The sequence below is a fragment of the Culex quinquefasciatus genome, chromosome 2 (assembly GCF_015732765.1).
Source record: "Culex quinquefasciatus strain JHB chromosome 2, VPISU_Cqui_1.0_pri_paternal, whole genome shotgun sequence".
NCBI classification, from domain to species: Eukaryota; Metazoa; Arthropoda; class Insecta; order Diptera; family Culicidae; genus Culex; species Culex quinquefasciatus.
This window is the reverse complement of record NC_051862.1, coordinates 219,859,163-220,819,099: the sequence shown is the minus strand read 5'-3', so window position 1 is coordinate 220,819,099 and position 959,937 is coordinate 219,859,163. Positions and strand designations below refer to the sequence as shown.

The window sequence follows — 959,937 nt, the reverse complement described above, 5'->3', positions numbered from 1 at the left end:
TTAGTCCGTTCGACCTTCTGTGTTTCGACCATTTGTTTTACATTTATTTTCATATTGTATGAATAGTTGTCAAAAAGATTTACGGCATAAAATCGAATGGACAAATGGTCAAAGCATTATTTTATTTGTACAATTTTGTATATCTTCTCATTTTGTTTGTTTTATTTGGAAATTCATATTCACAAAATCAAGACACCTTTGAGCTCTTCGCTGAACATTAATCACTCAGACTACTATTTGGCATCATCTTTTCTAGCGTGTAGAACCAGGGACGGTTACAAAACAAATCTATCACAGAGAAAGAGATCAAACAATCAGCAACCAATTCACACATAAAAATTGCAAACCAGTTACGATCAATTATATTGAAGGAACAGATAAGAAAAGTGTGTACTCTAATATATTTTTTTTTCTAATAGACTATCTTAGGCAAACTCTAACTGTAATAGACTGTGTTTACTATATAACAAAAAGAAAGAAAAAACGAATTAAAATTCATATTGAATTACTATTTTCTCCTACTTGAAAGTGCGAAAAAGTTCAGAAAAAAAAACAAAATTTGGCATGTAGAACAACAAAATACAGTGAAATCCAACAAATTGCCTTCAACTGCGAACGGTACGACCAAAACGAAAACCATGAAAAGAGGTTCAACTCTATTTGCTCTAATACAAAAAGAAGAAAAACGGTGTTTCACACTACTCACAAGTATAACAAGTACTAAATACTGAAACTTACACACACACTCATGTGCACAAATGTGAACAAAACAAAAAAGATGGAATCAAGCGATGAACTAGGATAATCAGAAAAGTCAATTTTTTTACCAAAACTAATCTTTAATGTAGCGTATCGAAGAAAAAAAAACAAAAGCTGGGCGGGGAAAAAGTTCATTTTGGGAAGGAATCTTAGGAATCACGTAAGGAAAACTGACTTTTAAACAAACTGAACAACAATTATAGCAATCAAAAGTTTCACAAAAAACGTAGACCAAACAAACCAACCAACAAAAAAAAGTCGTGTTTTTCTTCTACTTTTAACTGTGACTCTCTATATTTAGTAGGGATCTTTCTATAGGGAAAACAAATCAATAAAGAATTGCAAAGAATCGCCAACTTTTAAATGTGCTTAAAAACTCGAAATGAACGAATGAAAACCAACAACTTTTTAGGGTAAACAGTAGCGAGAGTTGTACGACTTTAGATCGGAATCACGTATTAGAAAAAATAAATTGAAAAATCAAACGAGATGGAATCGACTAGTGCTAACAATTATGGAACAAATTTGTGTAACAAAATGAAACACGCGTTACAGAACTTGACGAAAGAATGGGTAGCTTTAAATAGGTTCTAGACAAAAAAGGGATTCGATCAACGGGATGGGAAAATCAACAAAGTTGTTTAATAAAAGTGGTGGAACATTTTAGCAGTTAACAATATCAGCAGCAGCAGCCGACAAAGGAAAACATAGTTTGTTAGTAGAGGCGGTAATTTGGACGCTTTCAAGCTGGACTTGATCATGTAGTAACAGTTGTTTCTTCTGAAAACTCGATCACAATTCGCAAAATTTTGATTTAAAATTGTCTCAAACGCTTAAAGCTTTCAATAATCAAAACAAAACAAAAGAAAAAAACCATAGGTTCGTTAGGAAACGATTGAAATAGTTGAATTATAATAATGCAAAGCAGAGTAAGTCATTACATGACAAATTTGTGTACCACAACCGTCACTTTGCAAACAAAAAACCAGAATAAGGAAAAACGTCCCTCCTCCGTCGTGTCCACACCACAAATCCCGCTCAGTTCTACACTGAAATCTAAATTCAAATAACACGTTGACCTATAGAGAAGAAAAACCATAAAACAATACAATTGAGCTTACGATCCGTCAAAAAAAAAGTCACCCTATTGTAACCAGTAAACAGTAAAAAGTTTAAGAAATAGAAATTCACCGGAAGAAAAAAAAAACAAACAAATATAGCATTTAAACGTTGCAAACATAACCAACTGCTGAAAACTGAAGCAAATAACTCTGTCAAAACAATAGAGAAAAAAAACAAATCCCCTACCCCAAATTTTTAGCGTGTACCAGTGTTTCCAAAAGTCACACAACCCCAAAATGTTGCGAGTCGTTTGTAGTGAAAAGTGAGAGAAACCAACAACTCAAACCAGAAAAAAACAAACCAAGTTATCTAATTAAATGTGGCTATTAAAGCGAAAAAAAAAGAAGAACAAACCAAACAACCAAGGTGTTAATAGTAGCTATTATATAATTGTAGCGAATAAGGGGACAACACACACACATTGAATGAATACAAAAACAAAAACGCATATGAAAACAAACAAAAAATGTTACATAGAAAAGTATGCTGCTCAAAAGCATCGTCAGCGAATAATAAAGAATGGCATCAATAGAGAGGATAACTATATAGAGCGCAAAAAATAAAACCGTTGAAAAATTAAAATCGCAAAGAAGAAAGTAATCGAAAAAAAAGTTGTTTAATTATTTGATAGAGTTGTACAAATTGTATAAAACAAACCAGCAGAAGATGATGAAGATGATGAAAAAAAACAAGTAAGAAAGTAAGTAGCGTATAATAAAATAAAACAATTATAGAGAAGTTAAAATAATTAAGAACAAAAAATGTGTTAAATTGATATGTGAAGAATAAAGAGGAATCAGAGGAAAACAAGTAACTACCAATTGAACCGGGCACTGAGTTGGTTTCTTTTTAATGAAAGAAAGCCTGTTGTATGTTTTTTTAAATATTATGAAATTTTAAATTATTTTTGTGTTTAGATTTCAATTAAAGTCCACTTTTCCAAAGGCCTCGGAAAAAAATCACTTCGAATAATTAAATTTTCGGATAATCAAACAACAGTTTTAAATTCATGTCATTATCCCCTTCATAATCGGCAGGAAAAATCGGAAATTAGTAAAAATATTTAATCAAAAAACTTTAAAAATTCAATGAAATCACAAGTTTTTCAATCAAAAACAATTTGAAATACATTTTACATGTTTTGGCTCTTTAAAAGTATTAATCATTTTTGTAAAATTTCGATAAACAGAACCGCAAAATAAAATTGCGAAATTTTCGTCAAAAAGTCAAAACTAAATAAAAAGTTATCTTAATTTCAAACCTGATTTTCGAAATTTATCGCAAAATGCATTACAGTTATGCAACCATCAAAAAATTTTAAAAAAAACCTTGAAAATATATTTTTTCGAAACCTTTCAAAATTCTGAATTAGTTGAAATGTTAAAAAGTTTTTTTTATTGAAAATGCATAAATAAGCGTCATACAATCTATTCTAAATATATTACAGTCGATATTACGAGTTTTTCATGCCCCCTGATTTTTTAAAGGAAATTTTAAAGAAGGGAGGGGAAAATAAATTTCCAATGGCCTAATTACTGCAAAATAACTGGAAAAAATGCAACGGAGCAATTCTCTGAGATTTAGGTCATTCGATTTATTTTGAACTGAAACATTGTTGGTGTCTTCGGCACACACAAAGAAGCCATTTTGCATCCATTATCCATTTTCAAAAATATTTTTTTTCCAAAAGTAGGCAAACATGGGCACTAATTTCAAAAAAATGAACAACTGCGACTATTTTTAAAAAAGTTACCTAAAAATTGCTTTAACATGAAAACGGTGCACTTTTTCAAAATTTCACTAGAATACTTTTTGATTGCAAATTCAATTTTACATCGTAAAATAAAGTTGTTTTTTTTGCGACAGTTGTTTTGATTTTTTTAAATCAGTATTGAATCTAAAAATTATAACTCGGTCAAAGATTTTTTGCCCGTTCTGGAAATTTCTGAAAAGTTGGCATTTGATGTCCCCTAAAACATATCAGAAAAAGTTAAAAAATTAAATAGTGTTCTATTTTGCAAATCAAGTTTTAGTGACTAAAAGTTAAATTAAAAATCACAATTTTTTTATCTTGTATCATTTATTTTTCAGTGAAGTCCTTATCCATACCTACAACTTTGTCGAAGACACCAAATCGATTAAAATATTCCTTCAAAAGATACCGATTTTTGAATTTTCATATATCATTTTTGTATGAACAGCTGCCAAATTTGTATGGAATACCGAAAGCACTTGAAAAAGTTTCAGCCGGATTGAAAAATACAAAAATTAAAATTAATAAAAATAAACCGTTTTCATAGAGAACTGCTCAACGGCTATTGCGATTATTTTTTTTTATTTAAAAAAAATATATATTTATTTTTTTTCTTTTTTTTTTATTTGCAACTGTTTACAAAAAGGATCTGGCAAAAAAAGTAATTTTTCATAGAACAATCACTTTAAATTTTGAGTACACACTTAGATTTTTACCGAATTTTTAACTGATGAACAGTTAGGTAAAGAGCAGTTCTCTACGGAATCGGTCTTTTTTCTTTAATTTTATTTTTTGTATTTTTTAATCCAGCTGAAACTTTTTTGATGCCTTCGGAATGCCCAAAGAAGCCATTTTGCATCATTAGTTTGTCTATATAATTTTCCATACAAATTTGGCAGCTGTCCATACAAAAATGATGTATGAAAATTCAAAAATCTGTATCTTTTGAAGGAATTTTTTGATCGATTTAGTGTCTTCCGCAAAGTTGTAGGTATGGATACGGACTACGCTGGAAAAAAATAATACACAATAAAAAAAATTTGTGATTTTTTTATTTCACTTTTTATCACTAAAACTTGATTTGCAAAATAGAACACTATTTAATTTTTTTACTTTTTCTGATATGTTTTAGGGGACATCAAATGCCAACTTTTCAGAAATTTCCAGAACGGGCAAAAAATCTTTGACCGAGTTATGAATTTTTTAATCAATACTATTTTTTTTTCAAAAAATCGAAATTTTGGTCGCAAAAATTTTTCAACTTCATTTTTCGATGTAAAAATAAATTTGCAATCAAAAAGTACTGAAGTGAAATTTTGATGAAGTGCACCGTTTTCAAGTTATAGCCATTTTTATGTAACTTTTTTCAAAAAAGCCTCAGTTTTTCATTTTTTTAAATTAGTGCACATATTTGCCCACTTTTGAAAAAAATATTTTTGAAAAGTTGAGAAAATTCTCTATATTTTGCTTCTTCGGACTTTGTTGATACGACCTTTAGTTGCTGAGATATTGCAATGCAAAGGTTTAAAAACAGGAAAATTGAAGTTTTCTAAGTCTCACCCAAACAGCCCACCATTTTTCAATGTCGATATCTCAGCAATTAATGGTCCGATTTTCAATGTTAAAATATGAAACATTTGTGAAATTTTCCGATTTTTTCGAAAACAATATTTTCAAAATTTTCAAATCAAGACTTACATTTTAAAAGGGCGTAATATTGAATGTTATTGAATACAAATTTTTTTACCGTGTATTATTTTTTTCCAGTGTAGTCCGTATCCATACCTACAACTTTACTGAAGACACCAAATCGATCAAAAAATTCCTTCAAAAGATACAGATTTTTGAATTTTCATGCATCATTTTTGTATGGACAGCTGCCAAATTTGTATGGAAAATTATATGGACAAACTAGTGATGCAAAATGGCTTCTTTGGGCATACCGAAGGCACCAAAAAAGTTTCAGCCGGATTAAAAAATACAAAAAAATCTCAGAGAATTGCTCAAAGCGAAAATTACCGAATTCATTATTGTCCACCGTACAACCGAAATTCGGTAAAATTTTGTTCATTTTGACAGATTTACCGACTTTTTTAACTACCGAATTCGGTTTAAAAAAAAATCTGAGTGTGTAGAAACAAAATGCAAAAAAATATAAAAACTGAAATAACAAGCCACAGTCTTAACGTTTGAATGCAAAAAGTGTTATTAAATGCATTTTACACAAGTTGTTTTGCAATCATTACTTTAAAAAAAAAGATTTGACGAAAACAAAAAAAAATAGCAAAAGAAAACTTATTGCGATACCAAACATCCAAAATTTTCAAAAATTTTAAAGATTTTTAAATCAACCTAAATTTGCTAAAAAATGATTCAAAACACAGGGAAATGCATAAATTCTGATTTGTCGGGAGAATTTTGTAGAAAGGGGTGGGAGGGGGGGGAAGGGGTGGTTGACACTTTTCATAAAATTTGAATCAGCCTTAGAGTATTTGTAGATTTTTTTTTAAATTGAAATTATTTAAAATTTAAAACCATTTTCAAAAGGTAATTGCTATCCGTTTTCTGCTATCCAGGAATAATTTTAATGTTTCTCTAATTTTCAGTTTGAAAACATTTAAGGGCATTTAGATGAAAAATCCAAACATTAATGGCAAGGTTTTGGCTTCGAACTTGTTAAACCTCGTTGGATAAATGTACGACTCGTGCTAAAAAAATCCTCTTTTTGTATAAACTAGGGGAACAGCATCTAATTCCAGCGTGCCTCTAATGTTGGCAGGTCACGACTTTGACATTCAATTAAAGCTAATTAAAAGCGTTTTCAACTGTAATCGAGTGATAAATAGGTCAATAAGAAGTGAGCAAGCCAGTTTCTATAAAAAGTTTTGCAAACTTATTTTTTTAAATAGTGAAAAACAGCAAATTGGATGGAGTTAGGAGCGAGAGATTAACCTGCCAAACATACGAGAATTTACCCTACTATTATATGGCTTAAACTTATGGAAAATTCACTCTTTTGATTGTTTGGTCACTTGAATTGTTTATCACAAGCTTGATTGTTTTGCGTGTAATTGTTTACAAGTAAAACTTTTGAAATTTTAGTGCAGTAGTTTAAAGAAATGTAAATTACGCAGTATTTAAATGAGAGTGATCAGAAAACTGATTTCAAAAAATAATTTGAAAAATTAACCAAAAAAAGAAATAAGAAAAACGTTGACGATTACAGCGGTAAATAAATTATAGCAAACTAAATTGCATAAAAACTTGCACGCAAGTTTAAGGTAGGTACACCATTAATATGAACTACCTATTTGTGGATAAAATTGCAAGCCATTTTGGAGTCGACACAAACAAAGTTTGTAAACAACAAACAAGTCTAACTAACCGGCTTTGTACTCATCTACACACCAGAGTTCAGTTCATATCCACAGTTCAACCAGACCTACCCAACACACAATGGCCACCACGCTAAACGTGGTCCCCGTTCCGGAACCGCGCATCCGCGAGCAGAACCGCAACGAGGTCCGCTGGGAGCGCCAACTCCACCGCAAGGCCGAACTCGACGTGAATCGGGCCAACCTGGGCGAAATGCTCCAGGAGGTGGCGGCCATCGAAAGTGTGACCCCGCAGGAAATCAAGGGCCTCGCCTCGCGGATCAAACGACGCAAGCACGCCGACCTGCGAGATCTGGTCAAGCTGAGCTACGGATTTCAGCAGAGCGGCGAGAACATCTCCGAGTTTGTTCGGATTACGGGGGCGATCAACGTGGTGGTGAAGGAACTGACCGGACATGACTCGGACCGGCAGCTGCTGGCCGCGGAGTGTTTGTGCAATTTGAGCCTGGGGGATGAGGTTTGCTGCGAGAAAGTGGCCACGTTCGCGGGGACGTACTTGGTCGCGCTGGTGGAGAACTTGAGCAATCGGAGGGTTGCGGTGAGTATTGTGACTGGTTTGTCTCAGATATTTTTAGTGATAATCTACTCTCGTTATAGACGACCTGCATGTGGACCTTGCAGAACATGATTTCATCTGGGACAAAAGCCATGAAGATCTTGAACTCGCAAGGAATCATTCCCAGTTTGACTCATCTTTTGGAAGTCCTTGAAAAGGATGATCTTCTAGCTGAGATACTGTTGGCGATTGAACTTATTCTAGACCATGATCCAGCATTCATTAGGTGAGTTGGTAAATCTTCATGAAAATATCGTCAACTTAATAATTGAACCATTTTTAGCATTGAAACAATTCACGCCACCATCCTGCCTCTGACTTCTTCAAAGGAGCCCCAACTGAACAGTCTCAAGGTGGTCTACAAAGCCTTGTGCCTCTCCGGATTTGAAACGCTGGATGTCGAAACAGCACCTCAAATAGTCAAGCACGTCGTTCAACAGTTGGTTCTTATTGGAATCGAAAATGGGGCGGAAGCAATTCTCTCGATCCGAATACTGGCCAATCTGGTCGCGATCAACGAAGGTTGCGTGGATTTTTTGGTAGCTCAGTGTCAGCAGCATAATTTTAAGCTAAGTCAGTTGTTTAATTTGTTTTCTGAGGATGGTCAAGTAGCAGTTTGTAGGGAAATTTTGTGGTTAGTGGGTAACATGAGCAAGACGGGCACGGGTAACGAATTCAAGAGGTTCGTGCAGTTTGATAATTTTGTTGAATGTGTTATTATTCCAAAAGCATTGTTGGTTTGAATATTTAATAAGGAAGTTAGCTGGAATTGTTGTACTTACATGAACTTATGGTTTATTCAATTTGGATTAGAATAATAAATTGAATTGATTATCATACAAACCGATAAAATAATTATTTAAACATCTCCAATTCCTGACAAAAGCCCAACAAATTTAAAAAAAAAAGTGAATTTGGATGATTTTTGTGTCTCCGATTCTATGAAAATATAGCAAAAGTTGTTATTTTCATAAGTTTCAACCATAAATTTATAACCCGGGCAGACGGTAATAACAAAATTCATGCCATTTCAATAGCAAATACTGTTAAAATAACAGAATGTGTTATGGAATCTTCTTGAAAAATCCATTTTTGCATAAGGGTTAAATAACAGTTTATGTTATCATAACAAAGTTTGTTATTGGTCTAATATTGGTTGCAAGCCAAAACAACTTTGGAATAACATTTTTTGTTATAGAAGAATACCTCTAGCTGTTATTGGGATTTTCGAATCAGTTGTTAAAATAAAAAAAATAATAACAAAGATTTGTTCCAAGAACAACTGAAAATGTTATTTGTCAGTAAGGCCGTTGCAAATATTTTTTGAAGTTTATGTCCCTCGACTCTGACCAAAGTCGAGGTGGGGCAAAAAAATGAATTTAAGAGCCACGGTTTTAACATTTGAATGAAAAAAGTTTTTAAAATGCATTATACACCTGTCCAGTTGTTTTGCAATCATTAGTTTCCAAAATACCAAAGTATTGACGAAATTTTTTTTTTTGCCGAAAATAAAGTTTTGCGGTGTATTGGAATATCATAAAAATTCAAAATATTTTAAATCCAGCCCACACATGCTAAATATGATTATCAATGCAGAAAAATGCGTTTTAGATTGTTTTCAGTTGATTTGACTTTTTTGAAGTTTTTTGAAAAAATATTTTTTTTGTCCCCTGATTTTTTGGACCAATTTTGAAGGGGGGGGGAGGAGGGGGGGCGACGTAAACTTTGAAAAATATTTGCAACGGCCTAATTGAAATAACAAAAAAAAATCATAACGATGCATAACAAATCTTGTTATAAATAACATAGAATGTCATGGATCGATCCATGATCTAGTATTTTCAATTATCAAAAAAAGTTATTCTCAAGTTATTTCCGTCTGCTCAGGATTTGCTTAATTTGAAATATTTTTTTCCCGGCTTTTCTCTAATTTAAAATGAAACTTTGTCAAAAAATCCCAATGTCAATTTAATTCATTTTGCATAATTAGTGTTTCCAAACATAGCTCCATCCCGAGCAGACGGAAATAACTTGGGAATAACATTTTTTGATATTTGAAAATACTAGGCCAATAATATTTTATGTTATTTATAACAAGATATGTTATTCGTCGTTATGATTTTTTTGTTATTGGATTGTTATTGTAATAACAGACTTATAACACTTTTAGTTATTCTTCGAATAAATCTTTGTTATTATTTTTTGTTATTTTAACAACTGATCCGATCATCCCGATAACAGTTGGAGTTATACTTCCATAACAAAAAATGTTATTCCAAAGTTGTTTTGGCTTTTAACCAATATCAGACCAATAACAAATTTTGTTATGATAGCATAAACTGTTATTAAAACCTTATGCAAAAATTGATTTTTCAAGAAGATTCCATAACATTTTCTGTAATTTTAACAGTATTTGTTATTGAAATGGCATGAATTTCGTTATTACCGTCTGCCCGGGATACGATTTTACCGGTTGGTTTTGGTACCAAAATGGGCATGTGAATGTTCGAAAATCGGTATCTTTAAAAGTGATTTTCTGATCGATTTGGTGTCTTGAGCAAAATTATAGGTTATGTCTTTTTTATCCAAAAAATTACTGCAAATAAAAAACAGTCTATAAAATGCCAATATCAACCATATAAATACAGATAAAAATAAAAAAATCTGACAATCACACTAAAAATTTAAACTCACAATAATTTATTTAGAAAAAAAACAAGCTTCTAACGAGAACTCATAATTTTGATTTCAGAGACAAACTAAACAATAAATTTAGGTATTTAAAAGAATGCAATAATTACAAAAACATCCATCCATTTTCATCCAACATCTTTGTTTGCAAGATAATGGGATGTCAAATATTAGAATAATTAATTTGTAAATTTTATTCCTAAATTTACCTTTTTTATCAAAAGAGCTTAAAACACGATAACTGTTATTAACCTTAAAAAAAGTTATGGTGTGGAAATTCGTGTTCATGTTTCCATTTGTTTTTATTTTTTTATTTTATGCAAAAGTCTCTCATTTTATGAGAATTTTTTTGACGAGGCAATAAACGTATTTGTCGAAAATGTCTTGAACTAATTTTGTAATTTTTACAGCTTAATTTTATTTATGTTTTCAACATGAAAAAAAGATTTCAATTGATAGGTACTTAATGTAAATCATGCTTTATCCCGAGTAGACGATAATAACATAATTCATACTGTTTCCATAGCTCGCATACTGTTAAAATGCCAGAAAGTGTTATTGCATCTTCTTACAAAATCATTGAAAGACCTAAGAGTTTAATAACAGTTTATGTTACCATAACAAAATTTGTTATTGTTCGCTTGTGTGCTATCTTGTGACACATCCCAGCTTTTTACAGCAGACGAGTCACAAGCGACACAAGCGACGATCGTCCAATAACGTTTTATGTTATTTATAACAAGTTTTATTATTTGTTGGTTATGATTTGTATCGGATTGTTTTTGTAATATAACATTTTGAGTTATTTTTCGAACATGTCCTTGATGTTGATTTTTGTTAACGTCCAACAATTTCCGTTGATTTTTATTGTCACGTGGGTTCCCCGCACTAAGCGAATAAAACGACGAATCACTTCCCAACTTCCTTAGATGTTTTTCATTGCATCAGGCTGCCATCAAATTCTCATAGAATACTCAATTGATCATTATGGCAACGCCTACAACGTGATACAGACCCGTAATGCTATCCCGGGCAGATGGTAATAACAAAATTAATAATATTTCAATAACAAATCCTGTTAAAATAACAAAAAGTGTTATTATTTTATCCTGAAGTTCAACTTCAAGAAGAAAAAATAATAACAGTTTCTGATAAAATAACAAAATTTGGTATTGAAGTGATATTATATTGAAAATGTTTAATAACACGCTAATAAGTGGAAATGTTATACATTTCAAATACTCTCCTAATAACAAAATTTGTTATTCGTTCGGTATACTGACTTAGAAATAAAATTGCCATAAATCGTACAAATGGAAAAGTTTCTAAGTGTCCATAACACAATCTTTTATTATTTTTTCTTTTGTTAAATATGTTTAGATCTTTGGGATAATTTTGACCAATTTCGTCAGGGTCATTGTTTTAGCCATGAAATGGGGTCCTTAAGCTAAAATTATTCTTAAAAGTTGAAATTTTGAAAGTTGATTTTTTTAACTATTTGATATACCCCCTAAGGGACTTTGCTAAAATTGGCTAGAACTATGGGATAATTTTGACCAATTTCGTCGGGATCATTATTTTGGCCATAAAATGGGGTTCTTAAGCTGAAATTATTCTGAAAAGTTGAAATTTTGAAAGTTGATTTTTTTTAATTATTTGATATACCCCCTAAGGGACTTTGCTAAAATTGGCTAGAACTATGGAATAATTTTGACCAATGTCGTCGGGGTCATTATTTTGACCATAAAATGGGGTTCTTAAGCTGAAATTATTCTGAAAAAATGAAATTTTGAAAGTTGTTTTTTTTTTAATTATTTGATATACCCCTTAAGGGATTTTACTAAAATTGGCTAGAACTATGAAATAATTTTGACCAATTTCATCGGGGTCATTTATTTCACCATGAAATGGGGTTTCAAGCTAAAATTAATCCGATAAAATAAACTTTTGAGAGTTCATTTTTTTATTTTTTTTTTATATTGCCTAACGGAATTGATTTATTTATTGAGAATTTTTGAAGTGTGAATAACAAAAACTGTTATTATTTTCACAGAGCGAGGAAATCGGTGCTGACGTTGAAGTTCGAGCTGGAGTGAGACCTCGGAGACTGCATCGGATTCAGCAAATTTTCAGCAACTTTTACTTGGAGTCGGAATCTGTGAAGTCGGGTATTTTTGGAGAGCTGAAGTCGTCGTTGACGTCATATTCTGCATCCAGAGTCGGAGTTGTCTTCAAAGTATGGATTCAAAATCGTTTGGAGGTACCCGACTCTGCAGCCCTGACTAGTACAGAGGAGTTATGGCAACTGCAGGTTTATTTGCAAATTACAAATAAACCAAAACAAAAACTTTTTTTGTTATGGAGACATACCAGTTCAATAACAATTTTTATTGTTATGCTGCTCCACCTCTCTGCACAATATAACAAATCTTGTTATTCCTTCATGATTCCTTCTGTGTTATTGGTTTGTTATTGCAATAACAACATAATAACAGTTTAAGTTATTCTTCGAACAAATCTTTGTTATTGATTTTTGTAATTTTAACAACTAATCCGATCATCCCAATAACATGTTTCGATCTTCTCACAATATCAAAAACTGACCTTCTAATGTTATTTCCGTCTGCTCGGGCCCGAACAGACGGTAATAACTAAATTCATGCCATTTCAATAACAAATATTGTTAAAATAACAGAAAGTGTTATGGAATAATCTTGAAAAGTCCATTTTTGCATAAGAGTTCAATAACAGTTTATGTTATCATAACAAAAATTGTTATTGGTCTGATATTGATTGACAGCAAAAACAACTTGAGAATAACATTTTTTGTTATGGAAGAATAACTCCAAACGTTATTGGGATGATCGGATTAGTTGTTAAAATAACAAAAAATAATAACAAAGATTTGTTCGAAAAATAACGTAAAATGTTATTAGTCTGTTATTACAATAACAATCCAATAACAAAACAATCATAACGATGAATAACAAATCTTGTTATAAATAACATAAAATGTTATTGGCCTAGTATTTCCAAATAACAAAGAATGTTATTCCCAAGTTATTTCCGTCTGCTCGGGTACATAAATTTCATTTTTAAGGAAATTTAACATATTAACTACAACAAAGTTTAAAGTTGGCTACTAACTTTTTAGCAAAATAAAACTTATTAGAAGAATTAAAAAAAAAACATATTTTCAAAAATACAATCATCACAGTTCAGTTCGATTTATAACCAAAAATTCCAAATTCCTAATTCTAGTTCCAATAAATGCATAATGAAATTGTTAAAAAAACAAACATGTTGAACATTTTAAAATGTTGCGCTAGTTTTGCATGATTCAAAGTACACTTTGTCGAGAGCGACAGTCATTTTCACAAAAGTTTCATTTTTAACTTTGGAAATCAATCCAAAAATTTGCGAGGTGTTGAAAAATTTGGGCTTTTTAGATGACACTGAGAAATCTAACTTTTCACAAAATTCAAACTTTAGAAGGCTATATTTCAGCAACTATCAGTCCTAAATCAACACAAAGTCAATAAAAGAAAATTGTGAGAAATTTTAGTTTTAAAGGGGTTCGTTTTCTTGAGTCTGAGAGTTAAGGTCCAACTTTTAACAATTTTTAATTACTTTTATGATGAAAACGTTCCTTCAAATCGGTTGTTGAACCAATTTCCGTCAAGTGATTCTTCCTCAAGAGATCCATAAAATGATTCGGCAGCAAGTTTGTACTCAGTTGACGTTTGCTGAGTGTGCTAAAAAGTTTGTTTGTTTATTTAACTGCTTGGTCAAGTCGGCTCGATTTTTCTTACTGTGAAGATTCAGTTACAAACATGACCTGTATGACAAAGAATTTTGTAAGAAGTTGTTAAGGATATTGTGGTATAATTTAATTTTTTGAGTATCTCATATTTAAAATTAATGTATTTTTTACCTGATAAAAATTACTGTACAAAAAGTCATAGAATTGTTTTTGCTCTATTCTCCATTTGAAAGCTTTTCACGTGGGTTTTCGATTCATCTAACCAATAATTAATTCAACAATGTTATTTTAGTTTTACAGAAAAACGACTCAGATTTTTTGTTAAACTTTCTTGAAGATGTAAAAAACGTGTAAACTAGTGAATTTTGGGACCTATCAGTTAAACTGAGGAATTTTCCAGAGCAGACGGAAATAACTTGGGAATAACATTTTTTGTTATTTGAAAATACTAGGCCAATAACAATTTATGTTATTTATAACATGATTTGTTATTCGTCGTTATGATTTTTTTGTTATTGGATTGTTATTGAGCAATTCCATGTCAATTAGGGAATCGGTTGTACCCGACCCTCTCCGATTTCAATGAAACTTTGTAGACATGTTATCCTAGGCATATATAAGCCATGTTTGTGTATATGGAGCCAGTAACACTCGATAATGACATTTTAGGAGGGCGTAAGGTATTTAAATATTTTTGTATTTTGCAATTTAAAAATTACTGTATCTCGAAGCCGTTGCATCTTATAAAAAAGTGGTCAAAGACAAACTTGTAGGAAATTTGACGGACTTTCCGAAAAAAATACACTGAAAGAAAAAAACACTCCACTTTTGTGAGATTTTTTGATTTTTAAGTTTCAAAGTCAAATTTGAAGGTGAGCCCACGATTTTTTTTTTCGCTCAGAATTTTTGTGAAAATAGCCTAAGATGTTACAAAAAGACTCACGAAAAATGCAGGATGGAGCATCTCACCTAAAAAAATACAAAAATCATTTACTGAAACTGTTTTTTTGAAAAGTGCTCTAAACGTCAAAACTTTCAAAAGCCGAATACGGGAATCGATTCTCCAGACAATTTTACATAAAAGTCTCCATATTGACCATTCTCCTAAGTCCAATCCTTGTGAAGTTACAGCGGAGTTAAAAATAAAAATGTTGAAAAAATAGGTTTTTTGATGGTTTTTGCCAATTTCTATATGACGGACTTGATTTTTCAGTTTCGAAAATATTTTTACCGAAAAGCTCGTCCAATTTCCCATAAATTGGTCTTTGACCACATTTCAATTGGATGTATGGGCTTACAGATATAAGTTAAGATTCCATAACACTTTCTGTTATTTTAACAAAATTTGTTATTGAAACGGCATGAATTTTGTTATTACCGTCTGCCCGGGTTGTTTCTGAGGGGGTACGATCAAGGAGATGAAGTAAGAAGAAGATTCACAATTCCGCATACCTTATTGCAAGATGCTTTGGGTAAACACCGAAAATTTGGCTGAAATTTTAAATAAACAAAAAGTGCTACAAATCTTTTTAATTTATCTGTTCTCGATAAGAAGCCGATTAATTGAATCATTTTATAGGCGATAGACTATTTTTCTTAGCTCCAAAATATATTTTTTGTTGAAAAAATATTTTTGTTGCAGAATTCTCTTGCCTAATTTGTGTTCACCAATATCAGTGTCTTGTGTTTGTTTATCTTTTGCTCTTTGGTCTGACAGGGGGATTGGCAGCCAAACCCGCTTTGGTCTGACAGTTTTGGTCTGTCAGCTTTATGCTGGATTTTGGTCTGACAACGCGGGGGATTGGCAGCCACACCCCCTTGGGTACGATAACATCACACTATTATGGAACAGACATGTTAAAGGCAATGCCTCAAAATTTGGTTGACCTTCACATGTAAAACAGCAAAAGAAGTCCCTAAAATAGTAAGGAAAATAGAAAATTACTTTATTTATTTATTTATTGACAAATTAACAAAGGAATGTTTTCAAATTGTCGATGTTCGAAATTTGTGGGATGACAGCAATATATTTTTTTCCAAAAAAAGAAGAAAAACATATTTTCGGATAAAACACACAAAAATCTAGTTTATGTAGCTTCCACTTATCTTGAATGGTTTATTTTGAATGAGAAAAAAAAACCTTTCGCGTCACAATTGATTCTTACCCAAACTCGCTTCTACTTTTCTTTCTTTCGAGCTCGCGAGCACACATTTTGGTTCGTTTTCGTCTAGGTTAGGAATGAGTCACAGATTTAAATCGTACCCTTACAATACAATTGATTGAAAAAAACAAAAATTCGCTAAATTGCTCACTTTCACCGGGCGGCAAAAAGTGTCCTGTTCTGTCGATTGGTGGATCGTGGTCCGGTCCTAAACGATCGCCTCGGTGCTGCCGAAGATCGTGAACACGAACCAGCCGAACGTGTTGATGGCGGCGGCCGTACTGAACACCGCCGACCAGCTCTGCGTCAGCTCGAGGATGTGGCCGGCCAGGTAGACGCCGAGAAAGCCCGGGATCGCCCCGACCGTGTTCATCAGGCCGAACACACTGCCCGAGTGGTTCGGAGCGAGGTCCTGCGGGTTGACGGTCACCGCGTTGTTGTGGAATCCCGACAGGCCTACGGATTGGAGTTTAGATTAGTTGTTGGTTTGATATAGTTTGATTCTGGTTTGACTCACCAATGATAATTGACATGCAGGTGAGGGCCGTGTTGAACTCCTGCGTGTGACACATGATGAAGAGGGCCACGTTTTGGCCGAGGAAGCAGATGCTCTGCACCAGCTTCCGGATCCGGGTGAGGGACCACTGCTTGGCAATCAGTCGCTCGGTGAGCGATTTGCCAAAGAAGGTCACCGGAGGCAGGGCCAGCCAGGGGATCATGTTGACGACCCAGCCCTGGAACAGTACCGGGTAAAAGTCAGTTCAATGATGTTTCGACAATACAGTTAAGTTTAGACTCGATTATCCGAAGGACTATGTTTCGCCACCGCCATCTTGGACTACATGTTCTTAGAAGCCTTGTGAGCGGTGATTCGGTGATCCTCAATGGCAGTATCGGCCTACTTGATTTACATGACAGGTGGTACCAGCCTTGACGAAGGTTGATAATCGATGGTTTAAAGTAATTGAAAGAAGCACATTTTTCGGCGAGGACTTTGGATAATCGAGTCTGGACGGTAACGAAGAACCTACCTTCGCCAGCGGGAAATTCTCGTGAAAGTACGTCGGCAGCCACGACAGCAGCACAAAGAAGCAATTCATCTCACAAGCATGGGCCAACACACAGGCCCAGAACGAAGCTCGGCCAAACAGCCGCAGCCACGGAACGGCCTCCGACGGTCCCAGCTTGGAACAGATTCGACTCGGCTGGGAAATGTTTATGATCCGACTCCGGTCGGAAGACATCGTGTAATACCGGAGCAGCAGCGTCCACGACAGACCGAGAAAACCAATCACCCGGAACACCGTTGGCCAGCCAAAGTAGTCCAAGATAAACGACCCAAGAATGCCCGTCAACAGCGTTCCCATGGCCGAGCCGGACGTCAGGATGCTGAAGAAACTGGTCCGCTCCGTTGCGCACAAATTCTGACTAGTGATGCTTATCATGCTGGGGAAATGAACTCCCTGGCAGGCCCCATTGAAGATCCGAATAGCCACTATAAACGGGATCGAATAGCTGGACAGGTACGACGACGAAGTGATGATATTCGGCATCCAGAACGTCAACATGGACCAGCCGATCGCGGCCAACAGAATCACCTTCTGGCCGCCAAACTTATCGCTCAAATACCCTCCGAGAACCTGCGTCAACGTGTAGCCCCAGAAGAACGAGCTCAGCACCGTTCCGGAATCAGTCTTGCTCCACTTTCGCTCGGAAGCCACGGCCGGCACCAGCAGTGGCATCGTGGTCCGCGTCGAGTACAACATACACGTCCCGGCCAGCAGCGTCAGGAACCAGGTCCGCTTCTCGCTCCGGGTCCATATACTCTGGCTGTCGGTGAGGTCCCGCAGAAGCGAGTACTTCAGCTTTTCCTCCATCGGGGTAGGTTTGACCATTTTGTTGTTCGGCTTTGTCGATATCACGGCGTTGACTTACACTACGAACGCGGACTTCATCGTGGGAATTCGCCGGAAATTTTGGTTTGGCAAAGCTTCTTTATATTTATTTGCTAAATATACGAAGAACGCCAACCAGACACCACAAAAAAAAACCACGACGACTACAGAAAATGTTTTTAGTTGCTTTCTCTTGTCCTTTTTTTACTACAGATGACGGGCTGACAGCAACATCTGTCAAGATGTATATTTTGGTGGCACGGAAAATTTGTTAAAATGAGCTCACAGATAATAACGACAATTTCAAGTGAAATTTAAATGTAAACTCTAATATATCAATATGGTCCTTTAGCTTTAGCTCCCGAAATTTTCATGCATAACGGTAAAAAACACGATTAAAAACCATTTCAGATTACGACGGCAACATTTCAAAAGGCATCATGTACATTTTGACACTTTCTGGGTTATTGCATATTCTGAAAGTACTCCTGATAAGCTACCTCTCCAGCAAAAATGAGCAAAAGTTTTTTTTTTTTTCTTTTATTTGTCCGCCTTGTGGGCAGATATTGGGATTAGTTCACCTCGACCGTCCTAGCGACTATCTTTTGTGATTCCCTGTTATACTCTTAAGGCTGCAATTTTTGCTCGAATCTTATTGAGAAGAATCAAGCTATCTGTTTACAGTCTTTTTTTCCAATGCACATATACACTGGTAGAGTGCGCCTGAACGCAGTGCGTTGAAGCGTGGTTGTGCGAAAGGAAGAAATCTCCTCTCGTGTTTTTTGAGTCCGAACACTCATCGTATCTGTTAGCGCATCTTCGGCTAGTTGGCCAGTCAACTATCTTCCGAAGTGCACAGATCAGCCGAAGCTAAGTAGTTGTAGTTGACCTAGCGAAGGAGAAATGAGCAACTTTTGAAGAATTGTTGTGGCTCGCAGGCTGTTGATGTCCAACTTCAAATGATGAGGACGGACGGGGACTGGAGCGGTCCCTGTTGGCTATTTTTAGATCTCTCCCTTTGTCATCAGTTTTTCGGCTCTCTCGTATTGACCCGACTGTCGTCAGTTGGCATTGGAGCTCTTCGCCGAGTAGTCCATTTTGACTAACTCGAGGTTTCTCCAAAGCGCAGACAGCAGGGAAAGAAAAACCTGTACTGATTTTGCGGGATGACCAAAGCTCCAAAGCTGCCACCCGAGGATTGAACCTCTGACCTTCCGCTTGTTAGGCGGATCCCGTAACCACTCGACCACGGGAGGTTGGCGAGCAAAAGTTACTTCAGTAAAGTCTGTTTAATCATGATTTTAAATAAAGAAAATAAAAAAAATCTCTGCCATCAGCAGTATCTGTTTATATAGCCCTATCAAATCAAATTATTCGCTCTACAGCACATTGCCTTGGCGTTCTCGATTGCAAGATTCCTACTCAAAACTAGGTGTCCGAAGGCTTGATTGTTGAGGCAATTGCAAACCTCTTTTTACACCTTAGCTTCCATCCACACCGGGATTCGAACTGACGACCTTTAGATTGTTAGTCCAACTGCCTACCAGCGACTCCACCGAGACAGGACCCAGGGAGACGACTCCTACACCTGGACTGAGCTATCGACCTAACCCTTTTGGTTTGACCGGGGCAGGGAAGGGAAATAAGAACCCGCACTTCAAGTAAGATAAAGGCTAGTATGCAGATCGGAAGGAAAGGGGTCAAGAAACAGCTTTACGAACAGCAGAACAAAGGAGAGGGAGCGATTTCTTGGGGCTGTTGCCCATTTGATTTTTTCTTGACCGGTTCCTTCCGAGGTGCGTATACCGCTTAACTTGGATAAGAACCGCATTAAATTTGCATCTCTTTTACCTTATAATTGCTGTAACTTTTGACCCTTAAGTTCAAATTGACTTGTCAGAAAATAAAAATGTTCGTTTTTCAGAGCTCCCAACAACACTTTTCTCTAAAACTTAACCCTGAATTGCTTCGTTCAAAAAACTGATTTTTGAACGTTTGCACAGATGCTTTCTTTAAATTTTGTCGTAGAAGGCGTAGATTGCGAGATAAAATGTTGGTGTCTTGGACAAAGTTGCTTGGATTGGCGAGCCCAACAACTTTTTAAAAGAGGAACAAAATCCCAAAAATATTCCTGAAAATTTAAATTTTCAAAAGTTGCCCTTTTCCATTTGCAACAACTTTTCTAAAGACACCAAAGCTCCAAAACGTCACCTTTTTTTTTGGAAAATCCACTTAATTTTGCGTTCTGGACCACTGTGCATTGGCAAAATTTTATTTCCCATGCATTTTTTTTCTGAATAGTCCTCATCAATACCTACAACTTTGCCGAAGACTTTAAACCGATCAGAATATTTCTTCAAAAAATACAAAAGATTAAAAGAGCGCAGCTATGGATAGCTTTAACTTTTTCGTGCAATAATAATTGTTTAAATGAAATCATAAAGTTCATGCGATAATTATGTCACTGAATGTGATATTTTGTTCGCACTTCTGACAACTAGAGTATACAAATCCAGGAAACCACTCGTTCCACTCTCAGTCGTATTTTCCATCAAACCGTATGAGTTATGTTTGTTGAATGCCCTTATTATTTATCTTTTTATGATAGACAAATGCTTTACAAATCAAATTGTATCATTATATGGTAGAAAATGAGAAAACATAAGAAAGCAAGTGACTGTAAAAACATGAAAAAACTAAAAAGACAATAGGTGTTGATAGGAAGTAGTGGAATAAGCCATAAACTAAACATAATAAATGCAAATTAAAATACTAAACATGGAATAAGAACAACATAAAACAAGAGAAGTAAAGTTTTTCGTAGAACAAAAGTTGCTCAAAAAGACCTTATAAACATCATAATAACCAAAAAGTCTGTAATGAAAAACAGCTTTTCTCTGTAAATATGGTCACTGTCGACTGTCACTTTGAAGTTTCGATTTGCTGTCACCGAGCTATGTTTACAGCTGTTGCACTTCTTATCACAACAGAAACAGCAGCGAAGCGATTTGGTTGGTTCTAATCACCTCTATCGACACCGACTCCCGGCTTGACCTGCCCCAGAACGTGCCCCCACGCAAGCCGGAAGATGGTCACCCACGGAAAGAAAAGCGCCCGGTATGTAATAAACCTCTACTCCGTTCTTGTGATGGGCAACCAACTCCAAGAACTCCGATAGAAGTCAGTCACAAAAGTTCAAAAGTATGACGCAGTAATTTTTTTTAATGGCAGGGATGACTTTCGCCCGGGAAACAGCAATCATATGCGGACTTTTTATCTTCTGGTAAATTTATGAATGTAATGTTGTGTACTTTAGTGTTTGCTTTACATAAAGGCTTGTGGGCACTTTCATGTTTTGTTTTGTGTGTGTGAATATTACGTCTCGCATTCATATGTAAATAATTTTGATAAATTTTGTGTTAATTAGTATAGAATTTGCACAGTTTTTTTAAAATGATTTTACGTTTGGTTATGCCATGGTGTTCCTTGAAAAAATGATCAAAGTAAATAATGTTATTTTTAAGTTTTAATCAAGTTTGTTCCCCCTTCGTTTCAGGCCCAGCCACGGCGGTGATGATCCGCAAGAAAATCAGCCAGAGTTCGAGATAAACACGGTAAGACAAAAAAGAAAATTTCAAAAAGACACGTGGCTCACAAAAAAAGAACCGCGGTTCTAATTTAAACTTCGGTATTTTGAAAGAACCGTTTCAAGATGGCATGATTTATGCTATCAATATAATTTATTAAATTTCCAAAAATGTAGTATGAAATTGGTTTTTGACAGTTGAAAATGCAATTTTAAATATTTCAATGCCTATAAAAAAATATCCCAAAAGTAAATGATTTTCTAAACAAAATGAAAGAAAACTTTTCATTGTACAACTGATTGTACATTAAGGTATTACCGGAATACAAATTTGAGCATTTCAAATTGCATAATTTGTAAAATATTACCAAAAATCTACTGAAAAGTTTAGAGATTTTTGAAAAAAATAAAACCATTTGTCCGATCAAGCTCTAGCGTTTATAGACTTTATCGATTAAATCAGAATGTAGAAATAAGTTCACAGAATACAGTTCAATTCTTGCAGAAATAAACGCAATTTTAGAATTAAAAAAACATTTCCCAGCATCCTAGATTTAAGTTTGGATGCCATTCAATTACTCGAATGTATAGGTCCGAGTAGAAATCTTGGCAAAGAGACCACTAAGACCTATGGTTTTCCAAAAAAAAAAGTCCAATGTGAAATAACTTATAAAATCAAACGATTCTTTAAAAAACCTTTTCAAAAAAACCGTTAAAAAGAGCGGCTCTTTTTGATGAGCGAACGAAAATGAGCGGCTCCTAAAAACGAACGGTTTTGCCCACCTCTAGTACGGATGTAAACAAACTTTGGATCTCTCCAGGAGTACATATTTGTAACAAAATAATAACTTCACACACTGAAACCAATGAAACTCAAGCTTAGTGATGTTTCATCCATGGTCTGAAAACTTTTTTTGTGAAAATATCAGTTAAATTCAGGCGTTCCACAATTGAGGGAGGCACAATAACATCCCACAATTATGAAACAGGCAATTTGGAGACAGTGTTTTGCTGCTCAGGATAAAATAGTCTTGAAATGAAGTTTTTTGTTCAAAAAGTACTACTTTTACTAGTGAAATAGCTTGAGAATGTCGAAATGAAGGTCCCAAAAAAAGTATGGTCGACAGAAAAGCTGCATTTGGAATGCTACACTCAAACCCCGATGGTTTGACACTAACTGTTGTCAAACGAACGGGGTCACGTTTTAGTTTGACACCCCTTTTACACGGACTTCACACACACTACCAAACGTTTGTTTTGATAGTGTTCGTGAGCGCCGTGTAAAAAGTGACAGTTCGTCACTTTTTAGTTTGACTTTGACCAACCAACGGGGTACAAACTAAAAAAGTGTCAAACGAAAAAGTGACCAACCACCGGGGGTTGAGTGTATTGACAAATTATACCAAAAGTGTTCCGATTTTGTGGGATTTTTATTTTTTTTCTGATATGTTTAATGATATTTTTATGATTCATCTTTCCGAAAACAAGATTTTAAAATTTTTAAACCAAGACTAACATTTCAAAATGGCGTAATATTGAATGTTTGGCTCTTTTGAAATGTTAGTCTCGATTTAAAAAAAAAATAAAAATATTGTTTTCGAAAAGAACGGATTCACGAATGTTTCATATTTTAAAATTGTAAATCGGACCATTAGTTGTAATTAAAAAAAAAAAATTAAAATTGTAAATCGGACATTAGAAAATGGCTGATTGTTTTGGGTGAGACTTAGAAAACATCATTTTTTTTAGAAAACATTTTGAATTTTCCTGTTTTTAAACCTTTGCATGGTATTATCTCAGCAACTAAGGGTTGTATCAACAAAGTTCAAAAAAGCAAATTATAGAGAATTTTCTCACCTTTTCAAAAATATATTTTTCAAAAGTAGGCAAACATGGGCACTATGTTCAAAAAATGAATAATTGCGACTGTTTTCAAAAAAGTTACCGTAAACCGGGGTGACTTTGATAGAATTTCAATTTATTTTTGGAATATTTCCCAACTGGAAAGGTTTTTCGCAAGATTATTATTTTTAAAACATGTACTGGGGTAGGCCACACAAAGTTCATGCACTATTTCTGGAAAAAGTTATTTTTCTATAATGTTCAGAAAAATAGTTAAAAATTTTCATTTTAAATTCCGGGGTGACTTTGATAGTCATAGTTTTTCTTGTTAAAATCAGATTATAGGTGTTCAAACTTCATTTTTACGTTAAATGAACCATCACTAAAAGTCGGAATTTTGCCTGAAATTCGTTAAATCTAATATTGTTCATAAAATTATCGATTTATATTACATTTTAAACTGAATTCGAAGCACCAATCACAAGTTTTCACATTTCATATGAAATTCGTTCAACTTAAATTGCCTATAAATTTGGAGATTTTTTTGAATTATGTTTCAAAAACACATATTATTTAATAATTACAAAATGAGTTTACCTTCTCCTAGTGGAAAATTGTCCAAAGAATCCGAAAATACATTCCGTTTTCCGATTCAAAATCATGTTCATTGAGAAAATCATGACACTTTGAGAAGTTTGAAATCATGCCTTTCATCAATATTTTCTTAATAATAGTTAACTAACTTTTTAAACCTTTCAAAATGTTATGAAAAGTTCTTCTTGAGGTACTTTGAGTACTTCTCTACCATGATCAGTATGGTTCCAAACCATTCCGTACGTATTTAATTTGTACTCTTCATTTTGCGGAAAAATCTCAAACCTATCAAAGTCACCCCGGCTATCAAAGTCACCCCGTTTTACGGTACCTAAAAATGACTATAACTTGAAAACGGTGCACTTTATTAAAATTTCACTTAAGTACTTTTTGTTTGAAAATTCGATATTACATCGAAAAATGATGATTTTGCGACCAATATTTCGATTTTTGAAAAAATCAGTGCAGATTCAAAAAAATATAACTCTGTCAAACATGTCTTGCCCGTTCTGGAAACTTCTGAAAAGTTGGCATTTGATGTCTCCTAGAACATATCAGAAAAATAAGTGTTTTTTTTTTGCAAATTAAGTTTCAGAGACAAAAAGTGAAATTAAAAATCACAAAAAAAAATTTACCGTGTATAATGTTTTTTCAGTGTAGTCCTCATCCATACTTACAACTTTGCCGAAGACACCAAATCAATTAAAATTTAAAAAAAAAATCTTAATTCGTAATTTTTTTTGTGATTTTCCCCAGATTCTGGTGTTTGATGAAAAATAATTTAATAATATATTTTTTTTCAAGTTAATATAGATATCTGATAGATATAATACCCAGTCTTTTAAAAAATGTATAAAATAGAATAGAAAATATTTAAAGCGCCAGGCATTTTGCACATCTGCAAATTAAAATTTTAACTATTTTCCCTAATAAGCCAAATCAAAACTTTTCTAGGAAAAAGGTCCTATAGATATATGAAACACAATAGCTTAAAGAACTTTTTCAAAAAAAAAACTCTAGAAATTAATGTTGATATATGCCGAATACACATTCAAATGCTTTAAAATAATTTGAATTTCTAGACTAACATTTGTTTTTTTTCGAATTTCGGAATTTCCCGGGACAAATTATAAAAATTCCCGAGATTTTTTGGAAAAAAATCCGGGAATTTTCTCCCAGGAATTCCCGGGATGGACGCACTAGGTGTGTGTCATTAAATGAGCAATTCAAACGGAATTTAGGACACAATTCCCGACTTTTATTCCGACTTGAGTGGCTGCACTTGCATTTAATTTTTTTTTTGTTTAGGATAAATCCCGAATGACTCGAGGTTCATGAGAGATAGGGTAGATGTCCCTGTTTTGGACCTACTATGCTAAGCTCCACCTTATGCTGGCTTGTTCTCAAGAACAGTTAAACCAAAACATGCCATTTATTGCGGCTGATTTTGTAGCTTATTTCATGCACATGACTGCAGAATACCCATTGTTTGTGTAAACCTTTATAGTTTGTTATCACAGGCGAAAAAAGTGGAAAAGTATTTGGCTGTGTTTAGGTCCTAAGTAGAAAAAGTTGGACCTTTTGTGGAGCATCGATTTCATTTTTAACACCGTGTGTTCTTTTTATTCGGAGCTAATTAAGTTTTAAATAATATTTCCAATGGTTTATTGTTAGTAATTTTTTGACAAAAAAAAATGTGTGCCAACTAAAACATAACTTGACTTTATTTTCAGGAAATCTTAATAGTAAACCCACCAAGCAACGCAACCGGACTGCGCTTACTCGAAGCATATGTCGCCGCTTTGCGGGACGTACTCGAGGAAGGAGACGAAGAGTTGCGGCTAGTTATGTGGCCGACACTGCAGTTCCTGGTGGCCAAAAGAAACCGCCTGCGGGATCTCCTGGACCAGGAAAACCGGAACTAAGCGACTGACGATCATGATCCCGTTCCAAGCTAGCCATGTTCGGTGCCATCGCGAGAGAGAGAGAAAGAGTGATAAGTAATGAGTAGCTTAGGTTTACGACTACCGTCAGTGGGGGTGAGATTGGGTCAAAGTGATTTTTTACGGATTTTACCATTTTCCAAGTTATTCTCAATGAAACTGAATTCTGTTAAAGGGGTTGTGTAGTCTTAAGATGACTTTGCTGAAAAAATCACGTTCCTCATGCTATTTTGGTAGTTGTCTAAAGTTGGGGTACGTTTTTGGCTAAAAATGACCTCTCGAAAAATCATTTTTCTAATATTTTTGTTGGAATTGCTCGAAAACTACCCAAATGTTTGAAAATCTCCACTTCAAACCATATCGTTGTATTAGAGTATCATTTTAGTTTCATTTGACCCAATGTCACCCCCTCTAAGGGGTGAGATTGGGTCAATTTTCAAACTATTGGCATTTAAGGTAGTGTTCATCAAAATCCACCATATTTTGGGAAAATGTTAGTAAACTATTTAAGAACAATTATACGATAAAAGATTTTCGATGTTATTTAAATTGTTTTTGTTATTAAGAAATTTCGAGAGGTCTATCGTTTTTTGACCCATAGTCACCCCCACTGACGGTACCTGTAAGTAGATGGTCTCTTTGAGCATGAGCATGAGAGACCACCCATGGTTGTCCTTCTCCGTTGCTGAACAGGACCGTAATAACCTATCAATACAACCGGTCATACGCTTCAACGATCTAATGGTGTTTCCCTTATCAACAGCATTGTATGAATGCGCTGAAAAGATAAAATATCAATATCATCAAAACTAGATCTGGAGCAAATAGGTAACAGTCGTTGGCCACCAACGGCGCCCGCCATGTCAGTTTGTAGATCTCGAGGTGATTGGGACGGGAATGTTAGTTAGCACAGGTTGCTACCAAAGGTGGGTTCTATACGATATCCACACCCCCACGTGTGCCGGAAAAACTACTTCTACTTGGGATTTTGTTAGTGGGTAAAGGTAATGGCCAGGATTCATCATAGAGGATGATGATGCGACCCAATAATCAATAAATTTTGTTTAATAATGTGATGGATTATGAATTCTCAAGGCAAACAGTCGGATGATGCGGATGAGACTATTCCCGGTTATTTGGTGTTGATTTAGAATAAATGATTCAATCTTAGACAGCCGGCTGTGGAAAGATAAAACCAAATAATATTCGAAAAAGCAAAAACGCGAAACCGCCCGTTTAGAAAAACAAACACAATCGGGGGGACAACAAAGACGGAAACGGCAACGAAAATCTTGCGTGATGACCGCGACCCGCACCGTTAACTTCACGAACGCAACTCCCTGTAAGTAGATGGTCTCTTTGATACCGAAGTCATTAGTTTTACATGAATTACTTTTAAAAATATCCCACAACACATTTTGTGGAGGTGATCTACTTTACCACGTGTTTTTTTTTTAAAGAAACATGGAAACGTTTTAGAAACGGTAAGCTTAGGGACCATCCATAAACCACGTGGACACTTTTTGGAAATCTCACCCCCTTCGTGGACAATTGTCCATACAAAAAAATCTTTTGTATGAACCGTGGACAAACGCCATACCCCCTAAGTTGTCCACGTGGTTTATGGATAGTCCCTTAAGAACATTTTATACAGACAGAACGTAATAACCGAACTCATTGTCAACAATCGAAGGCTTTCTTTTTCGATCTATTGAGAAAAGACCCAATTGTGAGCTAGCAAAATTCACAGTTTAATAAAGATAAACACTTGTTTCAACATACCTTCCTACAACTCCTTCGACATGTACGGCCCATCCAGCTCGTACCCCATCTTCCGATAGTAATTCCTCGTTCCAACGCCGGAAATGACCGCCAGCTTCCTGCTCCCGTGCTCCTCCCTCGCAATCCGCTCCGCCTCCTCCATCAGCAGCATCCCAAAGCCCTGATGCTGGAACTTGGTCGGATCGCGCGCGTTCACCGGCACAACCGACCCGTACACGTGCAACTCTCGCACGATCGAACAGTTGTCCACCAGCTCGGGCCGGAACGTGGCTGGCGAGCACTTGCGCAGTCGCAGCAACCCGACCAAAATGTCCTGCTTGGGATCTTCGTACGAGAGGAACGTCTCCCAGCCGCCGTTCGCCACGTAATCCCGCCGAATTAGCTCGATTTCGTACGGACGGACCTTGTTGTGGATCTCTTGGATGCCGACCTCGCGGGTTCGCACGTCTCGACAATCCGCGCCAAGGTCCTTCATACGGGCGAGGGCCAGCTCGCGCAGGTTGCCGTGTTCCACGCCGGAACTGACCAACGGCATCGGGATGTCACGCTGGACGCGATAGACGCGTGTCCACGGCGGAACCAACGCCAAGATCTTCGCCACCAAATCCACCAACGTCGACGGCGGGTAGCTCTTGTACCGTCCGGTTTTCCACAGCTCGTACAGCCCAGTTCCACGAATGACCAACGTCGGATAGATCTTCAACCCGTCGGCGCGAAAGTCCGGATTCTCGAAGAACTCGATAAACTGCTCAACATCTCGCTCAATGTCCACATTCGGCAAGTCCGGCATCATGTGCGACACCACCTTAAATCCGGCGTCCTTACTCATCTGGAAGCTCTCACACGTCGCCTTCACCGTGTGGCCACGGTTCGTGTCCCGCGCCACGTCCTCGTAAACCGACTGAACGCCAATCTCCAGCCGCGTACATCCGTAAGCCAACAAATCCGACAAGTGGCGATTCAAACAATAATCCGGCCGCGTCTCAATCGTTATCCCGATGCACTTGGTGTGCGACTTTTCCGAATACCGAACCGCCTCCTCCACGCTCGAGCTCGTGTGTCCCGACAACGCGTCGTGCAAATTCCGAATAAAATAGTCCCGATAATCCTCCGGCAGGCACATAAACGTCCCGCCCATCACGATAAACTCAACCTTATCGACCGAATGCCCCAGCTGCTTCAGCTGTTCCACCCGGTGGCGCGTCTGCAGAAACGGATCGTACCGGGCCCGGATCGCGCGCATCGACGTCGGTTCGTAACCGGTGTAACTCTGCGTCGAGTACTCGAAATCGGAATCCGGCCCGCCCGGACAGTACACGCAAATGTTGCCCGTCATGTTGATGTGCGGACAACGGTGCGGCTTGCACATGACCGCCACGACGGCGATTCCACTCGCGGTCCGGATCGGCTTGGCCTTCAACTTAGGCAGCAGAATCGGTTTCGCTTCGTGCGGCACGGCGGCAATTATGTCCACCAGACGGGGAGCGCTCGGGAGGCCATAGTTGGAGGCTAGCCGTGTTTTCAGCCGGTTCAAGTTAACGTCCTTGCCTTCGTGGTGGGCTTTCAGGAGTTCCTGGATGATTTCGCTGACGACGATCAACATTCGCTCGTCCCGACTAAGGCCGGCTCCTGCAAAGGAAATTATTAGCGGTTAATCCTAACAAAATAATGCAGAATACAAACCCAGCGGTTTCTTCTTCGTCATGGTCGATAACTGTTTAAGATTTTTGCACAAATTCACGGAAAACTAATGAAATAACTTAAGAATTTCACAAAATTTTTGAATCACGCGTGTTTTTGTTTAGGATTTCATCACTTTTGACAGCCTCGAATAATCGATCAATAATTGTCGATCAAACAGGGGAATCGGATTTGAGGTCGAAAAATGATCACAAATATAAGAAAAATATAAAACCTTTTTTGTTATTTTATTTTAAAACAAAGAACAATTCTAGAGTTTTTTTTATTAGGTCCTATAAACATATGATAGACAATAGTTTATTGGTCCTTTAAAAAAAACTCTAGAATTTTTTTTTTTTAGTTTGAATTTTATTTAAAAAAAATCGGAAGATTTTAAAACTAGTTACAAAGATTTAAAAAATGCAATTCAAAATGCTTTTAATTTTGTTAATATTCATTTTTAACCGTGGCCAACTCGCACCTCCCAAAAAAAGAAATTTAGAGTTTTTTTTAAAAGGACCAATAAACCACAGAGTAAGACTAAACTATTGTCTTTCATATGTTTATAAGACCTAATAAAAAAACTCTAGATATATGCTATTGTGTTTCATATGTTTATAGGACCTATTCAAAAAAACTCTAGAAATCAAGAAAAGGCTTTACGAACAGCAGAACGAAGGAGACCGAACTATTTCTTGGACTTTTATCCACCCTGTCTGGCTTACTTTCGCTGCCGCTACTGCCCATTTGAAATTTTTCTTGACCGATTCCTTCCGAAGTGCATACGAAGTGCGTTTAATACGGAGCTCGGAAGGAACGCAAAATTTTAAATAAGAAATTCAGGGTGTACACTGAAACCCCGATGGTTTGACACTAACTGTTGTCAAATGAACGGGGTCACTTTTTAGTTTGACACCCTCTTTACACAAAGCTCACAATTACTACCAAACGTTTGTTTTGATAGTGTGCGTGAGCGCCGTGTAAAAAGTGACAGTTCGTCGCTTTTTAGTTTGACTTTGACAAACCAAAGGGGTAAAAACTAAAAAATTGTCAAACGAAAAAGTCACCAATCACCGGGGGTTGAGTGTAGACACCGGGTCCGGTGGTTTAGTGGTTAGCGTGGTTGCCTCTAAACCCCAGTATGGCCTGGGTTCAATCCCCGACGGACCCGGTGGCATTTTTCGAGACGAGATTTGCCTGATCACGCCTTCTATCGGATGGGGAAGTAAAACGTCGGTCCATTAGCGTAAAAGAGGTTTTGAGTGACTCACCACACATAACCTTCGGACGCCTAGAAATGAGTAGAAACTTGCAACAGAGCCCACAAAAGACCCGGGGGTCGTTAAAGTGGATTGCTTAACTTTTTACATTTTTCAATTTAAACTTGATAGATAAAAAAAACATAAATTTAAAAATACAAATTTACAAAAAAAAATCAATAACAAAATTTAAATAATAGAAAGTTTAAAAAATCTGATATCCCAAGGTTTAAAAAAATTATATTTAAAATATTCAAAATATGCATTAAAAAATTTAAAAATTCAAAAATTTCAAATTTAAATATTATTAAATTCAGTTCAAAGTTCAGAAGTCCCAAAATTCAAATAAAAATTAATGTTTCAACTGAAAAATACTAAGAAATTATAAAAAAAATGATTCAAAAGTTTAAAAAATTCAAAAATTTCAAATACAAAAATCATGAAATTCTTACCGATCCTAAAATATGACTTCAAAAATTTCTGATTTACTGGCGGCATATATGAATTTACCATTTAAAAAAATCATAATTAGATAATGTCAATATTCCAGATTTTAAAAAAATACGGACGTAATAATTTGAGAATTTGGTCTTAGAATTGCTTAAATTCTTGATATCATTGTTAACAACGATAATGCTATTTTTTCTAAGTGCAATGACTTTTTGAGCAACCACAACGGTTTTATAGATGTTTTGCCTTCCTCACCTCACTGAGGCAAGGCTATAAAATCACTCGAAAAATGAACTTCTTAATACCTTCACCTATACCTATCGACTCAGAATCAAATTCTGAAAAAATGTCTGTGGGGATGTGTGTAGACATGATTTTTTTCCACACGATTTTCTCAGAACTGGCTGAACCGATTTTGGCCGGATCCGCCTTATTCTGTTCGTTTTGGGGTCCCCTAAGACCCTATTAAATTTTATTCTATTTAGTAAAGTATTTAAAAAGAAGAAGATTTTTTTATCTGCGAAAAAGGGTGATTTTTTGCATAACCTCAAAGGCCGGGTCTTTTTGTTTACGTGTGAGAGTCGCGCCAGATGCGAAACGCCCGGTTGCCACATTGCTTCAAATGAGAGTCTGCATCAAGGGGTTGGAAACTCTTAGGGCTATAATTATTATGTTAACTAGTATATCAAAATATATGTAAGTATACTTATTATGTTCTTTACATATCGCCAGTATACTTACCAATCTACTGAGAGTATCATAATATACTAACAGTTTAATGCTTTTCGGTTAGTATACTAACAAGTATACTGGAATATCGTTAGTATACTAGTGTCTTGCGAACCTTCGTGGTGAACGGACACTAGAGCTGCGGTATTTTTTACTACCTAAGCTCAGAGTTATTTCAAAACAAAATTCACAGTCTTTTTAAAGACTACCTGAGTTATTTTCCAAAATTCTAAACAGTCTTTTCAAGACTAACACCACCTGAAATTTTGTTGTATCTTACAAACGAAGCCATCTTTTTAAGAGAACTTTGCTTGCAAAATGCGTCAAAACAAAGGTAAACGCAAATCTTCTGAAGATTTGGTCGTTACGTCGGTGAAGCGTTTGAACGCTAAACCGGCTAACGGAAACAGAAAAAGAAAACAGCCTCTTCTGAGGTCTGATTCTGATTCTGAATGTGAGGTCAATCCTCCAATTCCATTGGCAAACAGTTTCGGTGTTTTATCCGAAACTGATGACAAGGAACCTTCTCCTCGTACTGAGCCTTCTGCCGTCGAGAAACGAGTAAAGGCTCCGCCAATTGTAGTGACTTCCGTCTCCGATTTGGCCAGCTTTCGAACGCAACTGAAGAATTGCAAGGAAACTTGCAATTTGAAAGTTTCGTTCCAGCTTGGTCGAAGAGGAGAATGTCGCTTGTTGACGGAATCTTTACAAGATCACCAAACTTTTGTTGGTTATTTGAAAAACCACAAACACAATTTCTACACGTATGAGACCAAGAATGCTCGGCCATTCAAGGCGGTCTTGAAAGGTCTCTCCAACGACTTGTCGGTGGATGAGATCAAAAACGAACTTAAGGTGTTGCTTGGCTTTGCCCCATCCCAAGTAATACCAATGAAGAAAAAATCAAACGGGAATATTTCTCGCTTTGGTTTGACTTCACAATTTTATCTGATTCATTTCAACAGAAATGAAATCAACAATTTGAAACTTTTGGACAAAGTTCAGTTTTTGTTCCATGTACGGGTAAAGTGGGAGCATTTTAAGAAACATGGCGGTAATGGCCAGAATCTGACCCAGTGCCGGCGTTGCCAGGCATTCGGTCACGGTACTGATCATTGCGCCATGGTTCCAAAATGCATGGTTTGCGGGGATTCTTCTCACGACAAGGACAATTGTCCCGTGAAAGAAGTCACCCAATTTAAATGTGCAAATTGTGGTGGAAATCACAAATCAAATTTCTGGGATTGCCCCATCAGAAAAAGGTTTTGGATTCTCGTGCTAAGCATCAGCCGAAATCCAAACCGAAATTTTCTCAAAGTCAGGTTGTACCTGCATCTTTAAATCAAACGTTCGTGCTGTCTCACTCGAACAATTCTAGAAATACCCCTACCGTGGAAAAGTTAGGTAACAACAATGGCATTTCTTATGCTAACGTCGTTTCGGGTTCGGGTTCATCCACGAATTTTAAATCCTCTACCAATCTTTCTGAAATTGGGCAGGTACCTCAAATCTCATTTGAAAATTTTTCTGCTGGCAACGCTTTGGGATCTTCTGATCTCGGCGATGTTACGTTTGAAAAATGACTTTTTGCAAAACTCACTGTTTGGTTTGATTCAAACAATGAGTAATGCTACATCCATGATGGAAGCAATCCAGATTGGATTAAAATTTGCGAATGATGTTGTTCTTACCCTGAAGTTTAATCATGGATCTAAGTAATTCCATCAATATTATGAATTTTAATGCTCGCTCTTTAAAAGCGAAAGAAAATGAATTTTTCAACTTTTACGAGTTCATAACGTGCATGTTGCTGTTATAACCGAAACATTTTTAAAAACTGGCACTTATTTGAAAAGTGATCCAGATTATAAAGTTATAACTAATAACCGAATGAATCGAAATGGCGGTGGAGTTGCAATAGTTATCCACCGTAGTATGACTTATAGCACGTTACGTGACTTTAAGTTAAAAGTTATTGAAAGTTTGGGCATTGAACTTGAAACTTCTTTTGGGAAAATTATGATTGCAGCTGCATATTTGCCATTCCAATGCACTGGGGAAAATAAAAATTATTTCAAAGGGGATTTGAATAAACTTACTCGGCATAGATCTCGATTTTTGATCATCGGTGATTTTAATGCCAAACACCAATCTTGGAATAATTCAAAAGTAAATTCCAATGGTAAAATTTTGTTCAGAGATTGCACTTCTGGTCTTTATTCGGTTTTATACCCGAATGGGCCAACTTGCTTTTCTTCTGTTAGAAATCCATCAACAATTGATTTGGTGTTGACAAATCAAAGTCAGTATTGTGGTCCTTTAGTGACTCATGCTGATTTTGATTCTGATCATCTTCCAGTAACTTTTTCACTTTCTCATGAAGCAGTTACCAGACCCAATAGTTCTGTGTTTAATTACCACAAAGCTAATTGGGACAGGTATCAGCATCATATTGAGAATAATTTAAATCATGATTTTGTTTTAGAAACCAAAGCTGATATTGATTCAGCCTTGGAATCTTTAACTAATGCAATTTTGGATGCTAGGAATATTGCTATTCCTAAAGTCCAAGTCAAATTTGATTCTCCCATTATTGATGACGATCTTCAGCTTCTGATTCGTCTGAAAAATGTTCGCCGAAGACAGTATCAACGTTCTCGTGATCCTGCACTGAAGCGAATTCAAAAGATTTGCAAAAGGTTATTGACCACAGATTCACTCTCCTGCGAAATGAAAAGTTCGCAAGAGATGTCGAACAAATTAAACCTTATTCCAAACCTTTTGGAAACTTTCAAAGGTTCTTAAGAAACCTCAAAAACCCATCCCTTCTTTAAAAGATGGTGATAATATTCTATTAACTAATGGGGAAAAAGCTCAAAAACTTGCTCAGCAGTTTGAGAGTGCTCATAATTTCAACTTGAATGTTTTGAGTCCTATTGAAAATCAAATTTCAATAGAATTTCAGAATATTGTTGAACAAGAATTTTCATCAGATGAAGTTTTTAATACGGATCTGAATGAAATAAAATCTATTATCAAAAAATTTAAAAATATGAAAGCCCCTGGTGAGGATGGCATTTTTACATTTTAATTAAAAATTACCAGAAGCAACTTTAAGTTGCTTGGTCAAAATTTTCAACAAATGTTTTGATTTGGCATATTTTCCCAGTAGTTGGAAAAATGCCAAAGTAATTCCGATTTTGAAACCGGATAAAAATCCTGCTGAAGCCTCAAGCTATCGGCCCATTAGTTTGCTTTCATCTATTAGTAAATTATTCGAAAGAATAATTCTTAATAGAATGATGACGCACATTAATGAAAATTCCATTTTCGCTGATGAGCAGTTTGGATTTCGCCTTGGGCATTCAACTACTCATCAGTTGTTGAGAGTTTCAAATTTAATTCGAAGCAACAAATCTGAGGGCTATTCTACTGGCGCTGCTCTTCTAGACATAGAAAAAGCATTTGACAGTGTTTGGCATAAAGGTTTGATTGCGAAATTGAAAAGGTTTAATTTTCCGATTTATATCGTGAAAATTATTCAAAATTATTTGACGGATCGTACTCTGCAGGTATGTTATCAGAATAGCAAATCTGATCAACTACCTGTACGTGCTGGCGTCCCTCAAGGAAGCATTTTGGGTCCAATTTTATACAATATTTTTACTTCTGACTTGCCTGATTTGCCCCAGGATGTCAGAAATCACTTTTGCTGATGACACAAGCATCTCCGCCAAAGGCAGAAGCCTTCGTGTCATCACAAGAAGATTACAAAAGCTTGGATATTTTCAATTCTTATTTGAAAGAATGGAAAATTACTCCAAATGCTGCAAAACTCAACTTATTATTTTCCCTCACAAACCAAGGGCTGATTTTCTTAAACCAAAAGTCATCACATTATAAAGATGAATGAGGTAAATTTAAAGTGGGAGGATCAAGTGAAATATCTTGGACTTGGTTTTGACAAAAACCTTACTTACAAGGATCACATTGAAAGTATCCAGGTTAAATGTAACAAATATATTAAATGTTTGTATCCACTTATAAACAGGAATTCTAGACTTTGTCTCAAGAATAAACTGTTAATTTATAAACAAATTTTCAGACCTGCCATGCTTTATGCTGTGCCGATCTGGACAAGCTGTTGCTTAACCAGGAAGAAAAAACTTCAGAGGATTCAGAACAAAATTCTGAAAATGATTCTGAAACTTCCTCCTGGTTCAGCACCAGTGAACTTCATCAATTAGCCGAAGTTGACACTTTGGATGTTATGTCCAATAAGATAATTGATGCATTTCGACAAAAATCATTGCAGTCTTCAGCTGCATTGATCCGCTCTTTATATAGTTTATAAGTTAGTTTTAAGGTATCCCTTTTCCCTTTTGTACATGTAGGACCTCCTACATTTGAAATCACTGAATAGCGAAAGCTACAATATTTCATGAATAAATGAAAGTTGCTAGTATTTAAAATTGAGGTGAAAAGTCATCGTTTGTGATTGGACACTCAATAATATTTTAACTGAATGAATGTACATGGAAAAGGAAATTGAATAAATATAAATTTAAAAAAAAAAAAAAAAAAAAAAAATCGTTAGTATACTAAGTATTCCTAAGTAATATTAGAGTTTTCAGCCCCTTGGTCTGCATGTTTTCTGAAAATGTCTGTATCAGGTATATATTTTTTTCATAAACTTATTTTCATTATTACTTTGTAAATGTGAGGAAGGCACCACCCACCTAATGGTGGATTAAGATACGTTTTTTAACCCAATATTGAAAAAAATAACTTTTCGACCTTCCAAGCCGATTCCCCTCTCCCCCTGTCAGCCGACCTGATGGGCTCACTCGACGAAACGCTGTCAAAGTGATAAAGGACTCCGTTTGTTTACATACAAAAGAAAAAAAAAGTTTTTCTTGAGTGTTGTTGCGGCGGCATTTTTCATCCGAAAAAAATCTGAAAATTTCCCCAAATTATCGCGCAAATGGCTGCCGGCTGCAGCAAGTCGTTCACCTCCAAGTACGAGGAGGAGCTGTTTTACGACGTCGAGTTTGAGGACTTTTGCAAGAGCTTTGAATTTTCGGTGAGATTTTTTTTTGTGTGTTGGCCTTGAACCGCTTGTTTTCGTAACAATTTGTTATTTTTTTTTTTATGAAGAATTCCTCTTCTTGCTGGATTTGCAACGGATATTACGGACCGAGCTACGGGGAGCCGCTTTGCGGCACGTGTCACGCGTTCATCTTCCCTAACCATCCGAACGAGGAGGCGCAGGGGCTGGTGACGGAGTTTTCCGACGACGAGGATTCCGGGAATGATGAACCGCCGGAGAACGGGTCCGAGGCGAAGGACCGGGACGATGAGGATGGCGGCGGGGGTGGGTCGGCGGATTCGGACGTGGAGCGGCCGCGGCCGTCGGCGCCGCGCAATTTGAACCAGTATTTGGACATGCTTTCGCAGCCGCGGGATTCGGACGAGTGCCAGCAGAAGATTTGCTCACTTCCGGTCGAGGTGCTGCTGTCGATCTTTTCGTATTTGGACGATTTGTCGTTGTGGAACGTGAGCGAGGTGTGCAAGCAGTGGAAGCGGATATTGGAGGTCCACACGCCGCAGCAGATGTGGAAGAAGTATACGAAGGAGAGGTGGCCACTTTTCCAGCAGATTTCCACCATTCCGAACTGGTTGCATGTGAGGAACAATGGGGAGGGGCTTCCGGTTGGGATTGCGGGACTAATTTCTGCTATTTTTTGTAGATGTACGGCGCCCTGATGAATTCCTGCTTCTGCCGGACCTGCCTCATCCAGATGGCGATGAAGACGCCGATGGCGATGGGCCGCGTCAACCACATCCGGGCGAACCGACTGCGGAGTGACATCCGCTCGCTCGATCTGGACGCGACCGAGGGAATCGACGCCGTCGCGCTCGACAACCAGCTGTTCCACTGGCAGGCGTCGATTCTGGGGCCCGCCGGAAGTCCGTACGAGGGCGGCAAGTTCTTCCTCTACATTGTCATTCCCTGCTCGTACCCGATGCTGCCGCCGCAGGTTCGCTTCCTGACCAAGATCGTCCACCCGAACGTGTCGCGCCACGGCGACGTCGGAATCGACATCATCCAGCACAACTGGTCGCTCGCGTTGACCATTTCGAAGCTGCTGCTGTCGGTCCAGAGTCTGCTGACCGATCCGTTTACACAGGTTCGTCATAAAATCCCTCTTCAAACAACAACCACTAATTCAATGTTTGTTCTTTTCAAAGATCTGCATGGAGCCGGAACTCGGCCGGATGTACGAGGCGGACCGGCCCAAATTCGAGGCGCTGGCCCGGCGGTGGACCTGGAAGTACGCCATGTACGAGGTGCTGCCCCCGCTCGAGGGACTCTTCTAAAGCACGTAGTCAACCAAACAGTCGTAATATTTGTAAACAACTCCAGGTGAGTTTCGAATTCCTACCTTAGCTGCGCTGAAACTGGCACAAAATTACTTGCTGGCTTATAATAGAGAGAGAGACACACACCCACACTTGAAACACTTTGCATCTAACGGACAATATTGTTTCCTAAAAAAATAGTGATTAAAGGAATATTCGTCTAAAAGTATACTGAAAAAAAAAGAAAACTCAACTACCGAGCAAAATGCAAAAACAAATATTTATTGAGTTTCAGTCAAAATAGTTGTAGCGAAAAGAAAAATTGTACTTTATTTAAGTTGTACAACGCAACGTTTCGACGAGTGTCAAAATTTTAGATATTTATTTTATATGTTTGGGATGAAGCAAAACAAAAAAAGGCAACGAAAATAAAAACCGAAATTTTCAGTCAAAAGACCGGAATTGTGAAATGTTTGCGAAATAAACTTGATTCAGATCCCTTTTCCCCCCTAACTCCCCTCACAATAAGTAAGAAAACCCTATCGATGTGACTGAATAAACTTATGGATGATGTGACAAACTTGTTGGAAGAGTTTCTTTTGATGATGATGACAATCTTTATCATAAGAATTCCAGGGTTGTTACGGACGGCGCGGATCTGGCGCGGATTTGCTTGCTAATTTTGCTCAGGCGCGGATTTCGCAATTTTGATAAACAAAACAATCGAGAACGATAGAATTTCATTCAAATTACAAAGGAAAATATTACTAGGGATTAAATAAATTCAATCTTTTTCGTTGAGTGCAAAAACATCAATTTCTAAGAAGTTGTTAATAAAGAAAATTTCCTTCTAAAAATTATTGATTGATTTTTTTGAAACTTCGAAATAATCTTCAAGGAGCGATTTATTTTTAAATCTATTGAGATTTGTTGTATAAATTCAACATAACATTACAACTCATTATTTTTAAAACATCTGCTTAACAATTCATATTAATAACAATTTTATTAAAATCAAAATAGCAAAAGCTATGAAACTATTTAGATTTTCTATGTTTATTCAATATAAAAATTTAAATTTATAAACTTTTGGTTTATTAAAAAAATAAAAAATTCTATCACTCTGATTCAGGTAGAATTGATTCTACTCCCAATTATCACAACATGACGAAATCCACTTCGCAATGTGCTAAAATCTCCGTCTAAAAGCGAAATGTAATGTTAAAATTATAAAAAATTACAAATCTGGAATTCAACATTTTGAAATTTCAGAATTAACATATTCAAATAATAAAATAAATAGAATTCTTAATTTGAAATTGCCAAAACTTACTGACTCAAAAAACGTAAAAAAGTACTAGTTATTAAATTGAAAAATTACAAAAATATTACAATTGATTTTATTTTTCAATTTTTAATTTTTAAAAAAGTTCTTAAGTTATTAAATTATTAAATTTTCAAATTATTGAATTATTGAATTAATAAATTATTCAATTTTATTTTATTTTTGCCATTTTCTTAGTTCGGATCATTTTCGGAGTCATATTTTAGTTTAGAGAAATTTAGAGAAGAATATAATAGAAATTTCATGTTTCGATTTTCCAGAGTATAATTTTGGCGAGAATTAATCAAGTACAAAATACCTAGATTTTATAATTTGGTAATTAATTTAATTAATTAATTTTTAATTTTTTAAATTTAATTTTTTTCTTGAATTTCTTTTTAAAGCAACGATATTTAAAGTGTTACAAAAAATGCTAATATTGTTTCTGAAATGGCAAAAAAGGTTCCATTTGGTGCAGGTGGGATATGAATCCACAACTGATCAACTGGTCCAAATGCTTTCTGTATTATTCTTTTTTCGTTTAAAATTTCATTAATTATGTTACTCTCTTCTATGTTTGTCGCAATTTTTTAATATGGCGCGGATTTCCCGCGGATTGTGTTTTTGGGGTCGGCGCGGATCTGGCGCGGATTTTTTTTCGACTTTTCCATAACAACCCTGGAATTTTGATATGTTTTAAAATTCGCAACTTTATTATTTTATCGTTGCTAGTCAAATCAAAATATTGTAACCCCCTCAAAACTCATGTGATACTTTGTCGGAGATGCAGTCGATTGGGCGGTCTCTATCACTCAAGTTTCGGACTAACATTCCCTTCCACTTCCTCGTGACCCTACCACTGGTCGTGGCCGGCGCCGGTATTGATCAGCATGATAGGGGCCTTTGAGAAGTTGCGAAGCGAGGAAAGATAGCTCCCACTTATCTTCCACGGCTCGTGGATGTAACTTCTGGAGGTCCTGGTCAATAACGGAGTAGCAACTGCGGGTGGGCACCTATGCTTATGCTTATGCTTATGCTTATGCTAGTCAAATCAAAATATTGTTTAACAAAGCTCAATTAAGTTTTAAGACAAATTTGGAATTTTAATTGCCAGCACAATTCAACAAAAATAATTGACAAGGGCAAGTTTAAATTAGCCAAACACCTATCAAACACCTCTTTTTTTCACCTCCACATTGGCTTGGCTTCGTCGTGGCCTGTGAAAACGGCTCGTAATTCTATGACCAGCGAAAATCAGAGTCGAAACGGCTGACAGGAAGGGGCGCGCCAATGTGGGGAAGGAAAGTAATTTGCGATTGTAGAAGGTATTGTTTCGATTCGTAGTTGAGCAGTTTTCTAATTTTATGCAAATTATTTCGCGATTTTTTAAATTTTATTTTTTGAAATTTGTTCATACATTTCCTATGTCAAAACAAATACAAATTTTCCTACAAATCTATATCATGATATGGAATTTTCTGATCGATTCGGTGTCTTGGGCAAAGTTGTAAATTGTGGTTATGATTAGGCCGATGCAAAACAATAAATAAAATTTGTATCAGCCTTAGAACTTGTCGAAAAAAAAAAAGATTTAAATGAAAATAATTCCTGAAATACAATTTTTTAAAATTATGGATTTTTTTTAATGTTTTTTGGAACTCAGAAAGACATCTGATGGTAAGAAATCTGGTTGCAGAGACATGATTTTTTGAAAAAAAAAATGTATGGCCGTTGCAAATATTATTCAAAGTTTATGTCGCCCCCCCTCCTCCCCCTAAAAGTCGGCTAGAAAAAAAAATCGAGGAACTTCAAAATTTTAATGAAAATTAAAGTTTATCAAACTGAGACCCAGATAAAATGCATTTTCCAGCGTTTATCATATTTAGCATGTTTGAACTCCTTTGAAAACATATTAAATTTTCATGAAATAGGTACCAAGATTCTTTTTTTTTTAAATTTTTACCTTTTTTACCTTAAAACAGCTGTAACTATTGACCCTTAAGTCCAAATTGACTTGTCAAAAAATAAAAATGTGTGTTTTTTAGAACTCTACAATTGCCTCGAATTACACTTTTCTCCAAATCTTAACCCTGAATTGCCACGTTCACGCGTAGATTACGAGATAAAATTTTGGAGTCTTCGACAAAGTTGCTTGGATTGGCAAAACAACAACTTTCTAGAAGACCAAACAAATCCCAAAAATATTCCTGAGAAGTAAGATTTTCAAAATCACCCTAATAGTGAACCACCCTAATTTTGAACCAAACCAAAAGTTGCCCCTTTCCATTTGCAACAGATCTTCTGAAGACACCAAAGCTCCAAAACTTCACCATTTTTCGGAATATCCATTTTCCACTTAATTTTGCGATCTGGACCACTGTGCATTGAGGAAAGGCTATAAAATCATTCGAAAATTGAACTTCCTAAATACACCTCTTAGATATACCTTCACGTATATATCGACTCAGAATCATTTTCTGAGCGAATGTTTGTGGGGATGTGTGATAGACATGATTATTTCCACGCGCATATCTAAAAACCGGATGAATCGATTTTGGCCGGGTTTGCATATGTTTGACCGCTTTGGGGTTCAATAAGACCCTATTCAAAATTATTAAGTTTAATGAAGTATGTATTTTAAAAGTTATGCAATGAAAAAGATTTTTGTAGATACAAAATAGGGCGATTTTTTGCATAACCTCAAAAGGCCGGGTCTTTTTGTTTACGTATTTTACAGTTTTTTCGTTCGTGGGTTTGGCAAACTGTCGAACTCGACTAAGTTTGTCTGTTTGTTTGTTTGTCATAGTCTAATATCTTCTTTAGTTTACATCAACTTCAATTTGACATTTTAAAAATGTTTTTTTCTGATTTTTCTTTTTGTATTCGATATTTTCTAAAAAAACACTACTTAAAATTCATAACTTGGCAAAAACAACATCCATTCAGGGAATTGGTTTTTGAAAAACTTCAAAATTTAAATGGGGATGTTTGGAAATGGAGTTAGGTTTTAGATTGCGCCCTTTACCCTATTTATTAGGTTAGTTTCGGGATGAATTGTGAGAGAGAGAATGAGTGATTAGAGAGTGTGTGAGAGAGTGAGAGAGACCGTACGGGAGTGCCCGACGGGTCTGATGTGTTTACCTTTTGCTAATAAAGTTAAGTCTTCAGCCAACACCCAACTGGCTCGGTTCGTGGAAACCCCCGCGTGATTTGTACTCCGCCCGATCGTCGCGAATAAAGTTGTTCTGTGCGCGCTACAAACCGTGTTCTTCTTCGATCCGTGTTTTGAAGAAAGGTTGTTGACCCGCGTGTGCTCTGGACGAGCTAACCCCCCACAAATACAGTCCACTAGTGTTTTAAGTGCTCGATCCGGAACAGGGGATTTGTTATCGTAACATGAAAAAGGACACGATTGTAACTACGACAGATTTATTCGGGTCAGATAAAAATTTACAACTTTATATTTTCGTTTTCAACGCATTAAAATATTCTCTTTTTTTTTGCACAATGTCTGCCTTCTTCTTATTTCCGATTGTGTTTTTTTTTTCTGTTTTCACTTGACTCGCGAGTGTTTGTTTTTATTTATTTCGTGTCCGTTTGTTTTGTGTTATTTTTTCGCATCACATTCGAATTGGTTTAACCTTTTTTTAAAAACTCCTACTCTCGAAACGATCGATCCTACTTAACGCTTAGGCTTAGCCTTACAGTTTAGTAACTGGCGAAATTTAATTGCTTTGAATGTAATTGAACTAACTAGAGATATTACGAGGAGGAAGTGAGGGGATTAAGGGTGGTTTCGCAAAGATGTCTTTTATAAGGTTGGTTCCATTTTGTTTTTTTTCTTGTGTGAGAATTTTCTTAAATAAGCGTTTCCTTGTTTGTATGTTTGTCACACTGGTTTCATCGTCGATCCTCCTGCTGATCATCCCCTCCAGCCGTGGATGGACTATTGGCTTGGCCGTTCCGTTCCGCGTTGCCACCCACATACTGCTGCTGCTGGTAGTTGTAGTACGGACGTCCCGGCGGAGGTGCCTGCAAGATCAACGGCGCCCCGGATGTCGAGTCGACCAGCGCCATCTCATGGTTGGGAAAGTCCTCGTCCGGAAAGTCGTGATCGCAGTGGTGCTCGCCGCAAATCTTGCACTCGTACAGGTTCGGCTTGAGAGTGTTCATGATTTTCTGGTGGGGGGGAAATTTTAGTTGAGATATGCTACGATCACTTGAAGGAGGTGATCTTACCTGGCCGAGGGTGTCGCCTTCGGCTCGTGCGATCTGGTAGATCGCAAAGGCCGGAATGCACACCAGTGAGGTGGCCGTAATGGCCCAACCGAGTCCGTGGGCCCATCCCGGGTAGACGTACTGACCGTTGTGGTACGTCGGGGCATCATAGTTGATCAAGCTGAAGATCCAGAGGGACTGAAAAGAGACGGGGTTTGATTAGAGGAGGTTTATGAAATGACTTGATGGCAACTCACGATCAGCAGACAGGGTGCGGCGATCAGCAGACAGAAGCGAAGATAGAGCGACGGATACCTTCCGGTCATCTGCTTGACGTTCTTGGACAGCCGGTTAATTCCGTAGAACCAGGCGATCGCGATCGTTTCGAAAAAGGCAATAAACATAATCGAGATGGACGCGGCGTAGTGGTCGATCAGTTGGAAGAAGTAGATCCCGCCCTGTATCAGGTTGGGAAGTCCAGCGAAGAAGGACACGACGCACACGATCAGTACCAGCAGTTCGTGGTAGACCAGCTTGCGTTTGATCCACCGCGGGAACCCGTCCTGGATCGAGGTGACCACGACCTCAACGATCGCGAACTGAAAAGACATGATCGCGGGTTATTCAAGGTACCTTTCCGCGATCACTTGATCTTACCTGACTGTTCAAGCCCAGACAGAGCAACATGAAGAAGAACAGAACGGCCCACATCTGGGCCGCGGGCATCTTGGCCAACGCTTGCGGGTACACCACGAAGATCAACCCGGGTCCTCCGCTAATCACGTCCTCCACCGTGGTGTTCTGCTCCAGCGCAATGTTCCCGATCGTGGCAAACGCAAATATCCCCACCAGCAGCGACGTGATCCCGTTGACGAACGACACGGCCAGCGTGTCGTGCAGGATGTTATTATTGTATTTGTTGTAGCTGGCAAACGAGATCATCGACCCGAACCCGATCCCGATCGAGTTGAAGTTCTGCGCGGCGGCGTTAATCCAAACCTGCAAAAAAAAAAGATCGCCACGATCATCACCCAAATTCCAACGATCACCAACCAAACTCACGTTAGCCCGCCCCAACTCACTCCAGTTGGGTCGGAAGAAGTAGTTCAGTCCCTTATCGGCGCCCTCCAGCGTCAACGATCGCCCCAGAAACACGATGATCAGCACAAAGGGCAGTGTAGCCGTCAAGTAACGCACCTTGGCCGAAGACTTGATCGACTTCCAGATGGCAAAGTAAACCAGAATCCACGCGCAGATCAGACACGCCACCAGCTCCCAGCGCATCCCACCCGGATACTCGATTCCGTGACTTATCTGGAGGACCTTGTTCCTGCAACGAGAGAAAAAGACCTTAAAAATTCCGCGATCACCCCCAAAACCATCTACGGTCATACTCGAAAAACTCCTCGGTCGGGGTGCGGGACATTTCCGGCCGGCTGATGTTGTGCTTGAGACGTTCCGGGACCCAGCAGTCCGGCGTGTTCCACCGGTGGGAGCAATCCGTCCACGGGAGGTCCGGCCGGAAGGACGTGAAGAAGTAGTAGATGGCGTACGCGATGATGACGCTGTAGTACGTTGACATGAGGAACGAGACGACGACGCTGGCGAGACCGGTTCCTGGTGGGAAAAAATGGCGAGTTTTTTTAATTAATAACCAAGCTTCTCCATGGAAAAACTCAAACTAAACTGCGTCTCAATTGTATAGGGCTATCAAAGAACCATGCGCCTCGATTGAAATTATCATTCTTAGAATGAATCAATGGGGTAGCATGGTTGCTTATGACGATTTCATACATTGTTATTTACACCATATTAAAATATTGATTCATTTTTTATTTTTTTCAAAAAACAAAACCATGGAATAACCAAAGAGCATAAAGACTCTTAACTGAATTTAAAAATTTGTTACATAAACAGTCTAGACCCGATTATCCGAAGATTTGTGTGGAGCAACTCTCTACGAAATCGGCCGATTTCGACCATTCTTATTTTTTGTATTTTTTTATTTGGCTCAAACTTTGTGGGGGCCTTCCCTATGACCAAATAAGCTATTTTGTGTCATTGATTTACCCATACAAGTCTCCATACAATTTTGGCTGCTGTCCATACAAAAATGTTATGTAAATATTCAAAAAGCTGTAACTTTTGAGTGAATTTTCTGATCAATTTGGTGTCTTTAGCAAAGTTGTAGGTATTGTTGAGGAAAATTGAGATAAAAAAGGTACACGGAAAAAAATTGCATATTTTTTAATCAACTTTTTTTTCACAAAAACTCAATTTCCCAAAATACGTATTTTTTTATTTTTGAGATTTTTTGATTTGTTTTAGGGGACAAAAATCCGCAACATTTGAGCTATAGAGAAACATGTTCAAAAATCCTGCCGCCGAGATATGAATTTTTGAAAAAATAGTGATTTTTGGAAAAAATCGAAATTTTATACAAAAACAAATCTGAAATTATTTTTTACATGCAAAATTGAATTTGCAATCGAAAACTACTTTACAATTTTTTTGATAAAGGGCTCTGTTTTCAAGATATAGCCACCGAAAGTTTGATTTTAGCAACATATTTGCAGTTTTTCGAATTTTAAAAATAGTGACCATGAGCGACTATTTCTAAAAATATTTTTTTTGAAAAGATCAGAAAATTTGCTATAAAATTGTCTAAGACATTGAAGATTGGACCTTTGGTTGCTGAGATACAGCCGCTTTAAGAAAAAGAAATACGATAATTGAAGTTTTCTAAGTCTCACCAAAACAACCCACTATATTTTCTAATGGCGATATCTCAGCAACTAATGGTCCGATTTTCAATGTTAAAACATGAAACATTCGTGAAATTTTCCGATCTTTCCGAAAAAAAATATTTTGAAATTCAATCGCGTTTTTTTGTCTTGCATTTTTTCACATGGTACAATTATGCATAGAACGGCAATTTACCTTGAAAAACCCAGAATAATCCCGAAAATGATCATCAATCCATTTTTGGCAGAACGTAAAAATTTGCGATTTTCGTACCTCGGAAAAAAATAATAGAACAACACTCGACCCTTAACTTTATCAAAATTGAACGACGTCACTACCCATATTTACACTTTAGATATTTTTTTTGCGTTCATCGTGGAATACGAACCAGCAAACTTTGGATTGTTAGGCACAAGTGGACATTAGAAATAAAATGAACTTTAAATCTAATTGTCACAGCCACCTTCTTGATAAATTTGCACAAAGCTTTCAAGATTTCTAAAATGTTATCACTTCGTAAAACAAAAACTGAGAGTATTTTAGGTGCTCCCGGAAAATTTTAGTGTCCAAAAGAAAACATTCAATCCCGTGGCTGACACCGTTGGGTTCGTCGCCTGCTGTTTCACCGAAAGCCCACAGGAAGGTGCTGTGTCCTATCCCTCGCCTAGACCAGACCAAAATCCATGATAAAGCTGTCAGACCAAATCTGTCAGACCAAGACTGTCAGACCAAAGAGCAAAAAGTAAACAATCTTGGTCTTCGACGTAGGTGCACACAAATCAAGAAAAGAAAATTTGAAAAAGATTTTTAATTTTCCAATTCAATTACTGGTTTTGGGCTGCAAAATTTACGGTACGCCAGAAAATGTTAAAACAGTACGGAGTCCTGTACACCAACAATTAAATAAGCAGTTAGACGCTTTATTTTTTCACTTTAATTTTTGATCGCGTTTTCGGTTTACACCTGAACAATCTTGAAATTATTTATGCGGATTTGTGATTCCTCTCGTTCAATCATTCCCTTGAAAGCCCACGTGGGGAGTGCACAATCGTTTGTCGATAATTTTACGACTCTGGCGCAGAATCCACAAACAAAAGGCGGCCCAAAACAAAACAAAAAAAATCGTTTGCCGTTGACCGGGCGCCCCTCTCAATTAAACGCCTCTAAATTAGCTGATTTGCATTCGCCGAAAAACGTGCCGCCCTCATCACTTTACGTACCGTCTGATTCCATCTGTTATGAAATGGAAAACACTTCGTCGCCATCGTGCTAACTTGTCGTACGTGCATTTTGGGCCAAATTGAGTTAAGAACGCCATTTTGTGCAGCTCACAATGCCTCACCTTTTGACCTTCACAGATCCCCAAAATTCGATTTCAATCCTGAGATATTCAACAAAAACCGAAAAACTCCGTGCATTTTTGTCACTTTATATATGAAAGTAGTTTCAATCTTGTCGTGCTATCTTGTCACTCCATGAAAATTGATGTAAGTGCGACAAAAGGCCAAAGGATTTCAGGCCAGAAAAGTCAGGATGCGTTTGTCGCACGTACAAGCTAGACTACCGTAAACATTTGTAATTATAACTCGGGACTCCAGCAACCAACTTCAACCAAACTTTGGGACAATGCACAGAATGGTCAGCCAAACAAAACGTGTTTGTTATTGTTTACATTGCGTGCTCTCGTTTTTGTATATTCAAGGTCAAACATTGAAACGCGTTTTTCTCGGAACGTCGAAATGGCGGGTGCGACAAGATAGCACGACGACGTCGACTTGTTCTGGAAGCTCATTAAATGCTCGGCACGACCAAACTGGCTGCCGATGCTTGGTGGATTATGGAAATGAACAGTCGCAGCACCCGTCAGCTGGGGAAAAGTGTCTCATTTTTATGAATGAAACTTGCGATAGGCACGTGTTTGGTGGCAGTTTATGAATGAATCAAGTCTGAGCTGTCCGATTGTCTGTCCGAAGGTCAACGTGATCGTAAATCATCTAATCTGGACCCGGTTTCTGCATTGTTTTGCGACAGTTTTTGCAGTGTAATGTTTGCGTAATTCTTAACTGTTTTATAGCGGAGAAAATCCACTTTAACAGCTTTCCAGGCCAGATTCTTGTCTTGTAATCCGATGCAAATCCGTTTAAATTGTCACCAATATAGCACCACATTATTCAGCACTCTATTTGCAAAATGCAAATTTTAAATTGACTGTTGATGGTTTTCAATAACTTCCCTCATTGTCAATTAGCATTCTGCTCACGACAAGCTCATTAATCATCATTTGAGGCAGTGAATAAATTTTGCATATGAGCAAACCAAACTGCTTCTTCCAGGCCCAGACTGACTGGAGTCGCCGTTGGTTGTGGTCTGAAAATAGATCTTGTCAACGCGCGAGCATTAATAATTCATGGACCCTGTGGGATTGGGCACCGCAAGCCTGGCGTGTGGTCAGGCCACGCGAATCGATCTTTGTATTGATATTGCTCAAATTGGCAGCCAGCTGTCAATATAAATCATCGGGAAATTTGAATTTTGTTTTTAATTGAAAAATCCTCCATTAACACTTGCGGGAAGGTTTATATAACAAGGTGTGCTAAGATGAATACTTAATTAATGTGACTCATTAGCGTTAACTGTTTTGCAAAATGTTTTACGGTCGATCTGAAAATTTGGTGGACGATTCTACATGCAAAAATAGGCCGACATTTGAGCTAAATTCATGCAGGGGAACTCATCGCCCAAGAAGTTTTCAGTTCTTGGTAGGAAAATCGAAGTCGACTCTCTGGCTGTCGATCTTCTCGATACCAATAATTCTCCATCTATCGATGAATTCTTCAGTCCCTTCAATCTGCATACTTCAATTATCTTCATTCCTCGATATTTTCCCTTGCTTGAAGGATCTCTTCCTCGACGGTCCCTTGGATTCTGTTTGCTTTAAGAATCTCTTCCGGTTGTCAATAATTTCACTTTCTCATGGCTTGCATAGACATTTTTCTTGGCGAAACGAAGCTTTGAAGGGTGTTTGACATTAGTTTGTTTTTGTTTGATGGACGTTGCCATGATTCTTTCCCATAGCTGGGTATCAAGAAAAAATACTTTCAATCGAGTCTTCATTTTGCATCGTTCTGTGTTTGATATTGACAACCAGAGAGTCGACTGTACTTTTCTTTGGGTATTACATTTTCAATTAAAGTAGGCGTTATTGGGGGTCTAAATATAACCCTGGTGAACGAAAACGGTACAGATTTGGCTATTTTGTAGAGCAAATCACCAGGGCTCTGTTTGTCCCCCAAAAATGCTTACTTTGATTGGAAATAGACCACCCGAATTAAAAAAAAATTGAAAATGAATTACCCGAGTGACTCAATCACTAACCCTCTAATGCCCAATTTTTGTTTCGAATATTTTTATTTTTCCCGTGTTCTAATTCTATTCCTTCTAATTTTGACAAACTTTTATTCTACGAGAAACTTAACTTCTCTTGTTTTATATTTTTCCTGTTTAATTTTTAGTAGTTGAATTTGTTTAGTTTATGTTTGTTTCTGAAAGTATTTAGCTTACTCTACAACATCCTATCATTACGTTTTATCTTTTTAGTGTTTTTTTGTTTTTACAGTCACTTTTTCAATTGCAATTTTTTCACATGTTTTCCACATTTTCTACTATAGAATGATAGCATTATCATTTAAATTGTAAAAATGGGGAGAGGCATAGTCTGGGACAGTACAAAAATTACTGCATACTTTTTTTTTATAAAATATAGAAAATGTTAGTGAAACATACAGCCAAAGTTGACCACAGAAAAAAACATTTTTTTTAACTTTCAACACCAACAGTTTCTAAAATTTAAAGAGTTCTTCTTGTCAATGCTTTTTAAAAATCAAAAATTGGTTGAACAATGTGTTTTTGACGAATTTTTCAGATCGAAGCCCGTCTAGAGGTGGGGTTGGGTTGTAGAGGGTTTAAATTAAGAAATTTCAAAAAAATATCAGAAATTCAAAACATAATTCTAAAATTCCAAAATACAATGATTCGAAAATAAAAAAGCAAAAAGAAATCTAATTTTTAATAATTTGAAAAATCAGAACAGCGAAAATTCAAATCTTTAGTAGTAATGATACGTAATCAACGAAATCATATTTTTGTAATCAAATTAAAAAAATCTAGGATTTTGAAAAAAAAATAAAAACAATTCGTACTCTCTCTTCGTCAAAATTTCTAATCCTATTTAAAAAAACTAAATTTTCGCCAAATCACTCCACAATTTTTTGTTTTTTTTTTGTAAGTTGAAAAATAAATAAAATTTAAAATTGAATTTGAGAAATTAAAAATTTGAGTATTAAAGAATTACAGAATTGAAGAATTTATAAATTTTAGGTTTTTCGAATTTAGGAATTTACGGAATTTTGCATTTAAAAATTAAAGAATTTAGGAATAAATGAATTTTATAATTAAAGCACTTGTAAATTTGATAACTTGATAGCTTTTAAAATTCCAGAATTTCAGAGTTTAAGAATTTAAAATTTTATAAATTATGTTTTTCGTATTTTTTTATTTTTGTAATTTTAGTTAGTCGATTTTTTTTTATTAATTCAGAAATTTTCAAACTCTTCTTATTCTATGTTGTGCTTTATTTTTTTAGATTTAGAAATTTTAGAATAACAGCCGAAAAGGTTGAATCGGATCACTTTTGATTTGAATCTAGCTTGTTCGAATCCCTAAATGATTAAATCATTTCTGAAAGTACGTCCCTAAAACTCCGGGAACAAAAACAATATTAATTCGAAAAAGTTCAAAATTTTGATGGAAATAGAAACCTATTCAACAGAAAAAAAAATTAAATGTCTATTACGTTTATGTTTCAATATACTGAAACACTTTTTTCATTAAAAGTTCGAAATAATAGGTTGAAATTTATATTTTTTCATCACACTCGACTTTGGTCATAAATATTTGCAACGCTTTTAACTTGAAAATGAGGCTTAACATCAAAAAAAGATCAACATCATTTAAAAAATAAAATGATTTTAAACGATGGCTTTCTTTTAAAACTATCTAGGGTCGTTTTTATCTACAGTAAAACTATTTGAAAAAATCTTGTATCTTGAAATTATTTACTTTGAAAAATATCTAAATTAGTTTTATTTAATGTTTAAGGAAAGTTAATTTTCTCTGATTTTTTGGAGCTTTTTCGAGTAACCTACATGACTTTTTGCATTTCTAGAAATGTGGCTTTTCTGAAGCTTACAGGTCTACAAATTTTATATTTTTCTATAAAAAAAAGTTATAAAACTCAAAAAGAGATCAGTAAAGTAAAAATGAGTTTAATTAGAATCGTCCAATAAATACAAAAAAAAAAAAAACAACAGAAGATAAAAAATACAAACAATACATGAAAGTTGAAACAAGATCTGAATAAAGACTAGCCAAAAAATGTCCACTAATAACTAAATTTTTGCACTCAAACGGAAAACTTATTCATCAACCGAAAAGAAAAACAAACATTCGCCACTATCATCGCTCAAACAAGTGACAACGACGTCGTCTGGGGCTTAAATATTTACCCGTCTAATCGACACACACACGGCGCTCGCATTTCGTGGGTGAGGAAGGGTCTAATTTTTGTGACTTTGACGGCGGCGATGATCGTCACCGCAGAATCGTGCTAGTTCACTTACCTTTGAACAGCGGACAAAGCTGGCCGAGTGCGCCGATCGGTCCCCGGCCCGTGTATTGGCCGACGGCAAGCTCCATGAACAGCATCGGGATGCCGCAGATTAGCAGAATTATGAAATACGGCACGAGAAAGACACCTGAAATTTGGGCAGATTTAAGACATTTTTGCATAAATGACGTATGTGCTAATGAAGTCACCTCCGCCACTTTTGTAGGCCAGGTACGGAAACCGCCAAACGTTTCCGAGGCCAACCGAGTACCCGATGCAGGCCAGCACGAACTGCATCTTGTTGGCCCAGTGCTGCTTCCGGGGCTTGAGGTTGTCAATGTCCGAGTCGTCCGAGATGCCCGTGTAGCTGTCATTCTCGTACGGTTCGTCCGGGGGTCTGAGAAGAAGAAGGTGAAATTGGAGAAGGTTAGATCACTCTATTGCTATTTGAGGAATCAATCAGGAATCAAACTTGATTAGAACCGCAACATTTCAATTCAAATTGGTAAGCCAAACAGTTTCCAGCTTCGAAAGCCGCAAGAAGCTATTTCTGTTGCTAAACCAGTCCTCGTCTCTGCCCACAATAACTAGATCGTATTGCAGGTTCAAGTGCTATGAGGTAGGAAAAGAGTGAGTGATTCAGGGTGAAATTCAGTCTCGAACGATATGTGGTTGAAAGCTGATTCTGGAAGAAAATTCAACTGGAAGATTCTCTTATTAGATCTCTTAGAGATCAACTCCATAATCCCAAATACTTAACAAACAAAATAAACAAAATTGATTAATAAATTATATACAATAATATTTATCAATATGGAGACTTTTATGTAAAATTTGTCTTCTAAACTGAATAAAAAGCTGTTAGAAGTGGCGTGTATATTTATTTCAGTATATTTTTTTCAAAAAGCCCATCAAATTTGTCGGCTCCCCTCCCATTAACATTTACACACAAGATCCTCTGTAATTACTCTTAGCTTAAAAAAATGTCATTACAAAAGCCGACTCGGTCATAACCAGGTCCCAGTACCGAAAAGGACCCAATAAAAATAATTTTATGAATAAAGCCCATCAAATTTCCCAAAAAATGGATTTGAACTAGGGAACAGCATTTAATTCCATCGAGCACCTAATGTTGGCATATCGACACTTTGGTGTTCAATTATCGTCAACTGGGGTGATTCGGGACTACAACCTGAATAGGGACAGCAGTTTTTAATGCATTCAAGAGCTTGAAATTAGAAAATTGATGCACCAATTTAGTTGATCTGTATCTGCTTTAACCGAAATAAATCAAAAATATCAAAGTATAGCGCAAGAACCTGGATAAAACAGCCGTGCTTATTCGCCCCATGTGTCCCGTTTCACCCCAGACTACGGTTCAACCAGTTAAAAGCATTCTTTACTGAAATTAAGCGAAATTTCTTTTAAATTAACGGTCAAAATCAAACGAAATTTTATTTGTTTAAAGGTAAGTGAATCTATTTCATTTTTATTTAAGTGTAAGTATTGTGTTGTATTGTTTGAATGGTCAAATAGAACTTTGTAATATTGATCTATTAAATGTAAAATTTGGAAAAAATTACTTAAAACTTGTAATTATCTCAAATATATTATCTGGGTGACCACTCAAATTCCATTTTCAAATTTTCGACTTTTTCCAGACTTTTCCAGAATGTTCAAATAATAGGCATTTCTTATCTAAAGAATGATTTCAAACTTTCTATAAGAACAGTCAATATTAACCACCGAAAAAAAAATCTCAATTAATTTAAAAAAAAACCAAGTATAGGAATTTTTTGTAAATACTGGAACAAAACAACAAATAAAAAAATATTTCATTATTATGATTTCATTATTATGATTCAGATTAGAAACACAAACAATTAGTCTTTGAAAAAAATAATCGAAAGTGCAACAATACTTATAACTTCCATGTTGTTTTTTTTTTTTAAATTGGCAAACGTATAGTTTTTGATACTTCGTTTCAACTTGAAATGACAAAAACTTAAAGATAACTGAACTTAAAACAGCGTTCCTATTTTTCTAAACTTCATCATCGTTTTAAGTCAAAGAATGATTAAAACATAATTGCTGTTATTATTCATTCAAAGGATTTAGAAAAATGTCGAGGAATTTATAAAAAAAGGTTTTTGCCAAGTTCCCTTTTTAATTTTGTAATTTTTGATATTGAATTTTCTAATCAATGTTAATTTATCTAGTGGTCAGTATTTAACTGTTTTTTTTCTTTTTCAATGAAAATTCAGTTTGATATGATTTCATGTTTTCCCACTTATTTTAAGCAAAATGTTTGCAGAGACATTTTTTTAAAACAATTTTGCAATAACTCAAAATTTCTTGGATATTTTTTTGCAATTTCAATATTTTCATTATGTTTTCAAAACATAAAAAAGTTTTTCAATTTTGGATTTTATTCGATGTTAGGTAATTTACCTATACTCACAAAAAAAAAGTTCAGGGGCAACATTTGGAAAAAAAAAACATATTTTGAATTACTAAATGAATTTAGTTAAACAATTAAAAATATTCACCAAAAATAAAACTATTGCCAAACTCAAGTTGGAATCTGTTTTCAAATATTCAATTATGTGGCAAAATGAAATAGAATCATAATTCTAAGCTGGCCATTAGGCTCTATTTTCATATTAGTTTTTCATTAACTTTACCTCTTGTTTGATGAACAAAAATTAAAAGCGATCATTTGATTCATAAAAAATATTATAAAAATCTGTGTCAAAGACTCCAATACTCATTAAGGTTTTGAACGCCTTTAACAGCTTATCTATACTCAAATATATTGAAATAGTGAAAAGAACCTTAAATTTAAAGTAAGTTACTACAGCAGAATTGAGAATTGAAAATTGTACAAAATATTACAAAATTATTCCAGAGTTAAAAAATAATTTTCAAACAAGTATGCTCAGAATTCCCGACTTTTGGCGGATTTTGGCGAATTCCCGACTTTTTACCGACTTTCCCGATTTCCAGACTTGTGTGGCCACCCTGTTATAATATAATATGAGCAATTCTCTACGAAATCGGTCTCTTTTCTTAAATTTTAATTTTTGTATTTTTTAATCCGGCTGAAACTTTTTTGGTGCCTTCGGTATTCCCAAAGAAGCCATTTTGCATCATTAGTTTGTCCATATAATTTTCCATACAAATTTGGCAACTGGCCATACAAAAATGATGTATGAAAATTCAAAAATCTGTATCTTTTGAAGGAATTTTTTGATCGATTTGTGTGTCAAAGGCAAAGTAGGTATGGATATGGACTACACTGAAAAAAAATGATACACGGTAAAAAAAATTTGGTGATTTTTTATTTAACTTTATATCACTAAAACTTGATTTGCAAAAAAACACTATTTTTATTTTTTTGAATACTGATTTTTTCGAAAAATCGCAAAATTGGTCGCAAAAACTTTTCAACTTAATTTTTCGATGTTAAATCAAATTAGCAATCAAAAAGTACTTCAGTGAAATTTTGATAAAGTGCACCGTTTTCAAGTTAAATCCATTTTCAGATGACTTTTTTTGAAAATAGTCGAAGTTTTTCATTTTTTAAAATTAGTGCACATGTTTGCCCACCTTTGAAAAAAATATTTTTGAAAAGCTGAGAAAATTCTCTATATTTTGCATTTTTGAACTTTGTTGATACGACCCTTAGTTGCTGAGATATTGCCACCATTTTCTAATGTCGATATCTCAGCAACTAATGGTCCGATTTTCAATGTTAAAATATGAAACATTCGTGAAATTTTCCGATCTTTTGGAAAAAAATATTTTGAAATTTTTTAAACCAAGACTAACATTTCAAAAGGGCCAAATATTCAATATTCGCTGAATTCAAATTACCTTTGTATTTGACCTTCGAAAAGTATCACCAGGATTTACCTCAAATCGCTTGTATATCGGGAACCTGCTCTAAAAATTTCGATAATATTTTTGTGTAAAAGCGGATTTTTTATGTAGTTTTCAATTGGGGGTTGTTTTTTTTTTCAAATAAACATTAATGTATGGTAAATTGACTTATTTGAACAAAGTTGTACTTATAAAACTCAAGTTTTAACAGAAATGAAATTTTTCAGTGACTTGAATCAATACTGTCAGAAATAAAAGTTGTCCAATGCGTTTGATTTTTTTTTTTTTTTCATTCAAAAATGTTAGTGCGTACCTTTGACCCGCAAATATCTTTTTGGGGAAAATAAGAAGAAGAATTTCAAAAAATCTTTAATGGATAGCAAGGCTATTGACCAGGCTAAACACTACCTAAATGGTTTCAATGGTTTCGTGAACCTGACTTCTTATAAATCTTTTTTCATAAACTTCAAATATTACATCATTGTGGCTAAAAAGTGAATTTTGTCCATAACTGTATATTTTTGTAAACACATTAAAATTACCCTAAAACAAGTCGAAACTTCAAATATGAGATTTTTAGATAAAAATTAAATATATAAAGGGCTGGTGAAATTTGTATGATGATTTTTTTTTCTTTAACTTTGTACAAATAACTGCCTTGGAAAAATAACTGTCACAAATATTTGCAACGAATCCGTCTGATTCACAAAATACAATCACATCATTGAAAAATAGCCTTCATGTTCCGGCTTTGAATTGTACATTTTGACCGGATGGTTTTTATTCGATTCATACAATTAATTGAAAGAACTTTTATTTTCATAAAAAAATTAAAAAAGAAATCTAAATATTTGGTCATGATTAGTTCGAGGTTACCCCTTAATTCACGGCATTTCACTAAAGTATAGCAGCAGACAGTGTGTATTTTTTTTTACGTTGTGATATCCTGATCAACCGCTCGTTGTCCCTGAATTATCATCACTCTTTTAATCTGCTCTAATTTAATCAATCTGTCTGACGAACTTCACGAGACGCTAATCCGCGCGTTCGATAATCCCATTTGCCACGCTCTCGAAACCTGTATTTTCCTGATTCTGGAACTTTTTTCATTATCACAAATTTACGACGAAAAAGAAAACTCACGCTCCAGCAAATTTCCGCGCCAGCACCGGACTGTTTGGATAACTGCCCACCAGTTCCTTGTACTCTTCCATGTGCCCATAGTGGAGCTGCTTTCGGAGCTCTTCTCGCTCTCGCTCCAACTCCTGCTCCTCTTGGCTTTTGGGATCCCGGTCCCGGATCTGCACGTGGCCCCGGGACATGCTCTTTGTGTTGTTTTTTTTGTCTTTTAGAAATGGTTAATCATTGTCACCGAAAGATTAGTTTGCGAATTTCACTTGCTTTTTGAAAAATAAACGTTAAGGTTGCGACACAACACGTGAGCTTTTCCGTCGGAGCAAACACGACGACGACGGCGACACCGGACCACTCTCAAGCGATCCTCAACCGTTCATGCTAGCCAACGTACTGAACGTGTCGTACCTGTTACGCAGATTTCGGATCCGAGATAAATCCCATGATTTGTGGCCACGACAGAAGAACATCAGATATCGCGCCCGAGTACATAGCAGAATAAAAAGGTAAATACCTAGCCTGGTCTCTTGGATCACACGGTGATAATCCCTTAGGAAAATAAATTACTATAATTGCGCGAAGATATTCGCCATCATCATCATCATCAGCTTGTGGACGACAAATCTTAAATATAAACACACTAAAACGAAGGAACTTGTAGCTTTCTTATCTCCAACTCTTTGATATGGTGATATACGTGGGATCGTACATAGGAGCGGATCTTCAAGGTACCGATTCTGGAAACGGTTCGGCGCCACCACTTTGGGGGGTGATAATTTTGGCTTTCCAAAGCACGACCACCTATCTATATTTGGCATTGGCATCGAAAGATCTGCGTTGGCAACGCGAGAGGCTACTGGTTTGAGCGAGATGGACTGTTGTTATATCGGAAGTCCACGCGTGCAAATACGAGGAACTTGAAGTTGATTAACACTCTTCTTTTTTTTCTCAAAAGTGCTTTACATGAGCAATGCCAAGTTTAGGAGCAAATATTGTGATCGTCGTTACTTGTTCCATATCGAATTGCTAAAAGCTTTTTTCTGTTTTGTTTGAACTGAATAGTTGTTTCAGATCAATGATTTGAGCAAATGTTTATCGATATTAGAGTGGTTTCAAATTTGCAGAGTAGAATTCTACAAGTGTACTCTCAAATATCGGTGCCCGTGTGCTTAGATTCCTGTCTAGATGGTACAAGAGAGCACAAGTTTTAATTTGGGTGCTATAAAGTTGAACTTTTCACTTGTATCGTAGTAATATTTTTTATAGATTGCTCTGATTTTTTATACGGCAAACGGGTAATCGCAAACAAGTATGTTTTGCAAAAGTGCAAAAACTTGTAGGAAACTCGATGCAAAACGCAACATTTTCAGGACTCTTCTTACTTATAAATCTCTCATGTCTCTCATGACTCTTGCTAAACTAATTTTCCAAAGTTTAAAAATGTTCCGAAAGAGCTGGAAACAAAAAATATTTTCAATTCTATATTTTAGCACACTTGAAAATATTTTGAAGATTTTAGTCAAATTATAATGATGCAACTGCTTGTTATTTATTTACGTTCATTTCTCACTAAACTGAACGAGTGAGATTTTTTCAAAGCCATGCTAAACATGCTAAATATTGATCCTTGAGCTATTTAAGGACTGTGGGACAAATATGAGCAAAATCGGTCAACATTTACTCATTCAAGTTTGTATGGGGAAAATCTAAAAAAAAATGTATGGAGAAACTAATTTTTGCACGATGTTATCAACAGGGTACGCTACTTCCATCCCAAATCCCAACAACTTTGCATAACGTACCAAAGCTTTAAAACTCGATTCTGAAAAGTTATTTGCGATTTTAAAAGTCATTTTTGTATGAAAAACACCTAAACCAATTTCGCTCAAAATTGGCACAGATGATTAAAATACCGTAAACCGGGGTGACTATGGTAGGATTTCAATTTGTTTGTGGAATATTTTCCAACCTGTTTTTCTTAAGATTATTATTTTTAAAACATGTACTGGGGTAAGCCACACAAAGTCCATGCACTATTTTAGAAAAAAAATTTCTCAATAGTATTTAGAAAAATAGTTACGCTAAAAATTCTTAGTTTAAATTCCGGGGTGACTTTGATAGCCATAGTTTTTCTTATTAAAATCATATTTAAGATGTTAAAACTTTATTTGTAAGCAAAATGTACCATCACTTTAGTAGCTGACATAGTTTTTAAGAAAAAAAATCAATGTTTATATTTAGTTAACAAATTTTATAAGCTTTTTAACAAAATACATATAAATTTTAGGTAAAATTGTTAAAAAGTCGGAATTTTGCCTGAAATTTGTTAAAACTATTTTTGTTTATAAAATTATCGATTTATATTGCATTTTATACTGAATTCGAATCACGAATCACAATGAGTCACATTTAACATGAAATTTGTTCAACTGAAATTGCCTATAAATTTGGAGATTTTGTTCAAATGTGTTTTAAAAACACATATTATTTATTATTTACAAACTTCTTTAACCTACTTCTAGTGGAAATTTGTCCAAATAATCCGAAAATGCATTCCATTTTCCGATTCAAAATCATGTTCATTGAGAAAATCATGACACTTTGAGAAGTTTAAAACAATGACTTTCATGAACATTTCCTTAACTATAGTTAACTAACTTTTTAAACTTTTCAAAAAAAAATATGAAATGTTCTTCTTGAAGTACTTTGAACTCTTCTCTACCACGGTCAGTATGATTCTAAATAATTCCGTACGTATTTTAATTGTACTCTTCATCTTGCGGAAAAATTGCAAACCTATCAAAGACACCTCGGCTATCAAAGTCACCCCGTTTTACGGTAACTCAAAAACTTGTTTTTCGATTGTGGAGCACGGGGTCATTTTTTTCTGAATTTCCTAGAAGTTAGCATTAAACTACAAGCAATTTCAGCTTGCTTTGATCAATAATAATAATTTGGGCTTAAAGGTTAGTGTCAAAAACACTTATTTTCGACATTTCACAAAAGTTTTTTCTAACATGAAAAATTAAATTTTTTTGGCTTTTATTTCATGCACTTTTAATTGCAATTTAATGGCAAAAAATATATATTTTTCGAAAAATTTAACCATAAATTCCTTTATTTGGAAAACGGAGCAGTTCAACAAACAAAATGTTAATTTTGACTGCAAATTGCATCTAAAAATATTTTTTTGTTTTTTAACAGCTTTTTGGAACTTTTTTTAAAAAGATTGTTTTATGTTTATCTCCAGTTTATCCAACAAGATTTTGCACCATTTTAAACTGTAGCGCATTAAAATGCGTTTTGAAGTTTCCTTAAAAATATTGTTTTTAAAGGAAAACTAAATACTATCATATTTTTTCCGAGCACTTATTTTTTTAAATGTAATTTCGTAACCTTAAACTTTGAGGAGCGGCCGTGGCTGACTGGTTACGGTGTTCGCTTTGTAAGCGAATGGTCCTGGGTTCGATTCCCATCTGCTCCCAACGAGAAAGTATAGGAAATATAAATCTTGAAACTCTGAACGGGTACGAAAAAATCAAAGTCGCTCGAGTCGGGGTTCGATCCCCCGTCCTTTGGATTGGTAAGCAAAAATGCTAATCACTAGGCCATCGCGACTTGGTAGGCTATGGCTGGAATTAGGAATACTGTTACTGTTACTATATACGCGCTGGGTCCTTGTCCATTTGACAAGGGTTCGGAAGTTCTAAATAACGTTTGAATCCGATTGGTGCAAACGTTCTTCAGGGCGGGGCTTGTCGACAAAGCTGAAGTACCTCGCGCTCGGCTAGCCAGCGTAGAAATGGGTCACCGAAGCTCGGCAGAGCTAACACCTTCCAAATGCCTATGCGAGTTATTTGCATGTATAGAATGTAGATCTAAAAATACATGGAAACAACTCAATTTGTAAGAAGCGACCGCGTGGTCCCGTTTGGTTGGTTCACACACACACACACAATTTCGTAACCTTAAACTTTGCCTTAGTTTGCCTAAGGAAAAAATAATGGCAAAATGGCTTCTTTAAAATAAAACTGAAAAGAAAAAAATATCACCATAACGAGAATCACAATATCAATCAACAAAACAAAATTCATTTTTAATATTTGTAACAACTTTTATGGAGATACCCAAACTGTTTTGAATTATATTGGCATATTGGTTTCTCAATAAAATGTTAAGAAAGCACCCGAAAATTTGTAGATAACGGCAAAAAATATATAAATTTAGAATGGTAAAATTGGAAGGTATAATATGACGTAATATTACCTCATCGAAAAAGTGGTAAATTTACACATTTTTAGAGGTTAAATTACAAATTTTTCTCACATTAAAAATGTACTCATTCCTCATTGTAATAATACCATGATTTTTTTTACTGTGTTGGTTAGCAAAAAAGTGATGTAGACAAACTTGAATTTACACATTTTTAATTGTTTGATACACAGAAAAAAATGATGGTAATATTCATCAGGAAATGGTGACAGATTTTGTGTCGAAAAAAATGTGTAATATTACTTTTTTTTACTATCCAGCTTTTTAAGTGAAAATGGCGTTCGAATGGTGAACGCCCGAAATGTCAAAATCACGCAGTGGTACCTACATTACGAAAAAAAGTGTGCCATGGAATGACAGCCGCATTTTTTTTCTAATGTTGGTGCTACTGCGCGATTTTGGCATTTCGGACGTTCATCATTCGAACGCCATCTTCGCTTAAAAACCTGGATATTTTTTTCGTTTTCAAGTGCAAGTCGCAATTCAAAAAAATATCCATACAAAAATGAAAATTTAGTTAGGAATCAATGGACAAGTATAATTAGCTTCAGAAAATTCAACTCCACTATTTTTTTCACTCAAAGATGCCATTAACAGCTGCTTCGCAGGCAACTAACAAATTGAGCAATAGGGTGCCCAGAATATGGGACTTTTTCTCAAAACCTCGCTCCACAAGCTGAATATTATTTCTTGAGCTATTTTAGGACTCTGGGCCAAATATGAGCAAAATCGGTCAACATTAACCCATTGATACTCGAAGGTGAAGTTTGTATGGGAAAAATCGAAAAAATGTATGGAAAACCCAACTTTCTTACGGTTTGGTCTGCACGGTGCGCTTTTTCCATCCAAATATTCCCAAAAGTAAGATTCTCATTGAAAATTTAATGCTCTACAACTTTGTAGAACATACCAAAGCTGCAAAACTTGATCCTGAAAAGTTATTAGCGATTTAAAAAAAGTCATTTTTGTATGAAAAACATTTTTTTCACTAACTTTAGGCTCGGGTATCAATGGGTTAATCTCATCCAATTTCGCTCAAAATTTACACAGATGCTTAAAATAACCCAATAAACCGTTTGCCGCTTGTGGAGCAGGGGGTATTTTTTTCTGGGCACCCTATTGAGCAACCATCACTCAAAAGAACAAATTACTAGGTGTCCTTATCCAATTTCGCCTCGTGACCCACTTATTCTAAGTGGCCTCTTTGTGAGAAAAAGAGCATTATCCAATCATCCTGACCATGACTGCCCCGCAAATCTTCCAAAGGCATTCTAGTTGAATTACCTTATAAGCAATGATGCCAGATTGTTTTAAGGGAGATCTGTATTTTCCTTAAAATAAATCTGTATTTAATCTGTATCATGTCGAATTCGAAGCCAGAGAAGAAAATTTTAAATATTCAACAGTGGATTTAAGCTTTTTAATCATATTAAGCATAATTCAATATCTAAATTGTTGAAAATTTTCAACATAATCATTCATTCTAAAAATCTTTAAAATACAGATTTATTTGTATATCTGGCATGGCTGTTTATAAGAGTTGGGGGCCATTTGACAGTTTCCTCTAAAGAGAGTTGATTTCTGGTTGCATACTTTGCGGCGCTTAGGCACCTAGATTGATTTAAAATTGCCAATTTGATCGTATGACATGATAATCGGGTGATCCCCGCACAATAAACTTGTAAATCTACAAATCCAGTAGCCTTACTCACTGGATAATCACGTGTGCAAGTCACGACCTTCCCCCCTTGTGGATCCAAATTTCAAACGTTTCTCTATACTATAGGCTGAATGGAGTGCACGCTCTTGTTGCGGATTTCAGCACTTAGCATTCAAATGAAGGTCTCCCGCCCGGCCAGGTCCGCCCGACGCGAGCTCAGTGCCATCTCTCTCAATTGAGGAAATTGTCATCAGTCGCTCAGTGGCTCAGCCGTTTTGCCGACTGACTGACTAGGCCAAGTGACATCGCATTGGGTACTTTATGATTATTATATGGATTATCATCGTCGTCGTCGTCGTTTTGAATGCCTTGCTGGAGGTGGAATTATAACTCACATTCACAATTGTGGCACTGCAAAAGCTGAAGCTGAATGCAAATTATGTTCAAATCTCGACCCATTTCGTCTAATGCGGCTCGTAACACCCTGCCGTTTATTATGCAATACACGGGTTGTAAAAATGTTAAAAAGGAAAATTAGATCACCCACATCTAGCTTAGAGAGCGCGAATAAAACTGAAATTAATCACCGTTCCCCGTCGATGGTGGCTGTTTCTCTGCGGCAGGTCGTCGTCATTTAATTAAAATTGACATCTCTTCACACGACATCTGACCAGAACTGTCTGGTTTAGCCAGCCGGTAATGTATGCACAAAATATGGTGCGACCTACCGCGGCGGTTCCCAATGTGGCGAAAAAGACAGTTCAGTTGGGTGACGAATTGAGTTGGAAGGCAAATTGAGTTGGACAGCAATATTTCAGATATGCTGGTGCGGTGAAGAGGGTTTTGATGTTTCTTTGGTTTGCCGTAATTTGGGCTTGACAAATTACTTTTTGAAGGTTTTTGAGAGAAGATAAATACATAAAGCTAATTATCACCGATGATTTAGAAGGTAATGGATTCACAGAAAACTGTGATAGTTTCTGGTGGAAAATGTAATAAAATCCCTGACATTTTGATTTTTTTAATTCTTCGAGTGAAGCTTGATTAATGGAAATGAGTTCGTAGAAACTCAGTAGTTTCGTTTAAGCACGATTAGTGTTAAATGATAGAAGGTGGCCCAGGCAGCATACACAGTCAAAAATAAAGATGTTAATTTGAATGGTGTATTTAAATTAACTTCTTTTTATCTATTTTTTCTCATTTTATATCTGAGGCAGTTAAAAGGCAGTTATTTAACTATTTTTTCACATTTTCCAAAGTCAAGCTTGATTTGAATAAGCATAGTTATTACGAAGAGCACAGAATTTAATAACAGTTTTTTTTTTGTTGAAAAAAGTGTTGAAACCCCCATTTTTCTCAAAATTAATTCTGTAAGTGGCACAGTATCTTAGCAACCAACGCACAGTTGTCAAAAAATCGCAAACTGTCAAGCAAAAGAGGCACGACAAAATATGTTTTTAACGTAGTAAAATTGCAATCTGTGCACTTTATCAAAACAAAGTTGTATGTTTTTTTATTGCATATTTGATGTGACATTGAAAATATGTAGTAGTTTTTGCAACTACGCTATGAAACGTTCAACTTTTCCTGTCCTTGGGAAGTGACGAAACAGCCTACTTTTCAATGCCAAGAAACAATGCTGAAATTTGTATTCCACTACAGAATGATAGAAAAAATCTACGTCCATCCACACACACACAGACATTTGCTCTGTATTTGATTCTGAGTCGATAGGTATACATTAGGGTGCCCAGAATATGGAACTTTTTCTCAAACCCTCGCTCCACAAGCTGAATATTGTTCCTTGAGCTATTTTAGGGCTCGAGGCCAAATATGAGCAGAATCTGTCAACATTTACCCATTGATACCCGAAGGTGAAGAAGTATGGAAAAAAATCAAAAAAAATGTATGGAAAACCCAATTTTCTTACGGTTTGGTCTGCAGGGTGCGCAACTTCCATCCAAATATTCTCAAAAGTGAGATTATCATTGAAAATTTAATGCTCTACAACATTGTAGAACATACCAAAGCTGTGAAACTCGATCCTGAAAAGTTATAAGCGATTTAAAAAAGTCATTTTTGTATGAAAACCCTTTTTTCACCAACTTTAGGTTCGGGTAGTGCGTCCATCCCGGGAATTCCAGGGACAAAATTCTCGGGATTTTTCCAAAACCGGGAATTCCCGAATCCCAGGATTTTTCATATTTTATCCCGGGAATTTCCGGAATTGAGAAAAAAACTTATTTTGGTTTGGAAATTCTGATCAGGATGTATAAATAGATGAACATTTGAATAATTAATAATCGATAATTATTATAAACATTCAAAATTTGTACTCGACATATATCAGCATTAATTTGGCATGTTATGGAAAATTGTTAAAATTTTAGTTTAGAAATTCAAAAAATTCCTAGCGCTATAAATATTTTCTATTTTATTTTATATTCTATTCAAAGACTGGGTATTAATTATTTTAAATTTAAAAAAATATCTTATTTAACTATTTTTCATCAAACACCGCCGCCTAGGGAAAATCAGGATAAAGGTAACAAAGTAATACAGCTGCTTGAGCCATTTTTTTTTTTGATTTTTTTTCGATTTTTCTCCTATACCAGACTTTTGTTTTGATTTTCCCCAGTTGACAGTAGTGATTAAAAGATAATTTGTAAAATATGTTTTAAACGAAACATGAAATTCTTAATTTATCTAAAATTTTACATTAACTAAGTAAATCTTTCCCTGTTCCTGAGGGGAACACCCTTGAAGAGTATCGGGGCCGGCATTTACAAAGCGGATTCAGTGGCAGTTTCATTCTCAACTTAATGTTAACATGTTAAGGTTAATGTTAACATTCCATAGGTCGCCTCCCTAAGGTGTCGTGATAAGGTCCAGTTTGTGACGATACACTACCTTCCCTTTACTAAGCAATCGATTCCAGAAGGGAAAAGATCACCCAGTTGTGTTGGTCCGAGCCGGGATTTGAACCCCGATCTACCGCTTACGAGGCGGAAGCGTTACCACTGGGCTACGTGGCTCACATTAACTGGTGTTACTTTATTTGGTGTCGCTGCAGTTTTTTTAAGTTTTAAAGTTTTTTCAAGTGATGTCAAATATGTAAAAGAGACTTATTTAATTTAATTCACATTGATTCATTTAAAATCCAAAGCAAAACAAAGAACAAAAATATAATCAATTTTATATTTCTTTAAAACTGTTCTAAAAACTGCTGTCCTTGTTAGGATTGATGGTAGATTATCACCAACTGATAGTATTGAGCTAAGTCTTCGATATTAAGCATAAAAACAACAACATATAAAACAAAAACATTGATTTTGGGACATTTTCAAACATTTCCCGGAATCCTGGGACTCAAAAAATATTTTTCCAGTTTCCCGGGAAATTCAAAACCCTGGAAAATTGGACGCCCTAGGTTCGGGTATCAATGGGTTAACCTCAACTAATTTCGCTAAAAAATTTCACAGATGCTTAAAAAAACTTAATACTCCATTTTCCGCTTGTGGAGAAGGGGTCATTTTTTCTTGGGCACCCTAGTATACATGAAGGTGGGTCTAAGCGGTCTGATTGAGAAGTTCATTTTTCGGTATTTAGGGGAACTATACCCTTTTTCAGCCAATTTCTATTATCGACCTATCAGCACTTTGATCGTGAATTACAGCTTTTATAAAGTATTTTTGACGGTTCCAAAGTAACAAATAGCCCAAATAAAAGTTAGCAAGCAACTCTCTATTGTTGATACATCTGAAAACGTTGATTTAATACCGGAAAACGGCAAAAGTAATGAAAATTGGACGAAGGGTTTAGAGTGATTAAAATGAGTATATTTCCCCTAATAGCCTTACCTCTATGGGTGAGGATGGCAAAAAATCCACAATGTAATTACAAAATTGAATTTTGATTTTTAGTTTCATCCATACACAGTAAAAAATTGTGTAAATTTGGAAGATTTAATTTTGGAAGGTTGAATATTACCTCTTTTATGATTTAATTTTACCTCTTTTATGATTGTAATTTTACCTCAATTAAGACTAAAAAAGCGACATTACACCAGAAAAGAAGTAAAATTACACATTATTTCTGACATTAAAGATGTACCCCTTCCCAGATGTAAAAAAACAGTCGAGGAATACGTATTTTCGCGATTACAAACTCCTAGTCAACTCAAAATGAAATATTTTGTCAGAAAATTTCCCAGATAAAAGAAATTATCTACTTAGTTCAGTTTGTTTTAAGTCAACTGAAATGTTAACTCATTTAAACCCTAGATACCCATCACATAAGTGGCCTAATCCAATAAAGTGATTTACATTCGTCGTCGGAATCTGATGCACGCCAGCTCTATTTTAATTGCACTCGCGTGCCACCACTAATCACCGTTACATTTTTCGATAATTCCCCAGAGTGCGCGACGGCAATTGAATAATTCCCCCTGTTTCGCCACACGGATAGAATCTAATCAAGCATAAAGCTAGTACTACTCACGTCGGTGGGTTGATGATGGTCAGCAGCTCGGTCGGCGAGTTGGGCACCCGGCGGATCACCATCCGGCGGCCATCGGTGGAACCGACGCCGATCGAGGCCAGCGACCGTATCGAGGTGGCGTCCGAGAAGAGTCGCGGCGTCCCGCCGGAATCGCTAAAGATGTACGACCCCGTCCGGACGATGGCCGGGTTCAGGTGGGCGTCCGCAATGCCGGAACGATCGTTGGCTGTAACAGGAGGGGACTTTAGAGTAGATCCTTGGTATAACGTTTTAGTAGAAACTACAGACGAAACAGACGTAACACACTGCTTGTTACGTCCAGTTGTCCGCGGTTCGCAGAGAGAAAGAAAGAGTTCGATCTACCCAATCAGTTCACCTACCGGAACGTACCGATCTCAGACTGTGGAACTGCTTTGGCTTGGAGGCGGCCGTGGCCAGCGGGTAACCGGAACTGGTCGACGCCGAACTCTCCCCGATCTCGAACTTGGCCACCGGAATGCCTGACGGCGGTGACCCGCTCGAGCTGCTCGTCGCTTGCTGCTGGTTCGGGGAGGTCGATCCGCCCGAGGTTGGCGATGTGCTACCTCCGCCGCCAATGGCACTTCCGGGTTGCGCCGGAACGATGATAAACTTCCGGTGGTTCGACGGCAGCAGTAGCACCTTCGAGTCTTCACCCTGAACCACCTGGGCTTGGCCGTTGTTGTTGTTATTGTTCAGCTTGTTGGCGTTCTTGTAGTTGGTGTTGAGGGCGTTAAAGTGCAGATCGTTGATGGCTCGCCGGTTCGGGACCGGGTTGAGCGATTGCGTCTCCAGCTGGTGCTGCTGGTCCTGGGGGTGGTCCATATTGGAAGGTGGGTGGAAGATGAGCGCAGTTTGGGGAAGTTTATCACAGATTTCGACTATTGGTGGTGGTGCTGGGGTCTGCTATTACGACACCAGCAGAGTCATCTCTGTCCGGGCAGGGCAAAGACAGCGGTGTCCAGGGTTAACATCTGAAAGAATTAGAGAAAGAAAAACAAGAATTATGAACGTACGTATTATGTGTTTAAGCATAGAGTTATTCAATAACTCATCAATGGAAAACGGTTGAAAGGAACAAACGTGTTACGAAATTAGAGTGTACTTAAAAAGAGATGAGGCCAGAGCTAATTTTATTTCATTTTTTTTTTATTTTCGCGAAATATTCGCAGCTCTGGTTCTGGTTTGAGGAAAAAATACAGGAAAATTGATGTTTTCTAAGTCTCACCCAAATAACCAACTATTTTCTAAGGCGTCATCCATAAAGTATGTCAAGCCTTCGAAAAGTACGTCACATTCTGTTGACTCCCCCTCCTCCATATAGATTTTTTGAATAATTATTACATGATTTATAAATAGGATTATTTATAAATTCGGAGTTCAATCGAGAAAGTTTTTAATTTGTACAGGTTGTATTTAGATTTTTATTTTGTTGAATGTTGTAGTGATAGAAATCACCATCAACAGTTTTGCCTTCCTCACTGAGGTAAGGCTATAATCCTGCTCTAAAAATGAACTTTTTATTAAAAGCTCGAAGACCCACCTTCATATATACATATCGACTCAGAATCGAAAACTGAACAAATGTCTGTGTGTGTGTATGTGTGTGTGTGTGTATGTATGTATGTGTTCAAAAATCTTGCCAAGTTTTCTCAGCACTGGATGAACCGATTTTGATCGAACCAGTTGCATTCGACTTGGTTTAGGGTCCCATACATCGCTATTGAATTGTTTGAAGTTTCGATAACTAGTTCAAAAGTTATGAATAAAAATGTGTTTTCACATATATCCGGATCTCAATTATATGCATGTAAACGATGTCCGGATCCATCATCCGAACCATCGTTGGTTAGGTAATCGAGAGACCTTTCCAACGAGTCCACAACATTGAAGATCTGGCAACCCTGTCACGAGTTATGACCACTTAAGTGATATTTATGTACTTTTTTGAAGCCGGATCTCACTTAAATGTATGTAAACGATGTCCGGAACCATCATCCGACCCATCGTTGGTTAGGTAATCGAGAGACCTTTCCAACGAGTCCACATAATTGAAGATCTGGCAACCCTGTCACGAGTTATGACCACTTAAGTGATATTTATGTACTTTTTTGAAGCCGGATCTCACTTAAATGTATGTAAACGATGTCCGGAACCATCATCCGACCCATCGTTGGTTAGGTAATCGAGAGACCTTTCCAACGAGTCCACATAATTGAAGATCTGGCAACCCTGTCTCATGTTATGACCACTTAAGTGATATTTATGTACTTTTTTGAAGCCGGATCTCACTTAAATGCATGTAAACGATGTCTGGATCCATCATCCGACCCATCATTGGTTAGGTAATCGAGAGACCTTTCCAACGAGTCCACATAATTGAAGATCTGGCAACCCTGTCTCGAGTTATGACCACTTAAGTGATATTTATGTACTTTTTTGAAGCCGGATCTCACTTAAATGTATGTAAACGATGTCCGGAACCATCATCCGACCCATCGTTGGTTAGGTAATCGAGAGACCTTTCCAACGAATCCACAACATTGAAGATCTGGCAACCCTCTCTCGAGTTATGACCACTTAAGTGATATTTATGTACTTTTTTGAAGCTGGATCTCACTTAAATGCATGTAAACGATGTCCGGATCCATCATCCGACCCATCGTTGGTTAGATAATCGAGAGACCTTTCCAACGAATCCACAACATTGAAGATCTGGCAACCCTGTCACGAGTTATGACCACTTAAGTGATATTTATGTACTTTTTTGAAGCCGGATCTCACTTAAATGTATGTCAACGATGTCCGGAACCATCATCCGACCCATCGTTGGTTAGGTTATCAAGAGACCTTTCCAACGAGTCCACATAATTGAAAATCTGGCAACCCTGTCTCGAGTTATGACCAATTAAGGGATATTTATGTACTTTTTGAAGCCGGATCTTACTTAAATGTATGTAAACGATGTCCGGAACCATCATCCGACCCATCATTGATTAGGTAATCGAGAGACCTTTCCAACGAGTCCACATAATTGAAAATCTGGCAACCCTGTCTCGAGTTATGACCACTTAAGTGATATTTATGTACTTTTTTGAAGCCGGATCTCACTTAAATGTATGTAAACGATGTCCGGATCCATCATCCGACCCATCATTGGTTAGGTAATCGAGAGACCTTTCCAACGAGTCCACATAATTGAAGATCTGGCAACCCTGTCTCGAGTTATGACCACTTAAGTGATATTTATGTACTTTTTTGAAGCCGGATCTCACTTAAATGTATGTAAACGATGTCCGGAACCATCATCCGACCCATCGTTGGTTAGGTTATCAAGAGACCTTTCCAACGAGTCCACATAATTGAAAATCTGGCAACCCTGTCTCGAGTTATGACAACTTAAGTTATATCTGTGTACTTATTTTTCTGGACCTAAAAAAAATAGCTGAAATATGTGTCCAAACCACTCATATTACCCATTGTTGGTAAAAAGTGAGGAAGGCATCAACCACATAGGTGGATTAAGTTAGTTTTTTTTGAAAATCTAATGATTTAAGTATATTAAATCTATCTGTTTCTTAAAGCTTTGTGTCGTTTTTGATTTACGAGGAAATTTTATCAAAAAAAATTTTTTTTAGATATATTCTTTGACTGAATTTTCAGTATTCAGGAAATAGTCTAGCTTGACGTCACGGTCTCCCCCCCATCTTACCCTTGTCACAATTTGTCACGATTGCGACAACCCCCCCTCCGCCCCTAGAGCGTGACGTACTTTATGGATGACGCCTAATGTCAATATCTCAGCAACTAATGGTCTGATTTTCGATCTTTTCGGAAACAATATTTTGATTTTTTTTTCTAAATGCTGTTTGCCCCTTTTGAAGTGTTAGTCTCAAAAAATTGCTCAGAAAATTCACTCAAATGTAACAGCTACATCAAATAAAAATGGTCGAAATCGGCCGACTCCGTAGAGAATTGCTCAGAATACAGAATACAGAATTCTTCTTTCTTGATATTTAAATTTCATTAAGATATTAGTATGTATAACTGTAATAATGGATGAAGCAGTTTGTGAAACTTATTGTTTCGAAAATTTCATCCCTGGACCTCGTCCATTTTTTAAAGGTTAGCTATTTGACTATATTCCCAATCAGATTGTTGCAGAATTGGGTCCGTAAAATTGTAAAATAATAAAAAAGGACAACAACTTCATTAGGTACTGTCAAATGATTTTGATTTTTTAAGTTCAATTTGAGGTAAATATGTCATTTAATTTAATCATTTAATCACTAGAGTTTTTAATTTTATGAAAATCACCAAAAGAATATTTCCAATATTCAATCAGTATATATTTTTAGTAAAAACCGTTATTTGAAATTAATGCAAAAGATATTATAGTTTGTGAACTGCCAAACGAAACCAAAAAATAATAATAATATCCTAATAGATCCTAATAGTGCGCATGTATTGTGTGTACGTACACGAAAAAAAGTGAGGTTAAATTTTGTCCGGCCAGCAAAATCAAATGGTGCGCTAGTGTGTGCAAGGGGTTTCCAGCATCAAGGATTACTGACCAGTCTAAATGGAATTACCAGGATTACTGGCAATATGTCATGAATTACTTTGATTTCCCATAATTACTTGGGATTTCCAGAAACCACGCAGAATTGCCCAAATTTATAAAAAATAACTTGGAATTGGGTCCTAAAATGAAGCTTAGATTGCTGATATTATTGTTTACAGCGATAAAGCTTATTTTTCTGAGTACAATGACCCTTTGTACGACCACAAAGATTTTAAAATGGATTTTTAAATCAATTTTGAAAAATTAACCTCGCGGTCCTTCTTGACAGAAAAGGTCCTACTTGACAGCTCGTTCAAAGGGGACCATAGTTGATCCATCGAAAAAATGTTGTCTTGTTAAAAAAAAAATCCATTAAAATGAAAAAAAGTGATCAGAAATGGTTTTTAATCGTGTTACATAAAAATTGACATAGGGCTTTAGTACCCAATTACTGCCTAGCTTCCAGCATATTGATAAAAGTCTTTGGAATTGGATCGAATGACAGCTGTCAAACGCACAAAACCACGTGCTTGGCAATAGTGCGTCCATCCCGGGAATTCCGGCACAGAATTCCCGGGATTTTTACATGTTGTACGGGGAATTCCCGGGATTAAACAAAAATCTTATTTTGGCCTAGAATTAACATAAGTATTACAACTTATAACTTTAAACATTTCTAAAGTTTTATTTAAATTGGTATCGTTTTATTTGTTGTAATTTTTGTTTTTTAGACACCTGAAACCAATTTTGAAGCTGTTTTAGTCATGTCATATAGAAATAAATAAAAATAAATATTTATAAGATCCTTATTGCAATTGAATAAGAAATGTGGTGCATATAAAAATCAAAGCACAATAGAGAACAGCAAAAATTTGTTTATGCTATCTAAAAACTGCTATCCTTGTTTTGCCCTACTTGGAATAATGGGGTAAATCTCAACATCAGTTTGACCACTGATTTTGACGTTTGAGTTGTTTTTCATCCGCATACATTTGAATTAGAGAGCATCCAAATTTGCGGACATTCCGAATCCGCTTTGTACTTCTTACAACCATAAAAGGCATCAAGGAAAAGCAAAATGCATTTTGCCGATTTACCTTTAAAGAATTACTAGTAGTTACTTGAATTGATGGGAAATACATGAATTACTGAGTAACTATGAAATTACTCGAATTACTACGGAATTACTAGGTAATTCCAGAATTAAAGGAATAACTGCAGAGTTGCGGAGTAATTCTGGAATTACTGAATTACTTACTCAAAATCCGAATGATTCCGTACTAGCTATAACTTTGGTTTCTTACATGAAAATTAATAGGCAATAAATAGAATCATAAAAGGTTTATCGAAATTATCTTTTTAACAGTTATTAATTATTATTTTATTATTTTCTGAAGTATGTTTTCACAAACAAAAATCATGGAATTACCAGGATTACAGGAATTATTAGGAATTACCAGGATTACTCTGGAATTACTCAGTAAATCCGGAATTATAGAATTACTTGCTCAAATTCCAAGTAATTCCAGATTATTGACCAGTCTGACAAGATGCTGGAAACCCCTTGAGTGTGTGTACGCGAAACGTCATAAAGCTCTATACAAGATCGTTCAACGCCGTATTGTCAAATGTCAGTTTCTTTCGATGTTGACATTTTGTAACCAACTGTTCTGTTTTAGGTTCGATTTTTAAAAATCTTTCTAATAGAACATAATTTCCTTGGAAAAAATTGTAATAAAAATACAGTTTTGACCATCAAATTATGTTTTCAAACAAACTGATTTCTACCTTTTTTATTTTTAAAATTATTGAAAATAAACTCAATATTGTAGGGAAGTTGAATAAGACAAATAATTTAGATTTTAGAATATTGTAGCCAAAAAAAAACAAATTTATTTGAGCTAAACATTTTTTTTAAAGGAACTTTTTGTTATTTTTAATAATTAGAGTAAACAGATTCTGCTTTTAAATACAACTAGACTAAATAAAGCTATCCTTTCACGAAACAAATAAAAAAATCTATTTCAATGTTTCTGTGCTCTTTTGTACTAACTATAGAGGAATCCAAGCAAGCTTAGTGGAAGACTATTCAACTATCAATGAGCAGAAATTCGCAACAGAGCCCTTAAAAGACCCGGGGGTCGTTAAAGTGGATTGCTTTGCTTTTTTCAACTATTCTCGTTTTAAGCTCCATCTACAATGGAAAAATACGGCTAATGGTGACAGAAATGGACACCTTCACTGCCCTTGTTCGCATAAATGTGTGTGTGTGTTTGTGTGTGTGATTTTTTAATCAGTTCTAAAAACAGAGACTTTCCTACGATGATCTACAATGGGTTGCGTTGGTTGCTGCGATTGTATTGGAAATGTCAACACTGCGAAAATGTTCAAATATCGATTTGAGCGCTTTTTGCGATCCTCGAGTATACCGTTTAAGATAAGGCTTTACCTTTGTTCACGACCCAAAAACTATCGAACACTTGTCAAAAGCGTTGCCCAGGTGCAAAAAGCATATTCTCATGTTGATTGAATCATCTAGAGTACGTCATTTCTGTGCCAAACTTACCACTTAATCTAAATCAGCTTACAGTTAATCCTTTTAACATTTTATCGCGTAACAATTGTTGAAGCTTGTGTGTGAAAAGACATTTAAAATTTATCATGACTTATTCGGACTTGGTGACCATCTTTTTTCTTTACAGCAAATTTTATTCACATTTTCTGAGCTTTGTGATTATTATCTAGATTTTGTATTGAAATTTACAACACATTTCTACCAAGATTGTAAACAAAAAGAACTTTTCTCTTCTCTTCTCAATGTGACGACAACCAGCCTTGTCTAACCGTGTGTGAAAGACGATGTTTTCTGTTGCATGTCTTAGCTCGTTGTATGTAGTACATACTACAAACAACATCTTATAGAATGTATGTTTTATTGGCCACCTTCTTGTTACTCATCTCATCGTTTGTGTAGTGGCTGACACCTACGCAAGTTTTACTACCAGAGGAAGTGGAGAGCCAAAACCAATTAACCGATGAGTCTGGTGTGAATGGAGTCAATGCATTTTTTTCTGCAAAAATTACAACAACTGTTTTAAGCTATTTTATAAGATTTTTATAGCACTAAAATAGAATCAATTACTTTCCAAGATAGCACAATTTTCTTAAAAAGAATTTACCGGCAACTAAACCTCACTGCAATTCTCAAACTGACATAAATTTAACACCCCGCGAGGAGCACTCCTTCGCTGATGCTGGTGAACTCTCGTCAACGCTTGGGTTAAGAGATTTATCAGCCAGTGACAAATTGGCCTCACTTGCTCACACTTACTCCCCCGCGCCTCTCACTTGTAGTACGACTGTGGTCAAGTGTTTGAATAAAATAAAATATTAAATACAACAGCAGAATTTGTACGTTTTTCTTTTCGTAAAGATGTTATAAGAGTGAGAAAAAAATGCTCACAGACAGATGGACGAATCAATAAAAATAAACACACGTAATGTTAACCCTCAAATGCAAAACATGTGAAAATGTCGAAAAGTTATGAACTCCCTCTTTCCCCAAGCAAATGATAGTTAATTAGTAGAAAGCGATAAATTGCCTACAACATAAAACACACCACGCAGTTGAGGGTTAATAGTAATTACCCACACTTCCTTCATCACACTCCACTCGCCCTCCTTCCCATTGAATTTTTTTATTCGCTTCAAATTTCACTTTTCATCACGTTGTACAAACAAAGGAGAGACAAAAAGAAAGAAACAACCATGCGTCTCCACTCCTTCAACAAAAGTCGTACGACTGTTATTTATTTTTTTAGAGAAGAGTATTTTGTTTGAGCGATATTATTATAAAGCATAAGCCGGCTGGCGGTTTGGTTCTGGCGGTCAGGGTTCCGTGATCCATCAGCAGCCGGCCGGTTCCGTCCGTCGCGGCTAATTTTAGCCTAAACAAAAATATCAACAACAACAACAAAAATGAGGGTGGGCTAGACGCGAAAAAAGAATTTTGGTGAATGATACCGAGCGTGATGAACGATAGATGAAGACATGAAGACATTTTTAATGGTTTGTGTTTGATAGTAAAATGATGCTGTGATGTGGGAGGGCAGGCAGCGATTTGTGAGGAATTTTGGCCCCAGTAATTTTACGAGGTATTTACTGTGACGTCACAGTTATGTTGCCGGAACTGGTGTCTATGGGTTAACAACAATCAAATTTATGCTTAATTCAGTTGTATATTTTGAATAGGGCGTCCAACTTTATTTTTGAAATCCCGGGAATTCCCGGGATCCCGGGAAATTTTTAAAACAGTATTAAAATCTATGATTTCATTATATTTAAATGTTTTTCAAGTTTAAAATCATAGAATTAGCTCAATACTTTTCATTGGTGGTAATCTACACTTCAACCTAAAAAAAGATAGCAGTTTTTAGATAGCTTGAAAGATTTTTTTGTTCTTTGTTGAGCTTTGGTTTCTTATTTTGTATCCAATGTAATTCAAATTAAATAAGTCTCTTATAAATACATTTTTTTTTTACATATCATGACCAGAAAAGCCTCTTTTTAAATGTCTAAAATAACAAATAAAAAGACAACAAATAAAATTATAATATTATTTAAATTTTGGATAAGTTTAGACATGCATGTTGTATATAAAAAATATTAATCAAGTTGTCTTAAGGTCATTACCGCCAACTAGGGGAAAATCGGGACTACAGTCCAATTAGGTACAGGAGATTTTAGAGTAGTTCTTGTGGAGATCGGTGTACTAATTGTTTTGCTCTGTTCCTGTTTTAACCGAAATCAATCAAAATAATTAAAACATTATGCAAAAACAATGACTAAAACAGCTGTCTTAATTCGATACATTTGTCTTGATTTGCCAAAAATGTTTCATGAAAAATAATTTAAAATGAAATAATTTATTAAATTTAAAATCATAAATATAACTAGTCTTTCCAAAAATATATAAAATTTGATAAAAAAATATTTAGATCACTAGGCAATTTACGGATCGGAATTTTGTTTTACAAGTTTGTTTCATAAGTCAAATCAATGCTGATACCTTGTTTGGATAGGTCCTATAAACATATAAAAATATAAAAGCTTGTAGGACCTTTTAAAAAAACCCCTGGATATATGCTTAATATATATTTTTTTATCGTTGTTCATCTATTTCAACAACAAAACCTAAATTTCAAGAGAATTTTTTTTATATTTTTCCAATTTCGGGAATTCCCGGGACAAAATACAAAAAATCCCGGGATTCGGGAATTCCCGGTTCTGGAAAAATCCCGGGAATTTTGTCCCAGGAATTCCCGGGATGGACGCACTAATTTTGAATAATTTGTTTACGAAACCAAGCACCTCCATTGAATCTCTAATTCTACGAATAAATGAATGGAGACGCTTGGTACTTCAATGAGTCCATAGTATTTGTACCAAAATTTCACATGTTTATTTTATATGTAGAACTGCTTAAACCAAAGTGTTCTCAGACTCGTATTGTAGTTCCAGATATCTCCTTCAAGCTCTAAGTCAAATACAGTTGATATCTGGATGGAACATGTTTTTAATTTAAATTTGAAGAAAAATGCTGATAAATTTCTTCATATCTAACCAATGGCGATGTACTACACTTCATTTTGTTATTATTTTTTAGTATTTTCAGGTGCTTTTTGAATATTGGAATGTTGATAAAAGAGTAAAGACTCACTTTTAAACTCAGCAAATCCATAAATCAAAACAACCGATTCAGGTTGAACTAAACCGGTATAAGCCGGCATTATCAAATTTATTGCCAAACTGAACGCGTCTCCAATCAGCTGTTCTCGATGGCGGCATACTTTCTTCATTTAACGACCGTGTCTAATCAATCACGTGCCCTCGCGGTGATAAGACTGACTCTACCGCCAAAAGGCAATAGTTTCTTACAACAAACCACGCAAGCTTGTTAGCTGCGTCAAGTATTAAGTTGCCCGCCGGAGTGTAAAATTATGTCAACTAATTAGCAATAAAACAACAAAATCCCTCCCTTGGAAAGCTTCGAAGGAAGAAGCAAACATCTCACCCGTTTATGACCATCGTCCGAGGGGCATGTCAGCTGTTATCAGCAACCTAGGGATAATTGATAATTCAAATGGTTTCGACTGAAAAAAAAGATTGCTCTACTTTTCGCATCGTGCGACCGTGAGTCTTCCTTCCTCCTTGGTAGCTCATCGCTAATTATACCACACACAGAGGTGCCTGATGAGCAGAGAACGTGAGCTTAAGTCCTACAAGTGATAAGCCACCAAAAACACCACCTGATCGATTCGTCCAAATACCGGCGAAATTGATAGACTTGCGAGACGTTTTATTGCCACTTTTCAAAGTGGCGTTGTTTACACAAACACATCAGACACAGATCGGACTTCTTCTTTGTTTTCTCTCCTCAATACAAACAACAGCAAACAATTCTCATCATGGACTTGGAGGGTATTCGTTTGAGAATGCCTCGTCAACGCCGCGCGTATAAACATCGTGACTAAGATGAATATGCTGCTCAGTATTTGACCCGGAGTGACCGAGAAAAAAAAAACACTTGTACCATAATACCAGTGACGCTGTGTCTGGTGAACGGCGAAATAAAATCGAAGTAATCGAATAACTGTCTCATGTGTAGGAAAATTGTTCATTTTGTCGTCACAACGTTTTGAATGTCCATGCAGCAAACTTCTTTCCATAGGACAATCATGCGATTGTGAACCTCAAAAATGTGCAAGACACTAAAATTGAGGAAACCACCTGCCACCGCGTGACCAGAATGCGCGGCCGGCTTTGCCAGGGATTCTGCGAAAATGGTTGTTTGGATTTGCGTGAGCATCCAAAACCACTTGTTTGACAAAATGTTTGAAAGTTTGGTCGGATTACCATTGATGTTTTGTTTGAATCCTCCACTGCTCAGTTTTTTAATTACTCCCTCTAGAGGTTTTAGAATAGGCGATTCCATGCCAAACCAGAAGGATCAAAATCTAAATACCCCGATTTGGCTCTAATTTGGCTTGGGAGTTCCTTGGCCAAAATAATAAGACCTTTCTTTTGTTTGGCAATGATAGTACAATTTTTAGCCAACATTAGAAAAAAAAATACCTCGGCCTGGACCAGTTTTAGCTAGTTGCTTTGCATAACAAGTGTAATAAGTAGGGCTTGTGGTCAGGGATGGAAAAATCGCAAAAAAAATCTTTTAACAGCAGAAGATTGTTTTATGATGTTCATGGTTAGCACAATTACGTTTTGTTTACAAACACTGTTCATCTACGAACAAACACCGGTCATTTTGGACGTGTGACATTACTCCTGAGCAATTCTCTGCGAAATTAAAAAAAAAAAATTAATTAATACTCTGAAATAATTAACTACACCCAAACGGCGGTCGCATGATTTTGATGCATGGCGGCATGAAAGTATATCAGAATCTGCATGAAAACTGTCCTCATGCATTTTTTGCGATATAGGGGTATGACATTTTTGCCCGTTACCGACAATTATCGACATTACCGACGGCTTTTTGGTTGTATTTCACAAAAAAAAAAAAACCTTGACAGAACGAGGATTGAACCACCAACTTCTTGGTTATTAATCCGACACGCTACCACCGCGCCATGGACGATTGATGAAAAGAGAGTGAAAGAGAACCAACATATTTTTCTCTTTGGATTGTTGCTCGGGGACCGGCCAGCTGTATATGTTAGAGCAACACAGCTTTATATGTGTTGGTGAGAACTGCAGATCGCTGAAATATTTACACGCGGGCAACAATGATCTAGGGGCTTGCTGCAAAAAATGTTATAAAATGTGACATTTTCTGCAGCAAATCCACTGTTGCAGATTTTGAGATATATTTTTCCTTTGGGTGTAAAGAAACATTAAAATTTCGTCTCTGCATTTTATTTCAAGTTTGAAAATCAACGAGAAAATATAAAATTAATTGAAACGAAATTTGGATACAAATCTTTTTAAAAGACGTCTGTTCAGGTTGAAGGCTTTATTGAGAATGATCCTAAAGTTACAATGTTGGGACCTCAATAGCTTAGTCATAGCTTGCTAAGTCATAGGCTACTTAAATCTTAGCTAAGCTAGTATATTACAACAATCTTGAATATGGAAAAAAAAAACAATTTTTGCGATGTTGTGGAACTCTATTCAAATATTTTACAAAACATTTAAAAACTAATTTAAAGACACCAAATTTAAAAAAAGGAGGAAAATATAATTCTGATAGTTTTTAGTTCGTCATTTTTAATTTTTCAGAATTATTGAAGCCTATGAAAAAAAAATTATCTATCTGATTTCATAACTGCTTTTGAACAATTTTTAATATTTCCAAAATATTCGCAGAGCTCATTATTTGCAATTCCATTAATTTGTTTTTTTAGCTTTGCCAGCAAAACTTAATCATTAAAAAGTTGTTCTGAAAAAAATGCGAATTACGCATTTATGAAAAATCGATTTTAATCAAAATTCTCCAAAATGAAACAATTCAATTAGAAGTAAATTTTGAAAAATTTAAATTTAATATCTTTTTGCAATCTTTTTGCACATTATTCAAGTTTAATAATTGATTCTGAAAATATCAATATAGAAATGATAAGAATTAAATTGAAACATAAATAATTTTCAAATGTGAAATAAAATTCTTTTTAGAAAAATACAAAGGCAAAATCCAAACAAACGTTGAATAAGCAACATTTCATATCAAAAACAAAAATAAAACAAAAAAATAAAATGTTATGATATCTGAAAATTTGATCTCAAGATTTTTTTATTTTATTTTGATGCTCAATTTATTTATTAAGTATTTCATGAACAGCTGTAGGGCCGGTCATAGAACTTTTTTGAAAAGCCGTCACGGGCCGGACAAAATGGCTTCACGGGCCGTACGTCGGGCAGGCCTGTTCTAGAGGACATAAAATGCCAACTTTTCAGAAATTTCCAGGTTGTGCAAAAAATCTTTGACCGAGTTATGAATTTTTGAATCAATACTGATTTAAAAAAACGAAATATTGGTCGCAAAAATTATTCAACTTAATTTTCGATGTAAAATCAAATTTGCATTCAAAAAGTACTTTAATGAAATTTTGATATAGTGTACCGTTTTCAAGTTAAGGCCATTTTTAAGGTAACTTTTTTGAAAATAGTCGCACTTTTTCATTTTTTAAATTAGTGCACATGTTTGCCCACATTCAAAAAAAATATTTTTGAAAATCTGAGAAAATTCTCTATATTTTGCTTTTTTGAACTTAGTTGCTGAAATATTGCCATGCAAGTGTTTAAAAACATGAAAATTAATGTTTTCCAAGTCTCACCCAAGATTAACATTTCAAAAGGGCCAAATATTCAATATTACGCCCTTTCAAAATGTTAGTTTTGGAAATCTGAGAGAACTGATCACCTGTAGTAGCGAAATCGATGTTCCACTGAGCAATCCCAGTGATGATTTTTTCAGTTTCCTTTTACCGATTTTTTGTGTGCGAGATAAAATATATCGGATCGGAACAAAAAGTACCTACCATGCTTCTCCACGAAAATTAGTTCCCAGAACATTTAGCTGGAGGCGCATGGTGCTTTAGGATCAATTAATTAACAAAATTTCGACAATATTTATCGAAAAATATTTCAAATTTCAAAATAGGGAGCAGCATGTTTTTCCATCGTGCACTTAATGTTGGCATATCAACTCTTCGGAAGACGTTTACAGCTTGTAAAAAGCATTTTGAGCCTATATCAAACAAAAGATAGGTTAAATATAGTTAAATAGGTTAAGGTTGTAGATGGTGCCTTTCACTTTTAGGGCAATGACTGTCAATGATGGTTCTGAATTCAAGGACCAGAAATAGTAAATTGAAATAAAAAAATAATCACGATATGTATAATGCTTCTACAAACAACACAAAGAAAACCATTTTTTGATTGAAACATTCTGAATCAAGATTTGAATGTCTTTATAAATCAAACATGGCCGCCACATGGCCGATCGGGAATGAAGCCTTTCAGAGCCTTAATGGTAAGTGAGCAAGCGAGTTTTTATCAAAACGTCCGCAAAATATTTTTTAATAGCAAGAATTGGCACATTGCACACTAAATTGTCTTAATATTTTAAATTGGGTTAGTCGTTCTGGAGATATGTTTTTGTGTGGATCCTGCTGGTTTGACGTGGAATCGCTGAATATTCGAAAAACTCATTTTGGAAAGGAATTTTCTGATCGATTTGGTGCCATCGGCAAAGTTGTAGGTATTGTAGAGGAAAAAAATGGTGCACAGATTTTTTCCCCGATTTTTAAATTAGGTTTTTTTTTACAAAAGATCAATTTCCCAAACCCCTGTTTTTGCCTTCCTCACCTCACTGCGGAAAGGCTGTAAAATCACTCGAAAAATGAACTTCTTAAATAGGCCTCGTAGACCCACCTTTACGTATACCTATCGACTCAGAATCAAATTCTGAGCAAATGTCTGTGTGTGTGGATGGAAGTAGATTTTTTTTCTCACTCACTTTTCTCGAAACTGGCTTGACCGTTTTTGTTCGGATCTGTGTTTCTATATCCGTCTACAGGTCGCTGCACTGTCTGAGGCAAATCGGGACTGCAATCAAAAGCATTAGAATGGAAAACGATGTACAGATAACGCTGCTTGATTTTTCATAACTAAAAATTTAGTTTCCATAAAAAAATAAAGTAAAATGGAATTTTTCATGTCGAATGGTTTTTTTAAAATGAACTGATGTTTTTTAACTATTTTTTTCTAATACAAACAAAATAATTTTAAATAAATGAAAAGTTACAAGTTAGCTTTTTTGAATTCATTAGAAAATTACCTTGAAAAATAAATACAAATGTACTGAAAAATTTGTTACACTGTAAATGCCTTGAAATTTGAAGATATTTTTTGAAACGCAAAAAATATCAAAATCAGGACTGTTTTCCGTTTACTTTTTTCAAATGGTAACACTCTTTGTTTAATTCATTTATTTCTATTTAAAAACAATTCATTTTTGAAAATGATTTTTCAAAGTTAGTTAGCGCAGAATGATTTAGTTTAAATTTGTTAAAAAAGTAAAATGAGTACCGTCATCTGGGGCAAATCGAGACACTGTTCCTATTCAGACTGTAGTCCCGATTCACCCCAGTTGATAGAACGATGCTTTCAGGAAAAGCTTCGATTTTTTTTTTAATAATTTGTATCAAAACTGTTCAAACTTATAATGCATTTGTAAAATAACTGGACTATTATATCTTCACAAGACATCCGCAACGTGAGTTGTTTCGATGTCACTTCCTTTCCCAAGTCCGAAATCGTTTCCACTGCAACAAAATAACCCACATACGCTATCGATTCCATTTAAACAAAATTCCAAAACTCAGACACACTTTTAAACTTCGTTCGACCTCACCTTCTCAGTGATAAGAAGAAATCAATCTTATCAGCTTGGACGCCGAGCGTCGTCACCTTAGTCACAGCCGTCGATACCTCACAAAAAATGATAACGACCGATTCGCGTGTGTTTATCTTCACTAAGAACTGCAGAAATCACCTGCAAATTGAACTCTTCAATACATTTAGGCGCTGCTGGACAGCAGAAAAGGTTGACGTAATGATCTCACTAATTAATCCGGGAATCACTGCCGTAGCTTTTATTCACTCTTTTTATTCAGATAAAAAGTGACGACACTTTTACAAAAGCTACACAATTTATGATCCCCAAGGGAGCTCTTAATTAGTGCTAATAACTGTGTAATATATGATTTTTTCGGCTTAACTTTGAACTTCACACAACAAACTTTTTGTTTCGTTTCATTTCATGCCGTAATTGGGAGCTGGTTCAAACTCACTTTTATTCTTGTTAAAAGAGCCACAATTCTCTCTCTCTCTTCCTCTAAACTCGCTTTGCTTCACGCTCAATGGGCGTCTTTTTCCTCAATTTTCGTTTTTCCGCCTGTGTTTCGCGTTATTCTCGCGCGTGTTTTTTTTTTCGCACTTTTCCTCACCATAAATTTGACACTTGTTGACTATTTTTACCCTGCTTTTTCACACTCACAAAGAACAACGACGTTCGAACTTCAGTCGAACCGCCCGCGGAGACGACGACGATATCGAAGACCATGTGCATTAGAAGAAGGGAAGATCCATGCTTCACTTTATGGCTTAGCTTCCTTTTTGGTCACAAAGTAACACTTAGTTTAGTTTAAACAAATTGTATCGAAAAGTCTACTTAAAACTATTTCAAGCTCAGAAAACTGAAAGAAAGCAACACTTAAGCCCCCCCGACTTAAGCCACTTCCAACGAGATGTGTGTGACAACAACGGTACGCGCGCGTTGATCTTCGGGGACAGTCTGATAGTAGCTTCGTTTAGTATATCAGTCTAAAGTTGCTTTCTAGCCAACCCCAAAGTTAACGAGAGCGTAGAATAGGTTTCTCAATCTCTCTCGCGATTTACAGGCGGCTCGCGTGATACGGTGATGGCGTGAGAGAGTCGAGAGAAACAGAGCCGGTGTGGTCATAGCGCACCACGCCAACTTGGATGGCCACGCTTAAACGCGACTTGGTGCGAGCGACTAACTACCTGTTCCGCGAGGGACGCGGAATTATGGCGAGATGACACTAGGGAATGCTTGCTGGTGTGGGTGATTTTAGAGTGTGCAGAATTACAGGGTTGGCAAATTATGACAAATAAAAATTTAGGTTTCTTTTTTACTTCATTTGTTAATCGAAAGAACGAATTATATCTTTTATTAAAATCCGGTACAGTTCCCAAAAAATCAAGAGACAAAAGAAGTATGTTATATAAATATTGCCTTATCCTTTATACATCTTTTGTATACTAATGTTACAGTATTTATGTCAAAAATATTTTTTTTAATTCAGTAAATTTAAAAAAAATAACATTTTTAAGCAAGTTTTAGAAATTGTTTTTGTTTTGCTTCTTATGGGTTTGGATTTACTGGACTGGAAATTCAGAAGTCAGAAATCTATTATTTTATGCAAAATGTTGAAAACTTGACAATATTTTTTTCAGCATTTATTATTAGTTAATTTATCAAAGTCGCGAAAGTCACGAAATCTGTGAAATTAGCTCCAGGCCGTTAAATTTAGCCAATACAGTCATGCCCCGGTTTTGCACGCCTCGGTTTTGCACTGCCCCGGTTTTAATTCGTTTAGCTGCCTCGGTTAAGTCCAGTGCTTAACTGAAGCACTGAGCTTATGGGATTTTAGCTATCCATTGCAGATATAGTTACAAGAGAATTTTCACATAAATACGTATTTATCCTGTTCCTGTTTATTTTTAAAATGCCATGTTTCTCGAAAAAATATTCAAAACTATTTTTATTACAATATGGGTACCAAATGGTCAGATTTTTTCATACATTACATAACTTTCGAATGTAAAGACAACATTTTTTGAAAATACTCAAAACTTTCACAAAACTACGTATGTTCAAAAAAAATTACTCAATATTTAAGTTTTTTACAATATGGATAGAAAGCGATCGGGATTTTTTATACATTTCGAAAGCAATAACTTTTTTTGAAAATTCTCTAAATTTCCACAAAACTACGTATTTTTGAAAAAATTCTCAAAATTTCTTTCATACAATATTGCTATCAAACGATCAAGATTTTTCATACATTTCGAATGTAATAACACCATTTTTTGAATTTACTCAAAATTTTCACAAAACTATGAATTTTTGATAAAAAATATTTAAAATTTAAGGTTTTTACAACATGGGTTTCAAACGATCTGGATTTTTTCATACATTTTAAATGTAATGTATTTTTTTGAAAATACTCAACATTTTCACAAAACTACGTATTATTGAAAAATACTCAAATTTTCGGTTATTGCTTCCCATATTGTGGAAAAGAGAAATATTTTAGTACTTTTTAGAAATTACGTAGCTTTGAGAAAATTTAAAAAAATCTCGATCATTTCATACCCATATTGTAAACAACTGAAATTCTGAGTTTTTTTCGAAAATACGTTGCTTTGTGAAAATTTTGAGTATTTTCAAAAAATGTTGTTATTACATTCGAAATATATGAAAAATTGCGCTCATTTGATACCCATATTGTTAAAAACTGAAATATTTAGTATTTTTTTCGAAAATGTCATTTTCAAAATACAGGAAAAATACGTCTTTTCGTGTAAATTTTCATGTAATTATAATTGCAACGGATAGCTGCCAACATCCCGATTTCAAAACACTGTATTTTTTTATATTTGCATGATTTTTTATACGATTATAGCCAATGTCTCCGATATAGCCAAAATCCCATAAGAGCAACTCTCTACGAAATCGGCCGATTTCGACCATTTTTATTTTTTGTATTTTTTTATTTGACTCAAACTTTGTGGGGGCCTTCCCTATGACCAAATATGCTATTTTGTGTCATTGGTTCACCCATACAAGTCTCCATACAATTTTGGCAGCTGTCCATACAAAAATGGTATGTAAATATTCAAACAGCTGTAACTTTTGAGTGAATTTTCTGATCAATTTGGTGTCTTCGGCAAAGTTGTAGGTATTGTTGAGGGCTATTGAGAAAAAAATAGGTACACGGAAAAAAAATTTGAGGATTTTTTATCAACTTTTTTTTCACTAAAACTCAATTTCCCAAAATACGTATTTTTTGATTTTCGAGATTTTTTGATATGTTTTAGGGGACAAAAATCCGCAACTTTTGAGCCATAGAGAAACATGGTCAAAAAATCTGCCGCCGAGTTATAAATTTTTGAAAAAATAGTGATTTTTGGAAAAAATCGAAGTTTCATGCAAAAACAAGTTTGACATTAATATTCAATGTTTGGCGCTTTTAAAATGTAAGTCTTGATTTTAAAATTTTCAAAATATTTTTTTCGAAGAGATCGGAAAGTTTCACGATTGTTTCATGTATTAACATTGAAAATCGGACCATTAATTGCTGAGATATCGTCATTAGAAAATGGTGGGCTGTTTGGGTGAGACTTAGAAAACTTCAATTTTCGTGTTTCTTTTTCTTTAAGCCGCTGTATCTCAGCAACCAGAGGTCCAATCTTCAATGTCTCTTAGACAATTTTATAGCAAATTTTCTGAACTTTTCAAAAAAAATATTTTTAGAAATGGTCACTTATGGTCACTATTTTTAAAAATTGAAAAACTGTAAATATTTCGCTAAAATCAAACTTTCGGTGGCTATATCTAGAAAACGGAGCCCTTTATCAAAAAATATGTAAAGTACTTTTCGATTGCAAATTCAATTTTGCATTAAAAAATAATGTCAAACTTGTTTTTGCATGAAACTTCGATTTTTTCCAAAAATCACTATTTTTTCAAAAATTCATAACTCGGCGGCAGATTTTTGACCATGTTTCTCTATGGCTCAAAAGTTGCGGATTTTGTCCCCTAAAACATATCAAAAATCTCGAAAATCAAAAATACGTATTTTGGGAAATTGAGTTTTAGTGAAAAAAAAGTTGATAAAAAAATCCTCAAATTTTTTTTCCGTGTACCTATTTTTTTCTCAAAAGTCCTCAACAATACCTACAACTTTGCCGAAGACACCAAATCAAAAAATTCACTCAAAAGTTACAGCTGTTTGAATATTTACATACCATTTTTGTATGGACAGCTGCCAAAATTGTATGGAGACTTGTATGGGTGAACCAATGACACAAAATAGCATATTTGGGTATAGGGAAGGCCCCCACAAAGTTTGAGCCAAATAAAAAAATACAAATAAAATCCATTTCCGGTTTTGGTAGAGAATTGCTCATAAGCTCTGTGCTTCAGTTATGCACGACTCGGTTTTGCATCCCCCATATGCGGTGCTAAACCGAGGCATGACTGTACCGTAAAATCAGGCAAAATTTAAAAAAAAATCATGAATTTTGATTTTTAACGATACATTTCGGTAGTCTACATGAAAATTGTGCATAACAAATTGTTATAAATTTGTTCAGAACGGTGTGAAGTTTCAAGTATTTTTAATTACTCTGTAGACAAATTTCAGCGATCAGTAAACGCAAAACATCTGGAAATCTTGATTTATTTTTCGAATCTCTGTATATTTTTTACAAATAAGAATAAATAAGTTGTATAACGTATTTGAAAAATTTATTTTTGAAAAAATGTTTATCAGTATACATAAAAAAAAGTTAGACAAATCAATTGAGATGGAAATTTACTTGAACTTCTCAAACCACACTAATTTTCTTCTGCTAGAGACCATCAAAATCGATAATCTCATAATCTTTGAAAAATATTCGCAACGGCTTAACCGTTTTTTTAAAACACAATTGAGTTCTTGAATCGAACATCTCTTGAGCTTGTTTTGATAAATGCATCTTTTTAAAGTTATTGTTACTTTTTGGTAAAATTTCTATATCTTTATTTGTAATTTAAGCAGTGTGTTGTTGAGGAAAAGATTTTCGAAGAGATGCGACATTTTTCAACTGAAATTTTGTGATCCCTTTGAAAACAACAATCTTACATCTTATCAATATTTTTTTCAGAAGCGCTAATTTTTACCAACTTGAAATAAGACATTTAATTTATGAATAAAATAAAGTTTTTTAATAGATCAAAAAAAAATAATGATTTTCGAAAATCCCCATTTTTTGTGATAGATCAGAATCAGCTGAACTAATTTTAGCTCACCATGTTGTAAAAAAATGCTGTCTTCCATACAAAAACTAAAAACTCTGATAGTGAGTTTTTGTCAACCCTGTCCATCAAGTGCCAAGATTAAGTCACATCCGCACTGTTTTTAAGCGCGTACACACCCCTCTCATTTAACACACTACCACCGTATCCTGCACACACGTGAATCATTCACAATTTCGTTGCTTCAGTTTCAGCTGCCGATTGTAAGTTTGCTCACGCGCCATAAAGCCATAAAATTGAACCAAAAGTTACGCGTCTTGTCTTATCGTGAAATGCGCTCTCTCTCTCTGGCGCACAAATTGGCAACGCTTCTTTTCTCTCTCTCTATAGTTGAGCGCTGTGTCGCACTTAAGTACCACTTAAGTATGCTTCATTAACTATAGGGCCGCTGATGTGACTAACGGCGAATGATAGAATTGCTGGACCGTACCGTAGCGTTTCTTCGTTGCTAATTTATCGTCGGAAAAGAAGGCAGGGTCGGTTGATGACGATCGGATGAGCTCGGAAGCACTAACTCAGGGTGGTTCAAGTTCCGCTTTGATGCTGGGTGATATATTAGACGAGAGTTTGCGAACGGACGAACGACTGACTGGACCCGTCCGATCGAAACGTGTTCCGCCACAAACGAATGTCAACTGAGCTCGAGAGAGTACGAATGCGAATTTATGGTGGCGTTCCGTTTTTATTTTATTTTACACTCATTTTAGTTTTTTTTGTTTCTGCTAGTGTTTCATGCGGAAATACTCTTCTCATCTGTATCGGTTTACGATTTTTTTGTCGATCTGAATTGTTTGGCTGTGTGAGAGCAAGTATTGGGCTTCAGATATGGAGCGCATAAAGTACCATGCGTCTCCTTGAATGCGAAATAATCTGAATATTTCAGGTTTTTGTGCACCAAAACATAAATAATTAAATACATTACAAACGCAGGTACATTCAATTGCAAAAAAGCGCTAATAAATGCTCAAACTTTGCAGTTGATTAATATTTTCTTATACAGCGATTAAGGCTTCTAAGGGAAATTACTAATAGGTTTTAGAAATATACCAGAGTGTGCATATAAATTATAAAATGCATATAAAATCAAAAAGTTTTTTATCTGATTTGGGACTAAAAGCCTTTAGTAGAAAATATTTTAAAATGAAATTTCATCACGTTTTACGTAACATTTACAAAACTGGTAAATATCCGTTAACAGAATTTGGTTATGATTTTTTTTGAAAATAATTAATTGGATTGGGTATTTTTTTAAATCGAACTTAAAGAAGCATGTGTCTCCATAAAAATGCAATGGGAACTCATTTATTTATTTATTACTCAAATTCATATTTAGAAGCAAAATTTTATCTAGTCCCATTCACGAAAAATGCCATCAGAGCCGGTTCCAGCTACTTTCAGTTCAACTTTTTCAAATGTATTTTTAACATTTTTATTTTTTCCTTTTTCCTAATACATTAATTTCAGATGATCGGGCTGAATAAATTAGAGGGCATAAAAATATATTATAAAAAAACAGCAAACTGAAAACAATGCGAAATCAATGTGAAATGCATTTTTTTCTGCGTTGTTTATTTATGCATGATTGAACCAGTTTAAAAATGTTAACAATGCACGGTATCGCAACATTTTTTGATTTTAGCGAAAACAAATATTTGAAAATGGATGATTTAAGAACAATTTTACTGGTGTGAAATGAATTTCCAATTTAAAACAAATATTCTTTAAATTGAAAGCTGAAATTTCAAGTTTTTTTTGAATTGCCAAACATAAACATCCATCTAAATCATTGTTAGAAAAGAAAAGAGTTTAGAAAAAAAACCTTGAACAAATTAGGCCCGAAAAGTTAGAAGGCAAAAAAAATATTTTTTGGCCCAGCAAAAAAAAAGGTCAATTTTTAAATTTCAATATTTTTTCATACTTTTAATAATAAAAAAAGTTTTTCCATTTAAAATAGTTTGCGTCAGGCTCTCGACGCAATAAGACGTGTGCATCGGAGCTCTTCTGCGCGCTTTGGGTTATCGCGTGTGTCGGCCATCTGCACCACTTGCTGGTGCAGATTTCGCGTGTTTAAGCGTCAGTTTTCAACTGACGACCGGTTTTAATTTGCGATCCGGATTACATCCGAACTCGCAACAATGGCTCAAGTGAGATCGCGTGAAAACACCTTCAAGGTGGACATTTCGAACTTTCCGAAACGACCGTCCATTGAGGAACTGCAGAAGTTTGTGCTAGTGAAACTAGGACTGGCCGTTGGCCAAGTGAAAAGGTTCCAGGTGAACCATGCGCAGAATTGCGTACATGTGAAGTGTAGTGAGCTGAAGGTGGCACAAGACACCGTTGCTATGCACAATGGCAAACACGTGATGGAGATCAACAAGACCAAGGTCACGGTGCGCTTGGTGATGGAGGACGGGGGAGTGGAGGTAAAGATCCATGACCTCTCTGAAAACGTCACGAACGACGACATTGTTGCGTTCCTGCGCCATTTTGGCGACGTGCTCAGCATTCGCGAGGTGTCATGGGGAGAGGGTTTCCCTCTCCGTGGCATGTCATCAGGCATCCGGGTGGCGAAGATGATCCTTCGCCGCCATATTAAATCGTTCGCAACGATTCTAGGAGAGAGCACACTAATCTCCTACAGAGGGCAGCCGATGACCTGTAGGCACTGCACGCTTACCCAACACATTGGTATGTCGTGCGTGGAGAACAAAAAACTTCTCGGTCAAAAAGCCGATCTCAGCGCCCGCCTGAAAAGTGCGAGCGGATCAACCTCAACTAGCTACGCTAGTGTGCTGAACGGTGTTGCCCCTGACACCAACACATTGCTGCCAGAGTTCAGTGGCACCATCCTCGGTCCGGTCATCCCACAACGACCGATAAGACCCGAGAGCACGGGCACGGCACCCAACGCCCCTCAGAGCGGAGCGGCAACGAGCGCTACCGGACACTCAGCTGATGGATCGCTTAACATCAGCGGAGACGGTACATCGTCTGTTCAGACAAGCGGCTCGACGGACGTTGCCGAACACTCAGCTGGCTCTGAAGCCAGCGGAGGCGGCACGTCGTCCGAGGTTTCGAACACCCTCGCAAGCGAGACAGAGGTCTCAGCTGGATCAGTTGCGACCGCCATCGAAGGTGGTGCGTTGATCGATCGCCCTAACGAGTCTGAGCTCGCCAGCACAAGCGACATGTTACTCATTCCACTCCCCCCTGCTGCACCTGCTGCTGAAGGAGACAACAAAGAAACCGAAGAAATGGAGACCGAAAGCCCGTCTGCTGCCGACGATGGTGCAGAACTCAACACTCCGCACCCGAAGCTGCCGTGTGAGGAAGAGGACGCAGAAATGCCGGCCGTGTCGGACCTCGCTAGCTGTGAGTCGGTGAGTCCTTTCGAATTCCCTGTACCTACCCCTGTCCCTATCCCTCATCCTGACCTCAAGAAGACGCACTCGTTGAGTTCCATCTCTGGAACTGAGAGCGATGGAAGTACGCGCTCTAGTGAGTTCACTGCGGTGAAGAAGAAGCGACGACCGGGTCGTCCAAAAAAGTCAAAAGTTTAGTCACCTAGCACCCTGCGGCTCCCACTGCAATGAATCTGTCTTGCTCTTATAACATCGCCACCATAAATATTAATGCCATTTCGAACGACAACAAGATCCAATCCCTGAAAACCTTTATTCGCTCAACTGACCTTGACATTATACTGCTTCAAGAAGTTGAAAACCCAAACCTAGCTCTCCCAGGGTTCAACGTTTTAACGAACGTGGACGACAGTAGGAGAGGAACAGCAATAGCTTTGAAATCGCACATCCATTTCTCGAACGTTCGACGCAGCCTCGACACGCGTATCATTGCCGTTACCCTGCGAAGCATGGTGACCATTTGCAACGTATACGCCCCCTCCGGAACCGTGAACGCCGCATCCCGTGAACGCCTGTTCAACAATACGCTTCCCCTTTTCCTCCAAAACTGCTCAGACCACTGCATTCTTGGCGGTGACTTCAACTGCGTGATTGCTTCGAAGGACGCAACTGGTACCAGCAACCACAGCTTGGCGCTTAAAACCTAACCAGCAACCTGGGACTTAAAGACGCGTGGGAAGTTCTGAAAGCTAATCAGATCGCGTACAGTTTCATCAGGCCGAACTGCTCCTCCCGGCTTGACCGATTGTACGTTTCCGGTGCATTTGTACCGGGCTTGCGCACGGCGGAGTACCTCGTGACGTCGTTCACAGACCACAAGGCGTTCAAAGTGCGGTGCTGTCTTCCCGATCAAGGACGACCGACCGGAAATGGTTTCTGGTCGATGCGTGCGCATGTGTTGACTGAAGAGAACCTCGAGGAATTCGAGCTCAAATGGAATCGCTGGCTACGAGAGAAGCAGAACTTCAACAGCTGGATCGAGTGGTGGATTCGCTGCGCCAAACCCAGAATAAAAAGCTTCTTCCGCTGGAAGACACACGAAGTTTTCCGCCGGTTCAACGTTGCGAATGAACTACTGTATGGACAACTCCGAGCAGCCTACGACAACTTGACCAACAATCCAGCGATGGTTCCCGAAATCAACCGTATAAAAGGAAAGATGCTTCTGCTACAAAATAATTTCTCGAAAGCCTTCGAGCGCCTGAACGACAAGTTTCTGGGCGACGAAAAGCTGTCGACATTCCAGCTAGGTGACCGGACCGGTCGCAAGAAGAACAGCACAATCTCTTCTATCAAACACCAAGGAAGACTTCTGGAAGACTCAGCGGAAGTCGAAGATCACATCTTTGACTATTTCCGCCAGCTGTACAGTGCTGAAGATGTTCAGCTCAACCGGGACTTTCCGAGTAATCGACTAGTGGACCCGAACTCGGAGGCAAACAACCGTGCGATGGAAGAAATTACAACGGAAGAAATCTTCACTGCTATCCAGACGAGTGCTTCCCGGAAGTCCCCAGGATGTGATGGCATCCCGAAGGAGTTTTATGTCAAGGCGTTCAACACTATTCATCGACAGCTCAACCTGATCCTGAACGAGGCGCTGCGGGGAGGTTTCCCCGAACAGTTCCTGGACGGTGTAGTGGTCTTGAGCAAGAAGAAAACGAACCTGGAAACCATCAAAGCGTACAGGCCCATTACCCTGCTGAACTACGACTACAAACTGCTGGCGCGTATTCTGAAGGTGCGACTGGAACGAATAATAAACGAGAATCGAATCCTCAACTCGTGTCAGAAGTGCTCCAACGCAAGACGCGATATCTTCGAGGCTGTTCATGCGATAAAGGACAGGGTTGTGGAGTTGAACTGTAAGCGAAAAACTGGGAAGCTAATCTCGTTCGATCTGGACCATGCGTTCGACCGGGTTGACCATACGTACCTGCTAAGCGTGTTGCGCAGCATGCGCATCAACGAAAATCTGGTGGCTTTGATTGGTAGGCTGATGTGCTCCGCCCGATCACGGATAATCATCAATGGGAATCTCTCCGCTCAATTTCCCATTCAGAGGTCCGTGCGCCAAGGTGATCCTCTTAGCATGCTGCTCTTTGTCGTTTTCCTTCATCCTCTCCTCGAGAAACTTCTTGCTATTTGTAACCATCCCAAAGAGCTAGTGGTGGCCTACGCGGATGACATTTCCATCATTTTGGTGGACGAAACGAAGCTGGCTGAAGTCAGGCGGGCTTTCGACGACTTCGGACTGTGCTCGGGGGCCAGGCTGAACATAGCGAAAACAACTGCAGTGAACATTGGACCGCAGCGGGAGAACTCAACAGGAGCGGGATGGACGACGGTTTGCGACTCTGTGAAGATCTTGGGAGTTATCTACTTCAACTCACTGAAACGAACGATCGAGGAGAACTGGAGAGAAACCATCCGGAAGACGTCCTACCTCATGTGGCTTTTCAAGCCACGTGATCTCTCCATCCATCAAAAGGTCACTCTTTTGAATTTGTTTGTGACGTCTAAGTTGTGGTATATGGCATCAGTGCTTAGCATGCCAAACGCTTGCATAGCCAAAGTCACGTCCCAGATTGGCCAGTTTATCTGGGGAAGATATCCGACTCGGGTATCCATTGACCAGCTAGCTCTCCCGGTAGCAGAGGGAGGACTAAACCTGCACGTGCCAAAGATGAAAAGCAAAGCTTTGATTCTAAACCGCTTTATCAGAGGATCTAGCGAAACGCCATTCGCAGCTTCCTTCGTGAGTCAGCTGGACAACCCACCAAACCTTAGTGGGATTCCGGCGCTGTACCCGTGTCTGAAAGCCATAGCTCGAGAACTGCCATACTTACCGCAACGGCTGATTGGACAACCAACGGCAACAGAACTCCACGGGTACTTCAGGAGAACACTAACCACACCAAAAATCATGAACGAGCACCCGGCTGTAGCGTGGAGGTCAGTCTGGCGCAACATCAGGAGTAGAGTACTCACATCTGCGGAGAAGACTTCTTTCTATTTGCTGGTCAACCGGAAAATACCACACGCTGAATTGCTGTTCCGACAGAACAGACTGGACAGTGGAACGTGTCAACATTGTCTCGGTGCCGTGGAAGATCTGGAGCACAAATTCGCGAAGTGTACTCGAGTGAGACATCTCTGGAACTTCATTCAATCAAAATTAGGAGCAATTTTGAATCGAAGAGTTAGTTTCAATTTGTTTTTGATACCAGAGCTCAACAATATTGAGGCTAACAGTAAAAGCAGGGCGCTAAAGCTTTTTATTTTCTATATAAATTTTGTGTTAGATCCAGATTGTTCTTTTACTCTAGCATCACTAGACTTCGCAGTTAGTTTAGTTTGTTAAAGAGTTCGTTAAAAACTACAAAAACATGTACATTTAAACAAAATGATCTAAATAAACGTTTTTACAAAAAAAAAAATATTTAAAATGGAAACGTTTATTTAAATAAATTTATACTCATTGAAAAGCTAACGAGAAATATATTTTAAATAGCTTTATAAATTGAGTATAAAAAGTTCATACAAGTTTAAAAAGCTATTGTCAAACTTAGTGCGTCCATCCCGGGAATCCCAGGGATTTTTTATTTTTGTCCCGGTTTTCCCGAAATTTTCGGTCTGGAAATTCAGAATTGGTTGAGAAAGTAGATGAACATTTCAATGCTTATTAACCGACAAGAATGTTATAACATTAAAATTTGTATTTTGGCATATATCAGCATTAATTTAGCCTGTTAGGGAAATTTGTTAAAAATATAGTTTACAGATCCACAAAATGCCTAGCGCTATAAATATTTTTCTTGTTTTATATATTATTATTGGGTATTAGATTTACGGGTTCTATTTTATTTAAATTTCAAAATTAAACTTTTTATTTTACCTCAAGCTGCGCACAATGTTTGCATACTACATTGATTTATTTATTAATTTTTGTTCAAACTGGAACAGAACAAAACAATGAGAACACCGATTTCCAAATTTATTGCTCTCATATCTGCTTTCCCTATCCAGATTGTATTCCCGATTTTTTTTTAGACATTTTGCATATTTTTAATTTGGGACGACTCCAGGATTTTTTAAATTGCATTGAATTGCAAAAAGTGGGGGAGAGTGGGGAGACTTGATTCCCTTTTTTGTAACGCACACAACTCTGTCAATTTCTCTCAAAACTATGAACGTTTTGCATGAAATGAAAGCTTAAACATTCAGCTATGTTGTGCTGAAAAGGGTATTTAATCAGAAAAAAATATTTTAAGCCGTCATTTCCAAAATGTTAGGGGTAACTTGATCCTCCTTTCAACATTTTAAAGAAATCTTAAGCGAAATGTTTCTTAATCTTCCTAAATTTTGATTTTCTATGAGTTACAGCAATTTCACATAAAACCTTAACGTTTGTGTTCAAAATAAAACAAGTTTAGAATGTAAAATATTTAAAAACTTAAAATATTCTTTTTTAGACCAAAATTGAGCATGTTTACAAAAGCTGGTAATTTTTGTTTACAAAACATTAAAAAAATTGTTCAAACTCAAGAAATTCATCCACAAATATACTAAAGGAATCCATGTACGAAAAACTAAACCAATTAATTAAGCTTGAGGCAGATTCCAGTGATTGTAAAAATGCAGAATTCAAGTTACCATACGCACTTTTTTAAACAATTGATTGTAAAAATAGTATGACGATAATTTAACGTCAAATGCTTAAGGGTTTCGGAGTTGATAAGTTTACCAAACAATCCTAATATAAAAAAAAATTGAAAGAATTTTAAATGTTTTCTATACATATCTGGAGCTTTTTTTTAAAAAAAAGGTCCAATAAACTAAATTTTCAATTTTTTGCTTTTTAAGTGTTTTTTAATACCCCTGACTCGAGGCGGTTTCAAAAACACCCAAAAAGCAAAAACTGGAAATTTGGTTTATTGGACCTTTTAAAAAAAACTCCAGATATCAAAAGAAAGAAAAGAGATCTTGTTTTTTGTAGCACTTTTTTGAAAAAATATGTGTAACTCATTCCATTTTTTTTTAATTTTTCCTTTGTTTTCTACAGTAAGTTGGGTAAATTTTGCACAATTTTCAAGTAAAAAGCTATTTTTTTATTCACATGCTAAAGAGATACAGCCTTGGGATCAAGTGTGCCCGAGGATCAAGTCTCCATACTCTCCCCTATACCTTCATTTTCCCAACCTTTTGACATATACGTAATCACAAATTCACGACTCTTTCCTGTTTTCTTTGCGAATGTTTTTTTTTGAACTTCTGATTTTTCTGATTTCCCGACTAGAGTTGATAAGTCATTTTGAATAAAATTGATAAAAACAACAATTATTTGGAGATAACATAATAATATATGTATCTACATCATTACAATGAATCATTTGAGCATAACGTTTAGTGGTTCGAACCACCACGCGTCTCCACTTCATCCATCCTCTCGTTCGTTCGTAGAGGAAGCTCTCAAAGCAATCACAATTTGTTCGCCTCATTTGCATTAAAACCACCAGCAAATAGATCTCTCAGTCTTGATAAAAGTTTCCTTTTAGCGCCGCAAATCAAAAAATTGACAACTTCCCACATCCAACTGAGAGCGACGGCAACCTCTCGGGTTAGCCTAGAACCTAGAACCACGACAAACGAGCAAAAAAAAAAAAAAAGAGAGGCTGAGATTTGAATTTTAGATTGCCACAAAATTGACCACATCCCGAAAAATGAATGGACCACACAATGCCACTAAGTGTGACGTAAACACGGGTCATTTATTCCAATCAGCTGTGGACTTCGTCTTTTTACAGTCGCAAAGGTAACACAAACCCCCCTCGAGAGTTGGCAGGACCGGGAGGATGTGAGCAATTAGCGCGAGTTTGAGCCGCGCGCAACGAGCGAGGGAAGTCATCCGTTCGGGAGCGATTATGAACGCAAATTGAAGGTGGAGGCTTTTTTCGCGAGAGCACATTTAAATTTATTGAAACACACAAGAATAACTTAACAACGTAACGGACTATCAACTACTTGTGCGTCTTTTTGCCCTTGGCTTGAGTCTTCTTAAACAGCTCGGCTGCTTTCTGCTTCCGGTTGGCCATCTCCTCCTGGTCTTTGACTCGCTGCGGAATGGCCGGATTAAAGTCCGGGATCTTGTTTTGAACTGCCTTCTTGCGGGCTTCCTTGGCCGCGGCCTGGTCACCGAGTTTGTCCGCCGATTGGTCGTTTATCTTCGAGATGATACCGGAAATGTTGGCCAACGACGACGACGGCTTGTCTGGCAACTCAGGAACATCCGGTGTCGTCTTATCAGCCTTGGCTTTGGCCCTCGTTGCTCTCGGCTTTCTCGCCGCTGGTGCTTTTGCTGCTGCCTTCTTCGGCACCACCACAAAGTCTTCATCACTATCCGGTTCCGACAGGCAAATGACCTCCCCCTCCTTCGGCTCCTCCGCCTTGGGCTTCCTCTTCCTCACCACCTTCTTTTTAGGACTCTTCACCTGCTCAACAACCTCCTTCCCGGCCATCACATCCACCGCCTGTTGAACCCGCTTGCTAACTTTGACCTGATTGTGCGCCACAGCGCTCTGCACCTTGAAGTAGTTCTTGATCGACGACTGCGACTTCCGCTCATCCAACCGCTTCAGCACCGGCAGCAAAATGTCGTCCGTCTTCGCCTGCGGCCAGCCAAACTTTTGCTTCGCAAAGTCCCGCAAACTCTCCGTATCCGGATAGCCCCACGAAAAGGCGTCCTTGTTCCCGTCCACCGTCGGGTACAGGTACGCCTCGACGATCGCCGAACTCGGGAAGCCCTCGGTGAACTCGATGTTCTTCAGCTTGGACTTGAGCGTGATTCGCGTTCCGACGGAGTTGTTCCGGCCGTGGTTCCACCAGTCGCGGAATTTGCGCAGGCCGGACAGGAGGGACATCATTTCCGTGGTTTCGCCGTCCTTTTCCGGGGTTGGGGGGAATGAGGCGAGAACTTCGAGGGCGGTGACGGCGCCGATGCCGGAAATGCCTGGAAAAACAATATTATTAGTTATTTATTAACTCGATAATCCGGAATTTCGATTAACACAAGTTCAATTTTTCGAAGGTTATGAGACGGACATTTTTGTTTTATTTCCATGCTTTTAACATCAAATTTTAGTTCTGCGACCCCAATTTAGTCAAATTTTTAAAGTTGACCTCTTATTAAATTACCAAGTGCATTATCTCAATATTTAATCAACGCCATTTTGGCCGTCATTTTGTATACAAAAATTGTAAATCTTTTTAGGGTAGTTTTAAACTAAAATGGGGATCAAACTAAGCTCGACAATAAAAAATATATCAACGAAAAAAACAATCGTAATTCGTTTATTCGAAGTGCCTTCGGATAATCGGATCTGGAATTTAGTAAATTTATCTGAAATAGCAACATCCGCCTTTTTAATGTTGTGTCTTTTTTGTTGGTAACATGATAGATTGGGACATTATTTTTAACAAAATATCCGAGCTCCCCCTTCAAAAAAAAAGTGTATAATTAGCAGTACTCAGAACTTTGGATATGGATTTTACTGCCGTTCTACGCATAATTGTCCCATGTTCAAAAAAGTGCAACTGAGAAAAATGCGATTGAAATTTTTTGACCGTTTTTTTTTTGGTGATTCTACGCATAATTGTCTCGTGGGTCCCTATTCACCCCATAAGTCCCTTATCATTAGGTTTTGTGAATTTTCACGATTTCGCGGACAGCGTGAAATTCGTGAAATTTGAAGATTACCGTGAAATCCCGTGAAATTTATCAATTTTTCTCAGACCAATTCTTTAAAATAATAATATAATCAAAATTTCATTCATAAAAGACTTAAATTTTATTAGTTTTCAATTGAAATATGTGATATGAACCATTTAAAAAAATGTTAGCAAAACCAACATTAACATGAAATTGATACAACATTTACTAAGAAGTGAATGCTGCGAAAACTTAAACGATGTTAACAAAAATCAGTCAAAGAAAAAAAATATCCACGTATTTTTTTACAATCTCTGTCTTTTTCAACCGAAACATGTTAAATTCGATTAAACAAGTGAATTGTAATATTTTTTTAAAGATTGCACAGTTTTTTTTTTAAATTTTATTGATTTTTTTTAGAAATCAATTAAAAGCAAACAAATTTTTTTTTAAAGTAACATTCAGTGAAAGAAGTCGTCTTTCCCTTTTCCTCCGGTCAATGAGTAAACGGAGGAGCAAAAAAAAAAAACAGATAGAAAAATTCTAATTCATTAAAGCAAAGAAACATATTGAGAAAATAGATTGCTCTTTATTTGATACTCTAAAAAATATTCATAAATTTTATTTAGGAAACTTAATTAATTTAGCAATATTTTCATTAATTTTGAAAGATGTTTAAAGATTCATGCTTGGTTATTCAACATTAAATTAATATTTATTAGTTGGTTTTTTTTCTATTCGGTTTTTTATCTTTAAACTCACCTTTATTTAATTATTTAATCATTTTAGTATTTAATTATTTAATTATTTAATTATTTAATTATTTAATTATTTAATTATTTAATTATTTAATTATTTAATTATTTAATTATTTAATTATTTAATTATTTAATTATTTAATTATTTAATTATTTAATTATTTAATTATTTAATTATTTAATTATTTAATTATTTAATTATTTAATTATTTAATTATTTAATTATTTAATTATTTAATTATTTAATTATTTAATTATTTAATTATTTAATTATTTAATTATTTAATTATTTAATTATTTAATTATTTAATTATTTAATTATATAATTATATAATTATTATATTAATAAAATATATATATAATTATTATATTAATAAAATATATATATATTTTTTAATATTTTCATTAATTTTGAAAGATGTTTAAAGATTCATGCTTGGTTATTCAACATTAAATTAATATTTATTAGTTGGTTTTTTTTTTCTATTCGGTTTTTTTATCTTTAAACTCACCTTTATTTAATTATTTAATCATTTTATTATTTAATTATTTAATTATTTAATTATTTAATTATTTAATTATTTAATTATTTAATTATTTAATTATTTAATTATTTAATTATTTACTTATTTAATTATATAATTATATAATTATATAATTATATAATTATTTAATTATTTAATTATTTAATTATTTCATTATTTAATTATTTAATTATTTAATTATTTAATTATTTAATTATTTAATTATTTAATTATTTAATTATTTAATTATTTAATTATTTAATTATTTAATTATTTAATTATTTAATTATTTAATTATTTAATTATTTAATTATTTAATTATTTAATTATTTAATTATTTAATTATTTAATTATTTAATTATTTAATTATTTAATTATTTAATTATTTAATTATTTAATTATTTAATTATTTAATTATTTAATTATTTAATTATGTAATTATTTAATTATTTAATTATTTAATTATTTAATTATTTAATTATTTAATTATTTAATTATTTAATTATTTAATTATTTAATTATTTAATTATTTAATTATTTAATTATTTAATTATTTAATTATTTAATTATTTAATTATTTAATTATTTAATTATTTAATTATTTAATTATTTAATGCTTTAATCATTTAATTATTTCATTATATAATTATATAATTATTTATTTATTTAATTATTTAATTATTTAATTATTCAATTATTTAATTATTTAAGTATTTCATTATTTAATTATTTAATTATTTCATTATTCAATTATTTAATTATTTAATTTTTTAATTATTTAATTATTTAATTATTTAATTATTTAATTATTTAATTATTTAATTATTTAATTATTTAATTATTTAATTATTTAATTATTTAATTATTTAATTATTTAATTATTTAATCATTTAATTATTTTATTATTAAATAAATTATTACATTATTTAATTATTAAATTGTTAAATTATAAATTTATTCAATGATAAATTTATTGAATTTCATTTTTTTGCCATTTTCTTAGTTCGGATTATTTTCAGAATCATATTTTAGTTTGGAGAAATTTAGAGAAGAAAATAAAAGTAATTTTGTGTTTCGTTTTTCCAGATTAAAATTTTTGGCGAGAATTATCAAGTACAAAATTGCTAGATTTTATAATTTGATGATTTATTTTATCGTTTTAAATTTTTGAATTTTTTTTTGCTTGAATTTGTTTTCAAGGCAACGACATTTTAAATGCTACAAAAAATGCTAATATTGTTTCAGAAATGCCAAAAAAGGTTCAACTTGGTGCAGGTGGGATATGAATCCACATCTGATCAACGGTACTGATCCAAATGCTTTCTGTATTATTATTTTTTCGTTTGAAATTTCATTCATTCTATTACTCTCTTCTATGTTTGTCACGATTTTTTTTTATATGGCGCGGATTTCGCGCGGATTGGGTTTTGGGGTCGGCGCGGATCTGGCGCGGATTTTTTTTCGACTTTTCCGTAACAACCCTGCAAAATATACGAGCTCCCCCTTCAAAAAAAAAGTGTACAATTAGCAGTACTCAGAACTTTGGATATGGATTTTACTGCCGTTCTACGCATAATTGTCCCATGTTCAAAAAAGTGCAACTGAGAAAAATGCGATTGAAATTTTTTGACCGCATAATTGTCCCGTGGGTCCCTATTCACCCCATAAGTCCCTTATCATCCCAGTTAGCTTTATCACTCTTATTTGTTTTCTTCTTGCTATACAGTAGGTAAACAAGACACAATAATTCGTAAAACTGATAATTTCGTGAAAGAAAATTCTTGGTGGAACAATTACGCGTAGAAGTACAGCAATGAGACAAACAGACTTGATGTTGTTTTCAATGAGTTTCAGAACAAAATTCTAGATTTTATGTCAAACTTAACCTAAAAATGACAAAAAGTCGGAATCGATCAAAAATGACATGGGACAATTATGCGTAGAATGGCAGTTCAGATCTTTCATATTTTGGGAACCATTGAAAAGGTCGTTCAAGTACCTTTCTAAAAATATATCAATCGTTTTTACAATCTCCCAGACACTAACAAAATCTACAAGACATAACGAATGAGATCAAAATTCGTTCAGCCAGAATTTTATTCTGAGTCGATTGTATACGTGACGGTGGATCCAGAAAGCCTAATAAATAATTATTTCTCAGCGAAGAAGACAATAAGTTCATTGAAAAAAAAAGAAAAAAACACACACGCAAAAATAACATAAATTATGAGATCTAAATCAAAAACTTTCCCTATAAAAATATGATTGTCAAAAATTTTTATATTAATTGAAAATATGAAAAAAATATACTTGAATCAGATTATTTACAAAAAATATCAATAGAACTTTGTAGACATCCTACACTTGCACTCGAGAATGACATTTGAGAAGGGCGTAAGTTATTTAAATAATGTTGTTTGTCGTATTTAAAATATTTCTGTCTCTCTTAGCCGTTGCATCGTATCAAAGTATCAAATAGTGGTTTAAGAGAAACTTGCGGAAATTGGATGAGCTTTCCATAAATAATAAATACACTGAAATAAAAATATACACCTCTTCTATGAGATTTGCTGATTTTTACGTTTAAAAGTCAAATTTAAAGGTGCGCCACTATTTGTTTGTGCCTGCTTCGCAAAAAAATATGCGGTCAAAGGGAAACTTTTGGGAAATTGGACGAGGTTTTCGTTGAAAATATTTTTAGACTGAAAAATCAAGTCACACAAATAGAAATGACAAAAAACACCAAAAACTGACCAAAATCGCTGTTTTTCAATATTTTAATTTTTGAAATCACTGCCAACCTGGAATTTTTTTTTTGTAAAATTGTATGAAAAATCGATTCCGCGATTGGTTTTTGAAAATTTCGAAGCTAAGCCCCTTTAAAAAAAAAAACACAGTTCATCATCATCATTTATGCATTTTTTGTGGAGCTTTTTGCAACATCTTATCTGCCCATGTTCGCATAAATGCCCCATATGCAAAAACAGCAAGCAGAGAAAAATGCATTTGAAGTTTGTCCCACACATAAGGCAACGTGTAAAGTTTTTCCGAAAAAACTGGATTTCCTCCTGATTTCTAGAACAAAGTACTGGATGTTGTAGGCTTGTTTGAAAGAGCACACGATTTCGAACCAATCTGCATCAATAACTCAAATCCGATGAAAATGCATATGGGACATTTATGCGATCAGGGCCAGTTATGCAGTAAGTAAGTAAATTTGTCTAAAAAACTACGCAAGGCATATAGTTAGATTGGATAAGGTAAGGTGTGTGTTGGGACGCATTTGGCAACCCTGCAGCGATTGACAGCTAGAAGGAGAAAAATTGGTTCAGTGCATTTCCGCTTTCACACTCACACTAACACACAGCACGAACAACCAGGACAGTTTAGAGACGGCAAGAGAATAAACCAGTCGCAAATTACAGTCCACGCGTTTTTAATTCGTCTCTACATTTTTGGTCCTACTTCGCCGGATATTCGTAGTAGTTTCGGTCGAAAGGAACGGACAAGGGACCCGGTCGATTGGATGGGCGTAGATGCTCTCAACTCCGGTGAAAGATCCGGACAGTTCGTTATTGGAAGTTTTTAGTACGCCGATCGGAGAGCTGCAACAATCGAGAAGAAAGATGGCGGAAGAGTTCGACATTTTGGTGAAACAACGTGGTGCAGTGAAAGGAAAAATCACCCGGATTAAGAACGTGCTGGGCCAGCACACGCAAAACCAAACGATTCCGGATGAGTTCCTCCTGCACACCCAGCTGAAGACGATTGACGCAGCCTACGAGGAATTCAACCACTTCCAGAATAAGATCTACGCGGCCAAGCCAGCGGAAGCGGATGACCAGGAGAAGAAGTATGTCGAATTTGAAGCGGATTACAATTTCGTTCGGGCCAAGGTCTGCCAGTTACTGCGTGGGGTCAAACAAGAACCGGACCCCCAGCCTCCGGCAGCAGCCCAACCCGTGCGAGTGCAAGCGACATCTTCTCTCCACACGCCGCTGCCATCTTTCGACGGGAAGCCAGAAAACTGGTACAAATTCAAGGCCATTTTCACGGATGTCATGAGCAAGCACCCCGGCGAGTCAGACGCAACCAAGCTCTATCATTTGGACAAGTGCCTGGTCGGAGAAGCCGTTGGGTCAATCGACCAGCAAACGATCAACGACAGCGACTTTGCTGCTGCTTGGGCGGAACTGACCGAGCAATACGAGAATAAGAGGAGGATCGTTGACATTCACGTCGGCGGTTTACTTAACCTCAAACCGATGACATCTGAAAGTGGTAAACAACTCCGTGAGCTGGTGGACGGGTGCAAACGGCACGTAAGTGCTTTGAACTTCCACGAGTTCCCGATGGCTGGCCTTGCGGACATTCTGGTGGTCAACATTTTGGCGTCGAAGCTTGACATCGAAACGAGGAAAGTGTGGGAGACAAGCATCGAGCACGGCGAGATTCCGAACTACGCCGACACGGTGAAGTTTCTCACAACCCGGAGTCAAGTTTTGGAACGCATCGAGCTTGCTGACAACAAGCAGAAGAAGCCTGTCGCAGCAAAGACAACGAAGATTCCCGCACTGAAGGCATCGTCCCTGGCGGCGTCGGTCGAGTACCGGTGCGCATTTTGCGGACAGGAGCACCAGAACCATGAGTGCGGCGAATATCTCAAGCTGGATCCGAAGGAGCGCTACGAGAAGGCGAAGCAAACTGGAGTTTGTTTCAATTGCTTGAAGAAGGGGCATATTACGCGTCGCTGCTCCTCGACGAAGACGTGCAAGGCCTGCAAGAAGCGGCACCATTCTACACTACATCTGAACGAAACGGGTGTCGCTGTCGAGCAGCCACTTGCACGATCCACGCAGAACTCCACGACGGCTACGCCGAGCGCAGGACCAGCCGGAACGACGGCGGTCACAGCCTCCTGTGTGATCTACCAGCAACGGGCGCTTCTCTGCACGGCGATTGTGAACATCCTCGACGACGGTGGCAAGGCCCTGCCCTGCCGCGTACTGCTAGATTGCGGTTCACAAGTGAATCTGTGTACGGAGAAGGTCGCGTCGCTACTGCGACTGAAGCGACGAAGTGTGAACGTCGACGTCAAAGGTGTGGATGGTTCAACGACCAGGGTTACGGCCTTGGTGCACATCAACGTGCAGTCCCGAGACAACGTCTACACAAGCAACTTGGAGTGTCTGGTGATCAACCGTATCACTGGAACCATACCTGCGAAGAACATCGACATCTCTACCTGGCCGGTACCCGCCGGCCTGCAGCTAGCGGATCCGGAGTTCTACCGCCCTCAACGGGTGGACATGCTGATTGGCGTCGGCCAATTCTTCGGTCTCCTGAAAACTGGTAAGGTCAAGCTGGCAGAGAGCCTGCCGTTTTTGCAGGAGACAGTGTTCGGATGGGTAGTCGGTGGCCTGGCCGACTCCACGAGCTGGAAGTACGAAGTGACCCGCTGCAACGTGGCGGTCCAAGACGCTGAGCTGAACGACCTCGTCGAACGGTTCTGGGAATCCGAGGCGGTGCCGACCGCTTCAAGGATGTCGTCGGAGGAGACGGCATGCGAGCAGTGCTACGAGCAGACCCACAGCCGTGACCCGAGCGGTCGCTACGTCGTGATGCTACCCTTCCGTGGCAACGTGAGTCAACTCGGCGACTCGAAGCAGCACGCACTACAACGCTTCTCGTACCTCGAGAAGAAACTAGCCAAGAACGCGGACCTGAAGGCGGCTTACTGCGCTTTCATGGAAGAGTACGTGCGCCTCGGCCACTGCCGCGAAATCGACCCGTCCAAGGAGGAAGATGGTGGGTACTACCTGCCCCACCATGCCATACTGAAGCCAAGTTCGTCCACCACCAAGTTGCGCACAGTTTTTGACGCCTCGGCACAAACGAGTTCCGGGCTCTCGCTCAACGACACCCTGATGGTCGGTCCAACCATTCAAGATCCGTTATTCGATATCGCCCTTCGATTCCGGACGTACCCGTACGTGTTTACGGCGGACATCTCGAAGATGTACAGAATGGTTCGGGTGCACCCCGACCACACGAAGTTTCAACGTGTGTTTTGGAGAACGGACCCTTCCGAGTCACTCAAAACGCTCGAACTGTTGACCGTCACTTACGGGACGGCATCAGCGCCATACTTGGCGACCCGCACGTTGAAACAGCTCGCCCAAGACGAAGGACAAGCCTACCCTCGCGCTGCCAAGATTTTGGAGAACGATTTCTATATCGATGACGCACTTGCGGGTGCTGATACACTGAAGGAGTTGCTGCTGGCGCGCGACGAACTGGAGGAGCTGCTGGAGAAGGGAGGCTTCGAGCTCCACAAGTGGAGCTCCAATTCCGCCGAGTTTCTTGACACCATTCCAGACGAACGACGAGAGAAGCAAGTGTCATTTGAATTGAGTGGTGTGAACGAAATGATCAAGACTCTCGGCATTCTGTGGAACCCCACCAGTGACAAACTGCTGTTCCGCGTCGCTCTCACTGACTTGACTCAACCGGTTTCCAAACGCCGCATCCTGTCGGAAGTTGCCAGATCTTTTGACCCGCTAGGTCTGCAAGCACCGGTTTGTGTCACCGCTAAATTGATCCTGCGTCAGTGTTGGCGAAAGAAAGTGTCTTGGGACGAGCAACTGTGCAAGGTGCTTACGGAGCTATGGAACAAATTTCGTGGAGGACTGCGAGCGCTGATGGAGGTACAGATCGAGCGCCGAGTCATCGTGCCACACAGGGTGGCCCTGGAGCTGTACGCATTTTCGGACGCATCCCTGGAAGCTTACGGCACGTGCGTCTACGTGCGTAACATTCTGGCGGACAACACAGCAGTAGCCTACTTGCTGTGCAGCAAGTCGCACTTGGCGCCCAAAGAGACGATCCCGAAACTCGAACTGTGCGGCTTCCGGCTGATGTCAAGGTTGGTGTCCAGGGTAATGAAAGCACTCAAGGTGAAATTCACTCGGAAGGTGCTGTACAGCGACTCGATGATTGTACTGGGATGGTTGGCCAAGTCCCCAAGCGAGCTCGAAACGTACGTGGCAAACCGAGTTGCCGAAATCCACGAGCTTACCCCGAGGGCCGACTACGAGTACAAGTACGTGCGAAGCAGCGCCAACCCCGCAGACCTCGTCTCACGAGGACTCTTTCCGGAAGCGCTGATTGGGAATCGCTTCTGGTTCCATGGCGGGTTCCTCGAAGAAAACGACTACCAAGAAGACGAGATGGCCATCGTAGTCGAACTACCCGAAGTACGAGTTGCAGCCGTTGTGATAACCGACGAACAAGAAGAAGACTACAACAGGATCTTCACACGGTTCAGCTCGTTCCGCAAACTACAACGAGTGCTAGCCTACGTGATTCGCTTTTGCAACAAGACCCGGAAGCGATCCACGTACGGAGACAACGAGGAGTACCCAACCATACCCGAACTACGATCGTCGCTGCGCTCGATTGTGTACATGGTCCAGCAGCAACGAATGCAGACAGACATCCAAGAAGTGCTGAAGAAGCAAGGCAAGCCGAACGAGAGGTACACTGGCCGACTACGAAGCTTGAACCCGTGGGTCGACACCTACGGCATTCTACGAGTCAACGGACGGATCAAGTACGCCAACGTGTCGTACGAGCAGCGGTGCCCGGCCATACTGCCTGCCGAGCATCCAGTAACGGCGATCCTGGTTCAAGCTGTCCACGAGGAGAATCTGCACGTCGGACCGAGCGGAACTCTATCGGTTCTGCGGCAACGGTACTGGATCCTGAACGGACGAAACGCGATCCGCGCAAGGTTGCGGAAGTGCGTACGGTGCTTCAAGGTGAACCCATCGGAGACCAAACTGTTCATGGGAGACTTGCCCAGCTACAGAGTGACCCAGGCCTACCCATTTGAACGAGTGGGCGTTGACTTCGCTGGACCAATCTACGTACGCAAGGGGCACCCGCGCAAACCAGTGTACTGCAAGGCGTACGTGGCATTGTTTGTGTGCATGGTGACGAAGTGCATCCACATCGAGCTGGTGTCAAACTTAACGACGGATGCTTTCATTGCCGCCTTGCACCGATTTGTCGCTCGTCGCGGCCTTCCCTCCGACGTTTACAGCGACAACGCCACAAACTTTGCTGGAGCCAGCTCGGAGCTCCACGAGCTGTACGCGCTGCTGACGCAGCAGCTGACGAAGGATGCGCTTCAAGAGTTTTGTCTGCCCAAGGAAATTCGCTGGCATTTTATCCCACCACGGTCGCCGCACGTAGGAGGTTTGTGGGAAGCCGGCGTGAAGTCGGCGAAGCACCTGATCAAGCGGAACGCAGGTGAAACGAAGCTGACAGAAGAGGAATGGTCCACACTACTAACGCAGATTGAAGGCATACTTAACTCGCGGCCGTTGGTGCCGCAGACGGCGGACCCGGGTGACCTCAACGTGATCACGCCCGGTCATTTGCTGATTGGCCGCCCATTCAACGCGATCCCGGAGCCGGCGTACGATCAACTCAAGCCTGGAACGCTGACACGGTGGCAGCACCTGCAGAAGATGCGAGCTGACTTCTGGAAACGCTGGTCGGCGGGCTACCTGTCTGAGCTGCAGCAGCGGCAGAAGTGGAACAAGCAGCACACTGTCGTCAAGGAAGGAGATTTGGTGCTGCTCAAGGAGGAGAACGTTCCGGCGCTGCAGTGGAGGCTCGGCCGAGTTGTGAAGGTCCACCCCGGGCAAGACGGAGTCACCCGCGTGGTGACGGTAAAGACAGCAGGAGGAGTTTACAAGCGGTCGACGGCAAAGGTTGCGGTGCTCCCACTCGACGACGAAGCAGAGGAGAAGACAGCCGGTTGAAGTTCCCGGATGTCCACTGGCGGGGGAGGATGTTGGGACGCATTTGGCAACCCTGCAGCGATTGACAGCTAGAAGGAGAAAAATTGGTTCAGTGCATTTCCGCTTTCACACTCACACTAACACACAGCACGAACAACCAGGACAGTTTAGAGACGGCAAGAGAATAAACCAGTCGCAAATTACAGTCCACGCGTTTTTAATTCGTCTCTACAGTGTGTTTTCCAGCAATAGTTAGCACGAAAACCGGATTTGATATAGAATTTCAGAAAAGTGAAAATTTGAAAATAAAAACAGTTCAGCTTGGCACGTTAAGCAAACCTACGGATAAAAACGCGGTAAAATTTTGCCGGCAAATGTTCAAATTTTCACTTTTCTGAAAATCTTTTTATAAAATCCGGTTTTCGTGCGAACTATTTTTTGACAACTGGAAAGCCCTTATCTAATCTACATACCTTGAAAACCACGTGCTTGAAACCAATGGAGTTCAAATGTCAACATCAGTGCTTTTTAATTCGAAAACATTCAAATTAGCGAGCATTCGAATTAACGAATCCGTTCTATATAAAGCTTCATGTAATACTTCTTGCTTAAAAATTTCCGAAATTAGGCTTGAAATTTGTAATTTAAAGAACTCAAAAATGAGAGCCTGGAGGATGTAGCGCGCTGGATCAGCAATTTTACAAAAAAAAAAATATAATAAATAAATAAATAGGTTATAACACTCACCCGTCGTATAATCACTCCCCACCAGCAACGCCAGCTGAATCAGTTTCTTCCGGTCCATCTGGAACGCCCGCTCAATCCCCTCAATGGTAAACTCCATCACCAGCTTCTGCTGGTTGAAAAAGTTCTTGTACACCGTCTTCCCGCCAAACAGCCAGATATCGCTATCGTCCGTAATGGTCCCGTCGGTCAGCTCGATCTGGTTCAGGAACGCACACTGCGCTTCCGCCTCCATCGGTGCCACTATGAACGGGACGCCAAACAGCTTCAGCAGGTCCATGCAGTCCTGCTGCATCTGCTCGGTGATGGACATTCCGAGGCGCGCCTGGCGGTTCTTTTCCTTCTCGAGTTCGCGCTCTTGCTGGGCCAGGTTGAGGGACATCTTTTTCAGCTCGAGTGGGGTGGCTTGCTGTTTGAGGTCGCCGGCCATTTCCGAGATTAGTTGGTCGGCGGAGGGAGGGGGTGCGCTGCTGGTTGAGGGGAGCGGTTCCGGATCTTGGACGGGGAAGAGCTCTTTCGAAACTTTGATTGCTTTGGTGGGAGTTGGTTGATCTTCGGCGGACTTCTTCTTTGAAGAAGAGGTTGGAGTTTTGTTGACGAAAAAGGGTTGAGGAACTTTTGGGATGTCCTCTTCGGGTTCAGATTTCTTGGAATCGCTACCGGGTGTCCGGGAAACGACCAGGTGTTCGAGGGTGCCCTTTTTCGGGGTTCCTAGAAGAGGGACGACTTCCTGGGGTTTTGCCTCGTCAGATTGGATAATTTTGAAGGTCGTTTCTCCGGTGGCTTCCAGCGCCTTTTGGACCGCTTTGATCGGCGAGTAGCCAACCGTGGCGTCGCTGTCTTCGGCGTCGGAAATGGCCACCGGTTCGTCGACGAGGGAACTGTCCAGCTTGATGTCGTCCAGGTTGATTTGAGGTGTTTGACTTTTGAGCTGTTCCAGCTGTTGTTTGACCTGGTCGTGAACTGCTTCCGGTGGGGCCGGCTTGGAATCGACCTTCGGAATAAGTGGTTGGCTAAGGATGTTGTCCAGATCGATTACCGGAGGTGCTGCCTTCAACCTTTCCAACTCTTCCTTCAATTTGGCGTTTATGTCGTCGACCTTTTTAATTTGGATTGTGGGAAGTTTCGTTTCTACGGGCTTTTCATCGACCTTCACGGCCTTTTCCTCCTCTTTCACCTCAAAAACATCCGCAAAGATGTCGTCTTCATCTTTCAAGCCAATCTTGCTCGGCTCGATGAAGATTTCAACCAGTTTGCTCTCACTTCCGGCCTTCTCCGGCAGATCGTTCAGCGTGAAATCCACGACCGTGCCAAAGTGCGGCTTCTGATGGTTGCTCGGATTCAACGGAAGCAACACTCCCGGCGGACTGTCGCCCAAGTCGTCCTCCGGAACGTCCACAAAGTCCGAATCCGTGTCCGAAGAAACTTCCTGGACCTCCTCTACGGGATCGAGCGTCCCCTTCAAAATCGAAGCATTGTTGTGCTCGAACATCTGCGTGAAAGACTGCTCGACCTCCCCCGGGTCCACGTCCTGCGTCTGATGGAGCAGTTCCCGGACGTCGTCGTTGGACATCCCGCCGTACTCCAGCATGTAGCCGCGGGCCAAACTCATCGCTGCTCCGCCCAAAGCTTCCTTCTGCTGCCGGGACATGCGAACCTCCTCCGATTCCAACTCAATCACCACGTTTGGATCCACGTCCTGCATCAACGACATCTGGATGGCCATCTGCAGCTCCGCGTCCATCTCCTTATCGTCCTCGACTTCCCGATCGTCAGACTTTTTTATCTCAACTTTCGGCAGCTTCGGAGGCTTCGGCGCATTCTTTTCTTCTTCCTCCCGCTGCTTCGCCTTCTCGATCGCCTTCTGGACGTCCCTCACCAACAGGAACCTGGTATTTTCATCCGAAGCGATCTTCTGGGCCGCTTTATCCGAGGAAGTGTCAACACCCTCCTCCGAAAGCAACGCTTCCAACTCCGCCAAAGACAAGCACTTCCCTCCCATCTCCTTCTCCGCCTCCTCCAGTTCAACCTGGACCGTCCGGCGCTTCAGCAGCCTCTTCATCTGGAACGTCGAAAAGTTATTGCTCTCAACGGGAAGTTCGTGCAGTCTCCCCCAAGATGATTGCTTCCTCGTCTCTTTGATATCCGACAGAATGTCGTGCCTCACATCCGCTGGAAGGTTCTTAAAGTGCACGCTGGTAACGTCAATCGCGTTCAAATTCAAGTGATAAAAGTTCTTCGACCCCTTCTCGTCCCACGAGCTGTTACTTTCGTCCAAATCTGTCGCCGAACTGTCCGCATTCTTAAACGGAGAATCCTCCTTCAGCGGTGGCAGTTTAAACATCTCATCCGGCTCACCCTGCTCCTTGCTGCTATTCCCCGGCTTCTTCGACGGAGACACCAGCAAACTGGTCGCCGATCCAAGAGCCTGCTGAACTACCTTTTCCTTGGCCAATGTCTCCAGCAGAAGCTGCTGCAGCCGATCTGCCTCATTATGGAATTTGCTCTTGCTCTGGTTACGCTTGGCAATGGTTTGCCGCTTCAAGGCCGGAACGCCACCGTCAAACACGAAAACCGGCCTAATCCTATAGTACATCAGCTTGCAGAGGCGGTGGAACAGACCGAGGACGTGTGCGTTCGGCAGGGCGCTACCCTTCGAGTCCTGGAAGCCCTTCGTCACCTGGTGGAGCCATATCGAGATATCTAAAACCAGAAAACCCCATTCAGAACCAACTCCAGCACAAAGATTCAAAATCGCTCACTCACCAACGGCAAGCACCTTGTTCTCAAGCGTCTCTAGCGGGACCGGTTTGCCGGATTGTTCCACCAGCTTCCACAGGCCGGTCACTCCCATCGTGGAACGCGCACTGAGACAGGCTGAAATGCACGCACTTTCACTGCTTTTTCACGAATTTCACAAAATTAAACCGCGCTCCGCGAAATTTCCTGTTTGACAGGTTGCGTTGCGGCGGTGAATAAACAACAACAAATCAAGCTAGTGAGTCGTGAGAAACAGCGTCGCGACGCTGGAAAATTTGCTCACCAAAGGAAGTGAGCGATGAGCATGATAGGCTGGTTCAAATACAAAAAAAAAAGTTTATTAGGTTGATGTTTATTAATAAATTTTATTAGAATTTTCCTTCATTATAAATTCAAACTTTTTTTATTAAATAATCTGGAAACTTTCTTATGATTATATTCTGAAGTTTTTCTAAAGGTTCAATAAACCGAAGCATTTTTGTATAGCTTTTGGAAGATTTTGAAAACCCCGAACTTAAGTTGATCATTTTCGAAGAAAATTGATCATCACTCTAAATTCTCTGTATTGAATTCAATTTATCGAATCTTGCACCAAAACGAATCAGCATGTGCCGGTTATTGCCTGCTTGAAACCACTGAAAGAATTTTTGGTCTAAATCAATGTGTTTCAAAATTTATATAATTTGGTGGTAAAATCATTGACGTCCTAGTTGGCAATCATTGATGAATGACGATTTCCATAACTTTGCAAGAAATTGGATAATCAGCATGTGTAGGGCACTATTATAAACAACTTGTAGAAGGAATTTTGTCAAAATATTGATAGCGACGCAAAATTTATATCTTTGAACGAAAAATCATGGCAATGATGGAAGTCTTCGCGTTAACGTTAACACGTTACTTCAAAGCCTTTTCCCAGCAACAAAATGTCGATTGGGTAATGTTTAAAAAATCAATTCACAGTTAACGTGAAGACTTCCATCATTGTCATGATTTTTCGTTCAAAGATATAATTTTTGCGTCGCTTTCATTTATTTGACAAAATTTCTTCAACAAGTTGTTTAGAATAGTGCCCTACACATGCTGATTCCTTTTGGTAACGATTATCCTATTCCTTGTAAAGTTCTGGAAATCTTCATTAATCAATGATTGCCAACTAGGACGTCAATGACTGTGCCACAAAATAATATAAATTTTTAAGCACATTTGATTTAGATCAAAAATTCTTTCAGTGGCTTCAAGAAGGCAACAACCGGCACATGCTGATTCCATTTGGTGCTGAAATTCGTTAAATTGAATTTAATACAGAATATTTTATAGTGATGATTAATTTTCTTCGAAAATGATCAACGGCTTCACCTTAAACAAAAGGATTTTCATTTTTTTTTCTTTTACGCGTATAAGCACTCAATTATGTACAATTCAAAATATTTATCTAAAACACGTATTGAAAAGTACGGTACCTATATTTATTCGTACGCCTTCCAAAACAAATGTTTTTCTTCGATTTCAGATAAATTACAGTTTTTGTTGAAAAAACTATCAGCAAACGGTTATATCTATTACATACTTAAATTTAAATAAATCAGGTTTAATTTTTTTTTGCTTGTCTGATTTTATAATTCTGAGTTTTTTTTTACTGAGTAGTCTTGATTATAACTCACCTATTTGTTCGAGAAACCTAATTGATCAGAATGTCTACTCAAGAAACTTTTTTTAAATATTTTTTAACACTGGAACGCCCAACGCATGTCCGACTTACACGGACGCCCAAGCCTCCCAAAAAAGTTGGAACGGTAAATCCAACTCGCTGGTTCTCGGGCCTAACTCAACCAATCAAGATGATTCTTCTTTCCAGTGATTTGTTAGGATGTCTAGATCATTCTAGAACTTTGCAGAACTTAATTTGATCAACTCTGTGATTTTTACGATCAAAAACATCGTTCCACCTTTTTTAAAAAGACTGCCTCCGAGGAATTTTCAGCGAATTTTTTTTTTACACGCGAAAAAAAAAGTTGGAACGATGTTTTTGATCGAAAAAATTACAGATTTGATCAAATTAAGTTCTGCAAAGTTCTAGAATGATCTAGACATCCTAACAAATCACGGGAAAGAAGAATCATCTTGACTGGTTGAGTTAGGCCCGAGAACCAGCGAGTTGAAGTTACCGTTCCAACTTTTTGGAGCCTTGGGCGTTGGAATGTTAAATGTTTCATTTTATGAGCAGCTCCAAAATTTATATGAAGATATTTTGAAACAAACTATCGACTAACTATGGACAATTATGCAAATGCAAAATGGAATAAATTGGAATTAGAAATCAAATGTTTCATCGAGTAAAAATAAAATAAATCTAAATTTAATGACAGCAAAGATGCAAGTACCTGAAGAACTGCTCTGACAAAAGTTATTAAAATTTTATTAAAATGATATCAAATTAGAACAGAACATTGATTGAATTTACGCTGTGCACTTAGGTTTAATAATGTTGTATTTTTTTTTTACAATTCAGAAACTTGTTCCAGTGGGCGTACTGAACTCATGCAACAAATATTTTCGAAATTCTGAGATTGGACTGCTGGTTGCTGAGATACAGCTTGTTGAAGCTTACATTTCATGAAAAACTTTTAGGCTAGCTCTAATTTTTTTACTCGTTATATTTGGGAAGCTCTTGAATCGATTTTTTTACGTTAAAATTAAAAATAATTTCGAAACTTAAAAATCAGAAAACACATATATTTAAAAATGTCCATAATAGTTTTAAGTCCTTTTGAAAGATTCTAGAATTTGAAATAAATTTGATTTTTATGTAAATTATGAAATATCGATTTTTTTGTCGAAATTTCGAGTTTCTTTTAAAAAAAATACGGTATTTTGTGAATTTAAAAAACTCTGAACCAGTAAAATGCATATAAAATGTCGCTCCGTTTGATACCATGTTAAAAAAAATGTGAGAATTCTAGCATTTCATTTTAAAAAATCTGAAACAACAGTAAACTGGAGTTTTTTTTTAAAAGGTCCAATACACCAAATTTTTAGTTTTTTGCTTTCTAGGTGTTTTTTAATACCCTTACACAAGGCGATTTTAAAAACACCCAAAAAGCAAAAACTGAAAATTTGTTTTTTTGGACTTTTTCAAAAAAAAAAATTAAAACTCCAGTAATACAGATCTCTGGAGTTTTTTTTGAAAAGGTCCAATAAACCAAATTTTGAATATTTGCTTTTTGGGTGTTTTTAAACACCCCTGACTCAAGGCGGTTTCAAAAACACCCAAAAAGCAAAAACTGAAAATTTGGTTTATTGGACCTTTTCAAAAAAAAACTCTAGATCTGGAGTTTTTTTTTAAAGGTCCAATAAACCGAATTTTCAGTTTTTGCTTTTTGGGTGTTTTTTAATACCCCTGACTCAAGGCGGTTTCAAAAACCCCAAAAAGCAAAAACTGGAAATTTGGTTTATTGGACCTTTTCAAAAAAAAAAAAAAAAACTCCAGAGATGAAGTTTCAAATCGTTTGATATCCATTTGAAAATAATGAAAATTTGAGTATTATAAACATATTATTTGGTAAAAAAAGTATTTCATTTAAAGTAACTTTAAATCATTGAAAAAGCGTGTAAAATTTTAAATCGTTTGATACTCATATTGCAAATAATGATACCTAAATCTGTAAAACAGCGAAAATGCATTAATATTTTTAAATTATTTGATATCTTTATTGCAAATTATGTAAATATTAGTATTTAAAAATACGGTATTTCCATACATTGCAAATTATAAAAATTTTAATATTTTCATAAAAATACCTCATTTTGGGAAAGTTTTAGTATTTTCCCCAAAAAAACCAATAAAGTAAAAGTGATTTTATAACCACATTGCGAATAAAGAAAATTTTATTATTTTCGATAAACGCGGTATTTTGTTATATTTTTTTGTGTATTTATACTTTGAAGCTAACCCCATTATAAATATATTAAAAATGAGTCATCGTCCGTTATCTTAGATAAGATTATCGCCGATAGAATGATCGAATATAGAATTATCGTTTTCGTTATTGAACTTCGATAAATTTATCGTCAACAACCTTGGTCGAAATCAGCCAAGTCTCACCCCCGGGACCAAGGTCTCCTTTTCCAGTGGTGTTTTTAAAATAATCATTTTCAGCAAAATTTTCGTATTTTGGTTGACAGCATAAAATATGTTGTCAAAATTTGATGAAAAAAAAATCGTTTCAGGGTTCCAATCGAACTGTCAAATCGGGGTTCCAATCGAGCAATAAGACCATGCAAGAACAAGGTCAGAATCAATATAAAATAATTTTGGGCAGAAAAATGAGATTAATAACATTTACAAACATTTTAAAACTGTTGTTTTTATTAAAATGATAGTTTTTGTTAAGTTTGTGCTAGTTCGGTACAAGAAACGTGCCAGCATCAAAAAAATACTACAAGTTTTTTCATCTTAAAATACAGTTCGTAGTTTACTCGTTCTAGTGATTTTGAATATTTCAATGGATTTATTTTTTTTTAGTTTTAGGTTAGGACTAATCCTATTGTTAAAGTGTTTTTTTTTCTTTTTTACCCAAATGTATTCAATTCAATGCAATAATGTAAAACAATTTGAAGCAAATAAATAAATATGATCAGTTAATAATAAAACGAAAAATACAACAAAGATGAAGAGCATTAGGCCATACCACTTATCATGTAAAAGAAATGTAATTATTATAAGAATGTTCAATAAAGACTACAAGTTTTTCAACCTTAAATTTGAATGACTTTGGATGTTTAGAATTTCTCTTAGAACATTTCATTTCCCTATGTAGGTCCCTAGTTTCGACGTGCTTTGATCTACTTTAGGCTGGTACAAATTTTATTTAAAGTTTTTGTCTCCAAAGTCAAAGTTGGCCCGAAAAATCAGAGAAAAAAGAAATCTTTTTTCAAAAAACTTCAAAATTTCAATGGAAATTGAAATCAATTTAAAATTCATTCCCCTGCGTTTAGAATCATTTTTAGCATGTTTGGGTTGATTGAAAAATCTATTGAATTTTTGAAAATTGTCGATGTTTAGTATCGCAAAATGTTTTTTTTTCGCTTTTTTGTTTTCGTCAAATCTTACATTTATTGAAAACTAATGATTGCAAAACAACTGAACTAGTTTAAAATGCATTTCAAAACACTTTTCCATGCAAATGTTGAAACCATGGCTTGTTATTTCAATATTTCTATCTTTTTTACTATTTTCTTGAAAAAAAAATCTGTCAGTAAAATCTTATTATGAACATAAAATAAAACCCAAAAACATCTATTCCCACACAAAATAAATAAAAAAACTATCACTACTCTTCCAGATCCATCTGGCCGCCCAGTTGATTCCATCTTTCCGCCGCACTGATTTTCCCACCCTCGAAGAAGGTGGTTTTTCTTGCGACAGTGCGGTGATATCTTCAGGGTGTCCCCCAAAAAATACCAGTCAACCAACCTGGGTAGAGGGATTCCAGATTTTCTCAGCCTGATAAATTCTCCACACCTGAAGGAGCAGAACAATCAAAGCTACTTCACTTCCCCCTCTCTTTTTTTCAAACCAAGAAGTCCCAAGAAATTGATTCCCTCGGACAGGTTTCCTCTCCGGCAGCAGAGGTTGGAGGTCGTCATCCGAAAATGTGTGGCGTAATTTTGTGCGCGGCGGTGGTGCATCATTACCTCATGAGGCAAAGATAACAATCGGTCCAAGAAGGGAGTTCCTCGCGGGAGAATTCCTCGGCTGGTTGAACCTCTGTGCCGGACACAAAGCAAAGAAGTTTAAAGGGCCTCTTTCTCTCTGGCGAGGCATTTAAAGGTGAAGAAAAGGGTCACGAAATGTGATGGTGGGTGCTCTTTAATGAAAAAGGGAAGAACTAATTTATTTTCATATGTATTTATGTTTTCTTTCACGCTTCACGAATTCTGGCTTGGCTTGGCTTTTGGCTCCTTTTTTCCCCTTCCTCAAGACGCGGGTGTTCTAACTGGAAAGTTTGCGTGTGAAGAAACGCCGAAGCCGTGAAGTTGGAGAGTTGCTAAAGGTAGGGTAGGGATGTTCAAAAATTCAAATTCACCCATTTTTAAACTTATACATTTAAATTTTTCCTCTTAGCTTCAATCTAAAAATTAAAGAAAAATCAATTTGTCAACCTTGGTATTTTGAATCTTCCAAATTCATTGCAAAAAAAAAATTCGCAAAAAAAATGTGATTTTTATTTGTGTGACTTTTAAAAATAATTCCTTTGTTTTGAAAATAGTCTTTTCCAGTTTTTTTAGGTTGGACTACAGAAAAATTACAGACCTCATGAACATGAAAAAAAACATAAAAATCAAAAACAAATTTTCGGTTTGCTTATTAGAAAAAGTTTTGAATTCTTTCGAATTGTTTTCATGGTTTGTGATTTTTTTTTTAAACAATACAATTGTGACAACATAGTCCACCCCACCACCCACAACCTGCCGCGGTCCGGAATCATGTGGTGGGGTTTCTCCTTGACCATCGCCGTCGTCCCCCCTTCCCGGCAACTGACGTGACTAACTGACTCCGGAATTTGAGGCTCGCCGTTCTCCCATCGCCGGCTGCTGATGGGTTTCGTTTTATGTGTTATTTGGCTCAGGTTTTCGCGCGAGACATCTTTTTTGTAGTTTTTTGTTTTTGTTTTCGGAGGTGGAGGAAGAATGGAATTGAGATTTGCTGGCATTATTTTGAGGTTGTGGGAAAGTTTTTTTTTAAGTTGGTTGCTTCCTTTTGTACACAAACACACACACACGTCTTGTGGGTTAAGTTGTTTCTTTATTTCCTGGACTCTTTGTCAAAAAGAACGCAGAAAAAAATTGTATGGATATGAAGGCTAGATGTACACAATTACTAATTATTGTTTAAAATGAGACTGAAATAACGTCTTTTTGGTGGTTCTCATAAGGTTACTCGGTTGGCAAATTTAGCCGTAGGAAGTCAACAGAACAATCGATGGAAGCAATTTGGACAGAAGTTGGTATTAAAGTAATTTTAGACTTAATTGAAGCAGTTCAAATGACCACTTAGCAGTTTGATTTTTTGGTAATTAAGTAGAACGACAAATATTTAAGAAAGCGTATTTTCCACATTATTCTAGTTTGTCTTAAAATAAATTGAAATATTTTAATTTAACACTAGAAGGTCGCATTTTTTTTCGATATTAATTTTAAAACCAATTCGAATCTTTTTGTAAGTAAAAAAGTTTTCATTGTGCCCAGAAAAATAAGCCTATTTAATGTGTGTAATAAAGAGATAAGCAATCTCTATTTTAGGACCCAATTATTTACAACATATACTTTGAAAAATATTTGCTACAACCAAATAAAAATAAAACTAAAATTACTTCTGATTTATCTTAAAAAGATTTTTTTACACAAATATCAAATTTCATTACAGAAAGTTCTTTTTTGCAATTCCGTCGTGAAACTATTTACTTTTCCTGTCATTCTTGAACGACGAAAAAGCCTACTTTTCTGTACCAAAAATAACAGAATCGAATAGCAACACTTTTCGAAATAAATGTTGAAAAAATCTACTTTTCAGCTTTCAAATGGGTGCTGAAAAGTTGAACTTTTCAGCACTTGTTTCAAAAAGTAACACTTTTCAACATTTTTTTTTTATTTAAACGATTTATTGACAAAATACATGAAAATTTGACATAAAATTTCACTCAGTGTGTGTTTTTCGGAATTGCAAAAAATGTTGTATGGAACTCGTTGAAAAACTTGATTTTTTCAGCACTCTTCGTATTTATCCAACTCGGTGAACCTCGTTGGATAAATGTACGACTCGTGCTGAAAAAATCCTCTTTTTGCAACTTGTTGCATAAACTACTGTTTTAGAACAAGAGGAAGGTAATAAAACTTTTATTACAAGCACAAAACCACGTGCTTGGAAAACGACGATCAAAGGGGTTGGAATGTAAACCTTAGTTTGACAACAAATTATTTACATTAACGGTGCACATCAACCAGAGTTTGATTAATTTTTCAAAACCGTTGTTGCAGGATTGGGTCCGTAATTTTGACAATTTTAGAATAATAAGACAACATTTTCCTTCGTTGCTGTGCACCCTTAACTAAAAACTTTAGGTAATTCTTTAGAATGAAACCATAGACTGAACCACAGTCTGTGATGAGCAGTTCTCTACTGAATCGGTCCTTTTTCTTTAATTTTAATTTTTGTATTTTTTAATCCAGTTGAAACTTTTTTGGTGCCTTCGGTATGCCCAAAGAAGCCATTTTGCATCATTAGTTTGTCCATATAATTTTCCATGCAAATTTGGCAGCTGTCCATACAAAAATGATGTATGAAAATTCAAAAACCTGTATCTTTTGAAGGAATTTTTTGATCGATTTGGTGTCTTCGGCAAAGTTGTAGGTATGGATACGAACTACACTGGAAAAAAATGATACACGGTAAAGATTTTTTTGGTGATTTTTAATTTAACTTTTTGTCACTAAAACTTGATTTGCAAAAAAAAACACTATTTTTATTTTTTTTTTATTTTTTGATATGTTTTAGAGGACATAAAATGCCAACTTTTCAGAAATTTCCAGAATGGGCAAAAAAATCTTTGGCCGAGTTATGATTTTTTGAATCAATACAGATTTTTTCAAAAAATCGAAATATTGGTCGCAAAAATTTTTCAACTTCATTTTTCGATGTAAAATCGAATTTGCAATCAAAAAGTACTTTAGTGAATTTTTGATAAAGTGCACCGTTTTCAAGTTATAACTATTTTTAGGTAACTTTTTTGAAAATAGTCTCAGTTTTTCATTTTTTTAAATAAGTGCCCATGTTTGCCCACCTTTGAAAAAAATATTTTTGAAAAGCTGAGAAAATTCTCTGTATTTTGCTTTTTCGGACTTAAAAAAATAAAAACGGACGAAAAAAATATTTTCAAAAATTTTAAATCAAGACTAACATTTCATATGGGCGTAATATTGAATGTTTGGCCCGTTTGAAATGTTAGTCTTGATTTAAAATTTTTGAAAATATTTTTTTCAAAAAGATCGGAAAATTTCACGAATGTTTCATGTTTAAACTTTGTAAATCGAACCTATAGTTGCAGAGATATCGACATTACAAAATGGTGGGTTGTTTGGGTGAGACTTAGAAAACATCAATTTTCCTGTTTTTTAAACTTTGCATGGCAATATATCAGCAACTAAGGGTCGTATCAACAAAGTCCGAAAAAGCAATATATAGAGAATTTTCTCAGCCTTTCAAAAATATTTTTTTCAATAGTGGGCAAACATGGGCACTATTTAAAAAAATTAAAACTGCGACTATTTTCAAAAAAGTTACCTAAAAATAGTTCTAACTTGAAAATGGTGCACTTTATCAAAAATTCACTAAAGTACTTTTTAATTGCAAATGCGATTTTACATCGAAAAATTATTTGAATTTTTTGAAAAAATCTGTATTGATTCAAAAAATCATAACTCGGTTAAAGATTTTTTGCCTATTCTGGAAATTTCTGAAAAGTTGGCATTTTATGTCCTCTAAAACATATCAAATTTTTTTTAAAAAAATAGTGTTTTTTCGCAAATCAAGTTTTAGTGACAAAAAGTTAAATTAAAAATCACCAAATTTTTTTTACCGTGTAGCATTTTTTTTCAGTGTAGTCCATATCCATACCTACAACTTTGCCGAAACTATTGGCACTACGCCCCCCGGGGCATGGCCTTCCTCTAACGTGGGATTTCTGCTCCAGCGCCTCTGACGAAGACACCAAATCGATCAAAAAATTCCTTCAAAAGATACAGATTTTTGAATTTTCATACGGAAGTGTGAAGGTATGGGCACGGGGAGAGGGCACCGAATACCTATATTTACACTTAGAATTTTTTGCGTCCGCCCCGGGATTCGAACCTGCAACCTCTGGATTGTGAGTCCAGTGCGCGGTCCGATTGATCCACACAGGCAGACCATGAATTTTCATACATCATTTTTGTATGGACAGCTGCCAAATTTGTATGGAAAATTATATGGACGAACTAATGATGCAAAATGGCATCTTTGGGCATACCGAAGGCACCAAAAAAGTTTCAGCCAGATTAAAAAATACAAAAAAAAATCGAATGACCGAAATCTCAGAGAATTGTTCTGATGAAAATTTGTCCATGCAATCCCTATGTCAAAGGAAGCCATTATTAGATTTTCCAAACAATATTGTTTAAGGCTCCATTAAGTTTTGCTGGACAATGGTCATACAAAATGGGAACAGAAGAGATTTTCTGATTGATTTAGTGTCTTCGGCTTAGTTTTAGGATTTAAAATGACCATTCGAGAAAAATATGAACACGGATTGTTTCATTCCACCTTTTATCATTATAAATTTAATTTCCAAAATCAGTTTCCAATATATATTTTTTCGTTAAAAAAATGATTTCACTTTTATATAAATTGCACTGTTTTGATGTTTTATAGACATAATAATTTTTTTTTTCAAAAAAATGTGTAATTTTAAAATGTTTCATGAATGATAAGCACCCTTGCAAAAATATTTTTGATAAGCTGAGAAAATTACCAATTTTGAACTGATTTCTTAAATGCCATTAATTTCAATTTAGGAAGTTTTTTTTTCATAATTTAGAAATAAAAAAAAAAACAAGCCAGACATTTGTAAATGTTCAACATAACTTTGTTTGGCCTTCAAAATTTTCGAAATTAAGTTTAATGAAAAGATCAGATTATTTCAGCCTGTCAGGGTCAGAGTTTTCGGACGATAACAGAACTTAAACTTTTCCAGATTCCACCAGCTCGGGATGGCTGTTTGCTAAAATTGACATAGGGCTTTAGGATCCAATTATGAGGAAGGCACTTACCACATAAAGATGGATTTAGCAAGGTTTTTTTTATTATAGACATTTTACAATTTTTTATTGAACCAAGTTATTTTTCCAAAATTTGATAATGAGGAAATCCATCAAAAGTAATTTTTAAAGATTGATTGTCCTTTTCTCTAACTATCTCTCATATTTTAGGTATTTCGTAGGTTATTTTATATTTATTCGATCCATTGAATACAAGTAAACTCTTTACCTCACTTTAAATTAATAATCAGTTATCAAAGAAACTGCAATCGTGTAATGCTACTACAATCAAAAATAATGAAGTGATATATAATATATCTTGTTTGATTTTATTACTGGATCAACACTTTTTGCTCAAAAGGGCTTGAACTATTTCTATCTATTATTTAAAAAAAAATTGAGTAGGGTTTTTACTGATCTGAACCGATTTAAAATGGTATTAATTATTCGCAATTTAAAGTTAACAATTCAACCTTATCTGATCCAATTGCAATCGATTACTTCAACACTCCCCAACAATCACAAATGAGGAACAAAAAAAGGCCTCGTAAATTCCGCACCAGGTCACACACTCCTGGTGAAAAGTCATAAAACCGCGCTTAAACTCGCTCCCAAACTGTCCACTTTCTCACCACCCCCTCCATGCATACCACGCCTGGTGCTGTGTGATGGCCAATAAATATTGCAGGTAAGTACCCTGGCCCGCGATGGGTGCCTAAATGCATGCTAATGTAATTGATTTTGCATATCTCTCCCTCTCTCCCCTTACTCATTTATTGTTATCGAAGTTTTACGACGACGACCATGATGATGATGGACTGTCTCAATCTGAGTGGGGTGTTGTTGGTGATGGTGATGGGAAAAAGGCCCATCAAAAAGTAACACACAAAGGCAATTTCCAGCAAAAAAAAAGAGAGTAAAACTGGAGCAACTGGATAGTGAATAATAAAAATCGGGTAAGTAATGCTTTGCGAGACTTGAGTAACTTTGTAGAATGGAGTAATTGCTTAAACAAACAAATAAATACATGAATTTCAAACGAGTCGAATCGCTTTGCACTCTTCGACAAATTTGACATTTGACGAGTCAATTTGGAATCCCCTTCACACCATATCGGATAACAAAGGAAATTGAGCTCTTTTTCACTGTAACTCTCGAAGCCGGCGGACTCATCCATATTATACAGAGCAAGAGAGAGCGAGAGTCACAAGTGCAAAAGATTGATATTTTCCCACGCCTTTTTCCATGTTGGTGCACAGAGAACAGACACCAGCACCACCATCGTCATCGCGAAGGCACATTCTGAATTTACGCGTGACCCTTCGAGTAACTATGAGTTGGTCCTTCTTGGTTGATGCACTCAAATAAGATGATTTTTAGAGTAATAATATTAATTTAAAAGATTTTTTGAAACAAAAAATAATATGAAAATTAAAAAATATTTAAAAAAAACTAACTAAAGATGATAAAAATGTACGTAATTTTGTTTTGTTAAAACACCATATTTAATTGAAACTTTTGAAATAAGCTCAGAAACCATGCGTCTCCATTGAATGACTTTTAAATTACTTTATTTAATGGAGACGCAACAACAATTCAATTATTTAAATCCGTAAATAACGAAGTATTTTTCTGATATTTTTGGCAAATCATTAATAAATTTCCTCCCCTGAAAATGTTGCGTCATTTGTGGATGACGCATTCATGAAAATGTTGATATTTTGAGAAGATTTTTGCACTTTTGAAGCTTCTACTTTTCAATCTTGCATTCAAATTCTGAGTGCCTCTCACGATATCTCTTCCGTGCACTTTGGCCAACGAAGGGCCACATTATTGCTCTGGGCTGCCCTTTTGATCGTGTTGTGTGGACTCTCCGTTGAAGGGGACTGCTCGTGATAAAGATGTTTATTACACAGTCGGGATCTGGCATATGTATAATACTATCATGGACCAGCAGACATTATCTTACATCTGTTTGTCTGTGGTACTGAAATACAACATTGAATTGAAGGAAAAAGAAGCATCACGTTGATAAATAAGTTCAATCTATACTGAATTTCAACTTGTTTTTATCATCAGAGAGCAATTAACCATGATCGTACAAAGAATCTATTTTTTGCAAACTAGAATGCTAGACTTGACTTTGACTATGTTTGAAGTGATGCCCTTTAAACTTTAAAAGGCTTAAAAATCCCTCAACCAGGATGTTCTTCCAAATGTCCACCTTTAATGCGCAATAAATATACATAGTTCGACCTGAAAAGGCACCCGAGCTACCCCTTCTACCCCTTCCACCCAAAATCCCCACCTTCCTCACTGAAAGGCATTTTAATTTTTAAAAACCCTCCATTTTTCACATTATTTATTCATAAATACATAAAACTTGCCTCCGTCTCGACCGGGAGGTAGCGAAACGTGAAAAAAGGCTGGGCTACCGAGAAAAAAAGAAACTACACAACATTTGCGTCCCGATTTACCCCATTCAGGGCCTTTGTCCAAAATGTGTGATACGCAGGACCTCAAAAAAAGTTTTACCCCCAAAACACCTCCTCCACGTGGTTGTTTCTTTTCCGACGCACCACACAATACACACGCGGATGTCTTACCTCGCGGCCTTCACGTTGACTTGGAATGTCCGTAGTCGTACTGGGAAGTTGAGGGTGGGGTGGTTCTATTATTATTGTTATTTTCACTTTTTTTTTCATTTGTTACTCGCTTTTAAAATATTTCAAATAAATTTTCAAAACTTATATCAGATTTTCAATTTTTTTTCGGAAATCGTAAGATATTTAAAAAAAAAGTTTACATGTTTTGTTATGTAACAACATTTAAAAAAAATTCTGCCGATTATCAATTCTAGGGGAACTACAAACTACCTTATAGTTCTAGTCTTCAAAATTACATGCGATTGATTTTTTTCCTAAATATCAATACAAGGACGAACAACCCTAATTCTCCATATAAGCTTTGTTGTAAAACCAAGGTTTGTATGGAGAATTAGGGTGGTTCATCGCTGCTGCTTAAAATAATATAATTTCATGGTATAAGAACGAGTTGTGAACTGCATTAATTCGTCACAAAAACTTTGTGGAAAACATCGAAAAAATGACTTTAAATTAGTAATTAAGTAAAATAAAAAAGTAAAAATAAATAAATTACAGGCCACGGTTTAAACGAACGAAACGAAACTATTGGCACTACGCCCCCCGGGGCATGGCCTTCCTCTAACGTGGGATTTCTGCTCCAGCGCCTCTGACGAGACAGGAGAAACCGGGACCGACGTTTTACTTCACCATCCGATAGAAGCTCAGTGGATAAGGCGGGAATCGAACCCGCGTCTCATAGCATCATCGGGATCGGCAGACGAAGCCGCTACCCCTGCGCCACGGTTTAAACATTTGAATGAAAAAGGTGTTTTAAAATGCATTATAAACATGTCCAGCTGTTTTGCAATCTAAGTTTCCAAAATTTCTAAGTATTGACGAATATTTTATTTTTGCAAGAAAAAAAAGTTTTTGCGGTGCTGAACATTGTAAATTCATAAAAGTTCAAAATATTTTTAAACGAGCCCAAACAAACTAAATATGATTATCAATGCAGAAAATGATATTTAAGATTGTTTTGAGTTGGTTAGACTTCTATTTCCATTTACATTTTCAAAAACAAAAAAAATTGGGTTACATAAACTTTGAAAAATACTTGCAACGGCCAAACTCATTTTCTCAAAATTGTTTTTCTTTATTTTCGAGATTTTTTATATGTTTTAGGGGACCAGAACCCGCAACTTTTGAACTATAGAGAATTATGGCCAAAAATTTGCCATGACAGTGCTTTTGGGAAAAAAAAACCAAAAAATTATGCACAACATGTAAATTTGAATTTTCAATCGAAAAGTACTTCATAGATTTATTGATAGAGTGCCTCGTTTTCAAAATATAGCCTCCGAAATTTTGATGTCAGTGAATTTATTCTAGTTGAAAAGTTCAGAAAATTCGCTATAAAATTGTCTAAGAGACGTTGAAGATTGACTAACTTTACAAGAACTACGATTTTTACGAAGGTTTTACATATTTTTTCAAATTATTTCAACGATTTTCACTTGACTTTTATCAAATAATGCCCTGATAAAAAGTCTGACTAACAGGATATCGTTGCCGAATAAAATTACAATTACAATTACAATAAGATTATATGTTTTTTTTTATTTTTACTATTTTTAAGCAAAAATTCAATTATTTTAAACAACTAAGAAAAAAAGATTTTCTCATTTATCTAATTCATTCAAATTTATTGAATAATTCTGAAAAGATTCTTAAAATTTGATAAGAACTGTTTTTGAAATAAATCAATGAAATTTCAAATCAAACATTTCAAAATTATCCTAATTTGACATTTTCAATTTTGCTCTAAAACATACTTTTTAAACGTATTGACTCAACCACCCTTCCTCACCCGTACACATTTACACATCGCGGCAGCACAGGCAAAAGGCGACCCAAACCCCAGCAGAAAGTGAAGAGAGAGATCCGGATGGTAGAGGAACGGCGCGGCGCGGGAAGGACGGACCAGTTGGCCAAAGTTCCCACGGTTCCCACAATGTAAATTTATACGGCCAAGAATATTTCCACACGAAGCCAACTGTGAAACGATTTTGGAGCTTCGCTCTCTTTCTCTCTTGCTCTGCTATGCTTTGGGGGGGCTGCGTCGCGACGCCTGGGCCAGGAATGTTATGTGATGGATGGGAAGAAACGGGACGGGGGTTATGTCCCCCACCCCATCCCGATCGTTTGCGAGATACCCATCAATTTAGTGCGCGGTATCTCTATATCGATGCGATGCGATGCGATGAATGTTCGGATGGATGGATGGGTTGGCAACATAAGCATCGCGAGGTACATCCCGGAATTGAGCCCGGAACGTCAACCTGTGGGATTTCGGGGATGGGACAAAGGGTTTAGCTGGAAGAGTTGGTGCGAGGGACGCACCGCTGGATCAACAGGATATTGATGTTCTCCGATGGTACAGGTACGAAGGGAAAAGCTGACATTAAACATTTTTACTGTTGCGGCCTTGGGAACCAGGACAGTTTGCTCTAATAGGAATTTGATGCATTTTAAATTGTTGCAGGAATTAGATGGTAGGATACAAAAGAGATACAGCCTCGGAAAAATGTATTTTCGGATAATCAAAACATCGGATAATCGAATCGCGTTTTTTGAAGTTGTCTTATTTTTTATTGTTGAGCTCAAGCATGACCCATAAACTACTCAAGCGATCTGGAATTTCTAATTTCTAAAATTCAATTAATTTGACAAAATGGGCTCACATAATAAAAAATAGAATTTGATGTAAAAGGTAAACAAAAATAATTAAAGGCATCGGATAATCGTGTTTGGACTGTAGCACTTTTAAGTGATTAAAATTTATATAAAAATATAGCTCTGTTTTGAATGTTAAGGTCGCCAATTGATTCCAAAGAGCATGGAGCAAAAAAAAATAATGTTTTTTATCTTATCCTACAAAAATCTTATATTATTTTTTATAAAAAAGTAATTAACTTAGATTTTTGTAAAAATATTGAAGCATTTTGAAAAAATACCTATTGATTTTCTGAATTAATTTCGAGAAGGGGACGACAACGACGACATAAACTTATAAGTGAATTTTTATTGTACAGCACCTCAAAAAGTTTAGTTTTTTGATAAAAAAAATCGATAGAACTTGTTTTTTTTTTTGACAAAATTGCTTTACTTTTATTTTTTTAATATAATCTCTTTCAGGCCCAAAAATCCAAATTTTCTAAATCAGCCTATAATTTTCGTATGGTCCTAAACATCATTTTCCCATGATTACCTTCACATATTTCTTTTCAAAAGGGCTGAAAGTGTTTAATAACTTTTTGTTTAAGGAAATAATATCCTACAAAATTTCATATTACCTACAACTGACGAGAAAAAATATAATGTTTCACCCTAGCATGATATTTTTCCGTTGACAAAATTGTAAAAATTGGCTTTAAATCTAGTTTTTAATCACTTTTTGTTTTAGTTACTTCAATGTTTTTTCAATTTCATAGCAGATTGCTTTATTAGGATTTCTATAACTGAAAAAAATCATATTCTTCGAAAAATTAGTTATGACTAAATTTTCAAATCATTATTTAAAAATTTCAAATTTGAACTCCTACAAAAATCTTGTTGAACGTTTTAATATTAAGCTTAACTTTCTACTGACCAAACGAAACATAAAACAAGTTAAAAATAACAAAACTCGCAATTATCTAAAAAAAATATATGGGTCATTCCAGGGTACACATTTGGACTCGACCTTCACCGATTTTGACCAAACTTGGAGGGAACGTTCATCTATCGATAGTTATCAGAAATCCCAAGTTTGAAGCTGATTGGACCATTCTTCTATTTTTGGCACCGCCTTTTTATTTCTTTTAATCATAACTTTGCAACAATTTGAACAAAAGACTGCAACCTGTTTTAATAGAAAATTGTCCAAAAAATCGATAAAAATAAAATTTTAACCCTTAAATGCCCCCAAATATGATATTTTAACGTATTATGTTTTGATATTCAGTTTAGACCAATTCCTTATATTTACTTTTTTTTTATCACCATTGTGTTTTCCGGACAATTTTAAATAATCACAAACTAAAATGAACTATTGGCGAGAAACTTGGTTTTCACCTGAACAATCTTGAAATTATTTATGTGGATTTGTAAATCCTCTCCATTATTCCCTTGCAAATTTTAGCAAAAACTCGAAAAAAAATCTTTCTCGATAAATATTTCAGCGATCTATACAGTGACCCCTAAACCTTAACCGATTTTGCTCACATCGGCAAAGGTACTAAAAGTAAACGAAAAAAGTATTCTAACTTTTTTTTAATATCAATGTTTTCTTGTTGTTCTAAAGTGCACCTATTGATTAGAAGTCTGCGGATCTGCGTCAGATTTTTGTTAAAAATTCTCAAATGCTTGAAATTTGAATATTTTATAAATCGATTAACCTATCCTTTGAATACGTAAACCTTTGCTTATTTGTGTTTCAATTCAACCGCCAAATAAAGTTTTTGTACTAACACAAAATGATTTGAAACTTTTATCGAAGAAATAACGGTTTATAAAAACGTTTTTACTATTCTCTTAATTAGTTCTTTGTTATGTCTTCAAGTAGCATAGCAAACTTTTTTTTTAAATTAATTATTCTTTAATCATTCAAAAACTTTTACATTACAACAATCACTTCTCTAATGAACACAGTGTGTTCCTATGTTCCTATGCCCTGTGTATGTACTTTTATGTTTAAAATCATAAATAAAAACCATCATTTTCTACTCGGGTCTTCACCACTGTCAAACACTGAACTCGCGGGGACCTCTTCATCCATTTCAGCCAGCATGAATCGTCAATAACGGCAACAGCGCACGAAGCATGGGAACCGTCACAGGTGTTCATTCTCAATTTATGTTTCATTCTTCGTTCGCCGAGGAGCCCGGCACACCAACACTAGTGCAGCGCACTTGGTGTACGCAATTTTACTATCACTCACGCATGGTGGGGTTGTTTACGAGAGTTGCACGGTGGGTTGACGGTGGGGTGGTTTTTGGTCAAAATTTGTTGTTATGTTTCTATTGTTGTTTTATATGCTTATTTTGTAAGAATATTGTTTCCAATTTAACTATCTGTAAATGTTTTATTATCTAATTTTAATGAATTTAAAGATATCTTGGTAAAAGTAAACCTTTTCACTTGATTTCCACTTTGTTTTACCTATTTTGACCACGTATCATAAAGCATAATCCAGACTGTTGATCACCGCCTGCTACGTGTATTTGTTGTGATGTTGAGAGAGCATGGTGAGAGCAGCTGAGAGCCAACATTCTCTCCCTTCTCATTAACCCCCGGTTTGGGTGTGTTTGTGTTCGGTTTGTTGGCTCAGCCAAAGGAATCATAAACCGCTCCGTTCAAACGTTATCGTGAATGCATTGAGTGTGGTCGCGCGTACGGATTTTTGCGGGTGTCTCTCTCACAAAACCTACCAACTACCGACGAGGAGTACAACACAAAAAAAAAACTGTTTTCTTCTCAATGAAGTGAAAAATACAAGCGAAAGCAATTTTGAGACAAAAATAAATTACGGTTTGGTGAGAGGATATTTAAATTATGTGGATTAAACCATAAGTGAAAAGTGGTCACCTTAATTCCGAAAAAGAAACATTAGTGTCGACGTTGATCCCCCGGCGGTGGTTTAAGGGAAGGATACAAACCATCTTCCCAAGAGTGAGGTTATGTTGCAGTGTTTTTTTGCTGTTTATTTTTTTTCCTGTTACTTTTGACACTTGAACGCTGCTGCTGCGCGTTGTGTGACAGTTCACCGTGGTACGTAGATGTTTATTTGCTGGCTACCGCCGTGCGATAGCGAATATTTTCCTGTGAATGTGTGTTCCTGTTTGTGTGTGTGTGTGTTTGTGTTAGGGTGGAATGCGTTTGTGTGAGGGTAACCGACCGACTTGTCTATGCCGCCGGAGGGGGAGTGGTGCCAGATGTTTCCTGAAGTGCGTCCCTAACAATTTTTCGTTGATGTTTGTTTTGATGTTTGAACAAGAGGCACCTTTCAATTTCCGTAATATCGTTTTAACAACTGACATTTTGAGATTAAAGCTAAGCTGATGTTAGTTGTAAAGTTTCCTATCAAATATAAACATAAATCGATTTGATTAAATTATTCAAATTGGCCTCATATTGCACAAAAATGTGTAGACTTGTTCTAACCTTATTACATTAGATTTTTTTTCTAATTTTGAATAAACAGCTAAATTACTGCAGTGTATATTTTATTTTAAAACATTCTGAACAAAATTATTAAGCATTTTTTTCGGATTTTCTTCAAAATATTCTTAAAATCATCAACCTTTCAGAAAATTATGTCAACAGAGTGCAGTTGCTTGTAAACTGCTTAGTTTAGAATAATTTTTCATTCTAGTGATCTTAGTTGAGGTTAGGATAAGGGAAAGTTTCATTTGTATTTAATGTGTTAGTATAAGAAAAACCTATCTTGTATCATTGGAGTTTAGAAACCTGTTGATGTGTTAAGATGAGGTGTTTTTTTTTACCTTTTTGAGAATGTTTCTTGCTACAGCTCATCATTGCCCATCATAATAAAGAATGAAATGAAAATCTTTTGTCAACATGCTGGGCAGTTTTTGACTGTAAATATGTGTTATAAATGAATTTTAATTTGTATGTATCAATTTATAACACAAATCGATGCCCGTGTGCTCACTTGTGCAATCTAGATAGGAATCCCAGCAAGCTAGGTACAAAAGATCACACTGGCATCGATATACCGAAATTAACTCTTAGGATTTTTTTGCATAGAAAACTCTGTTGCATCTATGACACTTAATCAAATATTTTTCTTGCTTTAGAACATATTTCTATGGAACGGTTTTTTTTAATTTAAAAAAATGTACATTGGAAATGCTATATTATTATCAAGAAAAAAAAAACTGTTATAGCGATCAAGTACCTCCACAAATTTTGATAAAAAACTTTTGCTTAAAATAAGTTATAAAACATCATTCAACGATTTATCATGATCATGGACAGTAAAATTCCAAGAGATTGAACCCAAGTATATTTTTTAAATTCTTCGGTATTTTTTTTGTAAAGAGCTAATAAAATAAGACAGTAAAATAGATGTTAAAAAAACTGACTTTTAAGGTAAATTTGTGATTCAATACTCAAAATCGAATGAAAGTCTTATTTGTGGTCCATTTGAATGCCAATATTTGAAAAAGGTCTTTATTTATCTTTTTTAAAATCGAGCTTTTCTTGGTTGGGTGTGTCCTTCCGAAATTTGATTTACACTAAATAAATGTTAAGTGTTAACTACAGATGCATAAACTTAAACAGCTAATATGCCATTCAAAAATTAGTGGTTTTAACGAAAAATGTATGATAGTTAACATCATTTATGGGGATGAGGACTGCTTGACATCATAAATGTGTGTTTTCAGCAAATGCCAATTAAATTTATTGCTTTTTCAACTTTTCTTCCAAAATGGCGGTCAATCACAATCAATAAAACCACGCGTTTATCGCCAATGCTATTTGGCCGCATTAAAAACTTTTTTAGGAGCTTATGGTTTTAAATGTGCTTTTTGCATGCCTAAAGGCAATTGACAGCTACAACACCCTTGGTTTTAAAGAAGCATGAGATAAAACCATTAAGCATGACATTGCTATCGGGTTTTCAAGACTCTCTTAAAACTTTCATAGAACCTTATTGAAAGCCATTTGGCTTTTATTGTCAACACGTTTTCTGTCCGAGGCATAAAACCTTTTTAGAACCTATAAATCAACTCATGCTTTTTAGTTGCTGTGAAAGCCAACATAAAACTTACAAGCAATCAAGATGCTACCATAAAACCTTAATAAAACTAGGTGGTGGCTAGTTGGTTTAAAAATGTTACTTGGAAAAACACAGTAACTTACTAAGTTATATTTGTTGTAGACGATAAATAGGACGATAGCAAGCAATTTGTCGAGTTCAGAAATTGATTTAAGTTGAAAAAAGATGTACAAAAACTGGAGTCCCGTTTCTTAACTTAACTTAAAATTTATCAGCACTTATTTAAAAAGCATCAGCTGTGTTGCATTCTAAAATCGTAAAACTGTTGCTAAAATACGTATTTACTTGCAATACATTTTTTTGTTTCGAAATTCAATTATTTGCCTGTGTTTCTAACATTTTTTAACTGAGTACCACTCCTAGAAGTACTTTTACATAAATGTAAATGAATTATTTCTCAACCATTGATTGTTTCAAACAGTATTGAACAAAAATTATAATTTTCTAGTTATTAAAAGTTAGTTGTTTCCATATTTTTCATTTATATATATGTGTAAAATTTCAAAAGCTTAAAAATTTTGGAAACAATCGATAGCATTTTTTTTTGTTTTATAAATTATTTACACAAAACAAGAATTAAAAAAAATTGTTTTGTTTTCGCAGATACCAAAATTTCAAGGATTAGAAAAACAATAATTAAGAGTATATTCTACAAAACGAAGAAGCTTAATCATTCTTTAGGTATTCGAGCGTTAGAATGATATTGTCTCCAAATTAAGACGAGAACGACTCTTTGTAGAGTGGAGTAACAAAGTACCATGCGTCTCCATGTTTCCATTTTACATTTCAATGGAGACGCATTGTACTCTAAACAGAGAGGCGAATCCAACAATCGAAGAGTTTATTTTCGTCCTGAATAATAATTTTGAGCAGTTTAAAGAGTGTATTTCAACAAAATTCAAATTTAGCTTTAGTTGATCTAGTCAAATTCTAAGGTAACTTGACCAAATCTTAAATCTTGACGAAAATTAATCATCCGGTTGCTTGATTTTTGGTTTTGGCCAGTCTTTTTGAAAAACTTTAAAAGTTTCATAAGAAGTTTACCCTAGTATCAATATAAAAAAAAATAAAATAAGTTGTCTATTTAGTGAATTTGGACACAATTTTTCTGAACAACCTGTCGCAATCTTTCGAAAACCTGGCACCCCTGTTCTCCGTCGTCGTCTTTCTACCGTCGGTCGTCCCACACACATAGCCGTCGTCAATCGGCCCGAGAATGAATTTCCTTCATTCAGCAGTAAAAAGGCCCCCCCAATCGGTGTTCCATGTATATATTTTTCGACTCCCCTCTCACGTTTCTCTTCTTTCCAGACCTTTGCCACCGAGCTTTTTTGACAAACAACTTCGGCCGAAGGGACCAGAGCATCGATTTTCATTGTCGTCGTTCTCTGCGCAACAGAACTGGCTGCCTCGGCTGCTGGTGCCGCCGCTGGACCATTCCATCTCCGTCCAGGACAGATATTTGTTCCTTATTTTTCGGGGTTTTTTTTTGCGTTTTTATTTGCGGAAAGAAAATTGTGCTCAAGATTGGTGAATTGGGTTTTGTGAATGAAGTTGGGAAGCTGAGCCGGACTTGTTCTGTAGTGTTGAGTGAGGATGGTGTCGCAGCAGTGGTCCGAAAATTCGGCTGCTGCAGGCCAGAGGCCATGATCCGAGCCTAGTGGGTGAGTGACGGTGAGGGACGGTTCCCCCGGGGGAAAGTATCACAGTGAAGTGCGCGAGGAAAAATGAACCGAATGTCTCAAACGGTGATGAAGATGATGGCTCGAGAAATGGTGTGATGCTGGAGAAATTCCAATGAAATAGTTTCACACCGCGCCAGGCAGGCAGGCAGTGCGAGCTTTCAGTCCCCACACACAGAGATTCCCACGGATTTGCCACAGGCCAGAGTGAGACAGTGCAGTGAGTGAGTGAGTGAAAGAAGAGTGTAAAGGCAGACCTCGGTCGCAAAGTCACAAGGAGTGTGCTCCGAGAGGAGGTAGTGGCCTTGATTTGCCCCACCTGGCCCCTCTCTCCCCCACCCCACTCGCAACAAAATTCAGGATCACCACCAACAAGAAGAAAAAAACTAGTTCAGACACAAACCAGCATGCCACATCAGTACGGAATACCGGGCTACGGCCAGACGCCGCCGAGTCCGCCCACGCATCCCCACGGTGGGGCCCTCATTCCGCGACTCTCGGCCGCGGTCTCCGCCAGCCAGCAGCAACAGCAGCAGCAGCAGTCACCGTCCGCGATGCTGGGCCCCAACTCCGTAACGCCGATCTACCGGGGGCCGATCGAGGAGCGACGGTTGACGCGCGAGGCCATGGAGAAGTACCTGCGGGATCGCAACAACATGATCATCGTGATACTGCACGCGAAGGTAATTATTTATTCATCTTTCAATCATCATCAGCGAGCGAGCAGGTAGAGGGGTGAAATGTGTCTTCCTGTGTTGAACTCTAGAGCTAGACACAATAGAGAGACGCGTGGAGGAAGGGCTATCATTTGCGCATTTACCTGTGGGTTGTGGTAATGTGGACCAAGAAAAAGTTGGAAGATTTATTTTTAATGATTTTTGGAGGGACTTTCGCGTGGCATCTTGCGTGATGGTCTCAAAAGTTTGTAGACAGTAATGAATTTTGAATTAAGGAAATGGAGAAATTATTATAACACTACTTAGAAGTTCCAGCTAGCCAAAACAATTATTAAAGAATTTGAATCGTATTTGATATGTAAAATTTATTTAGCCGAGCTTCCGTGGCCGTGAGGTTACGGGTTTCGCCTTGTAAGCGGAAGGTGATGGGTTCGATTCCTGTCTGGCTCGGCAAAGTCAGATCCCTTAAAAGAGTAAATATGCTCACTGGGAATACTGACCGGTAGGGGATGGGTTTCGACTAGCGGCGTGCTGGGTTTCCAATCCAGAGGTCGTGAGTTCGATTCTCGTACCGGGATGATGAAGTTTTTATATAAAAAAAAATATTTGGTTCAATTTCTTACTCTACAAATTTTAAAATTTCAATAGAAATAGACGTGCAATCAGCTAAATACAATTTAAAAGCTTTTTCCTGCATAATCATTTTTAACAGGATTGAACTAATTTTAAAACATTTTGAACATTTTTAAAACTTTGGTAACAGCTCCGCAATTATATTTTTACAAAAAAAATCAAAATTTAGATTTTTTAGGTTATGGCAATGTTATGCCATTTTTTGTGTTCTTGCAATGCAATATTTTTTCTTGAAACACAAAGTTCATTTACAGGTGCAACGATATCTCGTGATAAGGTGAACCAAATTGGCTAATATTTGAAGTGAAGACTCTCAAGATACATTTCGTGTGCATAGTGCATCCAAATTTTGTAAAAAAAGTATTGTTTTTTCTAATAAAGCTAATAATTAAGTTTTTTTATAAGAACAAATCATAAAGTTTCTTCGAGGATTTTTTCAAACTTTTCTAAAATCAGCCTTCTTTTTGTATACGGAACCCACTTGACGTAACTTCACTCTAAATTTGAGCCAATTTGGTAAACGCAGTGATGAGATATCGCAATACCCATTCCTGACATTTTCAAATAGTCGTATCTAAGTGTTATTTTACCAATTGCCAAATTTTGAATAGTAGGCAGTTCAAAATATACAAAAAAAAAGCTTAAAAAATATTTGGTAGACCGATTCACATATACGTAAACCCTTAATAAAAGTTGAAAACACTTAAAATTTATTGGTTTAGACTCATCCTGGCAACACAATTGGTTCTTCTATAATTTTGAATTCTTTAACGGTGCACATCAACCAGAGCTTTTGTTACAGACATTTTAGAATCTTCAAAACTACGGGAACTATCTATATATTTTTTTATTCATCCCCTAAGCTACTTTTTTCATAAAGATTTACAACACAATTTGTCAACTTTTATAATCAAATTATTTCATTCACTTTGATCTTAGCCTTTAGGCCGAGAAGCGATCAAATTATTTCATTATTGGGTCCGTAAGTTCAACAATTTTAGAATAAGAAGACAACAACTTTGTCCTTTTCATAATTCATTTAATTATTTATTATCAGGAAAAATTTACAATTACAAAAAATAATATTTTTGAACAAACCATTGTCACACATTGTTTTGAGGTTGTTTTTTATTATGTCCGAACTTTTTTATTTTTGCATTTTTTCTCAAGGTGGCTACTTCTGTTAAAAAATGTTTGGAATTTGATTCCAACGGGAGAAAATCGGAGAAACCCAGAAAATAGATTATAAAACCTGAAAAATATTGTCAAGTCAATTTAAATAAATAAAAATACATATAGAAATCTTCAATTTTGTAAAAAAAAATTACTTCTAATTATTCTATTAAATCATACAGGAAAACTCTTTTTTGCAATTCCGCCGTGAAACTACTTACTTTTCCTGTCATTCTTGAACGACGAAATAGCCTACTTTTCTGTACCAAAAATAACAGAATCGAATAGCAACACTTTTCAAAATAAATGCTGAAAAGTTCTACTTTTCAGCACTCAAATGGGTGCTGAAAAGTTGAAATTTTCAGCACTTGTTTTGAAAAGTAACACTTTTCAACATTTTTTTGATTTAAACGATTTATTGACAAAATACATGAAAATTTGACTTAAAATTTCACTCAAAGGGTGTTTTTCGGAATTGCAAAAAATGTTGTATGGAACTCGTTGCAAAACTTGATTTTTTCAGCACTCTTCGTATTTATCCAACTCGGTGAACCTCGTTGGGTAAATGTACGACTCGTGCTGAAAAAATCCTCTTTTTGCAACTTGTTGCATAAACTACTATTTTGGCATTGCGTATGTTACGATATTATTATCTCTAGTGAACCTTTTTTTTCAATTTCAAAATAAATTTTCAATAGGATCTTAGTTTTCCCATAAAATTTGCCTAACAATACTTGGAAACAAAATTCGAAAATAGCACAGCCAATTATTATTTTTTCAGTTTTATACCTTTTTGAATTCTATTTACTCAATTTAAAACCGAATGAATGCTTTTTTTTATTTTGAAATATATTTCAACAATAACATAACTAAACATATAAAGTATTTTGATTTCAATGTCAAAAAGTGAAACACTAGAGAGATTCTCTTCTTTCTCTTTCGAGTAATTTTTTATAATTTTAATTTCAAATCTATACATTTTCTGATATCTTCATAACAACTTTTATTGGCAAACATCTTATTGACAAATACAAAACATGAACACAAAAATAGGGTTCTGGGTGGTTCTAAATTTGATTCTCCATCTGAGTAAATTTTACGATTTTTTTAGAAAAATCGAAGCAATGACAATAAATTTTTACCATCATGTGTCATGACTCAAAAAAAGAATATAGTTATTATGTGCAATTTCGTTTTACGCGAAAAAAAAAACTTTAAAATGGGTAATATTTCCATTTTATCTAGAATGCTTCTCACCAATACCTAAAATTTAGCCGAAGATTCAGATCTATCAGAAAAATCATTTTCATCGTATTGACTATTTATTTTTATTGCATTTTTGTATGGACAGCTGCCAAAATGCACTTAGCTTTGTCAGGACGAATTGGTGATGTAATTTTTTGTTTTGTCAAAAACAAAGTACTCAAAATATTTCGCCAACAAAAAAATATAAAAAAATCTTATTCTTGAATAAATTGCTGTTCTTAAATCTAAACGTGCTTTTTTTCTTCAAAAAGGTTATACAAACATTAAAAATTTGTTGGAAACTATGCAGGTATTTTTTATCGTTTTACCCTAATTATAAAAAAAAAGATTTTCAAAACGTCCTTATAGGCTATAAGTTATAGCCACTTACTGCTGTCGTTTAATAATTTACATAATTGTCTAAACGTAACGAAATTTTATTGATTTTGAGTTTGGAAAATTGACGGGCGTGGAAAAATTATCTTGACTATCCTGATGAATGGAAATGTGAACACCTAAACTCTCAAGCGCTAGAAAAAGGGGGATTTTCCATGTAAAAAAACGAATATAAATATAAATTCCCCCTTTTTCCAGAGCTTGGGAGCTTAGGTGCTAAACGTAATATATGTACCAAAGGTATGCATTTTAAAAGTATTTAATACTCAGGTCACATAAAACAACATTATGATTAGATTGAAAAACCTCTTATTGCAAGCGTTAATTAGACTAAATTTGATAAATCATATTTATTATTTGCTATGTTATCTTCAAAAGACTCTGAAATATGTTCTTAAAAAGTAAATAAATAGTTAAAAAAAACTAATTATCTTTTCATAAATTTACACAAAGTTAAAAAAAAATATTTGAATTTGCCTTGGTACAATTAAGCTGCTAAGCTTATTTTTTGTAATATTTATGAATTTTTATGATTTTGAAAATATTTATTGTTATCGAATATTCTTGGAATTTTTATCCCGGTTTGCACGCAATCGTACAGAACAATTTAAAACGCAATTAATTAACAAAAGTACTGTCCAACAGTTCTCACCACACCGTCCACTCAACCAGCATAACTTCAGTCAGTACCATCCTTGAACATGACATTGAAATATTTTTGCTCTTTGGAAGCACTCTTTCAACCTGCCAGCCAAGTTGTGACAGTCCACAAGTGCAGCCCTCATATCGAGTCAAGAAGCTGCGACGGCGCATCAGCTCGTTCAACTCCCAAAATTGCAAAGGGCCGAAAACATGATGCTTTCGCAGGGATGCTATGGGGAAACCGAGAGTTGGCAAGTCCCATAAAATGCAACACTTTGGTGGTTCTGGTTCTGCTGCTGAACCCAAACCAGCATCCAGCATCCAGAATTCTCAGTTTGGGATGAACGCGTGAGAGAATCGAAGGGGAAAAAAGGCAGCATCCCACCAGACCAGCAACAGACAAGAGAGATGAGGTTTTTGATGTGCGCAAGGGAAATGATTGAATTTGGTTTAATCACACTCACAAACGCACACACACACATACACACACACGGGTACATGAGATCGGTTCCCAGCGCAAACTCATCTCTCTCTCTCTCCTCTTGTGTCCATCCGTTCGTCGGTCGGTCGGTTTGACTGTCTCTTTCGCTCTTGATTAGTTTGGAGGAATTTTCTCACGGTACTTCTTGCTCGGTGTGGCGGCGGCGAAACCGCTCTCGGAACATAAAGTGTTGGGTGGACCGTGGACTGCAGTTTTTTTTCTAATTCATGATTTTTTTTAAATCTTTTTTATCATATTTTTTATCGATTGAGCTTTTTAACAAGAGTGACTATTTAAAATAACTAACTAATAATATAATCTATATTTTAAAGGTTCTCTTGAAGAATTCAAAAGATTTAAAGATTATTAAGAAGATGTAAGGCTCCGAAAGACAACATTCCAGGTCGGCCATTTGGCGGCCATGTTTGTTTTTGAAAAACATTCAAATCATGATTCACAAAGCATCAATCAAAAAATTGTTTTCTACTCGTTGTTTTAAAAAGCATTTTTCATGTCGTGATTCAAATTTAGTTTCAATTTACAATTTCTAGGCCCTAAATCCACATCCATCTTTAACAGTCATTGCTTCAAAAAAGAATGACACGACTTTTATAAGTTTTTCTACAGTTTTGAACCTTATTAAAAAAAATCGCATATTGAAAACCATACTCAAATCCACCCCACTTTACGATACCGAGGAGGGAAGTCTGTGGATGGATGTTTGATCGTTTTATAGTTTGGTTGATGTTGTTGGTCGTGTTGGTGTTGATGCTGCTGTTATTTGTCGCCGGCCTTTGTTGGCCGCCCTTTTGACCGGCTGATCCAAGTCGAGAGGCTGGCTGGATATAAGGATGGTGATGTTGATGATGGTGTAAATCCGGGCCGATGATAGAGCAATAAACTACTTGAATTCGATTTATGTCTGCAAAGCGGAACTTCCTAGCGGACAGAATTATGTTACGGGGAAAATATTTGGATATTGTCAACTTGGTATTTATGTGGCGTATTGGAAGACTCGGATTTTGTCAGTTGATGGAATTAGTTCTATTTAACAGAGAAAAGTGTATTTTCTGTCATTTCAAAAACTTACACATTTTTTATATCATTTGGATAATTCAAATAGTTTTTTTTCTTGTACTTATAAACTTAAAGCTAAACACAGGTGACGATTCTCGAGATTTTCAATTTCCTGGGAATCGAGAGTTGAACTTAACAGTTTCCCGGGAATTCCCGGGACCCGGGAGTTTTTTTACTACGCCAACGTGTCAAAAATTTAAAATGAAAAGTAATAAATTTGTTTCTTTTAAATGAATGTTACTGTTAATTCATACTAATTCTATGAAACGTTAATTTAAGCAGCCTCATTGTTTTGAGGAACTACATAAAAGCTTGGATTTTTTTCTCAATCTGCAAAAACAAAATCGTTTCTTGAGTTTTATAAGACTCAAATATTCGTTATTAGATTTTTGTTTTAAAAAAATAACTAATATAGCTTATATATAATTTTCTCATTATCGGGAATTTTGCAATATGATAAATAACGACTCAAAACAACAAATTAAATTGTTTTTTTTTTTTGTAATTTTTAAGTTCAACATAAAATATTCATTGAAGAAATATTTACAGTTATCAGGAAAACTCAAATGTTCACAAAAAAAACTAGATTGGATTGCTATGCTCAAGAGAAGATGTGGAAATTGAACTTAACTTGAAAAAGCTTTTCCCTTTTACAAATAATTAGAAAAAATAATATTTGAAAAACAAAAAACATTTGATTTCATATGTGGGGTGCAACTGCTAAATAATTTTAAAGGTAAATTTTGGGGTCCACCTTTTTTGGCTTCTTTAAATTATAGTTATTGGAATTTTTGACAAGTTAAAATTAACACTTTCTGAATAAGAAGCTTAGAGAAACATTGGATTATTCGAACTTGAACATCGAACATTGGACATTCAATGTTCAATAAAATTTTGAATTTTTCAAATGTTTTTCTGATTAGTTTATATAATTTTGCTTCGATACTTATAAGTTTAAATTTCCCGGGAGTTTGACCGAATTTCCGGGGAATCAAGAGGTCCAAAAATGGTCAATTTCCCGGGAATTCCCGCTCGTCACCCTCTACACACAAGCATTAGTTCATATTTATGCAGTTTGAAGGGAACGAAGAAAAAATGATAGACAGAATAATAAAAAAGCGAAGATTGACAACCAGAGAGTTGAGTGAAATGTAAATAATTTCCCTAAATCGCATTAGGGTAAAAGGAAAAAAGTGTAACATTAAAAAATAGTTTTAGCGGATTTTTTCTCGTTTCATAAAAAAATTACTAAGTTAGATTACATCAATGCATTTTAAATTATCGTAGGATACTGCAATTAAATTAAGCAAGGTATGAGTAATTCTCCACAGTATCGGCCATCGAATTTTTTTGTCTTCTTGGGCTAAGTGAAACCCTTGAAAGTTTCAACCAAATAAAAAAAAATTAACTTCTTAAAAAAAGGCTAAGAATTGCTCATACCTAAAACTAAATAAGCCTTGGAAAGTTAAAGTATTATTCTTTGTCTAAAGAAATAGAGTTTTGAATTCACAAATACCACAACTAGAAAGCATTTCTGCTATACAGGTTAAAAACGATGTTGAAAATCACGTACAAATGCAATTTCGCCAATCACTTCCCTGAACCTTCCCATCAGGGTCAAGCCTGCTCCACTAGACACGACGTCAGTGTCGACCTTTGGCCCCCAGAATCACTGAGAAAAAGAGCAACCAAACGCAGCGAGAGAGCACAACTTCATTCATAACAATCTCAGCAAGCTTGCTGCAGTCGGCTGGACGCTGTCTGTCGTGGATCGTATTTTTTTATTGTAATAATAATTTAATTCAATCAATCCAATCTAGTACCGTTTCCTCTGTTCTGGTTTTATTTTTGGGTGCTCTTTTTCGGTGACTTTGGAATGCAACGGAATCTTTCGCAAGAGCTCTCTCAGAAGAAGTTTTCAATGAAATTAGCAACGGTCAAGCTGGCACAGTTTGGTGGGATAATTTTCAATTTACCCCCCTTCTATTGCCTGGGTGGTCCAAATCGGCCACACGTGATTTTTTTGTTGTTCCCGCAATTATCGCGGAAAGGTTCGACCATAAAGGCCAAATTTTCCGCTAAATTTCCTGCGCGACCATCATCAATCTCTTCCCATGGCACCATTGGTCACCCAAAAGCCGCCAAATTGGCAAGACATCAACACAGCGCGTCGGTGCAGGGGTTATTTCTAGGCAATTTTTCAATTATTTGATCATTTTCCTTAATTTTTGATTGCTCGATTCGCGCGAGCGGTGGCTCTCTTCTACTAGACCCGTGGGAAAATCAATCTACCACCGCCGACCGCCGACGTGGTGTGGCTTCAACAGCCGACCGTGGTGTACCAAATACGGCCACATCAACAAACTCATTCACATGTGAGTGAGTGAGCGAGAAGGGTGTAGAGAGAAAACGAGGAGTGTTTATGACTAGGCTAATAAAATATCTCGTTGATGATCGATGATGATCTCTGTTTTGGGCTTCATTTGATGGAATTGCAATCTCAGCGACGGGAAGAAGTGCTGATGAGAGCAAAGTCGGATCCGGATCAGCGAACTGGTCGTTTTTTGCAGAGACTAACGGAATTAGAGAGGGGACTTTGCGATAATTTTAAAATAATTTTAACGATTTTGACGAAATTGCACAAATTTCTCACAACCTGTACTTCAAAATATTGACAAAAAAATAAAATAAATTCTCAGATGATAAAAAATCGTTGTAGTTATTTAACTCGTTTCCGCCCAGAGCTAATTTCAGATTTTTTACGTTTTTCTTTGCCATTCACAAGCACTGTATTGATCAAATTGGGTTAAACTTAAAATGGTATGGACAGTTTTCAAGAAATTTCAATCTGAAATGAAAATGTGCTCAAGTGAATATAAATAAGAAAAAAATACATATTCTTTAGAGCAATAAAAAATATGTTAAAAAACAAATTTTTTTTTCAAATTTTATTCAAACAGTAAAACTTGTCTCAAAAATCATATTTGAAAATAAATACTGGGGTCGGTGAACGTATTTTCAAATGCAATGCAATTTATCTTTCAGAACAACAATTATTGTCTTTTTTTAGATTATAGGTTAAATTTGCTCGTAGAAAGCGTAGATTACGTGATAAAATGGTAGTGTCTACGATATTTGAGTTAAACAACTTTCTGGAAACGGGTCACTCATGTCAGGAAATCGGTAAAATGTTCAGAATTCTCGAGAACTAGGGAATTTTTAATTTTTTTGTCCGATAGTTGGAAATCCCAAGCGAACTTTTTTGAATATTATTTGCTAACTCTTGAATTATTTTGCAATATTTTATACAATTCAAAATTGATTTCAATCAATTCGTCTTTTTTCACTATTTTAGTTTATTTGAAAATGTAAAGGATGTTTGAGAAATTAATAATCCTAATAAATATTGGATGATTATGATGGCTTGAATTTCACAGAGATTTATATTATTTAAATTTATTTTTTGACAAAGTTTATAAAATAAAAGTTAACATCTAACTTTAAACAATAACAAAGCTAATGAAAACCTAATATGAAAATAGAACTTTATTACAACGTTTATGACTAGTGTGAAGGGGTGTCACATTTTCCACATATTTAAAAAAAAACAGATTTGAACATGTGTTTGTCAGTTTTTGATTTCGGGTAAGAATTTGTAATGTCAAAAACAATTCAATCAGTCTTTTCAAATAATTATTCCTAATGTTGAATTTCTCTAAAAAGTGAATATAGGTAAATGACTATAGATAAAACTGGATTTTCATTTTAACATATTCAAATAGCAAAAAAGAATCAGGATTTTTTTGTTTAAATTATTACAAAAATGTTTAGAAAATTTGTCTCATAAAACATTTTGCTTGAAATGATTTGTAAAACGTGGAGTCTTATCAAATAAATCAATATTGAATAAAAAAAAAGAAAAATCAGAATTTACAAAGAATATGAGGGAATTTGGTAAACAAATTCCTAGATATTTTAATATTTCTTTTTAAAGAATAATTTTTTTAATTTTTTACTGTTTGCTATCCTTTTTCATTTTCCAGTTAACAACTATTTATAAATACTTTATGTTTGGCAAGTTTCAAAATTAACACTAAAATTATATGTTTTGTTAAGCTTTCAGTAATTATGTGAAAACAGATTGTATATGTTTCCACTCTGCATCAAAATATTCAGTGCTTCCGTTTTAGATTTTTTTTTTAGAAATGTATTATTAAGTTCCTTTTTTGCATTGATTGTCAATATTTCGATTTTTAAAATTTTAATAAAAAAAGAAATGCCTATCATTTGAGGTTCTGGAAAAGTAGGGAATTTGAAAATGGGATTTATGTGGTCAGCCTGTAAAAATCGTCCTTAGAATAACTTGAAGTTTAAATTTCCCGGACCTGGACGCTCAGATATCCGGACACCTCTTCTTGTTTAATCGATTACTTGGACATAATTTCACATAAAACTGTGAATTTTATGAATCTTTTCATAACCTTTCATCTCATCAATATCAAAATAAATAAAATAAATTCATTGAAAACAGCTTACAGCTTCAGCAGAAATTGATGCCTCTAATATTTTAATCTAAGCAAATTATTATAAAAATGTTGATTTTTTTTGCTGTTAACAGCTTGTGGCAGTGCGTGGCCGAATGGTTACGCTGTCCGCTTTGTAAGCGGATGATTCTGGGTTCGATTCCCATCTGCTGCAACCTTCCATCGGATGAGGAAGTAAAATGTCGGTCCCGGCCTTGGTTGTTAGGCCGTTAAGTGTAGGAGTCGTCTCCATGCCATAAGTACAAACAACACACCAAACCAAGCCTACTCCGGTGGAATCGCTGGCGGCGGTTGGACTCGCAATCCAAAGGTCGTCAGTTCAAACACTGGGGTGGAAGGTTCCTCGGAGTAAAAAGAGGTTTGAGTGCTCTCCTCATTCAAGCCTTCGGACTCCTAGGTTCGAGCAGAAACTTGCAATAGAGACCACAAAAGACCCGGGGGTCGTTAATGTGGATGGTTTGATTTTGATTTGAGCTTGTTTCAGACCTCAAATTTTTGTTCAAAGCAAACGTGTATGGAACCGTCTTGTTAAACTTACAATTTTGACGATTTTTTTGAAACTTTTCATCGGTAAGTTTTCTCAGGATAGGTTAGGTTTAACAATACGACTCGGATTTAAGTCAATTTTGAAATGGAGCTCCAATATTGCTCATTTTTTTTTGGGAAAACCACTTAACCACTTAACATTGCGATCTAACTTAATCCTCACATTATTGGAATATGGCGCCATGCAAATGCATCTAGTTAAAAGTATAAGAGGCTACCCTTAAAATGAAAAGCTTCTAGGTCAACTTAAAATCCTTGAACTACCATGTGCCTCCATCAAAATGACATTAGCGATATTATTTTGGAGGAGACGCATGGTAATTGAATCAAGCGTGTTTTAGTAATTACTATAGACTGAAACTTTTTTTTCTTTTCCTTCCCGCCCCTCAGGTCGCCCAAAAGTCGTACGGCAACGAGAAGCGCTTCTTCTGCCCACCACCCTGCATCTACCTGTTCGGCGAGGGCTGGCGGATGCGCAAGGAGCAGATGCTGCGCCGCGGCGAAAGCGAACAGTCCACCCAACTATGTGCCTTCATCGGGATCGGCAGCTCCGACCAGGACATGCAACCGCTGGATCTGAACAACTCGAAGCAGTACTGCGCGGCCAAGACGCTGTTCATCAGCGATTCGGACAAGCGGAAACACTTTATGCTGTCGGTGAAGATGTTCTACGGGAGCGGGCACGACATCGGGGTGTTTCAGTCGAAGCGGATCAAGGTGATCTCGAAACCGTCGAAGAAGAAGCAATCGCTGAAGAATGCGGACCTGTGCATTGCGAGCGGGACGAAGGTGGCGCTGTTCAATCGGTTACGATCGCAGACGGTTTCGACGAGGTATCTGCACGTGGAGGACGGTCACTTTCACGCGAGTTCGACGCAGTGGGGCGCGTTCACGATACACCTGCTGGACGACAACGAGAGCGAGTCGGAGGAGTTTCAGGTAAGGGCTTGGCGTTTCTTTTGGGACGAAGTGAGTTGGATCTAATTGGGGTTTTGTTTTGGCAGGTTCGCGACGGGTATGTGCACTACGGAGCCACGGTGAAGCTGGTCTGCTCCGTGACGGGGATGGCCTTGCCCCGGTTGGTGATCCGAAAGGTGGACAAAGCGATGGCGTTGCTCGAAGCGGACGATCCGGTGTCACAGCTGCACAAGTGTGCCTTCTACATGAAGGACACCGAGCGGATGTATCTCTGTCTGTCGCAGGAGAAGATCATTCAGTTCCAGGCGACGCCCTGTCCAAAAGAACCCAACAAAGAGATGATCAACGACGGCGCCTGCTGGACGATCATCTCCACCGACAAGGCCGAGTACCAGTTCTACGAGGGGATGGGACCGGTCCGGACGCCGGTCACGCCAGTGCCAATAGTCAATTCGTTGCACCTGAACGGGGGCGCCGATGTGGCCATGCTGGAGATTACGGGTGACAACTTTACGCCGTCGTTGCAGGCGTGGTTCGGCGACGTGGAGGCCGAAACCATGTACCGGTGCGCGGAATCGCTGCTCTGCGTCGTGCCGGACATTTCGCAGTTCCGCGGCGAGTGGTCATGGGTAAGTTCTTTCACAAAACAATCACACACACTTGTTCATAATAGCTTTAATACCGTAAACGAGACTACAAAGAGGTAACTTTCGAAAAGGGTCCTGATTTTCCCCACGTCCTCCTTCACTTCCCCGGACTTTTACTCCTGGACGATTTCTTAGTCTTCTTCTTCCCTCCAACCCCCGCCGCTCCCCCTCCTCCCCCACCACCCCCACTCTGATTGCCATCGTCCTCCTCCGCCGACTTGGACCGCGTCTTGGACTTTCTCCGGATCGACCTCCTCCCACCACCCCCAATCCCACTCTTCTTCGACGTACTCCCCCCGCTCCCGCTGTCGATGCTCTTCTGGTTCAGCTCCGCCAGTATCTTCGTGGTGCTGATCTGCTGCTGCGAGTTCGTCTTCACGATCGGCGCCTTCGGTGCGATCCGCGTGTACAGGTCGTAGTTAAAGTCCAGACACACCTTGCCGTTGCAAAACTCCTCGGCGCACTCGTTGCACGTGAAGATCCGCGACTCGATGATGCCGGATTTGTTCTTCACCTTGCGCACCGACGACGAGAGCTGGTTCTCACGCTTATCGCGTTGCTCGGTTTTTATCTGCAGCTTGCCGAGCTCCACCAGTCTGGGCAGGAGGTGATGTGAGATATATGAAACGAGAGGGGAGGGGAAATGTGGTAATTTGAATATCGTGCATTTCGGTGGTTGTTGGAATGTTGTTATTGGGAGGGATTTCAAAGGCAGGTCAATGTGAAGTAATTATCTGCTAAAACCACTGTAATTACAGCAACTTAAGATATTTTGCAACAAATTCACAAAAAAATCCGATACTCTTGGCATTTTTGTTAATGTTCAAGAGCTAGTTCACGAGCAGAACACATCACAAGTTTGAATGAAATGTCCAAAGATTGTTTGAAGGTACATATTTTCGAGTTAGTTTGCATCAAGGCATATGATCATTTTTGAGTGGTTTTCGATAAATAAACTTAAATTAAAATTCATAAATAACTTCATGTTGCTGTTCTTTTTTGAGCAGTTAAAAGTTCAATATAAGTTCTTGTACAACACCGTAAATTTCAGCATACGCTCTCAAAGTTTTTAGAATGATTATGACAGAATCTTGCTTCTGAACAGCTATATTAAATCTATATTTTACAGATTTTTCGGTTTAAAAAATCAAGAACATCTGTATAACAAACTTTTTAAATTCTTTTATTAAAAAAAAAAACAAAAGGCACATGAATGGTCCAAACCTGAACTACAAAAGTCATTCAATCCTTTTATGGTCTCAAAATTTACAAATTACAATACACAAAACTGTTATGTAAATATTAGGGATTTCTCATCGATTTGGTGTCTTCAGCAAATCTGTAGGACATAGGGACATGCCTGAAAAAAGAAACTTTTTTTTTTAACCAGCTGTTTTCATAAAATGTGTAATCCTTAAAAACATAAACCTTAAAAAGACAACATTTCTGCTAATGAAGTTTATTAGGTAAGAAATCACAGAAATACATTTGTTTGTGAAAAACATGATATTTTTAAATTATTAAAAATGTTACTTAGACAAAAAAACATCCAAAAATATTTTTTTACACATTAAATTTGCAATTCAAAGGCGCTTCACATAATTTTCGATAAAATGCGTCAATTGCATTTTAAACTCATTCGAGTGTTAAATTTGTTTAAAAATATGTAAAATTTAATATGTAAATTTTAACAAATTGTGTTATTTTCTACACGACACTTGAAAATATGATTAGCTGCAAAGCTTACAAAAGTAATTACACCTTTTTTATTTTGATTTCCCGATAAATTTTAAAATAAATAACTGTCTCTGCAACACTAACATTATGTCGTAGACTAGATGTCTAGATTCGCCGATTAGAACTTTTGGAAAGGATTTTTCTTTAAAAAAAAATGCTTAAAATTTCCACGAAAGTGTAGGTGGCGTGTAGGCAAACACGCCTGCATAAATCACAAAAATGGCTTCAAAGTGCCCTAACCGGATAAAAATAATCATCAAAAATAGATAAATTTATTGCTTGAAAAAATATGGCCGTAAACCTTCGTACGAATGATTCACCTAACATTTTGTAGTATAATGGTCATACTCGAAGATAATTGTATTGGTTTTTACCCAAAATTGCCCGAGGCTTGGAATTATGAACTCATAAACTAGCTATTTATCACAACATTTTGCTATAACTCATCACATATAGCTCCTATCACTTTGGTGTCTTTGACAAAGTTGTTTGTTTTGATATTACTGACAACTCTTCTGAAGATTGTAATCGTCCAAAAACAAAATTTTACATAGTTTCAGACAAAAACTTATTTTTGGTATGGGTTTGTACAAAAGGTTCAAAAAGGGGGCAAATATAGAGCTTCGCCGTCTTCGACAGAATTTATGGACATTGTCTGCCTTATAATTTAGCCAGAATGGCCAAAGTTCTATCTCTTTACTGTCAAAAGTTAGAAATTCCATGGCATGCTGTGATGAGTTTCTTTTTTTTTAAACACAAATTTCACCAAAAGTAGGCCATGACAATGCTGAACAAAGTTGTAGAACATGTCAAAGCACGAAAATGCTACTTTTAGCTCTAATCAATTAAATTCGTAAAAACAGCATTTTAAACCACAGTGCGTTTTGTTTTGATTTAAAATACAGTTGACTCTCTGGCTGTCGATCTTCTCGATATCAATATTACTCCATCTATCGATGAATTCTTTAGTCCCTTCAATCTGCATACTCCAATTATCTTCATTCCTCGATATTTTCTCTTGCTTGAAGGATCTCTTCCTCGACGTTCCCTTGGATTCTGTTTGCTTTAAAAATCTCTTCCGGTTGTCAATAATTTCACTTTCTCATGGCTTGCATAGACATTTTTCTTCGCGAAACGAAGTTTTGAAGGATGTTTGACATAAGTTTGTTTTTGTTTGCTGGACGTTGCCATGATTCTCTCCCATAGCTGGGAATCAAGAAAAAAAATCAATCAAGTCTTCCTTTTGCATCGTTCTGTAAACTGATCATTCTCTTCCTCGACGGTCCCTTGGATATTGACAACCAGAGAGTCGACTGTAAATCAAATATTTGAATAAATTATCTACAAAATTTCATCTAGCACGATTTTTTTTAATTTATCGAAATATTTAGGTACCAGTGAATCAATTAAAAATTGTTCAATTTAAATTTTAATTTTATTTATATTTCCTCCAGGTTTTTATTCCGAATGCTTTTTGCCTCAATTGGTAATAGTGATTTAAATAATGATAAAACATAATTTGAAAAATAGTTGTTGTACAAAACAACAAATCGTTAACTTGCCGGGATATTTTTGTTTCTGTTTCTTTTAATTTTTGGATTATTTTTCTGACATTATCAAAGACATTGAGTTGAAGATGTATTTGTATATTTATAAAATATTAAAAATGAAAGAAATGTATTTATACGAAACTTATTCAACTTGAATCACATTGGATTTAAATATTAAATATTTAATACAATCTATAAACTACTGCCCCTTTTAAGATTTTAATTTGTTTTTTTTTTTACATTGATTGGCAATTTCAATTGAACAATTTGATTTTTTTGAATAGATAGTTGTGATTGTTGGTTCAACCCTTTCAGCCAGGACATTAAAAAAGTAATAATTTAATGATGACAAATTATTTTAAGGGCCATTTTAAATTTATTATGACTCATTGGGGTCTGAACAGACTGTATGAAAGAAATAAAATTGTTAAAATTTTGTTAACATTTTTAGCAGTTCCAATGAAATTTGTTTAGGACAATTTTTAAAATTATCAACTCAAAAAGGAACTAAAAAATGGCAGTGCTGGAAAAGACTAATTTTTTGTTACACTCTGTATTATATATTACCCATCAGGTCTGAAAGGGTTGAACGGCAATAAAAATCGTTGTTTGAGCATGAGCATGAGCATGAGAGACCACCCATGGTTGTCCTTCTCCGTTGCTGAACAGGACCGTAAAATCCTATCAACACATCCGGTCATACGCTTCAACGATCAAATGATGTTTCCCTTATCAACAGCATGCATGAATGCGCTGAAAAGATAAAACATCACGATCATCAAAACTAGAGCCGGTGCGAATAGGAAACAGTCGTTGGCCACCAACGGCGCCCGCCATGTCAGTTTGTAGATCTCGAGGGGATGGGACGGGAATGTTAGTTAGCACAGGCTGCTACCAAGGGTGGGTTCTATACGATATCCACACCCCCGCGTGTGTGTGTTGTTTCCAACAAAAACCTTTTTCAATTTCTTTTTTTACCTTCTGCTCTCGACGGACTCTTAAAAATCGACACAGAGAGAGTCCACTGTATTTGGAAATCTAACCTTAAATAATATGTTTTTAAGCAAAACTTAATAAACACAGATGACGATATTACCACGAAATGTAGAATAATCTTTTTTTCACAAAAATAAATTGCTAAACGATATTGTCTGGCAAGTTTCAAGATCAACTCTTGACAAAAATGTTAAACATAAAGCGAAATCATACCAAATATTGTTTTATGATTGATGTGAAAATCATGTTTTGTTTTTGGTTGAAAAAACTTTTACTTTTTTTTTTTCAAGATAATAGATAAAATTGATGTGCAACAAACATTTCAGCTTTAAAAATGTATTAAACTCGAACATTCCACAGCACCACATTTCCATCATGGGAAATCCAACACATGCTTTTTCCACGAGGCTTTTCCACCCTCACAATATATCCGCATGTATGAATTCCCGGGCAATGCACTCAAACTGTTGCACAAAACAACACAATCCACTGCACCTGCAGGTTGATGCACTCAACACCCCCACTTTCGACCAGACCCAAAAATCTAGTTCACCCTCTCGGCAATGTGTGTCACTGTACCTTTCCCTCTTCCTTCCCCCCAAAAAAAGACATCTTCCAACTCACTTGCTAAAGTACTCCTCCTCAATTTTGGTCTTTGGCCGCTGCGGCGTCAGCATCTTCCAGTCGATCGACACGCTGCACAGCTCCATAATCACCAAATTCCGCATCTCCGTCGGAATCGGATCCATGTACGTGTACAGCTTGTCCCGATCGCCCCCGTTCTTGAGCAGCATCTTCAGCTCCTTCTTGGGCATCTTGTAGCTGGTGTCCTTATCCTTGAACCGAATCTCCTCCGGTCGCACCTTGATCGGGCGCGTCTTATAGTCCGGGACCTTTTCGTACATCTTCTTGAACTCTTCCCGGGTGGTCGCCGTTGACCGGGACAGGTCCAGAATGGGGACCACCTCCTTCTTCTTGCCGAACAGGTCGTCCATTCTGACTGAGCGATGATGATGTCTTCTTGAGGGTGGGAAAATCTCGTCAGAAACAACCCCTTTGACTGTGTGTTTTTTTTTCTCACCAAGACTTACCTTCTTCTTTTTCTACAACCAGAGGGGAGGAGGAAAAACGTAACAATCGACGTTTGCGGAAATTAAATATTCATAAGGAGAAGAAAAAAATAAGCTTAGATCTAACAATAGCTTCTGGGTATTACTGCTGCTGCAGTAGTTGTTGCAGTGACTGTGACTGCTCCTTAGGACGACCTCCTCGGAGGAAGCTCTTCTCCATACTTTGGGGGGCAGCTCTTCTTTCTATTGTGTTGTTGATGCGGAAAACTGCTACGATATTATCGATTTAATAATGGGAAAACCTGTTGCTATAGTACACACCACACGTTCGCCTCGTGGAACGTGGAAAAGCCGCCGAGTTTATTATCACTGGCTGGCTGAGGTTTAAGGGAAAAGGTGTGTGCGAGTGCTTTCACCTGTGGTGCTTTTTAACCTGATGGGAGCTTTCTAGAGGGTTGTGTAGGGCGCAGACTGATAATTAGATCATACGTTGTGGGCTGTGAGTGGGAGGTGGTTCTTTCGTGGTTAGGAGGTCGTTAGTGGGTGGAGGTGTGAGACAGAGTTTTGGAGTAACTTGTTACGTGCTAGGGAGTCATTTAGAAAGAAAATATGTTAGTTTCACAAATTAGTTGAGAATTGATTTAACTTTCTAAATAAGGTTTAAATTTGAAACTAAAGAAGACTATTGAGCCAATCTGCCGTTTTTGTAATTTTACTTTTTATATTTTTTTAAGCTGACTAAAAAATTGTCGAGGGCTTCGCTATGACCAAAGAAGCTTCTTTGCATCATTATTTCGTCCATACAAGTCGTAAACAAAATTTGGAAAGAAAGTTGATGTGTGATTATTGAAAAATCTGTAAATTTCCAAAACCTTTTTTTTAATTTTCAATCATGTTTTTTATGAATTACGCGGTCAAAAGAAGTGTGAGCATACATTTTTCTGCCAAAATTTGATTTTTTGAAGACATAGTGACCCAAAAACTTTTTCACATAAGTTTAAATGTGAAATATTGAATTGAAAAACACTTAATTTTTTTTTGAATAGTGCACCGCTTTCTATTTTATTTTCGATTACAGCAAAAAATCATATTTTTTCAATTTTAAAAAAAAGCACCCATGTTTTTCAATTTATTTCAAAAAGCTGAGAAAATTTTTCAACACATTCTAAGAAACAATTATTGGTCTTTTCGTTCCTATAATTTCAACGCCAAAAAAATAGAACATTAGACCAATTCTCTGAGATTTCAGGCATTCGATTTTTTTTTTGATTTTTTATTGCGCAATTCTCACTAACTTGGACTTCGCACTAAATTATTGCTATCGATCGCACTATTGCGACTTGTCAAACTGGCTTGGGAAATTTAAATTTTCTCAAAAAATGATCAAAGCGAGCCGATGTTGCTGACCTATCAATCGCAATTTTAAAGTGCGAATGTCCAGTTTGGTGGAAACTGCGACTGGAAATGTAAATAAACAACTGCTGGTTGCCTAGTTTTGGGAAATATTGTTGACAAAAGTGCGAGAGAAAAGTGCGGGCCAAATCCAAGTTACAGTGCAAGGATCAATAATCCGGCTGAAACTTTTTTGGGGCCTTTGGTATTCCCAAAGAAGCCATTTTGCATCATTTGTTTGTCCATATAATTTTCCATACAAATTTGGCAGCTGGCCATACAAAAATGATACGTGAAAATTCAAAAATCTGTATGATTTGAAGGAATTTTTTGATCGGTTTGGTGTCTTCGGCAAAGTTGTAGGTATGGATATGGACTACACTGAAAAAAAAATATACACAGTAAAAAAAATTGGTGATTTTCAATTTCACTTTTTGTCACTAAAAATTGATTTGCGAAAAAACACTGTTTTTTTTTGGTATGTTTCAGAGGATATCAAATGCCAACTTTTCAGAAATTTCCAGAATAGGCAAAAAATCTTTGACCAAGTTATTTTTTTTTTTTTTTTTTTATTATAGACATTTTACCACTTTTGTGGCATTCATGTCTTTGAAAAATGGTTCAAATTTTGTTGTATAAACTGGTTTCTTTCAGGAAATTTATCATCGATTTCTCCTTTCTTTTCTCGTTTGCAAGAATGGTTGGAAGTGTTCCACTAATGCTGTTGTTTTTTCGGCTTTCCTCGAAACCTCTGCAGTCTTGCAGAATATGTTGGACTGTAAAGGAGACGCCACAATAGCGACAAACTGGTGGCGCAATTTTCTCGAGGAGATACGAGTGAGTCAAGCGGGTGTGACCTATCCGTAGTCTCGTCAGAAGACGCTGGTCCGATGCACAGCTTCTGTCCACGTTTCTACAAACGGTTCGTTTTATCTGTCTAAGTTGTTGTTGTGTTTGGTTCCACTGATTTTGCCATGCTTTCCAAATCTCGTTTTTCACAGTCCGTACAGCATCTTGAGCAGGAATTTTGAACGAGTGAGGTGGTGGCTTTGATCTAGCTTGGTTGGCAATATTGTCTGCTCCTTCGTTTCCGGGTATGCCTGCATGCCCTGGAATCCAGCAGAACGTGATGTTACACCCGGCTGCTACTTTTTCAGCTGCTTGGATCCATGGGTGTGATGAGTGTCCACTTCTGATTGCATTGATGCAACTGGCGGAGTCCGTGAGGATGATTGTGTTCGCTTTGCAGCAGGCGATAAACGCTGCTTTCCATAGCCCGTAAGCCTCTGCAGAGAACACGCTACAAGTTCCAGGAAGAGTGTAAAGGTATTGGCTGTTCTCGGTGACGACGCCCACTCCAGTTTCGTCACCGTTTTGGAACCGTCTGAGTAGATTGCGTGGTGTTCGTTATAGTGACTAGACATGTGGGACAGAAAGTTAGGTACAACTACACTGCTTGGAGCGCCAGACCGTAGTTGAACCTCGAACGTATCGTCAATTTGGATTTTGTTATCGTACCACTTTCTTCCGCTTAGTCGCAGTACGTTCTCAATCTCTGGAAATGGGAATCCTGATAGTTCTTGAAACAACGTAATAGCACGCTTTATTTGTGGTGCTTCTGCCAGGGAGGGGATTTTCCCACATAGCCGGATTGCGAGCTGGGATAACCGTTGAGTCATCAAGAACCTGAACGGCAAACATCCTGCCTCAGCAACGATGGAGAGAATTGGGCTCGTCCTAAATGCGCCCGAGGCTTGGCGGATGACTTCGTTGTACGTGGGGGCTAGTAGTCTTTCCATTGCTTCACTGTTGATGCTGGTGATTCCTATTCCGTAAAATAATTTTGATGTAATGAGAGCTGATCCGGCTTTCAAAAGAGTTGTTCGGTTGCTGCGTTTCAGTCGGCCCCCAAGAATGCGTAAGATGTTCACACGATTGCTGCAACTCTTCCTAATACTTGCAAAGTGCTGAAGGAAGTTAAGTTTTGCGTCTAGCAGCACTCCAAGGATCTTCATTTTTCTCGCCCGTGGAATGGGAACATTATGAACTCTTATTGCACGTCCGCGCTTTCGATGACGAAGTTTGCAGATATGCATTAATTTGGATTTTGCAGGTGCAACTACAAAACCAACACTGTCTGTCCAATCGATAAAAGCATTGACCGCTTCCCTCATTCTGCGACGTACCAAAATCGAGTTCGGGCCCTTGGAGATCAGAAGGACATCATCAGCATATAAAAGTATATGGACGTCAGATGAGATCCTCGCGAAGATTGGCTGCATGGCAATTAAGAAGAGCGTAACTGACAGAATTGAGCCTTGGGGAACACCGTTTTCTGCTATCCTAGCGCTCGAGAGTACCCCATTTGCCGCAACCCGAAAAGTTCTGCTTTTAAGAAAGCTTGCAAGTATAGTTCGAAGACGTCCAGTAATTTTCCAGTCGGTCAAATTCTGCATGATTGCGTTGCGCCAAGTTGTGTCGTACGCCTTGGATATGTCGAGCGAAACTAGTTCAACGTGTTGATCCGCTCCTGCTTGTAGTAATGTTTCTAGCTGCGCGAAGTGAGTGTCGACTCCTCTTCCGGCGCGGAATGCATGCTGACGATTGTCGAGCTTCCCTGTTTCCTCTAGTTCCGTAATCAGTCGTCGATTAATGATTCTTTCGAATAGTTTTCCTAAGCAGCTCAGCAAGGTTATTGGTCGATATCCCTCTGGTTGGCTTCGGTCCGCTTCCGGTTTTGGGATGGGAATTACTACACCCTCCTTCCATTGATCTGGGAACTCTCCAGATGACCATACGTTATTATATAATTCTAGTAAAGCTGCTTTGCATGGGAGTGGTAAGTGTTGGAGAAGTTGGTAACTGATGTTATCGTTGCCCGTGGATGCGCCACCGCGCTTTGACAGTGCCCACGTGAGCTCGTCCATCGTAATATCCGCATTGTAACGCTTGAACAAATCAGGTCGTCTAGAAAGGCTCCAATCTCGTTTGTTCCCAAGAGACCAAGTTATGATTATTTAAATCAATACAGAATTTTGTAAAAAAACGAAATATTGGTCGCAAAAAAAATACACTTCATTTTTCGATGTAAAATCGAGTTTGCAATCAAAAAGTACTGTAGTGATTTTTTGATAAAGTGCACCGTTTTCAAGTTATTGCCATTTTTATGTAACTTTTTTGAAAATAGTCGCAGTTTTTCATTTTTTTAATAAATGCCCATATTTGCCCAGCTTTGTATTTTTTTTTTTGAAAGGCTGAGAAAATTCTATATATTTTGCTTTATTGAACTTTGTTGATACGACCCTTAGTTGCTGAGATATTGCCATGCAAAGGTTAAAAAACAGGAAAATTGATGTTTTCTAAGTCTCACCCAAACCCACAATTTTCTAATGTCGATATCTCAGCATTTTACATCGAAAACTCAAGTTGAAAAATTATTGCGAGCAATGTTTCGATTTTTTGAAAAAATCTGTATTAATTCTAAAAATTATAACTAGGTCTAAGATTTTTCGCCCATTCTGGAAATTTCTGAAAAGTTGGCATTTGATGTCCTCTAAAACATATAAAAAAAGTGATTTTTTGCAAATCAAGTTTTAGTGACAAAAAGTGAAATTAGAAATCACCAATTTTTTTTACTGTGAATCATTTTTTTTTCAGTGTAGTCCATATCGATACCTACAACTTTGCCGAAGACACCAAATCGATCAAAAAAATCATTCAAAAGATACAGATTTTTGAATTTTCACATATCATTTTTGTATGGCTGCCAAATTTGTATGGAAAATTATATGAACGAACGAATGATGCAAAATGGCTTCTTTGGGCATAATGAAGGCACCAAAAAAGTTTCAGCTGGATTAAAAAATACAAAAATTAAAATTAAAGAAAAAAGACCGATTCCGTACAGAACTGCTCATTAGTGAGATTTTCTGTTCTCCTCGAAAATAATTAATTAGAAAATTTTAAAATCAAGACTAACATTTTAAAAGTGCCAAACATTCAGTATAACAACACATTTGAAGTCTTGAGTTTACAATTTCGAATCAGTTTTTTTGTTCCAGAAAGCCACGAATTTTGTTTTATATTTGGGGAACAAATTTTTCTTGGACGAGTTTTTCGGGAATTGTCTCAGCTTTTGAACAAAAAATGTTTTTTTTTTCTCAAAATCTAACTTAATGTGGCTACCTATATTGTGAAAACTATGCACATTAAGAAAAATGACAACTTTTCAAAAAAAAAAAAAAAAACAACAACACAAAAGTCTTCATACAATTTTGGGGGCTGATCATACAAAATTGGTATGAGACCATCCATAAATTACGTTGACACTTTTTTGGAAGTCTCAACCCCCCGTGGACAATCGCCATACCCCCCCCCCCCCACTTAAAGTGTCCACGTGGTTTATGAATGGCCTCTATTTAGATATATGAAATTCTGTATCAGAATCAGTGATCAGAAGACATTTTCTGATCGATTCGGTGTCTTCGGCAAAATTATTGGTTATGATTAGGACTTTTTAGAATTAATAGGTTCAATAGATGTTTTTATTATTGTATTATTTTTTTATTTCAATTTTTATGACTTAAAGGGAAATCCTCACAATACTTTTTTTTAATTCCATTTTTTTATGTTTTAAGGTACTCAAAAAAAACATCTTTTGAGCCTTAGTGAGTTATGGTGCAAAATCTGGTTTATGAGATACAGTCAAACCTCGCATAGTGCGCAGGCGTTACGCTTTGTTTTTCTTCGATTACTCCGAAACGATATGATATTTTTGCAATATTTTTGAAGCAATTCATTCGTCTTGTTCCAATCTAAATTTAGCTTCAAGAAGATTGCAAAAATATTATGTCGTTTCGGAGTAATCGAAGAAATACAAAGCGTAACGCCTGCACACTATGCGAGGTTTAACAGTATTTTTTTTAAATCGTGTAATTTTTTGTAAAATATCGAAAACCTGAGGTAAAAATTACTAAAAAGCATTTTTAAAGCAAAATCAAATTTGCTATCGAAAAGTACTTTCCAATTATTTTTTTAAATAAAATGTACCATTTACAAGTTAACGATGCTTTTAGGTATACATTTTCTAATTCTTTTCTTTTATTTTTTTTGCATTTTTAAAATGAAAGAACCATTGAAAAAAACGTTTTCGAAAAGCTGAGAAAATGCCATACAATTTTCTCTTTGGAGCTTTGAAAATCGGGCAATTAGTTTCTGTTTTACAACCTCACATAGAATTCGAATCGATGAAAATAATTTTTGAAACCATCAACTGACGATATCTTGGAAACTGTTTTTTCCGATTTTAAATTGTAAAAGATGATTGATGATGATGATTTTTTTTTTATCAACATCACAATTTTAAAGTCAAACTTTAGTTTTGAAAAGGACTCAAATATTATTGAGACTTTTCTAATTTCATAGTTTAGATCAAATTATAATAATATAAAAAAAAACTATTGAAAAGGTCAGAAAAAAATCACAAAAATTTATTTTTTTTATATTGAAAAACGGATCAACAGTTTCCGAGATATCGTCAGATGAAAATTTCAGATTTATTAGATAACAATTAAAATAGTAGTTTATGCGACAAGTTGCAAAAAAAAGGATTTTATCAGCACAAGTCGTACATTTATCCATCGAAGGTCACCGAGTGGGATAAATACGACAAGTAATGAAAAATCAAGTTTTGCAACGAGTCCCTTACAACATTTTTTGCAATTCCGAAAAACACCCTTTGAAAAGAATTATTAGTCAAGTGTTCATGATTTAGTTAATGAATCATTCAAATAAAAAAAGATGGAAAGGTATTACTTTTCCAAACAAGTGTTGAATAGTTTAACTTTTCAGCATCCATTTCAGTGTTTTGAATAGGGTTACTATTCGATTCTGTTATTTTTGGTAGAGAAAAGTAGGCTATTTCGTCGTTCGAGAATGACAGGAAAAGTAACTATTTTCACGACGGGATTGCAAAAATAATAATTTCGATTCAATTCGAATTCATTGTGTAGCCTCTCCTCATTGAAGAAGGCCAGATACATAGTTAAATTACCACACCGTATATAAGTCTAGCAAATAAAAAAACTAAAGATGTCAAATTTAATGTATTTTACCAAAATTCAAATCATCAAAAAAATCCTAACGACCAAAATTACGTAGACTTCAAAGGACAATTTCATGAAGTTTCAAATGCATCATAGCAAAGGTATTTTCATTACATTCTATAAAAAAGAAGAAAATCACACGAGATTTATCAATTTATTGTAATAAACTAATTTGTGATAGAAAATATAATTTCTCGATTTTTAGGTTGGCATTTCCCAATTGTTTTAATAATTTAGTCACCACCCTGAAATTCCAATATCCAACTTCTATTAATATTTAAGATCTTTTCTTTCAATTTTATTGAGTGTTTAATTTGTGTTTACCATTTCTGCTACCGATTTGGAAAACCTTTTAGCTATGAGACTTTTCAGAAGACTTTGTCAGGAAGGTATAATTTAATATTGAATTTTACTAACCGAGTGATGTGGTTTTAGGGAAAAGAAATACTGTTAAAAAAATCTCAAGTTTTCTGGGTTTTAGAGTATTATAGTGTGTTTGAATCCTCAATCAATGATTGATATTGTGCGTTGTGTTAATATTTTGTTCAATTAAACTAAAACAACCAGGCTTCTCCATTGCTTCCAATCGTTCGCTCAATTCAATGGAGACGCATGGTACTTTTAAACAAATCAACCAAAAGTAACAAAACATCTTTCCTTTCCTCATTCCTCAACCAGGTCCGCCAGCCAACGCAAGTGCCTATCTCGCTGGTGCGCAACGACGGCATCATCTACGCGACGGGGCTGACCTTCACGTACACTCCGGAACCGGGTCCGCGGCAGCCGTGCAACGCCGCCGAGGACGTGCTGCGGCGGGCGAACAGCAATAGCAACACCAACAACAACAACGGTGGCAACGGAAACGGCAACAACAACGGCACGGGAGGTTCCACCGGGGGTGGTTCGTTGCCGGCGATCTCGGACGTGGCCTGGAGCTCACACGGCGGGGCCGGAATTCCGTAAGATAAGTGCGTTGGGCGGGGGGTGTTTCTGTGTTTTTGTTCTACTTTTTATTTTTTAGTTTTTTTTCTCGAGGATGTGGATATTTATTGTTTTTTGCTTTGTTTCGTGTCGGCTCTCGATGCGGAACGGAGTTGAGAAGGAAAAGAAAACATTACCTACCTATACATATTTGCTAATTTATACATATACAGTATTTTTACAAACAAAAAACAAGAAAAAACGAGAACAAAAACGATACACGTGAGGGCAAGTAATCTCAAGAAATTCCTAGAAATGAGTAAAGATTTAAACAAGTAAAAAAACACACTCACGCTAAGCCAATGAATTGTGCGTGTTTGTGAAACAAGAATGTCCGGGAAATAAAACGCAAACAAACATTCGAGTATATTTTTCCTAAGATTTATTTTCTCGCTCTCCTATTTGCAGCAGAGAAGAAAGTTGTAGACTATCATTTCCTAAAACTCTATTTTTAAGGAAAGTCGTATTTTGACAGATTTTTGTAAGAGAATTACTATTTTTAAGGCAGAGAAGAGAGATTAACGTGATCATCAATCACACAAACACACAGACATACAGACAGACATTGAGATGAACATAAGAAAAAAAATGGTGATATATGCAGGTTTTAAAGAATTAAAAAAAAAACAAAGTATTTAAAATTTAAAAACTGTGGAATCAAAGTGACTCTATTATTTTCACGCGAAGGCAAAATCTGACAACGAAATCATTCTTAAGAGGAGATCTAGCAGCTAAAGCTAAGAAAAAAGCAAGAAAAAGACACTTTTACCGAACCGTATTCTTTTTAAGAGAGAAACTGAAAGACAGAGAATGAATGAGCTAAGAACACGCGTATCTGAGCATTTTAAACTGGGAATAAAATTGCCAAAGAAGTAGAAAAAAATTAAGTCATCTTTTCAAACGTCCCGAAAGAACAATCAGACAGAATTCAAACAGAGATCCGCATCAAAAAACAACGCTTCCTCTACTGTTTCAACGCTCGTAATCGAGAGGCTTAATCTCGGCTCCAGTTGTAATGAGGTGTCACGAGGTCAGAGAGCTCACTCTGACATGCTGCTTCTTTTTTACGTTTTTTCGCCTCCTCCCTCGTCATATCAATATCCAATCATCCCCTTTACACGATGCATTCTCAGTCGTGTCATGTCACGTCGTTTCGTTGTTGATCTCAATTTGAGATTTTCCCACTCGTTCATTGTTAACGGTGCAGTGTTGATGGGGATGATGTCTGAAACTGAGGCATGATAATTGGGAGTTGTCTTATTAGCTGTGATTTGAGTTGATATTACTGTCTTTTTCGTTGGTTGATATTGTTATCTGGAAATTAAGGTTGATTTTAAATCTACCGACAACTCTAATTCTATTCATAAATTTTCAACAATTTTTCCAATAAAAAGAACATTTATTTGATTAGCGACAATTCTCAGTTCGGTTTTGAACTTAAAAAACAAACTTTATCCAAATTTATGGCCAATTTGACAAAGGACTCTGCAAATAGCTCTTGAAATAAGATCATTTTTGTATTTCAAGATTTAATCGAGATTAAATTATTCAATCAATTTATCTCATATCCCATACCAAAAACAATGACGTGGGCTGCTCCTTGCCTCCACGCCATCTGCTTTCCGACCAACTACTTCCAGGTCCAGGTTGGTGTTTATTCCTCGACGTCCAACGAAAGAATGTCTTTCCTGAATTGACCGAGCCGGGTTTTATATGCCTAGAATGGTAACTAGCGTGGTTCACGTATATATAAAGAAGACAGAAGTGTTTAATTCCGAGCGTCTCAACCGGAATGTTCAAGCAATATAACCCCAAAAGCTAGCTTGAAATTTTGAGCTCATTTGGTTAAGGTTTTGTGCTTCTACCATAGACCTGAATTTAGTATGGAAGTTCTACAAATTTACTATGGGAAATTTTCACTTTTTACCTCGTCTTAGAGAATGTTTCCCGAAACACCTATCAATTTTTCATATTCTTAAGTTTCTATGTCTGGTAGGTGGTCTCTTTTTAATTGATTCGAAACTGTAAACAAACTATAATTAATGAAACTAGTTAATGCAAGGCAAAACAAATATTCGAAAATGAATATCTCTTAAAGCCTGGGCAATTTTCTACGAAAACCGTAAATGGATTTAATGTATATTGGCTTTAGTTATTGGAGGGCTTACCTATGACCATAACCGCCATTTTGTATCGTTGATTCAGCCAAAAAATATAATAATTTTCATATTTCAAGCGTCATTTTCAGAATTTTTAATTCAAAAGTATTCACCGAAAAGGTATCTTTTTGCTTAAAAATACAAAAATAAACCTTATACAATGTATTATTATGTATTTTTTTTTTGTTTACAAAAGATTGTAAAACTTTTTCAAAGAAAATTTGTATTTTTATCTATATTTTTTTGCCTTTCGATTCTTGGGGCCATATTGAAGGGGGAGGACAATATCACGAAAAGGGGATTCATCGCCAAATCTGCAGGAAGATTTTCCTGGTTTAATTTTGTTGATATTTGCCACAAATTTCTCTAACCTAGCGAAGGCTGAGCAAAATCAAAACGAGTAACATAGTTCTGCTGGTTTGTTTTCGCTAATTACTGTCAAAATTGTCTGAAAAACTAGTTAAATTTTTCGCTGTTTTCAGCGTAATTGTCTACTACTCTGGCAGAAATGACAGTTGTTATTTTCATCTCAGAGTTGATTGACGGAACACAAAAAGCTTTTAAACTAAGTGAAATAAAGAAGCAAAATTTGAGTTGTGAAGTTGTGTAATTGAAAAATATATCAAATTGTTTCATTTGGTTAACAATCTTCAAAAGAAAAAAAAATAAGAAAAACTTCCTTCGATTTCGAAGCTTTAAATAATATCAACGGCCTAATTCGATTTAAAATCAGGCGAAAAGCAAATACTTAATACTTTTTTTTTTAATTTTAAATTTTTAAATGGAAAATTTTAAATTTGAATTTTTCATGGATCATCAAGCAGTATACTTTGTTGCTTTTCTTTCCTCAATGTCCTCTTTACCTCAAAGGTTCCTGAGATTGCATTTTCATCAAAAAAAAAAATCATTTGTTTATATTTTTTCTTTCAAATAGCTTGCAGAAACATTTTTCTTTGCAAAACGCAGCTTAGAGAATGTTTAACGTTAGTTTGTTGTTATTTCGTCACTTGTGTGCTATCTTGTGACACGTCCTATCTTTTTACAGAAGACGTGTCACAAGATAGCACACAAGCGACGATTTGCTGAACGTTGCCATGATTCTCTCCCATAGCTGGGTATCAAGAAAACTATATTTTCAATCTAGTCTTAATATTGGATTGTACTGTGAATTTATGCTTCTCTTCCTTGAAGGCCTCTTGGATGTTAGAAATGGCCCTACTATCCCAGCAATAGCAACAGGTTTTTTGCGAGTCTTTTCCTGTTTTTCGTTTCGATAATATTTTTTTTTTTTTTTTGATTGATGGTTTTAGATGAAATTGCCAAAAAGAGGCTTGTTTATGCAAGTGCCCAGAATATGAAACCTTGAAAAACAAAAAAAAACTCGTTTCACAAGCAGAATATTGTTCATTAAACTATTTTAGAACCCTGGGCCAAATTTGACCAAAATCAGTCAATATTTACCCATTGATACTCGAAGGTGAAGTTTTCTGACGGTTTGGCTGCACGGTACGCTACTTTAATCCAACTATTCTCAAAAGTGAGATTTTGTTTATCAGCTTCAGGCTCGGGTATCAACGGGTTATTCTCAACCAATTTCACTCAAAATTGGCACAGAGGCATGAAATAACCCAAAAACCCGCTATCTGCTTATGGAGCAGGGGATCATTTTTTCTGGGCACCGTACTCTACATCGGCTACTGCCACAATTGAGAAATTTAAAAAATACGGGTCTGATCATTTTACGGAAGAGCCCTCAAAACCAAATCTACCTGTTTGAAAAAGAACTTTTTTATTTAAGTTTTAATGATTAGACTTGAAATTGCTACGACTAAAATTCAATGTTATTTTGCCATGCCAAATTGACTTAAATTGTTCATATTTAAAACAAGTGATGTTTGATTAGTAAAAATAAAATTTTGACCTGTTTTTATATTGATTGGATTATAACTCAGCTATTATATTTTGATTCAAAATTTAAAATACTTGATATGAAATACATTCAAAATCCATTCTAATTTCCCAAGATTCCTTCCTTAACTCCTAGGTGGTCGACCCGCTTTGTTTTTATGTTGTTTTATTAAAAAAAGCTTGATTTTTTTTAACTAGCTAACATGTTTCAGCAAATACAAGTAGAAAACCCAACTTTTAATTACAGTTGATTTATCTAATTCGCTTAAAACTCCCACACTCCACGCTCATTGGGATCGTGAGAACGATTAGGTGGCTTCACAAAACCAACGGTAAATAATGGAAATATTATTGAATTATCGTGTCTTTAGAAAAGCAGAGCAATGCTCTCTTTTTCTCATTTTTTGTGTTTTTAACCCGTGTGAACCAAATTATGATGAGCACCGAAGAAAAAAAGAAAAGCTTGTGCTGTGCGATCTAATTAGTATTGCAGATTAGTTATCACAACAAGTGCGATGCTCAGTCACCGTAAACCTTTCGAGTTGGCTTGCAAGACAACAAAAGCATGGACGAATTAAAAAAAAGTCATGCTGGAAACTGGAGGGGGAGGCGCGTTAATGAGAAGGGGTGGGGCAAAATCCAATGAATTATATGTAAATATACACCTTCTATTATCTGTGAGACTGCTCTGCACTCTGCGAGTGAACCTCGGGTATAATTTATATTTTTGTTGAAAACAATCAAGAAACAATCATTTCTGGGAGAATTGACGAGTCAGAAGAACAAGAATCTTAAGCAGCGGAACAGATTTTCCCAGCCATTGAAAAAAAGTGCTGCAAATCAAGTTTAAACCTCCTGTTCCGGGGCAAATTCCTGAGCAACAGGTTGAAAAGCAACAACAACAAAAAACTGGGGAAGTTACCCCGCGGTCGGTCATTATACGCGAAGACAAGAATCACGACATCCAGTGACGCCGGACCCGGGAGGGAAACACAATGTGGTCATTTCCCGGAGTCCCGGCGAGTTTTGTTGACCTTCCCAGGCTTGGGAATTTTGCTTCGTGGAGGTTAACGGTGCGGAAAGCTGGGAAGCTCGTGGGCGCTGATAAGGAAGCAGTGGCCGGTGGTTGGGGGGTGCACCGATTAAAGTTGATTTAAAGATCTCTATAATTGACAAATAAACATTTTTGTTCTCCTTTTAAAATTACTTTGCAACATTATTTTGGGTTGGAAAATGTTAATCAAATACCTTGAAAAATGATGCCCACATTTTTGTTTTGTTGTTGTAAAACTAGAGTTTTGCCTAAGGCTTTAACAAATATTTAAATTATCTTATTTCCTGATTTCGCTCGTTTTTTCATAATTTTTTTCGGGAAATTATCAGCGTGAAGTTTTAGACAATATTAAATGTAATTTTTTATAGTGGTTATATAATGAGTATTATTTTTAATTAAAAAAAAGTCACAAAAAACAGACACGAGATTTAATAGAAAAAAAAAACATGAAATCAGTAATGATTCCTTCAATCATTGCTAATACATTTACATTTTTTGAATTCAGGTTTGAAATTTAAAATTTCAAGCATTTGTGTGGCGTTATGTTTGTGGTTATTTTTTAACTTTCCCTTATTTGAGTGATAAGAAAAAATATAGTTAAAAGTTGTAATCATTCGAAATTCCAATCTTTTTAAATATTGAACGATTGAGCAATATTTGATATTTTCAAAAGTATAACAACCTAGTTGAATTCAAGATGAATTCATTTAATCAAATTTTTTTTTTTTTAATATTGAAATAATATGTACCGTAAACCGGGGTGACATTATTAGGATTTTAATTTACTTTTGGAATATTTTCCAACTGGCTTCCCAAGACTATCATTTTTTAAACATGTACTGGGGTAGGCAACAAAAGGTCCATGCACTATTTTTGAACAAAAGTTTTTTCAATAGTGTTCAAAAAAATAGTTGCGTTAAAAATTCTTATTTTAAATATCGGGGTGACTTTGATAGTCATAGTTTTTGTTGTAAAATCAAGTTAAAGGTGTTCAAATCTAATTTTTACGTCGAACGTATCATCGCTAAGTTTGCTGATATAGTTTTTGACAAAAAATAACAATGTTTATATTTAGTTAACTAAGTTTACAAGCTTTTTAACAAAATACATAAAAAAAAAATTAGGTAAAATTGCTAATAGGTCAGAATTTTGCCTGAAATTTGTTAAAAATAGTTTTGGTTATAACATTTTCAATTTATATTGCATTTTAAACTGAATTCGAAGCACGAATCAAAAGTTTTTACATTTTGTATAAAATTAGTTCTGCTGAAAATGCCTTCAAATTTGTTTTTTTAAACTATGTTTCAAAAACACACAATTTTTATTATTTACTAACTTCGTTTACCTTCTCCTAGTGGAAAATTGTCCGAAGAATCCGAAAATGCATTCGGTTTTCCGATTTGAAATCATGTTCATTGCGAAAATTATGACACTTTGAAAATATGAAAATAATGCCATTGATCAACGTTTTCTTAATTATAGTAAACTTACTTTTTAAATTTCTCAAAATTTAAGGAAAACTTCTTCTAGAAGTATCTTGAACCTTTCTCTACCCCGGTCAGTATGATTCCATACAATTCCGTACGTATTTTATTTGTACTCTTCATTTTGCAAAAAAATCTCAAACCTATCAAAGGCACCCCGTTTTACGGTATCGCATAATTATTATTTTTGTCTTAACTTTTATGATTCTACCGATCTGTAATCCCAAAATTCAAAATTTCAAAAAAAAGATTAAAAAGTCTACATTTATTCAAAAGTGCAAAAACAAATTGACCTACAATGTATTCTGAATAATTTACAATCGATTTTTCAATGAAAAATTTAATCAAAGATTTTTATTTTCGAAGAAAAATTTGAAGGGGGGGGGGGACAAAAACTTGAAATGATACTTGCAAAAATAAAAATACACAATTTTTGGTCGTAATCTTAGATCAGTCAAAAAACAAACAAAAAACAAATTGACTTTATAAATGTCCTTTTTGTAACAAACAAACTTAAAAAAAAAATTTTTTGAACATTTAAAAAAATCAACTGCATTTATTAATAATTTCATTTTAACCCTTTGAACGATGTATTATTTTTTTTAGAATTACAAAATTTCGAATGATCCTAATTGAATCTACGGTGGTAACATTTGAGTTTGTATTTGTTTCCTATTTTAAATTGTGTAAACTCTGAAAAATATTAGAAATTTTGTTGTTCTAAAAATAGTTAAAATTAAAAAAAACTAAAAGTGTGTTTTTACAGTAAATACACGGATAGAAATCATGTACGGTAACTCTTTGTTGTCGATTTTTTAAACATTGAAATGTTTCTAAAACCGTCAACAAAAATAAACGATTTTCAAAACAATGTTGTCGACGTTTACAAATTCAACAACAAGGATTGAGTAACATGATTTCTATCCGTCTGAGTACAGTGCGAGACACGAAAGCACTTTATAATGTAGAGTTTTGTTATTTAACCTGAAAGCTTATAACTTTGGAGCCTCTTTATCAAAAAGATGTTCATAAGCCTGCAGCCAAAAATAAACTAAAACTCCACCAACACTCAACTTCAATCGCCTTACCCCTCGTGGCTGCCGGATCTCATCAGTATGGATTAAGATCACGCATCGTGACCCCGGTGGGAACCAAAATCAACCCCAGCCAGCGGAGTCCGACAGTCTGAAGAAGACACGCTCGTTGATAGCCGCCGCAATTCTTCATGTCTCATTCACGCTGCTCTGATTTTCGAGGGAATTTTCCAACTTCACTCCCTCTCACCACTTCCAGCATAATCGCAGGTATAGGTGATAATCATAATGAATTGGAAAATAAAAGCCACCTTCTTGGAGAGGGGGGGGGGGGGTCTTGGAGCGACGCGGCGAACCGGATCGACCAAGAAAACGCACCCGGGATTAAATTATTTTTTTATTACTCGTGGGAACTGATCTCGTTTTGCACTGTTTCATTCAACAATTTTACACTTTTCTTCTTTTAAAAAGGCCACCCCACAAGTCTCCTTCTTGACAGCTTTTCCCAGGCGGGAGCTTGTTCTTTTCTCACTTCTTGTTGCTTTTATTGCTGTTTTTTTTCGAAAAAAATATTTGCGTTATGTAAATCACAGTTTCATGATAATTTCTTCGTTTTACATTGTTCAACGATTTTTCTGCTTTTCCCCCCTCATTTTTTTTTTGTTGCTTCTGTTTCTGCTCGTGCTTTCTTTCTCGCTTCCTTCTTTCTCCACTCCTTTCGCGCATACTGATATGATCGCCGAAGAAGTTACTTCCGACCGCAGCGCGACCACAGATGACAGTAGATCGGCGGATCCGGTCGAGGTAAGTTCTAGGGTCTTCTTCCGGGGGCTCCTAAGATTTGGGGAAGTGCTTTGCCAAGTGATAATTGGTGATAACATGGAGTTCAGTGATGTTTAGTGATACTTAGTGGTTAAAAGGAGCAAGTGAAGATCAGTGAGTGGGATTAGTGAGCAAATCGGATTCGTTTTACGGCCAGAGCTAATTGGAGACTTCTTGAATCGTGTTGTGAACAGTCATGAAATCTTTGATTAGGTCTGGTTGTGGCGATATTGGAATCAACGCAACGTATTGGAAAAATGCTGTGTACAAGTGATAAGTGGTTAAAAGTGTGGTAAATACTTCTTTGGAAACTAAATAAAGATATTCTGATAATAACAAACGGTGTTTTATTTCTGAAAATACTGCCCAACGAGGATGTACTCTCACAGCTTCTGATCTTCTTACTTCAACGCAGTGGTTATTCAACAAATAGTAATACTTTGGATCCTTTTAATTAATTCAACAAATTTACTACGGATTATTTCTTATGTTTATATGTTCACACTACTAAAATATTAATGCAGTCAAGTAGCAGATCACATGCATTTCTAATGATTTTTATTTAAGTAGTTCTTTATATCCTAAAATTTACAACATTACAAAATAAAATTTTCGTCAATACTTAGATATTTTGGAAACTAATGATGGCAAAACAACTGGACTGGTGTATAATGCATTTTAAAACACTTTTTTCATTAAAATGTTGAAACCATGGCTCGTAATTTAAATTATTATGGTTTTTTTATTTCCCCCCCCCCCTCGACTTCGGTCAGAGGCGAGGGACATAAACTTCAAAAAATATTTGAAACGGCCTTATATTTTTTTAAAAATCTACTAAACTTTTTATTTTGAAAGTCATTTTTCTGTCTATTTCCTGGCGCAATATGTAAAAAATTTGCTCCCGGAGCGCCCTAATCAATAGAATTACATTTTTTAATGATTGGCTAGCAATGAATAAATCAAATTTCGGATATAAATGCTAAAAATCATTTTAAAAATCCAAGTGCCTTCAATCCAAATCACTTTCTTGGAATCAATTAATGGAAATAAAATAAAAAAAATGGAAAACCTGGCTGAACCAATTTTGGAGCGCCATAATTCAAAAGAAAGGTTATTAGTTGGGCTTTTTAGGAAAAATATGTTGAGTTCCAAAAAAACTAGCTGAATATTTGAAAAGGTCCTATAAAAATTTCATTTGCCTATTTCAAGATCTCGGGACCATAGAGCCCAGGTCTGTAAATATTTTTCCCTGATTCTTTGTGATATTTTTTTTGGATCTCAACATATTTTTCCTAAAAAGCCCAACTAATAACCTTTCTTTTGAATTATGGCGCTCCAAAATTGGTTCAGCCGTTCCGGAGATATGATTTTTTGAAAAAAAAAATGGTTTTTGCGAAAATCAACGAAAAACTCAATTTTATGGACCACCCTATTTCTGATAGGACCACCGTAATCGCCAAACAAAAAAACACGGGTCTAATTATTTGGGCCAAAGAACCCCCACTCCAAATTTGAGCCAAATCGGAGCATTTTTGATTTCGAGACTTCCTGTTTGACGTGGAATGGCTGTAGTATATCAAAGAAAATAAATTTATGTTTCAATATGTGGCATCCCAAGGTGAGTGTGTAAAATTTTACAACATTTTTATGTTTCTGATTTTTAAGCAACAAAAAGTTCATCGTCACCTTGAAACTTAAAAAAGTTTTCATGTTCGCAAAAAAAAAAAACAACTTTTCAAAAATCTTGCAAAAATGTTTAAAACTGGAAAATATATTTCCAAAGACAGTTTGCCATGTGCAAGTCAAGTTTAAATTAATTAATGTCGTCTAAGAATATGGAACATAAATATTGCTATTCATGTTTTTAGACACAACTTTTTATTTTGAAAGTAATTTTCCTGTCTATTTCCTAACGCAATATGTAAAACTGTTGCTCCCGGAGCGCCCTTATCAATAAAATTACATTTTATTTAATGTTTGGCTAGCAATAAATAAATCAAAATTAGGCTATAAATGCTATGGAATCTTTTAAAGAAACCAAGTGCCTTCATTCCATATCACTTTCTTGAAATAAATCAATGGAACAATATAATTTTGTCTAAACCGAAAATGAAATAAAAATAATTTTATCGTTTGTTGCAGAACAACAGTTTATTTGCTTGCTTTACAGATTTTACGCTTGCTTTAATTTTTTTTAGTTTGGAAATTTATAAATAATATTTTTTCCATCTAATTAATTTTGAAAAAAATCGAAGGACATAAGTGTGAAAAATAATGGCAATTAGCTTAATTTGAAAAAAAAAAATCAATGATCAATTAATGATTTTTATTCAAAATTTTCTGAAGTTTCCAAATTTCAGGTTTTCAGGATGTTCTAGGTCGTCAAAAAGGCCATTAACAACCAGTTAAACATTTTTTCCTGGGTAGAGAAACTCATAAATTACAACTTTGCTCAATAATGTTGTATGTTTTGAGCACTGTGTGATTTTATACAACCGAATTTCGGTTTGGGTCATATATGACCCATCAGGCCTGAAAGGGTTAATATAAAAAAGCTAAAACATATGATTAAGTAATTGAAAAGTATGTGCCGTCAAAAGTGGTCTATAGAGACTACAGACTTTGTATCTATTCAGACCGAATGCAATCAAAACTATCAATTTGTTTTGAGTAAGACTTACGAATCTCATTTTTCAATAACCAGTTATAATTTTAAAAAAATCCCTGATTTTATGGAAGAAAAATAATTGCTTAGGGGTAAAATGTGTTTGGATTATTTTTTCAAGCCAAGCACTAAACTATTAAAGCCAGAGTTTATCTTTTTTTCAAATCACGGATATATGTTTCAACATTCAACTTTGTAATTACAACAACAATTTCGAATTTAGAAATTTGAAGCTCGAATTAAAGCTTGACAAATTATTAATATCCTCAAAATGATAAATCGACCAAAAAAGCTACGACGCATTCTAACTTTTTAGGCGATACGAAAAAGTAACATTTGTATGATATTATTTACAGCAATTCAAGCAAACTCCGCTCAGTGATATTAAATATAGTTTTATGCTGGTAAACTATAAGATAATAGTTTGATTTCGTAGTTTCATGGTATTAAAATCAACTCCAAAAAAAAACATTGATTAAAATTATGACTTTAGACAATGCTTTGATTCACGTGTCTTTTGCACATATATGTATTCCTTGCTGCAATTAATTAATTAAAACAAGATTTTCTGTGGAACAAAAAATCCACAAATGAAATTATCCCTTGCAAGAAAATTTATAGGATTTTTTGAAAGAGCTTACGAATGTTCTTTCCTTTTTTATTAGTAAACAATTTGCTAGATTTAGCCCATCGTTGAAGTCCCCTTGTTACACATTTCAAGACTCTGTTCCCCACCCAACCAACAAACCAACAACAACGTCTTTCAAAAAAAATAACTCTCTGCCATAATCTCGTGGTGGCTACGCATGAGCTATAAGAAAACTCCTCCCCCTTTCTGTTCACGCTTCGAAGGATTTTCCCACCTGTTCGCATACATTTTACACTTCTCTCTCCCCCTCGAGCTCCCCATTTCCAACCTCAAAGATACGTCTTAATAATCGTTCGACGAGCAGCAGAAGCCAAATGAGAAAGCCCCATTGTTCAGGTGAGTGTAGAACAATCGGCCAAGATTTTCCCACATTGATTAGTGCTGCGAAGATTACCTGGTGCTCTTTCAGGTGCTGCCGCAGAAGTTAGTAGTAGCAATTGAATAACCTCTAAATCAGCGGCAATAACGACTCGCCACTACTCAATGCCTCTCGGATGATGGACGGGGGACTGTCTGGCGTGAGTGAGTGAGTGAGCGAGAAAGAAGATGGGTGGGAAAATCGGGGCTTTTCCGCGGTGTACTTAACAATTCTAATTTTAAAATCAGACCGGCAAATGGTGGCTGTAAAATTTACTGAGCCGAAGCACGCAACACGATACAAAGATGCAATGTGTGTCTGGCGAGAGAGTTGGTTGCAGACAATTTCCTACAAAATATTTGTTCTGATTGCGATTTAAAAATAATTCAGGACTTTTTTTATTTGTTCCTGTAAACAAATGTTAACATTGAGTGTATCCCGCTTAGTCCGATGGGCAATAAAAAGCTAGGTTGCTTTTTATTCATTTTAAAAATTATGCTTTTAACAGGTGAGTGTAAGCATGATTTTAAGCTATGCTTTTAGGCATAACAAGAATGTAAAGAACCTTAGTCTGGCCTTTTACACAGAATTTGGAAGCCATTAACAGTCTGTGTCAGCTTGTTTTTTTTTTTAATAAATTGAATAAACAACTTACAAAGCAACAAGAGAATACATTGATTTTAAATGTTTTTATTATTTTAAATTTTAGAAAATATAATTAAAATTCTTCAGTATATCTGCCGTCTCGGAAAGAAACAATTACATAACAGTAAAACAGGAAAAATATCGATTGCATAAGGTTCAGTGAAAAAAATCCAGTTTTTTTGTATTTTTCTAAATTGTCCAGCAATCGAAAATTTAAGAGGCAGTATTTGTAGATTCTGCTCGGTTTGTTCTAGAGGTCGTATCGAGGTGCTCCGATTTGGATGAAACTTTCAGCGTTTGTTTGTCTATACATGAGATGAACTCATGCCAAATATGAGCCCTCTACGACAAAGGGAAGTGGGGTAAAACGAGCATTGAAGTTTGAGGCCCAAAAACATGAAAAATCCTAAATATGCTCGCATTTCCGTAAAACTTCATCAATTCCAACTCTCTTAGATGCATTCGAATGGTCTTTTGAAGCCCTTCAAAATGTGCTATAGACACCCAGGATTGGTTTGACTTTTTCTGATAGCTTTTGCAAATTACTGTTAAAAATGGATTATTTTAAAACCTTAATATCTTTTTCCAACAGCCTCCAACACCCATACTCCCACAGGTCAAAAGTTAAGGAATTTCATGGGCTATAAGCCTACGGTAATAACTTTTTGGCCAATCGCAGTTTTTCTCATAGTTTTACGATTTTTCTATAACAAACATTTTACAACGTTGGTTTTTGCCCTGTAGACCTCCATAGCGGCACTTTTTGGTCTCAATTTTGACATATTCGGAATCCTCAGAAAATTTTACATAAGATTGAGATGTTGGAGTAATGAATTTGATAAAGAAAATAATGAAATAAAACATTTATGAAAAAAAGTCTGATTTATCATACCCTGTGTTCAATACGTCAAATGCTGTATCAAGTAGGCGAATACCTGTTTTACCCCTAATCCAAGAAATTGTTAAAAAATATTTTAATTCATTCTAAATAGCATTTTTTCCAATCAAATTCAAAATTCCAACACCTCAACCTAATGTAAAATTTTCTGAGGATTCCGAATATGTCAAAATTGAAACCAAAAAGTGCCGCTATGGAGGCCTACAGGGCAAAAACCAACGTTGTAAAATGTTTGTTATAGAAAAATCGTAAAACTATGAGAAAAAATGCGATTGGCCAAAAAGTTATGACCGTAGGCTTATAGTCCATGAAATTCCCTAACTTTTGACCTATGGGAGTATGGGTGTTGGAGGCTGTTGGAAAAAGATATTAAGGTTTTAAAATAATCCATTTTTAACAGTAATTTGCAAAAGCTATGAGAAAAAGTCAAACCAATCCTGGATGTCTATAGCACATTTTGAAGGGCTTCAAAAGACCATTCGAATGCATCTAAGAGAGTTGGAATTGATGAAGTTTTACGGAAATGCGAGCATATTTAGGATTTTTCATGTTTTTTGGACCTCAAACTTCAATGCCCGTTTTACCCCACTTCCCTTTGTAGTAGAGGGCTCATATTTGGCATGAGTTTATCTCATGTATAGACAAACAAACCCTGAAAGTTTCATCCAAATCGGAGCACCTTGATACGACCTGTTTCACATCGGTGAAAAACTCGCTCTTAAGTGATCTAGATCAACACGGTTGCAATACATGATTTGTTTTTCAGTAATAGACAATTTTGATAAAATTAAATGAAAATAATTTAATTTTCTATTTTTGTTATAAAATCATTAGTTAAAGAACCAGACGAATTCAGATTTACCAAAATTATCAAATAGATCATAAAATCGGGTGGCAAGTAAACTATACGAAACATCATTGACAATTTTCAATAAAATTTTTCAGCGTTAGGTTGCTATTTGAAATCAATTGAATTCGGTAAAAATATAAATTATTTGACAAAGAAAAAATATAGTACTGGAAAACTCAAGACGGAGAATTATTCTTGCCCACTGTTCTAGTTTCTTTGACTGAAACTTTAAGGGTTGTTTGTCATTTGCCATGAAGTCAGTTTATTAGTTTCAACGTTCTATGGATTTATGAAAGCTAGAGAAACTCTCTACAAAATCGGCCGATTTCATGCATATTAATATTTAGTACCGTCAGTGGAGGTGACATTGGGTCTGGGGGGTGAGATTGGGTCAAAGTGATTTTTTACGGATTTTACCATTTCTCAGGTTCTTCTCAATGAAAATGAATTCTGTTAAAAGGGTTGTGTAGGGGACATCTTAAGATGACTTCGCTGAAAAAATCTCGTTTCTAGAACAAATCCTGTTATTTTGGCAGCTGTCTAAAGTTGGGGTACGTTTTTGGCCAAAAATGACCTCTCGAAAAATCATTTTTCTTATATTTTTGTTAGAATTGCTCGAAAACTACCCAAATGTTTGAAAATCTCCACTTCAAACATTGTAGCGAGTCAATACGATTCCCTCGAACAAGAAACACTGTTGGGTGACTTGTTTTTACCATATCGTTGTATTTGAGCATCATTTTAGTTTCATTTGACCCAATGTCACCCCCTCTAAGGGGTGAGATTGGGTCAATTTTCAAACAATTGGCATATAAGGTAGTGTTCATCAAAATCCACCATATTTTGGGAAAATGTTAGTAAACTATCTAAGAACAAATCTACGTTGAAAGATTTTCGATGTTATTTAAATTGTTTTTGTTATTAAGAAAAAACGAGAGGTTTATCGTTTTTTGACCCATAGTCACCCCCACTGACGGTATTTTTTTAATTTGGCTCAAACTTTGTAGGGACGTTCCCTTTGACCAAAGAAGCTATTTTATTTCATTGGTTCACCCATGATAAGGACTATTCAGAAAGAAAAGGTATAAGAAAAAATTGTTTAAATCAACTTTTTGCAAAGAAAATCAATTCCCCCAAAAAGCAGCAACTTTTTTTTCCAAAGAGTCATACGGCGAAAGAAATTACCGCTTAGTCATGATTTTTTGAAAAATTGTTTGTTTATTGTCAAAAATAAAAATTTCACCCAAAAAAAAAATAAAAAAATATGAAAAGCATCATTTTCGATATATGGTTACTTGAAATTAGATTTTACTAAAAATTAAGAGTTTTTGGTTTTTTAAAAAGCCGATAAGTGACTATTTAAAAAAAATTATTTCCGAAAAGAAATTTCCTAAAATTTCGTCAAAGAAACATTGAAAATTGGACCTTTGGTAGCTGAGGCACAACGGTTAAAAGAAAAACAAATGAATGATAAAATATATACTTTAAAAGTCTCACCAAACCATCCCCTCATGTTCTAATGAGAATGATGTTCTAAAAATATATCAGCAATTAATAGTCCAATTTTTGATAACCTTTGTGAAATTTTCTGATCTGACTCTAAAGTTGCGTTTTTTTGTTTTCTAAAACATATTTTTTTCAAAAGTCAGAAAATGGGGCTAATGAAAAAATATTTTTATTTAAATTGATTTACATTCGGCAAAAACATTTTTTCTTACTTATTTTTTCCATGTGTTGTAAATGAGTGATAGAAAAAACTATCATTTGATGATAACCATCTTCTACTATCACTCCTTCTCTTTACCTCGTTCACGCTCACTCGCCGAAGTTTTTTATTTTTCTCAGAAAATAGCAATAGATGAACGTTTGTTAAGAGGGGATGACTGTGAATGTGCGAATGAGAGAGAAAAAGAATATGTTAAAAGGTTTAACACGTGATCACATATGATCGAGATCAGCAATTCTTGGTGCTAAGAATCTCGCGATGGAAAGATGGACAGTGAAAGTTGAGAGATGAAATTTTGGGCATGATGATTGTAGTCACTGAGATTTGAATGTTAAATATTTTACAACACTGCCTACAACTTTGCGGAAGACATCAAATCAATCAGAAGATTCCTTCAAAAGATACAGGTTTTCGAATACTTACGTACCATTTTTGTATGAACAGTTGCAATAATTGTAAGCAGACTATTATGGGTGAGCCAATGACACAAAATGGCTTCTTTAATCATAGGGGCCTCCAACAAGTGAACGTTTCGGAGTCAAATAAAATCACACCATATTTATTTCACTATGTAGCATTTATTGTATAATCGTTCATTTATAGTAAATAGTAATAAAGGTATGCATAACAAGGTCATATTAAAATTACAAAAATATTGAATCTTATTACATACAAAAATAAATCCACCTAGAGCATTCCCTATACCAAGCCTTGCATTCAGCCGCAATCATTCAACATATAACTGAAAACCCCGCAATCACACTCCATGGCCCATTCATACAATTCCTCAGCCACTCCACCGATCGCACACCAAAATTTGAGCACGTTTCTGCGTATCGCGTTGCCACGCTTTTTTGCTTGATATAGGCTTGAAAGCTTGAAATTTTGACGACTAAGTTTATTTACTATTTTGCCGTTTATCCGCACCGATTTTTATCTTCCTCATCCGGATTATTCTTGAAGTTACTTAGGCTGGCAAAATGGTTTAACTTAAATTCTAACAGTATAGTGTTTGGAGAGTTTTGAGTGGTAGCTCAGCTGGAATGTGTGTGAATAAATAAAAGCGTTTGTTTTTGGGAGGGTGAAGTAAAACGAACAGCATTATGTGTAAGCTAAAATGGCTAATAAAAGGTCACCGATAGTAATTTAAAACATGCCGAAAGTGTACAATTAAGAATATTTTACAATTTTGATAGCATTAACTTCTATACAACGATTTGAAGAGGGCTTAACATTAAGGTGATATGTTTGATCTCGCTAATATCAAGGTAGAATCGAAGTGCGATCCCTGGCCTAAGCTTCCTTTTTTTGGGATTACACAATTTGTTCTAATGCTCCTATTACGATAATAATGCTGCTTGTGCAAGCTAAAACAAAAAAAGTAAGCAAAGCTCAAACAAAATAAATACTCGAAGCCAGCCAACGAAAAACAAAAAGTTCGTCCAAGTTACTTTAAAAACAAACGAAGAAAAAAAAACGCTTCTAAACTGGCTCACTTAATCCTAATCGTTCGCTGTTTGTTCATGTTGGTCAGCATCAGTGAAATGTAGGACGTGAGCAGGTCGTCCATCTTGTAGCCGAGGGACGTCTCGCAGAGCAGCTTCGAACCGCGCACCAGGTTGCCGATCGTCATGTGGAAGTACGTGTTCCCCGAGGACCAGTTGGAAATGCGCGTGAACGGGTGGGTGACCAGAATGTCCTACGGAAATCAATTGAGTTAGAAGTGTTCAATGAACAAATTTGTGTTATTTTCATACCTTTGAGCTTGGATGGATCAGACTAACGCCATGCTTGTTGATGGCAATCAGGAGCATCTCCGGATAGTTGGGTTCCGTGGTTTGCTTGACCTCGAAGAACGCCGATCCGAAAGTTGGCCATCTGAAAAGGAAACATTTAAGTCAATCTAAATTCAAACAGTTTTTTAGACAAAGGTAAGTTACCTGTAGACAATCTTGAGGAAGGTGATTTTGGCGTCCTCTGGGGACATGCCTGCGTCCTGGTTGTACGCAGCCACGATCGACCGCTTCCAGTCGTTGGTCGTTTGCAGCTTGATCAGATCCGAGGGGACCAACTCCCGCAGCATTTGACTAAAATAAAAAATGTATTTTTGAAATAAATTTTCATTGCTGATTTAGTTCTTGTTGGTACAAAGGTACATTCAATGGAGGCGCTTCGTTTCTTGGCATTCTTCCATAGTATTTGCAAACCCGCAATTTAAGCTTATATTTGAACGGCGAATTACTAAAATTCGCATCATTGAAAAAGATGAAAAAAAATCATATTTCAATTTCAAAATCTTAGAAGAGGACTTCCACGGTAACTGGTCTGTTTTTAAAAGAGTGCTTGATAACCGGTTTTGGAAAACGCCTCGAGTCAGAGGTATTCAAAAACATCCAAAAAGCAAAAAAAAATACAGATGCTTTAAAAAAAACTCTAGGCTTAAAAAAGGCTTTAATGTTAAATTGTCCCACTATCGGTAGTAATTAGTAAAAGATTTTATTTTTATTTTATTAGGAGAGACATACCATCCTGCAATTTTCGTGAGTCTTTCTGTAACTTCTTAAGCTAATTCCTCAAAAAAAGGAAGAAAACAAAATCACGACGTTAAAAATTTTACACTTAAACTAAAAAATAAAATAAAAATCTTATAGAAATTGCGTATATTTTTGCTTCAGTGTATTTTTCTCAGAAAGCCCGTCTAATTTCCCACAAGCTTGTCTTTGACCACTTTTTGATACGATGCAATAGCTTCGAGATACAGTATTTTTAAATTACAAAATTCAAAAATATTGAAATAACTTATACCCTTCTCAAGTTTTCTTTTTCGATTGCAACTGGCTCCATATACACAAAAATGGCTTATATAAGCCTAGGATAACATGTCTACAAAGTTTTATTGAAATCGGAGAGGGTAAGGTATAAAAGTACCGGGAAAAATCCTGATTTGAGCTAAAATTGCTCTATTTTGACAGTCGTTTTTTTTTTGAAAAAAAAAAATTCTCATTATTGCATCAATCATATCGATAATAATTATTATGTAAATGGAAAAAAACTCAAAATTTCACAAAACTACGTATTTTTGAAATCTGAACTATTTTTTTTTGTTTTGAACAATATGAATATCAAATGATGAGGAAGTTGTAACTTTAATAAATAGTAATTTTTTTTACAACACTAAGTAATTTTGAAACAATACTAAAATTAAAAGTTTTTACAAAATAGGTTTCAAAAGGTTTGACATTTTTTATGCATTCATTCAAGGTTTTTTTGAGTGCTTAAATTTTCCACTAAACAACGTATTTTTGAAAAAGTATTGCCAAATCAGTTTTTTTCAGAAATTCGAGTCCAGAATCGATTATCCAAAGGTATTGAAAAAAACCATTTGGGACAGTCAAATCTTTATATAATCGAATCACTAAAAATGTTAAGTTGTCGTTTTTTTATTATTGTAATTATGTATAGCCCATAAACTACTCTAAAAATTACGAAAAAAAAGTTTTCTTTCTGATTCAACTATCCGAAGTCCCATACAAACCTTCAGATGATCGAACCATCCAATTATCGAGGCTTCGGAAAACGAAGTCTGAACTGTAGTTTTGTGAAATTTAGGGTATTTTCAAAAACAAAATTATGTTCCAAAGGTGTGAATAGAGCGTCCAATATCCCGGGGTTACTAATTTCCCGGGAAACGGGAAATTTTCAGCCAATTTCCCGGGAAATCCCGGAAATTCCAGGGAAATTTAAAATTTATTGAAAATTGTTATGATCTTGGTTTTAATTAATATTATGCAACAAAATTGCCTAGGACATCAACATAATTGGTTTAAATAAGTGTGAAGATCAATTAACAGCTTGACTGCATGTAAAAAATCATTCAACTACAAGAAAATTCATTTTGATATTTTTTGGTGAGAAATTTTAAATCTGCCTTGTGTTATGAATTTCATGACAAATACTGGTTTCAGCTCTTGAACAAATGGTAAAGCTTTTTAGTGTTGGTTTTACTCTAAACAACCCAATGTTTTCAAATATTTGAAGCAAGCTTTGCATATATTTTTGCATTTTTTGATAACAAACAATAAGAAAGAATTTTTCAATGATTTTTTTGTATTATTATGCAACATGATTGAAATTTTACGATAAATTAACATCATTCCACAAAAAATCATCTATTTTTTCACATTTAACCCTCTAACACCTGTAGTTGCACCAGTGCTCCAAAATTCTTTTACCTCAAATTGTAATTTCTTTAGTACTAGGTATTCAACCAATTGAATTAATTCTTTTTGAACAAATTCGATTTTCATCTCATTTGATCATGGTAAACAAAAACGTAAAAAATCTCATTTTTAATTTGGAGGTATAAAGTCAATATCGCGTGTTTTCACCTTTCTTACAAGTGCCCTTATGAACTGTGTATAAAGTACACGTAGGGGAGATGGGGGTAAGACGGCCACCCTAAGGGAGAAGTCTAATAAAATTTACACAACAGATTATTTTGATCTCAAATTACGTACATATTGTTCTACTACTAGTCCATTATAGAAATGACATAAATTAGTTAGTCTAAAAACCAATTTTCAATACTTTTCAGGAATTTTAAAAATATAATTGAAATCGTATATACAGTATGTAAAAAAAGTATTTACACCCCTTGGGCACTATGCACATATTGTGATGAAACATCTAAACAATTTAATGTTGACAGAAACCTAGTACTACGTTTTGTTCAGAAACTCATGCCAGACATTTTGCTACAAACAGCTCATGAAAAGATGATTTCTATAAAAAGTTATATAACAAATACTATTACGAAACTAAAAAAGGTGCAAAAAAAGTTTGTACACCTGTCGAAAAATTAACATAAATAATGTTATTTGTTGACAAATCACCATAAATCCAGTCTCCCAACTTCAAATAGGCATCCTTGACTGATTAAAAAAATAATTTGGATTGAATATAAAGTTTACTAACTACTTAGTATAAAAGTTTATATAACTCTGGAAATTCTATATAAAACTTATCTAAACTTAATTTTGCAAACTTTTAATTCAACTAAATGTCAATATATTACCATAGAATTGCTAAATAAACATTTTGGAGTGGGTATAACACCGTTTTGGGGGCATTTGTATCGATAGAATAGATTTTTCGTTGGAATTTTGTACCAACCCGGAACTACGTCGTCGGAAAATCCGCCGGCATCCGAACCGGTCCACAATTCACAAGTCAACCTATGTGGCATCGGAAAGGGCATAAAATTTCCGATCTTTTGATACCCATACATCTAGGTTTTCTATAAAACCCACGATTTTAAATACCTAGGTAAAAACGTTGTTATGGTTTTGTTTGAGCAATCTGCCAAAAATGTATGGAATTTCGTAATTTTTGTTCTCGTGGATCAAACTTACTTTTTGCCCAGGTATTTAAAATCGTGGGTTTTATAGAAAATCTAGATGTATGGGTATCAAAAGATCGGAAATTTTATGCCCTTTCCGATGCCACATAGGTTGACTTAAGAATTGTGGACCGGTTCGGATGCCGGCGGATTTTCCGACGACGTAATTCCGGGTTGGTACAAAATTCCAATGAAAAATCTATTCTATCGATACAAATACCCCCAAAACGGTGTTATACCCACTCCAAAATGTTTATTTAGCAATTCTATGGTAATATATTGACATTTAGTTGAATTAAAAGTTTGCAAAATTAAGTTTAGATAAGTTTTATATAGAATTTCCAGAGTTATATAAACTTTTATACTAAGTAGTTAGTAAACTTTATATTCAATCCAAATTATTTTTTTAATCAGTCAAGGATGCCTATTTGAAGTTGGGAGACTGGATTTATGGTGATTTGTCGACAAATAACATTATTTATGTTAATTTTTCGAAAGGTGTACAAACTTTTTTTGCACCTTTTTTATTTTCGTAATAGTATTTGTTATATAACTTTTTATAGAAATCATCTTTTCATGAGCTGTTTGTAGCAAAATGTCTGGCATGAGTTTTTGAACAAAACGTAGTACTAGGTTCCTGTCAAACTTTAAATTTTTTACATGTTTCATCACAAAATGTGCATAGTGCTCAAGGGGTGTAAATACTTTTTTTACATACTGTATATGAAATACGCGGGGTAAGACGGCCACCCATGTGGGGTAAGACGGCCAGTGCTATAAATTAACTTAATAACTTTGCTAAATCCACCCAAATTCCTACAAGGTTGGTTGAACAGACTTCTCTGAACATCATAACTATTTTGGTTGAAAAAATCAGGTTTCAAATGTGAAGAAAAATGCTGTTTAAAAATTTTCATATTTTGGCTTAGTGAATTTCATATTATTGCGACCACATTTTATGAAAAACTGTGAATTTTTACTACAAAACAAACACAATTTGATGCAAAATAATTAGTTTGTGTATTTTGATTAGAATAAGTAAATCAAAATTATGTAAACAATATTAAATTAGCGATTTTTATGAAAAGTTTGATAGGATTTCATACTATTCAATGAGTTTTGCTATATCACAGTAAAGAATGTTGTCGAAACGGTAGTTAACAGCATTTTGATTAAAAATGGATAGTTTTATTGAAAATGCGTTTCCTTATCTACAAATATGTCATAATAGTCAAAAACCGTCAAAAATATAACCTATATCAATTAAAATCTACAAATTACGGGTGGCCGTCTTACCCCGGAGGAGGTGGCCGTCTTGCCCCCAAATAAATTATTTTTTAAACAATTTTTGTAAATAGCTCATCGCATTTTCTAAACTTTTTCGAGGGACATAATCTAGGGAAAACTTCAATTTAACATGAAAAATATTTGAAGACAGGAAAACATATTGTTATCTAACAAAATGCCTAAGTTGTAATTCATGAAAATTACATCCAGTTTCAAGTTCAAAAATTATTTGTTTATTTTGATCTATTTTTATACAATTTCAAACAATATTTTTGGCAAAGGTGACTCCATATGCATTATTTAGCATGAGGAACAGTATTGCTAAACATTTTAGTAATATTCATTAGTATACTTAGTAAAACAGTGGGGTGGCCGTCTTACCCCGCCTGGCCGTCTTACCCCCAGCTCCCCTATGCGACCTCCGGTGGGTTAAGCAAGAATTATTCACAGTTGCTTCAAAAATTAAAATTATCAGAAATAATCCTGATATCATAATTTGTGATAATCTGATTAATTACATATAAACCAAACAATACATTTAATTGAACAAAATCATGTTGAGTTTGTTCATTTATTACTTTTTCAGAGCAATTTAAAAAAAAAGTTCCAAAAATTTAAGAAAATGTATACTTCCGCTCGAATTTCGGGAATTCCCGGAAAAACTACAAATTTCCCGGGAAACGGGAAATATTATTTTTTTGGGAAATCCCGGGAATTCCCGGGACGGGAAATTGGACGCTCTAGGTGTGAAAAAATCACGGGTTGGATAAGATGTAGTTGTGTGAAAATCTTGGAGTATTTTAGAAATTTCTCTAGTTGTTACATTATCTAACATTTTGAGTATTTTTTTCGAAAAAAGAAGTTATGAGAAATGTTGGGTATTAAAAAAAAGGTTTTTAAAGGTTTAAAAAAAATCTTTTGTGTAATACTCACATTGTTGAAAAAAAACTAAAATTTTCAGAACTTAAAAAAATACGTTGCTTTTGAAAACTCCTGATTTTGTTTTGGAATCGTTCAAATTTTAATTGCGAAAACAGAATTGTAAAAAAAATATAGAGCTCAAGAAATTTTGTATTTTTGCGGCGTATTTTTGTGACCTCGTCCCACGATAAAAACTAAATTATCAAGAAGGGGTAGAAAACATATAAAACTATAATATTACCCATTTTCTGAAGGGAAATCATATCTTGAATTTGTAAATTTTTTGTGGACAATTATTCGTATAGCCAAAAAAAGATACAAAAAAACGATGCCGAAACAACAACAAAAAAAACTACTCACGGAATCGCCTGCAACTCCTGCTTGCTCTCGCCGAACCGCACCCGGTAGACCAGCGCCGCCAGCTTGACCGCTTCCTCCTTGGAGCACTTGTGGTACCCGCGCAGCAGCTTCGGCAGCTCCTGGTGGTAGTGGAAGATCAGATCGGCGTTCTTGTCCTTGCCCGGTACCGTGTTCGTCCACAGTTTCTTCATGAAGAACACCTGGTACGTAAACTGCGGATTCGTGCCGTCCCGCGTCGGCCGGGCCTTCTTGATCCAGTCGGTCAGATGGCGTACAAAGTCGAAGAAGAAGTCTCCTTCTGGCACTGATATCACCTTGTCGGCTATTTTTACAAACAAGCTAAAACCTTCACTGGACCGCAAGTTGAGCCGCTGTGAAATGTTCTGGCAGAAATCTTTCGCCCGCGTTGACGAGTCCACCTCGAACGCCTCGTCCGTGTCGTCCGGGAAGTACACCTTGTGGAAGATCTGGGTCGTTTTGTGTTGAATCGCTTCGACCTCGACCTGGTGGGGCGGGTACTTGCGCTGGCCGTTGCGGATGGTCTTCTGTAGACGGTGCAGCGAGTCTTGCGAAATGGGGTGGCGACGACTTCGCAGGAACAGCGTCAGCTCCTTGAGCAACTGCTGACTGCAGGCGAACAGACCCGTCGATAGCCACATCAACTCCCAGCCACGTTCTTCCGACACACGATTTCGGTTCTCCGTCAGCTGCTTCATCAACTGGCAGTAGATCTCGTCACGCAGGATTTCGTGCTTCAGTGGACCATCGTAGATGTGGTCCGTCACTTCGTTCCCGATCCGAGGTCGCTTCGATGGCAGATCTCCCATGTACTTCATGATGGCGATGAACGCCAAGCAAGCTTCCTCGGCGAGCTCTTCCTTTGCCAGCAGCTTCTTCAGCAGCGGTTGCTTCAACGGATCCCTCGAGTAACGCCACAGCTCGTCTCCACCGCGCTTCGAACTCAATGTGGACAGTGCCTTGGACATGGTGCGCTTTGGAGGTGGCCGGAAGTGATCTAGCGAGTAGTCGGCTAAGGTGTGTGGCCGCTCGCGGGTTTCCGTGCCCCCGTTGGAATGGATCGAGTTGAGTCGCTTGCCGTGGTGAGCGTCTTCTACGCTGAACAATGCTAAGATGTCCGGCGGGGGTTTGGTCAGTGTCGGAAGCACGTAAACGATCTCCGCAGGGAAGTCACCACGTTCCTGAGTTCGCTCGCAGCATCCTACAATGAAGGTGATTCGTTACTAACATGTCAACGTAATGTTGTTTTAAACTCACCTATACACCAACCGGAGTTCAGGACGGTCTCCCCGGTACTTTCCTCCTCCAAGATGATCAAATCACCTTTCAGGAACGACAGGAAGCTTGTACCTTCTCCCGGTGCCTTGTAGTCTTGCAGTGCTATCACATATTTTGAGCTGCAATGAAAATTCCCCATTCAGTCACGTCCAAAACACAGATCATCAACCAACTCACCGTTTCTTCAACCCCTCCAAGAAGTACACCACCAAATCCCTGATATCCTCGGCGTTCGGACTCTGGAAGGTAAACTCCTCGTTCCGCACCGTAGACAGCGAAAAGGTTTGCGTAAAGACCTTGTTCGTCTTTTGACTCGACACGGCCGTAATCTCCGGGAAGGACAACTCCAACAGCACCTGTTCCTGATCGTCGACCACGTACACACCCGTCCAGTTGACGGCGATGATCACGTCGTTCTTCGGCAGGTTCGGACCGGAATTTCTGAAAAAAAAATAAGAAGCTTAGCAAAGATCTTCAATCTAATCACACCCGACCTACCTATAAGCTTCATAGAACCGGGAAAACAGCAACGGCCACTTGTACTTGGCATAGCTGACGACGTCCTCCTTGACCTTCAACGCTTGTGCTTTGTCCTTGAGGTAGTAGCTCTTCTTGTACGCCTGCAAGACCAACGCCGCCCAACGATCGATAGCTTTCTCTATACCCGTAAGACAGTAGTCCGGGATAAAGTTCGGCAGCAGCGTGTACAACCGATCCATCGACATGTCAGTGTTGTACTCGATGTAGTACTGCTGGGCGGCGATCATCGCCAGATCTTCCTCCTTGTCGCACCGATACTCACCAAACTTGACCCCACGAACCACCTGTTGGTAGATCAAGTTCGTAGCCACCTGATCCTCGATCGGATTGTGCCACGGAGCGAAGATCTCCTTCCGGAAGAACAACCTCCAAGGGGCGTTCCGTTCCTGAGCACCCTGCTCCTTGGCGTACTGTTCACACTGTGAGATTGCGTCCATCACGTGATCACCACCGCTACCAAGTGACGAAACCTTGTCAAACAGTGCAATGTACAGCGAGAATCCAAACTGATCCTTCAGGGCGATCTTGTCCGACAGTTGGTTGCACAACTCCCGCGCCGTAGTGGCGGAGTCCGCGAGCAGCGTTTTCGTGTTGCCGTCCATGAAGGTGATCGGCAGCATGATCGGTTTCTTCGACTTGGTTGCCTGAAGTTCCAACCACGACGGGGGTTGATTTCGAGTTCCGTTGTTGAAGGTTCGCTTGAGGCGATCCTCGCAGTACGGAGCGTACCCGGGAGGTCCTTCGCGGATGAACGATCGGAGGTAGTTGACGAACTTTTCGGACGGTGCGAAGCAACCGACGCACAGGGACAGCAGGATCCAACCTCGAGCGTGGGATGACTTGGACGGATTGTTGGTAAGCTGCTTGCAGATTTGGCAGTAGATTTCATCGCGGAGTTCGGCTCGCAGAATGCCATGGCCGATGATAAAGTGCAGCTTTTCCAGGTTGGACGTAGGGCGAGATTCTAACCAGGACTGGTAGCTATCGGCGGTGTACTCTTCGTCTTGCAGACGACGTCGCACGTCTTCGCCGAGTTTGTTCTTGCGCTTCAGCGTCAATGACACTAGCTTGTGTCGGATTGATCGTGGCTTTTGCTTCATAAATGCTTCCGGATCGAGTCCCATCATTTGTGCTTCCTGAAATTCTTTGCTCCGGATAAAGTTACGACCCAGGGTGGCTGTAACCTTGGACATGACGGACGTATTGTCACGGTCCATCGTGTGGTAGCGTGGCTCTGGTAGGTCTCCAGTGAACCGTAAGATCGTGATCCACAGCGCTTGTGCAGCCAGTTGATCGCCTTGCGTGTGCAACGGCAGCAAGGGATGCTTCAGCGGTTTTCGAGAATAGTAATGAGTAATGTTGCCCTGGAAGTATGTGGCGGCAAACTTTTGGAACTTGAATTCAGACAAGTCTTCTTCGTCTTCGGAGATTGTGTGAATGGGTCCGATAATATCTTCGTGGTTGTCTTGGTTCACTGGCAGATCGTTGAACACCGACGTTTCGCGACCACCGTGTGGCGTTGGAGCTTCACTGCTCGAGTCTGGCAGAAAGTCAAACATGGCCTCCACCAGTTTGCTATCGTCTACTGGTTCGTCTGCCTTCCTGGCTGCGTCGTTGATGATGTTCTTCTTCACCTCCACCCGGCGACGATCTTCCATTTCTTGCTCCATGTCCTTCCGCTCGATCTCGTTCAACCGATCTCGGTAGTGCTGCTCGGCAATCTCCCGGGCTCGCTTGTTACCTTGATGCTTCAGTTCTTCCTCCTCCATCCTGCGCATTCGTAACGCCTCGTGGTGTCGTCGATACTCCAGCTTAAGCTTCTGATATCGCTTCATGGCGATCATCCTCCGTACGTGCGATTGGATCTTGATAACCGCCCACATCTTGTGCCCGTACTCGCGCCGCACCAAATACCCTCGAATCCGAGCCTGCAATCGCACGATGTGGCCTCGCAGATGACGGAACCGGTGACTGAGCACTCGCGATCGAATCAACGCCTGCAGTCGCATGTAACCAATCTTCATCTTCTTGTAGCGTTGTCGCTGCGCGTATCCCTTCCAGAATTTCTGAATTGTGATGGCTGCTTGACGCATGCGCAAGAACCGCCGACGGTAGACCCACCCGCGAATCGATCGCTGAAGGATCAGGATCTTCCTCGTCAACACGCGATCACGCTCCTGCTCCAGAAACAGATCGTGGGCGTCCTTCAGGAAGACCTTGGTGTGACCTAGCTGGTAGTCGGATCGTCCCAGCACAGTTGCGCAGATTTTCGAGGTCGCCATCCGGCAGTCAGTTCGGTGAGCTGGTGGTACTCCGTTGATCAGGAACCGATATCGCTCGACAAAGTCCCGGAAGTTGTGTCGTATTGGGTAGCCAGCTCGACGAATACGGATCGTTTCCATCATACCGGAGTAACGAAGCTGTCGACAGCAGAGAGCTCGATCGAACATCATCGGCTTCTTTAGCTCGTTCGGTTTGATACACCGTATGAAGAAAGGCTGACACTGGCTGAGGGTCTTCATCAGCGAGTCCAAGCTCTTCTTGAACTGAGTGGACAGGGTTGGGGTGCGCTTGCGGGTCTCCGCACCCATTCCGATATCCTCAGCGAATACCATCTGGAGGAAGCGATTGGTCGAGCTGGAGATAAGTTGGAGCAGGTCAGCGCTGAAGGTGTCACGGTTCTTCTCCAGGAAACCTCGGGTATCGTAGAACACAACCCCGGCAAAGTGGTTCAACCCGAAGCTGGTGTTGATGTCGGACTTGGGCTTGAGATAGTTTCTGTGGGTTCCGTGAGTTTTGTGCAGCTTGGCCAGCATGGTTTGGTCGGTACCCTTGGGAAACTTGGACTCCTCGTCAATCAGCGCCATGATGTTGAGCTGCTTGATGGCGATCAAATCCAGTGCGTCCTGGTTGTCTACGAACTCGATGTGTTGCCAATTAATGCTCTCGTGATTGTACTCTTCCTGCTCCAGCTTGAAGATGTGCTGCACGAAGAATTGCTGCAGGTTTTCGTTGGCAAAGTTGATGCAGAACTGCTCGAAGCTGTTCTGGTTGAAGTTCTCGAAGCCGAAGATGTCCAGAACGCCGATCGCACTTCTGGTTGTGGATTTCGGCTTGTAGATCGCCGAGTTGATCTTCTTCACGATCAGGACGAACAGCCGTCCGTAGATTCCTTTGACGAAGGCATCCCGAACGTCCATAGACTGATCGCGTGACAAGGTGGACACTACCGTTTCTCCGTGAGCGAAGAGTGTCTTTCGAGTGAGGGCATCGATGAATGGTTGGAGTGGGACTTCGAGCAGACTCGCAACTCGTTCTACGTTGATGTGTTCCGGGATTTCGGTTGCATCCAGGTTGTCTATAACTGTGGCTCTGTACTTGATATTTCCGGTGTGAAGCAGTGCTGCTAGAAGCTTGAGAATCTCCCAGATTTCATGATCCGAGAAGCAGAGCACCTTCATAGCCGATCGAATATCGGCAAATTCCGCCGCATCGTTACGACCGTCGCACTTGATGCAACCTCCACCGGTTAGATACCGATAGTCGGACGCTTGACCTAGGTCCAGTTTGCGCTTCTCCTCGTGGGACAACCCGGCGAGAAGACAGTAGAAGATGTGGTAGTTTCGCTCCTCTGCGTTCTGCGAAACAATTCGAGACTTTTCCAGCAGGTACTGCTCGATCTTGGCACCCTCGATCACGCCACTGTTATTAAAGTGGATGTCGATGTACTTGCCGAACCGGGACGAGTTGTCGTTACGGACCGTTTTGGCGTTACCGAACGCTTCCAGAATCGGGTTCGCCTCGAGAATCTGCTGCTCGATCCACGAGTGCTTCCCACTGATCGCCGCCAGGTACTGCAAGATCAGCTTTGTACTCTCGGTCTTGCCCGCGCCGGACTCACCGGAGATGACGATGCACTGGTCCTGGCCATAGCGACGCATGTGCGCGTACGAGTTGTCCCCGATGGCGAAAATGTGCGGCGGAAGCTCTCCAATCTTGCGTTCCTTGTACAGCTTGATCTGGTCTGCGGTGTAGATGGGCAGGATCTGGTACGGGTTGACCGCGACCAGAATCGATCCGGTGTAGGTCTGAAAATGGGGAAGAAGACGTTATAACTTGGTTCAAAGCACGACCAACATGGGATACTCACGTAGATCAGGTTGTCATTGTACCGGATCAGCAAGTTCCGCAGGATGCCGGCCTCGTGCAGGTCGCCAAGGCTGATCATGTCCTCGACGCCCTGCACCGAGGACGCGTGCATCGCCTTGATGCGGCGTTCCGGTGTGAGCCACAGTTCGTTCCCATCGTCGTCGCGGACCTGGATGCGGCGACCCTCGGCCGAGATGACCCGGGCTCCGATGGCCACATCGAATTCGCGTCCGGACACGGGCTCGATCCATATGTAGTCACCCTATAATGTGTGATGGGAGATGGGAAAGAGTGAGTTTATGGTAAATGAAAAGGCTCGTAAAGTGGCCAACTCTGTACAGTAGGTACGTGTTGAGAGGCTCATGAAGAGATTTAATTATCATCAACTTTTTACCAGCAGCTGCTCTACCGGGTGCACATGTTGCATGTTGCAAAGTGGTTCTTTTATTTTCTCTTCGTATAATACTTTAAAGTTTATGGTCTATGATAGCGAAAATGGGCTTATTACACAAGTCAGAAACAATTAAGTTTGAGTGTTTTAAACGTATATCAGTTCTCAACAAACTCATTTTCAACATATTAACATGGTGTCTACCATTCTGCAGAAAACAAAGTACCAATTTCGTACAAGAAACCCACTTTTCTTCAGATTACATAAAGATCGTTCCCAAAATTAATCGTTTAATTGACGCACAATCAAAACTGATCGCCCGCGGCTTATGTTCCGTAATCGTGCGTAATTGGCGGCCATGCCACACCAGTGACAACGATTTTTCCACAATTTCCACGATCAGATGTTGAAAGCCGCTGCCGCACCGCCGCGCCGCCATCAAGTGCGCGATTATCCATTATCGGAGTTTTGGATCTTCGTCTTCGTCTTCTTTCCGCTCCGAAACATTTAAGAGGCACTCTTTTTATTGGTGTGCCTTCTCAACGAGCTCCCCTTAATGAACCGGTAAATTTTTGGCATTTTCCTTGGCTTGTTACAGTTGCAGCCTCTCCTCCCCTTAAATCGGTTACAGAGCAAACCCGCAACAGTTTAGCGCAGTCCCTCTTCGTTTGGGGTATTTTTGCCCAATTGATGAAATTGAAGGAAAGAGGGTATTGTTTTCTGATGGTGTAAGTCGTTGAGGGTATGCAGCCAAAAAGGTTTAGATTTGTTGGTGTAATTAAATCCTTTCACTTTAATTTAAGGGATTGCAGATTTTAGCTAGTTTTCTTATTGCATTTTGAATTTAATTTTCAAGTCAGGTAATTTAGACAGGATTTCTGATTTAATTTTCAGGGAAGATTTAGTTCCACTTTCCCGTATTTATTTTGAAACTTTCAAAACAAATGATGTCGTTTTGATTTTTGTTCCAATAAAAAAATATCTGTTGTTGTTGTAAATTCCATAAAATAACAATCCAAATAAGGCGTATCGCAAAAAAATTAGAATTATTTTTGCTCAATACTTAAATGTTTAGATTGGCTACAACATGAATTTATCTATTTCATAATTTGAAGCTTTTAAGTGATCTTACAACTTCTGTTCAACTCAAACCGTAAGATGACAAACTTTGTTCTAGGTTTTGATTTCATGATCGCTTTGATTTAATTTTGTATGTTAAATGGTCGCAAAATTTACAATTTCGATAGTCATAAACGGCCTACTTTCCTCTACCAAAAATAACAGAAACAAAAAGTATTGTTTTAATTTGAACGGTTAATTGCCTAAAACCATGGACATTTGACATAAAATTTCATACAAAAGGAGTTTTTTTTTCGAAATTTAAAAAAAAAATGTATCAAAACATGATTTTTTTAGCACTTTTCGTATTTTTTATTGGTTTACCAAATGTACGACTTGTGCTGATAAAATCTTTTTCAGCAATAAGTTTCATAAACTACTTTTATTTTTGCGCAAAAAGTATCTGCATTTCTTTTATTTCCGTCATCAGGGGTGACATTGGGTCTGGGAGATTAGATTGGGTCATACAAAAATGCTGAAGTTAGTATAACCCAATCTCACCCCCCAGATCCAATGGCACCCCTGATGACGGTATGTGCATTTTGGGATTTTACAAATTTCATTTCAATATTTTTTCCCTCGGCCTTGGTCAAGTCGAAGGGGAAAGGCTTAAAACAATTTCATGCTACATTTTCAACGTTTTGAAACACAAATTATTACAAAATGCTCTCACATTATGCTACTGTCAAACATTTTCATAATATCAATAAATTCATAAAAGAAAATGTTTCTTTAATTTTTGTATCTGTTTTTTACCAGTGGTCTCAAAATTCATCATTTAAAATAACCAGGAAGCGCATAATTTTATAAAAAAAATGTGAGCAAATCTGTTAAACAAAGTTATCAAAAAATCCATACAGTATACAATCATTAATACATGATTTTTTTTAATGAAAATTGATTGTTGAAGCTATAATTTTTTATGGTATTTTTTTCATTTTTTTTTTTTTTTTGAGATTAAGAAGTGATGGAAAAACCAAGTATCTGACACGCATGCTGTTTTCTGAAGTCACCGCCAGAGGCACTGTCAATATTGTTTACGTGTGGATTTTTGAAAAGGTCGTATGAAATACATATATAAACATTTTTCCAAATTATTTGTTGTGAGTTTTCACTATCTTTTGCATATAAATTTGAGATGATTACAAGTATTAAGTAAATTGCTACACATTTAACAATTATAATATCAAAATATTAAAAGGTTTTACTTGACCATCCAAGCAATATATCAGAATACACTAAACTAAAAATGAAATAGATTCAATTTCCTTGAAACAACATAAATTACGTTTGATTCTTCCTGACCGTTGGTTTAAAATAAATTGCTCTTTTAAAATACTCACTGAATTTCCGTCGAAAATGTTTAAAATCATTTTTAATTGAACACCAAAAAGGTGATATGCCAACATTAAGTGCTCGATGGAATTAAATGCTGATCCCCAAGTTCAAGTCCGAGATTAAATGTAATTCTTTTTTAAGGACAAAAGATGAAACAATTTTTTTTTGTAAATTATGACCGATGCGCATACGACCTTTTCAAATGCTACGCGCCAAAAACTTGGTTCGATCTTGGTTCGATTTTGACTTCACTCGCCTTGTATGTGGATGACAGTCGTGACGTAGCCGTGGGAAAAACCTCAAATAAAATTTGCATTGCATTGCAAAAATTGAGACGCTGTTTTTTTTTTTTTTTTTTTTTCAAAATAATATTAGGGAACTCATTAATTATTTTTTAATGCTTTTTTCGTTGCCCCTTTCACAGGGTTTATTGATTTATTTTCTTTTTTGAGAAATTGATGAAAAATGCATTGAAAGAATCAGATACGAAATAATTAAATCGTTGCTTGTGTGTCCTATCTTTTTTACGGCAGACGTGGGACAAGATAGCACACAAGCGACAAAATGTTAAGAATGAGCCAGTTTTACGCCCGAACAGTTACTTTCAAAAATAAAATGGCACCACTTCAAAACAGCTCATGATTTTTAAAATTAATTTTCAATAAATAAAATCTAGCAATATACAGCAATTTCATTTAAAAAAAAGCATAAACTTCTCCGATCCGACTCAAAATTATTCTGGAGGTTCCTTGGCCAAAATAATTGGACAGATATGTTTTATGTTTGGAAATTAGCGTGACCTACAACGTGCTAAGGTGGTCCCAAAAATGGCCATTATCGTAATTTTAGTTGTTTTTATAAAAGTAACCTCCTGAATATGGACAACATTGAAAGTTATGCGAATCAAGTTGTCTTTTCAAGTTATTCAAGAATTGAAAAACATAATTTAATTCTGTTTTACCTGTCCATAAAAAAAAGTCACGTACAATTTTGTTTACCCTCAAAAACTATTTCTTTTGGGTGCAAACCCTCCATGTCTAGGAAACCAAACAATAAATAATCGTTTAAATTCGCAAAAAAAAGCCAGTCAAACGCTTCGCTAATCTAAACCAAGTCACTCGAGCAGCTGCGAGCCGCGCAGCGAAATGCATTTATATGTGTGCCAACATAATTCATGACCATTCGGCACGTGATTCGGCCTCCTCAACCGGGGTGTGATATGCTGGCTCCAAGCACAAACAGTGTGTTTGCTAACCACTTTTTTTTTTGTTCATTTCGTTCCCGGTAATCAACCGACGACTTCGAGCCTCAAGCTTAAGCCGATTACGTGCGAAGGCCCTCGAAGCTTGAGAGGCGTGATTACATGGAAGTACCTGCCCGACTCTCTTCGTCTGACTATGCCACAAACTCACATATGTTGCAGCAGCAAAAAAATCGTAGATGAGGAAGTTAAGGGTAAACATCGCGTAGGTACAACTGCAAGGCAGGTTGGCGCCTAAAACGCAGCCCGGCCGCGTGAGGGTGTTATGAAATTTGCCTCGCGAGAAGAAGAAAAGTGCATTTTGAGAAGTTTTTTGCTGAACAGCACGTTAACAATGGGGTAGGCTCGCAGAAGAATGCCAAACATGCGCAACACACCACCTCGGTGAGCTGCGGTATGCAAACAACAATACTATGGTTAGAAGCTAGCAAAAAAAGGTTAGACTTACCCGTGTAACAATAACCATCTTGTCGCCACATTGACTTCCGATTTAATCTGAAAAAAAAGAAATAAAAAGAAAGGGAAATTTAGCATAAATCAGTAATAAAATTAAGCCTGATAGATCACATCAGTTAAACAAACTAAGCCAACCCCAAAATCTGATGAATTAAAAACCATGTAATTAAACGCTCGTTACAAGAATACGAAAAATTCACACGGAAAAGAAAGGCCCCTCCCAAAAAGAAAAAAAGTAAACACAACTCAAGCCTAAAAAATATACCAAGGAACAGTATCATAATTTAAATCTTGTGCGTCTGCAACTAAAGTGATACATTTACAACGTGTCGAAATGATAGCAAAGCAACTTTTTCTCGAGACAGACAAGCAGCTGTAGGAGGTCCAGCATAGTCGAGCAGGTATTGTGTTGCGTTTTTCCGTGCTGCGTTTTCCTGAGGGGTGGCTAGACAACCGCGGTGGTGGGGAGTGGGGTGAAACATAAGATATCTTCCTCTTGAGGAAAAATAAAAACAATTGAAGAAGGAAAAAGACGCTTCACCTGATTCAGCGCTGCAAGAAATGTAGATCCGGCAAAGATATTTGACGCTCGGGTGTGGGGAGCAGAATGGGGAGAGGGGGAAATCGTGTGAAATTTTGTTCACCATGATTGATGTAAACAAATCATAATAACAGAACGAAACAATAAATATATCGAGTTGGGTCGACTTGTGCTGCGTACAGTGCTGCAATGGAACACGACGAGAAGGAAAAAGAGAAATATTTTGAATTATGTTGTGAAAATTTACACCTATGGTTAGGAACTAAATTGAAATGAGGCCATCACACTCAGAGCAGACATTCACGACGATTAAAGAATAGATATCCCAAAACATCACAATAAATGTTGTAAACTTAAACTAAAAACTTAAATCAAAATCGCCGAAACACCTTAAAAACATCGAAAAATATTTTTAAAAAAATGCATTGTCTAAAACAGTCAGCTTTGCAACGTAACAAAATACGCGTAATCTTAAAATGTTTTTGAGTTTGTTCTAAATGAAAGACAACACTTTTCTAGGTTATTGTAGATTTTGAAAATGCACTGAATGATATAACATGCTTCTTTTTTATATTTTAAGTAATAAATTTAAAAGGCCGAAAATGTATTTCAAAACTTTGTTTGCTGATAAAGATGCTTTTTTGTAGCAAAAAATAAAAAAAAAAATAAGCCTCGTTTTTAAATTTTCTAAGCAAGGATTATAAAAAATGTATCCATTACAGTTATTCTACTATCAAAATTTTACAAAATATCAATGTTTTTATTTGCAATAATTGAAAATTCAGCAAGTATTCCGAGAAAAACGCGTTTTAGTGTTTGTCACAAAATCTCTGTCAAGGCAATTTCCCATAAGAGTGTTGGCCGTTTGGTTTTTCGCATCGGCAGCCAAGTCTAAATACTATTTCAGTAAAAATTCCAGAAGATGCCTTGGAACGTACTCTACCACCTGGTGCTAATATCTCGTTTTTGCCAAAAGTGGATATTAGCCGTTTTTTCAATGGTGGGCAGTGAAGTTGTTTGTATTTTTTTTATATTTGATTAAAACGCACAAATAAACGTTAAGGAATGATTTTTTTGCTTTCCCGATTTTTTTTAATATATAAAAATATATATTTAAAAAAACGGGGGAACAAAACCAAGAAATTATAGTTAAATGGGGTCTACGTTGGACATATAAGGCTGGTAAAATTTGTATTTTAAGTTTTTATCCCTCGGCTCTAGTCATGGTCAAAGAGGGAAAGAAGGGCAAAAAAATAAATTTCAAGTGAAATCTGTTTTTTTTTTTTCTGTAGTCACAGAATAGAAATTTGAAAAAAGTCTAAAAGTACTATTTGATAAAAATAAAAACACTCAAATAATCGTTATAAAATGTATTTTTAATAGTTTACAATTAATTGGATACGTTTTTTAATTTTTTTTTTCAATTTTCATTAATTTTTTTTCGGCCCCTGATTTTTGGAGAATTTTTGCAGAGAAGCCTCAAATAACAAAAAAGAAAAAATGCTTTACTTATTTTTTTAATAAATTCAATTTTCAAAAGGTTCTATCTGCATAGGAAACCAATGACTCATAGGTTGTTTTGAAAATTTACTTTATTTTTATAATGCTACTGGACTGAACCAAAACGGGATAACAGTCTGAAAAGGGACAGTAGTTTTATAATGGAAATGGATGTACAAAAATTTTTGCACTTGATCTACTCAAAATCACTACCAAAATCATTGCCCCAATTCACAGTTGACTATTTAATAAATTTTCCAGTAAACTAACATAAAAAAAATTGAATATTTTGAAAAGATTCACTTGCAAACTATTTTGTTAAAGTACTGTATTAAAAAACATTTTTGATTACAAAAAAGTTTGGCAACAATATTATTGTTTTGAGCCCATATAATAATGAGTAAAAAGATTTGTTAAATTAATTAATTAGAAAAAAACATAAAAGCTTATGAACTACCAATTGATGCCATTACAAATTTTATTCATGGTTTTTTTAGAATTCATGTCCATTTCCAATCTCATAAATCAAAATTAAGTCACGAAAAAAATGTTTTAAAAGTGAACGCATAAAAAGTTTGTTTATTATTTCAAAAATATATTTGTTTAGGTAAAATACTTTTAAAAAAATTAGTTCAGTCATTTTTGTGACCATCTTCATGATTATTAAAATGTATTTTTTGGGCTTTTGGCTACTTTTTAAATAGCAGATTATAAATTGTCCAAAAATCGTACCTATCGTATCGCATAGAAAACACATATCATAGGTCGCTTCAAAAATTTCCTCGAGACTCAATGCAAAAAGGTTCAGCTTACCAAATGGTTTTATAGTTATATTAAAAAAAGAAAGAACAACATTTAAAGTTGAAATTTAAAATAAACAACAAGAAAATTTAGGTTTTAAAGGAACAGAGAATCATTCAAAAAATGAATTAATAGCCTCTGAAATATCACATTTTAAAGCAACATTTTCTTAATAGTTGTTTTGGTAAATAATTTTTATTAATTTCAATGTACACTTTTAATTAAAATAAGTTCAATCATTCTACCTTTTAACCTTTCCTGTTTATGGTTTACAAACAAAAATGATTTAAGAAATCAGTACATAACTTTAAATAAAAAAACACATGAGCAATTCTCTACCAAAACCGGAAATGGATTTTATTTGTATTTTTTGATTTGGCTCAAACTTTGTGGGGGCCTTCCCTATGACCAAAGAAGCCATTTTGCATCATTAGTTTGTCCATATAAATTTCCATACAAATTTGGCAGCTGTTCATACAAAATGGTACGTAAATATTCGAAAATCTGTAACTTTTGAAGGAATTTTTGATCAATTTGGTGTCTTCGGCAAAGTTGTAGGTATTGTTAAGGACTATTTAGAAAAAATAGGTACACGGAAAAAAATTTCCCGATTTTTTATTTTTTTCACAAAACTCAAATTCCCAAAATATGTATTTTTATTTTCGAGATTTTTTATATGTTTTAGGGGATAAAATCCGCAACTTTTGAGCTATAGAGAAACATGGTCAAAAAATCTGCCGCCGAGTTATGATTTTTTGAAAAACTGGTGATTTTTGGAAAAAATCGAAATTTTATACATAAAATTTTTTTGACCTCATTTTTTTATGCAAAATTGAATTTGCAATCGAAAATTACTTTACAGATTTTTTGATAGAGAGCCCCGTTTTCAAGATAGAGCCACCGAAAGTTTGATTTCAGCGAAATATTTGCAGTTTTTCGATTTTTAAAAATAGTGACCATGAGTGACCATCTCTAAAAATATTTTTTTTGAAAAGTTCAGAAAATTTGCTATAAAATTGTCTAAGAGACATCGAAGATTGGACCTCTGGTTGTTGAGATACAGCGGCTTAAAGAAACACGAAAATTGAAGTTTTCTAAGTCTCATCCAAACAGCCCACGATTTTCTAATGACGATATCTCAGCAATTAATGGTTCAATTTTCAATGTTAATACATGAAACATTCGTGAAATTTTCCGATCTCTTCGAAAAAAATATTTTGAAAATTTTTAAATCAAGACTAACATTTGAAATGGGCATAATATTCAATGTTTGGCCCTTTTAAAATGTTAGTCTTGATTTAATTTTTTTCAAAATATTTTTTTCGAAAAGATCGGAAAATTTCACGAATGTTTCATGTGTTAACATTGAAAATTGAACCATTAGTTGCTGAGATATCGTCATTAGAAAATCGTGGGCTGTTTGGGTGAGACTTAGAAAACTTCAATTTTCGTGTTTCTTTTTCTTTAGCCGCTGTATCTCAACAACCAGAGGTCCAATCTTCGATGTCTCTTAGACAATTTTATAGCAAATTTTCTGAACTTTTCAAAAAATATTTTTAGAAATGGTCACTCATGGTCACTATTTTTAAAAATCGAAAACTGCAAATATTTCGCTGAAATCAAACTCGGTGGCTATATCTTGAAAACGGGGCCCTTTATCAAAAATCTGTAAAGTAATTTTCGATTGCAAATTCAATTTTGCATAAAAAATTAGGTCAAAAATTTTATGTATGAAATTTCGATTTTTCCAAAATCACCAGTTTTTCAAAATCATAACTCGGCGGCAGATTTTGACCATGTTCTCTATAGCTCAAAAGTTGCGGATTTTGTCCCCTAAAACATATCAAAAATCTCGAAAATCAAAAATACGTATTTTGGGAATTTGAGTTTTGTGAAAAAGTTAATAAAAAATCGGGAAATTTTTTTCCGTGTACCTATTTTTTCTAAATAGTCCTTAACAATACCTACAACTTTGCCGAAGATACCAAATTGATCAAAAAATTCCTTCAAAAGTTACAGATTTTCGAATATTTACGTACCATTTTTGTATGAACAGCTGCCAAATTTGTATGGAAATTTATATGGACAAACTAATCATGCAAAATGGCTTCTTTGGTCATAGGGAAGGCCCCCACAAAGTTTGAGCCAAATCAAAAAATACAAAAAATAAAAATGGTCGAAATCGGCCGGTTTTGTAGAGAATTGCTCACATTGAAAACACACACACGCATTTTAAAACTGTAGGTTTCAAGAATAGTGAAACCTTATTGAATAGTAAATTTGTCATGTTTCATGTCATTGCTGAAATTATTATATTTAAATTGGAATTATTCAAAAGTTTTATTTATTGAAGAGTATTGTTTCTTAAACGATAACGAGTTTTTTTTTTAAAAAAAGTGCATTAAACCAGGTTCAGTCCAGCTTCAACAAAGAGATAAATCAAAATAAGTTATGATTTTATAAACGCAACTAATGGCATAGCGAAGAACACGCTCCAGTAGCGGCCATAAACACGCAACTTCTCAGCCCTCAGCAGAAAAAGGATGAGCAGCAAACTCATCGTCCACGTCGAGTTTAGCCTCAAGAAAACCAAAGTAAAAACATAAAATGTAAAACGATATACTAAGTACCGCTAGCCATTTAATGGGCCTCTCTTTCTACTCTCCTGAATGTGCGTGTATGGTTTCCTTATGCATTTCTGTTTACTCTCGTGAGCTGGAGCTTTTTAAGATTCTCTCTTCAACTTTACAGATGAGAGAGCTTTTCCAGAAGTGTGGTGGTGGTCTTGTACCGATCTTCATATGATCGAAAGTCATACAAGAATATTGCAATGAGCTGAAAATAAAATAAATCAAACTTAGTTTTAACAAATTAACATTTTTTTTAATTGTTAATTCTGTGATTTAAGACATTCGCATGGTTGAACAAATCAAAAATAACACAGAAAAGGTTCTTCCCCCCTAATTAATCACTCCAGCAAGGTGGTCGTGTGTCCATCACACACTTTTCCACTCATGCTCACCCGGAAAAATCTGCTGCTGTGTGGGTAAGGTGGCAAAGCAAAAGGAAAAGAAAGCTAATAAATACAACAAATAACTATACGAGAGGGACTCTCCGGCGATGACCGCCGGCGCAGCCAACCCATAACTTCTTCTTCCTCCTTCCTCCTCCTTCGACCGGTTCGAGAGGTGACGTTGACCGTGGCCGTCGAAATGGAACACGAGCCAAAACGGATCGCCGGACAGACAGCCGGACAGCCGGTGAAGGAAAAACAAAACTGGTTTCAGGTGTAAGGTAAGGTAAGGTAAGGTAGGGTAGATGCCGTAAGTGAATGGCTTATCAAAATAACAGGGAAGAGATTGGGAAAAAATGGGTTGGGCAGGTGAACCGCCCTACCATTTTTGTTGGTGATGGATCGTCAGATGACTTATTGGGTTGGAAGCTGTGAGCAGATTTGTTTTTTTTTTGGCTGACATACTTGAGTTATTTTTTTTTTATTTTCGGACTTGCACTTCCATAAACTTCCATGCTATAGAAAGTGGATTCCAAACATGAATAGCTATTTTTGATTAAGTGTTTCTGGCAAATCAACCAAACTGGTTTGCAATAAAACATGTTTTTAGCTAACCAATACAGTTTTGAAAAATAACAACGAGCCACAAAATATAACAATAGTGAGCTCTTCAAGACAGTCGATTTGCCAAATTTATTATAGACTATGATAATTGTAATATTTTATGCTTGTCACAAATGTCCAAGGCTTCAAGATGAATGTGGAAATGTTCAACTTTTTAGAACTGTTTCAAAACAGTCCTAAAATGTTGAAACTCAAGAGGGTGCTACGGTGGAAATTCCAGCACTCTTATTTTTGCTGATAAAAGTAGACTATTTCGTCACACCAGAAGGACAGGAAATGTTTCAAAGCAAATGAAAGAAGTTTATGAAACTAGTTGCAAAATGATGATATTTCAGAACGATTTTTTTTGTTTGATCATTAGGGTGGTCAATTTTCACAAAAACCACTTTTTTCTTAAAATCATAATTTCACTCCATTTAAATTGATTTTAGCTGTCTTTAGAGTATCAAAAATCTAGAAAAAGTCTTATGAACACTTCAAATGCCGTTTTGACGGTGTCTGGACCAAAAAGCCTATATCTGACAATATTTTTAACGGATTCCTCGGACAATTTCACATAGCATATCAAAAAATGAGCGAGGTTCATTAACACGTTTCTATGATATGATTTTATTTTGCAAAATAGCTAAAATAAAATATTAACATATTTTATTAAGTTTCAAAAATTATCCCAATTCTATCAAAAATAGAAAAAAAAGCACTGTAAATTACTTTCTTATTCACGTTTTTGCCAGTTTATGATAAACTAAACAGCATTCTTGAATGTGTTTTTGAACATCTCTGTTTTTTTATGTAAAATATTACCGTCATCTGGGGTGAAATGGGACAAATGAGGCGAATTTGTTTAAGTACTGCACAATATTTGGATTTTTTAAAAAAATTGATCGTTTTCCAATTTTTTAAGCTTTAAGTGTTCTAAAAACTTAAAGTGTTCTAAAAACTATTCAGATTCAGTTCCGATTCGCCCCACTTGACGGTATTTAAAGTTTTGTCCCCTGGCTCTGGTCAAGGTAAGGGGCTAAAAATTGAAAATAAACCATATTTCAAAATTAAAAGCAAAAACTATCAAAACATGCTACATACATTATTGCAGTTTTGCTACTAACTAAAAATTAGCAAAATATCAATGATTATTTAATTTTTTTTTCTAATTGCTTTTGACTTTTTTCGATTTGTTGTCCAAAAATTCGAAATTTGCAATGAGTTCTGATTAATATACAAACATAAACATTGTCGCCAAAAATGTCCAAGGTTGGTATGCGCACATATTTATTTTTTTTTTTAATCTTTATGCAGGGCATTCAAATATACCTTTTCATATATTAACAAAATAAATATGAAGACATTTGGATGTACCGTTGCCGAGATAAAGCTATTTTAAGTTATCAGTTTCAAAAAACAGGTGCCACGATATCTTGACACTACTTTGACCAAATTGGCTCGAAATTTTGGTGAAAACTCGTTAAACTTATTTCGTGTGCATGAGTAGGCCGATTTTCAAAAAACTTTATTTTAAAAATATATAAAAATATTTTTTAGTTTTGAATATAAAAAATCTCCAGTTTTTTATTTTAGTATTTTTTCAAAAAGCAAAATTTCAAAATCGGGCTTCGTCATGCACACGGGATATATCTTGAATGTCCCTCACCTCAAATTTGAGCCAATTTGGCCCATCCCATCTCGAGAAAACGTGGCACCCGTAAATCAACTCGACGTTTCGAGAAAAATGCTCGCAAAGTTTGACAGTTAGCTTTGCGCACGGCAAAATGTTGAGCATGAATCGTCTCTTACTCAGTTGAATCATAAATTATCTTCATGAAACTTTCAAGAAGGATTGAAAATCATATTTGTGGTGGATTTACAAAATTTTCTGAAAAATGAAATTTTGTGATTTTCTACTTGTATGTAACCCCTTAAACTAGATTTTTTGGATGAAAATTATAATTTTCAGCAAAAAAAAAACTAATTAAAGTTGTTATGTGACATAAAATTTAATATTCTCAGCTGGGTGATAAATAGAGCGAATGCGTAACGTGATTTTCGAATGATCCCACTTTGTTTACAACTACAAGCTGTTCAAGCACAATCATGACTTTTTTCTTTCTGATAACTTTTTTTAGCTTTTTTATAATCAGTTGTTTGTGTTTCATTTTGGCTAGTTTTTGATTTCTTGCTAAAAAATTTTGTGGGTCTTGTAGGTTTCTAAACGGAATCAAATCAAGATTAGGACAGCTTCTGGATGGATACAACTGCGTCGACTCCCTAAACAACTTCATTTCAAAATTATAAAAATTACGATTTCGCCTTCAACTATTTAAAGATTTCTTGACTACAATTTCAGGTCCTCAAAAGCCAAAAAAATCATTCTTAAAAAAAACATTTTTTTAATGATCGATAACAACACTCTCTACTTTTAACAAACAATAAATTGGTTCCACTTTGACAGTTCAAAATTGAGGCCGTTTTGCGAACCACTATTCAGCACCCAGATTCTTAGCAGGTTACATTTTTTTAAACTGTAAGTATAGGTTATTAAAAAATTGCATTATTTCAAAGTTTTCCTATGTTCAGTACATCAATTTGAGCCAGTTCTGTCTCTTGTTTTTCTTATATTATTTTCAGTATTTCGGAAAAATCATTTACTAATATTTGTCTTTTTGTTATGTATAATCTCAAAACGTTATATTTGTACTTTTTAGTTTTTTTTTCACCTAATGGTTTGGGCTCTTTTATTTTTTACTATAAAATTAACAAATAACATAAATAAATAAAACTACAGAGCCCACAGCATTTTGGAAAATAGAGTTTCTTATATTTAAACAACTATTAGATATGGAACTGGAGCAGCGAAATATTTTTTTTTCAAATGATCTGTTGTAACAAAGACTTAATGTATTGAAAAGTTTCAATATCAGATTTTTTATGCTTACCTCAAGGTGAAGCCATTGATCATTTTTGAAGAAAATTGATCTTCACTCTAAAAACTTCTGTATTGAATTCAATTTAACGAATTTCTGTAACAAAATGAATCATCATGTGCCGGTTGTTGCCTTCTTGAAGGAATTTCTGATCTAAATCAATTGTGTTTCAAAATTTGTATAATTTTGTGGTACAATCATCGACGTCCTAGTTGGCAATCATTGATTTAATGACGATTTCCACAACTTAACAAGGAATGGGATAATCGTTACCAAATGTATCAGCATTTGTAGGGCACTATTCTAAACAACTTGTAGAAGGAATTTTGTCAAAATATTGATAACGACGCAAAATTTATAACTTTGAACATCCGCCCATCTTACAAAACCGATTTTAATCTCAAAACCCCATCCGCGACAAACGTCAAATCACGAAGTTTGTCGCTGAACGCCGCGTTCAAGTCTCTTTTTCCACGTGAGCATTTTCCCGTATGATTGAGCGGTTACCGTTTTTTGATGTGCGATCATTAAGCTTCGATCGATAACACCCCGATCGTCGTCACGGCATCGGGTCGTTTAGTGAAAGATAAATAGCTGAAACCACACACGTGGTGGACGATCGAAACTGTCCACTTTAGGAGAAGGGGGAAGGCAACCATTTTCCAGCTGATGGACAATCACTCAGCTGATGGGAAAAACAACCATGTAACCTTTCCCTTTCGAAAAAAAGTAATAAAAATTGTAAGATTGATTCACCTAAAAGGGTTTTTCAAATTTCAGGAGCAATTTTGAAAAAGAATTTCAAACTTAAAACCTTTCTTCAGAAGTTTCTAAAATTGGCAAAAATGAGGTAAAAGAAATGTTCAAAAAAGCGGGAGTCAAATTGATCTGTGCTACTGTACAGCGAACGAGGCACTCAAACCAGCAACAAACTAACTAACTAGCCACCCATATAAATTGACGAAATAATGATGCTTTTTTCATCAAGCCACAAACAACAACAGCCGCGTCAGCGAAATTGCATCATTTTTCAGAGGAAACGGGTGTTTTAATTTCAATTAAATGGGGTTTTTCATCTTTTCTCCCATGGCGGGCGGGCGCGGATGATGACTTCAAATGGCGCTGTCCCAAGCCCACAATATTAGGCAAGACGAAAACAGCTCGTTTTTAGTTCAAGACTCTGCCAGTTTTTTTTCTGCCTGCTGCTTCTTCTGTTACGTGGATTGACTTTGGCGCGAGAGGGCGCATTGTTTTCGCGTGACATAAATCGAAATTTGTCACGGCCCAGAAGGAGCAGACTGGTACGAGGTGGGTGGCACGTGGGTGGTGGTTCAGCCGTTGGCAAGCTTATTTTTTATCCCGTGGGGTGTTTGAAAAAGCGCTGTGACGGCACGCCGAACGCAGTCGTGACCTTATTTGTAGGTTGAACGAATAATTGTACAAGTTGAGCCAATAATTTGTGATTGGTCATGCCGTTCAGGGTAAGCTTCTGGGGATAGTGTAATGTTTCAATAGTGAATTGATTTCTTAGACATTTTTTCAATATTTTGAAGAAAAAAAACTTTTTTTGGACTCTGTTCGAACCGAAATCGAATAGAATATTTTTTTGGAAAATAAATCCAAACCACGAGCATTTGTCAAACGAGACTCGTTCATACTTTAGCAAAATTAGTTGTTAAAATCCTTAAGTTTGATGAACACTACAATGTTATCTAATCTTAACTCAAAGTAATCGTCAAACATTTATTTGAAATAAGTTTTACTTTTTGTGAACTACTCGGTACACCAAAGCTGATGAAGACATAAAGCTAATTCAGCATTCAATGCTAGACTCAGTGGCCGTGTAACAACCGTTTGGCAACAATCGCTCATAAAAAGTGTTTGCATCTGCTATTCGGCGTGTCGTTCCGGTAGTCATTCCGTCCGTCCATTCCAACCCCCAGATAATGCGCAAATATGTTGAACATGCCAACACGATTTCGGCGCAGAGAAAGTCCCTCAGTCGTCTCATGTCTTGGTGTGTCCCATGCGGATATCCACCAACCACACTCGGTGGACACAATTAAGATGGGCGATAAGTTCCGTCGTCGCCGCCACGAAGGCTTCAAATTGGCAATATTCAAATTTCACACACCGGTTCGGTTGGACAACATCAAAAAAAGGAGGGTGCAGCATAAAATCGAAAACTGCTGATCGCCCACCATTCGAAAGTGATTGTGGCCCATTGAATCTTAATCGGAAATCGATTTCGCACCCAGACTGGCAAATTTTCGGGGGGGAAATTGTCTCTCTTTGTACAAACATCAGCATTGAGCCATAAATGTTGACTTAGTCGTTGCAGCAAATTATCTCACAGCTGTTACAGTTTTATGGTGTTGCATAAGGTGCTGCCAGATGGAATTGTCCAGTTTGGTGTTGTTTTTCGCGTTTTCTTTCGCTGTTGAGTAACACCCTTCTCCCAAGATTTGGTCTCCCAGATTGACACAATGGAAAAGTTCCCAAATAAAGCTTGTTTTTATTATAATTTGCGTGACGCACAGCCAGGGAAAATTGTGCAGCGACAAATGCCAACAACGAAAGTGAAAATTAAGCCGAGATTTTTAAAACGGAAATGAATTTAGATGGGGAGAAGACAATACAAAAACTGAAGTTTAATTCTGGGGTTGGACTCAAACATTGAGCCATCTTATCTATAACATTCCTTTAAAAGTGATATGACAGATAAGTTGGATTTTGGTGCTATAACAAAAGAAGCGAACCAGTTGATAACGAATAATAAATTGGATTCGGCGAATTGATAAGCCATTGAACTCGACGTGGAATGTCAATTTTAGAATTTCTTTTTTGGGTTTCGATTTCGGATAAGAAGATATCTTCTAATCATACTTGATCATTGGAAAAGTAGCCCATCAGAAGTTAACCTACAGTGCCACAGTGGTCCAGATCGCAAAATTAAGTGGAAAATGGATTTTCCGAAAAATGGTTGAGTTTTGGAGCTTTGGTGTCTTCAGAAGAGTTGTTGCATATGGAAAGGGGCAACTTTTGGTTTGGTTGAAAATTAGGGTGGTTCACGATTAGGGCGATTTTGGAAATCTAACTTTACAGGAATATTTTTGGGAATTTTTTCGTCTTCTAGAAAGTTGACAAGCTTGCCAATCCAAGCAACTTTGTCGAAGACACCAACATTTTATCTCGTAATCTACGCCTTCTACGACCAAATTTATAGAAAGCATCTGAGCAAACCTTCAAAAATCAGTTTTTTTAACGTGGCAATTCAGGGTTAAGTTTTAGAGAAAAGTGGTATTGGAGACACTTTTAGAGCTCTAAAAAACAAACATTTTTATTATCTGACAAGTCAATTTGGACTTAAGGGTCAAAAGTTACAGCGATTTTAAGGTAAAAAAGATGCAAATTTAAAACTTAAATATCTCTAGGGCGTCCAATTTTCCCGGGTTTTGATTTTCCCGGGAAACGGGAAAAATATTTTCTAAATCCCGGGAATTCCCGGGATCCCGGGATTTTTTTTAAACCGTCATAAAATCTATATTTTTATTAAATTTGTTCATAGAATTAGTTTAATACTGTTAATTGGTGATAATCTATACTCCAATTTGAACAAGAACAGCAGTTTTTAGTTAGTTTAAAAAATATTTAAAAAAAAGTTTTTTTGTTTTTTGTTATGCTTGGATTTTAAATTAATCATAGATGGATTAAAAATCTAATGTGATTCAAATTATTTCATATTAAAAATCATAAAATTCTTATTTATATATTTCTTTAATTTTTTTTAATATGAAATGACTACAAAAGCTAAAAAAATCATTGAAACTGTAAAAAAAAGAAACGAAAACAAATAAAATGAAACCATCAAATGCTAAATTATAGAATTTCATGTTTTATATAAAACATATTTTACAAACTATCTTAAAGTCACTACCGCCAACTGGGGGAAATCGGGACTGCAGTTTGAATAGGTACAGGATATTTTAGAGCAATAAATTTGAAAATTGGTGTTCTAATTGTTTTGTTAATTAAAAAATATCAGAACAGAACTGTCAGTCGATGTTTGATGAAAAATAAACAAATATGATTTTTTCAAGTTTAAAATTTACGTTTAATGTAAATATTTAAAAAAATAAATAAAATTTAATGAAAAATATTTAAAGCGCTAAGCATTTTGCGAATCCGTAAACGATTTTTTTTATAATTTTCCCTTATAAGCCAAATAAATGTTGATATTTGCTGAGTACAAATTTGCTAATGCTTTAAAATTGTTATCGATTACTAAGTATTCAACTGTTAATCTATTTCCACAACCAAATCTGAGTTCCCAAACCAAAAAATGTTTTTTTTTTCAATTTCGGGAATTCCCGGGACAAAATATCAAAAATCCCGGGATTCGGGAATTCCCGGTTTAGAGAAAATCCCGGGATTTTTGTCCCGGGAATTCCCGGGATGGACGCACTAAATATCTCGAAAAAGCGCAAGCCAAATTTTAAGCACTAGGTTGCATTTGAAAGAAGAGATCCAGCACTACAAACGCTGAAAAAATCTCAGGGGTGTTTTTCTTTAACCTCGAGATATCTTCATTTCAAAAAGTCTAATTTTCAAGGGAAAACCTTATGGGACCACCCTAACGAATTTTGAAAATTGTCCAAATGTATGTTTTTCCATGTAATTTTGCCCGCTGAATCTGAATCTGCCCTCAGAATTGACCCAAAGTGTCGAAAAATCGATTTTTGCTCATATTTTGGGTTTAAATGATAATTTTACATGAAAACCCAAAATATGAGCAAAAATCGATTTTTCGACACTTTGGGTCAATTCTGAGGGCAGATTCAGATTCAGCGGGCAAAATTACATGGAAAAACATATATTTGGACAATTTTCAAAATTCGTTAGGGTGGTCCCATAAGTAGAGCGTCCAATTTCCCGGGATTACTGATTTCCCGGGAAACGGGAAATTTTCAATCAATTTCCCGGGAAATCCCGGGAATTCCCGGGAAATTTTAAATGTATTGAAAATTGTTTCTGAACTTGTTTTTGATTAATATTATGCAAAAAATTGTAAAAGACAGCGACTTTGAGGGTTAAAATATGTGTCTAATAACTGCTTGACTGCATGTAAAAAATCAAACAGCTACAAGATTTTTTTTTTTAAATTGCAATAAATCAAGTAAAAGAAATCCAAAAAGTATCTCAGGTATTTTTTAATGGGAAGTAGTTTTTTATCAAGTGAGTGAAATGAACCCATACTCAAAAATCACAATTCTTTTAAACTTGTTTCAAAGAGTGTGGTTTTAACAATACCCATATTGGAAATGAAAAAAAAACATGCAGATATTATGTTTTTCATGACAAATATCTTATCTATAATAAGTCATACTAGTTTCAGCTCTTGAACAAAATGGTACAGCTTTTTATTATTTCCTTAAGGCCATACTTCTCGTGTTTGTTTTACTTCAAGTTTTGAATAAATAACTTTTTTCATTTTTGACACCTCTCAAACCATACAAAGTAGTCTTTTAATTATTTGTTTTAAGACTGATTTTCAGGTTTATAATTGACTTCGTTTGAAAGTTTTTTCATGGCACAAAAACGTAATTCAAATTGTACGAACATCTCATTTGATCATAGTTAATAAAAATGAAAAAAAAAAATCTCTATCTTACTTTGGCAGTAAGGGGTTTATATATTTTTTTCACGAAATAACACCAGTAATTCTGTAAAAAATCATATCTATATTGTAGTAAATCATTTTCATTATGCAAGATCCCTTTTCAGTTGCTTCAGAAATATCATCAGAAATAAATGTCGATATCAAAATTTTTGATAATCTGATACATATATGAACTTAACAATGAATATAATTGAACAAAATAATGATAAGTTTTTTCATCAAATTTTTCAGAGCATTTTCAAAAAATTGGTTCCAAAAAGCTAATAAATTGTATGCTTCTGCTTGAATTTCGGGAATTCCCGGGAAATTTACAAATTTCCCGGGAAACGGGAAATATTTTTTTCCGGGAAATCCCGGGAATTCCCGGGAAACTTTTTCCCGGGACGGGAAATTGGACGCTCTACCCATAAGGTTTTCCCTTAAAAATTAGACTTTTTGAAATGAAGATATCTCGAGTTTAAAGAAAAACACCCCTGAGATTTTTTCAGCGTTTGTAGTGCTGGATCTCATCTTTCAAATGCAACCTAGTGCTTAAAATTTGGCTTGCGCTTTTTCGAGATATTTAAGTTTTAAATTTGCATCTTTTTTACTTTAAAATCGCTGTAACTTTTGACCCTTAAGTCCAAATTGACTTGTCAGATAATAAAAATGTTTGTTTTTTAGAGCTCTAAAAGTGCCCCCACTACCACTTTTCTCTAAAACTTAACCCTGAATTGCCACGTTAAAAAAACTGATTTTTGAAGGTTTGCTCAGATGCTTTCTATAAATTTGGTCGTAGAAGGCGTAGATTACGAGATAAAATGTTGGTGTCTTGGACAAAGTTGCTTGGATTGGCAAGCCCGTCAACTTTCTAGAAGACGAAAAAATTCCCAAAAATATTCCTGTAAAGTTAGATTTTCAAAATCGCCCTAATCGTGAACCACCCTAATTTTCAACCAAACCAAAAGTTGCCCCTTTCCATATGCAACAACTCTTCTGAAGACACCAAAACTCAACCATTTTTCGGAAAATCCATTTTCCACTTAATTTTGCGATCTGGACCACTGTGCAGTGGACTCTCTAATATTCAATAATCCATATCTCGATGAACAAAATGTTAATTCTTCGTTGGTCGTTCGCACAACGGTTTCAACTCATAGTCTCTTCAATACCGACACATAGTGAGTCGTCTGTACGTGCAATAACATAAAATTTTCAATCGATTACAAAACCAAATTGGGTGACAAGTTAAGTATAATAAAAAATTGTCAAATTATTTTAAAGTATTACAATTATTTTAATAAAAATCGTTACTGTTTTCACAAATAAATAGCTTAACAAATCCACTAAACGCCGGTGTGACTTTCAAAACATATTTATTGATTATTTTGTATCTAACCATCTACCGCCCAATTATTTTGTTTTTTTTTATTTTTCCCATGTTGAAGAGGTCATTTTGAGCAACTTTTTTTGTACGAAGAACTTTACTTCTCTTTTTTTATATTTTACCTGTTTCATTTTTAGTATTTTAATTTGCTTTTATCTTGTTTTGTTTATATTTATTTTTGGTAGTATTTGGCCTATCACGTTTTGCCTATCTATTTTTTTCATTTATTTATAGTCACTTTTTCAATTTTTTGCTTGTTTTTCACATTCTCTGCTATAAAATGGCACCATTATCAATTAAATTGTAAAAAAATGCGTATAGCTCAGTCTGGGACACTTGAAAAATTACTGCGTACTTCTTTTTAATTAATAGATAGGAAATGTTAGTTAAAAACACAGCCAAAGTTAACCCCTACAAAATTACTTTTTTTATAACATTGGCAAAGTCACATAAAACAAGTAAAACTTCTAACCCATAAATTTTCTTAAATGTTAAGAGTTCTTGTTCCATTTCTTTTTAAAGATCGAAAATTGGTTGAAAAATTTATTTTTGGCGATTAAATCAAAGCCCGTCTAAAGGCAGGGTTGGATTGTAGAGGGATAAAGTGTACAATGTTATAAATTAACATCATATAATTATCATAGTTTAATCTGAAAGAATCCTATAATCAAAGGGAAAACCATAACTAATACGACCTTTAAAAAACTCTAGATGCAGTCCTTTCCTTAAGAAATGCTGTTCATACTTATTTTGAAACAAATATCTTGTAATTTTTAGATCTACTTAGTCTCTCAATTTTTATTTTAAGACACCAAAATTGATACTGTGTTGAATAAATGTAACAATAATTAGCTCTACAACGAAAATTTCAAATCTCTACAATGAAAATTCCATGTTAAATAAAAAACGATTTTTTTAAATTCAGTGTAGGAAAACTTCAGATTATAAACAAATTATTGATTTTCTGTAGGAGACACTTATTTCTCAAAAAAAGTAAAGATTGGTGATTTTCAAAAGCTTGAGTTCATTTTTCAATATCTTCAAGAAATGTTAGATAGGTACACGCTCAGAATCAAGTCTACCAGTTCCCCCCTGCTTTTCCCTATAATGATGTTAACTGTGTTACCAAGAACATTCTTGGGGAACTATTATCACCCAATACGTCACTCTACATTTTTTTTTCTCGGAATCTGATATCAATCTACTACTTGACCTTGCACAAGGTAGACGATTGTAATAACTGGTGGCGTTATCAATCCATACCGAGCGTTATCAACCACACGCCTGAGGGGATTCCTAAGCTTATGACAAATATTTTTGTACTGATAGTAAGTTTCCAGTACTCTATTTTCAAGTTCAGACACTTTTTTCTCGGTGGACTACATCCGAATCGTGATCTGCCAAGAAGCAATGACTCAAATTAGCTCTACATCGTAAGCAGAATCATGCACACTACACATGTTGGATCCCAAAAACCGCTACTTCCTTCCAGCAGTTCACGCACTCAGCTCAAGACCCAGACAGCAGCAGCAGCGACTTAGGCGCACACGCCCGCTAGTTAATCGTACCTTCTTATACCTTCTTCGTCGTCTTCATCTTCTTCCTGGCCCATGGCTCAGCGTTATGTGTTCCGCACGTGATTAATCACTTATACTGCTCCCATCTCGTTCACCCTTGCCTCTCGTGCTGCGGATCTCTTCGCCGCCAAGAAAGGCCGCTAAGCTGATACGGAAATGCACGGAGCTGTTGCTGTTGGGTTTGAGCCGACTTGGCTGGAGATCCACCGCGGTACTAATCTACTCATAATTTGTGCACACGTGAACCAGTCGGTAAATGAACTAAACTCAATCTGATAAGGCACAGTACTTTGTTGAGACAGCAATCAACTCAACTGGCATCAGTGTCTTGCGAACCTTCGTGGTGAACGGACACTAGAGCTGCGGTATTTTTTTACTACCTAAGCTCAGAGTTATTTCAAAACAAAATTCACAGTCTTTTTAAAGACTACCTGAGTTATTTTCCAAAATTCTAAACAGTTTTTCAAGACTAACCCCACCGGAAATTTTGTTGTATTTTACAAACGAAGCCATCTTTTTAAGAGAACTTTGCTTGCAAAATGCGTCAAAACAAAGGTAAACGCAAATCTTCTGAAGATTTGGTCGTTACGTCGGTGAAGCGTTTGAACGCTAAACCGGCTAACGGAAACAGAAAAAGAAAACAGCCTCTTCTGAGGTCTGATTCTGATTCTGAATGTGAGGTCAATCCTCCAATTCCATTGACAAACAGTTTCGGTGTTTTATCCGAAACTGATGACAAGGAACCTTCTCCTCGTACTGAGCCTTCTGCCGTCGAGAAACGAGTAAAGGCTCCGCCAATTGTAGTGACTTCCGTCTCCGATTTGGCCAGCTTTCGAACGCAACTGAAGAATTGCAAGGAAACTTGCAATTTGAAAGTTTCGTTCCAGCTTGGTCGAAGAGGAGAATGTCACTTGTTGACGGAATCTTTACAAGATCACCAAACTTTTGTTGGTTATTTGAAAAACCACAAACACAATTTCTACACGTATGAGACCAAGAATGCTCGTCCATTCAAGGCGGTCTTGAAAGGTCTCTCCAACGACTTGTCGGTGGATGAGATCAAAAACGAACTTAAGGTGTTGCTTGGCTTTGCCCCATCCCAAGTAATACCGATGAAGAAAAAATCAAACGGGAATATTTCTCGCTTTGGTTTGACTTCACAATTTTATCTGATTCATTTCAACAGAAATGAAATCAACAATTTGAAACTTTTGGACAAAGTTCAGTTTTTGTTCCATGTACGGGTAAAGTGGGAGCATTTTAAGAAACATGGCGGTAATGGCCAGAATCTGACCCAGTGCCGGCGTTGCCAGGCATTCGGTCACGGTACTGATCATTGCGCCATGGTTCCAAAATGCATGGTTTGCGGGGATTCTTCTCACGACAAGGACAATTGTCCCGTGAAAGAAGTCACCCAATTTAAATGTGCAAATTGTGGTGGAAATCACAAATCAAATTTTGGGATTGCCCCATCAGAAAAAGGTTTTGGATTCTCGTGCTAAGCATCAGCCGAAATCCAAACCGAAATTTTCTCAAAGTCAGGTTGTACCTGCATCTTTAAATCAAACGTTCGTGCTGTCTCACTCGAACAATTCTAGAAATACCCCTACCGTGGAAAAGTTAGGTAACAACAATGGCATTTCTTATGCTAACGTCGTTTCGGGTTCATCCACGAATTTTAAATCCTCTACCAATCTTTCTGAAATTGGGCAGGTACCTCAAATCTCATTTGAAAATTTTTCTGCTGGCAACGCTTTGGGATCTTCTGATCTCGGCGATGTTACGTTTGAAAAAATGACTTTTTTGCAAAACTCACTATTTGGTTTGATTCAAACAATGAGTAATGCTACATCCATGATGGAAGCTATCCAGATTGGATTAAAATTTGCGAATGATGTTGTACTTACCCTGAAGTTTAATCATGGATCTAAGTAATTCCATCAATATTATGAATTTTAATGCTCGCTCTTTAAAAGCGAAAGAAAATGAATTTTTCAACTTTTTAAGAGTTCATAACGTGCATGTTGCTGTTATAACCGAAACATTTTTAAAAACTGGCACTTATTTGAAAAGTGATCCAGATTATAAAGTTATAACTAATAACCGAATGAATCGAAATGGCGGTGGAGTTGCAATAGTTATCCACCGTAGTATGACTTATAGCACGTTACGTGACTTTAAGTTAAAAGTTATTGAAAGTTTGGGCATTGAACTTGAAACTTCTTTTGGGAAAATTATGATTGCAGCTGCATATTTGCCATTCCAATGCACTGGGGAAAATAAAAATTATTTCAAAGGGGATTTGAATAAACTTACTCGGCATAGATCTCGATTTTTGGTTATCGGTGATTTTAATGCCAAACACCAATCTTGGAATAATTCTAAAGTAAATTCCAATGGTAAAATTCTATTCAGAGATTGCACTTCTGGTCTTTATTCGGTTTTATACCCGAATGAGCCAACTTGCTTTTCTTCTGTTAGAAATCCATCAACAATTGATTTGGTTTTGACAAATCAAAGTCAGTATTGTGGTCCTTTAGTGACTCATGCTGATTTTGATTCTGATCACCTCCAGTAACTTTTCACTTTCTCATGAAGCAGTTACCAGACCCAATAGTTCTGTGTTTAATTACCACAAAGCTAATTGGGACAGGTATCAGCATCATATTGAGAATAATTTAAATCATGATTTTGTTTTAGAAACCAAAGCTGATATTGATTCAGCCTTGGAATCTTTAACTAATGCAATTTTGGATGCTATTAATATTGCTATTCCTAATGTCCAAGTCAAATTTGATTCTCCCATTATTGATGACGATCTTCAGCTTCTGATTCGTCTGAAAAATGTTCGCCGAAGACAGTATCAACGTTCTCGTGATCCTGCACTGAAGCGAATTCAAAAAGATTTGCAAAAGGTTATTGACCACAGATTCACTCTCCTGCGAAATGAAAAGTTCGCAAGAGATGTCGAACAAATTAAACCTTATTCCAAACCTTTTGGAAACTTTCAAAGGTTCTTAAGAAACCTCAAAACCCATCCCTTCTTTAAAAGATGGTGATAATATTCTATTAACTAATGGGGAAAAAGCTCAAAAACTTGCTCAGCAGTTTGAGAGTGCTCATAATTTCAACTTGAATGTTTTGAGTCCTATTGAAAATCAAATTTCAATAGAATTTCAGAATATTGTTGAACAAGAATTTTCATCAGATGAAGTTTTTAATACGGATCTGAATGAAATAAAATCTATTATCAAAAAATTTAAAAATATGAAAGCCCCTGGTGAGGATGGCATTTTTTTACATTTTAATTAAAAAAATTACCAGAAGTAACTTTAAGTTGCTTGGTCAAAATTTTCAACAAATGTTTTGATTTGGCATATTTTCCCAGTAGTTGGAAAAATGCCAAAGTAATTCCGATTTTGAAACCGGATAAAAATCCTGCTGAAGCCTCAAGCTATCGGCCCATTAGTTTGCTTTCATCTATTAATAAATTATTCGAAAGAATAATTCTTAATAGAATGATGACGCACATTAATGAAAATTCAATTTTCGCTGATGAGCAGTTTGGATTTCGCCTTGGGCATTCAACTACTCATCAGTTGTTGAGAGTTTCAAATTTAATTCGAAGCAACAAATCTGAGGGCTATTCTACTGGCGCTGCTCTTCTAGACATAGAAAAAGCATTTGACAGTGTTTGGCATAAAGGTTTGATTGCGAAATTGAAAAGGTTTAATTTTCCGATTTATATCGTGAAAATTATTCAAAATTATTTGACGGATCGTACTCTGCAGGTATGTTATCAGAATAGCAAATCTGATCAACTACCTGTACGTGCTGGCGTCCCTCAAGGAAGCATTTTGGGTCCAATTTTATACAATATTTTTACTTCTGACTTGCCTGATTTGCCCCCAGGATGTCAGAAATCACTTTTTGCTGATGACACAAGCATCTCCGCCAAAGGCAGAAGCCTTCGTGTCATCACAAGAAGATTACAAAAGCTTGGATATTTTCAATTCTTATTTGAAAGAATGGAAAATTACTCCAAATGCTGCAAAACTCAACTTATTATTTTCCCTCACAAACCAAGGGCTGATTTTCTTAAACCAAAAGTCATCACATTATAAAGATGAATGAGGTAAATTTAAAGTGGGAGGATCAAGTGAAATATCTTGGACTTGGTTTTGACAAAAACCTTACTTACAAGGATCACATTGAAAGTATCCAGGTTAAATGTAACAAATATATTAAATGTTTGTATCCACTTATAAACAGGAATTCTAGACTTTGTCTCAAGAATAAACTGTTAATTTATAAACAAATTTTCAGACCTGCCATACTTTATGCTGTGCCGATCTGGACAAGCTGTTGCTTAACCAGGAAGAAAAAACTTCAGAGGATTCAGAACAAAATTCTGAAAATGATTCTGAAACTTCCTCCCTGGTTCAGCACCAGTGAACTTCATCAATTAGCCGAAGTTGACACTTTGGATGTTATGTCCAATAAGATAATTGATGCATTTCGACAAAAATCATTGCAGTCTTCAGCTGCATTGATCCGCTCTTTATATAGTTTATAAGTTAGTTTTAAGGTATCCCTTTTCCCTTTTGTACATGTAGGACCTCCTACATTTGAAATCACTGAATAGCGAAAGCTACAATATTTCATGAATAAATGAAAGTTGCTAGAATTTAAAATTGAGGTGAAAAGTCATCGTTTGTGATTGGACACTCAATAATATTTTAACTGAATGAATGTACATGGAAAAGAAATTTGAATAAATATAAATTAAAAAAAAAAAAACTCAACTGGCATTTTTTGGTTATGAAGAACATTTTGAAGAACTTCCCTCAAACAGACTCACTGATCTCGTGACGGCGGCAATCTGCAACTCCTCATCAACGGTCGTCTTATCTCGCTGTTTTATCTCGTAACAGACGTTCAGCAACACATGTGGCTGTCAAACCGGCGGAATATGGCTCCATATGATGTGATGAGTTGTCACGTGAAACAATGAACATAAATTTACGTAATAAGCTGCTGCTAGCAGAAATATACGCAACTGGGCATTGTTATTGAACCCTCGGCGGTGCTTCATCATCATTAAGGGCGATCAGCACACCCGCCCTTTCATCATTGACACTAATCTATGGCGTTTGATTAGGGGATGAGCTGCTGTCGATTGTGAGGGTTGATTATCTGGTTTTGTTATTTGTCAACAGAGATAGATGAAAATTCAACAAAATGAACTTCCCATCTTTGTTGCTTACATGTAGGGGCACTGCAAATTGTATAATTATAGCTCAAACAAATTTTTGGACAACAAATCGGTACAAAACGTAAAAGTTTAGGAAATTAAATATTTTCATAATTTGAAAATTTCTGAGCAGAACTGTAATGATGTTTAAAGCATTGTGTGATACTTTTTGTTTCGAAATTCTAAAAATCAGTATTGACATTTGGAATTAGGTTTTTAAGGAGTTCTGATTGAAATTCAAATTCGGTCACAGCTTATTTAAAGAAGTTGGTGACTTGTTTCCTTTTTCTGTTAACTCTTAGTATGAATAATCCCACAATTGACAATTGACATTTTAAATTTTATTTTGATTATCCGAAATTTCGATTATTCGATGTTCGATTATCCGAAAGTTTGTATGTGACTTCGAATAATCGAATCATGACCATCAATATTTTTCTGTATTTTTTTTTATTTTCTTACTTTTGATGTTATGTTGATGTAGAGTTCTGTGACCCTATTTTAGTTAAAATTAAAGGTTTGATAGTCTTTAAATTGAGTTTTTATTTAAAAAAAATCATCGATGACCTATATATATTATGGTACCAAAAGTTGCGTCTTTCAATTCAATGAAAATTTTGATAACCAAACATCTATAGGTCATCGCTGAAATTTTAAAATTATCGCAGTTTTAGTAAAAAAAGTTGATTTTTTGCCGATTTCGTCATTATCCCGTTTTTGCGCGTGGCGCGTCTAAAAACTCAGTTTTTATTTTCAAAAAATCATATCTCCAAAACGTATGGTTCGACATCGCCAATTTTTGATATGTTATGTGAAATTTTCCGTGGAATCCGATAACAATATTTTCAGACATAGGCTCTTTGGTCGAGACACGGTCATAACGCCATTTTTAGTTTTCATGCGACTTTTTCAAATGTTAAGCTAGATTTTTGAAACTTCTCACTATTTTTCCTAAATAGCCAAATTCATCAACTTTCTTTTGGGTCTCAAACAGCTAAAATCGGATGAAATGGCGCGGAGATATGATTTTTTGAAAAAAAGAGGTTTCTGCGAAAAATGACGAAAATTGCCATTTTTTTAACCACCCTAGCACGATGTAGGTCACCCTAATGGTCAAACAAAAAAATACGGGAGCAATTCTCTACCAAAACCGGAAATGGATTTTATTTGTATTTTTTGATTTGGCTCAAACTTTGTGGGGGCCTTCCCTATGACCAAATAAGCTATTTTGCGTCATTGGTTCACCCATACAAGTCTCCATACAATTTTGGCTGCTGTCCATACAAAAATGGTATGTAAATATTCAAACAACTGTAACTTTTGAGTGAATTTTCGGATCAATTTGGTGTCTTCGGCAAAGTTGTAGGTATTGTTGAGGACTTTTGAGAAAAAAATAGGAAAAAAATGCTAGAAATACTAAAACTCAAATTCCCAAAATACGTATTTTTTTGATTTTCGAGATTTTTTGATATGTTTTAGAAGACAAAAATCCGCAACTTTTGAGCCATAGAGAAACATGGTCAAAAAATCTGCCGCCGAGTTATAAATTTTTGAAAAAATAGTGATTTTTGGAAAAAATCGAAGTTTCATGAAAAAACAAGTTTGACATTATTTTTTAATGCAAAATTGAATTTCCAATCGAAAAGTACTGTAAAGATTTTTTGATAAAGGGCTCCTTTTTCAAGATATAGCCACCGAAAGTTTGATTTTAGCGAAATATTTGCAGTTTTTCAATTTTAAAAATAGTGACCCTGAGTGACCGTCTCTAAAAATATTTTTTTTGAAAAGTTTAGAAAATTTGCTATAAAATTGTCTAAAAGACATTGAAGCCGCTTTAAGAAAAAGAAACACGAAAATTGAAGTTTTCTTAATCTCACCAAAACAACCCACCATATTCTAATGAGCATATCTCAGCAAATAATGGTCCGATTTTCAATTTTAATACATGAAAAATTCGTGAAATTTTCCGATCTTTTCGAAAAAAATATTTTGAAATTTTTTAAATCAAGACTAGCATTTTAAATGGGCGTAATATTCAATGTTTGGCCCTTTTAAAATGTTAGTCTTGATAAAAAAAATTTTTCAAAACAAAGTGTCATAGTACTCAGAAAAATAAATTTTATCGTTGTGAACAAGAATATCGAAAATTGAAGTTTCATTTTAGGACGCATTTAAAAATGCTTGAATTGATAGGAACAGAGCACCAACAGATTCTTCTCTCTGAAGTATTGCTCGGGATGCGCCAGCATTATATGTGTTGGTGAGAACTTTACACACGGGCAAAAATGATCTACGGGCTTGCTGCAAAACATGTTATAAAAGGTATGACAGATTTTGATATACCGTAAACCGAGGTGACTTTGATAGGATTTCAAATTGTTTTTGGAATATTTTCGAACAGGTAAGGTTTTTCTCAAGATTACTATTTTTAAAACATGTACTGGGGTAGGCCACACAAAGTCCATGCACTATTTCGGAAAAAAAGTTTTTTCAATAATGTTTAGAAAAATAGTTACGTTAAAAAAATTTAGTTTTAATTCCGGGGTGACTTTGATAGTCATAGTTTTTCTTGTTAAAATCATATTTAAGATGTTCAAACTTTATTTGTACGATAAATGTACCATCACTAAAGTAGCTGATATGGTTTTAAGAAAAAAATCAATGTTTATATTTAGCTAACTAAGTGTATAAGCTTTTTAGCAAAATACATAAAAATTTTAGGTAAAATTGTTAAAAAGTCGGAATTTTGCCTGAAATTTGTTAAAAATAGTTTTGTTTATAAAATTATCGATTTATATTGCATTTTTAACTGAATTTGAAGCACGAATCACAAGTTTTCACATTTTACATGAAATTTGTTCAACTGAATTTGCCTATAAATTTGGAGTTTTTTTTTAATTGTGTTTCAAAACACATATTATTTATTATTTACAAACTTATTTAACCTTGTCCTAGTGGAAAATTGTCCCAAGAATCCGAAAATGCATTCCGTTTTCCGATTAAAAATCATGTTCATTGAGAAAATCATGACACTTTGAGAAGTTTAAAATAATGACTTTCATCCACATTTTCTCAACTATAGTTAACTAACTTTATAAACTTTTCAAAAATTTATGAAAAGTTCTTCATGAGGTACTTTGAACACTTCTCTACCACGGTCAATATGTTTCTGAACCATTCCTTACGTATTTTAATTGTACTCTTCATTTTGCGGAAAAATCGAAAACCTATCAAAGTCACCCCGGCTATCAAAGTCATCCCGTTTTACGGTATATTTTTCCTGTGCGTGTAGATTTGAGAAATTATTAAAGAAAATTGAAGATCTCGATACCGACTAAAATTTGGCTGAAGAATCCAAATCAACCTTGAGCTTCTTTGCTAATTTTCCTCAGCATGACCACCTCATCATCATCACCTTCTATAAATTTCCTGCTGATGTCACCGAGAATACGTGGCTCGGTTGTGCAACTCCAAATCACACCTCGCACAGCATCAAGTGACTTGCAGAGTAGCGGCGGCAATCTACGTCAGCAAAAAGTAACATCTTCTTCCAACTCATCACTCCCTGGCCCAACTTTGAGGCCACTCCAGAGCTCACGAACCCCACGGTATGTGGTCTTACTGCTGCGCGGCTGTGAGCTCTTGCTGTTTTTATTTTGATTCCAGTTTGAGCACCACCACGTCGGAATCCGGAAAACCGTTATCATACACCAAAGTGCCAGCAAACGACACTCGGCTTTCGTTTCACACAGAGAGCACAACTCTCAGAATGATCAGATTTCTCGAAGCAAAGTCTCAATATTCAGGTTTCGCGAGGGTGACAACTTCCCCCCTTTTTTTTTGCTGGCCGCTCGGAATTGGACCGAATGCTTATGTTTGGTCGTGTTTTTATTCTGTCCTTAGGGAAGCAAGAGGGAAGACCGGTTTCGTCCACCGATGAGCTGGGCACTCCAAACTAGTTCCCGAAGTACTGCTATAAAACCTTGAAACTATTCAGCCTCGCTCCTCACGTATGACACGATTTTCTCCTCTGGACTGACCTCGTTTCGCGGGCAGGGCGCGATCGATCGCTCTCGGCAGGTTCTGTTTTTAATAGACAGTTGCTCAAATTACATGTTGAGCATGAGGGGGAAATTTGAATAATTCAGCCGTCATAAGTAACGTAGCTGAAGGTCGATCAGCATGGTGTTCGAAACGAGTGCTCACCACTGGCACTTTTACCCCATATTGCTCCGAACGTTCACGTACGTTTTTTCGCTGTTGCTCTTTGACTCGTCACGGTAGAGAAATTTTCATGAATATATACACATCAAGCATCACATCAGAACAGACACAAAAATACAGAGCTGGAAAATGCAGAACAAGTAAAAAAAGAGAATGAAAAGCCCTGTGTGGACGATTTCAACTCTTGTGCCGTTTTCAGCAGAGACGGCGAACCCACGTTTCATCTGATTCATTTTTGTTATTCAGTTTATTTTGCTGTACAGCACAGCAATTTGCACGTCTGTCTGCTACAATAGCTACAAATTTGTGTTTTGGAAACTATCTGAAATCACCCAATTTAAAAATCCCTTATTTTCCCACAGTCCCTCAAATAACCCCGGAATCAACCCCTCGGATTAGCCTCTAACCTATTCGCTTGTGGCCTACCCGGGCTAACCTCTCCCATGGTCACCTGACCATGTCACCGTTACAACATATGGGCCAGAATGCCAACCCCAACAACCGGCTTAGCGGCCTACAACAGCAGACGCCACTTGAAGCGTTTTGGCTTTCTCCACGCTGGCTAGTTTGCACCACACACAGTCCCAAAAAAAATACCAAATACCGCAGCCACGTCAATTTTTGTGCTTTATGGGCACCTAATGAGGCTCTAGCTCTAGAGCCATTGGACGTGGGGACGGGCGGTGACGACCAACAGGGAAATATTTTAGTTGTGTGTGGTGAGTCGTAGAGACTAGAAATTTCTGGAAATATGAAAATTCAATAAGGATTTCCAATTTTAATATTTTTTGAAGCGACAGGTGAAGTGATAGCCCTTTGGGACCGTGCAAACCTCGTCGCTCATGGGCTGGGCATGTTTTTAATTTGGCAACTATTACTAGGTAGTATCAATATCGTGTTAAAGTACGGCCTGGTTAAACAAAAATAGTTGTTGTGAACACACATACAATTATCATTATGATCAGGGCATCTCAAAATACATTTTATTTTACTCAAAACTTCAACTTGATCGAATTTGTGTGCCAAACTGATTTGATCAATTTATACCGGCTCCGTGGCTTAATGGTTGCAGCTTCTGCCTCGAATGCAGAAGGTTCAGGGATCAAATCCCGGTCGGTTCCCTTGAAATTTGGAATCAGGAATTGAACTTTAAATATGAACAAAAAACCTTTAGGTGAGTGGGATTCGAACTCACACCCTTTGAATTGATGGTCTGGGACGCTAACCAGTCGGCCATCATGGAGTTAATGCTCTAGAACTGAATTGATCCGTAGTGGCGAAATAATGTCACAAGGTATAACATATCAATCCATTATATAACTACTAACACCGTCTCAAAACAGCCCAGGGCCATCTCATATACCCATGAACTGGACGAGGGAGTCGTGGATTGCCTGGCCCGAGTCATCTGCATTACCGATCTTTGTCCGTACAATTTCAGAAGAATCGTTAGTCAGAGAGAGGTATACGCTTCAAAGGTTCTTGAGATATATGGTGGTTACTAACCGAACCGTCTCAGTTGAAATATACTGTGGTCGTGGCCAAGTCCTGCCAAGGCGGGGGTTCAAATACATACATACATATAAACTGATTTGATCAATTTGTTTTGTTTTGTCTGCCTTTGTGGATCAATTAGACCGCGCACTGGACTCATAATTCAGAGGTCACCGGTTCGAATCCCGAGGCGGACACAATAAATTCTAAGTATAAATATAAGTGTTTGGTGTCCTCTCTCCGTACCATACCTTAACACTTAGGAGACCCAATTAAGCCCTATAATGTAAAGGAAAAGTATATTTTTGCAATTCCGTCATGAAACTACTTACTTTTCCTGTCATTATTGAACGACGAAACAGCCTACTTTTCTGTACCAAAAGTTCTACTTTTCAGCAATGAAATGGATGCTGAAAAGTTGAACTTTTCAGCACTTTTTTGAAAAAATTACACTTTTCAACATTTTTTATTTTTTTTATTTTAGCGATTCATTGACTCAATGCATGGACATTAAATGTCCCATAATTGTGTTCAAAGGGTGTTTTTCTGAATTGCAAAAAATGTTGTATGGAACTCGTTGCAAAACTTGATTTTTACCTCACTCGTCGTATTTATCCAACTCGGTGAACCTCGTTGGATAAATGTACGACTCGTGCTGAAAAAATCCTCTTTTTGCAACTTGTTGCATAAACTATTTTAACTATTTTAACTATTTTAATGACTCTGATCCTAATGTGCAATTGACTTTGATCAAAAAGTTAAGTATTGATTAGTATAAACATTTTCGTCATCTGGGTGAATCGAGACGTATGGGGTGTATTGAGACTGCTTTTTTGCCATTCCTTTGCACATTGTTTGTTATAAGCAAATTTTAATATTCTGATATGGATATGGACCTACGTAATTTTGCTGAGCAGTCATCTTTGATTGGTCAGTAGATATTCACAGAAAATTTTATCTTGCAAATTAAAGATTGATCATATTGTAGCAGATTAACTAGTAGCTATGAAAGGTGTGCATCAATCATGTCAGCCTGATGTCATGCCAGTTGTCTAGTGAGAAATTATACAACAGAAGGGACTCATCAACGATAAAGTCAGATACAATATTTTCAGCTTCTCCGAGCTCTCAACAATATTGAAATAAATTAAACATTCCTTTGCGTTAGCAGCTTCTGCTAATAACTTCTTCACGAATCATTACACAAATCAATAGAGAGGGATCACTCAAAGGTTGCTCACCGACACGATATGAACCACTGACTGCTTCTGCTGCACCACTGCAAACTTCCAATTCCAATGGAAAATTTAATGTGATAATTGCGTCGGCATACATCCATACGAACTCACTCACTCACTCAGTTCTGTTTTGCTTGGTCTGCAGGTTTTGTTCCGGTTACGAACATTCCTTCGTTTTATGATAAAATATACACAAAGTTAAATTAATTTATAGCCAAATCTAAGCAAAATCGAAACCCAAAAATGGAAATATCCCAAACATGGTCCTCCCCTTAACATCGGAAAGGAAGCCCCAAAATGACGAAAAAAACAGTTTTATTCCCCCTTCGAAATCGACATTCCCAAGGTGTGATCTATTCCACTAGCAGTAGCAGCAGTAGCACACACATATAAGTCCGGTGTGTCTAGCAAACGACGATCCCGAAAAGAGAAGGAAAATGCCAATAATGAGCCCGTTTCCTACCCCTTCTTGCTTTCGTCTGCAGCCACTTCCAACCGGGCTGAGCTAGAAGAGTAACACTTTGCACAAAAGAGCTTTGGATTTAACGCAAAAGAGAGGAAGTCTCTGGCAAAAAAGTAAATTTCAAAAACATACTTTTAAAATAATTTCAGATGAGATATGGAATTTCGCACAAAATCATTCCCATACATAATGATATTTGTATTACATCCAATCAATCTTTATTATTGTAAAAGTAATAGAAAAGCTGTTTGAAATGATCTTTACATTTTTATATTACGTATGATTCTAATAAATAAAAATCCGAATCCTCTCTGCCGCTAATGCAACGCAGTAGGCCTGATCGCTTCAATGAGTGTAATAAATTTTTGAATATTTTCTTGTATCAAATTCTCAGACCTATAAAATTTACTTTTAATACGGTCAAAATAGTTCACAATTCACAAAACTCAGTATAATTGTTTGTTTTTTAATTTAAAAAAAAAATGATTGAACAACCTTGTGCAATAAAATTAAATACATTTACAAACAGGGCCTTACAATTTTCTCGGAATTTACAAAATGCTTTTTTAACAATAAACTCATGAAAATAACCTCTAGGATTGCATATTTATGGCAAAACAATAACTTCAATGAATTGTGTGATAACTTTGTTTGTGAAATAATCACTTAAATTTCAATTCAATAAATTAAATTGAATTTAAATTCAGGTGTTCCTCAATTGTGGGCCGTACAAGACCACAGTTTTGAAAAAGGAAATTTAGAGGTAGTGTTTGGCTGCTTAATAAAATAGTCTTGCAATGCAGTGTTATGTTATAAAAGATCAACTTTTACCAATTAATAGCCAGAAAAAAGCACAAAAAAGATACTTGAAAATAGTTTTAAAACGTTAAATTTAATCTTTGTTTGAAAAAAATATTGAAGAATAATTTACACAAGTAAATGAATAGTTATGAACTGTGATGAATTCTAAACTAGACTTAACTTGAACTAACAAAATTATACCAAAATTGCTATTTCATCTTTTTGATTTGAAAACTTGTGAAAGTTTTTTCGTTCTGCTGTTTGAAATAAATATAATACAGCAGATAAAAGTATCCAGCAAGGCCAGTTGTTTAAGTAAAATATAGTTAATTTACTGGTATCTTTACTTGGAGTCAAACTTAGTCAAATTGAATATATTTTTTCCTGTGTTAGTAGATGTAACATTATTTTTTTCAAGTGACTTATCTAATCTAATCCAATCTAACATAAATGCAGCCAGTCCGATGAAAGCATGCTGGAAAGTCTTGTGATTAGATTACGCCCAAGCACTTTTCTTGTCAATATTAATAATTGCAGTACATCCGAGAACACCCGAAAATGTAATGCAAAAATTAAATCGGCCAGCCCTACTGCGTTGTGTTTACAGCAGAGAGGATTCTGAGAACGGATCACATTTCACATAATCTACAGGAGAGGAAGGACGCGTGGACATACCGTACCAAACGCTCCGATTTTTGATTGCATTGGTGTTTTGTAGGGTGTGTGAAGTGTGATGCTATGTAATAATATATAATCAATAATTTAACATTATTTTTTCAAGTGACTGTGCCATTAGGTTTAATTTTCTAACAAATCTCGAACTGTTCTTTTTTTTTGTTTGTTATCTATATTTAATGATAAAAATTTCAAGAAATTCGCATTGCGAAACCCCCAGAGAACTGCTCCAAGAGCGAAAATATAACAGAGAAAAGTCATTGTTATCCGAGCATTCGTTGGTGAAGGTTGTCTGAATCAACATGACTCGTCGCGTCCCGGCGCAAAACGCCGGCAATATTGCCCTACCTGCGGCTCAAGCAGGCAAAAAAGTGGGAATTTCCAAAAGGAAGGTTGAGGCCTCGACTGATGGCCAAAAACCGGGGATTTCCCAAGAGGAAGGTGCTTTTGGAAGTGACATCGAACAGCAAAAAGACGAAAAAGAGCGACGGTACTGTACCGATGGATGAGGAGGAGGAGAACTCTTCGTCGCACGAGGAGCAGCTATTGAAGAACAACAAGTTTGCTGGACTGCCTGACGAGGACCAGGTAGCGGAAGCAAAGGAGAATGAAGTGAAACAGCGAAAGGAGAAACTGCCTCCTTTTTATGTGCGGCAATCAGCAGCAACGATCGACTTTCGAGCGGGGCTGGTTGAACTCATCAAGTCTGGGAAAGTCCTAGGCAACATTCGTTTGTGTCAGGACGGATTTAAGGTGCTGGTGCAATCCAGGCAGCACTATCAACTGGTCAAGGATTACTTGACCGAAAACGAGGCGGAGTATTTTACCCATGATGTCGTCATGGATAAGCCGTACAAAATCGTCGTCAGAGGTCTGTACGACATGCCAGTGGAGGAATTAGCTGCCGAGCTAAAAGTTTTGAAACTGGATGTGTTGGCCGTGCACAAAATGAGCCGACGCAACAAAGACATCAAGTACCGTGACCAGCTCTACCTGCTGCATTTGGCTAAGGGATCGACGACGCTTCCTGAGCTGAAGGCAATTCGAGCGGTTTTCAACATTATCGTGTCGTGGGAGCGATACCGACCAGTGCATCGTGACGTCACACAATGCTTCAACTGCCTGGGCTTCGGGCACGGAGGTAAGAACTGCCACCTGAAGCGTCGTTGCGCCAAATGTGGTACTGATGCGCACATCACGTCCCAGTGCATCCAAGATTCGCTGGTGAAGTGCCTCAACTGCAACGGTGAGCATTCGTCAACCGACCGAAAGTGCCCCAAGAGAGCTGAGTTCGTGAAAATTCGGCAGCAAGCATCGACGAAGAATCAGCCTCAGCGTCGTAGAACTCCTCCAGCCCTGGTGGAGCAAAATTTTCCACCTCTTCAACCGCGACGCCAGGTCCCGAACTTGGCACCGTTACCGTTGGATCCCAGGAAGAGAGCTGAGATGAATCATCCACGGCCGGGTTCCAGCCAGGAGCCGAGACCGCCACCACCGGGCTTCAGCCAGGAGCCAAGACCAACCCAAGAACCAGCAGTTGAGGAAAATGGTAATGATCTTTAGGCTGGATTTTCATGGATTATGCAACGACATCGAGAGCACGAGCATCGAACCAACTCGATGCTCATGGCTTGCGTTACTTCATTTAGCTTGGACACAAACCCAAAATCGACTTTCCGGAATAAGGAACACTTGCATGCAAGTTAACGAAGGATGGAAAATGACATATTCAAACGTAAACAAAGCAGCATTTGCATGGCGCGACCGCGGTCGGAATTCCAGCACAACTTTTGAAATAAGCTGATGTTGCTCAATAAATCTTTTTCAAATGGTCGTATGAGTAGACTAGCGTCCGACGGGTGAAACTAGAATCACCAAAATGACAATAATTCAGTGAAAACTCAAACAAATTTGCATACTTCTTTGTTAGTTGGACTCGTTAGAATGTCTATTTTCCAAAAATGACCCACAAAACCGGAAATGTTCCGGTGGCCGGAGATATTCCGGTGGGTCACTGGGTCAAACAGAGACAAAATTGCCATTTTGGGTCTCGCACAATTTTGTCAACAGAAATCATGGAAAAAACACAATTTTTCATGTTACGATCTTTGTTTTACCCACAGACAGTGCTGACCATGGATTTTGAACCAACGGGGATGTTCCGGATTTAGTGGACAGGTTACCTACCCCGGGGGAACAGGTTAAGGGACGGTCAGAAATAAAACTATTTCTATCATGGCAATATTGGTGTCAAAGTTCATCATTTGCAAAATCAAGCTCATCCATAATCCCCAAAACCACTTTTGGGCCGATCTGGCCACTTTGGGACCAGTTCCCAGTACTCCGATGAAACCCGGAATATGACAAGTTACGGGATTTGTAAAATATAGTTTATCCAAGAAATTCAAGAAATTTAAGAAATTTAAGAAAATTAAGAAATTTAAGAAAATTAAAGAAAATTAAGAAATTTAAGAAATTTAAGAAATTTAAGAAATTTAAGAAATTTAAGAAATTTAAAAAATTTAAGAAATTTAAGAAATTTAAGAAATTTAAGAAATTTAAGAAATTTAAGAAATTTAAGAAATTTAAGAAATTCAAGAAATTTAAGAAATTTAAGAAATTTAAGAAATTTAAGAAATTTAAAAATTTTATTTTTCAAATTTAGGACATTCATGAAAATAAAAAAAATCAAGTCATTCTAGAAATTTCGGAAGCTCTAAAAATTCAAGAAATTCAAGAAATCTGAGAATTTTATTTTTCAAATTCAGGAAATTAATGAAACTAAAAAATCAAGTCATTTTAGAAATTTAAGAAGCTCTAAAATTCATAACATTCAAGAAATTCAAAAACACCAAACAATTCAAGAAATTCTAGAAGTTAAAGAAATTCAAGAAATTCGAGAAATTTAAGAAATTTTTGAAATTTAAGAAATTCAATAAGTTCAAGAAGTTTAAGAAACTCAAGAAATTGAAGAAATTTTAGAAAAACTAGAAACTCAAGAAATTCGAGAAATTCAAGAAATTTATGAAATTAAGAAATTTAAGAAACTCAAAAAAAATTAAAATTCAAAAATTTTAAGAATTTTTTAGAAAAAAAAATCAATTAGGTTTAAGAAATTTAAGGAATTATATAATTTCAAATAAGAAAATTGAAAAACATCTAGAAATTCCGAAATACAAGGGGACACTTCATAAACTACTTCGACACCTTGAGGGGGGGCCCTCCTCTCCCCCACTCCCTTTGAGCGATAATCCACGTTCCATACTAAAATTATTCGTTTTGTGTGGAAATTGTCCACGAGGAGAGAGGGGATTTTAGCAATAAGTTATGTCAATAGTTTTGATCCATTTAAACAAAATAATATCTTGAAAATCATAAAATTTAGTTTGTCTAGCAAATTCAAATCGTCTTTGCAACTTTCCAATACATTTGAAATCAAAATTATTACATTATGTGGAGGCGAGACATTTTAAAACTGATCAACACTTTTATTTTCGAAAGGCTAACCGTTTTGGTTTTTCTCATAAATTTTTAATCTTTCCACCGTGACTCTTCCGCTTCTGCAGCGCCATTTAACCGATGGACTCCGCTTTTAACTCCCAGGAACCCACCAACTTCTTCGGCGTGGCCGTCGCCGCTGCCATTTTCCTTTGGAACACCAATAACCTGTTTTTGTGAGGCGTTGTGCCGGAACTCATCTACTGGATCTCCCGTCTTGCCACTCGTGGACATTTCATTGAGCACCTGCAGCACGTTGTGCGCCAGAAACGGGTCCAGCCGGACGTGGTCTCATCGCAAAGCCGCCGCAGTGAGGGTTTCCAACTCCAACGATACACAAGTGTCGGTACACTTGTCTTGCCCGCTCTGAAACTGGCCTTCACGGTCAGCGGATCGCCGCTTCTTCTCGAAGTCGTTCTTCTGGCCAATTGTAGATCGAAACCTTCTTCGATCCACCTTGTATCTGGCCAATACCGGCCAATTCCTTCCTCGTCATCCAGCTTTAAACATTTTTCCAACATTGTTTTGATTTTTGGTTGAAATTGCGATGGCAACAAAATCAGCTGTTTTGACAGATCAGTCAGATTTTTCGTTTCGTTCAGTTTCATTTCCAACATGTTCCCGCTAGTTACCAAGCGTTATTCTGGTTTGTGTCCGGGGTGCAGCGATGGCAACAAAGCGGCGCGGACAAGCATCGTGTTTCGATGCACTGACATTTTAGCAAAGCATGGTCGTGAGTATGCTTTCGATGTCGGTCGGTTTAAAATGCTCGTGCATCGAAAATAAAAAGTCGTAAAATCGTATTTTCGCGACTTTCCGGAAATGAGTGGTATGTTTTATTACTTGTACAGTCATTTTACATTAATATAAAATATCTTTGTACATTATCTTTTTGAAAAAATGAAGTTTGCAACAAAATTCGACCACGAGCATCGAAAGCCGCTTTCGATGTCGGTCATCGAAAAATCCATGAAAATCCACCCTTACACCTCAACCGAACTCCTCAATATTTTCAAACAGATGTCCGCTGCACTGCGTGGATGCAAAACCAAGACCCAGCAGATTGAAGTGCTGACCTCGTTCGTCATCCAGTATGGATCGTAGGTCCCTCAAGCTGCTGAATTGGAACGCTTGCTCCATTAGGAGGAAGAATTTAGAGCTGGTGGATTTTCTTCGCGAGAAGGAGATCGACGTAGCTGCCATCACGGAAACTCATCTGAAGCCCGGTGAAAAAGTTTATCTGCAAAACTACAAGATCGCGACGCAGCTCGATAGGACCACCTCTGGAGGAGGAGGTGTGCTTGTCGCTGTTCATCGTGATCTCAAGCCACGCCGGCTGCCACACTTTAAGCTGGACATCATCGAGGCCGTTGGAGTGGAAATTCCCACTTCGGTTGGCCCAGTACTCTTCATTGCTGCATACTGCCCACGTCAGGTGAATTCCAGAGATGGTTCAGCAGCAAAACTGAAGAGCGATATCCAGAAGCTGACACGGCGGAGCGCAAAGTACATCATCGCTGGTGACCTCAACGCGAAGCATGAAGTTTGGGGCAACAGCAGGAGGAATCGAAACGGAGTGATTCTGCACAACGATCTGCAAAACGGATACTACAACGTTGTAAGTCCAGATCGTCCAACGAGAGTGGCCCGGTCTGGGAATCACTCAATCATCGACTTCTTCATTACCAATATGGCTGAGAACGTGGCTCATCCTGAGGTGTTTGAAGAGTTGAGTTCTGATCACTATCCGGTGGTTGTGGAGGTTGGAGCTTCCGTTACTCCGCAGCGGCAACCAACCCGGAAAGATTACCACAACGTTGACTGGCAGCAGTTTCAGCAAGTGGTCGACAGCAACATCGACTATGATCAACACCCGGAAACTTCTGCTGATATTGATCGTTCGCTGGAGGTGATCCAGCAGGCTATCAACCAAGCAGAGGCTGCCAACGTTCGGGAGGTTCCTGTTAATTTTAAGGTAACTGATATTGACGTAGATACTAAACACTTGATTAGACTTAGGAATGTTTATAGGAGACAATATCAACGGACTGGGGACTATGACAAAAGATTTCAGTGAACAATTTGAACAAAATAATACAAGACCGACTTGACAATATCAGAAATCAAGAATTTTCAAAACATGTAAGCCAGCTTGGGAATTATTCAAAACCATTTTGGAAACTTTCAAAAGTTCTTAAAAACAAACCAAAGCCTATTCCTCCTCTTATTGTTGAGGATTCTCCTTTGATTACATCCGAGGAAAAGGCAAATGCACTTGGGCTTCATTTTGTTAGTTCACATAATCTTGGCGCTTCCATGACCAGCCGTAAAGAAACATCAGTTGCCAATAGTATTTCAACAATCAATGACTCTACCTTTGAATTTCCTGCAGATTCCCATGTTTCTGGTGAGGAAGTCAAAGTTGCAGTTAAACAAATGAAAATATGAAAGCTCCAGGCTTTGATAACATTTTTAATCTAGTGTTGAAAAAACAGAGTGATCAGTTCTTTCAACATCTAGCCAATATTTTCAATAAATGTTTGCAACTTGGTTACTTCCCTACCAATTGGAAACTGGGCAAAGTCATACCGATTTTGAAGCCTCAAAAAGATCCAACATCGCCAACAAGTTATCGTCCCATTAGTCTTTTGAGTAGTCTGTCCAAACTCTTTGAGAAGGTCATCTATTCAAGGCTTTTGGATTTTACCAACGATAATAATATAATTTTGAACGAGCAGTTTGGCTTCCGAAAAGGTCATAATACTGCTCATCAGCTTACGAGAGTTACTAAAATCATCAAGCAGAACAAGCTTGAGTCTAAATCAACTGCTATGGCTTTGTTGGATGTTGAGAAGGCTTTTGACAATGTTTGGCATGATGGTTTGATACATAAACTGTATTTATACGGTTTTCCAATGTATCTTATCAAAATTATCCAGCACTATCTTTCGGAGAGATCGTTCAAGGTTTTTCTGAATGGGATTGCTTCTGGATTATTCAACATTGATGCTGGGGTTCCCCAAGGAAGTATTCTTGGCCCACTTCTGTACAATATTTTTACATCTGATTTGCCTACTCTTCCTGGTAATGGTGTGTTGTCACTTTTTGCTGATGACACTGCCGTTATTTATAAGGGTAAAATAACCAGATATTTAGTTGGTCGTCTTCAGAAGGGTCTTGACGTTCTTTCCGAATACTTTGGCGACTGGAAAATTCGCATAAATGCAGCCAAAACTCAAACCATCATTTTTCCACTTTCCAAATCGGCCCGATTTGTCCCAAAGGATGATGTTTTGATTAAAATGAATGATGTTTCGATACCCTGGTCAAAAGAAGTTGTCTATTTAGGTCTCATACTTGACTCGAAACTTTTGTTTCGACAGCATGTTGACAAAATATTGAACAAGTGCAGCATTCTCATCAGGTGTTTGTATCCTTTGATTAACAGAAAATCAAAGCTATCTTTGAAAAATAAGTTAGCAGTTTACAAACAAATAATTTACCCCGTTATTGAGTATGCAGTACCTGTTTGGGAGTGTTGCGCTAGAACTCATAAATTGAAGCTCCAGCGTGTCCAAAACAAGGTACTCAAAATGGTTTTGAATGTTCCTGGCTGGACAAGATCAAGTGAGGTTCATGAATTAGCAGAAGTAAAAATGTTGGATCAGAAGATTCAAGAAAAATGTTTGAAATTCAGGGAAAAATGTGCTATATCTGAATACCCCTTGATTCAAGGATTGGTTTAGTTTATTGTAAGTTTAAGTTAGTTTTAGGTTAGGTTATGTTTTCTTAACATTTTTTTTTTCCTCATTGTACCTAGTGTTACAAAAATGATAAATCATATACTTTTAAAGTTAAGAAAATGAACAGTGTTTAAATCACGAAAAGCAAACTAAAGCTGAAGAGCCACAGCTGACCACTTATTATGTAAACCAAATGTAATTATTATAAGAAAGATTCAATAAAGTATATTTAATTCAAAAAAAAAAAACAGAGAAAAGTTCCACGTATGTGTCTGGTCTAGTCTGGTCCGAACTCCCGGGGAAGAAGCGCGCGGAACTCCGGTTCGGTTGGGTGGACTCACCACATATGTGTACAGCAAGCAAAGCAAGGGAAAAAATATGACGGAATTCATAAATTTTTGCACCACCATTTTTGCTAAAAACTTACCAATTGGGATGATGAGTCGGTGGCCCTTAAGAGAGCTTTTTTTTTGCTGCCTCTCTCTCGCGTAATCCAATTAACTCCCAGAGCAAAGTCACTGCACACGATCCACGCAGATCACACTTGAACTCGTTCCAGAAACACGGCGCAGCTTCCAAAAAACTTTTCTTATTTTCCTCTCAACTTCAGCTCACCTCACATGCGCGTGTATGTGTGAGTATGTATGTGCGTATCTTTTGACTTTCTATACTTAAACTCTTCTTAACTTTTCTTTCTCCACTGCTCGTCGGCGGCGCACCTCTTCTCCAGATGAGCCCCGTGTGTGTGTGTATTCTTCTTTCACTTCACTTCTTCTTCCTTCCTTATTTTGTTATTTCTGAAGAGATAAAATGCCGTTAATTACACTCACACTCCGATCCGAAAATGGGTGGAGAAATATTTTTTTTCTCCTAATTTGAATATTTTTTCACCCTTTTTCCTCGATCTTCGATATCACACTAAGCAGCAGCAGACGACATTCCAAACTTTGACGATCACACAATCAAAAACCTGCCCATTTGTCTCCCCCAAAAACACCCCTCCCAAAGTGCGGTGACTTTTCCTCACTCAACCAGAAAAAGAAAATGGATGAAAATCAAACAATAAAGCTTCCCCCCGTTGCAAAGTTTTCGCAGCACTGCTCTATGTGGAGCACAGCAAAAAGCTCCCTGGAGTTGTGTTCTACTTCTTCACCACACAACCACTCTAGACTCAGCTTAACTTACGTGTGCGTACGCAGCCCAGCACGGTTCAACTCGAACTAACCTGGTTGCATTGGTGCGACGGCGCACTGAACTCGACTTGCATGAGTCTAGTTGGAAAATTGTTGGCGAGAGATGAGAGAGTTGGAGTTGGAGAGAGTTAAAGTTGCTACTAATACACGTTAAGGGTAGAGCTTTCGTAATGATGGGGAGCTTTTTTCATTTGTTTTGAAATTCTTCATCTCAAATTTCAAACCATTGCTTGACACAAATTTGTTTAATTTTATTAAAAATAAAAAAAAGATAAGACTGCTTTGTTTTAATTTTTCTGCAAGCTCTTTTATCTAGATCATGTCTGATCGATTATAGATGGTCAACAAATCAAAACTAATAAAACTAGCCTATTCAACGAGCAAATCACAGTGAAAAATATTCTGTAAATAAAATATGGGCAAATTAATTTATAAAATATTGCAGTAAGGAAGATATCAGAAGATTTTTTGTAAAGTTCCAATATATATACAGTCGACTATCTGGTTGTCAATATCCAAGGGACCGTCGAGGAAGAGAATCATCAGTTTACAGAACGATGCAAAATGAAGACTCGATTGAAAATATGTTTTTCTTGGTACCCAGCTATGGGAGAGAATCATGGCAACGTGCGGTGACTTTTCCTCACTCAACCAGAAAAAGAAAATGGATGAAAATCAAACAATAAAGCTTCCCCCCGTTGCAAAGTTTTCGCAGCACTGCTCTATGTGGAGCACAGCAAAAAGCTCCCTGGAGTTGTGTTCTACTTCTTCACCACACAACCACTCTAGACTCAGCTTAACTTACGTGTGCGTACGCAGCCCAGCACGGTTCAACTCGAACTAACCTGGTTGCATTGGTGCGACGGCGCACTGAACTCGACTTGCATGAGTCTAGTTGGAAAATTGTTGGCGAGAGATGAGAGAGTTGGAGTTGGAGAGAGTTAAAGTTGCTACTAATACACGTTAAGGGTAGAGCTTTCGTAATGATGGGGAGCTTTTTTCATTTGTTTTGAAATTCTTCATCTCAAATTTCAAACCATTGCTTGACACAAATTTGTTTAATTTTATTAAAAATAAAAAAAAGATAAGACTGCTTTGTTTTAATTTTTCTGCAAGCTCTTTTATCTAGATCATGTCTGATCGATTATAGATGGTCAACAAATCAAAACTAATAAAACTAGCCTATTCAACGAGCAAATCACAGTGAAAAAATATTCTGTAAATAAAATATGGGCAAATTAATTTATAAAATATTGCAGTAAGGAAGATATCAGAAGATTTTTTGTAAAGTTCCAATATATATACAGTCGACTATCTGGTTGTCAATATCCAAGGGACCGTCGAGGAAGAGAATCATCAGTTTACAGAACGATGCAAAATGAAGACTCGATTGAAAATATGTTTTTCTTGGTACCCAGCTATGGGAGAGAATCATGGCAACGTCCAGCAAACAAAAACAAACTAATGTCAAATACCCTTTAAAGCTTCGTTTCGCAAAGAAAAATGTCTATGCAAGCCATGAGATAGTGACAATATTGACAACCGGAAGAGATTTTTAAAGCAAATGGAATCCAAGGGACCGTCGAGGAAGAGATCCTTCAAGCAAGAGAAAATATCGAGGAATAAAGCCAATCGAAGTATGCAGTTACAAGGGACAGAAAAATAATTCATCGATAGATGGAGCAATATTGATATCAAGAAGATCGACAGCCAGAGAGTCGACTGTATATATATTTTTTGATTGTATACCCCTGACTCATGGCGGTTTCAAAAACAACGAGAAAGAAAAAAAAGTTAATTTTAGACTTTTAAAAATTTCATTAAATGTTTTGTTTAAGTATTTTTGATAAATTTAAGTACTGCATTCTTTTTTTGTTTTCGTCAAATGTTACATTTTGAAAACTAATGATTGCTAAACAACTGATCTAGTGTAAAATTCATTTTTTTTTTCATTCAAATGTTGAGACTATAGCTTGTTATTTTTTTTTATTTTTATTTTTTTTGTAAAGTCGCTTTTCGGAGCCTGGACCGTATTTCATTTATTGAACTTTTTTTACTTTTTTTAATAAAAATTTTAAGCAGAGTTAAGAATACAGGCGTGTGTTTCAAATCCACAGTAAAAAATAGTGTAAATTTGGAAGGTGTAATTTTGGAAAGTTGAATATCGCCTTTTTAAAGCTGCAATTTTACCTAAATTTAGACTGAAAAAGTGGCATTACACCAGAAAAATAATAAAATTAAACAACTTTTCTGACACAAAAGATGTACCCCTTCCCAGATGTAATGTTACCATGATTTTTTTACTGTGTTCTGTAACTATCGCAAATTCAAAGTTTTAATGAAAAAATATGACAAAACACTTTATACATTATTATTTCAGTAATGCTACTTCCAAAAATTTGCAAAACAGCCATGAAATTATCAGCTGAGCACTAGGGTGCCCAGAAAAAATGACTCCCTGCTCCACAAGCAAAAAACGGTTTTTTGGGTTATTTTAAGCATTTGTGCAAATTTTGAGCGAAGAGTTGAGATTGACCCATTGATACCTGAGCCTAAAGTTACTTTTTTAAATCGCTCATAACTTTTCAGGCCCGAATTTTACAGCTTTGGTATGTTCTACAGAAATGTAGAGCGTAAAATTTCCAATGAGAATCTCACTTTTGGAATTATTTTGATGAAAGAAGCCCACCGTGCAGGCTAAACCGTAAGAAAATTGAGTTTTACATACATTTTTTCGATTTTTCTCATGCAAACTTCACCTTCGAGTATCAATAGGTAAATGTTGACCGATTTTGCTCATAATTGGCCCAGAGTCCTTAAATAGCTCAAGAAGCAACATTCAGCTTTTGGAGCGAGGGTTTGAGAAAAATTCCCATGCTGAAATATTCCTCTTTTCAGAACTTGTTTCGAAAATCTATGCTTTCCTGCACCAAACTTTAATCAGGAAAAACGTTAAACGAAAAAAAAATTAACGCTTGTTGTATAGATAAAGCCTTCTTGGATAAATGTATGGCTGTGCTGAAAAAAGTCAATTAAATCATTAATTCCAGAGTTTTTTTTTTTTTTTTGAAAAGGTCCTATAAGCTATTGTGTTTTATATGTTTATAGGACATATTTAAAAAACTCTAGAATTACAGTTTGATAATTAAAGGAAATTCTCGAATCTTTGGCAGGTCAAGGAACACAAATTTGCCAATAACAAAAGTTAATGGGAATGAAAATCTGTGAATAGCTTTGCAAAATATTTTATTTACCTCAGATGAAAATGCTCTTGACAATATGTAATCAAAACTACTGAACTGTTGAGTAGGTATTAGGTGCTCAATGGAAATACAAGCCGGTGAATATGAGCATAAACATAATTAATTTTTATTTTTAATGTTTTTTTTTTGTTGATAACACATCAAAAAGTGTTTTCTTTTTTCAAAATATTACGTAAAATTTCTTTCGAAAACAAACCTTAAAATTCAACCAACACTTCCAAACCGGATTAGCTCATTTGAGAGCAAAAATGCCCAAAACGAGCTTTCCTCTCACCTGCTCAATTTTCAGAGTGTAATTCCGTTGCACATCTTCCAACTCATCTTTCACTCGCTCACTCACCACCACACACATTATGCGTAATAAACGTAAGCCGGGTACAAGTTACACCACTCTAAACCATTGAAAGAGATAGCCCAACCAACTAACGAAAGAAACCGTCCTCACAGGTGTTTTCCTCGCACTCTCACAGTCCTCCACTGTCAGGTCTTTTTATCAACCTATCGAGCAATTAAAAGTGCATCATGGAGTTAAACTTTCTGTCAAGCTTCTGTGAAGTTTACCATGATAGTTGCGAAAGTTTAACTCCATGTTACCGGCTCACATCTCTCTTTTTAATTTCTCGATAGATATTGTGCTCCTCTCCCATATAAAATACACTCTCTTTTGTACCAGCGAGGGAACCAGCAAAACGTCAGCTAATACGGCGAGGAGGGTTCCCCTATTTTTTTTTCCTTCACGGTTGAGCGATGGCTGTCACTTCGCATTTCCGGCCGTGAACTGGCCCAGGTTCAACAACAACGAGGGTAAGGTAAAAAATGTGCTCTCCAATGTCCGAAGGGCGGGAGGGGAATCTATTCCAATTGTGTGACCACGCACTTTATGGGCGTTGCGTGACAATTCACCTTAATTATGCTCGAACCAAGTTAGGCCCATTAGAGACCCGATTGCACCGTACGGATCACCCACACTTTACAGTCACCACTTTCCACGACGGCAGCTTTGGCTGAACTGAATTGAGCTGGAATGGTGGCTGCTTCAGGTGTCTCTCTCAGGTGTCTGTGTTAAGCCGCTTTGGCTGTCTGCAGTGAGAATGGTGAGAACGAGCTTTTTTCTTCGCTTTCGTTCATTTAACTAACACTGATTCATGCTTTAGCGTACCTGTTGCGCACCTGAGGCTTGGGGTGAACTCTGGTGGTGAGCACTGGAAGTTGGGAGGTGTTTAGGTTCTTGTTGGAATAGTTAATAACAAACTCAGTTCGAATGATTACTATCAACTAGTTAGCTATTAGCTATCAGCACAGACAAACAGACGTAAATCTCTTTTTAATTCCATCAATCAGGAATATAACGGCTGATTTGAATTTAAACTTAGTTCTCGGATTATCCACCAGAATAGGATGGCGCTGCAATCAAGGCACACTTTCAAATGACGTTTAAGCTAGCGCGCCAAAAGTTTTGTTTTTTTTTCTGCTGCTACTTGAGTGTGAGGATGGACCAGTTTGGAGAAGATTGGTCGGTGGAATTTTTGGATCCGGACCCGCCTCCGGGTGTGGATTCCGCTGAATGGTCTGTTGAGCATTTAGATAATCCTCAATCCTTCCCGGCCGAACCGTTAGAAGAAGAGACGCCGGATTGGTTTGAAAGTTTTATCACAAAACACGAGCTACAGGATGAAGATATGCCGGATGCGAACTGCGGAAGTCTACTGCTAGACCGACACGAGCCACTGGACGAAGAAATGCCGGAAGCTACGAGTAACGATTCCGGTGGAACATCGGAAGATTCTTAGGCAATTCCAACAACGAGACGCCGTCCCATTCAGCTGATTTTGTTATTTCATCCGATTTTTCGCGTTCAACGCCGAATCGCCGATGTTGGTCTCCAGGAAAGCTGGATGGCAGAATCTGGCCACTGGTAAGGTTGAAGATGTAGGTATAGACCGTCGACAACAAGGTCAACCTGGTCTCATAGGATTATTTGGTTGCTTGCAAGTGGACTAAATTGCTTGCCGAGATGGTAGCTTAACCTCACGCCAAGAAATTTATAATTTAAACTCATGGCCAATTTGTGGGCATTGTTCACAAACAGCGCAGTAATACCCAAACCACCCTCAAACTGGTGCATCTTTCCATCAACCTCTGCAGCCTACACGAATGTTTCCTCGGCAAGATTTACCTAGTGCATGGCCGCAATCGGACGCGGACGTGGACCGTCTGCGTGAGTTAAGAATTTGAACTTCTTGCATTCTTCTCACATGTTGGTAAACAAATGTAAATGTTAGTAAACAAATCTCCCTCCTCTCACTACAACAAGAGTGACCGCGTTCACTCACACACTAACCAATTCTCATATACAGTGATGCTTAATGCTAGTATTGGCCACCAGATCGAGCTACTAGCAGACCTTTTTCCATTTTTTTTGTGATTGATGGATTTTCGTTAAATTTGTTCAATGATTTACGTCTGTTTGTCTGTGGTAAAAAGTAAAAAGTAAAAAGTAAAAAGTAAAAAGTAAAAAGTAAAAAGTAAAAAGTAAAAAGTAAAAAGTAAAAAGTAAAAAGTAAAAAGTAAAAAGTAAAAAGTAAAAAGTAAAAAGTAAAAAGTAAAAAGTAAAAAGTAAAAAGTAAAAAGTAAAAAGTAAAAAGTAAAAAGTAAAAAGTAAAAGTAAAAGTAAAAGTAAAAAGTAAAAAGTAAAAAGTAAAAAGTAAAAAGTAAAAAGTAAAAAGTAAAAAGTAAAAAGTAAAAAGTAAAAAGTAAAAAGTAAAAAGTAAAAAGTAAAAAGTAAAAAGTAAAAAGTAAAAAGTAAAAAGTAAAAAGTAAAAAGTAAAAAGTAAAAAGTAAAAAGTAAAAAGTAAAAAGTAAAAAGTAAAAAGTAAAAAGTAAAAAGTAAAAAGTAAAAAGTAAAAAGTAAAAAGTAAAAAGTAAAAAGTAAAAAGTAAAAAGTAAAAAGTAAAAAGTAAAAAGTAAAAAGTAAAAATAAAAAGTAAAAAGTAAAAAGTAAAAATAAAAAGTATTTTTTACTTTCATTCATATCAATTGGTAGGTATCTGACCAAAACATCGTAAAATGTTTGTTTTCGAAACGAGTTATGAAGAAACGAATTATAGGTTAGTCTATACAAGTTAGGGGGACCAAGTCAGCCTTTTGAAAAGGTTCTATGTAAACAGGTTTTTAACTCAAGAATGCTCTTTGGACACAAAGAAGGTTGAAAAACGATTTAAACAAAGTTTTAAAAAACTGTTTGTACAGTGAAATCCGCTAAAATGGTTGATTGACTCCTAACAGGCTCATTTAGGTGGGATTATGGACTGAAAACGTTCTCAGCTGCTATTGATGCATAAAATGTCCCAATATTTCCTTCTAATCCCTCAAATCCGACATGCCTGGCTTCGAACCAGTTCCGGGACAAGGATGACATCTCAATCGGTCGAACCAGGATGTTCTTACCGAAGCCAACTCCCCACTTCTCAACTCTTTCATCACCCAATTCTCTTCCCTCCCATGGTTTGCATATCATGACATTTCTTGAACTCTGCTTTTCAAACCAAACGCGCGACTCCCCAACCCGCCTGACTAATTCTAGCAGCTCACAAATCAAATTAATCCACATAAAACACGTGTACGAATTGATCCATCTTTGGACACGATCACGAGCTTCTCGGTTACGTCGTGAACGCGAACAAGCCGAGTACGAGCTTCTTCTCCGCGAGCAAATTTATGTTTATAGCCATTTATTGCAGGCCTCATCTTTCTCTCTCGTCCCCCTCCCCACGATAGAATCTCTGCAAAAGCTCATTTGCATACGCGCTTTATTATGCACGTTGTATTTTGACGCTTCGATGTCTGGCAGAATCCGCTTGGATATTGCCGGGACGTGCCTCCTCTTCTGAACGCGAGACTACTAGAGGGAGAACTCGGAGCTTCCGTGACGACACACGCTCGCAGTTCATGGACCTCACAGGTTAGGATTTTTAGAGCTTCACGAAGGGATGTTACCATCGGCTAAGACTGGTAGGATCCAGCTCGTACTGGCAGATGAACCTCCTGAACGTTAGCCAGGACAGGTGTGAAGATGAGTCGTCGGCGAGGTATGAGTCATGTGATGGCTTTTGGAAGCATCAAATCAACAGAATCATCAATAATACAACTGGTGGCAACGATTTCTCAAATCAAATCGGTGTATCAAGTTACGCAAGCGTATCAGAAACCGCACAGTGGGATCATCAACTTTTTTTTCAATTTGCCAGAAAACCAACCCATGAGATCATGTCGCCAAACATCAATGGAACGATTTGGCAGCAACCGCGACTTCATTGATGAATATCGTGTTGCTTGCGCTGAAAGATTTGCAATTTATATTCTAGCTCCTGGCCCAGCTGTGGCGCGCGCGAATCACCAGAAGCCGTTCGGAACGTCAGTTGAACATGGAAAAACGATACCCGTAGCGGTGGATTTACGACCCGAACGAGCATTTCTCCGTCCCGGAGACATCCTGAACGTGGGCACTCTCGCAACATCTGCCCGGTATGATCTATTCGATCGTGTAATATAATCGATCGGCTGAATTGAATTAAAATTGAATAAAATGGATTTAATATTTTTTCTCAATGGAGAAGATGAAAATAACCGTTTCTAACTTGATGGATTTAACCTTTTATTTTTGTTGAATGAGTCATGCATAATGTTGGAGACGCTTTTGCAATGGAAACACATGGTTGATACTGAGAAAAAAATATCTTAAGCTTGGCTCTCTACACCATAACCCCGGTGATCTTCAATTTAATAGATTTAAAGAAAGCATCTTGTGAGACACAAATGAGACCCACCTAGAATTACAAAATAAAATCACAAGAAAATTTTAATCACCGAAAAGCAATAAAACACCAAAGTACACAGAAAAAATAAATAAATATGGGGGGTTGAAATAGGGTTTGGTTGAATATCACCCCTTTTCTGAGTAATTTTACTCAAAAATATGAACCTGATAAAAATTTATCCGAAACTGATGGATATCCACCAATTTCTGATGTAATAACACTTTTTTGACACAAAATCTGTCACCATTTCCTCATGATTTGTTGTCTCAATTAAATTTAAAAAAAAATATTTATCAACAAGTCCGAGAACTCTTTTAGTTATTTTAGTGATTTAGATTTTTTATTCATTGAAGATTCTATTAGAGCATTTTGTTTAAAAAAACACAATGCTATTTTAAAAAATAATGGCTTCCGATTGACCTCCACTGAGAAATTGCTTTCAAAAGAATGTAAAAACATTACACTGTTTTCGAGAAATCAACCAAATAAAAGGCGTTATGCCTGTTCGTGAACCGGGTTTTAGTGTAGTCTCTATAGAAATGCTTTCAAAAATGAGAGGATATTCATCAAAAATACAAAATTTACTTCTAACTTACGTGAAATTTTCCAAGGATTCTGAATATGACAAAATCGAGACCAAAAAGTGCCGCTATGACGGCCTACAGGGCAAAAACTAACGTTGTAAAATGTTTGTTATAGAAAAATCGAAAAACTTTGAGAAAAACTGCGATTGGCCAAAAAGTTATTTCCGTAGGCTTATAGTCCATAAAATTACCTATCTTTTGACCTATGGGAGTATGGGTGTTGGATGCTGTTGGAAAAAGATATTAAGGTTTTAAAAAAATCCATTTTTAACTGTTATTTGCAAAAGCTATGAGAAAAAATTAAACCAATCCTGGATGTCTATGGCACATTTTGAAGTGCTTCAAAAGACCTTTCGAATGCATCTAAGAGAGTTGGAATTGAAGAAGTTTTACGGAAATGCGAGCAATTTTAAGATTTTTAATGTTTTTTCGACCTCAAACGTCAAAGCCCGTTTTACCCCACTTCCCTTTGTCGTAGAGGGCTCATATTTGGCATGAGTTCATCTCATGCATAGACAAAAGAACGCTGAAAGTTTCATCCAAATCGGAGCACCTCGATACGACCTCTAGAACAAACCGAGCAATATTTACAAATATTGCCTCTTAAAAGCTATTTATTACAAAAAAGGTTCCGAACATTATTTTTTTCAATCTTCTACCATATTACACCATGGCATTTTAAAACATTTTCTAATCAATCACTTTGTAGAGAATAGTTTTCTGAACAATTTTCAGAAAAAATATCTTTTTTGGTTCAATATAAACTGAGATATACCCAATTTTGCAAAATAAAAAGTGACTTTCTCCAAAATTTCAGAATTCAATTCTCATTAAAACAATGAACACCGCCTACTGAGTTTTTTTTATAATTTTAATAAAATAATTTCCATAAATTACATCAAATTATTATATAAGTTTTATGTTTCAGCCAAATGTTTTTATCCTTAAAAAAAATCTTAGTTGGCAGTGTTCATCATTTGAGTGAGAATAAAATTCAGCTTTTAAATGAAATACTCTCAGTTTAGCTATGTTTTATGCTCGAATGTGTATCCGCGCAATCTCTTGTTGTATTTTCAAGACGAATTATACAAAGAAAAGATTTTTATCCGGTCGTTTTGAGGCTTGCATTTTGGGGTCATTTCAAAGAATGCTAGAAATCTGGTAAATTTGAGTAGGAAACTTTTTATTTGAGGTCAAATATGTAGTTTAGAGTCTCTTGAGGCACATTCATAAGAAATTTGATGAATATGAACATTAACCCACAAACAGCTTGTTTCTCCGCGTCCATCAATTTCACATAGTTTACTTCAGTCAAAACAACAGCAGATTTTTTTTGCGCGCTAGCTGAAACGTCAACATGAAATGTGTTCGAATGTGACGCCATCACATTGGTGGTCGACATTCCAAAAACTATAATTATATTCAAATCAGCCGTTATATTGCTGATTGATGGATATAAAAAGAGATTTACGTCTGTTTATCTGTGATGAACTCATCGTTTAACATCGATTTTTCTGAAGAAAAATCCTATAACATCAAAAAAAAATCTTCAAATAAAAAGTTGCTCTGGACCCCCCGACGAAATATTTCGCCAGACCTCGCAAAATGTCGAGGAAGAGCCTTTCTTTCATGGTGCCAAATATCAGACCTGCCGAATTTTTTATCTTAATGTTCTCGAGAAATACACTGTGATGGTCATTTGAAAACGGAGGGTTTTTGAAAAAATACTGAAACTCAAACTTGAAATGCCATGCGTCTCCACCACCCAAGAAAACTGAGCGCCACCCAAATGAACCCAACATCCTCGCCACAGCAGCATCATCAACGTTTCCAGCATCCTCGCGCGCTCTTCGTCTGTTCTCTCATCCAAATCACTTTTGCTCAGCTCACGCACGCGTCGTCCAGGCCTGCTGGGATATAAATGGAAAGCTTTTTTGCACTCACCGCTTCATTCCGCGAGAATCGTTCGACGAAATCAGTGGGTTTTTTTTTCGGTCGGTTTCGGTGCTCGTTTCGATTCAGGACTAATGTTGATCGCTGTTCGCAGGATCTCTACTATAAGGAGTTGAACGAAGATTGTGCAATAAAACTGTTATATATGAAGTGAGGTGTGTAAAAGTTTTGATCTCGATCTAAAAAGTGCTAATTGTTAGTAGATCAACTACCGTAATGTGTGGAAAATGTGGTTTAATCTCCAAGCCGGTACCCGCCACGTGCTGAAATTATAGCAAATTATCACCCCGAAAGTGAAAGAGCCCGCAAGAAACAGTCAATCATTTCAACGCGGATGTGGCAATTAATAACAGTTTTTTAATGCAGTTTTGTTTTGCTCTGGTGGGATGAGCGCGCACTCGCGAGGAGAATAGAATAATTAAGATGTTTTGCCTCACGATTTGAGAGAATATTCGAACGGGGGAGGAAGGGAGCAGTGATTTGTTTTGCTTCCGATTGTAGTAACTTTTATGGCTGAAGGTGGTGGTGCATGCAACGGCGATAAACATTGCGAGATCTGGATATCTGACACGTTGGGTGTCGGTCAAAAGGTTGGCGCTAGGAGAGGAGAATTTATGTGCATCGTTGACCTTTGATCGGATGAGAGTTGAGGGAGATTGTATTGCATGGACATTTTTGTAAAGAGGGAAGTAATGCTTTTTATCAGAAAAAAAAACAACTCTAATTAAAGTTCTGTTTGGAACTTTTCCTGTGAGTTGTAATATAGTTTTGGAAGATTAAAACCAAATTTGTGAAGACAAATATATGATAATTTTCAAGGGAAATTTAACTCCTAATTGTCACAAAGTAGATATTTGTAATTTAGAACATGTTATCTAACCAATCGTTAACATTTCGATGCCTCTGTGCTCTCTTATGCTAACTAGATAATCACATCACATAATCACGAAAAGGCCATTTGAAAAATGGGCATTATTTCAGGTTTTGGTGAAGCTGAATAATCAGAGACACATTTGAAGTTTAAACTTTTTATCTTTTGTTTAAGTAGGCTGTAAGTTTTGAAAAAAAAACATACACTTATAAATTTGAAACATGTGGCACTCTCACATTTGTACAAATCGACAAGCATCTTTTTAAATTCTGAAATGTAAAATTTTCAACCTTAGAAAATTGGACGACTAGCGGTTGAGATGTTCATTTCACTTAAAAATTTACAGGTTATGTCTCAGCACAGCAGAACATTAAAAAAAAACTTTCATAAACTTCAAGAAATATTTTTAATGTGTTTGCATATCAGCATAACATTGTTTAAATTGAAATCCATTTAAAGAGGAGTCCGTCTTAATTTCAAATTTTATCAACCTCTAAAAACAATTAGATTATTTTGAATATACTTCATATATTTGCAATTCTATTCGAAAGTGAAAAAAACAAGCGTTTTCCAAATACTTCCTAGATTTAAAAGTTGGGCTACTAAAATATTATTTAAAAAAACTATTTTAAAATTTTAATCACTTTGTATTCTTCTTAGCACATTAAGATATAATATTCGGCAAGTCTGATATTTCTCACCATGAAAGAAGGGCTCGTTTCCGACATTTTGCGGAGTATTCGAAATTTTTCGTCCGAGGCATATTTTAAAGTTTTTTTTTTTTCGAATTTACATAATACACCAATATTTGACCTCCAAAACTTGCTTCTGATACCAAATTTACCAGATTTCCAGTTTTCTCTAAAAAAAACCCCAAAAATCCAAGCTGGAAGCGTCAATCCGACCGATTACTAATCTTTTCTTTGTACAATTTGCCTAAAATATCAACAATTGATTGAGACAAATACGAGCATAAAACAGTGATAAAATTAGAGTATTTCATTTAAAACCTATTTGTTACACAAGTTATATGGTGAGGATAGCTGTCAAAATTGAGACATTATTGAAGATCTTAATAAATAAATAGTTGTTTTGAGCCAGAAATGTTTTACCTTGTTGAACAATTCTAAAAAAAACATAAATCTGCTGAGTTCTGGGCCAAAGTAAAACCTTAATTTGGTGATTCCTTAAATCTTTTTGCTATTAGCATTCAAGATAAGCATTTACCTACCATTTGTTAATAACTTGATCTTGGTTTCAAATTTGCTTTAAATATGTTCCTAATCTTACGATTAAAATAACGTTTGATTAACCGAGAGATTTTTACCAATATTTTTTTTTTCAAATTAATATTTAGTTGTTTTTCCCAGTTTCACTTGATTTGAACAATATAAAGTCAATGAAAATAAATGTTTCGGCACGTTCAAATAGTTCGATTGAAAGATCTTATCTTTTCGTCTTCAAAATTCAAGGCAATTCTCCCAATGTGTATTTGCCCCAGTTCACAAACAAGATATGTTCAAAATAAAGCTATTCGAAAATGTTTTATCTAAGAATTAAATTTAAAATAAACAAAATGGTTTCGAGCTCTTTTTAAACAATTTTTCTCGCTAGTCAGATTTTGGGAACGCAAATTAAACAAATATTTTTAGCTGTAAATGTGGCCTTTATCCCTTGAATTCCTCAACTCACTAATTGCACCAGCAGGAATCTCCGCAGATTGTGCGTCATAGGTCCAAACAATCTCCCCCTCAGCCTCATAGTTGAGAGTGGGCTTTGCATGACCGAGACCGAAACTCCAGCCGAGCAGACAATTTTAAGTGAGCATGGTTGGAGCAAATGTTTGTTCAGTGGGATTGTTATATTCAATTTTTGAACAAAGTTTTTTTTCCATACTTTAATTTTAAATATTAAATTATTTCAAGAAAATTCGGGTAAAAATCGCAGCACATACCCTAAATCCACCCGGCGGCAGCCTTTCTATTATATCAACCCCGAGCAAAACCGATCGCCTTTCCAGCACCAATATCCGGCTCCACCGTTATTATGCGAGTAAACATGACTAGACAATCAATGCCGGGCCGCCGCCGCCGCTTCTTCACCGATGACGGTTGACCTTGCCGATCATCAAACCGCAAACAACAAACAGCCCCAAATCATCTGCCAAGTCCGCCTTCTGACGTCCTGTGCGCCGAAGAGTTCACAGCTGAGATGCTGATCTTTCAGAACAAAACGTGTCAGGACAGAAAACGTGACCGTTAGTTGCCGGTTTTTACCGGTTCGTTCCAGCAAAGGTCACATCCGCCACCGCCGAAGTTCTTACCTTGCTTCAGAACGTACAAACGTCCTTGGCATATTGAAAGCTTAAGCTCAAGTCTCAGTTCCGCTAAAAATAGTTAGAACAACAAGTCGTTCGCAATTGCCACATAAGTACACGTGAATTTTAAACTTTTAAATCAATCAGGTGTGAAAAAACAACAACCGCGCGATAACACAAACAAATGCTCTTACTACAGGAAGGTGATGAAAAACAAAATAATCATTAAAAAGTGGAGTGCGGCGAAAAAAAACATGCTAAACTGCAATTAGTTCGTGAACTGGAACAACTCTCGTTGGTGTGCGCCTCTTGCCCTGGAGAGGGCCGGAGTATTTAATCTGAGAATTTCGATCGCCCCGAGGAACTCACAGACTTGACACGCAGCAGCAGTTGTGCTAATTATAGAATCCGCTGGCGGGAATTTATAGCAAATAAAACGTGATTAGTGGAAGAGCAAAAATGAGGAGGCAGAGTGAATCGACACCAGTGGAAACCGTTGAAATTTGCTCGCCAAGACAGATATCGGAAGTTCAGCGACAGCTGGATAGGAGGAGTCACCGTCGTCGTCATCGGCGCCAGCATCAACTGCAACATCAGACGCTAAAGTTCAGGAACCACTTGTTCATACTGGTCACGGCGGCTGCAGCGACGGCTGCGATGGGAGTTCTAGCTGCAGGTGAGCAGAATGAGAGATGCATGAGAATTGCTTTTGTTATCATTCATCAAGATCAAGATCAAGTTTTAAGAATTTAGCAAAAAGTTGCATTACAAATTGTGCACAGGTTTGATAAAAGTTTATTTTCCAGATTTTGAAGACGATTTAAAATGTTCACTAAGCGATCGCTTTAAATTTTCAAGTTATCGACATTTCTAGTCCGTCCATCCCGGAAATTCCCGGGACAAAAATCCCGACATTTTTCCAAAACCAGGAATTCCCGAATCCCGGGATTTTTTATATTTTGTCCCGGGAATTCCCGAAATTGAAAAAAAACATGTAATTTTAGTTCGGTAATATTTTTTTTTTGTAGAAATACATTAATAATTAAATACATAGTAATCGAATAGAATTTAAAAGCATTAAAATTTCGCTGGAATGTTGCACAAAAACTAAAAATAGTCACTCATGGGCACTACTTTAAAAAATCGAAAAACTGTTTTTTTTTTTTTGATAAATCATACTTTCTGTAAGTAGGTACTTTTCTATTGCAAATTCTATATTACATAAAAACCAATAAGGCCGTCGCAAATATTTTTTAAAGCTTATGTCCATCGTCTCTGACCAAATTCGAGGGGGGTGGGGGGGGGGGGTTAAAATTGAATTTATGAGCCATGGTTTCAACATTTGCTTGAATAAAGGGTTTTAAAAAGCATTATAACCCTGTCCGGTTATTTAGCAATCATAAGTTTAAAAAATATCTAGGAATTGACGAAAATTTTATGTTTTGCGAAAAAAAGGTTTTTGCGGTGCTGTGCATTGGAATTTCATTAAAAAAAACGAGCCCAAGCATGCTAAACATGATAATCAATGCAGAAAAATGCATTCTAGATTGTTTTCAGTTAGGGCGTCCAATTTTTCCGAGTTTTTGAATTTTCCGGGAAACGGGATATTTTTTTAAATCCCGGGAAATTTTTTAAACAGAAAGACTGTCTATGTTTTCATTGAATTTGTTATGTTTTTCAAGCTTACAGTCATAGAATTAGCTCAATACACTCAATTAGTGATAAAGTCTTCTGTATAGGAGTGCTCGACACCTTTGTTAATCATCACCTTGAACCGAGAGGGTTGAGCTTACAAAAGTGGTGAGGAAACGGGAATCAGCGTGTAGCAGGGGAAGAGGACGGAAGATAGTTCGCGGAAGGAGAGAATTGGCGTGATTCTGGAGCAGTTCCGAAAAGGAACCTTCTACATCTGGCGACGAGGACAACAGGATGGAGTGAAAGTGAAAAAGTCTAGCGGAATTAGTGGACGGATTTGCAGTGAATGGAACCGACGGATTCTAGTTTTGCTGTTTTGTGAATTTCGGTGCCCCATCGGGGCGTAGCGCTGCCATGTTTTTCCATTGTGTTCTACGATTAGCAGGCGTAGAAAACTGTTATACATGCTTGGAATTTGACGTTGGATTACATTACATTTTTTTTAAAGGTTGATTATGTTCAATTAAGGAATTTCAGAGGACTACAGAATTTTTACAACTTTGAGAATTTGGCGCATTTACTGAGGAATTTGCTTGATACTCTGAGGAGAGGTTGTATGTTCAAAACAAATTAAGGTTTGTTGTTACGGAACTCTGAGGAGTTTTCGCATTTTCTATGCACTATGATAAATACTGTGAGGAGTGATTTTTCGTTTTTTTCAAGACAAATTGAGATTTGTTGTTGGAACTCTGAGGAGTTTTACGCATTTTCTAAGGATTTTGATTTATACTCTGAGGAGTATTTGTACGTTCAAGACTAATCGAGATTTGGTATGAAACTCTGAGGAGATAATTTTCTGAGGAAATTGTTGAATACTCTGAGAAGAAGTTTAACGTTCAAAACAAGTTGAGGTTTTCTTCTACGAAAGTCTGAGAAGTTAGCACATATTCCGAGGAGTTTACTAATCGATATTTTTGGTTGAAGATACTTAAGTGTTTAGTTCAGGTTGACTATTCTCATTTCTCCACGCTGTTCTGGAGCGAGCAGCATTTGTGAGGAAAGCTAAAAAATGGGAAAGCTGTAAGTCGGATATATACATTTGATTCGTGACACCCAATGAGACTATCAATGAAGGAAAGCAATATTCTTGCATTTCGGTAGCAAACAGCTGCAGAGGGTTTCACAATTTCCCTGTTCACTTTGCAACACAGATTCTGCATTTGAGCGAGTTCGACTGAAATGAAATAGTGATAAATAAATATACTACTTTTGTCTTGGTGATCAAATAGCAGAAAATAGCGGCAGTTTTTGAAAAGTTTAAGTCAGGTGTGCGAGTCAGATAAGCAAGTTTTTGTCGTGAAAGAGGTCGGAGAGCACAGTGAAATATGAATGGGCAGATAAAAAAAAAACTTGGGAGGAGGTCCGACATAACCTAAAAGGAGTAATGTGATTTCGTTATGAGAATACGATAAATAACACAAGCTGCACGTTAGGATTGCTGGTTGCTGGTAGACGCCAGAATGGATGCTGACGTGATTGATATTCCACTTGCAACGTAAAAAGCCAGTAGCGTGTAACATGTACATGATCGATAAGATAGATAACTGATTTGTTGCTCATTGCATAGTTAAGAAGTTCCCCGTTAAATAAGATCCAGTAAACTAAAATTCTATTTGTGGAACTCCAACTAATTAAAATGAGGACCTCATTGACGGAGAATATGTTCGACGCGAATTGGGCGTAAAAATCGTAACCTTCGCAGTTTCGATATTACGTGTCGTATCAACTAAATAAACTTTGGGGGGGATGTAGAGGAGTGCTCGACACCTTTGTTAATCATCACCTTGAACCGAGAGGGTTGAGCTTACAAAAGTGGTGAGGAAACGGGAATCAGCGTGTAGCAGGGGAAGAGGACGGAAGGTAGTTCGCGGAAGGAGAGAATTGGCGTGATTCTGGAGCAGTTCCGAAAAGGAACCTTCTACATCTTCACTTCAATTTTGAACAAGAATAGCAGTTTTAGTTAATTTAAAAAATATTAAAAATGTTTGTTTTTTGTTCTTTGTTATGCTTTGGATTTTTAATGAATCATAATTTTTAATCCAATGTGATTCAAATTATTTCATATTAATAATCACAAAATTCTTATTAATATATTTCTTTAATTTTTTTATATGAAATGACTAAAAACGCTAAAAAATTTAATTGAAGCTGTAAAAAAAAGAAACGATAACAAATAAAATGAATCCATCCAATGTAAAATTTTAGAAAAGTTTAGAATTTTATGTTTTATATAAAACATATTTTACAAACTATCTTAAAGTCACTACCGCCAACTTTTTTAAGAGCAATAAATTTTAAAATTTGTTTTGGAGGTCGTCTAAATTCTTAGGCATCTCTATACACGGAGAAAAAAGAGTTCCCAAAATCGTGAACAAGCGTTCATGAAAATGGGAACCTCGAACAAAGTGTTCAAATTTCATGGTACGTTTTTCAAAATCGTACCATGGAATTTGAACACTTTGTTCGAGGTTCCCATTTTCATGAACGCTTGTTCACGATTTTGGGAACTCTTTTTTCTCCGTGTAGGGTATCCAATCATCAAATCCCTCCCCACCTCCCCCGTTGATCGTGAGGAGTCGACCAAAAGGACAAATGAGTGGTGATGTGTCATTCGGCACATTCCTGACGCATTTATTTTCCTTATCGGCGCCAACCTAGCTATTGCGAGCTTTATGCTCGGCTAGAGTACGGTCAACCAAGCTAAGCTAAGCTAAGCTAATAAATTTTAAAATTTGTTTACTAATTGTTTTGTTGATTATAAAATATCAGAACATTATGCTGTCTTAACTCGTTACTATTGTCCTAAATTGCTCCAGATTAGTGCGTCCATCCCGGGAATCCCCCCTAAACCGGGAATTCCCGAATCCCGGGATTTTTGATATTTTGTCCCGGGAATTCCCGAAATTGAAAAAAAAAACATTTTTGGTCTGAAAACTCAGATTAGGTTGTGGAAATAGATGAACAGTTGAATACTTAGTAATCGATATCAATTTTAAAGCATTAGCAAATTTGTATTCGGCATATATCAACATTTATTTGGCTTATAATGGATTTTTTTTAAATTTTAGTTTACGGATCCCCAAAATGCCTAGCGCTTAAAATATTTTTCATTAAACTTTATTTATTTTTTAAATATTTACGTTTAATGATGGCTTTAAGCGTGAAAAATCATATTTAATTATTTTTCATCTGGTATCTGGAACAAATTAGGACAATAGTAACTAATTAAGACAGCATGATGTTCTGATATATTTTTAATTATCAAAACAAGTACATCAATATTCAAATTTATTGCTCTAAAATATTCTGTACCTATTCAGACTGCTGTCCCGATTTCTCCCAGTTGGCGGTAGTGGCTTAAAGATAGTTTGTAAAATATGTTTTATATAACACATGAAGTTCTAAACTTTATAAAATTTAACATGGATGGTTTCATTTTATTTGTTTTCTTTTCTTGTTTTTTATTACAGTTACTGTGATTTTTTTTAAGCTTTTGCAGTGATTTCACATAAAAAAATGAAGAGATATAATTAATATTTTATGACTATTAATATGAAATAATTTGAATCACATTGGATTTAATATTATGATTCATTAAAAAAATCCAAAGCATAACACAGAACAAAAAAACAAAACATTTTTTTTAACTAACTGAAAACTGCTGTTCTTGTTCAGATTGAAGTAAAGATTATCACCAATTAACAGTATTGAGCTAATTCTACGATTGTAAGCTTGAAAAACAAAACAAATTTGATGAAAACATAGATTTAATGACATTTTAGAAAATTTCCCGGGATCCCGGGAATTCCCGGGACTTGAAAAATATTTTTCCCGTTTCCCGGGAAATTCAAAACCCGGGAAAATTGGACGCCCTACCCCAGATGCCGATGTTTGATGTTTGAAAAATAATAAAATATGATTTTTTTCAAGTTTAAAATCATCATTAAACGTAAATATTTAAAAAATAAATAAAATTTTATGAAAAATATTTAAAGCGCTAGGCATTTTGCGGATCAGTAAACTAAAATTTTAATAATTTTCCCTTATAAGCCAAATAAATGTTGATATATGCCGAATACAAATTTGCTAATGCTTTAAAAATGTTATCGATTACTAAGTATTCAACTGTTCATCTATTTCCACAACCAAATCTGAGTTTCCTGACCAAAAAATGATTATTATTTTTCAATTTCGGGAATTCCCGGGACAAAATAACAAAATCCCGGGATACAGGAATTCCCGGTTTAGGAAAAATCCCGGGATTTTTGTCCCGGAAATTCCCGGGATGGACGCACTATTTTCAGTTGATTCAACTTCTATTTTCATTAAAATTTTGAAGTTTTTTGCCCTCTGGACAAATTTTGAAGGGGGGCTGACATAAATTTGAAAAATTTAATGTTACACCTAAAACGGATTTTTTTTGGGTACAACGTGTCTCGTAGCGCAGGGGTTGCGGCTTCGGCTGCCGATCCCGATGATGCTATGAGACGCGGGTTCGATTCCCGCCTTATCCGCTGAGCTTCTATCGGATGGTGAAGTAAAACGTCGGTCCCGGTTTCTCCTGTCTCGTCAGAGGCGCTGGAGCAGAAATCCCACGTTAGAGGAAGGCCATGCCCCGGGGGGCGTAGTGCCAATAGTTTCGTTTTCGTGTTTAAAAAAATATAACTCTGGCCGTTTTTATCTTGTACCTTATTTTGGCAATCATTACTGCTTAATCTGAAATAGAAAAAAAGCGTTCTAAGAGAATTGTGTAAAACCTCAAAAGTGATAAGAAAATGTCGAAACCATTGCTCAAAAGCAAACAAGAACTTCAAAGTCCTCCCCCTAATCTGATAATTATAACTGTGATTTACGACCTTATTGATAGAGATCGATCGAACGCGGGGCCCCGCACAGTTTTAGCGCATATTAAAAGTTAATGACTCTGCCAAGTCCGGGATAAGAATATAAATAATATTCACGCGCCACGCAGAAAAAAAGGAATAAAAGCTAAGATCGCCATCAGCTGCACGCGACTAGAAGTGAGGTAGATGCACCCGCAGGGGAGGGGTTTGATATTGAGTCATCTAGAGTAGATTGTCTTTTGTTGAATCAATAATGATGAAATTCTACAATGATTTTCAGAACGCAAACTTCAAGCAAATGGACGGGTAATTTTCAAATTCTTACGTAGAGAAGCTAAACAGTACGGTGAGTGATTAGAAGATCTGACTCACGTTCTGCACAATTAGTAACTGCACAATAGCACTCAAAATTTACACAATTTGATCCCAATATAATACAAATCTAAATAAGAAGATGGTTTTAAGATGTATGATTTCAACTTCGTTACAGAACCTGCCCTTCCAGCTGAGATCCGGTGCTCACACCATGATGACCTGCTGTACGCGATCCCAAACTCCGGTTGTTCATCCTATTACCGGTGTTATCAACGGACCGTGTTCCGGCACCGATGCAACGAGAAGTCCGTCTTCGACTTTTATCAGCAAAAGTGCGTCCGAAGTGAAGGTTGGTTGAATTGTCTGATTTTGTAGTGGTTTTGAGACTAATTTGAAGATTCTATTCCAGCGACCTGCTACGAACCGGTCTGCACGGGTCGCACCAACGGGCTGTACCCCGACACTACGCAGGGATGTCGAAGGTCCTACGAGTGCCAGGGAGGTGCGTTGATAGCTGTGGAAAATTGTCCCCACGGATTTCGGTTCAGCGGAGGCAGCTGCGTGCCACCTCATGAGGCGGGAAGCTGCGACAGCCCGGCCACCTCAGCGATAGCGATTCCGTTCGACGGAGATAACCGGTGTTACGGGCTGCAGAACGGGAACCACATCATCGATGACGATCACTGTAAGAAGTTTATGATTTGTCAGGATAACAGCGTGATTGAAGTGTTGGAGTGTCCGTACGGGTACGTGTACGACGAGCTTACCATGCGGTGCGTATTCACCGGTGGAATCGAATCATCCGGATGTATGACCAACTATATGGACGAAGTGGATGATGCCTGTGCGAGACTTCCGGGAGGATTTCATCTAGATCCAACGTCAAAGAGTTGCACGAGTTACATCAAGTGTTCCAACGGAAGGCTGGAGTCCCAACATGACTGTCCAAAAGCCAGCGTGTTCAACGGAGTTCAGTGCGTGCCCCAGTTTCTGTACCATTGTCCGAGGTTGGCCCTTCCTGGAGATATCTGCGAGAGGAAGCTCGATGGACTACACACTGATCCCCGCAAGGGATGTGCGTTCTACGTTCGATGCAACGGCCACAGAACCATTGACAGCTTTTCGTGTCCGTCAAGCTTCCACTACAACCCAGAGGACAACATGTGCGTAGATCGTAGCCGATCCAGCGAGATCTGCCACGAAGTCGGCTACTCCAGCGATTGCACACAACGGTCAGCCGGATTCTACCAGGACTTTTCCGACGCGTCCAAGTGCTCACACTACTTCTACTGCTTCAACGGTAACAAAACCACGCTCCGTTGCCCACCCGGCCAAGTCTTCGACGGTGAAAACTGCGTCCCATCCTCCTCGTACCCCTGTCCCAGCACAGCATCGGACTCTTGCGTCAACAAACCCAGCGGATACTACCGCGACCCTAGCGGCGGCTGTCGATCCTACTTCTACTGTTCCACCGATGGCACCAAGACGTCCTACCTCTGCAACGCAGGTCAAATCTTCAGCGCCGGTCACTGCGTAGAGCGCCTCGCCGACGACATCTGCAGTGAAGACCTCGTTTGCGCGGGTAGATCCGACGGCTACTACCAAGATCTGACCTCAAACTGTCGCAGCTACTTCTACTGCCAGCAGGGGGAAAAGCTGCAAACCCTAACCTGCCGAGGTAGTCGTCTCTTCAACGGCCACAGCTGCGTCTCCCAGGACGCGTACACGTGTCCCCACGAAGCGGCCATCGCAGCCGACCCGCTGCTGAACTGCATACCGCGTCCCTGCGAGCAGGACTGCAGTAAAAATGGCTTCCAAAACGATTACGACAGCCGGTGCCAGGATTACTTCTTCTGTATCGACGGCAAGAAGACAACGCTGTCCTGTTCCAATGGCCAGGTTTTCAATGGGGAAATCTGCGTGCCCGCCGACAAGTTTCCATGTCCAAAGTACTGCGAAGCGACGGTAGCGTGTAATTAGTGCTTACCTGGAACCATAAACCTTTTCGGATTAAGACTTATTTATTGAGAGAAGAGGCAGGCTAAGGAAGCTGAAAAAGTGAAAGCAAAATGAGCCGAGACGGGGGCTCATTTTAATTGGTAATGGCGATTTTTATGCCAATTTTAACGAACGGGGCTAGGGTAGGTGACACGCTGCTGGGGAAGTCATCCTTGAAGGTGCGCCTTATGATGTTCAAACTTGATGCATTTACAATACTCACTACCTGTAGGACAGTACTCTAATATTTAGAATAATTTTGAGAGACAGTTTTCATACAATAATCGTTCGGTAAATAACAAATAACAATAAAAATTAATCCAGATCTGTAAACGGTATGCAAAATCAATGTTTTGTATGCAGTAGGCTTGCAATAATTTATGTTCTTTATTTATTATTTGACAAACAAATATATTAAACGTTTTATTTAACATTGTTTTGATTTTTAATTCTGGCACTGGACTCATAATTCCAGAGGTCGCTGGTTCGAATCCCGAGGCGGACGCAAAAAAAAAAAAATTCTAAGTGTAAAATATAGGTATTCGGTGCCCTCTCCCCGTGCCATACCTTCACACTTAGGAGACCAGGGAGGCGGAGTCTTGTCGCAAAAAGAACGATACACACCTGTGGATCCGTTGACGAAACCGCAAGGTTTAAGAGGGCCACATTATAAGGTGTTACGTCGATTCCGTTTTTGATTTTTAATTCAATCACAAATCCTTTTTGGATACGATTTCAAGAAAACAATATTTTTAAGATATAATCGTCAAATTATCCGATTTTATTTTTGTACTGAATTAGAAATTGAGGAATCCTCAATGAGGATTCTAAACACCCAGTCCTTGACAATTATAGGACCTTTTCAAAAAAAAACTCTAGAGGTTGCAATAAACTTTTTTTTTTGTTAATGGTGTTTTTGAAAGCGCCTAAAGTCAGGGATATTCAAAAACAGCCTAAAGGCATAAATAAAAAAAATGTTTATGGGACCTCTCAACACAAGATGTTATGTCACAATTTTAAATCCTTTCTAGTTAAATTTAAGTATTTGCAGCGCCGTACCTAGGGGTTGGCGCAGTTGGCGACCGCCAAGGGCGCCAGCCCTTGGGGGGCGCCGAAAACGATGATTGTACAAATTTGTCATGTTATTATAAAATCCTAGAAAGGTATTCAGAACAAAAGGGGCGCCAAATTTTAAAGTAGGACTACAAAATAACTCGATAATCTTGGTCGGAATATTACAAATATTACTTATAACACTTGGGGCGCCAAAATCAACTATTTCAATAATTATACCAGAATTAAATTTAAAATTAAATTCTCTCAATTCATTTATCAAAGGGGGCGCTCAAGTGGCAAAAATTTCAGGGTTTTATAACAATTCTTTGAAATAGCTAGAGATTTTATATTTCAACTGCAGTATATAAATTCAATTTAAATTTCACAATTTTTCCAGCATCAGGAACCATCAAGCTTTTCTATGTTTTGAAGTATTTTTTTCATATAATCAGCTATTTAATTGAAATTTACACATTTCCATTGAAAATCTGAAATAAAAAGAATAAGATATTTCAAGTTTAAAGAAAATGGCATTTGAGATATTTTTATCGTTTTAAATGCAAACGTTGCGTTGAGATTGGCCTACGTTTTCGAAATACTGAAGTGTTTAAATTGAATATTTCTAACCCAAAAAATGCTTTGACTTTTGTTAAATTTCTAGCAAAATATTATTTTTTTTTTCAACATAAAAATGTTGTTTTTTTAAGAGCACAAAAATTGCTCTAAATATATTGTATTCTGCTGCTTGTATTCAATTGCTTGTAGCAAGAGTGAAAATGTAAAATTTGGGTGTCTAAGTCGTAAAAGTAAAATATTATACAATTTCTTGTATTATTTTGATTTGCCGAAACACCATTATCGCGGACCCATTAGAATTTAAACCAAAGCAAAATTCCAACTCCAAAAACAGCAATATTTTTTGGGAAAACACAAAGTTCCACTTAATTTTGCTTCTAGGGTCAATAATTTGAAGAATGTTAGTAACATTTTCCTTGTTTTTGTTTTGTTATGTTTTAATGGAATGGATAAAGTTGCTTATCTTTCACATACATTTTTTTTTTATTTCATGGATTCCATGTGTTGGGCTATCCAGTGTAATTTCGCCTAAATTTTCACATTTACACAAACGGTTCTAAATGCTTTGTGTGTAGAGGGTGACTATTCTCGAGATTTTCAATTTCCCGGGAATCGAGAGTTGAATTTGGAAATTTCCCGGGAATTCCCGGGACCTGGTAGTGTTTATAACTATGCCAATAGTGCCAGTAATGTATAAAGAAAAGTTATAAATGTGTTTCTTTTCAATGAATTCAGTTACGATTTATTCATGCTTATTTAATGAAACGTTAATTAGTAGCCTCATTATTTTTGGGAACTATGATTTACTTCTTGATTTTTTTCTGAATCTGCAATACAACTTGTTATTAGATTTTTGTGAAATAACAAAATAGCTAATATATAATTTCCCAGTATCGGAATTTTTACAATATAATAAATAGCGACTCAAAACAACAATTTTAATATTTTTTTTTCTTTTTTAAAACTGAAAATATGCATTGAAGAAATAGTGATCCGGAAAACCCGAATGTATACATTTCGCGGACTTTACAAAGATTTCCAGAGTTTTTTTTCTAAGATATAATTTAATATTGAGGTTTAAGCGAAACACAAAATTACTTCATGACATTAAAATAATAAGAATAAAAAAAATGGATTATAAGAATTGCTATGCTTGAAAGAGAATATGAAAATTATACTCTTAGAAATAATAAACAAAAATATAAAAAATAGACTTTCTTTTTGTGGCTAACTGCTAAGTATGCTTTAAGGTTAATTTTGGGGTCCACATTATTTTAAGTTTTCCCAATTATAGTTATTGGAATTTTTAATAAGTTAAAATTTACACTTTCTGAATTAGAAGATAAGAGAAGCATTGGTTCATTCGAACTTGAACATCTTACATTGAACACCCAATGTTCTGAACAATTTCGAATTTTCAATTTTTTTATTTGTTTATATAATTTTGCTTCGACCAAATTTCCCGGGAATCGAGAGGTCCAAAAATGGTCGATTTCCCGGGAATTCCCGCTCGTCACCCTCTATTTGAGTGTAATGGTTTTTATACAAAATTTTAAGAAACTTTAGATGTCGAAAAATAAACACAAAAAATTTCAATGTGCTAAAAAGGTAAAACTAATTGCCTTTGTTTGAAGCTATAAATTTTCAAAAAACAAATTTTAGGAATTTTATATCAATCAAAAAACACAGTCACAGAGAAGAGAAATATTGTTTTCAAAAATAAATTGAAAAAAAAATAGATTCAAAAGGAATCCATCCAAAAACAAGTTTGAAATCAGATCAAATTCTGTTTAAAACGATAAAACAACACTCTGCTATTTTCAGTCAACATTAATCCTAAAGCACCTTTTCGTTACAACCTATCTGTATTGGAAAGATATAAATCGATTGAATTGGTTTAAAAATAATAAAACATTAATTTGAATATTCTTCAAAGAATTAAATTGTGGTTGGATTTTTTAGCTGTTATATTTATTCAATCAATTACCATTATATTATAAAAACTCTTTGAAGCAATCGCTGAAAATTTAAGTAAACATATCAAAATGATGAAAAATTTGGAGGGGCGCCAAATTGATGCTTCGCCAAGGGCGCCGTGGACCCTAGGTACGGCTCTGAGTATTTGTAACCAATTTTTCTAAGCATTTCAAAAATATTATGGGTGCTTAATCTTAATGAAAAATTTTCAAACCAAACACAAAAAGCAATAATTTCAACCTTAAATTTGAAAACAGACTATTTTATCACAAAACAAAATTCCAGTACAGTTGTACACTGAAAAAAAAGTTGAATTTTGGAATGTTGAAAATGTGGTAGGTTGAATATTACCTCTTGTTTTGAGTAATATTACAAAAAAAATGTGAACCTGATGAATATTCATCAAAAACTGATGGAAATTCATAAGTTTCTGGGGTAAAATTTATCAATTTTTTTGCCACAAAATCTGTAACCATGTCCTGATGAATATTACAATCATTTTTTTTGTGTATTATAATCACTAGTTGTCATGAAATCTGAGTTTAAGCGGAACAATATATTTTAGAGAAACATCGATACATTGAAATTTCTCAAATCAATTTTTAATATTAAAAATATTTCTGCTCAACATGGTTGGTAACGCAAGCAAATGGATTTCTTTGAATTTTTGCTTTATTTGTCCCCTGATTTTTGGACTAGTATCGGAGAGGAAGGAACTTTAATTTTGGTAAATATTTGCAACTTTTTAATTTTTAATGAAATTTGATGTGATTATGATGATGATTGCTAAAAATCGGGAATTATTTTTGCGAATAACTATTTTTTCAAAAGTTCAAAATGGCTTCTATTCAAATTGAAATAAGGAATACATGAGAAAAAAAAACCTTCCAAATTTAAGAAAATATAAACAAAAGTCGACCAGAAAATTATCCTTTTCTTTTTTATTTTCTATTTTCCAATTTTTGTTTTTAATTTATTAGCAGTTTGACACTGAATTATAGTTTTCAAAAGGTGTTTTGTATGTCTCAAATAAGATTGGTACAAATTTTATCTGAAGTTTTGATCCCTCGGCTCAAGCCCAATGTTAAAAATTTTGAATCAAAAGTATCACAGAATGCTTTATATATTAGTACAGTTCTGTTATTACCAAAAAATTGCAAAATATCAATGAATTTATGAAAATATTTTTCCCAAGGTTTTGTATCTTTTTCAGACTGTGGTCCCGAATTCAAAATTTGCAAAAAGTCTAAAAGTGCTCCATTTGAATAAAAAATTCAAAAACAAACGTTAAGCAATTAGAAATACTTAAATTGATTTGAAATAGTGTATAATCAATTGTACAAGATTTTTTAATGACAATCTAAATTTTTTTTATTGGTAGGGTTAGTGAATTTTCACGATTTCGCGGACAGCGTGAAAATCGTGAAATTTGAAGATTTCCGTGAAATCCCGTGAAATTTATAAATTCCTTAAAATAATAACAAAATCAATTTATCATTCATAAAAGACTTTTTAAGTAAATTTTATTAGTTTTCAATTGAAAATGTGATATGGACCATTTGAAAAATTATCAGCAAAACCTACATTAACATGAAATTGATAAAACATTTACTAAGAAATGAATGCTGCGCAAGCTCAAATGATGTTAACAAAAATCAGTCAAAGAAAAAAAAATATTCTCGCATTTTTTATAAACTCTGTCTTTTTTAATCGAAATTTGTTAAATTTGCTTGAACAAGTATATTGTGATATACACAGTTTTTTTTTTTAATTTATTGTTTATTTAGAAATCAATTAAAAGCAAACATTCAGTGAAAAAAGTCGTCTTTCCCTTTTCCTGCAGTCAATAATTAAACGGAGGAGCAAAAAAAAGATCGTAAAATTTTAATTCTTCAGAGTTAAGAAAAAAAAAATGAGAAAATAGATTGCTATTTACTTGATACTTTTGAAAATATTTTATCAATTTTATTTAGGAAACTAGCTTAATTTGACAATATTTTCATTAGCCGTAATAACAATGTAATCATCATTTAATTTGAGATTTGAAACATATAATTTTAAAAGAGATAAAGAGATTCATGCTTGGTTTATTCAACATTAAATTAATATTTATTAGTTAGTTTTTTTCGATTTATTTTTTTATCTTTAAAGTCACCTTTTAAGAAAAGAACAGCTGTTTAATTTTCACAATATTTAATTATTTGGGTTAATGGCTCCGGTGGAAATTTAAAAAAAAAATGTTTTCTGTTCGGATTTTGAATAAAATTTTGAAGATTTTGCTACAGATTAAATTATTTTTGCCTATTGATTTTAAATTTAGTTTTTGAAAAGTGAGATGAAAACTCTAAAAATATTTTCTACTGGGCAAAATGTCGCAAAGCAAGTTATTTTAATTGTTAGAATGTTTTGTTGAATTTGACTTTAATGTAAAATTCAATAAAATGTTAAAAATAAAAATGGAACCGTAAACTGGGGTCAATCGGGACACATGGAGCGAATTGGGACAGCAGTTTTAACCATGTTGGAGCACAATATTTTGATTTTTCTGGTTGGTTTCGGTTAGAACAGCCTCAGACCAACAAAATGTGTACATCCATTTCCAAATTTAAAAGCTTAAAGTGCTTTAAAAACTGCTGTCCCTATTCAGACTGTAGTCCCGATTCGCCCCAGATTACGGTAGCAAATCAGCGAAAACTGTTTAGCCATATTAGTCGAACATTAAAAAAGGAACTCAATAAATGACAATACGCATGCCCTATATTTTAGTTTTAAAATAGACTGGTTAGTGTGGATATACCAAGTGGATTTTTAAAAATTACTTAAAGTTTTTTTTAGTGTCACGTTGAACGTTAAACGTTGAAAGTTAAGATTTTTTAAGTTCATTGAAAGCAAAAAAAGTGGTTTCTGTAAGTTTAACATAAGATTTTGATAGTTATTTTAATATTTTTCATGTTTCGTGAAATTACCGTGAAATTTGGTGTTTTGAAATTAAGGTCCCCGTGAAATTTGCAATTTTTGAGCGTGAATAATCACTCAGCCTAAATATTAGCAATGGCGCAAGTAAAAAGTTTGAATGAAAGTTAGCGAGCTACTAACCTTTGCTTATTACTTCGAAAAATGTATTTTGATAGTAGATGGGTATCCCTAATTATTGACAATTAATCACTTTTACTCTATTACACGGCGTATCCGAAGTTTATGCCCGATTAGAACAAAATATTGGATTGCAATGGACAATGACAAAAGCATCCAGTTTTTTTTCACTCGGCACTAATCGAAGTCAAGGGTGGGTGCAAAAAAAAACAAATTTAAAGTGGTTTTCAAGCAATTTTATCAAAAATAATAAAACATCAAGTATCATGCTGTATGCATGATGACAGTTATCATAATGTTAAAAGTTTGCTAAAAAAATTATCAGTTTTGTATCATTGATTTAAAAAAGCAATAAATTCCAATCTTTTCGATTGCAAAAATCATCAAGCCAACAAAAAAAAAATAAAAAAAAAATAAACAACCTGAATTTTTTTTCGACAATATTTCATGGTTTGTAATGTTAAAACAAACCAATATTTGAATTTCCAAGTTCGTTTTTACCAGCTTTGGGGTAACATTCCGTTTTGATTTCATGAAATTTGCATCCATCCAAACATGCATGTTGTTTAAAATTATTAAAAATATAGATAGTTTTACATGCAGCAATGAATGTTTACGCTGCTTTTGAGAAGCAATTTAATTCAGAATGTGTACAAATTTGCTCTAGCTCACAGTGTTTTCTTATTCAAATCCGTATTTCCTCATCATTTTACCTGTTTTTCATTGGGAATTCCGCTTCCCGGAGGATAGCCAACTCTAAATCCCTACCTAAACCAACATCCACTGCTGCCTGGTTCCCTCAAAAAGCTGTCTTTATCAGCCTGGGAATACACATAAGGTCAGTTCAGAAGAGGCATCGTTTAGAGAAGGGTCTCTCAATTTGGTAGCAAGAATGTACAAAATGTGGAACTTCGGTGTGGCTCTGGTGTGTTCACTGGTCATTAGCGCTGCCAGCTTAGAGTCAAATGATTGTGAGTATTGAAGTTTAACTAAACTTTGTGGAGTGATTTTTAACTGAATTCTTATTCATATTGCAGTGCGCAAACACCACAACCAGGACAGTCACGAGAACCACGACAGTTACGAGCAAGATCACGATCATGGCGCCACCCGGAAGCAAAAGCGTCACGCCGGCTACTACCAGCAGCCCCTGCCGGAAGTCCACTACGACTACATCCAGCCGGCGTATTACGACCACTACCAACCTCCGGCGTACTATCCACCACCAACCTACCACCAGAAGCCACCATGCAAGAAGCACCACCCAACGACCACGACGACCACAACTACGACCCCGAAGCCCCACCACCACCTCCAGCACCACAAGCCTCTTCACCACCCGGCGCTCATCCCGGACAAGGCCCTGTGGGACAAGAAGGTCGAACTCATTCAGGACAAACTGGAGGCGATCCACGCCCTCAAGGACAAATCCGTGCACAAGGTGAAGGACGTCCTGGACCAGGTGTTCTTCCCGGAGTCCCGGTCGGATCCCACGGAGGTGCGTTCGGAGCCGGTGGAGGCAGATTCGCGAACCTTCCTCGACTCGAAGTGCGCATGCGAGGAGCAGATTGGCCTGCTCGAGGTGTCCGTGCTGCAGCTGGGCGATGAACTGCGCAAGGTCAAGTCGTTCCTGGCGGCCAAGGAAGCGACGCTACTCGACGGGACCACCAAGATAGTGAAGGTCGTAAAGGTGGCCGAGGAGGAGGAGAATTTGTAAAGTGTAATGAAATTTAGGAGATTTAATAAATTAAAAGACGGAAAAGTGATTTGTTTCATTTTTATTAGTTATTAATAACAATATATTCTTCGTTATCATACATGCTCTTCTTTTTCGGAGTTTTTTTTAGCTTGCATTATTATACACCTTAATAAATCAATTTTGTTTGCTGCAAGATCGTTACTTGTTTTGGTAGTAATTTTTACTAAGTATGAATTTCACGACGTCAGTTTTTGTTTTCTCTACAATGAACATTAAAAGCACCGATCATAGGTTATTTCTTAATTTGCTTAAATTTTTGTGTTTGGAAAATTTATACAGTAAATTATCGAAGCTCTTAACTGCGGTGTATAAATGCAAAAAATCAATCGCAACCAATGTCATAAACAGGTAATAAAATCAAGCAAATGAAATATTCAACAAGATAGACGTATATTTTCATCATTCACGGGAAAAAACAACATTTGATAGACGAAAAATAATAAACTTAACTTCGATTGCATGTGTTCGTAAATTAAGCATACATACGTATCTCCTGCTACGAATCAAGCCCTTATCTATAGTACTAATTGTAGGTTGCTTACTCTTCTCTGTTTACAGCTGGATTAGGCTAAACAACAAACTTGCTTGCGAAATTTTGGTATAATTACTGTACCCACCCTTAGACCTCTCACGTTCTCTCCCTTAATACGAGTTTTTTTTTTGTTTTACTTTTATAGGTTTGATTAGCTACATATTGTTTTTTTGTAATTCATTTATAATGCAATCATGCCTATAACATATTGTTCCAATCGATTTCACTTAGTACTTCAATTAGTTCAATCAGTTATTGTAAAAAAAGTCAATTATTTGCCGAGCACTTCCTACGCGAGTTACGTTTACAGAATTACGAATTCAAAGAAATCCCAAACGAATGCATGAGTGTGTGTGTGTGTGTGTGTGTTGTATTTTTTTTTTAGTGTGTGTGTGTAAATAGTACAGTGAGACAGCGATTTTAGGTCGGTACCGTCGAAACCACCAAAGTTGTTTTCTTTTTCTTTTTCTCTACCGAAAAGACAAAAAATTAATCGCGTAAAACTCCCGATTCGATTTTGGAAGCGTTTTCCCCTCCCAATCACATACACAATCTCCTTCTCCTTCTCTACCCAAATTCACCAAATTAGGCCGTCCAGATCGATGACAGGTCCCAGATTTTGATGATGCGGTCCTGGCCGACGGTCAGCAGCCGTTTCCGCGGCTCGTCCAGATCCATCGCCACGATGCTGTGCTTGGCGTCGTGGAAGGTCGCCAGCGAGGGTCGTCTGGGAATTGCAAAAATAGACAAATGTTTAGATGTTGTTTAGCTTATGACTTTTATTAGTTTTCTTAGAATAATTTTAAGAATAATAATAAAGATATGAAATTTAAAAAAAGCCAAATAAAAAAAAATTAAATCCAACTCTTTTATGTCAATGTTTTTATTAGTTGACATAAGAGAGTGGGATTCTAATCACGTCAAAAAAAAAAGATTCTTTTCTGAAGAAGAATCGGGAAATAATAACAATGATTTGTTCGGAAAATAACTCGGTTTGTTATCAAAAAATATTACAAGAAAATCCAATCACAGAAAAATAGTAACAAAAATAACCTCATGATTAGGCTTAGTGATTTTTCACGCTCAAAAATTGTGAAATTCACGGAGACCTAATTTCTCGTTGAAATCATCTTTGAAATCGTTAAAATTACAAATAGAACTTTTTATACTTTATCAGCAATTCCCCACGAAAACAGCATGATTCGAAAAAAAAGTTCTCCGATCGGGCTCAAAATTTGTCTGGGAGTTCCTTGGCCGAAATAATTAGACTCGTATTTTTTTTATTTGGCCATTAGGGTGACATACGCCGTGTTAGGGTGGTCCGAAAAAAGGCAATTTTCGCCATTTTTCGCAAAAACCACATTTTTCAAAACACAAAAATTTTCGTAATTTAAAAACTTTTGGTACCCTAACATGTATATGTATAGGTCATCGCTGAAATTTTCAAGTTATCGCAGTTTTAGTGGAAAAAGTCGATTTTTTCCCGTTTTCGTCATTTTCCCATTTTTGCGCGTGGCGCGTCGAAAAACCCAGTTTTTATTTTCAAAAAATCGTATCTCAGAGTATTGAAAACATAGCTTCACCATTTTTTGATATGATATGTGAAATTTTCCGAGGAATCCCATAAAAATATTTTCAGACATAGGCCTTTTGGTCCCGAGACCTTCAAAACAGCATTTTAAGTTTTTATAAGACCTTTTCAAATGTAAAGCTAGATTTTTGAAACTTTTTACCTTTCTTTTGCGTCTAGGACAGCTAAAATCGGATAAAATGGCGGGGAGATATGATTATTTGAAAAAAAGCGGTTTTTGCGAAAAATGACGAAAATTGAAATTTTTCGGACCACCCTAACACGGCGTAGGTCACCCGAATGGCCTAACAAAAAAATACGGGTCTAATTATTTTGACCAAGGAACTCCCAGAAAAAAATTTGAGCCTGATCGGAGAACTTTTTTTTCGAATCATGCTGTTTTCGTGGGGAATTGCTGACGAGTTATCATTTTTGGTAAAAAAAGTTTTTATTAGAAAAAAAAATAAAAAAAAAACCCAAAATATTTTTTTGACTACAACTTTCATTTCAAAATCGTGTTTGCAATCGAAAGGAACAAAGGGAAATTAAAGTTTTCAAAGTTCAATTTTGCTGGATGTTTTTCTTTTATCCGCTGTAATCGGCAATCAGAGGCCCAATCTTCAAAGTTATCAAAATGTTTGCCCCTGATTCTGTATGGCCGGGCAGGTGGAAATACAAAACGGAGTTGATTTCAATATCAAGTCCTATTGAATTATCTAATTTTATTATTAGAAAGTCACGATCATCGGTAATGAGAAGTAAACACAGTCTAAAAATTGTGATTGAACAGTTCATATAAGAGAGTAAGACAATAACAACTCAAAGTATATAATTTGAAAAATCATTCAATCATGGGTCGCGTCATTCATTTGATTTTCCAACATTTAAAAAACAATTATCAGTTATAACATAATTTATTACTATTGTTAATTGTTGAATGTTACCTTAAATATGGGACAATTTTGAACAATTTTCCATAACCCAATTTGTTTTATTTTTTTTATTTTGCTAATTATGGTCAGAACCAAGGCAAACATTTTACCAATTTTGTCAAGGGTATCATTTTGATCATGAAATGTGGTCTTTATATCAAAACGCTTAAATTTTTTTTTTTTAAAGTTAATATTTTTAATTATTTATATACAGTCATGCCTCGGTTTAGCACCGCATATGGGGGATGCAAAACCGAGGCACAGAGCTTAATCGTACGAAAAATCATGCAAACGTAAAAAAATTATAGTGTTTTGGAATCGGGATGATGTCAGCTATTCATTAAAATTATTATTTCATGAAAGTTTTCACAAAAATACGTATTTTTCCTGTATTTCGAAAATGCATTTTTTTTCTCTAAGGAAACAAAAAAATATATTATTATTGAAATATGGGTATCAAATGATCAGGTTTTTTCATACATTTTGGATGTAATAACAACATTTTTTTTAAATACTCCAAATTTTCACAAAACTACGTCTTTTCGAAAAAAAAAACTCAAATTTTCCGTTTTTACAATATAGGTACCAAACGATCGCGATTTATTCAAACATTTCGAAAGTAATAACAACATTTTTAGAAAATAGTCAAAATTTTCACAAAACTACGTATTTTCGAATAAAATACACAAAATTTCCGTTTTTACAATGTGGGTATCGAACGATCGGGATTTTTTCATACATTTCGAATGTAATAACAATATTTTTTGAAAATATTCCAAATTTTCACAAAACTACGTATTTTTGAAAAAAAAACTCAAAATTTCCCTTTTTTACAATGTTGGTATTAAACGATAGGGATTTTTTCATACATTTCAGATGTAATAAAAACATTTTTTGAAAATACTTAAAATTTTCACAAAACTACGTATTTTTGAAAAAAATACTCAAAATTTCCGTGTTTACAATCTGGGTATCAAACGATCAGGATTTTCCATACATTTCGAATGTAATAACAATATTTTTTTCACCTGCTCGGGTGGGTTGCGGGTTTTTGACCCCTAAAAAATATCAACAAAAAAATAAAAAATAGAAATACGGTTTAAAAAAAACAATTAAAAAAACGGAAAAACATCCGTGTGCATATTTTCTGAAAAGTCCTAATCAATCGGTATTATTACATCTTTACACGGAAAAAGCAGGAGAAGACATTCCCTTTGTTTGTTTTTGTTTTCTGCGCATAAGAAAGAATCATGCTTTTCCATAATTTCGCTGCCAGCCCTCTGGCATTGGATTGAAAAACACGCATACACACACAATATTTCAACTAAAACATAATTTTAAATACTCTCAAAAAGTACTCACTCTTCACTCTTCAACCGCTGGAAGCATCCCTCGCACACGCGCACGTCAAACTCAAAGCCCATGATCGGGATGTTGATCCGGTTCGTGGAGCACTTGTCGCAAACGGCCTTGCCGCAGTAACGGCAGTGGTGCTGCCGGATGCCAATCTGCTTCTGGTCAATCATCGCACGCAAATTCCAGAAGAACGCCCTCGTACACAGCTGACACGTGTCCGACTCGACCCACTCGGGAGCGACCTTGCGCATGGCGTTCATCTCCCAGAACACGATCACCGAATCTTCCCCTGCGGACACCAACTGTTGGGTGTTGCTCGCGTACACCAGCGCGGACACTTTGTTGCTGAAAGTTGTTGGTTAGTTGATGATCTTGCAGATGATATTGTTATTAATAACTTACTTGTGTCCATGGAGTTCGTAGGTCGTGCCACGCTTTCCGCCTACGTCCCAAACGATCACCGTTTGATCGTACGATCCGCTGAACAGCAGCTGAGGACCTTCGGCCCAGTACAGAGCCCGTACCGATCCGGCATGACCCTTCATGGTCGTCACCACCGTAGCTCCGGTGGCACTCAGCTTCAGCATCGTAATTTGGCCACTGTAATCACCCACGAAAGCGTACTTCGAAAGGGCATCATATCTGAGGAAGAGACCGTCAAGAATCAGTAGAAAATCAAAAATCAAACAACCACCAAGCAACAACTCACTGCATCGAGGTGCACATGGCCTCGAACGTGAAGCAGCCCAGCCGTTCGCCGGTTTCGGTGCTGTGGTACGCGAAGAACTTGTCCCGGCCCGCCGACAGTATCCATCCCGTGTGCTTGGCAAAGTGAACGTTCGTGATGCGCGCCTGATGCGCCAGGTACTCCCGAATCGGCGTCAACCGGTTGCAGTCGTCCGACAGGGTAAACTGCGAGATGGTTCCGTTTTCCTGCCCGATGAACAGGGTTCGCGTTTCCGGCGTGTAGCACAGCGACGTACACCCGGACGGCATGTACTGACAGATGGACGGCCAGTACTGGCCCGAGTCGCGGCGCAACCAGACGCGAATGGTTCTGCAGGGAAGAGGGAAGAGAAAACTTGTAAGTAGAATTGACGGCATGAAAAGTCCATGTTATCTGATTAGACGCGATGACGCGAGTTCTTAGATAATCGATTTAAATGGGAAATTCCATTTATAAAGTGCGGAATAACTTCAGAAGACATTGTTTCTATTGAAATTAATACACATCATTTAAAATAAACGTTGACATATTATAAACCATAATTTGGTTAAAATGTATTTGTAACATTTTAAATGTACAGTAAAAAAAATCAAATCTAATTTGCGGAACCCTGGACATGTCTCGGCAACTGATTTTAATAATTTAAAAAAATATTTGAATGCATAAAACAATAGACAAAAATGATTGAGAAATCAGCATTTGGGAGCATTACACAGTAAAAATTTCTTTGTAAAATCGCATGCAAAAGCATGCTCATCACCTTTGTGAGCAAAAACGGAAAAAATAGTTTTGACACACCCTAAAAATAACATCTATTTATGTGAGAGTCATATCCAGATTACCAAATCCGTGCGCTAACCCGCTAGGCTATCTCACAGCTGCAGCTGCATTCGTAAAAATATTTTAGCCATGAATAAAATTCATAAACTAATGCATTTTAATGCACGATTTCATGAAATCATGAAAGGTATCACGAAATCATGTACAAAATTATTCATGAATTCATGAATCGAAATTCATGATTTCTCGCCCACTTTTTTCCGTGTGTGAAATAGTTCATCAACATCGATGTAGCTGAGCAGTTCTCTAGGATTTCGGTCATTCGATTTTTTTTTTTGTATTTTTTAATCCGACTGAAACTTTTTTGGTGCCTTCGGTATGCCCAAAGAAGCCATTTTGCATCATTAGTTTGTCCATATAATTTTCCATACAAATTTCGCAGCTGTCCATACAAAAATGATGTATGAAAATTCAAAAATCTGTATCTTTTGAAGGAATTTTTTGATCGATTTGGTGTCTTCGGCAAAGTTGTAGGTAAGGATACGGACTACACTGGAAAAAAATGATACACGGTAAAAAAAATTTGGTGATTTTTTATTTAACTTTTTATCACTAAAACTTGATTTGCAAAAAAACACTATTTTTAATTTTTTTTATTTTTTGATATGTTTTAGAGGAAATAAAATGCCAACTTTTCAGAAATTTCCAGGTTGTGCAAAAAATCATTGACCGAGTTATAAATTTTTTAATCAATACTTAGTTTTTCTAAAAATCGAAATATTGGTCGCAAAATTTTTTCAACTTCATTTTTCGATGTAAAATCAAATTTGCAATCAAAAAGTACTCTAGTGAAATTTTGATAAAATGTACCGTTTTCAAGTTAAATCCATATTTAGGTAACTTTTTTCAAAATAGTCGCAGTTTTTCATTTTTTTTAATTAGTGCACATGTTTGCACACGTTTGGAAAAAATATTTTTGAAAAGCTGAGAAAATTCTCTATATTTTGCTTCTTCGCAATTTGTTGATACGACCTTTAGTTGCTGAGATATTGCAATGCAATGGTTTAAAAACAGGAAAATTGATGTTTTCTAAGTCTCACCCAAACAGCCCACAATTTTTTAATGTCGATATCTCAGCAACTAATGGTCCGATTTTCAATGTCAAAATATGAAACATTAGGGTGTAATATCAAAATCGATTTTCCAGCACAGCACTTTTTCAGTTCCTTTTGGGGTCCTAAACAACTCCCCAAAGTTTGGGAACGATTGATTTAGTCCTCACATTGCGCAAAGCGATTCAATTTTCCATATAAATTTGTATGGGAAAACCCATTTTTTTGAGTTTCGATATTTATAAAATCCGCGTTTCACGCTGTACTTAAACCGGATTCATATTCGGATGCTCTGGAAGGTGCTCTACAACTTTCCCGAAGAGAGTATGGCGCTAGCTTGTCCCTGAAAGAAGATACAGCGTCCTCAAAACTCGTCTAAAACGTGATTTTCGAGCAAAAAACACGTTTTAGACGAGTTTTTAACACGCTGTATCTTTTTATAGGAGCAAGTTAGCACCATACTCTCTTCGGGAAAGTTGTAGAGCACATTCCAGAGCATCCGAATATGAATCCGGTTTTAGTACAGCGTGAAACGTGGATTTTATAAATATCAAAATCCAAAAAAAAGTTTTTTCCCATACAAATTTATATGGAAAATTGAATCGCTTTGCGCAAAGTGAGGACTAAACCAATCGTTCCCAAATTTTGGGGAGTTGTTTAGGACCCCAAAAGGAACTGAAAAATGGTTGTGCTCGCTAAATTTGGACAACTTTATTTTTTTCCATACAACCATATTACACCCTAATGAAACTTTTGTGAAATTTTCTGATCTTTTCGAAAACAATATTTTCAAAATTTTCAAATCAAGACTAACATTTCAAAAGGGCCAAACATTCAATATTACACCGTATTAAAATGTTAGTCTTGATTTGAAAATTTTGAAAATAATGTTTTCGAAAAGATCGGAAAATTTCACAAATGTTTCATATGTTAACATTGAAAATCGGATCATTAGTTGCTGAGATATCGACATTAAAAAATTGTGGGCTGTTTGGGTGAGACTTAGAAAACATCAATTTTCCTGTTTTTAAACCTTTGCATTGCAATATCTCAGCAACTAAAGGTCGTATCAACAAAGTCCGAAGAAGCAAAATATAGAGGATTTTCTCAGCTATTCAAAAATATTTTTTCCAAAAGTGTGCAAACATGTGCACTAATTTAAAAAAAAAAATAAAAAACTGCGACTATTTTCACAAAAGTCACCTAAATATGGATTTAAATTGAAAACGGTGCACTTTATCAAAATTTTGCTAGAGTACTTTTTGATTGCAAATTTGATTATACATCAAAAAAAGAAGTTGAAAAAATTTTGCGACCAATATTTCGATTTTTTTGAAAAAAATAGTATTGATTGAAAAATTCATAACTCGGTCAATGATTTTTTGCACAACCTGAAAATTTCTGAAAAGTTGGCATTTTCTGTCCTCTAAAACATATCAAAAAATAAAAAATAAATTAAAAAAAGTGTTTTTTTGCAAATCAAATTTTAGTGATAAAAAGTTAAATAAAAAAATCACCAATTTTTTTTTACCGTGTATCATTTTTTTCCAGTGTAGTCCGTAACCATACCTACAACTTTGCCGAAGACACCAAATCGATCAAAAAATTCCTTCAAAAGATACAGATTTTTGAATTTTCATACATCATTTTTGTATGGACAGCTGCGAAATTTGTATGGAAAATCGTATGGACAAACTAATGATGCAAAATGGCTTCTTTGGGCATACCGAAGGCACCAAAAAAGTTTCAGTCGGATTAAAAAATACAAAAATTAAAATTGAAGAAAAAAGACCGATTTCGTAGAGAATTGCTCAGCTGTAAGTTCCCATGCTTTTTGTTTACACGTTTTCAAATACAATATTACATGCTTTTGCATGCGATTTTACCATCGATTTTTTTTTTTTTCTGTGTTATCATGGAAAATATTTAATAAAGTTATAAAAAAGGCATTACTTTACGTAAAAAAATAAAATACAAAGTATCATTATGCTATAAAAATTAATATGAATATAATTAGATATTTTAAGTACGATAACTTTGGATAATGCAGGCTTCGGATAATCGAGTCTGTACTTATTGATGATTTACTCGATTAGATTTTTTTTTTGCTAATTTTCATCGTAGTTATATCGAGCAACATCTTTTTTCATATTTGAAAATTCAAGTTCTCACTTACTATATCAAAAAGTCGTATGAACGCTATTTGTTTGTTTTGAAAAACTAATCAAAACATCAAAAACATTAAAAGTAACCTAAAAACATTAAAAACAAATGTGCTACATTGACTAAAAAATTAATTAGTCATAAATTCTAGGTTTGGTCACATGAAAGCCCAAAAAAATTTGTGACAAAATATTTAGAAAGTGAGAAAAGATACTTTTGCTGACATGACAAGTAAGCTTCTACCACCCAAAAAGAATCATATTTAATACGGGCACACACACCCTCACACAACACAAGGTTGTGTGTGCTTGTTTTTGCATTTATTTCGCCCCGATATCTGGCACATCTCAATTCACTTTTTTTTTTAAATCGCATACCAAGTTCGCGTAGGTCAACGCAAAGAATGATTTCTTTATCATCGACGCAATGAGTAACCTCCTCAAAACGATGACCCAAAGTAGGCGAAGACTATGACGATAAACAAGAGGCAAAATTCAATTAACATACTTGTCATCACAAACGCTGATAACACCTTCCTCCCCGGGTATCAAAAGTGCCGCGTTCACGTCGTCATTGCATCCCTCCAACTTGTTCAGCAACTCCGGTTTCTTCGTCGTACTAAACCGATCGTTGGCACTGCGCGGCGCTGGCTTTATCTCCGCGGCCATTCTGTGCTGGTGCTGGTGCTTCCGGTTTTCACTTTTGCTCGCGGGCCTACTAGATTGCTTTCGTTGACACCTAGTCACTCCACTACCCTCTCTGCAACTACGCGACACTGACCAACTAAAACCAAACGCAAAAACAAAAAACTCCTCCTGGTTCCAGCCTCTGGAAAAAAAATCGAATCAAGATATCACAAACACGCACTCCACCCGCGAAAGAGAGTTTGATCCTACGTTTGCACCTTTGTGATATATTGCTACGATATCACACTGCTACTACTAATTATCGTAGAAGGCGACGGGCGAAAAAGTGCACAGATAGATTAACAATCATCCAATCATTTGGAGAAAAAAGAGCAGCTCTTTCCTGCACAATCAGCCTTTCTGTCAAATGTTTTGACAGTGCAACGCAGTGCAAAACAGTAGGCTACGCGAGAGGTGACCAGGAAAAGCCACCCCGTTTGTGGTGGTCTACGCAAACGCCTCGTAACATCTAGTAGGCGCTGGAAGAGTACACCCAAACGAGAAGAGCGAAATCCGCAAGCATCGAATGTCAGACTCAAAACGCAGCCCTTTGATTGCGAACCTACTCTCAGTGAATGCTTTAATTGGGAAGTCACATTGATTGACGGAGAAAGTGCGTTTGGGTGTAGAACTGAAACTAGCGACATGCTGTACGGCTGTGGAGAAGTTAGCAATGGACGTTACCTCTCTGCACCATAGCGTTGACGTCGGGGTTTGAAGTGTTGCCTGATGAGAATAATTGTATGGCATTTTTTATGGCATTAGTACAAGTCGTTTGAAGAGAACGTTTTGCTTGCTTTGATTGCTTTACAGTTCGTCCGTTTTCAAATGGCATCATGAAATTAGTTTATTAGTTTTACTCATGCTTTTAAAGATGGAAAACCATGTAACATTATTACACTATTCACTCGTGCACATTTTACTAGAATAATTTTATTTTAATTCAGTTCATTTCCAGAGTTTTTTTTTTTCGAGAAGTTCCTATAAGTTATTGTCTTTCATATGTTTATAGGACCTAATCAAAGTCGAGATTTTATTTAAAAAAAACTTAAAAAAATCATATTTCTTATAACCTTATAAAGCTTCGGAATTTCTTTCAACAAATTTTGGATTTATGCTATAATTTATTTTGATGCAAATAATTGACTTAACATGCCATTTTGACACAATGTATTTTAAGTTTTCGTTTGATGTAAGAATACCGATGTCAAAATTAAAATATGAAATTGTTTTCCTAATTCCCCTACGATCTATCAAAAAGTTTTTAAGTATTGCTAACGGAACGTGTTTAAGACAGACTACCTATCGTATTTGATTTAATGCAATTTACTAAGGTGATCTGGTCCACGTGCTACCATAAGCACATTTTTTTGGTAAGTTTTCCTTTGATGCCGTATTCTTAGGAAAGCTTTTACCTTTAAATATTTTATAAATCAAATGTAAACTCGTATTGAGTCATTCTCCTCCAAGTCACACAGTACCTAGTTTCTCCGAATCCTCTTTGATATGTGTGAAACTTGTCTTAAGGGGTTATTTTGGCCCCCTATCACGAATCCGAGATTCATTTTTTCGATATTTCGTGATGGTATTTGACTCCTTTAATTTTTGAACATTCGTAAAAAATCATTTTTTCAATCATTTGTAGCATGATATGGTTATGATATGAAAATTTGTTGTCAAATGAATTTTGGATGGAAATATTGGACGCCCGATTTGATGGCGTACTTAAAAAACTCTTTAAAAACGCAAAAACTATAAAAAATTTAGGGACTTGTCATTAGAAGAGAAATTCAATGTACTTTTCGAATCTTCAATTAAACCAGAAAGGTATTTTTTCATCTGGCGCAACATTTTTTTAGGAAGAAAATTGTAGATTTTATGTGGTTTTCCGCTAATATATAGAAAATATTCAAATAGATCTGTCAAACTTTGCTGAAATTCCAGCAACTTCAATATCTTTTTTTTATCATAGTTACACTATAGGTACTCAAATCCACTAAATCGAATCTATAACTCCTAACTCAAAGTGTGAACGACCTTTCGAAGAGCGTCAACTGTCAATTGCCCGTGAGTGTGACACCAGCTTAGCCCTGGCGTGAAACGCTGAAAAAATGCAATCAATAGACTATTTTCAGTCAAACCTGGCGATCACGATCTCTTTATGGAATCTCGCATTTCCTTAATCATCCTGAACTCTAAACAGCTCTAAACTTGTTTATTGGTCACGCGTGACACGCGTCAATTGCGCCAAATCTAAATGCACGCATTTTTCAGCGTACTCGCAATTTACGCGTCGAAAGGATCTCGGATTAGGAAACCTGTTTGACTCATCTGCAGTTCAGGAAAACAAGTTCATTTAAAAAAATAAACAGAACAATATCGGAAATATTCAATTTAGCCATTTATCATATAGATTAAACATCACGATGATTCACGTCTCAAAACCGTGTCACTGCAAACAAAAACACTAACTTTGCTAAAACCAACAAATCAACCAGTTCAAAACGGAAACATTTATTTCCCCGAGCAAAATCCGCAAACAATCGCGACCTGTCACTGTAGGTGCATTCCAAAGTGATGTGCATTTTCCCGGTATAATTAAGAATTTATCTACTTTTATCCAATCTCGCGCTCGGTTTTCTGCCGGGTTTGCTTTGGTCAGTGCCATTAATTCCCATGCAGCCCTTCACGGACTCTTTACAACTTTCGATTTATATGATGGATTGAGAGCAGTTCCTTTTTTTTTGCGCGATATCAACCGGCTGGTTCAAGCCGTTGAGAGAGCTCTACAAAGGTTTACCACGATTTGACCAACTACTATTATGGTGCAGCACCACAATCACACAATGATTGCTATTATCACAGCTGTATCGAAAACTAATCGGCGTCCGTATGTCCACTGTGGAACGATAGTGTTGGTAGAAGAGGCAGGGCAGTAGCGTGGGCATGACGGCGCCCTTAAAATAATGTGTGAGTAACTGATATTAACATTTATATTAATTTGGTTTACTCCACCGCAATCGTATAAAGAAAGTTAAATCAAGCTTTAAAAAAAAAATCGGGAATGAAACAGGATTTTTCAAATTTATTCGAGTTACGCCATATTTTCTTTCAACAAAATTCAATATGCAAATAATATGTGGCAGAAAAAAACAGTGTTATTTTTTAAAACAGATGCTCAAAAAATTTAAAATATCTAAACAAATTTAATAAAAAAATAATGCCTCAAATAAATATCCCTTTAGTAGCGAAAAACAAAGTTGTATTTTTAGTTAATATTATAGCTCAAAGTTACTCAAAATTGTCAAACAAATAGTAAAAACTAACTTAATCCACCTATGTGGTTGAAGCCTTCCTCACTCATTACCATCAATGGCTGTACACAAATTTCATCTATTTTTTAGATCTGGATTAAAAAAGAACATAAATATCACTTAAATGGCCATATCTCGAGACAGGGTTGCCAGATCTTCAATGTTTTAGACTCGTTGGAAAGGTCTTTTGATAACCTAACCAACAATGGGTCGGATGGTGGATCCGGACATAGTTTACATACATTTAAGTGAGATCCGGCTTCAAAAAAGTACATAAATATCACTTAAGTGGCCATATCTCGAGACAGGGTTGCCAGATCTTCAATGTTTTGCACTCGTTGAAAAGGTCTTTTGATAACCTAACCAACGATGGGTCGGATATTGGATCCGGACATAGTTTAAATACATTTTAGTGAGATCCGGATATATATGAAAACACATTTTTATACATAACTTTTGAACTACTTATTGAAACTTCAATCTGTATAAAACTCGATCCATGGGACCCTAAACCAAGTCGAATGCAACAAGTTCGGGTCAAATCGGTTCAGCCAGTGCCGAGAAACATGAGCTAGTTTGTTGGTCACATACATACGTTTTTATACAAAGTTCATTTTTAGAGCAGGATTATAGCCTTACCTCAGTGAGGAAGGCAAAACATCGTAGACCCACCTTCATGTATACAAGTTACGGCCTGGCACCCCTAGCCGTATTGCACCAACACTTGCAGACTTGTCATACTAAGCATTCTTTCTGAAATAATAAATCAGTCAGTCAAGTTTCATCCTTCAACCAGTGCAGTGCTGAAGTTAATCGTCCGAACCTCCCCACGGGCCAGGAAGCAGCCAACATGGCCCGCTTCCCGGGAACCCCGTACATAACTGGCGCAGTCGGTCGTCTCGGTGAATTACCGAGACTTAAGGTAAGTAATTATTAAGTTTTAGTACAATAAATGTAGGGCAAAAGTCTGGTTCACCAGCAATTTCCTGTGTCGATATTGCGAAATCGTAGTCGACACAGGCTATAAGTGTTTAGCATAGGGCAAAATTAGATTTTGCAATAAATTTAGGACAAAAGTCTGGTTAACCAGCAATTTCCTGTGTCGATATTGCGAAATCGTAGTCGACACAGGCTATAAGGTCTTAGTATAGGGCAAAATTAGATTTTGCCGTAAATTTAAGTGAAGAAAAAACCCCCGCGTATGAACGAAGACGATATGTGGATGATACGATGGTCAGCAGAAAATGCTTTGAAACGGTCGTCACCGCGTAGGAAAGAAGACGATATTTGAACGATACGATGGTCAGCAGAAAATGCTTTGACATGGTCGTCGCGCTGACGCGATTGCAACGAAATATCCAAAACCAAAAGAGTTCTATAAAAATTAAAAATTAAAAATTAAAAATTAAAAATTAAAAATTAAAAATTAAAAATTAAAAATTAAAAATTAAAAATTAAAAATTAAAAATTAAAAATTAAAAATTAAAATTAAAAATTAAAAATTAAAAATTAAAAATTAAAAATTAAAAATTAAAAATTAAAAATTAAAAATTAAAAATTAAAAATTAAAAATTAAAAATTAAAAATTAAAATTAAAATTAAAAATTAAAAATTAAAAATTAAAAATTAAAAATTAAAAATTAAAAATTAAAAATTAAAAATTAAAAATTAAAAATTAAAAATTAAAATTAAAAATTAAAAATTAAAATTAAAAATTAAAAATTAAAAATTAAAAATTAAAAATTAAAAATTAAAATTAAAAATTAAAAATTAAAAATTAAAAATTAAAAATTAAAAATTAAAAATTAAAAATTAAAAATTAAAAATTAAAAATTAAAAATTAAAAATTAAAAATTAAAAATTAAAAATTAAAATTAAAAATTAAAAATTAAAAATTAAAAATTAAAAATTAAAAATTAAAAATTAAAAATTAAAAATTAAAAATTAAAAATTAAAAATTAAAAATTAAAAATTAAAAATTAAAAATTAAAATTAAAAATTAAAATTAAAAATTAAAAATTAAAAATTAAAAATTAAAAATTAAAAATTAAAAATTAAAAATTAAAAATTAAAAATTAAAATTAAAAATTAAAAATTAAAAATTAAAAATTAAAAATTAAAAATTAAAAATTAAAAATTAAAATTAAAAATTAAAAATTAAAAATTAAAAATTAAAAATTAAAAATTAAAAATTAAAAATTAAAAATTAAAAATTAAAAATTAAAAATTAAAAATTAAAAATTAAAAATTAAAAATTAAAAATTAAAAATTAAAAATTAAAAATTAAAAATTAAAATTAAAAATTAAAAATTAAAAATTAAAAATTAAAATTAAAAATTAAAAATTAAAAATTAAAAATTAAACATTAAAATTAAAATTAAAAATTTTTAAAACTTTAAAAATTGAGACGTTGTGTAATTTTATTGTAATCCATTATTACATGGAAATACAAAGGGTACAAGTGAATTGTAATCGAGGATTACGTAATCTTAGATTACATTCAATATAAATATATTTTTTTTCATGTTTGTAATTCAGTATTACAAACTTGGAAATTTGTAATTTGAAATTACGAACTAGCTTGACAATTTTTCACCATTGTGTTTTCACATTACTTTTAAAATTCCCTAACCAAAAAAAAAAAAAATGGACGGGCAATTGTTACAAAGCATGATGTATTTTTTTTTCCTGAAATTAATTCTGTTTTCATCAAATTATCCGAGGTCGATTCGCACAATATTATCATATGGTCGTGTTGCTCAATTGGAGCCCCAATTTGAAGATTTTCATTGGCATTTTTGTTAAACATTTTATTTACTAAATGTAAGCTATTTACTTTACTTTCATCCGCCTTTTACTTTTACAATAAGTATCAAATACACAAAAACAGCATCATGACTACCATAATGCTGAAAGAGAAAATGCACCTTTGTTTGACGATGGAGGAGTCGTTGTATTGGCATTTTCTGTGTAACATTTTGTGTACTTGTTGTAAGTTGTCTATCTCTACTGTTATCTGTCTTTTACTTTCACTATAAACATCGAATATTAACCAATACTTTTTGATCCATAGAGAATCAGGATGATAATCACGAGCCGAAACCGAGGACTGGCAGGCAAACAGCATCGAAAAAAAATCAATAGCATCTTCATTCCTTCTTTTATTTGATATTTCTAACGCTTTTTACTTTTAGACTTCCACCATATTCACTCAACACCCGCTTGGTAACCACGTCTAGGGAAAGCAGCAGACGTGCAAAACAACCAGGCTAATTTCTCCCCAATGAACCTAACCAGCGTTTTGAGAGGTAGTAATGGATATGAAGAATGAGTTGTAATTGTAAAATTCGTAATCATTGTGGCGTTAACGAAAAGAACAAAAAAAAAGGGTTTTATGCCGTGATTGAGGAGAGAGCAGACATAGCTCAACCTCAACCCAAGTGCTTTTGTCCCTTCCAAAAGCCTTAGCCTGCAAAAATTCTGATGGATGCTACTAAGAAACTGTACACCGAATATCGCTGTTAGAATTAAGTTTGGTAGGACAAGTTAGCAAGAAATCGTTTAAATCAAACCAGAAAATTCTCATAATTCTTATGAGCCTGAGCCGCATCAACCAAATGCTAGGAATGTGATATCCTTGATACGTCAGGAATCCTTCCTGTTGCCATCCCGGGGCTCCAGACAACTAGATTTGTGAGGCCCTCGACACGTCAGGACTCCGTCTAGCCTGGAACAGTCATTGGGAATGTGATGTCCTCGATACGTCAGGCATCCGCCCTTGGACGAACTCCGCAGCAACTCGAGCACATCAGTGGAACTCAGAGAAAAAACTAAAACAGTTTTTTAAAGTCGAATCGAGACGATTCGAGTCTAACGATGGGGTAGTTACGGCCTGGCACCCCTAGCCGTATTGCACCAACACTTGCAGACTTGTCATACTAAGCATTCTTTCTGAAATAATAAATCAGTCAGTCAAGTTTCATCCTTCAACCAGTGCAGTGCTGAAGTTAATCGTCCGAACCTCCCCACGGGCCAGGAAGCAGCCAACATGGCCCGCTTCCCGGGAACCCCGTACATAACTTACATATCGACTCAGAATCGAAAACTGAACAAATGTCTGTGTGTATGTGTGTGTGTATGTATGTATGTGACCAACAAACTAGCTCATGTTTCTCAGCACTGGCTGAACCGATTTGACCCGAACCTGTTGCATTCGACTTGGTTTAGGGTCCCATAGATCGAGTTTTATACAGATTGAAGTTTCGATAAGTAGTTCAAAAGTTATGTATAAAAATGTGTTTTCACATATATCCGGATCTCACTTAAATGTATGTAAACTATGTCCGGATCCACCATCCGACCCATTGTTGGATAGGTTATCAAAAGACCTTTCCAACGAGTCCAAAACATTGAAGATCTGGCAACCCTGTCTCGAGATATGGCCATTTAAGTGATATTTATGTACTTTTTGGAAGCCGGATCTCACTTAAATGCATGTAAACTATGTCTGGATCCACTATCCGACCCATCTTTGGATAGGTTATCAAAAGACCTTTCCAACAAGTCCAAAACATTGAAGATCTGGCAACCCTGTCTCGAGATATGGCCATTTAAGTGATATTTATGTACTTTTTGGAAGCCGGATCTCACTTAAATGCATGTAAACTATGTCCGGATCCACTATCCGACCCATCTTTGGATAGGTTATCAAAAGACCTTTCCAACAAGTCCAAAACATTGATGATCTGGCAACCCTGTCTCGAGATATGGCCATTTAAGTGATATTTATGTACTTTTTGGAAGCCGGATCTCACTTAAATGCATGTAAACTATGTCCGGATCCACTATCCGACCCATCTTTGGATAGGTTATCAAAAGACCTTTCCAACAAGTCCAAATCATTGAAGATCTGGCAACCCTGTCTCGAGATATGGCCATTTAAGTGATATTTATGTACTTTTGGAAGCCGGATCTCACTTAAATGTATGTAAACTATGTCCGGATCCATCATCCGACCCATTGTTGGATAGGTTATCAAAAGACCTTTCCAACGAGTCCAAAACATTGAAGATCTGGCAACCCTGTCTCGAGATATGGCCTTTTAAGTGATATTTATGTACTTTTTGGAAGCCGGATCTCACTTAAATGTATGTAAACTATGTCCGGATCCACCATCCGACCCATCGTTGGTTAGGTAGTTGAAAGACCTTTCCAACGAGTCCAAAACATTGAAGATCTGGCAACCCTGTCTTGAGATATGGCCTTTTAAGTGATATTTATGTACTTTTTGGAAGCCGGATCTCACTTAAATGCATGTAACCTATGTCCGGATCCACTATCCGACCCATCTTTGGATAGGTTATCAAAAGACCTTTCCAACAAGTCCAAAACATTGAAGATCTGGCAACCCTGTCTCGAGATATGGCCATTTAAGTGATATTTATGTACTTTTTGGAAGCCGGATCTCACTTAAATGTATGTAAACTATGTCCGGATCCATCATCCGACCCATTGTTGGATAGGTTATCAAAAGACCTTTCCAACGAGTCCAAAACATTGAAGATCTGGCAACCCTGTCTCGAGATATGGCCTTTTAAGTGATATTTATGTACTTTTTGGAAGCCGGATCTCACTTAAATGTATGTAAACTATGTCCGGATCCACCATCCGACCCATCGTTGGTTAGGTAGTTGAAAGACCTTTCCAACGAGTCCAAAACATTGAAGATCTGGCAACCCTGTCTTGAGATATGGCCTTTTAAGTGATATTTATGTACTTTTTGGAAGCCGGATCTCACTTAAATGCATGTAAACTATGTCCGGATCCACTATCCGACCCATCTTTGGATAGGTTATCAAAAGACCTTTCCAACAAGTCCAAAACATTGATGATCTGGCAACCCTGTCTCGAGATATGGCCATTTAAGTGATATTTATGTACTTTTTGGAAGCCGGATCTCACTTAAATGCATGTAAACTATGTCCGGATCCACTATCCGACCCATCTTTGGATAGGTTATCAAAAGACCTTTCCAACAAGTCCAAAACATTGAAGATCTGGCAACCCTGTCTCGAGATATGGCCATTTAAGTGATATTTATGTACTTTTGGAAGCCGGATCTCACTTAAATGCATGTAAACTATGTCCGGATCCACTATCCGACCCATCTTTGGATAGGTTATCAAAAGACCTTTCCAACAAGTCCAAAACATTGATGATCTGGCAACCCTGTCTCGAGATATGGCCATTTAAGTGATATTTATGTACTTTTTGGAAGCCGGATCTCACTTAAATGCATGTAAACTATGTCCGGATCCACTATCCGACCCATCTTTGGATAGGTTATCAAAAGACCTTTCCAACAAGTCCAAATCATTGAAGATCTGGCAACCCTGTCTCGAGATATGGCCATTTAAGTGATATTTATGTACTTTTTGGAAGCCGGATCTCACTTAAATGTATGTAAACTATGTCCGGATCCATCATCCGACCCATTGTTGGATAGGTTATCAAAAGACCTTTCCAACGAGTCCAAAACATTGAAGATCTGGCAACCCTGTCTCGAGATATGGCCTTTTAAGTGATATTTATGTACTTTTTGGAAGCCGGATCTCACTTAAATGTATGTAAACTATGTCCGGATCCACCATCCGACCCATCGTTGGTTAGGTAGTTGAAAGACCTTTCCAACGAGTCCAAAACATTGAAGATCTGGCAACCCTGTCTTGAGATATGGCCTTTTAAGTGATATTTATGTACTTTTTGGAAGCCGGATCTCACTTAAATGCATGTAAACTATGTCCGGATCCACTATCCGACCCATCTTTGGATAGGTTATCAAAAGACCTTTCCAACAAGTCCAAAACATTGAAGATCTGGCAACCCTGTCTCGAGATATGGCCATTTAAGTGATATTTATGTACTTTTTGGAAGCCGGATCTCACTTAAATGCATGTAAACTATGTCCGGATCCACTATCCGACCCATCTTTGGATAGGTTATCAAAAGACCTTTCCAACAAGTCCAAAACATTGAAGATCTGGCAACCCTGTCTCGAGATATGGCCATTTAAGTGATATTTATGTACTTTTGGAAGCCGGATCTCACTTAAATGTATGTAAACTATGTCCGGATCCACTATCCGACCCATCTTTGGATAGGTTATCAAAAGACCTTTCCAACAAGTCCAAAACATTGAAGATCTGGCAACCCTGTCTCGAGATATGGCCATTTAAGTGATATTTATGTACTTTTTGGAAGCCGGATCTCACTTAAATGCATGTAAACTATGTCCGGATCCACTATCCGACCCATCTTTGGATAGGTTATCAAAAGACCTTTCCAACAAGTCCAAATCATTGAAGATCTGGCAACCCTGTCTCGAGATATGGCCATTTAAGTGATATTTATGTACTTTTTGGAAGCCGGATCTCACTTAAATGCATGTAAACTATGTCCGGATCCACTATCCGACCCATCTTTGGATAGGTTAGTATTTTTTTTTTTTTTTAATAGCAGCATAATAAATATTTCAACATTAAAGACTATTAAAGTAAATTTTATTAGTTTTCAATTGAAAAGCTTGATTCGAACCATTTGAAGAATTGTTCAGGTTTTTCAGTATTTTAGAAACTAACTTAATTTATTAAAATACTACTCTTTTATTTGAAAGGTATAATTTCAAAAGAAATTTAAATAATTCAGCTTTGTTTTATTCAAAATGAAATAAAAAGTATTTTTTATCTTTGAACCTTTAAAAAAAAATCTGAGTCCTGTTTAAATAATTGTAAAGATATTTGATTATTTATAAGGGTGGATGATTCTCTTGAAAGTTAAAAATAGCACCTTTTTTGTTTTCTGTTCTTATTTTGAATAAAAATTTCTATTTCGTTACCAATTATATAATTTTTGCCTATTAATTTTAAATTATGGCTTTTGAAAAAGGATATGAAACCCTTAAAATATATTTTGAATTGACTAATTGTCGCGGAAAATTGAAACTATTTTACTCATTTTGGTTGGACAAGATTGTTGAATCTGATATGATTGATATGAAACTCAATAAAATGTAAACTGATAAAACAGAAACAAATCAGTTAATACTTTTTAGCTTTATAAGTCGAATATTAAGTCGAATACGCATGCTTACTTTTTGTTTCAAAATATTAATAGAGCCCATCCATTAACCAGATGAAAACTTTTTTGAAAATAAGGACATTTTTTTTGTGCCAAGTTAAAATTTAGTGGGGATTTTTTTTAATTTATTGAAGACTAATATTTAATGAAGCTAAAAAGTACTTTTTGTGATTTAAACATAAGCTTTTCAGAGTTACTTTAACATTTTTCACTTTCCGTGAAATTTGCGTGAAATTTGGTGTTTTGAAATTGTGAAATTTTCTATTTTCGAGCGTGAAAAATCACTAAGCCTAACTATTGAAAAAAAAAAAAACGAAACTATTGGCACTACGCCCCCCGGGGCATGGCCTTCCTCTAACGTGGGATTTCTGCTCCAGCGCCTCTGACGAGACAGGAGAAACCGGGACCGACGTTTTACTTCACCATCCGATACAAGCTCAGTGGATAAGGCGGGAATCGAACCCGCGTCTCATAGCATCATCGGGATCGGCAGCCGAAGCCGCTACCCCTGCGCCACGAGACCCACCAAGCCTAACTATTATCAATGCCAAATTTCAAATCACTTTAGAGCATTTTTGAGATCGAATTTAGTTTCGTGGTTCGATTATCCGATGTGATTTTTTCAAGGATAATCGATTCTTGACTGTAGATAACATACTAAAAAAATCACAAAATAATTATTTATGTGACTACATATATCTCAGCAACCATGTTTTCCGATTAATAAAATTAAAAAATAAAAGAAGATCGCTCCGTTTTCCGGAAATATTGATGTACTTTTATTTCTTCATGAAATATTTCTAGATTACAAAAAACTTTTTTTTCTTAATATTCTAAATAAAAATGCATGGAAAAAAAAGGTAATTTTCACTCACCTTCCTAAATCTCTAAGCCTTACAAGCCCCCACAAAACGCCTCTGTCCCGAAACACTCCAAAAGGCACTGTTTTAGTAGTGCCTTCCCAAGTAGTCGTCGCCGTCGTCGTCGTCGTCACCCATTGCGAACGAGCGCGCGCGCGCTCCAACCCAACCGTTGACCACGCTGAGCCGTCCGAGCGAGCTCATTCTAACTGTTGCTTCCGTTCAGGACTGACCTGAACTTGGCGAAGCTCCCCAAGAACTTCGGTAGAGAGTACGAGCGCGCGCGCGCAAAACTCACTGTTTCTAAGGTTCAGGTGCAATTCTCGATCGCGCTGCCGATAAGATCGTCACAATCGCGAGTTTCCCACAATGTGGATTGTGTTACGATTTTAGGCCCGGAATTTAGTGAGTGAACTTTGTTGTTTGTGTCGTAGACGACCGGGAGTTTGCGCAGGCGCGCGCGTCAACCGTTGAGCTGAGTCAGAGTCGCGGGTGATTTTAAGTGTGTGGTTTGGAGAAGAAAGTTGGAGCTAATCCGAATGCTCCAGATGGTGGTGGCTTAGCCTGACCGCACGGGCCTGACGCGGGTGGTGATTTGCACAAAAAAAAAAACAAACCGAAATTACTTGGGAAAGTGTGGCTACGAATACTAAAGTAAGCTGATTGTAAATTTGGAAAGTGTCTTTGAACCCGCCCGTCACCATGGAGGATGACAATCCGAAAGCACACGAAAAGGCCATGGAGATGAACGGCGTTGGCAAGGATGCTGTGGCGGCGACGGCCAACGAGAAGCTCAAAAATGTCGACCAGGAAGAAGGAGTGCGAGCACGTTAGTATACTGAACGATCTTTTCTCTCTCGGTTGAGCAAAGCTGAGTTGTGAATTCCACACGAAACTCACGAAGCTATGTGTAGAATGCTACAGTCTTGATAGGCACTACTCGATCTTGTTAGGACGAGCTCGGTCACGACTCTCCTGGGAATTTGGAAGGTCGACTTAGGTCAACGTAGGTTCGAGTTTTGTTGAAATAACGTTTAACAAAACTATACAAAATCCAACAAACATTGAGACTAATGATTCAATGCTTATAACTTATGTTATTATTAAAAAATATATGTTGGATAAAAACTTGATATCTCATGGAGTGGGAAATTATTCGGTGAAGTATACTGTAAAATGTACGACCTGAACTAATAATTACACAGTTTTTAACAACTTAAAAGATATTAAAACTTCTGAGCAGTTTTCTGAGATTTGTTTTTTTTTGTATTTTTATGATTTGAACGCAAAAAAGATTTTTTTTTAATTATTATTTTTGGATAGTATCAAAAAGTCAACCGAAAAGCCCCCAAAAATTACTTTTAGCTGTAAAATTGAAATTGGAATTCAAAAGTACTTTAGTGAATTTTTGATAGGGTCTAATAAATTGTTGTCCCAACAAACTGGCCGAGGTCGTCAACTGATTTTCAAACCAGTTTTGAAAGGAGGGGGAGGAAAAATGTCAGTTATGCGATTGTCTACGATCCATACAAAAAAGTTTGTTTGTATGGACAATTGTCCACGAGGGAGGGGGGGGGGGGTAACAAATAACCAAAAAAGTGTCCACGTGGTTTATGGATGGTCCCCAAAAGAGAAAATTGCAATAAATTTTCTTAGCTTTTTAAATATATTTTTTCAGAAATAAACAATGTACATTATTTAAAGAATTAAAGAGAGGCATATTTTTCTAAAAATTGTGACCTATTAAAACTTAACAAATGTAAATGATTTTTAGATTTTATTTCGAGGGAATTTGCAATACTTTTCAAAATCTGATTACAAAAAAATAACTTGGCGAAAACAAACGTCCCTATGAGTCAAAAGATCTCATTTTTTATCCATTAGAACACATAATTTTTTTATCGAAGCGGTTTAAACTTGTCAACATCTTTTTTTTGTGTTAAATAGTTAATTAAAAATTGTTATTTTTTCGTGTACCTATTGTTTTCGAATAGTCAATCATAACCTAGAACTTTGCCGAAGACACAAAAATTCGAACTGAAAATTCATTACAGTTTTTCGAATATTTGCATTTTCACAGCAATTTTCAGTCAAATTGGATCATTTTCTGGCAGCGATCACTGCCCATAATTAAACATTATGCTGTTATGCCAAATCGCGCTTTAGTGTTTGTCACCAAATCCCCGTCAAGGCAATTTCCCATAAGAGTGGCATATTAGCCGTTTAGTTTTTCACATATTTTAGTAAAATTCAAGTTTCAGAAGATGCGTTGGAACATCCTCTACCACCTGGTGCCAATAAATCGTTTTTGCCAAAAGTGGATATTAGCCGTTTTTTCAATGGTGGGCAGATCAGAACATTGGACTTTTTTTAATTTGAATACAATCAATACAGACTCAATTTTAAATCAAGCTAAATTGTCCGGAGGCCTTCGGATAATTATCCGGGCTTCGTTCTGAAAAATCGTCAAGAATCCATTTTTGAACCAATTTTTGATCTCTAAAAAGCATTGGAAAGAAAAACTCTTAAAATTTTAGGGTTGTGTTTTTAAAAAAGGTAAAAATGTAGGGGTCAACTTGGGCTTTGTTTTTACTAACATTTTCAGTAAAAAGAAGTATGCAGTAATTTTTGTAGTGTCCCAGACTATGTCCCAGAAAAATGACTGTAAAACATAAAAAATAGATAGGCAAAATGGAATGATATTTGGTGGTAGAATAGGCCAAATACTACCAATAACAAACATAAATTAAAGAAGATAAGAGCAAATGAAAATACTGAAAATAAAACAAGAAAAACATAAAACAAGAGAAGTAAAGTTTTACGTAGAACAAAAGTTACTCAAAATATTCTCCTGAACATGGGAAAAATGAAAAAAAAATCGAAAAAAAATTTGGCCAGTCAAGGGTTAGGTATGACCCCTTAACTACGCTAAAGTGATTTCGAATTTTTTAATCCAAGATGGCAGCCAATACACGACGAAATATTGAAAAATGCATAGGCAAACAACTATTTCAACTTGACTAGAATGGGGTCGCAGAACCAGAATTTGATGTGAAAAAAAAGAAAAAGAAAAAAACGAATTTTGTGATTCAATTATCTAAAGTCTCATACAAACCTACGGAAAATCAAACTTCAGATAATCGAAACTCCGGATAATCGAGGCTTCGGACAATCGAGTCTGGACTGTTTTATCATTACAGAGAAATATTTCTCAAGCCAACCCTTGATTACTTAGCAGAGTTCGATTGATTGCATATCTGTTCATATGGTAAGAGATTTTTTTTCACGAAGGTTCATATAAAGTAAATCCATATTTTTTCAATTGGTTTTTAAAGAAAATAGACCAGTCAAAAAAGCTTTTCATTTTCTAAGTTAAAAGGTGTTGGGATGCTTTGATAGGTATTTTGTGGTATTTTTCTATCTATTTTTTTATTTTAATTTAAATTAAATAAAACAATTTTGAACAAACATGTTTTCTGCACAAATCATGAATCATCCCCCAATTAAAATTTCCAAAATGAGAAGCCAATCAATCGTCTGTGAAACTTTCTCACCTTTTGTTTTAGCACATTTCAAATGCGAATGATATTTGCCTAGTTTGTTGCCAACCATTTCTTCCATTCTTTCTGATAATTTTCATATTCATGCTTCTGCATGGGCGTATCAGCAACGCTCAAAAGGTATAATTGACATTAATTGCAGTGCACAAAATGTTCATCATTCGCGTGTTTATATTGTCTATGTTACAAGTCATGGTTTAGTTTTTTTTTTTTTTTGCTTTTTTAATATTTAAAAGATTCGTAGAAAAATATGACGCCACTGATTTCTAAATTACAAACAAGTTTGACTTTTTTGCAACGATAGAGCAAACCTAGCTCGCGTCTCTTCAGTTTAGCTTTTTTTCGGCCCAATGATTTATTGCCTCCGATACTTATCGAATCAAATCCGTTGACACGTCGTTGAAAGTCAGTTTTTCATCTTCCCCAGAGGGGGGCATTTGATTTATGTCCCCCCTCGCTGGCGCACCTGGCGGGCAGCTCGCGGTTTATCATTTAAGGCTGTTAATTATTTGTTTGCTCGCCGGTTTTGTGTCCATTTATCAGGTTCATCTTCGAAACTGTATTTGTTTACAGATTTTACCTCTCGATTTGAATGTCAAAAGTGCGATTGGTAGTTTAACAAATGTCACGGCACAGCAGCAGAACACACGTGGCGTGCGATGATGATCTGTCGGAAAGTGATAGCATAATGGTATGACACGGGGCGTATCATCAACCCCCGGTTCGGTGTTACACGGTTAAAAGAAATTGAAAAAAACAAGGTTTTTTACAATAAACTTCTTCGGACGGAATCGACGTAACACCTTATAATGTGACCCTCTTAAACCTTGCGGTTTCGTCAACGGATCCACAGGCGTGTATCGTTCTTTTTGCGACAAGACTCCGCCTCCCGGGTCTCCTAAGTGTGAAGGTATGGGCACGGGGAGAGGGCACCGAATACCTATATTTACACTTAGAATTTTTTTTTGCGTCCGCCCCGGGATTCGAACCGGCGACCTCTGGGTTGTGAGTCCAGTGCGCGGTCCGATTGATCCACACAGGCAGACAATCTTCAATTATTTAAAAACATACAATTATTTCAAGCTTATTTGAAAAGTGATTACAATTTAAATTTTTTAACTGTGACATCATCCGAAAGGGGGATGATGTGATATCAAACGCCGGAACGGAACTGGACGTGCCCATTTCTGATGTGTAGCAGCTAATGACTTGATCATCGCAATGCCCTAATGTCGGTATTAATGTGTCAAGTCGAGGGGGAAGCTTTATGGACGCAGCTTGTCGTCAAACGAGATGCCAGAATTAACATCTGTTTGAAGGTTGAATGGATTCACGTGATGAGCTGGAGCCCATTTGTTGGATTTAACTTCGAACAAGAAATTAAATCATATGGAAAGACGCGATACAATCGCGACGGAATTAGTGCTAAAGACAATTCTTGTAGCAGGAACCTGTTTCTGGAAGTAGAATGTGGTATTGGCTCGAAACTGGATCAATCTGATTTTACTTGGTGATTTGTTCCAGAGACTGGGTGAGACAACTTAAAAAAAGCATTGCATCAACTTGTGGTACACATTCCAATGAATCATTTCTCATTGACAGCAATACCTAAGCCATTCACGTTTTTTAAATGATAATACTCATTCAAAAGCGTTACGTTCCACACCCTTCAAACTAACGGCGAATGTTATCAACCAAATTTACATACATACGAGCAGCGCTCACCAGCAAAAAACCAGTCCATGAAGGCTCTAATTACCGCTTGTGGCTTTTAATCAATCAAATTGCTTCCAATCCACAAAACAAACTATGACTGATGTGTTGCCTTCTTTTTGTGTCGCAAGGGGAGCCCTCCACTATTGTTGAAATGGCATTTAATTCCGAATTCCAACTGTCGAACGGCGGCGTGCGCCACCGATCTGACCTTGTCCGCGCGGGATTGTGCAAAAAAAAAGCATAACGACTACGACGACGACAATGTGTCGGAACAGCTTTTTTGAAACCTGTTATCCTTAGATATAAACATTTTTAAAGACTATGGTGGTCGCGCTCTCGAATTACACGAGCGGAACAACGCCGGTGCTGGCTCAGGTGATAAGTCAGAATTTTAGGAATATTTCATCAACTTTAGATAAATTATAAGCTTGTTTGAGTTTGTGGCACAAGCTAAAATTTAAATTATAAAACAACAAAAGTCAGGAATGCTGAATAAATTGCATGTAAAAAACAAATATTTACACAATTGTTGTAAACCAGACATAGTTTTGCACATTTCGAATATTTTATCCGTTTATAAGTCTATTTGTTTTTTCAAGAGTGTCTTTGGACAGTCTCTGTATAACTTGCAAATTGGTCAAATACCTCAAAATTTGGAATTAAACAAAATTCAAAACTTTTGAACATTTTGATCAGAAATCGGCTATTCAATCCACAAAACAAATATTCTTGAATTAAACAAATTCAAAATTTTTGAACATTTAATCTAAAATATCCATGCAAAACAACTAATTATCCTTCCCAAATGATAATGCTCAACCAAACTCGATTAGCTTATTCAAACCATGTTCACGCGGATCTTATCAAGCACGGTTCAATGTTATCTATAGCCGATACCGATACTCGATATAATCGGCCGACACACTCAAACCACGTGCTAATCGCAGTATGCCACGCGTGCTGCTGCCGAGCTTCCTAAAAAACCCGCGCGCGCGTACGCACAAAATAGGGGAACTATACCCTTTTTCAGCCTATTTCTATTATCGGCCTATCAGCACTTTGATCACGAATTACAGCTTTCATAATGTGTTTTTGACTGTTCCAAAGTAATAAATAGCTCAATTAAAAGTGAGCAAGCAACTCTCCATTGTTGATTCATCTGAAAATGTTGATTTAATAGCGGAAAACGGCAAAAGTGATGACAATTGATCGAACGGCTTAGAGTGATTAAAATGGGCATATTTCCCCTATGAATTAAACGAGCGGCAGCGACGAACCTTGGCACACGTTGAACTTGCCTGCGCGATCACAAACACCGCCGACTACTGCGATCGTGCGTTTCCTCCTTCTTGCCCAGTTTGACGTCCGGTTTCGGCGCGCGATTTGGCACGTTCCCTCAGGTGACTAAAAGGGCCTTCCCCCAACTAACGGCCAAAACGTGTTCGAACTGGTTAATTGTGGATCGACGGAACAATACCCCGGTGGCCGGCCAAGGGTACTTGAAAGTCGCTGAGTTGACTTATCTTGGTTGGGCAAACAAACTCATCAACACCCGATTCGACGACTACGGGGACAAACCCGCGGACATAGAGGAGAGAACCGTTACGGCGCTCTGTATACGGGTGGTGTTTTGAGGTTATGTCAACAAACTCACAATGAATGCAATCAATGGCGAGCTTCGGGAAGATCCGCGTGACTTTGCCGGTTCTGCCGTTATTGAATTTCTCCACTATCAGTGGCCAGTGCGCAATCTCGAAATGAGAGGTTGGAAACAAAAACAAACATTGTTCTTATCACAACTAAAGTGCCGGCTTTGGCAGCCACCGCACTGTGAAATCTGATTTCCAATCGGCGTCATTATAGTTTCAGCAGATAGAGAGAGAGAGAGTGCAAGTCACGTCACATGAATTGAACGATTTGTTCTTTGAGTATATTGCGTTGTGGTTCAAGCCTCTCAAAATGCCCTTCACGCAGCGGTAAAAGTGGCGCAAGAACGTGTGGCAGGGATTAACTTTATCGATTTAGTGTCATTATCAAACGGTAGCAGTAAATTGATACAGCTGTGAAAAAGGTGGCTGGACGCGAATTGTGAAAGGAATGCACAACCTACTTTATACTTTTAACAAGGGAGAAGGCTAACCTATAATCGGAAGCAAAGATTTACAGTTTATTGATAAGATATTTGGAGAGTGGTTACTTCGAAACAAATCTGTGCGATTTGACAATTATTTTAACTGCACTCAAGACGAAAACCAGAATGGGAAAACCAGGTTTACACAAATTTGACAAATAAATAACAAGAGCATTGAACTTTTAATGTTTAAAAAAAACTTTTTAAATTCGAAGATCTGGCTACCCTATCTCAAGTTATGACCACTTTAGTGCTTTCTTTGGATTATTTTTGAACCCGGATCTCACTTATATGCATGGAAACGATGTCCGGATCTATTATCTGACCTACCGTACCGTTGGACGGTTATCGAAAGACCTTTGGGTAATTCTCCGTCAACTCATACGAAATCGGAAAAGTTTCCCCAACCCCTCTTCGATTTTTGTGAAACTTTGCTCAAAGGGGTAATTTTGAATCCGTGGTCCATTTTTCGACATCTCGTGAAGTTTTTTGAAAAAGCTTGGATTTTTTCGTCAACAATCATCACATTTTTTTTGCAAAATTCTGATAACTCGTGAATACACACGAATCTCTGATGTTTATAATCAACATCTTAGTTTTTGTCAGCTCTACATTTTTTTAGAACAGTTATACACTCAAAAAAATAACCGTGCAACGTTACATAAACACGTTGCCCTTGCCCTTGCCGTTGCCCAAATTGCCCTTCTGGGTAATTTCAAATTTGAAAAGTCACTTTTGACTGTTAAGTAACGGGAAATGGAAGCGATTTTAAAACATTTTTTTATTTATTTATGAAAAATACGCTTTTTCGGAATTTTGAGTACGCCATCAAATCGGGCGTCCAATTTTACGCAATAGTTCCTTTGTCACCAAATTTTAAATCACTGGAAAACGTGCTTCAGTGCTCCGTTATTACAAGATATCAAAAATGGACCCCGGATTCGTGATCAGGGACCAAAATTACCCCATAGAGTAAAGTTTCACAAAAATCGAAGATAAAAAACAATCTAAATGTTGAAGATTTAGCAACCCTGGCTTAACTGACCACATAAGTGATAATAATATTTGTTTTAGGACCAGATCTCAGTTCGACGCTGTCGTGCTATCTTGTCGTTTGTCGCTTTTTGACGTTTCGAGAAAAACGCGACGTAAACAATAACAAACACGTTTTGTTTCGTTGACCATTCTGTGCATTGTCCTGAAGTTTGGTTAAATTTAGGTAGTTGCTGAAGTCCCGAGCTATCAATGAAATTGTTTACGGTTGTCGAGCTCATATCTGTGTTAAACGCGTTCTGATCTAAAATCCCTTTGGCCAATTGTCACACTTACATAAATTTTGAGGCTGTGTGAGATAGCACGTCAAGATTGAAACTTGTTTCATATTTAGGTTACGTTTTTCAAAACAACCAATGCGTCATTGTTGTCCTATGTACATAGGACCTTTTGAAAAAGTGAGCGAGATATGAACAGTGAGAAAAATGCACGGAGTTTTTTCGGGTTTTATTGAATATCTCGGGATTGAAATCGAATTTTGGGGATCTATGAAGGTCAATAGATGAGGCAAAGTGAGCTGCACAAAATGGCATTCTTAACTCAATTTCACCAAAAATGCACGTACGACAAGTTAGATACTTCTGACTCAAGGCGGTTTTAAAAACACCCAAAAAGCAAAAACTGAAAATTTGGTTTATTGGACCTTTTCATAAAAACTCCAGATATTTGCTATTAAAAATAAACAACAAACATTCCTAACAAAGGCCACCAAATCGTTAGAATATTAAAGTTTGCTACAGCACCTTGCAGTTTGCTTTGTAAACTGATAAGATACCAACTAAACATCATAATGATAAAAAGTTATTGGAAAATCTATGACTGGTCAATTCAATTTTTATATTAGTTTTGATAAAAATAACAAAATACTGCGGGCGCGAACCAACAGTCGTCAATACAAACATCAGTAAAATATAACAATATAACAACATTGCAAGCACTCCAAACCAAACACGACCCTCTTGAGTCTTGACCAACGTCACGCTTCCAGGAGTTACGTGTTTGATAAAAGATTGTTACAAACTGCTTTTTTGACATATTTTCCTCAAGCCTTCACAACAATACACGTGAAAGACTCGACCCAAAGTCTCAAAACTCGTAGAAGATGTCCTCCTCGCATCATGCTCATGCAGCATAAATTAAAGTTTCAAGATAAAACAGGTTCAGTCCACTCAAAACCACTCTTCGCCCGAATGTCAACGATCCGTGTGATGATAAGCTCAGTGAAAATAGTTTGCCAGTTGTAGGCGATAGTTTAGTTTAAACATTTGCTTAAGATAGCTGATAGATAGGTTGGTCAACATCCAGCGGGAATCGACATTGAGTGAGGAGAACTAATTGCGTCCACCCAACAGTCGGTGAGAGCACTCAAACGTGGTGAATTAGTCGACAGGTTGAACCTTAGGTCAGTCTGAAATCGGGAACGAGTTCTACCGGAGGTGCAAAAAAGCAAAAATGGTGAAAAATCGACGGGATGAAGAAGAAGAAGGTTAGTTCGCCCAAAAATTCAATTTCCCACCAATTTCACTGAAAAGTATTAGCAAAGTGTTTTCCCCAAAGCTTAGTAAACAAACAAACCGCCTCGTTTATCGCCGTGAGAAATTGGTTATCGTACGTACGCTGTTGAGAGACTCGTTTGAAAATGACGAATTGTTAACCACCTCCCGACGCGAGCAGGAACAAAGTGTTTAAGTCGATAATCGTTTTAAAAGCTTACCTCTAGAAGCTGTTAGAGTGCATTGCGGAAATGAACGATTTTTATGGGCAAGGAGATCGGATGTCTATTTGTTTTTTTTTACGGTACTGTGTTGGAAACAGATTAATAGATGCATTTAATGTTTAATGAAATTTTTAGGTTTTTGAATACACATTTGATAAATAATCGAAAACTCAATTCAACAAGATTAAGTTTCAAAAACAGATCCATTTTAATCACATATATTATTCCAGCATATTAAAAAACTGTATAGGAAACGCATATCTCATATCACTAAGGCGATCATAGAAAAATTCTCAAGATCAAAAATAAAGATGGTTCATATAAATTATCAAAATAACTAAAAAATATACGAAAAAAAGTTTGGTATTTTGTCATCAAACGAATATGATCTCTGTCAAATCCAATTTAATAATCAAAATAATGGTAAGGGGTCGTTCACAAACGACGTGCACACATGAATGGGATAAAGTCACTGTATTTGAGCAATTCTCCCAAGAATTTGCACTTTTTAAGGTACTTTCGCGTTTCGCGTTCTACAACAAAATCTGTATCTTGAGAACGATTTCGTGTCTCGAGCAACGTTGTAGGTACAGTCCAGACTCGATTATCTGAAGATCGGTGTGTATGGGACTTCGGATAATCGAATCATTACCAAAGAAACTATTTTCATATATTTTTTTTTTCTTGTTATAAACATGAAATTTGTGTTTTGCGACTCCAGTTTGGTCAAATTTGAATATTTGTTTGCCTTTTAAATTGGCCGCCATCTTGGATTCAAAAATTCTGAATTATTTTAAAGTATTTTTTAAGTTATATATAAGCTCGACCATAAAAAACAACCCACCCCCCCCCTCGTTTCTGGCCAGAGCCGAGGGACAAAATTTTGGAAAAATATTAGCATCGGCCTTATCCGAAGTGAAATTTTCCCGAGGCCTTCGGATAATCGAGTCTGACTGTATTGCTTGGAACTTTTCAGAAAAAAAAACAACAAACTCTAATACTCATTTTTTTATTTTGACCTATGACACAAAAAATAATCATTTTAGGAAATTCTCAATTTTGGATAGGGGAAATCTACCCATTTTAATCCTAATAAGCGGTCGTGTTTGAATGATGCTGGATAATCTAGAGTCTCCCTTGAATTTTACTAAAACCAAGTACACCAACGAGTAGAGCAAGTTTTTGTGAACATTTCTGTTTATTTTCACTTTCACTAAAAGTTATTCTATTTCTTTACCAAGCATTTAACAAAAAAAATTCCCAAGGGTATTCTAATCGAGGCGAATGCATTGGGCCACGCCCATTTTTCTAATATCGGCTTAGTTCTTTTTTCTTCCAACACTCTGTCGAGTGTTGCCATTTGCGCTGACAGTTCAAACGAACACTCACGAAAAGTGGCATTTATAGGGAAAGTTTCCTGGCATCGCTGGCTGTGCTGCTGGTGGTGTTGACGGCCAGCCTTTGTTCTTTTTTGCCTTCGTCTCTCGCTCGGTTTTCTTCAGCCTTCGATTGGAATGCAAAGTGAAAATTGAAACGTCAAACGACTTGGCGCGTTTGTTTTTTTGATGGCGCTTGCTAATTTATTACATTTTTCGGGATTATTCTTCAAGTGAGAACATGTTGCCGGTAGTTGGAAGCAATTTCATATCTTAAGCGCCGTGAAAAAGTAAGCGAAAGTGAAAAGTTAATTTTGGCGATATTCATTAAGCGTTTGAGGGATTCCTGTGTGTGTCACTGTGTGTGCCAACAAAATGATGAGAAGTGGTCTCGCAAAATACAAATTATGATCAAAAGTGCATTAAATGTGATCTTTTTGGCCAGTAAGTGGCAAACATTTGCGTGCTTACTCGAGGCGGTGCTGTTGCTGGTAAGTTTATAGCCCAAATAGTATTTTTGGAGCTTTAATCGAGCATCAAACTCTCCATATGACGAAGATAGGTGTTTGATTGGAAAGGGTAGATTTCCCCTATGATCTTTTGAGCCATGGCACAAGTTGATTCAAATTCGTTTCGCAGTGCCGCCTACTTTTCAAAAAATATCATGATTTTGGAGAGACCAATGATTGCCGAAGATACAGCCTGTTCAAGAAAGACTAATTTTCAAAAATGTATGTATGCAAAAAAGTATCACAAAATGAATTTAAGGATTTGTGTCTTAAATTTTGCATCGTTAATACTAATTTAATTTTTTAAGCTATTTTTTTGTTTGCCCCCTGATGTTCTGTAGAAACTTTAAACAAAATTGGAAAAAGAATTGCTATGTTCTAATTTATTGTGAATAAAACAAAATTTCAACAATATTTTCGACGTTTTCGAAAACTAATATTACTCGGAAGTTTGGCAGCACTGCAAAATTAATGTTGACTTTCTTGTGTTATAACTCAAACGATGATTTTTTTGGTCATTGAACACATTTGGTACGTTAAACATAAAATTGTATTATCCGCAGATCTTCGCAATAATTTGTGTATTAAGGTCGTAGATGACGTCATTCACTCTTCGGGCAATGACTGCCAATGATAGTTTTGAATTCAGGGTTCAGAAAAATTAATCACGATTTGTAAAATGCTACTACAAAAAAAAAAACATTTTGAAAAACATTTTTTGATTGATGTTCTCTGAATAAAGATTTCATTGTTTTTCTAAAACAAACATGGCCGCCAAATGGCCGACCGAGAATGATTCCATTCAGAGCCTTTATTGGTGAAAGTGTTTATAAGTTTTGTGCTCAATTTATTAGGCTGGGACAAATTTAGCCGCTTTTTCAAAAAAAAAACTTTAAAATTTCAATAAAAATTTAAGAGCAATTAGGTAAAATCAATAGAAAATCTTACAGTTTTTGAAAACTAATGATTGTAAAACAACTGAATCAGTATGGAATGCATTTTAAAACACTTTTTTATTCAAATGTTGAGACAAAAATATTTGCATCAGTCTTTAAATTATTTGAAAGATTTTATTTGATTTTTATTCAATATTCAAAAGTACAAAACTTTTAAACAGAGAAGCAAGTTCGGCAATGATTTCATCAAATCCATGTTTATTTAAAATTTAAGCTAAGAAAATGTTAATCCAAAGGCCGAATCCAGTTGTCTATGCCGCGAAATTCTCGATACCACAAACACTCGCAAACTAGCGCAGCATATAAAATAGGGGGTAAAATCATAAGCTCACATAAGCAGCAAGCAAAACGTCAATATGATGTCGAAACAAGAGAACCCGAGAGGAAGTTTTACGCTCTCTCACCTCATTCATTCAGGAAAGAGAGAAGCCGTACTATACGATTGGCACAATACATAGAAAGCAACAGGTGTTTTGAAGCTGGCATTATGCTCGTCAAGTGATGAGTAGTATTGATGTTAATTTAATTTTGATATTTTTTTAATAAATAAAATAGGTTTCAATTTGTGATTTTAGATGGTGATCTTCAAGTTGATGTAATCTTATTAATTGAGAAATCTTGCAACAAAAAGACTACGAAACGAAGTTGACTTTATAGCTGTCGGCCACCATTGCTAGTACCAACCACTAGTGTCTTCCTTTTAACTACAAGGACTTCGCCGCCCTGGGCTCCTAAGTGTATGAAAGTATGGCACGGAGCGACGGCGCCGAATAACCCATATTTACACAAAGAATTTTAGAGCGCCCGCCGCGGGATTCGAACCGGCGACCTCTGGATTGTGAGTCCAGTGCGCGGTCCGATTGATCCACACGGGCGGGACTAAAGACAAAAAGACTACATGTAATTTAATTCTGAAAACATTACAGTAACAGAGTCACGCACAATCCTCACATTTCTCTCTCCACAAATCTCCCCTCGAAATACAACCACGATATCAGACGCTGTTTCGCGTGTGTATTCCTGCCCAAGCTGGTCCAGCTGGCAGAGGCAATACACCCTTGAGCAGCACACTGTTCTGAGGCCACAGAGACCGAGTTTCGTCGCGTATTTCGTAAACAACGCCACTTTCTTCGGGAGAAGAGTCTCATCCAGGTGGTGGATGATCCTGTTTAATTCGGTCGGCAAACAGTTTGTTCTCGAGGCGGGGACTAGGTCAAACACTGGCCTACAAGTGCAACACGGTCGTCGTCGTCTCCGTCGTTTGTTCTACGATAAAAAGAGAAGGTTTCCAGAGTCAGACGTGTTTCAAAAAAGAGAAAAAGTTGCCGTGGCAAATTACCATTATCGAGCAAATGAAACTCTTCTACGGTTACCATATTGTGGGTTGCATTAGTTACCAGAACAGTCAGTGTGATAGTCAATTGAGTTTTTGGTTCTGACTCATTTGAAACAAGCCAGCATGAACTCGCAGCGCGCAGTTCTTTGTGTGAGGAGATAAGCCAAAAGTGCAATTAAAATGCATCATTAGCTCTGTGTGCCACTCTGCCATATGGTTGGTTTGTTCTGGCACTGATAGTGTGCTGTAAAGTGCAAAAATCTAGCTAAGGTTGTTCCAATATGGTGCGACGATTCGTGTGCACTTTGACCGGCTTCCAGTGATTATCGAGAAGAAGAAAAAAAGAAGCAGACACCCAGCAAAATGTTCAACTGTTGTGGCAGACGGTATAACTACCGTCCCATCGATCTTCAACTTCAACGTAATTATCATAATTTGAGAGTGGGTTTTATTTGCATATGGATGGTAGCAGGGGGTGGTTTGTTGTCTTAAAATAGGAACACAAGGACTAAATTTGGCTTCCTTTCCACCTCCACGCGCTGTGGGACTAGAAGGATGTCCGTTTAGGAGGGCTCTAAATTGGACGATTTGGAATCATTATGGCATGTTTCGTGCTTGAAAGGCTAAGCGAAACGATTAAGCGAACATGTGACTCCATCGAATCGATTAGTAGGAGTTGCATAGTGACATTCATAAACAAAATTGGAATTTCTTTAAATCCTTCAATTCTTTTTTTAACACCAAGTGATTAGCCTAACAAAACAAAAAATAATAGTAAAAGTATAACTGGAAAATTTGAGCAGTTTTGGGAATACAGCAGAACTACACTTTTTAAATCATAGTGGACTCTCTCTTTTTCAACATCGAAATATCGAACGGACCGTCGACGGAGGGAGAAGTCATAGAACAAAATTATCAAAGTATGCTATTTAAGGGACTGAAGAGTTTGGCTGAATTTTGTGGAGACCACATTTAACAAAAGCAGAAATTTTCCATCATTTGTTCTTCAATACAGACAGTTTTGAAAACAATTCAACAAATTTGTTTGTTGAATTTTCATCATTTTTTAACACTTTTATCTAATCTAATCTAATCGAACACAAGCGCCGCCAGTCCGAAGAAAGCATCCTGGAAGAACTTGGGGTTAGATTACGCCCCAAGTTCTTTCTTGTCATTATTAATTATTGAAGTACACTTGAGTAACCCCGAAGATGTATTGCATAAATTAAAGCGGCCAGGCCTACTGCGTTGCATTAACCGCAGAGACAGATTCTGTGAACGGAGCACATTTCACAGAATCTACAGGGGAGGAAGGATGCGTGGACATACCGTACCAAACGCTCCTGTTTACAGTTTCATATGTGTTGTTAAGTGTAAAATATAGTGTGGTTATATAATCAATTAAATATAATAATGCAATATAATGATCATTTAATAAAATCCCTTCAAGCACACAAACAGCGACACAAAAGAAATGAAAATGAGCATGCAAAAACAAGACAGCGCGTCCTCGTGGTCAGTGCACTAATCTTAATTTTTAGATGAAATTAGTGGTGGAATCAACTAAAAACAACATCGAATTTTTGAGAACTATTATTGCAAAACAACTTTATTGTTGCAAAATGCATTTTTCGATCATTGCCTTAAAATGTTGCAATGGTGGCCTGTGATTATCATGTTTGTACATTTTTTTGTATTTATTTTCCCTCCCTCCTCCTTCCTCGAGCTTGGCCAAAGTCAAGGGACATAAAATTTGCAAAATAATTGCAACAGAAAAAAATATTTCAATGAATTCTTAAATATGTTTAGTAGAAACAAATTTCTAGAAAACGTTTCAATTATACTTAAAAAATTTACTTCTTTTTGACAAACCACCCTAATCAGTCCAATCAACGCTCCCGAAAGCAATTCTTCCAAAATCAAGAATCGCCACAGAGAAAAAAAATACCTTCAAAATCACCATACACTCCCCCGCTGGGACACAAACAGCTCCACGTGGTGTTTACTTTATTAAGTCCGGTCCCAAATGTGGCCAGTGTCGGGTCATGTCACTTCAGCAGCAGCAGTCCCAAGCGGTTCTTCCTCTCCAACTCGACCGGGGAGTATATCACAATCCCAAGTGTCGGTGGTGTAATAAATTAAAAATTTGGCATCCCTTCCTTATTTTTTTTTGGATCTGCCCGTTCGAGTTGGACCCAAAATTTCTCATCATTTTTTAACACTTAAAAAAATATACTCAAAACATAGGTAATATTCGGATGCGTGACATTTCGTGTAATGGACATTTCGCCGAAGGTCATTTCGCCGAATGGACATTTCGCCGAAGGTTGTTTCGCCGAATGGGTCGATAAAAAAAGTAAAAAAAAAAGTATTAAAAAAGTGTTTGAGAATACTTCTGTGAGTTATTGCATTCTTTCAAACATGAATCGTTCTTTGTTTTAGCTTTTGGTAATTTCGGTGATTTTATATTTTTGTTTACCTTTAATATTTTTTTTTTAATTCGGAGAAATGTCCATTCGGCAAAATGTCTATTCGGCGAAACGACTCATTCGGCGAAACGACTCATTCGGCGAAACGACTCATTCGGCGAAACGACATTCGACGAAACGACATTCGGCGAAATGTACCAGATTCGTAATATTCAACCAACTAATTTTCAACATTCCAAAATTCAACTTTTTTGTCTGTGTAATTTTGGAAGGTTTTGACCTCTCGCATGATGTAATTTTACCTTAATTTAGACAGAAAAAGAGACCTTACACCAGAAAACTGGTAAAATTACACAGCAAAAAAAGTTGAGTTTTGCAAGATTAAAAATTTGGTTTGTTGAATACTATTTCTTTTTTGAGTAATTTTACCCTAAAAATGTTTAAAAATGTGAACCTGGCAGAAATTCAACAAAACTGATGAAAATTCACAACTTCCTGGTATAATATTACACATTTCTTTACATGAGATCTGTTACCATTTCCTGATGAAAATTACCATAATTTTTTTTTTCTATTTCCAGGTTTTTAAGCGAAGATGGCGTTCGAATGGTGAACGCCCGAAATGTCAAAATCGCACAATAGCACCAACATTAGAGAAAAAAAATGTGGTTGTCATGCCATGGCACACTTTTTCCGTAATGTTGGTACCACTGCGTGATTTTGACGATTCGGGCGTTCACCATTCGAACGCCATCTTCGCTTAAAAACCTCGATACACATTTTCAGAGGGGACCATCCATAAACCACGTGGGCACTTTTTTAGTAAAATTTCAAATGGGTAACAGCTGCAGCGAAAGCAAGCCAAAGAGGGTGAAGAAAAACCCCAAGAAATCGTTCCCTCTCGTTTGTTTTGCCATTTTTTGACCCCTTTTCTTGGGAGGTGCGTATTGGCCAATTATGTGATTTCGGAATACACAGGGCCGTTTTTTTATTATTATTATTATTTTAGTTTGTTATTTTTTATTAAAGCCGTTTAAAATGTTATGAAAAAAGTATTCTGAAAATTAAAGAATTTGTGATTTTTAATAAACAATGTTTTTTATCTCGATGTGCTGTATACATCCATTAATACAATTCAACCCCTTCCCGCCCAGAGCAAAATCGAATCGTATTGATGACATTTTAATGGTCATTAGTTAACATTCTATCCCAAGTAACATTTTTTCCCAGGAGTTCTACAAGAGCTCTTCAAGATAGCTACAGCATAGCAGTTTGGACCGCGGTAGGATAAAAGTCTCTTCAAGTACTCTTCCAAACTCCTGAAGAAGTTTTGAAGAGAATTTTATCCAACCGCGGTCCAAACTGCTATGCTGTAGCTATCTTGAAGAGCTCTTGTAGAACTCCTGGACAAAAATGTTACTTGGGATATGAACTAATGCAGGTTGAACCAGTTTAAAAAAAAATGAAGGGATGCGGAGAAATTGAATTTTGAAGCCAAAAATTAGTGTTGCTCAGGAGTAACCATGGCCGTTAGAGGGGTATAACCAAAAAGTAAAAAAAAACCTCAAGATTTCTTCATCTTTTTTTAAGGACATTTTAAAAAATGATTGGGATTAGTTTTTTAAATAATTTTGATGTTTTATATTCCAAACAGAACAAAAAGACAACCTCGGTTAAATATCTCTGAGATTTTATTTAAGTTATTAAATCCAGAAAGTTTGGAGAAAGTCTGCTTACATTGAACCAAAATTTATACTTTTTCTGGAACTTGTTCAATCTATGTTTTGCATTATGTAATGCTCAAATTTGTATCCGGGCCATGTGCTGCTGTATTTTCATGACAAACTGTACACAAAAGAGATTTTTTTTTGGGTCGTATTGGGGGTTCTACCTTGGATTTTGGGGACCAAAGACAGCTAGAAATTTGGTCAATTTAGTTCGAAAACTTTTTTTCAGGTATAATTTTTATGTGATGAACTTATTCTTATTTTTCTCTTTTTATCTCCATTTCAGCGAGTGGCTTCGGCGTGCGCCATGTCCAGACGGTTCTGCTTTTCTTCGGCCTGACGGTGGCCTACGCCTTGCGCGTAAATCTGTCCGTTGCGATCGTCGTCATGGTTGACAAGAAGGCCGCCAATCCGGACTTTGAGGAGTTCGATTGGAACGAAAGAACAAAGTCGCTCATCCTGAGCAGCTTCTTCTGGGGCTACGTCGTGACGCAGATTCCGGCCGGGCAGATGGCCCAACGCTTCGGAGCGAAGGTGCTGCTGTTGGGTTCGCTCGGGGTTTGCTCGACGTTGGCCGTTTTGACGCCCTGGTTCGCGCATATTGGCGGAAGTCAGCTGGTGATTGCGTTGCGAGTGGTTCAAGGGTTGAGCCAGGGATTCATCTTCCCGTCGACGCATACGATGCTCTCCAAGTGGGCACCGGTGAGTGAACGGGGGACGCTCGGGACGTATTGCTACGCTGGAGCGCAGTTCGGAACAGTGGTCATGTTGGCAGTTAGTGGAGTTCTGGCCGCATCGTCCATGGGTTGGCCCAGCATCTTTTACATCTCTGGTGCGGCCGGATGCATCTGGTCGGTGCTGTGGTTCTTCTTTGGCAGTAACTCCCCGGTGGAACACCGCAGCATCTCCCCAGAGGAGAGAAACTTTATCGAGAGTTCGCTCGGCAATCAGGATCACAGCAAGAAGATTGTAACGCCCTGGATGGCGATATTCACATCGGCTCCGATGATTGCACTGATCGTCGCTCACTGCAGTCACAACTGGGGCTTCTGGACTTTGCTCACGCAGATGCCAACCTACATGAAAAGCGTTCTCGGACTAGACATTAAAAAAAATGCACTGCTGTCTAGTTTGCCCTATTTGGCCATGTGGATCCTCAGCTTCGTGTTCAGTCCAATCTCGGATTTCCTGATCAACCGACAGTACCTCTCGCGGGTCGTCTGTCGGAAGCTGTTCAACTCGATCGGTTTGTGGATTCCGATGTGTGCCCTGCTGGGACTGGCGTTCGTGCCCAAGGGAGGAACCGATTTGGCCATCGCTTTGCTAACCGTTGCCGTCGGCATCAATTCGGCTACGTACTTGGGCTTCCAGGTCAACCACATCGATTTGGCGCCGAATCACGCCGGAACCATGATGGGTATCACGAATTGTGCGGCGAATATTATGAGCATCATTGCACCGCTCATCGTGGGTGAGGTGTTGACCGATGAGGTAAGAAAGTTGTTATTAGTTGATGAAGAGTTAGTATCTCAACGGATTTTCCAACCTATTTGTAGAAGGATCCCATTCAGTGGCGAACCGTGTTCTACATTGCGGCGGCCGTTTACTGTGTCGGTAATTTGGTGTTCGTCACGCTGGGCAAGGCGGAAATTCAGTCCTGGAACGAACCCCGGAATGGTGAGTTGAAACAATTTTCTTGCATTTTTTGACAAAATCAAATCGAGGATTTTTTATCGGGAACAGTTTCTTTCTTAATTCAATTCCAGAGATCCTTTCATTTTTACAAAATTTTAAGTTCTCGAAGAAATGCATGAAACATAATCACAGTTATGATACTGCCAAGTGTAACTAGGGGAAATATACCCTTTCTAATCAACAACATATCTTCGTCATATGGAGAGATGCTCGATTAAAGCTCCAAAAATACTATTTAGACTATAAACATACCAACAACAGCACTGCCTCGAGTAATCACGCAAATTTATGCCACTTACTGGCCAAAACGATCAAACTTAATGCACTTTTGATCATAATTTCTTTTTTTTTTCGAGACGATTTCTCATCGTTTGGTTGGCACACACATCCACACGCAAGATGAGAGCTTAACTGCTTAACGAAAGTCGTTATCAATGTCTTTTCACTTGCGCTAACGTTTTCAAAGCGCTTAAGAAAATTGAAATTGCTTCCAACCACGGACGTGTTCCAACTACCGGCAACATTTTCTTTTAAACATTAGGGGAAATTCTCGTATGTTTGGCAGGTTAAGCACTTGCTCCTAACTCCATCCAATTTGCACTATTAAAACAACTAATCATGCAAAACTTTTGATAGAAACTTGCTTGCTCACTTCTTGTTGAGCTATTTATCACTCGATTTCGGTTGAAAACGCTTTTAGTTAGCTTTAATTGAATGTCAAAGTTCTGACCTGCCAACCACTAGCGTGCCCAGGTCCTCAAGGAAGGTGGGGCAAAAATATTAGAGTTTTGAAAATTTCGTCGTTTATGGACACCCCCTGCCCAATTTTAGAACAAATTTCCGAGGATGGTGGGGCAACTGCCCCATGTTGCCCCACCCTGGGCACGCTAGTGCTGCCAACATTAGAGGCACGCTGGAATTAGATGCTGTTCCCCTAGTTAGTCACTCGGTAGAAAAAATAACATGTAAAAAATTCGCAAGCGCCATAAAAAAACAAACGCACCAAGTCTTTAGACGTTTGACTTTTGACGACCCATTCCAATCGAAGGCTGAAGAAAACCGAGCGAGAAGCGAAGGCAAATAAAGAACAAAGGGTGGCCACCAACACCACCAGCAGCGCCTGTTGGAGTGAGCCAGTGATGCCAGGAAACTTTCTCTATAAATGCTACTTTTCGAGAGTTTTCGCTTAAAATTGCATCACAACTGGCAGCACTAAGCAGACCCAAAAGAGCGCTGGAAGAAGAAAAAAACTAAGCTGAATACAAAAAAATGGGCGTGGCCCAATGCATTCTCGTCTGATTAGAATACATTTGGAAAATATTTTTTTAAATGCTTGTGAAAGGAATAGAATAACTTTTAGTAAAAGTGAAAATTAACAGAAATCTTCACAAAAAGTTGCTCTACTCGTTGGTGTACTAGGTTTTAGTAAATTTCAAGGAACACTCCAGATTATCCAGCATCATTCAAACACGACCGCTTATTAGGCTTAAAACTTAGACCACCTAGTTAGAAATTGAAAATTTGAAGTTAAAAAATATGGAAATACAGCAATTCCGTTTGAAAAAAAGCATAAAACGAAAAATATCTCCGATCGGGCTCAGGGGTGGTTCCAAAATGGCAATTTTGTCAATTTTCTCAAAAACATTTTAAAAATATATAACTCTGGCCTTTCGTCTTTGAATTACGAAAAAAATTGTACCCAAAAACCATTATGGCATCACTGAAATTTTAATGTTATCGGTGTTTTAGTGAAAAACGTTACTTAATCCACCTTTAGGTGGTTGGTGCCTTCCTCTCATTTATAGAGTAATTCCAACCCCCCCAAAAGTGTCCACATTGTTTATGGATCTCCGCTAACGTGATCGCAGCACCTAAGAGGTCCTAATAGAAATAAGTGATAAGTAAAAAAACAGACTAAAATTTAAAAAAAAATTAAATTCGTAAATTCAAAACTTAAAAAAAATATTATTTAGAAATTGAAAATTCAAATTTAGCATTTCTAAAATACAACTAATAAAAAAAAAGAAAATAAAAAATCCACAAGAATAGAATAAAAACTTTAATATTTAAAGAATTTAAAATTTAAAAAAATTAGGAATTCGTAAATTTTGAATACAATTAGTACTTACTTATCCGTGGTCATCGCTAAAATTTCACCCCGGTTAGTCGAATCACAAAATTTGTATTTTCCCGAAAAATGCTCCATTTTTTTCTGAATTTGTCTAAGATGGCGGAATTTTTTTTTAATAGCGGCATTTCATAATTCAAACAGATTTTAGGAATTAAAGAATTAAAGAAAAACGGAGATAAATAATTTAAAATTTAATAAATGTATATATTTTTGAAAAATAAACCGATGAATTTATAATTTTGAAACTATTCGAATTGCAGATTTTTTCCCTTTTTTTTTGTTGACTTTGATTTCTATTTTTTTAATTTTAAAAATTTTGGAATTGTAGCTTAAAAATTTTTAAAGTTAAAAAAAATGTTTTTTCGATTTTTTTTCAATTTTTTGAATATTCCAATCTTTTAGAATCATTAAGGTAAAGCTTTCTACTGTGCTATTTATTAGCAGATTTTTGCAGAATACACCTTTTTATACAACTTCAAAAATGCGTTTTCTACAACATCACATTACAGTACTGATGTGCCAACATAAGTTGCGCCAATTACTTATTATTTAAAAAAAAAATATTTTCAAAACATTTCAATCACATTTGATAGAAACCTAGAAATTATTTAATTTGATTTTTGAATGTCTTAATATTATTTTTAAAGTGCTAATTTAATGTATATTTCGTACGTCAAAAGTCAGGATGCCATGTGAGTTTGTTTAAATCGTGACCAAAGCTTGATTTTTTTTAAATAATAGGTAAAGTTTCTTTTTACTTTATGATGTAATTTTTTTGAGTGATTTTTCAATGTTTTTCACACTTATGTTATTTGATTTTGTTTCCAGGTTATTTTAATTTAAGTTTTCTCGAAAAAAAAAAATAGTCAAAATTTTGGCACCATATAGGGGATTGACCTCTAACTCCATCGTGCATCTAATGTTGGCATACCAGAACTTTGACGTTCAATTTCAGCTTCTAAAAATGGTTTTCAATAGAAATCAAGTGATAAATAGCTCAGTAGGAAGTGAGGAAGCAAGGTTCTATCAATAGATTTGCAAAAAAAAAGTTGTTGAAATAGGGCAAATTATCAAATTGGTCGGAATTAGGGCCGAGTCTTTAACCTGCCAAAGATAAGAGAATTTTGGTTTGAAACATCCAGCATACTTTCAAAAAGTTATTTGTAATGGTTTTAGGATAATAATTTAGACAACACTATTTTCTACCAGAAAAGGGACATTTCTTTCAATCTTTTCAACTGTTCTCTTTCTCCTTCCAGCGTCCGACTCCGAGACCGGGGTGCCAAACAACCACAACAATGCCAACGCCGTGGACCACGTGGATTAGGGTGGGGAGGGACACAAAAAAAAAAACACGCCTAAAAGTACTTAGTCTAGTCCGGAACTGATATGTAAATTATGAAACAGAAAACAATTACGAGTCGCACACGAGCAGAACTGAGTGCACACTCCCAGGAGAACCTGAGCGTCATATCGTCGTAAAATCGAGTGCTCTTAACAGGAAAAAAAAAAGATTAAAAATGCAGGAAATTTAGTAGCTTCCCGCGAAGCGCACTCGCCAATTGGCAAATGTGACTATTAGTTGTTATATTAAAATAGGGTACAAAAAGAGAAGAGAAAACGAGTCGAGAGGGATTCCGCTTCCAGCCAAAAGATATCGAGAATCCCTCTCGACAATTCAACGCGCTAAACGAAGTAACGAATAACTGCATATTTTTGTAATTGTTATCCAACTATGAGATATATAAAATATATATATTTTTAAAGCCAAGTCCCATTTCGTGACGAATGTTAGCCCGCATTCGTTGTGTTTTATTTGCTGAGATCAAAAGAGGTTACAAAAGTTTCTTGTTGACGCGCTTACCTGACTTAACGATAATGTAGATCAAATAGATGCTGCCGATCCAGCTGACCAGGATGGTGGCCGGCAGCACGAACCGGTACGAGGCGCTGTTACCCACCGGGATGAGCACGCTGATGACCGTGGGGACGTTCTGCGGAAAAAAAAAGTATCCTTGAATGACTCCCTCTTAAGTTGTGAAAAATCACCCTCTCAACTCACGCTAAACTCCACCTCCTGCCAGTCGCAGTGCTCGGCCCGGTCCAGCTTGTCGTAGTCGTAGATCTGGGCACTGCTGGCACACGGAAACCGGTGCGTTTCCGTCCCCTTCAGTGGTTGGGCCTTCCCGTTGACGCCGCGGTTGCACTGCAGATGCAGAGAGGGGCTCTCGATTTGGATGCGCTCGAATCTACAAACAACCCCTACTTAGTTAAATTCGATTGAAAATCTGTTAATCAAACCTACTTCCTCTCGGACGGATCGTGATAGCGGAAGTGGATCGGCAGCGTGATGTTCACCTCCCGGCGGACGGTCTCGAAGAGGTACACGGAAAAGGGGCTCGATTTGCTGGCCGGTTTCTCCACATCCACGTAGAGCGGAACGTAGCTGTTGATCTGGGGAAGGGGAAATTGAGGAACAGGATTTTATGCATTTAAGTTTCCCAAAAGGGTTTTGGTTTATGCAAAAATAATAATGCCAATGGAAGTATTGAATGAATGGTCTCTGCGATAAAATTCACATGGTGGGCCTGGCCCAAGGCGTACCAATATAAAAGGTATGGCGGATATTTTTTCCCGCAATTACCGCAAATTGCTTTTCTATTTTAAATTTTAAAATATTTATATTATTAATTTAGAAAATAACTAATAAAAATATTTATAATAGTTGAAATAGAGTGAAAACAGTTGAGCACCACTGCAATTTTAGGGAACTCTACAAATGTTTAAATTATTGAACATTGATTGACCGATTTATTATTTTAAAAAAGGACAAAAAGTCCTATTTTAAAAAATGTAAAAAGTCATAAAATTAAAGATTTTAGAGCATGCTGCATGTTTTGTTCAACTTTTTACAGAAAATATAGCAAATTGTTTACCTTTTTGAACTTTTTCATGTTGGTCAGCTGGTCGGTGTCCACGTATATCGCGGCCGGAAATTGCTGAATCAAAAGCAGCTCGCAGGACATCCTGCCCACTCCTCCAAACTTTAAATTGTAGTGAATGTCCCTTAAAAATCAAGTAATACAAATTAATTTTTAAAATCAATATTTGTAAGAAAATTTCACCCTCTCACCTGTGAAACCCCGAATGGTGAACACTCATGTAAAGAAACGCACTGAGGCCTACCGCTTGTCTACAAAATGTTGCGACGAGTGCGACTACCAGCAGATGCCTCATCTTGATTGTTTTACATGCAAACTATTCGCTAAAATACGTAATTTTACAGAAAACATCAACCTATCTAAAGTTTATCGCGACGCGAACAGAGTTGTAAACAATCCGGCCGCTGCACTTTGTTATAACAGTTTGTGGGCTGCTGCTGCATGGGTGTTTGCGCCCCCTCTTAATCAGTTCTGCAGCGCACGCCACTGCCTTGTTTGATTAAAAGCTTTTCTAATCGCGACAGTCATCTTTCTTGTTTTTTTTTCCATCAAATTCGAGGTTTTCTCCGGTGAATCCGCGTTCCGTCGTCGTCGGGAGTGTGGCCACCGATGTGTGTGTAAATGTTACCGAAAGCCAAGATGCCAGCGCTCGCACGGGACAGTCACGTGGTGAAGATTGCGGTGGAGTTCGAGTCCGGAATCCCGCAGCTGATTGAGTTTGACCAGCGGACCCCTTTGTCGTCGATAATCGAAGGTTTGTGTTCGTTCTGGGTGATTAATGATTCGGAATCGTACGCGTTGCGGTTTGCGGACGCTAATAATTACGTTACGGAGAAGAACCGACACGACGTGAAGAATGGTTCCGTGCTGAAGATGGTCTTTTCGCCGTCGAAAACGGCGGGGGAGATTCTGGCCAAGTTGCAGGGAGGGAAGCTGGACGAGATGACCAGGGTGTTGGCCGATTTGCCAGGGCTTAGTGCGGACATTACGTTTGCGTTGGAGTTTATCAAGGAGCACGGGCTGAACTTGATTATTACGATTATTGAGGACACCGGATATCCGGTTAACATTTTGAAAATGGCCTTGTCTTCGTTTGTCAAGCTGATGGACCATGGCACGATTTCGTGGGACATTCTGCAGCCGTCGTTTATATCGCGAAACATTTCCTTCCTGAATGGGAGCTTTAACGCGGAGATTGTCCAGTCGGCACTTTCGATTTTGGAGAATATTGTCCAGAACAGCAGCAACTTTGCGCTAGTTGAGAAGGACGTGACGCTGGAGGTGCTGCTGAAGCTGCTGCAGGACGCTCCGTCGCACAACACGATCGCGCTGATCAACGCTCTCTTCATCAAGGCGGACAATGCCAAACGGCAGAACATTGCGGCCACTTTCAGCTGCAAACAGTATCGCTCCATCATCAACAGTGTCATCACGACCAACACCGGAGCGGAAATCTCCCACCAGCTGTACGTGCTGCAGACGCTGACTCTGGGTCTGCTGGAGCAACGTATGAAGACTCCGATCGATGCCCAAGATCCGGATGGCCAGGAAAAGATCAAGGAACTTCGTCGAATCGCGTTCGAAGCGGAAGGCATCGACCCGATTCCGGACGTGACGGCGCGTCGTGCCCACGGCAGCTCGTACTCGACCTATTACAAGAAGTTGGGCTTCAAATGTGACATCAATCCGGCGCAGGACTTCCTGGAGACTCCGCCTGGTGTTCTCGCGCTAGACTGTATGGTTTACTTTGCCCGTAATTACACCCAAAGCTACACCAAAGTGGTTCACGAAAACAGCTGCCGCGCCGACGAGCACGAGTGTCCCTTTGGCCGGACCAGCATCGAACTGGTCAAAGTCCTGTGCGACATCCTGCGCATCGGTGAATCCCCCTCCGAGCACGGCCAGGAGTTTCACCCGATGTTCTTCACCCACGATCACCCGTTCGAAGAGTTCTTTTGCATCTGCATCGTCGTGCTGAACAAAAGCTGGAAGGACATGCGTGCCACGACCGAAGACTTTGTCAAGGTGTTCAGCGTGGTCCGCGAGCAAATCACGCGCAGCATCACCGGACGACCCGCTTCCCTCGAGGACTTCCGCAACAAGATCAACACCTTCACCTACAACACCATCACCCAACTGCGCCAACAGGAACGAACCTCCCGTGAAGAGTGCGAATCAACCGCGTCGGCCATCGTCTCGCTCAAGGAAAAAATCACCCCGGAAATCATGTCCCTCATCAAGGAGCAACGCCTCGGCTATCTCGTCGTCGGAACGCGCTTCTCCAAGTACAACGGAGGAAAGCGCGAACGGGACAAGTACTGGTACGCCCGACTCTCCCCCAACCTCAAAGTCATCCACTACGGCGATTGCGACGAAAAGAACGTCCCCACCCTCGAGGAACTCAACAGCAAACTCCCCGTCATCGACATCCGCCAAATGCTCGTCGGAAAGGAGTGCCCTCACATGAAGGAAATGCGTGCCAAAAAGTCAACCTTCCCGCTTGGATTCTCCCTCGTCACCGAGTCCAGCGACCAGCAAACGCTCGACTTTGTCGCCCCCGACGAAACCACGTTCAACTACTGGACCGACGGAATCAACGCCCTGCTGGGAGCGGCCATGGTCAGCAAGCAAAAGGACGACGACTTCGAGACGCTGCTGTCGATGGAGATCAAGCTGCGCCTGCTGGACACGGAAGGGGTGGACATCTCGAAGGATCCGCCGCCGATTCCGCCAGAGCCGGACAATTACGACTTCTGCTTCGACAGCTAAGGTAATCGCGTGCAATTTTTACATATCTTTTTTTCTGTTTATTTTGAGTATTGTGGACCCCGCCACAGATGAAGCCAAAGTTTAAAAAGTTTTGTGAAGAAAATATGCTTTTATCATACATTTAGATATCAAAATTTTATTTCCACTTAAGATTAAAAAAATATCATTCCACTTGGTCTGAAATTATGTTCTCAAATAGACAGCAGTTGATACAGAATCTACCGCACAAAAAAAGAATCAAGTAAAATAAAATATTGAAGGCCCAAGAAAACGCGTGGCAACTTTTCTCAGTGCAAAATTGTGTTCGTGTTGTTAGCTCAACTTGCGTGCAAGTTTTGCTGCAGCTTTCCCAATCGGCACTGTCAGGTATCGCATTGTTCTCCCCTTCTCCCAGCTTGCTGATACCCAGTCTAGACGTTCCTTCAAAGATCTGGCAGAAGTCTGACAAAAATCTCAACTCTATTTTGGCTGGATTTTGCGAAAAGGTGTTTGTAGTGCTGTTGTTGTCAGTTCTAACCGCTTTAAGTTGCGCATTCTTTTTGTGACCTAACCCCCAAGCAGGGTTGCAAGGTTTCCTGATAAATCTTTTTTTTTATAATGCCAGGTAAATCTTGGGATGCCAGATATTTCACGTGTCGGTCAGAATAAAGATTCATAATTGTTTGACAGATTTTACATTTTCTGACAATTTCGACCATATTTTCAATTCAAATGTTAGAGTTTAGTTAAAAATTCATGAAAAACAGTCAATATTCATTTTAATTAAAATGTAAATTCAACCGTTTTAAGGCCAAAAACTTACATCAGCCATCAGAATTTTACAAGCTTTTGAATTCGTATTCATTTGTAAAATTTTCGTCTGCCAGAATTTTCCAGATTTTCTTCCGGTGTATGGCCAGATTTCTAGAGTAAATATTCAAAACAACCTATGAGTCATGTGTTTCCTAGGCAGATAGGACCTTATGAAAATTTAATCTAGATTTTTGCAATTTTGACCCTACCCCCGAAAAAAGTTGACACGTATAACGGTGCGTGCGCTTGAGATTGTTGGAGAAAAATAAAAAAAGGTTTAAATATTAGAAAAAAATATCAAACATTCGTAATCAAAAACTTTTTAATTTCAGAAATTCAGACAAAATGTGCAAATGCAAACGCAAATTTCAGTCGCTCAGAATAAGCAAATTCAAATTATATGTTTTTTTCATCAGTAAACGTCAACTCTGTACGAATTGCTGCCGAAAACTTCATCTTTTTTTTACGCGATTACTAAAGATTTTGAAGAATTACTATATTTTACTTTTTTATAAATTTGAGTTAATTTATTTACTTCTAGGGAAAATAATGTTTTGATTTTTTTTATAATTTAAATAAAACTTCGTCTCAAACTAACTCTCTGTTCGTTCTTCTAAAATTCCGACATTAAACAAATATTAAATTTATTCAAATTTACAACGAGTCATTCCTTTTTTTAAGGTTAAATTAAAAAAAAAGAACGAGCAAAAGAGCAATTAGGAGATCTGAAGAACCTTTCAACAGATATAATTTCAGTTGCCATTTTACAAATAGGTACACGATGTTTTTAAATTTTTATGTTTTGTGATATTTAAAGTCAAACTCCATTTGATTTATGCAATTTGTTAAGAAATTTTATTTCTCAAGCATTCAAGCCGACGGAATCTGCTAAACATTATGTAAAAATCGTGATTCTCTCCAAAAATACGGCCTCATTATTTCATAGGGTTGAACAAATACATCTGCTGCTGTCTATTTTGGGTTGTGTATGGGAATGGTTTGTCTGCTAGGCTAGAATGAGATTTACACAATAACAAAAAAACACGTTCTATTGTGCAATTTATCGAAGCTACGTACGCTACACACATACATATTTAGCACACACACACACGTGTGTGTGTGTGAGCGCATTTCGTATTTTACTATAATGATAAATTGTTCAGTATTTAATATTTGTTCTATGGTAGTGACATGCTAGAGAGGGTAACGTAACAGTTGGTCTTTTGATGGATTAGCTACTTATTATTTTCAGTTTTCAACAAATATATAATCATTGTTTAACATCTATTTTAAAGAGTTTCTTTTATCTGATAGCGCGCTAAGTTTATGTGTAAGAATCATAACAAATCCTCTCGATCCGAATATCGACTATACTTAAACGTAAAACATTCGATGCATGCATTATTAAACTAAACTCATTAAATATGTATTGACAACAAAGCAACAAATACTGGAATGGTAGCGTAAAATAGACAACGGAACACAACTTTATCGTGTAGGTATCGAAACATTTGAAAAGTATAATAAACGTATTTTATACCCAATGAAAAAATTGTTCATTGCTTAAAGTCGAAATTTGAAAGAACTTCATTTTTGCGCTCTTTTTTCGTTTCGTAAGCGTTTCTCTTGCCCTTTTCCGGCATCCGGTGTGTATTTCTGTGTGGGTGTGAGAGCAGGCAAAGTTCAAAGTGCGACTGGACAAAAATGGCGCTGCTTATTAGCTGCTGGTAAGCCGTTTCCGCTTCACGCTGCCGTTGTGGGATCAAAGGTTCTCGTCCTGCATAAAGTCCTGCAGCTCGTCCTGGCGGTCCGGCAGGCACACGAAGAACTCGAACAGGTTCAGGATGGGACCGCGGGAGAAGGGGTTCTGGTAGCGGCCGCGTTTGTCCCGCAGGTACGGGTAGCGCTTGTAGTTGAACATCTCGTTCGTGGTCAGGTTCATGCAGGCGTGGAGGATCTGCGAGAAAATTGTGTTAGTAGAGTACATGAAATTATTTGATATGTAATACATACTGAAGTACAAGTTAAGATCCATCCTAAACCGCAGAAAACGAATGCTTCGACTAAACCGAGTACGTAAAGTAGGCTGAATCCCTCGATCATGACGCAATAGCAGGCAAAGTAGATGGTAAATGAACAGTTGATCGCCACGCTCAGAACAAACAGAAGGAACCACATCCGGTTTCGTAGTCCGACGCAGTTATATATGAACGGACAGTGGTGATCGAAGTAGGAGACACAGCGGTTACAGATTCGGCAGTGCTTGGCCCGCAACGGCCGCAGGCATCGACAGCTGTGGCAAAGTCTCGACAGAATCACGTTACGCTTCTTCCACTTGTCAAAGTACGGAATCTGCTTGATGGCGCGGTAATACGTATCGGAGTTTAGTGGGATGTAACCAGGATCACGACGATTTGCAATAACCCAGCTGATCCACATGACTGCATTCCAGTAGATGAAGCAGTAGTGCGAACGACGCAATACGTTCCAAGTTATTGGGATGCACTGGAAGAGAGAGATTTTTAGATTTTTAGAAAACATACCTATAAAGCAATGAGATGTATTCATTACCCGAATCATGTACATCGGATAGCCCCACAACAGTACAGAGAACAAAAACAAGATCAACGGTCCCTTTGAAGCTCCAGCTCCACCAAAAAGCAGACTCCAGAGCTCCGAGATCGGTGGCATCCAGCGAGACTTCTTCTTGATCTCGTTATGCAGCAACTTGACCACGTCGTTGTTTCGGTGACTCTGGGCCAACATCAACGGAGTCTTGCCGTTTTTATCCCTCGGTTCCAGCTCCAAGTTTCGCTTTTCACACAAAATTTTAACGCACTGCAAGTTACCCGAAAGACAAGCTAGATGCAGCGGTGTTGATCCAAAGTTATCCGTTTTTTGTAAATCTACTCCAGAGTACAACAGCAGACGGATCAGGTCGGCGTGACCCTTGTAAGCTGCCCAATGCAATGCAGTATCCCCGTTGATATCTGTCAGATGGTTCTGGGCTCCCATTCCCAACAGATAAGCCGCTGTAGCAGTTCGTCCATACATGCAAGCGGTCATCAACGGAGTCAATCCTTTAAAGTCCGCAGCATTTACAGCAACTCCAGCCTGAAGCAGAACCTGCACCACCGCAGCATGACCCTTACGACAGGCCCAATGAATCGGCCGCGGACCTTGCGTACCCAAGCATGGCAAATCCACAGGCGCGTTACGTTCAACCAGATATCGCATCATCTCCACATTACCATCCAATGCAGCCCAATGCGCCGGAGTGTACCCATGCTTGTCACGAGCACTCAACGCCTCCGGACCGACCTTCTCCACCAAGTTCTCCACCTCCGAAAGCTCCCCCGCCTTAATCACATCAAATATATCATCCATACTGCTCTGGATCAGTATCTCCGTACTGTCCAACAAATTACTATCCTGCGTCGGAGTCACATCTTCGGCCGGATGCGCCGGATGCGGGTGTCCGTCGTCGTCGTTTTCCATAAAATTGCCGTGAAAGTTGCCGTTTTCCATGTTGCATGACGCCGTTAGGGGAAGGGCCCACACCAGCGTGCGGGCACTCTCCCCCGGACTCGGATGCACTCGGGACTGCGTTTTGATGGATTGTTCGCTCAGCGCCACGGTAAATCACGGAACCACGTACACGCGCGGATTTGGGGGAGGGGACTCAACTTCCGGACTGGGGGTTTTCAGGGAGTTGAGTTCAATTTCTTCCACAAATTGTGGGATAATCAGACTTGTTTCTGCACAAAACCTTAGCCCGTTAGAAGTTTTAAAACAATAGATATTTTATTCGATCTAATTTGCCATTTAAACTTCTTAAATTCACAAAACTCTTCTCACCACAACTAGAGCCAACTTGTCTGCTGTTGGAGAATTTTCACGAGTATCGATTTTCATTTGGGGGCTAGGATATGACAAAGGACCGACCTGCGCAGTAGAAGGCGATGATCTCACGTGTTTAGAAAGTGCAGATAAAAACGAAAACCGTTTTATGGTCCTTGTTTTTGGCTGCGTTGTGGTAGGTCCGGTTCCATTCATGACCGGTTTACGGTTTACGTTCATTGATAAATTTGGAAGATGTGTAGTACAGTAAGGATTACGTTTTAGTGTTGTCAAGAAATGTTTCTTATCATTTGAAAATAGAAATAGTTTTGAGCAGATTAGAATGGTATTTTTTTAAGTTTTTACCAGTCTAATCTGCTCAAAACTATTTCGCTGGGTTTCATTTATTCAACATGTTTTAACTGATTCTGAAATATTTACAACCTTCTGAAAAGCTATTTAGGGCCAGTTCGCTCCTCACAAGAAAAGGGATCAAGAAATAGCTTTACGAATCGCAGAACAAAAGAGAGGGAACGATTTCTTAGGGCTTTTCTTCATTTTTATGGACAATTGTCTATCGAGAAATTAAAAGTGAGAGTGTGTGCGTGCAACATGGAGTAAAAATTTTCGAAGTGCCCTAGAAACCTTCACAGCAACTGCACAGAAAGTTTAATTCCATGTTGCACACACTCTCACTTTTAATTTCTCGATATGGGAAAGGACTAGAATTTTCAAAAATGTGTCCGCGCAGAAGGTTCAGGTATCAAATCCCGGTCGGTACCTTTAAAATTTGGAATCAGGAATTTGAATATGAATAAAAACTAAAATGAATCAGGTGGGAATCGAACTCACACCTTTGGATTGGTGGTCTGGGACGCTAAGCTGTCGGCCATCAGAAGGTTCACACTCTTGCAGTGAATTGATCCGTAGTGTTGAAACTAGTTATCTTCTCATATTAAATACGCGCTGATCCCTGATTTGCCTTAGGGGATTTGAAGTCTAAATATAGATCAAGTTTCCTTCAGATGCTTGCTTCTATGTTTAGGCGGAGCCGAACAATGCCCAGCGACCTTGGAATTGGACCGCAAGGAGCTCTGTCATTCTGAAATGGGTCGTTGGAAGCAGCGCGAGGGCTGTCACCACCTAATACCCGGGACTGAGATAAGCTGTATCAGCATTCGGCATATACACAGTCTGATACAAATTATACTTTCCCATAATCTCGCTACCGGTTAGCGGGTATTGGATTGGACCACACACACACACACACACACACACACACACACACACACACACACACACACACACACACACACACACACAAACTTTGAAATTACAGAATTTTAAAATTTCTAAGGATTTGGGACATTTTAGATTTTAGAACTGAAGAATTATAAAGTTTTAAATTTTTAAACATCAGAATTTTAAAATGATAGACCTACAAGAAAAATGTAATCTTCGAATTCTTGACTTAAATAATTTTAGAACTTCTTTTTTTTAATTTAAAAATTTTAGAATTTTAAAACTGTAGAGCAAGGGTCCTGATTGCTCAAAACCAACCACTCCATTCGCGAGCACAAGTAGCAGGCGACGCGATACTGCCCTGATGAATTCCTACCGTTTGTCACTCTATCACCATTCGCTCCCGAACACTCTCTTTTCTACTCTTCTCTCTCTCTGATCGGCTCAGTCTCCGAACGGTTCAGACAGGCCGATCGTCTCCGATCACTCTGAACTGAAAACATTTTTTCTCTGATGCGCTGCGTTATACTCATTGATTTGGGTTGCCTAAAATCAATGTTATTAATTAAATTGTGCATTTATTTTGATTTCATAACATTATAGACACCATTCAAAGAAACTTCCACCAAGAAAAAATCAAATTGATGGCAAACTGAGGGCGTGAAGACAAAAAGACTGCCGCGCTGGCATTTTGTGAGAGTGGCTCTTCGCTGAGCATGGTAGTGTGTGAGTGTCGTCGAGCGACGGAGTAGGCAAATATTTACACGATGTATTTGTTCGCTGAGTGAACAGTTCGGGCCACTCGCTGGCTGCTTGCGAGACTCATTCGCTCATGAATGCTAGCGGGTTGGAATAGGCGACGAATGGATAGGCGATGAGTGAGTGGTTTCTGTTCATTGAACCGAAAATCAGGACCCTTGCTGTAGAGTTCTATAATTTAAGAAATTTGAAAATTTTAGAATTTTAAAATAATAGAGTTTTAGAATATTAGTATTAAATTTTATAAATTTTAAAATTTTGTAATTTCAGAAATTTAGAATCCAATTTTTTAAAATGATTTAGAATAATACAAATACAAACCAAATACAAACTGTAGCATTTAAAATGTAAGAATTTTAGAACTTCAATTTTTTTTATTTTTAAAGTTTTGACATTTTTGTATCTAAGAATCTAAAATATTAGTTTTTTTTCTATTTTAAAATTGTGTAATTCTGAATTTTTTATCATAGAATGTAATAATCAAAAACCATGATAATTAGAAATTTTTAAATCTTTAAAAAACTAAAATTTTGAATTTTTTAACATCATTTTTTTTTTTGGCATTTTAGAATTATAGAAACAACTTTTCTCTCCTTAAAATTACTAAAATATAACATAAACTATGCCCCTCGACTCGAAATATTTACACAAAAAAATATTTGACTTCGTCAAAATGTGATAAATCTCGCGTCTGCGCACATTGGCTTATTTTCCTAGACATTCTGTCGGGTTGCGAAAAATCTTCAAAACACATTTTGCCGCAAACCAACACACCTCGGTTTTTAGTGGAAATTTGTGCCGGAACTTTGCAGTAAATCAATCGTTGCGATTCGTTTTAGTTCAGTTAGTAGGAAATTTGTGGAAAAGTTGAAAGATCGGTTAAAAAGCTTGTAAAAAGCGCACAAATATGGGCAAGAATAGCAAGGCCAATAAGGTGAGGAAAAGTGTTGTTTTTAGCCAAATAATTATCAGTTTTGAAAGATGTACATATGAGTACTTTTTATTGTGTATTATTTATTTGTACGAAAAACCAAGTTTAAACATATTTTAAAAGAAAATCATAGATTTTAAGACATTTTAAGTCCCCTGAAATGATGCAACTTGCAGTGCAAGTTTCAAATGGGCCACAGATATGGAACTCGCCCCCTCACCACCCATGCAGCAAAAGTTGACACCGGGCAAAAAAGGGGTAAAGGTTTCGACATCTAACCTCCTTCTCCAGAACTGTCAAACAGCAAGACGTTTCTCTCTTTTGTAGTGTTTTTCGCAAAAATGACCGACAACGTGCCCGTCGCCGAGCTAGAAAAGTTGGATTTGAAGCAGCAAAAGGCATGAAATTGTTAAGTTTTTAATCGAAACTCGCACCAAGAACTGTCTGCCCCGAGAATGCGCCTGCTGGCGGTTCTGGTCGGGTGCAACCGAGTGGCCAACGCGAGGTTTAGTTTTGGTGGTAGATTGATTGCTCTGAATCAGCAGCAGCTGCAGCATCAAAGGCAACAACAACAGATCCATCGTCGTCAGCAAGTGGGAGAATTCCGGTGCCGCGAATTTGCCACACTGGTTCGTGGCCAGAACGGGGCCGAGTTGTTCCCCCGGCTGTTTCTGTTTAGTTTGATCATGCTTTTAGCTTTTTAGAGTAGAGTGACTTTTTTGTGTTATTGAGGAAGAGACTAGATCGAAGTTTGATGCACGTCAGCAAAAGTTCGGTTCCCCTTTCACTAACCGAATCCGTTACGTCACGTTTTCTGTTTTTACTGAATGGATCTATTATCTAAAAACGATGCCCAACTGTGCTATCGTAAAACGTGTTTGAACGGCGTTCAAATGACGAAACTTTTTTGTTATCTTTTATCATTCAAAAAAATGTTTATAGGTTCTGTGCAACCACTATAACGCAATTATTCTCCGTCCACCTTCCAGGCTAGCAAGATGAAGAAGGAGAAGCAGAAGAACCAACAGGAAAAGGGTAAATCACCAACACATGATGCAATTTAAACTGCAATTTCAAACCTTCTTCCATGACTCACAGCCGCCGCAGCGGGAGAAAACTCCAAACCAGTCGCGGCCACCGCAGCAGCCACGGCAGCTCCCGCTGCCGCTGGCCAGCCGGACTACATCGACCATCGCATCAAGATGTACGACGAGCTGAAGGCCCAATATCTGGACGAGCTGTCGAAGAAGCCCAAGACGCCCATCACCGTAACGCTGCCGGACGGCAAGGAGGTGCAGGCCACCAGCTGGGAAAGCACCCCGTACGATGTGGCCAAGGGCATCAGCCAGGGCCTGGCGGATAATACGGTGATTGCGCGCGTCAACAACGAGCTGTGGGATTTGGACCGGCCGCTGGAGGGTAACTGCAAGCTGCAGCTGCTCAAGTTTGACGATCCGGAGGCGCAGGCCGTGTTTTGGCACAGCTCGGCGCACATTCTGGGCGAGGCGATGGAGAAGGTGAGTATTTTTTTCGGATAAGCATTCTGGTGCTTGAAGTTCACGTCTGTGTTTGGGAAGAAAGTTAATTTCGAAATGGTGGTGAAGAAGTTGAAGTTGCGAAACTCTCTGACCTTGAAAGACATCTGGCCGGCGTCAAAGTTTAGTCTCGGGAGATCCATGACCTACGACAGATTAAAGCACTGTACGGCTTCTTTGTGGCGTGGCGCGATTCTACACGAATAATCAGACCGACGCAGCTCAATGCCACCGCTGTCAAAAATTCGGATACAGAAATTGCAATCTCGCGGTCAATTACAAGCTCTAAGTGAGTTGGTGTTAAAGTACATCTACAACGGATAAGTTGTCTTGTGAAACGAATTTGTTTTGTAGTTTTTCCTTTTCTTGCCAAAATACGGCGTTTGACGTTTATTCGGGCGGTCTTTGTATGCAATATGCTTTGATGAAATGAATCAAATTACAATAACAATAATTTTGAAAATTCTGAGTTGCTCAGAATGAGCTTGACAATTATTATTTAATTGTCGGGCAGAAACATTCATAAAAATTAAATCAAAAACATAAAAAAATTGAGTCAGACACTAAGACATTTTTGAATATCAATTTATAACCAAGAAATTAAATAAAATTAACAACAGAAATTTAAAAATACATATTGTATAAATTAAAAATAACAAAATTCAAAACATCAGAAATTCTACAATCCTAAAAATACAAACTTTCAATTTCGAAAATTAAAAATTTAGACGTTCGACGGGTTGAAAATCAAAATATCAAAATTTAAAAAATCTGAATTTTAAAAATTTTGAAGGTCAAAACATCAATTATTCAATTGAAAAAAATACGAAATCATAATTTAAATAAAACAATATCAAGGAATTATTTTAACCCCTGAAATGAGAATCTAAAAATGTCAAATTTTCTGCGGAAGAATTTTTAAATAAGATTTTTTTTAAATTTTAATTAAAAATTTTAGTTTTTTTAACTTTAATTTTTGGAATTTTTAATAAATTTAGAAATTTTTAAATTTTAATCTTTTTTATCAGAAATTAAAAATAAAATAAAATTTTTGATGTTAATTTTTTTACTTCTTTAGTTTTTAAATGTTTTTCAATTTTTTTATTTTAAAATTTTTGATTTTAAATTTTAAAATTTTAAATTTTTATAATTTTATGTTGTCATTTTTTTTATTTTGTTTATTTTTAATATCATAAATTTTGAAATTTTATTTTTTTTATTTTAAAATTTTGTAATTTTTAATGTTTTTTTTTATTTCATTAATTTTGCTTATTATTTTTCATTTTTTTGTAATTTTTTAATTTTAAATTTTTTGATTAAATCAAATTGAAATTTTTAAATTTAATTTTTTTTAATTTTTGAGTTTGTTTTAAAAGGTCCTTTTGTGTTTCATATGTTTATAGGACCTTATTAAAAAAAGTCTTGATTTTTTCAAATTTCGGTTTTTTGAATTTTTGATTTTAAGAATTTTTGACATCATGAATTTTCCCTGGGCCTTGTCAAGTCAAGGGGCATGATTTGATCCTAGTGCATTAGTTAAAATTTGGGTATAAATTCTTTTTTATAAGCACTATGGACACCACTTCATGCTACGAGAACTCGCTTTGCCGCAGCCCCAGGGCTTAAGCGTTGACCGATAAGCTGTCTTCGTGAACTAGGTAGTTCTCCGATAGTGAAAATATCACAATTGCACAAGACACCGCTGCTTCTGTGACTTTTTCACTATCACAATGTGGGATTTAGGTCGGGACTTCAGGATAGTACAATTGATTTGTTGCTTAGCATTAGCATTTAAAATAGATCTGTATTCTTTCCAAATCTTTTTGATGTTAAATTTAGTTGCAATTATTAAGTTAGAGTAATGCTGTCAATAAACTTTGATTGATGTAGAATACTAGGCATTCTTTTATGTCAAATTGTCCATAGAGTCTCGATCAATCAATAATGTAATGTTATCGGACAAAATTCGTTGATCTGTTGAACTAACGGTTTTCGGATTATGGTTGTATCGACCATTGTTGCGAATCGAGGAACTACGGATCTTTTGACGTAAATGGTCTTTTCTTTTTCAAATCGCGATTCTCTCCTATTTGTATATCAGTTCATAAATTTTTATTGTTTTTGATAAAAGTAGTACTACAACAGTTAAAGGAATGTTTAGTTTTGAACATTAAGTTTAGAGGATTTTAGATTAAAGTTTAGATTTTCAATCCAAAGTAGTTAGCAAATGAATATTTGGACTTAAATAAATAATTGAATAAATTGGACTTATGAATAACACACAACTGTGCATTTATTCTAGAGTCAGATCCATACAGCGTCAGTGTTTATTTGGTCGAAGTGTACTAATTCATTGGCAGATCTGATTCTAGTTGTAATGTACGACAAGACTACTGACGGACGTGACAGGACGAGGGCCCAGTTTAGAGGTTTCAACATCAACGATGTGCGGCTGGACCACCCTCCCAAAAAAAAAAAAAAAAAATTTTTGACATCATGAATTTTATTTTTTTTTGAATTTTTGAATTGAGATATTTGAAAATTTAAAAATTGTTAAGAATCGAACTGCCGTTCTACGCATAATTGTCCCATGTTCAAAAAAGTGCAACTGAGTAAAACGCGATTGAAATTTGTCGACCGATTTATGCCCTTCTACGCATAATTGTCCCGTGGGTTCCTATTCGCCCTATGTGTCCCTAATCGCTCCAGTTAGCAGTTTATCACACTTATTTGTGATTCTCTTGCTATAAACAGGTAAACAAGACATAATGCTTCGTAAAAATAATGATTCCGTGTAAGAAAATACTTGGTGGGACAATTATGCGTAGAAGTTTAACGATGGGACAAACAGACTTTTTGTTGTTTTCAATGATTTTCTTAATAAAGTACTAGATTTTATGTGATTTTATGAAAGTATACGTAAAACTAAACTTAAAAATGATAAAAAGTCAGAATCGTCTAAAACTGACATGGGACAATTATGCGTAGAACGGCAGCGAAGTTTTTATTGAATTAAGAATTTGAAAAATTGATGAATTCAGGAAATTTGTGAATTTGAGAATTAAAAGATTTGTAAATAAAAAAAAACGAACCGAAAATGCGCAACATTCCTTGACCTCGATTCATCCAATCTCCGTACTTAGCTTTACCAGTTGTATAGCAAAAGGACAACAACTAAGAGTGATAAACTGCTAACAGGGGCGTTTAGGGACATATAGCGTGAACAGGAAACCCCGGGACAATTATGCCAAGAAACACCGAAATCGGTCGAAAATTTTCAATCACGTTTTTCTTGGTTGTGCTTCTTTGGAAATGGGACAATTATGCGTGGAACGGCAACTTAATTCAGTCCAGACTCAATTATCCGAAGGCCTTGGTAAAATTTCACATCGGTTAATCGAAACTTCGGATAAACGAATCACGAATTTTTCAAGTCATTTAGAATTTTCAGAACCAAGATGGAGGTCAAAATGACACTGATGAAATATTGAAAAAAAAATGCATTTTGCAATTTAATTGGCAAACAACCATTCAATTTTGACTAAAATGGGGTCGCAGAACTCGAATAAGATATAAAAGTAAAAAAGTAAATCTTTCCCAGTTCCTGAAGGGAACACCCATGAAGAGTATCGGGACCGGCATTTACAAAGCGGATTCAGTGGCAATTTCATTATCAACTTAATGTCAGCATGTTAAGGTTAATGTTAACATTCCATAGATCGCCTTCCTAAGGTGTCGTGATAAGGCCCAGTTTGTAACGATACACTACCTTCCCTTTACTAAGCAATCGAATCCAGAAGGGAAAAGATCACCAGTTGTGTTGGTCCGAGCCGTGATTTGAACCCCGAACTACCGCTTACTAGGCGGGAGCGTTACCACTAGGCTACGTGGCTCGGTCAATAAGATATAAAAATACAAAAAAAAGTTTTTTTTTCTTTGTGATTCGATTATACGAAGTCCCATACAAACCTTCAGATAATCGAAACTTCGGATAATCGAGTCTGAACTGTACTTGAAATACTTGAAATATTTCCGACACATTCCCTTTCTTCAAAAATGACTGAAAAATGAACTTTATTTTTCTTCTAGATTGTTGAACAAACCCATCTAAAACTTTTCAATTATCCGTAGATTCGATTATTCGAATTGCATTTTTTTCGAGGACTCCGGATTATCTTGTCTACACAATTTTCAATTATTTGCTTTCTATTATCATTCAACAATTGATTTTTATTAAACATACTTATCAACTATAAGTTTTTCAAAATATCATGAGCTATGTCCAACGCTTTCTACAAATACCCAAACCGCACCAAATCTTTGATCAACCCCTTCATCCGCTCGCAGTACATCGCGTTCGCCAGTTCGGTCTTGCTGAATATAACCGACGACTTGCCCTCCTCCCCGGCTTGCAGCTCCTTTTGGGCCTTCTCCATCTTCTCCCCTACGTCTGGCATTTCATCGTTCGGCGTACAGATCATCGGCAGGACCAGGAAACTAATCAGCAGACCAAACCGTCCGAACCGCTTCAGTTGGTCGTCCAAAGCTGCGCGAGGGAATTGCTTGTCCGGATCTCCACCGAGTCGACGGAGGTGGTCTCCAAGCGAATGGTAGTAAATGTCCAGGAGTTGGTCGTAGTACTTGGCACGCATCGCTTCGTCCGTGCTGACACAGATGAAGTACATTAGGTCGTAGACGGGGGAGGTGTAGCGGCAGAGTTGCCAGTCGAGCAGGCGGATCTCCCGCGGGATTAGTGAGTCGTTGGTATAGCTGTACATTACGTTGTTGATCCAGCAATCTCCGTGGCCTATGACGGCGTACTTGCTGGCCCCCTCGCTCTTGGCGTCTGCGATGTAGAGATCGGTTACAACCCCGCGGATTGGTTGCATTTTGGACCTGGACTCGGTGTCGTCATCGTCCAGAGTTCCGATGGCGCGTTCGCAGTTGGCGTTGAACATCTTCTTCATGTGCTGACCCGGTTCGTGCTCGATCAGCTTCGCGAACGGGTCCTTCAAGTGGGTGAACCGCTCGAACACTTCCGGCTGTTGTTCCTTCAAGGCGAACGAGATCGCGTGCAGCTTTCCCAGCCGGATCATCATCAGTCGGGTGTGGTCAAAGTCAACCGCTTCCAGCTTGTTCCACATCCGGAAACCCTTTTCGCGTAGATCTTCCATGATGACCACGCCTTCCAGCTTGCCAACGTCACAGTACGCGTAGTAACACTTGGGCGCGTTCCAGAACCCTTCCGGATCACTCTCGCCGACTCCCTTCTCCTTTTGGAACTTGTACAGCATGGGAAGCACCTCCGTGTAAGCCTGAACCTCCCGGTGGAACAGTCCGATCGAGTACCGCTTCCGAATCTCGTGCTCCGGAAGTGTCTTGCACAACACCAGCAGATCATCGCGACCCGCCTCTCGAATAAACACCTTGAACAGGTCACCAATGAAGCCATCTCCTTTCTGGGAACCATCCTCAAACTCAAACCGGCAACCTCTATCGGAGAAACCCTGCTCACCCGCAACCTTCTTCAGCCCATGCTGAATGTACTCGGGCAGCTTTGCAAACACTTCATTGGCCATCGCGTTCAAACTCTTGGACTGGACTATTTCGAAACTCGCCGACGCGGTGCACTTTTATTCGCACCCGAATTTTCAATCAGCTCAATCACCGACCCGATAAGATTATTCGGTAGAAACAGGTGTGTTGTCTCCCCCCGATTCGCATTGTGCTGTGTGTTGATAAGGGGGTGGTTGGTTGGTGGGATGATATCGGATGCACTCGGCGGCGGCGGTCGCCGCACGCGAGTTCGCGACGTGCGGACTGTTTTGATTGATAACGGACGGGTACGATGACCACGCCGAATAAGATGTGGGGTTTTGCATAAATCTACGTTTGTTCCAGATTTGAATTTCTTTTTTTTTTTAGATAATAATAACTTTCTTTGTTTTCTTTGTTCTTTGCAGCGCTACGGTGGACATCTCTGTTACGGACCGCCGATCGAGAACGGATTCTACTACGATATGTGGCTGGAGGGAGCTGGTGTAAGTACAACCATTTTTATAATATGAAGACTCAAACGTTAAAAAAAATCAATGGTTCAAAAAATTTATAAAATTATAAATTACCAAAATGTTTGAACATTATAAAATTAAATCCTTAGCTTAAAAAAATAAAGAAATCTCAATATCTTAAAACAATATCTGGAAGAAAACAATCATTAAAAAAAACTTCAAAAAATAAGCTTATTTGACCAATATTCAAAATGTTAAATACTTAAAATTTTAAAAATAAAAAGAACGTTTGCAGTTTTCAAAAAATCTCAAACACAAAAATGCATTGTACATACGTACATTTGATTTGCAATCATCAGTTTAAAAAAAAATTAATGATGTGAAGAAAAAAAAATATGAAAAAATACTTTCTGTGGAAAATTTAAATTATTTTTGAATAAACATTAAAATCGAAGGAATCCATTGATTTCAGCTGACTGCACTTAGCTGAATATAAAGTGTTTTGGCCCTTGATTTTTCGAACCGATTTTGAAAGGGCTTCATCCATAAAGTACGTCACGCTAGAATCAGCCAAAATTTACCCCCCCCCCCTCCCTGCCTTTGTCACGCTTTTCCTATACTTATAACACGTAATGTCACACTTGTTCAGACGCCCCCCCCCCCCCTCTCCCCACAGAGCGTGACATACTTTATGGATAAAGCCAAGGGGGTGGCAAAAAAATTGAAAAATAAAAAAAAAATCCTAAATTTAAAAATTCAAAGTAGGGGAACGGCATCTAATTCCAGCGTGCCTCTAATGTTGGCAGGTCAGAACTTTGACATTCAATTAAAGCTAATTAAAAGCGTTTTCAACTGAACTCGAGTGATAGATAGCTCAATAAGAAGTGAGCATGCAAGTTTCTATCAAAAGTTTTGCAAAATTAGTTGTTTAAATAGTGAAAATCAGCAAATTGGATGGAATTAGGAGAGAGTGCTTAACCTGCCAAACATACGAGAATTTCCCCTACCTCCAAAACATAAAAATTAAAGTATAAAATATATTAAAAATATTAAAAAATAATACTAATTATTAAATATACTTGAAATACTCAATTTTCAAATCCTATTAAAAAAAGTTATATATTTATTCTAAATACTTCAAATACTAAAAATGCTCATAGTGTTCAAAAGACTCAAAATATTTAATTAGGCCGATGCAAATATTTAAAAAAGTTTTTGTCCCTCGGCCCTGGCCGAGGTCAAGGGGGGAGGGCAAAAAAATAAAAAAATATAGAAATTTAAATAACAAGCCATAGTCTTCACATTTAAATGAAAAAAGTGTTTTAAAATGCATTTTACACTAGTTCAGTTGTTTTGCAATCATTAGTTTTCAAAAAATCTAAGATCTGACAAAAACAAAAATTGTATCGAAAAAAAAGATTTTGCATCGAAAATTTTCAAAAAATCTTAAGATTTTTTAATAAACCCAAACATGCTAAAAATGATTTTAAACGCAGGAGAATGTATTTTAATTTGATTTCAGCTGGTTGCACTTGAATTTTCATTGAAATTTTGAAGTTTATTGTAAAATATTTTTTTGCCCCTGATTTTTCGGGCAAATTTTGAAGGGGGTGACAAAAACTTTCAAAAATATTTGTACCAGCCTTAGTAAAAGATTGAAAAAAAAAATAATAATATCAAGATTATTCGATCGTAATTCCTCGTTTTTACACTGACAAATTAAGATGATGAGCGAGCGAAATTTAAAATAATCTATAAAGGTTTTAAAAGTCCAAGACAATTGAGTCCTAAAATTAAGCCTAAAGGAGCTATTACACTACCGCAAACAAACAAACAAACTCGTACTTTTTCGTGTTTGACAGTTTGCCAAACTCTCAAACAAGGCAAAATGTATGCAGGCTGACGTTTGTACAAACAAATCCAGGCAAACTGGCAAACTGTGAAAAATTGCAAGTTTGTTTGTTTGTTTGCCGTAGTGTAATAGCTCCTTAAATTTGTTGTTCACAACAATAAAGCTTTTCTTTCTGAGTAGAATGACCTTAGTCCGACCGCAAAGGATTTAAAATGGATTTTTAAATCAATTTAAAAAAATAACGTCGCGACCCTTCTTGACAGAAAAAGTCCTACTTGACAGCTCGTCCCAAGAGGACTATACTGCCCACCATTGAAAAAAAACGGCTAATATCCACTTTTGGCAAACTCTTATGGGAAATTGCCTTGAGGGAGATTTTGTGTTGATCCATCGAAAAATGTTGTCTAGTTTTTTTTTTGCATATAAATAAAATAAGTGATCAGAAATGGTTTTTAATCGTGTTTTTTAACCGCTATTAATAAAAATTTACGAAGGGCTTTAGGCCCCTATTGATATTTTTAATATTTTAAAAGACAAAAATATAAAAGAATCAAAGCATAAGAAATTGATGTTTGAATTTGTTGAATTGTTAAATATTTGAAATAGATTCTGTGGATTCTGAACTATATTGTTGTTCAAACATTCATGCTCTAATTAAATCAAATTCAACGAATAATTTTTGCGGTTAACTTTACGCAGTTGGCCCGACCGTTTAGCAAAGAAGGATGCTTTAGGAAGGATTGCTGCGCCAAGGTTATTAGGATTTTTTAATATTTAAAATATATAATATTTAAAATAAATAACTTTCGAAACTTTTATAGATTTTTATGAATTCCAATATTCAACAACAAAAAATATTGCCTAGAAAAAATAAAAATTATTTGACGGTCACAAAAAAATGTCTTTGTTCAAAATGTTAAAAAGCTTAAAAAAATGCAAAACAGTTTAAACAAAAATAATCTAATCTAATCTAGCAAAAATTAAAGCGGCCAGCCCTACTACGTTCTGTTTACCGCAGAGAGGATTCTGAGATCGGAACACATCTCTCAGAATCTACATGGATGGAAGGATGCGTGGCATACCGTACAAAACGCTCCGGTTTAGCAAAAACTATCAAAATGAAAAAAAAATAATAAAAAAACCCCTCCCCCCCCACCCCCCTTAACCTGCCTACGTGGTTTATGGATGGTCCCTAAACCAACAGTAAGAAAATTACAGCACAATTGGGTCAGCACTGACATTATTGCTCACAACGATAAGCTTGTTTTCTAATCACAAAAGACAAAAAATGGGTCATAATGATTTTTTAAATCACTTTTGGGCAAAAAAAAAAATATCTTCGGTCGCTTGACAGAAAGTATTTTACTTCACAGCTCGTTTTACGTGGGCAATAGCTGATCCATCGTAAAATGTTGTCCTGACTTTTTTTTTTGCATTTCGCATTCGAATTTTCGAATGGCTTTTATGCGTTTTTACCGTTGTCCAAAAAAACATGGGAACCCTATTAGAAAAAGTGAATACTTGTGTACTGTGTGACTCATATATTTTTCAACTCCCCCTTCCAGATTTCCAACTCGGACTACGGCGCCCTCGAGACCGACGTCAAGAAGATCGTCAAGGAGAAGCAGCCGTTCGAGCGTCTCGAGATGAAAAAGTCCGACCTGCTCAAGATGTTCGAGTACAACGAGTTCAAGTGTCGCATCCTGAACGAGAAGGTGACCACGGAAACGACCACGGTGTACCGCTGCGGACCGTTGATCGATTTGTGCCGCGGACCGCACGTCCGCCACACCGGCAAGGTCAAGGCACTGAAGGTGGTCAAGAACTCGTCCACGTACTGGGAGGGCAAGGCCGACGCCGAGACGTTGCAGCGCGTGTACGGAATCTCGTTCCCCGACCCGAAACAGCTCAAGGAGTGGGAGAAGATCCAGGAGGAGGCGGCTAAGCGTGATCATAGAAAGTTGGGCAAGGAGCAGGAACTGTTCTTCTTCCACGAGTTGTCGCCGGGGTCGTGCTTCTTCCAGCCGAAGGGAGCTCACATCTACAACACGTTGATGAACTTTATCCGCGCGGAGTACCGCAAGCGTGGCTTCCAGGAGGTCATTTCGCCGAACATCTACAACGCCAAGCTGTGGCAAACTTCCGGCCATTGGCAGCATTACGCGGAGAACATGTTCTCGTTCGAGAGTGAGAAGGAAACGTTTGCGCTGAAGCCGATGAACTGTCCGGGTCATTGTTTGATCTTTGACCATCGGAATCGCTCGTGGCGCGAGTTGCCGTTGCGTATGGCCGACTTTGGTGTGCTGCACCGTAACGAGCTGTCCGGAGCGCTGACCGGGTTGACCCGTGTCCGCCGGTTCCAGCAGGACGATGCCCACATCTTCTGCATGCCCGACCAGATCCGTGAGGAAATTACCGGCTGTTTGGACTTTTTGAAGCACGTCTACGGAGTGTTTGGATTCACGTTTAATCTGGTGTTGTCGACCCGTCCGGAGAAGTACCTGGGAGAGATTGAAGTTTGGAACGATGCCGAGAAGGCGCTTGCGGAATCGCTGGACAAGTTTGGTGAACCGTGGAAGGAGAACCCCGGCGATGGCGCCTTCTACGGCCCCAAGATCGACATCACCATCATGGATGCCCTGAAGCGTGCCCATCAGTGCGCCACTATCCAGTTGGACTTCCAGCTGCCGATCCGGTTCAATCTGAACTACATCGACGACAACGGTGAGAAGAAGCGGCCGGTTATCGTGCATCGTGCCATTCTCGGTTCGGTGGAGCGCATGATCGCCATCCTGACGGAGAACTACGCCGGCAAGTGGCCCTTCTGGCTGTCTCCGCGCCAGATCATGGTCGTGCCGGTTGGGCCAGCGTACGACGAGTACGCCGACAAGGTGCGGCTGCGGCTGCACGACGCCGGCTTCATGGCCGAGGCCGACCTGGACGCGGGCGATACGATGAACAAGAAGATCCGCAATGCCCAGCTGGCGCAGTTTAACTTTATTCTTGGTAAGCTCGAAAAAATCTCAAAATTATTCAGATTCTAACAACAAGTTGCTTGCTCTTTCAGTGGTCGGTGAGAAGGAACGCAGCTCGGAGACGGTCAACGTGCGCACCCGGGACAACAAGGTTCACGGTGAGGTATCGGTGGAGGAGCTGCTCGTGAAGTTGCGCCGCCAGGCGGATGAGTTTATCAAGAATGAGGATCAGTTCTAAACTCAGAAAAGACATGTAGGTGGGATCGCTGTGGCGAGCATTTAAGTTATGATGGCAGAAAGTATGTAATACCCGTGCTACGATTGTTTGAGATGTGGGAAGTTTAGAATGCTGGAAATTGTATCTGTAACCCCGAACATTTTCATTTTACATTAAAATTATCAAAATACTTTCTTCTTGAATTGAAATAAAGTTTCCAAGAGCTAATATTAAGTCTTATGATGACTTGTTTGTTTCTATAATATCACAATCTTTCTTTCCGTTCTATGTGTCAAATAATGCAACAACACATCGATAAAAAGTTGCTGTGTTAATTCTAAAAGGATAACCATCATGTCTTCGGCAAAGTTGTAGTTATTGATGAGCACTTTTCAGAAAAAATGGCACAAGAAAATCGATTTCCCAAAATAAATTAGGGGACAAAAAACGCAACTTTTGAGCAATAAAAAAGTATGGGAAAAATATTTGCCGTTGACTTATGATGTTTAAAAAAAAAGTTTTTTTTTTTTGAGAAATAGAAATTTTACTCGAACTGTTTTTGACTTGAGTTTTTAATGTAAAATCAAATTTGCAATCGAAAATTACTTCACACATTGTTTGATAAAGTGCACCGTTTCCAAGATAAATCTACTTAAAGTTTAATTTAAACTGAAAAATCCTGTTTTTTCTATTTTTAAAAATACACTGGACATTATCATGATTTTCCATTCCTGGAATTTCTTTTTTCGAAAAATTGAGAAAACTGCTCAAGAGATAGGGGAACAGCATCTAATTCCAGCGTGCCTCTAATGTTGGCAGGTCAGAACTTTCACATTCAATTAAAGCTAATTAAAAGCGTTATCAACTGAAATCGAGTGATAAATAGCTCAATAAGAAGTGAGCAAGCAAGTTTCTATAAAAACTTTTGCAAAATTAGTTGTTTAAGTAGTGAAAAACAGCAAATTGGATGGAGTTAGGAGCGAGAGCTTAACCTGCCAAACATACGAGAATTTACCCTAGGTATCAAAGATTGGAACTAGAAGAAAAGAAATAAGAAAATTGAAGTTTTTCAAGTCTTTTATTTTCTAGTAATAATATCTCAGAAACTAAAAAAAGTTAAAAGAATTCTTTTGTTCGATTTGGTGTCTTCTGCAAAGTTGTAGGTATGGATATGGACTACACTGAAAAAAATGATACACGTTAAATTTGATAAGGTGATTTTTAATTTCACTTTTTGTCACTAAAACTTGATTTACAAAAATCTTTATTTTTTTTATTTTCTGATATGTTTTAGAGGACATCAAATGCCAACTTTTCGGAAATTTCCAAAAGGAACCAAAAATCTTAATTTTTGAATCAATACTATTTTTTTCAAAAAATCGAAATGTTTGCTGCAAAAATTTTTCAATTTCATATTTTGCTTTTTTGAACTTTGTTGATACGACTCTTAGTTGCTGTGATATTGCCATTAAGAGATTTAAAAACAGGAAAATGTATGTTTTCTTAAGGAGCCATTACACTAACGCAAACAAACTAACAAACTCGCACTTTTCCGTGTTTGATAGATTGAGAAACTCGCAAATTCAAGCAAAACAATGTAAATGGGCCCAAGCCGAAGAGTAAACAAAGAGTCTGTCCTGCTTTGGTCAGTGGATGTTCACATTAGGAACGAGCATCTTTGTTTACTCTTCGGCTTTGGCCCATTTACATTGTTTTGCTTGAACTTGTTTGCGGCAAACTCGCAAACAAGGCAAAATGTATGCAGGCTGACGTTTGTACAAACAAATTCAGGCAAACAAACAAAGCAGGCAAACTGAGAAACTGTCAAAAAGTGCCCACCATTTTCTAATGTCGATGTCTCAGCAACCAATGGTCCGATTTTCAATGTTAAAATATGAAACATTCGTGAAATTTTCCGATCTTTTCGAAAATAATAGTTTTTTTTATTAAACAAGACTAACATTTTAAAAAGACCAAACATTCCATATTACGATAAAAAGCGATTTTCTGATCATGCTCAAATTTGGTGAAGCTGTTCCCAAATTTCGGCAAAATTGGACCATCCCTTCACTTTTGGCACCACCCCAAAGGTTTTGCGATTTTCGTGTTGTTTGTTGAAAAATCTTTCAGACTCTTGAAATTATTTGTAATGTTTTGTACAATTTTCAAATCAATTGCACTCAATTCGTTATTAGTTCATAAAAAAAGGTTTTTAGCTTAAAACAAAGAAACTGCACAGAGACGTGCTAAACCGTTTCCCTATCACGGACGCATACTTTTTAATTTTAATTCTGTTCCACCTTGTCAATTGACACTTGTCACGCATGTCACGTTGGAAGCTCGGCGATGTCATCAAAACAAAAAAAAATCTGGTAATTTTATTCGAAACGACTCTACACACTCAGCAGACAGAAAAGTGGCAACAAGGCTGAAAGTGGGAAAAGTATATGTGGTTCTACAAATTTCAATCGGATTATAGGGTTTTCTAATCGAATCCGGTTTCTTTCGCGTCGGTAAGAAGTCGGATGTGGATTCACTACTTTGAGGCGAAGATGGCGAATTTCGGGGAATCTCGAGTGCTGAGCCGGCAAAGGCCAAAAAACGAAAAAAAAGGTTAACGGCGAAATTGTCGAACGTCTGTTTGAGACTGATGTAAATAGAGAATTGAAAATTAGTTACGTTTGAACTTGAGTTTTAGTAAACATTTAAGTTCAATTTAACCTCAGATTGACACCTGAGACACCTTACCTGAAGCGTTGGAATCATGGCATTTGCAAGGAAAGGATGAGAGAAACAGTAGCAATGCAAGCTTGGACTCTCAACCAAACAGTAAGTAGGAGTAATCTGTAGACTCAACGTTGATGTATACGAGCCTGAAAGGCCTTTTCGGGCTCACTCTCACTACTTTTGGTGAGAGCTGAGTGTGAGAAAAAATGAATAAACATGCTGTGCGCACTTTGCGCCGGTCTCTTTACCACATCAGAACTCATCGTGTTAAGACTCATTTCACTACCGACCGCCTCTTGGACCCTGCAATATAATACAAACGTAAATCTCGCATTCTTAAATTTTCTCGGTAACCCGTCACATCAATTAGTAGGCTGAAACAAATCATGCTGCAATAGGAACAACTAGACCCAGCTTTTAATGACAAAAATCAACGTCAATACAGCGTTTAAGCATTCATAATACCTTCCAAAGAGGTGCTAAACTCGCACGTCCGTGATCGGGAAACGCTTCGCGGGCTGTTAAATCTCGAAGATCCAAATAAAACAAATTGAGATATTCTGAATAAGTCTCATCCTTACTGATATCGTTCTTTATTTGCTAAACAAAAAACATAATTTATTCTTCCGATTATTTTCTATATCATCCCATTAATTTGTATCATTGATATCACGTATTTACACCGTAAATCTGTCTAAACTATACAATGCAATTATACAAAAAAAAAGAAGACAAACTGTGACAGAACCGTTACGCCGTAATTGTTCTCATGCTACACAGTAAGCTTTTTTAAAAACACATTTTCCTTCATAGTAACTAAATTCGCCGCATACAAAATTAGTATTCTTTTGTTTTAGTTTTCATTTTGCACTGATTTTACGTGTTTATTTTTCCCTTTCTAGCCGTTTTACTGATTGTTCAAAACAATACTCTTTGCTTGCGTTTATTTCAAGTTATTTTTGGATTGCGACTATTTCTAAGCACGATTAGTGTGTGTGTTTGTGTGTTTGTTAATAGACAGATTTTTGTTACCGTATTATTTTTTGCTTTACTCAACAGTAAATAGTCACTAACATGGCCCCGACAGTGTTCCTTTCAATATGTTTTCTTGCCGCCTCGTTTTTTTTTGTTGATATTCTACGGAAACAAACGACCGAGCGTGGAACGTGGTTTGAAAAGATTTAGATTTTTTAAACTTGTTTCTTTTTTTGTTGGGTGGGAAAGATGTTTGGAAAGTTTGATGAAATCTATTGTTTTTTAGCAGACACAATCTTTGCTGGATAATAGGTAAAATGGGCTCGTTTCCTGTAGTATAAAGCTGCTAGTTTTTGTTGTTTAAATATGCGTTTTTTCTTGTTTTCGCTAGTACGCTTCTAATTATTACCATTTAGACAGCAATTTTCTTTTATTGTGGGATTAGAGCTTTATTGAATTACTTTTTTTTTTGTTTTATTTTTAAACTTCTAGCCCTAATGCTGCGCGTTTTTGATATTTACAATTAGTATTTTACATGCTTGTTTTTAGTTTGCTTCAATAACACTTTTTCACTAACTCTACATTGATGTATCACGATTTTTTGGAACAAGGAAAAGCCAACCTGGCGGTTGACTCTCAACGTTTTGTTTTGTTTTGCTTGGGCTATTTACAATTGAATTACTAGTTTTGCTTCAATTTGAGTGAGTGCTGATGCTGAATTACTTTCCACTGTTTATACTGGCTTGATATAAAATTTAACACGAAACAATTGTTGTGTGTGACACGGAGGGAAACCAAACAACAAAACGAAAACAACATTTCACCTATAAAACTGTTTGAAAAAGGACCCCACAAAAAATAATCAATTCAAACATATCACCTCCAAAATTTCGCCCCTCCTTACTCCTGCCCGAACCCTTCAGTCTCCTCGATTGCGTAGTTCAGCTTCTCCACCAGCTGGTCGTAGCTCTTGTACGGCGGCAGATCCAACCGGTTGAAGCACGTGTGCGACCGCGGCAACCACGTGTCCTTACCGACCTTCTCGATGCAGAACCGCTGCGGCCCATTGGAGCCCATCAACTCGGCGAATCCGCCCACCGGAACGCGGCACGTCCCCGTCACAAACTGCAGCAGCCGGGCGCGCTTTTCGTTGTCGGTTTCGCGGACAAACTGAAAGACAATTTGACGGGATGTTAAAACTTACACTAATTAATTCCAGGTAGATTGTTACGAACCTGCCAGAACCACACGACCTGCTTGCTGGTGCGGTTATAGTGCCGATAGATCGAGTTTCGCTGCCAGTCGTCGACGTCGATCTCCTGCATGCCGCAACTATTAGGAAGGAAGAATGATTAGAATCATTAAGAAAAAAAAAAGAATAAAAACACTCACAGCATCAGCTCCAGCTCGCGCTCGTCAAAGTACTTGAGCCACTCCAAAGGCACCACTTCGTTGAAACCCTCCAGGAAGGTTTTGGTTTGCTCCTCGATACCTCTGCAATTAAATAAAACGGTAAAAATAGAAAAAGTGAGAATGAGTCGCGCTTCAAGTGCTCAAGCTGTGAAGGAAACAAAGGGGCAAACTACCGCGGCTATGTCCATATCAAGTCAATTTTTTGTAATTGTTTTTTGTTATTTTTTATCATATTATTTTGCCTACACAACAGTGATTCATGAATCCAATACAATTTTCAATATAATTTTGACAGCTGTTCAAATAAAACTCAATTTGCTCAAAAACACAATTTTTGAACATTTTAGTGGTACAAAAAGCTATGGCCCAGCTGGTGCAAAATGTATCTGCAGTGTTGCCGATTTTTGACAAAAATGGTCTGCAAAAATATTCAGCACTTTTATCGAAATGAAATTTTTTTGATACTGTTTTCGATTTTGACACTTAAAATAAAATCCAACCGAGAAAAACCATCCATGCAAAAAAAAGTTTATTAAACTATGAAAAAAAAATCTCTATCTAAAATTTCTAAGTGCCACCATTTTAGCCGCCATTAGCAAATCAGCCGGGTCCGGTGGCGCAGTGGTTAGCGTGGTAGCCTCTCACCCCAGTATGGCCTGGGTTCAATCACAGACGGACCCGGTGGCATTTTTCGAGTCGAGATTTGCCTGATCACGCCTTCCATCGGATGGGGAAGTAAAACGTCGGTCCATTAGCGTAAAAAGCGGTTTTGAGTGACTCACCATACATAACCTTCGGATGCCTAGAAATGAGCAGAAACTTGGAAAAAGACCACAAAAGACCCGGGGTCGTTAAAGTGGATTGCTTTTTTTTAGAAAATCAGTTAACTTTGGAGCATTTTAAAAACTTTTTTTTTTGCAAAGGCTTACATTTTGACAAAAATAAAAATATCGTATTGCGAATATCTGAAGTCAATTTTATAGCGAGGACTTCAAATAATCGAGTTCGCACTGTGTTCAAATATTCAAATTCCTTACACCCTTACCAAAAATCATGATTTTCTGAGTTCAATATCCCACTTTTCATACGATTGTTTTAGCTCGGGTACTACTAGGTACTAAAAATGGTTAAATGGGTTGAACTGCAAAATTCGTAGGAAAGTAGTTGTTTTATTGAACTCAGAAAACATGATTTTTGGTTTGGGTGTAGATTTCAAAATTATTCAATTTCATGTTTTTTAGAATTTTTGGATTTGAAAAGAAGTACATTTTTCAAAGTTTTTGTCCCTTGCATCTGGTCGACTGCCGTTCTACGCATAATTGTCCCATGTCATTTTTGGTCGATTCTGACTTTTTGTCAATTTTAGGTTAATTTTGACGTTTATTTTCCGAAAAACAAATAAAATCTATTACTTTGTTCGGAAACTCATTGAAAACAACACCAAGTCTGTTTGTCCCATCGTTGTACCTCTACGCATAATTGTCCCACCAAGTATTTTCTTTCACGATTTATCAGTTTTACGACGTAATTTGTCTTGTTTACCTATTGTGTAGCAAGAGGATTATAAATAAGAGTGATAAACTGCTAACTGGGATGATTAGGGACTTATGGGGTGAATAGGGACTCACTGGACAATTATGCGTAGAAACACAAAACACGGACGAAAAATTTCAATCGCGTTTTTCTCAGTTGCACTTTTTTGAACATGGGACAATTATGCGTAGAACGGCAGTCGAGGCCAAAGAGGCGGCAAAAGATTTTAAAAATATTTAAAATAATAAAACCAGCCAAAATTTTACCATTTTACATAAAAAAGAAGGCATAGGAAATGCATTATATGCATTATAACTCATTGAAACCCAAAATATTTTTAAACTTGCTCAAACATGCTAAAAATTTAAAAAAGCAGAAGAATTCATTTGAAATTAATTTCAGCAGAATGGATAAAAATTTCATCGAATTTTTGGGGTTTTCGAAAAAAAATGTTTTGTCCTTGATTTAAAAGTTACACGATTTTTAAAATTTAGAAAATTAGAAAAAAAAACAAGAAATATTCAAAAAATCAAGAATTAAAAATTCAATTATTTGGAAATTAAAAACATGGATAATAAAAAAAAAATAATTATAAAAAAAAAATAAAATTTAATAATTTCTGAAATTTAAATTTTATCATCCATGTTTTGAATTTCCAAATCATTGAATTTTTAATTCTTGATTTTTTGAATATTCATAGTATTTTTTTCTAAATTTCTAAATTTCAAAATCTTGATAACGTTAATTATTATTTTTAAATATTTGTCTTTCTGAGTTTCTAAATTTCTCAAATAAAGTTGAAACGGGATGCTAGTTGTTAGACAACTTCTGTTCTACTTAAATCAATTTCTTAACTCGACAGGTGCTTGCTATCGACCTATTTAACTGCCGTTCTACGCATAATTGTCCCATGTTCAAAAAAGTGCAACTGAGAAAAACGCGATTGAAATTTTTCGACCGATTTCTGTGTTTCTACGCATAATTTTCCCGTGGGTGCCTATTCACCCTATGTGTCCCTAATCGCCCCAGTTAGCAGTTTATCACCCTTATTTGTGATCCTCTTGATATACAACAGGTAAACAAGGCATAATGCTTAATAAAACTAATGATTCCGTGTAAGAAAATACTTGGTGGGACAATTATGCGTAGAAGTTCAACGATGGGACAAACAGACTTGGTGTTGTTTTTGATGAGTTTCCGAACAAAGTACCAGATTTCATGTGTTTTTCTTAAAGTACACATCAGACTAAACTTATAAATGGCATAGTCAAAATCGTCAAAAACTGACATGGGACAATTATGCGTAGAACGGCAGTTAACGTCTGCAAAAAAAACTAAACTTCAAAGAAGACTTTAGTTTAAAACAGGTCAAACATTCAATATTGCGCCCATTTGAAATGTTAGTCTTGATTCCAAAATAAAAAAAAAATTGGAAGGGATCATAAAATTTCACAATTCTTTCATTTTTCAACATTGAAAATTGGACCATTCGCTGCTGAGATATCGGCGAGAATTTGATTCTGAGTCGATAGGTATACATGTAGGTGGGTCTAGGAGGTCTAATTGAGAAGTTCTTTTTGCGAGTGATTTTATAGCCTTTACTCAGTTAGGTGAGGAAGGCAAAATTGAAGTCAATAAATTTTTTAGACTTAAATTTCTATTTACAAAAAATGCAATCTTAAAAAAAAATAACTTGACGGATTTTTTTTGTCTACGGCAATTTTTTGACCCTTAAAACATATAAAAAAATAGGCATGCATCTTTTTAAATTTAAAAATCGACAAATTTTTATTTTCCGTGTACCTATTTTTTTAATAGTCCTCATAAATACCTATAACTTTGCCGACGACACCAAATCGACCAGAAAATTCCTTCAAAGTTACAGATTTTCGATCATTTATGTACGTACCATTTTTGGACAGCTGCCAAAATGGTATGGAGACTTGTATGAGTGAACCAATGACGTAAATTGGCTTCTTCGGTAAAAGTTTAAGCCATACCAAACATACAAAAAAAAGGGTCGAAATCGGCCGATTTCGTAGAGAATAATTCGTCGCCGTCGTGCTAACTTGTCGTACGTGCATTTTGGGCCAAATTAAGTTAAGAACGCCATTTTGTGCATCTAACAATGCCACATCTTTTGACCTTCACAGATTTCCAAAATTCGATTTCAATCCTAAGATTTACAAAGAAACCCAAAAAAGGTCCGAAAATTTTTGTCACTTTACATATTAAAGTAGTTTTAATCTTGTCGTGCTATCTTGTCACTCCCTGAAAATTGATGTAAGTGCGACAAAAGGCCAAAGGGATTTCAGGCTCTCGTTTTTGTTTATTCAAGGTCAAACATTAAAACGCGTTTTTCTCGGAACGTCAAAATGGCGGGTGCAACAAGATAGCACGACGACGTCGAATTGCTCTCTTTCCAACTCTTTTCCTTTATAGCTGCCTAGCCTTGAATAATTTTTGTTCGAAGCCTTTTCCTTGACCGTTTCTTGAGTATTTTTTTATATGTGGAGATTTTTTAAAGGTACAATAAACAATTTTTTTTGTTTTTTTTGGGTGTTTTTGAAAATCTCTGAATCAAAGCGGTTTCTGAAAAACCTAAAACGCAAAAAAAGTTTGTTTTACCTTTAAAAAAACTTCAAATAAGAAGTTTTGCGTTCCTTCCGAACTCCGTACTAGCCTTTTTGCACAAGTTGGTCAATATTAATTTAGCAGTGTTGCCAATTTTCTAAATAAAATCGTAAAATTGAAAAAAAAATTGAAAAATTGGCTTAAATTTAATGTTGCTATTTTATCGAAAAGATCAGAAAATTCCCTCAAAATTTGCTTTACAGACTTCAAAGATTGGGCCATTGTGTCATTGGGTTGCTGAGACAACAGTGGATTTTCTAAAAAATGATATTATTGTGAAATGTGGACGAACATTTGAAAAGGCATTTTTTTAAAGCATTTTGACAGCTAGAACTATTTTTCAAATTCCGAGCCAGGTAACAGGTAACTATTAAACAAACCCCGCAGTGTGAAAAGGTAGCTGTTTAGGCCAGCTATTAATTTTGAGTTTTGTGAAAAAGTTACCTTTTGGCTCAGAATTTGCCAAATTGTTCCTTATCCGCAATATTCTCGTGTTGCTCCACAAATTTTCCAATTTCTCGAATGAAGATATGGTCGAAAATAATTGTTTAAATATTAGAAGCCACTCAACGGGGGGCAAACTCACCTCGTCATCCGCCACTCCGTCATCAGCGAAATGTACTCCTCCTTGTTCTCCTCGCTGACCTTCTCCTTATCGCCCTCCTCCTTAAGCTCGTGGTGTATAATCTGCCCCAGCACCTCAAAGTCCACGCTGAACCACAGCTCCAGCCCGCACTCGTCAATGTTGTTGTCGCGCACCCAAATCAACGAGTTGTAAAACTCCGGATCGATCGTCTCGATGTCTTTGGTGGTTAGTTTTTTGTTCAGCATTCGCTTGTAGAACGGCATCGTGAAGCCTGAGTAGATGAACCGTCCGTGGTAGAGGGCCATCGCGATGAAACGTCCGATGAACTTGAAGTACTGGAGATGGTCCGGGTTGACGTAGCTGGCGGGGTTGATCTGGAGGCTGTAGTTGTTTTTGTTGGCGTACTCGAACAGGCAGTACATGGGGTTGAGGACTTCGTGGGAGAGCAGGAAGAACCACTCGCGCGAGACGCCACCGTAGTCGAGGCCTTCCTCGCCGCGGAAGATGATGTAGAGCCGGCGGCGGAGTTCGTAGGCGGGGAGGCGCATGATTTGGTGGTACGAGTCTTCGAAGAGGGTTTGCCGGGTGAGGGTTATTTTGATGTGGGACGCGAGAGCATTGCTTTGACAGAGGTACCGGAACTGGGAGAGCTTCCAGCGGAAGCTGCGCTCGTAGGCGCGGGGGACGCCGTAGACGCCTTTGCTGCCTTTGGGGGCGCCTGGGCGGGGGTCTTCGAAGGTGGTTTTGCGGGCGTTGTGATCGACGAAGAAGCGTTCGCCGGTGGCGGTGTAACGGATTTCCCAGCCGGGCGGGAGGGGGCCTTCGGCCAGCATGTTGACCTCTTGGCCTTGCGTTCGCGGGTCTTCCCATTGGGTGGTTCGGTTCTTGTGGTTGACAAAGTAGACGCGGTTGTCGGGTTGGACGCGTTTTTCCCAGCCGTCTGGGAGTGGGCCGAGGCCGTCGTCTTCTTCGTGGGGGACTGACGTTGTGTTGGACTGTTGGGCGTGCTGCGGGTAGAGGAACCGTTGATTGCCCTGGGAGATGATGTGCTGCCGTTGGCCTTGCCAGTGCTGGAAGTGCATTAGGCGTTCGCTGTTGGGTCGCTGCCAGGTTGTTGTTCGGGTGTTGTGATCTACGTAGTAGACTCGTCCCCGGGCGTCTCGTCGCATCTCCCAGCCTGCTGGTAGGGGTTGTGGCTTCTCCCAGTACGTTGAGCGCGTGTTGTGATCCACGTAGTACCGTCGGCCGTATTTGTCAACGCGCATTTCCCACCCGGCCGGGAGTGGTTCTTCGTCGACCTGGTTCTGCTGGGCGGCGGCTTGCAGCATCATCTGTTGATCCGTCAGACTACCTCCCATTGGGACGAGGGCACCGGCCGTAGCACCACCACCAGCGGAAACCTGCGGTGCCGCTACTCCTCCGTTCATAGGAACCATCGGTTGCGGCTGGACTTGGTTCGCCCCTCCACCATTCGGCACCCCGTTGATCAACGAATCCTGCGACGAGTTGGAGTAGACCGGTCCCAACCGCGGATGCATCATTTGCTGTTGCTGCTGCTGTTGCTGATCCCAGTTCATACCACTGCTCCGACGCACCGCTCCAGTCGACGCGCCACCCATCGGCATGGCCACCCCGTTGCCCATCGCCGATCCGGAATGTAAACTCAACTCGTTAAAGTTCGCTGCGGTACTGCTGATGCTGATGCAATCCGCCGGCACTCCTGCCGCCGCCGCCGAAGATCCGTTGTTGAACGACGGCGAGTGCTGCGCCGAGTTCGACGGCCCCGGCTGAAGTTGACCCGACCCGGTAGCAGCACCACGTAATCGCATCCGCGCCCGGATCCCTCCGTTCAGGATACTGCTGCGGCTGTTACTGCTGCTGCTACTGCTACAACCGGCCATCGACGCCGCCTCCAGCTGTGTCGTAAATAAAAAATAATCTCCGTTGAATCATTGATCAATCGACAAACAGAAAAGCAAAGTGAGCAAAGTAGGCTATTGATTTTCCCACGCGCCAAGGTCACTTACCCCGTTACCGTTGACGTGTGACATGCCGGCACCACTGACGTCACCACCCCCATTCACCACCGTCCGCATGTCAATCTTTAACCCGTTCAGCACCGTCACCAGCTCCCCCGTCTTCACCGGTTGCCGCGGCTCGTGGTTGTGGTGGTGGTGGTGCGAACTCTTCGACGACGAACCCCCCGACGACCCGTCCGTCAGCAGGTCCATGCTCAGCTCCAGATTCTCCAGCACCCCATTGTAATGCTCCAGGATGTTCGCCAAGTACACCGTCTGCTGACCCAAGAGCGAGTCCTTCCGGAAGCTCGAGTGGTCCAGGACGCGAAAGTGCAGCACCGAGTTGGCCGACACGATCACCGTGAAGCGTTCGTTCCATTTGGGGGCGTTCGTGTTCTTCAGAAAGTCCGTCTTGCGGGTGCTCTTGCTGTCGATCGATATCTCCACGTACGGGTTCGGCTTGAGGAAGCCGGCGTTCCGCAGAGACGCATGCTCGACTGAAAAAGAAGGTAGATTTAGTTGAATAATTTAAGCATTTTTTTCAACTGACAACAGCTGATATTAGGGTGGGGGAATAAGTTTTTCAAACACCCACTTGTATTGTTTCAAGCTAAAACATTTTTCGAACCGAATCGCTTTTGCTGGTAATAACCCATTTCTGAGAATTACTTCAAACTATTAACGTACAATATTTGAACCGTTTAAAAAAATTAAATGAAACAAAACAAAGACAAGGGTCTTACAAAGGACGTCAAATAACATTGAAAAAAAAAACGGAATCGACGTAACACCTTATTATGTGGCCCTCTTAAACCTTGCGGTTTCGTCAACGGATCCACAGGCGTGTATCGTTCTTTTTGCGACAAGACTCCGCCTCCCGGGTCTCCTAAGTGTGAAGGTATGGCACGGGGAGAGGGCACCGAATACCTATATTAACACTTAGATTTTTTTTCAAATAACATTACCACACCGAAAACGACGTTTGAATTCATTATATTTTTCGAATTATGAGCAAAAATGTAAATTTATTGACAATACCACACAAATGTTGTTTATTTCGAGGTTTTTAAATAAGCTTTCTGAAAAGTTGGATTGTTTGAAAAAGTTTGTTCAATGCTTATAATGGTACGAGATGTTACTACCAAGGTAAACAAACAACAACGGAACCTTCAAATCATTTAGAGGTTTAGTGGTGGAAGTGTTAAATTAGAATCCACTTGGGGGCAGAATGGACCACCCTTTTCCTGCCTTATCAATCAAAAGTTACGAATTTCGAGCTAATATAGGGAAATGAAATGTTGTGGGAGAAATTTTAAACACATAAAGTCATTCAAATTTAAGGTTGAAAAACTTGTAGTTTTTCTTTGGTGCTGGCACTTTTCTTGTACCGAACAAGCACAAAAATAACAAAAACTACCAGATTATTATCAATAACAGTTTTACAATACTTGTGATTGTAAGAAGTCTCGTTTTTTTGCCAAAATTATTTTAAAATGTTTCCGACCTTGTTCTTGCATGATCTTGTTGCTCGATTGGAACCCCGATTTGACAGTTCGATTGGAACCCTGAGAGTGACATTTCGCCTCTCCTTATAGGCTCTCTATTCACTCCTGGTAGCTTCACAAATCACGTTTAATGCAACATTAGCTGATTTTTCACTTGTTTTGATGCTTATTTGTAAAAATAGTGTCTTATTTTCGTAATATTGAATGTTTGGCCTTTGTGAAATGTTAGTCTTGATTTGAAAATTCCAAAAATATTTTTTTCGAAAAGATCGGAAAATTTCACAATTGTTTCATATATTAACATTGAAAATCGGACCATTAGTTGCTGAGATATTGACGATAGAAAATGGTGGGTTGTTTGGGTGAAACTTAGAAAACATCAATTTTCCTGTTTTTAAACCTTTGCATTGCAATATCTCAGCAACTAAAGGTCGTATCAACAAAGTCCAAATAAGCAAAATATAGAGAATTTTCTCAGCTTTTCAAAAATATTTTTTTCAAAACTGGGCAAACATGTGCACTAATTTAAAAAAATGAAAAACTGCGACTATTTTCAAAAAAGTCACTTAAATATGGCTATAACTTGAAAACGGTGCACTTTATCAAAATTTCATTAAAGTACTTTTTGATTGCAAATTTGATTTTACATCGAAAAATGAAGTTGAAAAATTTTTACGACCAAAATTTCGATTTTTTGAAAAAATCAGTATTGATTAAAAAATTCATAACTCGGTCAGTGATTTTTTGCACAACCTGGAAATTTCTGAAAAGTTGGCATTTTATGCCTTCTAAAACATATCAAAAAATAAAAAAAATTAAAAATAGTGTTTTTTTGTAAATCAAGTTTTAGTGATAAAAGTTAAATAAAAAATCACCAAATTTTTTTACCGTGTATTATTTTTCCAGTGTAGTCCGTATCCATACCTACAACTTTGCCGAAGACACCAAATCGATCAAAAAATTCCTTCAAAAGATACAGATTTTTGAATTTTCATACATCATTTTTGTATGGACAGCTGCCGAATTTGTATGGAAAATTATATGGACAAACTAATGATGCAAAATGGCTTCTTTGGACATACCGAAGGCACCAAAAAAGTTTCAGCCGGATTAAAAAATACAAAAATTAAAATTGAAGAAAAAAGACCGATTTCGTAGAGAATTGCTCAGCTTTGAAATTGGGTTTTTATTTAATTTTTTTAAATCATTATTTTTGATTAGGCTGGTACAAATATTTTTAAAAGTTTTTGTCACCCCCCCTTCAAAATTGGTCCGAAAAATCAGGGGGCAAAAAAAATATTTTTACAATAAACTTCAAAATTTCAATGAAAATTCAAATGCAACCAGCTGAAATCAAATTAAAATACATTCTTCTGCGTTTAAAATCATTTTTAGCATGTTTGGGTTTATTAAAAAATCTTAATATTTTTTGAAAATTTTCGATGCAAAATCTTTTTTTTCGATACAATTTTTGTTTTTGTCAGATCTTAGATTTTTTGAAACCTAATGATTGCAAAACAACTGAACTAGTGTAAAATGCATTTTAAAACACTTTTTTCATTTAAATGTGAAGACTATGGCTTGTTATTTAAATTTTTATATTTTTTTATTTTTTTGCCCCCCCCCTTGACCTCGGCCAGGGCCGAGGGACAAAAACTTTTTTAAATATTTGCATCGGCCTTAATGTTTTTCAAAAAAAATTATAGCTTGTTTTTTTATTTTGGAAAATTTGTTTTATTTTTAATTTTGATTTGTTTGTTGAATGTTTTGAAGTTATTTTTTTGTAATTTTGTGCATTTTTTCAAAGTCACCCCCATTTGAAAATTGATTCTAAAAATCAGAGGGTTAAAAATATTTGTCTAAAGAAACATCCAAATTTTAATCAAACTGGCAAACCAAACAATTGAAAACAATCTAAAATGCATTTTTCTCGTTTCGTTTTCGTTTTCGTTTTACGGAGCAAGGTGGGGGACGCGGCCTCAAGTCAATCCAAGTCCGGTTTCTTGTGGAAAAAAGGGTAGTGGCCGAACTAGTATTGCATACCAAATGAACACCACCGGAAGATATAGGGGATCGGGAGGGGGAAGGTGAAAGAAAATTAGTGTAAGTGTGAGTAGTAAGAACTTGGATGACATGAGCAGTTACTGGTAAATGAATGATGAAAACTAACTTGTCAATGGCATTTTTTCTGGGCTTCGTCCTGTCGCGTCCGTCAGTAGTCTTGTCGTACATTGCACCTAACTTTAATTTAACTGATCATTTATGTCCAATTATTCATTTCAGAAAACTAACTAACTTGAATCAACAACCTCAACTAAACTGTCTGAAAGTAACTTGAATCTCAAATCCCCGAAATTTTAATTACAAAGCCAAACATTCCTTTACTTATTTGTTAAACCTGTCTTGCTGCTTCCAAAAACAATAAACATTAATGAAACGTTCATAATTTACAAGTTGAACACTCGTTGTTAATACGACTATTTCGTGCCTTCCATTTCATTAGGGCACACAAGCTTTGCAAACAAGAGTGTATCCCTATCATACCTTATGTAAACTATCATTTGAGTGAAAGAGACACAATCCTGTTCACACCTGTGTGTCCTTTTTAAATGTTAGGCTCTGTTTGATCGTAAAAACTCCAGTAGATCCTCGATTCGCAACAATGGTCGATACAACCATAATCCGAAAACCGTTAGTTCAACAGATTAACGAATTTTGTCCGATATCATTTCATTATTGATTGATCGAGACTCTATGGATTTTTTGACAATTCAGAATGGTAACGGGAGTCTGGAAGTATTAAACAACCTAGAAGAGTTACAAAAAAAACTAACTATTCCTCCCTAATATCAAACGGTTTTACCTGTTCCTAACAGATTTCACGAACAAGAATATTGAGACTCAAATAAAAAATTTCAATATCTTGCAATTTTACATATTATAAAAGCTGTGATTTCTATCAACACAAGTATATAAATATAAAATAAATGTGTGATATATATCAACATCGGAAACCATCTTTGCAAATAGCCCTGAAACGACGGCAACGTGTGGCTCCATCTCCAGGGAACAATCTAAAATGCATTTTTCTGCATCGATAATCATGCATTCTTAGGCTCGTTAAAAAAAATAAAATTGTTACAAAATTCCGATGTAACTTTTTTTTTCACAAAAAAAAATCGTCAATGCTTTGATATTTTGGAAACTACTCACTATTTCGTTAAATCGAAAATTACCGAATTCGGTAAAAACTTACTTTTGTGTTGAAATAAAAAAAAACGTTTTGAGTTTGGTTTGGAGACAGACGAATTAATTGCTATAATGTTTCATGTTTTTTCCTTCAAAAAATTACACATTATCAAATAAGGCCGTTGCAAATACAGTCCAGACTCGATTATCCGAAGGCCTTGGAAAAATTTCATTTTTCGCGAAAAATTTGGAATTTTATAAAAATTCAAAATATTTTTAAACGAGCCCATACATCCTAAATATGAATATCAATGCAGACAAATTTTAGATTGTTTTAAGTTAATTAGACTTCTATTTTCATAAAAAAAATTAAGTTTTTTTGAAAAAAAAAAATATTTTTTTGCCACACCCTATTCTGGAAAATAAAAAGTTTCCAGAAATTTTTAAAATCTAGTTAGGTGTGTATTCAATTTCTTTATTTTCAAACACGTTTGACTTTTGTTATGTGCTGAGATCTAATAATTTTGCACTTAGGAAATGTTTGACATAATTTTCAAATCCAGTAAAAAAATATAAGGGAAATTTCGCGAAACATTTATTTTTTTAATATTGAAAATCTAATTACATTAAAAATGTATTAATAGTTGAGTTGAAAATTGAGCAAATTTCATTTTACATCTAGAAAATATTATTGGTGAAATAATATTGTGACACTTTTCAAATATTTTCAAAAGCTGGCAAATTTGAGGCATGGCTTATTTGGACTCAAGGAATTGATGGACCAAGTATTACACACATCAAATCATGAATAATTTGTTTGTTTTTAGTTTTAACTTCAAAAGCTAGTTCTGTAAACCAACAATGACAATGAAAAAAACCGCGAAAAAAAAAATTTTTTTCGAGATTTGAATATCAGAATTGTTAAGGATGCACATGATTTTGAACCAGACGGCATAATCAATTCAAATCGGATCATGGCAATGTTTCACGATAAATTATGAAACTATAAAATAGAATAAATTTGAATATAGTAAAAACTTGTAATGTTAGCCTCGCCTACTAGAATTTCAGCAAGTAATGCAACCACATCTGTAATAATTCACATATATTCTGTTGAGAAAGGACACGTCCTTCATATCTGCATATTACCCAGACACGTGCTTGCATACCCATTAATCACCACATACTTGTACTCGTAGTTGTGTTGTTGAATTGTTGAAAACCACCCACACCACCCTTTTTATTGCATTAGTGTCTGTCTCTCACCCCCCAACATACACACTAAACAAATTATACTCACTCGTGACACTCAGCTGGTGGATTCCTTCTTCCATTTGTGTTGTGTGTGTGTCTATTATTCCGTATGTTGCTTACTGTTTGTCAGTAAAATTGCACCACAGCAGATTACACGTATCACCCTTGAAGATGATGCTTATTACACGGTGACGAATACGCGGGGTTTCCCCAAAAAAAAAGTCCCCCCTTCTTTTTGCTGCCGCTTCGATGAGGCACGAAGTCACGTTTTCACGCACGCAGCAACTCGTCGTCGTCGTATCGATTGCCCTAGGGAATGGCGCGGTAGAAATTCCTGTAAAGTGATCGAGAAAAGAGAAAAAGAGGAAGCCTTTAGTAAAGTAAAAAAGAAACATTCTTAATCCGACAGCTCATGTCAATTTTCCCATTGGCCTTTCTCGTCAAAATGTTGAGTGGCGTGCGGTTGTGTGTGTGACCACAGAATTTCCTGACGAGGACTGTCGTTTGCTTTGCGGGTCAGTAAGGATTCCTCAAGTTATTTGCATTCCTACTGAATGGTTTTTATTGTGAATTAGCAATATAGCTGTTTTAAAAATAAAATACATTATGAAATATTCATTTGAGAATTTACATTAAATCTATTAAAAGTGATAACTGAAGTAATAAACTGAACATTTAAAAAACGAGCATGAATTTGTAGTGGTATTTGGACCGTTGCATATATTTTTCAAGTTTATGTCAAGATTTGACTTGTCAGTGTATTTAGCCCATTCAAAATGTTACTCTTGATGAAATATTTAATTTATTTTAGTATTAGAAAGCCGAAGATTTCACAAAAAATATTGTTTTTTCATTGAAAATCAAAACAACAGTTTTCGAGATAAAATGATTTTTCAAAAAATTTAATCATCAAAAGGCCCTAAACAACTAGCAATCCGAGCAGTCCGTAAAAAAGAATTGCTGACTTTTAGAAAATATTTGTGCTTGGGTGATTTTTCTTTCAGAAATATGTTTAAATTGTAAAGAACTGAACCGTTTAATAAAAAAAAACTATAACTTTAACACGGTACATTTTATATATATAAAAAAATGTAACACATGTAAAGTCATTTCCGATTACAAATTTGATTTAACAAAAAAAATTTTTTGAAGTTTTGTTGAAAAAATATTTTTGATTTTTTCCAAAAATAAAAAAAATATATCTCTGGTGAGCAACTCTCTACAAAATCGGCCGATTTCGACCATTTTTATTTTTTGTGTTTTTATCAAACTTGTGGGGGTCTTCCCTATGACCAAAGAAGCTATTTTGTGTCATTGGTATACATACAAGTATCCATATAATTTTGGCAGCTGTCCATACAAAAATGGTACGTAAATATTCAAACAGCTGTAACTTTTGAGTGAATTTTCTGATCAATTTGGTGTCTTCGGCAAAGTTGTAGGTATTGTTGAGAACTATTGAGAAAAAATAGGTACACGGAAAAAAAATTGCAGATTTTTTAATCAAGGTTTTTTAACAAAAACTCAATTTCCTTTTTTTTATTTTCGAGATTTTTTTATATGTTTTAGGGGATAGGATATTACGGTCCTGTTCAGCAACGGAGAAGGACAACGATGGGTGATCTCTCATGCTCATGCTCAGAATTGCTCTGTTACAAGATTTTGCACCATCTCTATAGCTCTTAAACTAAAAAATACGTAATTTGAAAATTCAAGTACAATAAAAATATTCAGAAATTTCCGCGTATGATTTTTTTCAGAAAAAGTCCTGGTTATAAACTACAATTTTGCCGATGACACAAAATCGTGGGGAAATTTCAGCAAAAAAAAAAAAAAAATCAAGGAATACAAGGATTCGGAACGATTTGTGAAAACGTAGAGAATTATAAAATTTGAAGAAATGTATAATGTTACCTCTTGTATGATGTAATTTTACCTCAATTCATGTTGAGAAAAAGGAAAAGAACTACATATTACCAGATATTATATAACCTTAGAAAGTATGCATTTTAACCTATTTTGATGTTAATCTTACTTTTTCATCTATAGTTTATTTTCTATTAACCCTTCCACAAAATCAAAAAAAAAAAATCTCCGCGGAATCCAAATCCACATCCAGTTTTGGTCGCAATTTTGAACAACGCCCTTTTGCCGAATTGATATTTGACATTCAAGTTGCACACAGTAAAAAAAGTTTAATTTTGAAAAATTAAAAAATGTTTTGTAATTTTACCTAAAGAATGTGTAAAAAGGTGAAATTCAACAGAAACTGATGAAAGTTTAACCAGTTCCTGATGTAAAATTACGCTTTTAACCACAAGAATTTATCTTTCATGGGAGATTTGATGACCAATATGAGAGAAAATTTTACATCAGGAATTGGTAAAATTTTCATAATTTTCAACTTAATTTCACTTTTTTACACATTATTTTAGGTACAATCACACAAAAATAGGGAATATTATGTCATCAAATTTGTGCTATCAAACATTACTCAAATACCAAATATTAATTTTTCAGAAAGGCAGCAAATCGAAAATTATTTTTGGAATTTTTTGTGTATGTAATGTCAAAATGTCTCTTTAAAAATGCATTTTAAACAACATTGCTAGCCATTGACTTTTCAAAGACAGCTGGCATTTTCAAAAAAAAAAAAAAAAATTGCCGACGGTTACTTGTTTGACAATGTCTTAAAAACTAACAATCAAAAACACTTACCTAATTTTGAGATTAAAACAAGACATCTACCACATAAATTTCAGCTAAATCCGTCCTTTACAGAAAAAATGCCAGCGGTTTGAATTTTTGGAGCGAAAAAAGAGCAATTTGCAACAATTAGGGAACCAAATGGATTTTGTGTGGTTGGAAGTCATTTGATTGAATTTGGTCCCCATGATGCAGAAATGAAGTTTGGTCTTTTGGTAATTTTTGAGGGATTTTGACAAGTGACAAGTGTTTTTTTAAGATGAGAAAATTTCCTGAAATAAACTGCCTTTATATTATTTTCTTTGTCTGTTGTCAGTATTTGAGTCGAAACGAAAAAAAATAAAATAAGATCACAAAACAAATATTTCACAAATAAAGCAACACTTTCCTTTTCATTCCGTTCAACCACATCACGGCAGTAAACCGGTGGACAACCACCCGCACGAGTTTTCCTCTTGCAAGGCGGGGTACCGGTTTTTATTATTTGTCCTCAAAGGTGTTTGCATTTCTCTCAACCTTGTCTAGTTTTGTCTAGTGTCCAGTAGTCGAGGCGCGTAAAGCAAAAAAAAAACTACTAGCCAACTTAAGTCGACGGCAGACTCAACAAATGGAGGTGTTTCGTTACATGTCGGTTAGTAGTAGTTTTCCAAAGACGACTTTTCCCATGTTTGCATATTTTGTCTGTGCGACAAGCCACTATCTGTTCGGCGCATTTAGTTCCCAGTGACGAACCAATGACGAATCGCACCACGTGTTATCTGCAACACACATTGCGCGATTTGATGATTGTTTTTCTTTTTTTTTTTTTTTGTTGCGGTTTTAGAGCCGTTACATGTACTGCTGCACTGAGCTGTATACCGTATACTAAAAGCTAACAGCAAAATATTCTGCGGTTGTAGTCGAGTGTGTTTCATGATTGTTAGCACCACCCACAAATACCTGAGTGGGTTAGGTTCAACGTCGTTGTACTTCAGTTTTTGTTGATGTTTTCGAAGGTTCGTAACGCTGTTGTGCCTTTTAAGGTGGTAAATTTAAAATCATAATAAATTGGCAGACGTCTTAAATTAGAATCTCAGCTTTTCGAAACAAACACTGTTTTTTCTCAAAAATCAAAATTTTTGAAATGGTTTCATAAATGAAAACTCTTGTGAAATAGAAATTAATTAAAATATTTCAGATGTTTATTTTTTTTTAATTTCATAATGTTTGTTGTAAAACTGCTCGATTTGAAGATTCCAGGTAAAAAGTCGATTGTTACGATATCTCATTGGTTCATAATATCTGGAGTTTTTTTTTTTTAAATGTATCACGGATGACAAATAATTTTACGGTTTTTATCCGAGAAATTTAACTCTTACACAACCAATTTAGAAGGTTAAAAGCATTGATCACACATATTCGCTTTCTCATATGACCCTTTCGCTGGATTAGTTTCCCTTTCATTTCGATTTTCTTCTAAGACGCTAGTCGCCTATCCATCTATCACGTACAACTCTCTATTAAATTAAGGGGTTACATACATGTAGAAAATCACAAAATTTCATATTGCAGAAAATTTATAAAATCCACTTAAAAGATGATTTTCAACCACTCCTGAAAGTTTCATGAAGATATTACATGATTTAACTGAGTTAGAGACGATTTTAGCTTGGAATTTTGCCATGCGCATAGCCAACTGTCTAACTTTCTAAGCGTTTTTCTCTGAACACCAAGTTGATTTACGGGTGCTACGATATCTCGAGATGGAATAGACCAAATTGCCTGAAATTTTGGATGAAGACTCCCAAGGCATGTCCCGTGTGCCTGACGAAGCCCGATTTTGAAATTTTGAATTTTCAAAAAATACAAAAATCAAAAACTAACGATTTTTTATATCAAAAACAGAAAAATATTTTTATCTTTTTTTAAATAAACTTTTTGAAAATTGGCCTTCGTCATGCACATGGGACTGGTTGAACGAGTTTTCATCAAAATTTTGAGCCAATTTGGTCAAAGCAATGTTGAGATTTGTTTTGTTAATAGATAAAAATGTATATTTTAATGCCCTGAAAACAGATTTTGAAAAAAAGTTTAATTGTGTGCTCAAACCGACCTCTGACATTTTTGCCGATTTACACGTATGTAATGTAAGAATTTAATTTTACCGATAAGAATCAATAAACCCGTAAAATTCAATTTGATCCGTGGTGTTAAACAATATTTCAATGTAAAAGATAAAACTTTTGTGTAATTTTTAGCTCTTTTCTGCAAAAATAATTATAAAATTGAAAATCTGCCCTTACATTCGAGAATTTCCAACAAAATTGATCTTGATTCTAAAATTTCGAAATTATTTTGAAAGAAATGTTTAGAAAATTTAGCAAAAGTTTCATTTTGACAACATTAAAAATCTCGGCGTATTTATCAAACTCGGTAAACCTCGTTGGATAAATGTACGACTCGTGCTGAAAAAAATTTCTTTTTGCAACTTGTTGCATAAAGTACTATTTTGGTGCAGGAAAATGCATTTAAAATTGTTTTCAGTTTATTAAACTTTTATTTCCACTGAAATTTGGAAGTTTTTTGAAAAAAATATTTTGTTTGCCTGATTTTTTGGGCCGATTTTGAAGGGGGACGACTGTTGATTATTGATTTGGTCAACACTAGTGCCTTGTGCTAATCGAAATGAAGTTTACCATGAAAAACAATTACAAAACAATGATGACGATGCCTAACAAGCAACAAGGCAATGGAAAGGACTAGTTCATTCACGACATCACAGTCATTCGACGACGTGCCTTACAAGTTTCGATACTATTGGAGGGACTTATAAAAGGTCAGTTTTTTATAATACATTTTCTAAATAAGTGTAAACAAACACACATCAGTGCACTGCATCAATACTTAACTGTCGGCTCAAACGAAGATTCTCACACACAAGCACACCGATTTCGATACATTAGAAATTTATACAAGTACGGTACCCCACCAGCAACCCTCACATTTGAACTTGACGCGCGCGGTGCGGCACACGTGATTTGGGCAGGGGAAGAACAACAACAACAACAACAACAAAAACTGTTGATGATGGCGTGTTTGTTTTGGGGCTAAACCTCAGCATCATCATATGTAGCTATAGTTAGAACTGTGTGTGCTGTGGAGCTTTTTGTTATTATAATTTCATAATCGATTTATTCACATGTCCGTCGTGCCGTTGATGCCAAGTCAGCTTGATGAGCTTATTGCCAACCGGAGAGTGAGTGAGAGATAATGAAAATGGATCCCGCTCCCATTTTGTGATTAGCGCGCGTAAATGACTCATTACGGAGGGTGGTGGTGGGGGCCACGACGATAATGAATCGCCCTGTTGGGAAATTGTTCGGCTTTGTCCGGTTTAATTTGAATCTGATCAGATTTTTCGGGGAAGACACCAATATCAATTTATAAATGGGTGATTATCGTCGGGTTTTATTTATGGGTCGTTCCAGAAGGGTCACGCGGACAGTTTTAGGATTTTACCTAATCCTACTGGACAGCCACCGTTAATTGACTTATCACAAAGCGTACAATCTAAACCTTTAATGCGATTTCGCAACAAATCGGATCGACGCTAATTGTGCAAAATTTCGCTCCTTCGCACTTTCGTTGTGTCGTCGTTTCACTTTTTATCATCCAACAGACAAATGCATCGTCATTCCGGGTTTCATACGGAAATTTTCACTGCTGGGCTAGCTGATTATTGTATCTCTTATCAGACGAACAACAGCTTGTTCTCGAGAGCTTCTTTGTGTGACTTGATAAAAGTCGTCATATTTATTTTCATATTGTTACTTTTTGTGGCTTTTAGACGTTTGTAACATTTTTTGTCCTCCTCACATTTATATACACTAAATTAATCCAAAATAGTTTTATAAATTTCGATCCAGTATTCCAAATGAACTAAAAAAAATGTCCAAATCACGGCTTATCGAGAAAAGTGGTTGAAGACAAATTTGTAGGGTTAGTGAAATTTAACGATTTCGCGGACAGCGTGAAATCCGCGAAATTTGGCTTTTTCCGCGAAATCCCGTGAAATTTTATGTTTGTGTGAAAATGTAACGATTTTTCATGAAATAACTTATCAAACTTAAAAAGGAATAAAAATAATGTTATGAACAACTGTAGAATTAAGCGAGTGAATACCCTGGCTTTATTACTAATATAGGTTAATGATTTTTTAAGGTTTCGTAGACGGCGTGAAATTTATCAATTTTCTTGAATCATTGAATGCAAATATGGGCAAAAAAATAAAAAATAAAAAATATTGAAATAACAAGCCATAGTTTCAACATTTGCATGGAAAAAGTGTTTAAAAAGGCATTTTTTGCAATTCCGTCGTGAAACTACTTACTTTTCCTGTCATTCTTGAACGACGAAATAGCCTACTTTTTTTACCAAAAATAACAGAATCGAATAGCAACACTTTTCAAAATAAATGCTGAAAAGTTCTACTGTTCAGCACTGAAATGGGTGCTGAAAAGTTGAACTTTTCAGCACTTGTTTCGAAAAGTAACACTTTTCAACATTGTTTTGATTTAAACGATTTATTGACAAATACATGAAAATTTGACTTAAAATTTCACTCAATGGGTGTTTTTCGGAATTGCAAAAAATGTTGTATGGAACTCGTTGCAAAACATGATATTTTCAACACTCGTCGTATTTATCCAACTCGGTGATCCTCGTTGGATAAATGTACGACTCGTGCTGAAAAAATCATCTTTTTGCAACTTGTTGCATAAACTACTATTACACTAGTTCAGTAGTTTTGCAATCATTAGTTTTCAAAAAATGTAAGATTTGACGAAAACAAAAATTTCAGCATTTTTTTTTTTTGATTATATTATGTGTGTCAAGTTGATATGAACCATTTGAAGAAATGTTGAGATTTTTGAGTTTTTTAGAAACTAACAAAATTGAGTAATATTTTTCGCTGTATTCAAAATTTTAGTGCTATTTTATTTGAAAGGTATAGTTTTGAAAGAAATTAAAAGAATCAAGCTTTGCTTTATTCAAAATAAAATTAAGAGTATTTTTTATCTTTGGAATCATTTTTTAAAAATATAACAAATTTGTTTTGGGCCTGTTCAATTTTAAAGATCTCATTTAGAATAAAAATTTCGATTTTGTTAAAAATTATATTATTTTTGCAAAATGTTTCTAAATTTTGTTTTTGACAATTGAGCTAAAACTCCTAAAATAGTAGTTTATGCAACAAGTTGCAAAAAGAAGATTTTTTCAGCATGAGTCGTACATTTATCCAACGAGGTTTACCAAGTTGGATAAATACGATGTGTGCTGAAAAAATCAAGTTTTGCAACGAGTTGCTTACAACATTTTTTTGCAATTCCGAAAAACGCTTCTTGAATGGAATTTTATGTCAAACATTCATGTGTTTAGTAGATTCGCCGTTTAAAACAAAAAAATATTGAAAAATGTTACTTTTCGATAATAGTTTTGAAAAGTTCAACTTTTCAGCACCCATTTCAGTGCTGAAAAGTAGAATTTTTCAGCACTGGTTTTGAAAGGTATTAATTTTCCTTTCTGTTATTTTTGGTAGGGAAAAGTAGGCCGTATCGTTTCTCCAGAAGGACAGGAAAAGTTGACAGTTTTACAGTGGAATTCCAAAAAATATGTTTGATGGGCTAAATGACGCAGAAAATTCAATTAATTTTACTCATTTTGACTGGACAAATCTAGCTTTGATATGAAATTCAATAAAATGCAAAATAATATAACAGAAGCAAATTAGCGAAAACATTTTACCTTTTTAGTCGAATATTAAAAGAGCAGTTCAGTAAATGAGAATACGCGTGCCCTACATTTTGTTTCAAAATATATATAGAGCCCATCCAATAACCAGGAGGATTTTTTTTAATTGGAAGAATTTTTTGTCGCATTCAAATTTAGTAAAGATTTTTTTTACATAATAATACACAATTAAGCATAAGAAGTAGTTTCTGTGATTTAAACATAGGATTTTCAGAGTTATTTTAACATTTTTCAAGTTCCACGAAATTTGCGTGAAATTTGGTGTTTTGAAATTGAGGTCCCCGTGAAATTTGCAATTTTCAAGTGTGAAAAATCACTAAGCCTACAAATTTGTAAGAAATTGGACGGGCTCTCTAAATAAAAATACACTGAAAGAAAAATACACGCCACTTCTATGATATTTTTCAATTTTTAAGTTAAATTTAAGGTTACGATATTTTTTCGTTCAAAATGTTTGAGAAATTAGCCTTAGATGTTACAAAAATGGCATGTCTCTCCGACAAAAATAAAAAAAATTATTTACTAAAACTGTTTTTTTGAAAAGTGGTCTAAACGTCAAAATTTTCAAGAACCGGTTCTCCAGACAATTTTACATAAATATGCTTCATAATGACCATTGCCCTATGTCCAATCCTCGTAAAGATACAGAGGTTTTAAAAATAAAAATGTTGAAAAGAAATGTTTTTTTTTTTGTGATTTTTGGCAATTTCTGTATGACAGACTTGATTTTTCAGTCTCGAAACTATTTTTACCGGAAGGCTCGTCCAATTTTCCAGAAGTTTGCCTTGACTAACAATCCCTCTACCTAAACATAAACATTAGTTTACCTATCTTCATATCATTTACCTTAAAACATACAGCTTTAAAATTTATCTCACGCCGAATCAGTCCGTTTCGAACCGTTAAAATGATTCTCTCAGAGAACGTTTGCAAAATCTGCGAAACTCAAGTGACCGGATCTACCACCCAAGTAATTTGCGGCGGAACTTGCTGCCAAAGTTTTCACCCATTTTGCGTTGACTTGAACAGATCGAGTCTGAACGTACTGACGTCCAACGAGGGATTGCGCTGGTTTTGCGAGGATTGTCGTCAACATTGTGAAACGTTCAAGGAAGTAGGTGTAAAGCATACGATTCGGGATGTAATGGCGCGCTTGGATGAGCATGGCGAGATTTTGAAGAGGATTGGTGCGTTGCTGAGTTTGGGCAAAGTTAACAAAGAAGATCACAAATTGAGTGCTGAAAATTGTGAAAAAACTTCAATGGCGAAATTTGAGGATTGTAAGGAAAACATCACTGCTAAAAATGAAGTATCTAAAGAGCCAAACATACGATTTGAAAAGGTTGAATGCACAGAATCTGCCCTTCTTAAAAGTCATGGGCAATCAAAGTCGAATCTAAAACTAACTGAACAAATCATGCTAAACATTTTTGACCACATTAGCTCAGAGCAACTGCTGCAGGCACGGCTTGTCTGTCGACACTGGAAGTCACTCATCGAAGGCAGTCCTTTGCTAAGCCAGCGATTGTTTCTTAAATTCTACAACGGCAATCTAGAGAATCAAGAATCGGGTTCAAAAGTTGCACTTTCACTAACAAGAATCGCCGACGATCCGTGGTGGCCACCGGCGGAAACAAACATCACCGAGCTTACCATCGACCAGTGCGAAATATCGTACTCGGGACTGGTGAAAGTGCTGAAACGATCTCCAAATCTAGAAACAATCAGCATCGATGGATTGATCGTGCCAACGAATGTGGATTCCATGCTGGACTTTCAAATGAACAGGTTGAACAATCTGTCAGTTGATGGAAAATATGCCGATGTGCTGACCATTTTTGGAAAGATTTGTACAAAATTGAACACTTTTCGAATTTCGAAAGGATTTTCGGGACCAACGATTAATAAATTCCTGTTCGCGGTTAAGGAAACGTTACGAGAGCTAGAGCTTCCAGTTGATAAATCCGTTTTGGAGGGAATTTCACATGTGAACAAATTGCAAAGTATTAAAATTTTAGACTTTTCTTATGATAATGTACTCGAAACAATTGGTCGCACACTCAGCGATCTACAAAACATCGTGCTGCCATCAAAAATTTTGTATTATAATCTCAAATTTATGGAACCAATGTTGAAACTTGAATCAGTTTACTTTTTAGACATGTCAACGAAAAGAACGAAAGGATATTTCAGCGAATGTGTTAGTCCTAACTTGAAGCAGTTACGCGTTGAAAGAGTAGATATCAATAGTGACAGTTTGAAAACGTATTTGAAAAAATCATGTAATGTTAAGCGAATTGCGTTGATCGAATGCAAGTTTGACTCGGAGAAATTTCTATGGGAAGCCCTCAGCTTGCAATCCAGCACATTGCAACATTTGGAGCTGAGGGAAGTTGGAATACAGTACAAGTTTTTTAATAATCATTTTTCTTTAGCTAATTTTTCCAACTTGACTAGTATCAACCTTTCTGAAAGTTGCAACTTAAAAGCGTTAACTTTTTCTGAAGCAATGTTGATACGATTGTTTAAAATGTGCCCTAAACTAACAAATGTTATTTTGCAAGCAATTAAAAACATTACCGATGAAGCAATACTAGTTTTGTGTCAAAATGCATCCCAATTACATACATTGTCAATTTACGGATGCAGCTTAGTTACTGTTGTTTCCATCGACAATATAAACAAGTATTGTCGAAACTTGAAATTTGTATCAATCAAAAACTGTGGTTTACTTAGTAACGGCTAATAAAAAAGAGTGTTATCATTCTTGAAATAATGTGATGTTAGAAATAAGTTAAATTATTAATATACTCATAAATAAACTAATGTAAATTTTAATAAAAAATAATTATTGTTTAAATAAAATAAAAACACTCAAAAATTAACTTCTTAATTATGCCTCTGTATATTACGATGCATCTGTACTAACTAGAAAGGAATCCCAGCTAGCTAGAGATCACAGAGGCAACGAGTGGTGTAATTTGACTCCGAAATTAAGATTTAACATGCGGGATGTTTGCCGTGAAAATAAAATCATACCTCATAGGTATATTATTTTTGAATTTTATTTTTGCAATTTAAAAATTGTTTTCATGTTTTCAATACGTAAAAAAGTTTTTCCTTTTTGCCTTCCTCACCTCACTGAGGCAGGGCTATAAAATCACTGGAAAATTGAACTTCTTAAATACGACTCCTAGATATACCTTCACGTATACCTATCGACTCAGAATCAAATTCTGAACAAATGTCTGTGGGGATGTGTGTAGACATGATTTTTTTCCACACGATTATCTCAGATCCGCATTATTCTGTTCGTTTTGGGGTCCCCTAAGACACTATTAAATTTTATTCTGTTTAGTAAAGTACTTTTAAAGTTATGCCAAGAAAAAGTTTTTATGTAGCTACAAAAAAGGGTGATTTTTGCATAACATCAAAGGCCGAGTCTTTTTGCTTACGCGCGAGAGTCGCTGCCAGCATGCGTATCGCCCGGTTGCCACATTGCTTAAGCAGTGTCTGCGTCACGTCTGGAAAAAGTCTGTATTAATTATGTTGCTGAATACATCATTTTGTCTCGACAAAGATTTACACGAACTTTTTACTGAAATATACAACTTATGAGACATTGTTTACTAAGACTAGTGGGACAGCATGCAATTCCATCGTGCACCTAATGTTGGCATATCAACACTTTTAAATTCAATTACAGCCCCCCTTTTCTCCTTTATTCTGGAGAGTTGGTAAAAAAAGAATTGAAAATTGCTGTTCTGGTAAAATCAATATTTAAAAAAAATAAATGAAAAAAATAATAAAAAAAAAACATGAATGTGAGGAAGGCACCAACCACCTTAAGGTGGATTAAGTAACGTTTTTTTATTCAGAACGAACAACGATTAGATTTTATTCAATATTTAAGTTTACCGAGAACTGAAAATCATGCTTTATCTATAGTAATTTACCTATATTTACAAAAAAGTTCAAAGGAAACGTATGGAAAAAAAAATATTTGAAATAAATTAATGAATTTAGTTAAACAATAAAAAATGTTTACCTAAAAAAACCCATTGCCAAACTCAAGTTGGAGTTTTTCTTCAAATATTCAATCAATGTAACAAAATGAAGCAGAATCATTACGCTGGCCATTATTGTTAAAATTAGGCTCTATTTTAACTTTGCTGTTGTTTTAAGTTAAATATTACCTCTTTTTTGATAAACAAATATTAGTAAAAAAAACGTAAAACCAAAATTCATGAAAAATATTATGTGATCTGTGTTAAATGCATTTAATATTTATTAGGATTTTTAGTGTCTTAAATAGCCTTTTCATTTTCAAATAGATTGAAATAGTGAAAGAAATCTTAAATTTGAAGTAAGTTACTGAAGAAGAATTTAGTAAATTTAAATTGAAAATTGAAAATAATAATTTTCAAATAGCATTTTTACATAGGATTCCCGACTTTTGCATTGACAAAAAATCATAAATTCTCGTCTTTTTCACGATTTTTGGCGGATTTTGGCGAATTCCCGACTTTCCCGATTTCCCGAATTGTGTGGCCACCCTGAGCATGGTATCATGAAAAAATATTTCCAGTTGAGTCTTCAATTTGCATCGTTCTGTAAAGTGATACCTCTCCTAATCGTCAGGCCCTTCGACATTTAACTGAATTCGAAAAAAAATACAAAAAAATATGTTGCTTTTTTCTGGAAGATAGCAAAAAGGTGGTTTGAGGAATGATCATACATTATTATTTATACATTTTCAAAAGGGTATTTGAAAGATCTTTCAGATGAGCTTTGGTAGATCTGATACCCCTATCAAAGGTTTAAATGCACTTGAATGATATTTATGGCGTCTAAATCCAGATCTCAGATATTTGGATGAATATTATGTCCGGTTACGCATTCTTTGGATAGAAAATCTTTCTTTGGATGATTTTTGTTCGTTCATTTCAGGCAATTTTAACCTTTAACAACCCTATCAAAAGTTATGAGCACTTAACTGCGTTCCATTCATAATTGCCCCAATAATTGTATTTTTTTTTTAATTAAAAACTAAACTCCATATTGTCCCTATCAAAAAAGTTTAGTGCTGAATTTTGGTTATTTGAGATAATCTTAATTTATAAATCAGCTTAAGGTGGATTCAGTGACGTTCTTATAAAAGAATGATATTTTTGGTTATTTCGATCTGTTTTTCGAGGTTCAAATGAAATTCCTTTGTAATCGTTTTTTTTCGAAAAGTTCAACAATTTTAAGTATACACACATTTAGATTTTTAATCTGCTGAATAGTTCGGTAAACTGAAAATTACCGAATTCGGTAAAAACTTACCGAAATTCGGTAAAATTTGGTTCATTTTGACAGATGGTTTACCGATCTAAACTTTGCCGATTTTTCAACTACCGAATTCGGTAAAAAAAAAAGTCTAAATGTGCAATGATAAAGATTATATGTTTATACAAGTATTGAGAAATACATTTGAAAAAGAATCAAAATTAATCAAACCATATATGGCACATTCTACCGTGACGTTACAACGAGTTGAAAAAAAATGAGGCCTTATCCACCTTGAGGTGGTTGTTGCCTTCCTCACATTGATATAGTTATGTTTTTCGAAAAGAACAATTTGTCCGACCTAGAGTTATCTACGTGCGCATGTATTGCGTGCACGTACACGAAAAAGATTGAGGTTAAATTGTGTACCCTCCAGCAAAACAAATGGCGTGCTAGTGTGCGTGAGATCGGTCTTAGAAAACTCTGTGGTTGTCTGATCTTTAATATTTAATCGAGTGCAATAGTTTTGATCAACATATACTTTATACATACATATTTGCTCAGAATTTGATCCTGAGTCGATGGTGGGTCTAGGAGGTCAAATTAAGAAGTAAGGGAGGCAAAAAAGAATAGGTGTATTTATTTATACTTCACTTGCGTCAAATTTGGAGTTTAAAAACCTTTAAAAATTTGAACAAGTTGGTTCTAGATTCCTAAAATTCAAACCACAATATCCATTTTGCCATGCACTTGTACATATTCAGTACAAAAATATTATGACCTGGAAAAAATGCTTTCACATTTTCACTTTGCTAATTCCAAGATTATTTCTTTATAGAATAGTGACCAATAATTATTAAATTTCCAGGAGAATAATATTACTCTTTTCTCTCTAGAACTCACAGTCGTTTCTTCGTACAACACTCCTACACCCCGTGACAAGATTTTCCTCCCAGTTTCAACTACTTAAACAGAAGTCAGGAAAATCACAACACAAGACACATGCCAAGAAAGTATCGTAATTTACAGCTATTGCGAGGTTGTGCTGCGCTCTCCTCCTTAGCTGTATTTATGGTTTGTTGTTTGCTTCACTGTCTTTCTTTCTCTTTCTCTCTCCCTGATCATGACCATTTCCCTACCGCGAACAAATATCAATCTTTCTTTTACTTTTGGGGGGCTCCGTTTGGCCGAAACTAGCTGAATGAGCGCCGGAATTTTCGAGGGGAGCTTAACTGGAATTCCACTCATTCTTTTCCCTCCTCTAATTACGGGCTCGTTCACTGACCACTGCTGCTGCTGCTGCTGCTGCTTCTGCTGCTGGTCAGCCACGAAGCCAGAGAGAAATGCATTGCAAGGTGTTATAATAAATAATTCATTTTTGTTCCAAAACAGCCTTTCCAAATTATATAAATTTTGTATTGTTCCTCTTCACCGTCAAACCAGTAGCAGCAGAAACAGCAGTAAGGATTCCCACTTGCCGAGTGTTCCTCCCTTGCTGGAACCTCTTCTCCGACGGGGTGACCACAGGAATTTCCGCAAATATCTTATATAATTTCATCACAACTTTCAATCGCCCACTTGTAAGAGGAGGAGAAACGACGAGAAAGGCCACAATTTGCACACAATCAAGAGAGACCGATCACTGCTGGAAACTCACCACTTGAGGATGATGCTGCTGCTGGTGACGACGAAGAGCAGGAGGAGGAAAGAGGCCCCTCCTTCGTGGGGCGCCTCCCGCAAACACGGGACCTTCCCCTGGTTCCGGATTGTTTTTATCAAAACACTCACTTCCAGAATGATTCACCCTTTTTTTTCTTCCTTCACTCTTGCTCTTCCTACTGCTGATAATTTTCACGTTGTCAAATCCGAAAGAAAGAGATTACATTTTTCCAGCAGGTTCCACGGTGAGATCCGGACTTTGCGCGACGACCAAAGTAGGCCTCCAGCACGGCAGCACTGTCATACTGTGTTGTGTTGACTTTTTCACAAACCTGATCCCGTTCGAGGCGATTTTGCACCACGCACGACACCTGTTTGTTCCCCGCAGGTCAGGTGAGGGAATTTTTCACTGCTTGCAGCACCCACGAAAGATAATTGCCATTCGGGGGAAATTATCGGACGAAAAAAAAAGTTATTTTTCACTTCACGACGACGACGGAACAAATCACTCGAGCGAACGAGCGACGACGACGTTCAGCAAAAAACTGACGTTGACGCGATTTGACAGCGAACGGGGAGTACTCAATTTGAAGTTGGCGTTGCTCAATTTTGAGTATGGGTTTTACTCGTTTTGAAGTTGGTTATGTCTGTATGTTTGATTTCAGTATGTCTGCAGAAATGTCTGCACGTCGAAATCTACGTGTTTCGTAGGGTGGTGCATGGTGGTGGTATTGTGCAAAACATGGTTACAAACAACATACAAAATTTAATGGTCAATACACTCAAACCCCGATGGTTTGATACCAACTGTTGTCAAACGAACGAGGTCACTTTTTAGTTTGACACCCCTTTTACACGGAGTTCACACACACTACCAAACGATTGTTGTGAATGTGTGCGTGAGCGCTGTGTAAAAAGTGACAGTTCGTCACTTTTTAGTTTGACTTTGACCAAACAACGGGGTACAAACTAAAATAGTGTCAAACGAAAAAGTGACCAACCACCGGGGGTTGAGTGTAGTCTAGTTAATAGAGTTATCTAAGCCCGAGCTCACGCACACTTGCACCCCATTTGTTTTGCTGGCGGGTACAAAATTTAACCTCAATCTTTTTCGTGTACGTACACGCAATACATGCGCACGTAGATAACTCTATAGTCAATATTGAGACTTTTAAATAAAATTTTCCAGAGAATTGATTCCTGTGGTCGGTTTTTGGAAATGGATTTTTGAATGATTTTTTTATTCTGAATTTTCTTGAAGGCGTTACAAAAAAAAACTAATGAAAAGTGGTCAACACTTTGGTGCTCACCACTAGAATGATAGAATAGGATCACGCAGAAAAATATTTTGTAGAATCAGCCTGTACAAGGTTTGATTCAACAAAAATTTAGTTGAATAGGTATAATCAACACCGATTTTGCGTTGGAGCAAACCTTGATTTTCTCAATTCCACAAAAATATTTTGTTGCTTTGAAAAAGTTGAAGCTTTGACGTTTAGCGTTGAATCAACAAAAATCTTGATTTTCAAATCAACAAAACGTTTTGTTTATTCAAATATGCCTTATTATCCTGCGTGATGGCAGGAATACCTGAAAAGGGGCATGATTTGGTGCAAAGTGTGCAATACTAATGCCATTAAAATTGTATCGTATGGGGTTTCAAGTCATAGTTTAATGTACTTTGAACAAATGATATTTTTTAGAATAGGTAATATAAACATATGAAACACAATAGCTTATAGGTACTTTTTTTTAACTGTAGATCTGTACATTGATAATCATGTTTTGCATGTTTGAGAAGTAGAGAACCAAAACTTCCAAAGCAGAATATTGACATGCCTGAAATCCCATATTTCGTTTTTTTTGCTCAAAATTGGTTTTCAGTCGTGTGAAAAATTGAGCAAGTGTGACAAGTTCGATTATCCTAAGGCGAGTCCTAAGGTATTATTACTTCGGATAATCGAACCACGGAGAAACATTTTTTGCGTATTTTTTTAATATTCTTACTGTAAACATAAAATTCGAGTTCTACCCCATTTTATTTGAATTTGAATGTATGATTGCCTGTTAAACAAAAATGCGTATTTTTAATATTTTAGCACCGCCATATTAGTCGCCATCTTGGATTTTATAATTGCAAATAACTTTAAAGTAGCTTAGGGGACATACTTAAGCTCGGCAATCATAAAAAAAGACAACGACAATATTTTTTTCTATGGTTCGATTTTCCGAAGTGACGATGGACTGTATCTACAATTTTTAGATTATTCAATTGAAAAATATTTGAAAAAAAACAAGCCTTACCAGACAAATTTTGTCTCGTCTTTTTTCGTTTCTTGACGTTTTTAGCTTGTTTGCTAATTCAGCCTCCTGTGACCAAAATTTGAGTTTACGTGAATTTTCGCATACAATCTGCAAATGCTCCGGAATCGGTCCCAGAGTGGCCAAAGTGTCAATTTTTTAGCATATAAACCTTCCTTGGGCTTACTCGAACCTAGCGCAACAAAAAGCGCCTCGATCCGACGTTCCGTGTTCAACTGATTCGCGTTCGAACAAAATCATCGAAATTTTATATAATGTTTCGAAAATCATCACTGTAATGTTAAATGTTATTTATTCTTGCCATAAAAAGTTTTTTCTTATATTAAAAGTATTTTTTTTTTACCTATACAACGATTTTGTTCCAGAAATGCATGGTAGTATCAACAACTTTTTAACTTTTAAATTAAAAAGTTTGAACTTTCTACAAATATTCGCCAACGCGAACTTTTAATCCAACGAACGATCTTTTTAAATTTAGAGTATTTTTTCATTGAGTGTATATATAGATTAAATCTAAAATTTCAAAAAATGTTAAACATTCAGATCAAAATATTAATAAAACATTAAATTTCAAATAATAAGGAATTTAGAAATTAAAAAACTTCAAAAAATGCACAAAACTAAAAAACCTAAAATAAAAAATATAATCACAAATTTTAAAATAAAAAAAATATATCTACTGAAAATTTAAAATCACAAACTTCTAAATTCAAAAACTTTATTTCGGATAATCGAATTATGTGATTTTTTTTTTGTTTTTTTTTACAAAATCTGGGTTTATGACCTTACGCCATGTTGGTCGCCATCTTGGATTAAAAATTGTAAATAACTTTGAAGTAGCTTTGGGGACATACTTAACAACACGACAATCATATAAAGACAACGATTTTTTTTCTGTGATTCGATTACACCGACCAACAAAATTTCTGCGCAGGGTAAGCATGAATTTTAGGGTCCCCTGCAACAGCGACGAACCGCCCTAATTCTCCATACAAACTTTGGAGAAAAAAATAATCGGCACAGTTTAAATATTTTTGAAAAATTCAAATTGTATGTGATTCTGGGGACCCTAAACTTCATGCTTCCCAACAAGTTGAGCTTGCGCAGTCATTTTTTAATTTTTTGTAGGTCAGTGTTATCCGAAGTGAAGTATCCAGGTTTTTAAGCGAAAATGGCGTTCGATAGGTTAACGCCCGAAACGTCAAAATCACGCAGTGGTATCAACATTACGAAAAAAGTGTGCCACGGCATGACAGCCACATTTTTTTTCTAATGTTGGTGCTTCTGCGCGATTTTGACATTTCAGACGTTCACCATTCGAACGCCATCTTCGTTTAAAAACCTGGATTGCCAAGGCCTTCGGAGGTTTGACTGTATCTATTTTTTTAGATTAATAAATTTAAGAATATTCAAAAAATAAAATCTAAGATTCAAAAAATGTAAAAAAATAAGGATAAAAACATTCAAAAAATCAAATCTAAAAGAATTTCGAAACTAAAAAATTACAAAAAATGCACTAAACAAAAAATCTAAAATAAAAAAAAAACAATTGGTTACTAAAGCTCTGTAATTTTTTATGTACAACGGTAAAAAACACGATTAAAAATCATTTATGATCACTTTTTTTTCATTTTAATGCAAAAAAAAAATATTGGCAAGACAACATTTTTTCGATGGATCAACTATGGTCCCCTTGGAACGAGCTATCAAGTAGGAACTTTTCTGTCAAGAAGGACCGCGAGGTTAATTTTTCCAAATTGATTTAAAAATCCATTTTAAACTCTTTGTGGTCGCACAAAGGGTCATTGTACTCAGAAAAATAAGCTTTATCGCTGTAAATAATAATATCAGCAATCTAAGCTTCATTTTAGGACCCAATTCACTTCGGATATAAATCGAATTACGTAGTTTTTTTATTTTAATAAGATCTGGGTTTCTGAATTAAAAGATGAATAAAAAATGCTCTGATTTTGAGATACTGTAAAATTTGATTTTGCAATGTTTTTGGCTGTCTACAGGCCGAATTCAACAAATTTGAAGTTACATCAAAAATAAAAATGAAAATATTTTTTTTTTCAATCGATTCTTCAGGTAATAAGAATTCATTCAATAATTTAGTACGGACTGCATTTAAAAACAATTAAATTTTCACTCAAAAATTATGCAGTTAGAATTTTATTTTTTTTTAATTTGAGAAACTTTTTAACTTTTACATTTCATTTTTTTTGTATATTTTTTTAAACTGTCTATTTGGGTGGGTTTTTGAATCTCGGCAACCTATTTGTCCAATTTCTACTACAAAAATATATGTTTTTGTGAAGTTTTTGATCGTTTGAAAGTAAAATTTTACAATTCAACGCTTTGAGCTTTTAGGCTATTTCAGCTTTTAGAATTTCAGGTTCTTTTTGAGGGAATTTCGGATATTTCTAGTATAATGTAAACAGATTTTTATTAAAAATATAAACATTTATTTCCGATTTATTTTTCTTCTTTCTTTATTTTCAGTAATATATTGCATGTTTTCATTTATTTATTAACATTTCAAATTTGTATTTCCATTGCGGAGCACTTCGAGCAAAATTTGCACAAAAAATAAAGGAATAGTAATATATAGTACAAGTTGAAAAAGGTTCTGTTTTGAAAATAGTACACAGGTTAACGAGACGAATCAGTTTACAGAAATTTACAAATCATTAAGGACGAGACGGCACAAATTTGTGTGTGTTAAATATTTTATTTTTTATCGGTTAGTCAAAAAAATATTAAGTTAGTTTGTTACGCACAACAAAACGCTTGGCCGAAGAAAGGCCGGGGGCGGCAGTATTTGCGGTTGCGGGTTTGAGCACGACAACTTAAGTTAGTGCGATTTGGGGATAATTTTGGGTATTGAAATTATGTTAGATATTTTTCATTTGCAATAAGAGGAACGTTCACTTTTGTTTATGTTTTGCGATTAATGCTATTATCGTTCAATTTTTTTTTGTCAATATTGGTAATGATAGAAATGGTAGTTTTATTTTCATTAAAGAAGGCACTCATTTGTTTCTCCTTCTTTCACACTAATTTAATATTAGTACGAACACTACGAAGAAGGTTCGCTAAGTAAGTTTTTTTGTATTTCTCTCTTACACTTACTGGCTAAGTAAACAATCATAAGTAATAATAGTAGTGAAAACATATCTCTTAGGAATATAAAATAAGCTTTTCTTCTTTTTCTATGGTACAAATATTTTTGAAATATTCCACCTTAAATCGAACGCTCGCAAAGTAAAGGAAATTTGTGTGTGTTCTTGGTATAAATAGTTGCAAATAAAAAAGGAGCTCTCCTTAAACGCTAGCTGCTAATAATGCACAACTTCTTCTCTTGTTCTGTATATCTCCAGGATATAAAAATTATCCCTTTTTTTAAAATCAATAGTTTAGTTGAACCAACATTGTTTCGTTTTCCCCTCGCATGTGATCGAGTTTGCAAAGGAAAAACATTTCCATCAAAAAACAAAACAAAACAATAAAAAGTACTCTCTTGGTAAAAACACACAGGTCACCTCTTAAACCGGCGGCGGTCCCTTAATGTAGCGCAGCTGCGGCGTGAAGCTCATCGAGTACGTGTTGAGGGCGTCGCAGCAGTGCGGCTCGAAGAAACAGGCGGCGCACATGACCAGCACCAGCGCCAGCTGCACCGGAACGGCAATCTTGGTGATGCGCCACACCCACCGGTTCTGCGACAGCTTCAGCTTGGTCGTCTGGATGAGACCGAGCTGGGCGGTGGCCGCTTGATGGTGCTGTTGCGAGTGGTGGTTCTGGTGCTGGTGCTGGGCGTGATGGTGCGGATCGGCCAGCGTTTCCACCTGCGGCGGGAATGGGAAGTCCTCGGAGTCGGTGTGGGCGTCCAACGATTGCGTCGAGCGGGACTTGGAGCGGTCCGATTTGGCGGGGCTCGAGGGGCGGTTCTTTTTGCTGCGGGAAAGAAATAATTTGATTAATATAACTGATAGCAGTTTCTTGTTAAAAATTGCAAAGTGATTTGATGGATTCAAAATTAACAAAAACAATGTTTAACATCAAAAATGGGACCAATAGTTTCCGAGATATCGTCAGTTGAAAATTACATGCTAATTAGGTTAGAGCAATTCATTTTCATCGATTTGAATTCTTAGTGAGGCTGTATCTCAGAAACTAATTGCCCGATTTTCAAAGTTCCAGAGAGAAAATTAAAGAAAAATTTCTCAGCTTTAAAAAAAGGTGTTTTTTTCAAGAATTATGTTTCAAATTAAAAAAAATCGAAAATTAATACCTAAAGTAGTATAACTTTAATCAAAATAAATGTAACGTACTTTTCGATTGCAAATTCGAGTTTGCTTTAAATAAAAATTAACAATGTTATGCCAGATTAAAAAAAGAAATCGAAAATTCAAAAATACATATTTTGGGAATACAACTTGTAGTATTAAATAAAAAAAAACATTTTTTCCGTGCCACTTTTTTCCGAAAAGTTCTAATCATAACATACATCTTTTTTTAAGACATCAAATCGATCAGAAAATCTATTCCCTGACTTTTTTGACAAAGGGAATAAAAAGGGTGTACCCCATTTGGCATAATGGACATTTGGCATAACGGGTTTTCAAGAAGGACGTTTGGCATAATGGACGTTTGGCATAATTGGTCCAAGACATCAGGGATGTTTGGCATAATGGACGTTTGGCATAACTCGTTCCAAAACAATCAAGGACGTTTGGCATAATGGACATTTCCCGGGCAGACGGTAATAACAAAATTCATGCCATTTCAATAACAAATACTGTTAAAATAACAAAAAATGTTATGGAATATTCTTGTAAAATCCATTTTTGCATAAGAGCTTAATAACAGTTTAGTGTTATCATAACAAAATTTGTTATTGGTCTGATATTGGTTGAAAGTCAAAACAACTTGGGAATAACATTTTTTGTTATGGAAAAATAACTCCAATTGTTATTGGGATGATCGGATTAGTTGTTAAAATAACAAAAAATAATAACAAAGATTTGTTCGAAGAATAACGCAAAATGTTATTAGTCTGTTATTACAATAACAATCCAATAACAAAAAAATCATAACGGCGAATAACAAATATTGTTATAAATAACATGAAATGTTATAGGCCTAGTATTTTCAAATAACAAAAAATGTTATTCCCACGTTATTTCCGTCTGCTCGGGTTGGCATAATAAACGTTTGGCGTAATGGACGTTGGGCATAATTATTACTAGATTATTTTTGTTTTATTTTTCCCCAATAGTAAATAGTTTCCTTTTAGAATAATTCACAATAAATCTATTTAAGGAAATTTTGATATTTTTATTGAAAATTTAGTTTTAAGAAGGAAATATCTCTTGTTAGCTTTAGATTTTTCCCCAATTAATTAGCAATGATTTTTTTTTAAATAAAATTTTCTCATCTTTTATATGAAATTCAACTCAAAGATGAAAAAACCTCTTCAAATCTTTGACAATTAAGCTGTTATAATGACAGGATCATAATTTAACTTGAAGAAGGAAAAATCTCTAAATAAATTCTCATGTTTCCCTTATTTTTTTCGAATTCAATCTAAATAACCCAGAACTGGACAGCACTCGTCCGACAAGAGAGTAGCGGTAAGATTTACAGACACAGAAAACACAGTTGTAGATGACCGAGAAAATTATGCCATCGATTCCATTTCAAGGAAAAGTCAAAACAAAATGTGTAGTCTACGGAAATTGAACTAGGGACCTTTAATAGAATAACTCAATGACTAAACTGCCTTGGCCACCACAGCTTGGTGACACAAGGGTAGTCAGATGTCGATGTATGACTCTTGTTGCAGATTTACTGTTTTTATTAATTAATGAAATTGATTGTTTTGCAGGTGTGAATTGGTAACATTATTCTATCGAGTTTAGCATTGAGCTCTCTATAAATGTTGATGGAACTATAATCTCAACCCTATATATTGGGTGAAGGGATGTCGCATTAGCCTTTCTTTAAATATTTTGCAATAATGTTTTTTTATGCAATTTTCCCATCTTTTTTATATTCAACTTGAAGGAGGAAGATTCTCTTATAGATGTTCTCTTTAAACATTTCTATCATTTTTGCACATTTTTTGTCTGTTGCTTTATTTTTTGCAATAAAGTTGTTTATACAATTTTCCCTTCTTGTATTTAGTCAAAACTTATCTTAAAGAAGTGACAATTGTTAAAAAAATAATTGCTAATTAAATAGATTTTTTGAATAGAGGTAGGTAAAAAACATTAAAATAATGCGATTTTCAAACATTTAAAGAGTGGCAAAATGTGAATCTTTAAAGATACTTTTCCTACTATAAAATGATTTTATATACAAGAAGGGAACAAACTCAATTGCCAAATATTCCAAAAGTATTTTTTTTAGAAATTTTCCCTTCTAAAAGTTGAATTTAAAATATAAGAAGGTAAAGTTTCATAGCTTTCATAACTCATTTGAAACATATTTAAAGAAAAAAATGCACATCCCTAATTTAGGTTAAATATTAAAGAAGGGAAAATTGCATAAAAAACAATAATTGCAATCGTTTTAAAATAAAAGGAGAGAAAATTGCTTTAAAAATCTTAATTGCATTTCTTTAAAGAAGAGCAAAATGTGCATACATTCTTTAGGTTGAATTCAAAAAAGGAGGGAAAATAGTATAAATCTTTATTGCAAAATATTTAAAAACTGGCAAAACATACACCTCTTTGTTAGTTGAATTTAAAATAAAAGAAGGAAAAAATTAATACAAAAAATCAGCTGCAAAGTATTTCGAATGGAGAAAAATCATAATATTATGTGGACTCTTTATAAAAAAAAAAATATGAAAAAATGCATTTAAAGCTTTATTGAGAAATATTCCAAAAAGGGGAAAAATCACATCTATTAAAAGAAAATAGATAATTGATTTTTCGAAAAAAAAAATCTTTTGAAGTAAAATTATCTGTTTAGAAAATAGGAAAAAAGCTATAAGTTATTATTCTTTACAAAAAATAAATACTAATTTAACAAAACAAAAAATGCTACAATAATTATGCCAAACGTCCTTGATGGTTTTTGAACGAGTTATGCCAAACGTCCATTATGCCAACTGTCCATTATGCCAAATGTCCATTATGCCAAACGTCCCTGATGTCTTGGACCAATTATGCCAAACGTCCATTATGCCAAACGTCCTTCTTGAAAACCCGTTATGCCAAATGTCCATTATGCCAAATGGGGTACACCCGTTAATTACATTATAAAATTGTATTTTTCAAATTTCAATATGGCGCATTGAAACTTTTTTTCAATTTTATAGTATTTTAGCAAAGATCGTAAAAAGACGACAAAACCTAAGATTGTGTTCATGAATTTTAATTGAAACTTTGTTATTTTTTGACAGTAGCACATCTGTTAAAATGCAAAAAGGATTTTTTTTCAAATTTAGATTTAAAATCCGAAATTCAGTTATTTTTGTTTTCAGCTGATCAGTTCTCTACGAAATGAGCTTTTTCTTAAATTTAAATTTGTGTGTTTTTTTTTTAATTTGGCTGAAATTTTTTGGGTGCTTTCCGTATACCCAAAGAAGCCCCTGAAAAGATTTTTTTTAAATCAAAGGGCAATCAAAAAGTACTTGAGTAAAATTTTGATAAAGTGATCCGTTTTCAAGTTATACAGTCCAAAGTTTATCCGAAAGGAATCAGGATTTTTTTTTCGTTGTCTTATTTTTGATGGTCAAGATTAAGTATAACCCATGAAATACTCTAAAATGATTTAGATTTTTTAAATCCAATATGGCGGCCAAATGGCGGTGATAACACAATGAAAAAAAAATGCATTTTTTAAATTAGAAGACAATCAAATATTCAAATTTGACCAACTCGACTGAACTGGAATTTGATGTTAAAATTGGGAAAATAAAAAAAAAAATGTTTGAAAGCTCAAATAGCTCTCGTTTAGATGATCACTGAATGATCTGATTTTCAACTTTGAAAAATGCAAATTTTTGGATCTCCTCGTTTTTTTTCAATTTTGGAATCAAGATTTGTACAGTAGTAGAACAATTGACAAAAATTGAAAACCCCTTTGAAGTTTAATCGTTGAAAAAAAAAAAACATTTTTGGGATATTCAGAGGCGCCGTCTTAAGTGTTATAAAAGCGCAATTTATTTTAAATCAATAGTCAGAAGAATCAAACGTAACATATTTTGTTTCAAGGAAAGTGAATCTATTTCATTTATAGTTAAATGTATTGTGTTGTACTGCTTGAATGGTCAAGTAGATTTTTGTAATATTTATCTAATAAATGTTAAATGTGGCGGAATTTACGTGATACTTGAAATTATCGCAAATATATATGCAAAAGATAGTGAAAACTCGTCAAACAATAATTTGGAAGAGTATTTAATTATATATCTATTTCATACGACCTTTTCAAAAACAACACCTAAAAAATATTGACAGCGCCTCTGGCGGTAACATCAGGAAACTGCATGCGTGTTAATTATTACACTTAGTGTCAGAATAGGTTTCTAAAACCTTATATAAATGTTATGTACAACGGTAAAAAACACAATTAAAACCCGAGCTGTCAAGTAAGAACTTTTCTGCGAAGTTATTTTTTTAAAATTGATTTAAAAATCTATTTTAAAGCTTTTGCAGTTGTACATTGTACTCAGAAAAATAAGCTTTATCGTTGTGAACAATTATATCACAAAATAAGGGTTAATTTCAAGACCCAATTGTCCCATTTTATTATATGGAATATTTTTTTAAAGCAGCATACAGTACTTGTTCGGCAACTGGGCATAGCCCGTATCTCAACAGCCGAATTCTGCTCGTTAACTGGGCTGATCGAACAATGGCTAGGGGAACAAGGATGCTTTATATTTTCACAACAAAAAAATACATTTTTAAGTAACTCAAAAATATTTCCAGACCATACCCTTAAAACTTTCTTGGAGTATGACATGAAATTAAATGAAAACTAAAATTTTAATTTTTAATTACTGATCATATTTATTTTTTACATCCACTCACCACTGAACCATTTCTGATCACATTTTGACGCAAAAAAATTAACAGGACAACATTTTTTCGATTGATCAACTATGGTCTCCTTAGAACAAGGGCCGCGAAGTAAGCTTTTTACATTGATTTAAACATCATTTTTAAATCCTTTGCGGTCGTTAAAAGGGCATTATACTCAGAAAAATAAGCATTATCGTTGAGAACAATAATATCACAAATTTAAGCTTAATTTTAGGACCCAATTGCTTTTAAGTTGAGTGAGCTACAGCCAATATCACTATTTGTACAACATATTTATCTGCAAATTTATTTGTGTTCTTTTCGTGTGATATTTTTGAGATCCAAGAAGTTTATTAAAATTTTAAAGCATATCACACCACTGATTATCAAAAATGTATTAAAAAACAAAAGATACTAACCTTCCTTTCCTATTTTTGTTCTTCACACTGACATCGTTGTTATTTCCAGTGCTCTCCCCTCGATCACTCTCTGCTCCTCCTCCGACTCCCTCTCCCTGCCGTCCATCAACCCCATCCCCTCCCAGCCCCTTCTCGTTCATGATAATCTTCCGGCAGGTGTTCTGCAGCGACCGCAAATCATGCTCGGCCATCTCCAGCCGCTTCGTGATGGTCTGCATCGCCTCCGAGCCCGGCGCCAGCGACACCTCGAGCTGCTTCACGAGCCGCTTCAACGCGCTCAGTCGCTTCTCGCGCTCCGATAGGCTGCCATCAGACATGCCACCACCATCGGAAATGCCAGAATCAGACAGAGAACCACTGGACGACAGCTTAAGATTGACCGGAATGGAAATGTTATGCTCCTGTGTTTGCCGAGGGTGTGAGAAAAAATTCCAAAATTGTAGAGAATTTTCCTTCGAAACACCAAAAGAGCAATTACCTGAAAAAGAGGCTCAACCTTTTCGGACAGAGCCTTGACCACCTCCCGGACGCTGTTGGCCACTTCGGCGGGGGTGCTTCGGCCACTGCCGGTTTGCTGCTGCTGCTGTTGCTGGAGCAGGACACCTTCGAGGCCTTGGAGCTTCCCACGGTCGCGATCAAGAATGTCGCGAAAGTCACTCAAACCGTCCTCGAGCTGCTTCCAGGTCATCATCGAACTGGTCAGATTCTCGATTCGGTTTTTGATTCTGAAAATGAAAAAAACTCTCATTAAAAACTCTTTAAACTTCCAAAATGATTAAAAACCTCACCTAATTTCCGCCTCATCCCACGTGCCGTACAGTTGGCCAATTCCGTCCTTCAACTCGCGGTTGATCGTGCAGTCCTCCCGCAGCTCGGCCAAGCAGTCGTAACAGCAGCCGCACTTTTGGTCCGGACACTTGGAGTAGTTCTTCTCCCGGTCCAGCTGCTCGAGCTGGGAGTCGATGGCGCACCGGTCGAGCAGTTCCTTCCGCGCGAGCTCTTGCTGCGAAACCCAGCTGTGGACGGTCGCGTTCAGCGTGAGCATCTTCGGACGCTGGTTCTGGAGCACCTTGCGTTCGTTCTAGCGGGGGAAGAGAATTATTTGGTATATTTTAAGTTATTCAATTATTGTAAGAACTGTACTATAGATTAAATAAAAAAAAACCTATATTTCAAATTTAAACTCATTTTTGAAAACAGATTAACAAAAAAAACTAAATTTTAAATTTTATGCCTGATTTTTGAAATTTTGAAACGATGTTTCAAAAAATGCTTATTAATTATTACAGTTATGCCACAATCCAAAATTAATGAATTTATGAAAATATGTTGTTTAACTTTAACGTTTTGTACTAATTTGAGGTAACAAAATTAGGTTTTACGCCGACTCGATTTGGAGGTTAGAAATTTGACAGCTTGGCTGCACTGTTTACATTGTTTGCACGTGTGTCTCTGTAAAAATGTGTGTGCGTGTTCGCTCGTGACGTCACGCTGTAAAACCTAATTCAAAATTTGTAAAACGATTCAAATGTCTTTTTATGGTTCAAAATGAATAAATAAGCGTTAAACATTATATTCTCAATTATAACAAATGATTTTACAAGCTTTTCGACGAAAAATTTAATTTCAGTAAATTGAAAAAAATATCCGCCTCTTTTTTAGAGACAAAAGCATGAAAAATTTTTTGCAATGGCCTAAAAGGTAAAAACCTTGAAGAATAGACTTTTTTTTTCTTCGAAAGCATACTTAATGTAGACTTCTCGCCCCTTCATACTATTAGTAATTATTAGTAATGTGATTAAAACAAGGGCGTCTGGGCAAAGTTTCTGGAGAGATCATAGAACACACTCACATAGAAAAGATTATCTCCTCTCTAAAGATGATGGCCAATTCAATAAATTTGTATTTGCTCCATAGCAATCTACATTTAATTTTTGTACGACAAACATTATACTTTAGAAAAAAAAAAATGGGAAGAAAATTTAGAAATCTTTTAAGAAACCACAGATTTTTAGAAAAGTGAAAAAAAACACTCGAAAAAGTATTAGAGATGGTTCATATACACTTCTTTGTGTTGTATTTAACATATTTTCTGGAAAAATGTGTTTAAGCCGTATAAAAAAGTATAAATTTTGAAAAAAAAGAAAAAAAAACAGAAAATTTTATTGGATAACTCCCTGAAAAAAAAACACAAAAAAATAAGTCTCTTTCTACTGTAAAAAACTTCTAAAAAACATATTTTTTACGTAAATTCCCTGTGAGAAAAAAAGTTTTTTTTTTATTTTTTACAATCAAATCTCCAATTTCAGATCAAATCAGTATCTTTGACAAAGTGCGACAAAAAGGGTACAAAAAAAAAAATGTTTTTTTTAAATTAACTCTTCAAATATTCAAACTTGAATTCCCCATTCGTCGATTTTTTATTTTCGATTTTATATTCTATATTTAATGTAAAGTATTTAATTGACGTAAAACTTATGATGATTCGGAATTATGCTATTTTGAAAAAATAGTGTTTCTGGAAAATTAAAATGAGGTGTCAAGAATGTTTGTTTGTCCTCAAAAAATATGAAAAATCAAAAATTAAAATAACTCAACCCTGCCTTTAGGCGGGTTTCGATCTGAAAAATCGTCAAAAATCTGTTTTTCAACTAATTTTTGATCTTTAAAAAGCAATGGAAAGAAGAATTCATGAAAATTTTATGGTTGAAAGTTTGACTTGTTTTATGTGATTTTGTAAATGATTTAAAAATGTTTTTTTTGGATAACAACTTTGGCTGTGTTTTTTTTTATTAAAATATCCTATATTTTAAGTAAAAAGAAGTATCGTTCTATACTGAATAATGTGAAACAAAGGCAAAAAATTGAAAAAGTGACTGAAAAACATGAAAAAATTAGAAAGGAAAAATGTAATGATAAGAGGTGGTAGAATAGTCCGGCAACGAGCAAGCAATCTGTCAAGTTTAGAAATTAATGTAAAAAGTAGTTTCATGAAAAGTCGTCCAAAAATCAAGCACACGAGTTTTTAAGCAAGAAAAAAAATAATAAAAAAAATGCCGTAACATATGGAGTTCTATTTTCTGAATAGGTCAACAGCAAGCAATCTGTCGAGTTGAAAAATTGATTTAAATTGAACAGAAGTTGACCAAGAATACGCGTCCCGTTTCACCTTAACAGTGAAAGAAAAATATCGGGATTATTTCGTGCGTCAAAAAGTTAGTTCGATCTTTGTCAGTATCATACTTGATCCGAAAATAGCTTTTATTAAGATGCTCAAAAGTTAGCAAGAAAAGGTGCTTTTAAATTTATATCTAAATATCCTAAGACTCGAGTATCCCAAGTTTAAGAAGAAAAAAAATACTTCGGTTAAAGAAATATATGTACAATCGAATAACGCAAAAAATCGTTGTTTTTTGGGTCATTAATGAACCCGAAATTGCTCCAAAGTGATTTGAACATGTGTAATCCAAGATGGCGGCCAATATGGCGTGAATATTGCAATTATTCATTTGGTAATGACTAGTTTGGGGTTGCTAAATTTGACGTTAAAATATATTTTTTTCATAAATAAAAAAAAAAATAATTGAAAACTATTAAGTAAGGAAAAATATTAACGCTTGAATAAGAATTTTAGTTTTGATCAACAATCACAAAAAAGTTTTTGTTTAAAATAAAAAAAAACACTAAAGGTGAGATCACTCATACTTTTAAGTAATTCACAAAACCCCGCGACCAGGTCGCGCAACGCAACTCGTTTTTTATCAGTACGCACGCATAACGCAATAGTGTGTATTGCCCCAACATCCGCCCCAAAAACTGTACGTGAAACACCAACCAGCTGGTCATAAACCACGGGAAAAAAAAAACAAACATCATTCCACCCCATTAGTAGTAAATGTAATGTAACGCTAAAACACCTCTTGAAAACAAGCAAGCCATCATATTCTTTGCACAACCGCAAACAGTTTCACTTTCATCACAGTAGGCCACAAGGCGGTAGATGCTCTTGAAAATCGAAAGAAAAACACATCATCATGATATCTGCTACTAATATCAGCAACCGGACTCTAGGATAGCGAAATCGCCGAAAATAAAAACCGTTTTTTCCATTACGTCAACAACAAGTCGGGGCAGCATGGCCTACTAGACTCTCTAGAGTGGAGGCACCCTTTCAAACACTACCGCGCTGCGCGCGCGATCCGATCGGAATTCAGCAAGTTATTTCCTAATTGCCCAGCGGCTACTAGATCAAACGCCGACGGTTACTGACACCGGTTTGCTGTGATTTTTGTTTGTTTGTTAAAACTGCATCGCAATTCACGATTTCGTTGCGCCTTTGACCTTAAACTTCCTACTTTATGAGTCATTTTTTCGCGTTCTTATCACCGCCAAGCACTTACCTTCAGCTGATCGATGGCCAGTTGGATGTGGGCCTCCGACGAGAAGTCGAACGCCTTGCTGCCCAGCTCGTCCAGCCCATCCTTGAGGTCTTGGATGTCTTTCTGGAAGCGGGTCGTGATCTGGCGCCGTTCGCTCCAGCTCAGCAGCTTCTCCCAGCAGTGGATCGTATCTAAAAATGTAAAAAAGATGAAGGTTTTTGATTGTTTGTTGATTGGATCGGTTTTCGATCTAGATTTTGAAGGTCGTCGCCGTCGTCGATTCTGTACCATTCAATCTGTCCGTCTGAACGCCGGCGTGGCACTTTTGAACTGTCCTTCGCGTAGTCGTACTAACGCTGATTGTCTGCTGAATCGATTGGAACGATTCAATCTTCCTGATTCGGTTCTGATTAAGGTTTGCCATCCCGTAGTAAACACTCGATCATTGTTGACACACTACAAAATTACTAGCCGTTGATCTGCTTGCTTTGACTGTAAATAACAAACTACACTTGAAACCACCAATTTGACGCGATCGCGCGCTCCATACTGCACTGTACTGAGTATACTAAAACGCTAGTAGTCGACGTTAGTAGGCCGCTGCCAAACCAATCAACACAAATACTAACAAACGCGCACCCCTATACGAGTTCCGCCGAATCAAAGGTGACTTGGATCATGCCTGTTTTTTATTTTTTCCATTTTGTACGATCGTTTGTTTAATATTCTCACGATCGTCGTCCGGCTGATCGTGGGGTGGCGCTAGTCGCGGACCTTTTCTAATCTAAGTAACCGCTGCGTTGATTGTTACTCGAGAGTGAGAGAGGAGAGAGTAACCATAGCAACGCGCGTGGACGCGTATGTCGAACGCACGTGCTTGAGAAGCTTAATGTTTAACTCTCTCTCGCGCCAGATGTTTTTTTTTACTAGTTGTGGCACGCGTATTAGATTAGAAGCAAAAGTGGCCCAAGTCACTAGCAAGCAGCACTTGATTTGCAGTAAAATAAGCTCTTGATGGTCCAGCGAACTGATTGGGACTGACGAGGTTGATTTTCGGGGGATGCTGGTCTGTGGTTAGTGGTCTGGCAGATTGGACGTGTAGTATCAGTTTCAGATGGACAGGGATGAATTTGGTTCTAGTTTTTGATATTAATACAAATATTTCTATTAATATTTTACAAAATTGTTCTATCGGTTGGTTTCAGTATCAATTAATCATTAACTTTTAATTTAATACAATTTAAAAAAAATCTTATTTATGAGAGAAGTAATAACTTTCAAAAAATCATTCATTAATAATTTTGTTTATTCCAAATCGTTTGCTGAAGCCTAAATTAAGCTAAATCAATATTTAAATACACAACAAAATAATAGTATGCTTTTATTAATAGATTTGTTCTTGATTCCTAATTTCATGAACGTTGGTTCACGTTTTTGGATACTAATTTTGTCCGTGTATTTAAATAAACAATATATAAAAGGCAAATACAAATTTTATTTAAAGTTTTTGTCTTTCTCATTAAATATTACCAAAAAATTTAGGACGCAAAACAAGATTCTTTCCAATATAAAAGAAAAAAGAAATCAACTGATTTTTTAAGTAAACTTTTTATAAATTTGTACGTTTATTCAGCAATTGGGCCACTTCAAGGCACGCAATAAAAAAAAAATGTGTTCATTTGGAAGGTGTTATTTTCAAAGGTTTAATATTACCTCTTTAATGATGTAATTTTATATCAATTTAGACTGAAAAAATGACATTACACCAGAAAAGTGGTAAAATTACACCTTTTTCTGACATAAAAAAATAGAAGATCTCTCCAGAATTTTGGTCGAACCAAAGAAATACAAACCAAATTTAAAAAAGGCTTATTTTTCTCAAAATTGTGTTTTTAGAGGAAAACTAAAAATGAATGTTTTTATTCATTTTCATGAATATTTTTTCTTAAATTTTACTTGTATGATTTTTCAGCAAATTGTCTGAACATGAAAAAAACCTGAGAACCTTTTATTGACATTTTCAAGAGTTTGATTTAAATTCGTTGTACTATAATCTACTAATAAGAAAAAAAAGTATTTCAAAGAGTTAGGGGGAGAGGGGGTAATATGCACCCCCTAAGGGAAACCAGTGATTTCTCAACCATTACAGCATTACTGTGTAAGAATTTGGTTTGATGTTCTAAAACAACTATTATTCTTTGCCATCCATGTGAAAAAGTCTTAAAAACCCACAAAATTGCTCGAAAATATCAAATTTCTAAAAACATTTTTGTTTCATTTCAAGCAACCATGCGGGGCAATATGCACCGCAACATTGGGACAAAATGCACTACAACAACGGAGCAAAATGCACCACAACATGGGGCAAAATGCACCGGGTAAAAGGAGTTTTCACTAGTCACCACTAGATGACACCGCTGTTTTTACAAAGGAGCTTCATAGCGGTGCATTTTGTCCCGACCACGGTTTTTGCAGAAAATTTAATTAAAAATGCATTTTTGATGATTTTAAACTTATCTATATACAGAATAATGAAGATTATGGCAAAAACTATATACCTCAACACTTACAATATCAATAAATGCTTTTTATATTGTCAAAAAATCATAATGAAAGTTCAATGAAAATTAGGTGAAAACACAACATTATAAAGTTTTGCAAATAACTTAAGCCCTTTTTATAATGCGATGCTCAAATTTTTCCAGCATGGTTTAGCAATGTTTAGCTTCCAATTTCTATGATTTTTTCCCCGGAAAATTCTTCCAAATACCGAGAAAAGTAGGGGGTGCATTTTGCCCCGGGGGTGCATATTACCCCCTATCCCCCTATTTGTTTGTCAATTTTATTTCAATTTTAGTCAATATTAGCACAATTTAACTTTTTACTTGATTTTTCAAACTTTGCGCCAGCGATGGAAGAATCATCATCAAAAGAAAATCTTTTGACGCTCATCAAGAGAAAAAATCGGAAAGGAACATGGCTCTCCTCTCTCGCGCACTAAATATCGGTAGAAGGAATCTTAAAAATTATCATCTTGATTATTCGATGGAACATCTATTTCTTGACTACACTTGAAGGAGTAACGTCACATTTCGAAAAATTACCTGTCACTTTTGTTAGATGTGTTCTATAAGAATGCATTCTATAAGAATTAAAAGCATCTTATTTTTTTACATTTTTAAATCAACCAAATAAAATTGGCCTTTTTTTGTTTGGCACCGAAAAGGACCTAATACAAATAAGCTTATGAAAAAATAGTCAAATAAACTTCATAAAAAAATTACATAAGACAAAATCAACCCTGCCCGCTAACCTCTGAAAGCAACATTTCAACCCATCAAGCACTTGGAAATAAATTTAAAAAAAAATCTCAACCAGACAGACAAACGGCTACCAAGAAGCCGGCTTATTGATACACAGAAACCAGAAACCCCCTTGCGAATGGGAAGCATACTTTTTTTCTGCAAAAAGATTTTTCCCCAATTCGCTCACCATCTCAAAATAAACAAGACGAAACCAACATCAAAAGTTGAATCCAAACATCATCCAAGTTGGCCACACGATATCACAACTCCCCCCTCTCTCTCTTTCTTGCGAATCACGGTTGGTCACGAACGCGTGACAAAATTGCGCGGTTTATGTTTACATCAGATCTGTTTTGGCACGGCCTACTGCCCCCTTCCGTGGTTCAACGCACTTTCCGCTTTTTTAAAGTTCACTTTTCGTGGATGGGTGAAGATTTGTTGCAATCGGATGCACTTTTGATTTGAGACTAACAAATTTGTGCAAGTTGAATTTAAACTCGTCACAGCCAAATGCGCGCTCACTTTGAGGTGGGGGTGGTGGTTGTTTTACGCGACTAAATTATTCATTCTGCTCTGTGTTTTCGCTTCGGTGTAATAGCACTAAAGTGGTCGTAAACACGTCACTTTTTACTATTTTATGATTTGCTGACAATTCACTTTCGCAGCTGTAACTTTTCTCACAACAAATTGAATTACAGTCGGTGCAGTTTTGCAAAAATCGTATGACATCATTGTTTGATGCCCAGCCTTCTTACTGTAGGTAATTTCTTACAATAACACAAAACCGGATCATGCGCACTTGTTACCAACATCTCCTCGTGCGTTTCACCGATCACCCTAGCCGTGGTGAATCATCCGTGCCCTTTTGGTCGCGATGTGTGGCGCGAAAAAAGTCCTTGACCTAGCAGGCGGTGCGGCGCGGCTTCAGTCACCGTGGTGACCTGAGATCGACCTTTCTGGTGAACTTGGGTGGCCTACTTTCTTGGATTGAGGGCCTACGCAATCGTCGGGTTAGGTCAAGGTTAGATTTTGGGCGGTGGAAAATCATGTTGGAGTCAAGGACGAAATGAAAATAAGATGTTATTAAAATTGCATTATTCTACTGAATAAACCTGAACAAATAATTAAATCATAAATTCGTATCTTTTTGAACATAAAATGTTATATTATGTAAGTTAATTTCATTTGGGCTATCAAAGACAAAAAAAAATTTCCATGAATTAATAAATTTTTGTGTGAATTTGGAAAATCCAAGCAAGCCCTCGTTACAGCTCGTGCTAAAAGAGAGAAATTTGCTGCAAAATGGAATGATTCCGTGCAAACTGTTAATATAAAAAATGTACGTAAATATTTCAAACTCTGTATCTTTTGAAGGAATTTTCGGATTGGTTCGGTATCTTCAGCAAAGTTGTAGATATTGGCGAGGACTATTCAAAAATTGGTGACGATTTTGAAATTACATTTTTTTTTCCATCACATCATCAACATGATTTTCCACATGATACGGTTTTTAATTTAAACATTTTTGTAATTTATTAAAATTTCTTGATTTTTAAGGGGACAAACATCCGCAAATTAAATGATGTTTTCCTAAGTGTTTGAAGACAACCATTCGTCAGATTTCCAACGTAAAAAAACGAAACAATTGTCCCTCAGATCATCAAAACCTTGTCAAAAAAAAAAAAAAAAAAATGGGAATATGGGAAATTTTTTTCTTCAAAAAACTGAGTTTAAAAATCGGCATTTTTGTTTTGAATTGTTAAAAAATATATTGTTTGGTAGATTAACTTGCTTTATTTGACTTGACGATATTTAGAAACATAATTTGGGGTCAACATTCGCCGTGTTTTAGCACTATGTTTTAACACAAATTGTTGCTTCTTAAAGACTTTTATGCCAATTTTATAATGCAATATGTCAAAGTAGACAAAATTCTTAACCTGATACAAACAGGCTTTCGTAACCAATAAGAAAACAAATGACAAATTACAACAAAAAAAAAACACAAGATGTGGAAATAAATAAATGAAGCAAGATAAATACATTGCAAATAATCATCAATGTAAAATGAAGTTTGAGTCATAATTGGTTTGAACTTAAGTGTTTTTTAAACACAAAAAAACCTTTTTCAAGTTTTTCAAACAACATTTTTAAAATTTGTGCTGATTAAATTTAACTGTCAATGTCAATCAGTCACATATTTGATTCGAAAGATGTCTTAGAACGAATTTTCATCTTTGTAAAGCCTGAGTTTTTTTGCTGATTTTTAATGTCAAGCGTAAAAATTGTTGTTGTAAAAATGTTTTCAATCGATCATAATTAAATGAATCAGTTCAACATAAACAGAACACATCATTTTTTTAGAAGCCAATTCAATTCAAATCTTGAAAGATTTTTCTGATCATTTCTCGTCACCAGTGATGTAAATGAGTGAAAGAAAAATACTATCATTTGATGATTTCTGCACCAAATTGTCAGAGGGTATAGCGACCTTCGGCTTGTAAGTTTTCTTCTTTTATCTCGTGAGTGCCAGCAAGAGCATTCTCTTTCTATCACTCCTGCTCTTTTCTCGTTCTCGCAGACTCCTGCTCTTTTTCTCGTTCTCGCAGACTCACCAAAGATTCTTTTATTTTCTCAAAAAACTGCAATGAAAGAACGTGATAGGGTGATTGGGAGCTGACCACGGATTATGTCCCGATAAACTGCGTTGGAAAATTTTGTTTCATGGCGGCTTTTCTAGCTATGCATTGTTGTTGGGGGATGATTGAGAATGCGGGAATGGGAGAGAAAAGGAGAGTAGATGCTGGGTTGTGTAAATACGAGATAGAGACTGACAATTCTATTTGCTGAGAATTTCGCCACGGAAAAAGGGCAGTGAGAATTGGGAGATGAGATCTTGGGCATGATAATGGCAGTCGCTAAGCATTGTAAGTTTGATATTTTTGCAACCCTGCATCAAAAGAAAATATACTGGCAAAATTTTACGTTAAATTTTTTTTGAATATTATTATTTGGATCCTTCCAGATCAACCGCAACAAGAAATGTAAAAAAAATGTTGAATCTGACTGCTTTTCCTCTTTTTTGGTATGGAAAATTCACAGTTTCATTTAAAAATCTGACTTTCTTGATTTGTTCCAATAATAATTTAAACCAAAATTTTAAAAAGCTTTCGAGCTTGCACTATTGTTCTTCTGAATTTGAGTTATTTAAGCCCCATTTAGAACAATTGCATCTCCAAATGTCAACGTACGTAGGCTCACCCAAGATCATATCACCTTACACAGCAAGTGCAGCACCCTTTCGGACATCCGTCCGATGCACGTGCTCTGGACCATTACTTACCTTGACTGACTCTAACCTGCGTGTCGGTCTCCTACGCTAAAATGCCACCCCATTCAACAACTGATGAGATCAAGTATCAAGCACCGAGATTTTTTTTCCTCCAGCATGCAAAAGTTTCGAGAACACAACACAGACAATTCAGTCGGACACGGGACGGACATGCGGACGCTAGTGGCCAGATGGAATCGATATGAAGAGGCTTTGAAAAAAGTGCAGTGTGAATTTTAAGTAATGAAAAGAGGCAGGAAGAAACACCAAGTACCAGGAAAAACACAAAACAAAAGAAGGAATAAAGTTCACTCGTTGAGGGGCAAGCATTGGTCTTTGGTTAAAGGTGGATTTACAATGCTAAGAGAAGCGACACAAAGATGCAATGCTTTCGCGACAGTCACACACAATTTTTTGTTATGTGAATATTCTACAAATGAAAAGCCAAAATGGGTGATTTTTTGCGTTTGTAATAATTTTGAATAAACAAATGAACTTTATTTAATACTTTTTTCGCTAGCTTAATGATAACGCAACTTAAGCCTGGTGCATAATGTATAAAAGCGTGTGCGATCTTGCGTAGAGAAGGAAATGTGTGTGTTTATAAAAGCGTACAAGGTGCAGTAAGGCAGATCTAGTATACTACTGGCACTATGGTAACGAAGAAACAAAGAATTTACAATACTTTTCTGTTCGACTTTCAGATGATGTCTAGTTAAACAATACACAAAAGCAAGAAGAAAAAGCCTCCTCAAACGACTCCAACGGCCAACTTGCGGAGCGTGTCATCGTCGTCGGACCGGTTCTGCGCCCCACCGGATGTTGCCCACCGCCCCAGGAACCCCACCAACCGGTAGAACCCGTTCAGCACGCCCACGAAAAATCGATACAGTGTAAAGTTACGCAAAAGGTTGCCCACGTCCAGCAAAAAGTCAATCACGACCGCGACGAACCGGGTTATCCGGGCGCACCGGCACTCCGACCGGACCACAACCACTTTTCGCCGACCCTTCCCTGCCCCCACCCGCACGCCACTGTCGTCATCCGAGGAGGCTTGCCCTTCTACCCTTTCCTCCTCCTCACCCTCATCGTCATTGTCGTCGTTGTCACTGTCACCTCTATCGTCAGTCGTCGTCGTCGTCGGCCTACTACGATCGTCCTGTTCTTCCTCATTGTCAAAGTGGTACACCTTGCGGCTGCGTCGATTGAGCAGCGCACGTCGCCGGATCGAGACCGGTTTGCTGCGGTTGTGGTGCGGTGACCGATTCTTACCTCGCAAGTCCTGGCACTTGGCCGCAGTGAGCACCGTTCCCGGCTGGGACAGCAGCACCGTCTCGAGGCAGCGCACGTTCTCGCGGCACGTTTTGATGATTTCGTCCTAAATTTGAAAGAATATTAATAAATATTTGATTTTTGAACACGTTTTCAAAGAGGTTGATTATTTGATGAAATTAGTGTTTGCTTTGTTTTATTTTTTGGAAAAAAGAGACTTCAGAAATCGCCAATGATCATGTTTGTGTGGTAAGTAAGGTGGTATGTTATGGTAATATCATGAGATTGAAAGAGATTTCGGGGTTTGAAACAGCTTGCTTGGATTGTCTTGATATCCAATTGGCAGGTCAGATTGATAGTGGTTTCCTTCAAATGTTAATTTTTTTATTCTGCAGAAGTATTCAAAATAGTGTTAGTATGCGTGCAAATACTAAGCTTTTATTCAGTTAGCCTACCTACCTTGATTGATATCATCCTATTACAAAATTCATTAATGTCGTAATATAATTATCTATGAAACTTTAGTATTTTCTATTCCTTCAACCTTCTGGATGCATTTGAAATTTATCTTTTCAATGCTAAAGCGATAATAAATTTAATAACAAGGCATAATCTCATTATAAACTACACCTGCCAAATGTCTGCAAATCAATTTCTGGAGTTCAGGAGGTCATTCAAAAAATGCAAACAAAACTTGAATAAAATTTAAACAAAATTTAAGCAAAATTTGAACAAAATTTGAACAAAATTTGAACAAAATTCAAACAAAATTTAAACAAAATTTAAACAAAATTTAAACAAAATTTAAACAAAATTTAAACAAAATTTAAACAAAATTTAAACAAAATTTAAACAAAATTTAAACAAAATTTAAACAAAATTTAAACAAAATTTAAACAAAGTTTAAACAAAACTTAAACAAAATTTAAACAAAATTTAAACAAAATTTAAACAAAATTTAAACAAAATTTAAACAAAATCTAAACAAAATTTAAACAAAATTTAAACAAAATTCAAGCAAAATTTGAACAAAGATTGAACAAAATTTAAACAAAATTTAAACAAAATTTGAACAAAGATTGAACAAAATTTAAACAAAATTCAAACAAAATTTAAACAAAATTTAAACAAAATTTAACAAAATTTAAACAAAATTTAAACAAAATTTAAACAAAATTTAAACAAAATTTAAACAAAATTTAAACAAAATTTAAACAAAATTTAAACAAAATCTAAACAAAATTTAAACAAAATTTAAACAATATTTAAACAAAATTTAAACAAAATTTAAACAAAATTTAAACAAAATTTAAACAAAATTTAAACAAAATTTAAACAAAATTCAAACAAAATTTAAACAAAATTTTAAAAAAAATTAAACAAAATTTAAACAAAATTTAAACAAAATTTAGACAAAATTTAAATCAAATTTGAACAAAATTTAAAAAAATAAATAAAATTTAAAAAATAAATAAAATAAAATAAAGAAAAATTAAAAAAAGAAAATTTGATAGAAATTTTAAAGCAAATTAAAAAAAAAGAAAATTGAAACAGAATTTAGATAAAATTTAAAAAAAAATACGCAAAACTTACAATAAATTCAAACAAAATTTATTGAAATTACATTCGAAGACTTCGGAGAATCTATAAAATCTGTATTTAAATTGTTCAAATCCTTAGATTTTTTAATGTAGGATTTATAATTTACGAATTTTAGATTTTTTTAATTTTTTGAATATTTAATTTTTGATTTTTGCTATTTTAAAATTTTAAAATTAGTGAATTTTTGTGTGAGTACACTCAACCCGCGGTGGTTGGTCACTTTTTCGTTTGACAGTTTTTTAGTTTGTACTCCAGGCCCGTAGCCAGGGGGGGGGCTTCCGGGCTGCAGCCCCCCCCCGAAATTTTTTCCAATTTTTTTTTAAATTGAACTACCTTAAAAAAATCTTAAATCAATGATTGTGTGTTCTCTTCCCAGAAATAATTTGTAAGATAGAGAATCAAGAATTGATTGATCAAACTAAGTAATTTGCCTGTCCATTGCCGGGCTCAGTTTTTGTAGATTATGGATTCAAAATTTGGATATTTAAAAAATGAAATGCAGATTTGAACATTGTTCCATTCAGTAACATCTCATTTATCTTGTAGTTTTAGCATTACATTGGTTAGGATGGTCCAAATCTGGGCTTACTTGGGGCTATCCCCTGAAATCAAAGATTTACGCATCATTAGCCTAAGTTCCAAAATTTGAGCTTTTTCTGACCACTGACCACCAAGCTTGGGCAAAATCGTCAAATTGTATGGAGAAAAGCAACTGTTTCAGTTTTTGACCAATGGAAGGCGCAATAACTATCCAGTTCTTATCAATTTTCAGAACTAATATCTTCTTTAAATTTGGAAAAACTTTCCCGAAGACACCTTATTTTTTTGGGTTTTTTGCTAAAAAGTTATTAACCTTCGAAAATAGCAATTTCCGAGCGGACTGCTCTAAGGGGCTACATAGAAATAATTACCATCATCTGGGGCGAATCGGGACTACAGTCTGAATAGGGACAGCAAAAATCCTTAGATCTTGTTGTCTTATTTTTGATTGTAGAACTTAAGTATGACCCCTGAAGAACCATAAAATAATTTAGAATTTTTGGATTCAATGTGGCGGTCAAAATGGAGGTCAAGAAATATTTCTGGTGTTTTTTTTAAAGGTCTAATAAACCAAATTTCCAGTTTTTGCTTTTTGGGTGCTTTTGAAACCGTCAGGGGTATTAAAAAACACCCAAAAAGCAAAAACTTGGTGTATTGGACCATTAAAAAAACAGATGCCGAATTTGATGTTAAAAACAAGCAAATAAAACATGCCGATTTCATTTGTTCCTGATTCGGTTATCCGAAGTTCTCAAACTTCGGATAATCGAAACTTCGGATAATCGAGGCTTCGGCTAGTCGAATTTGGATTGTAAAATTAATAGCCCTCCTTTATTTGCATTAAAACCTTTAAACTGTTAATACATGTTTTTTCTCTACATTTTTCAAAATTTATCATAATTTCTCAAAAATATTTAGATTTTGTTTTCAAAAACGAAAGCATTTAATATGAGAAACATTTGAGTGAATTTTGACTATTATCAGAAATACAATTCTAATTTTATCGTTTTGGTTTTAAGAATATGGTTAGTTACATATCTAAGACCTTAGAGAAAAATGCTTGAGAAATATCTGTGTGTATTTTTTTATTACTTTTTCGTAAACCTTTTTTCCGAAACCACTCGTCCTAAATGCTTTCTTTTGGTCACATTTTTTAGTTTCCACCGTGGCCAATCTCCAATTTTTATTTAATATATCAAAAATCGGAAGATCAACTAAGTGAATACTTATTATCAACTAATTTTCACTTTGTGCATGAGCTTGCGATTTTTAAAGGAAGAAATAAAATGATAAAAATATTCAAAACGTTAAAAAAATTTAAGCTTGGATTCAAAAACTCTGAAATTAAATTAATTAAACATCACTTTCAAATTATATAATTTCTGATCAATAATTCATTTTTAAACTATTTAATTTCTATTTTTTGGATTTTACAGATTAGAATTTGCATTTTGAAAATTTTAAAATTTCTTTATTATTTTTTTATAATTTCTTATTTCTGAATATCAATTGTAAATATTTTCCAAAGTTTATGTTGCCACCTTTTCAAAATGGACCAAAAAACAGAGAGCAAATACAATATTAAAAAAATAGCTTCACAATTTTAATGGAAATAACTTATTTCGATTAAGTCTTTTAGGACCAGCGACCAGGTCGGTCCGGAAAACAAATTTGAAATGTTTTTCCTGCTTTGATAATCATATACGACATGTTTTGGCTCGTTTAAAAATATTTAGAATTTTTGTAACATGTCGCGGAACCGCGGAAAGTTTTTTCTCACGAAAAAAGGATTTCGCCATCAGCTAGATATTTTGAAAACTAATGATGCAAAACAACTGTACTGATTTAAAGTGTGTTTTGAACACTTTTAAAATAATAAAACCATAGCTTGTAGTTTTGATTTGTAACCCTCTCAACTTTGGTCAGAGTTTAGTGACATAAACTTCAGAATAATATTCGCAACGGCTAATTGAAGATTTAAAAATTTTACACTTTCAAATTTCTAAATTTTCATAATTTTTGATTTAATTTTTTTGGTATTAGACAAAGAAATGCCAGAAATCAAAAATAAAAATAATAAAAACATAAAAATTTAAGATAACAATTCAACAGAATAATATCAAAAATCTGAAATTCCAAAAATTAAAAATCTAAAACTGAAAAATTAATAAAATAATTGATACTTAAGAAATCCTAAACTAAAAAAATATCATTTTAAAATTAAGTTATTCAAAATCCAATAAATTATGTTTTTTCAATCTTAATTTTGGATGCTTTAAATATTTTTATGTTTGAATTCTAGTATTCCTAAATTAATTTATATTTACCAGAAAATTAAGTGATTTTTGTAATGGCTTTTCCTTATTTCAGCATATTAAGATTCAGCGTTTTGATAGTCAGCTTCATGAGGCAATTCTTCAATATTATTTAAGCGAATACATTATTTTCAAACGTTATTTTCAGTCGCATCCAAATAAACAAATCAAAATCTCATCAACACATATTGCTCCCGAAGAAATATCAAACGACGCTTTTTGTTTCTGTTCCTTTTCAGCTGCGTACCGCTTAAGAGAAGTCTTTTCGTAAACCTTTTCTTGACCGTTCCTTGAGATTTTTTTGTATGGAGTTTTAAGAGTCTCCGTACTACAGGACATTTTTTAAAATTTTCGTTTGAAAGTAGAATATAGTTCTTGTAGCAAAATTGAGACTAAGATTTGAATTACAGGAAAAATGTAATTGATTTAAGAATTCTTACATAAAGTATTCTTTACTTTTAAAACAAAAATTTAAGATAATAATTACACATGATAATTTCAAAAAAATCAGAAATTCCAAAAATGAAAAAAATCAAATACATAAAAAAATATAAAATAATTACAACTAAAAATATCCTTAAATTATATAAAAACATTTTTATCATTTTTAAATAAAGATATTCAAAAATAATTTTCAATCATTTCAATAAATTATGTTTTAATAATCTTATTTTTTTGATGCTTCGAATATTGGTATGTTTGAATTCAAGTGCAGACTAAGATTAGATTTACAGGATAAAACTAATCAATTTATGAATTCTTACATAAAGTTTTCTTTATTTTTAATTTAGCAACGTTTCGTAAATATAAAATTTCTAAACCATAAAATGTGCCGGATTTTGTTCCTTGAGTCAAGATATTGCTTGAACAAACATCGATTTTAATAAATGGTTACAATCCTAAATTATTAAACATATATATAGATTAAAATTTTATTAAAAAATTATCTTTAGAATTGAGATCTGATTAAATTTTTTTGTCATGTTTTAAAATTTTATTTTTGCTCAAATTCTGGACCAATTTTCAGAATACAATGAGTAATGAATTTGAAAATGGCGTTTAGTCGGAATATTAAAGTTAAACATGATTCGTTTTAATGTTTGATGCAATCGAGGAAAATTTTAACGGTTACATATGCATTTAAAAATGGTTACATAGCATTATTAACAACTCTTCCAGTGAATATTTTGGCGTTAAAAATTAATTTAATACATTTTATCTAAATTTTTTAACACATTAACTGATTTTTTTTCTTCAAATATATATTTATTATAGGCCTACACAGAAAAAAAATGTGAATTTACTCGACACGGAAAAAATGAATCACATGTAAACTCAGTTGATGTAAACTTGAGATTCGACGTAATTTTTTTTGTCATGGAGACACTTCAGAAGCTGAAATTTCAACGATTATATTTTTTTGTATTGCATTAAAATTATTTATTTTTGAGAGCACCAGGAGCTTCGCAAAATATGAAATGGCTTCAATAGCTTAGAACAGCCATTCTCAACCTTCTTCTACGCTGGTACCCCCTGCTATGTAAATCAAGTAGGCCCGGTACCCCCGTTGAGAATCGCTGGCTTAGAACAATTAAAATAAAACATTGTTTAAGTTTGTTTATAAAATTTTAAGAAAAACAAATATTCCAGTTATGAGTTTTATGTTGTGCTAGAAAAAATGAAAAATGTTAGATAAACCATCACAATTATCACACAGCTGAAAATGTAAATCCAGACGGTTTAAAATTTCTCTCAGTATAAAATACAGAAAACATAATACTTATGGTTAGATAAATCGATATTTCTTTAAAAAAAATTTATGCTTTCAAAAATTTGATTCAAGTTAAGTAAATTTTAAATTTAGCGACGTTTATCACGAAATTGGATTACAATTAAACAATTCAATAAAATGTTAAAAAAAACACTTTCTCTACTCCTTTAATACAAACTAGCTGTTAAAATAAAGAAAAAAAAATGACGAACGAGTTTCTTCAATAAATACATTGATAACTTAATATGAAAATCTTCGAAAACTTTTTTGCATACATTACATTAAAATTTTACAATTCATCTCAATAATTATACCACAAACCAAGTGATGGTATAAATGATTTGCTGATTTTTATACTCCTTGAATTTTTGCACCCAAGCCCCCCCCCCGAACAAAAATCCTGGCTACGGCCCTGTTGTACTCCGTTGGTTGGTCAAAGTCAAACTAAAAAGTGACGAACTGTAACTTTTTACACGGAGCTTACGCACACTATCGAAACAAACGTTTGTTAGTATGTGTGAACTTCGTGTAAGTGACCCCGTTCGTTTGACTACAGTTGGTGTCAAACCATCGGGGTTTGAGTGTATTTAAATGGGAAGAAAGGACCTAAAAGCATTTTTTTTCGCCTATTTCAATTGTTATTTACCTAATATTGGCATTTTCGATTTTTTTTTATTTTTATATTTTTGAATATTTGTCGACACTGATAAATTCTTAATTGTTAATTTTTCGCTTTTTTTAAATTTGGCATTCTGTATGTTAGAGTTTTAATTATTTAATTGAGAATTTTGGACTTTCTGATTTTATTTTATTTTTAGTTTTTGGTTATTTGAAGTTAACAACTTCAGAATTTGTGAATTTCGTTTTTTTGATCTTGGATTGTTTGCTCACAAAATTTTAAAATTTATAGAATTTCAGTATTTTTTATTATTGAGTATAAAACTTAAACTGTAAAATTTTTCAATTTTGTATTTTTGATTTTTTTTTATTGATTTTCAAATTTTTTAAATGTTTGAGTTTTCGTATATTTATACTTTATAATTTCCGAATCTGTAATTTTCGTTTTTTTAAATCTTGAATAGTTGACTCACAACATTTTAAAATTTATGATTTTTTATTTTTCGAGCCTTTGATTTTAAATTCAATTTTTTTGTGAATTTCGTATTTTTGATTTGCTGAATTTATGATATTTGAAGTTTTCAATTTCCGAATTTTAATGTGTTTCGATATTTGTATATTTTATTTTTTTAGTTTTAAATTTTCTAAATTTCTGAACTTTATTTGTTTTATTTTTGAGTATTTTATGTGATGTTTTTGGTTCCTTCCGAGCTGCGTACTAGCCTGTAGGAGTTGTTCCCCTGGAAAAGCTATAAAACTGCTTCGGTAAAGTCGCTTATCGTCAGTTGGACTCACAATCCAAAGGTCGTCAGTTCAGTGTCTTGCGAACCTTCGTGGTGAACGGACACTAGAGCTGCGGTATTTTTTACTACCTAAGCTCAGAGTTATTTCAAAACAAAATTCACAGTCTTTTTAAAGACTACCTGAGTTATTTTCCAAAATTCTAAACAGTCTTTTCAAGACTAACCCCACCTGAAATTTTGTTGTATTTTACAAACAAAGCCATCTTTTTAAGAGAACTTTGCTTGCAAAATGCGTCAAAACAAAGGTAAACGCAAATCTTCTGAAGATTTGGTCGTTACGTCGGTGAAGCGTTTGAACGCTAAACCGGCTAACGGAAACAGAAAAAGAAAACAGCCTCTTCTGAGGTCTGATTCTGATTCTGAATGTGAGGTCAATCCTCCAATTCCATTGACAAACAGTTTCGGTGTTTTATCCGAAACTGATGACAAGGAACCTTCTCCTCGTACTGAGCCTTCTGCCGTCGAGAAACGAGTAAAGGCTCCGCCAATTGTAGTGACTTCCGTCTCCGATTTGGCCAGCTTTCGAACGCAACTGAAGAATTGCAAGGAAACTTGCAATTTGAAAGTTTCGTTCCAGCTCGGTCGAAGAGGAGAATGTCGCTTGTTGACGGAATCTTTACAAGATCACCAAACTTTTGTTGGTTATTTGAAAAACCACAAACACAATTTCTACACGTATGAGACCAAGAATGCTCGGCCATTCAAGGCGGTCTTGAAAGGTCTCTCCAACGACTTGTCGGTGGATGAGATCAAAAACGAACTTAAGGTGTTGCTTGGCTTTGCCCCATCCCAAGTAATACCGATGAAGAAAAAATCAAACGGGAATATTTCTCGCTTTGGTTTGACTTCACAATTTTATCTGATTCATTTCAACAGAAATGAAATCAACAATTTGAAACTTTTGGACAAAGTACAGTTTTTGTTCCATGTACGGGTAAAGTGGGAGCATTTTAAGAAACATGGCGGTAATGGCCAGAATCTGACCCAGTGCCGGCGTTGCCAGGCATTCGGTCACGGTACTGATCATTGCGCCATGGTTCCAAAATGCATGGTTTGCGGGGATTCTTCTCACGACAAGGACAATTGTCCCGTGAAAGAAGTCACCCAATTTAAATGTGCAAATTGTGGTGGAAATCACAAATCAAATTTCTGGGATTGCCCCATCAGAAAAAGGTTTTGGATTCTCGTGCTAAGCATCAGCCGAAATCCAAACCGAAATTTTCTCAAAGTCAGGTTGTACCTGCATCTTTAAATCAAACGTTCGTGCTGTCTCACTCGAACAATTCTAGAAATACCCCTACCGTGGAAAAGTTAGGTAATAACAATGGCATTTCTTATGCTAACGTCGTTTCGGGTTCATCCACGAATTTTAAATCCTCTACCAATCTTTCTGAAATTGGGCAGGTACCTCAAATCTCATTTGAAAATTTTTCTGCTGGCAACGCTTTGGGATCTTCTGATCTCGGCGATGTTACGTTTGAAAAAATGACTTTTTTGCAAAACTCACTGTTTGGTTTGATTCAAACAATGAGTAATGCTTCATCCATGATGGAAGCTATCCAGATTGGATTAAAATTTGCGAATGATGTTGTTCTTACCCTGAAGTTTAATCATGGATCTAAGTAATTCCATCAATATTATGAATTTTAATGCTCGCTCTTTAAAAGCGAAAGAAAATGAATTTTTCAACTTTTTACGAGTTCATAACGTGCATGTTGCTGTTATAACCGAAACATTTTTAAAAACTGGCACTTATTTGAAAAGTGATCCAGATTATAAAGTTATAACTAATAACCGAATGAATCGAAATGGCGGTGGAGTTGCAATAGTTATCCACCGTAGTATGACTTATAGCACGTTACGTGACTTTAAGTTAAAAGTTATTGAAAGTTTGGGCATTGAACTTGAAACTTCTTTTGGGAAAATTATGATTGCAGCTGCATATTTGCCATTCCAATGCACTGGGGAAAATAAAAATTATTTCAAAGGGGATTTGAATAAACTTACTCGGCATAGATCTCGATTTTTGATCATCGGTGATTTTAATGCCAAACACCAATCTTGGAATAATTCAAAAGTAAATTCCAATGGTAAAATTCTGTTCAGAGATTGCACTTCTGGTCTTTATTCGGTTTTATACCCGAATGGGCCAACTTGCTTTTCTTCTGTTAGAAATCCATCAACAATTGATTTGGTGTTGACAAATCAAAGTCAGTATTGTGGTCCTTTAGTGACTCATGCTGATTTTGATTCTGATCACCTTCCAGTAACTTTTTCACTTTCTCATGAAGCAGTTACCAGACCCAATAGTTCTGTGTTTAATTACCACAAAGCTAATTGGGACAGGTATCAGCATCATATTGAGAATAATTTAAATCATGATTTTGTTTTAGAAACCAAAGCTGATATTGATTCAGCCTTGGAATCTTTAACTAATGCAATTTTGGATGCTAGGAATATTGCTATTCCTAAAGTCCAAGTCAAATTTGATTCTCCCATTATTGATGACGATCTTCAGCTTCTGATTCGTCTGAAAAATGTTCGCCGAAGACAGTATCAACGTTCTCGTGATCCTGCACTGAAGCGAATTCAAAAGATTTGCAAAAGGTTATTGACCACAGATTCACTCTCCTGCGAAATGAAAAGTTCGCAAGAGATGTCGAACAAATTAAACCTTATTCCAAACCTTTTGGAAACTTTCAAAGGTTCTTAAGAAACCTCAAAACCCATCCCTTCTTTAAAAGATGGTGATAATATTCTATTAACTAATGGGGAAAAAGCTCAAAACTTGCTCAGCAGTTTGAGAGTGCTCATAATTTCAACTTGAATGTTTTGAGTCCTATTGAAAATCAAATTTCAATAGAATTTCAGAATATTGTTGAACAAGAATTTTCATCAGATGAAGTTTTTAATACGGATCTGAATGAAATAAAATCTATTATCAAAAAATTTAAAAATATGAAAGCCCCTGGTGAGGATGGCATTTTTTACATTTTAATTAAAAAATTACCAGAAGCAACATTAAGTTGCTTGGTCAAAATTTTCAACAAATGTTTTGATTTGGCATATTTTCCCAGTAGTTGGAAAAATGCCAAAGTAATTCCGATTTTGAAACCGGATAAAAATTCTGCTGAAGCTTCAAGCTATCGGCCCATTAGTTTGCTTTCATCTATTAGTAAATTATTCGAAAGAATAATTCTTAATAGAATGATGACGCACATTAATGAAAATTCAATTTTCGCTGATGAGCAGTTTGGATTTCGCCTTGGGCATTCAACTACTCATCAGTTGTTGAGAGTTTCAAATTTGATTCGAAGCAACAAATCTGAGGGCTATTCTACTGGCGCTGCTCTTCTAGATATAGAAAAAGCATTTGACAGTGTTTGGCATAAAGGTTTGATTGCGAAATTGAAAAGGTTTAATTTTCCGATTTATATCGTGAAAATTATTCAAAATTATTTGACGGATCGTACTCTGCAGGTATGTTATCAGAATAGCAAATCTGATCAACTACCTGTACGTGCTGGCGTCCCTCAAGGAAGCATTTTGGGTCCAATTTTATACAATATTTTTACTTCTGACTTGCCTGATTTGCCCCCAGGATGTCAGAAATCACTTTTTGCTGATGACACAAGCATCTCCGCCAAGGGTAGAAGCCTTCATGTCATCACAAGAAGATTACAAAAAAGCTTGGATATTTTCAATTCTTATTTGAAAGAATGGAAAATTACTCCAAATGCTGCAAAAACTCAACTTATTATTTTCCCTCACAAACCAAGGGCTGATTTTCTTAAACCAAAAAGTCATCACATTATAAAGATGAATGAGGTAAATTTAAAGTGGGAGGATCAAGTGAAATATCTTGGACTTGGTTTTGACAAAACCTTACTTACAAGGATCACATTGAAAGTATCCAGGTTAAATGTAACAAATATATTAAATGTTTGTATCCACTTATAAACAGGAATTCTAGACTTTGTCTCAAGAATAAACTGTTAATTTATAAACAAATTTTCAGACCTGCCATGCTTTATGCTGTGCCGATCTGGACAAGCTGTTGCTTAACCAGGAAGAAAAACTTCAGAGGATTCAGAACAAAATTCTGAAAATGATTCTGAAACTTCCTCCCTGGTTCAGCACCAGTGAACTTCATCAATTAGCCGAAGTTGACACTTTGGATGTTATGTCCAATAAAATAATTGATGCATTTCGACAAAAATCATTGCAGTCTTCAGCTGCATTGATCCGCTCTTTATATAGTTTATAAGTTAGTTTTAAGGTATCCCTTTTCCCTTTTGTGCATGTAGGACCTCCTACATTTGAAATCACTGAATAGCGAAAGCTACAATATTTCATGAATAAATGAAAGTTGCTAGTATTTAAAATTGAGGTGAAAAGTCATCGTTTGTGATTGGACACTCAATAATATTTTAACTGAATGAATGTACATGGAAAAGAAATATGAATAAATATAAATTAAAAAAAAAAAAAAAAAAAAAAGGTCGTCAGTTCGAAGCCCAAGGCGGATGGGAGCCTAGGGTGTCAAAAGGAGTTTGGAATACCTCACCGTTTCAAACCATCGGACACTTAGTTTCGAGTAAGAATTTTTTAATAGAGAATGCCAAGGCTATGCAGTAGGGTGGGTACGTTTTTCAAAAAGTTCTCGGATCAAGTTTTAGTATGGTTCCCCTTGTAGGGCATGCCCATAGGGACTTTCATGCCAAATATCAGCTCATTTGGTTGTAAAGTGGCTGCGCGCATCAGGGATAAAGTTTACATGGGAATTACTATGGGAAATTGGAACTTTTTGTTTAAACGCTCCTACAGGTCTGGGAAAATCACGCCCCAACTTCTGGTATGGTCAGGCCTATGAGGAATGGTCTGGAGAACACTTTTCCCGTAGAGAGCATATGGATTCGTTGTCCCTAGACCTGGCGCATCGGCAAACAATCCGATGTCTCCGGAATCAACGGTTTTCCCTCAAAAAGCATCAAATTTTCCTTAGCATGCTATGAAAGCTTGATGAACACCGCGACGCCATACGTCAGGTAGCTACCACGTGGGTGAGAAACGGCTGGAATATTCAATTGCAAACCTTCTTTTATCTAGAAAATGATCATTTCGAGTAATCCTGATATTATTTAGACGAATTCAGAATCTTTGCTTAGCAAATTTGTATTTTTTTTTGCAAATATTTCAACCACGTGGTAGCTTCCTGACGTATGGCGTCGCGGTGTTAATCAAGCTTTCATAGCATGCTAAGGAAAATTTGATGCTTTTTGAGGGAAAACTTGAACAAATTTCCCATTGTAATTCCCATGTAAACTTTAACCCTGATGCGCGCAGCCAGTTTACAACCAAATGAGCTGATATTTGGCATGAAAGTCCCTATGGGCATGCCCTACAAGGGGAACCATACTAAAACTTGATCCGAGAACTTTTTGAAAAACGTACCCACCCTACTATGCAGTTTGGCGAACAATTTGGTTTTTGATTGAAATATTGAAATTGATAGAAAAATTATTGCCATAAGAAAATTAAAGGTTAGTTTTGGAAATTTTAAATGAAGACTCCGTAGGCCTAACAGAGTTTAAAAGGAATGGTTTTAGAAAAAATAACAATTTCTTTATTACAAATTTAAATGTAATTTCTTCATTTAGCTTAAGACTGTAAATTGCGGATATTTGAAATTAGACAAGATAAAATTTACCATAAAATTTAGTTTTACGGGAAAATTAACATTTTAGTGTCATTACAATTGCATTAATTTGAACTCATTAGTTCTAATTTGTGACTGCGGCTAATTTTTCTTGCTCAAAAAAAACCGACTTCCCAAACAATTATTTCGTTGGCTCAATATTTGCTCAATGCGCAAGTTTAAAGGTGTTAATTTCCAGCTCAAACGCTTTGCGCACCCACGTTTCAGCGTAGTTGATTGATGAGTTAGGAAAGGCTTAATTAGTAAATAAAACGATGCAACTACTCACAAGGGAAAAAAACAAACACACGATTTGGGAGCTTGCTCTCTGGAACACGAAAAAGTCAATTTGGAAGTTTCTTCCTCAACACGAAGTTAGAGTTGGACCAAAGAAAAGTGGTGTTTCTTGGAAAACTTAACAAACTCTTTTATATTTACAACCTTCGTGACCCCTCCCTTCCCTTCTTAAATATTACCATAACACAGTTCCAAATAGATCAAAACCAACACAAACAGGATCGTATTGAGGCAGCAGCAGTAGGTGCATGCATAGCGCAAACAAATATCACAGTAGTACAAAAGAAGCAATCTTACGTAGTCCTCCGGCTTGAGCAGGTGCGACTTGCCCTTCAGCGCCTCCGTATTTGCGAATCGGGCCTTGCTCTGGATCAGCAGCTTCTTCACCTCGGCTTCCATGTCCTCGTCGAACTCGTTGTTCGAGCTCGAGCTCGTCTCGTGGGAGAGGGACCGCAGGAACGAGTTGTGCTTGTCGACGGACCGGAGCGACCGCCGACGACCGGCCATCAACTGCTGGCCACCGCCGGGGGGCGTCGTAACGCCCGGGTGGTGAAGGTGGTCGGGACTCTCGTACAGGATGCCGTGGCTGTGCTTGCCCGAGCGGCCCAGACTGCCGGTGAGGGTCTTGTCCAGGAGGTGGTGGTGGCCGTAGCTGCCTCCCGGCGGGCTGCCCGATTTGCTCGACCACGAGTGCATGTTGTGACCTGTGAATTGTGATAATTAATTTAGTATCCGCCTAATCTCATGATTACCGTTACTCACTGTATCGATCGTCCATCCGGTACTCGTCCAGCCGCTTCCGGCGGTTCAGCGAGTTGACGTTCGACTCGGACGAGCCCTGCTTGCTGAGCAGCGACTCGCCACCCGCTCCCGTGCCCGTCCGTCGGAACCTCGGCGGCGACAACGAGTCCATGTTGGCCGCCGACAGCGACGACGACGCACAGTCCGACTGCGAGTCGATAAAGTTCCGGTAGTCATCGCCAAAGTCCAGCAGCCGGCGGGCCGCGTCCGTGTCCCGGTCCTCCGAGTACGGTTCGCTCATGTACTTTTCCTGGTAGTTGTCCCACGCCTGCTCCGAGAAGCTGCCCGTTTCCTCCGTGCCCGTTCCGGTGCCGTTAAGGTCCGCCTCCAGAACCGGTGGGACTGCTGGCACTCCTGCTACCACTCCCGGGACTCCTCCGGCCGTTCCTCCGTTATCTAGATTATAATTAGCCAACGCGGCTAATGATCCTAGATTGAGGCTTCCGCAGCGGGCCCGCGCCACGGAACCGATCTTGAAGTTGGGCTTCGCCATCGGTGCCGTCTGCTCTCCGCCGCTGCTGCTGCTGTTCCGGCGGTGCTGCTCTTCTTCGCTATCCGGTCCGGACTTGGTCATGGCGGCGGCGGCGGACGAGTTGACGGTCGTTGGGGCCGCTGTTCTCGTCGTCTGCCATGCAGAGGACGATTTACGACCCGATCCAGACGACCCGGCGGACAGCGACGACAGCGTGACCAGGTCATCCGCCAGCCGAATCCGGCCCGAGAACGACTCGGACTTGTTGAGCAGCAGACCGGCGCTTCCGCTGCTCCGCAGATGGCTACTGTACTGATGGTAGGCAGCGGGGTGGGGATGTGAGTGACGATGACCGCCACTTCCGCCGCTGCTACTTCCTCCGCCTCCGGCCGAGAGTTGAATCTCCCGCAGGGGTTGCTGTTGTTGCTGCTGCTGCTGCTGCTGAAGAAGCTGCTGTTGGTGCTGCAGAATGATCGAGTGCTGGAGAAGGTGCAGCGCCGAAGACTGATGCGACGTCGGTGGCATCGACTCGTCCGAACCGGACTCGACGATGTTAGTCTAAAAGGGGACAAAGAAAGAGATGTTAATTTTATTCGCAAGCCCGACGAGTAGGTATAAATTATAGGAGCTTATTTGAGGAGATGTCACGATCGTGATGAAGGTGTACCGTAAAGTTGAGTGAATTTAAAATTCTACAAATTAACAAAATTTCAACTTGGTTGCTTTTTTTGCTTCATAATTTTCTATGAAAAAAAAATTGATCTTAGAAAAGTGCAAAATTGAACTCAAATTTGGCGAGGCTAACCGGGGCGTTTGGTACGGTATGTCCACGCATCCTTCATCCCCAGTAGATTTTGAGAAATATGATTCGTTCTCAGAATCATCTTTGCGGTGGAAACAACGCAGTAGGGCTGACCGATTTGATTTTTGTCAGGGCTCGTGAATAAACCACGTGCAGATTCGTAATGCAGTAAAAAATCAAACATGCATTACAGCGTGCTTAAGTTTTGCTTTGTATCAAAAGAATTTGCTACCAGCTTATGATTACGTGCAAGCATATTTTATTTAAAATTTGCATATTTTTAGGTTATTATTAAACTCTAAACTTCGAAATTTAATATCTAACGAACCGAAAAGAATATTGTAACCAAAATTGGAAAAGTTATTTGAAACGTGACGACGAGGTTAAATCTTTATCATAAATATAAACTAAACTGAAAAATTAGGCATCGAGTTTTAATTTGCGCAACACAAACAGGTAACAATTTAACACATAATTTCTTTAAAATAATTTTAAATACCAAAAACATTTTTTTGACTTCAAATCGTTCTAAAAACGTTTTTGTAATTACATTTTAAAAATACTTAAGAAGATATTAGACTATGACAAACAAACAAACAAACTAGCACTTTTTCGTGTTTGACAGTTTGCCAAACCCGCAAACAAAGCACAAACAAAGACTGTCAAACTGTCAAAAAGTGCGAGTTTCTTTTGTATGGTTGTCATAATCTAAAACCTGCTTAACTTTCCCCACAATTCTATACTGACTAAATGGCCTACATTTCATCACTAAAACTACCATTTGAGTGCTGAAAATATCAACTTCTGCACTAGTATCGCAAAGCAGTACTATTCTACACTGCTTTGGTATTTGAGTTGACCAAACACGCCGATGCCAATCTATCGTTATCGTTAACGTCGATAATCTTATCGACGATAACGAACGATAACTTAATTTAATATATTTCTAAAATTTACGTTATACAACCAAATCATGTTAAATTTTTGAAGTTTTCACTAAGAATATTTTTGATTGATAATATAACAAGTTCATACTTTGAATGAATACTATTTTTTTTTAAATCAAATAATTGTGTTTTTCAAAAACACGTGCTCTAATTGCCATGATTTGCAATATGGATACTAAACGAAGCGAAATTGTGTATGCATTTTTACTTTATTGGAGTTTTTTGTTGGAAAATTTAACAAAATACTGTATTTTTTCGAGAATACTCAAATATTCATAATTCGCAAAGCGAAATTTTGTATGCTTTTTCACTTTATTGGTGTTTTGTTTGTAAAATACTAAAATTCTTACAAAAAACGCATTTTTGACGAAAATACAAAAATACTCATAATTCGCAACATGTGTTTAAAACAAGCGAAATAGTGTATGATTTTTAAATTTTATTATTATTTTGCAAAATTCCTAACATTTCACAAAAAACAGTATTTTTCGGAAATACTCAAATTTGAATAATTTGCGATATGGGTATCAAACGAAGCAAAATGTTGTATTTATTTTCACTTTATTAGAGTATATTTGTAAAATACTAAATTTTTTTTTTCGAAATACTCAAATTATTATAACTTGGAATATGGGTATCAAACAAAGCAAAATTTGATTTGTATTTTCACTTTATTAGAGGTTTTTTTTGTAAAATACTTTTATTTTCATAAAATATCACATTTTACAAAAATATTAAAAATACAGTATTTTAAAAACATGGTATTTTTGAAAAAAAATAGCATTTCACAACAAAAATCTATAAAAAAGTATTTTTACAAAAATACGATAATTTAGGAAAATTTGATTATTTTCCGAAAAAAACATTAATAAAGCGAAAATAAATACAAAATTTCGCTCCGTTTTATACCCAGATTGCAAATAATTAAAAATTAGAGTATGTTCCTAAAATATAATATTTTGGGAAGTTTTATTAATTTACACAAAAAATCTCTAGTAAAAGTGCATATGAAATTACGCTTCGTTTAAAAACCCATATTGCAAGTTATGCAAATGTGAGTATTTCAAAATATACGCTATTTTGAGATTTTTTTTTTTTGATTATTTATACTTTGAAACCTTGGCCGTGTTTTGCCCCCCAGAATTTTTGAGCCGATTTCGAAAAAAGGAAGGCGACATTCACATAAATAACTGTAAAGGCCTTATGGTCAAATATAACTTGTCTGATTAAACATGTTTACCAAAAAAACATGATTATTTTCGCAGATCATCGGAATTTCCAGTTGTGTGTTTTGTAAATTATCCACAATCAATCAAATTCATTCATGTCAACGGTAACCAGACACTCTGTTCTGAAGCCGTCTGAGCAGATGAAGTCATCCTCACAAATTAAGAGAGAGTGTATGGCGAAAACAAACAGTTAATTGCATAAAAATCGTTAAAAAAACAATTGTTCATCATCACAACACACAAAAGCTTCCCGCTTTTATCAAAAAGGCTCATTATCTCCCTTCTCGTCCACTTCAGATAACAAAACACAAACAAAGAACACTCACCTTTCGCCTGGCCCGCATCTTCCGCTTCTTCAGCGAACCCTTGCTGTCGGAACTCTTCACCATCAACGGCTGCTGACTTCCACCGCCACTGCTGCTCGTGGCCACTCCTCCTCCCCCCGCTCCACCTCCTCCACCGGCACTTCCACCTACGCCACCACCACTCTTCATCAACCCCCGAACCGCGGACATTGTGTTCAGCGCAGATTCCGAGATGGAAAAGCCCGTCGTGGCCGTCAGGAAGCGGTTCTGGTTCGCGTTCGCATCGTGGTGACGACCTCCCGGCCCATACTGGTTGATCTCAACCGCCGACGTGTTCAGCTGGGAAATGCACGACACGGACCAGGGTCGTTCGGCCGCGGGTTTGTCCCGGACGCGCCGTTTGACCTGTCCGTCGTCGTTTGAGACGTTCGAGGGGTCCGACCGGTACACGTGCTCGGTCGAGTTCAGGATCTCCTGCGAGGTCTGGTCGCCCTGGAGGCACGTCGCAACCGAGTTGGCGAGGCCCTCGGAGCTGTCCGTGTCGCGGGTGATCGAGTCGGAGTCGGTGTACTCGCCGGAGGCTTCGCAGTCGGTGGTGGGGCCGGAACCGGGCAGGAGGGGAGCGGTGGCGGCGACATCGAGGGGTTGCTTTTCGAGCCATTCCTGAAAAAAGGGGTTGGAAAAATACATGTTAAAGTATTGAAGGAATCGTTTGTTTTGAAAAGAAAACCATTTCTATAAGGCAGATCGATTATTTTTTACAAGTTTAAAATTAAGTTTGAAAAATGTTCAAACGAACTATTTTTAAGTTACATTTAAAACGAGTAAAATTTAAAGAAGTCTGACATTTTATTGAAATTTTGATCAACGCAGCACCACACGAACAAGAAAGAGCGAGGTTGAGAGAGAAAAACAGAGATAGAATGTGCTTTATGTTAGGCGGCTACTTGAGTGCTGAGCTCGGCTTTGTTCGTTTCAACTTCGTGTTCGTTCACTGACGATCGCTTCAAAATTACGCTCATGACAGGCGTTGTGTGTTAGCATTCAAATATCGTTTTCGATTGTTTAGTCAGAAAACGATTTTCTAAACAATTTTGGATCATTGATGTAATTAAGATTCAATTGTTTCATGATCAACAGTTAAACTTTTCTCATATGTCATAAATTTTAGTTTGAGGCTGAACATCTTTTGTCCAAAAACATTTTTATTTTATATCATTTGCTTTTTTTTATTTATATGCAGTTTTTTTTTTAATTTATTTGTTTGCACTTTTTGTATTTTACTTTTATGATCCTTTTATTTGTTAATAAAATAAAGAATTTCTGTTGTTATTCTTCCTTTATTTGTTGCAAATGGTATAATTGTTGTTTTTGTGTATCTCAAGCGAGGGTTTACAAAATACGCCTTTAATTTTTCGCTTGGTTTTTATTATTTAGAAAAGAATTAAATAACAATTAACACAAAAAATATACACAAATACAACTCGATAACAATTTATTATAATTTACTTTTAAGTTTGTTTTTCGGAAAAAATGTACTATTTCACAAAAAAAATTATCAAAAGCGTATTTTAATTTTGTTTTTTTATATTTTGAGAGTTACAAATACTCGCAATTTGTAAAATTTATGACTTGGTGAAAAAATTGAGTTTTTTTAATTCAAAGTCATCTAAACCAAAAAATACTTCGACTAAATCAAAACATAAATTTTTCCGTTTGTTTTATTTTATTCGCTGTATTTCAGCAACCAGTTTTCAAGACGAAATTAAAGGAAATTTTCGGAACCTACCTTTCAAAACAATTTTTTTTTTCAAGGATCGTCACTCACAACATCAAACAATTAAAAAACTGAATTTTTTAGTCAACTTGAACTTCAGGTGGTTTTATCTCAAAAATGGTACACTTTCAGATTTCTGTTAAATACTGTAACTTACATAAAAGCTGTAGCAAAGAAAAAGTGTAATTTTTTTCTAATTATCTAACTATTAAAAAAAAAAAAAAAATACTCGGCAACATCATTTTCTTCTCAATGGCTAAAAAGTTGCGGGATTTTGTCTTCTAAAACCATAAAAAAGTTAAAAATTACAGTTTTTCGGGAACTTATTTAAAAAATAAAAATAAAAATAACTTGAAACTTAATTTTAACCGCGTACCCATTTTTCTGAATAGTCCAAATTCCATATTTTTCTAAGGTAAATAATACGGATTATGGGAAATTTCCAAAAAAATGAATAAAAATAAATTAAATCGTTAAATATACTATACGTGTATCTATTTTGTTCAGTTCATGAAGAACTATTCCATAGACATCAAAAATACGAAAAATGTGGATTACAGTCATGATTTTTTTGAAATAAAAAAAAACAGTTGAAAGTTGTACAATGTACAATAAAGCTTTCAAAAGCAATTATGGCAATTTTCGTCGATTTCGCTAAAACCACTTTTTTCAAAAAATCATATCTCTGCGCCATTTCAACCGATTTTAGCTGTCCTAGATGCAAAAGAAAGGTGATTAGATATTTGGAAAAAATAGCAAGAAGTTTTAAAAATCTAGCTTAACATTTGAAAAGGTCGTATGAAAACATAAAATGCTGTTTTGAAGGTCTCGGGACCAGAGAGCCTATGTCTGAAAATATTTTTATCGGATTCCTCGGAAAATTTCACATAACATATCAAAAAATAGTGAAGTTATGTTTTCGATACTCTGAGATACGATTTTTTGAAAATAAAAACTGGATTTTTCGACGCGCCACGCGCAAGAATGGAAAAATTACGAAAACGGGAAATGCTTATATATGCATTTATGCTTTCCATTCTTCATCGGTTTGATGGCCGAGCGGGCTAAGGCGCCAGTCCTTTCTGTTGGTGCTGGGATTGATTCCCGTCGGTTGCAACTTATTTTCTTGTGTGTAATTTTAAAATGTTTTTTTCGACGAAGGTGATGTGCATGCATTTACACGTGATTTCATCATTGCTGTGCAGCAAGTAAACTGATACATTACACTCATCGATTTTTTTTACCGAATTCGGTAAAGTTTACTAAATTTTCTATTGCTAGTTCAGTAAACTGAAAATTACCGAATTCGGTAAAAACTTACCGAAATTTGATAATAAAGTTTAGTATTCACTTCGTTTTTTTGATTATTTTTAGTTTTTTGTTTATGTTTAAGGCAACTAGAAAAAATATGTTATTGTTGAATAATTATCAAACATACTTCGAAAATAAAAGAACAAAAATGGCAATAGCTTAATTATCTTGATTAAATAATTTTTATTTTGCAGAGATTTAAAAAATTCGTCAGTTGTGTTTGACAATCAAGTAGGAATTTATTCTTGGGTATGGTGCATTTGCACACTAAACGTAAATAAACTTCATAGCTGTTCTCAATTTTATGAAAGCAATTAATTTTTTCGTATCTGTGAAAAGAAGTGTAATGGTCTTATTTTGTGTTTGCCTTTTTGAATTTTGAAACAAAGACACAAAAAAGAGACTTTATTTTATACTTATATGTTATTATTAAATTATTTCAATAAAATTTCCAGCAATTGTTGCGTTTCTTAAACTTAACATGCTACCTTGCCAAACCAGACGATTCTCAGCCGGTTTACTAACATAAACCATCTCTTAATCGAATCAATTACGGGTAGTTAGCAAAGTAGCATCAGCATCCAACATTTTGCTTCCTCTTCTACCAACTTCGATGCAGCAGTGCCACCAGCTGCGTTAATGGCTTTCTAATGCCGTCCATTTAGGCCCACTTAGGAAGAAGCCTCCCGTTCGACACCACTAAACTCTATTACTAACTAGAGTAAAACTAGAGTCGTCGCCTGAGGGCTACTGCCAACTGGCAACTAGCAATAAAACTAAGTCACATTTTTATGGAATTAAGAGGAAGAAGTATAAAAAGAAGAAGCTACAATAAAATAAATAACTCACCTCGATCCGGTTGATCTTGTGGTTGCTCATCACTTTCTCCTGCTTGCTTCTATTGCTACCGGTGGCGTTGTTGCTGCTCGAGTTGTTGTGGTTGTTGTTGTTGGCACTGTTGTTGCTGATGATGCTGCCCCGATGATGCTGATGATGATGGGACGACGGCGATGAATGATGATGGTGGTGATGATGGTTGTGGTGCAGATAGTGTTGTTGCTGGCTTTTCACCACCGTTTTCGGCGACGAAGTCGCGCTTTTGGCAAAGATCTCGTCCCGGACGAGCGTTTCGGCGTGGAGCACTAACCTGTGGATCGAACTCGTTGCATATTGCTGCAATTTCACCGATTGAGGTTCGATTTTTTTTTTCGGGAGGGGACGAAGAAATAACGAAGAAAAGAAAGAAAAACGAGATAAAAAATCGAAACAACACAACACATGCAAGAAACGCAGTTATCACACTTTGAGGTAATGAAGTCGATAAGATAGTCTCTTTGAGTTTCTTTCTTCATTTGAAAAAATAAAACAAAATAACACTCACACTTTGACCAAAATGTATAAAAATAAAATAGAAACCAAACCAAATGACGTTGGCACACCTGTATTATAGCTAATAACCGACAATTATATTATCGCGAAATGCAATACAAAAAGCAGCAGCAAAAAGAAGAAGAAAAAAAATCAAGCTTATCTGCACTCGAGCTGAAGGCAGCACAGAGCGTGTCAAATTTGAGTCGCGACTGACTCAACCCGCGCGCAACTCAAAGTGGAGGAGCTGCCGCGCACGAGTTGACTGTCGTCGTCGTCGTCGTCGTTTTTTGCTGCTCTGTTTTACCTGTCTTACTTTGCGTGTTGCGATCTGGAAGAGGTAAAAAGCAAGCAAGCAGGCGACGACGCCGGCCGAAGACAACGACGCCGATGTTGCCCCGGAACGTGATCGCGAATCGCGAAACTTGGTGGACAGTGGGATAAAGTGGTGGGAAATTGTGTTGAAAAATGACCTTGAAATTTCGAAATAAGTTTTTCCAATATTATTGAAATGAAAATAATTTTGAATTATTTTTTTGATACAATCATAAACCTTTTTAAAATTAGTCCTTAATTTTGAAAATGCATTAAATTTTGAAAAATAATTTTGAATTATTTTTTTGATACATTGAAAAACTTTTTTTTATTATTCCTTAATTTTGAAAATGCATAAAAGTTTAAAAAAATTGCTTGAATTATTTATAAAAACGTTACTTAATCCACCTTCAAGTTTTAACTTTTGAAGTACTTTTCTAAACTACATAACATTAACTAGGGTCTTGTGGGACCTCAAAATGGATCGAATGAGACCAAAACGGTCCAAATCGGTTCAGCTAGTCCGGAGATAATCGTGTGCATATTTTTCATTGCAAGGACTTACAGACTTACACAAGCACAGACATTTGTTCAGAATTTGATTCTGAGTCGATAGCTGTACGTGAAGGTGGGTCTACGAGGTCAAATAAAGAAGTTCATTTTTCGAGTGATTTTAAAGCCTTTCCTCATTAAGGTGAGGAAGGCAAAAAACGACGTTCGAAATTTTGTTCTAATATTACATTTTTTGACCAAAAAGTGAGGGGAAATACTTTTTTAAAACAAACCTTTGAATTGTAAGGAAAAAAACAGAATTGCAATTAGCTGATTATCAATGGGTTTTTGATTTCAAAAATATTATTTTACCTGATTTTTTTTTTTAATATTTTTTAAGTTAGATTTTATGATCATACGAAAATTATAGGTTTGTTTTGGAATTAGGATTTTTGGATCAGAAATGAAAGAGTTAATGATTTTTGCAATAATCAAGCACAAATCAGACATTTATTTTCTCGAGAAATAAACTTATTTTAAATTACCACACTGAAAAAAACAATTCTCGAAATCGTGAATTAAATTCATGAATGCGAGAACCACGAAGGAATATATTCACGTAAAAAAACTAAACTATTGGCACTACGCCCCCCGGGGCATGGCCTTCCTCTAACGTGGGATTTCTGCTCCAGCGCCTCTGACGAGACAGGAGAAACCGGGACCGACGTTTTACTTCACCATCCGATAGAAGCTCAGTGGATAAGGCGGGAATCGAACCCGCGTCTCATAGCATCATCGGGATCGGCAGCCGAAGCCGCTACCCCTGCGCCACGAGACCCACGTTTATTCACGTTTATAGTGCAAATCTGGAGTTTTTTTTGAAAAGGTCCAAAAAACCAAATTTCCAGTTTTTGCATTTTGGGTGTTTTTGAAACCGCCTTGAGTCAGGGGTATTAAAAAACACCCAAAAAGCAAAAACTTAAAATTTGGTTTATTGGTCCTTTTAAAAAAAACTCCAGAAATGAACCATACCATAAATTCCTTCGTGGTTCTTACATTCTTGAACATAATTCACGATTACGAGAATTGTTTTTTTTTCTGTGCATAGCAAATTTTTGAAGTTTATGTCCCTAAAAATTAAAAATGTAAGTCATGACATCGACATTTCAATGAAAAGAATGTTGTAAACCATTACAGTTGTTTTGTTATCATTAGTTTTCAAAGAAGTTCTAAAAAATATTTTTATTTGGCTAAAAAGTGATTATTAATGCAGGAAAATGAACTTAAACAGTTTTCAGTCAATTGCACGTCTGTTTCCAATTAAATTTTGATAATTTTGCGCCCTAATATTTCGGGCCAATTTCGAAGGATAGGGGGGGGGGGGGGGTCAAACTTAAAAAAAATAATAGCAATTTTCAAACAAAATTATGCAAAAGCTATAGCAAAATACTTAATTATGATCATATTTTTTTAGTCTTTTTCCGATTTATTTGGTTTTTCTTATATTTTAGAAAAAGTCAACAAATTATTTAATTTGATTGAAAACGGAACCTGATTTTGAAGTTTTCCAATACTGTTTTGAAATTTATCTTGACGGCAAAATAACAATCATGCGAGGACAAAAACGTTTCATCAGACCAAAACCAATTCAGTTTTGAAGAAAGCGAAATACTTTAGTCATTTTTTATTAATTTATTTTAATGTTTGATAATTTGGTTGATTTTTTCCCAAAAAAGCTTTTTGATTCGAAATAATTAAACAAAAAAACATTTATTAAAACAAACTTGCACAATCGATGGTTATCTATTTTGTGTATATTTAACACATGATAACAATTGTGCTACTACGGTTATTTAAAAAAAATCACGCACCTAGATTTTTTTTTACCAAATTTATCAGTTGAAAAATCGTAAAGTTTAAAACATCTTAAAAATCCAACAAAATTTTACCGATTTTCGGTTTTACGATGAACAATAATGAACTACATTACCGAATTTCAGTAAGTTTTTACCAAATCCGGTAATTTTCAGTTTACCAATCTGTTCAGCAATTGAAAATTCCGAAAAATTGACCGATTTTCGGGTTTACGATGAACAATAATGAACTACATTACCGAATTTCAGTAAGTTTTTACCAAATCCGGTAAATTTCAGTTTACCAATCTGTTCAGCAATTGAAAATTCCGAAAAATTGACCGAATTCAGTAAAACAAATTAAAAAAAATGTGTAAATTTGGTAGGTGTAAAATATGAATGAAAATATAACCTATTTTATGATGTAATAGTATTTTCATTTAGTCTAGAAAAATGACTAAATTTTGTCGCGGTAAAATAACACATTTTTTTCTGACATAAAAGATGTGCCGATTCCCAGACTGTTACTGTGTACTTTTTGATTTTGCAAAAAAAAATTATTTTAAATTTTACTTGTTTGCCTGCTCGTTTCAGTCTCGGTGGTTTTGAGGCAAAAAAAAAACAAATGTTAAAAAGTTCAACGACCTGGTTGGAATTTTCACAAATACGTTTTTTTTATAATAAATTGCAAATTAAAATTTAAAATAAATGCAAATTAGGCAAATTGGCAGAAAAATGAAAAAAGTTAAAACATTTTTTTACTAAGTTAGACAAATCATATTTTCTGTGAAAACATTTAACATTTTTAATCCGACTGAAACTTTTTTGGTGCCTTCGGTATGCCCAAAGAAGCCATTTTGCATCATTAGTTTGTCCATATAATTTTCCATACAAATTTGGCAGCTGTCCACACAAAAATGATGTATGAAAATTCAAAAATCTGTAGCTTTTGAAGGAATTCTTTGATCGATTTGGTGTCTTCAGCAAAGTTGTAGGTATGGATACGGACTACACTGGAAAAATATAATATACGGTAAAAAAATTTGGTAATTTTTTAATTTAACTTTTTATCACTAAAACTTGATTTGCAAAAAAACACTATTTTTAAATGTCAATGTCGATATCTCAGCAACTAATGGTCCGATTTTCAATGTTAAAATATGAAATAGTTGTGAAATTTTCCGATCTTTTCGAAAACAATATTTTCAAAATTTTCAAATGAAGACTAACATTTCAGAAGGGCCAAACATTCAACATTACGCCGAACAAGCAAAATATAGAGAATTTTCTCAGCTTTTCAAAAATATTTTTGTCAAAAGTGGGCAAACATGTGCACTTATTTAAAAAAAATGAAAAACTTCGACTATTTTCAAAAAAGTCACCTAAATATGGGTTAAACTTGAAAACGGTGCACTTTATCAAAAATTGACTTCAGTACTTTTTGATTGCAAATTTGATTTTACATCGAAAAATGAAGTTGAAAAATTTTTGCGACCAAAATTTCGATTTTTAAAAAAAATCAGTATTGATTAAACAATTCATAATTCGTTCAATGATTTTTTGCACAACCTGGAAATTTCTGAAAAGTTGTAATTTTATGTCCTTTAAAACATATAAAAAAATAAAAAAAAAATAAAAATAGTGTTTTTTTGCAAATCAAGTTTTAGTGAAAAAAAGTTAAATAAAAAATTCACCATTTTTTTTACCATGTATTATTTTTTTCCAGTGTAGTCCGTATCCATACCTACAACTTTGCCGAAGACTCCTTTCCTTCAAAAGATACAGATTTTTGAATTTTCATACATCATTTTTGTATGGACAGCTGCCAAATTTGTATGGAAAAATATATGGACCAACTAATGATGCAAAATGGCTTCTTTGGGCATACCAAAGGCACCAAAAAAGTTTCAGTCGGATTAAAAAATACAAATGCTCATGTACAATAAAATTTAGTTTCATTAACTATTTTATCTGTGTGTGGAATAACAAATGTTCCAATTTAAGTTTTTTAGCAAATGCATAATTTTTTTTATTGTTGTTGAGGTCAAGTTTCATTAAACAATTTGTCCAAGTTTTTTGAAGAAAATTATTCAAGGACGTGTATTCTAATTCAGTTTAAAAAATTTCTTCATCGTCAGTTGATATTAAAATTTATTAAAAAAAAATAGTTGAATGAAAACACTGCCAGCATAAAAAAACGTTACCAAATGAAGAACTAAGTTTTTCTAACTAATTTTTATTACCACCTATATGTTTCGTTCGTAAATAAGATCTATCGAAAAGGTACGCTGGAAATATCATAAAAAAATAGTAAAAGTTGATATTTTCAAACAGAATTCCGTTCGACTGTTATTACTTATTACTCATTCAAAATCAATATTTCCTCTTATCTTTTGTTATCTCACCCACAGTACTCAAACCGAACCGACCATATGTCGTTCGTCACACTGCCACCACCACCATCACAAATCCAATTGAGACAAAGTGGTGCACACGCCAGGGCGACGGCGGCGTCGAGACGATACATTTCCTCTATCCGCGGACGCCGACGTCGGTCGGTTTGGGGTTTTGTGGTTGAGAGGCTTGAAGCAGTTGAGTTGCAGCAGCAGGGGCTCAAACGAGAGCTTTTTGTTTTGCACAGAAATGAAGCAGTAGATAAGATAACATACACGTCGGTGCAGCCGCAGTCAAAACATTTGCTCTACTAAGTATAATTTATGTGAAAGCAGACCAATGGCACGTCGACGACCACAATATGTCCGACAGGTCGTTCGATTTGTCGGGTTTGCACTCAAATTTCGTGTCTTATAATGCAATCATTACCCGCGGTGATTGATTTATTCGTTATCGACTATTTTTAGCTTGAAGTTGTATTCGACTTCTACGACATTACTGTGGATAACTTATTTCATACTGAGCTTTAGTCACACTGACTTAAGTCACCTCACGCGATGATCTCAGATCGCCTTCTACTGGTGAGAAAAGGAACGTCAACTGTATAGAGTCAGAGGTCATAAAATCTTACAAGCGAATGAACGAGTGGCTTTTAGCGTATAGGCATGAGAAGAATCGATCCGCTTTGTAGAATTTTTGAAACTTTTTTAGTTGAAAACAATACTTTAGGCTAATTCGAAATTTAGTTGAATAAGCTAATATTTAAGATTAAAAAAAGTTAAAAAATTGGAAGAAACCTCATGAAAAGTAATCTTTAAAAATCCGCCATGTCACCCATTCGTCACTTTGACAAGAAAGGAGTGTCCCCCAAAAGAGCAAAAACCCCGTCGACGGCAAGCGTCGTCTGGCGTTGATGATGATGGCCGGGAGATCATCAAAAAGATAATCATTTTAGCAACGGACACTAATTTGAGGAGATCTAGCCTTAAAAGTATTTCTCGCTAGGTCAAGTTCTTAGAAGAAGATACGGAACTAAAATTAAACCATCGTAAAGGTGTGACTAGAAAAAGTTCGTTGGACCTCTTAATCCGCCGTAAAGGTGATGAAAATCGGTGACCGAGTTTGGGCGAGGCGTGAAATTCTGAGTTTTTTTTTTCTTGGAGTGAGGTTTTCGGATGACCGCAAGGTGTCGATTTTTGTTTGGGGCTGGCGTCACGCTTGAGTAATTTCAGGTTGGTCAAGGGTAATCAAGCTTGATGCATCGATTTCGTGGTTCTAGTTTTTGAGATGCCGAAATGAGGTAAGTGGGTCCAAAAGCCCTATGATAATGTTTTGTACTACGAAAAAAAAACACGCCCAAAAATTCTGATCTCTATTTTATATTTTTATGTAAAAATGTAAGTCAGCAAGACAAAATTTAACGATGAATCAACTATGGTTCACTCGGAACAAACTGTTAAAGAAATACTTTTTGTCAAGAAAGGTTCAAAGCTATTTTTTCTAAATTAATTAAAAAATCAATTTCAGATCTACTTTGGTCAAATAAAACATCCTTGCGCCAAGAAAATTTAAAAAAAAAAATATGGATGTGTGTAACAAAATCAGCAATCTAAACAAAAGTTTAGAACTCAATTTATTATCAAAAAGATTAAAAAAAAACTTGGTATTTGTTTAAATTAGGAATTAAAAAATATTAACGGTGCACATCAACCAGAGCTTTTGCACCCAGATTTTTGTTACAGATATTTTAGTATCTTCAAAACTACGGGTACTACCGAAGTATTTTTTTATTTTTCCCCTAAGGTAATGTCCACAAAGTAATTTACAACAAAGTTTGACTAATTTTAAAATTCCATTGTTATAGGATTGGGTCCGTAAGTTTGACAATTTTGGAATAAGAAGACAACAACTTCCTACGTTGCTGTGCACCCTAAGAAGAAAATTTAAGTTTTAATATATAATTGTAAAATTTTATGGCATGGTTGTCAGTTTATCAACAAATCATATAAAAAAACTATAAAAGGTTATGAACTCTGGAAAAAAAGTTTCTGATAATATTTTCTTTTGGGAAACTGACAGAATAAGGGTTTTTTTTCAATTTTCAAAGGAAGACTAAAATTTACATAAGTAATTATCAGAAGCAAGAAAGGCTTCATCCATAAAGTACGTCACGCTGAATTCGGCAAAAATTTACCTGCCTAAATTTTTCACTGAAAAAAAAAACTTTTAATTAATTTGGAATATGCATAAAAAATCACGCCATTTTTGCATGGATTTTCTAATCATTCGATATATTGTAATGCACAAGTTTTAAATTTCAGAGCAATTTTTATTGGTAAAAGTCTTTTTAAAATTTAATTTTATGAAAATTGTTGCATAAATTTGAAGAATTGAAAGCATCCAACGTAAATGCTTTTAATTCCAAATTATTCAACTCGACATTTTTAAGTTGATGTCAGTAAACGCTTTAAATTTGTAAAGGTATGATAGATTTGGGCTCCCTGAACCCGGTTTTATCGACTGATTTAATGTTTAATGATTTCTCTGCAAATATATAAAATTTGGGTATAAATGCTATGGAATCATGTTAAGCAACCATGCCCACCCGCTTACTATTGCTAGCCCCATAGATAAACGTGGGTGCGCATGGTTGCTGAAGATTATTCCACGCCATTTATACCAACAATATACTAATTTATTTATTAGCAGTGAATCCACTAAATTTCAATTCTGTCGATAAGACCGTGTTCAGGGAGCCCAATTCTATCATACCTTGACAAAACTGAAACGTTTACTGACATCAACTTCAAACATTTCGAGTTGTATCATTATACAAGTATTTTCAAATTAAATGATGTAGTAAATGTTTTGAATTATGTATTATTAATTTGAGTAAATCATTTTGTAAAAAAAATAAAGAAAGGGGAACGGAATGTTGTTCTATCGGGCGCGTAATATTGAGATTTCCGCACTTTGACGTTTAATTAAATTTTCTATAAAACCTTTGCAAATGAAATTATGCAATAAATAGTTTAAAGGGAAGTAAATAAGCAAGCTTTTGTTGCAAAAACACTATCAAAAATACAAGAACAAACAGAAACATAAACTTAATTTCTTGAGACTATCTTATCGTGAGCGAAACTCTACAAGCTGCCCTCAACGGAGGGCAAACAAACAATAAAGTTTAACAATTTGAAAACCAACTCATTAACAACGAATAAATACAAAAATGTAAAACTCACCTTCGACCCAATCATCGCTCCACCCTTCTGTCCACCACTATCCACCGAATCGCTGCTCTTCCCAAAGCTCCCAATCGAGGTCATCATCAGCGCCGCCCGGCTGCTGCCCAAGTTCATCCCCGCGGCGGCCAGCGCTTCCTGCGAAAAGTCCAAACACTTTTTCGACTTGACCTCCTTGGCCAACGCTGCCGTCGCCACGGCCGCCTTGTCTTTATCCTCTTCCGGTTTATTCTCCTTCTCATCTTCATCGGTTCCACCCAGCGGGATGACCGGATCGGACGATCCACCCCCGCTGTCCTCTTCCTGCCCGTCGTTGTAGACCCACTCGTCCCCCTCGGAGGACGAGGACGACGACGTCGATTCCTCGGATTTGGCCTGCTCGCTCGAGTCCTTGTTCAGCTCCGAGTCCGTGTCCAAGTGCTTAAAGTAAAACGTGGCACAATTTTTCGACTTGCGCGTCGAGCGGTTAAACTTGGACAGGTCGTTCAGCTTGGTGCGCTTTTGCTTGCCGGAACCGGACGACTTCTTCGCGGGGGAAGACTTGCCCAGTTGGCCGGGGGTTTCATCGTTGCTTTGTTTGGCAGCTGCCGCGGCGGCGGCTGCGGCCTCGCGGATTATTCCGTCGATTATGTCCGCCCCGGAGAACAATTTGGCCTCGCCGGGAGTTGCCGTCGCCGTAGTCCCCGTCGTCGAGATCGTCGAGTGGTTAAGAATGTCCGCTTCCGCCATCGGAGAAGCGTTTTGCTGGTTCGTTGTTGGAGTCACCGAAGCTGCTGCGGTGGCCGCTTCCGGCAGCGGCAAAATGCCAGTCGGTGGGGGCGTCGACGGTGTGTTGGTGGTCGTGTTGGTCGCGGTCGTCGTCGTTGGACTGAGTGGATGGCGATGCTCGTGGTGGTAGCTGATAATGTTGGGCACAATCTCACAGTCGCTGCCCTCGGAATCGGCATCGAAACCAGCGCTCGAACACTTTTTAGCTTTAACCCATTCTTCCTGCAAAGGGGAAAAAGAATCCAGATTTAGTCAATGATTCAAAAGTTTAAAAGTTGTGGAAAACTTACGCCACTCAAACATTCATCGTGGGGCGGCGAGCCGGGTGATTTGGGCGAGGACGATTTGACGGAACCGCTGAGCCGAGCTAACTTGTTGACCGGTTCCTCGTCTGTGTCCGAGAGGCTGGCGTTGTTGTCGGAGCTCTGCAATGAGAGAGGGGAAATAGGTATCATTACAAAAATTATACAATAGAAGTTGACTTATAATATTAGGAAATTAAGATTTCCCTCTTTTAATTATTTTTTCCAGAAACCAAAATGAGAATATTAAATTTAAAAAAAAAACATTCAAATAATTATCGAATTCGTTTCACTTAATTTATCTGTTAAACAATTTTCCCAGAAATTCACTGTAACTGCAAATGATGGTTCAGAATTCATGGTCCAGAAATAGTAAATTGAAATGAAAAAAAAAAAATAATCATTATATGTAAAATGCTTCTGAGCAATTCTCTACGAAATCGGTCTTTTTTCTTAAATTTCAATTTTTTTATTTTTTAATCCGACTGAAACTTTTTTGGTGCCTTTGGTATGCCCAATGAAGCCATTTTGCATTATTAGTTTGTCCATATAATTTTCCATACAAATTTGGCAGCTAGCCATACAAAAATGATGTATGAAAATTAAAAAATCTGTATCTTTTGTAGGATTTTTTTGATCGATTTGGTGTCTTCGGCAAAGTTGTAGGTATGGATATGGACTACACTGAAAAAATGATACACGGTAAAAAAAATTTGGTGATTTTTCTATTTAACTTTTTGTTACTAAAACTTGATTTGCAAAAAAAAAATATTTTTATTTTTTTTTATTTTTGGATATGTTTAAGAGGACATCAAATGCTAAGTTTTCAGAAATTTCCAGGTTATGCAAAAAATCTTTGAGCGAGTTATGAATTTTTGAATCAATACTGATTTTTTCAAAAAATCGAAATATTGGTCGCAAAAATTTTTCAACTTAATTTTTCGATGTAAAATCAAATTTGCAATCAAAAAGTACTTCAGTGAAATTTTAATAAAGTGCACCGTTTTCAAGTTAAATCCATTTCAGGTGACTTTTTTGAAAATAATCGCAGTTTTTCATTTTTTTAAATTAGTGCACATGTTTGCCCACCTTTGAAAAAAATATTTTTGAAAAGCTTAGAAAATTCTCTATATTTTGCACTTTTGAACTTTGTTGATACGACCCTTAGTTGCTGAGATATTGCCATGCAAATGTTTAAAAACAGGAAAATTGATGTTTTCTAAGTCCCACCCAAACAACACACCATTTTCTGATGTCGATATCTCAGCAACTAATGGTCCGATTTTCAATGTTAAAATATGAAACATTCGAGAAATTTTCCGATCTTTTCGAAAAAAATATTTTCAAAATTTGTAAACCAAGACTAACATTTCAAAAGGGCCAACCATACAATATTATTATTTAAAAGGGCGTATCAACTAAGTTCAAATGTGCAAAATACAAAAATATTTTTTTCAAAGGTGGGCAAACATGTGCATTAATTTAAAAAAATTAAAAACTTCGACTATTTTCAAAAAAGGCACCTAATTGGATTTAACTTGAAAACGGTGCACTTTATCAAAATTTCAGTAAAGTAGTTTCGATTTTTTGAAAAAATCAGTATTGATTAAAAAAATCATAACTCGGTCAATGATTTTTTGCACAACCTGGAAATTTCTGAAAAGTTGGAATTTTATGTCCTCTAAAACATATAAAAAAAATAAAAAAAAATTAAAAATAGTGTTTTTTGCAAATCAAGTTTTAGTGATAAAAAGCTAAATAAAATGTCACCAATTTTTTTTTACTGTGTATCATTTTTTCCAGTGTAGTCCGTATCCATACCTACAACTTTGCCGAAGACAGCAAATCGATCAAAAAATTCCTTCAAAAGATACAGATTTTTGAATTTTCATGCATAATTTTTGTATGGACAGCTGCCAAATTTGTATGGAAAATTATATGGACAAACTAATGATGCACACGCAAAACGGACATTAGGTATAAATTCCTAATTTTTAGTATTTTTTGAACTCATGTTCTAGCTTGTCAAATTATACCTAAAAATTAGTATTTTTTTCTTCCTAAAATTTAGGATTTTTTTAGAACACTGAAGTACTTCTTAAAAATTCCTAAATTTTAGTATTTTTTTTAGTTCTAAAATTGCGATTCACGTTTTGACAAGTCAAAACAACATAATTTCGTGGCTGTGAGTTGGTGTTCCGCAGTGCTGCTGAAAACTTAGGAACTTTGGCAAGGTAAGTTTTGTGCAGGAAGAAAAGTGGCTCTCCGGTTCTGCACGGAGAACGGAACCCGGAGCATCCTTGTTAGAGGAAGTGTGGCTCGCGTACTTGTGGAAGAGGAGGAGGAGGAGGAGGACGGAACCTTCAACTCCCGGCGGAATTAAAAAAGCCGCCACTTCCCTCTCGTGCTCTGGAGGACGGATCTCGGGACGGATATTTGCGGAAGAGCTGGAGAGGGGAAGTATAAACGGACCCCAACCGTGGAGATTGTGCGACCGTGGCGATTGTGTGAATGAAAAGTTGTATCGAGTTTGAGTTTGACGAACCAATTTTTATCTTTTTGTGATTTGGTTGGACGTTGCAGGTGTGTGTATGTATGCGTTTGTGGAAGTGTTCGTGTGTGTGTGTGTGTGTGTGTGTGTGTGTGTGTGTGTGTGTGTGTGTGTGTGTGCTCGTGTGTGCTCGTGTGTGTATGAGAGACTGAAAGTGAATGGGTGGGGGTAGACGAAGGGAAAGAGAGAAAGAAAGAGAAAGTGGGAGAGAGAAGAGGAGAGGGAGAGAAAAAGTGTGAGAGAAGAGGGAATGAAAGAGAGCGAAAATGGGAAAGGGAGAGAGAAAGTAGAAAAGGGAGAGAAAGGGGGAGTTTGTGAGAGAAGGCTGGGGGGGAATAGCGAAAGAAAATGTGGGAAAGAGATAGGGTGAGGGTAGAGGAAGAGAGAGATAGAAAGTAAGAGAGAGAGAAAGTGGGAGTGAGAGGGGCAAAGATGAAGAAAGAGAGAGATAAGAGATATAGTTGGAGAGAGAGTAGGAGATGGAGAGATAGTAGGAGAGGGAGAGATAGTAGGAGAGGGAGAGAGATAGTAGGAGAAGGAGAGAGAGTAGGAGAGGTAGAGAGAAGGTGGGAAAGAGAGAGGTGAGAAAATATGGGAGAGAAAGAAAGGGAGAGATGGTAGGAGAGAACGAGAAAAAGTTGAATTGAGAGGAAGGGAAGAGAGAGATAGCAGGGAACAGGAAGAGCGAGAAAATAGAAAGAGAGGGGAGAGAGAGAAAATTTTAAAAATCTCTAATTCCAAACATTATAAAACTCCAAAAAATCTTATATTCTACAATTCCAAATATTTAAAGATTAAAATGTTGAAGTTGTAAAAATATTAAAATATTAAAATAATAAAAGATATTTAAAATAAATAAATATTGAAATATTAAAGATATATTATATAATATTATACAAAATTATAATGTTAAAATATTCAAATCATTAAATATTTATTTTAGGTACGTACATTTATGCAAAAGTTGTGTTTTATGTAAATAAAAATATTAATATCATTTAAAATTTTGTTTTTCTTCTGCCTGCATAACTCTTGGAAAATACCTAATTTAAAAATTAAAATATTGAAATATAAAAATATTAAAATATTAAAATATTAAAATATTAAAATATTAAAATATTAAAATATTAAAATATTAAAATATTAAAATATTAAAATATTAAAATATTAAAATATTAAAATATTAAAATATTAAAATATTAAAATATTAAAATATTAAAATATTAAAATATTAAAATATTAAAATATTAAAATATTAAAATATTAAAATATTAAAATATTAAAATATTAAAATATTAAAATATTAAAATATTAAAATATTAAAATATTAAAATATTAAAATATTAAAATATTAAAATATTAAAATATTAAAAATTAAAATATTAAAATATTAAAATATTAAAATATTAAAATATTAAAATATTAAAATATTAAAATATTAAAATATTAAAATATTAAAATATTAAAATATTAAAATATTAAAATATTAAAATATTAAAATATTAAAATATTAAAATATTAAAATATTAAAATATTAAAATATTAAAATATTAAAATATTAAAATATTAAAATATTAAAATATTAAAAATTAAAATATTAAAATATTAAAATATTAAAATATTAAAATATTAAAATATTAAAATATTAAAATATTAAAATATTAAAATATTAAAATATTAAAATATTAAAATATTAAAATATTAAAATATTAAAATATTAAAATATTAAAATACTAAAATATTAAAATATTAAAATATTAAAATATTAAAATATTAAAATATTAAAATATTAAAATATTAAAATATTAAAATATTAAAATATTAAAATATTAAAATATTAAAATATTAAAATATTAAAATATTAGAAAATATTAAAATATTAAAATATTAAAATACTAAAATATTAAAATATTAAAATATTAAAATATTAAAATATTAAAATATTAAAATATTAAAATATTAAAATATTAAAATATTAAAATATTAAAATATTAAAATATTAAAATATTAAAATATTAAAATATTAAAATATTAAAATATTAAAATATTAAAATATTAAAATATTAAAATATTAAAATATTAAAATATTAAAATATTAAAATATTAAAATATTAAAATATTAAAATATTAAAATATTAAAATATTAAAATATTAAAATATTAAAATATTAAAATATTAAAATATTAAAATATTAAAATATTAAAATATTAAAATATTAAAATATTAAAATATTAAAATATTAAAATATTAAAATATTAAAATATTAAAATATTAAAATATTAAAATATTAAAATATTAAAATATTAAAATATTAAAATATTAAAATATTAAAATATTAAAATATTAAAATATTAAAATATTAAAATATTAAAATATTAAAATATTAAAATATTAAAATATTAAAATATTAAAATATTAAAATATTAAAATATTAAAATATTAAAATATTAAAATATTAAAATATTAAAATATTAAAATATTAAAATATTAAAATATTAAAATATTAAAATATTAAAATATTAAAATATTAAAATATTAAAATATTAAAATATTAAAAAATTAAAATATTAAAATATTAAAATATTAAAATATTAAAATATTAAAATATTAAAATATTAAAATATTAAAATATTAAAATATTAAAATATTAAAATATTAAAATATTAAAATATTAAAATATTTAACCATTGAAATATTAAAATACTGAAATATTTATTTATTAAAAATTAAAACATAAAAAAACAAAATATTTATTTATTAAAAATTAAAACATAAAAAAACAAAATATTTATAAAAAAGATAAATTTAATATTAAAAATATAGATGCATTGAAAAAATAAAATATAATTTAAATTGTAATATTCATTTTTAGATGAGAACATTTATGAAATAGTTGTGTTTGATATAAATAAAAATATTAATATCATATAAACCATTGTTTTCTTCTGCCTGCATATCTCTTGGATAATACCTAATTTGATCTTTGATTATTCTTAAGTGTAAGTTATTTTCGATCCCTCACGTTTATAGAAAATACCTCAAATTTAGGTATTTATGCCTAGAAATAAGGAATAAATGGTCCGCCATCTTTGATTATACCTGATTATCAGTAATTTAGGATCCGTCACTTTTCCAGAAAATACCTCAAATTTAGATTTTTATACCTAAAAATTTGGAATAATCATGGTCCGCCATCTTTGATTATACCTGAATATCAGTAATTTTGGATCCCTCACTTTTCCAGAAAATACCTCAAATGTAGGTATTTATACCTAGCAATAAGGACTAACCATGGTCCGCCATCTTGGATTATACCTAAATATTAGTAATTTTGGATCCCTCACTTTTCCAGAAAATACCTCAAATTTAGGTATTTATACCTAGAAATTAGGAATAATAATGGTCCACCATCTTGGATTATACCTGAATATCAGTAATTTTGGATCCCTCACTTTTCCAGAAAATACCTCAAATTTAGGTATTTATTCCTAAAAATTAGGAATAATAATGGTCCGCCATCTTGGATTATACCTAAATATTAGTAATTTTGGATCCCTCACTTTTTCTGAAAATACCTCAAATTTGGGTATTTATTCCTAAAAATTAGGAATAATAATGGTCCGCCATCTTGGATTATACCTAAATATTAGTAATTTTGGATCCCTCACTTTTCCAGAAAATACCTCAAATTTAGGTATTTATACCTAGAAATAAGTAATAACCATTGTCCGCCATCTTGGATTTTACCTAAATATAAGTAATTTTGGTCCCCTCACTTTTTCAGAAAATACCTAAAATTAAGGTATTTTGGTTCTACAATTATACCTAAAATATAGGAATTCTCGTACTAAAACGCTATTAGTAATTTTATTACTAATAGCCGATTAGTAATAAAATGACTTATTGCAGTCAGGTTCGATTATACCTAAAAATTAGGAATTTATACCTAATGTCCGTTTTGCGTGCAAAATGGCTTCTTTGGGCATACCGAAGGCACCAAAAAAGTTTCAGTCGGATTAAAAAATACAAAAAAAATCGAATGACCGAAATCCTAGAGAACTGCTCAAAATTATACGTTTACTGCCATTATACTTAAACAAAATCTTATTCATCATTGAATATTTCAAGTAAAAAGTAAAATGAAGACCAGGCGACCCTGCCTAAAGTTTTGAGCATATAATTTTTTTATAGATGGAATGCCCATTATGGGAAACTTTGTTTGTAAACTTAGCATTTGCCATTTCTTCATTAAAAAATAATTTGTTCCAATAATGGAAAACCGCATTGACTGTGAAATAAAAAGGTTAGAAATTTTTACAAAAGTTTACTATTTTTTAAATTGAAAATATTGATATAAGTTGGCTGCATTTTAAAATTCGCAAATTTTGTGTTGACGGGGGAACCGAAAATCAGAAAATTGGACGCAGTTAGGTGCGAGTGCTTAACCTGCCGAACATACGAGAATTTCCCCTGCTCTTCAAATAAAAATGAGAAAATAGTGCTATTTGTTCTTAAAAATATATTTTTTTTAACAATTTTACAGGTTTGCATCCTTCTTCCCAATTGATTTATTTTTCAGGTTGACCACTCAAATTCCATTTTCGAACTCCTTACTTCTTCACGACTTTTCCAGAACATCAAATAAAATGCATTTCTTGTAAAAGTTAGCAAGGAACCGACACCGACCGTTTTGGTAAAAATATAAACTTGACAACAAATTTAAGAAAAAAACTCAAAAATAGACTCATAATTTTGATTCAAAAAATTGTATAGTCATATTTTCGAAAAATTAAACAATTTCAATTGTCAATATCCGTGAAAATGGTGAAATTTTGCCAACTTCGTGAAATTTGGTATGTTTACAGAATTTCTCCTCAGTAATTTCACGATTTAATTTATATTTTCAAAGCAATTCTTGAATTGTTACACCTTTTTGAATTAGTTATTTTTCTGACATATTTTTCAGCTAATTTGTTATTTTAGACTGCTGAAAATTGTTCAAAATCTTTTTATTCATGGGATAGCAGCAAAACATGTTATGTTTATTTTATAAGCTGCAGCGAAAAACTTAAACAGATTATCACTTTTTTGTGGAAAAATGTTGTTAAATTGTAAATTTTGTTTTCTATTTTTTAGGCACTAAATACTAAAATTTCTTTCGATAACATTGGATGTTTGTTTGTTTGATATGACACTTAATTTCAATTTTTCTGTCGTGGAAAGTCACTTATAATAATACAATTTTTATTAGGTTTTTTAATGCCATAAAAAGCATTTTCATTCTCAGTACATTAAAATAATGAAAGGAGTCTTAAAACCTGACTAAGTGCTCAAAACGAATTGAGTGTAGTTGATTTGAAACAGTGTACATTATTCAAGAGTTAGAACATATTTTTATCCAACGAGTGTGCTTCCGATTCCCGACTTTTATTTTAAAAAATCACAAGGTTTTCCGTTTTTTTGCAAATAAACACAAAAACTCTGTTCATAATGTTTACAAATTGTAATTTGATTATTCACAAATAAAACCGAATTGAATAAATGATAAAAGGTAATTAAAAATCATGAAACAAGGCATAAACAAGGTTTCAATAAATAAATAAAAAATCAAGATCTGGAAAAGTTTGTCTAGAAAATTACTTTTCGCAGATTTTCAAAATACAAGAGAACTGTTAGCTATAATTTTTTCAACATTTTTCCATTATTTGATACTGATTTGGACGATTTTTGAATTAAATAATTTAAACATAAAATGGTAGTTCTCACCGAAGTCCTATTTTCCAGCAGCCCCTCCAGCAAGCACTGAATCTCAATCGCCTTCAAATACAGCAGATGATACCGCCGCTCAAGTCCCTTCACAACCGTATTATCCTTTGACTTGCCAAGCTTCACCGCCACATCGGCCGCAACCGATCTTCCACTTCCGTCTCCGCTTCCGTTCTTCCGATAGTACGACGCTGACGACGCCTCAATCACTTCCGGCGTAAGCGACCCCGATCCGGACGGTTCTCCGGTGGTGTTGGTGGACGAGGACGTCAAACTGCCGAAGCCGGAGATCGTTCCCGACGAGGATCGGCTTGCCTTGGCGGATTTCTTCTCGTAGGCACGGACGCACGCGGCCACGGCACGCGAGTTGGACACAATTTCACGGTAGATTTCCTGGAAAAAGAAGAAGGAAAGAGGAAGAAGAGTTAGTTTCGTTCTGGTTAGTCGCTGACTAACTGTTTGGACACAGAAATGCAACGAAGCAGGGCATTATTCGTTGGTGGTTTTGTTATCTAGTAGGCGCTGTTTGCCTTGCTTAGTCGGGAAGTGATTTGGAGTGTGTGCGGAAGAGCACGTTGTTCCGTTGTCGTAACAGAACGATGGGGACGACCTTCTGCAATAGGGAAGGTTGCCGATAATTCGAGTCGTTGAAGAATGTACTTGAGTTGTGGGTGGTAAATTGTGGGTAAACATAATGGTGATAAGCAGGGTAGACCATATGGAGCTTGTTTACGATGGATTGGATCGATATTTTTGGTTGAGAACTTGGTTTAGATATCAGTTAGCAGCCGGCTACGAAATTATGAAAAAGTATAATCTGCTTTCCACTGGTTGTGAGATATGTTAAATTATTTTTAATCTAAGATAGACACATTTAGACGTGGTGAAAGATGGACAAAACTTAAAGTGTGTTTCCATTCCATTCCTACTACAAGATCTATGACCGCTAACTGCCATCATCACTCATCATACCTCCTTTCTCAAAGGTAAATCACCTTTCCCAAGTTCCCCAACTAACTAAAACCAGGTCACTGCCTCTCTCATCACTCATCAGATTCCGAGACCAAGACCATTCAATCATCATCTCGTCGTTCCCTGGTGGCGTCATGTTTAACATATTAGAGTAAAACACCCGAAAAAAATCAACCTTGACTTGCTTTATAGTTCAAATATTTCAGCCAAACGATCTCTCACCAAAAACGAAAGAAACCCGTTACCAAATGTGCTATTTATCATCCTTCAAAAGGGAAACGCCAACAGATCACCACCAGAGGAGAAATACACATTGTTCCACACTAATAGCCCCAATACCATAAATTTCCAACTTGTCAATCCGCGCTATCGCGCGGGGAATTCTTTGATAAATGCTTATGAATGTTTTCAACTCTTCCCCCGACCTTAACCGGGCGAGGCTCACCTTAAAAATGGGACACACAACATCTGAAAAGTTGATGATGATGAGAGCTTTCAAAATTTGGGAGAAGAAAAGACCTTCAAATTGAATACAAATTTGTGAGCGCGCGCGGGCTAATCGGATTCTATCAACGAATCAATACAATTAAGCTAAAGAGCGGAGAGGTTATTCCTCCGAAAAAGGTTCGACTTTTGATAAGTTTGACTATGGAGCACAATCACAATCGTGGAGTTTGTTCAACCGTGACCGAACAGGTTTGTTTACATTTGCGGGGTGAATTATGTGTATTTGTTGTTCTTTTTCGTTCTTGTTATTACAGCACAATCGATGTTTATGTTTACAAAGTCGTCATAATCGAAAATTCGTGAGGTGTGCCCGACGATGCACTTGACCTCGTTTGGGAAGATTTGTTGAGCTCTAAGGAATCACTGAGTATGATATAACATTGGAAAGTTTGGGCAATAATACATTCAATTTGAAAAATTAAAAACAAAACAAACAAAAAAAAAAATACAAAGACAAAAGATTTTTTTAAATTTCAGACGATTGGACAAATTGCACAAAAAAAAAGATTTTCAGTTTTAGGTGGAATGTTCATTACAAAGCAATTCTAGAAAATTTCAAATATTTTTTTTGTATTTTTTATTTGAATTTTACTTTGTAAGACTTTCCTATGACCAAAGAAGCCATTTTCCGTTTTTGGTGTGTCGGATCATTGTCAATTGTGAGATTCTTAAGTAAAATTTTATGACAAACAGCTTTGTAGAAGACTGCAAAACGATTCTTGTTAACACTGAGTCATTAGCAATTTGAAGAAGACGTTTATGTATGAAAAGATTTCGTTCAAAATTTTCACAGTTAGGGTAGGGTAGTCATCAATGAGACACTTTTGGTTTTCAACATTCAACGATTTTTCTATTTTTTTTTTTTATCAGCGTGTTAATGCGCTTTTTGTTGCATTTTCTTTCTTTTAATGTGTTATAATATTAACCAAAATATGTGATCGATCCGACATCTACAGCCAGAGTTATTCAACTGTCTCATTGTAGACGCACTTGGCAGGAACAATGAGACAGCTGGGGAACAATGAGACACTCTACGAAAATCAACATTTTTCAAGTAAAACATCATGTTTTTGTATTGTTCCATTGCAGGTGACTTGCTTTGAACATTTCAGGGCAATTTTTTCAACATGAAACTTTTATTAACAAAAGTTACACTAAAAAGTATTTGAATTTTGTAAAATTCATATATTAATACCAAATAACTTTGTATTTTTTGTTAAATGAAGTTTAAACTCTATAAATATGCCAAAAATCACTTTTAATTCATGTTTTGAAAGATTTCCAACGATTTTGAAAAGTTTATCGAAGAAAAATCAATGTGTCTCATTGTTACCCATGGGCTAAAATGAGTGGGGAACAATGAAACAGCCCTGGATTCTGGGTATATTCAAAATTTTGGCCAAATCTAATGAAAGGACATTGTAGCCCAATTCAATCCCTATGGAACGTCAAAAGAAATTTGAAGAAATATTAGTTTTGGTGTAAATGGCAGCCTACGAGCGAAAAAGTATTTTTTGTCCATAATTTACTTTTACACCCCAGAATCAAACATTTATGAATAACTTTTTAAAGGGGCGTCCATAACCAAAGCCACTAATATGGCAGACGTGTATCCAGTAGACACACCTTTCCCCCAAATATGATTGGTTGAAACTACGACTTCCCGAGCAGACGGAAATAACTTGGGAAGGTCAGTTTTTGATATTGTGAGAAGATCGGAATATGTTATTGGGATGATCGGATTAGTTGTTAAAATAACAAAAATCAATAACAAAGATTTGTACGAAGAATAACTTAAATTGTTATTATGTTGTTATTGCAATAACAAACCAATAACACAGGAGGAATCATGAAGGAATAACAAGATTTGTTAATTTGTGCGGAGAGGTGGAGCAGCATAATAACAAAAATTGTTATTGAACTGGTATGTCTCCATAACAAAAAAAGTTATTGTTTTGGTTTATTTGTAATTTGCAAATAAACCTGCAGTTGCCATAACTCCTCTGTACTAGTCAGGGCTGCAGAGTCGGGTACCTCCAAGCGACTTTGAATCCATACTTTGAAGACAACTCCGACTCTGGGTGCAGGATATGACGTCAACGACTACTTCAGCTCTCCAAAAATACCCGACTTCACAGATTCCGACTCCAAGTAAAAGTTGCTGAAAATTTGCTGAATCCGATGCAGTCTCCGAGGTCTCACTCCAGCTCGAGCTTCAACGTCAGCTCCGACTTCCTGGCTCTGTGAAAATAATAACATTTTTTGTTATTCACACTTCAAAAATTCTCAATAAATAAATCAATTCCGTTAGGGAATATAACATAATTTAAAAAAATGAACTCTCAAAAGTTAATTTTATCGGATTAATTTTAGCTTGAAACCCCATTTCATGGTGAAATAAATGACCCCGATGAAATTGGTCAAAATTATTTCATAGTTTTAGCCAATTTTAGTAAAATCCCTTAGGGCAGCGATTCTCAACCTTCTTCTACGCTGGTATCCCCTGCCATGTAAATCAAGTAGGCCCGGTATCCCCGTTGGGAATCGCTGCCTTAGGGGGTATATCAAATAATTAAAAAAATCAACTTTCAAAATTTCAACTTTTTAGAATAATTTTAGCTAAAGGACCCCATTTCATGGCCAAAATAATGACCCCGACGAAATTAGACAAAATTATCCCAAAGATCTAAACATATTTAACAAAAGAAAAAATAATAACAGATTGTGTTATGGACACTTAGAAACTTTTCCATTTGTGCGATTTATGGTAATTTTATTTCTAAGTCAGTATACCGAACGAATAACAAATTTTGTTATTAGGAGACCTTTGAAATGTATAACATTTCCTCTTATTAGCGTGTTATTAAACATTTTCAATATAATATCACTTCAATACCAAATTTTGTTATTTTATCAGAAACTGTTATTATTTTTTCTTCATGAAATTGAACTTCAGGATAAAATAATAACACTTTTTGTTATTTCAACAGGATTTGTTATTGAAATATTATTGATTTTGTTATTACCGTCTGCCCGGGTTGTAAGAGCCATTTTATCATTGTTCCCCGTGTCTCATTGATGACTACTCTACCCTACTTAATTTTGCCTAAGGAATCGAATCAGGGGGTATCCCTGATGTCGATTTTGCTATATTGTCACCCTACTGTCCATACAAAAATGGTCTCTAAATATTGTAGAATCCGTATCTTGAGGACAGAATATATAATAAACTTGGTGTCTTCGGCAAAATTTTAGGTATAAAGGAAAATTCGGGAAAAAGGTATACTCTAAACAAATTCACAGCAAATCGATATGCGAAAAAACATTATTTTTGAGAATTTTATTTTTTATATGTTTTAGAAGATCAAAAATTAAACTGTTCAGCGAAAAATATTAATCAGTGTTGCCAACTTGATGAAAAAATCATATTTTTTGGAAAATTTTGAAATCACAACCCGAGCAGACGGAAATAACTTGGGAATAAAATTTTTTGATATTTGAAAATACTAGGCCAATAACATTTTCTGTTATTAATAACAAGATTTGTTATTCGTCGTTACGTTTTTTTTTGTTATTTGATTGTTATTGTTATAACAGACTAATCACATTTTTAGTTATTCTTGGAACAAATCTTTGTTATTATTTTTTTGTTATTTTAACAACTAATCCGATCATCCCAATAACAGTTGGAGGTATTTTTCCATAACAAAAAAATTTATTCCAAACTTTTGTTTTGTCTTTCAACCAATATCAGACCGATAACAAATTTCGTTATGATAACAAAAACTGTAATTAAACTCTTATGTAAAAATTGATTTTTCAAGAAAATTTTCTGTTATTTTAACAGTATTTGTTATTGAAATGGCATGAATTTTGTTATTATCGTCTGACCGGGAATCGAAAATAAAATTTGCCAAAGTAATGTTGGAGATTCGACCTCTAATTACTGAAATACGCATTCATGACAAATGGTCGAAAGACATAAGGTTGACCGGACAAAAGGTCGAATGCCAAAAGTTCGAATGGACAAAAGTACAAAAATGGACGAAAGGTCGAAGTTGTTTTAAACATTTATTTTACATGAAATGTTTTTTTTTCCAAAGTTAACAAATTTCGTTATAATAACAACAACTGTTATTAAACTCTTATGTAAAAATTGATTTTTCAAGAAAATTCCATAACATTTTCTGTTATTTTAACAGTATTTGTTATTGAAATGGCATGAATTTTGTTATTACCGTCTGACCGGGAATCGAAAATAAAATTTGCCAAAGTAATTTTGGAGATTGGACCTCTAATTACTGAAATACGAATTCATGACAAAAGGTCGAAAGACATAAGGTTGACCGGACAAAAGGTCGAATGCCAAAACTTCGAATGGGCAAACCTGCCAAACATACGAGAATTCCCCCTATGAAATGACGGTTTGAACAGTTTGCATTGATTTCACTTCTATATGTATTAAAATTAAAAAGCTTCTTTTTACTTTTTTTGAACACTTCTTTAAAAGAGAGGGTAGGAAGGTTTTACTTTAATAAAATAGTTTTTTTACAGTTACAGTTAGGATAGATTGACAAAAGGATAGAAAACTTTGCAAAAATATTTAGGAAGCAAGATTTTTGTTCTTTTGTGGAACTGGTTACCCGAACAGACGGTAATAACTAAATTCATGCCATTTCAATAACAAATACTCTTAAAATAACAAAAAGTGTTATGGAATATTCTTGCAAAATCCATTTTTGCATAAGAATTTAATAACAGTTTATGTTTTTAATACAAAATTTGTTATTGTTCTGATACTTGGTCTGATATTGGTTGAAAGCTAAAACAACTTTGGAATAACATTTTTTGTTATGGTAAAATACCTACAACTGTTATTGGGATGATCGGGTTAGTTGCTAAAATAACAAAAAATAATAACAAAGATTTGTTCGAAGAATAACTAAAAATGTGATGAGTCTTTTATTACAATAACAATCCAATGACAAAAAATTCAAAGCGTCGAATAACAAATCTTGTTATAAATAACATAAATTGTAATTGGCCTAGTATTTTTGAATATCCAAAAATGTTATTCCCAAGTTTTTTCCGTCTGCTCGGATATGTTTGAAAAAATGGAAAGAGTCACCAACATATTCCCATCAGTTGTTTGGTGTAATCAAATAAAAAGTATGTAAAATTTTAAAAGAAAAAAGGATGGTATCCTCACAAAAATTAAACTTGGCATTTTGAAAGAATGGAAAAATTAAAAAAAAATGTTTTTGAAATAAAAAAAAATGTTTGAAAAGTCGCCTTTTTCAAAAACTACACATGATTGAACAAATGAAAAAAAACTAAAAAATATCCCATACCATCAAAAATGATTTATTTTTAAAAATGTAAAATCTGTAAAAATATTTTTTTTAATTTATTGTTTTTTCAAGAACATCCTTCAAAACGTGGGATAACTCATAATATCTATTATTACAAAAAAAAATATTGAGATAGAAAATCTCTTCAAGAATTGTTTGAAAATTACTCTTTTTATTTGAAAGTACTGCTCATTATTAGAAAAAAAAGCTAGAAAAATAATTTATAAACTTATAGGAGAAATTCTCGTTTGTTTGGCAGGATAAGCTCTCGATCCTAACTCCATCCAATTTGCTGACATTCACTATTTAAACAACTAATTTTGCAAAACTTTTGATGGAAACTTGCTTGCTCACTTCTTATTGAGCTATTTGTCACTCGTTTCCAGTTGAAAATGCTTTTAATTAGCTTTAATTGAATGTCAAAGTTCTGACCTGCCAACATTGGAGGCACGCTGGAATTAGATGCTGTTCCCCTACTTAAAAATATTTGCTTCATTTTTTCCACATTCGATTCTTTGTTTATTCAACCTTATGTCTTGCAATCTTTTGGCACAAAAGGTTCAATCGACCATGTTCTTCGACCTTGTGTCGCACATTTCTAAAAGGGCACCAAATATAAAAAAAAAATTGATAACTACATTTTTAATAATAAAACATTTCGAGCAAAAATCTGTTCAGTTGATTATTTTTTTTTCAGTATTTTTTTTTGGTTGATGTTTATGTAAGAAATTTATGAGCATTAGGATAACAAGAAATTTTGGAAAACCCAAAGTTTTTTCTCCCGAAAGGTCGTGTTAATTGTGAGAAAATTGTCAAGAGTGAGATTCTAATGTGAATTATATGCTCGACAATTTGGTCGAAGATTGCAAAACGACCCGAGTTGATACTGAAAAGTTATTAGCGATTTAAAAAAGACACCAATTTTGACATTCTTCTGCGACCCTTCAAACCTGAACCGATTTGACTCAAAAATTGGCCTAAAGTGCTTTTGGGGTATCTCCAAAAATCCATTTTTTGTCACCCTAATGGACACTCAATCCAACCATAAAAGAAAAGAATAGAAATAAATAGCTTATTTTTCAAGTCAAAATTGAACCCATCAAATATCAAACTGCATCTATCTTTTTTTCTAGTCCGAGGTCTCCGAAAAGTGCTATTATTAGTCCAATTCGTTACGGTGCCGATCATTTTTTTTTGCAACCTCTTCTCCATTCATCGTCAGCATCCTGCTGGCATTGAACCGGTGCTCTCAACATTTGCAATTTCTATGCCATTTGAGCGCAAATATGAAAATTGCCATTTTCGTTTCGCCGTTTGCGTTCCCACCTTGAACTCCTCGCTTTCAAAGCTGAAAATTGAGGCAAATTGACCCAAAAATACGCTGCACCCTATTCATCATGTTGTGTAACTTTCCGTCGACTGCGTCGACTTTCGCTGCCCAAAACATATCGCAACACTTACAATATATCGATAAAACCATCAATTAGCGACCTACGCCTGAAAAGATCGCGACTATTTGCATAATCACCTCACTCTCATACGTCTCTCTGGCGAGAGAGACTAAACTGACACTAATGATAGCCCTTTTTCCGGCGGCTGACCAGTGCTGCCAGGCCGAGGCAGGTTGGACATCTGACCATCTCGATACAAAAGGTGATCGCGCGCGCCCGCACTGCATAATTACATTTTCGTTCACTCATTGAGATAGGAATCGTCGCAAAAGGCACCAACTTGAGCAGGGCAGGAAGCGTAATAGGTCTTTGATTTATCGGCGAACGGACGAGCGAGCTATATTGTTTCCGGTTTCACTTTCATCCCGCGAGAGGGCCACGAATCACGCGATGAATTTTATTTCTGGGATGCCGATTGAAAAAAGGGACGGGACTGGAGTTACTTCATCCCTATTTTAATGAGAAATGGCGGCATCTTAATCGAAGTTAGTGCGCGCAAAAAAAATCACAAACGTAAAATGGGCGAACCTCAACGAGAAGTTGAGATGGGCCCCCTTAATTGGATTTTCGCACAGAGAGCAGCAGGTTATAAAACACATTTTACGAGGCAGGCTGAGCTTGGTTGATCACAGACAAATTGACAGAACTAAATAGAGATGTCAAATTTGCTTAAATACTGCGACAGAACTGAAGCGCCTCTAGCAGGATTTAATCGAACCACACGACTGTCATTTTCTTTCACACACGTTCATTGCAGGGGCGGATAGCCAAAAGAAGAGAAAACAAAAACAAATTTTCTTAACGAATTGTTTAAGTTTGACACCAACAGATGGCTCTGCTTTTCTGTTGAAAAAGTGTGTTGAGAGGTTAGCCATCTTGATTATTTGGCATCTTTGAAGCGAAAGTTCAAATTGTAAATTGCCAAATGATCAACACATTTTTATGGCAAGAATTTATTTTATTTCATTTTGAAGCCAACAGATGGCTCTGCTTTGATGCTACTTGAATTTTTGAGAAGTTAGCAATCTTGAGTATTTGATATCTTTGAATAGACGGATTTTGAGTAAATCAGCATTAATTTTCTGTCAAACTTAGAAATTTATAAATTGTTTGATCCGTTTGTCTGTGATCTCGACGTCCAGCAAAATTTTGCCACGGTCTCGATCTCTTTCAGTCGATATTACTAACGACGCGGACCAGCGTGGACTCTTCCGCGTGTCGTCTCTGCGATGACCTCGACGCGATATTGGGGATCGCGGATTGGATCGGTGTTTTGAATGAGGAAGAAATACGACGACGACGGATTTTCGCTCGCCACGCTCTCTCCAGTGCCGACTGATTTACAGCTGACAAAGTGCTATTTCTAACGATTGAGTTTAAAATAGAATTTGTGGAACAAAACGTATTCAAAATCTAAATATTTGCTGAATTTAATAAAATAGAGGTGAAATAAAGTATGTTTGACTTGATTTACGTTTCCCAAACACGAACTTCAAAGATGATCTACTCCTTTGGTTTGCAAATATTTTTCAAATGTGATTTATATCAAATCATATTATTTAATTATTTAATAAATAGCAATTCTTTAATAATATTTCAAAACCAAGGTAAGTAGTGTATTTACTGATGTGGTTCCCTAACACAGACTTCAGAGGTGAAGTACCCGGTTGGTCCAGATGAATAACACCAAGTTTAAAGCAGGTAAGTTTTTGGTGAAAAATTGCATGAGTGAGTGAAACTGTACAATGGTAAGTACTAAAATAGCTGTAAGCTCTGTCAATCTGTCATATTGCCATATCTAATACAACTTGACAATTTTGAAGTTGATGTCAGAAAACGCTTAAGTTTGATGACAGATGTTGGCGCTTCAATCGGCAGGATTGAATTTTAGTAGAATTCTTGCTAAAGAATAAAGTTGTAGATGATTTATCTTGAGAAAGAGTAATTCAATGGAGGCGCTTGGTTTCTTAGAATGATTCCATAGCATTTATACCTAAAATTACAACTTTATTCTTTCGCAGGAAATTGGCTAAAATTCAATTCTGTCGATTGGAACGTGATCAGGGAGTTCAAATCTATCATACCTTGACGAAACTGAAGCGTTTACTAACTTGAAAAATATCAAGCGAGGAAGAAGATAGAATGTTTGAAAATCCAATGATCTTCGAACAAAATAATAAAAATGTTTACGTTTATAAACGGTCGCGTCCTCACTAATTCCCCCCCATCAACCACTCTAGATTTTAAAATTGATGATTCTTGCGTCAATACCTCCATCTCTGTGTAGCATCTCAAGCTGTCCATCTCGTCATCCACCTCCTTCAAAGGTAAACATCTTCTCCTCGGATCACGCGATTCCGCACTAAATTTTCCACGCATCTTTTCCTTTCCTTCACAATTTCAGAAATAAAAACAGGAACCACTCCAACCAAACGCTCACGCACTCACGAAATCACCTCATCATCACCATTTCAGCGCGGTGAATTATGAGATTCGCAAAACTCAACTAGATCTTCACTCCTTCCCTAGACAAGCTTAAAACAAACAAGACATAAATAAGCACGCGCGAAAAACCAGAATTTGTCAGATTCGGCGGTTGGCAAACCAACTCGCGTGAGATCGTGCAATCTTAAAAGCCAGACTTCCTGTGAAAATCGACACTCTTGAAACGCGGGCACCACCCCTCTTCTTATTTTTAACGATCTCACAAGATCGTGAAAATATAAGTTTTAATCACTAAATTTTCCCGTCCACTTTGCGGACGCTGCGTTAAACTATTTTCAGCTAGTTGCGAAACGCTAAATTTTCACGGACAACTCAAACTTCTTGGCACGACTTCTTGCTCTTAAAAGCCGGAATGTGAAGGTCTTTCGGCGTTCGAAATCTTACTAATTTTTCCGTCTCAGTTCGGTGTGTCACTGTGAGACTTTGCAACATGGGAAGCATTTTTCACACCTCTTTGAGCAGAAGAACCCTTCAAAAAGGAAACAAGCCAGATAAGATTATCTCATCTCGACTCAACCTCAAAGAAGCGGGGATAGTTTTCCACACACATTTGCATAATTGGCCGTGACGTGGTCCGAATTTCAAAAAAAAAGACAAGACGGTGCTTGCCTGGTTGGCTGTCAAAAAGTGAGTATGAGATAATCGGACGAGGATTGAAAAAACATGATTCAAACGAGCGCGAGCGCGCGTCCGAAGAAATGTAAACAAAGAAGAAAGGGAGTGTAAATGTTTTCGTTTGTTTTAAGTCGGCTCCGGATGAGCCATCCGACTTACTGTGAAGGGTTTGGGGCTTTCGGGGTTAGAAATTACTTTTTTAGAGGATTTTTTAACGAAAAGTTGTAATAAACGCCTTAAAGAATGCAATCTTTAAAAATGACTAAAGCAAACGTCTCAATTTATGCAACACATCAATACACGACTGAAAATCATGCAAACAGTAATTAAACTCCTAAATGTATGCTTCTAGCTTTGTCTAAGAAATTTTTAACTGTTGCATCTCTAATACGGACGTCAACATCGAGGAAGGCTGGAGTGAAACGTTGAGATTTGTATATGCAGGTAAGTGAGTGCAGTTATGTGAACGTCCCAGCTGATTTTGGTAAGTACCTTTAGATGTAAGAATCTGTCAAATTGTCAATCAGTCAATTGTTTCAATAGTCGTGTTTCCATCTGTCATTTTATGGAGCACTTCTAGTTTGAAACCTCACACTGCCAACAACTCCACGTCGATTTTTTTTATGAAATTTGGATTTTTCAACGAAAGTTGTAATAGACGCCTCAAAGTATGGAATCTTTGAAAAATAAGAAGCAAACACCAAAATTTATGCAATACATCAATACGCGACTAACGGAAACTTTGCAAATAGTAAATAATCTCCTGGATGTAGGTATCTTGCTTTGCCTAAGAAATTTTTAAAAATTGCATCTCAAATACGGACTTCAACATCAAGGAAGGCTTGAGACAACGGTGTGATTTTGAAATGCAGGTAAGTGAGTGCAGTGTAGTGAGTGTTTCCAGCTGATTCGGGTAAATACCATTAGTTGTAATAAACGCCTAAAAGTATGCAATCTTTGAAAAATAAGAAGCAAACACCTAAATTTATGCAATACATCAATATGCGACTAACGGAAACTATGCAAATAGTAATTGAATTCCTGGATGTAGACTTCTTGCTTTGCCTTAGAAATTTTTAAAAATTGCATCTCTAATACGGACGTCAACATTAAGGAAGGTTTGAGTAAAATAGTATGATTTTTACATGCAGGTAAGTTTGTGCAGTGTCGTGAGTGATTGGGGTAAGTACCATTAGATGTAAGAATCTGTCAAATTGTCAATCTGTCAATTGTTTCAACAGTCGTGTTTCCATCTGTTATTTCATGGAGCACTTCTTGGTTGAAACCTCCCTTTTCCAACAACTCCACGTCGATTTTCTTTTTAAATTTTGAGTGTATAGTTTTAAGAATGCAATTCAAGGAGAGTTTTTAAAACAACTCCACGACGTTTTTCCCCAAGTTCCCTTACACGTTACCAAATAGGCTTACGCATTAGGCTGAGTTAAACCATTTAACTCAAGGGAAAAGACCGCGGAAAACAACAAAATCCGATCAGTTTATCCAACAATCTAATCAAACACGCCAGCCACACAAACAATAGTGCGCAAGGGTCATAAAGGCAACACTTTCCTCTAGTTTGGGCAGCGTTTAAGCCCGCTGGGAGGTTATTGTTTTGCCTTGCCATAACTCATGCCAACTATCACTTTTCAGAGCACATTACGACGACGTAGATTATGAGTGTGTACTCTCGAGATGGATCCGTTTCTCAGGCGTGCACGCACTTTGAAGAAGTAGGAAAACAATAGCGCTAAAGTGTCGTGAATGGGTCATTCAGACGAAATGTGTGAGATACTTTTCCGAAGAAAGAGTGCCAAAAGTTCGTTTATTTTAACGGCAATTTTAAGATAGTTTTGAGGACGTGCGGTTATGACGCACCTCTTTCTTTTATTTTCGAAACTGTTAAGTCAAACCGGCTTAAGCCTCACCAAACCAATTAATCTTTCAATTGCCGCGCCGATGTCATCATCTTTCGCGCCTCCAACCAAGTGTCACATTAATCTTGTAGCTCACGTTTTTTTCGGAATTTATTAGTCTTGGTGTCGTTTGCAGATTCCACAATAAGTCGACAAGCTTTTGCGCGCGCAGCTCGTGAACAAAGTGCAGCATACCGATCACGTGTAAGCTTCAAGTCCGACTAAGTCGGAGACTAATTTCGCCTACTTCGATGATGACACAACGCACGCAATGGTTTCGTTTCTTCCAGCGCAATATGAAGCAATTTTCCGAAACACTTAGTCATCGAAGACACTTTTGTACTCTCCAACCGAGAGAGGGGACCATCTGTTCGCCGGGGTTTGTTTTCGCACGATCTGTCCTTGTGTCTCGTTTGGAACCATGCTGCGCGCGGGGACACATCTCAAGATGCTGACTTGCGTCAGCTGCGCGCGGGGGACGAGCGAAATTCCAAACGAGATCGACTAATTGACGGGAGAGCAAATTGTTTTCCTGATTTTCTGTTTTTGAAATGTTTTGCTAAGCCGAACGGGGTAGCGCGTTGTCAGCTGGGTTTAGGTTAAGTGATTTGTTTAGTCATGTGACATCATAGCGTTGGGTAACCAGATTTCGTTTTCAGCAGTATACTTCTTCTCAATTACGGACTTCAACGGTGATATACCAGTTACAAAAGAAAAGTGCTTAAATGAAAGGTTCCCTAACACGGACTTCAGAAGTGATATACCCCTTTGGTATAGCACTTTTTTCGATGTGTTTTAATCAGGTAAGTGTTTAGTGAGAGTACTTTATATGGTAAGTACAAAATAGGTTAAGCTCTGTCAATCTGTCAACCACCCTGATCTGTCACGTTGCCATCTGTCATTAATGGGAAAGAATCAGTGCAGTAGATTAGGAAGCTAGGGTCAACTCGCATTCAAAGCGAGCGATTTTACTACCGTTTAATGATCAACAAGCCACCTGTTTAGCATAAATTCGTCTGCCTCACAGAAATTTGATAGCAATTTTAGTGACAATAACAAATTTAAGGTGACAGTTTGATGTTTCTTTTACGATCCCCCCTATCATCAGCAACAAATAGCTGCGTTTACTGTCTGGTGATCCGCAATTTACTGTGTCTTTATCGAAGCCGTTTGATTGCTGGTGATACCGCAGTCTGAAGAAAACAAACTCATTGCAGATACTGATAAGCAAACTTGACTGCATCGACGCGCAGGCAGACACATTTCCTTAGTCACACTTTGCCCGTGCACGATCAATCAAAGAGCCTACGCCACAAGCCCGGATTAGTGGCCAGATTAAGCCGCAACGCTCGTAGATAATCATCAGACTGGGCACACGTCACAGCTGAGCATTACTCCCCGGCGGCTCTCGATGATTGACACATGGTGAGGTTATGCAATCTTTGCTGTGGGTTCTGTGCAGACACAAATGTGACTTGGGGTCTCATAAATCTAATATAATTGATACATTTCCCGTGAGGCTTCCAACCTTCGGCAAACGTGCCACTATGGCGGAAGCCCTTTTTCTGTAGACACAAATCTTTTCGAGAGAGGAAAGAGCCTTTTTTCGAGAGCACGTCGAGTCAGCGTGATTTATTGCGATCCGAGAGGGGTTTCGTTACGTAATGGCGCAGGATCCGTATTTTTTCTCTGCTGAAGATAGCTTAATGAACACGCTGACAGCTTTATTTAGGGCGGGAAATGTGATCTTCGCGAGGAGCCTACTGTGCTCTGGAAGTCAAACACAATAAATCATTCTCGATTTTGTAAGCTTTTTGAAACGACTCGGTATTGCTCAACTCTGTTGAGCTTGCCAAAAGGGCAAGGTTCTAAACGGTTTCGCGATCATCGCTAGGCGATCATGTCGATCGTGAACTCGCTCCATGAAGTCATGGCAGTGTAACTTTACAGTTGGTGGCAAAAGTTGGGATCGTTCCCAATCACGGACTTCAAAATTGATATACCTCATGTTAAGCTAACAAAAATTGTCTTGATCAAGGTAAGTGAAATTTAATGACTTTCCTAACACGGACTTCAAGATTGATATACCAGTTGCACTCATCTGGTAAAAATGAGTTAAGGTAAGTGGTTTAAAGGTAAGTGTTCCGGTCAATCAAAATGGTAAGTACAAGCCTGTTAATCTGACAACCAGTCAATTGTTTCAATAGTAACGTTTTCAACTGTCATTTCTTGAAAACGTCTCTATTGCTAGTTTTAGCACCCAACTTTTGTCCCCAACTGTTCCTCAACCCCAAATAAAACAATAGCACTCCCACCTCGCTACCGCGCTTGGTTTTCCCTTTTTATTATTTTCCATATCACTTTAGCCATTTCCAGTGTTGCCTCAGGTCGCCAATCGCTCGATCTCCCGCCGCCCCAGGGGAAGTCTCGATTATTACGAGCCAGGTCGTGGTTTTGTGGTGCTAATTTGAAGGTTACAAATTTGCCAACCCCCGGTGGTGAATGCAACTAAGTGCACACAGACAATAGTAACAAATCGATTGCACCCTATGTGGCCTTGCGGCATTATTCTACAGTTCTATTCTCTAGAAGTCTTTGTTCTGCAAAGAACGTCGCTCATAAACACGCCATTATGCTGTCGTGGGGGGCACACTTTTATGATTGAGGTTTGGCTTTGTGTTGAGAACGGAATAAAGGGGTAGTGAGGAATGTTGGTTCTAACTTAAAGGTTAGTGTGGGATAGTTCTTATCTACGGAATCGTGTGAGGTTTGACTTCCATGGGAATTGTAGCATATGGAATTGATTTTGGGGTTTGCTGAGTGATTTAAAGGTTTAGCAAGAGCATTTTGTTCGATTTTGACATTTTATTTAAATAACATACCTTCAGGCGTTTTTTAATTGAAAGAATTACGCCTAAAAGTATGCAATATTTGAAAACGACAAAAGACGACTTAAATGCATGCAACACGTCAATACACGACTAGAAACATGCAAACAGTAATTAAACTACTGAATGTATACTTTTTGATATATCTGAGAAGTTTTGTAACCGTTGCATCTCTAATACGGACTTCAACATCAAGAAAGGTTTGAGTGAAACGGTGTAATTTTGATGTGCAGGTAAGTGAGTGCAGTGTAGTAAGTTTCCAGTTTCCAACTTATTCGGGTAAGTACCATTAGATGTAAAAATCTGTCAATTGTTTCTCTAGTCATGTTTCCATCTGTCATTCCATGGAGAACTGCTAGTTTGAAACCTCACTTTGCCAACAAATCCACGTTGATTTTTTTTTATTTTGAGTGGTTTACCAACAAAAAGTTGTAAAAAACGCCTCAAAGTATGCAATCTTTAAAACGAAAAAGAAGACTTTTCACTATGTTAACAACTCCACGTCGATTTTTTTTAAAATTTTGTGATCTGCTAGATCATCAACAAAACTGAAGCTAATTAAAGTGCTGAAATAGTATATTTCCAGGCTCTTTTCTTAAATTGATGGACTTCTCGATTACGGACTTCAGAATTGATACCCACAATTCAATTATTAGTAATTATTATTCGTGTTCACCGGACTTGGGTTAGTATACTTGGTTGGGCTTATTTGGACGTTTAAAAAATAACTTCTCGATTACGGACTTCAGCATTGAGATACCTAGTTCAAACATTTGACATTTCGAATCGTGTTCACTGGACTCAGGTAAGTACCACAAAAGTTGAAGCAGATTCTACAAGCCGCTGTCTATAAAATTTTGGTAAGTACATCTGTCACTGTCACCTGTCACCCAAGAAGCTACCGCAGGTTCTGATGATCTGCGTTGCGGAACTTCCAAACGCAGATCATCAACAAACTGGTAGCTTCTGCCACTTTCACAAAAGAAAAATCCGGCAGCGTTCAGCAGACCGCAAGCCTTTATCGACCCCTGGACCAACAATCACCCATTGATTTGTTTGTTTTCTCCCGGTTCGACGAGATTCCAATCAGTTCTTTCACAATAACCCCCATTATTAGCGCACCCTTTCCGCCTACCATAACCTTTATCGCGAAACATATACATATTTTATTGCACACTTCATCTTCGAAGAAGACGACGACGACGACGACGTCAGCGATTGCTGCAAGTATTATGAAAGAAAAGGGTTTGTATTGGAAGAGGCCCCCTTAGGGATCATTCTTTGCTGGCGATGACGAAATTCCCTTTCGATTCGCGTCGCTTGTGTGTTGCAAAACCGGAAGACGAAGAAGCGTGATCGTTGCCATCAGATTGTGAGCGAGCGCGCGCGCAGATGATTTTGATGAACTTTCGTAAACAATTAATTGAATAAAACCAGCAACTGCTGGTGCAGTACAATGCACCACAAAACTGGAGGTAGCTCAAGTTAAGCCAGGGTGCAACAGTATAGAAGGGCAACGATAAGTGCCACCAACATTGTGTTGAGCCACCAGAGCGAGAGTGAAGTTTTTAATCTGAATGAAAAATTGTTGGGGGAGGGCCAACCAACAGAAAAAAAACTGCATACACTTAAGACTTAAGGTCTTCGTGACGATAAGGGCTACGCCGTCGCCGCAGTCAAGGAAATGGAGAGAGAAGCAAATTGAGCGAAAGTGACATTTCGTCAGTGCGGTCTGTGTCTGGAATGGGAAATTTCACCCACCAAGGGTACAATGATTGTACTGTTTTTTGCTTGTAGTGTATTTTTTCTGACCCTCTCCTTATAGTACTCGCGATTTGATTCGGACCAACAGTGTTGCTGCCGTGGTCAACGAACTCCACCCGGGCTGGCCGCACTGTAATTGTGAGCTCGAGCTTGAATCAAACTCAATTGAGATTGACAGGCTTTGTGCAGCCGTAATTGGTGAGTTTTTTGCTTCTATTGATACACTTTTTGTATGGTGGTGGAAAAAATCGTTGATTGAAATTAACGAAAAGATACCAAGCGAAAACGCCTAAAAGTATACTATGAATTCAACATGTTTGAACGCATCACAATTACGGACGTCAATTTTGAAAGTTTTACAGTTAACCGATATGTTCAATGACATTAATAATCTTCGACGAAAACTATTTTTATAAAGCATCTTTATTATGGACGTCAACATCAAGTACCTTGGTGCAATATACTGTAAATCAAATTTAAAGTTGTTTTTTATATTTCGGGTATTTTTAAAAAGTATTCTTAACGATTCTTGAAGCGCCGAAGGTTAGGCCATGAATATTTTGTTCCAAAAGCGTCTCAATCACAGACGTCAAAGTCGTATACCATAATGATACTGTTGAAACAAAATGAAATTCTTCTCTATTACGGACGTCAACATCAAGCACCATATGGACTGCATTGGATAAAGTTGAATATTGGAGCTGTTTTTTCCGGGGTAAGTACACAGTGTAAGTGGTTCGAGTGAAATCCAAGGTAAGTGTTTAAAATCTTTCAACTGTCAATTCTGTCAAACTAATTTTAAGTATACTTAGGATCAACATTTCTCGAGTAGGCCACACCCAACATCCATAGCTGACTCACCTGAAAAGATAAGAAAATAAGGTACACAATTAGCTTTCAAGTTTTTCTTCAAGCTTCTCTGATAATGCAAACTAAAGAATACAAAAGGCAGGCAATCACTTTCAACTTTCTCCTTCATTTCTCGCCCCCACCTCCTTTTCGACACTTTTCAATCATTAGTTTCAATATTGCTGTTTAAGCCCCCGATTCGTTTTGTACCGATTTTCGCTCCACGTACGTGAAATTGCCTTATCAATAGAAAAAGGCAAAAATCGAAGTTAATTTCCCATTTGATGCGCGCGCCCGCACGCTTTAAGATTAAGTTTTTTTTCAAACCGGGCCATTCAAGAGCAGGACAATTAGAGTAATTGATAGAAATTATGGATGTTTGTTTTTTTTTCTTTGCGTAACCGTGCTTGTGGTCAAAACAATTTGGTGCCCTCGTTAGCACCCCCGCCAGGAGGCGTTTAAGCTTTGTTTGGACACGTGTTGGGTCCGGAGGTTTTGGAGAAAGACTTTCTACCAATAAGGGCCGTTTAACACCTACCAAGAGAATAGAAAAAGGTGTTTGCACTGAAAGGGCCCACGGTCTTTCGTACATGGCAATTGCTTGAGGGCTTTTTTGTAGTAAGAAAAAAAAAAATCAAAGTACAACACTTCTCAATTATAGGGCTGCGGGTACCACCATAAACAAATTAGTACTTAGTTATGCTTATTATGCTATGTTCGTTGCTTTCTGTCTTAACAATTTATGCTGGTGAAATTTGTGAAATGCGGAAGTCTCTAATAAATAACAAATTTTTACTTTAAAAAATCTTCTAGAAATCAACAAAATCAAAATGTAGGTCAAATAATTCTTGCCTTAAACCCCAGATAAAATGTCACCACAAGCCAACGAAGGACGTGACATTCGAGACCTTTGGACGTTTTACAGGGTACTTAAATCAATCGAGGTCGTCGTCTTCCACAAATCGAAATAAAAGGAGTTTCACCTCCCATTTTATGACGATCGTTGTCAGGTGGGCACAAGTTGAAAGGGTACCCGGGTAAAAAAATGCCATTTGATTACCATATTGGATTATAGAACTACACTTTGCGGAATAGTAATTATTTTTTCGAAATAGTATTTCAATTTCCCAAATTAGAAATTTGACTATTTCAAACTATTCAAACAAACTAAATGGTCCACAAATTTATTTTATGGTAACAATTTGACAAATATTACTTGGACCATTTATCAACCATATGACGAACCGTTTTTCGATGAATTTTTTACTGATTATTGAATGGTTAATGTTAAACCTTTTGAGAGGTATGAAATGGTAGAAATACCATAAGCTGAACAGTACTTATATGGTTGTTTTCTATGCGGGTAGGCAGAGGAAAAGTGCATCAAAAGATTCAATTAGAAATACACAGGGCAAGGAGACAGTCAAAGGACAATACAATGGGACGCGAATTGAGATATAACATTCATGGTGTGACTTGCCAAAGTGAGTTCGTCATTGATGGAGCGAGAGAAGGAGAAAAGAAACGAAAGGGTTGCGAATTCATTGTGTGAATGAAACGGAATGACGTCTGCAAATATGCGAGAAATGATACTGAGAGGATAAAGATAAATTTGTTATGGTTGGAAAAGCTGACATCTGAATTGTCTTTTTCAGTCGAACATAAATGTTTTTGGGTGTTTTAAAATTTTAGGGTCGGTTTCGAAATTTTGAAAATATTTTTATTAGCGATATCGGAAAATTTTACAGTGCTTTCATTTTTAAATTGAATTAAAAAATCATTTATTAAAAATTCAGCAACCATTGAACCGAATCTTTAATATTTTTGAAAAATTTTATGGTAAATGACCAGGTAAAAAAACCACGTTACCACAAAAAAAAATGGTGAAAATAACTAGAAAACGGTGCACGACATCGAATTTTGTATGAAGTTTTTTTTTATTGGAAATTTGATTTTACATCTTAACCCTCTACAACCTAACCCCGCCTTTAGACGGGCTTCGATCTTAAAAATCACCAAAAATCAATTTTCCAACCGATTCTTGATCTTTAAAAAGCATTGGAAAGAAGAACTCTTAAAATTTTCGAAAATTTCAGGTTTGGAAGTTTAACTTGTTTTATGTGACTTTGCCAATGTTTTTAAAAATGACATTTTTTTATGGGTCAACTTTGGGCGTGTTTTTTACTAACATTTCCTATAATTTTAGTATAAAGAAGTATGCAGCATTTTTGTAGTGTCCCAGACTATGCCTCTGCGCATTTTTTTGCAATTTAAATGATGATGGTGCCATTCTATAGCAGAAAATGTGAAAAACATGCAAATAATTGACAAAGTGACTGTAAAAACGTGAAAAAATTTGATAGGCAAAATATAATTATATTAGGTGGTAGAATAGGCCAAATACCACCAAAAACAAACATAAACTAAACAAGATAAATGCAAATTAAAATACTAAAAATAAAACAAGAAAAACATAAAGCAAGAGAAGTAAAGTTTTTCGTAGAACAAAAGTTGCTCAAAATGATCGCCTCAACGCGGGAAAAATAAATATTTTTGAAAAAAAATTGGGCAGTAGAGGATTAAAATAAAATCGAAATATTTTATCGATTTTTCCACGTTTTTGAAAAATCATTGAAGATTCGAAAAATTGGCAACCTTGCTAAATTAATGTTGACTAGCTTGAACTATTGCTTAGGGAGCATTCTTTTATTACGTAACGCAAAAAATAGGTTTTTGGACACCCCCTCGTAACAAATGTCAGGGTTGAATTTAAAGTATGTTTTACTAGAGAGACGGAATATTTTAAAATACTCTCATTAAATTCATAAATTTAAATTCAACGCTATTTTTGGTGATGTAGAAAAAACTCGGCTTTATTGCTTAATTTTCTTTCGGCAACCGTCTTGTCCAATCGTCAATATTTTAGAAAAAAAATAGTAAAAGAAGATTTTTCCAGTACTGAACAGGTAAAAAAATCACGTTATCACAAAAATAAAAACATTTTTTAGGAAAAATAACTAGAAAAAGTTGCACGACATCGAATTTTGTGTTTTGCCTTCCTCACCTCAATGAGGAAAGGCTATAAAATCACTCGAAAAATGAACTTCTTTATTTGACCTCGTAGACCCACCTATCGACTCAGAATCAAATTCTGAACAAATGTCTGTGTGTGTGTCTGGATGTGAGTCCGTGCACCGAAAAAAATGCACACGATTATCTCCGGACTGGCTGGACCGATTTGGACCGTTTTGGTCTCATTCGATTCGTCTTGGGGTCCCACAAGATCCTAGTTAATATTATGAAGTTTAGAAAAGTACTTCAAAAGTTATGCTAAAAAAACGATTTGGCTAGAGTTTGAAGTATTATAAAAAGGGTGGTTTTTGTAAGAAAACCCGTCATGCTATATATTGTTAGAAAGATATTTGAAAGACCTTTCCAACGCGTTCAAAAGATTGAAGATCTGCCAATCCCATCAAAAGTTATAAATACTTAAGTGTTATTTATACACTTTTTTGAGGCCGGATCTCAAATATTTTGATGAAAAGGTTGTCCGGATCTATCATGCGACCCATCGTTGAATAGGTAATCAAACGACCTTTCCAACAAGCCCAAAAGATTGAAGATCTGTCAACCATATCAAAAGTTATAAGTACTTTAGTGTTTTTTAATAAACTTTTTTTGAGGCCGGATCTCAGATATTTTGATAAAAATATGCGAGGAAGGCACCAACCACCTAAAGGTGGATTAAGTAACGTTTTTTAAAATGAAATTGTGATTTTACACCTTAAAAATAAAGACGAAATATTTTATCAACTTTCCACCAGGTAAAAATATGAAAAATCTGGCTAAGTATCGATTAAAAATCTGGAAAAATCTGGCAGACGAAAATCTAACAATTTTGAATGATGAAGGGGAGAGAGGATATACATTAATTTAAAAGTTTGTAGAATTCAGATGGTTTAACTGATTTTATGGCCTCAAAAATATTGAATTTGCATTTTCTTTAAGAAAAACGCATCCATTTTTTTTTATTTCAATTAAATTCGTCAATTTTAATCAAAATGTTTTTCAAAATGGGCATAAAGTAAAAAATCTGGCACAGAGAAAGGTGAATCTTTATTCTTGCAGACATTTTAAAAATCTGGCATTCCCAGATTTATGTGGCAACCGGCAACCATGTTTCCACGTTAAAAAAATCATGGTATATTCGAATAATTGGCAACACTGCCAAATGAGTTAGGACCAGCTTGTGCTGTTGCCCAATAGTTTTTTTTTATCTACTTAAACATATTCAAAAACGTGATTCCTCAAAAAATGTTATTTTTAGCAATACAATTTTTGTGTGAAAAGTTGAATTTAAAAATGAGTATTTTTTTTAGAGCGCTGCTATTTTTTCTGAGAAGTCCAGAGAAGTCACCAAATCGATAAAAAAATCCGTTTTCAAGATACAGATTTTTTATTTCTTTAATATTCTTTCTGTATGGGCACTTTGTGGCCTACTTTGGGAAACTGAGGTAAAGGGCCGTATACGAAGTTATGATAAAATATATATAATATAGTTTGTTGACGAAGAATTCAAATGAAAAAGAAGTCTCAACTCTTCGTCAACAAACTACAAAAGTGACGAAATATCAACCCTGACTTATTCTACAAGTTATCACTTCTTGGGCATCTTAAACTTCAAGCTACGAGGTCATCCTGCCACCATAAATCGTGTCATTCAGCATCCCTAAAACGGACATAATGACTGTTTTAGCTCACCCTGATGCAGTTTATTCCAAGGCAGACAAAAGTCCCACTTCACAATCGGGATGGTCCCGATCACCAAAGTGCCACTTTCTGCAGTCAAAAGAGCAAAAACACAAAACAATAATAACAGTTTCTCAGAGGCGCAACACAGAAAGAGATCCACCATCGTTGATACACCGTTTTTAAAAGGTAGCGGGAAATGGTCATGATCCATTTTTACGATACAAATCTCCTCCTTCGCGGCGACGACAGTAGTTTAGAAGAGCGCGACAAAACAAACTCAAAATAAAAATAATAACACGCCGAGGGTCGTAGATTACAATGTTTTGGGTCCGTCCCTCGCAGAGTTCTACGGGATGGGACGTGCCAAGAGTGTAAATAAAGGTGGAAATTTACGCTAAGCATAAATATGGAGCACGGCCGGGTAGACAAAATCTCGCTTTTGTTTTGTTTTACGAGGAAGAAAAGTAGTTTATTTAGTGTGAACTTCACAAAAATGGTACGAGGGCGAGATAATAACATGGAAGTGGAAATTGAATATAAATGAATCTGAAGGGAGAAATTGTTTCACCTAAAATTACACACCGCCTTATCGCGATCAAATCCGGGAGACCCTACCATCTCTATGAAACTTAACCAAATAGAAAAACAATTTACAGGTGGGTTGAAAGAAGCAGGTGCCTCTCAGCGCTGCGCTAAATGGAAAATTTGTAAAACGCTGCCTGTTTACAAAGCGGGCTCTTAATGAGAGTTTGCTTAGTCGCTACCTTAGTTGGCGCGGGGCGATTAAGCCAAGGGTGAGTAAAAAATGGGGACCCCTGCTTAAAGCAGGCTCGGGAGGAGATTGTTTTTGCATAATACAATTTTGTTTTTACTCATGTGGGATATGTGGGCAGGGAAAAAAAACACTTTTTATGTAATTACTTGGAAGAAGCGGTCTGCTCCACCCCATAAAAGGGTGCGGGAAGGTCTGGAGTAAAAAGTGTAAGATTTTTAAGGTGAAAGTTGCGGCGCAAAGTGACGGGGTAGCGACAGGTGGATTCGACGAAAGAAAGTGAGATTTTAATCTCGAGCAGGGACATCAAATTTAGAGAGATGACCCAGATGATTCAAGGTTATTTGGATTAAGGGTGTCATAAAAGGGCTAATGGGTGGTAGTTAACTGCTGTGAAGGTCTTTTGTTGACTAAACAAAAACAAACAAAAATTAAAATAAAATGGCTGCAAATGTTTGTGTAAATTTTTGTGTAATTTTGGTCTAATTTTTGTGCAACTTTTGTTTGATTTTGGTGTGATTTTGGTGTAATTGTAATCTTATGTAATTCATTTGCAATTTTCGTGTATTTGTTGTGTAGTTTTTGTGTGATTTTTGTGTAATTTTGGTACTTTTGGTAACTTGAGTAGTTTTGGTAGTTTTGATTTTTTTTTTTGTAATTTTGGTAACTTTGATAATTTTGGTAATTCTACTTAATCTGCTAATTGGTAATTTAGGTAAATCTGGTACCTTGATTTTTTTTTGTATTTAGGTAATTTTGATAATTTTGGTAATTTTGGTAATTTTGGTGATTTTGGTAATTTTGGTATTTTTTGTAATTTTGGTAATTTTGATAATTTTGATAATTTTGATAATTTTGATAATTTTGATAATTTTGATAATTTTGATAATTTTGATAATTTTGATAATTTTGATAATTTTGATAATTTTGATAATTTTGATAATTTTGATAATTTTGATAATTTTGATAATTTTGATAATTTTGATAATTTTGATAATTTTGATAATTTTGATAATTTTGATAATTTTGATAATTTAGATAATTTTGATAATTTTGATAATTTTGATAATTTTGATAATTTTGATAATTTTGATAATTTTGATAATTTTGATAATTTTGATAATTTTGATAATTTTGATAATTTTGATAATTTTGATAATTTTGATAATTTTGATAATTTTGATAATTTTGATAATTTTGATAATTTTGATAATTTTGATAATTTTGATAATTTTGATAATTTTGATAATTTTGATAATTTTGATAATTTTGATAATTTTGATAATTTTGATAATTTTGATAATTTTGATAATTTTGATAATTTTGATAATTTTGATAATTTTGATAATTTTGATAATTTTGATAATTTTGATAATTTTGATAATTTTGATAATTTTGATAATTTTGATAATTTTGATAATTTTGATAATTTTGATAATTTTGATAATTTTGATGATTTCGATAATCTTGATATTTTTGTAAATTGAAAAGAAAACAAGCTGTAAAAGTAATATAATATTTACTCTAAACCAACTTATGTAAATCAAATCTCAAATTTGATTCCCAAATCATTTCATTTCCATTCCTCCAATCTACAACTGCTAGTAGTTTGTCTGATATACAACCTCGCAAACATGGAACTATTCCTTCGCTGTCAGCTTCCTCTCATGATAACCATCTGCTGAGCAAGCTGCCACCTTCAGCTGAAACACAAGTCGACATGACTGCAGTACAATGTTTATTTCCATACGGTTCCAAGTTAGTAATAGCAAGTTGCTACTCGTTTTTCACCCGAGTCTCGCCACTTATGCCGAAGAAAAATTTCATAATTTGCAAATATTATGCACGCAGACATACACAGAGTCACACACATGCAAATTACCATAACTTTCCATCAGCCCGATATCAACACTCTTAAAACTGCCTTCCTTCCTTCCTGAAGAGTTTTAAACTGCGTTGAATGCAATGCATTTTTCCCTGACGTGTAACACTAGCAGCTCAAACCGAGTCGGTGTTGTAAATTGGAGAAAATTTTATCTCTTTTCATTCATTTCCGTGCGCGCGCGCGCTTTCCGATTGTTTACGACCACAAAGTCTGCATTAGGGAATGTTAGTGGAGTGTTAGTATGGGAAGTGGGAGGGTGAAATTATTAAATTTACACCTCCTTTTTCTTTTTTAAAAAGCTCGCTCGGAAAACAGAGGCAATTATTGTGCAATATTTTTCCTCTTCATTTTTCCCATCACAACACTTCTCCTATAAGAGGAAGCTCTGAAAGGCCAATAGAGATGGGGGTTTGTTTACAATCCCCCCAGCGCAATAGGGTTGACCATCACCTTTTTTGATTGCGACTGGTTAAATTTGTATTCGTGAATTGTGTGAAGAAGGATGGGATGGGACGGCGATGATGATAATGGGCATCGCCTCTGGCGAGCAGATACTTATTACAGCTCGTTTTCGTTTATTTTTATTTGCCCGTTTCCCCTTTTATGTGAATTACTGATCAATGGGTGCTTAAGAGCCCCATTATGATGGTGGTGCGTTGATTTGAAGCGTTAGCGTTTGTGTTTGGCTTTGGGTTTGAATGGCGTGCCAAATTGCTCTTTGACTTGTTTGGACGGGGAAGTGTTTGTGATTGTTTTTGGGTGGGAATTCCTTCCGGAAGATGAGGTAACCTTAAAAAGGCTGAAATTCACAAATTATTTTCAATTAGTTTAATTGTTTAATCTCACGTTACATCAATTCGCAAACGGTTCAAGCTCACGTTCTTACAATCCACGTGACATTGACCAGCGGCGTACAATTGCTCAGTCCCCTTCACAAACTCCGTCACGACTCCGCCAGACATCCGCTCGATCTCCACTCACAAATCTTGATGTTTATTTTGCTCAGGACGCACCTTTTGCCTGCACCAAGTGTCACATTAGTCAATTTTTTATTACCCGTTCGTGCGAACGACTATAAATCTTCATTAGGACCAATCTGCCCGTTGAAATCAAAAGTGGCGTAAGCGCCAACTTGAAAATTAACTAAATTTGTCGCATACGTCATTCTGCAGAAACGCGACCTAAAGGTTGCGAAAATTGTCGTGTGCGAACTCTTTTTTCTCAACTACAAAGCGCGCGTTTAAGAAATCGGAGCGCGATTAAAATCACACGCGCGCGCACCGTTTTGTGGTGCAATTCTTTTCGCATAAAATTAACTGCAGCCCGTTTCTTAAGACCTCACCTGAGCCTCGAGTAGATAACATTGCGGCCGTTTAAGGTTGTTGCAAAATGTGCAAGCGCGCGCGCGCGCAAGATCATCTGTTTGAGGTTAGGTTCGGAAAAAATGTGCACTCTGACATCCAAGTGTGCCTTGCGGGAAGGGTTCTTGGAGCGGGTTAAATGCGCCAACTGCGTTGGGAAAATTGCAGCTAATTTTCGGTTGAACTTCGTTTGTCAATTAGGTCAAGAATAGGTTAAAAAACATCATGTTTAAGTTTGACTTTTGGACTTCTTAATTTTGATCCTTTATTTTAGGTGCTGAATACGTCCTAATACGTACTAAACTGATTACACTTTCAAAACAAAATAAAGTTAGAAAATTTACGGTTTAGTTTAAGCTGAAAACTCCAAGTGACTGTATCAAGTCACCTGAGTCCCGAGAGTTGTTGCAAAATGTGCAAGTGCACGTGCTCAAGATTATCTGTGCAAGGTTAAATTTGCAGCTAATTTACGATTCACGACATAATTCTGATGAAATTTGACGGTTTTCAAGAAGGGCCACAATTGTCTTCAATAAATTAGGGGGGTCAGATGGTCAATGCTTTCATTTCAAATGCACCTTCAAAGTGTCTGACAGTTCCTTTGATGTGACTTAAAATAATCTGTCTCCAGGAATCGATTACTAAACTGAGGGTTGTCAATGTTTAGGGGAAACAGTTCATCAATATGCTGCTTGTTGAAGAACGTTTCAAATTTTGATTACAGTATTTTTGTAGGAAGGTCTCCCCTATTCTTGAAAGTTGAAGCAGCTTAAGTGTTGAAATCTTCTATTTTCACTATCCAGTTTGGAGTTGAAAGTCCACCAAGATGTCCAGCCCAGCCTTCGTTCGTCACCTTCCGGAGGAGCTTCAGGTGATGCCTTTCAGTCTGAGAATCATGAGCCTTATCGGAGTGTGGGGTTCGCGGGATCGCTTTTACCGATTTTGTATAATTTTCTCGTATGGAATTATTATTGTACTGTTTCCAAAAGCGGTTCTAGGAATAGGAAGCAGCGATTACGGAGCGATTGCAAAGGGAATAGGCGAATTTTTGTTTGAATTTGTAATATTTGCTTTTATGGTGATTTTTGTCACCAAACGAAGGCATTTTGAAGCGATGATCTATGAATTGACCGATATGTTTAAAAAAGGTAAAATAAACTAACTATTTTCAAGGTAATGTAAACTTACAAAAACATATTTCCAGTTACTTTCAGAGAGCAGACCAGGAACTGCACAGAGATAATCATCAAGCAAAACATCCAACTTAAAAAGTTCTACAACATTTCTGTTATGTATTGCGGATATGCAGCAATTGCGTACTGTCTTCCTTCGTTTTGCATCAGTCATTGGAGATATTGGACCTCTAAGTATTATAACTGTTCGAACCCATTGATTTTCGATCTACCTATGGAACAAGAGTAATCATCTTAACAATATATATATTGGAAAAACTAATCGAAATTCTTTTTTAAAGATTTTACGGACTGCAAATCCGTACCAACTTTCTACACTACCACATTTTTCTGCTGCTTTCATTACTGTCCTACTGTACGTCCTCGTCGTTCACATTTGTCAAAACTACCACGCCGCTCTTCATGATGAAGTACAACACTTTGGCTTATCGACTTGTCGCAGCGAAAATTCGAGAATTACCAAATCATTTAGCGGAATCAAAGCAATCGGAAATTTCAAAATCCGACCTAATCGAAGTCGTTCAACTGCATCGACAAGCTTACAAGTGAGTAAAGCCCCACGCAGTAAGCTTTGATCAATACGTTTCTTTTCGCAGGGTTACCAACTTGATAGAAAACATCTGTCAAATCCCGATGGCGCTTCAGTTTCTAACATGCATCTTGTTCTGGTGCCTGACCATGTTCTACGCTTCAACGGTAAAAAATCAGTCCATTTCAACTTCAATATAGTAATCATCGCAAATTTCCCGCAGAACGTCAACTTCAACCTGTTCAACGTGGCGCTGGCATTCTTCCTGTCACTGCTGGAAACGGCCGGCTATGCCTACTTGGGTTCGGAGCTGATCGAGGCGGCGGACTCGGTTGGCGCGGCCATCTACGATCTGCCGTGGTACGAGGATTCGGTTGAGATGCAGCGGTTTTACCGGTTGATGATTCAAAGGACACAGCAAAGGACGTGCGTTACGGGGGTGCGGTTTTTCGTCGTGGAGTTGACGAGCTTCAGCAAGGTGGGTTTGATTGGTTGGGAAGTTGGTTACAACTAGCAGGAGTTGTTTTTTTTAGGTGATGAATATGTCCTACTCGTACTATTTGATTTTGAAGGATGTTCTGAACAAATTGTAAACATTTTGATAACAATTTTAAGAAATCAATACAAACATTTCGAAACTATTGTCTTTGATGTTCTGACCTCATATTGATCATATTTTTTTTAAATCAGTCAAAAATAAGAGTAACCATTCAAAACTTCGAGAAGGATCACTCAAACCAACCAATCAATCATTTCTGAGCAAAAGCAGACTTTGCAACTTGAACTTTTTAACGGTCATCTCTTAAGCTTAATCGTTCCCAGCACCAATTGCTCGCAGCATCAATTAAGCCCAACTTTACGAGATCCTTTCACAACATCCCACAAGCAATTATTCTTCGCCACGTGGACCACATTTTGTCCCAACCTGAAGAGAGCACTTTAACCCTGCTCGAAAAAGCTCTCCACGGTGTGTGACAGGTGCCTCCTTAATAGCGTGTTGATTTATAAATATCGATTACGTCCCGACGTTTTTTATTGACCCTTCTCTCGAAAAAAGGGGGAAAAAGTAAACAGTAATGGTCCGACGACTTGCCGACGACGCCGGCCACGAGCCATAAAACGATACTGGACACACTCATAAGCCGGTAAAGTATGAGGGCATTTCACCCGCTTTGCCAGTCCTCTAAAAGCTTAATTATCTAATCTGAATGGCAGGTTAAACTTGATTGCTTTCGTAGGAGGTTATTTTTTAATGGGACTTTTCACTTTCGATTAACTCAACTTACGAGGCGTCTTTTGAATGGTTGATGCCGATTTTTTTGTTGAAAGGTCATTGACTTACCTAGAAAGAGAAAGAAAAGAGAAAGAAAAATCGTCAGCAAGATATTCAAAGTGGCATATTCCGTTCTTGAAACGAGCATTTCAACACCAAGTCCGTCCAAGTCCAACATATATACGTGCACCTAATTGGCACACAAAGGCCTTTCATTACAAAAGGGGGTTGTTGCGCGGTGATTGCTACTTGTTCCCCGCCAAGCAATCCCCGAAGGGATTGTTGTTTGTAACCCATTTATATCTCACACCTCCTTGTTGGAACGCGAGCAAAGTCGCAACCCGTTAGAATTAATCAATTGCACACAAGTCTGCAGAGCTTGAAGTGTGCTGCATAAAATGTGTTTTGCATCTGTGTGTCCCGAAGCCATTCAACTCGAACTCGTGCGAAGCGAAGGTTATGGCATTGTTCAAACATGCAATCTTGGCGGCGTTGTGGGAGATTTCACAAAGTTTGTATTTTTGTCTTATTTAAGTATTTTTCTTTTAATTTTGTGAATTTTGTATTTTTTGGCGTTTTGATTATTCAATTATTTAAGCTATTTAGGTCATTTAGATAATTTTGTAATTTTTGTAATTTGTGTCATTTTTGTCATTTTTGTCATTTTTGTCATTTTTGTCATTTTTGTCATTTTTGTCATTTTTGTCATTTTTGTCATTTTTGCCATTTTTGTCATTTTTGTCATTTTTGTCATTTTTGTCATTTTTGTCATTTTTGTCATTTTTGTCATTTTTGTCATTTTTGTCATTTTTGTCATTTTTGTCATTTTTGTCATTTTTGTAATTTTTGTCATTTTTGTCATTGTTGTCACTTTTGTCATTTTTGTCATTTTAGTCATTTTTGTCATTTTTGTCATTTTAGTCATTGGAGTCATTTCAGTCATTTTAGTCATTTTAGTCATTTTTGTCATTTTTGTCATTTTTGTCATTTTAGTCATTTTAGTCATTTTAGTCATTTTAGTCATTTTAGTCATTTTAGTCATTTTAATCATTTTAGTCATTTTATTCATTTTATTCATTTTATTCATTTTATTCATTTTATTCATTTTATTCATTTTATTCATTTTATTCATTTTATTCATTTTATTCATTTTATTCATTTTATTCATTTTATTCATTTTATTCAATTTATTCATTTTATTCATTTTATTCATTTTATTCATTTTATTCATTTTATTCATTTTATTCATTTTATTCATTTTATTCATTTTATTCATTTTATTCATTTTATTCATTTTATTCATTTTATTCATTTTATTCATTTTATTCATTTTATTCATTTTATTCATTTTATTCATTTTATTCATTTTATTCATTTTATTCATTTTATTCATTTTAATCATTTTATTCATTTTATTCATTTTATTCATTTTATTCATTTTATTCATTTTATTCATTTTATTCATTTTATTCATTTTATTCATTTTATTCATTTTATTCATTTTATTCATTTTATTCATTTTATTCATTTTATTCATTTTATTCATTTTATTCATTTTATTCATTTTATTCATTTTATTCATTTTATTCATTTTATTCATTTTATTCATTTTATTCATTTTATTCATTTTATTCATTTTATTCATTTTATTCATTTTATTCATTTTATTCATTTTATTCATTTTATTCATTTTATTCATTTTATTCATTTTATTCATTTTATTCATTTTATTCATTTTATTCATTTTATTCATTTTATTCATTTTAATCATTTTAATCATTTTATTCATTTTATTCATTTTATTCATTTTATTCATTTTATTCATTTTGGTATTTTTGGTTTTTTTTGTCATTTTCGTTATTTTTCATTACTGTCATTTTTTTCAATTTTGTCAATTTTGATAATTTTGTCAATTTTGTCAATTTTGTCATTTTGTCAATTTTGTCAATTTTATCAATTTTGAAAAATTTGTTAATTATGTCAATTTTGTCATTTTTATAATTTTGTTAATTTTGTTAATATTGATATTTTTGGTTATTTTGTCAATTTTGTCAATTTTGTCAATTTTGTCATTTTTATAATTTTGTTAATTTTGTTAATATTGATAATTTTGGTTATTTTGCCAATTTTGCCAATTTTGTCAATTTTGTCAATTTTGTCAATTTTGTCAATTTTGTCAATTTTGTCAATTTTGTCAATTTTGTCAATTTTGTCAATTTTGTCAATTTTGTCAATTTTGTCAATTTTGTCAATTTTGTCAATTTTGTCAATTTTGTCAATTTTTTCAATTTTGTCATTCAGGTCATTCAGGTTATTTAGGTCATTTAGGTTATTTAAGTTATTAAGGCCATTTAGGTCATTTAGATCATTTCGGTCATTTAGGTCATTTTAGCAATTTTTATAATTTTGTTAATATTGATAATTTTGGTAATTTTGTCAATTTTGCCAATTTTGTCAATTTTGTCAATTTTTTCAATTTTGTCAATTTTGTCAATTTTGTCAATTTTGTCAATTTTGTCAATTTTGTCAATTTTGTCAATTTTGTCAATTTTTTCAATTTTGTCAATTTTGTCAATTTTGTCAATTTTGTCAATTTTGTCAATTTTGTCAATTTTGTCAATTTTGTCAATTTTGTCAATTTTGTCAATTTTGTCAATTTTGTCAATTATGTCAATTTTGTCAATTTTGTCAATTTTGTCAATTTTGTCAATTTTGTCAATTTTGTCAATTTTGTCAATTTTGTCAATTTTGTAAATTTTGTCAATTTTGTCAATTTTGTCAATTTAGTAAATTTTGTCAATTTTGTCAATCTTGTCAATTTTTTCAATTTTTTAAATTTTGTCAATTTTGTATTTTTTTCAATTTTGTCATTCAGGTCATTCAGATTATTTAGGTCATTTAGGTTATTTAAGTTATTAAGGCCATTTAGGTCATTTAGATCATTTCGGTCATTTAGGTCATTTTGGCAATTTTTATAATTTTGTTAATATTGATAATTTTGGTAATTTTGTCAATTTTGTCAATTTTGTCAATTTTGTCAATTTTGTCAATTTTGTCAATTTTGCCAATTTTGCCAATTTTGTCAATTTTGTCAATTTTATCAATTTTGTCAATTTTGTCAATTTTGTCAATTTTGTCAATTTTGTCAATTTTGTCAATTTTGTCAATTTTGTCAATTTTGTCAATTTTGTCAATTTTGTCAATTTTATCAATTTTGTCAATTTTTTTTGTCAATTTTGTTAATTTTGTCAATTTTGTCATTCAGGTCATTTAGGTTATTTAAGTTATTTAGGCCATTTAGGTCATTTGTAATTTTGGTAATTTTGTAATTTTATTTATTTTGGTAATTTTGGTAATTTTAGTTATTTTGGTAATTTTGGTTATTTTGTTAATTTTGATAATTTTGGTAATTTTGGTCATTTTGGTCATTTTGGTCATTTTGTCAATTTTGTCAATTTTGTCAATTTTGTCAATTTTGTCAATTTTGTAAATTTTGTCAATTTTGTCAATTAAGTAAATTTTGTCAATTTTGTCAATCTTGTCAATTTTTTCAATTTTTTAAATTTTGTCAATTTTGTCAATTTTGTCAATTTTGTCAATTTTGTCAATTTTGTCAATTTTGTCAATTTTGTCAATTTTGTCAATTTTGTCAATTTTGTCAATTTTGTCAATTTTGTCAATTTTGTCAATTTTGTCAATTTTATCAATTTTGTCATTTTTGTCATTCAGGTCATTCAGGTTATTTAGGTCATTTAGGTTATTTAAGTTATTAAGGCCATTTAGGTCATTTAGATCATTTCGGTCATTTTGGTCATTTTAGCAATTTTGATAATTTTGATAATTTCGATTATTTTGATAATTTTGATAATTTTGATAATTTTGATAATTTTGATAATTTTGATAATTTTGATAATTTTGATAATTTTGATAATTTTGATAATTTTGATAATTTTGATAATTTTGATAATTTTGATAATTTTGATAATTTTGATAATTTTGATAATTTTGATAATTTTGATAATTTTGATAATTTTGATAATTTTGATAATTTTGATAATTTTGATAATTTTGATAATTTTGATAATTTTGATAATTTTGATAATTTTGATAATTTTGATAATTTTGATAATTTTGATAATTTAGATAATTTTGATAATTTTGATAATTTTGATAATTTTGATAATTTTGATAATTTTGATAATTTTGATAATTTTGATAATTTTGATAATTTTGATAATTTTGATAATTTTGATAATTTTGATAATTTAGATAATTTAGATAATTTAGATAATTTTGATAATTTTGATAATTTTGATAATTTTGATAATTTTGATAATTTTGATAATTTTGATAATTTTGATAATTTTGATAATTTTGATAATTTTGATAATTTTGATAATTTTGATAATTTTGATAATTTTGATAATTTTGATAATTTTGATAATTTTGATAATTTTGATAATTTTGATAATTTTGATAATTTTGATAATTTTGATAATTTTGATAATTTTGATAATTTTGATAATTTTGATAATTTTGATAATTTTGATAATTTTGATAATTTTGATAATTTTGATAATTTTGATAATTTTGATAATTTTGATAATTTTGATAATTTTGATAATTTTGATAATTTTGATAATTTTGATAATTTTGATAATTTTGATAATTTTGATAATTTTGATAATTTTGATAATTTTGATAATTTTGATAATTTTGATAATTTTGATAATTTTGATAATTTTGATAATTTTGATAATTTTGATAATTTTGATAATTTTGATAATTTTGATAATTTTGATAATTTTGATGATTTTGATAATTTTGATAATTTTGATAATGTTGATAATTTTGATAATTTTGTAATTTGTGTAATTTGTGTAATTGTGTTGTTTTGATAATTTCGATCACTGGTCATTTTTGTCATTCGGTCATTTCGGTCATTTTGGTCATTCAGGCCATTTAAGTCATTTAGGCCATTTAGGTCATTTAAGTCATTTAGGCCATTTAGGTCAGTCTGGCATTTTGGTCATTTTTGTTATTTTGGGCATTTTGGTAATTTTGGTAATGTTGGTAATTTTGGTAATTTTAGTAATTTAGGTAATGTTGGTTATTTTAGTTATTTTGATATTTTTGGTAATTTTGATTTAGCTTGAATATTTTAATCTATTTTGGTAAGAATCGTTGCATAAGAGCATCTCAGATCAGATAATCGAACAAACAGTTTCAAGATACAGCTCGGATATTACCTTCCAGAGATTGTCAAGAGATACCTCTCAAGTGAGTGTAATGCACCAATATTGTAATAATAGACCTTTCAGATCATGCTGAGAAGATCTCAGCAAAAGCAACAATACCGAGTATATCGTTTCAAAAACCTCAACCCAAATTCCACCTTAGTCATGATCTCCAGCGCTTCATAAATATTTATCCACGTGGAAGAACTCGCGCTCGCTCCCCAACTCAGACATAATATGTTATTGTTATGTTTTCAATGTTTTCACTTTCCGACATGACCAGACAGCCGTCGTTCGAGGGCGGTTTCGAACCGAGAAATTGCACCCAATTTTGCATGGCGCAACCTCGGCGCGTCGAATTGGCAAAAATTGCCAATTTGTTCGGAATCACAATCAAATCAAACTTTTGGCGCGCGATGCAAATTGTTGCTCATTATTTGTCTGTGAGGTTGTGTTCTGATTAGGCTCGTTGCATCAGACTGCGATCAGGGAAGTCGGTCGTAGTTGATCTCAAAAGTCCCAGAGGGCACCCCCACACCTGATGCAGGAATTACACACACGAACCGGGTGTTTCTGGTTGACGACGTGAGCCCGCGAGTAGATAGTGACATGTTTTTTAATCAAAGCAAATGAGTGTCTGTGCGCGCTTCAGGGAGAAGCTTTTAACTCCTGGGTTCTGACATCATCATTAACGTCATCGGGCACGTGAGTTGCAGTTTGCTCCCAACTCCACCGCGCACCAGCGACTAGAAAAAGGAATTGGACGGGAAGTTGTTGATACTCCACTTTTTTAAGGGGATAAGGGAAAATCTCCATGGCATTGCTTCTCAAATTCTCACCTCTTACTTTTACGTTTTAACTAAATCAAATGACCATGTAAATCACCGTAATGTCCAAAATAAGTCACGATTCTCTCAACGTCTCCGATCTCCCATAAAGACAACCATCTCAAAAGTTCATTAAGCCAGAAACCTTGGACCCCTCACGCGTTGTCACCATCTTTTCCCCGATCGAGTCGCGTCAAAATTCACACCATACCGTTCAGCCCTTCAGAAACTCCCACGTGAAGGGTCACTCCATCTGGTCAATCACTCACACGTCCGTTCGACGACTCCGACTCCGACTCCATAAAAATCATGCTTCATTGTCCGAGCGCGAGCCTGCGAGAATCTACAAATCATCGCCGCAGCCTCCGCTCGGAGAGAGATTATATCATAAAAAATTACACCACAATTACTAATAGGCAACTTAAAGATACAGCATATTACCTGGCGGCCCCCAACATATTTATTGCATCATCATCGGACCTCAAGACCGTCCGCGCGGGATTCAACCAGGGGGGAAAAGATTAAGATCTTTCCTGCCTGCCCGTCCACGGCTGCCTTGGTTACGGTGCGGGCCGTTTTCCGCCAGCACCACCCACATCGGTTCCAAACTCACTCAGATTGTCGTTAAAACATCGATTCAATGATTTCATTTGCTGCCACAGCATTAAAGTTCCGCGCCACCGTCGTCGTCGCAACGAAATGACATGAATTTAGTTTCAAGAAGAAAAAAAAAAGAGCAGGGAAAAAGCGCTGCTGTCGTAGGTGGTCCAAGTTGGCCGCGCGGCGGGAAAAGCGCTGCTCCAAATGCATGTTGACATTAGCATTTTAATATCGATATCAATTTGTTCGGCGTGTGTTTATAATTCAGTGGATAAGAGAGTTGAGAGCTGGGTGGTATGGACGGTTTAGTGTTTATTTTTTTTTCTTTGGAAAAACTGTTCAAAGTAGCAGTTTGAAGCTTTGCAGTGGCGGGGAAATGGGAGGGGCAACTTAGCGGTATTTGATGATAAATAATCTTTGTAACATGGAACTTATCTTTTGTTTGAAGTCTTCCTCAAACTGATACAGTATTTTAGTTATAAAAAACATCACATAACAGCGTTGCCAGATATTCAAATTTTATAACGCAACGTAGTATCTAAAAAAATTACAGTCATGAAATACCGTAGAAGTATTGCCAGATAATCAAACATAGTAGTTTATCGGTTTTTTTTAAATTCTTTTCTGCAATGTAAATATAGGTGATTTAAAAGCAATTAAATCAAAATTAAAAGCAATTAATTTTAATTCATTTACCTTTAATTAAATTTCACAAAGTTTTCTGATATACGGACAACATTTTTTGTTAAAATTGGATGAAATTTTGTGTGCACCTTTTTTTTAACCAAAAAAGTCATTTTGCATAATTTGTTCGTCCACACAAATCTCTGTACTATTATCATAACCGTTCATACGAGAAGGAAATTAAAATATTCTAAAACTTGTATCTTGAGAACGGGGTTTCGGATCGATTTGGTGTCTTCGGCTAATTTGTAGTTATGTCTTAAAAGTGTCGCCATTTTTTTAATTCTTGAAAAAACGTAGAAAAAAATCGATGTCCACTTAAAAAGGGTAAATGTTGTTTAGAGTGTAACTACTTTTAACTAAAAAGATCTAAGTAATACACTTAACCGACAAATAAAAGTGTACAGAAACTTTTTTTTAATTTTTTAAGAGCCTTTTTGTATGAAAAGTACACACAAAGTTTCATCAAAATCCAAAAATACAAAAAAAGGTTTCCAAAAAAAATTGCTCATTCTAGAGATAATTGCTCATAAGTACTCATAAATTCGAGCAGGGTTGCCATATCTTCAAAGTGTACTTCACATCGCTCTTAGCAACAACTGTTTTTCAAGACAGATGCCAGTTATTAAAGTTTTCTGACTTATTGGAAAAGTTCTTCTTTAAAAAAAGTAAATTTTGTAATCGCATAAAAGTGTTGCCAAATTGTCAGGAAAAATCTTTCTGAACCTGACCAACAACTAATAAAATCAAGTTCCAGAAGTCCATTTCATCAACATAATTTTTGGATTTTTTTTTTTTAATATTCACATGAATACTCAAAACTTGAACAGGGTTGCTAGATCTACAAAAGTAACGTCTTATCGTACATCACTATACAATTCTTTGGAAATGATGTCAATTAAGATAGTTCTCAAAAAAAAGATCAACGACATCCGAAAAATATGTAATTTCTTCAGTAGTTACAACTTGAGACAGGGTTGCCCAATTTTCAAAGCGATATACAATAAAATAATTCTGATTTTTGTTCAACAATCACAACATCCGACCATCAAACGTTTGTTGAATTTCAGTTTTAAGTACTCACAACAAAAAAAAAATCGTCGTATTGTTTAAGTTTTGAAATCGCACAAAAGTGTTGCCAAATTTTCAAACTTTGGGATTTATCAGGAAAAATCTTGACCAACAAATAATTAATTCAAGTTCCAGAAGTCCATTTCATCGACATAATTTTTAAAATATTTTTTTTTAGTTTCCACATAAGTACTCAAAACACAGGGTTGCCAAATCTACAAAAGTAACGTCTTATGGTACATTACTATAAAATTTCATGACAATGATGTCAATTACGATAGTTCTCAACAAAATCAACGACATCCGAAAGATATGTATAAAAATATTTTTTTCTTCAGTAGTTACAACTTTATACAGGGTTGCCAGATTTTCAAAGTGTAGAATTCTGGTTTTTGTTCAACAATCACAACATCCGACCATCAAATGTTTGTTGAATTTCAGTTAATATAGAGTTACCAGATTGGTAAAGTAAAGTCTCATCATTGAGAAGGTATTTGAAAGATCATTTTAAAATGAGTTTTATTGCTAAATGTTATTCATTTTGTAAATATTATTTTTTGAGAAAATCGTTCATTTAAAGCGAGCCATGTGTTTTTTTTTTGTGGAAAAGTGGAAGTGGAAAAGCATATGTTGCTGTGGTGTAAATTATGTCTCAATAATCGGGAAGACAATATTTTGTGTGAGCTTTCAAGCGTTGTACATTAAAACCAAGAAGATTGACTCTGCTTATCACAGAAGGTGTTCTACTTTTTCTCACAGGTTCGTTCTGCATTTTTTCACGTTTGTGATTTATATAAAATGACGGGCTTGTTTAAACAATCATTTCATTACAGATTTTTATACTTTTCGGAAAGTGCTACAACAATGTTCCAGCTAGTTTTGGTGTTATCAGTATTATCAGCAGTACTCTCTGAGTTTGATTATGGTGCAAGCCTATGTAAGTATTACATTTTTTACCGTTCAAAACAATTTTGAATGAAAAATTACAAACATTTCAGGTAATTCCTCCAACCCATTCCCTGTAAAAATAAACAACTACTTGTTTACATTTCCACTTCCCTGCACCACCATTCCATGCAAATTTCCGAAAGCTGGCAAAGTTGGACTAAAACTGGACTTTACACTTGAGCCAAACTCGCCACCACTACTTCTTCCGATTGCCGTCCTAGGTACGACAATTCACAACTACAAGGATGAGTATGAAGCTGGCATTCGATCGTTAACCCGGACGGCACTCTATCAGCAAAAATCGCTGGACGATGATACATTTGAGGTTGATGCAACGCTAAGTTATCGCATGAGGGATTATGGCACGGCGGATATTTCTTTCACTGTTGTGAATGCAGAGAAAAGTGTGCTGACGTGTGTTCACATTCCGGTTGAATTGATTAAAACTTGAAAAAAATGTATTTTTTTGTACAATATCACATTTATTGAACCAAGAATTTACAGAAAATTGCTTACAACTTTTACCAGCAGTACAAACTTGCATGCATGTTTGATGTGATGTACGCATTCAAAACTAGATGGCAGCAGTTTTCATAAACTACCTTTGTCCACCAGTGAAGTCTGCTTGTCTATGATTAAACGCATGGAAAGGAAAAATTGTTTACAGTTATAATTCGACATTTTGTCACGTCTTTTCTTATTTATTTTTTTACTATAAAAGCGATGCGTTATATTGGGTTGAATCAATTAAAAGAAGCTTGTCACACAAAGTCGTTGAAAAAATGTTGAGATTAGTTATATTGTTTACGCTTGTCTCTTTTTCGCAACAGCTGATAGACTTCAACCTTTGTAAGTATTTTTTGTTAAACTTTAAATTTTAACTATTGAAGATAATCTCCAAAACAGGTGCCCCCCTTCCACTCGGCACCAAAATCGAGGACGTTTCCATATCGGTGGCCAAGTGTGATCCGACCTGTTTGGTTCCCCGAATGGGCTCCTTGGAACTTCATTTCAACGCCGGATTCACCCCGCTGAATATATCGAGCTCCGGTCTGAGCGTGACATCGTCGGTTGGGGCAAGTGTCCAGATATTTACGAAGCCGGGCGTCATTAGTGTGGGCACCTTTGGAGACAAGTTCAGTGTGACACCCCTGGGGAACGACAAGTACAGGGTGGTAATCAGGACGGAGCTGGCGGTGCCGAAAATGTTTGACAGGAGGGGCAAAATTGTGTGGATTCTGAAGAAGGGGAATGATTTTTCTTTTTGCATTGAGACGCCGGTGTTGTTTGATTAATTCTTGGCTAAGATTAACTGATGAAAATTAATCGAAACTATTGTAAACTCACCACAGACATTTTAAATTCACCACGCTGTTGCACGCGCTGACAACTAGATGGCAGTGATTGGTGATTAACAAATTCCTAATAAAATCAGATCTATTTGTCTTTGCGTTTGGCTCGGAATGAACTTTGTTTAACACTACGAGATTTTAATGTAAACAAAAACATGCGTAGGAGAAGACCAAGTTACATTATTACACGTATCATTTTGCTATAAAAACTATGTTATGAGTTAAGCTAAGCCATTAATTGTACAACAAGTCTCGCAACAGCTGCTCTTAAAATGTTTACAGTACTACTTTTTTTTACTCTTGTATCGACTTCGCTGCAATCCATCGAATTCACACTTTGTAAGTATTCGTCAATATGAGTCAATATGAGTAAGACCAAGTTACATTATTACACGTATCATTTTGCTATAAAAACTATGTTATGAGTTAAGCTAAGCCATTAATTGTACAACAAGTCTCGCAACAGCTGCTCTTAAAATGTTTACAGTACTACTTTTTTTTACTCTTGTATCGACTTCGCTGCAATCCATCGAATTCACACTTTGTAAGTATTCGTCAATATGAGTAAGAACTATTAAGAATATCATTTTTTTTCAGGCGGCCCAATCATCCCAATCGGTGCCAAAATCGAGGATGTTACCCTATCGGTGACCACGTGCAACCCAACTTGCATAGTTTCCAGAAATGGACGTTTAGGACTTCAGCTATCGTTACTATCATCGAAGGTATCGGTTCCACTGTTGGATCTAAAGAAAGCATCAGCCGATACAAATGTGCGACCCCAAATGCTTCCAAATTCATCATTTCTGGCGGATAAACTCAATGTTACGGCTGTCGGACCTGACAAGTTTAGAGTTGGGATCGAGGTCGATATTGCCGTGCCAAAGATGTCCAACAACACTGGAAGAATTCAGTGGAATTTGATCAAGGGGAACGAGATATCGATTTGTATTGAGACTCCGGTGATTTTTAAAGATTAAATTAAATTTAGCAATTGCAGTGTTGCTAGTTTCATGGTATAAGTGAAGCAGTGTTGCCGATTTGATGGTTTTTATTTTTTCTTGGCATTTTTTTTATAAGAAAAGGAAATATCAATTTCAATAAACAGAAGCGTTGTTAGAGCTAAGAACACGTTCTTCTGCTATCGAGTCAGCTAGTGTAGATGGATGCATCTGGCACATTTCCGCACGTTTCGTGGGGTATATATAAGAAACTCTTTGACTAGGTTCGAGCCACAAAATGTTGAAACTGGTCTTGTTGGTTGCAGTTTTGTCGACGATTGTGGTGTCCAACTCAATAGTGCAATTATGTGAGTAATTTTGTCAAATTTTAGAATTTAAATCCTCAAATAAGAATTTCACAGGCAATCCTTCGTTCAACTATCCCGCCGACACCAGCCAAATGGAGTCAAATTTCAACAATTGCACCAACTCAACTTGCGCGATCCCCAGAGTCGGGACGATCCGGTTGGATCTGTCCAAGCTTAAGATTCCCGACTTCGAGTGGGACCTAATGTTCAACACCACGCTGAGACACATGGGCCGCAATTTTCACCCCTTCCGGATCGCGCTTGAGTGGCACTACAAAAATGACGAATATTTCGTCTCGATGGCGGCCAGATTTTACGTTCCGCGAACGACCTTCACCGAGGGCATCGTCCAGTGGAACTTGAAAGACGATCAGCAGAACTTTTTCCTCTGCTTGGAAGCTCCGGTGAGGTTTAGTTGAAATCGCTCTAACGGTCAATTTGAATTAACTGTAGTTTCAATATAAGCCGCAATTGGCGCCACTATCGTAAAAAATATTTCGAATTTCTGTTTTTGTTAAATAAAATTTTGGCAGGAAAAAAAATTAGGGATAACATTTTCAAAATAAAAATTATCTAATTATCTGTGGTAACCCCACCTAGCCCCTACACCACTGTTCACCCAACCCTAAGTGGATTATCCAGGCCCATTTCTCTTACTTCCTACACATTACCGCCGATCGCGAAATTGTGTCTATGTCAAAGTGGACAAGACGTCGATATGTGTTTTCAATTATAAATAAATTATCAACGTTTTTTTTTGCTCCTTCGCGCGAATTTTCTCTTCAATCACCAACACACCAGGCAGCAGCGCCCCCACAACTAGTAGGAAAGGCAATTGATATAGATTTTGAACTCCCTCGCGCGATTACTGGGTCTGGGCAGAGATTTAACCGAAAAGATAAGTCTTTGCGGGGTTGGCTTAAGTCGGTGCACAGTGGAGCATTTTTTTGCATTTATATTCAATTTTCGCTTCGTTTTTTTCTCTAAAATTATTTTTTTACATTTTACTATTTTATTTGATTGTCCTGAAAAAAGTCCTTTCTTGACAATATTTATTATTGCAGTACATTCGAGTAGACCCTAGCCTACTGCGTTGCATTATCCGCAGAAAACGATTTTGTGAACGGACCACATTTCACAAAATCAATAGAGGAGGAAGGATGCGTGGACATACCGTATCAAGTTATAGTGTTACCTGCACGTTAATTTTTTTGATTTTTTGAATTTTTGATCACTTTAAGCAATTTTTCACCCGCTATCCATCGATTTTACAAATCGCACAAAATAAACAGATATTAACAGAAATTATTTACCGCCGAGCAATTTGTCTTATTTTTTATCCGCGATCGCTCCCCATCGCGATTCAACCAAAGTCTAATTTATGGCCCGCAACTGGTGTTTCCACCCCAAGCAGGAGAGACGGCTGACGGTCCAGACGTGGCAAATACCTCTCGCGATCCAGCGCTATAATTCTGACTTTCACTTCTGAGCAGCGGCTGGGTGGCCCGCGAACCCACCATCTACAAGGATTCCCTAAAATATCATAATTTTCCCGAATAGTTGCGCGAGGCGGGGGTTCCTCGCTTGGCGTGAAGTCTCTATGATTTATGAGCGATCGTGCCCGGAGATCGTTTGGAACGGAACCTGCTCACCACCTGCAGCGTTCAACTCTCCGCTATCAAATTACATGATTCTTACATTATCGTAACAATTATCGTCCAAGTGTTGAGCGTGGCTTGGGCTAAGCCACGTCGAGCAGATGGCGATCGAGCGATAAGCTGGACAAGAATGTAGCGTGTCAACGATTTTGCATGCACAAAGTGCCTCCGGTTGGTGGCCCCCACATAATCTTGGGTGGCTCACGAAAGGAGGAAGTTTGCGTGCAATAAAATAATGTTCGTGGCTAATCTTTGCAGCAGCTTGAGAAATGTTGCAAACAAGTGTCAGAAATATGATATGATGTAAGCGTTTATGGAACTAATTTATGCAATTTATCTTGGGATAGAGACTACAAGTGTTGAAAGATTGAATGAAAAGATAAACGAATTGTCCTGAGTGCATTAGTATAATACTTAAAACTATTGACTGAGTTGACAGTTGACAGATTCTTACTAACTAAGATGTACTTACCAGAATATGTTTCACCTTCATTCACTACACTTTCAACCAAAATCACATCAAAATTCAAGGACTTCTTCGAAAAAGTACCTTGAAGTTGACGTCCGTGATTGCGAAGCACTTCTTAGTAATTTAAACACTTCAAAATTGTGAAGATATGACAAGCAGGTACCTTGATGTTAACGTCTGTGTTAGGGAAACGCTGTAACTTTGATCAGAGTTTCCCTATCACGGACGTCCATATCGTGGTACCTCCCAGTGAACCTTCCAAAAATTGAAGTGATTAGTGATTTTAGAGTTGTAGTGATTTGCAGGTAAGTACAAAAGCAGCGTTTCCCGAACACCGACGTCGACTTCAAGGTATTTGTTCGAAAAAGTTTAAATAGTTGTGCGATTGTTTGTCAGGTAAGTACGAACAAATTTGTAACTATCTGTCAACTGTCAATTCTGTCAATAGTGTATAAGACGTAACGATGAGGAAGCTAAAATGGTCTTCCAGAATCCGTTATTTGTCAACCACTAACCATGTCAACTTCTCAACTCAAACCGCCCAAACTTTAAGCCGCTTCTCGCTCATTAGTGACACAAATTACCAATATCGACTGTAAACTGTCACCGCTCTAACCCAGATTCCCTTCACCTAAATTTCTTCCCACAAAGCTTAGCGGCCGCGGCTGCTCACAGGAAGTCCAGAACGGTAAACCTGCCGCAAGGGCGGCTTCCCGAAATGCAACAAAGAGCCCTGCGAGTTAATCCATATCTCCGGTGTTATGCTTTTTCAGCGGCAAGGTTTCCACGTTTGGGGCCAATCGACCTCGCGGTTGCACCAGTTTTGTTTTTCTTTCTTACATATATTTTCCATTTGTGCCACGGGATTTGTCTATAGAGAAGGGGGGCCTTCCCTGAAAAACGCACCACTCACAAATCGATCAAGCTAACGAGGAAAACTACCGCGAAGAAAGAACCAAACTAAATCGACTTTGCGGTCTTTGAAACGAATTGGGGGAGGTGGAAAAGTGTGTCAATAGTTTAGTGCACGGAGAAAAATTATTTCGCCAAAATCGTGAGCAAAGTGTTCAAATTGTGTGGTACATTTTTTAAAATAACAACAATATTTTTAACACTTAGTTCGTGGTTTCCAATTTCGTGAACGCTTGTTCACGATTTTGGGAACTGATTTTTCTCCGTGTACACAGGGGTAAGCGGGTTGAATCATCATGGCGCGGATTGCGTTGCATCAAAACCACGTTGAAATGTTTAGATTCTTGTTTCGCGTTGATCCACTTTGCTTCCTGTTTCATTTCTCTCTGTCTCGGATTACTCTGGTTTAGTGGATCAATGGGTTTTGTGCTTTGCTATTTTCTTCTCAAAAGTAGGTCTCAATAATCATACCACTTCTGAATGAGTTTATCACTTCTTAACTAGCAACAAATTAAATAGAGTGCATAATTGGCAAAGGGAGCGCGTGGTCGTAAAAAAATATTCGGAGTGAAAAGTGATTTTTTTTGTGTGTGCCTTTTGTTTCGCATTTTTGTCGTGAATTGTGCGTTGCGAGGAGAAGATTACCCTCTGAAAATGCAGCGTCATCAGTGCATAATTGGCAAAGGGAGCGCGTGGTCGTAAAAAATATTCGGAGTGAAAAGTGATTTTTTTGTGTGTGCCTTTTGTTTCGCATTTTTGTCGTGAATTGTGCGTTGCGAGGAGAAGATTACCCTCTGAAAATGCAGCGTCATCAGTGCATAATTGGCAAAAGGAGCGCGTGGTCGTAAAAAAATATTCGGAGTGAAAAGTGATTTTTTTTTTGTGTGTGCCTTTTGTTTCGCATTTTTGTCGTGAATTGTGCGTTGCGAGGAGAAGATTACCCTCTGAAAATGCAGCGTCATCAGTGCATAATTGGCAAAGGGAGCGCGTGGTCGTAAAAAAATATTCGGAGTGAAAAGTGATTTTTTTTTGTGTGTGCCTTTTGTTTCGCATTTTTGTCGTGAATTGTGCGTTGCGAGAAGAAGATTACCCTCTGAAAATGCAGCGTCATCAGTGCATAATTGGCAAAAGGAGCGCGTGGTCGTAAAAAAATATTCGGAGTGAAAAGTGATTTTTTTGTGTGTGCCTTTTGTTTCGCATTTTTGTCGTGAATTGTGCGTTGCGAGGAGAAGATTACCCTCTGAAAATGCAGCGTCATCAGTGCATAATTGGCAAAGGGAGCGCGTGGTCGTAAAAAAATATTCGGAGTGAAAAGTGATTTTTTTGTGTGTGCCTTTTGTTTCGCATTTTTGTCGTGAATTGTGCGTTGCGAGGAGAAGATTACCCTCTGAAAATGCAGCGTCATCAGTGCATAATTGGCAAAGGGAGCGCGTGGTCGTAAAAAAATATTCGGAGTGAAAAGTGATTTTTTTTTGTGTGTGCCTTTTGTTTCGCATTTTTGTCGTGAATTGTGCGTTGCGAGAAGAAGATTACCCTCTGAAAATGCAGCGTCATCAGTGCATAATTGGCAAAAGGAGCGCGTGGTCGTAAAAAATATTCGGAGTGAAAAGTGATTTTTTTGTGTGTGCCTTTTGTTTCGCATTTTTGTCGTGAATTGTGATATAGTTTTCGATAAAAACGATCCGAGTTCGTTAGGTTTATCGCGTAACAAAATTATTTTGATTCATCAAGAACGTCGTGTGGTGCGCTAGTCTTTTTTGTGTTGAAAAGACCTTCCCATAGCTCCGTAGCTCGGAGGGCTCGACGTCGGTTGTTTGTGTGTTAAGCCCTCTCCATAGCATCGTAGCTCGAGAGGCAACGAAAATCAATACCTTATCTAGCTAATAGAAAGAAGATAGGAAGGCACTTGATGATTGAGTTCGTCGCGTCTATTCCGTAACAAATTCATGAACTAAATGATAATATAATTAAAAATCAGACTACGCTATCATTGCAGCATTGCGTTTAACACCTCATACTATAAACAAATATTATTTGGTTTTATCTTTCTACAGCCGGCTGTCTAAGATTAAACCATTTTATTAAAAATTTAACAACAGTTAAACGGGAAATGTCTCATCCGCAGCATCCGATTGCTTGCCTTGAGAATAAAACATAATACCTTTCAACAAACACTATGATTTTGGGTCGCATCATCATCTTCTATGATGAATCCTGACCAAACACCCTATCCTACTAACCAATTTTCAGGTTTCTGGCGCTTGTGGGGTGTAAGCACAGAGTAAATCAGCTGCCCTAGTAGCAACCTGCGCTAACTAACATTCCCGTCCCTTAAAATCGAGATCTACAAACTGACATGGCGGGCGCCGTTGGTGGCCAATGACTGTTACCTATTCGCAACTGATCTTGCTTTAGCAATCATGGTGTTTTATCTTTTCAGCGCATTCATACATGCTGTTGATAAGGGAAACACCACTAAATCGTCGAAGCCTATGATCAGTAGTGCTGAAAGGATATTACGGTTCTGTTCAGCAACGGAGGGGCAACCATGGGTGATCTATCATGCTCATGCTCATGCTCATGCTCATGCTCTTAACTAGCAACAAATTAAATATGCATTTCTATCAATCAAACCACTTTTAAACGTCTTGATGGATTCATCAACCAGTGTCCTCATGTCAACCACTCAATCTAGTTGAAATTCCCTCGAATTCTGAAATCCATCGAGCGATGTTCGCGCTAGAAAACTTCAAAACAATGTCATGTTCAGCTCAAAAGTGATATCCATCGGCTGACAACAGACACGAAGACCGTTTACACATTTCCCGCGCGCGCCGTCTCTTCATTCACTGCCAAGATTGGAAAGTAACACCAGCGAGAGACTCTCCGATTCCCCAGTGTTCAGTCCAAAGAAGTCATGTGAATTCAATTTGTTCAGCTGCAACCGATCACTTCGTTTCGCTCCCCAACACAACGCTCCCAGAAAGTTCAGGGAGTGTTAATTCCAGTAGGACAGGCTAGAGGAAATTGATTTATGAAACGACTCAATTCTCTGCTGGCAGCGAGACTCACACTGCACTGCTGTTGTGCCCTTGCTGAGATTTAATCTCCCCCACCCCCCGAGCTTATGTTGTGGAGGGAAGCGAAGATCGCGCCAAATCAGCTGGGCATGTGACTTTCCCGCAGGGAGGGTGTTTGGGGTCAAATAGAGATTGTTGCACTTTATTGACTTATTTTATTGACAGAATTGACAGTTGACAGAGCTAACCTAAAGGTACTTACCAGTTGACAGCATTTCACCAGCAAAACACGTCAAAATTTTAAGCTATTTGAAAAGGGTACCTTGATGTCGACGTCCGTGTTCGGGAAACCCTGCTTACATTCCTGTATAACACTATCACACTCCAAACCAGTCACTAAATACTTCAAAATTTTGAGAAATGTACCGACAAGGTACCGCGATGTCTACGTCGGTTTTAGGGAATGCCATCAAATTTTATTTTTCATGAGCTTCCCTATCACAGACGTCGACATCGAGGTACCTAGGCGTTCCAATTCCAAAACTTCAATGTGCTAATATGTTTGTGATTATAGTGTAATAGTGCTTGGCAGGTAAGTTCATCGAAAGCGTTTCCCGAACACGGACGTCAACGTCAACATCAAGGTACCCCTCATGAAAAATGATAAATTTTGAAGTGATAGCGATCGTTGCAATGAAGTCAACTGGTAAGTACCCCTAGGTTTAGTAAACATCTGTCAACTCTGTCAATAGTTTTAAGATCAACAATTAGGTAGCGCAGTTAGCATTTTACCCCAAAGCCCTAAGAGTAAAAGTACCTCAGAATGAATGAAGCTTGTCATAAGTTTCGCGCGCGCAGCGCTTTTTTTTTGCATGTGAAAGAGAAACTGTTTTCGTTTTCGGCGATGCTTGTCTTGTCTACCGGTGAGACAACAAACAAGCGTTGTTGACTCGACACAGCACTCTCAGCAAGCAGGACAGGACCGGTAGTAGTTCGTGCCTGAGCAATAACAGTAACAATGATAGTTTTATAATCGTATGCGCGCAACACTGCAAAAGCATGAACTTCGCTCGTGTCGTGAAGAGTCGTCGGCACAGCTGTTGAGCTGAGTCGTCTTGCCGGACGAAAACTCAATTAATTCAGGGACTGTGTGAGAGACTGTAACTTTACCAGGGTGGTTACGACAGGTCAACCGTGCACGCTCAGATGAACCGCAACAAAGAGGTCGTAAATCAAGAAGTCGATGTTCGGGGGAGCGAGTAGTAAAGCTCCCTTCTACGATGAGTTTAAGCTAGTGAGAGAGATCAGTTGAGTTTAAATGGACATAAAAGTAAAGGTCACAGTCGATAGGTAAATGAACGATCCGCGCAAATTCAAGGCAATCAACATTCGATTTGACCAGTCTTCGAGGCCGCCACCCCACATTGACCAACCTTTTTCTAGGAAAAATAAGTCTGTCATGTGTCGCGCGATCTCCTTTCACCCCAGATGTGCAACTTTCAACGAGAAGTGCACTTCTTCTGGAAAGTAGATAGTTATTGGAAGCAACTCCCCTTTCGTCAGCTGCGCTGACCAGTCACTTCTGGATTCGCTGTAGAGATCTAGATTATTCCCAGCTGGAGGGGACTAGCTCACTGCGGGAGGGCGTGGCGTTGCTTCCTTGCTGAGGCCACGGCAATTAAGGTGTCATAATAATATTTAAAGAACCGGCGCATGATAACCTAAAGGCTCAGAGGGATGGAGAGCAGCAGCGAAGAGGATTATGCAACTGCTCTTCGAGCTTCTTCTGCTGTCTTAAGTCATGCCCTCAAGTTGTGGTCGAAGCTGAACGGTTTTAATTGGTTGTTAACCCTTGAAATCTTAGTGAAATAATTTTTGTTTTTTTTTTATTTAGAAATGATGAAACATTAAAAGTTTTAAAATCAAATATTGATCATAAAAGGGCAGTGTTGCCGATTTGCTATGTTTTCATAAAATTTAAATAAATTATTATTTATGTTATTGTCAGTGTTGCCAGATCATAGAATTTTTATCGGAAAGATTTTTTTAAAGTATCTATCTAATAACGTACAAATCTAGGTGTTTTTAGAAGTTATATTTAATCGTAATTCCTAACGTCTGACCTTGGAAAGTGCGAAAATTTTCTTTCAGAGGCTGTAACTAAGGAACCTTTGATATCTTTGAAGTAAATTTGTTGGATTTTTTTTTAATCTTTCGAAAAAAATAACCATTTTCACCGATGGTCAAGCTTGGTCATGACATCTACTGGTAAAAAGTCAAGTTTTCAAAAAACAAAAAAAAAATGGTGGCTTAAACTTAAAAGTGGTGCATGACATCAAAATTTATGTTTTTTTTTTTTCAACTGCAAATTTTATTTTACATAAAAAATATGTTTAAAACATTATTTTACCTACAAAATTTTCTAAGCACCTGCAAATTTGGCGAAGACACAAAATTGATCCGTTCTCTATAAACTGATTTTTGAATATTTTGATAGACTTTTTGTGGGGACGATTGCCAGAATTATATGGAGACTAGTATGGACAATCTAATGCCAAATCGTTCTATATGTATCTAATAATCGCAAAAATGTCCCATTGCAAGTTTGTAATTGTTGGACAAGAATCAATTTTTTTGTTGAATTCACAGTGAAAAATTACTTTTTGTCACTAAAAAACTTGTTTTCATTAAAAATTAATTTTCGAAAAAAAACCTTTTTTTCATGTTTTAGGGAACAAAAAATGCGTTCTGTTCAGAAAAATCCAGAATAAGCAAAAAATCTCTTAACAAGTTAGGGCAAAAAAATAAAAAATAAAGTATAAAAACTGAAATTACGAGTCATGGTTTCAATATTTTAATAAAAAAAAGTGTTTTAAATGCATTTTACACCTGTCCAGTTGTTTTGCCATTATTAGTTTCCAAAAAATCGAAGTTCAAAACATTTTTTTGTAATTCCACTGTGAAACTGTCAACTTTTCCTGCTCTTCTGGAGAAACGAAACGGCCTACTTTTCCCTACCAAAAATAACAGAATGGAAAATTAATACCTTTCAATAACAGTGCTGAAAAGTTTTATTTTTCAGCACTGAAATGGGTGCTGAAAAGTTGAACTTTTCAGCACTAGTATCGAAAAGTAACATTTTTCAATATTGTTTTGTTTTGAACGATGAATTTACTAAACACATGAATGTTTGACATAAAATACCATTAAATATGCGTTTTTAGGAATTGCAAAAAATGTTGTAAGCAACTCGTTGCAAAACTTGATTTTTTCAGCACTCGTCGTATTTATCCAACTCGGTAAACCTCGTTGGATAAATGTACAACTCGTGCTGAAAAAATCTTCTTTTTGCAACTTGTTGCATAAACTACTATTAAACAAGCCCAAACATGCTAAATATGATTATCAATGCAGAAAAATGCATTTGAGATTGTTTCCAGTTGATTAGATTTTCAAATCATGGAAATTTTGAAGATTTCGGAAAAATATCTTTTTAGCCCCCTGATTTTTCAGACCTTAAAACTTAAATATTTGCAAGGGCCTTATGATTAAAAAAAAAAGGATTTTTCAAAAAACCTGAAGAAAAGTTTTTTTTGCTTGATTTTTAAATGTTTAAATTGAATTTGCTATAAAAAACACAATTGAATTATGATAAAGCGAATTCAAGTTATATCCATTTTTAGATATTTTTTTATTAAGAAGTCGCATTTTTTCTGTTTCTTTCAATGGTGCCCACCATTGAAAAAAATTAAAAGCTGAGAAAATTTCCTACATTTTGCTATTTGGTTTGTTTCAGATTTAAGACTAACATTTCACAAGGGCGTTTAATTGAATGATTGGCTTTTCGAAATTTAAATCATGAACACAGAAAAAAGGATCAGAAGCCTTGGTAAAAATACTTTTGTGTCAAGCTTTGTAAAAAAAGTTTTTTTTAGCTTTAAAAATAATTTTCTTGTTTACTTTTTTAAACCCTTTTAAAAATTATTTATTTTTTTCTTTGTTTTAATATTTTTTAATCAAATTTAGCATGGTTCTGAACCGAATTGCATAATTCTTTGGAAAACTGCAAATGATTTATTTGTTTAGACATGATTAGATAATTAGTGCTAATCTTTCTTTATTTTTATTTGTATCGTTGGTAAATAACAATGTTTTCGTTTTCTTTTTTTAGCACATTAGTTTTCATGTCATTGTATGATCATTTTGCGATCATGTTTTTAAGGTTCAATGTGAATAAAGAATACTTTTTAGCCAATTTTGTTTATTTTTTGGTTTATTTGATTAATGATCAAAACTCAACCATTTTCCATCAAACCTTTAAAAACAATATTTATAGGTTAATGATTTCTTGTTTTTGCTTCCATTTTAAAATTAAGTTAAACGCAAATTGATTTTATGTATTTTGTGGAATTAATGTTTTTTTTTATTATTAAATTTATTCTGTGTCTGTCAGCATTTTTACAAGTCTCATCTTAAGTTTTTTTGAGATTTTTTTAAGTTTTTTTTTGCAAAGTTTTTTCTAATGATTTGATTTTTCCTATTCATTTTTTTACACTTTGAGTAGTTTACAATTAAATGAATTTAAATTTGATTGAAAATGCATTCACGATTTCAATATTGCAATAAACAAGCTCATTACCAATTGGTCACCCGAGGGTTAACCGAAACTGCATTCACGCTGAGGACCGTCCGCCCGGGGGCGTCAAAAAGGGCCCAAGAAGCCCCTGCAGTGACGGACACACTGCGTGTCCATCATCCATCGCCACGAGGAGCTGCAAGTGGTAATCGAATTTGTTGCTGAGGTGATTTCTGTTGTTGCTTGCTCTGTTTTCGGCTCAATTTGTGTCGGCCGGTCACGGATTATGACGGCGGCGTTGTGGTCACGCGTAAACAAGCGCGCAACATGTGGCGCCACCTGTGGACACGTGGCGATCGTGGATTGTTAAGGGGCACGTGCTGTTTTTAAGGGGCGAGATGACTTTATTATGTAAAATTGGATGATTCAATTGGATTGCTTTGTTAGTGTTTTTAAGTTTTTAAATCTTGATTATAAAAATAAAAGAAAATTCCATTAGGGCGATCCTGTCAGCAAAAACCAAACAAGCTCAAATCGTGCAGAACAATTCAATTGAACCGATTTGACAGTGAAAGCTTGCTCATTAGTGCCTAAGTCGGTGGTGAAGCACAACAAAAACAACAACCCAACCGTTGAAGTGAACTGCATTTCTTCGCCGGCAAACCTCGGATCGACACCAGATCTCTGATAAAGCGTCCCATTGTGTGTCCAATGGACTTGAGGAAGCAAAAAAAAAATAACTTTGCGAAAAAAACACAACGCGGAAGAATTGCCCCTTTCAAGAAATCGCCATTTCTACGGTGCGGTGATCTTTTGACTTTAGAAAGAGGCGAGCTTTCAAATATGGTGCAGCAGCAAAAGGTCCAGTTATTCATTCCGATTTCGACGAAACCCCTGGCTGGTGCAGCTGTCATAATTTTCTGCCAAAGTGTTTGAAAAGTTTGAGCGAATCGAGCTGCATCGAGAGCACAATAACGGCTTCATTTTTGCTACTGCTCCGATTCGGGAACGATCCGAGAGATCGAATGGCGATTTTCACCGGCTTCAGCTTCCTTTTTGTTTCCACTTGATTGGGTTCGAGAGGGAAAAAACTACACAATTGAATTGAGAGCCCATGATCTATGGCTACCGCCGTACTTTTGCGCGCACTAATGATCTTCATATATTTATTTGCAATGATTTGGCTGCTTGTTTTGCTGGGAAAACAAAGGCGATTATATCTAGCCATTCACTTTTGAAAGGTGCTTTACTTCTATGGAAGTTCAAAATCATAAACAATGATCATGTAAAAAAAAGGTGTCGCTCTCACAACAGTCTGAAGTTGGCATTTTAAATTTCAGTTTCAAAAATCAATCCAAATTCATTTCATTTCCCAACAAAACACGATCCTATTGTCGGCTTATCATGAATTCTAGTCAAGTAGGCTATCAAATCTAATTTTATTGCCTCTCTCTCTCAAAAACTGTCCGACTATGCCTATGGTCCATAAAAACAACCGTGAAACAAGATTCGAATAATAATCACGGAGACCATTTCAATTGTTACACGACAAATTAACTTTATAGCCCGCCACAGCCAAAACAAATCGGACCTCCAACGTGTGCGCCACACGTCCTATCCAAATAAAAACTATCGTTTTATTGCTCGATTTCCTCCTCCACACCTCCATTGGTTCTAAAACAAATTCGTTTTTAATTCTTTTGATTCTTGCGGGATACCTTTTTTTTCGGGGATCATAAATTACAAAATCTTCCAGACGAGACACCCCCAAAAATAGCTATTACTTTGTCTCTTGCTGTCATTCTGGGAAAGATGCGCTCGCGCGACCACAAAAGGAGAGAAAATAAAAGCTGTTTGGAGAACATAAATCATAACCATTTTTCCAACGTCGCGTGTTCTACACCGTTGAACAGGGGTATTAATAGGTGTATCTCGGAGGTGTTAGGTGAGAAAGGTTTGAGGAGAAGAAAAGTAAGAAAGTTATCCCAGTTGAGCGTGTTGAGTTACGTTTCGATTTAGAATATAAGGCAACAGTGTTTTACTTGTCAATCAATGATTTGTTTAGTAGGTTATACAAAATTCTTGTGTTTGATAATATTACAAATGCCAAACCAAAAACAAAAAAAAAAAATGCAAATTTCACTTTTTCAGGTTTTATTAGCCAACAAATAAAAGAAAATGACAAAAAAATTCTTTACCCTAATTTTTTATCACATTAAAAAACAAACTACATAGATCTTTTAGATTTCCTTATGATCAAATTTACACCAAACCTTTAATGTTCAGAAGAGATTTCTAGAACATATTGTTTCTCCATGTATTTCGATTTGTGGTAGCGTAATAAAAACATATGTCGAAATTTACCCAATTTATAAAAATTAAAACATAAACTTACTGCAATGTGAAGTTTATGATTGATTTACAGTTTATTAGTTTTTTTAGAGATTTTTGTTTTGTTTTTTTTTTTTTTTTGCTTCAATGTATTTTTTCGACAAATTTAAAACTCACATTTGTAGGTACAAGGAAATCAATATAAAAAAATAAAGGAAAAATAACTAGAAATCTTAAACTTCAAAACAAGATCCACAAACTTCGTTCGTGATTTAGAATCGTATTGTTGTTTTAACATGTATTGCTCAAACTCAATCCTATTCAATCAACTATATTCCTCGTTAACTTTACGCAGTAGGCCTGGCCAATCTAATATTTGTTATGTATTGCAAATGTAAGTACAGTCTAGACTTGATTATTTTATTTTTTTAAATAAAATATTGTTTTATTTGATTTTGTCCTTGGAAAAATTTCAAATTGGATAATCAAATCACGATTTTTTAAACTTTGCTTTATTGAGTTCAAAAATGAATCCGAAAATGCTTGAAAGCAGCCTGGGAATTTGTAATCCATGATGGTGGCCAATATGGCGGCAATGAGATATTGAGAAAATGCATTTGGTTATGTAACAGGGAATTAATCATTCAAAGTTGACTAATATTGGCCCGATTAGAAGGGAATAATATCTCCATAAAAATATGCAAGATTGTTTGTATTGACATGGTCTGGTTAAATGTTAATAAAACATTTTAGGATATTAAAAGAAAAACAAATAACGCTGGGTTGGATTGGATTAGAAAAAAGAAACAAAACTTAAAAAGAAAATAGTGCAGCTTTGATTCTTAACAAAAGTAAAGTAAAAAGCAAAAAACTTACACCATCCAAAAAGATTGAAAATTTAAGCACTGAATTCCATAAAAAATCCCAAGAATGAAACAGTTCTTCAAAAAAAAAATGATTGGACTAGTTAACCAAAATTTAATAGAATTAAGAGAATTAATGGAGATAAAGATAAATTATGTACTACAAAAAATGCGGAAAAAATTGAAAATAGTTTGAAGATTTTCCAAGCATATTCAAGAATAAAAATTGTAAAAAATATGAAAAGAATTAAAACAGAAAAAGAAGAAGCTCTTTACCGAAAATAACTGTTTTAAGCTGAATTTGAAAAACCTTAGAAAAAAAGTAAATTCAACCAATTCAACCAAAAAGAAATTTCAGAAGTATGTCAGGTTTGATTTTTTTAGTTCCAGAGTATTTTTTTTTTTCTTAAAATTCAAGGGCAGCAATATAGATTAATAAAAAAATCCATTCTTCACTGAGAATTTTTATTTGTTTAAATCTCTTCAATGAATTTTGAACACCATTCTAAATTTCAAGATTTTGGAATTATTTTGGTATAACTTTTGCAGGCCTGAATTTTCAAAAAAATATTTATTTTAAGTTATAAATGGGGAAATCATTTTTAAAACAATACCAAAATTATAGGACAGTTTTGGAAATTTTGATATTTGGGTCACCAGGCCTGAAAGAGTTATGATAAATAAACTCAAAAAAGCTTAGTACAGTTATATGTAGAATTTTGCAACATAATGCATTATTTCATCAGTGTTTGAATCGATTAATTTTCTATTTGCTACATATCATATTTGAAAATGTTTGAAATAATCGTTTTTAGTCCATTTAAAAAGTATTCTTGATTTAAAAATTCAAAATTAACTTTATTGAAAACAGCAGAAAATTTCACAATTGTTTGTTTTTTTTTTAACTTTGAATCGTGAGTTGAAAAATTAAAGCTAGTTAGACGAAACTGAGAAAAATCATCCTTCACAAAATTTTAACTATAAGAAGTTGTATCTCAGTAATCAGCAGTCCGATCAACAAAGTTAAAAAAAATAAAGTCTAACATAATTTTTCGAAGGTGCGCTTGACTTTAATGAAATGTTTTTTTAATTGCAAAAATTTAACTGTTCGAAAAATTTCACTTTAAAAATGTATATAAATTGAAAGCGGTGCGGTTTTTAAACCATGTGTAAGTTCATTTTCGATTGCAAATTTGTTTTAAAGTGATTTTGCAATTTCGATTGACTGTATTTAGGATTTTTTACAAAAAAAAAACACCATTCATGGTACCAGAATTGCCCCATCCTGCAAAAGTGCAAAAGATGTTTCTTTTAGTCTCTTAAAACATATCCAAATATTTCTATAATTAGAAAAGATTTGCAATGTTAATTTTAAGTTATTAAAATTAAAAAACGCCTTTTCCGTGTATCTCTTTTTCTAGAAATTCTTACTTATAACCTTCAACTTTGCAGAAGACATCAAATCAATCAGAAAATCGCTTAAAAGCGAAACAATGCGAAATTTTAAAGAATTACTCGCCTGCCGTCTAACACATTTTAATTTCTTTTAAAAAAAACAAGAAGTTAAATAAAAATATATGAGAAGAAAACATACACAGTTTGTATAAAATGTCAACTATCCATATCTTCAATGATTTTAAAATAACAATAACAATTGAATAATTCACCTTTAAATTCCGACATTCCACCCACGCGCACAGCCATTTCTCCACACACCTGGCCGTGCATAATTTCCCTTCATAACAGCTGATTTCCGATAAAATTTTCCCCGAAACACGTGCGCTCTGTAATTACTCGCTTCACCGCACCACACCACGCCGTTAAAGTTCCAAAACATCAAAACAACAATCCGCGCGCCATGGGCGAGCATCAACCACATTTCACAGCCAACTGCGCGGTTTCATTCACGTGACATGCGAGGAAAAAAAAGCAAGCAAAAGTGGCGAGAAAAATTTCCCTGATAACAAAACTGAAAATGCTCACATTCGCACCCGCAATTTGCATAATTGGCATTTGCGCTCTCGGCTTGCTGCGATTGAGCAGATTAATTAATTAAAAGCTGCAAGAGCCGCAGCGCGCGGAGCGCGCGCTTACTTTGATTGCCAACGCGCAAGTAGCCTGGATGGTACTGTTTCTCCAACTAAGACGGCAATTGGAAAATGTGGTCTCGAGGTGGTAACGAGCCCCGTGGGCATAATCCGCCCTAGCCGCGATGATATGATGTGATAATAATTACACGTAATCGGAGGCAATTAATTAACTCACTCACACGCCGGTAATGGTCCCGTTTCGAATCTGCGCCGGTGACCCGGAGGGCCTACTTGGATCGATCTCGATTTCGCGCGCGATTTTTCTTCACTCTAACGAGAGCCTTCTCCTTTCACTTCTTGGATTGGGCCCTTTGCGAAAATCGGGCTCGGTTGACAGGGCAGCGCAGGAAAACGCGGAAATTGTCATGGCGAAAATGGCGACTTGCGTGTGTTGTCACAGCTGATGTGACTTGTTATGGTTAATAAAGTACGCGACAGTCACGAATCAATAATGGCGGCTAAAGGGGGAGGATATGTCGGCGGAAATCGCTCAATGAAGACGTATGTTGGAGGTTTAGGGGCACTGTAGAAATAAACTTCGAATAAAAAAGGTCATTAGATGCGCCCTTTTAGATTGACAAAAATACATGAAGCGTCCTTTTTATCTTAAAAGTATTAAAGCCCGTTAAATATTAAATCATTTGAACCGTTCTTTGTTAAAAATTTGCTATTGTTCTTTGTTAACATTCCAACGCCCAAGGCTCCAAAAAAGTTGGAACGGTAAGTTCAACTCAGTGGTTCTCGGGCATAACTCAACAAATCAAGATGATTCTTCTTTCCAGTGATTTGTTAGGATGTCTAGATGATTCTAGAACTTTGCAGAACTTAATTTGATCAAACTTGTAATTTTTGCGATCAAAAACATCGTTCCAACTTTTTTTTTCGCGTGTAAAAAATAATTGGCCAAAAATTCCGCGGAGACAGTCTTTTTAAAAAAGGTGGAACGATGTTTTTGGTCGCAGAAATTACAGATTTGTTCAAATCAAGTTCTGCAAAAATTTAGGATCATCTAGACATTCTTACAAATCACTGGAAACAAGAATCGTTCCGATTGGTTGAGTTATGCCCTAGCACCAGCGAGTTGAAGTTGCCGTTCCACCTTTTTTGGGAGGCTTGGGCGTCCGTGTAAGTTGGACATGCGTTGGGCGTTCCAGTGTTAAAAAAGAGAATTCGATAAAAATTTATAAACAAACAGGCTTAGGATTAATTTTCAAAAAAAAAAAAACACTGAAAGCGCCCCTTATTTTTTATATGAGCCCGAATCATTAAAAAGTCAACTAGATCAGTTTCAACTGTTTGCTTTAATTTGATTTTTAAGGAAGTTTAGAAAAGATTTTTAATTATTTTGCAATGTTTAAAATTAGATTTAACAGTAGACATATTTTGTGAAAGCGCCCCTTTTTCATTTACATATTTCATATGTGCCCCTTTTCTAGAAAACTTATCTATATTGCACAAAATTGTTTGATAAAAGTACCTAAAAAGGCACATGAAAATTTCAAATTTAAAGGATTCATCAGAAAGCCGTTAGAATTGTATAAATCAACATCAATACTTTTAGTAAAAAAATATACATGACCACCTTTAAATTCAAATTTAAAAGCTTTAGAGAAGATACAAATTAAACTTTAACTCAACAATTAAAAAAAATGTTTACTTGGATGCGCACATTAGAAATGAATGTTTTCATGATCGTGGTTTGGTAAATAAGACAAGCTTGATCATTTGGGCATCTTAAACCTTTAGTGAATTGAGACAAATATTATTCAAGAGCCAGTGTGGAGAAATAAATTAAAATATTGCAATTATATGAGTCAAGACTGTATGGACAAATCAAAATGGGACGAAATGGAAACTAGTTAATACTATCGAATTACTTGCTAAAAGTATTTAATTTTGATTTTATTTAAAGCCCAACCATTGAGACAACCTCGTCCGTAGGGATTTGAATTCTGAGCTGATGAGCTCAATGCAGAGTTGATACTCAGAGCGAGAATGATAAACATAATCTATTTCTGGCGAATGGGACAAGTTTGACCATTTGGACACTTTTGACTATGTTAAATTTTTTTTAGGAGAATGAGACAAGACAGTTTAATTAAACGAATTGAAATGGATTCTTATCAAACTATTTGCTTTTAATGTTGTAAATTGTATTAATATAAACCCCAACTAGAGAAACAGTATCGTCCGTATAGACATCTTTTTTTTTGTTAAGGTTTGGCTCTGATTTGATACGCAGTGTGATGCATGTTTATAGTTCTGACAAATGAGACAAGTTTAACCATGTTGACATTTTTGACTATGTATGTGAAATTTAGCAAAACATGTTTTATACATGAGATAACACAGTTGAACGAATCATTTTTTTAAAGGACCGAAATGAATTGAATTATTATCAAACTATTCGGTTTAAATAGTGAAAATTGTTTTAAAAAACCCCAACTATTGAGACAACCTCGCCCGTATGAACATTTTGGTTTTTTTTTTGTTAAGGTTTAAGTATGATTTGCTTTCAATCAAGTTCAGATCTTATAAATGAGACATTTATCAGAGATAGAGCATGTTAACCACTTTCGTAAAGTTGCATAAGAGAGATCTTAAAAATTCACATAAGGTTTATATTTTAATGAAAAAGCACCAAGAATGTCCAAACGGTTGATGTTGTCTCACGAGCTTGCCTTAAGTCATTATGACGAAAATTTTCACTTTTTATCATTTAAAAAAACTACCAAGTTCTATTCTTAGTACAATTTTGAGTAGAAATATTGCAAATGTCCAAACGGCTCATCTTGTCTCACATCGTCTTTTGACGAGCATTTCAACATTTTCCTTCAATCTAATCTTCCAGGACAAAAATAATAAAGTCTGATTTGGTGGGTCTCGTGGCGCAGGGGTAGCGGCTTCGGCTGCCGATCCCAATGATGCTATGAGACGCGGGTTCGATTCCCGCCTTATCCACTGAGCTTCTATCGGATGGTGAAGTAAAACGTCGGTCCCGGTTTCTCCTGTCTCGTCAGAGGCGCTGGAGCAGAAATCCCACGTTAGAGGAAGGCCATGCCCCGGGGGGCGTAGTGCCAATAGTTTCGTTTCGATTTGGTTTCTAATCATATTCAGATCCAATAAATGAGACGCCATTTTTTAACAGTGTCCCTCGAGGAAGTCATCTTCAACCGTACTCCTCGAGCGGTTGTCCCGCTCCGTAACGGGACAGTCGCGATCGCGCTTCGTTGCTGTCGTCGTCGTTGTCGTGATCGAACCGTATTTAAATCTTTATTATAATGGCCTCCTCGCCACATACATCGCGCATGAAGCGACTAGCCTTTTTTGCAACGACAACGATCGCCGCCTAATTAATGTTCAAGCGGTTGGCAAACGTCGACGATCGCTAAAAAGTCACAACCAGGGGGAAGAACATTAGTTTCAATGTTCTTGTTTATAGTGCGCGCCCGCGATATTGTTTATTTCTAATAACGTCTTCTTCTTGGTCGTCGGAACACAAAACCGGGACACGATCATGTACCTGGCGGTCATATGAAAAATGACGATGATCTAATCGGGAAGGGGAGAACCGTTGTGTCCCACAACGCCACATTTGCGCACCTCCTAACGAGGAAAGGTAGCTGTTCTTTCGGGACACTCCTTACGGCTGGCGCCGCCCGGTGAACTTCTCGACGAGTCAAGAAGATCAAACGACGTGAAGACGCGATCGCGATTGCAGGTCACCACCTACGCGGAAAGCTCGCGGGCGTACTGATGAGCTGTCGATCGATCGCGATCGTGATCGTTTGCCGGTGATCTTCAGCTGATCTTTGCAGTTTTTTCGAAAACATGCTTTTGAAACTGAAGAAAATTCTAAGTCTGAAAAGGCGCAATCACCAGCAAATGTGCAATAATGCCTGGTAATTAGAGTCATTTGCGCTTAATTTCCCACTGGCAGGCACGTACGATGTGGCGTCGTTGTGTAAAATAATGGAACAGCAACGAAAACAAAAAAAAATCGATTCCATTCCTAGAAGTAATTACCCATGCTTGGCGGGCTGTTGGCAAGCACATACCGATAATAACTCGTATAGAGCAATGCGAATCAAGCAAATTGACCTCTCGAAACGTTAGAACGAACGAATGGTAGCAGAATGCTCAAAGTGACTAGGTTGTCCCACATCGTGAAAATTGGCAAAAAAAATAATGATGGGTGTCCAAACGGTCAAGTTTGTCTCATTTATCAGTTAGATAGATCATGTTGACCATTTTTGTACAGTTACATAAGAGAGTTTCAATCGAAAATGCCCAGAATGTTGAAAAGGTTAAGGTTGTCCCACTAGCTGATCTTAAGCCATTTCGAACAAAGTTTTCACTGATAAATTCTAGTCTGAGTAAAATGGTGAGAAGAAATATTGAAAATGTCCAAACGGCCCATCTTGTCTCACATGATTTTTTCACGAGCATGTTAACATTTTCTCTCAAAAAAGCAATCATGGGTGTCCAAACGGCAAAGTTTGTCTCATTCATCAGTTAGATAAATCATGTTGACCATTTCCGTACAGTTTCTTAAGAGAGATTATCAAAATTAACATCAGATTTAACTTTTAAACAAAAAGGCCAATATTGTCCAAACGGTTAAGCTTGTCTCACTAGCTAGTCTTAGGTCAGTATGATGAAAATTTTCACTTTTCATTGTATTAAAAAAATGATAAATTTTGTTCAGGGTACAATTTTGAGTAGAAATATTGAAAATGTCCAAACGGCCCATCTTGTCTCACATGGTCTTTTAGGACCGCTCTAGCGCGAATCATCTTAGTAAAAATTCTCCGTAATAGTTCTGTTGTACACTTTTACGACCCATCCAGGTCTGGTAATTACGTCACTCCGCGGTTCTGCATGCGCGACCTTTTCCGCGCGCTTGGACTCACCTGGAAAGAAAAGAAGAGAAAAAAAATCATATTAGTTTTCATTCACCATTGGCAATTGCTGATGAGGTAATCTGCCAAGCAGTCGGCAGTTTTGAACGGGGCTCGTTGGATAATCCACAAGAAAAAAACGGTCATCTTGACGTCCCGTGTCACGGGCTCGTCTGTCGTTTTGAGAAAAGGAACAACGATCCGTTTCACGGTTGGCGTAATTCCTTCGAAAATCTCTTCAACTTTTAGATAACGATCGCCCGCGACAACCACCTCCGTCGAATTTGAGACGCTCGTAAATCAACCAACCGCAGATTTCCGGAGCAACGAAAGCGTAAAATGCGAGCAAATAGATCGTAATCACAAAGGTTTCACTTTCGGCGTGGCGTCCCAAAAAAACGAGGTTAGGTTTGATTCGATTTGGTTTCGTGCAATTGCTGCAAGCGATTCATTAGGGACAACAAGTACTGTTAGTGACGTGACGTAAGACCTCAAAATCGTGAACTTTGGCACGGTCCCTTGAGGGGGCGCAACGAGATAAATATGCAAAAAGCTATGCTAAGCTGAAATATGGCCCTGAGCATCAGCGCGAGCGCGCGTGGGTTCGCTGCTGCCGAATGATCTCTGGCCTCTGGTGGCACTCTCACCTGGATTCGTACCTTCACCCCGTTCGGAAAGTAAACAATCTAAAGTCTCGGATCATGCCGAGATGATCATTATTCAAATTGATTTGCTTTTGTTGAGAGGGGCGGGATCATTTACACCGGAGGGCGGGCTCGGCGCTCGGTTCATTAGGATCCACCTTTCGAAATATTTTAGCTAATAAAGTGCCAAGATTGGGTAATTTATTAACATTGTTGCAGCGGGCCCCGGGAATGCCGCTGATGCAGGTGGGAGCTTTCTAAACGGTTGATCACGATTTGCGGATACTTTGTTGTAAGCTGATCGCTTCGGGTTTGTGTTGTTTGTTTTGTTCGACAGATGTGGAAATAGATCCATTAAGAAACTGAAAGTGCAAACAGTGAGACAAGATTGTTCGTTTGGGCATGTTTGGAAATCATTGTTTTTAACCGATAAAAGAATATGTTCTGACATGAGTATCGCTTTAAAATGTAAGCTTGTTGTACAAGTGAGACAAACTGAAAGTTCAAGCAGTGAGACAAAACTGTTCATTTGGACATGTTTGGAAATCATTGTTTTAACTGAGAAAAGAATACAGTCTCACATGAATCTTGATACAATTTTGTTTAATTTCGTCAGTTCAAGCAGTGAGACAAAACTGTTCATTTGGACATGTTTGGAAATCAATGTTTTTAACCGATAGAAGAATTTTCAATGTATTCAATTTGGTCACTTAAAATATTAAAGCATATTTTACAAGTGGGACTAATTGAAAGTTCAAGCAGTGAGACAAGATTGTTCTTTTGGTCATGTGCGAAAATCATCAATTTTTACCAATAAAAGAGTACAATTTCATTTGAATAATTGAGACAATTTTATTGAATTTGGTCACGTGCATAATTTAAGCATGTTTCACAAGTGGGACAAGCTGTTACCATTTGGACATCTTTGAAATCCAAATACGTTAAGCTTTTATTCCAGTAAAAGATTAAAGTTTTGTCTAAATTATTACATTTGAAACATTTTATATGCATGTCACTTGGTACAGCTTTGTCTCATAGTGATCAAACAAAAAAAATCAGAATGTTCAAGCAGTGAGACAAGATTGTTCTGTTGGGCATGTTCGTATATCTTTATTTTTAACCGATAGAACAGTTAATTTTGACAACACAAATTAAGACAGTTTAGTTTATTTCAAACAAGTGCATCCTTTAAGAATGTTTCATAAGTGAGACAATTTTGTGCCAATTGGACAACTCTAAATTTCAAGTAATTTGTGATTGTGCATCACTAATCGACGATTAGAATACTTTTATTTTTGCAACCGTTAAAGATTCCTTTCATTGTAATGCATTCTACTCGAGCATATTTTTCAGCACCAAACAGTACGAGTAGGATAGGTTGACCACCTGGAATAGAACATTTGTCAGAACAAAAATCTTATTCGGAAAACGAAAACCTTCCACTGCTGAACGAAGCCAGCTCTACGACGAAGAATTTAATCCCCGTGATCACGGTAGTCCGCTGAGTTCGCTGGATGATCAACCTGTAGTATCGCTGCAGTTCGGCCGGATGATCGTACCACGGCAGATCGTAGAAGGCCTTGCCAACGGCCGCGGCCTGCTCGGATAGCTCCGACCCGAGGTAGGAATAGGTGAAGATCTCCGTCACCGATAGCAGGAAGATGATCATCAGGTTGAACAGGTTGAAGTCGATCGTTTGCGTTACGTAGAACATGCTCGAGCACCAGAACAGGACGCAGGTTAGGAACTCGAGGGCGATCGGGATGTTGCAGATCTTTTCAACGAGGAGGGAGATGATGTAAGCTTGTCGGTGAAAATCGACTAGTTCTTTGAGGTCGGCGATCGTGATCTTCTTTTGGGCTAGTTTTTGAACTTTTACGATCACTAGCTGGTAGGTTAGGCTACTGTACTTGATCATGCGGACTGTGGTGGTGATTCTGATGAATGTGAATAGTGCGACGAAGAAATAGGCAAGAAAGGCAAAGGCCACGAAGATGTGGTAGTGGACAAAGTTTGATCGGTTGTGGAGGCCGTAGAATCTGCAAGAAAAAAACAACGGTATCATATCCGATCTCCAAGAATAAGATTTGGGGATCTTACTCTTGCTCCGTGGGTAGTTCGAAGACCATCGGTTCTGTACTGTTATTGGCGATCGCCGTCCAGTACCGCCAAGGGCTAATCACGACCGACTTCATGCAGAACGCGATGGTACCGTAAATGCAGTAGAAGATGACAAATTTTGTGAACAGATCAAGCTTCTTGTTTAAGCCAGTGATCATTGCATAACTTTCATCACATCGATTCCCAGCAGTAACTTTGTAGAAGATATCACTCAATCCGTAGACAACCTTCTCGAAGGAACCGCGTTGGAACGCAAAGATCGGCGTCACCGTTACCCCGATGATCACGAACAAAAACTCGAATTCCCTTCGCAATCAGGGGGTAGCTGTCGGTTCCGATGCCGAAGATCACTTTTGGCGCTAGAATGACGGCAAAATTGTAGCAAAGAAGAGCCACGTAACGGTAGAACGGCTTCCACGAGCCCCAGAAGCCGATTCGTTCGAGGATCCGCAATATGGTTGCGGGCATGGTGATGGTTTATGGTAGACTGTTTGAGCTTTGCAGGTATGGTATTTGCAGTCAATAAGCCAATATTTGCTCAATTTATTGGTGATTAACCTTAAACTGTACAGAGTTGAGTTTACACTGGATGAAAACTGATAGAAGTGAACAATTTATGCTTTCTTACTTCAACGCATTTCTGAATCATGCAAATTTTATTACCAAAAATATAATTTATCATAAAGAAAAATGTCAACTCTAAAGAAATAATAAATTATTCAAATCAATTTCCCTGAATGTCGTTCGAAAGTATTGATTTTTTTCTTTGATCTTTTCACAACTTAGCAAGTAAATCCAAGTGCAAATCAAAGTAAAACATATAATTTATTAATTTTACTGATGAAGTATATTTTTCAGCACCAAGCAGAACGAGTACGATAGATTTACTACCTGAAATAAACTTTTTTCAAAGATAAACATCAATAAATACAAACACAAATCCTACCCTGGTAAACGAGGCCAACTCCACATCGAAAAACCTAACCCCCGTGATCACGGTAGGCCGCTGCGTCCGTTGGATGATCAGCCGGTAGTATCGCTGCAGTTCGGCCGGGTGTTCGTGCCAGGGCAGATCGAAGAAGGCCTTGCCAACGGCCGCCGCCTGCTCCGATAGTTCCGACCCGAGGTAGGAATAGGTGAAAATTTCAACCACCGATAGCAGGAATATGATCAGCATGTTGAAGAGGCCAGAGTCAATGGTTTGGGTTAGGTAGAACAAGGCCGCGCACCAGAACAGAACGCAGTTGAGGAACTCGAGGGCGATTGGGATGTTGCAGATTTTTTCGATGAGGAGTGCGATGTCGTAAGCTTGTCGGTGAAGATCGACCACTTCTTTGAGATCAGTGATCGTCACGTGCTTTTGGGCTATTTTTTGAACTCTCAAGATCACCAGTTGGAAGGTAAGGCTGCTGTACTTGATCATGCAGACTGTTGTGGTGATTTTGATGAACGAAAATAACGCCACAATAAAGTACGCAAAGATTGAAAAGGTCACAAAGATGTGGTAGTGGACAAAGTTTGATCGGGTTTGGAGGCCGTAGAATCTGCAACAAGAATGAAGTGAATGGAAGGATAATCAAGTTACGATCAACTTACTCCTGCTCCGTGGGTAGCTCGAAGATCACCGAATCAGTATTGTTAGCAACCTTAGTCGTCCAATACCTCCAATGACTGATCGCGACCGACTTCATGCAGAACGAAAGGGCACCGTACTTGTTGTACAAGATGATCAGCTTGATGAACAATGTCAATTTCTTGTTTACTTTCGCGATCAGTTCAGCGCTTTCAGCGCATCGATTCCCAACCGTAACCGTGTAGAAAATATTGCTTAATCCGTACACAACCTGCTCGAAGGTACGCCTGTGGGAGGCGAAGATCGACGTCACCGTAATTCCGATGAACACGAACAAAAACTCGGATATTCCTTTCGCAATAAGGTGGAAGTGATCACTGCCGAAGCCAAAGAACGCCATTGGAACCAGTATGACGGCGGAATTGTAGCAGAGTAGAACCACGTAACGGTAGAACAGTTTTGGGGAACCCCAAAAACCGATTCGCTTCAGGATCCGTAATGGGATAGGCATGACCTGCAGTTTTTCCGGAAGATGGTGGTGAACGAAAACTGTTGCGGTCATGACAAAGCTTGAAGTTGGACTGTCACAGACATAATTTGCAACCAATCAACAGATATTTGCTTTATCGATTGGAAAGTATCCTGCGACTAAAAAAAGCTTACCTTTAACTAAGTATAGTAATTAACTTGATAAGCGTAATATTTCTGATTGAAACAAACATTGTAGTACATAAGAATTAACGAGTCATCTAAAAAAGATTTGCAGTGGAAATTTTAACCAACTTCTTAACTGACAATATTGTGTATTAGAGAGAAGCCTCTATAAATGATATAACCCTTCGTTTACGATCCATGCAATCGATAAAAATATGCATCTCTTCGATTCCCTGCCAGAATCCCATTTGCATAAACGATCACAAAACGCTGCGCTGCCTCCATAGATCACAATCGCACCATAAACAAAAGTGAATGGCCAACATCATCACCAGCTCTACGCTGCTGAAGAGGTCCATAATTAATCCCTAGAGTTCCACCTGTCCCATCACACAACCCATTTGGACACGCTCGAGCGCAATCGAATCTTCCCGGCAGGCGAAGAACCTGACGGCCAACAAAAGGATTGGCCATTTGCATGTGTAATCATCGTAAATCTAATTTATCTGCGCGAAGCACGCGCAGAAAGACCTTCCTCAAGGAATGTTACGTCAGTGCGCGCGCGCGCGCAAAGGGTCATAGTAGGCGGACCATCGTAGTAGCCCGGACGATCCTCAGACCGCAGACGGTGACTACCAACCTGTTGGACTGCGATTAGAGGGTTGTGATTAGTTTTTTGCACAAACCAACCACAACACGATCGAGAAAAGAGGTGCATACTTTCTCCTTAGTCACTAGTCAGAGTCTTGGGAGTTGGGCAGTTTCGATTTCATGCTCATTGTTTTCGCGTCTAGTTAAGCTCCGCAATTTGCTGAAATCGTCGATAACCACATGCTTGCGAGTTGATTTGCTTTCTCAAAGCCTCCTTCGATCGTCATCAGCGATACTTGAGCAATTAATCCCCTGCTCGCGAAGCGAGCGACTCTTCAATTTCCCCAGAAACGCTTATCTCAGGCTGATAAATCGTATCCCATTTGAGAAAAAAAGCCAGCCATCAAGGTAGGCCACTCTACGTCGCCGGTGGTCCTACTCGACAGTCTCTTGTCAAAAGTCTTGTCCGTGTCCAAGCAAGCGTGTTGATTGTTGCGTCAACGCGGAACTTTGCGGTTCACAAATCATGGCTTGCTTGCCAAATCCACCCCGGACAGGTCAAGTGCGCTCGTATTAAGTTACTGTAGGGAAAGGGGCGCGTGCATACATTACGAAACGCGATCCATCATCCACGAGACACGAGCTTGTTGTTCGGTTTCGGCAACACGCGAAAACTTCTCAAGTTCACTCACTTTGCGGGCCCCGCGAAAATGAAATTGTTGAAAATTGGAACAAGTGGCAAAACAAATTTTGGCGTGGAGCGGCGGCTCATTAAGGTGCCCCTCGAAAACGCGCGAACAAACACGTTCAAATTGAATAATGTGGGCCGGCGAAGTTCGCCAATACATATCAATCTATTTTGCGCATGCAGTCATGATTTTGGAGCTTGGTTATGCAAATTAAGCAGGGGCAGATCTAATTGAAAAAATGCCGATGCCGATGGGTGAATGAATAAAATATGAAGCGGCTCGAAAGAGGTTTCGAGTTGATGTGATGAAGATATATTTCATTGACGCCCTGGGAATGAATAAATAGGTGCTTCAAGTGAGTGTACTTTGAGCGAAGAAGGCGTTGACCACTAGGTTCTGGTGGCTCCAGTCAGGATTCAATGGGGCAGTTCTTTTGAATTTCGCAAAAAAAAATATCCAGTTTTAAATTTTTGATTTGAATGAAATTTTGTTTATTGATCCCTTAAGTCCAAATAAGGCATTTTGCAAAATTTCTCCATACAAGTTTCCATACAAATTTGGGGGCCATGCATAATATATTAGAAAAATAGTATCTTGACAAAGAGTTTTCCGATCGATGTTGTATCTTCGTCAAAGTTTTAGTTTTCGCTAAGTTATGTTTATTTTACACAATGATATTAAGAAGGTATCAATAATTCAAACGGAAAAGCTTTCACAAAACTTATTTTCGGATATTAAAAATAAATTTGGAACCAGAGAGCACTTGACATTTTAAGAAAAATTTATTTTTTTTTCTAGTCTAGCTACGAAAAAAAAATATTTGAGAAGAAAAGAGTTGGCTGAAAAACTCTATAATAAAGAATATAAAAAATTGAGAAGCTGAGAAAATTCTCTTTTTTTTGTTTTAGGTATGATCCAACCTTCGATTACTGAGATAGGCTAGGCCTGAAAATTCGTCAAAATAATTTTTATAAGTGCTACTTAATGCACAATTTTCAATCGATGATATCTTGAAAATTATTGACTTACACAGCAAAAAATCCGATGGTAAAATCGCATGCAAAAGTATGCCCATCACCTTCGTCAAAATAAACACTTAGTATTACACACTGCATGTACATTTTTTGCAGGCACAAAAAAAGTTGCAACCGACGAGATTCAAACCCAGCATAAACAGTAAGGACTGGCGCCTCAGCCCACTAGGCCATCAGACCGATGAAAAGCTTTAAAGATAAACGCATAAATGAGCTCGACATTTCGGTCAAGTAGGTTTCCCATACTGATGGGCTACAAATTTCAGGGTTTAAAATCACATAAAATTGCATAAAATAATGCAATATTTATTTTACACCTAGGTCTTTCACACGCAGCTGGATTACTACTTTTTTAGCTGTGTACGTTTTAAAATGATTTAGATCGAATCATTTGGCTCTTTGAAGTCGTTACTTCAAAAATATGAAAACATGTTTTTTTTCTAAAGATTGAAAGAATTTCACTTTAGTTTATAAAATTAACCAATTTTTACGAATAGTTTTATTCTTAACATTTTACTTTGATACAGATTTTCGAATATTTTATAGCATTTTTCTATGAACATCCCCAAAATTTGTATGAAATGATGCAAAATGGCTTGCTTGAACCAAAGGTACGCTCCTTTATTGCGTAACGCAGGTGGGTGAACATTTATACATTGTTTTATTTGTATGGAAATTTAATTTCGAGGGAGGAGGAGTTTCAAAATTGTTTTTTTCTTTGCGTTACGTAATAAAAGAACGCTTCCTGAGAATCAGATGAACAAAAAAGGTTAAAAAATAGTTGATTTGCGAAACATAAAAAAATTGCTCCTGATCAAAGTTAAGAAAAGAAAAAAACTAAAAGAAAAGCACATTTGGTGTAAAAATATTGGAAATTAAAATTTATTCAAAATGAAGGAAGGCATTCAAGAGCATTCTTGATGAAAATATAATTGAAAAAAAAATTAACTCAAGGGGCGCTTACAAAAAAACCCCTTTGGAAAAGGTACTAAAAAAAAAAAAAAATGAAAAACTTAAAATTTTAGTGAAATTTTAAGTGCAATCAGCTGAAATCAATTTAAAATGCATTCTCCTGCGTTTAAAATCATTTTTAAATCGTCAAAACTTTGATTTTACACCATAGCTTCCATCCACCCCGGTATTTGAACTGACGACCTTTGGATTGTGAGTCCAACTGCCTACCAGCGACTCCACCGAGACAGAACCCTGGGAGACGACTCCTACACCTGGATTGAGCTAACGACCTAACCCTCTAGGTTAGACCGGGGCCAACATTTACTTCCCCATCCGACGGAAGGCGTGATCAGACAAATCTCGTCTCGAAAAATGCCACCGGGACCGTCTGGGATCGAACCCAAGCCGACTGGGTAAGAGGCAACCACGCTTACCCCTACACCACGGTTCCCATACAAATTTTATTTTTTTTGAATGGACCGTTAAAGAGTTAAAGAACGCTCCCGAATTCCAGATACAGTCCAGACTCAATTATCCGAAGGCGCAAAAATTCACTTCGGATAATCAAATCACAAAAATCATTTTGTTTCTTTGTCTTATTCTTGATTGTTGACGTTAATTATGACCCCTTAACTACTCCACAGTGATTTAGAATTTTTAACTTCAAGATGGCGGCCAAAATGGCGGTGATGAAATATTAAAACAATGCATTTTTAAATTTAAAAGGCAATCGACAATTCAAATTTGACTAAAATGGGGTCACTGAGTTTGAATTTGAAGATAAAAGTAAGAATAAAATAGCTCGTTTTTTTGTTTATGATTCGATTATCCGAAGTTCCATACAAACCTTTGGATAATCGAGTATGGACTGTAAATGAAAAATAAGTTGATTAATAAAAAGGTCCTGTAAAATATATCTGGTGAAGAACGCGAGTGCATATATCATTTAAACAAATTTTGTATATTTCTAACAAAAGGGCGTTCAATCCACGACGGGGGCGTATCCAACGCGGAGTCTAATCCGTTTTTCCAACCCGTGTGCCCCCCGTTCAAAAGTGATTGATCGTAATCCACCCCGGATTTATTCGCACAAACCCCCCTTTTTTCCTCCCCAACTGACAGTCACGGGCGCTATGAATATTAATAATAAATTGAAAATAAATTGATCGATGAGTTGTGTTTGAGCGGTTAATTATATGCATGTTGAGGCCGGCAAGGTAGACTTGAGCCGAGCGCGTGGCCTGCCGGCGGGAAAGAAATCCGTACAAGACAACCTGGCCTGGCCTGAGACCTCGAAGAAGTGAAGGCTCAACGGAGATAAGATTACTACAAATTATTGGCGTAATTAATTGTACGACTAGCTCACACGGGGCTACTAAGTCAGTCGGGTCGGGTACGACGGAGAGTGACTAAGCCAGAGCCGAGGCCACCGGCGCCGTTCAACCGTCAAGATCCGTCCGACAGTCGTTGTCATGTTGATGAGCTTTGACGTACTGCTGCAACTAGCAGCGGCAGCAGCAATTTACCTAGTTGCCGTCGAATGTGTGTTTTTAGAGCTTTGACAGACTGAAACTAGCAAAAAAAAAACGTAGAAAAAAAAAACACGAGTGACTGTGGTAGTCGAGTCACTCGAGTTGGCGTGATGCCAACGTCAACGAGGCTGTGAATTGCTCTCACTCGTCAGCACTGCACTGCGAGCGTATTAGGAAAATCATGAATAATCATAAAGTGGGCAAATTATAAACACTTTGAAGCATATTTTGTGTAAAAGAGGGCGCAAACGCTTTGTGGGGGCGGAAAGTGGTGCAACTTTGTACCTAAAGTGGCTTGATTGGGAAAGGCTAGCCTTCGAGGTATTAGATTGTAATACTGCAAAATAGCGAGATTTAGGACTCTACAAGAACATTAGGAGCGGAAAATCAGAGCAAGCGCCCTCGGAGGGGCGTATTTCTTGAAACATTGAATCATTGAGGGCGCTTCTGAAAAACGTTTTAGTATTCAAATAAAAATAACATCAGTTGCTGAAAACATTACTTGCGTCCTCACTCAGTATTTATATTGATTTATTTTAGATTTGATGTGGTCACTACACTACTATCCCTAATAAAAAAACATCAAAAAAATAAGTTTAACTACTTCAACTATCAAGGACAGAAATCACAGGGCGCATTGCTGTAAACTTTGAATAATTGAGGGCGCTTCTAAAAAACGTGTTAGTATTCAATTCTAAATAAAATTAGGGGCTGAAAACACTGCTTGCGTCCTCACTCAGAGAAAACGCGTTTTTTAATCGAGGGCGCTCCAGAGTTTCTAGAGAAAACGCGCTTTTTTAATCGAGAGCGCTCCAGAGTATTGATTTTCTTAGATTTGGTTTGGTCACTACATGATTACCCCTAATAAAAAATATAAAAGAAAGTTTAACTTCTTCAACTATAAAGGGCAGAAATCACAGGGCGCATTGCTATAAACTTTGAATAATTGAGGGCGTTTATGAAAAACGCCAATGAAAATAACATTAGGGGCTGAAAACACTGCTAAATCGGGGGCGCTCAAGAGTATCCATAGAAAGCATGTTTTTTTTAATCGAGGGCGCTCCAGAGTATTGATTTTTTTCAGATTTGGTTTGGTCACTACATGACTAACCCCAATAAAAAAATATTAAAAACCAAGTTTACTACAAGAATTAACTACTTTAAATTTGAAGGGTGGAAACCACAGGGATTCGATTCTGTTAATTTTGAAAAATTGAGGGCGCTTTTGAAAATCATTTAAGTATTAAAACAAAATAAAAAAAATGTTTAACACCGAGGGCGCTCCTAAATGTTGTTGTTTTTAATTGATTGGGTTACTACACGGTTACCTCCAATACAAAATATCGAAAACCAATTTTACTCCAAGAATTAACTACTTCAACTATCAAGGGCGTAAACCACAGTAAGCGCCCTCGGAAGACCCTTCTGATGTAACTTTGTAACAATGAGGGCGCGCCTGCTGCAAAACTTGAAAAATTGATTTAGTGTCAATATTTCTAACCCCATTCAATATACTAGCAAAAAGCTAAAGCACCCCAAAAATTAACAGTTTTAAATTTCAAGGGCGGACACCACAGTGAGCGCCCTCGGAGGGCGCCCAGTATATTTTTTTTTAATACTGAAGGTGCTTCTGATTCTGAAATGACATTACTAACCTCTTTAAAAAAAGTTGTTGAAAGCAAGAGCACGTCTAATGAATTTGTAACGTAAAAAGTCAAAAGGGCGCTTTCGATGCAAATTTTTATTTTGTTCTGAAAAACGCTTTAAAAATCAGTGAACTACCGGTGATTCAAAAAATAACCTGACGTAATTCCTAAAGCATAAATCCAAAATAGACTCCAAGAATAAGTGTTTGCTATTCAAATAAGCCCCGAGGGGTGTTCTGAAGATCAGAACCAACAAAAGCGCTGACATTTAAGGATGATGTCTCTCTTAAAACCCGCTGATTGAGCGCAATCGAAGTCCCATTGTCCGCGCAAATCGTGGGAAATCCACAGTTCCATTCTTCATCTGTCAATCGTTTTCGCGCAATCCATCCATTGCGCCCCCACAATGTTGTCAATTGTACATAATAACTAGCTCATTGAACAGCTCCGCCATTTTTCACCCACAGTTGCACCGCTCGACCAGCAGAGAGATCAAACATTTCAAAGTCACTCTCGGATGATCTCAGCAGAGATCTACCAAAGGTCCACGCCGTAATTACCGGTTGATGGAAAGGTCTTCGACTCTCCTTTTGAAAGACTTCGAGAATAGATCGTAAAAGGAGTTTTTTTGCGCACACTTTCGCGTGGCCAGTGAAATATAACGAAACGACACGGTGGAGCCTTTCCTATTGCTGACGACTCCTGCTGAGCGCTTGCGCAATGGTTCAGAACGCGGTGGTGCTAATGGGGGTGAAACATTTAAAAATATTAAATTAAGGGGCGCTTAGGACATTTTTTTATAACCATCCAAAATTAATATTTTTCGGGAAATATTCAATATTTAAGAATTAATGGCAAAAGTTAGAAAGTAAGAAAGTCCCTCCCTCTTGAAATTGAGGCAATTATTTAAAAAAAATTGAAGGGCGCTTTAAGATTCTGATGGATAAATAGAACCATTTGAAGAAATTTGAGACTAAATGGTGGCTTCAATAGAAAATGAAAAAATAAAATTTTCAACGCCAACTTAATATTTGAGTGGCGACTCCGCAAACAAAAAGAAAAATCCATATTTAGGGGGCGTTTCAGATTTGAAACTTAAAATTAAGGGGCGTTTTGGTACAAAACAGCTACAAAACGTTTTAAGGATGTTTCTGAGACAAGGAGTGTTAAATTGACCTTTGAAGAAAGCAAATTCGTGTTATCGCTATTTAAGGGTCGCTTAGGGCGATCCAAATTTAGGGGGCGCTTCAGATTTTGTTCTGATATTTAAGGGGCGTTTTGGTACAAAAAAACGTCAAAACATGTTTTTAGGGCGTTTTTCTGGCAATTAGTGTTAAATTGACCTTTGAAGAAAGTAAGTCTGTGTAGTCGATATTTAAAGGTCGCTTAGTGTGAACCATATTTAGGGGGCGTTTTAGAATCAAACTGATATTTAGGTGGCGTTTTGACTGAAATCAGTTGAAAAATGTGTTTAAGGGCGTTTCCGATGAAAGAAGTGTCACGTTGGAATTTAAAAAAAGTGAATGTCTTTAAATCATATTTAGGGGGCGTTTAGGCCTATTTTGAAGCCTTACTAACTAAAAATAGACTTTTCTGACTTTCAAAGAAAAATTTTCTTCGAAAGCCCCGCTTGCGGGGGCGCACCTTCGGCACGAAGTTGCAACGTCCGAGCCGAATCACCGATGACAACGAACCCGCGCTGCGCCCGCGAGATCTATATTTTATTTATTAATGAACCGGTAATGATGATAGTAATTATCCATCATGTTCACTCCCGCCGCGGTTGATTTCTTTTATGTAAGTACCCCATGCCGCCATCAATGGCAAAAAGATGAAAGAAGGAAGAAAGTCGCTGACCAGACAGAAACTACTCCTCTCAATGAAGTTGCCGCCAACAACAGTCCAATACTCGCCCGTCGATACTCAACCATATTGTCCATAATGGATGTCGGGACTTGAAGTCACCACCTAATGATAGACATCGCGACGCTTTCTCACTTTTAGTTTCCGATCGAGCGCGCTATTGTCGCTATTTGTTCGATTTGGCGATTTCGCGTCGACGATGACTCCGGGGGTCGATTGTGAAGATTGGAAGTGTAGCATTGTGCATAATTATGTAAATTATGCTCGCGATGACCAGCGCTAACTGGCGAGAAGTAAGTGCCTTCTTTCACTCTTTTTTCTTTGCAGATTTCGATGAATGATGCCCCGCGGAGGTGGAAGTGGTGGACACTCGCGATGGCCATCCAAGTTGAGCTGTCAGGGGAACTTGTCCAGAATGTCAGGGTACGGAAAGTGGCACCTTGGGAATTTGCGCCAAGTTTGGTTGAACTATCACGTTTGTGAGGTGTTAGGTAATCGGAGATGTAATGGATGTACTTACAGAAAAGGTTTGATTTAAATGGTAAAAAAATGCAAAAAGGGCGCTTAATTTATTTAATATTAGAAAAAGGGGCGCTTTTGATAAAATCTCTTTGTAAAAAAAATCTTTGAAAAATATAGTCACGCTTCATATCACTCTAGCAAACTTTTATTAAAGGGCGCTTTTGATTAAATTTTGTTCTAAAATATTAACTTAATTTCTTCTAAGGGGCGCTTCTGATAAAAAGTGTTTTACGTTTTAAAAATTAAAAAGGGGTACTTTGATAAAACCAGCTAGTTCTTTGTTGATAAAAACTTTAAAAAATTTTATCACGCTTCATATCACTCTAGCAAATTACTTTTGAGGGGCGCTTATGATAAAAAATGATTTTATGTTAAGGGGCGCAACGAAATACATTTTTATTGAATTTCTATAGATTTAATATGACATTTGAAATAATATTTGTTTGAATGATGCAAAAACTTTTTTTAAAAAAAGGGGCGTTTATAAGGGCGCTTATGTCTTTTTATCCTCTTTTTATAAAAGGTTTTTTTAACAAGTGTGGTTGAACTATCACGTTTTTGAGGTGTTAGGTAATCGGAGATGTAATGGGTGTACTTACAAGAAAGGTTTGATTTTAATGATTAAATATTAAAAAAAGGGGCGGTTGAAATATCAAAAACAACTTTTCATATGATCACACATTTTTTAAATTAAATTAATTAAAAAAATGAAAAAGGGGCGCTTTTAGTAAAACCAATCAGCTTTTTGTATGAAAAGGAAAAAAAAAAAATATTACTACTCTTCACATTAATTTAGCAAAATTTTGTTAATGAGCACTTCCTTTTAAGGGGCGCTGAAGAATTTGCTTTTAAAGGGGCGCTTATGATAAAAAATGTTTTATGTTTAGGGGCGCAACAACAGGAACTTTTATTCAATTTCTACAAATTTAATATGACATTTTGAAATAATATTTGTTTGAAAGATGCAAAATCAATTCTTTAAAAAAAGGGCGTTTACAAGGGCGCTTATGTTTTTTTTTCGGCTATTATTAAAGTTTTTTTTAATTAATTGAATTAATTTAAAATGGCTGCACCACAATCCGACATCAAATTCCAATCACAACTTCAGCCATTCCTGTTTGCCTACCTCATATGATCAAAAAAAAAAACAAGCGACCCAAATTTGGCCAAAATTAATTACGAAGAAACAATCCCTCATCGCCGCCCTCCAAATTCAGCTCTAAAAGCCCCCATAAAAATTAGCATAAAATGTCAAAATTAACCTCCTTCCTTCCACGTTTCGGGAGGGTTCGTCACAGAGAATGATGACAGTTGATAAGCACGTTTCAAACGAAATTAAAGCTCATCCCAAAAACCGCTCAGATCGGTCACTGGCGATAATTCGCCTACCTTTTAAAGGGCACTCAACGTTAAGGGGCACACACGCGCACATGTTTTCAAACATGGCGATGATGTAACCCTCAAAAGAGCTCAATGCCGATTCAGCGACGAACCCCTAAAAATTTTTGATCAAAACAATTCATAACATTACAATTTAATCTGCGAAATGAAAACAAAAACTCAAAAAAGCTCAACGTGAAGCCGTTACTCGCGAGGGGCACCTGCTTTGCGGTATATTTTTTTTCAACAACTAGGTATGTTGCGAAAAACTGAAACAACAAACATGGCGAAATGGCGCATTTTTTTGCGAGCGCGCGCAGCGGGTTGTCAGGAAAGAAGACACAGACAGACTGACTGTCTGCACTGCGCGAAAAGACCGGAGCGAATTGCCGTTACTGGGGTCTATTAACTTATGATGAAATTAACTCATCTGCAAAAAAATAAAGAAGTAAAACAGGCAACACTGAAATGGCAATTTGAGGTTATGTTACTGTGATTGCTACCGGCACATGTGGATGGATGGCTCGGTTGGGGGGCACTTTGCGATTTTTTGTTTGCTTGTGAATTTGTTGGAGTTTGTGGAAGTTGTAGAGAAGAATCGGATTTTTTGAAATGACGGCTTACTATTGTAAGCGCCCTTTTATGTTTTTTTAATTGAAAGGGGCCTTTAAAAATAAATTGCTTTTCATATTTCGTTTATCTACATATAAAGGATTATTTTTTGAGAATTTTTGTGAATGAAAATAAAAAAAAACATATTTTTGGTACCACCCTAATGTTGCTAAGACCACCCTAATTTCCAAATATGAATTTGAAATTATGATAAAGTAACTTACAAACTTTTCTTTTTACCCATCAAAGCTTTCTGGGAAAATCTTGTTTTACACATTAACAACTAAGCGTTTCCCAATCACGGACGTCAGAAGTGATATACCCACAGAAGCAATTGGACGAAATGATGAAAATTTGCAGAGTTCGGGATTCAACTGGTAAGTACGCTTAGTGTAAGTCTGTCAATTCTGTCAACTGTCAACACTCTGTCAATTTTTGTCAAATGTAAACAAACTTAGGAGTATTAACAGGTTGCAGTAAATCTAGGGTTTTTTTTGCAGATATCTTAAATCAGCTTTTCTAAAACTAAACTCAGGCCAAATTTAAACAGTTTCCACGAAAAGTGTTAAACCCTGAAAAAAGGTAGGTCAGCTAGGCTTTTATTTGCCAAACCATCCGCTCATTTACGCGAACCTTAGTTAGGCTCGAGGTTAGTTAGATACTTTTCTTTACAAGTCTCCACAAACAAGTTGGCTCTTTTTTTCGCAAATGCGTGTAATGGCTTTCCAGAATGGAAGCCCCTGCGGGGCGTGAAGCGAGGATTTTATTGTTTTGCGCGAGGCTTAATAGCATTTTTACAAGCCACCACAACTAGACGGCTAGAGCTTTAACGACTTTTCAAGAGTGGTGTTGGTTGTTTTTTTTTTTTGTTTTTAATGTGCGCAAATCCCATACCAGCTGATGATGGTCAAGAGGCTTAGATCTTTAACTTCGTTTTTTGCGAGTTGGGCAGTCTAGTTGGGGTTTCTTGCTAATTTAGTGAGGCCCATTTTGAGAGTCTGATTAGTGTGTACTTGAGGTAACGATCGGCTTTTGTTTCATAACGGCCGAAATGAGGTTAGCGGAGGCTTTGCGAAAACAAAAAATGATCGAATTTATGAGCCTCAACAATGGGTTTTCAGAGTTTGGTAAACAGAGGGTAACGAGCCATGATCATGCTGAAAGAGTCGTTACAGTTTTGGGTGAACTTGCCGGGAAAAGGGCCAAAATTGCCAACATCCGTGATAAAAAGCCAGACTTATGGTCAATTAGTCGAAAACGTAAAGCGGTTCCCAATTTACGACCATCGAAAAGCCGAGCAAATCTTAAATTGGAAGAGAAAGGACCCCACTTGGTGTCGTCATCTGGCCATCAACAGAGTCATTAGCTCTCAACTCGTTGAGAATCTGGTGAGATCACATGTGGTGGTCATCACGACTTCTAATTTCGGTGAAATCTGCCAGCATCGCGAGCTGACCCAGAAAGCGGATACAAACTCCCTCAGGGGCACTCTGCCGTCATCGCTACTATCACTTCAAGACAATCTCTCTGACTAATGTTCCCGCTGTTAGCCGTGCGAATTCTGTCCCAAAACAAAGCGCGATGCAAAAACAATCTTCGATTAGACGCACCCAGAGTTTCTCCAACCTGACCTAACCCCTTTTTTCGATGTTCAATCACTCGCGAAAAAAAACAACTCCGTAGGAAGTCCGCGCAAATCGAATTTCAATCAATTTGAACACACCGCACACAGGTTGTCCGCATCCTTTCCGCGCAAAGCTCGCAAATTGGAAAGGAACTAGACATGGATTCGATTCGTTTGAGAATCATTTATCATCGGTTGGAAGAGTTTCGGCTTCGTGACCAAAGCCGTGACCGCCGCCGACGAAGAGTTGGAAAAATGGGTCAAGTTGATCGCCGCCGCGGCTAGACTTCATGACTAGACACTGTGAGAGAATCGAGGGGGGTTACGTTCTGGGGCAACAGGTTGGGATCGCGGGTCACGGGGTCCCCGATGAAAGTTTGTTCGGAACTCACGTGGAGAGTGTTCGAATAACACTCAATGTGAGGGAGTATTTCAAGAGTATTTTTTAGAGGTCTTAGAAGCTTTCATATGTTTATAATACGTTTTCAATAAAACTCTACACAGAAAAAAATAATGTAAATTTGGAAGCTGTAATTTTGGAAGGTTGAATATTACCTCTTTTATGATGTAATTTTACCTCAATTTAGACTGAAAAAGTGACATTACACCAGAAAAGTGGTAAAATTACACATTTCCAGAGGTAAAATTACACCTTTTTTCTGACATAAAAGATGTACCCCTTCCCAGATGTAATATTACCATGATTTTTTTTTCTGTGTAGCTTTGACAAAATTGACAGTTGACAGAATTGACAGACCTTAACCTAAGAGTACTTACCAATTTTCAACCAATACCACTTAATTTCACTTGAAACACATCGATTTATTTAGTATCCTGTGTTAGGTATATCACCTGTGAAGTCGGTGATTGGGAAACGCTTCGGAAGCACTGTATTACAGGCGTTCTCTTATCAAAAACTAGTTTCACGATAGTTTCCGAATTAAGTCTTTAGAGAAAACGAAAGTAATGCGACTTTTGGAATGCATTTCCCAACTACGGACTTCAGAAGTGATATACCCAGTCGAGGATTGTAATAAAATTGAAGTGATAAGTGTGAAATATTGCAGTGTTGGTGTCAACGCCGGAAAGTACGTATAAGTTAATTTCACGCTCAGTACTAGGTATATCAACCTTGAAGTCCGTGATTGGGAAACGCAAAAAAAACCTCATTTATCGCTTTAGACTCGAAAACTATTTTTTTTAATCTACCGATTGTTTTTGCACTGATAGAAAAACGTATTTCGATAAGCATTTCCCAACTACGGACTTCAGAAGTGATGTACCCAGACGTGGATTCCAGCAGAATCGAAGTGATAAGCGTAAAATTGTGTAGCATTGGTGTCCAATCGGTAAGTACATATCCGATAATTGCGTCTTCAGTACTAGGTATACCACCTCTGAAGTCCGTGATTGGGAAACAGCATTTTTTAATTTTTTTAAATCGTTTTCGACTCAAAAACTCATTTTTTGAGTCTACCGATTGTTGTTGCACTAAGTCTGGTAAGAAAATGGCTTAAAAACGAATTTCGATTAGCATTTCCCAATCACGGACGTCGGAAGTGATATACCCAAACGAAATTTTTGGCAAAATCGAAGTGTTTAGTGTGAAATTTGGTAGTGTATTAAGTCGGTAAGTAAGCAGTGTTGGTGTCCAATCGGTAAGTACGCTTAGTTCTAGTCTGTCAACTTGTCAGTTCTGTCAAAATCTGGGCTTACATTTGAAACAGGGTGTAACCTCAGATGTAAAAAGAAAACCCTTATTTTCTGCAGTGGAAATTTCTATCAAGTTAAAGAAGGATAATTTTCTTGTTTACATCTGAAACCTATTTCAAAAGTAAAACCTCATAAAAGTTGACCATTCATCGATCGCATTGTCCCACTGTGCAAGCAGGATGGAGGTCGTACGATCGTGAATGGTCAACCAAAAGAGATCAGATTTCACGGCCGATTGGGCGTCGTGTCGATTGTGTCCCATTAGCGAGGGTAGAATATTTATCTGAATCGAAGAATGATATTCGTTGAAATGTCGACAGAAACGTGTGTGGGTTTATCGATTAAATCGATTTCTTTTCAATAGGTTTGATTTGGCGTGGGCGATCGGCGTGAAGTTTGACGAAATCTCGGTCGTTGACAGATCGTTAAATAAAGTGAAGTTATTTGAAGCAAGTCTCTTGAAGCAACTTTCCGGGTTCCGCCAGGTCAGACTCGGTTCCGTTATCACACCGCTTAATTACAATCGCGCGGAAAGGCAAAGAATATGCACAGTTAGTTTGCAGAAATAAGCCCCTGGAGTGCAGGAAATGGCCGGCACAGCCGTTATGACCCCCTGCGGGAAAGTTGATGCACTTTTTGTTGAAAAAAATTCGCGGAATAAAAGGTAGACTAAAAATGAACTCGTTTTGTTTTGTGAGAGCGACCTGGGAAGTGTGGCGCTGATTGGCATCCCCTGCCAAGAAACTATTTCTGACTAATGAAATGGCTCATAAATCGCACCAATAAGCAGTTCAGTGTTGAGATAAATATTTGTATAATTTTACAAAGAAGGGCTCTCCGATCGGGTGTCACTGGCATCGATTGGAAACCGGACAGTCACCGATTAACTGATCGTTAGTGACGCCGTGTCCGATTTCCTCGAATCGAAGAAAAATACTATCATAAAACCAACAAAAAAAAAACACTTTATATGAGTGAAATATTACCCTTGATGATCGAGGAAGAAAAAATTATGATCACTCAATTTCTTCATCAGCCACCGGAGACCCCAAGTCAAGTGTTTAGCCTTTCGAAACGAAAAAAAAAAGTTGGTGGCAAAATTGATGAGTCCCTCTGCGCAAGCCAGAGCAGCAATGTGTCATATGGTGAGGGGTATATGCTAAATAGAAAGGCCCCCGCGGGGAAAAAGGCGACTCCGTGGGGTGAAATTGCACACTTGATGATCGCGGTTTCCCATCGTAAAGTGATCAGTGGCAGCTGCACAGCGGTACACAGGAGGAACAAGTAGTTATCGAAGGAAATTTATTGCCTGTCTCGTTGAGGTTGTTCAACGAATTGGTAGCTTTCCCAGTCTTTGAGGAAGAAACCGTGAGTGAATCTTCGCTTTATCGATTTTAGGAGTACTTACTGGTAAAAAAGGTTTTATAGCAGTTGGTAAGGTCGTGGACTCTTCAGAGGCCACACGCAAATCGTACGATCACCCAACGATCACTCGCGATCAAGTCAAGTTGATCGAGGATCATGATATTTTGCATGAAAGGGGATAAAGATCGCCGTACGATCACTTTTGATTAAGTCATAATGATCACGCTGTTATGAAAAATTACGATCACTAATCAGATCTTCAAAAGTAGCGGGCAACAATAAAGCTTACGATCGCGGAGCGATCACGGAAGTCTGAAGATCACATTTCGCTGACCCTAATTCGATCGCGCTAAACTATCGAAGAGATGATCAGCTTTAAATTTGGGGGAAAGTGCGGTCACCCTTTTTCGAGCTCCCCACCCAAATCAATCAAAAACAATCAACCAATGACATCGACGAGGGCTTCTTGAGCAGGTCTCTTGATTGATTGGGGGGAAAAGTGGAAAGTCATCATCTTCACCAACTCGCACTAACGAAGGGGCCAGGGGGATCCGGTTCTGGCCCGAAAAACCCTTTATTGAACCCCCTCGTGGTGTTGGATAAGGGTCCCTGCTTGAGAAAAAAAGGGAAAGTGAAATCGATTTATGATAGGGTACTCAAATTATAAAAGATCATTCGCGCGGCCCAGCGCTGCTGCATTGTGTAATGTTTTGACGCGCGGTTGTCGAAATTTATGAAAATGTGATCGATAATTATGACTGGAGAGGTTGGGTGGTGGAGTGGTGTTATGTAAATGGAGTTATGATAAGAGGTTGTTGAGTCGATAGTATTTGCGATTCAACGTTAAAATAGTAATTTAAATACAGAAAAATCAACAATGCTTAAGAGATTCCTTGTTAAAAAAAATCAATTTCACCTTAATTTCAAAATTCTACAAAAATCAATCTGAAATTTTGAACATTTGATTTTTTACAGAAAATGAAGAGAATTTTGTATGACACAATGAAAACTATTTTTAGAATTCGTTATTTAAAGTTTCATTCTGAATGAAGTTTTAGCAAATTTTCATTTTTGCAGAAAATCTAAAATTTATATTCATAGCTATTTTCAAAAAAAAAAAATGCAAAATCAGAGAATTTAATAAAAATAATTTATTAAAATTAATTGATCAAAACTAATTTATCAAAATTAATTTTATTTATTGGTAACTGCGGCACTCATAAATCTTTTTTTATACTAGTTTTTTTATGATTATTGAGCTTGCACTATTTAAAAAAAATAAACAATCAATTTAAGGCCATTGCAAATTTGATTTAAAAAAATAGAGGGCAAAAACAAATACTGACAGAAATTTATAATTTCATTGCAAAACCTTGTAAATTGATTGGAAACTATACAGAGTACATTGCATAATGTGGTGCATGCTGATGACTTTTAAAACTTTTTGCAATTTTTTTTTTTGTTAAAAAAAATCATAAATTCATTGATATTTTGCAGATTTCTGGTAATAAACTGTTATGATGTATAAAGCATTTTTTGATACTTTTCACCAATTTTTTTTTTGAAAATCAGGCTTGAAATTTGAGCCGAGACATAATAACATTGAATGAAATTAGTATCATTCTTATCTTTAAAAAAATGTGTTTGATCTGTTGCTAGATGTTAAAAAAAAATTATGTTGGGGTCAACCCAAATTTTATTTCAAAATTTTCTCAAAAATGGGGACAATTTTTTTGAGCAAGAAGTATAAATTTACGTTGAAATCTTCTAAATATAGGTTGAAAATGTTTATATTTTCATCAAGACGGAATTTTGACCAATTTTCACCAAATTTTGACTTAAGATAACAAAGATCGAAAAAAGACGTTAATTTTTTTTAAATGTTCCATGAAATTATTAAATTTTACAATTTTTTGTCAGTAGCAGCATAACTGTGAAAATTTTTAAAGTATTCTGTATCACGTTTTGATGCCAAATTTAAAAAAGTACCTTAATTTTAAAATCATTTTTTTTATTTATGCGATTATCGCAGATTTAATTTTACCCAAAAATATGTAAAAGTAAATAAAAAACTAACTTAATCCACCTCTGTGGTTGATGCCTTCCTCACTTTTTACCAAAAAATGGGTAATATGAGTGATTTGGACACACATTTCAGCATTTTTTTAGATCCAGAAAAAAAGAACACAGATATAACTTATGTGGTAATAACTCGAGACAGGGTTGCCAGATCATCAATGTTTTGGACTCTTTGAAAAGCCCTTCAATTGTCTAACCAGCGATGGGTCGGATGATTGATCCGGACATCGTTTACATACATTTAAGTGAGATCCGGCTTCAAAAAAGTACATAAATTTCACTGAAGTGGTAATAACTCGAGACAGGGTTGCCAGATCTTCAATGTTTTTGACTCATTGGAAAGCCTTTTCAATTACCTAACCAACGATGGGTCGGATGATGGATCCGGACATCGTTTACATACATTTAAGTGAGATCCGGCTTCAAAAAAGTACATAAATATCACTTATGTGGTAATAACTCGAGACAGGGTTGCCAGATTTTCAATGTTTTGGACTCTTTGGAAAGCCCTTTCAATTGCCTAACCAACGATGGGTCGGATGATGGATCAGGACATCGTTTACATACATTTAAGTGAGATCCGGCTTCAAAAAGTACATAAATTTCACTGAAGTGGTAATAACACGAGACAGGGTTTCCAGATCTTCAATGTTTTTGACTCATCGGAAATCCCTTTCAATTACCTAACCAACGATGGGTCGGATGATGGATCAGGACATAGTTTACATACATTTAAGTGAGATCCGGCTTCAAAAAAGTACATAAATATCACTTATGTGGTAATAACTCGAGGCAGGGTTGCCAGATCTTCAATGTTTTGTACTCATTGGAAAGGCCTTTCAATTACCTAACCAACGATGGGTCGGATGATGGATCAGGACATCGTTTACATACATTTAAGTGAGATCCGGCTTCAAAAAAGTACATAAATATCACTTATGTGGTAATAACTCGAGACAGGGTTGCCAGATCATCAATGTTTTGGACTCATTGGAAAGCCCTTTCAATTACCTAACCAACGATGGGTCGGATGATGGATCAGGACATCGTTTACACACATTTAAGTGAGATCCGGCTTCAAAAAAGTACATAAATATCACTTATGTGGTAATAACTCGAGACAGGGTTGCCAGATCTTCAATGATTTGAACTCTTTGGAAAGCCCTTTCGATTGCCTAACCAACGATGGGTCGGATGATGGATCCGGACATCATTTACATGCATATAATTGAGATCCGGATATTTATGAAAACACATTTTTATACATAACTTTTGAACTACTTATCGAAACTTCAAACAATTCAATAGCGATGTATGGGACCCTAAACCAAGTCGAATGCAACTGGTTTGGTCAAAATCGATTCAGCCAGTGCTGAGAAAACTCAGTGAGAATTTTGGTCACATACATACATACACACACATACACACACACACACATACACACACACATACACACACACAGACATTTGTTCAGTTTTCGATTCTGAGTCGATATGTATACATGAAGGTGGGTCTAGGAGCTTTTAATAAAAAGTTCATTTTCAGAGCAGGATTATAGCCTTACCTCAGTGAGGAAGGCAAAAAGGAAAATAAATGACTTTATAAAAAATAAGTCAATTCTAATTTTATTACAAGTTTTTGTTCACCTTCTCCACCCCTATTTAAAATTTCCTAAAAAAATTTGGGGCAAAAAAATATTGACTAAAATTTAAATTGAAAAAACTTGTAAAATGGATAGTAAACAAGTCAAAATCGATTATAGAAATCTAATTTATGCATTTCAATAAAAAAAAGACTTTCGTGATACTTTGACAGATTTTGAATTTTGGAACCACAAATCGGTTTAGGACGTAGAATTTTTGGAAAAATATTTTGCAATTTTTTGATGGTAGCATAACTGAAATGATTAAAACTGATGTCAACTGTGACAAACAATAAGGACTGGAAAATATTTAAACTTTGAATAAAAAATCCAATTTCTGTAATTTTATTAAAAAAATAAACAAAAAATGCCTCTGCAAAATTAAAAAAAAAAACGTTTGTATATTTTTATTTCTTTTTGACTTTCTTACTTATTTTAATTTGGTTTGTAGAGCTTATGTAAAATTGTATAAAATGATGATTAGCAATATCCGCACTCATTTTCAATAAATATATTTATTTTATAATTTAAAAATTTCCCATCTCTTTCTTTTATTTTATTGCGAAGCTTACAATTCCTTAACTCATCAGCAAGGCCCCGCGGGCAAAATTCGCAAAAAATATTAAAAAATGCCTTTTCCATATGTTTTGCCAAACTCACAACAAGACAAATCACTATTCCTCCCCTTATCACAAGCTCCCTCAGTTGTTGGTGGTCCCCACTTTCGCTTTCATTACAGCCTGATTACGTGAGCCTCAGCCTCAGATTTAAATCGATTTCCAGTCTTTCCGTTAACTTCCCTCCGGAGGGCGCAATAAACAAAAACAGCAGCACCCCAAAAATGACCCTCCTCCTCCTGCTTAAGACCGGACCTTTTCGCGATCACCACCGGCAAAAATGAAGATATTAATTTTCGCCCAATCGCGCCCAAAGTTAAAGGCACCTCTGCGAAACAAATGGGCGGAAATGTGATTTTTTTTCTTGGTGATTGTCTGCCGGGCACTTCTGGGCGGATTTTCGCCAGTTTTTTTAATTTTCTTTTCTGGGTGTCTCCCGGCCGGATATTACCGGGAGTGATGGACGACAGTCAGTGGTTCAAGATTGCCGGGTTGTGTAACCTTAGTAGATTATGCAATTTTTAATTAGGGGGGAAAAGCTTTTTATAAATTATCATAAATAAAAATTCTAACCTCTCAATGCAAGAACGACACGCGAATTGCCAGTTTTGGTAGCATTGTGAAGGCAAAACATTAAAAATTCGCTCTTGACATTGTCGGCAGTGGCAAAGACACGAGCAGGAAGCTCAATTTCAGCTGCAAATCACTATTCAATAATCCACCTTCAAATGCAGACCGCAAATCTAGAAAATCTAGAAACGAAGCTTTTTTCGTGAGAAACGCGCGAAATCGCACAAAGAGGTCGAGCCCGCTTGAGCAGAACCTTATGAATAATTCTTACTTCATTGACGAACTTGACGAACGCTTTTGGCTTGAGGCAGGAGACTTACCTGAAAAAGAGAGAATAAAAGAGTTGTAAATTATGCTGATTTCGAAATGATGACTTAAAAGCCTAAAACAGTCATCAACTTGGTAGCATCGTGATTGTAATGTTTTGTTTACAGAACGTTACATCCATTAACATAAAAAATGTGAAACAAAAAATGAATACATTTTGGTTTTATGTTTCACCAGTCCAAACAAACACAGTTCAGTCCACGTCATAGTCCGGTAGTGTACCCAACATCAGTGACTGGTGACCAGTGGGCATTTTGCTGCACAGTGAGTGAGTGAGAACTGGGTCAGTTAGTGTTTGTAGCTTTTATGGACTTTTGACAGAGTACTAGTAAGAGGGGGTAGTGGTCGGTTTTAATTACTAACTGCTCGCGGTTTGATAAACATCAGTGCGATTAGCTTGGGGAGAGAACGGCGTTCCGGAAGGGTGATTTTTTTTTTTTGTGAAATAATAGAACATTGTGTAATTATTAAGAGGAACGTTTTAATAAAAACAAACCTAATTCTGAAATTTTGATCATTTTTTCTGCATTTACGGTTTTTGTTGATTATAACACATTCACACAGTGTTTTATGTTTTCACTTTTTGAACGCACTCAAGCAAGAAATTAAGAATGATGAATGATGAACCCTAAAAAGCAAATTTTGAAATAATTCACGATTAAAAACTATTGCAACCTTAAACAAATTCAACCATAACTATTCGGGTTTGTATCAATATATTTTACATTTTCCATAAATTAAAAAAAAACAAGAAAAATACACGCAAACAAATTTATCACATGAACGTGAAAAACACAGGCAAAATAAAAAAAAAAACTTGAAGAAGTGTATTCCAATTTGCGTTACATTAAAAAAAACGTACCAGAAACGTAACTGATTTCTGTGTGATTCCTTATTATGTAAACAATTTTGTATTTTTTTTACAGAGTGTTTCAAATGTGTATTTACAGTTAGAAAAATAAGTTACTTAAGGCGTATTAAAAATTGAAGGAAAATATTTATTTTATTCCATTCATATTTTCATTTTTTTTATTTTACTTGATATTTGATTTTTTTAACTTTAATTAGATTATTTCTCAAATGATGTTGTTTGAATCTAAAATTAGGACAAATAAAAAAAACTTCATCAAATATTAATAATTTCATTAAAAGTAACTGAAAAAGATTTTAATTTAATCGAAAGTTGCAAAATTTTATCAATTCCTCCATTTCAGCAACTTAAAACAAATCGACAATAACCAGGGAGGCCACTCAAATGTATTTCTCAAATTCGCGACATTTTCTCAATTTTTTTAAACATTAAACTTTGAGTCAAAAATAGTTTAAACTCTCAAGAAACTGTCAATATTCAGTCAATTTTTCAAACGTTCAACATTTATACTTGTTGATCAACAAACAGAACAAAATTTACGTTTTGAAATTATTCAAATCCATTTTTTTTATTAAGATGCATTTGTCCGAATTTTTTAAATCCAAACTAACAATTTTACAAAAAAACATATTATTGTTGACCAAAGAATTTTTTTCAAATATTTTTCACCATATCTTCAACTTAAACTAAATGTAAATTAAAAAAGCGCACTTTTTATACCATGAAAAAAAAAAACTTTTTTGATAAAAAGGTTTAATTTTGAAGATTATAATGTACAAAGAAAAAAATACTCATAATGAACATGTTTCCCCACTTTTGCAAAAAATATTTTTGAAATTGCTTCTTTGGGCATACCAAAGCACCAAAAAAGTATAAGCCGGATTAAAAAATACAAAAAAAATCCAATGAGCGAAATCTCAGAGAATTATTTATAAGATGAATATTGTGTTTCCAAATGTTTTTTTTTTCACTGTCAGATGCAAAATAGTAGTTTATGCAACAAGTTGCAAAAAGAGGATTTTTTCAGCACGAGTCGTATATTTTGAATCTTTAAAGACTTAATTGAAACAAATATATAAGCAGCGAATAAAAAAATTATTCTAGTGTTTTCTGATAAGGGTTTTGAGAATTTCTGAAGAATCGCGAATCATAGACCTTTTTTCCAATTTCTAGATTTTCAAAATTTAATCCGATTAGAATGAACAATTAGAAATTTCAACCAACTGTTCAAAAAATTCTAACTCAAAATCAAAGTTTCAAACATAAAACTATGAATTTTTGATTTAAATAAATTGTCTAGATTAAAAAAAAGTTTTGATTTTTGTTTCATAAAACTCTACAATTTAATTGCATGTAATTTAAAAACAAATATTGCTTGAGTTTTCATAAATTAGTTTTTTTACCACTATTTCTTCATCGCTTAAGTCACTCTCAAACCTATCCTGCCACAGACCACACTGTCCCCGTTCAGTCACGATCCGGAGCCCGGTGGCCACGGACCACCTCTGCCAACTGGAAAACATTTCAATTATATGAATAAATCAGTTTCCCCTCATAACCTCGTCCCACCTTCGTCGAACAATTAGATAAAATTGCTTAATTACTAGATATAGACAGCACAAAATCCGCAAACTAGCAGCCGGAAGAAACAAGCCAAACCCTCCTAACAATATAATGTGTACAATTTCAACAGTGTGTGGTGGTGGTGGGGGGAAACAGGGACATGGAAGCTCACGAACTCCCTACTAGAGACACACACACGTGGGGGACGACCCTCCTCCTCCGATTTGTGGCTCTTTAGAGCCTGATCATCATCGCCCCAGCCTCAGCAGCAGCAAAAGCCATCATCATAATAATAATCGATCAAAGTCGTGTTTTGTGGAAGCTTACAACAACAACGGGGCTGTTAGCTTCCGAATAATGAAGAAAATGCAACGAGCTGTTGAAAAGGGTCGTTGAGGGAAGATCGAGTAGGAAGTGATGTTCAAAACAATTCTGTTCGATTTCTAGAAGTTTAGTTAGCCATAAACTAGCCTACATTTTCGCAATTTGTTAGGCAATGGCTAACTTGCTTCTGAATAATAATTTTCTCACAGCTGTCAAGCATAAATTCGTATTGTATGCAATATTGCACACATGTTACACTACTTGCACACAATTCCAAATGAGACAGCTTGAGAAAAATCATGTCAAGCAGTAAAGTCAGTCCGATTACAACTGAGTAGGCACTGCTGAACCCCTCGTAACCGATCCCACCCACCAAAAACCGATTAATTTCGTGCTTTTCAGCAGGTTCGTCCCACCTGATTTTGCGACCTCCAGCTCGCGCTAACTTGCCAACTCTCAGCACGCCACCTAACGGTAGATTACCGATTTATGTTTCTTGTGCTGCCACCAAACATATTATTTCATGCTTCCCCTCTCATTTCCCGCCTCATTCTCATCACAATCATTCATTAGAAAGAGAGAGAGAGACGGAGAGAGAAAGAGAGAAGTCTGCAATGTAGTTTAATCGTAACGTGATCTTTAATAGGTTTGCCAACATGTTTTTACCCTTGGTCACTTTTGAGGCATTATTTTCCCATGACCATCACGAGCTGACGACTGGAAGCAGTGTTGCCAGACACGAGAGGGTGCGAAAACACGTTTCACGAATGGGAAATTAATGTGCAAGGTTTTTAATAAACGATAAGCATATATTAATTAGAATGGGCTTGGGTTGTAGAAAAGGGGGGAGAAACCCTGTCGAAGGTGGCCATGATTTGACGGTTTTTGAAATTAAAAATAAATAACCTCATAAAAAGCGGAAAATTTCCACGGACCAAAACACCATCCAAGTTGGCAGTGTCATTGCGTGACGGTGGTGGAGTTGTGGGTAATAAAATCAAATTTGAACTGAGTTGGCCATGATCTGTAGTGGACCGAAGTAGACTTGAGTCTGTGCTTCAGTTTGAGTTTACTAAGTGAATAAATTCATGATTTTATGTGTTTTGTTCATGTGATCGTGAATAAAGTGAAGGCATTAAACAAAACAAAAATCAGTAAAATATTCAGCACGAACAAAAAAACGATTTCATGAAATCGAGAACAAAATTCATGAATTCCAGAAGAAGTTCTAAGATTTATTATTTGAGACGTTAATAACATTCATGATGTATTTGTACTCTGTTCACGACATTATGAATCTAGTTCATAAGTTCATAAATAAAATTTACTATAAAAAATTACATAGAAACCTATTTTGACGCAATGCGTTACGTTTTTCTAATTGGATGGTTTTTCTTGAACGACGCAAACATTTTGCAATTTGTAGGTTTTAGTCAGATCTATCTATTGTATGGTTTAAGAGAAATCGACGAAATGAAAAGCGTAACGCCTCCGCGCAAAAAGGGGATACAGTTAAACCTCGCATAGTGCGCAGGAGTTACGCTTTGTATTTTGTCGATTTCTCAAACACGACACAATATTTTTGCAGTCTTTTTGAAGCAATTTGTTCGTCTTGTTCCAATCTACTATAAGCTTCAAAAACATTGCAAAAATGTTATGTCGTTTTAGAAAAATCGAAGATACACAAAGCGTAACGCCTGTGCACTATTCGAGGTTTGACTGTACTCTGTATCTTTGTAATAAGCATTTATGAATGTTCAACGCTCACACTTGTGCGTTTGTACCAACCTCCCAAAAAATGATTATTTACTTGATCATTTTTAAAATAAAGTTCAAGTGTAACGCTATTGACGTAAAATAAACAAATAAAAAGATAGTTTGACTTGATATTTTGTTTCTTCTTTAAAAAATTTGTTAATTTTTCACTGGAGACTTACTAAAAAACGTAACGCATGTGACGTTCACTTATAATCTTGGTTTGAACCATAATTAAATCAGCAAAAATAATTTACGGCGCGAAATATCAAGCTAAATCTAAATAAAAACAGTTTTAAATAACGTAACGCCTGTGACGTTCAGAGAAAAACATTTAAAAAACGATCGAATTTTAAAGTTTTAAATTGCTAAAAAATAAAAAATTTAGATTAGACTTTACATTCTCACATTTTCAACCGGTACAATCTAGCTAACCTCTTTTCACAATCCAGCAACGTTTATGTTGATTCGATTTTTACGACTCCTCGATGGTGGGTATCATTCAAAAAGCACAATCCTAACATTGTACCGCATCTGGCTTCTGACAACTGGAACAGCAAAATTCAGCTAGTGCATGACTAACTAAAACTCGATCCTTTTTGTATTGTCATCAACCAGCAATCAGCACTTTTTACGTGGAGGCGTTACGTTTTGTAATTTGTCAATTTCTCTGGAAATATTTTTTTAAATGCAATTTTTAAGTCTTATGTGGATCTACAAATCGCTATTGGAAACATGCAAAGTTGATTTTTGGTTTTAGAGAAATCAACGAAATAAAAAGCGTAACGCCTCCGTGTTAAAGGTGATATTTGTGTGTTAACATTTAGAATTCTATGCAATGTTGGAAACAAGTTCTACTAATTTATAATTTGGCTTGGCAAGAAGCAATTAAGGAACCAAAGAAGCCTTTTCAATGTTCCAACTCTGTTAAAAACTCTCAACCATAATGTGCCTCGCTACAAAGGTCAAGTTTACAACTCCAACGAGACCTATTTGAGGTCAACCCAAAGCCATCAACAAAGCTATGGCGTGATAATTATGGTCCGTCCAGCCCCCTTCTAAACGTCCCAAGATGCGCGCATTACAGCCACTCCGGAATCGGTGGTCATAAATTTTACAACCTCCCACCTTTCCGGGGTGGCACTTTTCAAGTGGTCGCAGTGACAAACGATAAACGCTTTTCAGAGGGACAAATTCAGCGCACTCTCTTTTCAAAAGCTTTTCTTGAACCGTGAAAAATGACCCGTTTTCAACAAACGCCCTCACGTGAGTTTCGTTAACGCGAATTCAGCTCATTTCAGAGAGCATTCTTCCCTCAAATGTGACACTTTAAAAAAAGCCGACGCAAAATGACGAATCGTTTGATTGTGAGTCCGACTTCAACGCTGATGACGCTTAATTACGACAAAAAGGGCGGAAATTGTAAATCGTAACTTTAGCGTCACAACAATCGTGCAACTAAACTCTGGAACTCCACAGAGCAGATGTGCTTTGGTCTCGATTTCGTAGAATCTGGTTTGTTTTTATTTCTCCCCTTCTCGCGTTGTTCACTGCATTTGTTGGTCAGTCCGATCGGAATGTAGGGGAACAGCATCTAATTCCAGCGTGCCTCTAATGTTGGCAGGTCAGAACTTTGACATGCAATTAAAGCTAAATAAAAGCGTTTTCAACTGAAATCGAGTAATAAATAGCTCAATAAGAAGTGAGCAAGCAAGTTTCTACCAAAAGTTTTGCAAAATTAGTTGTTTAAATAGTGAAAATCAGCAAATTGGATGGAGTTAGGAGCGAGAGCTTAACCTGCCAAAGATACGAGAATTTCCCCTAGGTCACTTGAATAGTTTTGGTTTTGTTTTGGGCCTTTTTTTGCCGTTCAGTTGACCAGTAGTCAGAAGCCAGATGCGATACAATGTTTGGATTGTGTTTTTCTGAATGATACGCACCGTCCAGAAGTCGTAAAAATTTAATCAACATAAACGGTGTTGGATCGGAGAAGGAGGGTAGTTAGATTGGACTGATTGAAATGTGAGAATTTAAAGTCAAATTTAAAATTTAAAGCTATTTAAATCATCAAAAATGAACCATGTTCTGATATATTCTCAATGAACGTCACAAGCGTTACGTAATTAAACACTGTTCTTATTTAAAATTTAGCTTGATGTTTTACGACATAAAGTTTATTTGCTAATATAAAAATGGTAGAAAAAGAAATAGTAGGTGAACGTCACAAGCGTTACGATTTCGTAACACCCGATAAAATGTGCTAATTTCAGAGATTTCCACTAAAAACAAGGAATATGTCTGCAAAAATGCGGTTAATTATTTCTTTAAAATTATAACGAACGTCACAAGCGTTACGTTTTTGGGTTTTAGTAATCACATTGAGTTGTTACATGACTTATTTTTACCGAAACGTTACAAAAATGATAAAATTACAATGTTTGATTTTTTTTAAATGAACATCACAACCGTTACGTCCTGTATCCAAAACTAAAATTATTGCCTTAATTTTCATCATCGTTAGGTTTCAATACCAGGAACTTCCTCTCAAAAATAAGACATCTTTCAGTTAACCACAACCTGATGACGGGAATCATGTTCCGCCAGAGACAAAAACAAATCAAACACACAAAAAAAGGTTTAACAAATGACAGTTGCTTGTAATGATGATGTTCGTACACTCAATCAGCTGTCATCATCCACGCTCCGTTCTTCTAACGGATTGCCCACGATAGTCGTCCACCTTGCCGGGGCGGCCCTACGATGTGACGACACAGAGGGTAAAAAATTAGGGAGAATCACACAGGAAACGACGTTCATTTGTTGGAGTTGGGAATGAAAAAGGCCGACCAGTCAACTCGTCAGGCCGCGCCGAAACGAGCGTTCACCATCGATCATCGCGGCATTTTAGACCTGACCACCTGGCCAATCTGTTACTCCGACGACGACTTCACAAAACAGGTCGTCGCTTGGTAGTGGGACACAACAAAAAACGTCACAAATATAACGCTTATTACACGCGACTTATGATCGGTTTTTCTTTTCGGGGTGATCGCCAACCAGAGATAGTCATTTTGGCGCACAACAAAAAAGAGTACGCCGCGGTTCATTTGAGCAAAAGTTTTCGGACGAGTTGTGCAATACTAGTGACGGCGAACCTCCAACGAAGGCGACCTCATAACCGACAGAGAGAAAGATCTTTTTTTCGAAAGAAGCGCGCATGTGCCGCTTGATTGGATAGTTTACGTAAAAAAACAAACAAGCAAACATCACGAACGTCACACACCGACAGAGAGTGGCGAGACTGGAGTAATCAAATCAAAAATTTTCAATTTCGTTTGCTCCAGTTGTTTACACGGAGAGAGAGACTCCCTTGCAAGCTCGACGGATATATTTTTGAGGTTATGGGATGATATGTTTATCCCTTTACATTTGATGCGAGGAAATACCGAGGGCAAATCTGGGAAAGATCGGATTTGGAAAGCCGATGTAAACAAACGCACGTTTTTGGTTACGAAATTTGATCGACTGGTGTAAAGCGTAGGTTTAGCAATCTAGAATTATTAAAATTCAAGAAAACATGTCGGAAATTACTGTTTGAGGAATGTTAATATAAGTTAAATGGAAGTTGTGATGCTTGTGACGTTCATTTTCAAACAAACAATCATTGTTTTTTTTTAACTTGATTTAATGGAATACATAATGATCACAAACAAAAGAAAGAACAAGTCAACATTAGAATTCAATGATTAAGTAAATTCGTAACGCCTGTGACGTTTTGGTCATAAAAACATAAATAACGTTACTGGAGGGAATAAATCACCCAAGAAATTCTCTGATTCATTTGTTTTAAATTGCTCTTTTAGCTGAGAAAACTGATTCATGCATTTTAATAAATTCGTAACGCCTGTGACGTTCAAAGGAATTGTTTATATTTTTGCCTAAAAAAATGATACAAAGTTTCTTCTTAATGCAAACGATTCACATTTTCTCGTTCCATTACGCTCAAATTGCCCCACCCTCGCCATAAACTCAGCCAATCTGACAGAATAATCCGCACGAAAAGCGATTCTTTCGCCTACACGCCACAGAACGTCGTATCTTTCATCGTTTTCGATGATCATGAGCAGACAACATAATAAGCCCTTTAACACCCTCGCAACCAGCTTTCGCAAGAAACTCGGCAAAACTGGTCCATAAATCAGCCCTTTTCACACGTCGCAACCGCTCTAATGATGGCCACTTAACGAACGTAGAATAGCGCAACTCGCGGAAATGATCAGCGACTTCCGATCGCGTATTGTCTGTTCGATTGCACCACGTAATGATACAATTTCTCTTTCCAGCTGCGGCAAACTTCAAACGTTTGTGGACAAATCAATATTACGCGCGTCTTGACAACCTACAAACACTACTTTTTGCTGCCTTCTTGTCGATTCAGGGTGAGAAACCGAAAGCGACGTTACATTTTATAGCGAAATAAAAAAAACTCACAAACCACACGCAATTCCAGTGGTCGTGTTTTCGTTTGGGCATTTTTAACCCTCCCAGGAGACTTTAATCGAAACCATCAAATGTGGATCTCACGCAACGCAACTGCAACTAGTAGTTGGTCAACGGGTTTTTTTTAGTTTCTTTGATTCCACGCCGCACTACGCAATGCCGCCGCCGCAGATTAGCGGTGGAAATCAAATCACGTGTCCTTTTACGGCGAGGGACAAGACTCGATGGGCTAATAACGCCGCAAATGGCTTGGAGAATTTGTTTTAACGTGCGAGGCACGCAGGGAAAACGGAGGTTGCTATCGGTTTAAATCAAAGGGTCTTGGTAGAAGGTTAGGCGTTACGGAGTTGTTCATGTTTTCGACGGAGTGCGAGTTTATTTGAATGACGTTTTCTCTTTTGAAATAATAAACACACGAAAATAATTCAAATTACACATAGCAAAAACCTAGAAGAAGCAAAAAAAAAAATAGAATGTAACGCCTGTGACGTTTAAATGAATTATTGAGACCAGGCGATCAGGTTCTGGATAAAATTGTTACTTTAACCCGAAATATGCCTTTACTTAACAATTAAATTGTTTATTTCAACAATGTGACGCTTGTGACGTTGATTAAAACATTGAGAAATACTTGCAGATGCAACCAAAAATCGAAGTTAAAAATTTCTGCACAAAGAAAATTATTCTAGCTTGAAAATAAAGCAAGAAAAGAATCATGCAAAAACGTAACGCCTGTGACGTTTAGATACATTTTTGAGAATAAGTATTCAAATGATTAACTTAACATTATTTCCACCAGTAATTTCACATAACTTTTCAATAAAGTTATTTTCCAGCAATGTGATGTTAATAAAAATATGTAAAGTATTTGCTGATGCGACGAAAAATCTAAATAAAAAATTGCTGCACGTATAAAAATTATTGCAGCTTGAAAAGAAAGCCAGAAAATAATCTAGCAAAAACGTAACGCTTGTCACGTTGGAAGAAAATTGGTCATTTTCTTGAAGAAATAGTTGCTTATTGTTAGGAGTTTTTGTTAACAACTTTAAATGGTTTATTTATGAGGTAACGCTTGTGATGTTCACTTCCCAAATTAGACAAAATAAAGAGAAAAAATGTTTAACAAATCCAATCGTGAGAGTTTCTTGCAGAAAACCCAACATTTTTGCAATGAAAGCCATTTCCCTTCGTGCCCGGCAAAAATCTTGTCCAGAACCTCGAGTGAATTTTAATTATTTCTGGCTGCCGCCACAACCACACTTTCCTGAACCCAGAAATGCACTTTTTCTTCGATCAAGCCAGGAATCCCACGAACGCAACGAAACTAGTTCGGCGTCCATTCGTTCCAGCGGCGAGCAATTTTCCACGCAGAACGCTCAAGTGAAATCAAACCCCTTCGAGTGGCGACTAAGGGCAGCATATTTTCGCATAGCACGCACTTGGACGTCGTATGTTTTTATGCTTCCTGCCATCCCGCTTGAATCGCCACAGCCACTCAATGTCAGACCGAATATTCGTCTAATCGTCGTTTTGCGAAAGTCTGCAGCGAGGTGATCGAGGGCTGGTTGGAAAAATATGTTGCAAATATTTATTATTTTTTCCCCCGTCTCGTTTTCTGGAGGGCCTCTCCTCTGTAATTATGCTGCATAGGGTCCAGCAGCAGCAGCAGCCGGCTGTAATCCTCTTATGAGAAACTATTTCTGCAACCGACCTAGCGGTGGTGGTGGCTAATCTGGAAAAAGTGGGTTGGTCACAACTGGTTGAGGAAATTGTCCGACACACAACAACGGACGGCGCGCGTTTCGGGGCGGTTCCGTTTGATTGGAACGTGATTTTTTAAATGTTTCTGCAAACGAAGGGAGGAAAGAAAGTCTAACGTGTCGGGATGGTTGTAAAATGGCAAAAGTTATTGCTGTTTTGCAGGTTTGTTGTGGCGTGTGACGTTTGTGACGTCTATTTCACTAGAGGTTGCTGAATTTGAGAAGAGAAAAAATAATTGAAAATCAAAATTCCAAGGGGTTTTAATTAAACCTCTTCTTACTACCAGGCGTCTTTTCAATTTTATTTGTTCGTTGTGTGAAAATTAAAAAGTTGCTTAAACAAGCTTGCAAAAAAAATCAATTGTGTTGAAAAAAATCATCGAAATATAAAGCACAACTCCTGACCGTCACGGTAGTCATAAATCATTTAAACATTATTGAAAATCCGTAACGTATGTGACGTTCACTTATTTAGGACACATTCGAGTAATGAATTATTATTAATAAACAAAGTTTACTTGAAAGTACTTAAAATTCAACAAAGAACTCAACGAATCTGATAGTGTAACGCCTGTGACGTTCATAAAACTCGATCATTTTAGTATATTTCATTAAATGATTCGTTTCATAACAAGTTTTCAAAGTTTTTTGAAAGCGTATGTGCTTTTTCAAAAAAACGTAACGCCTGTGACGTTCAAAGCATTCAGCTATAACTTCGCTCCAACGAGGAATTTTCTACTTCTTTTTTCGCCAAAAGATTCCCCATCACATTGGCCACCCTCCCCGAACATTTTAATTGGCCCCATGCCATTCTCCGGCCATAATTCAACCGTCACGACGGTGTGATGCTCGCGCAGGTTACCACCCTCGACGTTCCGCCCAGAATCTTAGACGTGGACTAATTTGCCGTTCATCTTACCCGGCAAACCCGGCTTCCTGTGTTATTTTCCGCGCTGAAATTCAATAACCAATTTGCCATTTTGCATCACCACCCGCGAGCTTCCTTCTTTCACCCCGAAAAGCTCAAATCAATCGCTCACGACGACGACGACGTTGGCTTGCAAAAATTCCGAGATCACGACCTGCCATTATACCCGGTGCACTTGTCAAAAGTCACGGCTGCACCTCACACAACACAGGTTGCAACCTCACAATTTTCTCACCCTTTGGGGAAGCCTGCTGCTGCTGCACTTTTGGAGCCAAGACCCCCCGGAACAGCATCTGTTAATTGATTTTCCTCCTCCTCGACTGAGCTCACGAGAGCGACGACGACTCGGTCGGATTCATTAGAGGGTACTTGTTGAATGGTTCCCGGATTTTTTTTTTCTTTTTTTAAGGAAACTTGAGCCAAAACACGATTCTCGAGTGGTTGTTCGTTCCTGTTTGGTTTTTGGACCTCTTCAGAACTCGAATTGGTTGGAGATTGGCCCGTCCGGAACGGAATCGAGTGTAAACTTTGAAAATGTAGCGCCCAAACGGGAAAAGTAAATATTTATTCAAATCGTAATGCACTTTCTCGTTTTTTTTTTCGGGAAGACGCTTCGGAAACCGGTATTTTTTGTTCTTCCACCGCGAAGACAAAACAACATTTTCGTTTTCCCTTAAAGGGTTTATGATGGATAATAATAGCTTTCGGTGTAAACGATGCTGGTGCCAATGATGATGCATTTACCACACTATTTAACACGCAGCGACGGCTTCGTCTTCTTGCTAGACTTGACTCTGTGCGCCTGACGGCGGTGAAAATGAGTAATTTCTTGTCGGGGTACTTTCAACCCAAAATAATTCATGTTCCAGAAGCCGAGTCGTGACGCGCGGAAGTCGGGTTCTGGACAACCAAAAAATTAATTATACATGCACCGGCCGACAACGCCGACTGGAAGCAGAAATTGTTTTCTCCACTTTGGTTCCCGGTGCGAGCGTTTCCGTATGGTTTGGTGCGTTTCAGGAATCCGTGCGTTATAATTCAGGTCTATGCGGATTTATGGTTATTGTTGTTTTGGTTGCAGTTCGAAACGCAAACCATGGCGAAATGCAGCACATTTTTGCCTCCCCGGTTCGACGGGGACGATGTCTTGAAATTTGGCTTCGAAAGAAAAATTTAGAAACATGAAAAGTTGGAAAAGATATTACGGATTTTTTTGAACGTCACAGGCGTTACGGAATTCTTTGAACCTTGTCCAATTTTATTAGAATGTAAAATCTAGTGAAAATTACTCATATTTATTCTGACAAAAAATCAAACGACAAAACAAATTGTGTTCATGATATTTTGAATTATTTTCTAGCGTCATAAGCATCACAAATCACATTAAGATTCTGCACTGTATTCCAAACTTTTAATTTGTTACAAATAACTTAAAATTTGTTACAAATAACTTAAAAGCAACATAAATGGGCAGTTATCAATGAACAATAATTTTCGTAACGCCTGTGACGTTCATCAAATTTCTTCAAATCTCTATCAAAAATTGATCTAAAAAATCCGAAATTTCACAACCGTTCTCACCGCCAAACCCTCCCTCTAGAAAATAGTTGAAATTGTGAATGAAATATAATCGTGCTGTGTTTCGTTCCCTTTTACACGTCATAAACATAATGCGGGCTTGGCGATGGCGTTAGGGCCGAGGCAGAGGGAAAACTGTTTTCGTTTTAACAGGCGCATATTTTACCATTGCCCTGCTGTTGGCCCCTCTCGCAGCTACGGTCGAGAATAAATAGAACACGATCTGCGTGCGTTTTGGATTCCACTCGGTGGATCGAATTGTATCGCGTTAGATTGGTTCAAATTTTGACGGAATTGTGAATTTATTCCGCTGAAAGCTATCGAAAATATTGTAACGCATGTAGCGTATACAAATTTAAAAAAAAGCAGTTCAATTGAAAGTTAAAAAAGAATCATTGAATTTGTAATGCACAAGATCTGGAACTGTCAATTAAAACCGTAACGCTTGTGACGTTTGAAAACTTTGGATAGAGCTTGAAGAATGAATGCCATTTGCTTATTTTTTTATACAGCATTCATTGTGATCAGTTCTATTTTTTTAAGTCGTTTGACATACTCGCAACAATCCTAAAACAAGGTGTAACGCATGTGACGTTCAAATTTAAGTTGACCTTTATTGGTTTATGACTGCTAACAACATTAGGTACATAATACATGAAAAATAAATTAAAATAGTGATTTATAGCAGCTGGAATTGAGATTTGCCAAAACGTAACGCCTGTGACGTTCATAGAATTTGTCTGAAACTTTGCTTAAAAATCAGATTTATTGACCTGATTTCCACTAAATTATCGAGTGGAATTTTAAGTTATTGCCTGATATGTAAATTTCAGTGATTGATAAGTAATTTCAACAGTTTCGAACCAGTCTAGCAAACATTCTATTCTGCATTTCCCCACAAACAACCCAACGGCTTCAAAAACCCTAGAAAGGCACGGCTCAAGCTTGAAACTGCAATTTCTCCGCCAAAGTGGGGGCTTTGAATCAAATTGCGGGAGAGTGTTAAAACAAAAACGTCCCGGGGAGGAGTGATCGAAAGAGGAAACGAACTAGCGGCTAAATAAACCACAGATTTCGATCTAAATTACAGTCGTCGACGTACGAACCAACTTGTATGATTGGGGCTGTTTGCAAACGGAGCAGTGCACATTTGAAAGGGGGTTTGGACTGTGCCCCCCCAACAAAAGCCGAGCTGAAAGAGTTCTATGTAATTTCCAGCGACACTGAGGCCGGTATTGAATTGGAACTGAAAAAAGCCATTTTCCACTATCGCACCGCGCAGATCACGACCATGGTGGCGGTGGCCAGCACAGTCGGTTAGCCGTGGCCCTTTTGGGCCGCGCGTGCCTTGCCGGTTGTTATCGGGAGCGTTACTTTTTGGTTTGGTGATGGAAAGGTATTGTAATTTATTTTAAAGAAGAACTGAGTTAAGGGAAATAGCCTGAAGTTATGCTAACTGATTTTTTTTAAATTCAGCTTTAAATTGAAATTTCAGTTTTGAAAATTTGTGATTTAGCGAATATGTAACTTCAAAATTCAATTTTTAAGTATTCTACTATAGAAAAAAAAAATTTAGGATTGTCACTTCTATTACGGACTTCAACTTCAATGTACCTCTACAACATTTTCAAAAAAGCTTAAGTGTTTGTGAGTTGCTGATGATACGGGGTAAGTACAATTAGGGTTAAGATCTGTCAACCTGTCAATCTGTTAACTGTAAATTTTTTCAATAGTCGCGTTTTCATCAATAGTTGAAAACGCCTCTATTTCAAAGCGATTTCTTGGAGGTATTTGTCGAAAAATTCCCCAATAAATCCCTTCTAGGTCTCTCACTCCTGTCGATCCCTCAAAAAGGGCACGGCACGAGCCTGAGATGACCGTTGTCATCGTCGTTCCGAGCACGACCCACAGAACACCGTTACGGCCTCTCACCGTCCCAGATTGCAGCCAGGAACTTTAATTGAGTTCGACCAGACCGGTGTACGGCCAGATCCTTCGCCGGGGGGTTCGTACCTTCTAATGAATTGCGCGATATCGGCGGCATAACGCGAATCTAATTTAAAAATTAATTTCCCCCACCTTTTTCTCGTTTGGCCCTTCGGGCCACCTTTGGAAAGTGCTTCTCCAAGTGGTCCCGTGAGCGATAGAGCGATGATTGTTAAAATGGAAACATTTTCATTGTCCTCAATTTCGAAAGGGATGGCAGCGCGATAGATAGATAACCTGTGTGCCCACACTTTTCCTCATTTCTTGGCGTTCTCGTTATCAACCAATTGCTCAGTTGCAGTTGCTCGAAAGCCAAGGGCTAAATAGCTTCCTGCAGTCGAGGTTGGTCTCGCGAGCCGAGAAAGCGGAGATTGCAATTTGTTCACGCGTCATCGTCCGGATCCCCTGAAGGGTCTCGGGCTGGCTACTTAATACTCGATCTAAGCGGTCTAGCAGCCCGGCTTAAGTCTATTGGTTTATAGATGGTAGGCCGGTAGGAGCGGCGATGACGTGCTAAGCGAGGAACATAATTCTCTTAATTGGATGAGATTTTTACTGCACTTTGGGCTGAGCTCTGCAGACGAGACGGCGCAACAAATCTCTTGTTTTGTTCTGATTGCAATTGAGGTTGTTGAGGTTGCTGCCTCGCGAGTGTGGGAGTTTCGAGAGATTGAAGAGGTACCAATCAAGCGGGCACGGCAAATGCGTGGTACGTGGCAATAAAGTGTAGTTCTGGTACAAGGGACGTGACAGGAACGAACAGCATCTTGGCAGAATAAGGTCTGCAAAGTTCAACAAAGGGGTGTTGTAAATCTCAGAAGAATACATTTGAAGAGATCTTGCATATAATGTATCAAAAACTAAAAGAAGACAACTTGTAAAAAGAAAAGTATCACTTCATCTCACGCAACCCATCTGAATCGTGCAGTGATTAGATAGTTTTGAGGCCTAAAATTACCAATTACACACGAATACTTGAAGACAACTTTCCGCCCTTGGCTAGTCTGATAGTTTGTTGACATATATTTACCTGAAAAGAGAAGAAAGGATAAAAAAGAATCACGTTAGATATGACCGGTTGTCCCACTTTTCGAGAGTTTGTTGACGAACAGACGTCGAGGTGATGGTTGTTGTGTTAAGAGATTCGTTTTTATGGTGACAAAAGTGATCGCTAGTGCGCAGGCGTTACGTTTTGTAATTAGTCGATGTCTTAAAAACGGCATAATATTTTTACAAACTTTTTGAAGCAATTTATTTGTCTTCTTCCAATCTACAAATAGCTTCAAAAAGATTTCAAAAATATCATGTCGTTTTAGAGTAATCGAAGAAATACAAAACGTAACGCCTGTGCACTAGGCGAGATTTAACTGTACTTGATCATTCACTGTTAATTTTTTGCACAGCTCTAAATCTAATACTTTACATGTGAGAAAAGTCATTCGTCGATGGATACAGTAAAGAATTTATTGTTACAAGGAAATATAGATCGAACGTCACAGGCGTTACATCTTAATTAACTTTGAATTATAAACGTCAAAATCGTTAAAAGCCAAAGTTTGACTTCTTTTTTAAACGTAAATTATTAACAAGATTGATAGTAAATTCGATCCCCACACTAAATCTTGGGTTGAACGTCACAAGCGTTACCAACGAATATTCGGATATTTCTAATATGAAAATTTAATTTGCTGATGTTCAAAATATGAATTCGAACTACGGAAAAATCATTTAAAAATCAACGTCACAAGCGTCACAAACACTCAAATTCTAGCAAATATCTAGAAAAGTATATTTTTAAAAGTTATTCTCGAGAATTCTAACTCTTCAATGAAAGAAGATCGAGCGTACGTCACAGGCGTTACACTGGAAATATATTTAAATTGTTAACGTCACAACCGAAACAAAACAACAAATTTGCGTTGTCGTTTCAAAAAGTAAAAAAAATACCTGTAACAACGATCACTCAATAGAAATCTGAGTCGAACGTCACAAGCGTCACACATGTATTCTTCCACTTCCTTAGACTAAATCCAACGTTCCAATTGCACTTCTAATTAGCCCAATTCTCTGGAACGACGCAACGTTTTGAAGCTTGCAAAAATATTGTATGGTTTTAGAGAAATCGACGAAATAAAAAACGTAACGCTACCGCGTAAAAAGCGATTTCTTTGTATAAATCGAACATTACAGGCGTTACATCTTAATTGAGTTAGAATTATAAACGTCACAATCGATATGAAACCAAATTTGGCATCGCTTAAAAAAAAATTATCAAGATTTGGTATGAACTCAATTCTCACACAAAAATCTAATTTTAACGTCACAAGCGTTACCAACCAAAAATGTTCATTTGGCATCCACTGGCATAACATTGGATATTTCTACGATAAAGATTTGAAATTGGTGATGTTCAAAATTCAACTTAAGACATTTTACAAACAATAGAAATTAAACGTCACAAGCGTCACAAACACTTAAATTCTAGAAAATATCAAATAAAAGTATATTTTTGAATGTTTTATAGAGATCTCGAACTGTGACATGAAATGAACGTCGAACGTCACAAGCGTTACACTTGTAAGCAATGAATCAGTAACGTCACAAACGTTACAAAAAATGATGAATAAGAAAATTAAAAAAATAAAAACCTAATAATAACGAAAGATTGCTGTGTAGAAATCTATGTCTAACGTCACAGGCGTTACTCACTTCCTTAAATTAAATAAAACATCCAATTGCACTTCTAATTAGCCCAATTCACTCATCCAAAAAATCCCGTCACCCATTCTCTTCTCGACAATCACCAGACCCGTTTTCTTCACCAGCTGGCCTGACCTTCACGCTCGACAGTGCATCACTGCTCGACAACTTGTCGTGCACAATCACACCTTCAAAAAGCCTACAACAGTCTTAATCGATTCCACCACCACCACAATCGATTAGCCTGCCAATCGATCCGTCCAGTCAAAAAACGGAATCGTGTGTCACCCAGTGAAGCGTTTCCAAAGGAAGGAATTGTCGTGACGATTTGAACCAGTGTAAACCGGCTCGGAAATTGATCAGTTAATTTTTTTTCAAAAGGAAGCGAGAAAATCGCTATTTCGTGACAAACTATTCCAATTTAGGCGTCTGGCCCAGCGCTGAAACTGGAAATAAAACTCCATTTCGAGTTTTACCATGCGTGTAATTCTCGCGGCAGTTGGAGAACCTAATTTTGAGTCGCAACGGAACCGTTAGATCTGAAGTGGACTTTTTTTTGGAAGGGTCGACTTTTTGATAAATGGCTGCGGGTCACAAAACAAATTTCTAGGTTTCTAGTTTCGGTTGTGGAAGCGCTTCGTGCTTTCATCATCGATAATTACTGGTTTTTGGAGTTTGTGGTTTGCACCTGAAACGGTGCCAAGCGATGACGAGGGTGAAATGTGCGCTGTCAGCGAGCGTAGAATTCTATGCGGTTTTTGTCTAGTTTGACATAAGCATAAGAAAAGAAAATCACACGAAGTCACACAAAATCACACAACATAAAACATAGTCACACAAAATCACACAAAATCACACAAAACCACACAAAATCACATAAAGTCACAAAAAATCACACAACATCACACAAAATCACACAAAGTCACACAAAATCACAAAAAATACTACAAAAAATGGCTCAAATTTCCCTCCGTGCCACTCAAGGCCAACCTTATGTAAATGCGTTTTTAATCGTCCAAACCGCAGCGGATAGTTTTCCCCTGCGGCCAGGACTATCTACACCTTCGATCCACCCCCCTTCTGGACACGAAAACCTCATAAACCACCACCAAACGCTATGTTTTAGGGCAGCCGTAATCGAAAACAGTAATTACGTAACTCTTTCGAGGTCCGTTTCTAATCTATACTTAACCTAGAGAAACACCGCCGCCGGTCGATTTCCACCCTTCGAAGAACTTTGTACAAATTTGGCTCCCTTTTTCCGCGTAAAGCAGCTCGATATCGAGCAATTAGTTAAGGTTTGAGTCAATCAAGTGAGTTCGACGACCCTTCAACGAAAACAGAAGTTCCGTTTTATTGGGCCAATCTGGGGTGTCCTTCCCCCTTTTCGAAAAACATAGGTTTTATCTCAAAAAACACAGAGAAATTCAAACCTCGAACAGATGTCGGCGTTTAAAACGCGCCGCTTTGTTTGTCCAAAGTTGGTCGTCGCGACGCCTCGTCATCATCGCCGGGCAGTTTTACTGTCTGACAATGAATTGAGCCTAATGTGTGCGTGGGGGTGGATGGACGGATGGATGGGAAAAGTGCCACATGAATTACCACCAGCTGGTGAAGAGGGGGAGAAGAGTCTAATAAAATGCAAACACGCAGGGAGGTTTACATACGGCGTCAGTTTAATGGATGCTGATGACCAAATGTTGGTGATTCCCACAGTAATGTGTGTTTTGATGGTGGAGAGATTTTTTTCTGAGAATAAAAGTTTAACTTAGTTTATCGAGCAACTTGAAATCTGATGATCGAAAGATTCAAAGATCCAAAGGTTCAAAGGTTCAATGGTCCAAAGGTTTAAAGATCCTAAGACCAAATATCCAAAGGTCCTAAGACCAAAGATCCAAATACAGTCAAAACTCGTATAGTGCACAGGCGTTACGCTTTGTATTTCGTCGATTTCTCCAACACGGGATAATATTTTTGCAATCTTTTTGAAGCAATTTGTTCGTCTTGTTCCGTTCTACAATTAGCTTCAGAAAGATTGCAAAAAATTATGTTAAAACATAACCTAACCTAAAACTAACTTAATCTTACCATAAACTAAACCAATCCTTGAATCAAGGGGTATTCAGATATAGCACATTTTTCCCTGAATTTCAAACATTTTTCTTGAATCTTCTGATCCAACATTTTAACTTCTGCTAATTCATGAACCTCACTTGATCTTGTCCAGCCAGGAACATTCAAAACCATTTTGAGTACCTTGTTTTGGACACGCTGGAGCTTCAATTTATGAGTTCTAGCGCAACACTCCCAAACAGGTACTGCATACTCAATAACGGGGTAAATTATTTGTTTGTAAACTGCTAACTTATTTTTCAAAGATAGCTTTGATTTTCTGTTAATTAAAGGATACAAACACCTGATGAGAATGCTGCACTTGTTCAATATTTTATCTACATGCTGCCGAAACAAAAGTTTCGAGTCAAGTATGAGACCTAAATAGACAACTTCCTTTGACCAGGGTATCGAAACATCATTCATTTTAATCAAAACATCATCCTTTGGGACAAATCTGGCCGATTTGGAAAGTGGAAAAATGATGGTTTGAGTTTTGGCTGCATTAATGCGAATTTTCCAGTCGCCAAAGTATTCGGAAAGAACGTCAAGACCCTTCTGAAGACGGCCAACTAAATATCTGGTTATTTTACCCTTATAAATAACGGCAGTGTCATCAGCAAAAAGTGACAACACACCATTACCAGGAAGAGTAGGCAAATCAGATGTAAAAATATTGTACAGAAGTGGGCCAAGAATACTTCCTTGGGGAACCCCAGCATCAATGTTGAATAATCCAGAAGCAATCCCATTCAGAAAAACCTTGAACGATCTCTCCGAAAGATAGTGCTGGATAATTTTGATAAGATACATTGGAAAACCGTATAAATACAGTTTATGTATCAAACCATCATGCCAAACATTGTCAAAAGCCTTCTCAACATCCAACAAAGCCATAGCAGTTGATTTAGACTCAAGCTTGTTCTGCTTGATGATTTTAGTTACTCTCGTAAGCTGATGAGCAGTATTATGTCCCTTTCGGAAGCCAAACTGCTCGTTCAAAATTATATTATTATCGTTGGTAAAATCCAAAAGCCTTGAATAGATGACCTTCTCAAAGAGTTTGGACAGACTACTCAAAAGACTAATGGGGCGATAACTTGTTGGCGATGTTGGATCTTTTGAGGCTTCAAAATTGGTATGACTTTGCCCAGCTTCCAATTGGTGGGGAAGTAACCAAGTTGCAAACATTTATTGAAAATATTGGCTAGATGTTGAAAGAACTGATCACTCTGTTTTTTCAACACCAGATTAAAATGTTATCAAAGCCTGGAGCTTTCATATTTTCATTTGTTTAACTGCAACTTTGACTTCCTCACCAGAAACATGGGAATCTGCAGGAAATTCAAAGGTAGAGTCATTGATTGTTGAAATACTATTGGCAACTGATGTTTCTTTACGGCTGGTCATGGAAGCGCCAAGATTATGTGAACTAACAAAATGAAGCCCAAGTGCATTTGCCTTTTCCTCGGATGTAATCAAAGGAGAATCCTCAACAATAAGAGGAGGAATAGGCTTTGGTTTGTTTTTAAGAACTTTTGAAAGTTTCCAAAATGGTTTTGAATAATTCCCAAGCTGGCTTACATGTTTTGAAAATTCTTGATTTCTGATATTGTCAAGTCGGTCTTGTATGATTTTGTTCAAATTGTTCACTGAAATCTTTTGTCATAGTCCCCAGTCCGTTGATATTGTCTCCTATAAACATTCCTAAGTCTAATCAAGTGTTTAGTATCTACGTCAATATCAGTTACCTTAAAATTAACAGGAACCTCTCGAACGTTGGCAGCCTCTGCTTGGTTGATAGCCTGCTGGATCACCTCCAGCGAACGATCAATATCGGCAGAAGTTTCCGGGTGTTGATCATAGTCGATGTTGCTGTCGACCACTTGCTGAAACTGCTGCCAGTCAACGTTGTGGTAATCTTTCCGGGTTGGTTGCCGCTGCGGAGTAACGGAAGCTCCAACCTCCACAACCACCGGATAGTGATCAGAACTCAACTCTTCAAACACCTCAGGATGAGCCACGTTCTCAGCCATATTGGTAATGAAGAAGTCGATGATTGAGTGATTCCCAGACCGAGCCACCCTCGTTGGACGATCCGGACTCACAACGTTGTAGTATCCGTTTTGCAGATCGTTGTGCAGAATCACTCCGTTCCGATTCCTCCTGCTGTTGCCCCAAACTTCATGCTTCGCGTTGAGGTCACCAGCGATGATGTACTTTGCGCTCCGCCGTGTCAGCTTCTGGATATCGCCCTTCAGTTTTGCTGCTGAACCATCTCTGGAATTCACCTGACGTGGGCAGTATGCAGCAATGAAGAGTACTGGGCCAACCGAAATGGGAATTTCCACCCCAACAGCCTCGATGATGTCCAGCTTGAAGTGTGGCAGCCGGCGTGGCTTGATGTCACGATGAACAGCGACAAGCACACCTCCTCCTCCAGAGGTGGTCCTATCGAGCTGCGTCGCGATCTTGTAGTTTTGCAGATAAACTTTTTCACCGGGCTTCAGATGAGTTTCCGTGATGGCGGCTACGTCGATCTCCTTCTCGCGAAGAAAATCCACCAGCTCTAAATTCTTCCTCCTAATGGAGCAAGCGTTCCAATTCAGCAGCTTGAGGGACCTACGATCCATACTGGATGACGAACGAGGTCAGCACTTCAATCTGCTGGGTCTTGGTTTTGCATCCACGCAGTGCAGCGGACATCTGTTTGAAAATATTGAGGAGTTCGGTTGAGGTGTAAAGATCATTACCATTTTCCTCAACTGCTGGTTCTTGGGTTGGTCTTGGCTCCTGGCTGAAGCCCGGTGGTGGCGGTCTCGGCTCCTGGCTGGAACCCGGCCGTGGATGATTCATCTCAGCTCTCTTCCTGGGATCCAACGGCAACGGTGCCAAGTTCGGGACCTGGCGTCGCGGTTGAAGAGGTGGGAAATTTTGCTCCACCAGGGCTGGAGGAGTTCTACGACGCTGAGGCTGATTCTTCGTCGATGCTTGCTGCCGAATTTTCACGAACTCAGCTCTCTTGGGGCACTTTCGGTCGGTTGACGAGTGCTCACCGTTGCAGTTGAGGCACTTCACCAGCGAATCTTGGATGCACTGGGATGTGATGTGCGCATCGGTACCACATTTGGCGCAACGACGCTTTAGGTGGCAGTTCTTACCTCCGTGCCCGAAGCCCAGGCAGTTGAAGCATTGTGTGACGTCACGATGCACTGGTCGGTATCGCTCCCACGACACGATAATGTTGAAAACCGCTCGAATTGCCTTCAGCTCAGGAAGCGTCGTCGATCCCTTAGCCAAATGCAGCAGGTAGAGCTGGTCACGGTACTTGATGTCTTTGTTGCGTCGGCTCATTTTGTGCACGGCCAACACATCCAGTTTCAAAACTTTTAGCTCGGCAGCTAATTCCTCCACTGGCATGTCGTACAGACCTCTGACGACGATTTTGTACGGCTTATCCATGGCGACATCATGGGTAAAGTACTCCGCCTCGTTTTCGGTCAAGTAATCCTTGACCAGTTGATAGTGCTGCCTGGATTGCACCAGCACCTTAAATCCGTCCTGACACAGACGAATGTTGCCTAGGACTTTCCCAGACTTGATGAGTTCAACAAGCCCCGCACGAAAGTCGATCGTTGCTGCTGATTGCCGCACATAAAAAGGAGGCAGTTTCTCCTTTCGCTGTTTCACTTCATTCTCCTTTGCTTCCGCTACCTGGTCCTCGTCAGGCAGTCCAGCAAACTTGTTGTTCTTCAATAGCTGCTCCTCGTGCGACGAAGAGTTCTCCTCCTCCTCATCCATCGGTACAGTACCGTCGCTCTTTTTCGTCTTTTTGCTGTTCGATGTCACTTCCAAAAGCACCTTCCTTTTGGAAATCCCCGGTTTTGGCCATCAGTTGAGGCCTCAACCTTCCTTTTGGAAATTCCCACTTTTTTGCCTGCTTGAGCCGCAGGTAGGGCAATATTGCCGGCGTTTTGCGCCGGGACGCGACGAGTCATGTTGATTCAGACAACCTTCACCAACGAATGCTCGGATAACAATGCAAAAAATTATGTCGTTGTTGAGTAATCAATGAATTACAAAGCGTAACGCCTGCGCACTATGCAAGGTTTAACTGTATGGGTTTTGGACTTGACCTTCACCGATTTGGACCAAACTTGGAGGGAACGTTCATCTATCGATAGTTAACAGAAATCCCAAGTTTGGTGCTGATTGGACCATCTCTCTTTTATTTGACACCGCCTTCTTTTTTGACGATTTTCAAAAAAAAAATTCTTTTAATCATAATTTTGCAACTATTTGAGTAAAAGACTTTCTACAGGTTACATTTTATAGAAAATTGTCCAAGGAATTCAATAAAAATAAAATTTTAACCGTTAAATGCCTCCTAATATTATATTTTAACGTTTTAAGTATTAAAATTCAGTTTCGATCAACTCCTCATATTTTTATTTTTTTTAAATTTTATCATCATCGTGTTCTCCGGACAATTTTACACAATAATCAATGTAAACCTCAAACTAAAATGAACTATTGTCGAGATACAGCGATTTTACAGAAAAAGTTTAATTTTGCGCAACACTCGGTCCTATGAATTCAAATCCGAAATAAAATCCTTACAAATAAAAACCGAACTATGCGGGATTCATCGTTTTTTGTCTACTTCCGAGTGCTGCGCAAAATCAAACTTTTTTCAGTAAAATCGCTGTATGTCGCCAATATTTCATTTTAGTTTGAGGTTTACATTGATTATTATGTAAAATTGTTCGGTGAACACGATAGTGATAAAATAAAAAAATAAAATTATAGGGAATAGGTCAAAACTTAATTTTAGTACTTAATAAGTTAAAATATAATATTAGGGTCATTTAAGGATTAAAATTTTATTTTCATTGAATTCCTTGGACAATTTTCTATAAAATGAAACCTGTAGAATGTCTTTTGCTCTAACAGTGGCAAAGTAATAATTAAAAGAAGAAAAAAAGTTTTTTTGAAAATCGTCAAAAAAGAGGGCGGTGCCAAAAAAGAGGGATGGTCCAATCAGCACCAAACTTGGGATCTCTGTTAAATATCGATAGATAAACGTTCCCTCCAAGTTTGGTCCTAATCGGTGAAGGTCGAGTCCAAAAGTGTACCCAGTTGACCTAGAATGACCCGTATCCAAAGACCCAATGACCCAAAGATCCAAAGGTCCAAAGGTCCAAAGGTCCAAAAGTCCAAAAGTCCAAAAGTCCAAAGGTCCAAAGGTACAAAGGTCCAAAGGTCCAAAGGTCCAAAGATTTGAAGATTCAATGGTCCAATGATCCAAAGGTCCAAAGATTCAAAGATTCAAAGATTCAAAGATTCAAAGATTCAAAGATTCAAAGATTCAAAGATTCAAAGATTCAAAGATTCAAAGATTCAAAGATTCAAAGATTCAAAGATTCAAAGATTCAAAGATTCAAAGATTCAAAGATTCAAAGATTCAAAGATTCAAAGATTCAAAGATTCAAAGATTCAAAGATTCAAAGATTCAAAGATTCAAAGATTCAAAGATTCAAAGATTCAAAGATTCAAAGATTCAAAGATTCAAAGATTCAAAGATTCAAAGATTCAAAGATTCAAAGATTCAAAGATTCAAAGATTCAAAGATTCAAAGATTCAAAGATTCAAAGATTCAAAGATTCAAAGATTCAAAGATTCAAAGATTCAAAGATTCAAAGATTCAAAGATTCAAAGATTCAAAGATTCCAAGATTTCAAGAGATCCAAGTATTTTCAGTTCTTAAGATTTTATGTTCCAAGTTACTGAAGTCAATTATTTAAAAAAAAAAGAGAATCGTACAGTAATTTTACCTACTTTCACTTCAAACTGCACAATTCTTTTAAAACAAAAAAAATCTCATCAAAAAACGAGGTCAAGGCAAGAGGCCAAACAAGATCGCACTCTTCTGCACCTTTCTTATCGCAATTTCAGCGCCAGTCAATCACTTTTTTCTTTTCTTGATCGACTTCGAACTTCAAAACCAACCCCAGCGCATCAATCATTTCGTGAGATTTGCCCACGAGCGCGCGCACGCCTCCAAATTATGCACAATTTCACCCTAGTTTACGCTGGCCGCAGATTGCGGTTGGGGCTATGTTTTATGCAAATTTGGGGTGCACGCGACCCGTTGCAAAATGCATATCACTTTGCGCGCGAGTTGTTGACTGCGTGAAACGATCGCGGAATTGAGTTTGAATAAAATTTAAATCAAATTTAAACCGCATAATTCAGTTTGGGGAGATGTCGTTTGGAGAACTGTGAACACAGTGAGGGTTGAAAGATTTTGTTTGTTTTTTTTTTATCTCAATCACACATAATCACACACAATCACACACAATGGCAAAAATTCTCAAATATTGATAAAAATTTGCACAAAATCTCACAAATTGTCAAAATTCAAGAATGACCAGTATCAAACAAAAAGAAGTATTTTTTTCTGAAATAAAACAAAACAAATATCCCAAAATTTTCACTCTACTCTCCACAAACAAAACCCAACTCGTTGACTCGTAAAATCGCGAGCTCACGAGTGTGAGCAGAAAAGCGCGCCCTCGTACGTCAATTATTCTAATGGCACTAGCGCGCTGGGTTGCCAACTTTCCTCACTTTGCATAAATCTTTATTAAAATATTAGGAGCTCCACACAATTGACTATTCTTCTCGGGGTTCGAGCAGGAATCAGCCAGCATCATTTCAACGATCATCACAAAGTTGCTTCGAAAAAAAAGAGCCGGTATGAAGTCATTCTGGCAGCAATATTTGATTAATTTACGATTTCCTAATTTCAGTTTTTTTTGTGTGTGAGGGAGAGGTTAAGCCTCTCAACTCGATGACGCACTTTTTTTTGGGCTCGTCTGAAGATTATCTCACTCGCAGAAATAAAATTAACATAAAATGGCTTCCTCTTGGTGGAATTTACGATGTTTTTTTTTCTTTATTTTGGATGGTGTCACAAATAGGATCGTTTCGCACGATTGACGAGAGTGAAGGGGAGATTTCAGATTTGGGCGAAAGTTTTCGCACTTTTTTCGGTGAGAAGATTTGGTGCGAGTTTTTTACTGGTCAGTTATATTTTAGAGTTAATAAAAATACTCTTTTATTGCCTCCGGTTTAAAACAACCGTGCCATCTGACACACAATAAAAAAATAACTAAAATTAATAAACAATCACACACAATCTCACAAAGTGACACACAATCACACACAATCACACATAATCTCACACACTCACAAAAAATCACACAAAATCACACAAAATCTCACAAAACCACACACAATCTAACAAAGTCTCATATAATCATACAAAATCACACACAATCACACACAATCACACAAAATCACGCTAAATCATGCAATCATTATATTTAGTACAAAAACTTCACAATCACAATATTTCATACTAAAAAATCACAACTAGAAAATAACCTAGTGCGTCCATTCCGGGAATTCTCGCGACAAAATTCCCGGGATTTTTCCAAAACCGGGAATTCCCGAATCTCGGGATTTGTTATATTTTGTCCCGGGAATTTTGGTCTGGAAATTCAGCTTAGGTAGTGGAAATAGATGAACAGTTAAAACTCAAGGAGTTATTAGACTACGACAAACAAAACAATTTTTTTTGACATTTTAGCAGTTTGCTTGTTATGTTTCTTTGTTTGCATTTGTTTGCAGAATCTCCAGCCTGCATACATTTGCCTTGTTTGCGAGTTTGCTACACACAATTTCGCTAGCTTGGGAAACTGTCAAACACAAAAGGGCGAGTTTGTTTCTTTCTTTGCGATAGTCCTCTAGAAATCGATAAGAATTTTAAAGCATTGAAATTTTTACTTAGCATATATCAGCATACATTTAGCTTATAAGTGAAAATTGTTAAAACTTTAGTTTACAGATCCGTAGAATGTTTGGCGCTTTAAATATTTTCTATTCAATTTTATATATTTTTTAAGAGAGATTGATTTAACTATACAAAAAAAAGAACAATTAATTAAGACAGCTTTAAAGCTAAATTCGTTGCATGATGTTCTATTTTTTTCGGTAATAACAATAACAGAATAAAAAATAGTTCACCAATTTCCAAATTTATTGCTCTAAAATCTCCTGTACCTATTCAGACTGTAGTCCCTATTTTTCCCAGTTGGCGGCAGTGACTCAGAGATAATTTGTTAAATATTTGTTATAAAAAAATATGAAATTTTAAACTTTCCTAAATTTTTACATAGACTGGCATCATTTCATTTGTTGACGTTTTTTTGTTTATATTTAAAAAGAAATTTATTTAGCTTCTCTAGTCATGTTATATAAACCAATAAATAAAAAATATATTTATTATAGACTTTTTTAATTTGATGATTACGTTGGATTAAAAATTGTGGTGTATTTTAAATCCAAAGCAGAACAAAGAACTTTTTTTTTTTAGTTCCTGTTAAGCTATCGAAAAACTTCTATCCTTGTTAAGATTGAAAAATATAACAAATGCAATAAAAACTAAGAATTTAAGACTGTTTCAAAAATTTCCCCGGATCCCGAGAATTCCCGGGATTTAGAAAATATTTTTCCCGTTTCCCGGGAAATTCAAAACCCGGGAAAATTGGACGCCCTACCTTCCATCAACCAAGCCAATCTCGTTGCAAATTTTCGCCACAGGTCAGTAACGGATTCGAAGCCCGGAAGCCATCCACTTGGCATCAATCCACGTGCTAATTGCCCCCCTTCTCTCAATATTTTTCTCTGTTTTTATGAAGGTTAAGTTCTCCCCGACTACTAGGATGACTCCTCTCCCTGTGGGGTCTTCTTCTCGCAATTTAGTGCCGATTTAAGGGGAGCATCATCGCGCGCTCAGCTGTCCATTTAGACACGGAGGGAAATCGGATTTTTGTTAAAGTGTGCGAAAAAATCTCGATTATCGAACCGCTCACTGATTCAACCAATTAACTTTCTCGCGCGAGTCTTTCTCTTTTGTAGTGGAAAGTTAAAAAAAAAAATCAGACAATCCTTAAAAGGAGCAGTAATTGAGTGACAATTGGGCGGATTTTTTGTTTCGAGTAATTGAGCTTAATTGATCGCAATTCGCGTTGAGAGCGCAAAGTGCCGGTGAAAGGTGACAAGATGCAATTTTTTCCGGGTTATTTAATGCAGCGAAAGTTCAACCGCTTTTGCGAAGTTGATCTTGACCGGTTGATAACACAAACACATGAGAGGGAGAAACAGTCTGTCTTTTCAAATGAATGAATCGAAACGTTTAAAAATGTCTTAAAAATCATTTAATTTTAACAAATCAACAAATTTTCTAGTTGAAATAACAACTTGTTTGTAAAATTTAGCTCTTTTTCAATTTTTAGAAAAGTTAGTATGATCACAGCGAAAAGCTAAACAAATGTTAACAAATGCAATGAAAACGGAAAAGGGCATATAAAACATAAACATAAATTAAACTTCTTCTTCCTTCTCCTCCCAAGGGGGATGTCACTCTGAGAGCGAAGAAACCAGCACTCGAGACTGTCGTGTCGTAAATTGGTTCAATGAAAGTGTACAAACTAGGCATCGCGGGATGATCTTTCTCCTCGTCTTCCCGCTACAGAGACACGTTACGGTTTCGCACCCAAGGGCACACATTTTGTGCGCGGGGTGACGACAGGAAGAACGGAGAGTTCTATTTTGAGGCGTTGTACACGATGTAAAGAATAAGCAGCAACAATCTGGAACTCGCGCAGTTCATTAAACTTGCCACGAACGGAACAATATAACGGAAACAGGAAATTTATTTGGTGTGATCGGATCACCGGTTGTGGGGTTCCGGGAAGGTGAGTGGAACGCGTGAGTGATTTGGAGGTTGTTATTTTCGAATCACGCATTAACCACACAAAATCACACAAAACCACACGAAACCACACACAATCACACACAATCACACAAGGTCACACAAAACCTCACACATTCACACAAGGTCACACACAGTCACAAACAATCACACAAGGTTGAAATTTGGTCGAAAAATCAACAATGACAATTAAGAAGAACTTGAGGTTGGGTTTTACAACCCCAATTTAATAAAATATTCAAAAATTATAATGAGAACCACCATGTTGGCAAAACATTCTAAAAAATGATACAATTCAATAATGAGAATTTGATGCTTCTCCAAACAAATCACACACAATCACACAGGGTCACAAACAATCACACAAAGTCACAAACAATCACACAAGGTTGAAATTTGGTCGAAAAATCAACAATGACAATTAAGAAGAACTTGAGGTTGGGTTTTGCAACCCTAACTTCAATAAAATATTCAAAAATTATTATGGGAACCACCAAGTTGGCAAAACATCGCAAAAAATTAAAAATTCAATAATGAGAATTTGATGCCTTCAGACTTATAAAAGCCAGCATCACAAACCAACCATCCAACAGTCCCTCAAGATGTTCCTGCAGCGCTTCTTCCGCAGCAACCTGGACGTCCTACCCGTCGGTCTGCAGACCATGGAGCTGATCGGTCTGTGGGGCGAGGATCGCCGCCAGGTGGCCAAGTTTGGCGCGATCGCGTCCTGGATGACGCTGATGATCCTGATCCCGAAGAGTACCCTGGAGTACGGCGGCGAGGGGTTCGACTCGTTCGCACGTGGAACCGCCGAGCTGATCTACTTTGGGGACTTTATCTCGTCGATGGTGATATTTGCGCTGCAGCGGGGATCGTACGTGCGGATGATTAACATTTTGCAGGATTCGTTTAGGAAGTGTGCCGGGGAGGATCAGCCGGAGAGCTGTCGGAAGGCGATCGTGGATTTTAATTGGAAGATTTTTCGGTATTCGAGGATCTACGCTTGCTTCATTGGGAGCTGCTTGATCTTCTACGTGCCGCTGCCGATGACGGCGACGTTCTTCAACTACTTTTCGGCGGCTGGGAATGGGACGGAGGGGGTCGAGTTTGTGCTGCCGTTGGAGAACAAATTTTACTGGTTGGACACCAGGAGGAACATTTGGCACTACGTGATCTACATGGTGCTGCTGGTGCCGGCGGTGACTGGATCGGCGTGTTTGAGTACGGTCAAGGGGACGGTACTGTTTACGATCATCCGGTATGGTGCGATGATCTTCGAGTTGGTTTCGCTGAAGATCGCCGATCTTGGGCGGGGTGAGAATTTTGAAGAAGGGAAGGAGGAGTATCGTAGGAAGCAGTTGGTGGAGATCTTCGAGCTGCACAAGACGGCGTTGGAGTACGCGAAGCTGCTGGAGAATATCATGAGTTTTATTCTGCTGTCGCAGTTCGTCAACTGTATGCTGATCTCGTGCCTGATGATGTTTTATATCTCGAGTGTGAGTAGGAATGCGTGTTGAGGGATCAAAGTTCAAGTTTATTATTAATGTTAATTGTACGGACAGACCTACGGCCCGAACGTCGTAAATATGGTGATCTTGTTTGCGGTTCTGATGGTGGAAGTGTTTGCGTACTGCTTCAGCGGAGACGAGCTGAGCTCGAAGGTTTGAGTCTTTGAGAATACTTTTAATAGCAATTAAATCGGCTTTACTACTTTTAACAGGCAGCCGAGGTAGCCAACTCCGTGGCCATGTACCCGTGGTATCGAGAGCCGGTCACCGTGCAGAAAGAGCTCAAGCTGATGATCCAGCGAGCGCAGAGTACGATCGGGATTACGGCCGGGAATTTTTACTACGTGGACATCAAGCGATTCGGAGTTGTCGTCCAGACGTCCTACTCCTATTACTTGATCCTGAAGGAACGGTTCAACGCTTGATCGCAGCGTGCCCTGCGAGATGAACCAATTATGTAGAAACATGACAGACATGGCAGAGTCCGCGCCTCTTAGCAAAACAGAAAGTTTCTCTCCACTAATTATGTCATATATCACAGCCCGGACAGATAACCCAGGTAGAAAGCAAGATTTATTGCCCAGCGCAGATTTCTCCCACCTCTCAAGATCAACAAATTTATGCTTGCAAAAAGACTCGCGCGTCAAGGCATGCTGGGACGACGGCCGTGCATAGCAGAATAATTAAAACCGTTTTCTTCCAGCGTCGCTGTTGCACTGTAGACCCGTGAACCAGGGTGTGACTTAAGTTATGAACCCTTTCGGGAAATCTAGGCGGGATAATGGCTTTCTTTGCAAATGAAGTTAATTTCGCCAATCTGGATTGAGCTGTCGTAAACAAGGGCCTGAACAAGGGCGTACTTGCAGTACTATTCAGCTGAAATTTATGTAATTTGACAACTCTCGCCTACTGCGGCGGTCAATAAACCGTAATTACCGCCTCGAAAGTGAGAGTACAACGACCGCGGCCAACCCTCCGGGAACAATCGACGCCGCTGTGTTGTCAATTCATACGGCGCGCGCTCGCGCACACAAATCCGTTCCAAACAATTAAATAACTATCATTTTTGTGCGCAATCCAAGCAATCTGCATAACTGACAGCTCTAACAGTAATTTCGCGACCGCGCGCGCACTTTTGGGCGGCCTACTGCGACGATGACACGCTGACGTCATCGCGAAGGTATTGCCGGTTGCAGTCGAAATAGAAGCGCGTCATCGCGCGTAGCGCGGCGTTGTGATCATGTCGCTTGGCCTAGACGGCGACTGAAGAACAAGAACAACAGAATTATCGTTAATGAGAAAATGTTTTCGGGCTAATAATAACAGCGCGCAACGGATGTCGCGGCGAGTTGGTCAATGGCTGAATGACGGAATTTTCCGACACGATCGTCAGGAAGCGTTCGTGACCTCGTTCAACGCGGGGATTCGTCATCGATTTTCCTCAATTTTCGAGAATTCTGCAGAACAGAGTGACAGAAGCACCTGATTCGAAGTATCACCAGATCAATGATCTCGATTTCGCTATGCGAAATTGGTTCTCGAGCTACCGCCGGCTTCGCCGGCGATGACCGTGCGGAATTTACGCGCGGAACGTGATTTCGACAACTCTGCGTTTTTTTGTTGCGGTTTCTTGAATTTTGCCATTATGGCTCGTTACAAGTGGTGCCATTTTTTTTGTTTCACAGGTTGCGTGACGAAGGTGAGGTAGGGCGACGCTCTTCGGTCGCGGGTCGCAAGTTTCGCGATTTTTCTTGATGGAGGAGAGGCCAGGAGGGTGATTTAATCAAGCTGTTGTCTTAACTCACTCAGCTGTCCAAATTGGCTGGGGTCGTCGACGAGCGGGGAGGCGCAAAAATTAAGTTGTTTTATAAGGTAGAGATAGTGATATACGACATAAAGGTTTATTTATTTTATTGCGAAGTCACGTAATCCATTGTTTTGACGCGATATCTGGATCTTGGAGGGTTGACAAAAAAACGTCTGTAATTATGGATCTGATTAAAAATGACAAAAAATTTACCGTAAAAACCGTTTCCGCCCTAAACCAGTCTGTCGTTTTAAACAAGATGTTCAATTTCATCAAGGTATGATAGATTTGGCGCTCAGAACACGCTCCAATCGACAGAATTGAATTTAAATGAATTTCCTGCCAATAAATAAAATTGTAAATTTCGTACAAAAAATAAAAGGGTGCGCATGGTTGCTTAAGGAAATTCAATAGCATTCAAATTTTAAACTTTAATTACAAGCAGGAAATTCACTAAAATTCAATTCCATCGAGTGGATCGTGTTCAGGAAGGCCAAATCTATCATACCTTGATGCAACTGAAGCGTTTACTGACGTGGCTTGCTAAGAATGCCAAACATATTATTTCGAGTGACCTCGATTCCGTTGACAAGTAGTCTAACCTAAAATTAAGGTCTCACGGACAAATGTTGATTCCCAATGCATTTTGGAATTCTGGAAGGTTCCAAGATGATAATTTCCGCCCTAACCTACAAATTAAAAGTCACGCCTTCGCAATTTCCAACATCCTTTAAAAACTCCAAACGACCTCAAAATTGCAACAGTCGCCATGTCCCCAGCCATCCCACCGGACCTGCAAGTGCTCAAGTTCCCCCTGCGGATGCTCCGCTTCGTCGGCCTTTGGGGCGATCGTCGCGAGCTGGTTCGCTACGCGTCCGTCGTGCTCTGCATGTCCGTGGTCCTGATCATCCCGAAGGCCGCCCTCGGCTCCGGCAAGGATGGCTTCGACTCGTTCGCCCGCAACACCGCCGAGCTGATCTTCTTCACCGAGGTGTGCGTCTCGATCGGGATCTTCGCCAGCCGGCGGGGCTCGTTCGAGCGGTTGGTCGAGGTGTTGCGGGAAACGGTGTTGATGTATGAGGACGTGGAGTTGCTGGGAGAGATTGCGGCGTTCAACCGGAAAATGGAGCGGTTCTCGAAGAGCTATGCGGCGTGGATTGGGTTTTGGGTTGTGTTGTATCTTGGGATACCGATGATCTTCACCTGTGTGAAGGTGGTGTTTCCGGGGGAGGGTGATCGCGGGGATTTTATGTTGATCGCGGAGTTGCAGTAAGATCTAGATGTTTAAAATGAAAATTTTGAACTAAAAGATCAAATTTTAGGTTTTACTGGTTGGACATTCGCCGCAACCTGCTGGACTACGCGATCTACCTTGTGTTCTGCTCGATGGCCATCTTTTGCTCGTCATACCAGAGTACCTTAAAGGGAGCGGTGATATTGGTCAGCATTCAGTACGGAACGAAGTTGTTCGAGCTGGTTGCGATGAGCATCGACCGTCTGGGAAACGTTAAAGAAGAGATTGCGCGTAAAAATCAACTCCGGGAGATCGTCAACCTTCACAAACTAGCATTTCAGTACACCAAACACCTGGAAGACACGGTTTGCTTCATGATGATCAACCAGATCCTGAACTGCATCCTGATCTGGTGCCTGATGATGTTCTACGTGTCAACGGTAAGTCATTCAAGAAGTGATCATTCGCGATCTTATCCAAAAATCCCGCCCTGGTAGAACTTTGGCCCGAACGCAGTGTGCGTGATCATCTTGTTTGCGGTTCTTATGGGCGAGATGATCGCCTACTGCGTCAACGGATCCAAGCTGGCAGAGACGGCCGCCGCAGTTGGCCATGCCGTCTATCGCTACCCGTGGTACAACGAGCCTACCGCGATGCAAAAGGACATGCAGCTGATCATCGAGCGGGCGCAGAAGCCTACTGGGATCACGGCGGCCAAGTTTTACTTTGTCAACATTGAACGGTTGGGGCTGGTCGTGCAAGCGTCGTACTCGTACTACTTGATACTGAAAAAGCGCTTTTAAGGGGACTTGCTGGCTCTTACTTGTTTATTCACACACCGTTTATCACTAATTACTGTTTGGTAGAAGGTCTTGAATTTGACAGCATAAATATTGGTTGAAATTCAGATAAACTTGACAAGGTTGCTTTGATGCAAAAGGACAAAACTCGCACATTTTTCAACACAACTTGTTACTCACGAATCTCAAATGTTGGTGAAACCTCCAGAAAGTGGCTGATATTTACCTGCAATAAAAGAAAAAGAAATTAACATTAGTTATGCTTTTCACTCCAGAAAACCACTAGAAATTGACTCCCACTTCTATTACGAACAAGAAGACATTGAAAATCGAAAACCTCAAAAATTCGTTCCGGAAATCTGCCGTTTGCGGGAAACGCAATTTTCGAACCAAGCCTTCACGCCAGACAGCAAAACCCGCCGAAGGGGAGTATCGCAATTTCGCCAAACAAAGCCCCCAGCCGAAAAAAGCGATACCACGAGGTTACTCGAGGCCAGGCCTCGACGTGCGGTTGGCATGACCCAACAAACTTCGTGAAGCAACCTGTTTGGGGGCCGCGTGCAATAGCCGGCTACACACACACACACTGCCAATTAAAATTCAATTTTCTCTATCGATATTTTATATACAACATTTTTTCCAGCCTTTTGCTTCGCGCTTCAGCTAATTTCCTCCTCCACCAACCCACCCACCCGGTACGAATCGGAAAATCGGACTGCCGGTGATTCAGCAGAACCTCAAACTTGGCCGCGGTCGATAACAACAAAACGGTTCAATCGCGCAATAAATATGGAATATTTGCTCCGTTTTCGAGCTCTCGTGTTCAATAATCGAAGCAAGCCGGGAGTCGGTTTCGAGTTACTTCGCACCTCCCTGCCAAGGCCTGCCGGTCATTCGTTGCACTTGGAGAGCCAACTTGGATGAAGTTCAATGAATCGCCGTTGAGGACTCAATGCTGCCGACTTGGAGAAGAACATGGTCATTACAAGCCACTTTTTGCTGGGGGTTCTTGATGCAGTAATCGATTTCTACAGGCGTGATGAACTTCGGTAGACTTCGAAGCTCTTAAGCTCACCTGTTCAGAAGGCCACTCCCCGCTTCGCGGCGATCACGCCCCTAAAATTGCGATCTTGACCTCGACAAGCCATTCTTTTGACCTTAAAAACGCCACACCAAAAACACCAAATAGTCAAACTGCGGTCAACCGGTTCCGTTCCCACCGCTTCTAGGTCGGTACCTCCTGCTATACCAGCTTTGATGGGACGTGAAACTTGAGACCTAATTTGCGACCAACACCACGTTTTTTTCTGTTGTAAAATATGCATCAAATTTTACTATCACACGGGTGTAAATGTGGCAAACAGCAAAAGCGACAACATGTTGCATGTGAGGTAAAACGTGGAAAACTGGTTCAGCTGAGTTTTTTTTTTCTGAAAGAGAGGGAAACCTCCCTTTCTTTGGGTGATTAGGGCAAGGTGATTGATGCATTCACCTGAACTCATAACGGAATTATTTATAATGTAAGTTTTAATAGCTAATCGCAATAATTTTTATATCATTTTTAATGTTTTTTTCTGATTTTATTGAAGGGTTGTTGTTGAGGTTATTTATTTTTGTTCAGTTTACAATTCATAAATATTTTTCTAATAATTTAACAAAGATTATTAATAACAAAAAAAAACTCTTAAAATATCCCTTCCTCCCGATATCTACAAACTGGTCTGGCGGGCGCCGTTAATAGCCAAAGACTTGTCGCTTGTCTAAATGTTCTAGTATCTGCGATCTTGGAGTTTTATCCTTTTGGGGAAACGCCACTAGACCGTTAAAGCTGTTCGTTAGTGCTGATACATTATTACTAGTTGTGGTTTGGTTGAGCGTTTTAGCAGAATGCATTACTGTGAATACAAAGAGACGAGTTGTTCCTTTTAATTCCGCTATATATTTTTAATATCTTGACAGATACGTATTTCGTCTACTACTTGCAGACTTCATCAGTGATGATGAAGTCTGCAAGTAGTAGACGAAATACGTATCTGTCAAGATATTAAAAATATATAGCGGAATTAAAAGGAACAACTCGTCTCTTTGTATTCACATTAATTACAATCATGTTCAGCAACGGCTTAAGTTTAAAAACTTGAAGAAAAAAAACTTTTATGATGGATTTGTAAAGGCATAAATTTAAAGATCTATCAAACGTAGGAGCCCAATTTTTTTGAAAAAAAAGTCGGAAATAACAAAAAAATAAATTTAGGGTACGATTTTTGAATGTTTTTTTTTTCAATTTAAAAATTGGGAAAAATCCGTACACCGTTTTTTTTAAATAGTTTTCATCAATACCAACAAAAATTCCTGCAAAAGATACAGATTTTGTATGGACAACTGCCAAATTGCTACTGAATCGTTTTAATTCGCCATGGATGTTGATATTATGCATGCAATATTCAAAATAATATTAAAAAAAAAGCAGATTCGATTATCCCAAGGCATCAGAAAAATTTCACTTCGGATAATCGAATCGATTTTATCTTTGTCTTATTTTTGATGTCGAGCTTTAATAAGACCCAACTACTTAACTACTTCAAAGTGATTAAGAATTTTAAAATCCAAGATGGCGACCAAAATGGTTGTTACGAAATATTGAAAAAATGCATTTGGTAACTTTGAAGGCAATAAACCAATAAATAGTAAAGAAATGAAAAAATGCGATTTTTTCATAATTCGATTATCCAAAATTCTATACAAACCTTGGGATGATCGAATGTTCGGATAATCGAATGTTCGGATAATCGAGCCTTCGGATAATCGAACTTTGGATAATCGAATATTCGGATAATCAAGGCTTTGGGACAATCCATAAACCACGTGAACATTTTTTTTCTCTAAATTCAAGACCATCTTCCTTCTCACTTGTGGACAATTGTACATACAAAAAAACTTTTTTGTATGGGGCGTACCCCTGAAGTGTCCACGTGGTTCATGAGTGGGCTCTTTTGAGACAAAAAATAAGCAATTTCAAATTAAAAAAAAAACCTCATTGATCATAATTTTACACAAATATTTGTTTAGAAAAATCATTAAAAAAATCTTTTTTAAGGAATTATTTTTAATTGATCATATTAAAAAATAATGAAAAATTTGAGTTTAGTAAATTTGATCAAAATTGTCTTCCAGGATAACTTTCTTGTATTCTAAAATTCAAAAAAGCAAAAATATCCATGCATAAAATCGCATGTAAGAAAAGTCACTGAAGTTTAATACTGCATAGTCAGATTTTTTGCACACACAAAAAAAAGTTGCTACCGACGCGATTCAAACCTAGCTCTCACTAACGAATACTGGTGCCTTATCCCGCACGGCTACCAGACCGTTGAAGAGTGCAAAGAACGTTAATATGAGCTTGTCATTTCAGTCTTGTAGTTTTCCCATACTGATGGCTTACATATCTTTGAGTGTAATATTACAAAAAACTTCATAAAATCATGCAACATGAATTTTATCCATGCCTTTACACGCAGCTTTTGCTGCACGGAGAAAAATTAGTTCCCAAAATCGTAAACAAGTGATAATGATATTTGAAACCACGAAAGAAGTGTTTAAATTTCATGAAATGTTTTTCAAAAACGTGTAATTTGAAAATTTTGTTCGTGGTTGCCAATGTCGTTAACGTTTGTTCATGATTCTGGGAACTTATTTTTCTCCGTGTGTCTATAATACCTTTCTAGTTTTTTTTATTTTACACGATTTATTCCAAGACTTTTCCCCCGCACAAAAACGTACTTTCGTCGATAGTGAAATTACTATCACACCTGCCTGCCTGTCTGCTGATGATGTGAGGAGCATGTACGCTATGGAAAGTGAACCGATTTATGGCGTTCGTGACGTTTATGGGTCGCACTTTGCCAGGCTATGTTGATGAACATTTTTGCTGTCTTCTCGCCTTAGCCTGCTAGTCAGCCTATAGTGAGCGGCATTAAACTATCAATCTCGTTTGATGAATGCACCCGCAAGCCGCGGCCACCACGTGTAAAAGTTGGCGCGAAAACATGCTGCTTTTCACCAAATATAGCTGTGTTTGCGGTGGGTTGCTTGGATGTTCGTCCAAAAAAATCGGTGGGGCAAAAAGGTGGAATCATATTTCATGGCACGTACGCTGCAATTACTCGCGCACTCTTTGATTAATCACTCTGTGGGGGGTGGAGGTGGGGTCAGCGGGGTTGCAATTGCGTGCGGGGGTTTTGCAAAAATAATAAGCCTAAATGAAATTTTCGCGAAAAAAAAAACTTGCTGTTGGCAAAACATTCGCTCAAATGTTTGGAACGCTTTTTTTCGCTGTTCAACGTGCAATATCGTATGACATACTCATTTTTGCTTCAACTCTGTTTGTTGTTGGTTTTTTGTTGCTCCAACCTTGAAGAGTTTGCTTTCCTTTCCTTCATTAGCCGCCGTGTGCGCACGTAAGTTGAGCTTTTTTTGCGGTTGGCCAAGTTGAGGCAGCACAATTTGCATGGTCTGCTACCGACAATACTGCTGCTGCAGCAGCAGCAGAACCGTGTGAAATTAAGCGATTTTACGTGCTGCAAAGTTGTTGCAAATTTTGGAAAAATGTTTAAATTTGCCTAATTATCTAAAATGACTTGAAATTTGCAAATAAAATTAAAATTGATTAAAGTCAATTTACCGTTAACTCGAATAATTAACTCCTACAGATCTGGCAACCCTGCACAAAGTCGCAAACACCTGAAAACTTCAACCAACCGGCATTTTTCAGATTCAATCAGCTTCCCATGAAACGCAAAAGCCTCTAATTTTCGCGAAACGACCGACTCATTGCCACTGATGGATCATTCATTTTCTTGGATCTTTTTTTTTCGCACGATTTTTACGGACATCCACCGCGATTTCTCGGACCAAGGTCGTCGCGTCGTGATCAATACGGTGGCGCTAATTAGGAGATGCCGAAAAATGCCTCAATTTCCGCCGACCCGGTAACCGGGCGGCCAAGGTCGTCGCGGATTGCACCGGGAAATGTCTGTTGGTTAAATTTGTTGGGTTTGTTGAACGGCAGAGTAGGCCATGAGCAGTGGCGATGCCCTTCTAGTTGGTTGGATGAGATGGAACGGATCAAATTTCTAGTGATTTTTTAGAAATGTCAAAACACAAAACGCAACTGCAAAAGAGTAAATGAAATGTTTGAAACAAAAAAATCATTTGTGATCCGTCATATCATAAAGTCTACGATTTGTACAAATTTAATATAATTATTACAATGTACCATAACATTGACTGACCTTGCAAAATGCAATCAAAATCAATTTAGATAACTGCGCAAATGCGCACCATTGGAACATAAAAATTTCAAATCAAATCACCGCTGGGAAGGAAAGTTTCTGCTTACCACCTGTAAATTTAGCATTTATAACCTTCTCGAAGCTTTCAACTGAATATTTGGGAAAAGGGGCCAAAGGTAAACCTTTCGAACGTTTCGTTGAAGGTATTTTTTCTAGATCCAGTTTCAACCTTTTTTTTGACGATTTGAATAATTAAAAAATGAAATTTGAAATTAATATTTCTTTATTATTTAACCTTCGGGAAGTTGCGTGTTTTGGAACGGGGTTAAACATGGTTTTTAGAACCGAATTTTTATTCAGTTATTCTAACCTCAGAATATGCAAGTGATTTTATGCGAACTTTAACCTTGTTATATTCCCAAAACTGAATAATAAATGGTGGAAATTAACTCAAATCATACGTTCAGTTTGTGGAACATTGTCTTCCTTAGAGTGATTCTTTGCCTACACATCCTTTGTTAATCTTTGAGTTACATTGATTTTTGTGCACAGCAAAAAAAGTCACTTCCAAACTCGAGAGTTCCAGTTTTTTAAATGATTAAGATTTATTTAATACATGATGTTTTGCTCTAGAAATCGTGGGTTAATTGTCAACGACTTTAAATAAAGCGCAAAGTTTGTGAAAACAAAACAAATAAAAATGTCCCATTTTACCCCACATGTCCCCTTCTAAATGACGTACACCACTTTGACAATAATCGTTTCCAGCAAGAATAAAACGTCTCCCGACTCAGCTTCCGATGCCAAATTTCTGACAGCCGCCGAGCAGCCTACTACGATGGCAACCACCAAAACCACCGCCGTCACCAAGGTCGACTCGGCCGTGTTCCGGCGCCGGCTGCCCGAAGAACTCCAGATCATGCCGTACACGCTGCGGGTGCTAGAGTTTGTCGGACTGTGGGGCTCGTGGAACCAGTTTCCGTTCTTTGTGCTATTCATGACCACCGGGACCATGGTGATCCTGTTCCCGAAGGCGTTTCTGGGCATCGGACACAGCGAGTTTGCCATCATGGCCAAGGGGATTGCGGAGTTTATTTTCGAGGCGAACATTTATCTGAGTGCGTTGATTTTTTCTACGAAGCGAGCGAGCTTTGTGAAGGTCGTCAACGGGTTGGCGGAGTTTTTTCACGAAGGTGAGTTTGGGGGGACATTTTGAGCGTGCAACGTGGTTAGATTTTGCCCTTTTGAACTACAGTCAGCAACGCGGACAACGACTGCTACGATCTGATTCGCACGACAAACGTCAAAATCCGATATTTCTGGCTCTTCATGGTGCTGTATTGTGCGACGGGACCGATCATCTTTTGCATTCCGTCTGCGACGGTCACCTACTTGCGGTACTGGGACGCAATCGGCAAGAATCTTTCGGAACCCCTCGTTTACGAAATCCCAATGGAGCAAGAGTTCTACGGGCTGGACATCCGCAAAAACTTCATCCACAACCAAATCTTTTTGGGATTTTCCTTCCTGGCCTACTGCGCCAGCAAGTTCTTTCTGCTCGTCATGATCACGACGCCGTTCATCATGATCAAGTACAACTCGCTGACGTACCAACTGGTTTGCGAGCGGATCCGAAAGCTGCCGCAGCTTCCGGGTGGCCCGAAACCAGCCGGATTGTCGTCCTCCAACAGGACCGAGGTCAATGTGCACGATTTGGCCGAAGTGGTCCGGCTGCATCGGCAAGCTTACGAGTGAGGGTTCAGTTGGTGGTAGTAGGCCATGACTGATCGCGCTCCCATTTCAGAATAACCCAGCAGATTGAGGACATTGTTCACCTTCCGGTGGCACTGGAGTACTTCACCTGCGTCATGTTCTACTGCATGGCAATGTTCTACATCTCAACGGTAACCACCGAGAAAACATCCAAAGCGTACAAATCAAGTAACCCATGATTTTCCAGTACATCGACTTCAGTCTGTTCAACATTATGGTTCTGTTCCTGGCCTCCCTGATGGAAACGTTTGGCTACTCGTACCTCGGATCGGAGCTGTCGGAGGAGGCGGCGGCCGTTGGCACGGCCATCTACGATTTGCCCTGGTACGATCACTCGGTCGAGCTGCAGCGGTACTACCGGCTGATCATTCAGCGCACGCAGCGAACGACCGGGATTTTCGGGTTGCGATTTTTCCTCGTGCAGTTGACCACGTTTGCCAATGTGAGGTTTGACTTATTTTGAAGTATTTTGGTTAATTTTTGTCTATTTTCAGGTAATGCAAATGTCCTACTCTTACTTTCTGGTGCTGAAGGATGTCCTTCAGCAACTTTAAATTTTTGAAAGTTAAATGATGATACAAATATTGAAGGAAACTTTTGTTAGGTGTTTAAATCTCATAAATAAACAATTATGAGAATTTGTAGTACTCGTTACCAAATTAGCAAGCAAGTAGGAATAAAATTGCATTTTCACCTCACGTTACTGAGCAATTCTCTGAGATTTCGGTCATTCGATTTTTTTTTATTTTTTAATACAGCTGAAACTTTTTTGGTGCCTTCGGTATGCCCAAAAAAGCCATTTGGTTTGTCCATATTTTTTTCCATGCAAATTTGGCAACTGTCCATACAAAAATGATATATAAAAACTACACTGGACGAAAACATTTTGTTTAATCAAGACTAACATTTCAAAAGGGTCAAACATTCAATATTACGCCTTTTTAAAGTGTTAGTCTTGATTTAAAAATTTTGAAAATATTGTTTTTGAAAAGATCGAAAATTTTTACGAATGTTCAGTTGCTGAGATTTCGACATTAGAAAAACGTGGGTTTTTTGAGTGAGACTTGGAAAACATCAATTTTCTCAAATTTTCCTGTTTTTAAATCTTTGCACGGCAATATCTCAGAAACTAAAGGTCGAATCAACAAAGTTAAAAAAGCAAAATTAAGAGAATTTTCTGAGCTTTTCAAAAATATTTTTTTTTCATGAGCATTAATGTTAACAACTGAATAACTGCGACTTTTTTCAAAAAGTTACCTAAAAATGGCTTAAACATTATCAAAATTCCACTAAAGTATTTCCTTTTTGCAAATTCGATTTTACATCGAAAAATGAAGGTGAAAATTTTTGCGAACAACATTTTGATTTTTTGAAAAAAGAAATCTGTATTGATAAAAAAAAATCAGTATTGATTAAAAAATCATGTTTCAGTCAAAGATTTTTTGCACATTCTGGAAATTTCTGAAAAATTGTCATTGTGGCATTAATAGTGTTTTTTTTTGCAAATCATGTTTTTTGTATGGACAGTTGCCAAATTTGTATAGAAATACTAGTGATGCAAAATGGCTTCTTTGGGCATATCGAAGGCACCAAAAAAGTTTTAGTTTGATAAAATATACAAAAAATAAAATTAAAAATAGACCGACTTCGTAGAGAATTGCTTTACTGTTTTAATTTTTTCTCAGAAGCAAAATTGCCACATGTGATTTGCTTTGTTTGCACTGAAAAAAGTTCACAGTCGGTCAATTATCATTGCTCGCCGACATCAACAATCAGTGCACTTGCAAGTCATTGTCACCGGTGGAAAAGTCTGGAATACGAGTCCTTTGTTTGGTTAACTGTATAAATATGAACTCGATGGAAAGCAAACTAGTTGGTCAAGATGTCCGACTTATTCAAGAAATATTCCCTTCCGGAGGAAGTCGATGGAAACAAATCGTCCAAAAATCCTCTCCCGGAGGAACTCCTGGTCATGCCGGCAAACCTGCGAATCCTGGAATTCATCGGACTATGGGGCTCGTGGGACAATTTCTACCGCTTTGCAGTGCTGTTCGTGTACGCATTCAGCATCATTTTCCTGCCCAAGCTGGTCGACGGAATCGGAAGCAGCGACTCGGCCGCGATCATCAAAGGCATCGCGGAGTTTGTGTTCGAAGCGTCGATCTACGTGCCGATCGCGATCTTTGCCGTGAAACGGCAAACGTTTGAAAAGTTGATGGGCGAATTTGAGGACTTTTTCCGGAAGGGTTGGTACGATCTAGCAGGCGTAGGTTGTGATTTCAAGGTGCGATTTTGTTTCAGTCACCATCGACGAAAACTTTGGCGCCTGCTACGATATCATTGTGGATCAGAACAACAAGATCAAAACGTTTTTCAAGTTCTACCTCGTGTACTGCCTGAGTGCCCCGTTCGCGTACAGCATTCCCTCGCTATTCGGCAACCACATCCACTACTGGACGAGGGGAAACACCACGGAACCGCTGATTCTGGAACTCCCCGCCGAGCAGGAGTTCTACGGCATGCAAATTCGGACCAGCTTCTCGCAGTACCACTACTTTCTGGCGATTTCCGTGCCGGCACACTGCGTCAGCACGCTGTTTTCGCTGCTCAAAATTACCACGGCGTTCTTCATGATCAAGTACAGCTCGCTGACGTACCGGGTGGTGGCGGCCAGGGTTCAAAAATTAACTCAACTTGAGGATATTAAGATCGCCGATCTGGCGGAAGTGGTCGAGCTGCACGAGCAAGCTTTCCAGTGAGTATGCGTCTACAGTTTGACTAGGCGGGCGCCGTTACTGATCATCTTTGCAGGATTACAGAGTTGGTGGAGGAAATGGGCCACATTCCAATTGCAATGGAATTTCTCACCTGCATCGTTTACTGGTGCTTGACCATGCTCTACGCTTCGACGGTAATGAACGTCAAACTTGAGTAAAATCAAATAAGTCTGTCAAAAATTCCTCTCAGAGAATCGACTTCAACCTGTTCAACGTAATGGTGCTATTTTTCGCCTCACTTATGGAAACGTTCGGCTACTCGTACCTCGGATCGGACCTAACCGATTCGGCGGACGCGGTTGGCGAGGCCGTGTACGGTCTACCCTGGTACGAGCACTCCGTCGAGCTGCAGCGGTACTACAAGCTGATCATTCGGCGCACCCAAAAGTCGACCTGCATCAGCGGGATCAAGTTCTTCGTCGTTGAGCTGACCACGTTTAGCAATGTGCGGTTTGTGACCTGTTTAAAACGAAATGTCTTAATTTTGTTTAAATTGCAGGTGATGAACATGTCCTACTCATACTATCTTGTACTGAAAGATGTTCTAAATACGATGTAAACAAAAACAATCAATGTTTCTAAGGTATGTACAATAAAACATTGTCTTTTGACATTTTTCAACTTGTAATACTGAACCTCTAACCAATAGGCCTATAACTGTGAAAGCAATACAGTATTGTTAGGCCGGCTATGAAATTATGGGAAAGTATAATCTACATAATATTAAAAAGCAATGTGTATTTCAACAGGTGCTGGAAGAAAAGTTGACATTAGTCAACTCAAGAGTGTTTCGCAAGAACCAAATTGTGAATAATTTATAAGTGCACTAGCGCTTTGCTATCAATAAGTAATAAGTAGCTGATATAAGTTCTCAGAACGCTTCAAAATTAAATTGCCGATCTATTTTAGTCACTTGAAATTGAAATCAATTTCTGGTAACTTCCCACAAACCCCAGACACAAAATCCACTCCAATTCCCGATAATCCCAACCCGACTGCCTCCTTCTAATCTCCGCCAGGAGATTTACGACCCCTTCGATCCGCGTCCCGATTGACAAGCTTCCAGCCAATTATTCGCTCTCGAGCGTGCGTGCCTTTTCTTCATTTTTATCGAAGAAAACCAGTCGGTCTTGCTGGCAGATGTCACTCTCGTGTCGATCCCAGTCTCTGTAACGGTTCGGTTGCGGTTTCGAAAACCGGGCGATCGTGACGTCCGGCAGTAAGCCCAATTACCATAAAGTTTGCCGCGCGCTGTTGATCCAGATCTTGAACTCGACCTTGCGCGGCTACCGCGACGAATTGAATTTATTAAATTTATTTTAATTTATTCCGCTTGGGAGTTGGGAGGTTGGGATCGCCAAGAAGGTCTCTGCAGAACATGTGTGTGAATCTCGCGCTACAAAGGAGCGCAGGAATGCTGCACTGCGCTACTGATGATGATAAACAGCATTTTTCACTCGAAAAGAGCTGAGATATGTTGGTCGGACTGCGTTTAATAACCCGGGATGAGAGTAGCAAAAGAAGGGGAAACAAAGATCGAGATAATTGGTATGCTTTTAGTGATGGGGGAAAAAGAGGAAATATTATTAGCAATTATTGTACACTCTTCTGAGCGATTCATCCATATGTCCGACGGTACAGACTTAAGAACATTATCTCAACAAGTCTATTACGGCATGCGAGCGGGGCAGATTTCGTCCAATTTCGCGGCCAAATCACCACACCACCCACAAACAATCAAATCACGCGGAAATGGAATTACATCACGAGGTTCCCGATAACGCCCCAGACGCCAAACCCTATGATTTCCCCTTAACTAACCCTTAGCGGTTGGCCCAACAAACCTATCTAAACGATAAATCTCGCGCTCACCCAACTCCGCGGAGGTACAAATCGAAGAAAAGTCGGTCGTTTGTGGCAATTTACATAATTTGCTCAACTCTCTCGGAGCGATCGAGATCGCAGCCGGCCGGGCCCCAATTGTTTGTCGCTCACATGTGTGGATCGTAGACGGCGGCGATCGGGTCGAAACAGTCAATTAGAGGAGACGTGTCGGGTGACACAACAACAAACCAGAAGCGTCGTCGTGGTTTGCGGTTAGGTCATCGCGCGGTGGCAGTGAACTGCGAAGGATTCCACGGGAGTCTGGTTCGATGTGGTTACAGACGGGTTTTGAGGCGTTTTGTAGACACCCGGGGGTATCCAAGAACTTAATGAGATAATTTTAGGGAGGTTCCCTAACGCAACTCCAAGCAAGACTTATTTCAGGATATCATGGAGATTTTCCCTTGTCCTGTTGAAAAGTCCCGTCTTCCGAATCCCCTATCCTTGTCCCTGGTGACGGTTGGCAGGTGTTGTTGGTTCTACACTGATGGTTTGACACCAACTGTTGTCAAACGAACGGGGTAACTTTTTAGTTTGACACCCCTTTTACACGGAGTTCACACACACTACCAAACGTTTGTTTTGATACTGTGCGTGATACTGTACGTGTAAAAAGTGACAGTTCGTCACTTTTTAGTTTGACTTTGTCAAACCAACGGGGTGCAACATAAAAAATGTCAAACGAAAAAGTGACCAACCACCGGGTGTTGAGTGTATTCCCAATTATCAATTCCTGTAGTAGATCATGTACATGGCATTTGTTTATTCTAACAAACCTGGCAACGCTGTTTAAGTATACTTAAAGTTCTTGTTGTACATCTATGCCATTTATCAATAGTTAACTCACCTGACAAGATAAGAAAAAAAAAAATTTCTTAGTTTTCATGTATTTTTCATAGTTGAAATGAATAAACAAGTGAACAAGTACACATTAGTGATTAGTTGATTTTTATTCAGGAACAGATTTAAAATGCAAATAACAAGAATCATTATATCATAGTGAACAAATCCTTCAGCACCAAATAGTACGAGTACGACATTTGCACCGCACTGCCGAATGTTGCCAACTGCACGACGAAAAACTTGGCCCCCGTAATCTCAGTAGGCCGCTGGACGCGTTGCAACATCAGCCGATAGTACCGCTGCAACTCAACCGAGTGCTCGAACCACGGTAGATCGTAGATGGCCGCGCCAACCTCGTCGGCCTGCTCCGTTAGCTTCGATCCCAGGTACGAATAGCCAAACGTTTCCAGCACAGTCAGCCCAAATAGCACCATCACGTTAACCAGGTTGAAGCCAATGTTCTGCAAAATAAGTCAAAGCCTACTTGATTTCAGAATTCTTTCTACTTTTGTTCTCGTCCTCACATGGGACAGGTAAAACAAAGTAAGGCAGAAATACAGGATGCAGGTTAGGAACGCCAAGGCCAACGGAAGGTGGCAAATCTGCTCGACCAGGGTGGAGCAGCGGTAGGCCAAGCGGTGCAGCTCGACGATGTCCACCAGCTCGGATTGCGTCACTTCTTTTGATTCGGCCATCTTGCGGATCCGAAGCTCCACCAAGCGGTAAGTAGACGAACTGTACTGGATCATTAGGAGGAGGGCGGACACTTTGACCAGCAGGAAATAGCCACAAACGGAGTACGCAAACAGCGAACAGAGCACAAAAATGTGATAGTGCAGGAAGTTTGTGCGGACTAGAAGACCGTAGAATCTGCGAACAAAAATTCTGTTAAAAGTAAACTACTCAGGAATTCCTCAAGTATACTCTTGTTCCATGGGTAGTTCGAAGATCAGCGGTTCCGATTGATTCCCGGAGTGCGTCCAATACCGAAAGTGACTTGCGGCAAGCGACGGAACGCAGAAAATAGACGGACCAAAGCAGCAATAGATGACGAAACCTTTGAGAAATTTGTTGATGGACAAATTTTGACGAAGTAGCAGATCGTAGCAGTCATTAGAGTGCGGACCGTTCATAGCTGGAATCAGAATTGATATTTTCCGTAGGGGTAAGTCATGTAGTCTTTCAATACTCTACAAAACTTACCCCTGTGAAATATCTCTCTTAATCCGTCAATCAACTGCTCGAAAGCGGTCCTTTTCAAAGCAAAAATCGCCGTCGCTCCGTACAAATTTCCCTCGAAGAACAACTCACCGATTCCCTTGGCGATTTCATCGAACCGGTTGCTCCCAATTCCGAGCACGGCCTTCGGGAACAGAATGATCATCGTTCCCCAGCCAAACGCCGCCAGGAATCGAAAAATCTGAACCGGCGATCCCCAAAGACCGGTAAACTCCATCGCCCGCAGGATGAACGGCATCACCTCGAGTTCCGACGGAAGTCGGTGACGGTTTGGAGGGGTGAACATTCTGCTGTGATTTAATGCGAAGAACTAGTCCGGAATCGTTGCTTGCGAGCTATTTAAAGTATTTTCATTTGATTGGTTGTTCTACAAATAAGCTTAATTACGTATTCTGTCAATATTGTTGGTACGAAGAGACTCGATCTGATTTATTTAGTATTTCCTATGCACAAGTCCAATACTAAACAATTGATAAAGGAACTGAGCGTCCTTGAGAACCAATCAGTATGAGTTGACAACCTTGAAAAAATACAACATATTAAATTTTCATCAACATTCAGCAACAGCACACTTCCAAAGGTGCCAAACTCCACGGCAAAAACACCCATTATCCGAAGAGACTCGATCTTATTTATTCAGTATTTCCAATGCACAAGTCAAGTACTACACAATTTATAAAAAAAACTTTTTCAATGTTCAGCTATCGGTTCTAAGTAAAAACTTCAAAGCTGTTTAAGAGCGTCCTTGAGAACCAAGTAGTATGAATAGGATGAGTTGATAACCTTGAAAAAATACAACATATTAAACTTTCATCAACATTTCTTCAAACAGCAAACTTCTCAGCTCCACGGCAAAAAAAAAATCTTATTCCAGTTATCCGAGTAGGCCGCTGAATGCTTTGCAACATCAGCCGATAGTATCGCTTATCGTAGATGGCCTTGCTCACACCGTTCGCTTCCTACATCAGCTGCGAGCCCAGGTAGGAGTAGCCGAACGTTTCGATCAACGACAGCCAGAACAGGACCATCACGTTGAACAGACTGCGAAGGGCAGTGGTTACTTGGATTGTTTGAATTTTGTGCAAATTTCGATTACCGTCGAGACGTAGACCATCGTCAGGCACCAAAACAGAACACAGGTGAGGAATTGTATGGCCAGCGGGAGGTGGCAGATGCTTTCTACCAGGTTGGTGACACTGAAAGTTAGGATTCTTCTAGAAATTGAACTTAAAAGCTACAATTGAACTCACTTGTACGCGAGTCTGTGCAGCTCAACGACCTCGGCCAGGTCGGACACCTCCACGGCGGAGCTTTGATCTTCAGCGTCGGAGAATCGCGTCAATTTTCGAATCCTCATCGCAACCAATCGGTACGTCAGCGCGCTGTACCGGATCATGAGGAACATCGTGCAGGCCTTGATGATTAGAAAGTACGAGCAAACGCAGTAGGCCGACACCGAGAGCGCCACGAAGGCGTGGTAATGGACGAAATTTGAGCGAATTTGTAGGCCGTAAAATCTGCAACGAAACACACATTGTTGCAAGCTTTCCATGACCTCCGGAAGATCTTACTCTTGCTCCATGGGTAACTCGAAGCTCAACGGTTCTAAGTTGTTTTTTCTTGAGGAAAAATACTGCAAGTAACTGCTGGTCACCGGAGGAACGCAGAACATAAAAGGACCAAATATGCAGTAAACAATGTAAAACTTGACAAATTTTTCGATTTTCAAGTTTTGCTCGCAAATGTAATCGTAGCAGTCCGTGCATTGATTCCTGATTGCCACTGAAACAAATCGCAACATCAATTCCAACTCTTTTCCCAAAACTGTTCCAACTCACCTCGATGAAAAATCTCCCTCAACCCGTCAATCGCCCGCTCAAACTTCCCTCGATTCGCCACAAAAATTACCAACGACACAAAAATGGCTACCTTGTCAAAGTCCCGACAGCCCATCCCGAGCACTGCTTTGGGGAACAGAATCACGGCGGTTCCCCAGCCGAAAGCGGCTAAAAATCGCCAAAACTGATTCGGCGGTCCCCACAGCCCGACTAGTTCCGGAGGTTTATCGGCATTACGGCCAGCTCGGGCGGCAGAAAGTAACACCGGCGGATGGTAACCGGACTCGGTGACATCGCGACTGGGAGTGACCATCCCGATATTGGCGGGATTTTATTGCGTTGACATAGTGCTGATGATGCGCAATCATGAATAAATTACGATACAAATTGAGTGTATCAATAACAAATAGCTTCAAGGATATAGCACGAAATTACACGCTGAATTATACTTGGGCTGGATTAAATCGACTGAATTGTCCATAAATATTGGAGAGACGCGAAAATTTCCAACACTGGTGTTCAAAAATCGATCATTTCAATCCTAATTTCGATGGAAATCGAATTTGAAATAAAAAAATGTCTATCAATTGTAAACGTACCAATTTAAACTATTTTTTCTCCGTGTAGACTCATCAGAACTTGGAAGATCGATGAAAACTTTTCAAAAGTTTTATCAATTCAAAGAAACTTTAATTAAATTTTATAGCAAAATATTTAAATAATAAACTTGCTATTAACAACTCATAACACTACACGACTTACCCCTACGAGAAATAAATATTTCACTATTTTAATTTTTTAGTACCAACACTCACCACCTGACACCGATGGCGCCCGTTCTACAAGGGGGAGTTATTGATGGTTGTCCTTTAGGGTAACAATATTGTAACTGGGAGTGAACCTGGTTGCACTTTCGTATATATATTCTAAGTGTTGACGATTAGCAATCATGAGTTAATTTCGTTGCTAAATGATTATATCAATAACAAATTACTTTCAGAAAACGGCTTGAAATTGCACGTTAAATTATACTTCAAATTAGAAATTCTATATTTATGTATCAGATTCGGTACGAATCATCAATTGAAATAGGATTATAAATTTAAAAAAAATAACAGCAGCGAATTTTGCAATCACAGGAAATAAGATTTGAACAATGTAATGGCAAATCAATAATTGTAAATGGTAAATTTTACAAAAAAATAATTCACAACAAACTATTGCTTGCCTCAAGCAAATGCTTGAAGATCCTGTTCGAAATTCTCAATTTTTATTGAGATAGTGCATGCTTCAATCGTTATAAATAGAAAAAAAAACTTTTTTTTTCAATTAAAATTTGCGATATTTAATTTGGTGAAAGATTTAGAATTTCATTTAACGATTTTATGGAATGGATCTTAAATTCAATTTAAAAATTAAATGCATTGATTTACCAAGAAACGAATGCAGGGATTTTTTTTTTTCGAGGGGGTAAGGCATGTAGTTTTTCTTAATATCAGTAATAATTAAAATTTTAGATGTAGTAGTTCAAATTTAGTTCCAACACGGAAAACAGAACTAGCATTCATGAAATTGTTAAAATGACATGGCACTACATGACTTACCCCTAAAAAAGTACCCCGATGAAGTCGTTTATTTGTGGTAAATCGATAATTCAACAGATGGGTCTCGTGGCGCAGGGGTAGCGGCTTCGGCTGCCGATCCCGATGATGCTATGAGACGCGGGTTCGATTCCCGCCTTATCCACTGAGCTTCTATCGGATGGTGAAGTAAAACGTCGGTCCCGGTTTCTCCTGTCTCGTCAGAGGCGCTGGAGCAGAAATCCCACGTTAGAGGAAGGCCATGCCCCGGGGGGCGTAGTGCCAATAGTTTCGTTTTTTCGATAATTCAACAATTTAAACTTACAACTTTTTTGCAAAGAACCATCAAATTCGAAGGGCAATTACAAATATTTACAGCTCTAAATCAATATCCATTCAATATGAATGCAACAAAAACTTTATAGATAATCAGTAAGTAAATGGCTAATGGATGGTAGTTGATCGTTTGAATTGATAATGAAGTGGATGACCGTTTATGGTTGTAAGTTATAAACAAGAAATTATATTGATCAGATAAAAAGTTGAGTAATTTAAAACTCAGCAACGTTTGAAAGCTAACCAGACTTAAAATTTTGAAATCGAAAGAAATGCTCAAATGATTCTTATCAATCAGTCGATTTTTTTTTCACAAAGGCTATCCAATTTCAAATTGGGTATAATTTCATTCGTTACGGTCGAAATTTACCCTGCCGTTTTACGGTTGATTCTTAATTTCTTCAGCATTCCAGCCAAAGCCAGTAGCTCGATCTCGTAACTCAAAAAGCTCGTCGAAACGAAAGAATCACAAAAAGAGAGAGTCAGCAGATATGGAACTCGCGATGAAAAGAATGTACGCGCGCGTACTTGGTACCGTTACGATAATTTAGGGGGAAGCAGACTCGCGCGATCTTTTTTTCGCAAACCCGAAAAAACTCCGCAACTCTTCCCCCTTCAGGGTGAACGCGATCGAAAGAAGTTGCATTTCAAGTTGGAGTGGTTGAGCGAATCGGGAAGCTTTTCAGTTTGCAAAACAGCTGTCAGATCGTGCCACCAAATAATCGGTTAGGACCTCCGAAGATTTCCCCAAAAAAAAAATCTTGCTGCCATGATCTTCGATTCGTTTCGATCCTCCCGGAAGGGTCACGAGATCGTGTGAGATGCAAATTGAGACAGATTGTGCAGAAACTCGCGCGGAGAGAGATTCCGAGGGGAAACTTCATCATCATCATCATCATATCAGGGGGAGCAGGCCTGGGAAAAAGACCTTTGCCGACGAGGTTTAATACACGTTTCTGGACCTGCAAATTAGCCTGCAATTTGGACGGCGCGATCGAGAAGGCATCGCGCGAGTTGGCCATGCCAATTTTCACTTTCTTGCGAGAGGCGATTCTTGGGATGTTTTTTTGTGAGGGGAAGACTCGTGTGGGAAGGGATCGAAGGAGGCTTGGAGCGTTCGTTAAAAAAATAGCGAAAAATAGTTATTTTTTGGATAATTTGTTTTTTGAATAGGAATTTTTGTTATCGTAAAATTTTAGAAAAATGAAAATTTTCAACAAACTTCAAATGTTTTAGCAAGTTTGAAAAGACTCCGGGCAGAAAAAAAACAAGCTGAGAAAGGGAAAACCAATCCGATTACTCAGCGGTCAACAAGCGAAACTTTTCCTTTTTCCAATGAAAACACATCAATAATGCCCCGAAGGTGTGTGCTGCAATGAAGAAAATAAAGCGAAAAAAAACCAAGCCGCCCGTCCGTCTTCATTAGGGCTCGTAAATCAAACGACACGGGTTTTCTCACACCTATTGGCCACTTTCCGTTGGCATTTGAAGGTTGTCGAACGGGTTCGATTTTCTAGCCTTGAAGGTTAGAAAATTTCTTGGAAATTTTGCTTATTCTGGAGCATTGCGGTAGAGAGTCAGATTGTCAATCAGAGGGTCTGGGTTCAAATCTCACCATCTGAAGTTTTTTTTTCTTGAATTTTAAAGATATGACTTTTCCGGTCTTTGTCAGCTCCAAACCCTTCAACATATCCGCTGTATTTACCAAAGACAAACAACACAACGTGTGATGGCACAGCGAAATAAATCATTTTACTCCATGTGTTTGCAAACTGTTATATGTTCAACTCAGTTCAGGGCGTGAAAGGCGAAAGATTGCAACAAAGTCAGTTGGCTTTATCGAAAAAAGCAAAGACGATGACGACGCCTTTGACTGCATCATCGTTACATAAAGAAGTGCAACGGTGAGGATCGGCAAAAGAGTAAATATATATGAAAGAAAATTGAACCAATTCATAATGGATTTCACGTTCGAGCTGACTTTAACTAAGCTGTGTTAAATGGCGACGAGGATGACGGTCGGAATGAGTAATCAAGCCGTTATGAAGAACTTGATAACGGAGTGGGTTGAATTTTGTTGTAAATTGTTGACTGTGATAAATTTAGTTTTGAATTGCTTTGCAAATAAGGAATCACAAGGTTCAACAAAGAACAACAAAGTAATTATAAACAAAAAAATAAAAAATAAAAAATAAATTAAAATTGTTGGAGCCAAAAAACTAAACAAAAACATTGAAAATAATCAAAAGTAATCAAAGATGAATAACAATCTTAATTTGATATCCTGATCAAATTCATCACGTTGAACCTTTTCATAAAAACAGAACTTGTTGAACATGTTGAACATTCTTAACTGGGAAAAATGATCAAAAATTTAAAATATTCCCAACATGTTCAACATTTTGACATGTTGATCATGTTAAACATTTCAAAATATCGAACATGTTGACACATTCAACATGTTGACATGTTGCCTTGTTGAACATGTTAACATGATAAGCATGTCAAATCGTTTAACGTGTTCGCATGTGTTAACATGAAGAACACGTTGAACATTTTAAACATGTCGACATGTTTAACATGTTGAAATGTTGAACATATTGGCATGTTGAACATGTAGAACATGTAGAACATGTTGAAATGTTGAACATGTTGAACATGTTGAACACGTTGAACATGTTGAACATGTTAAACATGTTGAACGTGTTGAACATGTGAAAAATGTTGAACATATAAAACATGTTGAACAGGTTCACATGTTTAAAACGTGAATTTTGTGGTTTTTATGTTACAGACTTTTTTTTTATTTTGACGTTTTATAACTAAAATAACTGCTAAAAAATCCTTTCCCAAATCAATCACGAATCCCACCTCATCATTCGCCGTCGGACATAACCATGAAATTAAAGTTGATTGTCAGACAATCTTGCGGAAAACGAATGACATCCGTTACCCCCAGCCATTACGGAGGCGAAATCGAGCTGCGTTCACGAGCGTCGTCTAAATATATATAAAGAGTCGTCGAGTACAAAACGCACGAAGGACACGGCAGACGAACTGCTGCTGCTGCTGGAAACTCCACTTTTAATTGAAGACAAACAAGAGTCACTTTGGTAATGGTGGAGCTAAATGCCATATGAGAATTAGGTTGGTCCAAAATTACAACAAATTCTATTTTGTGTGAATATTTTCAGATATTTGATTTTGAAAAAAGTACATCTTTTTGAAACATTAATATTAATTTTAAAAATCATGATTTTTTCAATTTCTGAACCAGCCTACCAATCGCAAATCGCCTCAGTGGCTTATAAATAAACGTGAAAAAGGCTAACTAAACCGAAAGCGAAAAACGCAACGCAACCCGCGACTTATTTCTGCGTTTTTCCTGCGTTTCTTCATTCGAGCAATGCAATGTTTTATGGATGAGCCTTCCTCTTGTATACACAACTACATCTGCCAATCTGCTTGAAACATATGTTTCGGGCTGGAATTTCACAAACTAAAATAAATGACAAAAAAAAAGTTAGTTTAGCTTAGCTGAATCAAACTTCCTCTCCTTTTTTACAGAAATAGATGCAATGGCAAATTTGAAGACACTGCAGCTTGCAGCAAAGATGACCGCCTGTCATCATGGCATCCTGAGTTCGAGGCCACACTGTGACCGTCATGTTTTTTTTTTCGAGCTAATTTTAGCTTTGCGAGCACATATATCTTCATTTCGATCAAGTTTCGGCAAATAACTCGTAAATCAATGATCGAACCCGCGAAAGACCTTGGAATAGCGAAAATAACCAAAAACTTATTAGCATTATCTCGTTTCCCATCACATTTCTACCTTTTTTCAACGCGGAAAATTCCAGCGAAAAGGGTTAGATCTGTCTTATTTGATTCCTGGGAACAATTTTGAAGATTTCTACCGCATTTTTTGACTCAGCATCAAGGCATGCTAGATTTATCTAGAAGTAACCTTCCACTTCTTCTTTTTGTGCTTCGAGCCTCAAGTGTGCCCATCGCACACCTGAATTTTAGTCAGGGGTTCGGACTTCAAGGTGAAAGAGGTAGTTTTCGACAAACCGCGCAGCAATTGTATTCAAAAATAGGGGTTCTCAATTCATTAAGAAGTAGTGGCGACATCATTCGGAAGTGAACAAACGAGCATAAATTATGCGTGACGCAATTCTCTTGACTTCATCACCAACTAACAAAAACTAACCGAAAAAAAAATCAAGCAAGCAAATCGTGTGTAGTTGAAGCGTAAAATATGGCGTTTTTCTTCAACTAATTGGTATGCACCGGGTGCAAAGCTTTTGTGTATCAAGCCCCCGGAGAGGGACCTGTTGACGGATGTTTTGTTTTGTGGGCAACATGTTCTGAGCTGAGTTGTGCAACAGGAAGTTCATTAATAAATTTGCATTCGATGGGAGTGAGTTGGTTAGAGAGGGGGGACAGAAATAAAACCATTTGAAGGGAAAATTTATCACACATCACTTTCAATTAGGCGGTTTGAATTGTAATAAAGGTGATGAATAATTCAGTTTTTTTAGTTTTCAAGTGGGAGACTTGTCACATGTTGACATGTTTTTGGATAAATATTTCCTGAATTATGTGATGGTTGCACGTGTTTCCTTATCAAAATAAACAAAATTTAATAATCTTATTAAAACAAAACAAATGCAACTGAAAATCAAAACTTACAATCTAACAAAAGCTTGAAGAAGTCGGTTTATCAATATTAAGTTAAATCCAGCATAAGTTGTAAAGTTTACAACAGTTCAAAAGGCTTAGACTTTGATTACAATTCAAAAAATGCAATTCAATTCTTATAAATTCGGAAAAATAAATACCTTTCATAAAATCCCTTTATAAATTTCAAAAATCATTTCAAAACTATAAAATTAAATCAATAAATATCTAAACACAAATCAAATATTTCAATTTTTAAAGAAATTTCAGACATTTTTGGTTTTGCAAAACCTGAAAACAATACCCAAACTTTACAACCTGTTTCTCCTAAATCTTTAATTAAATTTTAGGAGTGAGTTTTGTAAATAATCAAAAACAAGCATGGAAATTTACTAAGAAAAAGTTTAATCATTAACTCAGACAATGTTTTCAATTTAAAAATATACGCATTCTTGAAAAAAGATTTTTAATACGGTTTAATGTCTGTTTGCTATAGTCAATTTTATAAAATGCTCAGCAATAAAATTAAAAAAATACAGCAATATGAATTTCAAATACTTAAACAAAAGGTTTGATTTTTTTAATTTAAATTCTTGTTTCAGAACTTTTTTTTTGTCGCTTGATTTTTTTTGCGAAAAAAAAGAATAAGCATGAAGAATTTGGCAAATTAGCTTTAAGCTTTTTTGATTCATGGCTTCTTGAATTTGTGGTCAAAATGGTCTTTAGCTCAAATAGTTGAGGAATATTTGAGTTTATCATAAACCAATTTTTCAAATTGAAATTATATCATGTTAAATTAGCAAAAAAAGATCACAAAATCTGCCAAAACAATTTAAAATTATGCTAAATAATAAAATGGTAGTTTATGCAACAAGTTGCAAAAAGAGGATTTTTTCAGCATGAGTCGTACATTTATCCAACGAGGTTCACCGAGTTGGATAAAAACGAAGAGTGTAGAAAAAATCATGTTTTGCAACGAGTTCCATACAACATTTTTTGCAATTCCAAAAAACACACACTGAGTGAAATTTTAAGTCAAATTTTCATGTATTTTGTCAATAAATCGTTTAAATCAAAAAAATGTTGAAAAGTGTTACTATTCGAAACAAGTGCTGAAAAGTTCAACTTTTCAGCACCCATTTGAGTGCTGAAAAGTAGAACTTTTCAGCATTTATTTTGAAAAGTGTTGCTATTCGGTTCTGTTATTTTTGGTATAGAAAAGTAGGCTATTTTGTCGTTCAAGAATGAAAGGAAAAGTAAGTAGTTTCACGACGGAATTGCAAAAAAAAGTTAAGCAATTCTTTTAATTACTGGAAAAAGTCCATATAAATCGAAGAGAAATGTAACTAAACAATTGACACATCTAAACAATTGACTCTATTTTCAATCATAAATTTAAAAAAAATTTGAATGTCTGCAAAAAATTTGAATTTCAGACTGTACAAGCCAAACTAAAAACTGAAAAAATTATATGAAAAACTTTTTATTAATTTGCACATGAATATTGAAAAACAGAAATAAAAAAGAACTAGAAAGTAAAAAAATTAAAACATCAACATTTTTTCAAAAAAAAAAAATTCTTTGTATGTTTTACGAAATATCTACTTCCTTTGCTATATGTTTTTCTTCATTCATTATAATATTATAAATACATTTACCCTGTTTAGTATTCGTTCCAATCACCTTTTCTGTATCTTTCCAGGCAGTTTTTCGATTTTTGAGTTTTGGGAAGGAATTTTATTTTTTTACAAATTTTGAATTTGAAACGCTGGTTTCCCTGCTTAAGTTTGGCGTCCATGAGTTACGTAAGTTCAAAAAACCAAAACATACTCAAAAAGTATTCGTTTTCGATACAAGTGCTAAAAAGATTTAAAAAAAATCAGCTCTCAAAGTGTGCTATAATTAAAGAATTATTATTCTAAGTGATGATAAGTAGGCAATTTCTTTAAAATGGCAAGAATTTTCTAAACGGAATTGCAACAATACATTTAATTTTTTTATATAATGAACTTTTTTTTTTAATTTCAGACAAAAATCGGAAAGAAGAAACGTATAACATTATGACACAATACTGTTAAATAAAATTTTGAAAGTATTTTTTGAATACATAATCGACGGATTTAAATTTATTAGAGGTTCTTTTGAATACTTCTAGAAAGATAAATAAATACCAAAAAAAGGAAGAAATTTTCTAAGGGCTTCAATCAAAAAGCAGATATCTGGAAACAAAACAATATTTAATTACAATTTGGAAACAATCACATTTATAAACGAGCATTTATGATGATCATATTATTTTTAAATAAAAAGTGTCAAAAATAAAATAAATTTTCTATTGCATGAAAAAATTTCACAAAAAAATCAATAGAAACTTAAGGAATTTTAACAAATTGTTTTTTTTTAGGAAATCGCTTTTGTAGTAACATTATGTTCTGTCAATTACTTGAAAAGATATAGAAATTTCATTTCAAACTTCAAATAGATGAAATTTAGAATAATTTGTCTTAACAACCAATGCGCCATTAGGTTCCTTTTAAAAAGGTAAGCGAGAAGTCATCAAATATAATTGCTTCGAATAATGAATAAAATATCCTTAGATGTTTCGAATAGATAAATTAACAAGAAAGCAATTTTCATCACGACTCGAAATCCTAACAGTTTTGAAGTCATTTTATATTCCAACCAAAAATAAATTAAAAAAAAAATACATCAAAAAGTACACGAAATTCTGTCATGTAAAGACATCACAACAGCCACATCTCATAAAACAAATCACACCAACCGAAACAAAAACAAGATCAAAACATCAACGCAGTTAGGTTCTGAGCCCATGAAAGCAAACGTGTAAAGTACAAATTATCATCTGCCCTGCATATCAAATGAAACTCATCTTCACCTGCTTTCCTCCAGCATTAAGACACAAACATAAAATACCACATAAAAAAGGAATGTTGAGAAAAAAAAAACAAACAAACCGAATCCCTCTCGCGCACTTGCTTTCAAAAGAAAAAAGAACTCACTTTTTAATCCAAAATGCGTGAAGCAAGTATCTTCCCCGTTCGTCTGCTGATCAATGGCTCTTTGCAAAACTCTGGAACAACCGGCAGCGCAACTCAACAACTCGTTCAACTCTTTCTTACTCTCTCTCTCCTTTAATGACTTGTTCGAACCACTTTAACAGCAAGAACACCGGCACCACCAAGAACAAGACCAAGAACTGCTAAAAACCTGGCTCTTAAAACATCCACACACGTTCACTCTGCCTGCTTTGATCTCCTTTTTCAGCGCACAAACACACTTATGAACCGGACGAATTCTCGCAAAGGCCAACTTGGATCGACCCGCTAAACTCCTTTTTGTTGTTGTTGTTGCTGTTGTTGCTTCCTTTCGGTAGTTTTGCTTTCCTTGTTTTAACTTCTTCGCTTCTTCTTATTTAAAAACATTCGTGATACTGCAGAATATTTCTTGACTTTTATCTTCTCCTTCTCTTCACTTGGCTTGTTGCACGTGAGCACACTCGCGACTTGCGCGCGACTGTGTGTGTAAGTATGTTGTGTGTATTTATAACTTCGTTTCTTGTCAGAACGGTTTTATTTTTGTACTTATAGCCTTTATTTTTTTCGGTGTGTGTCACCTCCAACCAAAACATACAACACGCTCGCGCGTGATCTTCGCGATCAAGAAAGGCACTTAACTATCACACTTGAGAATGACTTCACAGCTGAGCCGATGGCGGCTAAGTGCACACAACTTTTGGAACGACTCCTCGAAACTCAACTGTCGCAGAAGAAATCCCGCGTCGACACGAGTGAGAAGAACTCTTTTTTTTTTGCTGCTTTTTTTGTACAGAGCGTTTAAAATAAAATAACAAATTAAGCTATTTTTGCTGTACACTATACACTGTACAAGGGAAAGGTGCAGACTAATTTAGAACTAGGCTAACCGCGCACCCAAAAGAATCCAAGTATGCGCTGCGTCGCGTCGTCAAGAAGAAGAACTTTTCGCGAACTCGCGCGTCGTCGTCGTCGCCGCCTACTTCTCTCTGTACACACACACACACGCACGAACACTAACGCACGACGAACACGCTTAAAAATAAGCACCAAAAAACGACAACCAAAAAAAAAACAAATAAAACAACCCGAAAATCGTCACACGCCACGTGGTGAGCACCGGAGCACGCGTCCTCTGCGTACGACGTCCAGAGTGAGACTGACGCGAGCGACGCCGCGCGCCGGTCGACATACGCCGTCGGTCGACTTCGGGTGGGTTCCCGCGACAGCAACTTCGGGAAAAAAAGCTTCCCCTCATAACAAACCAACAAAAGAGAAGGGAAAAAGCTCGCGCAACATGGTTCGGCTTCGCGAATCGACGAAAGCATGAATGTCGACGAAAAGCGTTCGCGTTCGGGCACTCGTGAGCGCCGCGTGAGCGTCGCGACGCCCTGTGGCCGTCGAACTCGCGCATTGCAGTCACGCTCGTGCTTTGCCATTTTCGATTGTTATTCCACGCTGGATTCGTTCCATTAGTGTCAAGTTGCGGGCGGCGGTGTTGAATGATCGTAGCAAGCCCTTCTGGGATGATTTCGAGTTTTTCGACGAAAGCGACAATATCGTCTCTGTTGACGTAAGAATAGAATGAGACGCGCCAACTTGGATCGTTAGCGCAAAAGGGCCCACATTTGGCGAGAGACTCTAAGATTTTAATTAGTTAATTGGAAGTGGCTGGATCTTATCGTAATTTTAACAGTCACGCGTGTATTGTGTAGGTTATTGACTGTGCACGTACGGCGACGGACGACGTACGCGAAGTTGTATTGTGCCGGTTTCGCTAATGGATTAATAGATAACCGTCTCGCGAAGCCATTTGAAGGACAAATTAGTTGATTGCTTCCGTTTTGACGAGGAGTTGTGGGTAGAAAGTCGGTGAATGATATAAATAGAAGCGTTGAACGTTGCCTTTGTGGACAAATTTATGTAAAATATAAACGATCTGTCATCACTGTCTTAAATTAAAAGAATAATATACAGAACTGCACATTTCAACGAATCCGTCGTCCCGCCCGTGTGGATCAATCGGACCGCGCACTGGACTCACAATCCAGAGGTCGCCGGTTCGAATCCCGCGGCGGGCGCTCTAAAATTCTTTGTGTAAATATGGGTATTCGGCGCCGTCGCTCCGTGCCACACTTTCATACACTTAGGAGCCCAGGGCGGCGAAGTCCTTGTAGATAAAAGGAAGACACTAGTGGTTGGTACTAGCAATGGTGGCCGACAGCTATAAAGTCAACTTCGTTGGAAGCCTAACACTAGATATAATTGTAAATATTATTTGTTCACAAAATTCTATTCAATCAAAATTATTACACTTGAAAAATTTTAATTAAAGAGCGAAGCATAATAATAATGATCCTTTTCAATTTATTTGGAGCTTCGTGAAGATGTCTTTGACTAAGTCCTATGAAAAAAAAATCTACGCAGATATTCAATATCATTGTTTCAAAAAACAACATGAATAACATTTTCTTTGCTACTGGTTTAGAAATGATAAATCATTGAAAATACTGTATATCTTTTGTTGAAAACAGATTTTTGAAGAAAGGAGAATTAAAAACATATTTTTAAGGGTACTCGATAGATTTCTTCAAAGCAAATTAAAAAAAAATACCTTTTTTTTATTTCAACTAGACGAATATTGTTTTTTAATCTTTTCAAACATTAACAAATTTTAGGAAACAAAAATAAAACTTATTTAATTGTTGATACTTTTTTTTTTTTTTTTTTGGTAGGGTGATCCAGCCGCACATCGTTGATGTCGAAACCTCTAAACTGGGCCCTCGTCCTGTCACGTCCGTCAGTAGTCTTGTCGTACATTACAACTAGAACCAGATCTGCCAATGAATTAGTACACTTCGACCAAATAAACACTGACGCTGTATGGATCTGACTCTAGAATAAATGCACAGTTGGGTGTTATTCATAAGTCCAAAATGTTCAATTATTCATATAAGTCCAAATATTCATTTGCGGATAACTACCTACCTTGAATTGAATACAAGATTTAAAGCAACCTATCCGAAAGCTACTCTTATCTCAAATCCCCGACATTTTAATTATTAACAAAAAAAAAACGTTTCTTTTAAAATCTGTCTGGCTTTAAAAAAAAAACAAAAAAAAATAACAGTTGATATTTTACAAGTCGTGAATTGAAAAAGAGACGACCATTTGTTCGTCAGAATTCCAGTAGATCCTCGATTCGCAACAATGGTCGATACAATCATAATCCGACAACCGTTAGTTCAACAGATCAACGAATTTAGTCCGATATCATTTCACTATTGATTGATCGAGACTCTATGGAAATTTTGACAAATCAGAATGGTTTTTATGCTACTTGAATGAAAATCACCGATTCTGATAGAATTACTAAATTCACTGTTACTAATTTTGTCCCTAAATAACTAAAGGCAAATTATAAAAAGTTGATATTTATAGTTAAAATCCTAAATTCTACAAACACTATTTTTTTAAACCCGCATCCTAACCTGACACCCACATTAAGATAGGGAAAACTCACATATGTAGCGGTTCATTGTACAAATGTGATATTTCCACTATCAGAGAACCTCCTTGTCTCGATGACAGCTTACCGGCCATCGATTAAGCCCCGAGACTACGCCAAAGTGGGTTCTCGCAGCATGAAGTGGTGTCCATGTGTAAAAATGGAAGCTTCAGCAATATACTGAACACTACGATTTTAATTCCACATCGAATCAAATCATACTCTTTGCCAAACAAGCATCAAACCTGTGACACTCATTATGACAAAGCCCAGGGTTATTTAATTGTTGATACTTTGCAGAATATAATTGTTTCCAATAAGTACAAATTTCTGATCTGTGTTATCGATGCTTTATAATTATTTATGAGGTAATTTTTTTTAAGACTTACTATTTTTAAGAATTTTGTCTTGTTTTTATAATCCAACTTTACAAAAGTATCTGAATCGATTAGAAAAAAACTCTACTAGAGATACTGATGTTGGTGAAATTTCATATAACTTCTAAATGGCCAGCTCTCAAATTTGTAAGCAGACTTATATTGAGAAATCGTAATAATGAATGTTCAACCCATTGAAATAGTTTACCATGACTTAGGGGAAGGTGGGGCAAGAGGAACAATCGCTCGTACGGCTGTAATTTTTACTATTTTGATTATTCCCAGTATGAGGAATTGTTGCTAGCTATGCAATTAGCTTATTCTACAACCAAATAACCGCCAAACGACGTAAACGCCACTGGGCATAAGATTGAATGAAATTTTTGTCAAAACCTTAGTTTTCATGTAATTTTTGGAAAGTACAAAATAAGGCTTAGGGTTCGTTTTAAGGCTCATTTTATCGAAATGCTTTTTTTCCTATATCAGTAGTGTCTCTGCTAATGACTTGCACCAATTATAAAGTATGAGTTAACTTTTGGTTATTTTTGTTAAAAGCTTAAAAAAAAATCATGTTCAGGTGGGGCAAGTGTATTACGAATTCCTGCAACAACATATTTTACTGTGAAATAAATACATAAAAGTACTTAAAACTGATAAACAATTGAAAAAAATGTCCATACAAATTATAGTGATATCATGAAAATTTACTGAAAATTTTGTCAAAACCTTGGCAGCAGGCTTAGCCGAGGTTACGCTGTCCGCTCTGTAAGCGGATGATTCTGGGTTCGATTCCCATCTGCTCCAACCTTCTATCGGATGAGGAAGTTCCCGGCCTTGGTTTTTGTTAGGCCGTTAAGTCATTCCAGGTGTAGGAGTTGTCTCCATGCTATAAGTACAAACAACACACCAAACCAAGCCTACTCCGGTGGAATCGCTGGCGGCGGTTGGACTCGCAATCCAAAGGTCGTCAGTTCAAACACTGGGGTGGAAGGTTCCTTGGAGTATAAAGAGGTGTGGGTGCTCTCCCCATTCAAGAATTCGGACTCCTTGGTTCGAGCAGAAACTTGCAATAGAGACCACAAAAGGCCCGGGGGTCGTTAATGTGGATGGTTTGATTTTTTTTATGAAAATTTACTATTTATCACCTAAGCAATAACTTTTTTCGTAAAAACGATCAAATTTTCAGTAAAATATTATTTTTATCTAAAAATTAAAGAAACGTTTTAAATACATTCTTAGATTTTTTTAACGTTTTTAATGGGTTATAACTAGCATTTACTTAGTTTGTTACACTTGCCCCTCTTACCCCTAAATGTTTTTTATTGGTTTCCCAAAACATTTATATCTTTTTCTAAAATCTAAAAATGCAAATTTTGAGAATTCATCTTTTTATTTTGAAAAGTGAGTATTTTTTAGAGTTTAACTATTTTTTAAATAGTCCTAAACAATACCTACGACTTTGCCGAAAGCACCAAATCGATCAGACAATTCCCCTAAGATACAGATGTTCAAATATTTACAAACCGCTTTTTGAGTGCCTTCCCAAAAAAGTAATTTTGTATCACCAGTTTGTCCGTACAAATTCGGCAGCTGTTCATATAAAAATGGTATGTGAAAATTCTAAAACCAGTATCTTTTGAAGAAATTTTTGATCGATTTGTAGGTATGTATACGAGGAAAAAAATTGCTGATTTTTAAAATAACTTTTTGTCATGAAAAATTGATTTCCAAGACACAATATTTTATTTAAAAAATATTTTTTATTTTATTTTTTTAGTATGTTTTAGGGGACATAAATGTATTTTTTTTTTCAGAAAAATTCCAGAGTAGGCAAAAAATTTTTGACCAAGCTATGATTTTTTTTATAGTGTATCGATTATAAGTTAAAGCCATTATAAACAAACTTTTTGGAAAAGTCTCATTTTTCAATTTTGTTTTTTAAATACTCATGTTTGTCCTTTATTATTTTTTAGCTTTGTTGATGCAGCCTTTTGTTGCTAAGATAGATAAAAAAAGAACACGAAAGGATAAAAGAGAATAGGAAAAAATAGTTTTTGTCAGTGTTACCCTTGTGTTTTGATCAACGATGTTTTGGTTCGATTTGTGAATGTTAAAAAATAAAAATTTGTGAAATTTTCTGCCCTTTTCAAAAAATTCGAAATTTTATGATCAAGAATATTATTTTTTTTTTACATTTTCAAATGTTGGGTAAATTATTTTAAATCAATTTTGCACGACAAAAAGTGATTTTACAATCCCCCTTTTTCCTTGAATCTTTTTTTTTTGTGTAGTTCTTATACAAATCTACTACTTTGCCAAAGACATCAAACAAAATCCTTCAATATATTCAGTTTTTTAATTTTGACATACCAATTTGGAAAACTGCCAAATTAAAATGGAAAGTGTAAGGATAAAATGATGATGCAAAATGACTTCTTTGGGCATACGGAAGGCAAACTTGGCACCCAATATTTTTAAGTCAGATAAAAAAGCAAAACAAACCGGATGGTCTAGAATCTCAGAGAATTGCTCAGCTGTCAAAATTATATGGAGCCTTGTATGGGCAAACCACTGATGTGAAACGGCTTCATTTGTCCTAAGGAAGCCTTCTGAAAATTTTTAGTTAAATCCTTGGTCAAATAAAAAAAATTAAATTGTCTTGAAATCGCCCAATTTCGTTGATCATTGCTCAAGGGTTACACAATATTGTTTTACCGTTATCATCAACTGTATTTAACCAAATGTCATCAACAACATCCCCTCAACAACATCTTCAGAAGAAACAGAAATTTGGCAACCACTAATTCAAACTTTCCATTCCCCCCCCCCGAAAACACCATCCACGCAACCTCTACAACCCCGTTTGCGGTAGGTCCACCGCTTAAATAGTTTTTCAAAATAAAGTAGTACTTAACCAACCAATCGACCCGCGCGACCTCCCAACGCGGTGCGAAGATGCGACAACAGTTTCCCGCCGCCGCCGTTCGAAAAGCATACCTAGCTATCATATATCCATCATCGCCAGCACAAACTCACCTGCAAAAGAAGAAAGAAACACAACAAAACACTCATTAGTATAATAAAATTACCCGAAAAACTAAAACTGCGGAAAGAAAAGAGCTTTAAAATGTGCTTTTGACCGTCTTCCTAGTGATTCCTTCGATAAAGGTTAGTCGAAAACAGTAAAAAAATGTTGTGATTTTTTGGCGAAACAACTTGTAAAAAAAAACAATCAAGTTTTTTTCCACAGTGCAACCACTTAACTCAACAAGTTCCGCTCAAAATCGAAAATCGACATTTCCCGGGGTCTCCCGCTTAAACAGCAGTAGCAGCAGCTCGGTAATGAACTATATCTTATTACCCAACCTCGTCGTCGTCGCAGAGTGTCGAACATGGCCAAAGTAATTCAATACTTCCTCGATGATGTCATACCTTAAGAGTGTGTGTATGGGAAACGTGAAGAGTTGCTGCTCCACATAAGAACAAACCCTGGAAGTTCATTTCACTTTCGGAAAGTGACTTTCTGGGTTTAGTGTTACGATCCCGGTAAATCACATTATACGGAATAAGAAGAACCCATAAACAAAAACAGTGGGTAAGAACATCGTAAACAGACAGACAGGAAACCGACCGGGTCGACCTCCATGCAACGCGACATAAGCAAAAAGGTAAACATGACAATGGCAATTACAAGCGTTCCTTCACACATAATAAACCGTCATAATCTGCTCACAAAAAGCAGTCGTCGGTCGTCACAGAACTAAGGTGCAGCTTGACATTGACATTCACGTGTTTTGCGTACGCAAGTGAAAGAGCCACGTGTGGCAGCGGGGTGGGATTACTGGAGCGTAGTAGGCTTAGAGGGAACGAAAGTTGAACGCATGAGTACGCAGCAGAACAATGACAAAAAGTAGCAGCGATGAGTGACAATCGAAGTAACCGCGATGACAGCGCAACGTAGGAAGTCATGGTTTGTTGGTATGTTTGAATGGGAGCGATAAGTGAAGAGACATTTATAATGTTTAGGGTTTTTTTAAATGGGTCAGTAAAAAGAAATATGATTTTTTGCGTTTTGGATGTTTTTAAAACCTTGACTCAAGGCGGTTTCAAAAACACTCAAAAAGCAAAAAAAATATTGAAAAATGTATTTAAAAATTAAAAAAAAAGTTCATTTTTATAACTTAAAATATTAAGTTTGATGTTGGAAGATGAAAAATGGAAGTGTGAAAAAAACGGAAGTGTGTAGTTTGAAGTTCATAGTAGAAAGTTGAAAGTAGAAAGTTGAAAGTAGAAAGTTGAAAGTAGAAAGTTGAAAGTTGAAAGTAGAAAGTATATAGTTGATAGTTGAAAGTTGAAAGTTGGAAGTTGGAAGTTGGAAGCGTGAAGATGGAAGTTAGCAGTTGAAAAAGGGAAAATGGAATTTGGATGTGTGAGATAAAGGTTGGAAGATGGAGATTGGAAGTTGGAAGTGTGAAGATGGAAGTTAGATGCTTGAAGTTGGAAGATGGAAGCTGGAAGTTTGAAGTTTAATGTTGGATGTTGGAAGTTGGAAGTTGGAAGTAGGGAGTTGGAAATTGGAAGTTGGAAGTTGGAAGTGTGAAGTTGGAAGTGTGAATATGGAGGTTGGAAGTTGAAATTTCAAAGTTGGAAGTTTGAAATTGCAAGTTGGAAATTGGAAATTGGAAGTTGGAAATTGGAAGTGTGAATTGGGAAATGTGAATATGGAGGTTGGATGTTGGAAATTTGAAATTGGAAGTTGGAAGTTGAAAGTAAAAAAAATGTACATTTACTTTAAAATATTAAGTTTGATGTTGGAAGATGAACAATGGAAGTATGAGTTGGAAGTAGGAAGTTGAAAGTAGAAAGTAGTAAGTAGAAAGTAGAAAGTAGAAAGTAGAAAGTAGAAAGTAGAAAGTAGAAAGCAGAAAGTAGAAAGTAGAAAGTAGAAAGTAGAAAGTTGAGTGTTGAAAATTGAAAGTTGGAAGTTGGAAAATGAAAGTTGGAAGTTGAAAGTTGGAAGTTGGAAGTGTGAAGAATGAAGTTAGAAGTTGGAAAATGGAAGTTGGAAGTGTGAAGATGGAGGTTGGAAGAGTGAAGATGGAGGTTGGAAGTTGGAAGCTGGAGATTGGAAGTAGGAAGTTGAAAGTTGGATGTGTGAAGATGGAAGTTAGATGCTTGAAGTTGGAAGTTGGAAGCTGGAAGTTTGAAGTTTAATGAATGATGTTGGAAGTTAAAAGTTGAAAGGTGGAAGTTGGAAGTAGGTAGTTGGAAATTGGAAGTGTGAATATTGAGGTTGGAAGTTGAAATTTGGAAGTTTGAAGTTGGAAGTTGGAAATTGGAAGTTGGAAATTGGAAGTTGGAAGTGTGAATATGAAGATTGGAAGTTGGAAGTTTGAAGTTGGTACTTGGAAATTGGAAGTTGGAAGTTGAAAGTTGAATGTTGGATGTTGGAAGTTGGAAGTTTGAAGTTGGAAGTTGGAAGTTGAATGTTGAAAGTTGAATGTTAGAAAATGGAAGTTGAAAGTTGGAAGTTGGAAGAATGAAGATGGAGGTAGGAAGTTGAAAGATGGAGGTTGGAAGTTTGATGTTGGAAGTTGAAAAATTGAAGTTTGATGATGGATGTTGAAAGTTGAAAGTTGAAAGTTGGGAGTTGGAAGCTGGAAGTTGGAAGTTGGAAGTGTGAAGATGGAGGTTGGAATTTTGAAGATGGAGGTTGGAAGTTGGAAGTTGAAAGTTGGAAGTTGGAAGTGTGAAGATGAAAGTTGGATATTTGAAGTTGGAAGTTTGAAGTTGGAAGTTTGAAGTTTGACGATGGAATTTGGAAGTTGAAAGTGTGAAGATGGAGGTTGGAAGTTGGAAGTGGAAAGTTGAAAGTTGGAAGTTGAAATTTGGAAGTTGGAAGTGTGAAGATGGAGGTTGTAAGTTGGAAGTTTGATGTTGGAAGTTGGAAGTTTGATGTTAGAAGTTGGAAGTGTAATGTTGGAAATGTGAAAATGGAGGTTGGTTTTTAGTTTTAAGTAGATAAGTAAGGTCAGATAACAAACATTTCAAGAAAAACCTCCACATTAAGATAGAAAGTTCGCCTCAGATTCGTGATATGCATAACTGAACAACAGGCGGCATCGATATCATGTTCGCTCATTCATGCTTTTGCCGGCAACACGAACTGCAGGCGCAAAAAGGTGAAACCATTTTGCTCGCGCGAAAATGTGTGAAAATGATGAATGCGGTTTTCCAATCGCAAAAAACGAAGCAACGACTCTTCTTCAACGGAGATGGTCAAGTGCGATGACAAGCGAACGCTGCTGCTCATGGCCATCTGCGTTTCTGCCTGAGCGTTGACACATTTCCCCGACAGGCGCGATGACACGTGATCCACCATCCAAGAAGGCCTTGGCCTAACCTAGCCCATGGGGGCAGCCAAGATGATCCCTATTTAGGTTAGCCGCTCTCACCTTTTTTTTTCTTTTGAGGCAAGGCCTGCTTCGATCTACCACGGTGATTAGCGCTGGTGGTTGGGGTGCATTTTTTTTCGCACTTTGCATTTTTTGAGCTGAATATGGCGATCGAAGATCGCGTAAATCGGTTCGATTTTTATTAAGGAAAAACTAATTTCGCATCGAAAGCGGAGCAACTCGGCGAATTGCGACTAATGTTCATTAGAGCGAGATTAAAACGTGAATTACGGGCTCAATTACGGTTATTTTCGGTTGTTCGTAGGTCATTACCGAATCGCGGAATTGCCGTCCGATTCCACGATCGTACGTGCACTTTTGAGGTGCATTTTTCGTATTTTGCTTCGCAACACGTGCGCAAGTGATTGCACTTTCAAGTGACTTCCAGAAAATAAAAACATCTCGGAGCAACGAAAAAAAAAAAAGAGTTAGCTACATCCTCTCGGAAATCCCCCTCTACAGAAGGAAAACATCTGTTTCCATGAAACATTCTTCGACCTTTCTCACCAGCCATTCATCTCGGCAAAACAGCAGCTTCTGAACATGGTGCGCAACCACAATTTACCACAAGTACCACCTTCTTGGCACTACTTGTGCTCTTATTAGCATTTTGTGGTTTTGCATATTATTAGGTTCAACTCCCTGCTTTACGTCCGTGAGCGTTGTTTGGGTCGAAATTTGCAGACTGCCTTTTGCGGGAAACCGGTTCTGGGTTCTTCTTCCTTCGTGGAGTTGCTTCTTGACTCGGGTTTGTATGGAAAGGAATTGAGACCATGGAGGTAGCTAATGACTGCTAAAGTGGGAGTTCTTGGGAAAAATGCGCCTGAGGGTAGGCAAACCAAAATTTGCCGAAAACGCGAAGATTTTGTTTTCGATCACGGACGTCAAATTTTAGGTAGCCAAAGTGTGAAACTAATCAAAGCTGAAGTGTTTTTAGTGATAAGTGATACCAAGGTAAGTGAGTGTAGTGCAGTGTACTGAAGTGAATGTAGGAAGTGAAGTGGAATCTGTCAATCTGTCAAATGAGCATCTATTGACAATCTTAACTGTCATATTTTAAGACTGTCATTGTTGCGATTAGACAAAAAAATTATTGACTATCTTAACTGTCAAAATTTAAGATTTTCATTTTTGGGGTTTGTTTGCGATTCAGGAAATTCTACGAACCCCATCAATCATCAATTCTACCTTTAATTAGAACACCGTTCAGAATTTTTAAACAAGCAATTCACCCGTTTCGAACCGAAACTTCGCCTTGCACACAATCCTACCTTCACCCCCGTCACGAAAACTCATTGAACTGCAGTCTCTTTTTTTTTTTGTTTGTGCTTCGCTACAAAACCATTTGACTATCAGTAATTTTGGCAGCGTGGTTTTGACCTGCCACGGAAAATTTGAGGCGCTTTCGCGTGTTTTCAGGCTGCCGCCGCCACTCAAAATTTGACCGTTCACCTTTTTTGGCGTCGGAGACGCCGACGATACAAAATGAATGTTTCACTTTTCGTGCGATTATTATTTCGGCAGAATGGATTTTTTTTCTTTTGGAAGAGGAAGGTTGACCTCGATATTAATGGTCGAGCGCTTCTAGAAAGAGAGGCTTCTGGGGTTAAGCAAAAAAAGCAAGTTTGGCGCAAAATCGATAGTTTCGGGTTGCCTTCTAATTTTGTGGACGAAGAATGAGTTGGAAGAACATGGGCGTAGTGCTGTAGAAGTTGATCAAATTTCAAGCCGCCAGTCATCGAGTCTACTTCGGAGGGGTCCACTCCAATATCCGTTACACCTCGAGGGGCTGATCTTAATTACAGAACCATCAAACCCAACACTTTCACCCTCGGATACCTCGTCATCTTGAAATACGATCCCGTTGCAATTATTAACATTTTTTACCCTCTTAGCATGATTCTTATCTCATCTCTTCTTAGTGGGTTCAATAGCCCGGGTCTTAGATGCTGTCCAGCTAAGATGATGATCCGTCACTTGTCATGATCACCGCGCGTTGTAACGGGCGCGCGGTGAATGATAGAAGTTATGAAAATATTTACCCTCTTCTTCGGAAGATCGCCAGGTGATCGCACGCAGTGCGTAGAAAAGCCAATTATCGCCCGGAGATAGAATTTGTTCTAAGGCGGCGCGGTTACAACATCTGGACCACACCTAACCTAAACGTTCAAATCTTCCCGGAGAAAGTATCCAACGGGACTCGGGCGCGTGGAACGATCGTCCGATCGTGATATGAAGATCAGTTAATTTGCCCCTTAGCGGCTTGTTTTTTGAGAAATTGTTTTACAACTCTGTCTTTGATCCGTGGGATATCACGTGTCCGACTCTAAGCCGACAGCGTCGGTGATGATGTTATCGCAGCGGAGTGCCTCGACGGTGACGGGCCTAGGCGGCCTTGAAGATCGACACTGGGTTAGAATTAGTTGAATTTGAAACGTTTTTGAAGGAAAAATTTAAATAAGTGTACAGACCTACAAATTTTCAATGCAATGGAACCTTAACCTTTTATCAATGATCAATGTAGTCTACGTTTGTTTGACGAATAAATAAATAAATTAACAGTAATTCCAAAGCGATGCCATAAAATTTTGAAAAATAATTCATTTGAATTGAAATGGTACCTTAAGATAGCCAATATGGATTTTCAAGTGATGCCAGTAAAACAATTTCAACTGATGTGGTACCTTAACATCAATTTTAAAGTGATGTCAGTTAATCAATTTCAACTGATGCGGTACCTTAACATCACTTTTCAAGTAATGCCTGTAAAATAATGTCAACTGATGTGGTACCTTAACATCAAGATTCAAGTTATGACAGTAAAACATCCAAAAATATAATTTCTCTAGAAGTGGAACCTTAACATCAATTTTCAAGTGATGTCAGTAAAACAATTTCAACTGATGTGGTACCTTAACACCAACTTTCATGTGTTGCCAGTAAAATAATTTCAACTGATGTGGTACCTTAACATCAATTTTTAAGTGATGCCAGTTAAACAATTTCAACTGATGCGGTACCTTAACATCACTTTACAAGTAATGCCTTTAACATAATTTCAACTGATATGGTACCTTAATATCGATTTTTGAGTGATGTCAGTTAAACAATATCAACTGATGCCTGTAAAATAATTTCAACTGATGTGGTATTCAATATTCAAGTTATGACAGTAAAACATCCAAAAATATAATTTCTCTAGAAGTGGAACCTTAAAATCAATTTTCAAGTGATGCCAGTAAAACAATTGCAACTGATGTGGTACCTTAACAAAAAATTTCAAGTGATGCCAGTAAAACAATTCCAACTGATGTGGTACCTTAACATCATGTTTCAAGTGATGCCAGTTAAACGTGCAAAATTGTAATTTTTCACTGAAGTGGAACCTTAAGGTGAATTGAAGTGGTACCTTTAAATTAAGTGAAAATTGACAGACTACTAGAAGAAATAATTTGTTCTTCAAGTTTAATTTTCAAGGAGCAAGAAAATTTAGCAAAATCTTCAATTTTTAACTGAAGTGGTACCTTAAACTACACTGTTAAAAAATTCAATTAATTTTCACAGATGCACCCACTGTCATCCAAGGCCAACTGTGATGCCCTCGATATTTCAAAATTTTGCGGTTTATCTCGCCCTTTAATGGCCACCTAGCGATCGTGATTAGCCCGAAAAGCCCTCCGTGATGCCGGCTAACGAGATGTGGCCCTTTCCCCGAATCTTAAACGTAAAGGGTCATATGTGGGCCAAACTTCCGTCATGCGGCGAGGGAACGACAAGAAATTGAACTTTACGCTTGTCACTCCCTCGCACGAACCCTTTCTCATTCAGGGAGGAAGGCCGTCAATCTTCTCGAAAAAAGCACAAAAGAAACTGATTGAAAATTTCGAAGCCATCAATATTGACGCGAATGCACTTTTTCTTATCTGTCAGTTGGCAGCTCCCTAATGAGAAACGTCAAACGTCGGAGAGGTACCGTTTAAATTTAACCATTTTTCATTTCGTGCCACCGCGGTGAAAAAAAAAGAAGTGAACTTTCATAACACGATAAGAATTGGGCGTAGTGGGCCATGATGATGCTGGTGGAACTTTGGCTCACAACAAAGCAAGCCCGCGTGCACGATACACACGTGTGGCATGTGAGTGGAATTTTGGCGGCCTACTGCGATGTAACCCTGTCATTACCGCGACTCTCTTAAGGTGAGGCAGGCTGAACTGCACGCACTTTTTGCTGTTGTTGTTTTGTTCAAATCGATATGCATCAATCAATCTTCATCATCTGGCGAGGTGAGGTGAATATAAAAAATGAGAATGGAAAAGCTTCGAATCAGCTGAGAGTCGAAATCGATGCTGTGGGTCACAACGGTAATGTAATCTATAATTAAACGTGTTTTGAAAGGAATTTGATCGGGCGTGAAATTTGGCCTTAAAACGAGAAATTGACCAGTTTTTAACAAATTGACTCTAGTATATTGTGATAACGTCCACCCGGGCAGACGGTAATAACAAAATTAATAATATTTCAATAACAAATCCTGTTATAATAACAAAAAGTGTTATTATTTTTTCCTGAAGTTTAACTTCAAGATGAAAAAATAATAACAGTTTCTGATAAAATAACAAAATTTGGTATTGAAGTGATATTATGTTGAAAATGTTAAATAACACGCTAATAAGAGGAAATGTTATACATTTCAAAAACTCTCCTAGTAACAAAATTTGTTATTCGTTCGGTATACTGACTTAGAAATAAAATTACCATAAATCGCACAAATGGAAAAGTTTCTAAGTGTCCATAACACAATCTGTTATTATTTTTTCTTTTGTAAAATATGTTTAGATCTTTGGGATTATTTTGTCTATTCGTCGGGGTCATTATTTTGGCCATTATTGGGGTCCTTAAGCTAAAATTATTCTAAAAAGTTTAAATTTTGAAAGTTGATTTTTTTAATTATTTGATATACCCCCTAAAAGACTTTGTTTAAAATGGTTAGAACTATGTGATAATTTTGACCAATTTCGTCAGGGTCATTATTTTTGCTATGAAATGGGGTCCTTAAGCTAAAATTATTATAAAAAATTGAAATTTTGAAAGTTGATTTTTTTAATTATTTGATATACCCCCTAAAGGACATTGTTTAAAATGGTTAGAACTATGGGATAATTTTGACCAATTTCGTCAGGGTCATTATTTTGGCCATGAAATGGGGTCCTTAAGCTTAAATTATTCTAAAAAGTTGAAATTTTGAAAGTTGATTTTTTTAATAATTTGATATACCCCCTAAAACCTTTGCTAAAATTGGCTAGAACTATGGGATAATTTTGACCAATTTCATCAGGGTCATTATTTTGGCCATGAAATGGGGTCCTTAAGCTTAAATTATTCTAAAAAGTTGAAGTTTTGGAAGTTGATTTTTTAATTATTTGACAAACCCCCTAAAACCTTTGCTAAAGTTGGCTAGAACTATGGGATAATTTTGACCAATTTTGTCGGGGTCATTATTTTTGCTATGAAATGGGGTCCTTTAGCAAAAATTTTTCTAAAAAGTTGAAATTTTGAAAGTTGATTTTTTAATTATTTGATATACCCCCTAAGGGAATTTGTTTAAAATGGTTAGAACTATGCGATAATTTTGACCAATTTCGTCGGAGTCATTATTTTTGCTATGAAATGGGGTCCTTAAGCTAAAATTATTCTAAAAAGTTGAAATTTTGAAAGTTGATTTTTTAATTATTTGATATACCCCCTAAAGGACTTTGTTTAAAATGGTTAGAACTATGGGATAATTTTGACCAATTTCGTCAGGGTCATTATTTTGGGCATGAAATGGGGTCCTTAAGCTTAAATTATTCTAAAAAGTTGAAATTTTGAAAGTTGATTTTTTTAATTATTTGATAACCCCCTAAGGGACTTTGCTAAAATTGGCTAGAACTATGGGATAAATTTGACCAATTTCGTCGGGGTCATTATTTTGGCCATGAAATGGGGTCCTTAAGCTTAAATTATTCTAAAAAGTTGAAATTTTGAAAGTTGATTTTTTAAATTATTTGATATACCCCCTAAGGGACTTTGCTAAAATTGGCTAGAACTATGAAAAAATGTTGACCAATTTTATCGGGGTCATTTATTTCACCATGAAATGGGGTTTCAAGCTAAAATTAATCCGATAAAATAAACTTTTGAGAGTTCATTTTTTTTTTAATTTTGTTATATTCCCTAACTGAATTGATTTATTTATTGACAATTTTTTATGTGTGAATAACAAAAACTGTTATTATTTTCACAGAGCCAGGAAGTCGGAGCTGACGTTGAAGTTCGAGCTGGAGTGAGATCTCGGAGACTGCATCGGATTCAGCAAATTTTCAGCAACTTTTACTTGGAGTCGGAATCTGTGAAGTCGGGTATTTTTAGATAGCTGAATGTATCATATCCTGCATCCAGAGTCGGAGTTGTCTTCAAAGTATGGATTCAAAGTCGCTTGGAGGTACCCGACTCTGCAGCCCTGACTAGTACAGAGGAGTTATGGCAACTGCAGGTTTATTTGCAACTTACAAATAAACCAAAACAATAACTTTTTTTTGTTATGGAGACATACCAGTTCAATAACATTTTTTGTTATTATGCTGCTCCACCTCTCCGCACAAAATAACAAATCTTGTTATTCCTTCATGATTCCTTCTGTGTTATTGGTTTGTTATTGCAATAACAACATAATAACAGTTTAAGTTATTATTCGAACAAATCTTTGTTATTAATTTTTGTTATTTTAACAACTAATCCGATCATCCCAATAACATATTTCGATCTTCTCACAATATCAAAAATTGACCTTCCCGAGTTATTTCCGTCTGCTCGGGCAAACAAAACATCTTTCAATTTCTTTTAAACTTGTACAAGCGAAACCAAATTTAGGATATTTAGTTGAAAAGAAGTTCCACAACCTACTGGCATCACTTCCAAACACTTGTTAAGGTACCACTTCAGCATACCTTAAAATCAATCTTGAGTGATGTCAGCAAAACTTGCAAAAATTACATTTCCATGGAAGTGGAGCCTTAAAATAAGCTGATCTGGTACCTTAAAATTTATTTGCAAGTGATGCCAGTAGAACGATTTCAACTGAAGTGTTACCTTAACACTAGATTTTAAGTTATGCCAGTAAACTTGAAAAAAAAAATAATTTGCGCTGAAGTGGAACCTGAAGGTTCCAGATAAATTTTCAAGTGATGCCAAATAAACAATTTGGCTAAAGTGGTACCTTAAGGTGAATTTTCAAGTGATGCCAATTAAATAATTGTCAAACAGCTGAAGTGTTATCTTAACATGAATTATCAAGTGTTGTCAAGAAAACATGCAGAATTGGCATTTCTACCGAAGGTTGAAGTGAAGTGTAAAGTGATGCTAGTAAAATTGAGAAAATCTTGTTTTCAATAACTTGTTTCTCAACTTGAACTTTCAAGTGAGGCCAGTAAATGTAGTAATTTTATCTGAAGGGGTACCTTAAAAGAGTCTGAAGTGGGTCATTGAATTAAATTTTCAATATTGTTAACAACTGCACCCACTGTTATCCAAGGCCATCTTGGATACTCTCAATATTTCAAAATTTGCGGCTTGTCTTGCCTTTTAAGGTACCATATCAGTCGGAAGATTCTGTCAGTTTGATTGGCAACACTTGTGTGTTAACGTGAATGAATGAATGAATGCCTTAAGGTACCACTTTAGTGAAAATCGACGAAATTGGTAGTCGAACTATCACAAGTTGCACCACAGAGGAAATTTTGACGTTTCGTCTTGATTTTCCTCTTCTTTTCGGTAAGATAACAAAAATTCCAGCAAATACAAATCCACTTGCGATAGCACCGCAACTATTCGCAAATTAACCGCGGAAAATCACGAAAGCCCCGTCAGAAGGAAGCAGCACCGTGCATTTTGCCTCGAAGATGCTTTTATCTTACAAGGAAAAGCAGCAAAGTGCAGCAGCGCGCGCGCGCTAGATAAGCTTAAAAAGCCACCCAGGGGCAAAAATTCGATAAAAATCCGCGAGAGCGCTTTCGAGAAAAGCTGGAAAAATGGGCACAACCGGCGGCGGTTGTTGCACAATTCTTGGCCTCGTCTTAGTCCCAGAGAGAGCGAGATATGAGCGATGGTTATAGCAGCATTTTTCTTGGTGAAACGCGAAATAGTTGCATCCTTCTCCATTTGGCGTTATTAAATTTTTGTTTAGTTACATTTCGGGCCGTAATGAGTCGCAACAGAAGAAACTCGGCTCTGCCAATATAAAAACCAGCGGATATCACTGTGATTATACATCGTCTCGAGAGCTTTTGATAGCTGATCGTAAAGCTCATTACGACTTCTGTATACGAGTGAGCGAGCGAGCGGATGCTGTATCTTGTGTGTGGAGGAGCTTCTCGTTGGAGAAACGACTTATGTCATTGGGCCAATGGGTGAATAATAGTGACTTTTACCAAAAAACTCTAATGGCATAATTGCGGGCGCGCAGAAATTGAATAATGCTTGACCGACTTCCTCCGAAGAAGATACCAGACGCGGTTGGTCGTTTCAGTTATTGGGGGCATTTAAATAATCGAATTGGTTGGCCGGAGTCCGGCGATAAAGTATCAATTGCTTTTCTCATCAGAGAGATTATGAAAGAATTTAGCGTTTTCGGCGGATACTGTGCCAATTGGACTCATTGGTCATTTAACTGAATTATCTCTTTATTTCTTCTTAACAATCTTGTTGAAATTGTGCATTTTCTTCCAACAATCACTTTCATATCCATTTCCCATCAAACAATTGCTGAGATCGACAAAATCATCAAAGGAGCCTGCGGGAAGTTGCGCAACCCCGACTTCATCGTCAGCCGCCCAAGTTTGGTCACAGCCACCTTCGATCATCGTATCAATCTTCTCACAACGGCGACCAACTGAGTGGGTCAACAGGAAGGAAGTCACTCACCAACTCACTGCGCTGTGCGTAACAAAGCTTGATTTTTTTTTTAATTCAAGAAAATTAATTGAAAAGGTTCGAACCAACTCAGCATGCCCCGCGATCGGAAACAAATGTTGTCCAATTTGTCCCTCGAACCCTTTCCACAGCGAGAGGGAGAAATGATTAATTTTCGGTTTTGTGACAAACAAGGGCGGTTTATGGGCGATCGATAAGAAGGTGGACAGAAACGAGACAATCGGACAGACTGCTGGGCATGCCCTTTGGCGGTCCATAATGCTGGCAGCAGGTGATCCGGAGGGAATGATTGAGCTCTTTTTGATTTTCGAGAAGGGATTATTACGCAAGGTGACGCCGAGGTTACGTGAAAGGAGATTAATTGATTAGAGATAATCGGGGGGGAACATGAAGTCATTATCAGCTGTGATGTGAGAGAAATTGAGTCATTATGTCATTACAATGTCGGCTTGATGTGAGAGAAACTTAGTCACTATGTGTCAGATTTGATATATTGAAAATTGAAATCATAAAAAGTAATATATTTTTATTCCTTAATCAAAAACCGAAATTACTCGAAATGATTGATGGTTTCCATGCTCTTAATTATTTCATGTATTTCCGCAAATTTTAAAAAAACTTAACTGCCCATGTTCGTATAATTTTCATATAAACAATGTAAAGTTGTCTTACCCATAGGCGTTGCTTTTTGTAGTTTCTGTAAGCATGCATTTTTTTGAGCTAGAGAGCACCATCAACTCCAACTGCAAATGCAAATAGGACATTTATGCGAGCATGATGCATCTTAATTAAAATTTTAACATATTTTAAGTATAGTTTATACAAAATTGTTCTGAAACTAAATGACCACTAAATTCATTTTGAAATTGATGTTAAGGTTACACTACCTCTACCTACATTAAAAACATGGTGGCCACTCAAATCCCACTTTCGAATTTCCAACTTTTCCAAAACCACAAATAATATCACTTTTACCCAAAGAATGACTGCAAAAAAAAACAGTAAATTTCAACCATCAAACAAAATTTCAAAACAAATCAAACCAGTGAAAAAAGAAACATAACAAACAAATATAAAAAAAAGTCTTCAAAAATTAATGATTTCGCCAGTTAGAGATTTTAACCATCTGTATTATTTTTATTTATTTATTAATTTTTTTTATAATAAAGACTTTACACATTCGCATCATTTAAAAATGTAATCAAAAGTTTAAAATACATAAATTTTCATGTTTTTTTTTTTTAATTTACCAAGCATAAACATCCATCTTCATGTTTGAAAAGGAAATAGTAAAAGTTTTACAAAAATCGTTTTTCAATCAAAAAAAACTTAAACACAAAATTTAAAAATATATATGCAGAATCAGCCTAATAAGAATGCATGCTCTTATATAATTTGAAAAAAAAAATGTGAAAAAAACAATTTGAATTCATTTGACAACTATAAATGATAAATGACATATTCATAAAACAATTTACGTGAAACAATGATTTGAAAAAAAAAATTGCAACTGCCTGAGAAAATATTTTCAAATAAGTAAGAACCTCAAATAATAGGTATTTCTTAGGGACCATCCATAAACCACGTGGACAGTTCAGCCTCCCCTGGCGCTCTATTTGACAAATTTTTTGTGTGGACAATTGTCCACAAGGGGGGGGGGTGAGATTTCCTAAAAAATGCCGCGTAGTTTGTGGATGGTCCCTGATCTCAAATTAATAAATCGAACAAAATTATTAACTAAACAAAAAAAATCTAAAAGGAATTTTCATGTCCTTCATGTCTTTTGGTATATATAATACTGAAATTTGGAGCACCCTGCGCAAGGATCTGGCCTACACGTCAATGATGTTGGAAATAAACGCTTCAGTGGCCAAAACGCCTCAAAAAGTTACATTTTTGAAAAATAAATCTTTTTTTGCGAGTTAAATCCCATTTAAAATTCAAATGCAAAGCGCCAGCTCCTGTTACGTCCAATCAAGCTCATATTTTGTATTTGGGCTTAGTATGCCCATCTGCTGCAACCTTCCATCGGATGAGGAAGTAAAATGTCGGTCCCGGCCTTGGTTGTTAGGCCGTTAAGTCATTCCAGATTTAGGAGTCGTCTCCATGCCATAAGTACAAACAACACACCAAACCAAGCCTACTCCGGTGGAATCGCTGGCGGCGGTTGGACTCGCAATCCAAAGGTCGTCAGTTCAAACACTGGGGTGGAAGGTTCCTTGGAGTAAAAAGAGGTTTGGGTGCTCTCCCCATTCAAGCCTTCGGACTCCTAGGTTCGAGCAGAAACTTGCAATAGAGACCACAAAAGACCCGGGGGTCGTTAATGTGGATGGTTTGATTTTTTTTTTTTGATGCCCACCGGAACAAACCCTTGAATGCCCGCCAAAAAGTCATTTTTGTTACACTTTAGTGACCACTCAAAGTCCTTACTTTTCCATTTGTTATCTCAAAAATTACCAATTAAATTATCAATTAAATTTTTTAAAAATCTAAAAGGAATTTGAATGTTCTAAATAGTTTCATCACTCTCAAAAAGATTGAAATACTTAAAGGAACCTTAAATTTAAAGTTAGTTGCTAAAGACTAATTGAGTGAAATTAATTTGAAAAATTATACAGAATATCACGAAATTATTCAAAATATAGAAGATAATTTTTAAACCAAGAATGCTTCGGATTCTCGACTTTTTCGATTTTTCGCGGATTCTGCCAAATTCTCGACTTTTTCCGACTTGAGTGGCTACCATATTGTTTGACTGGCATCATAACACATAATTCCATGTAAAATTACAGTATTTCAAATATTACCAAAATTGGTATCTGTCTGATGGATAGCTTAAAAAAGAACACCAATAACTTAAAATAAATGTCTACAGAACTTTAATCATAGCATTTTCTATCCCACCCAAGCCAAAGTTGATAGTAAATCTTATCACTTTCTACCGGAACACGTATTTTTTTATTAGACTTGATCATTATAAATTGCTTTTCCATCAACCGTTCATCTTTATTGAGGGGATCTTTATCGTTTCGCCAAATCACAAAGTGTGAGTCTCCTCCATTAATAAAGTGTGTAATTTCACATTTTATGACGTGCTCGAGGTTGCATTTTGCGCGAACATGCTTTTTTAACAAGTTGTTCAACTAATCCAGGAGATAACATGGTTTAAGTCAGTGCTTTTTGCTACTGTAGATTAACCCATTCAATTCAACACTAAGCGGGTGGACTTTTTTCGCGAAGATTTTTTTTCTATTCGCAAATCGATTGTTCATTCATTGGCAGCTCGTCAGATTATAATTAAGTCCCCCCCCTTGCTACCAGCCAGCCGTCACCTTACGACAAGATTATATTATGTGTCTTAAATTATGGCCCCTTCTTTCAATTTCTAATCCAGGCGTCGTGTTCGAACACGATCGCGATCGAATTTATAAGATTTCGCTTTCGATTTACGCGCGCGCCGGGCATTATTATTTTATTGCAAAGATTGGTTTAGCTTCGCGTATTTTTTTTTCTGCGCTGCTTCGCGCTTTTCAATGGGTTTTTCGTTAATGATTTAATCAATTGGATTTTACTAGGTGGCTAAACCGGGCTCGGATCGGCGAAGATTGGAAGTGGAGATGGAGCGATTATTAAAGTTGTTATTATTAGCATTATTATTATTACTGATGGAGCTGCCTGCCACTGTGTGGCGAATTGTGGGCTGGCAAAGAAAGGCGAAAGTGAACTTTTTTTTGCGAACGAATTTAGATTGAGATTAGCTTAGTTCGGAGTAAGTGAGAGTGACCGAAAAAGGCAAATTGAAGTTTGATTTTTCAAACATTCAATTAAAAATATTGGCGTTTTCTAAGCATCACATCCAAGTAACCCGCAGATCGCAGCCAAGAACGTCACGGGCTGTGCTGCATTTCCGGCCCAAGAAATCGAAAGTAGGCCACGACTTTTGCTTCCTTTACAGCACAACAACCACTCTCACTCTTCTGGTTAGCAGAGTTGGCACAATTTGCTCCGGGTACTTGAGAGCACTCAAATTGAATCTAATCAGTAGGCCAAGAGCCCGCGGAGTGCAACGACGTTTTATCTCACCAGACAGGGGCCTGGCATAAATAGTTTTACGACCGTATACTGCACAAATGTGTCCCATAAAACATTCCGTGAAAAAATCTCACCGCCAGGCTCTGGACCACATTGCAGCTCGTATTGTAGAACTGCCACAGACAAGTAGACAAAAATTGAAAATTTGCTAATTATGAGACTTGAAGTAAAAAATTAAAGATTTGTATTTGTCTGTGACAAAATCGCAGTAGGTCAAATGCGAAGCCTAAACCATATCCTTTCGCGCGTTTTTGTGTAGCGACGCCTACTTTCTGAATGATAAAAACATTAAATTTAACCGCCACAGGAAACCAGACAACTGTTTACGACCACAAGAAACGTATTGCGCCACCACCATGGGTTGCACTTTTTTCAATTTTCTGCAATTCTTATGATCACTTCAAGGTAAAAAAATAACCCAAGAGCTACTGCTCATTAAATTAGATGATTGACGTGAATCAAATAGAGCTGTAAAACCAGTCCCCGAGCAGAGCTGGTCGCGACCATAAAATATCGACGCGCAAATCATGGCAATCTGCGATTTGGCGTCGTCCAATCAGACCAATTGAGCAAAGGAGCAGGCTGACACGGTTGGCGACGCCGAACGCGCGTCCCCCGTCAAAGTTGCCGCACCTCATTTGCCAATGTCTTGGTTTTATTGTAATTTAATTAAATTATGATAGCGGTGGGAGTGATTGCCGGGAATGGTTGGGATGACTTGGGAGAAAGTGGTGTTTCCTGATTCAGAGGAAGGAAATGGGGACTGATTGATTTACAGTGGCAGTGGGAATTACTGTAGGTTCAATGCCTTTTAAGAATACCTACTTTGATTGATTGGGCCTCAACCCAAAAGCATCGAATAAACTTTGTTTTGGTATAATATGATCATTTCAAAAAAATTACCGTGCAATGACGAGCTAGTCATATCTATAATTATCGGGATAAGATAATCAAGACATACCTAGAATCAATAGAAAGTACTATATCATTTTTCTCAACAAAGACACCTCAACAAATTTTCATTTTCCACTGCAACATAATAACATCGAGATATCACATTTCAAATCCAATTTTCCTGACACAATTTCCTTTGAGCACCCAACATTAACCTACCACAACACGAATCGAATTTCACACGCATGTACGTTCGGAGTTCCAAGCCCGCATACCTTGTAATTAAAGGAAAAGTGCAGTCTTTCACAACGCCGAAGATCGATTTTTTTCACAGCATCAAACATCTGTTCGAGCCCCGCTTAAATTGATAAAAATCACTTCGAACCCATTAATTATGCACACACGATCGGCTCTCAGATAAATCCCATCTCGTTGCAGCAAATGATGATTATGATGCGCTCACGCACTTTTGCCTTACAACACCCCCTTTCCCCTTTAAACCAACCCCACCACCCCCCTGCGGCTTATGCTCAGTGGTGAGTTGTAAGCCCATTATGTACGACATGCAACCAATCAACACTCGCGGCGCAGCGCAGCGTCGTCGTCTCAAGCTGTGAGCTCAGAAAAACGTTTTGCTCGAGATTTGTTTCTTCTTCAAACTCTGCCATTTACGGGCGATGTTTGCATTTCTGTCTTGCAAGATGCAAAATGAATGGGTTTCGGCTTAAGGGGGCCACCCGCGAAAATAAAGTGCGTGCAGTGCGTGTAAACACTAAACAGTGATGAAGTGAGAGGACTGTGACGGTGTTCAAATTGGACGAGTTTCTGAAAAATCGTAGATTTATAAAAAAATACTATTTATTATGAAAATTTACAAATCGGAGAACTACATGAACATAAACTCGGATACAAATATTACTTTTCAATGATTTCGCAGCCGACTTTTTTTGATGATTTTAAAAATTATGCTTAAATGTTTACAATGTTAAAATATGGAACATTCATGAAACTCTCCGACCTTTTCGAAAACAATATTTTCAAAATTGTTAAATCAACCAATAAATATTACGCCCTTTTGAAGTGTTAGTCTTCGTTTAAATTTTTTTGAAAATATTGTTTTCAAAAAGATCGAAAAATTTCACCAATGATTCAAATTTTGACATTGTAAATCTGACCATTATTTGCTGAGATATCGACGATAGAAAATGGTGGGTTATTTGGGTGAGACTTGGAAAACATCAATTTCCCAGTTTTCAAACCTTTACATGGCAATATCGCAGCAACTAAGGGTCGTATCTACAAAGTTCAAAAAATCATAATATGGAAAATTTACTCAGCTTTTCAAAAATATTTTTTCCAATAGTGGGCAAACATGTGACTAATTTAAAAAAAATGAAAAACTGCTACTATTTTCAAAAAAGTTACCTGAAAATGGCTTTAACTTGAAAACGGTACACTTATCAAAATTTCACTCGAGTACTTTTTGATTGCAAATTTGATTCTACATCGAAAAATGAAGTTGACAGATTTTTGCGACCAATATTTCGATTTTATGTAAAAATCAGTATTGATTAAAAAAAATCATAACTCGGTCAAAGATTTTTTGCACAACCTGGAAATTTCAGAAAAGTTGGCATTTTATGACCCCTAGAGCTGTCCCGTCCCGGGAAAAAAATCCCAGAAATTCCCGGGATTTTCCGTAAAAAATTATTTCCCGGGAAATTTGCAAATTTCCCGCGAATTCCCGAAATTTGATCGGAAGTAAACATTTTCTTATTTTTTTGGAACCAAATATTTGAAAATGTTCGAGAAAAAATTCTTAATAAAGAAACTTAATTTATTAACAAGAAATATTTTTGAAGTTTATATCCCTCCCCCCTTAAGATCGGTACGAAGAGGGGTTTGCCCCCTGTTTTCAAAAATAATGGCCAGAGTCGAGGGACATAAAGTTCAAAAATATTTGCAATGGCCTTACTTGATGAAAATAAACTACAGTGGACACTCTGGTGGTCGATCTTCTCGATATCAATATTGCTCCAGCTGTCATTAATTTTTTCAGTCCCTTCAAATAGATTGCTTAAATTTCTAGTTCTATAATTTGATAACTCCCGCTCTCGGCGGTCCCTTTAATATTGACAACGAGAGAGTCCACTGTATAACAATTCCGGTAATCTTTTTAAAGAATAATTAGATAAAAAATAAGGAATATTTAAAAAAAATGAGAATGATTACGATTTTGTTTACCATGATCATATAAGATGAAAACCATTAAATATTTCAAATAGGTTTTTGCAAGAAGAATTATTTCAATTCGACCTGGGCTGAGCAATCAGCACATACACATGACGAAATCCAGTCTGTAACCCGCTAAGATCACCATCTCCATGCGAATGCGAAGAATTACTTCAACAATGGTAGTTAGAAGGTTAAATATAGAAAATAAAATAAAAGTGATAGTAAAATGATGTAAATTTATCGAATAATTTAAATCATGTTTTTGTGATATGAAAAAAAAATTCAACTAAAGTCGATTAAATGCCTGAAAACCATGTGGCAAATCCATACAAATATATCATTGAAAAACTACTTTGTATTGTTTTAGGGGTGCCCAAAAAACTTCACACATGTTTTAAAAACTTAGAAGTAAAACAAACATGAGAAGATAGATTTTTAAGGAAAAACTAAAAAGCTTAACCAATATTTTCAAGAACTGAAACTGGGTATGACTTGTGATTTATTTGTTATGGAATACTTAAAAACAAAAAAATATATATATTTTGGAGTATGGATTCATTTTACCAATTGTCCAAACAATTTGATAAAAAATACTTCGCAACAAAAAAATACCAAAAATCATTATTGATTTGAGCTTATAAAATAAAAAAACAAACATTTTCTTTTAGTTTTATCAATTTGTACATGCAATCAAGCCATTAATTGATCTTTAGACTTATTTTAACCATTAAAGTCACTGTCCCTATACAATTTTGATGCAACATAATAATCAGAACCAAGATCAGAACAATTTTCAATAAATTTATAATTTTCTGGGAATTCCCAGGATTTCCCGGGAAATTTGTTGAAAATTTCCCGTTTCCCGGGAAATTTATAACCCGGGAAATTGTACGCTCTAATGTCCCCTAAAACATATCAGAAAATGAAAAAATAGTGTTTTTTTGCAAATCAAGTTTTAGTGACAAAAACTGAAATAAAAAATCACCAAAAAAAATTTTATCGCGTATCTTTGTTTACCTTACATCATTTTTTTAGTGTAGTCCTCTGCCGTTCTACGCATAATTGTCCCATGTCAATTTTGGACGATTTTGACTTTATGACATTTTTAAGTTTAGTTTTATGTGTACTTTAAGAAAAACACATAAAATCTGGTACTTTGTTCGCAAACTCATTAAAAACAATACTGAGTCTGTTTGTCCCATCGTTGAACTTCTACGCATAATTGTCCCACCAAGTATTTTCTTACACGGAATCATCAGTTTTACTGAGCATTATGTCTTGTTTACCAGTTGTATAGCAAGATAATCACAAATAAGGGTGATAAACTGCTAACTGGGGCGATTAGGGACACATAGGGCGAATAGGAACCCACGGGACAATTATGCGTAGAAATACAGAAATCGATCGAAAATTTTCAACCGCGTTTTTCTCAGTTGCACTTTTTTGAACATGGGACAATTATGCGTAGAACGGCAGTCCTTATCCATACCTACAACTTTGCCGAAGACACCAAATCGATCAAAAAATTCCTTCAAAAGATACAGATTTTTGAATTTTCATACATCATTTTTCTATGGACAGCTGCCAAATTTGTATGGAAAATTATATGGACAAACTAATGATGCAAAATGGCTTCTTTGGGCATACCGAAGCCACCAAAAATGTTTCAGCCGGATTAAAAAATACAAAAAAAAATCGAATGACCAAAATCTGAGAGAATTTAACGATAGATCCGGACAACTTTTTCATCAAAATATTTGAAATTCGGCCTCAAATAAGTGTACAAATAACACTTAAGTGCTCATAACTTTTCATGGGATTGTCAGATCTTCAATCTTTTGAATGCGTTGGAAAGGTCTTTCAAATACCTTTCTAACAATATATAGCATGACGGGTTTTCTTACAAAAACCACCCTTTTTACAATCTTCCGAAGTTTAGCTAAAACCGTTTTTTTAGCATAACTTTTGAAGTACTTATCTAAACTTCATAATATTAACTGAGGTCTTGTGGGACAACAAGACGGATCGAATGAGACCAAAACGGTCCAAATGGGTTCAGCCAGTCCGGAGATAATCGTGTGCATATTTTTCGGTGCACGGACTTACCAACATTTGTTTAGAATTTGATTCTGAGTCGATAGGTATACGTGAAGGTGGGTCTACGAGATCGAATAAAGAAGTTCATTTTTCGAGTGATTTTATGGCCTTTCCTCATTGAGGTGAGGATGGCTAAAATCCAAATTCAGCAATATTTGCTTTGCTTACTTTGCTTACTTTATTTCTTGGAGAAATTTTTAAAGAGGCAAAAGACAAAAACTTGAAATAAAATTTGCATTGGCAAAATTCCTGTATTTAGAATCCATAGACAATTATGCAACAAAGATAACCATCGCTATATGGCACGCATCAGAATCGAAGCAAAAGCGTACGAAATTTCATGTTCAGCCCGTTCCTAATCGAACCATCTTACTCCACTAACCTTTGCAAAATATTTGTACAGCAGTGTTGGTAGCAAAAACAGTATCCATCCCAGTTATTGACCACAGCTTATTGTGAAACTAGATTTGGCTTCAACACCCTACTCCGTCTAAATAAAATAAATCCACTACCTTACAGACAAGGAGATCGGCCCGATTTGCGGTTGGCATTTGTTGCAAATCATCACGATTTTTAGGTCACCCAGTTTAGGAAAAACCCATTACCCTTCTCACTGACCATTGGGGCATTACTCGCAGAATGGTACACGTACTAAACGCTGACCAGTGATTCATTCCACTTTTTTTGTTGCTTCTTTCGCAGTAAAATTTCTTTCGATTGCAGAAACTTATGATGAAGACACGTAACATCCCTCCCCGACTAGGGAGGACTGCTAACCTAAAAACCGCGCAAGTTGAACGTTTTTGCCGATCGATCGAGAAATTAAATCAATTAGAAGAAGTAAGGGGTTTTATAATATTCAAATTAGTGGATTGAAATAAGTGTTTTTTTTTTTTGCGAAGGCGGATTGAGATTTGATGTGAAATTGTTTCTGTGTTACGTAAAATGCTAATTGCTAATAATGGTTATCATTTTGGGAAAGGGTTGAAGGCAAGAAAATGATTGAGTAATGAATCGCTTTTAAAGGTTAGTGAGCGATATGTTTTTCGGCCCTCATAATTCGTTTTAGCAATAAGTTTGACTATAATCATCATTACTTTTGTTTTAAAACTAATCAAAATGACTAAATGGGATATCTTAACTGTATGATTTTTTTTCAGCACTGAATATTTGCTTACTGTATAATGTATTCGATAATTGTTATTTTTTACTCTGCCTTTGTGCCCTCAGGTTAAAATAAAAGATTGATAAAAATATTAATTTCCTATACGTCTACATCAAAATTCCAAAATGTCACGTTCTTCCGCAATCATTTTTTTTACTATGTCGGGAAGGCACTGTTTTATTTCATCGTACTTCCATTGCACTTGTGTACAATATACCATGACAATGATAGTTGTTGTTAATTCATTTATTTCTGGCAGCTTTAACACTTGTAGCACCAACGGGGTCAAAACTTACGCGAAGTTCCAAAGGAGGTCAAAAAAGTTGGAAATGCAACTTCATCCGGCTGTATCTCGGCGGAAAATCAACCGATTTAGATTATTCTTGGTGCATTGGATCCGGAAGTATGTCAAGAATCACCAACAACAAGGTAGATCCAAAACAGATGCGTCTACCCTAAGTTACAATGAAAAAGGCATTTCCAACTTTTTTGCCAAGTGTTCAAAGAGCCGGTGAAGTTACATTTCCAACCTTTTTGGTCATTTGCTGCCCACGACAATGATAGTATTTGAATATTTCTTACTAATAGTTTACAACTGTTAGCTGTCCCTGTTCGCATAAATGTCCGTGACGGTAGTCAGGTGTAGTTGGTTCTATGTATTTCCAATTATCAATTCCTGTAGTAAGTTATGTACTTTGCAATAGTTTATTCTGTCAAACCTGGCAACTCTGTTTAAGTTTACTTAAAGATCTTGTTGTACATCTATGCCGTTCTGGAATCAGTTAACTACTCACCTGAAAAGATAAGAAAAAAATGAATGATTAGTTTTCATGTATTTTTCACAGTTTAAAGCAATAAACAAGTAAACATTAGTGATTAGTTGATTTTTATTCAGGAACATATTTAAAATGCAAATAACAAGAATCATTATATCATAGTCAACGCTTCCTTCAGCACCAAATAGTACGAGTAAGACATTTGCACCACACTGCCGAATGTTGCCAACTGCACGACAAAAAACTTAGCCCCCGTAATCCCAGTAGGCCGCTGGACGCGTTGCAACATCAGCCGATAGTACCGCTGCAACTCAACCGAGTGCTCGAACCACGGTAGATCGTAGATGGCCGCGCCAACCTCGTCGGCCTGCTCCGTTAGCTTCGATCCCAGGTACGAATAGCCAAACGTTTCCAGCAGTGACAGCCAAAACAGCACCATCACGTTCACCAGGTTGAAATCAATGTTCTGCAAAACAAATCAAAGCCTACTAGAACTCAAGGTTCATTCTGCTTTTCTTCACTTCCTCACGTTTGAAACGTAGAACATGGTGAGACACCAAAACAGGATGCAGGTTAGGAACTCCAGCGCCAGCGGAAGGTGGCAAATCTGCTCGACAAGGGTGGAGCAGCGGTAGGCCAAGCGGTGTAGCTCGACGATGTCCACCAGCTCGGATTGCGTCACTTCTTTTGATTCTGTCATCTTGCGGATCCGAAGCGCAACCAAGCGGTAAGTAGACGAACTGTACTGGATCATGATGAAGTGGACGGACACTTTGACCAGCAGGAAATAGGCACAAACGAAGTACGCAAACAGCGAGAGAAGTACGAAAATGTGGTAGTGCAAGAAGTTTGTACGGATTTGCAGACCGTAGAATCTGCGAAGAATTTTGCTTTTAGAAGTGAAACTACTCAGGAATTCTTAAAGTTACTCTTGTTCCATGGGTAGTTCGAAGATCAGCGGTTCCGATTGATTCCCGGAGTGCGTCCAATACCGAAAGTGACTTGCCGCAAGTGACGGAACGCAGAAAACAAACGGACCGAAGCAGCAGTAGATCGTGTATCCTTTGACGAACTTATTGATGGATAAATTTTGACGAAGTAGCAGGTCGTAACAGTCGTTCGAGTGCGGACCATTCGTAGCTGAAAACAGAATTGATATTTTTCGTAAGGGTAAATGTGATGCAGTCTTCCAATACCCTACACGACCTACCCCTTTGAAAAATCTCCTTCAATCCGTCAATCAACCGCTCAAATGCGATCCTTTTCGAAGCAAAAATCGCCGTCGCTACGAATAAACTTCCCTCGAAGATAAACTCTGCGATTCCCTTAGCGATCGCATCGAACCGGTCGCTCCCAATTCCGAGCACGGCCTTCGGGAACAGAATGATCATCGTTCCCCAGCCGAACGCCGCCAGGAATCGAACAATCTGACCCGGCGGTCCCCAAAGACCGATAAACTCCATCAGCCGCAGGATGAACGGCATCACTTCGAGTTCCGACGGAAGTCGGTGACTGTTTTGAGTGGTGAACATTCTGCTGTAATTGAATGCGAAGAACTAGTCCGGAATCGTTGCTTGCGAGCTATTTAATGTAGTTCTATTTGATTTGTTGTCGTACAATTACACTTGATTACGTATTCTGTCAACATTATTGGTAGCATGAGTCTCGACCTGATTTATTCAGTATTAACTATGCACAAGTCCAATACTAAACAATTTATATATGAACTTTCGGTCTAAGTAAAAACTTCAAAGCCTTTTAAGAGCGTCCTTGAGAACCAAGTTGTATGAGTAGGATGAGTTGACAATCTTGAAAAATACAACATATTAAACTTTCATCAACATTTCTTCAAACGCCAAACTCACACTTCCGAAGGTACCCAGTTCCACGGCAAAAAACTCCAGTTATCCGAGTAGGCCGCTGGACGCGTTGCAACATCAGCCGATAGTAGCGCTGCACTGCCCACCATTGAAAAAACGGCTAATACTTATGGCAAAAACGAGATATTAGCACCAGGTGGTAGAGGATGTTCCAACGCATCATCTGGAACTTGAATTTTACTGAAATAGTGTTTAGACTTGGCTTCCGATGCGAAAAACCAAACGGCTAATATGCCACTCTTATGAGAAATTGCCTTGACGGAGATTTTGTGACAAACATTAAAACGCGTTTTTCTCGGAATACTTGATTTGGCATAATAGCCGAATTTTCAATTATGGGCAGTGCAGCTCCTGCGAATGTTCGTACCACGGCATATCGTAGATGGCCTTGCCCACGCCGTTCACCTCCAACATCAGCTGCGAGCCCAGGTAGGAGTAGCCGAACGTTTCGATCAACGACAGCCAGAACAGGACAATCACGTTGAACAAGCTGTAGTCGATGTTCTGCGAAGAGCAGTGGTTACTTGGATTGATTGAATTTGGTGCAAAATTCGATGACCGTCGAAACGTAGAACATCGAGTTAAACAGGATTTTATTTAAAAAAGGGCATCAAAGTAAGCAGTTTGAATTGACCAAAGAATCTATTGACAGAAAAAGGAAGCGAAGATCTACAACCAGAGAGTCGACTGTACCTTGAATATCAAGAGTTTTGCATTTTTGCTTACCAATCCAAAGATCGTGGAATCGAATATATTTATCGTTTGAAAATTCGTAAAATGTCATTCATGACTATTTAAATATTTTTTTTTTAATATTTATTTTTTTAATTTAACAAAACACCATAACAAGTTATTTTACGCGAACACTATCCAAGACGTTAACATTTTGTACTTGAAGCTACTTTTTAGACATCGCTCAGATTGCAAACGTCACAGTTGAACTCTAAAATCGTCAATTTCCCATCTCGACACTTGCGTTTAAACCAACTGCCAACGTTATGCAATCAACGTCATAACTTTTTGGTTGACATTAACGACCTCAGCCGTTGCAAACAACACAACTGACGGATCAATACCGGCGGCATCAAGGCCTGAAGCAAACCTCAAAGCCAAAATCTTTCAACGAGACAGTAAACAAACAGAAGCGTTCCCAAGAAAAATATCGCTCATCAACCACACGAAAAACGTTCGCTTCCTCAAAAAAAACGCAACTTCCACCAATATTGCACACCGATGACGACAAACAAAAAACATCATCGCCTACCGTGATGGTCACACGCGGCCTACTGCCATATGCTGCTGGGGTGTCAACAAACAGCATGCTACGATGCTTCGAAACATAACAACATCACTCTTTGCGTGTGGTGATGCGCGCCTGCTGCGATCACCACACTTAATCCTATCAAATAATTTACGCGTTGCATCGATTTTTCAAGTGTCGAACAGTTTCAACTAAAATTTGAGAACACGATCACTTGAACAGCAATTAAGCGCGATAAACGTGAATTGGAATGTGGCGTGCTTATTTTTAGTAACAATCGCGTCCAATTCCAAAGAACGCAACCGCCCATAAATCTGGTCTCACTTGTGGTGATCGAATCGCTAAGAGCGCGTCTCTCCCCAGCAGCCCCCCAAAATAGAAATCGAAGAATCACTTTTAAATATCTTGCGAGAAAGTATAGGTACTTACCGAATGTTCTCCAGATAGCTTGAGCAACTGCTCGATGTTCAGCTTCTTGGTCTCCGTGACGGACGGAATCCGCGCGATGCGTGTTTCCATTTCCTTGATCCACTGGCGCAGCAGGCGCGGGTCGCCGTAGAACGTTTGCATCGGGGAGGGTTTATACATGGCCTAAAATGGGAGGGGGTTGGTTAGTATACTTGATCAGAAATTTAAATGAAATTTTCGGGGTGGTATTTTTGTTCTATTTTAAAAATTGTCTAAATTTAAATATTTAAATACTTTTGTTTGGTTGATTATACTACATTATGCAATAACTGCTTTATATATTGTAACAGACGAGTAATTATCTAGAATTTTGCAATTTATTTCATGGTTTGGATTTTTTATAGTTTTTGATTCGAATGAAACTTTGTCCATTTGTCAAAAAAAGCAGTTTTGCATTTTTAGTTTTTCCATTAATTGCTCTGTACATTTTTGAGAGCTGGTCATTAAAAAATTAATTCAGTTTAGGATGGTGTTTATAAATTTATAATTCAAAATGATTTTACAATTTTTTCAAAGCGATTTTTAAGGGAAATTTTTCAAATAATGTTTAGTTTTTTTTTTAATTTAAAAATACTTCACCAAGGAAAACACCCCTGCAAATACGATATTCCCTTTTCGACTTTTTTGTTTGGAAAATTTGTTACACACATTTTGATATTTTTGAAATTACTGGAACTATCATTAAAATTTTCAATACATCTCCTAAGTTAGTACCTCAAACGCAATTTGTCAATTTTTACATTCAAATAATTTCAGGGTTGGGTCCATAAGTTCAGCAATAAAAAGACCTGGTTACTGTTTACCCATAACGCCCAAAAATAGTGTGCTGAAAAATCTATTATGCAACTAATTGGAGTTGCGAATAGTTCAACTATCTATCGCCAAATCAGTTTTTTTCTGATTTGATTTTGCTTATATTTGCCTAAAAATTTGCTAAGCTAGTGACTGTTTTTGCTGATTTCAGCGTTGTTCTCCACCAAGTTTATAATTCGTTAATTGAACGAGAATCGAACGAAAAATGGCTCTGTTTATAAATTGTTAAGGACCTTTTGAAAACTAACCAAAGGCATTTGGTTCAAAATGCTTGCAAAAAAAAACATAATAAAAAAGACACTAGATTTTGCACCATCTCAACTCAGCTGCAAAATATGCATTTTCTGGTCCCCTTAACATATAAAAAATATCTAAAATAAAATAAAAACTTTTTTTTGAAATTTAATTTCATGTGATAAAACATTTTAAAAATCGGATTTCTTTTACCGTGTAACTATGTTTTTTGGCGAAGTTGTAGGTTATCGGATTAATTTTTCCGTGTAACTTTTTTTTTTATTTCAAAGTCCGTATCATCCCACTTTTCTTTGTTGCAGAGGGCTCATATTTGGCATAGACAAACAAACGCTGGATGTTTCATCCAGATTGGGGCTCTTTGATATGACCACATTCCAGAAAAAAACGCTTTTAAATTAGCTAACTAATATTTGGTTATCCATTTATGTCACTCCCGAGCTTTCAATTAGGATCTTATAAAGATTCATCTTATCCATCAATTACCGATTTTTTATTGATGTATTCTGATTCAAGATTTAAATGTTTTCAAAAACGGACAACTGTTTCCCTTAGGTACCTGTTTTAACAAATTACTACCGATTGTCAAATTTCAGGTACATTCTTCTATATTCCTTTGCCTTTGTTGTATAAATATAAGCCATACCGACATAACTTATTGTGTGTCGAAGAAATTGCATCGCGTCAACGTTGTAAGTTTTGAATATTTTTTATTAATATGTCATAAAACTGATTTATTTTTTTTATGTTAAGGAATCATGGCAGACTATGGCAAATCGGTTGTGGAGTCGGTCAACGCGCAGCCGTACTCCTGCTGCACCGATACTTAAGCTACAACGTATAAACATACATGGGAAATTAACAATTACCATGTCTCTAAAAAGTCAGGCCTGCAATCTTCGGAATATTCTTCTGGTGGTGATGATAAGTTTAAGTGGTACTGGCAAATAGCTAAGAAAAACTATTTAACTTTACAATTGGATTTAGTTGTTACTTTTCCAAAAACTGGAATCAATTTCATTTGTAATGTAAAAGGTATAGTCGATGTGTGTGTGTGTGTGTGTGCAACCAATCAAACGGGACCACGCGGCCGCTTCTTACAAATTGAGTTGTTTCCATGTATTTTCGATTTTTTATTCTATACATGCAAATAACTCGCATAGGCATTTGGAAGGTGTTAGCTCTGCCGAGCTTCGGTGACCCATTTCTACGCTGGCTAGCCAAGCGCGAGGTACCTCCGCTGAACCGACAAGCCCCGCCCTAAAGAACGGTTGCATCAATTTGATCCAAACGTTATTCAGAACTTCCGGACCCTCGTCAAATGGACAAAGATCCAGCGCGTATATAATTGTTAGCAGTAACAGTATTTCTAATTCCAGTCATAGCTCATAACGCCGCGAATCTGGACGGGGGATCGAACCTCGCCTTGAGCAATTTTGATTTTTTGTTCATGTTCAGGACTTTCAAGAATTTATATTTCCTTAACTTTCTCGTTGGGAGCAGATGGGAATCGAACCCAGAACTATTCGCTTATAAAGCGAACACCGTAACCAGTCAGCCACGGCCGCTCTTGCAACACTTGAAAATAAAATAAGGATGCAAAAAGGAAATTCCTCACCGGGTTTGAACAACACGATCTCGAACAGCTGTCATATGCCGCGGAAAGCACAAATCCAAATCCCTCAGCTCCACCTAGTTGTACATATTGGCCAACTTCCACTAGTCTTCTTCAGACCAAAATTTGATAGCAATCGCCACCCAGCGCCGTCCGTTATAAAACTGTCCGTAAGGCGAATTTAGTAATTCACTTGGTTGATGGCCGGCGCGGACAAAACAGTTTCCTTCTTCACCAGGTGCACAAGTTTTAAAACATTCACAAACCGTTCGAATAATTTTGAAGACATTTAAATTTTGTCTCAAACATTAAAAAATGAAAACTCCATGTAAATGACAAGAGCATAAAAATTTGCGTCCGACCCGCAGCGCGACCTACTTCGATCTTCCTAATGTAAAAGGTATAGTCGATAGTACGAAAACAATTAGATCTAAACGCATAGAAACTGGTTCCAAAATACAAACAAAAAATTGCTTGGATTTTTGCCTGATTAATGAAAAACAAAAAGTTAAATCAATCAAGTTCTAACAATTATAGAATATGAGCCCGAGGCTAGCATGCCAATTGTACAGGACTCTAACTTGTCCAACCTGGGCCCGATCTTACCGGGTGTCCTCGCAGCTAATGGGGAGGAATCCCCGGCGCACAAGCCAGTTCTGCCAAACCCAGTGTTCCGAGCAATGCTGCGCCACAAAGCGGTCGAATCCACGCAGAACAAAGTCACAATCGCCGATATTGAGCCGAAAGTGTTGGAACAATTGTTGCGCTTCATCTACACCGATTCCGTGGCGGATTTGGACATGGTCTTTGAACTGCTGCAGGCGGCCGACAAGTACGACTTGGAGAAGCTGAAGACTCGCTGTGAGGCCGCACTTTGTGGTCAAATATCGGAGGAAACTGCTGTACGTACACTCGTTCTGGCTGATTTGTACCGAGCGGACCAGTTGAAGCGAGCTGCGGTCAACTTTATCGGAAGGAACGTCGGGGTGATTCAAACCGAAGACTGGAAGAAGCTTATGCTTAAGAATTTTGAGTTAGCTAATGGGGTTATGATTGAGTTGCTGGAAGGCACACAATTGAAATAATTGTTTGTATTGATAATCATTTTTACTGAATAAAAATGGCAGTCAACCATGCTCATGCTCATGCGCATATTCAATTTAACTGAATAAAAACAAGTGTCTTGTTCAGACATATTTGTTGCCTGATTAAAAAGGAGAGGATATAATATCACTTAAAATCTTATCTTTTCCGTGTATCTGGATTTAACGTAACCCGATCAGAAGGAAATAACTTGAGGATAACATTATTTGATATTTATAAAGGCTAACCAATAACATTTTATGTTATTTATAACAAGTTTTGTTACTAGTCGTAATGGTTTCTTTATTTGATTGTTATTGTAATAACAGCCTTATAACATTTTTCATTATTCTTCAAACAAAACTATGTTATTATTTTTTTTTGGTTATTTTAACAGCTAAAATGATAACAGTTGATGTTATTATTCAATAACAAAAAAGTTATTCCAAAGTTGTTTTCGTTTATTATGGCTTTCAAACAATGTCAGACCAATAACAAATTTTCAACAAAAAGCAAATCAAGACAGTATAATTTTTTCCTTCGATGGCCCACAAATACACAGTATTTGTTTAAATTTATTAGTGTAAAGTGTGATAAAGTTCTCAAAAATTATACTGCAACATACATTCATATTAAATCTGTGGCTTTTGTAGGAAAAACTATAATTTATTGAATTGATATTGAAAAAACTTGTATTCAATAAGTCATTTTTCAATTTCAATTCGGTTTTATTTGTGAATAATCAAGTTACAATGAGTTCATTTAGGTACATAACAAAGTTTTGGTGTTCCTTTCAGCTGTGTTTTACATCTTAATTCAATCGAAAAATTATTACTTATAACTATGGAATAGACAAGAGTAAGAAAAAGTTTTCAAAAAACTTACAGAAAGTCAATATGTCATAAAGATTGATATTTTGGCAACACTGTAAAGAAGCCAAATGAAGAAAAATAAGGTAAAATTAGAAATAGGTCTCAATTGTATGTTTTGAAAGAAAAAAACATCCTCAACAATTAGACCAAAATTGTTATTGAACAGATCTTATGAGAGAGTAAAACAAAAACAACTCAAAGTATTGAATATGGAAAATCATTCAACCATTGATCGCGTTATTCATGTGACGTAAACTAGTTTGTTATTATTTTTTTATTCTAAAATTTTACCTTAACTGTGAGAAAATTTTTTACCAATTTTCCATAATCCATGTTATATTTTTTTATTTTGCTGTATATGGCCAAAACATTGTCAAGGACATTATTTTATCCATGAAATGTAGTCTTTATACCAAATCTTATTTTCAAGTGAAAAATTTGAATGTTTATTTTTAAATTATTGATAGGGGGGTAAAGAAATCAACATTTTATTCGAAAATGAAAAAAAACCTTTTGAAAATATGTAATATTTAATTGGAACCTAGCAATAATGTAAACATTTATAACCCGGGACAGGCCCGTAGCCAGGGGGTGGGCTTCGGGCTGAAGACCTCTCCGATTTTTTTGGAAGACATATGGGAGAGAGGGAAGAAGAAGAAAAGAAGAAGAAGAAGATTTCTATTCCAGCGTCTACTCGGGAATCAGCTTATAATAAGTAGGGCTAGTGATTTTCACGGCAAAAAATCGAAAACATTGGAATTTCACGGCAATTTTGCGGAACTTTAAAAACTGCTAAAAAAAACTATGTAAAAATGAGCTCTTTTAGCATAATTATGGACAGAAACGTGTTTTAAAAGTTAGTAGCAGATAGAATCTCCTGACACAAATGATTATGTTGAAAAAAAAAAATGTATTGGATTTGTTTTGATTTTTTTATATCCGTCAGTTACATGTATGGTTCAGCAAATTTTATTTAATTTCATTGAGATAAGAAGTAGTAAAACAAGTGTTATAAAACTAACAATATATAAAACATCATTCGTTTCCGAAGTTTAACAATAAAGGAATACGAGTATTTTAATAAGTTTTAGGCAAAACTCATTTATAGCAGTTGATAATTGCAGAAAATTATAATACATTGTTTGATAATGTTCTTTTACAATCTTTTTAGAATTTTGCGGAATAAATGAATTTTGCTGGAAATGTAGAATCAATTTCTGCGTTGCATACAATATTTTAATGAACAATATCTTTAAAAAATAGTTCTAAATCTGAAAAGCAATATTTGTTTAATTTGAAAAAAAAAGTTTTGAAACTACATCCAAAATGCTTGTTAAAAATCTTGTAAAATGTTTGAAATAAAATAAATAATGCTTAAGTGTACCGAGAAACGATTTATCAATAAAATATGGAAAATTTTGCGGCTTTTTACGGTTCTTACAAAATTTCACGGCCAGAGGAAAATTTCACGGATTACGCGGCTTCCGCGAAATCGCGAAAAATCACTAGCCCTAATAATAAGAAATCAATATCGAAATCAGTTATTTACTAGCGCAAAAAACATAACTCAAGAAAATCAAGTTGAGTTATCGGGAAAAAATAGTATTTTCTTGTAATATTTTGTATAACCCTCGGACCTATTTTTTTTCGATTCGTCACATTTCCAACCCCCAAGAACCACTCCCCTCATCACCTCATTCACCCCCCACTCACCTTCTGATAATAGTCCACATCGTCGTCCTCGTCCCCGGCGTTCCTCGCCGCCGCTCCACCCTCACCAATCTCACCACGCGCCTCGCGACAACTATCCAGCAGGTTCGTGTCCATGATAAAGTTGTAGTTCGTCTGCAGCGCCGCCCAAAAGTCGTCCTTCCCAATTCCGGTCGCCGTGCTACTCTGCAAGCTGCACGAGCTGTGACTGTGACCACTTCCCCACGATCTCCGCCACAGCTCCCGCTCCGAGTCGCGCTTTTTCTAAAAATAATTAGATTTTTTAGAGGGGTATGAATTGTAGGGTCAATTGTGTCCTCACTAACCTTGAGACTGTTGTAGGGTCGATCGATGCGCAGTCGGTTCTGGGCCATTTCCGAGCCTTCCGGGGGAACTTGTGGGGGCAGTGAGTTCAGGGACAGCGACGGCTTGATGAAACATCCGGGACTTGCGGCGGCGGAGTTCGACGAGGAGCCGTTGTTGCTGCTGCCGTTGGGAGTTCCGCCGTAGGACGGCGGGTGGTTCATCCGGGAGCTTCCACATCCGTTGTTGGCGTTTTGAGTCTGCGTCGAGGTCGAAGCCATGGCCGAAGCCGGTGGCTTGGAGTCCTCCGTCGTCGTCGTTGGGGGTTTCATGTTGGTCATTGGGTGAATTTCCGTTTTTCGATTGCCTAGTTTGGTGGTCGGGTTGGTGCTTCTCAGCGAGGTCTCCGGGTCCAGCTTCTTAGCGAGAGAAGTGGTGGAGGCTGCGCGTGGAAACCGGCATTTTGAGTCCGGTCGGTGGTTCGACGTGGCGTCCGTGGTGTCTGCACTTTTCACTTACAAAATGAACATTTTTGGGGGAAAATCTGTGAAGAGAAAAAAGAGTCAAAATTAGTTAAAGCGTTCAAAATAAAATTTCAATTTTATTATACAAAATAAAAACAGCAAGCTAATGATTCCTCAAATGAGATCACGAAACCAAACACGCTCAACTTAAGTCGATTGAACGCGGCAATCAATCGACAAACGCCTACCATATTCTGGCAATTCAATTCGCTTCGCTTCCAAGTGTGAATCACTCTCACTTGAGTCAATGCCCCGCGCGTCCCAGTCCCACCGAGTGGGCCCCCAAAAGTAGCTTAAAAATAAACAATCATTAGACTTGTACGGGATGACACGGTCACCACGATTGCTCGTAACTAAAACGGAAATCGAAACCAATTTATTTAGTGCGCTGCACTCTTAAAATTCCCGCCAAAATAAGAAAAGAGACCACTCGAAATAAACTCGATAGTCACTTGAGACCAAGCTCGCTTGAAATTGAATACCCGATGGTGGCCTCCAGAAAACGAGAAGAGTGAGCTAATCTTGGCCTGATCGAGGATGTTGAGTTGGTGGTGGATTGGCTTTTTTGTGAGGTTCCCTTGTTTGCGTTGTCACGCTTGTAATGCTATACTGTTTCGGAAAGAAAACAATAATCAAGTGCAAACAAGAGATTTTTGGATGTGGGTAACATGCAGTTATGATAAATGATTGAAAATAAGAAACCAAATGAAAGACAGTCATTGGGGAAAACAAACGAAGAAAGCATCTTGCTAAGATAACGCCCCATTGATTGTAATACATTCGGGAATCCCCGGGATGTATTCAAGAGGTAAGGCCTGCTGTGTTGCATAAATCTCAGAGAGGATTCTGTGAAAGGAACACTTTTCAAAAAATCAACAAGAGCGAAGGAGGCGTGGATTTACCGTAACAAACGCTCCGATTGATAGTTATTAAGGAAAAGACTAATAAAGCAGAGAAGTAAGATGAAATACATATATATTTTTTTTACAAAAACATGTCAAATGAACAAAAAAAATTTTTTGCTTTTCGGGTAATTTTGATCCAAAAGTTTTATTTTTATTTTTTTCATCTGACATCAAGTTTGAGCGATTTTTTCTCTGATAAAGCTGGTATATATTTTACATAAAGTTTTTATCTTTCAACTCGGTCGTTCAAGGTCGAAGGGAGGGCAAAAATATAATAATGATTCTAAAAAAAAAATCTTTTTGGAAGATTTTTTTTATTTTTTAGCTTGAAAAAAAAATTTGCTATAAAAAAAATTAAAAGGTAAATATTAAACAACATAATAATTTCTGTGATACAAAATAAATGACGGATAGGTTCAAAAAACAGTATGAAATCAATATCTTATCAATACTTTTACAAACATTTTCGGTAATCTTTCGGAAAGTATGATAAACATCTTGAAAAAAAAATCCTAGAACCAATTCTCGCATAAATAGACAATACAATTTTGATTTTTTTTTTTCATTTTTGGAAGGAAAATTTATTTTTTATATTAAATTCCTTGTGCGGTATTTTGAAACGTATTAATTTAACGAAGTTGACTTTATGGCTGTCGGCCACCATTGCTAGTACCAACCACTAGTGTCTTCCTTTTATCTACAAGGACTTCGCCACTCTGGGCTCCTAAGTATATGAAAGTATGGCACGGAGCGACGGCGCCGAATACCCATATTTACACAAAGAATTTTAGAGCGCCCGCCGTGGGATTCGAACCGGCGACCTCTGGATTGTGAGTCCAGTGCGCGGTCCGATTGATCCACACGGGCGTATTTAAACTTTACAATAATTAAGTTATAATTTAAGTTACAGTTTATTTTATGAAGGAATAAAATTTGAAAAATATATTGAAACTCCCAACTAATAAAATATATGAAAAAAAAAACAAATTAAAAAAGAATCTTGGAAGTATATAAGGCCATTGCTAATTTTATTACAAGTTTCTGTTCCCCCACATTTCAAAAATTCCTTGTAAAAACTGAGCTCAAAAAGAATAATTGTTTCTAAAAATATAAATTTTCATTGAAAAACTTAAACAATTTATTTGTTAACTATTCGAAACATTGTACAACGATTTTTTTTTTCAAATAAGGCATTTTTGCATTTTTTTATTTTTAAGATTTTAAGAAAAAAAAATAAATTCATTGAAATTTGTAAATTTTTGTTAGAGGCATAACTGAAATAAAGTATACAGCATTTTGTGATACTTTTTGATTTATTTAAAAAAATGGCTTGAAAGTTGAAATTTGAACAATAAATAAAATTTATACCGCCCTAATAAAAATAGTTAAAATTATTAGATAAGGTAACTCAGTTCAGATCGCATGATTCGAAAATATTTAGTAAAAAAATAAAATATAAAAATACTAGTTAAAAAGAACACAAATATCTTTTTAAAAGTAAACACACAAGACTCAGAACACAACACACAAAAACTGATTTTAGGGAAAATTCAAACCTCAAAAATTGAAACTTGATTTAAAAATAAAAATCTAAGTTTCTAAAAAGTCTATTAAAAAGGAATGAACTAAGATTGCATACGTAGAAAACAAGATATATAATTTAAAAAAAATATGCTGAAAATTCAAAACAAAAGAAAAAAAAATAAAGCGGGATGACAGTCATCCAATATTAATAAAACGAATTGAATTCAATGAATAAACAAGCGAAGAAAATTTGATGAATAAGTCAGAACTAATAAAAATCAACAAGGTGAATAAAATAAACAAAAAACCACCATCATTCAACTCAACGCGTGTCACACACTCTGTTGCAACCAGAAAGAAAAGATAGGAAATGCAAATTGCACTTCTCATGTTGGCTCAAACAAAGCACGAAAGGAGGGAAAGAATCTTAACTGGAAAAGGAAATGGTCGGTGGGTGGCTTGGGCGGTAAGCCGGTGATTATGGCTTAGTTGATGACTGGGAAGAGTTATGACGATGGCAACTGACTAAGACTGTTTGTGCACTAAGACAGTGACGATGAATGACGATCTATTTTAGGAAGATAATAAATTACATGCGGGTTATGTGGCACTGAGAAAATTACATGAAATTTCATGTAATTTGGTAAAATGTGTAAAAATTCATACAAATCAAGAAATTAAATCTTAAAATTTAAATGCGCTAATGTTTTTATCATTACGTAATATTGCATGTAAATGTACAGAAGCTTCATGTATGTTTTCAAATTACATGTATTATGATGCATTTTTACGTAAAATATGTAAATCTTGCTTTGCAAGATTCCATGTAAAATTATAGACCTATTTCTTCGAAGTGTACTTCATTGGACATTTAAATGGCCACTCCCCCGTTTCCAGTCAAAACAGCGCACAAGTCACGTCCGATCTTGCACATCTCACCAAGTGTCACCAACCGTGTTAATCTTATCTCTGTTTCGGTTCGACACATGGAAAGATACACCAAGCTAGAGCAGCATGTAACCGTGGTAAAAAGGTTTTATTTTTCCAACACATTCCTTTCGGCACGTCACACTCATCACAGCTAGAGGCAACTCAAATGGAGACCTCTTTCACTCTCTATAGGTTAGTGCTGTGCTTGCTGCTGCGAGCTAGAGCAATTTAAACTATTTCAAATTTTAATTCGATCCGTACGCGAAACTATGTGTACACAGCAAAAAATCCGATGGTAAAAACGCATGCAAAAGCATGCACATCACCTTCGTCAAAATAAACACTTAATATTACACAATGCATGTACATTTTTTGCAAATACAAAAAAAAGTTGCAACCGACGGGATTCAAACCCAGCACCAACAGTTAGGACTGGCGCCTTAGCCCACTCGGCCATCAGACCGATGAAAAGTTGTACAAATAAACACATATATGAACTTGACATTTCGGTCAAGTAGGTTTCCCATACTGATGGGCTACATATTTCAGGGTGTAAAATCACATAACATTGCATAAAATAATGCAATATTTATTTTACACCCAGACCTTTTACACGCAGCTGGATTACTACTTTTTTAGCTGTGTAGAGACGATCAGGTTTTGTTTTGATTTTTTCTTCTTAAGGGAGCCAAGTCAAGAGCTCTTAAGTAACTGAACGCGGAGAAATGTGGGCGCACTTTTCAATTTGCAGCGATGAGTAATTGCAGCAACAACAAAAAAAAATCAGTTACAACAACAAGCTGATGATGATGATGTGCAAAGTACCGTCCTCTTGAATTGAAGTGCAAGGTGCATCCGTAGCGTATTGGACTGAAGGGGAAAGCCCTTCTCCGTCGTCACAGATTCAACATTGCGATCATTTTCTGTTGGAAATGAAGGGAGAAGTGAAGAAAAAACTGCATCCTCTTCGGAAATATAACGCATTAAAACAGTGATGGAAGAATTAATTGAGACTGGAAAAAAAAGTTCAACAAACTTCTCTCAAAACATAAAAGTAAATCTGGGAACACTGTAAATCAAACAAGCAATTGAAGAATTTGTGAGTTTTTTTTTAAATTAATACAAGTTGTTAAGCAATTGTCTGTTTAAACAAGAATATGGCAACACTGATTTTTTAGAATTTGTATGTTTTCAGCAGTGCTGCCAATTTTCTTTTTCCTATGTTTTTTTTTGGAAATACATCTTTTTTACACATTTCGGAGTGATTTCGTCAAACCACATTACCTAACCTCCACGCAATTTTACACTGTATCAAATCTTAAATCATCTAAAAAAAAACCTAACCCCATCAAGGCAAAACTGTTGCAATTACTTCCGACAACACTGCTTCTGGCGATTCCATCATCTTTTCACCAATCTTTGAGACGCGCGCTCGCGCGCACTTTGAAGAAGTGCGATTAACAACATTTTACACTTTGGTGCTGGCTGCTGCCATCATAAAACTTTTCCTTTCGTTTCGCGCCAGTAGATCCCGGGGGCCGTCTGTCTGCTAGAAGAAGTTGAGCTTGGAATCTTTCGTCGAGGGGCATTACGCACCGTGACGAATCGATTGTGTGAGGGGGGTTTGATCTTTTTTTCTAATTTTTTTTCTGCTGAGAATTTGATGACTTGGAGGAAAGTCTGTCTGAGGAATTTTCACTTTCATGCAAGGCAGGGTTGATGAAGTTTTTTTCAGAGTGTTTATTGACATTTGAAAAGTGATACTTAAAAAAATACTATTAAAATCACAAATTTAAAGTTTAGAGTGCACAATTTTCCAAGACAAAAATTTACTGAAGAAAACCATTTTTAAAACGCTTTATCTTCCCAATGAACACTCACTCACTATATCATAAATGATTCGGAGCGTTTAGTATGGTATGTCCACGAATTCTTCCTTCTCTGTTGATTCTGTTTAGTGTGGCCTTTTCACAAAATCTGTCTCTGCGGTCAATGCAACCTAGTAGGCCTGGCCGCCTTAATTTTTACCGTAAATTATCGGGATGGCTCGGATAAACTGCTGTCATTAATATTGTCAAGAAAGGACTTGGGGCGTAATCTAACCAAAAGTTCCTCCAGGATGCTTTCGTCGGAATGGATGCACCTTGTGTCAGATTAGATAAGATTAGATAAGATTAGATTTTAATTCCGAAACTATGGTAAAAATAATGTTGAAAACAAATAAATTAAAAAAAAAATTAGCATGTGATAAAAAAAAAATAAAAAACAATAGTAATTTCATATACAAAAATGGGAAAATTATTTCAAAACTATTTCAGATAATTCACCAATAAAAATCAAAAGCTTCATAAGAACAATTTTTCCATCATTTACCTGACAGGGTGAATATACCAAAATGAGGAAAATAATTTGAAAACTATTTACCTAATTTCAGGTACTTCACAAATTATTAAAAAAAACAGTAGTCTCAAAAACATGTGATAAATATTATTTTTGATAAAAAATAAATAAGAAAAAATATAAAAAAATAAATAAGTAAATAAATCAATTTATTTTTAAAAAGTTTGTAAATTTGTTACATGTTTAAAATTTTTGTCTTTTTTTTATTTTTGATTTTTTATAATAAATTAAAATCTTAAGATTGATGTTTTTTATGTTTAATTTTTTTAATAATGTTTTAAATAAAAAATATCAAATATTACAAAAATATAAAAGCATTAATTTAAAAAAAACTTAACATTAAAAGTTAAAACGGTAAAAATTTTAAGTTTATTTTTTTAATTGAAAAATAAGAAAAAAATCAACGAAGATTTTTTTTGATTGTTTTTTAAATCAGAAACTCAAAAACAAACAATAATTTAAAGCATTTTTTTTTCTTTTCAGACTTATTTTTTTTTTAATTTAATGAATTTGAGATTTTTTATATTTTTTTAATTCGAATTTTTATTTCTTTATTTGAACATTATAAATATTGAAAGTTTTTCGATTTTCCAATGTCATCATTTCAGTGTTTGAATTTTAAAAATAAAAATTTATTATTTGATTCTTTTAAACGCCTAAATTTTTTTATAACTTTTAAAATTGATAAAAATCATAGATTCTGAACATTAAAAAAAATTAGAAATAAAAATTTAATGCGTTTCCAAAAATTCAAGGCATATAAGATTTTAAAATTTCAAATTAAATTTCTGATTTTTGATTTTTCTGAACTTGAATTTTAGATTTTGAGCAAATTAATCGTTCAATTTCCAAAATTTAAATGTTCAGATTTTTTAGATTTTTTTTTTAATTTTTAATCATTTTAAAATTAAAATTTATTTTTCAATTTTTACAATCTCTTGGAATTGGCATCTCTTAGGGATTGAAAATATGCTATTATCTTATATTGACGTTTACGTTACTTAGTCACATTAGGATAGTAAAGTACAGAAAATAATAAACAAAATAACAAGACTGGTCAGATGTAAACATTTCCGATGGATTCCATGATCAATGTATTATGTTAAACCAGCAACACTGCACATAAACAGGAAAAAAAGATTTTTCCACGATATGGCTCAGTTAAATAGACCAAAAATAATTGTATGATAAAATAAAATTTAAAATAAAATGGTATAAAACAAAAGTGTTTATTTAGAACTTTCCATATGATTTGTTGTAAAATGTCATGCAGCTACATCAGAATTTTCAATATTTAGCATGAAAGTTTTTTATACATGATTTATCATGTAACTTGTTTTTCTGAGAAGTTTTTGGCATTCAAATTTTAGGTAATATATAATCATATATAGAAGTAAATAGACCAGTGTTGCCAATTTAATAGATTTTTTATGGCAGTTTTGGAATGCATTTTTTTGCATAATCACAAAAAATCAGCTTGTCATTCCTACCTAATCCCCCATTCCAAGCCACTTACTCACAATGATCAATGGGAGTGATTCACAATCCCCCATCAGAGTTCACCACACTTGAGTCGTCGACGACGAGGATCGTCCCAGCCGTCTTCCCAAGTTGGTTAAGTATTTCAATCTCGCTGTGCGTGTCTCGATGCCTTCGTTTTGTCAGAAATTTTGTGGTGCGGCCGCGGTCGACTGGAAAATCAAGCGCGAGCACCGCGATTACGGGATGCACTTTACATGCATTTTACATGTGTTTCACGTCTTCGTCGATGACGATGACGCCAAAGTCGCGTCGCGACGCGCATCAATCAAAGCTTGCTGGGATGAGATCGTGTCGTGGGATGGCGCAATTTCCTGCGCACTAATAACCATAACAATATAAAATAATATCACTCTTGGTGGAAAGTTGCGCAGCTGCTGCTAGGTGGATGCACTTTTCCTTTTCGGGTGATTCCCGCGTTGACGTACGACGACGACGTGCAATTATTCGCTTGGTTAGAAGAAGCATATTTTTGGAAGGCGTTTCGTAAGACCCAAAAAAAAAACGAACAAACCTAGAAAGTGCTCGGCAAAGCAAAACAAACGCAGGGCCTAAATTGGTTCAGTGAAGTGGAGGAATTTTTCGATTAACACCCGGTTCCGCGTCAAAAAACTAAGTCACGAGACCGTCCCCTCTTCAGCGTCGGATCCACAAGTAGGCTGTGACCACATGGTTCCTCTACATCGCGGCGCTCTCCCATTGATTAATTGACTCTAATGGAATTGTAGTAGCGCGGTATAGTAGGCCTTGCCGGGCTACACTCGTTCATTCTTGAGAGTTCAGAGCCTACTCGGACGGGTTGATTCAGCGAGAGTGTGGCGAATGGTGGTGGCGCAGGAAAGTAAAAGTTTTGGGGTTCCGGAGAGCGCAGACGGACACGTGGGGTCTAATGAAAGAAAGTGTTTTTCTTTTTTGGGGGAATTTGTTTTTGTTGGATGTATGGGCCATCTGAAGGGCCCACTCGAGATTAAAATTAGGGTGAAGATGCGAGATCGAAGATGATCGAAACGAAGGGAATTGGAGCGCGAAATGATCGAAGGCTGTTTGGAAATTGAAATTAGATGGAATTTAAATTTAATTACCAAACTAATTTAAAATTTGGTAATTTGGCAACATTGGCATAACATTACGTCTGAAACTAACTTTTGAAAACAACTTGGTTTGACCGACACCAAACTGCGTCAGTTCAAATAGTTACTCCGCATTTTTGGCTTATAATGTCAAGGAAAACCAACATAAATATTGCTGACCAGCGATGGCTGAGCAAACAAACGAAACCAATTCCACTCGCGCAATCTAGGCAAACAAGCCAAAATCGTGTGGAACGAAGCCAGCGCCTACTGCTGCGAGGAGGCTGATATCCCTTGGCTAAGAGGATCGGTACAAAAATATTGCATAGTTTAAAATAAATTGATTAATTTTAAGATAAATTAATTCATGTTAAGATAAATTAATTAAAATTCAAATGTTATAGAGAAGGTTATACGTTAAGTTTTCAGATCATGTTTTTGAGAAATTTCGTGCATAACATATAGAAAAATCTCCAAGTTTCATTACATTACAAATCATTACATAATTACAGATCTCTTGAGAAAATAAGGTGACAAAACTGTCTTCAAAGAGAATTTGACAATAAATTATCGATTTTCCATCTGCTTGCATCATTAGCGAATCTATTTAAATTTAATTAAAATTCGGTAAAAAGTTTTTAATTGTTTTCGGTTAAAATTTTATTTATTTGTCGGTAAAACTTTATATTTTATATAGCTCAACAAAAAAAAAACTTGTTTTACAAAAAACATTATTTTTAACTAATTTTAACCATTCAGAACGTCCATACAAGTTTGATAGATGAAAGTATGTAAATTTCGAATATCTGTATCTTGAGAACCGAGTTTTTGATTGATTTAGTATTTCAGACTAAATTGTAAGTGTTGATGAGCAGAATGCAAAAAATCTTAGTTTTTTTTTTAATTTATGAGGACTGGAAAATACAATTATTCTTCTATATTCCAACAAAGCAAAAATAAAAAAAATCAAGACTAACATTAAAAAAAGGCATAATAATCCATTATCGAGATATGAATAAAATTTTATTCAAGGGATTCCAAATTATTATGCTTCATATTTCATGGCAGTGCTGCCAGATCTTATGCTTACCGAAAAGGTAAAATTTTAAAAAAACAATTTCATTTCAAAAAAGAGTTTCAATCGAATTATTTGACCCTTTTGAAATGTAAGTCGTGATTTAAAGTGCCGATATTTCACAGAAGTACTGGTCTTCAACTCATCGAATTGGTCAGATTTTTTAAAATCACAACTTGTATTTAAAAAGGGCTTAAATCGATTTTTAGATTCCTTTGAAATTTTATTTTTCAAAAAGTTCAATTTCCTCCTTGAAAATAAAAGTTGGATCATTAGTTTTAAAGATATCATCGATTGTAAATGGTGAGCCAAACGAGTGGCATTTAGAAAAATCCGTTTTTTTTTCTAATTTAAGTTCTTCTCAGCCATCTAGAGTCGAATGGACTGTGTCCAAAAATTTTAAATTGTAGATAATTGTTTACAATTTTTCAAAGATTGTTTTTTAAAAGTTGGACACATTTTTAAAAATCTAAAAATAGTTTTCTTCTCTGAAATAATTAACCTAAAAATGGCTTTAACCCGAAACCGTTGCATTTTATATAAAAAAAAAAAAAACAAAAGACACATTCTCCGGCAATGTACACCTTAGGATGAAATTTTGAAAAGCGTGTATGAGCTATTTGGATATTTTTCCTCGATTCTAGACTACTTGAAGCTTCAAAAATCATGGTTTTCATTAATTGATCATTTGAATATCATTTTGTACAAGTTGGTTAGGTTATGCATCAATTCGTGATAAAATCATCGTTTTAAAACATTTTTCTAAAAACTCCTGGTTTTCAGCGAAATAAAATCCAAAAAATGTTCTTTTGATTGCATTTTGTAGGTTTTTAGTTGTACTAAACGGAAATGTCATGGGTTTGCAGTTAATCTTAAGTAAAGTATTTTTTCAAACTAGTGTAAGTTTACCATTTTATTGCGTTGCAACGTCACGAAAAAGGGACATTTGTTTATGTCAACAAAAAACTAAACATTCAATCATTTTGATATTTCGGATGCTCTTTGTACTTGGAAAGAGCTTTCAAATGCAATCTAGAGCGACTTAATTGGTTGTCTAGATCCAAAGTTTCAACAGGTTTAAGTTTGCGTTGCAACGTCACGAAATTTTAAATCATATTGGTCACATGGCAAAAAAGGTGTATGCGTAGTTGGTTGTTGAAGATAAAAGGGTACTAAATATTATATATTTGTTATATAATGTTTCCGAGCATATTTACAAAAGAATTGTACATGGGTCATTCACAAATTCCGTCATTTAAGTTTGATGCAACTCGAAAAAAAAAGTATTTTATGAAACTTTTTGAACAAATCAAAACAGACCGATGTTCACAAGGGAAAAAAATTCTAAAACTTTCAAAAAAGTAATCACGTGGTTACTGGATGGCCCCTTTATGATAAACTGATTTACGTGAGGGTTCATTCTAATACAACGCAATGATTTTTTTTTATCCCACACCCTTATGTAAGTTAAATTACAGTGAAATTCATTAAACAATAAAAATCACGTGATTCGATTGTTTTTTTTCACAAACTTTTGTCACTCTGTTGTTGGACGAACCCTTACTTAAATAAGTTGTATGCAACGTTTTGTTGTTCACAATTAAAAATGTTATGTTGCGCAGTTAAACAGTTATATTATTTCCTCAAATTTAATTTAAAAGCACAAAAGTCAAAAAAATAAGTTACGTTGTTTGCAGATCACCCCTTAGGGGCCATGAACAAACGATATGGGCACTTTATTTATAAATTCAAAATAAGCTCTCCTGAAAACTTGAAGCTCCTCACCTCCCTTCTAAAACTTCCACGTGTTTTGTAAGTTGCCCAAAACCATTAAAATATTAAGGGAGCGTTCTTGCATTACGTAACAAAACATTTATATTTTTAGACCCCCTCCACCCCCTGGAAATACATTTCCTATACACTTTTTTTGTATAAATCCTCGAACCCTCCTCCCTCCCCCTTGATATTACGCCGTTACGTAATGCATGGACGTCCCGTTACATGTATAGAGGACGGGAGAGGAGGGGGGGGGGGGTTTCCTTCGTGATAATGGAATAATACAAAAAAAAAAATATTTTGAAAACCCTTTGGAAATCTTCGTAAATCGTACTGCAACTGTGAAAGCAGAATAGGGGAGGGGGGGGGTCTAACATGGGCAGGCCAATCAATTCACATGTCCTTGTACTGTCTATTAATGTCTTATAATCAAATCTTAACCCACAGTTGTTTAGCCTAACAAAAACTATGATTTATTTTGAAACTATAATTTCGTGACGTTGCAACGCAACGAAAAACCCTGTTTTCAAAAACAGAGCGTTGCAACGTCACGAAATGTAAGCGGTCTTCAAAAATCAAGGTTTAATTTTTTCGAAAAACTAATGATTGCATTCGATTTGTTGGCCAATTTTACACTAAAAATGGAAGAAGAACTCAAAATTTGCCGTTTAACAGAGCAGAGTTAATGGCGAAACATGAATTGGGTCAGGTTTGAGAAAAAGTCACGCGTTGCAACGTCACGCTACATATCACCCTCTCAAAAACAGAATGTTCGCTTAAAATAATGTTTCAACATTGTTTCTTATAGGCAATTTAATGTACTTTCCGAATCTGTAATAACATATGTACATTTTCAATGTAATTTTTGAGTTACAGCCGAAATACTGAAAAAAGAAAAGTCAAAGCGTTGCAACGTCACGGCGGAATGTGTCAAAAGTATTTTTTTTCATCCCATATCTTATGTTAAATTCAAAAACGATTTTTGGAAGCTTTTTTTATGAATTTTCGATACTTTCCGAAAAGCACATTTAAAATAAATCATAACTTGGCGAAAAACAAAACTTCAATCATTCCCTAAAGCATAAAATTGTCACTTTTGTCCACTAAAACATTACAAATAATGAAAAAATTTATTTCGAAATCTTGAACAAAATGTACCAGCCTAGAAAAAATATTTTAAAAATTGGTAGGTTATTCTTTTTCGGTATACATTTTTTCGGACAGTCTTAACTATAACCTAAAACTATGCCGAAAGCGTTAAATCGTTCAAAATACCCCGTCTGAAGATACACATTTTCGAATATATTTGCAATTTCATCCAAAAAATACAAAAATTAAAAACAGTTGCAAACTGCCCATATTTATATTGTCGAATTGTCAAAAAAAGTGTTGCCAAATCTTGTTAATAAAGTTTTGCAAAATTCAAAACACAATTTTTTTGCAAAATGATTTCCTTTTATTTTTGTGTGAAAGTGAAATTAAAATTGCTCATGCTTTAAAAATAAATCTCTTTAAGACGATTTTAGTGAGTTTACAGGATGCACGTTATTTACCATAGCTAATTGCTAATTACCCCATCTCCCAAGGAATCTTCCTCTTAATTGCAACATGTAATTACCCTGGTAACACCTATTAAAACGTCCCTCACTACAACCCAACCAAACGAACCAGTTTCCACGACTTGGTCAGCGTGTTACTCTCATGGCGGTGATAACTTTTCATTTTTTGCAAAAACCCGATTCTCAGTCAAACTCAGCCATGTCGCTTTAGTTGTGACCGTTTTTGTAACCGCGCGATCCGATGACTAACCGAGTTTAGCCTTAACCAAAGCCTCCACAGTTTTTGGCCCTGGGATTAAGAAATTTATATCGATGGGTCTATATCCAACAGTCTTCCAAGCTGAAATTTTCGCAATTATTGAATGTATTCATATTTGTTTAAATCGTAACTATAGATATTCTAATATTTGTATCTTCTCAGACAGTCTGGCTGCTCTAAATGCACTCAAAGGGTATACCTGTCAGTCAAAACTAGTTTGGGAAGCAATTATGCTTTTGAAACAATTATCTTTAAAAAACACTGTTAATCTATATTGGGTTCCTGGACATTGCGGAATAGATGGTAATGAAGCGGCAGACTGTCTAGCCAGGGAAGGATCTGGAACAAACCTGATTGGACCGGAACCCTTCTTTGGAATACCAGACTGTTCCTTGAAAATGGAATTAAAACGTTGGGAAACATCTATGGTAATGTCTAATTGGAATGCGGCTATAGCTTGTAGACAATCAAAAAGGTTTATTTATCCTTGTGAAAAATCATCTCGAGTTTTACTAAAACTGGATAAAAGAAATCTCAGGATCATAATTGGTTTATTAACTGGTCATTGCCCTTGTAGGTATCATTTAGTTAAAATGAACAAATTACAGGATTCAAGATGTCGTTTTTGCAACATTGAATATGAAACATCAGAGCACCTGCTGTGTGAATGCAGTGCTCTTATTCAAAGAAGAATTTTATTTTTAGGAAAAGGATTTTTGCTACCCAAAGATATTTGGGAAGCGAGTCCTAGTAGGGTAATCGACTTTATCAAACGAGTCGATCCTAACTGGGACGAATGCAGCTTTAAGTAACGCTCTTCACGCTAAATGGTGCTGGGTGAACTTATCTGCTATAAAAAAGGGTCACACCACAATATTCCTATAATTGGTCGCAGTGGTATTATGGCTCGACAAAAAAAAAAAAAAAAAAAAAAACCCTCCACATACCTCCACCATCGTTTGGTTTAGTCGGTGCTCAGAGTTGGTCATTTAGTTATTATATATGACCGCAAGGTCATTTTATCGGCCATTAAAGGCGGCGTTGGCTGTGTGTTGGTGTTGGCGCGATCGCAGTAGTCGTGGTGGTGTACGACCGTCAATTATCGCAGCAGGCGTCGCCGTCTGTGGGCTCTCTATATGGTTCACCTGTTTGTTTACTTTTCTCTAGGTTAGGTTGTGGAGATCTTCACGTACCGATAAGTGGAGGAGAGCAATATGATTAGCTAATTTACGTGCTCGGGCCAAAGTGGCGTGAAAAATGTCGGTAAACAAATTGCGAGCTCGGGAAATTGGCCTTGGTTACGCCGTTACGCGCGACACATGTTGACCTAACCTCAAAAAAAGAAGCATCGAAGTTGCTTCGATTGGTACTCCTTTTATGAATAACTAATTTTAAACGTAATTAAAATCTCGTCAACTTGAAGCGTCACGCTTGTTACATCGAAAAAAAAAGCGAAAGTGGTCACGACCCAGCAAGTCCCATAAATCCCTGGGAACCCATTGCAAATGAGTTCCGCATATACAGACTTTCATCTACGACTTCGCCCGGAGATCCTTATCGGGGAGGTCCGTTGAACCAGTTTTCGGGTGAAACCTTCACGGATCATGCAGATCGGTCCCGGCTTTTGGCCGTCGTCGTCGCCACCAAAGCAGGCGCGGGTGATCAATCAGCGAATTTCTACGCGCCGCGCCGCAAATCTCTTTGGGGAGGGGGTTTGTCGTACTGCCAGCATGGCTCACTAGGATGTCGATACGGTGCAACACGATTTGTGACTCACGATTGATCGGATCGCGACACTTTGGAATTGTGAGGCACGCGTGACTTTGGGGAAGGGATCGAGCGCAGTATTGGTTTTTGTGAAACGTGGTTTGAGAATTTGATAAAATAAAAAAAAACATTAAAATCGATGGAAAAGTTTATATACTGTTTTTTTTCATAATTAATTTTTCTACTTTATCCAATTCATCGTCTGCCCACACAGGAAATAAGAGGTTAACTCCAAACCATTAAATATTCAAAACCTTACTGTCTAGAGAAGCCATAGTATTCCACAATTACTGCACATCTTGTTTTGATAACAGCGTACAACAAAATTGGCAACTAGACGGATCCATATGCATGGTGCACGGTGCAATAACTGGCTGAGAATTTCATCACATGGCAGTAATAATTTTGCAAATTTGTTAAAGTTCAAATCAGTGGTGTTCAAATGATTTCCTTTTATGCCTGTTTGGAAACCATTGATTTAAGATCAAGAACTTTTTTTTAGATAGCATAAACTTTTGAACCAAAATCTCTATAACACATTTTTGCCTCTGAGCAGTTCTCTAGGATTTCGGTCATTCGATTTTTTTTGTATTTTTTAATCCGACTGAAACTTTTTTGGTGCCTTCGGTATGCCCAAAGAAGCCATTTTGCATAATTAGTTTGTCCATATAATTTTCCATACAAATTTGGCAGCTGTCCATACAAAAATGATGTATAAAAATTCAAAAATCTGTATCTTTTTAAGGAATTTTTTGATCGATTTGATGTCTTCGGCAAAGTTGTAGGTATGGATACGGACTACACTGGAAAAAAATGATACACGGTAAAAAAAAATTGGTGATTTTTTATTTAACTTTTTATTACTAAAATTTGATTTGCAAAAAAACACTATTTTTAATTTTTTTTTATTTTTTGATATGTTTCAGAGGACATAAAATGCCAACTTTTCAGAAATTTCCAGGTTGTGCAAAAAATCATTGACCGAGTTATGAATTTTTTAATCAATACTAATTTTTTCAAAAAATCGAAATATTGGTCGCAAAATTTTTTCAACTTCATTTTTCGATGTAAAATTAAATTTGCAATCAAAAAGTACTTTACTGAAATTTTGATAAAGTGCACCGTTTTCAAGTTAAATCCCTATTTAGGTGACTTTTTTGAAAATTGTGGCAGTTTTTCATTTTTTTAAATTAGTGCACATGTTTGCACACTTTTGGAAAAAAATATTTTTGAAAAGCTGAGAAAATTCTCTATATTTTGCTTCTTCGGACTTTGTTGATACGACCTTTAGTTGCTGAGATATTGCAATGCAAAGGTTTAAAAACAGGAAAATTGATGTTTTCTAAGTCTCACCCAAACAGCCCACCATTTTTAAATGTCGACATCTCAGCAACTAATGGTCCGATTTTCAATGTTAATATTTGAAACATTTGTGAAATTTTTCGATCTTTTCGAAAACATTATTTTCAAAATTTTCAAATCAAGACTAACATTTCAAAAGGGCCAAACATTCAATATTACGCCCTTTTAAAATGTTAGTTCTATTCTTGCAGAAATAAACGCAATTTTAAAATGAATAGCAGTTTTTCCAGCTTCCCAAGATTTAAGTTTGGATGCCAATAAATAACTAGAATGTTTAGGTTCGAGTAAAAATTTTGACATAGAGACCACCAAGACCTATGGATTTCAAGGGCATCTTCTCGTTTTCAGTTTTAATTTTTTTTATCAAATAGTTTATAAAAGTCCAATGTGAAATAGCTTATAAAATCACACGATTCTTTAAAAAAACCTTTACATCCAAATTTTGAAAAAGAGCGAAAGAGCCGTTCAAAAGAGCGGCTCTTTTTAATGAGCGAACGAAAATGAGCGGCTCCTAAAAAAGAGCGGTTTTGTCCACCTCTATTTAATTCACATTTTTTAGTCCATTTTTACAAAGGTTTACGAGATTCCTAAGGGCTAATAAGATTAAAAATTTCTTAAATCATCCTTTAATTCATTGAAGATTTAAATAGTTAAAGGTACCTTTTATTCCGTAATTTAAGGTGCTAAAGACGGATTGCAATTGTTTTTATTTTAGTTTATAAGGTGTTACAAAATTATTAAAGAAAATATATTTCAACCAAGTATGCTTGAAATTACCGATTTTCCGGTTTTCGCTTTATCGTGGATTTGGCAAATTCCTGACCTTCTCGAGACTTGAGTGGCCACACTGTAAATTTCGATCATGGTTGACTGCCAACGAGCTGCTACGCCGGATCAGCAGAGTAACCGCTGAAGATCTCTTCTTTTTCGTCAATACCGGCGCCCGCCTCAATGAGATGCAGTTCAACAGAGGTAAGAATGTTAGTCCGATATTTGAAGTTGCAGACTCATCAGGCACAGAGTTTGTCGCTCTATACCTGTTGACACCGCATGTGACCGTTGAATCCACAGCATCTCCTTCAATCATCACGGGAAGTGGGGGGATGATGTTAGTGAGGGATGGAAAGGGTAGGACAGGATTTATCTTGCTACTTTACTACTTTACCCATAAAGGTGATTAGCTGTGTAATAATTTTTGATGCTCTGTATAACTTCAGTCAATAAGTTAGTATCAGGACCGCTGGTCAAATTTTCCTTTTATTGAGGGCAATTTCCCCTCTGTTTGAGCTCCACTGACTCAAATTAATATCAGAGCATCCACCGCGCAACAGTTCCGATTCTACCGTCCACCAAGATGGCCGCCCTCCCGAAACAACTCCAGGTGATGCCGTCCACGTTGCGAATCCTGGCGCTGACCGGTGTTTGGGGATCTGGGAGGAAAATCTACCGATTCGGGCTGATGTTCGGTTACGGATTTATGATGCTGCCAAGATTCGTGTTTGGCGTCGGCAGTGATAACCTGTCGGCCATTTTGAAAAGCATCGGCGAGGTGATCTTCCTCAGCTCGATCTTTGTGCCGGCGCTGGTGTTTGCCGGGAAACGGGGGACGTTCGAAAAGGTCGTCACCGGGTTGGGGGAAATTTTCCAGAAAGCTACAATCGGTGAACATTTCAAAGAGTGCTTTGAATTGATCGAGCAGCAAAATGTGAAGATCAAGAAATTTGCTGATTTTCTAACAATTTACATGATGTTTGCCGCGTTTGGATACTGCATGCCGTCGCTTTTCATCTCATACCTGCGCTATTTTACCAACGATGGAACCAATCCGGTCGTATTCGTACTTCCAATGGAACAAGAGTGAGCGGGAATTTTGAATGAGATTAAAATTTTGTTTAATTTTCGAATTTCAGGTTCTACGGACTGCACATTCGTACAAACTTGGCACATTACAACATTTTTATGGTATTTTCACTGTTGGCCTACATGGTTTGCTCGTACTTTACGCTGGTCAAGTTGACTCTGCCACTTTTCACGATAAGGTACAGCTCGATGACCTACCGCTTGGTGGCAATAAGAATTCGGAATTTGACCAGATATAAATCTTCAGCCGCTGATATAAAGGATATCATTGAGCTTCACCAACAAGCTTTCAAGTAAGATTGGGTTAAACATTTTTTTGAGTAAAGTTTAAAAACTTTTTTCCAACAGCGTCACAGCCTTGGTCGAAGAAATGTGTCACATTCCGGTGGCACTAGAATTCCTAACGTGTATTCTCCTTTGGAGTTTGGTCATGTTTTACATCTCAACTGTAAGTTTTCAAACATTTTTGCTGCAACTAATTTCAAAAATTATTCTCCCCCAGACAATGGGCTAGGATCTGTTTAGCATTTTGATCGTGGTATTTTCATCACTGGTGGAAGCCTTTGGCTACTCGTACCTCGGCTCGGAGCTATCCGAGCAGGCCGTGACAGTTGGCGCCGCCTGCTACGAACTGCCCTGGTACGAGAGCTCGAGCGCGGAGCTGACCCTGGCTTGCCGGCGAATAATCCAACGCAGCCTGAAAGCGACGCGGCTCACCGGACTTAAAATGTTCTCCATCGATTTGAAAACATATGGGAATGTTAGTTTGGGTTGAAATTGTTTAAAATATGTTTTTTTAATAATGCTTTTTTTCATTTCAGATCGTAAATATTTCATACTCATACTATTTGATTCTGAAGGATGTGCTTGATGTTTTGTAAGAACAATTTCAATGAAGAATTCTTCAAATCATTAAGAAACATGGAAGGTAAATAAAAACATGAATATTGAAAGTAACTTGCATGCTAAATTTGATAGATGATAACATTCAACAAAAGAAAAATTGCATGCAAGAAGAGATGTCAGACACAACGATATCTACTATTGAATAAAAAAAACATAATATGGTAGATATATTGTTGAAGTAGATTTTATTTGAAAATGTGGTGACCTCAAACAAAACAGAACATCAAAAGCATTTTTAGCAATATTATACAAATTTTCACGATTTATGAACATCCCATTTTTGATTGTCGAGCATCACTTAACCGAAGTTTGTATGGAGTAAAGGGTCAATGACATCTGGGAGAGAATAGATTGTCTTTGGCTTGTATGCAACTTTCCAATTTTCGAAAGCTTACAAGTCAAGCTAAATTTAAAATTGCATGCAACTTGCAACTTGAAAAACAGCGACATCTAGTAGTGCCTAGAAAAGCGTGATCTTTAGTGAAGTAACTTGTATTAATTTTCTTTTCAGTAGTCACGCATGTTTATTTTTGAGCAAAATACCTTTCAATCGCAGTTCCATACTTGGAGAACCCCGACAGTTACACTCGAGACCCCCCATCAAAACCCTTCCCTACAATGCGTCTTCCCCCCTCTAACAAACGCGATCCCATTATCGACGCGCGCCACATCATTGTCTGAAGGTCATTTACGAGAGAGACACTTTCTAGCCCCAGTCAGCGTGTGCCCCGCACGATTTATGGGCCCATTCATGACGGTGGTTACGGTGGACCCCTACCCCTAATCTTTCCCCGCACGTTAAATTCTCCGCGCCTGCTATGGTTCGGAACAAATCGCGGCCTATTATAAGGTCCAAGCTCTGAAATTCACTTTCTTTCGGACAATTTGCAGGGTAGGTACCTTTCACTTGATGGTCGTCACCTTGCCCCGGGGTCCGACCAAACGTCCCTGAGATGCTGTGTGATTCCTCAGTGGATACTTTTGAGGGGTTACATGAGCGAATTATGAGTTTTTAAACTCATTTTAGGAGATTTATCTCAAAAAGACCATAAAAAGTTGAAATTATTTGTTGATATTTAAATCATAAAGCATAACATCAATTTACCAAGTAGGTACCCCCTTAAAATCACAATTGATCCCCGTGTAGCCGTGACGACAACAAAGCAAAACCCACTATTACGTGAACTCACGTAATTTGCACAAATTCTCGGCGCCCTGTCTGCTGGTCAGTGACTTCGGAAAAAAGAAGCCCCCCTCGATTGACCACCGATTTTTACATTTTTCGCCAGGCTGGTGATTTAAAAATTGGCATTTGCAAAAAAAAAAATGCAGAAAAAAGCTCCGTGACCAAGGGTTTGTGTGAGGTCGCGCTTTTGGTCGGTCGGTCGTGCGGTAATTTTGCGCAGTTTTTGGGCGAAAATTGCTGAAAGGCTTCTTTTTCGAGGCTTGGGAACGAAATTAGGCGTTGCGTAATGGCGGAACAGTTTTGCGAGTTTCCGCTTGAGGAAATTTGAAGGACAGCTGAAAGATGGGAATGTTTAATTAAACTTGCATGCGACATGCAACAGTAATTGTATGCAAGATACCTTATCAAACGCACCGCCATCTAGCGTCGACTAGGCAAAGTTCATCCCACGTGGATTAAAATTGCTCAATCTAATCAAAATTATCCAACAACGGCGACCTCACAAAACTTCGAAAATTGATCCATTGTTGGTCGGGGCATTCCTCCGCGCATTTTTCCCTAGACTGCATAATTACAGGGCTGCGATTAAGCGATTCCGCATCGTCGTGATAGCTAGCTTAATAAAATTGCGCCGATTTTTCGAGCGATGAACTCACTACTATAGGGTTTACTACTCGATAACCTTTGCAGCGATTGAGCTATTTTGTCGGACAGACAGACGATCGCAATGCATTTGAAAATATGTGCCAGAAAGGGGAGGCAGGCCGAAATAAATGTAGGTAAAGGTGTGGCCCCGAAAAAAACGTGTGCCAAGTAATGGGCACGCACCGTTTGAACACTATTATTATCGCTGTAGGTTAAAGGTCTTTGTGGGGTGGGATTTGTGTGGAGATTGGGAGATATTGAAGGTGTCATTAGATAATAATTGTACGGTTTTACAGATAATTGTGCAGTTTTTATTCAAGTTACGCACAAATTTGATTTCAGCATCTTTAGAATAAGACAAATTTTATGGAAAAAGGACATCTGGTGGAGAGTAGTTGAATTAACTTGAATGCAATATTCAGTTGATTCCAATACAAAGGGCACGAAATTGCATACAATTTCAACCTTGAATCGCAGCGACATCTAGTAATGATCAGAGAAAGCTGATCACTTGCTGATCACCATTTTTAAGAATAGCGTCTCTAGAACGCTGATCAATCGGTTTTCGCACAGCCCAACTCTCATCGCTTCTCACGACCCGTGGAAACAGGGTCATCGACGAGTTTTCATCGAGAACAACCCGTTCCGCGGCTTCCCAGCAAAGTGTTATCGCGCACCATAAATCCGTATTTTCTCGCACATCTTTCATCTATCGCCTCGCGGCGCAAAGTTGCAACAACTCGAGAACATGTCCATAAATAACATTTCAATAGGGCGTTTATAATTTTCCCAAATTCCGCGGCCAGGGAAAGAAAAACATATTTTTTGGAGTGCGCCAAAATCAACACCTCGCGAGAGAGAGAAAGATTGTAACCTATTTTAGAACCACATTGAAAACAAGAAAACTTCACCCCCCTGAGGGAAAAAAGCGAAGAAAAATGGCAACCTCTTACTGGAATCCGGTGCTAGCGACTTAAGCGAAGCACCATTCTTCCTCCAACATATATCCAGAAAGATTATTTTTGTAGCGTTCGCGCGGCAATATTTTAAAGCGGACGACCATGTCGCAATTTCCTTTTCCCTCCTCTGGGAGAGACGTCTGAAAACGCATCCCCGAGTTTTGTTGCAATATCTTCTTCCCCGTGGAGTCGTTATGCCAAACCTGCGCCGAGATCCAGCTGAAACCTATCATCATCTCCGGCGGGACTTCGGAGGGACGACCACGGAAGAAAGAAAAACATTAGAGCTCGAATCCGTCGCCGAGGGGTCCCCCGCTGACTTTTCGCGGTTTGTGTCTTGTGAGTTCTTTTGGGGCGCTGCAGATCGTAATATCTCATCTCATCGGTGTGGCTTAGTTCTTAAGTTGTTTGTGTGGCCCGGTTTTTTTTATGGGTGGAATACCGGCGGGAAAATTGTGCCCGATATGACCGGTTAGTTCCACACTTCCTTCGCGTTTGAATTTGGGCCACGACTTCCAACCGCATTAGATGGGAATTTCAGAGTTGCGAAATTGGTTGAGAGATGCATTTTGGGGCGAAACACTCAATAAAATGACGAAATTTTACTTCAGTCGGTTTCGACGATATCAGATTAATCATGTTTTGAGGCAGCGTCATCTGGTGGAGAATAGTTGCAACTATCTTGCATGCAATTTTCTGCCTCGCATATTACAAGAAACAGAAAGTTGCATAACATGATAATTGAATTGCTACGACATCTATTAGTGATCAGCGAAAGCTTATCTTTTGATATCGATAAAATCAGCTAATTACACAAAATTGAACCGAAGTCGTCCGATCTCGGTGACATCTTGCGATCTCAACGAACTGAACAGAAGTGGTGTCAATGCAAATTTAAACAAAACTACCCTTTAGTGCCACTAAGCACCAACAGGCCCATCCATGCATAATTCAAGCCCTCTAAACAAACTCAAAAGTACACACATAATCACCTTCAAAGACAAACAATACCAAACAATGATACAACAACTGAACCCCCGGGGAGGGCAAGACGCCATGCGATACGCTCATTTCTTCACCATGGCATCCCCCCTGGAGTCGGGGGTTGGGAAACGGATTACGGGTGAGGGAGCTCGTAACTCAAGCCCAAGGGGGTGGCCCCACCAGGGGTGACAACTTTGTGACTTTTGTGCGAATAGTTGTCATACGATCTCGCCGAGGCTTGGGCTAATGTCGCATGCACTGTTGAATTTTCCACCCCCTACTCCTTTGGGTCATGTGAGATTGCATAGACGAAAAATTCAAGCACGACGCTGTCACCATCTTCCTGAGCAGCACAAAACCATGCAGCGCGAAGAGGGTTTTAAATTTCGACGCTGTGTTTGTTTTCCTTTTCGGAGAGACCCAGCGGTCAACTAATGCCACACTTTAATGAATAATTCACACTGTTTTTCTTCACGAATCGGGCAATAGGGCATTGCCAAGCTTGAAAGTGAAAATTTTCACCAATTTGGTGTTGTATCGGTGAAAAGTATTGTTGCTGTGCCTTAAAAAAACTAGATCTTTAAATCAGACAAAATATTGAGATATTTTTCAGATCAAAACACATCATGTTTAAAATATCAACCAAAAAGGTTTATGACTTTGTGTGACTGTTTATGAGACTCTGTGTGACTTTGTGTGACTTTTTGTGACTCTGTGTGACTCTTTGTAAGTTTGTGTGAGTTTTTGAGAGTTTTTGTGACTTTTTGTGAATTTGTGCGATTGTGTGTGTTTTTTTTGTGAGTTTTTGAGAGTTTGTGTGACTGCAGTTTTTTTTAATATCTGAAAAAATACACATTTTTACACAAAAATCACCCTTGTAAGTGACTGAATCCCAGCAATTTCACCGATGTGTGGCGCTAATGCCTTGTTTTGTTGTTTCAAACGACTCTCTTGCTGTGTTGACTATTTTTCCCCCCGCCCATCCAACGCTCAAAACCGGGCTGTCTGTTTGCATCCCATTTTACATGCGACGACAGCACCAGCTCCTTTTGAAGTCACACACGCGTGGTCTTTTTTTTTTTTCTTTCTTTCTCTTGAAAGCGAAACCCAACAGACACCACCACACAAAGGGCTGAATTGATAAGCCTGGTGGTGGCGGCATCGACTACTTTAGGAGTTATGCGCACTTGTGAAAACAGTGGGACCTCAACAAATAACACAAATGTCACAATTTGTACGGTTGTCAGCGGCGGGTTGGAGCTTTTAACATAATATTCAAATTGGGCGCCTTTAGGCAAATTTTTCAAACATAAGTGACACTTGTATTCGATTTTGGTGAGCTAATGAAGACCAATGATTGATGTCTTATTCAAATGGGGTCTCACTAACATAAATAATTTATTAACAATTTAGATTCAGTAGCTATTAAATGGGTCTCAAATGTGATGATTGAAAACATGTGAACTTAAATTGAACTATTAAACTACACGGAATTTTTTTTTTCTCGAAATTGTGATTGGTGCTCATAAATTTGAGAACCACGAAGGAATATATTCACATTTATAGTGAGCAGTTCTCTCAGATTTCGGTCATTCGATTTTTTTTTTGTATTTTTAAAACCGAATGAAACTTTTTTGGTGCCTTCGGTATGCCCAAAGATGCCATTTTGCATCATTAGATTGTCCATATACTTTTCCATACAAATCCGGCAGCTGTCCATACAAAAATGATGTATGAAAATTCAAAAATCTGTATCTTTTAAGGGAATTTTTGATCGAGTTGGTGTCTTCGGCAATGTTGTAGGTATGGATACGGACTATAGTGGGAAAAAATGATACACGGTAAAACATTTTTGGGGACTTTTTATTTAACTTTTTTTCACTATAACTTGATTTGCAAAAACACTATTTTTATTTTTTTGAAATAAAAAAAATATATTCAAAATTTTTAAACCAGGACTAATATTTTAAAAGGGCGTTATATTGAATATTTGGCCCTTTTGGAATGTTAGTCTCGATTTAAAAAAAAATGAAAATATTTTTTTTTTTTTTCGAGAAGATCGGAACATTTCACGTATGTTTCTTATTTTAACATTGTTAATCGGACTATAATTTGCTGAGATATCGACATTACAAAATGGTGGGTTGTTTGGGTGAGACTTAGAAAACATCGATTTTCCTGTTTTTAAACACTTGCATGGCAATATCTCAGCAACTAAGGGTCGTATCAACAAAGTTCAAAAAAGCAAAACATAGAGTATTTTCTCAACTTTTCAAAAATATTTTTTTCAAAGGTGGGCGAATATGGGTACTAATTTAAAAAAATAAAGACTATTTTCAAAAAAGTTACATAATGGCTTTAACTTGAAAACGGTGCAATTTTTTTTTTTTTTTTTAAAAAAAAAGAGCAACTTCAGCTCAAATCAGGAATTTTTCTGGTACTTTTGTTCCCGACTCCCTCCGATTTCAATGAAACTTTTTAAACATGATATCCTAGGCATATAAAAGCCATTTTTGTGTATATGGAGCCAGTTGCACTCGGTAATGACATTTGAGAAGGGCGTAAGAGTTTTCAATTTTTTTGTATTTTGTAATTTAAATATTTCTGTACCTCGGAGCCGTTGCATCGTATCAAAAAGTGGTCAAAGACAAACTTGTAGGAAATTAGACGAGCTTTTTGAAAAAAAAATACACTGAAAGAAAAAGGCACGCCAATTCTATGAGATTTTTCAATTTTTATGTTTCAAAGTTAAATTTTAAGGTGATGTCACGATTTTTTTTCGTTCAAAATTTTTGTGAAAATAGCCTAAAATGTTACCAAAAAACTCACGAAAAATGTCTCTCCTAAAAAAATACAAAAATCATTTACTAAAACTGTTTTTTTGAAAAGTGGTCTAAACGTCAAAATTTTCAAGAACCGATAGTGGGAATCGATTCCCCAGACAACTTTACATAAAAGTCTCGATATTGATCATTGTCCTATGTCCAATACTTGTAAGATACAGCGGTTTTGAAAATAAAATGTTAAAAATGGTTTTTTAATGGTTTTTGGCAATTTCTATATGACAGACTGGATTTTTCAGTCTCGTTTATATTATTACCAGAAAGTTCGTCCGATTTCCCATGAGTTTGTCTTAAAATTAACTTTTGATTTTCGAGTACTATTGGCTCCATATACACAAAAATGGCTTATATAGGCCTAGTATAACATGTCTACAAAGTTTCATTGAAATCGGAGAGGGTCGGGTACAAAAGTACCAAAAAAATTCCTGATTTGAGCTGGAAATTGCTCAAAAATCAGTATTGATTCAAAAAATCATAACTCGGTCAAAGATTTTTTGCACAACCTGGAAATTTCTGAAAAGTTGGCATTTGATGTCTCTAAAACATATTAAAAAAATAAAAAATCACCAAAAAAAAATTACCTTGTATCATTTTTTTCCAGTATAGTCCGTATCCATACCTACAACTTTGCCGTAGACACCAAATCGATCATAAAATTCCTTCAAAAGATACAGATTTTTGAATTTTTATACATCATTTTTGTATGGACAGCTGCCAAATTTGCATGGGAAATTATAAAGAAAAACTAGCGATACAAAATGGCTTCTTTGGTCATACCGAAGGCACCAAAAAAGTTTCAGATGGTTTAAAAAATACAAAATTTAAAATTGAAGAAAAAAAAACGATTTCGTAGAGAACTGCTCAGTGCAAATGTACCATACTCATGATTCTCAAGTTCATGAACACAATTCACGATTCTGTGTAGTTATGTGCTCATTTTAATGAAATTAAGTCCTTCAATCTGTTATCGATTCTCAACTCCCGTCCTGTGACGAATAAATTACCCATCTATTCACAACCAGATATCGTTACACGTAAAAATCAATTCTCGAAATCTTGAATTAAATTCACGAATGCGAGAACCAACGAATTCACGTGTATAGTGCAAATCTGGAGTTTTTTTTTAAAAGGTCCAATAAACCAAATTTTTAAGTTTTTGCTTTTTGGGTGTTTTTGAAACCGCCTTGAGACAGGGATATAAAAAAACAACCAAAAAGCAAAAACTGAAAATTTGGTTTATTGGACCTTTTCAAAAAAATCTCCAGAAATGCACCATACTCATGGTTCTCACATTCGTAAACATAATTCACGATTACGAGAATTGATTTTTTTCTGTGTACTGTAAAAAAAAAATCTTATTGTTTCAGATTTTTTAAGTTACGGACATCAAGATCGGATGATGTCAGTTTGATTGTTCTTAAACAGCTCGTTTACTGGAAGGTGATAAAAAATACTGAATGTCTATTTGTCTGCATGACAACAAACATCCATTCATGCCGTTTGGAATACACAAGGGTCAACACAACCCATTATTTCCGTCAGTTCAACCTATCTACCTCGTCAACACTCAATTCATCAATAGCCGTGACTAGAATCTAAATCAATCCCCTCGAAAATGCCTAGTGTGTGTCCTTCACGGATGTTTTCGCTCTCAAGTAAGCAACGCCTCGATTTTTGGCGGGAACTCCATTCAAGTTTCGTCTTCTTCCGGATTATTCTTCTCCCAACCCATTCCCTCTTCATTCAGGTTTTAGTGGCATTTCAAGAGCCCATTTTAACGATCGCACCTTCAAAAACTGGTCGAAATTTGCATACGTCGCCGACGTCGTCTTGTTTGCACACTTAACCTTGACGACGACTGTGAAGACCAAAATCGCGCGTTAAATATTTCATGTTTTCTTCTTCTTCGGGACTTAAGTAACTTTGGAGACGGTGAATCAACCGCCGAAACGCGTGATCAAATGTCATAACTACTGTGTCGGCTTGAGAGAGTGACTTAAGGAGAAGCGCTCGATCGGCTCAACACCAACACAGAGCCAGACTTCAACGGTTAAGCCAAGCCCACAATACAATCGCGCTGTGCGTCATTGTGTGCGAAAGCGATTTAAAAAACTGGTTTGCTCAACGGTCGAAGAATTCGCACCAACGCGGCTTCTTCTAATAACTTTGCCTGGGAACCTAACTCGCGAGAGAAGAGGAAAAGTTCTTGGAAAGCTCGGCAAACTCGGCTGGTAGATCTAGCGGAAGAAGTGCAATGTTTTTCTAATGATTCATCGACGCGCAAAAACGGCGGACGTTCCTCAACGATGATCGCCGACTATTTCTGGAATTCTGTAATGAGCAGAATTAAACGCTATTTCTAAACGGGAGGGAATTCATTGACGTAGCAAAACCACGGACAAGCAGACGTAATCAATCGTCAATTGAACGGTCAATTTGAATGAGCGAAAACTCACCACAGAAAGTGCGTTTGCGCGCGTTCAAAACTAGATGTCTCTAAAAAAAATATTGATTTCGTCTGTTTGTCTGTGGTAGAATTCGCGATAGACACAGTAAGCACAGTTTGAGCTTTGTTATTGTCGGTTGCGGCACATCGTTTTGTACTGGAATTGCTGCTTTGAACACTGTGTCAATTGATGGAACGTTGATTGGACAGTTGGTGAGATAAAATTGCAATTGTTTGAGACTTTTTGTTTCAAACAATCAATTGAAATTTTAATAGCAATTTGTACAGTAGAACCGTTGCCTAATGAATGGAATACGACCTAAACAAAGTAAAAAACAAAAATCGAAATGCAAATCACTGGAAAAAGCTCATCCAATTAACTAAACCACATCGACCCAACAAAGTCCGTTCAGGTAGCACATGACAATTTCACATGTTTTGGTGGCTCGCCCCCATCCCACTATTTTGCATGCACTTCTGGTTGAACCATAAAAGGATTTTCCCGAAACATAGCAGAGACACACGCACGCATGCATGCACGAAAACTAAACCCGGTTGTGCTAGGAAGGTAACAAGACAGAGAGGGAAAAAAGAAAACGTGAATAAAGAACTACTTCATTAGTGAAGCTTTATGGTTCACCCCCGCATTGTTGTTCAGAAAAAAAAATGTACAACAAGTCCACGTGTGGAACAAATTGTGGACTGAATGACCACCGTTAATGGGGGCGAAGCTGTAATTTAAAAATAAAAATCATGTCATCAATCAGCTTGAAATAAGGAATTATTTTAAAACAAATCTAGAACACCCCATAATCGGAAAAATATAATATAACAATATGACATAGTACTCAAATGGTTGTTATTGTGTTAACGGGTAGTGATACAAAATATTAAATAAGACTTGAAACTATAACTGACATAGCCAAATAAAACTAAATAAATGTGATATAAGGATATAAACTCCAATAAGTAAAAAAAAATTCTAGCCAAGTACCAAATTTACTTACAGTCTTGCTAGATAGTACACAAAAAGCTTTAAAAAAGTTACTCAAATGTTAATGTAGTGAAAGTGGTTCAAATCCGTTTCAACAAAATAACATAACTCAAATCTAGAAAAAATATAAACTATAAACTACAGGGTTGTTACGGGAGAGTCGAAAAAAAAATCCGCGCCAAATCCGCGCCGACCTAAAATCCGAAACCGCGCAAAATCTACGCCATATAAAAAAATATCGCGACCAACATTTATGAAATTTTATTTTTTAATGAACAAAAACTAATTCAGAAAGTATTTGATAAAAAAAACTCGTTTTATGGTTAAAGGATCCAAAAGAATGAAAGCAATAAATACATTTAAAATATATAATTTTTACATAATCTTTATCTTCATTTTTCGACGTTTCGTACTAAGAAAATACAAACATTTTCAAAATTGCCATCCGCGCGAAATCCGCGCCTGAGCAAAATTAGCCAGCAAATCCGCGCCAGATCCGCGCTATCCGCGCGAAACGCGCCATCCGCGCGATCCGCGCCGTCCGTAACAACCCTGAAACTATAACTGCTACAATAGCGTAACACAGCGTTGAGAAATTTTAACAATTTTATGGCTGTACATATCCAACAAATCACATCCAAAACATCGCATCAATTAACATCACAAGTGCTCAGAACTTATGACAGTGTTGCCATTTATTGTATCCGATGGCACTATGCAAAACAAAATAAAAAATCTGTATGGGATGTATACTAATTTTAGTCACACTAAGCTTTTTTTCCTATTCTCGTCACTTTTGCAGTTTGCCACTATTTAAACAACATTTTCAATGACATTAATAATGGAGAGTGTTAATTGTTATAAAAATGAGGGAGAAAGAGAAAAGAAGATATTAAAAATTCTTAAAATTCTAAAAAATCTAAAAATCCTAAAAAATTCTAAAAGTTCTAAAAATTCTAAAAATTCTAAAAATTCTAAAAAATTTAAAATTCTAAAAATTCTAAAAATTAGAAAAATTAAAAAAAAAAATTTTTAAAATAATTTCAAAATTCTAAAATTTTTAAAAATTCCAAAAATTCTAAAAATTCTAAAAGTTCTGAAAATTCTAAAAATTCTACAAAATCTAAAAATTCTAAAAATTCTAAAAATTTTAAAAATTATAAAAATTCTGAAAATTCGAAAAATTCTAAAAATTCTGAAAATTCTAAAAATTCTAAAAATTCTAAAAATTCTAAAAATTCTAAAAATTCTAAAAATTCTAAAAATTCTTAAAATTCTAAAAATTCTTAAAATTCTAAAAATTCTGAAAATTCTAAAAATTCTAAAAATTCTAAAAATTCTAAAAATTCTAAAATTCTAAAAATTCTAAAATTCTAAAATTCTAAAAATTCAAAAATTATAAAAATTCTAAAAATTCTAAAAATTCTAAAAATTCAAAAAATTATAAAAATTCTAAAAATTCTAAAAATTCTAAAAATTCTAAAAATTCTAAAAATTCTAAAAATTCTAAAAAATTCTAAAAATTCTAAAAATTCTAAAAATTCTAAAAATTCTTAAAAATTCTTAAAAATTCTGAAAATTCTAAAAATTCTAAAAATTCTAAAAATTATAAAAATTCAAAAAATTCTTTAATTTTTAAAATAATTTCAAAATTCTAAAAATTCTTAAAATTCTAAAAATTCTAAAAATTCCAAAAATTCTAAAAATTTTACAAATTCTACAAGTTCTTAAAATTCAAAAAAATTCAAAAAAATCAAAAAAAAATAAAAATTCCTAAAAAAAATAAAAAAATTTAAAAAAAATCTAAAAATTCTAAAAAATTGTTAATTTTCAAAATTCTTAAAACTCTAAAAATTTTGAAAATTCTTAAAATTCTAAATATTTTAGAAATTCTAAAAATTCTTAAAATTCAAAAAAAAAATAAAAATTTGAAAAATTGTAAAAATTTGCAAAATTCTTAAAATTTAAAATTTTTTAAAGTTTTGAACTTCAAAAAAATGTTTTCTAAAAATCGGAATTTTTCAAATTTTTAAATTCGGGAATTCCAACATTCCAAAAATTCAAGATTCAAGCAATCAAATATCTATGTTGAATTTAAATGCTGATAAACCGATACTTCCATATTTTTCCTGATTTTGCGACCTCACATTGAAGCACTCTCATATACTTTGAAAGTATGTGCAATCCAATTATTTTTTTAATTCAAAAATTTCATCATTTATTTTAGAATTTAAAAATGCAAGAATACAAAATAATAAAATTCAAAATAAAAAATACAGCAACCAAATAAGTTGAAATAGACCTGACACTACTCAATAAAATGAATCATTATTTTAATGCCGCCACTTTGGCCGCCATCTTGTTATATATGATTACACAAAATCAGATCACCATGGAGTCATGTTTCAGGTCGGTAAAAAAATAAATAATTTTGAATTTTGGTGATTCGATCATCCGAAATTCAATTTGAAGAGGACTTCCGACATTCAAATTTTTATTTTTTGAATTTTTAATCAAATTATCAAAATTAATTTTCAATACTACATCAATGCAAGTAGGGAAAATTCTCGTATGTTTGGCAGGTTAAGCACTCGCTCCTAATTCCATCCAATTTGATTATTTTCACTATTTAAAACACTAGTTTTGCAAAACTTTTGATAGAAACTTGCATGCTGACTCTTATTGAGCTATTTATCACTCGATTTCAGTTGAAAACGCTTTTAATACGCTGTAATTTAATGTCAAAGTTCTGATATGGAGCAATTCTCTGAGATTTCGGTCATTCATTTTTTGTATTTTCTAATCCGGCTGAAACTTTTTTGGTGCCTTCGGTATGCCCAAAGAAGCCATTTTGCATCATTAGTTTGTCCATATAATTTTCCATACAAATTTGGCAGCTGTCCATACAAAAATGATCTGTGAAAATTCAAAAATCTGTATCTTTTGAAGGAATTTATTGATCGATTTGGTGTCTTTGGCAAAGTTGTAGGTATGGATATGGACTACACTGAAAAAAAATGATACACGGTAAAAAAATTTTGGTGATTTTTAATTTAACTTTTTGTCACTAAAACTTGATTTGCAAAAAAACACTATTTTTAATTTTTTTTATTTTTTGATATGTTTTAGAGGACATAAAATGCCAACTTTTCAGAAATTTCCAGAATGGGCAAAACATCTTTGACCGTGTTATGACTTTTTGAATCAATACAGATTTTTAAAAAAAATCGAAATATTGGTCGCAAAATTTTTTCAACTTCATTTTTCGATGTAAAATCGAATTTGCAATCAAAAAGTACTTTAGTAATTTTTTGATAAAGTGCACCGTTTCCAAGTAATAACCATTTTTAGGTAACTTTTTTGAAAATAGTCGCAGTTTTTCATTTTTTAAAAATAGTGCCCATGTTTGCCCACTATTGAAAAAAATATTTTTGAAAAGCTGAGAAAATTCTCTATATTTTGATTTTTCTTACTTTGTTGATACGACCCTTAGTTGCTGAGATATAGCCATGCAAAGGTTAAAAAACAGAAAAAATGATGTTTTCTAAGTCTCACCCAAACAACCCACCATTTTCTAATGTCGATATCTCAGCAACTATAGGTCCGATTTATAATGTTAAAACATGAAACATTCGTAAAATTTTCCGATCTCTTCGAAAAAAATATTTTCAAAAATTTAAAATCAAGACTAACATTTCAATCGGGCCAAACATTCAATATTACGCCCATTTGAAATGTTAGTCTTGATTTAAATTTTTTGAAAATATTTTTTTCGAAAAGACCGGAAAATTTCACGAATGTTTCATATTTTAACATTGTAAATCGGACCTATAGTTGCTGAGATATCGACATTAGAAAATGGTGGGTTGTTTGGGTGAGACTTAGAAAACATCAATTTTCCTGTTTTTTAACCTTTGCATGGCAATATCTCAGCAACTAAGGGTCGTATCAACAAAGTCCAAAAAAGCAAAATATAGAGAATTTTCTCAGCTTTTCAAAAATATTTTTTTCTATGGTAAACATGGGCACTATCTTTAAAAAATGAAAAACTGCGACTATTTTCAAAAAAGTTACCTAAAAATGGTTATAACTTGGAAACGGTGCACTTTATCCAAAAATTACTGAAGTACTTTTTGATTGCAAATTCGATTTTACATCTAAAAATGAAGTTGAAAAATTTTTGCGACCAATATTTCGATTTTTAAAAAAAATCTGTATTGATTCAAAAAATCATAACTCGGTCAAAGATTTTTTGCCCATTCTGGAAATTTCTGAAAAGTCGGCATTTGATGTCCTCTAAAACATATCAAAAAATAAAAAATAGTGTTTTTTTGCAAATCAAGTTAAATCAAAAATCACCAAATTTTTTTTTTACCGTGTATCATTTTTTTTCAGTGTAGTCCATATCTATACCTACAACTTTGCCAAAGACACCAAATCGATCATAAAATTCCTTCAAAAGATACAGATTTTTGAATTTTCACAAATCATTTTTGTATGGACAGCTGCCAAATTTGTATGGAAAATTATATGGACAAACTAATGATGCAAAATGGCTTCTTTGGGCATACCGAAGGCACCAAAAAAGTTTCAGCCGGATTAAAAAATACAAAAATTAAAATTAAAGAAAAAAGACCGATTCCTTAGAGAACTGCTCTATGGCAACATTAGGGGCACGCTGGAATCAGATGCTGTTCCCCTATTTAACTTTCAATGCATTGTGTTTTTTTTTTTGCCAAATATTTGTAACTATTTTTCCGAACTAGCACCACTCAACAGTTCCCCAAGCTCAGACCGTAAGAAATCCTCGCTATATCGATTTTTCCCGCCCTCGTTAGCCACCCTCCACTGTAGTTGGGTACGTCCTTAAAAAGGGGCCGCGCCACACATTTTCGCTTCACCTTCACTAAGTGCGCTCGCTTAATTCGCCCCAAACGTGTCAGGGCCAGCGGCCAAGAATTAAGAGATTCGACCCGCGGGAATTTCCGTTTGAACACGGGCAATAAAAGGGAAATGAATTCGTTTTGCTTCCGTGACAAATCATTCGGTCACGGGATCGCTTATAGGTTTGAGGTTGTTGCGTTTTAATCCCGATAACAGGTTGAAGGACGAAGGATTCGTGTAAAAAAGCAATTATCATAAATTTAATGGAATGATTTGAGGATGAGGAAGGGAATTTGTTCAGGTATGTTTAAAATGTTGCAAAAAATGACAACTTTCGCTGCATACCCCATAATCCAGATCTCGATGCCCAGAAGGACAATCCGGATTATCGCCACCCAAACCCGGCAATTTCCCTTCTGCACAGCAAATAAATCACAATCAAATCGGGGTTTCCGTCATGTTGGGGGCGCGCGCATTTCCCCCATAATTCACCAGCGTGCCAAAAAAATGCAACCTCCGGCGAACTCGAAAGTGCAAACCAGCACCCCCGTCTCCAACTGAGGTCCACTTTCTTCCCACCGGGTCCGACGAATCCGGTAGCATTTGTCTCAGCGAAGCCGGAGTCTTGAATCGGGGCCTTGCCTTGCAACCATTAATTTCCTCTCGTCGTCGTCGTCGTCGTCGCTCTCAATGTTGATTTATCTTTTGGCGCTATCTGGACCCGCAGTTTCCGCAGAGACCGGGGTCCCATGCTAATTCCATCAGCTCGAGTACTTGGGCTCGGTACCACGAATCAAGTAGGCCGTGGTTTATGCAACGCGATTAACACACGAAGAAATGGTATTCGGTAGCTGCGGCGCCGCCTGCTACGATTCCGACGGTTGGAAAAATGTAAAAATGGACTGAAAATTGGTCAGTCTGGGAAATTAAGCCCTTTTGCTGCGGCGGAGTAGAATCGTACTATTTTTCTCTGTTATGGGAAAGGAGGAAACCATTACTTATGCCCTGGTTGACGTTAAGCTCGCCCTCTAATCTTCCCACGTGGTAGTCGCTGTTGTTGTCCAACTACACTTGTGAGCATTTAAATCAAAACACACACCGCGCACACCGTCACTTATTTTGAGTTATAACCGAGTTGGTACCCACATATTACATCATTATTAGCCAACATGGCATGCCGGGGCTAGTGTTGGGCAAACATCTATTCCACGCGACGACGACGACACGGGGTGGTGGTGATCTACAAAACGGTCCGCCTCTTCGCGTATTTTTTTTGGTATTTACGAGCCTAGGATGTGGTGGGCACCGCGGCGCGCAGCCCGAAAAGAGAGACGATACCGTAACATAAGCGGACCACCAACCAGCCGGCGGTTGACCGGCTTAAGTCGATCGCCCCCGAAAAAAATCAAACGGCTTAATCGGAGGGTGGTATGCACCATGGTATCATTACGCGATTTCGACAAACAGAACTTGATCTTGATGGATCTTTGATTTGAAGTCAGCTTATCTTATCTTTACTACCTAGACAGTAATTTTGTTTTTCCAGAAAAAATAAATGCCGAAACAAACATATTTTCTGCTGAATCAACAAAATTGTTGCTGTTTCGAGTAGAATTTTTGTTGGTTTTGAAAAAAAGCTGATTTCAGCAACTTAAATTCGATTCAGCAAATTTCTTTTTCAACATTTTTTGATGATTAAAAAACTGCATACCACCCTCTCGCAACTCCCCCAACTTGATACTATGTAATGTGCCCGCGCACATATGGTCTGCACCCATTTATTAGCCCCGCAAGTTTGGGTTGATATGCTCTGATGAGCACACAAAACGCGACGTGCGTCCGCGTCTGCCCGTTGCTGTAGGTCACCAACCAGACAACCTGCCAGCCTGCCTGCTAACCCAGCCCTAGTTCAAAGCCCTGGAAAATTAAGGCTGCACTGCAAACAACAAAGTTTGTTGTTGTTAGTTTTATTAAAAAAAAATGGGGTATATATCTAAATGTTTTTGCAAATAACATTTACTTATAAAATAACACTTAAGGAGCTATTAGACTATGGCAAAAAAAAACAAAAAAAAAAACTCGCATTGTTTGCGGCAAACTCGTAAACAAATCAAAATGTATGCCGGCTGACGTTTCTATAAACAAATACAGGCCAACAAACATATAGTAGGCAACCTGCCAAACTGTCAAAAAGTATTTAGTTTGTTTGTCGTAGTCTAATATGTCCTTTTATTGCCAACCCAAAGCGCAAATATGAACTTATTTCTTTCGTCTTCATATCGAGATGTGGTAGCCGAAACTGTAAAGGCGCTTCATTGCTAAGTCAATGGTTCCCGGTTTTGAATCCCACCATCGAATTATTTTTTTCTTTTTTTTTTTTTTTTTGAGGATAATCTTTTTTGGAAATGAACTAGAGAGTAAAACGCTCTCAGTCGTGCTTTTCTGTCATTTTGTGTAAAGTAACTTTCCACTCTCAGTTTATGAGTATTTTTTAAATGTATCGCTTCACCAAATTTTTTTTTTCAACAGTGCTCTCACAACACCTTAAGTCGGGAAGGCGACCCGGCGTTTGCCAGGCCATTGTCGTGGTCTTCACCGCCGACTTGAGGCGTCATCATCGTGTGCGGTTTGAGGTTGACGGCACTAAATTGGCTTGCAACTTAGAGTTCTCGGTGGGGCGGCTGTCGCAATAGTGTTCGTTTGTTTTGGTTTGTCGTTAATGGGTTCGATGCTCGAATGTCGATGCCGGCTGGTGACGAAATGCATCGGTTTTCGATGCCTTTAAAGTTGAGGGGTTTTGAGGGGATCTAGTTTTTGAAGAGACAATTTCAAAAAGAGCATTTTCTCATAAATTTCTAAATAAATATTTTAGCAGCAATACGATTTTTTTCTCTACCACCACAATTTGCCACCAAAGAGAACCATTCAATCTCTGACTCAACCAAGCGACTCTTTCGTTTCCCGCCAATCTTGCTCCGAGACCAACCATCGCCAGATTATTTCTCTTTAGCGGCACAAATTGCTTTCTCATAACCGTTTATCGGTGTGCACTACTGCCTCGCTTCGCTCGAGCCACAACGACTTCAACTCTTGGGAAGCTCTAAAAATCTTCTAACCCAATTTCGAATTTCTTTCCCATTTCTACGTCATTTCGCGAGTTTCAGGGGATCGTTCATAAATTTCGTATGCATAGTAAAAAAATTGTGTAAATTTGGAAGATGTAATTTTGGAAGGTATTACATTTTTTTCATTATGTAATTTTACCTCAATTTACACTAAAAAAGTGAAATTACACCAGAAAAGTGGTAAAATTACACATTTTCAAATGTAAAATTACACATTTTTTTATGACATAAAAGATGTAACCCTTCCTAGATGTTTAAAAAATGACTTTTGAAATTTCCTATCTTATAAATGTACGTAGCTTATGGAAGACCACCCAGTTGAAGATCGTCCATTTACGAGAAGGTCTTCCCGGCAGGGGTTCCCTCATATATTTTTTTCTTGGGGTGCCATAATTAGTCAACAATGTGTGGCCAATCAAACGTCACTCCACGTGTCAAGAATTTGGCTCCAAAAATGTAGGTTATGGTTCGGACTGGGGTAGAAAAAAAACTAGTCGGCTTTCCCTTTTGGACCCTTGTCGGATGCTGTGACTGGTTGTTTATTAGGTGGTCTTTGGGGATGAGATTTGTTTTGCCCAAATCATGGGAAATCTGGAACAAGTATTTCGCCATCACTTGGAATGAGGTCATAGTTTTAACTTCTTTAATTTAATGTTATAGACATTTGTTTTGAATAATAAAAACTAATGTAAAAAAATTGAGACAATTCATGTCTTGCTTAAAAATGAGATTTTCTAGTCAACTAAAAATCAATCAATCACTTTCGATCATTTCAACCCTACCGAAAAATGGCTTCAACATGATTTGTGAAGTTCGCCAAAAAAATATATGTCAAACTCTCATTAATTTCATGTCTTTCTGGCCCCACCAAGGCGCACATTGACTGTGGCCACATTGTGTTCCTTAAAAGGCTCTCCCCCGACAATGTCCTACATTTCAGCACCTCATACATTCGCGGGCAACAACATTCCCAAGGTGAATGGCCTCTTTGGCACTACTAGCAGCAGCTGCAGAAGAAGGTTGACTGCAAAAAAAAAAACCTGCCAGCCTGCACCCTTCACCGAAAAGAAACCTTCTCACCAGGAGAGTCGGCTGGCAAAACATTTTTGCCCAGAGCAGATTTTTCCAAAAAGATATCGACGAAGCCGAAACATGTTAATTTCGAAACATTTTGCTCGGGCGCGATCAAACTGTTTTGTGGAGATCGAGCAAGTACTCGCGCGCAACTATGTGATCAAATAGTTTTAGAGCTGGTTTAAACACTTGTGCGAGGGGCACTGTTACAAATTGTTGTTCAAGTTTCAATTCATTTGCTGTTTGATTGTAAATTAGCAATTTTAACTCCGACCAAAACTTATTTGGGGATACCGTGGAGATTTTCCCTTATCCCCTAAAAAAGTGGCACAAATGGCGAAATCCAGTCTGAAAATTTTCACTGTGCCAAATTCAACAACCATAACTTAGTCCACAACTTAAAAATCGACGATCGATCGACAAGGTGGAAAATCGTGTGAACACGTTACATTTTGCCTGAAACTGAGCCACAAGAAACCCCGAAGAAGGTATTCATAACTTTGCGCTGTCGAATGAACATTCAACGACCAATTCGACAATAATTCCACCAAATTGGCCCCATGCCAGCCGAAGCCGGGAGGGATCGCGAATGCTCGCGTGGTAATAAAGTCGTAAAACATGTGGCGCGCGGGAAAAAACGCATAAAACGCGCTGCAAATTTTGCCAAACTGTTGGCGTGGCTAGATGCCATAAAGTGTGTCTCGACTACTTTTGAATTGGAGGGTAATGTGACTCTTAAGAAGGAAGTATGGTTGTAGATCGTTGTTTTTCAGTATTAATAGAGCAATTGAATTATATGGATAGTTAATTTTTTTCAATTTCATTTGGTAACTGTATGACAAAAGTAATAATACTTTTGAAATTACACACAAAAAACTTTGGCTTGACTAAAAGCAATTGATTTTTTCTTATTTTTTATGCCGATTTTTTTTTTAATTTTCAATGAAAGAGAGTGATAAAATTTATAGTCTGATCTGAAACTCTATCATTTGAACTTAAATCGGAAACAGAAAAATGTCCAATGCAATGGTTCAAAAATATGTTGTTTATCACCACTCAAAACATTTGCAAAGTCAGACCACGAAGAACTAAAACTGGTTGAAATATTGAACAAATATAAATAAAATTAATTTATTTTACCCCACCTAATTGGATCGTATTTGATTCAATTATTGAGTGTTTATTGCCTGTTTTGTTTGTCGATTTTCGTTTCTTTACCAAAAATACCCATTTAACATTTTTTCAATTGTTACACCCAAAACTGGCAGCGCTAGTCCGAGAGAATGATGGTCTCGAGTCGAGAGAATAGTGGTACCATTCACGGACGCAGAGAACACAGCTCGAGATGGGCGATAGAACTATTCTCTCGAGGTTCATTTGCAAAAAAAGTTCATCCGTCAAACAAAAAACCAAAAGTGTCGACAACGAGAATCGAACCAGAGACCTTTGACAAACCAATCCAATGACTCAGCTGCCTCGGCCACCACAGCTTGGTGACCAAGGAGAAGTCAGAAGTCGATGTATGACACTTGTTGGAGATTTATTGATTCAACTAACGAATGAACTCATTTGTTATGATGGTGTGAGTTGGTACCATTATTCTATCGATTTTGGCACTGAGCCCTCAATAAATTTTGAGAGAACGATTATCTCGACTCTGAATTTTGGGTGTAGGGCCGATTTGAAAAGTATAAAAAAAAACATTTTTAATCGAAAGATCAGAAAACTTAGTATAAATATTTTTTGCATTGAAAATTGAATATTTTAAAATAACAGACTCTGGTTTCAACATCAAATCAAATGAAACCTAGCATTTCAAAAATAATTTAAAATACAAATTTCGGCTCATTTAAAGATTCATGCTTCACTATGAAATTTAAAAAAAATCAAAGATTTTACTTTTCAACATTGCAATTTGCAAATACGATAAAAAGTTTCCCAGATACCAATTGAAAAAAAAGTTTAGACAATCGAAAATTTCTAAATTTCAATTCTTCGCAATACTACACCCAAAGTTAAAGAACGAGGGGATAGTTCTCACGAAAAGAAACGTGAGGAAAGTGCTATTTTTCGAGAGTATAGTCCTCTCGCGTGTTCATTCGTTCAACAGTTCATCCTATTAAGTGGCTTATATGGACAAATGACCGCCACTTAGTCACCGAACCATGGTGGCCCATACGGCAAAGGCACGGTTCAATATGCCGAAGGTCTTGGGTCTTGATAAACTTTTTTTGAAGATGAACCCATGAGTAAAGTACTCTCGGTAATTTCGGGATTTATCCTCTCAGTCCGCACACAGTACCATTTTACTGCCGAATCGTGCTCTTTATACTCTCGTATGCCGATGCCCAGTTTTGGGTGTATATATCTAATCAACTATTTGCTTCGATAATTATGATCCCGTGTTCACATTTTCAACATTTTTTCAAAAATCTTAGATTTTTCAAAAAAAAGATATTTCCGTCTAAATTGTTTTGTTTATACTTCTCTGTTTTTCAACTGTTGCCGTTTTGGTCAAAATAATTTACAAAAGAAAACTATTTTTTGGGAATTTTCCGTTAAATAAATTAATTAGAAGAAAAAGCATAAGAATGTAATTATTTTTTCCCTAAGACACACTATTGTTCAGAAAAACCCTTCCCAAAATGCCTTCTTTGGCCATACGCAGGGCTGAGCTGTAGGTTAGTCGAGATTAGTCGTCGACTAACAAGTTCTTAAAAAATGTCGCCTTCCTTAAACTATTTAGTACCCTTAGCAGGGCCCAAGAGAAACTTTGCGTTTTGCAAATTTGCCATGCTGCCGATTTGTGCTGCGCCTTCATGAAAAAGATATAGTAAATTAACAAAAATAGCCATAGGGAAGACCGCTAAAAAAATACAGATGAAATCCATTCTAATTTGTTTGTGGATTTTTGTAAATGTGATAATATTTTGTAATAAACCCAGGAGCTTTTTTTTTTTTTTTTTGAAAGGTACAATAAACCAAATTTCAAGTTTTTTTTTTGGTGTTTTTGAAACCGCCTTGAGTTAGAAGTATTAAAAAACACCCAAAAGCAAACACTGAAAATTTGGTTTATTGGACCTTTTCAAAAAAAACTAAGAAATAATGATTTTGTTCTTTATTGAATTATGACTACAATATCCGAAATATGGTCATTTGTCACCATAAACTGATGATGAATCAGTCACAATTTAAATATATCCTTTTCTAAAAAAATATCAAGCTTTTCGTATGTTTGTATGAAAGTTATGTTTTATGTTTAATAATTTGGGCGACATATTTTCAAAAGTCATCCATTTCTTCTAACAAAAAGTTTGGCAGCTTTTCTCATCGATTTTGCAGATCATTTACTTCTTTTCTGATTTAGCTAATTGAAACCATCAATCTAATGCCCATTTAACCCCAACTAACCTCGATCAATCACCCGTCAATGCTCAAACCACCAAATGCCATCAAATCAAGCAAAAAAAATAATCATAACCGTATAATCTGATTATCACCATTAATCAAACGGCAACTAATTAAAATGTAACAAGCTCAAAAGCCTCAAAACAAGTACCTCATAATAAATGTCGTGAGCCCCACCAACCAACCCATTCCGGAGGGACTCCCAGAGAGAGAGACCTTTTAGATTCCCCCGGCACTCGGAATCGCACCCGGCCGAAATGGTTGTTTTATAGATTTTTATCAATAAATATAAATAATTATTGCACGACGACCGTCCGACCGACCGACCGACTTGCCGGGTTAGGTAACTTACTTTTACGACCGAGTTGGTTTGAAGCTCGGTGAAACGGGAAGTTTCAATCCAGGCCAAGTCGGGGGGCCAAGCCAAGCCAGAGATCAACAGATGGAATGTGTTGCTGCTTTGCTTTCGTGATAATCACGCGATTAGAAATAAACAATAATAATTACCGGTGCGAGCAGGCGCGAAATTGCAATCCAATTCAGGCTTCTTTGAGTTTGTAACTTATCTGCTTGTGTTTGAGCAAGAAAACAGCTGCGAAATTTGTTTGAAAATAAAAGTTTCCTGATTAGGATTATCGCAAAAAAAAAAAATATTGTGATTGGTTTCTTTTGTCTTGTCTCCAATCCATTGTTTTTCGAAGCAAGAGGACTTAAAACGCAATTTTCCGGTGGCCTAATCGGTCACTTTCATCGCTTCTCACGCATTAAAGAGCGCGACGCTGCGCTGCGTGATTGACTTTTGTTGACTTTTCATAAAAAGAAGGTGCCTTCACGGGGGTCTCTTTGACCATTTATCAAAAAAAAAAAAAAGCACCACGCGCGGAGTTGAAGCGCGCCAAAAAGCTTGGCCATCTTGGATCGGGGGGCCAGCTGGCTTAACGACCCGGCGCGCAGCATAATTTTCACCTTCTTCAACGCAAAACTGACACTTGAAAGTGAGAAGAAGCGAAAAAAGCGGTTTTGTTGTTGTTTTTGCTTTATTCCTTTTGTTGCTTCTCGCGCCAACCGTGAAGAATTGTCAACGCGAACGAATAATGGCGGATCAAATTACTGCATTTTTTACCTTTCTTGTCTAAAAATGTTGCTTTTGCTGGATTCGTAGTAACTATACAGTAATTTATAAGTCATTATGAATTGAATTGAATTGAATAATTATTTTAATTCCCGAAAGATTTTTTTAATCTTTGAAATTCAGTTTATTCTATCAAATAAATGATATTTACGTTCTATTTTTTTGATTGTGCTTCCAAAAGCTTTGAGAATAATAAAAAAACGATATCTGAATCTGATATCTGAATCATTCGTTTTTTTTATTTGAGTGATTTTTTGTCCATCCATTGGACATTTTTTTTTATTTTTGGAGTTTTATCAAAAAACACACACACACACACACACACACACACACACAGAAATTTGCATTTTTTTGGCTTTTTGGGTATTTTGACCTTTGATAAAATCCAGATTTGTTATACTTACTTCAAATTTGCAAATTTAAACTTGCAATGTGTACCATTTTGTTTGTTTTTTTTTTACTATTCTTTGTTTCGTTTCTTTAACATTTATCAGCAAAAGATTTTTCAATATCTCATTTATCAATAACGATTTTATTTTACCGAAGAAAACAAGATGTGGTGAGACGAAAATCGTTTCCAATCTCTCAAAAGAATATCAATGAGAAAGAGATTTTTCATCCATTTCCCTGTTCTGTTTGTGTTGGTTAGAATGAAACTTCCACTGAAAATCGTGAAATTGTATTCTTTTTTAAGCTTTCATTTTACGGTATTCCACGCTCTCTAGCGATTTTTTCTCGCAATGAGTGTTCTGTTTACTTTTAATTCTTGATGATATTAACTTATAATTTGATTTTTCTAGCAATTTTGAAAATAATTACCAGATGTTTTTACCAAAACCTTTCAAAAATTTAAATTATCAGATTAATTCAATTCTTAAGGAAATCGGCAGATTTCGTGTTTTTTTTGCATTGTTTTACTTGTCGAAAACATTTTTTACAGAAATGGATAATCATGGGCATTATTTTAAAAATCTAAAAACTGCAAATTTTTAGTTTAAGTGAAGTTATATCGGTGCACTTTATCAACATTTTTGCCCATTTTTCTCTATAGTTCAAAAGTTGCTGATTTTTCTTCCAACAACAAAAAGCGTATTTTTCATTCGATTTTTTTTTTGTATTTTTTAATCCAACTGAAACTTTTTTGGTGCCTTTGGTATGCCCAAAGAAGCCATTTTGCATCATTAGTTTGTCCATATTATTTTCCATACAAATTTGGCAGCTGGCCATACAAAAATGATGTATGAAAATTCAAAAATCTGTATCTTTTGAAGGAATTTTTTGATCGATTTGGTGTCTTCGGCAAATTTGTAGGTATAGATATGGACTACACTGGAAAAAAATGATACACGGTAAAAAAAAAATGGTAATTTTTTAATTTAACTTTTTGTCACTAAAACTTGATTTGCAAAAAAATACTTATTTTATTTATTTTTTTTATGTGTTTTAGAGGACATCAAATGCCAACTTTTTAGAAATTTCCAGGTTGGGCAAAAAATCTTTGAGCGAGTTATGAATTTTTGAATCAATTCTGATTTTTTTTTCAAAAAATCGAAAAATTGGTCGCAAAAATTTTTTATCTTCATTTTTCGATGTAAAATTAAATTTGCAATCAAAAAGTACTCTAGTGAAATTTTGATAATGTGCACCGTTTTCAAGTTAAATCCATTTTTAGGTGACTTTTTTGAAAAAAGGCGCAGTTTTTCATTTTTTTAATTTAGTGCACATGTTTGCCCACTTTTGGAAAAAAATATTTATGAAAAGCTGAAAAAATTCTCTATATTTTGCACTTTTAAACTTTGTTGATACGATCCTTAGTTGCTGAGATATTGCCAAGCAAAGGTTTAAAAACAGGAAAATTTATGTTTTCTAAGTCCCACTCAAACAACAAACTATTTTCTAATGTCGATATCTCAGCAACTTATGGTCCGATTTTCAATGTTAAAATATGAAACATTCGTGAAATTTCCGATCTTTTCGAAAAAAATATTTTCTAAATTTTCAAACCAAGACTAACATTTCAAAAGGGTCAAAGATTCAATATTACGCCCTTTTAAAAGGTTAGTCTTGGTTTAAAAATTTTGAAAATATTTTTTTTTTGAAAGGATCGGAAAATTTCACGAATGTTTCATATTTTAACATTGAAAATTGGACCATAAGTTGCTGAGATATCGACATAAGAAAATGGTGTACAACTTTGCCGAAGACATCAAGTCGATCAAATAATACAAAAAAATGGAAAATTTATGTACCATTTTGGTATGGACAACTACCAAAATTGCATAAAGACTTGTATGGGTGAACCAATGACACAAAAAAATACAAATAAAATCCATTTTCGGAATTCGGGGAGAATTGTTCAATTTTATTAGGCCGATGCAAATATTTAAAAAAAATAGGGCAAAAAAAAATTACAAGCCAAAAAAGAATTGAAAAATTGACGAAAAGAAATTATTGGTATTTTTTGCGGTACTTCACTATTATTCAAATGATTTTTTAATAAACCCGAACATGCTAAAATTGATTCTAAACGCAGACAAATGCATTGTAAATTGATTTCAGCTGATTGGTCGTAAATTTCCATTATTTTTTTTTAGTTTTGAAAAAAAAATCTTGAAGAAAAATATGTCCCTTATGTTGCAGGAAAATAATTGTAAAAATAAGTGTTACTACTTTTGGTAGAAAATCATAAAGGTAAAAATAGTCAAAATCCATTTCTTATTTCGTCTTATTTGCCAGTTCTTTCAGGTTTTCTAGAATCTGAAGGAAACGAAACCTGTGAGAAAACTATTTTCCCTGAACTTTTTAACAGTCTAGAATTTTTTGTACTTTTTAAGTATTATTTTCAATAACAACAAATTAACAGAGATGCTTGGAAAAGCTCAAAACAGTTTTCAGGCAGCTAATATTTTTTCTAGGTACCCTACTGTCCAAACTAAAGGGTTTGGATATCAAAAGTTAGTATCTTGAGGCCTGTTTTCTATAGATTTAACAATTTTGAAAAACACCAAATATCATATCATGGAATTTAATTTTAGAAAATTTAATAAAATAAGCTTTATTTTAGCTTTACTAAATAAAAATCTAAAAAAATAAAAATATGAAATTGTTTGTACTTTAGAGTGAATTAATTTCATTTCCACACCAAATCTGCCTCGTTCGCGTTGGAGCAAACGTGTGTCGCGCCGTAATCTGACACCTGTTGGAACCACGGTTCGCTGTACAAATGTGTCGCTTATGGAAGCACAAAATGTCTTTCCGACCGGCGTTGCGGCAGCAGCAGCACACCGTTAAGGTGCTATCGAAAGAACAAATCGAAATAATTAAGACGGGAAATGACTTTATAAATGGCATCATTTGCTGACCACTGACTGGCTCGAATTCCAGCAGTGCATTTTTGAAGGAATATGATTTTTTTGTTGACAACGAGAACTTGACAGTTCAGTGCCACTGCAATTATTTTTGATTTGAGGAAACAAACAAAATACAGCTTGTTTTACCCCACTTTCCCCTCAACTCTGATTTGAAACAACCCCCAGCTAAGAATAAATTTCGCCAACACGCACCAGCAATCGTTGCAATCGCAGCAGGCCTGCTGCTGCCGATCAAATCTCGATCGATTGTATTCAGCAGGAGAGAGATTCCATTTGTGGCGCGCGGCGACCTCCACGCAATCATGGCCTGCTTGCGCGTCGTCAACTGTCACTTTCAAATGGCCGTGCGCGCCACCACGCAAACGCAAATCCCGCGGGGATTTGGCGACGGCGGACACTTTTCCCCCAGTTGGACTTTTCTTTTTCCGTTTTCACTCTCTGGCGCTGGAAAAACGTTTGATTGAAATCTGTTTTCGTTCGTCACACGATAGTGTAGGAAATTGTAGGGTTTTTTTGTGTGCTGGTTGGTATGGACCGACACTATCAGCACGATGATCATCGGCTTAAATTGAAAATAGTTTTTGTTTTAAATTTAATGAATAGATCAAAGGATTAACCCTTGGCACTCTATTTAATTGTTCAAAAATCAGTATAAATAAACTAAATAAAATAAAGGACACAATGTTTTCAGCTTATTCAATTTGCAATAAAAAAAAAGTTGGTCAAGGGTTACCCCAGCCAATCAGCTGTGGGTGCCTATGACTGCTCACGCGCTGCTTCCAAAGCCTACTACGCGATTTTGTGCTTAACCTATTCGATTAAGCCGGTAGTGCCGGGGTGAGCGCTAAGCTGCCGTTTTTTACCCTGGTTGATGCATCCATCGAACGCGCGTGCAAAGCTTCTATCTTTCATCTCGTGGCCGATTCGGCTTTAGACAGTGGCTATTTTCTGATAATCGCACGCGATTCGCACATTTTGATTCAATTATGAAACCGGGTAGCAGCAGGCGGCGAGCTTCTTTGTAGTTGTTGTTATGGTGACCAACGACGTCACAGCACTCTCACTTTCTGTGGTGGGAATTTTGGAGGTAAGCAAGAAATGGTTTGAAATCTACCCAAACAAACCTTGTGAGCATCACAAACTTTGCAGTTTTTGAAAATTAACAAGAAGCTGATACGGAGCATTTGTAACGGTATGTCCACGCATCCTTCCTCCCCTGAAGACTATGTGAAATGTGATCCGTTCACAGAATTAGCTTTGCGCTAAATGCAAAGCAGTTGGCTTGGCCACTTTAATGAGGATAATACAAGTTTAAAACCAACGCAAGACATGCAATGATTTGCACCTTCCAAAAAAGTACATCTAAAACAGTTTTTAAGTAAAATCACCAATTTAATGCGATGTGATTGAAATTTCCAAAAACAAGCAATACCGTCTAACAAGCCCAAAATCACCCAGCAATTGATCCAGATTGCAAATTTGAAATCACAGCCTGAGCGGAAAGGGGCACGCAAAAAAAAAGCAGCAATTCATTTCACTTTTTGTTTTGCCTTTCGCCTCACCACTTCAGTGCTCCAAAATATATTTGATTATATTGTCCGCAATTGGGCACTCCGCATGAATTTGGTTTGCCGCCAATTGGCCTTCTATTATTTCGACGTTTGAAGGGATTTGGCCGGATTTTCGGGTTTCAGTTTGGTCCAAGTCGCCACTTCAAAGTGGAAAGCAGATGTCGTTTGCTGGTGATTGTATCGAATTTCTCAAATAAATCGTTTTTTTTTTTTCGGGTGGACCTGAACGACACATCCGTTAGAAATTTGTCAAATTGCTCAATTAAATTTCGTTTTCCAAATACGGAAGAAAAATAAATTCCAGAGATCCGAACTCAACTTCGATGGACGGCACTCCATTAGCATATGGCCCTTCTCCTGAGCTGTTCAAACATAACCGCAGATAAGATAATTTGGCTGCTTAAACGCGTTGCGTGTGAAAGGAATGCACTCTTCGAGTGAAGTGGCGGGAATAGTCGTTTCCTCTTCACGTTTTGGAAATGGGTTTAAATGGGTCTTAGGCAATTTTAGCGGAATTTACAATTTATTTCAATGAAATTTCACTGCTACTTACTTCTTAGAGTCATGAATAAATGTTCACGCTTTCGTGAATATTATTCATGACTTCATGAACAGTATCACGAAAATTCAAGATTTCTGGAAGACTTTTTCAACGTGTAAACCCAACTTGACGTGTTTATATCGAGTCAGAAATAAGAAAAAATATGCAAAAGACTTTTCACACAAAGAAAAGATATCGAAAATCTGGCAAGACTGCTTTAGGTTATGAGCGTAAGAGTGAAATTTATATATTTTTTCATTTTGTTAAATAAACTGTTAAGAACAACTTTAGGTGAATACTTGGAAGTTCTTTTCAAAATAACATAAAATTTGACGGTCTGGCAACACTTCAACCAGATTTTAATAGGAACTCCTACTAACAAGACTTGAACAAATTTACGTTATTATCTTAAGGATTCGATCTCAACAATTTCAAAACAATTACAAGATAGAGATATGTCTAGATGTCAGACTTGGTTGATAACGACCTGAATTCAGCAAATGCAAATCATTTTACAGGCTAGTAGGGACTAACTAAATCCAAATTTGACAGATTCAAATAAAAATGGCTAATAAGGATTTTCAAGAAATCTTTCAACTAAGAGTAATTGGACAACGCAACATGTTTATCTTAAGAATTTGATCTGAACGATTACAAAACACCTACAAGATCAAGATAGCCTAACCTCAATCACTAAAAACCGTTATTAGAGAAAAACTCAACTTCGCAACCGACCCCGCAAGCAAAACCAGTACAAAATGCATGTTAGTACCGCGATGCAAACTACAAATTTTCCATACTGGTCGCGCTAATGAAAAACACGTGTGCGGGCGTCGGACAACCGCTCTTCATTAGTAAGCAATCGATCGGCGCAAACTTAGTAGGCGATGCGTTTTTTTTTCACGCGAGTTTCACGTAAAATCGCGTTCGAATGGTGCAAAATCTTCGATGTTGAAGCCATCAAGTCAGCCTAGACTTTTCGAGCACGTGGTTCTTGGGCGGTCCGGATTTCTCCATCACAACTCGACGCCGCTATCGATAAACTGGCGCGGGTTGCTTCGATTTGAATATCGTCAGCTTGTGCAAACACAGCTGATTAGCTGAGGTTCGAGGGTAGTCCGTCAACAAACGACGAGGCTTGTTTGAGTTTGCTAAACAAGTTTCACAAGCAGATGATGAGTACTGGTTTTAGCTGGGCCAACAAAAGGACCACTTGAAACCGGACTTCTAACAAGATCTCCTCGGAAAGTGGTTAAGCCTCCTGATAAGTACTAGAGGGCTTAATACACGTAATTACACTAAATAAATCAGTCGCGAGCAGATTATGAAATCTCGTGTAACCCATTATCTTAAGCATGATGATGCTCAGTACCAAGCTTAAGTAAGTGAAGGTTAGTCGCCGACGAGCAGGTTCATCGTGGGAGCACCACGTGGGCAATTACGATTTAATCGCTCTCTCTCCCTTTGCCGCGACCACACTAATGAAGGGTTTTACACATCATGTTTCAACCTACCAAGCTTTGGTGGACTTGGGTGTGGTGTGGTGGAGGTGAGATTTTAAAACGGTTTCACAACCACCACCAGCGTTGAAGAGAGTTCGCGCGCGAGCTCCAGGATCGTAATCAGGTGTCAAATAACCCGTAATCGAACGTGATGTGTGTGTGTTGGGTTGGAGGAGGAGGATCTGATCCGCGATCCGCGTGAGATTAGTGGGTGTGGTAATTGTGTTTAGTGGAAAATGGCCATATCTTAGAGATGACGTCCATTTCTGACGTCTGGGGTGTAATTAAGGTATCGAGCGATTATGCTATCCTTTTAGACGTGTGCGGAATTTTTGCCCTCCATGCATGTATAATTTTTGCATTTACCATTGAGCGATAGTTTAATTAATGCCGGCTTTGATGAGTGGGTTGATGCCCTCCATGGTTGGAAAAAGTTATGAATATGTGTAAGAAATCATAAAATAGCTGTACATTGTAGTTACTGATGCTTCTTTTACATGCTAATATAAACATTAAAAAAAACAACTCATGTCTAGATTACTTAGCTATTGACTTGATTAACAGAGCCCTGAATTTAGCAAAAGCAAATCATTTTATAGGCCAGTAGAGACTAACTGAATTCCTTGTCAAATCCAGAAACTTGAGAGAGACTAGAATTTAGCTAATGCAATTCATTGTATAGGCTAGTAGAGACTCACTGAATCCACACACTTGGTAGAGAATTGAGTTCAGCAAGTGCAAATCATTTTATAGGCTAGTAAGGACAAACTTCAAAAAATCAGTTACATCCAACCCCTTTAAAATCCAAATTTCCTCAACGTTCAATCACTGTCCGTCACAGTGCAATTGACGTTTATGTAACACAACACAACCTTACCTGCCCAAGGCTCCGATAACCTCGGAACAGATCGATAGAGAGGGGCAGCAACAGCTTGCCTCATCGCACCATATTTTCTGCAAATTTTCCTCGCCAAATCTCGCACTCAAGACTTGACCATTGACCCCCTGCTGCGAACCGCGTTGGTTGGTTACACACAATCTTCGGACTCTGCCATTTCCTATGGATCTTCCGAGCTGACGGGGTGGTGGTGTATAATTGCAATCCCACAAACGTACTATTGCTTCAATTTCTCGGTGCTGTCAAAAATTCACCGAAAAAAAAGAGTGAAGTAAATAAGAGCAGCAAATAATCAACGAAAAAAAAATGGCGCAGAGATAACATAATCAGGTGTACGGAGCACCGCACCGGAGACGACCTCCATATTTCAGACGCAGAAACCGACTTTGAGCTTCTTCTTCTTTTTTTCTACGTTGATGTTGAGTGCGTTGAGAGGAGGAAGGAAGTAAGCCAAAGGCCGCGCCAGTCGGTAAAACCGACAAACCGAATTACTTACGGCGGCAGCTCCTGTGAGCAATATACAAACACGTATGTCGTGTAGTCATCATAACACTGCGAGTGTGTTAATTGAAATCGGCGCAGTACATCATCGCAGTACCACGCAAGACGAGTACGGTTGAGATGAGTTGCGATTGAGATTTTGTTTGTGTTGCTTGGAAGAATGCTTTGTATTTGCTGAATGCTGAAAATAATCAGACTGTAATACAATGCAAGTCAGTCCTTTCTAGCCTAGTTCTTGATTTGCATCTGTCCAAAAAAAATCAGTTCAATTTTTTTTATAAGACTAAGAAATTTAAAAAAAAGTTTTTGTTTTAACACCATTAACAGATTTGAAGAAAAAAAATCAGGGTAAAACGCAGGGCCGTAGCCAGGATTTTTGTTCGGGGGGGGCTTGGGTGCAAAAATTCAAGGAGTATAAAAATCAGCAAATCATTTATACCATCACTTGGTTTGTGGTATAATTATTGAGATGAATTGTAAAATTTTAATGTAATGTATGCAAAAAAGTTTTCGAAGATTTTCATATTAAGTTATCAATGTATTTATTGAAGAAACTCGTTCTTCATTTTTTTTCTTTATTTTAACAGCTAGTTTGTATTAAAGGAGTAGAGAAAGTGTTTTTTTTAACATTTTCTTGAATTGTTTAATTGTAATCCAATTTCGTCGCTAAATTTAAAATATACTTAACTTGAATCAAATTTTTGAAAGCATAAATTTTTTTAAAAGAAATATCGATTTATCTAACCATAAGTATTATGTTTTCTGTATTTTATACTGAGAGAAATTTTAAACCGTCTGGATTTACATTTTCAGCTGTGTAATAATTGTGATGGTTTATCTAACATTTTTCATTTTTTCTAGCACAACATAAAACTCATAACTGGAATATTTGTTTTTCTTAAAATTTTATAAACAAACTTAAACAATGTTTTATTTTAATTGTTCTAAGCTATTGAAGCCATTTCATATTTTGCGAAGCTCCTGGTGCTCTCAAAAATAAATAATTTTAATGAAATACAAAAAAATATAATCGTTGAAATTTCAGCTTCTGAAGTGTCTCCATGGCAACAAAAAAAATTACGTCGAATCTCAAGTTTACATCAACTGAGTTTACATGTGATTCATTTTTTCCGTGTCGAGTAAATTCACATTTTTTTCTGTGTAGGCCTATATATTTGAAGAAAAAAAATCAGTGCCTGTGTTTAATTTTAATGTGTTAAAGAATTAAGATAAAATGTATTAAATGAATTTTTAACGCCAAAATATTCACTGGAAGAGTTGTTAATAATGCATATGTAACCATTTTTAAATGCATATGTAACCGTTAAAATTTTCCTCGATTGCATCAAACATTAAAACGAATCATGTTAAACTTTAATATTCCGACTAAACGCCATTTTCAAATTCATTACTCATTGTATTCTGAAAATTGGTCCAAAATTTGAGCAAAAATAAAATTTTAAAACATGACAAAAAATTTAATCAGATCTCAATTCTAAAGATAATTTTTTAATAAAATTTTAATCTATATACATGTTTAATAATTTAGGATTGTAACCATTTATTAAAATCGATGTTTGTTCAAGCAATATCTTGACTCTAGTAACAAAATCCTGCACATTTTATGGTTTAGAAATTTTATATTTACGAAACCTTGCTAAATTAAAAATAAAGAAAACTTTATGTAAGAATTTCCAAATTGATTAGTTTTATCCTGTAAATCTAATCTTAGTCTGCACTTGAATTCAAACATACCAATATTCGAAGCATCAAAAAAATAAGATTATTAAAACATAATTTATTAAAATGATTGAAAATTATTTTTTGAATATTTTTATTTAAAAATGATAAAAAATGTTTTTTTTATAATTTAAGGATTTTTTTAGTTGTAATTATTTTATATTTTTTTTATGTATTTGTTTTTTTTTCATTTTTGGAATTTCTGATTTTTTTGAAATTATCATGTGTAATTATTATCTTAAATTTTTGTTTTAAAAGTAAAGAATACTTTATGTAAGAATTCTTAAATCAATTACATTTTTCCTGTAAATCAAATCTTAGTCTGAATTTTGCTACAAGAACTATATTTTACTTTCAAACGAAAATTTTAAAAATGTCCTGTAGTACGGAGACTCTTAAAACTCCATACAAAAAATCTCAAGGAACGGTCAAGAAAAGGTTTACGAAAAGACTTCTCTTAAGCGGTACGCAGCTGAAAAGGAACAGAAACAAAAAGCGTCGTTTGATATTTCTTCGGGAGCAATATGTGTTGATGAGATTTTGATTTGTTTATCTAGATGCGACTGAAAATAACGTTTGAAAATAATGTATTCGCTTAAATAATATTGAAGAATTGCCTCATGAAGCTGACTATCAAAACGCCGAATCTTAAAATGCTGAAATAAGGGAAAAGCCATTACAAAAATCACTTAATTTTCTGGTAAATATAAATTAATTTAGCAATACTAGAATTCAAACATAAAAATATTTAAAGCATCCACAAATTAAGATTGAAAAAAACATAATTTATTGGATTTTGAATAACTTAATTTTAAAATGATATTTTTTTTAGTTTAGGATTTCTTAAGTATCAATTATTTTATTAATTTTTCAGTTTTAGATTTTTTAATTTTGGAATTTCAGATTTTTGATATTATTCTGTTGAATTGTTATCTTAAATTTTTATGTTTTTATTATTTTTATTTTTGATTTCTGGCATTTCTTTGTCTTATACCAAAAAATTTAAATCAAAATTATGAAAACTTAGAAATTTGAAAGTGTAAAATTTTTAAATCTTCAATTAGCCGTTGCGAATATTATTCTGAAGTTTATGTCACTAAACTCTGACCAAAGTTGAGAGGGTTACATATCAAAACTACAAGCTATGGTTTTATTATTTTAAAAGTGTACAAAACACACTTTAAATCAGTACAGTTGTTTTGCATCATTAGTTTTCAAAATATCTAGCTGATGGCGAAATCCTTTTTTCGTGAGAAAAAACTTTCCGCGGTTCCGCGACATGTTACAAAAATTCTAAATATTTTTAAACGAGCCCAAACATGTCGTATATGATTATCAAAGCAGGAAAAACATTTCAAATTTGTTTTCCGGACCGACCTGGTTGCTGGTCCTAAAAAGACTTAATTGAAATAAGTTATTTCCATTAAAATTGTGAAGCTATTTTTTTTAAATATTGTATTTGCTCTCTGTTTTTTGGTCCATTTTGAAAAGGTGGCAACATAAACTTTGGAAAATATTTACAATTGATATTCAGAAATAAGAAATTATAAAAAAAAATAATAAAGATATTTTAAAATTTTCAAAATGCAAATTCTAATCTGTAAAATCCAAAAAATAGAAATTAAATAGTTCAAAAATGAATTATTGATCAGAAATTATATAATTTGAAAGTGATGTTTAATTAATTCAATTTCCTTTAAAAGTCGCAAGCTCATGCACAAAGTGAAAATTAGTTGATAATAAGTATTCACTTAGTTGATCTTCCGATTTTTGATATATTAAATACAAATTGGAGATTGGCCACGGTGGAAACTAAAAAATGTGACCAAAAGAAAGCATTTTGGACGAGTGGTTTCGGAAAAAAGGTTTACGGAAAAGTAATAAAAAAATACACACAGATATTTCTCAAGCATTTTTCTCTAAGGTCTTAGATATGTAACTAACAATATTCTTAAAACCAAAACGATAAAATTAGAATTGTATTTCTGATAATAGTCAAAATTCACTCAAATGTTTTTCATATTAAATGCTTTCATTTTTGAAAACAAAATCTAAATATTTTTGAGAAATTATGATAAATTTTGAAAATGTAGAGAAAAAACATGTATTAACAGTTTAAAGGTTTTAATGCAAATAAGGGAGGGCTATTAATTTTACAATCCAAATTCGACTAGCCGAAGCCTCGATTATCCAAAGTTTCGATTATCCGAAGTTCGAAGGACTTCGGATAACCGAATCAGGAACAAATGAAATCGGCATGTTTTATTTGCTTGTATTTTACATCAAATTCGGCATCTGTTTTTTTAATGGTCCAATACACCAAGTTTTTGCTTTTTGGGTGTTTTTTAATACCCCTGACGGTTTCAAAAGCACCCAAAAAGCCAAAACTGGAAATTTGGTTTATTAGACCTTTAAAAAAACACCAGAAATATTTCTTGACCTCCATTTTGACCGCCACATTGAATCCAAAAATTCTAAATTATTTTATGGTTCTTCAGGGGTCATACTTAAGTTCTACAATCAAAAATAAGACAACAAGATCTAAGGATTTTTGCTGTCCCTATTCAGACTGTAGTCCCGATTCGCCCCAGATGACGGTAATTAGTTCTATGTAGCCCTTTAGAGCAGGGCCGGAAATTGCTATTTTCGAAGGTTAATAACTTTTTAGCAAAAAACCCAAAAAAATAAGGTGTCTTCGGGAAAGTTTTTCCAACTTTAAAGAAGATATTAGTTCTGAAAATTGATAAGAACTGGATAGTTATTGCGCCTTCCATTGGTCAAAAACTGAAACAGTTGCTTTTCTCCATACAATTTGACGATTTTGCCCAAACTTGGTGGTCAGTGGTCAGAAAAAGCTCAAATTTTGGAACTTAGGCTAGTGATGCGTAAATCTTTGATTTCAGGGGATAGCCCCAAGTAAGCCCAGATTTGGACCATCCTAACCAATGTAATGCTAAAACTACAAGATAAATGAGATGTTACTGAATGGAACAATGTTGAAATCTGCAGCTCAATTTTTAAATATCCAAATTTTGGATCCATAATCTACAAAAACTGAGCCCGGCAATGGACAGGCAAATTACTTAGTTTGATCAATCAATTCTTGATTCTCTATCTTACAAATTATTTCTGGGAAGAGAACACACAATCATTGATTTAAGATTTTTTTAAGGTAGTTCAATTTAAAAAAAAATGGAAAAAATTTCGGGGGAGGCTGCAGCCCGGAAGCCCCCTGGCTACGGGCCTGGTAAAACGATAATTATTACAACGAATGTGGAATGAAAAACTTATTCAATCAATAATAAAATATTTTTAAAGTATTTTGATCCCTATTTTTCTTTGAAATCTTATAACTTTTGGTAGAATTGGAGCCAAACATTTCAATAGGGCACAAAACTTTTGTAAACAATAGTGTATCCCTTTCACTCAAATGACAGTTTGCATAAGGTGTGAGAGGGATACGTGGACACTTTTTTGGGAATCCCCCCCCCCCCCTCGTGGACAATTGTCCATACAAAAAAAAACTTTTTTGTATGGATCGTGGACAATCGCCATACCCCCTAAAGTGTCCACGTGGTTTATGGATGGTCCCTTTATTTTATTTCAGATCAGGCTCTTTTAGAGGAAAATTAGTCCTTACACGGAGAAAAAAGAGTTCCCAAAATCGTGAACAAGCGTTCATGAAATTCGGAACCACGAACAAAGTGTTGAAATTCCATGGTACGATTTTGAAAAACGTACCATGAAATTTGAACACTTTGTTCGTGGTTCCCATTTTCATGAACGCTTGTTCACGATTTTGGGAACTCTTTTTTCTCCGTGTACTAGCCAGGATTTTGAGTTGCATTTGAAAAACAACAAAATTGAAACAAACAATTTTTAGATAAGTTCCAATATATCATTATTGCTAAGCAATGAAATTTTGGTTGAAAAAAGTTATTTAAGCCATTGTAATTATTTTTTTTTTGTATTTTTAATAAAAACGAGCCCTTTTTTAATGTTGGGTCGAAGATCGGAAAAGGCATAATGGCTTAGAACAGCGATTCTCAACGGGGGTACCGGGCCTACTTGATTTACATGGCAGGGGGTACCAGCGTAGAAGATGGTTGAGAATAGCTGGCTTAGAATATCAAATATTTTCATGAATTTATTGATTTTTTTGTTTTACATTGACATAAGGTTAAAAATATTATTGCTTGGCATTCGGATTCAAAAATCTGATTCCATAAGATTGTAAACTATTTTTATTTATTTATTTTATTTCAGATTAGGCTCTTTCAGAGGAAAATTAGTCCTTACTAGCCAGGATTTTGAGTTGCATTTGAAAAACAACACAAATTCTAACGAACATTTTTTAGATAAGTTCAAATTATCATTATTGCTAAGCAATAAAATTTCGGTTGAAAAAAGTTATACAATCCATTTTATTTATTATTTGTTGCAGTTTTAATAAAAACGAGCCCTTTTTTAATGTTGGTGTCGAAGATCGGAACAGACCTAAAGGCTTAGAAAATCAAACATTTTTATGAATTCAATGATTTTTTTGTTTTACATTGACATAAGCACAGGTGTAAAAATGTATGAAGCATTTTGTTATAATTTTGGTTACAAAATCACTGTATTACAACTGAGAAGGGGTACAACTTTGATGTCAGAAAAAAGGTGTAATTTTACCTCTGAAAATGTGTAATTTAGCACTTTTCTGGTGTAATGTCACTTTTTAAGTCTAAATTGAGGTAAAATTACATCATAAAAGTGGTAATATTAAACTTTCCAAAATTACAGCTTTGAATTTACATAATTTTTTACTGTGAATTTGAGAAGATTTGAAACAGATGCAAATCATTAAATAGGACTAACTTGCATTGATTTGAGGATAAATTAAATTTAAATTTCATAAATCAAAGTTTTAAAGCCTCATGATGATTGAGGCAATCATCAAACCGTGTTTTAAAGCTATTTCAGTTTTGCTTTTACTTGAGAAAATATTCGTGACTTGGCGTCCTTTTTCCTTTTTCCAAGAAATTTTTTTGAATTTTTGCAACTTAATACAAAGGTTAGTAAGAACTAACATGCAAGTCAGTGCTAATTTTTCATCTTTAGAAAAAATCTTTTGATATTATTTTTAGAAATCACCAAACAATGTTGTTAAAGCTGTTTTAGAAGATTATTTTAACAGGTGCAAATCATTACATAGGCTAGTCAGGACTAACTTGCCATAAAATGTTGTTAAAAATGTTCAAGATTTATTTTTTAAAGACGCATTTTTTTAAAAAAAAAGATGCTAAATTGCATTGTTTTGGAAAAATAAAGTTGAATTTTAAAATTTAATTTAATTTTCAAATTTTATTTGTAACGTATCTTCCAAAAATCCTCCTAGGTGGCCACCAATTTTATTTTTAGCTCAGATAATCACCGAATAAAAAAGGCCTACCGGCTTACACAAACAAAAACACACGCGCTGTAACACATCGCCACCAACAATGCCAGCAAAGCGGTACATAATGAAGTGTTGTGTGGTGTGGTGAGGTGTAAAAACACAGACAAATCTGGCCAAAGTTTGGAATTTGGCGCGCGGAACATCCTAGAAAAAAAAAAACATAGACGTGATAAGTTGCGGTTTCACCTCGTTTTTTGGTTGAGATTGTGATTTTGTGGTCAATTTTATAGCGCAAAACCAAGACGTGTGCGTACTCGGATGCAAATTAAGCAATTTGTTTACATCACATTTTGTGGGTTTTTCTTTGGTTAGATTTGTAGACAAGATTGTAGATTGACTAGATTTGGAGAAGAGAGCTTTAAAAACTAGACAATACATTTTTTTCTGTGAAAAGTAACGGTACAATTACGCATATCTGGCAACCCTGCCGAGAAACGCTAGTACTTGGGAATTTTTCATGATTTTTTTTTAAAGGGAAAATTATGACTGCATTCGAATTTATTTCATATAATTTTTCTGAAAATTTTATGTTTCCAGTTTTAAAGTTTAGTGATCTGGCAACACTTTCAAGGGCAATGGAACCATGATTTAAAACAAAGTTGTTTTTTTTTTAATATCGCATTTGTTACAAAACAAATCTTCTAAAATTGTTTTTTTCTGCAGGCACCAAGATTGTTGTTGTAACAATTTAAAAAAATCTTATAATAGGCAAATCATTACATAGGTTAGTTACGAAGAACTTACCTTTGGAATGATTTGCAGTTCTTACAAAAATCGTCTTAAATAGTTTTTTGGAGTCACTAAAAAATGTTGTTAGGACTATTTTAGAAGATTTTATTTAACATATGCAAATCATTGCATAGGCCAGTTAGGACTAACCTGCATTTTTGTTTTGGTTAACAAAGAAAGAGTATTTTATTTTTGAAAGAAAAAAAGAAGTTGATGATCTGGCAACTTTGTCAAGGGAAATGGACCCTTAATTCAAAATTTAGTATTTTTTAATATCGGGTTTTGTTACTTAAACTACAAAATTGAACTCGAGATTTGAAACATCCCCTAAGTCATGACACTTGAGGGTTAACGCCTCTCTTCCTTCACCTAATGGACCAATAATCTATCTCTTAATGTGTCCACAAGCCGCTCGGAGCGCCGTCAACGAAGACTTTTGCCGCCGATTGGCGGCAGCTTTTAAAAACGAAAAGATATTAAATTGCTGCCGTTTTCGTGGCCGCCGAATGCGGTAACACAATCAATCAATGGATGGAAAGTGCGAAAAAAAAGTGGAAGAAGAGTTTTTTTTTGCGGAACTGAACCTGAACGGCCAGATCATGGCACGGATGGCTTAAAAGCGGGGGAGGTTCTCTTTGATTGGCGAAGGTTTGAGGGGAATGAACCCTTCGTTGTGGCAAATTGTGGCCTTTGGGGTGACTTCCGGGCAGGTCGCTTTTTGGCGAATGTTTGGAATTTATTAATTTAGGGGGGATCGATTTGAAAGTTTAATGTTGAAACTTTCGATTTCACACCAAGCTTGATTTGCCTTTAACTAAAGCCATTATTAATTCATTAGCACTACAAATTGCAACTCGCTTTGTAAAGTTGTACCTGTTTTTATGACCCCTACCCGAACAAAAAAAAAAGAACATCAATCATAACCACTTTTGTTCCACAATTGAATTAACACCCACTCGAGTTTGTAAAGAAAGAAACACAATGCGCCCAACCAAAATGCAAATGTCTAATTATCATGTTCAACACAGCAAATCACCATTGGGCTTCAGCGTGGGGCGCAATGAATGAAACATTGAGCATTAAAATATAACACACCAAAAAAAAGAGTACGACAAACACGCGACCAAATGAAATAAAAAGTGAGTTGGCAAAAAAAACGCGCGACTCTGACCCTAGTCAAGCTCACGAGAGGGAGGTAATGGAGCGTGTCTCTTCACGTGGCACAATGACCGGCGACGACGACTACGCCTCTGGCTACCGGTTGTGACCCTCAAATATAAAATGTGGCCAAAATGAGGAAAGACGCAGTTGGGTTGCGGCAGCTTCGGAAGCCTTTTAAAGTCCCTGGGCGCTGAATGAGTTGAGTTGCTGCAGGTTGAGGAAATTTCGAGCAAAGGATGTTAATTTGAGCTGTTTAAATTGGTATTTTGAGAGAAGTCAAATAAATCAATAGCAAAATTTAATTTAATTATTACAATATTTTAAGGATTAAGAAGAAATTAATAATATCAAAAAAATTAAAAAAAAAACTCAACAGTTCAAGATCTGGTAACCCTGTACAAAATCATGAACACTTAGACAAAATGATTTATCTTTACAGACATTATAATTTAGCTACATAATACATGTTAAGATTTGAGCTTTTAAATGACAAATAAGGAAAAAAAAGGGTTGGCCATTCCATTTAAAGTAAAGACCAAAGATATTAAGATCTGGCAACTCTGATTACAATTATAGTAAGTTTCGTTAAAAATCGTTAAAACATAAATGCTGAAATGCTGGCAACTATTCCGAGAGAATTTGCTACTTAAATGATAATTACTGAACTTGTCACTTATTTTTTGGAATACAACAAAACAAAACTGGATTTGAATTATTTTACACAAAAATTTGATTATCAAATTCAAAATTTATAAACAAATATGTTTATGGAAGATTTGGCAACCCTGTCATGTCATGTCATGATAATTGATAGTGATAATTCATGACAGGGTTGCCAAATTTTCCATAAACATATTTGTTTATAAATTTTGAATTTGATGATTTTGATGAATTTGATAAATTTGATAAATTTGATAAATTTGATAAATTTGATAAATTTGATAAATTTGATAAATTTGATAAATTTGATAAATTTGATAAATTTGATAAATTTGATAAATTTGATAAATTTGATAAATTTGATAAATTTGATAAATTTGATAAATTTGATAAATTTGATAAATTTGATAAATTTGATAAATTTGATAAATTTGATAAATTTGATAAATTTGATAAATTTGATAAATTTGATAAATTTGATAAATTTGATAAATTTGATAAATTTGATAAATTTGATAAATTTGATAAATTTGATAAATTTGATAAATTTGATAAATTTGATAAATTTGATAAATTTTATAAATTTGATAAATTTGATAAATTTGATAAATTTGATCAATTTGATTAATTTGATAAATTTGATAAATTTGATAAATTTGATAAATTTGATAAATTTGATAAATTTGATAAATTTGATAAATTTGATAAATTTGATAAATTTGATAAATTTGATAAATTTGATAAATTTGATAAATTTGATAAATTTGATAAATTTGATAAATTTGATAAATTTGATAAATTTGATAAATTTGATAAATTTGATAAATTTGAAAAATTTGATAAATTTGATAAATTTGATAAATTTGATAAATTTGATAAATTTGATAAATTTGATAATTTTGATAAATTTGATAAATTTGATAAATTTGATAAATTTGATAAATTTGATAAATTTGATAAATTTGATAAATTTGATAAATTTGATAAATTTGATAAATTTGATAAATTTGATAAATTTGATAAATTTGATAAATTTGATAAATTTGATAAATTTGATAAATTTGATAAATTTGATAAATTTGATAAATTTGATAAATTTGATAAATTTGATAAATTTGATAAATTTGATAAATTTGATAAATTTGATAAATTTGATAAATTTGATAAATTTGATAAATTTGATAAATTTGATAAATTTAATAAATTTGATAAATTTGATAAATTTGATAAATTTGATAAATTTGATAAATTTGATAAATTTGATAAATTTGATAAATTTGATGAATTTAATAAATTTGATAAATTTTTTAAATTTTATAAATTTGATAAATTTGATAAATTTGATAAATTTGATGAATTTGATAAATTTGATAAGTTTGATAAATTTGATAAATTTGATAAATTTGATAAATTTGATAAATTTAATAAATTTGGTAAATTTGATAAATTTGATAAATTTGATAAATTTGATAAATTTGATAAATTTGATAAATTTGATAAACTTTATAAACTTGATAAATTTGATAAATTTGATAAATTTGATGAATTTGATAAATTTGATAAATTTGATAAACTTGATAAATTTGATAAATTTGCTAAATTTACTAATTTTGTTAAATTTTCTTCGTTTGCTAAATTTGCTTCGTTTGATAAATTTGCTTCGTTTGATAAATTTGCTTGATTTGCTAAATTTGCCAAATTTGCTAAAATTGCAAAATTTGATAAATTTTCTAAATTTCATAAATTTGATAAAATTGACTTGGGGATGAGAGTCAAAAGATTTTTTTTGCTGACGATTCTTTTAACGCTGAAGAAAAAATGTTTTTTTTTAAATCTGGCAACCCTGCCATAAAATAAGAATATATATTTTAGAATATAAATTATGTCAATGGGAACAAATTTTGAATCGTTCCAAATTTCGCCCTATTAAAATTTATGCTCACAAAACAAACAAAATATATACATTTTTAAGCCTGTTGTGTCAACTTAACCTAAAATCTCTCCCCAATTTCAAAAGAAAGTCCAAATTTAATCACCCAGTCCCCATAATGTCACTCTTTTCCGGTGGCGCACAGTCACTCTCTAGCTCGCTCGCTGCGCATCTTAATCTAAATTTGATTAACTTTTACGGCGACAATAAAATCGCTAAACACGGACAAGCGCACCTTCCTTCTGCGCACAAATTAAGCCACCCAATCTGACACGGTAAATTAACACCCAAGGCATGGATGCAGAGGAGCGCTGACAAAAGTGCGACAACCCAGGCTGAATCGCGAGATGCAAATTTTTATCAAATTAAGTAAGAAACTACCACAAGATTGATGGGTGCGATTTTTTTTCTTCTGTGAAGATGAGAGGAAGGGGCGATAAAATCATAACACATTTTGAGGAAATAGCAAGAAAAAAACACACAAATCTCCAACTTAATACAGTTACTTTCGCGCCACGGTTGAGGTGAATGAAGCAACGAAAAAGAAAATCAGGCGATTGATCCGATAATTATGGTATACAGACATAGATATGCAGAAAAGTATGCACTAACACTCCGTGATGATGTATATAGCGAAAAAAAAAAACAAATCGATATTCGCACATGGGAGTGATAAAAAGCAACTAAATTTTTAATTAGTACTTCGAAAGAGACAAAAACTTCGCAAATGCAAATCATAAAATAGGCTAGTAAGGGCTAACTCCTCATATAAACTAGAGAATTAATTTTAGAGTCATAAATGATTTATAACAAAATATTTTTTGAAGAATTTTGAAGAGAAAATCCAAATAAGACCAGAAGTTTGACAGCAAATCACGACGTAGGCTAGTTGGGACTAACTTGAAAATCTTAATCACCTTTTTTCCTCCTCAGAAATGCTTCTAAAATTGAAGCTTTTTTTTTGCAGGTGAATTCAAATTTTCACCTGTTTGAACTGAATAATCTTTCATCAGATTGCAATCACCTCTCCATCTTCGATCGCCTGATTGATTGGCCGAGCAAAATTTGATTCAATTTGGCAATTTGGCGTAATCACGTTATCAAAACAAAAGCGCGAAAATATATAAATATGATAGTCATGTTTTTTTTTTTTTTTGCTCGAAACGAGGCTCGAACACACACTCAAAAAATCATAATAAAAATGCGCGAAAAAAGGAAACGAGATTGTTGGGGCGGGGAAAACTTTTTCCGCGCGTTTTCTTTTTTCGATGCTCGCCAAAAAAAGCTGAGAGAATTGACCCCGTTGTGCAAAACGAGGTTTGCGAGCCGTTTAGCCCCCCTCGTTTGTGACAGGTTTTAACTGTTATCAAAAGTTTTGTTTTTTGGACGGTTGCACTGTACAAAATTTTAATTTAGTGTTTAAAAATGTTTTTTTTTTCATATTTAAAAAATGTTAGCCAAAAAATCAGAAAAAGTAGGAGAAATGAAAACTAAACAATTTTTAAAATATTTATTGTTAGGTAAGTGAGAGGTGCTAACACAGAAAAACGACGACTGACATCATCGGACTGCTGTTGATGGATGTTAGGGGTGATGTGTGTGCGAGCACAAGAAATTGTTTGATAACGAACGGCAAGGTTTGTTGATATGTTCATTTATTTTTAGTTAGAGTTTTGATAAGACAGTGTAAAACTTTCTGTTGGGAAATTCTTGCGAAAACGATGATTGTGTGTTGCGAAACACGAACACGTCATGCAATTTTAAGTTGAACCATAAAAATGTCAAAGAAAAGTTTTGTTTTAAGGGTCCACACCTTTAGGCAGTGTTACCAGTTTTCAAATCAATTAAAATTCTACCATTTTAGGAAAATCTAGAAATATGAATCCCCAAAACAATTTCAGTATAAATTACAGCACTCAGCATTGCACAGTTAAAAAATTCTACTTAAGTGTCCACTTCATATGGCAGAGTTGCCAGTTTTTCATTATTTAAGAATTATTGAAAATGTATTTCAAAAAAGTTCTTAAATTCAACAAAAAATCAATTTCCTCCCTGAGCAAGCGACCACAAAAAATAAAAGATTAATTGAAACGCTAATGTTTTTATCTCCAGCAAACCCATTTCATTTCAATTTCCTGTTGGTCCCAATCACCGAAGGGGTTAAAAGCATTCCCCCGTAAATCGAACTAGGAAGTGTGCCGTACTATCTTATGAATGAGACTTGTGTGCGTTCCCTTTCGACCATTAGCAGACCTCGCGGACCGCAGCTAATACCCGTAGCTATCCAGAAGGTTAAAAGAAACAGTTCATCTCTTCTGGCTTGCCAGCACTGTGTAACGCGCGACGACATGCCAGACGAGGAGTACTAAAAGAAGGGGGTTGCAGAAAACTTTCTCCCGCGCGGTCAGGAGGCGCATCTTCCCCGCGGAACCGAACCGCAGCTAATCATAACCTTCAAATATGCAAAACGAACCAAGCGGGCTAGCCATTAGCCATGTCTGGGAACAGAAATGGACCACGAGCTCGACTTCACTCGACTACAACCGAGATCTGAAAACATCTCCGCGGAAGAACCGTCTGGGTTGCTGTTTACAAACTTTCGAGGTTATGTTGCTTGCGAGAGGGGGCCGGTCCTCGGAACATCTGACCGGTTTTCCCACGCCCTCGTGGAAATTTCATTTAAAAGGGAGGGATGCTGCATCTTCGTCAGCTGATGGGGATGAAAATCGAAGATTTCGCGCATGCGCGCGTTCTGGACGGAAGATTTCTGCATCCGGAAGACAACCGGCAAATTGTCGTCACCAGACAAGGCTACGGGTGCAGATTGAAGGAAATCGATATCGGAGTTGGTCGTCCTTGAAATGCCGGGTTTGGAAGTGTTTTCATTTTTAGAGACTCGAAGTTGTTCGTTGCTCTTCTTAATTTCAGGAGCAAGTTAAAAAAATACCAAAATCTTACAAAAATAAATCAAACATTTACCGAAATCCTGAACTTTTTTTTCCCTTATCTAGAAATAATAAAAAGTAAACTGTTTAAATTTATACAATGAAACACATATTTCGATGTAACTTTACCTAAAGTTAAAATACATAAAAAAAAGTTGGAAAATTTACCATTTCCCGGCGTGCAAATACGCATTTCACAACCTTCCGAATGATTTTGTTTCATAGCAATTACGTAATTTTACACCCACCAGAAACTGAGTAAAATTAAAACAGTGAGGTGAAGTTTTGTCTTTTTCTAACAGGAAAAAAGTGGTAGTTCAACTGCAGCTTGAGACTTAGAAATTTTGCATCAGTTTCATGAAATTTTATGTAAAATTACACGCAGCAATATGTAGCCCATCATTACGGAAAATCTACAGGACCAAATTGTAAAGCTAATATTGTTCTGGGTTGAATCTCGCAAGTTTGAAATAGTTTTCAATGCGCAGAAAAAAATCAGTGAAAAATAAAAATCACTTCTTTCAGGTGCTTTTGCATGTAAAATTTACATTGTAAATTTACAATCGGATTTTGTACTGTGCATGTAATTTAATTTTTATCACACATTAATTTAGGTGAAATCACATAAGAAGAATTGAATTTTCACCATTAAATTTAGAAATCTCTTTTTATAATTGCATTTTTTACTGCGTAGAAAATATTAGTTTATAACTCTTAAAAAATCTTAATAACCACGGGAATCAGGATAATTTTTACACATAACGGTGCACATAAACCAAAGCTTTTGCACCCAGAATTTTGTTACAGACATATTAGTATCTTCAAAACTACGGGAACTATCGATATATTTTTTTTAAATTCATTCGCTTAACTACTATTTCCATAACAATTCACAACTAAATTTGTATATTTTTTATTATCAAATCATTTCAGAATATTTCTTTCAGAATATTTTTGAAAAAGAATTTGATTACAGTAATTATCTAAATAAACTAGCTGTTGATTGGTTTTTTGTCACATTTTTTTTTTATTGTGAGAAAATTAAATTTGTACGAAAAACCGAATTCCATAAATGTAATTTTTTCCTAAATTTACTAGTAATAAATATCAGATCAAGGTTTGAATATTTTAAATGATGATTTGTCAAATATTGTCCTTGTATTTTTGTTGAGGATTTTATAAAAAAAATAAGTTTGCGTGCTTTCCGAGAAAGCTAATATTGAAATCTCATCTAATCTAACACAGACACATCCAGTCTGATGAAAGCATGCTGGAAAGGCTTAGGGCTCGGGGCAAGACAGTGAGCAAGGGAGTTACTCTTGTTACTCTAAGTTCCTCCCGTTTCCTCTACTTTGCTCCCGTTGCTCAGAAATTTTACTTTTGACAGTTTCCCATCTCATTCTTCTTGGTTGCTCTACATTCCTCCCGATTCCTCCCGATTGCTCTCGTTTGCTCTCGGTTGCTCTGGTTGCTTCAGGAGAAATCTCTCTGGAGAGAGCAAACAATGAGAGAAGAGCAAAACAACAAAATGACATTTCGTTGTTTATTTACACATTTTCCAGATTGAGTCGACTCGCTCAAAGAAATTTGTCGAATATTTTCTGTTCCGAGTCTGTTCTTTTAACCCCTGGCCAGGTTGCCTGGCAAGATTGGCCATATTGCACTGGAAGTGTCCCGCGTAGACCGACGGCGGATACAGAATCGATGAAACCTCCGTAAAGAATCTATCGCATCTTCGGTACTTTTAACTCCCGGCGTACGGATATGTAGACGGCAAGAGCGAAAGGCAATCCGACGGTGGCAACGACGGCTACAAAGTCGTCCGTGGCAAGTTGGTGCTGATTGTCGGGTTGGGAAGGAAATAAAATGGCCTCCAGAGGCTGGTCGGTGTCCAGTTCCCGGTCGAAAGTACCGATCCGGAAACTGTTCGGCTATAGCAGCGGGGATTTGAACGAGAAGCAAGTTTCAATAACGTAATGGACAAGAAAAACGTGCTACATTCCAACCGCCAGACCATGTCCGCTCTGGTCAAACTGAGGCGTTGTGTAAGGCACCCTGGTGAATCCCTCAGCATCGAGCTATCACGTTCTGGTGGTTATGTTCGAAATGATGTACATGAGTTGTCGGAGATTTCGCTGCTGGATTTGTGGCGCGGTGTGGCATCCACTAGGGCACCTGGCGTTGTGGGCAATGCCGAGGTCAGCGCGCATCTGGTCCCTACGGTTACGCTCGTTTCCTGCGTACTCGGTCCACGCTCCTTTTCGAACCATAAGTTTCTACCACATGATCGGTCGGGGCTATGATAGAACGATGCTGAAACTCCTTGACAATCTTGATTTTAATCTGGATGTTTTGCTTTACCGCGACTTTTCCCTCAAGCAAATGGCCATTCTTGACGCTTCGGAACAGAGATGGGAATCGACTGTACGGGGCTAAAGGATTAGAGGACGCGATGCTCTTGTACAAAAAAGCAGCTGCTTTGCTGAAGGATTGTGGGTAATTTAACTTTGAGTAGAGAGAGTTCGAGTTTGCACTAGCAAGGCCCAGGCTGGCACGAATCAACAAAACCCCACCCCACCCCTCGGAAAACCAATTTTATTTATCAACACAAGAGTAGAATAATTACATTCGCATTATATTACAACATAATCTGTCAGCATATTACGACGGAAACACGATTTCCAGGTAACCTTTTCCGCCTTCAGCACCTGTGCCCGACCAACGGTGCACTTGTCCTTGGCCTTGGTCAGTACATCGGTTAGTACGGTCATGTCAGTTCAGTTCACTCAGATGTCCAAGGGAGTCAGTAGCTCCTGATATTGATGCGCCTCGCTCCATGACCGTTCCAACCTTGTGTTCCCGCACGGAACCAGATTCCCAAGCATGATCTGGCGGAGGAGGAAGATAAAAAAAAATTAGATGAGCAATGCTCGAGTAAAATTGTGCGAAAGTTCCCCAGCCCGGTTGAAAATTCCTCCTTAATACTTACCAGAACTTGATGCTTAGATGCAGCGGGTTGCCGAGCAAGACTTTCCGGCATTAGCAGCACTTTTTTCAATGTTTTATTAACAAAAACAAGAAAATAGTGCACTTTTAATAGGCACAATCGAAACGACAAAAACAGAAAGACATCAGATGCGAATGGAGAGAAACGTCAACAATGTCAAAAGTGACATTTCCCAGCAGCCAGAATGGCGTTTCTCTCGTTTCTCTCAATTTCTCTCGTTTCCTCCCGTTTGCTCCCAGAGCAACTCTCGTTTGTTCTGGTTTTTTCACTGTCTTGCCCCGAGGCTTAGGGTTAGATAATACCAAAAGCACAGAGTTTTTTAAGGTCCTATGAACATCTGAAACAATTGTGTTTATAGGAATTAAAAAAAAATCTAGACTCTCCTTGTCAACATTAATAATCGCAGTACACCCGAAAATGTATTGCACAAATGTATATGAAAAGATATCGATTAAAATTTTGTAATCTAATGATCCGACCATTTTAATATCAATAATAATGGATTTTGTTATGGCCAGGCCTACTGTGCAAAATAAACTGCAACGATAATTCCTTGAAATCAGGTTAAATTTAACAGAAATTGCCAAACAAGAGCAATTTTTCGTCATTTTTTGTAATAATTGTTATCAAATTCCTTCCCAGATCCTAGTCGTCCAAGGCCAACTCGGATGCAAAACCAGTGAATAATCCACGCGTCATCCCTTCGATGACCGGCAAATCAACGCCAACGTTGATCGCCGTTCGTTCAAAGTCGATTCTTTTTTTCGCAAAGCCTTCTGAGAGATTTGTACACCCCGCTAAACGTTGTCCACCAACCTGTAGCAACACACCGCGTTGCGTTGCGGGTACCAAAATGCGCAATCAGCTTCTGGTTGTCGGTGTATGGGTGAAGTAAGTAGCAATGTGGTGTCTTGTTAAGTGCGCGAATGTGCGGGTATTGTGTTGTTTTTTTTTGCACATAATTTTTGGTGAAGGCCTCCCCCCTTGTATTCATCATTATTTTGTTCGGGCGATTGGCCGCCGATCGCTCATAAATTGTTCAATAGAGGAAAGTTTACGTACGGGGCTCACACAGCATTACAATACCTGTTTTGGGAGTGCGAGTACAAACCACCTTTTAAGACTTAAGTCTCGCTTTTTTTGGTGTGTTTGTTGTGTCGAATCAAAGTTCAATTCGACGCGGTTATTTTGGTTGTTTCTCAAGCCTTAAAGTTACGCAATGTCGACTGACTTTCTTCGGTATAAAGTTGCGTTATCTCTGCAGGACAGGAAACGTTAGAAGCTTCACGATGTTAAAACTTGCACCCAATTTTGAGTGTGTTTATTCTTTCGACACATCCTCTCGGTCAACCACAAAACACCAATACACACAGCAGGCGCGCAGCACACTTCTTTTTCTTCCTTCAACTCCACTTGCGAAGGCAGAGCCTGCTGCTGAAACACCACACAAACAACTCCACCAACCACTCTTCTAGTGATTCTTATTCTTCCAGCAACTTCAGCGACGGAACAAAAACACAGAGTGCCATGCACCACCAACACTTGGACACTTGATCCAAGTAGACTTTGGACGAGATTAAAACTTCTTGCATACGCTGGTTGTTGTTATCAGGTCGTCCTGGCAGGCCGTGACTACTCCAGTCTGCGACTGGAGAACACTTGAGTGTTGGCCAAGGCCAACTTGGACTCCATATTTGGAATTGACACCGGCCTTCGACCCTTTAAAAGGCAGCTCAACAAGAACTCTAACAAACTAATCAACTAGTAGAACCATTAGCTTGCTGTTTTAACCCTTAATCTAGCAGAAAACAATAATCTTCAAACGAATCATTACATTCAATTGCCGTTCTGATGTGCTGCTACAGTCGTCGATGTCAAGGTGCAGAAATCGTCGTCGTCGTCGTCGAAGTTGGCGCAGAGCGATTCTTCTCCTCTCGGCAGCAGTCGTCGTCGTCGCCGCCGACTTGGACCGGAGACCTTGGCGCGGTGAAGATTCTTCTGACTTCGGCGCTACTGGAACGTGGAATTCTACGTCCGTTCGCGATCAAGAATGTTTTGCACGCAGTACGCAAATACACTCTCACACGTATACACAAAGACTACTTCGATCGTGTGTACTATCTCTCTCTGGAAGTTGAACGTGTTCAACTTGCTAACTTCGCGAGCGATACCTCAAACTTCTTCCTCAGTACTTTATGTAAAACTACAAAATCACACGCGTAAAACTACGTCACTCGCGAATCAAACAAAACACGAAATTTAAAGCAATAAAACACCGTCCAAAAATCTCTCCGAGATATTGCAACTCCTCAACCTTCTTCTTCTTCGTCGTCGTCGTCTCTTTCAAGCCACGACGCGCGTAGAACACCAGCAAGAAGAAGAAACAACAACCGTAACTCCACACACTGTTTTTCTTCTTTTCCCGTGCACACACTTTACTGTGTCTGCTCTCTTCGGTGAGTCTTGTGAGTTAGGGCGCGCGCGAATCCAAGCTACACATGAGTTTCGAACAACGGCACGCAAACAACTGATGGGTGTAGTGGACGAAGCAGGCAGCGGCCGACGACGACTAGCGGATTGGACATCGTAGTGTGCGTGGCGGCCGGATGCAAACTTGACGAAAGGCCGCCACGGTTGGTGAAGGCGGGTAGGGTGGTTTGAAATAGAGTTATCTACGTGCGCATGTATTGCGTGTACGTACACGAAAAAGATTGAGGTTAAATTTTGTACCAGCCAGCAAAACAAATGGCGTGCTAGTGTGCGTGAGAGCGGGCTTAGATAACTCTATTTATGATAGGGGGAGGTAATTTTGAGAAAATTTTTATCTAAGAGATTGTTTTGAAATCACAAGAATCATCTATTTATGACATTCAAAAAATCAGCACCATAAGAAGAATGCACCGCCCTAACATTTACCCGGTGTATGTGTTTCACAAATCAGGCACGCACACAGCAAGATTCAAAATGATGAATGAAGTTTGGTAGTACTCGTAACGAGCGGTAGAGGCGTGACCGTTAGCTTTCGTTCAGTTGAACGAGGGGTGCTTTTCATTCAGAAATTGCAAGCTTTTATTTGGATTTCATTCTATTTTGGGCTGATGCAAATCTAGAAGTTTTTTTTAAACGTATGAAAATCAATAGCTTACAGCTCGGATTAGTTTTCAAAAAGCCGTAAGAGCCATTGGTAAACAAAGACCTTTTTGCATCGATATTCGACCTACTTACGAAAAACTAATATCAAAAATGCTCGAGATTGTTCATCTACACGTCCTTCAAGTGCTTCAAACATAAAATAAATATAATTTTGTTTCATTTTCGAGAAAAACAAAAAATAGTGTCAGAGGTCACGATGGCTCTTACGGCTTTTTAAAAACTCACTCACTTCTTGATTTATTTTTTTTTTCAAAATTTTTGCGAATCATCACACTGATCAGGAAACTTCCAAGAGGAACACAAACCTTTTTAAATTTTTTCATCGGCCTTATTTTGTTCATTTTAACTAAGAAACTCAAACTTACAAATGTTTACAGGTTACAATAACCTGAAAAAATTACTTAATATATATTTTTTTAATATGTTGTTAAAAAAAATGATGAAACTTTGATTTAAAAAAAAAAACTAGTTTAAATCAGCCTTCATTTTAAAAATCGACGATATTTTGGCAACTATTGGATTGATTTTCAATGCTTAAAATTGAAATCCATATGATTTTTTTTGCTTTGAATTTCCATTCTTTAAAATAAAATATTAAATCGAGGCTATCATTTTAAATAAAAACATGACAAACTAGTTTGAGAGATTTTATATGTTTGAATTCTCCTGAAATTTGAACATTTGATTTTTCAACTATGACATTTTTGAATCAAAACTAAAATTTCAAAAGGGCCAAACATTCAATATGAGGGTAGGGTAGTCATCAATGAGATACTTTTGGTTTTTCACTTTCTATGATTATTGTGTTTTTTCATCAGCATGTTTAAATGAGCTTTTTGTTGCATTGTCAACTTGAAACTTTAATTAACACAAGTTATTCTAAAAGGTTTTATTTTTGATAAAATAAAATTAAACTCAAAAAACGTGCCAAAAAGCACATTCAATTCATGTTTTGAAAAAGTTTCATTGATTTTTTTAATGAAGAAAAATCAAAGTGTCTCGTTGTTACCCATGGGCTGTAAATAGTGATCAACTTCAAACTTTCTTTGGCAATCTTGATATCACTTTATCAAAAAATCTGTATACTTTTCGATTGCAAATTAAATTTTACTTATAAATATGAAGTCAAACAAATTTTATGTATGAAATTTCGATTTTTCCAAGAAATCACTATTTTTCCAAAAATGCTTAACTCGGCGGCAAATATTGACCATACTTCTAAGGCTCAAAAGTTGCGGTTTTTTCTCATCTAAAACGAATTAAAAAATTTCAAAAATAAAAAATGTGGATTTTGGGAAATTCCTATTTTATCTGAATAGTCCTCATCAATACTACTCAAGTTCTCTAAAACTGGTTACAATTATTCACATTCACTAAAACAGATCAGGAGTCAAAGAGGCAAGTTAATTAAAAATTTAAAAGAAAACCTTACTAATGAAATGCATGCACTGTTTTATATTTTATTTATTTTTTAAATAATGCAATTAAAAATATTAAAATCTTATGAATTTTGGAGTTTCAATTTCTTTTACATTATGGTTGTTTAAGTTTTTTTCTTTTATCAAAATTTTGAGTGTTTCCATGCCTCAAATATTTTTAAAAAAAGTTTTTTGTATACTACAATTTTACTAGAAGCTTTTTTTTAAATTTATATATAGAAATTATGCCCGGCGTAGATGTCAACTTTTTCATAAACAATTTTCGCAATCATTTTTTGGGTGAGAAATTCGTATTTTATCAGAATGCCAAACTAGATTTTTCAGTAAGAAAATTGTGGATTTATATGTTTTTTCCCCGAATCACAAAAAGTTGGCGAAAAAAAAAGACAGATGAATTTCATCTGTCAAAATGTATTTTGAACAGGAAATCAACCACTCAAATTTGACTAAATGAAGTCGTAGAACTCGAATTTGATTTAAAAGCGAGAAAACAAAGATTAATGAAAAATATGTTTTTGTTCATGATTTGATAATCCGACGTTCGAAAAACATTATTAAACTTTCGATAACTGAACTCTCCACAGAAATAAATTTAAAAAAATGGATGTTTTTTTTATCGTTGAAAATTTTACAATATCCTTCACTTTTTTTTTCTTGTGTGAATAATAATTCTTGCAGACTTTAAAGAACGGTGCTTTTTAGTAGCTCCATCTATCGCTGAGCTCATTCTTGCATGCAACAAGCAAACACGTTCACACCTGTACATAACAAAACAAACGCCTGCTAAGAGCTACGATACCGATTTACCATTCGCGCAATGTTTCATTCAAGTTCCAACTCCCCGTTTCGCTCTTCTCTCATGCACCCACTCTCTCTATCTCTCATTAAAAAACGACTGACCAAAGCAGAACCGCGGGGTCCCGTCCGGACGGCGTTGCGGTCGGTCGACGAGTTCAGTTCACGCGCTCGGCGAGAGCGAACGCGTTTCTCGGTTTTATCTTCCGTTCTTCTGTTGTCCCTTGTTGTGTACCAATCATCATTCTCGCAGCACCTTAACACAAGCAAACAACAACAACACCACTCACACACACACTCACGCACGCACACGCGATTTACTTTTGTACGACGGTTTAGAGCAACAGTAGTAGGCGCGCAGCAGTGCGAAAGGTGTTGTGTATTGTGAGTGAGTGACGGCGGCGAGAATCTGTCAAGCTGACACGAAGGAAAGAGCGAGACGGAAGAAATTGGGGAAAAAAGAGAGTGCGCTGTGTTTGTGTATGTTTACTGTTTTTCTATTGGCTGATTTCTGTCTATTGTGCAATTTTTTGCTGAGTTGTTTTCGCTTAGTGTGTGTGTGCGCGACGCTACGTGACACAAACAATACACAACACAGCTACAGAAGCCGCGCGCAACGTGAGACAACAAAAGTAGTCAAGGTCGAGCGCGGTACCACTGTCGAGTGTTTGTGTTATTGTTCATGGGGAATAAGATAACAAAGAGAGTACTAGTACTAAAATCGTTTGATTCTGGAAACAGGTTACTTTGATGAAGGAAGAAGCAAAGATTTTACGTTCTATTGAGTAGTTTTCGGCGATTATTGAAAGGAAAATCCAATCCAAGTTGGCGATTTAAGTTGTGCAAAAGAGCAGATTTTCTGCTTCATCCATTCACCTCGATTTCGAATCCTTCATCTACCTACCACTACATTGACAAAAACAAAAAAAATCATAAGAAAAAATCCAAGCAACCCAAGAAGGTGAAACTCGTCGTCGTCGTCGGCTGGAGACAAACATCGGAAAGGTGTTGTGTGTGCAGAGCAAAGCAGAGAAGGTCGTCGCGCGGCTTGCTCCGATCGGCACTCTCGCGAAGCGAGAGAAAGAGCAAAGAAAGGAAAGGAGATCGGAAAACACAACAAAAGCCTGCTTCGTCGAATGTTGTGCAAATCGCATAAATGTGTGAAAGGAAGAAGCTGACCGACCGCACCAGCAGTGGATTAGCAGCATAAACGTCGTACGTGTGTTTTGTGTGTCCAGAAAAGCAGAAGTAAACACGCACACTTACCTGTCTGCTGTCTCTCTCGTTTGTTCTCTTTCTGTGGTGAATGTTTTTGTAATGATGATGATGATGATGCAGTGAGTGTATTCTCTCCGCTGAATGTTATTGCCGAAGAGGAAGGTCCCGTGTGATTGTAGTGGTAAAAGCCAGCAGTGTCAATAAACTCTGGTGGAGCGCGTTTGCGCTGGTGAAAAGAAGCAACAGAAAGAGTTGGATAAAAGTTGGAACCTTGCTTTCCTTCGGGACCACCGACACACCGCCGAAAACGAAATGTAAGTTTTGGGCTCCCCATCGCCTGGTTTGTTTGTATTGGTGAGGGGGTTTGGAGTTTTATGAGCTTTCTGCTGTTTCCCACTCGGAAATGCGGAGTAGGCGATGCTTTGTGTGGCTCCATTGGATCAAAGTAATCATTTTTTATAACTTCCGAATGTGGGTTTCTGTTGGAAATATCACACTTGATAAATACTCCAGATATATTTTTCAAAATGGAGTTTGAAATAATTAAGACAGTAAATTCCATCTAGACTTGCCAAGTCAACCCAAAGTAATAGTAACAATGCATTTTGTGTTTGAAAAACGTTTGTAATTTTTGGCAATTTTTATTTATTTTTGGTACTTAAAGTAGACGTCGGTGTTACCTTTCTCATGTTAGAACGACAAACACTCAGACCTTAACTTCAGGACATTTAGAATGTTTCAGGACATCACATAGTTGATCTAGTTATATTTTGAAGCTTTGCCAGTATGCTCAAGGTTCTTCAGAAGTTGACCTCTCTTTTGTTATGGAGGTTAACTCACAATTTTTAACTCCAGGAGGTTACGCATAGTCCAAGGTCATCTAAACATGCTTAAAAAGTACGCAGCGATTCTATACTGAATGTACCCGTAGTTGTATGTCGGTGGATATTTTCAGTGTCCGTAGTTGAGCTATTGGATGCTTGAAAGAAACGAGCCTGTCCAGTCTCTTCCATTTTGCTAATCGATGACCTAGGAAAGCAGACCTTCACCGTCAAGAACTACCGCTTTTCAAGAATCACCATCGTGCCAAACCAGTCACTCCGCAAAAGATAACGGATTCTTGCCTCCCTTGGACCCTCATTGACGACCCAGACGACGACTGTCAGAAGTCAATCTCCCAAATGGCTTAAGCCCCCTTCTGCAAGTGTCAGCCGGGGCAGCCCATTTGATTGATTTCTGTCGTGACCCCTTTTCTTTTTTGCGCCATGCCAATTGGCCGATTGGTTTTGGCAAGCCAGAACTCTCAACGTCCACGTTTCGACGAGTGGATTGACAGCGCCGCCGCAGCAGAGAGGTGATCTGGTTCGTGCACGATCAGCAGCAGAACATGGCGGTTGAGCCGGTTATTGCCGATCTCTCGAACTCGTTCTGGCTCGGGTTGGCGGTCAACGAGATGCATTTGAAAAAAGGCTTTGAGAAGCTAATGGACCGTAACTTGGTGGGGGGGACTTGGTGGAACGGAAAGGGGGGGGGGGGAGCTAATTGCATATGCGCGCGCGGCACAACGATCGAAGATGTGACCTTCGAGTGGACAGGTTTAGAAAGTTTCCGACGCGATCGAGTGGAAGCAGCGTTGACTTCGAGGAGTGGTGTCGAACACCTTGAGCTGGTTTCCAAGTTGCGATTCTGCATTTTGTGCACCCCAAGAGTTGGTAGAATAAAGTCTCCAAAGAAAGGGTGTCGCGATCACCAATCTGGACATAGAAGTCGACCAAGATCAAACATGGCGTGCTGCGGTGGAGACCAAAACTTGGGGCCATAGACAAAAGAAGCTCCCCATCGCACCAACACACGTGTGTGCAAGTAGGCCTTGTGTCACACAATGTCACGATCATCACTCTCTCACGCACACGATCGCGAAGGTCATCTCTTTGTACTTCCTCTTTCTCTCTTTCACACCAACACACACACAGCTGAAGTCGCGATCGTCGTCGTCAACGCTGCGGTGTCTCACCTTACGTCCTTCAACATGGCCTCGCCGTTGCATGCGAGCATGTGTTGGTGGCGATCGCGAGGCCAAGCGATCGTTTTTTATTACCTTGGATGTGTGGTTTAACGACAAACAAGAACAACATGAAGACACAGCGACCGTCGACCCTATTTCGGGTTTCGCCGTCGGCCGACGGCGGTCGACGACATTTCAATGACCTTGAACTTTGCGTGATCTTCTCTCGCCGTGTTGTTGTCTCGAGGTTGTTGGTGGAATTGAACCTTGGACGGAAGGCGCGCGATCGTGATCGCTGCGTACGCGACGAAGCATAAATTCTATAAAAAGATGAATCATAGTTGGCCAAGGTTGCCGCGGCGAAGATCGCCGCCGAGTAGGCGGTTATTGTAGAGGAGAAACAAAAAAATTGTAAGGAACGAAAATGATGATGATTACGAGGCGAAAAAAGAACACCTCAAATCCGAGCAGGCGAGCATATCTTCACATTTTCCAACGAGAATAAACATCGAAGCACACACGAAACCTAAACAAAAGAACGGAAACTCGCACACATACACTGAGAGAAAAAAAAAAGACTCAGAACACGCGAAACAACCTTGAAGGACTTTGGCTTTTGGATGATGATTCTAACAAGAAGGCGATTGTGTGTACGTACGCCAGAGAACAGAACAAACGAAGCGAAATATAATAAGCCAACTTTGAGCAACCACACACATGACTCAAACAAAAAATATAGACGAAAAAAAAAACAGGAATCTGCTAGAATCATCAGGTGGTGGTGGCGGTTTCCAGTTTTCGTACAAAAAAGTCGTCGGACTTTTTTTTCGAGAATTTTTTTCGCGATTGTGTGTTGTTTGTGTGGTCGTTTGGTGAAGGTCGTCTACTGGTGGTGGAAGACAAAGTGGTTGCTATTTTTGGGGGTACTGGTTTTATAAGTTCAAAATTTTGATTCATCGAATATAATGAAAGGCCACTTCTTTCACCAAACGCGTTTTTTTATTATAATTATTATTTTTTTATTTTTATTTTTAACCAATTGAATTATATACACAGCAAATAATGTCATGTAAAAGCATGTACATTTCCTTTTAAAGAAAATTTAACATCCCAATGCCCAAGGCATGAGCAGCATGAGCATGAGCATGGTTGACTGCCAATGAGCTGCTACTCCGTTATTGACGGATCAGCTGAAGTTACACAATGAACCAACAGATGAATAGTGGGAGCTAATCATCCTCACTGTATAACCCCTGAAGATCTCTGCTTTAAGTCAATACCGGCGCCCCCCCAAGGAGATGCAGTTCAACAAAGGTAGGAATGTTAGTCCGATAGTTGAAGTTGCAGACTCATCAGACACAGAGTTTGTCGCTCTATACCTGTTGACACCGCATGAGACCGTTGAATCCACAGCATCTCCTTCAAGCATCACGGGAAGTGGGGAATTGTGTTAGTAGGGAAGGAAAGGGAAGGTCAGGATTCATCTTGGTAGATGATATGACCAGAATGTGAAACAATCGTTGCCTTCCGAGCTACGACGCTATGAGAAGGACTTATCAATCGCGTATTGTTTTACTTCTTACCGCCGGCGTGCCAACCGAGCAACGATGCTTTGGGAAGGACTTTCAAAACGAAATGAATTTTGAATTAACGTATTATTCGGTGATGTACAATTTAGGATAGATCAGGATTCATTTTTGTAAGATGATATGACCAAAAAGTGAAACATTATCGCTGCCTACCGAGTTGCGACGCTTTGAGAAGGACTTATCAATTCCTCAATCGCGTATTATGTTTAACTTCTTACCGCCGGCGTGCCATCCGAGCAACGATGCTATGGGATGGGCTTTCAAAACGAAATGAAAATATAACATATAATTCAACGACGCGAATCTCTATTTCAATGCTTTCCCGATCTATTTCTCGCGGGTTCGCGCGCGCCTATTCACACTTCGATCGATCCAACGAACACCACACGACTGATGGCCCAACTTCTCTGGGCACACTGCGACCCCCTTTTCAATGATTTCGAGAACTTTCTACCACTTTCCCGCGGGCTCGCGCGCGTCGATTCACTCTCCGATCGATCCAACGAACACCACACGATGGCCCAACTTCTCTAGGCACACTGCGACTCCTTTTCAATGATTTCGAGAACTTTCTACCACTTTCCCGCGGGCTCGCGCGCGTCGATTCACTCTCCGATCGATCCAACGAACACCACACGACTGATGGCCCAACTTCTCTGGGCACACTGCGACCCCCTTTTCAATGATTTCGAGAACTTTCTACCACTTTCCCGCGGGCTCGCGCGCGTCGATTCACTCTCCGATCGATCCAACGAACACCACACGATGGCCCAACTTCTCTAGGCACACTGCGACTCCCTTTTCAATGATTTCGAGAACTTTCTACCACTTTCCCGCGGGCTCGCGCGCGTCGATTCACTCTCCGATCGATCCAACGAACACCACACGACTGATGGCCCAACTTCTCTGGGCACACTGCGACCCCCTTTTCAATGATTTCGAGAACTTTCTACCACTTTCCCGCGGGCTCGCGCGCGTCGATTCACTCTCCGATCGATCCAACGAACACCACACGATGGCCCAACTTCTCTAGGCACACTGCGACTCCCTTTTCAATGATTTCGAGAACTTTCTACCACTTTCCCGCGGGCTCGCGCGCGTCGATTCACTCTCCGATCGATCCAACGAACACCACACGACTGATGGCCCAACTTCTCTAGGCACACTGCGACCCCCTTTTCAATGATTTCGAGAACTTTCTACCACTTTCCCGCGGGCTCGCGCGCGTCGATTCACTCTCCGATCGATCCAACGAACACCACACGACTGATGGCCCAACTTCTCTGGGCACACTGCGACCCCTTTTCAATGATTTCGAGAACTTTCTACCACTTTCCCGCGGGCTCGCGCGCGTCGATTCACTCTCCGATCGATCCAACGAACACCACACGACTGATGGCCCAACTTCTCTAGGCACACTGCGACTCCCTTTAACATCCCAATGCCCAAGGCTCCAAAAAAGCTGGAACGGTAACTTCAACTCGCTGGTTTATCACCCAAATCAAGACAATTCTAATTTCCAGTGATTTGTTAATAATAAACTCCCAATCTAGCGGGATTTAAACCGAGTACACATGAAGGGGACTGCGCCTTAGCCCGCAGAGCTATCAGGCTGTTAACAAATGGGTAGGATTAGCTTGGGATTAGCACCAGTACACGGAAATGGTTCCTAGAATCATAGGCAAACGTTCATGAAATTCGGAACTTGCTTCTAACTTACTTTGTTCGTGGTTCTGAATTTCATGAACGCTTGTTCACGTTTTTTGGAACTGATTTTTCTCCGTGTATGAGTTTTTATTTATGAAAGATACCTATTGGTATCGAAGGATATAATACTCAACTATAATTCATATACCTTCTAAAAGATTTAACTAAAAAAATAATGTTGCTAAAAAAATCATCAATTAATATTGTTTTAAGAATATCCCCCAAAAGTTTTTGGGCACTTTTCCCGGGCAGAGGGAATAAAAAGAAATAGAGGTCTTTTAAATAAAAGGTCCTAAAAAAATATCTTATTTGTCATAAGAAAATCATGACCATCGATAGTAAAAAGAAATAATAGCATCACAAGCACTTAGGCCACAAAATGTTACCGACCTTATCTTATTGATAGAATGTCAACAAGATCTCAAGATTTACTACATTTAAAAATCATTCAATCATTTATATCCAAAGTTTCCTTTTTTTAATTTGGAAATTTTCTTGATCTTCGGGAAAATTTTAACCAATTGGTTGAAATTTCCAAAAAAGTGTCCACGTGGTTTATGGATAATCCCATAGGCAAATGATTTTTGGGACTATATTAAAATTTTGAGCTTTTTTTTAATTTTAAATTTTGTGAGACTAAACCAAGCTGAAAAAGATTAAGCTAAAACTTTTATGCAGTGTTGAAAAAATGAAAGCTGATTTTTTGTTTTTTTTTTTAAGTCAATTAATAATTTGCCCGGAACTTTAATGTCTATAACAAAATAAGTAATAATTGTTTTATTTTCTAAAATATGGACCTAGAACTATTGAAAAATGTTGATCCCTTGAATGTCTCAAGCTGTAACTTTTTATGAAAAGTTGAAAATACTATCGAAGATTTTTGTGATTAATCAAGAATCAATATTTTTTCGAGGTTTTTTAAGTGGTCCAGAACAAAATTTATTTATTTTTATTCTGTTTAACTTAATTGAAATTTTATTTTCAAGAATATTATTATTTAAATTTAATTTTGATATTTTTTTCAGAATATTATTTAGTTTATAAAATGCAGTACTGAATAGTAAGAATAATTAGACTATTTTAAGAGCTATTCATTTTAAAATTAGTTTGGTACAAATTTATTAAATTTAATTTATTTTGATCTCTCAGCTACGGTCGTGGTCAAGTAAGTGGCAAAACAAAATAAATAAGAGATTGCAAAAAGAGATAACAAAAACATGAAATAAAATTTTCATTGCTCTTATTCTGTTTTATTCTGTAAAATTGACTTGTTTTTTCAAGAATACTTTTTATTATGTTCATAAAATGCCGTCAACATATTTTTCCAAAAAATTAAAATGGTCCATGACAAAATGTATGATTTTTAATTGTTTATTGTTTATATTATTTATTTTGTTCATAAAATGCAGTCTTTTTTGAAAGTGACATTGAATTAAAAAAAGAAGTTTTAAAAATAAAAGCAGATTTTTGTCGTTAACAAAATAATTTTTTTTTTTCATTTTCTTAATTTAGCTTTGGCCAAGTTTTTTCAAGAATATAGTTTGTTTTGTTCATAAGATGCCGTCTTTAATGGTAATGTTAGTTAGAATATTTTTCAAGTTATTTTTTGTTATTAATCTTATATATTTTTATGTTCTTAACTCTCAGCTGCCTCAACAAGGGGTGCCAGAAAAGTAAAAAAATATTTTTTTTTTATTTCAAGCCTAATTAAAATAAATACAAACAAGAGGGGACAAAAACTTGAAATAAAATTTGCATTGCCTTTACATTTGCATTGCTTACATTGTGATATCGTAGGTCAGCCAAATCGAGGATTTTTTTATTGTAAGAACTGATGAAAATAAATAATGTTCTAACCAGCCATTATATTGTTTTTATTTTATTTTTTAGATCATTTGGAATCCTTCCGGTCTATCCCCGATTATTTCGAATTTCTGTGAGAAGGTGCCAGAAAATCCAGCAATAAAACTAATTTTAATTTTTTGTGATGTATTTACTTTTTCTGCCAAATTAAATGTTTTCTACCAGAACGGATGTTTTTAACATGTCTTACATAGCTCTGAAAATGTATGCAACAAAACATTGCTATGGAATTCTATAATTTGTCTGGTTTGTGTTCAATTTTACATTTCTTCAAAATGTCGCTTGTGTGCTTGTGACATGCCTTATATTTTTAACAGCAGACACAAGATAGCACACAAGTGACGAAATGTTAAACAATCTTAGTAAGTTGTCTGGCAACATTTACTGGTTTTATTCTAAATTATAATGTATGTAGTAATAAATTCATAGAGGATTTTTTTTAAATATTTTAAATAAAACACTTTTAATCCTGATTTCCTGACAATAACAGAACTTGACCTTTATCCAGTTTTTTTCCATTTTCCCGGTATTTATGAACTTTTAATTAAAATGTTATAAATTACAGACTTATCAAGTGACATTCCAAGGCTAAACCCCTGCTCAAATTATCGTGGCTCGTGGCGTGGATAATTGCTTCCTTGTAAGGCTCGAATTCGCAAACAAAATCGCGCAAGGCCGGTGGCTCTTCGGAAAGGTCAGCCCCCGAAACAGTCGAAACGTGTTGCGCTGATTCACTCAAGGCGAGCTGGCGTTAATGTTTTTTTTTTTTTGGTTTCATAACTTGGTTCGCGGCCAAGTCGACTTTGTGGTTGGGTTGAGAAACGGAAATGACCGACATATTTTTTTTGTTAAATGTGCGGACGATTGCCACCCAAAAAGTGTCGCCGGCACACGTCTTCGTGGGCAGCTGGGGCAATGAGAAACCCACAAAGAAGCTAATGACTAATTGGTTTAATCATGACTCAATTTCTGTTTTAGGGAAAATCTTCTTACAATTTTGTTGAGATTTTTTGAGATTCGTGGTGCGTAACTATGCAACCCTTGACGAACTTTTCCAATTGCATAAGACGACAGTCGCTTAATCATCAACGCAAAATCACACACACACACTTGGCAGTACACGATTTCATTATGCACTGCACATAGTCGTCAGTCAGTCGTCAGAGCCCTAAGGTACCTCCTTCCTGCCTCGATCGCCGAGGATGGAGCCTTGCTAGGTCTACGATCACCGCGTCGCGACCTGACCGACTAATGTATTCATGGAATGTGTGTGTTTTGTACCATGCATGCTACACGGTGCATAATTTATCGATCTTTGTCGATCTTGTCGCGCGAGGTTCTGCAGAAAAGTCTGCAAACGACTCCGTGATTGAATGCTGTCTGACCGACCGAAATTCGCCCGATGACTCATCGATCCTGTCCGCAATTGAATTGTCCGAGATTGTGCAAACAAAGGTGTTCACAAATTGAATTGCACACCACCAGCAAGGGGGGTGCATGTGGTTCCGATCGAAATCACAATCGCGGTAGACACTTTCAGCTGGTCAGCAGCAGCAGCGACTCCAAAAGAGGCTGACTGACTAAGCAGTGAAATATTCACTGTCTAGGTGCTGTCCAGCGTGGTCCAAAGTGATAGGGGTTGCAACCCGATATGGATTACCTTGTACAAGCTCGGTAGACGCAGATATGCCGTTTTCCTGCTGTGTTACTATATAGCTAGGTCCAGGCCACGAACCGGCAGCTGCAGTCGATATATCACACCTCGTGGAAGCAGTGTTCTGGCTGTCCGGGTAGGGTTACCTTCAAACGCTTAGGTTAGTTTTGAAGCAGGGTTCGACGATAAGCACACTTGGTTTGGGCGCACGGTGTCAACCTCAGTTTTATAGATCAATTTCATGAATCAGGGCAAACTGAGTTGATTCTGCCAATCAGTTCAACCAAAAAGTGCATTTTACACCTCAATGTGCCAAAGTGTGCTCTTTGCCTGCTGTTGAACCCTGGCTGCAAACCCTATCGGAGTGCTAACTAAAAAGTCGCATGTAATAATTTTGCAAGAATTTCTACTGCGATCTGTGAAGGATTTCTACAACTCTATACCAAGTCTAGCTTCAAGCCAATCTCTTTGATATTGGATGCTGGGTCAGAGGAGTGCCCATTTTCAATGTAACCAACTTTTTTCTACTCTACTTTGTTTGAATCTTTTGATTAATTCAATCAAACTAGTCTTGGTTAAAAAAAGTCGTTAAAATTTTAAAAATTTTTAAGGCAAAACCAACACTTTCAACCTGACTCAGCGTTGACCTTTCGCCGCCGAGTGATGTTCCCCTTCTAGTTGGTGCTGATTGATGAGTCATCGTGTGCTCAGCTGGCCGTATCATCTGTGCCAGCAGCCTCCTCTCACCGGCCTTTTTTCCAGCGTTCAGCTGGTACATGAGACTCAATTTACCGTAAATCGAAACGCACGCGGCAAAAGTTGCCAGTTGCTGGACTTGGAGGAGGAGGAGGAGCACTGCAGTCTGCTCAGAACAACAACAGACGGGGGAGCCAAAGATCACTTGACGACCTTGGGCTTCTTCTGGCGGATGCTGCGACTGCTACTGCTACTGAGCGGTAGCGAGAATTGTAGAGGACCATATGTCTTGTGCTGATTAACGATTCTCGGCTTTTCAATGAAGAGGTTAAACATCATGAGATGTGCAATTTTGTTTCAACTATAATTGCTATTATTAAACTTAATGTTCGATTTGTTGTTATTTTAAATAAACCTTCCTAAAAACCGTCCAACTCTAAGCGAAACTTATTTTGGAATATCGTGGAGATTTTCCCTTATCCCCTTAAAAAAGGGGAGCTTGGCTGGTTTTATTCCCAGTTATCAATTCCAACTTGTTTTGGAAAATCATGTATACATGACGAAATCCAGTCCGCAAACCGCTAAAAACAATCGAAATTTGTTAAAAAAAATCACCAAGTGTTCTACACATTCTAACCAGACATAACCAGAGAAGTAAAGTTTTTTGGAGAACATAAGTTGCTCAAAAGGCCTCTTGAACACTGGGAAAAGAAATTTCGAAAAAAATATGCGGACAGAAGAGGGTTTAAAATTTAGCGAAAAATATCACAAAATGCTTTATACATTACAACAAAAAATAAGCGAAATATCAATAAATTTATGAAAAAAAGAGTTTACTAAAGCTGTATGCTTTTTGCCGCTTTATGGTCAAAAAATCAAAAATTTGCAGAAAGTCTGATAGTGCACCTGAATCTGAAGGGTTTTTAAAGGACCGATAAACAATAACTTAAAGGTCCTTTAAAAAATTTCTAGAAATGAATGTTTAACTATATATTTTGAATAGTTTTCAATCAATTCCATAAGATTTTTCAATGAAAAAAAATGCTTTTTTCAGCTATAATTGCTATAATTTTCAAAAAGGGAGGGGGAGACAAAAGATTTAAATAAAATTTGTATTTGTTTTTTTCACACAATATTCTTTTAGGCTTTGAAAGCTGCTTATGAAGACATATTGTTTGATAATGAAGTAAGTTCAAAAGTACAAGCGTAAAACATAAAATTTATCACAGAATATTGTTTATTTAAAGATACCTTAAATTATTTAGAATTTCAATATTGGTATCAAACAACGCGAATTTTTTTTATACATTTTTCAACATTTAAATTTGAAGTGTTAATTACCGATTGTTTCACAAAATATCGTAGTTTTTGCAACAATTTTTACCACATGATAATTTTCTGCGTAAAATGCATTTTTTCACAAAATATGGTATTCTACTGAACAAAAACGTTACTTAATCCACCTTTAGGTAGTTGGTGCCTTCCTCATATTCATAAAGTCAATACATTCAGTAAAAAATCACAAAGTGTTCTACACATTCTAACCAGACATGAGTCAACCAAGTCCTCAGTCGAGGGTTCATTCAACCTCCTCTGTTCTACACCACATCCACGTTCCACTTGAAGATCGTGCGGCGTTCTCTGCCTGACTCGCGAACCCAATTGCTCACCGAGCATTGTCTTCCAGCAGTGCCCTTTTTCCCTATTCCAACTAAACCATTCGACCAACTGCAGATCGCAGAACACGTCCCTCGCAAAACCCGTAAAAAACCCCTGCCTTTTTGCGATCACGTAGAAATGGCCACGTGAATGTAAACTAGCAAAATATATCTGCTCTCGCGGACAAAGAACCACCGACCCCTCTGGTGCCACAAAGTTGAAACAACCTCAACTAATTGTTTGCTGCGAGCAGAGTTCTCAACAAACCACCACAATTAGCTAAGCTCCGTTTGATCGCAAAGTTTTGCTTCCTGCTTTGCGCGCGTTCAAGGTCAGCCGACTCCAAACTGTGGCCAAACGATCGATTCTGGGATCAGCAGAGGATGATTGCATGGTGGAGGATTGTTTTGTCTAGAGTCGATCTCTTGACTCGGATAATTGCAGCGTAGCTGGGTTTTGCATTCGAGGGCACGATTTGCGGGCCACGCGCCAAGCTCGAGTGACCTAAGCGTGGCGATCGGGGCGATCAAGTGCGCGAATTGCAGTGGGAATCAAACAGCAAACTTTCGCGACATCAATTTTATTTTCATAGCAAAATGATCGAAAATTCATTACTAGAAACAAATCAGACAACCCTAACCTACACACTAAAAAAATATGAATATTACATCAAACAGAATCCAAAACCTAACGTAAAAACTTGTCATGTAATATAAAATCAAATGTAATATTATGTTTGGTTAGACGTAGAGTGACCAAATCCACATCTAGAACCTAAAGTAGAAAATTTTATCTTATAAAATTTAACATTACATCATCTTTAACTGAACATTAAATCAAATATGATGCACATGATTAGAGCGTCTTTTTTCGTGTAATATTCTGTGCGATGACTTAATCCTACGTCAAAATTAGCCTAATTATACTATGATTTGATGCTTTTCACTTCACAGTGCAGCAAACGTCAGCCATGATGAATCACTCGAAAAATTGTCGCGGTATTAGTTGTCCCGGTAGAAACAATTGAGAATTTCTCAGCTTTTCAAATTTATTCTGCTGAAATAGTTTAGTGAATCAATATTCAAGGTAGGTGTAATGAATTTTCTGTTAAAATCTGGGCAGCGATTTATAATCTGAATGCTTCGTTTCAGCCAGAAAAATTTCCTCTTCCGGACGGAAACAAACTCTTCCTGGATCCGGTCCGTGATTGAGGATGGCCACACGAAGAACTCTCCGGAAACGGAGTTTGCTAAGCTGCTGGCAACGGACGACTGCCGGTTGATGTCGGTCTGTGCTGCAGACAACGGTTGATAGTGCCGTGGAGGTTTGCAATAGGCATTTGGTCCAGCCGGCGGCATTTCGCGACGAAGAACGCTTTCGGTACTAGCCACCGACGAAGCCATCCGGGACGCGGTACTCGATCCTGGTGGCAAGACAGAGTGCTTCGTGGTCCGGTCAAAAAAAGGTCTCAAACGCGTAGATGGTCAATCAAAGAATTGCAAGTGCAAGTGCTAGGTTAATTATCCGTTCCTGACGCGGCCATAACAAATATATTCGTTTAAAATGATTATGTGCAAATAAAAACTATAAATTTAGACATGAATGTTGTGATTTTTCTCTTCCCGATTAATTCCAAAATCCATTATAATTTAATTCCAATTGGAATCTAATAGGAATGGTTTCCAATGAATTGCGTTGTTGTAATTTTACACGACCATATCGGATGACGGTTTGGTTCATGTAATTTCAAAATCAGATGTAATTTTATGTCTTATTTGACGCTCCAGTTATGTGCATCGAAAAGACAGAAAATTACACGATTTTTTCGAAGTGTGTAAGTCAACTGCAAACAGTGTAGCTACTCACAGCTAACGCGGTAGTTCTGGTGCACTTTGTTGACAAATAAAAACGTTCAACATCAATCGGACAAACGGACAACAGTATATACTAAATACTAAACCCCACTTGGCCGCGTCGAGTCAAGTGTGTATTTGTAGTAAAGAGTAAGAGCTCAACTGCTGATACTCTCTTCCACTATAACTGCGATGACTACATTGTTGTAGTCGAATCGACGCCACCTCGGCATCAGCCATTAGACGGACGAACGCTAACGCGGCGTCGTCCAAGTTGACTTTGCAGTTTTTTTTCTTGCTGTATTTCTATAATGGGCTTCGAAGCTTGCGAAGAGTTATCGCAAATGAATCGAGCGCGATGGAAAAGAACCTTTCAAGGACACCGGTGCCGATTGAGTGGTGAATCTAGTCATTTGGCACACCTCCTCGCGGCACTTTGCGATTTCCTTTTAGCAAAATGTTCCAATTGTTATACATAACTTTTTAAATTTGCTATTTGAGAAAATTTATTAAAATAATGTGTTTGCTTGATTTTTGTACCTCGAGTAGCATTTATCAGATGAATTGCAAAATTTTAAATATAAAACGATTTTTAATTTTGAATTTTAAAATAATAGAAAATAATAATTTATGACATTTCTTCCAATGCAGTTAAACGATAAGGTAATTTCCGTTAATTTTATCGTGCGGTGTTAACGATAAGATAATTGTTTTCGTCATAGCGATAACGATAAAAGATCGTTATTGTTATTGAAAAACGACAAGGCAAACATTTTAACCCTCTACAACCCAACCCCACCTCTAGACGGGCTTCGATTTAAAAAAAACAATTTTCAGCCAATTTTTGATCTGCAATAAGCATTGCAAAGAAAAACTTTTAAAATTTAAAAAGAAATTAGGGTTGGAAGATTTACTTGTTCTATGTGACTTTGCCAACGTTTTTAAAAATGGCCTTTTTTCTGGGGTCAGATTTGGCTAACATTTCCTATATTTTAAGTAAAAAGAAGAATGCTGTTATTTTTGTAGTGTCCCAGACTATGCCTCTGCGCATTAAAAAAAAAGTAATAATGGTGCCATTCTCTAGCAGAAAATGTTATAAACAAGCAAACAATTGATAAAAGTGGCTGTACAAACATGAAAAAAAATGAATAGACAAAATTTAATAATAGGATAACTACCAAAAACAAACATAAAATTAACAAGATAAATGCAAATTAAAATACAAAAAATTAAACAACAAAAAAATCATAAAATAAGAGAAGTAAAGTTTTTTGGAGAACATAAGTTGCTCAAAAGGCCTCTTGAACACTGGGAAAAGAAATTTCGAAAAAAATATGCGGACAGAAGAGGGTTCAAAATTTAGCGAAAAATATCACAAAATGCTTTATACATTACAAAAAAATAAGCGAAATATCAATGAATTTATGAAAAAAGAGTTTCCTAAAGCTGTATGCCTTTTGCCGCTCTATGGTCAAAAAATCAAAAATTTGCTGAAAGTCTGATAGTGCTCCATTTGATTAAAAAACACCTGAATCTGAAGGGTTTTTTAAAGGACCGATAAACATATGAAAGACAATAACTTAAAGGTCCTTAAAAAAATCTCTAGAAATGAACGTTGAACTAAACATTTTGAATAGTTTTCAATCAATTTTACAAGATTTTTCAATGAAAAAAATGCTTTTTTCAGCTATAATTGCTATAATTTTCAAAAATGGGGAGACAGAAGATTTCAATAAAATTTGTATTTGCTTTTTTCACACAATATTCTTTTATGCTTTGAAAGCTGCTTATGAAGACATATTGTTTGATAATGTAGTAAGTTAAAAAGTACAAGTGTAAAACCTTAAATTTATCACAGAATATTGTTTATTTAAAGATACCTTAAATTATTTAGAACTTCGGTATTGGTATCAAACGACGCAAAATTTTTAATAAATTTTTCAACATTTTTTTATTTATATTTTTTGTTTAGTAGAATACCATATTTTGTGAAACGCAAAAAATTATCAAGTGGTGGAAATTGTTGAAAAAGCAACGATTTTTTTGTAAAATTATCTGTATTTAACACTTCAATTAAATACAGATTATTTCACAAAATATCGTAGTTTTTTCAACAATTTTCACCACATGATAATTTTTTGCGTAAAATGCATTGTTTCACAAAATGTGGTCTACTGAATAAAAAATATAAATAAAAAACAAACCGGTGCAGAATATGGGTATTCAACAAGACGATTTTTTTTGAATTAATTATAATATGGTAAAATTCATTTCGATATTGTGCGTTACTTGAAACCGAAATTGCAATATAAAAAAGAGCATAGTCTAGACTCGAGTCCAGTTCGATTATCCGAAGGTTTCTAGAAACTCTAAAAATGAACGTTTAACTATATATGTCATGAACAAAAAAAAATCGTATTTCTTTACTTTCTTGCTTTAAACATCAATTTCGATTTCTGCGACCCCATTTAAGTCAAATTTGATTTTTTTTTCAATATTTCATCACCGCAAAGCGGTCAAAGCCATTTTGATTAAACAATTTCCAAGTAACTTTAGAGAAGTTTAGAAGTCGTACTTAAGCTCGACAATAAAAACTATTTCAACGATTTTTGTTTGATTCGATTATCCGAAGTGAAATTTTGCCAAGGCCTTCGGAAAATCGAGTCTGGACTGTATTTAAAATGTAACTCTGATAAAGCGGGACTTATGGGAAAACAATTATTTTCACGTATTTTTTTTCATTGATATTTTGCAAATTTGTAACAAAGGCATAACCGTAATGCGTAATGCTTTATAATCATTTTGTGATACCTTCTGCATTTTTTTTTTCAAAAATTGGGCTTGAAATTTAGAAAACCGTGTTTTTTATATTTTTCATTAGTTTTAGCGTGTTTACTATGGTTTTTCCACATAAAGTTATAAAACTGATAAATTGGGAGTGGAATTTGGTATCTTTTCTGGAGTTTTTTTTAAAGATCCAGTAAACCAAATTTTCATTTTTTTTGCTTTTGTGACCTAAGAAATCTTAAAAAAAAATAAGTTTTCCAAAAATAATGTGCTGAAAAAATTACTTTTTGTGTTTCTCTTTGTTTCGTCGCTCCTTTTTGTGTTTCTCTTTGTTTCGTTGTTCGTGTCTGTCGCGGGTGACCCTCCTGAACGGACATGATCAACGACGACCAACTTTTCAAAACTTTTTTTTGCGTAAAACCGCGATAACTCGGGATGGCTTCAAGCAAACTCCTTATGTTTGTGTATCAATTTTTTTGTTACTGTCTGCTCTACAACTTTGTAGAACATTGTTATACTCTCAAGAAGAACCCTGGAAAGTTAGAAAACACGACATTTTAAAATGGAACATGTTGTTCTTAATGAAAAAATCCCATCTGGGTTATTTAAGATTCGAAAAGTACATAAAATTTCCCATAAAATGACTCGTCAAGCGACAAAAACGGCAGAATTTTTTAAATTATATTTGTATTTTTTTTATATGAAAAATATTTACGTTTTTTTATTTTGTGTACACCATCAAATCGGACCTCCATTTTTAAATAAAAGTCCTTTTTATCGAAAACACACATTTTTTTTCGTATGTTCAAGAATGGAAGTGGTCCTACCGCCCCTCCGTCACGAGTTGTCGGACTCGGATTTGTGATTAGGGACAAAAATTACCCCTTGTTACAAAGTTTCTCGCAAAGAGGGGAATTACCTACATATGAGTCCGAACTCAACTTTCAAAAACTAAAAAAAATCACTTTCTTAGTCAGTTTTCCAAAAGAACATCAGATTTTTGCCGGATTTCAGTTTATCTTACTTGATTTGTTTAACATTTTAAAATCAATATTAATACCTATGCTCGTTTTTCGATTCCCCCCACAGAACTGTCCGGCCCTCAACTCGTTGACTCCAAGTTTTTGCAAAATCTAGCCTCCAATCGATATATGTATGTGTGTAGGACCCCCCCCCCCTTCTTCTTTACGCCACCGTTCTCACTCTCTCGCTCAGTTTCCACTTCGCTTTTCGAAGGTAATTTAACTTTCAAAATTGCTTTAACCTACAATCGAGGGGGCTGGCAGAAAAAAAAAAGAAGTTTGCTGCTGCTGAGTTAAGTCAGCTCGGCACGTGAGCGAACTGAGCTGAGCGAGTGGCGATTTTTTTTGCCGCTGCTGCAAATCGACTTAATGGTTCTGCCTCTGCTGCCAACCAACAGTCGTGTGACCTGCTTCTTAAGGCTTAAGGCCGCTCGGGTCCACCACGCGTGGTCGGTTGGTTGGTTGCACCTTGAAAAAGATTCGAGATTTAAAATTTCTGAATTTGAAATTTCTTAAAATTTGGCAAAATATTATTTTACAATTTTTGATGATAAATTTGCACAATTTTTTCAACTGTGCTGGAGAGTTCAGAAGCTGATTGATGAAGTTGCTGAAGCCTGCTGAGCCGGTTCTACGGGCTACTTAAGGGGCGGTTAAGCGGTGAGGTATCGTTGAACTCACGCTGCTGCAGGGGCGACCGACGACTACTCGTGAGTGCACCTCTCTCTCTCTGCAGAGTAGCAGCTACGGCAGCAGCCTAATAGCATTCCATTGATCTGTACGAGAGTTGTATAATAAAAAGTCCTTAACCCTATTTTGGGTCCTCCGTGCGCGAGCGTGTGCGGCGTGGAAGTTGTTGAGAGTTGTTGTGAGTGGATAGGCAGTTGTTCTGAAAGTACTACAGTGAAATTCAATTCAATGAATCTTGCAAAAAGACAAGTTTGTATTTTAAATTGAAAAATACAGATTTCATAACTCAAGAATTTTGAAGTTGATTTCTGTAAATACTTCAATTTCAACAAGGTATGAAAGATTTGGGCTTCCTGAACACGCTCCAATCGACAGAACTGAAATGTAATGAATTCCCTGCCAAGAGATTAAATTCTAAATTTCGGGTTTTAAATGCTATGGAATGATCATAAGCAACCATGCGCACCCCCTTCATTTTGGCTACCTTTTTGATAAAAATGGATGCGCATGGTTGTTTAAGATGATTCCATACCATTGATACTCGAAATTAACCATTTTTATCTACTGGCAGGGAGTTCATTAAAATTCAATTCTATTGATTGGAGCCTGTTCAGGAAGCCCAAATCTATTATACCTTGACAAAACTGACGCGTTTACTAATATCAATTTCAAAAATTTCGATTGAACTAAATGTTTGCATAAATCTCATTGTACATCCAGTTCAACCTTCTTTTCAACCGTCCAAAACACCAGCAGCAATAGCAACTCAGTGGGACAGGTGATTCGCCCAGCACATTCGTTCGGTTCCCAGCACAAGAAAATCTGTGCCTCTTGGCCAGTTTGCGACGACGCCGAAGGAGATCGGCCAGATTAAATGAATTAACGGTGAAAAAATATTTGCTGTCATGTCATGCGGCCCGCGGGCTCTCTTTCACTCTGTCCTTCTGGTGCCGTTCTGAACCATGGAGTTGGGAGCTGGTTCAAGCTCTTGATATTCAGCTCGTTTTCTTGTCGCTGACCGGCAGATTTCTTACAAGGGTGTTTTTGTGAATTTTATGTTGCTAGTTTGCAACGTTTTTTCAAAACTCTCTTTACTTTCAAAGCAAAAAAAAAAATCTTAACGTTGCACATCAACCACAGCTTTTGCACCAAGATTTTTGTTCAAGGCATTTTAGTATCTACATTATTTTTTATTCAACTCCTAAAGTACTGTTTACAACATAATTTACAACAAAGTTAGACAATTTTTGCAATCAGATTGTAGCGGAATTGTGTCTGTAAGTTTGTCAATTTTGGAATAAAAAGACAAAAACTTCCCTTGTTGATGTTCAATGTGCACCCTTAATACCACATTTTTTAATTTAAAAATGTTAAAATTTAGTTTTCCTTTTTTGACTGAGTTTATTCTTTTATTTTAAGTGTTTAAAAAATAAAAATTTAATTTTCATTTTTCGAACGCCACTGGCGCTTTCGCAATTGAAAAAAAGAGAAGAGCAAACGCCGATGATCTTCTCACCTTTCCTCGGTCCTTGCGAAAGTGCAGCTTCGCGAAAACGTGGTCATTCTCCGGTCCCGGCAACCAGGTTGATTAGCGCGAGGAATTTCAGGAATGCGTCCCCTCATTATGTGGTGGTCGCTTTTGGATGTCATCCCACTGAAAGAGATGCGAGACAAAGCGATAAAGTATGCAAATTAGTGTTATTTTCGGGCTGATATGAAAAGCTTTGACTCTCCATAACTACTCCACGATCAACTTTTTTATTGTTTTCTTTATCAATCTACACAACTTTGAGTTTTTTAACTTTAATCCAAAAAATACTCTACACAGGTTTACTCTACACAATTTATGTTTCCAAAACATTACCCTTCTTCTCAAAATTTTAACTGTACACAGTCTTCTGTTCTACCAACTTTACTGTGCACTACTTTAATTTTTAACTCTACACATTTTTTCTATAATAAATTAATTCTCTCAGCAACTAAAACTGCATATTTCTTGACAAGCATATTTTCCGCTGACAAGCATATCTACGTCATCGAACTCTACACAAAGCTCCATAAAATAACTCTACACCACATAACTACTTCTAAATACACTCGAATGTGTAGAGTTTTACAACGTAACGTAATGAATAGTTGTGTAGAGTTAGATGACGTTATTCAATGTTAGAAAAAGAAAATGTTCGTGAAAATGAAAGTTGTGTAGAGTTAAGAAGAGATCATTGTAATGACACTCTTCAAATGTTGAATGGGTCACAATTTTCGCAAAACTTTCAAAAAATATTTCTATTTCCAGTTGACACCTCAATAACTTCTTCGCAATCTCCTTGGCACGCGAAAAATCCAACCATTCTCAACTCTACACACAGTTGATTTACGTCATCGAACCTACACGAAGCTCTATAACATAACTCTAAACTACACAACTACGTCTACATATCAACGATGCCACATTATTTTATTGGAGATCTGTATTTTCGTAAAAATAAATCTGTATTTTACCTGTAACATGTCAAATTATAAGCCATAGAGGATTTTTTTTGGAATTTTTAACACTTGATTTAAGCTTTTTAATCAGATTAAAACATAATAATTGCTAAATTGTTATTTTTTAAAATTTTAAAATTTGGGGGTTCTTTGACCAAATAATTGGACCCATATTTTTTGTTTGGCGATTAGGGTGGTCCTTTCCCAAATAGGGTGGTCCATAAAATTGTGTTTTTCGTCAATTTTCGTAAAAACCACATTTTAAAAAAAAATCATGTCTCCAGAACGGCTGAACCTATTTTGGAGCGCCACAATTCAAAAGAAAGGTTATTAGTTCCTTGTTTTATTTTACGTCAGCATCAGAGTCAGGGATCAGGGAAAAATATTTTCAGAAACGGGCTCTTTGGTCCTGAGGCCTTGAAATCGGCAAATGGAATTTTCATAGGACCTTTTCAAATATTCAGCTAGTTTTTTTGGACCTCAACATATTTTACCTTAACCTACCTTTCTTTTGAATTGTGGCGCTCCAAAATTGGTTCAGCCGTTCTGGAGATATGATTTTTTTTTAAAATGTGGGTTTTGCGAAAATTGACGGAAAACACAATTTTATGGACCACCCTATTTGGGACAGGACCACCCTAATCACCAAACAAAAAAAATACAAGTCTAATTATTTGGGCCAAAGAACCCTTTTGATTTGGAGACTTCCTGTTAGACGTGGAATGGCTGTATATACAGATTTTTGTGATTTTTGGGATCTAAAAAACTGTACAATACAGATTTATCTGTATACACGGAGAAAAAAGAGTTTCTAAAATCGTGAACAAGCGTTCATGAAAATGGGAACCACGAACAAAGTGTTCAAATCTCATGGTACGATTTCGAAAAACGTACCATGGCATATGAACACTTTGTTCGTGGTTCCCATTTTCATGAACGCTTGTTCACGATTTTGGGAACTCTTTTTTCTCCGTGTATCTGGCATGACTGACTACATACTTTTGAATGTGTAGAGTTTTACATAGTAACGTAATGAAAAGTTGTGTAGAGTTAGATGACGTTCTTTAAAGTCAGAAAATGAAAATTTTTGTGAAGCGGAAAGTTGTGTAGAGTTTAGTAGAGATCATTGTAATAAAACTCTTCTAATGTTTTTAAGTGGTCTCGATTTTTGTCAAAATTCTCAAAAATCTATTTCTTTATAAAGTTGACACCTCCAAAGCTTCTTCCCGATCTCCTTAGCACGCCCAAAACACCAACCATTCCCAACTCTACACACAGTTAGTGACAACAAGCCCGCGCGAAGCTCGCGAGACATTGAACTTTGTTGGATCGATAGCTGCTATTGGGAGGGGCGAGCCCCTCCCTCCTCTCTACAAATGGGCCTACAGGCAGGGCGTTTGGTATGGCGCTTATTTGCATACCTCCCCCCTCCTTCTCCCCCTACTCTACACAACCAAGTTCGGCATTGACGGTCGGTGGCCTCGGCTGCGCCGGCAAGGTGATTGATTATGCTGGAATGTAACCTGATAGAAGTTTCCGTTTATGTTACAGACATTAAGTTTGATGGGGCCTAGACGAGTTATGATGGGTGTTGTTGGTTGTTGGTTTGGTTTGGCCCGTTTCTGATTGACCCTGATCGTGTGTAGAACATCTTTGGAATAGCGAAGGAGCGATAAAATTATTCATAGCTGAATGGTGGTTCGATGAACTGGTTTGGGTTTGGGAGGAATTGATACTTTCCAAAGCAACAAAATAAAGAAAATAAAAAATAAAAATAACTTTAGGTTGTGTAGAGTTCAATAAAAAAGAGTTTGACTGTAGAGCAAAGGTTTGTAGAGAAGAGTAGAGTCAGAGTCAGAGTCAGAGTCAACGTCAGAGTCAGCGTCAGAGTCAATGTCAAAGTTGGAGTTAGAGTCAGTTGTGTAGAGTAGAGTAAACAACATTCCCAAACCCAAGCTTTCACAAATGATTCACCCAATAAATCAACCCGGAAACTGCCCAGCTAAAAGGAAGAGATCATCTATGACACACACACCGGTTTTGCCCCTGTGCAACCGTTTAGTCTACTCCCCACTTTCCCCCACCTCTGCACACGCCAAACCATCCAATTAGTGGCCGCAACTCTTCGTCCCTCCACTTTTTATCCAATTTCATTAGCTCGTCGGTGTCGGGTTATTTTCTCCCGATGTGCATATTAATCTGCATAATATCTGCATAAATACCGTGTCCCGACCGTCCGTCCGTCCGCTTTGTCAAACCTCCAAGGGGCGGGGTGCTGAAACGGCCGGAGGAAGTGAGAAATTGGACCAGATTTGCTTTGCCGGCAGTATCCGACCCTCAGCGTAAGCTTACCACTGCGACCACTTGTTACTAGTTTGTTAGAGGACACGGAAAAAAAGTTTGGAGAAAAAAAAATGTTGGGATTCGAACTCGAGCCTTCCGATTGGTAGGCGCGACGCCCACCCCAATGCTACCGTGCCTTGCTGAATAAAAAATCGAAGTAAGCTTTGATATTCGCTCCGTGTCCCGCTCAACACTCAAAAAAACATTCACGTTGATGTTACGTGAAAAGCTATGTGGTATTTTTCCACTAAAGTTTTCACGTAACTTCTACAAGATGACTCAAGTAGAAACGGAATTGACTTGGCCAGATCATTTCACATCGATTCTACGTGTTTCACACGTAAAAGCTAAATGAATCAATTGATGATTTCTACGTGTTTGTTTTAGCAAACGTTATATGATTTTTGTAGTAGTAGATTTCGGTTTTGCCTCACTTTATTTTATTTTTCGAATAGAAATAAAAATGATGTTAGTTCAATTTGCACAAACTTGGTTTATTTTTCAATAAATGACAAACATTGTAAAGATCAGACTGTTAGAATATTCCGGAAACACCGTTTGCCGCTCGCAGAATCGTCGCCGATGGCCAGTGCCTTGTTCTTTACCTTCTACTAGGTTGTGTCGAAATTGGCCTTCACTCTTGTACTTGAGCACTAGGACGTTTGGGTTTAGTTAGCCGATTCTGCTTGCCTGGATGCACACGGGAACCCGTTTCAAGGCCAGGACGACGTTCGCAACGCATCCGGCCTGACTATCTGACCCTCGATCTGACCACCAGCGGGATGCCCAAGAACGAGTTGTGCAATCTAGACTCGAAATCCTCCGGAGAACACTCAGCTAAACCCGTTGGCCTTGTCCGTGCAATTTTCGGTGGCGTTGAGCACCACGGTAACACCGGCCGCTAAGGTTGAAACGGGCCAGAATTCCAGTGGCCGCTGGGAATAAGATGATTACTTCCAGAGGTCAGATTCTGCAAAAAAGAAAAAAAATAGCTGTAATTAAAATTAATCAAACTTAACTTAACTTACCATCTGTTCCATTTTAAAATAAATTTGGCGAGAACAACTCCAGTTGCAGGCCTTTGCCGTTCGCTATCAATTTTCATACTAAAATAATCACGTAGAAATTTGACAGAATGGCGCACTCCGAGTCTGGTTGATGTTACATTTCAAAACACATAAAAGCTACATGAATAAACCTAGTGGAAAAATACTATAAGGATTTCCACGTAACTTCAACGTGAACACATTTTTTGCCAGAACACTTTCACATTATTTTTACGTGTGTCACGTAAAACGGGCACTTGGAGGGGAAATTCGGGGTTACGTGATTTTTCACGTAGCATCTACGTGTGGATTTTTTGAGTGAAATCCATCGAATCAAGTGAAATAAAATACTGCCGGGTGTCACCTCTCCCGATCATCCTCCCCTTCTACCAGCGGTTCCTCCCCGTAGTTCGCGGTCATTCGCACGACTCTGTGCCATTTCTAGCGTATGTTTCTTCGTCGTCGTCGTGCCGTTTCCGCGCTAGGAGTGGCTGTGCCAAGTTTCGCGCCACTCTTCGTCGGCTTCTTCTGCCTTCTGCGCCGGCCACCAAGTGTATTTGTGTGTACGTTCTTCGTGAATTGAATTGGATTTCAAGGCCGAGGTAACGGTCTGGTGAGTCAACTGGCCTGCCGGCACAAACTCAACTCTCCCATGCTGGGTGAAATCGTAGCTCCATCCCCTAGAGTGCGGTGAGAATCGGTTTGCCGAAAACAACAAAAAAAAAACACGCTTTTCGCATCGCTAATCGAACCCTTCGTAGAAAGTTGACCTTTGGGGCGCAGCTAATCGTTCGCTTCCGATCCGGCGCGGGGCGTCCCTAATCATCCGAGCAGGCTGTGCCGCGCGCCGCGCGGTTACTAACAAAGAGAGAGAGACGTTTTTAATCGCGTGCTCACATGTGCTCGCAATCGTAGTAGGCCGCTAGTGGTGGTGCTGGTCACACACTTTGATTACGGCCTTACGGCCGTGGTGGTTGTAGTAGGCGTTGGATTTGGGGGAGAGAAAGTTGAGCCGCCTTCCGCCATTACTGTGTGGATTGGATTGTGTGTGCTTGTGTGGTGATTTATACGAGGAGAGTATCATCATCGTAGTAAGCTGCGCCTCGTTTGACCTTGAACTTTCCGGCATTGTTGTGAGTTATTACTTTGTGTTGGATTCGTGTTTGATGTGTTATGAGTAATTGCGGCTTTGCTTCTTGCTTTGAGATTACAGAAAGGTAGCGGGGAACGTTCGGTTTGGTTTTGAGTGAATTGACAATACTTGAGTAATATATATCAAATATGAATTCTGCATTCCCTATGTCTTTGTTTCACCATTTTGTACCACCATTTTTGTACAGTCCAGACTCGATTATCCGAAGGCCTCAGGAAAAAAATCACTCCGGATAAAAAACGAAACTATTGGCACTACGCCCCCCGGGGCATGGCCTTCCTCTAACGTGGGATTTCTGCTCCAGCGCCTCTGACGAGACAGGAGAAACCGGGACCGACGTTTTACTTCACCATCCGATAGAAGCTCAGTGGATAAGGCGGGAATCGAACCCGCGTCTCATAGCATCATCGGGATCGGCAGCCGAAGCCGCTACCCCTGCGCCACGAGACTCACTCCGGATAATCGAACCACGAAAAAAATGTTTTCGCTGTGTATTTTTTTTATTGTTGAACATAAGTAAACCCCTAAACTACGCTTAAGTGATTAAGAGCTTTGAAATCCAAGATGGTGGCTAATATGGCGGGCACGATATAATGAAAGAAAATGCATTTTGTTATTTTATGGGGTTGCAGAACTCGAATTGTATGTTAAAGAGAGGAAAATGAAAAAAAATGAATACAAAATGTTCGTGATCAAGTCTGGACTACCAGAAAAAACAAGGTTGTTTGGATAAGACTATTAATACTTCAACTTTCTTTTTTCTTTTTTATTATTCGCTGTATTTCAGCAACCAGAGCTCAATTTTTAAACTACAACAATGATGGACACTATTAAATAAATCGAACAACTGTAATTAAACTTTAAATGGATTTTGTCTATATCGAGCCAAACATTTCATTAGGGCACAAAACCAAAAAGTAAACATTCGGGATTATTCCACTATTCCACTCCATAGAACACTCCCTACATGCCCTCCAAGAATCAGATTGATAGCAAACAATTTCCTATTGAAAAAACCAAAAAAAAACAAAAGGGCACATAACAATGTTCACTCCAAACCAGAAAAAAAGTTTAATTGTGCCCTTTTCTTTTTCGTTAGTTTTTCGTGGTTAAGGAACTTTCTATGTTATAAAGTGAACTTTTCATACATTCTTAACACTAATTCACTTCAAAACAAAGTTTGGTTAACGTTTCACCAAGGGTTTCTGCAGAAAAAACTTCGTCGAAATACAATATTGAATACGGCCCGCGGCTGCTGTTCAGTACACTTTTGAAGAATTTTAATGTTTCACATACCTTATCTGCTCCATTCGATCATAAAACTTCACCAATTATCAAAATTTCCACTGAATTCCTCATTATTTCTAACTAAACAAAAGGGCCCATAAACATCATTCAAAACAACAATCCGGTGACAGCGCTTTAGTGCCCTTTTAGTTCTCTTCGAAATTGCATTTAGAAAGGGCCCATTATGAACAGCAGTTGGAAAGCTAAAAGGGCCTAATAACGAGATTTTTAAAATTATGAGTTTTATTGCGAAAATCAACATAAATTAAGAAGCAGTAAAGCAGAGTTGAGGATAATGGTGTGTTTTATCGAATCATCAGTAAAAATACCATCAGTCATGCTTATTTTTTAAATAGGAATTGAAACAAGTTGTCCATTTTTTGCAAGCGATTTTCTCGAATCGCGGTTTTTGCTTTTGTGCCCTAATGAAATGTTTGGCTCGATATGTTAAAAGCAGTGCAATTTTTTTCTAGTTATTTTTTTTCTATTTTTCCAGAAATATTTTTTTTAAATTAAAAGGTACAAATATTTTTATTTTTTTTTCAGACGACCTATTTATGCCTGTCGTAATATTGTTGTTAATTTTTCTATTCTATGAGTGGTTCTTTAAAAAACAGATTTTATTTTATTTCAAAAACCCTTCTGTATGACCATGACCACATAATATTTTTACTCCGAATAGGCCGCGGGTATTCGGCTCCTCTCCCACTTGCATTTACACACAAGATCCTCTGTAATTACTCTTAGCTTTAAGATCAATGTAATTACAAAAGCGACTCGGTCCTAACCAAGTCCCAGTACCGAAAAGAACCTAATGAAAAAGTTCGACATTTATAATATATTTTAAGTCATTATTTTCAATTTTTGAAACCCTAATATCTTGACTGTCGTAATGGATTTGTGATTTTTTTTATTCTTTCAAATATGAGCAGTTCTTTTTAAAAATACATTTATATCATATTTTGTAAGTTTTTAATTTATTTATTTAAAAAAAAGTTTCAAATATTTTAGTTTGCTTCTGAGTAATTCTCGCTGAAAGTGGACCACTATTTACACAAGGTGCTCAAAAATCAAAAGCAATGTACTTTTCCAATAGCCCCCACCAAGTTATGAAAGAAACCATGTTTGGTTGGTTGAATTTGTCCTCACCTCGGCGCCACGAAGCTAAAACATTTTTTTTAATTGGTAATTTTTTGACTTAGGCCCGTCTACAAATTGCTAATAACTTTGCAAAACTTCAACGAACCCTTGATGTTTAGGGGTGTTTTGGAAAGGAAATGAGCAGAGCTTTCGAATGCACTTGTCAGAAAAATACCGTTCCATACATTTTTTAGCCATAAAACAACAATGTATTTTTAAAAGTAATTTTTGAAGGCCGGCGCCCCGCTTTATCGAAAAACTGACAAATCCATTCGAAAGCTGAGACGATTTCACATAAAGGATCAATAAATCTAAGGTGTATGTTCCTCCTATCTTTTTTAATCTTATTTTGATTCTGAGAGCGCAGCGCTCCGTTCGTATTTCGGGCGCCCAAAATGTTGCATTAGCTTGCCCCAATTTAAGGTTTTGTCAAACAATATACGTGCTCACTTTTTAAATGATAGTTTATTATCCAAGGATCAAGATGCACTATCGTTAATTGACCAATATTTAAGGTTTTGGGTTCTGCCAGGCAATTCAATGTCGAAAAGTTGTTTTTGTTTACTTTTTTTGTTGTTAAATGCTTATTTACAATTGGGTGGACATTTTTACAGTAAAACTAATGAATGTAGCATGTAGGAAATTTCACTACGAACATTTTTCTAGAGGAGAAAACGTAATTTCGATACTCCAACGCAGAGATATTTGAGTTTTAGTGAGAAAAAAAGTGCCAATTTTACAAATTTCCCAGAATTAACAAGCACGGTCTATTATTTACATGCAGCATATGTTTTGGAAGCCAAAGTATGGTTTCTTACAGTTATTTAGGTAGCTGTGTTCGGATCTGCAATCAAATTTCAGATAAACAGTGAAATTTCGAGCCACACCCAAAAGTTATTTGCGGTAATATGCTGTAAATTTAATCGCTAGGTAATTCGGTCATATTTCATCTTTTTGATCACCTTTAATTGATATTTTACTCACGGATTTTTTTATGAAGAATGTTTTTTTCAAGTTCTGATTGTTTTGAGAATGTCAGAAAACCTCGTTTTGTGATTTGGCTGGTTTCAATGTAAACTTAAAATAAATGAAAACTTTAAATTTTTAAGGATTTTTTTTATGATTTTGTGGAACGATTGTATACGTCAGTCATTAATTAATGACGATTTCCATAACTTTGCAAGGAATAGAAAAATCGCTCCCAACCATTTTCACTACATGCAAATAACATTTAGGCGTGGCTCAAATATCACTGTTCACTGTTTATCTGAAATTTGATTGCAGATCCGAACTCAGCTACCTAAATAACTGTAAGAAACCATACTTTGGCTTCCAAACCATATGCCGCATGTAAATAATAGGCCGTGCTTGTTAATTCTGGGAAATTTGTAAAATTGCACTTTTTTCTCACTAAAACTCAAATATCTCTGCGTTGGAGTATCGAAATTACGTTTTCTCCTCTAGAAAAATGTTCGTAGTGAAATTTCCTACATGCTACATTCATTAGTTTTACTGTAAAAATGTCCACCCAATTGTAAATAAGCATTTAACAACAAAAAAAGTAAACAAAAACAACTTTTCGATATTGAATTGCCTGGCAGAACCCAAAACCTTAAATATTGGTCAATTAACGATAGTGCATCTTGATCCTTGGATAATAAACTATCATTTAAAAAGTGAGCACGTATATTGTTTGACAAAACCTTAAATTGGGGCAAGCTAATGCAACATTTTGGGCGCCTGAAATACGAACGGAGCGCTGCGCTCTCAGAATCAAAATAAGATTAAAAAGATAGGAGGAACATACACCTTAGATTTATTGGTCCTTTATGTGAAATCGTCTCAGCTTTCGAATGGATTTGTCAGTTTTTCGATAAAGCGGGGCGCCGGCCTTCAAAATTACTTTTAAAAATACATTGTTGTTTTATGGCTAAAAATGTATGGAACGGTATTTTTCTGACAAGTGCATTCGAAAGCTCTGCTCATTTCCTTTCCAAAACACCCCTAAACATCAAGGGTTCGTTGAAGTTTTGCAAAGTTATTAGCAATTTTGTAGACGGGCCTAAGTCAAAAAAATACCAATTAAAAAAAATGTTTTAGCTTCGTGGCGCCGAGGTGAGGACAAATTCAACCAACCAAACATGGTTTCTTTCATAACTTGGTGGGGGCTATTGGAAAAGTACATTGCTTTTGATTTTTGAGCACCTTGTGTAAATAGTGGTCCACTTTCAGCGAGAATTACTCTTCTTAAATATTGTTGCAGGTTTTCTATCCATTTTTAATCTATCCTTCATAGTCACATTAGATCCTTGGAAAAATCTGTCATCAAAAATATAGCCATCCGTCCGGGGCGAGTTTTTATTCAGAAGAGCCTCTGTAATTTAGAAGTGAAATAAACCGTTCAAAATAGCTGCTTTCCAATATTTAAACGTTTTCAGTCTTGACGTTCTAGCAGTATTCTAGCAGAGTTCTTACAGAGCTGGATATTCTTACAGCATTCTATCAGAGATGTTTCGCCGTTCTAGCAGGATTCTAACAGAACCAGCTCTGCTAGAATATTTTGTGACTGGGTTAGGCTTAGTTTTTTTTTGTAAAACAAATATTTAAAAAAATCGACCTTTTGACTTTCGACCTTTTGTCATAAATTCTACAAAAACGTCTTCATTAAATCGCTAATAACTCGTCAGGGTTAACTCGGATCGTTTTGCGGTCTTGGATAAAGGTGTATGTAAAAAATTTTGCTCAAGAATCTTTGCGGTTTTCTCAGAAAACTTCAACGCAAAAAAGGGACCCTTGTACCGATTTGGCACTAAATTGGCACAGTAACTTATTTTTAGCTAAAGAATTGAACCAGGGGATATCTATTAAGATTTTACAAAATTTTTATTTTTTCTTGTCCCCCTAATCAACAGCTACACTCAACCCCCGGTGGTTGTTTACTTTTTCGTTAGACACTTTTTAGTTTGTACCCCGTTGGTTTGACAAAGTCAAACTAAAAAGTGACGAACCGTCACTTTTTACACTGCGCTCACCTACACTATCAAAACAAACGTTTGCTAGTGTGTGTGAACTCCGTGTAAAAGAGGTGTCAAACGAAAAAATGAACCCGTTCGTTTGACAACAGTTGGTGTCAAACCATCGGGGTTTGAGTGTACCTTGTTGTACCAAAGACACAAAAAGGCTTCTTTGGTCACAGAGAAGAACCGCAATTAGTTTGAGTCTATTCAAAAATTAACTGGGTGTTTTTTGGAAGTGACAGCTGTTTGTTTTCCACATACTCGTTTACAGTTTTCCACATACTCGTTTTACAGTTAAATTGCAAAATTCACGAAAATTTACTGTATAGGTTTGTTTTAGTATTTTTAATAGAAATGATCATGATATACGAATGAATAAGCATCAGAAATGGGTTAAAAATCTCAAAAAATTATTTGGAAATGGTACAAGTGATTATGTTCCACATTACCAATATGACAAAGAACTTTGCAAAAAGCTCTTGAAATGAAAGTTTGTGGATGTAATTTTTGGTTAGTTGAAGTGTAAGTTGTAGGTCGTTTATTTTTGATTGTAACAGTTAGTTTTTGTTTTACATCTTGAAGCAGTCATTAGTTATTACGAAAAAGTTCTCTCGGTGCCAAGAACTCATTGTCATTTGATTGCATCGCAATTTTCTTCGAATAACCTCCGCCAATCAGTCATCTTGAGGAAAAACAATCGAACCATCAGTGCTCAGATCCCAATTACTCCGGTAACTATACGGTTGAACCCGGCCAACGACCACGTCTTCTCCGGTAAAGTCTGTTCTCCTTCTTCAATAGCGAGAGAAAGAGCGAGGGAGTAGGTGTCATTACCGGCGGCTACAGACGTCTTGTCTGGTTGGTTGGTGCCCAATAATTACTCATCTTCAATGTCAATTACAGCGCACGAAGAGAACAGCGTTTGTTCGCCCACGTCGTTCGTTGTCCTTTTGCCCCGTTCTGGAAGCTTTGGGCGACCTCTTATATAAGCGTGTCGAGGGACGACCACGTACCAATCTGAGAGTGGGAACTAATCAGCAGAAAATCTCCAGAACTGCGAGCAAATCAAGTTCGTCATTACGAACGTTTTATTCGTTGCGATATTGGCGATGAAACTTGTGAACCACCCACACAGCCACGTGCGATGAGTTCTGTTTTGCGAAAAAAGTAATTCTCAGTTTGTTTTGTTACAACACTTTTAAGCGACCTCCACAAAGTCGAGGGAGACGACGGACAAGTCAACAACAAAAACGTAGTCGAGCGGTGATGATGATGATATGGAAGCAATTTCTGAGCTGATGTGCTTTTTTTGTGTGAGCTGTGATATATTGTGGCGCGTGGGTGCGTCCATGTGTCATCGCGCGAAAACCGCGAGACGACCTCTAAGACGCAAGGAGACTTGCTCTCGGAGCGTCCTCCCCCAAAGTCAACTCGACTGCAAGAGCAGACAACAATGGGTTGTTTGCAGGGGAAAAAGGAATTACCCTTTTGAAGATAGAAATCGTTCTTTAATTTAAAAATAATATTTCAAAGAGTTGACTTAAGTTTATTACCTTTTGAATACCAATTCTACACGAACAATAATGACACAGTTAAAGTAACTTTCAAACAAATTGGTGCGAGTTTGTCACACTAACTATAAAACAACATTTATTGTAACGTTTTCTTTCTTTCTTTCCAGATATCCTTCCATGCCGACAGACATGTAGCGCCCAGGGTTGCATAATCTCCTGTTATTAGCACTGGTAAGTTTAAATACACAAACAAAACAACCTACAATTACCTTGCGAAGGTTTCGTCTCGAAGAAATTCGCCCCTCCTCACCCAGGAACCTTTAGCCTACTTGGATAACCTTTTCCACTCGTGCACAACCCCCTACATGACTCCTCCGCGCCTACTTCGACCCCGTGCTGTCGTCCCTGCTGCCCCAGAGCAGCCAACTCTTCGCGGTCGTCGTCCATTGTTCAAAGTTCGCGCTGGATGTTGCTCTTGACTCGGTTGCCCCCCATGTAGACCTCGCCGCTGCCACTTCTTCTCGCGTGCTGCTGCTTCGACCGATTAACGGTTTCCGTACTTCGCGTCTCCCTCTACTTCTACACTCCACCTCACCAAGAGCTTGCGCTCACGTCGACGACCTTTCCCCATCATCGTTCTTCTTTTTGTCTTGCTGTTTGCTGCTGGCGTTCTGCCCCATTCAGCGCCGCGGCTCCACACCAATACCATCGCAGCAAGCTTCGTCGTCGGTCGCTAGTGGTGGTCAGCCATTTATGTTGCCGCGGCAGAGCCTACTACGACGACCCCCTCGCGCCTACTACCACCTGTGTCTAGTCTTTGCGTCACCGCGGACCATCAGGACGACATAGTAGGCTGGACGTCGCCGGCGGTTCTTGCGTTGGTGTGTGTTTTCTTGTAATAAAAAGTATCGTTTTATAATCCGCGTGGCCTTGTTCGGATTGGAAAATGTCAAAAAAGCACGATGTCATCGTGTGGTGGTGTTCATAGGGAAAACCACCATGTTTTGTCAGCTGATGAATCGCTTCTTTAATGGACCTCGACCCATCTCGGACGTTGTTGTGGCACACCTCTCCCCTTAGGCACCTTGAACGGAAGAGAAGGTGGCCTACTCGGATTTACGCTTTGTTTGTGCGATGTTTTCACAACTCGCGTAGCCTGTTTGGTCCGAACTTCCCCTACTTGGTGTTGGTATCATGATTTGAGTTTTTTCAAGAAATCTCCAAATTGTGGTCTACAACACCAAAGGTCACCAAGATATCGTGCGACTTGAGTCGCAGTCAGTCAAGTTCACCGCAAATATCGGTAGTGAGTGAAAGAGAAGAAAGACCTCACTCTTAACCCAACTCTCACACACCTTGCAATAAAAAAGTTTTTGCGGTTTTCCCTGAGGTTTGCTGTCTCGCCAGGAACGGTCGACATTTCCTGAAGACGATGGCCACGGCGCGGTTTGGTTCCTCTCGCTGGTCTTTTCTTGGTGTTTGTGTAAGAACATGCAACACGTTTCGTTACGGATTTGGTCAGTCATGGTAGAATCTGTAGAGTAGAGTGGCAGGTTTGGCCTTATTTATCCCGGAGTAAAACGCGGAGTTTTTCTAAACTAACCTCGAGATCGTTATTGACTGCGTGCAAACTCAACGGATGATGAAAACGCACTTGTTGTTGTTCCGCAGCTTTGACAGCTGCACGCGGTGAGACACGAAAAGGAGTTCGGCCGATAAGGGCGACTCGCTGATATCAATAGGGTTGTCCATCTCAACAGATTCAACGGTTCTTAAATTAATCCAAGTATCCACAGGCAGTCAATTAGTTACATTGGCAACATTTGACACTTGAAGGAGATGTCGACTTCACCAGATTAAGAAGTTTGTCAGGTATTGTGAATAACTTCTTTTGAGATTTAGACTATTCGATTCGACCCATTAGAAAACAGAGAATTACTTTCAAAAAGATTTCTAATAAGAAAAAAGTAATATTGAGCAAAAAACCCTTTCAAAAACATAGTCCAGAATTACATCAGAACTTCCCAAAAGTGCAAACCTGTCAACTGGATAGCCATTTCAATTAGAGCCCCTCCTCCTCGTGTTTGCGTGCTCTCGGATTCAAAATTGTTTTGTCCATTTCCGCAAAATTTACTCTCAAACAGTCCGTGTAGTGCGCCGCGGCAACTCTTCCCTTTTCTTTAGCAGTGTGTTTGTTGTTTATCGCTCACCAACACACGCTCGATACTAATTTCGAATGCAAATCCACGGCTTGCTTGGACCGGCTCACGAACGCGCCGCGGCCTACTACGTCGCGCGCTTGGTCTCTCTCTCTCGTTGCGCGCGTGTGTATTGGTGAGAGGAAGCTCATTCGTTCTCTCGTTCGTTCGGCTCGCGCGGACATGGCCGACTGCGATGTGGTGAGGATGACGCACATGCAAGGTCGTTGCGTACAAATTCAACATATCTGAAGGTCGTCGTGTGTTTGTATACACACCAACACACGAAGCGGTTGCTTGGATGGCACGAATACTAGCGCGCGAGTTTTCGTACAAACAATGTGCTTTTTTCCCCCGAGGTTTGGGTGTTTGCGTGTGTGCGCGGGGCTGTGCGACGGAATGCTTGTGGTGGGTGAAGGAGCGAGCGAGCGCGCTGAAAGTACAGTAAGAAAGGTGAACGTGTGTGAGGTCGACGCGGAATTGGAGCTCTGCTGCTGCTGCTGCTGGTCGGGTCTGCAACTTGTTTGTCGGAGAGGAAAGAAAGAAGGTACCTTGGGGACAGTTCTGGAAGACGTTTTTTGAGCGCCTTTTTCGGGACGGAAGAGGATTAATTGTTGTAGGTTTCAACTCAACGAAACGCTAGTGTGTAATGTGATACGGGCCGCAAGTGGTAAGGAAGCCTCTTCGGAAAGAGGTTTTGTGAGGGTGTGTGTGTTTGTGGATGTCCGTGCAAAGGTAAAGGTTAGAAAGAAGAGTTGTTTTGTTGAACGCCAGGGAACATTGTGCTGACGCAAGTGTGCTCCTCCGAGTGGTGGTGCCCTTTAATCTTTTGTTGTCTGCACGGCATGCGGTGCGTGACCTCGAAAGTGGCAAGGCTTAGGACAGTCTGATTAGAAATTTGGATAGAATTTCCTGTTGTTTTGTGACTTTCTGAAAATAGTGCGGCTTCCGTATCCTTTACTTGGACTTAGTAGGCATTGGAAGATGATTGTCGATAGGGACTCGAAAGACAAGGCCTGCTTCTGCTTCGCAATACAGTATTCGCAAAATATTCAAATTAATCCGAACTCTCGTTATGGTTTCTCGTTCCAGAAATGAAATCTGCTTCCATATTATTGTCGTAGCCGCAACCGAGTGTGGTAGTGTGAAGAATAATTATTGAAGCAACACCAGCAGGATGACATCAACGGAGTCGCGCGGAAACGTCTCGGTGACGACGATCAACTGCGAGAATGAAAATCCGGCGTCCAGCAGCAGTGCGTCCGTGGGGGCGCCCTTGGGGACGGGATCGGGAGGAGGGAGCAGCAGTAGTAGTAGTAGTAGCAGTAGCAACAGTAGCAGCACCAGCAATACACCGAATCCGTCGACCGGTGGTTCCGGAACAATCTTCGGGAACGTCGGGATTCGGATAACCGTGCCAAAAATGGAAGAATCCGATGAGTCTGATACGGAACTATCAAACATTGAAAAGACAGCAAAGGTAAGCATGAGGGATGACAGTCGAGCTAGCAAAGGACTGCCGCGGCCAATGTCCTGGGAGGGTGAACTGTCCGAACCGGAAGCGATGATGATTGATAACGAAAATAGTTCTACGGGAGATATGAAGCCAGAACCGCTGATCGTGGTGGCCAAGGAGGAGCCAAGTGGTCCCGGGATTACAGAACCGTTAGCGTTGACCGCAAATCACAGCAGTAGCAGTTCTCCGCTGCCAGGACGAGCAATCAAACCGGAAGTGGGCATTCCGTTAATAAGCCACCATCATCACAACAGCGTTGCGTCCAGCTACGCCAATTCCATTCCAACTAGCAGTAGTAGTAGCAGTAGTATTAACGCTAAGAAACTCCCGGACGTGATCAACCTGAAGTACGAACACGATAACCTACCGGCGGTACACTCTCCGCTGCTGGTCCGCTCCAAGACGACTCTGCTGCCGGCCAACCCCAGTCCGGACTCTGCCATCCATTCGGTGTACACGCACAGTTCGCCCAGTCAGTCGCCGCTCACGTCTCGCCATGCACCGTACACTCCGTCGCTGAGCCGAAACAACAGCGATGCGTCCCACAGCAGCTGCTACTCGTACAGTTCCGAGTTCAGCCCGACGCACTCGCCCATCCAGGGACGACACAACATGTTCGCGGCGGCGGCCGGCGGATCCTACAACGGGTCCCCGCTGCATCACTCAGTATTATACAAGCCGATGATCGACAACGAACAGGCGCTGAAGCTGGCCGGCCAGGAGGAACCGATCTTCGACAGCGAACATCTACCGTCCCCGGGAATCTCCCGACAGCAGCTGATCAACAGGTCTGCAAATGATAACCCCAATTCTAGTCCTTCATAAAATTAATCTCTCAATTTTAGTCCCTGCCCTATCTGCGGCGACAAGATCTCCGGCTTTCACTACGGCATCTTCTCGTGCGAGTCGTGCAAAGGCTTCTTCAAGCGGACGGTCCAGAACAGGAAGAACTACGTGTGCCTTAGGGGGGCGTCCTGCCCGGTCACGATCGCCACCCGGAAAAAGTGTCCCGCCTGTCGATTCGAGAAGTGCCTTCAGAAGGGGATGAAGCTGGAAGGTACGTCGTTCAATTGAGACTTCATAGAAGAGAAAATAAGAGAAAACACATCCACAGCTATTCGCGAGGATCGCACCCGCGGTGGTCGATCGACGTATCAGTGCTCGTACACGCTGCCTGGTACGATCCTGAGCCCGTCCCTGTCCGGCGAGGGCAACAACTTCCCGTACTCGAACAGCCACGGCCAGCGCGGTCAGTACCCGCCGGGCATTTCCGGGCTGGTCATCAGCCAGCAACAGATGAAACTCGAGTGCCAGCAGGACATCAACAGCAACTCGAGTCCTGGCGGTGGGTCGAACGGCGTGCGACCGGGCGTTCCACAGCTGCTGCAGGTGAGTTTTTTTACAGGCCGGCAGTGCGCAAATTAGAGGCTGACGATCGCTATCGTTCGCAGGAAATCATGGACGTGGAACACCTGTGGCAGTACAACGCCGCCGAGCTGGCACGGCTGAATCAGCCTGCACCGCCGGTGGATCGCGCCGCGATCGCAGCGAACCCGCTGCTCTCCAGTGCCGGCATCTCGAGCGAAAGCAGCCCCGATCTGATCGCGAACCTGTGCAACATTGCCGACCACCGGCTGTACAAGATCGTCAAGTGGTGCAAGAGTCTGCCACTGTTTAAGAACATTTCGGTGAGTTTGCTTTTTGGGGTTCGGTTTTTCTGGATTGATCTTGAACTCATTTTGTCTTGTAGATCGACGACCAGATCTGCCTGCTGATCAACTCGTGGTGTGAGTTGCTGCTGTTTTCGTGTTGCTTCCGATCGATGGCGACTCCCGGAGAGATTAAGATCTCGCTCGGCAAGTCGATCACGTTGGAACAGGCCAAGCACAGCGGGCTACAGGTGAGTTGCGCCTGCGATCAAGTGTTTCTAGGTCAGGGTTTGTGAGACAATCTTTTTCCAACTCTCCCCCACTAGACCTGCATCGAACGAATGCTCAATCTGACCGATCACCTGCGGCGACTGCGCGTCGATCGGTACGAGTACGTCGCCATGAAGGTGATCGTGCTGCTGTCGTCGGACACGTCGGAGCTCAAGGAGTCGGAGAAGGTACGGGCCAGCCAGGAGAAGGCCTTGCAAGCGCTGCAGGCGTACACGTTGGCCCACTATCCGGAGACGCCGGCCAAGTTTGGCGAGCTGCTGCTCCGGATTCCGGAACTGCAGCGCACCTGTCAGGTAGGTTTCCGGCGCCAGCTTTTGCATGTTACCGGAGAGTAAAACTGAGCTGCAGCTCTCGTTTCAGGTGGGCAAGGAAATGCTGACGATCAAACCCAAGGACGGCGAGGAGCCGTCCTTTAACCTGCTGATGGAACTGCTCCGTGGCGAGCACTAAGCAGAACTTAACAAGCGCCAAGTAAAAACAAAAAACAGACGATCGTGCCTCAACAATTCTAGTGTTTAGACAAGTGTGTGTGGTCCCAGCGCAGCGGTTGGAACCAAGAGTCTGGGACTGATCATAGTAGGCGCGGGAACGCCTAACATCACTCTTCGCTCTCTGTCTCTGTCTGTTTTCCGCTATCTTCGTTCCGGTTTTTGTTTCGTCGTCCCGATCAACACGCCCGGCTGTCGTCATCGCAGCAGAAAAAAAAATACACTGAGAGAAAAAAAAAACAACCCGAAATCAAAAGTAACTCTTTCTAGAAATTGTGATTTTTACTCTAGACTTGATAAGTAGAGCGAGTTTATTTTATTCTTTTTTTGTAGTTTTAATCAGATATTTAACACAGATTTTTATTTTCTCCCTGCGATTTTTACATTTGTCTGTTGTAAGAAAGTTTATTTAACTACTCGTAGTGTAACCTTTGTTTTATTAAAATGAAGATCGTTCAAAACGTACCCCATGAAGCGCGCAGGCTGAGTCCTGCGGTGGATCCCTTTTCCCAGAAGAGTTGATTTTCGTTTTTTAAACCGATCGATGATTGCAAGTACCAACTAAGTTTCCTTATAGCAGTTTAAGCTCAAGAGCTCATCGTAAGTTAATCGTACCGAGTAATCGCAAGACGAATAGTGTTGACTCTATTCGGTAGCAATAGAAGTTTTCTTACTTTTTAAACCTTACTCGTAAGTGGATAAGTTTTTTTTATTAAACTAGACAAAAATAGCATTGTATTGTTGATTGATACAAGTCCTTTTTGTTAAGCAGCGCTTTTAATCGAAATTGTTTAAGTTTTCTATCGACTTCCAGTCGACACTGCGATACATTCGTGGAATGTACTCACCGGAGGCGATTTGAGAACAAGTAGCAAGAGGTAAATATTCTATTGAAAATCTATAAAATAAACTGAGATAGAGTCGTTTTTAAGGTTTAGAGCTAAGAACAACCGTGTCATCGCAAGATCTTCAGAACGTAAACGTAAATCGAAAAACAGGTGTCAAGGCACGTAACAGCAAAAAAGGTTTCCAAGTTTTTGTAAGGTCCAGATATTCCAGGCGATTCCCTCGAGCCGCTCCTGATCGATATAACGCGATTATATCGAATCGGAGCGAAATTGGGAATCGTTTATAAATATATTTTACGTGTCAATTGACAGCACGAGAGACGGAAAAAGTGTGCCTTTTTCTGATAACAGCAAACCAGACAGAAGAAAACATTACAGTTTTGGACTAGAATAAGACTATTTTTTGTATAGAGAGAGTAGAGGAAACAATTTATCGAAACCGAGAACAACAACAACCGTAAACAGGAAACACACGTCGTAGAAGTGAAGAAAGCCGAATATGTAAAACAACTAGTAAGCATAAATGACTGAACTTTTTAGTCTAGTGTTAGTTAAACAAACAAAAAACGTGAACAAGCAGAAATACACATACACACAAAAAAGAGAGAAAACAAAAAATCTTATATACGTCGTGCGTCTTCGTCGTGTAGTCTAAACCTTTTTGAAACGTGTTTTTTGACATCCGTAATGAAATAAAAAAAAATTCTTTGATAGCTGCAATATATACAAAACCCCCAGACAAACGTGGAGTAATCGGAAGTAGCAAAACAGGAGAAAAAAATTCCTTATATTGTATGTGGAGTGCAATAATATTTTTTTAAACCAGCAAATCGTGTGTAGCTTCCAAAAGAATCGAAAACTACGCGCAGGTAAATTTATGGAGGGCATTTCTAGCTTTCACGAGAATAAAAGTTTACAACAGCAAGATTTCCGAGAGATTGAGACGTTTTTTTATTTTTTTGCGTAATTTATAGAGAGAGTTTACAGTTCGTTTTTGTTTCAGTGTAAATATCGTTTCAGAGCAGCCTTTCAAAACGAATTAAGTTTTTCTTTTTCTCCAAGAAATGAGAAATTTGTGATGAACTAAGTGTAAAACGTAAATAAAAAATCTCTAGTGTAAAGTATCGATGCAACCCAGAGCAGAAACATTTAGCAAAATATACAGCTACTTAAAGCAAACAATCGGCAAAACGAAACTGAATCGATGAAAAATTGCAGTATTTTTAGGAACGTACTTTTTACTCAAACAAAACCCCCTCTCCCTGTTGAAACTCTGCGCATTGTTTATCGTTTTTTTTTACATCTGTTGCAAGTACATTGCAGAATTTTAAAAAAAATCAAAACAAGTTGACGGCAACAACATTTCAGTAGTAGTTTAAATACATTCACGAAAAACGGAGTGAAAAAAATCCACACACTCACACACACATACTGTACTTAAACGAATTTTTAGGTTTATTATTTTGTCTCGGAACGTAACTTTTCCTACCCTTAGCAAGAACACAAAAATAAAACGAGGGGTGAAAATGGGCCGGGCACCGATTAGCAACTAATTGGTGATCCCCACCTCTCCCCGTATTGGGTGGGAACAAAATTGAGAATTTTTAATAAATATCAGTTTATAACGTAACGCACGAGGGGTTTGCTCTTTGATTGTCCGAAAATGTCCCTAACCATGGTCGCAAATCTTGCGTCAAGTGCGCAAACTGTGGTGGCAACCAGACGGCGAAATTTCGAAGCCTTGGTATGAATTATATTACTCCAATAAACAATTTGTAAAAAAAAACCTCTCAACAGCGAAAAAATTAGGTTCACTTGTGGCTTTAAGAAAGCTATGGGAGTCTTTTTACTTTCAACGCCAAATTTGAGTTCTTCATGCATTTTCTCAAATGAGTAGTTTTGTTAGCTCGGAAATAAAAAATCGACAACGCTTTTTTCATGATTCGATTGTTTGAAGTATTTTTTCCCCAAGACTTTCAAGACTCCCAACAGGCAATACAACTAGTCAGGTGTGCAATTAAAAACATTCTTTTCATTCAAATGTTAATACTATGCCTTGTAATTTCAATTTTAATATTTAAAAAACAAGTAATGACTTTCACAGCATTAACATTTTTTGAAAATTATGTTTGCTTTTGGAAAATTATTAGTAATGTTCGTTTGCGTTAAATATCAACAATGTAAAATCAAAATGGATAGAAAATATAACTAACTTTTATTATTTTATCTCTATTTTTCTGCACCAATTTTATTTAAGTTTGAATTAGAGATCTGAATACTGGAATAATAATATAATTAAATTAAATGTCCTTTCAAAATCCAAATTTCATGTTTTTATACTCAATATGTTTATCTGAAATTTTTTATCAAGCAAATAAAAATAAACATCAACTCCAATCAAGTGGTTGGAATCTTCGAATCAGGTTTGAAAACCATGTTAGTCAATTCAGAGTAATTTAAGATAAAATTTTGTTGAAAAAAATAATATTTATTTTGATAGACATTTCAACGGATCTTGTTTATTTGTGTATGTTTTAAGCATATGCAACACAAAGATGTATGAATTATTCTTCTTAAGTAATTGTTAGATGTATTCTGACTGACAGTGATAATTTTCGAAAGAAAATTTGGCGATATATTCATATAACTACGTAAAATTTTAATTCGTCCGTATCCTTGACAAATTTTATAGTGGTTTGAAATGTTTGCATAGTATGAATAGAATTTGTATCTCCTGTTTGATAGATAATATTGATTAATGTTTTATTTGCAAAATAAAGATTTCAATTTTTTTATTCCATTCCTTGAAAATTAAAGTAACGAATGACCTCTCTAGGAGAAAGTCATGTTAATAAAATAAACAACAACCTTGAAAATTAAATATCCTAGTGATGATCACATTAATTTATCCATATTCAGAGCTTTAAACGTTGATAATCGTTTTATCAAAATTTCTCTTTGACCTTTGCTGCTCAAATTTGATCCAAATTTCATGAAACACTTAAGAATTTAAATTTAAAGAAAAGAATGAAAGTTTTCCATAATTTGTCATTGATTCATTAATTTTAAAACTATCAACGTTTTGAAAATCCTTGTAGAAAATGAGATGACGTTTATTAAATTCCAATTTTTGATAACATCTGATGTTTTTTTTCATTGTAAAAAAAACTTGTTCATCATTTTTCTGAAGAAATTCACATGAGCATTTTTAGATGGGCCGGATTCCAAAATCATTTCAAAACCAGCCCGCTTGGAAAGCCGCAGTTTGGTGATCACTGTTCAAGAAGATTGCTACCAGCCAGCGATGGAATCTTTCGACGCTCATCAAGAGAAAAAAAACGTAAATGAACAAGGCTCTCCTCTCTCGCATACGACTGGTAAAGAGGAACTCAAAATATCATCATCTGGATATTTCGGCGGAACACCGATTTCATTACTATATACGCTTGCACGTGTATCGCCACTCGTCGAAAAACGACATGGCACTTTTAGTAGATGAACAATGTTTGCAAACAAAACGTTATAAATGAATTTAAGTGGTGCTAACATTGAAATACACAGAAAATCTTCGACTGATCGATCTTCATCGAGAAGTTCAAGAGCGATTTTCTTCTGCGTGTTTCTCCTTCTCTCTCGTTCGCGTTTGAAAAAAGTTCGCAAGCGATAAAGATTTTTTTTCCGATTTATTCCCTCTCTGCTACCGGAACATGCTAATTAGTTTGTTAAATTTGATTAATTTAAAAGCTTTGTTTTGGAACATGATTGTGATGATCAAATTTCCTTGAACATCAATTTTTTTGACCGGTTTTCGTCTCAGTTGCTGGCTTAGAGAATCACTTAAAATTCGTTCAATTTTTAAGTGAATTGGGTCCTAAAATGAAGCTTGGATTTCTGATATAATTGTTTACAGCGATAAAGCTTATTTTTGTGAGTACAATGACCCTTTGTACGACCACATAGAGTTTAAAATAGATTTTTAAATCAATTTGGAAAAATTAACCTCGCGGTCCTTCTTGACAGAAAAGCTCCTACTTGACAGGTCGTTCCAAGGGTACCATAGTTGATCCATCGAAAAAATGTTGTCTTGTCAAAAAAAAATTCGCATTAAAATGAAAAAAAGTGATCAGAAATGGTTTTTAATCGTGTTTTTTACCGTTGTACATAAAAATTTACATAGGGCTTTAGTACCCAATTTATAATGTATGAGTGAATTTGTACATCGATTGAAAACGCAAGGGGCAAGCCACTCCAAAAAACGCCCGATTCGTATGCACTACACTCAAAATTGCGCCCACTCACTTTGCGCCAAACTCACCACTCCGCGCAGGGTCGGCACCTTTCAGTGCGTGACAGCTCGAAACTCACCTCACTCTCTTGCTCGCGCGTTCTCTCACCGCTTGCCATACGATCTGACAACAAAGTGTACATGCATGCATGTGTTTTGGCTAGAGCCTCTCTCCCTCAATTCATACAAACTCTCCCGCTCTCTTTTTCTCAATGGTCGCGTGCGGGGTGGCTTCTTTCGCCCTCGCGCGCACCATTCACAAGTCAGTCTTTCGTGGGTCGTCGAGGAGCAAAGTCGTTGTTTCACGGGCGGTGTGTCGTTACGGTGTTTGGCGTCGCGCCTGCTGCGGCTATCGGAATTTTATTATATCGAACGCGCGTTCTCGCCGTTGTGTGGTGAATATGTGTGCGTGAGGAGAGTCGCAGAGAACCGTCATAATAATTATACACACTTTTTTTTTGGCTTGCTGCGGGTCCTATTTTTTCGCGATTTCTCGCGCTAGAATCGGGGTGAAATTTCGGGATATTGCGCGAAAGTGAAGTGAATCTATTTTGTGCAAGTGACATTTCTCTCGGTACATTGTGCACCGCCGCGGGTGAGTGGGGAAGACAAAAATTGTGTGGAAAATTTCTGTGTTCGCGTCGACGAAGACCAGGGGACAGGGAAGTGAGTAAAAATAAAATATCTTAGCTCGACTCAGCTCGACGCTGCTAGCAATCAAAGTAGTTTTTGACGTTTGATAACACATAGCAGTAGTAGTCTGTGCTGCGGTTCGGTGTCGGTCCCGGGGCCAAACATAGTGGGCCTTGCGAATGCGATAATGATAAGCAAGACGGGGCAGGATATTGTCGCTTCGCTCGAAAGTTGTTGAGTGGTGATAAAAAAAATCAACAAGACGCGACCGTCGACGTCGGCCTAATTGAGATTTCCTCTCTCGGCTTTCCAGCGCAATTATCGGGGCAATTTTGTAATAAATAGCGAAAACCAGCTCAGTTGGCGTTCGATTTGGTGCGTTTTAAGTGTGTGTAGGAAAAGTTTGGCTTGATTCAAGGCGGAGAGCAGATTTGTGGTGAATTCGTCTACGAGAGGCTAGTCAAAATAGCTACGGGGATAGTTTGCCAGAAACGCACGCAATTTTAGTTTTTTTTTTTGGTGAAACCACGAAAAGAAGAGTGTGGTGAGTGTGGGTGACACAACAGCCGTGGACTTCCCCAGCTCGCACTTCATCAACACGCGAAACATACCAACATTGCACGGTGAGTTTGTTTTACGTTCTTTTATTTGGGTGGTACAGGGGAGTGGTGAGTATTGCTCAACCATGCTGCTGGCAGCTCGCGAGAGCGCTCGCAAGAGAATGCTCTACTCACCACCAATCGCAGCGTGCGTTGCGAAGGGCGAATGGGATTTTGGAGTGTAAACAAGAGCTCGAGTGCTTTTCAGAGAGTGTCGTGGTGAAAAGTGACGTTTACGAAATAGGAGTACACAAGTGTGAGCTGGGCACCGTTGTGTGTGAATATTGTGGGTGAAAAATTTTTGTTTACCAATCATTTTGGAAAGTGTAATTTCACGCCGATAATTGGCGGTGTAGCGTGTGTTGGTTTGGGAAGCGAAAATCGTCGTTATTGTTTACCGTGTGATTGGTGATTTTCGTCGGTTTAGGCCAATTTGTTTTCGGACCGACGACGGCAAAGTCTTGTCGCGGTGAGTTTGGTGGTCTTTGCGGGGGAAAGTAGGGAACTAGGCGAGACGGGAAATAAGAAAGGATTTTTTGGAAGAACGAGGCCGTCTGATAAAGTTCAATGTGGTGGCATTTTGAAGTCATGACACTTCTGCGAAGGACTGAATTCGATTGACTTTTGCAGTTTTTATGCCTGCTTTGACTGTAGGAGAGTGCTGGCGTCGCGGTTCGTTATCGCTGCAAATGTCAAGTTAGCCTTGAGAAATGCAATTTCCTTTGTAGATAAAAAGAGAAGAGCATCTTCTTGTGATCAACGCTTGCTATGATATCATCCTTTCCTTCAACTTTAAAATCCCAAAGGGGACGTCCGCAAGTGGATTTGGTATTGGTTTTAATATTTGCATTCTTTATTCTTTCTTAAAATTCACTAAACAAAGTTATTTACTGTTCAAAATTATCTCAAATGTAATTGGTTTTGGTAGCTGAACTAAGTAGTCACGTCTAGAACTGTTATTGGTAGCTGGTCAGGAAAATTACACGTAGGTTTGGTAGCTTTGGTAGCAGGATGAGTTGAAAAAATCAACCAAGAATGATTTCTGTGCTTGAGATACTCTAGCAGAGTATGTTCCCTAAGGAACTGTTCATTTGAAATCCGACGTTTTAATCGGTATTCGTAGAAAATCATAATGGTCTTAAAATAAATTGGTAGCTGACTGAAACGGCCACATATGGAATTGGTAGCTGTTCAGGATGACCTCAAGTGGAACTGGTTTCAGTAGCTTGACCAGGGGGCTTTGAGTAGGACTGCTATTGGTAGCTGGTCTGGATGACCACTTTAATGAGATGTTAAAAATCGACCAAAAAGGTATACTGCGCTTGTACATACCTTGTTGGATGTTCTAGAAGAGTATTTTCCCTAAAGAACTGTTCACTTGACATTTTTTACATATTATGAAGCACATCAGGACGTCGAAATTTTTATTGGTAACGGATTGTCATAAAAGAAGTTGGTAACTGATTGAAACAGCGGCTAATGGAATTAGTAGCTGTTAAGAATGACCTCAAGTTGAATTGGTTTTAGTAGTTGGATGAGTTAGCCACGTTTAGAATGGCTATTGGTAGCTGATCAGGACTACCACACTTGGATTTGGTTTTGATAGCATCTTGAGATGACTTCAAGTGAATTTTGTATTGATGGCAAATAAAAATACTCGACAATTGAATTGGTAGATAATTTGTATGACCATTTGAAGAATTGATAGCTAAGGGAGCGTTCTTTTATTACGTAACGCAGTAGGGGGGGAGGTGGGGTCGGAGGCCGTGTTACGCTCCATACAAATTTTTTAAAATTTGTATGGAAATTTTGTTACGAGGGGGGGGGGGTCTTAAAGTCCGATTTTTCGCGTTACGTAATAAAAGAACGCTCCCTTAATACCTCTGAGTTAAGACGAAAGAAGAAGCTGATCGGAGGAAATTGGTAGCCTGCTAGTTACCAGACATGCTTTCCAAATCTGCTTTAAACGCTATCTCTAATTGATCGCTGAGCTTCTGATCTCGACATTTCGGCGGCTTCCCACAACCACTTCAAACACACCAGCGCTAGATCTTTCTAAGTTGCATTTCCAGTGAATCACGATATTAGGAAAGCGGTTCAAGTCATGCAGTCGGCTGAGTGATGAGTTGCTCAGTAGGCGTTGAATGTTGCAGTTTTCTCGAAAAAAAAAAATAGAGCACATCTTTTCAAGATCGATCATCTTTTAAGCGCTTTTTTTGCTACAACAATTTCCCAATTCCCACACACCTCACGTGGTGATGGCTCTGCATAATTACAGGTGGCGTGCAGCGGAGAAATAACCTCAAGAGTTTCGAAGCCACCCCGCAGAAAAAAAAATCCCAATCGCCATTTGTTTACCCTGAACGACGACGGCTGTTGAGATGTGCATCGAATTTGGTTCGACCTCGACCAGATTCAGCGTCTTCTTCTGCTTCACCGTCTCGCACACAGACGGTATTGTGTGCATTTTGCAATGGCCGGCGGTTTGTTTTGCCATTTTGTGCGCACCATCGAGCGCGAAGTTTACCCAAATCCGCGAAACCATCCAATTAAGCACCGAAGCAATCAAGCCCCCAAAGATTCGAATATTGGTTAGGTCCGCAAGGAAAACTGCATAATGGCGGAGCGAATCTTGGTAGGCTTTGAGCTTTTCATTCCGCTTCTTTTAAATGTTTGCTGTGGCTTGTTTGGTTGTTGAAATCGCGGGTTGCTACGATCGGCGAGCGCGATTTCCTTCGGCCTTTGTGAATCATTTACTGGTGAAGTCGAGTTTGTTTACGTTTTTTCAATGTGCAATGCAAATGATACCTTTTTTCTTCTTCTTCCAACGAAATTGTTCCCCTAGTAAATGTCAAATTGTGTAATGCGCAGTAAAGCGACGCCATATAATAATGCATATCGGACACTAGTCACAGCGCGTTACCTAACCTCTTTCACGCGACCAAACCCGAACCTGACTCAACCGCTTGGACCAGGTCGGCCTTTATCAAACACCAGCACCCCCTACTAACAATAAAGAAACCAGATTGACCGGGTGTAAAACGAACAGAAAAAAATAAGGCAGCCGCAGCACTGAATATTTGCATAATTTATACTCACCACGCTAGTAGTTGTTTTACTTTCGGACGTCTTTCACTCTGATTATGAGTGTACGCCACTGTCACCGTACACGCTAAAGCGAAAACAAGCGCGCTGATCCGGTTTTGTGGTCCCACGTGACAGCTCAATCCATTTCTTTGCCGGACAACAGGTTTCTGACCACAGCGGCAGAACCGAAGCTTCGATTTCCCCCTCGGGATCAAACCGAATCGAATTAAATAATTGAAAAAAAGTGATTAATGAGCCGGGAAACGCAAATACCGCGGCGGGGTTGAAAAATTAGGCGTTTGACCACCACCTCGAAACAATCAAATTAAAGTCCTTTACAATTAGTAGTTTTGTTTGCGCCGCACCATCAATCTTCATTAGTGGGTTAGAATTACGCATGTTTCGAAGAGGCAACAAACCGAGCGACGTCTTCCGGAACGGTGTCGAACTAATTAGACAGATCAGCAAAAAAAATCTTCAATTAGGCGTTTATGGCGCCGTAAAGCTTGTCTTGCGAGTGTAATTTGTCGCTGAAGCGACAAGCGGTCAGGCCCACCGCGCTGCGTTTGACGCAGCGATGATTCTTTGACGAAGAGTCAACCAAGCAGGCTGATTGCGCAAAAGCCCCAAAGTTAACTCCGATATTAATCACTTGACCTGATTTAGTTTCCATCACTCATACACGCGTTATTTTTTGTCTGCTTTGCATTATTGAGGCCTGCTGGGATGCTGTTCATTCCATAGAGCACACAACATTGGGGAGATCCATTGCCGAGGCACTCTATGTTTTGAGTCAGCCAAGCAGCACAAACAAACCAAACAAAAAAAAAAAAAAAAAAAATAGACGATCGCCGCCGGTCGCCTGCTTGGATTTTGTTGCACGCTGCACACGCTCAAAGAAAACAGGCTAACTCGGATGAAAAATGGGGAAATCTTCTTCGTTTTAAAGTTATTGCTTCGTTTTTTCGAGGTGAATCAAGCTCCAGCGTGAAGAGTAAAAAACACGCCAATTAGCAGTAGGCAGACAATTGTTTTCCAATTATCTTATATTTTTGTGGCCAGTTGTTGTTGTTGTTGTTGTTGTCGCTCAAGTCGGTTGGTACATAATAGTTCAAAATTAAGGGCTGTCGAAATGTGGTTTTTGAGAGTTGCGGAGGGGGATCTCCTCCCCATTGAGTAACTTTTATTAGGTAATTTTGGAAATAATATCGTGCCAGTCTCGAGAGGAGGATGAAGTGAGTGGTCTTCAAATTTGAGCGGAAGTCGAGAGAGTGATAAGAAGCGCTTGGCAACAGTTCTTAACCTCAGCGATGATTCAGGGTGGTCTGTTTATTGATAGGAGAATGTTCAAATGGTTTCGCTACAAAAATACCAAAATTTGATAAAAAACAAAAAAGACAAAAAAGACATAAAGACAAAAAAGACAAAAAAGACAAAAAAGACAAAAAAGACAAAAAGACAAAAAAGACAAAAAAGACAAAAAAGACAAAAAAGACAAAAAAGACAAAAAAGACAAAAAAGACAAAAAAGACAAAAAAGACAAAAAGACAAAAAGACAAAAGACAAAAAGACAAAAAGACAAAAAGACAAAAAGAAAAAAAGACAAAAAAGACAAAAAAGACAAAAAAGACAAAAAAGACAAAAAAGACAAAAAAGACAAAAAAGACAAAAAAGACAAAAAAGACAAAAAAGACAAAAAAGACAAAAAAGACAAAAAAGACAAAAAAGACAAAAAAGGCAAAGCCATTTACAATATTTGACGAACGATTATTGTTTAATGCTAATTTTGCATTTTACAAAAATTGATGTGACCAATCGCTGATGGGCACTTATATTTTTAAGTACTACTTTGACAGTACACAACAATTACCACCGCCTCAAGTAGCGCTCGCTTATGCCATTAAAACTCAACTTGAAAACAAAAACTGCAACCGCGACCCATATTTCACCGTATGCACATGAGCAATATCGCACCGGCACCTTCGTTTTAAGCTTCTCTCGAAACCCCATTAAGGGGGTACACTCTAAAAATAAATCATAAACACACTCACTACAGTTGTGGCTGCGGCAGTGTTTTGCAAACCTCAACAAACACACTTCTCGAGAAAAATGGAAAGAAAAGCTTGTTCGGCTCCATCGGGTAGGCAAAGTAGGCACGTGCGTGTTTTTTTTTTCTTCAGAGAACTAATGGGAAAAAGTGCTAACTCTTGAAAAAGTGGGATCTTCGGCGGGGGCCTGGTAGTAGGCGGCCCCTTTCAGAAGACGGGTGTTGAGAACGAGTAGAAGCCGTCAACGATAGGCAACGCAGTGCTACTGTGATGAAAGTCTGCATTTGAACACATCTTTTTGAGCAGGTTGCGGCAGATGAGAAGAAACGATGCCGCTGAAAGGTGGTTGGATTTGGTTGATAAGAAAAGTTTTGGTAATTGGATGCGAGAAAACGGGAGGAAATGGTTTAACACTTCACATTTATTGTTTAGGGCCGGCTATGAAGTTATGGGAAAGTATGAACAGGAACAGAGTTGCCTGCTTGCCTGGAAACGTTCACAAATTTGACAGTTCTGAGAGCAAAGCACGACTGTCAAATCGCTGAACATCGCTTTTCTCGACAATTTCCACAAACCAGCTCACAATTTGGCGGCTTCCCTTTAAACATAACAATTAAATTTGCCGGTCTGTTAACTATTGCCCATGCAACACAGCTCTCTGTCCGATCCACTTTCCATACAATTTTTCGCTACAGAGATGCTGCCACAATGCTCCTCGAAGCAAACGAAAAAAAAAAAACGTGATTCTGCAAATCTTCTTCCCCGCAACTCTCTGCAGTCAGTAGTGTTGAGTCTGTTATCGCGGCCCACAGATCGCGTGCTCCTCAGCCTTCAGCGGGGATTCACTCTCGATTTTTCCTCACTCGCTTTACATTACTTTGTGAACGTACCGTAAATTTTCACGTTTCAAATTGATTTTAAACAATTAGCGCAAACGAAAGAGATTTTGGTGGGGGGAGAAAAAAGAAGCCACCGAGTCTGCACAGAGCTTTGAGCAAACAGAAACGGGAATCTTTTTTTCAGAATTTGCTCTTTTTTCAAGTCGGCGCGCGAGGGGTAAATTTTAATCAATTTCGCGCTCGCGAGATGGCCTGGAAACCGAAAATTGCATAAGGTTTTGCCGATATTATTTCGATCGGGGCAATTTGGTGGCTGGGGCTGCTTCTTGATTTTAGTTTAAGCTTCTTTTTTGCTGCAAATTTAGTTAATTCAATCACGGCGGCGTCGGCGATCGACTGTTTGTGGTCCAAGTTACGGTGGTTCGGCGGAGCGAGTTTTGGCGCGAAATGCTTCGAGGAAGAGACTCGACCTCGACTGTTATTAGTAAGGTTGGGTTCTTGTCGTGATCTGGGGATGGTTAGATAACCGGTTCGATTGCAGATCGACTGTTATTTAACAGTTTTGTGATGGTTTAGATGAAGAAATACCAACCTGGTTAATCTCACTGTACAATTTATTGTAAACATCTAAATCTTACTCCTAAACCTAATCTCCGCCGTCCTCGTCGCATTCCCTGCCCTGTTCGAAGCTCGACAAATGTACCGTCCTTCGTCTTCTTTGGAAATCCAAGGAAACTCCAAGTACTGCCCGTTGACCGTCACCCGAGCGGGTAAACTCTCCGAATTTGCCTTGTGCCACGACACCAGGAACGGCTGATCTCCACTGACGTTACACATAATGGCCACTTTGTCACCGGGTCGAACCTTCGACATCGGAGGACTCAAGCTGAACGTGATCCTCGGTGGAACGATCACCTTAAGAACGACTCTCACTACTACGGTTTGAGTGGTACTTCCCGGGGCATGGGCGACACATTCGTAGTGACCTTCCGCATCGTACCCGGTTGGCTCGATCGCCAGTAAACCATTGTGTTGGGTAGATCCAGAGGGAAGATCACTCCCATCAGTTCGTCTCCACTCGGTTCGAATCTCGGCTGAAGGTTCGTCACACAGAAGCTCGTTTTTGGTACCGAAAATCACATCGTACCTATGGACGGCATCTGCAAACATCACAGATTTAACATCACCAAACTCTCACGATCATCCTAATGATCATACCTTCTCCAACTGTCCGTCCAAGCGATCTCCTCACGAGCAACCCAACCAAGATCACCGCCAAAACCTTCCGCATCTCAAATTCGAACAAAAAAACTCTTCAAATGTTTCCGCAACGAAGGCACAATCGGAACTGATCACCGCTTTCCACCACCTCGATTATATTCCATCAATTTGGCCATGGTGTCCAGAACGTGAGCGCGTTTTAATTTACATTTCCTACTGTAAACACGGAAAGAGCGGTCGTGCCGAGAGCTGTTCTGGAAAGTGGCAAATATTTACAAGTTATTTTCCGTGAACGTCGATCCTCAGGCGGCGGCGCTATCACCGCCCAAAGTCAAGGTCGTAGTAGACTGCGATGCAATGGAATGTTTTGAATATTGAGCGACGCTGGGTCAAAGCAAGTCATGAATTGAATTCCAGAGCGCTGCTGGGTGATATTGGTGGGATTGATGTTGGACTACTGATCAAGCAACTGCCCCCTTTTCTAGTTTAGTAATTCGAAAACCCCTAATTACTAAATAAGGAAAGGAGGCAAAATTCCAGAATAAAGGAATTATATACTTTTTTTTTAATTCAATATAAGCTACGTACAATTTTCTAAGCTAAGTGATTGTAGACAGGCCATCAATGGTAAATATGCTAGACTTTGAATAATTCTAGATTACTTTTTCAAAACAACCATTGCGCCATGGGTTTCCTATGTACATAGGACCTTTTGAAAAAGTAAGCGAGAATTACTCTAATAGATCGAGAGGTGATTGAACATTTTGTAGCCGAAGACAATCGTCGTGGACGCTGATTTCCTCGACCAATGTCAATTTTACCAAAAAAGCCCCGATCATGAAAACTGTAATTTCTGAAAGATTTATATTACTTTGGAATTAATAATTTGTGTACACTCAATCCCCGGTGGTTGGTAACTTTTTCGTTTGACACTTTTTAGTTTGTACCACTAGCGTGCCCAGGGTGGGGCAACATGGGGCAGTTGCCCCACCATCCTCGGAAATTTATTCTAAAATTGGGCAGGGGGTGTCCATAAACGACGAAATTTTCAAAACTCTAATATTTTTGCCCCACCTTCCTTGAGGACCTGGGCACGCTAGTGGTTTGTACCCCGTTGGTTTGACAAAGTCAAACTAAAAAGTGACGAACTGTCACTTTTTACACGGCGCTCACTCACACTATCAAAACAAACGTTTGGTAGTGTGTGTGAACTCCGTGTAATAAGGGTGTCAAACTTAAAAGTGACCCCGTTCGTTTGACAACAGTTGGTGTCAAACCATCCGGGTTTGAGTATATTTACAATGTTTTTGTTGATTTTTATACAGAATCCTCGAAGAAGGCCAATCATTACGTCAAAACGTTGGAATGAAAAGAAAAAACCACGCTTTTTGCCTTCCTCACTGAGTTAAGGCTATAATCCTACTCTAAAAATGAACTTTGTATAAAAACGTCGTACACCACCTTCATGTATACATATCGATTCAGAATCGAAAACTGAACAAATGTCTGTGTGTATGTATATATGTGACCAACAAACTAGCTCATGTTTCTCGGCACTGGCTGAACTGATTTGACCCAAACCTGTTGCATTCGACTTGGTTTAGGGTCCCATAGATCGAGTTTTATACAGATTGAAGTTTCGATAAGTAGTTCAAAAGTTATGGATAAAAATGTGTTTTGACATATATCCGTATCTCACTTAAATGTATGTAAACTATGTCCAGGTCCATCATCCGACCCATCGTTGGTTAGGTTATCAAAAGACCTTTCCAACGAGCTTTAAACATTGTCTCGAGATATGGCCACATAAGTGATATCTATGTACTTTTTGGAAGCCGGATCTCACTTAAATGTATGTAAACTATGTCCAGGTCCAGGCCTGCAAAATGTTTCCAACCCAGCGTACACATGAAGCAAACCAAAATATCAGTTCACTGCTAGCATGTGACTGTAAGCCTACTGTGTCCGTTCAACCACTGCCGCCTGACTCGTGTCGGTCGGCTGCTGGAGAATGAGAGACGTGAAAAACTGAGCTACACTCACTCAATTCGTGTCGTATGACTGACTCGTAAAATCCTCTCTAAACACTATTTTGAATATTTTTAAACAATTGAATGCTTCTAGACTGAGCAAAACACTTAAAACAACCATAACTTATATTCAAAATTACATTTCCACGCATAAATACCAACTTTTTGTGTAAAAACTTGTTTTTTTATGTGTGTGCGTGCAACGTCGAATGAGCGTTAGTGAGTTGCTCAGTGAGTTAGGGCACTCACGACTGAGTCGGGTTTGTTTATGTCACGGTTTTGCGGTTCAGTGAATGGATCTGAAAAATTCGTGTATGCGTCGCCGATTTTCGCGTCATGACCCCTGACATTTTCAGCTCTGTCCAGGTCCATCATCCGACCAATCGTTGGTTAGATTATCAAAAGACCTTTCCAACAAATCCAAAACATTGAAGATCTGGCAACCTTGTCTCACATATGGCTACTTAAGTGACATTTATGTTCTTTTTTGATGCCGATCTCACTTAAATGTATGTAAACTATGTGCGGATCCACCATCCGACCCATCGTTGGTTAGGTTATCAAAAGACCTTTCCAACGAGTCAAAACATTGATGATCTGGCAACCCTGTCTCGAGGTATGGTAAGTGTAAGTGATATTTATGTACTTTTTTATTCCGGATCTAAAACATAGATGAAATTTATCAGCCATTGTTGGTAATAAGTGAGGAAGGCTCCAAACACATAGGTGGATTAAGTTTGTTTTTTTTTAATTTTCTTTGACTACTCATTCGACAAACTAACATAAATATTAATTTATACTACAGTCGATAACATTTTTTTTAACAATTATTTCCTAGTTTTAATAGAATTTCAAATTATTTTTGAAATGTTTTCCGAATGGTCCAATAGTTGCTTTGAAAATTCGTTAATGAATTACAAATGACTTTGATAGTCATAGTTTTTCTTGTTAAAATCAGATTTAAAGCGTTCAAACGTTATTTTTACGTTTAATGTACCATCACTTAGGTTACTTCTATAGTTGTTGAGATAAAATATCAAAGTTTTTGTTTAGTTAGCGAAGTTTATATGCTTTTAAACAAAATACATGTACATTTTAGGTGAGGTCAGAATTTTACCTAATTTTTTTCCATGCTGGTTTGGCTTGTAAAATTATCGATTCATATTGCAATTCATCTGAATTCAAAGCACCAATAAAAAAAAATCATATTATTTGAAATTTGTTCTACTGAAATGCCTATAAATTGGGTTTTAAAATGATGCTTAGATTTGTGATATTATTGTTCACAACGATAAACCTTTTTTCTGAGTTCAATGACCCTTTGTACGACCGCAAAGGATTTAAAATAGTTTTTTAAATCAATAGAAAAAATAATTTCGCGGTCCTTCTTGACAGAAAAGGTTCTTCTAGACAACTCGTTCCAACCATAGTTGATCCATTAAAAAAATGTTGTTTTGTCCATTTATTTTTAGCATTAAAAATTATAAAAGGTATCAGAAATGGTTTTCAATCGTGTTTTTTACCATTGTATATAAAAATTTACATGGGGCTTTAGGATCCTATACAGATATTATTTGGAATTGTGTTTCTAAAACATATAAAAAATATGTTAAAACTTACGTTATCTTCTCTCAGTATAAAATTGTTCAAAGAATCAAAAATTCCATTTTTTCAGTTAGAACTCGATTTAACTCCGCATTTAGGCGGGCTTCGATTTAAAAAATCGCCAAAAATCCATTTTTCAATTTATTTTTGATCTTTAAAATGCATTGGAAATAAGAACTCTTGAAATTTGAGAAATTTATGAGTTGGAAGTTTTACTTGTTTTATGTGACTTTGCCAATGTTTTTAATAATGTCATATATTTAGGGGTAAGCTTTAGCTGTGGTAGTAAAAAACCATTTCGTATATTTTAAATAAAAAGAAGCATGCAGTATTTTTTCTAGTGTCCCAAACTATGCCTCTACGCATTTATTTACAACTTAAATGGTAATGATGCCATTTTATAGCAGTAAATGTGAAAAACAAGCAAAAAATTTTATAGGTAACTGTAAAAACATGAACTAAAAAGGAAACTATAAAAATATCAAATAAGGAAGTAAAGTTTTTCTTAGAACAAAAGTGGCTCAAGGGAAAATATTTAAAAAAAATCGAAAAAAAAAATTTGGGTGGTAGAGGGTTAATTGAGAAAATCATGACACTTTGAGAATATTCCCAGCTGTCAAAGTCACGCCGATTTGCGGTGCCCCCTGCCTTGATTCCTAAGACAAAAATACGTAACTGGATCAACTTGAATCTTTTTGCACCCTTCGACAAAGTTGTAGGGGATTGGATTTCGTACAAGAATCTCACAGTTGTAAAATTTTGGGCGAGACCTGTGCCACCTGCTGCCAAAATACTAAAACGATGTTTTTCCTCATACATTTTTGGGACTTTTCTCGTACAAACATCAACGATCAATAGCGATCCCTAAACCGTAACCGATTTGTCGAAAAATTGGCACAGCTACTTATTTTTGCCTAAATTGAGCCAGGGTGTAACCCCTTGCGTTTCAAAATTTCATTTTTTTTTGTCACCCTACTGTCCAGATGATTTGCAATCATTAGCTTCCAAAATATTTAGGTATTGATGAATTTTTTTTATGGCGAAAAGAATATGTTTTTGCAGGGGAATTTAATAAAATTTCAAATTATTTTTAAAACGATCCCAAACACTCTAAATATGATTATTAATGCAAAAAATGCATTTAGATTGTTTTCAGTTGGTGAGCCGTGCTCAAATTCAACCCACTTCAACGAATCATCGCTGCGGAAAACTTAACGCAGTAGGCCTGGCCGCTTTAGCGTTTGTGATGTTTGAATGTATTGTAATGGCGCACTACAAATGTTAATAAATGACAAGAAGAAAGTTAGGCGTAATCTAACCTAAGGCTTTCTCCAAGATCCCTTCGAAAGATTGCCTGCGCTAGGGTTTGATTAAATTAGATTAGGCCGATGCAAATATTTAAAAAAGTTTTTGTCCCTCGGCCCTGGCCGAGGTCAAGGGGGGGGGCAAAAAAATAACAAGCCATAGTCTTCACATTTAAATGAAAAAGGTGTTTTAAAATGCATTTTACACTAGTTCAGTTGTTTTGCAATCATTAGTTTTCAAAAAATCTAAGATCTGACAAAAACAAAAATTGTATCGAAAAAAAAAGATTTTGCATCGAAAATTTTCAAAAAATCTTAAGATTTTTAATAAACCCAAACATGCTAAAAATGATTTTAAACGCAGAAGAATGTATTTTAATTTGATTTCAGCTGGTTGCACTTGAATTTTCATTGAAATTTTGAAGTTTATTGTAAAAATATTTTTGCCCCCTGATTTTTCGGGCCAATTTTGAAGGGGGGGACAAAAACTTTAAAAAATATTTGTACCAGCCTTAGATTAGAAAGGCCGAAAACTACTTGAACAAATATGTAGAATGAAAAAAATTGTTGATTTTTTGACAGTGTGCAAAAAATCTGCAGGTAATCCTTAAATTATATCAAACAAAAAGTTTTGATTTAAAATTATTTCTTTAAAAATGATGTTTTGATAGCGAAAAATTGCAAAAGTGATGAGAATTGGTCGGAAAGTTTAGCTTGCCAAAAATGACTGTTAGTCTCCTATTGATAACTTAGTTAGCCTTCGGAAAAGGGAAACAAATTGAATCTGGAGTTTTGTTTAAAGAGATCCGCGATCCAATTCCGTCAAATTTATGAAAGAACCATTCACCAAATATCATATCATGTTTGTTCTCACCGATTCGTGCATCAATTTTCTCCCCCCTCAACACATGCTAGTGCTAGTGCCCTTTCAATCCACACAACCAGTTGCACCAATCCATCAGCTGTCCATTTTGACATTTAAGGGTCATTAAGCGTTGTGGAGGTGGGGAAGGAGAGAAAAGGCCTTGCCCGCAAAGCTCTGGTGTAATTGCTTCTGATTTGTTGCTTCAATTCTTGCGCATTTTAGCTGCTGTTTCTAACGTGGCCTGCCACTTTCAAAAAACCCTCCGCGTTGGCTTCAAACGGCGAATTAAAGCAATTTCTTCTTCCTTTCCAAAAAAAAAAGAGAAAAAAAACTCACGGCCAGCAACAGATAATTGACGTGTGTGTGTGTGCGACTTTGAACTTATGGTTCTGAATTTGATCAATAATTTATCGCAAATCGGATCCTTCTCTTCGTGTTCTCAGCTCATAAACTGGCAGGCTCAAATGTTCTTTTCTTTTTTGCTCTCAAGACCACTCAAAGCAATTCTTCACCGTTCTCCTTTTTTTCAGGTTCTGTTCTATTATTAATGTAACGTTTCCGGGGCCCCGATTTCGCATATTATTATAATCCCAAATCGACCACATTTTAAAAAGGGCCCAGCCGAAAATATTTTGCAACCGCGGCCAAGCATAACTTACCTAATAAGCACTTCTTCAGTGCCCAAAGTGGAAAGAGAAGAGAAGTGCCTTCCTCTATTATTACAAGGTATTATGCAAAGTAAGAAGTAGTAGAAAAAAAGTGACTCAAGTCCAAAACCAACATACTCGGCGCGAAAAGAGCATCCATCCTCGCTGTTGACCACACGGAGAAAATAAAAATAAAACTTTTTCGCAATTGGGTACTAAAGCCCTATGTCAATTTTTATGTATAACGGTAAAAAACACGATTAAAAACCATTTCTAATCACTTTTTTTCATTTAAATGCAAAAAAAAAATTTTACAAGACAACATTTTTTCGATAGATCAACTATGGTCCCCTTGGAACGAGCTGTCAAGTAGGAGCTTTTCTGTCAAGAAGGACCGTGAGGTTAATTTTTCAAAATTGATTTAAAAATCCATTTTAAACTCTTTGTGGTCGTACGAAGGGTCATTGTACTCAGAAAAATAAGCTTTATCGCTGTTAACAATAATATCAGCAATCTAAGCTTCATTTTAGGACCCAATTGTTGCGTTTCTTGAACGATCGCCAACTACGGGGCCAATCGTTCAGGGCAGCAAATATTACTTAATTATTATTTAACCGCAAGTTGGCAGCGGTAGCAAATTTTTTGGCCAGGGAAAGTTGCCTTTTTTGTGTGGACGCATTGTGGAAGAAGTGCATCTGGTGTTGAGTTGAGTGAAAGGGCACTGAAAAATTATGACATATTTTTGTTTTTAGTTTGTTTTTTTTTTTTACATTTATATGTTTTTAAAAATCAATTTCAGGTAATTTTCAATCAATTTGTAAATTTTTCTGTAATTTTAAATCGAAAAAAATATTTCAGAATAAACTTAACAATTGATAAGTAATCGTAAACGGGTTTGAAAAGATTTAAAAATTATGGAGTTTTACTTGGAAGATAATTTCTAAATGAGCGATTTTCCGAGGTTTCAGCCACCCGTGTTTTTGTTGCATTTTTAAGCTGCCCGAAACCTATTTGGTGCCTTTGTGCATCAACAATTTGATAACATAATTTTCCATACAAATTTAGCAGCGATCCAATGAAAAAGTTATGTGAAAATTCAAATCCGATTTGGTGTCTTCGGCGAAGTTGATGGTTCCATACTTGAGGACTACATGAAACAAAATTTGCCTATATTTAAAACCAATTTTTGTCATAAATATTTAAAAAAAATTACTAATTTTATTTTGTTGTATGTTTCAGGTGATACAAAATGCTATCTTTTTAGAAAAATCAAAAATAGGCTCTAACTTTAAGACTAAGCCTTGTTTTTTTTTTAAATAAATTGATTTCTCAGGAAAAAATCTTTAGAATGCTATTGATTTTTTTGTTTAGTTTGCAAATTTGCAATAAATACTGAAGTGATATTTTGGTACAGTGTACCGTTTTCAAGTTGTAGCCCTTTTCAGGTAACTTAAGGTAATTTTTCCATTTTTGAATAAGTGCTCATATTTTGCCTTTCATTGGTAATAACATGTCTAAATTATTTGTATTGAAAAGACCAAAAATTTCACAACATTTTAATTTTTTATCATTGAAATTCAAATCAATCGACGAGGGATAGTTTAGTACCTGATTCGAGTTGTTCTCCCATAAGAAATAGGGGGAGAGGGGGTAATATCCACCTCCTAAGGGAAAACTGTGATTTCTCAACCATAACAGCATTTATGTGGATGAATTTTGTTAGATGTTCTAAAACAACTATTATTCTTCGTCATCCATGTGAAAAAAGTCTTGAATACCCTCAAAATTGTTTAAAAATAGCAAATTTCTTAGATTATTTTTTATTCATTTTAAACAATCATGCGGAGCAATATGCACCACAACATTGGGACAAAATGCACTACAACAACGGGGCATAATGCACCACAAAATTGGGGCAAAATGCACCGGGTAAAAGCAATTTGCACTAGTCACCACTAGATGACACCGCTGTTTTTTACAAAGGAGCTTCACAGCGGTGAATTTTGCCCCGACCACGCTTTTTGCATAAAATTCAATTAAAAATACATGTTTAATGTTTTTGGACTAATCTATCTACAGCATAATGAAGATTAAGGTAAAAACTATATGAATCAACACTTACAATATCGTTAAATGCTTTTTATAGTGTCCAAAAATCATATTGAAAGTTCAATAAAAATTATATCAAACACAACATTTTGACAATAACTTTAGCTGTTTTTATTCTACGATGCTCAAAATTGTCCAGCATGGTTTTACAATGTCCTCATTACCGAAAAAAGCAGGGGGGCATTTTGCCCCAGGGGTGCATATTACCCCCTCTCTCCCTACACTGTATAAAAAAGCAAATACTGCTCGAATGGAAGTGGTTTATTTTGCAAAAATCTCAATAATCTATGGCCGTATCAAAAAAGTTTGGGAATTTTCTCAGCTTTTTGATTTTTCAAAGATTACATTTAATGTTCCCTAGAACATATCTGGAGTTTTTTTTGAATAGGTCCTATACACATATGAAAGACAATAGTTTGCAGGTCCTTTTTTTTAAATCTAGATATAAAAAATTTAATTGCTATTTTTTAGGAAATTATTTTTTAGTGACAATAAAAACAAGCAACTTTTTTCAGTGTAATGAGGCTACACTGGATTGATTTTTTAATTTTTACAGCCATTTTTTTATGGATAGCTGCTAAATTTGTATGGAAAATTATATGGACATACTCATGACGCAAAATGGCTTCTGGAAGTCATCCAAAAAGATTCACCTGGACCGGAAAAACTTGGAAATTTGATTCCACTAATATATATTTATGTATTTTTTTTTATAAATTATGTAGGTCAAATTGTTGGGAATATTTTTTTTTGTATTTCTAGAGTTTTGCCTTCCTCACCTCACTGAGGCAAGGCTATAAAATCACTCGAAAAATGAACTTCTTAAATACGACTCCTAGATATACCTTCACGTATACCTATCGACTCAGAATCAAATTCTGAACAAATGTCTGTGGGGATGTGTGTAGACATGATTTTTTTCCACACGATTATCTCAGAACAGGCTGAACCGATTTTGGCCGGATCCGCCTTATTCGGTTCGTTTTAGGGCCCCCTAAGACCCTATTAAATTTTATTCTGTTTAGTTAAGTATTTAAAAAGTTATGCCAAGAAAAAGATTTTTGTAGATACAAAAAAGGGTGATTTTTTGCCTAACCTCAAAAGGCCGGGTCTTTTTGTTTACGTGCGAGAGTCGCGCTAGATGTGAAACGCCCGGTTGCCACATTGTTTCAAATGAGAGTCTGCATGCTTTCTGGAAAAGTCTGTATCAGGTATATTTTTTTTCATAAACTTATTTTCATTATTAATTTGTAAATGTGAGGAAGGCACCACCCACCTAATGGTGGATTAAGAAACTTTTTTTAATTAAAATTCTAGATTTGTTTTGTATTCAGAGCTGTGTATTTTTTTTTGAAATTTTTATATATTTTTATATTTTATAATTGTTATTTTGAAAATTTTAACAGTAAACTAGTTACTTAAACTTTGAAAAATTATTGCAACGTCCTAACTTTTTATGATGCTTCCCAATGATAATTTAGAGAATTCATCAAAACAAAGCGCGTCTTTTTAATATTCGGGTTGGAAAAATTATACGGCATAAAAAAATAACACAAGCATTTAGAAGACTTTTGGTATGAAAACTGGTCGAAAACGACTTCGTATACCTTTTGAAAACATTCATGAGAAATGAAAATATTAAACAAAATACCGTTCAAAAGAAATTTTGATACTAACTTCAGTTTACGGAAAAAATATGTTTGGTCTCGGGAGAAAACCGGGAACTAGAAAATTAAAATCTGGTGGTCACCCTGTAGAAAGTCGATAAATGGTCGAAAGGCCAAATAGTCGAATGTGGATGAAAAAACTATTTGACATAAGGTTAAACAGGTCTTATGTGGAGCATTTCAATCTGAGTCGTGTGGTGTTCGCAGGGGAGATCGGTCGGAGAGTCAACGCGCGAGAATCCGCGAGAAAGTGCTAGAAGAAGTTTCTGGAATTCATTGAAAAATTGTGTCGCGTCGTGGCCTTGGGTGTTTGGCCCTCAGTCGTGTGGTGTTCGCGGGGGAGATCGGTCGGAGAGTCAACGCGCGAGAATCCGCGAGAAAGTGCTAGAAGAAGTTTCTGGAATTCATTGAAAAATTGTGTCGCGTCGTGGCCTTGGATGTTTGGCCCTCAGTCGTGTGGTGTTCGCAGGGGAGATCGGTCGGAGAGTCAACGCGCGAGAATCCGCGAGAAAGTGCTAGAAGAAGTTTCTGGAATTCATTGAAAAATTGTGTCGCGTCGTGGCCTTGGGTGTTTGGCCCTCAGTCGTGTGGTGTTCGCAGGGGAGATCGGTCGGAGAGTCAACGCGCGAGAATCCGCGAGAAAGTGCCAGAAGAAGTTTCTGGAATTCATTGAAAAATTGTGTCGCGTCGTGGCCTTGGATGTTTGGCCCTCAGTCGTGTGGTGTTCGCGGGGGAGATCGGTCGGAGAGTCAACGCGCGAGAATCCGCGAGAAAGTGCTAGAAGAAGTTTCTGGAATTCATTGAAAAATTGTGTCGCGTCGTGGCCTTGGATGTTTGGCCCTCAGTCGTGTGGTGTTCGCAGGGGAGATCGGTCGGAGAGCCAACGCGCGAGAATCCGCGAGAAAGTGCCAGAAGAAGTTTCTGGAATTCATTGAAAAATTGTGTCGCGTCGTGGCCTTGGGTGTTTGGCCCTCAGTCGTGTGGTGTTCGCGTGGGAGATCGGTCGGAGAGTCAACGCGCGAGAATCCGCGAGAAAGTGCCAGAAGATTCTGGAATCTATTGATAGAAGGCGTCGCGTTGTCGTGTTTATATTGACTTTCTGTTGTTGAGCCGGTTATTCGCAGTCCAATCAAGAATTCGTGGTGAAGTTTGTTGCAAAGAAGTCATGCGCGAAGAATTTCATTGAATCGGTTAAAACAGTTCGGTGTATCAACACTATTTGAGGTTTACATGATAACGAATAATACGTTGCTAAAAATTTCATTTTGTTTTGAAAGTCCTTCTCATAGCGTCGAAGCTCGGAAGGCAACTATTATGTTTCACTTTCTGGTCATATCATCTACCAATAATGAATCCGGATCTATTTTAAATTGTACGTCACCGAATAATGCGTTAATTCAAATTTAATTTCGTTTTGAAAGCCCATCCCAAAGCATCGTTGCTCGGATGGCACGCCGGCGGTAAGAAGTAAAAAAATACGCGAATGATAGGTCCTTCTCATAGCGTCGTAGTTCAGAAGGCAACGATTATGGTTCACATTCTGGTCATATCATCTACCAAGATGAATCCTGACCTTCCCTTTCCTTTCCCTACTAACACAATTCCCCCACTTCCCGTGATGCTTGAAGGAGATGCTGTGGATTCAACGGTCTCATGCGGTGTCAACAGGTATAGAGCGACAAACTCTGTGTCTGATGAGTCTGCAACTTCAACTATCGGACTAACATTCCTACCTTTGTTGAACTGCATCTCCTTGGGGGGGCGCCGGTATTGACTTAAAGCAGAGATCTTCAGGGGTTATACAGTGAGGATGATTAGCTCCCACTACTCATCTGTTGGTTCATTGTGTAACTTCAGCTGATCCGTCAATAACGGAGTAGCAGCTCATTGGCAGTCAACCATGCTCATGCTCATGCTCTTATGTGGAGCATTTCAATCTTTCATTTTTTTGATTTTGTGTTGATTTTTTTTTGGAGAGACACACATTTTAACTTAGAAAGATGCAATTCTTTGGCAGTTTAATTTAAACGTGTCCAATTTCGCCCTACCGGAGGTTCACTTTTGTTACGGTGGTCATTGTTTCTCTCTGGTGGCAGGAAATGGTGGCAATTCGAGCGGAAAAGTGAGTATTATTGGTCCGGTCGTCGGTTTGGTGCAATGGAGAGCAGCAGCAACTCGCTAGCGCAATGCTCAAGAAGAAGAAGAAGACGACGACGGAGCTAGAAATGGTCCACGGCACTCTGCTGCACTGCCGGTTATTTCAGTACGAAATGAATGGAATGTGGCAGCACTCTGCACAGTTGTTGTGAAGTTTTCGCTAAGAGTGCAATTTTATGGCTGCGCCATCGGAAATTATTGCAACTTTTGTTTACGATTTTTCGACGTCAACATCATCAATCTTGTGGAGAGTGTTCAACCAGATTGATTTGTTTCAATAATTAATCACAATTTGATTTGATTGAAATTTTCGGTCAGTTTTTGCTTCAGCGTGTACTCTTCCCGCTGACGCGAACCACTCGCGAGCTGTCAAACGCTCTGGCATCACTTTCAAGTCGGTTGCCAACTCGCGTGTTTGTTTACATTCAAAGCAACACTTTTGTTTATTTTCGCGCGCTCGCGTTCTCTCTTGACTCGGCTGAAAGTCAGCGGATTCCCACCGATTTTTTTTCGCAACCTTGTTTCGCGAGCTCTTCTCAAGCAGCCATCGCAGAGTGCCATGGACCCAAAGTTCAAGCGATTTTTGAGGCACCCTAGAGCGTTTGGCCTTCTTCGATGTGGTCGTTAAAAGTGGGGTTGAAATGTTAAAACAAGAGTCCTTTGGAGCATCCGGACTACTTTGATTGGCTTTGACAGCTAACTTTGAACTAATCTGCCTCTAAATTGGGTAATCTGACGATTACCCACAATGCAGCTGTTATCAAATCGGCTCATAGCTTGGAATGCCACATCGTGACGTTGGCGTACGATGATCGCATAATAACTGCCTGTGCAACTTCGTAAGCACATAATAATGTGCCCAGAGTGCACCGGCGAGGAAGACGGTGACGGAGAAGAGGACGCTGGAAGACGCTCGCCGAGCTGCACCGATCGAGCATGCTTGAGCTTTCGAGCCAAACTGGTTGACTTCTGGTGGGCTTCGTTAACCCTCAAGTGCCCGGTTGTAAAAAACACTTTTAACTATGACTTTTGATTACAACTTTTGACTATGACTTTTGACTATGACTTTTGACTACGACTTTTGACTACGACTTTTGACTGTAACTTTCGACTATGACTTTTGACTACGATTTTTGACTACGATTTTTGACTACAACTTTTGACTACAACTTTTGATTACAACTTTTAACTACGACTTTTGGCTACAACTTTTGATACAACTTTTGACTACAACTTTTGACTACAACTTTTGACTACAACATTTGACTACAACTTTTGACTACGACTTTTGACTACAACTTTTGACCACAACTTTTGACAATAACTTTTTCGCCACCTGGCCCCGCCAGGGTTACCAACCGGAGGGCGTGCAAGATTTCCCTTTCATTTCAGCAGCAGCAAGTTTCATTTTCGGTTTCGTCTCTCCCAGCGATCGCGGCGAGATGTCACGTTCGGATGTTCAAAAAATTTCACGTGTCGAGGCTGCTGCTTTTCGTGAAGCTGATGACGACCGCGTGATAAGGTGCAGCGCTTATTAGCCGACGAATTCGGAGGGTTGCGCGCCATTCATGGTGTACCGTGGTTGGCGTGTGAGCGTTTTTTTCGGAGGGGGTGGTCGTGTTGTGCCTCCCTTTTTTCTAAAGTGGTTTGCGATCGCGCAGCGGTTGTGTGTGAATTCATTCACTTTTCTCTAAGCTGGGGCAATTTCGGTGGGAAGTGTTTTATATTTTCCCTGACGACGAACGAGTGCGCGAATCGACCGACTGACGGGCTGTGTTGAATAGATAGTAAAACGATTTTATGGCCCGCCGTAATTTGAAGGTAAATTGCTGTACAAAATGACTTAATTGCATTGACAGGACGGGTCTGTTTTGGACGGTTGTAGTCGCGTAGTGTTGATGGTTTGTTTGTTTGACAATATTTTTCTGGGGGTTTTTGCTGCTTTATCAATGGGCTGCTGGACTTTTCGTGACTTGCATTTGATGGTTATTTAATTGGGCTTAAGTATGTAGGTTAAATCATCAAAAAATATTTAAGCAGGGTGATGAGAATTAGCAGTTTATTCTGCTCAAAGAAAACATTTGATTGATCAGAGCGATTGGGACTAACTGGTTAAAAACCTCAAATGTTAGGATCTTTGAATGTTATAAGAAATCTTCTGAAAATAGTCAGTACTAATTTATTTATTTTTTATTTGTTTCAGGTACGTCAAATTTGAATAATCTCAAGGGATACAAAAATGGTGAGCATAAAACAATATAAAATCGCTCTATTTATTTGGTAAATGGATGGCTAAAAAAACAGTCCATAAAAAAGAAAAAAAAGTATGTTTAATTTATATTGTTTTCAATCTTAGGCTTTTGCATACATTTTTCAAAGGGGCTGCCCTTATTTTTTCCAAAAAAAAAATCAAAATTTCAGTTTTGAGTGCAATGAAATTAAAAGTGAAGTCGTCTGCAGGTATCATAATTTCAAACATGTTTGAGTTAATTACATTTATAAATCCTAGTGAAAATTCGTAATAAATAGTTTTTTCCGCAAATTCTTTTTTAAGATTTTTTGAAAACTAAGGATTCTAACCTGCTATACTGCTGTATTATGTGCATTTGTATTGAAATGTTAAAATTCTAGATACATTTTTTATTTATTTTTTTGTCTTTCCCGTCGACTTTGTCCAGAGCCGAGGGACAAAAACTTTGAAAAATACTTGCATTGACCTAATGGATGAATAATATTTATACTGAAGACAGAGTCTCAGAAAATAAGTCTTAAAAAATATCAAAGGTGTCTCCGATATTCGATATCTGGTAGAAATTTTCATTTCTAAAAAAATGATTTTATTAGAATATTTCAAAAATTCAAATCAAATTCAGCTGCCCAATAAAGGTGTTGCCCAAGTAACATTTTAGGCTTTATCAAAGCTACCACAACCGCTATAAAACCTATCAGCCAAAACCAACATTAAAACCACTAAGTCGTAACAGCCTCCCCAGAACCCCGAAAAACCTCTGTTAAAACCCAAAAGGACCTCCGCAAAAGATTGTCGAGGCCTATTTATAAAACTTACATAGGACTTCAAGGCTTTACAACTGAATCCAAACAACATCCTCAAAGCTTTGATATAACCTTTGTTAAAACCTAGTCAGGAGTTAATAAAAAATGACATTTCGTACGTCTTCAAACGTCTTATGCCAAACAGGTTTTATTTTGGCAAAAAATAAGTCTTTGTCTTGCCAAATGATAAAATGGAGATGGTTTGCAAAAATGGCGATGATAGATAATAGATTTTGGAGGTAATCAAAACTATTTGAAAGCTTATTACTCGAAATTTATGGCTCAAATTGAGCTGCGGTTGAAATTTTATTAATAAATGTAGGGGAGATAGGGCCAAAAAAAATCAACTCGCTTCATAAAAAATCATTATTTGTAGTCATAGTTTTTATTGTAAAATTTTTTTTTTTGCAATTCTTTGAAAAAAATGTTTAATTTTTTTATAAACATCATTCGCTTAGCGAATTTCGCTATACTAATTATATCGGAAATTCAGCATTAATGAGTGTTTTCGTCAAATTTAAATCAAATTTCTCAGTTCTCTATTTTATCAACCAAGATGGCGGTCAATCACATTCAATCAGATCACGCGTTTTGCGCCATATTTATGCAATGCTAATTGGCCGCGTTAAAAGCTTTTTCCGGAGCTTTTGGTTTTAATTAAGCTTTTTACATGCCTAATTGCACTTCACAGCTAAAACACCCTTGGTTTTAAAGAAGCATGCGATAAAACCGTTTGACGTGACATTGCCATTAAGTTTTCAGCCATTTAGCTTTTATTGTGACAAGGTTTTATGTCCGAGACAGCAGGGTCGTGCACAGGATTTTCGAAAGGGGAGGGTTTTCTCGAAAGGGGCGCATGGTGTGCTTGTTAAGATTGCGAAAGGGCGCTAACAGTGAATCTTTAATCTCAATAAATGATACTTTGGTATATTTTACATATATTTTGCTGGTTCGAATCCCGAGGCGGACGCTCTAAAATTCTAAGTGTAAATATGGGTATCCGGCGCCGTCGCTCTGTGCCTTACTCAAACAGGGCGGCGAAGTCCTTGTAGTTAAAAAGAAGACAGTGGTTGGTCTAGTACCGGCCGACAGATATAAAGTCAACTTCGTTTTTTTTATATATTTTACATTGGTGTAACAGGAGACTACACTTTTTGAATTGGCGCTGCAAATCGTGTTGAATAGCGCCATGAAGGGGGGGCGTTAATTCGGAGTTTGAGCGAATTTGAGATTTTTGCGCAAATGAGAGTTTTGGCGTAAATCGGAAGAGGGATAGGCCGTTCACTTGTGGAGCGTAAACGGGGTTTTAGTGAAGAAGTAGAGCGTCCAAATTCCCGTCCCGGGAAAAAAATTCCCGGGAATTCCCGGGATTTCCCGTAAAAATATATTTCCCGTTTCCCGGGAAATTTATAAATTTCCCGGGAATTCCCGAATTCAAGCGGAAGTATACATTTTATTATTTTTTTGGATCCATATATTTTTTAAGTGCTCTAGAAAAAATGAAGAAACACAATTTAATATCAAGATTTATTTCTGATAATATAAGTTTCTGAAGAAACTGGAAATTGACCTTGCTAAATGAAAATAAACTTTTACAATTCAAGTATACTTTTTAAAACATAATTGGATACAGAATAAAGAATACGAATAGTTTACGTTTTTGTTTACCATGATCAAATTAGATGTAAATTTAATTGGTATAATTAAATATTTCAAAAAGGTTTTTGCAAGCAGAATTACTTCAATTCGTTGAAAAAAATCAATTTAAGGTAAAAGAATTATGGAGCATGGATGCAACAATGGGTGTTAGAAGGTTTAACATGAAAAAAAAATCGAAGAGTGGTAGTGGGTTGATGACAATTTATCGTATAATTTAAATCATGTTTTCGTTCCATAAAAAAAACGTTCAACGGAAGTCAATTATAAACCTGAAAACCAAGAGGAAAAAAAAACATTTTAAAATCATTGAAAAACTACTTTGTATTGTTTAAGAGGTGCCCGAAATATGCAAACATGGTTTAAAAACTTGCTTCAAATATTTGAAAACATTGAGTTGTTTGAAGTAAAACAAACACGAGAAGTTAGATTTTTAAAGAAAAACTTAAAAGCTTTACCAATCAAGAGCTGAAATCAGTATATCTTGGTTTAGAAAAGTTATTTATTATGAAAAAAAATTCTGAATGATTTTATTCGTTTCAACTTAATGTGCCAGGGTATGCATACCCTCTCAAACTGGTCACAGAGGCAAGTTTTAAATTTTTTTAAGATTGTGGAGTAAGGATTCATTTTACTTACTGTCCAAACTCTTTGATGAAAAGTACTTTTCAACAAAAATATAAGAGATCACTTTTTGATTTATTGTACGATTTGAGCTTATAAATTAGAAAAAAATATACATTTTCTTGTAGTTGTATGCATTTTTACATGCAGTCAAGCTATTAGTTGATCTTTATACTTATTTTAACCGTTAAAGTCGCTGTCCTATTCAATTTTGATGCGAAATATGATTCCGAATCAAGATTAGAGCAATTTTCAATTAGTTTAAAAAATCCCGGGATTTCCCGGGAAATTGGTTGAAAATATCCCGTTTCCCGGGAAATTGCAAACCCTGGGAAATTGGACGCTCTATGAAGAAGTGTAGCAGTAATTGCTCAAAACAAGTTTTCATAAGTTTTCTTTTTTTTATATTAAGAGTAGTTCCACAGAGAACAGATGTATATCATTGAACAAACAGCATTGAAAAACGTGTGTAAAAATTCAAACCAAAATACGTTGAAAAGAGCTAGAGTGTGCACCATCCGCCTAGATAGCGCCACTTCCAAAATCATGATGGCCTACAGTAGCAGAACGTTGGACCATCTAATCACAGCATAAAACATTCCGTACGAACGACATCAGACCAATGTCTGACTGCCTTTTATCAGAGGGTTGCAATTTTACGCGCCAAAGAAGGTAAACAAAACGAAATCAAACATAACATGTGTAAAGGGACTATTTTAAGTTGTCGCTTGAAAAATCATTTTTGAATGAATTTTCTGTTATGTTTTCGTTAATGTAAATGCATTTTTGCATTATTTTTAGTCAACTGGAATTATACAGAAGTGAATTTTATATTTAAACGAGGTTAACATTTATTTTCTTTCGAAATTATTGAGCCATTTTCATTGTTAAGTCAAGTATTCTCAGCCGCGACGGTGGCGCCGCCAAGTGTATCCTGCTCACTCTAATTTCTTTGATGCAAGATTGTATGCAACGCATTTTTTTAGTTTGCACGGTTTACACACAAGTTAGAGCCAAGATGTACATCTGTTCTCTGTGGTAGTTCTCTACGATTTTGCAATTTTTTTTCACGATTTTTAACTTTTAATTTTTTTTTATTTGGATGAAACTTTGCCATGCACCATGCATTCTCTATGCCAAAAGAAGCAATTTTTCATTATTCGTTTTTCTATACAAATGTCCATACAATTCTGGGGGCTGGTCATATTAAATTTATATGCAAATGAATGAATTTCTATATCTTCACAAGGGATTATCTGATCGATTTGGTGTCTTGGGCAAAGCAAAAAATCCGATTTTTTATGTTTTAGGGGACTAAAAAAAACATCTACGGAACTTTAGTGATGGTGCAAAATGTGGTTTAGGAGATATGATTTTTTTGAAGAAAAAAAAAACGAAAAAGTGGACAAAAATGGTTGAAGCAATTTTGTTAACAAAATGTACCGTTTTCAGGTTAAAGCTAATTTTAGGACTGCATTTTCAATTTATTTTGGTTTCTATTCATTTTAAAATACCACTTCTGGAATTTAAAGTACCCCTAAAAAATATTTTTGAAGAGCCAAGAAAAATTTGTACAACTTTCTCTCTGAAACTTTCAAATCGAGCAATTTTTTTCTAAGATACACAATTTCAAAGAAATCAAATCTATGAACTTGATTTTTTCTAAGTGTTAACCCTTTGCTGCCCATTTTTTTCGATTTTTTTTTAAGTTTTCCCTTGTCATTTTGAGCAACTTTTGTTCTACGAAAAACTTTACTTCTCTTGTTTTATGTTGTTTTTGTTTAATTTTTAGTTTTTAGATTTGCATTTATCTTGTTTAGTTGATGTTTGTTTTTTGTAGTATTTGACCTGTTCTAGCACCTAATTTGTGATGTTTTTTACAGCCAATTTTTCATTATTTTTGTATGTTTTTCATTTTTTTTTACTCTAGAACAAACCATTATCATTTAAATTGTTAAAAAATGCTTAGAGGTATAGTCTGAGACAATAGAAAAAAAAGTACCAAAAATATTAGTGAAAAACACAGCCAAGAAAAACAATCATTTTTTAAAACATTAGTAAAGTTACATAAAACAAGTCACACGTTCTACCCTACTTTTTTTCAAATTTTAAGAGTTTTTCTTTCCATTGCTTTTTAAGGTCGAAATTTTGTTAAAAAATTGATTTTTGGCGAATTATTAGATCGAACCCCGTCTAGAGGTGGGGTTGGATTGTAGCTGGATAAACTGAATGTGTTCAACTGATTATAACTCGGAAACTACTGGTCCGATTTTCAATCGACTTTTCTTTGCATTCCCTATGTCAAAAGAAGCAATTTTGCATCATTTGTTTTTCCATACAAGTCTCCATACAATTTTGAGGGCTGGAATGGGTATGTAAACGTATGAAATTTTGTATCTTTGGACGGAATTTTCTGAAAATCTGAAAAATTAGATAAGAAACTTAATTTTTGGGTCAAACATTTGTAACAGACTTTTTGAGTATAAAAAATGAAAAAAGATAATTTTGAATATATTTCTATCGATTCCTTGACTTTTCTGAAGAAACGTCCTAGAAAATCGATAAAAAGTAACAAAGTTGCTACAGGAAACAAAGATATATTTCGATTTACCCCAGAAAATTTTCCGAAGAGGCACCTCTCTCATAAACAAAATTTAAAAAATTATAAAATAATTAACATATTAAAAAAATACATTCAACGCCTGAAAAGCACCATAGAAATGATGAAAATATTTTGAAAATAAGATTTCAAAGAAAGTTTCACAACACGTAAAAAAAATAATCAAAAAAAGTTAGCTTAAGCAACATAAAAATGATAAAAAGTTGCGTCATGTGTTGAAATAAAAATGTTAAATAAAACAATTTGACTACCTTTTTGAAAATAAAATTTCACTAGAGGTCATGACAAAATAAAAAAAAAATGAAAAAGTAGAGCAACATAAAAAAAGATCAGAGATATTTTGAAAAAAGAACTTTACCAGCGGCGTTTTGTTAAAATAAAAACAAAATAAAATTATTTGACTATAGGTGCTCCTCAAGCTATAAAGACTGTTCAAAACTAGTCAAACAAAGTGTGCCAACCGGCGCAAACAAATGTTGTAGCTAGAACGTAGAACAGAATTTTTATTTTGTTATGTTATCGTACGCCAAACTTTGTTTGGCTCTTATTAAACAGTCTTTATGTTGCTAGAGGGGCGACGATAGTCAAACTTTTTTTTGTTGAATGTTTTAATTTTGTCATAATAGCGTTTCCAGTTAAAATCTTATTTTTAAAATATTTTTATCATTTTTTAGCTGCTTTGGGCACCGATTAATCAACTATTTTCTCAATAATTTTACCAATTTTTTCCCCACTCAAAAGGGCGCCTCCAGTAAAACTTACATATTGAGAATTTACATAACAATGTTTACGTCATAGGGGCGCCCCCATTCCATTTTCCATATCGAGAATTGGCATGAATTTTTTAAGTCGTAGGGGCGCCTTAAGTCAAATTTTTCATATCGAGAATTTGCATGATTTTTTCTAGTCATAAGGACGCCTCCAGTCAAATTTTCATAACAAAATTTGTATGATTTTTTAGGTCGTAGTGGCGCCTCCCATAAAATTTTCATATTACGAATTTTCATAAAAATGTTTAAGTCATAGGGGCGCCTTCAGTCAATTTTCATAATAAGAAATTGTATGATTTTTTAAAGTCGTAGGGACGCATCCATTAAATTTTTCATAGCCAAAATTTTCATGATTTTTTAAGTCGTAGGGGCGCTTCCTGTCAAGTTTTTTAATCTTGAAAATTTGTTTCAAAAAAATTTAAGTCGTAGGGGCGCCACCAGTTAAATTTTCATAATAAGAATTTGTATGATTTTTTTAAGTCATAAGGGCGCCTCAATCCAAGTTGCCAGTTCGAGAATATGCCTTTAAAGTCGTTGGGGCGTCTTCAGATATATTTTTACATTGAGAATATGTATTTAAAAAATAATTCTTAGGAGCGCTTCCAGTCAATTTTTCATATCCAGAATTTGCATGATTTTTTAAGTCGTAGTTGTTGAGAATATGTTTAAAAAAATTAGGTCGTAGGGGCGCCTCCAGTTAAATTTTCATATTGAGAATTTTCATAAAAATGTTTCATTCATAGTCATAGGTCAAATTTTCATAATAAGAATTTGTATGATTTTTTTAAGTCATAAGAGCGCCTCCAGTCAAATTTTCATTATAAAATTTGTATGATTTTTTAAGTCGTAGGGGCGCCTCCAGTCAAATTTTTATATGGCATATTCGTAATGAAAAAAATTTAGCCTTAGGGGCGCCTCCACTTAAATTTCCATAATTTTCATAAAAATGTTTTAGTCATAGGAGCGCTTCCAGTCAATTTTTCATATCCAGAATTTGCATGATTTTTTAAGTCGTAGTTGTTGAGAATATGTTTAAAAAAATTAGGTCGTAGAGGCGCCTCCAGTTAAATTTTCTCATTGAGAATTTTCATAAAAATGTTTCATTCATAGTCATAGGTCAAATTTTCATAATAAGAATTTGTATGATTTTTTTTAGTCATAAGGGTGCCTCCAGAAAAATTTTCATAATAAAATTTGTATGATTTTTTTAAAGTCGAAGTGGTGCCTCCAATCAATTTTTCATATCGAGAATTTGCATGGTTTTTTTTAAGTCGTAATGGAGCCTCCAATTAAATTTTCATATTGAGAATTTTCATAAAAATGTTTAAGTCATAGAGGCGCCTCCAGTCAATTTTGATAATAAGAAATTGTATGAATTTTTTAAAGTCGTAGGTTTCGCATCCATTAAATTTTTCATAGCGAAATTTTTCATGATTTTTTAAGTCGTAGGGGCACCTCCTGTCAAATTTTTAATATAGAAAATTTGTGTTAAAAAATTAAGTCGTAAGGGTGGCACCAGTTAAATTTTCATAATAAAAATATGTATAATTTTTTTAAGTCATAAGGGCGCTTCAATCCAAGTTGCCATATCGACCATATGCCTTTAAAGTCGTAGGGACGTCTTCAGTCATATTTTTACATTGGGAATTTGGATTTAAAAAAATAATTCGTAGGGGCGCTTCCAGTCAATTTTTCATATCCAGAATTTGCATGATTTTTTTAAGTCATAGGGGCGCCTCCAGTCAAATTTTTAATGTTGAGAATATGTTTAAAAAAATTAGGTCGTAGGGGCGCCTCCAGTTAAATTTTTATATTGAGAATTTTTATAAAAATGTTTCATTCATAGTCATAGGTCAAATTTTCATAATAAGAATTTGTATGATTTTTTTAAGTCATAAGAGCGCCTCCAGTCAAATTTTCATTATAAAATTTGTATGATTTTTTAAGTCGTAGGGGCGCCTCCAGTCAAATTTTTATATGGCATATTCGTAATGAAAAAAAATTAGCCTTAGGGGCGCCTCCAGTTAAATTTCCATAAATTTCATAAAAATGTTTTAGTCATAGGGGCGCCTCCAGTCAAATTTTTCATATCGAGAATTTGCATGATTTTTTTATGTAATAAGGGTGCCTCCAGTCAAATTTTCATAACAAAATTTGTATCATTTTTTAAAGTCGTAGGGGCGCCTCTATTTAATTTTTCATATCGAGAAATTGCATGATTTTTTTAAGTCGTAGCGCCTCCAGTTAAATTTTTATATTGAGAATTTTTATAAAAATGTTTCATTCATAGTCATAGGTCAAATTTTCATAATAAGAATTTGTATGATTTTTTTAAGTCATAAGAGCGCCTCCAGTCAAATTTTCATTATAAAATTTGTATGATTTTTTAAGTCGTAGGGGCGCCTCCAGTCAAATTTTTATATTGCATATTCGTATTGAAAAAAATTAAGTCTTAGGGGCGCCTCCAGTTAAATTTTCATAATTTTCATGAAAATGTTTTAGTTAATGGGGACGCCTCCAGTCAAATTTATCATATCGAGAATTTGCATGATTTTTTAAAAGTCATGTGGGATCCTCCAGTCAAATTTTCATATTGCATATTCGTATTGAAAAAAAAATAAGTCTTAGGGGCGCCTCCAGTCAAATTTTTCATATTGAGAATTTGCATGATTTTTTTAAGTCATAAGGGCGCCTCCAGTCAAATTTTCATAACAAAATTCGTATGATTTTTTTTAAGTCGTAGGGGCGCCTCCATTCATTTTTTCATATCAAGAACATGCATGATTTTATTAAGCCGTAGGGGCGCCTCCAGTCAAATTTTTATATTGTATATTCGTATTGAAAAAAATAAGTCTCAGGGGCGCCTCCAGTTAATTTTTCATAATTTTCATAAAAATGTTTTAGTCATAAGGGCGCCTTCAGTCAATTTTTTCATATTGAGAATTTGCATGATTTTTTTAAGTCAAGGGCGCCTCCAGTCAATTTTTATAATAAAATTAATATGATTTTTTTAAAGTCGTAGGGGCGCCTCCATTCATTTTTTCATATCAAGAATTTGCATGATTTTTTTAAGTCGTAGCGCCTCCAGTTAAATTTTTGTATTGAGAATTTTTATAAAAATGTTTCATTCATAGTCATAGGTCAAATTTTCATAATAAGAATTTGTATGATTTTTTTAAGTCATAAGAGCGCCTCCAGTCAAATTTTCATTATAAAAGCACAGCAAAAAATCCGATGGTAAAATCGCATGCAAAAGCATGCACATCACCTTCGTCGAAATAAACACTTAATATTACACACTGCATGTACAATTTTTCTACTCACAAAAAAAAGTTGCAGCCGACGGGATTCAAACCCAGCACCAACAGTAAGGGCTGGCGCCTTAGCCCGCTCGGCCATCAGACCGATGAAGATTTAAAAGGATAGACGCATATATGAGCTTGACATTTCGGTCAAGTAGGTTTCTCATACTGATGGGCTACATATTTCAGGGTGTAATATTACATAGAATTTCATAAAATAATGCAACATTTATTTTACACCCAGGCCTTTTACACGCAGCTGGATTACTACTTTATTTTCTGTGAGTTGTATGATTTTTTAAGTCGTAGGGGCGCCTCCAGTCAAATTTTTATATTGTATATTCGTATTGAAAAAAATTAAGTCTTAGGGGCGCCTCCAGTTAAATTTTCATAAATTTCATGAAAATGTTTTAGTTAATGGGGACGCCTCCAGTCAAATTTATCATATCGAGAATTTGCATGATTTTATAAAAGTCATGTGGGATCCTCCAGTCAAATTTTCATATTGCATATTCGTATTGAAAAAAAAATAAGTCTTAGGGGCGCCTCCAGTCAAATTTTTCATATTGAGAATTTGCATGATTTTTTTAAGTCATAAGGGCGCCTCCAGTCAAATTTTCATAACAAAATTCGTATGATTTTTTTTAAGTCGTAGGGGCGCCTCCATTCATTTTTTCATATCAAGAATTTGCATGATTTTATTAAGTCGTAGGGGCGCCTCCAGTCAAATTTTTATATTGCATATTCGTATTGAAAAAAAATAAGTCTTAGGAGCGCGTCCAGTTAAATTTTCATAATTTTCATAAAAATGTTTTAGTCATAGGGGCGCCTCCAGTAATTATTTGCATATTGAGAATTTGCCTGATTTTTTAAGTCATAAGGGCGCCTCCAGTCAATTTTTATAATAAAATTAATATGATTTTTTTAAAGTCGTAGGGGCGCCTCCATTCAATTTTTCATATCGAGAATTTGCATGATTTGTTTAAGACGTAGGGGCGCCTTCAGTCAAATTTTAATATTGCATATCTGTATTGAAAAAAATTAAGTCTTAGGGGCGCGTCCAGTTAAATTTTCACAATTTTCATAAAAATGTTTTAGTCATTAGGGCGCCTCCAGTCAAATTTTTCATATCGATTTGAAAAAAAAAAATCTCTTTGGCATTTTAGCAACATAGCTAAAAAAATCGGCCCTTCGGGCCGAGGGGCGCATGGGGTGTAACTAACTTAATTTGCCAGGGGGGGGGGGGTTAAACCCCTAAAACCCCCCCCTTGTACACGGCCCTGCCGAGACATAAAACCCTGTTAGAACCTATTAATTAGCTCTTGCTTATTGGTTGCGGTGAATGCCCAAATAAAACTATTAAGCAATCAAGATGCTACCACAAAACCTAAATAAACTAGGTGGTGGCTAGTTGGTTTAAAAATGTTACTTGGGTGTATTTGTTTTAATGTGCTTAATTTTAAAATGCCCGAAAATCTTAAAAAATCACAAATCTGGAGTTTTTTTTGAAAAGGTCCAATAATTCAAATTTTGAATTTTTGCTTTTTGGGTGTTTTTTAACACCCCTGACTCAAGGCGGTTTCAAAAACACCCAAAAAGCAAAAACTGGAAATTTGGTTTATTGGACCTTTTCAAAAAAAACTCCAGAAATGTTTCATCATTAAACCCTGTGCTGAAAATGTTTCCAATGAAAAATCTTCTTTAGCAAGTTTTTTTTTGAAGTTCAAAAATTGTGGGATATTTTCACAGCATTTAGACCATATTTATTTTAATTTCTCATAAAGTTTTTCAAATTCCATACAAAAAAATCTAAAATAAGAAAAAAAATATATATTTTTGAGAATTTTATTTTTAATAGCAAAAAGCGACCTTTAGTAGTTGTTTTTAAGTGAACACTTTGCTCTTTAAAAACGTTAAATATAGGGTACTATTTCAAAAAGTCGATAGCGCCGTGGGTTCCCTACTCTGGTATAAACAAATATTTTATTTGGAAATGAGTACATCTTTTGGGTAAAAATTGTGTAATTTTACCACTGAAAATGTGTAAATTTAACCTTTTTCCAGTGTTTTTTTTTTTTCAATTTAAATTGGGAAGGTTATATCAATCCTTAAAATTTTACACTCTTGAAGAGTAACACAATTTTTACTGTTTATGCTGATAGGACCTTTTGCAAATGTAAGCTAGCATTGATACCAACAACTTAGGGAGCGTTATTTTATTACGTAATCAAAGCTATTTACTTTTTTAGTAATATGGTTAACCAATTTTCTTTAAAATAAGGTTTTCTTTTTAAGTTTCCAGGATAAAATTGAACAAAGTTACTAAGTACCGATAAAACACTTGGAAAAATCTGTCGACGAAAATCATATATTCATGAATAGAATAAGGAAGGGAGGATTTGAAATTAATTAAATAGTTTGAAGAATTTAGATGGCTCATTGTTTTTTTGGCTTTAAAAAGGTTCAATTTAAAGTCTTATTGAAATATATATTAACTTAATATATCGATTTTTGATTAAAATTGATCATTTTAATCAAAAAAATGTTCGAAATTGGCAAAAAAAATCTGTGTTATCTGGCACTGTTAATAATCAATCTTTTTTTTGGCTGACACTTGAAAAATCTATCATTTCAACCATTTGAAGTACTTTTTTTTATAATAACGGTTAAGGTGAAATCATTTATCATCATCAACTGTGTCGCCATGTTTATGACTTTTTTGAAGACCAAACATAAAAATAAAATCTTAATACTTTAAAATGGTTTGGCGAGCCGTCAACTTTCTCCAGGAAGAGAATGCACTCAGAAGAAATCGATTAACTTTCGTCTTAACTTCAAAAGCATCTGATGCAAACGCGAACCAAAAAAAACGATAATTAAGCAGACTAGTTTTACATTTAGTTAAAAGCCCTAATTAGACTGCTCTCGTATGCGTGCCGGCACTATCATTTGAACTGCATTAAGCCGAAGGGGGAGCGACATGAAGCGAGCCACTAATCATCGACCTCTCAACTAGAGCGTCTCAAGAGTCTAGGCAACGGTACACCGAAAAAAAAGGGAGTGGGGAGTTTGTGGTTGGACGCAGGTGAAAACCCAACCCCCGTTATAATTAATTACAACTAAAAGGGTGCGCTCATAAAATTTTTCTACTTCTAAACAAAAGCCTCCGTGAGCCCTTTCGAAGAGTGCGCGCAGACCATCCAAGTAGTCCGGTTCGCGCCGTCAGCAATCGGATGACGCATCGAATTTCCCTAATCGCAGACCACCGGCCGCCGAAGCCGCCGCCTACTCCGCCTATGTTGATGCGTTTTATGCTAGGTTGGCTTCTGATGCTCGCGCGGAATGCTTTCTCGAATTACACGGACCAATTTGTAAACAAGCGGAAATGAATGCTTGCGTGCTTTTGCTAGGCGGGTTTCTTCTGTTTTTGAAGTATCTTTTTTTTTGTTGAACATGTCGATTAACATTTTTTTTTACGGATGTATGTTCATTCAAACAAGTAGTTGGAATTTATCAAATTGTTGTGAACAAAAACCCTTATCTGTTAGTTATTAAAATAAATTAAAAACCCTTTTCAAAAGTTACACCTTAAAATATATCAAGTTACCACGCGTGTGCATCGAGAAAGCAACAACAAAAAAAAACAGAAAACAACTTTTCAATCGCTTTTACTATATCTACTACCACGAAAAAAATCAACGGTGTAAATAGCAAAACAAACAAAACAAACAAAATGTGCTTACGAGAAAATAATTGAGCCAGACACTGGGGAGGGGAGCGCCTTTTTGGATGGGTTTGCTGATTGGCGGCTTGCACCAGACAGACACACTGAAACTACTGTGCTCTGCTGGTCAAACGATTAGCGTATGACTGATTTCCGTTTTGGTGGGGTGTAAGGGCACTGAGAAAAAAAAAATATTCATAACATTAACTTTCAATTTTTGAAATTGTGGAACATACCAACTAAAATCTAATGAAATTAGTCTAAAATATTAATGTTTTTTATTTGCTAAATTTCGAAACATAATTTCTTCAGTTCGTTTGGTACGGTATGTCCACGCATCCTGCCTCCACCACAGATTTTGTGAAATGTGATCCGTTCACAGAATCCTCTCTGCGGTTAATGCAATACAGTATGGCTAGCCGCAAAATATTAAACGTCAAGCTATATTTTACAAATTTGGAAAAATGCTCCAAAATTCGATATCTATTATTATAGATTTCTCCTTCATTTTTTATTTCCAAAAATACCAATGAATTCTTTTTTAATCCAAAAATATCAATGAAATCATAAAAAAATAATTAATTTTGTCAAGCTTCACGTCTTTTTTTTTTGAAAATTTGTTTTAATACAGTAACATATGTTATACAATGTACTCAGAATATTTTTTTTACCTTGAATGGAATGAATTAAGAGCCATGGTATTAACAAACCCACTTGTTTTGCAATCATTAGTTTTCAAAATATCGAAGTATTGACGTTTTTTTCTCTGAAAAAAAAAACTTTTTGCAGTTCTGTACAACGGATTTCGATTCCAAACATGCTAAATATAATTTTAATTGCAGGAAAATGCATTTCAAATTGTTTTAGTTCAGTAGAATCCTATTTCCATTAAAAACGAAACTATTGGCACTACGCCCCCCGGGGCATGGCCTTCCTCTAACGTGGGATTTCTGCTCCAGCGCCTCTGACGAGACAGGAGAAACCGGGACCGACGTTTTACTTCACCATCCGATAGAAGCTCAGTGGATAAGGCGGGAATCGAACCCGCGTCTCATAGCATCATCGGGATCGGCAGCCGAAGCCGCTACCCCTGCGCCATTAAAAATTAAAAGTTGAAAAATAAAGTTTGCCCCCCCATTTTTCGGACTGATTAGGCTGGTACAAATATTTTTAAAAGTTTTTGTCACCCCCCCCCCCCCCTTCAAAATTGGCCCGAAAAATCAGGGGGCAAAAAAAATATTTTTACAATAAACTTCAAAATTTCAATGAAAATTCAAGTGCAACCAGCTTAAAACAAATTAAAATACATTCTTCTGCGTTTAAAATCATTTTTAGCATGTTTGGGTTTATTAAAAAATCATATTTTTTTTCGAAAATTTTCGATGCAAAATCTTTTTTTTCGATACAATTTTTATTTTTGTCAGATCTAAGATTTTTGAAAACTGCAAAACAACTGAACTAGTGTAAAATGCATTTTAAAACACTTTTTTCATTTAAATTTGAAGACTATGGCTTGTTATTTAAATTTTTATATTTTTTTATTTTTTTGCCCTCCCCTTGACCTCGGCCAGGGCCGAGGGACAAAAACTTTTTTGAATATTTGCATCGGCCTTAAGAAAGAGGTTGGGGAGTGGGGTGGAGTGCGACGTAAACTTTGAAAAATATTTGCAAAGAAAAAGTAAGATTAATATTTTTCATAAAAACACATTTTTTCAAAAAATCGTGACTCGGCTACAAAATTTTTGTTCATACTTTTCTGGCACAAAAGTTGCGAGTTTTCTGTCCATATCAAATACTCTCAAAAATTCAATTACACGAATTTTAAGAAACAGATTTTTTTTGTGAGAAAAAAATCGACAATTTATTTTTAGCGTGTTCAATTTTTTTTAAATCCATGAACCTTAAACTTTTTTGAAGAAATTAAATCGATCATAAAAAAAACCTTTAAAAGATACAGATTTTCAAAATTCAAATCGATCGTCTGTAAAGATTTTCTGTTGGCTGCAGATAAAAACATTTGGTTCGATTTTCTATGATAAAAATCGAAACTGTTTATTGCTGTATTTTTTTTTTATTGAAAAATGCATAATTTTTCAATAAAAAAAATTGAATATCTAGCTCAAATATGTGTTTCTAGTCATCCTTGAATGAGATTTTTAAATTGGAAGTGGAAAAATACAGAAAAGTTACGATTTTCAACACGACGTATTTTTTTAAAATTATACAGCAAACTGTATTTTTAAAATGAGATCGAAAAAAATCACGAAATCAATACAAATAAGTGCTTAGTGTATTGAAAATAAGATTTTATTTTAACAGAACTTTTGATATTCTCTGCATAAATCTTAATAAATTTAGTTGTCAAATAATGAAATTCCACAACAAACAATCTTTCTCCCTCCGTGCCCGCCCACCAAATGACGCACGAGGTGTTAACGTTATGCGGAAATCGTCACTTATACCCATTTTCCCCTTGCTTCCAAAACCCTCCTCGCACTTTCGATCGATTGGGGGAGGGAGGTGAGGTGACCATCGCTAGTGGTAGCTGCCGCGATCCAGACCGTCTACTGGCCCAGATCCACCACTATCGCCAACGTCGTCGGTGTGGCCCACTCCCCGTTTCACAACACAAAATGAAAAAATATGTGGAAAAACAAGAAATAAAAAAAAGGCAACACAACAAAAACAACCCAAAGCGATTGAATACAAACGTTTCTGTTTGTTTGCAGAATAAAAAAAAAACCGGTTGTTCACCGATCCAAATGGGTGGCGGCTTGCATCATACGGGGGTAACGTTTGAAAAGGTCGTAACGCTTCGAACGGCGTTCGTGAATTGAAATTTGAAACTTTCGGTCTCGTATGATTGAAAGGTGGGCGACGGTTGACCATGATCCGTACACACTTTTGGCGCCAAATTTGCATTAATTCCACACCGTTCGTCTGACATTTGACGCAATACTGGGGTGGGCGTTCGTCGAAAATGTGGGTCATACCGCGAACAAGGTCGAATTCCTGAATGTTCTGCTGACCCGGAAGTGAAATTTCAGGTGGAATCCGGCAATTTTTGCTATGACCTAAAAGTTTGTCCTATTTGGACCTTTAAGGACCTAAGCTTCATGAAAATGCAATTTGTGACGAAGTGACCCCTACAAAATTAATTAAAACTCGGTCAAAGTCGTTAAATCATAAAACGAGGCACGAAGGCGGGTGGAGCCTTAACGAAGTCACGTCATTAGTCAACGCTCCCCTTGAAAACGTGTTTAGCTATGTTGCACCATTTTAGCTAACGAACTTTTAATCCGTTTATGTGCACTCAACGCGAGAGAACATCAATTCGTAATCGCATAAAGTTAGGACACGGTATGGTACAAAGATGTTTTGTTGAAAGCTCAAAATTTTCGGGAACTTCTGCTGAAGATAAGCCAAAAGTAGCGACCTTCACCCTAGCATTCCTGACGGAACGTGCACCTTCAACGTGTCAAGCTCTGGCGTAGCAGAAAAGGGAGTAGGTCTTGGCACAGTCATACACCTGTCCCCAGAGACTGGCTCACACAATAATGCACCCTAGGTGCAGAGCATCGCAGCATCACTTCACCCAAAGCGTGTAGAAGCAGAAGGCTGATTTGCATATCAAACGAGCATCAAATTCGCATCAACATCGTCGCCGTCAACGCGAGAGTCAGCTCTGAGTAGGGAGAAAAGTCATGTTATGCTTGAGCACGTGGTGATATTTATTGTACGGAAGAGGAAGAGTGTAAACCGAAACGTCGAGACGGCCGAGAGTTGACACCGAAAATGTAGTGGGCTCAGTGTCAGAGGGATATAGTCTAGTGGTGGCCCAGAGTTGAGTTAAAAGTCGGTGGTAGAGCTTAACAATGAGTAGAATGTGTTCAAGTTGATATAGAACACTCAAAAAGTTCATATTTTTAAATAAATTTATTGTGGATGCGTTTTCACCAAAATTTCAACATTTTATCGTAGGCCGGCAAACAAATTATGGAAAAGTATAATCAATAGTAAACTTGTTTGTCATGTTCCGAGGTCATTGGACATTGTCTGGCCTCACCTAGACATTGAACAAGAGCTAGGCAAATCATCGTACAAAAATACAAAAATCTTTATTCAAGTTGTATTCAAGCCCTTGGCCTCCTTGGATCACTTATCAATCGTTTTCCGTCAATACCGAAATCGTGCCAATCTTCTTACGAACCACGTGTTGACATTTCCCACCGTGCCAACCTCACCACAATGCACCGGGATAACGCTGTGACCTTTCACGAGACTAACCTTAGCTCAAGCCGCCGTTGGCTGCCTGACTGGGTATCGTCATCACCGTGCACACTTGTCGTCTGGGAGATGCTGCAATCTTTCCGCATTCAACAATACAATGCACAACACACACTGAGTTAAATTTGCACAGGTTTTGCATGGCTTTAATCTCTTGGGCCAAAGAAGGCCGCTGCTGACTTTGGTTGCCAGGTTGACCAGGTAAACCCATCCAAGTAGCCACGAGGTGCGGATATGCGGACATTTGCATACCATTACGGAAAACAATGCAGGTTTGGTGGAACCCCGTTGAAACCGACCAACGCTAGTAATTTGGTCGACTCTGCGCGGATTTATGGTTGACCACTTGACGAATGAGATAAAAAGCCGGAGATATCATGGCTTATTAAATCATCACGTCGTCGTCTCGTTTCATCAAGCTTTGACGAGCTTCCGCGGAACGAAAGTGAAAGAATTCACTCGAGGCCGTCGAGGAAATGATCCGCACGGCGCAATCAAATTAAGTCATTAATTCGGCAAACCCCCGGCAAAACCCGACAAACGTCACGTCGCAGCAGACCTCAATCACATTTCTGCGAGGAGTGGGTTAGCAAATCCGGGCACTTCCTGTAATTGCGCCCGCGTCAAATAGAGCACGCCGAATTTGACAGCTGAAATCCGCACTCATCAGCGCAAACAATGAGTACCGGGGCCGGGTACTCATGCAGCGGCGAAGGCTGAATCAATCAGAGAAGGCGTTGGTCGTCGTCGGCGAGGCTTGCTTTGTTGCCCCGCGCGCTCTCGTTAGGTTAGGTTAGGTTTTGTAGGGGAGGAAGCCGGGCAGGAAATGCACGTGGTGGCGGCGGCGGCGGCTATTAGACTGCCGGATTAGTCAATCAACTTAAGGGGAGGCCCGTGGTGGTGGTGGTGGTGAGAAATTGATTGAGGCCCCTCGTCGTCGTACGGGCAATACGGAACGGAACTCGCGTTTTTTGGGGCACGTTCTATTCGTTAGAGCTGCTGTTGTTATTGCGGTTTTGTCTTGGAGGTTTCCCGTCGTGTGTGAAGTGTTTTGTTAATTATGATGTTGGTTTATTGGGGGCGCAATGGGCGGTGTTTTATTAAGGCGCTCTGCTCTGTTGTATGCGACCCGCTGCTGTGAACTGGTGCAGTGTGGATGTCGAACTTGATGTGAGAATAAATACGTTATCAAAAAATTAAAAAGAGAGATGTAGCCGGTAACATGGAGTGAAACTTTCACAGCTGTCATGCTAGTTCAGTTTGCGGGGTTTGGTATGAACACTTTAGTGCTGCTTTTTGACTTTTTAATATTACGTGCGTGGACATACCGTATTAAATGGAAACATAATTATCAAAAAATGACAAAAAACAGGATTTTTTTTTTTTATTTACATTACGGCAGCCAATTGTGAATTCTTGTTTACAAAAGCTTTTTTAAATTATGTTATGTTTTTGTAGTTGTCTGTTCTCTAAAATTTTAGAATATTGCCACACTTTAAAAATTTTCCTGTAAACTTACTAACAGCACGATTTATTTTATTGTTTTTTTGTCCCGGATGAAAAGTTGAGTTTTGTAGATTTGGAGAGCACATTTAATGAAATATTACGGTCTTACGTTTTTTTTTTTTTCAGAGGTTTCAAAACTATTTTAAACTTTCTTCTATGAGTTTTTTTTGTTCTTTTTATTCATTCTAATGTAACGCAAATTTTCGATTGTTTTGGTATCATTGCAAAGTTGTAGATTTTGATCTTAACTATTCAGAAAAAAGTACATGAGATGAATTTTGTCTTTCTTTTATAATTTATATTTTTTTTAATTTTTTGTGTATGTTTTTTTTTGTGAACCAAAACGTCAAATTTTTCTTTTTGGCCAAGCTTAGAACTTAAAAAATGTGAACCATCGAAAAAAATTAGAAATCTTTTTTGGTTGAAGAATTGAATTTGTAATCAAATATTACTTTTTGAAAGTATAAATACTTAAAAAACACAAATACTTTATATTTTAAAAATACTTCAATTTTTCATAATATTTAAAATATGAATATTGAACGATGCGAAATTTTGTGTGCCTTTTCACTATATCAGAGGTTTTTGCTGGAAAATGCTAAAATTTTCACAAATACCGTATTTTCAGAAAATACTCAAATTTTTATAATTTGCGGTATTGGTATCAAAAAAAGGATATTTTGGTATGCATTTTCCCTTTATTAAAGTTTTTTTGTAAAATACTTAAATTTTCACAAAATACCATACTTTTTTGAAAACATAAAAATTTTCATAATTTGCAAAATGGGTAGCAAACTAAGCGAAATATTGTATGCATTATCACTTCATTAGATTTGTTTGGAAAATACTCAAATTTTCACAAAATACCGTACTTTTTGAAAATTCTAAAATTTTCATAACATACAATATGGGTATCAAATGAAACAAAGTTTCGTATGCCTTTTCCCTTTATTAGAGTTTTTTTTTGTAAATTACTTTAATTTTCACAAAATACCGTACTTTTTTGAAAACACATTTGAATTTTCACAAAATATCGTATTTTTGAAAAAAAAAAAACTTTTTATGGTTTGCGAAATAAGTGTCAAACTTAGCAAAATTTTGCATGTATTTTCACCTAATTAGAGTCTTTTTGTAGAATTCACAAATTTTCACAAAATAAACGAATTTTTCGAAAACGCTTAAATTTGTATAATTTGCAACCTGGGTACCAAACGAAGCGAAATTTTGTATGCATTTTCACCTCATGAGATTTTTTTTTGAAAAATTCTCAGATTTTCACAAAATACCGTATTTTTTCGAAAATACTGAAATTTTCTTTTTGCAATTCAGTCGTGAAACTACTTACTTTTCCTGTCAATCTTGAACGACAAATAGCCTACTTTTCTGTACCAAAAATTACAAAATCGAATAGCAACACTTTTCAAAATAAATGCTGAAAAGTTCTACTTTTCAGCACTGCAATGGGTGCTGAAAAGTTGAACTTTTCAGCACTTGTTTCGAAATGTAACACTTTTCAACATTTTTTGATTTAAACGATTTATTGACAAAATACATGAAAATTCGACTTTAAATTTCACTCAATGGGTGTTTTTCGGAATTGCAAAAAATGTCGTATGGAACTCGTTGCAAAACCTGATTTTTCCAGCACTCTTCGTATTTATCCAACTCGGTGAACCTCGTTGGATAAATGTACGACTCGTGCTGAAAAAATCCTCTTTTTGCAACTTGTTGCATAAACTACTATTATTCGCAAAACAGGTATCAAAAGAAGTGAAATTTTTAATGGATTTTCAATTTATTCAAGTGTTTTGGTAAGATACTGAATTTGTCACACATATCACGTATTTTTTCGAATTTTTCTATATGATTTGCAATATATCAACCATTCCAATTTGACTTAAATGGGTTCGCAGAATTTGAATTCGATGTTTTTATTAAGAAATGTTTTTATACGGTTGTGAAAATTGTTCAGCTAATTAAAGATTTTGTGTTTTTTTTTTCGTTTTTCGTGCTTTCAAATTGAGTTTGTAGCAACTTCAAGTAGTGTTTTTTTTAATTTAATACGAGAGAAAAATAATTGACAATCTAGTAAAAGTTCGAAGCTCAAGGAAAAGGGGGAATTTCCATACAAGCTTGGGAGTTTAGGTGTTAATGATTCAACTCATTTTTCTTCAAAAACCTTTCATACCCTAGAAAGTAAAATTCTAAAGAAGACAATTTGATTGCAATTTTCAGCAATATCACCTGCGGATGATTCCCCCTCCCTGAGCACCACCCAAGTGCAGCCCCAACGACCGATAAAACCGATTTTGAAACGGGCTCCAAAACACAACCCCCACTTTCAAAAAGCCAAATCTTTCCCCTGGGGCCGATTGAAAGTCCTTTGCCAAAACCCTTTCACCCCATTTACCACCCAGCCGCACCAGCGGAAACTTTTGGCCAATTTCCAAATGTGCGAATCGTATCTTAATTAAACGACCACCCCCTACCCACTTCGATCCACTCTCCCCAAGGGAGGGGGTTGTTTTGCAGATCGCGGTAGGCCGTCGTCACACACTAGCGCAGCGTTTTAGTTGTTTTGAGTTGGCAGGTATACTGCGGCGGCCTACTTTGATTTCTTGGCCAGCGGCGAAATTGGGTCAGTTGCATATGGTGTGACACCACCCCGCCTACTATTCCTTTGGAGGGTAGGTGCGGGACCAAAAACTGCAGTTTTAGTCGTCTATTCAGGAAGGATGTTTGCTGAATGCTCTCGGGGGCAGTTTGTTTAGACGTTTGTGAACTGGGGGTGGTCATTTTGTTCAGGTTTTGATTTGTTTTTTAGATGTTGGTGAAAGAATAACCTATAAATCAAAACATTGCCAGAAGGTGTTCAAAAAAGGTCTGCATGCGACAAACCCCCTCTAACCGGCAGTACTCTATACGGACACTGTCAGGCCGATCTGGTTTCGACTTTTTATACGCCCTCCAGGCGGTCATGTCGAAACAGTTTCCGATACGTTGCCAAAGGCCGAGGGGGGAGGCACTCGAATGTCGAAGTCGCTTTTTTGCCCGAGAGTTCCACTGAATTAATCAGCAGAATTGATCAAACACACTTTCAGATTCGAATTTATTCACGTGCCAAACGGCGTTTTTTTTTTCTCTCTGAAAACGAATAAAAATTTTCCCCTAAAACCGTATGGGGCTGCCAAAAAGTCTCGCATTCAAATTCTCGACTTTTTCGAGGGTGGTGGTGGTTTCGGCAAAAAGAAAGATTTCAAATGGATTGTCGGAATGTTTTTTTTCGCCTGTTTCGCCCCGGCTTCAATGAAGCAGAACCGACAACTCACAGTGTCTGCGGTAGGTTTTATGATGCAGAAGAAACTCAACTCTTTTATGTACCTCAAATGAGCGATTCGTTTCCCGTTCTGGCGAAACCAAGGCGGTTTTTTAATAGTTTGAACGAGAGGAAGCAAGGGCGTCTATGTGCAGTTGCATAAGTTAAGGGACCATCCATAAACCACGTGGACACTTTAGGGGGTATGGCGATTGTCCACGATCCATACAAAAAAGTTTTTTTTTGTATGGACAATTGTCCACGAGGGGGGGGGGGGGGTAACAGATTCCCAAAAAAGTGTCCACGTGGTTTATGGATGGTCCCTAAGATGTTTCCCGTTTTTTTTGCTTTGCTTTTAGACTAATGCATGCATTTTTCATCTTTCAATTCCAGATCCACAACCGACGTCAATCTGTTGATAAGGTAGGTTTTTGCTGCTCTCTCCCAAACACAGTTAGCATTCAACGAAAAAAGAAATATAATTCCAGGAACTTCCTTCCAACCGAACAATAAACCCTCGAGCAAATGAGGCTCGTAATGGTGTGCCCTCTATAATCACGCCACAATCAGCAATACATAAATTTCGCACTTGTTAGAGGGCTGCTGCTCCCCCTTAATCGCATAACCGTCTCAACTTGTTATGGTGTGGAAATGCACATGGGACACATTTGCGGCCTCCTGAACTGTTGTGGTCTCATTATTTTATTGCGCCAAACATAATGACCGGGTACGCAGTGCATCGCAATTCGTTTTGCGAGGGAAGCAAAAAAGAAATCTGGGAAAGATCGCTCCTTTTCGCGCTGCACAAGGACCCTAAGAATAACCCTTGGATTTTTTGACAGAATTTTCAATTTTTAATCTAGAAAGATTCAATTAGAAGCAACACTATTCTCTCAAAATAACCTTTTTTTAAAAAAATATTTTTTTTTGAATGAAACTTTGTGCGTTCCTTTTCCATGACCAAAGAAGACATTTTGCATCATTGTTTCTTCTATACAAGCTCCTTACGATTTTGGCAGCTCTCCATATATACATAAATCAACAATCTATATTTCAAAACTTATTTTCTTTAAAAATAAGATGTCTTTGGCAATGTTGCAGGTATTATTTAGGGCTTCTTAGAAAAAATATATATGCAAAAATAAAATATTTAAAAAAATCTCATTTTTGGATAAGTTAGGATGACAGAAATTGACTTTTTTTAAGCTATGGCATAAGTTGGTCACAAATAGTTCATACTTTCAAAAAAACGTGGAAAAATTAAGTGACATAAAATTTTCAAATCAGACTCAAAATATTCAAAGGCTCAACATATTTATTTTCAACCTTGTCAAATGTAAGGGTTGATTTGAAAATTTTAAACATAATTTTTTTTTTCAAGAGATCGGTCAATTTCACAAAAAAAAATATTATTTTTGGGTGGTGTAAGGATACCCTTTAAATTACCGCTCTAAGCTGAAATAATTACTAGTCCCTTCAAATTTACCTCCAAGTGAAAAAAAATAACAAAATGAAGATCTAACGACAACTTTGATTAAACCAATAAAAAATGAACCTAAACGAATGGATAATTTTTTAATTTGTTTTTTTGTTCGAAAATTGTTTTCACTATAAAAATTTGGAGGGGAAAGATTTGGTGAATTCAATTGGTCAACCAATCAATGATAAGAAATTCTGGGGGACTTATAAAACTGTTTTTGAAAAATGGTCATTTTGGCCATTTTGGTCATTCCGTCATTTGGACATTTTAATCATTTTGTTAATTTTGTTCATTTTGATCATTTTGGTCATTTTGGTCCTTTCGATAATTTTGGTTATTTCTATCATTTTGGTTATTCGGCAATGTTGTTCATTTTGATCATTTTTGGTCATTTTGATCATTTGTGCCATTTTGGACATTTAGGCTATTTTTGGTCATTTTACTCATTTTAGTCATTTTGGTAATTTTGGTCATTTCGGTTCATTTTGGTATTTTTTTGTCATTTTGATCATTTTGGTCATTTCTATCATTTTGGTCATTTGTGGTATTTCGGCCATTTTGATCGTTTTGATAATGTTGATCATTTTGATAATGTTGATCATTTTGATCATTATGATCATTTTGATCATTTTGATCATTTTGATCATTTTGATCATTTTGATCATTTTGATCATTTTGATCATTTTGATCATTTTGATCATTTTGATCATTTTGATCATTTTGATCATTTTGATCATTTTGATCATTTTGATCGTTTTGATAATTTTGATCATTATGATCATTTTGATCATTTTGATCATTTTGATCATTTTGATCATTTTGATCATTTTGATCATTTTGATCATTTTGATCATTTTGATCATTTTGATCATTTTGATCATTTTGATCATTTTGATCATTTTGATCATTTTGATCATTTTGATAATTTTGATCATTTTGATCATTTTGATCATTTTGATCATTTTGATCATTTTGATCATTTTGATCATTTTGATCATTTTGATCATTTTGATCATTTTGATCATTTAGATCATTTTGATCATTTGATCATTTTGGTCAATTTTGTTATTTTGGTCATTTCAGTAATTTGGTAATTTCGGTCATTTTGGCCATTTTGATCATCTGTTGATCATTTCAAAAATTGTGTTTTTTTCAGGAAATTGGCAACAATGAATGAAAAAAATTGGACCAAAGTGTGTCAGTCTTTTAGTATCAATAAACTTTATAGCATTTTTGCAAAGACTTTTTCTGAAATTGTATGAAGTCTTGTAACGTCATGATTCGAAATCCGGACACTTAGTACCATATTATTTTTGTTATAGCTGGCAAAAAATCATGTAATAAGTTGGAAATGTAGAAATATCATCAGGATTTAATATAAATAGTCAGTTTTAAGAGAATGCATGCAAAATATGTCTTTTCTAACATTTTTTCATCAGAATATGAAAATTAAAATGACTTGTTGTGCTTCGAATCCCGGACACTGATAAAAGCTGATTCGAAATCCGGACACTTTAGCTTCGAATTCCGGACACTCGATTTTGCTTATAAATCGCACAAATTTGGACTGAAATGTTAGTGAATGGCATTCTTTAGGTCTCAAGTAAGCTGTTTACACACGGAAAAAAATCCGGTTTGCGGAATCGGAAACTTTGCTTTCGATTTGCTCTAAAAATCGCAAATCTCGGTTTGCACCCGTCAGCAGGAAACATTGCTTCCAATATCGCAAACGATGATTTTCGATATCGCAAACGTAACGCAGTAACGCCCACCTCGCCAAAAGCACGCAGAACGCAGCCACTTCAATATTTACCTTTTTGAATTGACCGTTGCTACTCGAAGTTCAGTTGGAAATAAGAAGAAGAAGCGCTCATTTAATTTTCATTTATTTGTTTATATTTCTAAACAGGATCAAAAGTGGTGTGTGTAGTACGAAATTTTATTTCTATCAGTTGTGTTGTTTTTTCTTGACTTTGTAAAAATACGGTGACGATTCGAATGAGTCGATTTGTCTGATGGCCTCGATGTCCGTGGTGCAGCTGGGTTCTGCTGAGCGCCATCGTTGCCGTTGGCACGTTGCTCCCCGTGACGTGAGTTCCGATGCTGGCAGTAGGAAGAGACGGAAGCGTGGCCGCCGTGAACTCGTTGATGTACGGATGATTCCCCGCCTTGCCCAGGTCCTTCTCGTACTCGGTGACGTCGGCAGCGGAGCCACCCGGATAGAGGTGCTGCTGAGACCATTCCAGCGCGCTTGGGCTTGCGACCTAGATGATTTCCGGCGCCGGATTCAGTTCCAAGCTGGCACTTCCCCTTAGCAGATTCGCAAAACGCCGGAAGTTCTCCTCGTTTTGGAGGTTTTGGCTGTTTTCCTCTCCATGCCTTCGGGAAAGGTCCTGGTGCGGACTCAGGTTCATGCTTGACTCTGGAGCATCTGATGCCTCACCAGGGCAACGAAGGCGCCCAAGCACTGCGCCACGACCGCCGATCGCGTTTCCATTTCCGACTTTCACCTCGAGAACCGACTTGAGCGGAGCGACAGTCAGCCGAGCCCCAGCTTTGGACAACTTGCTGGCAGCATTCACGCTTCGTGAGGCGTAGACTGCGAAAGAGAACACAAAATTAAGTTTAAATTTTTGTCCTTGACACATGAAAAAATCGAAAAATTAAAAAAAAATAGGATTAATTCAAAAATTCTAAAAATTCTAAAAATTCTAAAAATTCTAATAATTCTAAAAATTCTAAAAATTCCAAAAATTCTAAAAATTCTAAAAATTCTAAAAATTCTAAAAATTCTAAAAATTCTAAAAATTCTAAAAATTCTAAAAATTCTAAAAATTCTAAAAATTCTGAAAATTCTGAAAATTCTAAAAATTCTAAAAATTCTAAAATTCTAAAATTCTAAAATTCTAAAATTCTAAAAATTCTAAAAATTCTAAAAATTCTAAAAATTCTAAAAGTTCTAAAAATTCTAAAAATTCTAAAAATTCTAAAAATTCTAAAAATTCTAAAAATTCTAAAAATTCTAAATATTCCAAAAATTCTAAAAAATCTATAAATTCTAAAAATTCTGAAAAAAATGAATTTTTGAATTTTGGAATTTTAGAATTTTTGAATTTTAGAATTTTTGAATTTTAGAATTTTTGAATATTAGAATTTTAGAATTTTTTTTTAAATTTAGAAAATAGAATTTTTAGAATTTTTAGAATTTTTAGAATTTTTAGAATTTTTAGAATTTTAAGAATTTTTAGAATTTTTAGAATTTTTAGAATTTTTAGAATTTTTAGAATTTTTAGAATTTTTAGAATTTTTAGAATTTTTAGAATTTTTAGAATTTTTAAAAATTTAAAAAAAATTGTAAGATTGAGTAATTTTAAAATTTATGGAAATTCTAGCAATTAAAAAACAATTGAAAAATATTTGCAACACATTTGTTTCAAAGCAAAATTGCTGTTCCAAAATAGAATTGCTAAAATTCCAGAGTTTTCTTTGAAAAGGTCCTATAAGCCATTGTGGTTCATCTGTTTATAGGACCTAATATAAAAAGTCTTGAATTATTCTTTTCAGTTTTTTCGTAATTTTTTGAGATTTATTGATTTTTAATTAAAAGAAAAAATCTATTCAAACATTTTTTTTATTATATTTATAAAATACTATCATCAGGGGTGACAATGGATCATCCAATATGCTGAAACTTCTATGACCCAATCTCACTTCTTATGACGGTATAAAAAATGTGAAAAATTCTTTTTTTTTAACGTTTTTATTTTTTTATTTCTCAAATATTTTGAAGAAGGAATGATTATTTTTTTCTATTTTGTTATTTTTTTATTTCATATTTTTTAAAGTTTCATAACTCACTGAAGTTTATTGCATTTGCCGTTTAGTAAGTTGTTTAGTTTTCAAAACATTTTAAACTGCGAATATTTTAAAAATTCATGAAGTGTTAAAATTTTTAATATTTTTTTTAGATTTAAAGAAAAAAAAAGCTATTTTGTATGAACTTTAACAACTTTTTGTACACCACACTGATACTTTTCTGGGAATATAATATCACACCCGAAGGCTGTTCGTTTTGCGAAACTGTAGAGAATTTCTTTGAGATTTAATTTCGCCATTTTCACAATAATCATGAACTTACCCGCCAGTCCTGCCAGCTTTCCCAAAAATGATCGGAACCGTTGTTATTTGCCCACGCGATCCTCTCAACTTTCTTCTCACTGATTTTACAGCTCCTGGTCTACTTCCGGGAGGTGAACGGCGGATTCTTCCCGTTGTGGCCGACTTCTCGCTATCGCTATCTCGCTCGTCGTTGTCATACAACCGGGTGATGTTGAGTAGCCGGCTTGGTTCGGCGGATCGGAGTTTCCTGAGTGGTTCGATGGCCGGGAGAATGAACCGAAAAGGGAGGCTGCAAAGAAATTTTGAATGATTTTTATTCGCTTTGTAATGGAACTAGCCCGACTGAACCAAACTAGGTTCCAGCTTTTCGGAGATGGCAGATGTTGGCTGCTTGATAAGTTTCTCTTGGTTCCGGCAGCTTACCTTTTTGTACTCCTTGTGAATGTCCATTCCAGGTACCGTTTTTTTACGTTGGCCGGCATTACCGTAGGTACCAGCAGCGGAGGTGGCCGCGGCGGTCCCCATGGAGCAACGGAACGTTTTTATTCCCGGCGGATGGGCCACTGCAGAAAACCGAAGATTGACCGGATCCGGTCACGGAGTAGGATGATGGCAGTTAGCGGGCACGGTTCGGGAAGCGAGACGTATTTTGATGAACCGAAATCGAGGCGGCAAAGTCGAAAAAAACATCAACGCGAGACAGATTTTTTGTTGTTTTCCTTCTTTGCGACTGATTTTGACAGTTCGTAACGCGTTGGCTGCGGCACGGTACACTCTCAAATGGGTCGGCAACAAAGCGCTTTCGATTTTGGAAGCAATTTCTTCCGCTATCGAAAACATTTTTTCCAGAATCGGAAACATTCTCGATGAAGTCGAAAACGAGCAATGTTTACGAATTCGTCGCATGATTTTTTCGGATCCGCCGGTCGGATTTTGTTCCGTGCATCAAAACAATCGATAGTTTTTATAAAAAATGGCTAGAATTTAAGAAAATCAAAAACATAAATTACTGCTTTGCCTTCCCGGTGCTTCGGACGCCTATGAAATATTTCTGTTGAAATGTTTCGCATTTTTGGTAAACTTATAATTTTATTTTATTTAATTGTTTTGGCATTAACTACAGCGTTCAAACAAACTTTAAATGAAAGTTGATGTTAGAATTCATCAAATAACACAGTTTTGACATTCATAATGCGAACTTATATCAAAATAATTGATAAACAAGTTGAAGTGTCCGGGTTTCGAAGCGTCCGGGAATTCGAATCATGACGTTATGGACAAACAAGAGATGCAACAAAATTCATTAAAAGTTAAACTAAAATATCAGTTTCCGAAGGCTCAGAGAAATTATTGGAACAGAATCTCCTCAAAGTTAACCAAATGTTGGTGGATGTCTAGTCACGAATATCAACGATATCAAATCTCACACAGCCGAGGGTTAACATCCTATTCTGGCATTCATCCCAGTCTGCGCAATAATAACAAACCACACAACGAAAAAAAAAAGAATCAGGAGGGGCAGTTCCTGGCGATGAATTGCAAGGTTACTGGCCCTGCTGCGCTGAACGCGCCTTCAGTTAATTCAATTTCTGAGCCCGAGCTTCTGCCCTGCCCCAGATGCAATTGCCCGTTTGTACTGGATGCTGTTGGCCCGAGCATGTAAGGGTCATAAATTTCCACGCGGTAAATATGCTCTCCAGAGTCGGAGGATCAACAGTTGAGGCCGGATCGGTGCCAACTCGAGACAGAGAGAGAGAGACCTCGTGGAGTTCAGGCTCGTTCACGCGCGCGGATATTGAATTAAATTAAATTAAATTGAATTACAAAAAACGAGCTAGACGAGACGGAAAGTCTCGCAAGACGTGAGCATAAATTCGACGACCGGAGGGAGGAGGAGTTCCTTCAGGATCCAAGCAACCTTGCAATCAGCGCGCGGTGGCCTTGAATGCAGACGTGGTCAATAAAAATGCCGGAGCATTATTTATCGAAGCAGGCTTCTGCAGCAGGCAGACAGACGGACTCAACTGCTGGGCGTTCACGTGAGCGCAGTCCCTCCAGACTGTGGCAGTGCCTGCTACGATGGATGCCCTCGGGGGCATCGGCGCCGACGCAGCCTGCTATTCATTAGACGTGAAATGGATTCGATACGGGGTGTCGGCTTCTGCCTGCTGTTATGACGTGTCTTGGTTGGGTTTTTGAAATGGAATTCCGAGTGAAGTTTAGCCAGTTTTTGTTGTTTTGGGTTTTAGTGTAATGAACTTGGGGATTTCGGAGCTCTGGGGTCAGGGTCGTGGATTTGGAACGGTTCTTGGATTTTGATGTTCAATTGTTTTGTATTATGTACCTTGAAATGAGATCATCGTCGAGCTCATCTTCCAAAAAGATGGTGCAACGACGTAACAAGCCACAATCATCGTAAACATAGTTGGCGGTGACGCGATGTTGCATCACAAGATGTGCCATTTCGAGCCTACTTTGCTGCGGTTAAGGAGTCTCTCTGACGTTTCCTTGATCTTAGCAACCGTTCGTAAATCTTCGGCACCGTAAAGCGAAGCCATGTGACATATGACATTCGGTAAATGTTAAAACGTGACACGCTGTGACATCTCCGCGGTGATGCAACTGCGCAACAAAGTAGTCTGGGCCAGAGGTTAGCGCGCTGTCACGGTCAACTATTCCGGCAATTTCGCGTATTTGCAAGATTCGCTGCGGGACCGAGGAACACTTTGCATTCTTTGGCAATTACGGCGTCACGCAGCGGCAATTATACTCTCTCGCGTCCATGCTGAAGGCCGATTCTGGCCGAAGAATTGCCACTCCTCTCAGGCAGAAGATCTTGGGCTGGTCAACGAACTCGTTTCTACGTTCTGACATCAAGAAAAACCGCGACTTTCGTCGCTCTATTTGCATCGAATTCCTCGTACACCATTGTGTCTGCGGACGTTTCATATTTGCGCTGAGTCACACTGGCTGGCTGGCAACACTGACCAACAAGCAATCCGTCATGGCCTACTGTGTTGCGTTTGCTTTGTATTGTCCGACGAAAGAACGGTTCTGAACAGGTCTGGGCGCGGACAATTTCACCGTTGTTAAGGGTCACACAATGGAGAAGCGGGACCCCGCGCGAATGTAAACAACAATTTTATGACAATAAAGGTCCACGCCGTCAAGGATTGTCAGCGATTAAGGTCCGACTTCTTGGAGATCGCTCGCGCGATCTTGATGACGTAAAGCCGCGATGATCGATCGAGGGTTACCGCGGGCATGTTTGGACTTGATCTATTGTGCAACACTGACAAAACGGGTCAGAACGGGTTTCGCTACCGTAGAGGTGCGATCTTGGCTGAATGCTGATGATGCAGGTGATTAGTCTTGGCCGAAGAGGTAGGAAATCATAGTGCGTGATGCAGCACATCGTTAAACTGACACTTTTGTGCAAATAAATATTTTTTACACGCCACAAAAGGGCCGTTGAGACGGCATTGATGAGGGCCTTAATTATGGTCCTTCCGCTCTAAGCACCGGGTGGTATCTCCATGTCCATAGGAACTCTGCTGGGTTGTAATTAATAGTGCTCGCATCTTCTGAAGGATCATTGACGACGGTTGATGTGGCAAGGATTGATGAGTACTGTTGGAGGTTTAATTGAAATACGTTAAGCCGAGTACGAGACGCCGTTAAAAATAGAGAACTCTATTTTTAATACTCTATTTTTAAACTGCAAACAGGTCCTCGATTATAGCTGCAATCAAGCACCCTGCAGCGAGTGCATCTCTGAAACTGATACACCCAGTGTGTATGGGATGGGAACATGATTTATGGAAGAGTGTCAGAATCTGCCCTGGAGGTTGTTGGTCGGGAGTGGTAATTCGCTCGTCGACATCACGTTTCTCCCTGGCCAGATTATATGCCTCTGTTGGTTGTGGTTGTGGCGTGAATGTCGAATTTAATGAAGGTTTATTTACATTCGCGCGCAGTCAAGTGTGTTGCAGTTTTGTTGCAATCCAAGGAGGCACTGCTGTTTTTTTTTGTTTACACCCAAACCGAGCATTTTTGACATTCAATCTATGCCTTCCCACAAATCGTCCAACTCCAAGAAAAACTTATGTGTGGATACAGTGGAAATTTTCTCTTATCCCCTTAAAAAAGTGGATCATTAACTCTTCCCGTCTTTCCAATCCAATTTCTTGTCCCTGGAGCGCTTATACATGGTGAAATCCAGTCTGCAATTCGCTGAAATCACCGTCTTCAAGCAAAGCGATTCTTTGTTTACACCAAAAATTCCAAAAACTTGGAACACTTTTCAAAGCGTTAAACGTTTTCTTTGATCCAAAATCAACGCTTACTTGATTCTTTCGACCAAAGAAGTAGCATCAAATCAAGAATACTGATTTTTATTCAACTTTTGACGCCAACATTGGGAAAATTAGTCCTCTTCACCATCATCATCGCCTCTGCGCTGGCAAATGTTTGGATTACTTTCAGAACAGAAAGCTTTCCCCCTCTTGTTCGCTTTCAAGTAAAAAAATCGACCCAATCAACGAGGAAAATCCATCAATCAACTTCTCCGCCGCAGGTCTAGACCTACTGGATGGGATAGCGGATATCCCGGGTTCTCCAAAAAGTAAGCTTTTTCGTACATCTCGAAGAGAGGGTCCTTTGAATCACTCAAAATCGCTTTCATTCATATTCTTCACCCTCAGATCCAAGTTCACCTTGCGCTCGCGGGTTCGCACCTGGCATGGCCTGCTGGAGTTCCGAGCATCAAAACAAAGAACAGAAAAATAAGGCTTTCGGCGCTTGACATTCACGGGCCAGGGCCAAATATCGATCGGGGTGACGACCGACGGCGGTGTGCCTATTTTTGGCCGGGTTTGTTTTGGTTTTTGGGTCCGGTTATTACATATTTCATTTCTAACGCCCCGCAACGCGGTCGTTTCGAGTATTTGTGTTTTTTCGAGTGGATTGGTGGGACAATGTCGTGACGATTCAGTTCGATTGTTTCTCATGGTTGAGAGAACGTTGATGAAAATTTGATTTCGACCTTTGACCGTTCGAAAATAGCTTTTGGTTTCTCAACCCAAAATCAACACATTCCAGGAAATGCCCAATGAAAATTACAACTATGTTTGCTACCCTTTTAAGAAAAACAAAGTATGTGGGTTGTTTTCCATGGTTACTTCAACGTGTATGGTTTGTTTTCAACCCAAACAACGCTCATAGTAAGCCGCGAAAGCGGAAAAGAGCCTCGTCACATGTCAAGGATTTGAAGGGGAGCCTACTTTGATAATTGTCATTATTTAGCTTTTTTTTGTTGTATTCCGAGTTAGTGCATGTCAAATTCGAAAAAAGGGTTGTTTCCTGGATATCCATAACACAACACAAAAAAAAAGGATCAAAGAATGGTCAACAAACTAAAAAAAGTTTGTTATTGTTTTCATGACGAGGTGATTTGTTTTCATTGTTTGAACTTCGCCAGCAAAGCAAAATTGTCGGCACCCTCAGTAAACGTCAAATCAATACAAATTGCTGCCGGATCTATTCTGGATCTCTCCCAGAAAAGATCAGGCAATAATTTTATATGGTTTGACGTTTGCGGAGGGTACCGAAAAAAAGTAAACATATCATGCATCATCCCATGTTTGCACTGATTTGACGTTTGTTGGAGGAGTGAAAAGTTTGGATATATGTCACTGCTTGTAAAAGATTATATTTAAGGTCAGACACCAAAAAACGTAGTTTTCGAAACGTCAAACCTCCACGTTCCTCAAAATATCAGAGTGACTAGGCCTACTGTGTAAAGTTAACGGCAGAGAGGATTCATTTATTGCCTCGAATTCCAATGGCAAGGCCTACTTGATTCGTTTCAAACCCTCCTATTGCTAATCATTCATCATTTCCGAGCATTCAACAGTGCTCTCCATCGATAAAGGCATTAAAAAGCTGTAAAACGATGGGAATCAACCAGGAACCCATTGAAAAAGTGGCCACTTTTCGGCTTGATGCGTCCATGTGGCCACGAAAGAGAGTGAAAGATTCACACTTTGGACCGCTTGCCGTCAGAATAATCACCTCGAAAAGCAGGGTAATTGCGTTCGGAGGGCTCGACCAGCATCCAGACAGACAGCCGGACGAAATTAGGTGGCCGTGTCTGGACGTCGTCGCTCCAGTCTAGCTGTACTTTAATTGTTGACAAATATTTCCGACTCGACCTCGAAGAATTACTTGCACGCAAAACGTGGAGGTTTCTCACGCACACGTGGTGTCTGGATCAGACGCAGATTTGGGGTGCCGTTAGGGGCGCCGATTTCTGGTGGGAAATTTGGGATTTTGAAGAATACGATGTGACGCGGTGTGATAATCGATTCTAAACTCTGTGTGGTGGCGTTTTGAGTCGGTGATAAATGGACGACCCCATAACTAATGGCAATTTTATTTCGAATCGGGGTGTGGGAAACGCTTTGATTAATCGTTGTAACTTTTCGGTTCAAAGTTGAGAGACAAAAATCAGGTCAATTATTTCATTAATTAAGGCAACAATATCTCACTTCTGCTTCTTTATGTAATAAAAGAAGTGCAGAAAGCGCCAATGGATAGTTGTTAACGAGTCTTCCAGCTCAGTGAACCAAAAATACTCGCCCAACAAAAGAAAACATCCCCAACCATTCATTGAGCCATTCATTCATGGGTCTATCTTTTGTACGATCGAAACACCCAACATATCTTCATCAACAATCGTCTATGCTTTATGCGGTGAGCTGATGCACCACAATCGAGCACGAGATGATGATGATGATTATGATTTCCATCACACACACACATTTACATTTATCTCGGTCTCTCTCATTCACCGATGACAACCGAGAACGTGAATGAATACATGGGGCGCGAAAGGGATTTGCAGTGGGGAGCTCCATAAATCATTATAAATTCACGCTAAATAGGGCGGAAAATGAAGGTCCATTAAAGGGGCTCTCAGTTAGTACAGAGGGATTCATAGTTTCGTGTAATTCCGGAGACGAAATGGAACATTTTTGGTGCAGTGTTTCAGCACTCATCACACCGTAGAGAGACTTTGATATGGTTGGAGAATTTCCCTTGTTCTCTTAAACAGGTGGGTTGTCAACCCTTCTTGTCTTCCGAATTCTTACCACCGGTGCGTGGTTGAGATAAAGAATCTTCGTAAGTGGAATTAGTTTTCCAATTCTCAATTCCTAGGCAACCTGAGCTAGAGAAATTCTCACTTCCATATGACGTAGTCCAGTCTGCAATTTGTTAAAATCACCGTTTCCAAACAAGATTTTTTTCCTTCCAAAAACTGGATAACACACTAAGTACTCATTAGGGCTCCAAGCATTCATAAGAAATGGTAGATCACGATCAACCAAGTCCGCCGTAATGTCTATTTCCGGCAACGAAATCGCTCCCAGCTTAACAACCGCTCAATTTGCTGCGAAATTTATGGAAAACATGCTCGGCGCGGTATCAATCCCAAAATGCTTCCCCATTTGCGCGGTAATAAATACCTTTCGACCCCATCAGTCCCGTCCCCCAACGAGCTTCTACAAATCCATAAATCCTGGGGGCCGGATTATCTGGCCCTGGTAGATCCTTAGGACCACCGCGAGCGGCCTCAAGCGGCCCATTATACGGCGCGCGCCTTTCTTTGCCTTAGCTTTCCCAACTTACCGAACGCACCATTTCACCGAGCTGCACAACTGCACATAAATTCTTCGCCGACGTCGGAGTAGGCGGTGCCCGTGAGGCGCTGCCGTTGCTAGGGTAACCGGCGCGGAGTTGGGCTCTCCATCAAGTTGGGCTGTTCTCGCTGGTTTTCGGTCAGAGTTGCGCTTTCTTACCCACAATAGTTTATTTATCTATTTTTCAATTTCATCTCACTGCTCGTCGTCGTTTCTAACGTCTTTCTTTATCGCCATAAAATGCTCTCAAATGAGATATATTACCTGCACGCGGCTGCATCAACCTGCCCCTTGGCTCCCTGGAGTTGAGTACAGTGGGTCCCCGGTGGTTTGACAGCTGTCAAATAACGTCTTCAAACACACGTTTTTTTGCGTAAAAAGGCAAAAAGGCACAGTTCGTCATTTTGAAGAGCTGCGGGTTTACATCAATTTTACGTCCTACACAGAATAAAATCAATTCCCGTAATCGTGAATTGTGTTCATGAATTTAAGAACCACGAAGGAATTTATCCCTAAACGTGGTTCTCAAATTCATGAACACCGTTTACGATTTCGAGAATTGACTATTTTCCGTGTGTTTTGAATGCGACTCTGTCAAACAACCGGAGTCTAACCGTACCTCTTCCAAGGCCTACTGGGATACCGCAGCAAGCAGGTCGCGGCGGCGGCGGTTCCGCTTGTTTGGTCCAGTGCCAACAACGATGATCCAAGCAGGCTGGCGAAAAAACATACACACAGAGTTAGTTGGACAGAGTGTGCAATTTGGCATGCTCCACCCCTGCAGGTCGATGATAAACTATTGCGTCTGGGTCATCGTAGCATGCCTTGATGTCTTGTTCCCGGGCCGTCGCGACTAATGGTCAGTTTAATAGGTTTGTTCTTTGTTTGTTTTTTTTTCGGGGTGTCCTCACCCCAGTGTGACATCAACCAGCACGGCACAATTGGACGTCGCGGCCTGCTTGGATTGATAAGCCGGCTTTAACTGTAATTAAAATACTTCCTCCGCATAACTTACAGTAACTCTTTCTAGAGTTGTTCTGGAAATAGTTGGCAAAAGTCAAAGAACTTTGCGACGACCGCGATTGCATGTTTGTGATTAATTACAGCCTGCCTGGCATAGCTTCGGGGGCGACTCAACTTTGACTAGGAGACTCGAAGATTGCACACACAGTTAATAGGTAGGGGAGATGGGGGTAAGACGGCCACCCTAAGGGAGAAGTCTAATAAAATTTACACAACAGATTATTTTGATCTCAAATTACGTACATATTGTTCTACTACTAGTCCATTATAGAAATGACATAAATTAGTTAGTCTAAAAACCAATTTTCAATACTTTTCAGGAATTTTAAAAAAATAATTGAAATCGTATATATATGAAATACGCGGGGTAAGACGGCCACCCATGTGGGGTAAGACGGCCAGTGCTATAAATCAACTTAATAACGTTGCTAAATCCACCCAAATTCCTACAAGGTTGGTTGAACAGACTTCTCTGAACATCATAACTATTTTGGTTGAAAAATCAGGTTTCAAATGTGAAGAAAAATGCTGTTTAAAAATTTTCATATTTTGGCTCAGTGAATTTCATATTATTGCGACCACATTTTATGAAAAACTGTGAATTTTACTACAAAACAAACACAATTTGATGCAAAATAATTAGTTTGTGTATTTTGATTAGAATAAGTAAATCAAAATTATGTAAACAATATTAAATTAGCGATTTTTATGAAAAGTTTGATAGGATTTCATACTATTCAATGAGTTTTGCTATATCACAGTAAAGAATGTTGTCGAAACGGTAGTTAACAGCATTTTGATTAAAAATGGATAGTTTTATTGAAAATGCTTTTCCTTATCTACAAATATGTCATAATAGTCAAAACCGTCAAAAATATAACCTATATCAATTAAAATCTACAAATTACGGGTGGCCGTCTTACCCCGGAGGAGGTGGCCGTCTTGCCCCCAAATAAATTTTTTTAAACAATTTTTGTAAATAGCTCATCGCATTTTCTAAACTTTTTCGAGGGACATAATCTAGGGAAAACTTCAATTTAACATGAAAAAATATTTGAAGACAGGAAAACATATTGTTATCTAACAAAATGCCTAAGTTGTAATTCATGAAAATTACATCCAGTTTCAAGTTCAAAAATTATTTGTTTATTTTGAGCTATTTTTATACTATTTCAAACAATATTTTTGGCAAAGGTGACTCCATATGCATTATTTAGCATGAGGAACAGTATTGCTAAACATTTTAGTAATATTCATTAGTATACTTAGTAAAACAGTGGGGTGGCCGTCTTACCCCGCCTGGCCGTCTTACCCCCAGCTCCCCTAAGTAAACATCGCGTGGAAAAGTTCTGCGGGTTGCAACATTGTATCGCGGGAAACGAAACTACAGCTGGTGGCGTTTCCGCGAATTACGTAACCTCAAATTATGGGCTTCTTTTGCATCGTCCAACTCCAAGCGAAACTTACTTGTGGATACCGTGGAGATTTTCCCTTATCCCCTTAAAAAAGTGGAGCATCAAATCTGCCGTCAACCTTTTTTTAATGTTTTTTGTTCGTTGCCTGCAAATACCCCTCAAAATTCTCAAATCTGAACGCTTTAACAGTAATTATTACAAAGTTCCGCTTCACAAACGCTTAACCGGAGCGTTTCTACGAGCGAAACGCGTTCAACAGTTTTGTTTGGGGGCGGTTAATCGATTTCCTTCCGTTACACTTTTTACACCTTTACCCACCTCGAAGAGAGAAAAGGTGCACGTGTTTGCTATCTATAATGAAAATTTTCATCAGCTGGTACACACCTGTGTTGATATGGTCTGGGAAGGTGTGTACTTTGGAATTATGTTTTTGTTGTTTGATGGGTTTTAAGGGGTGCATTATAGCAGGTGTGTTTTCTTTGCCTTGTGGGGATAGTGTGACAAAAGTTTACAGCTTTTGATGATTCTTGAATCTTTTTAAAACAATTTCCTTGCAAAACTCTCGAAAAATCTACGAACACCAAACATTCAAATTAAAGAGCCCTTCATCAATCAACCCTGTCCAACCTTTCCATCGTTATCAACGAATGACCATCAGGCAATAGCGGAACGACGACAGCTGGATCGTTCTTTACACAGTCTGAATTCAATTTCTCCTCGTTGGCCTCTAGTCTGACATTTCAATTCGATACATTCATTCTCACCCGGCTATTTCTCCCAGGTCATCAATTGGTCACTGAATCGAGGGCACGGAAAAAATTAAATTGTCAAATTGAGCATTTTTAAAACTAATAAACATTGTTTTATTCCTAAAATTAACGGTCATTTCAAATAAAAAAAAATTATCTTTTGAAGTTCAAGGTTAAACCGCATTTGACACTTGCGGCGCCACCGTCGATCGACAAATTCCGGATTTTTTTCCGTGTTTTGGTTTATTTAGTACTCCCTATCTTCCAACCATTAGTGTTTTGCTAAACTAGCCATTTTCCATATCTAGCTAGCAGCATTTCCACTGACAGTGATGGGGTGGGTTTGGTCAAACATTCAGAAATGGGTCGAAACGATACTCACCGATGATAACGAGCATGAAATGGTTAGTTTTCGGTCTTTTTCTTGCGGAAACGTGTAAACTCTCTGGAGCTAATCGATGGTATGGTATTTGTTATTGTAGAGAATGGTATTGTTGAGGACTTTGGTGGATCATTCAATAAAGAAGGCTTGTAAAACCAATTCTTGTTAGTACAATGCAGAAATTCCAGACCATAAACGTACTCTACAATTAACCGGCAATATTTTTCTCCTGATAACAGAGCTTTAAGCACCACTTTCGATGCTTTATTATCAATTACTAGCAACAGACAGGTTTTCGCTATCTCTCCTCTTTTTTTCTTGACTCGCCCCACACCATGGTAATTATCAATATCATCTTTCACACTGAAATTATTTCGCTCGTTAAATTATTACTGCCACGCTCTGGTCCGGAAAAGCTCCTGGTGTCGAAGCTATAGAAAAGAGATTTATTACTTGCTTATCTTGGAAGAAGATGTTCTTGGACGTTTAATTACGCCGCTGGGAAATGTTCACAGATACGCAGATAAAAATGAAACGGAAAGAGTAACATTAAAATAATGTTTGGACAAAAAAGATAAAAATGGCAAAAAGACAAAAAAGACAAAAAAGTCAAAAAAGACAAAAAAGACAAAAAAGACAAAAAAGACAAAAAAGACAAAAAAGACAAAAAAGACAAAAAAGACAAAAAAGACAAAAAGACAAAAAAGACAAAAAAGACAAAAAAGACAAAAAGACAAAAAAGACAAAAAAGACAAAAAAGACAAAAAAGACAAAAAAGACAAAAAAGACAATAAAGACAAAAAAGATAAAAAAGACAAAAAAGACAAAAAAGACAAAAAAGACTTTCTGTAAGTTTTTTTTTTAATTTTTCTTACTCTTGCTAGTGCCTTACTTAAAGAAATAATTGTTCCAAAATGGATTATGATGCAACACACAGCTGAAAGAAACTCCAAAACTCTGTTGTGCACTTTAAAATAACTCATTGTATCTTGATTATTCACCAATAAAACCGAATTGAAAAAAAAAATTGACAAAAAAGACAAAAAAGACAAAAAAGACAAAAAAGACAAAAAAGACAAAAAAGACAAAAAAGACAAAAAAGACAAAAAAGACAAAAAAGACAAAAAAGACAAAAAAGACAAAAAGACAAAAAGACAAAAAGACAAAAAGACAAAAAGACAAAAAGACAAAAAGACAAAAAGACAAAAAGACAAAAAGACAAAAGGACAAAAAGACAAAAAGACAAAAAGACAAAAAGACAAAAAGACAAAAAGACAAAAAGACAAAAAGACAAAAAGACAAAAAGACAAAAAGACAAAAAGACAAAAAGACAAAAAGACAAAAAGACAAAAAGACAAAAAGACAAAAAGACAAAAAGACAAAAAGACAAAAAGACAAAAAGACAAAAAGACAAAAAGACAAAAAGACAAAAAGACAAAAAGACAAAAGGACAAAAAGACAAAAAGACAAAAAGACAAAAAGACAAAAAGACAAAAAGACAAAAAGACAAAAAGACAAAAAGACAAAAAGACAAAAAGACAAAAAGACAAAAAGACAAAAAGACAAAAAGACAAAAAGACAAAAAGACAAAAAGACAAAAAGACAAAAAGACAAAAAAGACAAAAAAGACAAAAAAGACAAAAAAGACAAAAAAGACAAAAAAGACAAAAAAGACAAAAAAGACAAAAAAGACAAAAAAGACAAAAAAAGACAAAAAAGACAAAAAAGACAAAAAAAAAACACCTCCAAACTGACATCTGGCAAGTTATGCTGCCAGATTGTTACGTGAGCCAATTGACCAACATCTGACGCACCGCAATCGGCGGATGATGGCACTCTCATCCGCAAGAGAGACAGCGCCATCTTGTGACCAGAAGTGGAAACAGCTCCAGCTAATTGGCAGGCGTTGAACTCTCCACTTTTGCTGTATCGGCAGCTCGGTTTCAAGTGCGAAAAATGCTCCTTTACATAACGACTGACAAAAGTGGAAAACGAATTCGCCTTTTTCAATGAGTGCCAAAATTTTGACGGCGAGAAAATCGTAAAATGACGGTGAAGCGCCAAGGTAGTTGCAAAAGCAGCGGCGGAGGTGTGCATTATGAGTCAAAGCATGCCATGGCTATTGCTTGGTGCTGCTTCGGCCACAAGGTAATAAATATAATAGGTGCACAATCGACAGCCGCGCTGACAGGCCGCGAGTGCGCCGGCTTATCAGCGCTGGGAGATCTTCTGCTTGGCTTAAAAGCGCGAAAATTGTTATTACTTTGTGTGAGCACGTGGTGTGGCGGTGGTGGTGTACCAGGGCCGTGCACAGGATTTTCGAAAGGGGAGGGTTTTCTCGAAAGGGGCGCATGGGGTGCTTGTTTAGATTGCGAAAGGGCGCTAACAGTCAATCTTTAAACTCAATAAATAATACTTTGGTATATTTTACATATATTTTGCTGGTTCGAATCCCGCGGCGGACGCTCTAAAATTCTAAGTGTAAATTTGGGTATCCGGCGCCGTCGCTCTGTGCCTTACTCAAACAGGGCGGCGAAGTCCTTGTAGTTAAAAGGATGACAGTGGTTGGTCTAGTCCCGGGTGACAGATATAAAGTCAACTTCGTTTTTTATATATTTTACATTGGTGCAACAAGAGACTACACTTTTTGAATTGGTGCTGCAAATCGTGTTGAATAGCACCATGAAGGGGGGGCGTTAATTCGGAGTTTGAGCGAATTTGAGATTTTTGCGCAAATGAGAGTTTTGGCGTAAATCGGAAGAGGCATGGGCCGTTCACTTGTGGAGCATAAAACGGGGTTTTAGTGAAGAAGGGTAGCGGTAATTGCTCAAAACAAGTTTTCATAAGTTTTTTTTTTAAATATTAAGAGTAGTTCTCTACGATTTCGCAAATTTTTTTCACGATTTTTAGCTTTTCATTTTTTTGATTTGGATGAAACTTTGCCATGCACCATGCATTCCATATGTCAAAAGAAGCACAATTGCATAATTCGTTTTTCTATACAAATGTCCATACAATTCTGGGGCCGGTCATATTATTCATCTGGTTTAGAAGATATGATTTTTTTGAAGAAAAAAAAACGTAAAAGTGGACAAAAATTGTTGAAGCAATTTTGTTAACAAAATGTACCGTTTTCAGGTTAAAGCTAATTTTAGGACTGCATTTTCAATTTATTTTGGTTTCTTTTCAAGAAAATTTTGTACAATTTTCTCTCTGAAACTTTCAAATCGAGCAATTTGTTTCTGAGATACACATTCTCAAAGAAATCAAATCGATGAACTTGATTTTTTCTAAGAGTTAACCCTTTGCTGCCCAATTTTTTTTCGGTTTTTTTTTTTCAATTTTTCCCTTGTCATTTTGAGCAACTTTTGTTCTACGAAAAAGTTTACGTCTCTTGTTTTTTGTTGTTTTTGTTTCATTTATAGTTTTTATATTTGCATTTATCTTGTTTAGTTGATATTTGTTTTTGGTAGTATTTGGCCTATTCTAGCACCTAATTTGTCAAGTTTTTACAGCCAGTTTTTCATTATTTTTTTGTATGTTTTTATTTTTTTTACTCTAGAACAAACCATTATCATTTAAATTGTTAAAAAATGCTTAGAGGTATAGTCTGAAACAATAGAAAAAAAGTACAGAAAATATTAGTGAAAAACACAGCCAAGAAAAATTTTCATTTTTTTAAACATTGGTAAAGTCAAATAAAACAAGTCACACGTTCAACCCTAAAAAAAATAAAATTTTAAGAGTTCACCTTTCCAATGCTTTTTAAAGGTCGAAAATTGGTAAAAAAAAAGATTTTTGGCGAATTATTAGATCGAACCCCGCCTAGAGGTTGGGTTGGGTTGTAGCTGGATAAACTGAAAGTGTTCAACTGATCATAACTCGGAAACTACTGGTTTTCAATCGACTTTTCTTTGCATTCCCTATGTCAAAAGAAGCAATTTTGCATCATTTGTTTTTTCATGCAAGTCTCCATACAATGTTGAGGGCTGGAATGGGTATGTAAACGTATGAAATTTTGTATCTTTGGACGGAATTTTCTGAAAATCTGAAAAATTAGATGGGTAATTCTCTACCAACTCACACGAAATCGGGAAAAGTTGCCCCGACCCCTCTTCGATTTGCGTGAAACTTTGTCCTAAGGGGTAACTTTTGTCCCTGATCACGAATCCGAGGTCCATATTTGATATTCCATTTTGAACATGCGAAAAAGAGGTGTTTTTCAACAATTTGCAGCCTGAAACGGTGATGAGATAGAAATTTGGTGTCAAAGGGACTTTTATGTAAAATTAGACGCCCGATTTGATGGCGTACTCAGAATTCATCGAAAAACACGTATTTTCCACTCGACGAAAAAAACATGTTTTGGGAAATTTAATGTACTTTTCGAATCTACATTGTCCCAGAAGGGTCATTTTTCATTTAGAACAAAATTTTTCATTTTAAAATTTCGTGTTTTTCTAACTTTGCAGGGTTATTTTTTAGAGTGTAACAATGTTCTACAAAGTTGTAGAGCAGACAATTACAAAAATTTTGATGTATAGACATAAGGGGTTTGCTTATAAACATCACGAGTTATCGCGATTTTACGAAAAAAAGTTTTGAAAAAGTTAATTTTTGCGTTTCTCTTTGTTTCGTCGTCCGTGTCTGTCGCGGGTGACCATGAATGGCCATGATCGATGACGACCAACTTTTTCAAAACTTTTTTTCGTAAAATCGCGATAACTCGTGATGGTTATAAGCAAACCCCTTATGTCTATATATCAAAATTTTTGCAATTGTCTGCTCTACAACTTTGTGGAACATTGTTACACTCTAAAAAATAACCCTGCAAAGTTAGAAAAAACACGAAATTTTAAAATGAAAAATTTTGTTCTAAATGAAAAAATGACCCTTCTGGGTCAATGTAGATTCGAAAAGTACATTAAATTTCCCATAAAATGACATGTTCCAAAATTTTTACAGTCGAGTAACGGAAAATGGGAGAATTTTAAAACTTTTTAGTGTTTTTTCGATAAAAATACGTTTATTCGGAATTCTGAGTACGCCATCAAATCGGGCGTCTAATTTTACACAAAAGTCCCTTTGACACCAAATTTCTATCTCATCACCGTTTCAGGCTGCAAATTATTGAAAAACACCTCTTTTTCACATGTTCAAAATGGAAGGGTCGTACCGCCCTCCGTCACGAGATATCAAAAAACGGACCTCGGATTCGTGATCAGGGACAAAAGTTACCCCTTAGGACAAAGTTTCACGCAAATCGAAGAGGGGTCGGGGCAACTGCTGTGTGAGTTGGCGGAGAATTACCCAGATAAGAAACTTCATTTTTGGGTCAAACATTTGTAACAGATTTTTTGAGTATAAAAAATTAAAAAAGATAATTTTGAATATATTTCTATCGATTCCTTGACTTTTCTGAAGAAACGTCCTAGAAAATCGATAAAAAGTAACAAAGTTGCTACAGGAAACAAAGATATATTTCGATTTACCCCAGAAAATGTTCCGAAAAGGCACCTCTCTCATAAACAAAATTTAAAAAATGATAAAACGCCTGAATAGCACCATAGAAATGATGAAAATATTTTGAAAATTAGATTTCAAAGAAAGTTTTACAACACGTAAAAAAAATAATCAAAAAAAGTTAGCTAAAGCAACATAAAAATGATAAAAAGTTGCGCCTTGTGATGAAATATTTTTTTTAAATAAAACAATTTGACTACCTTATTGAAAATAAAATTTCACTAGAGGTGGCCTCATGACAAAATAAAAAAAAAATGAAAAAAGTAAAGCAACATAAAAAAAAGATCAAAGATAAATATTTTAAAAATAGGATTTTACCAGCGGCGTTTTGTTGATAAAATTATTTGACTATCGGCGCTCCTCAAGCTATAAAGACTATTCAAAATTAGTCAAACAAAGTTTGCCAACCGGCGCAAAAAAATGTTGTAGCTAGAACGCTAAACAGAATTTTTATTTTTTTATGTTACCGTACGCCAAACTTTGCTCTTATTAAACAGTCTTTATGTTGCTAGAGGGGCGTCGATAGTCAAACTTTTTTTTGTTGAATGTTTTAATTTTGTCATAATAGCGTTTCCAGTAAAATCTTATTTTTAAAATATTGCTATCATTTTTAAGCTGCTTTGGGCACCGATTAATCATCTTTTTTTTTCAATAATTTTACCAATTTTTTCCCCACTCATAAGGGCGCCTCCAGTAAAACTTACATATTGAGAATTTACATAAAAATGTTTACGTCATAGGGGCGCCCCCATTCCATTTTCCATATCGAGAATTTGCATGATTTTTTAAGTCGTAGGGGCGCCTCAAATCAAAATGTTCATATCGAGAATTTGCATGATTTTTTTTTAGTCATAAGGGCGCCTCCAGTCAAATTTTCATAAAAAAATTGTATGATTTTTTTAAAGTCATAGGGGAAATTCTCGTATCTTTGGCAGGTTAATCACTCGCACCTAATTCCATCCAATTTGCTGATTTTCACTATTTAAACAACTAAATTTGCAAAACTTTTGATATAAACTTACTTGCTCACTTCTTATTGAGCTATTTATCACTCGATTTCAGTTGAAAACGCTTTTAATTAGCTTTAATTAAATGTCAAAGTTCTTACCTGCCAACATTAGAGGCACGCTGGAATTAGATGCTGTTCCCCTAGTCACGCATCCATTAAATTTTTCATAGCGAAAATTTTCATGATTGTTTAAGTCGTAGGGGCGCCTTCTGTCAAATTTTTGGTATTGAAAATTTGTTCTAAAAAATTTAAGTCACAAGTTGAATTTTCATAATAAGAATTTGTATGATTTTTTTTAAGTCATAAGGGCGCCTCAATCCAAGTTGCCATATCGAGAATATGCCTTTAAAGTCGTAGAGGCGTCTTCAGTCATATTTTTTACATTAACATTATTTTTTTTAAATACATATTTAAAAAAAAAAATCATAGGGGTGCTTCCAGTCAATTTTTCATATCCAAAATTTGCATGATATTTTTAAGTCGTAGGGGCGCCTCCAGTCAAATTTTTAATGTTGAGAATATGTTTTAAAAAAATAAGGTCGTAGTGGCGCCTCCAGTTAAATTTTCGTATTGAGAATTTTCATAAAAATGTTTCATTCATAATTATCATAGGTCACATTTTCATAATAAGAATTTGTATGATTTTTTTTGAGTCAAAAGAGCGCCTCCATTCATTTTTTTCATATCGAAAGTTGGCCTGATTTTTTTAAGTCGTTAGGGCGTCTCCAGTCAAAATTTCATATTGAGAATTTGAATTGGAAAAAATTAAATCGTAGGGGCGCCTCCAGTAAAATTTTCATAATTTTCATAAAAAAATTTTAGTCATAGGGGCGCCTCCAGTAAAATTTTTCATATCGAGAATGTATGAATTTTTTGAAGTCGTAGGGGAGCCTCCATTCAATTTTTTATATCGTGAATTTGCATGATTTTTTTAAGTCGTAGGGGCGCCTCCAATTCAATTTTCATATCAAGAATTTTCATAAAAATGTTTTTGTCATAGAGGCGCCTGCAACCAAATTTTAATATCGAGAATTTTCATGTTTTTTTTCAAGTCATAAGGGCGCCTCCAGTCATTTTTTAAAATATAATTAATATGTTTTTTTAATGTCGTAGGGGCGCCTCCATTCAATATTTCATATGGAGAATTTGCATGATATTTTTAAGTTAAAAGGGCACCTCCAGTCAAGTTTCTATATTGTGAACTTTTATTTTAAAAAATTAAGTCGTAGGCCTCCAGTTAAATTTTCATGATTTTCATAAAAAATGTTTAAGTCAAAGGGACGCCTCCAGTCAAATTTTTCATATCGAGAATTTGCATGATTTTTTAAGTCATAAGGGCGCCTCCAGTCAAATTTTCATAATAAAATTTGTATAATTTTTTTAAAGTCGTAGTGGAGCCTCCAATCAATTTTTCATATCGAGAATTTGCATGATTTTGTTAGGTCGTAGGGGCGCCTTCAATTCAATTTTCATATCGAGAATTTTCATAAAAATGTTTAAGTCATAGGGCGCCTCCAGTCATTTTTTCATAATAAGAAATTGTATGATTTTTTTCAAAGTCGTAGGGACGCATTCATTAAATTTTTCATAGCGAAAATTTTCATGATTTTTTAAGTCGCCTCCTGTCAATTTTTAATATTGAGAATTTGTTTAAAAAATTAAGTCGTAGGGGCGGCACCAGTTAAATTTTCATAATAAGAATTTGTATGATTTTTTTAAGTCATAAGGGCGCCTCAATCCAAGTTGCCATATCGAGCATATGCCTTTAAAGTCGTAGGGGCGTCTTCAGTCATATTTTTACATTGGGAATTTGTATTTAAAAAAATAATTCATAGGGGCGCTTTCAGTCAGTTTTTCATATCAAGAATTCGCATGATTTTTTTAATTCTAAGGGGCGCCTCCAGTCAAATCTTTAATGTTGAGAATATGTTTTAAAAAATTAGGTCGTAGGGGCGCCTCCAGTTAAATTTTCATATTGAGAATTTTCATAAAAATGTTTCATTCATAGTCATAGGTCAAATTTTCAATATAAGAATTGGTATGATTTTTTAAGTCATAAGAGCGCCTCTAGTCAAATTTTCATTATAAAATTTGTATGTTTTTTAAGTCGTAGGGCGCCTCCAGTCAAATTTTTATATGGCATATTCGTACTGAAAAAAATTAAGTCTTAGGGGCCCCCCAATTAAATTTTCATAATTTTCATGAAAAGGTTTTAGTCATAGGGGCGCCTGCAGTCAAATTTTTCAAATCGATAATTTGCAAGATTTTTTAAAGTCATAAGGGCGCCTCCAGTCAAATTTTCATAACAAAATTTGTATGATGTTTTTAAAGTCGTAGGGGCGCCTATATTTAATTTTTCATATCGAGAATTTGCATGATTTTTTTAAGTAATAAGGGCGCCTCCAGTCAAATTTTCATAACAAAATTTGTATGATTTTTTTTTAAAGTCGTGGGGCGCCTCCAGTCAAATTTTTATATTGCATATTCGTATTGAAAGAAATTAAGTCTAAGGGGCGCGTTCAGTTAAATTTTCATAAAAATGTGGTAGTCATAGGGGCGCCTCCAGTCAAATTTTTTATATCGAGAATTTTCATGGTTTTTTCAAGTCATAAGGGCGCCTCCAGTCAATTATAATAAAATTAATATGATTTTTTTAAAGTCGTAGGGGCGCCTCCATTCAATATTTCATTTCGAGAATTTGCATGATTTTTTTAAGACGTAGGGGCGCCTCCAGTCATATTTTTATATTGCATATTCGTATTGAAAATAATTAAGTATAAGGGACGCGTCCAGTTAAACTTTCATAAAAATATGGTAGTCATAGAGGCGCCTCAAGTCAAATTTTTTATATCGAGAATTTTCATGTTATTTCAAGTCATAAGGGAGCCTCCAGTCAATTTTTATAAAAAAATAATATGATTTTTTTTAAGTCGTAGGGGCGCCTCCATTCAATATTTCATTTCGAGAATTTGCATGATTTTTTTAAGACGTAGAGGCACCTCCAGTCAAATTTTTGTATTGCATATTCGTATTGAAAAAAAATTAAGTCTTAGGGGCGCCTTTAGTTAAATTTTCATAATTTTCATAAAAATGTTTTAGTCATAGGGGCGCCTCCAGTCAAATTATTCATATCGAGAATTTGCATGATTGTTTAAGTCATAAGGGCGCCTTCAGTCAAATTTTCATAACAAAATTTGTATGATGTTTTTAAAGTCGTAGGGGCGCCTCTATTTAATTTTCCATATCGAGAATTTGCATGATTTTTTTAAGTCGTAGGGGCGCTTCCAGTCAATTTTTTATATTGCATATTCGTATTGAAAAAAAATTAAGTCTTAGGGGCGCCTCCAGTTAAATTTTCATAATTTTCATGAAAATGTTTTAATCGTTAGGGCGCCTCCAGTCAAATTTTTCATATCGACAATTTGCATGATTTTTTAAAGTCGTAGGGGCGCTTCCAGTCAATTTTTTATATTGCATATTCGTATTGAAAAAAAATAATTGTTAGGGGCGCCTCCAGTTAAATTTTCATAATTTTCATAAAAATGTTTTAGTCATTAGGGCGCCTCCAGTCAAATTTTTCATATCGATTTGAAAAAAAATCTCTTTGGCATTTTAGCAACATAGCTAAAAAAAATCGGCCCTTCGGGCCGAGGGGCGCATGGGGTGTAACTAACTTAATTTGCCAGGGGGGGGTTAAACCCCTAAAACCCCCCCCTTGTACACGGCCCTGTGGTGTACGGACGCAAATTAGCAGCATTGCGGGCACGGAGGGAAGTTGTGAAGCGGTTTGATGATTTTACTTTCTTTGATTTAGATTTTCAACAAAATAGTTTTTTTTAAATGATTTTTCTACATTTTTTTTATATTCTCGACTTATTGTTTCTTGGAAATTTTCCGGAATTCCTAATTTACTTGAATATCTCAACCAATCATCAAAATTTAATTTCCCTTCGTGCACTTCTCATGGCCTCCTTGAAGCGTCGGGTTGCGGGTGAATCGACACAATCGATACAGCTAATAGAGTTGAGTCAAAGCCTGCCACGACCAGGGCACACTGTAGGTAGATATTGTTGTGGCCAGCAACAACGAGGGGTCGTGGCCTCGCCGGTCGCCATGCTCATCACCAGGTGAGGAAGATGGAATTGATCAATTAAAGGAAAAAATAGTTTTCAATGTTGTCATCGTTATTGTGCTGTGCTGTTGTGAAGGGTTGTTGCTGGAGAGTCTCCTCTTCGCCAAAGGCCACGTGCCCTCTCCGGAATTATTCAAATTGTATTTCCGTCTCGAGTGAAGAACATGCTCGAAACAAGCGATTCAGTACAGTGGAGGGGGATGCCTTCTAACGATGATATCACGACACCAGTATTGTCTGTCAGAGTGATGGGAACTTGTTAACTTATTTAGAACTTGGATCATAAATTACCTGACGAGGGATGAACCGTGATTGATGACTCAGTTACGAAAGGGGACATCATGGGATGTATTTTTAAACATTTATTGACAATGATGCTGATTTGACGAAAAAAGTTCAGAACTCTAATGCGATTTCAAGATTTTTGATGAAAATCTGTTCCGCTTGAAATTGGTCCATGCTACTCAACCTCCTCATAAAAAAGCTCTCAATTTTCCCATGAATATTAATCAAGCTCATTATGCCTTTCTATTCTATTTTCGTTACAGGTAATTACCCACGTGTCCACCGCTCTCTATCTCTATGTCTGACGCACACGTGCGTCATCATCAATCACCGGACGCCGGCCTCGTCACCAAGCCAAAAACAAAACAAGGTAATAAGAGCTTTGCTTAGAGGCAGGTGCCTCCCGGCTTGCTCTATCTCCTCTCCAGGCAGGTCCTTTTATCTCAATGCCTACTGTTGATCTGGTAAGGTGTCACTTGGTGCACGACACAGTAGACGGTGCATCGACGCGAAGCCCATCATAACTTTTAATTGAAACGCGAAACCGACCATCACATCATCACCAACATCCAAGTAGGCTTTGCGGTGGTTTTCTAGCGTCTATCAGGGGTTAAGGTTGGTTCATAATGATACTTAAAACATTGCTATGAACAACAAAAAATCAACTTATTTTAAAATTTGTTTGTTCAAAATTTCAAAAATCCTAATTTAAGCAAGACTTTATTCTGTTCCAACCTTAACTCCACATTTTATGCTTCGATTTCCCAAGATGAGCGAATAGCACAAGTTGCGTTACGACCTTGGCCACGGAGTCTGTTTTTTAATGTTAGGTCATCACGACCGAAGCGGAGAGCACCGTTTATGATGATGCAGCTAAGTCGCTTTTTAGGCCCATTCAGAGAGCGTGAGGTTGGGTGTTGAGGATACGGCAGTTACCTCCGGCAAGGTTTCGGATGGATACTTTGAGATGTCCTTGGCGGAGGCAAATTGCGTTTAGAGCCGGATCGGATTTCCTGAATTGATTTGGCGCGCTGGTTTGATTGATTTATAATTGGAGAGGTGCGAGATGGTTTGGGGCGATTTTGAGGTATTTCTCATGGGAATTAGACGATTTGGAGGTTAATCGATTTCTGAATGTCAGATATTTGTCTTAGAAGTAAAACAAATATGTGACATTAAATAATGTTAGGTAGAAATTAATAATGTAAAAATGAGACAGATTCTTGAAAAATTATACTAACGAGACTGGTAAAAAGAAGGGACAGCAGAAACAGTTTTAACAGTTGAGAAAGTCGATAAGACAGTTGAGATAGTTGGGACAGCTTAGACAGTTTAGAAATTTAGGACAGTTGAGACAGATTTAGGGCAGGTCAGATAACTGATACAAGTGAGATAGTTGGACACTTGGGCCACAAAGATAGTTTAAATAGTTTAGTTATAGTGATGCGAGGCCTTCGACAGCGGGTGCAGTCACTCCCACATCGAATTAAACCTCCAGGATGAGGATCACACTAGCGTTGTGTGCGGCTGGTGCTATCGGGCGCAGGTCAAGCGGCTACAGCTGTGCAGAGCCACAGGTCGTTACCCCAGCAGCACGGTTCAGTGACCCCGTCGACGGCGAATATCCTCGACGCCGAGTGGTCAGATCTTGTAGGGACGTACGGATCCACTTCTTCTTTCAGCACACAAAAACACAACTACTTCAACTAAAACGCACGCACTATATTCAACTTAACTATATTTCGCTTAAGTCTAACACATTAAAAAGGTCAGGTCACGGTCGCGCGCGGGTTCCTTTACCCAGCCGGTGTCGTTGCTGGTCCAGACACAACTGAACCCTAATAAATTTTGTAGGTCTTGGCAAACCTCCGAAACTTGCGAAAACGGGTCGTGCGACGTCCTCTACTACGATTCTCCAGAGAGGATCGTAGTAGAGAACCGCTCCCCCTAATCTCGTTACAGCGGCACGATCCTCGCGATCCTCGGTGATGACCGTTGACCTCTCGCTTTCTCCCACAGTCTCGAGTCCAGCGCGTTGGACGAGCTGCGGCAATCATCTCCACGAGATGAGAGATATCGTTCCAGGGTTGTAGTCGGAAGGGGCCCCGGGGTCATCACCGAACATCCTCACCCATCCAGAAATCACAGCATTTCTGAAAAGAAAACAAAAGAAGACCTCTTCGACGGAATAGGGACGGGAAGGGATTGGGGTAGCTATTGTTCACTCGATTTGTTGGCATTGTGCTCCTCTTCGTCCAGTGGAAGTAAACAAATCTTCTCGACTGGCCTTTTGATCAGCTTCGTCGCAGTCTTGAGGGTGACCACACGCACGACACCATCAGCACCTGGATGGACTTCGCTGATCCTCGCTAGCTTCCAGCGCGTGGGTGGCAGATTGTCGTCGACGATTACGACCAGCTTGCCGACTTCTATCTGCACAGGTGACCGCCAACGTTTCGTGCGAGCTTGCAGCTGACTCAGGTATTCCCTCTTCCAACGATACCAAAAATGTTGTTGCTTTTGCTGGATTTGTTGATAATGGTTGAGACGGTTTGCAGGTAGATTGATGAAATCACGGTCCGGTAGCGCCTTCAACGATGATCCAACGAGAAAATGGGCAGGTGTGAGCGGCTCGAGATCGTTGGGGTCGTCGGACATGGGCGTGATGGGTCTCGAGTTCAAGCAGCCTTCTACTTGGACGAGCAGCGTGTTCATGTCCTCGATCGAGATAGGTTCGTCTCCAATGACACGCAGAATGTGGTGCTTGGCTGAGCGTACGGCCGCCTCCCATAAACCACCAAAATGTGGGCCGCTTGGTGGGCTGAACGACCAGCGAATCTCGTTGTTGACACAGTCCTTGAAGACCTTCTCCTGGTGCTGTTTGTCGCGCAGCAGTGTAAACAACTCGTGCAACCTGTTCCGTGCTCCGACAAAGTTGGTCCCATTGTCAGACCAGATCTCGGCGACAGGTCCTCTGCGCGAGGTGAACCGATGTAAAGCCTGCAGAAAGCGTTCCGTGGAGAGGTCCGACACGAGTTCGAGGTGCACAGCCTTGGTGCACAGGCACACGAACAGGCACACGTACGCCTTGATCGCCGTTCGCCGAGGTCCTGGGCGAACGAACACTGGGCCAAAGTAATCAACGCCAGTTTTCGAGAACGGACGCGCAACCGTGACGCGTACCGCTGGCAGATCGCCCATGAATTGTCGCACCGGCGTGGGTTTGGCCTTGAAGCATGTTTTGCACTGATGCACGATCGTGCGTGCCACGCTCCGTCCTCCCAAAGGCCAGAATCGAAGCCGAACTGTTCCCAACAGCAGCTGTGGTCCAGCGTGCAGCAGCCCGAGATGATAATAATGCAAAATCAACCGTGTGAAGCGATGGCGCGCTGGCAGAACAGCAGGGTGCTTGGCGTCCTCGGGCTCGTCAGAGTGTTGCAACCGCCCACCCACTCGAATAATGTTGTCCTGGTCTAGGTAAGGGTTGTTCCAACGAAGAGGTGATTTAACAGCAACCGTTTTTCTTGCAGATAGTGCCTTAATTTCCTCAGCGAACGATTCCATCTGAACCCGACGAATCAGCACGTTCTCTGCCTCCTTCAGTTCCGCCGTGGTGAGAAATCCGGATGTACGGTCCGAGCTGGGAGTGCGGAGAAGTTTCATGAGCCGCAACCAAACGGCTGTTTGACGGATCAGCTTCGGGTACGAAGAGAATTTTGAAAAATAAAGATCGTTGAACTCCTGTACCACCGACACAATGTTTGCTGTCACCGATCGACGTCTTTCCGTTTCCGCATTCTCATCTTCAGCTGTAGATTCTGCATTCGGCCAGTGCTCTGGGCTCAAACGCAGCCAATCCGGTCCAAACCACCAGAACTCGTTGTCCACGATGTCCTGTGGCGAGATTCCTCTGGAAATAAGATCAGCAGGGTTTTGAAGTCCTGGGACGTGTTGCCAACGAAATCCTTCCGTGATGTTTTGAATTTTCGACACCCTGTTTGCAACGAACACATTCCACGTGGTCGGGATAGATCCAAGCCAGCAAAGTACGCACGTGGAGTCCGTCCAGAAATATGCGTCCACTGGAATGTCGAGCGCTTCTCGTAGAACCTTGAACAGCTGCGCAACCAAGACCGCTCCGCAGAGCTCCAGTCTCGGAATCGTCTGAACCTTGAGCGGGGCCACCCGCGACTTTGAGGCCAACAGACGAACCATAACTTCTCCCTTTGCGTTCTCGCTACGAACGTAAACACAACCACCGTAGGCCTTGGTGGACGCGTCTGAGAAGCAATGCAGCTGAACCGACGTTGCGTTAGGGATGACGACACATCTCGCAAACCGAACCGAACTGAGAACCGGTAATTGCTCCTCGAATTTCCGCCAGTTCTCACCCATCATCGAAGGCAATGGCTGATCCCATTCCAGACGCTTGCCATCGATGCCCGGCGTCCACAACTGCTGCATGAACACCTTTGCCGTTGTAACCGTTGCGCCAAACCAACCGTGGGGATCGAAAATCGACGCAATTTTGGAAAGAACGTTCCGCTTGGTGAGTGGTTCATCAGGGTCCGTTTCTGGGATGGTGAACTTGAGCATGAATTCGTCAGTAGATGGGAACCATGTCAACCCGAGCGTCTTCACCGAGGGATCTCGATCCAGGTTGATACCATCGGCGCAGGGAATCGCCAAGTTATCCTCCTCCACATCATACAGAACTTCAGCACGATTGCATGCCCATTTCCGCAGACGGAAACCACAACTGACCGTCATCTTGTCCAGCTGGTTTCGCAGGTCGATCGCCGAGTCCAAGTCGTTGGTTCCGGTGATCACATCGTCCATATAGATATCTTCGCAGGCGACCTTGGCTGCGAGCGGAAACCGTTCCTTTTCATCCATGGCCAGCTGTTTCAACGTCCGTGTTGCCAAAAACGGAGCTGGTTTCGTACCGTACGTAACGGTGTTGAGTTCGTACGTGGAGATCGCCTCGGTGGGTGTTGGACGCCATAGAACGCATTGCAACAAACGGTCCTCCGGACAGATTCCGATCTGCCGGAACATCTTTTCGACGTCCGCAACCAACATGATCTGCTTCACGCGACAACGGTAGATTATCGACCTCAAGTCCTGCTGGATTACTGGTCCACACAGCAGAACCTCATTGAGCGACACACCAGAAGAAGTCTTACAGCTAGCGTCGAACACCACGCGTACCTTGGTGGTTGTGCTAGCCTCCCTGACCACTGGGTGATGGGGCAGGTAGCACCGTTTGGCGGAGCCCGTGTCCGTGACCTTCGTCATGTGTCCTAACTGCTCATATTCGTGCATGAAAGCGACGTATTGTTCCCGGAGATGATCGTCCCTGGCCAGTCTCCGTTCCGTGCCGTGAAGACGTCTTACGGCGATGTCCTTGGACTCGCCTAACCGTGACAGAGCGTCTTCAGCTTTCGGTAGAGCAACCGAATACCGTCCGTCTGTACCACGTTGAACCGACTGTGCGTACAGAGCTTCGCAGCGTGCTTCCTCTGGCGAGTAGTTACCGGCTGCTGACTCGACCTCCTCACAGGACCAAAATCGAGCCACCAAAGCATCCAGCTTTTCCAATGCCGACACGTTGCAGTTAATCCGCGGAGACTCCCGTGAGTCTGCGCAACCACCGCATACCACCCATCCGAAAACCGACTCGTTCAGGGCTGGCAGCTGTTCTCCCAGTGAGATTTTCTGACCGCTTGCGAAGAAGTCAAAAAAATGCTCGATCCCAAGTACCATGTCCACACCGTTGGACATCGAAAACGTCGGATCCGCCAGTACGACGCCATCTGGTATGGTCCAACCAGTGGTGTTTATGGCCGACGTTGGTAAATTGACCGTAACCTTTGGGAGAACTAGAAATCGCATTGCTCGAGAGAAATCTGAGATCCGTGAGCGAACCGTGGCTTGAATCTGCTGCTTTACTCTTGAGACTGCTTGTCCAATTCCGGACACCGAGATGTCCACCTTGTTCCTTTTAACCCGTAGTCGCTGGCTTAATCGTTCCGACATAAAGTTGCTCTCGAACCCGAGTCGAGCAGAGCCCGCGCTGGAAGCCGATTCCCGTTGTCATCCTCAACAACGACGACAGCTGTTGCCAGCAAAACATGTGTTGCGAAACGTTGAGCAGCGCTTGCGACTACTGTCTCAGATGCGTCCTTGACCTGAGATGAGTTTGAACCTGCTGTACCTTGAGGTTCTTCCCTGGGAGCATTCTCCCGTCTGGTAGTTGATGCGACCTTCACCTGATCCTTCCGAAGGCGGAAACAGAGAAGTGTGTGGTGTCGCGCTTTACAGTTCTGGCAAGAGTACTTCGACTGGCAACCCCTCGCCAGATGTCCAGGTTTGAGACAATTGCGACACAGCGAATGCGTGCGCAGCAGAGACTCCCTGTCCGAAACCGTCATCCTCTGGAACACCGCGCATCTGTGAAGAAGATGTGTTCCCGTGCACGCTGGGCAGCGTTCTCCTGACGCTTGAGCCGTGCTGTAGTTAGTCCTGACCACCGACGGTTTCGCCTTCGGTTGTTGATGTGGTTGCTGGGATGTACTCTTTGCGTTAGTAGACTTCGGCGGCAACGACTCGAGCACACGACTACGCCGCTGCAAGAACTCCAGCATATCCTTAACCGTGTCCTGCTCCTTGGTAGACGAGTGCTCCTCCCAGCCTCGCCGTGATACCGGGTCAAGACGATCCGTCAGCATGTGCACCAGAAGCAAGTCCTTGTAGTCGCCTGGTTGTACAATCTGGTCCAACGATTGGACAACCTTCTCAAATCCTTGGATGAGATCGCGCAACTCCTCAGAAGATTCTTTGGACATGGCTGGCAGTTCGAAGAGATGCTGAATCTGACGCTTCCTCATTTGCTTGCTGTTGTTGTAATAGTTCAGCAAATCTTCCCAAGCTAACTGATAGTCCGCGTTGCTCATCTTGAACTTGTCTACCATCGTCGCAGGTTTGCCAAACAAACAACCCCTCAGGTACTGTAGCTTTTCCACACCGGACAGGTCGTTCCGCCAGTGGATGAGTGACGTAAACAAATCTCGGAAGCTAACCCAATCGTCGTCATCTCCGGTGAATGTCCGCAGTTGGATCTGCGGTAACTGCACATGGTTCAAGTTCTCGCAACCTAGCGTAACGTTAGACTGATCCGACGTGTGGTCTTCGCGCTCCCTGAGCCTCTCCAAAAGAAACGATTTGGCCTCCATGTAGCTCAAGTTGAAAGCCATCCGGGCAGATTCATAAAAATCCTCCGCTTCAAAGAACTCGTCGTGAGAAGTGATATCAATGAGAGTTTCGCAAAAAGTCTCGTAGATGTCATTGATAATTTCCAACCGTACGCTGACATCGCTGGCCGTAGCGGTGTCCTTGAAGTCCTTGATGAACGTCTCAATGTCGCCAAGAGTTGATTGAGTGTCCTTTAGCTGAGCCTTGAGCCGTTTCAGCGACGGTGTCTTCGCGCTGTCCGCTTTCACTTTCGGAGGCATCGTGTTGTGTTTGAGGTGAAATTAAAGAAGAGATGCGTGGGTGTAGTACTCCGTGGTTGGGTCTTGCTTCGCAAGACATATACCAGCTTTACCTGTGGAAACAGTAAGCCGCACCTCCCAACCAGTACCAACGCAGCAGTCGTACACGTGGCAAATCGTCAACAGCAGCAACTCGAAATCAACAACGATGTTCAGGCAAGCGAAGAGGATAGAACGAGCATGTAGTATCAAACAAGAACGCTTCGGCCGGACATATACGTGTAGCTTTACCTTTAAAAACAAACACGTCAGCTGGCCGGCGAGCGATCGTCCCAAAATCCAAAAATCAGTCGAATCAATGACGTCACATCCAAACAGCAGCAACTCAATCAGTGTGCGGGGGCGAGGTGAAGAGGTACAAAACGCAGAGGTGTAGTATCAAGAGAGAGAGGCCTCGGCAGGCCATATACTATTAGTTTACCTGGAGAAACTAACAGCGTCGCCGTAACCGTAGCGAAATTCCAAAAAACCAACCGCCCTCAGGCGTATAGGGATGCGTGGCAAAAGGATGAGTCGAGTCGAAGAGGGTGAAATACTTTTAATTTGTGTGTATTTTCCGTGAGGCTTCGGCAGAGACATACACTGCTCTTTGTCACTCACCCGGGAGACCAGAAATCGCTGCAACCTCTTCCTCGATCCTTGTCGTCGACGTGTCCGAGATGGCCGCCGATCTCGTCAACGGTAGCACGATGACGTCGGGCGTGATGACCGCTTCCGTCCGTAGCGGTGCGTAGCCGAGCGCTCTCCAGGCGTACGACTTCCGATGAGTGCACGCAACAAGCCACCGATCGATGTCCTATCGACAGCAGCGCGTCGTCGCGATCCACGTGGCACACGTGTCCAGTGCCAACGTCCACACCAGCAGCGAATGTCCGATGTCGCCGACGAGTCGTTGGTGAGCCACCGATACGGTCCTGACCGGTGCTCTCGACTGCCTCCGCGCAGGTACTCCGAGGGTCGACACCCTGTCGTGGCCGACTACTGCTGCTTGCAGGCGAACCAGTGCTCCAGACCAGTTCGGAAGGTTGTGAAACCGTAGATCGTCGTCACGTCGCAGAGAACCGTAGAAAATGGTGTTAGTGGGTTGCAAGACCTTGCCCCGGCCGGACATATACTTGTTCGTAATTAATTACCTGGGAAACCGTGTCCCTCGCTGGCAGTATACGCTCCAGGCCGACCCGAGATGATGGTGAAGCTCGACGATGACGATACAGGTCCTCCAGGGTCGTGAAAACCGGCCAAATCCTGGCACGCGATCCGCTTCCGACGCCGATCGATTTGGCGCGCAGCAGGAACAATGCGCAAGTCCCACGGTAATTGTCTCGCGCAATTAATTGTCCCGCAACTCCAATGGCGCGATGCTTATTGTGCTGCACGGTGTATTGTTCGGCAGGCGCGAACCGTAGCGTGGCGTGGTTTGTCCTCCCCGTGGTCCTCAATCCTGGAACCGGAATCCTTGGTCCAGGATCCGGCTCGAAGGACCAGAATGAAGGGGTGATGCGAGGCCTTCGACAGCGGGTGCAGTCACTCCCACATCGAATTAAACCTCCAGGATGAGGATCACACTAGCGTTGTGTGCGGCTGGTGCTATCGGGCGCAGGTCAAGCGGCTACAGCTGTGCAGAGCCACAGGTCGTTACCCCAGCAGCACGGTTCAGTGACCCCGTCGACGGCGAATATCCTCGACGCCGAGTGGTCAGATCTTGTAGGGACGTACGGATCCACTTCTTCTTTCAGCACACAAAAACACAACTACTTCAACTAAAACGCACGCACTATATTCAACTTAACTATATTTCGCTTAAGTCTAACACATTAAAAGGTCAGGTCACGGTCGCGCGCGGGTTCCTTTACCCAGCCGGTGTCGTTGCTGGTCCAGACACAACTGAACCCTAATAAATTTTGTAGGTCTTGGCAAACCTCCGAAACTTGCGAAAACGGGTCGTGCGACGTCCTCTACTACGATTCTCCAGAGAGGATCGTAGTAGAGAACCGCTCCCCCTAATCTCGTTACAGCGGCACGATCCTCGCGATCCTCGGTGATGACCGTTGACCTCTCGCTTTCTCCCACAGTCTCGAGTCCAGCGCGTTGGACGAGCTGCGGCAATCATCTCCACGAGATGAGAGATATCGTTCCAGGGTTGTAGTCGGAAGGGGCCCCGGGGTCATCACCGAACAGGGACACTTGAGAAAGTTGGGACAGTTGGGCAAGCTGTGACAGTTGAGACAAATTAGACCATTGGAACCGATAAGATAACTGATATAAGTGAGACAGTTGGGACACTTTAGAAACACAGTTGGGACAAATTGGACAGTTTTGACAGATAAGACAACTGATATAAGTGGGACAGTTTAGAAAGTTGGGACAGTTGAGACAAATTGGATATTTAGTACAGGTAAGATAGTTGGGGCAGTTGAAAAACTTGGGGCAATTGTGACAAATTGGTCAGTTGGGACAGGTAAGATAACTAATACAAGTTGATACAGTTAGGATTGTTGAAAAAGTTGGGACAGTTGAGACAAATTGGACAGTTGGGATAGATATGATATTTGATATAAGTGAGACAGTTGAGTCAGTTTAGAAAGTTGGGACAGTTGGGACAAATTGGATATTTAGTGCAGGTAAGATAGTTGGGACAGTTGAGAAAGTTGGGACAATTGCGACCAATTGGACAGTTGGGGCAGGTTAGATAACTGCTACAAATGAGACAGTTGGGATAGTTAAGAAAGTTGGGACAGTTGAGGAAGTTGGTACAGTTGAGAAAGTTGGGATGGTTAAGGAAAAAGGACATTTGGAACAGGTAAAATAAACTGGAAACATCGAAGACAGCTGGGACAGTTGAATAGGCAAGGACAGTTGAGAAAAATTCGACAGTTGGAGCAGCTAAGACAGCTTGAATCGTTGAGACAATTTGAACAATAAATAGACAGTTGGAATAACTGAGAGTGAGACAGTTGATACAGAACATTGTAAAACAATTGAGACAAATGACGAAACAGCTGAACATTCCAGCTGCGTCAAAACCATTTCAAACCCCAAATCGCAACATTCCGCACCGCCTCCAAGCTAAAATTTCGTCTGCCCCTAAAACTTTTTAATTATTTCATTTCCCTTTCCATTGGAGAGAAAGAGTGAGTTCGACAATAAGCGCAATAGTCGTACTCTATCCGGTTATCCAACAGAGTTTTTCCCACACCGTGAAAAAAAAAAACGAAAACAAAAGCAACAAATTTAGCTCAAACTCGATGCCGCAGGCCGGAGGCTATAGCTAGAGGTAAAATTCGTTTATACTGGCTATAAAACTGTGTCAAGTTCAAACTAACGCCGCCGCCAAGCTCGGAATAATCAGCTATTTAGGCGAAATCTAAACCGACGTCCGACGGCGGCGAATAAAATAACAACAAAGTTACAATTGATTTGTACGTGCTGGAGAAGACCTCAGGCCTTAAGCTATCGCACGGCAGTGGTTGTGTTTTGTCTCTAGATCTCAGTGTGAAATTACAGGAAATTGATGGAAGTTGAGTTGTTTCTTAGTTGAGAATAATTAGTTTTAAAAAAATCATTTGATTTATCGTTTTTCGAAATATTACCAAAGAACATGCTCGCGGCGCGTAGCAATACACAGTCCTGGTGACAGTAGTGGTAAACAAACTTAAAAATCATCAGTCCAAGAACTGAAAATATTCTTCAAAGTGTTTTATCGTATGAATTGTCGAAAAAAAGTGACAAAAAATTAAATATATTCGAATCTCGCAGTAACAGCCCAAAAAAGATGTAAACCTCTCCACTCACATCACAAGTTCGTTAGAGCCTAATCAAATTGTACCTAAATTTTCCCATTTCCCTCCTCTTTTTCTTCGGGGACAACTCCGTTCAAGAGATTTGAGGGCAAACCCCGGTCATGAACATGGAAATCGAGGTTGGAAGATTTGCACGTCACACCGTCCACCGGGAATTTGCTGCCGGATGGACTGGATATTGGATGATTTGGTTCTTTTTCTGTGCAGTTTGGACCGGACACTTGGCAACGATTGAAGTAGAGTCGACGCAATTGCTGAAAAGTGTGAGAAGCTTCCTAAAGGCTACTCTAAATATCTTTAAAAATGTACAGATCCACGAACATGACATAATTTTGAGAGATCAAATTAGGACACTTAAAAATTCAACCAAAATCACAATCCTCAGGTCCATTTCTTGCAAAACCCGGCAAGAATGTTTCATACAAAGCAAAACTAAACAACCACAAAAAAAAACGATCCAAGGGATCGGCCAAGAAACGCGGTGCAAAGTTACGCGATTTATCGACGGCTTATAACCGTAAATTGGCAGTCGCGGCTCGTGCGCGAGTGAGATCGCGCGATTCTCTACGGCGACGTTCAAGTTCAAGTGGATGCTGCGTGGCTTCTTCTATCTTCAAATCTGGCCAGTTCAAGACGGTAGATGGAGGGAAGAGTGGTGTGGTAATGATGTGGTAGATTTGATTGGATATTTGCTGGACACAACGGTCATTAGCCCCTGTGTGTAGAGAAGAGATTTTGTTTTGTTTGGTGCAAAAATATCGCGAAGAATGTATTTTTGTACTTTTGAAAAGTTTAAATATGACACAGAAAATTAATTTTCAAAGAATTTCTAAAAAATTACTGACTTTTTTCGTTTGAAACGCACGGTAATAAATTTGGTAAGTTTAGTCAATCCTGTAAGGGCGCAAGTAGAACGCTGTCTGTAACGCATGGTCTGTGTCCAAATCTCGTCGCCAACGTTTTTTTAGGTATCGTTGCAGCATGCATTTTTTTCATCAGTACAGAATCTATTTCCAATGCTTTTGTCATCAATTTGAATTAATCCAACACTATCTCCCCTCACCCTGAAGCCACGGATTGCTCGGACATTGATGGGTCATATTTTTGCGCCTACTTCGCCTCCAACAACAAAGGGTCGTCGTCGCGGTAGCACGTGGGTCCAAGGGGAAGGTCAATGCTTCCTTTGCAGTCCAGTCAGTATCATTATTGGTTGGCTATCTTTCGAACTGCTCAAGCTGACAGCTAGGTTAAGAGCTCTTAGATCGTTTGTTTGCTAACACTGCTGTTTAGCGCTGCGCAAATTTGTGCTGATGGCGGCTTCAACCGGTTGGCAATTCCGGATAAAAGCCCTAGCTTTGGCCGGAAATGGTGACGGCATCAGCTGTGAACGCGCCCTACTCCCACACAGGAAAAAGGGAGGGGGGGGGGGTCACAAAAAGGCTGATGTTTGCTAATTTAACACTTGGATAAATGTATGCAGAAAGGAAGGGATGGGAAAGGTCTGGGTTTTTGGTGTGCTGGAATGTAATCAACAGATGAGCGCGACCCGAAACGGATTCGGTTTTAGGGTTGGTGCGGATTAAGGATTAAATGACCGTTTGTTTGTTCGGGGGAGTTGGTTTTTTTTCGGTTAACGATATCGACAGCTAGGATGACTCAGGACGTTGAAAATAGATAGGGTAGGACAGATTTTTTTTTCTTTCTCTCTGATGAGTCTATTTTAACGGTCAAGGAAGCAAGAAAGCGGTTTTTGTTTGGCTTATCCATCCTTTTGATTTTCTTTTTTTGTTATATGTAAATGGAAACGATGATACGCGTGAACTGGGAACAATCAATTGCGTTTTGAACGAGTATTTTTTTTGTTCTTTTTATAAGCTCGAGAAATATGATTAAAAACATTCAAATAATCTAAAAAGAAATACAATTAAAAAACATGTTTTTTGTGTTACAATAAATTTAAAGATTGAGGAATCAAATAAGTGTATATTTTCAGGCTTGGTGTCGATGTAGGGAAAAGTTACGGAATACCTGTAACTGTCAGGGAAGTTTATTCGACCTGCAAAAGTCAAAAATTGTTTTTTTTTTTTAAATTCGCATTTAAATGTTGTCTTTGCCATACTTCTCAACTTTTTGATAATATTGTATTGTTTAAATTTGTTACATTAAAAAAAAATAGCTTATCGATTTATATTATACCAAAAAACCAGACCAGAGCAGATGCAAAAAAAACTTTTACAAGGTGAAAAAACTATCGAAAATGCACACTTTTTTAAAGCCTCCTAGTCCGGAGCAATTCTCATTTGTGTTTGTTGAACTGTGGAATTTTTGGAGGACTTTCCTATGGCAAAAGAAGCCGTTTTGTATCATTGATTCTTCCATATCATTCTTAGATCACAATTCGTATTTTGAAATTTTTTAAACATCAAGAAATGCCTCTTAAAATTTGGTTTTGAGAAAACAAATATAAAAATTTTCTTATTAGGAAAAAAAAATGTTTTCATTTGCAGTTATGATATTTTTAGAATAGAAATACGGTCCAGACTCGATTATCCGAAGTTTCGATTATCTGAAGTTCGATTATCCGAAGGTTTGTATGAGACTTCGGATAATCGAATAACGAACAATTTTTTTTTCGTTTTTTGTTTCTTTTTCTCTTTTTAAACGTCAAATTCAGGTTCTGCGACCCCATTTTAGTCAAATTTGAATAGTTGATTGCCTATTAAATAATAAAATGCATTTTTTCAATATTTCGTCACCGCCATATTGGCCGCCATCTTGGATTTAAAAAAAATGCAAATCACTTTAGCGTAGTTTAGGGGTCATACTTAAGCCTGATCTACATCTGGAAACTGCCGCGATTGTTCACGTTTTTGCAAACTGATTTTGTCCATGATACTTTTTTTTTTCTTGTTTTGATTGTTCCAAAAACTTCAGTGAATCGAAGTTTAGCATAAATCCAGATAATCGATTCTTTTACATTTACTGAAAATTATTCATTTAGCAGGCCAATATCTCCAAGTCGCAAGGCCTACTTGGCTCGCTACGGAAGCAACAAAGTGTTTCAGAGGTATAGCGAAAACTTTGCACTAATTACATCATGGCTTGCTGAGCTCCCGCTAGCGCTGATGACTCCGCTGCGGCTGTAAAATGTAATTAAACCCAATAAAACAATGTAAAAGAGACTACCGTCCGTCCGTCTGACGGCTGGAGAGAAATTACCTCTCGATCTGCGATAACGACTCACAAATAGTTTAATTGGGCGGAAAATTGCATTAATACACCTTTTATCCCGGTGCAACAGAAGAAGCCTTCCCTGGGCAGATTCCGAAAAAGGGCAGGTCTTTTGCTCCGGCTCTAGAGATAACTTTGTCTTGCCGCGCGTTACAACCGGTGGCATTTCTATAGCCTGCCTAATGAAGCTTCCAACTTAAGACAGCGTGCACAGGGGGGGCGGTGTCAAGATAGCAGCTGTCGATAAGCCGACTCTATAGCTGAGGTTCCATAATTAACCGCACTATTAATAAATACAAGACAAGCCCATCAGACACGCGTATCAGTTTACACCCGTTTTAATTGGACGCGACTCTCTTGGAACTGTCAAGGAGGGACGGCGTGGCGTGGGGGATTGCAATTTATAGGTGCATCATTTTGCACACCTTCGGTATTATGCGGCCTTGTCGTTCGATCCGCCAGATGAAAGCAGATTAATGAAGGCAATTAATTCAACTTGACCGGAAAGAATACGACTCGCAATTAGCGCCGAAAGTCGCGGACAATTGACAAATTTCGTTTTTGGATTTGGTTCCACCATCTTGACACTCCTCTGCTGATCGCAGCCTGCTTGGATTAAGTCCCCATTCCGCGCCGCCGCAGGGCAAACATCAATGGGCAATATATCAAGCCCAGTGTTGCCAGGGCGCGGCGGTGCAATAAAACTGTCCAACGATATTAATTAATTCGCGATGCGCCACATTCTGTGCGACCGCGGTCCAGGTCCATGGCTAAATATAGCTCACCGGTGGAATTAAGAACCGCAAACCGATGGGAAAGCGCGAGAGAGGATCCTACCTTTTGCGGTTGTAGCGGATCGGTTACAAATGAAAAATAATAGTTGAACGGACAATTTGTTCGCTGTCACGGCGGGGAATGTCCGTTGAGCTGGCGCCGAGTTCCGAAGAATTCCAGCGGAGGAGATTCCACCCCGGATTCAAGTGTCTGTCCGTTGCATAACAGTGCAGTGAAGTTCAAGTATATGCTTTCAAGAGTTGGGACGAACTCAATGAGAGTTGCCACTTCACTTCGATTTGAGAACAGTGTTGCCAACTGCTTCTAGCTGCATTAAATAAATCAAAATATGGTCAGGCATGCTCTCGTTTTCGAGTGTGCCCTTTCTCGAAGAAGGTAGTTCCGAAAGGACGACACTCCAAACGTCGTAGAGGTTATGAAATATTCATACCGCAAAGCACATATTCGCCAAACACCTCAAACCAACAAACCTTTTGAAACGAAAGCGTAGTAGGCCGACGAAAACGACAAACACGTGTGACTACTACGATGGAGTTCCCAGGACCTTTCTTCCAACCTTTGAAGAAGCGCCCAGGTTGGACAGCTGAGCTTGAGTCACTCAATTTTATATCGTCTATCGTAAAACACTTTTGGGACTCTGGTTTCATATTCATGAGAACGACAGTAGCAGCAGCAGCATATTTCGTAACTTGAAGAAGGTTGAAGAGCAAACATTGCCGAGGGCAAGATTTTGCTGACCGGTGACTGATGATTGCTGTTGTTTTGAGTCCTGCTAGAAAAACTGTGTCAAGAAAGTTAATTTTTACAACCTTGTCCGCAAACACACACATTGCGTCTTGCTCACAATGATAACACGTCAATTTACATACAAATCACCCCCGACTGAACAATGCAAACTGCATCGGCTTTTAAATCTCCTCTCCAAATGCATGGGTTTACCATGCAGGTACGTAATCAACGGCAACAGCAACCTTTGCCTTAACCTTCCCGCGGTCATCCGCCACACAGGGCCTACCCAGATGACCACGCCACGTGCAGAAGGTCACCCCACCATCCGTCAGACAGTAGCTGCGACGACGACTCTCTGTGCACACGGTTGTGTGGTGTGTTAAAATTTGCATAATCCCGCTAAATGATTTCCAACAGCAAGCCGCGGACGCGCGCCCGGCTTTTGGTTACCTTTTCCAGATCGCAGTTGGCCTGGCTACTTTGTATGCAACGGGCGGAGTGTGCTACCTCTGGCCAGGGACAGGCAGTGCCAACGTTGCGAATGTGGGCAGCCGTTTTTTTACGACTGTGACCCTCCAGAACAGCGCCTACTTGGTCTAGATTTGGAAGCTAAAATTGTTGAAAAGTGCTTAAATCTGAAATTTCACGCAATATCAATAGAGGCAAGATTGCGTACCACGACGTCAAGTGTGAGTGTCTGTGTGCTTGACTATTACAATGACACTTGATATCGCGTGCAAGTGTGCTTTCTTGAAGTACGAATCCATCAACGGCAATCGCTGTTCGAGTAGTGTGTACACTTTTCGACCAATTGCGCATAGACGATACTATTTATCACTTTGTTGTGAAATTTTGCGTGCAATTGCGAGTTACGGGGTGGATTTGTCGTTAGTGTTAGAACCATGGCACATTTTCAATCAAAAATAAATAATTTCATTAATTTTTGATATTTTTTTCAAATGGCGTACATTTTGATTTGTTTTATTAACCTTCCTACGGTATTGGGGTCCTTTTCGGCCTTTTTGAAAATTAAATTTGCCATAACTTTTGCTATATACATGCTAGAGCCTTGAAATTTTCTGACATTAAATTTATAGTATAAATACACATTTCACAAAACAAATAAACCTCGGACGACCCCTAGGGGAGCGTCCATAAAAAAAGTTACTTTAAAGGTATTGGGGTCCTTTTCGACCCCAAACTTTAAAAATCGGCAAAAATCCATTTTTGACCAATTCCGGTTTTTGGTCACAAATGAAAGCTTAGAACGTCCCCTTTCCGATACCGACCTGGAAAACCGGATTTGGTCACTGTGGTCACCGGGAATCGGCTACAACCGAAAAAGGCCTTTTGAGACCCCAACTTTGACGACCTGTATCTCCGGTAAATTTCAACCAATCAGGATGCTCCGGGTTGCATTCGACAGGTATATACCTGTACTTTGACCACAAATATTAATATCAGGGCCAGGTGACCTACCGGTTCCGGAAATCCGGAACATCCGAAAAGTTCATAATTTACTGTTTTTAACTTATATGTGATACCAATACTCTCATGATAGTTGAAATTGATCCATAAAACTTACTAAAAACACAATACACGATTGCCAGAACCACTCTGGAGTGTTAGTGGCCACTTCCGGGTAACCTGGAACCGGTTCCCGGGTACCCGATGAACGGCCAATTTGATTTTTTGTTGAAAACCCATCATGTTGCATATCAAACTTCATGAAATTGAAAGATATGTCCATCTTTGATAATGCCGTTGATCGCTGAGCCATCCTGGCCAATCTGGAACCGGTTACCGGTGGCCCCTTGGGGACACTCCCGGAATATGAGAGAAACCCTATCATCCGACATATCAAACTTCATGAAATTGAAAGATATGTCAATCTACGGTCATGCCGTTGTTTGTTGACCCATTGTGACCAATCTGGAACCGGTTACCGGTGGTCCCTTGGGGACACTCCCGGAATATGAGAGAAACCCTATCATCCGACGTATCAAACTTCATGAAATTGAAAGATATGTCAATCTACTGTCATGCCGTTGTTCGTTGACCCATTGTGACCAATCTGGAACCGGTTACCGGTGGCCCCTTGGGGACACTCCCGGAATATGAGAGAAACCCTATCATCCGACATATCGGACTGAGCAAACGACCTAACCTTTAGGTTAGTCCGGGGCCAACATTTACTTCCCTTCCGACGGAAGGCGTGATCAGACAAATCTCGTCTCGAAAAACGCCACCGGGACCGTCTGGGATCGAACCCAGGGCGACTGGGTGAGAGGCAATCACGCTTATCCCTACACCACGGTTCCCGGTTTCCGTTGGTTGACATATCATTCAATTTCATGAAGTTTGATGCGTCGGATGATAGGGTTTCTCTCATATTCCTGGAATGTCCCCAAGGGTCCACCGGGAACCATTTCCAAAATTCCCAGAATGGATCAGCGAATAACGGCATGACCGTAGATTGACATATTTTTCAATTTCATAAAGTTTGATATGTCGGAAGATAGGGTTTCTCTCATATTCCAGAAGTGTCCCCAAGAGGCCACCAGTAACCGGTTCCAAATTGGCCAGGATAAGTCAGCGAACATTGATATAACCGTAGATTGACATATCTTTCAATTTCATGAATTTTCATATGTCGGATGATAGGGTTTATCTCATATTCCGAGAGTGTTCCCAAGGGGCCACCAGTAACCGGTTCTTAATTGGCCTGAATGAGTCAACGAACAACGGCATGACCATAGATTGAAATATCTTTCAATTTCATGAAGTTTGATATGTCGGATGATAGGGATTCTCTCATATTGCGGAAGTGTCCCCAAGGGGCCACCGGTAACCGGTTCCAGATTGGTCACAATGGGTCAACGAACAACGGCATGACCGTAGATTGACATATCTTTCAATTTCATGAAGTTTAATATGTCGGATGATAGGGTTTCTCTCATATTCCGGAAGTGTCCCCAAGGGGCCACCGGTAACCGGTTCCAGATTGGTCACAATGGATCAACGAACAACGGCATGACCGTAGATTGACATATCTTTCAATTTCATGATGTTTGATATGTCGGATGATAGGGTTTCTCTCATATTCCGGGAGTGTCCCCAAGGGGCCACCGGTAACCGGTTCCAGATTAGTCACAATGGGTCAACGAACAACGGCATGACCGTTGATTGACATATCTTTCAATTTCATGATGTTTGATATGTCGGATGATAGGGTTTCTCTCATATTCCGGGAGTGTCCCCAAGGGGCCACCGGTAACCGGTTCCAGATTGGCCAGGATGGCTCAGCGATTAACGGCATTATCAAAGATGGACATATCTTTCAATTTCATGAAGTTTGATATGCAACATGATGGGTTTTCAACAAAAAATCAAATTGGCCGTTCATCGGGTACCCGGGAACCGGTTCCAAGTTACCCGGAAGTGGCCACTAACACTCCAGAGTGGTTCTGGCAATCGTGTATTGTGTTTTTAGTAAGTTTTATGGATCAATTTCAACTATCATGAGAGTATTGGTATCACATATACGCGAAAAACAGTAAATTATGAACTTTTCGGATGTTCCGGATTTCCGGAACCGGTAGGTCACCTGGCCCTGATATTAATATTTGTGGTCAAAGTACACGTATACACCTGTCGAATGCAACCCGGAGCATCCTGATTGGTTGAAATTTACCGGAGATACAGGTCGTCAAAGTTGGGGTCTCAAAAAGGCCTTTTTCCGGTTTTAGCCGATTCCCAGTGGCCACAGTGACCAAATCCGGTTTTCCAGGTCGGTATCGGAAAGGGGACGTTCTAAGCTTTCATTTGTGACCAAAAAAACCGGAATCGGTCAAAAACTGGATTTTTGTCGATTTTTTAAAGTTTGGGGTCGAAAAGGACCCCAATACCTTATGTGTGATTTTTTTTTTAATACCAAGGGAAGGTTAAATAAGGATTTTTCGTACATCAACATTATTGCTGCGTATTTCAAAATGTTGCCTTAAACCTGTTTAGGGAAATTTGATATTTGAATTTGGAATGTCCAGTTTCTTTTTTACATCAAAAGAGATTCGAAAACTGTTGTTTTTCAGTTTTCAGCCATGTTTATGCCTGAAAGAAATTTGGTTTGGTAAGGGAGCGTTCTTTTATCACGTAACTCATATTTTTGGATTTGGACCCCCTTCCCCAAAACGTATTTTTTTTTCTATTACGCTGTAAATGTTTTCAAAACTGACATTATTGTTTTCAAAATCGAAAAAATGTTGACGATTTTGTAAACATTTCAAAGTTGTCAAATTCAACAACACAGAGTATCCGGATTTGCTTAGAGGATTTCTATCCGTGTAGGGAAATGAAATGTTCTGGAAGAAATTTCAAACCGAACAAGCACAAACATAACAAAAACTACCAGATTATTATAAACATCAGTTTTACAATGCTTGTGATTGTTATAAATCTCGTTTTTTGGCCAAAATTATTTTAATTTAATTCCGATCTTCTTGCATGGTCTTGTTGCTCGATTGGAACCCCGATTTGACAGGTCGATTGGAACCCTAAGAGTGACATTTCGCCTCTTCATATAGGCTCTCTAATGCAAACATGCCCAAACGCGATCGCTTATGTCAAAATCATTGCTCCACGTGGTTTAAAACGTAAACAAGGCCCAGTGGATGTTGCAAATTCATGAGCATTGAACAGCAAGAAATTCCCGTATGAGCATCCGATTGCTTGCCTTGAGAATAAAAATCTAACAGTTAACTTCATGTATGCCAATGGTCGTATCGCTTGCTTAGGGCGAATCCCAGACCTATACCCATCACAACTACCAACTCCACGCGACACTTACGCATCCTTGTTGTTTAAATTCGATTAAATTTGATCACACGGTCAGTTTGATCGAGTTCCACAATAAGGTTGGGAAAAAGAGCCTGCGGTTTCGCTACCTTTTTCTAAGTAAGTTCAGCATCAACACTTCCCGTGCTCCTAATCCTTATTCCTCTCCCGGTGTATGGTGGAGATGGGAGCGGCCAGCAATGGATGGCTTTCATGGTGCTACATGTCCTGTACTGGTAGAATTGGTTTTAATTCCCACTAATCAATTCCTAAGCAACCTGGGCTGGACAATTATCACACATACATGACGAAATCCAGTCTGCAACCCGCTAAGATCACCATCTCCATGCGAATGCGAATGCGAATGCGAATGCGATTTTAAGAAATTCCCGTATGTACTTAAAAAACATACAATTTTTTAAACCTTTTTCCTGCAATTTGAATAACAGTTATTAATTTACTCTAATTATTAAGACAAAATAATTGTTAAACAACTGTTGCTCAAAAATGCTCCTTTTCCTCAAAAAGTTAGAATTTTGCCAAATTTGGTAACGGAGTTATGATTTTTTGAAAAAAATCTTTTTAGATGCAATTCAAATTTTCAATTGAAATCACCTTTTTTTTATAAAGTGCACCGTTTAAAAGTTATAATCATTTTGAGGCGAAATTCAAATTGTTCAGTTTTTTTTTGCAATTCAAAAATGATAATATTTTTTTAACTTTTCTAAAAGGCTAAAATTCTATACTTTGTCTTTTTCAAATGTTGGACTAGATTATAAAATTTCATAATTATTTTTATTGAAAAGAGAAGCAGCAGAGAAATAAGGACTAGTTAGATGACATATAGAAAAATACGTTGTTAACAAAATTTTAACTGCACGAGGTTGTATATCATAAACCAGTTGTCTTATCAAAAAAGTAAAAAAATAGGATCTCAGCTGCTTGGAAATATTTTTTGATCGGGAACTTTTCTCGTAATAAATATTTTAAAATTGCAGAAAAATAACAATAAATCAAAAATTTCCCTTTAAAATTCATACAACATGAAAACTTTTAGTTTTTCAAAATTCAGTTTGCAACGAAAAATAATTTTTGAAATTTTGTTTGACAATATTTCAAATGTTTTCCGAAAAACATTTTTTTATTCAATAATTCACAATTCTGGAACCTTTTTTTGTACCATCATGCACGCAATGGCTCAAACGATGTCTTTGTTAGTCTCCTAAAACATATCAAAAAATATGAGAAATAAAAAAAAAACTTTGGGAATTCACTTTTAAGCGATTAAAGAAAAACGATTTTTTCCGTGTACAGTCCAGACTTGATTATCCGAAGGTTTGTATAGGACTTCGGATAATCGAATCACGATGAAAAAAATTCTTTCAATTTTTTTTCTTTTTCTTATTTTAAACATCAAATTAAAGTTCTGCGACCCCATTTTAGTCAAATTTGAATAGTTGATTGCCTATTAAATGCATTTGTTCAATATTTTGTCACTGCCATTTTCGCCGCCATTTTGGATTTAAATATTTTGATTCATTTTAGAGTAGTTTAGGGGTCATACTCAAGCTCAAAAATCAAAAATTAAACAGCGAAAATATTTTTTATTTCGTGGTTCGATTATCCGAAGTTTTGATTACCCGAAGTGAAATTTTTCCGAGGCCTTTTGATAAACGAGTCTGGACTGTACCTATTTTTCTGGAAATGATCCAATAGGTTATATAACTTTGCCGAAGACACCAAATCGATCAGAAAATCTCTTCGCGAGATACCAATTTTTGATTATTCACATGCCATTTTGTATGGGCAACCCACAAAATTGTATGGAGCCTTGTTAGGGAAAATTAACAATCTCGCAAAATAATGCGAAATTCCAGCACATTACCAACAAAGCAGTTTAAAATCCGTACAAATAATCAAAATTGTAATATTTTTTAACGTTCCATTTTCGCCGATGGAATTTATTGGGTCGTACATGAAACACAATTTTCGACGAAAGATTTTCCCAATTAATTACATTTTGTTTCCGACATGACGTGCGTAGTTTATGAATGTCCCCTAGCTTGAATAGGGTTTTATAACTAGGCTATAATAAATTTTTGTAAAGTTTCTCTTTTTTCGTAAAAAAATGTTTCATAATTAAAAGTAAAAAAAAACTTGAAATAATGAAAGAATATTACACAAAACATAATTTTGAACTCTTTTTAATCAAAATTGAATAAACTTCGACTTCCTACAAAAAAAATCTGGCTCGCAATCAGAAATTTGAAATGTGGGTTATGATTTATTCTTCAATGTCTTAATTTGCTATTTTGTTCTGAAGTTCTGTGTAAGAATGCTAAGTTTTTTTTACTAAGAAAAGGCACAGTTTTGACACATAAAAATAATAATTATGTAAGAAAAAAAAAACTGTTTTCAAAATCTTTTTTTTTTAAAGAAATGTATTGTTTGGTGCCATAAGAAATCTAACAGAATCACATTAAATCGAGGAAGGGATTTTTTGAGGTAGAGAGGATTTTGAGAAGAAGGAGCAGAAGAGATTAAATTTATATGTTTTGCTCTTATCCATAAATGTTAATATAACCTACTTACATCAAGATCCATCTATTTCTGTTTAAATATAAGATTTTTTTGAATATTCACAGCGTCATAAAATAGCAATATAAGTTTTCTTGAGCTTTCTACATAATATTCTTATTCCAACGTCATGAAACCTGTTTCACCTTTTCGAATAATCTGAAACAGACTTTTTTTGGTTTCTTGTGACGGTGAGTTTCACCGTGATGACACCCATCATAATTTATTCTCATAATGCCTGACTTTTATTAGTTCAAAATAGTTCTTTCGAGAACCGTTAATCCTTTTTGGAACCACTTTTTTTTGCAAGCTTTCAGAAAAAACACATTTGAAGGGTTATAAAATTGGGTTGTTATGATCTGCTAAATTGTTCTAGCAAGCTCTTCACTAAAAGCAAGGATATTATCAATTAAAGCAATTTGCATTCTAAGTTCGTCCAAGTCACGAATTAATTCGCCACATTGAACCTGTTCACACCATTTTATTCTAAGCCCGTCCAAAGCAGCGAGATCCCGACTGCACGATAAAACTAGCGCCAAGTGCGCTGCCGCCACCATCATTCAAATCTTCAACAACAACAAACTCTTTTAAAAGAAATAAAGAGTAATTTCGCAAAACTCTGCAAACAAACCATTTGCGCCCCGTGGGCGCACGATTTTCGCACGACACCGCTTGTTTGTAGCCTTAACCATTTCCTGATGGCCTTTTCCACCCCGAATCTCGCGCCTCAACTTTAATGATACACGACCAAACTAATATCTAAATAGCTGCGGCTCGGCAAATATGTCTGACGGCGAAAAATATACAGTCGAAAATGGCGATGAATTGAGAGGAAGATGGACGGAATTCCCACGAAGACGACGGGTTGGGGAGGTGCAAATGTTTTTGGTGTAAAACATAAGTTTTTTTTTTGTGTTTGGGAGGAACCACTTCCGTCTTCCATGAATTTTTCAACGAGGGCAGGAACCTCCAGCGGAACTGGCGATTGGCGTATTTATAATGTCTTTTTTTTTCGGGGAATTTAATTTGTGGCGAAACAAGCAGTGCAGAACGGCGTGACAAACGGGCATCAACCCCCTTGTCGAATTTTTAAATCGACTTAGAATTTTTTTTACCGCAAAAATATCTTCAGGTGAGGTAGGTTTCATCAGATTCATGTCCGAGCGTATCCCAGACCTTTTACCTTCCTGAAAATCGTCCTACTCCAAGCGAAACTAAGTTAGGAATACCGTGTAGAATTTCCCTTATCCCCTTAAAACGTAGGAGGCATCAAAACATCCCGTCTTCCAAATCATCTCTTGTTAACATTATTCGGATAAATAATAGTTACAATATTAAAACCATTGACAATATTTCTTAAAAGTTGTTCAACCCACAATGTTTGGAGTGAAATTATGGTCCCACTCCAGCATTCTAAGAAGGTTCGTCCCTAACAAGCCCATTCCGTGACAACCGGTGCTAAACCAACCACCCCGGAGGGAACTCCCAGCTGGTGGTGGTGGACCTCTAGGACGTGATCCAAAATGCATTGCTTGTGAGCACGTGAAAGTGCCGATCATCGCCCTCACGGAACGGGCCGCGGTTCTCACAAAGGAATCAACTTGTCTTTCACGTCCTGCCGGCATGTCCGCCACGGAACCTGTTAATGGCTTACAAGCGCTTTTAATGTTAAATCAATAATTAATTATGTAGATCGCACGTTACTGCCCCTGCAGGGGGAAGGGAGAACTCGCTCGCAGTAGGCCGCGTAAATACATATCGGGGTTGGGCACTAAAGAGTAAACCGAAACCGGAACGACCTGCTGGTGGCATCCTAATGGCCATGTTCCGTTTTTGTGATGGGTTGGCGCGACCACGCATCACTGATAGCAACAGAGTTGCCAACCTTTTTTTCCCCCAGCGACGAACGCGTTCAGGAAGTACCCGTCATGTTGGCTTTTCCTCTTTTCCCGTTCCATCAACTTCCGTTCCAATCAAGAACTTTTCCCACCCCGACCAAGTCTACGAAACGGAGGAAATAATCTCAAACACGCTAATTTGATTACGTGCGTTGCGATTATTATTAACTCCCGGAGCCAGAAGAAAGGGGGGAACTTCCGGGCACCCCTTCCGGTCGTCACCCCTCGAACCTTAAAGGTAAATCGATCCGGAATCGTTCTGAAAAGAAAGGAGTGCGTTCAGTAGTTGTGCGGTTTTCACCTAGTAGGCGCCAACTGTCATTAGAGGTCGCGGAAACCTGGCGACCTTCGGGGTGGCCTACTGAGTATTTTCGCGTGTTTGTGTGTGTGTTTTCACCGGCCAGCTGGAAATGTAATTACCGCGGGCACGGAATTGACTGCCCTGCACAGTAGGCTAGCACGGAAATTGATTTTTCGTTGCAGCAGGCGACGTCAACATTTGGGTTAGAACGTTTCTATTTGAAATGCATGCCTACTTTGCCGATTCAAAGAAACAGTTATTTTGACACCAGAGTGTCAAAGAGGATGATGAAATCGTAAAATTGGTCACCACGATACCTTTTGGCTGTCTTCAATAGAACAAGACAGAGTGAAAAGTTCGAAAAATTAGGTAAATTGTTGGCGAATCGGTCATTGATCGAACCCGGCATTCATGTGAAAATTCACACATGGCTGTTTAATTATGCACATTCGCACGATGGGTCGGGATGCGGTCTAGTTAGTTCTCGGAATGAAGACCCGACAGCAAATTTCGCACCACTCGAGAGGAAATAGTCAAATTTGTTGTTTGAAAGGGTAAGAAATGTAACTGTTTTGTGTGAAGAGCAAGTTTTTGTCTGTAAGATCATGTGATATATTATAAGTTGATACGACAAAAGTACTTATTTTATATCATATTTGATGTTTATATCTGATATTTAACAAATCAAATTTAAACTAATATTTAAAATTCTTAAAATTCTTAAAATTTTTAAAATTCTTAAAATTCTTAAAATTCTTAAAATTCTTAAAATTCTTAAAATTCTTAAAATTCTTAAAATTCTTAAAATTCTTAAAATTCTTAAAATTCTTAAAATTCTTAAAATTCTTAAAATTCTTAAAATTCTTAAAATTCTTAAAATTCTTAAAATTCTTGAAATTCTTAAAATTCTTAAAATTCTTAAAATTCTTAAAATTCTTAAAATTCCTAACATTCTTAAAATTCTTAAAATTCTTAAAATTCTTGAAATTCTTAAAATTCTTAAAATTCTTGAAATTCTTAAAATTCTTAAAATTCTTAAAATTCTTAAAATTCTTAAAATTCTTAAAATTCTTAAAATTCTTAAAATTCTTAAAATTCTTAAAATTCTTAAAATTCTTAAAATTCTTAAAATTCTTAAAATTCTTAAAATTCTTAAAATTCTTAAAATTCTTAAAATTCTTAAAATTCTTAAAATTCTTAAAATTCTTAAAATTCTTAAAATTCTTAAAATTCTTAAAATTCTTAAAATTCTTAAAATTCTTAAAATTCTTAAAATTCTTAAAATTCTTAAAATTTTTAAAATTCTTAAAATTCTTAAAATTCTTAAAATTCTTAAAATTCTTAAAATTCTTAAAATTCTTAAAATTCTTAAAATTCTTAAAATTTTTAAAATTCTTAAGATTCTTAAGATTTTTTAGATTCTTAAAATTCTAAAAATTTGTGAAATTCATTAAATTTTTAAAATTCATATTTTTTTCAATTCTGAAAATACATTAATTTAAATAACTTTGTGAAATTTGTAAAATTTGTATAAATAAATTTATAAAAAAGTGGAATGTTTTTAACTATAGTACTAACATTATTTACCAAAATTTTGATTTTAAAATTAAATAAGAATATCTTTTTTTTTATTCGACTTCGAAAAATTGAAATTCGTATTATTGAATCTGGGCAGAAATTTAAATACAAAGTGCTTTGACTTTGGTAATGGCTCATTTTGAATCTAAATTAAAACAAGAAAGTATGTATATGTTTAAGAGTATAATTTTTATTATGAAATATGTTATCCAAAACCTTTTGATTGATTTACAATGAAATGAGATTAATGAGGTTGAAAGGCAATGCCTTTAAATTAAAAATTCCAGTAGGGTACTTGTCCTCATACCTCTACAATACCAACCATGCTAAATGTGCGACAAATACCTCACTTCGCACGTTAAAACAGTCATTATCGGGCGCACTTTGCGAAATCTCACACACGAAAATTAGCGCAAAAAGTCAAACCCATCCGTTCGCGCCGCCAAATTTCCCATGACTTTTTCCTGTGTGATAATTTCTGCCTTATTGCCAATCTCTTCTCTTCGTCGAGGTTCGCTCGCTTACTTTTGTGCAAATTCGTGTACTTTTTTTTCGCAAATCAATGTGCACTGTGAAAAATTTTGTGGTTGAATTTAAAGCTGATGAGCATTTATCTCAGAATTTTTGTTCAACTGTGCCTCAAAATTTAAGTGCTGCCCCTTTTTCCCTGGTCTTTTGGGCACACACACTTTCAACCTCGGATTAAAACACACTTTGCGGCATGAAGCTCGCGTAAGTTGTGCGAAATGAAGATCGCACACAAATTTCGGCGGCCATGAAAAACAGGTCAAAATCTGTCAAGTAACGGCGAATTGGCCCGCAAAAGTACTGCTGGGTTCGCATTTTTGCGGAATTTTGCGAAGAACTCGCACATGTCGCTGATCAGCTGATTCGGCATTGTTTCAGAGGTTGGTCGAGGTTTTGCGTGTTTACAGTTCATCTGATCAAGATTGTACTCGTTTTTTTGCTGTTGTTGCGCTAAACAAGTACACGAAAGTGTACGGAAAGTGCAAGATTACTCTGTAAAGAAGGTGAAATCTGATGACCAACAAAGATGGCGTTGCACTTTTTCATGACATACTGCAATCAACGTGGCGGAGGTTTGTAACTCTTTATGACAGCTGACTTGTTCTTTTCTTGTGTGTCGTGGACTACTAGATGTTCAGAAAACGAGAACCAAGGTACACTTTAAATTGAAACACGCAAAATGGACGTGGGAAGTCATTTCCACCCTCGCACCTGTGCGAGGACCACAGACAAGCAGATTTAATATACTGAAAAAAAATCCAGCAATCAGAATTTAAACGGTCAATTTGAACGATCAGAAATTCACCACAGCGAATTTGAACTCACCACTGCTTTTGAAAGTTCGCTGATTTACGTCGGTTTGTCTGTGGCAGAACTTTCGCTTCTTGGCGCACGCAATGCTCGCAAACACGACCCCAAAAGTGAAACAATGTGTTCAACCCCTTGCTTCTGCAGTTTGTGGTGCGGACAGACAATCTGACAGATGGATATGCAACACGCGTAGCAGCACGCGTCACGGTAGGCCTTGGCCAGGTGCGACGAACAGGACGCGTGCACGCAAATCATGGCCTACTCCGTCCGAACTTCATGCGTTTGTTGACGCCGTAAAACATTGTTGTTCAAAGGGTAAATGTTTTCGACTGTTTTGACGATCGTAAATAACATATGAGACAAAATTGATGAAATCTACGAAGGCTGACTGTTTCCAGTGACGTCAAGCGTTTCATGAATTGTGGGCAATCAATGTCCGCCGTACGTGATTTGTCTTTCGTTATCTAGAATATGGACTACGAAATCGCAGTAATTCCATTCTATTTTATTATGCTACACACTTGGAAAGTGACATTTCCATACGAATGGCGCCCATTTGCACGAATTAGACCGGTTTTGCTCATTGTTTCAGGTTCTTTGTCGTTTGTGAATAACGGATTTTGATTGGGCAATAAATTGCAAGTCATGTCAAAGTGATCAAAACTGTAAAAAATCAACACCTTACTTTTATTCAATCAAAAAATTTAAAACTCAAAAAAAGTCACCGAAAAAGTGCACAAGTCAAAAATGAAAGACATCCGACCCGGTGTGACCTTATCGGGTTCGCGTGACAACTTCCCGTTTTTATTGACAGCCGACTCGAGTGCCGAGACCGAAACCCTCAAGCGTCGACCAACACAGTCCGCGGGGACACTCGGGGTGGCAAAATAGCCACAAAACGTTATTGATCCCTGGTTGGCAACAAAACATACTCAAGGTGGAGAAATTCCTTCACCCGTCCGTACGCCAGGTGGCCGTCGCGCCACCACACTGAAATAGATCGACGCACGAAATTCCTTCGCGGTCAATCATGCATTCTAATGAGGCTCGGGCGAAGAGTAGGCTGTGCGACCTACGAAACTGGAACTCAGGAACCACCTTCACCTTAAAAAAAGTGAGGCACACGATGATGATGATAATGACGGCGATAACGTGGGACTAAAATAAACGATAATTGAGTCGATCATGCGATGGGGGAACTTCTTTTGTGTTTCAGGTAAATTTAGCTTCATTTGAGAATGTCAACCCCCTCCGGAATGAATAGATGTGTGGTGCATCGATTGGTGGGTGACCTTCGTTTGCTCTTTTATAATGGGATAATTTGAAAATTGTCGCGCGATTCCCGCGAAATTGTCGCGTGCGTTTTGTTCAGTGTTCTCCAGTGTTTGCGCTTGCGACAGATTATAATGTCATTACCAGGAATAACATTTTTCTGCTTTGTTGGCCGGAGGCTCATTGTACTCGTGCTATTTTAGGTAAATATCAAGTGTGGCACGTTGCCATCGAAATTGTTGACAAACTGCCAGAGCCTAACCGTCCGTTACGAACCACTTTATACCGAAATAATTACGGCGAGAGGTGTGAAATATGCTTCCAACGCAAAAAAAGCCTAATCGGCTCATTTGAAAAACATGGCATTCCGTAACTCGCACCGCGTTTGCATACCTTCCAGGCGTTCGCATTACTTGCAAATGACTTGTATTATAATGTTAATGCTAATACCCGTGCCGTCCTCACACGGTTGGCGCGAAACCGCGCCAGGGCATCAATAACAAGTCATAAATTTCTGGGCCGCCGCCGCCGCCGCACCACGTGGAAAGTGGCATATGTGGCTGAGCACTGGTGCATAATTAAGCGCATAAACATGGCTAATTAGCAGCGTGAACGTGTGTCGTCAAATGACACACACCGCGATGAGAAGGAGGATTTGCGTTTTTTGTTGCTACCTGTTTTTGTAATTTTGCGAGATAAAATTTCATGGCTGTGTAATTTAGATACTGTTTGATGCAACTTGTTTGCACCATCTTAGCTTTAAAGATTGGCAAACATTTGAAATCTAAGCAATTTTGTGCAAGCTTAGTCATAAAATATACGTATCTTAAATTAAGTGCAAACTTTTCTCAGTGCAGCTTACTGCAGGTGACAGTTTGGAAGGGTTGCCAATTACAGGAAAAAAATCAAAATCATAAATGATTTATTAAATCTTATTCGCATTAGTGTGCATTGTAAATACGATGTATACTTTCCTCAGTGTGGCTGCTCAAAAAAGACAGTTTAACAGAGTTGTCAAGTGTTTCTCAAAACTCTAAAATCGCAAATTACTCCTAAAATCTGATTGGCTATAGTAGGCATTGCAAATATAGTCTTAACTTTTCTCAGTGTAGTTACAGCGGATGGCAGTTTAGCAGTGTTCCCAGCTGTAATAAAAAAAATGAAATTCTTATTAATTTCAAAATATTGCGAACAAATGTGCATTGCTAAGTTCCTCAAAACTATTTTACCAACACCAGAAATGGATTTTATTTATATTTTTTTAATTGGCTCAAACTTTCTGCCCAAAGAAGTCCCTTTGTGCCATTGACTCGAACATACAAGGCTACTTAAAATTTTGACAGCTGTCTGTATAAAAATTGTACGTAATATTCTAATATCTTTATTAAGAAAAACATTGATACACGGATTTTTTGCCGATTTTTGATTAACGTTTATTTTTGAAAAAGGTCAATATCCTTAAATTTAAGAAACATCAAAACGCAACTTTTGAACCTTAGAAAAACTCAACTATCCAAAATCCATATTTTTTAAATATTTTATTATTGGAAAACGCAACATTTGAGTCATAGAAATGTGTGGACAAAAATGTGGCCGCCAAATTAGGCTGGTACAACATTTATTTAATAATTATTTGATAAAGTGCACTGTTTTCAAAATGTTGCCACTTAAAGTTCAATTTTAACTGATGAATTCCGGGCTTTTATTTTTTTAAATCGTATCCGTGATTGTTCACGGAGAAAAAAGAGTTCCCAAAATCGTGAACAAGCGTTCATGAAAATGGGAACCTCGAACAAAGTGTTCAAATCCCATGGTACGATTTTGAAAAACGTACCATGAAATTTGAACACTTTGTTCGTGGTTCTCAAATCCATGAACGCTTGTTCACGATTTTAGGAACTCTTTTTTCTCCGTGTTTATTCCTGAAAATATTGGTTTCAAAAAGTCAAGAATTTTTTTAATGAAATTGAAATTAAAGACATCACACTCTAACATTTCAAAAGGGTGTTATATTGAGTGATTGAAATTTTTAAAATGTTTGTCTTGAATACCAATTTTAAAATATTTTGTTCGGATAGTTTATAAATTTTCACAAATGTTTTTTTCAATATCAAATAGGACCATTAGTTTCTGGTTCTAGAAACTTTGTTTGTTTGATATTGTTTTTTTTATTTGTTGTGTTTCACCAACTACACTGCCCATGTTCGCATAAATGTCCCATATGCAAAAACAGCATGCTGAGAAAAACGCATTTGAAGTTTGTCCCACACATAAGGTTACGTGTTAAGTTTTCGTGAAAAACTGGATTTTCTCCTGATTTCTAGAACAAAGTACTGGATGTTATAGGCTTTTCTGAAAGATCACACGATTTTGAACCAAACTGCATCATTAACTCAAAAACATGGGCAGTACAGGTCCAATATTTAATGTCTCTTAAGCAATGTTATTAGAAATTTTCTCAACACCTATTTTTTTTTCAAAGAATTGACACTATTAAAAAAAATAAAAAAAAATTATTTTTTCACATTTTCCAAAAATCTTTGAAGTACTTTTTGAATGTAAATTAAATTTTAAATCAAACGCTGAAGTAAAAAAAATCTAGATAAAATTCTATTTTTCCAAAATTCACAACGGAAAATCGACAGCAATATTTTTGTCCATACTTTCCAAATGCCTCAAAAGCTGCGGTTTTTTGTCCCTTAAATCATTAAAAAAAATCAGAAAGGTAATTTTTTTTTGGTAATTGAATATTTGAACATTAAAAAATTTACAATATTTGTTTCCGTACATCAATTTTGTTCCCTGATATTCGATACCTACAACTTTGCCGAAGACACCAAACCGATCTGAAATTTCTTCAAATGATACAAAATTTCGAATATTTGCCAATGACCCAAAATGGCCTCATAGGAAAAGCCCTTAAAAATATTTTCTCTAAGTGTTGGTTCAATTACATCTGACGTTTAAAAAACAGCCAGAAATAGAAAAGCATCGATTAAAGTTTGTCAATGCAAAATAATGCATGCCAAACCGGTTTGACAAAATCATTGGGGGTGCAAAAAAAAGTAATCAAACATCCATTTTCGATTCAGCAAGAACCCCTCACATCAGACAGAGGGAGAGAGTTATTGTGCGAAGATTAATCTCCATTGTCACCAGACCAGAACCTGGAACCCCTAAACATAATCCCTTCAAATCGTTTTGCAAAAAGTGTTTTGGACATGAACCAATTCGCCCCCTTTTTGCAAGTTCCATTGAACGCTACAGACCATGGGCGTAGTCTGGCTAAAATTGCTATGTTGTACAATTTCACCCCCTTAAAAATTTAAACTCCACTGCCTTTCAACAAAGACCGACGTGTCAACTCGCTTTTTACGAAGCAAATGTGCATATTTCCCCCTTTTGTCGATTTAAATGCACACCCCATTCAAATAGGGGATGTTGTTGCTGCTGCTGCTGGTGTTCTGCAAGTGTCCATTTTCACATAATACATTTGTAATTAAGGGTGAAAATGGGGAAACTTTTGTACTCCCCCCAGAACAACACAACACAGCTCGAAAGAGAGCGGGGTCCACGGATGCTGCTGGGATGGAACACGCGACGACGCTCTCGCTTCTGTAATTTATGGACCAATTGCACATTTCCGTCTGGCCGGCACGATAGGGGAGAGTGGGGGCGTAGTGAACATAACATCGGTACTTGGCAGACCGAGCTGGACAGGGATGGCCACTTGAGAGTGTCTGGGGCAGGGTTGCAAATTTTCCGGTTGTTTTGTTTCAATAATTTAAAAATATAAAATCTGGCAACACTCTTCTTAAACGTCAAAAAGAAGATACACTGAGAAAAATGTACGCCAATAATTTATTATAAACTGTTAATGATTTAAATTTTGACATTTTCACATTTTTTGTAATTGAAAAAATCTCTAAAGAGTTCAATGATATTTACTGTTAATCACAGTAAATCAAAATGACACCTAATGAAAACAGGAAATTTGCAACCCTGCCTTACGGCCAATCGGCCGATTTCCTGGTCGGGACAGAAACTTCCGGACGGTGCGGAGGAGGCGGATTTAATTTGAATTTGTCGAACCTCATCCTTTCCCGGAAGGGCTCTCGTTGCAGCAGCCAGAACCCTCCGAAGGGATGCTTTCGGAATGGAATAATTGTTGTGTTTTGCGAACAAGTGCCAGCAGTGCGACAAGTCAGAACCGTGTCGAGAGTGTGTGTGTGTGCTGCAATGGTAAATTGGAATCGATTATCTCACACTCTGGGCTTTTTTTGAGGTCACACATTTTGTCGAAATGTTGTGCAGAATTAAACAATTTCCGGCAGCCTGTGCTGGACACTGAGGAAAAACAACACGTTGAAAAGTTCAATCATTAATACGAGTTTAATTAGCCTCGATAAATTAATCCAAATCGATCGATCAGATCTCGGTAGAAACGTTAAAGTTGGAGTGGCATCAGAATTGTTGTTCAAACGATACACTGTAAAAAAAAATTTGTTATTTCTTCTTAATAAGACTTTGTTGTGAAAGCAAAACACAAACAAGGAAAAGTGTCATGTTTTGCGGGCCACAACCGCGCGCATGGTCCAGGTCATAGTTTTGAAAAATACCAAGAAACAAAATCATTAACCCCCAGGTGGAACTGGTTTGACACACGCGGCGCACGTGAGAAGTAATTACGAGCGACTTAATTACGGCGCCAACGACGACGCGCCACCATCAGGCTGGCGATGGTTGGATAATCTAAATAAGTTGGATTGGAAAAGTGGAGACGTGAGTGTGGTAAACGCGGTAGCAGTTTAATGTGTTTGAATGGCTCATTGAACTCGTAAAACACCTGTCAAATTAAGTGGTACCCGGACATAAAAAAATGGGTACAGCGATCATAATTCAAATATAATATTGATTAATCCAAACTGAATTTAAATAAAAACTCATAAAAATCCCTTAAAAGAATTACTAAAATGGCAACACTGTCAAAACTAAATACACTGAATGAAATCTTCACAATCATTTTAAAGCATGCATTTCCACATTTATCAAAAAACAGATCTTTAAAAAATTTCAGTTGGGTGTCCAAACTATGGAATACACTGAAAGAAATGTCTTAAATATTTATCCGATTTTCAATGTTAAAAATTGAAACTTTTGCGTAATAGTCTGATGTTTTCAATAGAAAATATTTGAAAAAAATATTTGTATATATATGTATATATTAAAATTTGGTCTACAACGTGAAACAAGGAAAATTATCATTTTATAGACCTATCAAAAATGAAGCTAAATTTTAAAATATTGAAATTATTTTCATTGAAAGGATCAGAAAATTTCGCAAATGTTGCAGGTTTCCGTATTGAAAATTGTACCAATAGTTTTCGAGATATCGCCAGTTGAAAATAAAAGGCTAATTAGGTGACTCTTAGGGAAATTAATTTTCATCAATTTGAGTTTCTTTGTTTTTACGATATTTTATGTTTTAGGGGTATTTTTTCAAGAATTGTTTTTTAAACTCAAAAAACAAATTATATCTTTTAGTGACAAAAAAATTAGCAAAATAAAACGATTATTTCCGTGCATCTTTTTCCCCGGAAAGTCCTAATCATAACCTACAACTTTGCCGAAGACACCATATCGATCAGAAAGCCCTACTTAAGGTCCGAATTTCATACATTTACATACCCATTTTTTATGATTTTACTTGTAAGGAAAAACTAATGATGCAAAATGACTTCTTTTGACAAAGAGACTTGGATGAAGTTTTATCTAAATAAAAAGAAATACAAAGAAAAGTCGAGAACCACACTATTGCAATTTTATGTCAAGTTTTTGTCCCGTCTCCCCTTTTAAAATTCTAAAAAAATCAAGTTTAAAAAAATGCTGAAAGCTTTAATTTTCATTCAAGAAACTTGTACAATCTTTATATTGAATAACGTATTTTTTTGTTTTTTTTTTTAATAAGATAGGACACTTTTTGATTATTTTTTTTGAAAATTTTGGATTTTTGGACCAAAGATCGGAAATAGACCTAAACTTAAGAAAAACAAATCTTTTCATAAATTCATTGATAACTTGCCAATTTTCGGTAGGCTCTAACTGTAAACTTGTGTTAAGTATTTGATGATACTTATAGTTTCAAAACTTTAAAAATGTTGGACATGAAATTTAAAATTTAGTTATATTGTATTTAGTACTTGCCTTTCTCTCGCCCTTGAACGAAACCGAGGGATAACAATTCTAAACACAAAAAAAAATCATGAAATCTTTAAATTGCTCTAATGCTTGAAATAAATTATAGAATAACAACTCTGCAATTAGGATTTCAATTTTTATTTAATGTTATTTTTATTTAATTTTATAAGAATTCGTAAAGCTGGCAACCCTGGTGTCAATCTGTCAAAGTGAAATGATACACTCAAAGAAATATTATCGAGAATTTTACATTTGGATTGGGTTTTTATTTATTCAGTAGAGTTCCTTCAAGGTTAAATAAAATGACAAACTAGCAGCACTGCAATGTAGCTGTCATAAGAGTTACACTGAAACAAATCGATACGTTAACTCTACACCATTTCATTTTTTTTTCATTTTGTTGGTAAGGCTGGTACAAATATTTTTAAAAGTTTTTGTCACCCCCCCCCCTTCAAAATTGGCCCGAAAAATCAGGGGGCAAAAAAAATATTTTTACAATAAACTTCAAAATTTCAATGAACATTCAAGTGCAACCAACTGAAATCAAATTAAAATACATTCTCCTGCGTTTAAAATCATTTTTAGCATGTTTGGGTTTATTAAAAAATCTTAATATTTTTTGAAAATTTTCGATGCAAAATCTTTTTTTTCGATACAATTTTTGTTTTTGTCAGATCTTAGATTTTTTGAAACCTAATGATTGCAAAACAACTGAACTAGTGTAAAATGCATTTTAAAACACGTTTTTCATTTAAATGTGAAGACTATGGCTTGCTATTTAAATTTTTATATTTTTTTATTTTTTTGCCCCCCCCCCTTGACCTTGGCCAGGGCCGAGGGACAAAAACTTTTTTAAATATTTGCATCGGCCTAATGTGAGTGTAAAAATAATTCATTTGACTGATTAGAAAAGCCATTACACCAGTTTCTACTGCTGCACCACGGGGGAAATCACACTATCGCGCGACATGCTAATATTACGTTCAACCATTCCGGATCTTTGCGGAAGGACAACATGTCACTTTTCATCACGACCACTTCGCAGCTCGGACTGGGAGTAGCAATGTGTGATCGTCTGGGTCAGATACGGCTTGATTTATTGGATTATGAACGGTTCGTTTTGGGACGTTGGTCACTTGCTTTTGGATTTGTGCTAGTTGAAATGAAACGCAGTTTTGCTTCTATTAAATATATTTTTCTCAATTTAAGTCGTCACTTTTCACCTAACTTCAACTAATAATGTGATCAAATCGTGTAAAAACTAATAAAACAAGGAAATCATAACAATCGCCTCCCTCGTCTTTTCACAACCCTCATCTCAAAGTAAATCACACTGCTACAACATCACGTTACCTTAACGAGATTATCCCGCTCAATTTGTTCCGCTTCGTCGACCATTTTCTCTCTTGGCACTTTTTTGCCGAGTGCAAACGTCGTCATATTTCCCCCTCCCCTCTCTCAACCATAGTGACATGACTAACAAGTGCACGTGCCACACTGAACAAAAATGCACTTTGAAAGCAAACAGCAAAAAAACCTCCCCGCCCTCATTATCAGCCAGTAATAACCAGCTCGTTTTTATCTTTCTCTCCTCTTCCAACAACACAGATTCACTGCCAGCAGCAGCAGCAGCAGCTGAGCTAAAGTTTGATCCCGATTCCTGAACAAAAAAAAAAGGTTGCTCGCGGCCACCGTACGGAACCATCACCGGATCCGGAACGCTCCCCCTCAGCGCAGGGCAACCGATGCGCCCTCGAAGGGCCCCCCGCCACAAGCCGTCATCTGTTGGTGGTGAGTGAAAACTGGGCAAAACTCAGTAAAAAAAAAAAAAAAAAAATCAACAAATTCGCGAAATTGTCGCTCCCCTCGATTTTCTGATGCTTACCGAGTGTCTGTTCCCCCGTTAATGAGCCGCCGGTATTGACACAATCAAGTGAGTTGAGGGGCACCCTGTGCGGGGTTTTCAGCAGAAAAAAAACGATATCAAACTGAGCAAATATTGTGCTTTGCGGCAGACATCGCCGACGAGTTGGTTGGCTGCATTTGGCGCAAACAGTATTCAATCAGCTCGAGAGTTGAGCAAATATTGTTAGTGAGATGAAAGAATTTTTTTGGGAGATGGGTTATTCAAAATATGATAGACGTAAATTTGAAGTAACTTCAAATGAGGATTATTGTAAAAATATATTTTTTACAATTCCGTCGTGAAACTACTTACTTTTCCTGTCATTCTTGAACGACGAAATAGCCTACTTTTCTGTACCAAAAATAACAGAATCGAATAGCAACACTTTTCAAAATAAATGCTGAAAAGTTCTACTTTTCAGCATTCAAATGGGTGCTGAAAAGTTGAACTTTTCAGCACTTGTTTCGAAAAGTAACACTTTTCAACATTTTTTTTATTTAAACGATTTATTGACAAAATACATGAAACTTTGACTTAAAATTTCACTCAGTGTGTGTTTTTTGGAATTGCAAAAAATGTTTTATGGAACTCGTTGCAAAACTTGATTGACTCTTCGTATTTTTCCAACTCGGTGAACCTCGTTGGATAAATGTACGACTCGTGCTGAAAAAATCCTCTTTTTGCAACTTGTTGCATAAACTACTATTTCTTTATGCTATAACTGTTGAATAGTTTCAATCGTGTTGTTTAAGTTGAAATTGAAATTTTAGCAACAAAATAATAATTTTGAATATTCTTGTTTAATCGTGCGAGCATTTGATATCACTGCAAAAAGTGTTAAACTGCATCGGTTTTCAAACAATTACCTTGGTTTTGTCTATTAAAGCATTCGCTAAGATAAGACATGATGTTTCATACAAACAAACATGGGGAGCATGAAGATTATCTATTTGGTTTGGGTTTGTGGCGTGCTGAACAGATAAACATTGTACTTGTAAATATTAACTGTTTCTGTCAAAAATTTTGTTGATAAGTTATGTATTTTTTATTGTTGTTTTACTTATAAATTGAATGAATTTTACCTAACGCTCGCATATATTTTAGGTCATTCTGAAACAGTTGTCTTCTTGATTTTTTTTTTTATCTGGTTGATTTGGTGTCTTCGGCAAATTTTAGGCTAAAAAATAGGTACACGGAAAAAACCGATTTTTTTATTTAACTTATTATCACTGGAAGTTAAATTTCCAAAAACATCCAATTTAATAAAAAAATATATTTATTTTAGCCACTTTTGAGAAAATATGTTCGATTCCTTACCGTTTTTTTTGCTTTTCAAAAATAATTTCCTACAATTTAATTAAGCTTGAAATCAAGCATAACTTTTGAAAAGGTCTACACACAGATAAATTTTCACATGTCATTGCTTAGACCAGATTTTAATATTTTGAAATTATATTTTTAAAGGATCAGAAAATTTCAAAAACGTTTTATTTTTTAGCATTGAAAATCAAAACAATAGTTTTCAAGTTATCGCCAATTGAAAGTTACAGGCGAAACTCAATTTCATCGACTAAAATTCTAGGTGTGGCTGTGTCTTAGAAACTAACTGTCCGATTTTCAAAGTCTCAGCGAAATAATTGTTGGAAATTTTCTCAGCTTTTTAAAACTATTTTTTCAGGCGTGGGTTTTTTCATAAAATACAAAAAAAAAATATTATTTTTTTTATTTTCGAAAATTGTTATTTAAAAATGACTCTGATTCTAAAAAGTTGTAATGTATCAAAAATTCGGTAAAGTACCTACTTTTGATTTTTTTTGACAGCATTTTGATATTTTTCAAAACTTTTTTTTCAAGAACTCATATCTTTATACAGCAATTCCCCACGAAAACAGCAAACAAAAGTGCTCGGATCGGGCTTGAAATTTTTCTGGGGGTTCCCTGGCCAAAATAATAAGACCCGTATTTTTTTGTTTGGCCATTAGCGTGACCCACGCCGTGTTAGGGTGGTCTGAAAAATTGCCGTCTTTTAATTACAAAAATTTTGGTACCCAAACATCTATAGGTCATCGCTGAAATTTTAAAGTTATCGCAGTTTTAGTGAAAAAGTAGATTTTTTGTTCAAAAAACCATATCTCGGAATCCTGTTAATGAACTCCTCCCATTTTTTATTATGTAATGTAAAAATGTCCGGGGAATCCGATAAAAATATTTCCAGACATATGCTCTTTGGTCCAGACACCGTCAAAACGGCATTTTAAAGTTTCATACGCCCTTTTCATATGTTAGGCTAGATTTTTGAAACTTCTTCCTATTTTTCTTTGAAAGGCCAACTTATCACCTTTCATTTGCGTATAAGACAATTGAAATAGGTTAAAATGGCGAGGAGTTATCATTTTTCGAAAAAGGCAGTTTTTGCGAAAATCGGCGAAAATGGCCATTTTTCAGACCACCCTAACACGACGTAGGTCACCCTAATGGCCAAACAAAAAAATACGGGTCTAATTATTTCGGCCAGGGAATCCTCAGAAAATTTTTGAGCCCGATCTGAGCACTTTTGTTTTTTCCATGCTGTTTTCGTGGGGAATTGCTGTAACGTAAACAAGGGTGACTTTGATAGGATTTCAATTTGTTTTTAGCATATTTTCCAACAGGTGAAGTTTTTCTCAAGATTGTTATTTTTAAAACATGTACTGGGGTAGACTACACAAAGTCCATGCACTATTTCGGAAAAAAAGTTTATTCAATAATGTTTAAAAAAATAGTTACGTTAAAAATTCTTAGTTTTAATTCCGGGGTGACTTTGATAGTCATAGTTTTTCTTGTTAAAATCATATTTAAGATGTTCAAACTTTATTTGTACCCTAAATGTACCATCACTAAAGTAGCTGATATAGTTTTTAAGAAAAAAAAAACAATGTTTATATTTAGTTAACTAAGTGTATAAGCTTTTAAGCAAAATACATATAAATTTAAGGTAAAATTGTTAAAAAGTCGAAATTTTGCCTAAAATTTGTTAAAACTGGTTTTGTTTATAAAATTATCGATTTATTTTGCATTTTTCACAGAATTTGAAGCACGAATCACAAGTTTTCACATTTTAGATGAAATTTATTTTACTGAAATTGCTTATAAATTTGGAGATTTTTTTAAATGGTGTTTCAAAAACACATATTATTTATTATTTACAAATTTATTTAACCTTCTCCTAGTGGAAAATTGTCCAAAGAATCCGAAAATGCATTCCGTTTTCCGATTAAAAATCATTGAGAAAATCATGACACTTTGAGAAGTTTAAAATAATGACTTTCATCAACATTTTCTTAACTATAGTTAACTAACTATTTAAACTTGTTAAAATTTTATGAAAAGTTCTTCTTGAGATACTTTGATCACTTCTCTACCACGGTCAGTATGTTTCTAAACCATTCCTTACGTATTTTAATTGTACTCTTCATTTTGCGGAAAAATCGCAAACCTATCAAAGTCACCCCGGCTATCAAAGTCACCCCGTTTTACGGTATATATATCTGGAGTTTTTTTTTTTTTTGAAAAGGTCCAATAAACCAAATTTCCAGTTTTTGCTTTTTTGATGTTTTTTAATACTCCTGACTCAAAGCGGTTTCAAAAACACCCAAAAGGCAAAAACTGGAAATTTGGTTTATTGGACCTTTTCAAAAAGAAAAAAAAAATTCCAGATATTAAAAAAACAAAATTGTAATATACGTATTTCAGAAAGCGTAAAAAACTAGTTATTGAAATCGGATATTTTTTGGAGTGTAACTTTTTTTCTGAAGGGGCAGAATAGTTTGGAAACATCTAGTGAACGACTTTTAGGCATAATTCAGTCTTATAAGATGGTGTGAATTAATAAATATATAAAATGTTTCTTTTTAGTTGAGCTTATAGATTGGTACAAAGCTATGAATCGCGAAATAAAAACCAGAACTAGCCTCTCAACAAAGCGGTCTCAAATGATTATTTAACGCAGATAAATATTTTTCCCACGGCGCGTAAATCCTCCCAATATCTGTCATCACCACCAAAAATATTTCATTGTTCCGAGGATGATTCGCCGATGTCACGATGTAACACCCCCATCAGATTAAAACCGTTAAAAAATTAGTCTAAGGTCACAAATTTCAACGGCCGCCCTTAAAAGCATCAACTCCGTGAGTTAATGTGCTCCCCCTCCTGATTACGATTTACGCGCGGGTTAAATTAAAAATGCCATTGCGAAAACCCTAACCATGACTTCAACCGAGTTGAGAAAAAAACTTTGAAAAAAATTAAGCGCCTTATCTTGAACATTCCGCCATCCATCAATCTCGAAGGTGGTGGTAATTTTCGCTCATTTTCAAGCCCTGATTTCATTACTTAAAAAAAACGCTATCTTTCTCTTCGACTTCCTCTCCCACCTGTGAAGTTGTGTATGTCAGGTCAGGTGAGCTGTTGCTGCGCTCCACTTTAAAGTGCATAATAAAAGTTCAACAACAAACAGAGCAACATGAGCAAGAGTTGCAAATCCGACGACTTGTGTGAGAGATTTATGGTGACGTTTGAGCAGTTGACCACAGCCCTTAACAAACGTATGAAAAAAGCAGCCATAAAACAATCTACACGAAGCATCATGCGGGGGAAAATCTGGCGAAAAGCAGAATGGATTTGGCGGAAAAACGAGGGATTATCAAGATTGAGCTGGGCTTGGGATGGGAAGCTTTGGAGCGGGGAAAGTAAAAAAAAACACAGCAAAGATATGGACGGAACTGTACATGAAGTTTGTGTGGTCAGACACCATGTGACGTGAGCTGTGACAAGTGGTGCACCTGAAATGACTAAACACAAACAGACCTTGCTTTGAACACAACCTAAGCAATCGATGCCTCTGAAATTGAGAGCGAATGATTTTTTTTTATTATCTTCAAAACAGATTTTCCCTATTCTTTTTTAAACTATTTTAAAGTATTCAGGACAGTCTCAAATGTTCGGATTGATTCCTATTTTATAAATTATCGAGCTGTCAAATCGCAACATGGAGTTAAACTTTCTGTGCAGTTACTGTGAAGCTTACAAAGGCTTTTCAAAAAGTTTAACTCCATGTTGCACGCACACACTCTCACTTTTCATTTCTCGTTTGGTATTGAAAAGACCAGAAAATTTAAATAAACACATTGAAAATAGATCGGATAGTTTCCGAGATATTGTCAGTTAAAATATAAGGGCTAATTTGGTGGAACTGGAACCAAGAAAAATGTCTTTTTTGAAAAAATAACATTAAAAGCAATACGATCTCAGCACCCAGCTGTCCGATCAACTAGAGTAGCCATCACACTACCGCAAACAAACAAACAAACTCGCACTTTTTTGTGTGTTGATAGTGTAGAACTCGGAAACTTGTTTGCGGCAAACTCGCAAATAAGGCAAAATGTATGCAGGCTGACGTTTGAATAAACAAATCCAGGCAAACAAACAAAGCAGGCAAACTGTCAAAAAGTGCGAGTTCCTTTGCCGTAGTGTAATAGCTCCTTAAGTTTTCAATGGAAAATGGTAGGAAAATGTCTTAGCCTAAGATTTTTTTTTGCGATGGTGCTATAAAATATTTTTAAATTGAAAAAAACAGTGCATTTTTTTTTAAAAAAAAAAGCTAATGTAAAGTATTCTTGTTATAAATTTGATGTTGTACCTAAATAATAAAACAATGGAAACACTTTTTATCTTTTTGAGAATATAAACAACATGATGAAAGCCTTTTCTTTCAAAAAAAAAAAATGTTTTACTAACGTATTATTGTTAAATATTTGTTTTTATCCGTCTCCTTTTTAAATGTTGTTGATTTTGATATTTAATCCTAAAAAAGAAATGTTGATGCGTTCGGTATTTTAATGAAAAATCCAGCTTTTTTCAAGATTCAAACTATTACTTTTCCCGCTTTGAAGTTTTTGATAATTTTTTATACATTTTTCCTCAGAATATTTTTTTTAAATAAATTTGTTGTTAAGTTTACATATAACAAAAACTAAATTACCACTTGATGCAAAATTGGTTTGATTTGCTTTGATTTTAAAGTTTGTTAAAGTACTCTCACCTAGTCCAAAATTCTCACACTACTTTTCCGACGAAAACTTGTAGCAAACAAGAAGTAAAAGCCCTTGATTTGGGGTGAGAAACAACTCACCGGCTCTGGGAGCCCATCGTGTGCAATCCCATTCATCATTGTCACTCACGCCAACGAATGGGAAAGAGGGGGGCTGAGTGGGCGGATCGTCGTCGCGTCGTGCTCACCTGTATGTTTGTGAGCTTCAAGTGTGCTATGGAGGAGCTAAAAATGGATAGATGGATGGATGGATTGATGGGCCAGCAAGCCCTCTTGAGAAGGAAGAAGAGTTTTGGATTTCATGTACCACAGAATTAATGGCACGCCACACACGTGGCTTTGGGAAGGCTGGTTAACCCTTGGTTTATTAAGGGTTTGAATACATTTTTTATTAATTTAATTTTGAACTGATGTGATTTTTTTAAATTTAAGATTTCATTTGTAGAAATTTTTTGAAAATATTCTAAAAGTAGCAAAAACGAACGCCAAGGGTAACCCCTTTGGGAAAGAAGACACCTCTCCGTTTTCACCTTGATTATCTGGCGCCTCATGCACTCATCGCTCGACGACGCCGTCGTTCCACGTTCCAAGCTCGTTACGTGACGAAATTGAAACCCGAACCTAGCTCAACTATCTCCGCAGGAGGCAGGTGGAATAAGGCAGACAATTATGGCGATTAGATTTCCATGTCGCGTAATTAGTCATCTGCTCGACTTGTATGCAAATTTCGTCACTGCCTCCGGAATTCCAATTCGATTTTCAGCGAAAGAAAAGAAGAAGTGTTGGGCTTAACAGAACTTTCGCCACCTCGACGCGCCGACAATTTATCACCTAACAGCCGTTAGATTGGCTGATTTTGTGGGACTTCCCAGGAGGTAGATCAGTCTAATTTTATAACTAATTTAAAAACGGGAGAGGTTTTTTTTTGCAAAAAAAAAACGTCGTAAAAATTTATTGCATGTTCCCCTTTTCCATCTTGGTATGCCATGTCTGTTAAATATGGTCGGGAAGATCCTAATTTCGCGACAAAAGACATCCATCTAGGTGGCGTGATACCGGTTGCTTGGTAACCGGTTTTGACGGAGTTAACTGAGCCTTTGATGTTCTTAGAAATCGCGGTCATGGGTTGCTTTGACTGCGTGTAAAATGAAGTTATTATAGTTCAGTGACTTTTGGTTGTTATTTTCAAATACTTTCGGTTTAAAGAACATGATTTTTCTTAGTCCAGTTCAAAGCTTATGATAAATGTGAATTCGACCAAAGTTTTTTGTTTTATTTTGACTTTTATTGATGATTTCCAGGTACTTTTTAACGGTGTTTTTTTTTACATTTAGCATTATAATTCGGCTGCAAAAATATGGGAAAGTATAATTTTGGATTTTGAGATTATTGGCAATTTCTAAAAGAACAAAAACCACACTGAATTTCGACCTATCTTCAAACTTTTACATCCTGGACGTATAATTTCGTACAATCGTTAAATCTCCTAGGTCCTCATTTCAAAGTACGCAGGTCAAAATTGCCGTGCGTGTTTTACAAACAAGCAAAAAAAACTCTGTTTACTCCGCCAAACAGCCATCAAATCAGCAAACTTGGCACCATTATTCACCATTTGGCAAGTTCATTACCACATCGTACACTACACTACATCGACATGAAGCAACAACAACATCACCTTGCCAAGAAGAGCTCCAAACTTTTGTAAAAAATATGCTCTGTTTACGCCGGTCGACGCTTTCTGTAGTGAAGCAACAGTTTGACGTTTTTTTAAAGTTTTTAAGTACAGTAAACTTACATTTATTCAGTTTAAAATTAATATTTTTCAAAGTTATCAAACTATTTTTAATTTTATCATTAATATTTTTATTATAAAAATCAAGTTTTGAAAACTTCGAACAATCAAAGCGTCACTGTACTTGTACTTGAATCATCAAAAATATCGTCGCGGGTTTTTCTGTTGTTGTCTGCTCTCATCCCTCTCTCACCCTTCCTCCACCGGCATTGAAGTCTCTCTCTTCACTTGTTCACTCTCAGCGCGTCAAACACTCTGCTACCAACCGACCAACCTGGTTTGGGTGAGATTCTTCGTGGTCTGCTTGTTTTTTTTTTTTGCTCACGTGATAATTGAGTGAATCATCTTTTTATCACGATTAAATCGTTCCTCATCGTTCGCGTCATCGCCGGCAGTCGTCGTCGCTGGGTGGCTTTTGAGGTTTTGGGGATTACCTGCTCTAACCTGAGAGCCGAAAGATAACAACTCGCACACTTGACGAGCGGGGATGACGATGGCGGTGGTTGAATGGAAAGATTTTTCTCTAAAAAAAAAACCTCCTAGAATGTAAAATACTTGGCATCGCTCACAAAAAAATATTTCAAAATACTTGAATTTTGTTTAATTTCAGACATGACTTGTTCTAGCCTTCTAGTCGAAATCAAAATCATTTTTTCACAGGTTTCAATTTTTACTAGAAGCAGTTTAATCACAACCGATTGAATTCAAACTTGGCATGTCAAGTTGCTAGGACATTTTCGTATATTTTTTCAGAATATAGAGTGGACAGAATTCGTTCAAAATTTCCATCTGTACAATTGATTTACATTCAATAGTTTTCTGCACCGAAATTTTCATTCACATTTTGAAGTTTTTTGAAAAAATATTATTTTAGTATCTTCGTTGTAGTTCATACTTTGACTTTTCGGAAAAAAACGTTCACGGAAAAAAATCCAATTATTTTATTAAAATTTTCAACACTAATAGTTTAATTCACAAAATACCTACTTTATGTTTTATCATCGATATCTTTTTATATGTTTTTGAGGACTAAAACAAAATTTTCTGAACCATAATGCGTAATGGTGCAATATCTGATTTTAGAGATAAGATTCAAAAATACGAAAAATTGGCTTCGTTTAGAATGAAAATAATTGTCTATAGTACTTTACAATTTGTTTGTTTCATTAAACGCAACGTTTTCAAGTTGTAATTTTTTTCGTATTTTCAAAATAATTCTCGAAAGAAGAGCACTCCTGATAATGATATGTCTGAAAAACAGGGAAATTTCCTACATTTTTTCACTCTGAGACTTTCAAAAACAAACAATTAGCTTGTGAAATGATCGATGAAAATGATATTTTCTTAGTGTCGTTAGCCTGTAATTTTTTACTGATGATATCTCTGAAACTATTGGTCTAATTTTTATTGTTAAAAATGACACTCTGGCGAAATTTTCTTATTTTTCAATGAAAATATTTCCACAAAAATAGTATAAGTAAAAAGTAAATCTTTCCCAGTTCCTGAGGGGAACACCCTTGAAGAGTATCGGGGCCGGCATTTACAAAGCGGATTCAGTGGCAGTTTCATTCTCAACTTAATGTTAACATGTTAAGGTTAATGTTAACATTCCATAGGTCGCCTCCCTAAGGTGTCGTACCTTCCCTTTACTAAGCAATCGATTCCAGAAGGGAAAAGATCACCAATTGTGTTGGTCCGAGCCGGGATTTGAACCCCGATCTACCGCTTACGAGGCGGAAGCGTTACCACTGGGCTACGTGGCTCGGTCTACAAAAATAGTATAGCCTGAACTAAAATGATCTTTTTGCAATTCCGCTGTAAAACTGTCAACTTTTCCTGTCCTTCTGGAGAAACGAAACGGCCTACTTTTCCCTACCAAAAATAACAGAAAGGAAAATAAATTAATACCTTTTAATACCAGTGCTGAAAAGTTCTACTTTTCAGCACTGAAATGGGTGCTGAAAAGTTGAACTTTTCAACACTATTATTGAAAAGTAACATTTTTAAATATTTTTTTGTTTTGTACGGTGAATTTACTAAACACATGAATGTTTGACATAAAATTCCATTCAAGAAGCGTTTTTCGGAATTGCAAAAAAAATGTTGTAAGCAACTTGTTGCAAAACTTGATTTTTTCAGCACTCGTCGTATTTATCCAACTCGGATAAAAATCTTCTTTTTGAAACTTGTTGCATAAACTACTATTTTAGATTAAAATTATGTTTATTGCACTTTATTATAATAATTACATTTCTTTTACATGTCTAGTGGTATCGTTTTATGTACTTCTTCTTTGCTGTATGTATATTTTTTTAAATGATCTTTTTGTAGAAATTAAAAAAAAGCTTGGTTTTGAAATTTGAAATAATTTTCATTAAAAAAATTAGAATCGGGCAATTATTTGTGAAATCGTAGACAACGACTATTTTTATCGATTTAGAATGACTTTATTTCTTCTTTCCTTTCGTGTTTCATGTTTTTCTTCTATTATTTTTAAGTATTTTGATTTGCATTAGTCTTGTTCAGTATCTTTTTGTTATTAGTAGTATGCCTATTTGCTGTTTTCATTTGTTTACATTCACTTTTCGATTTTATTACTTTTCCCCTTTTTTAAATACTTGAAAAACAAAATGCACTGAAACATAGAGTTTGACTTAAGCTTAAGGAATATTAATCACAATATGGCAAATTTTGGCCCTGAATAAAATACATTTTTCTAAATTTTGCCAAAATTACATACGAAAAGTAAAATCACAAAAACTAAGACTAAAAAAACAAAATTTGTTCTTCCCCATAGCTTTGATGATCAACAATTGGTTTTAACACAATTTTGACGATTTTCAAGTTCCAAGATGTAGGGTTAGGTTGTACAAAGCGATCATTGGAGTTTTGACAAAACATTTTTTTTCACGATTCAAATGCCTTTTTGCGGTACTGTACATCATAACTTCAATAATACACAAAATATTTTTATTCCTAATTAAAATTTTTGACTATGTTGAGAACATCAATTCCAAGAATGGTTTAAAAACCCCAAAGAGAAAAAACAGAACAGATCTGGCAGCACTGTCTTAGTCACAGAGATTTTCAGTAAAAATTGCTCTATATATGCTGTTGAATTGAAAGTTGTGATTGTAATCCTAACGTTTGAAGGAACAGTATAATGATTCACACACTTTTAAGATTAGGCAACCCCGACATTAAACACATTCACTTGATAAATAAATTTAAATGCTTAATGCCGAATGTAGTTAATTTTAGTTAAAAAAATACTACTCCTACTGTCCATGGTTTTGTAGAATTAAAAAAAAACTTTTATGATTAATCGTAAACATTGTAGATCTGGCAGCACTGCTGTTAAATTGAAAATTTAACTTGAAGATTGTGTTTATATTTTCAACGTAAAACGCCATCGAAAATATTTAAAATAGCACTTTTTGAAAACTGATAAATTAAATACAAAAAGTATTCTACTTGAGTTTATTAACCAAACAATATCTTTGAGAACTTGGGAATTATTTTTCTGCAAATGAAGTTGTTTGAACCAAAAACCTGTACTTCGGGAAAGTTTATTTTGATATAATTATAATGATCATCTTATTTCTAATCCAAAAATCTTGCTTCCATCCCACCGCACAACGCATCGAAAGCCACTCCAGAATCACTTGTGCCTTTGCCATCGCGGTTTCACGTTCAGTAACGAGCTCGATTTTGAAGTGGCAGATTGTAGTCTAATACCGGCCGGATGGCAGCCAGTGCCACCACTGCCGTTGATTCATTCAACGAGCGTTTTTTTTTCGGTGCTTGGACCTGTGGCGTGAGAATTTATTCCTTAATTTGATTAGGTTCGTTTGATTTCATCTTCAGTCTGTCAGAATATAGAGGGAGAGAAAAAAGAAGCGGATGCTGTTAAATAAAACAAGACCAGCCACGATTGAGTCATTATTCTAATTCTTGACCGATTCTCCTTTTTTTTCGTTCACAGATTTGATCACCATTCCGGATTGACTATACAGAGTTTAAGGCGAGCAGTCCTTTCTATGCCGACCACGAGTTCGATCAACACTAGAAGTAGTGCCAGAGGCAGTTGTAGACGAGAGATCAAATCACGCAACACGATGACGTAAATGGGACAGAATTGCGACCAGATTGGACCACTTTTACACACGGAGAGAGAGAGAGAGAGAAATTCGTCAAAAGAAGAAACCTGCACAAATCTACCAAAATACTAAAATACTAACCAAAATCGAGTGAAAGGAAAAATCGAGCAAAATCGACGCTCAAATTTTGTATGAAACAGCTCGTGGACATTCCGAAGCTAAAGCTGGCCACCAGAATGCTGACCCGGAGGAACTGGCTGCTGCGGTGCAGCATCCTGATCAACGTGGCCGTCCTGCTGTACCTCTGCAGCCATTTGCTGATTGGCGGGGGAAACTTCGCCCTCGGCCCAGCCTACATCATCTCGGAGGAGGGCATGATGAAGGCGGATGCGAGGACCGCCGGCCAGGGTCAGCTCCAGTACCGGACGCACATTCCGGCCCACCTGGCCCAGCAGTTGCGGCAGCAGGAGCAGGAACAGCAGGAGCAGGAGCAGATGATGCTGCAGCAGCAGCAGGCTCAACAGCAAGGACACGGGAGTTTAGTATTAAAAATTCAGGAAAATGGGGTAAGTTTTGCTTGCTTGCTTTTTTGTTGGTTTTGTGGGATGGACTGGACGTGATGGGACGACGACGATGACGAAGAAGGTGAATTGTGAGTGTGTGGTTTGTGTGATTAAGATGAAGGTTGGGAACGTGACGGAGAAAAAGTGATTTGAGATGAATTAGTTATTCATGGCATTTTTCAAGTGTTTGCTTCACATTTAAGTGATGGAAATTATTTATCATGAAAATTCTTTCAAAATTAACAGATTGATTAAAGGAATTTTCAATTTAAAAAAAAATAACTGAAAGTACCCTTTTATTACAGATTTTCACAAAACTTTCATATCATTTATTTCGCCGTTGCAAATATTAAACGTTTCAAAGTTCAAAGTTTATGTCGCGCCAAAACATATAAAACACATTGTTTTTCAAGGGATCTAAAATTGTTCATAGAATTAGAAGAATAGTCAATTGAAAAAAAAAAAAAATAAAATGTAAATTTTAGCTTGTTTGGGTTCGTTTAAAAGTGTTATGATTTTTTTTTTATGAAACTCCGGTGCAAAACCGAAAAAAATTCGCAAAAAACATCTCAAACACGAAGATTTTTTGAAAATGATTGCTAAACAACTGGACAAGTGTAACCTTTGGATAATCTAGTCTGGACTGTACTTGAAATTAAGTTTCAAGTCTGAATTAAAAAAGAAATCTTAGCATTTAAATTGATTCACAAAAAGTAGTTGAAACAATGACATTCAACAATACCCGAATCTTGAATTAATTTTTGATTAAAAATAAACTCCAGGTTTGATTATCCAAAGCCCTCGCCAAAATATAACTTCAAATAGACGAATCATAAAAAAAAACAATTTTCAACTGTCTTATAGCTCGAATATGACCCGGACAATCAAGCATGATCTGAATATGTGATGCAAGATGCTGGCCATCGGTGAAGGGATATTGAGATTATTCAATTGGTAATTTAGCAATTAACCTTTCAAATTTGCCTAATGATTCGATGATGACAGCAGGAAAATGTAGTTGTTTTTATTCGATTTTCAGATTATTTGATTATCTTTTTTATTCAAAACATGCTCAAAATATTTTATTAAATACAATATTGTATATTTAATTTAATTTAATTTAATTTATTTCATTAAAATATTTGACAACTTAGGCTACAGCTTAAACTATAGAATTCACTTTATCAATTTAATTTTAATACATTTTACGTTAAGTTTATTATGAACTAATTAACCACAGTTCTTTTACTAATATATTGTCTAAAATTATTCTTTTATTCTTTTTTTTGTGAAGATGGGATAACCCACATGGATTTTTTTTCTAAATTTCAATACCGGAACCTTGATCTTCTTAGAAATAAATAGAAACTTGTTTTGAATACTAAAGAAAGAAGAAACAACATTTTTGAAATTGATTAATATTGAAACATAATTTTTTTTCATTTATTTTGAATTGTTGAATTTTTTTTGAGACAAGCAAGAATTTGATTATTCAAAAAATATTTACCTGCTTGAAATAGCAAACAATATTTTAAAACGGTCAATAATAATCCCCGGGCCTGATAAACCGTTTTATCACTTCCTTTGTTTAATAGGTATCTTTTATTTCAAAAAAAAAATAATGTGGAAAATTATAATTAATATTTTTATGTAAAAAAATAGTCGAAGTTATTTAAATTAAAGGATGAAAGATAAAATCTAGATTTGAGAAAAAAGGTCAAAACCAGCAAGTTTTAAAGTTAGAATGGAAGATGCGTACACTTTTATGTGACAAAAGTTTTAAGCTTTTTGGTAACTTTTTTGTACAAGAAATGAATTAAAATGTATATTTTCAAACAGTTAAAATAAAATAAAATTTTACTATTCTGCAAAAATAAGAAATCATAAAAAAATTGCAGATCTCACTTAAAAAATAACTAAATTTATATTTCCAAGCAAAACTTTTAAAATTTGTAACAAAACAAGTTTTTTATAACATAACATTACATTTTATGTGTAATATTATGGAAATGCTGATAATTATTTTAGGTTTTTTTATGTTCTTTCAAATATAATTTGAATATCTTAGTATCAATCTAGCAAGGTGTTAAATCGATACAGTCATCGCCGATAATATTAGCGTCTAACGTTATCGTTATCGTCAGGAACGATAGATGTTTAATCGATCATGTAAAATTTTCAATGCTATCACTTAGATTATATTTTTTGAAAATGAAATTAGTTTCAAAGTATAAATACTCAAAAACATACCGTATGATTTAAAAATCCTAAAAATAATTCATTATTTGCGAACGAAGAAAAGTTTTATATTAATTTTAACTTCAGTTTGGGTTTTTTAAATGTAAAATACTCAAATTTTCATAATTTGCAATTTGGCTATCAAACACAGCCAAAAAAGTAGAAATCCAGCTGCGTGTAAAAAGCCTGGGTGTACAATAAATATTGCATTATTTTTTGCAATTTTACGTGATTTTACACCCTGAAATATGTAGCCCATCAGCATGGGAATCCTACTTGACCAAAATGTCAAGCTCATATATGCGTTGATCCTTGCCACTTTTCATCGGTCTTATGGCCGAGTGGGCTAAGGCACCAGTCCTTACTGTTGGTGCTGGGTTTGAATTCCGTCGGTTGCAACTTTTTTTGGTGTGTGTGTACATGCAGTGTGTAATAGTGTTTATTTTGACGAAGGTAATTTAAAAAAAGTATTTTGTGAAAATTTACAAAAACTATCTTTGAATATTAATTTATTACAATAAATTGATAATGCATACAGAGTGTCGCCTTGTTTAATACCCATATTGCAAATTATGAAGATTATTGTATTTCGCAAAAAAAACCGTTGCAAATTTTATTGAAAGTTTATGTTGCCCTTAACTAGGTTTGAAAAATCAGGAGACAAAAAAAATATTTTTAAAAGGCATCAAATTTTATTATAAGTAGAAGTCTAATCAACTGAAAACAATTTAAAATGCATTTTCCTGCATTTAAAATCATATTTTGTGTGTCTGGGATCAATCAAAACTAATTTGTTTTTTTTTTTTGTAAAAATGCGTTGTACAGTACTGCAAAAAGTTTGTTTTTTTCGGCGAAAAAAATTATTTCGTCAATATTTTCATTTTTTGATTGCAAAACAAATGGGCTTACGTAAAGAGCATCTTAAAACATGTTTTTTTTTCATTCGAATGTTAATACCGTGGCTTGAAATTTCAATTTTTATATTTTCTTTTCCCTCCCCCCAGGACTTCGACCAGGAACATAAACATAAGAAAAAAAAAATGTAAGAACGGTATTTTATTATCGATAATTTCATCGTAAACAACCTTGCATTCTTGTATCTAATCTTCATTCAAAATGTGACCCAAGATGTAAAATTTTGAGAGGAATTTATTTCTTATATTGATTAAGGGGATAAAACACGCTGTAGAATTTTTGATGTACCGTTAACCGGGGTGACATTGAAAGGTTAACGATGTGAAAATGTAAAATACAGAATGGTTTGAAACTGTTTACTCAAAAACATAGATTTAAAAAAAGTTTGAAAAGTTGTATTAGTTAGTATACAAATATTGGTAAATAGGATTTTCTCAATGAGATTCCTTGAATTTTCAGTCTCGAAAACATTTTAACCGAAAAGCTTGTCCAATTTTCAACAAGATAACCTTTGATAATTCGGCAATGTTTTATCATTCGGTGGCTTTCAATTTTGTTGACTTTGTTTGCTGTTTATTAGTGAATACAAAACAATGGGCTACAATATAATTATCTGAATGAATTTAAAATTGCAGCGCCAGCTCAGAAGTGCCAAATTGATCCTATAATGGACGTTTTCATCACACCAATCAATTCTCAAACCCACGATCAAACAGCCGAAATTTAAATCAAATCATCAAGTCACTATATTTCGCAAAGTGGTCGTTTATTATTTTAATCGTCTCATGCATATCAAAACTCAACAGTCACGTTCCTGTTAAGGTTGTCTTCCCATTTTTTATTTTATCAAATATTCACAAGCTCTCTCTCCTGATGGATGTCATTCGAAAAGTGCAGTGTTGCCAAGTGCGTCCAATTTGCATCCCTTCCGTAACCAGGCACAGAGACAAGATTGAGGTCGTCCGCACTCAAATCCCGACGACGACGACGACGAATGCTAAGTAATTCCGCAAAAGTCTGGTGTGTGACGAATGGATGGCGGCGGGATGGACAAGGGCAATCATTAATATTCACCTGGCACTGGCCGTGGCTGCACTTTGGCGGATGACTCCGGGAAGACAGCGGAAGCGCTAACCAAATATTTCAACTTGTGAGAAGGAGGGTTGAGGGGAGGTACTTGAACTCAACGGACTAAAAATGGGCAAAAAAATTTGTTAATTTTGCGTCTGAAAAGCGAGAAAAAAAAGTGTCTCTGTTTGTGCGAGTTCCAGGAAGTCGCGAAACATTTTGCCAAATTGTACTGCTGCCGTGCATAATTGGAGGCTTTTTGCTCTGTTGGTACCTCCCCGAATTAATGTTGGTTAAATATTTGTCCGGTGCGCGGCAATTCTTCACCTTGGCCCTCCCCACAATTGTCACCGTTGCGTATAATCTGTGAGAGTTGTTCACCTGGCCGTAACGGACCCGCGGACCACCAGAAAGTGTCACCACAAAGTTCGGGGAATCTCCCAGAATTATAATTAGTACTTTTGATGAAAGCAGCGGCTTTTGCGCGTAGCGGTTTCCATGTTCTTGGGTGCATTCAACCTGGTCTCTTGTTGACAAGATAAGTTTTGAGGGTTGGTTGGAATGGCCAACTTAGACGAGGCAGAACCATTTGTTAAGAGGAATGTTGACCCTTTTTCAACTGTAAAGAAATTAATTGAATGAGAGCTGCAATAAACAATCCAGTAAGGTGAGGAAGGCATAACAAAAAAAAAGGTTAAATATTTGACAACTAAAGTCTATTGGATGTCAAGGGTTCAAGATCTTGCAACCCTGTTAGAAAACATGAACAATTAGATAAAAAAAATCATCTAAACAGGCATTCTAATTTAGCTACATAAAACATATCAACATTTGAGCTTTTGAAAGTCAAAAAATATGTTCTGGCAATTCCAGTCCGAAGACATTAAGATCTGGTAACTCTGGATACAATTGTGGGAAGTTAAAAATAAATATTATTTCAGGCCGTCTATTGGGATGCAGATGGCATACAGGACTGAAATATATGGTACCATTTAAAATATCAGATCGTGTAAAAGCTAAATACTGAAATGGCGTTTAACTTAAATTAACATTAAAACTTTGGAGTTGAAATATCTTACAAATAATTCATGAAAGGGTTGACAGATCTTCAATGTTTATGATTAATCGGATAAGTCTAACCAAAATCGACACAACATGTCATTTCTATTACAACTTTTCCTAAAATTCACGACACCCGGCCTTGAAAAAATATAACATCTTTACTTATGTGTTCATAACGTAAAACATGTTTTTCAGCTTTTCTAAATAAGCAATCATGATCAAAGAATTACAAATGCATTAAAAAATTTGTTAAACTTGTAAAATTTGTTTTATTTGTTAAATTTGTTAAATTTTTTAAAATTTGTAATTTTTTTAAAATTAGTTTTTTAAGCTATTTTTTTAAATTTGTTAATTTTTTTCAAATTTGTTTATTTTGTTTTAAATTTGTTGTTTTATTTGTTAATATTTTTTTAATTTGATAAATTTGATTAGATAATTTTGATAAATTTGATAAATTTGATAAATTTGATAAATTTGATAAATTTAATAAATTTGATAAAGTTGATAAATTTGATAAATTTGATACATTTGATAAATTTGATAAATTTGATAAATTTAGGAGCGGCCGTGGCTGACTGGTCACTGTGTTCGCTTTGTAAGCGAATGGTCCTGGGTTCGATTCCCATCTGCTCCCAACGAGAAAGTATAGGTAATATAAATCTTGAAACTATGAACATGAACGAAAAATCAAAGTCGCTCGAGTCGGAGTTCGATCCCCCGTCCTTTGGATTGGTAAGCAAAAATGCTAACCATTAGGCCTTCGCGACTTGGTGAGCTATGACTGGAATTAGGAATACTGTTACTATCAACTATATACGCGCTGGGTCCTTGTCCATTTGACAAGGGTTCGGAAGTTCTAAATAACGTTTGAATCCGATTGGTCCAAACGTTCTTCAGGGCGGGGCTTGTCGATAAAGCTGAAGTACCTCGCGCTCGGCTAGCCAGCGTAGAAATGGGTCACCGAAGCTCGGCAGAGCTAACACCTTCCAAATGCCTATGCGAGTTATTTGCATGTATAGAATGTAGATCAAAAATACATGGAAACAACTCAATTTGTAAGAAGCGACCGCGTGGCCCGTTTGGTTGGTTGCACACACACACACACACACACACATTTGATAAATTTGATAAATTTGATAAATTTGATAAATTTGATAAATTGATAAATTGATAAATTTGATAAATTTGATGAATGTGATAAATTTGATAAATTTGATAAATTTGATAAATTTGATAAATTTGATAAATTTGATAAATTTGATAAATTTGATAAATTTGATAAATTTGATAAATTTGATAAATTTGATAAAGTTGATAAATTTGATAAATTTGATAAATTTGATACATTTGATAAATTTGATAAATTTGATAAATTTGATAAATTTGATAAATTTGATAAATTTGATAAATTTGAAAAATTTGATAAATTGATAAATTGATAAATTTGATAAATTTGATGAATGTGATAAATTGGATAAATTTGATAAATTTGATAAATTTGATAAATTTGATAAATTTGATAAATTTGATAAATTTGATAAATTTGATAAATTTGATAAATTTGATAAATTTGATAAATTTGATAAATTTGATAAATTTGATAAATTTGATAAATTTGATAAATTTGATAAATTTGATAAATTTGATAAATTTGATAAATTTGATAAATTTGATAAATTTGATAAATTTGATAAATTTGATAAATTTGATAAATTTGATAAATTTGATAAATTTGATAAATTTGATAAATTTGATAAATTTGATAAATTTGATAAATTTGATAAATTTGATAAATTTGATAAATTTTCAATTTGTGAAATTATCGCAAAAAAATCTTTTTAGCTTCCGAACTTTCTTCATCCGCGAAAGAGAGAAGAGGTGAAATTTGTAAATTATCAAATCATCAAATAAATAAAAAATAGATATTTTCATATTGTACACCGAATTTTAAAACTGTTTAGAAAAAAAATATAATTTTAAACTTTCATTACACGACTCCATAGTATCACGTTTCATAAATATTGTCTGAAGAAATCCGTAATTTGTGCAACGATCGCCCCAATCGCCATACCGATTTCCTCATATTAATTTTTCACAATCAATTTCCTTTTGCATTTCTCTGCTGCCGTTGCTACCGCTGCTGATGGAAATGAGGTTAAACCCGGTCTGACCTTTAACCATGGGTCAATTATTTATCCGTGGTATCAAGTGGGGAGCTCACCATTCAACGCAAACATTATTTTCATCCACTCAACACACATACACACACTAATTTATGTATTAAAGTAAATATATGTAGTTCACCAATTAGGGACCACTATACTACCTCAATGCTGGTGGTGGTCAAGTGTAATTTGCTTTTTCCTTCTTTGAGAGCTCGAACATGCTCGATAATGATATGGTTCATGTCCTGAGCTTTAGTTGGTCGATGGTTGGTGGCTGACTAGTAGAACGGAACCGAAAAGGCCGCGCACTTTCGCAACAACGGTCCGAACGGATGGTGGACCGTCAAAGGAAAGAAAATCGATCTCGAAATTGATGCCTTTTACCGTGAGGGGGTTTCGACGTTCTTGAAAGGCACTTGCGTGCCTAAAATTGTAATTTTTTGATTTATTATTGTATCATATAGCATATATTTTCTTTTTATTGTATTTTGTAAACCATTAAGCATAAAATTAAAAATTCATTTCGGCAAATAAAAATTTGGTTTAAATTGACGCCCTAACCCCTAATATTTTTTCAACTAGCAAAAGAATGTTTGATCCTCAAAGGTTTTTATTTTTTAAGAACAAAAAAATATGGAAATTAAAATAACAAGGCATGGTATTGAAACTGAAATGAAAAACGCGTTTTAAAATGAATTTTACACCTACCCAATTTGTTTCGCAATCATAAGTTTTCTACATAGGGGATTGTAATTCCATCGTGTAGTTTTTCAAAATATGTTGTTTAAATAGTGAAAATCACCCAATTTTATGGAACCTTAACCTTATAAACATATGAGAACTTCCCCTACACAGCAAAAGAAAGTTGAAATTTGCAGTGTTGAAAATTTGATAGTTTAAATATTACCTCCTTTTTGGGTAATATTACCTAAAAATGTGTAAAAATTTGAACCGGATAAATATTTACCAAAAAAACTGATAAAAAATTAAAATTTCCTGATGTAATATTACCATAATTTTTATTTCTGTGAATCTAATTATTAACGAAAAAAACAATTTTCCACTATATGCTAAATCAGAACAAAAAGCTACACTCTAGAAAAAAACATATTTCTTTATCAAACTTTTTTTTCACTGAGCATTGGATTCCCAATACAGTCATCCCACATATTCGGAACGGTTTCCAGATCGGCCAATGTTCAAAAAATCATAGCAGATCGATAATTGAACTTAATGATTCGCTTTTACCTTCATTTGAAAGCTTTTCTTGCGATCTTTCGAATGCTGTATCGAACATCTGCAAATTTTAAGTTTTATATGAAGTTTTTGAACCTGACCCTTGAAATCCACAAATGCGGAACACTTTTTTTCTTACGAATGTAAACAAACTTTGGATCTCTCCAGGAGTACATATTTATTATCAAATATTGACTTCACACACTGAAACCAATAAAACTCAAGCTTAGTGATGTTTTATAAATGGTTTGATAACTTTTTTTGTGAAAATATCAGTTAAATTCAGGTGTTCCACAATTGTGGGAGGCACAATAACATCCCACAATTATGAAACAGGCAATTTAGAGGCAGTGTTTTGCTGCTCTCAGTAAAATAGTCTCGAAATGCAGTTTTTTGTTCAAAAAGAACTACTTTTACTAGTGAAATAGCAAGAGAATGTCCAAAGGACCTAAAAATAGAAGGGTCGCCAGAAAAGATGCATTTGGCATGCTATTGACAAATTATCACAAAAGTGTTCGGAATTTGTGGGTGTTCCGAATATGTGGGATGACTGTATATTTTTTTTTATTTTAATTTTTTTTCTTGATATGTGTTTGACGGGGATGGTCGAAAGACATAATGTCGAATGGACAAAAGGTCGAAAGTGGACAAATGGTCGAAAGGACCAAAGGTCGAATGTGAAAAAATGAAACAAATAATTGTAATTATAAACTTATGCAAAATCTTGAAAAAAAATCTTGCAAACAATTCTGATTTTTTGCTGTGAGTTAATCCTTGGTTTATCCATCCATTTAGTAATGATCTTTTTTTTAAATAAGCAGAATAATTTCCAAACCAGTTTTTGAGAAGATTTCCATTCTTCCAAATATGAGCAAATCTTAGAAAAAAAAGTTAAGCTTCTGAAAAACGTTGGAAGTTTATTTTTATTTTTAAAAATAACCTATTCTTGATTGTCGTAATATTTATGTGAGATTTTCCCTTCTTTCTCACATGAGCAGTTCCTTAAAACAAAAGTTCGGCTTATAAAAAATTTGGAAGTTTATTTTAAACTTTAAAAACAACATTTTCTTGATTGTCTAAATATTTCTGTGAGTTTTTCCATTCTTTCAAACATGAGCAGTTCCTTAAAACAAAGGTTCGACTAGTAATATATTTTGGAATCTATTTTTATCGTTAAAAACAACAAATTTTTGATTGTCAAAATATTTTTCTGAGTTTATCCAGTCTTTCAAACATGACCAGTACCTTGAAAAAAAAGGTCAACTTCCGAAATTTGTTGGAATTTTATTTTTTATTTCAAAAACTACCCATTCTTGACTGCCAACATATTTTTGTGAGTTTTTCCTTTCTTTCAAACATGAGCAGTTCTTCCAAAAAAAGTTAGACTCCTGAAATATTTTTTTAATTTTTAATTAATTTTTAAACAACCTGTTCTTGTTTGTCATAATATTTATGTGAGTTTTTTTCCATTCTTTCAAACATGAGCAATTCCTTAAAACAAAAGTTCGACTTATAAAATATTTTGGAAGTTTATGTTTTGTTTAAAACAACAAATTCTTGATTGTCAAAATATTTTTGTGAGTTTTTCCCTTCTTTCAAACATGAGCAGTTCCTTAAAACAAAAGTTCGATTTTTATATACTTTGAAAGTTTGTTTGTATTAAAAAAAATATTTTTGTAAATTTCCATTCTTTAAAATATGAACTGTTCTTCCAAAAAAAAGGTTGACTTTCAAAATATTTTTTAAGCTTTTTTTTTATTTTCAAAAACAAAATTTTCTTGTATGTCGTAATATTGAGTTTTTTCATTCTTTCTATTTTGGAAGTTTATTTTTATTTTTAAAAACAACTTACTCTTGACTGCCGTAATGTTTTTGTGAGTTTTTCCTTTTACAATCTATCTTTCATGGTCACAATAGATCCTAAGAAAAATCTTACTTCAAAAACATAGTTGTATAAATAAAAAAAATCGTATTTATTTATATTTTTAAAGAAAAACCCCCTCTATCCCCCCCTTTTTCAAAAAGCCTTAGCATTATTTTTGTATTTAGGCTCAAATCAAAAGTTTTGTTTGGTAAATTTTTTTTTTTTAAGTTCGACCTTATGTCCTTTCGAAGTTTTGTCCATTCGACCTTATGTCTTTCGACCTTTTGTCATACATTCGTTTTATGGGACTCAAAATGACATCTTTTGAGCCATTAATGGTGAAAATTTGGGCAGAGATATGAATTTCCGGAAAATAGTAAAAATATGTTTAAAACATTCGTGCTTTGCCAAATTTTTGATAAAGTGCGCTGTTTTGAAGTTCAAATTCCTTTAAGGTTATTTCTTTCAGAAATTTAACCTTTTTTTTATTGAAAAAAACCTTTTTAATGAAAAGCAGAGAAAATTGCCGTTGAAAATCGGACAATTAGTTTCTGAGATACAGTCTCACAGATATTCGAATCAATGAAAATGAGTTTTTGCTCTGTGTCACCTAATAAATCTGTTATTATCAACAGACGATATCTAGAAAAATATTGGTCAGATTTTCAATGTTGAAAATGAAACTTTTATAAAATTTCTTACTTTGTATAATTTGGTCGAAAGTATGAAATTAGCAAAATTATCTATTTCTAGTCCTATTTAAATTCATGCTTGATTTAAAAAAAAATCCCTCCTCAATCGAGGAAATCACCAACCTCTCCCCCAATGGTATCTACATGGTTTATGGATGGCCCCATTCTGAACATAACAAAATAAAAAATAAAAAATATGCATTTTACAAAAAAGAAAAATGAAATGTATAATAAAATAAAAACCTGGATGTGTGTCCTACAGAATTCTAATCAGGATCTACAATTTTAACAAAGACACCAAATCGATAAGAAATTTCCTTCTCAAGCTACAGCTCGCACAATTGTATGGAAAAAGGAATGATTCCAAATAGATTGTTAATAACTTTACAGTGAAATTGCAAAAAAATGATAAGGAATTGTAATTCGCAAAATGAGAAAAAATCATTTAAGAATTTTAGGACACTCAAGTGCCAAACATCCACCACGGCGAATCCCTCCATTAATTCCGGCGCTCTGCTCTTCTGATTGATATGAATTTGTTTTGCTCGTAAAGGTCATCAAAAGATGCGTGTGTACGCCGAACCCATAAAAGTGCCTTCACCAATATCCATCAAACCACAACTTATGAGATCCTGTGCGAAAATGTTACAAGAATCTTTTCATCTTTCTTATCTCGATGGGCCCAATTGTTGCTAACATTTTTCTTTCTTTTTTTTGCAGATCAGTGTCCAGGAGGTGGTGCCCCAGCAGCCGGGTCAGAGTCCGGACCAGCTGACCGAGGGTGGTGCCGGAGTGGGGGAGGCAGGCGGAAGAGGACGCGATGTAGATAACACTAATAATAACAATAATAATAATAACAACAACGTAGACGATAGTCGATTCGATGTGCCAACAAACGAACCAAGCCAGAATGGTCCCAACGGGTCAAACAATAACAACAACATCAACAACAATCGAGGGGGCACCGAGGTGCTGTACCAGGACGGTGGAAATGGCCAGGGTGTCAACGGTGGCGGCGGCGGAGCTGGACTCCTGAACGTCAGTGACATCTTTTCCACCACGGCGTCGATCGATTTCGACGTAAAGCTGAGGTAAGTGATGAGAGGGGGTAATTGCAATTATGTTTAATCAAACTTAATTTACAAGTGGTCTTGAAAAAGCATGTTGGGAAAAACATAATGGCCCTCCAAATTATTTTTAAGGAAGCCTTAAGGGGTAACGGGACGGTGTAGTTGTTTTTTTAAAATGTTTTAATAAATAAATAAAAATATATTCACACGATTATAAACCAATGGAACTTTCATGTTTCGCAAGCTGCTTGACATTTCACGTGTTCATTAGCTGTGCGATAAAACAATTTACCCTACCTCATCACTGTTGAGGTTCAAGTATGAAACTTTTAAAAGCAATTTACTGCTTAATGAGCTCGCGAACGATCTGCTAGTCAAATGTTATAAAACACTTGAGGCGCTGTTCACACTTGTTTATTGTTTATCTGTTGCTGTTGTTATTAGGCACTTGTCACGTTCGTGCCCTTGAGGCGTTAATATCTGAGGACAAAATAAATCAATCTCACTTCCCTTCTTCCGCAGGTCCATCCTGAACTGTCACGACCGCGACTACGAGCCGTACATCGGCCAGCGCGGTGACTTTTGGGTGCTGAAAAACTACGTCCGGGCCGAGCACGGCGAGCTGCGGTGCCACGAGGCGATCACCTACACCACGCACGCCGACTACACCTTCCTGGACAATCTGATCCCGCTGCTGGAGAGGTACGTTTGAGGTGATGGGGCCAAGGTCGCGAACAGCTTTTTATGGGTCTTTTTGAGCAATAAGAAATTGGCTTGGCTGGTATTTTTGGCTGAAACTCTTTATTCGAGACGAATTTTATGGCGATAAAAAAAGAACCACAAACGACCCGTAGATAACGAGAGAGGGACCCCTCTTCTGCGGATGGGTACTTAATTTATTTGCAATTAGCATCTGTCTGGCGCCGAACGTGCCTTTGAAGATGGCAACCAGTGATAGTAAAACCAACTGGACATTATCACATTGTCGAATTTTAATTTAAATAATGGTGTAGGCTTTACACGGATAGAAATTCTGTAAGCAAATGCGTTAACTGTTTGTTGTAAAATTTGTAAACTTTGAAATTTTCCCGAAATCGTCATCAAATTGGGTACTAAAGCCCAATGTCAATTTTTATGTACAACGGTAAAAAACTAAAAATCATGGCTATTTTGCCTTCCTCACTGAGGAAAGGGTATAAAATCACTCGAAAATTAAACTTCATAAATACATGTTTTTTTAAACAAGTTTATCTAAGAACTGGCTGAATCGATTTTGGCCGGTTTAGCCGTATGCGGTCCGATTTGGATTCCCGTAAGACCCTATGCAAAATTATAAAGTTTAGTCAAGTGTTTTAAAAGTTGAGCTAAGAAAAAGATTTGTGTAGATAAAAAAAGGGTGAAAACAGCAAAAGTTCCGGTAGATGACGTAGGTCTAATCTTTTACCGCAGTGCTTTTTGAGGTGATTCTTCAAATTTCCAATAGGTGGCAGCTCTAAGGTTGCTAGCTTAAGCTTTTATTCGCGATTAAAAGCTCCATAATTCCGCCAGATGGCGCAAAGCATCGAAGAATGACGATTCAAATTTTCGCTCAAAAATAGTTTTGAACGCTGGAATTTAACAAAACAGAATTCGCATACATAACCTCAAAGGCCAAAAATTTCAATCGACATCCTTCGCTCTGTTCTGCTACTCAACACTAGATGCCGCATGTTGTTTAGCTTATGAATGCCAATGGAAGCAACGTAAATAATGTTTTTATTGGCATTCATAAGCTAAACAACATGCGACATCTAGTGTTGAGTAGCAGAACAGAGCGAAGGATGTCGATTGAAATTTTTGCCCTTTGAGGTTATGTATGCGAATTTGCAGGCCAAGGGTGCATGATACTGATAATACTCGTTGGTTGACACATCTAGGTGAGGAACATCCCGGAAGGAGCCCAACTACATCCGTAGTGCTGTTTGGACAAAACAGCATGGCTCTGGTTCCTTGCAAGTGTCCTATTTTCTTACCTCCACGTTGGCTTGGTTTAGTCATCATGATGACAAGGTGTAACCTAGCTGGTAGCCTGTGGAAACGACTCGTAAACCTTTGACCAGCGAGGGTCAGAGTCGAGACGGCTAGAAGAAAGGGGCGCGTCAATGTGGGAAAGGGAAGTAATTTGTGATTGTCGACGGTATTGTTTTGATTCGCAGTATGTTGAGTCAACTGCTCTGGATGTACCTGAGCATCGCAGAACGGGGTTTCTCCTCTTTCCATTTCAGCTAACAGCTTTCTTCTGTTTGTTTTGTTTCACTGATTTTCTAAAACGGCTTCTGTTTACCATCCTCCATTTGATTTCGATTTTACTTATTTGATTCTCTTATTTCTCAACGCTTTTCCACTCTATTTTATCAATTGATGCTGCTGTAACAAACTGTCTTCTTTTCCTTAATTTGGCAGCGATGTCAATTTTGTGACTTTCTTTATTTATCTATTTGAATAATTTCTCATCTTCCCTGTAAGTTGCCCTCAATACAATCTAAGCTTGTTTGTTACCTCTATTTATTAACTATTGTTGATTTCTTTATCTATTTCATAAATTACTATCTTTCTTTTATTATTGATTCTTTACATAGTATATTTCCTTCACTGTCCATTGTTTTGAAACTTCACCTTTTTCTTAAGCAAGTGAGGTTCGAGCCCTTACTTAATTTATGGAATGATTAAAGGATTAACACAAATATTGCTAATGTAGCCCGTGGGAGTCGCTCAACCTGCATTCCTGTCACACATGAGGTCTGCACAGCTGATTCCACGTAGATTTTTCCCGCCAGTAATGACAGGAAACGTTGACAAACGGAATATGTGCCAAAATCATAAGTGGTTTTTAACATATGAAGGGAAATCATCGTGAACTGGAACTGCCGGTCGTTAGCCCGGGTAAAGTGGAAACGTTGAGATGATTGTTGTCCTCTGCTCTCATCTCGCAAAATCCATACAGAGAACCACGTCTCATTCAACCGGCTCCGTGGCTTAATGGTTACGGCTTCTGTCTCCCAAGCAGAAGGTTCAGGGATCAAATCCCGGTCGGTACCTTTGAAATTTGTAATCAGGAATTTGAATATGAATAAAAACTAAAATGAATCAGGTGGGATTCGAACTCACACCTTTGGTGGTGGTGGTGGTGTGGGACGCTAAGCAGTCGGCCATCAGAAGGTTTACACTTTAGCAGTGAATTGATCCGTAGTGTTGAAACATGTTATCTCTTCTTCTCATATTATTAAATACGCGCTGATCCCTGATTTGCCTGAGGGGATTAGAAGTCTAAATATAGATCGAGTTTCCTTCAGATGCTTGCTTCTATGTTTAGGTGGGGCCAAACAATGCCCAGCGACCTCGGAATTGGTCCGCAAGGAGCTCTGTCATTCTGAAATGGGTCGTTGGAAGCAACGCGAGGGCTATCACCACCTAATACCCGGGACTAAGATAAGCTGTATCAGCATTCGGCATGTACACAGTCTGATACAAATTATACTTTCCCATAATTTCGCTACCGGTTAGCGGGTATTGGATTGGACCACACACACACACAACACAAATATTACTAATGTACTTTTGCAAAACTTTTCTAAAATGCTTAGGACCAAAATATTGTAACAAAAACCGCGACAAAAGAAATAGCAACAGACAGGGTTGTTAAAATATCAAAATATCAGCTCTCAGCAACTACAATTATCTCGCCTGAATATTCATGCCTCAAATACAACTGCTCTTCTCTCTTCATTGAAACTCTCAGCGCCGAACATAGCCGAACACGTTTTCGTGTTTACCCACTCGCGATTGACATTTTCCTTTTCCCTCTCATTCTCGCTTCCACGAACTTCCTACCGCAACAGCGTTTAACCACAAAAGCCGCCACAAAACCAATTTTGCAAACGCAGTTTGAAGGGGCGTCATGCGTGGTCGGCTCCTAATCGCCATCTCGCGTTCTCTCATAGCAGTTTTCGGAGAGATTGAGAGACTCAGCGGTGAGAGCACATAGTCGAGGAAAAGGGAAGGAGTGATAGAGAGAGAATGGCATCGCTGGGAATCACGAGACATAAGAAGATATCTCACAAGCTATAGTGACGGCCGCTATACTCTCGGATATTTTTGGTGCAGAGATAATCTATTGATAGCTTTTCTATCACTCTTTTGCAACACTGGCAACAGATAAACACGACTCAACAATAGGGAAGATTTCAGGAGAAAACAATACACAGTAAATAACAATTACTTTTTGAGCTCAAACTTAAAATATAACAGTTTTTGCTTTAATGAAATTTGATAAGCACACTATAGATGGTTAGGCGCACTTATACTTGCATCAAACCCTACGTAATGTACCACCCCCGGCCGAGTTAAAATGCGTAACCGGAAAAGAAGGTGTGCATGCCTGGCACGAACACTCAAAGCGTGTTCTAGCGTGTTGCTCGTACTGACTCAGAGCAAGGGTGAGATGTAGGTGTAAGGGTAGTGCGTGTTCGTCGGGAACCTGGTGCATAAGATCGGTCAAGGCCCGTTCTTACACTGAAAATTGCGAATTGCGAATTGCGAATTTGAGGTTATGTATGCGAATTTTGTTTTGTTAAATTCCAGCGTTCAAAACAACTTTTGGGCAAAAATTCGAGCTGATACTTTGTTAACTTTTGATGCTCTATCATTTTAAACAATTTTTTTTTCAAAATTATTTTTTTTTCAAAATCTTTTTTATTGCATTAATTTGTAGAGGGCAAAAAGTTTACACTCGTACTACTTGAATTTTTTTCAATAGTTGTTCTAAGAGCTGTAAATTCAATTTTAAGTTTGCAATCCTATATAACCGAACAGCGATAATTTGAATCGTCATTCTTCGATGCTTTGCGCCATCTGTCGGATTTATGGAGCTTTTAATCGCGAATAGCATTTTGTTTCAATACAAACAGAAAGAATCAAAAACATACATATCTTTTCAAATGATACTAACTAGATTTTATATTTTATTTTTCTTCTCTCCACAGGTGGAACGCCCCGGTCAGCTTAGCGATGCACGCGCCCGGAACCGACTTCCAGCCCACCGTCAACGCGATCAAGTATCTGCGGGACTGCCTGGCGGAGAGTCACCTCGTGCGGCAGTTTGTCACGTTTCATATTTATTTTAGTAGTAAACATATTCCAAAAAACGTAAGTTGACTTTTTTCCAGTGTAAATGTTTGGTTGTTAATTTTTAAACATTTCCTTACAGGTTCCTAAGTACGAGAAAGTATTAGAACCCCCCTACAACTGTTCGCTGCCGGCGCCGTACTTTAACGTGTCGAGCTCGCAGCTGTACAAGACGGCCAAGAAGCTGCTGTACCCGGTCAACGTCGGCCGGAACATTGCCCGGGACGCGGCAATGACGCACTTCATCCTAGCTAGTGATATCGAATTGTACCCGAATCCGGGCCTAGTGCATAAGTTCTTAGAGATGATAGCTAGAAACGAGCCGGTGCTGCAACGGAAGAACCCAAGGTTGGTCGAATAACCGCTTAAAAGACACTGAAACAAATCTTCACACCGCATTCTTACATTTTAGGGTCTTTCCGCTGTCAATCTTCGAGGTGGACAGCACGTCGCCGGTGCCGCGGGACAAAACCGAACTGCAGGAGCTGCTGCGGAACGGGAAGGCCATCTCGTTCCACAAACGGGTCTGCTCCAGCTGCCACGGCGTGCCCAAGTCGAAGGAGTGGATCGCGGCGAATGAAACCGATGGTTGGTTTGGACATCGAAATTCATTGTTTCTGAATATTGAGGATTTTTTTTTTTTACTTTGTAGATCTGGGCGTGTTCCACATCGGCAAGCGGGTGGGGTACTTTGTCCACTGGGAACCCATCTACATCGGAACGCACGCCGACCCGCACTACGACGAGCGGTTAAGTTGGGAGGGCAAAAGTGATAAAATGACGCAGGTAAGATTTCAAACATTGCTTTTTATTTAAAATTCTTAAAAGTCTTAAAATTCTTAAAAAAATTAAATTCTTGAAATTCTTACATAAATTCATATAATTTTTGAATCTCTCAAAATTATTTAAAAAAAACTCTTGAAATTCTTAAAGATCTTAAAGTTCTTAAAATTCTTAAAGTTCTTAAAATTCTTAAAATTCTTAAATTTCTTAAAATTCTTAAAATTCTTAAAATTTTTAAAATTCTTATAATTCTTAAAATTCTTAAAATTCATAAAATTCTTAAAATTCTTAAAATTCTTAAAATTCTTAAAATTCTTAAAATTCTTAAAATTTTTAAAATTCTTAAAATTCTTAAAATTCTTAAAATTCTTAAAATTTTTAAAATTCTTAAAATTCTTAAAATTCTTAAAATTCTTAAAATTATTATTATAATTCTCTCAGTATTGATCCAAGTAACCACAGGAGTCTATCTAAGACTCCACACTGAGTCAAAAAGAACGGTTCAATTTATTGATTGTCACAATAGAATGCCTCAAAACTTTTTTCTTTCCTTCCCTTTCCAGGGCTACGCCCTTTGCGTCCTCGACTACGATTTCCACATCCTGGACAACGGGTTCCTGGTGCACAAGCCCGGCATCAAGGTGCTCAAGAAGGACCCGAAGCGGGCGATGCTCGCGGCCAAGACGAACCAGCTGATCAAGAAGATCATCTACCCGGAGCTGCAGGTCATGTACGGCTCGCGGAAGGGCTGCGCCGTATAGTTGAAGGGGAAACAACCGGCGGTCCACTAGTATAAGGAGCAGCAGCAGCCTCAGCCGAAACGATCCGGGTCCGGTTCCGGAAATGGCCACGGTGGCAGCGGCAGCAGCAGCAGCGATGGTGGTGGTGGTGGTGCAGGTGGTGGTTTCAGCCGGTCGGACGGATCTGCGCAGGTCACGGCCGGGGTCGGCAACTTTCTGGTCACGTTCCGGGAGCGGCCGCGGCCGCACGTGGCCGGACGGCGCAGAAAGGGCAAACGGAAGGGGTACGTCCGCCGGCGGAAGTAAGTCTTGTTTAATTTTTAAGTGAGAGCAGCAGCAGGTAAGATCGAGTCTAGTTTTGTATTAGGTATTTTTTTTTCGATTCGGGGATGAATGAACGGGATTCGAGAATGCAACGAGAGAGAAAGAGATAGCGAGAGTTTTTAGACGTCTAAGCAGAAAAGTGATATAAACTACTGTCTTAACTATACTCTTAGGGTTAGGGATGTAAGAGGCGAATAAGCCGGAGGTGGACAAACTATAGGCCATTTTCTATAGTGATGATTTGGAGAAAAAAGAAGTTTGGCACATTTCAACACACGGGAATAAGAAAACTATTTGAAAATCAGAGCTGAAACAAGGAAAATAACCTGCAAGAAAAAAAAACACAAATCGCGGGATATTTTTTAAATCACTTTTACACGGAAAAAAGCAAATAAACAAACCATACGACTTGAAGGCATGGAACACTCACCAAAACGCGCAACACTTGTAAAAAATACTTGAAATATACACATTCTCAATCACAGACAAAATAAGCAGCAGCAATGGACGGAAGTTTGAACCAATAGCGTTACCATAACTTAGAAATTTTGACTGTTTCAATGGAAGTAGCATAAAGTTGAGCACGAAAATCCTGAAAGAACAACTCTCTATCGCATTTCTACGTCATTTACTATTTAGCAAACCTCTTTCCTCTCTGCCTTTTCAATAGATTTGATACGAGCATTTAGTTCAGTGCAGCGTCACAGTAGGCCTAACAACCTCTCTTTTCCGCGATGATATTTTCACATTAACCGGTTCACGAATTAGGTTAACCTATTTTTTCTACATCACCGTTCGAAATCGCTTAGATTTCGGCAAAACTATTTTTTTTCGTGAATTTCTATCAATTTATGTAGAATTTTGACATTTGTCTCACTTATAACAGTCTGTGCTTTATTTTAAATGTTTCAAAAGTGAAAATAATTGAAAGCATTTTTTATTTGACAAAGAATCAAAGAAGGCCGTTGCAAATAATTTTAAAAGTTTATGTTCCTTACTTCTGGCCAAAGTCTAGGGGGAGGGGAAAACAAAAAAAAATGAAACAGCTTGCCATGGTTTAAAAATTTCAATGAACAATGTGTTGTAAAATGCATTGTACATCAGTGCGGTTGTTTTACAATCATGAAATGTCGAAAAATCTACAATTTGACAAAAAAAATATTTTTTCGGTTGACATAAGCTTTAAGAATTATTTGTAACTGCCTAATTGCTTTGAAAAAAAAAAATATTTAAACAAACAAACATGTTGTGACATTATTTGTTTAGCTTGAACCTTTTTCGCAGAATTAGAATCTACAACAACAAAGATCATCTGTCAAAATCCAAAGTTGATTATTTTTTTAAGGTAAGGCGAATTTTTCGGTTGTCGAAAAATATAGCGCAGCGAAAACCGAAATTTATATGAAATTTTTCTGCAAAAAGAGAAGACAATGTTATCCGATGTTTGCTCTGTAGCAATGTTAAGGTTGCCAAACTGGATTGATTTTAGTTGCGTTTTATTTTCTTGGTTTTGTTTCAATATTGAGGCGTTTCCGAACCAGTTTGGTAGCTAACTAACCCAACAAATTCAGTTTGGGGTTTCGAGTTTTCTAGAATTCTGTCAGATTTTTTTTTGTGCCACGCAATAACATGTTTTGATCTGATCTGCCAAAGTTCGAAAATAAATCATGTACAGAGATAAATACGATAAAACTTGCCCAGGAAATGGTTCAATTTTTACTTTTCTAGTAATCTCCGTATAATATCCGCTTTGCGTGACAGTTAAATTTTAACAGTCGAAAACCCTGTCTAACCTTTTATAATCAATATACTTAGGTAAAAACCGGGTTCAGATTACGTGAAAACTTTGTTAGATAAATCCCAATTTGCTTTGATATAATTTCAGAATTTCGGTTCAAAATAATCATTTTTGTAATTTTTAGTCTGAATTTTGCTTAATTTTTTTTCAGCAATATCTTATAAAATACCGTACTAAAATACACATAAAAACACAGATCTTCCTCTTCCACCTGTCCAACTATATTTCATTTTCCAACTAAGACAAAAAACAACCTTATTTCTCGTTTCAACTATAAGATGAGTGCCTTATTGTATTGGAAAAATGAACAAACAAATAAAAAACCAACAACACACAAACAAGAAACAAAAATAACACACACACAAAAGGTAAGCTGTGTATAAAATTACTCGTAGACTACAACCCCATTTTTGTGTAGATATTAGGTGACACTAGAAAACAAAAAAAAGAAACACCCATTTTTATCATCTTGGTCGTCTGTCATAAAAGCATAAACAAACAAAAAAATCACACACACAAAAACACTCACATTTGAGAAGGAGTTTTAATCGATTCTTCGTTTTTGAAATTAATCAAATCAAATCTAACGTTGCGTTGCGTTCCAAAATCCACTAAATTAAATGATCTTATTCCTCCAAGACTCTCAAAAATCAGAAACATTTCAGTTAGAGAATTATCCTAGGTAAAACAGCCAAGTAGCGAGGCGAAACATGTGCTCATTTAAACAAACAAAACAAAAAAACTGTAAATTTATCGCTAGTAGTTTTAAATTTGTATATTATTTCCTCCTCAAGTAGGCGAACCATCCCAAAAAATGGTATAACGAGCAATTTATTAAAGCATAGTTTTTTTTTCTCACAACTTTTTCCTACCAATAGCGTTTTAAACAAAACAAAAATGGTACCAATAGACTCAGCCTATTGATTACGATTAGCGAAGCAAACAAAATAATACGGTGTTGTATCTAATACAAACAGTTAGCACGAACGAATTAAATTTGCCACTAGAAAGTTGCTTAAGGGCATACTTTTTCTCTTGTTTTTAAAACTTAGAAACTTAGTTTTAGCTAGCGTTTAGCGGTGTTCAGTTGTGGAGCAAAAGCAAACAAACTGGCAACACTGTGTGTATAGATCTTACTTATACATAGAGAACGACAGAGATGAAGCACATTTTACAATACATACCAATACAGACACACACACAGTCAAACCACATCACACAAAAGAGGCAAAACATTAAACTAAAGAAAACAAAACAACAGAAAATTTCATATCCGTGCGTGACAGCGCGAACGCAAAAAAAAAACAAACACAAACAAAAAGTTATCCAATATGTTAACGACAGAAGCAAACAAACAAAAACTTAGGCATGACTTATTTATTACCCGTTTTTTAACCTAGTGCGAGTAGTGCGGAAACTCAAATCAAAGAATCAAATAAAGAGAACAAAACAAAACAAAGCTAGCCACTTCACACTGGAAATATCTCCCTCTCTTTCTCACACAAGTACACAACTACACTCAAACACGACACGGAAGTAAAAGTCATTTTAAAGAAGACATCACACACATTTATTCACGCGCATTATACAAAGAAAGAGTAAAGTTACGGTAAGTGAGATAAACGTGAAATGAGAAGGTGAGAATGCGATTTTGGAGATGTGTGAAGAAGAAAAGAAAAAAAGATGAAGAAACAAACTATTGTGAACAGAACAATGGATACACAAACACACACACAAGCGCCCAACTCTTTTTAGTGAGCGAAGTAAGACAACAACAAAAACTACAAGCCGAACAAAATAAATGTATTCAAAATAGTTTTGGCAAATTTAGAGTAATGGAAAGTATGAGAAATCCTGCAGAGAAGCTGCAAAACATTTCAGATCCATCGTTGTTCAAAGCGGTTTTGATTTGCTTAGATAGTTTATTTTTGGAATTTCGTTCAGAAAATACCAACATTTTCCAGTCCTGCTGGAATTTTATTTATTTGTATTTGGCACAACCTTGTTGGGGCCTTCCCTATGACCAAAGACGCAATTTAGTGTAATTGGTTAACTCATACAAGTCTCTATACGATTTTGGCAGCTGTCGATACAAAAATGGTGCGTAAATATTCCAAAACTTTTGAATTAATTTTCTGACCAATTTGTTGGTGTTTTCGGGAAAGTTTAGGGGACAAAAACCCGCAACCATAAAGAAGCAAGGTAAAAAATGCTGCCTCCGAGTTATAAATTTATGAAAAAGTAGTGATTTTTAGAAAAAAACTAACTTAATCCACCTATGTGGTTGATGCCTTCCTCACTTTTAACCAACAATGGGTGGTTTGGACACATATTTCAGCTTTTTTTTAGATCCAGAGAAATAAGTAAACAGATATAACTTAAGTGGTCATAACTCGAGACAGGGTTGCCACATCTTCAATGTTGTGGACTCATTGGAAAGGGTTTTCGATTACCTAACCAACGATGGGTCGGATGATAGATCCGGACATCGTTTGCATACATTTAATTGAGATCCGGCTTCAAAAAAGTACATAAATATTACTTAAGTGGTCATAACTCGAGACAGGGTTGCCACATCTTCAATGTTGTGGACTCATTGGAAAGGGTTTTCGATTACTTAACGAACGATGGGTCGGATGATGGATCCGGACATCGTTTGCATACATTTAATTGAGATCCGGCTTCAAAAAAGTACATAAATATTACTTAAGTGGTCATAACTCGAGACAGGGTTGCCAGATCTTCAATGTTGTGGACTCGTTGGAAAGGTCTCTTGATTACCTAACCAACGATGGGTCGGATGTTGGATCCGGACATCGTTTAAATGCATATAAATGAGATCCGGATACATGTGAAAATACATTGTTATACATAACTTTTGAACTAGTTATCGAAACTTCAAACAATTCAATAGCGATGTATGGGACCCTAAACCAAGTCGACTGCAACTGGTTTGGTCAAAATCGGTTCAGCCAGTGCTGAGAAAACTCAGTGAGAATTTTGGTCACATACATACATACACACACACATACACACACACATACACACACACATACACACACACAGACATTTGTTCAGTTTTCGATTCTGAGTCGATATGTATACATGAAGGTGGGTCTTCGAGCTTTTAATAAAAAGTTCATTTTTAGAGCAGGATTATAGCCTTACCTCAGTGAGGAAGGCAAAAAATCGAAATTTCATGCATAAAATTTGTTTGACCCCATTGTTTATGCAAATTTGAATTTGCAATCGAAAAGTACTTTACAGATTTTTTGATAACGTGCCTTGTTTTCAAGATATAGCCACCGAATATTGTGGTGAAATCAAATTTTTGCTGGCTATGTCATGAAAACGAGGCATTTTATCAAATAATCTGTAAAGTACTTTCAATTGCAAATTCAAATTTACATAAAAAATTTATGCATGAAATTTTAATTTTTCCAAAAATCTCAAACTTTTCAAAAACTTGCTTTTGGCCCTAATAACACATAAAAAAAATTCGGGAATCTAAAAATAAGGATTTTGAGAAAGTGAGTTTTTGTTTTTTTTTCTATACATTCCTCATAAATATCTGCAACTTTGTCTAAAACACCAAATTGATCAGAATTTTCCTTGGAATGTTACAGATTTTCGAATACAAAAAAATCTTCAATTTTTTTATAAATTGTGAAAGCTTTTGATGCGTGCTTCGAATTCAGTTTAAAATGCAAAAACAAAAGAAACTGGTTTTGACGATTTTCAGGCAAAATTCTTACTTTCAATCAATTTTTTCCAAAATTTATTAAGGCATCTGCAGGGTTCGGGTGCAAATTTGGCTTATGAATACCGAGATCAATTTGCCACCTTGAAAAAACTCCGTCATCCCGGGCAGACGGTAATAATAAAATTAATAATATTTCAATAACAAATCCTGTTAAATTAACAAAAAGTGTTATTATTTTATCCTGAACTTCAACTTCAAGCAGAAAAAATAATAACAGTTTCTGATAAAATAACGAGATTTGGTATTTAAGTGAAATTATATTGAAAATGTTTAATAACATAAGAGTAATAATAATAAGAGAAAATGTTATACAACTCAACTACAACAGCTCTTCTATTAACAAGATTTTTTATTCGTTTGGTATTCTGACTTGGAAATATTTCCATTTTCAATATAATTTCACTTTAATATCAAATCTCGTTATTTTATCAGAAACTGTTATTATTTTTTCTGCTTGAAGTTGAAGTTCAGGACAAAATAATAGAGCAAATCCAGCTCAAATCAGGAATTTTTCTCGTACTTTTGTACCCGACCTTCTCCGATTTCAATGAAACTTTGTAGACATGTTATCCTAGACCTATATAAGCCATTTTTGTGTATGTGGAGCCAATAGTTCTCGAAAACAACATTTGAGAAGGGTGTAAGGTATTTAAATATTTTTGTATTGTGCAATTTAAAAATTACTGTATCTCGAAGCAGTTGCGTCGTATCAAAAAGTGATCAAAGACAAATTTGTAGGAAATTGGACGAGCTTTCTGAAAAAAATACACTGAAACAAAAATACACAACACTTACATGAGATTTTTTGATTTTTAAGTCTAAAACTTAAGTTTAAAGAGGATGTCACGATTTTTTTTCGTTCAAAATTTTTGAGAAAATAGCCTAAGATGTTACCAAAAGACTGACGAAAAATGCAGGATGGTATGTTACTCCTAAAAAAATACAAAAATCATTTACTAAAACTGTTTTTTTTAAAGTGGCCTAAACGTCGAAATTTTCAAAAACCGGTAGTGGCAATCGATTCCCCAGACAATTTTACATAAAAGTCTCCATGTTGACCATTGTCCTATGTCCAATTCTTGGGAAGATATAGCGGTTTTAAAAATAAAAATGTTGAAAAAATGGTTTTTTTGTGGTTTTTGGCAATTTCTATATGACAGACTTGGTTTTTCAGTCTGGTAAATATTTTTACCGGAAAGCTAGTCCAATTTCCCATAAGTTTGTCTTTGACCACATTTCAATTGGATGTATGTGCTTACAGATATAAGCTAATTTACTATCCAGGTTACTATACTACACTGAAAAAATATGACGTTTTCAGTAATGAGCAATGTAATTAGCTTATATCTGTAAGCCCATACATCCAATTGAAATGTGGTCAAAGACAAACTTATGGGAAATTGGACGAGCTTTCTGATAAAAATATTTACGAGATTGAAAAATCAAGTCTGTCATATAGAAATTGCCAAAAACAAAAAAAAAACATTTTTTCAACATTTTTATTTTTAAAACCGCTGTATCTTCCCAAGAATTGGACATAGGACAATGGTCAATATGGAGACTATTATGTAAAATTGTCCGGGGAATCGATTCCCGCTACCGGTTTTTGAAAATTTCGACGTTTGGACCACTTTTCAAAAAAACAGTTTTAGTAAATGAATTTTGTATTTTTTTAGGAGAGACATACCATCCTGCATTTTTCATGAGTCTGTTGGTAACATCTTAGGCTATCTTCTCAAAAATTTTGAACGAAAAAAAATCGTGACATCACCTTTAAATTTAAGTTTTAGACTTAAAAATCAAAAAATCTCATATAATTGGCGTGTAGAAAGCTCGTTCAATTTCCTACAAGTTTGTCTTTGACCACTTTTTGATACGACGCAACGGCTTCGAGATACAGTAATTTTTAAATTGCACAATACAAAAATATTTAAATACCTTACACCCTTCTCAAATGTTGTTTTCTAGAACTATTGGCTCCATATACACAAAAATGGCTTATATAGGTCTAGGATAACATGTCTATAAAGTTTCATTGAAATCGGAGAGGGTCGGGTACAAAAGTATCAGAAAAATTCCTGATTTGAGCTGGAATTGTTCAATAAAATTACCATAAATCGCACAAATGGAAAAGTTTTAAAGTGTCCATAACACAATCAGTTATTAGGGGACCTAAGGGACTTAACTTAAATTTGCTAGAACTATGGAATAATTTTGACCATTTTAATCGTGTTCATTTATTTGACCATGAAATGGAGTCCTTAAGATAAAATAAATCCGATAAAATTAACTTTTGAAAGATGTTTTTTTTTAATTTTGCGTCTGCCAGATGTAAATTTACACATTTATAGAGGTAAAATCAAACCTTTTTTGAGATAAAACCATGATTTTTTTTACTGTGTAGTTAAATTCGCTACTTCCACATATTGCATGCAATTTTTGCTTGTATGCAACAGCGACGAACCGTCCTAATTCTCCATGCAAACTTTGGAGATAAACCATTCAACCCTATCTAAATATTTTTGAAAAATTGATTTTGAGACCTGAAACTTCATGCTTCCCCTCGCGTTGAGATTTTGTTGGTCGGTGGTACAGTCATCCCACATATTCGGAACACCCACAAATTCGGAACACTTTTGTGGTAATTTGTCAATAGGTTGCAAAATGCAACTTTTATGTCGTCTCTGCTATTTTTAGGACCTTCATTTGGACATTCTCTTGCTAGTTCACTAGTAAAAATAGTACTTTTTGAACAAATAAACTCATTTCAAGACTATTTTATCAAAAGCAGCAAAACACTGTCTCCAAATTGCTTGTTCCATAATTGTGGGATGTTATTGTGCCTCCCACAATTGTGGAACACCTAAATTTAATTGATATTTTCACAAAAAAGTTATCAGGCCATGTTTAAAACATCACTAAGCTTGAGTTTTATTGGTTTCAGAGTGTGGAGTCATTTTTTTGTAAAAATATGTACTCCTGGAGAGAAAAAAAGTTTGCTTACATCGTAAGAAAAAAGTGTTCCGAATTTGTGGATTTCAAGGGTCAATGTTTTTCTTTAAAAACTTGATATAAAACGTAAAAATGCACAGTCGGTCTATACATCAATCGAAAGATCACAAGAAAAGCTTTCACATGAACGAAAAAGCAAATCATTATGTTCAATTATCGATTTTCTATGATTTGTTGAACATTGGCAGATCTGTAAACTGTTCCGACTATGAGGGATGACTGTATTGGTTTTTTCCTTCATCTATATCTTTTAGGCTTGTACAAATCATAAAGTTGTTTTTTTCCTTATTAACAAGCTTATTTTTATTTTCACACTTCATGTTCACGTTTTAAGTGCACTACTTAAGGGTAACCAATAAAATACACAACAAAAATACCCTTGCAATACGGCACGCACCACATTCCACTCCAGGTTGCTCCCACGTAGTGATACAGCCACTACAGCTGTTATCAGGGCCCAGAATAAGGGCACCTCCTCAACCCGATGTCCCACGTTCGCTGTCCCGTGCCAGTCCGTTTCACCACCTCCACCAATCTAATCACATCAATATCAACACCACTTTTCGCCAGTCAACAGTCGCGAGCAGACGTTTGACCTGGACAGGTGCGAAAATTGAATCTTCAATCCAAATTGTGTGACACGTTTGATAAGAGTTAAGCTCAAATTACGTCAAGTTTTACGCGGAGTTTGTTTCCACAATAATAAAAGATAGTTCGGAGGAGTCGCGCTTCGATTGTTTGGCGATTTTGGTTTGGTCAATTTATTAGTGGGTGTGATCTAAAAAGCTGTTAGCTCACTTTACAAGTTTACCGAATCGAACCAGGGTTTGCCATAGGTTAGGGTGAGTTTTTCCTGCTCGTGACGGCGGCGACGACGCCAAATCAACCACGTGCACAAACTTGCCGCTACTGTTTGTGGTACATTTTCATGATTCATCGAGCATTTCTTCCGGCAAGAACGACTTAAAAAAACACTTCAGCAACGAGTTTAGTTGTAATTAAGCAATCAAGTGCATCGGAAGTGAAATTGGTCGCAGATTAATTATAATCCATAACGCTCGAAAACCGAATCAAACAAGAAGAAACAGAAAACAAGGTGCCAACTTTTATCAGTGTGACAAACGGAAAACAGCGGTTTTGGGTGGCATTTTACCTGCTGGTTGGCGCGCCGCGTGATAAGCACGAAATTTCAGCGTTTCGACGCTGGTCCCAATTTCGGAAGACTTTGATAACGCCATGGTGTGATTCATTGCCGGGGAAAGATAGTGAGAAGTGATAGCACCAGATTGGGAACGGGGCGAATAAAATTGAAAGTGTTCCACGTGACGCTGAGAAGGGAGGAATCTTCGTTGGGTAAGTCACTGCTTTTATTTTTTATTCTTGCTGAAGTGGTACTCTGGAAGGACATTAGCCCGGGTTTTATCGAGCACTTGAGAAATAAACCCAATAAATAGGTGGTTGAGTCAGCCACTAATGGTTTAAACGCTGAAAATATTGAAAATAACGTGTTGTTATGTCAATTATTGATAAAAATAGCCCATCATGCGAGGCTATACCAGCCTAGGTAGTGAAAGTTATCGTTACAAATCTAATGTTGGCTGTGATGAAAGAGCTTTTTAGCAAATTTATAATAATCCAGCAATCCCTTACGAAAACAGCATAATTCAAAAAAAAAAATCCGCTCGTGCTCAAAAATTTTCTGGGGTCCCTTGGCCGAAACAGTTAAACTTGTCCATTAGGTTTAACTACGTCATGTCAAGAAATCAGAACTCCGCGTCATTTCAACCGATTTTAGTTATCTTGGACGCAAATGAAAGGTTAATTTGAAGTAAAAAAATGTTGCAAAACGGCAGGCTAGAAATTTGAAAAGGTCGTATGTAAACTAAAAATGCTGTGTTATTTTAATCGGATTCGTTGGAAAATTTTACAAATCAAAAAATGTTGAAGTTATGTTTTCAATATTCTGAGATACGATTTTTTGAGAATAAAAACTGGGTTTTTCGAAGCGTCAAGCGCTTCATAAAAAATGATTTTGCAGTGCAGTTTTAGTAATTTGAAAAAAAAAAATCTAAATGGCTCCAAACATGCTAAAAATCAACGTCGCTAACCAATAAGATTATCGTCGATAACTTCATCGCCCAGCGCTAACGATCAAGTTATCGTTATCGTCGTTATTTCAGACTCAGAAAACTTTATATGAATACATTTGTTTATGGAAATGGAACTGGCTTGAATGTGTAAGTACTCAAAAACTTGAGTGTAAAACAACTCTAAACTTTGTGTAAATTTTCAATTAGGTACATACATTTTGAGTTAAATAGTAAAATTCTCACAATTTACCGTTTTTATTTAAAAAAAAATGCTCATACTTTTTATTTCTACAAAAAAAAGTTGTGTTAACAAAAAAAATTCACAAAAAACCGTGTTTCATTTTAAATACTGTCCAGACAAAAATTTAACTTCGGATAATCGAATCACAAAATCCGTTTTTTTATTGCCTTATTTTTGATTGTTAACTAAAGTATTGATACTAGTTATTTACTTTAAAAAAATGCAAGGTGGAGCAGATGAAAAAATATCAATTGAATTATGCTTGACAAATATTTTATTTATTTTTTTAAACAAAGGAAACGATAACATTTTGCATACTTTAGGACCATCATTTCCAATATTTAACTTAAATCACAATCTTTAAACCTTATTGATTTTCCGATACTTGCTACAACTGTACGCCCGGTTGCAATCCCCGCTGCCCAGTCCGATGATAATCGCTTTCAAACACGTCAAAATGGTCCCCGAACCAGTTTCCGGCTCCGCCATCGCTCCCGCCAACCAGGTGACTCCCAAACTGAAATCAAAAGAGCTCATTTAAATCCAAAGCAGACTGTGCCAAACCGCGTCTCTCCACTCCACCTCCACACCCCGATCCAGTACTTCCGGTTGTACTTGAGCTGCAGCGAGTACTGATTGATATCGCAGATGGTCCGCTGGACGCAACTTCCCTCGTCCTTTCCGGTGACCGCCACGGCATCCATCGAGTCCAGCACGCGGGCTGCGATCTGGTTGATTTCACGAAGTCGCACCAACTCTAGGGTTTCCACCGGGGGAACCGCTCCGCGGCGTCTTCTTCGCCTTCGGCGAACCTCTTCCTCTCCGTCGTCCGGGTTGACCGTCGGGATCATCATCATGTTGGCGTCCGATTTGGTCATCGTGATGCACATGATGACCTGCAGGACAAACATCCCAAAGGACAGGAAGGCCAGGGTGGTTAGGGCGATGTCGAACAGGTCTTTGAGGCCGAGTCCCTTGATGCTTTTTTCCTCGATCTCGATCGGGTGGTAGGCGTAGTCCCCGCGGGAGGCATCGGAGTACGGTGGTTCGCCATGGTTGTAGACGCGGCCACCGGCCAACGGAGGGTATTGCTGGGCGGGTGGACGGTAAGGGTGTTGATTTTGGGCAGGTTGCTGATGATGATGATGATGGTAGGGATTTGGTTGATAAGCCGGTTTGGGAAAGGCCACGTGATTGGGATCGGGCTGTTGCTGGACGGCGTACCCTGTGATCATACCCTCGTCAAAGTATTCTTCCTCCGCGGAGCGCGGATTCGACACCGGAGTGATATCCGATCGATGGTTCGATACGTTCATGACGGCCATCGGCCCACCCGGAGCCAAGTAGTTGCGATAGATGTCGTCCAGCGTGGAAGATCTACAAAACAAAATCAAATCAAAGCAATCATCGAGTTTTCGTCATGAAACCCAACCCACTTTGACAACCAATTCACGTATCCGGAAGAGCCCTGATCGTACAGCATGGTGTCCTTGGATGGTGTGGGCAGGCTGTTGTTTTCCAGCATCATGAAGCTGCCCGGGGCGGTGCCGACGCGTCGCGAGAGGGAGAGCTCGCGCAGCGGAAGGACGTCCGCTATGATCTGGTTGGCGAGGAAGCCGTTGCAGCGGTAGTTGTTCATCATTTTTCTGGGGAAGGAGAGATTGAAGTCATTCAATCAGAGGAAATATGAAGGCCAACGGTGACCTATCGAGAAATTAAAAGTGAGAGTGTGTGCAACATGGAGTTAAACTTTCTGTGCAGTTTCTGTGAAGGTTCGCATGGCACTTCGAAAAGTGTAACTCCATGTTGCACGCACACACTCTCACTTTTAATTTCTCGATGCATGTTAGGGTATCAACATTTTCGTAATAGAAATACGCAACATTGCTGAAATTTTCAAGTTAGCGCAGTTTTAGTAAAAAAATCAATATTTTCCCCTTTTTCGTCATTTTTGCGCGTGGCGCGTCTAAAACCCCAGTTTTTATTTTCAAAAAATCGTATCTCAGAGTATTGAGAACATAACTTCACAATTTTTTGATATGTTATGTAAAATTTTCCAAAATAGCATTTTAAGTTTTCATACGACTTTTTCAAATGTTAAGCTAGATTTTTGAAACTTCTTACTATTTTGCTCAACCAATCACCTTTCTTTTGTGTCTAAGACAGCTAAAATCGGATAAAATGGCGCGAAGATATGATTTTTTGAAAAAAGTGGTTTTTGCGAAAATCGACAAAAATTGCCATTTTTCGGACCACCCTAATGGCCAAAAAAATACGGGTCTTAATTTGGCCAAGGAACCTCCAAAAAAGTTTTGAGCTCAATCGGAGAACTTTTTTTCGAATCATGCTGTTTTCGTGGGGAGTTGCTGCATATTTACACTGAGATCACCTGTTAAAAATTAAAATGTTATTTTTTAAATTTCTCTATTTTTAATGAAAGAGCAACTTTACGTTTTTAAAGATCGAATTTTCATTGGGTTTATGATGTTTTTTTCAAACCATTGTCAATTGATTCCTTATACCAAAAAAACTGTTTTACATCAATGGTTACATATTATTTTAATTAAGTTTTCGAAACAAGTACTCGATTTTGACAAATATTATCCCCATGAATTTTCGTATTTTTTCGATTTGTTTTAGTTTAAAAAAAATATGTTATTGTCCAAAATTATACAATATATATTTGTCCTTTTAAAGTATTATTCGAGATTTATAGGACTGTTGCAAACATTTTTAAAAATGTAAAATTGTAATAACAGACTAATAACATTTTTAGTTATCCTTCGAACAAATATTTGTTATTATTTTCGTTATTTTAACAACTATTCCGATCATCCCAATAACAGTCAGAGCTATTCTTCCATAACAAAAAATGTTATTCCAAAGTTGTTGTGGCTTTCAATCAAAATCAGACCAATAACAATTTTTGTTATGATAACATAAACTGTTATTAAACTCTTATACAAAAATGGATTTTTTAAGAAGATTCCATAACACTTTCTGTTATTTTAACAATATTTGTTATTGAAATGGCATGAATTTTGTTATTACTGTCTGCTCGTGGAGGGCAATAGATTTTTTTTCAATAAACCTCAATATTTTAACGAAGTGCAATCAGTTAAAAACAATTTAAAATATTTTTCCCTGCGTTTATTATCACTTTTTAAGTTTTTTTTTGTTATTTTTTCAGTTGTTTTTCAAACAAATGATTGCAAATCAACTCTGGAGTTTTTTTGAAAAGTTCCAATAAACCAAATTTCTAGTTTTTGCTTTTTGTGTGTTTTTGAAACCGCCTTGAGTCAGGGGTATTAAAAAACACCCAAAAAGCAAAAACTAAAAATTTGGTTTATTGGACCTTTTCAAAAAAAAAAAAACTCCAGAACTGTACCTAGTGATATAATGCATTTTCCACAACTTTTTCATTAAATGTTGAAATTTCATATTTTTGGCCACCTCTCCTTTGACTTGGCCAGAGCTGAGGTACAATGATCTTTAAAAAATATTTGCATCGGTCTAAATCTGAAAAAAATAAATCAAAATAACGAGACAATTCTACATTGTTCTGCTTTTTAAAAAAACTAATTTTATCAGGACTCGAAAGTTTTGCGAAATTTTCTGATCTATTCAATGAAAATATTTCAAAAATATTCTTATTTAGTCTAAAATGTAAAATTACAAAAAATATAAAATTATAGACTTTTTTTAAAAGTCAAGCTTGATTTTAAAATTTTGAAATTATTTTTACAGAAAAGATCAGAAAATTTTGCAAAAGTGTCAACGTTGAAAATCGGACAAATAGTTTCGGTGATATGTATTGTCAGTTGAGAATTGCAGGCTAATTAGGTGACAGATGAAAAAAAACTCATTTTCATCGATTCGAATTCTTTGTTAGGATGTATCTCGAATACTCAGCTTTTCAAAAATATGTTGTCGGACGTAATTTTCTTTCAAGAAGTATTTTGAAAATGCACAAAAATTAATCATTGCTCTAAAAAGTGGTTTTCAATGATGTCTATTTTTTCGATATTTTGCAATAAACACGATTTAAATATTCATAACCAGATATCAAATAAGATTTGCACCATTACGCACAATGGCTCGAAAACTGTCTTTTTAGTACCCTTAAGCAAATAAAAAAATATTGAAAATCAAAAAATATTTATTTTGGGACGGAGGGGCGGTACGACCCCTTCCATTTTTGAACATGCGAAAAAAGAGGTGTTTTCAATAATTTGCAGCCTGAAACGGTGATGAGATAGAAATTTGGTGTCAAAGGGACTTTTATGTAAAATTAGACGCCAGATTTGATGGCGTACTCAGAATTCCGAAAAACGTATTTTTCATCGAAAAAAACACTAAAAAAGTTTTAAAAATCCTCCCATTTTCCGTTACTCGACTGTAAATTTTTTTGGAACATGTCATTTTATGGGAAATTTAATGTACTTTTCGAATTTACATTGATCCAGAAGGGTCATTTTTTCATTTAGAACAAAAATTTTGATTTTAAAATTTCGTGTTTTTTCTAACTTTGTAGGGTTATTTTTTAGAGTGTAACAATGTTCTACAAAGTTGTAGAACAGACAATAACAAAAAAATGATATATAGACATAAGGGGCTTACAAACATCACGAGTTATCGCGATTTTACGGAAAAAAGTTTTGAAAAAGTTGGTCGTCATCGATCATGGCCGTTCATGGTCACTCGCGACAGAAACGAACGACAAAACAAAGAGAAACGCAAAAAGTAACTTTTTCAAAAAAAAAAATTTCGCAAAATCACGATTACTCGTGATGTTTATGAGCAAACCCCTTATGTCTATATATCAAAATTTTTGCAATTGTCTGCTCTACAACTTTGTAGAACATTGCCACACTCTAAAAAATATCCCTACAAAGTTAGAAAAAACACGAAATTTTAAAATGAAAAATTTTGTTCTAAATGAAAAAATGACCCTTCTGGGTCAATGTTGATTCGAAAAGAACATTAAATTTCCCATAAAATGACATGTTATAAAAATTTTTACAGTCGAGTAACGGAAAATGGGAGGATTTTTAAAACTGTTTTAAGTGTTTTTTTCGATGAAAAATACGTTTTTTTGGGAATTCTGAGTACGGCATCAAATCGGGCATCTAATTTTACATAAAAGTCCCTTTGACACCAAATTTCTATCTTATCACCGTTTCAGGCTGCAAATTATTGAAAAACACCTCTTTTTTCGCATGTTCAAAAATGGAAGGGGTCGTACCGCCCCTCCGTCACGAGATATCAAAAAACGGACCTCGGATTCGTGATCAGGGACAAAAGTTACCCCTTTGGACAAAGTTTCACGCAAATCGAAGAGGGGTCGGGGCAACTTTTCCCGATTTCGTGTGGTAGAGAATTACCCACATTTAACATTTCAAATGCTTGAATATTTTTTATTTGACAAAACAATTGTCAATTTCATGAAACATTCAACTTTTTGTTACTCACATTAACTTTCTGCTATTCATATTTGACATCATTCGGAGCTGATCGCATTTTTGAGATCATTTACAGATGATTAAATTGCATTTCCGGTCAGATTTCGGAGAAACATGATTGAGCAACCTCTACTGCTGGAAAAGTAGATTGTTGGCTTCAGGAAACGGTTCAGATAAAGTGCAGTTAGTTTTACTGTTCCGATATGCAAACTAAAACTACACTAGATTACAATGCGACGTCTTCAAAGATTCACTCTCAACTAATTTTGCATCGATATCACAATTAGCCGACTCTCACCTGTGAAATCCCATCGTCGAGAAAGCGGTTCGAAACGTGCCATCTTCACGGGTTAAATTGTGCAGCAGAGCGGTGGTCCCTCGTTCCGTGGACTTTATTTGGCCGGAACCATCCTCCGGATCCGCGGTTCGACTTTCCATTCCATCCGGCTCCATCAGTTCATCTTCGGTCCTCAGACCTAAATCGGGTGGTCCTTCCAGCATTAGAAACGTGGCCGGCATCAGCTGTTCGTTGAGGATGTCGTTGATGTTGATTGTTAGGTCACTTGGTGTCATGCCTTTGGCTGATATTTGAGCAATCGAACATAATAGTATCAAAAGTGGAATTTTCATTTTTGTTTCACTATTTGCAACTCCAAAGAACGCAGATTGCAACTGCCTATCTCAACTGTTTCAACTAGAATGATGAGTGCAAGCAAAGACAGTAACGACACAGGTTTAGTGGATTTGTCATGTTACAGTTTTGCAATTAACCTTCTATGAGGCATGATCAACATAGTACAACAAACCCCTTCATTTGAATTGACTCGTTGGCCACTCAAGGGTTAACCACCAGTTTGTGCGTTGGATGCAGTCTGTGTGAAAATCATGCTACACGACACGCTAGCTTTGAGCACTGAGCAAATTTCCATTTGAGTGCATCCAATGTCTTTGCTGCAGAAAGTTAGTTTTCCGCTTTTCCTTTCCGTTGTCTTGGCCAACTGTAACGGTAGGCTTCCTTCTGTTGATTTTCTTCCTGCGTTCTATGAGCAAGTCCAAGTGACATTATTCGACCATGATTTCGATTCAGGCTTAGTGAATCTTCACGATTTCGCAGAATGTGGGACTTTCCGTGAAAAAAATAATAGTTTAGTTTTGATGGAGACAATAAAAAAAAAGATATACTCTGATAAAAAAAAACATTTTTTTATTTTTTTTTTTTCAATAAAAAATATATTTATGTTTAAGTGGCCCAAATCAGGCAACAGAGATGCATGGACAAATTGTTTTTTTGTACTTGTTTCTTGGAGTTGTTCCTGGAAACGAGAAAAAAAAGTACTGTAATGTTCAAGCAGCAGAATAAATTCTCTGCAATATAATTTATAAACAATGAAAATTGAGCAAATAACACAGTTTAACAAAAAATCAATTGTTTCCTGTCTCTGAGACGAGTATATATTGATATCCCAGTAGAATTTGACTTGCATGCAAGTTGGAAAAACTTGAATGAGAACTAACTGAAAATATAATTTTAAAACGGCTATAAATATGCGAAGAAACAATCAAATTTAAAAAAAAACAGGGGTTTTTCAAAAAGGGGAAAACGTAAACTTTAAGATAAATGTATTCGTTTAGTTTTTTATTCAATAGTTCTTTTGTAAAATAGTCAAAAAAGTAGCTAATTTTGGGCTAAACTTACATTTCAAACGGGTGTATCTCAAAATTGGGACCGATTTGAGCAATTCTGAACCCGGAATCAGATTTAGCAGGCAAAATTATACTAGTAACACATATGAGCAACTCTCTACGAAATCGGCCGATTTCGACCATTTTTATTTTTTGTATTTTTTGAGTTGGCTCAAACTTTGTGGGGGCCTTCCCTATGACCAAATAAACTATTTTGTGTGATTGGTTCATCCATACAAGTCTCCATACAATTTGGCTGCTGTCCATACAAAAATGGTATGTAAATATTCAAACAGCTGTAACTTTTGAGTGAATTTTCTGATCAATTTGGTGTCTTGGGCACAGTTGTAGGTATTGTTGAGGACTTTTGAGAAAAAAATAGGCACACGGAAATTTTTTTTCAGATTTTTTAATCAACTTTTTTTCACTAAAACTCAATTTCCCAAAATACTTATTTTTTGATTTTCGAGATTTTTTGATATGTTTGGTCATAGGGAAGGCCCCCACAAAGTTTGAGGCAAATCAAAAAATACAAATAAAATCCATTTCCGGTTTTGGTGAAGAATTGCTCATATACTCGTCTCAGAGACAAAATCTTGTCGGACTGTGTAATTGCTGTGATTGAGCATTGCAATTGTATAGCTGAGAAAAGTGAAATTTGTATTTTGTGTGACTTACTTTTCTTGTTATTCTCGAGCCTTCTTTTCTCTACCAAAAACTTAATCATAATATCATACTTTATCGATACAAGAGCTGAACAGTTATACTAGATGTTAAAGAGTTGAAATTTGTAGCACTTATATCGAAAGTATTACTTTTCAATATTGGTTTGATTTGAACGATGAATGGACTAAACTTTTGCTTAAAATTCGATTCATAGGGTGTTTTACGGAACTGCAAAAATGTTGTTTGCAACTCGTTGCAAATCTGCATTTTGCAACTAGGGGCAAAACTATTATTTTATAATTTCAAAATCAATCCTTTTATTTCAAGAGTGCTTGAAAAAATACATTTAAAAAAGGTTTTTTTTTGAAACTTAATTTTTTTTTAAATGATTGAAAATCACTTAAAAAAAATATTTTTACAATGCTGCTATTTCAGCATTCATTTGTACAATTTCAAAAGTCTAAAAACGAAAATAAAAAAATAAACAAATTTGTTACTTTGGCTACATTTTATATGAGATATTCCAGGCTATTAAAAAAATCCATGTTTTTCTGTTGATTTCTGTTTTGGTTAAACAGAAAATCCAATATTAAACCTTTAATTCATCGCATGAACACAAAAAAAGCAGGCAATCCACGACCCCCGGGTCTTATGTGGTCTCTGTTGCAAGTTCCTGCTCGTTTTTAAGCATCCGAAGGTTATAAGTGGGGATTTTTAAAAGAAATAAATACTATATTTATGTATTATTGTACATTTCAACAATATTGATTTCAGACGTATCAAAACACTTTGTAAAGCTTGCCTAACAATTTATTCATTTTAACAATTAAAATCTTGTTAAAAACAACTTGTTAAACATCTCAAGATACATATAAAATAATTTAAAAATTAAGCTTAAATGGGCCTTCGAATAATCGAATCACGAAAAAAACTGTTTTCGTTTTTTTTTTATTTCCTTACTTTTAACATCAAATTTGAATTCAGCGACCCCATTTTTAAAAGTCAAATTTGAATAGTTGCTTGCCTAATAAATAACACAATTTTTTTTATATTTGTTCAACGCCATTTTTAGCGCCAACTTGGATTCAAAATTTCTTATTTCATGATTGATTTTGTTCAACATTTTTCAGTTAATGATGGGAAAATGATTATTATGACCATATGAAAATTATAGGCTTGTTTTGGGAAATTTTGATTTTTGGGTCATATGTGACCCATCATGCTTGAAAGAGGTAGGGGTCTAACTTAAGCTACAACATTAAAAAAAATCAAAAAAAAATTATTCCTGATTCGATTATCCGAAGATTCAATCATCCGAAGTAGAATTTTTCCAAGGTGGATAATCGAGTCCAATAGGTAGATGGTGTCTTTTACTTTTAGGGCAATGACTGTCAATGATGGTTCTGAATTCAGGGTCCAGAAATAGTAAATTGAAAAAATAATCACAATATGTACATAAAATGCTTCTACAAACAACACAAAGAAAACCATTTTTTGATTGAAAACTTACACACTAAGAAAAAAAAGTGTAAGTTTACGTCTAATTTGATAACTGGAGCGTCAAATAAAACGTATAATTACGTCTAATTACGCGCCATGCATTGGTCGTGTAATATTACACGCTTGATTTTGAATGGGTCGTGTAATATTACACGATTGATTTTGGGAACGTGCGCTCATTGCGATCGGGAAATCTTATTGGATTCTACGTTTTCTCATTGTACACAAAGAAAGCATCTTGTTTACGAAAACTCATTTTTTTATTTGCACAACTCTAAAATCATTGAATCATTACACATGCCAGTCACATTTTTCTGATGCCTTCACCATTCACTTGCCATTTACAGTGCATTTTATGTTGATTGTTTTCGACCGAATTGTCGATCATTTTCACTTCACAGATTGGGTTTCCTTTCCTCTTCCTAACAAGAATGCTCCAACGGCACTTTTCATGATGCCTCAAGTGAAACGTTGCTGTTTACACGTTGTAACGGATCAGTCCATGATTCTTATTTCGATAAACCAGCATCAGGTGACTGCTATCTGCGGAAAAAATAGTGTGAATTTCACAAGACACAGATAAATTCCACCAAGCTTACCTTGTTTATCAGTTTATAATTACTTTTGTCGCGAAGAATCCGGGTTTAACCGGGCCATAGTACGGCAAATCTTCGAAAAAATCTTTTCAAAAACAATTTTCTACGCGTTGTTAAATATGGCGGTTGCTGCAATGATTCATGGAACTGTCAAACACGAAAGAGCCAAGAACTCAAAACTGGGTTCGATTAGATGTACGATTACATCAACTTTGATGTAACGTTACATCAAATTAGATGCTCCAGTTATGTGCATCAAATAAGGCGTAATGTTAGGTTTTTTGTGACGTATGCTTATGTTTTGCCAGATGTAAAGCTAAATCAATGGAAATTTGATTAATTTCCGTGAAAATAAACCGAGATTTACATCAATATTACAATTACACGATCAGATTTTACGTTAGATGAACGATTGCGTTAAATGTAAAATTCCAAATTTTTTAGTGTATATGAATCAAAATTTGAATATTTTTCTAAAACGAACATGGTCGCCAAATGACCAATCGGGAATGATGCCTTTTAGAGCCTTAATAAGTTCTTTTTTTCGATTGATTCATAGCATTACCTCAGTGAGGTAGACAAACGACAAATTACTAAAAACCAAGTTATTTTGTTACTTCATAATTATTTTAAATTGATTCGTTTAAAATGATACTGGCCCTACATTACACCATTTGCCATCTACGTTATTTCTAAACATGGCGAAAGGCTTTCTCACTACCTTTCGAGTAAATTGAGTAACACCTTTGATAACAGGCAACAAAACAAAACAAAACAATGCTATCTCTGTCCCTGCAGGCGTGATGATAACAAAAACAATAGCACTACAATGTGCCCCTTTTCGCCACCATGATGGCATAGAACTAACAAAACTGTTGAACTTTTCATTCCAGGTGGACGCACCACCGCCGACACTCCATTTCGTTAGATGTAATTTCTACAGAACCAAAGAACCAACCCAACCATGGCCATAACGTCGAAGGTCCCGTACAATCGGCTGGACCAGCTCAACCAGCTACCTCCGAAGCCGATCATCCTGCGGATAGTGCTGCCGCTGATAGTCGCATTCTTCGTACTGTTTTGTTTATTTGGGTATTTTAGCCCGACGACTTCGGTCGTTTACGTCCACCAGCACAACGAGTACCTGGTGCAGTATCTGAACGATTCCGACCTACGGCAGGAGTTGAGGTAAGCCTACTATTTTTTTTAAATTCATTTTAAATTATGATTTTACAGTAAATATCTGTTTTATTCACAGATCTCTCCTCGACTGCAAATCCGTCGACAGCGGGTACCGGATCGAAACCCGGGGTAACTTCTGGGTCCTGCGGAACTTTATCGCCCCGCGGAGGCCCCGACCGGTGGAGTGCTACGAGACGATAACGTACACAACCCATGGCGACTATCGCTTCCTGGAGAATGTGATTCCGCTGCTGGAGCGGTGGCAGGGGCCGCTCAGTGTGGCCGTGTACGCGCCCGGGGAGGAGTTTGACCGGACGATACGGGCGCTGCGGGAGTTGCTGTACTGCAGCCGGCAGTCCTACCTGGTGGAGGAGTTCGCGTCCGTGCATCTGTACTTCGACTTTGACCGGATGCCGCCGAAGGCGGTGAGTAATTTGAGTATAGCAAACATTTTTGAACACCAGAAAAAGGAAGCTGATTTTTTTCCCCAAAATACCATAATTAAAATTCAATTTTGGTTAAAACAAAATCAGTAAAGGCTTCAGTTTCAGAAAGATTTGAGCTCCCTGAACTCGCTCCAATCGAAAGAATCGAATTCTAGTAAATTTCCTGCCAATAAATAAAATTATAAATTTCGGGAAAAAATTCTATCAAATTATCTTAAGCAACCAGGCGCACCCCTTCGCTTTTGATGTCCCCACAGATACACGTGAGTGAGCATGGTTGCTAATTCGATAGAATTCCCAAAATTTATAATTTTATTTATTTGCAGGAAATTTACTAATAATCCATTCTGTCGATTGGAGCCCAAATTCAAAAGTTATCTGCACATTTTCTAGCACAAAAACTGTATTACTTTAAATTCAAGACTTATAATTGGAAAAAAAACTATGTGTATATTTAAAAAAAATCAGAGTTGCTGTGATATTGACTTATAAAATTTGCCAGCTATTTGGGTGATTCCCAAAAACCTCATTTTCCCATTTTTTTTCTTTTCGTGGCTGCATCTCAGCAACCATCCAGTCAAGAAATATTCTAGCACATTGAATCTCAACGGGGGTACCGGGCCTACTTGATTTACATGGTAGGGGGTACCGGCGTAGAAGAAGGTTAAGAATCGCTATTCTAGCAGATCTGCCAGAATTCCGCTAGAATGGTGGAACATTTGTGCTAGAGTACTGTAAAAATATCCAGCTCTGTAAGAACTCTGCTAGAACGTCGTCCAGTCACGAAATATTTTGGCAGATCTTGTTCTGCCAGAATCCTGCTGGAACGGTGAAAAATAACTAGCCTAGGATTTTTTCTGAACTTTTTGAGAAGAAATATTTCCAGACGTGAAAAAATTAAAATTATTTTTTCTCAAAGTTGAACATGAGGTAGAATCATTTTGGACATGTTTACTGCCCCTGATCGCATGTATGTCCCATTCTTGCAAAAAAAAAAATTAGGCCTGTTTAAATCAACAAAATATTTTTTTTTGATTTGACCCTGGGTGCTGAATAGTGGTTCGCAAAACGGCCTCAATTTTGAACTGTCAAAGTGGAACCAATTTTAAAAAAAATAAAAAAAATCAAACCATCCGCAAATTTCTGCTCGAACCTAGGAGGAGTCCGAAGGCTTGAATGGGGAGAGCCGGAGTAGGTTTGGTTTGGTGTGTTGTTTGTACTTATGACTGTTTGTACTTTGGAGACGACTCCTACACCTGGAATGACTTAACGGCCTAACAACCAAGGCCGGGACCGACATTTTACTTCCTCATCCGATGGAAGGTTGCAGCAGATGGGAATCGAACCCAGAATCATCCGCTTACAAAGCGGACAGCGTAACCATTCGGCCACGCACTGCCAATTTACTGTTCGCCAAAAGTAGAGAGTATTGTTATCGATCATTAAAAATTGTTTGTTTTTGCAAGAATAAAAAATGTGTGGCTTTTAGAACCAGAAATTGAAGTCAAAAAATTTTAAGAAAGTTGACGACGAGATCGTCATTTTTTATAATTATGTATGGAAGTATTTTAGTGGTGTCAATGCGGTTTTATTTATACAGAAGCTGTCTTTATTGGTTGATTCCGATTGAAAACCTACTGGTTTCTCTGTTTGTTGGATCAGATTCGCTAGAATCAGCAATGTTTTTTCGCTGGACCAGGAAGATTCCAAAATCAGCCAGGGAATTTATCTGCGATATCACAGAATTACACTCTCGCCGCAACCAATTCTAACCGATCGAAACTTAAAAACACGCACAATTTTTCAGCAAAAATGTAAAAAAACTAGAAAAAATAAAACACATACTACTGTTTATAAAACAACTCGTTTACCTGTAAGAAAAAAGTCATGTTTGTGCTTAAACAGCCTCCTACTTTGTAGATGTAAACAAAGTGGGATCATTCGAAAATCACGTTACGCATTCTCTCTATTCATCACCCAGATTTGACCTAACGATTTTTTGTTGAAATTAGTCTCAAATCTAATTGAAACAACTCAAAATTTAGCATTGAATAAACACTCTCAATTTTGTCAACACTCTTCTGGAAAAAACAGCAAAATTTTCTGGGTTGATTCTACTTACTAATCAATTAAATCAACCCTACCATGTTTTTTAATTCAATTGGGTGCTAAACTGCCCCTGATCGCATAAATGTCCCATATGGGTCATTCCATCTCAACTGTGCACGAAAAAGTGCAAATTTGAAAATTACCCTCTCCGATCCTGCTCAAATTTGGCAGAGCTGTTGATACTATCAAAACATGTAAGAATCCCGAATTTCATCCAAATCGGACCACCCCCTCCATTTTTGTACCTCCCCAAAAAATCGACTTTTTGGCGATTTTTGACCAAACCTCCTAGTTTCAAACGTCGATAGCTCAGGAACCACAAATCTTAGAGGGTCGGTCTTAGACTCAATTTTGAAGGAAATTGGACGTAGAATCCATTTCCGTGATCAAAATTTAGATTAATTTATTTTTTCTACCTGTATTGCGCAATTGAAAACTTTAAACGGCCGTATCTCAAAACACCCCAACTTATTTTTTTATTTGACCTCACCATCGTGTTCCCGGCCAATTTTACATAAGAATCACTTATCGACAGAAATGAATATGTTTTGTTCCAGAGATATCGAATTTTAAAGTTTTGTGTTTTCGAGATTACCTACATTAGCTTCATTCGCCGCATCTGCTAGAAGCACACAGGTGGGCTGATCAATAACTGCTACCTGGTTTTCTGGGAGATAGTTAATTTAATTTATCTTTTTATAATTTTACGCATATATTTATTCAAATGGCTAATAGGGGAAATTCTCGTATGTTTGCCAGGTTAAGTCAAAAAGCCGTAATTGCCAATGGTAAACAAAGCCTATTTTGCATCGGTACTTACGAAAAAACAAATTTCAAAAATGCTTAAGATTGTTCATCAACTCGTCTCTCAAGTGCCCCAAACTGAAAAAAAAATAAATCTTGTTACAATTGGGAGAAAAACAAATATTAGTGTCGGAGGTCACGGTGGCTCTTACGGCTTTTTGAAAACTCACCCGAGATTTTTACTATTTTAACAACAAATTTTGCAAAACTTTTGATAGAAACTTGCTTGTTCACTTCTTTCTTATTGAGCTATTTATCACTCGATTTCAGTTGAAAACGCTTTTAATCAGCTGTAATTGATGCCAAAGCGCTGATATGGCAACATTAGAAGAACGCTGGAATTAGATGCTGTTCCCCTACCTTGATTAATCTATTTTTGTGAAAAAAATATTTATTGGGTTATTTTGAATGCACCGTTTATTTACGTGTTGCTAACCGTTTTAGAGAACCTCCGAGGCCATGACTAGGGCCTTTATCATGGGCGGTAGCAAAATAGTACCATTCAGCAAAAACCCCAAAACCTGCTTTATTATTATTATAGTTTATTATTGACACTTTACCATAATTTTGCAAATCTCATTTATGGGTTAAAAGATTGATCATATTAAATCAATTTTTATTTTGTGAGCCAGCTCCATTTGATTAAAAGATGATTTTGGTCAAGGTACATTTTATTTAAAAAAAATCCTTTATACGTGAGGACAGCAGCCGTATTGTGTTCCAAGAATCCAAGAATGACAGAAGAAAAAAAAACACTGTTGTTCGGACGATGTCGAAATCATCGCAACAAAATTTGGGGAATTTTGCAGCAGATCAAACTTTGTGATTTTTTTACATTTTTCAGTTTTATACTTTACAGAAATCCTTTTCCTACTCCTTGTGATCGTCCTTCACTAGAGTACAACAAATCAACAAATTTTATTCATTTTAATTCATATTTTTAACTAAATAATGTATCGTGCACTTATTGTTCAGTGTTACTAACAAGTTTAATTGCATTTTGCATCGGAATCCAATTCTGCCCTTTACTGTGTGTCGTTATTGCTCTGTCCTGTGGGTTAGCACAGAAATTCACTTCATTCATTGTTTTTAACAGATAAACATTCGCGATTAAACTCCAGTTTCCTACAGTGTTATACAGTTAATTTTTGCCCAATTTGATAAAGATTATTTATGATGAAATATTATTTCAATAAATGACCAGGTAGCAGTTATTGATCAGCCCGCCTGTGTGCTTCTAGCAGATGCGGTGAATGAAGCTAATGTAGGTAATCTCAAAAACACAAAACTTTAAAATTCGATATCTCTGGAACAAAACATATTCATTTCTGTCGATAAGTGATTCTTATGTAAAATTGGCCGGGGAACACGATGGTGAGGTCAAATAAAAAAAATAAGTTGGGGTGTTTTGAGATACGGCCGTTTAAAGTTTTCAATTGCGCAATACAGGTAGAAAAAATAAATTAATCTAAATTTTGATCAAGGAAATGAATTCTACGTCCAATTTCCTTCAAAATTGAGTCTAAGACCGACCCTCTAAGATTTGTGGTTCCTGAGTTATCGTCGTTTCAAACTAGGAGGTTTGGTCAAAAATCGTCAAAAAGTCGATTTTTTGGGGAGGTACAAAAATGGAGGGGGTGGTCCGATTTGGATGAAATTCGGGATTCTTGCATGTTTTGATAGTATCAACAGCCCTGCCAAATTTGAGCAGGATCGGAGAGGGTAATTTTCAAATGCTGTTCCGCTTCAGATGGAATGACCCATATGCATTTTCATCGAGATCGAATTTTTGATGCAGTTTGGTTCAAAATCGTGTGCTCTTTCGAAGACCTATAACATCCAGTACTTTGTTCTAGAAATCAGGAGGAAATCCAGTTTTTTGCGAAAACTTAACACGTAACCTTATGTATGGGACAAACTTCAAATGCGTTTTTCTCAGCTTGCTGTTTTTGCATATGGGACATTTATGCGAACATGGGCAGTAAAGCCCTATGACAATTTTTATGTACAACGGTAAAAACACGATTAAAAACAATTTCTGATCACTTTTTTTTCATTTTAACGCAAAAAAAAAATTGGCAAGGCAACATTTTTTCGATGGCTCAACTATGGTCCCCTTGGAACGAGCTGTCAAGTAGGAGCTTTCCTGTCAAGAAGGACCGCGAGATTAATTTTTCAAAATTGATTTAAAAATCCATTTTAAACTCTGGTGGTCGTAAAAAGGGTTATTGTACTCAGAAAAATAAGCTTTATCGCTGTAAACAATGATATCAGCAATCTAAGCTTCATTTTAGGACCCAATTGAAAGTAATTGCTGTTTACACGTGCTCTTTTTCTGTCAGAATAATCTGTTTTCGATAGCCGGCTAATAGCAAAATTATTGGTTCTAAACTCGTAGCCTTATGTGTGAAATAAACGTCAAATTAATTTTTCTCAGCTTGCTGTTTTTGAATATGGGACATTTATGCGAACATGGGCAGTGCACTTTATCAAAATTTTTGTAACGTTCTTTTCACTTCAAAATCTTATTTTATACCTAAAAATAGAGTAAGAATTTTTCAAAAACTCATGATTTTCAAAAAAGAATTACTTTAACTCAAAGTTTTTTTTTATTTTGATCTTCAGGAACAAATCCTGATTTTTTGCCTTCCTAACCTTACTGAGGAAAATGAACTTTTTAAATAGACCTCCTAGACCTACCTTCATTTGTACATATCGACTCAGAATCACCAGCTGAGCAAATGTCTGTGTGTTTGGCTGTATGTAGACATGTGTACCAAATCAATGTCACTGGAATATCTCGGCACAGGCTCAACCGATTTTGGCCGCAATGGTTTTAATCAATCCGTCTTAACGTCCCCTAAGTTGCTATTTAAATTCATGCAGTTTTATCATGTATTTAAAAAGTTATGTTAAAAAAACTGTTTCATATTAAATTAAAATTACGGTAAAAAGGGTGGTTTTTTAATGAAACCCTCAAATGTTATATATTTTTAGAAAGCATATGAGTAGACCTTTTAGGTGGAGTAAGAATTATCAAGATGTGACTTACCTATCTTAAATTACAAGCAGTTTAAAAAATGGTCAGAATTCACATAACCTCAACTGGTTGGGTTCTCAAAGACCGTGTCTGTATAATCTTGACAAAAAGTCTGTAGGTAGTCTGTTTTATTACTCATCACTTATTTTTATTAGGACCTCCTTAGGCGCTGCGAACGTTAGGGGAGATCCATAAACATGTGGACGCTTTAGGGGGATTGAAATCGCTATAAATGAGAGGAAGGCACCAACCACCTAAAGGTGGATTAAGTAACGTTTTTTGTTAAAAGGTCCTAGAAGCTATATGACTTATTCAATTAAAACTCAAGATGAGTTAGGAGTTTTTGATAAAAAAAAATAGGTAAACCGAAAAAAAACTGATTTTTTAATTTTTCTTTTTATTACTAAAAGTTCAATTCCCAAAATACCTACGTAACATTAATTTTTATTTTTGTGTGGCTTTTTTGTGGCTAATCAAAACTTCTTCTGAGCCATATTGCGTGATGGTGCAAAAGGGAGCCAAACATTTCAAAAGGGCACATAACTTTTGTAAACAACAGTGTATCCCTTTCCCTCAAATGACGCCTTTTGTTGGTGTTAAAGGGACACAGTATTGTTTACAAAAGTTATGTGTCATAATGAAATGGCAGGCATGAAATCTGTTTAAGGAGGTATGATTTTTTAAATCATTTTTTTTAATATCGAAGACCTGGCCAAAAATATTATCAAAAAACCCTTTTTAAGCATAATCAAACTTGAAATTGACAGGTACTTAACAACTTATTTGATAAAATGTGGCGGGCAGAATGGGTTTTCTTCAAAGTTTGTATGGAGAATTAGGGCGGATCGTAGCTGTTGCATACAAGCAAAAAATGCATGCAATATGGGGGGGTAGCAAACAGCACTAATTCTCCGTCTATTATTTGGAGATAAACCATTCGGCCTTGTCTAAATATTTTTGGAAAAATCAAAATGCAAGTGTTTTTGGAGTCCCAAAACTTCATGCATCCCCTCAAGTTGAGCTTGCGCAGAACTTTTGTTAGTCGGTATGATAAGACCAATTATTACCACGCTTATTAGGCAAAAAATTGGTTATTTTTTTTCATGAATTCGATTTTTAAAGTTCCCAAGAGAAAATTGTTGAAAATCCACCAGTGGAACCAGGTCTAAAACTGGGTCCTGTACCCTACCGATTTAACAATGTTTAGATACCATTTTTGTAAAAGCAGCGATTAAATTTGTAAGAAATTTGGGCCGTCCCGAAAATGTTTAGGGCAACTCTCAAAATACAAAAAGATTATTGCAAAAGAGCCAAACTTTAAATCTTGAATCAATTATATTGTTTCAAAGTTTGTTGATCAATATAACACAGAAAAATATGTTTGATTTTCAAATATTTGAAAGTTACCTTAATTTGGGTCTCGTGGCGCAGGGGTAGCGGCTTCGGCTGCCGATCCCGATGATGCTATGAGACGCGGGTTCGATTCCCGCCTTATCCACTGAGCTTCTATCGGATGGTGAAGTAAAACGTCGGTCCCGGTTTCTCCTGTCTCGTCAGAGGCGCTGGAGCAGAAATCCCACGTTAGAGGAAGGCCATGCCCCGGGGGGCGTAGTGCCAATAGTTTCATTTTTTTCTTAATTTAGATATTTTCTAGTTGAATATTATGTACCATCATCTAGCATATTTTTATTAGGTTCGTTTCGGTTAAGACCGAGTCGGCTTTGTGATCTGTTTTTTTAAAAATGTATTCTATTCTATAAAGTAACAAGTTGAATGAAATAATGACAAATTAAGCAAACCTCGATAATGAAATTGTAAAGTAAAGTTGTTGAATTTTTGTCTTTTCCAGATCAAACACTACCAGAACCTAATCCAGCAAAAACTAGCCTGCCCAAACACCACCAACTCCTTCCTGACGGAAAACTCAACCGAGCCCACGCCCCAAAACAACGCTCGCTCCTCCTCTTCCTCTTCAAACCACACCTACCCGGTCAACGTGGGCCGAAACATTGCCCGGGACGCCGCCCAGACGCACTTTGTCCTCGCGAGCGACATTGAGCTGTACCCGAATCCGGGCTTCATCGACATGTTCCTCCGGATGGTGGCACATCCGGTTTATCGGTCCACGTTGGACCGACCCGGAGTTTACGTGTTGCCGATCTTCGAGGTGACGGACGTGTCACCCGTTCCGGAGGACAAGGTCGAGCTGCTGGGGATGCTGAGGAGGGGCGAGGCGATCAAGTTCCACGAGAAGATTTGCTCCAGCTGCCACACGGTGCCGAGCTACCGGGACTGGCTGCGGGTCGTGAAGGTGGACCAAACGATGGACATTCTGGTGACGGCGAAGCGGGAGGGGGAGTTTGGTCGGTGGGAACCGATCTATGTGGGGACGAGGAAGGATCCGCAGTACGAGGAGCGACTTTGCTGGGAGGGCAAGTTTGACAAAATGACGCAAGGGTATCTGATGTGCGTGCTGGAGTATGACTTTCACATTCTGGACAATGGATTTTTAGTGCATCGACCGGGGATTAAGACCGTTAGCGAGGCGGCCAGGCCGGAACTGGAGCTGAAGCAGCGGAATTTTGTAGAGCAAGTTATCTTCCCGGAACTGATCGGATTGTACGGACAGAAGGAAAAGTGCCAAATGTGATACTTTGTAAGAAAAAACAAAAGTCAATAAATCTAAGTATTTATACCTCTCTAGTCTAGTCACGTGTCTAATTCTGAGTATTTTCAAGTGTACTTATTTCACCTCCCCCAAGCCTACTAGATCCCTTCAAATGGCACATCCGGTGACGTTCTCCGCTCCGTCGCATGCTCGGATCAGCTCGTTGAACGCCTGCTCCGGCCCGCACAGGTTAACCCTTGGCTTATCATCCACACAGATAAAGTACTTCCGGCAGTCATCCGGAGCGCGGAAGAACCGAATTGGAGCCTTCAGCTCACCCTGCGGCGGACACCGGAAGCCCAAATACGCCTCCTCGTCGCAGTCCTCCACCAGATCGGGCCAATCGCACTGGTAGGTGGCAGAGTTGAAGGCCAGCCCGTACGGACAGTCCAGCACGTGTCCTTTGCCGTTGTCGCAGTTCATAAACTGGCCGCACTGGGACCGGTCGCCGAGCTTGTAGTAGCCAAACTGGTGCGGACAGTCATCCGACGGAATGGCCGGTTGGGTCCGGGGGCGGCTCGAGCAGTCCACGTCGATGGGGTACTGACAGGGGTAGGAGAACAGGTTCAGCTTGTCGTTGAAGAGGAGGCCGTCGGGGCAGAGCTTGCGCTCGGGGATGCCTTCCTGGGAAAGTAAAGAATTGGAGTTTGGTCAAATTTGTTTGAAAGCTGTATGGAAAAATACTTACAATACACTCAATATAGGCATCGCACTCGTCAGGAACTGGGTAACGACCGTATTTTTCCGGGCATGATTGACTGTTTGCTGAAATCAATTGGGTAATACAATTTTAAAATTTTAAGAAGTTTGAATTTTTAACTTAATTTTGAAAAAAATATTCTTATTACATGCTACAACTTTGTTTTGTATATTTTTTTTTATTCAACTAAGGCCGTTGATAATCTTTTAATTAAAATGATTTATCATCTTAATTCGTTGTTTTTCTCGCTAGTTTAAAGAATCAATCAGTTGTTTCTTTAAAAATATTGGTCAAAGTCAAAAAAGATGAGTGCTATAACATACAAAAAAAAATCAAATTCAAAAAAGTAAAAGATAACCGTTAGTAAAAGTTTGTGATGTTAATCAGCACCCTGATATTTATTTTTCCAAACTTTTATTATGTGATCTTTTATGATGTAATAATGTGAAAATTTTAAATAAATTTGATACGTTGTTTTATTTAATAAGTTTTTGAAAAAATAAATTTGTACAAAGCATTTTAATTATTCTATTTTGGCAGGCTACCCGTTCATGATTTTCTAGTAATATAATTTTGCACTTCAAATTTAATATTTAAAAATATCTCATCTTTCTTTTACCAAAAAGTAAGCAGGCAAGAAAATCTATATTTAACCAAAAATGTACATTTTCATGTGGTGATTAATTGTAATATCATAATTCTTTTTCAGGAAACTACAAAAAATGGAACCTATGACATTTCCCGAAACCCTCATTCCCGAAGAGACATTTCCCCGAATGCCACATCTCCGAAAAGACACTTTCCCGAAATGACATTTACCCGAAAATCATTTCCCCGAACAATCCATTTCCCCGAACGGCCACATCACCGAATGGCGACTTCCCCTAAAAACCATTTTCCCGAATGGCCACTTCCCCAAATTTTCCACATCCCTGAAAATCATTTTTCCGAATGACCATATCCCCGAACGGCCATTTCCCCGAACGCCACTTTCCCGAACCCGGTCAGGCTGATTTAGTTATTTTAAATCTAAAATGGCGGTGATGAAATATTAAAAAATGAATTTTGTAATACAATAATCAACTATTTAGATTTGATTAAAAAGGGTTGGTTGCAGAACTTGAATTGGACGTAATAAAAATTAAAAAAAAATTGTTCAAAGCCTTCATCCAGCCAAAATTGATAAAGACGAATCAGTTCAGTAAAACATAATCTAGAACAAACTGAATCCTGCGCATCGAGTCGTCGCATAAAGCTATCGTTGCTGTTCAATCCTTACCACGTAGATACCGTTTTGGAAAATTGTCCTTTGCTGAAAATTGCCGCTACAAAAAATAAACTTTTTTTTATGGAACGTGGATAATCTCAATACCCCGCACTCTTGAAGTGTCCGCGTGGTTTATGGATGGCCTTCTACGGCTATTTGTTTTTTTTTAATCTTAAAACACGTAGGAGAATTTAATATTAAGGTCATACTTTTATTAAAAAAAATCCCTAAATAACAATTAAGTTTATATCTAGGTTATCATTCAGGAAAATTGATTTTTCGGAGAAGTAAACATTCGGGTTTATGTAAATTAGGGAAAACGACAGTTCGGTAAAATGGCCATTCAGGTAAATGACATTCGGGGATATGGAATTTTCGGGAAAATGATTTTCGGGGAAGTGGCACTTTCGGGGAAATGATTTTCGGGGATGTGGAATTTTCGGGGAAATGATTTTCGGGGACATGGGATTCGGGAAAGTGGGATTTGGGGATAAGGGATAAAACCAAAAAAATGATATAACAATAAACAAAAACAAAAAATGAGTTTCTAGCAATGTGTCAGAATGCTATTACGGAATCACTTAGATTTTGAACAATTAATTCAATTCAGTAATTCTGAATTACATAGCGATTTGGCGATGATTCGTGTAATTCCAAGAATATTGGTAATCCAGCAGTTATTCAAGAATATTCGAATTATTGTGTTAATTTCTGAGAATTCTTTACAAGGGAAATCATAACATGTCGATGAATCAATAAACACATTTTAATCAATCAGTATAAATTATGATTTTGAATTAAATTTTCATAACAAGATTAAATTGCTGTAAATACATAAATTTGTAAATAGTGTAATAAAATATTTAAGAATCAAATGAATGCAAATAATTTCTGAGTTCTTTAATTAATTTAAATATCTAGAAAGTCTAAGAATAGTAATAAAAAACGGAGTATTTTATAATTCTGACTTCGAAAGAGTTGAAAAATTAGACATATTTTGTAAAATTTCACCATGATAAAATGATCAAAAAATAGAAATAGAAATATATTTAGTTCTGAGCAACTAAAAGTTATAAATTTCCAATAATCCTTGTAATTCCATGCAGACTGGTCAGTAACCTTTGCACTTTTTCAACTTAATTTCTGCATTTCTCTTCAACACGGGAATCTTTTTGGCTTTTCAGAAATGTTATATATTTTGGACCACAGAACTACTTTTTATACCTTTTGCTACAATTAATTGAAAATAAGAATGTCATAAATTGAAGTCTAACATTTTAAAAGGATCAAAATTTGCGTTACAGATCTCTTAAAATGTTAGGTTTAGTTTTGAAATTTTGAAAACATGTTTATTTGAATTATTAGTAATTTTTACAAAGATTTCAATTTTTATCAAAGAAAATCAAACCAATAGTTTGTCGCTTGTGTGCTATCTTGTGACACGTCCTATCTTTTTACAGCAGACGTGTCACAAGATAGCACACAAGCGACGAGTTTCTGAAATATCGTCCACAGAAAAATTGAGGCTTATTCAATACTTGGCATATATTTGTCTGATTTTCTTAGTCCAACAATTTAATAAATATTAAATTTAATCATCTATATACTGCCCACCATTGAAAAAACGGCTAATATCCACTTTTGGCAAAAACGAAATATTAGCACCAGGTTGTAGAGGATGTTCCAACGCATCTTCTGAACCTTGAATTTCACAGAAATAATGTTTTGATTTGGCTGCCGATGCGAAAAACCAAACGGCTAATATGCCACTCTTATGGGAAATTGCCTTGACGGAGATTTTGTGACAAACACTAAAACGCGTTTTTCTCGGAATACTTGATTTGGCATAATAGCCGAATTTTCAATTATGGGCAGTATAGCAAAATATACGTTTTAAATTAATTAATGGACGCATAGCTTCAACAAAATATATAGAAGTGCTTATTTTTACCTGAAAATAAATTTCAAAATGGCTATAACTTCAAAACAGTACATTTTCAATACAGTCACTACACAAGATGACGTTTTCAGATTGCCGATGTTCTACTGTTGACCTCATTATACTATAAAGTAATTTAGAATTCTAAAATGATGGTGGCCAAAATGGCGATGATGATTTAAAAAAAAAAAATAATGTAAATTTATAGACAATAAACCACTCAAATTTGTTTTAATAGAGGTCGCAGAACTAGAATTTGAGGTAAAAAGAAAATGAAAAAATTAGTTTTATAAACCTTCGGGTAGTCGAACTATGGATAGTAAAAACTTCGGATAATCGAGTCTTGACTGTATTTTCAGCAATTCCCCGCGAAAACAGCATGATTCGAAAAAAAGTTCTCCGATCGGGCTGAAAATTTTTCTGGGGGATCCTTGGCCGAAACAATTAGACCCTTTTTTTTGTTTGGCCATTAGGGTAACCTACGCCGTGTTAGGGTGGTTTGAAAAATGGCAATTTTCGTCGATTTTCGCAAAAACCACTTTTTTCAAAAAATCATATCTCCGAAAGGTGATTAGTTTGGCTTTTTGGGAAAAATAGTAAGAAGTTTCAAAAATCTAGCTTAACATTTGAAAAGGTCGTATGAAAACTTAAAATGCTGTTTTGAAGGTCTCGAGACCAAAAGGCCTATGTCTGAAAATATTTTTATCGGATTCCTCGGAAAATTTCACATAACATATCAAAAAATGGTGAAGTTTTTTTTTCTTCAATACTCTGAGATACGATTTTTTGAAAATATAAACTGGGTACCAAAAGTTTCGTATTTTAATTAGGAAAATTTTGGTACCCTTACATGTATAGGTCATCGCTGAAATTTTTCATGTTATCAAGTTATTATTATCAAGTTCAAGTTCAAGTTTTAGTGAAAAAAGTAATTTTTTCAAGTTTTCGTCATTTTCCTATTTTTGCGCGTGGCGCGCCAAAAAATCCAGTTTTTATTTTCAAATAATCGTATCTCAAAGTATCGAAATCATAACTTCATTTTTTTGATATGTTATGTGAAATTTTCCGAGGAATCCGATAAAAATATTTTCAGACATAGGCTCTTTGATCCCGAGACCTTCAAAACAGCATTTTGAGATTTCATACGACCTTTTTAGATGTTAAGCTAGATTTTTTAAACTTCTTACTATTTTTCCCATAAAGCCAAACTAATCACCTTTCTTTTGCGTCTAGGACAGCTAGAATCGGATGAAATGGCGCGGAGATATGACTTTTTGAAAAAAGTGGTTTTTGCGAAAATCGACGAAAATTGCAATTTTTAGAACCACCCTAACACGGCGTAGGTCCCCCGAATGGCCAAACAAAAAAATACGGGTATAATTATTTCGGCCAAGGATCCCCCAGAAAAATTTTGAGCCCGATCGGAGAACTTTTTTTCGAATCATGCTGTTTTCGCGGGGAATTGCTGTTTTATGAAATTGTTTAAAAAGCTTTTTTGTTCATACATTTTATTAGCCCAATAGTTGCCTTTTTTCTGAAGCATGGACTCAAACATTAGAATTTTTTGATAAAAAACACTTTTTGTGAAAAGAATTAATATCACTCCATACTCTTCACTCTATTGATTGCACAACCCCTTTTAATTTTGTACGAAATATTGTATGGAAACCTGTTTGGGTGAGCGAAATCTAGAGTTTTTTTTTTAAGGTATTGTCTATCATATGTTTATAGGACCTATTCTAAAAAAAAATGTAGAAATACGCAAAATGCAATAATTTTGTTATTTTGTGAACAAATATAATTTTAATTACTGCTCAACTTAACATTGCGTTTTTTTTTTTGCAAATTCAAGCAATAAACAGTTTATTATCCTAACAATTTCTTAGTCCGATCACGCTAATCATCTCTCAACCTCAAAATGTCACCACCAAAAATCACATCTTCAATTCAACCCCCAAAACCCAGTAACATCGCCGATTATAAAACTTCTCTCGCGCGTGATCGTGCTGGAAATGCAAATTAGGCTCACAGCCCATTCCGCAGCAGCCTCAGCGTTTCAGCTGCTAAAAATCATTCACCAAGGTGAACCGCTCTCCACGCGGGAGATTGCTCATCTTCACCTTTATTTTGCTTAAATGCCTCCCCACACACAGTACACACAGCTCACATATTTTACGTGCCAAGATTAGCACCTTCGAATCACCTTTTAAATTTTCCGTTACACACGATTCACGAGGGGGCCCTTCCGAACGGCGATGTGGGTGTTCTCGATTTAATGTGGCATTATTTCAAGTATATGCTAGTTGTAGTCAGAGCAAAAAACAATCAATCTATCATTACGCAACTAGAAGTAACTGTTTTCTAGGGCAGTTTTCGTCACTAGTTCGTGATGTAGCAAATTACACTAATGTGCAATATAAAAAAAAACTTGTTTTAGAAATCAATAAGGAAGCAAAAGCAAAGGTGTTAAATTTAATATTAATTCACACTTTGAAACCTTGAACTGATTTAGAAACTGATCGCAGTTAGCCTTGAAAGTTTGAGATACCATGCGTCTCCTCTATTTGAGATTTCAATGTCACACCTCAAAATATTTAAAAAAAATCAATAAAATTACCATGAATGCAAAACAGTGCCACGGCGACGATCACTGCCGCAGGCAGAAATCCGACCGAACCCATCTTCTAATAAAACCAATAAAACACGAATCTTCAACTTCTAGAACACGTGCAACACTTCAAACAGTAACTTTAAAAATCGTTCCCGCCAAACCGTTCGGCGCCGAATTCAAACTAACACTGAGTGTGCCATGACACGCGCGCATCGAAGCAACCCCCGATCGTCGTTCTGCTGACGAGATCGCGAGGGTTGCTTTGACGCGGGGGGATGAATCTTCTGCCTTCTAGCTCAGAGATCTTCTTCTTCTTAGTTGACTAGGGTGGGGTGACATATCGACCACGTTGGGGAGCAGATCAGAGAGATCGCCGGCCAGCGATAGGCGGACAGCACCTCAACGGCCGGCGTCACCAACGGGTTATTCTTTTATTTTATTTTTTTTTTTATTTTGCTGAGATGAGGTGAGGTTATGGTAGGTTGGAACGACGTAAGATGTCACGTTGAGGTTTGCATGACTTTATAGTGAAAATGTGGCGTGTATTTTTTATGACCTGACTTTATTTAAATAAATTACCTGAACGGACGGAAGATCTTTGAGATGAAAAAAACGCTAAGAATAAAAAAAGCCAAGTCAGAAGATGCACATTAGGGTAAATTATACACAGGCCAATATTATTTCAACTCAGTGCCGTCTGCGATCATGTTTTTTTGTAAATTAATTTTAAAAATTTGTTTAGCAATTTGTCAATGGACTAAAAGTCCAGACTGGATTATCCAAAGGCGTCGACAAAATTTAATTTCCTTTTTTTTCATTGTCTTTTTTTTGGGTCGTTTAGCTCAATTATAGCCCTATAAATGCTCTGAAGTGGAAATTTGAAAATTTGCAAAAAAATGTAATCATGGCACATTGGTTGTTTTGTAAAAGTAATCTAGAATTTATAAAATCAATAAGAGACGGGAAAATTAGCTGAGCATTTAGAATAGTTTTGAAACTACAAAAAAAATAAATGAAAAGTAGATGAATAAACCCTAGAAACAAGAAAACCAAAAATCTAATGAATAAAATAATGATAAATTTAGAAAAAAATGACTTCAAAACTTTGAAATTTAGAAGATTGTTGTTGATTTTGACTTCGATTGACGATATATGACGCTTTTATGTTTTAGAATGAAAAATAATGGATTCCCATACATTAACCTTTTTTACACAAAAAACTTATTACAAAACAAATATTACTAAACCAAGTGGACACTTTACTTTTTTTCGACTTAAGCTTTTATGCAAAATTTTGTGGAAACCTTCTTTATGACCAAAGTTAGTCCAGACTCGATTATCCGCAGGCCGCAGGCCTTTTCACGTCAGATAATCAAATCACGATTTTTTTTGTTGCCTTATTTTTGATGGTCGAGGTTAAGACGAAACATTGAAAAATTGCATTTTGTTATTTAAAAAGCAATCAACTATTTAAATTTTACTAAAATAAATAGGATCGCAGATCTCGAATTTGATTAAAAAAAACAAGAAAATGAAAAAAAGTGATTCGATTATTCGAAGTCCCATACAAACCTTCGGATAATCGAAACTTCTGAAATCGAGTCTGGACTGTATACAATTGTGACCACTGTCCTTTGTTTCTTGCTATGAAATTTTTTAAAAATCAGATTGAAAAGTCACAAATTACATAAAATTTACCTATTTTTAACCGACTTTCCATGTAAAATTATCATTTGAACCCAAAATATAACCAAAAATCGATTTAGCGACACTTTGGGTCAATTCTGAGGGCAGATTCAGATTCAGCGGGCAAATTTACACGGAAAAACATATATTTGGACAATTTGTGAAATTCGTTAGGGTGGTCTCATAAGATTTTCCCTTGAAAATTAGCCTTTTTCAAATGAAGATATCTCGAGTTTAAAGAAAAACATCCCTGGATTTTTTTCAGCGTTAGTAGTGCTGGATCTCCTCTTTCAAATGCAACCTAGTGCTTAAAATTTGGCTTGCGCCTTTTCGAGATATTTAAGTTTTAAATTTGCATATTTTTGGCTGTAACTTTTGACCCTTAAGTCCAAATTGACCTGTCAAAAAATAAAATTGTTTGTTTTTAGAGTTCTAAAATTGCCCCCAACATCTCTTTTCTCTAAAACTTAACCCTGAATTGCCACATTCAAAAAACTGATTTTGGAAGGTTTGCTTAGATGCTTTCTATTAATTTGGTCATAGAAGGCGTAGATTACGAGATAAAATTTTGGTGTCTTAGACAAAGTTGCTTGGATTGGCAAGCTCAACAACTTTCTAAAAGACAAAAAAAATCCCAACAATATTTCTGAAAAGTTAGATTTTCAAAATCACCCTAATAGTGAACCACCCTAATTTTCAACAAAACCAAAAGTTGCCCCTTTCCATTTGCAACAACTCTTCTGAAGACACCAAAGCTCCAAAGCTGTGCATTCAAATGGTCGAACGAACGAACTCATATTTTTTCAATGCGATGAGATAATTTAAAATTTGTTTAATTTAGTTTTATATTGAAACGAATCTTAAAATTAATTTTTCCATCCAAAATTGATAATTCAATATTAATACATCACTTTTCTAAACAGTCTGAAAAAGCTCGTTTTTTTCGAAAAAATCAAATCATGGCCAAACCATTGTGGATTAAAAATGAAATGTTTTTCGGTGTACTCATTCTGAAAAATCCTTAACTTGAACTTCAACTTTTCCGAAGACATCAATCGATTAGAAAATCCCTTCTCAAGATAAGAAGATTTTCAAATATTTTCATGGCACCTTTGTATGGACAGTAGGGTTCCAAGAAAAAAAAAACCCTGGTCCAGAAGCGAAAAACAATTTTTAGGTTATATTAAGCATCTGTGCCAAAAAGGTGAGACTGAAGGTGGTGTTTTTAATGCAAAAATAACATTTTAAATGGCGAATTACTTTACAGGATCGAGTTTTACAGCTTTGGTATGAGCTACAAAATTGAATTGTAGAGCATTAAATTTCGAATGATAATCTTACTTTTGGGAATATTTGGATGGAAGTAGAAAATTGGGTTTTCCATCTTTTTTTCGATTTTTCCCATACAAACATCACCTTCGTGTATCAATGGGTTGTTGACCGATTTTGCTCATATGTGGCCCAGAGTTCTAGAATAGCTCAAGAAACAATTTTCAGCTTGTGGAGCGAGGTTTTGAGACAATGTCCCATATTCTGGGCACCCTAATGAACAGCCTCCAAATTATTGCGCGTATTCCCGAAAAGGACACGCGGCATATTAGCCTCGAAACGACGCGCCGCACTTTCGGCAAATGCGAGCTGTCAAATCCCATACTGTGCGTTTTGTTTTTGTTGATCTTCTTCTTCGAATTGCATGGCATTGTTGCCGGGAATGTTTTTTATTGCACCAAAAGGGCAGACAATCGCTAACAACAGTGTCTGCGGCACATTCTGAAATGCCGCGCGGCGTGTACCTTCGAGAGAAACGGACAATAATTATTTGGATATTGAAATCATTTGACAAAGTTTCATTCAAAACAGAAAAAAAAACTTAATGATCTACACTGAAAAAAAAAATAAAAGTACCAAATTCCTAAATTCTAGGAATTTTGGCTCCTTTCCTTATTAAGTAATCCAAAAATCCCGATTACTAAATAAGGAAAAGGGGCAAAATTCCTAGAATAAAGGAATTGGGTACTAGTTTTTATTTCAGTGTAGTGCTAGTTTACAATTTAAGTAAGGCCGTTGCAAATATTTTTTGAAGTTTATGTCCCTCGACTGTGACCAAAGCCAAGGGGGTAAAAGAATAAAAATGTATTAAAATTTAAATTACGAGCCATGGTTTCAATATTTCAATGAAAAAAATGTTTTAGGATGCATTATACCCCTGTCCAATTGTTATGCCATCATTGTTTTCCAAAACATCTAAGTATTGACAAAAAAATTTCTAAACGTTTTTAAACAAGCCCAAACATGCTAAATATTATTATCAATGCAGAAAAATGCATTATAGATTGTTTTCAGTTGATTAAACTTCTGGAAATTTTGAAGTTTTTCGAAAAAATATTTTTTTGCCCCCGATTTTTCAGACCATAAACTTTGAAAAATATTAGTTACGGCCTCAAGGTTAAAGAAAAATTTCTGACAAAAAGTTCTACAAATTATTTCCAATTTTTGCATCCCGTCATCGTTTGGTAATTTAGCAAGAATGCCACGACCGCAATTGTGACGTGCATCCTATAGGAAGACTTCAACGACCGCACAAGCAACGAACCTCTTCAAAAACAAATCTCCCGCTGCACATCCCCAGCTGAGAAGAAGCTCGCGGAATGTTTTACCAAACAAAACAGGCGGCAGCAGTAGTAGGCTCTGCCGGTGTTATATTTGTGCATAGGTCACCTTGACATTTAGTCTGCTCGCAGGTCCGCGTGCGTCGTTATGCTCTTCTCCATTCACAACGAATCCGGCAGCGGCTGCTTGGATGAGTTATTTCCCAGAAGTAATGTTGCGTCCGATCCATAAATTAGAAGAAGCTGTGAACAAAAACCGGTGATGATTAACGTTTGAGGCGGGTTTTGTTTAGCGGATTTTCCGGTTTTGAGCAGACTTTTTTTTGGCGGAAAGTTCTTTCAACGAAATTGAAACGCAACGTTTAATCACAAGAAAATACCATCGTTTATTTACGCCGAAAGAAATGTTTACATCTGTGACACGTGGTTGAGACCAATTTTGCATGCAAATACCGATTTTTTAAAGATTCTTGAATAATAAATACGCGACTGCTAAACACTAATAAAGAGACATCGTCTAAGAGTAAAAAAATAATGTTTTATTGTTAAAAAAAAACACAGACAAAAACGCAGCCCATCACAGCATGGCCGCCGCCTCGAGCCCCCCGACCTCGTACGACAGAACCTGCTGCAGCAGCTCGTGCCGCCCTTCGTCGTCCTCATCGTCAACGCCGCCCTCCCGACCCTGGCCAATCATGATGATGACCGCCGGATCGTGGACTCCGGCCTCCGCCGCCGTGCAGTGCACCTTGGAATGAACGGCCAACGCTTCCTTGCGCAGGAACTTGGCGTCGCACGCCCCGCACGCAAACAGCCGGTCCTCGCGGTGAACCCGCTCGTGCCGGAGCAGTTTGTCCTTGCGGGAGAACCGCTTCGAGCACTGTTTGCACTCGTACGGCTTGTGGTTCGAGTGGACCGCCGTCAGGTGCCGGTCCAGCTCGCGCTTCCGGATGAACTTTTTGTCGCACGTGTGGCACCGGTAGTTCCGGACGTCCGAGTGGGTCAGCTGGTGCGTGTGCAGCGTGTTCTTCGACAGAAACTTCTTCGGACACTTTGCGCAGGAAAACAGCTTCGGCTGAACAGTGGACAATTCTTCACGAATCACATTCGAAAAGGACGAAATGGCGGAAACGGGAGCCGCGTTCGGAATGCCCGGATCGTCCTCGGTTGGACCGGCTGCCGATGCCGGATCGATCTCCGTGCGGTACGGATCGAGCGAAATGACCATGTTTTCCCCGGCGTCAAAGTGAGACGGAATCGAGGTCGACGAAGTTGTTGTCGTCGTTGGGGCCAGAATTTGGATGAGTTGTTGTTGCTGTTGGTGTTGTTTGGCGAAGCAGATTCGTTCGTGGCTGAGCAGTTTGTCCTTGCGGGCGTAAGTGTTGTTGCATTTGGCGCACGAAAACTGCTTGCCCAGCGACATGTGGATGTTTTGGTGACGCACGAGGTCCGCTTTGTTGGCGAAGGATCTGGAAGAGAAGGGAAAGGGGAAAATTATTTTAATTTGTTAAATATAAAGAATTAAGGCCGTCCCAAATTTATCGGCTCAGTTTTTTTTTAATTTCATAGGCTTAAAAAATTGAAGACATAGAAAATTCAAAAAAACGAAAAAAAACCCCGAAATTTGTAAATTTTAGAACTTGGAAATCGGTTTTCGACGTAACGAGAAAACGTGTTTTAATGTTTGACCATATAAACAATAACAAACATGTTTTGTTTGGCTGACCGTTCTGAGCATTGTTCCGAAGTTTGGTTGAATTTGGGTGCCGAGTTATAATTACAAATGTTCACGGTTGTCGGGCATATACGTGTGTCAAACGCGTGCTGACCTGAAATCCCTTTGGCAAGTAGTCGCACTTACATCAATTTTTAGGACGACAAAATTGAAACTTCTTTCATACGAAAAGTGACAAAAATTGCACGGTGTTTTTTTTTGTTTTTTTTTTTTTTTAATCTCAGGATTGAAATCCAATTTTGGGGAACTGTTTGGAAGCATTGTGAGCTGCAGAAAATTGCGTTCTAAACACAATTTGGCCTAAAATGCACGTGTGACAAGACAAGAGCGAGGTTCCTACTCGAAACTAGGTGTCCGTAGGCTTGCAAATTGCAATTGCAAACCTATTTTTACACCTCATCATCCATCCACCCCGGGATTCGAACTGACGACCTTTGGATTGTTAGTCCAACCCAGGGACCCAGGGAGACAACTCCTACACCTGGACTGAGCTAACGACCTAACTAGGTCTAGACCGGGTCCGACAAACGGAATTCAAAAAATCTGAAATACAAATCTGGGAAAAAATGAAAATTTCAAGAATTAAAAAAAAAAGAATCCAAAAATTCGAAATTTCACAAATTTAAAAACAATATTTTGGTTTAAAGATAATTCTTTACTACCAAAAATATTTATGAATTTTCAGAATGAAGAAATACAAATTTATAATAATTCTAAAATACAAAAAAAAACTTAGAAATAAAAAAATAGAATATAATAAATTGAAAAAATCACAATTCAACAGCATCACAAATTCTACAATTCAGAAATTCAAAAAATCACACTTATGTTTCAAAATTCCTTCCAAAAATTTGAGAGTTTAACAGCAATTCCCCCCGAAAACAGCATGAAAAAAAAAAAAACAAATGTGCTCAAATCGGGCTCAAAAAATTTCAGGGGCTTCCCTGGCCGAAATAATTAGACCCGTATTATTTTGTTAAGCCCTTAGGGTGACCTACGTCGTGTTAGGGTGGTCTGAAATGTTGCCATATTCGTAAATTTTCACAAAAACCCTTTTTTCGAAAAATCATAACTCCTCGCCATTTCAACCGATTTCAAGTAATTTATACGCAAATGAAAGGTTGCGTCTTTTAAATAAGAAAATTTCGGTACCCAAACATGGATAAGACATCGCTGAAATTTAAAAAAAAATATATCAAAGTTTTAGTGAAAAAAGTTGATTTTTTGCCGATTATGTCATCTTCCCGTTTTTGCGCGCGGTGCACGGATACACGGATTTTATTTTCAAAAATCATATCTTGGAAACCTCCCATTTTATAGTATGTTACGTAAAAATGTCCGGGGAATCCGATAAAAATATTTCCAAACATAGGCAAAACGGCATTTTAAAGTTTCATACACTCTTTTCATACGTTAGGCTATATTTTTGCAACTTCTCACTATTTTTCTTTGAAAGGCTTTGCGTATAAGACAACTGAAATAGGTTGAAATGGCGAGGAGTTATGATTTTTCGACGAAAATTGCAAGTTTTTCAGACCACCCTAACACGGCGTAGGTCACCCTAATTGCCAAACAAAAAAATACGGGTCTAATTATTTCGGCCAGGGAATTCCCAGAAAAATTTTGAGCCCGATCCGAGCACCTTTGTGTTTTTTTTCAACATTCAAGAATCAAACAAATCAAAATTCAAAATTTCACATTAAAAACCAAATTATTAAAAAAAATCTACACTTCCAAACAAAAAAAAAATTATAAAGAAAAAAATTTGAAATTTCTAAAATAAAACAATCAAAGCTTACAAAATTCAAAATGACGAAAAAAAAAAACTTAGAAAATTTAAAATTTCCAAAAAAAGTGTCCACGTGGTTTATGGATGGTCCCATAGCTAATGATTCTAAATGACATGTTTTGGCATAGAGAATGCGTGGACAACGTTTAAAAATAGCGAAAAAAATGCGAAATTGTAGAGAACTACTAAGAAATTTAAAAATTCTTTAAATAACAAATTAAAAAATCACAAATTAACAAAAAAAAATCATTTAAAAATGCCAAACCTCAAAAAATTTAACATTTTATTTTTTTAAATAAAAAAAAACTATTAAATTCAAAACAAAAATCAAGAATTACGTATTAACTTTTCAAAAGGGTGAAACCTATGATGTAAACAAACGGTTCATCCCACTTGCTTTAGTGACAGTTCACGTTGAGTAATAGTGCTTTTTGTTTACATCCAAGGTTTCGCTCTACAAAGAATTTACTACGAAATATCAAAATTCTAAAATTCAAAACCCAAAAAATATAAACTATCAAAATTTGATTACAAAAAACTTTAAAACTACATGATTTTAAAATTTAAAAAATATCCCTTATAACTTAAAAAAAAATAAAATTCAACAGACTTAAGGGTGCACAACAATGAAGGAAGTTGTTGTATTCTTATTTCAAATTTGTCAAACTTACGGACCCAATCCTGCAATAACGGGATTGTAAAATTTATCAAACTTTGTTGTAAATTACTTTGTGGAGAGTACTTTAGGGGATAAATAAAAAATATTTCGATAGTAACTGTAGTTTTGAAGATACTAAAATGTCTGTAACAAAAATCTGGGTGCAAAAGCTCTGGTTTATGTGCAACGTTAAAAAAAAAACATTTTAAAAAAGCGAGAATTTACAAATTCAAGAAAATTATAAAAAAGGAAAAAGTACGATAATTTGATTTTTTAACAATAAATATTATTTTTAGATTCAAAAAATTCAATTCACGGGAACTTAAAAAAATAAGACAAAATTAAGATTAAAAAAAAATCAAATTTGAAAATAGGTAAGACCGTTGCAAATATTTTTTGAAGTTTTTCAAATAAAATAATGAGATTCATTACCTATTCGTAACAGGTTGGTAAAAATTGCGTTTTTTTAAGATTTTCGCAAAAACTACATTTTTTTCAAAAATCAAATCTTCGGAACGGCTAAACAAATTTTATCTCATCATGTTTAAAAAAAAGTTATAGTATTATTTGAGCTTTCAATGAAAAATACTAAAACATTTTTAAAACATTGTTGAACACATCTTAATATCAAATGAAAAGTTGGTTTGCTCACCGCTGAAAACATATTTCTATAATTTTTCAGGATGTTTTGCGTAACTATTCTATAACTGAACAATTCTCTATGGAATTGGTCTTTTTAGTGAAACTTATTTGGTGCTTTCGGTATGCCCAAAGAAGCCATTTTTGATCATAAAATTGTTCATATAATTTTCCATACAAATTTCACAGCTGTCCATACAAAAATGATTTATGAAAATGCAAAAATCTGAAAATCTTTTGCAGGAATTTTTTGATCGATTTTTTTGTGTTCAGCAAAGTTGTAGGTAGGGATAAGGACTACACTGAAAAAAATGATACAGGGTAAACAAAATTTTGGTGATTTTTAATTTCACTATTTGTCACTAAAACTTGATTTGCAAAAAAACACAATTTTTTTATTTTCTGATATGTTTTTGGTGACATCAGATGCCAACTTTTTTGGGCAAAAAATCTTTGACCGGATTATGATTTTTTTAATCAAAACTGATGTTTTCAATAAAATCCAAATATTGGTAGCAAAAACTTTTCAACTTAAATTTTCAATGTAAAATCGAATTTGCAATCAAAAAGTTGCTGAATTATTGCTGTGAAAAGATTCAAAAAAACAGAAAAATTGATGTTTTCTAAGTCTCACCCAAACAACCCACCATTTTCTAATGGCAACTAATGGTCCGATTTTCAATGGTAAAATATGAAACATTCGTAAAGTTTCAATAGGACCAAACATTCAATATTACGCCCTTTTGAAATGTTGGTCTTGATTCAAAAAAATCATATTTTAACATTGTAAATCGGACCATTAGGGGGACAGGGGGTAATATGCACCCCCTAAGGGAAAACTGTGATTTCTCAACCATAACAGCATTTCTTTGAAAGAATTTCGTTAGATGTTCATAAATAACTATTATTCAACGTCATCCAAGTGAAAAAAGTCTTTAAAAACCTCAAAATTGTTTAAAAATAACAGATTTCTAAAAATATTTTTGATTCATTTCAAACAACAATGCGGGGCAATATGCACCGCAACATTGGGGCAAAATGCACTACAACAACGGGGCAAAATGCACCACAACATGGGGCAAAATGCACCGGCTAAAAGCAGTTTTCACTAGTCACCACTAGATGACACCGCTGTTTTTACAAAGGAGCTTCACAGCGGTGCATTTTGCCCCGACCACGCTTTTTTGCAGAAAATTTAATTAAAAATGCATTTTTTTGATGTTTTTGGACTCATCTATCTACACAATAATGAAGATTATGGCAAAAACTATATACATCAACACTTACAATAACAATAAATGCTTTTTATACTGTCCAAAAACCAAAATGAAAGTTCAATGAAAATTAGATGAAAACACAACATTTTGAAATTTTGCAAATAAATTAAGCTGTTTTTATACCACGATGCTTAAATTTTTCCAGCATGGTTTAGCAGTGTTAAGCCTCCAATTTCTATGATTTTTCACCCGGAAAATTCTTTCAAATACCGAGAAAAGCAGGGGGTGCATTTTGCCCCGGGGGTGCATATTACCCCCTCTCCCCCTAGTTGCTGAGATATCGACATTTGAAAATGGTGGGTTGTTTGGGTGAGACTTAGAAAACATAAATTTTCCTGTTTTTAAACACTTGCATGGCAAAATCTCAGCAACTAAGGATCGTAGCAACAAAAATAAAAAAAAAGCAAAATGTAGAGAATTTTCTCAGCATTTCAATTTTTTTTTTCAAAAGTGGGCAACCATGGGCACTAATTATAAAAATGAATAACTGCGACTATTTTGAAAAAAGGTTACCTTAAAATGGCTATAACTTCACCCAAAGATCAAGAACGAGGGGATATTCCTCACGAAAAGAAACGTGAGGAAAGTGCTATTTTGCGAGAGTATAGTCCTCTCGCGTGTTCATTCGTTCATTGGAACAGTTCATCCTATTGAGTGGCTTGTATGGACAAATGACCGCCACTTAGTCACCGAACCATGGTGGCCCATACGGCAAAGGCACTGTTCAATATGCCGAAGGTCTTGGGTTCGAGTCTCGGTACCGGTACTCTTTTTTTTGATAGATGAACTTTTTTTGAAGGTGATCCCATGAGTAAAGTACTCTCGGTAGTTTTGGGATTTATCCTCTCAGTCCGCACACAGTACCATTTTACTACCGAATTGTGCTCTTTATCCTCTCGTATGCCGATGTCCAGTTCTGGGTGTTGAAAACGGTGCACTTTATCAAAATTTCACTAAAGTACTTTTTGATTGCAAATTTGATTTTAAATCGAAAAATGAAGTTGAAAAATTTTTGCGAACAATATTTCGGTTTTTTTTTTTAAATCTGTATGGATTCAAAAATTCATAACTCGGTCAAAGATTTTTTGCCCATTCTGGAAATTTCTGAAAAGTTGGCATCTGATGTCCACTAAAACATATCAGAAAATAAAAAAAAAACATTAAAAATAGTGTTTTTTGCAAATCAAGTTTTTTTTTACCTTGTATCATATTTTTTCAGTGTAGTCCGTATCCATACGTACAACTTAGCCGAAGATATCAAATCGATCAAAAAATGCCTTCAAAAGATACAGATTTTTTAATTTTCACATATCATTTTTGTATGGACAGCTGCCAAATTTGTATCGAAATAGTAGTTGCTTACAACATTTTTTGCAATTCCGAAAAACGCTTATTTAATGGAATTTTATGTCAAACATTCATGTGTTAATTAAATTCATCGTTCAAAACAAAACAATATTGAAAAATGTTACTTTTCGATACTAGTGCTGAAAAGTTCAACTTTTCAGCACCCATTTCAGTGCTGAAAAGTAGAACTTTTCAGCACTGTTATTGAAAGGTAATAATTTTCCATTCTGTTATTTTTGGTAAGGAAAAGTAGGCCGTTTCGTTTCTCTAGAAGGGCAGGAAAAGTTGACAGTTTCACAGTGGAATTGCAAAAATTATATTAACGAACTAATGATGCAAAATGGTTTCTTTGGGCATACCAAAGGCACCAAAAAAGTTTCAGCCGGAATAAAAATTAAAAAAAATATTGAATGACCGAAATTTCAGAGAATTGCTCAGTAGTTGTTCGGTAGCTTGGCGATTTTTAACTGGGTGCTCGATAACTGCCCAGTTAAAAAAACAAAAACAAACCGAAACGACTGAGGGGTTTATAGATGCAACAATCATGTTCAATAAATAAAAAAAACTTTTTTCAAACTTTTATTAATATTCATATCACAATTTAAGAACATTGTGAATAAATTTTAGTCACTTTTTTTCTTATATTTCATCTGAAAAATATTATGCATCGATGGTCCCCTCGTTATTTTTCGTTCAGCCCAGTTAGCGAGCAGCATTCGGTGACTGGGCTACGTTCTCAGCCCAGTTACCGAACAAGTACTGTACCTCAATTTCCAAACCAATTAAACTTCAGCTTTTGAATCATTAGTCAAGAGAGACAAAATCCATGCCAATTTACAAATGTCAAGGGATTTGCCTTAATTTTTGAGGGCAATTGTTGTTGTTAATTTTTGTATTGCTTCAAGTATGAAAAATTACTTTCCTTGAGAAAACAATCGAAATTGATGATGTTTGTAACGAATAGCTTAATCATTTCCAGTTTGTGAACGATTATAAAAGGGTGTTCTTCCCGCTGGAGATTGCTCACAACTGAAGTTAAATCAGTAACATCGAGGTGCCTCATACGAAACTAAAAATGTTCAGGGTGCAAGTAACGATCGGTTTGCTGTTGGCAGTGCTGGCACTTTGTCAGGTAAGTTTTGCTCTTTAATATTTGAATAAATTGCCTGAAATTCGAAGTTTTTTTCTCCCAGGCCCGTCACACCAACGAGCAGATCCAGATGATCCAGCCCCACTACGACATGTGCGTGGAGCGGAATGGGCTTCAGGACGCGCCCAAAATCGCCGACGCCGGTCTGGCCGAGCTGGTGACGCGCACGGATGACGTTTCCAAGAAGGTCATTCAGTGCGTGCTGCTGCGGCTGAACCTGATCGACTGCCAGGGCACGGTTAAGCGGAAGCGGTTCGAGGCGTTCTACGAGGATGGCCACGAGGTGGACACGCTGCCGGGGGTGATTAACGGGTGCACCCAGCGGAAGGGGACGGCGCTGGAGAAGACGTTCAACTTTTACAAGTGCTTCTTCGAGCAGAAGACGTTCGTTATTTGAGGATTTTGATAGTTGAGTTGGTTGTTTTTGTGCGTGTTTTTTTAGTGGTGATGGCTTGAAATAAATGATATTTAGTTGTTGAAAACTCACCTCGAGCAGTTGTTGAACTTGCACTTGTGCGGCTTGAATCCGGAATGAATTCGCAGGTGTTTAGTGAGGTTTGTGTTTCTGGAGAAGCTTTTGCCGCACTCGTCGCAGGAGAATGGCCTCACTCCGGAGTGTACGAAGGTGTGCTTCTTGAGGTCCGATCGCCGGTGGAAGCCCTTGTTGCACTGAATGCAAATGTACGGCCGGTCGATTCCGTGCAAATCGCGGATGTGCGTAATCAACATGTTCCGGTTGGCGGTTTTGAACTCACAAAATTGACAGCCGTACGGCGCCAGAATGTCGTGGTCTTGCGTTTCGTGGAGATAGCACGCGTTCGGAAGGGCAAAGGCCACGTCACAGTACCGGCACATGTGGACCAGCTTCTTGAGCTGTTTGTCCGCCAACTCTTCGCCCATCACTTCCAGCAGATCTTCCGACGAGTCGTTCGTGTTGGCGTCCAGCACCAGCCCAAGCCCTCCCTCGTTCAGATCACTGCTCTCCGCCAGTGCCATATCATCCCCGTCCTCACCCTCCGAATACGGTTCCGGTGCACTCTGGTTGGAGCTTTCGTAGTTGTTCGCCGGATCAATCACCACCTCCTCCCGTTCTTCCTCTTCCTCTTCATCCTCTTCCTCCTCCCCAGCCAGCGGAACCTGTTCCGCTTTCAACTCCACCGCCTGCTGCTGCTTCTCTTCCCCCTCCACAACTTCCGGCGCCGCCGGTTCCGGAAAGCAGATAATCTCCCTTAACTTCTGATCGTTGCGGATGCACACATCCCGAAACTCGGCGCAGCTCTCCGTCTGCAGCAGACACTGCTGGCAAATCTGCCGCGGCAGAATGTCCTCCTCGCAGATCCGCACCTCGAAGAAGCGCAAAATCTTCGCCACCAGTGACTCGTCCCCAGCTCCGGCCGGATTCACCTCCGCGCTGTACACACTGATCAGGCCCGTCTTATCCCGGCCCAGACAGAGCCGGCAAAAGTCCATGTCCAGAAAGGCGGTCGTCCCGCCGTGCTGGCCCACCACCTCCATCAGGAACGGGCCGGAACCGGCGGGGCCGCCACCGCCGGCGCCATCGGCCGTCCCGATCTCGTTGAAATACACTGCAAGCAATCTCAGTCATAATCACATCCTTCCAAATCATCAAAATTACCGTACCTTTGAAGCTTGACGTAAATCGACAAAAACGTAAACAAAAATCCGCTCAGAATGAACACAAACGGGACGAAACTTGCACCTTTTCCAGCACTATTTTTCACACAAAACTCGACGGAAACCGGTGGAATCGCATCCTTGGACGGAGCCCGTTTCACATCACGTACGGCCACATAAAGGTTTCAATTTTGACCAATTTAAAAAAGATTGCAGAATTTTTGGAAAACTCCGAGGACTTCCTGAAAAAAAAGTTGTTTTTGTTGTTGTTTGGAATCGACTTTGACAGAAATGACGCGAACGAGAAGAGGAGGAGAAACGTTAAAAACGATAGAAAAAATATTGATCGCGTGAAGGGGGAGGTGGATTCTGCAAAATGACTCAGTTGCACTATGGGCAGCAGGTGACCAAAAATAGAAAATTTTGCATTTTTAAATATTTTTTTCGTTGATATTAGTTAATATCTGAAGTTGAGTTTTTTTTGAAAAGGTCCAATAAACCAAATTTCCAGTTTTTGCTTGTTGGGTGTTTTTGAAACCGCTTTGAGTCAGGGGTATCAAAAAACACCCAAAAAGGCTCGTTAATTATTAAAATTGGCCCATTAGTTGCTGAGATATTGGCATTGCAAAATTCAGGATGTTTGTGTGAGAATTAGGAAACTTCAACTTCCTGTTTTTCTTTTACTCGCTTCATTTCAGCAAATTTCTGAACTTTTCGGAAAAAATATTAGCAGAAGTAGTCTAAGTACAATTTCAAAACAAAAAATCTTAAAACTGCAAATGAATGTTTGTTAAAATTTAAATTACAAGGAATGGTTTCAACATTTGAATGAAAAAAAGGTGTTAAATGCATTTTACATTGATTTTACACCTGTCTAGTTGTTTTGCAGAAGTTGGTTTGATTGCATCAGATTTGCTTTCTCTTTCTAGCAACAGTTTTTTTTTACAAGTGGCTTAAAGCTGGCTTTTAGAAGGCCTACCGTCTGATGACAACTAATATATTTCGCAGGGACAGTGACAGCTCGAGCTCATTCTTTGTTTGCACCAGGACACTGTGATGATGAGTTCGTAATTACTGAGTTAATTTATTTAAAAAGTCACTTACGATGCCTCATTGTGTTTTGTTAAAAAATGTAAACTATAAACAAGTTAACTGCCCACCATTGAAAAACGGCTAATATCCACTTTTGGCAAAAACAAGATATTAGCACCAGGTTATATAGAGAATGTTCCAACGCATCTTCTGGAACTTGAATTTTACTGAAATAGTGTTTAGACTTGGCTACCGATGCGAAAAACCAAACGGCTAATATGCCACTTTTATGGGAAATAGCCTTGACGGAGATTTTGTGAAAAACACTAAAACGCGTTTTTCTCGGAATACTTGATTTGGCAATATAGCCGAATTTTCAATTATGGCCAGTTAACCCTCTACTGCCCAAATTTTTTTTCGAATATTTATATTTTTACCGTGTTTAGGAGGTCATTTTGAGCAACTTTTGTTCAACGAAAAACTTTACTTCTCCTGTTTTATCTTTTTCTTGTTTCATTTTAAGTATTTTACTTTGAATTTATTTTGTTAAGTTTATGTTTGTTTTGGGTAGTATTTGGCTTATTCTACCACCTCCTATCATTACATTTTGATTATCTAATTGTTTCATTTTTTACAGTAACTTTTTAAATTTCTTGCATGTTTTTCACATTTTCTGCCATAAAATGGAACCATTATCATTTAAATTGTAAATAAATGCGTAGAGGCATAGTCTGGGCACTAGAAAAATTACTTCATACTTCCTTTTACTTAAAGTATAGGAAATGTTAGCATAAAACACAGCCAAAGTTGACCCCTAAAAAATTACATTTTTTTTAACATTGGCGTGAGTTTGCCAATAAAAAAAAACAAGTAAAACTTCCATCCCATACATTTTCTAAAATTTTAAGAGTTCTTCTTTCCAATTCTTTTTAAAGATCAAAAATTGGTTGAAAAATGGGTTTTTGGTGATTTTTTAAATCGAAGCCCGTCTAAAGGCAGGGTTGGGTTGTAGAGGGTTAATTCCGTGACCATATTTTTTCTGAACAGTCATCAATACCTACAAACAGCTGCCAAAATTTTATGGAGTATTGCATGGGTGAACAAAATGGCTCTTTTGGTCATAAAAAAGGCCCCCACAATGCTTGGTCTAAATAAAAATACGCAATAAATAAAAATGGCTGATTTTGCAGAAAAATAGCTAATATTTTTAATTCATATGGGACAATTTAACTTGACCCTAAATTTAGGTGAAAACTATCACAGAATGCTTTATAAAATATTTTTAATCAAATGAAAACTTTTTAATATTTTAGCAAATTTAGAATATTTGGGTCCTAGGCATTAAACAATATCAAAGGTAACGTACAATAGAACGAAACATTGGGCATTTTCAAGCAAGGTTATGTCCTTTTGAGAAATTACCTTAGATATATTCTGATTAGTTAATAAACGATTTTACAAGTTTTTTCATAGAAATTTTAATTTCAATCAATTATACTTTGTGTTCCCTATTTTTTTTTTGCAAAATAAGTTGGGGGAAGGGGGCAAAACTTGAAATTAAATTTGCAATGGCCTAACACTCGGCCTAACATAAAAGTTTCAAGCAGATAGAATGAAAGACTACATCTAGAATAAGTTGAATAATAAAAAGAGCTGATATGAAATATGTTGCAATCTGTATCATTATCGACTGGAAAAAAATATTAAAAATTAAAAAAAAAACTTTCCTAGGTAATCCGCCCATGTGGTTTGTGTCTACCTAAAACTTTACCACCAATGGGTTATAGGGGAAATATACCATTTCTAATCAAACACCTGTCTTCGTCATATGGAGAGTTTGATGCTCGATTAAAGCTCCAAAAATACTATTTAGGCTGTAAACTTACCAGCAACAGCACCGCCTCGAGTAAGCAAGCAAATGTATGCCACTTACTGGCCAAAAAGATCAAATTTAATGGACTTTTGATCATAATTTCTATTTTGCGAGACCATTTCCAAACCAAAGTCGCCATCACTATCTTTTCACTTGCGCTAACGATTTCAAAGCGCATGAGATATAAAATTGCTTCCAACTACCGGCAACATGTTCTTTTGACCGTTACTTAGTCACTCACTCGAAAAATAATCCCGAAACATGTAAATAATTAGCAAGCGCCATCAAAAAAACAAACGCGCTAAGCCTTTTGACGTTTCAATTTTGACCATCCATTCCAATCGAAGGCTGAAGAAAACCGAGCGAGCCACCAACACCACCAGCAGCGCTTGTAGTGTTGCCAGGAAACTTTCTCTATAAATGCTACTTTTTGTGAGTGTTCGCTCAAAATTTAATCAATTTTGGCAGCACGAAGCAGACCCAAACGAGCGTTGGAAGAAAAAAAGAACTAAGCTGAAAATAGAAAAATGGGCGTGGCCCAATGCACACGACTGATTAGAATGCGTTTTTGAAATATTTTTTTAAAATGCTTGTAAAAGGAATTGCATAACTTTTAATAAAAGTGAAAATAAACAGAAATGTTCACAAAAAGTTGCTCTACTCGGTGGTATACTTGGTTTTACTGAATTTCAAGGAACACTCCAGATTATCCAGCATCATTCAAACAAGACCGCTAATTAGGCTTAAAATGGGTTTATTTCCCCTATGATGGGTTTGGAGCTTTATGGGTCTCGTGGCGCAGGGGTAGCGGCTTCGGCTGCCGATCCCGATGATGCTATGAGACGCGGGTTCGATTCCCGCCTTATCCACTGAGCTTCTATCGGATGGTGAAGTAAAACGTCGGTCCCGGTTTCTCCTGTCTCGTCAGGGGCGCTGGAGCAGAAATCCCACGTTAGAGGAAGGCCATGCCCCGGGGGGCGTAGTGCCAATAGTTTCGTTTCGTTTCGGGTTTGGACAAAAAATTTCTTCTATTTTTTAAGATCCCGAATAAAAAAGTACACAAATATCACTTAAGTGGTCATAACTTTAAATAGGGTTGCCAGATCATGCCAGAATGGCAATATTTGAACTATGATTTTTTTTCTAAATCTAATTGGTAAAAAAGGGACATTTCTTGCACGAAAGCTCAAGTATTAGTCATAGTTTAAAATTTATTAGACAATTATTTACTGAACAAACATTTTATAAAATTATTTTCTTAATAATAATCACATCTCTCCCTATAATCAACATACTCAACATACTCAAAATACTCAACAAGGAGATTTCTTTGACGTTCTTCATTTAGTTTCTTCGCTTCTTCGTAAAACTGTTTGTAGTTGTAAATTCTAAATTTCTTTAGCTTAAGACAGTAAATTATAATGAACTTTGCGGAATCTTCTTGAACATATCCACGAATGTCGAGCTCTACTTCTTCCAGCTGGCATAGATTTCTTCCAATAATCTCAATAGTTTCATCATTAATATCCATTCTGAGTAAACTCAACTGTTTAAGCTGAGAAGACAACTTTAAAAATTGGTTAAGCGACTTTGCATAGAAACGGTCACACTCGTACAGGGATAAAACTTCCAGATTGTTTGGCCGGGCATTGGCAAGACACGGCTGCTCGAAACTTATAGGTTCAGGTCCCGACACTTCCAAATATCGCAGCGTTGGAATTTTATCGATGATTTCAAAAATGTCACCCCACCAGGGCACACCACCGCCTTCCAGCTGTAACTCGCGAAGTTTTGGCGCACCGGCGGCAAGTGAATCCAGGTCATTAGAGTAAAATTCGTACAGTGTGAGTTTCTTTAGATTTGTGGTGAACAAACCGTTCAATTCAACACAGTGTGATGCATAAATACAAAGCTCCTCCAGAAGAGGCATTGCTGTCAGGTATGGAGCTATCGAGATTCCTTCCGATTCCAACCGAATTTTATCGTGGAAAAGAATGTCCATCCGTTTTAGATTTGGAAAGATTGGTTCAGAGGCCTGCACCTGAAACAAAAGAGATAATTTTTTTTTAAAATAGCAAAGAACAACGAAAACATATTCAAATTCATATTTAAGTTAATTTGACTAATTCTAATGAAAAGTGTACACTGACAAAACGTATTTACACTCTCAATAGAAACGTACCACGTTCTCTGTAAACGTAGGTACAAGTGAAATAAGTTTTTAAGGAGCATTAGGACAATTCGCAGTCTATGACAAAGCATACCTCATTAATACCGAATAAATACCGATTGCCATATTCCGACAAAGTGAAATCCAGTTCCTCCAATGTTAAACGGACGTTTTTGATCAACTTGCAGCACATCGAATCTCTACTATCTTCCGAATAACCACTCTCTAGAAAAAACCGCTTTAATTTTGGACAAATCGGTATCAGTGCTTCAAACATGGAGTCTTCCTTAATCCGGAGTTTTTCCAACCGATCCAGTCGGAAATCCGGGTCTGCACATTCCAAAGAGGTGTACTCCAACGATTTCAGCGTCAAATTGACCAGGTTCGGGGTGTGACGGAGCATGTCCACAAGCCTTGCCAAGGCCACCTTGCAGTCGAACAATCTGAGGGTTGTCAATCCCGAACCTAGCGCTGGCCACCACGCGTCGATTGCAACAATTTCGACCAACGACAGGATGGCTGCACGAATCGGCACATCAGCCATCACCGGTTGATAGTCGGTGTCCAATGTTTCCGGCTCAGTGCACCGAAAGGTAAAGTTGAGCTTCTCAACCAGGGATTGTTTTGCGTCCACGATGGTCTTCCAACAGCGGCAGGTTGAGCGAGCATTACAAAGTGGATCGATGGTTAGGTGCGAGAATATTTTCTCCAAAATTTCTGTAGGAAGTTCGAAGGTTTCTTCGGCAGTTTCACCAGCTGAAGCCATCACTTTTAATTCTACGGCAGTTTTATACAAATGAAGCGATCTGGGTTTGTTGAACCGTAGACAGGCCCCTTTTGTAGTAAAGAACAATACAGAATTGATTTGTTCGATTTTTTTACTTTTAGCTGAGACACATTGAACCGTATGAGGTTGTAACATTGAAATCAACTCACGTTATTTTTTTATTCAATGAAAATTCTTCCCAAGTTATCACTGAATACTGTGATTTTGAATACTCAAATTATCATTATTTGCAATATGGGTACTAAACGATGCAGAATTCTGTAATAATTCAAATTATAAAATTATGAATATTTTGAAAAAAAGCGTTTTTTTTTGTTAAACATTTCCAAACTATACACTTAAAACATTTTTTTTAATTTTGGTAATTCTCCACCAACTCACACGAAATCGGGAAAAGTTGCCCCGACCCCTCGATTTATTTTTATTTTGTTCTTAATGAAAAAATTACCCTTTTGGGTTATTTCAGATTCAAAAAGGACATTAAATTTCCCATAAAATGACATGTCTCACGATTTTTGACAGTTGAGTAACGAGAAATGGCAGTGATTTTAAAACTACTTTTTAACTTTTTTTTGATGAAAAATACGTTTTTTCAGAATGTTGATTACGCCATCAAATCGAGCGTCTAATTAACACTAAAGTCCCTTTGAGCTAAAAATCACTCAAAAACGTGTCATAGTAAAAAACCCGAAAAATGAAAGGGGTCGTACCGCCCCACCATCAAATCGAAGAGGGGTCGGGGCAACTGCTGTGTGAGTTGGCGGAGAATTACCCATGGACAAAATTTGGACATTCTTAGAGACATTTTCCAAGGCCTTCGGATAATCGAGTCTGGACCGTATTTTGTGAAAGTGTAAGAATTTTAGAGTAAATAATCTGGATCAGTGAAAATTTATACACAACCCTGCAAATTAGGTAAACTTGAGTTTTTTACGGCCTCGTGGCGCGGTGGTTAGCGGCTTCGGCTGCTGATCCCTAAGCGCGGGTTCGATTCCCGCCTTATCCTCCTAGCCTACTATTGGATGGGGAAGTAAAACATTGGTCCACATAACCTTCGGACGCATAGAAAAGAGCAGTAACTTGTAACAGAGACCACAAAGGGCCGTTCAAATGGAATGCTTTGCTTTTTTGAGTTTTTTTTTTTATGTAAGAAAGGTATTATTTGAAAGTTGAGAACTTTATATTTAAATTCTGGTTGAGTGGAAATCTATGCAAAATTTTGCGTCATTTGAATATAGGTAGTCTAATATGAAAATTCCAGTATTAAAAAAAATGCAGTATTTTGTGAAAATTAGAGTTTGTTATACCTAAATCTTTGGTTCAGGTAAAATCATTGTAAATTTTAGAATTTTCAGAGTTTTCAAAGGATATGATTTTAATAAAAATTGGAGTATTTTTCACTAGATAATTTAATGTAGCGAAAATCTATGAAAAATTTTGCATCGCTATCACCTTATCGTTATACAGCAATTCCATTTGAAAAGAGCCTAAACCGAAAAAAATTTCTCGGATCGAGCTCAAAAATTTTCTGGGGGTTCGTCATTTTTCGCAAAAACCTCTTTTTTCGAAAAATCATATCTCCAATCCAATAAAATATTTTCAGATATAGGCTCTTTGGTCCAGACACGGTCAAAACGCCATTTTAAGTTTTCATGCGACTTTTTCAGACGTTAAGCTAGATTTTTGAAACTTCTTACTATTTTTCCCAAATAGCCAAACTCATTGCCTTTCTTTTGCGTTTAAGACAGCTAAAATCGGATAAAATGGCGCGTAGATATGATTTTTCGAAAAAAAAAACAGTTTTTGCGATAAATGACGAAAATCGCCATTTTTCGAACCACCCTAGCACGATGTAGGTCACCCTAATGGTCAAACAAAAAAATACGGGTTTGATTATTTTGGCCAAGGAACCCCAGAAAAATGTTGAGCCCGATCGGAGAACTTTTTTTAAGGTTTAGGCTCTTTTCAAATGGAATTGCTGTGTAGCCAAACTTATTTTTTTTTGTCGCTAAAACACAAAAAGCGATCAGAAATGAAAATTGACAAAAGACTACTCTAGTATAAATTTGTGCCATACATAAACCACGTGGACACTTTTTTTAAAATTCTAGACGCGCTCCTCGTCCACGTGGTTTATGGATGGCCCCCATACTGAAAAAGCATTTTATTGTTGCTTGAGTTATTTTCAAAATTTTGCTTTTTGAGTGTTTTTAATACCGCTGACTCAAGGCGGTTTAAAAAACACCCAAAAAGCAAAAACTGTAAATTTGGTTTATTGGACCTTTTCAAAAAAAACTCCAGAATTTTATTGTTGCTTGAGTTGTTATTTTTTGATTAAATTTTATTGAAAATTAGAAAGCATTTCGTCAGCTGTTTGCTATCTTGTGACATAGACCATTTTTGTCGAAAATGAGTAAATGATGACGTTTTGCTATACTTAACAAACACTACAAGAGGCTTTAACCCGATTTTGGAAACTCGCTTCCGTTTCCCGGATATCGCAATACACACTTGTGACATAGACCAATTTATCATCAAAATGATCGTGCACACTTGTGACACGTCATACATGTTGTTGGAAAATTTGGAAAAAATTTCTTGTTTTTCACAAATTTATGTAAACACATACTTTCTAAAGGCAACGCAACCTTTTGTTTATAAAAATATACTGATAAAGTCGATTAAACCATTGATTTAAGCTTGTTTTAGTTTGTATGGGAATTCTGTGCACACTTGTGACACGTAGTACAGTTTCACTTTTGAAAAACGCCTGTAACACGTGCTTTTCAGATTTTTGTTTACATTATTTACTGTATCTTTTAACTGGTGTAACCAAATTAGTTGAAACTTGGAGCGTTTGTCAAGCGATAGTATACGAACCGATTGCTTCAAAAAGTTTGGCTCTATCATTCATAGTTTTGAAATTATTTACCATCAAACTTTAAAAATCGATTTGAGCATGAGCATGAGAGACCACCCATGGTTGTCCTTCTCTGTTGCTGAACAGGACCATAATATCCTATCAATACAACCGACCATACGCTTAAACGATCAAATGATGTTTCCCTTATCAACAGCATGCATGAATGCGCTGAAAAGATAAAACATCACGATCATCAAAACTAGAGCCGTTGCTAATAGGAAACAGTCGTTGGCCAAAAACGGCGCCCGCCATGTCAGTTTGTAGATCTCGGGGGATTGGGACGGGAATGTTAGTTAGCACAGGTTGCTACAAAGGGTGGGTCATCAAACTTTAAAAATCGATTTTCTCGAAAAGTACTAAATGGTCGTTGTCACAAGATAGCACACAACTGACGTTTTTTTTTCTTCGCGGTCCTAGCCTTAGAATATTTTTTTTGCCTGTAGAGATGATTGTTAATGATTGACATTACATCATATTGCGCGTATTGAGAAATAATCAGTTTTGGTGATTATCTTGAAGGGGTCTCAAATATAGGAGCGCAAGGAATTTTTCGAATTATCGCAGCAATCGTTTTGATTTCTACTTTACATTGCTGTCAGTTCAGCTCAATTGTTTATGCTTATTTTTTCGTTTTAAAAGTCTATTTTGGAGGTGAACGTTTTAAATGGAAATGATATTTATTGCGCGTATTGAGAAATAATCAGTTTTGGTGATTATCTTGAAGGGGTCTCAAATATAGGAGCGCAAGGAATTTTTCGAATTATCGCAGCAATCGTTTTGATTTCTACTTTACATTGCTGTCAGTTCAGCTCAATTGTTTATGCTTATTTTTTCGTTTTAAAAGTCTATTTTGGAGGTGAACGTTTTAAATGGAAATGATATTTATTGCGCGTATTGAGAAATAATCAGTTTTGGTGATTATCTTGAAGGGGTCTCAAATATAGGAGCGCAAGGAATTTTTCGAATTATCGCAGCAATCGTTTTGATTTCTACTTTACATTGCTGTCAGTTCAGCTCAATTGTTTATGCTTATTTTTTCGTTTTAAAAGTCTATTTTGGAGGTGAACGTTTTAAATGGAAATGATATTTAATATTTAAAATTTATCTTCTTCCTTCTATTGCAGCGGCCATGTTTAATTTGAATTTGTATATCCACCCTGAGGCTTCTTCGCAACATAATTAATTAATTAATTAATTATTTTATTATGTAACATAGTTAGAGGGGTGTGGTAGAGACTTTTTTACGCTTTATACTTTTCTGTATCAAAAACGGATTCCGGATGTGACCACCGGGGAACCGGCCCATGAGACAAATTTATACACTAAAGAGACTCTTCATTCGAAATTATCAAATTTTATACGTAGCGACGCGTCGCATGACCAGTTTACGCTTTTTCTTAAATTCGGTTCTGGATGGGGCCACCGAAGATCGTGGGACCGGTTCCGATGTTCCAGTCTAATGGATTTTTGTTTTGTTTTTGTATACTTGAGAGTTCATGATAAAATAAAAAGAATCAAAATGAAAACTAAATTCTTGACAAAACTGGATATTTCGGTGGCCGTCAGATTCTTTTGATAGTTCGCGTAGAACCAGAGAGAAGTACTCAAGTACTCTTTGGTGGAACCGTGTTTCGGTAAATTGTTGGTCATTTTCCCATTTTTACTCGTCACGAGACGTACCGTTTAGCGTCATCATAATCAAGGAAGACAGCCCTCAGGCCGTTGACCTTAACCATCAGGAAGTGTCCATTCTGGGCAGGCCCGGATTAGCCTATGCATAGACACAAAGTTTTCCAAAGATGGGGAAGCCGACGGAGCCAACGCTGTGTGGCCATCCGACCCGGTACCCGGTACCATCAAGCCGGTCACAAAAGTCTCAGAACCATAGATTCCACCACTGGAAACCAACAAGCAATCGTCAGCCAGCAGACAAAGTTCCTTCGAAAATCTAAGATTGACAGTCAACAAATATTTGAAAAAAAAAAAAAAATGTCTAAGCCTACTCTCCGACCTTCTCTAGGTCTTCCAGGGTTTTCCCATTGCGACGATATCTTTCTGCGGCGATTAATTGGAGCGCAGGATTCTAATTTTTCTCGAAATTATTAATAACATACCCAAAATCTAAAAACAGACAACAAACCCAAGCACGAAATTCACTGCGTACGGTCGCCATGGTTACGCCGTAGTAAACAAGCTTCTATGACGTGCACACTTGCGTGAACCACTCACGCGTCGAAATGGCGCGATCAAGATTTACAATTCGTCAACGCTTGCTACGCTCCTCGCGCATTCGGCTGCAGCGGTTATCAAATTTACGAAATGAACCTTTATTATCAATAATTTACTCGTCTGAGCTTAACTCGGTTGTTTTTCTGTTTTTTTTTGGGGGTTCAAATTCTATGGTCAATTCAATCCTCTAGTATTGTGCGATGATTTGATCGGGGAGGTTGTATTTTTGCGTTTGTTTTTGGTAAAATTTGTGAAGTTTGAACGTTGGAAAATTAAAAAAGATGAGTGACTGCTTACTTTGTAGTTATGTTGGTAAGATCGTTATATTTTATGAAGTTTGATGTTACACATTTTAAAAACGTTATTTTTTAAAGGTCTTTTCTTCAAATACTACCTCAACATATGGCTGATCGCGCTGGCCATCTGGGTTGGGCTGGTGGTGGCCACCAAGGTGGGTTCCGATGGCAGCAAGTTCAAGTATTACGCCAAGTTTGGCATGATTTACTTCACGACGCAAGGACTGACGACACTATGGACGCCGATATCGTTGCTGAGCCCACTCAATATCGTGCATGCGAGGTTTGCTTAAATCAAGATGCTTAATTTATGAGAATAAAAACAATAATACTTTTAGAATTATCTCAACCATATCGTCGTACGCGACCACGCTGCTGCCGATCACTTGGGAGCTGCGAAATGCGCGGGTTCTGAAGAAGGCCAAAGGGGCGGTCGTTATGGCCAATCACCAGTCGTCGATGGATATTTTGGGTAACTTTTGTGTAAAGTGTGTTTTGTGAGGCTTAAGTTATCTAAATCTGAACTTACGATAGGAAAGAAGGAGTGTTTAATGTGAAGGAATGTCATAAGATTTCATAAGAGTATTCGTTATCAAAAGTTGAGTGTGACTCTTGATGCGATAAGATTAGGATTGATTGATTGGAGCAACAATATTACGACAATGCACTTTGTACGTTTGCTTGTTACAAGAGGATCAAAAGTTATGAATGCTATGGAGTCCACTTTGATTTCTTTGTATAAGTTTATATTTATAATTTTTGCTAAAATTTTGCACATCAACACAAATATTTAAATCATTTTGTATCTTATTAGTTTTTGCTTAAAATTTATTATTGAAAAAATGTACAATCGGCTGTGAACTGTTGATGATATATTGAATAACATTTATTTTTGTATTTTAATGCAAAACAATATTTTTAGGATTTTAAAATTTTGGACCCGGACGCTTGCAACACTTTAGAAAAATGCATGCATGCATGCGATTTTCATAAATTTATTGATATTTTGATTTTTTTACAGTTGTATGATTATTACAATGTAATTAGCATTTTGTGATGCTTTTTATTCAAAAAAAAATGATAATTAAGTTTGATTTTTTATAATCCTCGCCGCTTTGGCTTTGAATTTGTACCAGCCTATATTAATGAAAATTTTAACCAAAACACTTTTTCTGCTTTTTTTTACAGAAACATTATATTTTAAAAAATACACATAATTATTCTTTTTCGTATAAATTTGATGGTATAGAACACCAGATAATTTCAATATTTTAGAAGCCAAGCTTAATAATTTTTGAGATAAGAGATAATTCTCCGGAACTTGTAACAAAGATTGAATAAAGATGATTTGTGATATTAAATATTTTTCATAAACTTTGTGATACTTATTGCACTTCCAAAATAGTAATTTTGTATAATTACTCCTATATGCAAATCTTTATAAAAAATAATTGTCCAGACAAATGAGAATTATCAGGCTTGGCACCAAAAATGCTGTCTAAATTTTTTTTAAATATAAAAACAAAATATTGAAATGGTCTTTTCTCTTTTTATTTTATTTTTGCACAAAAATAGCGCTAAAACAATTTCTAGATACATTTGAGTGACTTTAAAAGTAAAAGTAAAAAAGTTAAATAATTGAAATTAAAGCCCACGGTTTCAACATTTGAATGAAAAAAAAAAAATGTTTTAAAATGCTTGCATAAAAATGCATAAAATGCAGTTGTTTTGCAATCATAAGTTTTCGAAAATTCGTGATTCTTGTTTCTTGAAGTATTGACGAAAAATGTTAATTTTTGCGAGAAAAATAAGTCATCCCAAATATTCGGAACACCCACAAATTCGGAACACTTTTGTGATGATTTGTCAATAGCATCTTTTCTGGCGACCTTTATATTTTTAGGACTTTTATTTGGACATTCTCTTGCTATTTCACTAGCAAAAGTAGTTCTTTTTGAACAAAACACTGCATTTCGAGACTATTTCATTCCGAGCAGCAAAACACCGCCTCCAAATTGCCTGTTGCATAATTGTGGGATGTTATTGTGCCTCCCACAATTGTGGAACGCCTGAATTTCACTAATATTTTTCACAAAAAAAAGTGATCGGCCATGCACAAAACATTACTAAGCTTGAGTTTTATTGGTTCCAGTGTGTGAAGTCATTATTTTGTAGAAAATATGTACCGTAATATGGGGTGACTTTGATAGGTTTGCGATTTTTCCGCAAAATGAAGAGTACAATTAAAATACGTACGGAATGGCATGGAAAGCACGTTTCATAAAATTTTGAAAAGTTTAAAAAGTTAGTAAATTATAGTTAAGAAAATAATGATGAACTTCATTATTTTAAACTTCTCCAAGTGTCATGATTTTCTCAATGAATCTAATTTTGAATCGGAATAAATTGAATAAGTTTGTAAATAATAAATAATATGTGTTTTTGAAACACAATTTAAAAAAAAATCTCCAAATGTATAGGCAATTTCAGTTGAACAAATTTCATGTCAAATTTAAAATTTGTGATTCGTGCTTCAAATTCAGTATAATATGCGATTAAATCGATGATTTTATAAACAAAACTAGTTTAACAAATTTCAGGTAAAATTCTGACTTTTTTCACAATTTTACCTAAAATTTATATGTGTTTAAAAAACTTATAAACTTAGTTAACTGATTATAAACATTTTTTTTCTTAAGAACTATATCAGCTACTTTAGTGATGGTACATTAAACGTTCAAACAAAGTTTGAACATCTTAAATATGATTTTCACAAGAAAAACTTTGACTATCAAAGTCACCCCGGAATTTGACGTAACTTTTTTTCTAAACACTATTGAAACATTTTTTTTTCCAAAATAGTGCATGGACTTTATGTGGCCTTCCCCAGTACATGTTTAAAAAAAAAACAATAATCTTGAGAAAACCCTTACCTGTTGGAAAATATTCCAAAAACAAATTGAAATCCTATCAAAGTCACCCCGGTTTACGGTACTCCTGGAGAGAATCAAAGTTTGGTTACATCCGTAAGAAAAAAGTGTTCCGAATTTGTGGATTTCAAGGGTAAATGTTTTTCTTTGAAAACTTGATATAAACGTAAAAAATTAACATAACTTTTACGTACAGGTGAAAGCAAATAATGATGTTCAATTATCGATTTTCTATGATTTGTTGAACATTGGCCGATCTGTGAACCGTTCCGAATAAGTGGGATGACTGTACATTGGAATTCCATGAAAGTTCAAAATATTTTTAAACGAGCCCAAACAAGCTAAATATGATTAACAATGCAGAAAAAGGCATTTTAGCTTGTTTGAGTTGGTAAGACTGCTATTTTCATTGAAATTTTTCAATTTTATGAAAAAATATTTTTTTTGACGATTTTTCGAACCAATTTTGAAGGGGGGACAAAAACTTTGAAAAATATGTGCAACGGCTTGATAAACCTTTCTTTAAAAAGCATAAAACACGTTAAGTTTTCTAAGATCAAAAGTTGCTAAAAATTACCTGTATAGGAAAATGATGAATAAGATCTCAAACAATAGATAGCATTTAATTTATTGCAATTAAAAATTAACTAAATAATCGAAAATTCAATGTTTTATTTATTTCAAAATCTTTATATCGAAAAACCAACCTTCTTCCAGGTCTCATGATGCTGTGGGACATCCTGAAGGACGTAATTTCGATTGCCAAGAAGGAACTGCTCTACCTGATCCCGTTCGGACCGGCCGGATGGCTCGCCGGAATCACCTACATAAACCGTCAAAATCGGACCTCGGCGATGCGAACGCTGGACAAGTGCAAGCGCAATATGGTCGAGAAGGGCCACAAGATGTACCTGTATCCGGAGGGCACGAGGTTCCCGGAACGGGGCATGTTGCCTTTTAAGAAGGGCGGATTTCACACGGCGATTCAGGCCGGGGTGCCGATCATTCCGGTTGTGTTTTCACACATGTACTTTATCGATGCTAAGAAGTACATGTTTAAGCCGGGTCACGTGATTATGTCGGTGCTGGAACCGATTCCGACCAAGGGAGTTACGGCGGACGGGTTGGACGCGTTGATTGAGAGGACTAGGAGTGCCATGCTGGCTGAGTATGAGAAGATTTCGGCGGAAATGGATGACAATTTGAGTAATTCACAGTGGGTTAGCCAGAATCGACCAAGATTTACGATTTTGGAAAACAAGAAGAGTGATTAGAGATTGAAGTTGCGACACAATGCAAACGTGCCATTGAATTTAAAATACTTGTGATAACAAAACATAATCAAAACTCGCCTTTGATTTAAACTCGTAATCGGTATCACAATTACTACACCGTCTAGCGAGCTAATTGCTTAAAAAATCCCTGTCCTGAAAAAAAAACGTCAAAAATCGGGTAGAAGGTCAGTAACGATTCAGTTCACGATGCGATAAGGTTTTGTAAAGCGTCCAATGCGGCCCAAATTGATTTATGTCCCCTTAAGGTGCCGTACCTCCCCTAGAACGACAAAGCTATTCTCTAAGTTAGTCACAGCACGGCTTGTCGTTTAGCGCAGCAGGCCGTGAAAGATAAATTTAGTAGTCTACATGGAATTGATTGGATGTGAACAGTGCGGTAGCAGCAGGCTTTGACTCGTTCGTTCGTTGGTGGTGCATTATTGATGAACTTTTTGTTCTAGAATGATGTTGGAGACAGTTACCAGGAGCAAAGGTTGAACCAATGTCCAATTTAAAAAAAGCAAAATTATGCTTTTCAGATTTTCCAAAAAGAAAAGTCACGACTATAAATTTCCTAGAAATTAATTCAAACAGAAATTTCAAATGTTAAACCAAAGCTACATCCCTGCCTCTTTATCTAACTTCCCCTCTTTACTTAATTGGTCATCATTGCCATCATGGACACCGGCCATCCGTTGAAATGAGCTTGTGCACTTTGTTTCCATAACATACTTTATGAGTGTTTCCATTTCTCTTTCAACGATGCACATCTTGAGGGGCATTTTAAACATACTTAAATTCATTTTTAGTATTTTACACACTTTTCAAGTTTCAAGTTATAATTAAAATAAGTTGACAAAATTTATTTTGAACGCAGTAAATTTATGCCTTCAACAAAGTAATTTATTTATCAACAAAGTATTGACGTCACATAATCGCGTGCACTCTTTTCTCTCAAATTTCCCACTTCTTGAGCACACTTTCAGACCAACGTGGGTTCGCAAAAAAAAAGTGAAAAAAAAACTAAAATCCACCGTAAGCCGCTATTATCTATCCGCACCGAGGGGGAAATCCACAGCCACATAATGCCTTTCGTTCGTTCGTTTTTACACCATTTCATTAAAGTGGAGAGATTGGCCTGGTGGTGGTGTTGGTTTTGTTGTTGGATTTGTAAATATTTTTTTTTTTTGCTTTTACTTCCTCGTTCTGCTGCCACCGCGAAAAGACTTGTCTCCAATTGAATGATCAAGCCTCCTTCACGCTTTGGGACAACAGTTGTTGGTGATTGTGCGATTTGTTAGTAGATCTTTGGTTTGGCAAAGTCCTGCATCAAAAGAATGGTGGATTGTGTTTAGATTAATTTTTAATAAATAAATAATTTGGTTAAATTTTGGATAAAACATTTTATTATTGACAATTGTATCAGATCTATACAGCAATTCCATTTGAAAAGAGCCTAAACCAAAAAAAAAGTTCTCCGATCGGGCTTAAAATTTTTCTGGGGGTTCCTTGGCCAAAATAATTAGACCCGTATTTTTGTTTGGCCATTAGGGTGGCCTACATTCGCAAAAACTTTCGTATTTTCGCAAAAACCATTTATCTCGCGCCATTTCATCCGATTTTAGCTGTCTTAGACGCAAAGAAAGGTGATGAGTTTGGCTATTTGGGAAAAATAGTAAAGTTCCAAAATCTAGCTTAACTATTGAAAAGTCGTATGAAAACTTAAAATGGCGTTTTGACCGTGTCTGGACCAAAGAGCCTATGTCTGAAAATATTTTTATCGGATTCCTCGGAAAATTTCACATTACATATCAAAATTGGCGATGTCGAACCGTACGTTTCCGAGATATGA

General features: G+C 36.7%; 40 protein-coding genes and 2 long non-coding RNA genes across 68 annotated transcripts; 20 read left to right on the top strand and 22 right to left on the bottom strand.

Moving 5' to 3' along the window:
* Positions 1-6,984: 6,984 nt before the first annotated feature.
* Positions 6,985-8,424, top strand: LOC6035789 (transmembrane and coiled-coil domain-containing protein 6). The gene is made up of 3 exons (XM_001845861.2): positions 6,985-7,567; positions 7,627-7,811; positions 7,869-8,424. The coding sequence occupies exons 1-3, from the start codon at positions 7,091-7,093 to the stop codon at positions 8,326-8,328; spliced, it is 1,122 nt and encodes a 373-aa protein (XP_001845913.2). The 5' UTR covers positions 6,985-7,090; the 3' UTR covers positions 8,329-8,424.
* Positions 8,425-16,125: 7,701 nt separating this feature from the next.
* On the bottom strand, positions 16,126-18,316 carry LOC6035788 (solute carrier family 17 member 9). The gene is made up of 3 exons (XM_001845860.2): positions 17,233-18,316; positions 16,719-16,935; positions 16,126-16,657 (listed from the first exon to the last, which is right to left on the bottom strand). The coding sequence occupies exons 1-3, from the start codon at positions 18,094-18,096 to the stop codon at positions 16,410-16,412; spliced, it is 1,329 nt and encodes a 442-aa protein (XP_001845912.1). The 5' UTR covers positions 18,097-18,316; the 3' UTR covers positions 16,126-16,409.
* A 9,472-nt stretch (positions 18,317-27,788) lies between these two features.
* Positions 27,789-29,689, bottom strand: LOC6035787 (elongator complex protein 3). The gene is made up of 2 exons (XM_038256820.1): positions 29,527-29,689; positions 27,789-29,472 (listed from the first exon to the last, which is right to left on the bottom strand). Exons 1-2 carry the CDS (start codon positions 29,546-29,548, stop codon positions 27,848-27,850), a joined length of 1,647 nt encoding a protein of 548 aa, XP_038112748.1. The 5' UTR covers positions 29,549-29,689; the 3' UTR covers positions 27,789-27,847.
* A 7,177-nt stretch (positions 29,690-36,866) lies between these two features.
* LOC6035786 lies at positions 36,867-38,742 on the top strand. The gene is made up of 4 exons (XM_001845858.2): positions 36,867-37,044; positions 37,119-37,646; positions 37,712-38,152; positions 38,214-38,742. The coding sequence occupies exons 1-4, from the start codon at positions 36,946-36,948 to the stop codon at positions 38,340-38,342; spliced, it is 1,197 nt and encodes a 398-aa protein (XP_001845910.2). The 5' UTR covers positions 36,867-36,945; the 3' UTR covers positions 38,343-38,742.
* Positions 38,743-43,060: 4,318 nt separating this feature from the next.
* LOC6035784 (sodium- and chloride-dependent GABA transporter ine) lies at positions 43,061-89,612 on the bottom strand. 10 transcript variants are annotated; one of them, XM_038253916.1, is made up of 12 exons: positions 84,333-84,695; positions 83,738-84,161; positions 68,105-68,716; positions 67,725-67,950; positions 52,486-52,673; positions 52,290-52,424; positions 45,261-45,483; positions 44,929-45,196; positions 44,524-44,865; positions 44,124-44,465; positions 43,888-44,064; positions 43,061-43,827 (listed from the first exon to the last, which is right to left on the bottom strand). In XM_038253916.1, the coding sequence occupies exons 3-12, from the start codon at positions 68,565-68,567 to the stop codon at positions 43,549-43,551; spliced, it is 2,643 nt and encodes an 880-aa protein (XP_038109844.1). In that variant the 5' UTR covers positions 68,568-68,716; positions 83,738-84,161; positions 84,333-84,695; the 3' UTR covers positions 43,061-43,548. The 10 variants fall into 10 exon arrangements, with proteins under 10 accessions (XP_038109844.1, XP_038109846.1, XP_038109850.1 ...); XM_038253918.1 differs by having other exon boundaries at positions 83,738-84,074; XM_038253922.1 differs by having other exon boundaries at positions 83,738-83,892.
* An 8,735-nt stretch (positions 89,613-98,347) lies between these two features.
* Positions 98,348-113,904, bottom strand: LOC6035783 (DNA repair protein complementing XP-G cells homolog). Its single transcript, XM_038252638.1, has 3 exons — positions 113,723-113,904; positions 110,960-113,659; positions 98,348-99,421 (listed from the first exon to the last, which is right to left on the bottom strand). The coding sequence occupies exons 1-3, from the start codon at positions 113,808-113,810 to the stop codon at positions 98,433-98,435; spliced, it is 3,777 nt and encodes a 1,258-aa protein (XP_038108566.1). The 5' UTR covers positions 113,811-113,904; the 3' UTR covers positions 98,348-98,432.
* An 18,637-nt stretch (positions 113,905-132,541) lies between these two features.
* Positions 132,542-164,372, top strand: LOC6035782 (suppressor of hairless protein). The gene is made up of 5 exons (XM_038253747.1): positions 132,542-132,963; positions 136,310-137,363; positions 148,485-149,033; positions 149,099-149,641; positions 163,187-164,372. Exons 2-5 carry the CDS (start codon positions 137,088-137,090, stop codon positions 163,469-163,471), a joined length of 1,653 nt encoding a protein of 550 aa, XP_038109675.1. The 5' UTR covers positions 132,542-132,963; positions 136,310-137,087; the 3' UTR covers positions 163,472-164,372.
* LOC6035781 lies at positions 149,673-155,217 on the bottom strand. Of its 2 annotated transcripts, none has more exons than XM_038253748.1 (3): positions 155,034-155,217; positions 154,567-154,962; positions 149,673-150,255 (listed from the first exon to the last, which is right to left on the bottom strand). In XM_038253748.1, exons 2-3 carry the CDS (start codon positions 154,935-154,937, stop codon positions 149,757-149,759), a joined length of 870 nt encoding a protein of 289 aa, XP_038109676.1. In that variant the 5' UTR covers positions 154,938-154,962; positions 155,034-155,217; the 3' UTR covers positions 149,673-149,756. The 2 variants fall into 2 exon arrangements, with proteins under 2 accessions (XP_038109676.1, XP_001845906.2); XM_001845854.2 differs by having other exon boundaries at positions 154,567-154,959.
* Positions 164,373-180,299: 15,927 nt separating the features above from the next.
* Positions 180,300-243,117, bottom strand: LOC6035780 (myosin-VIIa). 3 transcript variants are annotated; one of them, XM_038252633.1, is made up of 11 exons: positions 243,027-243,117; positions 238,095-238,464; positions 198,250-198,296; positions 193,694-193,954; positions 189,502-193,631; positions 189,181-189,444; positions 188,983-189,122; positions 187,708-188,926; positions 181,682-181,828; positions 181,499-181,619; positions 180,300-181,440 (listed from the first exon to the last, which is right to left on the bottom strand). In XM_038252633.1, the coding sequence occupies exons 3-11, from the start codon at positions 198,265-198,267 to the stop codon at positions 181,234-181,236; spliced, it is 6,507 nt and encodes a 2,168-aa protein (XP_038108561.1). In that variant the 5' UTR covers positions 198,268-198,296; positions 238,095-238,464; positions 243,027-243,117; the 3' UTR covers positions 180,300-181,233. The 3 variants fall into 3 exon arrangements, with proteins under 3 accessions (XP_038108561.1, XP_038108562.1, XP_038108560.1); XM_038252634.1 differs by lacking the exon at positions 243,027-243,117 and adding an exon at positions 238,853-239,042; XM_038252632.1 differs by lacking the exon at positions 243,027-243,117 and having other exon boundaries at positions 238,095-239,042.
* Positions 243,118-249,488: 6,371 nt separating this feature from the next.
* LOC6035779 (neurogenic locus notch homolog protein 2) lies at positions 249,489-261,950 on the top strand. 8 transcript variants are annotated; one of them, XM_038256803.1, is made up of 5 exons: positions 249,489-249,632; positions 252,865-253,341; positions 259,485-259,550; positions 259,695-259,868; positions 259,929-261,950. In XM_038256803.1, the coding sequence occupies exons 2-5, from the start codon at positions 253,125-253,127 to the stop codon at positions 261,497-261,499; spliced, it is 2,028 nt and encodes a 675-aa protein (XP_038112731.1). In that variant the 5' UTR covers positions 249,489-249,632; positions 252,865-253,124; the 3' UTR covers positions 261,500-261,950. The 8 variants fall into 8 exon arrangements, with proteins under 8 accessions (XP_038112731.1, XP_038112729.1, XP_038112727.1 ...); XM_038256801.1 differs by having other exon boundaries at positions 252,813-253,341; XM_038256799.1 differs by having other exon boundaries at positions 252,369-253,341.
* A 6,884-nt stretch (positions 261,951-268,834) lies between these two features.
* On the top strand, positions 268,835-269,994 carry LOC119767208. The gene is made up of 2 exons (XM_038255260.1): positions 268,835-269,190; positions 269,257-269,994. Exons 1-2 carry the CDS (start codon positions 269,112-269,114, stop codon positions 269,934-269,936), a joined length of 759 nt encoding a protein of 252 aa, XP_038111188.1. The 5' UTR covers positions 268,835-269,111; the 3' UTR covers positions 269,937-269,994.
* Positions 269,985-280,222, bottom strand: LOC6035778 (WD repeat and FYVE domain-containing protein 2). Its single transcript, XM_001845851.2, has 6 exons — positions 280,047-280,222; positions 279,658-279,978; positions 275,078-275,425; positions 274,771-275,010; positions 274,375-274,713; positions 269,985-271,237 (listed from the first exon to the last, which is right to left on the bottom strand). The coding sequence occupies exons 2-6, from the start codon at positions 279,816-279,818 to the stop codon at positions 271,096-271,098; spliced, it is 1,230 nt and encodes a 409-aa protein (XP_001845903.1). The 5' UTR covers positions 279,819-279,978; positions 280,047-280,222; the 3' UTR covers positions 269,985-271,095.
* A 3,611-nt stretch (positions 280,223-283,833) lies between these two features.
* LOC119767538 lies at positions 283,834-287,140 on the top strand. The gene is made up of 2 exons (XR_005277578.1): positions 283,834-284,072; positions 286,224-287,140. It is a non-coding gene; the product is annotated as an uncharacterized LOC119767538 (long non-coding RNA).
* A 5,214-nt stretch (positions 287,141-292,354) lies between these two features.
* Positions 292,355-316,253, top strand: LOC6035776 (putative inorganic phosphate cotransporter). 2 transcript variants are annotated; one of them, XM_038258512.1, is made up of 4 exons: positions 292,355-292,975; positions 310,943-312,147; positions 312,213-312,333; positions 315,742-316,253. In XM_038258512.1, exons 1-4 carry the CDS (start codon positions 292,849-292,851, stop codon positions 315,807-315,809), a joined length of 1,521 nt encoding a protein of 506 aa, XP_038114440.1. In that variant the 5' UTR covers positions 292,355-292,848; the 3' UTR covers positions 315,810-316,253. The 2 variants fall into 2 exon arrangements, with proteins under 2 accessions (XP_038114440.1, XP_001845901.2); XM_001845849.2 differs by lacking the exon at positions 292,355-292,975 and adding an exon at positions 306,220-306,921.
* A 1-nt stretch (position 316,254) lies between these two features.
* Positions 316,255-317,841, bottom strand: LOC6035775 (phosphatidylinositol-glycan biosynthesis class X protein). The gene is made up of 5 exons (XM_001845848.2): positions 317,616-317,841; positions 317,419-317,548; positions 316,788-316,936; positions 316,545-316,731; positions 316,255-316,476 (listed from the first exon to the last, which is right to left on the bottom strand). The coding sequence occupies exons 1-5, from the start codon at positions 317,717-317,719 to the stop codon at positions 316,318-316,320; spliced, it is 729 nt and encodes a 242-aa protein (XP_001845900.2). The 5' UTR covers positions 317,720-317,841; the 3' UTR covers positions 316,255-316,317.
* An 89-nt stretch (positions 317,842-317,930) lies between these two features.
* On the top strand, positions 317,931-322,537 carry LOC6035774 (engulfment and cell motility protein 1). Its single transcript, XM_001845847.2, has one exon. It carries the CDS (start codon positions 318,046-318,048, stop codon positions 320,191-320,193), a length of 2,148 nt encoding a protein of 715 aa, XP_001845899.2. The 5' UTR covers positions 317,931-318,045; the 3' UTR covers positions 320,194-322,537.
* Positions 321,822-324,905, bottom strand: LOC6035772 (probable protein S-acyltransferase 23). Its single transcript, XM_001845846.2, has 3 exons — positions 323,557-324,905; positions 322,999-323,490; positions 321,822-322,942 (listed from the first exon to the last, which is right to left on the bottom strand). Exons 1-3 carry the CDS (start codon positions 324,511-324,513, stop codon positions 322,748-322,750), a joined length of 1,644 nt encoding a protein of 547 aa, XP_001845898.2. The 5' UTR covers positions 324,514-324,905; the 3' UTR covers positions 321,822-322,747.
* A 2,637-nt stretch (positions 324,906-327,542) lies between these two features.
* Positions 327,543-340,581, top strand: LOC6035771 (threonine--tRNA ligase 1, cytoplasmic). 3 transcript variants are annotated; one of them, XM_038253436.1, is made up of 6 exons: positions 327,543-327,760; positions 328,747-328,792; positions 328,856-329,274; positions 335,256-335,333; positions 338,721-340,161; positions 340,223-340,581. In XM_038253436.1, the coding sequence occupies exons 1-6, from the start codon at positions 327,734-327,736 to the stop codon at positions 340,366-340,368; spliced, it is 2,157 nt and encodes a 718-aa protein (XP_038109364.1). In that variant the 5' UTR covers positions 327,543-327,733; the 3' UTR covers positions 340,369-340,581. The 3 variants fall into 3 exon arrangements, with proteins under 3 accessions (XP_038109364.1, XP_038109363.1, XP_038109362.1); XM_038253435.1 differs by lacking the exon at positions 327,543-327,760 and adding an exon at positions 328,036-328,155; XM_038253434.1 differs by lacking the exon at positions 327,543-327,760 and adding an exon at positions 328,068-328,386.
* On the bottom strand, positions 333,523-334,918 carry LOC6035773. The gene has a single exon (XM_001845844.2). The coding sequence runs from the start codon at positions 334,869-334,871 to the stop codon at positions 333,585-333,587; it is 1,287 nt and encodes a 428-aa protein (XP_001845896.2). The 5' UTR covers positions 334,872-334,918; the 3' UTR covers positions 333,523-333,584.
* A 3,049-nt stretch (positions 340,582-343,630) lies between the features above and the next one.
* On the bottom strand, positions 343,631-374,163 carry LOC6035770 (E3 ubiquitin-protein ligase Su(dx)). Its single transcript, XM_038252900.1, has 7 exons — positions 373,606-374,163; positions 358,228-358,515; positions 352,243-352,730; positions 350,216-352,131; positions 345,442-345,543; positions 345,285-345,381; positions 343,631-345,219 (listed from the first exon to the last, which is right to left on the bottom strand). The coding sequence occupies exons 2-7, from the start codon at positions 358,259-358,261 to the stop codon at positions 344,950-344,952; spliced, it is 2,907 nt and encodes a 968-aa protein (XP_038108828.1). The 5' UTR covers positions 358,262-358,515; positions 373,606-374,163; the 3' UTR covers positions 343,631-344,949.
* A 4,270-nt stretch (positions 374,164-378,433) lies between these two features.
* Positions 378,434-700,254, bottom strand: LOC6052980. The gene is made up of 17 exons (XM_038253981.1): positions 699,550-700,254; positions 628,607-629,127; positions 628,284-628,544; positions 621,897-622,058; positions 438,016-438,408; positions 429,687-429,821; positions 428,629-429,618; positions 419,814-420,137; positions 415,898-416,539; positions 412,083-413,151; positions 411,618-412,024; positions 397,677-397,782; positions 389,790-389,959; positions 386,178-386,470; positions 385,868-386,114; positions 385,390-385,790; positions 378,434-379,886 (listed from the first exon to the last, which is right to left on the bottom strand). Exons 2-17 carry the CDS (start codon positions 628,922-628,924, stop codon positions 379,478-379,480), a joined length of 6,327 nt encoding a protein of 2,108 aa, XP_038109909.1. The 5' UTR covers positions 628,925-629,127; positions 699,550-700,254; the 3' UTR covers positions 378,434-379,477.
* Positions 396,770-397,858, top strand: LOC119766994. Its single transcript, XR_005277249.1, has 2 exons — positions 396,770-397,022; positions 397,109-397,858. It is a non-coding gene; the product is annotated as an uncharacterized LOC119766994 (long non-coding RNA).
* LOC6035766 lies at positions 466,423-467,956 on the top strand. The gene is made up of 6 exons (XM_038253982.1): positions 466,423-466,748; positions 466,805-467,018; positions 467,075-467,338; positions 467,390-467,489; positions 467,546-467,800; positions 467,856-467,956. Exons 1-6 carry the CDS (start codon positions 466,427-466,429, stop codon positions 467,913-467,915), a joined length of 1,215 nt encoding a protein of 404 aa, XP_038109910.1. The 5' UTR covers positions 466,423-466,426; the 3' UTR covers positions 467,916-467,956.
* LOC6035762 (putative odorant receptor 85d) lies at positions 561,198-562,718 on the top strand. Its single transcript, XM_001845835.2, has 3 exons — positions 561,198-561,697; positions 561,751-562,102; positions 562,160-562,718. The coding sequence occupies exons 1-3, from the start codon at positions 561,198-561,200 to the stop codon at positions 562,463-562,465; spliced, it is 1,158 nt and encodes a 385-aa protein (XP_001845887.2). The 3' UTR covers positions 562,466-562,718.
* LOC6035760 lies at positions 568,575-570,245 on the top strand. The gene is made up of 5 exons (XM_001845834.2): positions 568,575-568,946; positions 569,009-569,504; positions 569,558-569,657; positions 569,714-569,968; positions 570,021-570,245. The coding sequence occupies exons 1-5, from the start codon at positions 568,592-568,594 to the stop codon at positions 570,078-570,080; spliced, it is 1,266 nt and encodes a 421-aa protein (XP_001845886.2). The 5' UTR covers positions 568,575-568,591; the 3' UTR covers positions 570,081-570,245.
* On the bottom strand, positions 575,113-577,197 carry LOC6035758. Of its 2 annotated transcripts, XM_038253983.1 has the most exons (5): positions 577,107-577,197; positions 576,234-577,052; positions 575,955-576,165; positions 575,555-575,900; positions 575,113-575,491 (listed from the first exon to the last, which is right to left on the bottom strand). In XM_038253983.1, exons 2-5 carry the CDS (start codon positions 576,553-576,555, stop codon positions 575,177-575,179), a joined length of 1,194 nt encoding a protein of 397 aa, XP_038109911.1. In that variant the 5' UTR covers positions 576,556-577,052; positions 577,107-577,197; the 3' UTR covers positions 575,113-575,176. The 2 variants fall into 2 exon arrangements, with proteins under 2 accessions (XP_038109911.1, XP_038109913.1); XM_038253985.1 differs by lacking the exon at positions 577,107-577,197 and having other exon boundaries at positions 575,955-576,087; positions 576,342-576,600.
* Positions 576,674-578,192, bottom strand: LOC119766993. The gene is made up of 5 exons (XM_038253986.1): positions 578,108-578,192; positions 577,841-578,041; positions 577,520-577,786; positions 577,366-577,465; positions 576,674-577,310 (listed from the first exon to the last, which is right to left on the bottom strand). Exons 2-5 carry the CDS (start codon positions 577,939-577,941, stop codon positions 577,194-577,196), a joined length of 585 nt encoding a protein of 194 aa, XP_038109914.1. The 5' UTR covers positions 577,942-578,041; positions 578,108-578,192; the 3' UTR covers positions 576,674-577,193.
* On the bottom strand, positions 618,420-619,944 carry LOC6035754. The gene is made up of 4 exons (XM_001845828.2): positions 619,537-619,944; positions 619,256-619,466; positions 618,856-619,201; positions 618,420-618,792 (listed from the first exon to the last, which is right to left on the bottom strand). Exons 1-4 carry the CDS (start codon positions 619,856-619,858, stop codon positions 618,478-618,480), a joined length of 1,194 nt encoding a protein of 397 aa, XP_001845880.2. The 5' UTR covers positions 619,859-619,944; the 3' UTR covers positions 618,420-618,477.
* LOC6035750 lies at positions 646,613-647,722 on the top strand. Its single transcript, XM_001845824.2, has 4 exons — positions 646,613-647,130; positions 647,184-647,426; positions 647,482-647,581; positions 647,636-647,722. The coding sequence occupies exons 1-4, from the start codon at positions 646,628-646,630 to the stop codon at positions 647,645-647,647; spliced, it is 858 nt and encodes a 285-aa protein (XP_001845876.2). The 5' UTR covers positions 646,613-646,627; the 3' UTR covers positions 647,648-647,722.
* On the top strand, positions 647,648-648,207 carry LOC119766510 (the record flags this gene model as incomplete). Its single annotated transcript, XM_038251099.1, has 2 exons — positions 647,648-647,893; positions 647,955-648,207. Coding segments are annotated over 2 exons (306 nt in total), but the record flags the coding sequence as incomplete, so codon positions are not given.
* Positions 700,255-703,250: 2,996 nt separating the features above from the next.
* LOC6035749 (nuclear hormone receptor FTZ-F1 beta) lies at positions 703,251-744,325 on the top strand. The gene is given in 9 exon segments (XM_038252179.1): positions 703,251-704,634; positions 736,000-736,063; positions 739,123-740,334; positions 740,392-740,603; positions 740,661-740,959; positions 740,962-741,234; positions 741,297-741,446; positions 741,522-741,779; positions 741,835-744,325. Coding segments are annotated over 7 exon segments (2,421 nt in total). The 5' UTR covers positions 703,251-704,634; positions 736,000-736,063; positions 739,123-739,207; the 3' UTR covers positions 741,937-744,325.
* Positions 744,326-747,359: 3,034 nt separating this feature from the next.
* On the top strand, positions 747,360-894,074 carry LOC6035746 (beta-1,4-glucuronyltransferase 1). 3 transcript variants are annotated; one of them, XM_038257234.1, is made up of 12 exons: positions 747,360-747,773; positions 748,054-748,363; positions 793,171-793,200; positions 858,306-858,488; positions 870,472-871,152; positions 883,110-883,480; positions 883,982-884,161; positions 888,481-888,643; positions 888,705-888,970; positions 889,035-889,210; positions 889,275-889,408; positions 889,969-894,074. In XM_038257234.1, exons 5-12 carry the CDS (start codon positions 870,778-870,780, stop codon positions 890,164-890,166), a joined length of 1,863 nt encoding a protein of 620 aa, XP_038113162.1. In that variant the 5' UTR covers positions 747,360-747,773; positions 748,054-748,363; positions 793,171-793,200; positions 858,306-858,488; positions 870,472-870,777; the 3' UTR covers positions 890,167-894,074. The 3 variants fall into 3 exon arrangements, with proteins under 3 accessions (XP_038113162.1, XP_038113161.1, XP_038113163.1); XM_038257233.1 differs by having other exon boundaries at positions 747,360-748,363; XM_038257235.1 differs by lacking the exons at positions 747,360-747,773; positions 748,054-748,363 and adding an exon at positions 748,471-748,808.
* LOC6035747 (cell adhesion molecule 4) lies at positions 754,910-755,650 on the bottom strand. Its single transcript, XM_001845822.2, has 2 exons — positions 755,532-755,650; positions 754,910-755,473 (listed from the first exon to the last, which is right to left on the bottom strand). The coding sequence occupies exons 1-2, from the start codon at positions 755,602-755,604 to the stop codon at positions 754,941-754,943; spliced, it is 606 nt and encodes a 201-aa protein (XP_001845874.2). The 5' UTR covers positions 755,605-755,650; the 3' UTR covers positions 754,910-754,940.
* Positions 786,233-799,113, bottom strand: LOC119766509. Its single transcript, XM_038251098.1, has 5 exons — positions 798,800-799,113; positions 798,396-798,665; positions 796,781-796,856; positions 796,243-796,521; positions 786,233-786,280 (listed from the first exon to the last, which is right to left on the bottom strand). Exons 1-5 carry the CDS (start codon positions 798,856-798,858, stop codon positions 786,233-786,235), a joined length of 732 nt encoding a protein of 243 aa, XP_038107026.1. The 5' UTR covers positions 798,859-799,113.
* LOC119766508 lies at positions 822,809-828,108 on the bottom strand. Its single transcript, XM_038251097.1, has 2 exons — positions 826,812-828,108; positions 822,809-826,476 (listed from the first exon to the last, which is right to left on the bottom strand). Exons 1-2 carry the CDS (start codon positions 828,106-828,108, stop codon positions 822,809-822,811), a joined length of 4,965 nt encoding a protein of 1,654 aa, XP_038107025.1.
* A 5,543-nt stretch (positions 894,075-899,617) lies between the features above and the next one.
* LOC6035745 (beta-1,4-glucuronyltransferase 1) lies at positions 899,618-921,564 on the top strand. Of its 2 annotated transcripts, none has more exons than XM_038256280.1 (4): positions 899,618-900,395; positions 912,209-912,468; positions 912,539-912,887; positions 920,711-921,564. In XM_038256280.1, the coding sequence occupies exons 2-4, from the start codon at positions 912,245-912,247 to the stop codon at positions 921,509-921,511; spliced, it is 1,374 nt and encodes a 457-aa protein (XP_038112208.1). In that variant the 5' UTR covers positions 899,618-900,395; positions 912,209-912,244; the 3' UTR covers positions 921,512-921,564. The 2 variants fall into 2 exon arrangements, with proteins under 2 accessions (XP_038112208.1, XP_038112206.1); XM_038256278.1 differs by having other exon boundaries at positions 912,174-912,468.
* Positions 901,696-907,451, bottom strand: LOC119767518. Its single transcript, XM_038256277.1, has 4 exons — positions 907,134-907,451; positions 902,810-903,019; positions 901,956-902,750; positions 901,696-901,890 (listed from the first exon to the last, which is right to left on the bottom strand). The coding sequence occupies exons 1-4, from the start codon at positions 907,406-907,408 to the stop codon at positions 901,734-901,736; spliced, it is 1,437 nt and encodes a 478-aa protein (XP_038112205.1). The 5' UTR covers positions 907,409-907,451; the 3' UTR covers positions 901,696-901,733.
* On the bottom strand, positions 921,539-928,247 carry LOC6035744 (protein obstructor-E). The gene is made up of 3 exons (XM_001845819.2): positions 928,053-928,247; positions 922,218-922,294; positions 921,539-922,153 (listed from the first exon to the last, which is right to left on the bottom strand). The coding sequence occupies exons 1-3, from the start codon at positions 928,114-928,116 to the stop codon at positions 921,638-921,640; spliced, it is 657 nt and encodes a 218-aa protein (XP_001845871.2). The 5' UTR covers positions 928,117-928,247; the 3' UTR covers positions 921,539-921,637.
* A 4,455-nt stretch (positions 928,248-932,702) lies between these two features.
* Positions 932,703-942,846, bottom strand: LOC6035741 (zinc finger protein 436). The gene is made up of 3 exons (XM_038256246.1): positions 942,578-942,846; positions 941,424-942,522; positions 932,703-933,810 (listed from the first exon to the last, which is right to left on the bottom strand). The coding sequence occupies exons 2-3, from the start codon at positions 942,449-942,451 to the stop codon at positions 932,919-932,921; spliced, it is 1,920 nt and encodes a 639-aa protein (XP_038112174.1). The 5' UTR covers positions 942,452-942,522; positions 942,578-942,846; the 3' UTR covers positions 932,703-932,918.
* On the top strand, positions 940,842-941,422 carry LOC6035742. The gene is made up of 2 exons (XM_001845817.2): positions 940,842-940,918; positions 940,980-941,422. Exons 1-2 carry the CDS (start codon positions 940,862-940,864, stop codon positions 941,331-941,333), a joined length of 411 nt encoding a protein of 136 aa, XP_001845869.2. The 5' UTR covers positions 940,842-940,861; the 3' UTR covers positions 941,334-941,422.
* A 3,833-nt stretch (positions 942,847-946,679) lies between the features above and the next one.
* Positions 946,680-948,412, bottom strand: LOC119766506. The gene is made up of 2 exons (XM_038251096.1): positions 947,741-948,412; positions 946,680-947,517 (listed from the first exon to the last, which is right to left on the bottom strand). The coding sequence occupies exons 1-2, from the start codon at positions 948,410-948,412 to the stop codon at positions 946,735-946,737; spliced, it is 1,455 nt and encodes a 484-aa protein (XP_038107024.1). The 3' UTR covers positions 946,680-946,734.
* Positions 948,413-953,762: 5,350 nt separating this feature from the next.
* LOC6035740 (1-acyl-sn-glycerol-3-phosphate acyltransferase beta) lies at positions 953,763-958,137 on the top strand. The gene is made up of 4 exons (XM_038254694.1): positions 953,763-953,897; positions 953,960-954,164; positions 954,220-954,353; positions 957,529-958,137. Exons 1-4 carry the CDS (start codon positions 953,867-953,869, stop codon positions 958,083-958,085), a joined length of 927 nt encoding a protein of 308 aa, XP_038110622.1. The 5' UTR covers positions 953,763-953,866; the 3' UTR covers positions 958,086-958,137.
* The last annotated feature ends 1,800 nt before the right edge of the window (positions 958,138-959,937 follow it).

What these genes read in the sequence shown, in the direction of transcription:
- LOC6035787 (XM_038256820.1), bottom strand. Translation starts at nt 29,548, where the DNA reads ATGACGAAGAAGAAACCGCTGG. An exon ending in GACGAAGAAGAAACCGCTGG is followed by an intron (nt 29,473 to 29,526) that starts GTTTGTATTCTG and finishes TTTCCTTTGCAG; the next exon opens with GAGCCGGCCTTAGTCGGGAC.
- LOC6035779 (XM_038256803.1), top strand. Translation starts at nt 253,125, where the DNA reads ATGAGGAGGCAGAGTGAATCGACACCAGTGGAAACCGTTGAAATTTGC. An exon ending in GATGGGAGTTCTAGCTGCAG is followed by an intron (nt 253,342 to 259,484) that starts GTGAGCAGAATG and finishes AATGATTTTCAG; the next exon opens with AACGCAAACTTCAAGCAAAT. An exon ending in TAGAGAAGCTAAACAGTACG is followed by an intron (nt 259,551 to 259,694) that starts GTGAGTGATTAG and finishes ACTTCGTTACAG; the next exon opens with AACCTGCCCTTCCAGCTGAG.
- LOC6035783 (XM_038252638.1), bottom strand. Translation starts at nt 113,810, where the DNA reads ATGGGAGTGACCGGCCTGTGGAAGCTGGTGGAACAATCCGGCAAACCG. An exon ending in GAACAAGGTGCTTGCCGTTG is followed by an intron (nt 113,660 to 113,722) that starts GTGAGTGAGCGA and finishes TTCTGGTTTTAG; the next exon opens with ATATCTCGATATGGCTCCAC. An exon ending in GGGGAGTGATTATACGACGG is followed by an intron (nt 99,422 to 110,959) that starts GTGAGTGTTATA and finishes TTGTTTTTCCAG; the next exon opens with GCATTTCCGGCATCGGCGCC.
- LOC6035750 (XM_001845824.2), top strand. Translation starts at nt 646,628, where the DNA reads ATGGCCGCCCTCCCGAAACAACTCCAGGTGATGCCGTCCACGTTGCGA. An exon ending in GTACTTCCAATGGAACAAGA is followed by an intron (nt 647,131 to 647,183) that starts GTGAGCGGGAAT and finishes TTCGAATTTCAG; the next exon opens with GTTCTACGGACTGCACATTC. An exon ending in CTTCACCAACAAGCTTTCAA is followed by an intron (nt 647,427 to 647,481) that starts GTAAGATTGGGT and finishes TTTTTCCAACAG; the next exon opens with CGTCACAGCCTTGGTCGAAG.
- LOC6035745 (XM_038256280.1), top strand. Translation starts at nt 912,245, where the DNA reads ATGGCCATAACGTCGAAGGTCCCGTACAATCGGCTGGACCAGCTCAAC. An exon ending in GACCTACGGCAGGAGTTGAG is followed by an intron (nt 912,469 to 912,538) that starts GTAAGCCTACTA and finishes TTTTATTCACAG; the next exon opens with ATCTCTCCTCGACTGCAAAT. An exon ending in ACCGGATGCCGCCGAAGGCG is followed by an intron (nt 912,888 to 920,710) that starts GTGAGTAATTTG and finishes TGTCTTTTCCAG; the next exon opens with ATCAAACACTACCAGAACCT.
- LOC6035774 (XM_001845847.2), top strand. Translation starts at nt 318,046, where the DNA reads ATGTTACCGAAAGCCAAGATGCCAGCGCTCGCACGGGACAGTCACGTG.
- LOC6035778 (XM_001845851.2), bottom strand. Translation starts at nt 279,818, where the DNA reads ATGGCCGCGGAGATAAAGCCAGCGCCGCGCAGTGCCAACGATCGGTTT. An exon ending in TACGAACTCCATGGACACAA is followed by an intron (nt 274,714 to 274,770) that starts GTAAGTTATTAA and finishes AACAACTTTCAG; the next exon opens with CAACAAAGTGTCCGCGCTGG. An exon ending in CAGCGGTTGAAGAGTGAAGA is followed by an intron (nt 271,238 to 274,374) that starts GTGAGTACTTTT and finishes TGCAATTCCCAG; the next exon opens with ACGACCCTCGCTGGCGACCT.
- LOC6035770 (XM_038252900.1), bottom strand. Translation starts at nt 358,261, where the DNA reads ATGGAAGAAGGAATCCACCAGCTGAGTGTCACGA. An exon ending in CCACCAGCTGAGTGTCACGA is followed by an intron (nt 352,731 to 358,227) that starts GTGAGTATAATT and finishes CTTCTTTTTCAG; the next exon opens with TCGAGCATGCGTCTCTGCGG. An exon ending in ACGGAGTGGCGGATGACGAG is followed by an intron (nt 345,544 to 350,215) that starts GTGAGTTTGCCC and finishes ATTTAATTGCAG; the next exon opens with AGGTATCGAGGAGCAAACCA.
- LOC6035762 (XM_001845835.2), top strand. Translation starts at nt 561,198, where the DNA reads ATGTCCCCAGCCATCCCACCGGACCTGCAAGTGCTCAAGTTCCCCCTG. An exon ending in ATGTTGATCGCGGAGTTGCA is followed by an intron (nt 561,698 to 561,750) that starts GTAAGATCTAGA and finishes ATCAAATTTTAG; the next exon opens with GTTTTACTGGTTGGACATTC. An exon ending in TGATGTTCTACGTGTCAACG is followed by an intron (nt 562,103 to 562,159) that starts GTAAGTCATTCA and finishes CCGCCCTGGTAG; the next exon opens with AACTTTGGCCCGAACGCAGT.
- LOC6035781 (XM_038253748.1), bottom strand. Translation starts at nt 154,937, where the DNA reads ATGGACGACCTGTTCGGCAAGAAGAAGGAGGTGGTCCCCATTCTGGAC. An exon ending in GAGGAGGAGTACTTTAGCAA is followed by an intron (nt 150,256 to 154,566) that starts GTGAGTTGGAAG and finishes CCTCCTGCCCAG; the next exon opens with ACTGGTGGAGCTCGGCAAGC.
- LOC6035789 (XM_001845861.2), top strand. Translation starts at nt 7,091, where the DNA reads ATGGCCACCACGCTAAACGTGGTCCCCGTTCCGGAACCGCGCATCCGC. An exon ending in TGAGCAATCGGAGGGTTGCG is followed by an intron (nt 7,568 to 7,626) that starts GTGAGTATTGTG and finishes CTCTCGTTATAG; the next exon opens with ACGACCTGCATGTGGACCTT. An exon ending in CATGATCCAGCATTCATTAG is followed by an intron (nt 7,812 to 7,868) that starts GTGAGTTGGTAA and finishes AACCATTTTTAG; the next exon opens with CATTGAAACAATTCACGCCA.
- LOC6035776 (XM_038258512.1), top strand. Translation starts at nt 292,849, where the DNA reads ATGGAGGATGACAATCCGAAAGCACACGAAAAGGCCATGGAGATGAAC. An exon ending in GGAAGAAGGAGTGCGAGCAC is followed by an intron (nt 292,976 to 310,942) that starts GTTAGTATACTG and finishes TCTCCATTTCAG; the next exon opens with CGAGTGGCTTCGGCGTGCGC. An exon ending in CTGGAACGAACCCCGGAATG is followed by an intron (nt 312,334 to 315,741) that starts GTGAGTTGAAAC and finishes TTCTCCTTCCAG; the next exon opens with CGTCCGACTCCGAGACCGGG.
- LOC6035741 (XM_038256246.1), bottom strand. Translation starts at nt 942,451, where the DNA reads ATGGAGGTGGTGGGCCAGCACGGCGGGACGACCGCCTTTCTGGACATG. An exon ending in AAGTTCAACAACTGCTCGAG is followed by an intron (nt 933,811 to 941,423) that starts GTGAGTTTTCAA and finishes CTTCTCTTCCAG; the next exon opens with ATCCTTCGCCAACAAAGCGG.
- LOC6035742 (XM_001845817.2), top strand. Translation starts at nt 940,862, where the DNA reads ATGTTCAGGGTGCAAGTAACGATCGGTTTGCTGTTGGCAGTGCTGGCA. An exon ending in CAGTGCTGGCACTTTGTCAG is followed by an intron (nt 940,919 to 940,979) that starts GTAAGTTTTGCT and finishes TTTTTCTCCCAG; the next exon opens with GCCCGTCACACCAACGAGCA.
- LOC6035780 (XM_038252633.1), bottom strand. An exon ending in CAGGAGTTGCAGGCGATTCC is followed by an intron (nt 181,829 to 187,707) that starts GTGAGTAGTTTT and finishes TTTTTATTTTAG; the next exon opens with TCAAATGCTGCGGGAGTTGG. An exon ending in TGATCCATCCAAGCTCAAAG is followed by an intron (nt 181,441 to 181,498) that starts GTATGAAAATAA and finishes TGATTTCCGTAG; the next exon opens with GACATTCTGGTCACCCACCC.
- LOC6035754 (XM_001845828.2), bottom strand. Translation starts at nt 619,858, where the DNA reads ATGTTCACCACTCAAAACAGTCACCGACTTCCGTCGGAACTCGAAGTG. An exon ending in GAAGGAGATTTTTCAAAGGG is followed by an intron (nt 619,467 to 619,536) that starts GTAGGTCGTGTA and finishes TTCTGTTTTCAG; the next exon opens with CTACGAATGGTCCGCACTCG. An exon ending in CCATGTTCTACGTTTCAAAC is followed by an intron (nt 618,793 to 618,855) that starts GTGAGGAAGTGA and finishes TTTGTTTTGCAG; the next exon opens with AACATTGATTTCAACCTGGT.
- LOC6035788 (XM_001845860.2), bottom strand. Translation starts at nt 18,096, where the DNA reads ATGGTCAAACCTACCCCGATGGAGGAAAAGCTGAAGTACTCGCTTCTG. An exon ending in AGAATTTCCCGCTGGCGAAG is followed by an intron (nt 16,936 to 17,232) that starts GTAGGTTCTTCG and finishes GTACTGTTCCAG; the next exon opens with GGCTGGGTCGTCAACATGAT. An exon ending in CTGCATGTCAATTATCATTG is followed by an intron (nt 16,658 to 16,718) that starts GTGAGTCAAACC and finishes TCCAATCCGTAG; the next exon opens with GCCTGTCGGGATTCCACAAC.
- LOC6035740 (XM_038254694.1), top strand. Translation starts at nt 953,867, where the DNA reads ATGAGTGACTGCTTACTTTGTAGTTATGTTG. An exon ending in CTCAATATCGTGCATGCGAG is followed by an intron (nt 954,165 to 954,219) that starts GTTTGCTTAAAT and finishes TAATACTTTTAG; the next exon opens with AATTATCTCAACCATATCGT. An exon ending in GTCGTCGATGGATATTTTGG is followed by an intron (nt 954,354 to 957,528) that starts GTAACTTTTGTG and finishes ACCTTCTTCCAG; the next exon opens with GTCTCATGATGCTGTGGGAC.
- LOC6035772 (XM_001845846.2), bottom strand. Translation starts at nt 324,513, where the DNA reads ATGGAAAACGGCAACTTTCACGGCAATTTTATGGAAAACGACGACGAC. An exon ending in ATCCGATGTACATGATTCGG is followed by an intron (nt 323,491 to 323,556) that starts GTAATGAATACA and finishes TCTCTCTTCCAG; the next exon opens with TGCATCCCAATAACTTGGAA. An exon ending in GGATCTTAACTTGTACTTCA is followed by an intron (nt 322,943 to 322,998) that starts GTATGTATTACA and finishes ATTTTCTCGCAG; the next exon opens with ATCCTCCACGCCTGCATGAA.
- LOC6035747 (XM_001845822.2), bottom strand. Translation starts at nt 755,604, where the DNA reads ATGCGGAAGGTTTTGGCGGTGATCTTGGTTGGGTTGCTCGTGAGGAGA. An exon ending in TGGACGGACAGTTGGAGAAG is followed by an intron (nt 755,474 to 755,531) that starts GTATGATCATTA and finishes TGATGTTTGCAG; the next exon opens with ATGCCGTCCATAGGTACGAT.
- LOC6035746 (XM_038257234.1), top strand. Translation starts at nt 870,778, where the DNA reads ATGAAACAGCTCGTGGACATTCCGAAGCTAAAGCTGGCCACCAGAATG. An exon ending in GATTTCGACGTAAAGCTGAG is followed by an intron (nt 883,481 to 883,981) that starts GTAAGTGATGAG and finishes CTTCTTCCGCAG; the next exon opens with GTCCATCCTGAACTGTCACG. An exon ending in CTGATCCCGCTGCTGGAGAG is followed by an intron (nt 884,162 to 888,480) that starts GTACGTTTGAGG and finishes TTCTCTCCACAG; the next exon opens with GTGGAACGCCCCGGTCAGCT.
- LOC6035771 (XM_038253434.1), top strand. Translation starts at nt 328,213, where the DNA reads ATGCGCCTGCTGGCGGTTCTGGTCGGGTGCAACCGAGTGGCCAACGCG. An exon ending in GCCGCGAATTTGCCACACTG is followed by an intron (nt 328,387 to 328,746) that starts GTTCGTGGCCAG and finishes TCCACCTTCCAG; the next exon opens with GCTAGCAAGATGAAGAAGGA. An exon ending in GCAGTTTAACTTTATTCTTG is followed by an intron (nt 340,162 to 340,222) that starts GTAAGCTCGAAA and finishes TTGCTCTTTCAG; the next exon opens with TGGTCGGTGAGAAGGAACGC.
- LOC119766508 (XM_038251097.1), bottom strand. Translation starts at nt 828,108, where the DNA reads ATGCCTCCGAAAGTGAAAGCGGACAGCGCGAAGACACCGTCGCTGAAA. An exon ending in TCCCAGGGAAGAACCTCAAG is followed by an intron (nt 826,477 to 826,811) that starts GTACAGCAGGTT and finishes TGCGATTTCTAG; the next exon opens with TTCTCCCAAAGGTTACGGTC.
- LOC6035760 (XM_001845834.2), top strand. Translation starts at nt 568,592, where the DNA reads ATGGCAACCACCAAAACCACCGCCGTCACCAAGGTCGACTCGGCCGTG. An exon ending in GGCGGAGTTTTTTCACGAAG is followed by an intron (nt 568,947 to 569,008) that starts GTGAGTTTGGGG and finishes TTTGAACTACAG; the next exon opens with TCAGCAACGCGGACAACGAC. An exon ending in CTGCATCGGCAAGCTTACGA is followed by an intron (nt 569,505 to 569,557) that starts GTGAGGGTTCAG and finishes CTCCCATTTCAG; the next exon opens with AATAACCCAGCAGATTGAGG.
- LOC6052980 (XM_038253981.1), bottom strand. Translation starts at nt 628,924, where the DNA reads ATGACCAACATGAAACCCCCAACGACGACGACGGAGGACTCCAAGCCA. An exon ending in GAGCGATGATTGGGTCGAAG is followed by an intron (nt 420,138 to 428,628) that starts GTGAGTTTTACA and finishes GTGAAATTGCAG; the next exon opens with CAATATGCAACGAGTTCGAT. An exon ending in TGGGATGAGGCGGAAATTAG is followed by an intron (nt 386,115 to 386,177) that starts GTGAGGTTTTTA and finishes TTTCATTTTCAG; the next exon opens with AATCAAAAACCGAATCGAGA.
- LOC6035773 (XM_001845844.2), bottom strand. Translation starts at nt 334,871, where the DNA reads ATGGCCAATGAAGTGTTTGCAAAGCTGCCCGAGTACATTCAGCATGGG.
- LOC6035786 (XM_001845858.2), top strand. Translation starts at nt 36,946, where the DNA reads ATGGCTGCCGGCTGCAGCAAGTCGTTCACCTCCAAGTACGAGGAGGAG. An exon ending in CCATTCCGAACTGGTTGCAT is followed by an intron (nt 37,647 to 37,711) that starts GTGAGGAACAAT and finishes TATTTTTTGTAG; the next exon opens with ATGTACGGCGCCCTGATGAA. An exon ending in TGACCGATCCGTTTACACAG is followed by an intron (nt 38,153 to 38,213) that starts GTTCGTCATAAA and finishes TTCTTTTCAAAG; the next exon opens with ATCTGCATGGAGCCGGAACT.
- LOC119766993 (XM_038253986.1), bottom strand. Translation starts at nt 577,941, where the DNA reads ATGTTCTGCGTTCCTCCGGTGACCAGCAGTTACTTGCAGTATTTTTCC. An exon ending in CTGCACAGACTCGCGTACAA is followed by an intron (nt 577,466 to 577,519) that starts GTGAGTTCAATT and finishes CCTAACTTTCAG; the next exon opens with TGTCACCAACCTGGTAGAAA. An exon ending in CGATGGTCTACGTCTCGACG is followed by an intron (nt 577,311 to 577,365) that starts GTAATCGAAATT and finishes TGCCCTTCGCAG; the next exon opens with TCTGTTCAACGTGATGGTCC.
- LOC119766509 (XM_038251098.1), bottom strand. Translation starts at nt 798,858, where the DNA reads ATGCCGGCCAACGTAAAAAAACGGTACCTGGAATGGACATTCACAAGG. An exon ending in TTCACAAGGAGTACAAAAAG is followed by an intron (nt 798,666 to 798,799) that starts GTAAGCTGCCGG and finishes ATTTCTTTGCAG; the next exon opens with CCTCCCTTTTCGGTTCATTC. An exon ending in AAAGCTGGCAGGACTGGCGG is followed by an intron (nt 796,857 to 798,395) that starts GTAAGTTCATGA and finishes TCTCTTTCGCAG; the next exon opens with TCTACGCCTCACGAAGCGTG.
- LOC6035782 (XM_038253747.1), top strand. Translation starts at nt 137,088, where the DNA reads ATGCCACATCAGTACGGAATACCGGGCTACGGCCAGACGCCGCCGAGT. An exon ending in TCGTGATACTGCACGCGAAG is followed by an intron (nt 137,364 to 148,484) that starts GTAATTATTTAT and finishes CCCGCCCCTCAG; the next exon opens with GTCGCCCAAAAGTCGTACGG. An exon ending in TCCGCGGCGAGTGGTCATGG is followed by an intron (nt 149,642 to 163,186) that starts GTAAGTTCTTTC and finishes TTCCTCAACCAG; the next exon opens with GTCCGCCAGCCAACGCAAGT.
- LOC6035784 (XM_038253925.1), bottom strand. Translation starts at nt 68,567, where the DNA reads ATGGACCACCCCCAGGACCAGCAGCACCAGCTGGAGACGCAATCGCTC. An exon ending in GTGAGTTGGGGCGGGCTAAC is followed by an intron (nt 44,866 to 44,928) that starts GTGAGTTTGGTT and finishes TTTTTTTTGCAG; the next exon opens with GTTTGGATTAACGCCGCCGC. An exon ending in CCGCACCCTGTCTGCTGATC is followed by an intron (nt 44,065 to 44,123) that starts GTGAGTTGCCAT and finishes GTCTCTTTTCAG; the next exon opens with TCCCTCTGGATCTTCAGCTT.
- LOC6035775 (XM_001845848.2), bottom strand. Translation starts at nt 317,719, where the DNA reads ATGAGGCATCTGCTGGTAGTCGCACTCGTCGCAACATTTTGTAGACAA. An exon ending in ACATGAAAAAGTTCAAAAAG is followed by an intron (nt 316,937 to 317,418) that starts GTAAACAATTTG and finishes CCCCTTCCCCAG; the next exon opens with ATCAACAGCTACGTTCCGCT. An exon ending in CACGATCCGTCCGAGAGGAA is followed by an intron (nt 316,732 to 316,787) that starts GTAGGTTTGATT and finishes GGTTGTTTGTAG; the next exon opens with ATTCGAGCGCATCCAAATCG.
- LOC119767518 (XM_038256277.1), bottom strand. Translation starts at nt 907,408, where the DNA reads ATGACACCAAGTGACCTAACAATCAACATCAACGACATCCTCAACGAA. An exon ending in TCGACGATGGGATTTCACAG is followed by an intron (nt 903,020 to 907,133) that starts GTGAGAGTCGGC and finishes CTCCTTCCCCAG; the next exon opens with AAAAATGATGAACAACTACC. An exon ending in TACTGGATCGGGGTGTGGAG is followed by an intron (nt 901,891 to 901,955) that starts GTGGAGTGGAGA and finishes TTTTGATTTCAG; the next exon opens with TTTGGGAGTCACCTGGTTGG.
- LOC6035758 (XM_038253983.1), bottom strand. Translation starts at nt 576,555, where the DNA reads ATGTTCACCCCTCCAAACCGTCACCGACTTCCGTCGGAACTCGAGGTG. An exon ending in AAGAGAGATATTTCACAGGG is followed by an intron (nt 576,166 to 576,233) that starts GTAAGTTTTGTA and finishes TTCTGATTCCAG; the next exon opens with CTATGAACGGTCCGCACTCT. An exon ending in GAACTACCCATGGAACAAGA is followed by an intron (nt 575,901 to 575,954) that starts GTATACTTGAGG and finishes TTTTGTTCGCAG; the next exon opens with ATTCTACGGTCTTCTAGTCC.
- LOC119766506 (XM_038251096.1), bottom strand. Translation starts at nt 948,412, where the DNA reads ATGGCTTCAGCTGGTGAAACTGCCGAAGAAACCTTCGAACTTCCTACA. An exon ending in ATTTATTCGGTATTAATGAG is followed by an intron (nt 947,518 to 947,740) that starts GTATGCTTTGTC and finishes CTTTTGTTTCAG; the next exon opens with GTGCAGGCCTCTGAACCAAT.
- LOC6035744 (XM_001845819.2), bottom strand. Translation starts at nt 928,116, where the DNA reads ATGGGTTCGGTCGGATTTCTGCCTGCGGCAGTGATCGTCGCCGTGGCA. An exon ending in GGCACTGTTTTGCATTCATG is followed by an intron (nt 922,295 to 928,052) that starts GTAATTTTATTG and finishes AATTGATTTCAG; the next exon opens with CAAACAGTCAATCATGCCCG. An exon ending in ATGCCTATATTGAGTGTATT is followed by an intron (nt 922,154 to 922,217) that starts GTAAGTATTTTT and finishes TTACTTTCCCAG; the next exon opens with GAAGGCATCCCCGAGCGCAA.
- LOC119767208 (XM_038255260.1), top strand. Translation starts at nt 269,112, where the DNA reads ATGTACAAAATGTGGAACTTCGGTGTGGCTCTGGTGTGTTCACTGGTC. An exon ending in CAGCTTAGAGTCAAATGATT is followed by an intron (nt 269,191 to 269,256) that starts GTGAGTATTGAA and finishes TTCATATTGCAG; the next exon opens with TGCGCAAACACCACAACCAG.
- LOC6035766 (XM_038253982.1), top strand. Translation starts at nt 466,427, where the DNA reads ATGTCCAGCCCAGCCTTCGTTCGTCACCTTCCGGAGGAGCTTCAGGTG. An exon ending in GACCGATATGTTTAAAAAAG is followed by an intron (nt 466,749 to 466,804) that starts GTAAAATAAACT and finishes ACATATTTCCAG; the next exon opens with TTACTTTCAGAGAGCAGACC. An exon ending in CCATGTTCTACGCTTCAACG is followed by an intron (nt 467,490 to 467,545) that starts GTAAAAAATCAG and finishes AATTTCCCGCAG; the next exon opens with AACGTCAACTTCAACCTGTT.